This window comes from Nomascus leucogenys, chromosome 4, assembly GCF_006542625.1.
Source record: "Nomascus leucogenys isolate Asia chromosome 4, Asia_NLE_v1, whole genome shotgun sequence".
Taxonomy (NCBI): Eukaryota; Metazoa; Chordata; class Mammalia; order Primates; family Hylobatidae; genus Nomascus; species Nomascus leucogenys.
This window is the reverse complement of record NC_044384.1, coordinates 109,503,099-110,656,531: the sequence shown is the minus strand read 5'-3', so window position 1 is coordinate 110,656,531 and position 1,153,433 is coordinate 109,503,099. Positions and strand designations below refer to the sequence as shown.

The following is a 1,153,433-nucleotide window of genomic DNA, read 5'->3' as shown; positions in this document are numbered from 1 at the left end:
GTTTGTATGTATCCGGGCCTCAGATAGAACAAAGAATGATTTCAATAGGAGAGTAGGTGAAGACTTGACCAAGAACAGAGGCATGTGTTGGCTTCCAGGCCTGTCCTAGTCCTGTCCCAACAGTCATTCTGTTCACAAGTGATGCTCTCAAAAAGTGGACATGTGGATGAAACTAAGATCAGAAGGTTGAATGACCAGGCACTTTCAATCACGAAATGCCCTTATCTATACAACACACTGAGGTGGGAGCATACTCACCACCACTCTAGAACCCATGCAGCTTGGGCAGAGACTAGGAAATGCAGGATCAGCAGGATTGCTATCTCCGTAGATTCCCTGGGTCCAGTAAGCAGTGGTAATAAGCCTCAAGATTTGTAAAGACTAGTGGAGGCAGGATCCAGAGACACTCAAAATGGCGGCCAAGTTGGGATCTTGTCTCTGGCCACTGTTATGTTAGGCTGTTAACAAGAAGTGGATGAGGCTCCTGGCTTCATCAAGAATAGAGGAGACAATGATGAGAAGACGTTGCAATAGTGTTGATGGTTGCACATGAATGGCTGAACTTCTCACTTCCCAGGGACCCAGTGGAGTTTCTGTTTCATTGCTGAAGAGTTAAAGGCAGCAAGAATGAAGAAAGAGTCCCTAGGGAGTTTTGCATGTATTCATTCAACAAATATTATTGAGCTAACCACTTGTCAAGCACTGTTCTACATTATCTTAGATTATGCTCCCTGGAAACAAGCTGTGTGGCAGAAGTTAGCCTGCAGGAGGTTTACTGGGGAGTAATTTCAGAATAACATCAGTAGGGGAGTTAGGGAAGGAGGATATTATAGGCCCCAGCCAATTCCACAGAAAGCTTTAGATTTGGAATGGCCCTTTGGAGTTGTTCCAAGTTATGGTGAGGGGGCTGGGCCTTTAGGTACCCCCAAAGCTGTAGCTCATTGGATGTGGGCTACCTCTGGAGAAGATGTGACTTTGGAAGAGTAGCTCCCTTGGCTGAAGGCTCTTCTGAGAGAAGGATTCATATGCGAGCCAGCACTCGGAGCAGGTTGGGTAATAAGTACCTTGGTCCTGAGCATCTGGAGAGTGAACCGTGCCATCCATTAGCGATACTAGGATGCCACAGTGATAAAAAGAGATAAACTCTTGCTTTATGAAGATTACATTCTAATGGAGACAGATAATAAATAAATGAGATTCTCACGAAAATGCTATCACAGTGATCATTTCTGATTGGGTAAGTTCACAAGGGATTTTAATTTTTCCTATTCTTACTTGTGTGCATTTCCTAAGTAGCCAATAAGAAGTATGTATTACTTGGATAATTAAAACATAAACATTATTTTAAAAATCTTCTAGAAGATGGGCCAGGCACGGTGGCTCACACCTGTAATCCCAGCACTTTGGGAGGCCAAGGCGTGTGGATCACCTGAGGTCGGGAGTTCGAGACCAGCCTGACCAACATGGAGAAACCCCATCTCTACTAAAAATACAAAATTAGCCAGGCATGGTGGCCCATGCCTGTAATCCCAGCTACTCAGAAGGCTGAGGCAGGAGAATCACTTGAACCAGGGAGGCGGAGGTTGCAGTGAGCCAAGATTGAGCCATTTGCACTCCAGCCTGGGCAACAAGAGTGAAACTCCATCAAAAAAAAAAAAAAAAAAAAAAAAAAAAAAAAACAGAAAAAACTCTTCTAGAAGAACGTATGGGTAACAATAGCCAAAATTAATTTTGATCATATAAATCATAAGAGGCATTTGTCCTATCAGCCATTTAAATAATAAGATGCAAGTCTGTACGAACAGATCAATGGAACCAAACAAAAATTTGAGAAAGGAACCATGCTTAACATAACAATTTGGTCTGTGATGCACGTAGTATCATAGTAAGGTGTTTAGGGGAATGGACTGTTGGGAATCAGAGTGTGTGTTGCTGGCTGTGTCCTTGCTCAACCTTTCTGAGGCTCAGTCCCCAGATCTGCACAGTGTTGTGAGGTTTAAAGCAAATGATGTATGCTAATGTGTGTAAAAAGATTTAGCACAATTCCAGGCATGTAGCAAGTACTGAAAAGTGGTAGTGGAGATGATTATTAATAAAGTCATTAATATTCACTCTAGATGTGTTAAGGATTTTACGTAAAAAAAAAGAGGAAGTACATTCCAGGAGAATTAAATAATTAAATGTAAAAAACTATCACTACTTTCCAAATGAGTTTAATAATTTTTTTAAAACTCATGCATTAACATTTAAATGTACCCAAATCAAAAGTCTTAAAATTGTAGCTTTAAATGCAATTCAAGCAAAAACATTTTTTTTTGAGAAACGGAATTTGGGCATTATTAGAAGTCTCCTCACGATGGCTGGACTTTTTCCCTTGCAGAATCAATTTGCTTCCCTCCACTCTGATAGAAGTAGGAACCATGCTTCTTGTTTGGAAATTCCTTCTAAGTATCTATTTAGAATTCTGCTGTTGCAGCCCACCATTTTCTCTCCACCCTCTGCCTTGTATTTTACATCATCCAAAGCTCTACTAGTAGGAGCCATCTCCAGAGACATTATCTGACCTCCTCTACCTGAGATCTAATAACTCTGAGAGTTTTCAGATGTTTAAAGTGTCAGGCACACCATTATCCAAGGAAATATTTTACCTAGCCATTTACCAAGTTTCACAAAATCATTTTCCCAAACACTGACAGTGCTTTGTGAAGGATAAGTAAGTATAGAAAATTGCGAGGATGAACCAAACTTCCAGTGATTTTGTAGATGGATCATTGCCAGAGCCTCAAACTTGTTTATCTTATTAAAGATAAATTAGTTAGAAATGAACAAAATGGTTTTGACAAAATAACTGTATTTGGCATATGTTTACTCTGACCTTCAAAACCACTCCAAGTGTTTCACATTTTAATATTCTGTTTTTTCACTAGCTCTTCATGCTCAAGTAACCTTAAAAATAATTTTGTATATTACTATTATTTATTGATTGTTCGTTGCTTTTTAAATTATGATACTTTTATATTATAGAGAATTAGGAAAATAGAGAAAAGTAAAAGAGATGGAAAGTCAATATTAACCTCATGAAACAGATATAACCATAACATTTTAAGATATTTCTTTCATGTTATTTTTCAGGTATATACAGAGATATAGCAAAATTGGGATTATACAGCATAAAAAGTTTTATCTCCTTTTAAAAATTAAAGAGTATGTAGTAAATGTATTTTCACATCTTTAAATGATATTCAGAAACCTTATTTTTAGAGATTATCAAGTGTATGTTTGTGTTGAATTACTGTAATTTACCTAAGTGATTTCTTCTTTTTGGACATACAGGTTATTTTCAATGTTCACTATAATATGTAACTTCTTTGTATATGTCTGTCAATAAATCTATTTTTGGATTTTTTTATTTTGTCAAGCTAAATTTCTAGAAATGTAATTACTAGTCATATGGCATGAACATTTTAAAGATTTTTCACATGTTAATTTAGCCTCTCTGTATCTCAGTTTCCATATTGTAAAATGGGATAATATTAATGCAAACCTCACATGACTGTTGAGAGGATCTAGTGAGATAATTTATTGTCATTTTTTAGCAAATTATAAAGTAGTATATAGTTTATTATCATTAGTCATTCCATTCCATCCCATTCTAATCCATGCCAGTTGGTTCCCAGGCAGGCTAATTAGCTGCATCCTATTGCAAGCTTGCTGAACACAAAGGCAGACTATTAATAAATTCCTGGGTAGCCAGTGGCTGCTGGAACCTGATACTAGCATTTTATTCCATTGCAAAGTCACCAGTGCTTTTTGTTCCATTTCCCTACCTGTAGTTATATGCTTTGTATGTAACATAACTACATGGGATATGCATGGGCTAAAACAGACCAATATGAGGAGTGGTAAAGAACTTGCCCATTTTTTGCCATTCTATACCCAAAGGTTCAGCCTAGCTCCAAGAAGTTTCATCCCAAAGCTTCACTGTTTTGTGGAATCATGAAGAGTAACTAATAAATATAGTGTTTTATTTTTTAATGGAAAAAGGTAACTTCCTGAATGTGTTCCTAGAATCCATATTTATAGTCATAGATACAAACACACACACACACACACACACACACACACACACACTCCACACAGACGCATCATATGCCTCATTACCAGGTTCAACATCCAGTTTTAGGGAAATCGTCAGGGACAAGGCCAGCATATCCAGGTTCATTCTGGCAGCCTGAGTCTGCACTAGGGAAATGAGAAAACGAACCCAAGAAAGCACTAGCTGAGTCCCTCTGAAGGCCCAGAGCTCTCTGACCATAAACCGTCAAAGGGATAATGAGCTTCAAGTCACAAAGTGAAGCAAAATGGAAGAGAAATTCAGGCCAGTTAAATAAAGTTGAAGTGACTGGTATGCTGAGGGACAGCAATGGCTCACAAGGAGAATCTCATTTCATCATTAATTTGCATATGGTGAAGATTGATTTTCTACAGCTAATCCAAATTTATGACACATCAGGTGATATTTAAAGGACTCAATGGAGCATTTAATAGCCAAACATTTTTACTGATTAGTACCCACTTGACCTGGTGGCCCAGAGATGAATGCTGATTACCCTGTCCCCCTCCTCCTTCCAAGTGGCTCTAAGCAGAATAGCTGCCAATCAGGCAGCAGAAAAACACAGCCAGACTGTAGTCAGAACATCCTGACACTTAGAAGTTAGGAACTCTCGAAGTGTGGAAGGGGGTTGGTGGAGGGGAACTGATGGGTTTGTCTCTTTTCAAAAATTAGACTTGTCAGAGACTTTATAGCTTTCACATCCCAGCCTCATTTATGCAGAATACACTTAATAGGGCAGTCATTAGATGCTATCATTTTTCTGATAAATAATCTCAACAATCTTGATAGATAAGGATTCTTAATCCCAACTGGCAAATCAGAAGACTGAGTCTCAGAAAAGTTAAGTAATCTATTTGTCCAATCACCTAGTTAATGAGTGGTGGGACCAGGATAGAAACTCGGTTCAGGGTGACTCCAAAGCTTAGACGCTTTCCAGTTCTGCACTGCTCCTTGAAGACTCCTGGGTCACTGCCTCAGTTGGTGTTGGATCTGAGCAGAAACTATCAGGAGTCTAGGTCAAGGCATGGGGGTGAGAGTAGGCAGAGCCAGGCCAGAGGTCCTTGCATAAATCTAGACACCAGATATCAGAAAATTTTGATCATGGCTTTTATTTCTTTGCAACAGTCATCCAGAGGTTCTGAAGAGAACTCAGCGGTTGTAGAGTCTGTGTTAATCACCCAGCATTGATATTTCCATTGCTCCATCATCAGGTATAAGCCTGTCAACAGTGTTCTTCTCCAGAAGTAAACTTGCTCAACCTTTAGTTTCACATCAGTGAAGGCAGATTCTTTCACCAAGATGGACTTGTTTGTTCTCAGGAAATCCATACAGCCCTGGTTGAAGAGTTCAGAAACTCTTTTTATGCATAAAAAGCACCTACACAATTTGATGGTTTAATACAACAAGTTTTTCCTCATAATTCTGTGAGTCAGCAGTTTGGGCTGGGATCAGCTGGGCTGTTCCTCTGTTGGTTTTCCTGAGGACACTCATGTGACTGCTATCATCAGGCAGTTCCACTGGGGCTGGGTGATCCAACATGACTCACTTACATGCCTGGCTATGGGTGACAGCTCTTCTCCAGACCTTACTCGCCACAAGCTTTCTCATCCTCCAGCCAGCTGGACTGGACTTTTCCACACAGTGTTCTCAGGGTCTTAAGAGAGCGAGAGCAGAAGCTGCCAGGCCACTTGAGGTCCAGACTTGGAACTAACACCATCACTTCTGTGCAATTTATTGTTCAAAGCAGGACATTAAGCACCCCTATTCAAGGGGGTAGAGAAATAGACTCTACCTCTTGATGGGGGAGGCAAAGGCACATGAAAACAGAAGCGGGAGAAATCTGTGACCATTTTTTGCAGTCTTTCACAAGGAGAAAATAATCTTACCTGGACAAAGAAAAGGCTTCACCCCAGTGTTCTTTCAACTTTAACATGAACATGAATCACCTTAGGAACTTGTTACAATGCAGGTTCTGATTCAGTTAGTCTGGTGTGGTACTGAAGGTATTTCTAACAAGCTCTGAGGTGATGCTGATGCAACTGGTTCACAGAGTATAGTTGGTGAACCAAGGTTCTAATCACTGACATGGGGTAAGTCCATTCCCTTTTCTCTACCAAGTGGGGTGAGTGCTGGCCTGCCCAATAATGTACTGGTTCTTCCAAGGGTAGAGAGCCACCCAGCCTATGCCTATAATTTAAGATATGCAGCCAGTGAACTCATTTAATGCAGTGTGTATATTACAGGTCTGCTTTAAGAACCACAGTGGCCTGACACAGATCACATACCTGCTGGAATTACTTCTCTGTTAGCCCTGTGTCTGTGTTTTCCAGTGTGGTTTTGTGATCACATTGGGAGAGATCCACAAATGTCAATATTAAAATGTTCACTTTGACTTTAAAAAATGCCATCATTGCTTTCTATAGGATTTTAAAATTGGATTTTAAATAGTTTCACATTTCAAGCATTATTATAACAGATTGCTTAGGCCAGATGGATGGTTCTCTGAGGTCTTTACCAGAACTGGTAAAGCTTGTCTAATGGTATTCAATCACAACTCTCTCACATTTTAATTCCTCTTCCATCAGAGGTTGTGCATACTATCATGTCAGGAAGGGGCCCAAGCTTGGGGACAGATACTCAGATAACAGAACCTGGGTTAAAGTTGTTAAAGCCTGGGGCTCTGGTCACTAGGAACCCAGAGTATCTTTCTCTTTCTGATATGAACTGATGATGCAGTTTGTAATACAGCTAAGGTGAATGTCCTGAGTGTGTGTCTGTTTCTGGCTGATGTGGGAGCAATAAGGCATTTATACACAAGAGTGGCCAATAATTATATTTGTTCATTTTTTTTTTGATGTCACCAAGCCATTCTATTTTTGTCCTCCCAAATGCTGATCGCCTGGGGGGAAATTGAGGCAATGCATGTAGTTCTTCTTCCGATAGTATGGTGCTGCAAATTTGAAAAAAATGATAAGAAACACAGACATAGATGATGGGCCACAAACATAGTTATCTTTCTCTCTGAATGAAAACAAATAAAAATCAGGGATCAGGTCAACACCAAGAGACAGTTGTTTGTTTTTAACGGTTGCCCAGTTTCCTTTCAAAATGGAGGATTGAAGTATGATACTGTTAGATAAGGAGAAAAAAAAGGTCTAGTTATAAATTAATAGAATGCTAGCATTCCAAAGAACCACAGAAATCAATGAATACAAGCGTCTTACTTTACAAATAGGAAAACTGGGGCCCAGACAGATGACATGACTTCCATGAAGCCATGAAGCTTGCCCCTGGTTGTCCAAATTCACTCTATTGACTCCAGCAAATCATGAAGGAGATTTTACACCCTTAAGTTGCTGTCATGCTATTGGTCCTGCTTCTACGATTTCTTGCACCTTTACTGGAAACTTCTGGTCTTGTATTTGAGATTTTCCAAATTATTTGTTCAAAATCATGAGTCTGATAAAACCCCTGTTTTCTCCTTATGGCCTGTTCCATTCTTCCCTGGAAGTTTCTCATTTCACACTATCACATTTTTATTAAAGTCATGCTGACAAATGAGGGAAATAAAACCCTTCTGAGGGTTGCTTTCCAGCAAACTTTCTCTCTCTTCTGTGCTTTATTAAAATAGAAAGGACAAGAAAAATCTCATACTACTCTGCAGGCTTTCTGGAATTATACATTAAACTGGCTGCTTCTGTGAGGGTCCATCAGGATTCGTGGGGGAGGAAGGGGAAGAAATTTTGTGTACAATGCTGGACACTTTTTATATACAAGACCATTTAATCCTCATAACAACTTTCCTCTATTTTACTGGGAAAAAGAATTGAAGCTCAGAGTAGTTCAATAGCTTGCCCAAGATTACACTATTAGTAAGGAGAAGAAGTTGGTTTGGAACCCAGATCTCCAAACTCTTTAGTCTTTGTTCTATACCAATGGTTCTCAAATGTTTGTCCAGGTTGTGTTAGAATCATTGTGGAAATTTTCAAACATAAATTCTCAGGATTCACTCTCTGGCATGATCTTATAAATCTGAGTTGGGATCCAAAAATTCTATTATATATCTTTGTTTCTATTTTATTTTCTACTTCTATATCTGCATGTATCTCTATCAGTTAGTACTTGATACATAATCACTTGTCCTCAGAAGTTTAATATACACCTTTATTTAGCTCATGATTCTGTGACTAGGGAGTTGGAGCTGTCCTCAGCTGCGTGGCTCTTCTGCTGGTCTTGCTGGGCTCACACATCCATGGTTGGCTGCCAGGTTACTGGGGACTGGCTGGTCTATGATGGCCTCAGCTGAAACAGTTGATACTTGCTCCATTTGTTTTCTCACCCTCTAGCAGGTTAGCCCAGGCTTTTTTACATGGTAGCAGTAATCAGGGGTCCCAGCAGCAAAAGAGGGCAAGTTCCAATACATAAGCAATTTTCAAGCATCTACTTATATCACAGCTGCTATTGTCCCACTGACCATAGCAAGTCAAGTGACCAAGCCTGGAGACAACGTAAGCATACCACACAAGGGCAGGGATACAGGGAAGACAATTATTATGACCATTTTTGCAACCAATATATGTCTCTAGGTAAATATAGATATTTGCTGAACATGCATGGAGATAAAAGTTGGAACAGTACTTAAGGGTATGGAAATATGTGTGCACTTCATCTAGCCCCCTTCCTCATAATCCTACTCTCCAAAGGATCCTACTTTTAACTATGTTTTTAGCTAGTGGTGTATAACTTTTTTACTGTTATTCAACAATTTGAGAAAATATTATAGTTATATGAGTAAACTTAACTTACAGAGTCAAATTCTTCAATAAATTTTGTTACCAACAACAGAAGCTTCCTTCTCATTTTGTTCCCCTCAGAGGCAAATACTTTCAATTCTTCTGGCTGATTCTTTTGGTAGTTACCTCCGTATTACTAAGAATTCTTTTTTCTGTTTTTGCTTCTCAACTTTTCAGTATCTATTGTTTTTCTTCAGAAGATGAGAGCCCAGACCTCACCTCTGCGCTCATCAAACCACACACCCTTTGCACCCCATCCCTGTCAGTGAAGCTGTCTTAGAACTTTCTCTACTACCAGCCTGGGATTCAGCTGTCCCAGGTCAGCTGAGAGTTAGTCCTAATCCATTTGCTTCCCAGCTTCCAAAATTTTTCTGATGTTACACTTTACTCTTTCCTTTTGTTCCTATGGGTTTTTTTTTTTTTTTGTCTTGTAAAAAGCCCCTTTACTGTTGTTTTGTTGGGATTTCAAGACAGAGTAAAAATATGTCCACGTGCTCCATCTATCATCTTGATCTGGAAGTCCTATAGTATTTTTTCTTGATTTGTCAACATCAAGAAATATCTATTGATGCTCTCCTTTGAAAAGCAAGCATTTTAGGTCATTTATACTATCCCTTTCACCCTCTTTTATTCCTTTTGATTTGGATTAGTTATATTTTTATTTTTATTTTATTTATTTGGGTCAGATCCTATGCAGTAGGGACATAGCAATTAAAAAAAATAGTCAAAGTCCCTGCACTCTCAGAGCTTACATGCTAGTAGGGCAAACAGAGTCTAAATTATATATACATACATATACATGTAGTTATTACAAACATAAAAGTATAATGTATAAAATTATAAACATAAAATATATATATAACTTCTGGGCCTTCTACATCTGAAGTCTTGTGTCTTTCTCTAGCTCTGGAAAATGTCTTCTATTGTTTTCAAGATATTTTCTCCCCTATATTTTCTGTTTTCTCTTTCTAGACTTTTACTTAATGGATGTTCCCCCTCCTGGTTAGACCTTTCTCCTAGTTCCAGCCCTGCCACGAATTGCTTTCTCATCCCCCTTCTCTCTCCTCTGCTCCATCCGTCTCTTGCTTAACATCCCAGGAAATTTTAAATTATAGCCCCTGCATTCAATGTTTAATGTAGTGATCATATTTTTAATTTTCCTAATTGTATTTGTGAACTTTTGTAAACTATTTCTTATTCTCTTATTGCTCCTTTATATAGCCGTGTGCCCTTGTTTAAATGGAGCAGTAGCCACTCAACTTTTTCTGGGAGGCAATTAGATTTCTTTGAGGTTTTCTTCTTCTCCAAAAGTTATTTCTGCTTTCCTGGGGTCACTTGTTCTATTTGATCATATCAGCCCATCTCCTTTGTTTCACTTGTTTGCTTCAACAGCTAGTGAATCTTGGTAATCCTGTCATATTTATGAAGGAATAACTATAGCAATTACCATGAGTAAGTGGCTGGAGTTTTCTCTACTATTTTATTATTTTATTTTGTTTTATTTTATTTTATTTTATGAGGCAGGATCTCACTCTGTAGCCCAGGCTGTGGTGCAGTGGCTTGATCACAGCTCACTGCAGCCCCAACCTCCTGGCCTCGAGCAATCCTCTTGCATCAGCCTCCCGAGCAGCTGGGAACTACAGGTACATGCCACCACACCTATCTAATTTTTGTATTTTTGTGTAGATATGGGGTCTCTCTATGTAGTCCAGGCTGGTCTTGAACTCCTGGGCTCAAGTGATCCACCTGCCTCGGCCTCCCAAAGTGCTGGGATTACAGGCATGAGCCACCATGCCTGGCCTTTCTCTACCTTTTTAAATGTTCATTTTTATCACAGGCTGCCTATGAGTGGACCAGATGGATAAAGCAGAGACCTTCACTTTAAGGGGTCCAGCAGATCAGCTGACCACTTAATGTCCCCTGAAATGTCAAGAAAAAAAGAGTCCAGCCCAAAAGTTCAGCCTCTCCATCAGATGTCCAGGTAGGCATGTTGATTATTGATTTTGAATCCTTCTCCTAGGACCAAACTTTGACATGACATATGCTCAGAGCAAGGGTCATCTGAGGGAGGGATCCCTTGTATCTGGCTTGACTATGGAAGTCATGGAGGAGGTAGTGTTTAAGCCAGGAATCCCTAGGCCAGGATTATCAATTAGGAATCTTAGGTTACATACAACAGAAAACATCACTCAAAAATTTATTGACTCAAGTAACAGAAGCCCTGAGTTAGGACAGCCTTCAGGGTTGATAGATCCAGTGGCTTAGCAATCTCACTGAGGAATTTCCTTTCTTCTATTCTCACTCCCTTGCACAGTGCCGACTTTGTTCTAAGGCTGGTTGGTTGACAGTTGACAGCAGCAGGTGGTGCCTTTGTTTCCCCTTTTGTGTCCAGTGGGTGAGAGGCAGTGCTTTTGCCCCAGTGTTCCAGGCAAGAGACCTTAATTCCCATCGACAGGATGGCTTACATCACATGTCCACTCCTGGATCAATGACTAGATTCAAAGGATATAACGTTCCAACTGTTCTGAGTCAACCGGGGTCTGCCCCTGGTGCTGAATTAGGTGGAGACAGCTTTCTGGAGTGGGAGGGTGGATAACTAAACAAGACTGTGGACACTGATAGGGTGGAGAGTGGGTGCGCGAGAGTCAACAGGCAATATCTACTGCAGCAGAAAATCACAGTTTAGACAAGCCATCAGTAGGAAGAGAGGGCTGAGACTGAGCAGTGTAGTCTGAGTTTGGGGGCTGCTGAATATCCCAATGTGACTACATAAAAAGTAGAGTAGCATCTTTGTGCCTATCTTTACCTGGTGTATGACTTTCCTCTCTAGGTCTTTAATTTGCTTTCCACAACTCTTCAGATTAGAGACCTTCATGTTTGAGTCAGTATCCCAATAACTCCACTGGACAGACTCAGGAGATCTGTTGATCTCATGCAATTACATGCAAAGCTGGATGTATTTGCACATTTTTCTGGGACACAACAGAAGGCTGGCACCCTATCACCTTCTTGCTGATCAGCCTACCCTGATCCCTGTGATTCCTGCCCACCTGTATCCTGGACACAAACACATACCTTTCTTTCTGCTTCTACCAATTTCCATGGGGTTGACCTAGTATATACTTGATCCTTTCACGTTCGTTGACTTTAAACCAATGACGAAAGGACAGATGGTTGATAAATGGAGTTGGGTTATCTAGCTAAATATTTAGAAAAGATAAGCCTTGCAATTTCTACACAAAAATAGATTCCATATGGTGTAAGAGAATAAATGTAAGAAGTTTTACCAAGAACATACTAGAAGACATTACACTTGAATAACAATATAATTTTTAAGGTATGAAAGGAATTCCTTAACATAAGCTCAAGGGCAGTTATCTTAAAAGAAAATTATGTAGGGATTAAAAACCTCTGAACATCAAAAAGAAACATAAAAGATTAAAAAGCAAATAAACTAAAAAAATATGAAACATGTGTGGCCAAGGATTAATATAATTAATCTATAAAAACATCCTTATAAATCAGTAACAAAAGATGAATTCTCCAAAAGAAACATGCGCTACAGACATGAACAGTTAGTTTACAAAAGATGAGTTACAAAGTACTAATAAAAACCTTCCATCTTACAACAGAAGTAAGAAAATAAAAACAATGAGATTTTTCTTTAAAATTATAAGAGTCAATAAAAGAAAGCTATAAGGAAATGAACTGGGGTATAGTCTACTGATGGAGTTTAAACTTAGCACCACATTTTTTAGACTGCCATGGTAGTTTTTAGCTTATAAAACTATAAAGTATCAAAAACCTTAAAAATGTGTGTTTTTTGATTTAGCAATTCCCCATTTGGAAATTTAGTGTAATAAAACAGTCACATAGGCAAAAATGTAGGTTCAAGGATATTTATTATAATGCTCTTTGTTTAGTGAAAAATGGGAACATTCCACTGTTTACCAAAAGCATGTTGATTGAAGAAATTATGGCCCACTTTTACAATGAAATGCTATGGTTAAAGAAATATGTCCAAAGATATGGAAATATGCTGAAATACATTTTTGAGTGAAGAATGGGAGTCATGAAATAGAAGTACCATGATCCTTCTCTTACAGTGTGTATTTATATACAGAGATACACAGAAAATTATCTTCTGAGCAACACTGTCCAACAGAAATATAATGCAAACCACAAATGTATTTTTATGTTTCCTAGTAGCCACATTAAAGGATAAAAATAAACTAATATAACAAATAATATGTTTTATTTAACCTAGTATATTAACAATATTTTAATTTCAACATGTAATCAATCCTAAAATTATTAATGAGATATTTCACATCCTTTTTTCCATATTAAGTCTTTAAAATCTGATGTGTATTTTCCTCTTACAACACATCTCAATTCAGACTAGCCACATTTCAAGTGCTTAATAGCCATGTGGGACTAGTGGTTATTAATTTGGAGAGTACAGATCTAGAGTTATATTTACCAAGCTGTTAATAGCAGTTGGAATAATTAGTGTCCTTTTTTGGTTTTTTTCTGTTATTTGTATTTTCTGGAATAATCATGAACTACATTTTTAATAGGGAAAAATGAGCAAAGAAACTTATATACTTGCTGAAAAGAGGGAGTAAAAATAATAATTTTAGTATCAGACCAAGCAGAAGCAGAAAAGAGAATCCACTGCATTGATTACATACTCCCAAAGAGTGGAACAGAGCTCCTGAGATCGCCACAAGTAAACCCCCAGTATAGTACACCCCATGAGGGTGCTTAGTTATTTCAGGGAAATTGGAATTTTGTTCAAGTAAAATTACTGATTTTAAAAGTGGCAATCACCTAAACTTTGGAAATGAGAGTAATTCTACAGACGTGTGATGAGAAAAACATGTGAAACCTTTCTCCATGCGGATGGTAATCTTAAATGAAGAACTGGAAGAATCCTGCGATACACTTGTCCATTAAGCCAGATTGGTGGGTGGAATTATTCCAGAAGAGATAACATAAAAATAGAATCATTATTTAATTACAATTCAATTATTCAAATCTCTTCACACCATGCATACTTTAAAGGAAGAGCTAGAAACAGCTTATTCTAGTCATTAGGATACACATGTAACACAGGTAGTGATTCCCCTCCAGCTGTAAGCCTGTGAAATCCAGCAAGGGACCCACATGAAGCAAAGTAGGTAAGCTGAGGAACTAACAGCATTCTTGCGAGTAAGCTTGTTTTGCCAATTTTGGGCCTGCCAATTAATTTTCTTCAACTATCCCAAGGGTTAAAGATAAATAAGCTGTAAATTCCATATTTTATTTGCTGGTGCCTCCACAAGGTCTAGCAGAGGACCTAGTATATGATAAAAGCTTGTTACTAATTTACTTAATAGCACTATTTAGTGACTATCTATTCCATGTCAGACCCTGTTATGCTTGGAATACATCAGGGAACAAACAAGACAAAAATCCTTCATGGAGCTTCCATTCTAGTGAGGTGAAATAGATACTAAAAAATATACATGATAAATAAGTAAAGTACATAATATATTATAAAGTGATAAATGCCATGAAAAAAATAGAGGTGACTACACACTCATGTTCGTTGTAACATTATTCACAACAGCTAAGAGATGAAAGCAACGTAAGTGTTAATTGATGGATAAATGGATAAACAATATGTGAGTAGATAGATATGTAGATAGACACATATATGTGTACAATGTGTCAGTCTGTTCCTGCTGCTATAACAAAATTCCTTAGACTGGGTTATTTATAAACAACAAATTTATTGCTCTTAGGTCTGGAGGCTGAGAATTTCAAGATCAAGCTGCCAATACATTCAGTGCCTAGCGAAGGTTTGCTCTCTGCTTCAAAGGGGGTGCCTTTCAGCTATGTCCTCACGTGGCGGAAGGGGCAAACACTGTGTTCTCATATGGTGGGAGGGCAGACAGCTCCCTTCAACCTCTTTTATAAGGGTATTAATCCTATTCATGAAGGCAAGGCCCTCATGAGAATCATTTTCCAAAAGCCTCCACTTCTTAATACTATCATATTGGATATTAGATTTCAATATATACATTTTGGGGGAAATACCAACAAGCAGATGAAAGCATTCTGGCCCCCTGAGTTTAGTCCTTCTCACATGCAAAATACATTTATTCCATTCCAATAACCCCAAAAGTCTTTGTTTCAACATCAATGCAAAAGTCTAAAGTCCACAGTCTCATCCAAATATCATCTAAATCACATAAGACTCAAAGGTGTGATTTATCCTGAGGCAAATTCCACTCCAACTATGAGTCCGTGAAATCTAACGAGTTATGTGCTTCTAAACTACAATGGTGGGATAGACATAGGGCAGGCATTTCCATCCTAAAAAGGAGAAACGGAAAAGAATGGAGGGATAACAGGTCCCAACCAAATTTAAAACTCAACAGGGCAAACATTAAATCTCAATGTTCCATAATAATCTTCTTTGACTCCATGTCCCACTTTCTGGACACATGGGTGGGGTTTGGTCTCCCAAGGCTCTGGGTGGCCCTGCTGCTGTGGGTTCCTGGGTGTGGCAGCTCTCACAGATTGGAGTTTTGTACCTGCAGTTCTTCCAGGCTGGGGTTGCACAATGGGGGCTCTATAGTTCTGGGGTATTGGGAATAGCCCTGACCCCATGGCTTCACCAGGCATTGCCTTAGTGGGGACTTTCTGAGGTGGTCCCACCCTCAGGGTTCCACTGGGTATTGCCCTAGTTGGGGCTCATTATAGTGGTTCCACCCTTGGTGTGGTTCTCTTCCTGGGCCTTGAGGCTCTTTGGGGCATCCTTCCAAATCTAGGTGAAGCTAGCCATCCCTTCACAGCTCATCCACCCCTGCACCCTGGTGTAGATGGAACCTCATAGATGCTGCCAAGGTTTACCACCTGTGCTTTCTGGAAGGGCTGGACAAGCTGCACCTGCTTGAGTCACAAGTGGAGTAGCCAAGGAGTGCTGCACTGCAGTCAGGGGAGTGGAGCCTTGAAATCATTCTGCTCTCAAGGCCCTGATATTCTGGGCCTGTGATGAGTAGGACACCCCTCAAAGATCTCCAAAATGCCTTTGAGGTCATTCTTGCATTGTCATAAAGAATAGCACTAGGCTTCTGCCCACCCACATTAATCTCTTTATCAAATGGTCACTTGGCCATGCCCTTGGTAGTATCTCCCAAACATGCCTTTCCGTTCTTTACAATATGGCCAGGCTGAGAATTTTCGAAATCTTTAAGTTTTGCTTCTCTTTTGATTATAAATTCCATCTTTAATTTTTTTTGTTTCTTCTTCCATTTTACTATAAGTAGTCAAGAGCAGCCATGCCACACCCCCAACACTTTGCTTAGAGATTTCTTCCACCAACTATTCTATTTCTGCACTCACAAGCTCTGCCTTCCACAAAACACTAGGACATGAATACAATTTAGCCAAGTGATCACTGATCCTTTATAACAAGGATCACTTTTCCTCCAGTTTTTAATAATATGTTTCAATTTCTGTCTGAGACTCATGAGAACGGTTTTTATCATCCATATTTCTACCAATATTCTAATCATGATCTCTTAGGTAATCTCTAAGATTGAGGCATTCTCTACGGCTCTCTTCTTTTTTTGAGCCCTCACGCTAATCACCCTTATGCTCTGTTCACAGCAATGTAGGCTTTTTTCGGCATGCACCGCCAAACTCTCAGTCTCTACCCATTACCCAGTTCCAAAGCCATTTCTACATTTTTACATTTTTAGCTGTTTGTTATAATAGCACCCCACTTCTCAGTACCAATTTCTGTCTTAGTTCAGGCTACTATAACAAAATACTTTAGATTGAGTAATTTACAAACAACATAAACTTGTTGCTCACAATTCTAGAGGCTGGAAATTCCACGATCAAGGTGCCAGAAGATTCAGTGTCTGGTAAGGTTTCACTCTGCTTCATAGATCTGGCCTTCTGAATGTGTCCTCACATGGCCTAAGGGCAAGGCAGCTCTTTTCAACCTCTCTTATTTATAGGGACGCAAATCCCATTCATGAGGGTAGAGCCTTCATGATTTAATCACTTCTCCAAAGGACCCATTTCTTAATACTCTCACACTGGATACTAGGTTTCAACATATGCATTTTGGGGGGACACCAACATTCAGACCATAGTACAGTGGGGTATTATTCAGCCTTAAAAAGGAAGGAAATTCTGACACACACTACAACATGGATAAACCTTGAGAAAAATATACTAAGTGGAATAAGCCAGGCACAAAAGAATGAGTACTATATGATTCCACTCATAAAATACCTGGAGTAGTCAAATTCATAGAAACAGAAAGTAGAATGTTGGTTGTCAGGGGCTGGAGGGGGAGGAAAAGGAGAGTTGTTGTTTAATAGGCACAGAGTTTCAGTTTTGCAAAATGAAAAAGTTCTGAATATTAGTTAAAACAATGTGAGTTACTTAACACTACTGAACCGTACACTTAGAAGTGGTTTAAGATGGTACATTTTATATTAAGCACTTTTTGCCACAATTTAAAAATATTTGAAAAATAGAGAGTAGGACCGGGGTGCTGAGGGCAGGGGGCTCAGGGAGGTCTCAATTTTAATGGCGTGGTTAGAATAGGCCTCATTGTGAAAGTAACATTTCAGTGAAGATTTGAAGGAAGGAGGGGATGGCCACATGGCTATCTGGAGGCTACTTACATTCCAGGCAGAGAGAACAGGCAATGCAAGGGAGAGGCCTTGGCCTCATATGTGTGAAGAATGGCAAGGAAGCTGATAGGATTGGAGAGGAGTGAGAGAAGGGGAGAGGGAGATGAGGGTAGTCAGGTGATGGGAGCCAGGTCATGAAGGGCCCTGTACAACATTGTAAGGACTCTGGCTTTTTGTATGAGATGGAAGCCATGGGAGAGTCCTTAGCTGAGGGGTGACAAAATCTAACTTAGGTTTACAGGGGATTGCTCTAAACAAGGGAAAGGGTGGAAGCTGGGAGACCATTTAGGAGACTGTTAGAATGGTAAAAATGTTGCTTTAGTAAAGAAATGAATGAAGAAACAGATAAATAAATGGAAACCATAAAATTAGGGAATTTTGAAGCTGTTATGTATTATTGTGTAGTGAAGAATTAACTTTACCCAAAGCAAGTTCTGTTCTTTGTCCTCAGCTGCTAGAAGCTGATCTCTAGGTCCCTTGAATGTCTTGTTTGGTAGAAGTATTTTTGTTTGCCAAGGGTTTTTAGCCACTGGACAGCCTAATAATGCAACATGATGGGGACTTTGGCACATGCCATATCAGTTCTGATCTTTTCCCAGTTTCAGTTTAAGAACTGGAAACGAAAACTTTTAGCCCCTATCTCCAGGAGAGGCAGAGGGACTAAAGATCAGCTAACATGGGCAGTACGTGATCAAGCCCCAGTAAAAACACTGGACAATGGAACTCAGTTCAGCTTCCCCAGTTGGCAGTACTCTTGAGTAGCATTACTAATTGTAGTTGGGAGGAGGTAACATTATCAAGGACTCCACAGGAGATGACTGACAGTTTTCTGTTTGGGACCCTCCCAGATCTTGGCCTTATGTATATCTTTCTTTGGCTTGTTCTGACTTGTATCCTTTTGTTATAATAAAACCATAATTGGAAACATAGCTCTTTCCTAAGTTCTGTGAGTAGTTCCAGCAAAGGGTCATGCCTGAGAAAGTCTGTGGGTAGGGACCCTTGAATTTGTAGCCAGTTGGTCAGGAGTGAGGGTGGCCTTGAAGCTCTCTAAACTTTCAGCTGGTATCTGAATTTTGAGCAGATGTGGTAGTTGTGTTGGAAGACTGTGCCCTTAACTGTGAGTTTGGCAAACTCATTGCAGCTATATATTTTATTACAGTGGTTACTGAACTATATCATATGCATTCTATCACAAATTGTCACTTCCTGGATCAGAAGTTTGCTAATTACAGCCCATAGGCAAAATATGGCCCACTGTCTATTTTTACAAATAAAGTTTTATTAGAAAACAGCTATGCTCATTCCTTTATGTATTGTCTGTGGCTGCTTTCATGCTACAACAGCAGAGCTGAGCAATTATGGCAGAGATGGTACTGTCTGCAAAGCCTAAAATATTTACTGTCTGGCTCTTTATAAAAAAAAATTTTGCCGATTCCTGCTCCTGACCTGGACCTGACCTTGACCTGGGAATTGGGAGTATGAACTCAGTGGGTCACTAAATATGGGCATTGTCTTTCACAGGACTACATTGTCATGGTGGTTCATACAGGACAAGGAAAGTGAGGCACAGTAACTGATTCAGCAAAAGAAGGGCAAATTGCTAGTTAAATGTGGCACTATTGCTCTATTAATGTAAAATGACAGCTGTCAAAACTGGCTTCCACCTTGACTTCTGTCATCAAAATATATTCTATAGGCCAGGTGCTGTGGCTCATACCTGTAATCCCAGCACTTTGGGAGGCCAAGGCAGGTGGATTACTTGAGGTCAAGAGTTTGAGACCAGCCTGGCCAACATGGTGAAACCTTGTCTCTACCAAAAATTCAAAAACTTGCTGGGCATGATTGTGCATGGCTGTAACCCCAGCTACTCAGGAGGCAGAGTCAGGAGAACTGCTTGAATCCAGGAGGCGAAGGTTGCAGTGAGCTGAGACTATGCCACTGCACTCCAGTCTAGGCGAGAAGAGCGAGACTCCATCTCAAAATACATATATATATATATATATATATATATATATACACACACACATATATATATATATATCTCCTATAGAAGGATTCTTTTTTTGGTACCCATGACACACATCTCTAATTTTAGGCTTAGCAATGATAGTAATTTACATTAAATATTCTACAAACCTTGCCAACAACTAAGATAATAGGTGTTCACTTCTTTTAAACAATGCCAACTAGAGTCATTGCATCTGAAGATTGGCTCAAATTCCATTCTGAATCCTGTAGAAAGTGAAATGCTGCCCTGATATTCTACCAGGACTGTGGAAGTTATGTCCAGAGAGTCACTCACACCGAGCACCTGTCTCTGCTGAACTAGTTATGTTCTGGGCTTCTCTTCCCACCTGTGTATGTTGTTCCCAGCCTGCCTCCTTGAACCATGTCTGACACTCATCCACTTTTAGACTCACAGAAGATTGTTTCAAGTTTATAAGAATATGCTGAAAGTTAGGAAAGACAGAAGAACTTGACGTGGCCGTCAACATCGGCGACTTACAAGTAAATACTACAGCACTATGTTTCCCAAACTGTGTGCGGAGACACCTTGAGATGCCGTAGCCAACTTACGGAAATGCTGTGAGAGGGCCGGGCATGGTGTCTCACACCTTTTTAAATCCCAGCACTTTGGGTTTTTTGCCACGTTGCCCAGGCTGGTCTCGAACTCCTGAGCTCAAGCAATCTGCTGAGGAGCTTGGGATAAGCCTGGGCAACATGGTGAAGTCCCATCTCCAAAAGATACAAAAATTAGCCAGGTGTGGTAGCAGGCACCTGTAGCCCTAGCTACTAGGGAGCATGAGGTAGGAGGATGGCTTGAGCCCAGGAGGTGTAGGTTACAGTAAGCTGAGATTGCACCACTGCACTCTAGCCTGGGCAACAGAGCCAGACTTTGTCTCCAAAAAAACAAAAACAAAAACAAAGACAAAAACCGAAAGAAATTCTATGAGGTATTTTACATTTTCAAGGTAAACAAAGCGATATTCGTATCTATCAGGTACTGCAGCAGAAGTTACTAGCTCAAAGTAGTTCACTGTTTCAACAGTAGATTGCGCCACATCCTCTCAATGATATCTTTGTGAATCTGGATGTTCAGGGTTACTGAGATAAAAAGCAAGCACTGAGTGAAAATCAACATGGAGCAGGAAATGAGGGTGGGGGTGTCCAATCTTAGTCCAAAGTTTGAGAGGTGTGCACATCCAAGGTACACACATCTGATTAATAAATCATTATAGTTATTTAACAATAAAATAACATTATTTTTATTTAAATTTACATTATTATTTCAAACTACAGTTAAGTTGTTAGGACATATTAAGCTGGTTGGGTTTGCTGCTTAATAAAGGAACTGTTCTTTCTTGTGGCCCAGGGGACACTATGAAAAAATGCCAGAAGAACCAAGGGAGCTGTGAACCAAGAAAGTTTGGGAACCCACTGTTACAGTAATTAATACTGTTGAAAAAAATTCACTGGGTGATTTCTACCATCTTAGGTGTCAGCTCCTGGCTAAGGGGCTAGGTGTTTATTTTCTTTCTCTGCTGTGTTTCTATTTCCCAGCTGCTATTTGCTTCCCATGCAGAACCCTTTAGTCATCTTTTCTGTTTCCCTGCCTCCTTTCAGACCGTGCCCTCAGGGCGCTGCTCCCTTCTACCCTCCAGCAACTTTTCAAGGTATTTCCCTAAACAAAGACAATTTCCTCTCTAAAAGAAATTCTTTTACCAGCATAAAAAAAAAAAAAAAAAAAAAACCTTACTCTTCTAGTATAAATTGCTGTTCTTTGGGCCTTGAATCACCAGAGCACTGGCACTCAAGGACAGGGTGAAAGGAAGGCCAAATCAAAGGTAAAATTGGTGAATAAAGGCAGAGAATAGGCCTAAGAAAAAGTTGATTGCTTCACAGTTTTACTGTGACCACGAGCTGTGTGCCCAAAACACATTTAAATCTGTCCAGAGTCCAAATACAGAGCATGTAACAGATAAAATCTTTTTCCTTAACTCTGTAAACTGAATATTTGTAACCTCAAAAGGCAGGATTTTATATCATTGGGATGCTTTATTTCTTCCTGTAATTAAATATACTGGTATAAGCTGTGAGAGCAAAAGCTGGAAATTTAGTCCAGCAGATATGTCTGTTTTCTCAAACATTTTAATGAATTTTTTCTTGATCATCATCCTTGGGCTTTGAGCATACACACCAACCACTCCTTGCCTTGCTTTATCCTTTATTCCATTCTTATTTCAGAAGAACATTATACAACTTTGCCGATCTGGGAGTGTGGGGGAAAAACAACTGATTCTTTTATGAGAGCAGATTGGTACTGGCATTTATGAAGCCCTGACTGCACTGAGGTCCAATGAATGAAAATATCCGTGTTCTCTCCACCTCCGGCTAGCTGCAGCAATATCCTCTTCCACATCCATCACCGTCTCATGCCTGACAGAATGATAGACACACAAAATCATTCCTTATTGTAGTAGAAATCTCTCACCCAAACGGTTTTCTGGTAGTTACTCTGACTCAACTCTGGCCAACAGGCTCCTGTTAAATGGGTTCCACATTCTGCTCTGCATTGCAAGAACCACCTGTTTCTAGGTTTCTTTGCATTTATTTGCATTAACCTCCATGGAAAGCAGGACCTCTGCACTGCTTAAAATACTCCCAGAGGCCATTTACATAAGCCTTTGCGTTTACGTGAGGCATAGATTTAATGGATGAGGATGAATGTGGCATTCTTGGTGCTTCTGTTGGGAATGCTTGCTAGGAATTATTTCTGGTTCATCAGTCTGAAGGACCCAAGATCTCCTGAAATTTTGGGTGGGAAGTCCATGTTTTATTTCCTATCCTAATGTGTCTAGAGATCTCTATCTGATCTCTACCAAGCATTTTTTTTTGTAAATAACTCCTACTTAGTCCTACTTAGTCCTTAGTTAGGCACCAGACTAAGTGCTTATGGTAACCCTTCTCCAAACATGGCCACCATCAATTCCTTCCCCTCCTGGATGCATATGGTTCTTCATTTGAAAAGATGAAGCTTATTTCTCCTTCCCTTGAATCTAGGCTGGCCCTTTGAGTTTCTTTGACCAATAAACATTGGTTGAAATGACACTGTGCTGGTTTTAGGTCTAACCTTTAGGAAAGCTGGCAGTTTCTGCTCCCCCTCTCTTGGGAGCCAGCTGCCAAGTAGGGTGACCAAATACTCTGATACTATCATGCTGTATGAAAGCCCAGTTAAGGCTGGGTGTGGTGACTTTGGGAGGCCAAGACAGGAGGATTGCTTGAGCCCAGAAATTCAAGACCAGCCCAGGCAATACAGTGAGACCCTATCTCCATAAAAAATAAAAATAAAAAATTAGCCAGATGTGGTGTGCACTTGTAGTTCCAGCTACTTGTGGGGCTGAGGTGGGAGGATTGCTTGAGCCCAGAAGGTCGAGGCTGCAGTGAGCCATGATCATACCACTGTACTTTAGCCTAGGTAACAGAGCAAAACTCTGTCTCAGTAAACATGAGCAAGAAAAAAAAGAAAGGCCAATTACCAGATCTCACACACACACACACACACACACACACACACACACACACACACAGAGAGAGAGAAAGAGAGAGTGCACCATCTTAGATGTTTCAGCCCCAGCAGCCACCACACAGAGGAGAGGAAACACCCAGCTGAGCCCAGCCTAGATGGCAGAATTATGAGAAATCATAACTGTTGTTTTAAGTCACTAAGTTTCAGAATGATTTGTTATATACAGTGCTTAATAAGTATTATTTAAATTAATAAATATAACAATCAACTCTGTTAGGTATGAACTACTCCCCACATTTCACAAATGAGGAAACTGAGGTTTTACGAATTACATGACCTGCCAGATGTCACACTGCTAGTAAATGACTGAGCTGACACATGATCCCAGGCTGCCTGATTTCAGTCTTCTAACTTAACCAAAATACGCTCATTCCTCTCCACAGAGAATCAGGACTCCCATATACATGGTATATAATAGTGGTGCCCTTTGTTCAAAGGAGATATGTTAGAATTCTTGGATTAACAGATGCTAATGGCTCCTGACTACCCCTTTCCTTCATGGTTCCCTAAAGAAGCCCCTATGTCCGTCTTTTTACAAAGATAGATGGTGGCCGTGTGAACCATGTCTGGGAATGACAGCTGCTGACAGGAACAAGAGGACAAGAGGACAGCTGGGAAAGGAAGTGGCATTTGTTGAATAGCTGCCATGTGCTGCTATCTGTACGTGACTGACTGATTAATCCTTAGGCAACCTAAATAAGGGCAGCATAATTATCTCTACTTAATAGATGAGAAAACTGAGACACAGAGAAGTTAAGGAACTTGCCCCAAGTAACCTAGAAGTAAATAGCAAAGATGGGATTTGACCTCAATTCTATCCCTCTCCAAAGTCTGCAGTCTTTCTGAGTTAACCAAACCAAAGACCTGGGCTTATGACCCAGTTGTATAAGATTGAGACTTGAGATTTTTACTGTTGGAGGTAAGGAAGTTTTCAGGTTTTAAGCTTTATTTCTCAATGTACTAATTTTGCCAAAACAAAAAGCCAACCTGGGGGTAAAAACAGAGGAAAAGCAACAACAATGGGGACTAATTAAAATGCAAACCTGTGTGGGAAAGCAAAGTCAAACAGAAAGAACTCTTGACTACAGCCTTCTGAGATAACCAAGCATTGGGAGGGTTGCTGCTCCATGGAAGGTCTTGACATCAGATAGATGGTGGGGCTAATCCTCACAACAGGGTCCTCATGCTCACACAGAATGATACCCAGTTCATTCCTCTGCATCAACACCTATAGCAGAGACTGCTAGTTGCTATAGTGAGTCTCTAAGGAATTTTAAAATGTCTTGAGAAGTTAAATCAATCTCTAAAAATTGCCCTGCATGTTTTATGGCTTCAAGGTACATTAGCAAAGATTCTAGAGTCCACAAGAACTTCTGCAGCCTTGTAGTTTCTGTCCACTTAGAGGAACCCTAGCTCAGTAGCTGAATTCTGGGACAGTTTGTCTATCTTTGTGAAAACACACACACACATATACACACACACAAATACAGCTGATAAGCCTTACGGTGTAGACCTTTATCAGCAAGCCACGCACTGTTCTAGCTTCCTTTGGATTTCCTAGTTATTTAGGAGTCAGTCTAGATAGCTCTGTCTCTCTCTCTCTCTCTCTAGCTCACTTGCTGGCTTTGTCTGTCTTCTCTATCAGAATAGAGGCTGCAGGACCAGCTGAGCATTTTCTATGTTCCCTGTAGGCTGCACTAGAGACACGTGCAGTCTGCCCAGTCTGTTCCTGCATTCTGTTTCCTTCTGCCTTCATCCCCAGCACACAAGGGATGCAGGCATCTTTGGAATGCTCCCCCTTACCCAGGCCCACAGCAGGTGCTGAGGCTCTGGAAGTCTGTGGTTACTGACTATCACTGTTCCCTCTGGGATTGCCTTGGGAGAGGAAGCATGACCAGCCACCCACAGGCTGTGGGGGTCCCCTACTCCTCCTTGTAGCTAGATCCAACTAGGAGGCTGCAGCAGGGAGTCTGGAGGGGCCTTCCCACCTCTAATATTGTAAGACCAGACAGTCTTTCCCCATTAGCAGACTGCCATGCTGGGAAGGGCAAGCCTTTCCTTCCCACTCTCAAAGGCTCAGCCCTGCCATGCCCATGTGGGGAGCCCTTCTAGGGTCATTCTTGGAGGGCAATGCATGGATGAATCTACGAGCTTATGTGGGTTTTGCTCTCCACACATAGGACTATCTGCCTATTTACATAATAAGAGGGAAGCAGACACACATGTGGGGTTGCCTTAGTAATTAGACACATGGCTGGTCCCTTCTTTTGTTGCCAAGTAATTGCAGCATCTGGTTTACCCCAAGAATGACTCTCCTATTAAAAAGCAGAGGGGAGGAAATAAAGACCTTGTAAACCCACGCGTATCTGCTGGTAGAGCTGCTAGAGAAGCAGGCAAATTAAGAGCCTCATTTTGTAATTTTGTTTAAAGCAAAGCAGCAATAAGCACCACTCCTGTCACCCCTCTCCCCATCTCATAAATGCTTCCAAAAGCTTTAGACAACTGGAGCTTATGAGAAACTGACTAACAATATTTTTGGAGCTATGAAGTCATCTGTCACACCACCAGGAGGATTGGATCTGGGGCTCCGGGCTCCATGACCATATATAATATTAAATTTTGCTTGCTCGTCTGCACACTGAGCTATAAGATCATGTTTATTGTCCTCTCCACAGCTGCATTAAAATGATCAGTGAATCTGTCTGAAGAGGTTCTTTGCTCGTCACTGCAGAGCAGGGCTCAGGCTCATGTCTGAACAGGGAGGCACACACTCTCAGATAAAAATGGTAAAGTATGGAAGAGAAAAGACTCAGATATGGGATTTCTGAGTTGGAAAATGACTTTGGCAAGTCATGCAATCTTCCTGAGCCTCAGTTTTCTCATCTAAAAAATGGGAATAAGAGTAGCTAGCTCACCAGGTAGACAGCTAGATATTTGCCTTGCCTGTCTCACAGGGTTATTTTGGGGCTCAAATAAGGTAGCAAAAATAATGCGGGTTTTTAATCACTATAGAAATATGAGATGCTATTATTTGATCTAGCCATACTGCAAGGAGAATTCTCAAGGCAAACGTGGAGAGGAGCCTGCCTTGATTGTGTCAGCTCGGAATTACTCTTTTAAGGACCCTTGTCCTTATGATCCTTCCCAAGGTATAGGTTGATTTTATTTTCTTCCTCTGTAAGAAGAGGAAATGCAGCCAGGTGTGGTGGCTTACACCTGTAATCCCAGCACTTTGGGAGGCCAAGGCAGGTGGATTACTTGAGGTCAGGAGTTTGAAACCAGCCCGGCCAACATGGTGAAACCTCATGTCTACTAAAAATCCCAAAACTTAGCCCGGCATGGTGGTGGACGCCTGTAATCCCAGCTACTCAGGAGGCTAAGGCAAGAGAATCGCTTGAACCTGAGAAGTGGAGGTTGTGGTGAACCAAGATCATACCACTGCACTCCAGCCTGGGCGACAGAGAGAGACTCCATCTCAAAAGAAAAAAAAAAAAAGAGGAAGAAGAGGAAATGCACATCTAGGAAAGCTTATAGAATTCCCAGCCCCAGGTCTGTGAAAGGCAGAACATGGTAGGAGCATCTGGGAGCTCTAGCCACTTTGGGATGGTTCCCAGATGACAGTTTTGGTGGTTTCATCTCCAGAAGGAGGGAGGCACTCGTGTTCCAGGTTCTCAACTCATTCTCAAAGTCATTCTACCTTGACATCAATACAAAATAAGTACATGTTGAATTGGTTTAATGAGATGCTAATTAAAGCAATATAAAGTAAAATGTCATTGGGGAAGGATTATCCTAGTTAAGTGACAAAGTTTATAGAAAAAGACCAAGTAGAGAATGATCAGCTCTGCCCACCTAAACTGAGGAGTTTCGCAAGGTCTTCATGCATCTCTGAAAGCAGAACTGCCGCAGATCAAAGTGGATAGGAGTCAAAGCACTTTGGAGTTGGAATCAGGTTTAAGGATTTTCTTCCTTCAACGCTCTTTTCACAGATAAGCAAAATGAGTCCCACCAAGGGAAAGGATTTGGCCAGAGTGACAAAGTAGATAAAAGGTAGGGCTAAGACTAAAACCCAGGTCCTCTATAAACATTATATTTCCAATAAATGCAGGACTATAACTTCAGTAAAAAGTAGCCGAAGTTCTAGGCCCATATTTTCAGTTCTCCATGTAGGGCACCAAGCTATGCACCAAGCTGTGGCTGATTCCTTCATGCTTAATCATAGCCTCTTATATAGCCAGATACCAGGGTCTGGCAGGGCAGACTGTTGAGGCCTCTCAGGCACTGAAAATATATCACAAGGCTGCAAGTGACCCAGAAAGATCTGAAAGGATGTAACATGTCATCTGGACAGTAGATAGAAGGACAGAGTATCCTGGTAGAGGTGAATTAACAGCAAGATGTCTTGGCAGGAGGCAGAATGGGAGAGAGAGGGAAAGACAGGGAGTGTCAGGGAGGTGACACAGAATGGGTAAGAGTGAGAAAGTTCCTGTAGGAACTAAGGCAGGTGGAGAAAGAAAACCAAAACCAACCTGCTGGAAGTAGAGTGTAAAACAGCAGCTTGCTTCCAAAAAACAAAAATAAATCAAGCAAAAATCCCCAACGGGATGATGCCCCTGGTACAAAGCATGCAATACAAGACCAACACAAGTCTTGTGTGGGTAGAACAGAATGCCTGGCCTAGAACCCCATTAACTACCTTAGGATCCAGGAGTCGGAGGGACTAGTGAGAGTGTCTCCAGTCATAGAGACTAGAGGACTACAGCAGATGGGAAAGCAGGTGGATCCTGTTCTTCTCTGCACTGCACCCAGAACCTATTTCATCTAGAGATAAAGCAAAGGAGACAAAAGGCAGCTGAGTTGATACATAAATATTTCTGAAACATTTGCTTCCATAACACAGTCTTTTTTTAAATTGAGAAATAGTGACAGAAAGATCTAAGGGGTGGAGCCCTTTTTTATTGAAGTGACATTGCTCAGATCGTCCTACAGTAGATAACCAGGATGGGAAAGCAGAGCTCTCTAGACGTGGCCCTGGATGGCATCTGGAGGAAAGCCAAAGCCACTGGGTCTCCTCCCACTTCCGGTCTTCAGTATATTTTTGGAAATATATGGTGTAGTTAAATGTCCCATTCTCATAAAGATTTTAGCCTTGAAATCTTTGGCTTTATTCTCAGCTGGACCTAGGCCCGGGGTGACCATCACTTAAGTGATTCCATGCCTTGGGGAGCCTAAGTTAGGGCTTTCATGTTCAAAGGACATGGTCCATTGAAGACTTGGAATATGGACTTGCTCTGATCTTCATAGTCTTCAGTTCTCAGAGCCAAAGCAGGCTGACTTTAAAAAGGTGGCTTGTATTCTCTTCCTCTCTTCCCCACCCCCCATAGTATCAACTGTTCAAGGGCAGAGGAAGATAATGGAATACAGGATTGGAGGAGCTGTGGCCACACCAGCAGAATTTAACTCTTGGGCTTTTCAGAGCTTTTCTCCCCAATAGGCAAACCTTTCCTAAGACGCCCTTTTGTCATGAAAAGCAAACCATGTCAGCCAAACTTTTCAACCAGACTTTGAGGGCTGGATCTGAAATAAAAGGAAAATGGTTTTGAAATCCGTATTCAGCCAGCATAATTTGATATTCCAAATTTGCACAAACTCAGAGGAGGGTGCAAATTCTTTCCTTTCCTTGGGAGAATAATGGGGCGGGCGGGGGCATATGGTATTAATGATTGTTCCAGGTCAAGACATCAATTTGAGCTGGTTTAGTTGAGATGAAGAATAGGTTCTAACATTTGAGACAGTCACACCGGGCAAGGAGGGACCTGCACCATTGATGAATGGCATAACACTACAGGGTGGGGAGAAGGCACACACGTAGTGACAGAACACACGTTAAAGTGGCATTGCTTGCTAGTTTGTTAGAGGCCTTGTGTGTCAGATGGGGGATAAGAAAATAGAATTGGTGCTGGAGCAGTTCAGAAAGTTCTGCAGAGGCATAACTAGCATAGACACTTAAAGTTCACTCCAAGGGGAGAGAGCAGTGCTTCCTGTGGGAGAAAATGTGATGAGAGATATGAGAAGACTAAAGACTAATTGGACATCCCATGTGAAAAATTCTGTGCTAGGCACAGAATTACATGACAAATACAGTTTTTCACTTAGATATCCATCCACAAGCTAAATAATGTTTCTTACTTTACAGAAGTGGAAACTGGCTAAAAGACCTGTTAGAACTGTGTGTCCAGGCCCCAAAGGCCTGGGCTAAGGATGGTGCAAAGACACCAATGGACATGAGCAGGAACCACTGTAGAGAACAGCAATGGAGGAGAGGATGGATGGGGCTGGAAGGTGGTGGGAAACAGTGGTGAAAGCACAGTGGGCCAAACCACAGACAGTGTTAAGTGGCAGACAGATTTTCAGCTGGAGAATTTTAGAAGAGGTGTGATGACACTAGTGTTTTATGATCAGGCTAGGAGGTACAGAGGTTCTAGCCTCTTGAACAGAGGCTATGTGGAAGGAGGAGAGATTGGAAATGGGAAATGATGAAGAAACTGACACGGCAATCCAAGAATGAGATCATGTAGATCCAAACTAAGGTTTCTTAACAGGAGTGGAGAGGAATAGATGCAAATAAAAATCCCAGGAATAACCCATAGAACTTGTTTTTACACTGTATAATAAGGAAAAAAGATTTCTTGTAGTAATAGACCATATTTAACTGTTTCAAATCTTCAAGGAGAGACCATGCAATGTAAAGCTACCTCCACCTTTAGGCAAGGCTGCACACAAGTCATCCCAGCCAGATGTTTTATTCTAAATGTTTTCCCCATCTCTCCGGAGAGAGTTTCAATGTCTCACAGCCACTGATAGTAGATGTTTTGATGACCTTCCTGCACAATGGAAGCATTGTAACTTCCTGCTGGCTACAGTGCTAATGCATGATGATTGCATGTCACTTCTATAGGGTTCCTCTCTTTTGGGAAGTGGGCTTTGGTTGAGGAAGGAATGGAGAATACCCTTAAAAGGAGTTCTTTTGACTTGGTGCAGTGGATACTACAGTGCTCCGCTTAGATCATCTTTACCAGACTAGCACATCCACTCGCCTAGCTGCAACAAGTGTTGGCCCCTAAGAGCCCACGGCTGTCTTGTTCATTGGTCTTGAAACCAATGGAGATTATCAATCCTCCACCCACCCATCCTTGAGCAGCCTTTGGCTGACTGACCTAGACTCACAAAAACCCAGTCCCCTTGCCTCCAGGTGGAATCAGGTCTGTTGTTCAATTCATGCCCCAGAGAGCCTAAATCGGACTCCAGCTGAGACCCACATCTTTGATTAGTTCCACCCCATGCTCCATCCTACTTCCTTGAGAGCTCTGTCCCAATAAATCACTTACTCAAGAATTCATGTCTCAGACTCTGCTTCTAGGGAAACTGCCTTTAAAACACTTGGGACTCAAAAAGATTTAATTCATAACAACTGAATCCACACTGTAGATCGAAACTTGTACAGTGTTGGAAGAGCTTTAAACGAGACAGAGATACAAATTAATGATTAGAAAGACATAACCACCCATACAGCTGGACAGACAAAGGGCAGAGATGGTGCTTTCCCATTGGTTCTTCCCACTGGTTGAAACTAATAGAAATCCAGTGGACAAGGGAGCCTGGGAAATGTAGTTTTCAGGGAACTGACGTCACATGGAGCAGAACAGGAGAAGGACAAGGAATGAATCCAAGGTGAATAGGTAAATTAACAGCATAAAATAGGGAGAAGACCACAAGTAACACATATAATCAACTATGCTGAGAAACATATCAACTTCCCATCCCCCTGTTCATAAAGCACCAGGGAATCCATCTGCAAGAAGAGTTCAGGAAAAGTCTCTGGGCTATTTCTCTTCTCCTCCTTTCTTATACATGTCATCTTTGGATCATTTTCTGGGACCCATGCTGATCATTGGGCTGGTCACTTCCTGTAGCAGGCCTGATCACTGATATACTAACTGCAGAGAATTCTGCAGTCTCCTTTTCCCAAACTTCTCACTCCAGGATTTGCAGTAGAACATTTTTATCAACTCTATTTACATTTCTTGCTGTCTTTGCTCCTATTTGGTACTACGCTATGTAATGCAAATATTAGAATTGAGATTCACCTCTAATTTTGTACGTAAAATTGCAAAAAGTTCAGAAATGCCACCTGCCCTTTGCATTATCGTGATCAAATGAGTTGATAGACTTCTCAGACTTTAGTGGGAATGGGACATCCTCTATTTAATCTTGATACTAGTGAAAAATTGCGCCCTTCCCCACTCATTGCTTTTAGAAATACTATGTGTTTGCCTCCTTGTGTCACTGTCCACCCTCCCACCACCTCCATCAAGCTGCTACATTTGCTATTTTTACCCTTTCATGTGTAAGGTAAAAATAATAGATTTTTGTTACATTAATGGATTAATCACCAAGTGTGAGCCTCAAGTCCCTTTTATGCCAGTTGGCAAAGCAATTCATCCCTCACCTTTCAGCTGAGCTGTCTTCCAATTTATGGGTCAGATGGGCCCCCTTTTTCTGTGTCCTAACCACATAGCAGGGCCCAAGAGGCTCTTTCATTTCTTAGGCCCCAGGGATGGTTTTGCCACTGAATCAGAGCTGCCTCATTGTGTGCTCACTGAGATGGTGCCTTGCATCCAGAGATGTGAATGTCTTTGAATTCAGTTCGTAAACAAAGGTCCTTTAGGGACATCAAATGTTTTACATGTGCCTCATGGGGTTCTTGCTTGGTAGTCTTATTCATTCATTCAACACATATTTATTGAGCACCTACTCTGGGTTTGGCTCTGGGCATGTGACGGCGACTGCAGGCAAATGAAGGGCAGAGAGTATGCTATAACTTGACTGATCTGCCCCCACAACACTAGCAAGACACCTCGATCAGAGCTTTGCTTAAATATTCTCATTCTGTCTTTCAAAAAATTCTAATTGAGAGAGGACTGCATGCTAGGCACTGTGCTAGGCACACATTTGATGATTATTTGGTGAATAGTATTATTTGTCTATGATTCTTCTATGCTTCTGGTGGTTTTCTGTGGGTGAAGCTCACTTCTCCATCCCATTTACTCTGGACCTGGCTGTGATACTTGCCTTGGCCAATGAAATGTGAGCAGAGTGGACAGGGTATAAGTGCGAGGCTGAGGCCTTAAGAATCATCACATACTGTTTCTCCCTCATCTTGGAGCTTCTTACCTCCCCCATGGGAAGGGACTTCTTCAGGAAGTGGTTGGGCTTTCAGGTGGGACGCTGAGAAAACCAAATGGAAAACTAGAAACCTGGAGTCTGGAGATGCACCTAAGTTGCAGCTGACCCACAGACTCATGAGTGACAGATAAACGCTTGTTGTTGAAAGCCACTAGGATTTGGGGTTGTTATACAATAATATTGCAATTTTTAAAACCTGCCTAATAAGGTAACTGCTCCAAACTTTGGTTGTTTTCCATTAACAGTACCCACTTCTTGCAGCTCCTGGTTCTATGAGTTTCAAAGGAAATACCATACGTAAGATACTAAGTATAGCATCCAGCATATACAATAAGTGCTTCAAAAATAGTGGCCTTGTCATCGTCATTAATGTTAATAGCACTACAAGATTCATGTATTGGGTCCTTTTCAATGACTGTGGTATACACACTTTGCAGTAGGTTCCAGATTAATCTATGGCCTGGTTTATAAAGCCAGATCTCCCATGACACCTAAATCAGCTGGGCTCAGATCATAATTGCTCTCTGAGCTGACAACATTTTAACTTGAATTTCCTTTAATATACCAAGTGAATACTGTATGAATTGCAGGTGCTAAAATTTATTACCAGATCACTTGATTTGAGATCTGTGGGCCAAGGGAATACACCATCACAATCTCTACACATCATTAAAGAGCTGGTTTTCTCAAGAATGTCAGGTGAGGTGAGTAATTTAACAAGAGTAATAACAGACTTCCAAATAAAAATTCAGGTTCTGAGAATTAGGTCATCCTAAGTGGAACTCAGAAACCTGGGCCTAAAAATAGACTAATTCCATGCAGGGTAAGAGATGAAGCATTTGGACCTATATGAGACAGAAAGTTAGAACTGGAATCTTTGTATAAATCCAGAATTCTCAAATGTCCCACACTCACTGACATAATGTGATGATTAATCTTGTCCATCAACTTGGCTAGGCTATGGTGTCCAGATATTTGGTCAAACATTATTCTGTATGTTTCTGTGAAGGGTCTTTTAATGAGATTAATATTTAAACCAGTGGACTTTGAGTGAAGCAGATTACCCTCCATAGGGTGAGTGGGCCTCATCTAATCAGTTTGTTAATTAGGAAAAGACTGACCTCCTTGGAAGAAGAGGAAATTTTGCCAGCAGACCACCTATGGACTCCAGCTGCAACTCTTCCTGGACTCTCCCACCTCCTGCCTACGCTGCTGACTTTGGACTTGCCAATCCTTCACTATCATGTAAACCAATTCCTTCAAATAGATCTCTCTCTCTCTTTCTCTCTCCCTGCACACACACATAGACACATAAACACATACCCTATTGGTTGTGTTTCCCTGGAGGACGCTGACTAACATACACAGTGAACTAGAGAAAGTCTACTTGCCCTCAAAACAAAATGGCCAACAAGCTTGAATCTCTATTAACCACCCTTTTTAATGAAAATGAGTCTACTTAGGAAATTTGCAAATGTATCACAGGAGACCCCAAACCTAGAAATTAATAAAAGGTTATTCTCAGTAGGCAACATCTCTGGAGCATCTGGAAGGAAGCAAAACTAAAACTGTTTAGGAATAATGTAGGAAGCTTCCACCCTAAGATACACAGGACATTCTCAAATGAAGCCCATGAAATATGAACTCACAATTTCAAATTATGAAACATATCCTGGAATAAAATGCCGTGAGCTATAGTCAGGAGACTCAATTAACAGCAAATTTAGACTTTTAAGAACTTTAGACAATAAGAGTATCAAATTCAGAATATAAAGATAAATCATTTATCATATCGAATTTACTTCACTGTAAAATTTTAGGCAAGTTACTTAATCTCTACACCTCAGTTTCCATATCTGTCAGTGGATCTCTGAAATCTGCATTTTCACAGGATCGCTAAGGGCATCTGATGCACACTCGGTCTTGGAATCTACTGCCCTGGTCATACTACATCAGGAGCATTGTAGGACATTACATGTTTGCCTGCCTTCTGGATGGAGGTCATTCTTTCCATTGCCTGCTCGCTTTCCTCTCACCCTGCACACAGGTAGGATCACTTCTTCCTGAGTGAAAGGGACATGGAGACTCTGTGTGGTGCGTTTACTATTTAATACATGCCTATTACTACCGAGAAAAATGCCATTAGGTTTCGCTGGGAACCTTGGTTGCCAACCATCTCTGCTGAAGATAAGCAAAGAAATTGAGCCACAGGATCAAGAGCACAGGTGGCCTCAGAACCAAAATATGGTAAGAGTACCAGTTAGCCACCACTATTGTTCACCACAGCAAGGAACTGATTAAATTATATTGCTACCCTAAGGTATCAGGGGCTGCAAGAAGGGGACCAACTGAGGAACAAAACTAAGGATAGCACGGTAGGAACAAAATGATCCATACTAAAGCTTCCCAGTGTAAGATTTGATTCCTCAACAAAATATTTAGGGGAGTGGAGGAGAGCACACTAAGGTTGTTCAGGTTAGAAACAACTGGCTATTTCTCCGAAGGAGGATAATAAGAAAATTGTCCTCATGTGCGCAAATTTCAAGTGTAGGTGGGGTCATTTGACAAGGGACAGGAAAGGGGGCGTTCGGGAAAGGTGAGTCTGATGGTGGATGCCCTTGGGTTGTGGCAAGAAAGTAGGGCCTTAATTGAGGAAAACAGAGGCAGCCACAAGAGAGGGTGGCCCCGGGGGCCCAGGGAGGCAAACATATTCCCATAGCTTCAGTGAACACCTGCATGATGATGTTGGAACCTAACTACACACGCAGGGATGGCCCAGAGGTGGACAAGAGACAGAATCATTAGAAAATCACACCCTGGGAGAAAAAGCACAAAGGAGGTGAGCAATTCACCCAGGGGCCCTGCTAACACACGTGCTCAAGGAAGCCAGGAGAGAGAGTCACTCCCTTAGTGACTTGGGTGTGTCCACCCAATGAAAAGAAGTTGCTCCCTTGAGGACACAGGGATGCACAAAGGATCGCTGGCAGGAGAAAATGCAGCAGGAATGGACTATTCAACCTGGTTGTACATGCTGACAGCTGTTTTTCCTCCTTTTTTATTTGTCTTATTAGCCGGACACTATCCACTTTGGGAGTGGAGGGGACTTCCCACCCACCAGGGTGGTATGTACCTATGTCTCACCATTTGCTGGCAGAGTTTAAAGAGTAAGCTCATCTTGCCCTCAAGGAAAGGGGAGCCAGTTTTTATGATTGCTAAATATCTGGGTTTTAATGAGCCAAAGTTAATTGTGAAAGAATAAAATAGAGCTTTTGTGTGTCAGAACCGGAAGGAAGACTGTGGGAATAGGAGCAAATAGGATCTGGGGTAGAGCCTGGAAGCTCGAGACGTGCCATCTGAACACCTAGAGGGGAGGTTGGTGGGGGGCCCAAGACCCCTAGTATGTGATAAGGTTAGTGATGCCTTCTTTACTTTGGCGACATTACAGAATTAGGGTGGAAATCCCCAGATGCTAGCTTTTACACCAGAATAAGACAACTTATTAGCCCTTCTGGGGATGTGAGTGGCATAACCAGGACACCAGGGGAGACAATCTGTTATTTCATAGCAAGTTGCTGACAACATCTGCTACTGACCTATCATGCACAGGCTTGTCTGGAGGGCGTATCCAGGCAAACAAAAGGCCCTAAACCCACTTGTGGCTTTACCTCTTTAAAGGAGATAGCACAGCAAAAAAACATTCCATCCTGTAGAACAATAATAACCCAAGTAGAGCCAAGGGATACACAGGCCTACCTCAGGCCTCTTGCACTTGCTGTTCCCCCTGCTGCGGACTCTTTCTGTAGATATTTGTGTGATCCCCTCCCTCACTTCACTCCATTGTCTTCTGAAATACCAGTCCCTCAGAGAGGCTTTCTATGGCCATCCCAACTGAAATAGCACCACCCTCAACCCTAACTCTGCCTAAATTTTCTTCAGAACACGTGTTACTCTTCATATCATTCCCCATATTTATTTATTTATTTTCCGTATCTCTCTCTCTCTAAGATATAAGCTTCAAGAGGGCAGATAATTTGTTTATTTTGTTCACTGCTATATCCCAATTATCTAGAGCAATGCCTGGTACATGATAGGCATTCAGTTAATATTAGTGAGTAAATGGACCATCAAAATAGAAAAATAGCCCCTGCATAAATACTTTAGTTAAAACATAGGTATATTCATAGGGGTTTTATTTCAAATCAGTGGGGTATCATCCTAGCCTAATCTTTAGCTGCTACAAGCTAAAGAAAACCAGATTGTCTTACTAAACCACTCTGCTATTAAAAAAGAAAAAGTTGTCTAGAGCCTGACTCTAGACCTGTTGGGCTGCTCCATCAATTGATTTCTCAGCCATTGATTTATCTTTGTGTAGTTGTCAGAGCTTGAGAATATCAATCAGCTAATGGCTGTCACTAATCCACAAGCAAGGAGATAGGGTCTGTCCAGTCACTTCTGTTCTTGGCTTCATCGTTTTCCTTCTTTAATGTAAATGTAATTCAATTTCCTTCCTTAAATGTAAAGCGATACAAGGATGATGTAAAATAAATTCAATGCGAAACAGTATACAATAACAAGTAAATTTCCTCTTAACATCAGTGACCCTTGGCCTCCCTCATCAGGAACATCTATTGGTATCTCATTGTGGTTACAATTTATACTGCTCTCATTACAAAGAAATTAATCAGCTTTTCATGCTTTGTTTTGTGGGGGTTTTTTTGGCCATTTGTATATCCTCTTCTCTAAGTGATTTGTTCTAAGCCCCTTGCCTATTTTTTCATTGGGTTTTATGCCTTTTTCTTATGAATTTGTTGAACTTTACATTCCAGATACAGGTCCTCTGTCAATTTTGTGTTCCAAATATTTTCTCCTACTCTGTGGCTTGCATTTTTATGTTATTTTTGTGAACAGAAGTTACTGATTTTGAGCCCGATTTTGATAACCGTTTCCTTACGATAGTCAGTGTTTTTGTTTCTTATTTAATCCAAGATAATGAAGATATTTTCCTACATTGTCTTCCAGAGAATTTATTGTTTTGCCTTTCACATTTATGTTTAAAATTCACCTGGAATTTAGTTTTGTGTAATGTGAAGTAGGGATTCAGTTAAATGTTTTCATGTTGATACCCCATTGATATCCCATTGTTTCAGCACCATTTATGGGAAAGTCTTTTTTCTAATCTTCTGTAGTATTGCCTTGATTTAAATTAAGTTTCTACACCTGTATAGGTTTGTTTCTTGGCTCTGTATTCTCTATCATTGGTGTATTTGTCTAGATTTTCACCTTAGTCATCTATACTGTTTTTTTTGTGTGTATGAGACAGAGTCTCACTCTATTGCCCAGGCTGGAGTGGAGTGGCACAATCTCGGCTCACTGCAACTTCCACCTCTTGGGTTCAAGTGATTCTTGTGCCTCAGCCTCCCAAGCAGCTGGGACTAGAGGCATGTGCCACCACAGTCTGCTAATTTTTGTGTTTTTAGTAGAGATGGGGGTCTCATCATGTTAGCCAGGCTGGTCTTGAACTCCTGGCCTCAAGCGATCTGCCCACCTTGGCCTCCCAAAGTGCTGGGAGCATGAGCCACTATCCCAGCCTAGACCTTAATTATTAGACCTTTATAATAGTCCTTGTTTGCTAGAGAAAATCATCCTGCTTTATGTTTATTCTTCAACAATGTCTTGGTTATTCTTGGCCCTTTGCACTTCCATATAAATTCTAGAAAGAACTTATTAATTTTCAGAAAACAAAAACCTACTCATATTTCATTTGAGATATCAATTTAATAAGAATCTTTTATGATATTGAGTTTTCTAATCTCTGAACGTGGTGTGCCTTTCACATACACATACACAGATATGTAATTTTGGGGGGAGAGGCTTTCTAGTTTACAAAGTATTTTATACTATTATACAGACAATTTATTTTATTTATAATTTGTTTATCGCTAATACATGTAGAAATGAAATGGATACAAATGTAGATTGATTTTGCATTCTACAACATTGCTATTAAGTCTGATTTATTTTTAATACTCTTGAATGTTCTGTGTATATGATCATAGCATATCTCAATAAAGGCAATTTTGTTTCTTCCGTTCTAATCACTATGTATTTTATTTATTATTCTTGCCTTACTGAACTGTTTAGGACCTCCAGGAAAATGTCGACTAGAAGACGTGATAACTGTACCAGTTATTTCTTGTTGCTAATCCCAAAGAAAAAGCCTTTGCTATTTCATCATTAAATATAATGTTTCTGCAGTTTTTTAAATTAGATACTCTTTAATTGAATAAGGAATTCTCCTTCTCCTCCTAGCTCATTGTTACTTTTAAGATTATGAATGAATATTGAATTTTGCCAAATACGTCTGCATTTTTTGAAAAACATGATTTTTCCATTCTTATTTCTTAATGTGGCAAAACACATTAATGGGTTTGCTAATGTTCTACTAACCTTGCATTTGCATTTCTGGACTAAATCTAAGTTGGTTATGATGTATTTTCTATATACATATATATGGATGTGTGTGTGTGTATGTGTGTGTGTATGACTGGATTGTGTTTGCTAACTTTTTAAAGGAATTTTTAATGTATGATCATGAGTAAAGTTAACTTACTTTTGTCTCTTATTCTGGTCTTGTCAGGCTTGGTATCAAGTTATACTAGCATCATAAAATGAATTGAGGCATTTTTTTAAAATAATTTTCTATTCTCCATAAGAGTTTGTTTAAGATTGGCATTATTTCTTCCTTAAATTTTTATGGAATTTAACAATGATAGCTTTGGGGCCTATAGTTTTATACAGGGGAAGTATTTTTTTAATTATGGATTTAATTTATTCAATAATAATAGGATTATTCAGGTGTTTAAAATTCTCGCTTCCTGTCTTTTTTGTAAATTGTATTTTTCTAGGATTTTGTCCATGCATTTAAATTTTCAAGCTATTTGGCATAATGTTTAAAACATTCTTTCATTGTGATTTTAATGTCTGTATAATATTATTACCCTGGTCATTTGTGTGACTTTTTCTCCTTTTTTGGATCAATCTTACCAGAAGTTTATGTTTCTTTCTTTTCTTTCTTTCTTTCTGTTTTTTTTTTTTTTTAGACGGAGTCTTGCACTGTCACCCAGGCTGGAGTACAGAAGTAGAGTGGCGTGATCTGCAACCTCCGCCTCCTGGGTTCAAGCAATTCCCCTGTCTCTTAGCCTCCCGAGTAGCTGGGACTACAGACCCATGCCATCACGCCCAGCTAATTTTTGTGTTTTTAGTAGATACAAGGTTTCACCATATGGGTCAGGCTGGTCTCGAACTCCTGACCTCAGGTGATCCCCCTGCCTTGGCCTCCCAAAGTGCTGGGATGACAGGCGTAAGCCACCTCGCCTGGCCAGTTTATCAATTTCATTAAGCTTTCCAAATAATCAAATGTGTTGGTCCTGTTGATTTTTCTCTTTCATATGTTTGCTTTCTATTTTATTAATATCTATGTTTTTCTGAATTATTTCTTTCCGTTTATTTACCTTCTTTTTGTAATTATCTGAGATGAATGAATCTTGGCTTGGTAATTATATATAGAATTACTAATCTGAGATTCAGAGAAGAGGGATGAACCTGGAACTTGGAGCCACTTTTGCCCAGGAGATAATTTATATATACATGTATATATATTCAGTATATGTACACATAAATGAGGGGGTTTGGCTGTAAGCAACAAACACTCACCTCTGCATAACTTAAGCACAAAATAGCCACTCACAGAATGGAAGGAAGGGCTGAAGAACCAGGTTTCAAAGAGAATAGGTGCGAGGGCAGGCTGGGGATCTGGGAAGCAGAAACTAATATTTTTTTATTACTCTGTTCAAAAGTCAAATTCCAAGAAGCGAGCATCTGATCTGTGTCAAGTGCCCACCTCTTGGCTAGGAGCAGGTAGGGCAGACTGCATGCAGTGAGAAAGACTGGTTCCTCTGAAGCAAATTCAGAGGCTATTTATCAGAAGATTTGGGAATGAATAATGGGCAGACAAAAATAACAAATGTTCACTGTAGATAGAGAAAAAGAAATATAGCAGGAGAGACACAGGAGCAAGGAAGCCAAAGAGAAAGAAAGAAAAGTGGAGAGAAATTGGTAAAATGAGGCGGGGTGGTTTGGATCATCCGAAATGAGATGGTGGTTTGAGCCATCCGAAATGAGAGAATGTGCCAACCATCAAGAAAAATAATTGAAGCTCTTCCCCTATCCAAGGACACATATGACTTTTGTCAGTCTTCATGGGCCCCTTTCTCCATTAAAAATACTAAAAATTGGCCAGGTGCAGTGGCTCACGCCTGTAATCCCTGCACTTTGGGAGGCCGAGGCAGGCAGATCACGAGGTCAGGAGGTCGAGACCATCCTGGCTAACACGGTGAGGCCCTGTCTCTACTAAAAATACAAAAAATTAGCCAGGTGTGGTGGCGGGCGCCTGTAGTCCCAGCTACTTGGGAGGCTGAGGCAGGAGAATGGCGTGAACCTGGGAGGTGGAGCTTGCAGTGAGCCAGGATCGCACCACTGCACTCCAGCCTGGGTGACAGAGCGAGACTCCATCTCAAAAAAAAAAAAAAAATTAAAAATTATATTTTATGACAGTATTGGTATAAAGACAAATATAATTCAGACTGGATTTATTGTTATGCATCACAATTATTATATTAATGTTTTTCTTCTGATCTTAAAAGGAATCAAAAGACATTTTCATGAACCCCGAAAAGTATTGTGGGCCCTAGATGCTCTGCCTACTCCTTCTTCTCTTCTGTAAGATGCAGCTTGCATTGGCATTTACTACCATCTCCATGCACGTCAGTCCATCTTCCAGCTGCCAGCATCCAAAGCACTTCGCCTGAGAGCTCTCTCTGGCTGCTGGAGGCAGCTGAGATTTGACATCCTTATCCCACAGCTCTTAAACAATAGGTAATGGGAGATGGTATTTAAATACCCCAAATCCTTACCCCTCAGAGGCACATGTTCTTCATTGACTCTAAGAGGACCTAAGCAAGATTAACCTCTAGTCCCCCAATGTGGTAACTTTGTTAGTATGAACTTCTGTTGGCTACTTTCCCTTTCCTGTTTCACTCCTCCACTGCCCTGCCAGTGTTTTCCGGGATCTCCTGCCCCCCAAAAAAACATTCACACTCAAATCCTTGTCTCAGTCTGCTGCTGGGAGAACTCAAACTGAGACACTACAGAGACTGTTCAGATATGAGTCCCTATCCAAATCTCATGCTGAATTGTAATCCCCGGTATTGGAGGTGGGGCCTAGTGCAGGTGATTAAGTCACAGGCGTGGATTTCTCATGAATGGTTTAGCATCATCCCCTTGGTGCCATCACTACTCGTGATGGTGAGTGACTTCTCGAGAGATCTCGCTATTTAAAAGTGTGTGGCACCTCACTCTCTCACTCTTGCTCCTGCTTTCACCATGTGACATGGCTGCTCTCCCTTAGCCTTCCACCATGAAGCTTCCTGAAACATCTCTAGAAGCCTAGCAGACATTAGCACGATGCTTCCTATAAAGCCCACAGAACCAATTAAACCTCTTTCTTTATAAATTACCCAGTCTCAAGTATTTCTTTATAGCAATGCAAGAACAGCCTAACACAACTCCACTTCAGGTTAGCTTGCATTGGGGCATGAGGAAACAAAGCTCTCTGAAATATCAGCCTTATAACCAAATACAAACGGCTAGTGCCTTCACTCTGCAGAGAGGGGAAGGACAAAGAGTCTTCTACTAACTATTTTCTTACAGAGCTGTGACCTTGTTGGGAGGGGTAATCTGGCCTTGAATATTTCTTTGGTTCACTGTTGTGAAAATATTATTCCAGAAGTTTTTCTGGTCATTAGACTTTCTTAGCCTGGCATTTGTTCTTGTTTCAATTTCATATGAAAACTTTAGTGTTGGCCAAAGAATGCTGGACTATTTAATTCTATCAAAGCCTGGTAAAATCTTTCTTCCTGGTGTTTTGGCTGGCGGAGTTACTTAATTTGTACAAACCAACAGCAACAGGGCAAAGCACTTTGACAATATAAAGGGTTATGGAAGGAATAATTCACATTAATCATCTGAGTTATGCTTTCATTTGCTTTAATGTGGTGGATTTGGCCATGGGGGCAGTAGGTCTTATGACTACCCCTCAGAATAAAAGTTTAAAGGAATGTGTATTTCTGGAAAATCACTTTTCTGTAACACACCCAGGGTTCTTTTAAAGATACTTTAGTTTGCAAAACTTCAAATGAAGAGCCATTATTTACTTTATAATCCAAGGCAGAGCCAATGGGAAACCCTGGGAGAGAAGAAGCTGGAGGAATCATACGTGTTTTCATGGTGGAACTTTGCAACAAATGTAATTTACTTTTTCTTTAAAATAGTTCTTATGGTTTTTCCCACATTGTTACATGGGCAATTTTCATCTCTGGTGTTCCCAAGGAGTCAGATCACAAAACAGCATAATGCTTAACAACATTAGCTTCAAACTCAGAAAGATCTGGTTTTGAATCCTACTACTTGTGTGTGACTTTGGACTGGTTACCTAACCTCTCTATACCCCTGTAGATTGAAGATAATTATTTTACCCTCCTCATATACACATGAGGTTAGTGCAAGTATAAAAAATAATGCACAACAGTACTTAGCATGCACTGAATGTATTATGTACTAAATATTACTATTTTTTGTTTCTTGATCTTAGCCAATGATCCCTTAACCTGAATCCCTCTAATAACTTTTCTAGACACTCATAACATCCTCAGCAACTACCAAGCAGCTTCCACTCAAGGCCAGCATGTCCTCTGCATGGCTGATCATCTGGTGTAAGATCTAGAGCTACAAAATCCTGCCCACACCTTCGAGTCTCCTGGGAGCCTGATCCCAAGCTTCTGTCCCCTTGTCCACCATGTCAGACACTCTTTAGGATTAGGTGACTAGGGTAGGACTTGGTCAAGTCTGGTGTTATGATCTCTAAAGGCCACTAAAAAGCTAACTGGCCACCTACAAGGGATTTGAGGGCTTGCCTCAACCTTCTCACCTTAGTTAAGGCAAGGTAATTAGGTGACAGAATGAGCAGAGGCCTGGAGCACTGAGAGGCAAGAAAAGTAAACTTCAGTAGGGGATATTGAGGGTACATCAGAACCCCAAGACGTCCAAGGCAACCAGGTCACACAGGGAAAAGATGAGTGTAGGCTGTGGTCACAGCTGTCCGGATGGAGTCCAGAAGTGAGATGGCCACCAGAGATGAGTATGAACTTTGACATCCTAAACAGTCAACCCAGATAACCCAGGAGCTGAAAGTAACAACCACAAAAATAGTAACACATTCTATTGGTCTTTTGCTTTATCTCTGATATGGTTGGGCTGTGTCCCCACCCAAATCTTATCTTGAACTGTAGCTCCCATAATTCCCACGTGTCATGGGAGGGACCTGGTGGGAGGTAATTGAGTCATGGGACAGGTCTTTTCTGTGCTGTTCTCATGATAATAAGTCTCATGAGATCTGATGGTTTTAAAAGGGCAGTTCCCCTGCACATGCTCTTCCCTGCCACCATGTAAGACATTGACTTTGCTCCTCATTTGCCTTCCACCATGACTGTGAGGCCTCCCTAGCCATGTGGAACTGTGAGTCAATCAAACTTCTTTTTTTTTTTTTTTTTTTTTTGAGACGGAGTTTTGCTCCTGTTGCCCAGGCAGGCTGGAGTGCAATGGCAAGATCGCGGCTCACTGCAACCTCCGCCTCCCAGGTTCAAGCGATTCTCCTGTCTCAGTCTCCCGAGTATCTGGGATTACAAGCATGCGCCACCACGCACAGCTAATTTTGTATTTTTAGTAGAGACAGAGTTTCTCCATGTTGGTCAGGCTGGTCTCGAATTCCCGACCTCAGGTGATCCACCTGCCTCGGCCTCCCAATGTGCTGGGATTACAGGCGTGAGCCACCACGCCTGGCCAAACTTCTTTCCTTTGTAAGTTACCCAGTCTCAGGCATGTCTTTATTGACAGAGTGAGAACAAACTAATATAGTCTCCATATCTGGTAGAGTGCTAACCAGTGGCTGCTTCATGTAATAGTCACCAACATCCATGTGTGTTTCTGGGGCAGAAGTGCCAAGGCAGAGCCTGCAGTCAGCGGTGGGAGATCTGGGAAGAAGTCTCCACTTCAGCCCTTCCATTCACAAGCTGAGTGACAAGGGCAAGCTATACAGCCTCCTGAATCTCAATAGATTCACTCTGCTGGGCAGGGGGGAGAGCCAAATGAGGCAGGGCACATGAGCTGCTTTGTAAACTTTAAAGGGTTGTGTGAATAATATATGACTCAACTTACGGTGCTTAACCCAGGGCCTGGCACCTGTAGTAAGGTGTTAATATTGAAGTTTCCACAGACACAGTGAAACACAATAGTGTGAAATTCCAAAGCCAGATCTCTCATGCAAAAATTATAAGGAAAATTGTGCGGAACTGGTTTCATAACTTCTAAGTCCCCTCTTACCTACTCTGGGAATACAAAAATAGAAGAGAGAGAGAGAATGAGAGAATTTTGAACATGTGTGTGAGTATGTGTGATGTATTCATTTTTCAGAGAAAACTGTGGTCATGTCATGGGGCTTCCCACTCCACCCATGGGAAAGAGGTAGGAAGTGCCATCTTTGCCTCAGATTTAGCAAGGAGGCTTCCACGAGATCACTCAGAAAACTGTGAAACGCATTGCCTGCATTTGAAAGTGTGGAAGGAAAGATCAGTGTCTTACTGTGCAACTGACAGAGATAAAATGGCCCATGCTTTCAAGGTTGAGGGGGTGGGGCTGGGTGGAAGTGGGCCCTGCAGGAGAGAGGAACAGAGTGAGATTTGCTTGGGTTCATCTCAACAGGGGCGCCAGGAGCTGAGGGGAGATGCTGGATCTCTAGGGGCTGTGGAAGAGGCCTCAACTGACTCCTGGAAGAGAGAAGCATCTGTCAGGATGAAGGGAACACTCAGTGAAGGGCCAACAGGAGACCTTCAAGGAGCCCCCAGATGCTCCCTAAGAAAAATGATCAGCTCCAAACATCTGCCATACCAAGAAAAAACAGATCTAGTTTTGTTCACAATCAAGCAGATTTTTCCTGCTCCTACATCTTCATTCTCCCTCTGTAGCTACCCCCTGACAGTCAGCAACTGTCCACCATGTTGGGCTCTGTACAGTCTGATGGTTCTGTATTGTGAATATACTCTGCCCAGAGACACTGTTCAACTGCAGAAATCTGCCCCTGTGCTTTTAGAATTCACCAGCATCCTGGGGTGAAAGAGATCCAAGGGAAGTTTTACCTTTCTCTCTGCCTCTTGGCAGGCAATCTGGAACAACCCTTAATGCATGATCCCAAACCAGGCTAGCTACATAATCTGTGGGGCCTAAGGTAAGATGAAAAGGTAGGGACCCTTGTTTAGAAATTATTAAGAATTTTAAGACAGCAACAACAGAACATTAAACCAAGAGGAGGGCCCTTCTAAGTGTGGATTCCTGTGTAAACTACACAAGTCAGGGGCCCACGAAGCTGGCCCTGACCCCAAATTATCTCTTCCATTAGTAAGCACTTATAGAGGAGTCCAGAATGTGGCTGCCTTTGAGGGAGATCTTCCTTAAACTGCACCCTTCACGGTGAGTTAAACAAGCATCAGCCAGCGGTTCTCTTCTACCTCCTTCAAGCAGGAAACTAAGGCAATGGGAGCTTACTAGTGGCCGTTGTAACGGGAATTCTATGAATGCAAGAAAGTCTCAGCCCAGCAATGTGGCCATGGGTCCCGAGGGAAAAAATTCCTTGGCAGGTAGTCTCCATGTGAGAGCTTGGGAGGGCTGGAACATTTATTTACCTGCAATCATGAGAACTGAAGAGTGACTCTCAGCTCACAATAGCATGGGCTGGTCCCGAGCTGTTCAGGATTTTGTGGGCTGGGTGGTGTAAATCCTGGTCAGATTCTCCTGGGAGGCAGCCATATCCCCTGTGGGCAGGAAAGCCTCCTGAGAGACTAAACAGGGCAAGCTTTTCAAAAAACAAAATAATTAGTAAAAGGAGGAGTGAGCATTTTCAAGGGGTCCCCTTCGGGGTCCTCACGCCTTTAACCACCCCTCCCTTCTTGGCTCACTGGTGAGTGTCAGCCCAGCGGGGACACAAAGAGATCCCAGCTGCATCTCAGCAGCTCCCAAAGCAGAAGAAAGGCTCTGGTGTCCAGGCTTACTCCTGTTGCTTCATCGTCTTAGAAACAGGGACTTGGAGGCAAACAGTCCCATTACAATGACGAAGACTACTCTCGACATGATGCACCCAAATAAGTGCATTTACCAGTTTGATGTCTGCCTTTCCTCCTGGTTTGTAAGCTCTATGAGGGAATGGGCTGTGCCCACCTGATTTCTTGTGTGCCAGAGTGTACAAAACATGTTTCAATGTATTTGTTGAATAAATGAATGAATTTAAAAGGGATAAGTGAATGGAAATTTTGTAGAGATTTGTCAGGGCTCCTTAAAAGGTCTGGCTCTATCTCCACTTGTCTTAGATTGCATTCCATAGAAGCAGATCCTGAGAAGATGATGAAGTGCACATGTCTGTTGAGAAAATGCTCTCAGGAGAAGGGGGGAAGGTAAGCCAGGTGCAGCAGAGGACTGAGCAAGGTTGGGGTCTCAGCTAGACACTTCTTGGACCTGTTCCCACGGGAGCTCTGGAGCATGAACTGTACCACAGAATTGTCTCACCTAGAGGTAAGGGGCCTGCCTTTTGTACCCTATGCCAGTCATGGATTGCATGCTGCCCCTGGTGGGAAGGCAGGGAACCTCCCAAGGGCGGTTCTCTGAGGAGGGCAGCTGTGATTTCCTTAGCAGACAACACTCTCAGCAGTTGGGAGATGGGTGTAGCAACCACTCTCCATGAGACCACCCATTCTCACCCCCTCCAACAGCAAGCATGCCTGAGCAGGTGGGTCCCAAGATCTATATTCTCAGAAAAATTGGGAAACTAAGCTTTAGTCTGCTAGCCTAACCAACATTCACAGCCTGAAGGGTATCTTGTCCTTTCCCAGCGATCACAAAAAGGATGCTTTATTTTCTGTTTGGCTGCTAGTTCTTTTGAACACAGAAAACTCTGTCCGGGACCCTGGAGGGGAGAAGCAAAGGGAGTTGGAGGGTTACCAAAACCTTTCTCTCATTCCACATTAGACACTGCCTGTGTGGAGAGAGGTGTGTGATACAGAGAAGAGTCAAAGTGACTCAAAGTCTCAGCTGAGAGGTGCTACTAATGGACATCAGCTCCCACAAGCCGCTGCTGGAAACCCTCCCTGGCTTTGGACAGCACTTGGCTTAGATTCCAAACTCTGCATCCCATCGCCAAAGCCTCACCTCATCTAATCACTAGCCACCTCTCTAACCTCATCTCCTCCCACTCTCCTGTTATCATGCTCCAGCAGCTCAGCATCTTTTCTGTTTGGGGCCTTGGCTCTCTCAGGGCTTTGGTGCTTGCTGTTCCCTGCACCTGGAATAGTTTCCTCCCTGATTGCCTCCCTGGAGAAGCCAATGTTGGTCACTCAGTCCAAAGAGGTCCATACCCCTAACCCATCACCACCTAAACTATCATTTCCTGCTGTTTCTTTTCTTCATTTATTGCTTGTTTATTGGATTCTCTCACCCCTCTCTAAAATGCAAGCTCCACGAGAACACAGATATTGGCTAAATTACTTGTGGCTGCAACATCAGTGACTACAAGTAGGAAAGTCAGGGAAGGGAGCTATTTGAGAGTGAAGGAGGAGGAAGAATCATATATAATATTTGGTAGAAGTTGTGGTTGATGTTCCAGTGAAATATGTGGATGGAAATGCCCAGGAGACAGCTATAGATGCCTTGCTAGACCCAAGAGAGTTTGAGCCTGGGATACATATTTCGGAGTCCTTCCCATAAATCTAATAGCTAAAGTCTGGATATGGAAGAGAAGACAGTGAAGAGCAGAACCTTAGGCAACACCCACATTCTGGAGATTTATTTTATCATGTTACCTAGAATGTTCCTCCATCTCCTATTAAGCACCCCTCTCTCAAAACTGAAGTTGCGGCTTAAGAATTACTTGCCTCTTTCCCCACATTTATAATCCCTGCCCCGTTACAGATGCAGAACAGCAACCCAAGTCCCTTCTGGAAGCAGCCCTCTCCCTCCTGGCAGCTGACAGAAGTCTCTCTGGCCAGGCCGGCCTTTTGGCTGCTCTGCATATGGAAGTTCAATTACTGTCAATGGGAGGCCCATCTGCAGAGTGAGGGCAGAATACACAATGGAGATCGGTGTACCAGATAGGCGCCTAGATCAAAGAAGAACCCAGAGTTTGTGAAGTCCTTTCATCCTCCCTGATGAAAGGTGATACATGAAGGCAAAATTATTATGATTATTTCATTGGGTTCCAATTGGAGATGGGCTATAGCTCACTAGTGCAGACAATAGCAAGCAGCCTGCATGGATGTCTCTGTAATATATACAGCCAGGCTGGACACAAATTCTAATTGTGTGTGTGTGTGTGTGTGTGTGTGTGTGTGTGTGTGTGTGTATTCATCAATAACATCACCTAAGCACTCCTTATTGTCAAGGAAGCCCTAAAAAGAATCACAGACTTGAACTCCCTGAGTCCTACAGACAGACATACCATGAAATATACATACTTTGTAAATGTGTACAGAAAAAGCCATAAAGTAAGGGACAAAGAAAACAGTAAGGACATTTGAATTTGTCTCTCCAGAGAGAGCCCTGAGGATATACCATTCTTAGAATAAAGCTTTCATTTCACAGTGCATCAGTAGGAAAATTAACAAGCTCCCCTCATCCTGTTCCATAATTCATTCTCTTTGTTTTAGGTATTGAGCTGGGCTGGTGACTTAAAACCATGAGAAATAGCTTTTAAATACAGATCTGGTCCTGGCAGTTTTGCCTTGCCAATGACAGAAGACCAACTTGTCCCATCATTAGGGAGATAGACATAATGTCACTTTGTCATTCAAATTCCTTTTCAATTTAACTCCGTGTCCTTCACTGGTGCTGGCTGCTGTGCTGCAGAGGTTGTGGTTTCCAGGCTGAACATTTTCCTGCCATCCCAGGATTGCTACTGTGGCTGGATTTAGAGGTCCTTAGCTTGGGGCGAGGATACGATGTGTCTGTGGGAAGAGGGAAGGGAGAGCTTTCTCTGGCCCTGTGCTTACCTGACCTTACACACAGCTTTTTCTTTCTCAGGGAGAAGCTTACTGCTATTTTCATGGCTCTGCATGCCTGGGGAAAGAGGAAGGCCACAGGAAGGTGACAGCTGAGGCAGGGTATAACAGCAGGTCCCCAGGGTGGGTCATTCACTGGGCTGACAATCCAGTTGATGCTTGCTGGGGTTGGGGCTCTGTGCTAATTTGGATGCTGACAGCCTGGTGACAGCAGCAGAGGGAAAGTAAGCTGAGAAGCAGAGAGGGGGAACCTTGAAATGATGCCCCTAAATGATGATTGACTTGTTTGTGACATCACACCCCTAAGGCATAGCTCTTTCCCCTGGGAGGGATGCTGAGTGGCAAGTAGGCAGGCTGGGTACATTTCCTTTTGGGGTGTGGTAGTGATAGTGTCCTACAGAGTCAGACTGGTGGCTTTAACATCACAGGGCTTTGTCCAGCTGGATCCGGATATCCATTTGTCTAGATTCCATTTTCTCTGCTTCCTTTTTTATTCCAGTAGATATAGCAGGCTTTCTCCCTGTAGCCATGCAGAAGAGATACAACTCAGAGGTGATTCCTCTCAAAGGACATATCAAATTCTTGAAGAGAGTCTGACAGGTTTAAGTGGGTCAGATGCCATGACTCAACAGCTTCCCCTTGATCCTTTAATCTCACATCTGAAGCATAAGACCTATCCAGGTTACTTGGGGCAGCACCACCATTGTACCATTAAGGCTTCTCTTTCAGAAGGTTGAATAATCCATCTGCAGCACTATTTTACACTCTAGTTCAGTTCAAGACTCTGAATATGATTTGTAAGTGTGAGATATTATTTTAAGATCAACCAGGGTTAAGCCAGGGAAATTCTGTCCTCTGGTAGGGAGCCTCAATGAACAGACCACTGTAAAGCCCTATGAATGCCAAGAACTCTGAAGAAGAAAGGTTTACCTCTAAGTGAGTTGGAGGAGGCAAAGACAAAAAACAAAAAACAAACAGTACAGGCCTTAGACTAAGGAGTGTGGGAATGAGTTTCACCTCCATTTCCAGCAACTGCTACACATAGAGTCTCTTCCAAAAATGCCAGTGGCCTCAAAGAAGAGACAGCTGCCTCCCCAGCCCCTCATTCATCACCTGCTTGCTGGCCTAGGACTGATAAGACAGGTCCAGATCAAATTACCTGGCAGCTGGGAGAGCAAGGAGATAAGGAAAGGCAAGCTCAGGAGAAGTTCAGTAGAGTAGCAAAGATCAAATTGCGTATTAAATTTTCCAGGAGCTAAAACCTTGCTCCCTCTGCAAACCTAGGGGAGGCACCTCCAATCAGTCAGCACCAAACAGGGTTCCCAGGAGAAAAGCAATGCCTTCAGCTTCTACTAGGAATTAAGAAAACAGAGTACTGAGACCAATTTATTATCACACAGTTGGATGATAGGAAAACGAATACAAAGGTTAGAGGTGAACATTATAGAGGAGCCGAGTGGCCAATGACCAGAGGAACTTCAGGCAACAGAAAGAACACTGGGCTGAGCAAAAGACTTGGATTCTTGTTCTAGCTCCATCTGTCTCCCTTTGAAAATGCACTTGAACCCCTCTGGGCTATTTATTTATTTATTTATTTATAAAATGGTGGGGTGAGAATTTCTTCAAGCTAAGATCTCCCTGGCTTGAAGCTCTTAAAATTTCTTGTTACTGCAGTCTTCCTAAGACATTCCATCTGATGGTTTACTCTTTTGACTCTGCCATTTTACTCAACTAAACCTCAAAATTCTTGACTATGGAAGCCTCCAGAGGTGTTGTTAAAGCTTTAACTCTTTCATTAAAAGCCATGTGACTTGCTTTATCCAATGAGAGGTTAGTAGATGTGACACAAACAAATGCTCGAAAGAGTACTTGCATGTTTCCATTTACGCTTCTGTTCTTGCCTTCTGTCATCACCATGACAACATGCCCAGTGTGGCTCCTGGAGGATGGGACACACAACATGGGAACAGGCAAGTCACCAGAGTCATCTCAGCCAAGATCAACCAATAGATAATTACTAGGAACGTGAGAGAATTCTGATACCAGGACTGCTCAGCCACCTCTGCCTAAAATGCCAACACACAGAACAGTAAAGTGAATGGGTGTTTATTATTCTAAGCCACTATATTTTGAGATTGTATCTCATGCAGCACTATTGTGACAATAGGTGACTGATATAAAAAGTAAGGAATTATGAGTCATAAGAAAAAGATGAACCAAGGAAAGAATCAGCTTTGAAGAGGTGGTAAACTATGGGAGTTGGGTATGCTTTTCTGCAATGATCTTGTCTTATTTTCTTTTTTTTAAAGGAAGGCCTATCTGAATAATTCTGTTCGGGAAGATAAAAGCAAGATTAGAGTGAGATCAATTCAGAGAGGTGTCATTTTGTGAGCAGTTCATGACTATACCCAATAATCAGGGTCTCTCTACATATCTGAATTTTAATCCTTACATATATGGCCTTAGATGAATTAAAATAATTATAAGAAGTTGTGTCATTGTAGACTTCTATTAATAAACATATACCTACATGTATACATGTTTATGCATAAGAATCAGCCTGTATAGGCATATTTACCTAGGCATATTCATTGCGTAGTGCTCTCATGGTTGTGACTTGGGTGGGTGTGGCAAAGTGACAGGCCAGGATCTCACCACATAGGAAGAACTTTGTTCTGGCCAAGACAGGGCCAGATAGTGGCCTCCCTGCCATCAGGTGTGCACAAGTGCTAAGTGGTCTGGATTAATTCATGAGCTGGGTGCCAATGCCTGGCTCAGCTTCTTTGGGCTCCTGGAGGATCTTTAAGAGGTGATAAAGTTCAGGTAAAGACAGTGGACTGGGACCAGGCAGAGCCTGGGATCCTGGGGTCATATCCAGCCCATTACCAAATCCTGTCAATTAAACTTCCAAAATGTCTCTGAGATCTGCCTGGGGCTGTCAGCATCTTTCCCACCATTGTCTCTTGTCTTGATTTAGGCAGTGGTCCTTACTTGTCTTCCTGTATGGCTGCCACAGTGGACTTTTAAAGATATAGTTTGGATTGCATCATTCTCCCTGTTTAAAACCCTCCGAGGCTTTCTGGATTCTTTCCCAATGGTTTCAAACACTTTACTCTGAGCGTCTTTGTCCCATGCATGCCATTCTCCCCCTTTCTTGCAGCTGCAGACACAGTGACCAGGCCTTGGTTGTATGATGCCTCCAGCTCGTTTCTAAGTCAGGACCTTCACTTTTGCTCTTCCCTTTACCTGTAGGCTCTTTCTCCCACTCCTCATGGGGCTGCCTCTTTCTCTTCATTCAGACCTCAGCCTCAGTGCTACTTCTTTAGTGACGTCTTCCTGGGTTACCCAATCTGAATGAGTTTTTTTAACTTCGTATTCTACACATTTATATAGAAATAGAAGTGGCTTAGAATCCCAGGCCTTCCTCCCTGCACTGATCCCATGTCCTGGGTCTCCATTACTCTTCAGGTTAGGTTTGAGAAAACTGGGAGGCAACAGGACAATATGTGTGACTAGACTTCATGGAATTAGATAAACATCGAACATTAGCAAAGTCACAATTTGTGGTCAGAGAAAAATTGCTAGAACCAGAGGGACATTCAATAGTGGAAGACCTGAAGTGACCACAGGGGTAAGGGCCTTGAGTGATCAGAATCCTGTTGGCAACTGGCAGCTTGGATGATATTCCTTGTCCTGCTTGTCATCAGGGAGGCTCAAGCCCCTCCGCCCTGCCACCACCTCTGCAGGGCTGAACACAGGCACTTTGTATAGGGAAACTTCAAAGACATTTTTCAAAAAGCAAAACCAGAGTGCACTTATATTTCAGGAAAAATGAGCTCCTCTTGAATTTCCAACATTTCACAGATTTATGCAATCACACTTAGGTACCAAAATAACAGAGCAACAGAAATAGAGTTGCTGAATTGTAATAAAGACAGAAAGTCTCCATATTTTAAATACTGGACATTGAACAACTTCTGTATTTAGCAACCCAGCTCAGACACAAGAAAATGATCAATCCAATGTGAGTTTGTTTATACTGATTTGGGAAAAGCCCCTTCATGGACTGTTGAAGGAAGTAAGATAAAGATGGAACCAGGGCAATGTGAGGAGATTCCAGAGCAGACATTTATCCTCAGCCTCTTCTGTCAAAAAGACGCAACCATTCCTTAAGAAGGAGGGATGGGGAGTAACCACTAGACCGATAGGGGTTAAGCCTACACATATTTTGTAATTTGCTTACATGTATTTATGCATCTTAATATGGGCATAATTATGAATTGAAGACATGCACTTAAATAGAATTTTCTGAAGACACTGCTTTAGTGACTCTTAAATACTGGTTCCAACAGTAGGAAGTTCAAGCGCAATGGAAGGGCAGTAAAGGGAGACACTTTGGAAGTGGACAGTATCTTGCACAGTTATTGATACCATCTCAAGGAAGCAGCCTTCTAGACTGCTGCTGGATAGGGCCAATTCTGCTCAGAATACTGTATAGTATATTGCAAATGGGATTAGTCTGCTGAAAAGCTAACCCCATATTCCAGGAAATTTGACTTTCCATCACAAATGATGCTAAGATCAGGCCCCATGCCAGAGGGAGAATGGCCTGAGTGCCAGGCATTCACCCGAAGGACAAGGTCTCTGGAGGCTGCTGCACATTCCACAGGGCGGAGTCAGAGCCCTTGCTTGGAAAGGGGACTTCTGAGCCCTGGCCTTGGGTGTGCCCCACCCCACCCCCATTCAGCTTGCACCTTCCCTCCCCCATCTCCTAGTCCCAAGGCCAGGCATCTAGAAAAGCTCTCTCCTTGTTTTATCTGGCAGAACTTTGGGACAATAATTGGACTGAGTTCAACTGGCCAGGAAACCAAAGCCCAACAGAAAAATGCCTCATGAGTCCTGCCAACCTCCTGCTCCTTGCCAGGCCCAGTGCCGGACAAACAGCCCTGCTAGCGTTTGGGTTTGCGAGGGGAAGTACATTCCGTATGTGGAAGCTACATAATGGAAGTTATGTACTTTTCGGGAACTGTATAAGCAAGCACAACTGCTGCTCCCATTATGTGGCTCATGAAAGGGTTTTCACCTCCTGGGCTGGAAGGGAGTTGGTCTGTCTGCAACAAAGGCGTTTGCCTCTGTGGCTTTCTGTAAAAGAATGTGTGCGCTTGTCAAAACAGAACTTTCCTGCGTACTTGGAAGAGTGGGCCTGTCTGCCTGCCAGAAAGGAGCAAGGCTCAGTTTGGTTATAAAGGGAAAAAAATTCCACTAAGCAGCCCCATTAGCCACTGCTCAGAGCAGCCTTCTTCTCTCACAAAGACATTTGTTCACTGTTGCAAAGCCGGCTTCCCTAGCAATTTCCCACTACTGCAGTTTGACTCGGCTGGAAGGTGGAGAGCTGGCATTGGGGATGAGTGTTTTCCCATCATGGAAAGGTTAAACAAAACTTTTCTCTGTGGTGGTCCAGAGCCCCAGGGCTCAGAGAAATATGAATACTGTGTTGGTAAATGCTCTCACTATGTTTTTCCAATCTTTTTTTTTTCTCCAAAGTAGGCTGCTGTTATTCCTCTAATGGTAGTGGAAAAACAGATGCAAAGATAACCTGACCTGGAGCGAGGCTTTGAAAACCCACTTGAGTTTTAATCAGCTGACTGTGGCAATGTGGCCCTCCTCCAGAAGTTTGCTCTTGGTTGACCCCTGCCTATGCAGCCATAACAGTGTGTTCAACCAAAGCAAAGCCCAGGGTTCAAATCAAGTATGACTCTATGAGTAAAGTAAATCACACCAATTTTTTCTACAAAGATGTTCTAACTTCAGTGTGACTGGCAAACATTCACTTCCAGGACCTGATGGCTCCATTTCCTTAGTGGCTGCAGGTTCCCAAGGGAATCTTCATGAAATTCAAAATTGGACCTAGAAGAGGCCATCCCATCCTCCTCTGTGAATGGATCGTGTTTTCTCAAGACAGGTCTCCACAATAGAACAATTGAGACTACATATTTATTTTAAGCCCTTGATTGTGAGAATTGCATCCGTTTAATTTGAGTAGTTGGGTTAACTTTCTCTAGCCAATGAAAATTACCTCCCTGGTTCCTGGGTAGAAAGGAAGAAGGCAAGCAGAACCTGGGGCTAACCTCACAATTACCTTGTTCTTTGTAGTTGCTTCGAGATGCCACAGCCCTCAAGCAACTGCCTAAATTTCACCAATGAAAGTCCTGGTAGCATGGAGGACATTTCAGATTGAATTCCCAAAACTATCACTGGGGGCTCCAGGACAATAATTAATATTATTGCAGCTGAGAATTATTGTTTAATCAATTTACACAAACTTGCTTAGATGCACCTGGGAGTTTCTGTTAAATAATACATGCAAACTTACAAATGGTTTATCAGTATCAATAACTCAGACCTGTGAAAGTGATTGCTTTGCTTTGCAAGAACATGCCTGATTCCTCGGAGCTCTGAGGACTAACATGGAACACAGTACCTGGCCAATGCCATGGACTATTTTATCCCAGGCACAACTTCATCTCTACTTGAGAGGTTAAAAATCAACAACTGGGTATAATGATAATTAGGGACAATAAATGGAACTTCAGGAATAACCTGCTGTGTTGTACCTGCTGATCTCCAAGAGGTGTCAGATGCTTGGAGTACCCTGTGGTTCATGACAGTTTTTGGATAAAGCATAAAGTCGATAGTAAGAAGCTACAACTGGGGCCAGATTGTAATTCAAGAAAAGTATGTTAAATTTAAGAAAAACAACAGCATTCATTTAGTAAGTATGCATTTAACGTGAGCTAAGAAGATGCTGTGAGTACTAGGTGTCTCCTCAGATTAGTAAGAACACAACATTCCCTAAGCAGTGTTCTTTCCAGAAATAATTAAGCCTGGATTTAATCATACATCTAGATCTAACTACCAGTTTACAGGAAATTCAAGAGATAGAGGAACAGGCTAAATAACATTATAAGGAAGAAAGAAGCCAAAACCACAATATGAGGAATTCTGTGTGACGGAGAACTTGACTCTTTCAATACAGGCATACCTCAGAGATGCTGTGGGGTCATTTCCACACCCTTGCAATAAAGCAAATATTGCAATAAAGCCAGCCACACAAAATTTTTTGTTTCCAAGGGTATATAAAAGTTATGTTTCCAATATATTACACTCTATTAGGTATGCAAAAGCATTGTCTAAAAAGTACATACTGGGCTGGGCGTGGTGGCTCATGCCTGTAATCCCAACACTTTGGGAGGCCGAGGCAGCTGGATCACCTAAGGTCAGCAGTTTGAGATAAGCCTGGCCAACATGATGAAACCCTGTCTCTACTAAACGTACAAAAAATTAGCAGAACATGGTGGTGCACACCTGTTGTCCCAGCTACTTGGGAGGCTGAGGCAGGAGAATCACTTGAACCCGGGAGGCGGAGGTTGCAGTGAGCCAAGATCGTACCACTGCACTCCAGCCTGGGTGACACAGTAAGACTCCATCTCAAAATACATAAATAAATAAATAAATAAATAAAAATAAAAATTACATACGTTATTTTTAAAATGCTTTATTGCTAAAAAAAAAAAAAAAAAAAGTGCTCACGACTGTCTGAGCCTTCAGTGAGTCCTAATCTTTTCACTGGTGAAGGGTCTTGCCTCAATGTTGATGGCTACTGACTGATCAGGGTGGTGGTTGCTGAAAGCTGGGGTAGCTATAGCTATTTCTTTTTTTGTTTTGTTTTTTATTTATTTTATTTTATTTTATTATTATTATACTTTAGGTTTTAGGGCACATGTGCACAATATGCAGATTTGTTACATATGTATCCATGTGCCATGTTGGTGTGCTGCACCCATTAACTCGTCATTTAGCATTAGGTATATCTCCTAATGCTGTCCCTCCCCCCTCCCCCCACCCCACAACAGTCCCCAGTGTGTGATGTTCCCTTTCCTGTGTCCATGTGTTCTCATTGTTCAGTTCCCACCTATGAGTGAGAACATGCGGTGTTTGGTTTTCTGTCCTTGTGATAGTTTGCTGAGAATGATGGTTTCTAGCTGCATCCATGTCCCAACAAAGGACATGAACTCATCCTTTTTTATGGCTACATAGTATTCTATGGTGTATATGTGCCACGTTTTCTTAATCTAGTCTATTATTGACGGACATTTAGGTTGGTTCCAAGTCTTTGCTATTGTGAATAGTGCCGCAATAAACATACGTGTGCAAGTGTCTTTATAGTAGAATGATTTATAATCGTTTTGGTATATACCCAGTAATGGGATGGCTGGGTCAAATGGTATTTCTAGTTCTAGATCCTGAGGAATCACCACACTGTCTTCCACAATGGTTGAACTAATTTACACTCCCACCAACAGTGTAAAAGCGTTCCTATTTCTCCACATCCTCTCCAGGATCTGTTGTTTCCTGACTTTATAATGAACACCATTCTAACTGGCATGAGATAGTATCTCATTGTGGTTTTGATTTGTATTTCTCTGATGACCAGTGATGAGCATTTTTTCATATGTCTGTTTGCTGCATAAATGTCTTCTTTTGAGAAATGTCTGTTCATATCCTTTGCCCACTTTTTGATGGAGTTGTTTCTTTTTTTCTTGTAAATTTGTTTAAATTCTTTGTAGATTCTGGATATTAGCCCGTTGTCAGATGGGTAGATTGCAAAAATTTTCTCCCATTCTCTAGGTTGCCTGTTCATTCTGATGATAGTTTCTTTTGCTGTGCAGAAGCTCTTTAGTTTCATTAGATCCCATTTTTCTATTTTGATTTTTGTTGCCATTGCTTTTGGTGTTTTAGTCATGAAGTCTTTGACCATGCCTATGTCCTGAATGGTATTCTTCTATGGTTTTTATGGTTTTAGGTCTTACATTTAAGTCTTTAATCCATTTTGAATTAATTGTTGTATAAGGTGAAAGGAAGGGATTCAGTTTCAGCTTTCTACATATGGCTAGACAGTTTTCCCAGCACCATTTATTAAATAGGGAATCCTTTCCCCATTTCTTGTTTTTGTCAGGTTTGTCAAAGATCAGATAGTTGTAGATATGTGGCGTTATTTCTGAGGGCTCTGTTCTGTTCCATTGATCTATATCTCTGTTTTGGTACAGCTGTTTCTTAAAATCAGACAGCAAGGGAGTTTGCTGCATCAGTTGACTCTTCCTTTCACAAAAGATTTATCTGTAGCATATGATGCTGCTTGATAGCATTTTACCTACAGTAGAACTTCTTTCAAAATTGGAATCAATCCTATCAACTCCTGCCAGTTCCTCAACTAAGTTTATGGAATATTCTCAATTCTAAACATTCTGAATCCCTGTTGTCATTGCAACAATGTTCACAGCATCCTCACCATAAGCAGATTCTTTTTTTTTTTTTTTTTGAAATGGAGTCTTGCTCTGTTGCCCAGGCTGGAGTGCAATGGTGCGATCTTGGCTCACTGCAACCTCCACCTCCTGGATTCCAGCAATTCTCCTGCCTCAGCCTCCTGAGTAGCTGGGATTACAGGCGTACGCCACCATGCCCAGCTAATTTTTGTATTTTTAGTAGAGACAGGGTTTCACCATGTTGGCCAGGCCAGGTCTTGAACTCCTGACCTCGTGATCCATCCACCTAGGCCTCCCAAAATGCTGGGACTACTGGCGTGAGTCACCGCACCCGGCCACCATAAGCAGATTTTATCCCAAGAAACCACTTTCTTGGCTCATGCATAAGCAGCAACTCCTCAGTCATTCAACTTTAATCATAAGATTGCAGCAATTCAGTCACATCTTCAGGCTTCACTTCTAATTCTAGTTCTCTTGCTATTTCTTTTTCTTTCTTTTTTTTTTTTTAAATAGAGACAGGTTCTCACTATATTGCCCAGGCTGGTCTTGAACTCCTGGGCTTAAGCAATCCTCCCACCTCAGCCTCCCAAAGTGCTAGGATTACAATCATGAGCCACCATGCCCAGTCTAGTTCTTTTTTGCTATTTTGACCACATCTGTAGTTACTTCCTCCACTGAAGGCTTGAAACCCTCAAAGTCATTCATAAAGGTTGGAATCAACTTCCTCCAAACTCCTGTTAATGTTGATATTTTGACTTCCTCCTATAAATTATGAATGGTCTTAATGACGTCTAGAATGGCAAATGCTTTCCAGAAGACTTTCAATTTACTTTGTCCAGATTCATCAGAGGAATCACTATCTATGGCAGCTATAGCCTTATGAAATATATTTCTTAAGTAATAAGACTCGAAAGTCAAAATTACTCCTTGATCCATGGGCTGCAGAATGGATGTTGTGTTAGCAGGCATGAAAACAACCTTCATGTTCCTGTACATCTCCATCAGAGTTCTTGGATGACCAGATGCATTGACAATGAGTGGTAATGTTTTGGAAGAAATCTCTTTCTGATTCATAGGTCTCAACAGGGAGCTTCAAATATTCAGTAAACCATGCTATAAATAGATGTGCTGTCATGCAGGTTTTGCTGTTCCATTTATAAAGCATAGGCAAGTAGATTTAGCATAATTCTTAAGAGCCCCAGGGTTTTCAGAATGGTAAATGAGTACTGGCTCCAACTTCATGTCACTAGCTTCATTAGCTCTTAACAAGAGTGTCAGTCTGTCCTTTGAAACTTTAAAACCAGGCACTAACTTCTCCTCTCTAGCTATGAAAGCCCTAGATGACATCTTCTTCCAATAGAACATTGTTTTGTTTACTCTGAAAATCTGTTGTTCAGTGGAGCCACCTTCATGATCTTAGCTAGCACTTCTGGATAACTTGCTGCAGCTTTGCATCAACACTTGCGGTTTCACTTTACACTCTTATGATGTGGCGATGATCTATTTTCTTAAACCTCATGAACCAACCTCTGCTAGTGTCAAGTTTTTCTTCTGCAGCTTCCTCACTCCTCTCAGCCTTCATAGAATCGAAGAGAGTTAGGCTTGCTCTGGATTAGGTTTCAGCTTACGGGAGTGTTGTGGCTGTTTTGATCTTTCTTCCAGACCACTAAAACTTTCTTCGTATCGACAAAAAGGCTGCTTCACTTTCTTATCATTCATGTGTTCACTGAAGTAGCACTTTTAATTTCCTTCAATAACTTTTCCTTTGTATTCACAACTTGGCTAACTGGCACAAGAAGCCTAGCTTTTGGCCTGCCTTGGCTTTTGGCCTATCTTGATGTGCCTTCCTCACTAAGTTTAATTATTTCTAGGTTTTGATTTAAAGTGGGAGACATGTGACTCTTTCTTTCACTTGAATGTTTAGTGGCTATTATAGGGTTATTAATTGGTCTAATTTCAATATTGTGTCTCAGGGAGTAGAGAGGCCCAAAGAAGGAGGAGAGATGGAGGAACAGCTGGTCAGCGGAGCTGTCAGAACACACACAACATTTTTTTTTTTTTTTTTTTTTGAGACGGAGTCTCGCTCTGTCGCCCAGGCTGGAGTGCAGTGGCGCGATCTCGGCTCACTGCAAGCTCCGCCTCCTGGGTTCACGCCATTCTCCTGCCTCAGCCTCTCCGAGTAGCTGGGACTACAGGCGCCCGCCACCACGCCCGGCTAATTTTTTGTATTTTTAGTAGAGACGGGGTTTCACCGTGGTCTCGATCTCCTGACCTCGCGATCTGCCCGCCTCGGCCTCCCAGAGTGCTGGGATTACAAGCGTGAGCCACCGCGCCCGGCCCACACACAACATTTATACATTGAGATTACCCTATTCTATGGGTGTGGTTCATGGCATACCAAAATAGTATCAACAGTAACATCAAAGATCACTGATCACAGATCACCATGACAGATATCATAATGAAAAAGTTCAAAATGTTGCAAGAAGTACCAAAATATGGCACAAAATATGCTGTTGAAAAAATGACACAAATAGACTTGTTCGTCTCAGGGTTACTACAAACCTTTAATTTGTAACAAGTGCAATAATCTGCAAAGTACAATAAAGAAAAGAACAATAAAGTGAGGCATGCTTGTACCTAAACGGCATTGAAAACGTGAGAAAAGACACTTACAAGTTAAAAGAAACTTGAGATATATTTTAAAAAACAATGCATGGAATTCATTTGGATCATGATTCAATCAAACCAACTATAAAAACTTTTTTTGCGATAATCTGGGAAATTTGAACAAAGATAGTTTATTAGATAACCTTAGTGATAATATAGTATGGATATGTTAAAAATGAAAGTTTATCTATCTATTTAATATACAGCAATGAAATAACTGAGATTTTCTTTTAAATATTTCAGCAAAGAAAGTGGGATATAGATAAAACAAGATTAGCAAAATATTGATGTTTGCATAATGTGTACATGAGATTTCGTTATACTATTCTGTCTACCTTTGTACACATTGAAAATTTCCAGAATGCGGTTCCAAATTAATGGAAAGAAAGTGCTGTGAGAGTTGCAGCTTTCTGGCAGGGAATCTTGAACACTTGCTGCTGTCTTGCTCTGGTGCGGGTGGGGTTGTGCAAGGCAGCAGGGTGATCACAAAGCCTGAGACTGATGGGCACGGCTGGCCTGTGGGAAACATGCAGCAAGCTGGTTCTCAAGGCAGCCCACGAGGCTGGCCATTGCTTAAGATCTAGAATCACAGAGCTTGACGCCTCCCCCTGCCCTCTTGGCTTACTTGTCATCCTCTCTTCCATTCATCCTTAAACGAACATCAAACACCTAACACAATGTTTCCTGGGGAAACAGAAGGAATAGGCCATGTGTCCCACCCTTAAGGGGAGGACACACAAATACTCAGAATGAGAGAGTTAGTTCAACAGTGCTAACCCTTAAGCATCTTTGACCACTTGGACCAGCAGTGTCCCGGAATATATCAGAGGCCCATCATGGTGGCCACAGGGAGAAACGAGGGTCAGCAGCCCTTAGAGGGCCTGGCAACTTTGGCCACAGTCAGGTGCTTCCGAATGCTGGTCAGGCTTCCCCTCACAGTGGCCTTTATGATCCTTAAACCAGGATCAGAGCAACCAGACTCTTTCTTTGCTGCCTAGCATTCCAGCTTGGGTGGCTGATCCAAGCATAGGTGTGCACAAGCCATAGCTCCTTGGCTGAAGGCATTCTGTAGCCACCCAGTGGGCTCATCTTGCCTGCTGCCTAGGCAGAGCCTATTTATCAAGACGGGAGAATTGCAATGGAGAAAGAGTAATTAACACAGAGCCAGCTGTGCAGGAGACTGAAGTTTTATTATTACTCAAATCAGTCTCTCCAAGGCCAGATCCCATGGCTCACCCCTGTAATCCCAACATTTTGGGAGGCTGAGGCGGGCAGATCACTTGAGGTCAGGAGTTTGAGACCAGCCTGGCCAACTTGGTGAAATCCCATCTCTACTAAAAATATAAAAATTTGCCAGGCTTGGTGGCACACGCCTGCAATCCCAGCCATTCAGGAGGCTGAAGCAGGAGAATTGCTTGAACCTGGGAGGTGGAGGTTGCAGTGAGCTGAGGATCGTGTCACTGTACTCCAGCCTGGGCAACAGAGCAAGACTCCATCTCAAAATAAATAAATAAATAAATAAATAAATAAATAAATAAATAAATCTTCCCAGCATTCAGCGATCAGAGTTTTTAAAGATAATTTGGTGGGTAGGGGCTTGGGAAGTGGGGAGTGCTGATTGGTCAGGTTGGAGATGGAATTATAGGGGGTAGAAGTGAGGTTTTCTTGCTGTCTTCTGTTCCTGGGTGGGCTGGCAGAACTGGTTGAGCCAGATTACTGATCTGGGTGGTGTCAGCTGATCCATCCAGTGCAGGGTCTGCAAAACATCTCAAGCACTGATTTTAGATTTTATGATAGTGATGTTATCCCCAGTAGCAATTTGAGGAGGTTCAGACTCTTGCAGCCAGAGGCTGCATGAGCCCTAAATGATAATTTTCAATCTTGTAGCTAATTTCTTAGTCCTACAAAGGCAGACTTGTCCCCAGTCAAGAAGGGGGTCTTTTAGGGAAAGGGCTATTATCAATTTTGTTTCAGAATCAAACCATAAACTGAATTCCTTCTCAAGGTTAGATCGGCCTATGCCCAGGAATAAACAAGGACAGCTTAAAAGTTAGAAACAAGATGGAGTCGGTTGGGTCTGATTTCTTTCAATGTCATAATTTCCTCAGTTATAATTTTGCAAAGGCAGTTTTACTTCCTTGCTGATTCAATTGCCAGCCCTGAGACCATGTCATCTAGATCAACCTCCAGGAGGCATATGGCACAGGCCTGCTGGCAGCTGCCATTCCTAGTAACATCGCTCCACACCCCTGGCTGACTGAGCACGTTTGAGAGCATATCACATAAGCTCCTAAGAATAACCATTTCACACCTCCTAACTCTGTGTTCCCCTATTCCCTTCCCGCCTCCTTTCCTGACACAGACACAGCCCCAGGTAACCTCTGTCCTTCATTCCACTGCTCTTCTTCAAAAGTGTGTGTGCACCTGCAGCCCAGTTATTATGTTTCGCTCACCTCTCCTCCGTACCTGTTCTATTTGAAGAGCTCCAAACAATTGTTTGGGCTAATTGAAAGAACTATTTTAATGAGAACCAAGTCTGTGGTGAATGAACAGCCATGATTAGAGAATGTTCAGAAGCAGTCTTATTTCTACAAAGCATGCACAGTACCTCTAACTGCTTATCAAACAGCTACAAATAAAGCCCCTACCTGTCACACTGGTGGCTTTTAAACTGGCCTCCCTGATATCACAGGTCTCTGTCAAGGTTCTTAAAGGGCTAACACTGGCAGTGCAAGAAGAATGAGATGGTTAGGGGATATCTAAGCCTGCCAGGTCCCACCCAATCACCTCAAAGAGTTCCTCTTTCTTTGGCTACAGCTATTAGAGTTGTGCATAACATAGATAGAATGATAGAGAGCAAAAGAGAGTGAGAGAGAGAAAAAGAGCAAAAGAAAGATTCCTCGCCTATAAAAACAAAGTTAAACACCAATCACTTTAATAAATATTCTAACTCACTTTTTTTTACATACAGCCTTGCTAAAGGGCTTGAAAAATGGCCCCTTAAGATGTCTGAATATGCCGTTTGCCTTTTTGTTTAATCTATTTGTTTTGTTAGCAAACCTTTCCTTCATAGCTGTCATGAAAGCAAATCAGCCCAGTCCTATGTGATCTTACACAGATTTGCAGAACTCGTGGATTCAAAGGTAATTATTTTCTATAGTCAATCTTTTCTCCAAGTGGAAGTTTGGTGTCACCAATAAGCCCACATTCCATTATGGCATGCCCTTGTGGCTGAGTGCACCTGGTCAGACCCCATATCAGTGCTTAGGGAGCCAATGAGTGCAGCAGGAGTAGTGGGGGTGGAGCCATGTGGTAATTGTGTGGAGGAAATCATCTCTCTTGATCAGGAAACTGACCAGTTTCCTGCTGGCAATCCAGGTTGATAAATCCAAGTGACCTCAGACATGGCCCTCCTAACTCCTCCTACTCCAATAATTCCTGCAGCAAAAGGCCAAGCAACACTTGACAGTGACAGGAAAAGTGGCCACACCATCAGTCACAAAGGAAATCCCACAGCTCCAGAGCAGCATTGAGAGTTCATCACTGCTTTCTTGTCACCATTTCCAATAAAAATGATGGCAAGGTACCATCTTATAACTACGAAAGCTGATAAACAAGTGTGGATGCCACTATCTCTTTCTGTGGATTCTCTAAGACTTGAGGGGACTACATCAAATGGAGAACAGGGAAGAGAGTGATATTCAGGCAATGGTTGTATTCCCATTCAGGAATCAGACAACCACAGTCCCTGGCCAACAGCTGGGAACAGGGCATTCTATTTATGTCAACAAATCTTTATGGAGCACGCATTCCAGGCAAAGTCCTGTGATCTCACTACCGAAGCCACAACGATGGAAGGGACGTGGTCCTTTTCCCGGGAGCTTGCAGTCTAGTCAGAAAGCAAGGTTGTAGCCAGCTAGCTGTCACATTTAATGCAGAAGGTGTTAATGCCATGAGAGAAAGTGAGCAGACACTAAGGAGGTGATGGGAATGGTACAGAGCCCTGAAGGCCTGGACAGGGGGTGTGAACCACTCCCCAGAGCCTGCATTTGACTTGGGCTACGCTGCTGGGATGCTCCCAGTAGTACTGCAGCCCTTTCCATGTAAACAGTGCTGATGCAGAACAGAGGATACCATGTTCCCAGGGACACCATGGGAACCCATAGAGACTCCCTAGATGCTGGTTTTGGTGCCAGGAAGTGCCAGCCAGATGAATGGCACTTATACAAAGGAATAATGGTCAGTAGTCTGCTTGGTTTGATTTTGAGACCAGAGAAATTATTTATTCCAAAATATATCTGTGGCTTGCCTCTTTTGAAATAAGATGTTTGTCTTGTAAAAAAAAAATAGTAATACCTTTGTAAGGGACAAGGGCTAGCACATTGGGTTGATAATAGGTCACTGGCACATTAACATGCACAGACGCACAGAGCTGACAGGTTCGATAAACAAAGAGAACGTGTCACTCAGTGGCTCCTACTCTTCCTGGTTCTTCAGCCTCATCAGGAACTTCAGGCCCTTGATTTCTCCATTTTCTTCTGTAAATTATCCTTTTCCTTCACGTACTCCCCTACCCAGCTGAACAGTAGATGCTCACTCTAGGGAAAGTTACTGCCAGGTTACAGAGAGGTCCTTTGACTTTCTGCCGCTGAAGTTATAAACAGGCGTGCATCATTTCCATCCTCTACTCCTTCCACCTTGGTAAAATACAGGAGCCCAGTGATTATTGGGCTGAGACCAGGCCCATCCCGCTGTGCTCTGGATCTCTTCTCTCTCAGCTTCCAGGGATCTCCTCCACTCTGTTATCCCCTACTCCACCCCATTGGTTCTTTCCCATCAGTATTTATAACATAATCAGATCGCTTCCATCTGAAAAAATAAATCTTTCCACAACCCATGTTAATCCTCTCCAGCTGCTCCTCAGAGCCAAACATTAAGAAAGCCTTGAACTGTAAACGCTTTCCACATCCTCACCTCCCATCTTTCCTCAATGCAATCAAAGTGGCTTCTGTTCCAATCGCTTTGCTGAATGTGCACCACTTTCCTTTGCCACCCCCTACCACATTTCTTAGTTGAAAAACCATGGCTGTCTGTTCAGGCTTCAGCTCAAAGATCACTTCTTTTTTAAAGGATTTTTTTATTTTATGTATGTATGTATTTATTTATTTTGAGATAGGATTTCACTCTGTCACCCAGCCTGGAATACAGTGGCACAATCACGGCTCACTGCAGCCTCAACCTCCAGGGTGCAAGAGATCCTCCCACCTCAGCCTCTCAAGTAGCTGGGGCTACAGGCACGTGTCACTACACCTGCTAATTTTTTTAAAAAATTCTTTGTAGAGACGAGGTCTCCCTATATTGCCCAGACTTGTCTCAAACTCCTGGGCTCAAGCAATTTGCCCACTTCGGCCTTCCAACATGCTGGAATTACAGACATGAGCCACTGCTTTCAGCCTTAAATATCACTTTTGGGAAGCTATCTCTGCCCTTAAGACTGGGTTGCATACCTCTTATCTTTTGACTTCCCATAACATTTGACTTTTGCTCTTATCAGGAAACTTCTGATTTCCAATGACCCATTTGCTTCTCTGATTATAACCTCCTTGAGAGGGAAGGGCTGGTTTTTGCTTGCTAAGGTACCCCACTGCCTGGCACAATGTCTGGGACAAAGAAACGTGTTCAAGATTATAGAGCTAGTGATGGGCAATATTAAGCATCAACCTACCTGAAATAGGCTCTGTTTCTAATGACTCCAATAAACCGATTTCTCAAGACCAGAGTTTCTCAAACTTTAATGTGCCACTCATCACTACAGCATCTTGTTAAAAGGCAGATTCTGATTCAGGAAGTGTGAGGGGAGGTCCGGGATCTGCATTCTAACCAGCTTCCATGTGTTGCTGATGCTGCTTGTCTATGGGTCACACTTAAAAGCAAAGGTCGAGCTGACATAAAAACAAGGGTTTTATAGACTATATTAGAGAAAGAGGATCACCTAGCTACATTCAGATCCCAAAGACAATGTAAGAGGGACTGCAAAGGGGGTTCCTCTGCCCCCTCTCCTCTTTCTCAGAGCTGTCTGCTCCCTAACAGCCAATGAGAAATGAGAAATTCCTGCCAATGTAGCTATATACTTTAACTCACACTGCAATTTTTGACTGTATTTCTCACTCTAGGAAAGATTCCAACTTGACAGTGGCAGGTGAGATAAACCCTGAGTTATCAAATTGTATTTCCTGGATCTGTCTAAACAAATTCCCTTAAAATCTGCTGAGGAAATAGTTCTGCTATTTCCCCAGTAATCTGGATAGAGGTGATGTCATTCCAAACTCAGAGATCAGTCAGGGCCATTCTCTTCTGACTGTTTAAGGTGCCTCACTCAAAGAACTCCATGCTTTAGAGATGTTTCCTCTGTACGAAATTAAAGAGATAGTGCCCATGAGCCAGCCAAGCAAGGGACTGCCGTTCCATGGCTGGATAAGGACACTGGAGGGTACCAAAGGCTGTGATGTACCCACGTTACAGGTACTGACTGGTGAACATTTTTCATGCCAAGTACACATAGCTTACTATTTCTTATGGAATTAAACACACACCCTTCCTTCTAAGTTTGCAGCCACTATTATCTTACTCTACCATAACTACTCATCTTTATTAATACTGCTCTAATGTATTTATCTTATCATGTACATTGCTACAATGGGGCACCAATGAACTGCAAATTAAAAGCACCACATAGATATAACAATGCAACAACAGCAACCAAAAAGTCATTAAAACAAGAGAAAATAAAACCTAAGTCTCTAGGACCTTAGCCAACTTTAATTCTAAATATATCAATTTCTTTCTCTCTACGCCAAAGTTGTCTAGGAAAGTCCACATCATAGCCAGCTGTCTTGCACAATCCAAATTTGGATCAATGCTCAAAAAGGAGACAGAAATAAATGGAAGTCTGAGTCAACTTAAGCCCTCTCTTCCATTAAGAAAATCTTTCACGTATGCTTTTCCGATGAGGGTACGGTCAATGGCAATGTCTTTATTTGCCATATATACTAACTCTTCATCCCACCTCAATTTTATATTTCTGTACAAGGGTATCTCTTCCTCCTCTGACTGTGTGTTTCTGCTTAAAACCTCAAATATTACTCCAGATCACCATATAATCCCATTAGAATGATCATTGAGCTTCGTGTGTAGATTGCCAAAAATGTCCATTATTATTTCTCTTTCTCTCTTTGTATCCACACCCCTTTGCAACATGACTTTGCTGCCTTTCCAATCAAGAGACAGAATTAGGCCGGGCGCAGTGGCTCACGTCTATAATCTCAACACTTTGAGAAGCCAAGATGGGGGATCATTTGAGGTCAGGAATTTGAGACCAGCCTGGCCAACATGCTGAAACCCCATCTCTACTAAAAATACAAAAATTAGCTGAGAGGTAGTGGCATGCGCCTGTAATCCCAGCTACTCTGGAGGCTGAAGCAGGAGAATCACTTGAACCCTGGAGGTGGAGGTTGCGGTGAGCCGAGATCATGCCACTGCACTCCAGTCTGGGCAACAGAGTGAGGCCCTATCTAAAAAAAAAAAAAAAAAAAAAAAAAAAAGAATTAAATTCCCATTCCTAAAATCTGAGCTGGCCACATGACTTTCTTTGACTGATAAAATGTGGCAGAAGTAACACGTTTAAGTTTCAAGCTGAGGCCCCCAAAAGCCTTGCATGCCTCCCTCGCTGTCTGAGGCCCCTGGCATCTGCCATGTGAACAAGCCTAGTATAGTCTGCTGGACCATGAGAAACAAGATAAGGCAAGGTCAGCCTGGTTTTCCCAGCATAGGCCCCAGATATGTAAGAGAGTCTGATGAAGATGGTCAAAGCCAGCTCTCGTCCACCTACTAGTGGACCACAGGTGCATGAGTGAGCCTAGTGAAGTGAGCTGAGTCAGGCCAAGATCAAAGAAATGCCCAGTCACGGTTCACAAATATTTAGTTGTAATTTCAGTGTTTATATTTACCAAATTATGCAAACACAAAAACAAAGTGAAATAAATATGTGCCATTCCCAAGAGCATTCCTGGAATGATAAATAAGATGAATTTATACCACATTTCAAGCATAAGATAAATACACATACATGTATATAAACCCAGTCATGAATGTGTGACCAGGGACAGATGGCTCACCTCCCTACCTCCCCACCCCTTCCGTGACAGGTCCTATGCCTAGCACAGAGCTGAGCACACAGCAGGCCTTCCACAAAGATAGGGTAAATAGATATGGCTTCCCTACATGTCTTAGAGAAAACTGAAATGGGTCTTTAACAAGATACTGGAACAAGATGAATTCTGAATAAGATTAGGCCTCCTTGACCTTTTTTTTTTTTTTTTTTTTTTTTAACTGGCCTGGGCATAATGGCTCACTTCTATGATCCCAGCACTTTGGGAAGCCAAGGCCAGAGGAGCACTGGAGCCTAGGAGTTCAAGACCAGCCTGGGCAACATAGTAAGAACTTGTCTCTAAAAATAAATTTAAAAAAAGAAAATTTCCATTTTTCTGTTCACTCATTCAGGAGTTCTCAACTTCTTTTGCTGTCCCTGGACCCCTGAGAGACAAACACTGTCTTAGATGATGGTGGCTCACTGCAGAATCGGGCAGGACCCCTCCTCCCATGGTAGGAGGAGGTGCTTATCAGAAAAAGAACATGGGTGTTGTTGAAAGGCCTCTCCTCCCGACGATGTAATTCTGATATACCCTCTCCACCTGGAGAATTACCAGGCCTAATATCCCAGGGTGAATGGTCTGTTTCTAAGCCTTCCCCAACCAATGAGCTTCTAGACCTGTGCTGTCTTATATGGCCTCTAGCCACAAATGGCTATTTACATTTAAATTACTTAAAATTAAATAACATTAAAAATTCAGTTTCTTATAGCACATTTTAACTGCTCAATAACCACTTGTGAACAGCACAGAGAGCATTTTCATCCTGGGAAGTTCAACTGGACAACTCTTCTAGTATGAATGCCTTTCCATAGGTCTCCGCAGCCAACCCACCCTACATGAAATCATCTTGTTTTCTAATCCTCAGCTTATGTATTATCTTTTCACTTTCATTTGACTTATCTTTTTCATGGCTGCCCCTTGTGCCCCTTTGCAGCATTAGTTCACGCAAGCCACCCTGCACACCTTCCCCCAGGCCCTGGATGTCGGCTTGGCTATTTTTCTTTCTCTAAGAGCACTCTCAAAACCCACATTTACATTTAAATGAAGGTCCTACTTTAACCAGACAGAGGTATGCCTAGAAATAAATCCATATATTTCAGGCAGGGGAATTATCTTCATTCTTATGCTATAACCTGTCTGGACTCCACTAGAAATGACTACAAATCCACGGTTCCCTGTGCCTTCGGGAGCAAAGTGCTGATGTAGTCTCTCAGCTAGGAATCCAGGTTGCAAACCCTGCTATTCTTTCCTGGGCTGTGCTGTATCTAAAACAGCCAATAGAAGTTAAAAGCTGAGCGATAAGTCTTGTTGCCGTCATTGGACATTGAGCAGAAAACCCAGACCTTGAATTGTAATCGGAGCATGTGAGTCCCATTACAACTCAAGGGTAAGCCATCTTTCTCTCTTTTAGGATTTGGCTGTTGCTGGGGATTTCCAAATCTAAGAGGGGTCATCTTGACCTCCTCCTGCCTTTAGGAGACCTTGTTTGTCTCTAAGCAAACAACACAAATCTGCCAACTCAGAGAGTAGACTTTATAATTTTAGAAACTTGAAGGTGGGGTAGTATAATTAATGTTTCTGGAAATGAGAGAAAAAATAAGACCATTCATAGGTTGGGTTCCTCTGGAAGCAGATGAAACAAGAATTTAAGTGCAAGTAATTTATATGGAAGATGATCCCAGGAAGCCCCAGCACAGGGTGAGAAGGTGAGCGAAGAAAGGAAGCCAGTGCAGAAGGTATTAATGGGCAGGTTACAGCTGTAGTCAACTGCGGCTCAATCTAGCAGGGTCCCCTGGAAGACAACACAGACCATGCTTCAGTGTTGTTGGGATGATGAAGCTGGGGTATGTATCCTCCAATTCCCACCTGTCATTTGTTGGTGACATTAGCTACCCATACTTCTGCCCCATCCCATGAGTAAGACAAACAATCCTGTGGAAAGAGAAAGCCCTGAGGATAGTTTCAAGTGCTGTCAGCATATGTGAGTGGTGACACAAAGGTGCTATAGGTGGGACACCAATAGCTCTGCCATACCCCTTTCCTTACTACAGTGGAATTTCATCCATTTCCTTAAGCAAACAGGAGGTTTGTTTCATATCACTTGGATAATTCCAAAAATCATCTTAAATTATTGTGCATGGTGAGAACCATATTATGTCATTCCCACCCCTTGAGTACTGAAGCCAACCCGGGCTCTGGAAGGTTACAGTGGGTACAGGGGACATCTGCTGCATTGTGCTGCTCAGATTTCCTCTTTCCATCCCGTGTCATTCTGGTGGAAGGGCATGTGGATCACAGAAACTTGCCTGTGTCTGGCTGCAGAGATGTAACCTGCCCATTACTACCTTCTGTATCTGGATAGACAGAGACTGAATCCTGGTGACATGTGAACCCCTGGCCCCTGCTTTGCCTGAGTCAGTCCACTCCTGCCCATCAAAGCACACAAGCCAACAAATGCGCCTACCTGTTAAGGCTGAGTTGAATTGGGCTCCTGTTACTTACTTGAAAGAGTCCTGTCCAAACAATAGGTTTGAGAATATTATGCTGTTTGTTGTTTTGAAGACAAATTCTCCCACCATCAGACTGTGATGACATTAGACAGAAGAGCGGCCACTGCATTCACCATTGGAATGTCAATGTCAGCACAGTGACACTGTGCCTTTGCTCTGAGGACCATGGGGAAGGTTATGTTTGCCTGAGGAACAGTTTGCTTTTGTTTTGTGGACACTAAATTGTACAATTAATCTGTTTCCCTCCTTGCATTGGCTGCTAAGGAGCCCCGAGAGAATTTTTGTTCTATTATTTTCTCCCTTCATTGCCCAATTTCTTCACATATTTTATCTTCTGTACCATAGGCATTTGTGTACACCACTGGAAACCTGGGTGTTTTTTTCTTTTTCTTCTTTCTTTTTCTTTCAAATGAGGAATATTGCAGCAGATGCTTTTCTACCCTTTGACTTCAGCTTGTAACTGCGATGAACTAATCCCGTAATGAACTAAGCACAGCAATGTTGAGCTTCTCTCCATTTTCCTGCCTCAGGGCTTCCTCCAAAGCCACCAGGACAATCCATGCAAGGATAGCCCAGAAGAGTGGGGGAGTTGACATCCCCCAGAGAAACTGTCAGTCAAAGGGGGATGGGAATTGGCATGGAAATGCCCCAGCCTCCTATTCAGGGGGACAATTTTGAGAGCGTTCTACACAGTTCTTTAGAGAGCCCCCAGAGAGATTGAGCTTCAGGGTACCATGGCAATAACCAGCTTTGATTTGCTTCAATAACTTGCCCTTTGTTGACTTTTCTTCCTTCTCTCATCTCAGTCCCCCACTTGCTCACTTCTACTCCCTGGAATCACCTTTCAAAAATTTGCCTGCACCTAAGCCGATGTTTCAGGCTGTATTGGAGAGGACCCAAACCAAGAAAGAAACAAATAAAATAAATAAATAGATAAATGAATGAATAAACATATAAAGTTAACAACCTTTTTTTCTTAACCCATCCTAGAAAATGTGAAATGAAACAGCATTAGATTAAAAATAGTGCAAATTTCATGTTTTGGGTTGTAAAAATGGCACAGAGAGGGTCCAAGAAGGTCCCCATGTGAGGTGCAAGAATCATATCCCTTCATCAGTGAGGGACGTGATGCAATTCTGGAGTGAGGCCAAACAATTACGAGGGACAGTTGGACATATTGCTGCCTCTTGATTGCAGAATAAAAGAGAAACGGCTAAGGGGAGGAGCTCCTTCTAAACTGCAGGCTTTCAGATACATTTATATATACATACCATGCCGTTATACTAAAGAGAGTTGCGTTAGAATAAAAGAAAAACAAACAAACACGAGACTCAAAACTTAAACGAAATTAGCTAATTAGTTCCACATCTAACCGTTTGGTACAAATATCTGGCAGGATATACCATACTCTCTCTGTATTTTCTGAAGAAAACTTCCATAGCATTTGTTCTCAACAGTGTAATTCATTTCCTGTTGTGGTTTGTGAGCTGTTCACACCAACCTAATGGTTTGCATCAATTAAAGCTTCTTACGCTCACAGAAACAATTACACCCTCAGGGATGGGATGGGTCCCTTCCTACCCCCAGACTGGAAGCAATGCCTCCCTGCTCTGAGACTATCACAAGTCCCCTGCCTGGTTCAGGCAAATGATCCCTCTGAGCCTCAGAGAAGTCACCCAGAGGCCTAATCACCAGGGACCTGGGGCAGAAGCACAGAAGTGTCTGCTTACAGGAGCAGGACCAAGCCCAGAATTCTCTGTTTCCGCAGGAAGAGAACAGTTAAATGTAGCCCATGGAGTTTGGCTTCACCTCAATCTGTTTACAAATTTTTTTTTTTTGAGACAGGGTCTCACTTTGTCGCCCAGCCTGGAGTGCAGTGGCACGAACACAACTCATTGCAACCTCAACCTTCCTGGCCCAAGCGATCCTCCCACCTCAGGATCCCACCTCCCACTGCGCCACCAAGCCTGGCTAATTTTTTGTGTGTTTGTAGAGATGGGGTTTTGCCATGTTGCCCAGGCTGGTCTTGAACTCCTGGACTCAAGAAATCTGCCTGCCTCGGCCTCCCAAAGTGCTGGGATTACAGGGGTGAGCCACCATGACCAGCTGAAAATATGTATGATATATGATATAGATAATATATAAACATATATTATATATTCCATAGAATATATATTATATATCATATAATATATGATATTCTATATATTCTATATAATATATCATTTGATATATTATATAATATATATATATTACCAGAGTCACAGGTAACACCTTCTAGGTGGAAGATGGGTTCAGTTATTTGAACTTCTTGGGTTGCAGTCTATATGCATAATGCAAAAGTCAGTGGACTATTCCCTAAATCCTATTTCAGGGATTAGTCAGTTACAGCCATTCAATATATATTATATATATAGAATATATAGAATATGCAATATATGTTTATATATTTATAATGTTCAAAATATATATCATATATGATATATGATATATTATATAACTATATATGATATATCATACATTATATAACTATATATGATATATGATATATGACATATATTATATAATTATCATATATTATTATATATAATATATATGATATATATTATATCTCATATATCATATGTTATATGATACATATTATATATCATATATATCATATGCTATATGATATATATATCATATGTTATATGTTATATATATCATATGTTACATGATATATATATAATTATTATTTTGAAATGAGAAATTAGAGTTGAGAGAAAGAGAATGGAGGAGATGGTTCTCCTGGTGCAGGCCTCCTCAAAGGGGAGCTGTGAGGCAGGGACGGATGCTCTGGCCAAGAAGAGACCTGGGCTCTGCCTTGGCCTCAGTGTCTTCACCTGTCATTGCAGGAGTTTGAACCAGCTCGCCGCAGTCCTGGGCCATAGAACAGAAGGCCCTCCAGAATTAGGGGCTTGTATGTTGGTGAGTGAATGAGGCTCTGCAGGCTCTGACAGATGGATTTAGCCAAATACACGGTCACAGAAAGGTCAGGGCTCTGAGACTGGCCTTGGCAGGTCCCAGAGCTGTCCTCTCTATGTCTTGCCAAAACATGAAGGAGGAGCAGGTGACCACATGGTTCCTGAGGAAGGGCCCCCACTGGTGGGCATGCGGTAGTCCCAGGCCAACTTTCCCCTGGGTTCCCTCGAGGACTGTCTGATTCAGCGAGCTCCTGGGAAAGTCTTGCCTTGAAGAAATCTGAAACAAGAATTGTAAAAATAGAGCCAAGAAACTGTTCACTGCAGTGATGACAGAGGATATTGTTTTAACCGTGGAAGACCCTGGCTTTGAATGCCTGCCTTACACTGAGGGGGGCTTGTGTCAAATGAGAGTGGACCTTGGGCCTTTGTTTCCTCCTGTGGTTGAAGCCAGGCAGGTACCACATGACTCCCTGAACCACCTTTGCCACAGCCATTTCCCTGGCTGGGGTGTGAAAGCAGGGGTGGGGGCTCAACTCCAGGGGTTTGAGGGGCAGCAGACTCAGGGGCTGAGAAAGCCCATTTGCTTCCAATAGAAGATTCCCTGGGCCTTCCTAACCTGAGAGCAGTTTGAAGCAAGGAGGACACCAGAAAGGCTGTCTGTGTGTGAGGATGGGAGCTCTGGTTCTGGGTAACAAGGCGTCATCAAGCTTGAGGCCAGTGGTGTGCCATGGAAGGAAGAGACACAACACTCTTTGTTCATGTGGAAACAAGAGAAGGAGGTGTCAAAATCCCAGGCTGCTACAACCTGCTGTGTGACCTTGGGAAAGCTTGTCACCTCTCTAGTCCCCTGAGATTTCCCACCTTTGGCAGAGTTCAGTGAATGCTCCAGAAGAAAAGGGAGTGGCAATGGGCCACACAACTGCCAGTGTACAAAGGCTCAAGGGCATGCTGGTACTCAAGACAGAAGGGGCAGCTGGCATGAGGGGCAAGTGACAGGGTAGCATGGGGACTACACACACACACACACACACACACACACACACACACGCCTTCACTCTGCAGAAGCTCCCTGACCAGTAGAGGTCAACTCTGACCACATAGCTCAGAAAAGGAGGAGCAGGGCTGAGGTGGTGGGGCAGGATTACGTGGAGGCCCAGAGGCTGCCACCGAGATATAATACGGGGAGCTAACTCCTTTCCGTTTCCCTCCAAACACTCAGCACCACTGCCCCCAAGCACTGCTCAGGGTCTGCTATCTCCTGGAAGAGCCAAGAAGGGAGTCAGAAGAGGGACCACTCTGCCCAAGAAGGAACAGCACAATTCTCTTTTCCCCTGGGGACAGCAAAGCTCAGTGCTTAAGAGTTTGGGTGCTGGGGGTCAGGCATAAGTAGGTTTGAATTCAGGCTCTGGGACACTCTGAGTAATCTTGGGCATCTTAGGGATAAGATGAGCTTCATGCCTGGTTTATGACACAGGGAGATTAAAGGGAGCAACTTCAGAGGGTTAAGTGCCATGATGCAGGTATCCTGGGTGTTCCAGTCTGACAAATAGTAACTGCTCAGTCAATGCTGGTTATTATTATTGTTGACCTCCGAGGCACCCATGGTGCCCTGCACATAGAAAAGGCTCCCTAAGTAAATCCAGCATACAGGGGACAAAGGTGTCAGGCCCCAGGAGGCTGGTTCCATGTGGTCTTGGGAAGGGAGGGGCCTATTCATGAAAATGTTCTAGCTCTGCCCTATGTCCCTCTGGCCCTCACTGTGTCCCCACCCACCCAAATGAATTGAATCAAGAGGACAACAAGGTGGCCCTCCGGGACTCAGGGTCTCAGGCTGAAGGTGGAAGGGGAAGGAAGGGGATTCTAAGCCCTTCCAGTGCCCACCCTTGAGAAAGCGTGAAACTGTAACAACACAGAGAGGCTCCAGAGTTAGAGGCCTGCGTTTGATTCTCAGCTCTCTCAATTTCTACCTTATGTGACCTTGAGACTTAATATCTGTGAAATGGAGATAATTACTCCTAACTTTGGAATTACCATGAGAATTATATGAGATCATAGATGGATAGTTCCTGGGAGATGTTCAATAAACTTTAGTTTCCTTTCATTTCAAGGATAGCTCCATGAAATCTCTATATCTCTTTCTCTGTCGTATCTTTGATCATATTTGGTTTTACCTCTGTACAGAGTCAATTGCCCGGCTTCCAAAGCAAATATCCTGTTTTCATCTGTGTCGAGCCCTATTCTACCCAAATCTCTCTCTCTCTCTTTCTGTCTCTCTTTCTCTCTCTCTCTCTCTCACACCCTTTTAAAAGAAAATGTATTAATACTTCTCACTCCTGGCCAAACACACTCGAGCAGGAATGAAGGTTCCAGCAACTGATGAAAACTGCAAACCAAACCCCAGTGTTCCCTTCCTTGTCCCTTCCTTCTATCGCATACCTAGATGTCTAATTGAATTCAGAGGCTGTCTGCCCAACATTTGGATTGCAAAGGAATGAGTCAGGCTCTAGGAGGCTGCTTCTCTGCAGATCTCCCATGTGCTGTCCTAGACATGTCCCTGTGGAAGACTGCCAGAGTCGCAGGTAACACCTTCTAGGTGGAAGATGGGTTCAGTTATTTGAACCTCTTGGGTTGCAGTCTATATGCATAATGCAAAAGTCAGTGGACTATTCCCTAAATCCTATTTCAGGGATTAGTCAGCTACAGTCATTCAAACTAACACACAGACAGCCCTGCTTGACTCAGCCCACACACACCCATCCATCACTCACTCAACAAACACACAGTGGAGCTGCTGCAATTGCCAGACAACAGACAAACAAGCCCTGTCAGCTCCGTCCTATCTCCTTTCCATCCTTATGGCTGTGCCCAAGCCCAGAACATCATCATCTCTTATTGGTCCAGGACAACAGCCACCAAATAGATTACCACCTTGAACAGCCTGTTAGGCCCCGTACAATCTCATGGTGCCTCATGTTCAAGCCTCATCTCCAGAGCCTCTGGTCATATAGCTGGCATTCCAGTGAAGCCAAGATTCTCGTAGCTCCCACATATTAGTTTTGTGGAATGTATTAGTTATCTAATGCTGCATAAAAAATGACTCCAAAACTTAGGGGCCTAACACAACAATTTATAATCCCTCACTGTTTACATGACAGGGATCAGCTGGGAAGTTCTCACTTGGGCTTTCTCATGCAGTTGCAGTCAGATGGTAGATGGAGCTGAAGTCATCTGAAGGCTCAACTGGACCATGTGTCCAGGATGGCTTATTCACTCACATGTTCAGAGACTCAGCCAAGATAACCAGAACAGATAACCAGATAGGATAGCCAACTAAGATAACCAGAAACAGAGCTAATCATCTCTCCATATGGCTAGCTTGGGTTTCTTCCCAGCATACAGTCTTAGAATACTTGGAGTTCTTATACAGTAGCTGGCTTCCCCCAGTATGTGCATTTCAAGAGCTATATATTACTTTTTAAAGATGTATTCCTTGAACCATTGCATTTCCACTGGATTTCTAAGGCTATTACTTGCTCACTTCACAAGGCATTGGCCGTGAGTGAAGTGAGGAAGTTGCACTCGCCTAAAACAGAAGAGCCAGTCCATCCACTGGTAAGCAGCAGTTAACAAGGTAAACACTAAGGCACCCGAGAGAGTTGGGGTCATTTAAGAATTGTTTGTGTCTTTATTGCTTGATGAATATGTAGTTCTGAAGTTGGGGCCTTGTATTTTCAGGATTTCTGGAACATATTTGACCTGACATTCTCATCTGACATCAGAACATTTGAAGTCTTGCTTCTTCATCTGATATCAGAACCAAATCCACTTGCTTTCCATCTCACTCAAAATGGCATAATATTAAACTCCACCTAAGATAGAGCTAATGGCTAGGGAGCCTCTAGTTTATTTGGGAGGTGACCCCAGGAAGCAGAAGTGATAGCATGAGGAGAGTGAGGTGGGGAGGAGGAGAAGCCAATAAGGGAGATGTTAAGAAGTGAGGTGCCACTGTTTACAAGCGGGGCTCAATTCCATTGGGACCTCCTAAATGTCATCAAAAATAACTTCTACAAGATAGAGAGCAGAAGGATGCTTACCAGAGGCTGGGAAGGTAGTGGGTGGGGTGGGGGGCAAGTAGGATGATTAATGGGTACAAAAAATAGAAAGAATGAATAAAAGCTAGTATTTGATAGCACAATAGGGTGACTATCATAATTTTATAATAATCAACAATAATTTAATTGTACATTTTAAAATAACTAAAAGTATAATTGGAATGTTTGTAACACAAAGGATAAATGCTTGAGGTGATAGATACCCCATTTATCCTGATGTGATTATTACACATTGCATGCCCATATCAAAATATCTCATGTACCCACATAAATATGTTCACCTACTGTGTACTGACAAAAATTAAAAATAAAACATTTTTAAATAAAAAATAAATATTTCCTACAACTGTCCATCCAAAGGATGGGAGTCAGGCATTTATCCACCAGCTTGCCACTATTTGGGGGTTGCCCCTGAGAGTTTATCCATACACTCAAGCTCAGGGAGAGAGGGAGTCTGGCCTTGGAGAGGATTGGGGCAGAAAGCTAAAGAACTTAGCCGTGACTAGATGCTGTCAGGTCAGGTGAACCTGAGTTTGCCCACAATCGTTCTCTGTAGGTGTCGCTGAAGAGGTGGCCTGGAAATGTGATGTAGGTCACTGGAGGCATCCGGTACAGTTTTCTTAACTACTTCTTTCTATCCAGAGGCAAAGTTTTCATCTCAGTCCTTGTTCTTATAGCTTACATAAGGCCATTTAGCCAGCTCATTGCTAAATGACAAACAGCCAGGATTTTTCTTCTAGAGTCCGCTGATTCACACTCCTTTCATTTCTAAGAGGAATAAGTGTAAAGGTTTGCCTTTCCTTTACCTTGAGGCCCTATATGAGAAGGGTTTTTATTTCTGAATGACATTCTTCTCAGAAAAAGGGTCCATGACAAGCAAAGAAGCCAAGGGAACATCCCCACATATTACAGGGAATGAGATTGAAATTTGTTTGCTCAGGGATGTCATTTTCACACATCCCTGTGAATGGGGGGACCTGGGGTTCCCCTTCCTCCTTCATGTTTAGGGGAAATTGCTTTGGAACTGCCTTCCCACCTCCCCCAGTCCAATTCCATGGCCAGGGGAAATCTAAAACCCCCTTTCAGGCTCCTGCCACGTCTTGGGAGTTTCTGTTCTCCTGGGTCCACTGCCTCATAGGCTCCAGCTTCCTTGAATGTTTTATAACACATCAATCCCAATGAGAAACTCAAGCACATGTTTTGTTCCAACAACAAACAATTGTTCACATGTAGCATATGTAAATTTGGTGAATTTTTCTCAAGGTTGAGAGAGGGCAGATAGCAAGAGGCAGGTCTTATCCCACTTAAAACACCTCCCTGGTTCCTTCTCGAACGCCCTGAGAATTCCACAAACTCTTGCTGTTACCATAGCTCTCCCTCTCAGGAAATCCATCTACTGGACACCTTTAGAAAGTTTTTTTGAACAAATTTTTTATTTAAAATTTTTTTAGACAAAGACAGTTCACTCCACTAAAGAGGAGTTTAGTGCCAGCTACTAAGTAATTCTACCTAACCCCTTTCATTATTGATGTTCAGCCAGTGTGTTATCTGAGATTCTGTGCCAGCTACTAAGATAACCCCCACCTACCCACTGCATTACTGATGCTCAGCCACTGTGTTGATTGGCTTATTTACCAGAACTCCTTGCGGCACACCCTTTGCCTGGCCAGGGAGGCCATCCATACAACTTACACCCTGGATGTGACCCAGAGGACACGGCTATGGTACTAGTACAAGCAATGGAAGCCATTAATTAATACATTATGAGAATTTACTAAAAAATGCTAAGGTAGCTCATGGAATCCAAGAAACAGGAAACCCCAGCCCCAGGAAGGCTAGGATCAGAGCTGTGTGGAGTCCACAGCCCTGCGAGTTTGCAGTTTCTTTCTTGTTTTTGTTTGTTTTGTTGTTGTTGTTGTTTTGAGACACTGTCTCACTCTGTCGCCCAGGCTGGAGTGCAGTGGCGCAATCTGCACTCACTGCAACCTCTGCCTCCCAGGTTCCAGCAATTCTTGTGCCTCAGCCTCCCAGGTAGCTGAGATTATAGGCACTCACACCACGCCCGGCTAATTTTTGTGTTTTAACTAGAGACAGGGTTTCACCATGTTGGCCAGGCTGGTTTCAAACTCGTGACCTCGGGTCATCCACCTGCCTCTGCCTCTCAAAGTGCTGGGATTACAGACATGAACCACAACGCCAGCCAAGTCTGCAGTTTCACACTACCTCTTTGTCTACAATTAATGTGACTCTGCTGGAAAGACTGCCAGTTCATATTTGTATATATTCTAAACTTCAGATTCCCCAGAGTCTGATTGGGTCAGCTTGGGTGAGGCATCTGCCTGTGGACCTATGAACGATATTTAAGGGCCAAGGAAAGTGGTAGAGACATGGCCATTTCCACAGGTGGGGTCATGGGAGGTGATCAGGGGAGTGGGCAGGCGTATTGGACTGGGAAGACAGCTTGGGGAGGTGTGCTTCAGCTGTTCATTCATAGTCTGTGTCACACTCACAGGAGGTGGACCCTCCATTCTGAGATCACCATCTTGAGTGGCCCAACCCTTAACCCTACGTGACATTGGTGGTGTTGGTTTTTAAAGAATATAAGCCGTAGGCTCTAGTGAAATTCTAAGCCTTGTTTTGAGGTTTGAAACTTAAGAGGCATTTCAACCTTTCTGCCACTGCCATGGTGGGCCAGGGCACAGTGTCTTGGGTTGTATTTCATGGCACTTGTCCTCTTTGTCCTGTTTGCTGGCTTCCCTCTGGAAATACTCCCTCCTGCTTGTCAAACAGAATCTTTCTACTTGCCCTGAGTCCTCTTTTTCTCTTTTTCTTTTTGAGACGGAGTCTCACTCTGTAGCCCAGGCTGGAGTGCAGTGGCACGATCTCGGCTCACTGCAACCTACACCTCCTGGGTCCAAGTGATTCTCCTGCCTCAGCCTCGCCAGTAGCTGGGACTACAGGTGCATGCCACCTTGCCTGGCTAATTTTTTATTTATTTATTTTTTTGTATTTTTAGTAGAGACAGGGTTTCACCATGTTAGCCAGGATGGTCTTGATCTCCTGACCTCGTGATCCACACGCCTAGGCCTCCCAAAGTGCTGGGATTACAGGCACGAGCCACCACGCCCAGCTCCAGGGTCCTTTTTCTTTTGTAGCCATTTGATGTAGGCAGCCACCCCACTTGTATTCTGCACTGTCTTTTTTCTTCCCCCTCAGGGCTAGCACAATATTTTGTAAGGAAATTTGGGAATTAACGCCACAGTTAGCTTAAGCTATATAGATAATTAGGGTTTATAGTTCGAAAAATTGTCCAAACTGAACCTAGATACCTATTTCTTATGAATTTTTTTATTGCTGTGGATTCTTTTAAAATTTAATGTCAAGTTGTATAGTTAAAGTTAGTTGTTTAAATAAAGTTTGTTTTGTTTTTAGTGGTAGGGTTTGGGATTTGGGTGGAAAAAAATAGAAAAAGGTGCAGATTCTCAATTAATAAAGCCTGTTATTCTAACCTTAGCCTTTCAGACTTTGCAACTGTCATACTTCTGCCACCTACTACAGAATACTCTGATTGATGCTTGAACATTATGAGGTGTAAATAATAATTATTGGAGGCATTTATCAATTATTTTCTATGTGATAAGCACCCTATTGAGCGCTTTGCAGACTGCATTAATTTCTGTGGGCTGCCATAACAAATTACTAGAAACTTGGTCGTTTAAAAGAACATAATTTTTTTTCTTTCACAGTTATGAAGACCAGAAGTCTAAAATAAAGGTGTTGGCAAGACTGTGTCCTCTCTGCAGTCTCTTGGGAAGAATCCTTCCTTGCCTCCTCCTCTTCTGGTGGTTCTCATTATTCCTTGGCTTATGGCAGGTAAGTCCCATCTCTGCCTCCATCTGCATATGGTCTTCTCTGTATCTTTCTGTGTCCTCTCCTTTTCTTGTAAGGACATCAGCCATTGGATTTAGCATCCTCCTTAACCAGCAAGATCTCATCTTTATAGTTAACTAATTACATTTGCAAAGACCTTCTTTCCAAATAAGATCACATTCTGAGGTTCTGGGTGAACATGAGTCTTGTTGGGGGGCAGGTATTCAATCCACTCTCACATCGGGATTAGTAGATACAGTTATTTCCATTTCATCAATGGGAAAGTTGAGACCCAGGAGGAGATGAACTTGCCCTGCCACTGAACTGAACACTGAAAGAAGTTGGTTGAGGACTTAGCTCAGTCTGATGCCAGCTTTGTTCTCTTTCTGCTATGTCATGCTGCTTCTAGAAAACCAAACTGCAAACTCAAGTCTAGAAAGTAATGGCATCAACATTTATCCATCCATTGGCTTCCAGACCATACCACTTGGAGGCAAAAGCTCAGGAATAAGTAGATAAATTCTCTTAGAATATGAGAATTTTGAGCTCCTACTAGGTGCCAAATTTTTATATGTCCCTTAAATAGCCACAATACCTTATGAAGTGACTATGTGAGGTACATTCAGGGATGGGATTGAGACTCAAAGATCGTGACTTGCCCAAGGTCATATAGCTAGTGGGTTACCGAACTCAAATTTTGTTTCAGATGTTGTGTTGCATTTAAGTTCATGATGAGCTCATCAATGGAAGTGATCATGCCATATATTGCAATATTATGTATTCCACCAAGACCTAACTATCCAACCATCACACAATGGTGAGAGGGCCAGGATCATTCTCCTCTAGGGTCCTAGTTCTAACTAGTGAGGTGACCTTAGACAAGTCAATTTTCTGGGCCTTTGTAATAGGAAGAGCTAGCATTGGACAATGCCTTCATTGCTGATGTTTTGTAAGCATATTGTATAGTTATAGGAAAGTGCCCTTGCCCATATATGTTAATATTTGCTGGAGTGTGGCCAGGGTAATACAAAGTATGTTCTCACTACTGACTTTTCACCCCCAAGTTAATAGTTAACTTTGTCTCCTTGTTTGACTATGCTGTCTGTTGGCTTTGGTCAGAAAGAAAAATTCTGAAACACCTAGTGGAACGGTGCTAACATTTGTCTTTCTTCACCTTTACTTGATGTGGTTTATTTCTATTAAGTTAGGTCAGGATAGCTTTTCAAAAACATGATATTTCAAAAACATAGTTTAGTATAACACAATTTACCATATAAATCTCTGAACAGATAAATGCTCAAAATAGAAGTATTTTCTTTGTATGTTCATGGTATTTTTAAAGGTTAGAGTCATCTATTGCAGCAATTTGGAAAATCCTTTACAGGCTGCTCAGTAAAGGAAAGGTCTGTGGCCGCACTGTGAGGTGGGAACAGTAGGAACTTTTTTTTTTTTTTTTTCCCAGACAGGGTCTTACTCTGTCACCCAGGCTGGAATGCGGGGGCCACGTCTCGGCTCACTGCAACCTCTGACTCCCAGGTTCAAGCGATTCTCCTGCCTCAGCACCTCAAAGTGCTGGGATTACAGGCATGAGCCACTGCATCCAGCCAACAGCGTGAACTTTGGGGTCACACAAACCTTTGATCAATTTGAGTTCTGTAACCCACTAGCCATGTGACCTTGGGCAAGTCACAATCTCTGAGTCTCAATCTTATCCCTGAATGCACCTCAAAAAGTCACTTCATAAATTATTGTGGCTATTAAATGGACATATAAAAATTTGGCACCTAGTAGGAACTCAATTAACCCACTCCTCCTCCTCCCTCCTTTAGTCAGTTGTTTTGTTGAGTAAAAATCCACCATTTTGGAAATGTGGTTAGGACCACACGATGTAATTCTCTTCTCTTCCAAGTCTACTGGTGAAGTGGAAAAGGTGAATCTATTTGTCTCATTTTGATTAGGCCTCAGGGAAGGCCTAATTCTGGAAGAAACTCAAGCAGCATGGAATGTTTTCTCCCCATTCAGAAACAGTGCCTACGTTCATACATGTAAATTGGATCTGCCATGCTGTCTCACCACTGGATTTTACCTCTGGTGCCCTGAAATGAAAGGAAGGTTTGAAGGAGCACCGTGAAACTGTCAGTGAGCTCACTTGATAAATCATTGTTGGAACTGGAGGGATTTTTGCTATGGAGGTAACAAGGGACCACAGCCTGCTTTGGTGCCCAGCCCAGAAAAGTATAGCTGAGACTTGGGCCTGCTTCTGGTTGCAAATTGTTTACTGCTCAGCACTGTGGGCACATTTCCTGTTGGCCCTGCACAGAAACGACAGATGCCCATCGTCATGCACCAGGACCTGGCCTGTCAGAGAAGCTTGTTTAGAAGAGATTTAGACTATGGAGGGAAAACCATCATGAGGGTGAAAGGGTTGAGTAAGGTTGCTGTGCGCAGAGCCCTGGACAATGAAGGCAGGGGCAAGAGAATGGGCCGGGTTACCTTGGCAGGCCTTTCCAGTCCCAGCAGCAAACAGGTAATGAGCCTTTGTATGCTGCTTTTGTGTGCTAGCCCCTGTGCTCCCAGCTGGAGGAATGAGGGTAAATGAGAAACAGCTCCTGCCTCGAGGTCAGAATTTAGTGTAGAAGACAGCCTGTTAGCCACCCAAGGCAGAACAGAGGCCTCTGCTCCACACAGAAGGAGGAGGGCACAGTTAAGGACAGGGCCTCTGCAGCCCCACAGCCTGGATTCAAACCCTACCTGAGCTGCTACCTAGCTGTGTGACCTTGGTCAAGGTGCCTGACCTCACTGAACCTCAGAGGCCTCACCTGTGAAATGGGGACTATAATAATACCAAACTCCTGGGGTTGTCAGAAGATGGAAAGAGCATTTTCAGAGTGCCTGGTACATTGGAGGCACTTTGCTGTTAAAATATAACCCTCATGAAATCTGTTTTCAGTATGAGCTGAGACAGAGACCACATTTTGCAAAGTGAAAACCAAGGCATCTAAATATGCCAGCAGAGCTTTCCTGATTTATACACATGTATTTGTGGAGTCTTACAGAGGGTGGAAACATTAAAGCATGTTTGGGTTTAACAGGAGAATCCAAGTGTTTGACATTAGCACCTTGTCTGCCTTTTGCCACTGGTTCTTTCCAGCAGAGGCTTATGGGGCTCTTTCAACACTGGGGAGGGCTGGAAGCATCCCCAGGTCTTCAGCAAACTTCCTTAGGTAAAATCAGAGCAATGTAGGAAAGACTGGCTCTGTGATAAATCCTGGAGACCAAAACGAAAGACCCAGTGATGCAGAGAAAGCCAGTATGGGTAGAAACAGGTGCTTTCCAGGACAGCTCTCCTGTCTTCCCCACAGGTCTGCTTTCTGTTTCTAATAGTCCTGTTTCCATTCTATCCATCCTGACCCCATGCTGCCATGGAACACATCCTAAGCACATATATGTGTACATATGTTTATAAGCATTCACATGTGCCCATGGGTGTGCACACACACACATATGTCAGGGCTATCTCTCTAAGTTCTCCTGGCTCTGAGGAAATAGTCTTGTTTCTAACTGGATCTAGGCAGGCCCCTAATAGTACATCCACTCAGGCCATAAGGCCTGTGAGCCAGGCTGTGTCTCCCACATACCACGGGTCTATTTCCTGCCCTCATTCTGACCTTCTCAGCATGTCCTTGTTTCCAGCCCAGTGCCCTCCTCCCTGACTTGGAGACAGAATTTGGCCCTCAGGGCTCCATGGGACACAGCCTGCAGTCACCCTATGGCTCCACACTGAAACCCAATCAAACTAGTTCCAGCCACTGGAACCCACCCAATGTAGATGGCCAGGCAGGCCTGAGCACCTGTGCAGGTGAGGAGGCGTCACTCTGCCCCTCTGTAGCTGCGGCCTCTCTGTGATCCCCAGAGCCAACAATTTTTCCTTAACTCAGTTATGAACAGCACTTTCCCTCTCCAGGGAAGCATCATGGTGGCATATGATGAGAAAAGAATGGCCCTTGCATCGGAAGACTGTTCTAGTGTGGTGACACCTTGGGGAGATGCTGTAAAGATTCTGGGCCTTGATGTCTCCCTGCCACATTTTAAGTATCCCGTAAAGTTTTATAGATGGAAACACTTTCTAAATTTTTAAGGGAAACTATTCTTTCTTGACCTTTCTGTTCCTACCTGCTCCCTTTCCACACTTGCCCCTCACACCCTTCCCCTTCATATTTCATATCAGGAGCAGTATTTTTATTAATTCTCAATTTCTCCAACCACCTATTTCTGGATAATGATTCTGTTATAATAGATTTGTATAAGCAATTAAAGACTGGGAGTGTGAGGACTGAGTTTTTCAAGAACAGGACTGTGTGCTAACTTCCCAGCCCCTAGCCCAGTGCCTGGTTGAGTGAATGAATGAACAAAGGAATGCATGCCATGACGAGTTTGCTACTTAGCATGAAAGGCTGCTTTATGCTAGCCAGACCAAAGACGCCATCTGGTAATGCGGAGTTCACTGCGGCATCCCATGAAGGTTAGCTGCACAGCAAAGACTGAGAGAGACGAGATGGTGTCCACAGAAATGTCTCCGCTTCTGCACTGCCCTATTCCTACTTGGGACTCTTCCCAGAGTCCTCATCTTGGCATGTGGCACTCCAGTCAGAACATCGGAGTTATCTTCAACATCTTTCTCCCTTACTTAGGGATCCCACATACCAAAACTTCTGTCTCTCTCTCTCTCTCTCTCTCCTGCTACCACCCCATATTTTTAGCCATTATTACCTCTTGCCTTTATTACTGTACAATTCTAGATCCCTAATCCCTCCCCTAATTTGTTTAGCTAGAGTTACCATTTTCTAGCAAAAATCAGACCATGTCATTTCCCTGCTTAAAACCCTTCCATGGCTTCAGTCTACATTTAGAATAAAATATGACTCCAAATAAAATTTTGTATAGTAGTTATACAATGTGTAACTCTAACTTATACACTCCACAGAATAACTTAGCACAATGTATAAGCAGGAGTAATGCCAGCTGCTGTAACAAATGGAACACAAAACATAATGGTTGAAACCCAGTAGAAGGCTATTTCTCAGGACATAACAGTCCAAGGTGAGTGGTCTTAGTTAGCAATGGTTTTAAACTGTGATTTAGGAACCAAAGTTTCTTCTGTCTAGCGACTTTACTATTGTTGAGAGCCTCAAAGACATCTGCTTCTAGCTGAGAGAATGGAAAAGAGAGCTCTGGGGAGGTAAATCTATCTCTTAAAGGTCCCAGCCTAAAAATGACATGTGTCATTTTGATTTGTTGGCAAGAAGTGGCCACATCAAAATGTGAGGATGATGGGAATGTAGTTCCTGATTGGCCAGCCACTTCCCAGGAGCAACTGTGTATTCTGAAAGGGATAGCATAATTTTCAGTGGGAAGGGGTCATCTCTATAACACAGGGCACACAAGGCCATATATGACATGCCCAACATTTTCTACTTCATTTGAGTCTGCCAGCATACCTTTCACTCTCAGTGGGCCACAGTCTTTCTTTTTCACTTGATCCACTCTCCAGCTCCCTTTCAGTGCCATAAATATTTGTTGAATGAATGGATCTATGAATGAATGAATATCTTATTTTTAATATTTATGAAATTAAATTAAGGTTAGGAGACAGAGTAATCTTGTATTTACTGAGCATTTATTATATGCCATCGCTTGGCTAAAATCTTCACACACATTATCTAATTTAATCCTCAGACTAACTTTTCAAGATAAGTATCTTTACTTCCACTGTTCTCTGTGAGGGATCTGAAGCTCATGATTCCTAAGCATTTTGCCACAAATCAAACAGCCAGAACTTGGTGAAGGTGGAATTCATGTTCCCAAAGGTCAAGGCTCACTGGGATTTTTACAGTGTTGTTAAAGGAAATTCCACCAGTAGGAAGGACAGATCAAGCAAACTGCATTAGGACAAGAGTTCTTCACCTACTCTTGCCCTCTCATTTATATTTTCTTTTTTTCTGTGCAGGCAGGTGCTGTGGAATGAGTGTTTTCTGTTTTCTTCTCTTTATTTAAATATGTTTTGGTAACACTCAAGTACTTCCATAAGCCCACCCACTTCACCCACAAAAATTCTCTCATCCATACCTTCTATGTTTCTGGAAAGTTAAATTCTAATAGCACCTTTTCCTATGAAGCGAGTCCATTCAGAAGAGCAAGTGATAAACAAGCACAGACTTAGCCATTGGTACCTGAGGGCTGCAAGGTCAAGCAAATCCATTCTCCATCAGGATTTCCTGGGGCTCAGAGGTCAGAGCACAAAGAGGCTCCAGCTGAGGGGCAGGAAAATAGTACTGAACCCAAAAAGGGAGAAAGAAGGACCTGCCCCATAAAAGCAATGTAAAATGAGGCTCCACTTTGGAAACCTCTGTAAGCCATTCACCATCCTGCCCCCCAGCTTATTCTTGTTTCCCTTTAGCCCCAACACCAACACTTTGGTGTCAATTACAGAATTCATTTTGAGGCTACAAGTGAAGGGAAGGGGAGAGGGGATGAGGAGGTGATTCAACACATACATTCAATCAATGGTTCAGACCAGGTCACAGCCCTGTCCCTGCTAGAGTAGCCAAATGTTCATTTACCTGAGACTGAAGAGCTACCCTGGTTGCAGGACTTTCAGTGCTAAAATCTGCAAAGTCCTGGGAGAATGATGACTTGGTCACCCTAATCCCTGCTGACCTCCTCTCTAGAAAAATATACAGGAATAATTTATAACCCAGAAGTCATTTAAAATTAAATATTAAAGTAAATAACAAGATTCACTGAGTTAAACACTTAGGATTTGTACATTTTCCTGTAGTATTTTACATTTTAACGTAAATTTTACTTTTAAAAGATCTCTAGTTTTAAAGGTTGTTATTACCATGTCACAAATAATAACTGCTATGGCTTCATAGGTTACTAATCAGCAAATAGTTTAAATATTTAATTTGAACTCAGGTGATCTGTTTACAGATAATTATACATGCAAAATGATAGAGGGAAGTTTGTCATTAAAAACTGATGGCATTTGACAATAACAATTGAATATTTTAAATTTTAATGTTATATGTTGCAACATTATCTTGTAAAATAAAAACTATAATAATCTATTCAAATTAGTTATCATATAAATATCTATTATCTGCTTTTCTTAACATTGTTGAGTCAAGTCCTTAATTCTAGTGAAAAGTGAATACAAATCTGTAAAATATTAATATGAATTACATTTTAGAAAATAGGCTTCATTGAAGCATCCAAAAATAGGAAAATAAAATAATGAAAATGAACCTCTGATTTAACATATGTGGATATTATGAGTCGGCCCATAGGTCAGGACTTTGTTTAAAGCCTCACTGCTTTATTTAAAATGTCAGAAATGGTAGTGTTCATTTGTTCAGATCCTAGATGAATACAGCAGGCCATCCTAAATTACTTTGCATATGTTTCTTTTAAGCAGAAAAGCTAAGGATAACCCGGGAAAGAAAACTTGCAACTTATTTAACATCATGACCTATATATGCAGAAAGGTAGGCCCCTGCTCTCTCTCATGGATAGGAGAGAAGAGAGGATGCCTATGCTCTGGACCTTTAACTCACAGTGGCCGCACCTCTTAGATAACGCAGCCCAACTGCTGTCCTGTTTGTCCCTGAGGCGAGAGCGAGGAGATGAGAGGAACACAACGAAGGAGGGGACTCTAATGCTTCAAGGGGTACTGCCAATCATGGCACACGAGAAAACACATGCGATTCATAGTGCCAGTCAGCACTTATTTCGACTGAAAGAAAGTAAAATGAGGCAATAACACCCAGATCTTGCTAAAATGTACAATGTTTCCCTTTCTTACTCTCTTCATATATCTCCATATATCTCTCTTTCGGATGACTATTTTCTCCAAAGGAGACAGTGTCTGTTGGAATGTGTATGTATTTGAGGTGATCTGTATCAGCATCTGTGATGGTTCATGTTCTGTGTCAACTTCACTAGGCTATGGCTCCCAGTTGTTTGGTCAAACACCAGCCTAGATGTTGCTGTGAGGGTACTTTTTAGCTGTGATTAACGTTAACAATCAGTTGACTTTGAGTGAAGATTAACATGAAATCAGTAGACTTTAAGTATGCAGAGTGCCCTCCGAATGACAGTGGGCCTTGTATAATACATTGCAAGCCTTAAGAGCAAGATGGAGATTTCCTGAAGAAGAAGAAATTCCCCTCAAGACTGCAACATCAACTCTTGCCTGAATTTTCACAAATTTCAGATTCGCTAGCCCACACAATTGTATGAGACAATTCCTTAAATTCTCTCTTTTATATGTAATATAAAGTTCATAAAGCTATAGAGAGAGAGCTTTCAGAAGTGCTCTCTCTCTATATATGTATATATACACACATAGAATATGCGTTATGTATACATATATACATATAATCGAGTATGTATATGTATTCATATATATATATACATATATATATACACACACACACATATCCTATTATTTATATTTCTCTGATTTCTCTGGAGAACCTTAAGTAATACATCATCCTTCTGAAAAGAAGATCTAGAACATTACAACCAACCACTGCCACAAAAGAACTCTAGTACCAATCAAGCTTGCTAGAATGAGGCTGTCACACCTGACTAGGAAGGTCCTTCTGCTGATTCTAGCAAGTTGAGGAAAATGGTAGAGGGTAGGTAGAGGGTAGCTTTCCCAAGGCTCTTGGTTGACCACAGTTTGTTCTGCTTAAAATATAGTATATATGTTCTTAAGAAGTCTTGTTACAAAAGTGCCCATAAAGACGAGCTTCAGTTGGAGAAGGAAGGGGAGTCAGGCCTAGAGACTTTCAAATGCTCAATAGTAAAGTCCTGTTTATCCTGCGGGAATTTTGATCATGATAATTTTTAATAGCTGCAGAATTTATCTGTAAAACCCAAACATCACTGAGCAGGGTTGGACTACATCTATTTTTTGCTCATGGGTTCAGGCCTTTCTTCCCATTTCTCTGCCGGCGATTTCATTAGTTTAGGGAGCCAAACCACATGAACAAAGTAGCCTCCTGCATCGATGGTTGGTCTTAAGAACTGCTAGTTCATCATTACCAGGCCAAACTAACCAAAGACTTCACCTGAAAAGCTAACCTTGTCCTTAGGTAGCTCCCTTACATTCAATTAGCATTACGAAAACACATGGTGCAGGGAAAAGGCTCTCATTTCAGTGTGAGTCATCCTGTGGGCAACTTGTGATCAAGGTTTTTCAGCTGTGAGCTAGTTGAGTTAGGTGCAGAGATTTAAAGTCCCCTCATTCTTTTTTCTTTTAGTCAGTTAAGAAGCTAGAATTGGGGGTTTACAATGAAATGGTAACCTCGAGAATGCATGGCATATTCCCTTGAAAAGACTATTTAAAATCAGAAACCCAATTGGATGCTTCTGCTAGTACCTACCAAAGATTGATACTTTGATTCTACAGATGAGTCCTGCACACACAGACGTGGAGACACGGGGCACAGTTTGCACTGAGGAAGCTCGAGGTCTCTGACTCCACCCCACATGCCAACCATAGTGGGTTGTAGATCTATCCCAGAATATATTTATTAATCTACAAATAACTATTGAGTGCCCATGATATGCCCAGTACTTTTCTGGGTTCTGAAATCTGTGTGCTCAGTTTCCCAGAAATGGTCTGGGTACAGCACCTCTCTTAAGAATCTTTCATTACAGGGAGAGCTGTATGGAACTTGTGAGCTTGGCACTGGTACATGAGAATACTTGTGGCTACAGTGAGACAGAATATTCTTGATGGGAATATTACATGTTCCAGAAATCTGTATGCATAGGCCATAAATCAATTGCCTGATCACCTTACTTGGTACAAATTCCTCCAATTTCCTCTCCCACAACCCTACCAATAGGGAGTTTAAAAAGATGAAATGGCAAAGACACAGTGGTGTCCAGGCCACAGCTGGCCAAAGGTCCTGAGAGTTTTCAAACTGTATTTTGGTTTGGGGTTTTTTGTTGTTGCTTTTTTTTTTTTTTTTAACTGTGAAATATACTTACTCAATTATCAGGCAGAAAGGAGAAGCGGAGCACCCTCAAATGTAGAATGTAATAAAGTGAGGACTAAACTCTGATCTTTTTCTTCTCTTGCCCAAATTCCTATCTAAGGGGACTGGAGACTCACACCCTACAAACCATAAAATCTCATCAGAGGAGTTTCATTTAACCCTATATAATGTGGCCTGCTTTCCTACGTTGACTCTGGCACAATACCACACGCCAGACAGAAAAACAAAGGAAATCAAAATATTTTATCCCTAAATATATTTCTTTGTCATATTTTTAAATGGCCTGCATAGCTGTTCAGTGGCGGTAGGTGGGGCAAGGGGATTGCATCTGTAAAGAATATCTATTACTATAACTAGATCTTTTCCCCTTCCAGTCTCTCCCAGTCCTGAAGAGATTAACTGAGAGTCCAATGCCTTTTAGAGATCTGAATAGCAAACACTTGACAACTAGAGTCTCTAAGGGCAGCCACACATGAGGCTTCATGTACATAACAAGAACCGCAGTCTCAACAATCCTTTATCTTGAACCTGACACTCCTTTCTGTTGATTCCAGGACTTTAATAACAATTCTTTCAACCAATTGCCAGCCAGAAACTCTTTGAATCCACCTATGACCTGTAAGCTCACCCGGCCCAACTTAGAGTTGTCCCGCCTTTTGAACCAAACCAATACATACCCCATATGTATTGATCGTGTCTCCCTAAAATGTATAAAACCAAGCTGTGGCCCAACAGCCTGGGCACCTACTCGGGGCCTCTTGGGACTGTGCCTCAGGCCTTGGTCACTAATATTTGATGCACAATAAACCTCTAAAATATATTACAGCATTTGACTCTTTTCACTGACAAAAGGATAATTTTTGAGGATAAGGACAAGGTTAGGAAGACAATAGGAAGCAGGGAAGCACCTAGGGCCAATGGCTGTGGGGAGCACTCAGCTCCCCCAGTCCTGAGGTGGCAAAGGGAGGGTGCGACTACCTGCACAAGAGCTGTGGCCTTTGGGGAAGGACCACAGCATTCATGTGTGGTTTGGCAGAGAGAGAGCAGAGGGGTAACCTCCCAACCTAATGCTCCCCTCATCCTGCAGTTTCCTGCCAGCACCTCCCATAGCCACACCAAAAACAGGGATGGGCCAGGCGTAGTGGCTCATGTCTGTAATCCTAGCACTTTGGGAGGCCAAGGAGGGAAGATTACGTGAGGTCAAGAGTTCAAGACCAGCCTGGCCAACATGGTGAAACCCTGTCTCTACTCAAAAATACAAAAAATTAGCCGGGTGGAGTGGCATGCGCCTGTAATTCCAGCTACTCGGGAGACTGAGGCAGGACAATTGCTTGAACCCAGGAGGCAGAGGTTGCCGTGAGCCCAGATTGTGCCACTGCACTCTAGCCTGGGCTACAGAGCGAGACTTTGTCTCAAAAGCAACAACAACAACAACAATAACAACAAACAAAAACAGGAATGAAGGAGACGCTTGCTACAGTCCATAAAGATCAGCAGGATTGGAAGGGCAAATGGAAACTCACCAGCACAACTGCCATTCAAAAAATGCATCAACAGCAAAAGCGCTAAAGCAGTTTGTATTGCTTGAACTCCTGCTCCAAGGTAAGGTGAGAGGCACCAGGAACTACGTTCTCTCATTTGATCCTCCAAACAGTTGAGTTGTGCGAACTCCCGGATAAGGATCAAATCTGAAACTCTTAGAGCCCCGGAAACAGAAACAGTATTATATCCATGGGAGGCAGGAATGAGCAGTTCCTGTCAAACCATTTGAAAAGAAAAAGGGGACTCTGAGTAGAATATGGGGGGAGGGGGTCACTAACAACACAATAGCTCTCCCCACCTTGCCACATTCACAACCCATAGCCTGGACTCCTGAGTTCTGGTCTCCAGTTTGACTACTAGCAAACCCACCAAAAGGAATGCTTGGTTCCTAGTCAGTTGTGTTGACACAGAGTGAATGGAAATGAATTACTTCTCACTTCCTGGTTTGGAGTCTGTAAAATTATCACACTGTCACAGAAACAAAATTAGTCAAAGCCCCAAGTGAGTCATTAAATTAACACCCCGTGAACTTGACTCTCCTTACTTGATTCATAAGACAGTTTACAATTTTAAACACCATTCTTGGGGAGGAAAATTAAAAAAGGGCTTGTCTGGAACTTTCTAGATTGCCTTCTGGGATCGCCCAACTGATGGACATACTCCGTTTTTAATACATTGCCCTGTTGCTGACCCTGTTGTCAGGTTTGGTCATTTGTGATTGCGTGCAGGTGACTTTCTGTAGCTAGAATTCCACACCCTCATAGTATTAGAATCTGGTTTACCAGTTAGGATTCGATTGACCCTTGCAGTGAGCCTCTGATGCAGGCTGGAACTCAAACTCAGAGAGGGAGTGTTCATAGGCTCCCTAAGGGTTGGCTGTCTTGGCACTTTTACAACCTGTGTTAATGGCCAGAAGCATATTCCTTGACCAGTAGGCTTGTTCTTATGGGCCGTGGATGAGGCCAGCCTAGATCACCAGGTGATGGGTCATTGGTAGCTGGGAGGTGGGAGGCCAGAGGTCACAACCTGCTCTTTGTCTAGTGTGTGAGATGAGGAAAGTGACTCCCGGGTTAAATACCCATCTGTGCTTCCCATGGTTCTTGGTGAGAGTCTAGCGTCCCATAAAACTGAGCCAACCTTGTTTGGCCCCACCCCCCCCACTCCCACCTCAAGTGCTGAGCACCTGCCTATCAGCCCTCAAGCTCTCCCCTGCCCTGCTCTGTGCTGCAGATGCCAGCTATGCAAACTGCAATTCCTAGCCTTCCTTGTCTACCGGCTTCTGCTTAGGTTTGGCTGATGGAAGGAAGACAGACAGGACATTGGAGGGTGGGAGGGAGGAGGGCAGAAGCCAGGGTTTCTCCCCTTATCTCTCTGCTTTGGCTGTCATGTCTCAGGCAGTGGCAGTATCTTCTTCATGGATCCAGCTCACACCTTCAGAGCTCAGGTGACAGCACCTCCACCTTCGTTCCTCCTGCCTTAACTGTTGCCGACCTCTAGGCCACCTCACTGTCTCCTTCTATGTGCCCTATCAGCTTTTCTACTAACTCCAGTCCCCTACACCAAATTCCTAGCATGGGTTCTGTCTTCCTGTCTGGAACCATCTGATCCTCTGCCTCTCTTTTTATTACTTTAACAGGCTCTGCTACTTGCTCTTTCTAGTGTCTTCTGCAAAGATCCAAAATGCCTCTACACTTTCCACTAAGAGATCCCTCCCTTCCTTGGTCCTGGCCAGCCCAGAGCAGTCTGGACTTCAGATTCCCGGAGAGGGGTCTCTTTACAAAACAAGCAAGGCCTAGGACCTTGAGCCCAACGTGGCAAGCAGCCAACTCACTTCTACCTCCCTGAATTCTGAAAAAGCCCAGAGATCCCAGCACTTGCACAAAAGGTCACTGCTCATTTTAATCAAACCACGTTGTTCTGAATGGCTAGGCTGTGGCCTTCAGTCAAGATCTCCTGCATGGCAGATTTTCTCTCCTCTTGGATAACAGTGATACTTGCTGCAAGCATCTAATAGAGCTTGAAATTACCCTGGCAAGTTGTTTACTCTTCTTGAGAGTGGCACTAGGCTCTGAGCAGTGTTTGTCTAGCACCGTCATTATTTTTATTAACTACACCCTTGCACTTCCAAAGTGTGCTGTAAGCTCTGTAAATATTTTATTAGCCTTTGTAATTAGTCGTTGCATTTCACAGCCCTGCTGAGAAGTGGGTCAAGTGTGACAATCCCCATTTTACCACTGATGTGGAAGACAGCCACCCAGAGGTAGGAAAGAGGCCTTGGATTTGAGGGCAGAGGGTACCGTTCTTTCTTTCAAGTGAAGGCAGGGACTTTGCTGGAGTTTATAGGGATCTGATAGTGTGCAAATACTGAATAAGAAGAACAACTATCCGTCCCCTGCAAATGGATGAAATTCCCTTACACAGGAAGGTGTTGAGAACTGGATTTAAAAAATAGGAAAGGTGGCTAATGCATAGAAGCTGCTATCTCATAGTAGCCACCCAAGAACCTCAGTTCCCATTGCTCTCCCTCTCTTGCCTTCTCGTTACTACCTAAGGCTTGACTTATTCACCCTTGGAGGGGGATGGGGAGCAGGAAGAAACAAAGACAGCTGCGGTCTTCAAGGAGTGTGGTCCAAGAATGTGACCTGTAAAATCTCTTATTGGAGATAGTTTGTTTTCTTTTGTGATCAAGTATATGTTGATTTCTAAACATGTTTTCCAGGGTGAACAAAATCATAGAGAGCTATTAAGTTAGTTGTTGGCTGTAATATTTAAATGCTTTCTACATTGCTTATTTTTAATGCCTTAAAATACCAAATAATGAAAGATGTAATAAAACCTTCTACTATCATTGTAATTTTATAAAATTCTCCTTATATTTCTAGGAGTTTTTGTTCTATAGTTTGCTATTATATTTTTGAATGCACAAAGGTCTGTAGCTGTTTTATTGTCCTCAAGGATTATTTCTTTTATCATAAACAATCTAGTTCTTTTCTTCAATTCATGGTGTAAGCCTCAAATTAAGTTTTATAGTAAAAGGTCATCTTTCTTGTTTTTTAATTGTTTGCATTTGCCTGGTATATCTTTGATCATTAAAATCAAGATTAAAATAAACATTTCTTTATTTTTTTGCTTTTAAGTATGTCTCATACACCTTATACAGATGCAAATTTTGTGGGGTTTTATTGTAGCCTGAGAGTCCTTTTTTTTTTTTTCAAAAAAAAAGGAGAAGTCAACTCATTTATGATTATTAGTTTAAATGGTATATTTATTTTCCTTTTGTTCATGTTTTCTATTATACTTGTTGCTACTGATTTATATATTTTTTTTAGTATGTGCTTGACTGAGTTTTTTTCTATACTACCACCCCCTCCCACTACCACCATTAATTTCCAACTGTTATTATGCTTCTCCACTTTGCTAGTGGGTTCTTCCCTATCTTCATTACCATATTTAAGCCTATATTTCCTATTGATATATGAGATGAAACAATGGCCATTCTGTCCCCAACAAGACATTTTGCCAGCCCAATTCCCTTTACCACTCTTTGTGAAGGGAACTTTGGAGCATTTCTTACTTATTATAGCATTTCTTTCCTCTTTCAACTTTCAGTTTTGCTAAGAAATTATCAGTTCTAAACCATTAGTTTCCCTTTTCAAGTATTTACCTACTGCTGCAAAAATTCTGCATTTACACTTTGCATTTCCTTGTTACAGTATCATCTTCCATTTAGATCTTTTTTAGAAAGTAGGTTATTTAATTTCTTTCCATTTTTGCCTTTGTTTAAAAGTTTTTAATCATTTTAGACTTTTCTTGGGTTTGCCAAGAAAGCAAAGGCTGACTGGGACTATAATCCAGAGGATGGCATGAGTGTCCAGACAGTGACAGTGGGAAGGAGGACGATAGGACAAAGATGCACTATTGCTCAGCCATGACTGCAGGTGACTGTTTGCTCTATCCAGGGAGATTGCCATGAATCCTCTCTCAAAACTGTCCATCCAGAGGAAGAAAGAGGATGTGTTTATTCACCAGCTCAGGACTCTCCACTGGTCAAAAGTTTGCCTTCTGGAGCGTTAACTCCCCTGCATTTCCAGGTTGCACAGATATGAGAAGTGAGTGGGTTCCCACAGTGGCTCCTGCCTGGGATTTCACAGAGAAGCCCAAGAGCATGAAGTCAGAAGCACAGGGCATGATCTGAGGCAAGACACTGTCAGGTTACACCTGCAGGAAGCTGGTCAGAACCTGTGTAGAATTGGTTACCACAGCTAAGGTTTGAATAACACAGGTGAAGTAGAAACTACCTGAAGCAGTACACAGAGGGTTTACAATGCAAGTGTAGTGCCTACAAATAGTTACACAGTCAAATCATATCAAAAGATTTAGAATAAAGAATTACAATTCTCCTGCAACCCTTCTAGTCCCCAAGCCCACTTCCTAGAAGCAATTTATTTTTGCCTCCTTGAACTGTTTTCTCCTGATATTAACCTGCATATTTCGAAGTAATTTTATATTGCCAGTGTTTAGAATCTACTGATTCCCTGTTAAAATGATTTAAAATTTCATAATAATATCACCAAAGGCCACTTCTCTGCTCCCATCCTTCTAAATGCTAACTAGTTTTTTTAATACAGTCAATGTTTACATTATTGTGCCTATGTAAATGACATTCACAGTGGAAAGTAGAGTATTATATTTTTTCCTGTACTCTTTTTCATTTTCCTGAAGTTAATGGTCACCTGGTTTTATTCATTGACCTGGGCTTTTTTATGTGCCTATATTTTTTTCCCACATGCTGCATCTGATCTATCACATACTTACCAGCATTTTCTTTTGGAATACTCCATCATATCAGATGACCTTTGAGTAAACAGTTCCCTTTTATTCCCTTTAGATCCCTCTTTTGGAGCCTTGGCTCTTCTGCGATCTGAGAGCGCTGGTTTCCTAGACTTGCTATAAAATCCTTAGCAGGAGACTTCCCTTTGTGGTATTTTCTGTTGGAGACCATTTCTTGGACTCCATGTCTTCCTATTTCTTGGTTTACTCCCTTAATTTACTGCAGTACATCTCCCACGAAAGCAGTTATCTCCCACGAAAGCAGTTATCTCCCAAGAAAGGATGCCTTACGGGTTCTGTTTTTCAATCCATGCCTTTATTTCTGCTTCTCACTTAAATACTTTGACTGCCTCTAGAATTATAGGTGAATTTGGAAGATGTTTTTTCTTTGTCTTCTAACATCCAGTATTGCCCTTAGGAAGACCCATCCCTTCCATTCTGACTTTTAGTTTTCTGTCTTTTTTTTTCTCTCTGGAAGAGTTTTGGAGTTCTGATATACCTGTGATATTCTAAAATCTCATAGTTTCATATTGGAGAGGATACTTTTTCACTCATTGTATTGAGCCCTATCTGGGCCCTTTCAATGAAAAAGAAATGTGTCTCACTTTTTTAGCCATTTTCTTTCAGCCATTTGCTCTTTTTCTGGAACTCATCAATTTGATACTGAATGTCTTAAATTTATTCTTCAGGTATTTTATCATTTTTCCATTTTTTCCATCATCTTTTTTCACAATTTCCTATGCATGTTTTATACATGTGACATTTTATTTCATTTCTTCTCTTATTCAGCTTTTATAATAAGCACTTAAAAGGTGCTCTATAAGTGGTTAAGTAAATGTACTTCTCTGGGGATAATATAATTATTTTTATTATTTCGGAGTTTTCTTCTGTTTTGGGTATTATCTTTTATCTCCAGACTCCTTTTGATTTCTTACTTTTATTTGATATCTTTCTTCATGTATGAAGTTGAGCCAGTTAAAATTGGGCTTGGGGCAGAGCAATTAGGCAAGAAAAAGAAATGAAGGGCATCCAAATAAAAAATTAAAAATAAGTAAGTCAAATTAGCATTGTTCACAGATGACATGATCTTATATCTACAAAAACCTAAAGATTGCACCAAAAAACTATTAGAACTGAGAAACAAATTCAGTAAAGCTGCAGCATACAAAATCAACATACAAAAATTAGTAGCAATTGCATACACCAACAGCAAACAATCTGAAAAAGAAATCAAGAACACAATCCCATTTACAATAGTTACAAAAATATAAAATACCTAGGAATCAATGTAACCAAAGAAGTGAAAGATCTCTACAAGAAAAACTATAGAACTCTCATGAAAGAAATGGAAGAGGGCACAAAAGAATGAAGGGCACCAAGCTGATTTAACCCAAAGAAGTCTACCTCAATACATTTAACAATCAAGATCCCAAAAGTAAAGGATAAAGATCCAATCAAGATCCCAAAAGTAAAGGATAAAGAAAGGATCCTAAAAGCAGCAAGAGAAAATAAACAAATAACATACAATGGGGCTCCAATATGTCTGGCAGCAGACTTTTCAGTGGAAACCTTACAGACCAGGAGAGAGTGACATGACATATATAAAGTGCTGAAGGAAAAAAAACTTTTACCCTATAATAGTATATCCAGTGAAAATATCCTTTAAACTTAAAGGAGAAATAAAGACTTTCCCAGATAAACAAAAGCTGAGGGATTTTATTAACATCAGACCTGTCCTACAAAAAATGCTAAAGGGAGTTCTTCAAGTTGAAAGAAAAGGATGTTAATGAGCAATACAAATCATCTGAAGGTACAAAAGTCACTGGTAATAACATACAGAAAAACACAGAATATTATAACACTGTAATTATGGTGTGTAAAATATTCTTAAGTAGAAAGGCTAAATGATGAACCAATCAAAAATAATAATTATAACAACTTTTCAATACATAGTATAATAAGACATAAAGAGAAACAACAAGAAGTTAAAAAGTGGGGGAACAAAGTTAAAGTGTATAGTTCTTAATAGTTTTCTTGGTGCTTATTTGTTTATACAAACAGTGTTAAGTTGTCATCAGTTTAAAATAATGGTTTACAAGATCATATGTGGAAGCCTCATGGCAACCTCAAGTGAAAAAATACAATGAATACAAGCTGCAAGAATAAAATCATACAGAGAAAAATCACCTTTACTGAAAGGAAGACAGAAAGGAAGGAAGAAGGAAAGAGAAGATGATAAAGCAACCAGAAAACAAATAACAAAATGGCAGGAGTAAGTCCTTATTTATTAATAATAACATTGAATGTAAATGGACTAAACTCTATAATCAAAAGACACAGAGTGGCTGAGTGGATTAAACATGCACACGCACACACACACACACACACACACACACACACCCCAATGGTCTGTTGCCTACAAGAAACATACTTCACCCATAAATATACACATAGACTGAAAATAAAGGGATGGAAAAAGATTTTCCATGCCAGTGGAAAGCAAAAAATAGCAGGACTAGCTAAATTTAGACAAAATAGATTAGATTTCAAGACAAAGACTGTAAGAAGATACAAATGTCATTATATAATGATAAAAGAGTCAATTCAGAATGTAGATATAATAATTGTAAATATATATGCACCCAGCACTGGAGCACCCAGATATATAAAGCAATATTATTAGAGCTAAAGAGAGAGATAAGCCTCAATACAATAATAGTTGGAAACTTCAACACCCCATTTTCAGCATTGGACAGATCTTCCAGACAGAAAATCAACAGACATCTGACTTAATCTGCGCTACACAACAAATGGATCTAATAGATATTTACAGAACATTTCATCCAACAGCTACAGTATACACATTCTTCTCCTCAGCACATGGATAATTCTCAAAGACAGCCCATATGTTAGGCCACATAACAAGTTTTGAAACAGTCAAAAAATGGAAATAATATCAACCATCTTCTCTAACCACAATGGACTAAAACTAGAAAACAATAACAAGAGGAATTTTGGAAACTATACAAACACATGGAAATTAGACAATATGCTCCTGAATGACCAGGAGGTCAATGAAGAAATTAAGAATGAAATTGAAAAATTTCTCAAAACAAATGTTAATGGCAAACATAGCAAAACAGATGGAATACAGTGAAAATAGTACTAGGAAGGAAATTTATAGTTGTAAGTGTTTATATCAAAAAGGAAGAAAAACTTCAAACAAGTAACGTTAACAATGCATCTTAACTAGAAAAGCAAGAGAAAACTAAACCCAAAATCAGCAGAAGAAAAGAAATAATAATGATCAATGAATTTGAAATGAAGAAAACAATATAAATGATCAATGAAATGAAAAACTGGTGTTTTGAAAAGAAAAATAAAATTGACAAACCTTGAGCCAGACTAAGAAAAAAAGAGAGAAGACCCAAATAAAAAAAATCAGAGATGAAAAAACAGACATTACAGCTGATACTGCAGAAATTTAAAGGATCATTAGTGGCTACTATGAGCAACTATAGGCCAACAAATTGGTAAATCTAGATGAAACGATAGATTCCTAGACACATACAACCTACCAAGATTAAACCATGAAGATATCTAAAACCTGAACAAACCAGTAACAAGTAAAAAGATCAAAGCCATAACAAAAAGTCTCCCAGTAAAGAAAAGCCCAGGACCTGATGGCTTCACTGCTGAATTCTGCCCAAACATTTAAAAAAGAACTAATACCAGTTCTCTATTCCAAAAAATAAACGAGGGTGGAATACTTCCAAACTCATTCTATGAGTCCAATATTACCCTCATACCAAAACCAGACAAACACACATCAAAAAACCAAAACTACAGGCCAATATCCAGCCTCTGGTAACCAACCACTAGTCTACTCTCTGCTTCTATGAGTTCGACTTTTTTAGATTCCACATGTAAGTGAGATCATGTGACATCTGTTCTTTCTATGCCTGTTGGTCAAAAGATACAAAATTTCCATTAGATAACAGGAATAAGCTCAAGAAAACTATTGTACAACATACTGACCGCAGTTAATGCCAATATGTTATAAACTTGAAAATTACTGAGAGTAGATTTTGTGTGCTAACCACAAAAATGTGATACATACATGAGGTAATGCATCTGTTAATTAGTTTGATTTTGCCATCCCACAATGTATACACAAATCAAAACATCATGTTGTAAACCATACATTCCTTTTTTATTTATCAACAAAAAAGAAAATAAATTAAAAATGCAAATTTTCAATAAATAAAAGTGAGACACTAAAAGTCTGATTCTTCATGAGTGGGATTGTCAACCGGAGGATTTCTCTGTAAGATGATCAATTGGAGAACTGACAATTCTAACAAAGTCTGCAAAATGTCAGCAAATTATGTCAGTTTTGTAGTGTCCTCAAGGATGGCTTTTACTCACAGAAAGTATCATTTAAAGGTTTGTTGTATTTTGTTTAAGATTTAATGTTCAATTTATTAAAGTTATAATTTTTAAGTCTTCTTTCTTTTGTAAATTTTGACTTGTACTTACAAATGTTATGACTGAATTTATAAGTCTTGCAGATCTTAGAAATCATTCCAGAGAGGTATTTGAGTATTTCATCCTATTTACAAACATAATTTATTAGATACAGTTAAATATTTAAAAATGCATATATAAACTGAAAATATTCAGTTTTCAAGTATTTTATTTTTTTCGGAATTAACAAACTTTCCTGAGCACATAAATAATTTTTGCATTTAAAATATTAAATTTACGTATATGTTAAATCTAAAGTTAATTTAAATATTCTAATTCAACCTACAATTACATATCTAAAACAAATATTGAGTACACACTTTAAATTTGAGTTCAAGGTTTTCATTTATAATTAGCCAAATTCTAGCATTATAAATACCTAAAATGTCAAATATGAAAAGATATTTAACAAAAAATATCAATGCAGTGATTTCTATTCTCTTAAGCCTTTCTATTCTTAATTCTAAATCTTGTTGGGGTTTAAAGATGCCTACCCACTAAAGAAGTAAAATTCTGCTCAGGCAGCCAGGGTTACTTCCTATGAGAGATTTTGTCCGACCTGGACTCAGAACGATCCTTCTCTCTACCCTTACTGTTGTACTGAGCCCCTCTTCAGTAGGTCAAAAAAAACATGAAATCAGCACTTTTATAGTGTTAATAAAGACATTTATATCATAGGCTTCAAAGCACAAAGAGGCAGTATTCTCATATCTCTCATTACCTAATTCTCTAGGCCACACAGTTCTTACACATATCTAAAATGACATTTGAGTGAACTTGATCTATCTTCATGAAAACCATTTTCAGGAGATCTTCTACTTTCTTCCCCCCTTGACCAAGGGTCAAATAATACCTTCTAACATTGGTTTATACTCACTTCTGTATTCTTTATTGGCATAACTAATAAGTTGATAATGCCCAGAGATAGCAAGGTAAGAAATGAGATTGGGCCCAGTGCAGTGGCTGATGCCTGTAATCCCAGCACTTTGGGAGGCTGTTGGCTTGAGCCCAAGAACTCCAGAACTGCCTGGGCAACATGGCAAAATCTCGTTTCTACAAAGAAATACAAAAATTAGCCAAGCATGGTGGTGTACACCTGTCAACCCAGCTACACAGGAGGCTGAGGTGTGAGGTTCATCTGATCCTGGGGAGGTTGAGGCTGCAGTGAGCCAATATTGCATCACTGCACTCCAGCCTGTGTGACAGAATGAGACCCCAAATCAAAAAGGAAAGGAAAAGGAAGAAAGAAATTAGATCCAACAGCAATGCATTGCTATCCCACTTATCTTCATGTTAATTATTCAGCCTGGGGATATTTATCTTCTTCCCAGGTTATTGCTTCAGTCTCTTTTCTGAGGAGTGCATGCCTCACCACACGCCTTCTGGGGAGGGTTGGAAAGGAAAGCTGCAGGGGAGATCCTCTGGTCAGGATGCAGACTTTCACTTAATTCCCCTAGGTTAGTTAAGCTTGAGTCATTGCCTCCTACCCTTGACTGTGTCTGGTGCCTTCTGTCTTCTAACTCTTTCCAAGTCAATCTACCCAGGCCTCTTCCTGTGAAGAGGCAGTAATGAGTCTCTCACTTGCCTTGCTCCCCTTGCTGCACCCCACTTTAGAATTAAAGTTGCTATCTGCCTCCTTGATAGAGAGTCTCTCCCAAGGGCAAGAACCACCCCCCAGTCCAATACACAAACCACCTGGATGGTGCCTGACAAAATAATGTTTGCTTCATAGTTTGGCTTTTATCTCACTTTACTTCCCCTGCAGGTCTCTAGAAAAGTCTTTATCCTGTTCTCCAGAGAGCAATGTATATTTGGTTACTTATCAGTGAAAGCTGCCCAGGAATCACTGCCTGGGCAGCCACAATGGAAGGGCTGCCCCATCTGGTAGGAGGCTCCAGCCCCCGACAGAGCCAGTCGTCTGGATCCCCGGATCTGAGCCACCAGCTCAGGCGTCTGGAGTCCTGCAGAACCATCTCGTGGGTCTATAAAAGCCAGGTTGGCTGGCTGGGTCTCCCATTCCTGCATGGTGGGTCCACAGTGCAGAGTTCACTTCCTGCCTGCCATCTTGCAGAAGTCATGAGAAATACAACTGCTGCAATTACGCAGCGAAAAAAGAAAGGCCATATGCACACCTTTGATGAATAATCAGGTAAGTAGACGATCAACTCCAAAACAATGGTATAAGTGGCCCTGTCTCCCTAGGCATCTCCCAAGAATATTGCTATAAATCTTCACAAAGTGTTTAAAAAGTACTTCTCAGCTTCCGGAAAAATGTCCTAAGTATAATTTATTTTGGCGCTGTGAGAATGGTTTCTGCGAATTTTTCAAAACTTGTTCCCTTGGGGAGGGACTCTCTCACTGGAACTCTGTTGAGTTTGATGACTGGGATTGCTGGAGCTCTCACCCTCATGATTCAGATGCCATAACCAATCGTGGAGGCAGGTTACTGTCATGAGTTTACCAATGGGAAAACTGAGATTCAAAGAGGGAAGTGTCCCCCCCGCCCCAAGTCACACTGTCCTGCAGTGACGGGGTTGGCACTGAGAACATGGGTTTCAACGTCTGGGCTTTTGCTATCATCCAAAGCTGCTTCCATGATTGGTGAAAGGAGAAGCCAGAGACTCTAGTTTGGCCGTTTCCAGCACTTCTCTGTGGCTGTTCTCTGTTCCTGAGACATGTGGATTGTGATCTGTACCTCTTGGATGCTTTACTACTCCACTGGGTTCTCATGCACAGAACGTTGAATTAGAGACATTGTTAGACCTTGGAGTAGCCTACTCAAGGAAAAAAATGTAAAGTGACTGCTCATAGTGTGACATGGCTCCAGAGAATGAGTTTCAATCCATAGCTTCAGAAATTAAAATATTCTAATCTAAGACTTAGTTTTGACCTCTAACAAGGAGAGTAAATAAGGAAACCCAGACAACACAAGCCCTGAGCAAGGGTCACAGAAGCCTAGCCTAGCATTTTAGCAATTAGGGGTACTTGTCCATAAAGCACTTAAAAATCCATTTAGACCATCCAAGTCGGTTCAAGCTCTTTAATCTTGGATAAAGTAAACAAGATTGTTTTTAAGGTTTTTTTTTTTTTTCTATTTTAAAGTAAGAATATTGGAAGAGAAAAAACTAAGACACTCAAGGCCAGACCTTTGGACCCCAGTAATGTGTAACAGCTGCAGATGCTGGTCAGACCTTCTGGTGATATTTTTGGGCTGCTAATGCCAGCCCACCCTTTCACAGATTGAAAACAGCTCATCTCTTTGAAGTACCCTTTTCAATTGCACCTCGAAAATTCCTTAAGGGCAGCACCCAGACATTATTCTGTACCCCACAAAGTGTAGCTCAGCCCATGGGGTCTCAGCAAATGCTTGTTAACAGATGGCTCATTGGAAGCAGCAGGCTTTGCCCTCCTCAACAATGGACAAATCTCACCACAGCCCCCAGGCACTGAACTATGCAGCCAAACCAGCTCCCTTTCCATTCTGAATCTCTGCCTCACTGTTTTGCACATACTGGCTACACACCCGAAGCACAGTTCTATCTTTCTTTCTTCACTCCATCTCCCTCAGCTGAAGGGACACCTCAGAGGAGGAGCTTTCCCTGACCTCTTTGGCAGTTCCCTCGTTTATTTTTCTGCTACCAGTCTCTTGGCAGTGAGTTCTGGAAGGCATGGACTACTACATGTTGCCCTGTGTTTATTTGTTCAGTGTCTGTTTTCCCACCAAACTCCATGAAGGCAGGGACAACAAGTGCTTTATTCACCTCTGTATCCCCAATGCCCAGCACAAGGCCTGCCGGCGTGTGTACTGAGTTGAGCTGAATACCTTAGACATCAAGAAAACCAGGCTAAACAAATCTCAATTTATCCTCCCTTCCAGTTCAAGTCTTAAAGGATAATGTGTCCTTTAACCAACATGGTTCAGACAACTGATTAGTCATCGAAGGCCACAAAACTCCAAGTTTACTGGGTGTGACACTCCAAAGTATGGATTTCAGAAGCCAGAGGAGAAACATCATGGGGTTCTTGTCTGAACAATGTGTACCTACAAGAGAATTTCCAAGAATAGGAGGTGGAATGTGACCAGACTGGGGACAGCAATGTCTATTTCTACTTGGGAAAATTGTTCAATAGAGCTACAGTCGCACCTCCACTTATTTAAGTTCTTTTTCAACTGGAAAATGTTCCCTACATGGGGGATTTCCTGAAGTCCTGGTCACATTCCCTAAGTAGGAGGGTTCTGGAGAGGCCAGCAGCCTGCCTCTGTGTGTGTGCTGACAGGTGTGGCACCGTTAGGCAGCAATGTGCTGAACTTCGGACCACCCCTGGAGACCAAATACTTCAAAGCTGCTTGGAGACCTAGAAACACAAACAAAGCATTTAATCTTGAGGCCCTGACACTTTTGCAAGGTAGAAAAATGTCACCAAAGGACCACACTCCATTCCTCTACTTAGGAGAAAAAACGTTGTAAACACACAGCTTTGAGGCTTGTCATACAGCCCCTTTGGATTTTGTTTTGTTTTGATTTCCTATTCAGTTAGGATAGTGTTTGTTGAAACTTTTTATTTTGAAATAATTACACAGGAAGTTGCAAAGATAGAGAGGTGTTGTGTACCCTTCATCCATTTTCCCCAAGGGTTATATCCAACATAATTATAGTAAAATACCGAAACCAGGAAAGTGACATTGGTACAATGTGTGTATATATTGCTATGTCATATTTTCTCAGAGGTGTAGATTCCTGTAACCATCATCACAATCAAAATGCAGAACTATTCCATCACTGCAAAGATCTCCCACATGCTACCCCTATACTGTCACAGTCACCGCCTCACCCTCCCTCACCTGTAACCCCTGGAAACCATTATTCTGTTTTCCATCTTTATGATTTGTCATTTAAAGAATATTATATAAATGAAATTATACAGTATGTGATGTCTTGAGATTGGCTTTCCTCATTCAGCATAATGCCTTTGAGATTTCTTTAGATTATTGTATGAATTAATGTTTTATTCCTTTTTATTGAGGGAGGATTTATTGTGATGGATTACCACAGTTTGTTCAACTATTCACTTGTTTGAGGAGCATTTTGATTGTTTCCAGTTCTTGGCTATTATGACTAAAGCTGTATGAACAATCATATAGAGGTTTTGTGTGGACATAAGCTTTCATTTCTCTGGGAGTGCAATTTCTGGGTCATATGGTAAGTGTACGTTTAGTTTTTTAAGATACCGCCAAACTATTTTTCAGAATGACAATACCATTTTACATTCCCATGAGCAATGTATGAGATCCACTTTGTCTACATCTTTGTTAGCATTTGATATTGTTAGCATTTTATAATGACTGTTTTATCTGTGTAGTGATAATTCATCATGTTCTTAATATGTATTTCTCTAATGATTAATGATATAAACATTTTTCCATTGCTTATTGCCACCATGTATTCTCTTTGATAAAATATCTCATGTCTTGTTCCCATTTTCTAATCGGATTGTTATTTACTATTGATATGTGAGAGTTCTTCATATATTCTAGATAGGAGTCCTTTGTCAGATACGTGGTTTGCAAATATATTCTCACAGTTGATAGCTTGTCTTTTTATCATCTTAACAGATATTTAAAAGAGAAAGATTTTAAATTTTGAGATAGTCCAATTTATCATCTTTTTATTTTATGGATCATGTTTTTGATGTCACGTCTAAGAACTCTTCACCCACGACTTAGGTCCTAAATATATTTTTCCTATATTATCATCTAAAAGTTTTATAGTTTTACATTTTGCTTTTAAATATATGATTTATTTTGAGTTAATTTTCTCATAGAGTGTGAGGTTTAAGTCAAAGTTCATTTATGTCTATGGACACCCAACTGCCACACTGTTATTTGTTGAAAAAACTATCTTTCCTCTATTGAATTGTTTTTGACCTTTTCCAAAATCAGTTGCCCATACTTGTTCAGGGATACTTCTGGGTTTCTATTTTCTTCCATTGATCAATGTATCTGTCCCTTCACCAATACTGCACACTCTTGAGTGCAGTATCTATATAATAAGTCTTGAAATTGGGTAGAATGATTCATCCCACCTTACTCTTTTTCAAAATTCTAATTGCTTTGTCTTTCCATATAAACTTTAGAATAATCTTGTCCATAGCTAGAAAAAATTTTGTCTAGTTAATTGGTAGTTTTAGTTGTTAAGCCTATCTATCAATTTGGGGACATTTTACACCTTTATGCCTATTCTAGACATTTCATACAAATAGAATTATACAATATCTTGTCCTCTGTGACTGGCTTTTTTCACTTAGCATAATGTTCTCAAGGTTAATCTATGTTGTAGCACATATCCATATGTAATTCCTTTTTATTATCAAATAATATCCTATCAAATGACTATACCATATTTTCTTTATTTATTAATCAGTTGATGAGCATTGGATTCTTTATACCTTTTGGCTATTACGAATAACACTACTGTGAGCATTGATGTACATTTTTATGTGGACATTTTTATGTGGACATATATTTTCATTATTCTTGAGTATATATCTAAGAGTAGAATTATTGGACAAGATGGTAATTCTAAGTTTAACTATTTTGGGAATTACCAGACTGTTTTCCAAAATGATTGCATTATTTTACATTCCCATCAGTACTGTATAATTTTCTCTACATCCCTGCCAACTTTTGTTATTATCTCTTTTATTCTAGACATCCTACTTTTTTATTCTGGACAATCTAGTGGGTGTGAAATAGTATCTAATTGTAGTTTTGATTTGCATTTCCTTGGTGACTAATGATGCCAAACGTCTTTACATCTTTTCATTTGCTTACTGGCTATTTGTATATCTTCTTTGGAAAAATGTCTATTCAGAACTGTTACTTGTTTTCAATTCTATTATTTATCATTTTACTGACTTTCAATAGTTCTTTATATGTTCTAGATACAAAGATATATCTCTAGATATATGATTTATAAAAATGTTCTCTAGGCCAGGAGTGCTGGCTCATGCCTATAATCACAACACTTTAGGAGGCCAAGGCAGGCAGATTGCTTGAGGTCAGGAGTTCGAGACCAGCCTGGTCAACATGGCGAAACCCCATGTCTACTAAAAACACAAAAAATTATCTGGGTGTGGTAGTGCATGCCTATAGTCCCAGCTACTCGGGAGGCTGAGGCACAAGAATTGCTTGAGCCTGGGAGGCAGAGGTTGCAGTAAGCTAAGATCTCATGATTGTACTCCTGCCTGGGCCACAGAGAGAGACTGTCTCAAAAAATAAAAATAAATTTAAAAAAATAAAAAGTTTCTCCCAATATGTGGGTTTTCATTTTATTTTCCTAAGGGTATCTTTCAAAGGATAAATTTGTAATTTTGGTGATAACAAGTTTATCTATTTTTGTTGTTGTTGTTGTTGTTTGTTTTTTTGCTCGTGCTTTTGTTGTCATAGCTAAGAAATCATTAGAATCAGTTTGTCAATTTCTGCAAAGAAGTTAGAAGGGATTTTGATAGGGATTGTGTTAAATCTATAGATTGAGTTGGAGAATATTGCCATCTTAAAATAAAGTCTTTTACTTTATGAGTATGAAATTTTTCAAAATTGATTTAGGTCTTCTTTCATTTCTTTCAACAATGGTTTGTAATTTTCAGAATATATAAGTTTTGTACTTTTTGGTTAAATTTATTTCTATGTACTTTGTTTTCTATGCTATTATAAATGGAATTGTTTATTTTATTTTCAGTTTGCTGATTGCTACTGTATGGAAGCACTATGATTTGTAGAGATTTATCTTGTATCCTACAACCTTGCTGAATTCTTTATTTCTTTTTCTTTTCTTTTTTCTTTATTTTTCTTTTTTTACTGGATTTCATGGGGTTATCTATATACAAGACCATGTCATCTGCAAATAAAATAGTTTCACTCTTTCCTTTCAATATGAATGCCTTTTATTTCATTTTCTTGCCTCATTGGCCTAGCTAGAACTTTTAGTACAGTTGAATAGAAGTGGTAAGAACAAACGTGTTTTGTTTCTGATCTTAAGAGGAAAGCATTCAGTCTTTCACCATTAAGTATAATGTTAGTTGTGTGTTTTTAATAGTTATCCTTTCTCAGGTTGAAGAAGTTTTTATTTCTAGTTTGTCAAGCATTTTTCATGAAGGGTGTTAAATTTTGTCTAGTGATTTTCCTGTGTCTATTGAGATGGTCCTTTGATTTTTGCCCTTTATCTTATCAGCCTATTTTCTCTCTGTTTTTCAAATTGGCCAATTTCTGTTGTTTTATCTTGAAGTTCATTAATACTTTTCTCTGTCTTATCCATTCTGCTGTTGAACCAATTCACTGAGTTTTTTCTTTTTGTTATTGTGTATTTCGGTTCTAAAATTTTCAATTTAAAAAGTATTTTCTATTTCTTTTCTGAGGCTTTCTATTCTTTCATTGGTTCAAGTATGTTCATAATTTCTCATTTAGGCATCATTATGATGGCTGTTTTAAAATTCTTGTCAGACAGTTCTAACATCTGTGTCACCTTGGTTTTAGGGTCTATTGATTTCCTTTGTTACTCAAGTTAAGATCTTCCTGTTCTTGGTAAGACAGTTGATGTTCCAATGAAACCTAGATGTCTGGGGTACCATAAGACACTGGATCTTATTTAAATCTTGTATTTTAAAAGGCCTCTTCTTACACTATTCTCATGGGAGAAGGGAGACACAGTCTCATTATTGCTAGTGGAGGTAAAAGTGAAGCCAGGGGTAGGGAGGAAGCTCTTTTTACCCCTGGGCAGGGTTAGAAGTTCAGTCTCCTCACTAGGTCCTGGCTGAGAGGCAGAATGGCACTTTATCACTCTTCCCCACCTTCTCCCACTGAGAAAGGGTGAACTCATTACTGTTGAGCAGTGACAAAAGTCTTCACTTTCTAGTAGGCTTTTCTAATACCACCTCAGTGAGGACGGAGCGGGGACCTCATTATCTTCCTCAATGGGTGCAGGAGGAATTCCAGGATTACCCCATAGTCTCCAATTGTCATTGGATGTATGTGTGTTCAGGTTGCGGAGACAGTCTTTACTCAGAAATGAAATTCTCTGCTACTTGCCTTCTGTGACATCACCCCACACCGCCGGGGGTTAAAGTGCCTTGTCCCAGGCTGGCAAGAGTAGTAAACTAGACTCTAATTGCTAGATGGGTGGAGGGTGGGGTCGAAGGCGTTTAACTGGAGTACAGCAATTGTTACTTAAAGGTTTTCTGTCTTGCTAGACTGCCGCTTTCCTGGTCCTTTGGCATAAAAGAGCAGAATTTGTGGGGAGCTTATTTTTGCCTGAAACCATTGGTATTTCTGAAACCCTTGACTTCCTTTGGACTCAGTCTAGGATCTATAAGGCAAAAAGAAACCCCAGGTAACTCATACCCCTTGTTATTCCTAGTGTTGCAAAGTCCCTAGTTGGTCTGCTTTCTTTTCTCTATTTTTCAGTGTCTTCTTATGTTTGTTTTATATATACTGTCCAGAGTTTTCAGCTGTACTTAGCTGGAGGAACAACAAAATATATGTCTGCTCTATTTTCCTAGAAGTGGAAATGCCCTTCCCAGTCCTTGGATTTTAAACACTGGCTTCTCCTGGAACTCCCATATTGCTTCATAAGGCACTGTTGCATGCATGGAGAACTCAGTGCCTTGGAATGGGACTTCCAAAGAGGGATTTATTTTTTTTTCTTACTTTTTTTTATTATACTTTAAGTTCTAGGGTACATGTGCACAATGTGCAGGTTTGTTACACAGGTATACATGTGCCATCTTGGTTTGCTGCACCAATCAACTCGACATTTACATCAGACATTTCTCCTAATGCTATCCCTCCCCCAGCTCCCCACCCCCCAACAGGCCCCAGTGTGTGATGTTCCCTGCCCTGTGTCCATGTGTTCTCATTGTTCTACTCCCATCTATAAGTGAGAACATGCGGTGTTTGGTTTTCTGTCCTTCTGATAGTTTGCTGAGAATGATGGTTTCTAGCTTCATCCATGTCCGTACAAAGGACATGAACTCATCCTTTTTTATGGCTACATAGTATTCCATAGTGTATATGTGCCACGTTTTCTTAATCTAGTCTATTATTGATGGACATTTAGGTTGGTTCCAAGTCTTTGCTATTGTGAATAGTGCCGCAATAAACATACGTGTGCAAGTGTCTTTATAGTAGAATGATTTATAATCGTTTTGGTATATACCCAGTAATGGGATCGCTGGGTCAAATGGTATTTCTAGTTCTAGATCCTGAGGAATCACCACACTGTCTTCCACAATGGTTGAACTAATTTACACTCCCACCAACAGTGTAAAAGCGTTCCTATTTCTCCACATCCTCTCCAGGATCTGTGGTTTCCTGACTTTATAATGATCACCATTCTAACTGGCATGAGATAGTATCTCATTGTGGTTTTGATTTGTATTTCTCTGATGACCAGTGATGAGCATTTTTGCATATGTCTGTTTGCTGCATAAATGTCTTCTTTTGAGAAATGTCTGTTCATATCCTTTGCCCACTTTTTGATGGAGTTGTTTCTTTTTTTCTTGTAAATTTGTTTAAATTCTTTGTAGATTCTGGATATTAGTCCATTGTCAGATGGGTAGATTGCAAAAATTTTCTCCCATTCTCTAGGTTGCCTGTTCATTCTGATGATAGTTTCTTTTGCTGCACAGAAGCTCTTCAGTTTAATTAGATCCCATTTTTCTATTTTGATTTTTGTTGCCATTGCTTTTGGTGTTTTAGTCATGAAGTCTTTGACCATGCCTATGTCCTGAATGGTATTCTTCTATGGTTTTTATGGTTTTAGGTCTTACATTTAAGTCTTTAATCCATTTTGAATTAATTGTTGTATAAGGTGAAAGGAAGGGATCCAGTTTCAGCTTTCTACATGTGGCTAGCCAGTTTTCCCAGCACCATTTATTAAATAGGGAATTGTTTCCCCATTTCTTGTTTTTGTCAGGTTTGTCAAAGATCAGATAGTTGTAGAAGTGTGGTGTTATTTCTGAGGCCTCTGTTCTGTTCCATTGGTCTATCTGTTTTGGTAATATCTGTTTTGGTAGTGGTACCATGCTGTTTTGGTTACTGTAGCCTTGTAGTATAGTTTGAAGTCAGGTAGCATGATGCCTCCAGCTTTGTTCTTTTTGCTTAGGATTGTCTTGGCTCTTTGGGCTCTTTTTTGGTTCCATATGAACTTTAAAGTAGTTTTTTCCAATTCTGTGAAGAAGATCATTGGTAGCTTGATGGGGATAGCATTGAATCTATAAATTACCTTGGGCAGTATGGCCATTTTCACGATACTGATTCTTCCTATCCATGAGCATGGAATGTTCCATTTGTTTGTGTCTTCTTTTATTTTGTTGAGCAGTGGTTTGTAGTTCTCCTTGAAGAGGTCCTTCATATCCCTTGTAAGTTGGATTCCTAGGTATTTTATTCTCTTTGAAGCAATTGTAAATGGGAGTTCACTCATGATTTGGCTCTCTGTTTGTCTGTTATTGGTGTATAGGAATGTTTGTGATTTTTGCACATTGATTTTGTATCCTGAGACGTTGCTGAAGTTGCTTATCAGCTTAAGGAGATTTTGGGCTGAGATGATGGGGTTTTGTAAGTATATAATCATGTCATCAGCAAACAGAGACAATTTGACTTCCTCTTTTCACCCTTTATTTCTTTCTGTGGCCTGATTGCCCTGGCCAGAACTTCCAACACTATGTTGAATAGGAGTGGTGAGAGAGGGTATCCTTGTCTTGTGCCGGTTTTCAAAGGGAATGCTTCTGGTTTTTGCTTATTCAGTATGATATTGGCTGTGGGTTTGTCATAAATAGCTCTTATTATTTTGAGATACGTTCCATCAATACCTAGTTTATTGAGAGTTTTTAGCATGAAAGGCTGTTGAATTTTCTCAAAGGCCTTTTCTGCCTCTATTGAGATAATCATGTGGTTTTTGTCATTGGTACTGTTTAAGTGATGGATTACGTTTATTGATTTGCATATGTTGAACCAGCCTTGCATCCCAGGGATGAAGCTGACTTGATTGTGGTAGATAAGCTTTTTGATGTGTTGCTGGATTCAGTTTGCCAGTATTTTATTGAGGATTTTCACATCAATGTTCATAAGGGATATTGGTCTAAAATTCTCTTTTTTTGTTGTGTCTCTGCTGGACTTTGGTATCAGGATGATGCTGGCCTCATAAAATGAGTTAGGGAGGATTCCCTCTTTTTCTATTGATTGGAATAGTTTCAGAAGGAATGGTACCAGCTCCTCTTTTTACCTCTAGTAGAATTCAGCTGTGAATCCGTCTGGTCCTGGACTTTTTTTGTTGGTAGGCTATTAATTATTGCCTTAATTTCAGAACCTGTTATTGGTCTACTCAGAGATTCAACTTCTTCCTGGTTTAGTCTTAGGGGGGTGCATGTGTCCAGGAATTTATTCATTTCTTCTGGATTTTCTAGTTTATTTGTGTAGAGGTGTTTATAGTATTCTTTGATGGTAGTTTGTGTTTCTATGGGATCAGTGGTGATGTCCCCTTTATCATTTTTTATTGTGTCTATTTGATTCTTCTCTCTTTTCTTCCTCATTAATCTTGCTAGTGGTCTATTTTGCTGATCTTTTCAAAAAATCAGCTCCTGGATTCATTCATTGATTTTTTGAAGGGTTTTTTGTGTCTCTATTCCTGCATTTCTGCTCTGATCTTAGTTATTTCTTGCCTTCGGCTACCTTTTGAATTTGTCTGCTCTTCCTTCTCTAGTTCTTTTAATTGTGATGTTACGGTGTCCATTTTAGATCTTTCCTGCTCTCTCTTGTGGGCATTTAGTGCTATAAATTTCCCTCTACACACTGCTTTAAATGTGTTCCAGAGATTCTGGTATGTTGTGTCTTTGTTCCCATTGGTTTCAAAGAACATCTTTATTTCTGCCTTCATTTCAGTATTTATCCAGTAGTCATTTAGGAGCAGGTTGTTCAGTTTCCATGTAGTTGTGCAGTTTTGAGTGAATTTCTTAATCCTGAGTTCTAATTTGATTGCACTGTGGTCTGAGAGACAATTTGTTGTGATTTCTGTCCTTTTACGTTTGCTGAGGAGTGTTTAACTTCCAATTATGAGGTCAATTTTAGAATAAGGGTGATGTAGTGCTGAGAGGAATGTATATTCTGTTGATTTGGGGTGGAAAGTTCTGTAGATATCTATAGGTCCGCTTAGTACAGAGCTGAGTTCAAATCCTGGGTATCCTTGCTAACCTTCTGTCTCGTTGATCTGTGTAATATTGACAGTGGGGTGTTAATGTCTCCCATTATTGTTGTGTGGCAGTCTAAGTCTCTTTGTAGGTCTCTAAGGACTTGCTTTATGAATGTGAGTGCTCCTATATTGGGTGCATAAACATTTAGGATAGTTAGCTCTTCTTGTTGCATTGATCCCTTTACCATTATGCAATGCCCTTCTTTGTCTCTTGATCTTTATTGGTTTAAAGTCTGTTTTATCAGACTAGGATTGCAACCCCTGCTTTTTTTTGCTTTCCATTTTCTTGGTAGATCTTCCTCCATCCCTTTATTTTAAGCCTATGTGTGTCTGCATGTGAGATGGGTCTCCTGAATACAGGATACTGATGGGTCTTGACTCTTTATCCAATTTGCCAGTCTTTGTCTCTAATTGGGGTATTTAGCCCATTTACATTTAAGGTTAATACTGTTATGTGTGAATTTGATCCTGTCATTATGATGTTAGCTGGTTATTTTTCCTGTTAATTCATGTGGTTTCTTCATAGCGTCAATGGTCTTTACAATTTGGCATGTTTTTGCAGTGGCTGGTACTGGTTGTTCCTTTCCATGTTTAGTGCTTCCTTCAGAAGCTCTTGTAAGGCAGACCTGGTGGTGACAACATCTCTCAGCATTTTGCTTGTCTGTAAAGGATTTTATTTCTTCCTCACTTATGAAGCTTAGTTTGGCTGGATATGAAATTCTGGGTTGAAAATTCTTTTCTTTAAGAACGTTGAATATTGGCTCCCACTCTCTTCTGGCTTGTAGGGCTTCTGCCAAGAGATCCACTGTTAGTCTGATGGGCTTCCTTTTGTGGGTAACCAGATCTTTGTTTCTGGCTGCCCTTAACATTTTTTCCTTCATTTCAACCTTGTGAATCTGACAATTATGTGTCATGTGGTTGCTCTTCTCAATGAGTATCTTTATGGTGTTCTCCATATTTCCTGAATTTGAGTGTTGGCCTGTCTTGCTAGGTTGGGGAAGTTCTCCTGGATAATATCCTAAAGAGTGTTTTCCAACTTGGTTCCATCATCCCTATCACTTTCAGGTACACCAATCAAACGTAGATTTGGTCTTTTCACATAATCCCATATTTCTTGGAGGCTTTGTTCATTTCTTTTCACTCTTTTTTCTCTGATTTTGTCTTCTCACTTTATTTCATTAATTTGATCTTCAATCACTGACATCCTTTCTTCCACTTGATCAAATTGGCTATTGAAGCTTGTGCATGCATCACGAAGTTCTCGTGCTGTGGTTTTCAGTTCCATCAGGTCATTTAAGGTCTTCTCTACACTGCTCATTCTAATTAGCCATTTGTCTAACCTTTTTTCAAGTTTTTTAGCTTTCTTGCGATGGATTAGAACATGCTCCTTTAGCTTGCAGAAGTTTGTTACTATCGACCTTCTGAAGCCTACTTCTGTCAACTCATCAAACTCATTCTCAGTCCAGTTTTTTTGTTCTGTTGCTGGCGAGGAGCTATGATCCTTTGGCGGAGAAGAGGTGCTCTGGTTTTTGGAATTTTCAGCTTTTCTGCTCTGGTTTCTCCCCGTCTTTGTGGTTTTAGCTACCTTTGTTCTTTGATGTTGGTGACCTACAGATGGGGTGTAGATGTCCTTTTTGTTGATGTTGATGCGATTCCTTTCTGTTTGTTAGTTTTCCTTTTACAGTCAGACTCCTCAGCTGCAGGTCTGTTGGAGTTTGGTGGTGGTCCACTCCAGACCCTGTTTGCCTGGGTATCACCAGATGAGGCTGCAGAACAGTAAATATTGCTACCTGATCCTTCCTCTGGAAGCTTCGTCCTAGAGGGTCACCCACCTGTATGACATGTCTGTTGGCCCCTACTGGGAGGCGTCTCCCAGTCAGGCTACACGGGGGTCAGGGACCAACTTGAGGAGGCAGTCTATCCATTCTCAGAGCTCAAACACTGACCATGCTGGGAGAATCACTGCTCTCTTCAGAGCTGTCAGACAGGGATGTTTAAGTCTGCAGAAGTTGTCTGCTGCCTTTTGTTCAGCTATGCCCTGCCCACAGAGGTGGAGTCTAGAGAGGCAGTAGGCCTTGCTGAGCTGCAGTGGGCTCCACCCAGTTTGAGCTTCCCAGCCTCTTTGTTTCCCTAGTCAAGCCTCAGCAATGGCGGATGCCCCTCCCCCGCCAGGCTGCAGCATTGCAGGTTGATCTCAAACTGCTGCATTAGCATTGAGCAAGGCTCCATGGACATGGGACCCGCTGAGCCAGGCACAGGAGGGAATCTCCTAGTCTGCTGGTTGCTAAGACCATGGGAAAAGAGCCGTATTTGGACAGAAGTGTACCGTTCCTCCAGGTACAGCCTGTCATGGCTTCCCTTGGCTAGGAAAGGGAAATTCCCCAACACCTTGTGCTTCCTGGGTAAGGCGATGCCCCACCCTGCTTCAGCTTGCCCTCTGTGGGCTGCACTCACTGTCCAACCAGTCCCAATGAAATGAACCAGGTACCTCAGCTGGAAATGCAGAAATCACCCGTCTTCTGCATAGATCTCACTGGGAGCTGCAGACCGGAGCTTTTCCTATTCTGCCATCTTGGAAGCGACCCCAAAGAGGGATTTAAAGTAACACTGAACAAGCAACTTCAAAGACTGTTTACTTCACATTGCACAATTGCAAGTAATTTTAATAAATTGTGTAAACAGGCCTGAAAAATCTAGAATACAATTTACTAATAATTTAGGCTTAATTTATTGTGTATTTATTTACGTATAGCTGTATTGAGGTTTAACAAGTGAAAATTGCATGTATCCATGATATACAGCTTGATGTTTTTATATACATATACATTGTGAAATAATCACCACGATTCAGCTAATTAACATATCCTCACACAGTTGCCATTTGTGTGTATGGTAAGAACACTTAAGATCCACCTTAACAAACTTGAAGTATACGGTACAGTATTGTTAACCACAGTCACCATGCTATGCATTAGTTATTCAGAACATATTTATCTTGCATAATTAGGATTCCATACTCTGACCAACATCTCATTTCTCCCATCCCCCAACCCCTAGAAACCACATTCTCTGTGCTTCTGTGGTTTGACTGTTTTTCATTCCACATATAAGTGAGATCACGCAGTATTTTTATTTCTGTGTCTAGCTTATTTCATTAGCTTAATGTCCTCCAAGTTCATCCATGTTGTTACAAATGGCAGGATTTTCTTCTTTTTTTAAGGCTGAATAATATTTCATTACATATTTATATATATTATATATTCATATATAATAGAGTATTATATATTATTATATTAATTATATTTATATATTTATATAATTATATTAATAATTAATTATATAATTGTAATTATATAATTAAATAATAGATAATTGCATATAATATATATTTCTATAATATGCATTATATATAATGGAATATTTTATATTTATAATAGAATTATGTATTTTTTTTCTTCATTCACTCATTAACAGACATTTAGGGTGTTTCCATATCTTGGCAACTGTGAATAATGCTACATGAACATAGGAATACAGGTATCTCCTTTGACATACTGTTTTTATTTCCTTTTGTTATATATACCCAGAAGTGGAACCTCCATACTCTTCTCCACAATGGCCATACCAATTTACACTCCCAGAACAATGTACAAATGTGTTTCTTTTTCTCCACATCTTCACTAACACTTACCTTTTGTCTTTTTGATAATAGCCATTCTAACAGGTGTGAAGTAATATCTCATTGTGGTTTTGATATGCATTTCTCTGATGATTAGTGAGTTAATGACCTTTTAATATACCTGTTGCCTTTTGCATGTCTTCTTTTAAGAAATGTCTATTCAGATTTTTTACCCATGTTTGGATCAGGTTATTTGGCTTTTTGTTATTGAGTTCTTTTAGTATATTTTGTATATTAACATAGTTTGCAAATATTTTCTCCCATTCTGTAGGTTACCTTTTCACTCTGCTAATTATTACTTTTGCTGTGAGGAAGCTTTTTAGTTTGATGTAATCTCATTTGCCTACTTTGGCTTTTGTAGCCTGTGCTTTCAGTGTCATATCCCAAAAAATCACTGCTCAGACAAATGCTATAAAGATTTTCTGTATGTTTTCTTCTAGTTGTTCTATGGTTTCAGATCTTATGTTTAAGTTTTTAATCCATTTTGAGTTGACTTTTATATATGGTGTGAGGAAAGGTTCTAATTTTATTCTTTTTGCTCTTTTGCACCATTGATTGAGGAGACTATTCTTTCCCCATTGTGTATTCTTGGCACCTTTGCTGAAGATCAGTTGACCATATATGTGTGGTTTTATGTCTGGGCTTTCTAACTGTTCCATTGGTCTGTTTTTATGCCAGTGCCATACTGTTTTGATTAATATAGCTTTGTACTGTATTTTGAAAACAGGAAGCATGATGTCGCCAGCTTTGTTCTCCTTGTCCAAGATTGCTTTGACTATTCAAGCTCTTCTGTGGTTTCATATGAATTTTAGGATGACTTCTTTCTACTTCCATAAAGGACACCATTGGAATTTTGATAACAAGTGCGTTGAATCTTTAGATCACTTGGGTAGTATGGACATCTTAGCAATATTAATTCTTCCAACCATAAATATGAATGTCTTCCCATTTATTGGTGTCTTCCTTATTTTCCTTCATCAATGACTTAAAAATTCACTGTATGTCTTTCACCTCTTTTGTTAATTTTATTCCTAAGTACTTTATTCTTTTTTTGCTATTGTCAGTGGGATTGTTTTCTTAATTTCCTTTCAGATAATTCATTGTTTATATATAGATAGCTCACTGATTTTTGTATGTTGCTTTTGTTTCTGCAACTTTGAATTCATTTATTAGTTCTAACAGTATTTTTGTTGTTGTTGAGATGGGTTCTCAGGCTGGAGTGCAGTAGCATGATCATGTTTGAGTGCAATAGCATGATCACGGCTCACTGCAGCCTCGTCCTCCCTGGGCTCAGGTGATCTTCCCACCTCAGCCTCCCAGGTAGTTAGGACTACAGGGGCACATCACTGTGCCTGGCTAATTTTTGCACTTTTGTGGAGATTGTATTTTACCATGTTGCTCAGGCTGGTCTCAAATGCCTGGGCTCAAGCAGTCCACCTGCTTCAGCCTCCCAAAGTGCTAAGATTATAGGCATAAGCCACTGTTCCAGGCCTGCTCCTAGTTTCTTAAAATATAAAGCTATGTTGTTTATTTGAGATATTTCCTTTTTTTTTTTTTTCTTTTTTGACAGGGTCTCACTCTATTGCTCAGGCTGGAGTGCAAATGCAATCATGGCTCACTGCAGCCTCGAACTTCTGGGTCCAAGCTTCCTGCCTCAGCCTCCCTAGTGGCTGGGATTATGGGCACACACCACTACAACTGGCTAATTTTTTTAAAAAATAGAGATAAGGTCTCACTGTGTTGCCCAGGCTGATTTCAAACTCCTGAGCCCAAGTGATCCTCCCACTTTGGCCTCCCAAAATGCTGAAATTATAGGTGTGAGCCACTGCATCTAGCTCTTTTTAATATAAACATTTATTGCTATAAACTTCTTTCTTAGTACTGTATGTCATAAATTTTGGTATGTTGTGTCTCCATTTTTGTTTGTCTTGAGGTATTTTTTAAATTCCCTTTTGATTTCTTCTTCAACCCAATGGTTGTTCAAAAGTGCAGTGTTTATTTTTCATGTATTTGTGAATTTTTCTATTTTTTTATGGTTGTTATCAGAGTCGCTGTTGGGTATGGCTCCTATCAGGTCCCTTGCAGGATGGGGCTGGTGGCAAAATTGCAGCTAAGTGGGGCGGGAGCCAAGTCCATAAGAGGGCACGAAAGATTCCAGGTCCCCAACCAGGACCATACCACAGCCACTGGGCCACAGGCCTGCCTTCTCAAAGTGGCCCTCCTGGGTTTTGATGTCCACCAGTGTTTTGCAACCTCCTACCTGGATCCTAAGGCTCCTACAAAGGCACATTTGTCCATGGATGATCATCAAATTATTGTTTCTGTAGGGGTATGAGAGCTGGGGACCTCTTATTTCACTACTTCGCTGATGTCATTCTTGGTATAATTTATTGAGTCATCATGTTTCACATTTACCGAACAAGGGTGATGAATAAGGAAAGAAACAAAACCAAATTTCAGCTGTCACTTATCTAATTAGTGGGCTTTCCATTGATGTAAAAGAATATTGAGTTTGGGAAGTTCCTACAAAATCATTATTTATTTTCCTTTTTTAGGACATTATTTCAGTCCAATATCATATGTTAATGCCTCATGTTCCCTTTGTAACCTTTCTGAACTCATTAAGTTTCCGTTTCTTATATCTGGGCAGGGGGGTGGGGAGTAAGCAAGCAAAACTGAAATCTCATTCAGACTAGTTCTGCAAGAAATTAAGCCCCTTTCTAAATATTTCTAAAGGTGAAGAATTAGAGATGCCTCCTCTCTCTCTAAGCTGCTTCTAGCTTTTGCTTAGTGACTTCTATCTCATCTCTGTTCCTACTGGCTGTCGTGTTCTCTTGGCATTTTTTTTGCCCCAGACATCAATGTAGCTGCTTCCCCCTTCCTCCCCCGCAGATACCACTAATACAGGGCTTTATAGATAAGGAGATTCCTTAAATGTTTGCAGATAACAAAGGGGAAATACTGCACAAGACCAAAGAGTAACAAAGCTGACCATCACTACCTTGGGTATGTTTTACCAACTGTCACCCCAATTCTTGACTACTGGGATCACTAGGGAAAATCCAAAAACTCCAATATTAAATTACTGAGGCTGAGTAATTTCTCTCCTTTTGTCTTGACAAGGACCAGGGAGCTCATTTATAACCAAAAGGGCTAGTCAAGCATTTTCTTAAAGAAAAGGATTGTTTTCTTTCTGAAAATAAATTCCCTTTCCCAAAGGCAAAATTGCTTGAAGTGTTTTTAAACAGCATTTACCCCAATACTTTTTAAATGATCATGTTTTTTAACTAAACATCAGTTTATGTGGTCTGACAAGTTTTTTTCAATGTATAAATATATCTATACGAAAAGCCTTTCAAGGTTTTAAAATTAAATTAGATCACAGTGCATGCTTAATGGAGCCTCAGTTTTCTCATCTATAGAACTGTAGGTGCTGTGACCTACCTTACAAAACAATTGTGCTATAAATGAGTCAAAAAATACGCAAATACTGTAGGCACCTAGCCTGGTTTCTGGCACACAGAGCACACTCACTGTGTTAGCTGACCTTATAATGATAAAAGTAAAATTAAAAGAAGTTAAGAGTGTCCTGAAATATTTGGGTGGGAATTACCACACCTTACCAAATACATATCTCTCTCCATATGTGGTGTTTCAAAAGTTACTTAGAGGAGAAAAGAGATCTTGAGACTGCTTCTTTCCAAAACAATCTTTCTTCTTCCTATATCACCCCTTCATTACTTTAGCACATTATCTTGTGATCAAAGACATAAAAAAATTGTCTATTAACTTTTTAATTGATACATATTTATGTGGTGTACATGTGATACTTTGTTATATGCATAGAATGTGTAATGATCCAGTTAGAATATTTGGGGTCTCTGTCACCTCGAGTATTTGTCATTTTTATGTATTGACAACATTTCAAGTCCTCTCTTCTAGTTATTTTGAAATACTTAATACATTGTTGTTAACTACAGTCATCCTACTCTGCTATTGAACATTAAGACATATTTCTTCAATCTTACTGTATGTTTCTATCCATTAATCAAACTCACCTCCCAAACCCCACCCACACATCCTTCCCAGACTCTGATGTCTATCATTCTACTCTACCTCCGTGAAATCAACATTTTTTAGCTCCCACATATTAGTGAGAACATGCAATGTTTATCTTTCTGTGCATGGCTTATTTAACTTAACATAGTGACCTCCAGTTCCATCCATGTTGTTGCAAATGACATAAGATCATTCTTTTTTATGGCCAACTGGTATTTCATTGTGTATGTATACCACCTTTTCTTCATTCATTCATTCATTGATGGACACTTAGATTGATTTCACATCTTTGCCATTGTGAATAGTACTGCTTGTTGCATGGGCTTGTAGATATCGTTTTGATATACTGATTTTTTCCTTTGAAGAAATTTCTAGTAGTAGGGATTACTGAATCATATGGTAGTTCTATTTTTAGTGTTTTGAGATATCTCCATACTGTTTTCCATGGTGGCTGTATTAATTTACATTACCACCAGCAGTGTATGAGTTCCCTATTCTCCACATCTACACCAGCATCTGTTTTTTGTCTTGGGATAATAGCCATTCTGACTGAAGTGAAATGATATTTCATTTTCACTGAGATTTGATTTGCATTTTACCGTTGATAGTGATGCTGAGCACTTTTTCATAGACCTGTTGACCGTTTGTATGTGCTATTTTGAGAAATGTCTATCCATGTCTTTTGCCCACTTCTTAATGGGATTATTTGTTTTTTCTGTTGATAAGTCGTTTGCATTCCTTGTATATTATGGATATTAGTTCCTTGTCAGATGAAGAGTTTGCATGTATGTTCTCCCTTTCAACAGGTTTTCTCTTCACTCTGTTGATTGTTTCTTTTGCTGTGCAGAAGCTTTTAGTTTAATTAAGTTCCATTTGTCTATTTTTGTTTTTGTTGTCTGTGCTTTTGAGGTCTTAGCCATAAAATCTTTGCCTAGACCAACATCCTGAAGTGTTTTTTATGTTTTCTTCTAGTAGTTTCATACTTTTGAGTCTTACATTTATGTCTTTAATCTATCTTGAGTTGACTTTTGTGTATGGTGAGAGATGAGGGCCCAGTTTCATTCTTCCGCATATGACTATCCAATTTTCCCAGTACCCTGTACTAAGCAGACTGCCCTTTCCCCCATGTATGTTCTTTGCATCTTTGTCTCAAATGAGTTGGCTGTAAAAATGAGGGTTTATTTCTAGGTTCTCTATTCTATTCCATTGGTCTATGTGTCTGCTTTTATTACCAATACAATGCCATTTTGACTACTATAGCCTTGTAATGTATTTTGAAGTCAGGTAGTGTGGTGCCTCCAGCTTTTTTCTTTTTGCTCGGAATTACTTCGGCTATTTGGGCTTCTTTTGGTTCCATATGAATTTTAGGATTGTTTTTCTATTTCTGTGAAGAATGCCATTGTTATTTTCCTAGGGATTGCATTAAATCTGTAGATTGCTTTTGGAAGTATGGTTATTTTAATAATATTGATTCTTCCAATCCATGTTCATGGAATATCTTGCCGTTTGGTCATTTGTCTGTGTCCTCTTTAACTTATTTCATCAGTGTTTTGTGGTTTTCCTTGTGGAGTTCTTTCACCTCCTTGGCTAAATTTATTCCCAGGTTTTTTTGTTTGTTTTTGTATTTTTTTTGTTGTTTGTTTTTAGCTGTTGCAAATGGAATTGCCTTCTTAACTTCTTTCTCAGCTAGCTGAAAATATGTGGATTTTGTATTCTGCAGCTTTACTGAATTTACTGATCAGTTCTAAGAGTTTTTTGGTGGAATTGTTAGGGTTTTCTAGAAATGAGATTATGTCATCTGCAGAGAGGGATACTTTGACTCCCTCTCTTCTGACATGGATGCCTGGTACTTCTTTCTCTTGCCCAATTGCTCTGGCTAGGACTTCCAGTACTGTGTTGAATAGTAGTGAAAGAAGGGCATCCTATCTTTTTCTAGTTCTTAGAGGAAAGACTCAGTTTTTCCCCATCCAGTATGATATTAGCTGTGGGTTTGTCATTTACGGTCCTAATTGTGTTGAAGTATGTTCCTTCTATGCCTTGTTTTTTTGAGAGTTTTTTTTTTTTTTTATCATGAAGTGATGTTGAATTTTATTAACTGCTTTTTCTGCATCTATTGAGATGACTATATGGTTTTTGTCCTTTATTCTGTTGATGTAATGTATCATGTTTATTGATTTGTGAATGTCGAATCTTTGCATCCCTGGAATAAATCCCATTTGATCATGGTGAATGTTTTTTGCTTTTTTTTTTGCGATGGAGGTTTGCTCTTGTCCCCCAGGCCAGAGTGTCATGGCACGATCTCAGCTCACTGCAACCTCCGCCTCCTGGGTTCAAGCGCTTCTCCTGCCTCAGCCTCCCAAGTAGCTGGGCTTACAGGCCTGTGCCACCAAGCTTGGCCAATTTTTGTATTTTTAGTAGAGATGGGAGTTTCACCATGTTGGCCAGGCTCGTCTTGAACTCCTGACTTCAGGTGATCCACTTGCCTCAGCCTCCCAAAGTGCTGAGATTACAGGTGTGAGCCACCACGCATGGCTGAATGATATTTTTAATGTGCTATTAAACTTGGTCTGCTAGTATTTTGTTGAGAATTTTTGCATATATGTTCATCAGGGATATAACCTGTAGTTTTGTTTTTTTGTTGAGTCTTTGTCTAGTTTTGGTACCAGGGTAATGCTGGTCTTACAGAATGAATTAGGAAGAATTTCTTCCTCTTTAGTTTTTCTGGAATAGTTTGAGGAGAATTGTTGTTAGTTCTTCTTTGTAAGGCTAATAGAATTCAGCAGTGGAGCCATCCTGTCCTGGACTTTTCTTTGTTGGGAGACTTTTTTTAATGCTTCAATCTCATTACTCATTATTGGTTTGTTCAATTTTTCTATTTCTCCTGATTCAACCTTGGTAGGTTGTATGTATCCAGAAATTTATTCATTTACTCTAGATTTTTCAGTTTGTTAGTGAAAAGAGTTTCTTTTGATCTTTTGTATTTCTGTGATATCACTTCTGATGTTTTCTTTTTTATTTCTGATTTTGTTTACTTGGGTCTTCTCTCTTTTTTTTTCTTGGTTAGTCTAGCTAGTGGTTTATAAAATTTATCTTTTTAAAAAGCCAACTTTTATTTTTTATTATTTATTTATTTATTTATTTATTTTGAGACAGGGTCTCACTCTGCCACCCAGGCTGGAGTGCAGTGGCACAATCTTGGTTCACTGCAACTCTGCCTCCTGGGCTCAAGTGATTCTCTCACCTCAGTCTCCCAAGTAGCTGGGACCACAGACATGCACTAATTTTTTGTATTTTTGGTAGAGATGGGGCTTTGTCATGTTGCTCAAGCTGGTTTTGAACTCCTGGGCTTAAGCAATCCTCCCGCCTCACCCTCCTAAAGTTCTAGGATTACAAGTGTGAGCCACTGCACCCAGGCAAAACCAATTTTTCATTTCATTGATTCTTTGCATTATTTCTTAGTCTCTATTTCTAATTCTGCTATGATCTTTATTATTTCTTCACTTCTACTACTTTGGGGTTTGATTTGTCCTTGCCTTTTAGTTCCCCGAGGTCCATAATTAGATTGTTTATTTGAAATCTTTTTACTTTTTTGATGTAGGTGTTTATTGCTATAAACTTCCCCCTTAGCACTGTTTTTTTTCTGTATCCCATAGGCTTTGGTGTACTATGTTTCAATTTTCATTTATTTCCAGAATTTTAAAAGTTTTCCCCCTTAATTTCTTCCCTGATCAAATGATAGTTTAGGAGTACGTTGTTTAATTTGCATGTATTTGTACAGTTTTCAAAGTTCCTCTTGCTATTGATTTCTAGTTGCGTTCCACTGTGGTCTGAGAAAATACTTATATGATTTTGTTTTTAATTTGTGGAGACCTGTTTTGTGGCCTAACATATGGTCTATCCTAAAGAATGTTCCATGTGCTAACAAGAAGAATGTGCATTTTGTAGCTGTTAGGTGGAATGTTTTATAAATGTCTGTTACATCCATTTAGTCTAATGTGCAGTTTCAATTCAATGTGTATTTGTTAATTTTCTGTCTAGATGATCTATCTGATGCTGAGAGTAGGGTGTTGAAGTCCTTATTATTGTTGTATTGGAATCTGTCTGTCCCCTTAGATCTAATGATATTTGCTTTATATATCTGAGTGCTCCATTTTTGGGTGTGTCTGTGTTTTGAATTGTTATATTCTCTTGCTAAATTGATCCCTTTATTATTATATAATAGATTTCTTTGTTTCTTTTCATTGTTTTTGACCTAAAGTCTGTTGTCTGATGTAAGAATAGCTATTCCTGCTTACTTTTGGTTTCCATTTGCTTGGAATATCTTTGTTCCATTCCTTTACTTTCAGACTTTACGTGTCTTCACAGGTGAGGTGAGTTTCTTATAGGCAGCATATAGTTGGGTCATTTTTTAATCCATTCAGTCAGTGTATACATTTTAAGTGTATCATCTATTTATATTCAAGGCTATTTTTGATATGTGATGGCTTATTCCTATCATTTTATTAATTGATTTCAGATTGCTTTATATATCTTTTATTCTTTTCTTTTTACTTATTGTTTATCCTTGTGATTTTGTGGTTTTCTATACTGGTAACAATTGAATTTTTTCTCTTCTTTATTTGTGAGTTTCTTCTACTAGTGGGTTTTATACTTTCATTATTTTTCTGATGGTAGGTATTATCCTTTGACTTCCAGGTGTAGGACTCCCTTAAGCATTTCTTTTAGGGCTTGTCTAGTGATGATAAGTTCCCTCAGCTTTTGCTTATCGGGAAAGACTTTATTTCTCCCTCATTTATGAAGAATAAGTTTCCTAGGTACAGTATCTTTTACTGGCAGGTTTTTTTTCTTTTGGCACTTTGAATATATCATTTTATTATTTCCTGTCCTATAAGGTTTCTGCTGAGAATCTACTGTTAGTCTGAAGCAAGTTCCCTTATAAGTGACTAGATGCTTTCCTCTTGCTGTTTTAAGAATACTCTCTTTGTCTTTGACCTTTGACAGTTAGACTACAATGTGCCATGAAGAAGATCTTTTTAAATTGTATCTATTTGAGGATCTCTGAATTTCCTGTATCTCAATATCTATCTCTTGCTAGACTTGGGAAGTTTTCAGTTATTATTTTGTCAAATAGGTCTTCCACCCCTTTCATTTCCTCTTTGCCTTCTGTTTATAGCCAAAGAAATCATATGAAGATTACACTACTGCATGCACCCAGAATCAAAGCCAAAGAGCCCTACCCAATCAACATCACAGATACATCTTCAGAAAAAAGTTCTCCTCTACAAAAGCAAATTCAAAGAATTGGAAGAAGTAACTGTTACACCAGACGCACAGACAAAAATGTAGGAACAAAAGAAACATGAAAAAGCAAGGCAATATTAAATTCTAAGAAATTCTAAACCAGAAATTTTTTTGATAACTTTATGGTGTTCCGTATGTTACACAGGCTTTGTTCATTCTTTTTTCTTTATTGTTGTTTGACTGGGTTATTTCAAAAATCCTGTCTTTAAGGTCTGACTTTTTTTTTCCTATTTGATCTGATCTATTCTTAAAATTTTCAAATGTATTTTGCTTTTTATTCAATGAATTTTTCAGTTCTAAAATTTTATTCTTTTTGATGGTAGCTACCTGTTTTGGTATATTTCTCACTCATATTCTGAATCACTTTCCTGATTTCTTATATTATTTATCTGTGTTTTCTTATACCACACTAAGTTTCTTTAATCGTATTATTTTGAATTATTTTTCCAGAATTTCATAAATTTTTTTCATTGAAATCTACTGCTGGAGAATGCTTTTTTCTGTCTCTTGTGTTCTTATATTATCTGTGCATCTGGTGTAATAGTTACTTCTACCAACTTTTTGTATTTCCTTTTGTAAGGGAGGACTTTTTTCTGAAGATGTGTCTATTGTATTAGCTGGGTAGGGCACTTTGGCTTTGATTCTGAGTGCCTGCAATAGTGTGGTCTTCCTTTGATTTGTTTGGCTATAAACAGCATTCAGTGGTATTTGTGGCTTAGGGTGCAGTTGTTAATGGAGGCTGTGGTGAAGTTTTGCTGAGGATGGAAACACCAGGTAAATCAGTCCATGGGCTTCAGCAATGGCAGTGGCAAACTGAGCATTCCTGTCCTTGGGCCCCAGGGCAGCATACACTGGCATCAGTGTTCACAGGTTCAGGTGGGTCAATTCTTGGGCCCCCCTTGAGGACTTGCTCAGGTGCTAGTAGTTGCCATGATGGACCTGGTGGATGGGTGAGTAGACTTCAGACCCTGAACAGCAAGCATGACATGGGCAACGGCAGTATCAGTGGTGGAACAACTGTCTGGCTCCCGAGCAGTCTGCACTGGTGTTGCGGGTGGCTGCAATAGGATGGGTGGGCCAGTCCCCAGGCCCACATGTGGCATGTGTGGGTAGGTGCCAGCTGTAGTGGTAGTGACACATTGGGTGGGCTCAACCTCAAACCCTCTGGAGGAGTGCTTAGTTATCAATGATGGTGGATGGGGTTAGGTAATCCTCAGGCCCCTGGGAAGCATGCTTGGGCATTGGAGAGGGTGAAGCTGGGCCAGGAGGACCTGTCCTCAGGTCCCTGGTGGCACATGCAGGTGCTGGCTGTGGTAGGCAGGGGTTGGGTGATCCTCAGGCCCTGGAGGAATGCTTAAATGAGTGCAGGTGGCAGCAGCTTCACTGCAGCCCTACTAGGGAGGGAAGGGTTGCTTTGAGTGGCAGAAGCAGTAGGCAGGTGGCTGGGGAGCATGTATTTCAGTCCCAAGCGGCAGTGGCAGGTGGGAGTGTCTGTCCTCAGGGCTCATGGAAATGTGTAGCAGCTTGCACTTCAGCCTTGGTGGTCAAGAGGTTCTTCCATGGCTAGGATTGCAGGAGTCTGTGTTGGGAATGTCGACCACTGGGGGTCTCTGACTTACCCTTCTCCTGCGTTGGGGAGCCTCTCCATACTCCCAGCCAATCAGGCTGCCTTGCTTTCCTCTCCTTCCTTGCTTTAGGTGTTTCCTATTGCTTTCCTGTTGCATTCCAGTGTTCCCTCTTAGATGATCTATTCTAAGTGTGATTATCCACTCACTGTTTCAGTTCTTTACAGAGGAAGCAAGTATCAGATGCCTCTAGTCAGCCATCTTGAAGCCTTGTGTCTATTAACTTTTATTTTCATTTTCAAACTATAAAATTCCTGTTATTTTCTTAATTCAACATGCTTTTATGAATGTAACAATATAAGCCTTTTAGTTCACATAGAGCCTCATTGTCCCAATCTTTTCTTAACCATTAACGCTTCTAGCAATGTGGGTTTTGTTTTTTTTTGTTTTTTTTTTTGTTTTTTTAGTGTAACCATTATGACTAGGGAAAAGAATATTATCCAGTAGTTTTCCCCTAAGTTAAACAAGAATTCCTTCTCACCTGCTAAATTGAGTCACCCTGCTAAGGCCCCCATGAGCCCCTTTTCACTTTCTGTATTACTAAGCCCTTTGCCTGACTAGATGGCTGACTAGATGGCAGCCATTTCCTGTGGGTCAGAGGGTTTTAAAGGCCTTCTTTGGAACTCTCCTTTCCTCTGACTCAGGTATAAATGGTAATACCAAAAGGTAGTAGATGGTATTTTAAGGAGACTGCTAGTGGACCTTCAAAGGCTTTTCATTTCAAAACTTTAATTTTAATAATATTGCTCTCTTAGCTTGGGCTCCCTTAAAATCATAGCCTGAGACTAGACATAAGGACTTGGTGCAGGTGGTTTATTTGGGAGGAGGTCCCAAAAAGCAGAGGTGAAAGAAAAGGGAGAGAGTGAGACAGGGAAGAATGAAAAGCCACTGAGTGTGCATCATTAAGCTTGCTGCTTTGGGCAACAGGGGCTCAATCCTTCTGTGACCTTTGGCAAGTGTGCAGAATGCCTTCTAGAATGTTCCCTCCAAAAGAGGAGTGGCTAGACATGCTTACTAGCTCTCATTCTTCACTGGTTAGAGATGGCTCCTAGGGCATTACCTCTCCATACTTGCAGGTTGTACTTGCTTGGGGGCTGACTGGGCTCCCAGCTTCAGAGATGGCTTTGAGGCAAAAAAACAGGGAAGCTTTTTTCATGTTTCAAGAGGGCATTGTCATGGGAACCCACATTGCACTCTCTACCAGATCTGTGACAAAATCATAGGTGTGCTGAGGGGATTTGTTACAGGGTGCCAAAAGCATCAGCTACGAGCATATTGTCCCTTCTGAATTGACTGTTCCCCGTTTTCCCTGTGGGGGCACTTCCCCACCAACGGATCACCTGGTCATTGCAGTCCAGTCCACATGACATTGATGGGGAAGGTCACTGCTATTAGCCTCCCTTGACTGATGTCAGGGCTCTAAGGAGCATTCTCCTCGATATTCCTTCCAATCTAGCCCCTTGTCTATATCCTCCCTCTGTGGAGCTCACCTGTGTCTGGAAGGAGTTGTGCAACCTCAAGTGGCCCCAGTGAAAGCTGCAGTTGAAGAGAGCAATTCAGTTGACCACAAAGGAATGTGGCAGAGAATCATCCAATGCTGCCTAGAATGTCTCTCCTGCTCACGTCACCTGGCGTGCTCACATGCAGCCATGTGGTCAGGGCAATTCTGAGGCTGAGTTTAGTGCCACCCTGTGCTGCCCCTTGCCAGTGAACTTGTCACACTTGTTTACACATGTTTGTAGGCCTCTTTCTTATGGGCATCAGCAGCTTGTTGAGGACCATTCTATGTCTTCATTTTGTGCTCAGAACCTAATGTAGTGCCTGGACACAAAGGGTTCTCAACAAACACTTGTGGATACAAAGGAGGGAGGGAGGGAAGAGGGAAGTTGGTTGCTAGGAGATGAAATGATTTGCTTATAGCACAGTTGCCAAAAATAAGTCACAAGTGGGGACTTCCCAGAACTAACCATTTAATGCAATACTTAGCTGAAATCTATTGCAAAATGCAATACTTACTTAGGCACTTACTTTGGTCTTTATTGTTTTTTAAGAAAGAGATGCTCCAAAGGTCAGTGACTCAGACCACTAGGTGACTTGGCTGTGGTTTCCTATGAGTCAAGCCTACCAGACAGCAGAGGACAGAGGTGAACAGGAAACTGGGCCAGAGAAAAACCAGAGAAACAGAGAGTCAACACAGACGTCAAGGAGGCTTCCACCCAGCTCTCTCAGGCCAAAGGGGCAGACAAACCCGTGAACTCCCAGACATTCATGTCCAAGTGAATGCAGCTATACCAACTTCAGCTTGAAAACTCCTCTCAAATAGCAGGTGGGGAGAACAGGTAGTAAATGCCTGGGGTTATGGCCGCTTCCTTCCCCAGCAGAGCTCTGCCCCAGTGAGAACGCAGGAAGGGTAGATAAGAGAGCAAAGTGGGCAGTTTTTCTTATTTATTTGTTTGGGTAAAGAAAAACAAAGCAAGATGTGAACACGCATATCTTCACAAACTGTAAAATTTATCTCTGTCCTCTATTCCCTGAATCTTTCTCCCTACTCTAACATCTTAACAATCCTAATATTTGCCTATTGTTACACAAAATATGTGCCAGTAGATATCAACATACCAATTAAAAAAAAAAACAAGAAAAAAATACTTTACTGTTTTTCCTTGAAAGCACAATGACATAAGGCATCTTTGGAGAGAAGAAGCTGCCACCATCCTATGCCTCCTCATATCCACTACTAGCTGTGTAGGCTTGTCCGATCTAGCCCTCTGGATGTGAACAAACTAGAGCAACAGGGAGAAGCACAGATGCAAAAGAGTTAATTACACAAATTGCTGAGTATGCACAGGAAAAACATACTACATTTGTAACTGTGTTTACAGTGTACAAAGCACTCTCCCATATTCCTCATAATCTAACAACAATCCTGAAATCATCACTATTTACGATGCAGAAACTGAAGGAACAGTAAATGGCATGTCCTATGCTATACAGCTAATACTAGGCAGATCTTGGCATTGAACTAGAGATGTCTGGGCCTAGATCAAATGTTGTTTCCAGGATTCTGCAACAAACTCTACCAGCTAGGTACCTACAGCCTCCCCTAACCTGCCTTCTGTTTCCTGAGCAGAAGTGTTTATACCTCAGTCCCAGCATGCAATAACCATAACAGGTAATAAGCACCTTGGAGAAACATCAACTGCACCCAAAAGAGAGCCTGGTTCTGATAATTCTGTTTCACTAACTTCTAGAAGACAGAGAATGAACAGCTTAGGTGAACATTTAGATGAAATTAGAAAAAAAAAATGTTAAGGGAGTTGAGTATTTGTTAAAGGTTCTCAAACATGCAATTCTAAAAGAAAAGGAAGCTCAGAGAAAGACACTGGGATCTTCCAGAACTGGGAAGAGCCTAGGACCTGAGATACAAAGATCTAGAACCAGGGAAACCAGAAAACTTCACCTACAAAGTTCCATGTGCTGCACTGGGCCCTCAGCCCACACACATGCCTAATTCTACATCTTGGCTCTCCAGTCTTCTTCACAGACAGTGCTCGGTGCCTGGGGCCTTTCCAAGAAGAAAGGTGTTATAGTGTAAGGCTCTGGTGCCAGTCATGTTGGACTGCCCTTGCTAACACAAGACTGTTGTAGAGAAGAAGAGGAGGTCTGGTGTGCCCCAGGGACCACCCCTTGGCATAGGCCACTGCAGACGCAGCATGAACATGCTGGGGTCAGCAGGGCAGCCAGGGCTCTATTAAAATTCTAGGCCAGTTGGCACAAAAAAGAAAATAAGAATAAGGTGTCAGTTGGAGCCCTGCACACTGAGCTGGCCTGTGGTTTTAAATATCATGCAAATGCTGACAAGTCTCAAAGGTATATTTTCAGCCCAGACATCACTTCCTAGCTCTAGACTCACTAGATGATATCACACATTTGGATATATCATATTATCTCAAACTTAATTTGTTTAAAATGAAACCTATAACCCATTCCTCTCACCAAGCATCCACCAGTTTCTCAGGTGAGAGTCTGGAACTTGTCCCTGAGTTTCTCTGTCCTCATTCCCACGGTTAGTCCATCACCATGTCCTATTATGCTTCCAAATTCATTTACCTCTTTTCACCTCCAAGGCCATCTCCCTAGGCCCAGCCCCCACCTCCTCCTACCTGAATCCTTGAAATCACATCCTTACTGGGCCTTCCAGCTTCTATTGTGCTCTGACAAGAAAGCCAGAATGGCCTTGCCAAAGCTCAAAGCAGACTGTCCTTCCTTGGGTCTAAATCCTCTAATGGCTTCAGAACAGAATCGAAACTCTAATGGGGCCAGCAAATCTCTGCGGGCTCCAGCTCCAGGTGTCACCAGCCTCACTTCAAACTCCTTTTTCCCTACTTACATTCCAGCCCCTTCTTTCACTGTGACACCAAACCCTTTCTGACTTCAAGGTCTCTACACTGTTGTACCCTCTCCCTGGAATTCTTCCTTCTCTCCTACCTTTTGTGGGGCTACTTCCTTCTTATCCATCCAGTCTCAGCATAAGTGCCATCTCCTCAGACCTTCCCAGAGGCCTTTCCTCACCATCAAAAGATGATCCTTCCTGTTATCCTCTCTCATAGAATCCAGCTGTTTTCTTTCTTAGCAAACATCATAATTGGCTATTATATGCTGATTTGGTTTTCTTCTTTAATGTTTGACCCTCCCTCTAGACTGCAAACTTCATGAGGGGTGAGACCATGTCTGTTCTATTTATCCCTATATCCTGAGAGCCCAGCACAGTGCCTGGTATATAATAAGGGGTCCATAATAGTTATTGAGTTAATAAATAAATACATTTAAAATAAATACATAAAATAAAAATAATGAAAACTAATTTATTACTTGTTCTCTCAAGAGAGCTTCTGCCCAGGCTACAACCTACCCCCGCAACCTTTGATCTTTCTCAGTCCACCGTTGGCTCTGAGCAGTCCACGCAGTTTAATGCTACATCAGGATGAGTATGCAAAGAGAAGCAAGAAAATCCCTCCCTTGATCATGAGCCACAGCCCTTCCCATCATTCCCTCCTTCCCTCCTTTCCTGCTTTATTAATTTAATAGATGAGCCCATATGTAATAAACATAATCATAACATAATAATAGCTACATTTATGGAGCTTCTACAATTTGTTGGGCACAGTCCTTTGTCTAGATTTTCTTATTTGGAGCCCTATAATGCAGTTACTTGTATTTGTTCTACTTTACAGAGAAGAAAATCAAGGCTTGGTGAATTAGGTTACCTTCTCTAGGTCAGATATTAGTAACTGACAGAGCCAGGATATCTGTTTGGTGCAGTAAGTCTAAGGTTTCGACCAATAAACCACACCACTTTCCAAATGTTGACTGCTATTCAATGTATTTTAAGATTCAACCAACAACTATTCAGCTCCCACAGATAAACCAGGCATTGTGCAAACTGTTTGTGTGCATCTTCCTGTCTTATTGCCACAAGAACCTTGTAAGATGGGTCTTTATTATTCTCATTTTTGCAGAAAGGGAACTGAGATCAGGATTGTTGAAGCACCTTCATATGGTTCTTTATGGAATATCAGGATTTGATGCAGCTCCCTCCCTCTGAAGCCATACTCTCTGCATTCTTGCATATTTTGCTTCTCTTCTCAGAGAAAGAAGCAGGCAGAACCAGGACTTGTGCATGCACACACTATGATCAGTGGAGTATAGCCTATTGGATTAAACCACTCCCAGAGAAGCCCTATTGATCTTATACCTCAAGAGTGGCTCAGGAAAGCCATGGGACAGGGGAGAGGCTTGAGTTTTGGAGTAGGACAGATGTCCATTTAATTCTTTGTCTCTCACTAACTGGGTGGCCTTGTGCAATCTACTCAATTCTCTGAGCCTCTGGCACCACTGAGAAAAAGGGTCCTGTACCAACATCATGGAGATTCTGTAGGAATTAACCAAGATCACAGAAAGAAAGCCCTTAATGCAGAGGTCAGCACATGGTAGGTTCTTGGTAACCTGCTTGGTATTTTTAACTTCCTGCCCACTGGGTTCTCAGGCCCAGGAGAGGAGACACTATAATTAGGCTATTCTGCTGTGGAATTCCTCAGAGCCTCATGCCTGTCTTTTTTCCTCCAATTGTCTCTCCCTTCCTTTCCCACCCACAATTTGAAACTGACTTTTCTGTCTGCAGGAAATGTGTTAAATGAGACAACGTTTTTGTTAGCGCCTTGTTTCATGAGCTTTGCTGGCATGTTCCTCTCTTCTGGTCCTTGGGGAACGTCTGAAATGTGGTCAGGTGCGCCTGCTGACAGTCTCACAGGCACGATGCACACAGTTAGGAGAAGAGAACTTCATTAGCAGAAAATAATATGAGAGGGATGTATTTATATGAGCACAGATTTTAGAGATACAGGTTTGGGTCCACATCCCAGCATTGTTACTGGCTGTGAGCCTGAGGCTGTGTTATGTACTACCTCCAAATGTCAGTCTCCTCGTCCACAAAACTTCTAGGATTCTTATTTTCATTAGAATAATGAGAGACAATGTTTTGAAACATCTAGGACAGTGTTAGACCGGTTGCAGTGTGTGTACATGGATTATTTTTAGAGTATCTAACAGTGCTTGGTATCTAAAACAGGGATTGATAAATTACAGCTGGCCCACAGGCCAAATCCAGCCTACCACTTGTTTTCATAAATGAAGTTTTATTGAGACACAGCCACACCCACTTGGTTACATATTATGGCTGATCAGTGGAGGCTATGGTTGCTTTCTCACTACAACAGAAGAGTGAAGTAGCTGCAACAGAGACCACATGGCCCACAAAGCCTAAAGTTTTTACTGTCTAGCCCTTTGCAGAAAAGATTTGCTGATCCCTGATCTAAAACATGCTCTATGAATGCCTGGCACACAGCTGATAATCAACAAATATTGGTTGAATATGCCTCTACCTCCTTATACCAGACAGGAAGTCAGTTGGATGTGGAAATTCTCTTCAACAAACTCACCCCAAATCATAAATGCCCTCACTTACATGCTTAGTTGAAATTGTATTTCTTATTATCATCATTTTTGGGCAGATGCTCACTGAGCTCACACTCAGTCACTTCCACATTTCCTGGACTACCTGTATAGAGTTACCTTGCTATCTCCTGGATCTCCAGGTGCCTGGGCCTCCTTGGCTCATGCCCACAGTTCAAATCTCAGAGCCTTAAAGGAAGAGACAAGAGAGAAAACACTGGACTTTCTGTTTTTAGCATGCCACCTTTCCCTTTCCTTACTATCTTTCTTTTCTCTCTGGCGTCTCCTCTCTAGCCTCTTCTCTCATCAGCCAAAAATTCTCTTCAGGCTTCTCTTTGAGTTTCTCTTCATCATCCATCCTGACCACCCTTCCTCCAGCATTGATTCCTGCTGGTGACAAACTGTTGGTTTGGTTTAAAAAAAAAAATCACCTTTGGTAACTGGGGGAAAACTTAAAAAATTTGCTCCCTTCCTTACTATCAACCCCTCCCTATTCTTACTGAAGCAAGAAGGCTGCTGTAGACCCCAGGGTACAATGACCACGACAGGCACAGAGACCTCTCAGCAGCTGCCCAGTTAGTGTATCAATGGAAATAAGTTCATCTACATTAACAGAGTACCAAAATAATCATGGCTTACCCATGATAGAAGCCAATTTTCCTATCATGGTAAAAGCCTGGAGATGGGCAATCTAGGGCTGCTCTGCCCTACAAAGACCTCAGGAATCCAAGTTTTCTCACCTTGCCATGTTTCTTCCCTAGAATGGAGACCTTTGTCTTCACAGTACAAGATGGTGGTTGAAGTTTCAGCCACCACAGTCTCATTCTATATAGCAGAATAAAGAAAGGAATGGAGACAAGGTGCAAATTGCATATATCAATTTCTTTAAGGATGGTTCCCAGCAGCTGCCACCTGACACATCTGCTAATATCTGCTAGGTCACATGGGCACACTCAGTTGTAAGGAAATCTGGGAAGTAGAGCATTTATTCAAGTGGTCATATGCCCAGATGAAAATGGTGGGAGGGAGGTATTTAGTAAGAAAGATGGGGAGAACAAATAAGATAGTGGGGAAAAAACAGTGAGTGTGCATCCCTTAGGATTGTTTTTAGCTACAAATAACCAAAGCCCAGTCTTTAGTGGCTTAATACATTAGGATTTTTGTTCTTTAATTATAAAGAAGTCCAGAGATAGAGAGTCCAAGGGTTTGACTTAGCAGTTCACTGTGTCATGCAGGACCCAGACTTTCACCTTGCCTCTTCCATATGCTGGCTTTATTTCCACAGGCAGTGGTCTTATAGGGCAAGATGGCTGCTGCAACTTCAGGAAACATATCCTCATGCTCTGCTCCAAAGGTAGGAGGGAAAAGGCAGTGGAAAAGGATTTCTGCTTCTGATGCTCTTTTTTTCCCCCCATCCTTCTCCCCCAACCCAGGAAGTCCCTAGAAGTTTCCCCTTCCATCCCCTTTGACAGCCTTTCTCTCATGCCCACCCCAGACCAATCACTAGCAAAAGGGAATGAGATTGCCAAGACTTGCTTGAATGACCTGCTGCCTGAACAAAATAGGACTTGGTTAGCAAGGGAGAAAAAAGGAAACCACTTGTTAGTAGAAACACAATAGAATGATCCACTATTATCTGAGAGGGGGACAAACAGTCATTTTTTCCCTCCTGCCTTTAGGTGCATAATAATTAGATTCTTCCTGGATAAAAGGCAAGGAATTAATTGAATTTGGATCATATTCTCAACCTTCTTATAGCTGCTATTTGTTATCAACGTGTTTTGTATCATTACAAATCCAGAAGAAGTAAAATCTGCACCATAAATCTTTAGGCTTGAGCTTTCAGTTCAGTACTCTGCAATGTGCTGCCTCCACAATGCTCACAGCTATTTTCAGGTGAATGTTCTGTACAGAAAAAGCAACTTCCTAAAAATAATTTTGCAGTGGCGATCATGTATCTCCTAGAAATGATGCACCTTCTTTCGTTGATAGGGTCTGCAATCCTGTGGCAGGGCCATCACCCCCAACCAGACTGCTGGTGATAATGAGACTAAATTCCTCTCCACTGAAAATAGTCCTCACCATTACATCGGAGCCCCAACAGCACTTTGTGACGTTACCCATCTGAGTATGACATTTGAAAAGCAGCAATGGACAAACCACATCTGGATTTGCAATGTAGAGATGGAGACTTAGCATGACACGTAACTCGGCTCACTCAGATTTCATCCAGATTCTTTCCTTAGACTGAAGAAAAGGGAAAATGATATCCCTTGGGTCTCCGCCATGTGGTAGGTGTTTTACAAGTATTGTTTATTAAGGCCCCATAATCATAAATAAAGTTGGTCTTGTTTCTGCCTGCAACTTGCCTGCAACTCCCCTCACAGGCTGGACAAGAATGGAACTGGGTGGCTTAGGGCTTGGGGTCTGGGACTCTGAACTCCAGAATTGGAAAGAGCCAAAGGGTGTACACAAGACAAGTTCCTCAACGAACACAAAGAGTCCTGGCCTAAGAACACAACAGTACTGCAGAGAAAGGGAAGAAATCATAGAAAAACTCAATAGATGAGTTTGCATAAACAAAGCTCAAGGGCACATACAATGTAAGATTAGCCTTAAAGATTCAGTTGGGGAAACAATTATTACCATTTCACAGGGGGCATCTGAGGCTCATGGAGGCCAAATACATTACCCTAGATAACACCACTAGCAGGTGGCAGAGCTGGTATCTGAACTCTGGCTTAGTACTGGTCTCAAATTACTACTCTTTCCACTGCACCACACAGCTTCTCTAAATGTGAGAGGAGCCACCTGGATGGGATACTGAAAGACCTTGCTCCTGATGCTGAACCCTTAAGGCTGCAGGCGTAGCCACTACCTGAGCAGTGGAAATATAACTCCTTGTCCCCTCTTGGTCCTGGCTCATTTCCTTGCCTTCATTGTCCCTGGCGTCCCATAGTTGAGTCCTCTGATTCTTCCACCTACAAGATCAAGGTTAGCTTCAACAGAGACAGGAAGCATAACTGTAAGACTCTAACTCTCTAGAATTGTATTAAAAACTGTATTCTGAGGATTCTGTTAGCGGCAAGTTACCAAAACCAAACTTGATCCAACGTGGATTAAAATAGTGATTCATTGGAAACACACTGGGGTAGTCAAAGCAAGGGAAGGGCAACAGGGCAGCTGGACCTCAGGGACACCTGGACTCAGGGACACAATCACCACAGCATTCTCCTTCCCTCTCCTGTCATACAACTTCTAAAATCACTGGAATCTATAAAGTGCTGTGTTTTTGTATGTTAATGTTAACTAACAGTTTCAGGGAGGGGCTGGTCATCCAAGACAGAAGCAGGTTTAGAGGGTTGGGACTTTTAGCCCCACCTCCAACCTCCTGGCAGAGGAGAGAGGCAGAAGGTTAAGTTAATCACCAATGGCCAATGGTTTCATCAATCTTGCCTACTTAATGAAGTCTCCATAAAACCCCAAGAGGACAGGATTCAGAGGGCTTCCGGATAGGTGAACACTTTGTAGGTTCCTAAAAGGTGCGTGCCCAGGGAGGGCATGGAAGCTCCATGCCCCTCCCCCGATACCTCACCCTATGCAGCTCTTCATCTGTGTCCTTTGTTATGTCCTTTATAATAAACTGGAGTAAACCTAAATAAGTATTTTCCTGAGTTCTATGACTTGCTCCAGCAAATTAATCGAACCCAAAGAAGGGGATCATAGGAACCTCAACTTGAAGTTGGTTGTTCAGAAGTTCCAGAGGCCCAGACTTGCTATGAGTGTCTGAAGAAGGGATGGGTGCATCTGACACTCCAGGTAGATAGTGTCGGAATTGAATTGAACACCCGGTTGGTATCCGCTGCTTCGTGTGTGGGGAAAAACCTCCACACATTTGGTCACAGAAGTTTTCTGTGTTGACGATTGTTGTGGTGTGAGAGCAGAGGAAAAATGTGGTTTGAGGGTTTTTCCTGAATAATTCAGACTCTGAAATGATGTCACCTCCCTGATTCTAAATATTGGTAATTTTAACCAATATCATTTGGTTTAATTGATGTTTTCTATTATTTTTCTCTTTTCTATTTCACAGATTTCCATTCTGATATTTATGATACTCTTTCTTCTGATTACTTTGAGTTTAATTTGCTCTTATTTTTTCTAGTTTCTTATGATGGAAGCTAAGCTCACCTTTTCAAATATAGGCATTTAGTGCTGTGAATTTTTCTCCAATCACTGCTTTAGTGGCCTCCCACAAATTCTGATACGTTAGTTTTTAAATTTTCACTCAACTCAAAATACATTCTAATTTCTCTTTTTGATCTCTTTGAGTTATTTTGGAGTGTGTTAGTTTCCAAATATTTGCGGATTTTCCAGTTGTCTGTCTGTTATTGATTTCTAATTTAATATTTTGTAATCAGAAAACACTTCATATGCTTCAAAACTGTGTAAATTTAACAAAACTTGTCTTATGGCCCAGAATAATATTGTCCATCTTGGTAGTCTCTATAGGCACTTGAAAAAAAATGTGTGTATTCTGGTTGTTGAGTAGAATATTCTATATATGTCAGTTAGGTTAAGTTGGTTGGTTATGTTGTTCAACTCTCCTATATTCGTACTAATTTTCTGTTTGTTTTGTCAATTACTGAGAGAGAATGTTACTGAGATTTCTATTATTGTAAATTGTGTCTTCTATATCCCTGAAATTCTATTTTTGCTTCTTGTGCTTGAAGCTCTATTATAAGGTATATAAACATTTAGGTTTGTGAATGACTTTCATGAATGACTTCTTTATCATTATGATATTCTTTGTTGTAAAATTTACTTTGTCTAACATTTAATACAGCCACTCACTCCAGCCTTTTTTTTCTTTTTTTTGGTAATGTCAGCACAGTATTCACTAGTGTTGTTTGGCTAGTGTTAGCACAACTTTTTTCCATCTTTTTACTTTTAGCCTATTCATATCTTTATATTTAAAATGTATTTATTTTAAATGGCATTTAGCTGTGACTTGCTCTTTTTATCCAATCTGACAACCTTTATTTTATTTTATTTAGTTAGTTATTTTTGAGACAGAGTCTTTCTCTGTTGCCCAGGCTGGAGTGCAGTGACGTAACCTCAGCTCACTGCAACCTCCGCCTCCCAGGTTCAAGAAATTCTCATGCCTCAGCCTCCCAGGTAGCTGGGATTACAGGCACCCGCCACCACGCCTGGCTAATTTTTGTATTTTTAGTAGAGATGGGGTTTCATCATGTTGGGCAGGTTGGTCTTGAACTCTCGACCTCAGGTGACTCACCCGCCTCGGCCTCCCAAAGTGCTGGGATTATAAGCATGGGCCACTGTGCCCAGCCTGACAATGTCTATTTTAATGGGAGTATTTAGATCATTTACATTTAATTGGTTATTGTTATTAATTGTAAGTCTGTCATCTTACTGTTGGTTTTTTTAATTTATTTATCCCATCTGTTCTTTGTTTCCTTTCCTTCATATTCTGACATTTATTAGGGGAAGGATTTTTTTTTTATGCTTTCACTTTACCTTCTTTTTTATTAGGTATAACTCTTTTATTATTTTAGAATTTATATTTTACTTCTTTAAGCGATCATAGTCTACCTTCAAGTAATATGATGCTCACTTCAAGTAAAGTGTAAGAACTGTACAATCATCCACTTCAATTTATTCCTTGCGGGCCTTTATGCTAATGTTGTTGTACATTTTCCAGCGTAGCTGGTAGAAACAGGCACTATTCCCAGCCTGCGCAGGCACAAGGCACTTTTGCCTCAAATCTGTTCAGGTAGTTCTTTCCTTAGTCTTGGGTAGTTTTCTACACTTTTGCACTGATCCACAGTTTGGTGAATATTCAAGAGGGACCCTCCACAGATCTCTGGGGCTTTCCTTTTATGCAGATCTCCCCTGTTTTTAGTCCCCTCTCCTGCAAACCCTAGCTATCTTGGTCTTCCTAAACTCTCAGCTTTATCTCCTCAACTCAAGGAGACCTTCAGGTTTCATCGTTGTTCTTCTTCCTGTTCTGTGGCTGGAAACCCTCTCAAGATGTAGGCTGGGACTCATCTCATTTGCTTTCTGACTCTCAGGGACCGCTGCTTTTCATTGCTTAAGGTCCAGTATCTTGTAAACTATTATTTCTTATACTTCGTCTAAGACTTCCTAAAACTTCGTTTGTTGTTTGTTTGCTTATTTTGGTTTATTCTGTCAGGAGGGTAAATCTCGTCTCTGTTATTTTATTTGACTGAAAGCAGAAGTCTAGTATCCAAATGGAAATTTTTTGAAGTAAAAAATAGCATCATTAAAATTAAAAGCTGAAGGATGTGTTAGAGATCAGATTATTTGTGGTTGAATAGAGAATTTGTTGTCTAGAGGATAAATCTAAGGAGAATACCCGCAAGCAGCACAGAAACATAAAAATGCTGACAATATGAAGGAGAGGTAAAGGATTTTGAGGACAAAATGAGAAAGTGCAACATTTATCTAAAAGGAGTTCTAGACAAAAAAAATAAAGAGGAAATGAAATATTAGAAAAAAAGAAAAAATTAAGATTGACAAAGAACATGAATTCTCAGACTCGAAAAGTTTACAAGCAGAATAAATAAATCTACACCTAACACGTTGTAAAACCACAGAGTACCAAAAACAAAGAAAACCACCCTAGCAACCAGAGAAGGAAGATGGAGTGTTCACAGAAATATTTATTCTGATGATAGCCTTTTCCACAACAGTAGATTGGTGTCATATGATAGAATAACCAAGGGAAAATTCATTCTTAATCTAAAAGTCAGCTATAAAAGTAATCTATACTCAGCTAAGTATCAGTCAAGAGTAAGAGCAAAATAATGACATTTTTAAACAAAACATAGGAGAATCTGTCACTCAGAGATTTTTCCCTGAATTAACCAGACAGACACCTTAGGATGAGGAAAATTAAATCCAGAAGGGAAATGTAAGATACAACAGAGTTGGAATTCATATGACAAAATGTAAACTTCTGTTTGATATCGGTAGTGGTTGTAAGTGTGTCAAATACTTCCTATTCTTTTTGTATGTTTAAAATATTTTAATGTAAAAGGAAAAGAACTCTGGAGAAGATGATATAATGAAAGCCCATCTAGGACAGTGTTACTGCGTAAAATGTTTAAAGTAAAATAAGATGAGGACAGAAAATTACCCATAGTTTTCCAAGATGAAACCCACTGGTAAGCTTGACAAGAGCAGATCCATGACTTTGGCCTATGACTGAAGTCAGTGAGAAGTCAGGTAGAAGTGCTGTAACTGATCTTCCATGCATTGCTACCTGACCAGAGTTACCAGAGCTTCTCTGTGTGATATACAAATGTAAGTTGACCCACCACTCATCACCTCCCAAATTTAGCAACTTATCTACAGCTAGTCTGTGGCTCCTCTTTGCCTGAAAGACAAAGCTTGAACTTCATAGTCTAACACGCAAAGTGTGTTAGCTCCTGCCCACCTTGGGAGAGTTAATGGAGACCCACATGTCTAAGAAAAATTTAATAGAGACCCATATATCTAAGAGTTAATGGAGACCCAGATGTCTACATTGATCTCCTGGGTTGGAAATGCAGTTGCCTGCTCAAACTTTTCTAGCTTTTTTGAATTTCTGGACACTCACTTTAGCTCCCATCTTGTCTTTCCTAGCTCTTCCATCTCTTCAGCCATCCTGGGTCTCCTGGTATCAACCTATGATCCATTATATTCAATCCTATTTTCTTTTCTAGATAGAACCTGCCTTCCTGCTTATGATAGCTTTCCCACACAGACTGTATTCCACATATATTTTGTATTTTCTAGAGCCCCAAACCTGATGTTCTTGGCACATTTACATTCTGGTGCAACCAAAACCCCAACAAAAACAGAATTCTCCCTTCAGTATCTCTTCTGGCTGTTTGTTCTGCCTATTCTTAAATATCTGCAATAAAAGGGAGCTCCATAACTTTAGAGTATCAGGCTTAACTCAGGATAACTCTGATTGATAAAATGAATATTTTACCTCTTACCATTAATAAATCGTGTCTTAAGGAGGAAGAGGAAGTGGGTTTTCACTCCAGGGAGAAGGTGTGGTGGTAGCACCAGCCACAGTCCTGGGAACCAGTACAGATCATTGGTTCTCAACCAGGAGTGATTTCTCTCCCATGGGACATTTAGCAATGTCTGGAGACATGTTTGTTTATCACAACTTGATGGGAGAGGTGGAATACGATTCGCATCTAGCATGGTGCTGCTAAACATAAAATGCATGGGACAGTCCCCCACAATGAAGAATAATGCTTCCTAAAGAGGAGAAGCATGGTATAGCTGAGGAGGGACTCCAGTAGCTGAAAGCCTCAGTGGTGGCTTTACACCCTTCAGGATGCTGGATGGGCATATTATTTTACAGGCCCTCCATGAGCAAGGTGCTAACGTGAGCGTACACCCTCATGCTAGTGTTTGTAGGCCAATTCACTCATTCTCTATGAGTGACAGAGTCTACTTGAGGAACAAATAATAAGCTTACTTTCTGGCAAGAAGCCAAAGCAATGGGAGGCAATTTCATTAGCGTCAGAGCCAGAGCTGCAAGAGGCCAGACACACCAGGTTTTGGTTGGATTCTCTAGAAGCAGATCCTGAGATAAGAACCTGATAAGGGAGAGCAGGGAGGAAGCCAAACAAGGGAGCTGTCTCAGGCAAGATCCCACAGAAGATAGTTTCAGCTTGACCCCGCATGGGAGCTCTGGCGTGCACGTTTTGCTCTGGAGCGCAAGTTACACCTCAGAAAAGGCAATGGGCTCGAATTCTCCCACACTCATTAGCCATTGGTTAAGGGCCATGATGGAAAAGTAAACTCCTAGGAACTTCCAGCCTTTCCTACAGGTGGCCCAAGTGGGCTCCAGTAGCCTGGGGGCAATCCCCTATAAAAACACTGCAGGTTGCAGGTGCTGGCTGTTGGAAGTGAAGATATACCACAGACACGGGGCACGTAAAAATGGTAGAAAGGGATCCTGAGGGGATCTGGGTAGATCACTGACGTTGTCTGCTGCACACTTATTTCAGTTGAGGCTGCAGGCCCAACCTCAATAGCAGTCATTTATGGAGTGCCTCACAGGTCCCAAGCACAGCTGCCAGGGACACACACTTTTTAGCCATGGCTCTGTACTCCATCATCTCTAGGTATGAATGCTGTAATTGCTAGCTTGGAGCCTGCGTTTGTTTCATTCCAGTCCCCAACTTATGTTTGTGTCTGGTTTGTGTGTTTTTTACATCTTCATTATAGTGCATCTACTGGTGTAATCCAGATGTTAGCAAATCAGCATCAAACTCCCAAATCCGTGCCCTGTGGAAAACTATGAAGAATTCCCCCTGCCTCCACCAATACTGCCACAATTGCTGGGGCTTCCTTATGATCCCTTCTGCATCTGGAATTTGCTTTAAATATTCCATCTTGAATCAACTCAGACATCAAATCAAGCTTCTGTACCCACTTCCACAAAGAGCCTACTGACGCCCAGGGTTAAGCAGGGATTTTGGCTAAACTAACTGAAATTTCCACGAGTGCAGAAAGAAGTTAGCATCATATAGAGCAGAGCCTACCAGGATTTTGCTGGCTCCTTCTCTTCTCTCTCTAAGTTGTCTCCTAAGATCCAGATAAGGTCCTCTTCTGGGTTCTGCACAGCAGGTTAGAAAGCATCTTCTGAGGCTTGGGCTCCCAGCAGCACCTCAGTGGTTCATCATTATATTTCTTCCACATAAATACGATGCTCTTGCCAAGAGGAATTATGTGGAATAACAAGACTTCCTTCCACAAGCCTTCGTTTTAAACAGATTACTTTTTAATTTGTGTGCCTTATTCTGGTATATTCCTGCCCATTCCTTCCTTCATTTATTTCCATGTTTACTAGCTTACTTATTTTCATGTCTCGGTTATTGTTTGAGACATGTTTCTTATAAACAACTTGCATTTGGATCTAATCTGGGAGTCTTTGCTTTTATTGTATTCATTATTACATTTATTGTGAAGATTGACATGTTTGCTCTTGCTTCTTTCATCTTAGTTTATGCCTTGTTTTTTATGCCTCTTTGCTTCTTTTCTTCCTATCTTTTGCCAAATGTCTTTTGTTTATTTGCTGTTTTTACCCTAGTGATTTCAAAGTCATGAATTCTATTTTTGCTGGCTTCATGGCTATCCTTACAGTTCAAAAAATATTTGATCTTATATTCTTTTATGCAGGACCTTTTGACACTCTCCATGAAAAATGAGATCTCCGTATAGTTCCATTTCTTTCCCACCTATGTACACCTCCAACTTCCCAAGACTTTTTAGTATAACCTTGGCTTTTAAATCCAAGTTATTAATTCTGTTACATTAGAAATCTTTCTTTTTAAAATTATTTTTAAAATTGTATTGTTTCCTTACACAATTAAATATCTTTATTTATACAATAATTCTAACTTTAAGCTATATCTTTTTTTTTGTTTTTTCAGACAGAGTCTCACTCTGTCGTCCAGGCTGGAGTACAGTGGCACGATCTCGGCTCACTGCACCCTCTACCTCCCAGGGTTCCAGCAATTCTCCTGCCTCAGCCTCCAAGTAGCTGGGATTACAGGCATGCGGCACCACGTCTAGCTAATTTTTGTATTTTTAGCAGAGACGGGGTTTCACCATGTTGGCCAGGCTGGTCTCGATCTCCTGACCTCCGATGATCCACCCATCTCGACCTCCCAAAGTGCACATTTCTTTTACATCCTATTTTCCTCATATTTGAGTTCTTTGTCATGTTTGTCTCTAACATCACTAGACTGCTTTTTGAGAAAACAGAATTAAGAAAGGAAGGTGAGTTGCATCCTTTCAGAGACCTTGTCTGGCTGGGAAGTTCTCTCCATTTGCCTCAGCTCAGAATTATTCGATTGCCATCTGTAGCATTGTCCCATTTACCTCTGATTTTTGTTTGTTTGTTTGTTTGTTTGTTTTTGAGACAGAGTCTCTCTCCCTCGCCAGGCTGGAGTGTAGTAGCGTGATCTCGGTTCACTGCAACCTCCACCTCCTGGATTCAAGTGATTCTCCTGCCTCAGCCTCTCGAGTAGCTGGGACTACAGGCACATTTCACCATGCCCAGCTAATTTTTGTATTTTTAGTAGAGACGGGATTTCACCATGTTGGCCAGGATGGTCTCGATCTCTGGACCTTGTGATCTGCCACCTTGGCCTCCCAAAGTGCTGGGGTTACAGGCATGAGCCACTGCGCCCAGCCTTCCTCTGATCTTTACAGTTGTAGAAAATAAGTGAGTTGTCAGCTTAATCTTTTTGTTTGTTTTATCTGCATGGTTACATGTAAGATTTGTTTCCCTTATTCTTAAAATTTTTTAAACTTTCTAGAATATTTCTAAGTGTGCCTACTTTTACATTAATGTCTCAGATACTTAGTAAACCCTTTTGATCTGAAGATTCTAGTCTTTTTTACCTCAAGAAAATGGCTTTTATTATACCTCCTGAATTCATTTTTTATGACTTTCATCTTTTTGCTCATGATCTCAATCTTTTTACACTTATAAGAAACCTTTTCTACATTTCTGAATAATCAGATAATTTATCAAACCATCCTTCAAAATCAATGAGTCTCTTTTCTACCTTATTCATCACGCTACTCATACTGTCCAGGACGGTTTTCTAAATTAAGGAATTCATGTTTTTCATCAGAAACCAATCTATCCTGATCTCAGATTTCTCCCTTTTCATAAGTGCATTGTCCCTTGAATCTTGCTGAGAATACAAATTAGAGGGTTTTGTTTTCTGTGGATGCAGTTCCCTGGTTGTTCCCAAGGTTGCAACTTGCCTGAGTGCCTGCCAGTCTCCAGCCCCTGCTAGGGGTGCTTGTGTCAATCAGGGCTGCCATTGTCCACAGCAGATGGAAAAACTAGCTGGGGAGAGAACCATACAGTAGGACGATTCGCTGTGAATTGAAAGCTTCTCACAACACTCAGCAGCCTCACATTTTATGGAGTCTTGCAAGGCTTTCTTAGGACCACTGGCAACTTTAGGAAACCCCATTTCATTAACTGTCATGATCAAGCCACATGAGTGCTGGTGATGACCACCATAGCCACTCACTACCTATGGTACACACTCATATGCCTTGTTCATTTGTTTATGCATTCATTCAACAAATTTTTCTTGAGCACCTCTTTGTACCAAGCTCACATTGACGATATGATGGTATATAAAGTTCTACTCTATAGTGTTTTTATTAGAGTCAGGAGATAGACAATGTACAATGAGTAGATGATATAATATAAAAGAGTTGTAAGTGCTATCAAGAAAAAAAATCCAAGCCAAGATGTTAGAGACAGAAAAGGTGTTATTTCTAGTAAGCATGGTCTGGAAAGACCTTTCTTAAGAGGTTTATTAGAGTAGAGACTGGGAGAAAGTGAAGGAGTAAGCTAAGCAGATATTTGTGGGAAGAGGAGTATAGGCAGAGGGGACAGCCAGTGCAAAGGCCCTGAGGCAGAATAGTGATTAGACTTTCTAAGGAAAAACAAAGAGGCCAGTGTGGCTGAGGCTGCAAGGGTGAGGCAGAGCAGGACAGGGGGACGTTCTGAGGGGCAGCATGCTACATTGTGTTTGCTTTATGAAGAAGCCCTAAGGGCACCTGGGCCATACTTGGACTTCTTGTGAGAAGGCCCCACCATTCAAGACGCAGGGCACGTCCTTTGCCAATCAGGGACATGCTTTATCGCAAAAAGCCTTTCAGCAACCCCAGCCCCAGCATGTGGGTTGGCATTATTCCTGCTAAGCCACAGGCCTGATGTCTGCTGTGATGAGTTCTCTGGCCACCAAAGAACTCCCTGCTGCAGCCTTTCACAACCAACGTGTTGGGCCAACCTCCCACACTCTGTTATCCATAAGCCTGTTCCTAAGCTTCCGCTTTGTTGGTCTGAACCCTGAACCTGCTGAGGGTCCACCGGAGCCTTGCTCTGGCAAGTGACCAGATGGCCCTGTCCACTGGGGCCTCTGCAACGCTTAGTCAGCCTGGTTAGGGGACTCATGTCTACGTGTGTTAATCATACTCGTGTTCAGAGTACCACCTCCTGCCTCTGCTGTTTTGGACACTCGTACTATTTGTCCAAAGTCTGGGTTGTCCCGGCAAGTCCCTGCCCTAGAGTCATGTTCCCGACCCCCATTCCCATTCTTTGCATTCTTCCCTAGCTCTATCTCCTCCAAGCCTGTTTTTGAGGTTTGTGTGTGTTTCACCCCAAGCCCATCTGAATTTTTGCAGCTAGGCATCTACCATTCTTATCCTACTCTGCATTCAGGATGGGTTATGTAAAGGGATGAAATCATATCTAAATTTTTAATAAGCAAAGAAACCTGTAATTAAGGAAAAACAAAAGGTTATTTTTCAACGGAGAATTACTAGGATTGAGCAACCATCTGCTTCACTCTGTCCCAACAGACCCAGCCACTGAATGACCTTTCTTAAAGGTCTAAGTCTTTCTGAAAGTTTTAGTTTATGCAATGCAGAGGTCATACATACCTTTAAGTTTTATAACTCTAATATCTGCCTGACACTACTGTTAACAAGAAGTTACAGCCTTTTCCAAACTCTATAGATCGATAAATATATATTGATTTATATCAAGATAGATTTGTATCAAGAAATTCTTTCCTTGCACTCATTTTGCAGAAACCTAGATGGATTTCTCATCAAAATATGTTGACTAGTCATGTTAAATGTGAGAATTCATTCCAAACCACCTGGAATGTTATCAGGTGCAACACCTGGATGAATTATAGGGCCAACATATCACAAAAACTGTCTTCTATAATCATACAGAGTTTTCCTGTGAAAGTCATTCTTCAGTAGAGGGGTTATCCTTTCTACAGTTTATGAATAAACCAAATTGATGAAACAAATTTTATTACCTGCCACCTACCCACACCTATTAAGACACCTGTCAATCAAGACCATCTACAGCATCAAGCCACACAGTTGATAGTATTAATCGATCATCCTGTGGGCTGTATCTCAGAGAAACTAGCCCAGTGAAATGTAGGACCAGTATGGCAGGTGGCTTAGCAACATCTGACCCAGCATGAACTAGTTGACCTCGAATAGGCCTTCCACTCTGATATTGCCAGTGGTAAGAACACAGTATATTTGCAGAGACTCAGAAGTGTCTTCAATGATATCATTGACCTTGTATCATCTTCCAGACAGGATGGTCTTCATAAGGAGTCCAGTTGTCACTGAAGTAATTCAGCAAAGGTTGCTGTTTGTGAAAGAACAAGACCTAAATCAAGCAGTCTTGGATAGGCTTGAAATTCATGGCTTCTCTTTTGAGTCAGCCCACTGTGGATTATGAAAATCTAATCTTTGGTGCTGTGAATAGCAGGTGCTTTGACCAGGTAACCTTAGAAGATGAATTGGCCCAGGATGTTATAAAATTCACAACCTAAGCAGCAATTTTTCAAAACTCTTTTTTGGTAGTAGAAGGAGCACAAATTATTAATATCCAACTTAAACAGCAGTATTTCACAAGCTGCAGATTCCATTTGTGAAATTTAAATCTCTGAGCAGTGACTGATGGTGCTTGGGAAAAATGCACCTTCAGTAATACCACACGTTCAGCTGTCTTGGTCTTATTTAAATCAGGGACTGTGAGAAACTCTGATATGGCATATGTTTAAGTCCTGCTGACCAGCAATGTAAGCAAAATGGGGGCTAGAGGGGTCCTAATGACAGCCGTCATTTCCATTTCAGCAGCACAAGCCCATACCTCATGCAAAACCATCCCCTGTTCCTCCTAACTGCAAGGGTCCCTCATATGCTCATAAGCAGCTGTCTTTTCCTCTTCTCTGGCCCATCACTGATGCTCACCAATGAGGAAGCCACTTAAGGGTAGTGCTCACCACTGTTTCTTCTAGGGGAACCCAATTGTTTTAGTTGGGTTTCCAAAGAAGCAGAACCTAAGACAAGGATTCAACCACAATTACCTTCTGTGAGACATGATCCCAGGAGTAGAGAATCAAGCACGGAGGGGAAAGAAGCAACAGATTTGTTATCGAGCCAGTCACCATCATTGGCACCTGAAGTTTAATCTCAATGAGAGACTCTTGGAAGCAATATAGAAAGCACGCCTCAGAGTTGGCCCTCTGCCCTCAGGAGTATTTACACACCAGCTCCCATCAGTCATTAATTATTCAAGGACTACTGGGGTAGGGGGTCTTAGTTCATGCCAGAGAAAAACCTTAGGCAACTGGAAGACAGGCTGGTATGCACTACAACAGTAAGGCCCAAGAGGATACGAGTGGGGAACCCGTAGTGTCTGTCTCACCAATACCCATGGTAAAGATGCCATTTCCTGGCTGTTCCCAAGCTGAGAAGACCAGGTGGACCACATTCCCTGCAGGTCTGACTGCACCAGTGTGTACATGTGCAAGCATGTCTGTAGGATACATTCCCAGAAGTGGAAGTGCCTATTGTGAAAAGTACATGTTTTTTAAAATTTTAAGATGTACTGCCAAACTGCCTTCCAAGAAATATTCACCAACTGATTTTTGGCCTACAGTGTATTTGAATTTCCTTTAACGCTGCTTTGTAGGATATTGATATTTCCTATTGCTGTAAACTTTGTTATGCTGTAGTCTTACCTTATTGTTTCACTTTTAGGTTAAATTTACATGCAGTAAAATTTAGATATTTTATTGAACAGTTCTGTGAGATTTAACAGATGCATAGAATTATGTAACCACTACCACAATTAAGATTAAAAAAAAAACCAGTACCACAAAAATAAAAATACACATATGTCACCTTGTAGTCAACCTTTCCCACACATATGGCCCCTGGCAACCATTGATATGTTTTCTATTATACAGTTTTGCCTTTTCTAAATGGTCATATAAATTGAATTATAGAATATATGACCTTTCAAGTATGTCTTCTGTAATGTAGCATAAAGCATTTGAAATACATTCATGTTGTTATGTGAATCAATACTTCATTCTTTTTTATTTACTGAGTTGGAAGTATTACAGCGTGTTTATTCATTTACCCATTGAAGAATTTGTGTGTTCTTTCCAGTTTTTGATGATTATAAATACACATTCACGTACAGGTTTTTGTGTCAACATAGTTTTCATTTCACTTGGGTAAATACCTATGAGTAATGTTGCTGGGTCATATGAAAACTTTATTAAACTTTGTAAGAAACCGTCAAAATGCTTTCCAAAATGGCTACATCGTTTTGCATTTGCACAAGAAAAATATGAGCTTCAGTTTCTCCACATTGTTATTAATGTTTCTTTTTCCTTGTTATTAATGATGTTTTTTCTTCCTTCCTCCCCCCTCCCTCCCTCCCTCCCTCCCTTCCTTCCTTTCTTCATTCTTTCCTTCTCTCCTTCCTTCCTTTTTTTAAGTTCTTTCTTTCTCTCTACTTTCTTTTTCTTTTGCCATTCTAATTGTCGTGTAGGGATATCTGATGATTTTAATTTGCATTTTCCTAATGATATATGCTTACTTGCTATCTATATATCTTGTTGGTAAAGTGTCTGTTCACTTCTTTGTTCATTTTTAATTGGGTTCTTTGTTATCTTATTGTTGAATTTTAAGAGTTCTGAATATATACAGTAACTCTATCAGCTATGTGATTTGCAAATATTCTTTACCAGTCTACAGCTTGTCTTCCAATTACCTTAAACAATGTTTCCAAAGAGCAGAAGTTCTTAATTTTAATAAAATCTAACTTATTATTCTTCTTTTATGAATCTTGCTTTTGGTGGTATATTTAAGAAATCTTTGCCTAACCCACATTCACAAAGATTTTATCCTCTATTTTCCTCTACAGCTTTATAGTTTTGGGGTTTACATTTAGATCTATGATCAATTTTGAGTTGGTTTTTGTTTATGGTGTGAGATATAGATCAGGGATTTTTGTTTGTTTGCATGTGGATGTCCAATTGTTCCCACATCATTTGCTGAAAAGGCAATCCCTATTCTATTAAATTTCCTTTGCAATTTTGTTGAAAATCAATCAAGCATATGTCTGCGGGTCCATTTTTGGACTTTATATCCTGTTTTATTGATCTTCATGGTTACTTTTGACAAATATCACACTGTTTATCACCGTAGCTTTATAATAAGCCTTGAAATCCAATAGTGTGGTCCTCTAACCCTGTTCTTTTTCAAAATTGTTTTGGCTCTCCTAGTTTCTCCGCATTTCTATATACATTTTCGAATAGTTTGTCAATGTCTACAAAAAGCCTTCTGGGGTTTTGATTTGAATGGCACTGAATATACAGATCAGCTTGAAGATAACTGATATCTAAACTATGCTGAGTCTTCTAATTCATCAACACAGTACATTTCTATTTAGGAGCCTTCTTTAATTTCTATCATCAGTTTTTTTGTAGTTTTCAGCATACCTGAATATATTTTGTAAAATTTGTACCTAAGTATCCACATTTTGATGCTATTAAAAATGGTACTCTTTAAAATTTCAATTTTTCAGTTTTTCATTGCTAGTGTGTAAAAATATGGTTAATTTTTGTATGTTGACCTTGTCTCTTGCAATGTTGCTAAGCTCCTTCATCCAAAATTTTTTTAAAAGAAACTATCTTGTATTTTATTCTAATACCTTTATACAGTCATGAGTCCCTTAACAATGGGGATACAGTCTAAGAAATGCACCATTAGGCAATTTTATTTTTGTGCAACCATCATGGAGTGTATTTACACAAACCTAGATGGCGCAGCCTACTACATACTTAGGTTTTATGGTCTAGCCTATCGCTCCTAGGCTACAAACCTATACAGCATGTTATTGTACTGAATACTAGGCAATTGTAACACAATGGTAAGGATTTGTGTATCTAAACACATCTAAACATAGAAAAAGTACAGTCAAAATATGATGCGAAAGATTTAAAAACAGTGCACCTATATAGGGCACTTACCATGAATGAAGCTTATAGGGCTAGAAATTACTCTGGGTGAGTCAGTGAGTGAGTGGTGAGTGAGTGAGTGAGTGGTGAGTGAATGGGAAGGCCAAGAAATCATGCCACTGCAAACTTTATAAACACTGCATGTTTAGGCTGCATTAAATTATTTCTTCAATAACAAATTAACCTTAGCTTACTATAACCTTTCATTTTATAAGCTTTTGAATTTTTTTTTAACTTTTTGACCCTTTTTTAACAATATTTAGCTTAAAACACAAATATATTGTACAGCTAGCTATACGGAACTATTTTCTTTCTTTATATCCTTATTCTATAATTTTTTTTTTTTTTTTTTTTACTTTTTAAACTTTTCTTGGTAAAAACTAAGACGCAAACACACACATTAGCCCGTGCCTACACAGGGTCAGGATAATCAACATCACTGTCTTCCACCTCCACATCTTGTTCCACTGGTGGGTCTTCAGGGCAATAACATGCATGGAGCTGTCAGCTCTGATGATAAGAATGTCTTTTTCTGGAATACCTCCTGGAGGACCCGCCTGAGGCTGTCTCACAGTTAACTTTTTTTTCTTTAATAAGGAGAAGGAGTACACGCTAAACTAATGATAAAAAGTATAGTATAGTAAATACAAAAATCAGTAACATAGTTGTTTATTATCAAGTGTTACATAGTGTACGTTGTTGTATGTGCTATGCCTTTATACAGCTGGCAACACAGGTTTGTTTATACCAGCATCACCGCAAACATGTGAGTAATGTTGTGCTACAACTTGATGATGGCCACACGTCACTCAGTGAGAGGAATTTTTCACCTTCATTATAATCTCCATTATAATCACCACTGTTATCTGCAACATCATTTTCAGTGCGTGACTGTACTTTTGTTTTTAGATTTAACTTCTTAATCCACTTAGAATATATTTCTGTGTATGGTGAGGTGTTGGAGTACAATATCATTTCTTTCTTTCTAACAGCTTTTTGCGAATAATCCAATCTTTTTTCCCCCTTTCAGCAAATCCTATTACAGAAAAATTTGAATATGGGTGTGCATCACACATATTGAGTTCCCGAATTCAGAGTACTTGCAAACCATTCTGAAAATACATGCACATGTAAATGCTAAATATACATTCGGCCTTCCCTAACTGTGGAAGATTGGTTCTAGGACCCCTGCAGACACCAAATCCTGTGATGCTCAAGTCCTTTACATAAAATGGCACAGTACAGTCAGACCCCTGCAACCCAGCCTGTGGGTTCCACCAACCATGGTTGGAAAATAGATACAGTCGGTTCTTAGTATCTACAGATTTTGATCCATGGATGTGGAACCGGCAAATACACAGAATGATATGTACTAATATGTAGCTAACATTACGTACTTGTTTTCTTCATTTATGTTGCACCTTATTTCAGAATGGATTATGCCCAGGGTTGTACCATTGTTTCAGCAGTGGAATGTACTAGATAGTTACTTTGCATCTTCATCTCAGCAGAGTTCTTCTGCAACAGGCAGTCTTAAAGGTCCCGCACTAGGGTGACTTTAATTGAGCAGGTTCTCATCAGAGGAGCTTTCTGTTCGATTCTTAGTGAACTCATGTGTACATGGAGCAATCTACCAAAAAAGAGCGAAAAATGTGTCCTTAGCTCTCACTAGGTAAAGCAAATAGGAGAGGAAAGAGGGCTCAGCGATTTCCTTTTTATTTTGTCACATAGAGCTTTAAAGAAAAAAAAAAAGGCTCAAAGCATGTCACCCTGATCCAGGAGGCAGAAAAGAGAGAGTGCAGTATCAGGCAGAGTCCCTGCTGGCTCAGGGTGAAGAACAGCCGAGGAGTGCATTCCAGCCTGGGGCCAGCTGCACCTGCTATATTTGGGGTCAGTCTCCCTGAGGCAATGCCTCTGCAGGATTCACCAAGGGAATTCCTGGGAATTTCCACCCACTTCCTCTCCTCCAAACGATAGCAAGTGGCTTTTCACTCTGACGACGTTTGTGTTTGCATTTAGATTTAGGAATAATTGTTAACTTACCCAGGCTTCTTGGAGAATCCACAGTAATCAGCGTCTTTTTTGGAATGTAAAAGGCATTTTCTCATGTGTGCTATTTTATGTGTGTGCTATTTTCTTTGTTTATTGTATTTTTAAAAATATAGATTATATTGAATGTTTGAGGGTAATGATTTCAGTATTAATTAAAGGCATATAAGAAGGGGAGAAAGCATGTAATGGAAGAGACCGGCAGTTCTTTGGTGAGAGTGTGCTCTGTAGAGCTCAAAGCGAGGGAGGTGTTGTCCTAGGTGAGTGGTGGGAGAGTCAGAAAGGCATCTCTGAGGAGGTGATCTGCTCAGGGCTCTCACTCCCCCTCTCTCTGCAAGGAAGAATGCTCGTTCTCTACGTCCAGCCTCAGCTACACCTTTTCTGACAAACACCCACAAGCAGGCCTTATCCACATTCTAGCCTTTGGGACATCTGAAACAGCCTCTGGGGCACCTCCTGCCCTCTTAAGGTTTTCCCCCAAAAAGAGTGAGGTGGCTCTGCAAGGCCTGTGACCGTGAGGTGACGAGGAACGCCCCTAACCACCCCCCAACATCAGGGGCCCTTTTGATAACAACAAAGGGGCCTCTAGCTGTGCTGTGAGGCAGACACTGACCAGCCTAGCAGGAGGTCAGCAATGTGGGTGGAAGGGAGGGACCAGGAGATTGCTATCCCATAGTCACACTGGATTAGGGGCTCTGCATTAAAGATCACTCAGAGTTAACAGCAAAAAAAAAAAAAAAGTGCAATCAAATATGCCAGAAACTGAATTCCCACAACAACCCCATGCCATTTGCATTAACATTCCCATTTTACAGATAATGACACGGAGGCCCAGAGAAGCTCAGTGGCTAGTCAGCTCTGAATTCAAACATATGTCTTCTCTCCACAAGTTTCTCCCACTCTGCCACACTTGTGGATCCAGGATTATATTTCAAACCAGTAATTCTCAGCCTTCCCTCTGCCTTCACATTGTCTACATTCCAAAGTTCACCCATCAGTAACTTCCCAAATTACACACAGGGATTCTCCACCAGAGAGGCAGAGAGGAGGCCATGTCCCCACCCCCCCACCTCTGCAGTGGGACCCATTAGAGGAAGTGTCTGGTTTGAAAAAGGCTCCCTAGAACCTTCTAAAACACCCTCTAGGCCACTTGAGTACCACTGATTTAATTAAACCGAAAGACACAGGCCAGATCACATAATCATTTTCCTGCCCACATAACTGCTATTTCCACTCCCAGGGACATTCTTGGAGTAACATTTGACACACACCCCAACCCCAAGGCTTTATCCCTGGGTTCTTTGTAATGTGGGAGTTTATCAAAGAGCTGCATTTCCTAACTAGAACACGCACAGCCAGGGCCAATGTGGAGGTACAGACAGTCATGTTAGAGAAGACAGGGGCTCTGGGCTACCTGGGAACAGAGAATGGTGAATTCAAAGATGAAAAGGGGTGGGCACCAGGAGTGAGGAGTGGGGGGATTCTGCCCTCCCCGCCCACCGGGGGGTTCCACCAAGCACAGGAAGGACACAGCAGCAGATGAGGACGGTGTCCCAGCCACATCCCCTCGCTGCACGCTGGAGGATTCCTGCAGCCGGTGGATGCCCACCTGCTGAGGCCCTCCATCCTGGCCTCCGTACCTCTCGACCTGGGGGCATTCTCTGGCCACAGGCACACACCGGACCCACACACAGCTTAGGTCTGAAAGATGGGAGAGTAGATGCCTCAGAAATTTTCTCAGACAATGAGGGATGGGAGATAGTGAAGGAAACTCCAGTTTGCTACACCTTGGTGAGAAATTCTGAGGTATGTTCTACCCCGGTTCCCAGAGGGCCCCAGCGGGAGGGATCCCACTTGCCTGCAGAGCACTGTGCTCATTAACGCCCCTTGAATGGGCTTCTCCTCCTGCCCTGACTCACTTTCCCACTCCCTCATGGCTGCTTTCTGGGATCACCTCCCAAATAAACAACCGGCACCCAAGTCCTCGTCTCAGGGTCTACCTTGCAGAAACCCAAATGAAGACACACACACACACACACACACACACACACACACACACACATAAATGTTTTCAGTCCAAGCTCTTTCTCAGGCTTCAGGCTTCAGTAGCACACACCAGTTGTCTACGGGACACCCCCATGACACCCCAGCCGGACTCCTTGTTTTGCCCCGTGGACTCATTCTCCTCCCTCCTCTGCCGAGTCAGTTAATGGCATGAGGATCCTTTCCTAGGAGTATCACCTCCCGCTGACCTCAGGGAGTCATTTAAGTGACCCAATTTGGATAAAATGAAAGCCAGGATCAGTTTTTTTGTTCAGTTACTGGGAAAGAAAATCTCTTATTTCCATCCCCAAGACATGGGGCTGCCGTGTGTGTGTGTGTGTGTGTGTGTGTGTGTTTGTGTGTGTGCGTGTGTGTAAAGGCAGAGCCTACTAAGAGTGAAGAAGAGGCTGAAGCTGTCAGGCAGCTGTTACTTACGGGTTCTCTCCGCTTCAGGGTGCCAGCCGCTTCCAACTGCATCTCTTTGCCCATGGGCTTTCTCAGAACTCTCCGAAGGCTGCACTGCCTGAGTGCCCAGCAGCTGGAAGCGCGGGGGAATTAATACTCCCTCAGGGAGGCCCTCTACCATCGACTGATGGGAATTGTTGCCCCGGCTGCCTCGCCCCTCAGGTGGGTAACACCAAGGCATGCAATCCACCAGGTTTCCCAGAGCTGCACTGTGGGATTAAGCTCCAGGTACCCACAGGGAGAACTGGCTGGATACTGCACCACTTTTTGGCTATCTCCCCTTCCCTGTCTCATTTCCCCACAATCTCACTGGTACCTCCTGCGTCTTCCAAATCACAGTCAAATTCTTGCCTCAGGGTCTGCTTTGGGGAAACCCACATTAAAAGGTGGCAACACCAAGGACACGGTTAAAATAACAAAAGGAGGCAGGGAAAAGTAGTCTCAGTCATCATTTGAACCCTGGATCAAGTAATGTCTGAGGCAATACAGCATTTTTCTTCCTTAAACAAACCTGGTAGTTTTTTTGTCAGTTGCAACACTGAGTCTTAGTAGATATATCTAAAATTGTGCAAAAACCACTGGACAACACTGCCACTGCCATTCCAGATCCTTCACAACGTGGTTCCAGCCTTAGCTTCTCCAACACTCTACCCCACCCTTCCCCACCTCCAGACACGGACCAGACTGGGCTCCTCACTGATAGTGGAAACCCTCCATGCCCTTTTGTACAGTCAAGCCACTTCTGCCACTAGGCACATCCCACTCATGCACCCAGCCCTTCTCTGTTGGACCAAATGCCATCCATCTTGCAGTGTTCGAGTCTGGAGCCCTCTTTGCTCCCTTTACCCAGGTCAAAGTCTCCTCCATTTTCTGGCAAGATATTGTTCGCCTCTCATGGCACTTTCCATGTACCTCTCATGTGTGTAATAGCAAGAATTTTCTATTAAAATTACCACCTGTCTCAGACAGGAGGCTCTGGATGCTGCTCTTGTCTTGTTTCTAGGTCTGCCTAATGGTTACACAGGTGTGTTCACTTTGTGGAAAATTATCAAATGATGTGCTGCTAATGTGTGCACATTACCTGTTAATAAAATCATTTATTTAAAAATAAAATATCAGCTGCAATCTAAAGTTCTCATGGCAGAGGGAAAGTCCTTTTTTCCTTCTGAGCGCTATGATACATTTGGGTTGTACAACTTGAGGATTAGGAGATGGCTGAATGACTTGCCCCCAAGGAGGAAGAAATGTGGCTTCCCAGAGTCGGGAAGAGTGGGTGAGCAGGATAGACGGAGGAAAGGAAGAACAACCACACACCCACAATGCGATAGCCACTCCGTGACTCTCAACTTTCAACACATTATCTAAATTCACAAAATGCTTGGCACAAGTGGATTTTTTCTGGACTGTGGTAAAGTGGCTTAGTTCCATGTGTCCACTGACGCAGAATGAGATGTTGTTAGCATACTTGATTCAGGAGTTGGCAGTAAAGAGCCCCAAGAGAGGGTAACTCTGAAAATTAGTGTTTGTCACTGGGAGGACGTCAGACTTTATGGGGCCAAAAAATTGGATGTTGAAGCCAAGTTTAGTCCCTACCAGAGGAATAGGAATATGATACAGTGTTCTCAGTATGTCTTTTCTCCTTTATTGGTCTGTAAGGTTCTTGAGGTTGAAAATAGCAATTGGATGGGTGAAGAGAGAGAAATATTTTCCCTTTACTTGTCCTCTTTTCTCAACTCTAAACACGAAAAGGTGCCGACCAAAATATTTTTTGCATGAAGTAATGAAAAATAGAGAAGAGGGACCTGGTCTTCTTGGATAGACAAGAATTCTCCTGATATAAAAGTGCCTAAACAGTATAAAGAACAAAAGCATTATAGTTGAAGACGAGGCTGAAATCTCAGTTTAATCACTTACTAGTTGCGTGACTTTGGGCAAGTCACAGCCTCTCTGAACTTTAGTCTTTTCATCTATAATGTTGGTGCCTAAGGAAATAATTTTATAAATGGTAAAGTGCCTTTTAGATTTCTGTGTTGAGAGCATTGTTTTCAGGACCTGCATTCTAAGCTGACAAGGCTTGCCTGAACAGTGTAACTTTTCTGCCCACAAATTCCTCCCCCATGAGTTTGTAAACTCTGGCACAGCTGGAACAGGTATCAAAAGTATACAAAGGCAAATATTCATTGATAGAATTCACACAGAGGTGTAAGTGATTCTCGGTAGATTCGTTCCAGAAAGAATAGGTTTTCTTTGATGAAAGAACACTGGGAATTTTAGTAGGATGGAGAGAGGCCACAAGAGAAGGGACTGGGGCCACTGGCAACCATCAAGAAAAGGCCCTCATACCTCCCCTGCTGTATCATCACTGCTGTGTGTTATTGTCATTTGTGTTCCTATGTCGTTGAAGTAGGCAGATGTTACATGAACTTTGGAAAGAAATAAACCAGGTGTGAAGTGTGTCTTCTCAAAGTAACACCTGCAGGAAGTTGCACCTGGCCCTTCTTCTCAAAGTGCCTCCCAGTGGGGGAGTGATGTTTGCCAGATGCACCCTTCCAGCATCCCTGTAGGGCCCTACCCAGTTGTGGGTGCAGCAGTTATCCTGTAGATCAGGCCTTCTGACTTTTGGGTGGCTAAGAACTCCCTGGGAGTTTTGTTTAAATGAAGACTGTAGTTCTGCAGGACTGGGGTGGGGTCTGAGATCCTGAATTTCTGACAAGCTCTCCCAGGTGATGCTCATTGCTGCTAGTGCATGGACTGTGCTTTTAGGAGCAAGGCTGCCGATGCTTGTTAAATTAACAAATGAATGAATAAGTAAGAAATGAGTTAATTTGTTAAATTTCCATTACCTGTATTATCAGTAGTAGCTCTTTCATCTTCTGAGAGACTTTTACCTGTCTGCCCCTCCCAGGAAATTGCAGGTTATTATTTGTAGGCAGCTGTCTGACAGGAAGCCAGGATCTGTCTTCAGCCACGTGGCCTGTCTCTGCTTTTGAGCAGCAGCTGCCTACCCCTCGGGCCCCACACCCCCAGCCTGTGCCCTGTAACTCACCAGGTAGCATTTGATGTGAAGATGAAAGGACCAGCACACCTGGGTGTCTGCCCCACTCTCCAAGCTCTACTTCCTCGACATCAATCACTCCAACCCTCTCACTGATTCAAATTAAAAGCTGAGCTCCCCAGCTCCTGCTGCAACAAATTCTGGTTCACAACTGAACCCAACACCAGCTCAGCCCAGCCCAACCCCAAGAATAGGTGGTGGGACCAGCCACTGGTCACTTCCTTGCTCAACCTCTGGGGACCAATTCCATGGTCTGCTGACTGTCATTCTCTTCCTAACTTCCCAGGTGCTGTGTTGGACAGCATCTGGGAATGGGACAGTGAGAACCCTAAGCATCTTCAGGGTGTGCATAACAGCACATAGCCTGCCAGCTGGTTCACCTCAGAGCAGCCCGTGGGCACAAGTTTTTTTCCAAATCCCTAGTATTAGGGTATGCTCTGTTTTGAATAGTATGAGCTAAGAGCTTGGCATCTTGTTTTCCACGGCTTCTCGCTGCACAAGAACCTGTGTCAAAATGAGTTACTGAGGACAAGAATGCCCCTTTATCTCCAAAATCAGCCAGATTTTTAACTTTTGGTTCCTTTTGACGTATACCCCTTATGGATATGGGTAATACCCCCTTTCTGGAGGATTTTGGTGAACAAATTTAATCCATATTTGTTGAGCACTAGGTCTTCAGCCCTGTCTATACTGTTGAGGACACCATGGCCAACAAAACACACAGGTCCCTACTCTCCCAGAGCCCACATTCTAGTGGGCAGGGAGAGAAAACAAACAAGTCAATAAGTAATTAAGATATTTTCAGGTAGCCACAAGCCAATTGCAAAGACAATTAACTGTTGGCAGTTTGTATGTCTTCTTTTGAGAAATGTCTATTCAGGTGCTCTACCCATGCTTTAATTAGGTTATTTATTTTCTTGCTATTGAATTCCGAATTTCTTATACATTTTAGACATTAACCCCTTATTAGATGTATGTTTTGCAAATATTTTCTCTCATTCCGTAAGTTGTATTTTCATTCTGTTGATTGCTTCCTTTGCTGTGCAGAAGCTTTTTAGTTGGTTACAATCCCATTTGTGTATTTTTGCTTTTGTTTCCTGTGCTTTTGGGGTCATATTCAAAAACTCATTGCCTGGACCAATTTCAGGAAGCTTTTCTCCTATGTTTTACTTCAGTAGTTTCATAGTTTCAGATTTCACATTTAAGTCTCTATTTGCTTTTGAGTTGATTTTTGTACATGGTGTACAAAGGGTCCAATTATGTGGATGTCCAGTTTTCCCAGCACCATTCATTGAAGAGACTGTTCTTTCTCCATTGAGTTCTTGGTACATGTATCAAAGATCAGTTAATGTTAAATGTGTGGATTTATTTCTGGGCTCTCTACTCTGTTCCATTGGTCTATATCTCTGTTTTTAGGACAATATCATTTTGTTTTGATTAGCATACCTTTGCAGTAATTTTGAAATCAGGCAGTGTGATGTCTCCAGCTTTGTTCTTTTCACTCAAAATTGTTCTGGCTATTCAGGGTATTTTTTTGTTCCATCTGAATTTTGGGATTGATTTTTCTATTTCTGAAATGTCATTGGAATTTTGATAAGAATTGCATTGAATTTGCAGGTCACTTTTGGTAATATGAACATTTTAACAATATTAATACTTCCAGTACACGAACATGGGATAGTTTTCCATTTATTTGTGTCTTCTTTAGCTTTTTTTTTGTCAACATTTTATAGTTTCAGTGTACATGTCTTTCACCTCCTTGGTTAAATTTATTCTTAAGTGTTTTTATGCTATTGTAAATGAGATTTTTCTTGATTTTTAAAAAATAGTTTATTGTTAATGTACAGAAACACTGTTAATTTTTGTAAGTCACTTTTATATCCTACAACTTTACTCAGTTTATTAGTTCTAATAGTTTTTTGGTGGAGTTTTTAGGGTTTTCTAAATGACTGTGCCACCCACAGAGACTGTCTTATTTCTTCCTTTCCAATTTTATTTCTTTTCTTGCCAATTGCTTTGGCTTGAAATTTCAATACTGTATTAATTAGAAAGAATGAGAATGGGCATCCTTGTGTTCCCAATTGTAAAGAAAAAGCTTTCAACTTTTCACCATTGAGTATGATGTTAACCATGGGATTTTCAAAAAGTTCACGGAAAATGCATACTATGAAAACACTGTGCATGGGTTTCAAATCTTTTTCACACCAAAACAAACTTGTACTAACTTATTATAATATGTCTGAACAGGATCTAGTTTGAGGTACTAAGAAGAATAAGACATTACTTTGAAAGGAGCCCCTATTAGAGGAACATGAATTCTGCTAAAACTGAAACAAGAACAAACATCAAACGTATGATGAAGCTTGGGTGGAAGAATGGTGAAATCATTTATGCTTTATGAAAACTATATGGGGACAATCCCCACCAAAGAAATCAGCAGTTTAAAAATGGATAGTTTATTTTATGAAGGGACAAAGCAATGTTGAAGATGAAGCCCCGAACAGACCACTCACATCAATTTGCAAGGGAAAAATTAGTCTTATTTGTGCCCTAACTGAAGAGGACTCATAATTAACAGCGCAAACAATAGCCAACACCATAGACATCTCAACTGGTTCAGCTTATACAATTCTGACTGAAAAATTAAAGTTGAGCAAACTCTCCACTCGATGGGTGCCAAAATCAATAGAAATTTTAAATAAGTGGGATCAAGATCCTAAAGCATTTCTTCAAAGAATTGTAACAGGAGATGAAATATGGCTTTACCAGTATGATCCTGAAGACAAAGAGCACTCAAGGCAACAGCTACCAAGAGGTGGAAGTGATCCAGTCAAAAGCAAAGCAGACCAGTCAAGAGCAAAGGTCACAGCAACAGTTTTTTAAAATGCTCAAGGCATTTTGCTTGCTGATTTTCTGGAGGGCCAAAGAACAATAACATCTGCTTATTATGAGAGTGTTTTGAGAAAGTTAGCTGAAGCTTTAGCAGAAAAATGCTCACGAAAATTTCACCAGGGAGTCCTTCTTCACCACAACAATGTTTCTGCTCATTTCTCTCATCAAGTAAGAGTAGTTTTCCAAAAGTTTTGTTGAGAAATCATTAGGCATTCCACCTTAAAATCCTGATTTGTTTCCTTCGGACTTCTTTTTGTTTCCTAACAAATATCTTTATTCCCTAAAAGTAAGAAAATATTTTTATTTCCTATTTAGAAAGTCTTTTTATTTCCTAAAAATCTGTAAGGGTCACCCATTTTTCTTCTGTTAATAATGTAAAAAAGGCTGCATTGGCATGGTTAAATTCCCAGGACACTCAGTTTTTTAGGGATGAACTAAATAGCTGGTACTATCACTTATAAAAGTTTCTTGACCTTGATAGAACTTACGTTGAGAAATAAAGTTGAAATTTTTTATTTTTACATTTTATTTCAATTTTTCCACAGACTTTTTGACTCCTCTCATATGGTCTTTATTATGTTGAGATGCATTCTTTCTATGCCCAATTTGTTCAGAGTTTTTGTCATGAAAGAATGTCAAATGCTTTTTCTGCACCTATTGACATGATTATATGATTTTTTTTATCCTTCATTCTGTTAATGTGGTGTATCACATTGATCGATGTGCATGTGTGGAGACATCCTTGCATTACAGGGATAAATCTTATTTGATCATTGCGTATGATCCTTTTCATGTGCTGTTGAATTCGTTTTGCTGGTATTTTGTTGACGATTTTGGCATCTGTGTTCAGCAGGGATATTGGCCTGTAATTTTCTCTTGTTGTAGTATTCTTGTCTGGCTTTGGTATCAGGGTAAAGCTGGCTTCATAAAATGAGTTTAGAAGTATTCCCTCCTCTTCAATTTTTTGGAAGAGTTTCGGAAGAATTTAGCATTAATTTTTCTTTAAATGCTTGACAGAATTTACCAGTGAAGTCATCATGTCCTGAAATTTTCTGTTGAAAGGTTTTTAATAATTGATTCAATCTCTTTATTCATTATTGTTCTGTTCAGATTTTCTGTTTATTTGTGCTTCAGTCTTGGTATGTTGTGTATTTCTTGGAATTTATTCATTTCTCCTAGACAATCCAATTTGTTGGTATATAATTACTTGTAACAGTATTTTATAATCCTTCTCATTTCTGAGCTATCTGGCATAATGTCTCCTCTTTCATTTCTAATTTTACTTATTTGAGTCTTCTCTGCTTTTTTCTTAGTCTAGCTAGAGGTTTATCAATTTTGTTTACCTTTTCAGAAAACTAACTCTTAGGTTTATTGATTTCTTAAAATTGTTTTTATAATTTTCTATTTCATTTATTTCTGCTCTGATCTTTATATTTTCTTCTTTCTGCTGACTTCAGGCTTAGTTTCTTCTTCTTTTTCTAGTTCCTTAAAGTGTAAGGTTAGGTTGTTTGAGATCTTTCTTCTTCCTTAATGTAGGCATTTATTGCTATAAACATCCCTCTTAGAACTGCTTTTCCTATACTTCATACGTTTTGATATGCTGTTTTCACTTCCATTTGTCTTGATATTTCTAATTCCCTTCTGATTTCTTCTTTGACCCATTGGTTATTTAAAAGTGTACTGTTTAAATTTCACACATTTGTGACTTTCCCAATTTCCCCCTGTATTTTTATCTAGTTTTATACCATTGTGGTCAGAAAAGATGCTTGATTTGATTTCAGTCTTTTGAATTTGCTAACACTTGCTTCGTGGCCTAGCATATGATCTATCCTGAACAATATTCCATGTGTGCTTGCAAAGCATGTGTATTCTACTGCTATTGGATGAAATATTCTGTACATGTCTGTTAGATCCATTTAGTCTATAATGTTGTTCAAATCCTCTGTTTTCTTATTGATTTTCTGTCCTGATTATCTACCCATTATTAAAAATTGAGTATTGAGATTCCCCTACTATTACTCTATTGCTTCATTTCTGTTAATATTTGCTTTATCTATTTAGATGTTTTGATTTGGGGCACATATATATTTACAATTGTTATTTCTCTTGATGAATTGACTTCTTTACCATTATGTAATGACCTTGTCTCCTGTGATAATTTTTGAATTAAAGTCTATTTTTTCTGATATACGTATACTCAATCCTTCTCTCTTTTGGTTACCATTTGCATGAAACATCTTTTCCCATCCCTTCACTTTCAGCCTATGTGTGTCACTAAAATTAAAGTGAGTCCTTGGTGGCAGCATACAGTTGAATCTTGTTTTTAAAATTCATTTAGCCATTCTGTCTTTTAATTAGAGAATTTGATCTATTTACATTTAATGTAATTGTTGATAGGTAAGGATTTACTACTGCCATTTTATCAATGGTAGTTTTGTAGGGTTTTGTTGTTGTTGTTCCATTCTTCCTTTTCACTGTCTTCCTTTGTGATTTAGTGTAGATTCATTTCTTGGTTTTTGTTTGTTCATTGTTTTGTTTTTGTAGTGGTATGCTTTCATTCCTTTCTTTGTATCTTGTATATATTTTCTTTTTTCTTTGTACTACCATGGGGCTTGCATAAAACATCTTATAACAGTCTAACTTAAGCTGATAAATAACTTCACTTTCTCCATATACAAAAACTCTACACTTCAGTTTATCTTTTACCACATTGTATGTTATTGATGTCACAATTTACATCTTTTTATTTATTTAATTTTTAAATTTAATTTAATTTAATTTTTTTCTTTTTTGAGATGGAGTCTCACTCTGTCGCCCAGGCTGGAGTTCAGTGGCGCCATCTCAACTCACTGCAAGCTCCACCTCCCCTGTTCACACCATTCTCTTGCCTCAGCCTCCCGAGTAGCTGGGACTATAGGGGCCTGCCACCATGCCTGGCTAATTTTTTTGTATTTTTAGTAGAAACGGGGTTTCACTGTTTTAGCTGGGATGGTCTCGATCTCCTGACCTTGTGACCCGCCCACCTGAGCCTCCCCACAATTTACATCTTGTATGTAATACGTATCCATTAACAAATTGTTGTAGCTATAGCTATTTTTAATACCTTTGTCTTTTAACTTTTATACTAGAGTTAAAGTGATTTATGTACCACCATTACATTATTACAGTATTGTGAATTTTACTGTATTCTTTCATTCATGGTGAGTTTTATGTTTTCATATGTTTCCTTGTTTTTAATTAGTGTCCTTTTATTCTAACTTGAAGAATTCCCTTTAGCATTTCTTGTAATACAGGTCTTGAGGGGTATAGGGTTCTTGATTGGCAGTTTTGTTCTTTCAGCACTTTAAATATATCACCCACATCATCCCACTTTCTCTTGACCTGAAAGGTTTCTGCTGAGGAATATGCTTAAGTATTATGGGGGTTCCCTTGTATGTGCTGAGTTGCTTTTCCCTTGCTGCTTTCAAATTTTTCTCTTTGTCTTTAACTTTTAAGAATTTGATTACAGTGTGTCTCAGTTAATATCTCTTTACATTTAATATATTTGGGGTTCTTTGGGATTCATGGATCTGCAGGTTTATTTCTCTCTCCAGATTTTGGGGATTTTCTGTCATTATTTCTTTAAATAGGCTTTTGTTCTCTTTCTCTTTCTCTGCTCCTTCTGAAATTCACATAACGAATGAGTGAGTATATTGGTTCACTTGGTGTTTCTTAAGTCTCATAGGCCTTCTTCACTCTTTTATTCTTTGTTTTTTTTTGTTCCTCTGATGGGTAATTTCAAATGACATGTTTTTAAGCTCACTGATTCTTTCTTCTGCTTGATTAAGTCTGCTGGTGAAGCTCTCTATGGAATTTTTCAATTAGTCATTGTGATCTTTATCTCCAGAATTTCTGTTTGGTTTTTAATGGTTTATATCTCCTTGTTGAACCTCTAATTTTGTTAGTGTACTGTTTTCTTAATTTTGGTTTAGTTGTATATCTGTGTTCTCTTGTAGCTCAATGAGCTTCTTCAGGATGATTATTTTGAATTTTTGTCACGCAGTTCATACACCTATATTTCTCTAGGGTTTGTTACTTGTACTATATTTTGTTCCTTTGGTAGTATCATGTTTCCCTGATTATTCATGATCCTTGTGGCTATATGTTGGTATGTGCACATATGAAGAAGTGGACATCTATTCTAATCTTTACAGACTGGCTTCAGCAGGCAAAACCTTTCACCAGTCAGCTCATCCAGAAATTCTGAGTGGGCCATCTAGTGAGGCCTGCAAGTGGGCTTGCTGTTGGAGTCATCAGGCAGGCTGGCCTGGTGCCTTGGTCAGCAGGTGGGTGGGTTTGGTGCTTGGGTTTCAGGGACTATGCCTAGAGCCTAAGTCCATGGGGGTGGTCTGAAGCCTAGGTGAATCCACAAAGGATGGCCTAGTACTGGAGCTGGTCTTGACCCTGAGCCTCTGGGGGCTATCCTAGAGGCAGGGTCTGCAAGTGCTAGCCTGGATACTAAGTACACAGTAGCCAGCCTGGTGCTTGGGTCCATGAGGGTGGTTCTGGAGCCTGGGTGTGCAGGGGCCATCCTAGTTCCAGTGTCTACCAGGACAGGACTGGATGCTGAGTCCACTGGAGCATTAGGCCATAGGTGCCAGCCTGGAGCCTGGGGCTGTGGAGCCTAGACTGGGGCTGAGGAAGGCCTGGAGGTTGGGTCTGCAGGAGCTGGACTGGCACTAGGGTGAGTTTGAAGCCTGATGCTATGGGGCCTGGCCTGGAACTGGGGTCTTTGGGTACAAGTCTGGCACTGGAGCTGGCCTGGAGCCTGGGACTGTGGAGGGGAGCATGAAGTCTATAGCTGCAGGGGCAGCCTGGAGCCTGGGCCACTGTATTTAGTCCAGGTTCTCTAGAGGGACAGAACTAGTAGGAGTGATAGATAGATAGATAGATGATGATAGATAGATAGATAGATAGATAGATAGATGATAGATAGATAGATAGATAGATAGATAGATAGATAGATAGATGATAGATCGACAGACATATATATGGGAGTTTATTAAGGAGTATTAACTCACACAATTACAAGGTCCCACAATAGGCCATCTCCAAACTGAGGAGCAAGGAAGCCAGTCCAAGTCCTAAAGCTGAAGAACTTGGAGTCTGATGTTTGAGGGCAAGAAGCATCCAGCACAGGAGAAAGATGTAGGCTGGGAGCTTAAGCCAGTCTATCCTTTTCATATTTTTTCTACCTGCTTTATATACTGGCTGATTAGATTGTGCCCACCCAGATTAAGGGTGGGTCTGCCTTTCCCAGCCCACTTACTCAAATGTTAATCTCCTTTGGCAACACCCTCACAGACACACCCAAGATCAATACTTTGCATCCTTCAATCCAATCAAGTTGACATTCAGTATTAACCATCACAGCCACTGAGGCAGACCTGGAGCCTGAGGATATAAAGGCCAGCCTGGCACTGGGTTAGTCTGGGGTTATGAGTGCTGACCTGACACTGGGTTTCACTGGGGTGGGCCTGAGGCCAAGGTCCACAGCAAAGTTGGATGCTCACTTCACTCTCCTTCCTCCATACAGATGATATCTCTCTCCCTGCTGTGCTTCCCAGGCTTGGGGGAAAGGTAACACAGGTAATGTAAAACTGTCCTTCCTACCCTCTTCAATGTGTCTTTTGTTATTTCTGCACTGCATCCAGGTGCTAGAATCTCTCACCTGGATTCTTTAGCTCTTGTGAAGATATTTTTGTGCATGGATAGTTGTTCAAATTGATGTTTCTGCAAGGGGACATGCAGTGGAAAGTCCTATTCTGCCATCTTACTGACATCACTCTTAGTACTAAATATTTAGTCTCAATCATAAACTGCCTTAAAGTTTGTAACTGAGTGGGAATCTGCTGCTTCCTAAAACGTGTCCAGTCCAATGTTCCTAGTTCTGAACACTTATCTGAAATTTGTGAGTGGAGAATTTCTGGTTTGTCTTCATTCCTTCATTGCTCCATGTGATCAAAACTAGTGTTTGTTGACAGCATATCACCTCTTTCCTGGCCTGTCATGGCTATCAGACTCAGCAATGCTGCCGTCATTTACAGAGACCAAACCCCATTCCAAAGTTTTCCAGTGGAGCAGTAATTGTGAAGGGCAGAAAAGTAGTAAGGGCATAGACCTACAACAATCAGCATTGCTATGGTCCCTGATAGATACCTCTTTTTTTCACTACTTTAGGATAAGGTCTGAAGAGCTGAAGAGATAACAAAAGCTGTAACTCAGAGAACTGTAGCACCCACACAAGGAGAAACAGAAGTGTTTAAAACCCTAAAAACCTTATCTGACTTGTAGTTAAATCACAAGTGTTGATTTTTAAAATTATTGAGGAAGATGGGATTTTCAGGTATTCTTGACAGTTTTCTTTTATCTAATAGACTCTTAAAGCTGGGAGGAATGAACAAGCCTGATTCCTTCATTTAATTGGAGAGGAAACAGAAGCTCGGTGAGCAAAAATAACTTGTCCAGAATATAACTAATTGGTGTATATCTTAGCCTAGTTTACCCCCAAAAGCAGGGTCTGGGGCCAGGGCTTACATGCTAGTTGCACATTTTAGAAAATTATCCCAAAGAATAGGAAAGGGGCCCTGGGAAAAGTGTAGTAGAGAAGGAGAGAATGCTAGTTTCTGTCCCTGTTATCAAGGGTTTCCCCATGGGGTGCTAACTCCCTCATACTTCCTGGCTTCTGAGCATCAGAATGGCTGAGCAGGTGCCCCAGGGTGACCTAGGGCAGACAGGAAAAGATGCACAATATGCCACTGAGGAGAGATGCTCCAGTGTTTCATCCACTCCCCCATCCATCACTAACCAATGAGGAAAGCTGTGAGCAAAGGGTGAAAGGTAGGTCACAATATGGAATTCAAATTCACGAGTATTAACGCTTGTTATAAAATATTGCCTTTCAAATAGGACTGCCAGAATTCCAGACTACTGAAAGATAAGGTATGCATTTAACAATAAATATGAAAATCAGAATGAACTACATCAGCAGTAACTCACCCAGCATCTTAGATGTCTGTGTTTACTCACTTCTGTTTACTTCTTAGGCACACTGCCCTGGTTAACACTTCAGATATCAGAAGAGATACATCTTTTTTTTTTTTCATTGATTCACTTAAGCAGCCCAAGGGAGCACTCAAGAATTCTCAGATTTTCTCAGCTCACAGCCCCTTTTATTACCCCCTCTCGACTGTCACATCAGAAAATCCAAACAGAATAAATGAGGGCAATGAGACAGCACTTGAGAAGTCACATGCCCCTGCCCCAAATATCCACATTGTTATGTCTTCATGGAGTTCTTAAGCACTTTCAGAATTTTCCATCTTCAATAATTAGTGTGTAATAAGAATATCTGTAAACATTTTAGTGATGGGTAATGTCTTTATTTCACAGCTGATGGGGACTTTATTTTTGCCAACTCAAGTACATAGCTGACCTCAATCACCATTCTCATTTTTCATTTGTCTCAAGACATGAAATGGCAACAAATTGTATGTTATAATTTTGCAAGATTTTTGTTTGAATTGTCAATACATGTGTTGTTAAATGCCATTAACCTCTCTACACCTTTAGTTATTAGCACTATTTGATTTGATATTTTTAAAAATTATTTACTTACATGCTTATTTGTATTTTTTTTACCATTTCTCTTATTTTTACTTGTTTATTTAAATTATTTCTGAACATGTATGATCAATCTGACAGAAGATAAATTCGATAATCCTTCCCTCCTGGTGAAGATTTTTTTTTTTTTTCTGTTCTCTTTGCCTCCTTGTCTGTTGAACTTTGATGTCTCCTAGACCCAGCTCAAATGTCACTTTTCCTTGGACCCTTCCTTATTCTGCTAATCAGAATGATTCCTTCCCTTCTCAGTGATACCATCACCCTGTGATCCTTCTTCAGTTATAGCACTGATGACATTCCATTGCAATTTATTGAGTGTGATGCTTGGTGAACTATTTATTTCTGGAGAGGAGAGTCCACTAGTAACCATCTCAGGGTCTTGATGTAAGCATATTATAAATATTTGTTTAATTAATTTTATCAAACTTCCTCTCTCCAAAGATGAACAGTTGACAGCCTTCCTATAACCAGGTACCAATCTCCCCGAAGAGGTAAAAGCAAGCTGTAACTAATAACATGTTCACAAGAGTTTCCCCCAGAAACCGACTCTGAGACAAGAATTCTAGTTCCGCTGGTTTATTTTGGAAGTAGACTCAATATTCAGAGTGATAGAGTGGGGAAATGAGGCAGGGAAGGGAAGGCAGCTACCACAGGGTGGTTGATGAGTGTGTTCCTACTGTGATCTCTAAGGCTCAATAAGACACTCTGGAAGAGTGCAAACAGCATGCCTCAGATCATACCCCACCTGATGCACAAGGAAGACAGAGCATTTATCCACCAACTCCTCAGCATTTTGGTTGTGAACTGCTCCTGGGAGCACTGACTCCCTAGCAGTTCTGGCCACTTCTGTGCATAGGCGGTGCATACCTCTGAAGCCACAGAAAACCCTCAGGCAGAGAGTGCAAGGGCATACAGTGGGCAGTGCATACTGAAGGACAAGTGCTGAATAGAATCAGCAAGGCATCCAATCCAGCACAAGCCTTCCAGCTTTGGCCAGCTTTGACCATGAGAAGTTCCTTTCTGAGACTGAATTAAACCCTCTGGTCTGATTCTGCCCCATGGGGCCACACAGGAAAAAATCTAGATTTGATTTCAGATTCAATTTATGTAATGGTTACTGGTTTACTCCATGTTTTCTATTTCAATTTCAGTAAATTATATTCTAGAAAATTATCTACCTCATCTAAGTTTTCAAATTTAATGACACTGTATTTTAGTATTTTCTTAGGTTTCCTACATCTCTATTGTAACTATAGTTATGTCTTGTTTTACTCTTTTAACAAATTGTGTTTTCCAAAAATGGCCACAGCAGTATTTCCAGTCTCAAATGCTCTTTCGGAACCTTGCCACATTTTATCAAGTGGTAGAGTATATGTCCCTTCCCCTTGAACCCTGGAAAGGACTTGGTGATTACCTTGATAAATAAAATGCAGATGATTCTCCTCTCCCATGATGACTGTTGTCATGTCCAAAGACAATTGCTATATTCCCTGTCATCCCAGACTTACCTTCGGATGCAAAAACCTACCATGCTACCTGCCTGTCCTTGAACATCAACACTGGGACCATTTTTGAAGAAACAGAAGGTTTGAGAGAGGCGATTTTAAATATATTACATTATAAATAGGAATCCTGAGAGCAACTTCCTACATCCTTATTCTACCTTTCTACTCTAATGCAAATGGAGACTTGGAATGTCTTCAATGACATTGTGTGATAAGGTGTTTGAGCAGCTGGTTTATGGTTCATGTTCCTTTACAGCATGGTTTTGAATAATGCAGTTAATCCTGAAGTGTTATTAAAACATCAGATTAGCCTCTGACAGTACAAGGTGACCTGGTCAGTTACAGCACAGAATCCTAAGGCAAAAAAGCGGGCTTACTGCTGTATCCATGCCAGGGATCTGTCTCGAACTCTTCTCTTTCCTCTGGGAGGTGTCAGGTTTACTCATTTATTTATCTATCTCTGCCTTGCCCAATAATAAGAAAAAGTTTGCAGCAACTTACAGAAATACATAATTTCAAATAACATAAGTGAGAAGTGGGAACAAAGGGAAAAGTCAGAAGTAGCCACAGAGTGGGTCCATGCACACAATGAGAGCCAAAAAGCCCTCTGCCAATTGATGAGGAGCACAGATTTGGATCCAGACATCCTGAGGTAAGAGGAGAGAGGGAATTGCAGCCATTCAGCTATGCCACAGACATCTCTAAGAAAAAAAAAGTCAAGCCAAGGGGTGAGGAAAAGAACAGCACAGGAGCTTAAGCTCGGCAATTTGAAGGTCTTCCAAGTCAGGTCACTATTTAAAAAATATGTATTTATTTTAAATCTTTTCTGGACACGTGGTGTCTATATACAGTTTTAAAACATGGGAAACAAAACTACATATTGATTAGGGGTATGTGTGTGTATATATATATAGATATATACACACACATAAATATACATACATATCCCAAATCTCCATTTGCATTGGAGTAGAGAGGTAGAATAAGGATGTAGGAAGTTGCTCTCAGGATTCTTATTTATGATGAAATATATTTAAAATCACCTCTTTAAAACCTTCTGTGTCTTCTAAAATGGTCCAGTGTTGATTGTCAAGGACAGGCAGGGAGCATGGTAGGTTGTTGTATCAGAAGGTAAGTCTGTCAAATGACAGGGAATGGTTATACACATACACATATGTGTGTGTATTTAAAGTAGAAAGATATGTGTCCACCAAATTAAAGGTGAGTAAGAAAGAGAGAATCAGGTTCTCAAGGAGCCTTCAATTGTGTCAATAATATTTTATTCCTTATGTTCAATGATGGCTACATAGAAGTTTGCTATGCTATTCTTTGTACTTTTCTGTGACTCAGAAATATTTCACAGTATGAATTTTATGCTGACTGTTAGAGAGACAAAAATGGAGGTGGTGAGAGCACTAAGGAGTCTATTAATGTTGTGTTGGGCAGAAATGAAAGTAAATTGGACTAAAGTGAAAGTAGTGAAGAAAGTAGACAGATTTAATATATGGATTTGAGGTAAAGCCAAAGAGACCTGCCAATGGATTGAAGTGTGAGGAAAATAGAAGAGTTGGAACTAAGTTTCTGGCACCATAAATACAGGAATGGTGCTGAGATGTGATACTGTGGGGATGACTTAGAGGGGACAGTTGGGGCTAGAATGGGAGAGTATAGTAAACACTAGCTCTCTTTGGACATACAAAGTATGGGATGTCTAATAGACAAGCAAGTGAAGATGTTGAGTTGGTGGTTGAATGTATGAGTCTAAAACCCAGAGTAAAGAACCAATTGGCTGATTAAAACCTAAGAGTCATCAACACTTACATTTCATTATACATGAGATTATAGGAGATCAACAATAGAATCTGGATAGAGAAGAGGGCCAGGGAAAGAGCTTTGGGCATTCTAACATTTAGAGATCTGGAACAGAAGCAGCAGCCAGCAAAGTAGACTAAGAAATGGGGTGAGGTAGAAAAAAAAACCAAAAAACAAAAAACAAGAAGAGTGCGTTATCTCAGAATCAGATGAAGCAGAGTTTCAAAGAAGGAGGAGTGGTCAATTGGATCAAATGCCACTAAGACGTCAAAGGAGGACAGAAAATTGACTCTCTGTCAGTTTTGGGAAGATGTAGGTCTTAGTAAAAGCCTTCTTGGTGTGGATTGATGAGGATGAAAGTGTGGATGGAGTGAATGAGGTGAAAACGGGAGGCAAGGAATTTGGAAAGTTTGTTTGTATTCAAATATTTCCATAAGACTTGTTGTGACTGGGAACAGAGAAATGAGGGGAGGAGGTAGATAGCTGGAAGCCAGTGCCAGGTCAATCCTTCATTGAATCTATAGATTTAATACAATTTCTATCAAAATTTCAGCTGAATTATGCTTTTTTTTGCAGAAATTTTCAAGCTGATCCTAAAATTTTTATGGCAATACAAATGACTCAGCATAACCAAAAGGATCTTTAAAAAGCAGAACAAAATAAGAGGGCTTATAAGCTCCAATTTCAAAACTCACTAAAAATCTACGATAACCAAGACAGTATGGTACAAGCAAAAGGATAGACATACAGAATTGAGCATACAAAAATAAACTTTTATACTTATGATCAAGAAATGTGTCAAGGCAAGTCAATAGGTAATGAATAGGTTTTTAACATATGGCACTCAAACAACTGGATATCCACATGCAGAAAGATGATTTTACGCTGTTATCCTACACCATAAAACAAAAATTAACACAAAATGGATCATAGATCTACATATAAGGACTAAAGTCATAGCACTTTTAAATCATGAGAAAAATCTTTATAATTTAGCATTAGACAGATATTTCTTAAATATGATATCGAAAGAACTATCCATAAAAAAGTGATAAATTTGACTTCTCCAAAATGAAAAATGTTTTGCTTCAAAGACACCATTAAGAAAATGAAAAGACAAGCCACAGATCATGAGAAAATATTTGCAAATCATATACCTGATAAGATACTTATATCAAGAATATATAAAGAACATTTACAATTCAATAATAAAGGGCATATAATTGTAATGTTTTCAACAATGTTTCATAGTTTTCAGAGTATAAGTTTGTACTTCTTTTGTTAAATTTATTGTTTTGTATTCTTTTTGTGAATGAAATTTTTAAATGTTTATTTTTAGATTAACTGCCAGTATATAAAAATACAACTGATTTTTGTATATTGATTTTGTACCCTGCAACCTTGCTCTAAAAAACTGTCACAACTATTAGTTCTACAAAGAAGAGAACAACAGACACTGGGGCCCACTTGAGGGTGGAGGGTGGGAGGAGGGAGAGGAGCAGAAAAAATAACTATTGGGTACCAGGCTTAATACCTGTGTGATGAAATAATCTGTACAACCAACCCCTGTGATATGAGTTTACCTATGTAATAAACCTGCACATGTACCCCCAAACCTAAAAGTTAAAAAAAAAGCATCATGACAGATTTTTTAAAAAAGAACTATTAGTTCTAATAGCTTTTTAGTGGATTTCTTAAAATTTTATATACAAGATCATGTCATCTGCAAATAGAGATAGTTTTGTTTCTTTTTTTTTTCCCAATCTGGATGCTTTTTTTTTTTTTTATAACACAATCTTCCCTAATTGTCCCGGCAAAATGCCTCATATTATATGATTCATTTTTGTAAAATGTCCAGAAAAAGAAAGTTTATAGAGACAGAAAGTAGGTTAGCAGTCATCTAGGCCTGAGAGTGGGAATGGAAAGTAACTGCAAATGGGTACAAGATATATTTTTGTAATGATAAAAATGTTCTAAAATTGGAAGAAACAATTGTACAACTCTGTGCATTTACTGAACATCATTTAATTGTACACTTAAAGCAGGTAAATTTTAAAACCGTTTAAAACATTTAAAAAATATAAATATGTTAAATTCATCACTTAAAAAAAGGAGATTCTCAGATTGGGTTTTAAACATCCAGCTATATGTTGTTTAAGATGACACACATAAAATAATAATTTCTAATATTTACTAAGCATTTACATTGTTCTCTATGTTTAATCCACACAAGTTTATGAACTAGAACTATTATTATTCTCATTTTATAGAGGAGGAACTAAGGCACAAAGGGTTCAAGTAAATTGCTAAAGGCTTCTGAACCAGGTAATGACAAAGATGGGCGTTGAATCCTACTCACTAGTTTATATGGCTTCTCTTAAGTGGGAGTGTTTAAAATAAAATAATAGAAAAGATAATTCAAGAAAATTGTAAACAAAAATAAAACGTGTTAATATCATAAAATTAAAGTCAAGGTAAAAGACATTAAAAGAGAAGTATTTCATATTGATAAAAAGCCCAACTACCAAAAGATACATCAGATATAAACCTTTACACTTACAATATACAAAGCAAAAATGATAGAAATTCTAGGGGGGAATCTACAAGTTTATCATCAGAGAGGAATATTTGTTTATCTCTCTCATAAATTAAGCAAAACCTTAAAGACATGGAGAATTTGGGGGTTTTTGTTTGTTTGTTTTTTGTTTGTTCTTTTTCTGAGATGGAGTCTCACTCTGTTGCCCAGGCTGGAGTGCAGTGGCACAATCTCGGCTCACTGCAACCTCTGCCTCCTGGGTTCAAGCAATTCTCCTGCCTCAGCCTCCTGAGTAGCTAGGACTACAGGCATGTGCCACCATACCCGACTAATTTTTGTATTTTCAGTAGAGATGGGGTTTCGCCATATTGGCCAAGCTGGTCTCAAACTTCTGACCTCAAACTCCTGACCTCAAGTGATCCTCCCACCTCGGCTTCCCAAAGTGCTGGGATTACAGGCGTGAGCCACTGCACCTGGCCAACATGGAGAATGTGAATGCTGTAGTAATAAACTTTATGAGAAATGAAAGAGAACAAGGAAGTTTTATCAAACCCACATAAAATTTCCACAAAAGTTGACCATGCATTAAACCCCTTATACATACACAAACACACAAGTAAAATCTCAACAAAAAAATTCCCCAAAGCAGAAATTATATAGGCCATATTCTCTGACCACAATGCTATAAAATTAGAAATCAACATTTAAAGGATAGCCAAAAAATCTATTTGCTTAGGAATATTTAAACAGTTTTAAATACAATTTTTGGATAAGAGGAAGAATTAACATGCAAATTATTACTATTTAAAAGTGAACAAACATGAGAATACCACACATCAAAAGCAGCTCTCAAAGGAAAAGTTACAGCTTTAAATGCATATGTTAGAAAACTAAAACTCTTAAAAATAAATGAACTGAGCCTAATACCCAGAAAATTATATAAAAGCTCTACAGACTAGTTCCAAAGGAGTAGAGAAATTTAATACTGATAAAAGCAGAAATTAATAGGCTAGAAAACAAAAGAATAATCAATAAACTTGTTCATTTAACAGACCAACAAACAGATAAACCTCTGGCAAATCTAATCAAGGAAACAAATTTAGAAGACATGAACAATATTAATGACAAAAATGGAGGATGAGTCCAAGAGGAGATTTTTATAAATTAAGACACTACATGTATAAAAACATAATAACAGCAAATTTGAAAATCTGTGTGTAATGGATGATTTCCTGGGGAAAAATACATTTTAAAAATTAATTCAACAAGAAGCAAAACCTGAATAGATAGATATTGACTGAAGAAAAAGAAAAGGTAGCTAAATAACTTCCCTAGAGCAGGCACCAAGTTGAGATTATTTAAAAACAAATTCTGCCAAACTTTAGAAATATATATGCCATCTGTTCTATCTATTCTGTTTCTAGGAATCCTAAAGAAATGCTCAAAGAGGGGCCAGGCCTGGTGGCTCATGCCTATAACCCAGCACTTTGGGAGACCGAGGCGGGCAGATCATGAGGTCAAGAGATCGAGACCATCATGGCCAACATGGTGAAACCATGTCTCTACTAAAAATACAAAAATTAGCTGGGCATGATGGTGCACGCCTGTAGAACCAGCTAGTCGGGAGGCTGAGGCAGGAGAATCGCTTGAACCCAGGATGTGGAGGTTGCAGTGAGCTGAGATCACGCCACTGCACTCCAGCCTGGCGACAGAGTGAGACTCCATCTCAAAAAAAAACAGAAAGAAATGCTCAAAGAGTTATGCACAAAAATGTTTCTGGCTTTATTTTAATTTTTTGGATTTTTTAGAGACAGGGTCTTGTTCTGTCATCCAGGCTGGAGTGCAGGCGTGTTTATAGCTCACAGCAGCCTCAAACTCCTGGGCTCAAGCAATCCTCCTGGTCCCGAGTAGCTGGAACTACAGATGAGCACCACCATGACTGGCTAATTTTTATTATTTTTAATTTTTATTTTATTATTTAATCTTATTGTTTTGTAGAAATGGGGTCTTGCTTTGTTGCCCAGTCTGGTCTTGAACTCTTGGCCTCAAGTGATCCTCCTGCCTCAGTGTCCCAAATTGCTGGGATTACAGGCATGAGTCATTAGTCCTTGCCTCTTGCTTTGAGATTTACAATAGCCAAAGAAGTGGAAGCAATCTACATTCCCCATCAAAAATGGAGTATTTAATAGAGTGTGGATAATTAATAATAATATTATTAATAATATGAAAGAATACTGTGCAGCCTTTGTATTCAACCTGTATGTATATATACAGAATTCAACCTCTATGTATATACACAGAAAGATCTTTAAAACATATCAGTTGGTAAAAAAAAATCGAATTTAAAAACAGCAGTTTTATATAATCCTATAATGTTGCAATAGAAAAGTAGATCTGTGAATATATATCCATTTTTGTAGAAATGGGCTGTGAGGATGCTTACTCGCTTCTTCTTCAAGGGTGGGCTTAGATACCATGGCATGAAGGGGAAATGCTGCACATTGAGAATACAGTCATCCCTCAGTATTGTCAGGATGCTCAAGTTCCTGATAGAAAATGGGGAACTATTTGCATATAACCTATGTACATCCTCCTGTGTATTTAAGATGATCTCTACTTATAATACCTAATACAATGTAAGTGCTGTCTAAATAGTTGTTCTAGTGTATTTCCTATTTGTACTATTTTTTATGTTTTTTTATTAGTTTCTTTTTTCAAATATTTTTTATCTGCAGTTGGTTGAATACAGGATGCATAACCCACACAGTTGGAGGGCGGGTTGAATGTATACAAGGTATTGCTTGTGTAAGTAACTATAAAAATAAAATGAAGCATTCAAGTGGAAGACAGAGATTTCCCACAAGACAACCTTTAATACTCGTTCCAGATCTAAAATTCTATGACTCGCCCCTGTCATGGAGCCTTCCAGACCAGACCATTACAAAGCAAACAGCTGTTTACATTTAACATTCTATCCCCTGGCTGGGCCAGAGCAAATTACTACTTTTCATGTTCTGCCCTTCAAGCAAGAAGGCCTTGGCATCTCTGAGTAGGTTCACTCCAAAGACACTTTTCTTCTTTCTGCCATTGTTCCCACTTGGCCCCTTAAACTCCACAAATTAAGAACTCCTGTGGTAAGACTGGTGGCTGTCTTGTAAAATGTTAAGTTCCCTTCTGACTGAAACACAAAACACTGTTTGTTGTTTTGCAGAGACTAGAACTAAAGGAGCCACCCGACCTGCCCCTAAGGGAAAGGAGGTGGGTCTGGGGCTTTGCAGGCATAACAACAATCCTGACTGCTGGACTCAGCTCTGAATTCATTGGCAGCATCAGCCCACTCCTCCATCCCGTCCCTGATTCTCTCTAGTTAAGTGACCTATGAGCCTGAGACTTGGCTCCATTCCCTAATGCTTTGTGCTTTTATTGACCATTTCCAAGGAGCTCCACTCCTTGTCAGTCAGTGGAGCTATGGCATGAAAATGAGCCTCACAGATACCAGTAGCTCATTTGCTTCGAAGCAGCCTATCCCAAAACTTAGCAGCTTAAAACAACTACCATTTATTTAGCTCACTATTCTGAGGGTCACCAGTTAGGCTGAACTCAGTTGAGTGATTATTCTGGTGTCAGTTGAGCTCTCTCATGAGCCTGCAGACAATGCAAGTCATTCAGGTCGCTCTTTTTTCTGGGAAGAGCTTGCTATCAGCTAGGTGACAGGGTGGTCAGGACACATGTCTTTCATTCTCCAGCAGGCTAGCCCGGTCATGTTCACATGGTGGTGGCACCTGTACAAGAAGGTTAAAAGGCCATTTCTAGGCATTAAATATTCAAGTTAAGACAAAGATGAAACCCCACCCTATCATTTACCTTCCTACTAAATGTCTCAGGACAAGCTTGTAGTTGTCAGAGATTATTCCAAGTTCCATGAATTCCAATGTTTTAGCTCATCAAAGATCATTTACTTCAACCCCTCTGTACCCAGACTCCAGTATGGATTATATACCTCTGGGAGGCTAGGAACAGCTTGGAGGAATAAAAAAATACCCTTTATTCAAGCTCAGGTAATAACAGCCCATTCTTAGTTATTCATGAGCGCCGTGATCAGGATTTTATTCCTTGGGAGAATTCAGAATCAGGGGTTCTTTGAAGGAGATGGAAGAAATAGAGTTAAAATCCTGAGATTTGCAAATAGATGCTGCCCACAAAGGCTGGATATTAACATTCAAGGGCACCTTCTGGGTTGCTTGTCTTAACTTCTTGACTAAATTTTAAAACCTGCAGGTTTTAAGATATCTGATGCGGCAAAATACAAATCTGCCCATTGGATATATCATGGCAGCTCTTTTTTCTCCCCAAACACCATCTGCCTGATTTCCCACAGTTCCTGAGCTCCTCCTCAGAAAGTCGGGAGGTAAAGATGGTGCCAAGAATGCCCTTTGCTGGCATCTCCAGTTTTAAACCCAGAGAGTCGCCTATATGGTCTGCCTCTGACCCTAAGAATTCATGTGCTCTGGATGCTCATGGTCTAATTAGGAGCTACAAAGAGATATTCCAGTATTTGTAATGCAAAAAGGTAACATCTATAATGAAGTATGCACAAAATAGGAACAAGGAAGGGTTGGACCGGTCATCGAGTAGGAGAGAGAGAACAGAGGTAAAGATTCAGAGGGGAGGAAGAGCTTGACTGATTCTCAGGAAGGCATGTGTGTCAATGTTACTCATGCATAATGTCAGGTGGGGAGGTGGACACAGACTGGGGGTGGAGGCAGGAAATGGGGCTACAAAAGTCATCACTGCTCAGATCAAGGAGGGTCTTTGTCCAGGCGCAGTGGCTCACACCTGTAATCCCAGCACTTTGGGAGACCATGGCAGGTGGATCATCTGAGGTCAGGAGTTCAAGACCAGCCTGGAAACCCCATGTCTACTAAGAATGCAAAAATTAGCCAGGCATGGTGGTGGGTACCTGTAATCCCAGCTACTCAAGAGGGTGAGGTTGGAGAATAGCTTGAACCTGGGAGGCAGAGGCTGCAGTGAGCTGAGATCACGCCACTGCACTCCAGCCTGGATGACAGAACGAGACCCTGTCTCAAAAAAAAAAAAAAAAGGTCTTCACAGTCATGCTAAGCATCGGGAGCCATTGAAGAAATAAAGCAGAGTAGATGTCATTATCTTTTTATTTAAAAAATACTACTCATTGGGTGAAAAGAAAGGCATTCAAGGCACCACTGTAATTAACCAGTCAAAACACGGTTCAATTCCAATGAAGATAGAGAGGGAAAAGAACAGACATGAGAGAAGCCTAGCAATAATAAATGGGATTTGGTGGCTGGTTAGATATAAGGTGGAAGAAAAAATGTCACCAAAAATTTTGATGACATTTTTACTTGGGCCACTGTGCAGGTGATAGTATCCTTGGCTAAGTTAAGGAATACAAGAGGAGGAGTAGGTGTTGAGACATGTTGGGATGGAGGCAGTAAAGGATAAGATCTGATTGGCACACTGAGCTTGGCCTCTGTGGAAGGGTTATCAAGGTGGAACAGAAGCCTTGGTCCTATGGTTCTAGGGCATGGGGGAGCAGCCTGGGATGCCAGCAGGATTTTTAGTTAAGCTGAAACAAAGAATACTTAGAGACAGGGTATGGAGCAAGAAATAAAAGAGCCAAGAACTGAGCCCCTGGGAACAAAACACTTAATGGGGCCAGAGGAAATGGGAGCTGGGAAGGAAACAGAACCACAGAGGGGAGTGGCCAGTCAGTGTCATCTGCTGCTGCAAAACTGGGAAGATAAGCCTGAAAGCATTCACTGTGTTAGCCACATGGAGGTCACTGGTGACGTCAGTGGGAGCTTTCATAGTCAGACAGGGCTCTGTTCCAGGGAGCTAGGAGTAAGAGAGGGGTCAGAATGGGGAGATAGCTGGTAGAGATGACACTTTAGAAACATGGTGTAAACGTAATGAAGATATATGACATTAGGTGGAGGCGTATACAGAGTCTAGGAAGGACTTTCTTTAAAGGAGATTTAATTCTGCTTAAATGTCATTGGGAAAGTAGGAATAATAATATTACCCTCATAGGATGATTGTAAGGGTTAAACTGCAGCATGCATGTAAGGTGTTTAGCAGGGTTCCTGAACATGGTAAGTGTCCAATAAACAGTGGCTATAATATCATTAATAATAACAATAATAACAGTTGTACATAAAACATCACCAGAAGGCAGGTTGAGGACACAGCCCAGAAAAGGAACAATTGACAGCACAAAGAGGCAGGAAGGGAAGGGATCCTGAATGCAGGTGAATAAACTATGTATAAAGAAAAGGAGATTCATTCATTCAACAACATGTATCAAGCAGTTACTTTACCAGGTACTTTACCAGGTGCTGGGTATATAAAAGAAAACAAGAAAAACACTGCTTCTGCCCTCAAAGAGCTCACACAGCCCAGCAAAAGAGATGTATAGTAAATCAACCATTACAAAGTGGTGGGATGGAGTGAAAATCAGGGTTCAGTAGAAACCCAGCAGGAGACCCTAACCTAGCCTTGGCCAGCAGAGGTGAGGGTGCACAGGAAAGATTTTCTGGAAGAAGTGATATCTAGCCTTAGACCTGATTTCCCTAGACAGGAGACAAGTAGCAACAGCACAGGAGGGAAGAGGAGGAGACAAGGTGCAATAGGGTTTGCAGTAAATAGGGGTAAAAGTGGAAGAATTCATGCCAGAAACTTCTTTTCTTCTGTAATGCAGCACGTTATTCTCTGTGAGACCTGAGAATGGGCTTGGAACAGCTGCGATGACAGGGCAGAAGAAACTGGGCACATTATATACGTGCTGGGCAGTATTGAAGGTACGGATGGGACTGTTGTGATTGCCCCTAGAAGCACTGGGAAGACTAGAGAAGAGTGGAGAGCGGGGATGAGGTCTGCAGAGTGGTGTTGCAGGCTAAGGGGCAGCGAGATGAGGGTGCTGGCCAAACCATGGATGATGTGATGCCTCCCAAGATAAGCACGAAAGTAAAGCCAGGCGGGGACCAGCTGATGAATCCCCCAGATAGAGAGGACACATGCAAATGAAAGCATAGTGAAGTCAAAGAGTAAATGTGGAAGAAATCAGAGACTGAGAAGCCAAAGATGGTCAAGAGGCTGAGCTCAGAGGAGCAGGTAGAGTCAATAGCAGCTCTGGGGATGACAATGTCGAGCAGGTGCCACAGGCATGGAAGAGTGGAGGGGGAAGGCCATGAGAACTGAGCAGATCAAGGAGCTGTAGAGTGTTAGCAGGATCACCCAAGACTGCCTAGGATGCAGGCAGGAATGGGATGGAGAAGAAGGGAGTGATCCAGTCTCCATCACCTTTGATGAATGTGAAGGTAGGACCAGGGTTGCAGTAGGAGAGCTATGGAGCTAGAAACTTAGGCATGGCTGGCTTAATGACAAGGGCAACCCATTCTGCATTTACAACTGTTTTCTCTCATAGTTCCCATAAACATGTGTGAGATCTTGTGCCCTGACTTTTTTCAATTTAAAAAACACAGTGGGCCGGGCACAGTGGCCCACGCCTGTAATCCCAGCACTTTGGAAGGCTGAGACAGGTGGATCACGAGGTCAGGAGATCAAGACCATCCTGGCTAACACGGTGAAATCCCGTCTCTACTAAAAATACAAAAAAAAAAAAAAAAAAAAAAAATTAGCCATGCGTGGTGGCGGGTGCCTGTAGTCCCATCTACTGGGGAGGCTGAGGCAGGAGAATGGTGTGAACTCGGGAGGCGGAGCTTGTAGTGAGCTGAGATCACACGACTGCACTCCAGCCTGGGGGACAGAGCGAGACTCCGTCTCAAAACCAAAACAAAAAAACAAAAAAAAAAACACTGTCTATGAATATGAAGAGTGACCTATTTTCTGCCATGTCCAAATTACATTCTCATGTTCACCCCAGACTGTTCTTTTGTTGCCAAGTGGGCAAAGCCAGCAAGTACAATTTACCACTTGATTAAGGCATCATGATTTGCTTTTAAATATTATTGTTCAGTGACTTTAAATCCTTCAGACCTAGAGGTTTTCCTTCAACCTCACCAACTAGACAAGCAAATCAGCAATTAGAAAATGGTATATGAAACGATGCAGTAGGGGTCTGTGGGGATGCTTAGTAAGAGTCCTAACCCAGCCTTGCAGGGGTCAAGAAAGGCTTTTGGCACCCAAAGGTCATGTCAGTCTCCCTCATTTCCCTCACTGCCTGGCCCAGGAGAAATGCACATGAGACCTTAACCACATAAAAGCCAGACAGATGTAGTGCCTTAAGGAAAGGCTGTGTTTTGCTGTGCTCTTTGGTGTCTTAGAGATGGGGAAAATGCCCTGGCCTTAAATTGGATTAATAAAGGAAACTATTAATCAAAAGCCTGAAAGACACATCTTCAAACTTCTAATGAGCATCAGATTTTGAGTGAGGGTCAGTGGTTATGCGAAAAGAAGAAGCAGGCTATAAAGTGGGTTCTGTCCTGTCAGATGCCCCAAAGAAGCTATCCTCACCTCAAAAGATGCCCCAGGCACCAGCTCTCTGACTTAGGCATGCTTGGCTCCTCAGCCTCCTAGCCCTGTGTTTCCAAGGTAACAAAGTCCCTGATAACTTGAACATTGGCCAGTGAGTTGTGCTTCCCTGCAATAAATCAACACACAGCAGAGAGAAATGGCTGCAGGCCCAACTGAACAGTTGCCCTGAACCTGAAAGGCCACTGGTGGAGAGGCCCCTTTGTACCTGTGAAGGAGCCTACCTGCAAAGGTCCCTTTGTACCTTTCGTTGGCTGAAGACTAGCCAATGGAAGGAAGAATCGCCCTGGGAAAGTACACAGCGTGAGAGAGATAGTCAGAATTGGGGGGAACCTGAGATGAGGATTTGGATGCAGGGTTTTTGTTTTGTTTTGTTTTTGTTTTTGTTTTTGTTTTTGTTTTTGTTTTTGTTTTGAGACAGAGTCTCGCTCTGTCCCCAGGCTGGAGTGCAGTGGTACAACCTCAGCTCACTGCAACCGCCGACTCCCTGGTTCAAGCAATTCTCCTGCCTCAGCCTCCCGAGTAGCTGGGATTACAGGCCCAAGCCACCTAGTCCAGCTAACTTTTTTTTGTATTTTTAATAAGAGATGGGGTTTCACCATGTTGGCCAGGGTGGTCTCGAACTCCTGACCTCGTGATCCACCTGCCTTGGCCTCCCAAAGTGCTGGGATTACAGGCATGAGCCAACGTGCCCGGCTTCTGGATACAGGTAATATATTAAGGATATGCTCACAGGAAAGATTAGTATGGGAAAGAAGGAAGCAGGACAAAGACGGAGAGAAAGGCAAACAAGACTGGTGGTTTCAGGCAAAATCCTTCAGAGGGTAGCTTCAGCCTGATCCCTCGGGGAAGCCCTGGCATGTAAGTTCCATCTCATGTTGTTCCTCCCCACCCAGCTTTAGGGAAGGGAGCTGGCTCTCATAAGCCTTCTCCAGTTGGGCATTGGTCAGCAGTTACCCTTGGGATGTAAACTCCCTGGCACTCCCAGCGCCTCCTAAGCAGACAGACTCCAGGAGTTGGAGGGCAGTGCTCCACTACTGGAAGCAACAATTCACCAAAGCCAGGGAGAGACACACAGATCAGATAAAGGGACCTGAATAAATCTGGGCAGGGCACAATGTTCACTTCAGTTACAAATCCCTCCCTGCAAAGGGGAAGGAATGATCAACAGAAACACTTGGACTTGAACACCAATTTCCTTTGCAGAACCTCAGAGTCTGCCGAGGAGCATCTAAGGAGCCAATTAGGAGGAGGGCGGAGGAGGGGCTGAGATCATTGCCAGGATCTCCAATGAGAGCAGCTTCTCTTTCCGTTCTTTTACTTATTGCCTTTTATGTACAACGTCGTTTAAAGGAAGGCTTCCCCTGCTGAAAAGAAGCTATTGCAGGAAAAACATCCTGCAAAATAGCTCTGTATCTCCTCCACATGTAGGGTGGGCAGAGTAAATCAAGATGGTAAATCAATGTGGTGGCCCTTGGGAGGAGTCATCTACCCTATGCTGGGACAGCAACAATCCCAGCCCTTTAGGAACACCACCTCCCACCCCCAGGTCCTGCACCAGGCTGGAGACCCTGAGTCCTTGCTCTGGCTACACTCACAGAATTCTGTGGGAGGCCCTAAACATAAATATGCAGAGAATATATTTCACTTTTCAGTGTGTCACAACGAGCTGGTGCTCAGACATAGACAAGGGACAGAGCCAGAAAGAAGGGAGCTTTGGCAACTTGTAAATAAAACCCTTGGAAATGAAAAATGCAACCCCCTAGATACAAAGAGGAGGCCCAAAGGGAGATTTGTGGTCCCAGAGAAGCCTTGCTCTCCATCCGGTTAAACAGGTTGCAGGAACATTGCTTTAATTTCACTCCAGGAAAAAAGATACAAACTAAAAGAGTTTCTGGGGGAAAGAAGTTCCTGGATTCCTAACTTTGCAATTATTCAATGAATATTATGAGCCAGGCAGCCCACTTGACCACTTGCCCTTGTGGAAAGTGGGGAAGGAAGGACCTAATTAACAGAAGTGGAACAGGACCCCAGGAGAAATAAAACCAGGAAACCCAAAGAAGGAAGTGTTTAATGCTGGCCACTGAAATTCCAAAGTGTCCCATAATTGCCACTTAATCGTTACCAACCTGTGAAGCTACCATGTGCTTTAGAGAGAAAAACTCCATCAGCTTTCAAGTGACATGGGAAGTTATGGTCACACTGTGAAGAAATGCCCTAAAGCAGAAGCACCAACTGGCTGGCTGGGTTCACTTGAATTAGTTGTCAATGTCATAAAATTGAGAAGTTTCTCATAAAAATCCTAACTTCGGTTGTTTTTTTTTTTTCTCTCTCTCTCTTTTTCTGAAAATTGACCTTCACAATGCTGGGCCCAAGATCTTGAAGATAATGGTGAGTGGTAGCTGGGTAGTCCCTTGTCCTCTTTAGACGGGGACACTTTCACACTTCTCTGCACTGCACTGACCTTGCAGCATGTACTTATATTGACATCACAATGAAGACGTTTTGCTTGAGCAGAGAGGAAAACTAACTCTGCTGTTGACACTCTGATTCCTTTGCTTTTACCATCTTTGTCCTATTCAGAATTTACCTATCTCTTTATACCAGGCCCTGTTATTATACACTTAACTAAATACAAGTCACGTCTGATTATAGTAAGAATGGAAGCACTAAGTCCTCAGTTAACTCAGAGGTGCAAGTGAACAGCATTGAAGAATAGTCTGTTTTGGGGGAGATAATAGTGTTAATACCATTTGATGAGCACAGCATTAATTTATTTGTATGTGTTATTTTCTTTAATCCTCACAATAGCCCTATAAGGTAGGTCATATTACCAACCCCATTTTACAGATGAGGGAACTAAGTTTCACATGTTTTAGAGTCAATATTTGAACAACTGGAGTTTTGCTGTATTTTGGAATCAAAATAGTCAAACTAAGATTTGAAAAAAAGAGCTGAAAATCATGTGTTTATCCAACTATGCCACACTACCAGATAGTGCAGGGGTTGCATCTAGGAGGCTGAAAGGTATGCAGGGTCTGAGCAGGAAAGCTGATACAGAGAGAGTAGCATATCCCAACCCAGATGAAAGAATGGGGTGATCATGTTTCCTAGACCAAAACTGAAGCCAGTCTAGAACTTCGGGAGCCTGTTCTTTTTTTTTTTTTTTTTTTTTGAGACAAAGTCTCATTCTGTCACTCAGACTTGAGTGCAGTGGTGCAATCTTGGCTCACTGCACCTCCACCTCCCAGCCTCAAGCGATTCTCCTGCCTCAGCCTCCTGAGTAGCTGGGATTACAGGCACACACCACCACACCCTGCTAATTTTTGTATTTTTAGTAGAGATGGGGTTTCACCATGTTGGCCAGGCTGGTCTCGAACTCCTAACCTCAAATGATTCACACTCCTTGGCCTCCCAAAGTGCTGGGATTACAGGTGTGAGCTACTGTGCCAAGCCACTTGGGAGACTATTCACAAGGGCAGTACATTGGGAAATAAGAATCAGCACTGGAAAAAACTGGCTTTATAATTGGCAGGGTGCCAAGGTCCAAGCCTGTTGGTCAGATAACAGCAATAGCTAATATTTATTGCATTGACTTTCCTATGTCCTAGGCAGGGTGCTGAGCATGCCACATGTACTAACTCTATCCTGTGAGGTAGGTACTATTATTATCCTCATTGTACATATGGGGAAACTGAGGTACAAAGAGAGGTTAAGTAACTCATCCAGCATCATAGTTAGTAACAGCAGGAGCTGGAATTAAATGTTATTAGTTGTTTCTAGAGTTCACAATTATAAACCCTACATTTGCCACTTCAGCTGGCCAAGGGCCAGCCAGGCAAACACAGGACAAAGGTTTAGGTAAAGGAATCTTTTGAGGAAGCAGCAGCAGGTGTCAGGAGCCAAAGCCTGGACAAACAGGGTCAGAGGCCCAGTACAGGATGGCCAACCTCAAAGGCAGAAATCCCTCATCAAACTCAGGCCTCTTGTGGGGGGTGAGAAATGCAGGCTTCCCATCCCATAGAGCAGCGGCCCCCAACCTTTTTGGCACCAGGGACTGGTTTCGTGGAAGACAATTTTTCCACGGATTGGGGAGGGGGATGGTTTTGGGATGAAACTGTTCTACCACAGATCATCAGGCATTAGATTCTCATAAGGAGTGTGCAAACTAGATCCCTTGCCTACGCAGTTCACAATAGGGTTCACACTCCTATGAGAATCTCATACTGCCACTGATCTGACAGGAGGTAGCGCTCAGGCAGTAATTCTCACTCGCCCGTGCTCACCTCTGACTGTGCAGCCCAGATCCTAACAGGCCACAGATTGGTACTGGTCTGTGACCCAAGGGTTGGGGACCCCTGCCGTAGGGAGAAAGGTCATTGTATACAGCCCCTCAAGAACGCAATTTGCCTGGAGTCTATGATTCATAATGGGCATCCTTAGAGCCAGAAATTCCTTCTCCCTGTATTTACCCCAAAGGAGCCCTTATCTGCTCCTGCTGTGGAAGGAAGGCACAGAGTCCTCTTCAAGGATGGTGATTACCAAATGGTTCATTATAGCAAAGAAGGAAACAAGCTAAGTGTCCATCAGGAGGGGAATGGCTAGGTCAATTGTAATAAACCCACTCAGGGAACGTGCTCCAACAAAGACACACAAACCTCACATGAAGAGTCCAAGATCCAAGAGCCAGCCATGGAGCTGTGCCACTCAGACTTCCCTTCAAGAAAGCAACTGCCACTCAGCTGCAAGGAGTGCAGTGAGCTAATAGTCTCCAGCTGCGGAGCTTTTAGGATTCACTGCAGCATTTGAGTTGAGGCCATGCTTTCCAGGGAGTCTCCCAGCAGGTGACGGAGCATGGCTGGGGAACTAAAGCTTGGCCATTTCTGCCCAATGAGGCAATCCTCCAAAGGGCAATGTCAACTCTGAGCTCCCATTGGGCAGGTGAGACTGTCAGACCCACATCACAGACTGCTCTCCTTGCTCAGCCCCGCTCCCTTGCTCCCTCTACCTTTATCTTTCACAGGCATCATCCCCAATTAACCCCTTATACTCCTAACTCCTCTCAGTGTCCACTTCCCAGAGGTTGCCTGAAATGGCACTTCCATTGATTAATGAAAATAGCAAGTTATGGGACCCTGCATACACTAAGATACCATTATGTAAATAAACAAACACCTATATGAATAAGTATTTTTTAAAGGTAAAGAAAAAGAAAAATACAAGAATGGAGGAAGAAAGGAAGGAAGGAAATAAACCTCACACACAAACATATTTTTTCTATGTATTCACATATATGCGGTCAAATGCTCTACCCCTGAGCTATAACCCCCGCATTCATATATATGGATAGGTATGCATTAAAAAGTTCTGAGAAAAGCCCGACTAAATGATAACCGTAATTATTTCTTGAGGTGGGGGAAAGTTTAGGAATGATGCATTAAGATTCTCTGTACTGCTTTAATGTTCTTTTTACAAGGAGAATGCTTTCAAGCATTACTTAAGTAACTAAAAACATTTAAAACGTACACCAGCCCTTGGGAATCCAGGCCCCTTGGACCAAGACTGAGTTTACTCAAGGAGGATCCCAGCATCTCTGCTTAAGTTAGGGGCCCCCCAGAGTGGAGCCTGAGACCCTCTAGAAGTGTTGCACCTGGCAGGGGTCGGCCAGTCCTCAACCCACTCCCTGCCTCTGTTGGCCAATGACCACAGAGATGCATCAAGAAGGAGAAAGATCTTTCTGTTCAGAAAGATCTATGGAGTGTTTTAAATTGCATGAGACCTTCCTGGCCTCCCTGGCTGCACTGTACAGAGATGCCATAACTCCCCAGAACAGCATCTCTGAGAATTGCACTTGTAAATCTTCCCCTCACGTGGCACGGAGTGCATCAGAGAATGGTTCTAAATCTAATCAGCTGCATGGGCATCTCATGCAGGAGGTAGCCATGTTTGTTACTTATCTGCCAGCACTACCTCTTTCACCTTTAAGCTGTCAGGGTCTTCTTTCTAATTCTGTCTCTCTCTCTCCCTCCCCGCCTCCCTTGCCTCTTGCCTTTTGCCTCCTCCCCTCTTTCCCTTCCTTCTCCCCTCCTTCCCCTCCTTCTCCCCTCCTTCCCCTCCTTCTACCCTCCTTCCCCGCTCCTGTCCATGACCTTAAAGAGGGAGCAAGCTAGATGGGGAAGAGCCCCAGCAATCTGGGCACAGACTGGAAGCTTCCTTCCTGTACTGCTGGCCTGCACTTTCTTCCCAGGCATCACACTCACTCCAACAGGCTGATGGTAGGTCAGAAGTCTGCAATCTGGACGTGGTGTGAATGGCTTCTCACAGCATGCCCAGAGGAAGAACTCCAGCTGGCTAGGTTGAGGCTACTGACATTTTGGAAATTACTATTATTTTTATTTTTAGACACCAATAAAAATGACATCAGGGACCAGCGCAGATAAATGTTCCATTTATAAGGAACCAGAAGTCTGAGTGATGGCTGAGGTTGCACAGCCAAGCATGACAGGGGAACTGGGGGACTTCTGAGAGGAAGTTCACCCCCAGCACTGCAGGGATGGAACAGAGGCCAACTTGGAAAACAAGTAGGAGGCAGAAGTTCTGAGAGGTCCCAGAATTATTATCTTTAGCCAATCTGAAACTCCCAATCCCTGACCAAAAAATATGTTAAGTAAAGTACCGTCTTCCAGCTATTTTCTGCTATGCCCTGTCGGTCTACATTCACCAAATGCAATAGTTTGCAAGAGCGGTACCGTCACCTCCATTCAACTTATGAGAAGGTTAAGTAACACACCTATGGTCACACAGATGATGGATGTCAGGGCTAGGTTTGGCACCCAGTGCTGTTGAAATTACTGCACTGTCTTTCCACCAGCTCTCAAAGTCAAGGTCTTTCTCTCAATGACCCACTTGTGCCATCTAAGCCTTCAGAAAATAAACAAGGGGAGGGAACAAAGCAATAGTTGAGCTAGTGTCAGTCTTTGCAAACACAACTAGTGTCGACTTTGTGAACAGGCTAAGATGTTGACCCTGACTGAGGTCATGACTGAATCTACCTCCCCATGCGCTAAAGGGAAGACAGCATGAGTAGTTTAGATTCCTTCTCTCCCCCTTCTTTTTAAAAAATTAATTAAAAGACTTTTTTTTTAAAGGTTTTTACCTAATGTCCTTTTTCTGTCCCAGGATCCCATCCAGAATATCACATTACATTTAGTTGTTGTGTCTCCTTATGTACCCCTTGGCTGTAACAGTTTCTCAGACTTTGCTTGTCTGGAATGACCTTGAGAATTTTGAGGAGTGCTGGTCAGGTGTTTTGTAGAATGTCCCTCAGTCCCACCATTTTTTACCCAAGATATCCTACCAGAGGACAGACCTCATGCAGTTTTCGTAGGCATCTCTTAACTTCACAACCAGAGAATAACTTTGAGATATTAGGAAAAAGGCCTTCACATTCATTCATTTTACCAAGAAGCACTGAGCCCTTGATATGTACAAAGAAAGCATCAGAGGAGGCACAAAAAAGGATGCAAAAGAAGCAGGAGATGAGGGTTGAGTGCCAATCAGTTCTCTTCCCCACCTCCTTTGGGTCTCTGGGCTCTCCTTTGTGAAGGAAAAGTTGCACCTGAGAACGCACAGGTATATCAGATCAGTGTTTCCCAAAGTGAGGTAGAGGGACACCTGCACTAGAATCCCAAAGGTACTTGTTAAAATGCAAATTCCTTGCAGAGTTTATCCTGTGTTTATAAAAAATAAAAAATAAAATAAAATGCAAATGCTTGAGCCTACTTCAGATTCACTGAATCAGATGTTGGTCAGAAACCTGCTTGGGGGAAAGACTGCACTTTATTCCAAGGCTCAGGCAAGTTTGAGAGCCACCATAAGAGATGATAATGAATGGTCTACACTGACCTGATGGGACATGTACAAGCCCTGGTGGATACAAAATCAGACAGGTGAAAGCAGGTGACACTTCACTAAATTTCAGAAGAAATGGACAGACAAGGATTTCTGGAGACTCAGATAAAGGGGCTGTGATCTAGATGGTTGTGCATGGTGTCAGGAAATAGAAAAAGCATTACCAAGACCTGAAGCATGAATATATAAAAAGGAGATATCAAAATCTAGTGGGGTTGGGTGGCAGCATGTAGGTACAGATTGGGGAATCTAAAAACCAGGGTGACTTGTAGCCATCAACATAGGTGCCAAGAGAACAGTGGGAAACAGAGAATCTATAAGGCAGAACTTGCATGAAGCAGGAAAGTAGAAAGGTGAATTTGCTTTTAGACATGTTGTATTCAAGTTCTTGATGAAATATATAAACAGACATATCCTGTAGGAAGTAGGGAACTTGTAAGAAGTAAGGCTGAGAATTTGAATTTTTAATAAGTACCTTTGGGATTATAATGTACGTGGCCTTCTAGTAATACCTTCTTCTGAGAAACACCGATCTGGTGCAACCCTTTGTTCACAGGTGCAGCCCTTCGTTCACAGATGAGAAAACTAGATCCAGAAGGAGGAAGCAGGGAAATGACCTGGCTGACACTCAACCTTCCTCTCCTGCTTCTCTTGCACCCTTTTTTTGTGCCTCCTCTGATGCTTTTTTTTGTACATATCAAGGGCTCAGTGCTTCTTCGCAGAATGAATGAATTTGAAGGCTTTTGTCCTGAATCTCAAATTCAAAGATATCTCTGAAATGCAGGTGGGGTGGGGGGTGTCCTACATACTCATGGGCTTTGGGGTCATCACAGAGTTGGGTTTGAGGCGTCCTGTCTCTCATCATCCTCCAACTGAATGCCCCTCAGCCAGGTCAATAATCCCCTCTCAGTTTCAATTCTCCTCTGTGAAGTGAGTGCAGCATTGACCCTCAGGGTATGTTGAGGACTTAATGAGAAACCATATGTAAAGTCTTCATAGCACCCTCAGAAAAATCCATATTAATTCACATTCAGGATCAAAGTTAAAGTTAAAACCATAAGTCAGACCTTAAAGGAAAGAGTGTATAGTAAAAAGAGGAGATTAAGGTCTGAGCCTTGGGGGAAACAAGAGTTAGGGGACAGCTGAAGGAACAAAAGCCAAAAACAAAAGAGTATCTTTAAAATTAGAGGAACAGCAACAGGATCATGCAGTGAAAGGTAACAACTGACCTTCTAGGGAGTATTGACAGTCAAATCCCATGGACCCAGGCTTGAATCCCTGCTTTTCCACTTACCAGCTGGGAACTGAGACTTGCTGGAACCATTTCCTCAACTCTAAGTCTGGGTGACAATGCCTACTATGTCTGGTTGTTGTCATAAACAGCTAAGATGCTGTATGTCAATCCTATGTCCCATAGTAGGGACTCAATGAATGTTAACCAGTGTTATAATTAATATATAGTCAAGACGAACAAGTGTTTTGCAGAAGGGATAGCAAACAGTATCCAATACCACAAAGAGATTAAGAAAAAATGAAGACTTGAGAAAAATGTTTTAAAAACCAGGATTTGTTATTTCAGTGAGCAGAAACAAGTAGAAGCCAGTTGGCAGGCTTCTGAAAGTGAAGACCGTGGATGTGGACTGTCTTAGGGTCTCCCAAACTTTTAAAAGTCATGGTACACATAGAAAATTGTGTTTACACAACACACTGGGACAAACCACTGAGGCTGCTCAAAATCAAAGATCATCCCAGGAACTCCGACTGCCCCAAGCTCTGTTCTGCTGCCTTGAGGGCTGCGGGGGTAAGTATCTCTGAATTCTGTAAAACATTCTAGCATCATAGTACCAAGGCATAACAGCTGGGCAGTTGGGCCTTATTTCCTGCCCCATACAGCCACGAAAACAGCAACAAGATGTCTACAATGATTACTGAAACCGCCTTTTTCATGAACTACTTACTTTAAGCAGGGGTCAGCAAACTTTATAAATGGCCAGCTATTTTAAGGACTGTGGGCCATATGGTCTCTGTTGCAATATTCAGCTTGACTGTTTAAGTGCAAAAGCAGTCATAGACAATTTATAAATCAATGAGCATGGTTATGTTCCAATAAAACTGTGTGTACAAAAATAGTGAGCTGGATTTGTCCTGCAGGCCATATTTTTCCAACCTCTGTCTTTGAGCTTCAAAATCTGGTAATATATTTCCACCAGAATTGCCAAACACACAAGAATAACTAAAACTAAAAGGACTGACATAACTAAGTTGGGGTGAGGATTTGGAGAAACTGTAACTTACATATATTGTTTATGGGGTGTAAATCAGTGCAATCACTTTGGGAAACATTGACAGTATCTACTAAAGCTGAACATACACAACCTATAACCCAGTAATTCCACTAATGGATATAAACCCAATTAAAGTACATGCATATGTCTGCCAAACACATGTACAAACATGTATGTAGTGGCTTATTCATAATAACCAAAAACTGGAAACAGCCCAAATGTCCAGAGACAGTGGAATGGATAAATAAAGTTTGGTATATTCAATACGGTAGAGTACAACATGGGAATGGAAAAGAACACACTTTGCTACATGCAACTATCTGGATTCACCTCACAGGCAAAATTTTGAGCAGAGAAACTGCATGATTTAATAATGCAAATTTCTTGAACAGGCAAAACCAATCAATAGGGACAGAAATAAGAAAAGTGATTGCTTTTGAGGGAAGATACGGGCTGGGATTTCTTATTCTGGGAGGGAGTTACAAGGTGCATGTATCATCGTCAAAAAGAGTCGTCAAGATGTACACTTAAGATTTGTGCACTTTATTTTGTTACATCTCAATGAAAATGTTGTTTAAAAGAGTAAATACCCCCCAAATGCAGACAACTCTGAATCCAACATGCCTAGGTACTGGGGAGCCAACAACACCACACATTCCTTCAGAGCCTGTGGCACTGAGTCAGCCTCTGGGCACACCATACTTTCAGTCCTGATAGGATTGGGAGATGTAGTAAATTCTTTCTTTTCCCCAACCATGTTAAACATTGATATTTCACTGGCTGCGTTATGAGGACCCTGATATTTCCCTCTGTCAATGAAACAGCTGCCAAGTGGTACCAAGTTGGACGTAGAGGGGAAGATGGGGTTGGTAGAGGAATAAAGATGAGGACAGGAAGTGAATTAGCAAATGACAATGAACGTGACCTGCAGGAAACAGACATTGGTCCCAGTCACCCAGTGAAGGATCCCAAGTCCTGAATTCCTTCTGAAGGCCATTCTATGAGGTGACATTATCTGCCATGATGGTTGCTAAAATGGTCACAGCACAGAACATAACACCCAAGCCTCAGCTGCTTCATAGATATGAGCCCTCAGAAGGCTGAGGCTCTTAGGAGACCTTTATCATACTCACTGGCTTGTTAAATTGTCTAGAAGTGTTCTGCTAAGTCCTAAGTCAGCACTTACCTGCACACCAGCTTCTTATGCAGCCCAAAGGATAACACTGGCAAAGGATACACAATGGCAAGAAGTGGCTTTTCCTTGGGACTCCAACAACACAGAGTCCTGGCTTCACTGGATAACTAGACTAGGAACAAAGTTCAAACGCTGTTATTGGAAACATATATACAGGTCTGACGCTCAAATCTAGTTCTCTTCCAAATGCTTGGCTCCCCTCACTTCCAAAATTAATGCCTTCTGCTCTTGTTGCTACCTGTTGAGACATTTGTGACCAAGTAAGTTTTCAGAGAGGTGTGCAGGGGTTACAGGGGACACAGAAAGAGAAGCCAACATTCATTGACTCCTACTAGGTTTCAGATACTGTACCAGATGATTCTACAGATCTGTGCTGGACCACACAGTGGCCAGTAACCACATGGAGCTATTTAAATTTCTAATTTTAATTAATGAAAATTAAATAAATTTAAAATTCAGTTCTTCAGTTACTCTAGCCACATTTTAAGTGCTCAACAGTCATGTGTGGCTTGTGGCTGCTGAATTGTACAGTGTAGACACAGAACATTTTTATTATCACAGAGGTGTCAACTGGACAGCCCTATATACAAACCTTTCCCCCTTAATCTTTGCAACAGTCCTTTGAGGTAGTTTATCAGTTAGAATATATTGGACTACTAGTAACAAAAAACCCCAGTTGGAAATGGCTTGATAATTCCTTTCTTGCTCTGAGAAGACGAAAATAAATAAATAAAAATAAAATAGTAAAATAAAATAAATTTATGATTGATTTTAAGATAAATAATATTTATCTATACCTGAGAGTCCAGAAAACAGTTGTTTCCAGGACCAGCACAGTCAGCGAGGTTATTAAGGACTTAGGGCCTTTCCGTCTCAGTGTTTGCTGCTCTCACTTGATGTGTCAGCCTTCACGTCATCTAGTTTCCTGTGTGGATGCAAGACAGTGACTAGTGGCCACTGGGACAATGTGTTTCCTTGCTCATATCCCCCTAGAAGAAAGTAAAAACACCTCTCTTCCAGTCTAATTGGACCAACTGGGAGCACGTGCCCTTCTCTGACCAGATGCCACAGACTTTCATATACTGCTAGAGATGAATCAAGATTTCTCTTTGGAAGTAAAAGTTGGGAAAAGCTGAATGAAATCGTGAATCTGTTGGAAAGGAGGAAGAAGGGAAATGGATGATAGGTAAATAACCAATGTTGTCTACTGGAATGAGTGTTGTTATTCCCATTTCACAAACAAGGAAGCTGAGGCTAAGAGGGGTTAAGTAAATTACCCCAGGCCACAGATGGCACACTGCATAGAGCAGGAATTCAATCCAGGGTCTGTCCCGCTGTGGTATGTGTATTGCCCACATGCCAGCCTGCCACACAGCATTGGGTGCATTTTGTCATTCAGCAGCACACTGCCACAGTGCCACTCAAGAGGTTATCACCTCACTCCTGATTAGCATAACATGATGATTAGCTAATAAGGCAAAGCAGCAATGAACCTGCTCTGATCCTCTTTCTGTGTAAGCAACTTCTGGTTATCTGTTGTATAGGATACATTATGCTGCGTTTCTCCTCCCAACCTTTCCCTTTATGTTAAATATATGATTTTTATCCTCAGAAGGGGGATTATCTCTGAGCAGAATTGGCAAGGTTAAACACTATCTATAAAACACATTCGGCTGTGCCATGAAATGAATTACATAATATATCAGTCATCTACCTGGCTTTCAAAAACCTGCAAATACATTTCTGTTCAGTATGGGTGAGTATTTTATATTTTGCCTCCCTTCCCATGAAGGTAAAAATGACCTTGGTTCTTAGGAAGTGAAGATATATTGAACGGGTTAGGATCAACACAGTTCCATTTCATTTAGCCTCCACTAAAATTGCAAGGAGTGAAAACAGAGATTGAATTTATTTTACTATATATTGCCTCATTTGAACTTTAGTAAGGCATTAGCTTCTAAAGAAAACCCTCCCCCTTCCATAATCTCTTATTGATGGCATGTTAAGGAAATTGCCTTGACTTTATTGATTCTGAGCTATGAGGTACAATGTACCCGTCGGTGTGTTAAACTGAGAAAAGTGTGCTGGGCTGGCTATCGCTGCAGAGATGGAACTTGCTGACAGCACAGCACTTTGGCCCTACCCAACACCCATGGTTATTCTCCCCAAAGAGCAAATTAATAGGAAGCCGAGTGCATCAGAGCCTCCCTGCATGACCTTGCTTGGAAAGAGCAAGCAATGGGAGGAGATGAGCCTCATGTCCTGAGGGGGAGAACAGTAGGGCAAGACCCCGCCACACCACAGCCAGCCCCTCCATATCTCCAGCCTCCTGGTGGGCAGGGATCCCCTTCAGAATTCTCCCCCAAGTAGCCCAGGAACTGTGTCCAGCCAGGTTGCTTAATTTGTTAGAGCCTCAGGGTCCTTACCTGTAAAATGGTTGTAGCATTTTGGCTGGCAACAGCATCTCTCACATTTATTCAGGAAACTACAAAGTGATGGGCCACTTTGGGTAAGGAGGGTGAGACTCCCAGAGAATGGTCTGTAAGAAGACCATGAAATGAGGTGGTCACTAACATGCTCTGCATGAAAAAAGTATCAGCAATGTTGGGCCTGGGAGAGAATCAGGTGGGCAGGTAGAGACGAGAAACTGAGATGGGAAGAGGAGGTATGGGCGCTGGTCTGGTAAATAGAAAACTTTTAACATCAAGAATAGCTAGTATTGTTTTGCATTGTTTGTAATAAAAACTATCTGCAGCTCCCAAACATGTGAAAAAGTCCATTACTCACACACACACAAAAGTGGTTTAGGGCAAAATAGGAGGGAGGTTGGGCATGGGACAAGGAGGAGAGTCAGCACAGAGCAGCGGGAGGAAAGTGGCCCTAGGAGGTGAGTGGAAGTGAAAATGGGAGTTGAGAAATGGCCACAAGCACCCCAGCGCCGGGGCATCACAGACAGAATGGTGAGAGGAGTAGGCTGGCAACAGAGGTAGAGCCATCTCTGCTTGGTTGCAAAGGATAAACTGACCTCAACCGATACCTGAACCACATGGGAATATAATCTCAAGCTTTGCAGGGTTGAGGTGAAACTTACATTTAATGACTACTTTTCCTGATTCCTATGCCTCCTGCCTGCTCTCCACCTCCCATCCCTTTTGAAGAATGTGGCTGCTGATGGCAGGTGCCATTCAATGGCTGCCCATAGCCACGAGAGGCCAGTCAAGCTGGAGGGAGCACCATCGTGGAGCTCATCATTCAGTGGCTCTGTCTTGTCCCTGGTCCCTCGTCCAGACCCCTTCTCCATCTTTCCCCTCCCTGACCTCACTCTTATGTCAGCCTTCTGTCACAATCCCCATCCCCACAGCTCCACCTGGCCCCAGGCCCTACCTCACCTCTTTCACCTCTGCTTCCTTGAGTGAACAGGCCCCAGTAAGTAGTCAGAGGCCACAGACACCCATCAGAAAAATCCTGCACTGTTTCTGCTCTGCCCCATTCCTACTCAGTCACCACTGGATCCCCGTGGAGAGTCAGGCCCAGTGAGTGCATGGCTCACAAGCTGCCTTAGAGATGTACATTCATAAATGAGAAAGTTTGTCTTCAGTTGAGGGTACCTTGGTCACTCAGGTCAGGGCCAACCCTCCCTCCCACACATGTACTCTACTCACACCCCTCACACTCCAGTTTTTGTTTTTATTCTTTCCCCAGAACCTACACCTTGCTGGAGCACCAATTGACCTAATGGATCCCATGTAGAAATATTTACCTTTGTGAAAACAGACACAGCAAGGAGCCAAAGGAATTACTTTATAAAGGGTAGAGTGTCTGCCACCAGCAAGGGAGCATTTAGGACTACATGTTTGGGGTTGATAGTGCAAGGCTGGCCTTCACCTGCTGACCTGCCAACCCTCTCCAAAAGAAAAAGACAAAGGATCCCATCTCCTGTACATTTCCTGGGAGCCCAGCCCAGTGTCTGGCACAGAGAAGATAGTCAATGAGTATCAAATGTCCCAGGCAATCCCAGTCTGAGGGGCCACCTGCTGCTGAAAGATGAGCTTGTCCACCTCTGTGAGCCCCAAACCATAGATAAAAGCCTTCTAAGCCTAACAGAAGGGCACCGTCCCTTCCTTTCTGAATGCAATAATGAGAACACTTTCTCAACAGTAAGACCAAAGGGGAGTGAAGGTTAAACAAATAAACCTCTTTTTCGCTGATATTAACTGACTCCCATGGCTGTGCTCTGGATATTGTGCTAAGTCTGGGAACACTAAGTCTATTCCTTTTTCTCTATCTTAGCAAAAAGCAGAAGGAGTTGAGGATGGAGTGGGAAGAGAATTATAAGAGTCAGGGAGAGAAGGTTATGAGGGCAGCAGAAAGTCTCAGCGTTCAGCTAATGTGTGTTGAATGAACTTCAGCTTGAGATGACACCAGACATTACATAGGTCACAGGCCAATGGCTCAAATGCCTCCAGGTGGAAAGAAGCAAAGCTGGCCAGTGAGATAGGTAATGAGGGGCCACTGCTCCCAGGAGAGCTTGTGACCCTTCTCAGAATGGCAGCCTCTTCTCAGCTCCAGACAATTATTTCCAAATAGGTGTGTGAGTCCCCTGTGTCTAGATTTTTCTATTTTTTTTCCCCAAGAAAAGCCAGAAATGTGGATTTTCATGAAAAAAAAAAAAAAAAAAAAAAAAGCACCCATTTTGAAACGCCGGACACTAGTTATGTTCAAAACACCACACTGGTCAATAAAAGTGCATCTGAAGGCTGGATCCAGTTTCCCTTGTTTGTTGTAGAACAGTGGTTCTCAAATGTAAGTAGGTATCACAGTCTCCTTCAGAACTTAGTAATAGCACGTGTTGCTGGGCTCCACCCCTAGAGTCTCTTATTCAGCAGCTCTGGGTTGGAGGCCAGAAATTTGCATTTCTAATGACTTCCCAGGAAATGCCAATGCAGCTGATCCTGGGGCCACACTTTGAGATCCACTGCTGTTGTAGACCCCCCAGAGGGTCTCCAGCCTTTCTTTCTGCCCCCATGATATACTACTGGCTTGAGTGGAAAAGGTCTGCTCTCTCCTTCAGGACATTCTGTGAATGAAGTTGTGTGTGTGATCTCTGTCTCTCCAAAGCCTCCCTTCAGCACAGGTGTTAAATACAGGAGCGTGAGGCTCTAATTCTTGGGCTCTTTCATGTCCTGATTATATTTTTCTGGCAAAGTCTGGACCCCAAGCATCATATTGTCTTCTTTAAGTCCCAAACCAGAAGATACTTTCCTGGAGAACCAGGTGCCCCTTAGACCTGTGCTCAACTGTACTCGATCATGTTAATATTAGAGAAAATCCAATATACATCCCCTTGGTGTCAGGGGTTCTGCAAGGTTGCTATAATTGCCTGAAGCTTAAGACACATTTTCAACCTCTTCTGTCTTCAGAGTCAGTTCCAGCTAGGCCAGGGGAAAATTATAAACCCTTGGGGTTCTCATTAGGGCATAAGAGCACATTTCTGGTAACTAAGGAGGAGTGCTGGAAGAAGTAACACATACATACTGCTCCAACAGGACTATGCCTGTCCAGAATTTCCACTGTGATTTGTATCTTTTCAAACTCAGTTACAGAGCTGACTCGATTTTTTTCTCTCCAATACAGGCCCTGACTAGAAAGCAGTGAGCCCCCTTCCTCCAATTTCCCCAGAGAGTGACACAGAGATTGCTGAAGACCAGGTTTATAGGCTGGTTCAGAAAGCTAGAGATATGGGAACCTGGCTTTCCTAAAAGATCCACTGCCAGGGCCCCAGAATGACAGCTCACACATACCTCTCATGACAATGAAGATAAGAACTTAATCCCAAAAGTTCTGACACACTCTCACTGATATCTCATTGTAGTTTGGATTTGCATTTCTTTGATGATCAATGATGTTGAGCACATTTTTATATGCCTGTTTAGCATTTGTATGTCTTACTTTAAGAAATGTCTATTCAGATCCTTTGCCCATTTTAAAAATTGGATTAAAAATCCAATTAAATCTAAAAAGTTAGATTTTTTACTAGAGTTGTTTAAGCTCCTTATATATTCTGGTTATTATCCCCTTGTCAGATGGATAGTTTGCAAATATTTTCTCCCATTCTGTGGGTCATCTCTTTGCTTTGTTGATTGTTCCCTTTGCTCGGCAGGTTTCTAACTTGAGGTGATTCCATTTGTCCATTTTTGCTTTGGTTGCTTGTGCTTGTGGGGTATCACTCAAGAAATTTTTTGCCCATATCAATGTCCTGGAGAGTCTCCCCAATGTTTTCTTGCAGAAGTGTGATAGTTTGAGGTCTTAGATTTAAGTCTTTATTCCATTTTTATTTGATTTTTGTATATGGCAAGAGACAGGGGTCTAGATTCATTCTTCTGCATGTGGATATCTGGTTTTCCCAGCACAATTTATTAAAGAGACTGTCTTTGGCCCACTGTAAATTCTTGGCATCTTTGTTGGAAATGAGCTCACTGTAGGTGTGTGGATTAGATTCTGGGTTCTCTATCCTGTTCCATTGGTCTATGTATCTGTACCATGCTGTTTTGGTTACTATACCTCTGTCATACACTTTGAAGTCAGGTAATGTGATTCCTCCAGTTTTGTTTTTTTGCTTAGAACAGCTTTGGCTATTTTGGGTCATTTGTAATTCCATAGAAATGTTTGGATTGTTTTTTCTATTTCTGTGAAGAATGTCATTGGTTTTGGTTTTTGTTTTTTATAGGGATTGCACTGAATCTGTCAATTGCTTTGGGTAGCATGGACATTTTAACAATATTGATTCTTCCAATCTATGAACATGGAATATCTTTTCATTTTTTTGGTATCCTCTTCAATTTATTTCATCAGTGTTTTATAGTAATATTTACTTCTTTGGTTAATTGCTAGGTATTTAATTTTATTTGTAGCTATTGTATATGGGATTATTTTCTTGATTTCTTTTTCAGATTATTCACTGTTGGCATATAGAAATGCTACTAATTTTTGGTTTTTGATTTTGTATTCTGCAACCTTACTTGATTTGTTTATCTGTTCTAATAATTTTTTGGTGGAGTCTTTGGGTTTTTCCAAATATAAAATTACATCATCTGCAAACAAGGATAATTTAACTTCTTCCTTTCCCTTTATTTCTTTCTCTTGTCTGATTGCTCTAGCTAGAAATTTTAGTACTATGTTGAATAATAGTGGTGAGAGTGGGTATCCTTGTCATGTTCCAGATCTTAGAGGAAGGGCTTTCAGTTTTTCCCCGTTCAATATGATACTAGCTGCGGGTCTTTCATATATGGCTTTTACTATGTTGAGGTATGCTTCTTCTATACCCAGTTTCATGAGGGTTTTTATCATGAAGGGATGTTGAACTTTATCAAATGCTTTTACAGTATCCATTGAAATGATCATACGGTTTTTGTCCTTCATTCTGTTGATATGATGTATCACATTGATTGATTTGCATATGTTGAACTATCCTTGCATCCCAGGGATAAATCTCACTTGATCATAGTGAATAATATTTTTAATGTATTGTCGAATTTGGTTTGCTAGTCTTTTGTCGAGGATTTCTGCAACAATATTTATCAGAGATATTGGCCTGTAGTTGTTGTTGTTGTTTTTATGTGTCTTTCTCTGGTTTTCGCATCAAGGTCATACTGGCCTTGTAGAATGAGTTTGGAAGTATTTCCTCCTCCTATATTTTCCAGAATAGTTTGAGTAGGATTGGTATTAGTTCTTCTTTAAATGTTTGGTAGAATTCAGCAGTGAAGACATCAGTTCAGGGCTTTTCTTTGCTTGGAGACTTTTTATTATGACTTCTATCTCATTACTTGTTATTGGTCTGTTTAGCTTTTGAATTTCTTCATGGTTCAATATTGGTAGGTCGTGTGTATCTAGTAATTTGTCCATTTCTTCTAGATTTTCCAATTTATTGGCATATAATTGCTCATGGTAGCCATTAATGATCCTTTGACTTTCTGCAGTGTCAGTTGTAATGTCTTTTTCTCACCTCTGATTTTGCTTATTTGGGTCTTCTCTCTTTTTTTCTTAGCCTGGTTAAAGGTTTGTCAATTTTGTTTAACTTTAAAAAAAAACAAAACAACTTTTTGTTTCATTGATGTTTTGTATTGTTTTCTTCTTTTCAATTTCATTTATTTGTGTTCTGATCTTTATTATTTCTTTTCCTCTACTATTTTTGTGTTTGTTTGCTCTTGCTATTCTAGTTCTTTAACATGCATTGTTAGGTGGTTTATTTGATATTTTTCCTCTTTTTTTTTTTTATATAGGCACTTGTAGCTATAAAGTTGCCTCTTAGTACTGCTTTTGCTGTATCCCATAGGTTTTGATATATTGTGTTTCCATTATGATTTGTTTCAAGAAATTTTTTAATTTCCTTCTTAATTTCTTCACTGACCCACTGGTCATTCAGGAGCATATTGTTTAATTTCCATGTGTTTGTATAGTTTCCAAAATTCCTCATTATTGAGTTCTAGTTTTATTCCATTATGGTCAGAGAAGATGCTTGATATTATTTAATTTTTTTTTTTTGAGATGGAGTCTCACTCTGTCACCCAGGCTGGATTGCAATGGTGTGCCACCATACCCAGCTATTTTTTGTATTTTTAGTAGAGATGGGGTTTTGCCATGTTGACCAGGCTGGTCTCAAACTCCTGACCTCAGGTGATCCACCCGCCTTGGCCTCCCAAAGTGCTGGGATTACAGGCATGAGCTACCACATTTTGAATGTTTTAAGACTTGTTTTGTAACCGAATGTATGGTCTATACTTGAGAATGATCAATGTACTGAGGAAAAGAATGTGTATTCTGCAGCTGTTGGATGAAATGTTCTGTAAATATCTATTAAGTCCATTTGATCTACAGTGCAGATTAAGTCTGACGTTTCTTTGTTGAGTTTCTGTCTGGAAGATCTGTCCAATGCTGAAAGTGGGGTGTGCTTAATTTCTGCTTAATTATTTGTAATTATTTCAATCTCTTTGTTATTTGCCTGATAGAATTCTGAATTCCTTTTCTGTGTTATCTTGAATTTGAGTTTTCTCAAAATAGCTATTTTGAATTCTCTGAGAGGTCACTTATCTCTATTTCTCCAGGATTGGTCCCTGATGCCTTATTTAGTTCTTTAGGTGAGGTCTTGCTTTCCTGGATTGTCTTGATACTTGTAGATGTTTATCTGTGTCTGGGCATTGAGGAGTTAGGTATTTATTATAGTCTTCACAATCTGAACTTGTTTGTACTCATCCTTCTTGGAAAGGAAGGCATTCCATATATTCGAAAGGACTTGGGTGTTGTGAGGGGTCTATCTAAAGCCCACTAATGTTGTGGTCCTTGCAGACTCATGGATTTACTGCCTTGGTAGTCTTGGAGAAGATCCAGAATTCTCTGGATCACCAGGCAGAGACTCTTGTTCTCTTCCCTTACTTTCTCCCAAACAAACGGAGTGTCTTTCTCTGTTCTGACCCACCTGAAGCTGGGTGTAGAGTGACACAAGAATTCCTGTTCCCACCACCACTAGTACTGTGTTTGGACAGATCTGAAGCCAGCATAGTGCTGGATCTCACCCAAGGCTTGCTGTAACTACTCCCTGAGTACCGCCTATGTTCATTCAAGGCCTTAGGGCTCTACAATCAGCAGGTGGCAAAGCCAGTCAAGCCTGTGTCTTTTCCTTTAGGGTGGTGAGTTCTTCCAGGCCCTGGGCAGGTATGGAGGTACCATGCTCAAGCCAGGAACTAGAGTCAAAAACCATAGAAGTCTATGTGGTGTTTTATTGTACTGTGGCTGAGCTGTCACTCAAACTACAAGATACAGTCCTTCCCACTCTTCCCTCCCCTTTCCACAGTCAAAGGAGCCTCACCCTGTGGCCACCACCACCACAGGCCCACAGAGAGTATTGCCAAGCTACCACCAATGTTCCCTCAGGGTCCAAGGGTTCTTCAGTCAGTTAGTGGTGAATGCTGCCTGGCCTGGGACTTACCCTTCAGAGACAGGAAAAAGACTGTTTTTAGTGTTCACCTGATTTTTGGCTTTTATCAAGGTTTTTTTTGTGTGTATATAAATAGTTTTTAAAATTGTGTTCTTGCTTGGAGGACAATGGGTGGAGCCTTCTATTCTGCCATCTTGCTCTGCCCCCTGGAAGTTAGTTACTCTTACTCTTCCAAAGTTAGATCCTGTTAAGTCTTGGTCTGCTCCAAATATGTACCCGATATATGGGGACCTCTTTTCTTTTCCAAGAGTGTGGAAATGGTATATGCCATTCTGGTTTAAATTTTGTTTGCAGTGCAAATCATAAAACTTCTAAGTTGTTCTCAGCTGACAGTCTGGAGTGGTAACAATAGAGCACCACTGGAGCCAGATAGCACTGAGTTAGAATCTCGGCTTTGCCCCTAACCAGGCCTGTGACTGTGAGGACATTGATTAACCCCTCTGGGCCACCCCCTTCCTTATCTGTCATTTGAGAATTAAAAGGGGTAATGAAGTTGCCTGGCTCAAAGACAGTACTCAATAAATGTTATTCACATACATAACAACAAATTAAATGTTATTAATATTGTTATATGCCTGTTCCGTACAGATATTCCTAAAAGGAAACATTTAGCTCTTCCATTCCAGCAATTTATTCTCTTAGTTCCCTTTTAGTCTCCCAGGAAGTAGGTGAAACTGAGAATACTCTTTCCTATTTTACACATGAGGAAACAGAAACTTGGGAACATAAAATATCTATCTCAAGATCATATAGTGACTGAGTGCAAAGCTGGTACTCTCTTCTTGTCCCATCCTTATCTTTCCCCATTTTAGCGTTTTCAAGAGACAGAGGGAGTTTCAAAGGGACACTAAGGGCTCAGTTTCTGTTTCATACATGATTCCAGGTCTCTTTGCAGAGAGTCTGAGCATTAAGTAGTGAGAGGTAAATCTGGTTCCTGATCAGCCCCTACCAACCCCCAATACACACACATACACACTAATATACATGCACACTAGGAGCTGTGAGATGGCTGACAATGGCCAACACTGGGAGAGAAGCTACTTTTGGTGGTGTTTAGGGTTCTCTCAGAAGTGGTTGGTAGAAGCTCTGTGTGTGTGTGTGTGTGTGTGTGTGTGTATACATGTGCGCATGTGTGTGTGTTGGGGAATTGGGAGGTGTCTGTTTCAGAGGGAATACCACTCCAGCCAACTAAGCAGAATTTGAAATAATTTCTGCTCAACTCCTAAATGGTGTTCCTCCCATCACTCCTCCATACCTACTTTATAAAGCAGGCTTTTAAATCTGAATTTAACTGTGTTGCTCTCTGACTGAATAATCTTCATTGGCCATTCATCACCTTTAGGATGAAGCCCAGGCCCAAAGCCCAGCACAAAGACCTGCATGGTGTCTCGCTTCCAACCAGAAGGTGGGAGGCAGTTCTTAGCCGCAGACACCGAGCTCTCCCCATCCTCCAGCCATGTGGAGCCACACACGCCCTTGTCTATACCCTAAGCCTTTGCACAATTGGATCATTCTGCCTGTCCCATCCTCTCCCTCACCCTTTCCCCTCAAAGATGATCTAGTGGTGTTTCTCTTCAGGGTTTTTCCTGGACCTTCTTTTGTGCTTAGGCTGAGCTTCTCATTCTCTATTGCAGTGATACGCTCTCATTGCTCCTGAACTAGACCGTTTACTGAAGGGTGAGAGCTGTATCTGAGTCCCATCTTGATTTCCCAGTTTATAGCACAGGGCCTGGCCCCAGGAGCCTTCTGTACAAGCTTATTTAATAAACAAAAGAGTGAATGGATGGTTTGGAGCTCTGAAGGCATCTTTCCACAGAAACAGTGTTGAAAATGACTCTGTGTTCCCTGTAGGCTACTGACTGTGGAGGACCCCTGACCTTTGTGAGACTCTAAAAGCTTGGCTCCTCCATCCCCATGGAGAAGTAGCAGTGAGGATTGGAGCCTTGATCTCAGCTCCAGGCATGGACATGATGGGCTGGAAGTCATTCCTATGGCCTGGCCTGTGATCAGTTTAAGACCAGTGAGTGACCCATTTTAAGTCAATGAGACTCAAGTAGAGGGTGGTTGAAGGGTCTGTAGTAGTTCTTGAAGGAGGCAGAAAGACAGGTGGCTCCTGACAGCCATCTCAAGCACTGGAGGAGATCCAGGTGCAAGACGAAGCTGGCTCTGCAGAAGGCAGAGAAGAAATGCAGAGAGAGCCTGGGTCTCTGGTGAACATGAGAAACTACGGGATGAATTCCTCAGACTGCTCATTTCCGATTTCAGTTATGTGTGTCAGTAAAATTTCTTGTTTTGGGAGCCCCTTTGAGCTGGATATTCTGTCACCTGCTGCTGGAAGCAGGACTGATCTTTGCGAAGCTAACTAAATGTAGGTTTGAGGTCCCTTCCCTTACACAGGCTTCTTCCAAGGCCCTGGAACCCAGGGTGTCATGTGTTTGTAAATTTGCAAAAGCAAGATATTTTAATAACAACCCATGAAAACCACCATGTCTCTCCACTCTGATGCCTGCTCTGTCACACTGCCCTTAGGGTGGGGTGCAGTTGCAGTAGTCACAGGCAGTTCAGGGATCTGGCCAAGGTGGCGATGAACTGGTCACTCATGCTATTGGATGTGGAGGGATGTGGTCCACCATCACTTGGGGGCTTAGCTAAGTTATGCTGGATGTCCCAGTGTAAGAATGACTTTCAAGAATTTGATTGCCACCCACACAGCTGACTCACCTGGCACTGTGTCTGGGAGGTGCAGGGCCACAGGTTGTCACACGATGTGAAACACAAGCCGCAGCACTCACAATGGAACTGCATGATGGAAGGAGGAAAAACAAGATTTGAAATACATTCTGAGGAAATTTCCTCCAGTTACTAGACACATGAAATTGTAAGTGAAGGATTCTGTTTAACTCAATGCCTCAACATAATGAACGTTTTCTCTTGTCAGATGTCACAGCGTTGGCCTCCTAGTGTGCCACCATGATGATTATGTGAATGGCAAACTGGTTAATAAGCATCTTCAACCCGAAGCATAGTTAAAGATGGGTCACTGCATAAGGAAACACAAAACCCTGAAACCTGTCGGCTTCAGAAAAGATTCCTAAATTTGACCATAGTCCTAAAAATGTACATGACCTTACCAGCGATGAGTTGTGAAGCTACAAGAAACTTTAAAAAACTATTGATAATGAAAAATAATTGATGAACCATGGTAGAGGAAAGTCCGAATTATCCAACTGTTGGCTTTAGAGAAAAATAACATTATAAACTTGGTGCCATGTCAGGAAGTAATCAAAGAGAAGCAGCCAAAAAAATTCAGGGGAAAAGATATTTTTAGAGGGGACAGTTATTTAATAAAAATGACATGCTTTTTTTGATTCCATAATTTCTTGGATGTGTATTAGTCCATTCTCATGCTGCTAATAAAGACACACCTGAGACTGTGTAATTTATAAAGGAAAAAAGGTTAATTGACTCACAGTTCATTATGGCTGGGGAGGCCTCAGGAAAATTACAATCATGGCAGAAGGGAAAGCAAATATGTCCGTCTTCATGGGACAGCAGGACAGAGAAGTGCAAAGCAAAAGGGGGAAAAGCCCCTTACAAAACCGTCAGATCTTGTGAGAAATCACGAGAATATCATGGGGGTAACTGCTCCATGATTCAATTACCTCCTACTGGGTCCCTCCCATTACAGGTGCGGATTATGGGAACTACAATTCAAGATGAGATTTGGGTGGGGACAGCCAAACCATATGAGTCAGCTTTTAAAAATTTATAATTCGTTGCCATTTCTTATCCTAAGTATTCATTTTCTTACCTAATTTTGTATTGGTAATTTTATGGGTTTTATCAGTTAAAGAGAGGTCCTGAGTTGTGTAAGCCTCAGGCCTCACAACACCTGGATCTCCTCTGACTGGAGTTAACTATACACATACATTATCTCACTGAATCTAATCCCATGCTCGCTTCAGGAGGTAGGCACTATTATTAAGGCTCAGAGAGGTTAAGTCACTTGCCCAATGTCACATAGCTGTTAAGTGGGAGAATAGGAATTTGGTGTTTGTGATTCTCTATTGGAGAGAGATTGAGTGCTCCCTGAAAAAGGGAGCACAGGGGCATTGTCATCTAACCCAGCCTGTGGAGAGACAAGAAGGATACCTGGAGGAGGTGATACTGGAACTGAATTTTAATATTTGAGTAAGTGTTGGCTGATGCCTAGAAGGAGACTACAGGGGTGAGACAGCTGCCCACACAGACGACATGGCACATTGAGGGTGTTGGAAGCAGACAGTGATGTGCTGTGGAAACAGGCAGATTGAGGGCTCAGGAGCATCTTGGATTTCTTCCCTTGGTTAACCCTCCAAACCTCAGAGCTCTGGGATTTGTTCTATCCTCATCATTGAGTAGGGACAGATTTCTGATTTGGGGCCCAGGGTTCTCTCTGGGCCACTTAGGGTAACTAAACGCCCAGGTTTGTCTGGGACTAAAGGGTTGCCCAGGACGCAGGACTCTCAGTGAAAATGGGAAAAGTCCCAGGCAAGTCAGCATGAGTTGGTCACCCAGAAAGCTGGAAAGACCACTTTTCTGACAAATTGAAGCATCACTCTCCCCTTTTTTCAAGCCCAGGCAAGGGAGGTGATATCCACCGGCAGCTCCTGGGTTTGTTGAGCGGAAGGAAGTCTGAGGTGATGGGCAGTTCAGCTACCTACCTTCTCCCACTTAGCTGTGCTCTTGGATTTTAAAAGAGCAAAGCTCCGCTGCCATGGCCACAGCCTATGTTTCCCTCAGCACACTCTGCAGAGCCTACAGCCCCAAAGTAAGTTTTTTCTTTTCTTTTTTTTTTTTTTTTTGAGACAGGGTCTTGCTCTGTCACTCAGGCTGGAGTGCAGTGACCTGAACACGGCTTACTGCAGCCTCAACCTCCCGGGCTCAAGTGATCCTACCACCTTAGCACCCCAATTAGTTGGGACTACAGGCGTGCATCACCACACTTGGATAATTTTTTTTTTTTTTTTAGAGATGAGGAGATGAGGGTCTCACTTTGTTGCCCAGGCTGGTCTTCAATTCCTGGGCTCAAGCAATCCTCTCACCTCAGCCTCTCAAAGTGCTGGGATTATAGGTGTGAGCCACAGTGCCTGGCCCAAACTAACTATTGATTGATTAACTGGGCTCCTCATCCTTCAGACCACAGATTCCCCACCTACAAAAGTCCAGTTGGCACATGGGGTGTCAATGCAGGCCTTGCGGAGGGCATGGGCCAACCATGGCATCTGCAATCCTTTTTAGTTTATCAAAGACCAAAGTGATATTTCTCAAACAATACTGCCTATGACAATCTTTGCCCCTGCTTGTGACAATGCAGATTCCTAGGCCTATACTCCTAGATATCTGAGTTCAGCACATCCAGGGTGTGAGCTAAGCAACTGCACCTTAGATAATAAGCTTTTTAGGTAGTAATGGTGCAGGTATTCCCAGACACTAGAAAAGAGATTGTACCCAGAAATTCTACCTTTTGAAATTTATCCTAAAGGCAGTGCACAAAGGAAATTTAAGAGAATTATCATTCCAGTTTGTCAAAATAGAAACATTGAGGGGGAACATTAGATATTGATTAAGTAAAATTTTGTATCTCTATATAATAAAATGCTAGGCAGACATCAAAAATGTTATTGTGGATCTCGATCGAACTGGAAAGATGTTTAGCACACATATATTTATTAATAACAATGGTTTTATTTTGAAATCCGTTTAGATTTATAGTACAGTTGCAAAGATGGCACGGAGAGTTCTGGTATACCTCTCATGCAAGCATCCCTGAATATTAACATCTTGCATAACTGTGATTTATCAAAGCTAAGATATTAGTAACCATATAATTTTATTTATTAAACTATCAACTTCATTCAAATTTTACCAGTCTTCCATAAGGCTCTTTTTCTGTTCCAGGATCCAGTCTGGGATATCACATTGCATTTAGTTGTCATGTCTCCTTAGTATTCTCCAATCTGTGGCCATTTCTGTCTTTTCTTGTTTACATGATCTTGTCACTTTTGAAGAAGACTTACCAGATGTTTTGGAGGCTGTCCCTCAACTGGGGTTTGTCTGATGTTTTTTCAAGATTAGATACAGTTACAGGTATTGGAGAAGAATATTGCCACTGAGGCGAAGTGCGCTTCTCACTGCATCGCAACAGGGAGCACGTGATATCACCATGACTTATCAGTGGTGATTTTAACCTGATCACTTGGTTAAGGTGGTGTTTGCCAGATTTTTCCACTATAAAACTATTATTTTTTTCTTTTTTATATGTGAGAACTAAGTCACTAAGCCCAGTCCATATTTGAGGGAAAGAGAATTAAATTTCGCCTTCTGAAGGGAGGAGTGTAAAATTATTTGTGAACACACAATATACATTTTCAAGGATTAAAAAGCAAGTTACAAAACAGTAATATATCATATGATCCCATTTTTGTAGAAAAAAATATTTTCATGCATTCATAAAATTTTATAAGAAAACAAACTACAACAGCAGCTACCGCTGGGTGATGGGAGAGTAGGCAATTTTTTCCCCTTCATCTTACTGATCTAATTTTTCTAATGAATTTTCACTATGAATAAGTATAACTTGTATCACAAAAAGTTGAAGAAAACAAAAAGACAAAAGGCAACATTTAAGACTTGGTCATGATTGAAGCAGGGAGACAGAGTTAGTGCAATGGATAATCCAGTCAAGAGATCAGGTGATTTCAAAAGGCTGGAGTCTTGGGCTGAAACCATAACAGTGAAAATTTCCAGGGAGAAATGCATGACACAACATTTAATTCAAAACCCGAGGGCACAGGTACAGGATGGAGTGGTGGGAAGTGCTGGTGGGCACCAAACACTCTGTGGGACCCGGTCCTGGGTTGTTTATTTTCTGAAACCACAGATTCAGTCTTAGCTTATAAGATGTCTGGGTGCTAACATTGTTCATGTAGAAGTGGAGTGAGTGTTCAGCTTGAGGGGAGTAGTAGTCCCTGCCACAAGTGCTGTTAATGACTTTCCATGTTCCCTCTCTGGTCCCCTTAAGGCCAACTACTTCTTAATGAAGAAGGGCTCAAGTGATCCTCTCGCCTCAGGCTTTCAAAGTGCTGGGATTATAGGTCTGAGCCACTGTGCCTGGCACAAACTATCGATTGATTGACTGGGGTGTTTGTCCTTCAGACCACAGCATCCCCACCTGTCTAACTGTGGCTTCACTGGCCTCAGGGCTGTGTTTGGCCTGTGCTTGGGGCAGGCCAGGGTGCCAGGAAGTTAACAACCGCTTAGTCCATTTGTGTTGCTATAAAGGAATACCTATGCCTGGGTAATTTATAAAGAAAAAAAGTTCATTCATCTCACGGTTCCGCAGGCTGTACAAGAAGCATGGTGCCGGCATCTACTTCTGGTGAGGGCTTCAGGCTGTTTCCACTCACAGTGGAAGGCGAAGGGGAGCCATCATGTGTGGAGGTCACACGCTGAGAGAGGAAGAGAGAGAGAGAGGAAGAAGAAGAAAAGAAGAAGAAAAAGGAGGAGGAGGAGGAGGAGAGAGGAGGAGGAGGAGGTGGAGGAAGGAGGGAGGAAGAGAGAGGAGGGAGGAGGCTCTTTAACAACCAGCTCTCACTCCTGAGAGAATGAGAGAATGGCCCAAGTCATTCATGAGGGATCTACTTCCACGACCCAAACACTTCCCACCAGTCCCCACCTCCTACGTTGGGGATCAAATTTTAACATGAGACTTGGCAGAACCAGACAAACCATACTCAAATCACAACACCACCCTTGGAGCAGCTTCAACCAATAGACAGATGGCAGTTGGGAACTAACTACCCAGCCTCATTCTCCTTGACTGGGGCTTCTCTGTGGCATGCTCTTCATGGTCTCCCAGAATTCCCTGGGAGGGGTGAGCCCCAGTTGCCCACGGTGATAACCTGCTCATTGACCACTCTGAATCAGTTTTTCTACCCTACCTACCGTACCGGTATCTCCTGAGATCACCTCCCAGATAAATCCTTTATTTTTTCTGAGTGAAACAAGAATTTATTTTAACACACAAAATCAATAAACCTAAATATATCATTGTGTTTTTTTGGTTTGTTTTTTACAATATTTATTTATTTATTTATTTTTATAATTTTAACTTTTATTTTAGATTCGGGGGTACATGTGCAGGCAGGTTTGTTACCTGGGTATATTGCATGATGCTGAAGTTTGGGGTACAACTGATCTCATCACCCAGGTATTAAGTATAGTACCCAATAGTTTTTCAACTGTTGCCTCCTTCCCTCCTCCCTCTACCCAGTAGTTTTTCAACCCTTGCTTCCTTCCCTCCTCCCTCTAGTAGTCCTCAGTGTTTATTTTTCCTATCTGTATGTCCACGAGTACCCATTGTTTAGCTCCTACTTAAAAGTGGGAACATGTGGTATTTGGTTTTCTCTTCCTGCATTAATTCACTTAGAATAATGGCCTCCAGCTGCATCCATGCTGCTGCAAAAGACATGATTTTGTTCCTTTATATGGCTGCATAGTATACCATGGTATGTATGTACCACATTTTCTTTATCCAATCCACCATTGATGGGCACCTGGGTTAATTCCATGTCTTTGCTATTGTGAACAGTCCTGTGATGAACATGCAAATGCATGTGCCTTCTTAATAGAAAAACTCATCTTCTTTTGGATAAATACCCACTAATGGGATTGCTGAAGTGAATGGTAGCTCTGATTTGTGTTCTTTGAGAAATCCTCAAACTGCTTTCCACAGTGGCTGAACTAATTTATATTCCCACCAGCAGTGTTTAAGCATACCCTTTTCTCCACACCCTCGCCAGTATTCATTGTTTTTGACTTTTTAATAATAGCCATTCTGACTGGTGTGAGATGATATTTCATTGTGGTTATGATTTGCATCTTTCTGATGATTAGTAACGTTGAGCATTTTTTCATATGTTTGTTAGCCATTTATATGTCTTCTTTTGAGAAGTGTCTGTTTATGTCTTTTGCTCTTTTTTAATGGAGTTATTTGTTTTTGCTGTCAATTGTTTAAGTTCCTTATAGATTCTGGATATTAGCCCTTTGTTGGATGCGTAGTTTGTGAATATTTTCTCCCATTTTGTGGTTTCCGTTTACTCTGTGGATAGTTTCTTTTGCTATGCAGAAGCTCTTTATTTACGTCTCATTCGCCAATTTTGTTTTTGTTTCAATTGTTTTGAGGACTTAGTCATAAATACTTTCCCAAGGCTGGTGTCAAAAATGGTGTTTCCTAGGTTTTCCTCTAGGATTATTATAGTTTGAGGTCTTACATTTAAATATTTAGTTCATCTTGAGTTAATTTTGGTATATGGTGAAAGGTAGGTGCCCAGTTTTATTCTTTTGCATGTGGCTAGAGAGCTATCACAGCACTATTTATTGAGTAGGGAGTTCTTTCCCCATTGCTTATTTTTGTTGGCTTTGTTGAAGATCAGTTGACTGTAGGTGTGTGGCTTTATTTTTGAGTTCTCTATTCTGTTCCACTGGTCTATGTGTCTGTTTTTGTACCAGTACAATGCTGTGTTGGTTACTGTGGCCTTACAGTATAGTTTGAAGTCAGGTAATGTGATGCCTCTGGCTTTGTTCTTTTTGCTTAGGTTTGCTTTGGCTCTTTGGTCTCTTTTTTTTTTTTTATTCCATATGAATTTTAGGATTTTTTGTTCCTAGTTCTGTGATGAATGATGTGGGTATCTTGATAGGAATAGCACTGAATCTGTAGATTGCTTTGGGCAGTATGGCCATTTTAGCAATAATGATTCTTCTAATCCAGGAACATGGAATGTTTTTCCATTTGTTTGTGTCATCTATGACTTCTTTCAGCAGTGTTTCATAGTTTTCTTTGTAGAGATCTTTCACTTTCTTAATTAGATGTATTCCTAGGTAACTTTTTTTGTGGCTATTGTAAACGGGATTGTGTTCTGCCTTTGGCTCTCACTTTGCATGTTATTGGTATATAGAAATGTTACTAGTTTTTGTACATTGATTTTGTATCCTGAAACTTTACTAAATTCATTTATCAGTTCCAGGAGCCTTTTGGCAGAGTCTTTAGGGTTTTCTAGGTAAAGAATCATATCACCAGTGAAGAGAAATAGTTTGACTTCTTCTTTTCCTACTTGGAAGCCTTTTCTTCCTTTCTCTTTCCTGATTGCTCTGGCAGGGATTTCCAGTATTATGTTGAATAGGAGTAGTGAGAGTGACCATCCTTATCTTATTCCAGTTTTTGAGGGGAATGCTTTTAGTTTTCGCCCTTTCAGTATCAATCCTCCTCACGGATTCTATTGCTGGGGATCCCAGCCTAAGGCAGTCCCATTGTTTCTGGAGATCAGGTTCAATTCTGTGCATTGTGTTCATATTATTCCCAGGAAGGGGCTGTCATAGTCTGAGTCTTGCAGCCAAGTCAGAGGGCTTAAAACTGGATACACCAGGGATGTTTAACTTAGGGGAGATTTTGAAGAGGTGGGCAAGTTGTCTTCAGATGCTTGGAAGGTCCCTCAATAAAAAGAGGATGTATTTTCTCTACTCCAGAATGTGGTAGCACTGATATGAACCTTGTACAGTAATAATGAGTGCTCCCACCAAGCTATTGGCTTCTTTTTTTAAAACTTTTATTTTAGGTTCAAGGGTACATGTGCATGTTTGTTATATAGGTAAATTGTGTGTCACAGAGGTTTGGTGTACACAATTATTTTACCATCCAGGTAATAAGCATAGAACCTGATAGGTAGTTTTCCCATCCTCTCCCTCCTCCCACCCCCTACCCTCAAGTTGGTTCCGCTGTCTCTTGTTCCCTTCTCTGCCTCCATAGCCCATCTCTCTGGTTGCAGTGATTGGTTCAGAGATGGGCACATGACCCAATGTGAGCCAATAAGAGAGAGTCTTAGGAGTTGTGAGAGGTGCTGGCAACAGAGTTGCTCTTAGTTCTCCTAGAGGTTGAGGTAAGAGGGCTGGTCTGCAGCAGCCATTTTGCTCACAACCTCATTGACCCAGGAGGCCCATGAGAGCTTAAAGATGAGTGGAAAAACAACATGGAGGCCAGGCGCAGTGGCTTACGCCTGTAATCCCAGCACTTTAGGAAGCCGAGGTGGGTGGATCACCTGAGGTCAGGAGTTCCCTGGCCAACATGGCGAAACCCCATCTCTACTAAAAATACAAAAATCAGCCGGGCGTGGTGGCGTGTGCCTGTAGTCCCAGCTACTCGGGAGGCTGAGGCAGGAGAGTTGCTTCAACCCAGGAGGTGGAGGTTGCAGTGAGCCGAGATGACGCCACTGCACTCCAGCCTGGGTGGCAGAGTGAGACTCCATCTCAAAAACTAAAACTAAAAATAAATAAAAATTTAAAAAAAAACATGGAAGGCAGCATGGAAGGAGAGCACCACCTGGCCTTTTGTGGCATTTTTGAACTCTGGGACAAGCCTCACTTGGAGCCATTTTTTTTCTAGTAATACCTTTTATAGTGTAAGTCAATTTGAGTGGGTTTTCTGTCACTTGTAATATTATGTCATAACTAAATCTATGCTCAACACAGGTTTGCTGGTGCATACATTGCATAAAAATGGAGCAGATTTCAGGCAGGTGTAAAGAAGGATTTGTTAAAACTCAGAGCTCTGAAATATAGTACAGAATGTCCTCTGAGGTAATACATTTTATATTTCCAAAGGAAGAAGCATAGGCTGCATCACCATCCTGTCAGGGGTGCTGAAGAAGGAATCCCTGTGGGTGGGAGATGGGTCTATATGAATGAGGAAATTGAACCTTTCTCACTTTTAACATTCTGTCAGTGTATAAATCTAGCAAGACTCTACAGAAGACAAAGCCAGAAAGGCTATCTTTAAGAGGAACCACAGTTTGAGGGTGCTAATATAATATAAAATTATGACTGGAAGTGATTTGGGGCCTAGCTGTCCCCTGTTACTCCACATTCTTGGAATATTCCTGGCAGGAGATGGTAGGGTAATTCTGAGTGTGAGCTGAGGGAATGACAAGGCAGCGTCAGAGCTGGGTGACAAGGGGGCCCCATAGTTCCTACGGATGAGCAGGACTCTGCAGAACTGCTGGTTACCAGGGACAAGCCCCATTTGAAGGTTTAGCTGTAGCTTAAGGACCCAGTCAACCCTTAGCTTGCTGGTGGGGGTGTGCAGTAGGCTTTAGAGGGGTCCTGTTCTTACTCTGGCACTTGTGTGAAGAGGAGGGTTTGCCCTAGGGAGTTTGATCACACATTCAAGGGCATATGAAAGAGTAGGCATCCTAAAAAATTTGTCATTTTTTTCCCTTTCTTTTCAACTAGTTTCTGAATTTATAAATAACTGATAGTGGAATTAGTTGGTTCTTTTTTATTTTGTGGGGGCTTATCAGCTTGCAGCTCTTTATGTACACACCTATATGATGCTAAGCTTACAGTCAAGGGCTTAGGAACTCTGGAATCTGCCAGATCCAGGTTTACGTCCCGACTCTGCCACTAGCCTCCTGTGTCGTTCTGCCACTAGCCTCCTGTGTGGTTTTAGGAATCATATTTATCTCTCAGAGCATCACTTTTCTTATCCATTAAATGAGACTCATTGCATCCACCTCACAGAGCCACTGTAAAGATAAAACACAAAAATTATGCAAAAATCTTGGCATACCCCAAGTGCTCAAATAGTGAGAGGCATAAAATGCTTATGTAGGATCTTTGAGTAATTTAAAAAATGTATAACCTGTATAGGGCAAACAAAATGGGAGCCAGGGCTCAATTTGGCATGTTCCGCTGGATTGCTATATTTGCTTTGAAGTCTAGAGGGTGGCCTGTGCTCTCCAAATGCCAAGGCCACATAGCCTCTGTCCCTACTCTTTGTCCCTTTAGTCTCCATCCATCCTTTCAGATATCGCAAGGCAAAGACATTGCATAGGCAGGGACATATCCATCCATGTGTCAACAGCTGATGACATGCTGTGAAAATCATCAAGGGCAAAAGGAATGAGAACAGGCAGTAAGATCAAAGTTTCTGAAACTCCCTCCTCCTCCATGTGCAGACATTCTGGCTCTTGAGGCTGAAAGTCAGCCTGCTTAAACGCAGTTCATTTCAATTAAATTTTCTAAATGTGAGTTCATGTCAAGCACTAAGCTAGCTCTTTGGGATTTTTTTTTTTTGTATGCCTACTATGGGCTTTGCACAGTTTGGTGTTTTCAATACATTGTCTCATGACAACCTTATGATTTAGAAATTATCCTCTTTACCTGTAGAGAAAAAAAGTGCTCAAGAGTGGTGTAGCCACTTGCCCATGGTTACCAAGCTAGTTGGTGACAAAGCTGGGTTTCAAACCCAAGTCCTTGTTGGCTTCATGCTGCCACTCTTCTGGGACACAAACAAGGTAAGTGTAAACATTGAAGCATTGCAATGGTGCTGTGGAGGAAAGAAAGGGGAAGTGTCTTTTCCAGCAATTCTCGCGCTTCATTGTACACGTGGATCACCTGGGGGTCCTGTTAGACAATGGTTCTGAGCCTCTAGACTCTGCCTTCCTAAGAAGTGCCTAGGTGATGCCCAGGCTGCTGCTCTGTCTGCCACAGTTGGAAAAGCAAGGTTCTAATTATTGATCTCAGACAGGGCCGTCTCAGCCTTTTGAGAAGAGATGCTTGATAAAAATGGTGACAAGAAAAGGGCGTGGCCGGTCAGTGTGAATTCATCACTGCTGTTGGCAAAACGACTCCCCTGCTTGGCTACTTCCTGTGAGATCAGAAGAGTGGTACCCAGACCCACCCAGTGATGGTGTGATGCTGCAGGCATGGGGCATCCAGTAGCATCTTGCTATGATGCAACTCAGGATAGCACCAGATTCAAGACAAGGCAGGTATGCCTCTGTGCCAACTGAACAAGGTAGTTTACTGCTGGAAGTTCTAAAAAGCCAAGGATGTGTGGTGGATGCTGATGGTGCCCTACCCAGATCTCCTTCACCAAGGGGTGCCCATCCCCAGCTGCGATGAATGTTGACTACAGAGTGCTCACAGCTGCCCTGTGCTGGATGAGGCAGTTCAAAATGTTGGCCTCAGCAAAAGGAAAGCTGCCTCTTTCAGAGAGCTACCTCTACCTCTAAAAGGTAGAGTTTCCTTGCTACCCTCCCTACCTGCTTAGAGGCAGCCTGTGGACAATGATTGCCCTTGGCTTCTAGAAGGGGCCAGTCTAGAAGGCTGCAATTCATGCTCCAGGGCTCCCCATGGGATAAGCTCAAGCAGACTCAGCAGGACCACTTCCTTGCTTAGTGTATTCCCCTGCCCCATCTTGTTTTCCTTGTTCTCTTTCTCCTGAGAGCACGCCCTCAATAAACTGCATGCACTTGAATCCCTGTCTCAGGCTCTGCCTCTAGGTTACCTCACCTAAGAGAGACTTTCACACAAGTGGATGCTGCTAGGCACCAGGTGCTCTTTGAGCCCTCACAACGGTAGCTTGAGATGGGTGCTGTTATCTCAATTTCCCAGATGAACAAACTGAGGCTTAGGCAGACTTCTCTGGCTGAGTACTCACAGCTGAGAGGTTGCTGGGTCAGGAATGGCATGTGCCCATGCACCCTTCTGCCCAGCCCCTCTGCCAGAGCCTCTTCACACTCACCCTCACCTCACATGATGCTGAGGCACCTGCCTGAGATTTGCCTTGCAGTGAGACTTGGGTATGAGTAAGAGGTGGAGGTGGGCTTCTCTGCAATCCTGCTCTTGGGCAACCCACACAGGTAAAGTTCTGTGGGCTCAAAGAAGGCCCAACGCAGAAGGTCATGACTGTACTCAAACTGATTCTTGCACTCAGAGCTGATTCCTTCGAAAGTGTGTGTTTCTAACTTTTACCCAGGTTCCTTTACCCACATTAAATGTTCTCCCCTCCAGTTTTTCCCTGGGCACGTCCTTGCCAGAGTGAATCACGTCAGGGTTTTTGCTCCATGCTCTAAAGAAAAGTGGAACACTTGGTTGGAACAAGAGACAGGATCCACAGACACATCTTTGGATGTGTAGCTGCTCATGGTGGCCAAGAACTTTGAGACCACTGTCCAATTTGTTCCTCTGTGATCACTGTACACATTTTACAGAGTGCTCAGGTCCCTTCATGGTTCGCACCAGGCCAAGGTTCCTTGATTTCAGACCGGGGGAGTGGGCTTAGGCTGTGGCAGGAGTGATTCAGTATAGTAAACATGGCAGGAACACAGGCCCCAGACCCCATTTGAAAGGGAACAGAGACCTTAGCCTAGGAGAGCGTCCTATGTCTGAGCTGGAGGGGTTTAAGGAGAGGGGTGGAGAGACTAGAGGTGAGTGATTTGAGAGGCCTAGTGCCTAGCATCAAGATTCCAAAAACAGGATCTTGGCAGGGCTGATGCCAGTTTCCCAGTCTAGATTCCCCCTATCAGGGCCCATCCCAGGGACCTAGCTCCTCAGCTAGAAGAGCTGCCCATGTTGGGGTTTCTTTAGTGAAACCCACAGACTCCAAGCTCTGGCCTTGTGGCCGCTTCATTTTCAGTTGTTTATGCTCCCCTGTCCTGTGGCATCCTGCCCTGGGTGGTGGCTTTTCCCAGATGCCAGTGATGCAGATGGTTCCCACAGGCTTGCCTGCTAGTCTTCCATTTTCACATCTTAGTGGAGAAATGGTGGAAGACTTCAAGAACAAGACATGCAGGCCTCACCCCAGTTAATATGGTTTATATCCAAAAGGCAGGCAATAACAAATGCTGGTGAGGATGTGGAGAAAAGGGAACCCTGGTACATTTTTGGTGGGAATGTAAATTAGTACAACCACTGTGGAGAACAGTTTGGAGGTTCCTCAACAAACTAAAAATAGAGCTACCATATGATCCTGCAATCCCACTGCTGCGTATATACCCAAAAGAAAGGAAATCAGTATAGTGAAGAGATACCTGTACTCCCATGTTTGTTGCAGCACTGTTCACAATAACCAAGATTTGGAAGCAACCTAAGTGTCCATCAACAGATGAATGAATAAAGAAAATATCGTACCTACACACAATGGAGTTCTATTCAGCCATAAAAAAGAATGAGATCTTGTCATTTGCAACAACATGGATGGAACTGTAGGTCATTGTGTTAAGTGAAATAAGCCAGGCACAGGAAGACAAACATTGCATATTCTCACTTATTTGTGGGATTTATTAATAAAAATCAAAACAATCAAACTCATGGACATAAAGAGTAGAAGGATGGTGACCACAGGCTGGGAAGGGTAATGGGGGACTGTGAAGCGGAGGGGGAATGGTAAATGAGTACAAAAACATTAGTTAGAAATAATGCATAAGACCTACTATTTTGTAGTACAATAGGGTGATTATAGTCAATAGTAATTTAATTGTGCTATTGAGTACATTTGGAGTACTCAGCATATACTCCAGAGTGTAATTGGATTATAACACGAAAGATAAATATTTGAGGGGATGGATACCCCATTTTCCATGATGTAATTATTATGCGTTGCACACCTATTTCAAACCATTTTATGTAACCCATAGATATATACATCTACTATGTGTGTACCCACAAAAATTAAAAAAGAGTGACTTCCAAAGACAAAATATATTTCTATCTTCATGTGACTGCTGGAGTTAAGAAGAGGGAGAAGAAGAAAGAGGCATTGTCCAATTAATTTAAGGATAAGGATACAGGACGATGAGGCAACTACCAAGTTTACTGGGGGAAAATATGTAAACAGACCTTAGATAAATAATCAGCAAGCATATATCAAAACTTACATGCATAGACATGTATCACCAATTCCTTTCTTTAAACTGTGATTAAATATACATAACATAAAATCTACTATTTTAACCATTTTTAAGTGTACAGTTCTGTGACATTAAGTATAATCACATAGTTGTGCAACCATCACCAACATCCATCTCCCAGAACGTTTTGATCTTCCCAGCTGAAACTCTGTGCCCATTAAACATGCATTCCACTTGGATAAATTACCTAGAGAAGTAAAATTCACCAATTCCTTTTAAGCAGATGCCACTTTCTACATTTCAGTTCTTACACACTAGGGGAATGAGAACAGGATTGATATTTGATTCATTCATTCATTCATTCACTCAAGCTAGCGCGCCTAAGTGAATAATAGAATTGCTTTCTGTTGCTTGATATGAACTAAAGTGAGACAGGAAAAACAGAAAAACACCTCAGTAACTTCTGAGCTACATTTTTCATAGGGCTGTGGGAGAGCTGGCAACAAGGAGAAAGGATGTATTTTTGGAAGGATAAAGCCCCCTTATTATAGTATTGCACAAAATTCCTGCTGCTACAGTTTCCTTCAGGAAAACTCCAGGCGCGGCCAGTACCGTATAAAACAATGAAGACATTCTGAAACTGTGTTTTCAAAGCCACGAACAAACTTGAGGAGTGCAAGAAATGTCACCATAGAAGTCTGGGGAGATGGGGGCCTCCTGGAGACCACCCTGATTCAGCTTTTATCTGCTCTATTGTTTGATGACACACAGTGCCTCACCCTTCCAAGTGTGGAAGGGGGAGTCCGGCAAGGGGAAGTGTCCCATTTTGCTAGACACTTCTTAAGCTCCCAATGGCTGTTTGACGCCATCGGACTGAAAGTGTTAAAGGTCAGGAGTGTATGTGACATTTTTCCATCTGTGTGCATGAAACAGGGAAGCCCACGTCGATCCTTTAGTGTTTTCTCAAGGAAGATGGAGCTCCGTGGCACCGGCTTGATTAGGTCTAGGGCAGGGTTTCCCAACCTCTGCACCACTGACGTTTCAGGCCAGATAATTCTTTGTTTTACGCAGCTGTTGTCTGCATTGGTGCCTTATAGGAAGTTTAGCAGCATGCCTGGCCTCTACCCACTAGATGCTAGTAGCATCCCTGATGAAGTTGTGGTTGTGACAACCAAAGAGGCTTCCAATCATTACCAACTGTCTCCTGGGGGTAAGACTGTCAGATTTACAAAAAATTTTTTAAAAAAATGTTAAAAGCCTAGTTAAATTCAAATTTTAGACAAGCAAAGAATAACTCTTTTTAACTCTAAGTGTGTTCCATTGTAGTAGTTGGGACATACTTATACTGAAAAATTATTCATTGCCTATCTGAAAATCAAACTTAACAGAGTATCTTCTATTTTATCTGGCAACCCTACCTGAGGGTCAAAATCATCTGCAGTTGAGAACCACTGATCTAGGGCGACCAACTGTCCCAGTTTGCCAAGGACTTTCCTAGTTTTAGCATTGAAAGTCCAGCATCCTGGGAAACTCCTCAGTCTCAGTATGCTGGGATGACTGGCCACCCTGGAAGATTTATCCTCAATCCTTTGTGCTGGTGTCAGCTTTCAGGGTCTCCATAGGCTCACAGCAGCCTTTGGGAGATGCTGGTTCATTCAATGGATGGAGAGGCTTCATTGCAAAATTGACAAGTAGTGCTCTTTAGTGCGAGCTACTAAATGGCCTTATTTTTGCTTGATTGTTGATTCACAAACACAACCAAAACATTACCAATAATGGCTGAAGTCAGTCTTCAAAGTGGCCTATTGATTTTCGTGGCCTCAGAGTAGATTATTCTTCACAGAAAAAAAAAAATCTATATCCCAGATATATTATTCTAAATAATCCAATACCCAAAGCTAATGGGACTTCTCCACCAGCTTGTAACACTATAACTACACTTTGGTTTTCATATAAATCCTCAAGATGGATTTTTTTGTGGATGTTGCCATAATTCAGAATTGTATTGACTGGTCTCCCCTGGCTCAGGGCTGTTACTAGGCAACACAATTTCTCTTTTCTGTCATGTAATGTTGGGTAAGACAGCAAAGTGAGGCAGGGGGTGAATGGCGGTGGTGCTGTAGAAGATTCTTCTGTGCCAATTTATCTATAGCTACCCATGGTATTACTCAGCACAGCACAGACCCCAAGCCTCACTCTTGACAGTAATTTTTAACAGAACTCTGGACTTTAGGCAATACAGAAAGGAAATCCATCTTTGGTTTCTTTAGCCACCTTACAGCTCTATTAGTTGATGGTACATGGAGGTAAAAACAGTGTTCTCCAATAATTTGGAAGTGAGGCCATTTTCCAATAATTAAACTGAAAAAGTTCACACACATGGCTGTGACTAATTTGGTAAATGTTCTACAAAAGTCTGGGAACATTCCATAATTCCCATTAAGGCATCTGGGAAGGCTCTGAGAGGCAGGATGCAATGTGAGCACAGTGGTGTGCTGGAGCCTGGCAGTACCAGCTCTCAAGAGCCATTGATTGTGTGCATCTCTTCCTGCTGGTAGCTTGAAATAGTCTTGGAGGGAGTATTTACACCATGGAACTTGACTTGGTGAATGTTACAAATTAGGGCTTCCCCCAGCACCCCAGAGAGCCATTTGTTAAACATTTGCTAGTACACCACTGAATTAAATGTGAACATAATGAACAGATAGAGGCCTGACCAGTTGACTTACACCATGACTGAAGAAGGACTTTAGGAACAGCCTGGAGCATTTAAATGGGAGCCCCAAGACTCCAAAACTGGCCATTCTCTTACCAGTACCTAGCCAGGAAGAGAAGGACTAGCCCTTCAAGACACATGCCTCCATCCTGGTGCCAAGGATATCCTGTCTGTTAATCAGCTTCAGGCTCCCTTGGGAACCTTCTGAATCTAACTTGGCTTCACAGATTTTGAATTCATAATGTTTTCCAGTTCTATTTCTCATTATAAATTAATAGATCGGCATTCCAGCCTTACAAATATACATTGGGAGCATAAGTATGCTCCAGTGTAGTAGTTACATGCCCAGGGTTGGAAGGAGTCAGACATACTGGGTTTGAACCCCAGCTCTGCTACTTTCTGGCTGTGTTGGAGCATGTGACTTAACGTGTCTATGTCCTCACCTTTATTCTTTCTGCTGATTAAGGCCCAGCTTAGCTTTCTCCATCTCCCACGAAGCTTTTACCTACTCTAGCACACACTCATCACGCCCTTCTCTAAACCACTTATTTTGTTTTATTTCTAGTCTTGTCTCCACCAACTAAATTTTATGATGCTTGACAACTAGAATGATGTTTTATATGACTCTTTTATTCTCAGAAAGACCTGTCCCTATGCTGACCATGTAGTAGGTGCCTTATACAGGCTCATTAATAAGTTAGTTAATTAATATAGGATGCTCCAGATAGAGTACAAGGTATGTTTCACACTAACCTATTAAAAGTGCCCAGCCACTCCCCTCTTCTAAATGCCTAGTGCACACCCTTCCCTTATTTCTCACCTTGGTGATATTCCAATGTCAAAAATGTGGCCCCAGATAGGATCCTCCTGGCTACAAGGAACAGAGAGTTCCAACTCAAACTGACTTCAACAATGAGCAAGCACAGAGATATTATAATTTGAAGGCAAGTAGAGATCAGCTGCCAGGCAATGCTGTCCTTAGGGATCCAGGAACTATCCCTCTTGCCATTCAGACATACTTGATGCTGGTCTCTCGGAGGGATGACAGCAGGATGACACCTTAGCACCAGGCGCTCATGGCAAAGTCCACAGGGAGAAAAGGCACTCTCTCTCTGAGTTCCTTCTTCACAGAATATACACTTTCTCCAGACTGCCCCCCAACCAGCACACACACACATACTGCAGGCTTTTCCTCATCTCATTGGCCGGGAGTGGATAAATGCCCTTTACTTAACCAATTCCTGTCAAGGAAAATAGGAATTACATGATCTGCTTAGACTGACCACATGGAGTGGGATGAATATTAAAGGGTACATCTCAAGGGCCCCCACAGGGTCTCCACTCAGCCTGTTCATTTGGCCTTTATACAAGCACAACCTCATTCCTTTGGCTCCAGTCACCTGCTCCATCTACACTGCCTAAGGAGTTAATGTTTATATGACAGAAAATCAACTTTCTATTCCCTCTAAGTGCCCATAGTTGCCTCATATTCCATTTCCTTCTGAAGGAGTAGGCAAAGATTTGGGCAGAAATCTAGCCAATTCATGACCTCAGACTATGTTGTATGTAGAAGGTAACTTCAATCTTGGGATGTCATTGGCCAGGAGTGGATAACATTCCATTCCCCAGTGGAAATTTCCATCTGATATGCAATGCAAGACTCCTATGTTGATGTCCCATCTTTCAGATAATAGTTAATAAGAACGTGTTATCAATGTCAGAGCTTGCTTACATATGCTCCAGGAGCACATAAGAAGGGAGAAAAAGATTAAAGAATTCATAGTTGTGTGATGCCAAATGACAGGATTTTTCCACACAGCTGGTAAAAGATAACTGCAGTCTCATAATCTCTTGTTTGTCAGTTGGGCTTCAAAACGTGGCATCCAGACCCAATTGCTGTCAAAAACATTTGCTATTCAGGAACTTCAGAAAGGGAAAGAATACAAATATCTTGCAATCAAAATTATGCAGGTGCCATTTTCCTCCTCTTCCCACCTCTTGAGAGCCATCATCCCAAAGAGAAGATGGAGAAATACCTAACCTTTTTTTCTCCATCATATTTTTAATAGTAGCAATCATTTTCTTAACACATACTGTGTCCCTGAGCCCTTTACACATTTATCTCATTTAATTTCTATCACAACTTTGTGAAGTTGGCATTAAAAATAATTTTAAAACCATTCATTAAGTAAAGATGAGATGCCAAGCTGAGCTTGATCTAAGGTCATTTCACATATTGTCTTACTTTATCCTCATAGTAAGCCTAAAAGGTGGGTTATTATTGCTCCTCATTTTACGGATGAGGAAACTGAGACCCAGAGTAATTAAGTGTCTTGATTCAGATTACTAGGCTGTAAATGGCAGAGCTGGAAGCTGAATGCAAGGCGATTTGGCTTAAAAGTCTACCTTTTCACTCTACCAGTGTCACCCAAATGTTTGATCTTTATTTACCCAAAGTCTCCTCTTTACTCTCTGAACCCTGTAAAATCACCAAAGTAACAGGCTGTGGACTGGTCATGCAGGCTGGCACTTTCTGGAGCAGCAACTGAGCAGAAGCTTAGCAAATAGGGCCTCAAGCCTTCACCAGGCTCTGCTGGCTCTTGTGGGCACAACCGTCAAAATGGGAAGACTGGCATTCTTTTCCTTTTTCTGATAAAGAAATGCAAACATTCCTTTGCATTTTAGTGAAAAAAAAAAAAAAAAAAAAAAACTGTAGTAGATGCTGTCAGTGTCCTGCTAGTATTGCTTGGATGTTACTATTACAGTATGTAACAATCAACTTCAAACCCTAGTGTATGTATGTCTGTGCCTGAGGCTTTTGCTCCCAGGAAGCAGGCCCACGTGTCAGGGCATTGTCATCACAGCCTCCAGCAGCCCTCAACCCATGAGTCTCAGGAGAGGGTGTATAAATACCTCAACTCCCTCATCTGGCACCTTAGGAAGATAACTCTGAGGTGTGTACTGTGCTGTTTCCCAGAGTTTCCCCAAAGGATTAAGCTCTAGTCATCCCCTGGCTCTGTTCTTCTCTTCCCAACTGCTGTTCTCCTCATTTCCCAGAACCCTCATCTCAGGGTCTGCTTCTGGGAAGAATACAAATGAAGACTTCCAGTTAAATCTAAAACCCTGCCTCCCTATTCTGTATCAGGCATGGGTCATCTATGAGGAGACTGGAAAAATCTGGAGGGCAAGCACTAAATGTGCTCCAAGCAGCCCCACTGCCTACTCCACATGGAAGAGCCAGGCGCACAATTGGCCATCCATGCGCTTTGGCACCATTTCTTCCTTCTTGTCCCCAGAATCACACTCCCAGTAAAGGTAGGAATATAAGCTGAAAAAGATGACCTCTCATTTGTAGTTCAAGCTGCAGACTTCCCTTTAATTACCTAAGGAGCCTCATTGTCACATGAATGACAGAAGTTGCTCTTTTATGGACAAAAAAACACAAGAAGAGGGGGAAGTTCAGGGATGGGGCAAAGGGAAGAGCGGAAGAAAGAAAAGGGAAAGACAAAGACCCAGATTTATTATCTAGAAAATGTTCCAGTCTTTCTGAAGGGGTTTCAGCTATCTAGAGGAGATGCTGAATTAATGGGTATGGATTACAGGGAGCAATTTTTTCTTTTCTTTTTGATGAAAGGGATGTCAATGACTCTCCTTAAGTCCTGACTCTGTAATTATACTAAAGGATCCAGTGATATTTAACTCAGGCTGCTGCTGCCCCTGGCTCTCTGCATTAGCTTTAGATAACAATGGCCACTCATGGTCACTTCTCCCAGGCCCTAACCCTCCCTGGGTTAATTTTAATACAGGCCTAAATTCCTCATCCAAAATCTTGGGGCCAGGTGTGTTTCAGAATTCAGAATGTATTTTAGAAAGGCAGTTTGGTGCACACATCACTTCATACATCAACACCCCAGTGAGCTCTGGGACACCTCATAATCAATGACATTAATATTTCTCCAGCAGCATGTATACATATTCACACCAAATGAGATCAATAAAGGCAATAGATAGCCTCCCCTTAGTGCAGGTCAGATACTTCTGGAAAGTGAAATTAACCCAGTTAGATTTTGCTACCATGCAGATTATAACCAACTTCTGGCTTTCAGAGCTTTTAGATATTGAGATTATAGACACAGGATTCTGGACTGATAAAGGCATATTTTCACAGCAACATAGTAACATTTGAAAGGAAAGTGAATTCTGGGTTTCACCTGGGTGAGACCTCACCAGTTCCAATTTGTGAAAGCCAAGATGGGGCCAGGGCAGGTCCCAGTCCCTCGGTGCCTGGGCTGGGCAAAAGGCCTGTGACCAGTTATGTTATCATAGAACCAAGAGGGAGGGGTTGCCTTGTGAAGCCCTGAACTGCTGAAACCCAAGCAGTCAGTGGGAGCGGCAACAAGGAGATGGCCAAGGCAGTCCTCAAGGAGCCATATCAAGTGTTGCAACTTAGGGACCAGGTATGAGGCTAGAATAGTCAAGACTCATTCTGGGAACAAGGCAGGGGTGGGAGGACTTGGGACTGGACTGTGCACTGGGAGCAGGTCAGCCAGCTTGGACAGATAAGCACTAACTAGACTGGACTTGCCTCTGGAAGCCTCTGGTGTAAAGATGCATTCATTGCCTGTATGCAAATGCTCTGGTCCTCCCCCATGTGAAAGGATTAGGTCACCAGATTAGCTGAGGGCAGGCCCAGCCTCTGGGGCAATGGAAAGAGCAGTTGCTTCCGCCTGAACCGTTCTTAGTGGCAGGTCCGGAAAGTGTGTTTTTGCACATGCTGCAATCTTTTATCCATCAATTATTAAAAAGCAAGTGACTTTGCTCTGAAGCTATTTTCTTTTCCCAGCAGATGGACAACTTGAGTTTGACTGTTTCATATGCAGAATTCAAACCTTAGTTCTCAAATCCTTGTTCAGGATCCTGGGAAGCAGAGCATGGCAGGGCAGGCCTCCAAAATGGATCAGAGATATTGGTAAGGCTGGCAGTCAAGTGGGGCCATGTCCCCTGGCCATCCCCAAACATGGGGGCTGAGAATCTCCTGGCAAAAGAACTTGGACAGTATCAAGAATCAGAGCTTTGACACATAAACAAAGCATGTTTTGTGAGCTGAAGGTAAAGTCTCATGAGAGTGTTACCCACAGAGCCTGGAGAAGCACCAGGCCCATGTAATAGTCACACAAATATTAGCAGCAAACACACACATATAGCCTTATTGGGGGCAGGCATTGTTCTAGGTGTTTTACATAAATTAACTCAGTTAATGGTAACTACTTCATGAGAAAGTGTAGTGTATGTTTTCCATGCTGTATCATGGCCCCTCATCCCACTCTTGACTTCAGTCCAGCTGTAAGGAGGAGCTTCTTCCTTGGACAGTGTCACTTAGGCATGTGCCCATGGCTTGCTCCTCTCTGCCTTAAAGACTCGCTTAAGCTGCAGAAATCAGCTCAGCCCTCTAAAGGTCAGGGCAGGTCACCCCCAACATCCCACTGCCCATCCCAAGGCAACTATCTACCAAGGAGGCTAGGAGCTGTGGATAAATGCTCTTGCCTCCCTTCCTTCAGGAGGACAATCCTGGGATGCTTCTGTGTGCTTCTCGGATGTGCCAGTGCACTTGGGCTCCCACTGCCAGCAGCAGTAACCAATAGCACACCCTTAGGTTACTGTTTTCCTCCTTCCCTGCTCAATCTTCCTGCTCCCTCACTCCTGCTTCCTGGGATCACCTCCCTAATAAAAAGCCTGCAACCAAGCCCTCGTCTCAAATCTGCTTGCACGAAGACCCAAACCAAGACAATGAAATATCATTATTCCTATCCCCGTTTTACAGAAAATTGGTGCATAATGAATATTTGATGTTGACCAAATGAATTAATGAATGTGAGATCAGAGTGGGAGGAGAATGATTTGAGCCAATTATGAAAAAGGAAGGCAGGGTCCTTAAAGGGGAGGAGAAGAGGAAGGATGTCACAACCAGCAGTTTTCTGCCCCTGGGCCTGAAGGGTGCTGCTGACATCACTATGCTGATGATCTATGTGGGCCCTAGGGCAAAAATGGGTTTCACTGGTAGAAACAACCAAATTTGGTGTCCCTTTGAAATCTGTAGCCTTAGTATAGGTGTCTCACAGAGGGGAGCTGAGGGAAGCGAATCCTCCTGTCCCCTGACAGGGCTCAGTAAAGCTCCTTGATGGCCAAGAGCATCTGTGGCTGGGCTGCAGCGATTGGCTCCTCGAGGCCTCTCCTGGGCATGGCCAGTGACCCAGGAGGATCTCAGGTTTGGATGGCAGTTGTGTCAAACAGGGCAAACTGTGTAGTACAAGTGACAGTCTGGGAGAGGGCCAGGGGAGATCTCCATTGTGGCCAAGGGCAGCTACGGGAGAGTGCCCACCCACCAGTGTTCACACTGGAGTTTCTAAGCGTGGACAGCAGTCCCCACAGTGGGCCTGGACTTGGCAGAGGAAGGTGACAGCACGGTGGCCTCCAATAACCTGGTCTGACACGTGTTCACACAAGCCATCTTGGAGACTCCTAGAAATACCTTGAGACAGGATTTTTCAAAGACTGGAGTTCATGTGGCATAATTGGAATGATGAGCACTAGGGACGGCTGGTTATAGTGCTTTAACTCAAAGAAATACCCCTAGAGTTCCTCACCAGCCCTCAATCATGAAAATGTGACCAGTCTCAGAAGACAGACCGCCTATGCCAGAACCTCAGCTCAGACACCTACTAGGTATGTGCCACAGTCATGTCTACAATCCGGTTGTCTCCTTTGGAAAATAGGTATAATATTAGTAATTGCCTGGGAGATTTGTTGGAAGGATTAAATGAGATACTACATTTAGAATAGTTAGCCCAGAGAGTAATCACTCAATACGTGTTAGAGAACATTGCCATCAGTACCCTGACACTGCCCCCAGCTTCTCGATTCTCAACTAAGGCAATGATAGTGAATATTTATCATTTTATTTGGCCACCCAGTATTTGAACTTCTTTTTCAGTTTAGAAGTTCCCACTTCATGAGTCTTCATTGTCTTCAGTGGCTGCTTCCCACTGTAGATGCCAAAAATGCAGCAACTGGCTTTCCCAGCAGCCTTTGTAGCTAGGCACAGGCTATACACAGGATCCATCCACCATGTGCCACCCTGGGTTTTGACTCTGGAGCTAGACACAGGGAGGGTGGTGTTCTCTCTCTCTCCCTACTGCAGGTTCAAGTTTGTGCACAGAGGTGACTGTCATGCCAATGGTAGTGCCCAACATTCAATGGCTGAAACAGTAGAAGTTTCTCCAGACTCCTTCCACCATGTGATTCTCGGTGCTGCTCCAGGCTGCGTATTCTCCAGCCCCACTGTCAGCATTCCTACTGATTCTCCAGCCACCCAGTGTTCTTTCCGTTCTTTCCAACAAACTCTCTTTGGCTTTAGTCAGCCAGAGTTGGCTGATGCCTGTGGCTAAAAATCATGACTGATACAGCTACATTGCAATGTAACTGAGCCACAGCCTGCAGCTTACAATGCCTCTACCTATGAGGGTCTCTCTTCAGTATGAGAGAATGGTACCAAACTCTGCCAGAGTACCCAGAAGGGGCCAAGTGTCTGACAGAGCTAGAAGGAGGCAGGTATTGATGGCCCCAGATGAGAAACCCTGAGCTCTGGGCCCTCTTCCTGACTTAGTGACATACAGCTCTTTTTCTGAGGTTTCCTGAACATGTCCAGATCTGCCATCCTCAAGGAAATCAGGTTAAATTAGAAAAGAAGGCACTGAAAAATTCCACACAGCAACCTGCGAAGGTATGTGTAGAAGAGGCAGAGATAGACATGTAGACTCACTTATGTTCACACTCAGCGATGTTGTTGTAAAGCAGCTTTGGAGAAAACTGCCTACTCCTCTCTTCACCACTCCTTCCTGCCCATTGCATACTGAGTCATCTGCAATACAGCCTAGTAGGCTCCCAATGCACATGTCCAGCACTCCAATTTGTTTCTACCCCAGAGACAGTTCTACTTCCTGTCCCCCTCTCCCTCCCTCTCCTTCTGAGCTCTTCTGTAGGCAATGAAGTGAGAGTGTGCAAAAGTGTAGAATTAAGCAGACTTGGGTCCCTCACGTAGCAAGTTATCCATCAGCCTCAACTTATTCATCTATAAAATGGGACCAATGATACCTATTTTGCAAAGTTGGTAATGAAATGACCATGCTAGTACTCTAAAAGATACTCTATAAATGTTGATCCTTTTCCTTTCTTGATTCTGATCCTGGTAGCCCAGCAGCCTGAGACTCACAGTATCCAGGGTCATGTTTGGCAGCAGCCCAGGAAGGGTCAGCACTTGTAGGTAAGAGAGGAGGAAGGGAGGAGCCAATGGACCAGTGAGGATGCCAGGGATGAGAAATGATTGAGCTGTTTAACAGCAGAGCATGATTCTCCCAGGCTTGGGGGAGAGGTCCCTGGGCTGCACCTGTCATAAAGCATCAGGAAACCATCAATCCACATCAAAGTGGTCAATTCCTTAGTCTCTCAGTGTTTAAATCATAAACACGATCAATACTGAACTCTGAATGTTGCACCAGCCCTTCATCCAGAGACTCCTGGGGGAAACACAAATAAAACAGGTTACCAGCCAACTCCTGCAGAGCCATTCAATTCCTGCTGACCCACTTCTGGAGGAGTCCAGCTGCATTCTGGACATCAGGGGCCAAAATTACGCACCCATTAGTGACATCTCCATTTCTATGGTAATTTTGCCTAACAAGGTAACAGAATCCAACCAGAGCCATGTGACTCCAGGCAAAAGTGGAACTAGATTTTCACATTTCTTAGGTCAGATTCCTTAGAGGCAGAGCCTGCCAGCTCCCTACATGTGCTGATACCCTCGATAAACTTTTATATTTCTAAAATGCATCATAGTTTCTGAAGGTTTGGGCACACTATCTCATCTAAATCTTGCAAATTCATTCTGTGAATTCGGCAAAGCAAGGGTGCTTTTCCTTATTTGGAAAAGTAGAGAATGAGGCCCAGAGAGAGTAAGTAGCACCCAGCTGGAACTATCCAGGCTGGGACTCCAGCCTCAGTCTCAATCAAGACTCCAGGATCAGGTCTCTCCATTTACCTTGCAAATAGTCAATATTTAAAATTTCCACTTATGGAACTATTAAATACTCCTGTTTTTCTGACACCCTGTATATGGAATTATCAAAGCTTTCAGCCCATTTGCTTATCAGTCCCACCACCTAGACTGACATTTTATCTTGCTCGTCTTCATAGCTCCATTGTCTGGCTTAATCCCACTTTCCAAATGTATTACATCACCTAGAAACAATGGTGTGTGCAGTTGAAGAGCAAGCGAAGACAGATCCTGCATGCCCTTGAACTCCAGGCAAAGGGAATAACAATCCTATAGACTGGAGATGCACTATCATGGGCAGGGCCGTAGCTTAATCCTACTTGCATTACAGTACCTGTGTTGGTCTGTATGGAAGACGGCAGAAAGGAGGTTCCTGCCACTGTTTCAAAATATCACATCTTGAACGTGAGAGTTTTCGCTGAGAAAATTATATTATTGCAGAAGAACTTTGAGGGGCAGAGGTTAGATCCAGAACTCCTTAGCCTGAATTCAAGACCTTCCATAAATGGTAACCACCCCCATCCCCTCTAGCTTTGTTTACCCTCCTTCTTCTTGTGTATCTCAGTCATTTCAAGTTACTTACAATTCCTGAAAAGGTAATGGTAATTCCAGACACCACACTTCTGCCCATGCTAATTTCTCTGCCTGCAATGCCTTCCATTCTCATCTCCTTGGGAAACTCCTATTCAGTGTTAGTATCTGGGGCAAATTCTAGGTCTCTTCCTACCACTTCCTTCACTCTTTGAGGGGCTATGATGAGGCTGGGTCCAGTTTGAGGACCTTGATTGAGACATGGGGTCTAGAAGTAGAGCTTTTGGTGTAATCAAGGAAGGTCAAAGCTCTAAGCCTTCTAGAGACCCAGTGGCCAAAAGGGACCAGCAGAGGTTAAACCTGAGATTGTTTAGCACAGAAAGAAAATGAAACAGAGGCTTAAGCAAAGTGTCTCTGGAAGTTAGACAGAAGATAAATATTCAGGTAACTCATGTCCCCTCAGTCCTTTTTCTCTCGAATGGGAGTTGGATTTCTGCTAGGAGTTCGTGGTATTTCCATCCCTGCCTGTCTCTGCTTTTCCTTCATAAACCTCTGGGTCTGCTTCAATATGATGCTCTTCAGGAAATAACTGGAGCGTCTGAGTTAGGACAATAGTCACCACTGAAGCTAGGAGCCTCCCAAAATTTAAACAGGAAAGTTTGAGGATTGAAAAGAATGGATAAGGCCTCTGGATCCTTCTCTTTATAAAAAGCTCTCCTTTCCTTATCACCTTAGAAACAATGGGATGAACTATAGTGGGATCAAAGAGACAGAATAAAATCTCAGAAGGACAAAGTCTGAACTTGGGGTTTTTCCTCTCTCTGCTAATGCACTGACTTTCATTAAATCCAGAATAAAGACTGCCATTTAAATAGCATAAGAAGAGGGTAAATGCTGTCAGTAGACATGGCCCATGAGAAATACGCCTCCTTATCTACCAAGTTGTTTTGACAACCAATGATGCTGTTGAGTCCTCTATTCTAGTTTCCACCCTCAGGCCACACTGACAGACTTATGCACAGGTGGTCATATGGGGAATCCATTTGGCCTTCTGTCATAAACTCCATATCCACTAGAAATCGATCACTTCTGGCCTTGCTGAATCACTTTTCCTGATGCTACATAAATGGCTTTAGGTGTTGGTAATCAATCACGGAAAACCAAAAACATCACTGCAAAGTTTCAGACAATCTAGATTGAAAAACAATAGTCTGTTACTCATCTGTGCCCCAACCAGTATTAGAAACTTCTCCACAAAACTTGGTAGAATGCAGGGAGGTAGATATGTATTAAGCACGTATTGTATGACAGACATCATCTATTTTATTTTAGTTAGTCCTCCAGTAATGTGCTGAGATAAATGTCATTATTTTCCCTTTGTTGAGATGAGAAAACTGAAGTCAAGGAAGGCTAAACGATTTCTGCAGATTCTTTGGTAAGAGATCGTCACATTTTAGGTGTTTTTTTGTTTTGTTTTGTTTTGAGATGGAGTCTCACTCTGTCGCCCACGCTGGAATGCAGTGATGTGATCTTGGCTCACTGCAAGCTCTGTCTCCCAGGTTCAAGTGATTCTCCTGCCTCAGCCTCCTGAGTAGCTGGGATTACAGCCACATACCACCACGCATCACACCTGGCTAATTTTTGTATTTTTAGTAGAGACAGGGTTTCACCATTGCCCAGCCAAGACTGTCACATTTTAAAGTCGGATTTGCCTGATTCTTGAATGAGCCATTGAATCTACTGAGTATCTCAGTGTCCCCAGAATTCTCCAGGACATCCCTGCGAGACTGAAGGCATAGTCAGGCAGAGAAGAAAAAGTGGTACAAGGAGGAATGAGGCAAAGGAGAAGTCAGGGAAAGGAGAGGAGAAAACAGAGGACCTCATGGTATGGTGTGGAACTGTGACCAAAATGATTATTACAAGCATTTCTCTTGTAATGTTCTGGAGTATCACCTAGCTACTAAGGGAGAATCAAACTCCTTTCATGTGAAGGGGCTGAATGCTCTTGGGAAGAAAAATGTCAAGGGTAAGACCCCGCTGTGTTCAGCTCTTCGTGCTGTAATAGGGATGGAATTGTATCTCAGATAGCAGTTCCCCATCCAGTCCCTTTCCCCCACAACACACAGGATGGCCAATGGGTGGGACAATAGCCAGAGGGAAACATGCAGGGATTCAGGACAGGCTAACACTTTGTCACACCTTTAAACCAATATTCTTTCAATATTAGTTCAATATTTATGTAGAGGAGATGAATACTAAGTGGAGGAAGAACAGAGCTTCCCTCTTTTCTTTTAACCTGTTGCTGAAATGTAACTTACACATGGAAAATTACACATATCATGAGTACTCAGTGAGTTTCCACAAACTGAACACACATTGTTACCAGTACCCAGATTTTTAAAAATAATGATAACATTACCAACATTCCAGAATCCTCCCTTATGTTCCCTTCCTGCCTCCTTCCAAGGATAACCACTATCTTGACATCAAACGGCAGAGATTAGCTTTGCCAGTTTTTGTTCTTTTTGTGGATGAAATGATATAGCTTGTTGTCTTTTGTGTCTGACTTCTTTTGCTTGTCATCGAGTGAGATTCGTGCACATTGTTATGTGTAGCTGAAGATTGTTCATTCTCTTTGCTGATTGTATTCCAGGGTGTAAATATACCACAATCTATTTATCCATCCTACTGGTGTTGGGCACTTGGAAAGTTTCCAGTTCATGCTACTATGAATAGGGCCGCTATGAGCAATCTAGAAATATCTTTTGGTGAACATATGTAGACATTTCCGTCAGAGAGATAGATATAGACATAGACATAGATAGAAATAGAGAGAGACAAATTGTTTGATCATAGGGAAGGCACATGTTTATCATTAGTAGATGCTGCCAAACAGCTGCCCAAAGTGACTGTACTCGGTTACACTCCATCAGCATATCGAAGAGTATTAGTTGCTCTATATCCTCACCAACAACTGGTGTTTTCTGGGTTTTTTATTTGTTTTTTCACATGCCTTTTAGCAGGGTCACCACTCCTACCCCTCCATCCCTGAACTACTTACGTATGGTTTGCCTTCTAGGAATTCTGGGAACTGCAGTTTTCTTCATTGTGTTAATTTTAATGATGCTTTAGTACTTAGCACTCTTTGTATACTGGCATTCTGGGCCAATGCTCCCAATGGGCCATCCCTGCCTTACCCAGCTCTAGAAAACAAACTCATAGGTGTAGCCATATTATCTTCCCATTGGGCTAGTTTCAATTCCTTCCCTCTGCCTCTCAAGAAAGCACATTAGTGTAAGTGAGTAGGAGTACGGTTATCATGGGAATGACCATAAATCTGTCCTATTTTTTTTTAGTAAAGCATTTGCAAGCTTCAGCCCCATAATAATTACTAGTAATAAACTTCTTGGTCATACCTCACTGACAATACAGGTTTGCCAACACCCGGCCATGTGATCCTGAATAATTTCATTCCCTTAGCACCACACTCAGCTCTGGACAAGTAAGTGGGGTCCTTGCTTCAATCCCTGTTCCTCAGCACCACCTCCACCACCCCACCACTCCCAGTCCCCTAAATGTTTCCAACCCCCAACCCCTATATTGGAATGCCTTCCTCAAGGCATTCCTAAGCACACTTCAGTATTTGGAACCAGCCAGGGCCAGCATTACTATTTGGGTGGTATATCCTGAGCATGGACCAGAACCATGTGAGCCCCAATCTCCATTTCTCCTTTTTGGACTGCTCTCTCACCCTCTATTCCATGGATAGGGTTGCCCTGCTGTGCTGAGGGGCTCTAGGACTTGTGTTTACAGAGTGGTCATAGGGCCACCTGATGCACAGACTGTTCCACTGACTGGTGTGGTATTTCTTTCAAGAAATTTTGGCCAGGCATGGTGGCTCCTTCCCGTAAGCCCAGAACTTTGGGAGCCCAAGATGGGAGGATTGCTTGAGGCCAAGCGTTCAAGTACAGCCTGGGCAACATAGAGGGACACCATCTCTACAAAATAAATGCAAAAATTAGCTGGGCATGATGGTGTACACCTGTAGTTACAGCTACTTGGGAAGCTGAGGTGGGAGGATCACTAGAACCCAGGATTTCAAGGTTTCAGTGAGCCGTGATTTGTGCCACTGCACTCCAGCCTGGGTGACAGAGCCAGACCCTGTCTCTAAAAAATAAAAATAATAAATAAAATTATAATTTTTTTAAAAAAGAAGATATCTCACAAGATTGGGCTGCCAGATGGTGCTGATATTGCTGATCTGAGTGATGCTCACTCACATCAGACACAGGACAATGTCAGGGCTCTGGGCTACCAACAATTCAACACCAGCTCTTGACTTTGGACCTGTGCATGAGTTGGCCCATCCACATGCCCATGCCCCTGTGTTGGTTCTCACCCAGTCGTGTTCTGACCATGTTGCTGCCTTCCATCTGTGACATCTGAGGGCAGCAGGAAATTTTACTCTGTACCCCCTAGTTTGGACACCCAGAGCACTCACCATGCCTCCTCTTCAGGCTCTGCTCCCTTTCAGGCAGTCCTCCAGAGTTGGCTCACCTATCTTCTCTAAGGGCTTTCAAGACTGTTGTTCCACAAAGCCAGTGGCCTATTGGATCAACATCCTTCCTTCCCATCAACGGATGTGCTGATATTGTGTTCTCTCAGGTCAGTCTTAAGCCACCATACTTGGGCCTGAACCTATCTACCGCTGTGAAAGGAAAGGGTGCAGTAAACATTCAAAGCAATCACAGTTTAGGAATATATTGATTACAGCCTAGGGAGTTCAAGAGAAGACAGGGTTGGAAGACATGTTGCATGTTGTACTACAAAATTTTAAACAGTAAATTTAACGTGACCAGAACACGCAGTCTCATTCATAGTTTCCAGCATACTCTGGATAAGACTTGCACTTGTAGTTGTGATGGTTAGTTTTATGTGCCAACTCAATTAGGCTATAGACCTATCTCAGTTATTCCATCAAACACAAATCTAGGCATTGCGGACGTGCTTAGCATCTACAGGCAGTTGACTTTATGTAAAGATTAGCCTTGATACTCTGGGTGGGCCTCATCCAATCAATTAAAAGGCCAAAGAACAGAGCTGAGGCTTTACTGAAGAAGAGGAAATTCTGCCTGTGGACAGGAGCTTTAGCTCATGTCCAGAAGTTCCAGGCTGCCCTTCCTGGCAGGCTCCCCTGTGGATTTAAGACTTGCCTAGCCATAGCCAGCCTCCACAATCATGTAAGCCAATTATTTGCAACCAATCTCGTAATATATATACATATCCTACTGGTTCTGTGTCTCTGGTTGGCCCTGACTGATACAGCAGTCATCATCAGTGATGCACAGTAGCAATCTTTGAGAGAGTCACTGGAAACCATCATTCACAAGCAGCATAGCACATGATGCAGTGTCACAAGTAATGATAAAGCCAGCGTTAAATACATGGCATTAGGGAAGCGCAGAGGCAAGAAAATCTATTTTGTTTCAGTACAAAGAGATTCCGAAAACCCATGGTATTATGAGTGTTGTTACCTTTTTCTCACAGTGGGAGATATGAAATTAACCAGGAATGGTGAATTTCACAATAAAAAACATGAAGGGATGCTTCCTAGACCTACAAAGGGGGAGTCAGTGCATGGATACCACAAAGAAACTTCACGTGCACTGATAGGACAATAAACAAATGCATAAGTACCTCTTCTCTACATATTATTCTAAATCTTTACTGATAAATCATTATGCCTCAGATGGACCCTTGAATTTTCTAATAAATTTATTATCTAATGGTCTATATAGACAGGGGCCCTGCAAAAAATATTTGCCCAGGGCTCACACACCCTAAGAGTGATCATGCTGTATCTGTTTCCCCATTGGTAATGAAAAATTTGACTGGTTCTTCTTCAGAGTTCCTTCCACCTCTAATATTCTGCTTCTTTCCCTAAGGAATGCAAAGCCCCTTTCATCTAGACCTAGAACAAATTACGGCCCAAAGAAGTTGAGTGTTTTTATTTGTTTTAAAGTAAATTCTCCCTTCACTTATTCACTCAGAGCCTCTTGCTCCATTCAGAGAGGACTTCACTGCTCCATGCTCACACCAAGAGCATCCTTCTTGGGACATCTCCCACCTAGACTCTTATGACAGGTATATAGCCCAGGTTGAGTGTAGGTTGGGTTAGAATACTAGGCTCACATCTTCATGTCTTCATACAAAGACACTCAGCCAGGAGGCCTTGCAGGTAAATTCTGACCAATCCTCTTATGATTGCAGAAAAGAGTCACATTGCCTAAACCGGACCTTAAGGCAGTGTAACTGCTGCTGCAAGTATTTCTATGCATAGTACTTTGACCCGTCTCTGGCCCACACACTTGTGCATGGGTGGATATATAGTGAAAGGATTGTTGGCCTGGGAGTCAGGTCCTCCAATACCAGCTCTCCTCCTAATTAGCTCTGTGAAACTGGGAAAACTCCTTTTCTCTCTGGACTCAGTTTCTTCATCTATAACATGTGTGAGGTAGACTAAGACACTAAAGTTGCTTTCAGCCCTTACATGCTGCATTTTCTTTTAATACATAAAAGAAATTTGAAAGTAAAGTGCAAAGAATAATGTAGAACCACTTATATCCCTACTGCTCAGCGTGAATGTATATGTGTGTATGTGTGTACACTTTTAACTTGTATAGGTAATATATTTATTCTCCTTTTTAGGAAATGAAGAAATCAAATCAAGTATCAATACCTAGGAGACTCTAAGCAGGATACACTGGCACCTGGCAAGATACAGTCAGGTATCAACACCTAGAAGGACACGTGGGTCAGGATACACTGGCACCTGGCAAGATACAGTCAGGTATCAACACCTAGAAGGACACGTGGGTCAGGAGTTCCTAAATGACAGCCCTTGATCCTGATTGGTTCACAGGAATGATTGGTTTGACCAACAATGATTTCTAAAGGATGAATGTTGATGCCTTTCAATGGAGCATGTCTATGGGGCCTGGTTCCACTAGAGCACCCCTCTCCCCAACTTCCTATTCACTGCATCACTCATATTTACATATCCCACGAGACCATCAAAGGCATTTGATTTTGTGAATATAAATGTATTATGCCTGCCCAAGAACAGAAGTAATAAGAATGTTTTCTACCTTTTCATTTTACCTCCACTATAGCTCCCAAGAGATATTACATGGACAAGAAGGGCACAAAGTTTATACTTCCTGCTCTAGATTAATTATATCCCGATATAACACAGGAAGGACATGGGCTTGAAATGAACAGACTTGGGCCCAGCTCTGTTCCAGCTCCATCATTTGCTTCTTTATCCAGAGCCTCCAATTCATTTGCCTTCCAGAGTTTCTGCAGTGATCAGCAAAACCATCTGGCACAGGGGAGCACACAGCGGGAACTCAATAAATGCTAATTCCTTCTCTCATCCTGTTGCAGAGTCAGCCCGAACCTCTCTCCAATATCTTCTCCAGGGAAAAGGTCTCTTGGGCTCACCCAGGCTGGGCTGTGGTGTGCAATTCTTCATTAAGAGATATGAAGAGCCCAGAAATGGAAAAGCTGGAATAAAGGAATGCAGAGTGGGGCTGCCCATTTTGTTCCTTTTGCAATCACACACAAACATGTTGGTGGGGAGCAGCACCAGGGACATGTCAAAGACGACAGCAGCTCTGGTCAGATGCAAATTGCCCTTTGAAAAATGCCCAAGGCAGCACAGCTTTTGGCAGTCTTTTTTTTTTCTTCTTTTCTAATCAAGGCAAAGATTTCTCTAAAAAAGCACATAGTAAGGGAAGCCAAAGGAATGTTAGTGCCTGTCTCTAGAAGCCACATTTATCTATTTTTAGTCCCCAGCAAAGCCCAGTACACTGTAATCAGCATAATAACATGCTGTCTTTCATAAAGACAGATGACACAGTTGACCTCCATTCCCCATCTGGACACAGGACGTGTGCTGTGGGTTGTTTTGTCAGCTGTGGGCTTGGATTATTTGTCTGTACCCTCTCATCTAGTTTGGATCAGAACCAGGCATTTGCAGGAAGACTAGAAAAGATGAGTGTGGGGTCAACGACCTCTGAAGAAAGAATTGGTAGATGTGGAGTCTGATGGCATCATGGGTGGAATTAGTATGGAATTTTGCTCAAGTTACTTACTTCTGTAAAGACCTACTGGCCCCTTACACTTTGTGGAATAAAATCTTCACCTTGATCTTTTTCACCAAAGTTGATAACTCAGTGCAGTCTTCCTGCTGGACCACTTCCTAGTCTTGGGACATCAAATATATACTCTCAACCTCCTTGAACACAATAAAACTTAGCTTTCTCCAGGTAGGAAGCCATGAACACTGCATATTGCACATGGGACCTAAAGACATGGGAGGAAGAAACAGCATCAGGTTGTCCCACGTGGTGAAGCTTTCAGAATACCCTCCCTTACAGGCGGCACTGTCCATCCACCTGGAACCTTCTCTTCCTACTCTCCACAGCAATCTTAACCATCTCTCTGGCTTCAGTCTGCCCTTCTCCCAATCTAGACTGGGTTCATCCCACTAGATGACCCAAGCTTTTCAATATTACATGTAAATGTTATGGCTCTTTTGGTCCCTGCCTACTCCTGAGTCATTGGTCTGCAAACCTCAATGTCATTCTGCTAGTCCTGGGAAAAGTACAAAGAAATCTCTTACCAAGCCTCATTTTCCTCACTTGTAATTTACAGATGAGTTCTTAGTTCCCTTCCAGTTTGAAATCCTAGTCCCAAGAATGGCTTTTCCAACTGTGAGCAACCTGATATAAGCCTATCATCATTGGATATAATTGGGCTATATACATACAGGTAGAAACAGGTATAACTATACACAGAAGACTCATCTTTTATACATGCCATCACAACCTACAATTGTATGTAAAGACCTTAGTCATTTACATTGTAGCATTCAACCTTCCCAATAAACTTAATAAAGGCAAGGGCAGGTGTTGCCACTCAAATCTAGATCTTCTGACTTTAGGGCCAGGGCGCTGTATGTGACCCTACACTGTATCCCTGGTAAGCAGAGGCACTGGGAGCTTATACACCTCAGAGAGAGTGGGCAATGGAGTATTCTCCCCTCTGAGTCCTCTGAGTTGGTATAATGCTATAGTTAAGATCAGGCTCTGCATCAGACTGAGCTAAATTTGAATCTTATAATTTAGTAGCTGTGTACTGTTGAGCAAGCTATTCAACTTCTCTGAACCTCAAGTTAGCATTCTGTAAAATGAGGGAATTAATAATATCACAGTGGAATTGTGAGGACTTAATGAGGTAGTCCACGGAAGTGCTTAACACAGATCTAGCACATAGTGCCCCCAAAATAATAGTATTATTTAGATTAATATTGTATATTAACTTGCATTGATTCCCAAAGTATTTCCTGCCCTTTCTGCTCAGAATAATTTTAATTTTTAAAATCCAGGAGCAATACACTACTCCTAGTGGAGAACTTGAATCCAAGGTGAGATTAGATGAGCAGGTTCAGAAAGGATGTTCGAGAAACTTGATGGAAGAAAAGGTACCACTTGTAGAACTCTGTGGTCTTTCAGATTGTTGTAATGCCAGTGATTCATTATAGCCAACACAGAGCAAATCATTTGTTACTAAACAGAGCGTCTCACAAGGAATGCTAACAGGTCTCTTTAAAGGAGCACCAATCCCACAAAAAGCCAAAAGAAAGAATAAATAATAGCAAGAAACTTGACAGTCAATGCAGGACATATTTCCTGCATGGGGCTTGCTCGGAACACTTAAAGGTCCATCTGGAAACAGCATCATGCAGAAGCGAGGTCTGCAGCCAGGTCAAGCCAAGCCACCTTTCATGCTGAGACCCCGACTCTTCTGAAGTTACAAAGTTCAAGGTGAATCCTCTTCCACATCCCAGATAACCAGCTGCCACTCAGGCATTCCTGATAAAAACTCATCCAGGCTTAGATTGAATGAAGTATTAGGGAGATAACTAAAAAGTACCCAGGGTCAAATACAATGGAATCCACTTCTCAAACCAGATCACAACTGTTGAGTGTGCAGCTCCTATATTCTCTAGGAATCCTCTCTCAGATACATCTGGTACTTCTAAATCAGTTTCATCTTTTAGATGTATATGGAAGAGTGGAGGTTTAAGTATCTTAGGAGGAAATCTAAGGAGATACAGAATAGAACAAAGTGAAGTGCTCTGGTCCAAAACTAGGGATCCCTGGGTTCTGCCTCTGGCTTGTGCACTATCTATGGCCCATGGCTCGCACTTCTGATGGAGGCTGACTCTCCGCCTGTGAATATGCTCAGTGCAAATGAAAAGCTTCCAAGTTGGGGAGGGCAAGAAGACTCTTAAGCCTTTCATACCCTGAGGTTCTATTTCCCTTCCTTTCTCTGCACCTCAATTTCTTAATCTGTAAAGCATGGAGCCTAAGCAGGCCTCTCTAGACCATACATGATATGCTACAGGTCTTCTTGAATCCAAGGGGTCATCAGACATCCTCTTTCTCCAGCCGAGCTCTGGCCTTAAGCCAATTCTTGCCCACCTTTTTAAAAATGTGCCTGTGTCACTGACTACCCTGATGTTCAGCTCTGGAGTTGGAAGTAGGATCTGATCATAGCATCCTCAGTGGAAGGCATTTACCATATGACATATAGATTAACTCTGGGAATACATGCTTAGCACCAATGGCACATTTAGTCTTTCCTGGGCAGGACCTGACAAATCTAACAATTTCTGAAGCAGGGTCTTATACTCAGGGAGACCCACTGGTTTATCATCCAAATAGGGATACTTCTGAGAGTGACAGGGGTCACTAGGCTATTTAATTAATATTAATTAAATGCCTAAGGGTTATTAATAAATACACCTGAACCACAGGACTGTCCCAGGTATCCTAGGACATAAGGTCATCATACTTAAATATATTTATGGAGGAGAGCCTGTGATAATTTCATCATTAGCCCAAGACAAGAACAGATGCCCCAGTGTGGACATGCATGGGGTCAGATTTGGTTATCACATAGACCTGAGGACACTGCTGGCATTGAGCTGGTGGGCATCAGGGATGCTAAATGTCCTGCAATGTACAAAATAATCCCACACAACAGAGAATTATCTGGCTCAAAATGGCCAAAATTTCTCTACTGAAAAATACTCATATGGTGGGATAAGAATAATTGTAAACAATGATATAAAACACAGGATGACAACTTCAAATACCTTCAGGGCTAGTCAGGAATTGAAAGATCTATGCCCCTTCTTAAGGAGTTTAAATTTAAGTCTTTAAAACAATGCCAAACAATTTCCATCCATACGCGCTAAATTTGGCTTTTGGCCTCCAGATTGTGGCCTTCTAATAGACATTTACTGATCAGAAATTATGTTTATGTTATATTAAGTAAAAACGAAAAGCTACAGCGTAATCCCATTATGTGTGTGTGTGTGTGTATATATAATATATATATATATGCATTCTCTCTTCATACATATATATGGAGGGAGAAAATTCCTATATGTATGTATGTCAGTCCATACATGTATGTACATATGTGTATGTACACCAAAATTCTGGAAGAATATAGAATGAAATTTAGAGTGACAAAAACAGTAGATGACCCGAAGTATAGGTATTTTCCCCTTTAAAGTTTTCTATAGCCATGGAGAAATATGAACATTTTTAGCAGCTATTGGCAACTACTTATGATGAAGGCCCCCGGGAATAGTCTATGAAAAGAAACAGCAGCCACAACTCTAGGGTCTGTGCCTGTGATTGTCATCACATCCCAAATGATTTTTCCTAACCCTCAATCAGACTTCTGATGGGCATAAATCCACACCCCTGGGCTCAGCCTGTTGACCCACAGGAATTAGAGCAATGTTGAAGGGTGGGGTGCATGCTGGTGGGGAATGGGAGGGAACTGGTTGCAAAGGAGCAAACCATTCTCCACTCGCATGTTACTCTGTGAGGAAAACACGTGCCCAGGCCACCAAGGCAATCATTTCTGGGCTTGAAAACAGGAAGAAATTCACTAAACACTACTTCGCCAACACAAAGAGTAGAGAAGATTTGCCAAGAGTGCAGTCCTGTCTTGACCGGGACATCAGCATTAAAGGCAGGACCCACTGCAAGCTCATGATTTCTGAAGCAAAGGGGCAGCCACTTGCCTTTGGCCTCCTCTGATGGCTCTCAGATAATCTTAACTTGGGCCTGTAGGTGACAAGGGGTCACTGGGACTGTTTTCCCATTTATGTGGGAGGAGATGACTTTTCTAAGCCCCTCAACCTCCATGATTTCCCCCACTCTCATAACAATCCTATAATGAGCTGGGCCCCTTCCATGTACTAACTCATTTAATCCTAACAATAACGCTATGAGGCAAGCATTACTGTCCCCATTTTACTGATGAAGAAACGGAGACTCAGGGAGGTTAAGTCTCACAGCTAGTCAGTGTCAGGTTTCAAGTCTAGACTTGTCAGTGCCACAGCCTGTAACTTCCTGTGTCCACCCACCATTGCACACCTTCAAGGAGCGGCAGACAGAGCTGAGGTAGGTCCTTCATGGGCAATGTAACCATTGCAGCTAGCGCTACTTGAGGATAATGTCCAAAGACACGAAGGGCTCTGGAACTGGGCCTTTGGAGACAGGACGTGGACTGACCACCCAATTGATCTGCTGTGCCACTGACCCAGAAATCAGCCAGAAATTTCCTCAATAATGCCGGATAAAATTAAAGAGCAATGGTAGTGAGAATTGGATGTGGAGAAAGTGATCACTTTCTTTTTTCTTTTTTTTTAAAACGGAGTTTTGCTCTTGTTGCCCAGGCTGGAGTGCAGTGGCATGATCTCGGCTCACTGCAACCTCTGCCTCGTGAGTTCAAGCAATTCTCCCGCCTCAGCCTCCAGAGTAGCTGGGATTACAGGTGTGCACCACCACACCTGGTTAATTTTGTATTTTTAGTAGAGACGGGGTTTCACCATGTTGGCCAGGTTGGTCTCAAACTCCTGACCTCAAGTGATCCTCACCCACCTTGGCCTCCCAAAGTGCTGGGATTGCCAGCGTGAGCCACTGCGCCCGGCTGGAAGTCATTACTATCTCTGAGTCTCAGATCCCACCCACCTTTGTGAAATCACGTATTACTATCTACTGCTGTGTAACAAACAACCTTAAAACTAAGCAATCAAAACCCACCATCATTCACTCAGTTCATGATTCTGCGTATTGGCAATCTGGGCTGGGCTCAGCTGGATAGTCCCTCTGCTCTTGGCTAGGCTCCCTCGTGTGCCTGCAGGTCAGTTGTCGGTTGGCTTTGCTGATAGTCACTCTGCTCTCTCACATTTCTCAGGCCTGCCCTGGACAGCTGGGCTGACTTGGCTCTGGTTTACTTCATCTCTCATCATCTAGCAGGTCAGCCTGGGTTTGCTCACATGACTGGACAGGTTTTGAAGAAAAGTTCACAAAGGCTCCTTGAGGCTTAGACTCAAGAATTGACATTGACACTTCTGCCACTGCCTATTGGCTAAAGCGAGTCATAAGGCCAACCTGGATTCAAGGAGTAGGGGAATAGACTTCACCTCCTGCTGGGAGGAACTGCAAAGTCATATTGCAAAGAGGCATACTTACAGAGGGGAATAATGGTGGTCCTTTTTATGAATAACTGTTATTTATTGGCTTGACATAAGTGTAACTGGTAACCACTTCATGCTTTTCCAAGATGGTCCTCACTACTGCCCCTTCCTATTCAATTCAGATTGTCCTGGAGAAACTTAACCAGGTGGATGCTGATACCCAATCCCCACCCCATCTCCACCCCATTTCCTGCATATTGTACCTAATAGTCTTCTTCAATTCTTCTAGAAACTGTAGCCCAAAAAGATACCCCCCCTATACACACACTCAATTAGGGTGAGAGAGCCCATTGCCTTACCTTTGGGGGACCTCGTCTCAGCTGGATCCCAATCTATTTCTCTACGCACTCATTATTTTTTAAAAAGCATTTACGAATACCTTTCACCTATCACATATAGAATATGCCTATCACTATGCTAGCATTTAAGAATATAAGGAAAAAACTAGATCTGTTTCTGCCCTCATGGAAGTCACAGACTACTTCTCTAGGGAGAATAGACACAAACAAATATTATCTTCATTTCACAAATGACATGAGGCCCACCATCACAGAGATGATATGGGACATGACCTGGATTTGAACTCAAGCAGGTCCCCTTCATAGCCCATGTGCCTATTAACCACCATACTTCACAGCAATAGCAGGACCAACCTTTGTAGTGTAGTTGGGTAAAGGCCAAATCATGAGAGACTAAGGAATACTTGGGAGATAAGGAGCAGAACTATAGGAATGTCCCTGCAGAGTGACAAAGTGTGGGAGATGCAGAGAGAAGGGAAACAGGCAGAGCACTTCCTGCTGCAGACTTGCTCAGAGGGCTACAGAGAAGGTGGAAGTCCACTCCCTCCAGCTGAAACTTGGGCTCACACGGAGGCCTCAACAGGGTCCTAAGAATTGGGCATGGTTCCTTTCCTCCTACCAAAGTCATTCTCCTAGCTTTCAAAGTAGTCTTCAAGGGAAATCTTACTGCTTTCCCCAAGTGCCAGGCAGTATCAGCTTCTTCAAGACAATAAGGAGGTATGTGTTGGCTCTCTGGAAGCGTTCAGCCAGTGAGTCAATTTATATTCATTGTGATTCAGTAATTATTTACTGCATTTCCACGGGTGTAGTGCCAGCTGGAGTCAAACTTGGTAATTGTTTCCCACCTTATCCTCAGCAATTACATTCCAGCTGATGGTATGTACGCCGATCTAAATTGTTCACCAATAAACACGTCTCTTAAGAACCTTATTTATCTTATGGAACCTTCATGAAATAATCATACAGATTCATCATGCCATATTCTGCCCATAGACTTCATAGGGGATCCCCCATTAACTGTAATGGGGAAGTTTGTTAGGTGTCTTTTTCCCCCTCCCTTGGCATAGATCAAAGTTAGTGCATGGACAATAAAACACACATTTTTCAAAAGATCTCCTGGGTCGTTCCTGCCCACCTCCTCGGTGACTGCAAGAGTGTCTTCTCTTCTTACGTTTTGCCTTCTCCACAGTAGATCAATTTCTGCTATAGGCCCACACTTTGTCCTCAGCCCCTACTTCCCAGTACGTACTGACCTCATGCTGGGAAAATATTCCTGCCTTAAAACTCCAGTATTCTTTCTCTCCTTCACCCAATGTCTTCCTACTCACTGTTGCCAGTATAAATCTGTCTCCACTGTTCCCACCTAAAATCATGGCCTTCTGTGGGTGCTTCCAGCTACCGGATGCCCCCTTTCCCTTGGTTTCCTGCCATTTCGTACTCACCAAAAGTTTCTGATCCTGCAGGCGTTTGTCATCAGTTGGAATATGTCACTTTCCACATTCTGATTTTCTGCTGATTGGTTGGTTGGTTTTGGAATTGGCTTTTGAATTAGAGGAAAGTTTAAGCCGCTGTAATAAAGACTCCCAAGAAGCTTTGGCTTTAAAAAGCTTATATTTTCTCTCTGATGTAACAGTCCTGAGTGGGTGAGCAGCTTTGCTTCACATGGTCATCCCAGAACCTCAGTTCCCTCCACCTTACTGCTCCACAGTTCTCGGCTGTATGGTCAAAGCCAAGTCATAGGCACATCTAGCACCTGTGTTTGAGCTTATGGGGTAAGGAAAGAGGAATTCCAGAAAAATGGCTTTCCTTTCATGTGACAATCACCTGGAAAGGACACTTCCACTCACCTCCCCTTGGCTCCAGCTTGGTCCCAAAGATGCATCTAGCTGCCTCATGCCTGGTGCAGACTCTCTACTATGCATGGGAAAGGCTGAGACTGGAGTTTTGCAGACAGCTAGCACTTTCCCGGCAGCTGCATTTGGTTAGCTTCTTCAAACCAAACTGCTCAGAGTCAAACAGGGTGAAAAGAGAGTCTTTGCTCACAATAAGATTTCTGTAGAAGAACGAAGTATAAGCCAAACACTGCCACCATGCCACAAATTTTCCTGAACTAAAAACACTTTCTTCAAAGTTAATATCAGGGCTGCCCATGGTGGCTCATGCCTGTAATCCCAGCACGTTGGGAGGGGGAGGTTGGAGAATCACTTGAGCCCAGGAGTTTGACGCTGCAGTGAGTTCTGATTGTGCCACTGCACTCCAGCCTGGGTGACAGAGCAAGACCTATCTCTAAACGTGTGTGTGTGTGTGTGTGTGTGTGTATATGTATGTGTATATATATATATATATGTATATACATATGTATATATATGTGTATACATGTATATACACATGTATATATATGTGTATATATGTATATACACATGTATATACATGTGTATATATGTGTATACATACATATATACGTATATACGTATATATGTATATACATACGTATATATATGTATATATGTATATATGTATATACATACGTATATATATGTATATATGTATATACATACGTATATATATGTATATATGTATATATGCATATATAAATACATAGAAAGGCCTTCACAAAAAGGCATATCCTTGCCTTCTTTGTGACACACAGCCTATCTGATCCATCAGTAAATACTGAGGGTTCTTCCTTGACTATGTATTCAGAATACATTTCTCACCACATCCACCACCAATCCAAGCCACCATCGATTCTGTTCTGGATTATTTTAATAGCTTTCTCATGATTGAAATTCTGCCTTCCTACAGTTCTATTCTCAACACAGCAGCCGGAGTGATCCCTTTAAAACATAAATCAGAACCTTTTACTTCTCAACTCAAAATTCTTCAATGGCTTCCATTCTCAAATCAGGAGGAAAAGCCAGAATACTTACAAGGACCTACAAGGCCTAATCTGATCTTATCATCTACCAGTCACCTCCCTCCTTGCCTCCCATCTCACCTCTTACCCATTTTTTCCTGCATCCTACTCTCTCCAAATCTGCTTCAGTGGCCCCCTTGCTGGTTCTAAAACATGTCAACCCCATCCTGCCTCAGGACCTCCCACTGGCTTTTCCCTCTGCCCTCGCCCAGACTCCCAGATGGTTCCCTCCCTCACTTCCTCCAGGTCTCTCCCCAGTGTCACCTTCTTGCTCAGATTTTCCCTGACTGACCCATACAAAATAGCAATCTCATATCCAATTGTATGCTGGCAAATATTTAAGAACCAGCTGTCCCTGAATTGTAGCATTTTTGTGTGGAATCTAAATACTCCCACTGTGGCCAATTTCAAGCTACCAAGGTCATTGAACATGAAGCCGGGGAGAGAGGCATACAATTTTCAAGAGCTGACACAAGCCAACTGCAGCACATCATTTCCCACACCTCCCCAGCATTCTCGGTCCCTTTATCCCATCTTAGTGTTTGTCTCCTTAGCACCTATTACTGCCTGGCTTATACATTCACTTACTTGCTTGTTGATAGTGTGTGCCTTCCTGTACAATGAGAGCTGGACAAGGCAGAGCCTGTATCTTCACTGTCATATCTCTACCATTCAGAATATCTTAGGCATTCAGTAACATTTGCTGAAATGAATGAATGAAATGGTAAAGAACATAGACAACTCCCATAAGAGAAAACACATTATAATCAAATGTATGGGAGAAGTTTCTGCACCACTTATACTAATCGTCTAAATCGGTGCCTACCAGTGGGAGAGAAAGCAATGCTATCCAGAGAGCATGGAACAATAATTCCTTAATTGAAACAACTGGACAAGTTGACTAGATTTTAAATGTGCTACACTGAAAGAAGCTGGAAGAAAATAAAATCTGGCAGGGTCCAGGGGAAGACAGGGAGATTCTAGTTGGGTTTAAGAATCAATGAAAATAAGCAGGACGCAGTGGCTCATGCCTGTAATCTCAACACTTTTGGAGGCCAAGGCAGGCAGATTGTTTGAGGCCAGGAGTTTGAGACCAATGTGGGTAACATGGTGAAACCTGGCCTCTAAAAAAAAAAAATTAGCTGGGCATGGTGGTGACTGCCTGTAGTCCCAGCTATTGGGGAGGGGGGCTGCAGAGGGGGCAGGCGGAGCTGAGGCAAGAAAATTGCTTGAGCCCAGGAGGTCAAGGCTCCAGTGAGCCATGATCGTACCACTGCACTCCAGCCTGGGTGACAGAGCAAGATCCTGTCTCAAAAAAAAAAAAAAAAGAAAATATATCCAGGATTAAGTTGGTGTTTATGAGGATGTCCTAGAAAGTTAAGACCAGCAGATGACAGTGAATTGGTAGGTCTTTCTGCCCTAAGGAGCCAGACAGAGGGGAGATACTAATAATTCAAGAAACACAATGGAAGCTGAGGTAGAGTACTATGTTTCTAAAAAGTTAATAATACACATTTTGATGGCAATGGCCAATGTGAGAAAATTTGAGAAGGAAATGGTACCATCATACATAGCTGGTAACATTGTACATTTGGTTTGATCCCTTTGGAAGGTAATGTGTTAAAAAGAATAAAAATGTTCATACTTTCAACCAGTACGCAAAAGGAAGAATTTAACAGAAGAAATTGACTATAAACACAAACATTCATACAGCGGTCACCATCACAGCCCAAAATAGAAAATAATCTAAACGTGCATTAGTAGGGAATGATTAAATAAATGATGGCATAGTAACTCAATGGAATACACGTCATGAAACCCTAAAAAAAATTATAAAAAAACACAGCAATGCCAATGATGCTGTCGAGTGAAAATCCAGACTACGAACTGTAGACTATAGGTTGCAAATCTTTAGAACTATATTCACAACATGGCCAAGCTAAAGGAGAATGTGCAAAAAGAATTGTGTTAGTGAGAAGGGGATTTTTTTCTAAAATTGATTTTATTTAATTACTAAAGTTTTAATGTTAAGCCTTTCATAACAGAAAATTATTTTTACACAAAAATGGAGGAGAAGGCTGAGGAATGAAGGGAAGACATCCTTCTCTTGGTGGCTGGTCAACTACTAATGTCCCAGAAAGTCCTCCATCACTGAGATTGCTGAAGAACATGGAGACACAGGCCTTCTACTCACAGAGCATCAGGCAGCTTGGCCACAGTGAACACTTGATCCATCCTACATACCCAGACTGGGACAGAAAATCACAAGGACATTGGGCTTGGGGTGCTCTTAAGCTTCCAGTGGTCACACTACATGAATAACTTGAGACAATGAAATTCATGAGGACACTTCCTGCCTTCCAGGCTAAATGCTGAGCAGCAGCACCAGGCTCCAAGGACAGGGCAGGAAAGACCCAACTTTCCTTGTTTAGCAGCTAAGGAATCTTCTGCCCCTGGAGCTTCTGCTGCCAGAAGCTTGGGGCTTTTAGCAACTACTGAATTGGTTTCTGAGCCTGCCAGTACTTTACTCTCAGAACAACCAGAGTGCAAGAGCAAGAGGGGAATGCTTTCTTCCTTCCACAACATGTCTTTTTTAATAGCTCACTTTTCCAAACTCCTCCACACCCTATGATGAGAGCCATATCACCTCAATGAGACAATACTTGTCCAGGTCAGATCTGACTCTAGACAAAACTACATTTAAAGTCCCCCATAAAAATAGTTGTCAGTCCTAGCCTGAATCTTATCCACAGAAAAATATTCTCCAACCTTTTGCAGCTCTGCTCATTTGGGAGGCAAAGCTGTGTCCCACAGCTCAACCCATCTGAAAGTTCTACTAATTTAATCCCTTTCTACATGGCTGCAATTTTACCACTCTCTTCCTTTTCTTTCTGTCAGCTGACACAGAAAGCAGCGGCACCTCGGAATTATCACCATCACAATTACTGAGGCTTCATTTATACTCACAGCCTGATAAACTGTTTTCATCCCTTAATTTTACAGCAATTCTATGTGGTAGATACTGTTATTATCCCCATTTTATAGATGAGGAAACTGAGACAGAACAAAGCTAAGAAGCTGCCTAAGGCCACACGGTAAGTGGCAGAATCCAGATTTGAACTATTGCAGTTTGATTGCAGAACCCATCCCTCTCCATTATGTCCCCGCTCTCCTCCACAGAATTCTTGACACTAAAGAAGAGAGGCACGACATTCACAACAGAAATGTTTCCAAAATTCAGTTTGCTTTCTAAAATATTTCTGACTTGCTGGGGATTTACTTTAATATAATCATCAATTCACACTGATGACCTAACTCAGGGGAGGTAAAAAGCTTTCAACAACAGCCCAAACCAACAAATGTTTCCTTAAAAATGAGCCTCAAATCTAGATCTGTGCACTGGGAAGAAAGGCATGGTTCTCAAACTAAAAAGCAAGTTTGATTAAATCTTGTGTTATTTCTAGGCCTAAGTAACTCTGCCATGGGCTTGCAGATATTTTAGACTTTTCTTGTTGATTTAGACACAGCATTATCTAACCTATTGACTTAGGAATCCTTTCCATATGTTAATAGGATTTGACTCAAGAGCTGAAAGGAAAGCAAATAGAAATGGGTGTGAGAGATAAAGATGAGAGATGAGGACAGAACACAAAGGAGCACCTTCCCTACCTGCAAAAAAACAGATGATGAGCACAGGTGGTCTGAATGAGGTCAGAGAACCTATAGGGGGCAGGGAAGCAACCTTCCAAAGTCTGGGCAGCTGCTGAGTGACCAGGCAGCAAGAGGCCCAGAATTACTGGCAGCAACCACCCCCACTTTAGGGCCTCCCTAAGATACCATAGTTGAATGGAGGCTGGTGTCCTGCAGTTTAGCAGATGGAAGGGGCATAAAAAATTACAAGAGCAAAACACCAACTTCACTATCAACATAACTTCATTTATACCTACAGCCTGATAAGGAAGGAAGAAGACCCTGTCCTAGTCCTAAAACAAAAAGCTAATCACAAAACTTCCTGTTCAAAAACTTCCACAATACCCCAATACTCCTGTAGGTTACTACAGGATAAAGCCCTGACCCCTCCACCTAGCACACAAGGCTACTTTCCTCTCCAGCCTCAGCCCTCAAGATTGAAAGCTTCCAGAACACAGTCATCCCTGTTCTTTCCTAAATATGAGGAAGAAACACTAATACGCCACGCCATTGCTGACCTCCGCACCTGTGCCCACACTGCACAGGGAAGGTGTGTGCCTTGCCTTTCCCTACCCCGAATACTTATTTTGCAAGGCTTGCTATAATTCTCTTGACTTCCACCCTCTTTAGTTATCCTTTCCTTTAGGAAAGGATACATTACTCGTCCTTTCCTCTGGACTCCAAAGTGCAGTGTTTCCTCTGGGCTCCTTCCCTCTGGGTTCCAAAGTGCAGTGTTCAGCCTTGTTTAAACACCCACTGTATGAAGTAATGGTTGGTTACCATACCTGTCTCCCTTACTCTGCTGTAAGCAGCCAGCAGACAGCCAACCTCACTCATCTTTATCTCTCACGCCCATTCCTATCAGCTTTTCCTGAGGCTCTTGAGTCATATCCTATTAACATATGGAGAAGATTCTGAAGTCGGTAGGCTACGTAATAGTGTGTCTAAGTCAACAAATGAAATCTTTAGAAATCCACATGGTGGTAGATATTTTTGGAAGTGAAGGCCCGGAATGTGGTGTGCTAGATGACACAAGTACAGATGATCTGAGAAATTAACCTGCATGATGTGTCTGGAGTGAAGTGGACATTCAATGAATGTTGGTTGAAACCATGTTTTCCATTGGCCTTGACTTCCCATGTGCCTATAGATAAGATTGGGTTTGCACTTGGCATCTCTTCCCAGAAAGACTATACCTGTAAGAATTTCCCTAAATCATTCAGAGGAAACCCCCTTTTAGCATTAAAAACTAGTTTTTTTATCCAAGAAACTGGGAGAATTGAAAAATATTACCTGGCCAGCATGTCCCCCATCACCATGTCCCCATCCCTGCCTGGGCTATTGCCTCCCTTCTGCATTCCCTCATTCCCTGGTTCCCTCTCTTTCCCCTCTCTCCAATCCCACCAGCTTCAGTGTTCAGAAGGGCCAGCCTCAGGCCCACTCCTCCTCACTCCGCTCTGTCACAGTAATTTACTAGCCTGGTTGGTTCAACTTCTCTGTCCACATGATAAAGGATAGTGTCCACAGCACCAGCAGTTTCCACGATGCAGGTCACATTACTGAGTCACCTGTCAGTATGTCATCAAGCACACCGAATTCTGAACACTCACTTCCAAAAGTGTCTCTGGCTGTTCTGATTTCTAAAAGGCTCCTCTTGTAGATTTATTGTGGGGTAGATACAGGACTTTCTGGCCTTCTGGCTTAAGAATCTTCTCCATATTTTAACAGGATTTGACACAGAAGCCTCAAGAAAAGAGATAGTAATTTGCCTTTTCAGTCTACCCCAAAAGATTTTTGTCTCTTAATTTATCCCTCGAAATCAGCCAGGAACTCCTAGGCCAGCATGCTTCAGAAGACCTGTCCCCTTGGCTTCTAAGGAATGCAATAGGATTGCTAGAGAACCAGGGCTAGGGGCCCAGGACTAGATTTCCTCCTGCAGGAAAACAGCTTGGGTCCCCTCTGTCAGGCCCTGGAAGCCCTCCAGTACAACTCAGACTCAGGTACAACTCCACAAGCTCTGCTTCCTTCCTGGAACAAGTTCCATGCATGGCAGGGGCAAGGTTGCAGCAGAAACAGGGCTTTCATCCTTACCTGGTCTGGCTGCAGGACATAATTCCTCTACAGAAACAGCAGCATGCCAACAGCCTGTCCCCAGACCCTGAGTCTGGCCCAGGGCCTCAGAGCATTCTGCCTACAACCCCCAAAGCCACTGTTACTGACCCCAGAATTATACTGCCTCCTAGGGCTCCTGGAATCAGCTGGGTTTCCTGTGGGCATCTGCAATTCGAGTAGACCCTCCAAGATCTGGTCTGGTCCTCGGAGTGAGAGGCAGAGCCTAGGGAGACTTCCTTGTCAGTTCTCCAGTGTCCAGTTCTCTAGCACTGTCCAGTTCTATACCTGGATCTATTCTAATTTCTAAGAAGCCAATTGCTCCTCCTTGGAATTCCCCTAGGATAAAACCTGGCTGCAGTCTAGTACTTTGATGTGGGAAGCGAGTTAGCTGTCTGCTGCATCCCAGGACCCACCAAGGCACGGAGTTATGTGCCAAACCCAGCTTCCCCTGGAGGACCCCAGAGCCACCTGACTGACAGAGTGGTGGCTGAGGAAAATGGGGTGACTGGTAGTATGTGTCAGTCACAGGGTAAGGCAATCACAGACAGCCAGGACATTTCAGAAGCAAAAGACAGCCCAGCAGTGGACTAGCAAGCCTGGAGTCAGGAGCTAAGCCCCACCTCTCAATCAGCTTTGGCAGCCAGACAACAGTATCTGGGGACACAGAAAGGGGCAGGCAAGATCAAGGGCAAGGCAGAGCCACACTGGAAGACCTGGGGCACAGGCAGGGGTCCCTCAGCAGCAGGAATGAAAGAGTGGCCAGAGTAGAGCCTGGGGCTCAGCAGAAGCTTCTTAATTCCCTTTAGACTGAAAACAGAATTGTCATGGAAAACTCCTGGGTCTATGAGAATGTGACAGAGTCCCCATCCATGAAGAGAAAAGGGCTTCATGTTATTCCAGCTGACAGGGGAGAATCAGACCTGCAGAGAAAGAATGACACTCTTTCTTGTGCCCATCTAAGGCCCCTAACCTAAATTAGCCATGAAGGGCTTGAGTTCTCCAGGAAGCCTGCATAGAAAGAGGTCTTTTCATCCTCAGGGAGAACAGAACCACAGAAACCCTTCTTGCCACCTGGTCTTTTAAGGGGTGAAAGTACTGGAGACTCTCAGAATTGTGGGGCAAATACCACTCCAAATGTGAAATTATACAAACTGGGATGATAAAGGAAAAAGGCTCTCTTGTTTTTAAGATCATAGAACTTCTACACCCAAATGAACTCTGTCCCCCAAAAGCTTATCACCAGGGTGTAAGACGTGTATGGCTTTCCAGAGTAATGCTTTTTGGCAAAAAGCCTTTTTGGGCATCCTGGGAATTTAATCGGAAATATATTAATCCCATATATCAGTTTAAGGAGAGTTGACTTTTTTATTGTGTTGAGCAAAAGTAAGTAATTGCTTTTGGGCAAAAGCATTACTCTCCACATCTTACACCCTGGTGATGCCATTGCTGGAGATGTTTTGAGACGCCTCCAATGGAGGCCTTCAGAGACCATTTACGAGGCGCCAGAGAACCAACAGCAGCATCATAAAACCACACCTGTTTTTGACCAAGAATGGTATTATGATCCACTATATTAGTCAGGATCAGGACCGGAAAGCCAAATCAAACCAGCTTTCCTGTCTTTTTCTAAAAGTTTTATAGCTTTACAGTTTACAATTGAGTTTATGATCCATTTTAAGTTAATTTTTATATAAGGTGTGAGACTTAAAATTATGATTAATTAGATTAATTATTATTATTTTGCCCATGAATGTCCAGTTGCTGCAGTATTATTTTTTTAAAAGCCTATATATACTCCATTAAATCGTTTTTACATCTTGTCAAAAATCAGTTTGGCATATTTGTTTGTGTGGGTCCATTTCTGGGTCCTTTGTTCTGTTCCATTTGATATGATTTGTGTTACCTCCACTATTACTATGTTGTCTTGATTAGTGTAGCTATATAGTAAGTCTTATAATTGGATTCTACACAAAATTTATTTCAGGAAATAGAAGTCTTGAATTGGATTCCTCCCACTTTATTCTTCTTTTGCAAAATTATTTTAACTATTTTAGTTCCTTTGCCTTTTCATACACATTTTAGAACGATCTACATCTACAAAAAAAAAAAGTCCTGGGATTTTAATAGGAAATATATTAAACCCATATATCAGTTTAAGGAAAATTGACATTTTTATTGTGTTGAGTCTTCCAATTCCTGACCATGGTATGTCTCTCTGTTTAGTTAGATTTTATTTGATTTATTTCATTAGCGTTTTGTGGTCTTCAGCATATAAGTGTTGCACATTTCATTAGCTTTTCCTAGTCTGGTATGTTTTTGTTAAATTTACATTTAAGTATTTCATTTTTTCTGAGCAATTACAAATGGTATTGTATTTTTAATTTCAGTGGCCACATGTTCATTGCTAATGTATAAAAACACAATCAATTTTTGTATATTTATTCTGTATCCTGTGGCCTCAATAACCTTACTTTTTAGTTGTAGGAGGTTTTCTCTTTTTATTTTTTATTTCTTGGAATTTTCTATGTGGACAGTCATGTCATTTGCAAGTAGGAACAATTTCATTTTTTCCTTTTCTACTTGAATGCCTTTTATTGCCTCTTCCTGTTTTATTTTACTGGCTAGAAATTCCAACACAATGTGGAATTAGGGTGGTGAAAGCAGACATGCCTGCCTTCTTCCTAAATTTAGGGGTAAAATATTCATTCCATTAGTAAGTATTAGGTTAATTGTGGAGATGTTGTAGGTTCTCTTAAATTGAGGAGGTTTCCTCTATTGCTAGTTTTCTCAGTTGTTTTTAATTATGAATGGATATTAAATTTTGTCAAATTTTTTTCTGCATTAATTGATATGATTGTGTAATTTTCTTCTTTAGCTTACTAATGTGATGATGGAATGATTTTTGAATATTGAATCATCCTTGCATCCTTGGAATAAACTTTATTTTATTCCGGTATAAAATTTTTCTTATATATCACTAAATTCTGTTTGCTAATAACTTGCTAAGAATTTCGCATTCATACTCATGAGATATATTGATCAGTAGTTTTCTGTTTTTAGTAAAGTCTTTGATTTTGGTATCAGGATAATACTAGCCTCATAAAATGAATCAGGAACTATTCTCTCCTCTCCTATTTTCTGAAAGAAATTTGCGTAAAATTGCTTTAAATATTTGGTAGCTTTCTCCGGTGAAAATTTCTGGACCTAGAGGTTTCTTTTTTGAGAGTTTTAAAATTATGAATCTAATTTTCTTAATACTTAAAAGGCTGTTCACATTGGCCTTTTCTCCTAATGTTAAGTGAGTTGTGATAGTTTGTGTTTGTAAAGAGAGGTTCATTTCCTCTAAGTTGTCAAATGTATGTGTGTAAAGTCACTTGTAGTGTTCCCTTATTATTTTTTATATCCTCAAGGTCTGTAGTGATATTCCCTGTTCCATTCCTGATATTGGTCATTTGTGCCTCCTCTCTTTCTTTTTTTATCAATTTTGCTAGAGGTTTATCCATTTTATTGATTTTTTTCAAAGGATCATCTCTTTTCTTAATTGATTTTTTCTATTGTTGTTTTAAATTTTATTGATTTCTGCTCTATCATTATTATTTCCTTCCTGCAGCTTGCTCTGGGTTTGTTTTGCTCTTCTTTTTCTAGGTTCTTGAGATGGGAGATAGATTATTGATTTGAGACTTTCCCTCTTTTCGAGTGTATTCATTTAGTGCTGTAAATTTCCTTTTCAGCACTGTTTCAGCTATGTCCCACCGTGTTGGTATGTTGTATTTTCATTTTCATTAAGTTCAATGCATTTTTTTATTTCCCCCAAGACTTCCTCTTTAACCCATAGGCTATTTAGAAGTGCATTATTTAGTTTCCTAGTATTTGGAGATTTCTTGGTTATCCTTCTGTTTGTTGATTGCCAGTTTGATTTCAGTGTGGTCAGTGAATACACTCTTTCTTTCAATCTTTTACATTTGTGGAGGTTTGCTCCAGTGGCCCAGGATGGGGTCCATCTTGGTCTGTGTTCCAAATTCACTTGAAAAGAATGTGTATTCTGCTGTCCAGGTGAAGTGTTCTATAAATGTCTATTACACCCTACTGGTTGATTATGTTGGCATCTATTGATTGTCTTTTTTATTCAGTTGATATTGTCCTGGTTCTTGGTATTACAGGTGATTTTCTATTGAAACCTGGACACTTTCGTACTGTAAGTCTCTACCTCTTATCTAAATCTGTTTTCGCTGGGGAGGAAGTTCTCATCATTGTCTGGTGGGGGTGAAAGTCCCAGCTCCCTCTTTGGCCTTCTCTGACACCACCCTGATAGGGCATTGAAATGCCTCATTACAGTCTCAAGAAGGTGGAAATCTATGCTCCCCATTCAGCTTTTGCTTGCATGAGTGGGGATGGGGAGACACATTTTCTGTGGTGACTGGCGTAAAGGAGTTATTACCTAAAAACTTGTTGTGTTGATAGTCTGCCTTCTTCCTGGTTTTTTAGCTGAAGAGATCGGGCTTTTGTTGGGGCTTTTTAAAATTTGGACCCATTGGTGTTTTTGGGTTGCCAGCTTCTTCAGCTTAGAGTCTGGTATATATGAGACAAAAAGAAAATCCAGAGAACTCACCAACAAATCATTCGTTGGGTCAAGAGGTCTCTACCTGATCTGCCTGCTTTTCTCCATCTTTCAGAGTCTTCTTATGTTTGTTTCATATATGGTGTCAAGAGTTTTTACTGTGCTTAGTGGGAGAAAAAGTAAAAGTATTTGTACTGCATCTTCCCAGAGGCAGAAGTCTACTGGAACACTTACATTCATTTTGTCTTTTTTCTATGCATTTTAAAACACTTGAGAACTTTCTGTATATACAATCCTGCTTTTTAAAAATTTACCCTTATAAATATGATTTTAAGGGTTACAGAATATTCTATTAAGTTGATATCATGTAATTTCCTAGCCATTTTCTTCTTAATCATTTGATTTGTTTCCAATATTTAATTGTGTAGTTCTTTAGCTCTTCTCCTAATAAACATGTGGCTTGTTTCCAAGGGTCTACCAATGTAAGTATCACTGAAATTAACATCTTTATGCATAAAATTGGATTTCCTTACTTGGGAGTTATTTTTTCAGTATAAATTCCTATATATTGAGTTACTAAGTTAAAAGGTAAGGGCATTTATTGCACATTGTATATTTTTAAGGGATGGTTTGGAATGTGTCTAAGAGAAACATTAATGGAAACGTGTCTATAGTATTTGGATTCAAAGGGGCCCATATTCCCTCACTCCCATTTCACTTTGAGATTGAGAACATCACCAGCCTGACTTAAAACAGATGTGACTGTCATGGTCCTTCTGCAGGGGTCCTTTACCAGCATTCAAGTCAGGAATTAGTTATTAGTGTTTGTCTTAGCATGTTACCTCCAAGGAATGATCAGCAAATCTTGTGTTACCCCACTACCATGTTTCTTATCTTCACTGGGGTGTATATTCTAGCAATAAATCATTTTCGATTATTTATATGTGCTATGGTTATATGTACTTTATGTATAACGTTCTTATAGCTTCCATCAGTCACTAAAAAATGAGGGCTACATCTGTGCCGTTCAAATCAGTAGCCACTAGCCACATGCGGCTAAATTTAAACGAATTAAAATTAAAATTTTGAGTTCTCATTTGCACTCACCAGGCTTCAAGTGCTCAATAGCCACATGTGCCTAGTGGCTAGTGTGTTGGACAGTGTGTGGTTCTATTGGATAGTGCTGCTGAAACAATTCCTCTTTGGCCTCAGCTGTCACAGAGAACCTGTGTTTCATAATTACCTTTCCACAACTCAGTTCAGATTTGAAATGAAGTACATCCTCCTGCTCATCGAAGACACAAAGGAGCACCCCACCTGAGGAGGCTGACAGTGACTAGAATCATATACAGTCACTGAGGACTCACTAGGCACCAGGCACTCCACTAAACACATCTACCTCCCAACAACCCCCAAGCATGGGTGCTACTTTACACACAATGAGAAATTCTGGGAAGAAAATTCTTCCATTCAATCTAAGTAATTTCTTGGGAAGGAATGCTTTAATATGCTGCTCAGGAGATGGGGTGAGCCTCTGCAATGCTGCCCAAGGAATAAAACATACTCATCAGATTGCTCTATAATCATTTAATTTTCTGAGGCAGGGGCAGAGGATAGAAAAAGGTATCTATCAGGGGAATGGAAGCATGAAGCACCTGTGGAGCTCCTCAGTCTCTTTGAAAAGCCTCATGTGATGTAGGAAGGACCCTTCGGTGCTTTTCTCCACACAGACCTGCGGGCAGCAGAGCAAGGAAAAAGAGACATGCAGACTGGTGTGTCCCACTCGAGAGTCAGAAAAACATCAGTTCAATATTGGATTCTATCTCTCACTGGCTGTGAGAGTTCATTCAAGCCTCAGTATTCCAACCTGCAGTATGGGGAGAATACCACATAACATGGACGTTTGCCTGAGGCCTGAATTGAACGAGAGAGACAAAGGCTTCATCAATGCTGCCTCCCAGGTCAACTCTGGGCTGCATGCCCCCGTGACCAGACTGACACAGTGGCACTTTCACCCCACAGCCAACTGATACAGAGCTACACAGCATTAAGGAGGGGCTTATCTGTGCTCCCTGAGAAGGAAAGGGTGGGCTCCCCTAGCCTAGGGCTGGTGGCTCACCCTGGGCTCTTGGGAGAGGAGACAGGTTAAGGTCAGATGACACTTTGGGTCCTCCCAGGATCTTGCTGCCAGAACCTCAGAGTGGAGGAGATGACAAAAACTCGTAGCCCCGTGAACTGCTCAGTGCTGCCGAGAAGCAGCAAGGTGTAGCATCTTTGCGATTCAGTATGCAGCGGAGTGGAAGCTCCAGCACTCCCTGAGATATTGAGCTTTAAACCTGTCACAGTAAATAGTCAGGAATTAATACACCAACTCCTCAGCTCTGGCAGTGCAATTTGCCATCTAAATTGTTGCCTTCACCAGAACGGTACATAAACAAAGTCAGCAGGTTGCAGGAACTTTTCTGCAGACATGGTGAAAATTGTTCTTCCCTAAGAAGAGAGAGGAAGGAGTAGGGAAAGGGAGTTGGCATGTCACACATCCCTGTGGTGTGCCAAGCAGTGAGCCGGTGCTTAGCAGGCACTGCCTCTTTTACCTTTACAACTCCCTGTGAGGGAGGGATTATCATTCTCATCCTGCCAGTGAAAAAAGTGAAGGTCAGAGTCATCTGCCCAAGGTCACTAAGCTGGTAAGTCAAAGAGCCACCCTCAGCCTCAATGGTTCTGACCCAAGATTCATGCTGCACTACTGAATCAGGTCTTCAAACAGTTCCCGGAGAAAGGAGTCAATATACAGCATATGCCAGCTGTTCAGCAGTGAAGTGGAACTGTGGACAGAGCTCTGCCCAGACCCCAGGGACCTTCCTTTTACCCTTTCTGTGCACCCTGTCACCAACTGCTGTGTTGCGTCACTTCTAACAGCCACATGTGCCTCTCCCTTAAGAGAACTGACTGTCTAAGGGCTACAGCAGTGCTCTGCCCACATGAGCAAAAACCTGGAAGTGCCTGGAGGCCCTTGGACAAAGAATGACTGTTTGGGGATTATGAAAGTGCAGCTCCATTGCCTGCAGTCAGGACACACTCTGAGGTGTGACACTTCCCAGAGCACCCTGTGGGACCAGGTAGAGGCTGGGACTCTGCCTAGGATCACCTTGTGAGATTTCCCACTCTGCCTTGCTTCCCCATCCCTTCCATCGCTTCTGGATGCACCTCCTTAATGAATCAGTTTTCCATGGATGCCTGTCTCAGGGTCTGCTTCTGATAAACCTACCCTAAGACAGAGTATTTCCTTACTGAAGGGAACCAATTTGTATGTGGGACAGGGTTGACTTAATAACCCAGGCTTCTTATTCTACATTAATAAGTTTCTTGAGTCCAGTACTTCTCTTTCAGCATCAATCAAAGTGCTAGCAAATGAATCTCTAACCTATTGATAAAACAGAAATAGTTTTGGAGGTATAATGGGTCAAATTTTGAACCAAAATTTCAAAAGTACATATTTAAATCCTCTTCCAAAAAAGTGTTTGTTCTCTACAAAGAGATCTTAATATGACTGGCATGATGCCTTCGATCAGCTTAGGGCACAAACCAGTCATATTCCTTCTATTTTTCAATCACTCAAGTCCCACCTTATCTGGAAATAAAATTCCTCCTTTGGCCTTTTTCTAACCCCATGTCCCAATATTCCTGGGCCTTACTCAGACTTAGGAAGTCAATCCTGCTTCCAAATGTCTGGTAGAGTGAAAACACGAATCTGCTTGGCTCCCACTCCTATTATGGTTTCTGTGGCTGCCACATGGTGTCACCATTAAAAATGGGTTCTGCGGCCGGGTGCAGTGACTCACACCTGTAATCCCAGCACTTTAGTAGGCTGAGGCAGGAGATTTGCTTGAGGCCAAGAGTTCAAGACCAGCCTGGGCAAGATAGTGAGACCCTATCTCTACAAAAAAAAAGGAAAAAAAAATAGCCAGACATGGTAGCACACACCTGTATTCCTAGCTACTCAAGAAGCTGAGGCAGGAGGATCCATTGAGCCCAGGAATGTGAGGCTGCAGTGAGATATGATCACACTATTATACTGCAGCCTGGGTGACTAAGACCCTGCCTCTAATAAAAAAAAGAAAGAAAAAGAAGAAAGGAAGGAAAGGCAGGAAGAAGGAAGGAAGGAAGGAAGGCGAAAGAAAGAAAGAAAGAGAGAGAGAGAGAGAAAGAAAGAAGAAAGAAAGAAAGAAGAAAGAAAGGAAGAAAGAAAGAAAGAAAGAAAGAAAGAAAGAAAGAAAGAAAGAAAGAAAGAAGAAAGAAAGAAAGAAAGAAAGAAGAAAGAAAAAGAAAGAAAGAAAGAAAGAAAGAAAGAAAGAAAGAAAGAAAGAAGAAAGAAAGAAGGAGGGAGGGAGGAAGGCAAGGAAGGAAGGAAAGAGAAAGAAAGAGAACAGTTCCTTCAGACTTGCATGGATGCTCCTCCTCTAGGGTCAGAGCCACAGTGCCCAGCTGCAGCCCAACTCTAAGAGCGCTGTTCTCATACAGTCACATGACTGAAGGATACAACCACTGTCATATGCAGCTGGTCCAGCTCTGCACAGAGGCCTCACCTGTACAGGTCTCTGCACAGTCTGTGTTGCCCCAGCTTGGATTCCAGGGTTGCAGTTCTTTTGATTGACATCCACATGCTCAGCCAGTTCCATACGCACAGCTGGAAGACCATCCAATCACAGCTGTCCCCCCTATCTCAGCCCTAGCCCTTGCCCCACTCCCTGTACCCCCACACGCCAGCCTCTAGTCCCTGCTGGTGAGCCTGGGTCACCAGCGCAGGCGTCCTTCCTCCCTGGTCTGTTCGCCTTTGGGCTTCTTGACGTCCTCCTGCCAGGGAGCCTCAGTCAGGATAATCCAGTGCACCAGAGAGGTCGTAATGCCTCAGAACATTAACAGCTTGGGGTACCCCACCAGTCACATCCCCTTTATTCTCCTCTATTCTTCACTCACTCAACTTCCATCTTCCTCCCTCCCCTCCCAGGAAGCCTAATGATACAGGCTGAATAGTGTCCCTGTAAAATTCACATGCTGAAGTCCTAACCCAAGTACCTCAGAATGTGACCCTGCTTGGAGATATGGCCTTTAAGAAAGTAACTCAGGTAAAATTAGGTCATATGGGCGGGCCCTAATCCAATAGGACTGACTCCCTTATAAGAAGAGGAGATTAGGACACAGACACACAGAGAGGGAAGACCGTGTGAAGACACAGGGAGATGAGGATGGCCTCTGCAAGCCAAGGAGAAAGACCTCAGAGGAAACCAACACTGCCGGTACCTTGATGTTGGCCTTGTAGCCTCCACAACTGTGAAAAAATTAATTTCTATGGTTTTAGCCACACAGTCTGTGGTACTTTGTTATGGCATCCTGGCAAACTAATACAAAGCCCCTTGCAAACTTCCCCAACATCCCTCCTTCCAGCTCTGCCTCCCGAGGGATATTACAAAGAGCCAGCTTTGTTCAGGCACAACAGGTGTCCTCCCTTCCCTGAGAGAAGTGGTGGCCTCCTCATCTTACATTTTAATGACAAAAAGGAGGCATTCTCATTTCCAAGGTAACTTCCTGCATCCCCCGGCCAGAGAAGACACTGTTGGCTTCTTCTACTACAACGTTTCATTACCGTAACTGAACCCATCCAGCTATCCGCACTGACTCCCAAACTCAGGTCTGTGAGCTTTTGTTCTTGCCTTGCACTGTAAGCAAACGTTGGTCCTCCCAGTGCTATGGCATGGTAATGACACCACTTAATTCTCTATTTCACTTTCTAGAATTGGTGAGGGAATATACAAAATGTTATTTTTCAAAAAATTTTTAGCTGCCTGGAAGGAAGTCTCTGCTCTCATACATAGAAAAGTAACAGGAATATTAACTCCCTCACGTGCAGAGCTACCTTGAGTGCCTAACGGACTTCCCCAGAGAGATCCAAAGCAACACTGGGTCCCTGAGATGGGAGTCACTGCTAATTTGGTTCCCTGGGTCACGCAGAACTGGAAGGAGGTGGCATAGGGAGAGGGAGGCTGGTATTTTCTCTCTGCTCACAGGGCTGCTCTACACTTTACATTTCCCAAAGGCCATAATTATTTCCCGGAGAAGAAATTCAAATGACCCAGATAGTTAATTCAGTGAGATTGGCCCAGAAAGTATTTACCTAAAAGGCAGTTTTGTCGAAAAGAACGTCACAACATAGTCAGGGCTTGCTCTCATTGCCTGAAAAATGCACGGGCCAGATCCAAGGCTGTAAGCCTAGTAATTAGAGAGGGCAGGAGGTTCTGGAGTTTGGAAGGCAGAGACAGGAAGGGAGAGTCAGAGAGAGGGAGGCAGAGTGTGAAGGCAGGAGGGAAGGAGAATGAACGAGAGAAACAGAGAGAGATTGTCTTGCCAGCCACTCAACACAATGACGAGCTCAGGGGCTATCCATGATGTGCCTGGACCCTAGAAGTTCCCTCTGCAAGGAAAAAAGTAGAAAAGCAGAGAAGCTTATCTTTGGCTGCCTCCATCTCCCTTTTCATGCTCATCACTGACCAGCTAGAACCATGTTTCTCTTCCTCCAAGGCCCCAGGTTCTCCTCCCACCATGACTGAGCAGCAACTTCACATTATCCCCTGCTGTTATCCCTAGTCCAAACACTAATTCCCTTAGTATAATACAAAGAGCTCAGCTTTGAGTCAGGAGGGCACTTGCTGGTGGAATTAATTCACACAGATACTGTGTGTCCAGCACCATGCTCAGGGTTAGACATGAGCTGACTACGTTGCCATTGTACAAATAAGAAAATGGAGTGGCAGGTGCTCTATGGAAGTGTGATGATCTCAGCACAAGGCATTCCACTGGACATAATAAAAGCAAATACTCATTAAGCAGTTACTGCATGCCAGGAACTGTGCTAAGGCCTTTGTTGGAAATTATTTCGTTAAATTCATGTTTAAAAAAACACAGTAAGTATAATGATTATCTCCATGCTATAGATAAGGAAATTAGGAAAAAAGCCAGGACTTAAACCCAGGTTTAATCACCATGCCATTAATGACCACATTACTAGGCCTCTTTGTGCAGGAAAATGTTGCAACAGATTGTCAAGGTCCTTTTCTCCACCCTCTCATCCCTGTCCAATGAACAACCCCAGGCAGCTACCAACAAATTGACCTTCAACCCCTGAACTCAATGATAGGTCTTCAAGACAGCCAGAGTTGAGTTACACGGGGTTAGAAAGGCTGTGCTTATGGAGAGTGACTTTGTCGTTCGTGTAGCTATGGCATGGTTTGCACTCTTGAGGAGGGGCTTTACCTGCTTAATAACCCTGACCTCTTCCCTGATTGGATGAGGTCGAAAAAAGCTACTGAGAAGTTCTTGTGTCTTTGGGCTCTGGCAGCCTGCAGGAGACTTGCATTCTTCCCTGCTCCCCAAATGCAGGGTCGGCCGCCCCCACCTGGGGAGGACTGCAATGGTTCAGCAAAGCCTGTTTGGGAGGTAAGTCTATCTAGTCAGAAGTTTGGTATTTTGATATCCACAGATGCCACATAGCTAAGCTTCATTCTCCACCATCAGCTTTGCTGGTGAGGATGCTGATTTTCCATTGTCAATCCAGAGGCTTTCTAGATCTGCCTCAGTGATTCAGAATCCAGGTGGAGAAGAGACATGCTATACACTGGACTCTCTCAAATTCCAACAACAGAAGTTGTTTTGTACAGAGCAAGAATGGCAAATGGGCTGAGTAGAACTAAGGGAGCCCTAAAAGAGTTAGACTAGTTCTAGGTGCAAATGTCAGTACATAGTCCAGCCAATGAGAGTTCAATGACCCAAGATTTAAAAAAAAAAACAGGCAAGGCAGTGGCTCACACCTATAATCCCAGTGTTGGGAGGCCGAGGCAGGAGGATTGCTTGAGCCCAAGAATTAGAGACCTCCCTGAGCAATATAGCAAGACTCCATCTCAACAACAACAACAAAATTAGCCAGATGTGGTGGCACACACCTGTAGTCCCAGCCATTCAGAAGGCTGAGGCAGAAGGATAGCGTGAGCTCAGAAGTTCAAGGCTATAGTGAGCTATGATCACACCACTGCACTCCAGCCTGGGGACAGAGTGAGATCATGTCTCCAAATAAAAAATAAAAATAAATTAAAAAGCACGTTCTACTGTCCCATTACTTGAGTCATAATATTTCAATGCATGCAAAAGTATATATAGGTATTTATCCAAATAGGTACCTATCTCAGGTGGGCATATAGGAATTGTGAATTTAGTTTCATTTCTTTTCATTTCTTAGGATTTAGAGTCTATTTATGTGATATTTGGAGGATCCTGCTTCCATGGACTGACATTCTTGCAAGCCCAAGCACAGAGCTGACTCCGCCAGCATCTTTTCCAGTTCTACCTCGCCTGTGAGAACCCTAAGAGTCAGGGTCCACACAGGACAGATCAACCCTCTTTGTGATCCTGGCTATGCCACTCATCACATTCAGCCTGTTTCCTCCTCTGGAAAAGAAAAATAGCAGGACGTCCCTTGCAAGGTATTTTTGAGGACTAATTGGTAAGTGCAAACAATTTCTGAATGTTTATAGTCTTAGTTTGAAGGAATAAAACTTAAGTGGAGCTAAAGATATAGGGCAAAAAGACCAATGAGAGAAAAGGGGCTAGAGACCATGTGGGGATTTAGTGCTTGGAGGAAAGCCCCTGGGCAAAAGCAGATTAACTTCTACAATCTTCTCCAGATTCAGAGAATGCACCAGATCACGGAGCCTAAGACCAATGTCTTGGTATTTGGCCTACACCTTGCCACACAATCATGCATTAAAAGCATAGCTCAGGGTCAACAGGACCCCCTGGTTTCCTGTGTGTCAGTCTGGCCTTCTCAGTCAGAACATAAGCTCCTTGTCTCACACAGGGTGTCTCTGTGTGCCCCGCAGCCCTGGGTACAGAGCAGACCCTCAATAAATATTTGCAGATTGTCTGCTGGGAACGAGGCCTGACTTACTCCAGCTGCATCACAGACCTTCTGCCACCTCTGGGGCCCGTGGCTGCCTTTCAGACCTCAATGATACAGACGAAATGTGATTTCTTCCAACTGTGGATAAAATAACCATTTCCTTATACTCCAAGGGGAGAAAAAGCCAAGGTAGAGGCCGGGAAGGCTGTGGCGGCCACTGCAACAGGGCCCATGTGAATATCACAGACCTTCCATTTCTGTGACATAGGGAAAGGTCAGGTGAACGCTGACTTTTCTGGCTGGCTGGGGCATTACCAGGGCAGTGCAGCAGGGCCCATAGGAGAAAAAAATGGATGGGAGGACAGGAAGTCACCAAAGAGCCCTGCATTCTGCAGTGATGTGGCGCTCTGACCACGCCCAGCCGCCCAGCAGCTCCAGCAAGGAAACAACTTCCTTTTGTGGTCTGACCCTGGCTGGCCGCCAGGGCTTCAACAAGAGCCTTGTGATGTGCACTTTTGAAATGTGTTGGTGGTGCGGAATGGCATGTCTAACTTGTGTTTAGTGCCCTTCGGCGTTTACGTCTCTTTCCCACGCCCACTGACGCAGACTGGCTGCATGTGGGGAGCTGGGGTGGCCAGCCAACCCAATGCCTGACCTTGTGGCCGGGGCACTTGGGACACGCTTCCTTTTCCCCTAAACCTGGCCTCTGTTAGGCCAAGGGTACGGCTCCCTGAAAGGACAAAGAGAGGAGAAAAGGAAGCCTAACTGATACTCGCTGCCAGACAGGCATTATATTGTTTTTAATCTTCATGACAATTCTGTGGGATTTTATGGCCTCCCTTTTACAGATGGGGAAACTGAGGTTCAGAGAGATTAAATCTTTTTCTCAGGGTAAACACAACTAGAGCATGGGGAGCAGGGACTCCACCCTAGCCTGTCTCCTACAATGATCAGACTCTTTCCAGATACCACAACTCTTCTCTTAAGACCCCAGGGTCACTCTCCTTGGGGTCAAAGGCAGCCACACTCCATGTTTCTATTGCCTGCATCCACATCACAGATCAGAGTTTGAGAAGGGCCAGAATCAGCCAGGTCAGTGCTCTCCATGCCCATGCTTTGCTTTAAAAGCGTTTCACTTGATTTGGGTTGCTAATTCTCAAAGTATGTCCGTCAAAGTGCAAAAGTTGCTGTGCTTATTCTTTTTCCCACTGTTTTCTTGTTTTTCTGTTGTTTGTTACCTAAGGTAGCTCCTGCCAGTGTCTGTGTGTACTAGGCAATTCGTGCATTGCTATAAAGAAATACCTGAGACTGGGTAATTTACAAAGAAAAGCGGTTTAATTGACTCACAGTTCTGCAGGCTGTCCAGGAAGCATGGCAGCATCTGCTTCTGAGGAGGCTGAGGAGGCTTTTACTCATGGCGGAAGGCAAAGCAAGAGCAGGCACGTCACATGGTGAGAGCAGGAGCAAGAGAGAGAGAGTGCCGGGGGAGAGGTCCCACATGCTTTTAAACAACCGGGTCTCACAAGAGCTCACCACTATCGTAAAGACTACACCAAGCCATGAGAGATCCACCCCCATGACCCAAACACCTCCCACTAGCCCCACCTCCAGCACTGGGGATTACAACTCAACATGAGATTTGGGTGGGGACAAATATCCAAACTACATCACTGTGGAAACACCAGCAAGTTGTCTGAGTGGTCTCTAGGAAACCCAAACCCCAACCAGTGGATGATAAATAGCCCCTCATTTGTGAAGTGCTAACACCGTGGTGACACAGCCCTTCACGTCCCCTCCACTCACATGATCTGGGAGGAGCTGCTCCAACCACGCAGCCCCTGCCTTGGACTAGTGCCCTCAGGAGATTAGAGCTTGAGGGCACATTGTTTATTCGGGAGGTAATCCCAGGAAATTCCAATAGGATAGTAAGGAAAGTGAGACGGGGAAGAAAAGGACAGTACAGGGGGTGTTCCTGATCAGGACACCTTTGTGCGCAGTTGGGCTCAGTCCCATGATGGCTCTCTGGGAGACTGGACAGGACGTGCCTCGGAGTTGTGCCATCCAAGGGACAAGGAAGCTGGTGCATTTGTACACCAGTCATTGGTTTAGGCCTGCTCCCAGGTCAAAGTCCCTAAGCAGAGAGAGACATGTGGCTGCACACTTGTGGTGGCTCATACCTATAATCCCAACAATTTTGGATGCCAAAGCAGGAGGATCACTTGAGGTCAAGAGATTGAGACCAGCCTGGGCAACATAATGAGACCCCATCACTACAAAAAAATTAAAAATGAAAAAATTAGCAAGTCATGGTGGCCTGCACCTGTAGTCCTAGTTACTTGGAAGGCTGAGGTGGGAGGATGGATTGAGCCCAGGAGTACGAGGTTACAATGAGTTATGATCACACCACTGCTCTCCAGCCTGAGTGAGACCCTGTCTCTTAAAAAAGAAAAAATTGCATGCTTGAGGTCAGCAGGTATATGAAAATAAAAGGTGCCATGGGAGATGGGCAGCTTCCAAGAGCACAGCAGGAGCCTCCATGGAGGTGCCATACAGGCTACCAGGAATGCAGGACAAAGCTCTTGCTCTCTTCCCCTCCTCCTCCTTGTTGGTTTAAATTTGGAAGATGCTACAGCAAGGGCTGTAGACTGCCTTGTCTGCCTGCCTGCACACTTTCTCAGAGATCTCAAACCAGGGAAGAAGCCATTAGGGGACCCTGTCCAGATTGGGGGAGTCTGGGGAGATAAAGATGGGGCACTTGGACTGGTAATCACTCAAAGGCAAACCTTCCAGAGGGCAGAAGAGGACTGACCCAGAGATCCCCCGATGCACCTAGCACATCTGCTAAGTGACCACTTGTCAAGCTGAAAGACTGCAGTGAAAGCCTGCAACAATTGTAAGATTTCCAAACTTTTCCCAGGAGTTGTCCGCTAGAAGCAAAGATGACTGCAAAACAAAATCAAGCATGGCTCCTCTTATAAACACAGGGTGGGGTTGGGGCACAGGAAGAAGGAATTATCTGTAGCCTGTGGGAGGGGTGAAGGGTGTTGTGCCCCATTCCTTTACTATCCAGCAAGGAAATGACTGCCTCCTTTTCCTCCCATCGACGATCCTCCTCCTTCCTTCTGTTTCTGTTTGTCTAGATTCCCTCTGCTTATCCCTGTGGGCTTCTTATCCCCATCTGGTCTCTCTCTCCTCCTTCTCCCCACTCCCCAGCCTCCTCTTTTTGTGTCTCCCGGGGCCACTGGGTCCCGAAGGTGCCACATCATTATCTCCTGTCTCACTGCTCTCTCTTCATTCTCTCTCACTCTCCCCCGCCTTTCCCTGGGCTCCCAAAGGCTCCTTCCTCATCCCTTTTTAGAGACTTGTGTGTGCCTCTGTGAAGGGTTTGGAGTTCCAGCAATAGGAGATGCATACATAATTAGTGGGAGGGAACGAGGCATATGTGTCCCAGTGGCATGTTGCCTGTGTAGGTTGCAAATGGAGGCCTGGCAGCCTCATCCAGTGCCAAGAACTGCTCTGAGCATCAGTCACCAGCAGCCTTCCATTCAACCGCCTCCTTTTAGCCACGATCAACATTTCAAAAGGGAACGCACAAGGCCTACAGTAGGTTCCTATAATTCACCCAAGGGTTGAGCCTGCCGCTGGGAGACAAGCTGCATTCTTCTCTCTGAGTGAGCTATTTTTAAGAATGCTCCCCCCTCGTTTCCAGTTCCCATTTCAGCCCAAGCACTGAATTAGATTCTTTCTTCATTTTGTAGGCTCCCCCTCTCTGTTATTATATAAAACCATTTCAGCCCTTAAGGAGTTGGCATCTGACATCCACAGCTTCTGAATCCCCAGAACAGAGAAGAGAAGGAATAAACAGAAGGGAGGGAAAGAAATGTTCTGTTTCCACTTCAGCAACATGAATTGTCACAGAGTTAAATAGCAACAAAGTATTTGGTGTTAATCTTTAATATTCCCAGGAACTTGTCACCTCCTCCTTCAATCCCAGAGCTGCCATTCTCCAAGTGATTCTGGCGCCTCTCACAAGATATCACACCTTCTATTATGCTCTTAAAAAAGTACCCACCAGAGGGGAGTTCTTAGTGATTAGACCGAAAAAAAAAAAAAAATGTGAAGCTGCTCCTTGCTATTTACAAGGAAATGACTGAAAAGGGGTGAGCCATGGATTCCTTCTCCATCAGTCTTGCCTGTGTTAAGCAGACCCTGCCTGAGCTCAACTTCTGATGTGATCTTTCCCTTCCTCAGGCTCCAGAGTCACGGATGGTATTTGACAAATACCAAGGCAAGAAGGCAGCCTGAGAAAGTGGAAATGGAGAGGGGTCGGGGGGCAGTCACCATAGCTGACTGGGCCTCCATTGACAGCAGCTCATTCCCACCCTAGAGGAGGTAAGCCAGGTGGTTTATCTTGTCACACAAATGACAAGATGCTTCCTTAAAGTACACCGTGCATATGTCATCTTAATGTGGGTTCCCCCGTAGGCAGATCCTGAAGCCAGGATTTCGGTGGGGGTAGTTTATTTGAGGAGTTCCTAGGACCACCCGTAGAAGAGTCAGAAGTGAGACAGGAGGGAAGGAGCCAATAAGGGTTTCTTGTCAAGCAACGCTGTGGGCAACTGGAACCTAATCCCCCGGCCAACTCTGGGAGTCAGTACAGAACACACCTCAGAGTTATTACACAAGAAGGGTGAAGGAGCTGGAATATTTGTCTACCAACTCCTGCTAACCCTTGGTGGAGGACTACTGGGAGGCGGGCATGAACTCTCTGGCTCTTTGGGCTTGTGCACACTGTCTGCAGAGAATGCTTCCAGCAAACAGATGCAAGCACTGGCTGTTGAAAGCAATGCTAAGCTAGAGGAGATATGAACATGGCACATACAGCAAACATCAACGACCTATATCATCTGTGTTTGCAGGTTACAGCTACAAAATAAAGAGCAGGAATCTAAATTTAGCATATAAACACTGCCCTCACTACACCAAACCTCTTATCCTTGAGTATCTCCTGAGTTTCCAGGTACCAAGCCACATAAGGTCTAGAAGTCTTCGCCCTAATGCCATAGTGGTCAGGGACTTTATAGAGGAAGGGTTTCTCCTGTTTGTAGAAAGAGGTGCCTGGATCAAAGTTCCTGTCCACACCACAGGTTGTAGGACTTTATGAGGCTGACCATTCCTTTCTCCCTTCTTCTGGAAGCTGTGGGCTTAGAGTGTGCCCAAGCAAAGCAAGGCAGGAAAGAGGAAGAAGATGAGTTGCTCCCTCCCTGCCTGTTCACCTCTGCCATCAGTCTCTTCCCAAAACATGTATCTTTTGTAGAAACTCTGATTGTTATATAATGTGTCTACTGACACTCTCTCCCTCCTGGCTCCATGAGGACCAGGACTGGGTCTTTTCCAGAATTGGACCATCAGGTGGTAGATACTCAGTAAGCTCTTCTTAAATGAATGAGTGTCATCATTGCCCAACTTAGAACCTCCTTTGGCTCCCCATTACCTGTAGGATCAAGTCCAAATCCCTTGATATGACATTCAAGGCTTCTTCCAATTTTCTACCCATTATTTCCCACCCAAGTCTCATGCCCTGTCATTCCTCTACATGGGGCTAGTGACCATTTGTCCAAAATGTCACCTTTTTCCATTCCTTCAAGCATTGCATGTGCTATTAGGTTGATGCAAAAGTAATTGCAGTTTTTGCCATTACTTTCAAATAGCAAAAACGGCAATTACTTTCGCACTAACCTAATATTTTCTCTGCCGGGAATACTCTTCTCCCTTTCTCTTGTCTGAAATGGCTATGTACTCTTGAAGATCCACCTCAACTGTACCCTCCTCTGTGAAGTCACTACCCCCGCACCAACTCCTCCAAGAGGCTTAAGATGATCAACAGGCAGACCTAGCATGTGTTTGGGGCACTAGCAAACATAGACAACTAGCAACACTTTTTTAAAACTTTTGATATTAAGGCAATTAAGCAGCCAATATGGCGAATACTGAGAACCAGTTTGGCCTTCCTTATATATTTTACAGTTTAGAGTATTTTTGTTTTGTTTTTACTTATCAAGCTTAGAGAAAAAGGCATCGTAAACATTTTGGAGCTTAGAGCCTCTAGATTTTATTATTGCTCTACTTCTGGGCACTAGAATCATTTATTAACTAATTCATTCACTCATTCAGCACATTACACCAGGCATCATGCAAGGCCCAGGGCCTGGGAGATGCAGACATGCATATGCCCCAGGCCCTGCCCTTGAGGCCACACATTCTGGAGGAAGTGACCAGCACATTATAGATCATTAAGACACTGTGTGGTTTCTGACCGTTTAAGAAGCCTGCTCTAGCAAAATAAATAATAATAGTAAAGGATTATAGCCAAGTGTCCACACTGATATAAATAAATAATTTAATAAATCAATAAATAATAGAGAAGGAACAGCTCTTCCTTACAGAATTCTAATTAATAGGTGTACGAGGAATAATAGAAATAGAAAATCACCATTTGAGCTGGGCGCAGTGGCTCACTCCCCTAATCCCAGCACTTTGGGAGGCTGAAGTGGGAGGATCACTTGAGCCCAGGAGTTTGAGACCAGCCAGTCAACATGGTGAGACACTCATCTCTACAAAAAAACACTTTTTTAATTAATCAGGCATGGTGGCACACACCTGCGGTCCCAGCTACTGAGGAGGCTGAGGTGGGAAGATCACCTGAGCCCAGGTGGTCGAGGCTGCAGTGAGCTATGACTGTACCACTGCACTCCAGCCTGGGCAACAGAACAAAACCCTGTCTCCAAAACAAAAAAGAGAGAAAGAAAATCACCATTTGGCAATTACCACGCTAAGGGTTGTAGGCAATAATGTGAAGCTAATGCTAAAATTAGTGGACAAATGCATGCTGAGAACAGGATATTTACATAATCTTAAACTATCTCACCACAAGACACCTATTAATTACAAAGGGAATAATAGTAACTTTATAGTGGGGAGACCTGACAGACACCATCAAGCCATCAAAGTTAAGATCACTGACGATAAAACATGCTGACATTACATCTTTCAAATCCACATTAAGAGACATCCTACAAAATGACTGGCTAACATTTTTTATTTATTTATTTATCTTTATTTTTTTGAGATGAGGTCTCACTGTGTCGCCCAGGCTGGAGTGCAGTGGTGCGATCTTGGCTCACTGCCGCCTCTGCCTCCCAGGTTCAAGCGATTCCTGTGTCTCAGCCTTGTGAGTAGCTGGGACTACAGGCCCGCACCACCACATCCGGCTAATTTTTGTATTTTTAGTAGAGATGAGGTGTCACCATGTTGGCCAGGCTGGTCTCGAACTCTGGTCTCCCGAAATACTGGGATTACAGGCATGAGCCACTGCGCCCAGCCTGGCTAACATTTTTCAAAAGCACCATGGTGACAAAAGGCAAAGAAAGACTGAGGAGCTTTCCCAGATTAAAGGAGACTCAGGAGACACAGCAACTAAATGTAATGTGGGATCCTGAATTGAATCCTGGACCAGAAAAAAGAACATTAGTGGGACAATTGGCAAAATATGAATAAAGTCTGCAGATTGGCTAATAGGGTGACATCAATGTTAATTTATTGGTTTTTATCATTGTACCATGATTATACAAGATGTTAACATTAAGGGAAGTTGAGTGAACAGCACACAAGAACTCCGTATGGTTTCAGCAACTTTTTTGGAAATCTGAAATTATTTCAAAATAATAAGTAAAAAAATATGGGGGGAAAATGCCTGCACTGTTTCCTCACCTTAATTATCAAAGCACCTGGGGGACTGTTTTGGAATGTTTGTTTCATTTCTTTCTGCCCCTTCCAGGCTGTAAGCCTTTCCATGGACAGCCTAGCTCACTTTGGGATCCCTGTGGTGCTGATGCACAGGAATTTTCATATAATTTGCTCCCCCAACACCCACCCCTTGCATTCTGAGGACCATTGCTTAGAAGTGGAAAGGGAGCCTATGGAGAAAATTCTGGACTTAGAGAATAGTGCTGCTTGAATATCACCATACCTTTTATAAAAAGAAAGGGCAGTACAGAGATAGCATGATAGGTAGATTATTTGCAAAACTGGGCACAATTCCCCCACCCTTTCCTAATCCATGTCCCTTTGCAATGTACCTTTCCAGATCCCTCTATCCCTTCCCCTGGAATCTGTGTTGGACTTGTACACACTTTGACCAACAGGCAGAAGAAGTGATACTGAACCAGTTTTGAGCCTGTTCATTCTCTTTGAACCCTATCCACCCACCTAGTGCAAAAATCTGGGCTAGCTGCTAGAAGATAAGAGGTCACATGATGCAAAGACAAGCCAACAGCCAGCCAACCATTTGAAAGAAATGGTATTTGATGCATGAGCTTGCTAACTGACCACAGGCTCACGAGTGAGTCCAAACAAGACCAGAAGAACCACTTGGCTGAGCCCAGCCCAAATTGCTGACTCACAACATCACACGCTAAATAATTGGTTGTTGTTTTAAACCACAAAGTCTTGGCATTGTCTGTTACACAGCAATGGATGACTGACATAGGTAGCAAGACTCTTTTAGCTCTATATCCTGTATCTCCTGTAGTTCTAAGCTCAGAAACTAATGACAATTACCCTCTTTTTGCCTCAAATAGACAAATGCAAAGACATAGATCCTTGTTTTTAAAAAAGGAAAGCTACAACCAAAATAGTCCCAGAGCAGGCTCTCCTCCTAAAAGAGAGAATTTGGACCACTCCTCCCCAAAAGAAAGGAAACTCATGCAAAGGGGTCACATTTGATAAGGAAGCAAAACATGGGCAAGGCCAGCTGGGCAACTCCTCAGTAAAAAGATATTTAATATCGGGGGTCTCTGGGGGTAACGGAGGCAGAATGGAAGGGTAGTGGGAGGAAATGACTGAATAATCTCCCTGCACAAATCTTGCCCACACCTTCTCCCTGAGGGATGGCCAGCAGTCTCCTGAGGCTCAAGTTGCAGGGCAGAAGCCAGCCTAGGCTGCAGGAAGCCCAGAGGAGTTAAGCAGGCTGGGCTGAGGTCAGCACACAAAAGTACTTCCCAAAGGACTGCCCGAGACAGAAAGACAGGAGGGGGACATGAGTGACCAGAGGACTAGAAGGGTGAGACAGGAGGGTATGTGAGGGCTACAGGGAACACCAGCCATAGGATCCCTTGAGCTTGAGCTGGAGGCCTCCCAGAGGCTAGGAACAAGATGGGCAAAACTCCCAGCAGACGAGATTACTAGCTAAAATTCCAGGTAAGCCCCCAGCAAGAGTTGCCTTATTTGATACTTGAGGTCTTCACAGTCCATTCCCATGTGCTTAGGGCCCTCATGGCAGAGCTCAAAGACAAAGCTGAAGGAACTAGGTGAGCGCAGTACAGAGAGGGATTTAGATCTCTGAATGGTATTGGGTGTCTGTCGTCATAGAATTGGTGGCTATTGCATGCTTTATCTGTTTCCACAAAAGACAGGCTCAGTCATTGCTTCAAGGTGCATGCCCAACACCCACTTGGATGCTATGAGAGACAAGCTCAATATTTATCCTGTTCTGTCTCCTTGGTCAGGATTCAGCACAGGTCACTGACTGGAATATCCTGTCTTTACTTGCCTCGTGACATAGGTACACTCCATAAGGTAATAGCTTGTCGTATTCTCACAAAGTACCTTCTTGCCCTGGTCACAAAGGAAATGGCCTCTTGTGCCCCTTCCCCAACTCTGACCCCGCAGCATGAGGACCCTGCTTTTTCCAGGAATTGGCTATCATCTGGCCACTGAGCTGAGAAACACACAACACAGCTACACAGATCGCAAGAAAACAATACTCATCAAATATCAGACTGTTCCAATATTTGAACTAAGGAGTCACTTATGGTATGTTCTGCACTGGGAGGAAGAAGCAGGAATAAAGGGAATGCATTAGGAACAAAATAGTCCAAAGAAATATCATAGTCAAGATTTCCTATTACGTGGGCAGTCAACAGACCACACAGGGAGAGGCATTCATTGACACAGGTCATCTCAGTAGACAGGAATCACCCAATCACATCCCTCACCTGGGACTCCCTCCTGCCCCATCTCAGCCCTCCTTGGTGCCACCAGCCAAGCTCCCCAGAATGCTGCATGCTACACTTGGCTGGAAGCTAAACTTGGGTTTATTCCAGTTCTGCTCAGCTCTTTCTCTGTTTTTCCCCCTCAAGATGTAAGACAGCTATTAAAATAAATAGCAGGGCTCTCAGCAATACATGCTGTTTGTTAATTCTTATGATTAACACTGAAGGGGCCAATAAAGAATAACCTCATACTTAATTATTTAATGACGGTCTCCCCTCCCAAGCTTGAGCTGTCCTGCTCCTTGAGGCCACTGTGAAGGGTTCAATGTGAGCGGGAAAGTCAAGAGCCACAGTCCCTGGGAGATCCATCTGCCTTCAGGGGCTTGCCAATGGACAGGTGGGGCTTAGGGGTGCCAAGGTTGATACCTGACAAAAGGTGAGGATTTTCTGGGGTGAGTCAAATTTGTGCCAAGCATCATCATCACTTGGAATAAGGCCCTTCTTTATATGGTCCAGGCTTCATGTGTCCACAGAACAAGCTGTCACCTGCACCTCCCCACATGAGGTCATGTCCTGGCTTTGATCAGAAATACCCATGCAGTATGCCCAAACCTGAAACTTGCTTGCTTGCTTCTACAGGGATGGAGCAGACTTTTCCCAAGGAGCTAGAGCTTCTTCAAAGCCACTATTTATAATGCAAATCCCCCCAGAGACGCTTAGAAGCATCACCTAGTAATTTGGTCAGACAAGGGTCCCCAAAAAGGAGACACTGAGACAAGGATTCAAATGCAAGTCATTTTTATTGGAATAAAGAAGAGTGAGGAAGTTAGACAAGAAAGGGGAAGCAGTCAATAAAGGGTACATTGTTGACCGTTTACTACTATGGGTCACCAGAGTTTAACGCCTCAAGAAAATGAGAAACCATGTAAAATATAGGCTTCATATTATTCTCAAATTAGCTAAGGTATTTTTATACCAACTCCCACAGTCTTTGGTTGAGGGTGAGCAGGGGGACAGGGGAAGAAAGGAGACGTGTTAATTCCCTGGCATATCCAACCTCTCACTTGGATGGCTCAAATGGGCTTCAGTGGCCAGAGCAAGCCTTTGGGAAAAGCAATGCAGGCTGTGGCAGCTGGAAGTCAGGCTAGCACGCTCTGGAGTCGTGAGGGCCAGGGGTACTACTGAAAAAGAATAAATAGCAAATAGCCCTCCTAGGAATTAAAAACCTGATAGCCAAAATTTTAAATTCAGTAAAAGGGTTGGAAGAAATTAAAACAAAAAGGCCAAGAAATAGATAATAGAAGAGCAAGGATTTAAAAAAAATTAAGCAGTTTGTGGTGCTATGTAAACTTTTTTTTACCATGACTCATAACAATAAATGCATCTCCTATTGCATTGCAACCCACTACACATAAATACTCACACACAATTCTGACACTTGTTATATGATATGCTGTATTAGTTTTCACTAGAAAAACAGAACCAGTAAGATATATGTAGATATATGAGAGGATTTATTGTCAAAAATGGCTCACCCAACTATGGAGGCTGAGAAGTTCCATTATATCCCATGTACAAGTTGGAGAACCTAGAAAGCTGGTGGTGTAATTCAGTCCAAGTCCGAAGACCTGAGAACAGAGGGAGCTAATGGTGTAAATTCCAGTCCAAAGCCAAAGATCTGACAACTGGAGGGGTAGCTGGGAGTGAGAGAAGAACACTGGTGTAAGTCCTGGAGTCCAGGGCCTGAGAACCAAGAGCTCTGATGTCTGAGGGAAGGGAAGGATGGATGTGCCAGCTTAAGAAGAGCAAGGATTTTCCCTTCGTTCACCTTTTTGTTCTATCAGGGCCCTCAGTAGATTGGATGATGCTTGCCCATATTGGTGAGACAGACTGAGTCAAAGGTTAATCTCTTCCAGAAACACCCTCACAGACATACCCAGAAATAGCATTTTACTATCTGGACATCCTTTAGCTCACTCAAGTCGACACACAAAATGAACCATCACAAATGCAGAAAATAAAATTTTCTATTTTATTCTATTTCATTTTTTTAAAAGTGCTCATTACAAGCAACTAAACTGATGTTTTGACTTTCAAATGAGGCACAACATGTGAAAAACTCTGCTCTAAAAGATGCAACATCTAACTATTTGGAGCTTCAGGAGAAAAAAAGAGAGGGAAAGAAATTAGCAAAAAAACAATACAACAAAATTTCTAAAAATTAGAGGACTCATGTCTCCTAATGAAAGATTCCACTGTGGACCTCAGAGAATGAATTGGAAAAGATTCACATTAAGGCACTTTATCATCAAATATCAGGATATCAGTGATAAGGAGAGCCTTTAAAAATTTCAGAAAGAGGCCAGGCATGGTAGCTCACACCTGTAATCCTAGCACTTTGGGAGGCCAAGGCAGGCAGATCACCTGATGTCAAGAGTTTGAGACCAGCCTGGCCAACATGGAGAAACCCTGGTTCTACTAAAAGTACAAAAATTAGCTAGGCATGGTGGCAGGCGCCTGTAATTCCAGCTACTCAGGAGGCTGAGGCAGGAGAATCGCTTGAACCCAGGAGGCAGAGGTTGCAGTGAGCCAAGATCACGCCACTGTACTCTGACCTGGGCAACAAAAGTGAGACTCCATCTCAAAAAAAAAAAAAAAAAAAAAAATTTCAGGAAGAACAACAAAAAAGTCACATGCAAAGAATACAAATACAAAGATGCAAAGAATTACATCAGACATCTCAATAGCAATTATGAATGCTAGAAAACAGAATGGAGCTATACCTCAATTCTGAGGCAAAATCAATTTCAAACAGACATTCTAAATCTAGACAAACTCTCAACTGAATATGAGGACAGACTAAAGAGAGTTCACATACAATGACTCAAAAAATTTACCCCTTATGCATCCTTTTTTAGGAAGCTACTGGTGGCTATGTTTTAGCAAAATAAAAACATAAACTTAGAAACAGAGGAGCCAGTGATAGAAAATGTCAGGAAAATACATCTGTACCAGTCCAAGAAAGAAACCAGAGCAGATGAGGACAGGAAGAAGCCAACATCAATCTGAAGGTCTCTGGGCAGGGAGCTGATCGATTATTTGATATAGTTGAGGGAAATATTAATTTAAAATGGACAGATATATAGAAGTACTGGGCATGGGTTGGGGACAGAGAAAATGCCTTGGAAACATAGAAAACTTAGCAAACGAAAAAAATGAAACACTTTTTCAAGAATAGGACATAATTATACTATACTACTTGATTCAGCAATAAGCAATATTATCACAGTCTTGGAAATATAAATACAGATTTGATTAACCAAAAGTTGTGATGTAACTATATTGAGATTGATGGGGAAGCACAGCATTAGCGGTGTTAGGATGCTGTTTTAAGAGAGGTTAATAAATTGCATACAAATTGACACATTAAGAAATAGCATAAAATAACAATAAATATGCATACGAAAAAGAAAAGCCACAGAAAAGCAGAAAATATGTTTGCTGAATGTACATCTTTCATTGTGTAAAACTCTTGTTATTAGGAAATCAATCTGTTTCTACCCTCCTCCCCCACACCCAGGTAAACATTGAACAGATTCTTAAGACTACTCATCTAAACGACTGATAAGACTCACTGATTATCACGTTCTGCTTTGGCCTATAAAGGCTAGTTCTGCCCAAAAAGAGATGGCTGGATTGTAAATAATGATTATAAAGAATTGCGGTTTATTTTTGCAGGGAAACTAGACTTTTGTCTGTTCCTCAAATTGCTGTCCCTAACCATCTCAACCCTGGTGCTCCTTGGACCGCCCTCACCTCCTTAGGTGTTCCGTGGTAGTCCTGGACCCAGAGGGGTTTTGGGGAGCACCTCCACCATTGGGAGCATATCTCCAAAACCAGAGAGGCACTGATGCTTTTGTCAAAACTGACTAAAGGAAAAAATCTCCCTTCAAGTTATTTAAAAGACAAATATGATATTCTTATCCCTGGGAAAATACAAATAATTTTTACAGACAGACAGCAGTCTCTGTCTGAGATTTTATTATGTGATAAGACAAGAGGCTTTCCTCAATGAAATGAGACAAACTCTGTGTAAGCAAAGAGGTCCTTAAATTTGCGTCTTTCTTTCCCTAGGTATTCAGGTTTCCAACAGGACACCAGGGTAACAAAGGAATGCTGAGTCAAGCAAGCCCCCAGGGGCGTGATTCAGCCTCCCCCAGCTCTGACCTGATGAGCAGAGAAGCCCTGGGGTCCATTCCACAGGCTTCCACAAGTTTCTGGACAGAGTTAAGAGTATATGTATTGCTATGAAACGTCATTCCTCAGGGTGAGAGCTGGACAAGTTGTACCACAGGGTGGGCGCTCATAGCAGGAAAGGCTGATCAAAAGTAGCTTCGTAGCAACCTGAGTCAACAACGGGCAATGTGCATTCTGAAAGGCACAAAGCTGAAATGAAATTCCCTCCCTCTCCCCAGTTTGGAAATATTACCTCTACCACCTGGTTTTTCCTTTCCTTTTGCTTGGCAGAATTTCAGAACTAAAGTAAAATATGCCTGTGCCTTATCCAATTATTACTCTTAATCATGCTACTGCTACAACTTGTAATAATACTTTGTATGATTATATTGCTGTACAAATCCCTCTCATGCACATGAATTCATTTGACCCTTAAAACTACCGAGTGAAGTCAGCAGGGCATTTTATAGAAAAATGAGGCGCAGAAAAATGAATGCCTCTCCTGAGAACACCCAGCCAATAACGATTAAAGGAAAGGCCATGTTATTTCTGCCCAGGCTTTTCCCATAAGAAGTTGATAATAGTAACAAAATAGTGCAATACACGACAAAAATAGGACAAAGTAGAAATTACAATAGTATATATGGGCTGGGGAAAAAAAATTCCCGAGAAAGTCCTGCATAATTGCTACAGTTCAAGACGTCCTGGCAGTCTAAGCAAAAAAGGAACCAAGGGCTGGGCGCAGCAACTCACGCCTGTGATCCCAGCAGTTTGGGAGGTCGAGGCGGGTGGATCAGTTGAGGCCAGGAGTTTGAGACCAGCCTGGCCAATATGGAGAAACCCTGTCTCTACTAAAAATACAAAAATTAGCCGGGCGTGATGGTGCACACCTGTTGTCCCAGCTACTCAGGAGGCTGAGGCACGAGAATCACTTGAACCCGGGAGGCAGGGGTTACAGTGAGCCAAGATCACGCCATTACATTCCAGCCTGAGCAACAGAGCGAGATTCTGTCTCAAAAAAAAAAAAAAAAAAGGAAACACGATTAGTAACATAGTTCTAGTTGTAAATGGTGAGCCCAAGCCAAAATCCAGCATTATAGAAAAAAACTACCATTGAAAAGACGGGTCCATTTTCTCATCCCACGACGTATTCTATTTAAATCGGCCTCATTAGGAAACACCTGGGTCCACCAGCTAATAGTTCACACTGGAAATGCACAATTCTGTCACTGGTTTGACGCAGGGTCTGGGAAACATTTCAAGCCTCAAAATCAAGATTTCCCTGAGTCTCAAGAAAATAAGATGCATCTTCCAAATGGAGTAAGTGCTGCCTATTACCTCAGCCTGCTAGACTCTAAGTTCCAAAGTCTTAGAGAAGAGTCTAAATCTTACATTTTCTGGATTACAGTGCCGATTGGGAATTCATCCTGAAACTCTGATTGTGTCGCTTTGATATCTCAAAGACTCAGGCTCCCCAACTGTGGATACGAAATTATCTCTCCAACCAGTATTCCTAAAACAAGCCAAAAAGGAAACAGTTGTGTAGTTTTAGATGTATCTGGGAAGATCCTCACCAGATATAGTTGGCATCTGCTGTTTATGTCTTTTCAGCATCCTTTCTTTTTCTTTGTTAATAGAACTGTTTTCATTTTGGTGTCCTGATCGCTCAAAATACCCCACCATCCCATCTGCCCAAAACAACTAAGACCATTGAGATTCTTCTGGAAATTATAATTTTGAATGCAGAGACACAGAGCTGAGACATCTGATGGAAGGACCCCAAACAAGATAGCTCACAAGGTTTTGACTAAGGTTTTATGGCTTCCCTGATTTCCAAAGCCTGGGTGGTCAACTTTTTTTTTTATAATACTATCAATTATTCAGCATCTTTTCAATAAATTCCTTTTTTAACTAAATTAACAAATGTCAGTTTCTGTTGCTTACTGTCAAAGAATGCTAACAGATACCTACAGAAAGGGGGTAGATGAGGAGGCAAACGTTTTTTGACGTCTCTTATGGGCCAGTGTAGTATAACCACCCACAGGTGCTTATCAGAGGCACTGGGAGAGCTTCTAAACAATTCCTATAAGCATTTAGCAAAAGCTGCCCTGGCAATGCCAATGCCCATATATGATTAAGAATCCTTCCTCCAGTGAATGAGACACTAACAAACCTGAGCTGTAACCCTTGACATACCCCATGTGACACACCCATAAAGTGAGTGTGGTGGCAGAAGATGGTTTCTAATTTCCCTCAAAGAGACAAAATGAAAGCGGGGTAATTCTAGAGAACTCCCCACTTAAAGTGAGAAACCACTCTTCATCCCAGTAAATTATGGCCATGAGGAAAAGAAAGCCTGAACTTGCCAGCCCTTCCAGGTTTCCAAGAGAAGTTCAATTTGCCATAAACAGAAGGTGATCACAAAAAAAGTACTTACAAGTAAAACAAAATAGGATTATTAAATTCCATCTGGAAATGTTGCCTGCTACAGACCTCAAGCCTGAGGCCTGTCACCTCTTTACTGCAAGAAGAGATTAGAAAGAGGGAGTAAAGCACATCATTGTCAGACCAAGACTCTTCTTTGTTACAAGCAGTGAGAGCATTGAAAAAGAAATAACTTTATCATGATGTGATTCTGTGTTGTTCAATGCTGGATCTATGGACCTTGTGTGCAACTGTCTACCACCTTGGGCACTCTGGGGCCTTTAAACCACCCTTCATGCCCAAGCTGGATTCCCCATTCACTGGTGAGATTTATCAGCCTGCTTATCACACAGTCAACCAGGAGGACCTTTGTATGCCATCCAGCCTGGAAAATCACCCTGAGCCAGCGTTTTCTGCATCGTCTTTCACTCTCCACATCCTTATTTTTTCTGTTTTCTTCCTTCCCTTCTGGATCCTTCCACACATCCCACACGAGGTCCAGTATCTTCCTATCATCCTTTGCCTAAAAGGAGATAGGAGAGAAACAAAATTCCCAGCCAGGACTGCAGGGCCCAGGGTGCCATCACTTCCTCATGGAATAGATGTGCTACTCAAGGGACTGAGGTCACACAGCACATGATCAACCGAGCCCATGTGCATGAACTCATTCATTCATTCACTTAATATACATTGAGTACCTCAGTTATATCCTCAAGATTGGAGATAGAGCAGTGGAAAAAACCCTGCCCTCCATAAACAGGAAAAAAAAGAATGTGAGATATTGTCTAGCAGTGAGAAGTGCTATGATATTACACCAAGCAGGTCTGGAAACAGAGAGTTGCAGGGGTAGTATTTTGGACAGGGTGGTGAGAAAGGTCTCTCTGAGGAGGTATATTTGAGAACAGACTGGAATAAAGTGTGCCATGTAGATATCTAGTGGAAAGAATATTCCACATAAAAGGTAAAGAACTCCAAGGAAGGAGGACACTTGGTGTATTTGAAAAGCAGCAGCAAGAAGGCTGGTGCTGCTGGAGCAGAATGAGTGAGGGCAAGAGGCTTTGGAGATGAAGACAGGGAGGTAGTAAGGAATGAGGTCATAAAAGCCAGATCACAGGCAATCCAAAGCTAAGAAGCTGTTGAGCAGCAAAGTGGCATGATCAGGACTTTGAGGAAAATTAGAAACCATTTTCTGTGCCCCTGCTCAGTGCTACTTATAGAAGTCCCTAGTGACTCCTTTTCCACCGCGGCCACTGACAATAGCAGCTCAGGTTGTGCACTGCTCAACACCAGCTCATGAAGACTGTGGTATGAATGGTGCCCCTCAAGTTGTAAAATGTGGTGGATACATTACATCTCATCCCTGGAGGTTCATTTAGGCCCTAATCTCATCATGGTGCATATGGAGAAAACCAAGGACTTCTGATTCAAGTCCTCTAAAGGACATAGCCTCATACACATCACCGGGTTGATGACAAAGTTAATCCAGGGACTGAGCCGCACTTTAGTGGAGAAGCCAAGGGGGTGAAGAGGCTCATTCTGATCTAGAAATACCCTTATCCAGCATATGTTTCCAAAGACCTGGATTTCAGAAGCCAGAGGAGAAGGACATGAGCCAGTGCCACCCTTACCAATGACAAATCTGTGACAAGCTTGGCAGTGACTTTGGACCAGGCAGAGCAGCAACGAGACCCCATCCCTCCTCCCATCATATCCAGGCCTCCTGTATGTGTCTTGTCATTAACAGGTAGGGAAGAGCAAAGAGGGACTCCTTATGGTCCAAACCATTTCCTTTCCTTATGTGTTACTGTCTTGGTTAAACATATGCACACACACACAAACTGGGGATTAGTTAGGGTCAACTGAGGCACATATCAGCCCAGGATTACTTTCATCTTCCCTGTGTCCCAAAAACCTCATGGTGAACTCCTCTCATACCCATTTCTTCCATCCCATGTGCCTGCCTTTTCTAATCACATCTTTTTAATATAGATTTAGGGAGTACAAGTGCAGTTTTGTTACATGGATATATTGTGTCGTGGTGAAGTCTAGGCTTTTAGTATAACCTTCACCTGAATAGTGTCCATCTTTCAAACAGCAGCTCAAAATTTATGTCTTTTTGCATCATCCTAGTACACAGCGATGGCAGCTTGAGCAGGTGGCTTGTCTGGATTGATTGCCTGACACAGCAAGCAACACCTGGTTTTGTGGGGAGGGGAATATTTGTCTCCACATCATTGGGATTTGGGTCTAGATTGTTATAAAGTAGCTAGCATCTCAGACAGAAAGCTAATAAATCTCTTGAATGGGGAAGTGTCATTTTCACAAACCCATTTTTAGAAGGCAAGCAGCCAATCAGACATACTAGCTAATTAGCTGAGCTGTGGAAGGAGCAACATGAAAACATCTTACTGAGAGAGCAAGCAGAGAAAAATCATGTGAGGAGAACAACCCTCACTCCCCAGTTCTTTCTGCAGGGGGAACACAGCAGACCAAGAGCCGTCCTATCTGCAAGTCCCCATAGCTGGAAACTTTTCCACTGCCCTTCACTTATGCAGAGTTGTTCTCAGAATATTCGTAGTATAGCCGGGCAGGTGTGCACATCCTGGCTCAATCTTATGCCTTCTGGGAGAGAAGTCTTCAGTCCAGATCCTGTTTTAGGTATTTATTACTATGAAACAAACTGCTATGGTCTGAGTGTTTGTATTGCCTCAAAATTCATATGTTGAAATCCTAAGCCTTGAGGCGATGGTGTTAGGAAGTGGGGCCTTTGGGGAGGTGATTAGGTCATAAGGATGGGGCCCTCATGAATGGGATTAGTTCCCTTATAAAATAGGCCCAGAGGAGCTCATTCTATCCTTCCACCATGTAAGAACAGTGAGAAGACACTTTCTATGAACAGAAGAAAACTCTCAACAGAATCAAATCTCCTGACATCTTGATCTTGAACTTCCTAGAACTGTGAGAGATAAATTTCTGTTGTCAGAAGCCTATGGTGTTTTTTTTACAGTACCTCAAACAGACTAAGACACAAACCACCCCAAAACTTAGTGGCTTAAAGCAATTTATTATGGTCTCTTATGATTCTGTGGGTTACTAGGCTCTTATGGATAGATCTCAGTGGCATCTATCATGTGGTTATAGTCAGATGGAAACTGGGGCTGAAGTCATTTGAAGGCTCCACTGGGCTGGACGTCTCTCTCAGTTCAGGCTGTTGAATGAAGACTGTGTGCTTAAATAATAGAAATGTATTTCTCACAGTTCTGGAGGCTGGGAAGTGCAAGATCAAGGTGCCAGTTGTTTCAGTTTATGATGAGGTTTGCAGACAGCCGTCTTCTCATTGTATCCTCACATGGTGGGGAGAGAGAGGAAGCAAGCTTTCTCTTATATCTCCTGAGGTCACTAATCTTATCATAAGGGCTCTGTTCTCAAGACCTAAATCCCTCCAAAAGGCCTCATCTCTAAATACTTTCATATTGAGGATTAGGATTTCAAAATATTGATATTGAAAGGACAAAAATATTCAGTTCATAACAACATCCAAGATGTTTCACTCACATGGCTGGCAGTAAATGGTGGCTGCAGGCTGGGAGCTCAGCTGGGGCTCTTGATGGGGGAGCTACAAGTATCCTCTCCATGTGCCTTGGGATTTTCACCACCTGGAGGCGGAGTTTCCAAAAACAGCATCCCATGAACCCCAGGTAGAAGCTCCTGGGTGTTTATAATCTAGCCTTAGAAGATCTCAGAACATCACTTTGCTATATTCTACTAGTTAAGCAAGACACTAAGCCCAGCCCAGGTTCAAGGGAGGGAAATTAGACTCTTCCTCTTAATGTAAGGAACAACATGCATGTACAGGGAAGGAAGGAATCAATGGAGGCCGCTTTGAGATACCCACACACTTCCCCAGAACCAGGCCTGGAGATGATGATTCGCATGCAGGTGATTTATGTAGAAAGCACTCCCAGGAGAAACTGGGTAAGAAAATAGGGGAAGCAGGTCAAGAAACAGGAAGAAGCCAAGCAAGGGAGCGAGTCCAGGCAAAGTTCCAGTCTCAACCTGAATCCAGAGATGAGCTCTGGCATGTAAACTATGCCTTAATGTTTGGCCCAACCTGAGGCAAGGGACCTGAGACTTCATTCCAACACCTGTCTGTGATTGACATGTGGCCATGAGGAGAGATTTGGAATGTGTAAACACCCACACACTTCCCAATCTCCACATGTGGGCAAAGTGGCTCCAGTAGCCAAGGGCAGTCCTCTGAAATGAGTCACCTGTGCTGCTCTGAAAAGTAAAGGACACACAGTTGGGGAATGGGTGCATGGAAATGTAGAAAGGACCCAGAGGAATCTGCACAGAAAAGCAACTCTGTCTGCTACAGCCGGCTTGGGTGGTTTTGGGAACAGACAGGGAAGTGAGGATTTGTCAATAGCATATTCTCCGGCATTATTTCATTTCCGCCTCTCAGGCACTCCACAAGGTGGGTCCTGGAATCCCCATTTCACACAGAGAAAACCCACGCTAGGAAACACTATGTAGCTTACCCACAGAGAAGGATCTGAGCTCAGAACCATATGTTTCTGAAGTCCACGCTCCTTCCTTAAACTACAGTACAGTCACAGAAGACTAGGAAACTCCAGCTAAATACTGCCTCTCACCACAAATAGTGCTTGGGAGGGCCTTTGGGCATAAAAGACTGGGTTTTCCTCTAATATCTCACAAAACCACATCATTTACAGAGTGATCTGCGCTGCTGTGGAAGACGTGGCAAAGTTCTCTACCATTTAAGTCATGTTAGTCTCAGGAGAGATGCTGAGAGCTTTGTCCTCCATTTAAAGTAGTGGTTCTTAATGTGGGTGTTGGGCGAGGTTGCCTTCCCAGGGGATATTTAGAAAAGTATGGAGACATTTTTGGTTGTCACAAGGGGCAGGGGAGTGTTGCTACTGGCATCTAGTGAATGAAGCCCAGGAATGCTGCTAAACATTCTATGAGGTACAGGACGGATCTCACAACAGAGAATTCTACCACCCAAAATGTCAGTAGTGCTGAACTTGAGAAACCTAGACTTAAAGGAATGAGTCTCTGGCCAAGCTACACATATCCAAGGGAGTGGAGGGGAGAGGAGCAGCAGCTCTACGTACTTTCATGTGACCCAAAGTCTAATTAATTTTGGAAAGTTGGTTTTTATCCCCAGGAAGTACAATTAGTTTTCTCTTTCTATTTTTGTAGCATGTAGTGGTTGGAGTAGCTGAGTCGTTGTGCATTCTAGAATTCCTACAACCCACTGACTTACGACATTCGTATGCCAGAGAAGATATCTAGCCACCTTCTCAAAAGGAGAGTACAGCAATACTAGGTGACACTTAGCAGCTTTAAAATGAGAAAATGGGTAGCAAGCTGTGCTCCTGTGATGCTCTGTGTTCTCCACATTGTAGTCTATGACTCCCTAAATATCAAAGCTGCTTAACACAGGAGGATGACGGTAATGAGTCTCAGCACTCAGAAATGTGTATGTTCACCTGTTGGTGAATTATGGCCATAATTGCACATGACTGATCATATTAAACCTACTTAAATATCCAAACAAGGGTGTTCTTTCAAAGTAGTCACCTTGGAAGGCTATACACTTGTTTGTAACAAATTTTCCATGGCCCAAAATATATTCATACTTCATCCTTTGGAATTTCCTTCCAGTTCAGCTTAGAACAACAAAAGAAAAAAAAAAAAACCCTCAGCATCGTATACTTATTTATGATCCAAAACAGTATTTCTCACTTTGAAAAACTACTTGAATTTGCCAGACTTATCTCTGAACAAATCTAGGTCATTTCTAGACATCAAATACACTCTCAAAGAACCAAAGTTTACAGATACTTATCTTCAGAACCCAGCTTTATAATGGCTTTGGGTTACAGTTTAGAATAAGATTATGGCCAAGGTTAAAGTAAGAATTGAAATATTCAGTGATCAATTCCATCTTAAGCTATGTTCACACGAGTCAGTATCTGACATTAACCATGCTTTGGTTAACCTTGGTGTTACATGGATGTTTTCACTTTGATACCACTTCTGTTTCTGGCATTGAGTTCTAAGTGTAGCATGCCCTGCACTGGGCAATGGAGATATAAAAATAAATAAAACAGGCTGGGCATAGTGGCTCACGCCTGTAATCCCAGCACTTTGGGAGGCTGAGGCAGGCAGATTGCCTGAGGGAAGGAGTTCAAGACCAGCCTGGCCAGCATGGTGAAACCCCATCTCTACTAAAAATACAAAAAATGAGCCAGGCATGGTGGTGGGCACCTGTAATCCCAGCTACTTGGGAGGCTGAGGCAGAAGAATTGCTTGCACTGGGTAGGCGGAGGTTGCAGTGAGCAGAGATCACGCCACTACACTCCAACCTGGGCAACAAGAGTGAAACTCTGTCTCAACAAAATAAAAAATAAATAAATAAACAAACAAATAAATAAAACGGTCCTTGCCTGAAGGCACACTGGTCTGGTGAAAGAGGCATATATATGGGCAGATGATTACAATCAGAGGTGATATGCAAAATATTTCACCATCGATAGAGCACAGGCCCAGCTGGCCAGCCAGTCAGACAGACTTGGAGCTAAAGACCTGCTTGGCCAGAAATTAACCCTTTAGTTGCCGGATTATGGGACTATCCAGAGGTCCCCGGGAGAGGCTGAGGGCTGGCATGGGAGTCGAGGGTGGGATTCTCAGTTCTGTGTTTGAACAACTGGGGCACGTGAGCTGAATGCCAACACCGGTACAAGGCAGGGCGGGAAGTGTCTGGTAGAAGTTGGCCCAATGGAAGGGGTTAGTAATTGTGCAGAGGCTTGGGCATCATTATATCCCACCTGCAATTTCAGCCGCAGCCAGGGTGGACATTTCCACAAGCTTGGACACCCTGCCGCTCAGTGTCCTCCCTCAAGCTCTATAATCTCTCCACTTTCTGCCCTAGAGCTGCCAACCCATCCCAGCCCAGCCCAAAAGTGAGGGTGCTAATACTTCTGGGCAACCCTCTGCCAAGGGGAGCAGAGGCAGGGGCAAGGAGGAGAGATGCTAGAAAGACACTCTGGCCTCCTCTCTCTGTGGCCAATCCAGGGAGGCCTTCTGGCCTTCTCCACAGTACCAGGAGACCCAAGTTCCTGTCACCACAGCCACGATCTCTACAAAGCCCTCGCATATCAGCTTTTCCCCTTCTCTACCCTACTCTCTCTGCCCCTCACTCCTCTTTCCAGAAATCCTGTTTCCTGAATCTTTATCTAAAGCTTGGGTCTTGGAGGAAACCAAATCAAGACAGGAGGAATCAGTGAAGGCACCACTGGGAGACAAGGTGCAAGCTGCATCATTACCAAAAACAAAAAGAATCCTGGTTTCTTTTGAATTGGCCTGGTCAGTCATTAAGGCTTTCGAAAACATAAGGCTCAGCTCCTCTCCAACACCTCCCCCATTTGGACTAACTAGTGTTATTTCCCTAAATTTGTATCAGCCTCCAGGGAGCCATGCAGCATGCCCAAGGGAAAGAAAGGCAAGCAAGCGGAGTTTGCAAATCTGATCTACAAAAGTGTTTTTTTAATCTGTTTTTACGTTTTCTTAAATTCCTATGTTCTTCTAACCATATTCTTTTATTATATCTTCTTTTTCTTTGTTACCATTATCATTCATTTGTTCAGTTATCCCTTTGCCCCATTTCTGACTTTTTTACTTGCTCATACTTCTGAGGATGGCTTTGTTAGTGCCCGTCCAATGTCCTGCCAGTTTTCACCCTCTACTGTCTCTCACATTCATATGTCTCTTCCTCCCCAACTGCCATGTCCTCAGCTCAGACCCTTAGCAACACATGCCTCGGTGATCAGTCCCAGTCTTCTGCTTCTTGCTGCCACAACGTGCCCCCAGCTCAGTACCAGGAGTATTTTCTGCCAAAAGCAATGGTGGGATTTGAATGACATCTGGATAGGGTGCCTTAAAATGCGATTCTACCTTCCTCCCAAATAGTTTGCTGAAATCCATTTGCCATTGTACACAAGGAGCAAGTGGGAAACAAAGTATTGTTTGTTATTTGCAGAACTTTCTGGCAAAGGAACTGGGGAGTATGGCTGAGTGCCAAAAATTAGGAAGATGTCTCTTTCCCTCTGAGCTCAAGATAAAACCCTCCACAGCCCAGCCCCCTGGGCTAAAGAGGCCAGAGGACCTAGGTGCACGTGACTGAAGAATGGAGGAACGCATGCACTCACTCTTCCAGCTGCCTGGAAACCAGAGGAAGAAGTAAGCAGAGCCTTGGGGAGAAAAAATGCAAGTGGGTCTCCTCCTAAACAGGAGGTTGGAGAGTATAATGATGAGGAGGAAAATAACCATAAAATGCATCTGTATGCTTAGGTTAAAAAGGAATTTGTAAAGCAAATAGAGAACAGTCAGGCAAAATAGACCGGCACCAAAAAAAAATACAAGGATAGTAGGGAAGAGAGGAAAAAAAATAGGTAGTGCAGTTTAATATTAGTGGCATCTATAACAAAAAATGAAAGGTCTAAGTCTAGACTATACATCTCTGATCATAGAATTTTGATGTTGTTTGTACACGCTTTGAAAAAATATCAGCAATCATCAGGTTGTCACCAAGAAAAGACTTCACACACACCAAACAAGGTACCTGGGAAGTCAAATTCCTCCCTGTATTATAATGACGTGATAATTCCAAGAATGTAATGCATAGGTTGTATTTGAACATGGAAGTGGGACCATCCAAGGGTGGCACAGATGGCCTCAAAGATGACACTTGGTGGAGTCAAGAGAGGGAGCAAGGAAATCTGTGTCCATTGATTCATACTGCTTTGTCCTCAACCAATCAACGGAGCTCTGTGGAGCTGCCTTAGAGCCTGCATGACTGTGGTTAGCTTCCTTAGCCCTGCTTCAAGTTGATTTGGGATGGAAGTGATTGTAACAGCCTGCTGATGCAACCAAGTTGCCGCACTGTTCCTTCTGGCCTCTCAAAATCAAGAAAAGAAAAGGAATTGTCAATATACAAAAGGGGTCTGCCTCCGTTTCCCAGTTCTGCACCAAAGAAGGGAATGGGTATGACCTGTCCTCAAGTAAACATGGCCTGATCAGCATTCTGAAGCGTGACCAGATTAGTGAAATGCTGGGAAAGCTCCACCAGGAAGGAATGTAAGTAGGTGAGAAACTATACCATGAGCACCTTTCTCCCCTTCCCATGCTTTTTTGCTTTCATTAATCATCAGGCTCCATAGCCAGGTCTATTGTCAGTCAAACCTAGACTGGCTGTCTCTGGGTAGAAAATCCACAGATTATCAGGGACACCTCTTTCTCCATTCTTGTGGTTCCCATTCAGATACTTTTACCCCAAAAGCAATGCCTCTTTTTTTGTAACTCCCAGAAATTTCTGAAACAGGTCAAGAAAGGCTGCTCATTTAACTTCAAAGTTCACTACCTGACAATTTGTCCCCATTCTGTATCCCAACTGCATCATCCAGCCTCACTCATCAGAGGAGGTTATACAAGGAACTCAGCTCAAATCCAGAAAAACAAAAATAAAATTAAGACTCTCCCACCATTATAAAGTTTCCACACAAAAATTACAGTTCTTAGAGAATATAAAAGTTCCAGCCATGCAATCAGTCTTCCATTGTTGCCACAGAGAAAGTAAAATCCTGAAATCAAATCTCTCCTAGTTTGCTACTTAAAGAAATCGATGTTGCAAAATGTCCTTTCCACATTTTTTTCATTCTGCACAACCGAAAAAGATTTCAATCTGAAGATGTCTCTTAGGAATCTGGGGGGGATCTTTGTTTCTTCTTCAATAGTTACAACATGGACTGGCTTGTTGAGACTGGTATGGCTCTTCTGATGTCTTCCAGGAGAGATTTATCCAATGCTAAATCTCCCATGGGTGCCACTGCCTGAAGTTTTAAATTAACAGGCCACGTAAGAGTATCTCAGTTTCAGTCACACACCACGAAACAACCTCCATCACTCCAGTCACTCCAAAGGCTTATCATGTAAACACTGGTTTCTTTATTCCCAGAAGTGAGGGAGGAAAAAAAAGCACAGCTTTAATCATATTACTTCTACTCAAAACCTGCAATGGCTCTCCATTGCTTAAAGAATAAAATATTATTAAATCTTTCTCCTAGCATTCAAAGATTTCCAGGATCTGGCCAACACTTAATTCTCCACCTCCGCATGCTGTTCATGCCATTCTGCTTATCTCCCATGCCCTTTCTTTCCTTCCCATTACCTCTGTAGACTCAATTCACTGAAGATCTGTTCAGGTGCCACCTTTTCCAGGAGGCTTCCCTGGCCATCTACACACAGTGATTTCTCCCCCTATGCCACCCCACCCATCCCTGAACTCAGGGACCACAGCCTGTGCTGTTCACATGCCACTGACCACATAAACGGTCTTGTCTCTGGGCTCCCTACTAGCAAAAAGCAAAATTGTATCCTACGTGGCCTTAGCAAGAGCCCTGCACAAAAAATATGCTCCTACCCTGGGAGGGAATTGATTTTGGCAGTCGAAAAGTCTCACTCTGCAAGGATTTGACCTTATGTTAGCCAACGTTTGGTTGTGAAGAACAAAATCTATTCTAGCCAAGCTAGGCAAGAACAAATTATTACAGGGTACTTAGAACTTATAGGATCACGGGAAGCACTCAACAAACAGGCTGAGCTTTTTAAAATGACTCCCAAAGACACAGGAATAACTGAGCCACCAAAAGAGCTGCTGCCTCTCCCACAGTCAGGGGGCCACTGTGGAAACAGAACCACAACCAGGAGACCATCATATCCACACCATTGAAAGCATGCCTCAGCTACACTCGGCCTCTAATATCCTCAGAGATAGTGGCTGGACCCTGGGACGAATACAACTGGCTCCACAAGTGTGCCTGGCAACAGAAAGAGCAGATGGTAGGCACCTGCTCATTTCAGCTTCCCCACACTCACATGTGTGCCCCTGAAAGGCCAAATCTAAATTCTGTCCAGAACTCAACCTGCAAGGGAGTCTGGAAAATGTATTTCTTCGCTTTCCAGTCTCTGCAAGAAGGGAAGACACTAGAAGAATGGAATGGCTGTTGAGAGTCAGCCCATCATATCTACCACAAATCTGCAGGTGTGTTAACCTTGCCTGTGACCTTCACCTCAAACTAACATATATTTGAATTATTTGTGGTGCCTGATATTTTAGAATTTATCCCGGTGACCACCATTCACCCCAACTCTGTGAATGCTTCAATATACTAAGGCAGTATTTCTTAAATGCTAATGGCAAAATTCTTACAGACTCCCAGTATTTGTCAAAATTGTTTTTATTATAATGTTATTTAAAAATGTAGAAACATAAAAATAGCTATAAAAATCTCATGGTTACAAAATCTTTTTAAAAATACTATAAAAATTAATTTGCAAATTAAACACAAGCAAAACTCTAAAAAGGATGAAAGTCAAACTAACAACTTACTTTAGGATGATTAATGATGTTGTTTTGCTCACAGTAAATCACCAATGTTGGACGTAAAAGTAGGAAAATTTATTTGCACGTTTTACATTTCACATGTTAATGGCCTGATTTTTTAAATTTTGAGTAAGCTGGCCCAGTGTTTTAGTCACTGTCAGTATCATTATCATTATTTTTTCTTTTTAACAATGAACTCATTTTTTAGCCACTGATTTTAATGGGCTAATCAATTTAATGGTGCACTCCAAAATAGAGTGCTGAAAATTTTAAATTTAATTAAAATTTCTTCAGTGCACAATTACTAATACCTTTATTGTTAATGAAGTGTGGAAGTTTGGTTTGCACAAAGTAGTGGTTCATGCAGCATAGCACTGCTGTGAGGATGGCTCTAACTGCCACAATGCAGGCTTGGTAGAGTTCCATATGACCATACTACCATGTGCAGAGTGATGACTCAGTCCTCTCACCTCTTTTCTCCATACGAACTACTGGAAATCATTTGTTCCTATGAGTTGATTCGAGCTTTACCTGGCACCAACATGCTCATAAACATAAACACAAACAGCAATAATACATGATTAGAACAGTTCCTATGATAAAAAGAAACCCCCCCACCCCAAAATCAACAAGGACATGTCAGTAAATGCAATAGGGGGAAAAATGTGCAAAGAATATGAACAGGCAATTCAAAGAAGTGGAGGTAGAATGTCAAACAAGTATGAGAATTGATGCTCACACTGGCACAATTAATTCAATCACTAATTAAAATAATTATGAGATACCATTTTATGGCCATAAAATTGGCAAATTAAAAAGTCAGATAGAACCATATCTTATTATAACAGGCAAGCATTTGGGGAAAAGTAACCTTTGTGCACTAATGGTGAGACAGAAGGCTGGGTGCAGCACTACCAGTAGAAACCTACCACCACTTAGTGAAATTAAGTATGCCTATACCCTACAGCCCAGAAATCCCACTCTGGACATATATCCAAGAAGAGCTCACACTCACATCCACGAAGAAACGTATGTGAGGATGTTTTGGCAACTCATTTTGTTTGTTTATTTTTAGAAGCAGGGATTTTGTGGTAACTGAGGCATCTAGCATTAGGAGAATGGATAAGCAAAATGTGGTGCTGACCCACTAAGGAACAGACAAAGCAAATGGAAGTAATGAATTAGAGGTTCATAGAGCAACATAGATATATATTTTAAAGTACTGGCCGGGCGCGGTGGCTCACGCTTGTAATCCCAGCACTTTGGGAGGGCAAGGCGGGTGGATCACGAGGTCAGGAGATCGACACCACAGTGAAACCACGTCTCTACTAAAAGTACAAAAAAGTTAGCTGGGCGTGGTGGTGGGCGCCTGTAGTCCCAGCTACTGGAGAGGCTGGGGCAGGAGAATGGTGTGAACCCGGGAGGAGGAGCTTGCAGCAAGCCGAGATCGCGCCACTGCACTCCAGCCCGGGTGAGAGAGTGACACTCCATCTCAAAAAAAAAATAAAAATAAAAAAAATAATAAAGTACTAAGTAGATTACAAAAGTTAGAATGGGATCTCTATTACAATACCATGTTAAAAATGAAAATACTTGCATATGCAAATACCATGCATCTTTCAAAGATACATACCTATTACAAGACACACACCAAACGCATCAGAATGTACTTGTAGAGAAAAGGGATATGGGAATGCACATAAAGAATAAGACAAGAAAATGTAAAACATAAAAAAGGAAATGAAACAAAATAAAACAAAAAGTGTCCCTGCCTGAACTTACAACAACAGAGGTATATGATGAACTCTGGTTTCTCTAGAGATCCAAAAAAGAAAAAACAGGAAAATTCAGTGTATGGACATGTGATGTTATCTTGAAAGTAGAATCAACGGGATTTCGTAATAGGATTGGATGTGGAGATAAGATAAAGAGAGGCATTAAAAAAATAAATTACAGCATTCTAGTAATAAAATGATTTGCTAAGATTAACTTTATGGAAAAAGAGAATGTTGGAGAAGAATTATATTAGAAGAGGGAGGAAATGAAAATTAAGAGTTCAGTTTTATTGAAGGCCTAAGAGTCATCCTAGTAGAACTGTGGAGTTGAATTTGGGTAGGCTCTCAGAAAAGAGGTCCGGGCTAGTTTCTCACTTAATTAACAGGCTAAGTTGCAATAATGTAACAAAGAAGCTCCAAATACAGATGCTTAATAAAGTAGAATTTTACTGTGGTGTGACTCTGCTCCATGAGATAATTCAGGGGCCCAGGCTCATTCCATCATTCTCCTCCACCATCCTCAGAGTGTGTCCTCATCAGAAATAGTAAAGTTAAGTTACTGCCTTGTCTGTGTCCCAGCCTGTGGGGAAGAAAGAGAGAAAAGTCCAAGGCAAGTGGTTTGTTTTTAAGCTAGAGATCAGCCAAAAGTTGCACCCACCGCTTTTGCTAACGTCCTATTGGCTCAAACTTGGCGAACTCTCAAAGCTGGTCACACCTAGTCACAAGGGAGGTGGGAAATGTAGTTCTAGCTGGAAAGCCCAGATTCTGGACACAACTCTATTCATAAGGAAGAAGAGGAGAATAGATCTGAGATAACTAGCAGTCTGCCCAAACTGGCAATTAGAGTCATGAACATGCAAGTGGAGCTAAAAACCAAGGATGCAGATAAAATAGTGTAAGATGATGGCATAGATAATTAAGAAAACAGGGATGACACCAAGCCCTAAGGCACTCCTGTATTTAATGATGAGTGAGTAGAGCCCAAAAAATAGACTGAAAACTAATTAAGATGTATAAGGAAAACCAGCAAAGTGTTGTGTTGCCATCAAAAAATGCCCCCAAGAAGCAACCCTTCCCCAGTGAGAAACAGGAGAGCATAAATAAATACCCCAACTTTCTCCCCACACGCAGGGACAATCTCTCAAGAATCCCCAGTGGGCCTAGCATGGTGGCTCACGCTTGTAATCCCAACACTTTCAGAGGCTGAGGCAGGAGGGTTGCTTGAGGCCAGGAGTTTGAGAAGAGCCTGAGCAACATAGCAAGACCCCATCCCTAAAAAAGAAAAAAAAAAAGGATTTAAATTACCTGGGCCTGGGCATAGCGGTGCACATCTGTACTCCTAGCTACTCAGGAGGCAGAGGAGGGAGGATTGCTTGAACCTAGGAGTTCATGAGGCTTCAGTGAGCTATGATTGCGGCTGCACTCCAGCCTGGACAACAGATTGAGACCCTGTCTCAAAAAAAAAAAAAAAAAATCTCCAGTGAATTGAGCCCCAGTTGCCCACAGAGGTGACCTGCTTGTTTATTCACCCTGGACTGGCTTCCTTCCTTCCCGTCTTACTTTCCTAAATCCCCATGTGCTTTCTGGGATCTGCTTTAGGGGAACCCCAAACTAAAAGAAGGCCTCAAAATGCACTCTGCAAGTGTTATTATGACGCTGTTACTGTGACTCCACACTTCGGTTCAGAGCAGGCTAAGGCTGGAACCTTCCCTCAGGGCCCCAGCCACAGACCAAGGGATTTATTACAAAACTCAGAAGACTATATCTTCAGGTCACATCATCCCACAATCCTGCCAGCTCTGGCTATGACAGATCAGACTGCACTCTAAATGTAATGCTCCATTGAGCTAAAACAACAACAACCAAAAGAAAAAAAAAGACCTCACCAGACACTCTACTCTCGAGAAAATAAATAAAACCTGTGTCTCTGATGGTGAAGTTGGGAGATGTTTTATTTCCACACATTTGCACTGCACCTTCACAGGCCAAGCCCATGAATCCTCCGTCTTTATCTAGACACTATATTAAATGGGAATTAAACTGAGTGATAGTAATAGCTTCTTGCAAGAAGCTCAGAGGGAGAAAGCAGTTGGCAGTGCTTGGCAGAGCAGCCCACCATGGAGGAAGGCAGCTCTCCTAGGAACCCTGGGGACAGCACTTCTGGTTCTTGATGCAAATCCCGCTCAGCACCTACTTGCCTTTATTGATCCTTAGGAAAAGCCAGCCGCACAAGGAACGTGACCTTTAACTCATCTCTCCCTCCAGCGTGTGAAGGAAGCACTGAAACAACATGATTTCGAGAAAAAAATGTTGCTTTGCAGTTGAACTTTAGTGCTTTAATATTGCTGCATTTCTGAAAGTTTAAAAGTGTGGCTTAACATTTGAAGTCTGTATCCATGTTGTAGGACATGTTTTCCCCCACATATTGTGAAACTGTAGGTGGTTCACACAACTAGGGCATAGAATAGCAAGGGAGGAGGTGTGGAAAACAAAGACAGGGAGACATTAGTGGCCAGATAAGAAAGTCCTTGTGAGTTACGTTAATAAGTTTAAGAGGATGAAGAAGCCATTGAAGGGATTTAAAATAACGAGTGACATGTCAGCTTTACATTGTAGAAAGATCATTTGGTTGCAACGTGGAAAATGTTGGAAAGGGTGGAGAGCAAAAATAGGGGTAGGAAGAACAGGCAGAAAAGTATTCCAAGCAAGAGATAACTAAGGGTGTAGCAGTGGGAATGAAAAGATAGGGGTGGGTTTGAGAGAGATTTAGGCAACATCAATGATCAATGACTGACTGGGTAGGGCATGGTGAGGGGGAAAAAGAAGCATCAAGGTCGAGACCCAGGTCTTGCTTGATCAGCTGAGTGGAAGATGGATAAGTCACTAAGATACACAAAAGAGATGGAGAAAAGCAAGTTTGGCTGGAGACAAGGGTGCTGCTTTGTGCCTACTGGCAGTCAGAAACTTGTAAAATTAATTAGTAAAATGTTTATAAAGGAGTAAGCCTTTCCAACCATAAAACCACGACCCTCAGGCCTGGGAGAGACTTCAGGGAGAATCCAGACCAATATCTTCATGTCATCTGTGCAAGGCCTTGGGAGGGGAGCACATTTCCACCCACAGGTGATGAGGCTGCAAAGGTAGAGAGGAGCCAGGTTGTGGAGGGAATCGTCTGAACCAGGGTTCTAGAAAGTTTATCCTAACAATGGTGTGCTGGATGGTCTCAGGAAAAAGGCTGAAGAAAGGGACCTGAGGAACAAGGGAATTTGAGGTTGCAATAAGAATGATGTTTTCTTTTAAGCTTTGAGAGTTAGACAAACCAGAGACCCAATCCCTAACTGTGTGGCCTTCAGCTGGTCAAATTACCACCACTTGTAAATAGAGAGACCTGAACACCTACCCTGGGGGTTAACTGAGACTGCATCTCAGTGCCTGGTGCCCAGTGGGTACTTCATAAACATTCATTTCTTTGTGTCTTCCTCAAACTCTGCCTTCCAATGATCCTCTTACTGCAACTGCAACGCTTCGTTTCCCCAACTCTTTATTTTTTATTTATTTATTTATTTATTTATTTATTTATTTATTTATTTTTGAGATGGAGTCTTGCTCTGTAGCCAGGCTGGAGTGCTGTGGTGCTATCTTGGCTCACTGCAACCTCCAACTCCCTGGTTCAAGTGATTCTCCTGCCTCGGCCTCCCAAGTAGCTGGGATTACAGCACACGCCACCACGCCCAACTAATTTTTGTATTTTTAGTAGAGACGGGGTTTCACCATGTTGGCCGGAGTGGTCTCGAACTCCTGACTTCATGATCCACCTGCCTTAGCCTCCCAAAGTGCTGGGATTACAGGCGTGAGCCACTGTGCTTGGCCTTTTTTTTTTTTTTTTTTTTTTTTGAGACAGAGTCTCACTCTGTCGCCCAGGCCGGAGTGCAGTGGCGCAATCTCAGCTCACTGCAACCTCCACCTCCTGGGTTCAAGTGATTCTCCTGCCTAGCCTCCTGAGTAGCTGGGACTACAAGCATGCACCACCATGCCCAGCTAATTTTTGTATTTTTTTTTAGTAGAGACGGGGTTTCACCATATTGGCCAGGCTGGTCTCGAACTCCTGACCTTGTGATCCACCTGCCTCGGCCTCCCAAAGTGCTGGGATTACAGGTGTGAGCCATCGCGCCCGGCCCAATTTCCCCAACTCTTAAACCCACCCAGTTCAATTCCCAGTTCAGCTACTCAGAACTCTTCCTAACTCCTTTTCTTTCCTCCATGGGGCTGGGTCCATCCACAAAGCATGTGAATATATGTGGCTGAGGATGGGAGCTTGATTGTCTCACTGGACATTTTGGCCCGACATGTACAGGCCTGTAAAGTTCTGCTTCCCATCCCATTTTTAAGAGAATACACTTGCTCAGATCTGTTAGAAAGACTCCTCTCACATATTAATTATGCCCCCACTAATTACACAGAAGGGTTCTAGCAGCATTATTGAAAGGCATGGGCACAGAGCAACTAAGGAAAGGAGTGATGAGCCCCACTGTTGCCTCATGCTTGAGTCCAGTCTGCATTTCAGAAAAGACCTCAACAGCTTTTTCCTTCATGCTGTACACACAAAGGGTGGAATTTTACAGCCCCTGATCTGATGGTGGGCTAGCTGGAGCTGCATGTGTGATGGGGATAGAGGTGAAGAGGAATAAAAGAGGACCCTTTGTACTCCCTAATCCTAGAACTCTCTCAATGACATGATGCACCATCTATTTAATAACAGGCTTCAAAAAGAGCAAGGGGAATGAACACTCCCATACTCAATGCCCACTTCCCATTTCGGACACATTAAAATGCAGAAGAGAAAGGTATATGTGAAAATTGAGGAAATGTGGTATCTGTTTTGCAAGCATAAAAGGAACAGGAAAGCTAAAGGGTATGGAGGCCCAGAGATTGGGCCCAAACCAAGCTCCCACTCTGCCTACCTCCCTCTCTTAGGAGTCCCCTCTGTCTGGACTCAGCATCCCTTGCACCTCAGAGACTCATCAGGTCTAAGCTTCCAAGAAACCAACCAGCCCCCGGGGAGGCATGGGCCCCTAAGTAGTGATTGAGGCCCTCCTCAGTCTCTCAGCGACCACCAACTGCCAAGTAAAGGCCTTCAGGTCACTGCATAGGCTGTGAAAGGTGGACCCAGAGCCATCCAAGGACAATCCACCCACCCCTCCTCATGGTTTTGGCAACTGCTGCTCCTTCCCTCAGGCAGAGGCAATGGTTCCCATCTGCAGCCCTGGATGAGATACTCCTTGGGAAGAGTAAATCTGTAAAAAATATATGTGGCCCGAAAATATGTGCTATTCATTTACATGATGGTGCTGCTGAATAGCTCGTTTATCCTGAGAAAAGAACGGGCCAACTAAGTGGCTTCAGGGTTTTAGAAAGAGCCTAGTGAAATCTTTTAACGTGCTTAATAATATTTTTAATAATCTAAATAGCTCATGTTGATTATAGAAAAGTCAGAAAAATCAAAATTAAAAACTCTTCTACGTAAATGTGTGCTTGTCACAAAGGCACCTGTACAAGGATGTTCATTGCAATATTCTTTGAGATAGCAAAGAAACAGAAATTACTTAAAAGCCCAACAATGTGGAAAGAGTTAAGTAAATTAAAGTATACTCTCGCAGCATAGAAAGAGTTAACGATAAAGTATCATGAAAAATACAGACGTAGAGGAACAGACATGGTATGATTCCATGAATAAAAAATTACTTTTTTTTTTTTTTTTTGAGATGGAGTCTCCCTCTGTCGCCTAGGCTGGAGTGCAGTGGCACAATCGCGGCTCACTTCAACCTCCGCCTCCCAGGTTCAAGCAATTCCCCTGCCTCAGCCTCCCAAGTAGCTGGGATTACAGGCACCCACCACCACGCCTGGCTAATTTTTGTATAGTAGAGACGAGGTTTCACCATGTTGGCCAGGCTGGTCTCGAACTCCTAACCTCAGGTGATCCACCTGCCTTGGCCTCCCAAAGTGCTAGGATTACAAGCGTGAGCCACCTCGCCCAGCCGAAAAATTACCTTTAAAGTTTGTATTTACAAACATAGAAAAGGGTCTGCAAAGAAATACACTAAATTGATATGTGTTGCATCCAAGGAGGGAGTTGAGAGAGTGCAGTGGGGTAGAACCCTTTGTTTTAACTTACATAGGTCTGAATTCTTTGAAATTTTTGATGAGTATTACATTTCAAACTTAGAATAAGGAAAATGCAGAAATCCACATTAGCATTAAATAAATAAAAACCACTTATAAGAATAACTCCTGAAAATAAGCCTAGTTGATGTGTACCCTTCCAGGTTTCATTATGCAAATACGATTTTATATATATAGCTTACATTTGTTTCTAAATAACATATCATGCACATCTTTCCAAGTCAATAAGCAAACATTATGTTTTCAAGGACTACTTCCAATTTTTTTCTTTTTTTTTTTTTTTGACAGAGTCTGTCTCAGTCGCCCAGGCTGGAGTGCAGTGGCTCGATCTCCGCTCACCGCAAGCTCCGCCTCCTGGGTTCACACCATTCTCCTGCCTCAGGCTCCCGAGTAACTGGGAATACAGGTGCCCACCACCACACCCAGCTAATTTTTTGTATTTTTTTAGTAGAGATGGGGTTTCACCGTGTTAGCCAGGATGGTCTCAATCTCCTGACTTCATGATCTGCCCGCCTCAGCCTCCCAAAGTGCCGGGATTGCAGGCGTGAGCCACCGTGCCCGGCTGACTCCTTCCAATTTTATTGTGTGGATGCACTATATTTATTTAAAGAATCCCCTACTGGTAGACATTTAGATTGTTTTTGTCTTTGTTTTCAAACAAAAAAAACGATGCTGTGGTGAACATTCTTATTTCTAGATTTTTGCATGTAATCATAATTATCTCCTTTTAACTAATTTCTACAAGATTTTGGGTGAAAGGGTATATACATTATAAGATTCTTAATATATATTGTCAAATTGCTCTCTAGAAAGGTTGACTATCCCTTATCGACAAAACTCTGAAATCTAAAAATGCTTTCCTAAGTTTAGTACCTAAACTCATGTGATAGCAAACCCTGACCTGAATAAACACGAGTCTATTTACAGTCTTTGTTTATCCCACTTAATTTGAATATTTGTACATTTCACTGCAGACATATAAATGTATTTGATCATGAGGTATTGCCCTCGTTCCTGCAGGGAGTGTTATATAATATACAACTTACACATCATATTGCTTTTCTAAAATCTGAAAAATTCTAAATTCCAAGGGCAAAACCTGTCAATAGGAGCATGACACTGATGCCTAGACCCATGGCCCGTAAGCCACCCCAGGTATCTGGAGGTTGATGGCTATGTCTGCCTCATAGGGGCAACCTTTGAAACAGAGGCTAGCCTCTGGCTGCTATGTGCAGATCTCCCTCTTCAGCCCAGCCCCTGAGCATGTCACTGAATCTCCCACAGGCTGGGCCAAGGCATTAAGAACACAATTGTGGGGGCTGCAATCAGAGATGCTTCTCATGAGTGTGGTTGTGTGGTTTGGCCTATGGGAGAGATATCTGAATCCTGATAAAGCCTGCCTCTGAGACCCTAGAAAAACAACTGCAGCCACTTGTAGACAACAGCAGCCAAAAAAAGAGTCTTGATGCAGAGTCTTCAAGAGCGCATCTGAGATCACCCATGTCCTCAAACAAACAGTGCTTCAGTTGAGGTATCTGAATACCCAAGACCAATTAAGCAGGGAAGTGGGTCAAAGAGATTCATAGCTAGGCCAGGCGAGGTGGCTCAAGCCTGTAATCCCAGCACTTTGGGAGGCCGAGGCGGGCGGATCATGAGGTCAGGAGATCGCGACCTTCCTGGCTAACGCGGTGAAACCCCGTCTCTACTAAAAATACAAAAAATTAGCTGGGCGTGGTGGCGGGCGCCTGTAGTCCCAGCTACTCAGGAGGCTGAGGCAGGAGAATGGCGTGAACCCTGGAGGCGGAGCTTGCAGTGAGCCGAGATCGCGCCACTGCACTGCAGCCTGGGCAACAGAACGAGACTCCGTCTTGGAAAAAAAAAAAAAAAAAAGAGATTCATAGCTAATATTTCTACATACAGTACATCTCAGTGGCTCCTAATGTGGGTTACTGATTAGTTTTAAATATCAATAAATTATTTAAATTATTATTATATTATTATTTTGAGACAGAGTTTTGCTTTGTCACCCAGGCTGGAGTGCAGTGGCGCCATCTCGGCTCACTGCAACCTCCACCTCCCAGGTTCAAGCTACTCTCCTGCCTCAGCCTCCCAAGTAGCTGGGACTATAGGCGTGTGCCACCATGCCTGGCTAATTTTTGTATTTTTAGTAGAGACGGGGTTTCGCCACGTTAGCCAGACTGGTCTGAACTCCTAACATCAGGTGATCCGGCCGCCTCAGCCTCCTAAAGTGCTGGGATTACAGGGGTGAGCCACGGCGCCCGGCCTGAATTTTCTGTACCTAACTTTTCTCATCTGTAGAGCAGGGATTATTATTAAGGTCAAAAGCGATCATATATATAAAATAAATCGCATAAAATAGTGCTTGGTATGTGGTAAGTAATAAATGTATGCTATTATTGTTGTTTTTGTTTTATTATTATTTGGGGTGGTTACTTACATCAGATGAAAAATAGGTCTTTAATCACAAGCCTGGACGGTTTATTATAGAAAATAGTAGAGAAAAGAACAATAAAGAATTGTCATTGTCAAGGCTCAAGCTCTAATTGCTAGACCAAAGGGAATCTGCAATTTTTTCTCATTAAAAAATGTAAGAAGATATAACATAAGAATGTAAGAAGATATAAAAGAAGAGGTGAAGTCTCAAGACAACAAAAAAAAGGGAACACACAACAACTAGGGGGACTGCAGGGAAACTCTCTAGAATATGGGTAGCTGGGCAGGTGAGCCCTCGACCTGCAGAGGCAGCCCTGCCTGCAGCTCTCGGGGTGTGCAGGGAAAAGGAGAACTGGCAGTACAAAACAAGCTACTAGAGGGCAAGCTGCTGAGAAAAGGGGGTCCAGGACAGGCAAGGCAGATCCATCCTTTTGTTTGTCACAGCCATTGGTGAGATGAGCAGATTAAAAAAAAAAAAAAAGTTTGATAAAAGAATTCCTCTCTAGAATTGTAAACGTTAAAGGCATTTTTTTTAAAACTCCAAAAACTGAAAAGGATTAAAGAAGGCAGGGATTTAAGACATCTCTATCTTGCACTAGAATAGTGTCCAGCATGTGAAGTCTGTTTCTAAGTGAATATGTAGGTGGTGTGTGTGTGTGTGTAGGGTCGGGGGGGCGGGGGGTGCGGGCAGCGAGGAGTTAGAATAGATTCAGTGCTCAGGGCATTGATGAAGTGTCACAAGTCACCATAATTTTTGCCTCTCCATGGCCAACACTGAGCTCCACCCGGAATTTGCCTATGTTGGGAAAGCCAGGCAGAAAGGCAGAGGTGTCCCCCACTTCAGAGAGAAGCAGTCAGACTGGAATAGCAAGGTGAGGAAGGGAAGAGGAGGCAGTAATGGGTATGGACCAGGAGGGATGCGAGGGCTGTCCAATCAACAAGCACACACTTGATCAGTTTCAGCTGTTCACGCTCCACTCCAGGCAGCTGGTCTGGGCACTGTGCAGACATCCTTGCCATCCATCCACGTTCCACAAAGCAGGCAGAGAAGACCTGTCGGAGGCCCACTTACCATTTTTAAGAGCTGCAGACTTGACTTCTTGCTTGACAAATGCCACTTATGCCTACTCTGGGTAAAATAGGTTAAAACACATAATACTACAAGGAGGGGGCACAAATTCTAAAGAGTACCAAAAGTGACTTCAATTCACCAATTTTAGGGAATAAAAGGCCTTCTTGGAGTTCATAGCATATCATCAGAGTTGTGAAGAACTATTTCAGGATAAAGAATCCCTTCGGGAACTTTCTTAGGAATAAGTCCAAGCTGGAATTCAAAAATAAAATGGTAAAAGGAAAGGAGACATAAAACATGACTATTTTCTGTGAGTACACGTGTATGTATGTGTACATGCATACATAAATATCAAAGAGGTAGGAGGAGCAGAGTGAATATTTGCTGAACATTAATCCAGTCTGATTTACATAATGCAGAGAGAAAAAGGACTAGGACCAACTATACCAAAAGTATCAATAACGGAATTGTTTGCATGGTGCAACTGTAAGTAATCATTTTCTTTTTTGAACGATTCTCTATTTTTGAAATTTTCAAGGCTTATGTTTTTGGTTTTGGTTTTTAGAGAAGATGTTAGGTCTCAATGCCCTGCCTCTTAGGAGGCTTCTTGACCCTCCCTGTGCCCACTTCATCCCTAGCCACCTCACATGAGGGTACATATGAGGAGACACAACAGTTAATCCCTAAAAAAGTCCTGCTTCACCTTTCTCCCTCTCTGCTCACAAGACAAAACTGAATTTTTCCATGGTAACCTGCAGCCTCCTCTGTTACACACAGCAGCTTAACAGAAACAACTTCCAAACAGCAGCTTCTAAGCAGCAGCTTCACGGCTTTCTCCTCTTCATGTATAAGACTTGAAGAAAAAAGTCTGAGAAGAGCACACCAAATTGTTAGCTATGGTCATCTGGGTGGTGACAGCAAAAGTGGTTGTTCTCATTTTTCTTTATACTGTTGTTATAATCTGAATTTTAAAAATAATAACATTTACCAGTTATGTAGCTATACAAAAATAAACTAGTTTTTTTGTTTGTTTGTTTTTGGTTTTGTTTTTGTTGTTGTTTTTTTTTTTAGGGAGAAAAAAGTTAAACTTCATTGCCTCTCCATGCCCTCAGGTTAGCATTCAATTTCTGAATGGCTCACAAGGCTTCCCAAGATCTTGTGTCTATTTAGGGACATTTAAAATATTTGGTTGAAATATATGCACCTGCCGTTTTTTTTAGTTAAAATGGTCAGTTATTGGCAACTTTATATGGCTGAGCCTACCAAGGCCTTCATCCTCACCTATGTGCTACTCCTTCGACCTGGAAAACATTTTCTCACCACCGCAGCTTTTCTCTACCTCCCACCCATTCCTTCCTTCTTCACTTCTTCCCTTTCTTTAAGTCATCCAGTCTCTCTGCCATGTCTTCCAAGCGGCCTTAACTGATCCCTCAGTACTAGATTAGAGACCCCTCCTATGGGCTTTCCGAACATTCTACCCATTCACTCATTCATTCACTCAACCAATATTATTAAACACCAAGCGCATGCCAGCATACATCCAGGCAATAGAGACACAGTAATGAAAAGGGCAAAGTCATCTAACCTCTAGGTATAACCTAATTTGTTTGGGTTTTTATTTCTATTTATTTATGTATGTATTTTTTGTTTTAGAGCCAGGGTCTTGCCATGTTGCCTAGGCTAGTCTTGAACTCTTAGTCTCAAGTCATCGTCCCACCTCACTTTCCCAAAGTGCTGGGATTATAGGTGTGAGCCACCATGCCTGGCCTGGGTTCTTATTTCTAATTTCCTCTACTAAACTGTGAACTCTTAGGTCAAGCTTCATGTCTCACACACCATTAAACAGTCACAGCTCAACGTACCCAGCACACAGTATTCACATGCTCATTGAATAAAAAGTAAATGGGCCGGGCACAGTGGCTCACACCTGTAATCCCAGCACTTTGGGAGGCCGAGGCAGGCGGATCACCTGAGGTCGGGAGTTCAAGACCATCCTGACCAACATGGAAAAATCCCATCTCTACTAAAAATACAAAATTAGCCAGGCGTGGTGGTGCATGGCTGTAATCCCAGCTACTCAGGAGGCTGAGGCAGGAGAATCACTTGAACCCGGGAGGCGGAGTTTGCAGTGAGCCAAGATCGTTCCATTGCAGTCCAGCCTGGGCAACAAGAGGGAAACTCCATCTCAGATAAATAAATAAATAAATAAATAAATAAATAAATAAATAAATATTAAATGAATGCCTCCATTTCATCAAAGTATTATCTAACTTATTTTTATTCTGTTACAGTGTTGTTTTTTTTTTAAGGTTATTGCTCACAATTTATCTTCTAACAGAAGGGAACAGCTGATAAAAGAAGCCCTCCTTTGTTCTACATTTCCTGCCCAGGTCGCTCAAGTTCTGTTTGCTTTGACTGCCTCTGGAGTGCTTGCTGGGTGAGGTCAGGGAAGGGAAGGAGAAAACCCGCCTGCCTGTAGTTGGAGTCACAGGAAACCACCTGCAAGGCTCCCGCTGTGTAAGGGGATTGGGGGGATGGGCAGAGCAGGAGGATGAGTGATCAGCCTGGACAAACCTCAATCTGAGAAGAAATGTGTATTTAAAGCCTATACTCAGCCTCAGGACCTGCCCAGAAAAAGCATGAGCCTCAAACCCTAGCTTGCTACCCCAGAGTCCTTGCTTTTTCCTGGAGAGGCAGAGATGGGAGAGTCTACAACCCATGACTGTTGGCTTCCACTCAACTTTGGGTGATTAATCCACCCACATTATTTACTGAGCACCTATTATATTCTAGCACCTGTCTAGGTAGGCGGTAGTGGGGGAGGCAAATTCCCACACTTGAAAAATCCCCAGAATGAGAGTGATATGATTTGTGGCATCCATAAAGTTGTGCAACTCACCTGAGTGAATCAGAGTCTAAAGCGCTGGAAGCCTTTGTGGGAGGAAGTGGCCGCTTCAGCCTGCCCTCCCAGAGGCACAGGCTCTGCTCCTGAAGTCCTGCCTCTTGAGATGGAAGCTTTTACTTGTCCTAAGCAGGCAGGAGTCCTGAGAACAAGGTCTTTACAAGAAGGAAAGGAAGTACTCCTTGATTGAACACCTATGATGAGCTAGGCCCTGTACTAAAACCTATACACTATGTGCTTTGATCCTCAAAACCATTTTCTACAGATTAAGAGACTGAGGCTTCTAAGAGAGGATTGTGAGAACTGATTTCTAGGGCATCTGCTGCAAAGTGCCCCTAGCCCTGCACTGCTTACTTATATTCAGGGATCCCAAACCACACTTTACACAGCAACTGGTCAATGGCCACTTATAGTTTGTCCATATTGGACGGCACAGAGTTTATAAAACATTTCCATCATCACAGACAGTTCTGTTAAACAACACTGAACTAAACCATGAGAGTTGGCAGCTCGTAAAAGCACTTTCCACCACCCTGTATTTTTAATCCACCTTCCACTCTCACTTTCTCCAAAAGTGGCCATGCAGTAGGGGATGTTGTAGGTGCTCAATAAATATTTCCTGAATGGATAAGGAAGATGTGGCCTGAAGATAAGAAGGAAGTGGAAGGAGGCAGAGGTGGAAGTGGGCCTGATTTATTCAAGAAATGTTCGGTAGCTGATTGAGAGCTTGGGCAGACCAAGAAGTCCTTTCTCTGATGTCACCCAACCCCACCCATGAAAACACAGAAATGAATGGTGACATAATTTATGGGAGCAATAAAAGTCATACCTACCCATTACCTCTTCAAATGACTCATGTCTGTATGTGCTCACAGTGAATGTTTTAAACAGACCAGAACAGTGGTTAGTGCCCATGAGGACAAGTGTCTTTTTAAAATAAAAATTTTTAGTCCTACTCAAGTCAGAACTTGAGAACTTGGATCCTGGAGTTCCTGTAACCCAGTTCCTTTATGGTTCAAGTGGGAAAACTGAGGCCCCATCCTAGTGACTGGCCCATGGCCACACAGCCAGTTGGAAGCAGTATTGTTCTCCAGCCCACTTGCCACCTAGAATACAGGCTAGAATGAGAGCAGATGATCTTTGTCAGAGCAGATGGACCAAGGAACGGGAAGACTGGGTGCCCAGAGAGCCAAGGGTGAGATCAAGATAATGAGGAAACCAGGAACAAAATAAAGCAATAGGTTGGGAACAACCCCAGAGCAATAGAGTCAACCAGGGGTACACTGAGAAGGGGGAAGATACTGTGGTCTGAATGTTTGTGTCCTTCCAATATTTATATGTTGAAACCTAATCACCAAGGTAATGGTATTAGGAAGTGGGGCATTTGGGAGGTGATTAGTTCACAAGGACAGAGCCTTCAGGAATGAGATCAGTGCCTTTATAAAAGAGGCCTCAGAAAGCTAGCTAGCCCCTTCCACCATGTGAGAACACAATAAAAAGGCACCATCTATGAACCAGGAAGCAGGCCCTCATCAGACACCAAATTTGCCAGCACCTTGATCTTAGGCTTCCCAGTCTCCAGAACTGTGAAGAATAGATTTTTGTTGTTTGTAAGTCACCTGGTTTATGGTATTTTGTTCAGCAGCCCAAATACACTAAGACAGAAGACAATTAGAAAAAAAAGTCTAGTCTGGCAGCAAGTGGTGGCAAGAATGATGGAAATGAGCATTGTTGTATACTACTGGTGGAACTGCACATTGGTAGGACCCTCAGAGGGCAATTTAGCTGGTAGAATTTAATATGTGCATCCCTATGACCCAGCAATCCCACCACTTCTTAGGAGAAATGCTTGCACATGTGTACACAGAGACATGTACAGGGCTATTCATTGCAGCTTTGCTTGTGATCATGAGCAATTAAAAACAACTCAAGTGTCCAGTCATGGGAATGGATACATAAAATACGCTACACCCACAAAATGGAATACTATGATGCAATGCGACAGAGTATAGAGGATCCATCCAGGGCCACCACAGTACATATCTTTCTATGAATTAAAATAAGATGATCCCCTCTGGGTGAACCAATTCCAGAAAGGCATCCCTTCCTCTGGGCTAATCTAGTGGAGCTGGGCAGAGTTCCAGCCTTCCTCATATGCTCCTGGCTGTGAGACCAGACCAGTGGCTCTGAGTCCAGTCCCACCAACCTGAATGACCAAGTCAAATGGAAAAACAAGTTGTGGGACAGTATGTAAAACAGGATGCCTTTAATACATTTAAGCACGTATTCTTCATGTTTTCTCTAATGATAGCAATTCATAACATGCATGTTAATGAGTAGGAAAAGAACTGGAGGAATACACATCTTCCCTGTAATAGGTGTTACCTCCGGGGCTGCCAGTGGGTAAGAACTGTTGGCCAAAGAGGTCTTTAACTTTATCAGATGTGTTTTGATTTAACTTCTCACAAGAAGAATGTACTTTTCTATAATTTTTATGATTAAAGTTAAATTTTAAACTAAAAACTAAAGAATGGAAAGGTGAGCTTTGGGGACAGAAGGAGAAATTTATGCCATCCTAGGTGACAGCCAACATCACCGCTACCACTGCCAGCACCAGATTTAAAGGCACACTGCTACATGGGCCAAAATCCCACACAAGTCCATTCTGACCTCAACTCTGGGATCAGGTGGAGTAGAAAGTGACCGGGACCTCAGATTAGATGAAAAAACCTTTTAGAAATCAGAGAGAAGAAGGCTTGCTGAGACCATATCTCTTCTAGGCATATCTGCAGGCAACCTTGATGACTTCGGCCCTAAGAATCCCAGCTTTTTCCCCAAGGCTGGAAAACAACAGAGAAAATAGGAAGAAGGTGATGGAGCCTCCCCATGCCTATTTACTCCTAAAGAGCATTTGTAAGGAGCACCTCTATGCCCAGTAGATAGTGCTGACAAAGTCAACGCACCAACTGAAGCAAGATCAAAGAGACACCCAGTGACTTTTGGGGGCTTTATCACAGTGAATAGAAGGTGAGGGAAGTTGACTAGTCTTGAAATTGTCTTTTAATGGTTTGATTTCACGGTCCTCTTGTTACTTAAGTACCATTCATCTTCCTCCAAATCTCCACCAGGAGTTTCATATGTCTTGGCAGCTCAATTTCCTCTCAACCTACTGGATGAGACAAAAGGTCCACTGGTCACTTATCTAGGGAAAGCACATTGTGAGCCATTAGGGTCTCAGCATCCCTCTCTTTGCAAGATTTACAGCCCCCACGAGAATGGATTTATATCTCAAAACACTTGCTACTCTTGTCATCTTCATTCAGAAGCAACCCTTGTATTGATTGTTCCTGCTTTGGATACTGTTTAATTATCTCTCAGAAAAATTGGCCACTCAGTCAAGGAGATTTCACTGAATGACAATGATGTGTGACTTGAATGTGTAACTCCAAAGGAACAATAGTCCTATATCTATTCCCCCATTTTCTGCACATATCTTCCTTCCTTTTGTTTAGACCACCCACTGTCATGCCCACCCACCATGGCCATAATGTGCTGCCAGGGGGCATCTATCTGTTGTACACTCTCTCCCAGGGTTCCCAGTAGCACGTCCCAAGGCCTACTCCACATGGAGAGAGGTTGGCTCCCATGGCAGGGGTGCTATTACTCTTCCAACGACTCAAAGAGAATTAAAACTGGAATAAAAGGGCAGCATACAGAATGATTAAAAAAAAAAAACTAAAAGACTAAATCAGCATCTAGAAACTATACGTATGGAAGGAAGAAACTCTGGCTGCAGGCTGATCCTCCATGTGCCCATCAGCATAATCTTGCTATTATTAAACACCATGTATAGACATACCTCACAATGGACTGCAGGCTGGCCAATAGTTTTAGCTCTTGCTTCAATCTCTCCTTCTCCCCTCATTTGCCTGGTACAGTTGAGCCCTATGTCTTTGTTCATGTTGCTGCTGTTTTTCGGACCATGACTGTCTTAGGTGCTTCTCCCAGAAGTAGACATGAGTCAAGGATTCCAGATGCAATTGTTTGGGAGGTGATCTCAGGAAACACTGCTAGGGAAGTGGGGAGGTAAGATGGGGAAAGGAAGGGAAAAGGAGGAAGTCAGTAAAGAATGTGTTATCAGGCATGTAATCACTATGGGAGAGCGAGGCCCAATCTCCTTGGAGACCTCGGAACTCACCTCTAAGTTGTTCCACTTGAGGGGCAAAGAAATTGGGGCATTTATCCTCCAACTCCTACCCACCATTGGCTGAAGGCTCCTCCCAGGGCTTTACCTCTTCGGCCCTTGCTGCTTGCCCAGCTCACTTTAGAAAGCAAACCTCAGGCTGACAGTCATACGGGCACACAGTAGGCAGCTGTAAAATGTCCTGGATGGTGAGTCCAACAGATATGGGTAGTAACTCCACAGTAACTGCTGCAACTCTTCATTTCCTTTTTTCTTTGACAAACTCTTGTTTATCTTTTAAGATCCTTGTGAAATTCAACCTCCTCTGAGATGTCACCTCCTTCCACACTCCCTCCCCACTAGGAAGAATTAATAGCTTCCTCCCCCAAGCTCTATTAACACTGTGCTCGCACTTCAGTTAAACCAGCAGCTATGTTTTGTTCTACTTTGTTTGACTGTTCTTCCCAAATAAACGCACAATTTGAGTATGGAGATTAAATCTAAGCCATCTAGGTATTTTACCACATTCACCCAGTCATTTAATTTGTATTAACGGAGCATCTACTCTTTGACAAACACTGTTCCAGGTACTGAGGATACAGAAGTGAAAAATATATATACACACTAAGTCCCTGCTTTCTTGATTTTAACAGTTGTGTGTATATGTCTTTGTGTGTGTAGATAACATATAAAAACAAATTAGTGTAAGTTGTGAGTGGTAAAAAATACAATGAAGAAAAATAGAGCCCGGTATGGAATAGTAACTAAGTGTGAGTGGTTTAATCTTTTACATGGGATGCCAGGGGAAGCCCTCTCTGATGAAACTGCATGAGAATGTAGATGTTGGATAAAATGAAGGGGTGATCCATAAGAATATTTAAGGGAAGAGAAATCTGGGCAAAAAGAATCATATGTGCAAAGGGCCTGTGTTGAAAGCATGAGGGTGTATCCTGAAAACAGCAGAAAGTACACAGCCCATGCCCAGCTCATGGCTGATTTAATCATGCGTTCACTGTAAGATTCACACACAAATCCCTTATTTGGCTAAGCTGTCTCTCATCCTATGCACTTCTCTATCACTGCACTTATATATGATACTATAATTAAATGTGCAAGGTCATCAGGTGTAGGGACTGTGTCTTCTTATCCTTTTTGTGTCCCTGGTGCCAAACTCAGTACCCGTTCTGTTGTAGGTGCTCAAAAAATGTTCCTTAAACTTAAGCCCTCATTATTCCCCATACAAAACTTGGCAAAATAGAGATCAAGTCACAGAAAGGGTCCATTTGAAGTGCACACACACGCTACAGAACACCTCTGCTTGCAAATTAAGATGAACACAGATGCTGGGAAATAGCTTCAGAATTCTTGAAGGCAGTGGCCATTCTTAGCTGAAACTAGGACTCTTTTGAGAGTTACAACCCTAAAAAGTGTAGCCCTTTCTTTCAGGCGCATTGAATTGTCTCTGGTGGTTGAACGTATTTTACTGTCTAACCAGAGTGGATTTTGTGTGCTAAAAACAATGATGTATTACAACTTTCATGGATGAACACAGCCTGCAGTCTTCCAAAAACCCCCAATGTTCAGTCTCTTCCTAGAGTAGAGGGAGCAGCTGCTCAGAGCTGACTCAGAGATGGGCCTGAGTGATTGTGTTTTAAGGTGGTAACAGACAACAGCCTGTTCCAGAAAAAATGTCATGAGCCTTCACATTAGTAAGGACGTTTAGGGTTGCAAGGACAACAGTGTTTTGTCTATCCAGCATGCTCTGCCCTTCCTTTAGGAAATTATCTTTCCTACTCTAAACATATGATCAGAGGGAGGGAAGAGCTGGCAATCACAGTTCCCTTGGTTACAGGATCAGTGGTCCCGTGAGGTAGGTAGTCTTACTATCCCCATTTTATGAGGGAATAACCCAAGGTTCAGCAAGATGAAGTTGCTGCCCAAATTCGCTAAGCTAGAGAGTAATAGGGCCAGTGGTCAAACCCAGTTCTTTGTGATTCCAGGGTTCTTGCACTTCATTGGAAATGACAGGGAACAGGGCAGCAATAGGGAAGAGGGGATATGGACAGGAACTGGAAGCCGACATCAAGGCAACATGGTACTGGTAAGCTCAGGCCCAAGAGCTCAGGCCAGAGCCAAGGTAAAGGATCAGAGCATTTCCATAGTGGAACTAGATTTAATAACCAGCTAAAGAACAGGATTCTGGAATCCAAGTGGACTTTCAGTGGTTAAAATTTCTCATAAAGACACTACCCTGGAGTCGGAGGTTAAGGTGTTGTCTATAAAGGCAAAGGCGGGAACATTTGGAGAGAGATGGGAATGTATTCTCCTTTCCCAGGAAACCAGGAGTCAGAGCAAGACCATGCCCCAAGCCTGCAGAGACTTGCTTTGCATCTGGGAGGCCACTGGGGGCAATCCAGGGGGCCCCATTTAAAGAGAATCTTCACATGCCAATTCTAATAGGCTCACCCTGGAAGTACTAACAATTTAAAGTCACCCTTGACCTGTGATTTTAATATCATCAGAGAGCAACCAAACCAGGGGGTATTGCCAAGCCTATCAGTGATGACCCTGGTATCAATATAGGATCTCAAGGGGCAGAAGGCAGAAAGGGGCCTTTCAGAGGCAGGGCCCTGTATTGCTCAGGGCTCATCCAGTTTTAAGTGACAGACCCAATTCAAGCTAGCTTAGGCAAAAGAGGCAAAGCTTACCATACAAGAACCACATCACAGGCAGGCAAGGTCACCTGGAACCAGGGACTCAACAGCAGTTCATTATCCCTTCTCTTCTCATGTCTTTGCTTTCTGCTAGGAGGCCGCATTTCCTTTCTTGAAGCTGAAATCATGTTCCCCAGAAGTTCTGGACACGTATTCTCTCAACTTCATCATCCAAGAAAGAAAGCTCCAATTAGATATATCTCAGCAAAGGCCCTGATTTGCCCATTTCAAGACCAGTCACTGTTGCCAGGGAGGGAGGAACCATGACTGGCCCCATCAGGTCAAGGATGTGGGGCATCAGGAATGGTAGCTTTTACTGGAATTTCATAGAGCTGTAGGTGTCAGGTGGAGGGTGGGCAGTTCCCCAAAGAGAATGGGAGGATAGCAAGGACATGACCCCACAGGAACTGCTGAGGCCTGGTCAGCTACACCAATAGTATCTACTTCAGCTCCAGGACCTTTTACGTTCATCAGTCCAACTCCCCTTCCTCCTTGGTGAGAACAAAGGAAGGGAAGGGAATCCTAAGCCTATTCATTTCAAGAAATAAAGCAGTTAGAGAGTCTGGGCTCTTTCCTAGGTGAATGGGGAAAGGGAGATTGTCTTTGCTATGGAGAAAAGGAACAGAAACAAGACTAATACTTAGTGTTTCTTGGGCTCTCATTCTGAAACTCTACATGGTGCAGCTCTAATCCACACAGCAATGTCAATAGTAGTGTCCCATCTTGCAGATGAGGAAAAAGAGGTTGAGTTACAAAAGTGATTGCCATGGATCACACAGGCAATAAATGGGGAAAGATGGTGAATTGAGCCTGTGTTTTCACATTGGTGGCACTTCACAGGTGAAGATATTTCTTCCAACCTATAGTCTCTCCCTCAGTAACATTTGCACACTGGCCTGAAGTAAGGCACGTGCCCTGAGGGTGAACATCTTATTCGGCATTTTTCAGACTTCTCTTCCTGCCCACCTGTGGATATCTGTGTAGACTACCATAGCCTATTTGACACCCAAACCCATCAGGAAAAATGACCTGAGCCATTGACTAATGAACTCTTCCTTTTGGTATAGAGGTGACAAAACACTTTACAAATAATCGTAACAGGATGTTTACCAGGCCTTACATGAAGATGAGGTAGTGCTAATAATCCCCACATTCTAAAAAGATGACAGGGCTTATTAAGAGGCAGCAGAAGTGACCACTCTATAATTGATCACCAGCCCCACCCCTGGACAATACTTAAAGGAAAGCACTGGGAGAAAAAATGAAGTGGAAATCAGTGGAGAGAGCTACGTGGCATTATGAGGAGTACAGGGTTCCTGGAGAAAATAAATCTCTTGCCTTCCCACAAAGGCTGGGGAGACAGGGGTGCTTTCTTCTCTTCACTCCAATAGGGAACAAGGTCAGGAAAGTAACATGTGAAGATTGGGGATGTCGACAAGAAGACTTCATTGCTCTCCTAGGCTCTCTAATGCTGGCAACAGGTGGAGAGAAACATATTTAGAGAATGCTTAGGAGAATGTGTAAATGTCTCCTGAAGGTGAGGAGCACATGTGAACAGCCTCATTTTGCCTGGGGTAGGAGGCTTAGAAGAGAGTCAGATGAAGAGTGCCTAGTGAAAAGAAGAGGGAGCACCTCGCTCACGCCTGTAATCCCAGCACTTTGGGAGGCCGAGGCGGGCGGATCACGAGGTCAGGATCGAGACCATCCTGGCTAACACAGTGAAACCCCGTCTCTACTAAAAATACAAAAAATTAGCCAGGCGAGGTGGCGGGTGCCTGTAGTCCCAGCTACTCGGGAGGCTGAGGCAGGAGAATGGTGTGAACCCCAGCGGGTGGAGCCTGCAGTGAGCCGAGATCGCGCCATTGCACTCCAGCCTGGGCGACAGCAAGACTCCGTCTCAAAAAAAAAAAAAAAAAAAAGAGGGGGCACCTCCACTCCAGCAGAAGGAGTGTGAAAGTTAGGAGAGGGAGCAGGAACCACCGTTCCCCAAACCAACAGAGGAGACACTCCTTCATAAAGGGCAGCAGGGACCTGAACTTCTGGTCTGGTTGATAAGAGACAGGGCCACCCCTGAAGAGTCTTCAGCAATAGAAATAGAATGAAACTGAGCACTACCCCCAAGGAAACCACATCCACTGTCTACACAGAGACAGCCACATCAGAAAAGACCTCAAGCTTCGGATAGCACCAGGTTAAACCAGAGAGAAATCAAGGCCACAGTACCACATGAGAGTCATGTAAGTTGACCCCTGCTTCTCATCTCTCTCTACTTCCCCAGTGTAGACAAACTAGAGACAGAAGAGGGAGGAAGAAGAAGGGAAAGGGAAGCACATGCTCTCCCTCCACCCAGGTCCTTTGAGCCACAAGTATAGACAGCAATGGCAGAGAACAAGCCATGGTGTTACTTAGAGGATTGGGGTTTTTAACGGGACCTGGCTGTGTTTAATCATCAGAAGTGGCCAGAAAGTTATAGAATCTGTCAAGATAATGTAAAGGTTGAGAAAGGCAGACACCACAGTGCACAGCAATGAGTGGGAAAAAGTGTCTCATGTTGGTATCTCTATTGCACTGAGTATTTTCAATGAGTCACTTACCATTTGTATTCTCTCAATTGTCCTATTTTCCCTAATCCTCTTGAGCCATTCAGAGTTCATTTTTCTGTGTCCTTTTAGGGATGAGAAACAAGACCAGAGCCCTCCTTCTCTTTGCTTTGCCTGTATCTTCTTGACTCACTATCTTGAAGAGCAGACAGGCTTTCTCTGGGTGTCTGAAAACAAGGCCACCGCCCTCTCCAACTTCAAATTCTTCCTGATCCATCCCCCAGGTGCAGAGCCCTCCTCCAACTCCAGCTGAAAAAAAATCTCTCAGGGAAGGATTTGATTGGCCTTGCTTGAGTCACATGTTTCCCCCACCAAGGGATCAGTCTTGTGATTGGCACACAGCCCCTTATCATGTGTTTGGAGTTAGGACAAAAGAGGTGCCATGCCCCCAGAATTAGGGTGGGCAGTGCTCAAACAGATAAAATACTACAGATGGCCCACATGATACTAATATGCATTTTAAGCAGTTTTCATTCTGCTGACATCTTGGAATTCTTGTTTATCTACATGGTTTTAAAAGATAGTTTAAATCATGTGGGTCTTTTAAAAGCTTCTTTTAACAGAATCAAGTGATGATGAAAGAGAATAAAAGTGAGTGATTACAGTTTCGATATTTTAGGTTTCTCTTCCCTAAAAGTTTTAAAGGCCCATTTATAAACAAGAACCTCTCTTTGGCCATCCCTTTTTTTTCCCCTTGGACAATAAAAAGATTAAAAAGTCACATGGCTAGTGTCTACTGTTTGGACAGCACAGATTATAGAGCATTTCTCTCATTCCAGAAATTTCTGTTGGACGGCACTGATGTGGACACTTAACAGAAGCCAAAAGCACAAGCAGAATGAGCCAAGAACACGTCGGTGATCAGAGCAATGCACGAACAGAACAAGGAAGCAGCAAACGCCAGAGGGCAATGTGAGTCAGCAGAGACCACGGTTCCTACAGGAACGGCTGGGGGACAAATGTGGTTCCAGGATTGGGGGTGACACCTTAGTTCTCACTGGGCTGGCTCCTTCTCTTCAGGCAGGAACCAAAGCCCTTACTGCTAGTTACTGGAAGAGCCCAAGCCAGTGTCAGAACCAGCACTTGTGGGCTGGGCACAGTAGCTCATCCCTATAATTCCAGCGCTTTGGGTGGCCAAGGCGGGAGGATTGCTTGAGGACAGGCGTTCAAGACCAGCTTGGGCAACATAGGGAGGCATTGTCTCCCCGTGTCTCCTGCTTACTGGAAGGAAGGTCGGTGGAAGGAGGTAAGCAGGTACAGCTGGCTGGAGTGTGGCACATAGCATAAGGGCAAGAATAGATTTGTTCTGCACAAGAATAGATTCCTTGCCCAGGGAGAGACCTGACATTTTGGGGTCCAAACTTGTCAGGAAAGAAGCAGAGATGAAGAAAACGATGTCACTTAAGCTACCCTTTCTGGAGAGTCTTAATCTCTTTTTCTCTCTTCTAAACTTTCTGATCAAAATGAAGCCAAGAAAATAAAGGTCTGGAAGGAGTTGGGTGGAACATCCAGCCCAGAATATTCCTTTTTATAGATGTACCAGAATTCAAACATTCCCCCATGTGAGGCACTTTTAGGTTGTCCTAGTTATCTTTGCTTACCCAGTCCCTGATAGTGTCTGGCACAGAGTTGGTATTCAGAAAATGTTGTTGAATAAATTAATTAATCCTCTTTCAGTTACTTAAGGAAACAGTAGTTGCCCAGGAAAACATTCATCTATTAAATGTGGGCATGAAGGGAATAATGGATATTAAGGTATATCATTTAAGGCAGTGGCTGCTACAGCCCCAAGTGCTGGTTTGGTTTTACTTTTAGAGACAATCTCTCTCTGTCAGCCAGGCTGGAAAGCAGTGACATGATCATAGTTCACTGTACCTTGTACTCATGGGCTCAAGCAATACTCCCTCAACCTCCTGAGTAGGTAAAACTAGAGGGGCATGCCACCATGCTTGGCTAATTTTTTTTTTTTTTTTTTTTTTAGAGAGACAATGTCTCCCTATGTTTCCCAGGCTGGTCTTGAACTCCTGGCCTTGAACAATCTCCCCGTCTTAGCCTCCCAAAGCACTGGAATTACAGGGATGAGCCACTGTGCCCAGCCCACAAGTACTGGTTCTGACACTGGCTTGGGCTCTTCCAGTAACTAGCTGTATTCCTTGTGCCTCAGTCTCCTTATCTGTGAAATGGGGATATTGCATTTGATGTGCTCCATGGGCCTGTCCAGCTCTCAAATTCTCTGCATAGTGACACCTGACCATTCCTGCTTTGACCTAGAACACAGGCTTTTCCCGTACTCCCTCCAAAAGTGCATTAAAGAGATTTCTGCTGTCTTTTTTGTGGGGATAAAGGAGTTTATTAAGGGGGGCAGGTATTAACCCTTCCCCCATCAAATGTGAGTTTGGGAGTGTCCCCAGTCCATCTGGTGCCATCTTACCTGCGCTTTAAGTTGTAAAACTATTCATTATTATGTACATGTCTGTCTGAGACCACAGGGCTGGGGAGAAGTCCTCCCTAAACTCAGCAGAAAGCTGGAAGCCAGCTTGTGTGATTGATTTCTGGAAGCAGAGAGAAGAATGTGCAGCTCTGAGAAGGGGTTAATGCAGGAGGTCATAAAATTGCAGGCAAGAAATTTAAATTAAAAAAAAAAAAAGAAAAGGCCAAGGAAACAGGCACCTTCAGGTAGGTAAGCAAAAAAAAAAAAACAAAAACAAAACAAACAAAAAAAACCCGAAAAAACAAAAACAACAACAACAACAAAAAACCCAGAAATAACATGTAAAACTACCTACAGACTCCGTACTTTATGCATTTCTAACTACTTATGTGCCTCTGGTTTGGGAAAAACAAAGCTAGTGAGTTCAATATCATTATCTTTACAGAGAGACAACTGGCCAGGAGAAGTTCTCTGATTAATTTGCATTACTGAGAGCCTATTAAGTACCAGGTGTAAGTTATACAGCAGTGTATGTGATGGGCATGAAACTTACAGCTCACTGAGAGCTGTCAGATATTGAAAAAATGATTAGCCAAATAACTACTTAATCATAACGATGTGATATATAAAAGGAAAAGTCTAGTACTCACTGGGATGCAGACAAGTAACAGGTGCAACTATCTAACTTGTTGGAGGTGTCAGAGAAGGGCTCTGAGGAGGTAAGCAGGAATCTGAAGGATGGGTGGGAGGTTGCCAGGTGAGGAACGTGGAGGCAGAGTGTGAACACTGCGTCAAGCAATCTGCTAAAAATCCCCGTGCCACCTGGAGGTCAAGTTGTTGCCATTATCTATTTCTCCCTTTTCTCCTGTGCTTCAAGGCCCAAAAAGCACGGCTAATTACTGGCAGAGCTCAAACCAGTATCAGAACCAGCACTCATGATGTGGTGCTGCAGCAGCCACTGCCTTAAATGATATATCTTAATATCCATTATCCCCTTCGTGCCCACGTTTAATAGATGAATGTTTTCCTGGGCAACTACTGTTTCCTTAAGTAACTGAAAGAGGATTAATTAATTTATTCAACAACATTTTCTGAACACCAACTCTGTGCCAGACACTGTCAGGGACTAGGTAAGCAAAGATAACTAGGACAACCTAAAAGTGCCTCACATGGGGGAATGTTTGAATTCTGGTACATCTATAAAAAGGAATATTCTGGGCTGGATGTTCCACCCAACTCCTTCCAGACCTTTATTTTCTTGGCTTCATCCTGATCGAAAAATTTATAAAGAGAGAGAGAAAGGAAAAAAAAAAGAAAGAAGAAAAAACCAGTATTGATCCCAGTCAAATGGAGCTCCACAGTCAATGGCCTCAGGAAGATCCCCCACCTGCACCCCCGACTGTGCTGGGGCCCCTGTTACTGCCCTTGTAGAATCCGGGTTTTCTTCCTAGCCCTTATCTAATTTGCAATTATACATTTGTTTTTGTGATCGTTAGATTAACGCCTGTCTTCTGCATTAAGCACAGGGTACAGGAGAGAAGGGACCAGTCCTGCTTTTGGTCTCCACTGTATCCTCAGCACCTAATCCAGGACTAGGATAGAGAATATGCCCAATAACCATTTGTTGAGTGAGTATATGAATACAGCTGACAAGTGAGAGAAATCTCATAACTAAAGAAAAACAGAGAAATAGTTAATAACAAGAACAACTTGACCTCCAGTTAGTACAGGGATTTTTAGTATATTGCCTGGCACATAGTGTTTGCACTCTTAAGTGGCAGTTATTATTTAAGATAACTTTAAATAACCTGAAACTAAAAAAACAGCTGAAGCTTTCCTTCTAACCCTGTGATGATTATCCCTGTTTTGGGGTGAGAGAAGTGACGCAACTTGCCTATAGCCACAGCACTGGAACTCTCAGCCTGATGCACACCCTGATAACCCTTATACCTTGACAAAAGTCGCACAAAGAAGAACCTGCCTTCTTCCTCCCTTTCTCCACAGCTTCCTACCTATCGTGAGCTCTTGTCACCAAACTTTAAAAATCTCTGTAACACCTTCTCAGTTTTTTGTCTGTACCACCTAGACAATTATTTGCTTAATACCTTTCTTTAAATCAACCCAATGGGTTACTTTGAAAAGTTCAATAGAAAGTATGCTATCGCTTTTTCTTTAATATTGGAGAACTGCAATAAACATGATGAAAACAAAAACGCCTTGACTAAATTCAGATATTAATGTGTGAGAAAGGATCTTGGCCTGAGGGCTACTCTCTGAAGCAGCTAAAGGAGACTTACTAAAGGAACTTCTTTACGCAGAAGGAAAGGCTCCCAGATGGAAGGAAGGAAGTGCAGAAGGAAAAGCAGCGCATCTAAAAGGGTAAATACAAAAATTGTTCCCTGTTGAAAGCAAAGAATAACAATAGTGTGTGTGTGTGTGTGTGTGTGTGTATGTGTGTGTGTGTATAAAATAGACGACCACAAGACCAAAAAGGCAGGAGCAGAATAAATACATTTAAATTGTAAGGGTCTTGCATAGTTCAGGTTGTAATAAAAGTAGTAATTGGAAGTAGGCTGCAATAAGTTAAGGATGTATTTTATAATTTCTAGGGCACCCAGCCACTGGAATGATAGCACCATGCACAACAGAAACGCTAACACGGGAGATAAAGTGGGCAGGGAAAAAAGAAATTAGCAAAGATGTGTTAACAAGGTAAAAAAAAGAAATGCCAGTACAAACCAAAGACTTCAGTAGGTCTGAATGAAGCTTGGAAAGAAAATAAACTTCGTGCTTTTGATTCAATATTTTCTAATGCTGCATCCGTGACCCACCTGAAATTCACCTCCTCTTACCCTCAAGAAGTGGATATAGGCTTTGAAGCCTGGTTCACCCAATGGGTATGACGAGGAGGTCATTCATTATTAGGACTGGTGCTTGGAATCAAATGTTCATATCCTCCTCACTTTTCTCATGGGACAAATGTCAGAGCAGAATTGGACTCTGCATAAGGAACCAGATGCCACTTCTAACCAGAGGCCTTCCTTCAAACCAGTGGTCATCACTGGGGACGATTTTTGTCCACCAAGGGGCATTTGACAATGTCTAGAGACATTTTTGGTTGTCATAACTTGGGGGAAGGGGTCTGCTACTGGCATCTAGATGCCAGGGATACTGCTGAACATCCTACAATATGCAGGACAGCCCCAAACAACAAAGTAGTATGTGGCCCCAAATGCCAATAGTGCCAAGGATGAGAAACTCTGCTTTAGGGCATAACTAATCACAACACCAAACCAAATTCTTGATTGGAAGCTAAGAGGAAGAGTGCTGGCAACATGAATGCACCTGTCCTGAATTCCCTACTGGTAGAAAAATGTTCAGCCCCACTTCCCTGCGCTGGAATCAGATGCTTCATTAACACTGAGACTCTTCTTAGAGAGTTTGTTGACATTCTAGAACACAGAAAAAGCCCAGTTTCACAAAGCTAAGATCCTGGAAATTAGGTAAAGGCCTCTTCTGACATCAAAATCCAGAGATACAGCATTCTGGGAGGAGAGTAATACAATGGAGAGATGTTGTTTTGACATGACATGTCTACAAGGCCTATGTTGAGTAAATGAGCAGCCTCCTTAAATATAGAAGAGGCCATGGTCAATCTTGTGCCTCAAGCCGTTTCTCAGGGAGGCCTGAGTTGCTTCGCCCATCTTTGTTTTAGTTGGTTGTACAAAACACAGCCTGGTGTATTTCTCTCTTTTCTTAGCATCTGTGTATCTCACCAGGCACAGCTGTCACCCTTGCCTCCTCCTTTGCCAAAGTGGAGGCTCCTGGAGCCAATGTGCTTTCTCCACAGTAGCGCCAAGCCTCAGGGAATGTTGCCCTCTTGTCTCCTGCTGACAGCTGGGGCTCTGCAGAGACTCAGAGGCAAGAAAGCAACACTCCCTGGAGGCCCCCTGCTCCCTAGAAGGCATCCCCAGGGATTCAGGACAGGCAAAGATTTCTCTCAGGGGCAAAGACTTTACTGCACCCCAGGCTTTCCTCTCACATGATGGTGCCATGTGCAGGGGAAGGGAAGAAGGAGGGAGTGGGGCAGCCATATGCAATGCCTGGGAAGCAGGAAGGGAGGGCTAACACTCCTCTGAGAACATTAATCTCCCCAGCTTCTGGCACTGCGCAGAATCTCCCTATGGATTCTCCTTGAAGTTCTCTAAAAGCATCAGCTCTTGGAGGTGCAGACTAGACCCCTAAGGATCTCCAGGGTGGGTAGTGCACATCCATGCTGGGATCTGATTTGTCACTCAGATGAGTTAATGTCAAAGCCATTGCTGTGTTCATGGTAAGTTTTCTTTCTCTAGGTGACCCATCTACAGCTGGTGCTAACCACCATGGTGCAGACCTCATCTACATCCAACTGTTTACCAAACTCAGCCAATTCTATTCAAATCTCACTTATATCCCTTCTCCTCATTTCTCTGTCTTCATCTCTGTTGCCCTGTCTTGGTCTAGGTGGGTCTTCTCTTACACAAATGACTAATGAGTCTCTCTCACCTTCTCCCTTCTGTCTCTGTGGCCCTCTACAGATACCAGTAGAGAAGCATACACCCTCCTCCCTTGTGATTTTTCAGAAATATAATTCTGATCATCCTCCTGCTTAAAACCTTTGGAATACTTACCCTGGCTTTCAGAAACTTCAAATTCCTTAGGGCTGGGCAGAAGTTCCTATTGGTATCCAGCCCTTCCTTTTCACTTGAGCTCATCTCTGGCCAGTCAAACCCCCAGGGAGAGTGGTAATTATATGAGTCAATCATAGAGAGAAAGCAAAACCTTCTGACCCTATGGCTTTGCTCATTTTAAGGGTTATCCAGGCTGAGGCAGCCATTCACACCAGGGAGGCCAGTCAGAGTTGAAAGCATGGCTCCTGACTCTGAGGGACAATAGCATCTGCTGCTGGCCCAAAACCCTAGTTTATACCCTCTGCACTCCTCAAGAGTCCATCTTTCAGGATTCTAGCCCCTTATCAGGCTTATTACTCTCTCCTCCAGCCACATCTGAGTAATGGATTAATGTTTGACATTCCCTGAGCTCCTACTACACATTCCAGACACTGTGCTAAGCCCTTCACCTGTCCTGTCTTGTTTAACCTTCACAGCAACCATACGAGGTGGTGTAATTATTGTGCCTATTTTGCAGATCACCAAACTGAGACCCAGAGGTCAAGTAACTTGAAGATCACAGAGCCAGAAAATGGTGGAGCTGGGGTTTCTAATCACAGGCATGTCCTAATGTATTGGTCAAACATTTCCCAGGTTAAGATGGGGGTACTGAAGCTGCTTCAAAGTTCAGAATGGGGAGGGCACTTTACAGCATGTCACTTATTCTTCTGTGTATATTTTCAGCATGCGTTAGCAGCTACAAATTTGCCATCTCTTTTGAAAAGATCCTTTTGCCTTCTTTGAGGACTTACTCATCCTGTTTAATAGAAAGGATTCAGAAGTGTCTTAGTGGTAAGTTGCAACTTGCCCTACCATTCCTGCAAGAATCCTGGAAAGCTTGGCCAGATTTGGGGAAAAAGAAGGAAACTCTACTTGGTCACCCTAATCTCAGAAGATGCAGGCAGGGACTCTCAGTTCAGAAAGTGACCTCCCAAAGACCCAGAAAGGACTGAGTTGCATTGTGAGTTTAAAACCATTGCTAAGGCTCCTGGAGACTGGAGGGGGGGTTCTGGCATCTCAGAGACAGCAGCTGAGTTATGTGTGCTCTGTTTCCCCTCCAATGTGAAGAAAGCTTCAACACCTCCTACAGAAGAGGGGCCGTGAGACCACAGCCCAAAGGAGGCTGGACAGGGAGGGTCTCAGCCAGGGTTGCATAAGAGAAGTAGCATTACACTTAAAGACCTGCACTTGAGAACACAGAGGAGCTTTCCCAGAGGCAGCTGAATGCTTAAAAAGCGAATCTCTCAAGCTGCCCTGCTTGTCTCTGCAGCTGTTCTTCATCTGTTTTGTTTGGGTTTAAAGGTCAGTGAAAATGCACAGCACAGGGTTGTTTAGCACCTCCCTCAGAGGACGCAGATGCCTTTTTCAGTGGCCACACAGAATTCAATATGTGTTACTCTCCCCTCCTTTTGCAATATGGGGGAGCTGTGTCTGAGGACTGGTGCTGTCAGGAGGTGAACCTGGCTGGTGGGGGACTGAACTGCATTCCTGGCATTCAGGAGAATACCTCTCCCTCAAGATTTATGGGCTTCATTTTATGTTTAAATGGTTTCTGTCAAAATTCCAAGAGGCTTTAGTGACTAATGGGAAGCAAGGAAAGGGGAAGCATACTCCAGGTAGTAGAAACAGCACCGACAAAGGCTGTTGAGAAGTGAACACGCATTTGTGCAGCGAATGTTTACTGAGCATCTACCACACATCTTTGACTGATTGCCAGATAAAAGGGTTTGGGGCCACAGAACTCTGACAGACTCTCTTAAGGCTATTGCAATCCCCAGCCTCTCTGGGAGAGTAAAGACCTGTTGTCATTTCTTCCAACTGGCGTTAGAGAGCAGCATCTTAGGGGAGCCCAGTTCATACCAACCGCTTCCCAACCAGCAGAGGAGCTTCAGAAAATGGAGCTCAGAAGCTGATCAAAGATGGAGATACAGAGACAAGGAACAGCTGTTTGCTCTTTTTTAATTCTAAATCTGGCATGCCCTCGAGTCCCTGGCACAGTCACACCCCATCTAGACATGATTTGGGCCCTGCTGGTGTCTGCACAAACTCACCCCTCTGAGACCAAGACATACTCCCCACAGGCTGGCCACCTAGAGCCTCTTGCCAAACACCAGGAAGCCCATCTTGTCCACAGCAGCCTCTCAGCCCATTTTCACCATCTACACTCCGGCCTCTCCTTTGAAATAAATGTATTCAATGCAAAGGTACAAAATGGATGAAACTGTTGTTTTTAAATGCTGATTTCATGCCCCTCCCGAAGGCACTCTTTTGTTCTGTTTAATTTTTACATCAGATTGGTGATAAACTCTAGGGTGGATTCATCAAAGGAAACTGATAATTACCAACTCTGTACATTTTATTTTGTTCATTATTTTGTTAACATCTGATTCTGAAAAATATTCTTTATAAATGGTCTGGAAGCTGGCATAAAAATTGTTAGCAATAACAAGATGTTTTTGCATAGAAATGGGTTTCTTAACTGCCAGCTGCAGTTAAGTGTGTAGGACTTGCTTTGTGGCAGCCAACAATATCCAGAAAGCTCCTTTCCACCTACCTCCAGGTAAAAAAAAAAAAAAAAAAAAAAAAAAAAATTGCCTTAGAACCCAAGAGTGGGGTTGTATTTTCCTCTGCAGAAAGGTACCCATCCTTTTCCAGCTGGGATTCCTGGTGGGTGGAAAATAGATTACCAGGGAAGTGGAGTCAGAGAGTGAGCTTAGAACAGCACTAAAAAAGGGCATCAAGGGGTCGGTGTCCTAAGGATTGGTTGGGGTGGAACACTGGGAGATCCCATAATTGCTAAGAATAGCAGAAAGTGTGTGCATCGGTTGACTCATTCCATATTCGTGAACGTGCACAGTCCTCAGCAGAATTCAATGTATATAAGCAGTGGGTATGGGTTATTTCTGGATGCCGCCCAACATCTTCCCATCTTTGGGGGAGTTCCATGGTTTATGATGCATCCCCAGGGTAGAAGCTGGAATCGCTCCTGCCCATCCACTCTTGGTGCTAAGATATAGGCAGGGGACTTAGGATCTACTGATCTGATAGACTCACTTAAGGCTTTGCCTGGGAAACTAGTACCATGAAGTTGGTGCCATAGGGAATTCATTCTGCTGAACATAGCAGCAGATTATTCTAAGAAGCATTCAAGCCCTAGACTCAGGGCAATGAATACAATATTTGTGCCCAGGGGTATATTCCTGGAAGCAGATCCGTGATGAAATCTGGCCACTGTTCTTGGTCACTAGGCTTTCATGTGTGTACCTCCAGCCTTCTCAGAGATTCTGTGAATTATCTAATATTCTTGAACAAATTCCTTTTCCGCTTAAACTGCCTAGAATGAGTTCCTGAGGTTTGCAACTGGGAACCCAGACTGTGATCATAGCTTTATGTAAGCTGCAAGTGACAGAAGCCCAAAGGAAATTTGGTGAGTTTTGTAAGAAAAAAATCCAGTAGGAGTATTCGTGGTTTCAGGTATGGTCAAATCCAGGGGCCAGGATTGGTTACATAATTTGCAGGGCCCCGTACAAAATGTAAGTGTTGAGTCCCTTTTCAAAAATCATTAAGAATTTCAAGATAACAATATAAAAGCGTTAAACCAAGCAGAGGTCCCTTCTAAGCTCAGGCCCCTGTGTGACTGCACAGGTTGCATATCCATAAATCTAGCCCTGCTGGGACTCAAGCAATGTCACCAAGACTTCAATGTCTTTCTCTCTCTACCTCTTGGCTCTGCTTTTTTCTGTGTTGACTTCATTCCCAATCAAGTTTTCTCTATATGGTGTCCCCAAGCAGCTCCAAGCTTTAAGTGCAACAGAAAGAGAGGGGACCCCTTTCCTATAATTTGCAAAAAATAATCCCAGAAGTTGGTCCTATTGGTCAAGCCTGGACCACATACCTCTTACAGAAGGTAGAGTCATCCCCACTGGAGCCATGTGACTTTAGAGTAGAGGAGGGGTAACGCGGTGAACTATACTAGCAAAAAGGAGAATAGATGATGGGCAGGCAAAAGCAATAGAGGTGACCACTGTACAAGGTACACCTGCTCTTAAGAAGCTTATAAATTAATAGGAAATATGATCTCATAAAAAATGTAACAGAGAGAGTTAATGTTTATCAACATGTGCTCCACTCATTTCCAGTCTCCCTTCAATTAGGTTAGGACCTGTGCAAGTTCTGGATTGCAAATCAACATAGTTAAGAATTAGTGCCTCTCCTCCATCTTTCTCCTTGGAGGCTACATATTCCAGAAGCATAAAGACAGGGGAAAGTGCTCAATAGGCATTGCATTATATGTAAACAAGAAATAAATCCTTTTTGTAATAAGCCATTGATATTTCTGACTTTGCTTATTACTGCAGCAAAGCATAATTTATTTTAATATAGTACATTTGAGAAGACAGAAAATAAGGCTTTCTTGACTCTTCGTGCCCTCTAACTCTATGTGCTTGGAGCTTAAAGGAGAACTATGGGTTGTTATGTTCAGAAAATGTCTTATGGTAGAGGAGACTGAACCAAGGTCTTGAAATATAGGTAGCATTTGAATAAACAGGGAATAGGGTCATCCTAAGTAGAGATTTGCATGAATAAGTGGTATCCCATGAGCCCATGACCCTTATGATGTTACCCTAAGTTTGATTCTTTCGTTGATCTAACATGTAAACTGCAGGTTTATCCATGTCTCCACTGGGATGTCCAGGGGCAGGAAAATATATACAGATAACCTCTCTATGCTATTAACCCTCTAGTACATTACTCCAGAGAGCATAGCCCTCAGCTGGACTGGGAAAAAGTAAGATATAGCCGAAAGTGCACTTCCATCTCAGGTCTATGAGGTAGCATTCCCCAAAGGCCAGTCCCAGAAGTTGACGTCATAAAGGGTTTGGAAATCAATTCAGCTCTTTCTTCTGTATATTGGCGTATAAAGGGCTTTGAGAATCCCACAGTTAAGTAACCTAGTTAACTTGGTCCATGTGTTTTCCATTTGACCGTCGTACCTCTTTTTCCCATAACGTCATCAAGCGATGGTCATGGACACTGCTGCACTGTTGCTATATCATTTTATACACCTGACCTATCTGTTATACAAAGTGTGTGTTGTACATTTTATAATGAGCATTATAAAATGACTATAAGTGATAAGTTACTGGAGTTCAGACCTATTAGTCACTACAAAGCCAGAAAGACAGTTATAGTCAATACTCAGCTAATCTCCTGTTCATAGTGAGCTCAGTCTCAAAGAAGAGAGATATGGTTTTGTTATAGCCAAAACTCAGCTAATTTCCTGGTCAGAGTGAACTCAATCTCAAAGAAAGAGAAGGAAAGAGGAGAGGAGGAGATCTGTGCGTCCATTTGGAATGCTCTTTGCTACAAGTAGCAGGAACAACAAGAAAAAGACTAACTTATCTTAAATAAATAAAAAACATTTCTTCTCCCATAACAAATCTCAGAGGCAGTGCTTCTGACTTTCCCTTGATCTCCCCCTTGTTGCCATAATACAGCTGCCCAGGTTCCAGACCTCATGTTTGTGTTCAAGGCAGGAGAAAGGGGCAAAGGCATGATACCGGTTTTCTCTGTTCCTTTAATCAAGAAACTAAAAGCTTTTTCGGCTGTCCCCAGCAAATAGTTTCTTCCATCTCACTGGTGCCTGTCACAGCTGAAGGGCAGCTGGAAAAGTGAGTTTGGCCTATCTCAGAGTAGGCGAGGGAGGGAGGAAGGAATCCATCTGAGGTTAGTCAGCAGTGTCTGCCTCATTCTGCTTCCAAATATAACAAGAAAGACTCAAAATCTGCACCTAGATATTTTCTTATTTCCGTATGCTAAGATGTAGCTGATACTGCCTTTGTTTTGTCTTCTTACTGAAGTAAAACAAACATGGAGAAAAGTACATATATTATAATGCACAGCTTGCTGAATTTTCACAAGGTAAACACATCCATGAAATAGCACCCAGTTTAAGAAACAGGATATTCCAAGCTCCAAACTTCCCCAGAAGGCCCCTTACATCCTCCTCTAGGAGGTAGCCGCAATTATTACTTCCATAGCATAGATCAGTTTCATCTTTTGTTCACTCTGCAGTTTTGAGTAACAGAGGCTTGGCAACTTCTATTGTGTTTTAGGTGTGTTTTGTATCGGTATGGCAATTTTAGATGGTAGATGTTATAAGGACATATATGAAATGTGAGAAATATTGTGGGCTAGATCCTAAAACATCGAATGATCTGCCTGGTCAGTACCATTGTAAGTGAGAAATAATTCATCTGCACATTCACGTTTGTACTAACCATGTGCCCCCAGGTGCTGGTGAAAACCCTTAACTATTGTTAAACAAATAAATCCCTGATGCCACTCATCCTGGAGAGCATTACACAGTTGCCCATGCAAGAAGCAGCTCAACTGCAAATCACCTTCTACCTGTACCTCTATGAGGGGCTTGCAGTAGGAACCGTCATTTGTTTTCCCCATCCTGAAATCTTTCTCCATCAGTAGTGTCTCAGGCCTTTCATTGTTTCAGTTTTTCCTGCTCTAGAAAGTAATTGTCCCTCCGTATAAAGTGTCCTCGGAGTCTCCAGAGTGAATTTTATTCAAGCCATGTATACTATATTTTATATACTATATTTTATTTCAGAGAGAACATATGTTCTAAATTTGGTACATCAATGAAACTTTAACAAGTTGAAAACTGATGATCATATAAATCACTGACAATCATGTAAATTTTTCTAAGTAGAAAACTATAGTAACTAGGTACTTATTGGGTGCTTTTCATGTGTTAGATGCTGGATTAAGTGTATTACATTTATTATTTCATTTAATTCTCACAGCTACTCAATGAGGTAGAGGCTTCCACATCTTACAGATGAGGAAAGAGAGGTTCAGAGAGGTTTGTGAATTGCCCAAGTTCTCACAGCCAATGAGTGTGGAAGGGCAAACCAGAACCTAAGCTGTCTGACTTAGGAAGGGCACACTGACACGCTCAGCTGGTAGGAAACCTTGCACTGGCCCTCACCATGCAAAGGCCATGAAGTAGAGGAGGATATCTTCTGAAGCCAAAATGGTTAGGGTCTCCCAGGGCAGTGGCAGACTCGGGCGAAAAGAGTGAGAAGCCAGGAGGATGCTCAGGGGCCTCACCTGGGGCCCAGGTTAGAGTCCAAGTAAGAATAAATCTTCCCTGAAACCCACACTTTCACACCCGTGCATAGAGCGGCCTGAGTGGGGAAGGGGCAGGGGTGGAGTCACTGTCCTTGGGCCGGTAGGACTCAGCCGGAGTCTCCTACCCCTACTCTGGTCAAAGCTGCCCTGGAGCCACAAGCCCAGCCTGAGGAGCTGGGCTTCATCAAGGCCTTTGAGGAAATACAGGAAAAATGGCAAATCCTAGCTGATCCCTCACCTGCCCAAGCATTCCAGTGCTCCAGAGAGAAAGGCCTGTCCGGATCCCCACAGCCAGTTGAGATGCACAGACCAGTTCTACATATAGCATGTCCAGGCAGGAATCCTGATCACACTGAACACGCTGATCGGCCAGATATATTGAGTGTGGTCTTAGGTCGAGTTATCTAAAAGCAGACTCTGAGATAAAGACTGGTGTTCAGATGATTTATAAAGGAAGTGCTGCCAGGAAGATCTGTAAGGAAACAGGGGAGGCAAGACAGGAAAGGAGAAGAAGCCAAGCAAGGCTGTGGTCAGAGTCCCTTGCAGGGTGGCTTCAGCCTGATCCCACAGGGAGCTCTGGAGTGTGAGTTATGCCTGGACCTGAGACAAGGGAGATGGCATTTCATCTCTCCCCATGTGCACCCCTCGGTCATTGACTAAGGACCACTCTCCATGTGGGTGGGCACATAATTCCCAGGCACTGATAGCTCTTTGTGCATGTGGGCAAAATGGGTTCCAGTAGACCAAGGGTAATCTTCTAAAACAGAACTGAGGGCCAGGCATGATGGTGCACATCTCTAGCTCCTGTAGTCTTGTCCCAGGCTGAGGCGGGAACATCACTCGAGTCCAGGAGTCTGAGGTTATGTAATGTATTCATTTCAAAATAGGGAATCTAATTTTTAGATATGCAACAGATAGGCTAGCACTAATTTTTAAAAGTTAGGTAGATAGAACCTCAGAAATACCTATTATTGAGTTGCCACTGTATTCCAGCCTGGACAACAGAGTGAGATCTCATTTCTAATAATTAATTAATTAAAAGAGAGTGAAATAAAAGAATGCACATGCTGGCTTATGGAGGTGAACACCAAAGTGGGGAAGGGGTCACAGCATGGTACAGGTGATCTAAGATGTAGGCAGGACACACCCTGCATTCAGCTCCCACCTGCAACATCCCTCAGAAAATGCTGAAGTATGACGTTCCACTGGGAATGTTCACGCGTGATCCCTCTAGCCAGTAAATCAGGAAGCACCTGATGATGGGGAGGTAGTGATGATAAGATAATATGTATTTCTGAGGTTCTATTTACCTAACTTTAAAAATTAGTGTTAGCCTATCTGTTGCACATCCCAAAATTAGATTCCCTGTTTTGAAATGAATGCACTATATAATAGCATTTATAAGAACCGTATGAGCTTCTGAGTCTATCACAGGAACAAACTTTGCACAAACTCTGCTCATATCTTTTGACATCTGCACTTAGTCACAGGTGGCCATGTACTGCTCTTGAGAGATGCATATCCTGAGATTCATTAAGGATTGGATCCCAGAAAAATAGGATTAATGGTTAACAATAAAATATATGAATAAATCTTATAACAGCTTTATTGAGGTATAATTCACATACTATATAATTTCCCCATCTAAAGTGTACAATTCAGTAGTTTTTAATATATTCACGAAGTTTTGCAATGATTCCCACAATCAATTTTACAATATTTCCATCACTCCCAAAAGAAACCTCATACCCACTGACAGTCATTCCTCATCTTCCTCTATATCCCCAGCCCAAACTAAAAATTAGACATGGCTGGGAGACAATCCCTCTTGCTCCTCATTTCAGGAACCATCCAGAAAGCCTTATGGAAAAGAATAGCTCTGGAAAGTCCCCCGTTCTCCACATTTGCTTGACAGAGTCACAACTTTGGAGTGCCTTTGTGATTGCCAGGCTCAGTGACTGGCAAATCAAGAGAAAGAAAGAAAGGGAAAGCCTGTGTCAATTCAATACAGCCGAGCTAATGAATCTGGTCCCTTGTCCCAGACTAAGAGAAATGTGAGCATTTGCATGCCCTGCTGTGTAGAGAGCAGGAGCGGCCTCTGGCACATGAGGCAGGGGTGTGGCCTGGTTTCTTCCTGAACACCAAGGGGATGATGTCAGGCCACTCCCTCCAGAGGGCTCGATCCCCAAATTCAGACTCGGGGGAAACAGGGCACTCCTTACACAGGAAGCTGGCAGTGCTGGGCAGTACTGGTTGAACCAAGCTATAAATTTCCATAAAGGCCTCCTTACCTTTTGGGAGAAGAAAAAGGAAAGGAACACCCAAGCCTATTAGAAAGTCCTTTGGAAATATAAATTGACAATACTACTAAGGGGTTTATTCCTGACCAAACATTTTTTTATCTTTCCAACTGAGGGAAGAAGTCCAGAAAAAGTTACCCATGAGACTCAAGGTTATTAAGTCAATTAAACATAATATCCTCTGTATAATTTTGCTGTATAAATATCTTGGCTAGAGTGTAGCATCACTGGGTTGGATGCATTAAGTAAATACTTATTTGAAGACCTTTTCCACTGAAATATAAGAATAAGGCAGTGAAAAGAATACATATTCTGAACATCACATCGGCCCCATTAGGAAGGCTCTGTGATCACATTATTATGTGCTTTGTCTTCAAACAGAGACTTCCCTGTCTTTTTCACCCATAAGCAGAAAAAGTCCTCTCCATGCTCATTATCAGGCTTGCGGAGCCCATTCTCTCTGATGTGCCTCCCTCCCTCACTTTGGAGCTCCACTTCCTTGAGATCTGTCATTGTCACCTTTATTATAATGGTCCTTACAATCCCACAGCTAGTGACACCCAGGGGAGGAGTATTCTGATGAGGAGGGTGGGGGTCCCCGGGAGATGTCTGCGATGGAAGTTTCCGCAAAGGCTACACTGAAAACTTGCAGAGAGAATGGAGAACTGACAGGGAGATGGGCATTAGGCCACCCAGTTTTACTCCTCTAGTCTCATGCAAGAAAAAGTAAGGTTTTTGAAAGTATTTGGAAAAGTTGATCTCACAGTTTATTCCATTTGCAACAGGCAGGAATATTTTTTCCCAGGTAATATAAGCAGAGGCTGGTACACACAAAGGCAGTTGAGTAAACAGGTAAAGGTAGCAGGCTTTCTTTCTTTTTTCTTTTTCTTTTTTTTTTTTTTTTTTTTTTTTTTTGAGATGGGGTTTTGCTCTTGTTGTCCAGCCTGGAGTGCAATGGTGCGATCTAGGCTCACTGTAACCTCCGCCTCCTGGGTTCAAGCAATTCTCCTGCCTCAGCCCCCTGAGTAGCTGGGATTACAGGCATGCACCACCATGCCAGGCTAATTTTGTATTTTTAGCAGAGACAGGGTTTCGTCATGTTGGTCAGGCTGTTCTCAAACTCCTGATCTCAGGTGATCAACCCATCTCGGCCTTCCAAAGCGCTGGGATTACAGGTGTAAGCATGCTTTCTTTCTATCACATGTGGGCAAAAGGAGCTTAAAACACCCATGGAGGAAGGAATTATGGCGGGTTTCTTTGTCTCATGCTCAGTAGGGCCTCTGAGTCAATGATAAGACAGTATCAAGCAGGACAATAGAATATGATGGGCTTCTTTCCTTCTTTCTAAGAAGAAGCTATGTGTCTGTGAATGCTACTCAACTAGAAAAAGGTCAAAGATCAGTGAGTATAGTTCACCCACATTTGGGGGTAGAATTGGCCCAAGATATCATTAAAAGGTATCAGAAGCACAAAAACAATATTTTTAAAAGCCACAGCTAAGGGATGGCCAAATAGGCAGCAATAAATCAGAAAAGGTTTAATCCTTTCAGTTTGTCTGCTTTGGCCAAAACAACTGAATTTAATCAAGTTCATGCACACATGTGATTTGTGCAACAGTTTATGATACTCTAGAGATAAATAAAAGTCATGGTTGTCTATCTATCATCTATTTATATTTTCTATCATCTATCTAAATATCTATTGATATTTTTTCTCACTAAGAGTAAACAACTATCAATTTAAACTGTACATAGCAGTGTGATAAGTTGCAAAAGTCAGATTTTAAAAATCATTAGGGCCCTCTCAATCTTCTTCATTGGTTTTTAGGCTTCAATTAAAAATATGCTGGCTGGACACGGTGGCTCATGCCTGAAATTCCAGCACTTTGGAAGGCCAAGGCAAAATAATTGCTTAAGCCTAGGAGTTCGAGACCAGCCTGGGCAATGTGGCGAGATCCTGCCTCTACAAAATATAAAATAAATAAATAGCCAGGCGTGGTGGCATGCTCCTGTGATCCCAGCTGCTTGGGTGATTGAGGCAGGAGGATTGCTTGAGCCCAGGAGGTCAAGCTATGTTTGTGCCACTGCACTCCAGCCTGGGCAACAGAGCAACACTCTTTCTCAGAAAAAAAAACAAAACTGCAACTGCAATTTTAGGAGAGATTGGATCCATTACCATATGAAAATGGCACACAAATTGCCCTGCCCTTTTGTGCAGAATGAAAGAAAAAATGAAGAGCTAAGAGAAAGGAAGAAAATGTACACTTTCAGGAAAGATAAGATATAGGCTCATAAAAATAAAAAGATACAGAAGAAGCTATTCCAGATAGAGAGATGCTATAACAGGAAACTCTTCTGCTAACAAGGGTAGTAAAGGCCAGGTCAAGAGGAAAGCCAAGAGACTCATAATCATTTGCAAGAGGAAATAGGTTAGGGCAGTGAACTACAACATCTTGCTCAAAGTAACCCAAGGGCAGTCTTCACAGCAGTGGGTGATTCTGGGAGAGATTATAGAGAAAACAAAATCACAATGAAGATAAAAGTTGGTAAACGTCTTTTAAGATAAGTTCCAAATAGATTAAAGATATACATGTAAAAATAAAAATTAACAATGTTATTAGAAAATATGGAATTATTCTTCTGTAACTTGGAATAAGAAAAGCATTTCTAACTATAACTCAAAATACAGAAGACACAAAAGAAAAGACTGATTAATTCGCCTAGGTAAAAATAAAATATCCTGAATGACAAAAAGAAAAAAGGAAAAAAAAAGGATGACGAAGAGGAAGAGAAGAAAGAAGAAGAGGAGGAGGAGACCAAAAAAAACCCCATAAAAACACCATAAACAAAGACAAACAACAAACTGAAAAAATATTTGTATCACAAAGACTGAATCTTCCTACTATAGAGATTTTGTAGAAATTGAAGAGGTCAATAGGCAAAATATATACCCATCAGTTTACAGAAATAGAAAGAAAAATATTCAGATGCATGAAAATATGCTCAACCTCATCCAAAAGAGAAATGCACAAATTACACTGAGATGTCATTTATAAAATTCCAAAAGTTTGATGACAAACCAATTAGACTGGGTTCTCCCAAGTATTTTAGTCTAAATAGTTAATTTGGGAGATGATTTTAGGAAACACCAGCAGGGAAGTGAGGAGGAGAGAGAGAGAAGTCCAGAAGTATGTGTTATCAGGATGGGTTCCATTTAACACTATGGAGACCTGGAGCTCAGATAGGGAACTGTGGGAGACAGTGTAGAACACACTTTAGTGTTATCCCCTCTAGGAATGACAAAGCAGGGGTATTTATCCACCTACTCCCCTATCTATCATTGCTTGATGGCTGCTTGTGGAAAATTAACTCTCAGGCACTTCTGCCCTATCCCCACACTCACATATAGGTCAAACCTGCTTCCTAAAGCCAAAAAAAAAAAAAAAAAAAATGCCCTGGGGCAGAGGGTTGCAGCTGTAGTATAGAGATGACTTGTCTACAGGGTGTGGGTGGGGCATAGCCATATCTTCCACACACCCTCCATTGATGAAACTGCCAGAGAATAAGCATTCTCACAAGTTGCTGGGGAGAATGGAAATTGTTACAAAACTTATGATCATTGGGAGTGCCTACTAGATATTGGCAATTTGACAATGTCATACTGATTCTTCTCTCCTGGTGCATATATTTTTTGACTCAGCAGTACCACTTCTGGGAATTGATCCTACAGCTAAGATTTGCACATGTAGCAAATGACACATGTGCAAAATTATTATGCAGCACTGTTTGTAATGACAAATGCTTAGAAACAATCTAATGTCCATCAATGGGGAGAGGTTAGTTAAATAAACTAAGGTACCAAGGAATGCTATGCAGTTATAGAAACAAACGAGGCAGAACGCTGAGTACTGATGTGGTAAGATTTCCAAGATATGGTAAGTGACAAAAATAAGGTGCAAGAAAATTATACTATCTTTCGTATTTTAAAAAGAGAGGGAAAGTAATACAAATTCATATTTTCATAGATAAGTGGACAGGATACAGAATAAATTAATAATAGCATTAATGTAAGAGTGGTGGTGGTGGTGGGAACTGGTGGACAGGGTGAAATTATATATAGAAATATATATTTCTGAATAAATACCTGGAGGATTTTCCAAAGCAAGGACCAGGTTGCCACTTCATGGAGCTGGTGACTTATGGCCTTTCCACAAACCCATATGTGATTGTAAAAACAGAAGGTTGAGCACATAGAGTGGTTTAGAAATTATTTTAATAATAAAATGGACATTCTATAAGAACGTGATACTCGGTTCTACTGAAGACCATGGAAATTTTTATTTCTAGTGGCTGGAGATGGATATTATAGCTAAGCAAAATAATTTTACTACAAAACATATATGTTACAAAAAGAAAGAAAGGGGAAGGCTATATAACCCAATCAAGCTGAGCTAATGAATCTGGCCTGGTATACCAGTCCAAGAGAGATACACACACAGACACACACACACACACACACACACACACATGAATGCATTAATTTGAAAATTAAATTTAGAAATACTGATGGATATCTGTTGGCATGGAATTATGGGGCACTTTTTCACTCTATCTCATACATTTTTATTTATTTGAATGCTTTACATGATGCATGTATTATTTTGAAATCTGGAAAAATAGTAGAGATATAATGACTAAATACAAACTAGGGAGACAGACTATAGTAGAAAATAATCCAAATAGAAGATTTATCAAACCAGGTGTTGAGTTGCAAAGAAGAGAAATGACTCTGACTGACTAAAGCAGAAAAGAAATTTATTGGAAGGATATTGGGTTGTTTACAGAATCACCAGAAAGGGTGGAGGCAATGGGCTTGAAATGCAAGCAGCAACCCAACGGGGCTAGGTAGCAATAACTACAGATCCATCTGATGAGTCACCATTGTACCCACTGGCCCTGGTTCCCTCTGAGTCCTTTAGAGGAACAGGATGTCAGACTGGAAGTGTCAACGGAGGCACCAGAATATCACGGTTTTAGATGTCGGAACGAAATGCAAGGTAGATTACCAGGTAGAAAGGTCAAAGCAGATGACCCAGAACTGGGAACAGTGAGCACATTAAAGGGATGAGAGACTAGGATTGGGGAACAATCCTTGAAGAGAAACTTAGAAAGGCTTAGTGGAGTCCCACCATGCTCAAGGGAGAGGGAGTCAGAAGGGTTTGTAGGGGAGCTGCTGATGAACCCATAAAAAGGCCCACCTTTAGACACTGGCTGGACCCAAAGAGCAAAAGCCAGTTTATGACCGTAACCAGTTTGTTTAGAAATGTTGCATTCCTCTTACCGTTCCACATGGCCCCAACCCCAAAGGGAACCAAAACTGCAGCTAGTCCGTGGGGAGGATGTGATGGTGAGAGGAAGAAGACAGCTCACCCTCTTCACAGCCCTAGCTGGGAGAGGGAGAATTTTTACCTTTGACTAAAAGATAAAAGTGTGGATTAATATACTGGGACTATGTTTTGCAACTCAGTAACCATAGAACTTATTTGTGACAAAATAAGAGAAAGTCACTCAGAAACACTCTCATGAAGGAGGCTTAAAAGAGTGGACAAAAAATAAAGTTGCTTTCAAGACCACCCATCACAATTCCAGTAAAGTGACAGCCACATAGAAACAGAACATTACTGATGCAGTCACTGAAATAATTAAAAAGTTGCCTCAGCTTCTTCGTGTCATCTGTACCAAAGTCCCAAACAGAACCACCTGATTGGCAGAGGAGGGTTCATGTTCCAGCTGCCATGGCTCATGTGGCCACAATACTCTACCTGGGGAACTCCCCAAGCTTAGCAAAAGGGTTCACAGGCAAAAACTGACCCATGTGCACTATAATGCAAGGCTTTGCATTCACTTCTGATGGGTACTGTACTCTGCTAAATGCAGGGCGCAGGGGTATACGGGAGACAGAAGACAGGAGTTCAAGAAGGGTAACACAGCCCCTGCTCTCAATGAAGCAGCATTTCCCTACACTCCAACATAAAAGTATTTCACTTTTATCTAGAACCTTAGAGCTCAAACAACTCTTTCATGTCTATTTCATTTGCTCTTGAACACAATGCAGTGAGATAACTCTCCAGTGTCCCATGGGGTGACGAGCACATAGTTGGTATTCAGTAAATATTTGCTGAATGAATGAACAAGTAAAGGAATGAATGGGTGAGGAAGAATTAAATCCAGTGAAGTACATGCTTTACAGTTGGTCAGCAGAGTTCAGTACTGTCCAGTGGAACTTACAGTGATAAGATATTCTTTGTTTGTGCTGTGCAACATACTAGCTGCATATGGCTACTGAGTGCTTAAAATGTGGAGTATAATTTAATTTAAATTTTAATAGCTACATGTGGCTAATGGCTATTGAACTGAACAGCACAGGTCCAGAGTTCAAATCCCAGCTCTGTGTTTATTTAGCTTATAACTTGAGCAAACTTCATAATTTATCTAAGTCTCAATTTCCAAAATGTAAAATGGAGAAAACAATGTTTCCCTACTCCACTAGTTGTAATCTTTAAAAGAGGCCTTATATATGAGGAGTGAAGTTCACTGGGTCATGAAGGGCAAAGCTCTTACCTGGTGGTAGGTCACTAAATGGAAGCCACCAATGGGATTATTGTGACTCACTAGCACTGCTGTTACTACTACTACAGCCGTGATGCCAAGATGCAGAGAGAAGCTAAAAAGCCTGTTCAGGTCACACGGCTAATGCACATCAGAATGGGATTTGCATCTTCTGTATTCATTATAGCAGTGGCTTTCTAACTATCCAGTTAAACAAGGCTCCAAGACCCCATTACAAGCCCTAAGCGGTGTTCATGCACTGAAAAATGAGTCTTCCACATTTGTTTGCAAATAGTATTCAAATTCAGATGCCACTGAAATTAATAAAACATATATTTGTTTAAAATCAATACTGAATTTGTAGCTTTTTGTCATTATATAGATTCTCAACAAACAGCTGTTAAAAGTACAAACATTATTGAGGTCCTCAGAATCATTTGACATTGAAAAGGCATACTTTTCTCTTTGTTAATTACTCCTTGTTAAAATAGTGTGTGTGTATGTGTATATCAAGAGAAAATGGTGATGCAAGAAACTCCACAAACGTGTATATATTTTAGGAATATTTGCTAGAAAAATGAATGGCAGTTTTTACCAAACGGAGTTTATTGAAAGTCAGTTAACAGGAAAGATCAAGGTGTAATTCCCTAAAGGATTCTTCAATAATCAGTAACTATAATAAATCAAGCTCTGGGTTTAGTTTTTAAAAAATGAATTGCACAAATTTGGAATAAGTAAAAATAATGCTTTAAAGCTAATTATGGGAAAGATTTGAGAGTTTTAGAATAGTGGTCCTGAATGGAGTGACTATGACCCAGAAGGCACATGAGGATCCACTGGAATGAGGAAATAATGACTACAACCACTATATTTATTTTTTATTTTAAAAAAAGAAGTCAAGCTTCACTGATATTTAATGTATATAATTGGCATCTGTACATATATATAATTTTAGTAAATATGTGTCTGGGGGTGCGCATACAAAATTATTTTACTAAGAATATTGTACAATTAAAAATCTTTAGAAATGTTTGTGTCAGAAGATAAGCAGCTCATAACCTGCAGTACGATGTGATTATTTAAAATAAGACAAAATTTGAATTATCTTTGTTCTATTAGTTAGCTTTCCCCTTATGTAACAAACCACCCCAAAACACATTGGCTTACAATAACTACCCTTTTTTAAATTGTTCAGAATTGGCACAATGTCACTTGTACTGACAATCTACGAATAAGGGTTCTGAAGGGTAAGTCATATGAAGAAGGGTTGAAAGAACTGGGATAGGTTTGCTATGAAAAAAGAACATTAATAAGAAAAAGGAATATGTGTGTTAGACATTTCCTATCTTTATTTCTTACAGCTTAGTTTCTAATACACTTTATAGTGGCCAGAAAAATATTTTGAATGGACAATCCCTTGAAGCAACAGAAATTAAAGTACTTTTTTCTTTTCCCAAATTGATTTTATAATTAAAGAACTACACGATTTCAGCGAGTTCCATTTGGTAGAATGACACAGTCAGCTGACATGAAAATTACTAGAAATTCCCAGTGGAGATGTATATATTTCATACTTGTCCACTTTCCTCATTTTTATCAAGGAATAGGCTATTTCTTTCTCTTCTTTTTAAAAGGAAATCAATATGACCTTTGCTTCTTTTTCTTTTTCCCCCTAACTCAAATTCTACAATTGTAAATTCAAAACATGAACAGATTTGAAAACAGATTGTGACGAAAAAGCTTTAGTACAAACAAAAGAAAGATGGAGTAAAATGCATGTCCATCGCTGCATGAGAAATGGTGTGACAAACGTGCGGTACCTCTCCACGGAGAATGGTAATGACTGAGAGCCTTGCTTGTCCACCTAAAAAGAGGATGTGAAATAAAATATATTTTAAAGAAAATCTACGCAAATGCAGTGTCCCTTCTGGGTATAGCTGGAACAGTGTTCTGTTTGAATAATTTTATACCTTCGCTTAGAACTAAAATTTCTGCAAAGTTATACCAAAATGCTATTAAAATATATACATGGTATAAGCAACGATTATAAGATTTAGCATTAAATTTTAAGATCATCCAATATAATAAAATTTAATAATCAATAACCTTTACAATTTGGCTATGAGAAAATTTATTTCTTTTGCTTTTTAACAAACAAAAAATTAAGACTGCAATACAAACAAAAATGTCATTTCTTTGGGCAGCATTATTAGGAGAAAAATCAGAAATGACTATGTCCTTACCCTAAGAATTTTTTAGACAAGTAGTTAAAAAAAAAAAATTCAATCTGTATGTTCTTCCACTTTTCTAGGCCCAAAGTTATTTTTTGCTGAGTGGTACAAAATAGAAAACGGACATTTGCTTCTGGCACTGTGACCTTCTCTAGGCCCTGTCCATGTTCCTCTGATACAACATATTTCTGGCACACACTTGTGATATAACCAGCAACCACTCTCCTTAAACACTGAACTTGACAGCAGGTGAAAGGGAAAAGAAAATTTTCTTTTGCATCAATAAAGAGTACTACACTATAAACACACTTCGTTCTTTGCTAAGATAGATGATTTTTTAAAATTATTAATTCAGTTAGGTAATTGCTCAACACTTATTTTTTTCCAGCTATACACATGGAAACATGTAATTTTTGTTCTGAAACCAATGCTCATAAATATTATAAACTACTTATAATTTTTAAAACGAAATCTATAGCTGATCCATATGTTTTCCAACTAAGACGCAGTATAAAACTTCTATGTTTTAAAATGCCATAACCTCCATACATACCCACACATACATATACACATCGATGCAACTCCGCACTTACCCATTGATGACTTAACCTTTTAGCATGGATTGGTGAGGGGCAGGGGGAAAAGAACTGGGGAGAATTTTTTTTCAATAGGCATATTTACTAAACAGGACATTTTACTCAGTATTTTGTTTTAGTGTGTGGGGGGAATCGTAATTGTATTTAGACTTTATATGGCATGGGTTACTCAGTTCACAGCAGAAGCACCTGCAGCAAATTAATTTGTTGTAGCACATTAATTATCTCATAGCTTCTATTTAGGCTGCAGCTGTTGCTATTATGTTAATAATATTTTTTATTACCACTGTATACAACAGGTTATGGCAATAATAGAAATATCTCTTTCTCTCTCTCTTTTTGGCTTCCTCCCCCCCCCCGTTGTTTCCATTTTTCTATGTCAGAAGGGGAGAATGAAAGAAATTTAGGCAAATTAAGCCCTAAAGCGCACTATAATTTTCTATTTCTGAACTGATTTGTAAGAGAATGGGTAACTGAAATTAGCAAAGAATCACCCCACACAAAGATGGCGCGTGCAGAATTTGTGAAAGCGAAAAAGAAGACGAAGGAGAAGCAAAGAGGGACGGAATACTGCAGTGCTAGGGTGGTGAGTGTTTGGATGGGGGCGGGGAAAATGCAGCAGTTTTCATGAAATAATAAGATGGGGGAAAAAAGGCATACAAAGAGTAGGTTTTTCATTGTTTGTAAAATATAAACACAGATGAATTCTGTCTTTGGTTTGTTCATGCTTTTCACTCTGCACAGCAGGGATGTTCTTAAGAAGTTGCCCTCTGCGAAATTTCACTAAATGGGAACCGTGGACCCTGCATGATGGGATTATAATCACACCAGCCACTCCTTTTACATAATTTTTTGTTTAAGATCCAGTAAGACTCCCTGTTTTTAATACATATAAAGCAATAGACATGTATATGTCGATAAACTGAGGGTTTGCGTCCCTATTGCCTAGTGCAAGCTAAAACAAAAAACCGGTGATATCACATCTACAAATCTCAATGGATTCAAAAACAATATGAAAATTTTTAGCTGACAAGAACATGTCTGCTGCCTGCAGTCCCTGCAATAGCTCACCATGTTGCCTACTAACCAAAAGATCAAAAATTATCGATTTCATGGCGCTGTGAGGTCTGGAAAGAAAAGCTACTTTAAAATTTGCATTGTTTAAGAAATGACTTAAAAGAAAAGAATCATTTTTTTCTGAACACTTTGGAAGGTGAAAATGGCTTGTTTTAATCTTATCCATGATTTACTATAATTCTATTATTTTTAGCAGCTGGAGTCCAGAAATGATTTTTTCGATGAATTTAGGATTTTGCCGCAGTATACATCTGCAGTCCCAGAATCCTCCGGTAAGTTAATCCTTCTTGCGATGGGAAACGCCTTTAACCTTCTTGTGAATGAAATATCTGCAACCATTTTGAAATTTTTAATGGAGGGGTGTGTGTGTGTGCACGTGCGTGTGTTGCGGGTGTGTGTCTCCGAAACATTTCTTAGAAATGCAGCGGTACTTGTCTGAGTTATTAGAAACATTGAGAAACATATATACCTTTATGCTCTTTGAATATCATAGATGATGACTCCATTGCTTCTCCTTCATACTTTGTATGGTAGCCATTAAAATGTACTTCCTTAGTCTGGCAAACCAATGAAGGCCTCGAGCACACATAACTTCAAGCACGTAGGGTGTTCCTGACATAACTGAAGTGACCAGGCCATAGCAACCACCATGGCCATTGCCTCCCGCCACCTTCACCGCCCCTCCCTCCCTCTGCAGTATACATCAGCTGCAAGCTTTCCACAGTGGCTTTCCGCCGAACTTGCCCAGTGGGTTCCTAGATTACTTCTGTGTGCGAGAATAGCCAACCATGTAGTCTGACAAGAGGTATTTACAACTACTTAGCCTGTTCAGCTGGAAAGAAATCAAAAGATAACACTGAACCCTGAGATGATGTATTACAAATCAAAAGTCCCAATCCATAAATAGCCCACCTGATGAACTGCTAAATGAAAAGCTGATCCTGACTGTTGTCCAGTGTTTTCACATCGTCCTAAGAAATATTTTTAACAAGCCTTCTTGGAGAGTTGGGATTATTTTTAAATGCATGGAATATTATTCTTACCTTTCTGCTGGGAAGGGAGCCTTCCGAGGGGATTCGGATGTAGATTCCAAGTGAGACCACGCCCTACTTTCACAGCTTGTTTTCTACCGTTTCTGCTTCTTTTTAAATAGGGTTGATTAACAGTTACAATTTTACATTAATTTAAGAGACTAATCAAATGGAGCCAGTCATCCATTTCCCTCTCTCTAAGGGAAGCTCATTGTCTTAGGTGCTCAATAAATGTTTAATTAATGGATTTGATAGAGTTAAGTATCCTAAAAGTGAACGAACCTTCTTTACAATGCTGGCATATTTCTGTGATTCATATACCTGTCTAAAGTGTGAAATAATCTGGGCTTTTTTTTTTCTCTTAAAGGTAATCAAAAGCCTCTGTTTTAGCGAAGGGATGCCTTACATTCAGGTTCGATCTACCACTGCTTTATATGCCAGTGGCCTGATAGCGTGAAAAGAAATATCTTCTCTTTTAAACTAGCTGGAGACACTTTTGTTTCTAAGAACACAGCCTAAAAATTAGAACCACTTGTCTGTCGCCATTTTATAAAACTAATTTATGTCAAACCCAGGGTGACTGGCTCTAGAAGGAAAAGGCATAAAACAGATAACCAACTGTTTTTATCAAATGTATCGTCCAAGGTCAATTCAAAAAAATTATTTAACAAAATTACTTATTTTACCAAACTCAGGTATTTTGATAATGTATCTTTCTTTGATCGAATGATAGTGTTTGTCTTCATTTCATAGAAGTTATTCATCTCATATTTTTGGTGAGACAACTAGAACAATTTCTGCTTTATGAAACATGCAGATAAAAATTGGGAGCAATGTTAAATTTAACTAACTTGCTTTAATGCTAGTGAACCAGTAATTCTTCAGTACACTTAATATGATGGGAAAAACAGCATGCTGCATTGATGCAAATTTTACATTTTCTTTAATAAAATGTATTTGTTTACAGTGTCAGTAGGGATTAAAAATCATAATTCTAAATTTAAAGTATTTAAATTATAGAAAAATGATTCCATTATTTTGGTAATGGAACAGAGAAATACAAATATAGAAATGTTTTTATCCTTTAGATCTTCTAATGGTGCAGATATTTCTTAACCAATTTCAAGAGTGCCTTATTCAACAACAAAAAACCTGCACATAGAAAAAGCAAGCATGTTTTTTTAAAAAAGCCCTGTAAAAGTGGTTAATCTGTCGTCTGATTTTTAATGTATGACTTTAATCAACTGTATATTCCTTAATTCTGCAAATGACAATTAAAATTAGGAATCAGTACCTGAAAATGCCATTTATACTTTTGAGTTTATATTAGAAACACGGTTTTGATGAAATACCTTTTTCGGTTCAATCTTTTTGAATTGTGACCACAACCAATAGCTATACTTAATTCTACAGAATTAGTAGGAAAGATACAAATGAGAAGGTCTTTCTAGACAATGGATCTCACTGAACATCATCATCCTAGTGTGTAGACTTTTTCCACTGCAGTGGCCCACATGTGCTATGGTGACAGACGGCAGTTGGCATTACCACTTACATAGTAAAATATCTTTAAGACAAAAATAAAAGTTATTTAAAGAATATGCTGGCCCTGAAACATGAGCTATGCCTTAAACTACATATCCTACCTCCATGAGTGAATGAATAAGTGGGTTTTCTGCCTGCATCTATGTGTTAAGACCTATTGTTTGCTTGTATTAATTGTAGTCCTGGGCTAAAAGCACAGAGGTAACTTTCACTGTTGTTTTTTGTACTCTCTCCAATGTTTTCGAAGAAAAACAAGCACAAACAATAGCCTAGAGAAAGTGAATCGATCATAATTGTTGCAGCTTTCACAAACGTCAATTTTGCTGGATTACAATGGGAAACATTTTTCAGTCTATTGAAATGAATTACAAAACGTTTTTAAATAGAAAATTAGTTAAAAAAATTAGAGGCTGCCTAATCGATAGCTTTCTCCATAAACATACTTGGATTTCACAAATAAGTAATACCGTAAAAATCCTCTTCTCCAAAGAAAAATCCCCACAAATAAATCTATTGATACCTAGTGACAAGTGGAACCAGATAAAAATGGAATCTATAAGAATTAACCTAATTGACAGCGCTCTGGAGCTAATCCATTTCCATTAGTTATTTGTTCACAGTAGGTACTCAAAAGGACTTGTTGAATTGCGGGCTTGGCGCCCATTCTACGGAGAGTTCACAGCCTTCGTGAGTGGGGACAGAAGGCGGCTCGGCCCGGTGATTCAGGTCGAAATTCAAGCTGAACAGCCTGCTGAGAGGTGGGATCCACCATCCGGACAGTGGGGGGCTTTGGGGGTGCTGTGAGACTGGGCTGCGACCCAGGTCCAGCAGGGAGTGTGCGACACATACCGCAAGGTCGGCGAGGCCCCCTAACCCGCGCCCGGCTGGGAACCCGCAGACCGGCGACGGGGCAGCGGCGGCGCCCAGGAGCGCCCCAAGACGGGCGGGCGCTGACCCCGAGCCCCTGCCGCCGCCCTGGCCCCGAACTTCCGCCCTCCCAGGACCTGTCCTGTCCGCCCCGAGCGGTCCCCGAAGGCCGGGGCCGAGATGCCACCTTCCGCAGGCCGCGAGAAAGGCGCGCCGAGTCCTGCAGCTGCTCTCCGGGTTCGGGAAACGCGCGGGGCGGGGGCGTCGGGCTTGGGACATGATAGGATACCGGGGCCACCTTCCCCAACCCAGGCCGCGGGGGCCCGGCCTTCTCGATGCAGACCACAGCGCCCTCACGGGCTGCCCTCAGGTCCCGCGCAGCGGGCAGCCGGCAGCCGTCACCCCGGGGAGCGTCCGTGGGGTGCCCAGGCACCCCACCCCGGCCCGGGGCGCTCAGACGGCAGCAAACTGCTGGGCGGCGCGGGGACTACTTTCACCGCCCTCTCACGCCCCGCCCCTTGTCCTCGCGCTGCGGAACGCTCCGCGCTGCGCCGGCGGCGGCAGGATACAGCGGCTTCAGCGCGACTTATAAGAGCTCCTTGTGCGGCGCCATTTTAAGCTTCTCGGTCTGTGGCAGCCGCGTTGGCCCGGCCCCGGGAGCGGAGAGCGAGGGGAGGCGGAGACGGAGGAAGGTCCGAGGAGCAGCTTCAGTCCCCGCCGAGCCGCCACCGCAGGTCGAGGACGGTCGGACTCCCGCGGCGGGAGGAGCCTGTTCCCCTGAGGTGCTTGGGCGCTCCTTTCCTTATTCTTCCGGGGCTGCTCCCGCTTCCTCTCGGAGCCAAACTTCGTAGCAGGCGCGCGGTCCGGGCGGCGGGCTGGGAGCCGGGCTGGGCGCAGCCGGGAGTCCTGGGGTTGGGAGCGGGGAGCTCAGGTGGGGGACGGCGGGGGCCGGCCGCGCCAGGGGCGCGGAGGGCGGCGGCCGGGCCCGGGTTCCGGTCGCGCTGCCTCTCTGGGGCCCCGGGGGCATCGCTTGCGGGGAGGGGGCGCCGCGGGGGCGCGTCCAGGAGCCCGGATGGCGGGCGGGGGTGGGGGTGGGGGTCTGTGGTTTCCGTCCGGGGCTCTGGCCTTGGCTGAGTTTGGGGGAGGGACCCTGTGCCTCGGGATGCGCCGGGCCCGTGGTGGGGGGCGGGGTGGGGACGGGGGGCTCCGCCTTCTCAGCTCCTGCGGCGAGTTGGGGTTCGGGCGCTGAGGCAGAGAAGCCACCCTAAGTCCCATCAGTCCTGGGGATCGGACCAGTGGACTTTCTCTTAAGATTTCCTCTTTCGTTCTTAAGAATAGAAGTGTTATTATTATTTTTTAATGCTCTATGTGAGTTTGAATCGAAGCAACTTTAAACCTTAGAGCAACTAAACTCTTAGTGCAGCCGGTGCGATGCGTCAGTAGGGTGTGCATATAAAAAAATCCATGTCTTGCACCTGTATTTTAGCGTACTGTGCAGGTGAGTGAAAGCAGTGGGTAATGTACTGGGAGTCACGGATTTATGGTAGTGGGTATGAGACCCTGGTGAAATAAGGGGGTGGAGGAAGGCGAAGGTGATGGCTTACTGTTTCTTACCAAGTGAACTGCAGGATTCAGCCTCTGACTCAGACCGCTTCGAGAATTTTATTAGTAGAAATAATTTAAATTTATTCAAATGATTTGATGGTAGCTAAAATTGAATTTTAGAGCACGTTTTCTTTTCAGCGGAGTGAATATTTCCTTCGCTCCATAACTGGCCAAATGGAATTCAAGCATTGCAACTTCTTTCAGTGTTTTGTCTGGAGAGAGGACTTTGAACCGAGACTTTTCGAAGTTAAATTCCTATAGCCTGCTTCTGAATCTGCCAAGCTTGAAAGCTTTGGCAGTTGGGTGTAGTTGTTGCCTTCGTTCTCTTCCCTTTTGGAGGGAGCATTGTCTCATACTTTGTATCTTCCAGACATCTGTGGTCTTCCCCCCTTCCCGGCCCCCCACCCCTCGAGTTTGTGAGTGGTGAATGAAGAAAGACTAGGCTGCTGGTATGCAGAGGTCGGCAAAAGGAAATCGAGGAGTGGTTTTAGTGAAATGAGAGCTTTGTATGATGAATAATGGTGGCTTAGGCTAGACATCAACTTGAAGAGACGGCAGCATTTCCTTTCATAAAGTCTAGGCTAATGTTTTTCAGATCGCTAAGTTGTAGTTTGTCTGGAATTTAGGAAGCCATTTCAGTATTTGTCACTTGGTGAACGAACATTCAATACCTTCAGATGTCTTCGTGTTGACTTGTATTCATCCTAAGAAATATTAAATATAGTCTCAAGTGTTATTTATGTTATACTGCTGGTTTATTCTCTGCTTAAATTATTGACATAATAATAAATTTCTACTTTGGAGGCTTTTCGTTTGAACTAAGGCTGTGCGGCATTTATTTTACTTTTATATTTAAATCTTTGAAAAATCTGTGATTTAAAAAAAAAAGTACCCTTAAGGGTTTGAGAATGTCCTTTCACACCAGACAAAATTTGGTTAATTTGCGCCCAATATTCATTACTTTGACCTAACCTTTGTTCTGAAGGCCGTGTACAAGGACAAGGCCCTGAGATTATTGCAACAGTAACTTGAAAAACTTTCAGAAGTCTATTCTGTAGGATTAAAGGAATGCTGAGACTATTCAAGTTTGAAGTCCTGGGGGTGGGGAAAAATTAAAAACCTGTGCTAGAAAGCTTAGTATAGCATGTAACTTTAGAGTCCTGTGGAGTCCTGAGTCTCCCACAGACCAGAACAGTCATTTAAAAGTTTTCAGGAAAAACCAACTTAAAAAAAAATAAGGTGGCTAATTAAAAAAAATGAAGCATTTAACAGTGTTCATGTTTCAGAGTATCGAAGAGGGGTTTTTTAAACTGTTATCTGATTATTTCCTTTACCAACATGATATAGAAAAGTGTATTTCCAACATTAAAATTTGTCAGACTGAGCTTACTGTTCCTGTTAATGACTGGAATAAAAATTGGCATAAATGAGTGTCTGTATGCTTGTTTTAATAACACCACCACCAAGATGGAAAACGAGGAGGCAAGTTTCTCCAAGGGTATTTTGAAATGTGTTAGCAAAACTATTGCAGATACTCTTTTTTGTTATAGGGTGAGGTGGGGAGAGGCGCATGCTAAGTATTGTTGAAACTAAGGATGTAGAGAATTAAAAGTTTGAATATAATTATTTTGTAGTTACAAGTAGCAGTGAAATTAAATCTGTTGCAATAGACTATAGAAGTATATTTAGCCAAATGAAACTTCAGTGTTATTGAAATGAAATAACACATCTGTCCTGTTACAAGATTATTTTTATTTCTCTTGTGGTTTCCTAGCTGCTGATAATCAATAATTGTAGATGAGTAGGTGGTTAAGTTTTAAGTTTGTGCTTTGAGCTTAGTCGGAAGCATGCTTGACTGCCAACCCGGGGCACAAAGGATGAAGGCTTTTAGAACTGGACAAACTTCTAACAAAAGGTATTTGCAACTCTTTTGTAGTGTGTCATGTTGATTTGTGACATTGTTTTTGAAAATATGTGTTAACTTAGTTTTCTTGTAGCCCTCTTTTTATTGGAACTGTGGTATCTATTGTTGAAACTGCTTGACTGAGAACATTTTTATACCATAAAAGTAAATAGTAAACATAGCCCAGGAGCTGCTTCTGGTTTGTCAATCGTATGTAGCCGTTGCCTCCTTGTACCCTCATTGAGAAGATACTGATTTGCAGATTCAGTTGCCCTTCTTTAACAGACTATTTATGTAATATTGCAGTTGTGATTGTGATAGGTAAGTGGGCCAATCGGTTAAAATAAATGCATACTTCTCAGGTTTCACAAAAGGAAAATAATATGATTTGTGTTGATCTAAATGAGTAGGAGTTAATGCCTATGGTTTTTCATCACTTAAATTCAGGGGAAAGTTCTTTATTTCCTCCGTTTACTTAAGAATGCTGCTTTTGTGTTTCATGCAAGACTGAGCTTGACTCAGTTTGAAACCTAGGCTCATCTGTTGAGGCCTGAACCCTGCTGTCCTTGAAATATGCATATAATTTGCTTCCTCCCTAAGGAAAAAAGCTCTTGAAAGATAAAGTCAATCACATTAGGAACCCATTTTTAGGGTTTAGCCACTTTTTTTTTTTAACTTATGGGCATCTCTTCTGTTAAGAGACATTCCCCACTCTCAAAGTTTCCCTCAAGCCTGAAGCAGCAGAGTGAGTAGTGTTGGAGCATGTTTTCATTGCATGCTTGTGTCATGTTGAGTGCCCTCCAGTGGATATAGTATAATGCTTGTGATTTTTTTTTTTTAATTCCAAACAAGTTTATGTGGGATATATTTATGAATAGTTCTGATGAGGGAGAATCAGCTAAGAAACCTTTGATTTCTAAAATAATTCATATCATTACTGCTAATTAAAATACAGGCTTGAGAAAATGTCTTCTCAGCCAATATTTGCAGTGGAAAAGTTGGGAGGTTTTTTAAGGTCACTTTGAATAGGCAATTCTGCTTAAATATATCATAATGATAAACCAGAATCTCAGTATAGTACTTTAGGAGGTAAAAGATCATAATGTTCATTTATATTGATGAATTACAGCAACTGAAATTCTCAGAAAAAATTAATGAAAATGTGAATTGTCAATTTGTCTAAAATCAGTCACAGAGTAAAATGTAAGTGCTCAACTTGATTATATTAGGAAATAGATAGAAATAAGGGTAATTGAGCCAGTGTATGTGACCTAAAATATAATGCCCTTAGTGACCATAGGGTTGGTCTCATTTGTACATAGTGGTGGGCCATGATGAATTTTAAGTGTTTTGCCCTTTGAATTTTTCCTTAAAGGGCTTTCTCTAGGCTCCTATGTTAAAGTTCATGGTTTTTCTGTTAGTAATATTATTTTCTGAAAATCCATGTTTCAAATCAGAATCTAATTAGCAACAGGAGTGAAGCTTATTCTAAATTAGCTTTTAGAAGTTAAACGATCAGCATATGGAAATTTTTCAGGGTTTAGATTTTTAAAAATTTGTTTTTCAGAATATGTTGCTGGAATGAAAACGTTAGCGTAGGGAGGGAAAATGACAGTTATCAGTGATTGCTTTACTTTGCCTATGGAATTCAGTGTAATTTTGTGGAAACATTGGTATATGATTTTTTACTACTTAAGAAATGTATTATTGCTATATTTAGGGGTTTTTGGTTTTTTGTTTTTTTTTTTAAAGGCAAGAATGCCTCAAGTGCTTTATGTGAATGATTATTTCAGGATGGATTAAATATTCCTCTATCAAGGACCGTACTTGTAAATCAGTGATTTCCAAGTTGGTGCTTAGTATTTCCAGCATTTACTGTCTATAAGCTTCTGTTCTGATTTTTCAAGTTTTCTGAGAAATGAGAGTAGGCTTAAAAGTTCTTTGAAAAATTATGTACATACAACTTACTGAAAAAAATTGCTACAGGGGACTTAATTTGTCTCTTGAAATGGGCTACTTGCCTTCATTAATGTAGCATACTACAATTTGATGTTCAAGATACGTTACTAAGAATAAGATCGCTTTCAGAAGCCTTACATAGGATTGGTCTTACTACATTGTAGTGGGAATGGCTACTCAAATGTCTCCAGGGCCAGTTAGGTATTGGGTAAATGGGACCATGCAGACTATTAAAAACTGAAGTGCACATGAAGCAGCCAGTCATAAGCAGCTCCAGCCACTGTGTGGGAATACAGTTTATGTTGCCAGATCATCTGATTTCTTCCCCTAAGTGGGAAGTCCAGATCAATGTACATCTCTTGATTTGCAAGTGTCGGTGAACAAAATTTATATTTTAAGATGCTGTATTCAGCACAAATTAAATACGCTTATTTGCTGAATGCTGCCAGTTTGTCCCTCTGCGGTAGTACCATTTGAAGTACAGTGTTTTCATAATGATGATTCTGTGAAATGACTGGTTCTGTGAATGTACATAATTTAGCAGATAACATTGTTAAATTATTAGGTTTGTATTTATTTAGGCACTTGGGAAATGCCTTGTGTCAATTGATTATAGATTAGGAACTTAAAAGCAAGATTTATATTATCAACTTATTTGTGAAGACTGGGAAACCCACATTTTTAAAGTTAGGAATTAAGATGGCCAAGTTCAAGGAAAAAGGGGAGAAGTAACTTTCTTATTACTCGACCATCTTAAATAGAGTTCTTTAAGTGTATTTTTAAGAGGTCTCAAAACTTAATCTGAAGGGACTTAAAATGCTGGACAAATTCTGTGTATACAACTCATGTCAGCCCCCAATTTTGCTGGTCTTTAAATCATGTCCTTTTTACCAGAAGTTTGCATTTCTAAGCTAAACTATTACTGTTAGACTAGATCCAAAACTTAAAAAGTTTAGGTAATTAAAAATTAATTGAATATGTTTTACTTAAATTAATGGCAAATGGCTTTTTGGGCAGTTTAAGTTTATGTAGGCAGTTAAATCGATTTTGGTTAAATCTTTTGCTGCTAACAAGGTATTTCCAGAATTTGAACAGTGGGGTGGCCGGATGTGGTGACTCACGCCTGTAATCCCAGCACTTTGGGAGGCTGGGGAGGGCGGATCACCTGAGGTCAGGAGTTCGAGATTAGCCTGGCTGATGTGGTGAATACAAAAATTAGCCAGGCATGGTGGCAGGTGCCTGTGATCCCAGTTGCTTGGAAGGCTGAAGCATGAGAATTGCTTGAACCCGGGAAGCGGAAGTTGCAGTGAGCTGAGATCATGCCACTGCACTCCAGCCGGGGCAACAGAGTGAGACTCCATCTCAAGAAAGAAAAGTGGGGTGTTTAGTCTTCAAACTCCGTGTTTAAGTGACTGGACTGAAAATGTAAATCATAGGCCGGTGTTGGTTTAAAAAGCATCATCTGAAAATAATGCTATAGTCTGCAATTATTTTTATTACGATATGATGGTGTAAAATACAAGCAGATCAGTGAACCTTTCATGAAACATTAATCCTAAAGGCATCTCACCCCTGGTCTATCCCACAATCCATGAGACTTCGTGGAACCACTGTAAAGCTTCTTTTGTAATATCCCAGAAGTTTCCTACCTCTGGTATCTTTTGAACTTGTTGAAAAGGCTTTCCCCCCACTCTTTATGATGGTTTGAAGAATGTGAACATCTGAATGATGCTGGGCTGAAACTGCTTCATAACACTTCCATTTTCTCCCCTATTTATTTCCATCTTTTAATTTTTTCACTAATAGCCCCACGGTTTTACTTCTGTTTTAGTAATTCACATGTTGCTGGACTAATACTTTCTTTTTATCTGACTTGTAACAGATATGTTAAACCGTTTAAAACTTGGGGGGTATTTTTAACCTACTTTAAGTTATTTCAAGTTAATCAGTCTACATGGCATATAAACCTTATGATTAATAAATCTTAAATGCTGGTAGCTGAGTTGGAAGCCAGAGATGTACAAAAAAGCTGAAGGGTTAGGTTTAGTGTGATAAGCTTCTCTTACAGGGTTTTGTAATAGCAGAAATAGATATATGCATATGTATGTGCATATATATAGCATACCTTATTGGACGTCCATATAAAAATGTGTAAGAAGTTAAATTTACTGCACAATTTCTTGGGAGTGCAATTTGAAGATGATCTTAAGTGGTGATAGTAGTTTGCTACACTGAGGGATAGTTGTTGCAAACTGCTCCCAATTTTCCTTTACTGTGAAGTAAACTGAACAGCTGTAATAGGGATTAGGAACTGTACTCCCTCTCTTTCTTTTTTAAGTATAATTAAGTGGTTTGGGGGTAAGGGTGTAGGAAGTGAGTGTCTTTGAAGTTTTGCATATACTACATGAATGCCACATGTATAAGGGAGGAACAAGGGATTCTTGGAAATATTTTTCAATCCAAGTAACTTTGGAGGCTTCCAAGTGGAGTTCCATTCCCCTGTGTAGAAAAGTGCTGAGGTAGACCCTTAAATTCCTTTCTGAGCCATTGAAAGAATGTCCTCAAACTTCGCTTATGCTTTATAGGTCATTTAGATACAAAAGTTACAAACTGAATGCTATTTAGGAAACATAATACACTGACATAGCGCTCTTTAAATAGATTATAAATTTAGTATATGAATTTTCTGGCATTTTGCTGAATTTTATTGTTTAGTTTAAAAGCCCAACTATCTTGTTACTTTGTATATCATAGTTGTCCTCCGTTGATCACTGTTTCCTGCTTAATTGTGCTGTCATTTTTCCTGGGTCCTGATTCAGAGTGTCAGCATTCTGTTCCCCATAGAATAAGAAATAAGAGGCTAGAAAGTTTAGAGATGAGATATCTAGGAATGCCAGAAGATCAGGGGTCACCGTTGAGGCAGAGTAATTAATTATGGTTAAAATGGTGTTGCTGATAAGTGGGTGCTGGGAAATATTAAAATTTGGTTTTTTAGAAGAATACTTACTTCTCATGCTTGAAGAGCACCCTCATTATATGCTAAAGGGCCTCAGGTTTTTCCTTATTGCCATTATGCCGCAGATTCTATTACATTTGTCTGAAAAGATCTAAGACAGAAGCGCTGTTTAATACCTTCCCTTTTCTCCTGAACTTCCCCTCTCCTCTCCCCCATCAGGAGCTAAGTAGGAACCCCTTCACCTTGTTACCATCAAATTTCATCAATGGTCTGTCTTTACAATGAAGGAAGTAGTACTGCATTCTGGGCAGAGGCCAATCCTGAGGCACGCTTTTTCAAGGACATTGTTACTTTAGTTACACTGGCTCTTCTGTGTTAACTCTCATCCTCCAGACTCTAATCCTGTTGCTTTTTTTGGTCCCCATCTCCCACCTTTCATCATCGAAATCCATTCATTGTAACTTCTGGAACTCAGTCGTTAGAAAATCCTTTATATTCTCAATCTGTTGTGAATGTTCGTTTCTTTCTTATTCCAGCTGTAACCTAGCCTTCTCCCTAAGAATGCTACTTCCCTTGCAGCTCTCTCAAGTGGTGAATTTTTCCCTTCTTGCACACCTTATAACACTGAACTAGGAAGTGTGTGGACTAAATGTCTGCTTTTGTTCCTTATTGTCACTTCTTGACCTTTATTTTCCAAAACTTCAAGCTTTGACTTTCATGTGATCAAATTATACCACCCACTGCTCGTCTTTATTTCAAGCACTTGCAAACCTTCCTGGGTCATTCACATCCTTCCTTGTTCACTTTATTAGCTCTTGGCTCATTGTCACTGTCTCTTATTTCTGTCATAATTCTTGGTGACATCAGTATCCACGTAGAGCAATACTAGTGAAGATGTGGTCTGGTAACTGTTACCTGTATGAATTAAGATAAGGAGTTATGCCAGAATATAAGTCACCTGTGTCACTAAGTTTACTGTTTAGCTTACTTTTTTTGTAGCAAGATTTTGATGAAGGACGCAGTATGTTGATTTACAATCTGGTACAAACTTTGATGTAGAAGATGCTTCCAGTATCCTGGTCTCTTAGTTCCTTGATTTCTTCTCCAGCGATCTTATTTTCTACCCTAACTCAACTACACATTCCCATTGTCATATCCTAGAATATTTTATCTTTTATCAGTAACTCTGCCCCCTTCCCCCAATCTCATTTCAAGCATCCCACTTTCTAATTCCTCTAGTAAATACGTCAGCTCCAACAGCCTATCAATCCCATTGGGACCTACAGTTTATCTATACAAGCTTTTCCCTGTTCCTCACCCTCACTTCTATACAGCTGAAGTTTCATACTGAATTATAATCACTTTCTCATATACACGTTTAACAATCTTGTCCCTCCCTAGCTTCATGCCCAGTGATCTCTAGTATCTATGACCATGTCCTTTATCTTCTCCTTTGTCACTGGATGAACTGTAGCCTTCCAAGATAAGGCCACCCAGTTCATTTGTACAGCAGATTCCATCCCTTCTTGCTCTCAAGAATATTACTGTGGTATCTCTCTCTTCTTGTATCAGTGGTTTTTCCTACTCTACTGGCTCTTTCCATGAGCAAACATGGTATTATCCTATCACTCACCACCTCAGTCTCTGCTTCTCTTTCCAGCAAAATAACCTTGAAAAATTGCTTTATGTACTCTCGTTTTCTTTTGAACCCCTACCAGTGACCACCACGTTATAAATTTGTAGTTGTCATCTCACTTAATCTGTTAGTAGTATTTGGCACCATTGCTACAGTTGCTTGAAAGGCCTTTTCATTGGTTTCCAGGCCACCATGTCTGTTAGCAGGTTTTCCTCTTACTTCACTAGCATTTCTTTGTTTTTTCTGTTACCTTTCTGACCTCTGTTGGAGTGGCTGAAGGTTTAGTCCTTGAGTCTCTCCTTTTTTGTTGTGCATATTTACTCCAGTATCATAGCTTTATACAGATGGTATTTACATCTATTTGCTAATGATTTCCAAGTTGATATCCTTAAACTGATATCCAGCTATTTTTTGTTCAGCATTTTGGATGTCTAAGAAGCTTCTCAAACTTAATATATATCTAAAACTGATCTCCCGGTTTTCCCCAGAGCTGCATCTTAGTCTTTTCCGAAATGCAATTCTGTCTTTCCGGTTACCTAGCTTAAAACCTTGCAGTTCTTGACTCATCTTTCTCTCATACCCCGTATCTAAATTCTCTCTGCAAACCTTGTCTGTTCTCCCTTCAAAATAAAGTCATGTGTCATTTTATGATGGGGATACATTCTGAGAAGTGCATCATTAGGAGATAATCATGGTTGTGTGAACATCAGAGTGTACATAGACAAACCTAGATGGTATAGCCCACTACACATCTAGGCTATATGGTGTGGCCAATTACTATAATGAATACTGTAGGTAATTGTAACATAAAGGTAGGTATTTTTATCTAAACATATTGAAACATAGAAAAAGTACAGTAAAAATATGGTATCAAAAATAAAAAATGGTACAATTGTATAAGGCATTTGTGATGAATGGAGCTTGCAGGACACGTTGCTCTGGGTGAGTCAGCGAGTGACGAGGGAATGTGAAAGACCTAGGACATTACTGTACACTACTGTAGACTTTATAAACACTGTACACTTGGGCTACACTACTTTTTTTTAAGGTTTTAAAAGACTTTTTTCAATAATAAACCTTAAATTACTGTCACTTTTTTACTTTATGAATTCTTAATTTTTTAAACGTTTTGACTCTTGTAATAACACATAGCTTAAAACACACATTGTACAGCTGTACAAAAAATTTTCTTTATATCTTTATAAGCTTTTTTATATTTTTAAAATTACTTTTTACCTTTTAGCTTTTTTGTTAAAAAGCTAAGACATGGGCCGGGCACGGTGGCTTACGCCTGTAATCCCAGCACTTTGGGAGGCTGAGGCGGGCGGATCACGAGGTCAGGAGATAGAGACCATCCTGGCTAACATGGTGAAACCCCGTCTCTACTAAAAATACAAAAAAATTAGCCGGGCGTGGTGGTGGGCGACTGTAGTCCGAGCTACTCGGGAGGCTGAGGCAGGAGAATGGCGTGAACCCAGGAGGTGGAGTTTGCAGTGAGCGGAGATAGCGCCACTGCACTCCAGTCTGGGCGACAGAGCAAAACTCCGTCTCAAAAACAAACAAACAAAAAACTAAGACATGAACACGTTAGCCTAGGCCTACAGAGGTCAGGATCATCAGTATCACTATTTCACCTCCACATCTTGTCCTTCTGGAATGTCTTCAGAGGCAGTAAACATAAATGGAGCTGCCACCTCCTGTGATAACAGTGCCTTCTGGAATACCTCTTGAAGGACCTACCTGTGGCTGTTTTATAGTTAACTTTTTTTTTCTTAAAGAAGTAACAGAAGGAGTGCACTCTAATGATAAAAAGTATAGTAAGTACATAAACCTGTAACAATCATTATCATTATCAAGTATCGTGTACCAGACATAACTGTATATGCTATACTTTTTTTTTTTTTTGAGATGGCATCTCACTCTGTCACCCAGGCTGGAGTGCAGTGGTGCGATCATAGCTCACTATAACCTCAGACTCCTGGGCTCAAGTGATCCTCCTACCTCAGCCTCCTGAGTAGCTGGGACTACACCAGGCACCCCACCATGCCTGGCTAATTAAAAAAAAATTTTTGTAGAGACAGGGTCTCACTCTGTTGCCAGGGCTAGTCTTGAATTCCTGGCATCAAGTAATCCTCCCACTTTGGCCTCGCAAAGTGCTAGGATTACAGGCAAGAGCCACCATGTCTGGCCCACTGTACTTCTATACAGCTGAAGCACAGTAAACCTATTGTGGATTCGTTTACACCAGCGTCACCACAAACACCATGAGTAGAACATTGTGCTGCAATGTTACGATGGCTACAACATCACTAGGTGATAGGAATTTTTCAGCTCCATTATAATGTTATGAGACCACTGTTGCATGTGCAGTTCATCATCAACTGAAATGTCCTTATGTGATGCATGTCTGCATATCCAAAAATATTAATCATTTCTCACTGAAGCCATGCCATGCCATCTTTTGCCTGTATTATTATTATTCAGCTTTTATTTTAGATTCAGGGTGTACATGTGCCGGTTTGTTAGAAGAGTATATTGTATGATGCTGAAGTTTGGGATACAATTGAACCAGTCACCCAGGTAATGAGCATAGTACTCAATATAACTTTCTACTATTACTCCTCCTTCCCTCCCTGTTCTTGTCTCTGTCTGTTGTATCTTTATGTCCATGTGTACCAAATGTTTAGCTCATTCTTGTAAGTGAGAACATGTGGCATTTGATTTTCTGTTTCTGTGTTAATTTGCTTACAATAAATAGTCTCCAGCTGCATCCACATTGCTACAAAGGACATGATTTTGTTCTTTTTTATAGGCTGCATCATATTCCATGGTGTATAGATACCACATTTTCTTTATCCAGTCTACCGTTCATGGGCATTTGGGTTGATTCTATCTTTGCTATTATGGATGGCTTTTGCCTATATTATTGGAAAGGCCTTCTAACTGGTGTCCCTGCTTATACCTTTTTCCCCCTTAAATATGTTTTCAACATGGTAGCCAGAGTAACCCTTTTTATAACGATAAATCATGTAACTTTTTTGTTCAGAAACTTCCAGGGCTTACCATTTCATTCAGTAAAAGCTCAAGCTCCTGTATAGTCAGACCATATCCTTCATCACCTGTTACTTTTCTCCTCTCACTCTTCATTTCAGCCTTTTTGTTTTTCCTTAAACTGATGAAGCCTTCATGGCTGATGTCAGATATTTTGCCCATTGAGATCTTCCTCGTTGACTCAGTTGCACTTGGTCATATTATTTTCATTTGTTTGGGGTATCTAATCATAATCTGAAAGTTGGCTACTTATTTTTCCCCCTTTGAGGGTCCTTGTCCTGTTTTTGTATCCCTTATAGCCAGACAGTATCTGGAACTTACAGGTGTTCAATAAAGTTTTGTTGAATGAATATTCTGGAATCACCCAACCTTTTTTTTCCCCTCCACTTATTTTTCTTCTCCCTTTCATGTCCTGAAAGATGTCCTGTGTATATGGTTCCACTTATCACTCTCATCCCAGTTTGTGATATACTATTCCATTATATTACTATTATTAATACAATTCAATGAACTTGCTTTTGCTGACTTCACCACTGGACCTACATGTTGGCCAAATGGATACTTTATAATTTTAGTCTTGATGGACCCCTGCATTTGGCACATTTCTTACCTCTAGCACAGCACTGTCCAGTAATCTACACTTTCTGAGACAGTGGAAATGTTCAGTATCTGTGCTGTTCAGTTGGTAGCAACCAGCTACATGTGCCTATTAAACACTTGAAATGTGGCTGTGTGACTAGTGGCAGTTGTGTTGGAGAGTAGTTTTAGAAACTGCTGTTTGTCTTACATGGCACTAGATTTAGTATCACAATCTAATTGTGCCAGCCAGATAGGTAGGAGTCATCTTTATTCCTGTTATTTAATTTTTCTCATCTACTATATCCACTTCATCACATCAACAGAGCCTGTTGTTTCTACCTCCTAAATATTTCTTCAGTCTAACTACTTCTTGTTCCTAGTGCCACCACCATCTATCAGCTGGAATATTGCTATAGCTGCCTTACAGGTTTCCCTTCTTTCCTGTTCCCTTCTAGTTTTTTGAATTATAGTCAGCACGAGCTTTTAAAAACTCAAAAAAGATTGCATTATTCACCTGCTTAAAACCTTTCATGACTTTCAGTGTCATGTAGAATAGAAAACACTTTTCTTACCAAAGGCTAGAGAGCTCTACGTGATCTGGCTATTTTTAACGTTTCATTGCACTCACCCTTTTCCTCTATAATCAAATTACTTTGATCTCAAGGGTTAGTTCTTTAAAGATGATCATGTTCTTTAATGACTTTAGGTTTTTGTGTGTGATTTTCTATTTCTGGGATGTTTCTTCTCTGTTCCTTACATGCTGGCCCTTTTGCATTCTTCTTCAGGTCTCAGCTTACATGTTACCTTCAAGAAGCCTTTGACCACTCTAAGTGGGACCTTCCTTCCACTTCTGCTGTGTAATCCCACTCCCTTCTCCCACTTGTTAATTAGTTACATACTTTTTTGTAATTGTTTATTTGGTTGCTGTCTCCCTCTCAAGGCAGGGACCATGTCTGCATTCTGCAGTAATCACTACTGCACACCTAGAATCTATTACAGATCCTGGCATGTAGCTGATGCATAAATATTTGTTGAATGAAAGGCTGTACATTGTATTTATGCTATTGGTATTGCTATGACCTGAAACTAAAAGGAGCTGTGGGAAAGATTTCTTATGGAACAAAAATATCCCTTTTGATTAATATCACAATCTTGTAAATTGAGAAAACAAAAAAATATATACCAGTGGAGCATTCATGTATAGTTTGAGATTATGACTCATTTATTGGTGTTTTTGGACTCACAATAGAACAAAGATGAGGGAATATTCCTTAAAGCTCAATATTGAAATAACAAAAAGCAGTCACATTTTGATAATAGAAGCTTCCTAGCTTACTCTTTCTGTAATCATCTTTTCCTAAATGTAAGAGAGCCTCATAATTATGAGGCTTATTACTAGAGTAAGGCTGTCAAAGGCAGCAAAATGTCTTTCTCTTTGGAAGAATAACATAAACTTGACATGTATGGTGGGGGACAGTAGGTTTCAAAAGTTTAAGAATCTGTGTTGTCTTAACGAATAGATGCTTCTCAAGGAGCTTATGCTATTGGTTACTCTGTCCAGTCAGGGTTTTTTCTTCTTTAACTTGGGTTTATTTCCTGATGGCACACATGAAGTTTGGATCATATGGTTTGACTTTAGCTATAGTCCTTAGCTATGGGGAGCAGCATCAGCGACCTGTGACACATAAATTAAAAATACAATGCCAGGGCCCTTCCCCAGCCCCTCTGATAGAGAACCTCTTGGTCATCTGTATTTTTAGATGTTCCAGGTTAGTCTGATTAACACCCTTGGTTAAGAACCATTGGGAGGATCTGGTTGCCAGTTTAAGGGGACCTTCAAGCCTGTAGGTCTTTATAGTTTAAAAAAATAAGATTTTAAAAATCATGCTTATGTCGTGGCTGAATTCTGGTTTAGCACATACTGCTTTTAATGGCCTGAAATGTTTTTCCCAAATAAATTGTCTTGTTATAGCTTTCATGTGTGATTTGGTTCAGCTTCTTGTTTTGAAGATATGGGGGAAAAAAAAACTTCGTAATTTCTCTTAGTAACATATTAACCCACTTAAAAACCCTTCCTATTACAGGTCTTCACATTTAGGCTTAATGTGCTTAATTAAAATGTAAAAATACACCTGCCTTTGTTCTCAGTGAAAGTATGTAATAAATAAATGAGGGGTTGGCAAACTACTGCCCACCATCTGTTTTTTTATGGCCTATGAACTAAGAATCGTTTTTAGATAGCTAAAAAAAAAAAAAAAAATCAAAAGGATAATATTTTGTGACGTGAAAATTGTATGATATTCAAATTTCAGTTTCTGTGAATGAAGTTTTAATGGAACACGGCCATCCATGCTCATAAGTGTGCATATTCTCTGGCTGCTTTCACTGCAATAGCAGAGTTGAGTAGTTGTGACAAAGAGTTTATGGCCCACAAAACCTAAAATATTTACTTTCTGATGCTTTACAGAAAAAGTTTCCTGAACGTTGTTCTAGCTATACGTTGTTTATAAATGAATCTTTCGTGGTTCTGAAGGAATTTAAGAATCTCTTAGGTTATAAATTGGCTGGGCGCGGTGGCTCACACCTGTAATCCCAGCACTTTGGGAGGCCGAGGCTGGTGGATCATGAGGGCAGGAGTTCAAGATCAGCCTAGCCAAGATGGTGAAACCCTGTCTCCATTAAAACAATAAAAAAAATTAGCTGGGCTTGGTGGTGGACAGTAATCCCAGCTACTCGGGAGGCTGAGGCAGAGAATTGCTTAAACCTGGGAGGCGGAGGATGCAGTGAGCCAAGATCGCGCCACTGCACTCCAGCCTAGGCGACAGAGTGAAACTCCATCTCAAAAAAAAAAAAAAAAAAATCTCTTGGTTATAAACAATTGTTGTTAGCTCTCCAAGCCTCCATATTACATTTTGTGTGTTCTCCTGTTCACTTTTTGAGCATTTTATTTTTTATTAGCACATTCAGTTCATCAGGTATTTAAGAGCTTAATATATGCCGAAGCACTTTAGAAACAGTGAGAAACTGTTTCTAAATGTACTGTCTCAGCCCTCACAGAGTTCACTTCATTGGGCTCTTTAAAATTTCTTTTTTTAAAAGGTCAACATGCTGGTAGGGTGGGGAAGGAAAACTCTTACAACACGTCGAGTAGAGGAAGGTTATCATTATGGGTTATAATTTGGAAGTCATTGAGTACCTGCCATTAATTCTGCCTGTAGTCTGAATGTGGAGATTAACATCTAGAAACTTTTTTGAAATAAAATCTTCAATTTCTTTGGCATATCTAGTGCTGTCTAGCTAGGCATATAGTCAAAGTATGGTGTATATTTCAAGTATTGAAAGTTTTTTTGGGCTATAGTCACTGTTGAAAGGATATAGTTCTTTACTATTACATGTGATACCTTTATATAAAATTGGCTAACCCCTGTCTTTCATTTATCTGCAACACTGACTGTTACCAGTTGTCTCTAACTTTGGTATGGGGGTGGCAAATATGATTGGATTGAAAGGGTACATGACTGAGCCACAAGCAGACCTGGATTTGAATTTTAACTGAACGGTTTATTAGCTATTCTTACATTAATACTGCTAATCAGTTTTCTTGTGATATGAGGAATGATGTCTTCTTTATGAGGTTGCTAGGAAGATTCAATGAGATAACATACTAGGCTCAGAACTGAAGTTGCTAGGAATTTAATTATGCTACCTTAAGTATGTCAAAGGCAGAATTCAGTGTTTAGCTGATACCACAAGGCAGTATCCTAAAATTATGCTGTAAAAGATAATAAAGATGCTGTGACTCAGAAACCTGTTGACTTTGTGATGCAGTTGATTCTTAGAATACTGTCACTTTAACAGAATAGGAGCTAGGAATGAGCAAGTATTTATTAAATTACTAAAATAGAAAATTTATTGATACATGTAAAGTGACATTTGCTTAAATACTGAAAAATTTGCAGTACTATTTCCTTTCTTTAGAAAACACTGGTTACCACTTTTTTTATTTGTAGCAGTTTGTTTTTGCCTTGAGGCAAGATGGTTGACTGAGTAGTTGCCACATTTCTTTTGTACAAAGTCCATTTCATAGGCCACCTAGCTTTTATGCTTAGAAACATTTCCTTAACGTTATATTTCAGTATTTGGCTAACCTATATAGGGTTAAATTATATACGCTAACTTCTCGGACAAATATTACTAATAATTTATGTATTTGGTTCTGCAAATGTATGCAAAAATATATGTAAAAAGGTATACAGATGCCCTGCATACTTGATATATGTTAATTTTTTTTTAATGTAGACCTTTTTCATTCTCTTTAATGACTGTATGGTATTCCACCACCCCCTGCTCACCTGGACAACTACAGTAACCTCCTAAATGGTGTTTCTACTTTGCTATTGCCCCTTACTGTCTTTTTTCCCCTTTATAGCTGCTGGAGTGAATTTTAGAAAGCCTAAATCATACATCACATTGCTTCATTGGCATCCCAGTACACTTTGGATTTTATTTTACATCCTTACTGATCTGATTCTCATCTCTGTCTCTTCATGGTTCTCTGCCTTCTAGTTACACTGGTGACCTTTCAGTACCTTTACCACATTAAGCTCCTTCCTTTTCACTCTTTCTCTGCCTGGAGTGTTCTGCCCCATCTTTACGTGGCCACCTACTCCTCCTCTGATGAAATGTCTCTTCCTCACAGGCCTTCCCTGACCACCCACTAGAGTAGCACACCTTCTACCTCATAAACTTGTTTATTAGTATTTCTTACTCTAAATTTTATTTTTTTTAATTGCTTAATTCCCTAACAGTAGAATATAAGCTTCACTGTATGTATGATCTTGACTCTCTTACTCATTGTTATTGTAATACCAGTAACATAAAGGGTGTTTAAAATTTGTTCAGTGGGTGAATATATATTCCATTTAATGGATAAATTATTTTTTATTCAGTCTCCTGTTGATGGACATTTGAATAATTTCCATCTTTTTCTCTATGAATGCCTCACTTGGCATGCTTCTGACAGTATTGCCACAGAATACGTTTCTGTTATAAAAATTGAATTTTTAAGTCAAAGCGTAGTTACACTTAAATTTAATGGATAGTGGCAGCTTATTTTTTTTATTATTATTATTTATTTTTTTTTTTTATTATACTTTAGGGTTTTAGGGTACATGTGCACAATGTGCAGGTTTGTTACATATGTATACATGTGCCAGGTTGATTTCCTGCACCCATTAACTCGTCATTTAGCATTAGGTGTATCTCCTAGTGCTGTCCCTCCCCCCTCCCCCCACCCCACAACAGTCCCCGGAGTGTGATGATCCCCTTCCTGTGTCCATGAGTTCTCATTGTTCAATTCCCACCTATGAGTGAGAACATGCGGTGTTTGGTTTTTTGTCCTTGCGATAGTTTACTGAGAATGATGTTTTCCAGTTTCATCCATGTCCCTACAAAGGACACGAACTCATCATTTTTTATGGCTGCATAGTATTCCATGGTGTATATGTGCCACATTTTCTTAATCCAGTCTGTCGTTGTTGGACATTTGGGTTGGTTCCAACTCTTTGCTATTGTGAATAGTGCCACAATAAACATACGTGTGCATGTGTCTTTATAGCAGCATGATTTATAGTCCTTTGGGTATATACCCAGTAATGGGATGGCTGGGTCAAATGGTATTTCTAGTTCTAGATCCCTGAGGAATCGCCACACTGACTTCCACAATGGTTGAACTAGTTTACAGTCCCACCAACAGTGTAAAAGTGTTCCTATTTCTCCACATCCTCTCCAGCACCTGTTGTTTCCTGATTTTTTAATGATGGCCATTCTAACTGGTGTGAGATGGTATCTCACTGTGGTTTTGATTTGCATTTCTCTGATGGCCAGTGATGATGAGCATTTCTTCATGTGTTTTTTGGCTAGTGGCAGCTTATTATCTAAAGTTTCTGCTAGTTTCACCATATCCTTATTAGCAGTAGATATTATCAATCTTTTCAATCTTTGCCAATCTGATAAGCAAAAAGTAAATGGGTTTAAACATCCTTTGTATATATTAATTGCTCACTTTATGTTTTTCCTTTGAAATGTTATTTCTTGCTCTTTCCCTGCAGTATAATTCTTTCTCTTTTTTTGACTTGTTCCCAGTTTTTTGTGTACTATGGATATTAGCCTTTAATTATGTTATGCATGTTCTAGTATGTTATTTTTTGAATTACTTCAAATGTGATTTGTTGCTCAGATTTTAAAAACTACATACACAAATTATCTCATGTTTCCATTTTTGGTTTCAATTTCAACTCATGCTTAATCAGTTCATCGATTGGGCATGGTTTTATTTTTAATATATACCCGTATTTTATCTCATTGTTTTATTTTTTACATGTAAATATTTGGTGAATATAGGTTTAATTTTAATGTAAAATAAGGATGAAAAAATGATAGTTGGAATTACAAGCCCATTTCTCCTAATACTTTTAATCAAGTAATCCACTAATTGAAATATTACCTTCTTCATTTATGAAATTGCCACATTATATCTGGGTGTTTTTCTACCTACTACAGTCTCTTACCCATTTCTTTCCTAATAATACAATACTTGAATTGCTGTGGTTTTTGATTTATAATGTTATCTTAATGATAACATTATAAATGTGATGGAACTGGTTCCTTCTTATAGTTCTTCTTAAATCAAGAATAAGACATATCTTCCTATTTAATCTCGTATGTATCTCATTTTACTGTTACAAATGAAATCTGTCCTATTTGTGTATAGGAAAATAGTTTTTGTATGTAATTGTGATACGGCCAGTTTTATTAAAAATTTGGTTAAACTAAGAGTTGTTTTCTATTCAGCCTTATCATACTATAAAATCCACATAAAATGGGTATAAAAGTGTCTAAGGACACTGGGCTCAGACGATTCTCCCACCTTAGCCTCCCAAGTAGCTGGGACTACAGGGGCATATGCCACCACACCCAGCCAATTTTTAAATAAGTTTTACAAATAGTATTTTTAGTAGAGACAGGGTTTCACCATGTTGCCCAGCCTGGTCTTGAACTCCTGGACTCAAGCAATCCACCTGCCTTGGGCTCCCAAAGTGTTGGGATTACAGGTGTGAGCCACCACACCTGGCCGAATTGCAGCCATCCTATTCCCTTTGCTACTCCCAGGCCTGCTGTATTGATAGCCCGCTATTAAGAAGCTAGTGTGTATTCTTTGCATACTTTTACTTCATAAACTATATGAAGCATTGTTTTGTTTTTTAACTTAATTGGTATAAAATTATATTTTGGAAATTCAGTATATTCTGTGAAAATTATTTAGAAAATGTGCCTGTGAGATAAAGCCTATTCAGGATGTATCTTAAAGGAGATAGCTGGGCTTTAACATATCAGTCTTTTTGGCTGCTTATGTTAATATAAGTTAGAGAAAAACAATCTGCTTTTTGTGATAATTTGTTCTTGGAGATGGAGTGAAAGATTGTTTAAAAACATCGTCTTTTTTTCCCCCTGAAGTACCAGTACTGTTTATTTTAGGATTATGTTACTGATCAAAGATGCTGTGTGGAGTTACTCATTGGTGAGACTAACAATAAATCACACATGCAAAGGATGTTACCATAATCTAATTATTTTAAACAGTAAAATTATATTCTAAGACATCCAGTTGACCTAAATGTGCTATATCAATGACTATCAAGGGGCTTTTTATGTATACCCTATACATGTACTTCACAAAAATATAAAAGGATGACATCAAAAATCTGGCAAGCCAAAAGGCTACATTACATGTAGCAAATAAATAAGCATATGAACTTACTGGAATTTAAAATCTTGTAGGATGGGTGGGTGATGCTATATATGTTAGATGTGTGGATGTATCTATTAAAAGTTGTGTCAGATAACAGCTGATGCTGACAAGCCCTTGGTAAGATGGCAGCATGTTCAATATGTTCTGTGAAAATTATCTCAGTTTATGATCTGTCAGTATTTTGGAGCTATGCATGAAAGGACTTAAAATTCTTACCCTTAAACTCAGTAACACTGTTTCTAGAACTTCTGGTGATATGGGAAATTAAGATAATTATTTATATGCAAAGGTGTTTATTGCAGCATTGTTGGAATAATAGACAAAATGGGGAAGAACAAGCTCAGAATGGAGGAGGTAGCTTGTAGTATAGACACACGATACAATCCAGATGACAATATTTTATAATAGTCTTCACAAGGAATTTTATATTTTTATAAATATATAATACATAGCAGTGAGTTTAATATCATACCACATATACCAAAATGTCATCATTTACTGTGTGGTGGACTCATATGATGGAGATGATAAATAAAAATATTAATTTATATGAGGCATATATTACTTTATGGCTGAGGAAGGAAGACAGTTATGAAGAACAGCTCATTCTGGAAACATACTAATTTTTCCCAGCCATAAAGAGATTTCCTATTTCTTTTTTTTTTTTTTTTCCCATTTACCTTCTGTTTCCTACCTGAGAAGATTTCATACTTCTAATAGCCATTTGTGTACCTATTTAAAGACAGTACCAAAGGCATACATTTTAGTGTTTGAAGGACCAAGGGTTGTTTGATGTTTGATGTTTATTGACTATTCTAGGATGACAAGACACCTCGAGAACACACACACACACACAGACACACACACACACACACGCACACCCCCCAAAGAAAGCTGTGAAGAAGGAAAGCAGAAAAGAACCTGGAATTGTAACTTAAAATGTTAGTGTTGCATGAAATGTGTTAAAACAGGAGGATTTGAGGAAACTGCATACATTTTCTAGATGGCAAAGTATTACTGGTGACAGTTAATGAAAATGCATATGCATATGTTTTTAGATTTATAAATTTTACTAAGAAGTTTTTAACAATCCCTGAAGGTATATCAAAAGTTTATCATGCTTATGAAATAGAGTAGCACTTTCTAACTTTAAAACGGGAAATAATTCTTTGGATCTTGATTATTGGAAAAGTGAATTATGAATTGCTAGTATAAAACTGTGGTTTTAAAATATGTCTGCTTTATATTTTTATGTAGCAGATTTACCCCTAGTTAATAATATTCAAACTTCTTGAAAACTAAGGTAATTAAGATAATTCTGTCCTGATGGGAAGAGGAAAAATAACTTTAGTGTGAAATCTATTATATATTAGTTGTGGCAAGATTTCTCCCATTGACTTTGACCAGAGACATTTATAGGGTTAAAATCGGAAATAGCACTGTGAATTTTGAAGTATCCTTTATAAATTATGTAGTTGGAAAGAGTATTATGTTCATATTGCCAAAAAAAGATGCATGGATGCATTAGACTGGATGGAAAATACATGAGAAGTTGGCTAGCCCCCCCACTTTGTCAAAACATCACTTGGTGGTGATAAAGCTGTCAGAGAACACAGCATTCTAATGTAGTCTGTAGTTTAATGATGATCTGTGTCTTGAAACATTTAGTGTAGTACTTACACAAACCTAGATGGCATAGTGTACTGCATGCCTAGCCTATATGGTATAGCCTGCTGCTCCTAGGGTGTAAAGCTGTACAGCGTGTTACTATAGGCAGTTGAAACAGTGGTATTTATGTATCCTTTTTTTTTTTATTTTATTTTAAGAGACAGGGTCTTGCTCTGTTGCCCAGGCTGGATGCAGTGGTGTGATCATAGCTCACTATAACCTTGAACTCCTAGGATCAAGTGATCCTCCTTGCCTCAGCCTCCCCAGTGGCTAGGACTACAGGCACATACTACCATACCTGGCTAATTTTTTAAATTTTTTTTGTAGAGATGGAATTTCACTGTGTTGTCCAGGCTGGTCTTGGAACTCTTGTGCTGCAGCAATCCACCCGCCTCCCAAAGTGTTAGAATTACAAGCCACTTCGCCTGGCTTGTTTACCTAAACATAGAAAAGATCCAGTAAAAATACAGAATTAAAATCTTGTGGGGCCACTGTAGCATATGTAGTCCATCTTGACTGAAATGTCATTATGCAATGCATGATTGTACTTCATAATTTTTAAGCACTCCTCCCTCTTGATTGGTACTTAGTGGATTTTATCGTTTTTGTTTCTTCATAATTCTTTCTGAAATGTCTACTAGTTGGACATTTGATCTCCTGAATTGGTCGTGATTTCTTCTGTTGTATTTTTTGTCTTTGTCATTTTTTTGTACTCTAGGAAGTTTTCTCAATTTTAGTTTCTATTCAACTTTTTGGTTTTATTTATTCTCTCCAGTCTTTATGGAGATACTAAATTGAAGTGTTCTGTTTCTCTCTCCACCCTACCCCTAGTTTTAAGTTTTATCTCAGTTTCTATGGAGTCAGTTTTTTCGTTGCTTTAAAAAAAATTTTTCCTGAAGTGATTGGTAAGTTTTGGCTAATTGGGAGCACTAGAATTGGGGCCCTTAATGGTTGGCAGGGTGTGGTGGAGGAGAACCAGCCCTTAGTCTGAAGGCTCAGTCCAGAAAAAGAAAGAGGAAGGCTTTCCTTTTCCTTTCTGGAGCAGGGTTTTGCCCTAGTTCTTGCTTGGCAGTCTATTTGATTTCTTTAGCAGTTAATGCTCAGAGCAGATACAAGGTGAGTGAGTCTATGCTGTTACCTAATTAGGTCCCCATTTCTACCCTTTGTTTTTACTTCTTTATCTGCCGATAGGTTTTTACCCTCCTTCACCTCATAGGGTTGCGGTGAAGAGCAAGATGAATTTTTATTTATGTTGCATAAATTTTAAAAGCTAAAAAATATATATTTAATGTTGGGAAGTCCCAATGTACAAATGGCTATTGTAAATTTGGAACATGAACTTGCTTTTTTCCATTATAAAAATGAAATCATTATAAATTGCGGTCAAGTTACTAGGTCAGCCCACACAGAGTTTACCCAGTAATATGCATAAATGTTTTGCCTTTGCATCAACAACAAGGAAAAACAGTACTATAAAAAAATGTTCCTGGAAGCCGGATGTATCAAAGCACTTCTGAAATAGCTATATAGCCTATAGACATGACCAGTTGGTTTCTGAGTCTGTTGACGTTGGCCAAAGGAGAAGCTCGGTGTAGAACATGTTTTGAGTCTCCTTTTGCAGAAATACATTGGAGGCTGGAGTGGGGAACCAATTTTTCAGAAAGGTGGTGAAGTAGTTAAATAGCCACTCTTTTAAAGACAGTCAAAAGATAGAAACTAAGGCCAGGTGTTGGCTCACATCTGAGATAGGAAAATCACTTGAACCTGGGAGGTGGAGGTTGCAGTGAGCCCAGTGTGCACCTCTGCACTCCAGCCTGGTTTGGCAAGAGACCAAAACTCTGTCTCAAAAAGAAAACATAGTTCACACTTAAATACTTTATTCCATATCTTTACATACCCGATATATTAATTTATAGTTCAAGATGAACTTGTTTGGGACAGATTTTGTAATAAGGAAATTGTGTTATTAGAAATACCTAGAGGCCATGAGCCCTTAAACTGTTCTAATTTGCAAGTAGTTCCCTGTGTGATGCAGTGTTTTTTTCAATATTGCACAATAAAGGCAAAATACAGACATAAATTAGATGCTAAGATTTATATATATTAATTTTTAAAATATTGATCAAAATACATATCCATATTGGTAATATTTGTATTTATAATAAATCATTGCTGTAAATTTGAACTTAGAAAAATTTTACTAATAAAGGTGCTTTTGTGTTGCAAAGTTTCATTTGAAAAGTAATTTTTCTTTGTACTAAAAAATCTAAAATTCGCTAGTCACCAAAATTTGCTTTATGAAAAATAATTTTTGATGGGACTATATTATATCAGAAAACAACTTGTTAATGAAAATGTGGAGTTTGTAAAATCCCACTGTACCTCTGTTATCCAAAGGGGATCTGTGAATTTTTCTGTGAAAGGTTAAAAAAGGAGAGACCGTTAGGAATTCAGAGAGCAGCTGATTTTTGAATAGTGTTTTCCCCTCCCTGGCTTTTATTATTACAACTCTGTGCTTTCTCATCATCATCCGGAATATCTGTAATTAATATTTATACTATTAATAAAAACACATTTTTGGTAAGGAGGAGTTCAGCAGTGATGGAGCTGTGGTTGAGGTGTCTGGAGGAGACCATGAGGTCTGCGTTTCACTAAATAACCTGGTAAAAGGGGATGTGGGGTTTTTTTGTGGGTGTAATAGTGATGTTTAACAGGTATCCCAGTGACTTAGGAGTATTAATCAAGCTAAATTAAATCCTAATGACTTTTGATTAACTTTTTTTAGGGTATTTGAAGTATACCATACAACTGTTTTGAAAATCCAGCGTGGACAATGGCTACTCAAGGTTTGTGTCATAAATCTTTAGTTACTGAATTGGGGCTCTGCTTTGTTGCCATTAAGCCAGTCTGGCTGAGATCCCCCTGCTTTCCTCTCTCCCTGCTTACTTGTCAGGCTACCTTTTGCTCCATTTTCTGCTCACTCCTCCTAATGGCTTGGTGAAATAGCAAACAAGCCACCAGCAGGAATCTAGTCTGGATGACTGCTTCTGGAGCCTGGATGCAGTACCATTCTTCCACTGATTCAGTGAGTAACTGTTAGGTGGTCCCCTAAGGGATTAGGTATTTCATCACTGAGCTAACCCTGGCTATCATTCTGCTTTTCTTGGCTTTCAGATTTGACTTTATTTCTAAAAATATTTCAATGGGTCATATCACAGATTCTTTTTTTTTTTTTTTAATTAAAGTAACATTTCCAATCTACTAATGCTAATACTGTTTCTCATTTATAGCTGATTTGATGGAGTTGGACATGGCCATGGAACCAGACAGAAAAGCGGCTGTCAGTCACTGGCAGCAACAGTCTTACCTGGACTCTGGAATCCATTCTGGTGCCACTACCACAGCTCCTTCTCTGAGTGGTAAAGGCAATCCTGAGGAAGAGGATGTGGATACCTCCCAAGTCCTGTATGAGTGGGAACAGGGATTTTCTCAGTCCTTCACTCAAGAGCAAGTAGCTGGTAAGAGTATTATTTTTCATTGCCTTACTGAAAGTCAGAATGCAGTTTTGAGAAGTAAAAAGTTAGTGTATAATAGTTTAAATAAAATGTTGTGGTGAAGAAAAGAGAGTAATAGCAATGTCACTTTTACCATTTAGGATAGCAAATACTTAGGTAAATGCTGAACTGTGGATAGTGAGTGTTGAATTAACCTTTTCCAGATATTGATGGACAGTATGCAATGACTCGAGCTCAGAGGGTACGAGCTGCTATGTTCCCCGAGACGTTAGATGAGGGCATGCAGATCCCATCTACACAGTTTGATGCTGCTCATCCCACTAATGTCCAGCGTTTGGCTGAACCATCACAGATGCTGAAACATGCAGTTGTAAACTTGATTAACTATCAAGATGATGCAGAACTTGCCACACGTGCAATCCCTGAACTGACAAAACTGCTAAATGACGAGGACCAGGTAAGCAATGACATGGCTAGCTTTTTAGTCTGCTTTGAAGTAAATGCTCAAGGGTAGTAGTTTCAGAATGTCTACTCAATACCAGTACTTGAAAACTAACGATGTTTCTGAATTCCTGTATTACAGGTGGTGGTGAATAAGGCTGCAGTTATGGTCCATCAGCTTTCTAAAAAGGAAGCTTCCAGACACGCTATCATGCGTTCTCCTCAGATGGTGTCTGCTATTGTACGTACCATGCAGAATACAAATGATGTAGAAACAGCTCGTTGTACCGCTGGGACCTTGCATAACCTTTCCCATCATCGTGAGGGCTTACTGGCCATCTTTAAGTCTGGAGGGATTCCTGCCCTGGTGAAAATGCTTGGGTAAGAAAACATGTCAGAATGCTTGAAGCTAAAAAGTAGAAGAGTATAGTCACAATATTTCTGATGAGGCTTTTTTCTTCTTCCTAGTTCACCAGTGGATTCTGTATTGTTTTATGCCATTACAACTCTCCACAACCTTTTATTACATCAAGAAGGAGCTAAAATGGCAGTGCGTTTAGCTGGTGGGCTGCAGAAAATGGTTGCCTTGCTCAACAAAACAAATGTTAAATTCTTGGCTATTACGACAGACTGCCTTCAAATTTTAGCTTACGGCAACCAAGAAAGCAAGGTAAGAGAATTGTTCTTTATGTGGTTTTCATGGAGCAATGGACACCTCCAGTGTCATGTCATTCCATGCAGTGTTCCTAACCTTTTTGGCACCAGGGACCAGTTTTCGTGGAAAACAATTTTTCCATGAATGGGTTGTGGGAATGGTTTCTGGATGACAATGTTCCACCTCAGATAATCAGGCATTAGATTCTCATAGGGAGCATGCAGCCTAGATCCCTCGCATGTGCAGTCCACACTAGGGTTTCCACTCCTATGAGACTCTCATGGTGCAGTTGATCTGACAGGAGGTAGAGCTCAAGCCAGGTAATGCTCGCTCACCTGCCACTTACCTCCTGCTGTGCAGCCCAGTTCATTTCTGTTCTTTTAAATTTTTGAGTTTCCATATGTAAAGCACTATGCGAAGTAGTAGGGATATGGTAGGCAAGCTTCTCTTCACACTTTTGTTCTTAGGTGGGATGTAGATGTTGGGAATAATAACCTAATATTTAATTTGTGTAGTGGGAAGAAGTGGGGCTATGAGAGCACATAACACAAGTGAAACAGACTCTTTTTGAGGGTTTAAGGAGACCTCTTGGAGGAAGTGATAGTTGAGTTCAGTGTTCAAGGATGAGAAGGGACTCACTAGGTGAAGGTTAGGTGAGAAAACAACATCTTTGAAACGAAGGAAGGAGATGGAAAGTTTTGGGAATTTAAGAAATACTAATAGGAGGAAGAAAGGTTTGAGGTGAGGCTATTGAGATAGACTTAGCAGATCTCATAGGGCTTTGTAGAGCATGATTAAAAGCACAATGGGAAATTTCAGCAGAAGCATGAAATGATGAAATTTGTTTTTAGAAAATTGGGGCAGTGTCGAAAGGGAAGATATACAGGGAATGAAAGGACAAGCATGAATGATCATTTTATGGTATCTGTTTTTAAGGTGGATATAATTAGGAAAATTAAAGGGCCAAATGATGAGGAGTTAAGTGCCAGTTCTGGTTCAAATTTTCAGTGAATCAGTTTTGATACAACTTTCATCTTAGGGCGCTATTCTTGCCTACCAACATGGTTTCTAAATTTTTTTCTTTTGCTGTGATCAGTGTGGGAAGAAGGAAATTGGGCCCAAACTGATACACTGTTTGGAGGACTGGGATGTCTGAATTTGAGTGGAATGCTTTAAAAGGACAAGTTGGATAGGGCCCCAGTATGGGAGTCTGAGTGATGGGGTCCAGGAATACATGTAGGTCCAATGGCAAGCTGGCTGAAATTCTTGTATAATAAAATAGGTTGGTAATATGGCTCTTCTCAGACATGTGATCAAGATTCCATGACTAACAAGATATATATGTATCTTTCTAGCTCATCATACTGGCTAGTGGTGGACCCCAAGCTTTAGTAAATATAATGAGGACCTATACTTATGAAAAACTACTGTGGACCACAAGCAGAGTGCTGAAGGTGCTATCAGTCTGCTCTAGTAATAAGCCGGCTATTGTAGAAGCTGGTAAGTATATGTATCTATTCTGAGTCTTGTGTATAGCATCTGCAGGTCTAATTAGATTACTTTTCTTAGGAAAAGGTGGTAGAACTTTAACGACTGAAAATAGATGGTCCTATTCAGTTTGCAGCCAAGGTTTACATTCAAAGTGCCTGTCATCTGGATTGTAGCTAAATATTTAAGGCTAGTTTAGGTAGAGTTCTTATTATCCATCAAAAATGATGGCATATATTTTGCTTAATAAAATTTGTAATTTCAGTTTTGAGTAAACCTAAGATTTGCTAACAGACCTGTGAATTTATAGGAGAAATGACAAATTCTAATATAGTACAGTTTTATGTAAAGTGATTGCTTTATTAGTAGATGCTCATGAGCAGTTTTTTTTTTTTGTTTTGCTTTGCTTTAACTTTTAGGTTCGCGGTAATGTGCAGGCTTGTTATATAGGTAAATTGCATGTCACAGGGGTTTAGTGTGCAGATTAGTCACCCAGGCAGTAAGTATTGTACCCAATAGGTAGTTTTTCAGTTCTTTACCTCCCACCCTTAAGTAGGCCCCAGTGTCTGTTGTTCCCTTGTGCCCATGTGTACTCAGTGTTTACCTTCCACTTATAAGTGAGAACATGTGGTGTTTGGTTTTCTATTCCTGTGTTAGTTTGCTTAGGATAATGGCCTCCAGCTCCATCCATGTTGCTGTGGAAGACATCTTCGTCTTTTTTTATGGCTGCATAGTATTCCGTAGTATATATGTACCACATTTTCTTTAGTCTACCGTTGATGGGCATTTAGGTTAATTCCATATCTTTGCTATTGTGAATAATGCTGCAGTGAACATATGCATGCATGTGTCTTTATGGTAAAAAGATTTTTTTCTTTGGGCATATACCTAATAATAGTATTGCTGGATTGAATGGTAATTCTGTCAAGTTTTTTGAGAAATCACCAAATTGCCAAATCACCAAATTAGTTCACCACAGTGGCTGAACTAATTTACTTTCCCACCAGCAGTGTATAAGCATTCTCTTTTCTCAGCAACCTCACCAGCATCTGTCATTTTTTGACTTTTTATTAGTAGCCATTCTGACTGCTGTGAGACGGTATCTCACTGTGGTTTTCATTTGCATTTCTCTAATGATCAGTGATGTTGAGCTTTTCTTCATATGCTTCTTGGCCACTTGTATGTCTTCTTTTGAAGTGTCTGTTCATGTCCTTTGCACACTTTTTAATGGCGTTGTTCTTTTTTGCTTGTTAATTTAAGTTTATTGTAAACTCTGGATATTAGACCTTTGTCAGATGCATAGTTTGCCAGAACTTTCTCCCATTCTATAGGTTGTCTGTTTACTCTGTTGATTTCTTTTGCTGTGCAGAAGCTCTTTATACTGTCCCATTTGTCAATTTTTGTTTTTGTTGCAACTTCTCTTGGCATCTTCATCATGAACTCTTTGCCAGGTCTTATGTCCAGAATGGTATTTCCTAGGTTATCTTGCAGAGTTTCAGTTTTAAGTTTTATATTTAAATCTTTAATCCATTTTGAGTTGATTTTGGTACGTCGTATAAGGATGGGGTGCAGTTTCAATCTTGGATGTGGCTAGCCAGTTATCCCAGCACCATTTATTGAATAGGAAGTCCTTTCCCCATTGCTTGTTTTTGTTGACTTGTTAGGTGTGCGGCCTTATTTCTGGGCTCTCTTTTCTGTTCCATTGGTCTCTGTGTCTGTTTTTATACCAGTACCATGCTGTGATTGTAACCTTGTATTAACAGTATAGCTTGAAGTTGGGTAAAGTGATTCCTCCAGTTTTGTTCTTTTTGCTTAGGATCGCCTTGGCTATTCAGGCTCTTTTTTGGGTTCTTATGAATTTTTAAATAGTTTTTTTTTAATTCTGTGAAGAATGCCATTGGCAGTTTGGTAGGAATAGCATTGAATCTGTGAATTGCTTTGGGCAGTATGGCCATTTTAACAATATTGATTCTTCCTATCCATGAAATAGAATGTTTTTTCATTTGTTGGTGTCATCTCTGATTTCTTTGAGCAGTGTTTTGTAATTCTCATTGTAGAGATCTTTCACCTCCCTGGTTAGCTGTATTCTTAGGTATTTTATTCTTTTTGTGGCTTTGGTAAATGGGATTGCATTCTTGATTTGGCTTGCAGCTTGGATGTTGTTGGTGTCTAGAAATGCTTCTGACTTTTGTACATTGATTTTTATATCCTGACACTTTGCTGAAGTTTATTGGATCAAGGAGCTTTTGGGCAGAGATTATGGGGTTTTCTAGGTATAGAATCATATTGTTTGCAAACAGACTTCCTATTTGGATGCATTTTCTTTCTCTTGCCTAATTATGAGCAGTGTTTTGCCCTGATATTCTGTATTCTCAGTGAATAGATGTCGTCTAAGAAACAATTTTTTTCTATTCTGAGTATTTTTAAGAAGGCAACTTGTATGTGGTACTTTGGATATTGTGTATGTTGGCAATTGGGGAAAAGAATAGATGGTTTGTACTAGGACCTCTTGGGGTGTGTGTGTGTCATGAAAATAGTTACTCTTTAGCTACCTAGCATTTTTTTCTCCTTTCAGTAACCCACCTAACAACATTTACTCAGAATTTCAAAGCAAGCTTCAAATCAGTATTGAAAGAAGGAAAAATATAAAGGCATTTAATGGAAGAAAATGTTGGGAATAAAGTATAGGGCTGGCAACACTTAATTTTTCCCACTTACTGAGAGTAATTTTACTTGGGAATTTATGAGAGAGAAAGACATTATGATTGCTCCAGGTAACTGCTGGCAGTGGAACCATAGGCTTGGGGATAGACAAATGTGGCTGAGTTCATATAGAATGAGAGGATGGGATGTAAATTCTGTCAGCTGTTCCAGCAGTAACCTGTAATGTAGGCTAAAAATACAGATTTTGAGATTTATTTAATCAGAATCCCTGGAGTGTTAATTTTTATATCAAGATCTCATAGTGTTTATTTGAAGTGACAAGGAGGTCTGTAGATAGCTAGACATGTATGGGACTAGAAGCCTAGGAATCTTTAAGTTCTTCCAGGTTATTCTTACATTCATTTGTTTATTCTGAACATAGCATCTAATGTATTTTAAGAAATGGAATAGGCACATGGTATACATTGGGTAACACAACAGATAGGGTCCCCATGCTTATTCTTATAGTCTTGTGAAGGTGACAAAAATATTTAAAAATATGTGATCATAAATTAGAATGAGTGTTATGGGAGAAATGAACAGCAAATAGTGATGAGAATTAATGGGGAGGAGAATTGTCTAGATGAGAGGGAAAAGGTCTCCTTGAAAGGAGGATGTTAAGTGGGACTGCAGGATGAGAAGGAACCTGTCTCTTGTCTATATGAGAAGTGAGGGTTAAATGTTTTCCAGGTAGAGAAAAGGAACACCATGTGCTATGTCTTAGAACCAGGGGTGTCCACTCTTTTGGCTTCCCTGGGCCACATTGGAAGAATAATAATTGTCTTGGGCTACACACCAAATACACTAATGATAGCTGATGAGCTAAAACAAAAAAAAAATTGCAAAAGAATCTCATAATGTTTTAAGAAAGTTTACGAATTTGTGTTGGGATACATTCAGAGCTGTCCTAGGCCATGTGGCCCATGGGCTGCAGGTTGGACAAGCTTGCCTTAGAAGGAAAGAGATTGGCCGGGCGTGGTGGCTCACGCCTGTAATCCCAGCACTTTGGGAGGCCAAGGTGGGCAGATAACGAGGTCAGGAGATGGAGACCAGCCTGGCTAACACAGTGAAACCCCATCTCTACTAAAAATACAAAAAATTAGCTGGGAATGGTGGCAGGCCCCTGTAGTCCCAGCTACTCGGGAGGCTGAGGCAGGAGAACGGCGTGAACCCAGGAGGCGGAGCTTGCAGTGAGCCGAGATCGTGCCACTGCACTCCAGCCTGGGTGACAGAGTGAGACTCCATCTCAAAAAAAAAAGGACAGAGATTGTGGAGATCCAGGTGCTGAAGAGAAGGTCTACATAAACAACTTAGTAATGAGGTGGATGGCCTGGTATGAGGTTGAGGTTAGGTAAGCAGAGCCATAACATGCAGGACTTTCTAGGTTCCTGTAAGATATTTACTACTCATGGAGTTTATTCATGCTTTATTCCAGCTTTGGAGCCATAGATACAGACTACTTTGGTCAGTTCGGAAGGCTAGGTGGGATCCAAATTCTAAACAGTTCCTCAGGGTTATACTAAAGTATTTCTACTATCTTAAAAGGATGCTGAGACACTTTCGATGGTTGTTTATCAATAGTAAAGCATCACAGTGGTGTGTTTAAAATATTAATAATAGCATTGTATAGATTAACAGTTTGAATGACCAAAAGCTAGAAGACCAGACTACTGAGATGTTACAGGATTTTAGGAATGAAATAGTTTGGTTTTAGAACTCAATAGCAAAGGGCAAATGTCTGAGATGCCTGAAAGAATCATAGAATGTAATAATATAGGAGCTAAGGGAGCAACCAAAAATGGTTTGTGGAGGGGACAACATTGGTACCATGAAGATAAATGGAACCCTCAGAAGGCATCCTTAATTTTTGAACATAATAATTTAAGAAGCTGACTTAAAGTGACTTAAAAGGTCAGTAGGTAGCTGGAAATGTATGATACTAGAATGCAAGAGAGGCAGGCTAGAGATTTGGAAGTTTCCCTCTTAGTATATAGGGGTAAGGGCAGCAGGGAAGGGGAGGTAGAGGTGCCACAGAGTCATCTATATGGGACTTTTTTTTACCCTAGAACTGCTGAATCAGAATGTGTGTGCTTTAAAGTCCCTGTAGGCCATTCTGATGGACATCTGGGGTTAAAATCCATTCTCTTAGAGTTAATAGTTACATAAAGGGAGGGAATGAAGTCTTAATGAGGGGAAAGAAGGTAGTCATTTCACAAATACTGAGCATCCTGAGCATCAGTCTTACGCAGATCATTCTATTAGTAGCTGGAGCTACTATGAAAAAGGAACCCAATAGAGGTGATCTTTGTCTTGTAGGGAAAGTGGACTAACTTACACCATGAAGAAGTGCAGGGTACCGTAAGAATTACAGCAGATAGACCTCATCTGAGGAAATAAAACAGACCTAAAAGATGGAGACAAGGAAAAGTAACTCTTACTGCATTCAGAAGTGATTTAAGTTGAAGATGGATGAGCGAAGTTAATCTAGTATGTGGGCATTGGGCTTCCATTTATACTCCTTTACCAGAGTAAATGTCCGCCATTTAAGGGTCTTAGAGGATGGAAGATGGTAAACCTTGGAACACATGTTTTGTAGTCAGTGAACTGTATAAAGTCCCTGACAGTAAGTGTTTTCATGCCGTCTTTCTGGATTGTTCTTACCCCAGGAATTTACCTAGCTTCTTTAGGTCTTTAGTCAGATGTCACCTTCACAGTGAGGTGACCTAATTATCTATTTAAAATTGCAGCCCCACTCCATTATTTTTCTCCATAGCCCTTTAATATCATCTGACATACTGTATGGTTTTAGTTTATTGTATATTTGTCTGCCTCTTCCAACTAGATCATAAATTCTGAGGGTAGGAACTTCTGAATATTTTTGCTCACTGGTCTATCTGCAGCTCAGAACAGGACCTGGTACTGAATATTTTTGAAATGATTGAATGGATGAAAAATAAGTAATAAGAATATTACCTAAGGAGGACAGTGGAGATAACAAAGGCTTTTTCAGCTTAGGAAAGGAACAGTGGCTGTTTGACAGTTTGTCACTAGTGAGGTGAACTGGAAAAGTGAGGGAAACTGAGCAACGTTCTAGAAAATGAGAGGAAATCAAATACTTAGGTGAAAGGAAGTAAACTCTGGAAATAAAGAAGGACACCCCCTAAGACTAGAAAAGATATTTAGGATTGATAGGAACTTCTAGCTAATGACTAGGGCCTTATATCCTTTTTAATTTTCTAGGTGGAATGCAAGCTTTAGGACTTCACCTGACAGATCCAAGTCAACGTCTTGTTCAGAACTGTCTTTGGACTCTCAGGAATCTTTCAGATGCTGCAACTAAACAGGTAAATTCTGAATAAACTAGTGCCATGGGAATAGAGTCAAGATGAATATGTGCTTGTACTGACCATTTGTTTTTATCTCCATAGGAAGGGATGGAAGGTCTCCTTGGGACTCTTGTTCAGCTTCTGGGTTCAGATGATATAAATGTGGTCACCTGTGCAGCTGGAATTCTTTCTAACCTCACTTGCAATAATTATAAGAACAAGATGATGGTCTGCCAAGTGGGTGGTATAGAGGCTCTTGTGCGTACTGTCCTTCGGGCTGGTGACAGGGAAGACATCACTGAGCCTGCCATCTGTGCTCTTCGTCATCTGACCAGCCGACACCAAGAAGCAGAGATGGCCCAGAATGCAGTTCGCCTTCACTATGGACTACCAGTTGTGGTTAAGCTCTTACACCCACCATCCCACTGGCCTCTGATAAAGGTAAATTGTCAAAGTAGAATTTACCTTTGTTGCAGAATTGAAAATGAAGCATCTCTAGCTGTTGGATGGCTATCTATGCATAGTGATCAATAAATAGGAATTGTATTCCTTAGTAAGTAGGAAGTATGGCTGCGATAGGGGTAGGATTCTGAAATGTTTGTGTAGTCAGAACTACTTTTAGTTGATACCAATAGATTTAGTGTGGTGGGAATTTTAGGGTAAGAAAATGATTTTGTTGAGTTGTATGCCAGTTCTTTCTTCTGTTTTTCAGGCTACCGTTGGATTGATTCGAAATCTTGCCCTTTGTCCAGCAAATCATGCACCTTTGCGTGAGCAGGGTGCCATTCCACGACTAGTTCAGTTGCTTGTTCGTGCACATCAGGATACCCAGCGCCGTACGTCCATGGGTGGGACACAGCAGCAATTTGTGGTAGGTAAATTCTTATAGTGATACCTGGCTATCTAAAAGGAATGCATAAATCCAAAGGATCCTGAACTTCTTTGGTCATTGGTTCCTCCCATCCGTCTTCATGAAGAGCTAATGACTAAATAAATAAATAAATAAATAATAATTACACATTTCTATGGCTGCAGAGAAGATAAGGCATAGTGTGGCCCCAGTGATATTTCCTTGGACACGTCCTTCACATGGTCAGTCTTACAAAGGTTGGGTTAGGTGTTTCATAAAGTATTCTCATTTAATTTACACAAAGGCCCACTTCCTTAGGAAGAGGTAGAGTCATAATTTGAGACCAAATCTGTGTAATTTCAGAGTTTCTTACCCTTGCCTCATCATGCATTTTGACTATAAATATTTAGCAGTCCGTTTTATTATCTTTTCTGTGAGTTAAACTTTTTTCATGGACCTAAGAATATAGTATGGACATATTTCAAAAATAAGTAGTAGCATTTCTGTACTCTTAACCACAATAATCTCAACCTGAAGCTTTGATACAAAGTTTGAGTCTTAAAAGTAGCTTCATTAAAAGTATAGTCTAAAGACATTTCTCATTCCTCAGACTTTAAGACCTTATTTAATTAGGTTAGTTTAGAAAACAAAGATGGAGCCTACCAGAACAGATGTTAGGAATCTAATTTTGCTGGTTGCTTTGTGTATGTACTCATATTGGGACTTTGGCTTTCTTCATTTATCACTGTTGGTATTGGCCCATCTCCATGAGGTGACTTAATAGAATGTTGAGGGCACCTTTTATTTTAAATCTCTTTTCTAGGAAGAAAGGAGTTTTTGTGTCCTTGTAAGAATCAAGTTATTTATAAAAGCTGCTAAATGTAGCAGAATCATAACCCCTTTTAAAACTCAAATCCAGAAACAGGAGAAACAGATGGTACTTACATATTGCAAAAGCTATCTTCCTTCTCCTATACATGAGGCTGTCAGCTGAATAGTCTTGGAAGAGTGAGGAGTGGATTTTTCTGCTGGCAACTCAGTTAGTTTTAGCAGTTGGTGCTAAAACTTGGCAAAGTTTTCACCAAATACATGGAAGATGTACAAATATAGAGGGGGCATGTAAAAGAAAAACGTTGACATAGTCTGAGCATTACTTTCTCATCTTCTTTATATACCTTTTACCCAGAATGATTGGTACCCTTACTGTAGGGAAGTTGTCTTTGGGATTCAGCGCTGTATGGAAGCTCTGTTGCACTGTGTATGGGGGAGGGGTGCTGCTTCGAATTAGTGCTGCCAGGAGGCCTCTTTTCAGTGACATTCGAGTTAATGGAATCCTTCTTCCTTCCTGAACTAATTGCAAGTTATGGGGAACTTTGGGTATATAGTGTAAATAATTATAGTCTAATAATTGTTCCTCAGAATGCAAAGCCTTTCAAGTTCAGGAACTTTACAGAAGAGAATGCCCTGTTTGTTAACCGTGTTTCTTTTGGCAGGAGGGGGTCCGCATGGAAGAAATAGTTGAAGGTTGTACCGGAGCCCTTCACATCCTAGCTCGGGATGTTCACAACCGAATTGTTATCAGGGGACTAAATACCATTCCATTGTTTGTGCAGGTATGTTGGTTTTAAGTGAAGTGTTCTAGGTTTTATGTCCATAAAATTTCCAGATTGTAATGACTAGTAACATTTCAGAAAATTAGGGACCATAATAGGGTTACCAACATTTAATTTTATGAAAATTCCCTTCATTTTTTTGGTAAGAGAAACAAACATTGAGACTCGAGAAGAGGGAGGAGATTTCACATTTCACTTTTATGGGTGCCTAGTTTTAGAGGGGAGAGCTGACCTGGGCTGCCAGAGGCAGGGCATAGACCCCCAACCAATTCTGGGTTTTCCAAATCTTAGATCAGTTAGAGTTGCCTCTGAAGAAAGGGTTTATAGCTAAAAAATATTATGGAAATCCAGTGCTCCAGACCATTAAACACCCTAGGACATAAAATTCAGAGAATATTATTTACTACAGTGTGAATGCCTCTTGCACTCTGAATTGGGAATGTTTGCACCACAGTGGGGGGCTTGTCATGTTTTAGCTTTAGATTTAATTAGGTTTTGTTTGTGTTTTCTCCTTAGCTGCTTTATTCTCCCATTGAAAACATCCAAAGAGTAGCTGCAGGGGTCCTTTGTGAACTTGCTCAGGATAAGGAAGCTGCAGAAGCTATTGAAGCTGAGGGAGCCACAGCTCCTCTGACAGAGTTACTTCACTCTAGGAATGAAGGTGTGGGTAAGTAAAAAGGAACCAAAGCCTTTAGCGGATGTGTACATTGAAGTCTCAGTTTTTCCTCAAGGGCCTTTTTTTTCCTTGTCTCTTAGCGACGTATGCAGCTGCTGTTTTGTTCCGAATGTCTGAGGACAAGCCACAAGATTACAAGAAACGGCTTTCAGTTGAGCTGACCAGCTCTCTCTTCAGAACAGAGCCAATGGCTTGGAATGAGGTAGGGAAATGTGAGCAGTTATTTATCTGGTAGTTTCCTAGAGCGGGTAAGGCAGCTTGTTCTTTCTTCTCAAAACACTTAGTAAACATTCATTTGCATTGATGTTTCTCTGGCTTGGGTATTTCTTCTTTATGCTATCCAGCAACTGCTCCGAGGAAGAACTATAATATAAGCTTTAAAGAGCCTGTTCAGAATCATTAAAAATAAGTTGTGCTATTTAAAATTATAATTCATAAGGGAGAAAGATGAAAAGTTACCAGATTAAAGAAGATTTTTCAAAGGATGTAAGGAAAGAGGCAGTGTTAAACACTATTAGAGGACAGTTTATCAGTATTTTTTACTAAACTTTAATAAAACTTTTCTATTTGAATTTCTGCTATGAATTTTTCTTCAGTATTTGTCCTCAGTACAGGTGTTCCTTGAAACATTGTTTCTAATAAAACTAGAACCATCCTGATATTTTATCCACTCTATAGAGATCATTGATGGTACACAGTCATACAGCGGATTATATTTGTTGAGTGAATAGAAAGAGAGATTGTTAGGTTTAAAACAATGCAGCTCTTGAGGCCAGGAGTTTAAGACCAGCCTGGGCAACATAGTGAAACCCCATCTTTAGCTGGGCATGGAGATGGATGCCTGTAGTCCTAGCTACTGGGGAGACTGGGGCAGGAGGATTGCTTGAACCCAGGAGTTAACAGACTGCACTCAGTGACAGAGCCAGACTCCAACTCAAAAAAAAAAAAAAAAAAAAAAAAAAGGCAGAGCAAATTACCAGTGAGTAGTGTGTTACTTGGGTTTTTAATAGGCATCTTATTAACATATTCCAACTTGAGCCCTTAACTTTCCCCACCTACCCCCTTCCACAAACCTGTTTTCACTGTCTTCTCTGTCTTAGTTAACATCAGCTTTGTCTGTCCAGCTGCTCAGGCTAAAACTTTTCTTTCATATAACACATCCTGTCAGCAGCTCCTGTTTGGGGGTAGGCATTTTGCCTTTTTTTTTTTTTTTAAACCGCTCTATCTGTAGCATGTAGAACAGTGCCTGGCAGCACATAGTAGGTGCTTAATATATATTTGTTGAAAGATCAAGTCAGTGAGTATTTTTAATGTGAGGTGCAAAGAGAAAAAAAAAAATGTATCTTTGAGGTGTAGAGTTTTGAAGAACTTCCATTTTCTAAGCATTTGTGTAATGTTGGAGTTACTTGTTCCTTTTGTAATCTGAAAGTACGCTTTAAAAAAAATTAGTGTACTTTTAAGTCGAGAATTTTCATTTTGCTTTCTATTCTTTCTTGCTTTGTGCCTGTTTATCTAGACTGCTGATCTTGGACTTGATATTGGTGCCCAGGGAGAACCCCTTGGATATCGCCAGGATGGTATGTGTCTCATATTTCTCGATTAACTCCAGATCAAGCTAAAGTTCTAAAACTTTATCAGAAGAGCCGGTTTGCCCATCTGGGAAACGAGTGTTGGCAGAAAAGTAGTGGCTTCAATTAAAAAGCAGTTCTTAAATTCCAGTCAGCAACAGTATCTTTAATGGAACACAGGGAATTCAGAGCCACACAATGAGTAGCAGTAGGATTACACCACCAACAAATACATGCTACTACTAGGCCTCTGCAGTGCAGGATGTTACAATTTACCTGGCTTTTTATTCTCTTTTTGGCCAGAGGACTCATAATACCTTTGTGTACAAGCTACCCAAGAAAGATAGGAAAACTCCTATCTCTAGGCTCAGATCTGGGGTGGGTTTTTGCATAGTTGCATTATCAGGGTTTTCTTGAAAAGCTAATTTAAATCTGGGTAATGAACATGGAGGATGGCATAGACCACTAACAATTATAACTGTCTTACATTTGTAACCTCATCTGCTTCTACCTAATTATGAAACCACTAAAGCGCGGATTCTTACTGTGACAAATAACATGTCAACCCTAAGATAAAATATGTTGAAGTTTCATTGAAATAGTACCTAACTTTCCTTAGTACTTTTGTGGGTGTGACTTGGACTTTTTGTCAAGATAGATTACACCTGCCAGACCTCATTATTGTCTTAATCCTCCTTCCCATGACTTCTCACTGCCTAGGTGGTCACATGGTAGATTGCTGCTTCTCCTCCTCGGGAACCCCAAGTCTCTGACAGGGGTAAATGCAGAGTGTTCAGGGTTAGACTAATGATGTGACTAGGCCCTGCTGATGTGCCTGTCTGATGGAAATAGACGTTATTTGTGTAGTCTCATGGGTGGCCTGGCACTGAGTAATTACTTGGCTAATGAAAGCTAGAAGTTGAAGAGGCTGGAAAGCATTGTTTCCTGACAAGTTTGTTGCTGAACTTTGGATGCCCTAACCTCAGTGTTAACGTCTATGTCTGCTTCTCTCCTCTTTCTTTTGCCTTCCTTCTTGCCTATTTTATTGACGCCCTGACTCTTCTAGATCCTAGCTATCGTTCTTTTCACTCTGGTGGATATGGCCAGGATGCCTTGGGTATGGACCCCATGATGGAACACGAGATGGGTGGCCACCACCCTGGTGCTGACTATCCAGTTGATGGGCTGCCAGATCTGGGGCATGCCCAGGACCTCATGGATGGGCTGCCTCCAGGTGACAGCAATCAGCTGGCCTGGTTTGATACTGACCTGTAAATCATCCTTTAGGTAAGAAGTTTTAAAAAGCCAGTTTGGGTAAAATACTTTTACTCTGCCTAAAGAACTTCAGAAAGACTTGGTTGGTAGGGTGGGAGTGGTTTAGGCTATTTGTAAATCTGCCACAAAAACAGGTATATACTTTGAAAGGAGATGTCTTGGAACATTGGAATGTTCTCAGATTTCTGGTTGTTAATGTGATCATGTGTGGAAGTTATTAACTTTAATGTTTTTTTTGCCACAGCTTTTGCAACTTAATACTCAAATGAGTAACATTTGCTGTTTTAAACATTAATAGCAGCCTTTCTCTCTTTATACAGCTGTATTGTCTGAACTTGCATTGTGATTGGCCTGTAGAGTTGCTGAGAGGGCTCGAGGGGTGGGCTGGTATCTCAGAAAGTGCCTGACACACTAACCAAGCTGAGTTTCCTATGGGAACAATTGAAGTAAACTTTTTGTTCTGGTCCTTTTTGGTCGAGGAGTAACAATACAAATGGATTTTGGGAGTGACTCAAGAAGTGAAGAATGCACAAGAATGGATCACAAGATGGAATTTATCAAACCCTAGCCTTGCTTGTTAAAAATTTTTTTTTTTTTTTTAAAGAATATCTGTAATGGTACTGACTTTGCTTGCTTTGAAGTAGCTCTTTAATTTTTTTTTTTTTTTGCAGTAACTGTTAGTTTTTTAAGTCTCTCGTAGTGTTAAGTTATAGTGAATACTGCTACAGCAATTTCTAATTTTTAAGAATTGAGTAATGATGTAGAACACTAATTCATAATCACTCTAATTGTAATCTGAATAAAGTGTAACATTGTGTAGCCTTTTTGTATAAAATAGACAAATAGAAAATGGTCCAATTAGTTTCCTTTTTAATATGCTTAAAATAAGCAGGTGGATCTATTTCATGTTTTTGATCAAAAACTATTTGGGATATGTATGGGTAGGGTAAATCAGTAAGAGGTGTTATTTGGAACCTTGTTTTGGACAGTTTACCAGTTGCCTTTTATCCCAAAGTTGTTGTAACCTGCTGTGATACGATGCTTCAAGAGAAAATGCGGTTATAAAAAATGGTTCAGAATTAAACTTTTAATTCCTTCGATTGTGTCACTCTTTTTTTCTTGTCATTAAATGGTTTGTGAAGGTGGTAAGTAAGTAAGTTTATCCAACTCAACTTTATCCTGAGGAAGATAGATAGTGAAGTAATTTGTTGTAGCGATAGAGAGGGCCTTAACTTCTCTAGATGCAATTTGCCAAGTTTCTTTAGCATTTGGCCCTGGGTTACGCTGGACCCCCAAAAAAGTGTTTCAGCCTTGCACATTGTGATTAGTTCTGGGCTTTGGTGGGAGAAAGCCAAGCAGACTATCCATCTCTAGCCCAATCCCCCTCAGATGGTTTGATTCCATTAAGGTAATGAAATAGTAACTTAACTACCTGGATTTGGGTTTGAATCACCTTCACACAAGTGTGACTCATTGGGAGAGGGGAATTCCTTCAACTCTACTTTGGAACTAATAATTAAATAGGTTTAAGTGTTGATGTTTATCTGAACATAATCAGAACCAGAATGAGCCTTCCACACTATCTGCCAGATGATCCTGTCATCCCGGTGGTAGGTCTGACAAGCTTAGTTCATCTCTTAGGTAGACCTGTTAAGACCTGTGTTTTGGTCTTTTAAAAAGTGAAAGTGTTTTGTCTTTAGGGAGAGCTCTTTCTGATTTACTGTTTTTATTTTGATGATATTGACTATTAATTATGAGAAAAACATACATTCAGTTCTTTTTCGTTAAAAATCAGCTTCATCTGGGGAGGCCTTTTTGTGAATGCCCTTGCTTTGCAAAAATGAAGTCTTCATTATGGTCTAAAATGTAATTACGGTTTGAAAAGAAACATTCACATAGCTGATGAGGTGGTAGGTCTCAGGTTCTGTCTCATGTGTGATAAACCAAACCAGCCAGTATTTCAAGAAGCCTAGGGCTATTGGTAGGTTAACACTGTGAAGATCTTCAGTGAATTCAGCTTTTAACATAAAGAGCCACCGCAGGGTGTTTCATTTAAAGAACTTTTTAAAGCCAGAAAACGTTTTCAGAGCTTTGCTAATTCATTGTATTTTTGAAGTTTAAAAACTTACTTAATGTGAGAGTTAATCCAGTTCAGCAAGGTGGTTCTGGAAGTACCAACGGTGAGTAATTAGCCAAGGTGAGTAATTAGCCAAGACGCTTAGGAAAAAATAGCACTTGCTCTAGCAGCTGTCAAGGCCTAACTACTTAATATAAAGCCAAAGTTAGTTAACACTGTTACAGGAATAGGGATAGAAATACAGATTAATACAGAATAACACATAGGCATTTAAAGAAAAGAAAGACTCTTTCAGAGACGGCGTTGGAGATCAGAGTGGGAGGAGAGCGACTTTTTCATAAAGGTGTGAAACAGCCATTGGAATAAAACAGTAAAGAAAAACATCCATGACCCAACAAAATATCAAGATTTTAAATGCAGTAGTACTGACTTTTCTTTCTTTTGTCTCAAGCGCCAGTAAAGCTTGGTAGGGCACAACATTGACAGTCTACACTGGACGCCCATGTGTCCAGCAATCTCTGTTCACAAAGAGACAGTGCAGTGAAAAACTACAGCTTCAGTGATGTGGGTGTCAGTATAGTATGCATATATGTCACATAATACTGAACAAAAGCAAGTTACAGATGCATGCTTTAGAACTCCATTGATCATCGATTCAAAAAAAGAGACAAGCTATTTTAAGGAAAATATCCACAGATGGAGCAAAGAGATGATTAGATGACTACAGAAATCAGAATAATGGTTAACCTGGAGAGGGAGGTGCATGGGATGCTGGCAAGGTACCTAACCTTTCCTGTAAATAGTGGTGAAGAAAGTGAGGTCAAGTTTTCAATACCAGAAGTAGTGGTGGGGAGGAAAAGGCCTAAAAGGAATGCTGCCCACTTGCATTTCTGGGTACAGGAGGTGAAAATGACAAAATGAACATGGCCGTTGAGAATAGGAGGGCTTTCCAGCGTGAGTTTTCTTTTTTCAGTTGTGCTGTAGTTTAGTTATGAGACAGCCTTGAGAGTTAAGACATTTGATCCCATTGCAGCAATCACCATTGAACCAAAGAAGGAAGCTTTTCTATGTTGGAGCAGATCTTACAGACATGAGGCTTTGAAATCTGATGATCTGAATCCTTAATAATGAAAGATCTTAAGATAAATACACTCTTTGGTTGCTATAATAAAAAGATGTGAATTGTGCTGTTTTGTTTATAAAGCAAAGAATGCTAAGTTGATCTGTAGTTCTATTAAGTGAGAACCTGCCTTTCCTTGCCTTCAGCAGATCACCCACCGAAGTGAAATGATGGGGCTGCAGGGGCTGTCAGGGCAGTTCTTCCTTTTTCTTTTATCGCAGCCTCCTATGTGGAATTCTGTATAGTATCCATTCCACCACTTGAGACTCCAGTAAACGTAGAAGGAAGTGACAAGTTTCAGAGTTGAGGTTGTGGGGGAAGGTCAGAACAGGTATAGGGGTATGCAGGAAGGCAAAGGAGAAACCCCACCCCTGTGTATTTCCAAAGTAGGTTTTGGCATGAATAGGGAAAGGTCCATGTGTCCATAAATGTAATTTCCATGTTAGGTACGACTGAGAGCCACTCTGACAAAGCAGTTCTACTCGGAATTATTTGAGGTATACTCACAAGTATGTACAAGGAATTCATTGCAGCACTGTCAGAGATAGCAACCCAAATAGCTATCAAAAGGGAGCCTAACTAGTTAAGCAAATTTTGATGCATCTATTTGATGGACCACTCTGCAGTCAAAGGGGAAAAAAAAACCGCACATAAAGCTGTGTTTTGGAATAAAATGGTCTTCAAAATACATATTAAGAGAAAAAGCAAGGAGCAGAGTTGACAGCTGCTCACATATGGGTAAAAAGGGGTGGGTGCAGAATCTTTGTGAAGATATGCATAGACCATCCCTGGATGCACACAAAGACCCTAGTGGCAATGGGCACCTTGCAGGAGGAGACAGGGAGAGGACTAACAGCGTGTGCGGAAGGGACTCTGCTATCTATCTTTTGGGTGTTTTCACCAGGCTTCATTTGTACCAGGCTTCTGGATTGGATATCACCATTCAAATGTAATTATTTATTAAAACACCTAATGAATGCATTTGTCCGCCACCTCAACATCAAGCCTCTGACAGGAGAGGCCAGAGGCTGGATTTTAAGGGCCAGATTTAAAACTCCTCGTTCTAGACCCAGCTTCTTGCTCCCACACACCACTTCTCAACCCCACTGAAGCTTGAGGGCAAGGCTGCCTAGCTTTGCCTAGTCTCCCCCAACTCCACTCCAGACAGCTCTCCCAAGAGGCCAAGCCTCTTGTAGCTTTCTTGCAGCCTCTTCCCCCTTTCCCTGCCACTTGCTACCGTAGCCCCTATATGTATAAGATTGTATTCTACATTGCATTTTTCTGTTGCCAGGGGAAAGAGAAAGGGCATCTTGCTTCAGGTGGAGACAGGAGAGACCTAGTGAGGGAGATTCCTCTCCCATCACCTTATACAAGAGCCTGAGCCACCAGTCCCCATTTTCTCAACTATAACAGGGATGCAGAACCGACCTGAGAACCTCATTAGCTAATAGGAGAAACTTGAAAAGATAAACTGCAAAGAACCACAAGACAGTAAATTCTGTTACTGCATTCCACTGACTCGCCTACTTAGGCACCACGAGTGATTGTCAGCACCTTTCAGGGCACCTATGACCAGAGTTACCCCAAATGGTGCTTCATGGACGGACAGCTTAATGGGGATGCAGACTCGGCTATAAGTTAAGGCAAGGTCTTGGAACTTTGGGCTTGCTGTTAGTGGAGGGAGAGGAATAGACCTGTGTGCAGCCATTCACCTGAGCCGCCTCTGTGCCCTATTGCTTGTCACCTCCTTTGCCTCTCACCTCTGTGACTTCAGTGACACCATTCATCCCTGAAGAGAGCCAGTGGATTGTAGCTAATAAGCAGATAGCTGAAGCTTGGGGATGGAGGGAAGGAGAGGGCTAGTAGGTGTGGGCCCCTTGCCACTGCCAGAATCCTAAGAGCTGAGGGGCCGGGGGGCCAGCTCTGCTCTCAGAATGGAGCCACTTAGGCATGCCAAATACTAAGGTACAGGCCTGGGGAGGGCAGGGAAGGGTTACTGCTGTAAGCGGCCCTCTGCCCAACCAGGCTGCTCATATCCCCTACCGCTGAACTCAAAGGGACATAGGCTGCTGCTTTCCATAGGCACCTTTCCTCCAGGACACAGCCTCACCAGGGACAAGGCTTGGCATGGACTAGCTTTAGTGACCCAACATGTTTGGCAGGGCAGTGGCTCTGCTTGGGACCATCATCTCCTTGTCCTTGCTTACCTAGATAAGCTTTTTCGCAGACAGGCAACACTGCGGCTTAGGGCCAGGAGTGGTCCACTGAACAAAATGGCTCTGGAATAGTAAGAGTTTCCTGTTCTCTGTTAAACAGCAAAGACAACTCCTTGCTCAAGTGAGAAGGGGAAATAAGAAGAATCTTCCATTGCTCTGAAATACCTTGAGAGGACTCCAGACCCAGAACCCCATGGGCATTACCCCCACCCAAGAACTAAAGGGAGACAGCAAAGAAAACAGACCTGAGCCTGTTCCTGTATCCAGCAGGCAAAGCCACTGGAGCTGAGAACCAAGCCTCTGGCTGCTCCATCAAGTACTCCCCACTCACTCCCAGAAGTGCAGGCAAAACCAGCCAGGCCAGGGCCACATGAGCACACACAGCTGGAGATGAGCACACCACCCAGGAGGACTTAAATAGTGAAGCCTCCTCACCATGGGCACTAAGTAGGCTACGTGAGGTCAAATGAAGCTGCCTGTTCCTGGGTCATACTCTTAGAGGGCATACTCTCATATCCAATTAGTCACAGCCCAATCTTTGTGCACCCCATTAGGGGATGAACACAGGGTATGGGGTCAGAGTCCTGGGTTCAGCCAAGCTGTAGGGCCTTGAGCAAGTGGAAATGGCTCCTCTGAGTCTGTTTTCTCACCAATGAAATGAAACTAAGGCGGCTTGCTTTGCAGGTTGTGGTGGGGATTACATAAGGTAATTGACATTCCTTTTGATGCAGTTGTGCACAGACCTGTTTTCATTGTAAGGCAATGAAACTATATCTGAACTATAACACAGGGACGATGTCTGCCCTGTGTTTACAGAACTGACCCGAGAACCTCATTAAGTAATGAGGTACTGATGAGGATGCTTCTGGCTGGGCTGCAATGAAATGCTTTACAATGAAAACAACAGTTCTGTGCACAACTGCGTCAAAGGTAATGTCAAATAGAAACTGTCAAACTACCCAGGTTACTGTGTCAGAGGGGCTGTTGGTGAGAACATGACCAGCTTCCTGAGATGCCGTAGATGGGGCCATCTATGGGCCAACATGGCCACTGCCTGGGACAGAATCCATCTGGGCAGTGTTAGAAGGCAAATCCCCTAAGAAGAAGCACCAGAGCATTGGAGCTGGGAAGAGGGTTGGCAGCCACTGATTTAGTGTAGCCTTTTCATTTTGCAGATGGGGAAATGAGGCCCCACAAAGGCCAAGGCATGACCTCAACTTACCCATGTGGTTGGAGCTGCCCAGAGCCCACCCCTACCTACCCAGTCCAGATTCAAGAGTAAGCCTGCCCCGTACAGCAGTCCCAGCATACTTCCACAGTATCCACCAAATATTGCCATGGGCTCGACTGACTCTTACATAGGAGGTTCTAAACATATGTGTGAGGGAACATGAGGCAGATACGGGATTAGGTGGCAGAAGTTGGGGGAAATGATTCTACCCTGATGCCATCATCCCACCTAGATGGGCAAACCTTCAAGGAAGCCAGTGTTCTTGAGCATTTTGCATTCCTTTAGGCAAACTTTTCACTATCTGTGCTGGTCAGTGAGTCTTACCCAGTCCTCCCCAGGATTCTTGGAATCAGTTTGCTCCTGAAATGAACAAAAGCCAGGCAGGTAAAAGGGGAGAAGACAAGAGGCTCAGAGATTAGCTTCCAAAGGCTTGCTCTGGAGCTGTGGCTGGGAGAGCATTCCTGCCTCATCCCGCCCTTCTGCTCTTCCCTGAGGAGAGGAGAGATGCTCACAGATGCCAGCAGGCTGAGGACTGTGCTTCGCATCCACTGCTTTATTACCACAGGCAGTGCTAACCTTAGCCCACCTGGCCCACACAGAGAGGGAAAGAACATTTCTGAGAACAGCTAACAAACCTGGGCTTCCCAGATGCATTCCACAGGAACCAAGGAAGTCCATTCTGAGTCAGTTTTCTAGGCCCTGGGGTTAGTGAGCACTTGGGCCACCAGGTTCTGGGTTCAGCTGACTTTATTAGGTCCAAATACAGCTGTGAGGGGATGTGGCAGAGGTGTCTGGGAGCTGACCTTGCTTGTGCATCCAAGGGCTGGGGCCACAGGGTGGGCTTGTACTAAGCACTTTCTTGCCTAGTGTCCAACAGCTTGGAGGATTTCCAGGGCCAAGGGAGCCACCACACTGTCGGCAAATGAACTGTAAGAAAAACCAAAGTAGGTACACTTAATAGGCATCTCTAAGGTAAAATGCCCCCCCACCCATTTCAAAGGGGCCAGCCTCTTTTGCACCCGAGTATCTGGTGGACCAGCTGCAGCATCCTCTTGGGAAGCAGAAGCAGGAAAGCCTGGCCCACAGTCCTGGTGGGGTTCAGAATTGGCCATGCCAGCACCCCGAGCTATTTCTGAACTCCCAGCCCCAGCCACCACTCACTCTCTGAGCCACCTCTGCCAGAAACACTGCCAGTGAGTGGTAGGCAGCCAGACTCTACCAGGCCTGGGGCCTTCAGTGGGCCTGCCCGGCTCCTGCCTGGAGCTGACTTATGTGTCCCAGACCCACTCCACACACTGACTCTCCCTGCTCCATTGCCCTTTCCAGCCAATCAGCCAGGAGCTTTCTTACTCTTATAGGTGTGAATGTGCAATTAAGAGCTTAAAATGTTAACTTTTTTACTGGAGCAAATTGTTTGAGACACATTTAAACCTATGTTTAACAACTGTTAGCAAAGAAAAGACTGAAACCAGTGACCCTTGAGGTGTAAAATTGGCTCGTGGCACACTCTTGACTGCACAGAAATAGAGCTGGTACCAAATAAATGGGTGGGGCTGGGGGTGGGGCGCTGCATAAAAGATGTGGGTGGCAGTGGGATGGGGCCGTGACCAGGAGACTGTGCCATGCGTTCCTGCTCTGCGCATCAAAGCCCCTGTATGACAGAAGGAATGCGTCTGAACTTGGCCCGCCCCTGGCTGAGTCTAGGCTAGACTAGTGGGGCCATGCTGTGCACCCACACACAGCAGGCCCAGTGAGGCTGGAAAGGACAAACTACTGGCAGAGCAGCATCGGAACTGAGAACAATGCCATCCGCTCATTCTTGGTTGACAAGAAAACCCTTTCTGGTAAGGCAATCTGAACGAAGTCCAAACGAGAACTCTGCAGGAGCAACTTCCCCGCCCAACACAAGATCTGTCTAGTGTAGACGTTTTAGATGCTGGAGTACTGAGTGTGGGTGCAGGACAGACCACCAGCCTCATGGACCACTGAACCTTGTTTTGACACATTTGGTCCAAATTTGGGTCCAGCATGAGGATGTGCTATTTTTGGCTAAAAGGCAGTAGTAGGTCCCTACTATGAGGAGTCCCATAGCGCCGGTGCCTAGAGCGAAGGGGCTCTCTAGAGCTATCTGTCAAACTCCACTCCTCTGTGGCTCTCTCTGTGCCCTCGGCATAAATCTGTGTAGCTGGCTCCATAATGGCAGGATCCGATGGCATGTGCTCCTCAAAATGGTCTTACAGGAGGCCTATAGGCCAGCCCAGGGAGTCACTGTTCACACCTTACATGGCAGGGGCTCAGCAAGGTGTGAAGGGGCTTCTTGCAGCAAAGTCAGTCTCTCCTGCCCCTCACCTCACAGAAAACCATGAGTACGAACTTACTTCTATGGTTTATGCTGAAGACGAAAGGGGTAGGGTTAGGCTAAAAAGGATGGTATCCTCCCCTCTCACCTATCCAGGATTAATACAAAAGGCTGGTTGGAATTGAGCCTTCTCTGCAAACTCACCTTCTTAGCAATGCTTCAGCCACTTATTTTTCTTCAAATTAATAACAAACCCAAAGCACACGAGGAAGCAGATTTCATAGAAACATGTAGTTCTAAAAACAGAATCTACCAGGAAATGGCAGACAGCATTCCAGGTCCAGTGAAGGTCAGGCACCCCATAGGAGGCAGGTCCTTCTCCCCAGGGTGGGGAAATGCTCCACTGAGCATCAGCGTCTGCGGGGCTGGCTGGGATGCCAGCTCCTTCTGCTTTTACAGCATGTAACATGCTCCTGGGTGATAGGCCTATCCCCGGTCTGTGGAACTCACTTCTAGAATGTTCTACACACTGACTGTACAGCCAAGGACTGGGAGGCTAGCCTAACCCCATGCTGTCAGCTTCTGGGTGTCAAATACGCAGTTTTGTGTGGTCCCTCTGAACTTCTGGCTGAGGAAGGTAACCTGGTGCAGCAGACCAGGCTAAGCTGTCACATTTGCCCCAGCCCTGCCTGGGCCTTGAGTCCTCCACAAGATGGTGATGAGGATGCCTCTGACTGGGCTGCTGATGGGGGCACGTGTGCACAGGCCAGGGGCTGCCTTTCTCATGAGGTTCCTTGCATCTCCCACTTGCTCATCCACTCAACCTCTTTGGGGGCCTCAAGGTGGGAATATTGTTTCCCCTGGCAGGACTAAGACTTTCTCTCCCCCTGTTGATTCCTGTCCCCTCACCTTCCCCACCATAACTGGCGATTCCTGGTGTGTGAAGTGGCAGAGCTTCCCTTCCCACACTGGGAAGGATCTCAGTGGACAGTGATGGGCTGCAAGGTGGTGGTCCCTGGTGTGGGGGAGATGAGTGGGAGGAGTGGAGAAAGGAATGGCTGAGAGTGTGTGCTGATCTGGAGCAGACTCTGCTGATCCTCCTGGGCCCCACTTACCCACTCCTGGGGGCCAGCCGCTCCAGAGCCCGCAGGAGGCTGCCCGCATTCTTGAGGCTCTCCAAGTGCTTCTCATTGGAGGTGATCTGCAAGGGCAGGAGGGGGAAGACAGTGGTCAGCTGACCCGTCCCTGACTCATGCCCTGTTGGATGGGCACCCTGAGCATCAGGCCTGCATGGTGCTGTGGCTGCCTAAGGCACTGGGGGGTGTCCCCTGGGCTTGTCTGTAACCCCCATGCCTAACCTCCCCACAGAGTATTGCTGACCAAGGGGAAAGAGGCAGGACACTGGTGGTCCTCAGGGGAGGTGACAAGGCAGTCTGCTGGGGCAGGAGATGGCCAGTTCAGGGCAGGGTGCCTCCTGCGGATCTCTCAGGAGGGTTTGTGTCTGGGAACCTGAACTTTCCAATTAAAGCAAAACTACGTTTTCTGTGCTGGGACTCAGGAGGCCTGGCTAACAACTGGAAATCTGTCTTTGGGGCTCTCAGCCCAACATGATCTCTTTCACATGGACAGAAGGATGCCAAGAAGGTGCCTGGGGACCTGGGAGAGAGGCATTAATAACTAAACCCCAGGAAGTGTGCCCATGCTAATCGCCACAGTCCTGTGAGAAAAACACTTGGGCATGCCTGATTCTGTAGCACCTATTTGCAGAATCATAAACTCTCAGGGCTAGAATAGGCTCAGGTGGGGATTTATCTAGCTCTGGCACCCAGAGACCTCACAATTCAGCCCCTCCATAAAATGAGTCCATGTCCTGAAAGGCAGAGAAGAGAAGCCTTTGATTCTACTATTAGACTTGCTTCTCTTAATTCACCATTGCCTCCTATTGTTATCTTTGTTTAAAATTTCTTGTAATAAACACTTGTATGGCACTTTACATTTCAGAAGGCTGTTTCCTATATGTTTTCTCATTTAATCTTCTCAACAGCCTACTTTACAAGGTAAGTATATATCATGTTTTATTTATGAGGTAACCAAAGCTGAAATTAAGGGGCTGCTACAGGAGTCCACATGGAGCCAGATTCTGTCCCCACCATGAAGTTGGAACCAGGATGGCTTCAGCTGACTTTCATCATAGCAACCAAGGCTGGGTTATTGTCTCCTTAGTTAAGAGGCTCAACATTTTTTAATCAATCACTCATGATAGAGAGGTCACAGGGGTAACTAAACATTAACATGAACTCTGAATTATATATGAATGCATTCGCACCTCCACTGAGATCCTCTCCCACTTCCTGAGTATGCCAGAGAACAGCTGCCAGTTCAACTGCATCAGGTGTGATTTCTGCAAAGACTTGCATCTCGGAAGAGCTGCATGTAAATTTGTTCTGAAATTGCACCCAACTTGATGTGTTCAAAAGACTACTGCTTAAAAATGCCAGCTGTAGTTCAATTATGTCTAAAGTATGCATAAACTTACACTGAAGGTACACTCCCCATCAGGGGTCTTCAGTGAGGATTCCCACTTCATTTTTCTCAGAACTGCCTCAAACAGGTCAGCTGACCACATCCAGGCTCACTGCCCCTGACCAGCCCTGCCATGAGTTTGTGTGCAGAGGCTGTGCTCCCAGGAAATCACCCACAAGTTGCAAATAAATCAGAGGACCGCTTTCATCCACAAGGCTGGTTAGAAGGTGCAAACAGAAATCTACAGTGACAGTTATGTGATCAAAGGAAGATACCAAAATAGTATCATGTGTAGCTGACATAAATGTATACATAAACAAAGCCCATTGAAAACTACGTGGTTTGGCCATTTACCTGACTCTTATTAATAACATCAGCCGTTGTTCTGTATATAAGGATGAGTTAATTCAAAAATAAAAATTTTAAATTATATCAATCAGAGGTTCCAGTTCTGGGTAAGACAGAGAAAACACATGACACTCTTAATCTCCCTCTGGATGCAAATCCACAGTGCAGCTATTTGAGAACACTGAAAAGCAAACAGCAACAGGTAAATAGGAGAGGACACTGAATTCAAAGCACCACTGAACTGGCAGTGAGTTTACCACTTCTTTCTCAGCCTGGATGCAACAAACCCAAAACCCAAAAGCTCTAGGAGAAACCCAGCTTGAGGAATAGAGAAGGGAAATCCCCAAAAGCCTAGAGAATAGATGAAACCCCCTCAAGATTGTTTTGCTCTTTTTTTCTCCATCCTCTTGTGTCCCAGGCCATTCTGTGATGGCAGCAGTGGTAGTGGGGACAGAAGTGGCAGCAACAGTAGCCAGCAAGAGGAGCCTGCAACCAGAACTCTATTCTTTGTTCTCCTAGTGTTTGGCCTGGATGTTGCATAATCATGCAACTAGGCAGTTTTAGGCCAGATAGAAAATGGGAAACCCAGAGAACCAGAAAGTACTGGGGAGAGAATGAATCAAGAAGAGCTTAGTAAAGTTACTCCATAAAACTGTTTATGAACTCCTGGCCTCACCCCCAACATGTGTATGCATGGAACCGATCCCAATAGCATGCCCCAGAATTGAAGAACTGAGGTAACAAATATATCTCTGCTCACATCCCAGACTGACCCCTGGGGAGGGACACACCAGACAGATGCACATAGCACTGCAAAACCTGTGAAACCAACATGACACTGAAATTACAATTCCAACCTGCAGCCTGAACCTAATCAGCATGATTGCTTGCTAAAACAAAAATATCAATATTCTCTGTAGTATTTAACAAGACAGTGTCTTATAATGTAATATTTTAAATGACCAGGATACAATTCAAAATTACTTGGCAAAAGCAACCATAAAATCTCAGCTGACATGAAAAAAGACAATCAACAGAGGACAATAAACAAAATGACATATGTTGGAATTATCTGAAAAAGACTTCAAAGTGCTATTATAAAAATGCTAAAAACAAACAATCACTAACACTCTTGAAACAAGTATTACAATAGAATGTATCAGTAAAAAAGGAGAATATATCAAAGAGGAACCAAATGAGAATTTTCTAACTAAAAACATAATAACCACAAATTTAAAGTCATCACTGGATGGACTCAATAGCAGAATGGAGACAATAAAAGGAATGAGTCAGTGAACTTGAAGATAGATCAATAGAAATTATCCAATCTCAGCAGCAGAGATTGAAAAAAGAAAAAAAGATTGAGAACACAAATGAACAGCACCCCAGGGACCTATAAGACAATAACAAAAGGTTTTTGTCATTGGAGTTCCAGTATGAGAGGACAGAGAATAAATGAATGAAAAAGTATTTGAAGAAATCATGACTAAAACTATTCCAAAATGTGCTGAAAGAAATAAATCTACAGATTCAAGAAACAGTAAATCCCAAACAAGATTAAACCCAAAGAAATCCATAACCAAACCCATCAAAATCAAACTTGCTGACGACAAAGGATGTTGAAAGTGGGCAGAAAAAAAAATGACATATCACTTATAGGGTAACAATAATTTGAATTATTGTGAATTTCTCATCTGAAACTACTGAGGCCAGAAGATTTTAAGATGCTAAATGAAATGAACTACCAAACTAGATTTATATACCTAGAAGATATCATTCAGAAATGATATCATGGTTTCAAAATATTATTTAGGAATGCAGATGAAATAAAGATATTTTCAGATGAATGAAAAGTAATAGAAGCAGAGCTGCTATAAAAAATTTACTAGAGGAAGTTCTTCAGAGAGAAAGCAAATAATACCAGAAGGAAATCTGGAACATCAGGAATGAAGGAAGAGCAACAAAAATGGTAAATATAACATGATATTATCTTTCTTTAAAAGCTGTTTAATAGTAGAAAAGAAAAAATACATATAATATTGTATTGATGGGGTTTTCAACGTATGTAGATGTAACATATAAGACAGCTGGAACATAAGATGGGGGAGAGCAAAGGAACCTATATGGTAGTAAGGCTTTTATGTTCCATTTGAAGTGGTAAAATATTGTCATAAGTAGACTCTAAAAGGTTAAGTATTTTATAACTCCAAGAGCAACCACTTAAAAAAATTATACAAAGAGATGTAGTTAAAAAAAACCCACAATAGGTAAATTAAAATTTAATATTAAAAATATTCAAATAGCTTAAAAGAAAGCAGGAAAAAGAAAAGTGAGGAAATAAAAACACTGGACCTAATCAGAAATCAAATAAAAAGGCAAACTATACTGTAACATATCAAGAATTACATTAAATGTAAATGATCTAAATGCAGCAAGTAAAAATCTCCTGAATGATTTTTAGAAATGATCCAATCATATATTGTCTGTAAGAATCTTAATTCAAATATAATGAGATAGTGGTTTAAAGTAAGAGGATGAAAAAAGATATACCATGCACACATAAATCAAAAGAAAGCTAGAGTGGCTATAGTAATGTCAGGCAAAGTAGACTTTAGAGCAAAGAAAATTACCAGGGACATATTTTGATCAAACGGTTTCGTAACCAAGAAGACATAACAATAAATGTGTATACATCTAACGGTAGAAATTACACATACAGAAAGCAAAAACTGATACAACTGAAAAGGAAAACAGATAAATCCACAATCGTAGTTGGAGATTTCAAAACTCCTCTCATGGTAAGAAACAGGATGAGTAGACAAAAATCAGCACGGATATAGAAGAACTGAGGAACCCCATCAACCACATGAATCCTATTGACATTTGTAGATCACTGATCCCATCAACAACAGTATTCACATATATTGCAAGAATCCAGGAATATTTACAAATGTATACAGTATTCTGTGTCATAAAACATATCTTAACACATTTAAAAAAGCTGAAACCATATAAAATACATTCTCTGACCATATGGAATTAAACTAGCAATTAATAACCAAGATAACAGGAATATTTTCAATCACTTGGAATTAAACAGCACACTCCTAAATAATCCAAGGGTTAAAGAGGACATTCCAAGAAAAATTAGAAAATAATCTTAGCTGAATGAAAATGACCTTGATACAACATGTCAACATCTGGAAGGGGGCTTAAGCAATGCTTAGAGGGAAATCTATAGTACTAAATACTTATTTTAGGAAAGACGAAATGTCCCAAATCAATCAATAATTTCAGCTTCTACATCAAGAAACTAGGAAAAAAGGGCCAGGTGCGGTGGCTCACGCCTGTAATCCCAGCACTTTGGGAGGCTGAGGAGGGCGGAAAACGTGAGGTCACGAGATTGGGACCAGCCTGGCCAACATGGTGAAACCCTGTCTCTACTAAAAATAGAAAAATTAGCCAGGCGTGGTGGAGGGTGCTCGTAATCCCAGCTACTCAGGAGGCTGAGGCAGGAGAATTGCTTGAACCCAGGAGGTGGAAGTTAAACTGCGCAGAGATCGCGCCACTGCACTCCAGTGTGGGCGACAGAGCGAGACTCCATCGCAAAAAAAAAAAAAAAAAAAAAAAAAGAAGAAGAAACTAGGGAAAAAAGGAGCAAAACGAACCCAAACTGGGAAAAAAACAAGAGCAAAAATTAAGAGGAATGTGGTAAATGTAGGCTCTAAAATATCAATACTTACATTAAATGTAGATTTACCGAATGCTCCAAGTAAAAGATTTCAAGCTGTATATAAACAAAATATATCTCTTATATATAATTATATACATCTATAATATATAAATTACGGCTACACACACACACACACACACACACATATATATAGTACTTATAAGAAACATATTTTAAATATAAGGGCACCAAGGCCAGGCATGGTGGGTCATGCCTGTAATCCCAGCATTTTGGGAGGCCCAGGCGGGTGGATCACCTAAGGTCAGGAGTTCGAGACCAGCCTGGCTGACATGGTGAAACCCCGTTTCTACTAAAAATCAAAAAAATTAGCTGGGCATGGTGGCACAAGCCTGTAATCCCAGCTACTTGGGAGGCTGAGGCAGGAGAATCACTTGAACCCCGGAGGCAGAGGTTGCAGTGAGCTGAGATGGTGCCATTGCACTCCAGCTTGGGCAACAAGAGCGAAACTCCATCTCAAAAAATAAATAAATAAATAAGGGCACCAAACAGTTGATGGTTAGAGGATGGAAAAAGATATGACATGCTAACAGTAACCCAAGAAAGTTGGCATAGCTAATACCAGATAAAGTAGACGTTAAGGCTATAATCGTAACTAGAGGTAAGGAGGGGCATTTCATATTTATAAGAAAATAAATTGGCCAGGAAGATACAGCAATTCTAAATTTGTATGCTCCTAATCACAGCCTAAAAATACATAAAACAAATAAAAATGACAGAATCAAAGTGAGAATTAGATAAATCCACAATCATGGTGACATATTTTTCAATCTCTTCCAGCAATCTGCATACAGAAACCAGAGGTGACACAGAGGTTCTATACAACAAGAGTAACAGAATTGACTTAATTGACTTATATAAAAAATCATCTAAAAACTGCAGAATATATATTATTTTCAAGTGCATATGGAAAATTTCCAAAATATACCATCTGCTGGGTCTTAAGGCAAGTCCTGACAAATTCCAAAGGTATAAATCTGATACAATATATCAGGATCTGTATGATTAAAAACTGTAAAATGCTGATGAAAGAAAATAAATAAATGGATACACAATATTCAAGGATTGGAAGGCTCAATATAATAAAAATGTCTTCCAAAATATAGGTCTAATGAAATTCCTATCAGAATTTCAGCAGAAATCTTTGTAATATATAATAGCTGAGTCTATTGCTTCTTGGCCTTTTGGCTAAGATCAAGTGAATAATAACTGACTCTAAAATTTGCAATGGAAAGGCAAAGGAGCCAGAACAGGTAAAATGATTTTGAAAAGGCAGAATAAAGTTTAGGCATCATACTACTCAACTTTAAGAGGCACTACATGATTCCAGCAACCATGACAGTGTGGTATTGGCAGAAGGTCAGACACACAGATAATGGAATAGACAAGAGAGCCCAGAAATAGAACTACACAAATTATTGTTAAAATTTTGACAGAGGTGCAAAGTTAATTCAAGGAGGGAAGAACAGTGTTTTGAACAAGCAGTGCTAGAACAAATAGATGCACATACGCATAAACATCAATCTAGACACATATTTTACATCTTATATAAAACGTCATTTTAAATGGATGATGGGCCTAAATATAAAATGTAAAAACTATATAACTTCTAGAAGAAAATATAGAAGAAATTCTGTGAACTTAGATTTGGTGATGAGTTTTTAACATAACAACATAATCCCTTAAAAAAATTATAAATTGGACTTTGTCAATATTAAAAACTTTACTTTTTGAAAACGTAAGAGCCTTCCTTCCTTCCTTCCCTCCCTCCCTCCTTCCTTCCTTCCTTTTTTTCTTTTTTCTTCCCTCCGTGGCCCAGGCTGGAGTATACTCGACTTGCTACAGACTCCCTGCGTCCGGCTCCCTTGATTCTCCTGCCTCGGCCTGCGGGCTGCCTGGGATTGCGGGCGCGCGCCACCACCCCTCCCTGCTTTTTGTCCATTGGCTGGAGGCGCGGTTTCGCCATGTTGGCCACGCTGCTCTCCAGCTCCTGACCACGAGTGGTCTGCCCGCCTCGGCCTCCCAAGGTGCTGGGACTACAGACGGAGTCTCGCTCACTCGGTGCTCCGTGTTGCCCGGGCTGGAGTGCGGTGGCGCGGTCTTGGCTCGCTGCAGCCTCCGCCTCCCAGCCGCCTGCCTTGGCCTCCCACGGTGCTGGGATTGCAGCCTCTGCCCGGCCGCCGCCCCGTCTGGGAGGTGAGGCGCGCCTCTGCCCGGCCGCCCCGTCTGGGAAGTGAGGAGCACCTCCGCCCGGCCACCAATCGTCTGGGAGGTGAGGCGCGCCTCTGCCCGGGCGCCCATCGTCTGGGATGTGAGGAGCGCCTCTGCCCGGGCGCCCATCGTCTGGGAAGTGAGGAGCGCCTCTGCCCGGCCGCCCCGTCTGGGAGGTCTATCACGGAGGCCAGACGCAATGTGGGGGCTGGACGTGGTGGCTCACGCCTGTAGTCCCAGCACTCTAGGAGGCTGAGGTGGGTTGATCACTTGAGGCTAGGAGTTCGAGACCAGCCTGGCCAACATGGCGAAACATATGAAAAATACAACAGACAAACCAACCAACCAACCCGGTGACAACAAAACAGGTCTACCCTGGAGTCATACTCTAATTTTTTCTGTTTTCCTCCCTTTCTGATCCTTTATCCCACTTTCTTTTTCTTCCTCTTCCTTCTCCTTCTTCTTTGTCAAATAGAGGATTGAGTTATTATCATTGATCCATACAAAGTCCCCCTCTCATTTATTTTCTTTAATTCCCAACTCCCATTTCTATTCCCCGTCTTCCCATGTGCAACCTTCCTAATATGTTTGATATGCATCTTTCTGTTTGTATGTATTTTTAGAAAATGTTTATTTTTTGTGTGGAAAAAAAATAATAAAACAGGTCAATAGTTGCATAAAAAAAAAAGAAAACGTAAGAGAATGAAAAGATAAGCCACAGACTTGGAGAAAATATTTGCAACTTACATATCTGATAAAGGACTTATATCAAGAACATAAAAGTAACTCTTTAAAAAAATTTTTTTTAGAAGGAGGGTCTCTGCTGCCCAGGCTGGAGTGCAGTGCTGTGATCATGGTTTACTGTAACCTCAAACTCCTGGGCTCAAGCAATCTTCTTGCCTTGGCCTCTCGGTTCTCACCTTGGCTGGGATTACAGACGTAGGCCACCATGCCCAGCCAAAAAGAACTCTTCAAATTCAATAATAAGAGAACGACCAGCCTAGTTTTTAAGATGGGTAGAAAATCTGAATAGACACATCACCAAAGAAGATATATGGGTGGCAAATAAGAAAAGATAACTCAACATTGTTTGTCATTAGGGAAATGCATATTAAAACTGCAGTGCAATACCATTGCATACCTATTAGAATGGCTAAAATTCATAACACTGACAATAACAATTTTGGTAGGGATGAAGAATAACAGCAGTTCTCATTTATTGCTGATGTGAATGCAAAATGGAACAGTGCTTTGGAAGACAATTTGGCAGTTCTTTATAAAACTAAACATACAAGCCAGTGGCTAATACCTGTAATCCCAACACTTAGGGAGGCTAAGGCAGGTGAATCACTTGAGCCCAGGAGTTCAAGACCAGCCCCAGCAACATAGTGAGACCTCGTCTCTGCAAATAAATAAATAATAATGAGCTGGGCGTGGTGGTGCACACCTGTGGTCCCAGCTACTTGGGAGGCTGAAGTGGGAGTATCGCTTGAGCCTGGGAGGTCAAGGCTTCAGTGAGCCATGATCAAGCAACTGCACTCCAGCCTGGGTGACAGGGTGAGATTATGTCTCAAAAAAAAAAAAATTTAAACATAGTCCTACCATATAGCCAAACACTCTTGGATATTTACCCACGTGAATTGAAAACTTATGTCCACACAAAAACCTGTATTCCAAATCCTTCACACTTTTATTCATAATCACTAAAATGTAGGTGCAACCAAGCTGTCCTTCAACAGTGAAATGGAAAAACAAGGAAGCCGTGCATGCATCACTTGGAATGCAATCAGACTTATAGAGTCTGATTTGATTTTTAGAATGAGGTACTAGTAAAAAATAAATCTGAGTAATTTTTGAAAAAATAAGAGTTTGAATTTACCTTGCTAAATTATTGTATACTATGATACCAAACCATTTTCTATAGCTGGTAATGCCCGTGATAAGAGGATTTCAAGGGGCTCTGAAATGAATGATCCTTGGGAATGGACTGCTTCTGTCTCCCAGAGTTGAGTGTCCTCTTAGGCCGCTGAAGGTTATAAATTAAGATGGGAACCAGCCCTCTTTTAGAAACATTAGATTCCACTGTATCTGCCAGACTATGTGGCCTTTAACCTTCTATTTTCTCAGTACTTTAATTTTCTTCGAAAACGAAATTATGGGTCCACTCAAAAGTCATCCCACCTACTCCTCTTTTGAGCTACTTAGGCAGAGAATGTCTTGTGCAAACTGAAACCCACAAAGAAATCTCTCCATTTTGAAGGAAGTAGGAGTCAAAGTGACCCTTGTCTACTGTGATGCTTAATTCATGACTAAGAGACTATTGGTGAACTTATCCTGGCTGTGATTACAGACGTCAAGAGAAAGTACTGCAGCGACACCAAGAAAATAATGCAACAGAACGCCAGCGAAGAGTGTAAGCACAATACCTTCTTCCCAAAGTTAACATTTTCATTACTGGCAGTCAGTTAGCCAGGACAGGCTAACTCAATTTTATTTTGCAATAATGTACTATAGCAGAGGTTCCCGGACCTGTGAGTCCATGAGTGGATTTCAGTATTTCAAAACATCAAATGGCAGGCATCCATTTCCTGCAAACAAAGTCATGCCTGCCTCACATTTCTCTGCTTTATGATGAAAATATATCAGCCAAGCCTGGAGTGCCAGCCATTATCTCATGCTGCTAAGACATCTGCCTGGTAGCTAAATGGCTAAAATCAATCAAAATGGAAACATGAATTATACTAAATACATAAATTTCACCTGGTAGACAGGTAATTTTCAAAACATGGGGTCTTTAAAGCAAAAATCATAAAATAATTGGGAATTTGAGCTTAGAATTAAGATAAACGTGGAAAGACAATTCCTCTACATCTGTTGAATATATATATACAGATACATGTGTATATATACAGATATACATATCTATGTGTATATATACACATATACGTATACCTATGTGTATATATATACATATATATGTGTATATATGTATATGTGTATATACATCTGATTATATATACACATATATACATATATACATATACATATATTTATATATATGTGTGTGTATATATAATCAGATAACACACTTGGGATAAATACATAATTTTATGCAAACTCTGCTATGATCACTTTAACATGGCACTGTGTCAATCCAGCATTCACCCAAACATTGAAAGGAGATGGTAGTGTCCTACAGAATCATCTTCAAATTCCCCACTAGGCTCATGAATTGTAAAGTAGTGGTTTTATACACAACACCCTGCAGTACAGAGTTTGGGTTGGCTCTTCTCTGGATTTCAGCTTCCCCAAATGCAAACTAGCAAGTGGAGCCATCCTATGCCCCCTGATAATGGCAGAACCCTGAAGTTGGCAGCCTCTTCAGTTTGCAGGAGAGGATGTGAGAACAGAGAATACAATGGCTTGCCCAAGGCAAAGTGGCCATTGAGAGACAAATCCAATCCTGGTGCCTATACTCCTCATCTAAGGCCTTAAAAAACATGCAAACCAGAACTTACTTCTATTTTCTATCACTGTGGCACATCAGGAATTTACGCTCACAAATATGACTCACAGCATCCTCCTCCTCCGAAAGCTCATAAAATGCTGCAGTGCAGCCTTCTGTATTTGTAAATGTTTTTTGGTGTGGAGAGATGTGTGGCTGTAACTGAGTAAGGTATGGGCAGGCTGTGGTACTTTGTTTATGAGTGTGCAATAATATATGTCCATATCTGTAGTGATCTTGAATGTGTGTGGCAAAAGGAAGTCCAGTTAACTTTTGCTTTCTAATGATGAGTTCCTCTCAACAGGCCCAGGCAACACTGACAGACTAGAAAAGAAGTATCAGGAGATGAAGCTGACACAGTGAGAGCAGCCCAGGTGCTTCTTGGTGCTTGTTATTACAGACACACACTTCACACAGGGGAGGATTATTTTAATTCTGTGGCCTTCAGATCTCATAAATACAAGTAAAAACAAGCAGGTAACTATGACAACTTTACTTCAGAGAGTTTAAATTTCAAAAATAAACCTATCCATCCAGCCCCTTCATTTTGTTCTCTTAATGTATACTTTGTCTTCTCTTCAGCTGGGGTTTTCATGCTACTTCAAAGCCATTTCTCCCAACTGCTCATAGAGACAGGCCACCCTCTTGCCACCTGATGCCAGGATGGAATCTGGAGGAGAACCTCTTGTCGGCATGATGCAATCTGGCAGGCCCGCCTTCACTTTCTACCTGGTGTTGCAGTGTGCATTCTGGGTCCTTCCAGAAGCATCCAGAGCTGCTGCCAGGGTCTCACCTTTCATATTCAGATTAAAGCAAGTCTATATTAACACATCCTGCTCTGCATCCAGGCCCATATGCTCATCACACCTTTCATGGGATGCTGAGTAAATCTGAGACTGAATGGAATAATTTTCATGCATGGCCTCCAGCTGCCTCACAGCATCTGTGCCTTCCCTGGAGTCCATTTAGAAACTTTATGTACCTCAGCAAAAGCAAGTGAGGCCCATTCTGTCCATGATTAGTAAGCAGGGGATGATCTGAAAGAGATCTAGAGGTGTCCCTAAGGATTCCCGTCAGTGGATCTGCTGATCACCAAGGGTAACGGGGTAGCAGTTGGAGCTCAAGGGAAGAGGCAGGGTCTTACAGAAGAGGTAGGCCCAGTCACAAAGGCTTGCTCACCTAGATTTGACCCAGGTCCCCATGAATGCAGATTCTCTGGAGGGTGACAGAGACATTGCACTAAACACCTGGAATAGTACTGGAGCATAAGCAGCACCATGTTTCTGTCCGGGAGGACCTCTATGTGAGGTGGTCTGTCACCCTCTGCATGAAGCACAGCTTTGCTTTAGCTCACTGGGAGGCCCCAAGCATACTGAGGCCTGCGGAAGTGGTGGCATCTGGAATACAGTGATTCCTCAAGGTGAAGGAAGCTGGGAGAGGAAAGGAAGAAAACGGCAGATGACCTCTTGTTCAAGGGCAGCGATGAGTCTCCATGTGGTGTACTCCAGACAAACCGGGTAGGAGAGGGGAGTACACAGGGCATTAGTAGATGTGTGGGGGCAAAGTTGACAAAATCCAGATTTCAGGTAGAAACTGTTGGATTCACTTTTACCTATAGGATTAAGTAAGTAAAAGCCTTGGAGTAAAAACGGCTTGAGATTTGCGTCAAGAAAGGAAATTAACATTTCTGAGCACCTACTATACTCAGGAATAGAGTTAACTGCTTTCAAACATATAATTTTCTTTTTGACAACTTGAAAAACAAGTATTAACTGTGCTCGCTTTACAGATGAGGAAATGAAGGCTAGGAGGGCTCATGTGACTTGTCCAAGGTCAGCTAGCCAGCAAGCAGTGGCACTGAGATTTAACCCAGTCCCCCCAACTTCGAGATCCACATTCTTCCCATGAGACCACGGCATCTTCACATCTGCCACTAAGTACCTGGCAAAGTTGTTGGCTGATTGGCTGATTTAAAAAAGTAAGCAACTGACTAAGCCGTGTTTCTAGCCCCACTGCCTACATGCTGTGTTATCTTGTATAAATGGCTTGTACTGCTCTGCCAGCCATCTCTTGTAAATTGCATAGCACCCTTTGCTCCCCCAGTCATTGTTGTTCATCCTTATCATTTCCAGGCAAAAGCAGGAACCGCAGAATCTCTCTCCCAGATGGAACTGGAAGTTGCTGCTCTTGACCAAAGGAGTCTGTGGATCCCTTGTACTGTCCAGTAAGCTGTCCCTGATATAGAGAGCACCATACTTTTGGCAACTTCTTTCAGGCTTGGCTACCAGAGGCTTTGCACATCTCTCCTGGTGCTCTTAGATGGAGGTCCGTCTTTGCTGGTGATGAGAAGTGAATCAACAGTTTGCTGGGTAGCCACTGTGGGCCATTATCTTATGTTGTCTTCACAGCAGCCCTATGAGGAAGGTCTTCCATGATCACACGTTAGAGACAGGGTGAGGCGGTGATTAGTAGTGGAGTTGGGATGGAGGCCCAGATTGGGCCAGCTCTCTCCTGCATCCCACCCCATTGCTGCTCTGCCTTCCCTCCATTGCTTCCTGCCCCAGTCACCATGTTACCCTTTGCCTCTCCCCATGAAAGGTCTGGCTGCAGGAGCACCTGGCGAGAGACAGGGCCAGTGTCCAACTGGGGAAGCCGGGAGTTGACGTTTCCATGAGTAGTGACGAGGCTGACATTCTGCCACTGGGGGAGCTAGTCCCAGCTTCCAGGAGCCCAGGTTCCCAAGGAAATAGCTTGGCCTGTATTTAAGACAGAAGCCTCTCAAGCTGGGGTCAAAGTAAGGAACACTGCTCCTTTCCACTGACATTTCCAGATTTGGAGATGCAGCATGCAAAGGAGGATGATGGTAAGCTAGCATTTGAATGATCAACGGGCACACTTTGGTGAAAGCAAAGCAGTGTTGAAGGACTTTCTTCTTTCTTTTGACCTTTATTTCCTCGTCCTGGGGTCTATATGTTCCCTTAACCTAGCCTGACACCTCCACTCACCTCTCTCACCCAAACTCCTCACTGTACCTGTGGGCACCTGCTAAATCTAGAGGCTACCGAAATAACATGCAGAGGATTTGAATGTTTTTCTTTTTCACCCCATAAGACATGATTATTTTCTAAAAGAAAATTATCCATAGCTACCTCCTTCTTCATTTTAGGCCAGCCAGTTCTCTCAGCTCTCTCCAGGGCAGTAAAAATGCCCTTATTGCTTAGAAACTCTTCATAATTACATCAGTTTCTGGCCATTAAGTCCCGTAAGTCTAAAATGTTGAATATAATATAGCTGCTCTGGGAAGTCTTTTAGGCCTGATCCAACTAACTACAACAGCCAGTTCCAAAAGAAGTGAGGAAACCGTTTTAATTGGCAAAAAATTATGATGTGGACTTTTTGTAGACATAAAAATAAACGGGAGGTTGGCCCAAAGTAAGTTCTGGTGAAATACAAGATCAGGACATACCATTTTGCCCAGGAGGACCCAAACCAAGCACTTAGAAAAGCATGAGAGCATAGATTTCCAAGGCACCGGCATGAGGATGTCAGCTATGGATGTGGCTGGAATTATTTCCTCACAAGAAAAAATACTTGGGGTGGTAACCAAAGTGGGAGAGCTTGGGTCATAAGTGAGGAACAGTGTGAGTATCTATCATGCAAACCTGATCCAAGCAAATACTAACCAGTCCTTAGGAATACTATACGGGGTCATAGTGAGCTGTGTATTTGAAAACAGAGTCACTGATTTTGTGTTGTGAGGGTGTTTGTGTGATAGGGAGGGCTCTGATGTGGGAAGGGGGATGGAGATAAGAGAAGGAGCTTAACAGGGCCTGTTTCCAGCCCCTTCTCTCTGAACCTCCCCCTGGATGGAGGGAAGCAAAGTAGAGCAATGTCAAGTCAACTTGGCTAAAAAGGCCCACAGCTTCCTTCTTTCTCCAGTTCCTCACTCTACAAGGTAAGGACACTATCAGCCACTAAACCACTCTGCAGTGATTCAGCCACTATACATAGGGACAATCAGGAAAATGCTTGTAATATAAAGTAAAAAAACACACAATATAAAAACATGCATGGACCATGACTGTAAGGATATGCAATAAATATCGTACATCCTGAATTTGAGACCTCCAGTGTCATAAGTGCTACCAAATCCTCACACCCAAGGCCCTCAGTCTAGTCAAAGGTGGGCAGAAAAGCAATCACAATCACACATGAGATGCGTACACATGAAACGCTCTTTTGGCAACTGTAAAGGATCCTAAAAATATTAGCATGATTCTGTGGTCAATAAGACAGTGTGTATTGAGCACCTACTATGTGCTGGACTCCGTTTACATTCTGGAGAAATAGCAGGGGGTGCCAGGTGTCAAGTCAGAGCTTCCACCTTGAGAAACACAATTAAAAAGTAAACAAATACAATAATTTGAGATGCTGATAGGTGTCATGAAGAAAGTAAAGCAGGGGAGAGAAGAACAATGGTATGAGGTCAGCCAGGACAGTCTCCCTGAGGAGGTGACACGTAAGCCAAGGGTAGAATGATGAGAAAGAACCAGCCATGGGAATATTTGAGGGACTTATATTGTAAAAAGGGGTGATAGCAGCAACCATGAAGGCCTGAGGTGGGAACAGGTGGGGTAGAGATTTTTTAAAGGCTGCAGAAGCAGGGACCAGCTGGAAGCCAGTAAGGAGGGACTTCGGGAATGGTCCAGGTGAGAGGCAACGGGATGAGGCACAACATCCAGGAACTCACACACCAGCACCAGATCCCTAACCATGCTGATGCAGTGCCTCCTCCCCTGCCTTCCAATGACCCTTCAATTGAGCAGAGGTAAGATGCCGCATGGCCCTTTGTCCTCAGTGGCAGAGGCAGTGCCTTGGTGGAGGCGTGAGCCAGCAGGTGGTTGTTGGGGTGGGCATGCCAAATAAGCCACGCATTGAAGACCCTCTCTTGTAGGGCTAAATGCTGAAATAGTGCCATTCTGAGCGAACAGGAGAAGAGTCTGCCTCATCCACCATATGGAAACAGAACCCGTGAGATTCCCATCAGAAATAAAGTAACTCAAGTACTCTTCAAAGAAGGGGAAAAAAAGAGTTTCCATTTGAAAATGGGCAACATGATTACATATTCTCAGATTTGGAAGGAGATGGATTAATTGACAATTATAAGCAATCTCTTCAACAGATTATATTAGATGAGCATTTTATTTTTTGGTAAGTTTTAACACATGGTGGAATTTTTACCTCTGTGGGTGAAGTCTTCAGCCTCTCCTTGAAACTCATGTTACAACTGGAGGAAAAAGTCAGTTTTGGCCAGCTGTAATTTCTACCCTTAATAACATGCTCTACTGAGCAAAAACACCTCTGCTGCAGTGAATCCACAGTGTGGAAGGGAGACTTGTGACAGGGTACAGGGCTGGGACCTAAGACCTAATTCCCACAGGCCCTCAGAGAAACCACCATAAAGAACTCCAGTTGGGATTTCTAAGGCAGGACAGAAGGACTCCGCGACTTTGGGACACAAGGTGGCCAGGCCTGGAGAGTGGAGGCTGGGCCAGCACTGCAGAATCCTCAGTCAGGAGGGCAGGTAAGGGACCATCTCGGATCCATGGCCACAGGGGGCCACGGCCAGCCAAAGTGTGAACCCGAGGTGGCCAGCTCTGAGAATGATCTGCATGCTTCCTAGGACTGAGGGCAGCCACGTTCGTGAGACACACCGTCACCTCGGGCCCCTGCTGAGCCTGAGTCACAGCCAGGCGGAGCACGGCTGGACACCCACTGGAAACAGCTGGTAGGGCCACGCGAGCTCAGTCATTTTCTCTGTCCTCCAGACTTCACCTCATACTTCTGTGGCTCTCTAACGAAACATTAGGGATGGCCAAAATTCCTTCAAATTGATAAAATTGGGAGGAAAATAAAATGGAAAGGAAAATGAAAGCACACTTGGTTTACATTATTAAAGCCGTCAGGCACCAATTAATCAAAATTTAGGCCTGATATTGACTGCTGGGCAGCTGAAAATTCCCATGGTGGCTGTTATTTTTGTTGAGGGACTTGATCAAATACCGACTCCATTTGGAAACATTTTATAATGACCGTTTTGAGAAAATGAGCAGCCCCTTTGAGAGATCTCACCCTTCCCTCCCTAAGGCAGGCCCACAGCTTTGAGGACATTTTTTGCGAAGCCTTTGAGAGTCTGGCTCCAGGAGAAGGGAAGGGAATCATGAAGTCTGTGGGTTTTTACCTCCAAGAGACAAGTCCGCTGTCAGCTGACCCAAAAGCATCCATTCTGCACAGCTTGGTGGTGACAAGTAGCTATGTGTGTGTGGTAGGGGCTTGGAAAACTCCGAGGAGGCATCTGCTGGCCCACACACCCCCTGCTCTTGGTGAATCAGAGGACCACACAGGACCCAGCAGAACGTGTATGCACAGGAAATAACTTTCTGGCTAAGTGTCAAATCGGCCTTGAGATAAAATTAACTGAAGCAAGGTCTCCCAGGCCTCCAAGGGCAACATCAAAGAGCCCAGATATTCCTCTCTAAAAGGCTTTGACAGGCTGAGTGGACCAACCTCCTCAGGCCTCTGCTCTTTATACTTGTGGACAGGCCCAGCCGGACCAGCGGCTGGTGCAGGTGGCAGCACAGGGTTGGGATCCTGGACTCAGAGAAGTTGTGACCACCATGTAGCAATCACTCCTTCTGGGCAACCCTGGGCACTTGAACAGGACAGCAGAGCTATGGTCCAACTGAATCTCTAATGGGTGAAGCTGGTTCTAGAAAAGCCTCAGGCTGGCTGCAGACTCTGCTTACACATTTTTTGCAGAGTAGAGAAGGACGCATAAAGAGAGGCCTCATAGAGTCAAGGTCCCAGAGCACTGAGGCCACCGAGACCAAGAGAGACTCCCTCCCAGTCTAGATGAGCTACCACGGGGGAATTCTCATGCACAGGCTGTTTGGCTGCAAATAGGCTGGACTTTGTCATTGTTTCTTTGCATTTTTCTTGATGGCTTATAATACAAGGTTAGGTCTCTTGGAAGCCTAAGAAGATTATCCAAAAAGACTATTTTCAGTTGGGTTAGAGTATAAATAGCATACAAGTACTTCATGAAGCCCAGTTCAAATTCAAAGGTATTCTTAGAAGGTTTTCATTGAATAAAGGCAGGAAAATAAATTAAGACCAAGAAAATGATTTCAACAGAGGGGTGAAGGGGGAGCTCCTATTCTTCCTTCTTACTGAAGTGCTTCTTCCAAACAGCCTTCTTTACGAACACGGTCCCTTAAAACCACTTTGCTAGGAGTCGACTTACATGGAGCAAAGGCAATGCTACTGGAGGGTGCGGCTGCCTCTGTGGCTACAAAGTGGAAAATATAACCCTCTTGCCAGCTACCTCATGTGCCAGGTGTGTGTGTGTGTGTGAGTAAATCTGTGTCTCTATGAGGGTGTGGGGCGGGGGGAGTGTTAAGGCTTTTAATTTTACTTTAAGTTCCAGGATACATGTGCAGTACGTGCAGGTTTGTTACATAGGTATACGTGTGCCATGGTGGTCTGATGCAGCTATTGACCCATCTTCTAAGTTCCTTCCCCTTGCCCCGCACCCCCCAACAGGCCCTGGTGTGTGTTGTTCCCCTCTCTGTGTCCATGTGTTCTCATTGTTCAACTCCCACTTATGAGTAAGAACACGCGGTATTTGGTTTTCTGTTCCTGTGTTAGTTTGCTGAGGATGTTGGCTTCCAGCTTCATCCATGTCCCTGCAAAGGACATGATCTTATTCCTTTTTATGGCTGCATAGTACTCCATGGTGTATATGTACCACATTTTCTTTATCCGGTCTATCATTGGTGGGCATTTGGGTTGGCTCCATGACTTTGCTATTGTAAATAGTACTGCAATAAACATACGTGTGCATGTGTCTCTACAGTAGAATGATTTATATTCCTTTGGGTATATACCCAGTAATGGTATTGCTGGGTCAAATGGTGTTTCTGATTCTAGATCCTTTAAAACTTATCTTAGACAGACTCATTTACCCTGAAATAGAGGATATGATGGACGCTAAAAAGGTGACAGTTCTAAATGCCTTACCACTATAAATTCTGCATGACTCTTAGAGCCTAATTTGACATCAGCCACAGTGAAAAGTCCTTAACATGCACTCCCCCTGTCCACACCAGATCAATGAGAGTCCTGCTGCTACTCTCGTTTACAGATGAGGAAACTGCCACCTCAGGAGGCAAAGTGACTAGCCATGGTCTTCCTGACTTTGAATCCTTGATCTCAACCATCAAAGGACACTGAGAAAGAATGAAGGAGTCAGCAGTTGTAGCTGAGATGTCTACCAGATTGAGAGAGCCCGTGAAATAGGAGTCCAACTGTAGCTGTGTTTGATTCAGTGGCTTCGTGTCACAGCTGACTACTTCACATTCGTTTTCCTCAACTGGGGGTGATTTTGACCCCCAGAAGACATTTGGCAATGTCTGGAAACACTTTTGGTGGTCACAATTGGGGATAAGAGGAGGTGGACTGGCATCTAATGGGTAGAGCCAGAAATGCTGCTATACACTCCATATTGCGCAGGACAGTCCCCATGATAAAGAATTATCTGACTCACAATGTCAATAGTGCCGAGGTTGAGAAACCCTAGGCTAGACCATCTGATCCATGCTGAGTCACACTGTGTGGCCTTCTCATGTTATACCAGGATGTCTTTCTTTGAAAGGTTACTAACCACCCTCCCCACTGGACTACAAACCCTTCTTTTCCTCTCTCCTGAGGTTGAAGTCTTGGACCAGCCTTTCTTCCAACACATAATACTCTTACTTCTGCGGTACTTGGGTCAGTGGCTATCACTTGGTTATATCCTGTCCCAGAGAGAACTTGTGCTTCAAGGTCCTTCTGGGCTGCCCAAGGCAGAGAGGTTCTGGCAGACTACCCTTAAGTGCCTCACACTCGGCCGGGCATGGTGGCTTATGCCTGTAATCCCAGCACTTTGGGAGGCCGAGGTGGGCAGATCATTTGTGGTCAGGAGTTCAAGACCAGTCTGGCCAACATGGCGAAACCCCATCTCTACTAAAAATACAAAAATTAGCTGGGAATGGTGGTGTGCACCTGTAGTTCCAGCTACTCGGGAGGCTGAGGCAGGAGAATCGCTTGAACCCAGGAGGTGGAGGTTGCAGTGAGCCGAGATCGCACCACTGTACTCCAGCCTGGGTGACAGAGCAAGACTCCGTCTCCTAAAAAAAAAATAAAAATAAAAATAAAAAAAAAAAGCCCCACACTCCACCATCTTCCCAGAAAGTAAAGATGCAGCTCTTCAGATGACGGCTTTCCACACAGCTGCTACAGGGCCAGCAAGGAGCAGCCTTCAGATGCAGCTCGTGATGGCCAGCCCTCAGCTGCTCCCTGGACCAAGGGCTGACTGGCCACGCTGACCCAACCAACCCAGAAGACAGACTGTATAGCCTGACTAACTGGCATACACTTGTCACCAGGTAGTTCTTTTCCCCATACGACCCACTTGAGTGAGAATTTGAAACAAGCTTTATTACACACCTCTGAAATTATCTGTGTATGAGTTTTAGAACATATCAGGATTCTGGCAAAAAGATGTGTGATGAGCAAGACTATTTTGTATTTAGGGTATAATCACTCACAAGTATCCCTTGTACATGGATAATTCCATCCACCCCCATTAACTTCACCACTAATTTCAATGCAAAGCCACAAAAGGAATAAAGTTCCCAGCCGGCAGGAATGTCACATATCGCTCAACATGTCCTTTTACGGGAAATCCTACAAGCAGAGACCTGGCCTATGGTAGAAAAATGAGCTCCAGGAATTGATGGTCCTATACAGTAGCACAATCTTCTAACATCTTGATGAGGTGGCAGAATGCAGCATGATCCAAAGGCTCCCTTAATTGAGGATATTAGGAGGCTACAGTCCATTTCACCCCATTACAAAATGGTGCCATGAGTCAGATGCTACTGTTATGAGATACTTTGGTTCATGATAACGAAACATGAGTTAAGGTCATAAGGATTCTAAAGTTAATGAAATACAATGTATAAAGATACAAATTTATGAAAAACAAATTATTATATAGATTATCTGCATAAGAGAAGGACCTTCATAGCATCCTTAACAACAGTACAATCTCAATAGTACAAAATTAAAGTTATCCAAATTATAAACATTTGGTTTTATCATTTCTTATAAAGTTAAATTACCTAATAAAGGGAAGTGTACAATAAAGTACTTGCACATGACTAATTAAAGAGGTGCTGGGGAAAATCCTTAACTCTTTGGGGACTCATCTTTTTGCTACCCTTAGTACTTTGTGATGACTCTACCTCTAGTTGAAGGCGCAATGAAAATACTATTATCAGTATGAACTGATATGTGTGAAAATTATAAAGTAGACTGTTTTCTATATAAGTTGGAATATATATGTATCATATTAGGATACATACCCACACACAGCATAAATAGACATATACAGCCTAAGATAAGGATGAGCAAAGTTGTTAGCTAAAGTTGGAGGTCATGATATTACTCAGAGAAAAAAAGCGATCTGTCATACGAAATAAAAACTACCCGCTCAAACACAAGGCCCAGAGTCCAGAGAAAAGAGGTGGCGATGCGGCACAGTCAGGCTGGGGAGGATGCAAACCCCTAACCAGCAGAGAGTCTGAGAGCTGGGGCTGGATAGTCATGCTAAGTACTCAATCCATCATTTCCAACCCAGCTGGGGAGCTGTGACTTTGAAGCAAGCCCCTGACTGGCTCCATGTATGTCCACAACTGTCCGCTCTTCTCCCCATGGGCCCTAAAGAGTTGTCCTGCACATTTGTGGGGTCTTGGTCCTTAGAGTCAGGAAGCAGAAACAAAGATCTTAAGCCCTTTTTCTTTTCTCTCTATCCCTTTTTTAGTTTTTGTTGTTTTTCTCTGGGTATACAAGCAATAGGGAAGGAATTACTATTTTGAAGTTCAACCTTCGGATCCAAGGTGGCCTTAGAAGCACATCCTGTTAGTACCTGGTAATGGTAAGAGCTAACAAGTATTAAGTGCTTACTGTATGCCAGGTACTGTTCTGAAAACTTAGAAATGAATTAGCTCATTGAAGCTTCTGTTAAATACTACTAATATCCTCATTTTATATTAGGAGATCATGGCAGAAAGGTTAAGTTTCTAAAGAAATAATTAAAAACCTTACATGGAGTAATTAAAATTTAAATCCCATAAAATGACAAAGTCTGAGAGTAGAGTACATTTTTTACTTCTATTTATTCATTCGTTCACCAGCAAAAATTATTACAATAACTTTTTTTCTAAATATAACCATCTTTCTAAACTATTTCTTTAAAGATATACTATTTATATTGTACACTGTTTTTACCTAGTTGTTGCAGGGCTTATAAAACTGTGTTTTCTGTATTTTTCTATGTCCTTTCTCTGTCTTTCTCACATTCTACTCTGTCTTAATATACTAATTTTTAACAGCTTTACTGAAGTTTAAATGACATACAGTAAACTATACAATTTGCTAAGTTTGGATATACATATACAATTGTGAAACCAACACCACATCAAGACAGTGAATATATCCATAATTCCTCATGCCCATTTGTAATCTCTACCTTCTTCTCCCCACACCCAACTCCGCCTTGCAGGTACCCACTGATTTCCTTTCTGTCGTCATATGCTACTTTTCATATCCTAAAACTTTATATAAATGGAATCATACCATATATATTCTTCTTTGGCTTCTTTCATAAACCATAATTATTTTGAGATTTATCCATATTATAGCATCTATCAATAATTCTTTTTTTTTTTTTTTGAGACAAGTTTCACTCTGTTGCCCAGGCTGGAGTACAGTGGCGTGATCTTGGCTCACTGCAACCTCTGCCTCCTGGGTTCAAGCGATTCTGGTGCCTCAGCCTTCCTCTGAGTAGCTAGGATTACAGGCGCCTGCCACCACACTCGGCTAAGTTTTGTATTTTACTAGAGACAGGGTTTCACCATGTTGGCCAGGCTGGTCTCAAACTCCTGACCTTAGGTGATCCACCTGCCTCGGCCTCCCAAAGTGTTGGGATTACAGGCGTGAGCCACTGCGGCTGGCCTACTTCATTCATTTTTATTGCTGAGTAGGACTCTATTGTTTGGATATATCACAGTTTGTTTGTCTGATCACCTATTGATTGACATTTGGATTGTTTCCAGATTTGAGCTATTACAAATAAGGCTACTATGAACCCTCATGGTTTATATTGAGAACATCATGGTAGTGTAGTTACCATTTCTGATGCTTTTCATTCCTTTGTGCAGATCCAGATTTCTTATTTTTTACTTTTTTATTTTACTTTTTGAGATGGAGTCTCCCTTTGTCACCCAGGCTGGAGTGCAGTGGCATGATCTCGGCTCACTGCAACCTCTGCCTCCCAGGTTCAAGTGATTCTTGTGCCTCAGCCTCCTGAGTAGCTGGAATTGCAGGCATGTGCCACAACACCCAGCTAACTTTTGTATTTTTAGTAGAGATGGGGTTTCGCCATGTTGGCCAGGCTGGTCTCGAACAACGGACCTCAAGTGATCCACCTGCCTCAGCCTCCCAAAGTGCTGGGATTACAGGTGTGAGCCACTGTGCCTGGCCCCAAATTTTAATTTGGTATCATTTTCCTTCTGCCTGAAGGGCTTCCTGTAGTACCAGTTTGCTGGTAATAAATTATTTTACCTTTTGTATACCTAAAAATGTCTTTTGTTGCTTTCAATTTTGAAAGTTTTTTTTTTTTTTTTTTTTTTTTTGCTGGAAATGGAATTCTAGATTGACAGTTTCTTTTTTTTCCCCCCACTTTCAATAAAGACGTTGCTTCCTTGTATTCCCACTTGCATTGTTTACAAGAATGTGCCATTATCCTTTGTTCCTCTGCATGTAATGCTTCCTTTTCCTCTGGCTGCTTTAAAGATTTTCTCTTTACTACTGGTTTTGTGCAATTTGGTTGTGATATGCCTTGGTGTATTTTTTTTTTTTTTATGTTTCTAGTGCTTGAGGTTCATTGAGTATATTGGATCTATGGGTTTATAGTTTTCATGAAATTTAGAAAAATTTCAAGCATTATTCCTTCAAATATTTTTGCTACTCTCTTCCATTCTCCCTTTTTCATTGACTCCAATCACACGTTAGGACACTTAAAGTTATCCAACAGTTATCTTTATTTATTTCTGTGTTTCATTTTGGATAGCTTCTACACGTTCACACTCAGTAATTTTTCTTCTGCAATATCTAATCTACTGTTAATGCCATCCCATGTATTTTTTCCTCAGATATTATAGTTTTCATTTCTAAAAGTTTTCCTTAGGTCTTTTTTCATATCCTTCATGTCTCTGGCTAAAATTTTTGAACATATGGAATAGAGTTGTAACTTTTAACATCCTTGCCTGCCCATTCTAATGTCTGTGTCACTTCTGGATTGGCTTTGATAGACTGTATTTTTCTGCCTCTTTGCATGCCTTATAATCTTTTATTATAAAATTATAAAATTGTATAACATTATAAAATTTACCTTATTGGGTACTTGATATTTTTGTATTCCTAAAAATATTCTTGATCTTTGCTTTGAAATACAATTGAATTACTAGAAACATTTTGTTTTTTTGAGGTCTTGCTTTTTTGATTTGCTAGGCAAGGCTGAAGCAGTGCTCAATCTAGGACAAATTATTTCCCCTGTTGAGGCAAGACCCTTCTGTGTATTCTATCCTATGCCCCAGGAACTATAAGGTTTTCTAGTTTGCCTGGTGGAAATGGGCACTATTCCTGGACCTGTACCAGCACGGGGCATTGTTCCCTTTAATCCCTTTGGATGGCTCTTTTCCTGACCTCACATACAGGTGCTGATCAGTACTGCTGAAATACTCAAGGGAAACCATCCATCCATTTCCAGGGTTCCTCTCCAGTACTGTGTACTATTGAACACTAGCTGTCTTGGTCTCTCTGGACTCAGCTCTGTCTCCTGAACATGGAATCTGTTGGGCCCCACCTCAGTTCGTCTCTCCTATAGTTTAGATACGATTTGTTTAGTCCCATCAAACCTCATGTTGAAATTTGATTGCTAGAGTGGGGGTGTGGGGAGGTGGGGCCTAGTGGGAGGTGTTTGGGTAATGAATGGAGTGGATAGCTCATGAATGGCTTGGGGCTATTCTAGCAGTAGTGAGTTCTTGCTTTTGCAAGACTAAATTAGTTCTCACCAGAATGGACTGGTTCTTGTGAGAGTGGGTTGTTATAAAGCCCCTCAGATTTCCCTCTCTTCACATATGTCTACTTCCTCCTTGACCTTCTATACCATGTTGTGATACAGCACAAAAGCCCACACCAGAAGCCAGGCCATGCCCTTGAACTACCTTAGCCTGCAAAACCATGGGCTAAATAAACCTCTTTTCTTTATAAATTACCCAGTCTCAGGTATTTTTTTTTTATACTAACACAAAACAAACTAAGACACCCTCCATATGCTGTGGCCTGTAAACTCTCAAGGCCATAAGCTGAGGCAATCATAGGACTCACCTGTTTTGTGTGCCATCTCTCAGAGGTCACTATCTTTCACTGCCTGGTGTCCAGTGTCTTGAAAGCCATTGTTTTATGTATTTTTTTTTCCTCTTCTTTTGGCTGTTTCAAGGCAGGAGGGTAAATTTGGGCCCTATTACTCCATCTTGACCAGATATGGAAATTCTCATGGTTGGATACCTGTCATATTTCCAGGTTTCACTTCTGTACGTGTGCATTGGTTTGCCATATATTTTAAGGCTACACAGCAACACAGCCAGCCACTAGTAATTGTTCCCTAATAATTCTGTGTGGGAATGTCTGAGATGTTTGTGCTCTGCGCTGCCCACTTATCTGACTCTGATACACATCAGTTCAGTCACAGTGGTAATGTTTTCTCTCAAAAAACACAAATTAATCAACTTTTGAAAATGGTCTAGGGACAGACTCGTGGATTTAAAGATGAGTGGCAGCCACAGAACCTTAAATTAAATTATTCATAAGACTATTCTGGCACAGATACAGCCCAATTATTGTGGGCCTTAGCCTAGAATACACGGTTATAACTTTACTGAACCAGAATAAAATTTTGGTGGGCTTGATTTACTAGTTCCCTTAGATTTCTGATATGCCACACAACCAAAACAGTCAATTATACTCTATGGAGCTGTGTTGCAATTTGATATTGCTCCAATTTGCTGGCCTTTCTCTGAGTCTCATGTATCTCATGGACTCATGTGCCAAGGACTTCTATTTATGTGGTGGCAGGGAAGATAAAAGATTATGAGAAAAGATGCCTCCATGACAGCTACCCAACTATGCTAAGCCTTTGGATGCAGTGCACTGTCTACTAATGATTCTATGTGAGAATGCCTGAAACATCTGTGCTCTACACTGCCCACTAAACTGGCTCAGAGGCTAACATTCCAATGGGGCCAAAGTACAGTGAACTGCGTTGTCCCACAATCCTCATGAGAAAGACACAGGCAATCTTGTGTCATTGCTACTTGGGCTTTGGGGATCCTCTGGATCAGTGATCCATTGCTATAGAGGAGACCTAGAAGTTCTCTTTACCTTCTGCCAAGTTAGAAACAATTTGCTGGTTGCAAAGAACAGTTCTATAGCACTTTGTTAAGGGTTACAGTAAAGCACTGGTATGGGTTTTTCTTTTGAAAGTATTTGTCTTATTTGACCTGATATTTAGGTGATTTTGAGGCAAACCATTAAGTACATAGAAACAAAACATTAGATCAAAAGATCAAACTTAAAAAGAATGCCTACAAGATCAAAGCCTCTGTTCATCCTCTTCCTGCAGGAGTGTCTAGCAGAGGGAGAAAACATTTCTTTTGAGAAATACCCTTTTCAAAGAAAGATTAGAATCTGGCTTTAAGAGAATGGCCAAAGGGTGGGGAGATAGGGGGTGGGAAAAATCAGTAATGGCATTCAGAGCAAACTTTTTCAGCTACCAGTCCTGACAAGTTGGCATATCCATCAGATGTCTGAATGCTCATGACAGAACAGCCCAGCTGCTGGTGAACTTACTTAGAATCTTTCTAACATTTCCAGAGTCCAAGGTGACACCCTCTGCCCAAGAAATGTGCAGCTCTGCCATTCCCTCCAACTAAAATCGATCAAGCTGCTGCTGCCATCAGCCCCCAGGCAGAACAGGTGGTTAATGATCTGTCCTCATTGGGCACGGGCTTTGTGGCTGTATTAAAGATGGAATATCAACACAGAATGGGACATCCATGATGCAGAAAGGATGAAGAATTAGCTCCTTTGCCAGCTTCTGATTCCAGGATTCCACAATGACAGAATAGGTAACAAACAGGACTACTGCTGATCCCCAGGGGTATGGCTTAGCATCTCAGAAGAGAAAATGAGCTAGAGAATATGTGTCTATGAACATCAGACATCTGCCATGCAATGGCTCACCGCAAACTGTGAGGGTTTCAATGCATTGACTAGTTAGTTTCTTCATTCTCCTATAGTTATCTGATGATAGTAAGTAAGGAACAAATTTGGCACCCTTACCCCAACTCCAATTTAAAAAAAGACTCCTTTCTTCAGAGCTCTGAGGAATCTCTGTCTTCTGGTTACCTTTCTGGACCTTCGAGCCACCCTCCAGGGCAAACCTTTCACTTCAGATCTCGAGAATCTGTGTTCTCAATTTGTCCCATGACTCAAAGTTTTGGACTCTTCCTTATTCCTTGGACCATTCAGGTGAAAGCTCCAGCCCTTGTACCCTTCACAAGGCCAAGAGGGGAGGTCAGAGGATAAAAACAGGTGACAGAAAAAGAATAAAAGCTCAAGACAGATTGACTGAAAGGAAAACCTCAGAGCTGAAACAGCTCTTTGTCTTCAGTCTTTTTTACCAAAGTATATGACAGGAATGTAACTACATAAAAATTACATTCTGCAAGGAAACAACTAATTATGAACAGAATAAAAAAGGAAACAAGAAATTGGGAAAATAGTTGTAACATTTATCACAAAGGGCTTGGGTGTTATCCTAGTAAAGAACTCCTGCAAATCAATAAGTATAAGCTCAACTCAAGGAAACTGGGCAAAACATTAAAAGACATTCACATGACTTTTAGATAGGAATTTGTGCTTAATCTCGCAGTAGCATACAAATTAAAACAATGCAAGATTAACCAAGAAAAGAACAGATAAAATCCAAATAACCTCACTAAGAAACAAAACAGGAGATATTACAACTGACACAACTGAAATACAAAAGGCTACTATGAACACCTTTACACACATAAACTAGAAAACCTAGAAGAGATGGATAAATTCCTGGAAAAATACAACCCTCCTAAATCAGGAAGAACTAGATACCCTGAAAAGACCAATAAAAAGCAGTGAAACTGAAATGGTAATTAAAAAATTACCATCAAAAAATGTCCAGGACCAGATGAATTCACAGCAGACTTCTATCAGACATTCAAAGAAGAATTGGTACCAATCCTTTTGACACTATTCCATAAGATAGCAAAAGAAGGAATCCTCCCTAATTCATTCTATGAAGCCAGCATCACCCTACTACCAAAACCAGGCAAGGACATAACCAAAAAAGAAAAAAGAAAACTACAGACCGATATCCCTGATGAACATAAATGCTAAAATCCTTAACAAAATACTAGCTAACTAAATCCAATAACATATCAAAAAGATAATCCACCATGATCAAGTGGGTTTCATATTAGGGATGGAGGGATGGTTTAACATATGCAAGTCAATAGATGTCATACACCACATAACAGAATTAAAAACAAAAATCACATGATCATTTCAATAGATGCAGAAAAAGCATTTGATAAAATGCAGCATCCCTTTATGATTAAAACTCAGCAAAATCGGCATAAAAGGGACATCCTCAATGTAATAAAAGCCATCTATGACAAGCCCACAACTAACATAATACTGAATGGGGAAAAGTTGAAAGCATTTCCTCTGAGAACTGGAACAAGACAAGGATGCCCACTCTCACCACTCCTCTTCAACACAGTACTGGAAATAAAGGGCATCCAAATTGGTAAACAGGAAGTCAAACTGTCACTGTTTGCTGATGATATGATCATTTACCTCAAAAACCCTAGGGGTTTTTGCTTCCAAGATGGCCAAATAGGAACAGCCCCACTCTGCAGCTCCCAGTGAGATCGATGCAGAAGACGAGTGATTTCTGCACTCCCCACTGAGGTACCTAGTTCATCTCACTGGGATGGGTGGACAGTGGGTGCAGCCCATGGAGAGTGAGCCGAAGCAGGGCGGGGCATCGCCTCACTTGGGAAGCGCAAAAATCACAAGCATTCTTATACACCAATAACAGACAAACAGAGAGCCAAATCATAAGTGAACTCCCACTCACAACTGCTACAAAGAGAATACAATACCTAGGAATCCAACTTACAAGGGACGTGAAGGACATCTTCAAGGAGAACTACAAACCACTCCTCACTGAAATAAAAGAGGATACAAACAAATGGAAGAACATTCCATGCTCATGGGTAGGAAGAATCAATATCATGAAAATGGCCATACTGCCCAAGGTAATTTATAGATTCAATGCCATCCCCATCAAGCTACCAATGACTTTCTTCACAGAATTGGAAAAAACTACTTTCAAGTTCATATGGAACCAAAAAAGAGCCTGCATTGCCAAGACAATCCTAAGCCAAAAGAACAAAGCTGGATGCATCATGCTACCTGACTTCAAACTATACTACAAGGCTGCAGTAACCAAAACAGCATGGTACTGGTATCAAAACAGAGACATAGATCAATGGAACAGAACAGAGGCCTCAGAAATAACACCACACATCTACAACCATCTGATCTTTAACAAACCTGACAAACATAAGAAATGGGGAAAGGATTCCCTATTTAATAAATGGTGCTGGGAAAACTGGCTAGCCATATGTAGAAAGCTGAAACTGGATCCCTTCCTTACACCTTATACAAAAATTAACTCAAGATGGATTAAAGACTTAATGTAAGAACTAAAACCATAAAAATCCTTGAAGAAAACCTAAGCAATACCATTCAGGACATAGGCATGGGCAAAGACTTCATGACTAAAACACCAAAAGCAATGGCAACAAAAGCCAAAATTGACAAATGGGATCTAATTAAATTAAAGAGCTTCTGCACAGCAAAAGAAACTATCATCAGAGTGAACAGGCAACCTACAGAATGGGAGAAAATTTTTGCAATCTGCCTATCTGACAAAGGGCTAATATCTAGAATCTACAAAGAACTTAAACAAATTTACAAGAAAAAACAAACAACCCCATCAAAAAGTGGGCAAATGATATGAACAGACATTTCTCAAAAGAAGACATTTATGCAGCCAACAGACACATGAAAAAATGCTCAGCATCACTGGTCATCAGATAAATGCAAATCAAAACCACAATGAAATACCATCTCATGCCAGTTAGAACAGTGATCATTAAAAAGTCAAGAAACAACAGATGCTGGAGAGGATGTGGAGAAATAGGAACACTTTTACACTGTTAGTGGGAGTGTAAATTAGTCAACCATTGTGGAAGACAGCGTGGCGATTCCTCAAGGATCTAGAACTAGAAATACCATTTGACCCAGCCATCCCATTACTGGGTATATACCCAAAGGATTATAAATCATGCTACTATAAAGACACATGCACACATATGTTTATTGCCACATTATTCACAAGAGAAAAGACTTAGAACCAACCCAAATGTCCATCAATGATAGACTGGATTAAGAAAATGTGGCACATATACACCATGGAATACTATGCAGCCATAAAAAAGGATAGGTTCATGTCCTTTGCAGGGAATGGATGACGCTGGAAACCATCATTCTCAGCAAACTATCACAAGGACAGAAAACCAAACACCGCATGTTCTCACTCATAGGTGGGAATTGAACAATGAGAACACATGGACACAGGGCGGGGAACATCAAAACCAGGGCCTCTCGAGGGGTAGGGGGCTGGGGGAGGGATAGCATTAGGAGAAATACCTAATTTAAATGACAAATTGATGGGTGCAGCAAACCAACATGGTACATGTATACCTATGTAACAAACCTGCATGTTTTGCACATGTACTGTAGAACAAACAAACAGACAAAAAAAAAAAAAAAAAAAAAAAAAACCCTAAAGACTCCTCCAGAAAGCTCCTAGAACTGATAAAAAATAATTCAGCAAAGTTTCTGGATATAAGAAATACAAAAATCAGTAGCTCTTCTATACACCAACAGTGACCAAGTGGAAAATCAAATCAAGAACTCAACCCCTTTTACACTAGCTGCAAAAAATAAATAAATAAATAAAATACTTAGAAATATACCTAACCAAGGAGCCAAAAAGACCTCTACAAAGAAAATTACAAAACACTGCTGAAAGCAATCATAGACGACACAAACAAATGGAAACACATCCCATGCTTACGGACGGTGAGAATCCATCCACGTGTCAGTTTCACAATATTGTGAACATGACCACACTGCCAAAAGCAATCTACAAATTCAATGCAATCCTCATCAAAATTCTACGATAATTCTTCACAGAATTAGAAAAAACAATTCTAAAATTCATATGGAAACAAAAAAGAGCCCACATAGCCAAAGCAAGATTAAGCAAAAAGAACAAATCTGGAGGCATCACACTACCTGATTTCACACTATCCTATAAGGCCGTAGTCACCAAAACAGCATGGTACTGGCATAAAAATAGACACATAGACCAACGGAACAGAATAGAGAACCCAGAAATAAACCCAATTACTTACAGTCAACTGATCTTCAACAAAGCAAACAAAAACATAAAGAGGGGAAAGGACACCCCTTTCAATAAATGGTGCTGGGATAACTGGCTAGCTACAGGCAAGAGAATGAAACTGGATCCTCGTCTCTCACCTTATATAAAAATCAGCTCAAGATGGATTAAGAACTTAAACCTAAGACCTGAAACTACAAAAATTCTAGAAGATAACATTAGAAAAAACCCTTCTAGATATTGGCTTAGGCATGGATTTCATGACCAAGAACCCAAAAGCAAATCCAATAAACGCAAAGATAAGTAGCTGGGACTTAATTAAACTAAAGAGATTTTGAATGACAAAAGGAACAGTGTGCAGAGTAAACAGAAAATTCAGAGTGGGAGAAAATCTTCAAAATCTACACATCTGACAAAGGACTAATATCCAGAATCTACAACACACTCAAACAAATCAGTATGAAAAAAAGAAACAATCCCATCAAAAAGTAGGCTAAGGACATGAACAGACAATTCTCAAACGAAGATATACAAATGGCCAACAAACATGAAAAAAATGTTTGACATCACTAATGATCAGGGAAACGCAATATCAAAACCACAATGCGGTACCACCTTACTCTTGCAAGAATGGCCATAATCAAAAAAATCACAAAACAGTAGATGTGGGCATGGATGCAGTGTTGTGGCACTTCTACCCTGCTAGTGGGAATGTAAACTAGCACAGCCACCATGGAAAACAGTGTGGAGATTCCTTAAAGAACTAAAAGTAGAACTACCATTTGATCCAGCAATCTCACTACTGAGTATCTACCTAGAGGGAAAGAAGTCATTATATGAAAAAGATACTTGCACACGCATGTTTATAGCAGCATAATTTGCAACTGCAAAATTGTGGAACCAACCCAAATGCCCATCAATCAACGAGTGGATAAAGAAACTGTGGTATATATATATATATATATATATATATATATATATATATATATGATGGAATACTACTCAGCCATAAAAAGGAATGAATTAACGGCATTTGCAGCGACCTGGATGAGATTGGAGACTATTATTCTGAGTGAAGTAACTCAGGAATGGAAAACCAAACATTGTATATTCTCATCGTTACACGGGAGCTAAGCTATGAGGACAAAAAGGCGTAAGAATGATACAATGGACTTTGGGGACTTGGCGGGAAGGGTGAGAGGGAAGCGAGTGATAAAAGACAACAAATAGGGTGCAGTATATACTGCGAGTGGTGGGTGCACCAAACTGTCACAAGTCACCACAAAATAACTTACTAATGTAACTAAATATCACCTGTACCCCAATAACCTATGGAAAAATTAAAAACAAAATAAAACAATGGTAAAATATCATTTCTACCTAGCTGATGAGCGAAGATAAAACAATTGAAGAGGATGTGGGAAAGAAAACAAGTTGCAATATGCATAGTATAGCTGCCATTTGTGTGAAGGGGGGAGGAGAATGAATATCTAACACTTTCTCGCATATGCACTAAGCATCTCTGGGGTAGCATACAAAAAAAGATAATAGGCCGGGCGCGGTGGCTCACGCTTGTAATCCCAGCACTTTGGGAGGCCGAGGTGGGCGGATCACGAGGTCAGGAGATCGAGACCACGGTAAAACCCCGTCTCCACTAAAAATACAAAAAATTAGCCGGGCGTGGTGGCGGGCGCCTGTAGTCCCAGCTACTCGGAGAGGCTGAGGCAGGAGAATGGCGTGAACTCGGGAGGCGGAGCTTGCAGTGAGCCGAGATTGCGCCACTGCACTCCTGCCTGGGCGACAGAGTGAGACTCCGTCTCAAAAAAAAAAGAAAAAAAAAAAAGATAATAAAGGCTATCTCCAGGGAGGAGAATTTAGTGGCTAGAGACAGGATTGGATGAGAGAGTGTTCATTTTATATTCTTTTTATTGATTGAAATTTGAACCAGAGATTGCCTTAAAGCTTTCCTCAATATCTAGAGAAAGAATATCTTTTGGGGACCTCATTTTGATGCACATGCTAATAGGCCAGGCTGAATGAGGGGCTCTTTGCATCTTCAGAAATTGATATTTAACGATTTCCTTTAATATTATTATGGTGCATTATGGTTAGTTTATGAAGGTCTTTCATACATTACCTTCTTGAATCTTTTTAATCACCCTCTGAGACGGGCGTTATTTTAATCTCTATTTTTCAGAGGGAGTGAGTGGGGCTGAGAGAGACAGCTTTTTTTGGCCAGAGAGCAAAGTTCCAGAGTCAGAATTTGGCATTAAGTTAACCTGGTAGCTACATGAGGTTGCATTATTAGATATGTCCAGCCTAGGACGGATATGACAAGCCCACCACATGCTATGGGGGAAAGCAGATGAGGGAGTGGAAGCAGCTAGAAGGCTGAGGCTAAGACAAGCAGCAGACGGTGCCCGAGAACTGTCCAGGAGGCCTTCAGGAAGAGGAGCTAAGGCACATGATAAACGTAGAAAGAAAAGCTTCTCCAGGGCCCCGCCAACACCCTCAACTGCAGGCACAGACATGACTAGGGAAAAAGGGAGGCTGGTGCTGGGTGAAGACCCCAGGCTTATACTCAGGAGTAGCCCTGGAACACAGATTTTGGGCATGGCTTCCTGCCGAAACCACAGGGTACCTTCCTTCTAGTCCATGCTCAGATCTTCCCACACTTGGGGCCTCCTCTCTCCATGCCCCATTCCTCGCTGCCTCTTGCTGTCAAAGTTGCTCAGTAAAACCTTCAGCCTAGGAGAGACAGTTGTCCAGGAAGCAGAGGTTAAACCACTGTCAAGGGGTGTCTGTCATCTTAACTCAACTGCACTTATAGGGACCAGAAGACTACAAGACCTAGAAGTTTTTGACCATGTCCTTTTCGGTGGCAGGATGCCATAGTTATATATTGCAATGTACTGTTCAAACCACCCACCGATTTGACAGAGAGGTGACATAGAAGGCTGTGAAAGATGCTTGTCAGCAATCCTGGCACATCAAAGAGCCTGGCAATAACCCTAGGAGCTTATGGCAGAAACTGGTGAAAATCTCAATGGAAAATGGCAAGATCAGGGTAGGAACTTAATTTTGGGGACAATAAAAAGGTGAGCTAAGAGCAGAGATGAAGAGAGTTACTGAGCAGGCAAGGGGTTCATAAAGGCTAAGTGAGTAAAGGAGTTAGGGACTTTTTTCTTCTAAGGAAGAAGAAAGAAACTTTCTGTTTAACTTAGTGGAAGGAAGGAAAATAGGGCTGAGTGTGATATAATTTCCTTCTGGCTCAAGAACTGAAATGATATGAAGAGAAAAAACAATGCAGCTTCCTCTGTTTTCTGCCCCTGGGGTATGGATTCGGCTGTGAATGGCATATGATGCTTATCTTTATATTGATTTTTCTTGGTCCAAAATTCAGAAACAAAATAAGGCCAAATAGGGCCCCCATGGGGTGAAATTTGGTCGTGTAACTTTGCTTTGCAAAGAACAGGACACAGAGTTATGACTGATGGAGGATACATTCTAGTCTCCTTTCACCCCTGGGGCATAAAAACCCTCTGGGAGTTTGAGCACTCTTCAAATAGACACCTGATTTCCCAGCTAGAGATTTGGGTCTCATGGAAGCTGAGATTTCCTCTCAACCAAATACTCATAGTGAGAACTTCACACCCTCCTAGCATGATATTAACATTTGCTAGAGCCCGAACACAGGAACGAGAGTCACCCTGGAAAGGGCTGCACTGAGACTGAAGTCGGGTTTGTTCACAAATGTTTAGCCCAATTAGTCTTACAGTTCATCAAGGTTACACATGGGGACATTTGAGGATAGGGCGGGCATGGCCTGTTTTCATAAACTAGGTCGAAACTTCTTTTGGATCTTGTTCCCATGAGCCTGGGTAAATATAATCTGATTGGGTTAAATGTCTTTAGAGTTTCTTTCAGGCTGCTTGAGTCTGAGGCAAGTATGAAAAGAAATAAAGAGAACACGATGATTTCTTTGGTGAGGATGAGAATTACACTAAAATTCAGTTTGAGTCTAGTTATTCTCGTATACAGTTTTGTGGAAAACCAAAACTAATTTCACAAACAAAAAAATTTGAAATACAACAAGTAGTAGACATCTCTGTGACCATAAAAAAAAAAATCATCTCCCCACTTCCCCTTCCTCACAGAAGTCCAATTTTAAGTATCCACTCCTCCTCCACATGGCTTGCTCCCAGGAAGATGAGCCCCACTGAGCACCAGGGCAGTTTCTGACCAGTATGAGCTAATCCCAGTGAAGTGATTCTCAGGAAGGCACTAACCCTAATCTGCTCAAAGATACTTTGGGAAGTCTGCTGGTGCCTTCTGGGAAAGATCTCCTGCTGTAAGTCTTAGGCAGGTTGTCCTAGAGAGCCTTTGGAGGTTACAACTTGGTCTGACTCTTGGTATGATGTGTGGAATTGCTGAAAACATCCTGCTATAGTCCAAAAGAGCAGGACACATGAAGAGGATGAAAATCCAAGAAAGAGAAGCCAGGCAGGCTTTGAAACCCCCTATACCGCTGGATTTTTCTAGGAAATACAATTTATATTTACTCACTGCTCAAACCAATCTGACTTAGTGTTTTTGTTATTTGCTGACAATATAACTAGTAACGAATACATAACCCGAAGAATACTCTGAGGGACCTTATACCCCCAGTGTATCAGCACTTAGTGTTCAAGAGAAAGGCCCACTCAAAGACCTGCCCAGCAGCTGTGTATACTGAGAGGAAAAACCCTCCTTGAAGTAATTCTTTGAATAGCCGAGGTTTCCAACCTAGTCTAGAAATGTGATGGTCAAAGATGGTACACCTTTGGGCCTCACTCTGTTCAGGTTCACAATGGAGCAGGCACACGGCACGCCCCACCTCTGCCTGTCGGGGCTCCACAGCTCAGAGCACACAGCCGGTGTGGAGGAGCTGTCAGAGCACCACAGGGAGTGGCGGAGCAGCCGGCGACTCCCACGGCTTTCTGCCTTTTTCCCTGTTCTTTTTCTATTAAAGCTGTGCCTCTCATACATTTTTAAATTTTTAGTTAACCTATTTGAATTGGTTTATTTGTTTTTTATGCTACTGTTATGGCAATTATAAACCACATGCTAAAAATGCTCTTAATTTTGGAATAACATACCATCATGTGAGTGTACTGTACATTTTTAAATTATAGCTATCACTTACTGAGTTTACCGGCTCAGGTGTTGGCAGGAGAGGACACAGTGCACTGAAAGGACTGGAACACATGATTAAATCCCCAAGAGTGACTCTGTCTACTCTAAATTCTCCATCAGATTTTACAATCAACTGCACCCACTGACAATGATGATGAATACTGTCACGTAGCTCTCTCAGAAATAGAGCATTATTGAAAATATCCACAAAATACAAGGTGGATTTAATATGATTTCGGTGCCTGATAAACAATATTTGATGTTGACAACTGGCCAAGGTTGAGGTGACCTTTCACACAATAAAAGCCTGGGCAGTACCCTAGGACATCCCACAGAACCCCGGGTTGAAGGTGGCCACAGAGCCCATGGTAGACAGGGTGGGAGGAATCTCGGGGCCTATTCATCCAACCTGTCCTCATTGCACAGAGGACACTTAGTGCTCAGCACTAGAGGGGAGAAGCCCAAGGAAGGGAGCAAGTCCGTCTAACACCAGAAACTGAACCTAACCCTGCATCTTCTTATTAGGTCAACTTAGTATGTATGTATGTATGTATGACAGAGTTTTGATCTTGTTGCCCAGGCTGGAGCACAATGGCACGATCTCGGCTCACTGTAACCGCCACCTCCTGGGTTCAAGAGATTCTCCTCTCTCAGCCTCCCAAGTAGGTGGGATTATAGGCACGTGCCACCACGCCTGGCTAATTTTGTGTTTTTAGGAGAGATGGGGTTCCTCCATGTTGGTCAGGCTGGTCTCGAACTCCTGATGTCAGGTGATCTGCCCGCCTTGGCCTCCCAAAGTGCTAGGATTACAGGCATGAGCCACCATGCCCAGCCCAACTTTATTTTGCTATAAGACTGAGTAAGCTTTCTGTCATAAGATATTACAGGGATGATAATGATGGTGATGACAATGATGCCAACAGCTAAGTTTACGGAAAGTTTGCTATAAACCAGGCACTTTATGTGTATTAACTCATTTATAATCATGCAACAAGTAGATGCAGAAAGTATTATTATTACCTCCCTTTAACAGATGGGGAAATTGAGACACAGGTTAAAAGTCACTTCCACCAACTGGAAAGTAGGAGGAGCTGGAATCTGAACCCTCAGTCTGGCTTCAAAGCCCCTGCTCTTACTCTTTAGGTTATACTGCTTCTCTACTAGGCTTCCATCATCTTCTACTGGCTTCCACCCCTCAATTATCCCTTTTTGGCTCTGTGGTGGTCTGAGTAACTAGTGGGTTTCCATTGGGAGGGGGTTCTGGGAGTCCCCAGTAACTGGACTAAACTGTACTGCGGGGGCACTCAGCGGCTAGGAGGCAACATTATAAAGTGTGTGCCAGGTGTTGACCAGAATTATTTGAACTCCTCTAGGTCATGTGCTCCCTGTGGGAAAGGACTGTGGTACACGTATGCTCATAAGCTGAAGATCATCTCTTGATACTCAGGACTGTTCTCACCCTTCTACATTCCTGCCTGTATGCAGGAATCCTGAAAACTATAATTCCGTGACTCCCATGCCAGGAGGTTCCATTACATTCTGCTGGTGAAATTAATCACATGCCATTTGGAAGGCAGACAAAGAGAAGCTGTTATTCACTGGAGACAACACAGGCAGTTGCCTGGGAATTAGTAAATGGCTGGTGTGAGGTTTGCTAATGGCTTCTAGGCCTCCTCCTGAGAATTCAGTGGTACAGGTAGATGGGATTTTTTTTTTTTTTTTTGGTTCGTGGTGATCCTTGCAAGTCCTGACTCCTTGAAAAGTTGCAGAAGCTTCTGATTTTCACTCTCCTCAACCTTTCAATCTCCTGTCTTCAATTCCCTCCTGACTGGAATACCTAGAATGACTTCTGTTTTATTCACTAGACATTGCCTGATATAAAATGTATACAGGGTTATAATGCTTTTAGTAATAGGAGAGTGAGAGAGGGAAAGAGAGAGATAAGTAAAAGAGGAAAGGAAGGAAGGAAGGAAGGCAGGAAGGAAGGAAGGAGGGAGGGAGGGAGGGAGGGAGGGAGGGAAGGAAGGAGAAAAGAAAGAGAAAGAAGGAAGGAAGGAGAAAGAAAAAGAAAAGAAGAAAGGAAGGAAGGAGAAAGAAAAAGAATAAGGAAAGACGGAAGGAAGGAAGGAGAGAGAGAAGGAGAGAGAAGGAGGAGAGGGGAGGGAAGAGGAGGGGAGGGGAGGGGAGGGGGGAGGGGAAGGAGAGGAGGAAAGAAGAAAGAAAGGCAAGAGGGAGGGAAAGAGGAAGAAAGGAAAAAAGAAAGGCAGGGAGAGATGGAGGGAGGGAGGGATGGAAGGAGAAAAGAAAAATAGCCTAATGTTTCCCAAGGGAAGAATAGATAAGCAAACTATGTTATACTCATTTAATAGAACACTACTCAGCAGTTAAAATAAAGAAACTAATCTACATAAGTAAACATTGTTAAGCCTCAAAAATATGAAGGGACATGATGGGGCTTCTGGGGTGCTGCAATGCTGTTTGTCAACCTGGGTGCTGGTGGTTGCACAGCTGTATTTTGCTTATGAACATTCATCATGTGGTCACTTGTGATTTTCTCTAGGTATATTATTTATCAAAAAGTTTACAAATAAATAATAATAACAATGGCAACAACAATAACTACTTCTAAGTGGAAGGTGGAGATTGTAAATAATTTGTAAAGACAAGTCTTTCAACTCAAAGCAATGCTTTGAGAAAGGTATTATTTTTCCCACTTAATAAACAGAGGCTCAGAAGGATCAAATGACTTGCCAACAATCCCCTGGACTTTTGTTCAAGCCTCTGGGTCCAGTACCTCAGCTTATAACCAGTGCCCTCTACTGAGGGTGGATCAACTGAGGTCAGGAGTTCGAGACTAACCAGGCCAACATGGCGAAACCCCGTCTCTACTAAAAATACAAAAAAATAGCTGGGTGTGGTGGTAGGCACCCATAATTCCAGCTACTCGGGAGGCTGAGGCAGGGAGAACTGCTTGAACCCGGGAGGCACAGGTTTCAGTAAGCTGAGATCATGCCACTGCATTCCAGCCTGAGTGACGGAGACTCCGTCTCAAAAAAAAGAAAAAGAAAAAAAGACCGGATGTGGTGGCTCACACCTGTAATCCCAGCACTTGAGGAGGCCAAGGCAGATGGATCACAAGGTCAGGAGTTTAAGACCAGCCTGGCCAAGATGGCGAAACCCTGTCTCTATTAAAAATACAAAAATTAGCTGGTTGTGGTGGTGCACGTCTGTAATCCCAGCTACTTGGGAGGCTGAGGCAAAAGAATTGCTTGAACCTGGGCGGCAGAGGTTGCAGTGAGCCAAGATTGCACCACTGTACTCCAGCCTGGGTGACAGAGCAAGACTCCATCTCAAAAAAATAAAAAAATAAAAATAAAAAATTAGTCAGGTGTGGTGGTGCATGTCTGTAGTCCCAGTCGCTTGGGAGGCTGAGGCAGGAGAATTGCTTGAACCCAGGAGGCGGAGGTTTTGGTGAGTTAGGATGTCACTGCACTCCAGACAGAGAGAGGCTCCATCTAAAAAAGAATAGGACTGGTAACCTAAACAATACAAATAAGGTAGAAATGAATAAAAATAAGGCAAGGAAGGTTATCATTTAGATAACCAAGCCAGGAAACAACTTAAGATTCACAGAAAAACAATGATGGGATTATCAGAAGAAAATAAAAATATGTACACAAACATACATACAAATAAAACGTGAAAAACAAAGCTGGCAGGATTCCATGGAAGGTCAAGGTCTCAAGAGAATGAGATTAAAATCAGGAAGTGGCAGAGAGAGAAGAATGTCATGGTAGCGAAGGTCAGTCCTCCACTCACTCCGTAACCCAGTGTTGGGCCAGTCACAGACCTTGAGATATATATGATACAACCTCACTCTCAAAGACTCACCATCAAATGGAGAACTAAATTCCCATACAACATGTTACAGGCTAAAACATCATAGAGGAATCTCTGAAGGTCATCTAGTGTTAGGAGCCTGAGCTTTGTAGTCTGATACCCTGGGTTCAAATCCTATCTCCACTGTTTCCTGGCAATACTATTCTCAGCAACATGCAAACTGAACTATTTTTGCCTTGTTTCCTCAATGGTAAAATAATAGTAGCTCACAGAGCTGCTGTGAGGAGTAAATGAGTTACCAATTACACTTGAAACAATGTCTGGCATATAGTAACGTGTTATCTATTCTTAGCTATTATTATATAAAGTGCCATGGAGCCCCTATGGAAATACTAATTTCATCTGCAGTAGGCATTGAAGGCTTCATGGCAAAGGTGACATTTCATCTTGTGTCCTGAAGGATTAGAGGCAGTTTGAAAGGTGGAGAGAAAGCAAAATGACTCTCAGTACAGAGAACAGTGTGAACCAACATATGAAGGTGTGGAAGACTGTGTGAATTCAGGGCCCAGGCCGGAGGGCTGATGTCACTGGTAAAGTCTGCAATGCAGGATGCTAAGAGATGACTGGAGAGATGCTACAGTCTGAGTGTGTCCTCCAAAATACGTGTTGGACACAATTCTCAGTGCAACAGTGTTAGGAGATGGGGCCTAATGGGAGGTGATGTTTAGGTCGTGAGGGCTTTGCCTTCATGAATGGTTTAGTGCTGCTATAAAAAGAGCCTGCAGGAGTGGGTTTGCTCTCTTCTGCCATGTGAAGACAAAACATTCCTCCCCTCTGGAGGATGCACCATTCAAGGTGCCATCTTGGAAGCAGGGACTGGACCCTCACCAGACAATGAACCTGCTCATGCCTTGATCTTGGACTTCCCACTCTACAGAACTATGATAAATTAATTTCTGTTCCTTATAAATTACCTAGTCTGTGGTATTGTTATAGAAACAAATGGATTAAGACAACAGATCATTTGAGACCAGCTGTGACAGGCTTTGTGTACCATGTTAAAGAGTTTGCACTTTTGTTGGTAGGAGAGAATCATGAGTTTTTCTGAAAAAGAAAGTAATCATATATGTTTTATAAAGATAATGTGACTTCTGGTCAAAATGGCTGGCAGTAGTAATGTGAAAAGTCCCCCTTTTATCCAAACACACTGAACCAAAATGTAAAGAAACAAGCCAAAAATGGCCTCTCTCACCACTCCTTTTCAACATTGTACTAAAAAGTATTAGCTAATGCAATAACAAGAAAAGAAAATCAAAGATCTGTATGAGAAAAACTACAAAAATCTGATGAACGAAATTTAAAAAATCCTAAATAAATAGAGAGACATTCCACGTTCTCATTGGATAGGGACACTCAATACTGTCGAGAGGTCAGCTCTTGTCAACTTGATCTATAGATTCAATGCAATTGCCATCAAAATCCCAGGAGGTTATTTTGTGAATGTTGACAAACTGACTCTAAAAGTTATACGGAGAGATAAAAGACCCAGAACAGCCGATGCAGTATTGAAGAAGAACAAAGTTGGAGGACCGACACTTTCCAACTTCAAGATGTACTAAAAAGCGAGTAATCAAGACAGTGTGGTACTGGTGAAAGAACAGACAAATAGATCAACGGAATAGAATAGACAGCCCAGAAACAGACCCACATAAATATAGTCAACTGATCTTTGATGAAGAGCAAAGGCAAAACAATGGAGCAAACGTAGTTTTTTCAACAAATAGCGTTGGAACAACTGGATATCCACATGCAAAACATGAATGCAGACACAGATCTTTTACTCTCACGAAAATCAACTCAAAATGGATCACAGACTTAAATGTAAAATGCAAGACTTACGGACCTAAACGTAAAACGCAAAACTATAAAACTCCTAAAAGATAACATAGGAAAACAAATCTAGATGACCTTGGGTATGACAATGACTTTTTAGCTACAACACCAAAGGCATGATCCAAGAAAGAAATAACTGATAAGCTGGATTTTGTTAAAACTTAAAACTTCTGCCACAGACTGGGAGAAAATATTTGCAAAAGACACATCTGATAGACTGTTATAAAAAATATACAAAGAATTCTTAAGACTGAACAGTAAGAAAACAGTCGATTAAAAAAAAAAGCCAAAGACTGTAACAGACACCTCACCAAAGAAGATATATAGATGGGAAATAAGCATATGAAAAGATGCTCCACATCATTTGACATCAGGAAATGTAAATTAAAACAATGAGATACTACTACGCACCTTTTAGAATGGCCCAAATCTGGAATACTGACACACCAAATGCCAGCAAGGATGCAGAGCAACAGGAACTCTCACTCATTGCTGGTGAGAATGCAAAATGGTACATCCACTTTGAAAGACTAAGAACACTCTTACGTTACTATCTAGCACTTGTGCTCTATGGTATTTACTCAAAGTGAAAACTTATGTCCACACAAAAGCTTACCCCACGGAGGTTTATAGCCGCTTTACTCATAATTGCCAAAATTTTGAAGCAAGCAAGGTAGGTGCCATTCAGTAGATGAATGAATAAATAAACTGCGGTATACCCAGACAATGAATTATTACTCAGCGCTAAAAAGAAAGGAGCTATCAAGCCATGAAAAGTGTATACAATGAACTTTGTAATTTGTCAGTGGAGGTTCATCGACTGTGACAAATATACTGTCTGGTGGGGGATGTCGACAGTGCGGGATGCTGTGCATGTGTGGGGGCAGAAAGTATATGGGAAATCTCTGTACTTTTCATTTTTCTGTGAACATAAAACTCCTCTAAAAAATTTTCTAATTTAAAAAAGGAAATACGTACCTCAGTTTGAAAGAAAGGAAAAGGACTCCTGGAAGGTACTGAAGAGAAGGGTTGGAAGTAGAAACCCTCTGGGGACCTTGTTCATCCAGGGGCAGGCTTTAGCATCAGCCTGGTGGGTGCTCGAGGCCACAGGCCGACCAGAACTGAGTTTCCTGGCCGATGCTGGGGTCAGGAAGATCTGTCCTGTCTGTAGAACAGGCAAGAAAACTCTGCCCACCAGGTGGGAACTCTGTAGAGAGGCTGCCATGGGTGGAAAAAGAATTATTCCTGAGACATCAGAGGCCTTTGGTGGGAGGTGACATTTAAGATAAGGCCTAAAGGAGAAAGGGAGGCAGCCACACCAGGGGAAGAGCAAATGAGCAGAAAGAACTCCAGGCAGAAGCGCTCTAAGATAACAAAGATCCTCATGGCTGGGAGCTTATGAGTGTGGTGAGGTGGTCAGTGGCAGACTGCAGAGGGCCTTGAGTCCAGAGGACATCCAGTGGAGTAAGAACAAACAGAACGAGGCCACTGAAGGGAGGCTGAGAGGGAGGGAAGAAGAAACAAACGAACCTGGAGAGGAAGGGGAGAGGGATGAAAGAGGCAGAAGTGACAGATGGCAGGAAGAAGAGAGGGATGGAGGAGGAAGAATCATGTTGAGGAAATGGAAATCAAACACAGGGGTGAGATCTCATCCCACGTTTTCCTGTGCAGGAGCTCATCATCACACTTTTGCGTTCCATAAATTGAGACTGAAATAGTAAGAGGGGCTGTGTTCTGCTGCTATGGTACCTGTCCACTGCTGGGAATGTGCTCGCTTCGGTGAGGCCCATCCGTCTTTGAGGGGCCCAGTTTCTCTCCCTCCTGCTACCTCCATGAGCGCCTGCTGTGCATCAGCATCATGGAGGTCCCCATCTATTTACTGTGCATGGGCTTTGTGATCCTGGACTCCTGAAACCCTAGCCCCTGCTTCTCTGCAATCATTGGGCGGGGGTTGAAGGGACATGGCTTCTTCCTGCCACAAATGCTTGTAAAGTGGAACAGAGGGCATGCCTCAGCCTTCTGAGTTTGAGACTAATGTTCCATGTGAGGGTCCCATGAAGCATTCCAACATACTGCACTGGCAAAACAGGGGCCAAACTGATGCTGATGCTGAGCCCACTTAAAAGTTGAGTGGCAGAACCTTTTTTCCTTACCACATGTCTGTCGCAAGAGGTCTCAGCCCTGTTATCCTGGAGAAACACCTGTACCACCATGAAACACACAGATTTCCAGGTGCCTCCAGATCCAGCAAATCAGTGTCCTTTGGGAGTTAGGAGCCAATCCTGTTTTTAAAGTCCCATAGATTAAGAGCCACTGAATTCAACTGAAGCCAAAGAAAAATGAATACAATTAGCTGATTTGTTTCCTCCAACACCTGAGATGCTTTCTGCCCACTGCGGATTTCAAAAGTGAACTGTCTTGCCAGACACAAACACTGTGTCTCCATAAGAGGCTGAGGATGGTAACACTGTCAGAAGTTTTTGGGTGGATTAATGCACTATCACATTTCAGAAGAACATAAACATCAGCCCACTGTATCCAAGGTCACAAAGGATGATGCTTTCCTGGCAATGTTACACACTTTTAGCACCTATAGTTCAAAGGCCTAACACAAGTCAGTATGCCCTTAGTCAACAACTGACAGGCAGCACTTTGCCTCATCGGTTTACAGTAGATAAAAATTGCCCATCACCACTCAGGGTATTCCCTCTATCATCTGACTCTGCTAAGAAATGGAAAAATCAGACACCCAAATAATATCATACACCATATACAGAAAATAATATCCAGCTTAAAATGCAGTAGATGGAAAACAATATTTGGCTTATAAGTCTAACATATAAACTCAAACCAGAAGCCTACTGAAATACTTAAAAAAACTGGCTTTTGGTTTTTCTGATGGATGAACTATTTCGGTTTTTCTGTCAATATGAAGAGATAACATTAGGATTCGAAGGACAAACACATTAGCTTTTTCTAAGAGTTTAAAGATAAAGAGTTTACGGATCGCTGTTCAATTTCAAATTGGTCAGTCTCCAAAAGTCAGTCCCCCAAAACTTCAACACTGTTCCATTATTGCCTCTGTCTAATGTTTTCCTGTTGTTAAACTAGTAAGTTAACCAGAATTAGTGCTATTTGGAAACATTTAAATCTTCCTATTATTGTTTTTTTTTTTTTTCCTTAAATCAAAAAGAAAATAAGATTCTGACCTAGCTGCAAGAAGTCCAGGTCTCAGCTACCATAATCATGCCCTCTGTTGTTGAAGTTAACAACTACACTCTCCAAACTGTGTATGAGGAAAGTGGTAACCCTGGGAAGGTTGTGAACTTTCATGCACATTTAGGGGATCCTCAAGTCATAGAGAGTCAAACAGAAGAGGTATTCAAAATCTTTAAGAAGCTGGTATGGCATTGGGCTGAGCAGTCAGGATGGGGACCATGACCAACCCAAAGGGATGCACACTGGTGTGTACTAGTTGAATCTCAGCCCTGGGGTAAAGCATCAGATTTGGAATGCCTGAATTCTTTAAAGGGTCATTGAAGGTGATAAGGAAACTTGACAATTCAGTGAGTCAGAACAACAAATCAGTGAGTCAGGGTTAGTGGGTGAATGCTTGCAAAAATGGCGGCAATTATTCTCCCAGCATCCACACCTCTGACAATGCGACACTGCAGCTCCTCCCATCAAGACCTAGAGTCTATTTCCCATCCTTGAATCTGGGCTGGCCTTGTGACTTGTGTTGGCCAACAGGATGTGATGGAAGTGATGTTGTGCAGATCCAAGCCTAGAACTCAAGAGGCTTTGCACACTTCAGTTCTCTCCTTTGGGTCTATGTCTATGAGAACAAGCCTGGGCTATCCTGCTGGTGAATGAGAGGCCACGTGGGGCAGAACTGGCCCAGTCGTCCCAGTTAAGATCCCAGATATGTGAGACAGGCCAGCTGAGATCAGCAGTGCCACCTACCCCACCAGCAGCTGACCAAGGATGCATGAGGAAGCGCAGCGTTCAACCCCTAACCCTAACTCACTGGATTGCCAACTTTCCTTATAACCTGCAATGATTCTTTAAAGAGTTCAGGTATTCCAAATCTCACACTTTACCCCAGAGCTAGAATTCAACCAATAAAATCCCATCAAGACAAGCAAAAGGCTTCCTGGCAGTGCCCAGCCTATTAAATGGCTGGCCTGCAGAATCATGAGCTATATACGTGGCTCTTGTTTTAAGTCAGTAAATTTGAGGGTGATTTGTTAATGCTGCAATATTTAACGGAAAGAGTTGGGGGTCTCCTAAAAATTTAGATCAAGAGATTCTTATGTTCTGTGATCCTTTTGCTAAGGAGGAATAACTTATAATCCCAGTGAGCACACAATTTTTGTTGCTTTACTTCTAACCATCATAGCTTACATAGTTTTCCACATTGCCAATCTGTATTTATTATAAAAATCACTAATAGCTGTAAAATATTCCACTGAAGGAATACAGTATAGTTTACCTAATCATGCTCATGTTGGTAGACTTTTAGATTGCTTCCAATTTCTGAGAAGTATAAATAAGCTTATACATCTAACATATTCTATATTTTGGATGATTTCTTTATGAGAGATTCTTAGGAGCAGAATTACCAAGTCAAGGTTATCAACAGCAATATGGCTCTTGAAATAGGCCATCAGGTATTTTCTACAGGGACTGAACCAATTTTCACCAACACCAGCAGAACAAGAGCACCAGTTTCATCACACACTTGCCAGCACTGGATTTATTTTTAGGAGGTACAAATTTAGTAGATGAAAAGTGGAAAAATGAGAGCATTGCTTACATTTCTTTGAATGGATAAAATCCTGGAGCAACCATTGAGCTGTCTGATTTATATATCACTGAATAAATGAGGCTGGCATACGATTGGAAACTGCAAAGAACTAAGGAAGAGGTCAATGCTACTCAGATACTTAATACTGGAACATTTACAGCAGCTCTAAATTGTGGAAACTGGTGGGTATTTGCTTTTCTAAAACAAGTATTAGAGGAAGAACTCTCAGGTGAATATGCGTTAAGTTTCCTCTAAATGTATGCTTATAAGGGGCATTATTTAACATAATCATATTGAAGGGATAACAATAACTTGAAAGCAAATAAACTCTACAGGATTTTGTCGTAAGTTTTCACTGGTTTCTGTATTAAAAGTATTCTATAGCTGCTAAACACTCCCCAAACAATATGACCACACCTGTGTGAACCTTTATCTTTAGGCCTACGATGCATGCACAAAGTCACTACACAGCCTGGTGAGGCTCCTGTACCCTTCCACAGCACCCCCAGATGGTTGGACAAAAGCACCACACAGATCCCAGTTAGGAGAACACTATGGGGGCACCCGCCTAGCCATGATACAGGTGATTTGTGGCTCACAGCAGTTAAAGCACTGAAGTTTACAAGAGTTAATTTTCTCTTCTCTCTTATGATTAAATTTTGATCATTTTACAGATTATATATATATATATATTTGGTATCTTGCTGGTCTAGAATGGCCAAGACCTGAAGTCACAACAGGGAAGTGGTTGAATACAGATTGAGAAGGAGGGTCATAAAAGACTGTTAGGTGTGTTAGGTGTGACTGAATTCCTCAGGCTCAGGGACTTGTCCAAGGCCTTGCAGCCCATGTGGATGGAGCAAGACTAGGCTCAGAAAGGGTCAAAGGGGGCTGCTGTATTTCACTACAAAATGAAAAGGCGTGATTTCTGAATCATTTATTGCCTGGGGATCATCCACACTGCCTGCTGCCTTCATTAGTCAAGACTGAGAGCCCAGCGAGATGGGGAAAAATCAATACCCTGCAGGGATGGTGCTGTTGATACAGAGAATATTATACTAACTAGGTTTTTTCCTCTTAAGCAGCTGGCATTTTATTTCATTTTTAAAAGAAATGCTATTCAATCTTTTAAGATTAGGGGAAATGTGCATTTCACTATAACGACAGAATAGAATGGACAGAATCTTCCCAGGACCCAAGATACCTTCTAATTAGCTCTAAGTTATACACCAGGAACTGATATAACACGTGAGCACTGACTTATTTAATGGTATATAGCCAGCTGAAAAGATTTCACACCAATCCTAATTTATTTAACTTTCAACCAGACAGTAGCTTAAGCACTGGGTAGAAGAGTTGATCATTATTTTCTACAGAGACAGGCTTTCTGGTGTGCTATGTTTAGAGTATTACAAAGGCATACATCTGAGGAAATGCATTTACTTTAATGCATTTTAAGTATCTTTATTTTAAATATCTATTAATACAAATGAAGAAACATGAAAAAACCATAAAATCCAAAGGCTGAATCACCATTTAATGCACATTGTCAGATATGTCATCACTAAAGTATCTCACAATCAAGGTATTTAAGAAAAATAAGTGAGTCATTACTCCTGGGAAGGGACATTCTAAGAGTTATTTGATGCTGACTATCTGAAGTAAAACTAACGTTTAAGGTTCCAAAACAATCTTGGCTTTTTGATTAATAAATATATTTATATCGATAAATTTAACATTTTCTACTTAGTAACAGAGGCCCAGGCCTAACTGATACTGAATGGTAAGAGACAGAACAAGAATATGGGGAAATTATGATTATGCGAAGCACCTGAATGAGGGAGGTGATCATTTCCTATGCTCTCATGAAAAACTACTTACATACAAGCACTGTGAAGAATGTCTGGCAAACAAATAATTGAACAGATGCATTGAAAGGTGTTGGCTATTAAAATATCACATTCAAAAGTCATGAAATGTCAAGCATTCAAATATAAGTGAGCAAATGTTATAACCTTTTTAAAGTCAATTTTTAAAATTATAGCATTGCCTCTGATAATTGCCTTTGAAATGTGCTTAACTTTTCTATCAAAGATAAATGGAATTTGCTTAACTTATTATTGAGTAGAAACAAAAACCATTTGAATCAAGACTTAATGGAATGGTTTAAGCAAGTTAGCAAGTAGGGCTTTTCGTATGTCTGGAAACCAGGAATCAGAGAGGAAAGGGATGCCAGCAGTCCTGCTTTTAAGTGCCGGGGGGAGAAAGAATACAGAAGAATGGATGGTTGACGGGAATGAGGAGTGACAGATTATTCTCTGAATAATCAAATCTGTGCTCTAAAGAGGCAGTTTCATGAAAACTCCGAATGTTGTAATGAGCCATTTATTTAACTATCTGCAAAGTTCTTCAAATATTTACAATATTGCTCAGATGTGGCGCAGCTTTATTTACTTCCCAACTACTCCAAAAAGTTCAGATTCTAACTTGCAAAACACTGCTTATTTTAAGTGAACAGACAAATTTAAAATAGAGTACTAATAAAAAGCTCTGATTCCAAATTAAAAATCCACAATGAATGTCTGTTGGGGGACTATGGATAATTGAAAGCACGTCAGTGATCTATGTTAGCAAACTGTCTATCGCTGGCTCTATATATGTCAAATTTTAGATAGACAAGTTTATTTAAATGTTCAGAAATCTAAATGATCTACTCTAATTCAATGTGGGGGAATTTTATAATATTAAAGAATAAGGGAAATCTGTCTAAAATATAGAATATACTAAGACTATAGACAAAGACTGGAAGACAGAATTGTGCATTTATGTCAGAAGGAACAAAATACCACATTCAAAAGTCATGAAATGTCAAGCATTCGAATATAAATGAGCAAATGTTATAACTTTTTTAAAGTCATTTTTAAAAATTATAGCATTGCCTCTGATAATTATTTGCCTTTTAACTGATTTTGACTCACGCTTTTCTCAGAGTTTGGACAAAAAGGTTTTCCTATTTTTGAATAACACTTAAAGAACTTCAAACTCAGGAGCCTATACTGGGATATTTTACTCTGCCTAACGTAAGATTAAATTGTTGAAGGTATCATAGCAAGAAGTAAAACTCTAGGGAGGCTATTAACAATTTAGCATTTCTAGTTCACGCCAGAGTATTAATTCCACTTCTCAAAGAAAGAGGAGTGGTATTCATTAAAATTAAGATCTTGTGACTGCAGAAATGTACCACCACATTTATATTAGAGCACATTAAGAATAACATGCAGCTGTCTCTGTGAATTCAGTGAGGTTAGTGAGGTCTCAGCTTGAGTTTTCCCTATTTCTTTGCATGGGTAAAATACAGACAACCAACTTTTGATTATTCACAAATGGAAGTGAGTTTCTGCAGACATGTCCAGCAATGTCCTCTGAAATAAGGGGTTTCCTGTGCCAGGGAGTAGTGATGATCTTCAAGATCACAGCTGTAAATGCATTTTTTCTGCACTGTGGTTTCCTTCTGACATGCTCAAGTCTATAATTCAGGGTCACCTCGGGTAGCATGCCCTGGGAGTTCACCTGTGCTGGGAGGTAAGCTGTGCCAGGGGGAAGAGCAGCCTGCAGTAGTATCTGGGATTGAATTTGGGGGCTGTATGGGCACAAGAGGTCGGGGCAGGGTGGGGGCAACCAAAAGGTGTTCAGAGCTCCCCAAGGATTCTTAGAAATATTTGGAAGGGGGCCGGATACATGCCAAGTAGGTGCTATGACTATTGTATTTGGATGCTAAAGAAACAGACAACGGGGCGGGTGCGATGGCTCACGCCTGTAATCCCAGCACTTTGGGAGGCCGAGGCGAGTGGAACGCCTGAGGTCAGGAGTTCAAGACCAGCCACGACTACATGGTGAAACCCCGTCTCTAGTAAAAATACAGAAAATTAGCCAGACATGGTGGTGGGCACCTGTAATCCCAGCTACTCGAGACACTGAGGCAGGAGAATCGCTTGAGCCCAGGAGACGGAGGTTGCAGTGAGCTGAGATCGCGCCACTGTACTCCAGCCTGGACAATAAGAGCAAAGCTCCCTCTCAAAAAAAAAAAAAAAAAAAAAGAAACAGACAACATTCGAAGACTGGAAAATGTGGGGCAACTCAGTATGATATGTAAAACAGTGAACAATCTGCCTAGTGTATAAGCCACTGAGTATCTCCAAGACAAACATTTAAGAGAAGACAGTGTAGAAAGAGTCTACGCATGGACAGCCCCCAAACAGGGACATGTTGACTTAGGAGAAACATAGAAACTGTTAAAACATTGATAAGTGTAACACTTAGGTTCTTAGTTTTTAGTAGCAAGCTGCAGAGGTCAACCCTAGTTGATTTAGCAGAGAAAGTCCAGGTGCTCATAATTCTGAGGGGGGCTGGAAAACTTGAAGCTAAGCTGCCGGGAGCAAAGCCCATAACCAATCACCACTACTGCTACAAGACACTCCAGCTGGCACTGGGCCATGAGTAGGAAGGCAGTGATACTGCAACTATGACTGGCAACAGCCCTGTTTCTGCTCCATAATGCCAGGAAGTCAATCCGACAAACCAGGATCCTGTCGCTTCTCCAGAGACTGAACTCATCAACTCTTGCTTCTACTGTCACTAGCTGTGTCAAAGTGTGGAATGAGGCAGTCTGACAGGGAGAGCTGAGATCTCCTGCATTTGGCCCAGCTGCAGGGTAGGGAGGAATAGTGAGAACGCAGTATTATCACCAGAGGCTGTCTTTGTTTCCTGTCAAGCAGTATGAGGTGGGGAACATTCTCCTAATATAGAGAAGGGTGCACACGCTGGGCCACCAAAATGATACATGCTCTGCAGAAAAAAGTTACTATCTGGTTATGTTGCTTACATGGTGGAGAGAAAAGAGATGTGAATACGAATGAGGACAGAAGCCAGAGCGTGATGGAGATAAAAATAAATGGGTCGCTAACTTGGAAGGTGATTCAAAACTGGAATAGGAGAGTGAGTGAAGGTGCAGCAGCAGAAAAATACTCGGAAAAGGCCGCATCCATGCGGCCACTCGGCCTGATTCCATGTGCCACCCTTGGGAATCCTCCTCTGTGCTTTGACAGCAGAAAAAGGGCTGCGCCTGGAGGAGAAAGATTTAGATACCGGGGAGGGAAGCTCCAGCCCTTAGTGAAGGTAGGTGCTTTTTTCTTTTAAACTAAGTATGTTAATATTTTTCCTGATGATAAAGATGCATTGTGAGAGACTTCCATTCCAATAATATAACATTAGAGACTGGATAGACTAAAATTTCTCACACTATAAATGTGCTGATAAAATAGAGCCCACATCCCCCTACAAATAAAGCTAAATTAGGCTGGGTGTAATAGCTCACACCTGTAATCCAAGCACTTTAGGAGCCAAGGCAGGAGGATTCCTTGAGCTCAGGAGTTTGAGACCAGCATGAGCAATACAGTGAGACCCCATCTCTACAAATATACTTAAAAAATTCAACTGGGTGTGGTTGCAAGAGCCTGTAGTCCTAGCCACTTGGGAAGCTGATTCAGGAGGATTGCTTGAGCCTAGGAGTTTGAGATTACAGTGAGCTATGATTGTACCACTGCACTCTAGCCTGGGTGACACAGCAAAACCCCGTTTCATTCATTCACTCCTAACATACATATATACACACACAGTATATAGCTAAAGTGGTAAGGAAATAGGAAAATCCTCAATGGGAAAACACACAGAAAAAATTAAAACCTGGAGCTGTTGTGGCTGCCTCAGAACATGCCCATTTCGCTACCCAAAAGCTTGAGTTTCCACAGTATTTAAGGGCAGATACAGGAAGAAATGTGAAAACAACACATCCATGCCCTCAGGCACAGAGTAGAGATTATCCCTGCACTGACACAGGGACAGCCGAGGAAGCTTGACTTGCAGGGCCTGAGCACTGAGTCCAAGCTAAATGTCCCTGACATCAGTAGCTATGGTCTGGCTTGTATATGGTTTGGTTTACAACTACGGTAGGTCCAGAAAACTTAGTGAAAACACACATGTGCATGTACATGTACACACAGGAGTGTGTCTCTGAGGGTAATACCCTTAGGGTACCTGGAAGAATAAAAAATAAAACAGCGCATGAGGGACACATCCTCAACACAGCCTGTGCAGCATCCCTATAGACAAAAAGATAACTCTGAAGATAAGCATCTCACAGACTCAAATTACAAACACAAGGGACATCATGTAACCAAATTACTGCATAAAAACTACAAAAAAAAAGATTAAGTTGATTATAGGTATAGAAAAAGGAATCAGAAAAGGAAAGATCAGGACATAGACACTGGAAACAGATACCGGAAATAATTGAAAGAAAACTCCATTTAAATACAAAAAGTGAAAAAATGTGGTTGCTGAAATTAAAAATTCAAAGACTGGGTTAAGCAGTAGATAAGCAACAGAGGAAGAGAGAACAAGTAAGTCAGAAAATAGATACAGGTTGAGTATTCCTAATCCAAAATCCAAAACCCAAAATGCTCCAAAATCTGAAACTTTTTGAATGCTGACATGATGTTCAAAGGAAATGCTCATTGGAGCATTTCAGATTTCAGCTTTTTAGATTAGACATGCTCAAGCCATACATATATGAAAATATTCCAAATCCAAAACACTTCTGGTCATTTTGGATAAGGGATACGCAACCTGTATGAAGAAGCCATTCAGAACACAAAACAGCTAAAGTGAAGGAAAATATGTATAAGAAGTTAAGAGGGTAGAATCACAGAATCCAACATTCATTGAATAAAAGCTTAAGAAACAGCAGCTTTATTGCTTTCATAACTTTCAAACTTTCTAGAAGACTATCGGCTTTACTGTATGAAAGTTATTTTATAAATAAAATGTATGAAAGTTATTTTTAAAGTATGAAAGTTGAAAGCTTATAACTAAAACATGAAAGTTATTAATCAATAACTTTCATACTTTCTAGAAAATTATCAGCTAATACCTCTTAAATATTGCTGCAGGAAGCAGTATTTTGCTACAGGAATATTGCTGCAGGAAGCAACATTTTCTAGATGTTTCATGAAACATCTAGAAACACTGTTATGAAACTGTAGAACAACAAAGATAAAGGATTAAAGACTTACATGTTAGACCTAAAACCATAAAAACCCTAGAAGAAAAGCTAGGCAATACCATTCAGGACATAGGCATGGGCAAGGACTTCATGTCTAAAACATCAAAAGCAATGGCAACAAAAGCCAAAATTGACAAATGGGATCTAATTAAACTAAAGAGCTTCTGCACAGCAAAAGAAACTACCATCAGAGTGAACAGGCAACCTACAAAATGGGAGAAAATTTTCACAACCTACTCATCTGACAAAGGGCTAATAATATCCAGAATCTACAATGAACTCAAACAAATTTACAAGAAAAAAACAAACAACCCCATCAAAAAGTGGGCAAAGGATATGAACAGACACTTCTCAAAAGAAGACATTTATGCAGCCAAAAAACACATGCAAAAATGCTCATCATCACTGGCCATCAGACAAATGCAAATCAAAACCACAATGAGATACCATCTCACACCAGTTAGAATGGCCATCATTAAAAAGTCAGGAAACAACAGGTGCTGGAGAGGATGTGGAGAAATAGGAACACTTTTACACTGTTGGTGGGACTGTAAACTAGTTCAACCATTGTGGAAGTCAGTGTGGCGATTCCTCAGGGATCTAGAACTAGAAATACCATTTGACCCAGCCATCCCATTACTGGGTATATACCCAAAGGACTATAAATCATGCTGCTATAAAGACACATGCACACGTATGTTTATTGCGGCACTATTCACAATAGCAAAGACTTGGAACCAACCCAAATGTCCAACAACGATAGACTGGATTAAGAAAATGTGGCACATATACACCATGGAATACTATGCAGCCATAAAAAATGATGAGTTCATGTCCTTTGTAGGGACATGGATGAAACTGGAAAACATCATTCTCAGTAAACTATTGCAAGGACAAAAAATCAAATACCGCATGTTCTCACTCAAAGGTGGGAATTGAACAATGAGAACACATGGACACAGGAAGGGGAACATCACACTCCAGGGACTGTTGTGGGGTGGGGGGAGGGGGGAGGGACAGCATTAGGAGATATACCTAATGCTAAATGACAAGTTAATGGGTGCAGCACACCAACATGGCACATGGATACATATGTAACAAACCTGCACATTATGCACATGTACCCTAAAACTTAAAGTATAATAAAAAAAGATTATAGGCAAAAAAAATGGAAAAAGCCCATGTATTCACATTTAGACATATGTCTGTGTGAATGTTACATTTTATTTTACATAATGATGTTTATTTTTTATTAAATATCTTTGGAATTGTTGGTGGGCTGGAGCCAAGAATGTGATAAATTTATCATTACTTAGAAAATTATTTTTTATACCTTGTATACATTTAGTTCACCTTGTCACATCTAAACTTGTCCTTGGCTTTTAAAATTTGTAATACCATCTTTATTAGGCATAAATGCAAGTATGCATGATTCTTAAGTCCAAAAAGAGGTTATGTGCAATAAAGTTTGTTTGATAACATGAAAATAAATAAAAATAAAAATAAAAAGCACAAGGAATAAGAAAAAAAAAAGGGAATATATATATTTTAAGGGATGGGGTCTCCCTATGCTGCCCAGGCTGGAGTGCAGCAGTTATTCATAGGTATGATCATTGCATACTACAATCCCAAATTCCTGGGGTCAAGCAATCCTCCTGCCTCAGCCCTCCCAGTAACTGAGACTGCAGGCTCATGACATTGTGCCCAGCTATGAGATTTTAAAATTAGAGAAAAAAGACTGATTACCTATAAAAAATGGCAATTAGATTCAAAGTAGCCTTTTTGACATTTACAACAGAATGGCAGAAGACAGTGGGGCAATGTTCTAAAAGTACTGAAAGACCATTATAGGAAGACTAAATGTTTTAGAACGATTACTTTAGAATATCATAATTTTAGTTATACAATTATGCCAAAAGTCGGTTAAAATACTTTTCTAAAACACAGGTTTTATCAGTAAAAACTCTTAATGAAAAAATTACCAAAGGAGGTATTTTAGAAAGAACAGATTTGAATCCAGAAGGAAAGAATAAGCTGTACTAAAAAATAATAAGCAAATGAATTTTGGTAAATATATGGGTAAATCTAACCAACGCCTTTTAGGGAAAAAAAAATGACACATTTTAGAGGTATATTTACAAATGGGTCTAAAACACTAGATGACAATAACATATAGGCTGGAAAGGGGCAAAGAGGACTGAAGGATTTAAAGTCATTGCATTGTTTGGGAGAAGGCTAGAAACCTTGATGAACTTTAGTGTTTCTCCAACCATCTGTTGTGAAGGCCCGTCAACTTTTTTTTCCAGTCCATCATGAACTGATCTTTTCTAAAACATAATAAAAATAAATCACTAGGAAAATAATCATATCCTTAGATATACTGGCAACATCAAATGGACCAAATGTTTCTAAATGCTTCTTCGCAATCTCTATACTTTCACATTGTGAATACACAACAGTCCTTAGACTGGTGCCAATCAGTGGGCCACTCTGTGTGCCACATTGTTTTTAAACTTCATTAAATCAATTATATCTGATAAGTTTTTAAGATAATTACCAAATAAAAGAAACGGACTACCTTTGAAATAAAAGAGGAAAAAAGGTATATATTTGTTTACCTTACAATTTATTAGAAGCTGGGAGGGTGGGGGAAGGCAGGGTGTGGGGAAAATCAGAAAAACATAGTAAATAACAACACAACATAAAATGGAAGAAAAAACTCACTCTAAACAGGATCACAATAAATGCAAATAGGATAAACTGACCAATTAAAAAAACAGAGATTGTCAGAGCAAATAAAAACAACAACAAAATCTAACTTTATGCAATTTACCTGAAATTTATCAAAAGCATAAAAACAGAGAAAGGCTGAAAGTAAGAGGATGGAAAATGAAATACATGTAGGGCCAGGTGTGGGTGGTGGCTCACACGTGTAATTCCAGCACTTTGGGAGGCCGAGGTGGGCAGATGGCTGGAGCCCAGGAGTCTGAGACCAACATGGGCAACGTGGCAAAACTCTGTCTCTAGAAAAAATTTAAAAATTAGCTATGTGTGGTGATATGTGCCTGTAGTCCCAGCTACTTGGGAAGCTGAGGTGGGAGGATCACTTGAACCTGGGAAGCTGAGGTTGCAGTGAGCCATGATCACGCCTCTGCACTCCAGCCTGGGCAACACAGGGAGACCTTGACTCAAAAAAAAAAAAAAAAAAAAAAAAGATAAAAGAAGGAAGGAAGGAAGGGAGGGAGGGAAGAAGGGAGGGAAGAACAAATATTAACATTGTGATGGTTAATTTTATGTGACCACTTGGCTGACCCATAGTACTCAGGTATTTTGCCAAACATTATTCTAGATGTTCAACAAAATAATTAAAAAGCTCAATTTAATGGACATTATCATGGTTAATACTGAGTGTCAACTTGATTGGATTGAAGGATGCAAAATATTGATCCAGGGTGTGTCTGTGAGGGCGTTGCCAAAGGAGCTTAACATTTGAGTCAGTGGGCTGGGAAAGGCAGACCCATCCTTAATCTGAGTGGGCACAATCTAATCAGCTACAAGCACAGCTAGAGTATAAAGTAGGCAGAAAAGCGTGAAAACACTAGACTGGCCTAGTCCCCCAGCCTACATCTTTCTCCTATGCTGGATGCTTCCTGCCCTCCAACATCGGACTCCAAGTTCTTCAGTTTTGGGACTCAGACGGGCTCTCCTTGCTCCTCAGTTTGCAGACGGCCTATTGTGGGACCTTGTAATTTGTGAATTAATACTTAACAAACTCCTTTTTATTTTTATTTTTTTGAGACCGAGTCTTACTGTGTTGCCAGGCGGGAGTGCAGTGGCGCAATCTCGACTCACTGCAATCTCCGCCTCCCGAGTTCAAGCGATTCTCCTGCCTCAGCCTCCCAAATAGCTGGGACTACAGGCACGTGCCACCAGGCTCGGCTAATTTTTTGAATTTTTAGTAGAGACAGGGTTTCTCCATGTTAGTTAGGATGGTCTTGATCTCCTGACCTTGTGATCTGCCTGCCTCAGCCTCCCAAAGTCCTGGGATTACAGGCATGAGCCACTGCACCTGGCCAAACTCTCCTTTATATATATATATATAAAGGATATACATATATATATATATCCTATTAGCTGTCCCTCTAGAGAACCATAATATAAATGGAGGACATATTTCTTCTAACACACTATTTTATTTTTATTTTATCTTATTTTATTTTATTTTTATTTTATTTTATTTTTTAGCAATGGGTTCTTACTCTGTTGCCCAGGCTGAAGTGTAGTGGCATAATTACAGTTCACCACAGACTCAAACTCCTGGGCTCCAGCTATCCTCCTGCCTCAGCGTCCTCAGTAGCTGGGGCTTACAGATATGTACTACCAAACATGGCTAATTTTTAGAAAATTGTTTAGAGATGGGATCTCACTGTATTGCTCAGGCTGGTCTCAAATCCTGGCTTCAAGTGATCCTCCTGCCTCAGTTTCTTGAGTAGCTGAGATTACAGATGTGAGCCCCCACACCAGGCTGAATATTTACAAAAAATGATCACATACTAGGCCATAAAGCAAATTTCAAAATTTTTTAATAATCAGAATCCATTACAGCTAATGTTCTCTGATAACAATGCAGTTCAATTAGAAGTCAATAATAACAACAAGCAACCTACAGGTTTTGATATCTAAAATTACATTTTAAAATAGCTCATAATTCAAAGAAAAAAATGAGAACTAAGTGATAATAAAAACACTATACATCAAAACTTGTGGGCCAGGCCTGGTGTCTTAGGCCTATAAACCTAGCACTTTAGGAGTCCAAGGCCGGGGGATGCCTGATGCCAGGAGTTTGAGACCAGCCTGGGCAACACAGGGAGACCTCATCTCTACAGAAAAAAAAACCCAAAAAACAAAAACAAACAAACAAACAAAAAAACACATTAGCACACCTGTAGTCCCAGCTACTTAAGAGGCTGAGATGGAAGGATTACTTGAGCTCAGGGATTTGAGGTTACAGTGAGCTATGATCATACCACTGCACTCCAGCCTGGGCAACAGAGTGAGACCCTGTCTCAAAAACAAAAACAAAAACTAATCAACCAAACAAAAAAACTTGTGGAATGCAGTGTAAGTGGCCCCAGGAGGGGTTTTTGGAGCCCTAAGTGCTTATATTAGCAAAGAAGAAAGGCTGAAAAGTAATGAGCTCATTATACAAACAAATAAATTAGAAATAGAAAAGCAGAATAAATTCAAAGAAAATAGAAGGAAATAATAACTACTGAGCAAAGAGTAATGAAACAGAAACGAACACATGCCAAAAAGTTAACAAAGGCAAGGGATGGTTTGAGAAGACAAACCCTTGGAAAGGTTTCTCCGGTGAAAAAGAGAAAAGACAGAAAACACCATGAGAAATGTAAAGAGGGGAATAAATAGAGACACAGCAGAGATGAAAAGTAGGAAGGCACTTAGTGGCGATGTGTTTTTCCATGAGCAAGTTATTTAACCTCTATAATGCTTTGGTTTCATCGTTTGTAATGTAGGGTTATCTAAAGTACCAATTTCATATGGTTGTTGTGAGAATTAAACTAATTAATGTATGTAATGTGCTTAAATCAGTCCGTGGCAATAAAAAGTAATAAATTTAGTGCTTACTAAATGTTAGCTGTTATTCCTATTGCTGGTGCTTATTTGTTCTTCTGTTTTTTCTTAGATAGTGGGACTATTAACATTCTTAAAGAATAGCTTTTGGTGTTGATCTTCTCATTTTTGCATTGTTTTCTATTTCATTAATTTCTGCTCTTACATTTAGCATTTTATTCCTCTGCCCTCTTTGGGTTTATTCTATTATTCTTTTACAAGCTTCTTTAGTTGAACATTCAACACATTTATTTTCAATGTTCCTTGTTTTTAAAATTCATCTTTAATGATAAAAATTTATCTCTAGCTAAAGTACTAAAGTGCTGCTTTAGTTAAACCATATAATTTTATTTCTTCAGTTCTATAGTAGTTTTAAAACATACCTGGAAGTTCCTTTACACTCCTGCCATCAAAAATAGAATTTAATTTCCCTCATTTTGAATACAGACCAGGCTTAGGGACTGACCTTGAACAGATACAAGGTATGACATCTGAAGTTAAGTGACTTCTGAAGCTAGGACATAAAAGGTGACACAGCTTCTGCAGGGCTCTAGAGCTCGTGAGATGGCCTTCCTTACAACCTAGCCACTGCATCCTGGGGAAGCCCAGCCTACATGAGCAGATCATGTACAAGGGTTCCAGCTTGTGCCAGCAAGTGTCGACTGCCAGCTAAGAGTGAGCCTTCAGATGATTCCAACCCCCCCACTCTTTGAGATGTGTCAGCTGACGTCCTGTGGAGCAGGGGAGCAGAGACAAGTTAACTTCACTGAGCCCAACCCAAACTACAGATCTGTCAGCAAGATAAATGTTATCTTTTTAGACCACTGGGTTGTTTTAAACATTTTTAAAATTTTTTATATATTTATGGGGTATAAGTGCAGATTTCTTACATGCATATATTGTGTAGTGGTAAAGTCTGGGCTTTTAGTATTCCCATCACCTGAATAGTGAACACTACATCCAACTGGTAATTTTTCAACCTTCAACCCCTCCTTCCCACCCACCCACCTTTTGGAGTCTCCAATGTCTATTATTCCCCTCTGTATGTCCATTGTTTAGCTCCCACTTATGAGTTTGAACATGTGATATTTGACTTTCTGTTTCTGAGTTATTTCACTTAAGATAGTGTAGGCCACTAAGTTTTAGCATGGTTTGTTTCGTGGCAATCTAAAACCAGAACAATTCTAAATATTTTCTATTTTAAGATTATCCAATTACCTTAGTGGCCTAAGAATATGTATATTCTGTAGTTTCCAAACAAATAATGGCAGTGGTAATAATGGTGATGGGGGTGGTATATTTCATTATTCGTTTTTAATTTAACTGTGGTTAGAAATATGCTCTGAGTATATAATTTATTTGAAATTTGTTAAAATATTTGATGATGGTCTATAAGTGTAATTGTTCTATGTGTCCTTCTAAAGAATATATCTTCATGTGGTGCAGTGTGTGTGTGTGTGTGCGTAACCACTGATCTAAGGGAGATTATATATGGGTCTTTATTAGATAAGTGGCTTTTAAACTTTTTGGTCTTAGACCCTTTATATTCTTAAAAATTGAGGACCTCAAGGGATTTTGTTTATGCAGGGTGTATTTGTCAGGATTTAGTATACTGAAAATTAAAACCAAGACATTTAAAATTACTTATAAATTCATTTAAAATAACAATAAAACCATGCAAATTAGCATACGTCTTTTTTAACGTATTTTCTAAAACAAGAAAAATTGGGAACAAGAGTGACATTGTTTTACATTTTTGCAAATTCTTTAATGTCTGTCTTATTAGAAGACAGAGTCTCATATCTGCTTCTACATTGAGTCTGCTGGGATATATTGTTTTGGATGAAGTTTTCTAAAATTCTAAAATTTAGAATTCTCATTTTGGCTTGGAAACTCAAATTTATGGCAACAAGAGCTGTCAGCTGTTTTCCTTGAAGTCACAGACTTTGTTCATTTCTGAGAAAATGCCTGCCAGATACTCAAGCCTAATCATAGTTTGCCTGTCAGTAGTTACTCTTTTGAGTAAAAATGGTGTTCCAGGCTTCTGGAATGGTGGCGTGAGGAGCTACAAAGGCCCATTCCCAGAGAAACAAGCATAACTTGTAGAAATTATCTAAAAAACAACCGTTTAATGCATCTGAAATTGTCTTAAGCGCATACAGCAAATGCAGAAATATTTACTCAAATACTAAAACTCAGAACAGTGTTAGTCTGTGGCATTTCAACCACAGGCCTCTCCATCCCTCTAACCTTCCCCGCTCAGCGCTACAGAAACCCTACTCTAGGCTGGTGTAGCCAAGAACACAGGGCTCAGTCTCATCAGTTCCCAGTGGTGGGGAAAGGATCCAAATAAACATTTCCCCAAAGACGATGTACGAGTGGCCAATAAGCACATGGAAAGACAGCTGCTCAATATCATTAGCCATCAGGACAACACACATCAAAACCACAATGAGATGCCACTTCTCACTCACTGGATGGCCACAACCAAAAAGACAAACGGTAACAAATGTTGGGGATGATAAGGAGGTCAAGAAATCAGAACTCTCATACACTGCTGGTGGGACTATAAATGGTCAGCTACTTTAGAAAAGAGTCTGGGAGTTCCCCAAATGATTAAACATAGTTACCAAATGACCCAGGAATTCCACTCACAGGTATGAACACACAAAAAATGAAAACACATGTGCACACAAAACACGTATACAAACGTTTATAGAAGCATTACTAATAATAGCAAAAGGGGGAAAAGCCCAAATGACCATCAACTGATAAATGAATAAACAAAATGTGAGCTATGTCCATACAGTGGAATATTATTTGGCAAAAAAAAAGAGGCACCGACACATCCTACAAAACATAAAATCTGAAAGCATTATACTAAGTGAAAGAGGTCAGACAAAAGGGGCTGACTTTTGGGGTGATAAAAATGTTGAAAACTGTGGTGATGGCTGCACAACTGCTAATACACTAAAAACCACTGAGTTGTACATTTTAAATGGGTGACTTGTATGATATGTGAATTATATCTCAATAAAGCTATTATTGTTTAAAAATAGAGCATGAAATCATATCTTTTACAGCAAAATGGATGAAGCTGGAGGCCATAATCCTAAGCAAATTAATGCAGGAAGAGAAAATCAAATACTGCATGTTCGCACTTATAAGTGAGAGTTAAACACTGAGCACACGTGGGCATAAAGATGGGAACAACAGACACTGTGGATTACTAGAAGGGGGAGACAGGGAGTGGGTGTGGGCTGAAAAACTACCTGCTGGGTATGATGCTCACTACCTGGGGGCAATACACTCACCATGTGACAAACCTGCACATGTACCCTCTGTATCTAAAATCAAACTTGAAATTTTAAAAATGGATATATTATGTTCCCTTCTCTCAACTACTGTGCAAACTCCATGACGGCAGCGCCTTTTTTAGTTGGCTCACCACCATATATGTTGGCATCTAGAAGAGTGTCTGACATATAATGGGCACTCAAATCTTTATTAAGTAAATGAGTTAACATCTTCAAATATTTCCCTCTAGACTTTTGCTCTCTGTTCATATATTTTTCTACGCAATTTTAATGTAATATTATGTATTTTCTAAAAACATTAAGACTCTCTTTATACGTGCTATTTAATGATTGGAAATTTTGATGTAAAATAGGCAATTACATCTATTTTTTCAGCAATTCAAACTCATTTCTTCTGATTTTGAAACATTGTCATTTTACTTTTTTCTTTGTGCACAGAACAGATTATTGATAATGATATTATTGATAATGATTGATAATGATTATTGATAATGATAAATGATCTAACACAAGGATAGGTTAAACTTCTATGAAAGAAGAGGAGACGACCCAGGCCAGTTCCAGATGCATGTTCCTCTACCCTCCCACCCATTTACCAAAATGCAACAATCATTTTTCTCTTGGTCAAATAATATATCCCTCTGAATAACAACAAATCACTGATTTTCTTAGAATAGTAACTCAAGATAAATCGCTGATGCTGAACAGAATTACAATTTGGAAGGAAAAAATTACCAAAATATTCCAGAAGGTGATTTATCCTGTAGCCCAGTGCTATCCAAATCACAGACTGAGGCTCTGCCACCACCAGAATACCTTCCAGGGATTACAGACAAGAAAGATTTACTTTCTAGGCCTGAGGTTGGGAAAGTTGCGCCAATTCGTCTCCTTTTATATCTTCTTCCTGTTAACTCACAAATGCTGCAGGGAATTAGTCACTTGACCTCCCTCCTCTTGGCAGTGCCATTTCATTGACCCTTTAAACTAATCGCTATATCTACCACTGTTGTCCCAGGGGTTAAGGTAAATTATTAATGAGTTTAAAGGCAAAAGTTGCGCTCAACTCTTTATCTTACCGCTTGAGAAAATCCTAATGGGGGAAATTATAGCTAAAAAAAAATAAGATAGAAAAAAATGACTTTCTTCAGTTCTTCCATCCATGAATGTTGTGAGAAATAAATAGTAATAGATGGGATTTTCTCTAGCATAGAGAGTAAAGGAGGTATTTTTAAAAATTAGAGTCTCAAAAAAATTCAATTTGTAGGACAAGTTTGGTATTTTAACTTTAAGAAGTCCACATTGGTTTGAACTGGGTTGTTAGGTTTGTTTTTTAAAAAAACTGTCTGCATATTTTAGTAAAAATATATAATTAGATTTGGTTTTAAATTCAGTAAGTAGGCATAGTTGTATCTAGTTTTTGGTTCAAAACTTCAGTTTTCTTAAGTATACTTAAAACTTAATTAGTACCGAGAGTCAAAATAAAGATTTGGAAGAAATGCCACAAAAAAAAAAGGCTGTGTTTTGCATTGCATCTGCCATTATCCTAAAATATTTTAATGAGAATCTTCTCCAGAGTTAGAGTACTATGCAGAGTGCTGGTACAAAGAAAGGTCCAGTGCTTGTGGTATGTCCTGAGGGAAATCCTGATGAGCAGGGTCAGCCAGCCACCTGAGTCATCCCGGAGTGACAGCAGCAGGCAATCAGCAGTGTGTGGTCTGTGAGGTCAGAGCAATTCTAGAAAAACAACTTGGATGTGGTTGATCAATATTCTGTATCCAAGCATGGCCTGCAAAGAAAATAGCTGTATTTGGAATAAAGAGGACTTAATCAGTGATGCCCCTTTACAACCTGTAAAAGATGACAGATCCATCCAGAAACTCAAATCTACTTCCAGTGCATGTTAATTTGGTTTTAAAAAGAACTATGGTATGGAAGAATCAGTAACACTGATTATATTATGGTGGATTTGGGAAAATAAAAGATTGGGTCTGAAAAGATATGATTAACTGTAAAACAGCTCTATGAAAATGAGTTTAGCTATTTCTTGCATGACTTCTAGAAATAGGGTCTTTACTTTACTTACATGTAATATTAAAGGTAGTGCAAGACATTTAAGTGGCAGTGTAGAGGCTATGGCAACCTTTGGAATGGACTTGCAAGCTGCATTATTCTGCCAGGTGCACCTGGGCATCTTCGTGTGGGGGCACTACAAACTAGTACAATGAAGTGCTTGTGATTTCATCTCTTCTACTTATATACCCTTCAATTTACACACAAGATGGTCTCCATCCCAAGAGCTGTTAGGATGCCTTGTTTCTACTGAGTTCTCAATGGCTCAAAAAGGCTAAAAGCACTCTTCATATGTCCATGATTATCTGATTATCATAATTCATCAAGAATTCGCCAAGTGTTTAAGTACTGTCAATTTCAAGAGTCCAGATCAAAAGGGAGAACCTACAGGCCTCTGACTCTGAAAATCTAGGTTTTATTAAATAACAGGAAGCCTTCACATTAATTGTTTTACTATACTAGACACATCTTGGTACATGGTCAAAGTAGGATGCCATCATGTCCAATCTGCCAAAGCAAAGGCTATCATATCACCATATTCATTTTTTAAACATCTAACATTTATTTGGTGTTTACCATGTGCCTGATACTTTTCTAAATACTTTATATGTAATACATATAAAGTGTATTACATTTACGAGATTAATCTCATGTAATCCTCATAAGAACTACATGAGAGAAGTATTACTATTGTGTCCAATTTATAGATCTGGAAATGGAGATTCAAAGAGGTTAAATAACTCTCCCAGAAACATTAAATGAATAAATGGTGGAGCCAGAGCCAGTGAATTAATAAATGGAGAGCCCAACCCTTCTATTGGGTTATTGACAACAGCCCAATCACTATAATACCAGTAGTAAAATCAACGCCATTGATTCCATAGTTTCTTCACGTACAAAACTTTCTCATAACTTAAAACTCAGTAGTGATATAAATATGTTATATTTTAAATATGTTTAAGGATTTAAACGATAATAAACTTGTGTTTTCTTCAAATTATGGAATATGCTACACATAATTGGAGAATCTGCTGCCTGAATTCTGATTCTAGCTCTGCTGTTTACTGGTTATGTGACTTAAAGAAAACTCTTCTAGTGGCTTTGAGCTTCTGTTTCCCCAACTACAGATTTCTCAGGAGGATGAAGGGTAGGGTATATATGAAGCACTCACCTCTTCCTGGGCACTCAACAAAGGGTAGCCATTGTAATTATGAGATAATCTAGGGGAAAGTCCTGTGTAAACCATGCTCTGTAATGCAGGGATGTCACTATTATTACCTTGATAGTGATGACAAATGTGATAATACAAGTCAACTGTTGCAATATCATAACCCATTTTTCAATAACAAGGAGAGTGGTTGCATCCCGGAGAGCCTAATAAGTCTACCATGAATTCCTCCAGTTTCCATGGGGCTGAGGAAGCCACTGAACTTGCCCGGCCCCAGAACCCAGGCTGGCCACGGGGAACAACTTCTTCCTGCCACTGTCCTGGACAAGAATCCTTCTCAATTTTGAATGTTCTTCTCAAGTGATCCCAAGACGCTTATCCTTTAAATAAGCCATCTAGGGCTGGGTGCAGTGGCTCACGCCTGTAATCCCAGCACTTTGGGAGACTGAGGCGGGCGGATTACTTGAGGTCAGGAGTTTCAGACCAGCCTGGCCAACACGGTGAAATCCTGTCTCTGCTATAAATACAAAAATTAGCTGGGCATGGTGGTGCACACCTGTAATCCCAGCTACTCAGGAGGCTGAGGCAGGAGGATCGCTTGAACCCGTGAGGCAGAGGTTGCAATGAGCCGAGATCACGCCACTGCACTCCAGCCTGGGTGACAGAGTGACAGTCTCAAAATAATAAAATAAAATAAAAATAAATAAGCCATGTAGGCTGCTCTGGAACAAGTTTTAAGATGCAGCAATTTAATGCAATGATATCTCACTGCCTTTTTTTTTTTGTTAAGCCTGGAGACTGTCCATGGATCTTAATTGCCAGGCCTCTCTGGTTCTTACTTTTTCCCTTCATAATGCAACAAACTTGCACCCCCGGAAGGTGCTTCCTCCCAAGATCTCACATTTCTATTAACGACCTCAGAGGGATCCTTTAAAAGAAGAGGAGAGGTGTTAATTAGGGTGGTAATAGCCTCAAAAAACCCTTTTCTAGTCCTCAGAAGAATCAGTGCCTGTTGGAAACTCAGCATTAGTGTGAAAAGAGATAGGGATATAAAATATTCTACAACTTTTCCATGTAGAAACCTTGCTTCGCACAACCCTACTGCAATGACTATAGTACCCAGTGGCTGGGTTGGTGTTGCAGGTACATTTTCCACTGCATTCCCTTTGCTCAAAGTCCTTTACTTGTGTTGTTGTGGATGGTGTCCTTTAAAGTGATATATCTGCTATGATTGTGTTACAGTCGGTAGTCAGACATGAGTAGGGCAGGAGACTCCCCCCACCACCCAAGAATGTGAGGCGACCATCAGGTGATGGTCAGGCAGTTGCTAACTGTCTCTCTAAAACAATAACTGTTCTCAGCCAGAGCGAGGGAAAGACAGTCAGTCTCCCAATAGATAAAACCTGAAACTGGTGATCAGAAGCTTCCTGATAGGAGTCGGGCGAGTGGGCTCAAGCATGTGCACTAAGAGGCAAAATGGTGGAGTTTAACGAGTGTATGACCTTTCTCGAGGGACACTTGACTGGTAAGGGAAAAACGCCTCAAGTGAGCATGCGTACCACTTTAGTAAACACTCTGTGCCTGCGGCCCCTCCCAAGTGTTGGCAGGCCACTGTGCATGCGGACAGCCCACCCCAACAGAAGAATCAGGGGAGAAGAGATGCAGACCTCCGAAGTATGCCAACCTACAAGACCTCAAGTCAAACCACACACTTGAATCTCTCAAGTCATCCTCTTGGCCCTCTTCCAGTGTACTTTACTTCCTTTCATTCCTGCTCTAAAGCTTTTATTTTATTTTATTTATTTGTTTTGAGAGAGTCTCACTCTGTCACCCAGGCTGGAGTGCAGCGGCGCGATCTCAGCTCACTGCAACCTCCACCTCCTGGGTTCAAGGAGTTCTTGTGCCTCAGCCTCCTGAGTAGGTGGGACAACAAGTGTGCACCACCACACCCTGCTCCTTTTTGTAATTTTAGTAGATATGGGGTTTTGCCATGTTGGCCAGGCTGCTCTGGAACTCCTGGCCTCAAGCAATCCACCTGCCTCAGCCTCCCAAACTGCTGGGATTACAGGCATGTGCCACAGCGCCTGGCCTCTAAAGCTTTTTTGATAAACTTTCACTCCTGCTCTAAAACTTGCCTCAGTCTCTCCCTCTGCCTTATGCCCCTCAGACAAATTTTTCTGAGGAGGCAATAATTGAGGTTGCTGCCGACCCGTATGGATTTGCTGCTAACAATTTGACCCACATAAGACAGTATCTCTCAAAGTACTAACTGCAGACCACCTGCACTGGATAAAAAGCAGAGTACTGAGTCCCACCCTAACCTAATGAACCAGAATCTCACCAGGGATCAAGAATCTACATTTCTTCAAAGCTTCCTGGTAATTCCCACAAACACTGATGTTTGAGAGCCGATGGAGTAAGAAATAATGAATTCTTACTTCTTTCCAAGCTATTTAATGCTCAGCAGATATTGGTTGCTAGACTACATCTCAAACATATTAAACTATATCCAAGATTTTTACTTCGCTCAAACAAAACCAGAAATAAATGTGTGCCAAAGATTTACAGGATGACGTTTCAAAAATTATGGTGAGAACAAGGCATATTGTAGAAGGTTATCTTTATGACTAGGGATTAGGGAAAGACTTCTTAAGCAAGGCTCCACAAGTATATATAATAGCCGTGCGTGTGTGTGTACTTTTTTTTTTTTTTTTTTTTTTTTTTTTTTTTTTGAGACGGAGTTTTGCTCTCGTTGCCCAGGCTGGAGTGCAATGGCCCAATCTCGGCTCACCACAACCTCCACCTCCTGGGTTCAAGCGATTTTCCTGCCTCAGCCTCTTGAGTAACTGGGATTACAGGCATGCGCCGCCACACCCGGCTAATTTTATATTGTTAGTAGAGATGGGGTTTCTCCATGTTGGTCAGGCTGGTCTTGAACTCCCAACCTCAGGTGATCTGCCCGCCTCAGCCTTCCAAAGTGCTGGGATTACAGGTGTGAGCCACAGTGCCCGGCCATTCTTTTAAACTCCTTCCATGTTGCCGTACACACACATGTCAAAGGCATATTCAAGGACATATATTAAATTCATTAGAGCGGGGGTGGGGGAATGGGAGTGAATATGGAAGAGGAAGGAAAAAAAATTAAATCCCGACCCCTTCCTGAACAACAACAACAACACACACACACACACCACACACACACACACACACACACCAAAAACCAAAAAAACAGAGGCATGGTACTTCTGTCTAGTGAGAAAAACTTTAAATTTAGCTATGCAACAGAGAAATGAACATTTTTGCTAATTAGGGTTTATACTATTGACTAAAGATCTTCATTGGTCCCAGCACTACTACACCATAGAAAGCAAATTCTTTACCAGCTGGCCAGGAGCTGATCCAGGAAACCCACACCCATGCACATAGCTTTGCCTTCTGCCCCCCAGCCCCCTCCCAGCGTCCTGTCCAAATCTCACTCCCACGAGCGCTTGCAGATGGAGTAAAAAGCAGACACAGTGTAAGGGGGTTGAATTAAGGGTGTTTTTATTGAGTCAACAAAAAGTAACAAGCAAAAACTGCAATTCAAAAGCACCAAGGCATAGAGAAACTTTAGGATTTAAAAAAATAGAAAAATAAATAGATTTGAAATGTTTCCCCTTTTTTGTGAATGGCACAGGTCAGTTACTTCCCTGGGTTCATAAACTAAGAAGGCAGCAAAGCTTGCACCTGGTTATCTTGAGCTTTTTCATGATCTAGCAGCACTTCTGTTATTTCACCTTAAGGGATTATGACTGTCACTGCAGGCCCAGCCCAGCAGGAAGCCAGGTCAGCCCAAGCTCAGGGTTCTGAGGTCATGGTTACTTCAGCTGGGGCCTTAGCATCAAGAAGGCAGCCCATTCTCTTCCTTTCAATTCACTGAGCAGGTTCTGAGACTCTGGTGTGCCCAGCTTGTGCTCAGGACCCAAAGGGACATAAGGAAGATGTAGGCCTTGCTCCTAGGAAGGAGACATCTAGTTGTGTCACTATACACCTACTGTGCAAAGGCCATTAATCAGTTGTCTGCAAATAAAAAAGCTACACTGACTGAGGGGGACCACTGAGCACCTGCTTCCTTTATGAGATCTTTTATCCAATTCGCTGCATTTACTGAGTGTCTACTCTGTGCACAGAGCTATACAAATGTCTGTGTACTCTGTGTACACAAAGGCCTATATACTTTATGCACAGAGCTATACAAAGGATCCACGCCTCATTTTGCCAGGAAAAGAAAATATGAAGTTAGTAAAAGCTCAAGAATCAGATAAAACTACCATCAGGTAGAGAGGATTCACTGCCAATTAGAGAAGCAGGCACTTAAGAGTGCAAAGAAGGGGAGGGGGCTGGCTCAGCTATTCAGAAGGCAGGTGGAAGTGGCCATGGGCTGTGAAGGATGGAGGGGGTTTGAACAAGTGGAAAGCATGATGGGGGAACAACATAAACAAAAGCAAAGGTTTGAGTGGAAGGTCACCTTCTCTCTCTGGGCCTCCACCTGCCAGCATTTTTCTCTACTTTCATCAAAGGCAATACAACAGCATCTTCCTTCTTTATCTTGTACATTGTGATCTTAGGAGAGTCTCCTTTGGTTTTTTTGTTTTCCAACCAGTGCCTCATGATAAACTATGCACATTTCACTCTTGAGTGGAGGAAGTATACTAAAACATTAAGTTGGAAAAACATAGGCACCACGAGAGTAAAAACAAATGACCATGACCGTCTTTCCAAAGAAGGTAACTACCCAGCCAAATGAGATCATCTACACCAGCAGGAAGATGGAGGAGGACCAGTAGGGCTTGTTACGGTGGTGAGAATGTCCCTGATTTCTTCACAGTGTAACCTACTATTTTCTGATGCTTTAAATGATATGTTTTTCATTAAAGTACAGCTTGACATCATACACTCAGTCCTTAGTGACTAAAAGATGGGTATAATGGCAATATTCTCCCAGAAATTACAAAGATAACCACCCCTTTTCAAAAAAAATGACAGTATCAGAGCTTGCTCACTCAGAAAAGAAACCCAGGAGGTGGGGGTATCTGGGGAGTTTGAAGAATGAAAATGAGCTACAGGTAAACTGGAGACAGAAAAAACTTTTCAAAACCTAAATATAAATACTTCATTGGTTTCCTAAAAGAAAGATCAGAGTTGAACTCCAGTTATCAAAAGGAAATCAGATTTCACGCTGTTATGTGATAAACACATACTTTTGATGCACATACTTATCCACTCAGTAAATTCTAGAATATACGTTATTGTTTTAGTGAAAATGGTTTCAAAGAGACTAAAACTGCATGTGAGGAGAAAAGTTTGTGACACTGAAGAGGGTGTTTTTAATGAAAGGATGGATTTTATTTTATATATAAAATACATAATAGGCAGGGCACAGTGGCTCATGCCTGTAATCCCAGCACTTTGGGAAGCTGAGGTAGGCAGATTGCCTGAGGTCAGGAGTTCATGACCAGTCTGGCCAACATGGTGAAACCCTGTCTCTACTAAAAATACAAAAAACATTAGCCAGGCGTGGTGGTGGGCGCCTGTAATGCCAGCTACTCAGGAGGCTGAGGCAGGGGAATTGCTTGAACCAGGGAGGTGGAGGTTGCAGTGAGCCAAGACTGCGCCACTGCACTCCAGCCTGGGTGACAGAGCGAGACTCCATCTCAAAACAAATAAATAAATAAATAATAGAGATATAAATAAATTATATGTATATGAATGCATGTATAAACAAATAGATAAGTAATGAATTTTATGTATGGTAAAATAAAATCAGATCTTTATCATATCCCAGGAAAAATCACTCTACACAATGTCTGGGCTCCTGGACCTCCACTGGCTGGGACCATTGGCTTTAGCACACATGAGCATGGGCAGGGAGGGGCTCCCCAAGAACAGACTGCTCTGATCTTTCTCATTCTCTCTGAGGGCAGCAAATTTACAGCATTCCAATCACGAGTAGTACCATTATACCTCATAAATCAATACAGACAACTCTTCAAATTCGATTCTTAAATACAAGTTTGCAGCTAATTCCTGCAAGAATTTCATTATTAACTGAAGTGCAATTTAGAATCTTTGATTGAAATGCCTGCCCGCTACAATCCCCAGTTCTCTTTAACTAGATTACCCTACATATGTTGAAAAAATGTATTAACCTTAAAGACACTTATATTTACATGCATATATATGTATATTTCTTGTATATATATATGTATATTTCTTGTGTGTGTGTGTATATATATATATATATATATACATACACACACAAGAAAACATACATAGAATAATAATATATGTTACCTCCTCTGTTAACAAAGAGTAAAAAGAAAAGTAACAGCTGAAAGGCAGACTTCAGGGAAAAGAAGCTGACAGTCAACAGGGTAGAAGTCTGGGGATTTCTGAATAAAGAAAAAGGTTACCTGAAATGTGTTTTTTGGCAGTCATGTGTAAAATGTAAAGTACATTTTACAAAGTTTTAAGCTGTTTCTGATGGTTTCTTCGTCTCTCTGTCTCACTTTACCTGGATTAGTGGGGACAGATGGTTTGACTATTTCAAGGCCATTGAGAAATGGTCTTGACAGTGCATGACACTTTCAGAGGGACACAGTAAAAGACACAGAAGACAGGGACACCCATTAGCCCGACTAGCAATCAGAGGGACCCCCGACTCAGCAGCCAGATTCCCTTTTCATCCCAGTAAGAGCAGGACCTTTAAGGACACTGTGGCAAAGTTTCATGTAAGGGCTCTTGACTAAATGCAATCTCCTGGTCAACTGGTTTAGGAATAACTATATAAAACAGGTCAGTACCTGGTAACACTGCATTTACATGCTAGGCTTTCTGCCCTACTGTTTCCAAGCTTTTCATAAGGTAGATCAGCGTAGAATTTTTGCTTTGGGGCTATTTATTTTATTTCTTTTGGTGAAATTACTTTTTTAAAAGAGGGTTGGAAATAAATCCCTGGCTTCTGGGAGGGGGAAAAAAGGATGATCTAGAACCTTCTCCATTTACCCTCACATCCTGAGCAATCTATTGGAAGAACATGTCTTGTTACAGAAAGTCCATAGGGCACTTTCAGGAGCAAATTACACCAAATCCCTGGCCTTTAAATTTACCTTATTATATCAAATGCACTTTTAAATAATACCAAGAAATTGCCTCCATGGTCACTTATGACTAGTCTCCCTCATTTTTTTCCTATAGAGTCTCTACTACCTCTTATGTCCTCTTGCCCATATTCTGGCACCTGGTCACTGGCTACCCACCTTCTCCGTAGTTTCCAGAGCCCACACACCTCCAGGACCCACTAAGGGAAGCTGCTTCCAAATTCCTGATTATTAACATAATTAACACCTTTTCATTCTAGAATAGGCCAGTAGTCACCTTTCAACTGCAGCAATTATGGAAATAAGACAGCCAGATGTATAGTAATTTCATAATAACTATACACCTATGAAGCACCAGAGGAGACTGCAGGTTTCAGACCTGCTTAAGAATGCAGTGATGCTAATTAGGATGATAAGTTGTATTTATGCGGCGCCATCCTGCCCCAGCAACCCAAACTATAATAGCATCAAGGCATACAATTAACAGTCACATATAAAGAGGTACAACATTCAGAACATAAGAGGAACCTTTTCAGAAAGGAGCACAGGCAGAGGGAAAGCTTAAGACATGTCAGCATTTATTTTCTTGTGGAACATGCTGTTCCAGTGAGTCAGAGGTGACGGCACAAAAATGAAAGTCAAACATCTCTCTTCTTCAAGTTGTTTGGAAAGAGGGACTATACTACTGACAAAGATGAAGACTTGGCATGTCAGAGCCTGAGCCTGGGAAAAATGGTGGATATGCCAGATGTCAGACCCCTGCAGGATGCAAAATGATCTGAAGAGTGGAACGGCCAGCCCTAAAAAGATGCAACTGAATGGGATAAACGCAGAGTTCTACAGTGAAAGACAAAAAACTTACTCCTGTTGAACATTATGGGGAGTTCTCAGCAGCATGTGCAAAAAGACAATCTCTGGGCACTTTGAGTCCACAGAGTGATATGGCTTCTAGAGGTGGCCCTGTGACCCTAGCATCATCAATAGAAAAACCAGGTTAGGATTAGCAAGAGGGCCAACTAGCTCTGTTTCCTATTATCAGACCACAGATGCAGAATCATGTTCACTTCTGACCAACGCATTTTCAGAGGGAGGCAAAAACCGAGACAGTAGACAAAAGAGACTAGAGGAGTGGAGAGTGCAGAAACCAGGATGAGAAAAGAAGCAGTTCAGAGGAGAAGTGAGAGAGGCAAGAGCAGAGAGAGATGACTGCAACATACTGATAGTTTGTAGAGTTATATTAATTCTACGTGATGCCAGTGAGCAAAATTAGATTCCATTGGTAGAGGTTACAGTGAGAAATTGCAGGCTTCGCAGAAGGCAATATATGTAAATCCAATATAAAGTCTTGAAAGGTGCTGAGCTTCCTGATATGAGATTTGTTTAAGTAGAAAGTGGACAATCTCTTACAGTTCTTGGGATTGAACTGATCCCCCAGGCAGAAGTAAGGGTGAGGCTGGCTCCGGGATTTAGCCAAGGAAAGAAAGCCTCACAGAGTAGGGTGGGCACGTGGTGCTGAATAACCAGAAATCCACAGCCATGTTCTTATGTGGGTTCAGACATATAATATTCTTTGGTTCCTTATTCCTTTATTTGATTTTTTGCTTTTACATTTTTTACTAAATTAACAAATAAAATTGATTTTGTTTACAGTTCTATGAATTTTAACATGTTCATCTCATGTTCACCACTACAGTCAAGATAAAAAAATTTCCATCACTGAAAAAATTCCTTTGTGCTGCCCCTTCTCCCAGACCCTAGTAATCACTGATATCTTCTCTGTCTCCATAGTTATGTCATGTTGAGAATGTCCTATAAATTCCATTTGAATTACTTAGTATGTAAGCTTTTGATACTGGCTTGTTTCAGTCAGTAAAATGCTCTTGAGATTCATCCAAGTTGCTGCAACGTATCAATACTACAAATTCTTAAGCAGAGTATGATGGGGAACATCAACTGGCTACTCTGAAATCTCTGGTTTTTCAGGTTTTCCAAATTTGGCTCAATCTGGGGAGCAGTGACTTCAGTTTAAAGATTATTATAGTATCCACTGCCTCTAGCGATCTCTTTCTTTGTATTGATGTTTAATTTTACAGGAACTTTAATTCTAGACAAAACATGCATGCTCATTGAAAATGGCCAAATGCTTCAGTTCAATACATATATACATGGATAAGAGAATAGAAATTTCCCTTTACAACTTTCACCATGAATAGTTTGACAACAATTCCTCATAGACTCTTTTCTGAACTTATTTTGTCACGTTTGAAATAAATTTAGAAAAAATTGAATCTCACCATAAATAGTTGTACAACCCAATGTCATAAACATATTTTCCTATGAATACATCTAGCTCTACCTCATTATTTTTAAGAACTGCACAGTATTCCATTATAAAAATGGACCAAAATTTGCATAATAGATATCCCATTGACAAACATTCAGATCGTTCCCAAGTTTTCACTAATACAATGTAGCAATAAACACCTTTCTTTATATATCTTAGAGGTTTTTAATCATTTGAATGAAAAAATAAAGCTCTTCATAAGAAAGGGTATTTATTAGAAGAGCATATTAGATTTGACAAATGGTATTTAGGGAATAAAAATACAAAAACATCTGAGATTACTGACCTGAATTAAAATTCCCTAACTTGTACTAACAGGAAGATGTTTCAGATTAATATCACATTAATTGACCTTATTCCACAGGCCTAGTGATTCCCCTCTACATAGTTAAACTTGTTTCTCCCCTGAAGTAAAGAGCTGTTTCCTGCCACAGATCTCACAATCCTGCTGTTGCTGAGCTTTCTGCACTCAGTGGACTGGAGTCAATGCCAGAGAGATTAGAATTTGCCAGCACAAGGATGCGCCCTATCTCTCCAAACCCCTCACTCCTATTTCCTCCTTATTTCATTCAACCAGCTTCTACCCGCTTATCTCCTCTCCCAAGCTTCTGTGGTCTCACAATGCTTTCCCGAGGAAATTAACCCTACACTGACTGCCTTTTCCAAGTTTTACAAATTATCTGACAATCTGAGCACTTCTGGACATTTTCCAAGGCTGGCCACTACTCACATCCTATCCCAATTCCTCAGGCAATGCTTACCTAGACATTTCTTATAGGCAAAACCAAAATTAGCTTATGGCTAACTACTCTCCCACTTTTCTACGAACCTATTCAGGAATGAGGATTCAGGGACACCAAGGGAGCGCGGAAATGCAGTTACGAAAGCCATCAATGACACTGTAAGAAGCTGTACATCACCCTGGTGAGGGGTGACTGGTTAGTCAGAGGGTCAGAGCCAAGTCATAGGCTGAGAAGCCATGTTTACCCCTAAGTCATCTAAAAATATCCAAAGAACCCTTTGTCCCCAGCACTTTGTGGTTTAAAAGACCTTTTATTATGGTAACACTTAGGCCTCATAGTAGTTCCAGGCAGCAGAGCTAAGGCCCTGGGAACAGTCTAGCCAAGGCCATGGCAGTAGTCTGAGGTTCTGGGTTTTTACAATGTCATGCTGTCATGCTTACATTGGCTACAGAGGTCAGAGAGAAGCAGGGTGAGGAGGTCAAAGGAAGGTGGAAGAGGCCATGAGAAGTGGCCAATTTCTGCCAGTCTCTACTGGGTGTCATGTGAGATCTGCAGCTTAGCATTTGGCATTGCAGTTTCCCAAGACTAAAGGGTCTGCTTATTTAACACATACACACCTCCTGAAAACATCAAAGCAGCTTCAAGGCCACTGCTCTTGGGCTGTTACTAAACTCCCTAGTGAACTCTTTTAGGCACAGTAGCCACTTGGGTGAAAGAAGGGAACTACTGGCAAGCCGACTTGGATATCTGTTAGCACTGTAGGTCTGGCGGGCAAGTATTCATTAGGGTTGAAGATCTAGTTAGTCTGACTTGTACCAAGCAGATGTCCAGCTGGGGGCAGGGAGCACTTATGGCCACAACTGAAGAAATGGCACAGCAGTGACGCATGTAAGAGACATTAGGAGAGCAGAAACACTTGGCCAAGTCAATTCACACTGGGTGTGTACTCTAAGGTTCTCGACAGCTAATCTACTCCAATTATCTAAAGCAAATGGAGTGTTCTTGGGATAATAATGTGTGCAATTATAGAATAAAACCTGACCGTTTAATATTAATTCCTTGCCTTTAGATCCTTGGTAAAAAGTGAAAACAAGAAGAAAAACATCTGTCTAAGGTTTTTCCAGTGCTCTTTATTTCCTGTCCAATCCCCAATCCCAGGATACCAAAAGTGTCACAATGTCATTTAGGATTCCTCGGTTTTTCATTTTATTCTATATTTATTTACACATTTTCTTAATTATTTTACAGATTCAAGGTAGAAATAAACTTTTTTTGTGTGATCCTCTTCCCTCATCACTCACCATCATCTTTGCCAAATTCACAGAATCTCTAAAGTTGTTTTGAGACAAATTTCTTAGCACTTAGTTTCATCCATCTGGATTGTTTAATGAGTGTTCCCTGAAAATTCAATTAGTCTCTGTGTGACTGGCTGTCAATTACTTCTGATTCTTCCTTGGTGCCTTATGAACAGCAGGTGATCAATGGATGTTAATATGGATTAAGTAGATATAAGATTAGAAGGAAATATACCAAAATTATAACTAATAATTTATCTGGGACTATGCTATGATTTTTCTTTTCACCTATCTTGCAAAGCTTTCTATATGCTAAAATAAATAGTTGTTAAAATAAAATGTGCAATTGTATAGGCTGTAGAAATACAAGCCATAATTAAATTTAGATCTTGGGACGTCCAATCTTAAAAGTTCATGACTCTTTCTTTAGTACCCATTGGAAATCTGAGTGTGGCCACTGTGTAGAGTGCAGGATAGGACTGATTGCTCTAATAAGCGGAGATTCTTCAGCCAAGAGGAAAAAAAAAACAAAATACAAACCAACAAACCTATGTTTCCATTTCAAAGCTTATCTATTCCAAAAGCACCGATTATAAAGCAGATCTGGGGCTACAATAACATTTGTGAATTCCAATCAAACATTCAAATGATTTTAGGAAAGTTCTGGAAAATAGTTAACTCCAAGCATGAATCAACTTGATTTAATCATGGTTATGACACTTTCTGCTACAAAAGGATGATATTTTCAGCTTCGCACCTTCCCAACGGCAGTCTTGATGAGAAGCCAGAAATCTTAACTGCCCAATGGGTTAAGTCTGTACTACTTTGCTTGGATGAGCAGATGGCGTGGCAGGCAACATAAAAGTCACTTAAGATCTTTTCTTTAAGAAGGTTAGTACTTATCTTTGAAATCTTTAGACAACTTTAACCAACATTTAAAGAATCTTATTTTTTGTGTAATAATTTCCACTTTTATTTTAGATTCGGGGGTCTATGTGCAGGTTTCTTATGTGAACATATTGTGTGATGCTGAGGTTTGGGGTATGATTGATCCTGTCACCCAGATAGTGAGCACAGTACCCAATGGTTAGTTTTCAACCCTCTCCTCTGACTCCCTTCCTTCCCCCTCTAGTAGTCCTCTGTGTCTATTGTTGCCATCTTTATGTTCAAGAGTACCCAGTGTTTTGTTCCCACTTACAAGTGAGAACATGCGGTATTTGGTGTTCTGTTTCTGCGTTTAACCAACTTTTAAAAATATTTTCTAGTCATCTCATCTGAAACAAAGAACAAATATTTTTCCAACAAAGCATTGCACACTGAGATCCAGAGGATGGGATAATAACACACTTCTAGGTAATTTATGCAAAGCCATGATAAACCCCAACAACATGAGAAAGAATCTTTCTTGAAGGTTCCATCTGTATCAGAAGCAGAATAAACTGAGGATATCATCTGTAGATATTCCAGAGTAAGCACTGAATTGGATCCTGTGGACAAATGTGGCCTAGACAGTTTCAAAATGAAAACTAATGGCCAGTGGGACCACGGAAGTTAATGTTATGGCAGCAAAGCCCAACCTGCCACACGCAGCCTCAACATGCCTGTGCTCGCAAAGAGGACTGGGGGATCTCTACTGGGCATTGGCTTGGGGAAAGAGAACCAAAATCAGCGGATGTTTCTCACTCACCCTGGCTGGCATTACTCTTTGTCTTGGTGTCTGGTACCTTTTTAGTCCTGAAATCTTGCACATCTTACCTAAGGGGAAGCAAGGGTAGTGCCACCTTGTGACAAGTTTCATTTTTCTTAGTCTAAAACATTTCTTTTATTCTTTTGTGATCTAGGCAAGATTTGAACAGAGCTGTTTTACTCTTCACCTGTTTGCTATAAAGGATATATAAACAGGGTTGGGATGCTGGCTGTTTGGGATAGAAACAGTAGAAAATAAACCAATTTGGCAGCACATCAGAATCAGGGGGAACATTAAGAATGAGATACACCTAATGCTAAATAAGGAGTTAATGGGTACAGCACACCAACATGGCACATGGATACATATGTAACAAACCTGCACATTGTGCACATGTACCCTAAAACCTAAAGTACAATAATTAAAAAAAAAAAAAAAGAATTCAGAATCCTAAACACCAGGACTCAGTGATTCAGTTGGTCTAGACTGTGAATGTGGCCCAACTGACTCCAAAGAAGCTTGGGCCGTGGATTGGTATTGGGGATCTACTGAGCTAGGTGAAATAGTGCCAAGTTAATAAAGCTTCCAGACTTGGTTTTCTTATTTTAATGCAGCATCTTATTTATTATAAGATGTCAAGATCTTGAGAGGAGAATAAAAGTTCACAGGACAGGATAACTAAGAAACACACGCAGACTCACACACGGCACACATACACACACACCGGCAAAACTGAAGGCAGGACAAGGTCACATTTGCAGAATTGCTTCTTCCCCAATTGTTTATTATGAGAGATGGTTGCTGTGGTGATGGGAAGAGGGCTAAACACGGAGGGCTTGTCACAGGGGCTGTAAACTGGCAAGGGCTTAACCTATAGAAATCTTGTTGAAATTATCTCTGCGAATTGGATTGAGAGGCTGCCTCATCTAGTCTCCATCAGAGGCCCGTTGCATCTCTTCAGGTTCTATTAGTCACTCGTGTTGGTTGTTTCTATCATCCTGAGGGGATCCCAAGCCTCTGCTACAAACAGAGAATGTCCCACCTGACATCCTAGGATTCTTCCAGCTCTAAATTTATGAACCTATATGATGACTCTGGAGGATTTTTTATGGGCTATTTTTCTGCACAGGCCATGTGGGAAAAAAATAGGTACGCATACTTTAAAGCATGCCCATAAATATATATAAAAAGTGAGCCACAGGAAGCGACACGCTGGTGTGGGCTGTGCAGGTGCTCCTCTCTGCTGGAGCCTGCTGCGTCTCCTCCTCCACTTCCAGGGCTCTCCAAATGGGGCAGCGGGAAGTCTGCTTGTGAGGCTACATACCATTAAAACAAAGAGTTCTAGGTCTTTGAAGTGTACTGCCTAAAGAAATATGTCTGAGATGCGTATTTTAATACATGAAAACGTATTTGAACATTTGTGGAAAAGAATTAACCACAAGTAGCAAAGTAAGTTTCATGTTTAATTAACTTCTGTTTTAATTCATCCTTTGAAGGAGTAGAGATAAAGAAAACTCAAAGAGGGAAGGAAGAAGTGAACAGGGCAGAAGCTGCCCCAAATGTCATAGCTAGAGGGGAAGGGGCTGTCAAAATGATGGTCCATTTACCAGGGATGAGAATGTAAGGCAGGATAAAAAGATACAGAGTTGAGGATCAAAGAGAGAAAGGTCAACAAAAGTAAACTGCTATTTACACAAATAAGAAAAACAAAACTTTGACCATTCTACACTATTTTTTTAAAGGTGTTTTTAGTAATGGCACACAATTTCTTCTTTATAATAGTGGTCTTTGCAAGACAAGTAGAATGGATAATTAAGTCATGAACCAATAGCATTAAGTATCCTCATTAACAGTGAAGTTTTAAATTAGCTCAATTTAAATTAGGCACTGAGCACAGGTCATTTAATGCTGGTTAACTTCACAGTAAAGATGATCTGCTCCTTGTAAAGAATCACATTTCATGGCCTGGAATTTAAAGACTGATGACAGAAATCATCAGCAGCTTAGAATCTCTATTTTCATTTATTTAATAAGTTCCTAACTATTTAGGTAAGAATAACTCCATCTTCATATTATCATCAAGTTTAATGGGGTTGGAAATTGGTAAAATATATCTTGGTGGCAGCTTATGTTTCTTGGGATCACACTAAGAAATGGAGAAATAGTGAGATAAAGACTTTTTCCCCTTGCAAAAACATCACAACCACTGATGACACAAGATATCAGAAAATTATGGCCTGTGATGTGTGTAAACAGCTATTTTGTTGAAGAACACTGCCTGATGCTAACTTATCCTATGGAAATTGGTAACTACAAAACAGCTGTGTGCTAGACGCATAAAAAATTTATAGGAGTTAGATGTCAGCAGCATGAGGGCAAAAAAAAAATGTTCTTGGTTTTTAAATATCACCAAAATTCTCACCTCAAATTATTTATTATTTTAGGTATTTAAAAGTGTCAACCCCAAGCCTCTAAGGGAATATGTAAAGGTGGAAAGGAACATGTCAACATCAGGTAACCCAAATAAAAATACTCTACATTCTTTTAAAGAAATAGTTAACCTGTGAAAAACAGGTTAAACACAGGAAAAACTGTGGCACAGCCACAGGCCTGTCCTAGAACAAGGCTTTCTGAAAAATACAGGGATATACAGAGGAAGGGAGGAACAAGCTATGACAGCTGAATGCCTATGTGATCTTTGCCATGAAGAACTGTGGTAAGCCTGTCCTTGACCTAAACTTACTCAGCTCTGGAGACCAGGCTAGGCCAAGAGGGTAACTGAGAGAGTGAGGGCTCAGCTCACATCCCTGGCAACATGTCTGGACTCCCCAATAGGACCCCAGTTCTGCTACCAGGAAAACCATCACAACAATGAAACTATCTCTGGAGAAAAACACTTCCTGTACACATCAATTAGCAGGAGCTCTGGGAAAATAACATGCAGCAACGTGTCCTCTACAATCAGTTTAAAGCTTGTAAGGAAACATATCTGAAAATGATGGAGAGAGAACTTCAAGCTCCCTCTGAAACACTCTTCAATGTTACTGGGGTCCAGATTAGGGAAGAAAAAGTGTGTCAGAGGAAGGTCCTATGGACTTCTATTCTGTGTCACTTCTTCTGGACAAGCACAGAAGTCTACTTCTCCTCACCAACTCTCAGGGAAGAGTCAACACATGCCTTATGGCATAAGGCGAGAACGTGCTGGTACAGGCAGGCATGGGCTGATTCAAAGGCGCAGAAAGAGAAACAACATCTGAAGCTCTTATTTTACTCCAAAGCTCATGCCTGCCTCCTTTACAAATGCCCGTGGTGTGTGTCTTTGGCCATACCACTAACTCCCTTGGATAGGTCTCCAGCATTTCCATCCACAAAGCCTGGGATTGGATGGTACCTGGAAGGACTGGGTCTCCTGGGCAGTCTGGAAGACTGGAGGTTCAAATGAATGCTCGCTGTGTATCTGGAGCATATGGGATGCACTGCTCAGGAAGCTGTGTGATTACAGCTCATTGTCAGTAACATGGAGGAGCCTAACCAATCTGGAATTCAGCTTCTTCATCTGTAAAACCAGGGGGCTATACTGCAGCTGTGAACCATTCTAAGGATGCTAATGACACTAACTTGGTATGAGAAATGCTGTGCAGGTCACATTTTCTCAAATGTCATCTTATTGGATTGTCACAAAAATACCTCTACTTGGGCCTTAGCTCCATTTTCTAGATGGGGAAACTGAGGCTCAGAGAGAATACATGCCGCATCATGAATCAACAGCAAATTCAGGTCTCAGATCCAGGTCTTATGATTTAAGGTCCTATATTCTTCAAATTATGATGATTGCATTTTATATTTCTGGCTGCAAAGTATTACTTTATAATATACATTATATTTATATAAAAATAAGAAGTTTGATAATTTTGGTAAATTAAAATTGACATTGATTTGAAAGACTCCCTGTATGAGGCTGGGATGAGAGAGGAATGCAGGAATAAGAACTGTCATCTCACTGTCATTGTTGCTGTCTGGAAGGACCTGTGTAAGGGCGAGGCCTCCTCATCTCCTCTGTTCTGAGGGGTGAGGATGAAGGGAGGGGGATGACTGATAGCTGAGGGGCACACCAACACCAACTACATGTGCTAGGATAGGGAAGACAGGAAAAACACACATGTATGTGCAGACGTGCATGCACACACATACATGTGCACACAAATGCAAGCACATGCATGCACATATATAGAATTCTGAGGTCCTGGGGCCCACCAACTAAAATTTCACAGAACTTTAGAATTTGTTATGTACCCTTCACACAATATGCTGAGGTACTGCTGTCCTCATTTCACAAGATGGAATTTTCATAGCCATTTAGCAGCAGAACTAGCCTCAACCACAGACAGAAAATCCAAATTTGATTCCTCTCCCACTGCATGGGCCCTAAATTCAGGCTTCTGGGTTTCCTATCCTAATAGGAATCCCAGAATCTCAGGCTGCTCTAGGTATGGCAGCCCTTGAAGTTCTGCATCAGGGGATAGGCTGGTAAAGATGGACACTGAAAGCCTTTCTGTCTATCCTCATCTCTGAAAACCAGAGGGAAAGATGATGAGAGCTAATCAAGTTCCCATGGCCTCATATCCTCTCTTCTCTCAAAAGCAGAGAGTTTTCTCAAATGGAACAAAGCAATTTCTTTGCCAAGAAAGCTTTTATGTTCACCTTCAAAATAGCATTTCTGCTTTGCAAAGAGAGCCTTTCAGAGGGACTTCTTTGAAAGGAAGTAAATAAGAATAGCGAAAGTGCCCGCAGCTCCAATTTTTCTCCAGTAGGATTGTAGTGCTTTGACATAAGAGTACCTGGCAGCTGGAATTCCAGCTTCCCGTTCCCCTCCTTGAAACAGGCATGAGGAGGCTGCTGCAGATGGGGCAGAATGGCCCCTGGAGACTATCTCTTCTGTGTAATTGAGCCCTCAACATTCTAACTGTGAAAAGGGAGAAAGCACTGCAGCAGTCCCAGGCTTTATACAGGAATTCTCAGATGCTGGAGCAAACAAACAAACATTAATTTCTGGATTATGTGGGTTCCTTAGCCAGCCTTACCCAAGAGCAGTCTCTTAATCTGAACACTTTCCCCACAAGCCTTTCCACATATTTCCTCTATTGCTCACCCCTCTGCTTTAAAATTCCTAATGTGAGGTGATGGAATAAAAGCCATTATTCAAAAAATCCCATTTGCCTGGACATAGTTTACCAGGAAGCTCTCCAGTCCCTAGTTGGAGTGAGGGAAAAGATCCAGTGTACTTTGGAGGGTACAGCAGTGTGTTAGCTAGGGTTCTCCAGAGAAAACTAGTAGGATAATGTGCACATATATATGTGTGTGTGTGTGTGTATAATATATATATATATATGATATACATATCAGATGTTATAGATTCCAGTAAGATCCTGAAGGCCTGAGAACCAGGAATGCAAAGGGCAGAAGATCAAGGGCAGACTGATATCCCAGCACAAGCAGTCAGGTAAAGAGAGTGAATCCTCCCTTCTTCCACCTTTTTGTTCTATTCAGGCCCTCAGTGGATTGGTGATGCCCACCTACTCTGGGGAAGGCCACTTGCTTTACTCAGTCTACCAATTCAATGCTCATCTCTTCCAGAAACAGCCTTATACATACACCCAGAAATCATGTTTAACCCGCTATCTGGGCATCTCCCAACCCAGTCAGGTTGAGACATAATTTAGCTACCACAAGCAGAAAGATGGGGCATGCAGCTGTGGGCAGGTGCCAGGGTGAGGCTCTAGTGGACATTCAGGGGCTTTCCCCAATCCCCTGGGTCTTTTTTCTGGTCTTCACCCCTGTCCAGGAGCCTGCACCAGCAGCTCACGGCAGGACTGAGCTCAGCCTACCAGTTGCTCTGTCTGCACTCCCAGAGAGCTGCCACTACCTGGGGATTTACATTCCACACAACGGCCCTTGCCAATGACTGACTTGAGTGCCATGTGAAAAGCCCAGGACCCTGGCCTCAAGTGGTACAAATTCTAAGGATGAATCCAGCACTCCCTGTGGAATCAGGATGAAGTCACCCTCCACATGTCCCTGCTAGACTCCTACTGTGCTCGGTTTCCTCCCCTCTCCTGCTTCTCCCACTCCATTACAGGTTTCTCCTGGGAGCACTTCCTCAATATACAACTTACTCCCAAATCCTCATCTCAAAGTCTGCTTGTGAAGACAGAGTTCCTCGCTGGTGAGGGCCAGGTGGAATGGGGCTTTTCTGATGAGGTAAGAACAAAGCAATCTCACCTGCTTTTCAATTTTTTGCTTTGGGCCACTCTTATACAGTAAAGGTGGGAATTATATTTTAGAATTTCGAATTCTCCATGCAGCTAGAGGAAAAACATCCCTCTCTAAAGACAGCAGCTTTGCTTACCAATGTATTTAATCATATTCATAGCCCAAGACCCATCTATTACTGTTGCCTAACGTTGTGAGCAGTAGGGATGGTAATGTCTGCTGTTTTTCTCAACAGTGATTAATATTATTTGCATAAATTTGTAGAGGCGCTTGTCACAAAGAAATAAAGTATCCACCTAAGCACTGCATGAAAATCAGCATAATATTAACCAAAAGAAGAAATTAAAAAGGAAAATGTCACCAGAAATTTTAGCTTATCAATCTTCATTCTTCCCCTTTAACACTGTTTCCACTGCTGCTTATATCACATTTGCATAATTAAATTGCTGGAAGCATGTGTGTTAATTTGGATGGAAAGTATATATTATTTCTACTGTGTAAAAAATTATTTGATGTTTGATTGGGTTTTTAACGCTCACTCTTCAAATTACTGAAAAGAGAAAAATAGTTTCATTTTTGTCCTTTTTTTCCCCAACCTATTTGACCAAGAGGTGTTTGGATATTGTTAGAAGGTTACAAGTACAAAATTAAGGCCAAACTAATGCAAATACAGGCCTCTAGGAGAGAAGGGGGGAAGGGGGAGGGAGGCGCCCAGGCAAGGTTATCCATGGTTCTGGGGCCTTGCTTTGGCTTTGCCACACACTGGCTATGTGACCTTGGGTGGGGGTCATTTCTCCTTTGCATTCATTCATTTGTTCATTTGAGAAACATCTACTCATGTCTACTCTGGGCCAAAAAGGAATTAACTATATCAGCGCTGTCTAATATAGTAGTTACTAGTCACATGTAGCTATTTAAATTTAAGTAAAAATTGATAAAAATTAAAATCCAGTTCCTCAACAGTATGAGACACATCTGGAGTGTTCAATAGCCATTTATGGCCAGGAGCTACTATAATGGACAGGACAGATACGAACATTTTCATCACTGTAGAAAGTTCTGGAGAGTACTGAACTAGACGATCTCCAAAGGTTCTTTCGTCTCTGATGTGCTATGATTTAAAATGATGTGAAAATAAGCCCAGGTTCATAATGGTAACCACTCTCAGTGTTAAGCTGAAGTTTCTGTCACTTTATAAACATTCTCTGACATTCTGTGGCAATCTTATATGGAAATGGATGGGGTTGGGGTGGACACACAGGGGACAAATGAGTAAGTTTCTCCTCTTGAAGTGTCCAGCTGAGGAGACAAACATATGTACAAATAGGACATCTGAGGATGGGGGTAAGAGAATGATTCCCAAGCTGGATATAGAGCCATCTTCCTCAAATATCCAAATGGAAGTCCAGCTGTGTGCCATCTCACAGCTGGGAGCATCTCAGGACAGTGACGTAACTGGTATTCCATCTTGATTAAGAGGCTACAATGTTCTCTAGTGTGTGAACTCATAATTGTCCACTAAACAGTGCAGCTATACCATCAAGACGTTAAGACTTTTCCTGTTCATGTTTCAGAATAAACAGCAAGGGAGGAATACACAGATTGATACAGGATTTACCTTATATAGCCAGGCCCTGTGACGGTATGATAGTTTATATTATTTTCCAACAAATATTCACTTCGGCTTGACCATGTGACTTTTTACTTCAGGGTGGATAAAGATACTTCCTACCTCCTTGATTTTACACTTGACCATGAGACTTGATTTAGCTAATGGGATGTTAGTGGACACAATGGCAGCAGAGGCTTGGAATGCACTTTGAATGGTTGGGTTTGGACTTTTGTGCTTCTGCTGCGGCTTTGAAAAGATCTTGCCCGACCCACTGGCCTTGAATAATGGAGCAGTGCTAAATCCAACCTGTGGGCTGGTAGGATGCAGCCAACCTGTAAAGGTAAAGACCAAGGGAAAGGAACAAGAAGGGTAGAGAACAAGGGAAACGAAGAGCTCGGGGCTGCAGCCTGCAATCAAGAAACCAGGGCAAGTGGCTTGATGGCAGCCACATTTGGTCCTACAGGCTCCAAAGCAGAAAGCCCTGCTAAGCATCCCCACGGAGACCCCATTCCTACAGCTTACTTTCCTATGAAGGGTGATATTCATCCCTCAGAGGAGCAACACAAATAGTCAAATGAATGGCAATAATATACTTAGAATTTCTAATATTAAGAAATGAAATGGAACATGAAGCATCTATAAAATGGTCTCATGAAGTCAAAAAGGAGCTTCCTGAACTAATTATAAACAAATTTTACTATATTAAAAGCCAACGCAGCACATTTCAGCAGATGAGTCAACTGAGGTGATTTTGGGGTGAAAAAATTTTAAATATAGTTTATGATAAGATGCATACAGTTTATGATTTTGGGATGAAAAAATCTGAAATATAGTTTATGATAAGAACTGGAATAAACTGCCATAATGGTTTAATAAGTTTCCCTCACTCCTTTTAAGTTCTTGGCTGGTGTTGAGTACAGAAGCATATGGGGAGAGTAAATTAATGAGTTGAGGGTTTGGAATCAAGTTTCTCTATGAGTTTTCATGCACAGCAACAGGCAAACACACCCAATCACATCAGAAATGCACAGCCATGAGCCACTTCACATTTTCTGGAGAGAGATCAGAATGGAGAGGAAAACGGCTGCCTGGAAGGCTAACAGACTTGCAGTACAATCTAATGCTTCCATCTCGAATTTCCATTGAGCCCAAAGTTTCTAATCTATTTTTCTTGTCTATGTTACAATAAAAGCCGATTTAGAGGCCTTTAATAATTAGGGTGTTGCTACTGTTATTAGAACTAAAGTCATATAGGAAATACACAAGCATCTGCTGCCTAAATAGACCAATAACGAGTTCTGAAATTGAGGCTGTAATAAATAGCCTACCAACAAAAAAGGCCCAGGACCAGAGAGATTCACAGCTGAATTCTACCAGATGTATAAGGAAGAGGTGGTACTATTTCTACTGAAACTATTCCAAACAATTGAAAAGGACAGACTCCTCCCTAACTCATTCTATGAGGCCAGCATCATCCTGATACCAAAACCTGGCAGAGATACAACACAAAAAGAAAACTTTAGGCCAATATGCCCTATGAACATCGATGTAAAAATCCTCAATAAAATACTGGCAAACCGAATCGAGCAGCACATCAAAAAGCTTATCCACCATGATCAAGTTGGCTTCATCCCCAGGAAGCAAGGATGGTTCAACATAAACAAATCAATAAATGTGATTCATCACATAAACAAAACTAAAGACAAAAACCACATGGTTATCTCAACAGATGCAGAAAAGACCTTTGATAAAATTAAACATCCCTTCAGGTTAAAAACTCCCAATAAACTAAGTATTGAAGGAACATACCTCAAAATAATAAAAGCCATATATGACAAACCCACAGCCAATATCATACTGAATAGGCAAAAGCTGAAAGCATTCCCCTTGAAAACCAGCACAAGATAAGGATGCCCTCTCTCACCACTCCTATTCAAGACAGTATTAGAAGTTTTGGCTAGGGCAATCAGGCAAGAGAAGAAAATAAAGGGTATTCAAATAGGAAGAGAGAAAGTCAAACTATCTTTGTTCACAGAAGACATGATCCTATATCTAGCAAACGCCATTGTCTCAGCCCAAAAACTTTTTTTTTTTTTTTTTTGAGATGGAGTCTTGCTTTGTCACCCAGGCTGGAGTGCAGTGGCACAATCTCGGCTCACTGCAGCCTCTGCCTCCCGGGTTCCAGTGATTCTCCTGCCTCAGCCTCCTGGATAGCTGCAATTACAGGCACATGCCACCACGCCTGGCTAATTTTTGTATTTTTAGTAGAGAGGGGTATCACCATGTTGGCCAGGCTGGTCTCAAACTCCTGACCTCAGGCAATCCATCTGCCTCGGCCTCCCAAAGTGCTGTGATTACAGGCATGAGCCACCACACCTGGCCAATGATACTCTCAAAAACTTCTTAAGTTGATAAGCAACTTCAGCAAAGTCTCAGAATATAAAACCAATGTGCAAAAATCGCTAGTATTCCCATACACCAACAACAGGCAAGACAAGAGCCAAATCATGAATGAACTCCCATTCACAATTGCTACAAAAAGAATAAAATACCCAGGAATACAGCTAACAAGAGAAGTGAAGAACCTTTTCAAGGAGAACTAAAAACCACTGCTCAAATAAATCAAAGAGGACATGAACAAATGAAGAATCATTCCATACTCATAGATAGGAAGAATCAATATTGTGAAAATGGCCATACTCAATACAGTTTCCATTACATTAGCAATGACATTCTTCACAGAATTAGAAGTAACTATTTTAAAATTCAAATGGAACCAAAAAGAACCCAAATAGCCAAGACAATTCTAAACCAAAAGAACAAAGCTGGAGGCATCATGCTCCCTGACTTCAAACTACACTATAAGGCTGCAGTAACAAAAACAGCATGGTACTGGTGCAAGAACAGACAAAGACCAATAACAGAATAGAGAACTCAGAAATAAGACCAGAACCTACAACCATTTGATCTTCGACAAACTTGACAAAAAACAAGCAATGGGGAAAGGATTCCCTATTTAATAAATGGGGCTGGAAGAACTGGCTAGCTATATATGCAGAAAGTTAAAACTGGACCTGTTCCATACACCATATACAAAAATTAACTCAAGATGGATTAAAGACTTAAATATAAAACTCAAAACTATAAAAACATTAGAAGAAAATCTAGGCAATACTATCTGGACATAGGCATGGGCAAAGATGTCATCATGAAAAGACCAAAAGCAATGGCAAACAAAAGCCAAAATTGACAAATGGGATCTAACTAAACTAAAGAGCTTCTGCACAGCAGAAGAAACTACTGTCAGAGTGAACAGGCAACCTACAAAATGAAAGAAAATTTTCACAACCTACTCATCTGACAAAGAGCTAATATCCAGAATCTACAATGAACTCAAACAAATTTACAAGAAAAAAACAAACAACCCCATCAAAAAGTGGGCAAAGGATATGAACAGACACTTCTCAAAAGAAGACATTTATGCAGCCAAAAAACACATGCAAAAATGCTCATCATCACTGGCCATCAGAGAAATGCAAATCGAAACCACAATGAGATAACATCTCACACCAGTTAGAATGGCCATCATTAAAAAGTCAGGAAACAACAGGTGCTGGAGAGGATGTGGAGAAATAGGAACACTTTTACACTGTTGGTGGGACTGTAAACTAGTTCAACCACTGTGGAAGTCAGTGTGGCGATTCCTCAGGGATCTAGAACTAGAAATACCATTTGACCCAGCCATCCCATTACTGGGTATATACCCAAAGGATTATAAATCATGCTGCTATAAAGACACATGCACACATATGTTTATTGCGGCACTATTCACAATAGCAAAGACTTGGAACCAACCCAAATAGACTGGATTAAGAAAATGTGGCACATATACACCATGGAATACTATGCAGCCATAAAAAATGATGAGTTCATGTCCTTTGTAGGGACATGGATGAAACTGGAAACCATCATTCTCAGTAAACTATCGCAAGGACAAAAAACCAAACACCGCATGTTCTCACTCATAGGTGGGAATTGAACAATGAGAACACACGGACACAGGAAGGGGAACATCACACTCCGGGGACTGTTGGGGGTAGGGGGAGGGGAGAGGGATAGCATTAGGAGATATACCTAATGCTAAATGACGAGTTAATGGGTGCAGCACACCAACATGGCACATGTATACATAAGTAACAAACCTGCACATTGTGCACATGTACCCTAAAACTTAAAGTATAATAATAATAAAATAAAATAAAATAAAAAAAGAAAACACCAAAAGCAATTGCAACAAAAGCAAAAATTGCCCGGGTGTGGTGGCTTACACCTGTAATCCCAGCACTTTGGAAGCTGAGGTGGGCAGATCACTTGAGGTCAGGAGTTCGAGACCGGCCTGGCCAAAATGGCGAAACTGTGTCTCTACTAAAAGTACAAAAAATTAGCCAGGTATGGTGGCACACACCTGTAGTCCCAGCTACTCAGGAGGCTGAGGCATGAGAAATGCTTAAACTCGGGGGGCGAAGGTTGCAGTGAGCCACAATCATGATACTGCACTCCATCCTGGGTGACAGAGCAAGACTCTTGTCTCAAAAAAAAAAAAAAAAAAAAAAAAGCAAAAATTGACAAATGGGATCTAATTAAAGAGCTTCTGCACAAAAAAAGAAACTATAATCAGAGTGAACTGACAACCTACAGAATGGGAAAAAAATTTTTCAATCTATCCATCTGACAAAGGTCTAATATCCAGAGTCTACAAGAACTTAAGTTTACAAGAAAAAAACAACTGCATTAAAATGTGGGCAAAGGACATGAACAGACACTTTTCAAAAGAACACATACATGCAGCCAACAAATATGAAAAAAAGCCCAACATCATTGTTCATTAGAGAAATGCAAATCAAAACCACGAGATACCATCTTATGCCAGTCAGCATGGCTATTATTAAAAAGTCAAAAAACAATAGATGCTGATGAGATTGCAGAGAGAAAGGAATGCTTTTACACTGTTGGTGGGAGTGTAATTTAGTTCAACCATTGTGGGTGACAGCGTGGCAATTCCTCAAAGACCTAGAGGCAGAAATACCATTTGACCCAGCAATCCCATTACTGGATATATACCCAAAGGAATATAAATCATTCTGTTATAAAGATACATGCATGTGTATGTTCACTGCAGCACTATTCACAATAGCAAAGACATGGAATCAACCTTAATACTCATGAATGATAGACTGGATAAAGAAAATGTGGTACATATACACAATGGAATACTATCAGCCATAAAAAGGAATGAGATCATGTCCTTTGCAAGGACATGGATGGAGTTGGAAGCCATTATCCTCAGAAAACTAATGCAGGAAGAGAAAACTAAACACCGCATGTTCTCACTTATAAGTGGGTGCTGAATGATGAGAACATATGGACACATAGTGGAGAACCACACACAGTAGGGCCTGTTGGAGGTTGGGGGTGGTGGGAAGGAGAGCATCAGGAAGAACAGCTAATGGATGCCGGGCTTAATACCTAGGTGACAAGATGATCTATGCAGCAAACCACCATGGCACATGTTTACCTATGTAAAAAACCTGCACATCCTGCACATGTATACATGAAAATACAGGTTGAAGAAAAGTAAAATTTTAAAATATACATAACAAAGTCATGAATGCTACAATGGGAGTAGCACAGACATTATCTGCCCCCAGCAGGTAAAGGCTATAAACCAAGACTTGTATACAGAGCAGGAATTTGCAGGGGGGAGGTGAGGACAGGGGGTGGTGTTGGGAGATAACGCTGTTCTAGGTAGAGGGAAGATCCCAAAGGTACAGCCAAGCAGGAAGACTGATAGGGCCAGAACAGGCGGGTGCAGAGTATAAGGACAGGATGCGTGAGAGGTAACAACAAAGAAATACGCAGAAGTCAAGAAGGACGTCATGAGCCACACTCAAGACTCCCGGCTTCATCTGAGGGCAGGCGGAACCCGCTGGCTGGGCTTTAAGCAGGGCAGTACGGAGCTTTCATGAGGTGCTCAGTAAACATTGACCGAGCGGTTCACCAGGTGCACTGCGAACCTGGCACACGCTCTGTGGGGCTGTCTTTTCTTCTCACTTCTTCCACGACCTACCACTCATGCTGGGCCACATTGCAACATCCAAGACTTAATTTTACCTGCTTTTTGGAAGTTCTTATTGTCTCCTCATATTTGTCTCACAAGGAACCCTAGGTTTCCTCTTCAATAATATCAATGCTATCCTTTTTGGCATACTGCAGTTCTTGCTCTCCCTTCTCTGCAGAAAGTGAGCTTGGCGCTGGCTCAGTGCTCCCAACAGTGCCCAGACTGGAATGCCCGGAGAGCAAGAGGTAAGTCAGACCAAGGCAGGTATGAGGAGGAAGGGACAGAAGGAGGGAGGCTGAAAGGGGTATGGAGAAAGAATTCTGCCATTTAATTCTTTTAGACTTAGTTTAATATTTTCAAGTTTTTGGTTTATGTTAATTTTCATTGGGAACTACTTTTCATAATAACTGCACAATTAAGAAGACATACATTTGTGTGCTGTGGAAAATAAGTCTGAAGTAAAAGTAATTGAAAAAGAAGACAGCAAGCAGAGATATTCTATCTTTGAGCTCTCTGTTTCTGAAATAATTCCTTTAAAAATCATTTTCCAAGTATTCTTAAGTATAAAGCATTTAACATGACAAGGGTATGAGTCAGTCATTTGGATTTGAGGGCTTGGTCACATATAGACTCAGTGCTTTTGCTGATGAGCTTCAAACTTTTCTAATGGCTTAAAAATAATCTACAATACATGGAGTCATTACTCAGGATTTATCTTCAAAGAACTCCAATTACAGAATTTAGTCACTGGAATCCCCCCCTTTTAGACATAGGAACAAATATTCAGGAAAAAAAAACCCACATAGGATTCACAAGTAAAGATTTATACCTTTTTCTGAATAAAGCAGGCACTAAATTAAAGTGCCGTCACTGCGGCTCTAGCTGAGTTCAAAGGCGCATTGCAGTAGCTTTAAAGTTTATTCCAATAATCAACTCAGTCCAAAGTTAGACATGTGCTAACTAGACTTGTCATGTGTATATTGCTTTTAAGTCTTCAGCATGTGAAATGTCTTTTCATTTTTGGAAAAAAATCATAAAATAAAGAATTCTTTTGTTGGAAATTAAGTTCATAGGCTAAAAAGCAAAACCAGACAGGCTACAACATTCCAGCAAGTAAACAAGACAGATGTTTTGTGCTCCAGCTCTCAAAAATCATGAGATAGTCAAGATTCTCCCAGATCAGGTTCAGATTTGTCTTGCCAACTTCATTTCTTCCTCCTCTTCCCTTTCATGCATGCAACACCCTATCTAACACTTCCTTTCCTCCCTTATATATATATGGTTCTCCCTTTCCTGCCACCATACTCATCCTCACGTGGTTCCTCATATCTGGAATGCTCTTCCCGCCACATCTGCATGATCAAATCACGCACACGTTTGCAAACTCATCTCGGATACCACCTTCTCTAAGAAACTCGCCATAGTGTCTTCAGACAAAAGGAGTCTCTCCTTCTGTGCATGGGCCACTTCTTATCCCACATCGTGTCATTTACTCTGGGCCCACTGAGGGCGGGGTAACCCTTAGTATATTGCTTTATTTACAAGAAGCATCAGTACCTGTTACTTGCATGAGCAATAAGGTATTAGGAAGATATAAGCAGGCAGATTTCCTGATTTAATAAGCTTAAAAAGTACATGGACCACTGGGCACAGTGGCTCATGCCTGTAATCCCAGCACTTTGGGAGCCAGAAGCAGGTGGATCACCGGAGGTCAGGAGTTCAAGACCATCCTGGCCAATATGGTGAAACTCTGTCTCTACTAAAAATACAAAAATTAGCCAGGTGTGGTGGCATGCATCTGTAGTCCCAGCTGCTTGGGAGGCTGAGGCAGGAGAATCGGCTTGAACCTAGGAGGTGGAGGTTGCAGTGAGCTTAGATCATGCCATTGCACTCCAGCCTAGGCAAAAAAAGTAACTCTGTCTCAAAAAAAAAAAAAAAAGTACATGGACCAAGAGGTGGCAAAAAGAATAAGATTTCAAATGTGAAAGGATGAAGTTTTGACACAGGCGTAGCATTCACCTCCAGCAAACACAATTCAGCATTTCTGGGTGTCTAGGACAAGGTGTACTGGAAAACAAGGTAAAGGCTGTCATTTAGTGTGTGCCCACCAAGTGCAGGGTTTGTGCAAGGGCTTTATTGACACTGATTTCTTTCTCAAAACAACTCTAAAATGCCCCTATTATTATCCTGGCTTTACAGAGGAGGGATGGGGGCCAGAGAGGATGAGTGAGCTCAGAGAGGCCCAAACAGCTAAAAATCCTTCTACCTCCAAAGTCCCACACCCTTTATGCTGCCTAAGAACTTTTCAAAAGAGATAAACATAACTGAGCACATACACTAAGCCCCAGTAAAACACGAGTAAATGTAAGACTTCTTTGAGTACGACTAGTTTTATAGCAGGAAAAATCAAAAGAAGTTAACAGAAGTCCTTTATATCTGCATAACGCATCATACTTCCAAGGAACTTCCATATTTATGAATTTACAGACGTATCAGATTTGACATAATCTGATTTAGTAAAAAATGAACAGGGTTTGGCTGCACCTCGCCAGAGTGGGCCAGAGTCCTTAGTTCTTAGCTTCTGGGAGACTCCGAAAGCCCAGAGACTCCAGAGAAGTAAATGTCTTCTGTAATGTCACTTAGAACCGGGTCTCCAAGGGACCCATGAAACCAAAGCATCCTTATAAAGCCGTGGGCTAAGTGGTTTATTCTTCCCCAAGTCAGCCTCTGAGACACTGGTCCAAACAGAAATGGGGTTGGTGAAGCCCTCCAGTCTGAAGTGATGCATTCTGAGCACATCTGGAAGACCAGAGGATCTCTAGGCTCGGACCATACTAAAGGTCACATAAGGTTGAAGGCTGAACTCCTACTGAATTCACCATATGCCCCCATTCCCAATTTATCATTCATAGAGCTGACTTTTCTCACACCACAAATATCCATCTATCCTTCCATTCATATCTCGTATAACTCCTGGAAGGCAGTCATAGACTCTTGCGATTTGACCAGTAATAGACTTGTGATTCAGCATTTCCTGAATAACATATGCTCAGAAACAGCAGGTTTCTAGGGATATCCTTAAGGAAACGTGACAACCTAGGTTGGTTCAGGAGAGCTGGACGCTAGGTCCATTTGACTTGGAATGACATAAGCCAAACTTCTCTACCCTCTAGTCTTATGCCTGAGTCTTCCTCAGGGACCAGCATAAAACTGTTCCATGCACCAATACTCAACATTTTACGGGCAGACGCATGAGAGGGACGTTTAGGAGTAGCAGTGCTAGCAGAACTACTACGAGTAGTCGTGATAGAAAACAGTTTCTAAATCCCTGTCCCTCTTGTAGAAGTGAACTCTAGAAAAGGCAAAGTAGGACAAAAATAGTGTCTTTTCCACCCTCAGTCCATTTGTCAAATATAAACATAAAACTCTGATTTCCCCTTGGGGTTCTGGCCACACATATAAGGCATGTAAGTTCCTCTTTGGAGGGGTCTTGCTATATGAAATGCAGAATCCAAGGTATTTTATTCCTACTTTCAATGAAATAGCTTAATTTTTCTATAAATAATTTTTCCCCTACAAAGTAAATATCACCATAGCACCACTATGAAGGCCACACATATCTTTCTGAAAAATAAGATGAAGATTATTTTGTCCATCTTGCCATTATTAATATGAATATAAATTCTCTGTGCTATTTCATTGGCGTATTTTCCAGGAACACAGTATATATTCTATAATTTAATACTATGATAAATGTGATTTGTGAAAGTCATTTATTCACAGACCTTGCCATATTTTATGTAAACTTGCTATTCGTTATATTTAACATTCTCATATTTAACCCCAGAAGATAATAAAAGTGTAAGTTGAAAAAACAGTCTTGACAGAAGACGGATGATTTCTGCATTTCTGCTTGAGGTACCGGTTTCATCTCACTAGGGAGTGCCTAACAGTGGGTACAGGACAGTCGGTGAAGTGCACTGTGCGCGAGCCGAAGCAGGGCGAGGCATTGCCTCACTCGGGAAGCGCAAGGGGTCAGGGAGTTCCCTTTCCTAGTCAAAGAAAGGGGAAACAGATGGCACCTGGAATATCGGGTCAGTCCCATCCTAATACTGCGCTTTTCCAACAGGCCTGGAAAACGGCACACTAGGAGATTGTGTCCCACACCTGGCTCGGAGGGTCCTATGCCCACGGAGTCTCGCTGATTGCTAGCACAGCAGTCTGACATCAAGCTGCAAGGCGGCAGCGAGGCTGGGGGAGGGGCGCCTGCCATTGCCCAGGCTTGCTTAGGTAAACAAAGCAGCCAGGAAGCTCGAACTGGGTGGAGCCCACCACAGCTCAAGGAGGCCTGCCTGCCTCTGTAGGCTCCACCTCTGGGGGCAGGGCACAGACAAACAGAAACTCAGCAAGAAACTCCACAGACTTAAATGTCCCTGTCTGACTGACAGCTTTGAAGAGAGTAGTGGTTCTCCCAGCACGCAGCTGGAGATCTGAGAACGGACAGACTGCCTCCTAAAGTGGGTCCCTCACCCCTGAGCAGCCTAACTGGGAGGCACCCCCCAGTAGGGACAGACTGACACCTCATTCAGCGGGTACTCCTCTGAGACAAAACTTTCAGAGGAACTATCAGACAGCTGAATTTGTGGTCTCACGAAAATCGCTGTTCTGCAGCCACCGCTGCTGACACCCAGCCAAACAGGGTCTGGAGTGGACCTCTAGTAAACTCCAACAGACCTGCAGCTGAGGGGCCTGTCTGGTAGAAGGAAAACTAACAAACAGAAAGGACATCCACACCAAAAACCCATCTGTACATCACCATCATCAAAGACAAAAAGTAGATAAAACCACAAAGATGGGGAAAAAACAGACCAAAAAACTGGAAACTCTAAAAAACAGAGCACCTCTCCTCCTCCAAAGGAACGCAGTTCCTCACCAGCAATGGAACAAAGCTGGATGGAGATGACTTTGACGAGTTGAGAGAAGAAGGCTTCAGACGATCAAACTACTCTGAGCTACGGGAGGAAATTCAAAACAATAGCAAAGAAGTTAAAAACTTTGAAAAAAAATTAGAAGAATGGATAACTAGAATAACCAATGGAGAGAAGGGCTTAAAGGAGCTGATGGAGCTGAAAGCCAAGTTTCGAGAACTACACGAAGATTGCAGAAGCCTCAGTAGCAGATGCGATCAACTGGAAGAAAGGGTATCGCTGATGGAAGATGAAATGAATGAAGAGAGAAGGGAAGTTTAGAGAAAAAAGAATAAAAAGAAATGAACAAAGCCTCCAAGAAATTTGGGACTATGTGAAAAGACCAAACCTACGTCTGATTGGTGTACCTGAAAATGATGGGGAGAATGGAACCAAGTTGGAAAACACTCTGCAAGATATTATCCAGGAGAACTTCCCCAATCTAGCAAAGCAGGCCAGCATTCAGATTCAGGAAATACAGAGAATGCCACAAAGATACTCCTCGAGAAGAGCAACTCCAAGACACATAATTGTCAGATTCACCAAAGTTGAAATGAAGGAAAAAATGTTAAGGGCAGCCAGAGAGAAAGGTCGGGTTACCCACAAAGGGAAGCCCATCAGACTAACAGCTGATCTCTCAGCAGAAACTCTACAAGCCAGAAGAGAGTGGGGGCCGATATTCAACATTCTTAAAGAAAAGAATTTTCAACCCAGAATTTCCTATCCCGCCAAACTAAGCTTCATAAGTGAAGGAGAAATAAAATACTTTACAGACAAGCAAATGCTGAGTGATTTTGTCACCACCAGGCCTGCCCTAAAAGAGCTCCTGAAGGAAGCACTAAACATGGAAAGGAATAACCGGTACCAGCCACTGCAAAAACACGCCAAATTGTAAAGACCATCGAGGCTAGGAAGAAACTATAGCAACTAATGAGCAAAATAACCAACTAACATCATAATGACAGGATCAGATTCACACATAACAATATTAACGTTAAATGTAAATGGGCTAAATGCTCCAATCAAAAGACACAGACTGGCAAACTGGATAAGGAGTCAGGACCCATCAGTGTGCTGTATTCAGGAAACCCATCTCACGTGCAGAGACACACATAGACTCAAAATAAAGGGATGGAGGAAGATCTATCAAGCAACTGGAAAACAAAAAAAGGCAGGGGTTGCAATCCTAGTCTCTGATAAAATAGACTTTAAACCAACAAAGATCAAAAGAGACAAAGAAGGCCATTACATAATAGTTAAGGGATCAATTCAACAAGAAGAGCTAACTATCCTAAATATATATGCACCCAACACAGGAGCACCCAGATTCATAAAGCAACTCCTCAGTGACCTACAAACGGACTTAAACTCCCACACAATAATAATGGGAGATTTTAACACCCCACTGTCAACATTAGACAGATCAACGAGACAGAAAGTTAACAAGGATATCCAGGAATTGAACTCAGCTCTACATAAAGTGGACCTAATAGACATCTACAGAACTCTCCACCCCAAATCAACAGAATATACATTGTTTTCAGCACCACACCACACCTATTCCAAAACTGACCACATAGTTGGAAGTAAAGCTCTCCTCAGCAAATGTAAAAGAACAGAAATTATAACAAACTGTCTTTCAGACCACAGTGCAATCAAACTAGAACTCAGGATTAAGAAACTCACTCAAAACTGCTCAACTACATGGAAACTGAACAACCTGCTCCTGAATGACTATTGGGTACATAATGAAATGAAGGCAGAAATAAAGATGTTCTTTGAAACCAACGAGAACAAAGACACAACATACCAGAATCTCTGGGACACGTTCAAGGCAGTGTGTAGAGGGAAATTTATAGCACTAAATGCCCACAAGAGAAAGCAGGAAAGATCCAAAATTGACACCCTAACATCACAATTAAAAGAACTAGAAAAGCAAGAGCAAACACATTCAAAAGCTAGCAGAAGGCTAGAAATAACTAAAATCAGAGCAGAACTGAAGGAAATAGAGACACAAAAAACCCTTCAAAAAATTAATGAATCCAGGAGCTGGTTTTTTGAAAAGATCAACAAAATTGATGGACCGCTAGCAAGACTAATAAAGAAGAAAAGAGAGAAGAATCAAATAGATGCAATAAAAAACGAAAAAGGGGATATCACCACCGATCCCACAGAAATACAATCTACCATCAGAGAATACTACAAACACCTCTATGCAAATAAACTAGAAAATCTAGAAGAAATGGATAAATTCCTCGACAAATACACCCTCCCAAGACTAAACCAGGAAGAAGTTGAATCTCTGAATAGACCAATAACAGGTTCTGAAATTGTGGCAACAATCAATAGCTTACCAACCAAAAAGAGTCCAGGACCTGATGGATTCACAGCTGAATTCTACCAGAGGTACAAGGAGGAACTGGTACCATTCCTTCTGAAACTATTCCAATCGATAGAAAAAGAGGGAATCCTCCCTAACACATTTTACGAAGCCAGCATCATCCTGATACCAAAGCCTGGCAGAGACATAACCAAAAAAGAGAATTTCAGACCAATATCCTTGATGAACATTGATGCAAAAATCCTCAATAAAATACTGGCAAACCGAATCCAGCAGCACACCAAAAAGCTTATCCACCATAATCAAGTGGGCTTCATCCCTGGGATGCAAGGCTGGTTCAACATACGCAAATCAAACAACACAATCCAGCATATAAACAGAACCAAAGGCAAAAACCACATGATTATCTCAATAGATGCAGAAAAGGCCTTTGACAAAATTCAACAACCCTTCATGCTAAAAACTCTCAATAAATTAGGTATTGATGGGACGTATCTCAAAATAATAAGAGCTATCTACGACAAACCCACAGCCAATATCATACTGACTGGGCAAAAACTGGAAGCATTCCCTCTGAAAACTGGCACAAGACAGGGATGCCCTCTCTCACCACTCCTATTCAACATAGTGCTGGAAGTTCTGGCCAGAGCAATCAGGCAGGAGAAGGAAATAAAGGGTATTCAATTAGGAAAAGAGGAAGTCAAATTGTCCCTGTTTGCAGATGACATGATTGTATATCTAGAAAACCCCATTGTCTCAGCCCAAAACCTCCTTAAGCTGATTAGCAACTTCAGCAAAGTCTCAGGATACAAAATTAATGTACAAAAATCACAAGCATTCTTGTACACCAATAACAGACAAACAGAGAGCCAAATCATGAGTGAACTCCCATTCACAATTGCTTCAAAGAGAATAAAATACCTAGGAATCCAACTTACAAGGGATGTGAAGGACCTCTTCAAGGAGAACTACAAACCACTGCTCAATGAAATAAAAGAGGATACAAACAAATGGAAGAACATTCCATGCTCATGGGTTGGAAGAATCAATATCGTGAAAATGGCCATACTGCCCAAGGTAATTTATAGATTCAATGCCATCCCCATCAAGCTACCAATGACTTTCTTCACAGAATTGGAAAAAACTACTTTAAAGTTCATATGGAACCAAAAAAGAGCCCGCATCGCCAAGTCAATCCTAAGCCAAAAGAACAAAGCTGGAGGCATCACGCTACCTGACTTCAAACTATACTACAAGGCTACAGTAACCAAAACAGCATGATACTGGTACCACAACAGAGACATAGATCAATGGAACAGAACAGAGTCCTCAGAAATGATGCCGCATATCTACAACTATCTGATCTTTGACAAACCTGACAAAAACAAGAAATGGGGAAAGGATTCCCTATTTAATAAATGGTGCTGGGAAAACTGGCTAGCCATATGTAGAAAGCTGCAACTGGATCCCTTCCCTACACCTTATACAAAAATTAATTCAAGATGGATTAAAGACTTATATGTTAGACCTAAAACCATTAAAATCCTACAAGAAAACCTAGGCAATACCATTCAGGACATAGGCGTGGGCAAGGACTTCATGTCTAAAACACCAAAAGCAATGGCAACAAAAGGCAAAATTGACAAATGGGATCTCATTAAACTAAAGAGCTTCTGCACAGCAAAAGAAATTAACATCAGAGTGAACAGGCAACCTACAGAATGGGAGAAAATTTTTGCAACCTACTCATCTGACAAAGGGCTAATATCCAGAATCTACAAGGAACTCAAACAAATTTACAAGAAAAAAACAAACAACCCCATCAAAAAGTGGGCAAAGGACATGAACAGGCACTTCTCAAAAGAAGACATTTATGCAGCCAAAAAACACATGAAGAAATGCTCATCATCACTGGCCATCAGAGAAATGCAAATCAAAACCACAGTGAGATACCATCTCACACCAGTTAGAATGGCCATCATTAAAAAATCAGGAAACAACAGGTGCTGGAGAAGATGTGGAGAAATAGGAACACTTTTACACTGTTGGTGGGACTGTAAACTAGTTCAACCATTGTGGAAGTCAGTGTGGCGATTCCTCAGGGATCTAGAACTAGAAATACCATTTGACCCAGCCATCCCATTACTGGGTATATACCCAAAGGACTATAAATCATGCTGCTATAAAGGCACATGCACACGTATGTTTATTGCGGCACTATTCACAATAGCAAAGAGTTGGAACCAACCCAAATGTCCAACAACGATAGACTGGATTAAGAAAATGTGGCACATATACACCATGGAATACTATGCAGCCATAAAAAATGATGAGTTCGTGTCCTTTGTAGGGACATGGATGAAACTGGAAAACATCATTCTCAGTAAACTATCGCAAGGACAAAAAACCAAACACCGCATGTTCTCACTCATAGGTGGGAATTGAACAATGAGAACTCATGGACACAGGAAGGGGAACATCACACTCCGGGGACTGTTGTGGGGTGGGGGGAGGGGGGAGGTACAGCATTAGGAGATACACCTAATGCTAAATGACGAGTTAATGGGTGCAGGAAATCAACATGGCACATGGATACATATGTAACAAACCTGCACATTGTGCACATGTACCCTAAAACCCTAAAGTATAATAAAAAAAAATAATAAAAATAAAAATAAAAAATAAAAAAGAAAAAAAAAAAGAAAAAAACAGTCTTATAAAATCCTAACTTAACTGTCTCTGTCTTCTCAGCAGAGGGGCACCATGTTCTTGATCTTTTGCTTTTGATTTTGTTGTTCGTGTATTTTGAGTCATGAGACTTTTTAAGTGTAGGACAAAAGTTATGGATCCCTTCTCCAGAAAAACATACACAAACAGAAACACAAGGTTTTCATATAACTAATTTTATTTCATTGGAAGTTTATTACCTTAACATAAACAGAAATAATCTTTATGAAGAATTATATATCTTTTGCTATCTTTTTAATGTTTATTATGCATGTAAACCAAAAAGTAATGCTGCTTAAAAAAAAAAAACTACAATTTGAGGGCTTGCCTAAGAAGATGAAATTGTGGTTTACTGTTTGACAGCCAAGAGTGTGTGGATGTGTTTTAATAATAACCAAAGTTACTTGTATCCAGCAACTCCAGAATCATCTAGACTTTGCAGTAAACTCATGGTTTACTCTTAACTGTCTTTCATAAGTGTCATTGTGTTTGGCAAGGTCTGACTCAATGGGGCTGCCTCTGTCATCAGAGAAGAGATACAGAAATCCAAGTATCCGTCCTAACACAGGAGCAGGAGTAGCCTTCACAAGAGTCAGCGGGTGTTGCCAGAAATGAGCAGATTTCTTTTTGGAGAGAAATTAACAAGGCTTTGTCCTTCTGGAGACCAACCTTCAGGTTCTCTTCTTCCAGCACAGGGAAGTTCACAAGACAACTGCTTCCACCAACCTCTTCTAGAATGAAAGTACAGGATGTCTCAGAAGCATCAATAAAAGGGACTATAGGATCTTGTAATAAAAGATTTCTCGCATTCATGTGGCAGAAATTGAAACAAAACCTCTAAGCATGTCAGGTGATAAACTTCTCCCTGGCAGACTGCTCTGAGAATGGCTTTCCTTTCAACTCCACACTGGAGCACGTAGGACGGAAGATAAGTCAAGTCTTGTAAGAGTCGTTCTCTGGGCAAACTTCTGGGTAGCACAGAACTTTACATCCAGCAGTATGACTTGATATACACCCTGAAAAAGCTGGTGATTCAAGGCCTTGGTTCTCCTCAAAGCTAACTCACCACAGAGGGAAATATGACTTCTGTGGGACTGGTAGTGGATGGCCTAGTGCCAGAGCATGTGAGACAGAAATTAATGGGGTTTCCTTCTTCAAAAAAAGTTAAACCAGGAGCTCTTTGATTGCAACAACATGCACCTGATGGACAAAACCCATAGGCTGGTTTCTGAGGAATACACCAGGAATTTTACAAAAATGCTGCAGAAGGAAAGTGGCATAATTGCCAATCTCTCCAGAGTACATTTTGAAATACTGAAAATTAGAACCTCCAGGGATTCCACAGTGGCTGGTATTTGAGAGGGCACTGCTTCATCCTTTCTCTTCTTATTCAAGCTACAAACTGTAGCACTCCACCCCCGGCCTATCCAAAATGCTGTAAGAGCCTCACTGGCTGCTTAAAGATGAGGCTTTCTCCTTAGGACAAATCCAAGTTTCTGTCTTTCCAAATGGAGCCATCTTCTCACAGAGAAGATCCATATGCCTGGTGAGTCTCCAAGCAAGATGGGAAGAAGATGCTCCCTTTCCCATCTTGTCTTCTGTGTCCAGCATCAGGCACCCAAGGGACTTCTATGGTCATCCCATCCACAGGGTGGAAGATCTGACCTTCCCCCTGTCTAGGTCATCTGCTTCTAGGACTGCATTCTCAACAGGGTGATACTGCTTCCACATGGGTGAAAACTGGTTCAGCAAGTGGGACTAAAGCTTACGTATTACAGTGGTTTGTGCCAAAGGACAATATATAAACAGCCACAGTCTATATTAAAATTGCATAGATAGAGGTAGTCAGGGAAAATAAGTCAAAAAAGGTTCCTTAAGGTGCATGTGAAAAAAAGGTTGAGCAACACTGCTATAATGTATTTGAAGGAAGGAGCTTGGAGTGTCTCCGCTCTGTTCCTATGCTATCTGGCCATGGCCTCGTACTCTTCACTCAACCGCAGGCTTCCTCTGACTTGGCTCCTGGTTACCAGCTGGACTAGAGGATGACTGGTGCCCCTTCCTGCTCCTCCATAAATGCTACAACCATCATTGTAGCTACAGAGGAGTGGTGAGGGCCACATACACCTACGCTGTCCTTGACAAGAGTGCACACGGCTTCCCCTTCCTTTATCTTTAAGGCACCACTGACAAATACTTACTACAGAATTTACTGATAGCATCAGAAGGGATTTGCAATTCATAAAAGAAAACTTAAATCTCTGCATCAAGTTCTGATGTTCTCATAGAGGAATTAGCCATATCCCACTGCTGGGGGCCCCCTGTCAACCCACTGCTTCCTTGTTCCCTTCATATTGCTGGGACCCCTCTCTTTCAGTTATGAGCTGCTTCTCCTCATGCTCTCAGTCCTATCCCATGATCAGAACTCTGGTCACCAAGAAGCAGCCAAAAATAGTAAACACCATACTAACTTCCCCTCCCAGGACAGTCACCTTTTGATTTGCCCAGCACAGCAGCTTAGACCCTCTTTGCTTAACTTCCTCCCTTGGACTACGTTCCCAGCCTCATCTCTGCAGAGCTCCAAGCCCAAACAGGAGAGTGCTTGGCTTACAGGAAGGCAGATGATTCAGAGGGCCTAACTAGGTTCTGGTTAACAGGGAAGCGTGAACCTTCAAGGTCAAACAAGGCCAATTCACAAAAAAAGCAGGGCACATGCATTTTTAAATCTTAAGCAAAAGAGAGCAGTACCATCTTCTACCCAATTGGGTGTCAGAACAGTACCCATGGACCTCAGAATCTGCCTCTTGCCTTCCCCTCCCCAGCTTTTACTCTACTGGACTTGCTTTCAAAGCCAGCTGTATGTGGTAGCCTTCCTTTCTAGACTTGGGGAAAACCAAGAAACAATTTGACTTTGGCCTGTTCCAGGATACTGTCTCCTGCCTACTATGTAGAAATGTTAAGCTTGGTACCCATTGCTCCTGGGTCTCCCCATCTTAGAACCCTTTCTGGAATTCAGATTCCCATTGACTCTTGGAACAAGCAGGAACTGGTTCCACTAAGCATTGACCTACCTCACCAACTACAGACCAGATTAATCTCTATTCAGAGGGCCAGTGATATAGACGCAAATTTGTATTAACATATTTTAACAATCTGGAGCAGTAGAACGTTAACATAAAGCCAATAATGACAAAAGTAGGTTGGGTGTGGTGGCTCATGCCTGTAATTTCAGCATTTTGGGAAGGGGAGAGGATTTCTGGAGCCCCAGAGTTCAAGACCAACCTGGGCAACATAGCAAGAACCCATTTCTACAAAATTTTTTTAAAAAATTAGCTGAGTGTGGTAGCTCATGACTGTAGTCCCAGGTCCTCAGTAGGATGAGGCCAGGAGGATCACTTGAGCCGAGGAGTTCAAGGTTACAGTCAGCTATGATTATGCCACTGCACTCCAGACTGGGTAATGGAGCAAGACCCTTTCTCTAATAATAATAAATAATAATAATAATAATAATAATTACAATTACTATTACTACTACTACTACTACTACTACTACTAAAGCAAAACAAAGACAGGCTGCTTTATAACTTTCCTGGTCTTACTTCTATAGGGTACACCTACTATACTAGTTAAAATAATGCTAGATGAAGTAACAGATGCCTCCCCATCCCTTCCTTCACCCAAATCTCAGTGACTAAACACCTTAGAAGTTTATTTCTTGTTTCTTCTCATAGACAATTCAATGCAAATCACAAAGGTGGCCTGCTATCTGGTGTCTCAGAGACCCATGCTCCTTCCATTGTGGGGCTCCACTGTCCCATGAGGACCCCAGAGCCCTCTGCATGCAGCTGGCAAATACGCAGAGAGAGGGCTGAGAAGGCACCACTGCCTGCCAAGGAAACTCAACCCAGAAGTCACACATATGCCCTCACACATCGTTAGTGGAACCTGAATGCAAGGGAGGCTGGGATGTGCAGTCCAGTGCAAGCCACGTAAGAGGATGACCATCCTTTGTTCATTGCTGACCACTCTGTCACTCCCTGCCTTCTCCCCTCAGTCCACAGTGGCTGAGCAGGGGCTGTACTGATATCATGAACTCATGTGGAGGGGCCTTACGAGACCATGGAATCCAACCTGCTTTTACTGAAGTCTTGAATAACGTGGCAGGGGCTTCTTTCCCAAGTGTCACTGCCCATAATTTCCATAGATTGTATCCACTATAAATCAAGCCTCTCTGGCTGTTTCAGATATTTCAGTGGAACCTGGTTTTCAAACGGGCTAACTCATTTATGGACACATTTGCAGATAGTTCTTATTTAATTACAAACATTGTATGACAACAATGTATGGTAACATGTCTCTTACCTGTTAAACTGGGGATTCTTTGAGGTAAGGACACAGTAGAGAACTCTTTATTATAGTTTCTGCTCTTAAGCTGGGGACAAGCAGAAGCTTGACAGAAGCCAGGTTACAAAAGGGTCCTGGAAGATCAGGAAATGAGGTCCCACTCTGAGATGGGGCAACCAAACTCTGCTAGGTTCAAGCAAGCCCACTAAAGCTGTGTTTACAAGATTATAACTTGTTTTTTACAAATCTGTATTCATTACAGACACATGTAATTGCAGATGAGCACCTCTGTGCAGTTTTCTCCAGGTTGAACACTTCACCTCTGTTTTATTACAGAAATCCAGAATGGCTTGCTGACCTCACCTCTATCTGTGGATGCTCCTCCCTCTAGTGATGGCTATCTTTCCCTTCTCTGAATATATGCCTCAAAGCGCTGCGAGGTTCCTGTTCATCAATTCTAAAGGAGTTGCTCTCAGCTCTCTACCACACTGGAAAGCAGCTAGAAAACTCCTGTTTGCCAGGAAAATAACGAAAATAACTGTGCTAAGGGTAAAGACAATTACCTTTTCAAGAGTGTCTGTCTATTAAGGAGTGCTTGTACCCAAAGAAAGATCTCTAGTGGTAAAATTTTAGAAACTAATGATGACTTTCAGGGAAGACCCAAAAGACAGAGCTGCTTTGAGGTGGAATGGCATGCCCATACTCTCAATTACCTTAGAATGGTAGCTTTCCGTCCACGTACATCTAACACTGGACCTGAGAAAGTGATATAATCCTGGCTTGAATCTCAGCCTCCAAACCCAAAAATGCTCTTGGGCTTGTCAAAAGCCCTACAAAACCTAACTTCTACTTACAGATCAATTATTGTACCCACCTTGAAGACTCAGTGATCTTTTCAAAGAGTAATTCCCTCTATGGATACATTCTTAATAGAGATTTTGGGATAGAAAGTCTTCAGGGCAGTATTCATAATCAACTTTCTTATTGTAAGAGAGCCGACTGTCAAGATTGTTGTTTGAAAAAATATTTTAGAAGGTCTCAAATCAAACTGTATAATCAGCACTCATGTTTTATGCAAATTAGAAGATATATTCTTATACTGCATCACGGAACTAATCATCCTAGCACATCACTCAGAGAAAGCATATGCCAACTGAAATTTAGAACAATAATTCACAGTCCATGGAATAGTGCATCACCACAGATTAGACTTGTTATAAATTTATAATGATTTCATATAAAAACATTACATTTTAATAGTTTGAAGGAATGACAGGGTAGGGCTGGTATAAATGTTTAACTAGCACTGTCTCATATTTTACACTTTGTTTATTTCATTACTGGATATGCTAAAGTGAAAGAGCTAGTTTAAAAATGCCATCAAATTCAAAACAGAAAACTTGAGAACAAATACTCTATGCAAACCATTTTTCTAGCCTGAAGGATATCCCACAGCCTCTTTCAGATAAGCACCTAGATATCTAACTATCATGAAATTATAACTTATTTAAATTGTTTATCATTCTGACCTTGGTGAGATGAAAATAGGTCATAGCCCCTGTAATTAAATTTGTTTCCATATTTGAGGCTGCCACAGAGAAGCCCTGTCCCCTGTGTTCTCCCTGCCAAACTGCTCTTTGGCTCTTCTGTGACTTTACATGCTTCTATAAAGGAAAGAGCGTCACTCAAAACACATCGAGTCCTATTAATATGAGATTGAGATGTGGCAGTCCTTGGGATACGCCAGATGCATAGACGAGACCTGAAGCTGCCTGGCAGGAACGCATTTGATTTGTCATTGTCAGGTGTGTATCATCTCTTGCCCTTTATCTTGATAGTCTCTCCTGTCTCCAAATTCTCAGTGACTGTTCTTCTCTAATACAATCACTCACAGAGGTCTGAGGATATGGTGGCATCCCAAATCACAGCATCAGGAACTATATCCTTACTACTTATTAAGTGCAGCTTAACCAGACTAAACATTCCACGCCTCACAAGCCAGTGCAAAAAGGCAGTTGTGGGACATGTACAGCACGATTCCTTTTTCTAAGATATATATATATATATATTTTTAACATTTTCACTCATTGCTGTAATGCTTTGTTTTCTCTAAAGGTTATATGTTACCTGTACAATCAGAAAATTAAAGATTTAATTTTGCTAAGAAAATGGATGTTCTTCTGGTTAGGATGTTTCACAAGGAAGACAGAATCAGAGTGGAAGCTGAAACCAGGCAAAGCCCATCAGGGCCAGGTGTCTGGAGAGCAGCTTCAAGGGAGGGAAAGGAGTGAAGGGAAGAGGGAAGCCTGAGAAGCGGGGTGCAAGGCAGAATGAGGCCTAGCAGTTCAGGCAGCAAGTTGAAAACACCTGCTCCCCACATCTGCGCATGAAATAGGTGAAATAGAGAGGCTCAGGTCCATGCTCTGAGGAAGGCAAAAGGTGGGATAGTGAGTCACAAGCAAGAATTTGGGGTGTGGAATCTAGACTCTGAGCCCTTTCCACTTTTCAGGCACCTTCTGCAACCACTGGAGGGTGTTGGACCCCAGAGAAAAGCAGTTGTTTTATTTGGAGATTAAAGGAAATAATCACCCTAAAAACTTGGAACATGTGAGGACATTTGGATAAACATTTGATCTTCACACTAATCTATGAAGATGTTACAATCTCCAGCTTTTGATAAAGAAAATAAATACTTAAGGCAGTTAACTAACTTGTCCCAGGTTTCCCAGTGTAGAGTGGAGACTTCAACCTAGACTCAACATGAAAACCTTGCCTCCTCATGAAAGATATCGTAGGGAGAATCAGTGACAGCCCAAGTCAGCAGCCTCGATCCACCTGTGAGGATGTGTCCATGGTGTGTGGGGGAGAATGCTCCCCGGAGCGCTGGACTGGCAGGAACACCCCACAGCCTCAGAGTGGGTGGGAGCCAGAAGATGTAATTATAGATTGCATGTGGTCTGCTTCCCGTGGTGTCAGTTTCTGAGAGTGGGACACCAGGATCTCACAGCTAAACAGGGTGGAGCTGAGAGATCCCTGGCACTGGAGACTGTCACCTGTGTTTGCTCACTGCCATGTGTCGCACGCCCAGTGCAGAGCCTAGCACAGAGTAGGGCTCAGAACATGTTTGTCGAACACATTCACGAAATGGTAACAGCTCAGGCATAGGTATAGGTCTGCTGCCTGCCAATCTGATGCCGTCCCCTCCCGCTTACACTGTACCTCCAAAAGAAGACATGTAGATTTGATGTAAGCTCACTTAATTCAACCTACTGTGGCAGGAGTCACGGAGGATCCAAAGATGAATAAAAATATTACAACTAACACTTAGCATCTATCGTGTGCTGGGCACTGTTCTAACTGCTTTTACAGAAATAACTCACCTGGTCCTCCCAATAGCCTCATGTATAAAAAGAGAAAACTATTAGAAGCCCATTCTACAGATGAAGAAATTGGAGGCACAGACAGGTTAAGTAATCTATCTAAGGTCAGAGTGCTCGTAAGTGCTGGAGGCAGGTTCAAACTTGGCAACTTTGGCTCCAGAACTTGTGCTGTTCACCATTACACCACACTGCCCCTCACATGATCTCTAGCTACAGGACACTGGAGGGCAAACACACCACAATGGAGTGGGCTCCGCAGAACAGATTGTGGCACAAGCCCATTCCATAGAGGAGCAGGTGCATACTTTACAAAAACTACTCATTTATTTAAATAAACCATATCCCTAGTACAATTATAGGTGCTAGGTATATGGCAATGAGGATAAGAATGTACAAATTCATTATCTATGTAGTGCCTGTATATCAGAGGGGCAGATAAACAACAGAAAATAAACAAGCAAATAGGCAAAAGACAATAAGTGTAAAGGGGATAAAGCAAGCTAAATCAGCAGGCAGAGGATGCAGAGGCAGAGAAAGGGGTGCCTGTTCCTGCAGGTTGGTCAGGGAAGGCCTCTCTGACAGGGTGACATGTGAGTAAAGACCTGAAGGAAGGAAAGGAGGAAGCTATGTAGTTATGTGGAACAATCTTCCAGAAAGAGGGCAGAGCACATAAAAAGGCCTGGGAGTACAAGTATACTTGGTGTGCCTCAGAAACAGCAAGTGTATCACGACTGGAGTGAGCAGGAAGAAAAGTGGCCAGAGAGGAGGTGAGACGTGTAGGTAGTGGAGGCTGACTGCAAGGGCCTCAAAGATGAGGTAGAACTGGATTTTACTCCGAGATGGACAGCCAGTCCACGGCTTGCATGCCATAAACTTACTTAGGTTTTAAGAGGATGGCTCTGGCTGCTGTGTTGAGAATGAACTGGGGTGGGGGTGAGGGGCAATGGTGGAAGCAGGAAGACAAGGCAGTTACAATAAGCCACGTGTGGAGTGACGGATCGGGTGGAGCAGTGGAGGTGGTAAAAATGATCAGATTCTTCACATACGTTGAAAGTAGGGCCAACAAAATGGGTTGGTAAATGGGGTGGAGTGTGAGAGAGGGAAGAGTTAGAGATGACTTGTTCCCTCACTCCCTTCAGGCCTCTGCTCAGAGTTCACTCTACTGAAGAAGCAGGACTTGCTGACGCAAGGTCTGACTTAGGAAACTTGAAGCTGCCATGACTAAGGCGAACAGGAGTGAGGGAGGAGCAGGCCTGGGGAGGCCATGAGAAGCCTGAGGTGCCAATGAGCCAAGTGGGTGAAGATGTGGAGCATGCAGCTGACTCCGTCAGACTTGAGTTCAGGCTCTGGGTGGGCTGAAGATACAAATACAGAGGCCCGACTGTAAAGATGATAGAAAAAGCTAGAAATTGGATGAGCTCCCCTAGGGAGCAAACCCAGAGGGAGAGCAGTAGCAGTCTTAGGACCCAATCTTCAGGCAAGCACTGCAACGTTTAGAGACACCAGCCATGGAGATTGAGCTGAATGGTTGGTGTGTCGGGAGAAGCAAGAGAGTAGGGTGTCCCAGAAACCAAGGGAGAGAGTGTTCCTGAAGCAGGAGTCACTGGCTGTGCCAAAGGCCAAGTCAGCCAAGGACTAAGAACTGATCATTCACTAGTCACCAGCAAGAGTTGCGGGTACAGATGCTCAGCTAGCTGGAGATAGTGAGTCTAGACAACTCTCCCAAGGAGTTTTGTTAGGGAGGCAGGTAAGGAAATGGGGCAGAGTTAGACAGGAATGTGGATCTGGAGAGGCTTTTATTTTCTTTTTTAAAATAAAGGCGGGTGATATCCATATACAAAAATCGATTCAAGATGGAGTAGAGACTTAAATGTAAAACTCAAAACTATAAAAACCCTAGAAGAAAATCTAGGCAATACCATTCAGGACACAGGCATGGGCAAAGATTTCATGATGAAAATGCCAAAAGCAATTGCAACAAAAGCAAAAATTGACAAATAAGATATAATTAAACTAAAGAGCTTCTGCAGAGCAAAAGAAACTCTCATTAGAGTGAACAGACAACCTACAGAATGGGAGAAAATTTTTTCAATCTATCCATCTGACAAAGGTCTAATACCCAACACCTACAAGGAACTTAAACATTTACAGGCAAAAAACCCCATGAAAAAGTGGGCAAAGGATATGAACACACACTTCTCAAAAGAAGGCATATATACAGCCAACAAGCATGAAAAAAAGCTCAACATCACTGATCATTAGAGAAATGCAAATCGAAACCACAATGAGATACCATCTCATGCCAGTCAGAATGGCTATTATTAAAAAGTCAAAAAACAACAATGCTGGTGAGGTTGTGGAGAAAAAGGAATGCTTTTATACTGTTGGTGGGAGTAGAAATTAGTTCAACCCATCGTGGAAGACAGCGTAGCAATTCCTCAAAGACCTAGAGGCAGAAATACCATTTAACCCAGCAATCCTATTAGTGGGTATATACCTAAAGGAATAGAAATCATTCTGTTATAAAGATACATGCACGTGTATGTTCACTGCAGCGCCATGCACAATAGCAAAGACATGAACTCAACTTAAATGGCCTATCAATGATAGACTGGATAAAGAGAATGTGGTACATATACACCATGTAATACTATGCAGCCATCAAAAGGAATGAGATCATATCCTTTGCAGGGACATGGATGGAGCTGGAAGCCATTACCCTCAGCAAACTAACACAGGAACAGAAAACCAAATACCACGTTTTCACTTATAAGTGGGAGCCTGAACGATGAGAACACATGTACACATGAAGGGGAACAACACACATTGGGGCCTGTCAGAGGGTGGGGGCTGGAAGGAGGGAGTGCATCAGACAGAACAGCCAGTGGATGCTGGGCTTAATACCTAGGTGATGGGATGATTCGTGCTGCAAACCACCATGGCGCACGTTTACCTATGTAACACACCTGCACATCCGGCACATGTACCCCTGAACTTAAAATAAGAGTTAGAAATCAAAAAAAAAAGAAAGGAAAAAAACAGATGGGTGATATATCAGCATATCATATTCTGATGGGAAAGACCCAGGAAGGGGCGCTTTGATGATGCAGGAGAGAGAAAGGGGAGATCTGCTATGGGATGTCCTTGAGCAAGCAGGAAAAGCCAGATCTGGTGCAGAAGCTGAGGGCTAAGACTCAGGGAGGAGTTGGCTCCTCTGGGAAGAGGGAACAGCAGCCTTGTGGCACAGGTGCAGGCAGCTGGCAGACACTGGGGAGAGAATCTGAGGTGTTCTCTCCTTATCTGTTTCCTCAGTGACATATGAAGGTCATCAGCTGAGAGAGAAGATGATGGGCTTAAAAATCTTTTATAAGATTTTAAATAGGAAATGGTAAAGTTAGATCTGATTGAGAAAACTCCAATTTGATAAGATAAAACCCAGGAAAAAATACATAAAATTAACAAAAACTATGAATTCCTTATCCTATTGTTTGAAAAGTGCTCTTGGACACAAACTTATATTTTCCTAGGATCAGGCCTGACAGCGGGCCATTCTTTGTGGAAGCAGCTGACTAAATCCAGAACTTGTTGGACATACAAATAAAACTGTTTAGAACTTTGAAAGCTATACAGTTAAAAGTACATCATTATTTGGAGATTATTTTATATCACAACACTACTATGAGATAAGTTTTCATATCCTGATGTGACTGACTAGAACCTTTTTTTAAAGCAGCATTTTATTGGGTGGTGGTTACACAAGTCTTTATTATTTTGTTTTCTGCACATTTTTGCATGAGTGTGAAATATTCATAATAATAAAGTGTAGCATCTGACTCTAATTTTGATATGATGAATTTTCATTCAATGCAAGTAAAATCTTTAAAGATAGACTAGAATTTTGGTATTGTTTCTAGGGAAGTCAGCTATTTTTGTATCTATGTCATTATGAAGTAACAGCTTCAGCAGGCTTGTAAAACAAGATAATTGAGGCTTTACTTGATGTTCTGCTGTTTATAATATCATGCGGGTCACTGTATTTTCGGAGAGGCATTCTAAACAGTTGAACAAAGATTAATTTGTGCAGGGAAGAGTTTTGCTGATAAAGCTTATTTTACTGTACTCTGCTTCCTGAGAATATCATTGGTCGAATACCTCAATTAACCAGAAGAGCCCACTTTTCAGTTGTGTCAGACAGCACAGGGTTAACTATCATAAGACAGTTGAGTCTGGCAAGTTTATTTCAGGTGTGAAAACCTACAGGCATAGACTTGTGGCTTAAAGAAACAAAAATTGCATCTCCTCCAGTGTAGTGTTGACTAGAGTATTCAGAAAGTTACTAGGTATGATGATGCTATATTATTCTGGAATTTTTTTGAGAAAAGACATTTTTAACAGAAAAGGTAGAATTCATATTTGTGACTGAAATAGAGACTGACATATTGAAGCTGTTGATAAAGCAGAGATTGGTTAAGAACATTCGAATCAGCAACACATTCCTAGAAACAGATCCCTAGAGGATTTTGCCAACTTTTCCTTATCTAGGGTATGATACCCTAGTATTATATACTAGGGTATCATATACAGTATATACAATGATGATGATGATGGTTAAACTGTTAAGCTAAAATATCTAGCTTCAAATCCTGGCTCCACCACTTACTCATCCAGCCTCTTATGCCTCAGATTTTTTCAACTCTAAAATGGGGTTAATAATATCTCCTCTCATTAGGCTGTTCTAATATTATCCACATCAATGACTCAGTGGCCAGCCCAGAGACAGCAAACACTCAATACATGGGTGGATTTTACATCATTATTAAGACAAAGGTCAAACAGTAACTTTGAAGAAAACTGTCTCCCAGTCTATAGAGTCATCTGATTAACAGTTGGTGACAATAACCAGAACATCCCTGGGAGAAGCACTTAGCAACAGAGAACACTCCAGCTTCACGACAGCTCAGAAGCTCAGGAGATCCAGGCACCAAGAGAGCAGATCCCTGATCTGGCTGCACTGTTCCTGGAAAGTTTCTGTGCAGTGATGCAGTCTCCAGTGTCATTTGTTGCAGCTGAGGCCTCGCCAGCAGGCTGGCTATTCTCCAGCCTTTGTAATGGTAATGGAGGGAGGAGACCTGCAACTTTGCAGTGGACTCTCTGAGCCACACTGCCTATCCCTACAATGCCCCAGGGCCACTGAAGAGACAATACCAGAGGCTCCAGCTCTCAGGGGCCATGCAATTAAGCCTAACAAGGCATAAGGAGCTCCCCGGGGGGGGGGCACATAGAGATGCCCACAGTAATTGGCAATGGTCCTCTGGTTCCCCAGGGGCTGAGGATTATCTGTTGGCAGGAGGGAAGGGCCAGGGAAGGGTCAAGACTTTGAGGGAGGCCAGATGGGATCACCTATCTTCATGCATAAGTCATGAGCAGCTCTGTTGACTGCTCTGTGCTCTCCTGAGTCAGACACAGCAAGGCGGATGCCTGGTTTGGCGAATCAGGAAACAGAGGCTTACTCTGTGCTGGGAGGTTCTGGCCCGGGATAGCTCCCTACATCTCTGTGTGGCTCCAATAAAGCTGACTTCACAGCTCTGGTTCTTGCTGAGGCAAGCAATAAAAATGTGTGCATTATGCGGTGTACATTCTAGTTCACCCAACACTGAACCCCTCAGCAGAAGGTGTGTACCACTGACAGGAAGGGTGTGCATGATCAAACAGAAATGGGCCTTTACTAAATAAATAGGATGAAAGTTTGTAATATAGTAGGGATATTCCACACATTTAAGACGACAACTGCCATTTCCAAAGTATATATCTGTGGGCATGGGCAAGCATATATGCATTTGTCTTTTCTTGATGGCTCTCTCTGTGACAAGCACTATGACAAACACTTTGAATATCCATCTGCTTTAATCTTCATAAAAGGGCCCTATCAGGTAAATTACCATTCAGTTTTGAGATGTTAAGTGATGTGTCCAAGGAAGGGGCAGAGTGAAGATTTGAACCCTCCTTCCAAATTTTCTCTCTTTTTTTCTGTAGATACAGGGTTTCACTCTGTTGCCCAGGCTGGAGTGCAGTGGTGTTATCTCAGCTCACTGCAGCCTTGACCTCCCCAGCTCAAGCTATCCTCCCACTTTCAGCCTCCTGAGTAGCTAGGACTACAGGCACGCGCCACCACCCTCAGCTAACTTAAAAATATATATTTTTTGTAGAGACAAGGTCTCAAAATGTTGCCCAGGCTAGTCTTGAGCTCTTGGGCTCAAGTGATCTTCCTACCTTGGCCTCCCAAAGTGCTGGGATTATAGGTGTGAACTGCTGCACCCGGCCCAAGCCTCTTCTCTTAATCTAGTCACTGGTGATTAACTATCTGGAAGGGCCCACTCAATACTCCCCACTCTACCTCCTGCCCATTTCCTGACTTTTGCCCCTGAACTGATTGATCAGCAACAACATTGGCCCACCTGCCCTCCACCAGGCCCTGTGCTGGGGCCCTTGCATGTCACTACATTATTAAGGCATCGGTATGCAAATATTGTCATTTTAACAGAGAAGAAAACTCTCGTACTGCTTTGGCTAGCCTGTTTCACAGGTTTATTAAATCAATATTTTTTTTCCTGGTATTTCTCTTCTACTGCTGCTCAAAGTCTCTCCATTTGTGAATTCTTTACCAGATAAATGAGACTTTAGAGGCAAGAGACCATAAACATATGCCAATGCTGAATGTTATCATTATCATTTAATAAAGAAAAATTAAAGAAATAGAAAGATTTTCCCAAGTGGATGTTAGCAGGCCTTCTAGAAATAAACAAACACAAGTTGGAGTTCCAGTCCTCCTTCCAGCAAACATAACTGAAAATATATGGAACTCGCTAGAGATAGACTAGATTCAGAAAAGTGAAACTCTCAGATGCAAATCTTTTTTACAGCTTCAATAATCACCCTTCTGGATTGTTCAGGAGCCGTCTCTAGAGCAGCATTTCTCAAAAGATATGCATATGAATCATCTGGGGGATCTCATTAAAATGCCGATACTGATTCTGCAGGCAAGGGGTGGGGCCTGAGATTCTGAATTTCAAATAGGATCCCAAGCAATGATCTGGCTGCAAGTCTGAGACCAAATTTTGAATAGCAAGGGGCTAGAGGTCCTGTCATCTCCATCACAAAAACTATCCCAGAGATGGCAGTATTTCAGCATTTTTACTACACTCAGGATTCTGAATCTAGAAGTTCTTTTTGCCAGATAATCTCAATATCTGGTGTGGAAAATCTGGCTGTCCTACCAGGGCATGCCATGAATGACTGTTTCTTCACATCACAGTAAACAGTAAACTTGCCTCATTTAAGAAAAAGAAGAAGGGGGATAAACAAAATTTGACAATATTTGGTAGCCTTCACAATCTTGAAGTTTGATGAAATTTTAATGAAGCAAATTCGAAATAGTCTCAAATAACCAGCAGATATTTTTCACGTCCTAATGTTTTGCAATTCTGTGGGCAAAAAGTATTATGTATCTGGAAAATAAGACAACTAATTTTTTTGCTGCAGCCAGAAAATTAATATAACATAGGAATAAAAATGATGATAATGACAACAGCAATTAATAGTTTCAAGCACTTATGTCCCAGGCACATGCTAAGCACTTTGCTTACACTGTATCTCATTTAATCCTCATAACAATCTTATGGTAGAAATATCATTATGTCTAGTTTTTATGATAAAAAACTGAGACTCAGTGAAGATAGGTTACTTGCCCAATTATTTACCAAATAAAAGTGAGACTTGAACCCAAGGCTGCCTAACTCCCAAGCCCCTGCTCTTCACCATTACGTTAAATGAGTGTTTCATTGCAAATGCAGAAGCAGCACCTTGTAAGAATTAAATTTCACCTACCCCAATGGAAAGACAACTACATCATAAGGCCATATCAAATAAACTACAGACTTAAAAAAAAATTAAGATTATTGGTTTTCTTGATTAAAGACATAAATCAAGTTGGTTAAAATCAAATACTCCAGATTGCAAAGTTAATTTTTCAAAAACCATTTGGATAGATTCACTACTTTCCTCAACAAAGGGTGATCTGTTAATTACATGTACTGAAAGGCTGCACAGGTTAAATCCCCCAATCCAGAAAGACAGGACAGTTTCACAAACCAGGCTAATAATGGCACCATTTCAAAAGCTGGGGATGTCCTCAAAGCAAACAGCAAGTAGCACTCCAGGTGTTCGTTCATCTCCCCATAGCAGACAGCCCTGAGCAACACAGAAGGAATCCCAGCCACAGGGCTTCCTGGCTTCACTATAGGTGCAATTCACTTCTTGAATTCCTCTAAAAACTTACTTCAGTGGAAAACCAAGGCACACACATTTGCAGTGGTTCTCACCAAAGAGGGACAACCACTTAGGTGAAATATGAGGGAAAGTAGGTAAGATAGTCTTTAATTTATATATTATGATATTGGAAATATAATTCCCTAGAAAATATGTGCTTCTGAGGGTAACAGCATACCTTTTATGTTTTAACAGTACAATACAATTATATTTATTTGATTTAAGTAAATATGTAATAATATCCAGTTCAATTGATTCTACAAATGAAATGCCCCAAACACCTGTATTCGGAAAATATGGCTACACACACACACACACACACACACTTTATCTATATACCTATTATGTATATATATACACACACATATACACTTACTGTGTGCAGATATATCTGTATATGTCTACAATTTTCTATACCATTGTATATTATACCATTGTAGATAGACACATGAATATATACAATATGCAAATGGCTCTCATGTGGACAATGTGGGGGAAATGTCCATATGCCACAGTTGAGTCTTCTGTCCCTTCTCTCTATGCCGGGAGGGTATTCAATTTCAGTAGATCATCAGACCTGTGGTGCTAATATACAGTTCCCATAAAGGGCTTTTGAATCTGTTTGATGTACCTGCCACAGTTCTTAACATTTCTCTCACTCTGTGCTCAGAGAGAACTCTTCAAGGTGGTCTTGTAAGTAAGTCACCTGACTTCTGTCAGTGTATTGTTATTCAATCCCTCTACTGGGATTTAAAATCTGAAAGTCATATTTTACGGAAATCTTTCAAGTTGTCATCAGGGTACTAATTAGATATTTTTAAAGACCTGTTTCTTATATTATCTTTGTTTTTTCCAAGGCCATTGGCCTTTGGGATCCCCTGTGGCCACTTTTTGGCTACGGACTTCCTCAAATGCCCAGCAATTCTTGTCTGTTCATGATCATAAATGAAGGTCTACAGGTACTGGCAGCCTGATGAGCTATCTCAGCAGTTTTTAAGATCTCGCTTTGATTTTCTTGGGGATCTCCTCCTAAGCAGATGCTGCTGAAAGCTGTAGGCAGCCTCACCCTGGAGTTAGTAAGAAATGGATGAGAGAAGAATAAAGATGTCAATTCAGGGGAGGAACCGGGACGGAAGGTTAAGAGTCTTCTTTGGTAGAGGGCGATGGCTCTGGGGGACCAGGACAGCCCAGTCCAGAAATCAGTTACTCTTGTCCCCACCCACAGGACACCTTGGGGAATATCCTGTGGTGAGCAGCTCCATGGCTGGAGCTGGGGCCCACGCTTCACTCTTCCTCAAAACCCTTGTCCCTGAGCCTGGGATTCCTCCAGAACTTTTCCATAAGCCTGCTTCCTGCTTATGGTGGTATGTGGTCTTCTCAATCCTGAACACTCTATCAAAACAGCTCCGTCTTCTAGAAATTTCTCAAATTAGGCATCTATTATTGATAACTGGCCCTGTTTACAGTGATATTGTGCATTTTTACTTATTTTCCTACTTATTTTGATTGCTTCAATGGAATTTTGTGGGAGCCAGCAAAACAAACACATGAACTTTTCACCATTATGATTTACAATCCTAACTCATTTAGAAATATGTTAATATATGTATATGTATATATGTATGCAGGTATACACATATGCATACATATATGTCATGTGTGTGCCAAGAAAACAACCAAAATATTGTAACAACGTTAATCTATGCATTATACGTTTAAGGAAGACCATTATTTTCTTCTTTTTGCTCGTGTATTTTCCAAGTTATCAACCATCACTATATACTCCATTTTGTGTCGCGATTTTTTTTTTTCGAGATAGAGGCTCGCTCTGTTGCCCAGACAGGAGTGCAGTGGTGCAATCTCGGTTCACTGCAACCTCTGCCTCTGGGGTTAACGCCATTCTCCTGCCTCAGCCTCCTGAGTAGCTGGCACTACAGGCGCCCGCCACCATGCCCGGCTAATTTTCTTGTAATTTTTTTAGTAGAGATGGGGTTTCACTGTGTTAGCCAGGATGGTCTCGATCTCCTGACCTCGTGATCCACCCACCTCGGCCTCCCAAAGTGCTGTGATTACAGGTGTGAGCCACCACGCCTGGCCTGTGTTGTGATTTTTTAAAATAACAAATTCACATACCATAAAATTCACCATTTTAGTGTACAAACTCAGTGTTTTTTAGTATATTCACAGAATGTGCAACCATCACCACAATCAATTTTAGAATACCTTCATCATTCCCAAAATAAATTCATACTCATTAGCAGTCACACCCATTCCCCTCTCTCTCTAGCCTCCAGCAACCACGGTCTTTCTGCAGATTCCACATATCACTAATCTATGTGTCTATTTTGGGTATTTTACATAAATGTAATCACACATCATGTGGTGCTTTGTGTCTGTCTTATTTAACTTAGCGTAATGTTTCCAAGGTCCATCCATGTTATAGCATGTATCAGTACTTCATTCCTTTTTATGACTGAATAATATTCTATTTTATGGTATACCACATTTTATTTATTCCTTCATCAATTGAATTACATTTGAGTTGTCTCTACTTTTTGGCTATTATGAACAATATTGTTATGAAATTCATGTATAAACTGTATTGCTTTTGTAATTAAAAAATACTGCTTAAATATCCAGAAATATTTTTTCAAAAATAGTACATTAAACTTTTCATTTATTTATACCTGCTTTGCTCCTACCTAGAGCATATGGTTTTCTTATACTCTTAAAATCTGCCTAATACCTGCAAATAACTAGGTAGAATAAATTAAATAAGAATAAACAGACATTCTTGCATTAACTGGTGGTCAATGAAAACAACTAATAATAACATTTGAAAATTTTCTTTTCAAAATGATGAGAGTACTCTAATTTATGTTAACAACTGCTATGGCGTTTACAACTATTATTTCAGAAGTAGGCCTTCCTTTTAAGAATATCATCTTAGAGGCCCTACACAGTGGCCCCCGCCTGTACCAGCACTTTGGGAGGCCAAGGCAGGCAGCTTGCTTGAATCCAGGAGTTCAAGACCTGGACTCAGCATGGCAAAACCTTGACTCCACTAAAAATACAAGAAATTAGCCAGGTGTGGTGGCACACGCCTGTGGTACCAGCTACTCAGGAGGCTGACGTGGAAGGATCACCTGAGCTTGGGAGGTCAAGGCTGCAGTGAGCTGAGATTACGCCACTGCACTCTAGTCTGGGCAAATGGAGTGAGACCCTGTCTTTAAAAAAAAAAAAAAAAGGCCGGGCGCAGTGGCTCACGCCTGTAATCCCAGCACTTTGGGAGGCCAAGGCGGGTGGATCACCTGAGGTCAGGAGATCGAGACCATCCTGGCCAACATGGTGAAAATCCGTCTCTACTAAAAAAATACAAAAATTAGCCAGGCATGGTGGCGGCCACCTACAATCCTAGCTACTCAGGAGGCTGAGGAATGAGAACCCCTTGAACTCGGGAGGCAGAGCTTGCAGTGAGCTGAGATCACGCCACTGCACTCCAGCCTGGGCGACAGAGTGAGACCATGTCTCAAAAAAAAAAAAAAAAGAGAATATCATTTTGGAATATATTTTACTCTGTCACATACAACAGTCAGAAAACAATACTTTGTGTACTGAATTAAAACCTGCCCAGGCCACGAAAAAAGAAAAAAAAAAATCTATTGTGCCACCCACTCATAGAGTGCAACCTTTAGAAAGGGATTATTTCCATTACATTTTCATCAGAGACTGGCAAAGAAAAGTATATCATGTTATTACAGAGCCTGGAAATGTAATGACTTCCAGGTTGCTAAGCAACGCCACAACGTTAAAGGCCCCGGTATCTGTGATCTCTAGAGACACTCTCAAATTTCATTAAAACCTGCCCATAACCATTACACAAAAGATCCATACAGAGTTTATAAACAGTCTTAGTTTCTTGACATGACAATGAAGGAATAAAAAAAAAAAGCAAGTAGCATCAAAACTTTTGTGGAACTTAAAACCAAATATTTTGGAGATGCAATTAATGAAATCCATAATGTTTCTAGAAGTGTTTCATAGAAAGAAACCAAGGACTATCACTTTATGATAAATAAGTGTTTAGTGGGGATTACCAGGCAAGATGGCCAGATAGGAGTAGCTCTGGTCTGCAGCTCCCAGCAAGACCAACGCAGAAGGTGGGTGATTTCTACATTTCCAACTGAGGTACTCAGCTCATCTCACTGGGACTGGTTAACTGGTTAGACAGTGCGTACAGCCCACAGAGTGCAAGCCAAAGCAGGGTAGGGCACTGCCTCACCCAGGAAGTGCAAGGGGTTGGGGAACTTCCTACCCTAGCCAAGAGAAGCCATGAGGGACTGTGCCATGAGGGACGGAGCTATTCGGCCCAGGTACTATGCTTTCCCCATGGTCTTTGCAACTTGCAGACCAGGAAATTCCCTCAGGTGCCTACACCACAAAAGCCCTGGGTTTCATGCACAAAACTGGGTGGCCAAGCTAGCTGCAGGAGTTTTTTTCCAAACCCCAGTGGCGCCTGGAACGCCAGCATGACAGAACTGTTCACTACCCTGAAAAGGCGGCTGAAGCCAGGGAGCCAAGTGGTCTTGCTCAGCGGATTCTACCCCCATGGAGCCCAGCAAGCCAAGATCCACTGGCTTGAAATTCTTACTGACAGCACAGCAGTCTGAAGTTGATCCTGGATGCTCAAGCTTGGTGGGGGGAGGGGCATCCACCATTACTGAGGCTTGAGTAGGTGGTTTTCCCCTCACAGTGTAAACAAAGCCCCCTGGAAGTTTGAACTGGGCGGAGCCCACCGCAGCTCAGCAAGGCCGCTGTGGTCAGACTGCCTCTCCAGATTCCTCCACTCTGGGCAGGGCATCTCTGAAAGAAAGGCAGCAGCTCCAGTCAGGGTATTGTAGATCAAACTCCCATCTCCCTAGGACAGAGCAACTGGAGGAAGGGGCGGCTGTGGGCACAGCTTCAGCAGACTTAAATGTTCCTGCTTGCTGGCTCTGAAGAGAGCAGCGGTTCTCTCAACACAGTGCTCAAGCTCTGCTAATGGATGGTCTGCCTCCTCAAGTGGGTCCCTGACCCCCATGCCTCCTGATAGGGAGATACCTCATGGCAGGAGTCGACAGACACCTCACATAGGAGAGCTCCAGCTGACATCTGGCAGCTGCCCCTCTGGGAAAAAGCTTCTGAGGAAGGAGCAGGCAGCAATCTTTGCTGTTCTGCAGCCTCTGCTGGTGATACCCAGGCAAACAGGGTCTGAAGTGGACCCCCAGCAAACTCCTGCAGACGAGCAGAAGAGGAGCCTGTTAAAAGAAAAACTAACAAACAGAAAGCAATAGCATCAACATCAACAAAAAGGATGACCATGCAAACACCCCATCCGAAGGTCACCAACAGCAAAGACCACATGTAAATAAATGCACAAAGATGAGGAAAAATCAGCGCAAAAAGGATGAAAATTCCAAAAACCAGAATGCCTCTTCTCCAAATGATCACAACTCCTCGCCAGTGAGGAAACAAAACTGGATGGAGAATGAGTTTGATGAATTGACAGAAGTAGGCTTCAGAAGGTGGGTAATAATAAACTCCTCCAAGCTAAAGAGCATCTTCTAGCCCAATGCAAGGAAGCTGAGAACCTTGATAAAAGGTTAGAGGAATTGCTAACTAAAATAACCAGTTTAGAGAAGAACATAAATGACCTGATGGAGCTGAATAACACAGTACAAGAACTTCGTGAAGCATACACAAGTATCAATAGCCGAATCAATCAAGCAGAAGAAAGGATATCAGAGATTGAAGATCAACTTAATGAAATAAAGCGTGAAGACAAGATTAGAGAAAAAAGAATGAAAAGGAAAAAACAAAGCCTCCAAGAAATATGGGATTATGTGAAAAGACCAAACCTACATTTGATTGGTGAACCTGAAAGCGATGGAAAGAATGGAACCAAGTTGGAAAACACACTTTTGAATATTATCCAGGAGAACTTCCCCAACCTAGCAAGACAGGGCAACATTCAAATTCAGGAAATACAGAGAACACCACAAAGATACTCCTCAAGAAGAGCAACCCCAAGAAACACAATTGTCAAATTCACAAATTCACCAAGGTTAAAATGAAGGAAAAAATGTTAAGGGGAGCCAGAGAGAAAGGCCAGGTTACCCACAAAGGGAAGCCCATCAGACTAATAGCAGATATCTCTGCAGAAACCCTACAAGCCAGAAAGCAGTGGGGGCCAATATTCAACATTCTTAAAGAAAGGAATTTTCAACCCAGAATTTCATATCCAGCCAAACTAAGCTTCATAAGTGAAGGAGAAATAAAATCCTTTACAGACAAGCAAATGTTGAGTGATTTTGTCACCACCAGGCCTGCCTTACAAGAGCTCCTGAAGGAAGCACTAAATATGTAAAGGAAAAACCAGTACCAGCCACTGCAGAAACAAACCAAAATGTAAAGACTATTGACACTATGAGTTAACTGCATCAACTAATGGGCAAAATAACCAGCTAACACCATAATGACAGGATCAAATTCACACATAAAAATATTAACCTTAAATGTAAATGGGCTAAATGCCCCAATTAAAAGGCACAGACTGGCAAATTGGATAAACAGTCAAGACCCATCGGTGCGCTGTATTCTGGAGACCCATCTCATATGCAAAGACACTCATAGGCTCAAAATAAAGGGATGAAGGAAGATTAACCAAGCAAATAGAGAGCAAACAAAAGCAGGGGTTGCAATCCTAGACTCTGATAAAACAGACTTTAAACGAACAACAACAAAAAAGACAACGAAGGGCATTATATAATAGTAAAGGGATCAATGCAACAGGAAGAGCTAACTATCCTAAATATATATGCAGCCAATACAGGAGCACGCAGATTCATAAAGCGAGTTCTTAGTGACCTACAAAGAGACTTAGACTCCCACACAGTAATAGTGTGGGAGTGACACCCCACTGTCAATATTAGACAGATCAGTGAAACAGAAAATTAATAAGAATATTCAGTACTTGAATTCAGCTAGGGACCAAGCAGACCTAATAGACATCTACAGAACTTGCCACCCCAAATCAACAGATTATACATTCTTCTGAGCACCACATAGCACTTATTCTAAAATCGACCACACAATTGGAAGTAAATACTCCTCAGCAAATGCAAAAGAATGGAAATCGTGACAAACAGTCTTTCAGAACACAGTGCAATCAAATTAGAACTCAGAGTTAAGAAACTCACTCAAAACTGCACAACTACATGGAAACTGAACAACACGCTCCTGAATGACTACTGGGTAAATAGCAAAATTAAGGCAAAAATAAAGAAGTTCTTTGAAACCAATGAGAACAAAGACACAATGTACCAGAATCTATGGGACACTGCTAAAGCAGTGTTTAGAGGGAAATTAATAGCAATAAATGCCCACAGGAGAAAGCGGGAAAGATCTAAAATTGACACCCTAACATCACAATTAAAAGAACTAGAGAAGCAAGGGCAAACAAATTCAAAAGCTAGCAGAAGGCAAGAAATAACTAAGATCACAGCAAAACTGAGAAAGACAGAGACACGAAAAACCCTTCAAAAAATCAATGAATCCAGGAGCTGGTTTTCTGAAAAGATTAACAAAATAGATGGACCACTAGCCAGACTAATAAAGAAGAAAAGAGAAAAGAATCAAATAGATGCAATAAAAAATGATAAAGGGGATATCACCACTGATCCCACAGAAATACAAACCACCATCAGAGAATACTATAAACACCTCTACACAAATAAACTAGACAATCTAGAAGAAATGGATAAATTCCTGGGCACATACACCCTCCCAAGACTAAACCAGGAAGAAGCTGAATCCCTGAATAGACCAATAACAAGTTCTGAAATTGAGGCAGTAATTAATAGCCTTCCAAGCAAAAAAAGCCCAAGACCAGATAGATTCATGGCTGAATTCTACCAGAGGTGCAAAGAAGAGCCGGTACCTTTCCTTCTTAAACTATTCCAAACAATAGAAAAAGAGGGAATCCTCCCTAACTCATTTTATAAGGCCAGCATCATCCTGATACCAAAACCCGGCAGAGACACAACAAAAAGAGAAAATTTCAGGCCAATATCCCTGATGAACATTGATGTGAAAATCCTCAACAAAATGCTGGCAAATGGAATCCAGCAGCACATCAAAAAGCTTATCCACCACGATCAAGTTGGCTTAATCTCTGGGATGCAAGGCTGGTTCAACATATTCAAATCAATAAATGTAATCCATCACAGAAAAAGAACCCATGAAAAAAAAACACATGATTATCTCAATAGATGCAGAAAAGGCCTTCAATAAAATTCAACACCTCTTCATGCTAAAAACATTCAATAAACTAGGTATTGACGGAACATATCTCAAAACAATAAGAGCTATTTACGACAAACCCACAGCCAATATTATACTGAATGGACAAAAGCTGGAAGCATTCCTTTGAAAACTGGCACAAGACAAGGATGCCTTCTCTCACCACTCCTATTCAACATAATATTGGAAGTTCTGGCCAGGGCAATCAGGCAAGAGAAAGAAATAAAGCATATTCAAATAGGAAGAGAGGAAGTCAAATTATCTCTGTTTGCACATGACATGACTGTACATTTAGAAAACCCCATCGTCTCAGCCCAAAAACTCCTTAAGCTGATAAGCAACTTCAGCAAAGTCTCAGGACACAAAATCAATGTGCAAAAATCAGAAGCATTCCTATATACCAGTAATAGAGAGCCAAATCATGAGGAAACTCCCATTCACAACTGCTACAAAGAGAATAAAATACCTAGGAATACAACTTACAAGGGATGTGAAGGACCTCTTCAAGGAGAACTACAAACCACTGCTCAACGAAATAAAAGAGGACACAAACAAATGGAAAAACATTCCATGGTCATGGATAACAAAAATCAATATTGTGAAAACGGCCATACTGCCCAAAGTAATTTACAGATTCAATGCGATTCCCATCAAGCTACCATTGACTTTCTTCACAGAATAGAAAAAACTACTTTAAAATTAATATGGAAACAAAAAAGAGTCTGTAAAGCCAAGACAATTCTAAGCAAAAAGAACAAAGCTGGAGGCATCACACTACCTGACTTCAAACTATACAAGGCTACAGTAACCAAAACAGCATGGTACTGGTACCAAAACAGAGATATAGACCAATGGAACAGAACAGAGGCTGCAGAAATAACACCATATGTCTACAACCATCTGATCTTTGACAAACCTGACAAAAACAAGCAATGGGCAAAGGATTCCCTATTTAATAAATGGTGCTGGGAAACCTGGCTAGCCATATGCAGAAAACTGAAACTGTACCCCTTCCCTACACCTTATACAAAAATTAACTCACGATGGATTAAATATTTAAACGTAAGACCTAAACCCATAAAAACCCTAGAAGAAAACCTAGCCAATACCATTCAGGACACAGGCATGGGCAAAGACTTCATGACTAAAACATGAAAAGCAATGGCAACAAAAGCCAAAATTGACAAATGGCATCTAATTAAACTAAAGAGCTTCTGCACAGCAAAAGAAACTAGCATATCAGAATGAACAGGAAGCCTAGAGAATGGGAGAAAATTTTTGTAATCTATCCATTTGACAAAGGGCTAATATCCAGAATCTACAAGGAACTTAAGCAAATTTACAAGAAAAAAACAAACAACCCCATCAAAAAATGGGCAAAGGATAAGAACAGACACTTTTCAAACGAAGACATTTATGCGGCCAATAAACATATAAAAAAAGCTCATCATCCCTGGTCATTAGAGAAATGCAAATCAAAACCACAATGAGATACCATCTCGAGCCAGTTAGAATGGCCATCATTAAAAAGTCAGAAAACAGCAGATGCTGGAGAGGATGTGGAGAAATAGGAACACTTTTACACTGTTGGTGGGAGTGTAAATTAGTTCAACCATTGTGGAAGACAGTGTGGTAATTCCTCAAGGATCTGGAACTAGAAATACCATTTGACCCAGCAATCCCTTTTCTGGGTATATACCCAAAGGATCATAAATCATTCTACTATAAAGACACATACACACATATGTTTATCGCAGCACTATTCACAATAGCAAAGACTTGGAACCAACCCAAATGCCCATCAGTGATAGACTGGATAAAGAAAATGTGGCACATTTACACCATGGAATACTATGCAGCCATAAAAAGAATAAGTTCAAGTCCTTTGTGGGGACATGGGATGAAGCTGGAAACCATCATTCTCAGCAAACTAACACAGGAACAGAACACCAAACACCGCATGTTCTCACTCATAAGTGGAAGCTGAACAATGAGAGCATATGGGCACAGGGAGGGGAACATCACACACCAGGGCCTGTCGGGGGATGGGAGGCAAGGGGAGGGCTGGCATTAGGAGGAATACCTAATGTAGATGACCAGTTGATGGGTGCAGCAAACCACCATGGCACATGTATACCTATGTAATAAACCTGCAGATTCTGTACATGTATCCCAGAACTTAAAGTATTTTTAAAAAAAAAAGTAAATAAAGAAAAAAAAAGTGTTCAGTATCCTAAAAAATATATGTACCGTATGGAACTCTGAGACTTTCTTTGAAGAATGGATAAAAATGTTATATGTATAAATTGGAAATGGAGGCAGAATCATTTGAAATGAGAGCCCTAATCATTACTTGCTTCAGGGAGGGTCATGATAGCAGCATGCTTTCAACTGAAAAGGGAAATCAAGATGCCATGAGAAATAATTCTCAGGAACACTTTCAAAACATTTCCTTTAACAATAGTGTTGGAAAAGACTAATCCCTGAAACAGAAAACGTTAAACAAGCCTCAATAACAATTTCATGGCCATCACTGGGATACCGGCCTAGGAAGTTTGGCACAACTGCCTAAAATGCCAATGAGACCTGATCTATGACATACGTTTGGGGCATTAACCCTTGCCCAGCCATCTCCTAAATGTTCTAAGCAGAAAGACTGGAAGGAGACCATGTGGTTTAGCTCAATCTTACTCATCACCCCCACAAGCGAAAATATTTTTAAAAAATCAAAGTAAATGTGCACTGACACAGATCAAAAAGGTCACTTACTATGATGCTTGATTTTAAAGGCAAATTCTTAAAAAAGAAACTATGCATGCATGTGGCATCATAGGTTTGCTATACTAAATGGGTAGTGAGAGTGGCAGAGGATACGTATTACATAAATATTTATTTTCAATTCCCTAGTTCCCAGGAAGTCTGATTGATTAGGGAAGCCCAAGTCTTTAGGGACATGAACGAGTACACTGAGAAACTGATGGGTAGTTGGCTCTCACGTGGTCACATACCAAAGTGAAGAAAAAATTAAAATCTTGCACAAGATGTGAGATTTCATAAAATCAGCACCAGTGATGATAGAAGAATTACACCAAAGTCTTTGATGAGTGAGGGTCTGACAGATAAACACAAAACTAGATGATTAACAGTTGGAGAAGAGAAAAATCTCTTTAAGGGTGAAGACAAGACAATTCAAAAGACAGGCAATTCAAAAGGGAATGCTAGTTTGAATAGCAATGGAAAACTGAGGAAGATCTTACATAGTTTTACAAAAAGAGACTCATTTTTATGATGGGGCTGGAAAGGTTAAATATGAAGAATGTTATAACGTGCCATTGTGCAATTCTGATAATGTGAAAGATGACATACAAGAAAGTTTAGAATCACTGATAAAGCCCCAAGTGACGGAGCAAAAAGGTCCATCTACAGGCCGCCTTACCACACCCTCAGAGTAAGACTGCATCTCTACTGGTTCCCAGAGGCAGGGAGATAGGGAACACAGGCCCTCTGGGTGGGGGTCACCTCAGTCCTGGCTGGAGTCAGGAGTCATCCCAGAACTCTTCAGGCTCTAGCAAGGTCCCTACAGGTCACTCACAGCCTCACCCATCCAGTTGGCCTGGGACAGTCAAGGCCAATCTCATTCCTCATTGTGTCCAAGTTTATGTAGGTCGCCATGTAAAGCCCGGGTCCCCCAGGTCAGCCTTCTTCCCCTGGGCTCTCATCTCTATGAGGCTCTGTACATCCTATATTCTGATTCTCATCTTTACCCCTCCTCTTGAATCCCTTCTATTCACTGTGCCCTTTGGACAGAGTCACCAGCAAGACTTCCTTTATCCTCAGTCTTTTTCCAGGATGTGCCCTTCACTTTTTTTGCTGTAACTGAAACTGGGCTTTTCCCTCGAGATATGCTCCTCTTGCATGTGTCTTTCATACCCCTGAGCTGCTGGGCCTGGAGAAGGCTCCTTGGTTCTCACTGCTGCTTCCTGGCCATTCTCCACCCCTCCTCCATGCATCCCCTGCCCCTCTGCCCCCAGCTTTAAATCTTATGTCACCAGAGAACACCTTCTACTCTTACCTGTGGCAGTTATCTGTGGGTTATCAGGTCGCTCACACTCCCATTCCCCAGCTCACTGTCAGTGTCTTCAACACCACCTTTATCAAGTGCTTGGTCATTTCAAAGTCCATAGAGAGGGTCCTTCCAAAACTACTCAATTCTTTGGCTTTCCCTCCAGTGATCTTGTCGTCCTCCACACTTGATTCACTCCCCTCGTTTTAACCTATACCTGGTCACTACCATTAACTGGCAACCCTCTGGAATCCACATTCAAGCATTCCACATTCTGAGATCATTCTGCTCTAGTCCAGACCTCTTTCTGTTGGAATTCCAGGCCTATAGAGCCAACTGCCAGCTTGCCATTTCCAGATAGATGTCCAACAGGCATCTTAAATGTAAAATGTTCAAAACTGAGCTCCTGGTTTTCTCTCTGCCCTCAAATCAGCTCCTCCTACAGTTTTAGCCATCTCAGTATTGTCTTAGGCCAAAACTGGAATCATCTTTGACTATTTCTTTCATAGTCTCCAACTAATCTGACAGGAAATTCTATTGGTTCTGCTTTCCAGATATCCAAAACATAACCATTTTTTACCCCCTCCAAGACATGATCAGGACTCTCCTGATATAGCAACCCCCTGACATATATCTCTTATCCTTCACCCTCTTCAATGACTACTCTCAATGCAGCAGCCAGATTGTCTCTCCCTTCAGCTCAAAACCCTCCAAAGGCTTCCACTTCACTGGGGATAAAGGCCAGTGTTTACAAGGGTTTATAGGGCCTTTGTAACCTCTTTCCTCCGTGACACCCTTCCCTGTTGTCTCCCTCACATCCTATGTGTCTCCTTCTTGCTCAATTTGCTCTGGACACAGGGGCTTCCTTATAGTCCCTAGAACATACCATGGATATACCTGCCTTGTGGCCTTAGCACTTGCTATTCCCCTGCTCCAAACACTCCCTGGCTGCTTTCTCTACTTCTTTCAGTCTTCACTCAGATGTCATCTCAGAGAGGCCTTCCCTAGTCACATTATCTAAAAGCTGCAAATAGCCTGTTGTCTTTCCTCTCTTCCTCTCTCTCTATTTTTCTTCTTAGTGCTTTCCCTATGTAAAATACAACATAGTTTACTTAATAAATGTGGCTATCATGTCACTCTCTTAGTAAGCTCCATTACAGCAGGGTTTTCTGTCTGTCTTGTTCCCTGCTGTATCCCCAACATTGAGAACCATGTGTGCCATAGAGCAGGCACTCAATATTTACTTGTTGAGTGAGTGGTCACTCGGTCTTACTGAGGACTTTTTCTGTGTGGTACTGAAAAATGCTGAGTAACTCATTCGAATGACTTCATAACATTGTTAAAAGACAAAATAAATTCACTTTGATAAATGTTAGTTTCATATTTTTAGATTAAATCCCAATGAAACCTTTTGTCATTATTTACCATAATTGTCAGATTGCCAGTTTAAATGAATCTACATTAAGTGGTTAGTTTTCCAATATCACTTATTCTTGAACAAAAAGGAACTCCTGTGTTATAAAATAATATACCTAAATCTTGTTGAATAGTTCTGTTGACTGAATTCAAGATACTAGTTTACAAAAAAAAAAAGAGGTCACACTTTACATGATAATGTTTCAATTCAACTTATCTAACAGCTTGAACTTAAAATACTCTCTTGGATAAATATTGTAAATATCAACTGAACTATTCTCTTTATCTTTATATTTTTCTGTGATTACTTAAAATCTGACACCAAACTCTGTTTATTTGCTTTATATATAGCCTATCTATTTGGAAACAATCTTGCTAAGGAAAGAGATATATTCCTATGAACATAATGTGGATATTATTGTTTATTTCAATTAATGGAATTCATTTCTTAAAATTAATACAGATTAAAGAAAAATTGTAGTTAAATTATTTAAAAAACAAAATTTAAAAACATTTAGTATTTTTAATATTATTAATACCTAATATTAGGTATTCATAAGAGAAGGCCCCTCAAAAAGTTGCCATGGCTGTTTACAACCACAAGGAGGTATTTTTCTTTTTTTTTCTTTTTTTTTTTTTTTCCCGAGACAGAGTTTCACTGTTGTCACCCAGGCTGGAGTACAATGGCGCGATCTCGGGTCACTGCAACCCCCGCCTCCTTGGTTCAAGCGATTCTCCTGCCTCAGCCTCCTGAGTAGCCAGGATTTCAGGCACCTGCCACCACACCTGGCTAATTTTTATATTTTAAGTGGAGACAGGTTTTCACCATGCTGGCCAGGTTGGTCTCGAACTCCTGACCTCAGGTGATCCACCCTCCTTGGCCTCCCAAAGTGCTAGGATTATAGGCATGAGCCACCACGCCTGGCCTGGAAGTATTTTTCAAACATATTAATCCTAATCCTCAACATGCTTTAAATGCTCATTGTTCTGAGACTGGTTTTGTTAAGAGCATGACATTAAAGACATCCCAAATTACCAAAGGAACCTGTAGCATTCCGCACAGCAAAAGCTGCACAGTGAAGTTGGTGATGGTCAAAATGATTACCAAGCATCAGGAAAACGCCATAGGAACTTACAATTACTATTATTAGAACCAGATAATAATTCCCTTTAAATGGAAATATTCAGGGGTTGAATAAATAAATGATCCCTCACAGTAAGCTTTCTTTTGTGTTTCTCCCACCACTCCCCTTGGTTCTCAAGAGGCTGCAGAATGCAAAGCACCAGGGACTCTTAGCTTTTTACTTACAACTTACACTGGGCAGATTCTCAATGAATTAATATCATAGAAGGAAGCAGTATTCTCTGCAACTCTTCTCCCTTTTTGAGAGTTGTTATATCTGTTACCAAGAATAGTAGATGGGTCCTTTCCACATTTTAAATATTTCCCCTCAGGCATTAAAATTAACCATTTTGCTCCATAAATATCATCAAAATTTTATAGTTTTTACCCTTTACTTTAAAAAGTCAATGTGGGAAATAGAAATATTCATAGAGTTCCAATGTATGTCTCCAAGCATGCCTTAGTGATTGCAAGGGAAACACACACCTGCATAGTGGAGACATGTGTCAGATGCCCTCTTAACCAAGCAATTAAACTTAGCATCACTAAAAATGGAGATGACTGACATCACATGCTTCTTAATATGATACAGTATAAGGGGCTACTATCAATGGGATATTCTGACCCAAAATATCATGAGGAAATAATCATTCTACTCCAGAGTATGGGATATTCCATAAGACAAGTGACTCAGGCTTTTCAAAAAGTCAATTTCATAAGAAAAAAAAAAAAAGAAAGATTGATTCTTCTAGATTAAAAGAGACAAGGAAACAATAATTAAATTCAGTATGTGAGCCTTGGTTGGAATGTGACTTCAAAAAAAAAAAGACTATAATAGTCATTTTTTGACAACTAATCATACCAGCATTTTGGGAGGCTGAGGCAGGGGATCACTTGAGCCCAGTTGAAAACCAGCCTGGGCAACACAGCGAAACCCTGTTTCTATTTTTCTGAGATCAGATGAGATCGGGTGCGTTCAGGGTGGTATGGCTGCAGAGCCTGTCTATATATATATATATATATATATTTTGTCGAGACAGAGTCTCGTTCTGTTACCCAAGCTGGAGTGCAGTGGCGTGATCTCGGCTCACTGCAACCTCTGCTTCCCAGGTTCAAGCGATTCTCCTGCCTCAGCCTCCCGAGTAGCTGGGAGTACAGGCACCCGCCATCATGCCTGGCTAATTTTTGTATTTTCAGTAGAGATGGGGTTTCACCATGTTAGCCAGGTTGGTCTCTAACCCCTGACCTCAGGTGATCGCCCACCTCGGCCTCCCAAAGTGCTGGGATTACAGGCGTGAGCCACTGCACCCAGCTTTTATTTTTTAAAAAAGAAAATTAGCTGGGCATGCTGGTGCATGCCTGCAGTCCCAGCTACTCAAAAGGCTCAGGTGAGATAATCAGTTGAGCCCCTGAGGTCAAGGCTGCAGTCCCCATGAGGGCACCACTGCATTCTTGCCTGAACAACAGAGAGACCTTGTCTCAGAAAAAAAAAAAAAAAGAAGAAGTAGATATTAATGATACGAAATTGTTAATTTTCTTAGTTGTGATAATGGTATTATGGTTAGAGACCAAGTGTCATGATGTCTTCACTTTCACATGATTTAGAAAACACATACACACAACAGAAATATGGTAAAATGATAATTCTTGATTACACAGGTGCTTGTCCTATGATTCTTTCAACTTTTCTTGGATTTTGAGACTTTTTATAATAAAAAGAAGAGTAAAAGTATCATCAATGGCAACAGAAACTTGAAAGAGTAGAAGACGCTATAGAGAGAGTAGGGAACAAATTTTATGTGCTAGGACTACAGGAAGGGAGTAGGGGAGCTGAATCTCTTGAGAAAAGAAATCAAAACACAATGAAAATTATGCTGCACAGGGGCTACAAATGACAGATTGGAGAAAAAAAACAGGAAGGGAAGGCAAGTAGCCTGGGCAACAGAGTGAAATTATGCCTCTAAAATTAAAAAGAAAAATCATATCACAACTTGGTACGCACAGCCACATGTGCAAACAGATGCAGAAAACGGGAAGAAAAGTTTCACAAAGCAATATCCTATGAACAATACACTAAGATTTGTTATTCTGTTCTATTTCATTTTTATCTAAATAACAAATGCTACACTGTGAAACTTTAAATTGCTTTCAGTGGATCATGATGTGTACTTGGAAAAACACAAATCTCAATCAACTTGCTTGCTTTGTCAGCAGTGAAACTTAGAAAGGCTGTGTCTTGTCTATGGCAGTACAAGCAGTTGAAGAGCTGAGATTGGAACCCAGGGCTTTGGGCTCCTAGGCCACATTCTTTCTATTCCACTAAGAATAGAAAGATGTTGTTTTGTCTTTAAAACACACATGAAACTTTTCAACCTCCTTAACTGACAATATTTTCCAAATCGCAAGCCTGGATGCCTATTATTATCCTTTAAACTATTTCTGGGAAGAAATATACTGTATTCAGCCATTCAGATCATAAACTTCATGAGAGCAGAGGGCTTGCCTGTCTTGCTCTTCAAGTATTATACCTTCAGCACTTCCATGTTTGGCTCATAACAGATGCTCAATATACTACTGCTGAACAAATTAATGACTCCACTCTTGTGGATTTAGCTATTATCTCAATATTGATAACCCTTATATATACATATTCCTTTTTTTTACAACTAGAGTCTAATTTTGCATTTCATTTTGTGGCCCACTTTCACATTCATCCACCCTAATTTTCAAACACCAGATCACTTTTTCAAGGTGTTATTTGCCATTTTTAACTGAACATGTGTAAAATTAAACTTATCATATTAAATGAGTTTTTCTCTACCTCTACTGAAGGTACTAATAATATTCCAGGTATTTGGATTAGGAATTCTCATGAAGTGGGGTCCACAAACTCCAGTTTTCTCAAAAGTCAGGCAAGAAACAAATGTTTGAGTCACTTGAGTATAAGAACAGAGGGAGAATTGGAGCCACAGCCAAACCAGAGAACCCAGAACCACCTAAAACTTTTGTTGACCCTTTCTGTTCCATTTGTGGTCCATGAATCTAGAGCCAAACTTAGTTCACATTCCCCTGCCTCAGAGACCTATACTCAATTAGTCACCAGACCTGGTTGATTTTTCCTAATAAATGCCTCTTGCAATGGTTCTGGATCATACATCCTTATATGGAATCAAACTGCAGATACTAGGAGGAGACCCCAAGTGAGGATGAAAGTAGAGAGCTGATGTGTGGGGAAATGAGACATGTTCAGATGGATCTTAAGGAAGCTTTCTCTGTCACATCCTGTGACATGGGATCTTGTCAATACCTATGGTAAAGATCTATACATTTCCTCAAGGCTCTTGAAGTAGACTATCATTTTATCAATAGTAACACTGAGGTCTGAATCCTGAGAAGGACTGGCTATAAATGACTCTCTTCCACTAGCCATTTTCTGAATCTGTCTTGCTCAAAATCTCAGGAATATCTCTTCAGGGAATTATGTAAAAATTTTAGGCAGTATATTTCTTTTTTTTTGATAGACTTAAAAAAATTGGCAAATAATTATTATACACATTCATGGGGTACACAGTAAGGTTTCGATACATATAATGTATAGTGGTCAGATCAGGGTAATTAGGATATCTATCATTTAAAACATGCATCATTTCTTTGTGTTGAAAATGTTTGAAACTATTTTATTATTAACTATAGTCATCCTACAATGGTATAAAATGCTAGGACTTATTCTTCTTATTTAGCTGTAATTTTGTATCTTTTTTCTTTTTTTATTATTATACTTTAAGTTTTAGGGTACATGTGCACAAGGTGCAGGTTAGTTACATATGTATACATGTGCCATGTTGGTGTGCTGCACCCATCAACTCGTCCTTTAACATTAGGTATATCTCCTAATGCTGTCCCTCCCCGCTCCTCACACCCCACAACAGGCCCCGGTGTGTGATGTTCCCCTTCCTGTGTCCATGTGTCCTCATTGTTCAATTCCCACCTATGAGTGAGAACATGCGGTGTTTGGTTTTTTGTCCTTGTGATAGTTTGCTGAGAATGATGGTTTTAAGCTTCATCCATGTCCCTACAAAGGACATGAACTCATCATTTTTTATGGCTGCATAGTATTCCATGGTGTATATGTGCCACATTTTCTTAATCCAGTCTATCGTTGTTGGACATTTGGGTTGCTTCCAAGTCTTTGCTATTGTGAATAGTGCTGCAGTAAACGTACACGTGCATGTGTCTTTACAGCAGCATGATTTATAATCCTTTGCATATATACCCAGTAATGGGATTGCTGGGTCAAATGGTATTTCTAGTTCAAGATCCCTGAGGAATCGCCACACTGACTTCCACAATGGTTGAACTAGTTTACAGTCCCACCAACAGTGTAAAAGTGTTCCTATTTCTCCACATCCTCTCCAGCACCTGTTGTTTCCTGACTTTTTAAAGATCGCCATTCTAACTGGTGTGAGATGGTATCTCATTGTTGTTTGATTTGCATTTCTCTGATGATGAGCATTTTTTCATGTGTCTGTTGGCTGCATAAATCTCTTCTTTTGAGAAGTGTCTGTTCATATCCTTTGCCCACTTGTTGATGGGGTTGTTTATTTTTTTCTTGTAAATTTGTTTGAGTTCATTGTACATTCTGGATATTAGTCCTTTGTCAGATGAGTAGATTGCAAAAATTTTCTCCCATTCTGTAGGTTGCCTGTTCACTCTGATGGTAGTTTCTTTTGCTGTGCAGAAGCTCTTTAGTTTAATTAGATCCCATTTGTCAATTTTGGCTTTTGTTGCCCTTGCTTTTGGTGTTTTAGACATGCAGTCCTTGCCCATGTGTATGTTCTGAACGGTATTGCCTAGGTTTTCTTCTATGGTTTTTATGGTTTTAGGTCTAACATGTAAGTCTTTAATCCATCTTGAATTAATTTTTGTATAAGGTGTAAGGAAGGGATCCAGTTTCAGCTTTCTACATATGGCTAGCCAGTTTTCCCAGCACCATTTGTTAAATAGGGAATCCTTTCCCCATTTCTTGTTTTTGTCAGGTTTGTCAAAGATCAGATGGTTGTAGATATGCGGCATTATTTCTGAGGGCTCTGTTCTGTTCCATTGGTCTATATCTCTGTTTTGGTACCAGTACCATGCTGTTTTGGTTACTGTAGCCTTGTAGTATAGTTTGAAGTCAGGTAGCGTGACGCCTCCAGCTTTGTTCTTTTGGCTTAGGATTGACTTGGCGATGCAGGCTCTTTTTTGGTTCCATATGAACTTTAAAGTAGTTTTTTCCAATTCTGTGAAGAAAGTTGTTGGTAGCTTGATGGGGATGGCATTGAATCTATAAATTACCTTGGGCAGTATGGCCATTTTCATGATATTGATTCTTCCCATGAGCATGGAATGTTCTTCCATTTGTTTGTATCCTCTTTTATTTCATTGAGCAGTGGTTTGTAGTTCTCCTTGAAGAGGTCCTTCACATCCCTTGTAAGTTGGATTCCTAGGTATTTTATTCTCTTTGAAGCAATTGTGAATGGGAGTTCACTCACAATTTGGCTCTCTGTCTGTGATTGGTGTATAAGAATGCTTGTGATTTTTGTACATTGATTTTGTATCCTGAGACTTTGCTGAAGTTGCCTATCAGCTTAAGGAGATTTTGGGCTGAGACAGTGGAGTTCTCTAGATGTACAATCATGTCATCTGCAAACAAGGACAATCTGACTTCCTCTTTTCATAACTGAATACCCTTTATTTCCTTCTCCTGCCTGATTGCCCTGGCCAGAACTTCCAACACTATGTTGAATAGGAGTGGTGAGAGAGGGCATCCCTGTCTTGTGCCAGTTTTCAGAGGGAATGCTTCCAATTTTTGCCCATTCAGTATGATACTGGCTGTGGGTTTGTCATAAGTAGCTCTTATTATTTTGAGATACGTCCCATCAATACCTAATTTATTGAGAGTTTTTAGCATGAAGAGTTGTTGAATTTTGTCAAAGGCCTTTTCTGCATCTATTGAGATAATCATGTGGTTTTTGTCTTTGGTTCTGTTTATATGCTGGATTGTGTTGTTTGATTTGCGTATGTTGAACCAGCCTTGCATCCCAGGGATGAAGCCCACTTGATCATGGTGGATAAGCTTCTTGATGTGCTGCTGGATTCGGTTTGCCAGTATTTTATTGAGGATTTTTGCATCAATGTTCATCAGGGATATTGGTCTAAAATTCTCTTTTTTGGTTGTGTCTCTGCCAGTCTTTGGTGTCAGGATGATGCTGGCCTCATAAAATGAGTTAGGGAGGATTCCATCTTTTTCTACTGATTGGAATCACTTCAGAAGGAATGGTACCAGCTCCTCCTTGTACCTCTGGTAGAATTCGGCTGTGAATCCATCTGGTCCTGGACTTTTTTTGGTTGGTAAGCTATTAATTGTTGCCTCAATTTCAGAGCCTGTTATTGGTCTATTCAGAGATTCAACTTCTTCCTGGTTTAGTCTTGGGAGGGTGTATGTGTTGAGGAATTTATCCATTTCTTCTAGATTTTCTAATTTATTTGCGTAGAGGTGTTTATAGTATTCTCTGATGGTGGTTTGTATTTCTGTGGGATTGGTGGTGATATCCCCTTTATCATTTTTTATTGCGTCTATTTGATTCTTCTCTCTTTTCTTATTAGTCTTGCTAGTGGTCTATCAATTTTATTGATGTTTTCAAAAAACCAGCTCCTGGATTCATTGATTTTTTGAAGGGTTTTTTGTGTCTCTGTTTCCTTCAGTTCTGCTCTGATCTTAGTTATTTCTTGCCTTCTGCTAGCTTTTGAATGGGTTTGCTCTTCCTTCTCTAGTTCTTTTAATTGTGATGCTAGGGTGTCAATTTTAGATCTTTCCTGCTTTCTCTTGTGGGCATTTAGTGCTATAAATTTCCCTCTACACACTGCTTTGAATGTGTCCCAGAGATTCTGGCATGTTGTGTCTTTGTTCTCGTTGGTTTCAAAGAACATCTTTATTTCTGCCTTCATTTTGTTATGTGCCCAGTAGTCATTCAGGAAAAGCTTGTTCAGTTTCCATGTAGTTGAGTGGTTTTAAGTGAGTTTCTTGATCCTGAGTTCTAGTTTGATTGCACTGTGGTCTGACAGACAGTTTGTTACAATTTCTGTTCTTTTACATTTGCTGAGGAGTGCTTTACTTCCAACTAAGTGGTCAATTTTGGAATAAGTGTGGTGTGTTGCTGAGAAGAATGTATATTCTCTTGATCTGGGGTGGAGAGTTCTGTAGATGTCTATTAGGTCCGCTTGGTACAGAGCTGAGTTCATTTTGTATCTTTTAACAAATCTCTCCCTATCTTTCCTCCCATCCCCCTTCCCTTCCCAGCCTCTAGAATCCTCTGTTTTACTTTTTACTTCTATGAGAGCAACTTTTTTTTAGCTTCCACATATGAGTGAGAACATGCAGTGTTTATCTTTCTATGCCTGGCTTATTTCATTTAACATAATATTGTCCAGTTCCATCCATGTTTCTTTTCTTTGTTGGACAGATACAACAAAATCATTCAAAGAGTTCCCAAATTAACTTGCAAACCCTATGGCAATCAGTGGCAGAGAATGCTTATCCAGTGGAACTACAAATGAGTGTGTATGGATTCAAGAAAAGATCTCTTTCAGAAACGCTTAAGAGCATCCTCTCATGGTTTTAGGAAATCTTCTAAAAAACCAGATTGCATAAAATTGATTAAATTTAGTTTTAACTCATTTGGGTGCATAGTGTTTCTCTTAGAAATTTTACTGGCTTTACATCAATCCCCATTCGTTTTTCCTTTAAGAATACAAGTCAAGAATAGAAGGTCTTAACCCCAAGAAAAATAAGACAGGAGGGAGACAGGTATAATTTTACCTTTTTATTATACCTCAAGGAATATTTCTTTACTTTTCTATCTAGTAGAAACAGTGCCTCTTCCGATTCTAAGTTCTACAACCCAACCTGGTGCTAAAATATTAAAAGAATGGCTGCAGAATTCCTAGTTTCCTCATCTGGTCTCTTTAAAAATGTAATGACTCTGTACATAAAGAAATGCTATATTACCGTCATTTTCAGCAACAGAACATACTGTTCTCATGTGGAATGAGAAGGGCCGATACCTATATGAGAATTCAGAAGGAAAATGATGGTGAGCACAGCAAGACTTTCTGAAGACCACAGGGTAAAGATTCTTCATGGAATAGATATTTGTAACAAATCCTTAATACTATTCATCTTCAGAGAGTTACTGCAAATCACACTCCTTCCACCTCTGCTGCACCAGGTAGACGGGTGAGAAGGTGACAGGGAGTTAGTAACATCAGCATATTATAGTCACCCTTCCATGGACTATTTTTCTGCTTTCAGAGAGTAGTCGATAGCATATATTTACGCCAATTTTAGGCACAGAACAAATTTGTGGTGGTTCATGTGTAGTCAATATTTTGAGTGTTGGAGTAAGCCAGCTTTAATTAAGAGACAAGTAGCTAATCTACAATCATTGCCCTGGGAAAACTCCCATTGATATCCAGTTTAAGGGAAAGGTAAACTTGGGAGACACTTGAAGGATTTCCATCACATTTTTAAAGCTAAAGCAGAAAGTATAATTATAAAACCTCACAACTTCCTGTTAAATTACAGCAGATAATTAAATCGTTAGGTTTCCTTAACATTCTCTGGATGTTCCAAATACAGACTAAATAAGAAAGAGCACCCTAGAGGCAAAACACATCCCATCTCCATTAGCAGAAATTAAACATCCTATTTCTTTAATTTGTTAGTGAAAATTATAGTTTTAGAAAGTAATTGTCACAAGATTGGGACTTTAAACAGAAATGTCAAGAATCCAGGGCCCTTTCTGTGATTCATAGGGAGGGATCTGCTACATTATTCCCCAAGATGATTCTCTAACAACCATGGTTTACCAGTCACTGACATGCTCATTACCTGTAAATTATGGGGTCAAACATATCCTTGGGCTTGCCCTCTCTGAATCCACCCAGGCTCGCTCAGCTTTGGGCACAGGAAGCTACTCTTCCATCAGGGCTTTAAAAGAGATGACCCCACCAGCTTAGAATATTCTTCTTTTTAGATGTGCTCCTGGTGGAGTGTGTACTTAATGAATAGCCTCTGACTAGGTCCTCAGGGAGCTTGTCTTTTCCTCCTTAACTTCTTATGGTCAAGAAAATGCATTTGTCAGGCCTCCTTAATCCAATTACTGGTACCAGGTAATAAATCTAGATTGCCTCTGTTTCTCTATGGAATCTGATTCTTCTGCTCCAGTGAGCCGAGCCTGAGAGTTGGGTCTCCCCAAAGTCACAGGAAATTTTTGTTCGTGTTCCTTGTATCACTCAAGCTCCTGTCCTCTATCCATATGCATATCCAATCTCATGCAGTCTTCAGAAACTTGGCAGGGCTGCCGTGGAGAAGACTGAAGCTTCAGACTATGGGATAACTAGATGTCTTTTATGGTCCTTCTCAGTCTGACCTATATGTGTCTGCAAAGTACTAACACGAGCTCCCAATATGGTCTGAAGACCACAAATGAACTGCCAAAAACAAAACCGCTGTATTTTATGAACATTCCTTATTCAGCTCAGTAAATACTAAATACCTATTCTGTGATAGCTACTATGGTAAAGTTTTATTCCACAGTAAGGAAAACTAATTCAATTAAGATGCTGCCAGCAGCCTTTTGTTTCAGAGACCAGAATTCCTTAATTCCATCAACAATGTCTAAACTCTAAATGTTCCTAAAGCTCATGTTTAGTAAAGCTCTGGCTTTTCTTGGCCTATGTCTTATGTCTTCCCATTCTGGTTCCACGGATTCTGGGTCTTTGCTCAGGATGTGCTTCTTCCTGCTCAGTGTGTAGAATACCAACACATTCTTCCATACTCGGTTTAAATATCACGTCTTGCCACCTTCCTCCCCAAAATGACTGTTCCTGCGCAACTTTCTTGGCTCCTCCACCATAGCACTGATTGGATTCTGCTTTGTAATGAAGCTGGTTGCTTCTATGTCTCTCTAGCTAGAGATCCCTGAGGGCAGGGAACAGCAAGATCACGTCTTACTGTTTCAATATCCCTAGTGCAGTGCTTTGCACATAGTCATAACTCTATCTATCACTTGTTTTTCTATGAAGAAAAGAATGAATCTCTCAGGTCCTGTCTGGATCAAAGTTCATTCAAATTCTGCCTGACAAATGCCTGCAGAACTCAGATCAGTCCTTGGCAAAGCAGCAGCCTGGGGCCAGCTACTTCGAAGGAGGATGGGCTGGGGGCAATCGGACCTGGGCTTGATACCAGCTCTACCATTTCCTAGTTGGTGGCCTTGGGAACATTACTTAAGCTCCTTGAGCCTTAGTTTATAACCTATAAAATGGTAATAATCTGGGAACAATCACTGGAGCTGATCTCCAGGGATGCTGGAGTAGTAACCAACAACTGTAGTAACCAACAACTGATGAACACCTTTTACACATCAGACACCATAACATTCTGAAGATACAACAAATAACAAGACCGACCACATTATTACCCTGGCACAAGGGTAATGTAAAGATAAGAACAGAAAGTAGGCCAACAATTACAAAACAATGGCTGCCAGAGAATTAAAAACAGAGAGCAGAAGAACAAAGAGGAGAAGGACTAAATCAGTCCAGAAGCATGAGACAGGTGGTATCACACTCCTCTTTGGGTAACCTGCTGCTGTTTCTCTCCAAGTGTACTAACCTCAGTACAGATGGGGTTACTTCCCAATAAACCCATCATAATGTAAATTGAAAATACATTTAGTACACCTAACCTGCCAAACATCATGGCCCAGCATACCTTAAATGTGCTCAGAACACTTACATTAGCCTACAATTGAGCAAAATCATCTAATACAAAGCCTATTTTGTAATACGGTATTTAATATCTCACATAATTTACTGAAGACCATCTTGAAAGTGAAAAATAGAATGGTTGTATGGGTACCTGAAATACAGTTTCTGCTAAATGAGCATGAGTTTTGCACCATCAGGAAGTTGAGAAATCCTAATTTGAACCATGGTAAATTGGAGACCATCTGTATTCCACTCAATTAGAATTGAGCTTCAGGATGGGCAAGTTCAAGGCCACAACTGAGCTGACTGGGGCCCCTAGAATCTCTGACTGTATGTTTTATATGACTTGGCCCAACACTGACTGACCCAGGGTAAATTGGAAAGCTTTCAGTAGATTTTGAGGCATTTATCACAGATGGCAGGCCTGCAAACATTATGGGCATTCTTGAACAACGAAAGTAGAGACACCAAAGAGTTAGAGTGACCTTCACAGGTACCCTCCAGAAGAGGGTAGAAAACAGTATATTTTAACTCTTGGGACTGTCCAGGCTATTTCTGTTATCGTTGCTAAGCAAACAAACAGGTGTTGTGATCCCAATCCAGAATATTTTTGCATCTTCCTAATTACCACACAGAAAGGCTCCACAGTTTCTTGGAGAAATGCCTGATTCCAAGGCTGGAGCAGTAATACAACATGAGCCTGGAATATCACTTTATGATCAAAAGCACTCCAAAAAAAAAAAAAAAAAAAAAAGATGGAGAATGTCAAAAGACATAGCAGACATCCAAAAGCCATTCCCATTAGCCAAATCTGGGGCAGCCGTGGACTGTAACCCACTGAAAAATTCATGAGCCAATCCTGATAATAACAGAGATAAGTTCTAAAAAAATCAATAAATGAGACAGAAAAGGTGGAACAACACAGATGTCCATCAATGGATAATACATTTTTAAAATGTGGTATACACATACAATGGATTATTAGTCAGCCCTAAAAAGGGAGGAAATTATAACACATCATGAATTAACCTTGAAGCCACATACTAAGTGAAACAAGCCAGACATAAAAGGACAAATATTGTATAATTCCACTCGTACGAGGTACCTAGAGTAGTCAAATTCATAGAAACAGAAAGTAGAATGGTGGTTATCAGGCACTGGGAGAAGGAGGAGTGGGAAGTTATTGTTTAATAGGCACAGAGTTTCAGTTTGGGAAGATGAAAAAGTTGTGGAGATGGATAATAGTGATGGTTGCACAACAATGTGAATATGCTTAATGCTGCTGAACCATACACTTAAAAATAATTCTAGTGATACATTTTATGCTATATACATTTTACCACAATAAAAAGAAAATAGATGAGCAGCACCAGGATCAACTTCTGTTTTTGCATACAAAGGTAAAAATCACTTGGATTCAACTTGTCTTCCACAAACAAAATCTACCTGGCCCTATAAGGCAGGTCAGATATTATAAAGAAGCGATTTTAAATAGTAAAGCAAACTAAAAGATGGTAGAATCTGTTTATTTTGACTAAGTTGGGGTTTATTAATTAATCTGTATGATTAATTTGATCAGTGTTTTAGTAAGTAACACAACTTATTTCCATAATACCTGCAATTCTAAAACCTAGAAAGCTCTGAAAATCCAAACTTTTTTTCGTAAGTTTTGTTCAAAAACACATACGGTAGCAAAACCTGACCTGAACTCACAGGAGCCCATGTTTGGTCTTTATTTACCCCTGCCTGGTGTAAATATTCATACATTTTGCCACAGAAATACTACTGTCCTTATGATGTCATTGCCTGAGTGTCTCCTATGGGCATCATATAATACACGGTATAAGTATCATGCCAAAAACATCTGAAATTTCTTAGTTTCAAAAAAAAAAAAAAAAATCTGGTCCTGAGTTTCAAAGAGACTGTAGATCCCTACAAAATTTAACCATATCAGATATCAGACCAATATTTTCCAAGCTTCTGACATTCTCTACCATATTCACAGTTTTGCCATATCCACAGATCACTTGTCTTATTATATTCTCTAGTACTTGTCTTCAGATTGACTCACCTTTTTATTTACATAAAGTAATTTTTTAAAGAAACATCTCCACTGTAAAAGATGAGAGCCTGAGAGGTCTGTTCTGTTAAAAAGGGAAATTCTGAAGGATTAGAGAGGTGTTAAAGACACAACAACAAACTGAGGCTTTTGTCTTGAATCACCAGAAAGACCAAAAGAAAATGGAAATGAAATAACTGCCTTACTATGTGATTCCACATCATCTAGTGCTAGGCTGGTGCACCATCTCCAAGACCTACTCTCCTCAGAAGTACTCATCCCACACTTGGGGAACTGAACTAGGCCATCATAATCCTGCAATTCAGGTAATGACTCCGCTGAGATTAGTAAGTCTTGTTTTGGGGTTGGGGGGAGTCACACCCATACAAAAGCACAATATAGCAGTGAAGGAGTCAATCTCTTTATCTCCCTTCTAGTTCTGTCACCGATCACCTGTCATACAGGTTCAGCTGGGTCACTCGCTGCAACTGTCTACCTATCAAATTCGTGCAAGTCATTTTGAGTACAACTCTGGAACATCCACAGCCTCCACCTGCCAAAGGACACCTCAAGGTATTAGGATCTAGAAGTGAACACAGACTGACAAACCAGAAGATGACAGGTGAACAGAACCCCCATCCTTTATTAACTTCAACACTAGCTACTGTAAATAGTGGCCTTCAAAATCATCAGAGAAATATTTACTGTAGAAAGAGAATAGGTTTTCAAAAGTACTTTCAAATAGACGTCAGCTATATATGCATTTTTAAATAAGTGAAGCAGAAGGGAAAAGTTTTTCCTTACAGTGGAATGCTGGGAGTTATAAATGTTGGAGATGAGAAAATATCCATTTTGCAACTACTACAAAATAATAATAACTACACATTGATTAAACCAAGTGATCAGAATTAATACCACCAGTAAGGGGCAAACAGCCATGAAGAGCCTCTGGATGTGATGGATTGAGAAGGACCAATTTACTTCTAGAGTACTCACAAATCTAATCGTGAAGAAACATCAAACAGACCCAAACTCAGGGAGATGCTACAAAATACCTGGCCTATAATCTTCAAAAGTATCATGAAAGACAAAGAGTGAAAGACTATTCCATATTAAAGACAAATGTCTACCAAAATACATAATCCTAGACTGTACCCTATACCAGAAAAAAAGCTGTGAAAGTTACTGGGACAGCTGACCCAACTAGAATATGGACAGAAGACTGGTAAAGGAATTTTATCAGTGTTAAATTTCCTGATTTTGATTACTTAAGTAACAGAATATCAATTTTATTTTAGGAAATACATACTTAGATGTTAAGGGGTGTGAGGCACAATGTCTCTAACTTACTCCCAAATGGTTCAGAAAATATATGTATATATGCAGATAAACAGTATATGACAAATGTCAACAACAGGTGATTAAGGAGAAAGGTGACTGGGAGTTCTTGACAACTCTTGCAAATTCTCTGGAAATTTGAAATTAGGTCCAAGCAATGGCTACTCACTGTCCATGTGGCTGCCAGCAAAGCCACCCACAGTGTCCCTGGTTTCTGTGTGAACTCACCATTCTTCTGAGAATCCTTAACAGAAGCTTCTGCTCCTTTGGGTCCTCCTTGGATGTCAGCAAATGAGCAAAAATTTCCACATCTTCAGGGGAGAGGCTCTCTGGGTTTTCTCCTCCATACAGCTGAACCAGTATAGACAGGCACTTGGATGAAACATCAAAAATCTCAGGATCTTCATTAGGAAGCTGAAAATTAACAAATAAGACTATTTAAATTTCGTTGAAGATGGTATTAGTACTCAAAATAACAGTAAAATTTGGCTTGATGGGGGCGTCAGCCTGAGTAGTCTGCTGAATACCTTTTTACTTTTTTTTTTTTTTTTTTTTTTGAGACAGGGTCTCACTCTGTTGCCCAGGCTGGAGTGCAGTGGTATGATCACAGCTCACTGCAGCCTCAACCTCCTGGGCTCAAGTGATCCTCTTGCCTCAGCCTCCTGAGTAGCTTGAAACAAAGACACACACCATCATCATGCCCAGCTAACTTTTTTTTTTTTTTTTTTTGGTAGAGACATGGTCTCCCTGTGTTTCCCAGGCTAGTTTTGAACTCCTAGGTTCAAGGAATCCTCCTTCCTCAGCCTCCCAAAGTGCTGGGATTACAAGCATGAGCCTGGCCTAAATACTTTTTTAAATGCATCTTTTTCAAAGTGTATATAGTTGCTCAAACAAAGCTAACAGCACAAAATCAGAAGGTCCTATATTCTTCTTTTTAAAAAAGTTTTTATTATTTTATTTTTATTGCCACATAATTATACATTTTTATGGGGTACAGTGTGAGGTTTCAATACACATATACAATGTGTAATAATCAAATTAGGGTAATTAACATATCCTTTACCTCATACATATATCCTTTGTGGTGAGAACATTCCAAATCCTCTCTTCTAGCTATTTTGAAATATATATTATTATTAACTATAGTGCAGTGAAAGGACAGACCCATATTCCTCCTATTTAATTGTAACTTTACCTACTGACCCGCTTCATAGTAACTCTATATTTAACCTTTTGAAGAACTGCCAGACTGTTTTCCAAAGCTGCCACTTGTACCAGCAATGTATGAAATTTCCATTCTCACTAACACTTGTTATTATCTGTCTCTTTAGTTATAGTTATCTTAGTAGGTCTGGAGGGGTAACTCATTGTGGTTTTCAGACGTACTTCCCTGATGGCTAATGATGTGGGGTATCTTTTCATGTGCTGATTGGCCATTTGCATATCTTTGGAGAAATGTCTGTGCAGACCCTTTGCCCATTTTAAAAATAGGTCATTTGTCTTTATATAGTTGAGTTCTAAGAGTTCTTTATATATTTTAAATACAAGTCCCTTAACAAATATATAATTTAAGTTTTTTTTCCTTTCTGCAAGTTGTCTTTTCACTTTCTTGATATTGTCCTTTGAAGTAAAAAATATTTTTAACTTTTAAATTTTTTAATTTTTAATTTTGGAAACTTTTTTTTTTATACTTGGGTATATGTATGATTTCAGTGACATATATCTAAGAATGTTTTCTTTTCTTTATTTTTGTTTTCGTTTTTTGGGAGACAGCATCTCTCTCTGTCACCCAGGCTGGAGTACAGTGGTACAAACATAGCTTACTGCAGCCTCAACCTTCTGGCTTCAAGCAATTCTCCCACCTCAGCCTCCTGGCTTCAAGCAATCCTCCCACCTCAGCCTCCTGAGTAGCTGGGACACAGGGTTGCACTGTCACACCTGGCTAATTTTTAAATTTTGTGTAGAGACGGGTCTCACCATGTTGCCAAGGCTAGTCTTGAACTCCTGGGCTCAAGCAATCCTCCTGCCTTGTCTTCTCCCAAAGTGCTGAGAGTACAGGCAAGAACCACCACACCCAATCATGCCCATGTTTTCTTCTAAGAGCTTTATAGCTTTAGCTTTTTACATTGAGATCTTTGATGCAATGCATTTTGAGCTAACTTTTATATATGGTGTTAAGTAGAGGTCCAATTTTATTCTTTTGCATGTGAATTAAGCTTTTATTTTGAGATATTTGGAGGTTCACATACAGTTGTAAGAACCAATACAGAGAGATTCCATATATACTTCACCCAGTTTCCCCAATGGAAACATCTTGTATAGTAACTATGGTATAATATCACAGCTAGGACCTTAGCCATCAACCTTATTCTGATTTTACTAATTTTACATCTGTTTGTGTATGTGTGTTTGTACACATTGTATTTAGCTCTATGCAACTTAATCACATGTGTAGATTTGGTGACAACCACCACGACCAAGATAAAGAAGAGTGCCATCACAAGGATCCCATTATAGTAGGAGCCAACACTCACTCTCCTCCATCCCTAACCCCTGGTGACCACACACTGGTTTGCCATTTTGTCATTTCAAGTATGTTACATAAATGGAATCACACTGTATATATGGTTTTCTTCACTCAGCATAATTTCTTTAAAATCCATCCAAGTTTTTGTGTATCAATACTTCATTTTTTTTTTTTTTTTTTTTTTGAGACGGAGTTTCCCTCTTGTTGCCCAGGCTGGAGTGCAATGGCACGATCTTGGCTCACCGCAACCTCCGCCTCCCAGGTTCAAGCGATTCTCCTGCCTCAGCCTCCCTAGTAGCTGGGATTACAGGCATGTGCCACCATGCCCGGCTAATTTTGTATTTTTAGTAGAGACAGGGTTTCTCCATGTTGGTCAGGCTGGACCTCAGGTGATCCACCTGCCTCAGCCTCCCAAAGTGCTGGGATTACAGGCGTGAGCCACCGTGCCCAGCTTAGTTCATTTCTTTTTATTACTGAGTACTATTCCATGACATAGATGTACCACAGTTTAACTAACTCATCCATAAAGAAAATGTGAGTTGTTCCCAATTTGGAGCTATTCCAAATAAAACTACTGTGAACATTGTGCAAGTTTTTGTGTGAACATTAGCTTTCATTCCTCTGGGATAAATGCCCAAGAGTACAATGGCTGGGTTGTATGGGAGACTCATATTTAGTTTTTTAAGAAACTGTCAAACTGTTTTCTAAGGCAGCTGTAGCGTTTTACCATTTCACATTCCTAGCATCAATGTACAAAATATCCAATTTCTCAGCATCTCCACTAGCACCTAGTGTTATCATTATTTTTTTATTTTAGCCACTCTGATAGGTGGTGGTATCTCATTGTAGTTTAAATTCACATTTCCCTAATGGCAACTGACAGTGAACATCTTATCGCCTATTCATGACTTTTGCCCTTTGTTAATTGGATGTTTTTTATTCTTAATATTTGAAAGTTCTTTAAATATTCTAGATACAACGCCTTTCTTAGATATATAGTTTTGCAAATATTTTCTCCCCATCTGTAGCTTGCCTTTTCATCCATTTTACTGAGTATTTTGAAGAGAAAAAAAGTTAATTCTGATGAAGTCCAATTACTGGTTTTAGCTCTTAGCAATTGTGCTTGTGGTGGCAAGTATAAAAAACTCTTTGCTGAAACACATGTCCTGAAGACTTTCTCCTGTATTTTTTTCTAAAGGTTTTATAGTTTTATATTTTACATTTAATTCACTTAATTTTGGGTTAATTTTTATATAAAATATGAGGTTTAGGTAAAGGATTTTATTGTTGTTTTGTTTTGCCACTGCGTATCCAATTGCTCCAGCACCATTCTTGAAAAGGCTATTGTTGTCTTATGGTATTGCATGTTTAATGAACTGGCAACAACAGAAAGTTGGTCTAAGAAAAGCAGAGGAACTTTGTCTTGTAAGAATTAGAACCAAGGGCTCCATAATCATCTGACATCAGTTCCATGTTGTATCTATGGTGGTTAGAAATGTACATGATAGGAACTCTAGGAATCTTATGGATTCCTCTTTTAGGGTCTCTGGTCAGCCATGGTAACGATGTGACACTTAATGTTGAGTTATTCTCTGTTTTAGGCAGTCTTCTGCGTAGGTTCCTGTGTGTGTGCATGGTAACTGTTCAAATCTTGGATCCTTGATGATCCTTGGAGCCACTCAATACTTCCACTCCAATTTTTCAATTTCAGCCATTATACAATCAGTTATACAAGGGATACACTTGGCATACAGACTGTCCATCATTGACTGCACTAAGTCCAATTTGGCTTTAATGGAAAAGTTGATAAAGCTGGTATCGACAAGGATGTGGTAAGGTGGGCCCAGCTGTGTGATATATTGGAAAAATAAGTAGGGACGGTGTTGAGGAACTTCTCCTTTAGCACACTAGGATCTTTTTCTTTCTTTTTAGGTTTTAATCTACCCTTTTCTGTAAGCCTTTGATCTGAGACACAGCACTCACTTCATGATTGCATATTTCCTTGTTTTCTTTTGCTTCCCCATGGTCATGTCATACTCTTGTTTCTTCCAGAATCTATTAATTGTTAGTATACAGAAATGCAATTGATTTTTTACTGAGGTATAACTGATATACAAAAACTTGCACATATTTAATGTATACATTTTGATGAATTTTGTTTATTGATCTTGTATCCTGAAACCTAATTGAACTCACTTATTAATTCTAGGAGTCTTTTTGAAGATTCTTCGGCATTTTCTACATAGATAATTGTGTCACCTATAAATACAAATAGGTTTATTTCTTCCTTTCCAACTGGTATTCCTTTTATTTCTTTCTGTACCCTACTACACTGGCTAGAACCTCCACTAAGATGTTAAATGAGATTAGTGTGAGTAGACACTCTTGCCTTGTACCCAATCTTAGGGAGAAAGAATTTAGTAATTCACTATTAAGTATGATGCTAGCTGTAAATTTTTCATAGATGCCCTTTATCAGGTTGAGAAGATTCCCCCTCTAATCCTAGTTTGATAACTTTTTACCATGAATAAGTGCTAGTGGTTTTGTCAATTACTTTTTCTGTATTAATCCATATGATCATGTAATATTTAATATCTAACCTGTTTATACGGTAAAATACATTAATTTATGTTTCAATGTTGAACAAGCCTTGCACATCTGGAATAAATTCTTCTCTGCTCATTCTCTTTATACACTGATGTATTCAACTTGCTAATATTTTGCTGAGGAGTTTTATGTCTAAGTTTACAAGAGATACTGATTGTATCCTTTTTTGGAGAGGACTTTCTTTGTCTTAGTTTAGTATCAGGGTAATATCACCCTCATAAAATGAGTTGGGAAATGTCCCCTCTTCTATTCATGTCTGTAATCCCAGCACTTTGAGGGGCCAAGGTGGGCAGATCATCCGAGGTTGGGAGTTCGAGACCAGCCTGACCAACATGGAGAAATCCCGTCTCTACTGAAAATACAAAATTAGCCAGGCGTGGTGGCACATGCCTGTAATCCCAGCTACTTGGGAGGCTGAGGTGGGAGAATCACTTGAACCTGGGAGGCAGAAGTTGTGGTGAGCCGAGATCATGCCATTGCACTCCAGCCTGGGGAACAAGAGTGAAAACTCCGTCTCAAAAAAAAAAAAATTATATAAAATTGATATTTAATTCTTCTGTAATTGTTTGGTAAAATTTTCCAGTGAAATTATCTGGGCCCAGAGATTGCTTTTTTAGGAGTATTAAATTATAAATTCAATTTCTTTAATGATTATAGGACTATTCAAGTGTTCATGTTGGTTGAGTTCTGGTAGTTTTAGAAGAATTGGCTCATTTCTTCCAAGTTACAGAATTTATGAACATAAAATTGTTCACAGCATTCCCTTATTATTCTTTAAATGGCTACAGATATACACTGACATCTCTTGTTTCATCTCTTATATTGATAATTTCTGTCTCCTCTCTGTCAGTTGGATAGAGGTTTTTCAATTTTACTGTTTTTTTTTCAGGGTCAGCTTTTTGTTTCATTGATTTCTCTGTATTGTTTTCCTGTTTTCAAATTCATTGATTTCTGGTTTGATCTTTATAATTCCTTCCCTTTTGCTTGTTTTGGATTAGCTTTGCTATTTTTCTAGTTTATGGAGGTGAGAACTTAGATTACTGATTTAAAGTCTTTCCCGCTTTCACCTTTTGTCTATAAGCTTTTGGTGTTACAATTTTTTCTCTCAGGACAGCTTTTAGCTGTAGCCTAAATATTTTGATATGTTTTCATTTTCATTTAGTTCTATGCATTTAAAAAGCTTCCTGTGTGACTTCCTCTTGGACCCATGAGTTATCAGTGTGTTTACTTTTTAAATGTTGGAAATTTTCCTATTGTCCTTCTCTTATTGATTTGTAGTTTGATTCCATTGTTATTAGAGAACAATGCTCTATACTATTTCAATTCTTTTAATATTTATTGAAGTTTCTTTTGTGGCCTAGGATTCAGTCTATTAGTGGTGAGTGTTCCATGGGCACTGGAAAAAAATGTGTATTCTGTTGTTGTGTGAAGTGCTATCAATCATATCCTGTTAGTTGAGTGTATTGTTCAATTTTTCTATATTCTTGATTTTTTTCTCTAGTTGTTCTATTAATTCCTAAGTGGGAAAGCCCCAACTATCATTGTTGATTTGTCTATTTATCTTTATCATTTTTTTTTTGCTTCATGTATTTTGAGGTCTTGTTGTTTAGAATGCATACACTATATCATTATGTCATTTCAGTGGATAGATCTTTTAATCATTAGGTAATGTCCCTCTCTGCCTCTGGTAATTTTCCCTGATCTGAAGTGTACTTTATCTGATATTAATATAACCACTCCTGCTTTTAAAAATATTTTCATGATACACATTTTTCTTCCTTTTACTTTCACCTGCCTATATCATTATATTTGAGGTTCCTTGTAGACAGCATGCTGTTGGATCATGTTTTGTTACTCTGCTACGGTTTGAATGTGTTCCCCAAAAAGCATATGTTGGAAAATTAATCCCCAGTGCAACAGTGTTGGGAAGTGGAACCTTTAAGAGGTGAGTAAACCATGAGGCTCATAAATGGCTTAATTCTGCCACATAGGGAGTAGAGTCATTATCATAGGATTAGATTCCTTATAAAAGGACGAGTTTGGGCTCCCTGCTGCATATGTGCATGTGCTCAGGCTCTCTCTCTCACCCTCTTGCACTTTGTTCATGTGATGCCTTCTGGCATATTATGACACAGCAAGAAGGCCCTTGACAGATGCCAGCCAGCTGATTCAGACTTCCAAACCTTCAGAACTGTGAGTCAATACATTTCTGTTCATTATAAATTGCTTAGCCTCTGATATTATGTTATAGCAGCACAAAATGGACTAAGAACTCTAATCATCTATATTTTTAAAAAATGATTTCAACTTTTATTTTAGATTCAGGGGGTATATTTGCAGGTCTGTTACCTGGGTATATTGCATGATGCCAAGGTTTGGGATATCACTGATCCCGTCACCCAGGTACTGAATATAGTACTCAATAGTTAGTTTTCCAACCCTTGCCACCCTCTCTTTCTCCCCGATCTAGTAGTCCCCAGTGTCTATTTTTGCCATTTTTATGTCCATGAATACCCAGTGTTTAGCTCCCACTTATAAGTGAGAACCTGAGGCATTTGGTTTTTGTCCCTGTGTTAATTCACTTAGGATAATGGCCTCCAACTCCATCCATGTTGCTGAAAGGACATAATTTCATTCTTTTTTATGTGTATTATTTTACGCTGTATATGTATCACATTTTCTTTATCCAATCCACCGTTGATGGGCATCTAGGATGATTCCATGTCTCTGCTATTGTGAATAGTGCTGCAATGAACATACAAGTGCATGTGTCTTTTTGGAAGAACAATTTGTTTTCTTTTGGATATATATATCCAGTAATGGGATTGCTGAGTCAAACGGTAATTCTGCTTTGAGAATTCTCCAAATGGCTTTCCACAATGGCTAAACTAATTTACATTACCACCAACAGTGTATAAGCATCCTCTTTTCTCCACAGTCTCACCAGTGTCTGTTTTTTGACTTTTTAATAACAGCTATTCTGAATGGTGTGAGATGGTATCTCATTGTGGTTTTGATTTGCATTTCTCTGATGACTCATTATGTGGAGCACTTTTTCATATGCTTGTTGTTCGCTTGTATGTCTTCTTTTAAGAAATGTCTGTTCAAGTCTTCTGCCCATTTTTTAATGAGGTTTTTTGTTTGTTTTTGTTTTTTGCTTTTTCAATTGCTTAAGTTCTTTATAGATTCTGGATATTAGACCTTCATCAGATACATAGCATGCAAATATTTTCTCCCATTCTCTAGGGTGTCTGTTTCTTTTGCTGTACAGAAGCTCTTTAGTTTAATCAGGTCCTGTCCATCAATTTTTGTTTGTGTTGCAAGTTGCAATTGCCTTTGAGGATTTAGTCCTAAATTATTTTCCAAGGCCTATGCCCAGAGGGGTGTTTCCTAGGTTTTCTTCTAGGATTCTTACAGTTTGAGGTCCTACATTTAAATCTTTAATCCATTTTCAGTTAATTTTTGTATATGGCGAAAGATAGGGGTCAAGTTTCATTCTTTTGCATATGGCTAGCCAGCTATTCCAGCACCATTTATTAAACAGGCAGTCCTTTCCCTGTTGCTTACTTTTGTTGACTTTGTCAAAGATCAGGTGACTGTAGGTGTGCAGCTTTATTTCTGGGTTCTCTATTCTGTTTCACTGGTCTATGTGTCTGTTTCTCTAACAGTACCATGCTGTTTTGGTTACTATAATGTTATAGTATAGTTTGAAGTTGGTTAATATGATACTTTCAGCTTTGTTCATTTTGCTTAGAATTGCTTTAGCTATTTGAGATCTTTTTGGTTCCATACAAATTTTAGAATGGCTTTTTGTAGTTCTGTGAAAAATGTCGGTAGCTTCATAAGAATAGTGTTGAATCTGTAAATTGGGCAGTTATCTCTGTCCTACAATTGGTGCATTTAGACCATTTACATTTAAGGTAAATATTAGGGGACTAGGGCTTAAGTCTAATGTGCAATTTTATTATGTCTTCTGTTTCCTGTTTCTCATTCTGCTCATTCTCTTTTTTCTACTTTCCTGTGGGTTACTTGAACCTTCTATTTTTCCAGTGATGATGATTAAATTTATTTTACTCCCTGATTTATTAATAGTTTCCCTGGCATAACAGGGAAGGGTATACCCAACTGCCTGAAACAACAAACTAGCATACAAATGCATGAAGCAATGGTTCTTAAGACACTAGACATAAGATAATGAAGAACAGTGGTCCCTAAGAGATGGGACACAAATAGGGTGAGAGGTCTCCTACTTTCCCAGATTAGAGACTTGAGTGAGTTTCCAGGCCTGTGTGCAGGGAGGACAATAAAGGGGGATCCCAGTGGATTTCTTAAGTTGAGGAGACAGAGCAAAGAGTCCTGAAAGACCAAGGCAGCTAGAGTTGATAGGACAAAGCAACACAGAGAAGAAAGCAGACCGAGGCTCAATCAGGAAGAAACAGATAACCTGGGTAGCACATTATCCATTAGAGAAAATACATTTACAGCTAAAAACCATCCTACAAAGGAACAACAACAACAACAACAACAACAACAACAAACACACTCCAGAGCCAGATGACTGTACTGGTGAATTCTACCAAACATTTAAGGAAGAAGTAATACCAATTCTACACAGTCTTCCACAAAACTAAGAAAAAGGAACACTTCTGAACTCATTCTCTGAGGTCAGTACTACCCTGATACCCAAACCAGACAAAGATATTACAAAAAACAACAATAACAACAAAAACCCACTATAGGCCAATAGCCCTTAAGAATATACATGCCAAAACCCTCAACAAAATAGTAGCAAACCAAATCGGCGATATGTGAAAAGTATTATAGACCATTACCAAGTGGGATTTATCCTAGGAATTCAAAATTAGTTTAACATGTGAAAATCAATCAATGTTATATGCAATAGCAATAGAATAAACAACAAAAATGACATGATCCTCTCAATAGTCACAAAAGCAGCATTTCACAAAACTAACTATTAAAAACATTCAACAAATTAGGAACAGAAGGGAACTTTCTCAACTGATAAAGGACATCTATGAAAAACCTATTGCTAACATACTTACTGGCAAAAGAGTGAACTCCCTTCCCCTAAGATCATGAACAAAGAAAGATGTCCACTCTTCCCATATTCATCATTATAATGGAGGTTCTAGCTAGAAAAATAAGAAAAATAAAAAGCACCAAAAAAGAAGTAAAACTCTATTTGCAGAAGATATAATCTTATACATAGAAAATCCTAAGGAACCCTTTAAAGAACTTTTAGGACAAATAAACAAGTTCATCAAGGTTGCAGGGTATGAGATCGATATACAAAAATCAATTATATTTCTATACACTAACAATGAACAATCTGAAGTTGAAATTAAGAAAATAATTTCATTTATAATAGCGTTAAAACGAATGGCATATTTAGGAATAAAAGTGGCAAAAAATATTTAAAAATTAGGCCAGGCGCAGTGGCTCATGCCTGTAATCCCAGCACTTTGGGAGGCTGAGGCGGGCGGATCACGAGGTCAGGAGATTGAGACCATCCCAGCTAACATGGTGAAACCCTGTCTCTACTAAAAATACAAAAAATTAGCTGGGCATGGTGGCGGGCACCTGTAGTCCCAGCTACTGGGGAGGCTGCAGCAGGAGAATGGCATGAACCCAAGAGGCAGAGCTTGTAATTAGCCAAGATGACACCACTGCACTCCAGCCTGGGTGACAGAGTGAGACTCCATCTCAAAAAAAAAAAAAAAAAAAAAAATTAGAGAGTCTACATAAATGAAAAAACTTCCCATGTTCATACATCAGAAGATTGAACACTGTTAAGATGGCAACACACTCAAAATTGATCTACAGATTCAAAGCATTCTCTATCAAAATTATAGTTGTCTTGTTTGGCAGAAATTGATAAGTTGATCCTAAAATTCATATGGAAATGCCAGGAACAAAGAATAGCCAAAACAACATTACAAAGGAAGAGCATGGTTGGAGGACTCCTACTTCCTAATTTTAAAATTTACTACAAAGCAGCAGTAATCCAACAAATGTGGTACTGGCATAAGATAGATCTAGAGACCAATGGAATAGAATTAGGAACCCAGACAAACCTTTACATATATATCAATTGGTTTTAACAATAGTGCCAAGACAATTCAACAGAGGGAAAATAGTATTCTCTACAAATGGTGCTGAGACAACTGGACATATAAAAAAATGAAACTGGACCCCACATCACACCATATATAAAAATTAACTTAAGATGGATCAAAACTTAAATATAAGAGCTAAATGTGGCTGGGTGCTCTAGTCCCAGCACTTTGGGAGGCAAGGGCAGGTGGATTGCTTGAGCCCAGGAGTTTGACAACAGCCTGGGGAACGTGGCGAAACCCCATCTCTACAAAAAATACAAAAATTAGCCAGACATGGTGGCACACACTTATAGTCCCAACTACTCAGGAGGCTGAGGTGAGAGGATGGATTAAGCCGAGGAGGCGGAGGTTGCAGTGAGTGGAGATCACGCCACTGCACTCTAGACTGGGTAACAGAGCAAGACTCCATCTCAAAAAAATAAATAAATAATGTATAAAACTTATAGAAAACACAGGAGCAAGTCTTGTGACCTTAGGTTAGACAATGGTTTCTTATGTATGATGCCAATAGCACAAGCAACAAAACAAAAAATAGATAAACTGACTTCATCAAAATCTAAAACTGATTTGCTATAAAGGATATAACCAAGAAAGTAAAAAGACAACCCACAAGAGAAATATTTTATAAATCTGACACCTAATAAGGGACTTGTATATACATGATATATAATATTTCTTACAACTCACTAATTTTAGAAATGATCCCATTTTTTAAAGAGCAAAGATTTTAACAGATATTTCTCCGAAGAAGGTATGAAAATAGTCAATAAGAACAGGAAAAGATGCTAAATAGCATTAGTCATCAAGAAAATGCAAATTAACAGCTGGGCACAGTGGCTTGCACCTGTAATCCCAGCACTCTGGGAGGCCGAGGCAGGCGGATCACCTGAGGTCAGGAGTTTGAGACCAGCCTGGCCAACATGGTGAAACCTCATCTCTACTAAAAATACAAAAATTAGCCAGGCATGGTGGTGCACACCTGTAGTCCCAGCTACTTGGGAGGCTGAGTCAGAAGAATTGTTTGAACCCGGGAGGCAGAGGTTGCAGTGAGCAGAGATCATGCCACTGTACTCCAGCCTGGGTGACAGAGCAAGACCCGGTCTCAAAAAAAAAAAAAAAAAAAAAAAAAAAAAAAAAAAAGAAAATGAAAATTAAAACCACGATGAGATATCAGTTCATACTCCATAGAAGGACTACAATAAAAAACACAGACAGTAACAAGCAGTTGGTGAGTATGTGGAGAAACTGAAACCCTCATATACTGCTAGTGGAAATGTTAATGGTAGAGGCACTCTGGAAACCAGTTCCTTTAAAGGTTAGACATAGATTTACTATATGACCCAGCTCCCAGGTATATACTGAAAAAAAGAAAGTCTGTGTTTACATAACAATTTGTACACAAATGTTCACAGCAATGTTATTCATAATAGCCAAAAAGTGAAAACAACTGAAATGTCCATCAATTGATGAATGGATACACAAATGCGATACACTCATATAATGGAATATTATTTAGAAATAACAAGGAATGAAACACTGATCCATGCTATAAACATGAAAGAATCCTGAAAACATAAAGCTAAGAGAACAAAAAAATCAAATTATATATTTCCATATATATGAAATACCCAAAACAGGCCAGTTCATAGAAACAGAAAGTAAATTAGTGATTGACTAGAGTTGCAGAGGGGAGGGAATGGGGAATGACTTTTAATGAGTATGAGGTTGCTGTTGGGGATGATGAAAATATTCTGGAATTAGATAATGGTTGCACAATAAACAAAAATATTGAATTATGTACTTTTGAGAGGTTAATTTTATGGTATGTGAATTATCACTCAATAAAACTGTTATTTAAAAAATGCTAATTGTACACAAAGTCTTCAAGAAAACTGAAAAGGAAGAAATACTTTCTAATTCATTCTCTGAGTTCAACATTGTCCTGATACCCAAACTAGACAGTCACCTACCACCAGGGACAGGGAAAAATGAAACAAAACTAGACGAAGACAGCATAAGTAAATGCCATTCGCCCAAGTGTCTTTGTCTCTACATGGCTGTCTTCTCAAAAGGACACCAGTCATATTGGATTGGGGACCCACCATACTCCAGCATAACCTCATCTTAACTAACTATATCTGCAAAAACACTATTTACAAATAAGGATATTCTAGAGGAGTGGAGGTTAGGACTTTAACATATCTTTTCCAGAGGACAAAAGTTAACCCATAACAATGTACCCCAAACCACAAGATCATCTCAATAGAAAAAGTATTTGATAATATCCAACGATCATCTCAATAGAAAAAGTATTTGATAATATCCAACATCTATTTACAATGTGAACTAGGGGTAGAAGGGAACTTCTTGTAAACCAAAAACAAAATCCTAAGGTCCTCCAAACATCTGAATGGTCTTCCTCCTCAGCCAGGGCACTCTATAATTGAACCTGAAAGACTGGTTCAGGAAGTGGTGGGTCTAGACATGCCTCATTATACCTCCAGCATTAATATCAACACATATCTTTGGTCTGATAGGAAACATTGACAATCTATTCTCTGTGAAGCCTGCTACTTAGAGGCTTTATCTGCATGATAAAACTTTGTTCTCCACAACCTCTTATCATAATCCAGACATTCCTTTCTTTTTTTTTTTTTTTTTATTTTGAGACAGAGTCTCACTCTGTCGCCCAGGTTGGAGTGCAGTGGCACTGTCTCGGCTCACTGCAACCTCTGCCTCTGGGGTTCAAGCGATTCTCCTGCCTCAGCCTCCCAAGTAGCTGGGACTACAGGGATTACAGGTGCCACCATGCCTATCTATTTTTTTTTTATTTTTAGTAGAGACAGGGTTTCACCACGTTGGCCAGGCTGGTCTCGAACTCCTGACCTCAGGTGATCCACCTGCCTTGGCCTCCCCAAGTGCTGTGATTAAAGGCATGAGCCACCGTGCCCGGCAACATTTCTATTGATAATAACTCTTTCAACCAATTGCCAATCAGAAAAATTTTAAATCTACCTATAACCTGGAAGCCTCCCCCACCCCCCTTTTCATGGACATTCCTCAACCTGATAAAGGTTGTGTAGGAGACTGAATGCTTTCCCTTGAAATTACGAAGACAGACAGGATGTCTCCTCTCACCGCTGTTTGGAAAATTCTGGCCAATGCAATCGGCACACCCCCTACCTGAAGCTCCACCCAGTGGCATCCAGATTGTAAAAGTAGTAATACAGTAATTTTATTTGCATAAGTCTGATCCTGTATGTAGAAAATCAGATGTAATTAACAAACAAGGTACTAGAGTCCATGAGTGAGTTTACAAAGTTGCAGGATTCAAGAAAAAAACACAAAATCTATTGCAATTTTCACATAAGTACCAATCAGAAATTGAAATTAAAACAATACCAGTATAATAGCATCAAAAAATTAGAAATGCTTAGGGACAAATCTGACACAGGATGAAGGACATGTACATGAAAAATACAAAATATTGCTGAAAGTAAAAACGACTTAAATAAATGGAAAGCTATACCTTGTTCATTAGTTAATTTGATGTTGCTCCCAATATTTTCCCCAAATTACTTTGTAGATTCAACACAATCTCAATACAAAATCTCACAAGTTTTTTTTTTTTTTTTGGTAGAAATTGACAAGCCGTCTCAAAGTTTCATATGGAAATGTAAAGAACGTGGAATAGCCAAAGCAAATCTGAGGAGGAGCCCATAGGCTCATGTAAGTCAACTGATTTCTGATAAAGGTCAATGGCAACGCAGTTGAGATTACTTTTTTTTTTTTTTTTTTTTGAGACAGAGTCTCGCTCTGTTGCCCAGGCTGGAGTGCAGTGTTGCAATCTCCGCTTAATGCAACCTCTGCCTCCCAGGTTCAAGTGATTCTCATGCTTCAGGCTCCGAAGTAACTGGATTACAGGCATGCACCACCAAGCCCAGCTAATTTGTTGTCTATTTAGTAGAGATGGGGTTTTGCCATGTTGCCCAGGTTGGTCTCGAACTCCTGGCCTCAAGTAATCCACCTGCCTCATCCTCTCAAAGCGCTGGGATTACAGGCATGAACCACTGTGCCTGGCCAAGAAAATACATTTTCAAACAATGCTTAAATATGCAAAGCCATACACTTTTACCTTGCCCTTGCATCATGTAACAAAATGAACTGGAAAAGGATTACCACCACTACCCTCCTCATCACAAAGTGTATCTTTAATGGAGATCCATGAAAAAGTATTCTTTCAAACCCTTAACCAGAAAATCTTTCTTGCCCCATGGAACCGTCTTTTTTGTTTTCTTTTCCGCCTCCTTTCTGGGCAATGTACATCTTATAAATAATTATATTTTCTTTTTTGTCTGGGAACCAGGACTCCCCAAATCAAAACTATGGCCCAACTTTAGTAATTATATTAGACTCCTTTCTCTAGAAACTTCACCCTATATTATTTCCATTGCTTTCTTCATGCTTCCCACTTTATTTGGGGTTGCCAAACTTAGAAAAAGGAGCACCCAGATACATTTGAACTTCAGATAAAAAAAATCATTTTTAGTATAAGTATGTCAATTTGGGGCCAGGCGCAGTGGCTCATGCCTGTAATCCCAGCACTTTGGGAGGCCGAGGTGGGTAGATCACCTGAGGTCAGGAGTTCAAAACCAGCCTGACCAACATGGAGAAACCCCGTCTCTACTAAAAATACAAAATTAGCCGGGCGTGGCGCATGCCTGTAGTCCTACCTACTCAAGAGGCAGGAGAATCGCTTGAACCCCGGAGGCAGAGGTTGTGGTGAGCCGAGATCGCACCATTGCACTCCAGCCTGGGCAACAAGAGCGAAACTCCATCTTTAAAAAAACAAAAAAAAGTATGTCCATTTGGCATCTTGTATTTTCTGTCAAACCTAACTTTATTGCAAGCATTCTTATTAGCCACCTCAAATGCTTTATGGGAGAGATGAAATATAAATGAATACACACATACAACTTGGAAATACTTTATAGTAAACTTACATTTGAATTTTAAAAACTGTTTTACAACAATTTAAAATCACGGTTGTGTTGTGATTACTTCCCGTTATCCAATCTACACAATATAATGTATTTCAAAATCTTTCGCATTTTATATTCTATTTTTAAAATAATGCCTGGTGCAGTGCTTTGTCAAAAAGTATATGAAAATATTTATTTTCAGAGAAGATACTAACTGCCAAGAAATAAAAAAAAATCACTTAATTCTACCTTTTTTTATACTACCAAAAAGCACTTGAAGAAGAGACTCGTCTATTTTGTTAGGACATCTTTAACAAAAGATTTCCCATTAGGCCATCAATACTGTTCCGCTTCCCTTTCATGTATCACTCCTGCCCAAACTCAGCTGAAGAGGCAGCAGAAAATATCATTAGGCTGATGAATGGTGGTAATTCCAGATGACACAGCTCAAGGAAACACTATTGCCCAGGGCCTTGACACTGTCCCCTTTCTCTTGAGAAGGATACTTGATCTCCTTTGATCCCAGGTACGCTATATTTTTAAATGTGGGAATTTAGAAGGCAGAAAACCTGCCACCATTTTTACTAATTTAGTTTTAAGTCTGCATATCACAGAATAGAGTACCAGGGTGTTAAAAAAGAAATGTAAAAACAAGTTGAAAATCACAGATAGGTAAGCTCAATCTTGCCTTCTGGGCCTCCTGTGCTGCCCTAATTAACTTTCCTAAGGCTCTTTCCACATACATTATGAACGGACAGTTTCATGTCAATAACGAAAGAAGTGGAAAGCATCACACATTTAAAAAGCCATAACAGGAGATTTAAACAATTCTACTGAAGCAGCGAGGTTTCAGAAACCACAGAGGATAAATGTGTTAACAGTGAATGCTAGGATGCTGAGTTCCGTGGAAAAGCTCTGGCCTGATCATGTCTTCTCTGCTCTCCCTACTTTAGACATTCAGGTGGATTCTGTCACCACTGGATGAGAGACATGGGTTTGAGACAGCCACCCAAGAAGTAACCAATGCTCCACTATGCTCCTACAATCTTGTGTCCCTACAATCAATTTTCCCCATCTCACCAGCACCCACCTCTGCCCCTTGCTCATTATGCCTAAACACTGGCCTTCCCTCACTCCTCTACACTTATCAGGCATGATGCCGCTCAGGGTATTTGCATCTGCAATCTCCTCTGCCTGGGGTATTCACTGCCTATTTTCAAAACGGTGCCTCCACATAAATCATGGCTCAGTTCAAAGGTCACCTCCTAAGAGAGTTCTTCCCTGGCCTCCTAATATAAAGATCCTCATCTTATTCCCACTCTGCCTCTACCACCACCAAAGCCACTCTGCAATGCAGTAGCACCTCTTCCTTTTCACTATTCAGACCACTCGTCACTCCTAGAAATGACCATGTCCATTCATTTGTCTCAGCCCATGGAAGCCGACTCTCCGCCTGTCTTGTGTACCTGTTAGACGGCACCCAGCAAATAATGTGCCAAATAAGTGTGTCGACAAAAACACTCCAATGGCAAGTGAACCGGAGCCAAAGAAGAATGAGAAAAGAGAGATACCCTCAAGTAATGCAAATAATGTGAATTTTTATATGTCAAACATTATTGTTCCAATGACTTTCATAAAGTAACTCCCCTCTAGGAAAAAAATGTGGCTATGTGATCTTTATAAAATCACACTGAAAAGTCACACATTTCTATGAAAATGACCACGCTGATACAGCAGTTAACAATAGGAACACTGCGCTAAACACATAAATAAAAGGATTTGGGTCTAGGACAAGAGCTTCAAGACCTGACAGAGAAGACGTAAACTGGTAGGCCCTGGGACAAATTTGTCCCCACAGACTTGTTTTACTTGGTCTGGTATATTTTAAAGATTTAATATCAGTTTCCAACATTTAAAAATTGGAATATTTCCCATAAAAACTCATATTTCCTATATTTTTCTGTAAAATCACAAGTGACCACCACAGGTCCTCATTACTTTGCGGCAAGCGCTGAGCAGAGCTTAGCCTGGCAGGGACTCTCCTGGGTCCCCACCCTCCCAATTTCTTCATGCCTAGAATAACACCCTCATGTAACAAAAGGCTTCTTTGAAGCATCTGATTTTTCAACTGCTATACCCTTCAAAACAAAACTATTTGCTTCTAGTGGCTCTTCTCTTTGAATACTTTACAACAGAAAAATGATCAAATTTCCATAGCGACATAGGCAATACATAGTAGGTGACACTACAGAGGTTTACTATAGTGCTGGAAGAAAAAAGAAAAGGAGAAAAGAGATCCACAATAAAATTATTAGGCAACACAGCCTGAGTAAGGAATTAGGGATGCCTGTGGGAAACACAGGGCTGCAACACAGGGCCTGAAATGCCCCATGTGAAACAGGGAAACACGTGACCAATGTACCTACTTTAATTACCCAGGAGGAAAAGGAGGGAGAAAGGGGGACCCAAATTTGTCCAAATGAGACAGCATTTGGGCATGAAAGAGACTAGAGTTAGAATAAGGAATTAAAGCATTTCATGAAGGAGAGTCGGGGGTAGGACACCCTGATGGGCATCCTCTGCTCGGCTGAAAGTGCACTGAAATGTACATGTGATAGGAACATTACCAAAGGGACGCCATGGCTACAGCCCTTGAGGAGCACCATGTGAAGATGCAGAACGCATTAGAGCTAACGGGAAGCTACTGGGGGCCAAGGAGTGACCACCTGGAAGCCCACTCTCTTCTGCCTCTATGCATGTGAGAGACAGTGAAGAGTGAAGGGTACGTTGATGCAGTGAAGCATTCTGTTCTGCATAGCACTTGTTCCAGGAGAAACTCCAGAGGCATCAGACTTAGATATGATTCTGGAAGGGAGAAAAAGCTTTCTACTAGTAACTGAGCTAAGATAAGGATGTTGGGGGTCTAGTAAGGAGAGATCATCAGTGAAACTCTCAGGGAAGAGAGCCTGGTAAAGGAATGGGAATATGTCTAGAAGCTCAGGAAAGACAAGGTGACAAAACATAGCTGAAACACCTGAAAGAGGGAGGAAAATGTGACTCAGGTAGCTTTCTGAGGAGAGAGATGGGGTTGGAGGAGGCTGTGACTAGGTATGAAGAGCTCACAGAAGGCTGAGGTTAGCCTAGTATAGGGGAAAACACATCTCTGAGCAGTAAGGCTCTCCCTGGGAGAGCTCCAAGAAGGCAGATAACTGATTGTACTTACTGCAGAGAGGCTGACTCTGCAAACCCTGGGTGCCTGTTACTTTTTGAGGTACACAGGGGCTCCTCCCATCTAGGCAGCAGGAAGGAGAGAAAAGGCAGGTGAGCACACATGCAGTCCTTTTAAGAGGTGATACCAGAAGTGACACACATCACTTCTGTTCGCTTCTTACTGGCTTGACTTTGGTCAGTCATATGGTCACATCAAGGCAAAAGGGAGGCTGGGAAATGTTGATTTTATTCTGGCTGTTGAAAGAGTTAAAAACATACTAACTACTCCGGTATATTGTCTATTTAAGTTAAAGCCACTTGAAAAACAGCAGGTGCAAAAAGATCACTCTGACCTTCGTGCTGTTTTTCAAAAGCAGGAGATGAAATTCCCATGCAAAAGATAATACATTCTTATCATCAAGGATGAAAAAGTTGAGGCTAAGGGAATTCTGTTCTAACAAGCCTTGTTAAATTAACCCTTACCTTCCTAGCTACTTCCATACCCAATAATCTACCTTAGTCCAAGCTCCTTTGCCTTATCACATTTTCACAACCACAAGTTGACCCTTGAAAAACACAGTCCAAAATCTGCATATAACTTTTGACTTCCCCAAACTTAACTACTAATAGCCTACTGTTGACTGAAGGCCTTACTGATAACATAAACAGTCAATTTACACATAGACTAGTACTACATGTATCTTAAACATTCATGACATACTTTTTTTTTTTTAATTTGGGGGGGTATTTCTAAGCTACACAGTTTGTCTGCAAGTTTTTTCAAACTGTCACAAATCTGCAAAAAATTTTCCAAAAAATTTTTAAAAGTCCACATATAAGTGGACCTGCACAGTTCAAACCCGTGTTGTTCAAGGGTCAACTGTACTATTCTTTGTCCAGTTCAGTATATAAGTGACTGCTTTAACTACTTCTTCTGGTCTTCATTTCCTAATCTAGTCTTCATTTCCTTATGAGAACTCTCATGCCATGTAAAAACCTATTCTAAAGAAATGTGTATGCTTTTAATCTATCTCATGTCAATTTAATTATTGGGACCACTCAGGACCCTAAGAGGATGGAGGCAGAGTTTTGCAGTCCCTACAGTATTCACAGGAGAATGGATATTGGTGGAGAACTTGAAGTCTCTGCCAAATGCGCCTACCATGAGTCAGGCATTGTCCTGAAGCTAAAGGAACGGGTGGACCACACAGGTGAAGCCCCTCCCTCCTGGAGCTCTCACTCCAGAGGGGCTGGCAGACAGTGCACGAATAGACACATTATAAAATGTCAGGCCATTTTTCATACAGTTGTTAGAAAAGGGTTCTTTGAGAAGTGTTCTTTGGACAGACAGCCTATGCAAGTGAAGGAAGGAGCCACGTGAATGTTGGAGGAAAGAGCCTTATGAGGTTAGAACACCAAGTTCATAAGTCCTGTGGCATTACTTTGTAATGCATCAAAAAGTAAGATGGATTTATAGATTAATGGATAAATGATAAAATAAATGTAGAAAACTGTTAAACAATGCAGGCGGCAATTATATATGTGCTTATTGTGCAATTCTTTCAGCTTTTCTGTTTGAAAACTTTCATAATAACAATGTTGGGGGGAAAAAAAGCCCCATGACAGCAGTGTGCTTGGTGTTTCTGAGGACCAGCAGGGAGGCAGCATGACTCACTGAATGTGCAAGGAGAGGCTAGAAAATGAGGTCAGAGAGGAGAGTAGGATAACATGGAGCCTGCAAAAAGGTCAATCAGGTCACCATCCTATGGCTCACATCACCACTGACTCAGACACTCTCGTGGAGGTATTATTTAGGCAACAGATTTACAAGAATGGAGTTCACGGGACAGGTCATGGCTAAAGATACAAATTTGGAAATCCTCAAAGCACAGACACCATGGAAAGCAAGCAGCTGAATGACATCACTTGTGTTGAGAGGTGGTAACACCGCCCTGCAGTGGTGGCGGTGGAGCTTGGAAAGTTTCTCTTTAGGGAAACCTCACCACTTCTACCACCAGCACTCTGCAGAAACTCAGAAACTCAGGACTGCTTTACTCTGGGGTACTGTGTGATTTCTGCTCAGCTTCAACTTCGCTGGAGAAAAGTGCTGGCATCACTGTGAAGGCATGGGGGTACATGCCGGGCTGCTTGGTCTCTGGCATGCAGTAAACTGAAGAAGGGCGTAAGAGGGATGAAATGGCAGAGCTGTTCCTTATAGACTTCTGAAAATGCCTCTTTCCATCTACTCCTGAGGCCAGGGGTGCTGCGGGGTTTCTGTGGGGAAGCCACTGCCCACCGCCACGGTGACCCCTCACAGGGTGTTTTGGCACTGGGCTTCCTTTGCCCTGTGCCAAAGGCTTCCATATGCCTCCTGTCTCCCAGAAGTAAGTTGAAATCTTAATCTGCCACTGACTTCCTTTTCCCCTTTCTCTTCATTAACGTAAGTTTATTCCTTTTTGAGTTCCTCTATTTTTCTCTAAAGAGGTCCTGTGAGAGACAGGAGATAAATGTAAGGAAAAAAAAGAGTAACAAAAAGAGGCCTTTCTGTTAAAAATTTTCTTGGTTAGTCTCTCACATTTATTTTGTAGGATCATTTTTAATACACTTAAAAAAAAAAGGTTGGTGAGACTATAATTACTTTAAATTTATATTTTAATTTTGGAAGAATTAATATTTTTAATGATAGTCTTCCCACCAGGTACCTGGCACATCTGTGATTTCATTTACATCATATTTTATGTCTTCAAATTTTTCCTATAGTTATCATGTACAAGTACTCATGACTTCTATTTTCTTGTTACCTTCATTTTTGGCCATTTTATAGGATAATTTCAAACTTCTGTGTAAGGGATTTTCCCCCATTTCCAGTTTTCCAGTTCTTTCTTTCTTTTTTTTTCTTTTTGAGATGGAGTCTCTCTGTCGCCCAGGCTGGAGTGCAGTGGTGCAATCTTGGTTCACTGCAACCTCCACTTCCTGGGTTCATGTGATTCTCCTGCCTTGGCCTCCCGAGCAGCTGGGATTACACGGGCACCTGCTACCATGCCTGGCTAATTTTTGTATTTTTAGTAGAGATTTCGCTTCACCATGTTGGCCAGGCTAGTCTCAAACTCCCAACCTCAGGTGATCCGCCTGCCTCGGCCTCCAAAAATGCTGGGATTACAGGTGTGAGCCACCGTGCCCAGCCCGGTTCTTTCAATTTAATGTCAGTATAATGAAAAAAAAAAAAAAAAGCCGGCCAGACGCGGTGGCTCGCACCTGTAATCCCAACACTTTGGGAAGCTGAGGCAGGCAAATCACTCGAGGTAAGGAGTTTGAGACCAGCCTGGCCAACAAGGCAAGAGCCTGTCTGTACTAAAAATACAAAAATGAGTTGGCGTGGTGGTGCATGGCTGTAGTCCCAGCTACTGGAGAGGCCGAGGCAGAAGAATTGCTTGAGCCTGGGAGGCAGAGGTTACAGTGAGCTGAGATCACGCCACTGCACTCCAGCTTGGGAAACAAATAAGTGAGACTCCGTCTCAAAAAAAAGAAAGAAAAGAAAAACTATTAATTTCTGTGTATTATATAATACCTGCTTACTAAAATATGCTCTTTAGTACCAACAAATTTTTTGTTGTAATTTTTTTCTAGGTATAAAAATCTTATTAACTGCAAATAATGATTTTAGACTGCAGATTTATTTCTCTCATCTTACAGCATTACCTGTATCATACCACCCACACCCTCCCCATCACTGTTGACTAGTAGTAGCATTCTTCTTTTGCAATTTTAATGAAAATGTGTTTAGAGTTTCTTTATTTAAAATGTTTACTATTGACTTTAAGAAAATAACCTTCAATATGTTTGGGAGACTCACTCTATCTTAAATGGAGTTCTAAAAAAGGAAGAATTGCTAGCTGAACTTTTTAGCATCAATAATTACAATCATGTTTTTGTTTGCCTTCAATTTCTTAAAATATTAGATGATGTTTACCTAGTGCTTGAACTATTCCTGAATTCCAGAATCAAATCCTATTTGGTTATATTAAGTAATGTACTGATAGATTTAATTTGCTTTTATGAGGGGAGGGGATTTTCTTGCCTATATTCCTAAATGAAAGTTTTCTTCAATTGTTCTGTGCTGTTTTAAAGTAGGTTATGAGACTTACTATAGCTTCATGAAAATGAACCAAGAAGCTTTAACTCTCTCTACACTCCAAATCATTTAGACAGCCTAGGAGTTGTCTACTTCTTGAAAATTTTGAATGCACATGTAAAACCATCTAAGCTTGACAACATTCTAATTAAAGATCTTGTAGATGCAGAATATCAGATCACATCGATCCACTTGTTGTTGTTTGTTTTTCATATTAGAAGATTTTTTTTTCTTTTGATAAGAACTAATGGAATTCTGGTATTTACCCTTTAAACTGGCAGCCCCCCTAACTGCTTGTGAAAGAAATCTTAGCAGAATAATAAAGAGAAAAATGTTTCCTCTTTCCCTGCAGCTACAGAAAAGTAGATTCTATTCTGTGTCATAAATAGTCCTTGAAAGTGTTGTTTCTAATAAAGAAGTCTTGTAAGATACCTAGAAGGCAGAAAGGGTGATCATGTCCTGTGAAATCAACATTTATCTTTTAAAACAAAAAATTCTGATTGGTTTTCTTACCTAACAATGTTTGCTTTGGTGATATTTATATTCACATCTTTGAATTGCTACAGGCTATAAATACTTGTAAGATTTCTTTGTTGGATCTTTTCTTTTCTACCTGCTTGTGGTAAAACTACACCTTGCAGATTCCTATTCCTATTTAAATAGAGGTTGAGATGCTTAAATCATTAGATGATCACATTTTAAGAACGCTGAAGTTTGATATTTTTATCTATTCTGATGTCAATTTCGATAATTTATACTTTTCTGTAAAATCATCTACTTCTCTATATTTCCACATTTAATGCCTTAACGTTACACATATTCATATGGCTATATTTCCTTTTTTTTCTTACTGCTATAGCCACAGTCCAAATTGAAAGTTTGTGATATGTCGTTTTTCCCTATCAAATGGACAAAAAGTTTTAAAGACTCAGAAAATGTAGTGCTGGTAAAGATGTAGAAAAGCAAGTACATTTATACACTGTTTAATTAGAATATAAACTGTTAGAATCTTTTGAGAAGTTATATGGTAATTAGTAGTTATAAAATAAAAACATGTTTATATCTAACCATCTCACTTCTGGAGTTTATCTAATCAAAGGAAATTCAGAAGTACCACACAAACATGTGTTTTGTACTACATTTATAATGTAGTACATTTAGGGGTAGGAAAGACAGATTTATATCACACATTTGAATTAGAAAACGTACCGTAAGCACATTACAATCATGTGTTTCACATCACACAAACGTGTTTTGTACTACATTTATAATGGAAAATAACTGGAAACAATCTGAATGGCCATCCATCAGAAGATGTTTGAATCAAATAAACCATTGTACATTCATACTATAAAATACCATGCTATTAAAAAGAATGAGATTGACATATAAGTACAGACTTGGAAAAGATGTCCATAATATTGAAATAAATAAAAATAAAAGCAAGTTACAAAATACGTATACTATTTTGTGTATGGTCCTATTTTTAGAAATGAAAGCAAAAACCAAAGAAACAAAATCACTGAGATAAGTGCTTGTGACAGTAAGCAGGGAAAAGGATGCAAGGACACACGCCAAATGTAAACAGGGGTTACATTGGGGATGGAGTCACGACAGAGGAAGACTTCAGTTTTACTTTAATCATGTCTATATTGCTTGAATTGTTATAATGTGCTTATGGTACGTTTTCTAATTCAAATGTGTGATATAAATCTGTCTTTCCTACCCCTAAAATTTAAAAAAGGGAAAATTTGCTAGGCACCCTGTGTAATGACCCTCATTTAGTGGTCAAATCCAAGACTTGCTACAATCAATGGAAAAGATGGGAAGGGCTCAGGCTGCCTTTAACAACTCTAATAATAGAGCATCATGGTTTCTTATGACCATCAAATGAGGAATAAAGAAACTTGAAAATTTGGCTTTTTGGTTATAAGATTCAAAAGCGTCTTACAGAGGAGGGGCCAAGATGGCCGAATAGAAACAGCTGCAGTTGGAGGCTCCCACCAAGAAGAATGTAAACAGCAAGTGAATCCTGTACCAGCAACTGCGGTATACAGGTTCTCTCACTGGGACTGACTAGGCGGTTGTCTTGACCCATGGGGAGTGAGGAAAAGTGGGTTGGTACAACAGCCCACCTGAGAGCCACACAGGGCAAGGGAGCTCCCACCTCCAGCCAGAGAGGCAGTGAGTGATCATGCTACCCTGCCCGGGAAACCATGCTTTTTCCATGGATCTATGCAATCCACAGTTCAAGAGATCCCCCTCATGAGCCCATGCCACCAGGGCCTTGGGCTCCAAGCACAGTTTATAGATTCTCAGTGGCTGCTCGGCTGGAGACAACCTAAGATTACGGAGTTCTTGGGGGGAGGGGTGGTCATCATCACTGTGGCTGCCTGTTGCCTAAGACGACTGAGCTCCAGGGGCAGGGGTGGCCACCATCACCACAGCTCCAGTCTGCTGTCTTTCCCCTGCCAGTGCTGGAGATACTAGACGGTTTGGATCCAGGAGGAATTCTTCACAGTGCAGCACAGCAGCTGTGGCAGATAGTGGCCAGAATGACCTATCCCTCCTCACTGGGCAGGGCCTCCCTGCAGCAATTTCAGCAACTCCAGTCAGGAGTTTGGGGACAAAACCCTGATCTCCCTGGGACTGAGCCCTTGTGGGGAGGGGCAGCCATGGTGTTTTAGGATGAGCAGACTTAGTCTTTCCTCCCGCTGGCTCTGAGGAATCCGGGCAGCCTGGACAAGTGGGATTCCCCCCAGTGCAGCACACCTCCTCTGCCAGAAGCACCAAAAGTGCTTCCTTAAGTGGGTCCCAGATCCCATGCCTCCTGACTGTGCAGGAGCCCCCAACAGGGGTCGCCAGACACCTTATACAGGAGCATTCCAGCTGGCATTAGGTTGGTGCACCTCTGGGACAGAGATCCCAGAGAAAGGAGCAGGCAGCCATCTTTGCTTTTCTGGAGCCTCCACTGGTGACACCTCCAGATGTGGGAGGGACCTAGGCAAATAGGGTCTGGAGTGGACACCCAGTAAACTGAAGCAGCCCTATGGAAGAGGGGCCTGACTATTAAAAGAAAAACAAACAAATAGCAATAACAACAACAGCATTAACAGGAAACTCCCCACAAAAACCGCATCCAAAGGTCAGCAGCCTCAAAGATCAAAGCTAGATAATCTCACGAAGATAAGAAAGAATCATTAAAAAAAAAAAAAAAAAAAAACCTGAAAACTGAAAAAGCCAGAGTGTCTCTTCTCCTCCAAATGATCGTAATACCTCTCCAGCAAGGGCAGAGAACTGGCCAGAGCCTGAGATGGCCGAATTGACAGAAGTAGGCTTCAAAGGTGAGTAATAATAAACTTCACTGAGCTAAAGGAGCTTGTTGTAACCCAATGCAAAGAAGCTAAGAATCATGATAAAATATTACAGAAGCTGTTAACCAGAATATCCAGCTTACAGAGGAACATAAATGAACTGATGGAGCTGAAAAAACTCAACACAAGAACTTCACAATGCAACCACAAGTATCAATAACCAAATAGACCAAGCAGAGGAAAGAATTTCAGAGCTTGAAGACTATCTTGCTGAAGTAAGACAGGCAGACAAGATTAGAGAAAAAATAATAAAAAGGAATGAAAAAAACCTCTGAGAACTATGAAATTATGTAAAAAGACCAAACCTATGACTGATTGGGGTACCTGAAAAGATATGGGGAGAATGGAAGCAAGCTGGAAAACATACTTCCAGATATCATCCAAGAGAACTTCCCCAACCTAGCCAGATAGGCCAACGTTCAAATTCGGAAAATATAGAGAACCCCAGTAAGATATTCCACCAGATCAACCCCAAGACACATAATCATCAGATTCTCCAAGGTCAAAATGAAGAAAAAAATGTTAAGGGCAGCCAGAAAGTCCAGGTCACCTACAAAGGGAAGCCCACCAGACTAATGGCATAACCTCTCAGCAGAAACCCTACAAGCCAGAAGAGAATGGGGACAATATTCAACATAATTCCCAAAGAAATGAATTTCCAACCCAGAATTTCATATCCAGCCAGACTAACCTCATAAGTTAAGGAGAAGTAAAATCCTTTTCAGACAAGCAAATGCTGAGGGAATTCATCACCACCAGGCCTGCTTTGCAAGAGCTCCTGAAGAAAGCACTAAATAGGGAAAGGAAAAACCATTCCCAGCCACTGCAAAAACATACTGAAATACAAAGACCAATGACACTATGAAGCAACTACATTAACAAGTCTGCAAAATAACCAGCTAGCATCATAATGACAGGATCAAATTCACACATAACAATATCAACCTTAAATGTAAAACAGGATAAATGCCCCAATTAAAAGGCACAGAATGGCAAGCTGGATAAAGAGTAAAGATCCATCAGTGTGCTGTATTCAAGAGACCCATCTCACATACAAAGACACATGTAGGCTCAAAATAAAGGGATGGAAGAAAATTTACCCAAGCGAATGGTAAGCAGAAAAAATCAGGGGTTGCAATCCTAATTTCTGACAAAACAGACTTTATACGAACAAAGATCAAGAAAGAAAAAGGGCGGCATTACGTAATTCTAAATGAGTCAATTCAACAAGAAGAGCTAACTATCCTAAATATATATGCACCCAATACAAGAGAACCCAGATTCATAAAACAAGTTCTTAGAGACCTACAATGAGACTTAGACTCTCACACAATAATAGTAGGAGACTTTACCCCACTGTCAGTACTACACAGATTGAGAAAGAAAACTAACAAGGATATTCGGGACTTGAGTTCAGCTCTGAATCAAATGGATTTGATAGATATCTACAGAACTCTCCTGGACAAACAACAGAATATATAATCTTCTTGGTGCCAAATGGCACTTACTCTAAAATTGATCACATAATTTGAAATAAAACACTCCTCAGAAAATGCAAAAGAAATGAAAGTACACCAGTCTCTCAGACCACAGTGCAATCAAATTAGAACTCAAGATTCAGAAACTCACTCAAAACCCACAACTACATAGAAATCGAACAACCTGCTCCTGAATGACTCTTGGGTAAATAATAAAGTTAAGACAGAAATCAGTAAGTTCTTTCAAACCAACAAGAACAAAGAGACGATGCATCAGAATCTCTGGGATGCAATTAAAGCAGTGTTAAGAAGAAAATTCACAGCACTAAATGCCCACGTCAAAAAACTAGAAAAATCTCAAATCAATACCCTAACATCACAACTAAAAAAACTAGAGAATCTAGAGCAAACAAACCCCAAAACTCACAGAAGACAAGAAATAACCAAGATCAGAGTGGAACTGAAGGAGATAGAGACACAAAAAACCCTTCAAAGAAATCAATGAATCCAGGAGCTGGTTTTTTGAAAAAATTAACAGATATACCAATAGTTAGACTAATAAAGAAGAAAAGAGAGAAGAATCAAATAGACACAATAAAAAATGATAAAGGGGATATCACCACTGACCCCAAAGAAATATAAACAATCACCAAACAATACTATAAGCATGTCTATTCAAATAAACTAGAGAATCTAGAAAAAATGGATAAATTCCTGGATGCATACACCTTCCCAAGACTGAACCAGAAAGAAATTGAATCCCTGAGTAGACCAATAACAAGTTCTGAAATTGAGGCAGTAATAAATAGCTTACCAAACAAAAAAAGCCCAGGACCAGATGGATTTACAACTGAATTCTACCAGAGGTACAAAGAGAAGCTAGTACCATTTCTTCTGAAACTATTCCAAACAATTGAAAAGAAGGGACTTCTCCCTAACTCATTTTATGTGGCCAGCATCATCTTGATACCAAAACCTGGCAGAGATACAACAACAAAGAAAAGCTTCAGGCCAATATCCCTGATGAACATCAATGCAAAAATCCTCAACAAAATACTGGCAAGCCAAATCCAGCAGCACATTAAAAAGCTTATCCACTATGATCAAGCTGGCTTCATCCCTTTGATGCAAGGCTGGTTCCACATATGTAAGTCAATAAACATAATTCATCGCAGAAACAAAACTAAAGACAAAAACCACATGATTATCTCAACAGATGCAGAAAAGTCCTTCAATAAAATTCAACATCCCTACATGCTAAAAACTCTCAATAAACCAGATATTGCTGGAACATACCTCAAAATAATAAGAGCCATTTATGACAAACCCACAGTCAACATCATACTAAGTGGGCAAAAGCTGGAAGCATTCGCCTTAAAAACTGGCACAAGGATGCCTTCTCTCACCACTCTTATTCAACATAGTACTAGAAGTTCTAGCCAGGGCAATCAAGCAAGACAAAGAAATAAAGGGTATTAAAATAGGAAGATAGGAAGTCAAACTGTCTCTGTTTACAGATGACATAATCCTGTATCTAGAAAACTCCATCGTCTCAGCCCAAAAGTTTAAAGTGGATAAGCAACTTCAGCAAAGCTTCAGGACACAAAAATCAATATGCAAAAATCACAAGCTTCCTATACACCAACAACAGGCAAGTAGAGAGCCAAATCATGAATGAACTCTCATTCACAGTTGTTACAAAGAGAATACAATACCTAGGAAATCAGTTAACAAAGGAAGTGAAAGATCTCTTCAAGGAGAACTACAAACCACTGCTCAAGGAAATCAGAGAGGACATAAACAGATGTAAAAACATTCCATGCTCATGGATACGAAGAATAAATATTGTGAAAATGGCTATACTGTGCAAAGTAATTTACAGATTCAGTGCTATTCCCATTAAACTACCATTGACATTCTTCACAGAATTAGAAAAAACTACTTTAAAAATCATATGAAACCAAAAAAAGAGCCTATACAGCTGAGATAACCCTAAGTAAAAGGAGTAAAGCTGGAGGCATCACGCTACCTGACTTCAAACTATACTACAAGGCTACAGTCACCAAAACAGCATGGTACTGGTACAAAAACAGAGACATTGACCAATGGTATAGAATAGAGATCTCAGAAGTAAGACCACACATCTACAACCATCTGATCTTTGACAAACCTGAGAAAAACAAGCAATGGGGAAAGAATCCTGTACGTAATAAATGATGCTGGGAAAACTGGCTAGTCATATGGAAAAAATTAAAACTTGACCCCTTCCTTACAATATATACAAAAATTAACTGAAGATAGGTTAAAGACTTACACGTAAAATCTAAAATGATACAAAACCTAGGCAATACCATACAGGACACAGGCATGGGCAAAGATTTTATGACAAAAATGTCAAAAGCTATTGCAACAAAGGAAAACCAACAAATGGGATCTAATTAAACTAAAGAGCTTCTGTACTGCAAAAGAAACTATCATCAGAGTGAACAGACAACCTACAGAATGGGAGAAAATTTTTCAATCTATCCATCAGACAAAGGTCTAATATCCAGAATCTACAAGGAACTTAAATTTACAAGAAAAAAAGAAAACCTCATTAAAAAGTAGGCAAAAGACATAAACAGACACTTCTCAAAAGAAGACATATATGCAGCCAACGAACATGCGAAAAAAAGGTCAACATCACTGATCATTAGAGAAATGGAAATCAAAACCATAGTGAGTTACCATCTCATGCCAGTCGGAATGGCAATTATTAAAAAGTCAAAAAACAACAGATGCTAGAGAGGCTGTGGAGAAAGAGGAACGCTTTACACTGTTGGTGGGAGTGTAAATTAGTTCAACCATTGTGGAAGATAGCGTGATGATTCCTTAAAAACCTAGAATGAGAAATAACATTTGACCCAGCAATCCTATCACTGAGTATATACTCAAAGGAATATAAATCATTCTGTTACAAAGATACATGCACATGTGTATTCATTGCAGCATTATTCACAATAGCAAAGACATGGAATCAACACAAATGCCCCTCAGTTAGACTGGATAAAGAAAACATGGCACATATACATACTATGCAGCCATAAAAAGGAATGAGATCATGTCCTTTGCAGGGACATGGATGGAGCTGGAAGCCATTATCCTCAGCAAACTAATGCAGGAAGGAAAAACCAAACACTGCATATTCTCACTTATAAGTGGGATCTGAACAATGAGAACACATGGACAATGGGAGAGGAACAACATACACTGGGGCCTGTCAGAGGCAGGGCAGCGCGTGGAGAGGGAGAGCACCAGGATAAACAGCTAATGCATGCTGGCTGGGCTTAATACCTAGGTGATGGGTTGATAGGTACAGCAAACCACCATGGCACACGTTTACCTATGTTAACAAACCTGCTCATCCTGCACATGTATCCCAGATGGAAAATTAAATTAAATTAAAATTCTTTTTAAAAAGTTTATTACAGAATTATATGGCCTAGAAGTCTGTTAAAATTGCTGTTTACTGAATCCAGGATATTGAAAAATACATGAAATCCTCTTCATACTAAATTCCTTTCTGAAGAGCTCATACTTAAATAATACAAGATTAAGGCAAAGAATACATACTAAATGAAAACAAATAGGAGATAACACATTTATTCTTTAAAAGGGTTATTTCCATTAAAAGAATATATACTTCCTAATAAAACTGCAAGGGTAATAAAATAAAAACTACCACTTCCTAACAGTAGAAACTTAACAAACTAGGCAATTTTTACAACTGAAAGAAGAAAATTATCTATATAAAATGGCTTAGACATAGTTAAGCCTTTATTATCTAGGCATTTAGCATAAGTTCCATAAGGTAAAGTTTCAGCTTTATAAACTAATGGTTCATTTATTCAGAGACTGATCCAAAATTAAATTAGAATGAGTTTGTCTACAGTTTTACACTATAGGACTTGGTTGCCCCAAAGTGCCTTTACTGTGAGCTCTGCTTCGTGTGCCTTCATGATCTGCAAGGCGCCACAGGAGACTCAAATCACTGGAGCTGAAGTGGCAGTTTTTGCACCAATAGAGCTGTTAGGGCAGCTAATTTTAGAGCTACAATGAAATTGTTGGAAATACCCCCGGGTACATTATTTCAGCACATTAATGAGGCTGTTCACAAAGAGAGTTTATTACAATAAGAGATAGATGTTTATTAGATCAGTAACATGATTATAGAACATGCTGCATGGGAAAGGCCTCTGGGAGCCATAGGCAGGATAATTTTGCAGGCATTAAACAAAACAAAAAAGCCAAACATCATTATCAAAACTGCTACATTTACTTTATCACAGTTATGGGTAAATATCCACACTATTAAATATCCACATTATTTTCCTTTCAAAAATGATGCGCAGGCATGCTTTCTAAGCTTACATGCAATGAGGTTTGGGGGTGGGGGTGGCAAAAATGAAACAAATCAAACTCAGAATTTACTGTTCATCTTAAATAAGCCCCACTTCTAAAGACATCTAGGAATTGTATATTGTTGACTGTAGCCATAATAATCTTTCACTACACGTAATCTTTCACTACACGTACTACTGAGTAATAAAGATAACAGGCCAGGCGTGGTGGCACACACTGGTAATCCTAGCACTTTGGGAGGCCGAGGCAGATGGATCACGAAGCCAAGGGATGGAGACTATCCTAGCCAACACGCTGAAACTTCGTTATTACTAAAAATACAAAAATTAGCTGGGCGTTGTGAGGCACGCCTGTAGTCCCAGCTACTCAGGAAGCTGAGGCAGGAGAATTGCTTGAACCGGGGGGTGGAGGGTGCAGTGAACCGAGATCGCGCCGCTGCACTACATCCAGGCAACAGAGTGAGACTCCGTCTCAAAAAATAAAAAATAAAAAATAATAATAATAATAATACCCCTACCAATAACAATATAGCAAAGAGATAAAAGCAAACATCCTAGGTAGGGGGTGTTTATCATATGCCAAGGGCTGTGCTAAGAGTTCTTCATGCATTAATCTTTTAGCCTTCTCAACAATCCTGTGAGGTGTTATAATTCCCTCCCCCCCCTTTTTTTTTTTTTTGATGTGGAAAGAGAGGCTTACTAACTTGCTCATGGTCATTCATCTGTTAATCAGTAAAGCCTACTCAACCACAGTTAAACAAACGGGTGTTCAGAGGTGACCCAACTGAATCAGAAATGCCCTATATTTCCTGCCAAACAGCCTCATATCGAATGTCAAATTAATTAGATAACGTCAATTCATTTTCAGTTTTTAAAGATGCGACTATTTCTTCTTTTTTTTCTTTTTCTTTTTCTTTTTTTTTTTTTGAGATGGAGTCCTGCTCTGTCGCCCAGGCTGGAGTGCAGTGGTGCAATCTTGATTCACTGCAAGCTCCGCCTCCCGGGTTCACGCCATTCTTCTGCCTCAGCCTCCCAAGTAGCTGGGACTACAGGCGCCCACCACCACGCCTGGCTAATTTTTATGTATTTTTTAGTAGAGACGCAGTTTCACTGTGTTAGCCAGGCTGATCTCCATCTCCTGACCTCATGATCCACCCACCTCAGCCTCCCAAAGGACTATTTCTTTTTTATTGTTGTTACTTGTAAATGCACAGCTCCATGCTATTAGGTGATTATCCCCGTTGACAACAAGGCAACGGTGGCTTCTACAGTTTACAAAGGTAGTATACGTACATTGGAAGAGGCTGAGATACTGAAGACCAGTACTGACAAAGTAAAATGCAATCAGTATGACCTTGAAATAGAGACTTTAAAGAAATACAAGCATAAATGATTATGTTACCCATTAGCTCCTCAACTTTAAATGGCTTTTTCTTCATCACCTCCCCAAAAACAACAAAGTATATCTTTAGTCTGATTCTCTCGGATGAACCAATGAAGAAAACACGTATTTCCAGAGGGAAAGCCAGTCCTGAAAATGCTTTCTCTGGAGGATCACATAATGTAAAAACAAGGCTCTTCTGTGTAATCCTTGGGGAACTATACCAGAGCAGCTTTCCCACCGGGAAGCCACTACTCACCCCCACTTCTGTGGTACAAAAGAATCACTATCAATCACCTCCTTTTGTTTAGTTGTATTAGGAAGCAGCAAATTAGGTCAAGGAGATGATATTTTCATAGAAGATACTTTGCTATTATTTCCCAGGACATACACTACTCCCAATTATTTAACGATTATGATGCATAGAATAAATATAACCAATCACATTCATCCAAAGAAATGATAATTTCATAAGATACACAGGTGCCACTCCACTTATTTAATAACTATGTGGCAAAGGATAACTAGAACCAATGGAACAAAATGCCTGAAATCTTTTACCAACATACCATTACATAGATGTCTATCTATTCCTTACAATAAAATAATCCTGAACAAATCAAATAAACGTAAAAAAAAAAAAACCATGAAAGTAGTAGAAGAAAATGTGGGTGACTGTATTTATAACCCTGGAGTGGAAAGACATTTTAAAACATAAAACTCAAAAATCTTAAAGACACTGATAAATTTGATTGAACAGAACTATCTTTATAGTGAAAATATAAAAATTAAAAATGCAAGGAGAAACTAAAAAAGTATATTTGTTGTGAAAAAAGGATAAGCCTATTAATATACAAAGAGTTCTTACAAATCAATGAAAGAGGTAAACTAAGTAGAAAAACATGAGCAAGGGTTACACTAAAGCTTTAGTAATTGTGTAAAAAGACACATAAATGACTAATTAACCTACAAAAGATGCTAAACTTCATAAGTGATGAAGGAAATGCAAAACATCAAAGACCTATCAGGTTTCATGTATCAGAATGGCAAAATGTTACAATTTCAGAAAACTCAGTATCAGCAAGGAGAAACAGGCAATCTTTTGGTGAGAATGAAAACTGGTCCTCTAGGTTTTAGGGAGGGCGGTTTGGCAATCTATATCAAAACTAAAAATTCACAACCTTTTACCTAGCAATTCTATTTCTAGAAATTTGTCCTATAATTATATAAGTACAAGTAAACATAGTATGTTGAACAAAAATTTTCAGTGCCGCTCTGTCAGAAAAATGTACCCCCTCCACATACACACACCTAGAAGCTTAAACATCCATTAATGGGAAATCTTACTAATTTGATTATGATATGTTCATACAGTACCACCATCATCCAAAGTAGTTATACAGATTGAGCATCTCTAATCCTAAAATCCAAAACCCAAAATGCTCAAAAATCCCAAACTTTTTTTTTTTTTTTTTTTTGAGACGGAGTCTCACTCTGTCGCCCAGGCTGGAGTGCGATGCTACGATCTAGGCTCACTGCAACCTCCGCCTCCCGGGTTCACACCATTCTCCTGCCACAGCCTCCGGAGTAGCTGGGACTACAGGCACCCGACACCACACTGGGCTAATTTTTTATATTTTGTTTAGTACAGACAGGGTTTCACCGTGTTAGCCAGGATGCTCTCAATCTCCTGACCTCGTGATCCGCCCGCCTTGGCCTCCCAAAGTGCTGGGATTACAGGCATGAGTCACCACGCCTGGCCTATCCCAAACTTTTTGAGTGTCAATATGATACCACAAATGGAAAATTCTACACCTGAATGTGACAGGTCACATTCAAAATGCAGACACACAATACAAAGATTATCAGTATCCCTGAAGGAAAAATAAAATTATCTTTATGCTATACGTACAAGGTGTATATGAAACATAAATGAATTTTATGTTTTGACTTGGTTCCTTTCCCTAAGATATTTCATTATTTATGGGCAAATATTCCAAAATTCAAAACACTTCTTGTCCCAAGCATTTTGGATAAGGAATACTCAACGTGTATTTATATGTACTGATACGGAAATTTTGTTAAAATATATTGAGAAATGGGAGAGAAAGCAAGTTGCAGATACACATATATACTATGATTTCACTGTATAAAAGGGGCATATATACATTTATTTATACCCACACATATACATATAATTGTAAAAGCAAACACTATTTTTTGTGAGTCTGGATAACAGAGGAAGATATTTACTTTTCATTTATTAACCCTTCCAAAGAGTTTGAATTATTTTTACTGGGCATATATAATTATTACTTTTAAAAGGACACTAGCACATAGAATCTATTTGTCAAACACCCAAAATATTTGGAGAAAAAAAATGTAAGACACTGTAAATCATGCAGGTACATTCAAAACTCAGAAGGGGGCAAATCTGCCCATAATCAGGATGACCAATTCATTTTTCATTTACTTTTGGTACCTTGTATGTGAAAAGTCCCAGTATAGTAATATATTTTTTATTATTGTTTTACGTTATAGTATGTTTGCCTAGTGTTAATGGTAAGTGTTTTAGTTTGAATTGACTTTTTAAAATAACCTACAGAAAAAAGTTTAGTACTTAGTCAATTTATTTTTCCCTCAGTGATAAATTAAGGGAAACTGATCACTAGGTTAAACACTGAATTTTCTGTATTTGCAGTGTTTCTGCATGACGAATTTTGTAATTATCTTGGCCTCCACATTCCAAACAGCTTTGTGGTTTCATTTACACGAAATGTGAGTTTCCTTTTCTTGCCTCAACTGAATCTTTAATTATGAGCGAAACCATAATTATAAAAAAGTTATGAGTTGAAAAATTTATCCTTCAAAATTCACACTGACAAACTCAAAGACAGAAATAGCTTAAGCAAGCAATTTATACTTAAGTTTACTTCTCTGTAAAGTGGGTGGTTATCTGCTGCATATGAAAGCATTCAGTCCAACCAGGCATGCTCCTGATGGTAGAAGCATCTCAAGAAACGAATCTCACATCTCAAGTCTTTTGTAATGTTGTTCCTGAAGATGCTTTAAGGACAGGGACAAACAGAACTGTGTGAACCTAACTACTAATGATCACAGGGTATCTAATCAAAATGAAAATAAAAATACCTAATAGAAGACACATATGTTAATGATCCAAAATAACTATATATCTGTTTCTAGGAAGGATGGCTAATGGTATCAAATCAATCAAGGCTGACTGGTTTTACCAGATAATTTATGTGTGGCCCAAAATAACTCAAATTGTTAAATAAGGTTCTATCTGAGAATAAATAGTAACTTTGAACTGAGTATGCATACAATTACTTTTGGACGCAAGTGAAACTTTAATAGTAGGAAAATGGAAAACGCATGTAACCAACTACCTTAAGAACACAGGCTGGGTGCAGTGGCTCATGCCTGTAATCCCAGCACTTTGGGAGGCTGAGGCGAGTGGATCACCAGAGGTCAGGAGTTCAAGACCAGTCTGACCAACATGGTGAAACCCTGTCTCTACCAAAAATATAAAAATTAGCTGGGCATGGTGGTGGGTGCCTGTAATCCCAGCTACTCAGGAGGTTGAGGCAGGAGAATCGCTTGAACTCTGGGAGGTGGAGGTTGGAGTGAGCAAAGATTGCACCACTGTACTTTAGCCTGGGCAACAGAGCAAGACTCCGTCTCATTCATAAAGAAAGAAAGAAAGAATACAGACAGTCCCCAACTTATGATGGTTTTACTTAAGGTTTTTTGACTTTATGATGGTGGAAAAGTGATATGCATTCAGTAGAAACAGTACTTTGGGTACCCATACAACCATTGTCCTTTTCACTTTCAATATAGTAGTCAATAAATTGTATGAGATACTCAATACTTTATTATAAAATAGTTTTGTATTAAGATAATTTTGACCAACTAGTGGCTAATGTAAGTGTTCTGAGTGCATATAAGGTAGGCGAGGCTAAGCTATGATGTTTGATAGGTTAGGGGTATTAAATGCATTTTCAACTTACAATACCTTCAACTTATGACAGGTTTAACCAAGGCATAACCCCACTGCAAGTTGAGGGTGTCTATATTTTTGGTTGATGCTTTTTAAAAATGCTATACTATATTGTAGTACATAGTTTAATTTGAAACTGATACCAGGTATTTTTCATTATCTGTTACTATATATTCAATTTTTCATTATCTCTTGGGTGAATTTTTAAATGATTGAGTTTGAAGGGGCCAGCAGAGCTCTTCTAGTCCAACCACTGTCTTGTAGGCAGAAAATTGTCATTTTAACTCCCTACATCTTTCAAATGAACAGGATGAAAAAGGAGCCTTTATGCACTGTGTCAATCAGCTGTACTGGGTTATTGGACAGAAATATGTTAGGGGCCAACTGCCCAAAATGTCCTGACTGCTTGGCAAGTGGGACCAAGCAACCATGTTCTTTCATACTAATTAGGAAGCCGACTCAAGGGCTGCTGCTGGTGTCAAAAATCAAGGCCCCCATGTCCTCTGCAGCAGAGGGGCACAATCCAGCTCCCTCAGGAAGGGCATCATGAATTAATTAAGATTAGCAAATGTCACAAGTAATATTTATGAAAAAAAACTCATCTGCTTTCTTGTAAAAGAAAGTGCTATTCTTACCATTTCATGGATATAGCACAAAGTGTCAAGACATGAACTTACTGAGTCTGGAAGTGGAAAAGCAACATACCTACATTCCAGATAAAGTTTTATGCTCTGCTAAGTCATATCTAGCTGCTTATTTTGGACTCAAGAAAATAGCGTTACAGATAGTCAATTTATTGCCACAGGAAAGCCAACCAAGCTATACTTAGTCTCCACTCAACAGAACAGTATTCTGATCTTTTCTGGCAGGATTAAAGACTGAATTCTGATGATAACAGCTACTCTGAGAAACTCGGAGTTGCAGAGCTGGTGAATATTCATGAAGTTTTCTTACTATAATGGCCCCGGCAGGGAGGATGGAAGGGATGTGTACTTTTGAATGATCTAAGAAGCTTGGAGTTTATCTGTCAGACTTGACTGTAGGATTTCAAATCCTAAATTAAGAGAAAAATTCACTTGTCACTGAAATTGATAAAGTATATTAGGAAAAATGCTCAAGATTCTGAAGCTAAAATCACTATGTAGATATTTCTCTCCACCTCATAGGGAAAATGTTGGGTATCTCTGGTGTGGAAACAGCTGGCAGTGAGCTTCCACCCTGCTCTGCTTTTGTGTCTATACTCTGAGGGCAGAGCAAGAGGATATCTTCGTCCCCAGAGATGCAGCGTGAGAGATGCCTCTGAGATCAGGTCCCTTGAGTAAAAGTTTCCAAGACCCTCCTCCACCTCATGAACACTAAACACCTTTCTATTTTATCACTCACACCCCAAATTAAAATAAGAATGATCTGAATGTCATCACTGACTTGCCAGAAATGCAGGCACATGAGCAGGTTAATTCTCGTAAGAAGCAACCCAAGGCTAAGACTTTCATTTTCTAATTCTAATTAAAAAAATTTCAAATAGCACCACAGAAAGACTTCTTGAAGGGATATAAGGGAGAGATTCTATTTACAAGTCCTTTTAGTCCTTTTAGAGCACCTGAAAATTAGAACCTGGAGGAAGAGAAGGCCAGTGAGAAGGGTAACAGAAAATCACGTGCAAAAATGACTTGGTGCTCTGGGGATGGGGAATTGGTGGGAGGATCTGTGCCTCAACTCAGGAGAGATGAAAGTCAGGACCCTAGTTCATTTGTTTACTATTTTCCAAATGAAAATAACTATCATATTCTGGTTTTTAAAAATACATGTTTATTGTAAAAAAACAAAAACAACAACAAAAAAAGCAGGGTCAGGGCAAGGACAGCAAAGAAAGGCATTTTTTAAAAGAAAAAACTTATCGAGAAATACCCTAGAGTAAGCCCTTGCTGTTTCTCCAGCCTCACTTCTTTTTGTACATTTTATATACACATATATAAAGTGTGACATAAATCAGACCATATAATTTTTTTTGTAACCAGATTTTGGCACTTAGTACATCTTATTCGTGGACCCAACAATTATTTATTGAGAGCTTACTATGGTGAGCACTTTAAAATGTGCCAGGGGTAAAGCTGGCAACTATACAAGCATGTGACCTTCCAGTCAAGATGGTGCGTGAGTACAAAATTTGCACCCCCCCCCCTCCATAATAACTATAATAATGGAAGCTTTAAAAAATACAGATAGTTATCCCCGTGGGTCAGGAATGGAACAAACATACACAGCAGCTTGAAGTTCAAAAACAGTCAGAAGTAGCTACCAAGAAACAGGATCTTCAGGATCACTGAGACCAGCAGTTTGAGACCAGCCTGGGCAAGACCTCATCTCTACAAAAATCAAAACAACAACAAAAAAACAAACTTGGCCACGCATTGTGGTGCGTGCATGTAGTCCCAGCCACTTGGGAGACTGAGGTGGGAGGGTAACTTGAGCCCAGGAGTTCGAGGCTGCCATGAGCTGTGATCATGCCACCACTGCTCTCTAGCCTGGGCAACAGAATGAGACCCCGACTCAAGAAAAGAAAAAGAAAAACCTTCCAGGGCACATTTATTTGTAAAACATTCCAGAGGACAGAAAAGAGATGTAAAGCTCCCTAATTCATTCCATATGGTTAGCATAATCCTTATAGCAAACTGCACAAATAAAACACAAGGAAAATTTAAAAAAAGGAAAAAGAAACAGGATCTTCAATGTAATCAGACTATCAACCCAGGTGTGGCAAGACAAAAGCCAGCCAGAGAGTGTGAAATGGGGGTTGGGGTTCCCTGTGAACAAAAGGAGGCAGAAGAAGCTTTTCCAGCTGTGGGCCTCCTGCTAATAAATGAAGCTATTCTATTGTTGAAACAGCAGCCACAGAACCTGGGCCAAATTCACTGAAAGCTCAGTATCTGGATTTGTGATATACCAAAGAATAGCTTGAGATAGAAATTTGGGCCTTGCATTTGTTTCCAGATTTGGGGACCCAGGGCAAGGTAACCATAGTACCACTAGATAAAAAGCAGTTGGTTTGGAGAAAAGAAACAAGAACATCACAAAACACAAATACCTTCCACTCTTGATGAACTTGGATAGGAAGTTAGACTGAAATGGAGAAAGAGAACCACCAAACAAAATGACCACTAGGCGAATTCACCCAGAAAGAAATGAAAATAATAAAGCAAGCTAAAAATGACTTATTTTTAACAGCTTGAGTCATAACTGACATGCAATAAAGTATAAAGTGTACAACAATCAAGACAGTGAACATAACCATCACCATTATAATTTTATTTTCACTAATACCTCACTGTTCTGATTACAGTAGCTTCACAGTAAGTCTTGAAATCAGAGTATTAGCCCTCCAACTTTATTCATTTTCAAAGTTGTTCTGGCTCTTCTAAGGTCCTTTAGATTTCATGTAAATTTTAAAACTAGTTGATCAATTTCTATACAAAATGTCTGCTGGGTTTACATTGAGTTTACACATCAATTTTGGGAGAACTAGCATCTTAACAATATTGAGCCTTCCCGCTCCTAAACCAGGTATCTCTCTCCACATATGCAGAAGTCCTTTAATTTCTCTAAGCAATGTTTTGTGGTTTCCATACCTTTTGTTAGATTTTTCCCTAATATTTCATATTTTTATGCTATTGCAAAAAGCATTACTTTTTATTTCAATTTCAAATTGTCCATTGCCAGAAATAAAATAGATTTTTTTGCATATTGATTTTGTTTACTGCAATGTGGACAGACTTCTTTATTATTTCTAGTAGCTTTTTGTTGATTCAATTGGATTTTCAACATAGACATCATGTCATCTATGGATAAAGACAGTTGTACTATTTCTTTTCCAATCTGGATGATTTTTAATTATTTTTCTTGCTTGACTGCACTGGCCAGGACCTCTAATACAATGGCAAATGGAAGCAGTGAAAGCAAACATCTCTGTTTGTGTTTCAGATCTTAGGTAGAAAGCATTAAGGTTTCCACCATTAAGTATAATGCTAACTGCAGATTATTCAGAGATGTGCTTTATCAGGTTTCAACAGAAATAAATGTTAGATTTTTACCAAGTACATTTCTGTCTCTATTGAAACAATGAAATAGTTTTCCTTTCTTAGCTTGCTAATGTGTATATTACTTGATTGATTTTTAAATGTTAAACCAATCCTGCATTACTGGGATAAATCCCACTTGGCCGTGGTGTATTTATTCTTTCAATATATGGTTAGATTCAATTTGCTAAAATTTTGTTTAAATTTTTGCATCTATGGTCATACAGGATATTGGTAGTTTTCTTTTCTCGTAACATCTTTGGTTTCTGGTATCAGGGTAATGCTAGCCTCTAGAATGAGTTGGGAAACAGAGCTTCTTCAATTTTCTGGGAAAGATTTTGTAAATTTGGTTATTTCACTGAATTTACCACTGAAGCTATCTGGGACTGGAGGCTTCCTTATGGAAACATTTTGAACTAAAAATTCAATTTCTTTAATAGACACAGAGTTATTCAGGTTATGTTTTCTTCTTGAGTGAGTTTGATAGTTTGTACCTTTCAAGAAAGTTTTCCATTTCATCTAAGTTCTTTCATTGATTGGCATAAAGCTATTTATAATATTCCCTTATTCCTTTTAATATCTGTAGAATTTGTAGAGCTGTCTCTCCATATTCTTCTCTCATTCCTGATACAGGCAAGTAGTGTCTTTTTTCCCTGATTAGTATGGCAATGGGTTTATCAATTTTGTCGACCATCTCAAGGAATTGGGTTTTGATTTTACTTATGTTCTCCACTGTTTTCCTAGTTCCTTATCTTTGATTTGATTTCTGTAATCTTTATTAGTCCCTTTCTTCTACTTACATTGGGTTTAATTTGCTCTTCTTTTTCTAGTCTTTTAAGGTAGAAACTAAGGTAACTGATTTGAGACCATTCCCAAACTTTTCTAAAAGAGGAGTCATGTGCTGTAAATCTCCCTCCCCCTAAGTACTGTTTTAGGAGCATCCCACAAATTCTCATATGTAGTGCTTTCACTTTCATTCAGTTCGAAATATTCTTTTTGATTTTTAATTTGACCCATGACTCTTTAGGACTGTGTTAGTTTCAAATATTTGGGGATCTTCCAAGTATCTTTTTTAAATTGGCTTTTAATTCCATTATGGTGAGTTCTATATATCAATTTATAATTTCTCCATATTACAAAATATATAATATTTGCATATGTATAAATTTATATATACTTTATATGACTTGAATATTCTTAAGTTTGAGGCTTGTTTTATCGTGCAAAATATGGTATATCTTGGTAAAACGTTCAGTGTGCACTTCCAATAATGTATTTCCTTCTTTTGTTGGGTGCTCTGTGAATGTCAATCAGGTAAAGTTAGGTGGTAGTGTTGCTCAAGTCTACCATTTCCTTGATGATTTTCTTTCATCTCTTCTATCAATTATTAACAAACGGGCACTGAAATCTTTTATTTAAGCTGCATATTTGTCTTTTTACCCTTGTGCTTCTAACAGTTGTTTTGCTATATGTGGTTCGTTTGGCACTGTTAGGTCTATTTGATTGACTATCGTGTCATTAGGACATGACCTTCTTTATCTCTGGCAATAGTTTTGCTCTGAAATCTACTTTGTCTAATATTTTAAAATAGCCACTCCAGCTTTCTTTTGATCAGTGTAACCATGCTGCATCTTCTTCCATTCTTTTACCTTTAACCTACGTGTGTCTTTATAGCTAAGATATGCTTCTTGTAAGCAGTATATAGTTGGGTCTTGCTTTCTTATCCCCAAAATGCAGAAAAATGGAAAAAAAGCTCCAAAGTGGACTGTTAGCTGACGGGAAAGGGTTATCACTGATTTATTAGAAAGAGGGTATTAGGGAGCTAGGACAGGACAGAGGAGGTAGAAATTTAATATCATTGTTTATGCTAAGGAAAAATGAGTAACATAAGATAGAAATGAGGACTTAAAATGTTTTGTGATTATAAAAGTGGTAAATTTGTAAAGGTAGCTTAAAGAAAATCTGAAATATATAGATGATTTAATGAAGAAAACAGAAATCACATGTAGTTTTACCACCCAGAGTAAACCACTGCAAGCATTTCAGTGTATGTGTGTCCTATATTATACAGAAGTAGTCCTCACTTTGCATGGTATTAAAGGACCACAAAAATGACCATGCAAAGTTAAAACATGCAAAATAATCTTAATAATGAATGGAGAAATTAGGATTCCTCCATGATCTTTAAAGTTTCTTTTCAAAATATGTAAAACATTATTATTATTATTAATTATTATTATTATTATTATTATTATTATTAGAGACAGAGTCTCTGTCACCCAGGCTGGAGTGTAGTGGTGTCACCATAGCTTACTGTTACCTTGAACTCCTGGGCTCAAGTGATCCTCCCACCTCAGTCTCCCAAAGCACTGGGACTACAGACATGAGCCACTGCACCTGGTCCTTATTGTTGATTATAAATGTGTACTTATGTGTTGAGGAATAAAAAACAGTAAATTTAATATTTATTTAGTACTCTGTAATGTGAAACATTAAAAACATGGAGAATTAAAGCATCTTATTTCTTTGTAAAACACTTATCAAGAGTAGTTTGAATAGTGCTTCTTTTCTTCTCATCATATAATTTATGATATAGAAACAGCACACTTTCTATGACTTGGTGAACTGTCATCCTGCTTTCTAATGTGGGTCAACTCTCAACATTTTATCCTTTGCACGTTCAGTGTCATGGATATTTCCCAGAGTTCCTTTAATGTGAAGTTTTTTACTTGCATCACTTCATCTGGGACATCTTTATCCTTTTCATCAAAACCACCTTTGTCATTTATGCAGGTAAGTTCATTCTCACCAGGTTTCTCTGGCTACACACCCAGAGCTTCTCAAATGGTAGTAGTTTCAATAATCCCACAGTCAGCTCTTTCTTCTGTAACTCCACTTACATTCCTTTCAAATTTCACTTCCCACATTATCATTTTTAATTTCTTTGCTGCACCTTCATCTTTGCTGGACAATTCCTTCTTTCATTATCAACTTTTGTAAAATGCTACATAGACTTATCACTAGAGGACAAACAGGCAACCCAACTACATGCTTTGCTGTCTGTGCATAAAATAAATAATGGATGCATAGTAAGCAAATGCTGACAGATGTTGAATAAATGACATGACTAGTCACTAATGGTGATGTGCACCTGTTATTTACATAGTGATTTCTTGACTGAAGAGCTAATGGCAAAGTTTACACTTTCTCGTAATTACTTCCAGTTAACATACCATGGTAACTAAACTTTGGACCATGTTGTTAAGGGGACTGATATTATTAATATTAAACTGAAATTTGTGCATATCAGAACCATGCAAAGACTGTCTCTCTGCTCTTTGTACATATATCGTGATATATATTATAAAATGAACCTAATTTTAAATATATATTTTAAGTAAATATATATTTTTCAATTATATACACATTTTAAAATACACTTTTAACTAGCATGTTAAGCGACATATTCTCATATTTTATTTAACTTATGTTACAAATATTTTCGATTAAATATGCTCGGGAAACATGATATTGTGAGTAGCACAGAATCTACCGTAAGAATTGAATTTAATTAATTTCCAACTGAGCAACATATAGATTAACAAAGTTTTCAGTACTAAAAATAATGCTGTAAAGTATATCTGTTTATACAAATAATTTTGGACTTCTGATTATTTCCTATGCATAAATTTCTATAAGTGGAATGACTAAATTAAAATGTATAAATAATCTTAAGGCTTTCGATACAGACAAATTAATATTTTAATTTACCAATATATATTCCCACAGCCAGCTTCCAACTTTGGAGATTGGAAAAGTAAAAACCTGCATTTCATTTTTTTCTCATTTAATTTTCCCTTATTACTAATGAACTTACGTGTTTGGTGAAATTAACATTGGGCATTTGTATTTTTGCTGTTGTGAATTACCTGCTTAATTCCTTTGACCACTTTTCTCTTGGGGGTATCTCTTTCTAAATGATTTAAGTGACATATATATATATATATACATCTCATCTCCTTACAGATACTATGTCTCATAATGAATTTGTTATAAGTTGTGGAACTCCAAAAACCATCAGTTATTTCCATTCTGCCCAATTCTCACATAAGTGAGATGTATAAATATAATGTTACACTAAAGTGTTTTTACCTGGTTCTAATATCTAACCTTCAGATTTGGTTATTAGAGTCTAATTATTAAGACTCACTTTCCTCATTGATGCACATAAAAACTTAACCATTAATTATGTAAAAGTATTCTTATCCTACATTTAAAAATCAAGGCAAGAAAATAAAATGGCCAGGCGCGGTGGCTCACATCTGTAATCCCAGCACTTTGAAAGGCTGAGGTGGACGGATCACAAGGTCAGGAGTTTGAGACCAGCCTGGCCAGTATGGTGAAACCCCATCTCTACTTTAAAAAGATACAATCTCACCACACCTATTCAACATAGTGTTGGAAGTTCTGGCCAGGGCAATCAGGCAAGAGAAAGAAATAAAGGGTATGCAATTAGGGAAAGAGGAAGTCAAACTGTCTCTGTTTGCAGATGACATGATTGTATATCTAGAAAACCCCATTGTCTCAGCCCAAAATCTCCTTAAGCTGATTAGCAACTTCAGCAAAGTCTCAGGATACAAAATCAATGTGCAAAAATCACAAGCATTCCTACACACCAACAGCAGACAAACAGAGAGCCAAATCATGAGTGAACTCCCATTCACAATTGCTTCAAAAAGGATAAAATACCTAGGAATCCAACTTACAAGGGATGTGAAGGACCTCTTCAAGGAGAACTACAAACCACTCCTCAATGAAATAAAAGAGGATACCAACAAATGGAAGAACATTCCATGCTCACGGGTAGGAAGAATCAATATCGTGAAAATGGCCATACTGCCCAAGGTAATTTATAGATTCAATGCCATCCCCATCAAGCTACCAATGACTTTCTTCACAGAATTGGAAAAAACGACTTTAAAGTTCATATGGAACCACAAAAGAGCCTGCATTGCCAAGTCAATCCTAAGCCAAAAGCACAAAGCCGGAGGCACCACGTTACCTGACTTCAAACTATACTACAAGGCTACATTAACCAAAACAGCATGGTACTGGTACCAAAACAGAGATATAGACCAGTGGAACAGAACAGAGCCTCAGAAATAATACCACACATCTACAACTATCTGATCTTTGACAAACCTGACAAAAACAAGCAATGGGGAAAGGATTCCCTATTTAATAAATGGTGCTGGGAAAACTGGCTAGCCATAGGTAGAAAGCCGAAACTGGATCCCTTCCTTACACCTTAATTAACAAAAATTAATTCAAGATGGATTAAAGACTTAAAGAAATTAATTAATTTCTTTAATTAATTAATTAAGAAATTAATTAATTCTTAATTAAAGAAAACCTAGGCAATACCATTCAGGACATAGGCATGGGCAAGGACTTCATGTCTAAAACACCAAAAGCAATGGCAACAAAAGCCAAAATTGACAAATGGGATCTAATTAAACTAAAGAGCTTCTGCATAGCAAAAGAAACTACCATCAGAGTGAACAGGCAACCTACAGAATGGGAGAAAATTTTTGCAATCCACTCATCTGACAAAGGGCTAATATCCAGAATCTACAATGAACTCAAACAAATTTACAAGAAAAAAACAAACAACCCCATCAAAAACTGGGCAAAGGACATGAACAGACACTTCTCAAAAGAAGACATTTATGCAGCCAAAAGACACATGAAAAAATGCTCATCATCACTGGCCATCAGAGAAATGCAAATCAAAACCACAATGAGATACCATCTCACACCAGTTAGAATGGCCATCATTAAAAAGTCAGGAAACAACAGGTGCTGGAGAGGATGTGGAGACACAGGAACACTTTTACACTGTTGGTGGGACTGTAAACTAGTTCAACCATTGTGGAAGTCAGTGTGGCTACCATTTGACCCAGCCATCCCATTACTGGGTATATACCCAAAGGATTATAAATCATGCTGCTATAAAGACATATGCACACATATGTTTACTGCAGCACTATTCACAATAGCAAAGACTTGGAACCAACCTAAATGCCCAACAATGATAGACTGGATTAAGGAAATGTGGCACATATACACCATGGAATACTATGCAGCCATAAATAATGAGTTCATGTCCTTTGTAGGGACATGGATGAAGCTGGAAACCATCATTCTCAGCAAACTATTGCAAGGACAAAAAACCAAACACCACAAGTTCTCACTGATAGGTGGGAATTGAACAATGAGAACACATGGACACAGGAAGGGGAACATCACACACCGGGGCCTGTTGTGGGGTGGGGGGCGGGGGGAGGGATAGCATTAGGAGATATACCTAATGTTAAATGACAAGTTAATGGGTGCAGCACACCAACATGGCACATGTATATATATGTAACAAACCTGCACATTGTGCACATGTAACCTAAAACTTAAAGTATAATAAAAAAAATAAAAATAAAAAGGTACCAAAAAAAAATTAGCTGGGCATGGTGGTGTGTGCCTGTAATCCCAGCTACTTGGGAGGCTGAGGCAGGAGAACTGCTTGAACCTGGGAGGTGGAGGTTGCAGTGAGCCGAGATGGCACCACTGCACTCTAGCCCAGGTGACAGAGCGAGACTCTGTCTCAAAAAAAAAAAAAAAAAAAAAAAAAAAGACAAGACACCTTTAAAAACCTTTTAATTAGCTAGACTTTGCTTTTGGAATGACCCACATTTGACAGTTCCACGTTCAATTCTTTCTTTAACCCCTCTAACTCCCATCTCTCGCCTATTGGTCTGTCCCATTGCCCTAGTCTTGTTCTTTCAGTGAAATGTATTTATATTAAAGCATTACTTCTTATAGAGGGCTTGAAAAGAAGACAGGAGAATGCTGGAGTGTGGATCATTATGGGTGAGAATGACTTTCTGGAGGAGCTCTTTTCTGGCACACCTCATATCCCACCACATAAATGCACGTTTTTCTACTCAACCTAGAGCAGCCAGCCTTGGCCAATAATAAAATGCCATTAAAAAAACATATTGCTACATGACAGCCACTCAAGACAAAGGCATAAAAAGTAATGGGAGAAAGCAGATGTGCAGTTCCAGGGCCTTTCTTCCCTTAAGCTAGACAAATGTAAACACTGAATGTCAGGGCCCTGGGGACTTTCCTGTTAGAAAAGGGTAATGATGCTGTAGCATCTATTTTGACTGCTCAGAGGCTTCTGTGCTCACCAATGCTGCCGGGATCCTAGGGCTGGGTTTTTATGTATTGCAGTGGCTATAAGCATAGCAATTTTCCAGAAATACATGGGTCCCTGGTTAATGTCATCTGCCCTTTTGTATCCTTTCTTGTCAATCAAAGATAGGGTTTGGGTTGTTTCAGAAACACAGGCTGCCCAATGAATGTCAGGGCAAACCCTGCTAAGAAGAGGGCAACTTCTAGAGAGAAGTCTAAATGATGCAATTTTAAAGCAAGTGAGCCAAGCCGGTGAGCCATCACCACCACCACCTCCTACTAGAGGCCAGGCAGGACAGCAGGAGTGCTGCGGACAAATTCTCTGAATAAATTTGTACTTGAATCTATGTCTTACCAGACTTTGTCTATCCTCAGTTCCACTGAGAAGATATACTACATTTGCTAGCTCTTTACTTCCTTTCCTACACAAATATAATTAAATCCCTTCTCTGTAACAGGCCCCAAAGTGAAACAAACAGATATGGCTCCTGCCTTCCTAGGGTTTACAGTTTAGCGGGAGGGACAGAGACATAAACAAGTGTTTTTGGTACCAGGTAACAGGAAGTGTTAGGACTAGGAGGCTGGGGATGCTATGGGAGCCAGGGTCTGAGGCACGCTAAACCAGTTTTCGGGGGTGTAAGCAGCTTCCTAAAATAAGTGACACTGAAGCCAAGACCTGAAAGCCAAGGAAAAGTCAGCAAAATGAAAGGAGAATGAGCTAAGGGAAATCAAGGCACGTTTAAAGAACTGAAAAGAGTTGGTACACAGAACATAGAATATGACAAGAAAAACCAAGAGAAAGCGCTAGAAACATAAGAGTCCAATTATCTATGATTTTGTAAGCCTGTTCAGAAGTTGGAGTTTATTAAGTCGATGGATGACAGGATGAGTTTCGTATTTTGGAAAGAACACTCCGCCTGTACCATGGAGAAGACAGCAGAGGGAGCAAGAACAGGCAGAGAATCCAGGTGGAAGGCTCCTGTGGTCCTATAAGGGCAGGAGGATGGTAGTGGCCTTCATGATAGTGCTCACGGCAATAAGGAGAAAATGGCAGTCTGTAACGTGTGATGTGTGATGTGTCTGGGTGGCAGAACTGCCAGGGCTTGATGAGACGGGGCAGGATGGTGAAGGAAAAGACAAGAATGATGTCCACATTCTTGGCTTGGGCAATTGTGTGGAAGTTAGTTTCATTCACTGACAGACAAAGCACAAAAGGAGGAACAGTTTTATTTTTATTATTTTATGTTTTCAAGACGGAGTCTCACTCTGTCACCCAGGCTGGAGTGCAATGGCACCATTTCAGCTCACTGCAACCTCCACCTCCTGGTTTCTCTGCTCACTGCAACCTCCGCCTCCTGGTTTCAAGCAATTCTCCTGCCTCAGTCTCCCAAGTAGTTGGGACTACAGGCATGCGCCACCATGCCCGGTTAATTTTTGTATTTTTAGTAGAGACGGGGTTTCACCATATTGGCCGGGCTGGTCTCAAACTCCTGACCTCAAGCGATCTGCCCACCTCAGTCTCCCAAAGTGCTGGGATTACAGCTGTGAGCCACCGTGCCCGGCCCCAAGTTTTATTTAAAAATTTTTTTTTAGAGACCAGTTCTCACTATGTTGCCCAGGCTGGTCTTGAACTCATGGGCTCAAGTGATCCTCCTGCCTTGGGCTTCTAAAGTAGGAATAGTTTTCAGGAGGTACTTATTATGAGTTTGTTTTAACCCTGTTGAATCTGAGGTACTTATGGCATATCCAGTGGAAATGTCCAGAAGGCAGATGGGCGGTGGCTACTCAGAAAGAGGGGTATCACCTTTAAATGGAGTACTGATTCCTTAGAGGAGCTGCTTAGTAAAGAACTAATAAAATCCCCAATCTCTTGGGTTTGACTTGCAAAAAGACTACTACTACCCCTGGGCTCCATCACCATAAACCATAATCACCATAAAGCATTACCTGTATTTCATGCCACTGACTGTGAAGTCAGCAGGAAACAGAAGAACAGGCAAGTACAAGTCCACCACCATTTGAAAAGAAAAATCTGCTCATGTACTTTGTGAAAGGAAGAAATTTAGTGATAAATATGGAAAACAGAAATGGACTTTTCCCACATTGTGTTTTATTTTTAATTTATTTTTATATTTACCTATTTTTAAAACTGGCACAGTGATCTCAGAAACATGAATTGATAAGAATCATTAGATGTTCAGGCGACAGCTTGGTCTCCCAGTTATCTAGCATAGCCACACTGATACAAGTTGAGGACTGGGTCCTAAATGGACTGTCGAGGAACATCTTTTCAGTGGCCAAAAAAGGCACACATGATTCATGTGAAATAAACAGAATAATATAAATTAGTCCAAATACTGGCACCTTTGATATATAATAAAGAATATTTTTAAAATAGTACCATAGGAAATATCTATTTTAATTGCAGGACAAGCAGGCTGTAGCATCCTTTCTTATCATAGTTAACTATCTAGTTTAAAAACTTATCTAGAATATATACTTTGGCTTCTCATTTTCTTTCTTTCAGGAATAAAACACTTTGGTCAAACAATCACCTTGCTTTATCTTTCCTTCAGAAGACAGTCAACTTATTATATCCTATAGTATAAGATAGCCATATCTTATACTATGGTTACCAATTGAGGGTTTGAAGTTCCCCCTGAAATTGTGAACTGCGTGCAGAACTCTGCATATAAGCGAGTCTAGGCATTTTTATGGTAAGAGAATCAAGAATAATCAGATTGTCAAAACAGACTTAGAATCACTGTCTTATATACACATTTCACTATGGCTCTCCTACAGTGTATATTATAAATATAGGTCATAAATTACAGGTTGACAGGTTTCATATTCTCTTAAGGATAAGTAGGTTTACTTTCATAGGACCATATCTGGAAAAAACCTCAAAAGCTAACAAGTTCATTCTGTTGCCTTTAGGCCAAAATGCTTCCAAAATTATCCAAGTCAGATGAAAACTGAAAGTATGTTTATTTTTCCCTACGGGAAAGCAATTCCAGCACCTCATTCTGTAACCTATTACATTTTTTAACAACCACTGTAAAATTTATCTTTGGTCTGTATGTGCTCTAGTTTAGGTCCTCAATAGCCTTATTACTATTTTTCTTCACTTTATACACAGCTATAAATGTGTGTTAATCTTTCCCAGAGAAGACATATGGCAGTGTTCTTGTCACAGGCCATTTTTAAACCTAATGGTTCCAATGATAAATGTGTATATATTGTACACAACGCAGCCCACACACATTAGGCATACATCTAGCCAATACACTAGAACCTAACTGTGATCAAGTTACAAGTAACAGGAATTCAGTGTCACAAAGAGCTGAGAAAAACCTCTCAGAGGACAATTTTATTCCTTGGGTAATCACCTGCCCTGAACACTGGGTGGCATCACCATTGGGCTGCAGGGCTCTAAGCTGCAGCTCCAGTAGAATTCCAGGAGAAAGGCGGGAAGACCTCTAAGCAGTGGGTAGTATTCAAGGAAACTGGACCCTGTGCTTTTACATATGTAAATATTCAAGGTAAGAAACCAGAAGGCATCTGGAAAAAAGCAGGGAACAAGAGGGGGCCTTTGGGAGGGACTTACAAACACAAGGCAGGATGTCTATAAAGAAAGTTCCAAGAATCATCTTGTAAAGAATCCTAAACTGAGCAGAGGGGTAGCATTGGAGGTTGGCTGGGTGAGAGAGACAAAAGGAGCACTTTATGAGGGCAGGAGGGACTATTCCAACAAATCATAGCAAGCAGAGGATAAGGCTAAAAATCAGACATAATATGTGATCAAAGGGGAAATTTTCAAGAAATGACACTTGATCATTTCTCCCAGGTATCATCTCATTTAATCCTCACGCTCAGAGACAAAGAGTGCCCCATCCAAGATCACACAGCTGGGCAGCAGCAGAGCCAGACATTCAGTCTTGGATTTCTGACTCAAAATCCACAGCTCCTGGCAACCTCTGGCCAGAATCGTATGATATTCCAATTCAAGTAATTGGGAGATAGCAGCATGTACAAAAAAACGTGCTATATGAATTTCAGGATCTATTGGTAGTACAGACTAATAAATTGTCATATTCCTAATATAAGGTTGAACCAAATGAAACTGCTACTTTTGTAGACCCCAAATGGTCGGATATTGGCAATTTTATGTGATTCAATGTAATATCAAGGAATCAAAAATGGAAGGTGTCAGCCTAAATTTAGAGCCCAAGGTGGTACCCTCTTGTGTTTAAATTTTATAAAAAACAGAAAAAAGAATAGTGAGAAAAGAATACACAAAGCATGCTAATAAATATTTAAATGCAAAATCCTCAAATACCAACAAAAACCACCATTTCGCATTTTATGTTCTATACTCACCTTCCTCCCTGATTACTGGAATTCCTAAAGTCAGCCTTCTGGGGAATCTTCTGATTTTGAACTTGGTAGATGCATACTGCCATATTTAACAGACCTCTGTGGCCTACAGAGAGCCATCTATCTGCTCCAAGTTCCTGGTTCTCTGCTCTTCATCTACATCAGAACCTCCAGAAAGCTCCCTAGGCAGCACCTCGGCCACTCCAGGGTAGAGAATTAAGTCTGCATTTCAAGTTTATCTACTGCTCCATCCAGGGATTTTTCATTATGGCCTACAGTATTTGGGTTGTTAGATTAGATTATCTGGAATAGACGCCTGTTCAACAAACAATTCTGAAAGAAGCACATTCCTCCAGGAAAGGAGATGGGAGTATCTACTCTCTTTCCACTGAGAGTTAAATCCAATCACTCAAACCCAGCAATTAAACAGTGTAATCAGGGCAGCTCTTACTAGGAGTGTAAGCAAACCCAGGTTCATCAGAGCCACTCTGTGTTGGCGTTCCTCGCATTTTGAAGACATAATCATTTCTATTTCCTAATAAACTCTACTAAGTAATTAGATATAACTACATAAAATAGAAGTGTAAGATATTTTGTGCTTCCTAAACAAAAATGCTCTGTGAAGTCTACAAGCATTTTTGTCCATTTATGTGTTTGTCATAAATGGACAAAAAGGCTATCATCCTTAGGAAGAAAAGGCAAAAAGTAGCCTCCGTTTAGAACATCTTAAACTATGAAAAATGCATCTGGAAATGACTCCATGTTTGAGCTAAGACTATCTTCCATTCATGAAGACCTCCAAAACTTAAAAACAGCCAAAACAGAATGGCTTTCGAATCAAAACATTGTATTTCAGTGAGACTATTCCCAAACATGGAATAAAGCTAAGAGTTTATGTTTGCAGTTAATCCAGAGGCCAAGGAGAATGGTGGTAGGGAAATGTAGACTCAGTTCAGACACTGAGCTGTCTTGTATTTTTATCCTTGTACGCTTTGGGGTACTTATGTGGAAGGTAAGGATGGGCCAAAGTCATAAGGAAAGAAGGGCTAAATAAGATCAAAGGTAAAGCACTAACAGAATCTAGCTCATTGTCAGCACTGGTTAACAGTGGTGAAATTATGCATTTTTTTTTTTTTTTTTTTGAGACAGGGTCTCTCTCTTTCACTCTTTTGCCCATGCTAGAGTGCAGTGGTGTCATCATTGCTGGCTGCCACCTCACACTCCTGGGCTCAAGCAATCCTCAAGCCTCAGCCTCCCAAGTAGCTAGAACTACAGGTGTGCACCACCACACCTGGCCAAATTTTAAACATTTTTGTAGAGATGGAGTCCTGCTATGTTGCCTAGGCTAGTCTCAAATGCCAGGACCCAATCAATTCTCCCATCTCGACCTCCCAAAGTGCCAAGATTATAGGCATGAGCCACCACACCTGGCCTGTATCAATTTTTATATAGCTATATTTGTTGAGCACATACTATATGCCAGGTACTGTTTATTTAATCCTCAAAATAACTTCATGATCTCATTGGCATTACTAACTTCATTTTACAGATGAAGAAACTGTGGCATCAATAAATTAAGTAACAAATATTGTTAGTTAATATTTGTCCAAAGTCACACAGCTGGTAAGTGGCAGAGCTAAGTTGAGCCCATGCCTATGAACTCTGCATGCAATACTGTCTTGCATTACTACTGTTATTGTTCACTTTATTTCTTATATTTCATCTTCCATGTAATTTCTAACTTACAATTCCATGGAACATAGATATCATAGAAAAATTCCATTTACGGAATACTACGCAGCCATAAAAAAGGATGAGTTCATATCCTTTGTAGGGACATGGATGAAGCTGGAAACCATCATTCCTAGCAAACTATCGCAGGGACAAAAAACCAAACACCGCATGTTCTCACTCATAGGTGGGAATTGAACAATGAGAACACTTGGACACAGGAAGGGGAACATCACACACCGGGGCCTGTCATGGGGTGGGGGGAGGGGGGAAGGATAGCATTAGGAGACATACCTAATGTAAATGATGAGTTAATGGGTGCAGCACACCAACATGGCACATGCATACATATGTAACAAACCTGCACATTGTGCACATGTACCCTAGAACTTAAAGTATAATAAAAAAAAAATAAAAAAGAAAAATTCCATTTAGGAAAGGGCAACTAGATGTTCTTAACTAGAAAGATGATAAAATTAGGCCGGGCGTGGTGGCTCACACCTGTAATCCCAGCAATTTGGGAGGCTGAGGTGGGCGGATCACTTGAAGTCAGGAATTTGAGACCGGCCTGGACAACATGGTGAAACCCCATCTCTACTAAAAATGCAAAAATTAGCTGGACGTGGTGGTGGGCACCTGTAATCCCAGCTACTTGGGAGGCTGAGGCAGGAGAATTGCTTGAACCTGGTAGGCGGAGGCTGCAGTGAGCTGAGATCATGCCACCTCACTCCAGCCTGGGCAAGAGAGTGAGACTTCATCTCAAAAAAAAAAAAAAAAAAAAAAAGAAAAAAAAAGATGATAGAATTGGCAAAAATATAAAGTTAAAATTAATTAGGAACAATAATTTGATTTTAAAAGACTGGGAAGTTTTATAGACAGTGAAATTATATGTTTAAAATAGTTTTTTTAATTTTTTAATTTTTGAGATAGAGTCTTGCTTTTTCACCCAGGCTGGAGTGAAGTGGCACGATCTTGGCTCACTGCAACCTCTGCCTCCTGGGTTCAAGTGATTCTCCTTACTCAGCCTCCCGAGTAGCTGGAATTACAGGTGCACACCACCACACCTGGCTAATTTTTTTTGTATTTTTAGTAGAGACGGGGTTTCACCATACTGGTCAGGCTGGTCTCGAACACCCGACTCAAATGATCCACTCACCTTGGTTTCCCAAAGTGCTAGGCTAAAACTGTTTAATACATCCAAACTCTGAATTTCTGTTGAGCTCTTTCTGTATATTCAATGGTCTTGTATAGTCTTACCTGTTTTTATTTAATTTTGCTTAATTCATTCCATTTCTATTGAGATTGAGGGGGTGTGCCCTAGGTCTGTGTCTGTGCTTTTGCATTTCTGGGGGAGTCCTGCATGCCAAGTCAAACTCTAAAATATCTTTTTGAAAAGAAATTGATTCCCATAGCAATTTCTTCTTTCCTCTTAGAATTCATTTGTTGAATTTTTTACCTCACATTTGTTAAGAAAGTAATTAGATTTGAGATTTTGCCTTACCTAAATATATATTTAAATGAATAAGCCACCTGGTTTTAAAATAAAGTAGAGATTTAGTTTTCCAGGCCAAATAATCTTCTGAAAGTTCTTTTGGCTCTAGTTTTTGAAGGGAATAAAAATAACATAGAAACTCAAGAGATCATGAAATTCAAATAAAATTACTTCAACTTCAGTAATGCTCCAAAAGACATATAGGTGAGCTCTTACCAGTGGAATGAGCAGGCTAATCAGGTCTGTCAGAGGTCTGTTGAGCAGCAGCAGGTCTTCTGCAGCCTGAGTGTCCTCTCCTGAGCCAGACTTCTGGGCCTGGAACAGGGAGAAGAGAAATGAAAGATGGTCTTGGTGATTAGTCAGCTTGGCCAAAGGAAACAGGACCACTCCATCTGGCAGACACAAGATGCTGAGGAAGCATTCTACCTCGCTTCCCAAGGATGGAATAGATGGAGGCCCCAGAAGAGATACTATGCTTTCTTATGACACAAAAAGGAGGGCAGATATTGCCACTGCCGCCAGCTCAGGCTACAGAGGCTGACCTGGACAGCACATACATAAAGCAATTACAGAGGTTGCTGCTGGAGGAATAATGGTGATGTCCCATATATTGCAGTGGGGAAATGCTTAATCTTTTTTTTTCTTTTTGAGTTGGAGTCTCGCTGTGTCACCCAGGCTGCCGTGCAGTGGCACAATCTCGGCTCACTGCAACCTCTGCCTCCTGGATTCAAGCGATTCTCCTGACTCAGCCTCCCGAGTAGCTAAGATTACAGGCTCTTGCCACCACGCCTCGCTAGTTTTTGTATTTTTAGTAGAGACGGGGTTTTGCCATGTTGGCCAGGCAGGTCTCTAACTGCTGACCTCACATGATCCACCCATCACAGCCTCCCAAAATGCTGGCATTACAGATGTGAGCCACCGCACCCAGCCAAAAGCGATTTATCTTAACTACCCTGAGACTAGGTGCTAAAGAAAACTGAACTTTAGAGAAGCTGGGTAGTTTGTCTAACATCTCACAGATAATGAGTGACAAAGCCAGAGGACCAAACCCAGGCTGACTCCGTCACAAATGCTGATCTCCTCTGAGCATATTTATGCACATGATACATACCAAGTGCATTCTGCTATGCTTTCCTTCTCTATATGCATACATATGCTCAAACAACATCTAGAATATTTGTCCAACATATCACTACATGAATAGGCTTCAAATACAGGTCTATATTCCTACGAATGTTTAGACTTAAATGGCAATGAAAATAAATGAGTGGTTTTTACGTTGTGTGTCTTCTCGCAGGGGTTTTATAGAATTGTCTAATTCCAAAGGAGACTTCTATCATAGAGATGAGTAATTTTATACTGAAAAATGGCAAGGATTATTTTTTGCATTTGCTATAATATGTAGACGCTCTTCCTCTCTGTTTTTACTTTTACTCAGAAGAAACAAAACCACTTTTCATTAATGACCTTTGCCAGAGCCAACAGAGCAGGCCACAGGCTGCCCTGCCTTGAGTCATTAACCTGGACTCCAGGACCCTTCTCATAAATGCCTAGTTTCCTTCTGCACTTCTGGCCTATGGACAGAATTTCAGTTGCCTGTTTTCTTTGGTTCAGAAGAACTTGACCGAAAATCGGACACCTGTCTTTTAACAACTTGCACATCTCAACAGGTAAGGAGAACAAGGGTCATCATTAGCTTGGAGCTTCCCTCTTACTTCCCTGATTGACTTTATCGGAAACGGAGAATTTCCTTTCAGGAAACAAATGTGCAGCACTATCCAAGAGGTCTGAACCTTTTTGAATCTTGGCCGTTGATCCCTTGCCCTCTGAAACATTATCTGACATGGAATATTAGCCTTTCCACATTACCACATTATCCCTTAGAGCAGATTGATTTCCTCCTGGGAGAGATAAGGCAGTCTTGCAAATCAGCAATGAGGCAGCAGTGAGGGGTATGGTGCCTCCTTTCCAAACACACACAAGCAAGCGAATGGGGACACAGCACAAGAAACACTGTAGGACTTTTTCCACCAGGATGTCCCATGGTCCTCCAGATCCTCCAAGATCTACAAAGTCATACGTCATAGTCGCCAAGAAACATCGACCCAGCCTACCAGTATTCATGTGGCCACCTCCTTGCAAAGTTGCCAAGAGTTCCAGAAGAAAGAGAAGGCCACAGCTTTGTGCAACAGAGAGGTGGCACAAAAGAAAGACATTAGAAATTCCACTCTCCCCACAAAAGTACTGGCCCGCAAAGGAAGCTCTGTGCAACAAAAGGACACCTGCCTGGATGCAGCAATAAACACTGAAGCCCCCAGAATCAAATGCAAAGGCCCAGGCCTGCCTTGCCTCTCAGCCTCTCTCCAATTCCCCAACATCAGACTCCCTCATGTCAGCCTCCTAACTCCTGGATTTGCCACCCTTTGTGTGCATCTTGTACAGGGCCCGTGTCCCTGTCACAACATCATGACTGTCTGCTCCATCCAGGTCCTCTGACTTTGCTTCTGGTCCCACTGACCCCCTTAACAGAACCACTCCCTTTTGTCATTGCTGTGTGTGAACTCACCCCACTCCTAGCAATCCCCTAGCTGTTACAGCCCAGGCGAGAGAGCACACTAGCTTGGGCTACGGTGATAGCAGCAGGGTTTGAGAGAGGAAATTGGATGTGTTAGATGTTTATGGTAAAATCTACATGATTTGGTGACAGATTAGATGTGGGATATAAAAAAAGAGGAAACTTTTAAGAATGCCTCCCAGGTTTCTGGTTTGCATGGCAGGGTGAGTGGGGCAGGGCTTGCTGGCAGGGAAATGGATTTGGGAGGTAGATCTTGAGTTCAGCTTTGGTCTATGGGGCATTCTAGAGGTCATACTGAGCGAGCTGCTAGGTATATGAATATTGATTTCAAAGAAGAACTTTAGGTAGAGATATACATTTAGTAGCCTTAAACATATCAAACTAAAGAAGTTGACATTCCTTTGGAACTTGTCATCCTTTTAGTTAAACCATGAGATCCTGGAGGGTGGGGACTGAATCATATTCATCTTTACATTGCGAACGTGCAACATGATAGTGTTTGGGGAGCACAGTAAGTGTTGAATTGATCCGAGCCACACCATTGACAGTTACGCTCCAGTGCGTGCTAAAACCTGCTGGAGATATAAGACAGGAACGGGGCTGGGCATGGTGACTCATGCTTCCAATTCCAGCACTTTGGGAGGCCGAGGCAGGCGGCCTGTCAATTTCTGGGCCATATTTAACATTAAATAGCAATACAGCATTACCTAAAGTGAGATAACAGAATACAGCTTCTCAGTATTAAAAAAAAAAAAAGGCCAGGTATAATACAATTGTCTTACATCTAGCATTGCTACACAAATCTAGCACACAGAAGTAGGTAATCAACAGATGTCTGCTAAATATACACAGAAGTAAGGCATCTATAAAGAACAAGAGACAGTTACTTCCTCAAGTAGTTCCTGTCTTATTTATTTTTTTGAGATGGAGTCTCGCTCTTTCATCCAGGCTGGAGTGCAGTGGCATGATCTCAGCTTACTGCAACCTCTGCCTCCTGGGTTCAAGCAATTCTCCTGCCTCAGCCTCCCAAGTGGCTGGGATTATGGGTCCCCGCCAGCATGACCAGCTAATTTTTGTATTTTTAGTAGAGACGGGGTTTCACCATGTTGGCCAGGCTGCTCTCAAACTCCAGACCTCATGATCTGCCTGCCTCAGCCTCCCAAAGTGCTGGGATTACAGGTATCAGCTACCGCACCCAGCCTTTATTTTTATTTTTTGAGATGGAGTCTCGCTCTGTCACCTAGGCTGGAGTGCAGTGGCGTGATCTCGGTTCACTGAAACCTCCGCCTCCCAGGTTCGAGTGATTCTCCTGCTTCAGCCTCCCGAGTAGCTAGGACTACAGGTGTGTGCCACCACACCCAGCTAATTTATTTTTTTATTTTTAGTAGAGACAAGGTTTCACCATGTTGGCCAGGCTGGTCTTGAACTCCTGACCACATGTGATCTGCCCACCTGGGCCTCTTCCAAAGGGCTGGAATTATAAGCATGAGTCACCATGCCCAGCCCAGTTCCTGTCGTTATATCTCCAGCAGGTTTTAGCACACAATGGAGCATAACTGTCAATGGTGTGGTTCAGATCAATTCAATTCAGCACTTACTGTGCTCCCCAAACACCATCATGTTGCACATTCGCAATGCAAAGATGCATATGATTCAGTCCCCATTCTCTAGGATCTCATGGTTTAAGTAAAAGGATGACAAGTTCCAAATAACCGTGCTAAGGCAGAATATGAAAACTGCTATAATACAGGTAGAAATAAAGTTTAGGTTAAGGAGGGAAGTAGGATAATGTCACAATTGACTTCATCACTTGGATGGTGGGGACAGGGTCTACTAGGAGTCATATGGAGTACAGATATTTCAGATATTTCACATGTGGAAATTTCATGAGGAAAGGCACAGGAGTGACAAAGCACAGCATCCACTTACAAGATGGCAGTGCAACTGTCTGATTGGGGTATGGACAGCATGGAGGTCAGGCAGATGAGCTGGAAAGGTACCCTGGGGCTCGATTGTATAAGCCCTTGAATGTCTCGGCAAGGAGTCAGAAAGTTATAGATAATGAGATGTCACTGAAGTTTTCAAAGGAAGGGAGAAACTATCAGGACTATGGGCTATGACAGAAAAATCTCATCCGCATTCAACAACCAGGCAGAGGGTAGTTTACGGTGAAGGCCAACAAGGGGAAGGCCGTGAAGGAATCAAGTTGGATAATTATAAGAGATTCTAAAAATAGACAGCCCCCTAAAATAGCCCCCAACCACGGATAGCCTTTATGTGTATGTGGGACTAAGAAAGACTCAGTAGCCACATTACAGTCTTTCAACAATACTGACACATCTGTAAATCAACAGCAGTTTAATGGTCCTACTATCAGCAGGATGATGTAACAAGCTTCCCCATACCACCTCAGAAAGGATAAACACAGCCCAGATTGGAAAGTCAGGTGATCTGAATTAGAATAACAAATATTTGTCTTCCCTAGAAAAGCCCTCCCAAATCTCAAAATTGGGTTTGGTCCCCTGCCTCATTATTCATTCTGCAGCATGTAATACCTTTCAATTGCTGCATTTTCACACATGCAATAAGATGAAGATTTGCTTCATTATTTGTATGTTGACAGTCTTCCCTATTAAACTGTAAGCTTCCTGAGAGCTAACACCTTTTCTCCCTTGATTCCTGCTGAAATTACAGGTGCTTAGCCCTATGCTAGGCTCATAAGTACAAAATAACTCATAAGCCTGCTAGGAGTTAGTCAGTAAATATGAACTGAGTGCTCTTCCATGTACCAGGACGTAGAAATGAGAAAGTCATGGCCCACAGGAGGCCCCCTGTAAACAAAAAAGGAAGCACCTTTCTTCTTGTTGCTGTTCATGATACAATAACCACTTATTGGTCACCTTCACTGGGCCAGGTATATGTATGCCACTTTACATCTATATATAATTATATATATTTTATTCTCCCATTGAAGTCTCACAACCACCCAGCAGAGTGGTGATCACATCTACTTTCCAGATGAGGAAACTGATACTCAGGTGCAGTAACTTGCCTGAGGTTATAGAGGTGGGGAGTGGTATAGTGGTGTGTCTGGGATTTGAATCTAAGGCATTCCAGCCTGCACAACCCACATGTCCTCACCACACCAGTGAGTCTCAGGCACTTTGTCTCTGCCTCCATTATCTTTCACACATAACATTCAGAGATGAACAGGGACCAGTTTTAAATCATGGGGAAGGTAGTGGGTAGGGACTGAACTTCTGATGGAGATTCTGACACGTGCCTGCCTTTGCTCCCCCATACACATACTTGCATCATACCACTCTCCTCCCTGGAAAAGTGCTTTGTGAATCTAAGCATTATTATAATTTTAAGCACTGGCCTCTCTCAATTCTTCTACTTTAAAGAAGCTCCTATTAGAAATAGATATAGGTTTCAAGTGCAGAAGAATCCCCAGTGTGAGAAGTATATCTATAAATGGAAGGGGTGACTTAGGGTTTTGGAAAGTACTTATGGCTCAGTGTTTCAAGGCAGATATGTCTTTGATTCACATTCCATTTCTTTTCCCAACTCTTTCACCTAATTCAGCCTCAAGGACTCCTCCTCCTTCATATTGACACCAGGTGTCATGAAGACCAAAGTCAGTGGTCAAGGCCAAAAGCAATACATGGCAGATATTATGAGGGATGATTTAGAAAGATGGTAGCAGTAAAATGTACAGTGGTGTTGAAGACTATGAAAACAATAAAAAACAGTGATCTACTGGGAAACTAGCAAGTTGGAAACAGAAAATTCAAAAATATTTTGTATTAAGGAGTTTCCTTTTAAAACATCCCTGAATATCTACCTAATCACTTGTAGTAAAAAAAAAAGAATTTCTATTATTCTGAAGATTTTTTAACTTCTGATCTTTTTGTCTACAATTTACAAGAAAATCTTTTATAGATTGCCATCAAGGTATCCTGTAAGAGTAACTATCAACTACATCTCAAAGAATTACAAAAATCTACCACTATGGAAACTGAAATAAGATACTGCGTTCTCTGAAGAGAAACTTACTAGAACAGAGAGGAAAAGATAGGAGAAATACATAATTAGGGATTATTTAAGTACGTAACCATTATTTACTGTTAATTTGGATGATAAGTGAGCTAATAAAAGCAGCTAGGTAATTCAAAGGCCATGGCTTTTTAATTAATCTACTGGCTTTACAGTTTGGGTTAAATACTTAGTAACTAACAATATTTGTTGAGGGGATCTTAGATTTATTAAATCATATTAGACAAGCTAAATACTTGACAAGCTTAACTGTGGATAAAAAATATCATTTATCATAATGATGAATAACAGAAGCTATCCTTGGTTCTGGGGATTCACTCTTGGCTCTGCTACTGTGACTTTGGCAAGGTATCAAAACAGTTTGGTTTCAACTTTAGCTTCTGCGTCTATCCAAGCTTGGATGCTACCATTTGATATACATCTCTTGCAATTGTATCAGGATTTTAAATATAACAATAAATTCACCTTGGCCCTGTCACTTTCACTTGATCTAAATATCAGCTGACTCCGTTGGTTAGACAGAGCATTAAATAAAACAGGCATAGGAAAGTACTCTATAAAACCACACCTCCTTCCTGCCTTACAGCATGATGCTAAGTAAATACAGGTTACAGTTTATGGCTAATTGGCTTTTTCCATAGCCACTGAATACACCTCTATTCCTCAAAACCATCTCACAAGTCCATGGTATCAGTCATAAGGGAAAGCAAGTGAGCTTATGAGTTACATATGTATGTATATGTGTCTACAAACACACACATGCATGTGTATGTACACAAACCCTCAATCCATTATTCCTAGAAAGCTGACCTATCCTGCTGAGGGGGAACTGGAGAGCCACCTCAGGACATGAAAAACTGCAAACTACTTGGCCAACCTAGGATGTGCCTAAGGCAAATGCTCTCCTTGGTCAGGAGTGGGTTCCCAACTAATGCTTGCTAAGTCTCTGCTTAGTAGTAGGCTCTCCTTCCTTCCCTGAAGATTTTGATCAGATTCTCTGTTCTTGACATTGGTCACCCAAAGATGACTCTTCAGAAGACACTCTCTATGGAATTATACCTTCTTTTAAATAAGTAAAGACACAACAGAGGAAGATAAGAAAGAAGAGAATGAAAGGGAAGCATGAAATGGAGTAGGGCTGCTCAAGACACAGGAAAACAGATCCTCTACCTGCAAAGCCAGCCGCACAATACCGGAGGTATAGGTCAGCACGCCGTGCAAAATATCAAGCAGGGAAAAGAGCAGTGCAGCTGCCATCTCATTGTTGTTTTTATTGTCCACATCCAAGCACAGTGTGGCAGTTTCAGTGAACAGGTAACAGATGTGACTGACGAGTCCTGAGGGTAAAAGAGGAAAAGAAAAAAACCTCATCATTAAGTACACAAATGTGTCATACGAACCAAAAAGAGAGGCATTCTGGCTCTATGTTGCATAACCCCTAAGCAATACTTAAACTATACTCTTGTCAGATTCACTGAGGAAAGTTGTTTAAAATGCAGGTTTCCAGGCCTCACTCCCAGAGAGTCTGCTAAGGAGTCAGGGATGGGGCTTAGGAAAATACTTGTTAAAGAAGTTCTCCAAGTGATTTTGATGCAAAGGTTCCAAACCACAGCTTGAGAAACACCATCCTACATGGGCAGGCTTCACAGGGTCTGAGGACTCCCTGGCAATGAAGGAAAACAACTGTCCCCAGATTATTGTTTGAAGGCAGTTTTCTTTAGTGCATGATCAAGGGCCACAGTGAACCCAGTGGTCTGCTCTATCTAGCAACTGGGTGGTTTCAATAATGCAGTCCAAAAATGTAAGATAAATTATAAGAAATTTGAAATTTAGAAATTACCAGGTGCCATCCCTTTGTCTCTGCAAACCTCATATTAACAGTGTGGTTGGTCTTTACTGATGTTTAGTTTGATATAGTCTGTTACAATAAATACATTTTCACATTTTGGGGGTGTTATTGTTTACATTTAAATTGACATTTTTATCCTATTATATAGTGTTACCCTTTGAATTCACAAAAATGAAATACAACAGAAGTGAAATTACACCATGAAATAATGTTGTAAACCTAAATGATGAATGAGAACTTTGGAATCAGTAGAGCATAAATTCAGATGTTCTAAAAAAAAAAAAAAAAAGTGAATTTTCAAAGATAAATATTTTACACACGCAGATGGAGGAAAAGCATGGCAAGGAAGTCTGATGTGTATTAAAAGCTATATTTTACTGGACCTGCAATCTATTTGTCCCTACTCCAGATCATCAACTGAATGGAAACTCAGCTAAGCACAGCCATGTAAGTTTTGGCATCTCTTCCATACAGTGCACCTTGTCACTTCCAGCAAAACAATCCAGTCTTCCTGACAAATGCAAAATTATCACAAAATTATCAGATTACAAAAGTGAACTAGTTTTGTCACTAAAGGCAGTGACATAGAATGACAGACACATCAAAGTTATACCTCTTGTGGCAAAAAAAGGCATAAGTCTCACATAACTGCTAAGATGCTTATAAAAACAAAAACAAAACTGAGTTTCAAGGCTGAAAATAAACACACTTGAAAGTAGAATGAATTACTGTCAAAATTTCCTTATCAAATGACAAGGTCTGATAACCCGTATCATCAATGATACATAGTGCAGAAAAGCAATTATTACAGCATGTGCACTACACCACCAGGCATTCTCCTTAGAGTTACAATGCATCACCCATGTACAGGCTATGAATCAGCACTTGGCATCTGTGAGCTGTAGATAGAAGGGCTTGAAAACATAGTATTTGGTGCACATACGCTGCAAGAGAACAGGTTTTTCATTTGGGGGTTCCTGATGACTTTGTGACATGTCACACAGATGGTCAAAGGTAAAAGGGGTAAGTACTGGTGGAGTCCAGCTCTGTGAGCAGCAAAGAAGGATATGGTTCTTTAGGAGGCAGAGGTGGGCCCCAGAGCACCCATCTACATATTGCTTACTTCAGAGTAAACAGCTAGTGGGCATCAATGTTCTTGCTGATCTTCATTCAGTCTTCAAGGAAGGAGTGCAAAGAATGAATGCAATCAAATCCCTGCTGGGACAGAAAGTATTTCCAGTCTATGGTGTAAAAAACAGACAACAAATGCCAAGCTCTGATTTTACACACTGAAGTCACCAGCTCCCAAGGGAAGGTTCTCAGATAAGATAAGAAATGAAGTGTGAGATAAAAATATTTCTTCACAACAGTGATAATGCCAGCAAAACCCATTAATATGATTTTAAGAAGCTGATCTCAGTCATATTTTCAGTGTTCTTCATAGCCAGAACTTTCACTTCAGGGTCAAAATGCATGTTTTTCATGTTTAAATTTTTTATTATGAAAACAAAGTCATGAGACAGTTCAGCACAATGTACCTTCATTATCCTTTTCAACAATATCAATATTGTGTCTATTTTACCTGTCTTTTCAAAGGCATTTTGAAGCAAATACCAGAAAACATCTTATTTCTCCTGTAAATACTTCTGTATAACAGGTAAAGACTCGTTTTTAACTACAATACCATTGCCACTTTTAAAAATTAATGTATTTTTAATATACTCCTCAACTGTCTCAAAACTATCTTTTTACAATTAGTTTGTATGAATCAAGATGCAAAGCAGCTCCACAAATTCCCTTTGGTCATGGACCTTAAGTCTCCTTTAATTTCTAACAGTCCTTCCTCTACTTACAATTTTTTATGCCACTTATTTGTGGATAAATTAGAACAGTTTTCTTGTAGATTTTCTCATGGAACTGCTCCTATATCCCTACATGTCCTGTAAAATTGGTAATTGCACCTAGAGACTTGAGTTAATTCAGGTTCAATTCCTTTGGCAATAATACCTGGGGCTGGGTTCTTTGGATTTCCTGTTGCATCTTATCTGGAAAGATATGCCATTTGTCTTAGTTATGTTAAAATTGATCCATGGATTCAAGGGTTGTTATTTTCAAAAGGAAAAGCAAGATAAATGTTTATTCTTTCCTCCAAGGTATTTATCCAAGTAAAATGAACACATATGTCCACATAAAGATTAATTAGAGCTTTATTCAAAATAGCACCAAACTACAGCCAGGCACCGTGGCTCACACCTGTAATTCCAGCACTTTGGGAGACCGAGGTGGGCAGATCACTTGAGGCAGGAATTTGAGACCAGCCTGACCAACATGGTGAAACCGCATCTCTACTAAAGGTACAAAAAATTAGCTGGGCATGGTGGCACACGCCTATAATCCCAGCGATTCGGGAGGCTGAGGCAGGAGAATCATTTGAACCCAGGAGGCAGAAGTTGTAGTGAGCTGAGATTGTGCCACTGCACTCCAGCCTGGGTGACAGAGCACGATTCTGTCACAAACAAACAAAAAAAGCCCCAAACTAGAAATAGCCCAGGTGTCCATCAACAGGAGACTAAACAAATTAAGATATAATCATACAATGGAATATCACTTATCAACTAAAAATATCAAACACTGAACTTTACAAGAACATACATGAATCTCAAAAAAAAAATGCTGAGAGACAGATTGCAAAAATTAAAGAATTCTATGAAATAAGTTGTATGCACACATTTATTTAAGGTTCTAAAGAAAACTTTCTATTGATTGGGGTCAGAAGTTATTTCTAGGAGAGGGGAAGACGGAACTTTCTAGGGTGATAGAAATGTTCTATACTTTGATGGGGTGTTGGTTATAGAAGTGCATGCATTTTTCAAAACTAAATATATGATTTGTACCTTTTACTGCATATAAAATATACTTAAATTTAAAAATGCAGGGCTAAGAAAAAACAGGTTGGGACAAACTAGAGAAATGCTTAAGGAAGATAAATGAAGCAGTATGTGCTGTCTTCACTGGGTTAATAGCAGAATTTACTGAGCACTTGCTCTTTTCCTGACACTATACCCTCACTGGAAGAAATGGGGAAGTGAGTTTCTAGGTAATTTTAAGTTAACTTTTAAGATATGCTGAGTTTGATATAACAAAGGGGCATTCAAAGTGCCAATGTTCAAAGGAGATTAAGCCCTAAAAACTAGGTAACAGTTAAAACTAAAAGACAACAACAAAAAAAGAAGCAAAAGATGATCAGAGAGAACAGAAAATTTCCCAAAAGACAGTCAAATTTAGAGACAGACAGAGTCAAAGACTGACGGTTGAGTAAGTCCCAAACAGGGGCAAGGATTTACAGAGGAAATGAAGGCAAAGGCACTAATATAATAGAGTAGGAATCAGGACAATGTAAAGTAATGGATATCAAGGAATAACTAGAATTAAAAAGAAAATGGGTGTCAAGAATGTCTAGTTGGATGTCAGCAAAATAGAGGAATAGGAGGTCTTAGGTTTCCCCATGTTCCACAGAAAGTTCTATCAGCAACTATCCACAGATATGAACACTATGGTGAAATCCTCCAAAATTGGGAATAAGCCTGAGTCCCCTGTGTGGTTTATGGAACTTTTCCACATGAAAAGGGTAAGACAAAGGGTCTTATTTTGACTATACTACCTTTCCTCCTCCCAGAGGTTAGCATAGTGCCACAAAGAGAGGATTCTCCAGGAACTGGGGTTTCTACAGAGGGAAGAGAAAACCAGAGGTGGACAACCATCTTCTCTAGCATCCTGTGGCACTTTCCAGAAAGCCCACTCCTATCTTACACCATGGGGAACACAGGGGAAAATGGTACCACTAGACCAACTGGGATTAGGCAGAAACAAAGAAAGGACGTGTAATACAAAGCAACCAGGACATAGATATGGTGTTAGCTTGCAGTGCCCAATCAGTGGTACCAGCTAATGGCCCATCCAATTTGAAAAGCTGAGCTAGTCACTCCAGAAGTGATCGAAAGTTCTACCTAGCTTAGATTCCTACACAGTCAGCCTCCAGGACCAGCCTCATACCTTGCCCCAAAGCCTCACATCCAGGGAGAGAGGCAATCATCACAGCAAATTTCCACAGAGAGCAGAGGCTCTATCTATCATACCCAGGAGTTTAAACAGCACTCAGTCAAGCTTCAAAGCTCACCTCAAGAGCCTGCCTAGACAGAGAGACAAACCTCAACGGTGCATTTCTAATGAGCATAGCAGCTGCTCCCAGCCATTCCAATTAGCATCCTGATCACAGCCTGTCCTGCAACCCTGTTCAACTACTGAACTCAAATAGTAAAACTATCTGTCCAAACAATATACTCCTGCAGCCCAGCCCAATGATGGGCCAACTGTATTTCCAGAGATCAACCAGTGGTCTCACTGGATAGAAGAGCCCAGCCAGCTGCCTCATCAAAATTTGAGAGCAAAGGCAGCAGCCCAGCCATCTAGAGAGCCCAAAGCAACCTCTGACTGCCCATGACCATTAAAGCTGGCCCATCTACAATAAAAGCTAAATGAAAGAGTGAAGGTCTATCCCTGCCAAAAAAAAAAAAAAAAAAAAAAAAAAAAAAAACACCTTAAAAGCCTAAAAAGATGGCTATCTCCTCAACTGCACAAACACCAATGCAAGAAAACAAGAATTACAAAGAATCAGGAAATCATGTTATCTCCAGAAGAAACGAAGAAAGCTCCAACGATAGACCCGAAAGAAAGGGTCAAATTTTATAAACAGAAATACTAGACACAATACTGAACTGAAACATGCATACAGGAAGCTTCAACATCAGGCTCCCTCACACTGAAGAATCAGTGAATTCAAAGATAGAACATCTGAAATTATCTAATCAGAGCTGCAAATAAATAAATAAGGTGACAAAAGCCTATAAGGACTATGGAATACCATTAAGAGACCTAACCTATGCATAAGAAGAATTCAAGAAGAAATAAAAAAGAAAAAAAAAGTATTTTTAAATGAACTAATGGCTGAAAACTTCTTTTAATTTAGGGATAGATGCCAATATTCAGGTAGAGGAAGCACAGAGGTCTCCAATCAAAGTAAACCAAAAGAAGAGTTCACCAGGACACATAATCAAATTATGAAAAATCAAAGATGAAGAAAATATGCTAATATGCTGAGAGCAATAAGAAACACATTACATCCAAGGGAGTCCCGATACAATGTCAGTAGATTTCTTAACAGAATTCCTGCACGGCAAGACAGAGTGGGATGATTTATTCAAAGGGATGAAGGAAAAAATGCTGCCAAACAAGAATACTTTACCCAACAAAATTATCTTTCCAAAATGAAAAAGAAAAACTTTCCCAGACAAACAAATGCTAATGGAATTCATCACCACTAGGCCTGCCTTACATGATTGGCTAAAGAGAGGTCTTTAAGTTAAACAAAAAAAACACTAATAACATAAAACACAAAAAATCAGAAAACTCAATGGTATAAGTAATACAAAGCCATATGCATGATACTTTAGAACTCTAATTGTGGCATGTAAAGCAGTTTTACTCCTAGTATGAGGGTTCCAAGGAAAAAACTAATAATAATGACTATAGCTAAAATAAACTGTTAATAAATGCATATTACACAATGATGTAAATTCTGATATCAAAAACATAAAATGAAGGGCAATAAAATTGTAAAGCTGTATGAAAAGTTAAGAAGTTAGCAGCTTGAAACAGACTGTTATAAGATGTTCTATGTAAGTCTCATAGTGATCACAAAATAAAAATGTATAGTAGACACACAAAACAAAAATAGAAAAGATTCAAAGCATATCACTATAGAAAACCATCAAATTGCAAAGGAAGACAAGACAGGAAGAAAGAAACAAAACAACCAGAAAATAATAAAATGACAGAAGTCCTTACCTATTGATAATTACCTTGAATGTAAACAGATTAAATTCTCCAACAAAAAGACATAGAGTAATTGAATGAATTAAACAAACAACAAAACAAAAAAACACAAAACTAGACCCAACTACAAGCCGCCTACAAGATACTCACCTCACTTTTAAGGACACACACAAACTGAAAGTGAAAGAACGGAAAAAGATATTCCATGCAAAGGGAAACCAAAAGAGGGCAGGGATACTTCTATTTATATAAAACAAAACAGACTTTAAGCCAAAACTACAGAAAGAAACAAAGAAAGATGTTATATAATGATAAAAGGGTCAATTCAACAAGAGGATATAACAACTGTAAATATATATGCACCCAACATCAGAGCACCAAAATTATATAAAGCAAATACTAAAGGATCTAAATGGAGAGATAGACGGCAATACAAGAATAGTATGGGACTTATCCCACTTATAGCAATGGACAAATCATCCAGACAGAAATTAATAAGAAAACACTGGTCTTGAACAACACTTTAGACCAATTAACTAACAGACATATGCAGAACATTCCATCTGAGAGCAACAAAATATACAATCTTCTCAAGCACACATGGAACATGCTTCAGGATAGATTGTATGTGAGGACAAGTATTGACATGTCTTTAAGAGTATTCACAAATTTAAGAAGACTGAAATAATAACAAGTGCCTTTACCAACTAGGATGGTATGAAACTAAAAAATCAACAACAGGAGTAATTTTGGAAAATTGACAAATACATGAAAAACAACACATTACTGAACAACCAATGAGTTAATAAAGAAATGAAAAGGGAAATTAAAAAAAATTGAGACAAATGAAAATGGAGATACAAAATTCTAAAACTTACAGGATACAGCAAAAACAGTTGAGAAAAAAGTTTATTGCAGTAAGTGCCTACATCAAAAAGAAAGGTCTCAAATAAACAACTTAATGTTATGCCTCAAAAAAAAAAAAAACAAAATGAAGAACAAGCTAAGCTCAATTTTAGCAGAAAAATTAAAAATATCAGAGCAGAAAACAATGAAATAGAACTAGAAAAGCAATACTAAAATAAACTAAAACTTGTATTTTTGAAAAAATAAAAATTGAGAAACCTTTAGACTAAGAAAAAAGAGATGACTCAAGTAAATAAAATCAGAAATGAAAGAGAAGACATTAAACAGAAATACAAAGAATCATAAGAGCTACTGTAAACAATTAAATGTCCAAAAAATTGAATAACTGAGAAGAAAGGATGTATTCCTAAACACATATAACCTATTAAGACTAAATCATAAAGAAAAAGAAAATCTGGGCCGGGCATGGTGGCTCATGTCTGTAATCCCACGACTTTGGGAGGCCAGGGCAGGCAGATCACCTGAGGTCAGGAGTTCAAGACCAGCCTGGCCAATATGGTGAAACTCCATCTCTAATAAAAATACAAAAATTAGCCAGGTGTGGTGGTGCATGCCTGTAATTCCAGCTACTCAGAAGGCTGAGGCAAGAGAATCACTTGAACCCAGGCAGCAGAGGTTGCAGTGAGTGGAGATCACACGACTGCACTCCAGCCTGGGTGACAGAGTGAGAATGTCAAAAAAAAAAAAAAAAAATAGAAAATCTGAAGAGATCAACAAGAAGATTGAATAAACAGTAAAAAGTCTTCCATCAAAGAAAAGCCCAGGACCTAATGGCTTCACTGTTGAATTCTATCAGACTTTTAAAGAAAAACTAATACCAATCCTTCACAAACTCTTCCAAAAAATTGAAGGGGAAATAATATTTCCAAATTCTTTTTATGAGCCCAGCATTACCCTCATACCAAAGCCAGACAAGGATATCACAAGAATAGAAAACTAAAGGCCAATGTCTTTGATAAATACAGATGTAAAAATACTCAATAAAATGCTAATAAACTGAATTCCACAATATATTAAGAGGTTCATTCACTATGATCAAATGAGATTTATCTCTGGCATGCAAGGATGGTTCAACATATGCAAATCAGTATCACATAAGAATGAAGGAAAAAAATTATATAATCAATAGATGCATAGAAATAATTTGACAAAATTCAACATCTTTTCATGATTAAAAACTCTCAACAAATCAATGTACCTCAACATAATAAAGGACATAGATGATAAGCACAGCTAACATTACATTCAATGATAAAAAAATAGAACATTTTCCTCTAAGATCCAGAAGAACACAAGGATGCCCACTCTTGCCACTTATATTGAACACAGTATTAGAAGACTTTACCAGAGTAATTAGGCAAGAGAAAAAAAGAAAAGGCATCCATAAAGGAAAAAGTGGAATTGTTGCTGTTTGTCAAAAATATGATCTTGTATATGGAAAACTCTAAAGATTCCACCATATAAAACTGCCAAAATTAGTAAATACAGGCTGGGCACAGTGGCTCACGCCTGTAATCCCAGCACTTTGGGAGGCCAAGGCGGGAGGATCACTTATAGTCAGGAGTTCAAGACCAGCCTGGCCAACATGGTGAAACCCCGTTTCTACTAAAAATACAAAAATTAGCCAGGCATGGTAGCATATGCCTGTAATCCTAGCTACACAGGAGGCTGAGGTGGGAGAATCGCTTGAACCCAGTAGGTGGAGGTTGCAGTGAGCCAAGATCGCACCACTGCACTCCAGGCTAGGCAACAGAGTGAGATTCTGTCTCAACAACAACAAAAAAAAGAACTAATAAATATAGTTAAATTGCAGAATACAAAATCAACACACAAAAATCAGCAGTGTTTCTATACACTAATAACAAACTTTCTGAAAAAAAGTCAATTACAATAGCTGTAAAAAATACTTATGAATAAATTTAAGATGGTGAAAGAACTGTACCCTGAAAACTATAGAAAAGTAAAAAGAAAAAGAAAAGAAATTAACAAAGACATGGATAAATGGAAAGATATCCCATGTTCACGGATTGGAGAAATTAATATTGTTAAAATGTCCGTTCTGCCTAAAGCAATCTGCAGATTCAATGCAGCAATCCCTAATAAAATTTCAATAGCATTTTTAACAAAAATAGGCAAAACAATTGTAAAATTCAAATGGAACCATAAAATAAATTCATATGGAGCCCCCAAATGGCCAAGGCAATATTGAACAAAAAGAACAATGCCAGAGACGGCACACTTCCTGATTTCAAATTACACTACAAAGCAATAGTAACTTAAAAAGCATGGTACTGTCATAAAAATAGACACATCGACCAGTAGAAAAGAATAGAGAGCCCAAAAATCAAACACATTTGTAGCCAACTGACTCTTGACAAAGGTATCAAGAACATATAATAGGGAAAGGACTGTCTCTTCAGTAAACAGTGCTGGGTAAACCAAACATCCATATGTAGAAGACTAAAACTGGACCCTTATCCTCACCCTATATACAACAATCAGTTCAAAATGGATTAAAGATTCAGACATAAGATCTTACACTGAAAAACCACTAGAAGAAAACACAGAGGGGAAAAAACTACACGACACTATTCTGGGCAATAACTTTTTAGATTTGACCTCAAAAGTGCAGGCAACAAAAGCAAAAATAGATACATCAAAATATAAAGTTTCTGCACAACACACTCTGCAAAATAACAGAGTGAAGAGAGAAAATATGTGCAAGCCATACATCTGATAAAGGGTTAATATACAAAATATATATGGAACTCAACAACACTACAGAAAAACAGTCTGATTTAAAAATGAACAAGGAACTTGAATAGACATTTCTCAAAAGAAGACATGCAAAGGGCCAACAGATACATGAAAAGATGCTCATCGCCAGGGAAATAAAAATTAAAACCACAATGAGATATCAACTTACATCTGTCAGAATGATTATTATAAAAAAAAAGAAAACAAACATTGGCAAGAATGTGGAGGAAAGGGAACTCCTGTACACTGTTGGTGAAATGTAAATTAGCATAACTATTATGGAAAAGTATATGGAGGCTCCTTAAAAAAATTAAAAACAGAAATAGCACATGATCCAGAAATCCCACTTCTGGGTATTTACCCATAAGATTTGAAATCAACACATTGAAGAGACATCTGCACTCTCACGTTCATTGAAGCACTATTCACAGTAGCCAAGTTATAGATCAATCTAGGTGTCCATCAGCAGATAAAAGGATAAAGAAAATGTGGTACATATACACAACGGAATTTTATTCAGCCTTAAGAAAGAAAAAAAGTCTGTCATTTGTGACAACATGGATGGACTTGGAAAGCATTATGCTATGTAAAATAAGCCAGACACAGGAAGACAAATCCCACATGTTCTCATATACACAGCATCTAAAACAATAAAATACAAATAAGCAGAGAGTAGAATGGTGGATAACAGAGACTGAGAAGGTGGGTAGAACGTGGAGATGATGGTCAAAAGGTACAAAATATCAGTTAGAGGAAATAAGATATTTTTCTTTGACATATAATGCACAGCATGGTGAATATAGTAAATAATAATGTATACTTCAAAATCACTAAGAGTATACATTTCAAATATTCTCACCACAAAAAATAAGTATTTGAGATGATAAACATTTTAACTAGCTTGATTTAATTATTCCACATTATATTCATAAATTACAATATCACTTTGTACCCCATAAATATACAACTATAATCTGTCAGTTCACAATTTAAAAAATAAAAATTAAAAACAGAACGTTAAACTGAGATAATTCAAAACCTGAGAAAAGTTCACTCATTTGGCAATTTCCAGGCCACTGATAACTATCATTAGTAAAATTTACTAGGTACTGTGGACCGAAGTCAGACTTCAAGTTACCAGATCTTCCATGTTGCATTTTCCCACATACCATGTAAGTGTTGACATATTTGCTTCCCTACTGTTTCAGAATTTGCCCAAAGAAGAAGTTAGGAAATAGGAACGGAGGAGATGAGGAGGGAAGAAAAGAGGAAGGGAAGGAGCGAAGGAAGGAGGGAGAAGGGAGGAAAGGAAAGAGGGAAAGAGGGAGGGAGGGAGGCATGGGAGGGCAGGAGAGAAGGAGGGAAAAAGGAAGGAAGGGAGGGAGGGAGCAAAAGGAGGAGGGAGGGAGGGCAGGCAGGAAGGCTTAAACCTGGGTTTGCATAGGGCTGACACCAACAGTGGTCCATAACCCCTAAGGGTACAAAGGGAGAGGGGGCAACTGCTGTTAGTCTCCCACCTTACTTATAGTGGGAATTGAAAATTAGACAACTAATGCTGGTGAAGCTCTGTAAACAGGCTAATACATGATGCATTTTACTAAGTGAGGAAATAAATCTAAAAAGAAGCAAAGCAAGTCAAGGTAGAAACTTTTGGTATGGAGGGGAGAAAAATTAACACTCCCCTATCTCCCTACTTTATTCTTCTCCACAGTCTTGATCAAGACAAGACATTCCACCTTCAAAGAGATGGAGGGAAGTTCAAGGATATTGCCAAGGCTGTGTTCTCCAGAGTTAAGACTTTCCAAGATATCAAAATGTCAGTGGAGATGGGTGTGTGGCTCTTTCTGTCTTCATCTTCCACTAAGAAGGCTGGTGACAATATGGCATAGCCAGAGGCCTGACCCCTGGGAAATGCTAAGCCATTCCTTTTTTTATTTTTTTCTCTTTCTTTTCTCTCTCCTCTCTCTCATCTAGACTCAGTCTAAGGTGTAGTAGTTACCTGTGGCTTAGATTGGCTCTGCTTTAGACTACTGGGCAAATGCATAGCCCTTTTTTTATTATTATTTTTATGACTCTTGCCTCTTCTACTGGTTCTAGCTGATACACATCTACTTGAAAGAGTGAGGGAAGCTTTCTTACATGAAAGTATTAACATCCAAGACTGAAGTTTAAACACTGAGGTAAATATACAGGGAAAGTCAAAGCCACCTTTGTCTCCAGACTAGTAGGTAGGTATAGGAAATAGAGAAATGTGTACCTCAGCATAATGAAAAGGGCTTCTGTGCTTTGCATGCCTGTTATCTCTCTCAGAGATGCTGTTGGGATGCATCTGGGATAGTGTGCTAGTACTTCCCAGTCCTCTGGTCAAATGCTACCACAACAACTTCTTAATATTCCATCCCAACATCTCTAAAAGAAGCCAACATTCATTAATTCAAAGAACCCAAGAATTATTCTGCATTAATTATAACCAACTCCTAAAAAATCCAAGACATTATTTTGTATGAATTATAAGTAAACCCCTAAAGGAGTCTCTCCGTAAGTTATTTTCAAGTGTTTAATGTTCTGAGAATATTAATATACATGAACTGTTCCCAACTCCAATCAGTGTGTTCTTATTATTAGTTTTTCACAGTCTGTTAGAGAGCTAATATAAGAATATACTTTGAATTTCCAAGCTTTAGAAAGTGCTTTATATCTCATTTTTAGTGATTTGAAAATACAACACTCTAAATCAAAGGTAACCTTCCTACATAGAGGCTTTCTTCTGGCTAACTTTACATTTACATCATGCAAACATGTGGTCACTTACACTAGGGTTTGTTAAAATCAACCTAAACACACAATCTGGAAAAGAAGTATAAAAGCATTTGTGAAATTCAATGTCGGGACACAATTCTTCCCCAAACTGATCAGTGCTTAACCACTAAAACCAGAAGTCACATTAAATCCGTTAAGTTAAAAAGTCTGTTTTTAAACTGAAGAACTTGGAGGGTGAAAGTGGCAATGCCTGTCTTGGACATACTGACAGGTTATAAATGTAATTATCTGTGAACTGTGGGGTCACCACGGAGCCATGGAGCACCAAGGGCATGCAGCCTCTTCTGGCCAAAGGTTAACAAACAACCACTCACATACAGCATGGCCCCCACATGACAATGTGACCAAACATCTACGAGGTTAAACATTTCTGAATCATCTCAGTGTAAGATTTGCCTCTGCTATTTTAGCCCCGTTAAGCATGGGTCTAACACGGTCACCTAGGTTGGCATAAGTGCTACATACAAGACCACATAGGTGTCTACATTGTGCTTGTCACCAGGCCAATACCTTTCAAACCCAGCTCTACTCCTCCTCCTGCATTTGTACTCCCAACTCTGCAGTCCCTTTGGCCTAGACTTTTCAGTTTGGCTTCTTTACCTGAAATCCTCACCCTCATCCATGGGTCTAAGCTCCAGGGCCCATGGGAGTTTAACCTTCTCTAGTCAGGGGAAGGACATCAAACACGCTTAGCTCAATGAGTATGACGAGCTAATTCACAATTCTGGGCTTTGCTGAAGTAAAGTACCCCATCAAATTCTATAATCTGAAAGAACCTGATGAATCACATGCTGAGACTTCTCAAATAAGGCAGAAGCTAGTGTTTCAACAAAACGTTTTCTTTCAAAAATCTGGAGAGTCTCTGTATTCAGTACATTCATTTTGAATTACTTTCCTAAGAAAATTTTGTATATTAGAGTATCTTAAACCGGCCCAGCTCCCTTCTGAGCCCACAATGGTCTCTGGATCCTCCTATGATTAGCAAAGTTCACTGTGTTGAATTAGTCCAAGCATATAATTTATTCTGGTAGCCTGTCCCAAGTGGGTGCCATGCCCTTTTCTGGTTTAGGCAGAAATCCTGAATTTTTGCGGCATGACCAAAAAGAAGTCCAAGTTACATACTTGAGAGTGAAAAGTTTCGGATAGGATAAACTCAATTATAAAATCCCTGAAAGGAGAAGTTCAACACTTACGGGATTTCTGCACTGAAGATACACTCATTTTGACTACTCATAGCTGAAGTGGCTTAGGATTAATTTAAGCAAATATGCCTGGAAGGATTTTTGTGAGAATACAGAAAGTAGGAGTGGCTGGTAATTTCATACTCAAAACTTAAGATACAATGTTACTTATGACTAACTCAAAAACTAAATTCTATTATTAGCTCAAAGTTACATAAACTTACTTTCCAATTATGTCCAGGTAATAAGATGGTTAAGGAATCATATATTCCAATGCCCAGGAAAGTGCTGGGAAGAGAATAGAGCAGAGATGCAGAGAAGAAAATCCTCTTGGGGTGGGGGTGATCCCTCATCAGCAACACAGCCTGGGGTCCATCCCCAAAAGCCTGAAAGTTTTATCAATTCAATTCCAACTTTAATTCAGCACTTGCTGAATTATAAGAGATTTTTGCAAGCTGGGCAATGAACTGGAGCACATCCTTTAGAGCCCTACACCTCGGAAAATCTTCAGCCCTTCTCCTTTTTCCTCCCCTGTCATCTACTTCTGAGATGGTAAGTAAACATTCGGGAGAAAATCAGCATCACTCTTTCACTCACTGGTTCATTTGCAATACGCTAAGCATTTATAATGTAAATTTTACAATGCCGGACTGAAGGAATTACAAAAAACTAAGGAATAATCCCTTCCCTTCACAGCCCGTATCCATATATTGGAATATGAACTGGATCACAGGATAAAGCACCAGTTGGTGCTGTTGGTCGGAGATGATGATCAAGGGGAAGGCAGGGAAAGTTCTTGTGGGGAAGGAGGGACTTGAAGTGGACTTTGCAGGTCATCTGGATTTGGACAGGTAGAATGGAGGAAGAAAGGCAAGATAGGCTTGGTCAGTAAACAACGAGAAAGACTCGCAGTTGGGATTTGAACATGCTATATTCAGGCAATTGCGGGAAGGCTAGAAGCTAGGGCCTGTGAAAAACAGCAGTGACAGGCAGGGCAGAAGAGTAGAGAGACGTGGCATGCAGATTCCTAAGACTCCTAAAGGACAGGAGACACTAGATTTTATCCTGTAGGCAATACAATATGGCAACAATTTCTCCCATTGGTTTCTTATTATAAAAGCAATATAAATTCATTATAGACAAATTCCTATTTTTCATTTTTCCGTATCATACTCTGTAAAAATTCAAATAATACCAATGTGTATATTTGTATATAAAAGTATCATACAGGCCGGGCGTGGTGGCTCACGCCTGTAATCCCAGCACTTTGGGAGGCCAAGGCGGGCGGATTGCGAGGTCAGGAGATCAAGACCATCTCGGCTAACATGGTGAAACCCCATCTCTACTAAAAATACAAAAAATTAGCTGGGCATGGTGGCGGGCACCTGTAGTCCCAGCTACTCGAGAAGCTGAGGCAGGAGAATGACGTGAACCTGGGAGGCAGAGCTTGCAGTGAGCCGAGATTGCACCACTGCACTCCAGCCTGGGTGACAGAACGAGACTCCGTCTCAAAAAAAAAAAAAGTATCATACAGACAATGGAAAGTTCATAGACATCCCATTTCCTCAAAATGTGCTATATGTAACAGTTTGCTATAGATTCTAAGTATATGAGATATTTGTAAATACACAGATATATTACACATGGGATATATTCTATAGCTTACCTTTTTTCTCACTGAAGAATACAGTTGACCCCTGAACAACATGGGTTTGAACTATATCCACTTGAATGCAGATTTTCTTCTGCCTCTGCCACTCCTGAGACAGCAAAACCAACCACTCCTCTTCCCTGTCCTCAGTCTACTCAATGTGAAAATAAAAATGAAGACCTTTATGGTGATCCACTTCTACTTAACGAATATATCTTCCTTATGATTTTCTTAATAACATTTTTTCTCTAGTTTTATTGTATTGTATTCTCTAGTTTTATTGTAAGAATATAGTGTATGTATTAGTCCGTTCTCACACTGCTAATAAAGACATACCCAAGACTGGGTAATTTATAAAGGAAAGAGGTTTAGTTCACTCATAGTTCCACAGCGCTGGGGAGGCCTCAGGAAATGTACAATCATGGTGGAAGGGGAAGCAAACACGTCCTTCTTCATATGGCAGCGGCAAGGAGAAGTGCAGAGTGAAGTGGGTAAGGCCTCTTATAAAACCATCAGCTCTCATGAGAACTCACTATCGTGAGAACAGCCTGGAGATAATGCCCCCATGATTCAATTACCTTCCACCAGGTCCCTCCCATGACATGTGGGGATCATGGGAGCTACAGTTCAAGATGAGATGTGGGTAGGGGCACAGCCAAACTGTATCAGTGTATAATACATAAAACATACAAAATGTATGTTAATAAACAGTTTTATGTTATCAGTAAGGCTTCCAGTCAACAGTAGGCTATTAGTAGTTAGGATTTGCATGGTCAAAAATTACATGGAGGCTTTTTACCATGTTGGGGCTGACACACCTAACCCCCACGTTGTTCAGGGGTCAGCTATGTATAAGAGACATATTACCACATTTTTAACATATAACCCATTGTTTTAATTTAAACTGCAGTGTCTTGTTCTAAAAATACAAACCCTTAATATCATTAACAATGCCTAGGCAGAGAAACAGTGCTAAGTTCAGGTGTCAGAGGTGTTTCAACCAGACTGACTCCATCTTGAATAGGGTAAGGCTGAAATCTACTGGGCTTCATTCCCAGGAGGTTAGGCATCCTTACTTAGCCTTTAGATCTTTACGGTTAAAGGAATAGATTAATAACATTTACTAAACAGACCTAGACTTAGGAATTTCCTGATATCCCACTGTCTTAAGAACAAAAGCATTCCTAATTTTGCTTTAAAGATAATATTGGTTTTTGCAAAATAATTAAGAAAATTAATCCTTTATCACAAACCCTTGTAGTAGAGCACATGACCCTATGATTTTTTTGTTGTTGTACCTAGCAGGGGGTGCGTTCCTCCTCTTACTTTTGGGAATGTCCTACTTCGTCTATGGAGTAGCTATTCTTTCACCACTTTACTTAATAAATTTGCTTTCACTTTGCACTGCAGAATCATCCCGAATTCTTTTTTGTGTGAGATTCAAGAGCCCTCTTTTGGGGGCTGGATCAGGACCCCTTTCTGGTAACACAGGTACCACCTAGTTACTGCGCAGCGGCCAGTCTGCATGAGGGCACTGGCTCCCAGGCCACAGCCAGCTGTTTCCTTCCCTTGGCACTTCAGAAAAGGGTCAAGGAAGGAGAAAATGGCATCCTTCTGAGAAACACATTTTAACATTTGAAAGCTGGGAGCAGCAGTGATGGTGTCTTATTTCAAGGACAGGGGAGCCAGAAGCTGGGTTACAGCAAGTATATAAAAAAGCAAGCTATGGCCAGAGAGGAGAAACTTGGGGCAAGGGGCTTCAGGTGTCAAGTTTGGGCCCTCAGTTCCAGATGTACCTGGGACATAAAAATAGTTCTTGCCTAGATGAAGACATTCTTCTTTTCACTTGGCTATGGTGAGTTAAGTTTCTAATATGAGCAGGTAAGAGTCCTAAGCAACAAAATGACTGGAAGTTGTTTTGTTTTTTTAAATCTTCTAGATCAGCAGTCTCCAGTTGTCAAAATTCAAATTACTTTCTTGACTCCATACATTTTCCCTCCCTTTTCCCTTTCTTTCAACCTGTTTGTTCAGAGTCAGAAGTCTTACAGCAGTCCCAAGTTACCTTCCTCTCTCTGCAGACAAGTACTTTCAATTCCTTTTATAAAAAAATTTAGTTCACAGAGAGCTTTAAATAGTTTATTCTGTTGTTCAGATTTTTTAAATTTTTTAATTTTTGTGGGTACATAATAGGTGTAAGGTGTATATATCTATAAGGTATATGAGATATTTTGGTGCAGGCATCTGATGTGTAATAATCACATCAGGGTAAATGGTGTAGCCATCACCTCAAGCATTTATCCTTTGTGCTACAACTAATCTAATTATACTCTCAGTTATTTTTAAATGTACAATTTAATTAGTATTAACTATAGTCACCCTGTTGTGCTAGCAAATACCAGATCTTATGCATTCCTTCTCTTTTTTTGTACCTGTTAACCATCCCCACTTTCGTCCGACCTCCCACTACCCTTCCCAGTCTCTGGGAATAAGATCATTCCATCCTATCTCTATGATTTCAATTGTTTTAACTTTTAGCTCCCAAAAATAAGTGAGAACATGTGAAGTTTCACTTATTTTACTTATTTTATTTACCTCCATCTCTTTAAATAACACATTTGCTCTGCTGCTTCAAGATTTTTTGAGTTTTAGGCGTTATCTACTGACTTCCTACCATACAATACGAAGACGAAGCTCTCTTTCCCCATCCCCACCTCATATGCATACTCTTTCCACCCCCACACCCGCATATGGTTATCTCTTAATTCTGCTCAGATTGATATTCAGAGACTACATTGCTGTGACTGTATAAACACTATTCCCAAGTAAATAATGTAGAAAATAATTATTTATCCTTTCCTGGGCAACTTTCTGTTTTCCCTGGAATTAATAGTTTAGAAGACTCAATCCTCATTTAAATGATGTTTTGAGAATGTGGAAAGCTGAATAATGCTCCCCCGCCCCACCCAAAGACATCCACATCCTAATCCCTGGACCCTGTGAATATGATCTTACATGGGAAAAGGGATTTTGCAAATGTGATTAAGCTAAGAATCTTGAGATGGGAGATTTTCCTGTAATATCCAAGTGGGCCCATTATAATCACAAGGATCCTCATCAGAGGGAGGCAGGAGACCAGGCTGAATACTAGGAGACGTATGATAGAAGCAAAAAGTTGAAGTGTTGCAAGGAAGGGACCAGAAGCCAAAGAATGCAGGGGGCATCTAAGGCTATTCAGCTTGGTTTTCCTAGGCAAGGAAACAGAAGCCCCCAGAAGGAATGATGCCCTGACAATACCTTGACTTTGGACTTCTGACCTCCAGAAGCTTGTGTCTTTTCTACTATGTCAAAAGGAAATGAATATAAGGAGGGAGCAAACGTAATTTCTTTAACCTAGTCTGTTGTCTTTACCAAGAAGTCTTCAGCCACTGTTCCTAGTAATGAGATGCACTTCTGAGTCAGCATCAGGTGATGGAGTGGGAACTTACAGAACCCAAGTTGATACTGATAATATCAATAAATATAGGATGTCTCTAATATTTATCAGATACATTTATCAAATATATATTGGAGACATCCTATATTTAGTATATTGTTTTGTGGGAAAAATTTTATAAATCGGCTCATTTTTGGTCTGTCAAAATGGGATGAAAACTATATTGTTAAATTGTAACAGAGAAAATCCCCTGGACTGGGCGCCTGGAGACGTACATCCTGGTTTCAGCATTACCACACCTGAGTGACTTTTTTTTCTTTTTTGAGACGGCGTCTCGCTCTGTCACCCAGGATGGAGCGCAGTGGTGCGATCTCGGCTCACTGCAAGCTCCGCCTCCCGGGTTCACGCCATTCTACTGCCTCAGCCTCCGGAGTAGCTGGGACTACAGGCGCCCGCCACCACGCCCGGCTAATTTTTTGTATTTTTAGTAGAGACGGGGTTTCACTGTGTTAGCCAGGATGGTCTTGATCTCCTGACCATGTGATCCGCCCACCTCAGCCTCCCAAAGTGTTGGGATTACAGGCGTGAGCCACCGCGCCCGGCCTGACTGATCTTTCTACACAGACTTAATTTCCTCATTTGAAAATAGAGAACAACTACCATGTGATATCTGAGGTTTCTTTCCACTCTGATACTTTATGAGTGAGATTGTGGTAAATGAATATTATTTATCTCTAAACCTGTTAAAACTCTACACAAAATTATTTCCTTAAATTTTCAATAAAGATGTATGATAACAAACTGTAACTATCATTTATAAGTCAATATTCTAAAGCTAAAAATCAGACATTGGAAAAACCTAGTGTAAAGAAAAAGTAATAACAGCAAATACCTATATGGTTCTTTCCATGTGCCAGTTACCATTCTAAGTGCTTTACCACATCTAAGGCATATCCCTTCAACAACTCCATTTCACGGACGATGAAACTGAGACTCAGGAGGTTAAGTAACTTTCCCAAGACCATGCGGCTCCATGGTCTGTGCTATTACCCATTTTGCAAGACTGCCTTCCTGTAACTAAAATGACAGAAAAGGGGAAAAGGAAGAAAATAAGATCATCTAGCAAGTTTAAAGTGCGAATGCAACAAACAAACAAAAAACCAACAACACCCACATGTGTTTAAAAAGGTGTAATTGGGAATAGAAAAGAATAAGAAAGGAAAGGGGGAATGCTTCCCATGGGAAGTTGAATCTCTCCCCCAACTACAGAAATATAAAGGGCTAAAAAATAAGTAAATAAGAAGGGATAGAAAATTGTTACGGCAGCAAGAAATTCTACCTTGAAAATAAATCTGCTTTGTTAAAATCTTATTTTGCAGAAGTTATTTGAGCATTTGTATACAGCAGGGCATCTATTATCCCATGACAATCTTTTACTTCAGTGGCATCTTTCTGCAATAGTTAATTATAACAGCTGCCACTCAGAGTGAGTCCATTCTAGTTGATGTTGCAGGAAGTGTAGAGCAGTATTCGATATTCAACACCAGTGCTGTCAAGTAAATGACAACAATCAGCAGGGAGCACATTTCATTTTCAGTTTTCTGGTGGAGAAAATAAATATTAAGAAGAATTGATATGCAGCTTTTATATATCAAATCTCTAAAAAATTTGAAGTCACACTGAAATCAATTCAAGTTATAAGGGGACTTCTAAATGCTCACTTAAATATGAATGTAAAAAATGAAGCTGGCAGAAATAGCCATAAAGGAAAATAAATAAGGAAACGTGGTTAAATGCAAAATAACATAATATTCATTCTTTTACCTCCTTGCACTTGACCTCTGGATGGCTCTAAACATATCTGACCTTTTGGAAACTGCTGTTCCTTGGTTTGCTGGACACCTTACTCTTCTGGGTTTCCTCCCTGAACATTCCTTTCCAGTTTCCTGGAGCTTTTTTCCCTTTACCCCACAATCAAGCATGTGCACTTATCTCATGAATATCTGTCTTCCTATTATACCATAAATTCCACAGGTGCAGGAATATAAAGGGCTAAAAAATAATTGCAGTAATTGGGCTATTACTGCATCATCTAGCCTTGCACAGCCCCTGGCTCATAGTAGGTATTCAAGAAACATGTGTGGAATAACTGACATTACAACACGACCAAAGAAGGCTTCATTCTAGAAATTTATTGCCAGTGAATCATTAGAAAACCCATTAATGAACATTAAAGTGTACAGAAATAAACAAAGGTCACCCACATGAGAACAAGTAGAGGCTACTCAGAGCTTGCGATAGCAAGAGAGTTGGCCATCTTTTACATTTGACAGAGACTCAAAGGCAGGCAAGGGAGTGGGAGAGTTTTATCACGAAAAGACTGAAAGGTGTCAGGTATGCACTGACTGGATGTTGTTGGCATGGGGAGGAAGCATGGAGGTAGATGGCCTAACTAGAAATAGAGCAATTTGTGCTATTGGTTTGGGGAGCATTTTTTTATTTCTATAGTTGGTCCTGAGTTGGAAATATGGGCAAAAATCAGAGAAGCTAATAGTTATTGACAAAGTCCTGACCAATTTGGGCCAATTTCTGCAGAGGCTGTGGTTTGGCCTTCTGGACTAATTGCAGAGGTTATTTATCAGTGTTCTATTTTCATATACTATCTGGCCACTGACCATTTGTATACACAATCTCAAGGGAAACACTAGAAGCATATCCATTAAAGTCAGGAAATAAGGATGCCTACTCTCCCAGTTTTGTACTCAGATTTGGTTAGGTAATCTAGCCAAAGCAATAAAGAAAGGAAATAAGCTGACAATACCCAAAACAAATCATTAAAATTATCATCAATTATAGATAATGTGATTGAGAACCCAGGAGAAATGAAAAGAAACTCTTACTAATCAGTATGTAAAGTTTCCTTTAATATCAACAATATCCAGAAAAAATATCATTTAAAAATCTCTTTCGTAACTAAACTACAACTTAAGCTATTTCTTAGGAATCAATTTGATCAGAAATGTGAGACCTATGCAAATAATAATATAACACATTATGTAAAGATATAAAAGGAAAACTGAATAAATGGAAAGGTACAAGACCTTCAATTAAAAGTATCTGTGAAGATACAATCCAAATTGGCATATAATTAATATTGGTGATCAAAATCTTATTGAGATTTTTGAGGAACATAACCAAGTTATGTTTTAAAGTTGATTTTATAGTTCATTTGAAAATATAAATGCATAAGAACAGTGGGATATTTTTGTAAAAAGAGAATTAAGTACTTGCCCTATCGAATATCAAAATATATTCCAATACTACAATAATTAAAATGTTCTGATTCCAATACAGGAATTAAGAGCTATACCAATGGGACAAAACAGAGTCTAGTTGTAGATAATAGGAATGTGGTATATGGATATATGAATTCTTGTATAAACAGGGGTTTCAAATTCTATGAGGAATAAGTAATTATAGTATAACTACCTAACCATTAACAAAATTCAGGCTAAATCTCTACACTTCGTTATCATTCGTAAAAACAAATCCAAGCCAGAATAAGGCTCTAAATATAAAAACAATCTCTCAAGTGGGACAGGTTACCAGACGGCATAACAGAAAACATTGACACATCTGACAATAAAAAAGTTTCTAATTGCTACATGACAAAAGACTAAAGTTAACATATATTTTTAACAAAAGTTATATAACATGTGTAAATATCCCTAATATAAAAATCATTTTGCTAGTGATTCTTACAAATCACTAAGAAAAAGACAAATACCCCAGTTACCCATGAGCAAAGAATAAGGGACAGCTATTTACCAAAGAAATACAAATGATCAATGATTCTATGAAGAGTGCTCAACTTAACAAAGACAACTAGTTGGAAGGGGGAGGAAACAATGAGATTGGAAACCATTATAAAAAATGAAGTAGAAATATATAGAGGTATAGAATATATATAGCAAGGCATAGAATTACATCTATGACATAAAATATGGACAACCAAGTTAGACAACAATACATAGAGAATAATATAAGTTTAGTTTCTAGCATATATATTATAGATATTTGAGAGTAACTTTTTAATTGAATATTTCCTATTTTTCAAGCATCAGGCTATTTTACATACAGTATGTTTACACACATTATCTCATCCTCTACGACCACTCAGTTATTATTCCCATCCCTCTGCATAGGAAAAAGTGGAGACGGTCCAGAGAGTTGGAAATTAGGCATGAACCCAAGCAAGCTAACTCCAGACCTGGATTCTTCCTCATTACCTAGTTGTGCTTGGTAAGCGCTACACACACACATAACCCAGATCATCCCTGGGAATGAGTTTACTTTTAACTTCATACGCTTCTGCATTAGTTGAACTTTTATCATGAATATGCATTACTTTTGTGACTGGAAAAGATACAGATAGTTAACATCTTGCAAAGAATTAAAAAGAAGAAGGATTGACGGTACTTCAAGCATTTTAAATTGTGGCCTGAAACTTACCAATTTGCTAACAGTGAGTAAGGCTCCTATACAGGGTTCAGTTTGTACCTCTGTAACACCAAGTGAAACTCTTGCTATGTTCTGACACTTTTGTAAGGTTTATTCCACTTTGAAGAAAGTTTCAAGTGTCTTAGCGATAAGAAAGCTTGATACCGAGAAAAGTAACACTTGGCCACTTGTGGGACATTAAAGTGCTGGCTTTGCTTGCCTAAATGGGATGACTTTGGCACAGGGGCATGATGTGGAAATCAAGGATATAAAAAATAGAGCTGAGAAAATGACACACTCCAGCCATCCTTCCTGCAGGTCTCGGAGTAAGTGGAACTCCTTCCTTCTCAGGAGCCCCTCTTGGTGAGCACCCCTCCCACTGAGGCTCTATCTCAGCCCCCTTCTGCCTCCTCCAAACCCCCATCCCCTGACTCAGTTTATCCACTTTCATGTAAGTTTCCTTCAACTCTCCCTTTCATCTGTCTTTTCTCAAATATGCCAATTTCTCAATTCCTAAGGAAACCTTCAACTGGTGCTCCCTGAAAATGCCATCCTATCCTTCTTTTACTGACAACATAGGCATGTTTTCTTTCTATTTTTCCTATTAAAGTCATGATTAGAACTTTCAAAAGATACTTTACTGACAAACACCTCAGCATTAGATCATCTATTCTCTGCACTGGCTTATTTCTCACTGCCCTGCAGGGTTTCCAGTCGCTCATCACTAGCTGACTTGTAATATAACCCTTTATCAGGTACAGTGGGATGTAATGAGGTCCTCAGAAGACTGAAAGTATTCAATAGAGGACAGGGTGTGATGTAACTCATGCTTTCATTCTCTTGCTTGGCCCCATGCCTCACAATCCTCACGTAAGGATGCCAAATCCTACTAACAGTGCAATGAGCCAAGGTGCAACACCATCCCCCTGCCTGGCACAATCTTTTCTCCCCATGACCCCCACCTCGGTAGGATTAGATGCTTTCTCCCTAAGCTTCATCTGTCCAGGCACTATCTGTAAAGTCCGTTCCTGTATAGGAAATGTAGCTACTTTGCAATTTTTTCAAGGAAGTCAGCACTAACACACTCTAAGATCTAGTAAATATGAGTTCTCCTGTGGATTCAAATCATCCCGCTCCAGGAAAACTGCCCCTCAGATGTCACCTCCTACCAGTCTTGGCTAGTAAAACTCTAGTTACTAGATTTTAAACATCATAAGGCCTAAAACATTAATATTAATACACACAGGGTATGACTAGGATTATTCTCACATAGGAATTTTTTTCTTTCCCAACTTTATTTATTCACCTGATTCAGAGGACAGGACTCCCAAACTGACATCTTCAGGAACAGTCAAAAGGCATAATGACTTTTTCTGTCCCTATGATTTGAAACCTTGGTGGCAATGCTATCTTCACCCACTGAACCCATAGCTGTTACTCAGTCCTGACTGTGCCCCTTTTGCTGTGTCTCTGAAATGATTCTGTATGTCACAGTTCCTTTCCTGATCCAGTTCTGATGTTCATCACTACATATGTAACTGGTTTAGCTTTCTAACAGTTCTCTCTGCCTCTGATCTCCATCACATGATTGGGGCAGCCTAATCATGCTTAACATCATTGACATAATGCTCCTCCACTGATAAGGGAGCCTGAGCATCATGCCCTCACTTACCTGACCCAGTCTGAGTCCAGCCCAGCATTCAAGTCCCTCCACACTCCAGCTCCAGCACAGACCTACACTTCCAGCCAGAATGTATGTTCATAGTTGACTGTGGTCTCATCATTCGCTCCTGCCTCTGTGTTCTGTTCCCACTGTTCTTTTCAGCTGAAGTGCTCTTGCCTTCTTACATTAATTACAGCCTCTGCTTCCCTCAAGGTACACATTCCTCCACTCACTATTTTCTTCTTTGAGTGCTTCTGTTCATACCATTCATTTTTGCAATATCATCACATATTCCTTTTTATCCTTTCACATAAAATGTTTTTCCCCAACTAGACTGCAAGCTCCTCAAAGAATGAACTCTAATAGAAGGCAAAACACATTTTTAAAACACAGAATATATATTTGAACTGAGCAAGGTGCTTCTTGAGAGTTTTCTACAATGTCTACCACGGTTGGGAATATTAAAGGTATTCATTGAATACTTTTTGAATGAATCAATCAACAAGTAAATTAACTGGGATAAGACAGACTATAAGATAAGACTACTGGTGCTTAAGGACATGGACTACATCTTCTGAATCATTATACCCAGAAACCCTCTAAGTAGCTGACACCAATCAGTGCTCAATAAATGTCTGTGTAAGGAAAACAGACAAAGATGGAACAGTATTTAGGTAAAAGTCACAAAAATCACATAATTTGTTGCAAAAAGAAAAACATTAAAAACCGTAAAAGATGGAATAGAAGATCCCATTTACAACAGAAAGGAAAAGATGAGATCGCTGAGAATACATTTAACGAGAACTGACCAAGGTCTACGTGAAGAAATACTTAAAACACTATTGAGGGACACAGAGGCAGACAGACTTAAACAAATAAAGAGCCATACCATATTTTTTTAATAGGAAAGCTCAATTTCTAAAACATGTCAATTCTTCCTAAATTAAACTATTAATCCAAAGTAATTGCCATAAAATAAGTAGTCAACATGTTTTTCAATCTATAGAAGCTAATGACAAAGTTGTTTTGGAAAAAATAAAATAGTAAGAAAACTGCCAAAGAAGGTAAAGTAACTGGAAGCAAAAACAACCATGACCATATATCTAAATATTTAACAATACTACAAAAATTAAAAGAGTTTGGCACTGGAATATAAGTAGAAAAATGAAAGGGAAAAAGAGGCCTAAAGTCTACACAAAAATGTATAGAAATTAAGTACAAAAATATGGCATTTCAGATCAGTGGAGAAAAGATGAAATATTCAGTTAACAGCATCAGTACTACTGAGTAGCCACAAAATAAATCCTACTCCCACAACTTACAACATGATACATTCCAGGTGGCCCAATGATTTAATAACCAAACTGAATCCATAAAATTAATAGGAAAAAAAGAATTTTTAAAACTTCGAGTTGAGAAAGCATCCATAATATAACACAAAAGCTAGAAGCCATAAAAGATTTATAAGTAATACTTAATAAAATATCGTATTTCTGTAGTAAAATACAACATTAACAAAATCAAAAGTCAAATAATAAAGTAGTAAATATTTGTAAAACATATCAAATTTGTAAACATATTAAATAAGAGAAAAAGAGGTCAATTTTTACCTATTTGTAAAAAATACTGACAAACCAGTAAGAAAACACTAAAAAGAGTAGAATGAACAAAGAGAAGGAAATATAAATCACTCTTAAATAAATGAATAAATGCTCATCATAAGTAAACTTCAAATTAGAAACACAGTAAGGAAGACTGTGATATACAACAATTATGGTACAACTAGTACCAAACTAGTCCTTCTATCATAAACATTAAGCCTAGACAAAATATACGAGGCAACTGTTTTTCAAATGTTAGACAAAAAGCAATATAAGACTCTGACTCCTGAGAGAGGAAAAACACATACAACGAATGAGCCCCATAACCACCCCAGCATTTTGTCTGGAGGAATTTTCTAGACTAAAGTACATGGTGACAGGGTCCAAGTAGAGGGTGGTAGTCTTACTTTGCTGAAGAGAGGTAAGAGCTTCGAGTTAGAGTTTGCTGAGGGAGCTACAGTTTTCCTGGTAGAGTAATGAAGAAAATGGAGCTGCTCAGAAAGGACATCAGAAATCTGCATAGTGCCGCCCTAGTCTTTGGCTTTAGGATGAGACTCCAGGAAGCATGATAGAGAACAGCCACCTGCAAGCTGTGAGTTGAACAGAGATACTTAAGATTGCACAGATCTGGCAGTCAAGGAGTTCTGACAATCCAGAGAGAAAAGATCTCACTAACCACTCTAGGTATTCAACTGACATCTAAGAAAAGCAACACCTTAGTAATAGACCCATGATTAGAAAAACTAAAAATAAGCCTTGAATAAATCTAGCTGAACCACCAGTAAATTAAATAACACCCAGAAAAAAACTCAACCTTCTCTAAAGGAAGACAACAAAATTCAGATTCACAATACAGCCACCAGAACTGCCACCATGCAATCAAAAATTATTATGTATGCAAAGAAGCAGGGAAATGTAACCCATAACCAAAAAAAAGATTAACTAAATAGAGACACTAAGATGATACAGGTTTTAAAGCAGCTAATGATAATATGTTGAAAGACATAAAAAGAAAATATGGTTATAATGAATTAACAGATCAGAACTCTTTAGGAAATAGAAAACATAAACCAAATGGAAATTTTGAAATGAAAACATATATTATCTGAAATGAAGCATTCACTTGTTGGGATGAAGAGCAGACTAGAAATGGCAGGAAAAAAACGTCAGTAAACCTGAAGATAGATCTATAGAAATTGCTCAACTTGAAGAAAAGAGAAGAAAGATTTGATTTTTTAAAAACAGAGATTCAATCTGCTGAACTACACCAAATAGACTAATATATATAATATACATATATCTATATACATAATAATCGGAGTTCAAGAGGAAAAAGAAAGAATGGGAGAAAAAATATTTTTAAGAAATAAAAGCTCATAGTTTGCCAAATTTGGCAAAACAAAATGTATACTTGCAAATTCAAGCTCAGCAAACCCCAAACAGGAAAATTATAAATATGACCACACCTAGGCAAGTTAAAAGTCAATTTTCTGAAAACCAAATATACTGTACCAGAAATAAATAAGGACATTCCATATTGATGATATAAGATTGTTATACCTAACAATCTTAAATATAAGGGAACTGAATAACAGAGCTTCAAAATACATAAAGCAGCTGAGTGCAGTAGTACATGCCCGCAGTCTCAGCTACTCAAGAGGTTGAGGTGGGAGGACTGCTTGAGGTCAGGAGTTCAAGACTGTAGTGTGCTATAATCATGCCTATAAATAGCCACCGCACTTCAGCCTGGGCAACATAGACTCCATCTCTAAAAAAGTAATAATATGTAAAGTAACAACTGATATAACTAATTAGATAGAAAAACCCATCATAACTGGAGATTTTAATACTTCTCTCAGAGACAGAAACATTGAAAAAAGAGCATATAGAAAATCTGAATAGCGTTATCAAATATCTTGATGTCAATGATTTTTATAGACTCCTATAGCCACAACTCCACAATACACACTCTTCCCAAGTATACATGAAACCTTCTCTAAGAGAAACTACATGCCAGGCCAAAATAATAAGTTTAGGAATTTTCAAAAAACTGAAATGTTTGAGTGTGTTCATTCAACATAACTGGAAATAAATTAGAAATCAGTAACAATAAAGTATCTGGAAAATCCCCAAATGTTTGGAAATGAAGGAACATGCTTCTAAAACACTCATGGGTCAAAGAAAAAAATCACAAGGGAAATCAGAAAACATTTCAAAATGAATGATAATGAAAACACAATAGAGCTTAAAAAGAGTTGTGTAGCTTAAATACTGGAAATGAAGAAAGCTTTAAAACCAATTCTATAAATTTTCACCTTAGGAATCCAGGGAAAAAGAACCAATTAAACCCAAAGAAATGAATTAATAAAGCTAAGAACAGAAATCAATGAAATAGAAAACAGACAAACATTAGAGAGTTTCTTCTGTTTTTTGTTTTGTTTTGTTTTTGAGACGGAGTCTTACTCTGTTGCCCAGGCTGGAGTACAGTGGCGCAATCTCAGCCCACTGCAAGCTCTGCCTCCTGGGTTCACGCCATTCCACCTCAGCCTCCTGAGTAGCTGGGACTACAGGCGCCGGCCACCACGCCCAGCTAATTTTTTATATTTTTAGTAGAGACAGGGTTTCACCGTGTTAGCCAGGATGGTCTCGATCTCCTGACCTCGTGATTCACCTGCCTTGGCTTCCCAAAGTGCTGGGATTACAGGCGTGAGCCACCGTGTCTGGCTGAGAGTTTCTTCTTTTAAAGACTAATATAACTGATAAAATCTCTAGCAAAATTGAAGGAAAAGAAAAAACACAAAATACAATATAATCCTATTCTTCAATAAAAAGGAGCAAAATACTGATATGCTACAAATGGATAAACCTCAAAAATGCTGTGGTAAGTGAAAAAAGGCCAGATGCAAACAACTAAACATTATATTATTCCACTTACATGAAATGTTTAGAAAAGACAAATCTATAGAGAAGAAACATGAACCACAGGTCCACTTCATTCATTCATTCCCTTGCCAATATTTTTATTGAGCTAGGAACTCTAGAACATAGGCTTTCAAAAGTTTTTTAATTGATGGAAACTCTTTTGCTAGAAAAAGCTCATGAAGAACCCCAACAGACAACAGAGCTTCTTTAGCTCTGTTGAAACGAAGAGAAGTGTCTTGCTTTTGAACTCCCCTGGGCAATCAAGAGTTGACTATATTGAACAGAAAAGTATGGATTAAATATTTGCAAAACCTCCAAAACACAATATGATCCCAATATTTCCTGGCAAAGTGGCAGCTTCTTTCCTATGTGTAGACTGTTGAGGGCAGAACACCTTGGGCAAATTTTTAGTGATCGGCACAAAATATGTGGTGGGCTCATAGCCTGGGTATAACCCACTGCAAAATGAAAAGGATGGGAGATTAAACCTTCACTTCTACGTAAAGATTTTTTTTGTCCAATTTTGACCTTAACTGGCAAATAAATTAATGTAGTAAAACTTGAATTAATGTATCAATTACACAAAGGTCTGCCAACTTTACACTGAACAAAATGGAACATCCCACGGGCAAAAAGATAACATGTGTATGGCACATTGGGGTTAAAAATGAGGTTGCCTATGGCTAGAAACTTCCTGCATAAAAGTCCTTCTTTGATATGAGAGTTTTGATTAGTGACATTTAATAGTGTCTAGGTTTGAATGATGAATTATATTTGCCTTAGTTATAAAACAATTCACACTTTCTACTTCTTGAATAAAGTTTGGTTAAGCTATATTTTTCTAAGTTTCTTTTTCTATGTTTTCAAATTTACTGGCATAATATTTCCAGAGTATTTCTTTATTCTTTCTCCAGTCACTCTAGCAATATTATTTTCTCTTTTTCATTATTTATTTATTTATTTATTTATTTATTTTTTGAGACGGAGTCTCGCTCTGTCACCCAGGCTGGAGTGCAGTGGCGCAGTCTCACTGCAAGCTCCGCCTCCCGGGTTCACGCCATTCTCCTGCCTCAGCCTCTCCGAGTAGCTGGGACTACAGGCGCCCACCACCATGCCCGGCTAATTTTTTGTATTTTTAGTACAGACGGGGTTTCACCGTGGTCTCGATCTCCTGACCTCGTGATCCGCCCGCCTCGGCCTCCCAAAGTGCTGGGATTACAAGTGTGAGCCACCGCGCCCGGCCTCTTTTTCATTCTTAATATTGTTTATTTGTACCTTCTCTCCTTTTTCTCTTAAGGCTTTCTTGAGTTTTTTCCATTTTATCAGTCATTTCAAAGATCTATCACTTTGCTTTGTGGATCTTCCCAACTGTATTAATGAACTTTCTGCTTCATTAATTTCTGCTTTTTTATTATTTTCTTCCTTCTACTTCCTTCAGGGTTTTTTTTTTTCTTTTTCTAGCTTCCTAATTGCAAGCCTAGCTCATTAATTTTCATCTTATCTTTTTTTTTTTTCCTACTGAAATCATTTAAGGCACTGGTTCTCAACAGTTGAAAATCCTGACTTTTAAAAACTATCAATGTCAGGATCCCACTATACAAAAATCTTTATTTCATTGCTCTAAAGTGGAGCCAGGATAGGAGTTCTTAAGTTAGTTTTTACTTTCTGTGATGATTAAAGGGAGGAGGGGTATTGAGGGTAAGGAGAGACCCCCCTGATTAGTGGTAGGCAACCTTTCTTCAGTAATCAGAGCAGTGGAGTGAGAGTCCTCAAATCCCTAGTAGACTTCTGGCCCAATCCCCTGGATTGAAGCCAAGTTGGAAATTCCCAGAAATGCTGGTGGCTATCCCAGAGACACAGCAACTTCATCTATACATTCACTAGATCCCACAGAGGCCAACAGATGGTACCAAACACAGCCAGTTCTGGAATGATTTGGAGATTACAGCTGAACCCTGCAATCTCCAAACCCTGGAACTCGGGGCCAGCAGAGAGCATAGGCTCATACTGGTCATCTGTACTTTTTGCTCCTCTTACTATGTGTGATGGCAAATTTTTGTTATAAATGTGATCTTGTGTGCCTTCTGGGTTTTCGTGGATTTTTTACATGTCTTTGTTTTTGTTTCTCCAGTAGGCCTTCATTATTTTTGTGTTCTCCAGTAATTTGAAAGGTTTATACATTGTTTTAAGGTCTACGGTTACTAACTGGCTAATTAGTGCAGCTCAACATCAATAGACCTCAGGGTGATACAAATTAAGACCATAATGAGATACCACTACACAGCCACTAGGATGGTTAAAATTAAATAGATTGACAATTCATAAGTGTTGGTGAGAATGCGAAACAACTGGACTTCACACACTGCTGGTAAGAATGCCAATGGCACAGCCAGTTTGGAGAACAGTCCGTTTTTAAAAAATTAATGTTTAGGCCAGGTGCGGTGGCTCATGCCTGTAATCCCAGCACTTTGGGAGGCCGAAATGGGTGGATCACAAGGTCAGGAGATCAAGACCATCTTGGCTAACACGGTGAAACCCCATCTCTACTACAAATACAAACAAATTAGCCAGGCATGGTGGCAGACACCTGCAGTCCCAGCTACTCAGGAGGCTGAGGCAGGAGAATGGCGTGAACCCAGGAGGCGGAGCTTGCAGTGAGCCAAGATTGCGCCACTGCACTCTAGCCTGGGTGACAGAGCAAGACCCCGTCTCAAAACAAAACAAAACAAAACAAAAAAACACACACAAAAAATTAATATTTAAAATTGACAAATAAAAATTGTATCTATTTATAAGGTACAATATTTTATGCTTTGATATATGTATATATTATGGAATGATTAAATCAAGCTAATTCACATAACTATCACCTCACATACATTTTTGTGGCCAGAATAATTAAAATCTACTCTCTTGGCAACTTTCAAGTATATACAATGCATTATTGTTAACTATAGTCACCATGCTATACAACAGATCTCTTGAACTTACTCCTTCTATCTAACTGAAACTTTGTGTCTTTTGACTAATATGTCCCCAATCATCCCAATCCCTGCACCTCACCCCTCCCCACTCCAAACCCTGCCACCACCATAATACCTGGTAACCACCATTCTCCTCTTTGCTTCTATGAGTTTGACTTTTCTGGATTACACATATAAGTGAGATCATGTGGTATTTCTCTTTCTGTGCCTGTCTTACTTCACTTGGCATAGTGTCCTCCAGCTTCATCCACATTGGTGCAAATGATAGGATTTCCTTCTTTCTAAAGGCTGAATAGTATTCCATTGTGTACATATTCCATATTTATTTATTCATCCATTGATGGACATTTAAATTGATTCTATATCCTAGCTACTGTGAATAATGCTGCAATAAATACGGGAATGCAGATGTATCTTTTGGCATATGAATTTCATTTCCATTGGATATATTCCCAGAAGTAGAATTGCTGGAGGATATGGTAACTCAATTTTTAAATTGTTAAGGAACCACTATACTGTTTTCCACAATGGCTGTATTAATTTACATTTCCACTAACAGCATACAAACATTCTCTTTTTTCCACATCTTTGCCAGCACTTACCTTTTATCTTTTAAATAACAGAGATGGGCAGTTTCTTGTAAAGGTAAAAACACATTTACCATATAACCCAGCAATCTCACCTCTAGGTATCTGCTCAAGAAAAATGAAAACAGATATAAACACAAAGACTTAAATGTGAGTGTTCATATAATCTTTATTCAAAACAAGAATATATAGAAACAACTCAAAAATGTCCACCAGCTGGGAAATTAATAAACAAAATGAAATATAGTCATACAGTGGAATACTATTCAAAAGAACAATACTATTGATACATGTGACAACATGAATGAATCTCAAAAGCATTTTGCATTGTGAAAGAAGGCAGACACAAATGTTTACATATTGTATGATTCCATTTATATAGCATTTTTTCAAAAGGCAAAACTATGTAGGCATAAAAAAATTAGTGGTCCCCAGGAAGTGGGAGGGGGTGAGGGAATTCACTTCAAGGGACACAAGGAAACTGAGGTGATAAAAATGTTTCATATCTTGATTATGGCGGTGGCTTCACAAGTATATACTCAGCAAATTGCACATGTAATTAGTGCATTTTATTGTTTAAATTATCTCAATAGACCTGGTTAAATGTACAAATGTCCACTAATTGCTATAAAAAAAGATGCAATATCCTTTGACACAGCAATACAACTATTGATAAATTAGCCTAAGGAAAAAAATGTACTTTAGATAGGCTTATCAATAGTTACAGAAATTCAAAAAGGTACTGGAATGGTAACCAATCCTCTGGTTGACAAGGAGGTCAGAGAACATATAGCCCCACACAAATGCGAAAAAGAATCCTACATATCTAAAGGACTAAGTTAGAATTGCGAGTAGATGTCAATTAACTTCAACTTCAGTCTTCTAGAAGAAAGTAAGGCTTTTCTCGGCAAACCAACATTTAATTTCAAAACTCTCACAAGAAACTTAGTCAGTGCACCAAAACTATCTCAGCAAGCTGCACATCACTCAGGGTCTAACTGATGACCCAAAGGGCTGTCAGTGGAAGTGTCATGGCTACAAGGAGTGTAAAGGCAAACAACAAACTCAACAAGAGACCAAGACTTAGTTGTTGACAAACTCAGGATGTGTAAAACACTTCACATATCATTTATACAAATAAGCATGACACCAACTCTTCCTTTATGCTATGGGCACACCACGACCTAAAGCTGACCTAGGAAACAGAAGAAGACACAGATTTCAGTCTGCAGATGCCAGCTGTCAGCTCTAGCTCTGCAGGGTACCCAACCTTCTTCCAGAACTCTGAAAAACTAAATAATGATGTCTTTTATATCTTTTCAGATTATATTTAACTTAAAAGTAGAACACCTACGTAATTAGCATTTAGTATGTTTTTGTCTTTTAAAAAAAAAAGAAATCTGATGATTAACACCTGAAATTTCAACGTCCTAAAATGATATAAAACAATACTCTTTCTGAAAAAATCTGGATCTTACTCATGTATGTAAATATATTTTAATAGTAAGCAGTTACCTTGAAAAGAGCTAGAACTAGAAATGTTTAACTCTAGAACTTCAACATTTGGAACTAGTCATTTCAATCAATGCTTTGATTTTAGAAATAGAAAAGGCCATCTTGGTTGAATCAAAATATACAAAAACAAAGCAAACAAAACAAAAACAACAAAATCTCCCCATAGAAAGAGAGAAATATTAGAAATTTTTCTTTTGGGTCATTTGATTTCGAATTAAGACTGGAGCATTTAGTTGGTCAGGTAGAGAATGCTCATCCCTACACATTGGCATGACTCTCCCTCCCTTCCTTCACTTCTCTGCTAAGATATCATCATAAAAAGAGAGGACTTCTCCAATCACCTTGCTTGCAATAACCCTCATCTCGCATGTCCTACCTGCTAACTGTTCGTGTCAACATCTGACATACTTTTACCACACAGGTTATTTACTGTATCCCTCCCTTAAAACATAAGATAGGGGCCTTTGTTTGTTTTATACATTGTTGTGACCAGACCCTAGAATAGCAGCTGGAATTAGTTCTCAACAAATATTTAAATAAATAAATATGTGAATGATTAAGCAAATGGAATTAAAAGCCATTTCTGTTATTTTGTACTATAATATGACTCAGGCTTGCAGATTGACGTATGCAAATATGGAAGTGTAGGGCATAATTTTGAATTTCATTTTCCATCAATGTCTGATTACCTACTGATTAAATGTGACAAGCTACAAAGGGAGAAAAATCATTATTAGATCCTAATCTATCATCTATAACAACCTAAATGCAACTAATCATACGTTTAATTTTATATAATAGCTTTCAGACAGAAAAAAAATCTATAGGCACAATGTTGTAAAGTCTCCAGTAAATTTTGTACTATATCTGAACATATCCACAGCAATATATAGTTACACTTAGATCTATATATATAAACTGTAAACATATATTTAGAAACAACATTTCATTTGCAGATAGATCATTTTCAATCTAATCAAGAGTCATAATTTAAAATTCACTAGAGTTGTTGCTTTTTATGCATAAACACACACATTGTCCCCTAAAGGGAAAGAAACAAGCATAATCTCAATGACATCTATATACCAATATCAACTCAGTGTAGCTAAACAAGCATAATATTGTCCCCATCTTACAGATGACGAAGCAGTTCAGACATGTGCCTTGGCTGGGTGTGCACGGTCACACTGCTATTATACAGTAGTGTCAAATAACAATCCAATCTGACTGAATCTAAGGTACACATATACCAGTAAGCTACTATCTGCATATATAAACAGACATTTTCAGAAAACTTTTTATTCATGTGTAGTATAGAAAAAGTGTACCTAAGTGTGCAGCTAGACGAATTTTCACAAACTGGACAGGCCCACATAAACACCCTGTAGCTCAAAAGCAGGAACATTGCCAACACCCAGAATCCTCGTGCTCCTTCCAGACGTTATCCCCCTCCCCGAAAATCATTACTGCCCTAACTACCAACATCAAAGATTAATTTGCTGCCTCGTTTTGTACTATATATATATAACCAGAATCATATATGAAATCCATCCATACTGTATTAACAGTGGTCGCAATTCATTCATTCTATTATAAATACTGTCCTATGAACATCCTAATGTTCAATATGTTTTGTTTATTAGAATTATTCCTAAGTATTTTTATGAATGCTACTATAAATTAAATCATCTTTAAACTTTTTACTAATTTATAATTGGCAGAAACCAGGTCAATTTTTTTTATATCAATCTTATAGCAATTGATTTTTTTATATTGACCTTGTGCTTGGGGACCTAGTTAAACTGCTTATTAATTTTAACAGTTCATTGATTCTTTTTAATTTTCTAGGTTCACCATCATGTCATCTGAAAATAAGGGTAGTTTTATTTCTTCCTTTCTACTTTTAATGCATCTATTTCTTTTTCTTAACTTATTGTCCTGGCTAGGACCTCCAATACAACATTTAATAAAAGTGGTCATGGTGGACATCTTTGTCTTGCTCCCAATTTCAGGGTGAAATTTTCAATCTTCTATTAAATATGATATTTGCTTTAGTTTTTTGGTAATCTGATTTATCAAACTAAGGTAATTCCCTTTTAATCTTAGTAAACCAAAAGTTTTAAATTACAAATATGTGCTTGTCAAATGCATTTACTGTAGTGTTCTTTTAACTGTGTATATAGCAAAAAAAACGAAACTAGAAATGTCTGTTTCACATAAATAGTGCTTATATTAATGTAATCATCTTAAATAGATCACAAAGTACATTAACACTTTTTATTACTCTACATTACAGCTTCTTTATTCTACTCTGCTAGCACTCGCATAAATTAGTATGAATGGATAAAGCCAGATGAGAAAACCCTAAGGCCCCAGTACACACAGGGATAAACCAAAGAGAAGGTGCACCAGGCTATTGTATCTATCTTTCAATCCATTTTTTGGTCCTGGAGACAGTTATTCAAGTGGTCTAATCAAGCTGAAAGGATGGTTAGACAGATTTCCTAAGTGTGGAAATATAGGAATCTACACTGGAGGAAGAATAGCAGAAGCTGACAATAATTCATCTAACATTCTTTTCCAAGTTTTGAGCCACACTGTAGAAGCTGTGTAGAAATCCTGGATTGTAGTCATTTTCTTTCTTACTGTTACTGCTGCTGCTGCTGCTTCACTTCCTTTCTGGAATCTTCTAAGATTTTTCCTTACTTTTCTATAAATTTAGCATCAACTTCTCTATTTGCCTTCTCTGCTCTCTATTCCTGACTTTCGACCATCAGTCTTTCACTAATGAATCACTTTCTTGTCCTCTATTTCTTAAGCAAGTATTTTGCTATTTTAGACCACAGTTGTCCAAAGCAATACACTGGAGTGTGATAATATATATATATTAGAACATGTTTTATAATTATTTTTACCAAAAAGATAATAACTGAAACTGGCCTTTTCACTGGACACATGCACCCTCCTGCCTAGCAGAATGCACATTGGCAGGTATCCAGGAGAAAGAGTAGGGGCAGCATGACTCAAGACAGCCAGAGTGAACGTCCCATGAGTTTCCATAAAATTTCAGTATATTGCACATATATATATACACATACATATGTATATATTTGCTATAAAGCAGTTCATGTACACCTGGTTAAATGGATGGGCCAATTATATTATCTAGTTTTAACTAAATTAACAATAAAAAGGTAAACAAGTACCCTATAGATTCCAGCCAAAAAAAAAAAAAAATAGAATTATACATAATACAAATAACCAGGAGCAAAAAAAAAAAAAAAGTGATTCTGCTCCCCAGCTTCCTCAGTCACATTATAATGTTAAAAACAATGCCAAGTTAAATACATTTGAAAACCAGCTAAAAATATTGAAATTATGAAAACTACTACTGTTAAATGAATCTTACTATGTATTTTGCTTGATATTTTAGCAAGAAATACTAGGAAGCCATCACAATTAGCATGAAAATTTAAAACTAAGTACCCACAAGAGAAAATTAAAATTCTTTATTTCATGTGACTCTCAGTCCAGTACTTCTCAACATTTAAGAAACTAAATGACAAATATTCAGAAGCCCCTGTGAGATTTCATATTTTACAGTAAAAGTCAGAAAACCACAAACCATTGGGGAAAACACTTTTCTTCCCATGGTAAAAACAGCTGAAATAAAATATTAAAACCACCACCCCAAAAAAAAAAAAACTGAAATTTTATTTTTATCAACAAAAGTTACACTGTCCATTTTAGAAATATTGCAGAAAAGTTGAAGCAGTAAATATTAGAAAAAATACATTGTGGAGGTTGAATCCCAGTATAGTTATTTCAAAATGGACTCCACTCATGATCCAGATTCTGTTCCTATGAAGAAATAGTCAAATAAGGTGGCGGGACCAGCTTGCAGCTCCCGCTAGAACAGACAGAAGAGTGTGTGGAGATACGTCGTGAACATTTGCTCCAAGAACTACCACAGCAACATACCAGGAAGGCTGAGAGTATCCAGAGACCCTCTGAAGGAACTGAATTGCCACTGCAAGCTCCCTGAGATGCCAAAAAACTGTGAGTTGGCTTGCTTTCTCAGCGGGGAGGCTGGTGGTCCAGGGCAAGTTCTCAGCACTGGTCACTGGCTCCTCTACTAGAGTCAGTGCCGCTGGGGGAGCACAGTGGGAGTGAGACTGGCCTTTAGGACTGCAGGCTGCATGAGAGTAGGGTGAGGCCTATGACTGCCAGCTTTCTCCCACTTCCCTGGTGACCTGTGTGACTCAGCAGATGCAGCCGTAATCCTCTGGGAACATAACTCCACTGGACTGGGAACCACACACCCCCATCCCTCACAGCAGCCACAGCAAGCCCTGCCCAAGGAGAGTCTGCCCAAGCAGAGTCTGAGCTCAGACATGCCTATACCTGCCTCCACCTGGTAGTCTTTCTCTGCCCACCCTGGTTACTGAAAACAAAGGACATAATCTCTTGGGAGCTCTACGGCCCTGCCCACCACCTGAGAAACCTGAATACTTAACCCAGCGACCCTAAGGCAAATTTGCATCCTCCCTATAGTACCACAGGTAATGCACTTTTGAAAGCACCACCTCCTGGCTGGAAGTCAACCAACACAAAACCAGTACACTAAACAAAAATACAACCAAGGACCCAAAGACAAAGGCCCACTTCACTCTCCTGCTACCTCCACCAGAGCAGATGCTGGTATTCACAGCTGAAAGACCTAAAGATGGATCACATCACAGGACTCTTTGCAGAGACTCCTCAGTAGCAGCCCTGAGCCCAGTAGCTCAGCTGGGTGGCTAGACCCAGAATAGCAAAAACAATCACCACAGGTTGGCTCTCAGGAGGCCCCATCCCTAGGGAAAGGGAGAGAACAGCATATCAAGAGAGCACCCTGTGGGACAAAAGAATCTGAACAGCAGCCCTTGAGTCCCATATCTTGCCTCTGACATAGTCTATCCAAATGAGAAGGAATCAGAAAAACAATTCTGGTAATATGACAAAACAAGGTAGATTAGCATCCCCAAAAGATCACCAGCTCACCAGCAATGGATCCAAACCAAGATGAAATCTCTGAATTGCCAGAAAAAGAATTCAGAAGGTTAATTATTAAGCTAATCAAGGAGACACCAGAGAAAGGTGAACTCCAAATTAAAGAAATAAAAAACATGATACAGGATATGAAAGGAGAAATCTTCAATGACATAGACAGCATAAATACAAAACAATCACAACTTCTGGAAATCAAGGACACACTCAGAGAAATGCAAAATGCACTGGAAAGTCTCAGCAATAGAATCAAACAAGCAGAAGAAGGAATTTCAGAGCTCGAAAACAAGGCTTTCAAATTAATCTAATGCATCAAAGACAAAGAAAAAAGAATTTTTAAAAAATGAACAAAGCCTCCAAGAAGTTTGGGACTATGTTAAGCATCTAAACCTAAGAATAATTGGTGTTCCTGAGGAAGAAGAGACACGTAAAAGTTTGGAAAACATATTTAAGAGAATAGTCGTGGAAAATTTCCCCAGCCTTGCTACAGAACTAGACATAAAAATACAAGAAGCTCAAAGAACACCTGGGAAACTCATCACAGGAAGTTCATCACCTTGGCACACAGTCTTCAGGTTATCTAAACTCAGGACAAAGAAAAGGATCTTAAGAGCTTTGAGGTAAAAGCATCAGGTAACACATGAAGGAAAAACTATTACAGTAACAACAGATTTCTCAGTAGAAACTCTACAAGCTAGACAGGATTGGGGTCCTATCTTTAGCCTCCTTTAACAAAATAATTATCAGCCAAGAATTTTGTATCTGGCGAAATTAAGCTTCATAAATGAAGGAAAGACACAGTCTTTTCCAGACAAACAAATTCTGAGAAAACTCGGCACTACCAAGCCGGCACTATGAGAACTGCTAAAAGGAGCTCTAAATCAAAACAAATCCTTGAAATACACCAAAATAGAACCTTTTTAATGCATAAATTTCACAGGATCTATATAACAGTAACACAATGAAAAAAAAAAGAAGGCATTCAGGCAACAAATAGCAAGATGAATAGAATAGTACCTCACATCTCAATACTAACGTTGAATGTGAAATGGCCTAAAGGCACCACTTAAAAGACACAGAATGGCAGAAGGAATAAAAATTCACCAAACAAATTTCTGCTGTCTTCAGGAGACTCACCTAACACATAAGAACTCACATAAACTTAAAATAAATAGGTAGAAAAACATATTCCATGCAAATGGACACCAAAAGTGAGCAGGAGTAGCTATTCTTGTATCAGACAAAACAAACATTAAAGCAAGAGAAGTTTAAAAAGACAAAGAAGGGGCCGGGCGCGGTGGCTCACGCTTGTAATCCCAGCACTTTGGGAGGCCGAGGCGGGCGGATCACGAGGTCAGGAGATCGAGACCACGGTGAAACCCCGTCTCTACTAAAAATATAAAAAATTAGCCGGGCGTGGTGGCGGGCGCCTGTAGTCCCAGCTACTCAGAGAGGCTGAGGCAGGAGAATGGCGTGAACCCGGGAGGCGGAGCTTGCAGTGAGCCGAGATTTCGCCACTGCACTCCAGCCTGGGCGACAGAGCGAGACTCCGTCTCAAAAAAAAAAAAAAAAAAAGACAAAGAAGGACATTACATAATGATAAGAGGACTAGTACAACAGAAAAATATCACAATCCTAAATATGTACACACCTAATACTGAAACTCCCAAATTTATAAAACAATTACTGCTAGTCCTAAGAAATGAGACAGATGTCAACACAATAATAGTGGGGGATTTTAATACTCCACTAACAGCACTAGACAGGTCATCAAGACAGAAAGTCAACAAAGAAACAATGGACTTAAACTAGAAAAAATGGACGTACAAGACATTTACAGAACATTTGACTCAACTACCATAGAATATACATTCTATTAATCAGTACATGGAACATTCTCCAAGATGTGCCATATGATAAAGCACAAAATAAGTCTCGGTAAATTTTTAAAAATCGAAATTATATCTAGCACTCTCTCAGACCACAGTGGAATAAAACTGGAAATCAACACCAAAAGGAACCCTCAAAACCATGCAAATACATGGTTATTAAATAACCTGCTTCTGAATGATCATTGGGTTAACAAAGAAATCAAGATGGAAATTTAAAAATTATTTGAACTGAATAATAGTGACACAAGCTATCAAAACCTTTGGGATACAGCAAAAGTGGTGCTAAGAGGAAAGTTCATAGCATTAAATGCCTACATCAAAAAGTCTGGGCTGGGCGTGGTCGCTCACGCCTGTAATCCCTGCACTTTGGGAGGCTGAGGCAGGTGGATCACAAGGTCAGGAGATCGAGACCATCCTGGCTAACATGGTGAAACCCCATCTCTACTAAAAAATACAAAAAATTAGCTGGGTGTGGTGGTGTGTGCCTGCAGTCCCAGCTACTTGGGAGGCTGAGGCAGGAGAATGGCATGAACCTGGGAGGCGGAGCTTGCAGTGAGCTGAGATCATGCCACTGCACTCCAGCCTGGGTGACAGAGCGAGACTCTGTCTCAAAAAAAAAAAAAAAAAAAAAAAAGTCTGAAAGAGCACAAACAGACGCTCTAAGGTCACACCTCATGAAACTGGAGAAATAAGAACAATTCAAACCAAAACCCAGCAGAAGAAAAGAAATAACAAAGATCAGAGCAAAACTAAATGAAATCAAAACAAACAAAAAATACAAAAGAGAAATGAAACAAAAAGCTGGTTCTTTGAAAAGATAAATAAAATTGATAGACCATTAGTGAGATTAACCAAGAAAAGAAGAGAGAAAATCCAAATAAGCTCAATGAGAAACAAAACGGGATATATTACTACTGATACCACAGAAACACAAAAGATTATTCAAGGCTACTATGAGCACCTTTTGGCATATAAACTAGAAAACCTAGAAGAGATGGATAAATTCCTGGAAATATAAAACCCTCCTACATTAAACCAGTAAGATATAGAAACTCTGAACAGAGAAAAGCAAACAGTGAGATTGAAATGGTAATTTAAAAATTGCCAACAACAAAAAAAAGTCCAGTACCAGACGGATTCACAGCTGAATTATATCAGACATTCAGAGAAGAACTGGTACCAACCCTAGTGACACTATTCCATAGAATAAAGAGGAAATCTCCCCTAAATCATTCTATGAAGCCAGTATCACCCTAATACCAAAACTAGGAAAGGACATAACAAAAAAAGAAAACTACAGGCCAATATCCCTGATGAACATAGATACGAAAATCCTCAACAAAATACCCAATCCAACAGCGTATCAAAAAGATAATCCACCACGATCAAGTGGGTTTCATACCAGGGACACAGGGATGGTTTAACATACATGAGTCAATAAATGTGATACACCATGTAAACAGAATTAAAAAGAAAAATCAGACTATCATCTCGACAGATGCAGAAAAAGCATATGACAAAATCCAGCACACTTTACGATTAAAACTCTCAGCAAAACTGGAATAGAAGGGACACACCTTAAGGTAATAAAAACCATCTATGAAAAACCCACAGCCAACATTATACTGAACAGGGAAAAGTTGAAAGCATTCCCCCTGAGAACTGGAACAAGACAAGGATCCCCACTTTCATCACTTCTATTCAACATAGTAGAAGTTCTAGCCAGAGCAATCAGACAAGAGAAAGAAATAAAGGACATCCACATTGGCAAAGATAAAGTCAAACTGTCACTGTTTGCTGATGATATGATCATGTACCTACCACAAAGACTCATCTAAAAAGCTCCTAGAACTGGTAAATGAATTCAGCAAAGCTGCAGGATATAAAATTAATGTACACTAATCAGTAATTCTGCTATATACCTACAGCGACCAAGCTGAGAATCAAATCAAGAGCTCAACCCTTTTTATAATAGCTGTAAAAATTAAATAAAATACTTAGGAATATACCTAACCAAGGAGGTGAAAGACCTCTACAAGGAAAACTACAAAAACACTGCTGAAAGAAATAACAGACAACACAAACAAATGGAAACATATCCCATGCTCATGAATGGGTAGAATAAATATTAAGAAAATGACCATACTGCCAAAAGCAATCTATAAATTCAATGTAATTCCCATCGAAATACCACAATCACTCTTCACAGAACTAGAAAAAAACACTCCTAAAATTCATATGGAACCAAAAAAAGAACTGCATAGCCAAAGCAAGACTAAGCAAAAAGAACAAATCTGGAGGTATCACATTACCCAACTTCAAACTATACTATAATAGTCACCAAAACAGCATGGTACTGATATAAAAATAGGCACATACACCAATAAAATATAATAGAGAACCCAGAAAAAAAGCCAAATACTTACTGTTAGTAACTTACTAATCAGCTAACTGATTTTTGACAAAGCAAACAAAAAAACATAAAGTGGGGAAAGGACACCCTATTCAACAAATAGTGCTGGGATCATTGGCAAGCCACATGTAGAAGAATGAAAGCGAAATCTCATCTCTCACCTTATATAAAAATGAACTGAAGATGGATCAAAGACTTAAATCTAAGACCTGAAACCATAAAGATTCTAGAAGATAACACCAGAAAAAAACCTTCTAGACATTGGCTTAGGCAAAGACTTCATAACCAACAACCTAAAAGCAAATGCAACAAAAACAAAGATAAACAGGTGGGACTTAATTAAACTAAAAAGCTTCTGCACAGCAATAGAAATAATCAGCAGAGTTGGCCAGGTGCAGTGGCTCATGCCTATAATCCCAGCACTTTGGGAGGCCAAGGAAGGCGGATCATGAGGTCAAGAGATCAAGACCATCCTGGCAACAATGGTGAAGTCCCATCTCTACTAGAAATACCAAAGTTAGCTGGGCGTGGTGGCACATGCCTGTAGTCCCAGCTACTTGGGAGGCTGAGGCAGGAGAATCGTTTGAACCCAGGAGGTGGAGGTTGCAGTGAGCCAAGATCCCGCCACTGCACTCCAGCCTGGCAACAGAGCAAGAGTCCATCAACAACAACAACAACAAAGGAACAAAATAATGACATTCACAGCAACCTGGATAGAATTGGAGAGTATTATTCTAAGTAAAGTAACTCAGGAATGGAAAATCAAACATTGTATGTTCTCACTCATAATTGGGAGCTAAGCTATGAGGATGCAAAGGCATAAAAATGATACAATGTACTTTGGAGACTTGAGAGAAAAGGTGGGAGGGAGCTGAGGGATAAGACTACACACTGGGTACAGTGCACACTGCTTGGGTGATGGATGCATCACAATCTCAAAAATCACCACTAAAGAACGCATTCATGTTACCAAGCACCATTTGTTCCCTAAAAATCTATTGAAATAAAATTTTAAAAAATAAATACTAAGATAAAAAAAGAATGCTCTTTTCACAAAACTGGGTTCCAACTGTTTGCTTCAAGAAGTGAAAATTTTTCTTGCATTTTAACTGTAAATTTATCCTGAACTACATACCTAATAAAATTATTTTTAATGGATTGTTTAAAACAATTGAAAAGGAAACCATTTTAGAGGAAGATGTAGATTTTGCCTTGAAACAGGCAACCTACCAATTTTAATGATCAAGAACCACATAGAGAACTGAGCCCAGTTAAAGAGTTAATAAAATAAACAGCCTTTTTGGGGGGACAACTTAAAGATTTTAAGATAAAAAGTAATAATCTTACTTTTACATAAAATGCAGAGACAGATTTTCTTTTTTCAGGACCAGGTCAGACAAAAGACCTGGAGGGGGTTGTGTGAAGCAAAGGACCACAGAGCTCTGAATGCCCACCCTGCTGGGAATAGGATCATGCTTGATCCAAATGACTTCAGGCCCAGCAAAGGACTCAGTTCTGATGAGACCAATTTCCTGGGTGAATTCCAAGCCACTTCATTAACAAATTAAAGCCTCACAATAGCAAAGATACGAAATCGACCTGGGTGTCCATTAGTGAATAAATGGATAAAGAAAATGTGGCATATACACATAACGAAATAATACTCAGCCATAAAAACAATGAAATCATGTCTTTTGCAGCAACATGAATTAAAGTGGAGGCCATTATCCTGAGTGAAACAAGCCAGGCACAGAAAGGCAAACGTTGCATGTTCTTACTCATAAATGGGAGCCAGAAAATGTGTTCATGTGGACGTAGAGTGGGATGAGAGATAATGGAGACTCAGAAGGGTGAGGGGGTGGGAGGAAGGATGAGAAATTGGTTAATGGGTGCAATGTATGCTTTTCTGTTGATGGATAACTTAAAAGCCCTTACTTGACCACTATACTATCTATGCATGTTTACCCCCAAAATTTGTACAAATAAAAAAAAAGAAGTATTCAAATAATTACCTTTTCTATGAGTCACTAAAGAACAGATATGCTGGTTGGGCATGGTGGCTCACGCTTGTAATTCCAGCATGTTGGGAGGCTGGGGCAGGTGGATCACTTGAGGTCAGGAGTTTTTGTGACCAGCCTGGCCAACCTGATGAAACCCTGTCTCTACTAAAAATACAGAAATCAGCTGTGTGTGGTGGTACACCCTTGTAATCCCACCTACTTGGGAGGCTAAGGCAGGAGAATGGCTTGAACTCGGGAGGTGGAGGTTGCAGTGAGCTGAGATCGCACCACTGCACTCCAGTCTGGGCGACAGAGTGAGACTCCATCTCAAAAAAAAGAAGAAAAAGAAAAGATATGCTGAAGAAATAAACTGATATAAACAGATATAGACAGATATGCTAAAGAGACAAACTGTCATATATTCATATAATAGAATACTATATAGTAATTAAAAAAAAAACTGATAAAAACAACAATGTGGATGACACAGAAAATGCACTGTGAAAACAGCCAGACATATAAGTAGAGGTATTAGTCTGTTCTCACACTGCTATAAAAAATTGCCCAAGACTGAGTAATTTATAAAGGAAAGAGGTTTAACTGACTCACAGTTCTGCATGTGAGTCATGGCTGGGGAGGCCTCAAAAAACTTCCAATCATGACAGAAGGGGAAACAAACACGTCCTTCTTCACATGGTGGCAGGAGAGAGATGGAGTGCCAGCAGGGGAAATGCCAGATGCTTATAAAACTATCAGATCTCATGAGACGCATTCATTATGAAGAGAACAGAAGGAGGGAAAGTGCCCCCATGATCCAATTGCTTCCACCTAGTCCCACCCTTGATATGTGGGGATTATTACAATTCAAGGTGAGATTTGGGTGAAGACAGAGCCAAATCATATCAGTAGACATACTTTCTAATTCCTTTTATATGACATTCAAGAACAGGCAAAACTAATCAAGGGTGATAGAACTCAGAAGATTGATGAACACTGTCTGGGAAGGGACTTGAAGTAACTTTCTAGTGTACTAGAAATTTTCTTTAAATTTATGTGTTGATTTTACATGTGTATACATCTGTATAAATTAAGTTGTATGCTTAAAATTAATGCACTGTATTGCATGCACGTTAAACCTCAATAAAAAGTCAATAAAATATAACAAAAGATTGAAAACCATTTTCACACCTATTTAAACATTTTCTAAGTGAAACTCAATAGGTCTTGAATCTATTAGAAATACAACATGTTCTGATTCATTAGTATAGACAACAATTCTGAGAAAGTGAAATTTTACTAGACAAATTATTTTTTAAACCCTTTGTGTAACTGGTGTACAGATTTGAAAATAAGTATTAATTTGGGAAGCAGAGTCAATACTGTACTTTCTGCACTCACTTCTATATATTGTTTATGAAGTTTACTTTTTAGCTATTAAAACCAAGTATCAAAATAAACTAAACCTGAAGAAAATAAAAACACAAGTCACAGGCTAGGATAAAATATCTGCAAAACATCTGATACACGACCTGTATCCACTACAGTACTCCACAATGGAGTACTATTCAGCCATAAAAAAGAATGAGATCCAGTCATTTGCAACAACATGGATGGAACTGAAGGTCACTGGGTTAAGTGAAATAAGCCAGGCACAGAAAGACAAACATCATATTTTCTCACTTATTTGTGTGATCTAAAAATCAGAACAATTGAACTCATGAACATATAGAGTAGAAGGATGATTACCAGAGGCTAGGAAGGGCAGTGAGGGGTGGGGGTGGGGGAAGGTGGAGGTGGTTAATGAGTACTAAAAAACAGAATAAAAAAGACCTACTATTTGATAGCACAACAGGGTGACTATAGTCAATAATAATTGTTTATTTTTAAATAACTTAAATTGTGTAATTGGATTGTTTGTAACTGAAAGGATAAACGCTTGATGGGATGAATACCCCTTCTCCATGTTGTGCTTATTTCACACCACATGCCTGTATCAAATCATCTCATGTACCCCATAAATATATACACCTACTGTGTACCCATAAACAATTTTTTTAAAGGACCTGTATCCAAAGTATACAAAGAACCCTTAAAGCTCAAAAATAAGAAAACAAACCACTCAATTAAAAATGGGCAAAAGATCTGAACAGATACCTCATCAAAGAAGATATACAGATGGCAAATGAGCACAGGAAAGGATACTTAATATCATATGTCATTAGGGAATTACAAATTAAAAGAATGAGATACCACCATACACCCATCAGAATGACTAAAATCCAACACACTGATAATATCAAATGCTGGCAAAAAATGTGCAGCAATAGTGCTATGATTTGAATCTATCCATCCCTCCCCCAGCACAATTCATATATTGGAACCTAAGACCCAATGTAATAGTATTAAAAGGAGGGGACTTTAAGAGGTGACTAAGTCAGAGTTCTGCCCTAATGAACAGGATTAGGACCCTTATTAAAGGGCTTGAGGGAACTAAGGTAGGCCCTTCTGTTCCCTTCTGCCACTGGGAGGACACAGTAAGAGGCACCATCTTGGAAGCAGAGAGCAGCCCTTACCAGATACCAAATCTGCCAGTGCCTTGACCTTGAACTTCTCAGCCTCCAAAACTGAGAAAATAAATTTCTGTTCTTCATAAATTACTGTCTTTCAGCTATTTTGTTGTAGCAGCAGGAACAGTCTCTAGAAAAATAATTTTTTTTTAAAGAAAGAACACCTAATGGTGCCATGGCTAAGCACTCGCTGTTCTGAAGAGAAAGGGAGGTAATTCAGCCCTTGGTGAGGGCACAGGCAGCAAGGGCGCCTCTGCCTCTCAGGGCCATCTCAGCCACTTTCTAGCCAGGGATCGGGGGCAAGTTTCTGCACCTCACTGGCCTAGTTTTTGTCATGTGTACAGAGAGGGTTTTGAACAAATTATTTAGGTTGGTGCAAAGGTAAGTGTGTAATTAAAAGCAATGGCAAAAACCACAATTACATTTACACCAACTTAATATTAAGAATACTCCCACTCTAAATATTCTATGACTCAAAAAAGATTTGTTGAATGAAATTTAAGGAACAACCCAAATCAGAACAACTGTGTCTAACAGGAAAGGAAATCTTCTGGGCATGGTACAGAGTAAGAGCTGTTAGGAGGCAGGAGAAGACAAACTATCACGTCCAGAAATAATTATGGTGGAAGCTGTTAACAGAAGGGGAGGTAAATGGCCTATAATTTATTCAGCTATTTATAGCTAGTGACTGGGAGACACCTAGAGAAGAAGACTGGATTAAATCCAACATTTGGGGCTTATATTGACTAAAGATCATTTTATTGTTTGCCAATCACTCATCTATATATCTGTAAGTAGAAAGAGCTGATACCTTACATTTTATTTAAAATGTTAATGCTGGATCACTGCTCTTTAGGGACTCATTTTTAAGTGTGCAAAATTCTGCAGGCTTTAACAATAAGATGCACATAAAGACATTTGAAATCTAAGTGATCTCCTGACATTTGACTAAAAGTCAAAGCAGTGGACCACAAGAAAAATAGAATACTTCACCCATGAAGGTTGACTATTAGCTTTGTTTCCTGATCTGTAAATGAGTTATTAAATGCATCCATAAAGTTTTATTACTGTTTTAATCCCACTAATAACTGTCCTCACTTTAAATGTCCTACTGTTTGCTGAATATGGCAGCAATGTGCTTCAACAATGCTGCCCGACATGAGATTTTTTCTCTCTAAACCTAAGGATATAAAAGAGAAGGCGTTAGAGATACTGTGCAGCACTGGTTCTATCAGTTAAGGGAAAAAAGAGCGAGCCAGATGTTAGCTGTCTGTCTTTGTACGGGTATGACCTGCTTGATTCCACATTTCCATCTTTAGTTCCTGAGTGTCAGCAGCCTAGACATAAGGGAATAAAAGTGAATGTATGTTTCAGCACATTATGAAAGCACTTACAGAGAAAACAATTTACATCTTAATAGCTTTCTTTCATTACATTAACTTCTCTGCTTTTCATCTTGGAGACTGCAGGAATGTTCACAAACACTGGCAAATGTAAGAAAGAATCACAGAATCTTGCAGCTAGAAGGGGCTCTAGAGGCCATAAGCCCACCTCCCACCCCTGCTGGAATCGCTCCTATGTTCAGTCTCCCTTTGAGGCTGCTGGGGCATTCACAGTACAGACCATTCACTCACTATGTCCACAAGTCGGCCTCTACAAAATTCAATCTTCAACCTGTTGGAATGGTCTTTCTTATGTTGAACACAAAGTGGCTGCCCCAGAACTTTCACTAGGACTCAAGGTCCTGCCTTTTGGAGCTTGTCACAGCAAGCACCTCCTCTGTGCCTCACAGGAGAGGCAGACACATATCTGAAGACATCCCTTGAAGTTCTGACTAGTCACCCCACCTACAAGCCAAACATCCTAGCATCTTCCACCACTCCTCGGAAGGAGTGGTTCCTACTTGCCTCACTACCATGGGTGCCGAATGATAAGCAGTCACTAATTTCATTTGCAATATTTATTTTAAAATGTTCCACTAATAATTAAACTCAACCTTCTTCCTCATACAGAAGAGACATTTGATGTTCCTCAGTTGGGACACCATACAGTTGTCCCCTCCTGAAACACAGTGTGGTAGGGAATTTGAATTTGAAGCATACATGAACATGTAGAAAAACAGGGGCAGGAGAATCAAGGTCAATTAATGAAAGCCTTAAACATAAGACACAGCGCACACACGAATAAAAGAAACACTGTGTACATTTTATTCATTTTGCATTGGTAAAATGGGAACTTTAGTATATCTTTTACCTGACTCAAGTTTGAGAGGAACTTTTCAGGATCTTCTGACCCTACAGTTTCAAGGAGTTGCCTCTAAATTGAGTTACTATTTTGTAAGTTGCATATATATCAACTTAAATTTGGTCTTTGTAGCCAAAATAGCTGGCTGTCCACAAAATATTCATGCACTTCTTTCCAAACTGTGGAATAATTACTGCGAAATGTTGCTCAATCAAGTACTACATTACCCAAAGTCTCTGCAAGGCTACCTCTCACCAGCGGAATGTGAACAAAAGACACGTGTGTCATTTTCAGCTGGGGTTCATTTTTAACTGTGGTAAAATATACATACCATAAAAATGTACCATTTTAACTATTTTTTAAGTATATAATTCAGTGGCATGAAGTATATTCACAGTGTTGTGTAACCATCACCACTATCTCGAGAACATTTTCATCATCTCACACAGAAATCTCTGTACCCATTAAACTGTACCTCCCCATTCTCCCTCCCCCCAGCCCCTGGTAACCCCTGTTCTACTTTCAGTCTCTATGAATTTGATTTTTCTAGGTACCTCACACAAGTAGAATCATGACAAGATTTGTTCTTCTCTGTCTGGCTTCTTTCAGTAAATATAATGTTTTCAAGGCTCATTGATAATGTATTTTCTATCTCACTTTAATTCCTTTTTATGGCAAAATATTATTTCACTGTATGCATATAGTACATTTGGCTTATCTTTTCATCTGGTGATGGAGACATGAGTTGTTTCCATCTTTTGGCTATTATGAATAATGCTGCAATGCATATTTGTGCATATTTGTGTATGTGTTTGAGTCCCTGTTTTTAATTCTTTGGGGAATATTATAAGAGAATTGCTGAATCATATGTAATTCCTTATTTAATGTTCTGAGGAACCACCACACAATTTTCCACAGTGGCTGAACCATTTTACATTTCTACCAGCAATGCGCAAGGATTCCAATTTCTCCACATCCTCACTAACATGCGATTTTCCATTGTTTCAATAATAGTTATACTACACTAGGTGAAGTGGTATCTCATTGTGGTTTTGATTTGTATTTCTCTAGTCACTAAAGATACTGATTATCTTTTCAATGCTTAGCAGCCATTTGTATACTGCCTTTGGAGAAATGTCTATTCAAGATCTTCGTCCACTTCTGAACTGGGTTATTTGTTTTTCTCTTGTTGAGTTGTAGGAGTTCTTTATTTTTCAGGATATTAATTCCTTATCAGATATGTGATTTGCAAATATTTCTTCTAGCTAGGATTATTAAGTAGCTGTGCCTTTTCCACTATTTTATTCTTCTGCCTGATGCAGATGATTCTAAGATCCTAGGGAACAAGGGAGCCATGAAATGGAAGAAGACAGGTACCACATGAAAGAAAAACACCCACTGACCAGGAGTGCCACACATTCTACTGTTACACTACTGATAAACCAACTTTTGTGCTGACACGCTGAAATTTTAGTTTCCTTTTTCTACCAGCTAGCATTACTCAACCTAAGAGTCCTCTGTCAATCGGTTCCCAGTCCTTCTGATAGTATGATCTGGGAGGTCATGATTTCCATCTCCCAGGTCTCATCTTCATTAATACATCATATATGGTCTTAGGCCTTCACTGATTAGATCTTCTTTTTTTTTTTTTTTTTCAATTTTCAAAAACACAACATCATCATTTTGTCTAGACAGATATGTATAGTTCTCAAATTCTTCAATTCCTCTTTTTGAAAATGAGATATTTCCCACCCTAAACTCTTAGGCACTGTTTCTTTGTAACAATGACTCTAAGATCCTATTTGTGGATTTTTCAGCACTCTGCATAAGAATCTATTTGGGTTGGTAAAGTTGAACTCATTTAAAACAGGTGATACAGTCTTGAAATCTAATCACTTATCTTAGATTTCTCTTCAATCATTCTCAAGATCTGCTTACACGGTCCCATGTGAAGATCACTCAGCTATTTTTTAGTATTTACTTTTAAATACACTAATTCAGTTATTATACGTGACAGAGTTACACGTAATTATCATTTAATCTTCAACACAAACACATAAAATAGGAATCAATATCCCTGGGGAGATTAAGACCCAAAAGATCTCACCAAGTAAGTTATAGATTCTAGATTCAAATGCAGCTATTTCAATTGCCATGCCATGTTACTTTCTTCCATTCACATGCTAACTTGCCAAATTTTGCTAAATAGACTAATACCGTTTTTGTAAGATAGCTTCAAAAAAGGATCTTTCCGTAGCTCTTTGTGGTTTTTATAGGAAGCACAATTCATTGTATGCTATTCTGTGATACTATCATAAATTTACATGTAGTGTTATACGTCCCTCCTTGCTATTTTAAACATGTTTTAAATCTAATATACTAGTTAAATGGTTTTGTTTTTTTGTGTTTGTTTTTTTTTTTTTTTTTGAGACAGAGTCTTACTCTGTCGCCCAGGCAGGAGTGCAGTGGCACAGTCTCAGCTCACTGCAGCCCCTGCCTTCTGGGTTCAAGTAATTCTCCTGCCTCAGCCTCCCAAGTAGCTGGGATTACAGGCGCATGACATCACACTCAGCTAATTTTTGTATTTTTAGTAGAGACAGGGTTTCACCATGTTGGCCAGGCTGGTCTCAAACTCCTGGCCTCAGGTTATCCACCGGCCTCAGCCTCCCAAAGTGCTGGGATTTCAGGCGTGAGCCACCACATGCCCGGCCAAATGTCTTCTTCTTTTACATTAAAAAAACACCTTTTCTGGTAATTGAAAATATGGCTTTGATACTTGAGAATATTTTAGACATTAAGAAATATAGCCGAACACTAGGGAGAAAGCTTTTGGGATGAGGAGTAATAACATACAGGCCATTCTATCTCAACGAAATATTAAAGAAAGAAAAATGGAAAGTTCTCTTTATTAACATCCTATTCTCCATATTTCAAAACTAAAGTCAGATGATATGACAGAACTGAAAATGAAACAACTGCTTAAAAGTTTTTAGGCCACAAAATTGGTCTGTTAAATCCAAATTATGGTCTCAGTCTCTGCCAGTGATTTTCATTGTGTTCCAAAGCAAAAGGATCTGCCCCAGGGAGCTTGGCCAGCTGTGTGCCAAGAGTATGCCATTATCACAAGAGGAACTGGGTAAGAACTGGTGAAAAAACAGTCAACAGATCAAAGTTTTTTTGTTTGGTTGGTTTGTTTTTGTTTTTTTTTTGTTGTTTTTTTTTTTTGAGACACAGTCTTGCTCTATAGCCCAGGCTGGAGTGCAGTGGCACGATCTCTGCTCACTGCAACCTCCACCTCCCAGGTTCAAGCGATTCTGCCTCAGCCTCTTGAGTAGCTGAGACTACAGGCATTCACCAGCACGCCCGACTAATTTTTTTATTTTTAGTAGAGATGGAGTTTCACCATGTTGGCCAGGCTGGTCATGAACTCCTGACCTCAGGTGATCTGCCTGCCTCGGCCTCCCAAAGTGCTGGAATTACGGGCGTGAGCCACTGTGCCCAGCCCCAGATCAAGTTTTATTCATTTTGGTGGCCGTAAAAGAATCCAGCACATAATGTCTTACACATATTAGGTTCTCAATAAAGATACATGGAGAGAAGGAAGACATGAAGCACATCACTACTAATAAGGTCATAAGCGGGACAACACATATGTTACAGGGCATTCTGGGACTGAGATTGTGAGCAGAGTGCATTTCTTCTAGAATCTAGACATAAATGGTCGTAATGGTTACACAACAATGTGAATGCCCTTAATGTCACAGAATTGTAGCATTAAAAATGGCTAAAATGGTCAATTTTATTTTATATTTTGTCACAATAAAAAATAAATATTTGTATAATACATTTTTATGGATTTTTTTAAAAACCACATGAGACATTACTTCACACCACTAGAATGGCCACAATTTAAAAGACAGATAACAAGTTTAGGAGAAGATACAGAGAAACTGGAGTCCGTACACATTGCTGGTGGGAATGTAAAATGATACATCTACTTCAGAAAACAGTCTGGCAGTTCTTCAAAAAAATTAATCATAAAATTACCATATGATCTAGCAATTCCACTCCTAGGTATATTCCTAAGACAAATGAAAACATACCAACATAAAAACTTGTACATGAATGTTTATAACAGCATTATTCACAACAGCCAAAAAGTGGAAACAACCTATATTCTATCAACTAATGAATGGATAAATAAAATGTAGTATATCCATATAATAAAAAAAAAATTCTGCAATCAAATGAAATGAAGTACCAACACATGCTACCGTTTGGATGGACCTTGAAAATGTTATGCAAACAGAAAGAAGCTAGCCAAAAAAGCCCATGCTGCATGATTCTTTTTCTATGACATGTCCAGAATATGCAAATCTATAATGACAAAGTAGCTTAGTGGTTGTCTAGGCAGAGGTGATTTAGGGGGATGTGGTGAGTGACTGCTATGAGCAGAGCTTCTTTTTGAGGTGACAAAAATGTTCTAAAATTTATTGTGTCATGAATACACTAAAAACCACTGAATTATACACTCTAAATGGGCGAACTGTGTGGTATGTGACGTATATCTCACTATAGCTATTTTTTAAAATTAAAGCAGTGGCTGTACGGTAGTCAAAGTGCAGAAATGAGTGACGTCATTTACTAAACTAGTCTCCCCTTTCGTACTCCTCCATCTTCTTTCTCCCACCTCTTACTCCTTTGAATGAACTTTCAAAGAGATGCCCAGCAGTGACCCTGGAAACAAGTAAATGGCCAACTAGGAGTTCAAAAGAAAGTACAGAGGAAACCAGTCAGTACCACAATCCCTAAAACTGGCTGTCCTTGTTCTCCCCCAGTCTTTCCTCAATTCCACAGTACTCAGGATTAGAGGTGTATTTAAAACTGTCACCAAGTACAGAGTCCTCTGGCCTGAAGTCAGCCAGAGGCAGGAACACACTTAAGAAAGGAAAAGGGGCAGCCAGGTGGAGTGGCTCACGCCTGTAATCCCAGCACTTTGGGAGGCTGAGGTGGGCAGATCACAAGATCAGGAGATCGAGACCATCCTGGCCAACATGGTGAAACCCCATCTCTACTAAAATATAAAAAAATTAGCCGGGTGTGGTGACGCGTGCCTGTAGTCCAAGCTACTCGGGAAGCTGAGGCAGGGGAATCGCTTGAACCCAGGAGGTGGAGGTTGCAGTGAGCCAAGATCGCGTCACTGCACTCCAGTCTGGCGACAGAGCAAGACTCTGTCTCCAAAAAAAAAACAAACAAAAAACAAATAAACAAAACAAAGGAAGAGGGGCTAAGTCTGAGATAAAGATGGTTAACCAAACTAGGTGAAAGATGAGACTTGAGAGCATTGCTGGAAGCTATAACAGGGTCCAAATAAATATTTCAGTTCCTAAAATATCTTTTTCTATTCTCTGCTGTGATCCAGTCCATACGACTACCCAACTGGGGGAATCTTTGTAACTCAGTAGATGAAAGATATGTGAGAGGCATTAACTCTCTCATATTTCTCACATAGCACCTCAGTAAGGCTAAAATCCTCATGCATGGTGAGAAAGGGAAGCAGGACAGCAAGGAACACTATGACTATTAATTTCTAGCATTACCTGTTCCTAAAGAGTCTAAAACAAGTTTTAATTTCTTAATTGAATAGCAAGAAAAAAAAATATTTTGATGCACATGCTGAATGTCTTCTGTTTCTCTTCCTGATCCGCTCCCCATCCAACAGCTGACCTGTATGGATGGCATCAATGGACGCTCGTCTCCTGGTCCAGCCACAGGGAGCCACAGGTAGGAAATCAAAGGTCAGGACAAGAGTGAGGCCCGGTCTCCCTCCCAAAGGGCATAGTTCCTGTAAAACAGCCCTTTCCAGGCAGCTTTCACACCAGATCCCATCATCGCTCCCTTACTGTGCCTTGCACATGACTAACGTTTTCTGCATGAGCATCAAATACTCCTTTCCCTGTCCTTCACGGTTAATACTCTCACTGGAATATGTCATTTTGTATCTGTATTTCCTAGGATACAATGTGCCCTTTTTATCTGCACATTTATGGAACATTTGCTTTTCTATTTTTTTTTTTTTTTATGAGACGGAGTCTTGCTCTGTCACCCAGGCTGGAGTGCAGTGGCGCGATCTCTGCTCACTGCAAGCTCCGCCTCCCGGGTTCAGGCCATTCTCCTGCCTCAGCCTCGCCGAGTAGCTGGGACTACAGGCGCCCGCCACCACGCCCGGCTAATTTTTTGTATTTTTTTTTAGTAGAGACGGGGTTTCACCGTGGTTTCGATCTGACCTCGTGATCCACCCGCCTCGGCCTCCCAAAGTGCTGGGATTACAAGCGTGAGCCACCGCGCCCGGCCTTGCTTTTCTATTTTTAACTCTTTCATCTGTCTGGCTCCCTTTCACTTCTTCTGTAAAAAACACTAATCATGCTTATGATGTAGCTCCTTTGTCAATGACATCTCCATCATTGTCTCTACGCACAGTTTAAATCACTGTTTCATTTCCTGTCATTTTGTGTGACTACCTAAAGCCTATCTGCCACCTCCCTGAGGATGCTTTCAGTTGTGCTTATTTGGACTTTTGCAGCTTCTAGTGTGGCTCTTATCTTGGTGATCTATAATGTCCAATGAAATTAACATTCCCTACTTCCATGTCTTTCTAAGCTCCCCAGTTTGCTCCTCATCTCCTTCTCTGTCTCACACTTCCTTTGTGCTCCTGAACCTCTCATTGAACTCTTTTTTTCTGGAGTGATTGTGTTTGCATCTCTTACAGACTATGTATGATTCTTCTTCTTTTTCTCTTGTATTATTTGTCCTTTCTCTGCCTTTTGTATAAGTTTCCTCCCTCCAGTTTTTATGTGCAGGTTCCTTCCTGATTGTTACTCATCTTTGAAAAAGAACAGGTACCTGCTGAAGAAGTGTGGAGAGGGACAGAGCCAAAGGTATGCATAGAATGAGATGGGGCCTCCATTTGTGCCTGTTACTTCAACACTCAGGAGACCCAGGTGGCCACAGCTAAGCCAATTCAGCCGTAAGGTCCTGTCTAGTTATGCCTAATGTGCTTCCTGAGATCGCTTTCTTCAGCTTAAAGGCAAGATCAGAGATGACAGAAATGGTCTATCAGCATGGTCTCTCCTGCAGCACTCAACTTCCCCTGGCTTCCCTAATGCCCTTGCAATTCTAAAGAGTTATCACCATAGGGACATCACTGCCTGGCTGCCCTGTATCTCATTACTGTCACCAAAGACTTTTTAGATATGTCTTTCAGGACTGCGGCACTTGTTTGGGGGATGGAGTGTAGATATATACCTTGCTCGAAATCTACAGAAGCATATACTGCCCATATTTCTAGAGAATTCACAATATTTGGCCAGTATCCTTCGAAGGCGTTGGCTTGGAGTGTTGCAGGGTTTTTAAAAAATTTCCTTGAAGATGGAATTGTGTTTCCGTTGTTTTACGCAGGCTTGAGTATATGAGAGTAAAATAAAAGTGACACTTTTTTTCTATTACTTTAACCAGAAACATCTGAGAAAGTCTAAAACTCAAATCTTCATTTCATCTACCAAGGAGTTATTGTTTACCAAGGAAGCTACCAAAATAATAGTAAAAATAATAGCTATCATTTGTTAGAGTCCATTACTGAAGTGCTTTACATACATTATCTCATTTAAATCTTATGAACTTTGTCAAGAAGACTTAAGCTCTATTTTTATCAACAAGGAAACCAACTTCACAGCCCTCCTGTGAGGACAGAAGAGGGTAACATGTGCACAGCTTTGCACGTAGTGCCACACACACACAACATACGCTACAGCTCGTTTCTCCTTCACACCTCAAGAGGGTTCAGCAGCTTGAGATTAAGAAGCAAATGCACAGAGCTGCCCAAGTACAAAGCATTACTGGGGGAAACAAGGGTAGAAATTCTGAGAATGTGAAAAATGTCACTAATATAGTAACTAATATTTCTGTGATGCTTACTACGTGTGGGACACTGGTCCAAATGCTTTACCCATATCAACTTGTTCAGATTTTATCACAACTGTAAGACAATGGTGAGTGGGTATACTATTATTACCCTCGTCATATGGGAGAAAACTGAGGGACGGACACGTTAAGTCACCAGTATAGGGCTAACGCCACTGGCATATGCCAGAGCTAGCATTTTCGAAGTGTGGAAGTCTGGCTCCAGACTCTTGGTATCACCACAATGTAATGCTGTCCACCTAATTCTTTAATACTAAACGCAGGTACGAACAGCTTTGGCTATTTAATACAACCTTCCTATCTACTATTTCATTGTATCCTCACAATAATACCTTTGCATGAGTCTAAAAAAATTTTCAAAAGCTAAATTTATTTATTGCAGATTTGTTATACTCTTCCAACCTGGATAATCACACTTTTCTTTCAGCACACCTATTAGGATTTCTAATAGCTTTTAAAGAACACATTTTATAATACTATAGTTGTCTGATATAGTTAGAACAGAATAGTTTTATATTTCCTTAAAGAAGATGAAAAGATAAAATTTGACCCCGGAGGGCCATCAGAAAAGATAAAAAGTTTGACCCTCAAGAATTATAAATGTATGACACAGCTATGTGGTTAACCACATATAGGACAATTATCCACTACAGAACTGGGACTAAGAAAACAGATTATTTGAGTATGTATGAGATTCCATGTAGCTGATGGAATTTCAAATCTCTACATTTTTTGTTTTATGGAAGAAAAATTCAAATAGTATACTCCCTTATCGAGCAGGACACAGAAATAACCAGATAAGGCAGGAGACTGGCCATCACCTCTAGGCAGACTCACCCTGAAGAAGCACAAACTGACAGACAATTCAAGCTGGAAATCACTTTTTACTCCTACACTGAAATATTCTCCCAATTCCTGCCTTCTCAAGTCAATATATTTTATGGTTTTCTGTTAGAACCTAAATCTAATTATATACTTGAATTTATCAATAGAAATGTATAGAAACAGACATTTATATATAAGGAATTCATTTTATAGCCTACTTGTCAGAGAATGTTTTGGGAACTATAGCATCTTTTCGGAAGAGGATCTCAAAAGCCTCAAAAAATTTATTTACCTGCCAAGTACCTAGATGAGTCAAGTATTATTGTGGCCACTTTACAATCAGGAAACCAAGTAAATGAAAAGTACTGGCTTTTCCACTGATTCATTAAGCACGGTAAATTGTTGGTTAGCATTAATATGAACATCAAGACCAGAGATGAAAGATATGCTTTGTAGCAATATAAGCCAAAAGAAAACCTTGCCTCCTATTACATGATTCCACTAAGGATCTCATGATTCCATTCAGAGATAACACTGTCATGTATATATCGAGTTCAATAAAGGATTTTCCAGTTACCCAGTTTTGTCTTGTTTTTACCGGCAGCATTGAAAAATAAAACTGCAGCGTGTTGTTGTCCAAGAAAGAAGGCATATCCTTATGTAACTATTAGGTACTGGGCTTAATACCTGGGTGATGAAATAACATGTACAACAAACCCCCATGACACATGTCTGCCTACGTAGTGAACCTTCACATGTACCTCCAAACCTAAAATAAAAGTTAAAAAAACCAGATTCCTTGTTGTTGCCAAGCTTTAACTCAAGTATTAGCTTAGCAGAGAAGAGTTCCCAAGGCGCATCTTGAGAGAACGAAGAGCCAACTTGGCATACACTTTATACTATTCTTAAAGTTAGGTAACATTACCTTAATGAGTAACTTCATGTCAAATTCAAGCAATGCCCATTTTGTGTAATTAAAGTTCAATTTTTTGGGGGGAGCATTCTTCCTTATATTCACACATTTCCATGATTCATTAAAATGAGAAAAATTTCTAAAAGCTGGAGCAAAACTCCTAAACTGACTCTTCAATATCATTAGAATTTGCTTCAGTCAAACTTTCAAGTAGACATGTTTAAATATTCTTTGAAGCAAATAGGGGCAATTTATTAATGCAAAGTTTTAGCAATATCAAGGTAGTAAGAAATAAGGCAAGTTCAAACACCTGATGAAAATAAGCCTGTTATCTCAACATATAAGAGCTTTTTGAGTATTGATTTGTTGTTGTTGTTGTTGAGACAGGGTCTCATTCTGTCACCCAGGCTGGAGTGCAGTGGCACAATCTCGGCTCACTGCAACCTCTGCCTCCCAGGTCCAAGCAATTCTTGTGCCTCGGTCTCCCATGTAGCTGGGACTACAGGTGTGCACCACCTCGCCCAGCTTTTTTTTCCCCCCATATTTTTAGTAGAGGCAAGGTTTTGCCATGTTGGTCAGGCTGGTCTCGAACTCCTGGCCTCAAGCAGTCCACCTGCCTCAGCCTCCCAAAGTGCTGGGACTATAGGCATGAGCCACCACGCCCAGCCAGGTACTGATATTTTAAATTAGATTATTTTTGCCTTTTCTATTAACATTAAAATTTATACATTAATGTGAAGTGAAAGAAGGCAGACGCAAAGGCCAGGTATTGTATGATTCCATTTATATAAAATATCCTGAATAGGCAAATCCATAGAAATTAGTGGTTGCCAGCAACTGGGAAAGGAGTGAATGAGGAGTGCCTGCTAAAGGGGTACCTGGGTTTTTATGCAGAGATGAAAATACTCTGGAATTACATAGTGAAAATAGTTGCACAGCCTTGTGAATATACTAAGACACTGAATTATGTACTTTCAAACTGATGGATTTTATGATATGTGAAGTATATCTCAATAAGAAACTGTATATTAAACAAATGAAATTTCACTAAACACAGAAGTGTAAAATATTTTCTAATGAAATATGTTTTTTTCTAGAATTACCTTAAAAAACTTAAAACTATGAACCCTTAAAATCACCACAACTCTAAGGAAGGAGGACACAGAAACTGCTATTAGAACACATTCAAAAAGATAGGATTCAGAAAACTAAGGTGAAATGTCTGGGACCATCAAGGAAATTAAGTCAAGGCAGTCAGGGAGTTGCACTGGGCCCTTATGTCATGGAAGACTAAAATGATTATTTTGGTGGTATTGACTATGGACATTGAGTGCATTTAAGAATTAGTAGGACTTCATCTAGAACCAAACAGAACTGTACTAGAACCCAACTTCATTGGTCCATTGGAGCTACCCCACCTAAACTGCCCCAATGCTGGCAATTTGTTAATGCAATGTCACAGCCCAGCCTACAGCTGAGTTCTCTGCCAACCTACAGACAAGAGTCAATATGACAGATAATTTTTGCATCATTTCACTGAGTTATGGTGGTTTGTAATTCAACAACAGCTGACACAACTTGAAAAACAACTAGAATAACTGAATACATTCTCCTCAATAATGAAGTAAAATAAATTTTTATTTATATTTTTGGAGACAGAGTCTTGCTCTGTTGCCAGGCTGGAGTGCAGTGGCATGATCTCAGCTCACTGCAACCTCCACCTCCTGGGTTCAAGTGATTCTCCTGCCTCAGCCTCCCCAGGAGCTGGGACTACAGGTGCACACCACCAAGCCCAGCTAATTTTTGTATTTTTAGTAGAGACGGGGTTTCACCATGTTGGCCAGGATGGTCTGATCTCTTGACCTCGTGATCCACCCGCCTCGGCCTCCCAAAGTGCTGGGATTACAGGCATGAGCCACTGCACCCGGCCCAGAATGAATGTTAATATCAAGGAATGCCCAGTGTTTTGGCAGATACTGTAACAGGGGATAGTTATGATATAGAGTAGTAAACAAATAAACATGTTTTGGGCCGGGCATGGTTTGGGAGTTCCCAAGTGATTTTAATGCTTTCAAATAGGTTTTGACAAAAATGAACCTGTGTACCTTACCACATCAACAAGTTCTGCTGATTTTTCTTACTGCTCTTCCCAGCATTTAATCTACTGCAACCACACATTCTACAGGCTGTTCCACTGATATGCCAGGTGTGCTCCCACTCTGAGCTTTTGCACTTGCTGTTCTCTTCCCCTGGGTATCTGCATGGCTTGCTGCTTCACTGTCTCAAGCTTTTTATTTAACAATCACCTTCACCATGAGGCTACTCAGTGAAGGACTTCAACCCCCACTCCCATCCAGATACGTCATATCCCCTTTCTTCATTTTATTTATTCTCAGTATTTATTAACTAACATCTAGCATCATCTAACAAACTTATCTTAATTTTGTTCGTTGTTTATTTTTTCCACCAAAATGTAAGCTCCATGAAGGCAGGGATTTTGGTCAGTTTTATTCATTGCTGTATTCTTTGCACATAGAACAATGCCTAACATACAAATATCTGTTCAATGACTTAATGAACTAGATCTGGGATGGCAAACTCTAGATCCGGGATAAAATTTTACTGTAACACAGTCACATATTCATTTATATATTGTCTACAGCTGTTTTTGTGCTACAAGAGTGGATTTAAATAGTTGTACCAGAGACTGTATGGCCCATAAAGCTTAAAATATTTCTTGTCAAGACTTCTACAGAATAAAATTTGCCAATCCCTGAACTAGATGCACCAATCAGAATGTCATGTAGAGTTCTGATTCCAAACTTCTAGGTAACTGTGGTAGATTAAAGATGGCCACATATTCCTATCATTAAGAGCTGGAGTCTCTTTCTCCACCCCTTGAACCAAGGTGGCTTAGTGATTCTCTCAACCAATAAAATGTGATGAAAGTAACATGAGATTTCCAAGCCTAGGCAGCAAGAGGCCTTGCAGCTTCCACTCAGGCCGTCTTCAAATACTGCCACCATGTTTAAAAACCTGAGCTAACCTCCTTGAGTATAAGAGATCACGTAGAGAGAGAGGTCCACCCCGCATACTGAGGCTCCGAGTACGTGAGCAAGCCCAGCTGACACCGTGGAGCCCAGACCATGCTGCCAAAGCACACAAAAGTGAGCAAATACGTGTTATTTTAAGTTGCTTAGCTTTGGGTGGTTTATTATGTAGAAGTTATTTGACATAGTAAGATTTATTTATTATGATTTTTAGACTAAATCCTTAGATTTTCCCTTTTTCCTTCATGTATCTCCATACTACTGTGGGAGCAGCAGCCTCAATCTCAAATTATTTATTTACATGTAATGTCCCTGTTACTTCAGTTAAATCACAATTTAATGACTAAATTTTATAAATATGTTGACGTGTGAAGATTTGAGAGTAGTTTGGGAAGTGTTTGAATTAGTTATTGGACAGAGGTTGGCAAGCCATGGCCTGTGGGCTAGCCACCTAATTCTGTAAATAAAATTTTATCAACACCAGTTATGGCCATTCTTTCACAGATTCTCTATGGCTCATCATCACGCTATGTTGGCAGAATTAAGTAGCAGCAACAAAGGCAATATGGCCCACAGGCCTTAAATATTTACTATCTGGTGTTCTGCAGGAAAAGTTTGTCAGCCCCTGCTGTACAAAATTATTTTGAATGTTATTCTTAAAAGTAAAGAAATATAAGAGAGCTAGAAAGTACACTTTCCTTTTTTTTTTTTTTTTTTTTTTGAGATGGAGTCTCGCTCTTTCGCCCAGGCCAGACTGCAGTGGCGCGATCTCCGCTCACTGCAAGCTCCGCCTCCCGCGTTCGTGCCATTCTCCTGCCTCAGCCTGAGTAGCTGGGATTACAGGCGCCCGCCACCGCGCCCGGCTAATTTTTTTTGTTGTTGTTGTTGTTGTTGTTTTTGAGACGGAGTCTTGCTCTGTCCCCCAGGCTGGAGTGCAGTGGCGCGATCTCGGCTCACTGCAAGCTCCGCCTCCCGGGTTCACGCCATTCTCCTGCCTCAGCCTCCTGAGTAGCTGGGACTACAGGCGCCCGCCATCACGCCCGGCTAATTTTTTTGTATTTTTAGTAGAGACGGGGTTTCACCGTGTTAGCCAAGATGGTCTCGATCTCCTGACTCACGATCCGCCCGCCTCGGCCTCCCAAAGTGCTGGGATTACAGGCGTGAGCCACCGCGCTCGGCCGAAAGTACACTTTCTTTATTCTTAAAGCCCAAACAATCCTTATAGTGATTTTCTGGTCCTTGAGTAAATACCAACTCAAACAGTTTAATAAAAAACCTAACAAGAAATGAGTAGTTTGATTTCTGACACTCCATAAACCAATGAAGACAAATATAACTTCTTTAAATGCTTCTTTGGCGGTGCCACAGTTTTTTAGTGTTGCAGTGTGTCATTCTGACAGTGCTGCTGGTAAAACCAAAGCTGGAATTAATATCCATTATTGAAAGGTCATTACACAGGGATGAGCCAGCAGCCAGTCTTAAAATTTTAATAATGGATATTTTTCAAATATAAACAAAAGGTCTTACTTTGTTTTATAATTCTCTAAATGTTTCATTTAAAAGAGAAAATGTTTAAGAAAAAAAAAACTAAACTACATAATGCATTTACATGCTGATAACATCAGTAAATACACTTAACAGTATTTCTGTAGTTTGTGGCATGTCAACAGCTATGAACTGAGGCAACAGACACTGAACTGAGGTCCTCACTGATATTATCTACCATACTTCATTGACTCTAAGATGCCATTGATCAGAAGGACCATAATTATTTTATACACCACTAAGAAAGAAAACGTGCTTATTACAGTATGTTGCATACTTTATCACTTAGAACTACACCTTACACTCAATGCAAGTGCTCTTTGAGACTCTGATATGGTTTTTATCATATATAGCCTATATATGAGAAAAGTTAATTGACACAGTAAGGTTTATTATAATTTTTAGATTAAATCCTTGGAGCTATATATATATATAATATATATATACAGCAATATATGAGAAAAGCCATATCAAACTATATGTATGTGTATGTGTGTATATACATATACATATATACACACACACATAAGGGGAAAACATAAGTAAAGTTAATTGGTTAAGTCATTCTAAAAAGCTCTTCCCATTTGGAGCCTGAATCTTATTTTTCAACTAAGATTTATCAATGCTTGCCTTTTCCTACATCCTTTGTTTCATGAGGAGTACTGGTGCATAAGAGCACTGCTAAAGCACAGTCTCCTGAGGTCTCTGGGTTTTCTTCCAGGGTGTTCACACCCATTCTGCATGATTCAACATGTATGTTCTAGCAGCAATAATTATGTCGCAGCCACTACACGGAGAGCAGTGGCTGATACACTGATTTCAGAAATTCCACAATATGAAGAAAAATAATGTGTACCTCAGAATTCAGCCTTATGACAACCCACCACTAACTCTTGGTGTGGGCTGAGGATGAGAGTCAGTTTGACAGTGGCTAACACAATGCAGTGATAAAGCACTTACAGCAGAGAACAATCATTTCTACTTCTTTATGTACATTATTATAGTATCCATATTAGAAATAGTACTGTATGTTTGAAATAGGGAATTTAATACTGTATGAAATGCAATAAATATACAAACCAATGATTGAGGCAGAATTGATCAAAAGCAAAGATTTACAGTAGACTTCATTCAGACCACATACACTCAATGCCCACAAAGTGGCAGGTGATCTGAGACTCCTCATGTGGTCGTGCTTCATGAATCTACATACACTATGGGTTTACAAACACACATAACATCTTTAACCAATTTTGGAAAAATAAGCTCACACACTTAAAGGAGCCAGACCTGGGTGCTCATTTCTATAGAGTGGACTCAGACAGTTCAAGCCACATGGACATTCCTCTTCTCTAACATCCACCAGCTGGGGCCAGGATAGAGTTTCTGACCTCAGTGTACTCCTGCCTAGGAAGCCCCATACCCTTCCTTGCCCCACCAGATTCACAGTCTGAACATCCTCCTCAGCCTTAAGACCATCTGGACTCATCATATGTCTCTACTCATGCTGCAGCAAGAAGCTCAGGATTCTCAGATCATCCCCCTCTTCCCCTGCAGTCTAAACAGCAAGAGGATTTGCACGTCTCTTTCAGATGCCACATCCCACCCACTCCAGCTCCTGAAGAACCCTTCTACTGTGACTTTTGGAGCTCACAGTCAGTTATCAGCAAAATCCCTCAGATTGTCAACCTCTTTTCTATATATGTTCCTTTTACCTTCCCAGTCTGTCTGAAACTGCGTCTCTTAGGGCTTTGTATCCTCTGCAGGATACAAAGTGATGAGTGATGAGTATTTCTCAATGAGAAATGATGAGTATTTCTTCTCACATTCTGCTTTCATTGCTGGGCCTTGGTGATGTTGCCTTGTTTCATATTTCTGTTACTACACTAGGAACTGACAAACATTTTCTTAAAAGGCAATATAGTAAATACAGTTGACCCTTGAAAAATGCAGGCGTTAAAGATGCCAACCGCCCTCCACACCCCCAGTTAAAAATCCACTTACAACTTTTGACTCCCTCAAAACTTAACTACTAATATCCTATTGTTGACTGGGAACCTTACTGATAACATAAATAGTTAACACATTGTGGGTTGATTTTGTACGTATTATGTATTATTAACTGTATTCTTATAACAAAGTAAGCTAGAGAAAAGAAAATGTTATCAAGAATATCACAAGGAAAAGAAAATACATTTACTATTAAGTGTTAAGTGGATCATCATAAAGGTCTTCATCTTCCATGCCTTCTCACTGAGTAGACTGAGGAGGAAGAGGAGGGGTTGGTCTTTCTGTCTCAGGGTGGCAGAGGCTGACAAAGTGGAAGAAGTGGAAGGGCAAACAGAAGAGGCAGGCACACTCAGTGTAACTTTACAGAAATACATCATAATTTGTCTTTTTGTTTTTTCATTTCTCTAAAAATATTTCTAAACAGTACCAATCCTTCTTCCACCATTTGCTTTAGTTTCAGTGCCCATATAAAAACAAATCCATGTTGTAAAAGCAGTCAAAAGCAGTCTTGAGTAACTGGAACCCTTCTGTCAGATTGTTTAATGTCAGTTTGTTTTCTGACACTGCTTCTTCTACATCTTCTTTCTCATCATCTGCCAATGGTTCAGAAGCACTCATCTCCATCAAGATGTCTTCTTTAAATTCCTCTGGTGTGATGTCTATTAGCTCTTGAATTTCTCCACGATTTGTTTGTATCTGGAAACGCTTCACCCCCAACTTTTTTTTTTTTTTTTTTTTGGCCATATCCACAATCTCATGATTTCCTTGATTGCTCTGCTGTAAATCCCATGAAGTTATGCACATCTGGACACAGTTTTCTCCAGCAGGAATTTATTGTTTCAGGTTTGATAGTTTTTATGGCTTTTTTTTTTTTTTTTTTTACAACAGTGGCATCTTCAATGGTGTAATCCTCTCAGACTTTCATGATATCCTCTCTATTAGGGGTTCTTCCATAGAAAAACCATTTTCTTTCCACTTTCTTCGAAAATGTTGACATTTTCAAAGCCTTTTATTGAGTAAAAAGCCTGTAATGAGCCCTAAAAAGTCCTATGATCCATGATCTAGAGGCTGAATTACAGGCACTGTGTTTGGTGGCAAGTAGACCATGCTGATACCTTCAGTGTTTAACTCATGGGGTTCTGGATAGCCAGGACCATTGTCCAATATCAAAAGAATTTAAAAAGGCAGTCCCTTAAATGCAAGGTACTTACTAATTCCAGAAATAAAACATCAATGGGATCAATCCAGAAAAAGTGTTCTCATTGTCCAGGCTTTCTTATTGTATAACCAAAAGACTGGCAGCTAGTGTTTTTTCCTTTTCAAGGCTTAGGGGTTAGCAGTTTTATAAATAAGGCAAGTCCTGATCATAAAAGTAACAATATTTGCACAAAACAGAGTTAGCCTATCCCTTCCTGCCTTAAATGCTAGCACTCACTTCTCTTCCTTACTAATAAGGAATGTCCTTTGTGGCATTTTTTTTTTTCCCAAAATAGGGCATTTTCACCTGCATTAAAAACCTGTTCAGGCAGATATGCTTTCTCATCAGTGATTTTCTTAATGGTGCCTGGGAACTCATCTGCTGCTTCTTGGTCAGCAGCTCCTTCTCCTGTTTGTTAACATTGACATTTTCAAAGCCAAACCTCTTTCTAAAAATGTCAAACTATCCTTTGCTGGCATTAAATTCTCCAGCTTTAGATCCTTCATCTTTCTTTTGTTTTAATCTGTCATATAATGACTTTGCTTTTTCTATAATCATATTAGAGTCTACAGATATATCTTTCTTATAGTAATCTTGCACCAACGTAAAAGCTGCATCTTCAATGTGAGATTAAGGACTGTGTATCACAAAAAGTTTTCATGCCTGCTGGTGTAGCCACAGCAGCAGTGTCATGAGTTTCCCTTTTGTTTTTTTTCTACAATGGTCCTTACATTGGATTCATTTATCTTGAAATGGCAGGCAACAGCTGCAAACTTCAATCTACAATACTTATCAAACAATTCAACTTTTTGTTATTATGTCATGACTTTTCTCTACTTCTTGGAAGCACTCTTAGCATCACTAGTGGCATTTCATATGGGTGCCATGGTGCTATTTAAGGTTTACAGTATTACACTGAACACAATGAAAAATACACAAGAACCTTGAGAAATCACTTTTTACGATGATATGCAACTTAAGAGAGAACTGCTCATGGGGAGATGATTAACATCACAAGGTATTTTAAATAGATCTCACAACACTTCAGCCCACCACAAATGGAGCAGGAGGTAGCTACAAAATTATTATAGTAGTAAAGTAAGTATCACAGTTAATTTTATGCAGTTATGATTTAATACTGCATTTTTACATTTGTTTATATTTCTCCCCATAAATGTCCTTTGTGGCATTTATGGAGAAAATGATGCCGTGTATGGTCTATAAGCATGTGTATGCATGAGTTTTGAAAAATTTCAACTTTTTATTTTATCTATTTTTTATACATTTTATTTTAGAGACAAATTTTAGATTTGTACATATTTTATGGTAGTCAATGAAAAAATAGACTAGTATGGACATAGATTTTATGCTTTCATGACATGTCTTTTTCTTAGTTTTCTTTTTTTTTTTTTTTTAGTATTTCTAGGCTATGTGGTTTGTCTGTGAGTTTTTACAAATTCTCATAAATCTCCTAAAATTCACCTGACATATTTATAGAAACAAATCCACATATAAGTGGAATCATGCAGTTCAAACCATGTTGTTCAAGGGTCAAATGTATTTTAAGCTTTATGTGCCATGCAGTCTTCATTTCAAATATTTAATACTGCCATTATAGCATAAAACCAGCCACAATCAATACACAAATGAGTGGACATGTCTATGTTCCAAGAAGACTGTATTTGTAAAAAGAAGCAGCCGACAGCAGCCTACATTTACTGAATCTCCGATCACTACTCTGTACCACCTACTTGCTCTCCCCAAGTTGCCATCATCCTCACACTATGAAATCCCTCCACCTTATTTTCTGAAGCTCACTGTTACCCTACTACTCTAACACTACTACCATAATCATTTGTGTGGTTTCGACTTCACTCTATAAAATCTAGAATATGTCCAGGTTTTGTGAAAACTGAAGCATATACAGTTGGGGAACAGGGATAGACTATAGGAAAAAAATAAAATTATGAATGTTAAATTGCCCCTGTGTAAATAAAGACCCTGACACTTAAAGCTTCATTGGCTTCATGGTAAATCCACCTGTAGTATTTCAGAACTCTGACTCTAACCACTGAACACAAAATTTCAGTAGCTACTTACATCACATTACAGACAAATCCTTCCATGCCTCACCTCTCAGCTGCTTAAGCTCCTGTCCTCTGGGACTTTTGTCCACCATCCCACCTCAGTCACACAATCCCATGCTTTCATGAGCCAGGAGATGGAAACCTCTGTCATCTCAGTTTTAGGCATCTGACTCCTCATCCACTATCTCAGCCAGTCAATAGGGCTACTAAGAACCTTAAAGGCATTGTTCCACAGTATCCCAACTGTCAGCCAAAGTTAGAGGAGAATATTTTGAAGAAATTTAAGGGAAGGATTTTTGTTTAATGGAATGAAAATCAGTAATTTACAGAAAACAATGTTTTTTATTATTATTATACTTTAAGTTCTGGGGTACAAGTGCAGAATGTGCAGGTTTGTTACATTTGCCATGGTGGTTCACTGCACCCATCAACCCGTCATCTACATTAGGTATTTCTCCTAATGCTATCCCTCCCCTATTCCCCATCCCCCGACAGGCCCCAGTGTGTGATGCTCTCCTCCCTGTGTCCATGCATTCTCATTGTTCAACTCCCACTTATGAGTGAGAACATGTGGTGTTTGGTTTTCCGTTCTTGTGATAGTTTGCAGAGAATGATGGCATCCAGCTTAGTCCATGTCCCTCCAAAGGACATGAACTCATTCTTTTTTATGGCTGCACAGTATTCTATGGTGTATATGTGCCACATTTTCTTTATCCAGTCTATCACTGATGGGCATTTGGGTTTATTCAAAGTCTTTGCTATTGTGGATAGTGCCACAATAAACATACGTGTGCATGTGTCTTTATAGAAGAATGATTTATAATCCTTTAGATATATATCTAGTAATGGGATCGCTGGGTCAAATGGTATTTCTAGTTCTAGATCCTTGAGGAATCACCACACTGTCCTCCACAATGGTTGAACTAATTTACATTCCCATCAACAGTGTAAAAGAGTTGCTATTTCTCCACATCCTCTCTAGCATCTGTTGTTTCCTGACTTTTTAATGATCACCATTCTAACTGGCGTAAGATGGTAACTCACTGTGGTTTTGATTTGCAGTTCTCTATGACCAGTAACAATGAGCTTTTTTCATATGTTTGTTGGTGCGTAAATGTCTTCTTTTGAGAAATGTCTTTCCTATCATTTGCCCATTTTTTGATGGGGTTGTTTTTTTCTTGTAAATTTGCTAAGTTCTTTGTAGATTCTGGATATTATCCCTTTGTCAGACGGATAGAGTGCAAAAATTTTCTCCCATTCTGTAAGTTGCCTGTTCACTCTGATGATGGTTTCTTTTGGTGTGTGCAGAAGCTCTTTAGTCTAATTAGATCCCATTTGTCAATTTTGGCTTTTGTTGCCATTGCTTTTGGTGTTTTAGTCACGAAGTCTTTGCCCATGCCTATGTCCTGAATGGTATTGCACAGGTTTTCTTCTAGGGTTTTTATGGTTTTAGGTCTTACATTAAAGTCTTTAATCCATCTTGAATCAATTTTTGTATAAGGTGTAAGGAAGGGGTCCAGTGTCAGTTTTCTGCATATGGCCAGCCAGTTTTCCCAACACCATTTATTAAGTAGGGAATCCTTTCCCCGTTGCTTGTTTTTGTCAGGTTTGTCAAAGATCAGATGGTTGTAGATGTGTGGTGTTATTTCTGAGGCGTCTGTTCTGTTCCATTGGTCTATATATCTGTTTTGGTACCAATACCATGCTACTTTTGTTATTGTAGCCTTGTAGCATAGTTTGAAGTCAGGTAGTGTAATGCCTCCAGCTTTGTTCTTTTTGCTTAGGATTGTCTTGGTTATGTGGGCTCTTTTCTGGTCCCATATGAAATTTAAAGTAATTTTTTCCAATTTTGTGAAAAAAGTCAATGGTAGCTTGATGGGGATAGCATTGAATTTATAAATTACTTTGGGCAATATGGCCATCTTCATGATATTGATTCTTCCTATCCATGAGCATGGAATGTTTTTCCATTTGTTTGTGTCCTCTCTCACCACCTTGAGCAGTGGTTTGTAGTTCTCCTTGAAGAGGTCCTTCACATCCCTTGCAAGCTGGATTCCTAGGTATTTTATTCTCTTTGTAGCAATTGTGAATGGGAGTTCACTCATGATTTTGGCTGTTATTGGTGTACAGGAACGCTTGTAATTTTTGCACATTGATTTTGTATCCTGAGACTTTGCTGAAGTTGCTTATCAGCTTAACGAGACTTTGGGCTGAGATGATGGGGTTTTCTAAATATACTATCACGTCATCTGCAAACAGAGACAGTTTGACTTTCTCTTTTCTTATTTGAATACCCTTTATTTCTTTCTCTTGCCCAATTGTCCGGCCAGAACTTCCAATATTACGTTGAATAGGAGTGGTGAGAGAGGGCATCCTTGTCTTGTGCCGGTTTTCAAAGGGAATGCTTCCAGTTTTTGCCCATTCAGTATGATATTGGCTGTGGGTTTGTCATAAATAGCTCTTATTATTTTGAGATACGTTCCTTCGATACCTCGTTTATTGACAGTTTTTAGCATGAAGGGCTGTTGAATCTTCTTGAAGGCCTTTTCTGCATCTACTGAGATAATCATGTGGTTTTTGTCACTGGTTCTGTTTATGTGATGGATTACGTTTATTAAGTTTATTGCTTTGTGTATGTTGAACCAGCCTTGCATCCCAGGGATGAAGCCAACTTGATCATGTTTGATAAGCTTTTTGATGGGCTGCTGGATTTGGTTTGCCAGTATTTTATTGAGGATTTTTGCATCGATGTTCATCTTTGGCCTGAAATTTTCTTTTTTTGTTGTGTCTTTGCCAGATTTTGGTATCAGGATGATGCTGGCCTCATAAAATGAGTTAGGGAGGATTCTCTCTTTTTCTATTGTTTGGAATAATTTCAGAAGGAATGGTACAAGCTCCTCTTTGTACCTCTGGTAGAATTCGGCTGTGAATCCGTCTGGTTCTGGACTTTTTTTGGTTTGGAGGCTATTAATTATTGCCTCAATTTCGCAACTTGTTACTGGTCTATTCAGGGATTTGACTTCTTCCTGGTTTAGACTTGGGAGGTTGTATCTTTCCTGGAATTTATCCATTACTTCTAGATTTTCTGGTTTATTTGCATAGAGGTATTTATAGTATTCTCTGATGGTAGGAAAACAAAGTTTTTAACTGAATTGTATCATCAGACGCAACTCCAGCTTGATAGGGACAGTTCTTTTCAGAATGCAAAGAGGTCTCAAGGTTCCCCAATCTTCTATGGATAGGAATCAGGCTGAGAAATCTACTTAACTACAATTATGAGCCATTCTTATGTAAAAGAAGGTTCCCAGAGCATAAAGAACAGCCACAGGCCGGGAGCCAAGATGGCCGAATAGGAACAGCTCCAGTCTCCAGCTCCCAGCCCGAGCAACACAGAAGACGGGTGATTTCCACATTTCTGCTTGAGGTACCGGTTTCATCTCACTAGGGAGTGCCAAACAGTGGGTGCAGGACGGTCGGTGAAGCGCACTGTGCGCGAGCCGAAGCAGGGCGAGGCATTGCCTCACTCGGGAAGCGCAAGGGGTCAGGGAGTTCCCTTTCCTAGTCAAAGAAAGGGGTAACAGACGGCACCTGGAATATTGGGTCAGTCCCACCCTAATACTGCGCTTTTCCAACAGGCCTGGAAAACGGCACAGTAGGAGATTGTGCCCCACACCTGGCTCGGAGGGTCCTATGCCCACGGAGTCTCGCTAATTGCTAGCACAGCAGTCTGAGATCAAACTGCAAGGCAGCAGCAAGGCTGGGGGACGGACGCCAACCATTGCCCAGGCTTGCTTAGGTAAACAAAGCAGCCAGGAAGCTCGAACTGGGTGGAGCCCACCACAGCTCAAGGAGGCCTGCCTGCTTCTGTAGGCTCCACCTCTGGGGGCAGGGCACAGACAAACAAAAAGTCAGCAGGAACCTCCAGAGACTTAAATGTCCCTGTCTGACTGACAGCTTTGAAGAGAGTAGTGGTTCTCCCAGCACGCAGCTGGAGATCTGAGAACGGACAGACTGCCTCCTAAAGTGGGTCCCTCACCCCTGAGCAGCCTAACTGGGAGGCACCCCCCCAGTAGGGACAGACTGACACCTCACTCGGCCGGGTACTCCTCTGAGACAAAACTTCCAGAGGAACTATCAGACAGCTGAATTTGTGGTCTCACGAAAATCTGCTGTTCTGCAGCCACCGCGGCTGACACCCAGCCAAACAGGGTCTGGAGTGGACCTCTAGTAAACTCCAACAGACCTGCAGCTGAGGGGCCTGTCTGGTAGAAGGAAAACTAACAAACAGAAAGGACATCCACACCAAAAACCCATCTGAACATCACCATCATCAAAGACCAAAAGTAGATAAAACCACAAAGATGGGGAAAAAACAGAGCAGAAAAACTGGAAATTCTAAAATGCAGAGCACCTCTCCTCCTCCAAAGGAATGCAGTTCCTCACCAGCAACGGAACAAAGCTGGATGGAGGATGACTTTGACGAGTTGAGAGAAGAAGGCTTCAGACGATCAAACTACTCTGAGCTACGGGAGGAAATTCAAAACAATAGCAAAGAAGTTAAAAACTTTGAAAAAAAACTAGAAGAATGGATAATTAGAATAACCAATGGAGAGAAGGGCTTAAAGGAGCTGATCGAGATGAAAGCCAAGGCTCAAGAACTACGTGAAGATTGCAGAAGCCTCAGTAGCAGATGTGATCAACTGGAAGAAAGGGTATCGCTGATGGAAGATGAAATGAATGAAATGAAGTGAGAAGGGAAGTTTAGAGAAAAAAGAATAAAAAGAAATGAACAAAGCCTCCAAGAAATTTGGGACTATGTGAAACGACCAAACCTACGTCTGACTGGTGTACCTGAAAATGACGGGGAGAATGGAACCAAGTTGGAAAACACTCTGCAAGATATTATCCAGGAGAACTTCCCCAATCTAGCAAGGCAGGCCAACATTCAGATTCAGGAAATACAGAGAACGCCACAAAGATACTCCTCGAGAAGAGCAACTCCAAGACACACAATTGTCAGATTCACCAAAGTTGAAATGAAGGAAAAAATGTTAAGGGCAGCCAGAGAGAAAGGTCGGGTTACCCACAAAGGGAAGCCCATCAGACTAACAGCTGATCTCTCAGCAGAAACTCTACAAGCCAGAAGAGAGTGGGGGCCGATATTCAACATTCTTAAAGAAAAGAATTTTCAACCCAGAATTTCCTATCCAGCCAAACTAAGCTTCATAAGTGAAGGAGAAATAAAATACTTTACAGACAAGCAAATGCTGAGTGATTTTGTCACCACCAGGCCTGCCCTAAAAGAGCTCCTGAAGGAAGCACTAAACATGGAAAGGAACAACCGGTACCAGCCACTGCAAAAACATGCCAAATTGTAAAGACCATCGAGGCTAGGAAGAAACTGCATCAACTAATGAGCAAAATAACCAACTAACATCATAATGACAGGATCAGATTCACACATAACAATATTAACGTTAAATGTAAATGGGCTAAATGCTCCAATTAAAAGACACAGACTGGCAAACTGGATAAGGAGTCAGGACCCATCAGTGTGCTGTATTCAGGAAACCCATCTCACGTGCAGAGACACACATAGACTCAAAATAAAGGGATGGAGGAAGATCTATCAAGCAAATGGAAAACAAAAAAAGGCAGGGGTTGCAATCCTAGTCTCTGATAAAATAGACTTTAAACCAAGAAAGATCAAAAGAGACAAAGAAGGCCATTACATAATGGTAAAGGGATCTATTCAACAAGAAGAGCTAATTATCCTAAATATATATGCACCCAACACAGGAGCACCCAGATTCATAAAGCAAGTCCTGAGTGACCTACAAAGGGACTTAAACTCCCACACAATAATAATGGGAGATTTTAACACCCCACTGTCAACATTAGACAGATCAACAAGACAGAAAGTTAACAAGGATATCCAGGAATTGAACTCAGCTCTACACAAAGTGGACCTAATAGACATCTACAGAACTCTCCACCCCAAATCAACAGAATATACATTGTTTTCAGCACCACACCACACCTATTCCAAAATTGACCACATAGTTGGAAGTAAAGCTCTCCTCAGCAAATGTAAAAGAACAGAAATTATAACAAACTGTCTCTCAGACCACAGTGCAATCAAACTAGAACTCAGGATTAAGAAACTCACTCAAAACCTCTCAACTACATGGAAACTGAACAACCTGCTCCTGAATGACTATTGGGTACATAATGAAATGAAGGCAGAAATAAAGATGTTCTTTGAAACCAACAAGAACAAAGACACAACATACCAGAATCTCTGGGACACATTCAAAGCAGTGTGTAGAGGGAAATTTGTAGCACTAAATGCCCACAAGAGAAAGCAGGAAAGATCCAAAATTGACACTCTAACATCACAATTAAAATAACTAGAAAAGCAAGAGCAAACACATTCAAAAGCTAGCAGAAGGCTAGAAATAACTAAAATCAGAGCAGAACTGAAGGAAATAGAGACACAAAAAACCCTTCAAAAAATTAATGAATCCAGGAGCTGGTTTTTTGAGAAGATCAACAAAACTGATAGAACGCTAACAAGACTAATAAAGAAGAAAAGAGAGAAGAATCAAACAGATGTAATAAAAAATGAAAAAGGGGATATCACCACCGATCCCACAGAAATACAATCTACCATCAGAGAATACTACAAACACCTCTATGCAAATAAACTAGAAAATCTAGAAGAAATGGATAAATTCCTCGACAAATACACCCTCCCAAGACTAAATCAGGAAGAAGTTGAATCTCTGAATAGACCAATAACAGGTTCTGAAATTGTGGCAATAATCAATAGCTTACCAACCAAAAAGAGTCCAGGACCTGATGGATTCACAGCCGAATTCTACCAGAGGTACAAGGAGGAACTGGTACCATTCCTTCTGAAACTATTCCAATCGATAGAAAAAGAGGGAATCCTCCCTAACACATTTTATGAAGCCAGCATCATCCTGATACCAAAGCCTGGCAGAGACATAACCAAAAAAGAGAATTTCAGACCAATATCCTTCATGAACATTGATGCAAAAATCCTCAATAAAATACTGGCAAACCGAATCCAGCAGCACATCAAAAAGCTTATCCACCATGATCAAGTGGGCTTCATCCCTGGGATGCAAGGCTGGTTCAACATACGCAAATCAATAAATGCAATCCAGCATATAAACAGAACCAAAGACAAAAACCACATGATTATCTCAATAGATGCAGAAAAGGCCTTTGACAAAATTCAACAACCCTTCATGCTAAAAACTCTCAATAAATTAAGTACTGATGGGACGTATCTCAAAATAATAAGAGCTATCTATGACAAACCCACAACCAATATCATACTGAATGGGCAAAAACTGGAAGCATTCCCTCTGAAAACTGGCACAAGACAGGGATGCCCTCTCTCACCACTCCTATTCAACATAGTGCTGGAAGTTCAGGCCAGAGCAATCAGGCAAGAGAAGGAAATAAAGGGTATTCTATTAGGAAAAGAGGAAGTCAAATTGTCCCTGTTTGCAGATGACATGATTGTATATCTAGAAAACCCCATCGTCTCAGCCCAAAATCTCCTTAAGCTGATTAGCAACTTCAGCAAAGTCTCAGGATACAAAATCAATGTACAAAAATCACAAGCATTCTTGTACACCAATCACAGACAAACAGAGAGCCAAATCATGAGTGAACTCCCATTCACAATTGCTTCAAAGAGAATAAAATACCTAGGAATCCAACTTACAAGGGATGTGAAGGACCTCTTCAAGGAGAACTACAAACCACTGCTCAATGAAATGAAAGAGGATACAAACAAATGGAAGAACATTCCATGCTCATGGGTAGGAAGAATCAATATCATGAAAATGGCCATACTGCCCAAGGTAATTTATAGATTCAGTGCCATCCCCATCAAGCTACCAATGACTTTCTTCACAGAATTGGAAAAAAACTACTTTAAAGTTCATATGGAACCAAAAAAGAGCCCGCATCGCCAAGTCAATCCTAAGCCAAAAGAACAAAGCTGGAGGCATCACGCTACCTGACTTCAAACTATACTACAAGGCTACAGTAACCAAAACAGCATGGTACTGGTACCACAACAGAGACATAGATCAATGGAACAGAACAGAGCCCTCAGAAATGATGCTGCATATCTACAACTATCTGATCTTTGACAAACCTGACAAAAACAAGAAATGGGGAAAGGATTCCCTATTTAGTAAATGGTGCTGGGAAAACTGGCTAGCCATATGTAGAAAGCTGAAACTGGATCCCTTCCTTACACCTTATACAAAAATTAATTCAAGATGGATTAAATACTTACATGTTAGACCTAAAACCATTAAAATCCTACAAGAAAACCTAGGCAATACCATTCAGGACATAGGCGTGGGCAAGGACTTCATGTCTAAAACACAAAAAGCAACGAAAGCCAAAATTGACAAATGGGATCTAATTAAACTAAAGAGCTTCTGCACAGCAAAAGAAACTACCATCAGAGTGAACAGGCAACCTACAGAATGGGAGAAAATTTTTGCAACCTACTCATCTGACAAAGGGCTAATATCCAGAATCTACAATGAACTCAAACAAATTTACAAGAAAAAAACAAACAACCCCATCAAAAAGTGGGCAAAGGACATGAACAGACACTTCTCAAAAGAAGACATTTATGCAGCCAAAAAACACATGAAGAAATGCTCATCATCACTGGCCATCAGACAAATGCAAATCAAAACCACAGTGAGATACCATCTCACACCAGTTAGAATGGCCATCATTAAAAAGTCAGGAAACAACAGGTGCTGGACAGGATGTGGAGAAATAGGAACACTTTTACACTGTTGGTGGGACTGTAAACTAGTTCAACCATTGTGGAAGTCAGTGTGGCCGTTCCTCAGGGATCTAGAACTAGAAATACCATTTGACCCAGCCATCCCATTACTGGGTATATACCCAAAGGACTATAAATCATGCTGCTCTAAAGACACATGCACACATATGTTTATTGCGGCACTATTCACAATAGCAAAGACTTGGAACCAACCCAAATGTCCAACAACGATAGACTGGATTAAGAAAATGTGGCACACCGTGGAATACTATGCAGCCATAAAAAATGATGAGTTCATGTCCTTTGTAGGGACATGGATGAAATTGGAAAACATCATTCTCAGTAAACTATCGCAAGGACAAAAAACCAAACACCGCATGCTCTCACTCATAGGTGGGAATTGAACAATGAGAACTCATGAACACAGGAAGGGGAACATCACACTTTGGGGACTGTTGTGGGGTTGGGGGAGGGGGGAGGGACAGCACTAGGAGCTATACCTAATGCTAAATGATGAGTTAATGGGTGCAGGAAATCAACATGGCACATGGATACATATGTAACAAACCTGCACATTGTGCACATGTACCCTAAAACTTAAAGTATAATAATAAAAAAATAAATAAATAAATAAATAAATAAATAACTAAAATACGTCCTTTCCTATTAATAATAACCTTGAATATAAATGGATTAAACTCCCCACTTAAAAGGTATAGACTAGCTGAATGAATTTTAAAAACCAGGAAGCATCTTGCTGCCTACAAGAAATGTATTTCACCTCTAAATATACATATAAACTTAAAGTAAAGGTATGGAAAAAGATACCCCACGTGAACAAAAACCAAAAGCAAGCAAAAGTAACTACATTTATATAAGATAAAATACACTCAAAAACACTACAGTCAGAACACTAAAAAGAAACAAGATCATTACATAATGATAAAGGGATCAATTCAGCAAGAGGATATAACAATTCTAAATGTATATGTACCCAATGTCACAGAACCCAGATATATAAAGTATTAGATCTAAGGGGAGAGATTTTAATAGATGTTAATAAAATAGTTGGTGATTTTGACATAACACTCTCATCAGACAGATAATCCAGACAGAAAAATCAACAACAAAACACTGGATTTAAACTGTATTTTATATCAAATGGACCTAACATACATTTGCGGAACATTTAATCCAACAACTGAAGAATATATATTCTTCTCATCAGCACATTAACATTCTCCAGGATAGACAATGTTAGGCCACAAAACAATTCTCAACAAATTTTTAAAAATCAAAATCATATCAACTATTTTCTCAGAACATAATGGAGTAAAACTAGAAATCAATACCATAAAGAATGTTGGAAACTATACAAATACATGGAAACAAATTTGCTGCTGAATGACCACTGGTTCAGAGAAGAAATCAGGAAACAAAAAAACAAAACAAAGTTACTGAAACAAATGATAATTGAAATACAACATACCAAAACGTATGGGATACAACAAAAGCAGTGCTAAGAGGGAAGTTTATAGCAATAACACATGTACATTAAAAAGTAGGAAGATTTCACATAAACAATCTAACAACATACCTAAAGAAACCAGAAAAGCAAGAACAAACCAAAACCAAAATTAGTAGCAGGAAATCATAAAGATTAGATTAGAACTAAAAAGAAAAAGACAGAGGCAAAAAAGTATAAAGGATCAAGAAAAGGAAGTTTGTTTTTTTGAAAAAATAAAATAAAAAACTACTAGCAACACTAAACAAGAAAAAAAGGAAGAAGATCCAAATAAACAAAATCAGAAATGAAAATGGAAACATTACAACTGTTGCTATAGAAATACAAAAGATCATCAGAGATGATTATGAGCAGCTATACACTAACAACCTGGAAAACCTAGAGAAAATAGACAAATTCCTAGGCATATACAACTACCAAGATTGAATCAAGAAAAATAGAAAACCTAAATAGACCAATAATGAGTAATGAGACTGAATCAATAATAATAATAAATCTTCCAGCAAAGAAAAGTCCAGGACCAGATCACTTCACTGCCCAATTCTACCTAACTTTCAAAGAAGAATTAATACCAATTCTCCACCAAATATTGCAAAGAAATAAAAGGAAGATAATTATCCCCAACTCATTCTACAAGGCCAGCATTACCAAATCCAGGTAAGAACACAACTACAAAAAAACCCTACAGGCCAATAGCCCTGATGAACATAGACACAAAAATCTTCAACAAAACACTAGCAAAAAGAATCCAACAGAACATCAAAAAGATAATGCACTGTGACCAAGTGGGATTTATTCCAGGGACGCAAGGATGGTTCAACACATGCAAATCAATAAATGTGATACATCATCTCAAAGAATGCAGAAAAGGTATTAACACAGTTCAATATCTCTTCATGATAAAAACTCTCAACAAACTAGGCACTGAAGGAATATACCTCAATATATAGTAATAAAGGCCAAATATGACAAACAAACAGCTAACATCATGCTGTATGGTGGAAAGCTGAAAGCCTTTCCTCTAAGAACTGGAACAAGATAAGGATGCCCACTTTCACCACTCCTATACAACATAAAATTGGAAATCCTAGCCAGAGCAATCAAGCAAGAGAAAGAAATAAAAAGCATCCAAACAGGAAAAGAGGATGTCGAGTTGTCCCTCTTTGCTAATGATATAATCTTATATCAAAAAATACCTAAACACTCCAACCAAAAAACTCTTGGATCTGATAAATTTAGTAAAGTAGAATACAAAAATCACCACATAAAAATCAGTAGTCTTTTTATACACTAATAATAAATTAGCTGAGGAAAAAAATCAAGAAGGCAAACCCATTTACAACAGCTTAAAAAAATACCTAGGAATAAATTTAACCAAGGAGGTAAAATACCTGTAAAAGGAAACCTTCAAAACACTAAGAAATTGAGGAGGACAAAAATAAATAGAAAAACATCCTATGCTCATGGGTTAGAAGAATTAATATTGTTAAAATGATCATACTGCCAAAAGCTATATTCAGAGTCATAGCAATTCCTATCAAAGAACTGATGCTGTTTTTTACAGAAATAGAAAAAAATCCTTAAATTCATATGGAACCAAAAAAGAGCCCAAATAGCCAAAGCAATCTGGAGAAAAATAAAAACAACAACAGAAAAGGTTGGAGGCATCATACTACCTGACTTCAAAACACATTACAAGGCTATGTAACCAAAACAACATGGTATTGGTATAAAATCAGACATATAGACCAATGGAGCAGAATTGAGATCCCAGATATAAATTCATGTATTCACAGCCAACTGATTTTCAACAATGATGCCAAAAACACACATTGGAGATAGGGCTCCTTCTTCAATAAATGGTGCTGGGAAAACTGGATATTTATATGCAGAAGAATAAAACTCAACTGTTACCTCTCACCTTGTACAAAAATCAACTCAGGATAGATCAAAGACTTAACCATAAGACCAGAAACCATAATATTACTAGAAAAAAATATAGAGATAATTCTTCAGGACATTGGTCTAGGCAAAGATTTTATGGCTAAGACATCAGAAGCACAGGCAACAAAAACAAAAATAGACAAATGGGACTATATTAAATTTAAAAGCTTCTGCATAGCAAAGAAAACAATCTACAGACTAAAGAGACAATTTTTTGAATGGGAGAAAATATTTTCAAGCTATTCATCTGACAAGGAACTAATATCCAAAATATAAAAGGAATTCAACAGAATAATAATAATTCCATTAAAAAGTAGGCAAAGAATTAAAATGGGCACTTCTCAAAATAAGACATAAAAACTGCCAACAGGTATATGACAAAATGCTTAACATCACTAATGATTAGGAAAATGCAAATCAAACCCACAATGAGATGCTATCTTTTTACTCGTTAGAGTGGCTATTACCAAAAGGACAAAAAATAACAGATGCTGGAGAGGATGCAAAGAGGGAACTCTTACACACTGTTGTTAGGAATGTCAATTAGTACAGCCATTATGAAAAATAAGGAGATTTCTTTTTTGTGTGTGAATACATAGTAGGTATATATATTTATGGGGTACATAAGATATTTTGATATAGGTACGCAATGCATAATAACCATGTCAGAGTAAATGGGGCATCCATCCCATCAAGCATTTATCCTTTGTGTTATAAAAAATCCAATTATACTCCTTTAGTTATTTTTAAATATACAATTAAATTATTTTTTATTATAGCCACCCTGTTGTGCTAGCAAATACTAGGTCTTATTCATTCTTTCTAACTATTTTATTGGTAACCATTAGCCATCTCCACTTCCCCCACCACCAAAACCCACTACCATTCCCAGCCTCTTGTAATCTTCATTCTATCTCCATAAGTTCAATTGTTTTAATTTTTTGCTCCCTCAAATAACTGAGAACATGTGAAGTTTGTCTTCCCATTCCTAGCTTATTTCATGTAACATAATAACCTGCAGTTCCACGGAAGTACCATCTGATCCAGCAATCCCACTACTGGGTATTTATCCAAAGGAAAAGAAATCAGTATATCAAAAGGATACCTGCACCTCTTCATTTACTGCAGCACTATTCACAATAGCCAAGACGTGGAATCAACTGAATAGTATTCCATCCATGTATAGATATCATATTCAGTCTCCATATTAATGGATAAAGATAACGTAATATCTATACATGATGGAATATTATTCAGCCATGAAAGAGAAGGAAATCATATCATTTGCAGCAACATGGATGGAGGTGGAGGTCACCATGTTAAGTGAAATCAGCCAGGCACAGAAAGACAAGTATCACATGTTCTCATTCATATGTGCAATCTAAAAAAGTTGATCTCATGTAGGTAGAAAGTGGGATGATAGTTACCAGAGGCTGGGAAGGGTAAGTGTTGGTGGGTGGGAGTATACAGAGAGGTAGACTGATGGGTACAAACATATACCGAGATGGAAGGAATAAGTTCTGGTAACTGATATCACCATATGGTGCCTACAGTTAACAACAATATATTGTGTATTTCAAAGTAGGTAAAAGAGAAGATTTGAAATATTCCCAATACAAAGAAATGGGGTGATAAATATCCTAAATACCCTGATTTGATCATTACACATTCTAAGTATGTATCAAAATATCACAGGTACCCTATAAATGTGTACAAATATTTGAAGTAGAAATAAAATTAATACAACAAAAAACCCTTTTCACCATAAAAATACCCTCATTTCAAAGCAACTCTAGACTCAGTGAGAGAACATACACCAAAACTGAAATATACATGGAAAAGAAAAATGATCAAAGCATGACAGATTAGAATTTCCGAGTAAGGCATAAATAAGGTAATACTTGAAAATTCATGCATCAGAGTTAAGCATCATACTCAAGAACCAAGAAAAAGGACAAAACAAACTCATGAAGCACAAAGAATTAATAAGTAAAAACAGAAATTGACTTTTGAAAAAAGTAACACTAAGAAGTAAATCCCAAAACTGATTTGAAAAAATACAAACACACACATTCTAGTAAAACTATGATCATAACTACTCAATAAAAATGCAAAAGTACAAATTTTTGCAAACTATGCATCTGACAAAGGCCTAATTAATGTCCAGCATCTATAAGGAACTTAAACAAATGTACACACACACACACACACACACACACACACACACACACACACAAAGCAATCCCATTACAAAGTAGGCAGAGTAGGCAAAGGACCTGAACAGACACTTTTAAAGGAAGACATACATGAAACCAACAAACATCACTTAACATCACTGATCACCAGAGAAATGCAAATCAGACCACAATGAAATACCATCTAACACCAGTCAGAATGGCTATTATTAAAAAGTCAAAAAATAAGAGATGCTAGCAAGGTTGTGGAGAAAAAGGAGCACTTACACACTGTTGGTGTGAGTGTAAATGAATTCAGCCATTGTGGAATACTGTGGTGATTCCTCAAAGACTCAAATATACACATGCCATTTGACCCAGCAATCCCATTACTGGGTAGACAACCAAAGGAATATAAATCATTCTATTATAAAGACACATGCACACATATGTTTACTGCAGCACTATTCACAATAGCTAAGACACGGAATCAATCTAAATGCCCATCAATGATAGACTGGATAAAGAAAATGTGGTACATCATGGAATGCTATGCAGTCATCAAAACAAAACAAAACCAAAACAAGATCATATCCTTTGCAGGGGGACATGGATGGAGCTGGAGGCTATTATCCTTAGCAAACTAACACAGGAACAGAAAACCAAACACGGTGTGTTCTCACTTATAAGTAGGAGCTAAATGATGAGAATACTTGGACACAGAGGAAAACAACACACACTGGGCCTTTCAGGGAGTGGAGTGTGGGAAGAGAAAGAGGATCAGGAAAAATAACTAATGAATACTAGGCTTAATACCTGGCTGATGACATAATCTGTACAATAAACCCCCATGACACAAGTTTATTATCTACGTAACAAACCTGCACTTGTATCCCTGAACTTGAAAGTTTTTAAAAAGTACAAATACATTATATAAGAAATGGTAATGGGGCAGTAACTTCTGAAATGTAGGAAAATAAAAGATTTATAAGAATTAGTTTTGTTCAACTCTGTGAAAATAGAAAGTGTGTAGGAAATAAAAGTGTTCCAGGAAAATATAATTTACAACTGACTCTAAAAGAGATGGAAAATTTTTTTAAAGTTTATTACTACAGAAATAGAGAAAATCATCACAGAGCTATCACTACTATCACACCACAAAAAGAGCACCAGCCAGATGACTTCGCAAAAAAACTCTACCAAACTTTTTATGTTATTTTATTTTTTTTTGACAGAGCCTCGCTCTGTCGCCCAGGCTGAAGTGCAGTGGCACAATATTGGCTCACTGCAACCTCCACCTCCTGGGTTCAAGCGATTCTCTTGCCTCAGACTCCCAAGGAGCTGGGACTACAGGCACGTGCCACTAAGCCCGGCTAACTTTTTGTATTTTTAGTAGAGACAGGGTTTCACTGTGTTAGCCAGGATGGTCTCCATCTGCTGACCTCGTGATCCGCCCACCTCAGCCTCCAAAAGTGCTGGGATTACAGGCATGACCCACTACGCCCAGCCCAAACTTTTAAGGAGTAGACAATTCCAATAATACATGAACTTTTGAGAAATACAGAAAGAGGAAAAAAATTTTAATGAAGCAATATAGCATTAATATTAAAATCTGGGCAAAGAATGTGTTTCTCCCATCAAAAATGAACAAACAAAATCACAGACCGATTACACTAATGAATGGCAATGAAAAATACTAAATAAAATATTAGCAAAGAACTAAAGTAGCACAATTAAAGAACTATATATCATAAGTGTGGTTACTGACTCAAACACTAGGATGGGTTCAATATTAGGTAACCAATTAAATATAATCCATTATATAAATAGATTCAAGGAAACATCATTTGATCATTTCCATAGAGGCCAAAAAAGCATTTGACAAAAGTCATTATTCCTGATTACAAAATAAACAAAAATAAAATTAAAATAGAAGAGTACCTCCTTAACCAGAAAAAAAGATCCTCAGACAAATCCAAGACATCTACCCCATTCTATTTGAATCTTGTAAATAGACCAGAGGGGAAAAGTAACATCATAAAAATTGGAAAGAAAACCATCATTATTTACAATTATTATATGACTGGAAAACTAAGAAAACCACCTAAAAACTATTAATATAAAAATAATAAAAGAATTAATGTATGCACAAAATTGCATATACAGAAATCAAAAACTTTCAAACATATTTAAAACAACAGATTGCAGCCAGGCATGGTGGCTCACACCTGTAATACCAACCAGTGCTTTGGAAGTCTGAGGTGGAAAGATCACTTGAGGCCAGGAGTTTGAGACCACCCTGGTTAACACAGTAAGACCCTGTCTCCACCAAAAAAAAAAAAAAAAAAAAAAAAAATTAGCCAGGCATGGTGGCACGTGCCTGTTGTCCTAGTTACTTGGGAGGCTGAAGCAGGACATCACTTGAGGCCAGGAATTCAAAGCTGCAATAAGCTCTGGTTGTGCTACTGCACTCCAGCCTGGGTAACACAGTGAGACTCTGTCTCTAAAATAAAGTAAAATAAAATAAAATAATTTAAAAAATAAATTGGAATATATAATGGTGGAAAAGTCCTCATTTCTATTGAATGCAAAAAAAGATACAACACTTAGGAAGACATAAACTTAACAAGAAATGCACAAGACCTATACAAAGAAAACTACAAAACATCTCTGAAGAACACAAAAATTTCTTGAACAAATGGGGAAGCAAAACTTGCTCTTAGATCCAAAGACAAGCAATCTCATATGCTCTTGTGGAAATATAAATTGGCACATCACTTAGAGCAGCTTGTCAGTATCTACAAAAATTACTTATGCATATATCCTTTGATCTAACAATTCCAATTCCAGGAACTTCTCCTATAAATATTCCTGCTCCTGTGTGAAAGGATACATGTATAAAACTATTCATTGTAGAATCGTCTGTAACAGCAAAATATTGTAAACAACACATATCTACCATTGAGGCCATGGTTAAATAAATTATGCTATATCCATAAAACAGAATAGGATGTTGCTGTGTAAAAGAATAAAGATCTCTATGTACCAAAGCCCCAAAACTGTTGGCAATATTTATCACAGGGGTAAGTGCACATTTTTTTTTAGGGGAGGAAAAAAATATTACCAGCACTGAAATATAATGACCACAAAGAAACACAACTCTAGGCCAGGAGCAGGGGCTCATGCCTGTAGTCCCAGCACTTTCAGAGGCCGAGGTGACAGATCACCTGAGGTCAGGAGTTCAAGACCAGCCTGGCCAACATAATGAAACACTGTCTCTACTAAACATACAAAAATTAGCCGGGCATGGTGGTGGGCGCCTGTAATACTAGCTACTCGGGAGGCTGAGGCAGCAGAATTGCTGGACCCTGGGAGGTAGAAGTTGCAGTGGGCCAAGATCACGCCACGACACTCCAGCCTGAGCAACAGAGCGAGACTCTGTCTCAAAAAAAAAAAAAAGAAAGAAAAAGAAACAGAACTCTAAATCCTTGGGAGGGCAGGGGGAAATTAGAACAGTGACTTGGTAATTTTATTCAGTGACAGATTTTGTCCCAAGTCATATTTCTGTGAAGAACTCCAGTTGATAGCTTCTATTTTATTTTTTTTTTATTGTACTTTAAGTTTTAGGGTACATGTGCACAACGTGCAGATTTGTTACATATGTATACATGTGTCATGTTGGTGTGCTGCACCCCTTAACTCGTCATTTAACATTAGGTATATCTCCTAATGCTATCCCTCCCCACTCCCCCCACCCCACAATAGGCCCCAGTGTGTGACATTCCCCTTCCTGTGTCCACGTGTTCTCATTGTTCAATTCCCACCTATGAGTCAGAACATGCGGTGTTTGCTTTTTGTCCTTGCGATAGTTTACTGAGAATGATGGTTTCCAGCTACATCCATGTCCCTACGAAGGACATGAACTCATCATTTTCTATGGCTGCATAGTATTCCATGGTGTATATGTGCCACATTTTCTTAATCCAGTCTATCGTTGTTGGACATGTGGGTTGGTTCCAAGTCTTTGCTATTGTGAATAGTGCCACAATAAACATACATGTGCATGTGTCTTTATAGCAGCATGATTTATAGTCCTTTGGGTATATACCCAGTAATGGGATGGCTGGGTCAAATGGTATTTCTAGTTCTAGATCCCTGAGGAATCGCCACACTGACTTCCACAATGGTTGAACTACTTTACAGTCCCACCAACAGTGTAAAAGCGTTCCTATTTCTCCACATCTTCTCCAGCACCTGTTGTTTCCTGACTTTTTAATGATGGCCATTCTAACTGGTGTGAGATGGTATCTCATTGTGGTTTTGATTTGCATTTCTCTGATGGCCAGTGATGATCAGCATTTTTTCATGTGTGTTTTGGCTGCATAAATGTCTTCTTTTGAGAAGTGTCTGTTCATATCCTTTGCCCACTTTTTGATGGGGCTGTTTTTTTCTTGTAAATTTGTTTGAGTTCATTGTAGATTATGGATATTAGCCCCTATCTACAACCATCTCATCTTTGACAAACCTGGCAGAAACAAGAAATGGGGAAACGATTCCCTATTTAATAAATGGTGCTGGGAAAACTGGCTAGCCATATGTAGAAAGCTGAAACTGGATCCCTTCCTTACACCTTAGACAAAAATTAATTCAAGATGGATTAAAGACTTACATGTTAGACCTGAAACCATAAAAACCCTAGAAGAAAACCTAGGCAATACCATTCAGGACATAGGCATGGGCAAGGACTTCATGTCTAAAACACCAAAAGCAATGGCAACAAAAGCCAAAATTGACAAATGGGATCTAATTAAACTAAAGAGCTTCTGCACAGCAAAAGAAACTACCATCAGAGTGAACAGGCAACCCACAGAATGGGAGAAAATTTTTGCAATCTACTCATCTGATAGCTTCTATTTTATTAACATAAGAGAGAACTATATACAGTCATGCACTGCATAATGATGCTTCAGTCAACAGTAGACTGCATAAATGATGGTGGCCCCATAAAATTACAATAAAGCTGACAATTTCCTATTACCTAGTGACATCTTGATAATCCTGATCCTATTTAGGTGAAGGTTAATGTGTGTGATTTGGTCGCAGTTTTTAACACAAAACTTTAAAAAATAAAAAAATTAATTAAATTTATATATGGAAAAAAGTAGCCAGGTACAGTGGCTCACACTTATAATCTCAGCATTTTGGGAGGCCGAGGTTGGCAGATCACTTAAGCCCAAGAGTTCAAGACCAGCCTAAGCAAGATGCTTAACGCCGTCTCTACAAAATAATAATAACAATAATAATAATAACAAAATAAAAGTAAATAAGTAAATTAGCTGGGCATAGTGGCATGCACCTGAAGTCTCAGCTGCTAGAGAGGCTGAGGTAGCCTCCTACCTGAGCCCAGGGAGTTCAAGGCTGTGATGAGCCGTGAACACCTAACTGCACTCCAGCCAGGGTGACAGAGTGGGACCCTGTCTCAAAAACAACAACAACAAAAAGCTTATAGAATAAGGACATAAAGCTATACCATGTGCTTGTGTTCCAAGCTAAGTGTTATTACAAAAGAATCAACAAGTAGAAAAGGTTTTTTAAGTTATGAAGTTTAAAAGTTACAGTAAGCTAATTTCCTGTGGAACAAAGAAAAGCATTTTTTTTAATATACTTTAGGTTTTGGGTACATGTGCAAAACACGCAGGTTTGTTACATAGGTATACATGTGACATGTTGGTTTGCTGCACCCATCAATTCATCATTTACATTAGGTATTTCTCCTAATGCTATCCCTCCCCAAGCCCCTGACCGCCTGACAGGCCCCAGTGCATGATGTTCCCCACCCTGTGTCCAAGTGTTCTCATTGTTCAATTCCTACCTATGAGTGAGAACATTCGGTGTTTGGGTTTCTGTTCTTGTGATAGTTTGCTAAGAATGATGGTTTTCAGCTTCATACTTGTCCCTGCAAAACACATGAACTCATCCTTTTTTATGGCTGCATAGTATTCCATGGTGTGTATGTGTCACATTTTCTTAATCCAGTCTACCATTGATGGACATTTAGGTTGGTTCCAAGTCTTTGCTATTGTGAATAGTGCCACAATAAACATACGTGTGCATATGTCTTTATAGCAGCATGATTTACAATCCTTTGGGTATATACTCAGTAATGGGATTGGTCGGTCAAATGGTATTTCTAGTTCTAGATCCTTGAGGAATCGCCACACTGTCTTCCACAATGGTTGAACTAATTTACACTCCCACCAACAGTGTAAAAGTGTTCCTATTTCTCCACATCCTCTTCAGCACCTGTTGTTTCCTGACTTTTTAATGATCACCATTCTAACTGGCATGAGATGGTACCTCATTGTGGTTTTGATTTGCATTTCTCTGATGACCAGTGATGATAAGCATTTTTTCATGTGTCTGTTGGCTGCATAAATGTCTTCTATTGAGAAGTGTCTGTTCATATCCTTTGCCCACTTTTTGATGGAGTTGTTTTTTTCTTGTAAATTTGTTGAAGTTCTTTGTAGATTCTGGATATTAGCCCTTTGTCAGATGGGTAGATTGCAAAGATTTTCTCCCATTCTGTAGTTGCCTATTCACACTGATGGTAGTTTCTTTTGCAGAAGCTCTTTAGTTTAATTAGATCACATCTGTCTATTCTGGCTTTTGTTGCCATTGCTTTTGGTGTTTTAGTCATGAAGTCCTTGCCCATGCCTATGTCCTGAATGGTATTGCCTAGGTTTTCTTCTAGGGTTTTTATGGTTTTAAGTCTAACATTTAAGTCTTTAATCCACCTTGAATTAATTTTTGTATAAGGTGTAAGGAAAGGATCCTGTTTCAGTTTTCTACACATGGCTAGCCAGTTTTCCCAGCACCATTTATTAAATAGGAAATCCTTTCCCCATTGCTTGTTTTTGTCAAATTTGTCAAAGATTAGATGGTTGTAGATGTGTGGTGTTATTTCTGAGGCCTCTGTTCTGTTCTATATATCTGATCTGGTACCAATATCATGCTGTGTTGGTTACTGTAGCCTTGTAGTACAGTTTGAACTCAGGTAGTGTGACGCCTCCAGCTTTGTTCTTTTGGCTTAGGATTATCTTGGCAATGTGGGCTCTTTTTTGGTTCCATATGAACTTTAAAGTATTTTTCTCCAATTCTGTGAAGAAAGTCATTGGTAGTTTGATGGGGATGGCATTGAATCTATAAATTACCTTGGATAGTATGGCCATTTTCAAAATATTGATTCTTCCTATCCATGAACATGGAATGTTTTTCCATTTGTTTGTGTTCTCTTTTATTTCATTGAGCAGTGGTTTGTAATTCTCCTTGAAGAGGTTCTTCACATCCCTTGTAAGTTCGATTCCTAGGTATTTTATTCTCTTTGTAGCAACTGTGAATGGGAGTTCACTCATGATTTGGTTCTCTGTTATTGGTGTATAGGAATGCTCGTGATTTTTGCACATTGATTTTGTATCCTGAGACTTTGCTGAAGTTGCTTATCAGCTTAAGGAGATTTTGGGCTGAGACGATGGGGTTTTCTAAATATACAATCATGTCATCTGCAAACAGGGACATTGACTTCCTCTTTTCCTGATTGAATACCCTTTTCTTTTTCCTGCCTGACTGCCCTGGCCGGAACTTCAAACACTATGTTGAACAAGAATGGTAAGAGAAGGCATCCTTGTCTTACGCCAGTTTTCAAAGGGAATACTTCCAGTTTTTGCCCACTCAGTATGATATTGGCTGTGGGTTTGTCATAAATAGCTCTTATTATTTTGAGATACGTTCCTTCCCTCAATACCTAGTTTATTGAGTTTTTAGCATGAAGGGCTGTTGAATCTTCTTGAAGGCCTTTTCTGCATCTATTGAGATAATCATGTGGTTTTTGTCTTTGGTTCTGTTTATGTGATGGATTATGTTTATTGATTTGCATATGTTGAACCAGCCTTGCATCCCAGAGACGAAGCCGACTTGATCATGTTGGATAAGCTTTCTGACGTGCTGCTGGATTCAGTGTGCCAGTATTTTATTGAGGATTTTCACATCAATGTTCATCAGGGATATTGGTCTAAAATTCTCTTTTTTTGTTGTGTCTCTGCCAGGCTTTGGTATCAAGATGATGCTAGCCTCATACAACAAGTTAGGGAGGATTCCTTCTTTTTCTATTGATTGGAATAGTTTCAGAAGGAATGGTAACAGCTCCTCTTTGTACCTCTGGTAGAATTCAGCTGTGAATTCATCTTGTCCTGGACTTCTTTTGGTTGGTAGGCTATTAACTATTGCCTCAATTTCAGAGCCTGGTGTTGTTCTATTCAGAGACTCAATTTCTTCCTGGTTTAGTCTTGGAGGGTGTAGATGTCCAGGAATTTATCCATTTCTTCTAGATTTTCTAGTTTATTTGTATAGAGGTATTTATAGTATTCTCTGATGGTAGATTGTATTTCTCTGGGATCGGTGGTGATATCACCTTTATCATTTTTTATTGTGTCTATTCAATTCTTCTCTCTTTTCTTCTGTATTACTCTTGCTAGTGGTCTATTAAGTTGTTGATCTTTTCAAAAAAACAGCTCCTGGATTCATTGATTTTTTGAAGGGTTTTTTGTGTCTCTATCTCCTTCAGTTCAGCTCTGATTTTAGTTATTTCTTGCCTTCTGCTAGCTTTTGAATGTGTTTGCTCTTGCTTCTCTAGTTCTTTTAATTGTGATGTTAGGGTGTCAATTTTAGATCTTTCCTGCTTTCTCTTGTGGGCATTTAGTGCTATAAATTTCCCTCTACACACTGCTTTGAATGTGTTCCAGAGATTCTGGTACGTTGTGTCTTTGTTCTCATTGGTTTCAAAGAACATCTTTATTTCTGCCTTCATTTCCTTATTTACCCAGTAGTCATTCAGGAGCAGCTTGTTCAGTTTCCATGTAGTCGTGCAGTTTTGAGTGAGTTTCTTAATCCTGAGTTCTAATTTGATTGCACTGTGGTCTGAGAGACAGTTTACTGTGATTTCTGTGTTTTACATTTGCTGAGGAGTGCTTTACTTCCAGTTATGTGGTCAATTTTAGAGTAAGTGTGATGTGGGGCTGAGGAGAATGTATTTTGTTGATTTGGGGTGGAGAGTTCTGTAGATGTCTATTAGGTCCACTTGGTGCAGAGCTGAGTTCAAGTCCTGGATATCCTTGTTAACCTTCTGCTTTGTTGATCTGTCTAATATTGACGGTAGGGTGTTAAAGTCTCCCATTATTATTGTGTGGCAGTCTAAGTCTTTTTGTAGGTCTCTAAGGACTTGCTTTATGAATCTGGGTGATCCTGTACTGGGTGCATGTGTATTTAGGATAGTTAGCTCTTGTTGTTGAATTGATCCCTTTGCCATTATGTAATGGCCTTATTTGTCTCTTGATCTTTGTTGGTTTAAAGTCTGTTTTATCAGAGACTGGGATTGCAACCCCTGTCTTTTTTTGCTTTCCATTTGCTTGGTAGACCTTCCTCCATCCCTTTATTGTGAGCCTATGTGTGTCTCTGCATGTGAGATGAGTCTCCTGAATACAGCACACTGATGGCTCTTGACTCTTTATCCAATTTGCCAGTCTGTGTCTTTTAATTGGGGCATTTAGCCCATTTACATTTAAGGTTAATACTGTTATGTGTGAATCTGATCCTGTCATTATGATGTTAGCTGGTTATTCTGCACATTAATTGATGCAGTTTCTTCATTGCATCAATGGTGTTTCCAATCTGGCATGTTTTTGCATTGGCTGCTACAGGTTGTTCCTTTCCATGTTTAGTGCTTCCTTTAGGAGCTCTTGTAAGGCAAGCCTGGTGGTGACAGTCTCTCAAGCACTTGCTTGTCTGTAAAGGATTTTATTTCTCCTTCACTTATGAAGCTTAGTTTGGCGGGATATGAAATTCTGGATTGAAAATTCTTTTCTTTAAGAATGTTGAATATTGGCCCCCACTGTCTTCTGGCTTGTAGGGTTTCTGCCGAGAGATCTGCTGTTAGTCTTTGGGCTTCCCTTTGTGGGTAACCCGACCTTTCTCTCTGGCTGCCCTTAACATTTTTTCTTTCGTTTCAACCTTGGTAAATCTGACAATTATGTGTCTTGGGGTTGCTCTTCTCAAGGAGTGTCTTCGTGGTGTTCTCTGTATTTCCTGAATTTGAATGCTGGCCTGCCTTGCTAGGTTGGGGAAGTTCTCCTGGATAATATCCTGAAGAGTGTTTTCCAACTTGGTTCCATTCTCCCCGTCACGTTCGGGTACACCAATCAAAAGTAGATTTGGTCTTTTCAGATAGTCCCATATTTCGTGGAGGCCTTGTTCGTTTCTTTTTACTCTTTTTTCTCTAAACTTGTCTTCTCGCTTTATTTCATTAATTTGACCTTCAATCACTGATACCCTTTCTTTCACTTGATCGAATTGGCTATTGAAGCTTGTGCATGTGTGACGAAGTTCTCGTGCCATGGTTTTCACCTCCTTCAGGTCATTTAAGGTCTTCTCTATACTGTTTATTCTAGTTAACCATTCATCTAAACTTTTTTCAAGGTTTTTAGCTTCCTTGAGATGGGTTAGAACATGCTCCTGTGGCTTAGAGAAGTTTGTTATTACCGACCTTTTGAAGTCTACTTCTGTCAACTTATCAAAGTCATTCTCCGTCCAGCTTTGTTCCGTTGCTGGAGAGGAGTTGCGATCCTTTGGAGGAGAAAAGGCGCTATGGTTTTTAGAATTTTCAGCTTTTCTGCTCTGGTTTCTCCCCATCTTTGTGGTTTTATCTACCTTTGTTCTTTGATATTGTCGACCTACAGATAGGGTTTTGGTGTAGATGTCCTTTTTGTTGATGTTGATGCTATCCTTTTCTGTTTGTTAATTTTCCTTCTTACAGTCAGGTCCCTCAGCTGCAGGTCTGTGGGAGTTTGCTGGAGGTCCACTCCAGACCCTGTTTGCCTGGGTATCACCAGTGGAGGCTGCAGAACAGCAAATATTGCAAAACAGCAAATATTTTTGCCAGATCCTTCATCTGGAAGCTTCATCCCAGAGGGGTATCTGCTTGTATGAGGTGTCTGTCGGCCCCTTCTGGGAGGTGTCTCCCAGTTAGGCTACAAGGGGGGTAGGGACCCACTTGAGGAGGTAGTCCGTCCGCTCTGAGAGTTCAAACGTCATGCTGGGAGAACCACTGTTCTCTTCAGAGCTGTCAGACAGGGACGTTTCTTCTTCTTTTTTTTTTTTTCTTTTTTGAGACAGTGTCTCACTCTTGTCCCCTAGGCTGGAGTGCAATGGTGTAATTTCAGCTCACTGCAACCTCCACCTCCCCGCTTCAAGCGATTCTCCTGCCTCAGCCTCCCGAGTAGCTGGGACTACAGTCGCCCGCCACCACACCTGGCTAATTTTTGTATTTTTAGTAGAGATGGGGTTTCACCATGTTGGCCAGGCTGGTCTCGAACACCTGACCTCAAGTGATCCGCCAGCCTCAGCCTCCCAAAGTGCTGGGATTACAAGCGTGAGCCACTGCACCCAGCCAGAAAAGTATTTATTTTTTATAAATCGAGTGTAGCCTAAGTGTACAGGGTTTATAAAGTCTACAGTAGTGTACAGGAACATCCTAGGCCTTCACATTCACTCACCACCCAGTCACTGACTCCCTCAGGGCAACTTTCAGTCCTTCAAGCTCCATCCATATTAAGTGCCCTATACAGGTGTATCATGTTTTATCTTTTATATCATATGTTTGCCACACCTCTTATTTGTTTAAATACACAATACTTCTATGTTTAAATATACAAATACTTACACCTGTGTTAAAAGTGACTACAGTATTCAGCACAGGTTTGCAGCCTAGGGGCAAAAGGCAATAAATACCATACAGCCTAGGTGTAGAGTAGGCTACGCCATCTAGATTTGTGTAAGTACATGCTATAGTATTCAAACAATGATAAAACTGCCTAATGATGTGTATCTCAGAACATATTGCTGTAGTTATGTAATGCATGACTGTACATGATTTTTAGAATTGTAACAGTACAGAAATGCATAAGATATAAAGTAAACCACTGTCAACTCATCCAGTCTCATTTTCCAAGGTGCTTTTGGTCATATCTGTTTTTATTTTGATTGGCAGTGTTATGGTTCAAATGTTTGTCCCCTCCAAAACTCATGCTGACCCTTAATCCCCATTATAATGGCATTAAGAGGATGGGAAATCCAAGTATGGTATTTGAGAGGTGAGAACTCTGAGAAGTAGTTAAGATTAGATGAGGTCATTAGGATGGGATATTAGTCACTTCAGAAGAGGAGGAAAAGAAACCTGAGCTAGCAAGCTCAGCTCCCTCACCATGTGATGCCCTACATTGCCTTTGGACTTTGCAAAGAGTCTCCAACAGCAAGATGGCCCTCACCACATGCAGCCCCTCAGTCTTAGACTTCTCAGCATCTAGAACTGTACAAAATAGATTTCTTTCTGTTTTAAATTACTCAGTCTCAGGTACTCCATTATAGCAATAGAAAACAGATGAAGACAGATAGCAATCAGTCTAAACACTATGATTACACTTCTGTTTCTTGGTTTGTTATCTTTAAGCAATGCCTATTGACTTTATGCCATTAAGAGAATGAATTAACTTAGAGAAACCATCCCACACTTCCAAATTTTGCTAGTAATATTACTTAAAATTTCTTATCTATTTTGACTCATCAACTTTAAATGGTACTTCTAGACTCCATGCTATATAAGATGAAGAAACTTACGAACAGGCAAAACTCGATCAGAGAGTAATTCTATGAAGCATTTACCTTGTTCATAAAGTAGTTTCATATTCGAATCTTTGCAGGCAACTAGATTGTTGAGTAATGCAATCACACTTTGCATGGTATTACCCAGAATGCTCTCCTGATGTTCCTGCAATAGATCATAACTTCCATCATAACCATACAGAAATATAATTACATCATCATAAAGACAAATGAGCAAATGATCTTCACTGCTTCATTCTTTGCACAAGGTTAAATGATTACCTTTTTGCACTTTAATGAAGCACATCCTTCTGTGTTAAGACAAATCCCATCAGTGAGTTAAGTGAGCTGGGAGGGAGGGTAAATCACTCAGACACCAGTGCTGCAGCACAGACTCCACTGCCCATGAGCTGAGAGACAACACATGGTCCTCCATGCTTTAGGTGGGTGACAAAGGAATTCAAGTATGTAGAACTCAGAAGACCATGCTTGAATATGAGTTTGATATCACAAAAGAAAACTACTTCAAGCAAATATTTCTGCAGTTTCAATATTATGCTGGTACTGATATTTTTCCCACTTTAGCATATTTGATCTATTATATTACTGCTTTAGTGCAATAAACTACATTTGGATCTAAAAGAGTGAATTGTGAATTTTGCTTTCCTCAACACTTAGCATCATATAGTAGGCAGTAAATTAGGTCCTAAAGAGAATAGAAAATGAGTTATTCTTTAGTTGCAATTTCTCATTTTAAAGGCGGAATAATTTCTTTGTAATTTTTAAAGGGTCTTACAAACAACTTGCTTTTCTTTTGTTCTCTTTTTCATTGCTGTGAATATTTTTTTAAATTAAGCAATTAACAGATTATAATTGAAATTATTAAATTTCATAAAATTCAAAAATAAAGCGACAGTCTTTGCAGTCTGGAACTAGGATGAGGCAAGAGAGACACACAAGGTGCAAAATGTAAGGTAGTACTCCTCACTCTCAGGTTCCTGTAAGTACCCACTGAGAGTGAGGACTCCTAGGAGTCTAGCTTGCCCCGCTCTAAGTCCTGCTATTCTGCTAATAATAGCATGGACTTCTAAGTCCATGACTATTCTGCTAATAACTAGTCCAACCCCGAAAAGCAACAAGCATATTAATTAGTAGGCTTGATCTTGACCTTTTCATATTCATTTTCTCCACCCCTCACCCACAGAGAAACATATGGTTTGCTGTTGGGTTGTTTTTTAACGTACAGCTATTTTGTGCCAGGCACTGTAGTAGGCACTTGAGGTATGCTAGTGAACAAAGTCCCCTATCCTCACATAAATAGACAACAAAAGGCATAATAAATAAGTGAACCATATAATGTATTAGAAGATAGCAAGTACTCTGGCAAAAAAAGAAAAAAGCAGAGCAGGGAAGCAAGGTTGAGAGGGCAGCAGTGGGGCTGCACATGATTTGAAATTGGGTGGTCAGGATAAGACTCATTGAGAAGGTGTCATTTAACAGAAATTTTTTTTTTTTTTTTGAGATGGAGTCTTGCTCTGTCGCCAGGCTGGAGTGCAGTGGTGCGATCTCGGCTCACTGAACCTCCACCTCCCAGGTTCAAGCGAGTCTCCTGCCTCAGCCTCCTGAGTAGCTGGGACTACAAGCATGCACCATCATACCTGGCTAATTTTTTGTTTTGTTTTGTTTTTTGTATTTTTAGTAGAGACAGGGTTTGACTTTGTTGGCCAGGATGGTCTCGATCTCTTGACCTCGTGATCCGTCTGCCTCGGCCTCCCAAAGTGCTGGGATTACAGGCGTGAGCCACCACGCCTGGCATTTAACATAAATTTTATTTTACTTTTTAAATGCTGAAGCCTCTTGGTATCTCTTAATTCATTTTAATAAGCTTTTCTAAATAACTTTAGCTTTATAGAAGAGTTTCAAAGATAGTACAGAGAGTTTCCACATGCCCATCAAAACCCAGTTTTCCCTCATGTTAACATCTTACCCTAACAGTGTTGTATTTATCAAAACTAAGAAATTTACACTGATATTAACAACTCAGCTACAGACTATTCAAGTGATACTGACTTATGAGTGACACCCTCTTCTGATTTTACTATCAATCTCATGCTAACCTTGTCCATCCATTTTATTCCAAAAATATTTATTGTGCATCTAATATGTGTTTCTAGGAGATCTGGTAGAATTCACTCATACAAGCAACTAGCTAGCCTCCATACATTTCTACCAGCTGTGTGGAAAAACACACATAAACTCAAAGGGCTTTTTCTCTTCTCTCACTCAGGAATAATCAACACAGGAGACTTCTGTGACCAAATGTGTGGGGATTTTCCCCACACACGAAGCAAGCAATCAAGTCTGCCGCTGACACAAGCTGAGTGTTCTCTACTTCAACTCCACACAATCTACCAGGAAATAGTATCAGACCCCATAGGGCGAGGGCTCAGTCCCACAAGGCTACACCCTCCTTCCCACTTCAGACACTCATTGCAGTCTGGGCCTCTGGAACTTCTGACCCACCAGCGTCAAGTTGGGGTTCCCAAGACTGCCTCTTTGGCTTCAATTAATTTACTAGAGTGGCTTACAGAACTCAGGAAAACACGTTTACCATTTTACTATAAAGGATATTACAAAAGAGGTGGATGGAGAGATGCATAGTGCAAGGGATGGGGGAAGAGCTGTGGAGCTTCTGTGTCTTCCCAGGGCACACCAGCCTCCAGCAACCTGTACATATTCAGCTATTTGGAAGTTCTCTGAACTTTGGGGTTCTGTTATAGGTCCTTTGGGGTTTTTATGGAAGCTTTGTTATGTAGGCAAGACTGATTATATCACCGGCCATGAGTGATCGACTTAACCTCAGCCCCTCTCCCCTCCCCAGAGGTTGGAGATTGAGACTGAAAGTTTTCAGCCCTCTAATGTCGCCTTGGTCTTTCAGGTGACAAGCCACCATCCTGAAGCTACCCTGGGGGATGCCAGCCATCAACTCATTAGCACACAAAAAGACAGCACCTGAAGACAGAGTTTCTAAGGATTTTAGGAGTTGTATGCTAGGAAATAGGGGTGAAGATCAAATATATATTTCACAGTATCATACCAGTGGACCTTAAAAAAAACTGAAAAACAAAACACTTCTACTCAGGCATCTACGACATCTTGACCCAATTTGGTTATTTCTATTTTCCTAGAAAACCATCTACAATGTCCAAATTTTCAAACATATTGTAATAAAATCCTACAAAGCATTCTATTACACCTTCACAAAATTTCCCTGGACCCTATATTGCCTTTTACACTGTGTCCTCTCTCTTGTTGATCAGACTCACCAAAGCTTTATCTATGCTATCAGACTTTTCAAGGAACCAGCTTTCCATTTTAATGACTACCCTACATTTTTTTTTAGTTAGTTATTATGAATGACTAACAAATTTCCCACTTCTCTCTCCTAGGTATACAGTAGAATGGCATTTCTCCGCCTGCTTGGAAAATGACACTAGTGATGAAAATGACACTTGCTTTGGCCAATTAAACTCACGTGGGCAGAAGCATTAAGAGCCAGTGACAGCTTCATCATTCTATCTTTTCCTCTGCCCCATGACCTTCTAGATGGTGAGGCTTCTAATGGCCTGCGTATCAGAGTGAGAACATGAAGCAGAGAATCCAGGAACCTCTTGATTGGACAGGTGGTTTCCAAGGCTTACAAAAATACCCACACTGCATCTGGCTCTGAAACTGCTTTCTCAGCAGATTTGTACCTCCCACTCATGAGAGCCACTTGATTTCATATGGGTTTTGCCATGTATGCCGTTGTTTAACACAAGACAAAGTGTTTGCTTTCCAAATGCCAATGACTAAAACTTTTGAACTTCAGAAACACACACTTAAGAGCACTTTTGCAGTGAACGTTAATGTTTGAATGTTTCACTGACACCAGCTTAAGAAGATTAATGTGGAAGCGATAGTCTGCCACCAATTTCATCTAATTATTCTTACAGTTGGTTGGAAGGAAAGTGTGATTAATAAGCACCAAGATGACACTACATGTTACTCATGATAAAGTAACTAATGATACATAGAAAACCTGCTCTTGTGAAGAAAGTGAAGCTGATAAATCTTTTATTTTTGGTCCCATTTGGTAAAATGACACATACTGCTCCTTGTTCAAAGACCCATCTGTCAGCAAATATAGGTCAGTCTTACTAGAAATAAATCTATTGTTTCTTTGAGATACACATTTTTGTAACTAAATGCACATTTTCTATAATACCCTTGGCAATTACTTTGCTCATTCTGAAACCAATACTCCAGCTTTTCCTGTACTCATGAGTGAGTGCCACTTGTTGATATAGGTACTTCCTTCAATACAAAAGCTAACTCACCCTGGACACTAAGAACACAGAATCAGATCCCAGCCAATGTGGTCCCGGGACCCCCTGCCTGGAGATCCCAGAGTCACTGCAGAATAAAGGCCTCTGCCTGCCCCACTACTCAATCTGCAGAGGGGTATAAAACTAAGGTACACTCTGATTATCAAACTTCCCCACTAACGTTATTACTAGGAGTACTTAGGAAAAAAATATTTGACGCACAGAATAAAAAAAGAGATGAATAATCCCATAACCAGTCTGGAGGAAACTGTTCCACTTCTATTCTAGATGTTATTAAAAACACTGTTTTCTTTATTATCTTTGTTGGTTTACAAACTATCCATAGATCATGAACTTTGCTCCGAATAAAGTGAGGGCTTTATAAAAATTATGTTACAGAATTATCTTTACTTACTCTTCCCTCTTATAGGTATATACGGCTTCTTGCATAGTGCAACGGAGGGAGTCTTTGGAGCACAGTAATTGCTTCTGCTCAAGATGATGACATGGTTCTCTAGGTGAAATAAGATAGCTATTGCTCTGGCCTAGAGTATCATTTCCCCAGAAAGAATGCTAAATCCATGCAAAGGGCAGTTGAGCAGGTGTAAATGTGAATTAAGCATACTTCTATTAACTTGTATCAAACTGTGCTATTCATTTATCTTAGCAACTTTAATAAGGTTTTTTTCTTGTTCACAATCATATTAGCTTACGGGGGTAAACTGTGCATTGAAAAACATTACATTTGCCTCTTTAAGTCAGAGGAGAGGAATATATGAAAAGACAGAACATGAGAGTAAACATGTGGGGCTCAATTTCTTCTTGGGCATAACTGGAAGACCAGTGGCAAGAGACAAGGGCACACATGTTTCGTTCAAAGACCACAGGTCAGAGTTGGAGGGGAGGGATGATTCTGACCAAAGACTATTTCATCATTAGATGCTCCTCTGGGAGAGCCCCTCCAGCTTCTCCAAATTTAAGACCGAATCCCAGGGTAAAAGGGCAATACAGGAGATTAGGTAAAATCTTGATACATATATTTTTTCAATCCTCAAAGCTCATTAATAAAGCAAGGAGTCTACACTTTTGGTGCCCTGATACACGCAAGGAGAGATGAAAGCAGGTGAAGACCTGCAACAAGGCCTTTGGAACAGGGTCAGGGGCCCAGTTATAAGCAGAGCTGCCACATGGGCCCGAGCTGGGGCAAGACAGCACTGATAATGTATTGAGAACTTACTATGTGCCATGTTCTGTACTCCACTTCACCCACATCATCTCATTCAACCCTTACAAAAACATGGAAGGGGCTATCATTCTACTATTTTTATCAGTAAGAATCGAGGTTAGTGAAGTCAAGTGTAACTTGCCAAACTCTTCATTGGTGAAGCTGGGATTTGGTCTATGGGATGGCAGAAACCTTGCCCCTAATCACCATGAAGCATTGCCTAGTGATCAGAGGAGGGCAGAGTGCCAGGGTCACCCAGGCCAGTGAGCACACTCCAGGTTAACCAACACCACCTGTGGACCCACAGTGTTACCTGGGAGGAACTGAAAGAAGCCCAGAGTAGGCGGGGGTGAAAATCTGAGAAACACTAATCTGGGGCTATAATGGTGATGCTTATCCTCCCTTTCATTCCACAGTGTTCCCTGTCCCCTCCCCCTACCACTGGGATCTTCTGGCTTCAAAAGAGCCCTCAATGTTTTTCACTACACTATAAGATGTATAACCCACAGGCCTGTAATCCCAGCACTTTGGGAGGCTGAGGTGGGCGGATCACAAGGTCAGGAGATTGAGACCATACTGGCTAACACGGTGAAACCCTGTCTCTACTAAAAATACAAAAAAAAGAAAATTGGCCCGTCGTGGTGGCGTGTGTCTGTAGTCCCAGCTACTCAGGAGGCTGAGGCAGAAGAATGGCACGAACCCAGGAGGCAGAGCTTGCAATGGGCCGAGATCGCGCCACTGCACCCCAACCTGGGCGACAGAGCAAGATTCTATCTCAAAAAAAAAAAAAAAAAAAAAAAAATGATGTATAACCCAAGAAGCATGATATGGGTATTAGGCAATTACAGGAAAGGAAAGAATGAACGTATTGCCCAAAATAAAAATAAAAATACGTACTAAGGCCACTATTAATAGCCACATTGTTCAGACACTTGTGTTCGCACTGGCTGATGGGGGAAAGAGGAAACGACTCACAGAAGATGGCATCATTGAGAGCCCACAAAAGGCAATCCCACTACACTTTAAGATTATGATGAAAATATTTAACTCCTTCATCCATAACCCATAAGCCCAGCTGACCTAATTTATGTGCCTAACACCACAGTGTTTAGGACATTTAATAAACACTTGAGGGCTCTAATAAAACACAGCACTTGCCAGTAGAGATAATTAGAATTGAAGCAGCAAAATTCTAGTGTTTGGCAACATAGATGAAACAACTTCATTGAAATGTACAGTTTCAGTAAATGAAAGGCAGGAGAGCACTGGACCCTGAAGAATCAGCCTTCTCAACACTAATTGCTTCAGTGCTTAAAGAGGACAGCTCTGAAATACCAAGGGCACAGCAAGGAAACACTAGTAAAAAATGACCAGCCTTTCCAAAGCAGTTTCACTGTAGACAGGGCATTCTATTTTACTGTGATATTTGACAACGTAAATGCCACTGAAAGACTTCAGATGTCTGGATTAAAAGTTTGGTAAGGATCTAAATAGCCAAGGTAGAAAATACCTTCAACAACTAAAAGTAACAGTGAACCATGGTCACTCTCTTTTGCCTTTGGTTCAGGCCAGAATTTAACAATGAATTAACAGCTAACTAAAAGACCACAACTAATCGTAGGGGTGAGAAACCACAGAGAGAATGAAGAGCAAAGCACACACACGTGTTGGGCACGCAGCATCTACAATTTCTCAAAAATATATAGCACATCCTATTCAACACACGCTTAAACTACATTTCAGAAAACAAATTTACTGTTGCTCCAGAGAATGGTAGTCTACCATGCACTCCATATATAATGGCACCAAAGTGCTCCTCCAGGATGTAGTGGTGCATCCAGTCACTTTCTGTCACAAACATTCTCCCACCTGGCTAGATTCCTAGAGCTCTGAGACCCAAGCTCAGAAAAGTCTTCAGAGTATTCAAGTGAAATAAATATGTTTGAGGGGAAGAGGACACATTTCCATACTACTGATGATTTTTCACAAGGCTGTGTCACAGGCAGCTTAACCCAGCCTGATCGACATGGTAAAATCCCATCTCTACTAATAACACAAAACTAGCCAGGCGTGGTGGCGCATGCCTATAATCCCAGCTACTTGGGAGGCTGAGGCAGGAGAATTGCTTGACCTCAAAAGGCAGAGGTTGCCATGAGCCGAGATTGAGCCATTGCACTGCAGCCTGGGCAACAAGAGCGAAACTCTGTCTTAAACAAACAAACAAAAACTCAATGGAATCTAAATTGAGTTCATCTCCCTTTGCCTTCACACTTTCCTTTCTGTTTCCTCTTTCAATTGGAGGTCCCACAGCTTGCCCAGCCACCAGCCACAAACCTTAGAATCATCGGGACTACTGCCTCCCTATTGTTTCCCTCATCTAGTCAGCCACAAAGTCCCCTCGAATCTCCCTTGAGTCCCTCTTGCATCTATCCTCTGCTCTCCACTCCCACTTACCTAACATCAGGCAACTGGCATCCTTAGCAGGGACCACAGTCTCCTAATGGGTGTCTCTACTTCCAGCTTCACCTCCACTACTGCTACCAGAGTCCTCTTTTTCTTTTTTTTTGAGACAAGAGTCGTGCTCTGCCACCCAGGCTGGAGTGCAGTGGCACGATCTCAGCTCACTACAAGCTCCGCCTCCCGGGTTCACACCATTCTCCTGCCTCAGCCTCCCAAGTAGCTGGGACTACAAGTGCCCGCCACCACGCCCGGCTAATTTTTTATATTTTTTTTAGTAGAGGCAGGGTTTCACCGTGTTAGCCAGGATGGTCTCGATCTCGTGATCCGCCTGCCTCGGCCTCCCAAAGTGCTGGGATTACAGGCGTGAGCCACTGTGCCAGGCCCCAGACTCCTATTTCTAAAGTGGCAGAGACTCTCTCTCCAGCTGTGGGGCTTAAATCTGGAAGGCTGTAGGCCAACACAGGGAACACTGGTTTACAGTAGGCCCAAGGTCATTGCTACCACAGTCCAGTTTCTGTCCACAGCCCTGGTTGGATTTAAACCCCTGAAAGAGGGGAAGCCACAAAAATTGTCAGACAGCAGATGCAGGGATGTTGTTACTCCAGTGCTTTCAATCCGGCATTATGATGTGGGAAACATTCTCATGACTTTTTGAACCGAATACCGACCCCTAAGGGTGAGAAACAGGGAAGGGAACAAGTTGAATTAAACTGAAAGGGCACAGGCTAATTTAAAATTAATTCAGTCATTTACCTCATAAGTATGTATATGGATTTCCTAGGAAGAAAGACCAGGATTTAGGGGTCCACAGGGGGAATGTTTGGGGTAGGATGAAGGTGCTGGGGTAATTGCCCCTGGGCATTTGCTCTGCTAGTTGTGCAGCAGGTAAACAGCCCCTCTGCCAATGTGGTTGGGGCTTCTAAGGGTTGAGCAGGCTCTGACAGGGGCTGAGGAGGCAAAGGGAGAACATTGAAGCATGTTTTTCTCCCCTCGGTAGCCAAAAATGTATGGTGCTCTCACCCCAGGAGTCTGGAGGTATAGATTTAAGCCCCTTCTTTTACATGGGGTATCATCATTTGAAGGCTTCCTCCACCTTTCTGATCAAAGACGTGAGAGAAGGCAACTTAAAATTCTTTTTAAATTTGACTGACAGATACAGTAGAGGCCCTCCAGCAGTAGCAAATACAAGTTATGATTAGTGATACATTCCAGCTGGCACAGAAGGGAGTATTTGGATCATCTGGTACCATTTGCCAATTAGTATGCTCAGCTTGTCTTTAGAATTCCAGTCCTCATTCAACACCAATGGCAGTACGCTGCGAATGCCCTTCTGGCAGGTTAATTGTGTCACTTGGCTTTCCTAGCCCTACTCTTTCATGTTATTTAGGCTTTAGCAGGAAGCTTCCATCCTCTTGGCTCTCAACGTGGCCCTATGCCTCGAGGCAGGAGCGGTGGGCCAGAGCCAGTGCTGCTCAGGCAGGAGAACCCCGGCAGCGGAGCCAAAGGGAAGCTGCCAGGACCAGCTCCCTGGGGATGGACTGTGCCTCTTTTATGTATCTGCCTGTAGTGTTGAAAGAGAGGCCAATCTGCCACACGACACACTATCTGAGCTAATGACCAGCCCGAAGTAGGGAGGACAAATGAAAAAACAGAACACACCCAGACACACAACTCCTTCAGCCTTCTCCTCACATCCCTGCCACTGCGGAAAAGTAAAAATAGCAATAAAAATAACAGTAACAAAGTCCTAGCAAACTAATGTCACTCTTACAAATTCAGGCCAGATGTCGTTTCCTGAAGCTGGTGTCTGTGGGGAAGGCTGCCTTGGGTTGAATAGTGTTTTTCTCACTTTCCTGTGCCTGCCTGCATCACTGTGGCCATCAAGTGTACAGTAACTATTGGTTAATCCCATCCCTCACCCAATGCTAAGTGCCTTTAGGGCAGGACTGGGACTTTTAATCGTGTCCCCTGTGCCTACGTGCAGTCCCTGGTACACAGTGGTCTCTGAAAAATTAATGAAAAAACAATCCTACTCAAAGTTGCTTGGGTAAATACAGCTGCAGAAGGCATAGACAGTGTGAGAGCCTCCTTCAAGAAATTAACTAGTCAGTGACTAGAAACTGCCTTCAGTTAAGCAATTGATAAACATTTATTGAGCACCTAAAATTTGCTATGTAATGGTGTGAAGCAGAACTACAAAAGGATAAAAAAAGGCCTTTCCCAAAATGCTTTCAGTTTATATTCACTTTTGAATAATGTTTGCAAAAAGTGATAAATTCAGATTTTTTAAGTAAAATACACAAAATCTCTCACATGCTAAACACTGGTCAAGCACTCATGAAGCATTTGCACTGGCATGGAAAATATATACTCCTAAAATTCTGAAACAAACACAATTTTAATGGGATTTTCTGTAAAAGATAACTGCTCACAAACATAAAGTGTCCCATCTGAAAGAAAGAAAATGTCACAGTGAAAATGAATGGAAAGATTAATTACACACAATTATCACAAGGCAGTTTTCAATTAGAGTTGTCTTTTACTGTGGGAGTGTGCAAATTTTTACTAATGGGAGTTTACCAAGTGTTGGTACTCACAGTTCCAGTTTCTAAGAGGTACTAGTAAATCCTGCAGGAAAAATATTTCAGTGGGAATTGACTGGAAGTTTATTTAAAGCTAAAGTTTTAAAGAATGTAAAAGTACAGTGTGGTAGAGCAGAAAAAAAACTGGGCCAAGCCCAGTTCTAAGCCTTGGCCTGCCCCAAACCAGCTGGAAAGCCTAAAGCAGAGCAAGAGAATAAGCTACTAGACCTTGGAAGAATCTTAGAGACTTTTCTAGTTCGATCCTTTAATTTTTTAATTTTTAATTTTTGTGAATACATAAGAGGTGTATATATTTATGGAACATATGAGATGTTTTGATACAGGCATGTAATGCATAATAATCACATCAGGGGAAATGGGGGTATCCATCACCTCAAGCATGTATCCTTTGTGTCACAAATAATCCAATTATACTCTTATTTTAAAATGTACAATTATTATTGACTATATTCGCCCTGTTGTGTTATCAAATACTAGGTCTTATCCATTCACCCCCGCCCCCATTAACCATCCCCATCTCCCCTCCACCCTCCCACTCTGGTTCCCAGCCTCTGGTAACCACCCTTCTATTCTCTAGCTCCATGAGTTCAATTGTTTTTCAATCCTTTAATTTTAAAGACAAAGAAATTGAATCTCTGAGAAAGGAATATAAAGAGGAGGGTCAGGGCTTAAAATTGCATCTTTCTTTCCCATTATCTCACAATTATTTACCTAAAAATCACATCAGGGCTTATAGAGTCAAAGGTGTAATTTTATATTTGATCTCAGCCAAAAGGCCAAGAAGAGATTCAAGGATGTAACTTTAAAACAGATAAATTTTTTGCCCACACTGGAGTAACACTGTAAACACTGCTCCCTGGAGCTGCACATTTGGTTGCCCTTAACACCTTCTTTGGTAGGTCAGCTCTTACTCCTGAACAGCAAGTGATGAATAGGCCATTCTGGAGCAAATGGGAATACCCCAACATAATGCATGCTGACCCTCAGGCCAGAAATACTTTTTGGATCTAATAGAATTTTTCAGTTTTTGCAGCAGAAGGCTATCTCTAAAGAGGTGATAGTCATCTTACAGTCAGCGTTGAAATTTTAACCCAAGAGCACCTTTCTCCAATAGAATATTCTAAGCAAGTAACTTAGAACTGCAAGCATGTACTTTTATGATATGTTTAAAAATCAGCAGCAAAAGGCAACCTGGATCTTTGTCACTCACCCTGGAATTTGCTGCACTTGGTATTTTACGCATGATCACACGTCTGTTCCCAATTTCCATAACCGAAGGCAATCAGCTTTCCTTTTCTTAGACTCTACTTAGATAATAACCATTACATTTGTTTAATCACTTTGGAACATTCAATAAGCTCATTTTTGGCCACATAATGACACATGCTATACCATCTTGAAGAATTAATGGTTGCAACAGGATAAAATGATTCCAGGAATTTTTCACCTCTCAGATAATCTTTTGTGTCTTTACTGGCATATTTTTATTAACTGGAATTAGAAGAAACTCTAGATATAAACATAAAGTGAGCAGTATTAATGTAGGTGAATAAATTAACAAATGTAGGTCCAAAACGTTGTGCTAAACAATCACAGGAAGTGTCGATCAAGGAGTCTTGTGGTGGGAAAAGGTTTGGAAGAAGGGATTAAGAAACCCACAGACCCTACACATAAGTATGGTATGCGCCGGACAAGCGGGAATAATAAGGAAATTCTAGAAGTCAAGAGACTGGCCAACTTGATCAAGGGAGAAAGTGACCATATATTGGCCAGTCTCAATTTCCAAAGTCCAGAAGGGAACTCTTGAGAGCTTAATTTCTTCAGTCAAGCTAGGTTGAGAGTTTCCCTAAGGGCCTTGAGACCTCAGGCGCAACCCAACCCTCTTCTTCAGTTTCTATTCTGGGACAAATAGTTACGGGGTTCTTGGCTATACGCTGAGTGTTTAAGATTCATCTGAGAAGTACTATTCGTCATGTCCACTGTTTCTGCATCAAAGCACCAGCCGTACAAGTCCACAAGAAGCCCTTTGAACAATGGAATGAGGAAATGGGAAAGAGGGAAAGAGAAGGCTTGGCGTTTTTGTATTTTTAACCACTGTATTCCAATAAATGAGCTTCGGCTTTAAGGGTTTATATGTCAAAATGGCTTGATTAAATTTTCCTCATGAAAATCAAAGAGAAAACTAGAAATCAAAATGAGTGCTAAGAATGAAGGGACAGAGGAAAGGTGAAAGTGAGAAAGGATAGGGAGAAAGGGAGGATGGGAAGGAAGGAAGGAGGAACAGATGGCTTTACCCATGAAGAAAACTGAGTCCAATGAGGCTAAGCTCAGAATACAAGGCCAGTTCCACAGATGCTAGCTCCAAAGGCCTCCCCATCACAAGGCAGCTATTCACTTCAATCTGGAACTGATATTTTTTGCTAAGAGTGAGTCAAAAGACCTGCTGACCCACATGTTGGAGAGACGTGCACAAACAGAGCAGCGTCACTGCACTTGTGTTTTCCTGGCATGACCCATGCCATCACCCAAAGACAGGGAGCAGAAAAGCAAGTGCAATCTTTCCCTTTCACTCTAACTCCAGGCATTTCAAGGCGTTTCTGGACTCATGGAGCACACGTGTGAGGACTGCTTTCTTGTTGCCATACTCCCACCTGGCCACCCACTAAGAGTACATAGAGTAATGGTGTCACAGCCTCTTTTGCATGTGAATTTTGATTAGCTGCTAATGACTAGATGTGCCATCCCCTCAGGCTGACTGGCTGATACAGAATCCTTCTGCTGGCGTGCATGACAATGGACAAGCAGCTGTCATGAGCTTGTATTTATAGGGGTTGAGCACAGAGGGGGTGCTGGTCTTTAGGAGACGTCCCTGAGCTTCAGGAACATCCATACATCATTCTGCACCATTCTGATTTCATTATTAGCCAATCTTATTAGATAATCTTAGAATCTTATCTCTCAGGGCATAAAGAACAAGTTAAACCAATTTTCTTTTCTTTTTTTTTTTTTAAAAAAAAACCTGTTTGGGAGGCACAAGAAATCATCTATATATTGAAATTTGGATAGTTTCATTTCCCCATCTCTGTAGTTCAACACAATGTAGGCTCTACTACACCAGGGCTAGGGACACCCCCAGAGAGAAAAATGCCAACAGCAATGACTCTGAACCACGGCATCCAAATCGTTGTCACCACATCCATTAAGGATAGAAAAAGGGGTAAAACTTTAGGTAGGTGGAAACACGTTGTTTAAAACCATACAGGTGACAAGCCCTGTCCTTATAGCAACTAGAGCAGCCAGTTGCATCACTGTGCATCAGCTGCCTCATCCGGTTGCACGGCTGGGAGCCCAACCCAGAAGCAAGCAGCAGGGAAGGGCACTGCAGCCTCCAGATGCGCACATGGATGCCAGGAGAGAAGTGATCTTCTGAAGACTCAAGCTAACCTCCAAGGCCCTTTTCTGCCCTAACATTCTTTGATGCTAAACCCAATGCTGTATTTTTTCCAAATTACCCCCAGGAAAGACCACATAGGGAAAATATTTAAATCAGAGGTTAAATAATGTCAAATTTTAACAATTTCTAAGCTTTATGACTACATTAAAAAAACAGTTCTGCACAATGTCAGTTTTATTTGTGGATTAAGGCAAAGATCATTCAAATACAAGTTTTGGCACAAGACTGACATCCCCCATTCACCCTTTCTCAGAATATATACTAATCAACCCAAGAACAATATAAAATTGTAACATATAGCAAGAAAAAAAAATCCTCAGAACCCTACCTTTCTTCAGTCTCAAAAGAATCCTATATACCAGAATCTAGCTAAGTTACCATAAAGTCCAACTTCATCACACAAATATTGGCCAGGGTAGGTGGGTGGGGTGGCAGGCAGAGAGTACATTTACCTTCTCAATCATAGGGTTTTGCCATACAGAATGGAAAAAAACAGAGGACCCATTTGGACACAATGAATGGATTATAGCTAAGCTCCAACATAAAAATAACAAGAGGTTTTAATGAGAACTTGTATACATTTAAAATACAAACATATATAAACATAGATCTACAATAAACCCTTTACAAAATAATATGTGAACAATTTGTTGGTTTTTCATCATTTTGAGTAGTCTTCCCTCCTAACATCTTTGTATCACAGAAAATAGACTATTTTGAAAAAAGTTTAAAAAAAAAAAATCTCCACTGCACACAACTGAATGTCATTTCTTTGATAATCTATATGAAGAGCAGGCTAGGCCAGGTCCTTACACTGGTCCCAAACCTATACCCAGACATGAGCCATTTGGGAGTTTCCCATCCAGGGCATGGTAGGTCAGACAAACACAACAGGCTAAGGAGTGGTGCCATGTGCTAATCAAGGCATACCAGGAGAGAGGCCAGAGTGAGCTGAGAGGTTTTAGGAAGAAGATGCAAATGATCTGGGCCACAAGAACCAGCAGACTCGGAGAGGTCATGAACTTGGAGAGGAGCACAGACTGTGGCTGCACAGATGAGATGAGACAAGGTCTTGCGGTTGAGTGAAATGGGAAGTGACAAAGGCACACTGAGGCTTATTCCTCTGAGCACCTGGCTAGAACTTTTGCAATGAACACTTAATCTTGGTGATAGGGTTTAGCTGTGTCCCCACCCAAATCTCATCTTGAATTGTAGTGCCCATAATTCCCATGTGTTGTGGGAGGGACCTGGTGGGAGATAATTGAATCATGGGGGTAATTTCCCCATATTATTCTCATAGTAGTGAATACGTCTCATTAGATCTGAAGGTTTTATAAGGGGAAACCTCTTTCGTTTGGTCCTCTGATTTTCTCCTGTCTGCTGTCATGTAAGACGTGCCTTTCGCCTTCTGCCATGATTGCGAGACTTCCCCAGCCACGTGGAACTGTGAGTCCATTAAACCTCTTTTTCTTTATAAATTACCCAGTCTTGGGTATGTGTTTATCAGCAATGTGAAAACAGACTAATACACTTGGTTAATAAGTACCTAGGATATTAGTTTCTTTTGAATTCAGGGGGATTAAAAACAAACTAGAAATATACTGTCATTATAAATCAGAGATATCACCTATATTATGTCTGCATAGAGCAGGCAGAAGCAGAGGTACGTCAGCCTCATGGTCAGCCCCATAGAGCCTATGCTGCCAGCTTCCTGGAGCTCTTCAACTCGTCTCTGAGGAGGCCTTCATCACCTTGCTTTCTGCTTTCACATAGGCCCTGTTGGCCTCTGGGCATTGACTTCAGACTGAACCAAAATAACTAGGCTCTACCTCTCTGGTTGGAAAGGCCAGCACCCTCTCCCTAGTTACAATAAACCAGGGGGAAGTATTTTCTGGAAGTTTTTAAAGTGTGTAGATTCTTAACTACTCCTATTTCTCAAGTGCTACAAAACATAAAAGGTTAGTACTATCACTGATTCTGTTATTGTCTACAAATATGATTTAGCTGTAGATATGCTTGAAGGCGAAGGGATAACTAGATGCATTCTTAAGAACCCTCTGAGCCTCTGCACTTTAGAAACATTCATCAATAAGTCTTACTTTTGTTTTCAACTTTAGAATCAAACTTCTTTTTTGTGAAAGCTCTTAGGTAATGATATTTATGGCTTTCAGGAGATGGGGTGGGAGAGGGAAAATATGAAATTCTGAATGTGAGACACTGATATCAAACAGCAGAAATGAAAGAACAGAGTATTATTAGCTTTCTTTGTTTTTTAATGTAACTCACAGGCTTCTGTATGCTCCCCAGAAATGCCTCAGAGCTGCGGTGTGGCAGGAAGCCTAAATGAGGTCTCAGAAAAGATAATGGAGCTTTAATGATGGAAATAGTAAGAAAATTAAATCTAATCATGTTCCATTAAACATACTCTTAACTCCCATTTTTACTAAATTATTTTATTATGAGTTTGCCTCTGTCTATTGAAATAACCTTTTACGGCAATTTGATTTGCAAGCATAAATAAGTCTCATTTATTTTCCACTATGAATCTCTGTGGGATTAATAAGAGACGGATCATCTAAAATTTTACCCATTCTGCTATCAGGAAGTAACCATTCAGAGAGATGAATACTTTGTTTTATATTTATATTCGTAAGGAAAGCATTATACTATAATTATAGTCTCATTCAACAGTAACATATTACCTGCCAGGTAGATGATGTTAGGCCAGGAAGCTGCTTCTATACCAGCCTCTCAAAAGGGCAGCCAGAATCATGGACACCTCATGTGTGGATCTGTCCTATGGTCCCAGTCACCTCACCTCCTCAGGCCATGGCCTCCTCATGCTCATCCTCCACTCCCACTCTTCGATGGACTTTTACCATGTTTGAAGTGCTTTGTTATAATTGACCAGAACTGCTTGACTGTTTGCTTCTAACAGGGTGCTCTTGCAAAGCCATCTAGATGGGGATCCTAGGGTATGGCATGGTGAATTGTAAACAATCACGCAATCTGTCAAAAGGTACACAAATGTGGGATGCAGCAGAGGAAGACAGAAATGGCTGCAGCTCTGGTCTCTGCAGAGAACAGAAGCACCTGTCATATATGCAGATGGTGTTTTAAAGATTCTTTCCAAAACCTATTTGCCTCCAAAAAGTGTCATGATGAGAAAGCTAGAAGTCTAACTGAAATCACAATTCACTAATTAAGTGGTTCCCTGGGCCAAATCTTGATTGAGTCTATTAGAAACTAGAGGACTTAATGAGGAAAACCTCTGATTTAAAAAGAATGGTATCAATGGGACAAGAGATTAGGAGAAGACTATACAAAGACCAGACATGAATCAATCCCTGTCTTCTAACTTTGTAATAAGATCCAAAGAGAGAAAAATAACATAAAGGATAAATTAATGAAGCAATTCTGAACTATGGATCATAACATTTAGTGAAGATATAATAACTTTTTTCTTTTGAGAAAGAGTCTCACTCTGTCACCCAGGCTGGAGTGCGGTGGTGTGAGCTCAGCTCTCTGCAACCTCCACCTCCCAGGCTCAAGTGACCTTCCCGCCTCAGCCTCCGAGTAGCTGGTACCATAGGTGCGTGCCACTATGCTCAGCTAATTAATTAATTAGTAGAGATGAGGTCTCACTATATTGCCTAGGCTGGTCTTCAACCCCTGGGCTGAAGTGATCCTCCTTCCTTGATCTCCCAAAGTGCTGGGATTACAGACATGAGCCACCATGGCTGGCCAAGAAATAACTATTAATATGTACATACCAAATAACACAGCAACAACTTTCATAAACCAGAGATGTGGGAAAAAATTTGCAAAAACATACTAATAATAGGGTACTTTATTCACTTCCCTCAATCTAAGACAGAGGAAGGGGAAAAATTAGTAAAGATAAGATTTGAACAACATACTCAAGATATACATAATGTCAAATTCTAACTCATATAAACAGAATAACCAAGAACAATCTTCAAGTACACACAGGGAACTTATTAAAATTAACAATAGCTAATAATAACCAATCTGAAGAAGAAATTTCCATTTACAATAGTATCAAAAAGAATAAAATATTTAGAAATAACCCTAACCAAGGAGGCAAAAGACTTGTACACAAAAAACTATAAAACACTGCCAAAATCAAAGATACAAGAAATCAAAGATACAAAGAAATGGGAAGATATCCTGTATTCATAGATCAAAAGATGTAATATTGTTCAAATGTCCATACTACCAGATTCAATGCAATCTCTATAAAAATTCCAATGGCATGTTTTTATAGAAATAGAAAAAAAATCCTAAAATTCATATGGATTCTCAAAAGACCTAAAAAAGCCAAAAAATCTTGAAAAAGATGTACAGACTTCTCCAAGTTTTCTCACACTCACTGATTTCAAAACGTATTACAAAACAACAGTAATCAAGACAGTACTGTACTGGCATAAATACAGACAGAGAGCCCAGAAATAAACCTGTGTATATATGGCCAATCTTTGACAAGTTGCCAGGCTTACACAATGGGAAAATGAGATACTCTTTTCAACAAATGGCACTGGGGAAAACTGGATGTCCACATGCAGACAAATGAAGTTGAACTTTTACCTTATACCATATACAAAAATAAACTCAAAATGGATTAAAGACATAAATGTAAGCTCTAAAACTATAAAACTTCTAGAAGAAAACATAGAGGAAAGCTTCGAGACATTGAATTTGGCAATGATTTCTGTTATATGACACCAAAAGCACAAGCAACAAAATAAAAAGCAGATAAATGAGACCACATCAAATTTTAAAACTTTCATTCATCAAACGAAACAATCAACAGAGAGAAAAAGACAACCTATGAAATGAGAGAAAAATTTGTGCAAATCGTACGTCTGATGAGGGGTTACTATCTACATTGCATAAAAACCTCCTATATTTCAGTAACAACAACAACAAAATTAAAAATAGGTGAAGGACTTGAATAGACAATACTCTAAAGATGTATTTAGAGTATTGTCTACAATTGCCAACAAGCAGATGGAAAGATGCTCAGCATGACTAATTATAAGGGAAATGCAAATCAAAACCACAATGAGATATCAGCTCACACCTATTAGGATGGCCACTATAAAAAAAAAACACAAATGGTGAGGACACGCAGAAACTGGAACCCCTGTACACTGTTAGTGGGAAAGTAAAATGGTGTAACCATTATGGAAAACAGTATGGAGGTTACTTGAAACATTTAAAGTAAAGTTATCATTTGATCTAGCAATCACACTTCTGGGTATACATCCAAAAGATTCAAAACAGGATCTCAATGAGATAATTGCCCATTCATGTTCACTGCTGCATTACTCACAGTAGCTAAGATATGGAATCAACTTGAGTGTCCATCAACGAATGGATAGGGAAAATATGTTCTATATGCACACTGGAATACTATTCTCTTTAAAAAGGAAGTGGTGTTATTTGCAACAACATGGATGAATCTCAAGGAAATTATGCTAAGTGAAATAAGCCAGTCACAAAAGGAAAAATGCTGTATGATTCCATTTCATAAAGTGTAAAGTAGTCAGAATCCTAGAAACAGAAAGTAGACAGGTGACTGCAAAGAGATTAAGGGAGGGAAGAGGGTTGAAAACAATGTTTAATAGAAACATAGTTTCAGTTTTACAAGATGAAACAAGTTCTAGAGATTTATTGTATGACAATGTGAATATACTTAATGTTAATAAACTTTACATTTAAAAATGGTTAAAACGGTAAATATAATGTTATGTGGTTTTTGCCACAATAGAAAGATACTAAGAAAAAAAAGGGGTCACAGAATATGTGAAATGACATATGAGAATGCAGTCTGTGGGAAGAACTGCAGGAAAAACTATTTTTGTTTCTTCAATATCAGAAAGAAAGAAAGAAAAAGAAGGACAAGATGAAAAGAACTTAAAAGATGTACTATCAATGTGAATTTATTCAAATAAATTGTAAAAAATCATTTAAAAGACAACTGAAAATTTGAACATTGACTGGATATTTGATAGTATTAATAAATTATTAACTCCTAGGGGCAAAAAACACAGCACCACCAGCCATTTATTATCTTAGTTTCTATAGGTCAGAATTCGAGGCAGGCTCAACTAGGTTCTCCACATAGGGTCTCACGATACTAAAATCAAAGTGTCGGCTAGGCGACACTCTTATTTAGAGGCTCCGTGGAAGAATCCTCTTCTAAGCTCATCCAGATTGCTAACAGAATTGAGTTTATTGTGGTTGTAAGACTGAAGTGCCTGTTCTCTTACTGGCTGCTGGATGAAAACCACTATCAACTCCTAAAAGCCACTCTCAGGTCCTTGCTCCCTGGATCCTTCCATTCCAAACAGAATTCTCTGGCATTCATTCCTTCTCATATTTTGAGTATCTCTGATTTCCTATTCTGCAACCAACTGAATAAACTACTTTTCTTTTAAAAGCTCATGTCATGAGGTTAGGCCCACCTACATAATCTCCCCATCTTAAGGTCAACTGATTAGTAATTTCAAACTCCCTTTTGGCATGTAGTGGGGATAGAGCTCCTGGGGGACATATTTGAATTCTGACTGCCACACTGATAAAATGCATTGAGGTTGAATTTGACTCCATGTAGATATACAGCTTTGAAACACTGAGAAAGAACTATTACCTTACAGGTAATCAGAAAAAAGCTGTGAAATATTCATTTGGTACCTTAGCTCCCTCAATTCCCAGTAGCCTTTATCTACTTGGTTGTAAGTAGATAAAGTCACATGAAGGCAAAGGCTAAATACTATTTATCTTGGTAGTCCTAGCACCTATGACCTAGCACAACACCAGTGGTTAGTAATATTACTTTATGAATTGAAAACTGAAAACACTACGATGCTCTTGTGTTGTTCAGGTCACAGATAAAAACTTTAAAATTAAATCTTTTTTTAATATTGGTTAATTAGCACTTATAATTTTTTAGCATTTAATATAATTTCCTCCGGTTTTTAAGTTGAAGACAACTGAAAAGTGATCTTCTGTTATTTTCTTTATAACAGATGACAATATATGATGAACAAAAGATTAAAATAATGATTAGTTCAAATACAGCTTAAGTCAGGAGCACTAATTAGAACTGCCAAACTATACAAAGGAACTAGAAGTTCTTTTATCCAAAAGATGGCTGTTGAAATCAGGCTTTGGCCAGATTTAAGGACATCTGAGCAGACAGGCTTCAGGATGCCAGTGAAAGGTACCACAATAGAACTGCAAACAAAAGAAGCAGGTGGTGAGGGGAAAAAAAAAAAAAAACAAAAAAACACCACAATGGTCTACACTAAAGGAGCAAAAATCAGGAGAAATATATATACATAGATCATCTGACTGACAGTACATTTAATACATGAGCCTTTGTAGAATGCACTTAAAATATACTTTTGGAACCTAAAAATATGTACTTGCATACAAACTTGCCTATATAACTTGATTTTTCAAAATTACATTCAATTCAAAGATAAAACAATTATGCTCTGAATTTTCAAATTTTCACAGAAAAATTATGACAAAATCATGGTGTTTGAAGCTAAAAGAAACTGTGGGATTGAGTTCACCACTCTGAACTTTTATCTGTGGGCAAACTGAGGATCTGAGAAGAACAGGCAACCAAAGAGTGGCAAGAGAGGCCCAGGTCTCCTGTCTGCTAGCCATTCTAGCCTGGCTGTACATCACACAACCTCCACATCTACCAACTAGCAGGACAAGTGCACAGACCCATTTTAATAACAAGACCTTATTCCCTAATGCATAAAGCTTATTTTATAATGTGATTTATACCAATAGACACAAATTATAATAATTTATGTTGATATATGAAATTTAAAAACACAAAAATTTAAGGTTACAGTTGACAAATAGGGCATCCAGTCATTTAAATAAATTTAGGTATGACAGTCATAAGCCATGGTAATAAAGAAAACAAAATCAATGAAGTACTGAGTTCAATATTTTTTAAGATGGTCCTAAGATCTCAATCACTATTTCCATTTAGCAAGTTCTCATTGAGCAGTGTGTGTCCAGTGCCAGCTAGTGTTGTTGATGTTTAGCCACACGGTCCCTGCCTTTTGTTATTAACATTCTGGAAGGAGAATGAGATACATCATAAACTGGATATTCTTGGACTCCACCTTCCAGCCATGAGGGATTAGGAGGATAAGCAATTACCCTACCTCTGTCAAACACTAGAAAAAATTAGACAAATATTAAAAAAAAAAAAGCAAAACAAAACTTAGCACAAAACTATGATCTCTAAAAGAGAAAAAAATAAGTGCGGTGAACCTACCACTGACCAGGTGTCCTACTATGAGGCAGTTTTCAGACAGAGACACAGTGAGCAGGACCCTATAGAGTCCAGCAATCTAGATAAGTTAAGGAGAAGGCGAATAGAGTTTGGAGGCGGTAGAATTCCAGAGAGAAGAGAGTTACACAGAGAAAACAAACATGGGAAATCTGTACAAAGGTTCCAGTGGATTTTTGCAATCAATCTGCATATGTGCAGGAAAAAACACCACAAAGGCCAGGCCAAAAAAAAAAAAATCCTAAGAAATGAGTTACTAGGTAGGTGTAAGAGAAACAATTCCCAGAGCTCACACAAGGCCAGGGAATCACTGGAGTTCTCACCAGCCAGACCATAGAGGCCATGTTGAATATACAGTGCCTTTCGTAAAAATAATTCAGAATGGCAATGCCTTAGAAACAGAACAGCCTTACTCCTAAAATAAAGGCACTTCTAAATATGCCTTAAAAGAGCTTTAAAGCAAACCCCTAAAAAGTTAAAATAATCTAAAAGTAACTTTATTGCCTATCAGAAAAAAATCCAACACTCTTTAGAAAAATCGACATGACAGACTTAATGCAAAATTTACAATGTCAGAAATGAAATATTGCTAGACAAAAGAAGAAATGCAAGAATGGGACTCAGAAAAATCAGTTAAAAAAATCAAGACCAGAAATGACAAACAGTCCAAGTTCAAACAAAAAAGCGAAAATTTCTATTATAAAGACACACAAGCTCAAGAGTGCAGAGAAAAATGAATATAATGAGATAAAGAGATGTTTCAAACAACCAAATGCAAGTTTTTGTTTTTTATTTTTTTTTTTTTTTTTGAGACAGAGTTTCTCTCTGCCACCCAGGCTGGAGTGCAGTGGCGTGATCTCGGCTCACTGTAACCTCCGCCTCCCGGGTTCACGCCATTCTCCTGCCTCAGCCTCCCGAGTAGCTGGGACTACAGGCACCTGCCACCACGCCCGGCTAATTTTTTGTATTTTCAGTAGAGACGGGGTTTCACCCTGTTAGCCAGGATGGTCTCGATCTCCTGACCTCATGATCCACCTGCCTCGGCCTCCCAAAGTGCTGGGATTACAGGCATGAGCCACTGCGCCCAGCCCACAAATGCAAGTTTTAAAAATAAAAAAGAAGGGCCTGGCGCAGTGGCTCACGCCTGTAATCCCAGCACTTAGGGAGGCTGAGGAGGGTGGATCACCTGAGGCCAGGAGTTCAAGAGCAGCCTGACCAATACGGTAAAACCCTGTATCTACTAAAAATACAAAAAAAAAAAAAAAATTAGCTGGGCATGGTGGTGTACGCCTGTAGTCCCAGCAACTCGGGTGGCTGAGACAGGAGAATTTGTTTGTACCCAGAAGGCGGAGGCTGCAGTGAGCCAAGATCACGCCACTGCACTCTAGCCTGGGCAACAGAGAGGGACTCTGTCCCAAACAACAAACAAACAAAAAAAAAACCAAATACATCTGAAATAATGATTTCACTAGATTGGGTTACCAACAAATTAGACACAACAGACAAAAAGGCCAGTGAACTTGAAGACCTTGCAATAGAATATATCCAAAACTGAGTGCAGAAAGGAAAAAAAAAAAACAAAAAACAACTCTGAAAAACGAAATAAACAGAGGCTCAGTGTCTTATGGGATCATATCAAGCAGCCTAACATACATGTAATTGGAGGATAAAATAGGCTAAGAGGAAAGGGGACAAAAAGCTTTTTGAAGAAATAACGGTTCAAGAATGTTTTATTTGAAGAAAATCATAATTCCAGATTCAAGAGCTTAATAAACCATGGATGGATAAACATTCACAAACACACATATGTACACACACACCCTCCACACACCAAGACTAATCATAATCAGATTGCTGACAACCAGAAAAGAAAGGAAAATCTTAAAAGCAAAGGGGAAAAAAAGATATTACATAGAAAAGAACAAATATAAAAACGACAGCCAACTTATTAGTAACTGTGCGAGCCAGAAGACACTGAAAAGCAACTTTGAAGTATTAAAAGAAAAATTAAAAAACTAAAAATTGTACTCAGTGAATATATCTTTCAAAGATGAAGGTGAAATAAAAACTTTTTCAGCAAACAAAAGCAGAAAGAATTCTTTACCAGTATCCCTGCATGGGAAAAAAAAGAAGTTGAGGGTAGGGAAAGTTTCTCAAATTTTTTTTAAAAGATAAAGATGAAAGTTGAATAGCGTCTAAATGGGATGTCCAATCTTTTGGCTTCCCTGGGCCACACTGGAAGAAGAATTGTCTTGGGCCACAAATAAAATACACTACTGATAATTGATGAGCTTAAAAAAAAAAAAAAAAAAAAAAAAAAAAAACCGCCCGTGCATAAATCTCATAATGTTTTAAGAAAGTTAACGAATTTGTGTTGGACCACATTCAAAGCTGTCCTGGGCCGCAGATTGGACAAGCTGGATTTAGACAAAGGAATGAAGGTCTCCTAAGGCAGTTGATATGAGTAAATATTTTTTAAACTTATTTTTATATTTAAATTTCTTTAAAATAACTGGATAAGGTTAAAAATAACGTATGATCAGATTCATAACATATGTATAAATAAAATGTGTTATGTGGCAAATATTTGGCCATAAGAATAAAGATAATTGTTATATTTAGGCAGCCCCCACGTTGCACAGTTCATGTGAGACTATTAAAATGGCCATACCAGCTGAACTGTACAAAGCCATCTCACTAATAATTAATAGATAAAAATTACAATTGCTCCATAATCTTTAAAATTTGTTGCCAAGGGACGCTGGAGGATCATGATGGATGGCAAGCAGGATAGATTGCAGCTCCCAGTTGGATGGACAGAGCAGCATGTGGAGTCTTGCATCAGGAACTTTTGCTCCAGAACTACTGCAGGAATAAATCAGGAAAGCCGAGAGAACCCACAGACTCACTGAAGGAAGCGGATTGCTCCTGCAGGACCCAGGAGACACCCCAAATACTGTGAGTGCCCCAACTGTGGAAGTGGGAAGCGGGGATCATCCGCCCCTGAACACACACCCTCACTGGGGAACCTGAAGGTCTAAATCACAGAAGATTCTGACTTTTACCTGGAGCTGAGTCAATTTAGAGAGACGAGTGAAATACAGGTGTAGAGGAAGCAGCGGGAAAAGCCCTGTGGGCTCTCTGGGTCCCCTGGGAAACCATTTCTGCCTTGCCTCACAGGGGTCCTTGGGGCAGGCTGCCTAAGGTACTGGGAAAAGGCCACAGGGAGAAAGGGTGGGAAAGGGGTGAGGGATACAAGACTACAAATTGGGTGCAGCGAATACTGCTCAGGTGATGGGTACACCAAAATCTCACAAATCACCTGAGAACTTAACTCATGTAACCAAACACCACCTGTTCCTCAATAACCTACGGAAATAAAAAAAATTTTTTAAATAACAATAAAAATAAAATCTGTTGCCAAAACATTAAAAACTCTTATCAGTTATAAATGTATAGAGAAGTAAAAAATAGCAAACCTAACACTTTAGTACACTGTAATTTAAAACAGAAACATTGAGAATTAACGTGTTTTATTTCTCTGTAAAACACTTATGAAGAGTAATTAAAAGGTGTTAACCTTCTCTTTATCATATCACTTATGATACAAAGTGAGTATCTTATCTATGCCTCGGGAAACTGTCATACTCCTAACATTTTATCCTTTGGGCTTTCAATGTTGTGAAATATCTGTGTGAGTTCTCTTAATGCTGATTTTTTTTTTTAACTGATGTCACTTCCTCTGGGACATCCTCATGCTTTCTGTCACAACCACTTTCCTCATTAATGTCAACAAGTTCACCTTCACCAAGTTCCTCTGGCTGCATACCTAGGAATTCTAGAAAGCAGCAGGTCACCATTACCACAATCAGCTATTTCTTCCCTAACTACCCTTATATTTAATTCAAATTTCATTTCCAGTATTATCATATTTTCTTTGCTGAATTTTTATTTTTGTTGGCCAGTCTCTCAACTATCCAATTTTGTAAAAGGTCATGTGAGTTTATCACTGAGAGACAAGGAGAAAACACAACTACCCACTTTGCTGTCTAAACAAGAGCTGAGGCAAAGTGACAAATCACTGAAAGACTTTGAAAGAAGTGATGTGATAGGTCACTAATCATGATGCGCATCTCTTATTTAGTGATTTGTTGATTGAAAATCTACCAAGCAAGTTTGTACATTATGCAGTTACTCACCATATACCCTACACACACACACACACACACACACACACACACACAAACACATGAAATCTGTAACTGAAATCTGAACCATGTTGCAGGGGAACTGGAGTTATTTAACCAAACCATGGTAACTGAAATTCATGGATGCTGGAACCACACACAGAGATGACTGGCTATAGTTGACAGTTGTATCTACATCAATAACTAGAGAGAGAGAGATACACAAAAATATATACACTAAAATAAATGCTAACTATGAATATCTCTGGGCACAGAGTCATAGCTAATTTCTATTTTCTTCTTCAGGCTTTTCTTTATATTTGAGTTTTTATACAATGATGATCTAAATGTACCACTTGTGTAAAAAGAAAAATAGCCTGGCTGGGCACAGTGGCTCACTTCTGTAATCCCAGCACTTTGAGGGGGCTGAGGCGGACAGATCACTTGAACTCAGGAGCTCAGACCAGCCTGGGTAACACAGTGAAACCCTATCTCTACAAAAAATATAAAAAACTTAGCCAGCTGTCACAGCAAGTATCTGCAGTCCCAGCTACAGGGGTTGGGGGAAGCGGGGCTGAGGTGGGAAGATGGCTTGAGCCTGGGAGGCGGAGGTTGCAGTGAGCTGAGGCAGCACCACTGCACTCCAGCCTGGGTGACGGAGCTAGACTGTGTCAAAAGAGAGAAGAAAGAGAGAAGGGAGGGAAAGGGAAGGAGAAGGAAGGCAGGTGGGCAAGCAGAGTTATTTTAAAAAGACAGTAAATTTTATAAGTTATTTCTTAGATGTTATTTCCTGGCATAGAACATATAATTTTAAATTCATGCAAACCATCAGAAAATCAAAATATGCATAGTTGCTTACTTATACACACAAGAAACAGGAAGGGCACTATGGGCTGAGCACGGCAGCCCATGTCTATAATCTCAGCACTTTCGGAGGCCAAGATAGGACGATGACTTGAGGCCAGGAGTTTCAGGCCAGCCTGAGCAACAGTGAGACTTCCATCTCTATAAAAACATTTTTTAAATTAGCTGGACATGGTGGCATGTGCCTACAGTTCCAGCTACTTAGGAGGCTGAGGTGGGAGGATCTCAAGCCCAGGTGTTCAAGGCAGCAGTGAGCTATGATCACACCATTGAAGTCCAGCCTGGATGACAGAATGAGACTCTATCTCTAAAAATAAAATAAAATTAAATAAATAAAATAAAAGAAGGCCACTATGGCTGAAGAATACAGGTGAAGGGGTAAATGGTATGAGATGGGGTGGAAGAGAGATGTGAGGGACAGAAGTGGTGCTTTATAGCCCCAGTTATAGAGATTTGGATTTTCAACTGGATGTTAAGCCATTGTAGGTTTTAAGCTGAAGAGGAATATATAATTTCCATTTGTAAGAAAATCAAATCTAGCAAATCTAGCTAAGTGGAACACAAACAGCAGGGGAGATGAAAGGAAAAGCGGGGAGATGAGTCAGGCACCAGAGCAGTGCAGCTGAGACAGGATGGTGGCTTGGACTACGGCAAGAGTAATGGAGATGGAGAAAAGGAGACAAACCAAGCTATGTTTAGGAGAAGAAAGGCTGATCCCAGCCTGTATTATATGGCTAGGGAGAGATACATGTCACTGAGACAGGAAAAACCTGTGGAAGAAGCAGTTTTGGTGTGTGAGAGGAAGGGCAATGAGTGCAGGATCAAAAGATCGATTTGGCTCTATAAAGTCTAAGATATTTTCAAGATACTCAGGATAGTTTTTTCAGATTAGAGATGGCACACTGATCATAACAGATGACACACTCAAGAGGGTTTAACTGAAAATAATTTAAAGAAGGGGATCTACAGATGTGTAGGCCAGCTTCAGAGGACCTGCAAGGGGTGGTAAAGCACCCAGAGACCAGTCAGTAACCCCCTTGGGCCTGAAGTGACTTGACCTCTTCCTCCTCCTGTCCACTGATCCTGCCAGGGTCAACTTCTGGCAGAACCCAACTAGAAGCCAGCAAGCTACAGAGACCAGGTAAGATAGCTGGCTGGCCAGCCTCTCGGGGCACTGAGCAGGGTAAAAGGCACCTAGTAATCCTAGAAAAGGAGGCTAATGAAGAATTACTAATAAAAGAATATTTGAAGCTACCAGCATAGATGGATTTACTTATGGGAAAGTGTGTAGGTAAAAAAGAAAAGGTGTTCCAAGACAGAGCTTTGGGGTCCTCTGAACCTTCGTGGTCAGATACAGCTTGAGGAGTCAGCAAAGGAGACTAAGAAGTTGTACTGAGGAGGTGGGAGGGAAACTGGAGGTTGTGGTGCCACAGAAGCCAACACAGAAGAATGTCTCAACAAGTGAGGGTGGTCATTTTATTAAGAACTATTTTCAGGCCAAGGAAGTAATAACAGAGAGGTGATTAAGGGATTTGCCAATGTGATAGTCATTGGTGACATTAAAAAGTGCGATCTCAGTAAAGAAGAGAAACCAAAAAACCTACTAAGTAGCTGAGGGAATAACAAGTCAAAGAAACGACAGTGCCAAAGACAATTCTTTCAAGAAATGTAGCTGTGAGGGTGATCAGAGAAATGACAGAATAACTGCAGAGGGATGTGGAGTTAAGAGTATCCCTAGTATTTCCTAACAAGATCTAAAAAGAGAGTCAGAGAAGTTAATTGACAGCAGAAGACCTTACAAAGGCAAGAAGGAATGGGCCCAGAGCACAAGTAGATGACTTGGTTTGGCTTTGATAGAAGCAGGGATATTCTAGTCATTACATCGGGGGGATGACAAGAAAGAAAGACAGGAGTATGAGTATACTTGCTTGCAGGTTGACAGGTTTGGTGTTGGAATGGAACACTTCATGTCTCAATAAAGCTTAAGGCAGCTGCACATTGGGGGCATTTGTTTTAGAGGGCAGGAATCATACACATAAAGCAGCATGAATTTCCAGCTGAGATATAGTCAAGTCATTTAAAGAGAAACCAGCTGGTATAATTGTGTATTTTTCTCCAGCAGATTTTAATTTTTCAGGTGCTGGCGAAGGAGAGTTAGGAGTTGGGCTTAATAAAAGCTGTTGCTCTGACAGATGAGTAAGATACAGGGAAGAGGTCAAGGAAATTTGGGTGTTTTCAAGGGCTTGATATGGGCAAAATCATGGAATCCAAGCTAAGAAAGGGAAGAGAAGACATAGAGTTGGGAAGATAATGATAATGGCTAGGTCAATGGTCTGGACATTTCTGTGAGGGTAAAGAATTCCTGAGAGAACTGTCATGGGTGAGCTGGAAGGACAGGAGGTGGCATTCGGAGTGAGATGTGTGAAATCAAGGTCATAAAGGTAGTTCAATTATGATAGATCACAAGGTCAGAGATGTGTCCATGGAATGTGTGCATGAGGGGTATGTAGGGGGATGGAATAGAACATTAGAACTAAGACAGTTGAGGTACTGAGTGGCCAAAGTGCAGGATGGACCATTCACATGAAAATGAAAGTCACCAAGAAAGATGGCAGACGTCATTACAGAAAGGAAGAAATTGGGCCTGATTCTAGTGTAAGGTTTCTTAATGTCAGCACTATTGACATCATGGGCCAGATAATTGTTTTGGGGGTTGCTCTGTGCACTGTACACTATTTAGTAGCATCCCTGACTTCTACAATCTAGATATAGGTGCCATCCCACCCCAGTCTCTCTGTTGCAGCTCCCTTGGGTTGGGGTTGGTGGTCAGGATGGAGAACAGGCCACCCCTCCTGCACACTCTCCTCTCAGGAGTCATAAGTAAAGTCCTGTGAGGACCCCTGTTTTCACACAGCATGGAGGTGACTGGGAGGGGTAGTCTCCCCACTCTCTGGTGGAGCATAATGGAAAAGTCTCAAAGTAAGTCCTTATGTGTCAACCATAGACCATCCAAAGCTAACTCACACTTGCTCTCTTGAAGCTGGACCCTGCCAAACGATTCTCCAGGAAACAACATGGCTCAAGGAGCTTCCTTTCTCTGTGTGGACCAAGGGAAATACATTGGTGGCTTTTTTCCCTTTAGGCTCAAAACCTGCAGGGCCTTGCACAGATCAAGACATGGCAAATTTTACAGCTATCTTTTATCTCTTAAGTGAAAGTTAGCTCTGTAACATAATCTCTCTCCACCTCCGCATAGCCCATCCCAGGTTGAATTTTTTAGGCAGATAGTCCAGGCACCTACAGAATCAAGTCTCTGGTGAAACAAACAGTGAGTTCCACAGAGGACCACCTTGTGCTGTCCTCTGGGTTCACTGCCTAGGCCACGAAGAGTGAGTACTGACTGACCACATAAGAAAACCCATCAGGGAAGAAGAGGTTTCTGGGCACAATGAGACAGCGCTGCCCACAGGTAATCACTTTTCTTTGATTACTGCCCCAAGAAGGCTGATTTACCACTGGATAATTCTTAAGGAAGACAAAAAAGAGATATGCTTCTCAAAACACAAACCTAGAGATTTTTTGGGAGGGGAGCAGCCCTTCATAGTACAGGTGAAGTCTACTTCAATTTGCAATTTGCAATGCAACACGTGGAGAAACGCGAAAAAAACAAACTCCTAAGCATAGCAGGTGCACTGAATCCTCTTAACACATTTCCCTAAAGTAAAACCAAAAATAGCTTTCTGAAAAAACTCCTTTCTAAGCACATCTTTCAGTACTGGCAGATCCCGAGTTCCCAAAGGGCTCAAGCTAATAAGCCTCAAGAGTTCTAAGGCCCCTTGGGGATGAGTGGACCTAGTGAACATTACAAGAATCCCCAACATGCAAAACTGATCAAAGCAGAGATGTCCTGGTCCCACATGACCAGTTCCTCACTCCCTCCCAATCAGCCACCAGAGGAGAGTTGGAAACACCTACCCTTGCTTCAGCCTGCCATGCCCAGTCATCTACCTAAACACCTTTACAGCACTGCTTACTTGCAAACTAAACCCTCTAAAATATTGTTTAAAAGTAGCTCAACTGGAGCTATAAGAAAAGCTATCAAACATTGTTTGGTGAAATAAAATAAAAATCCAGTGTTTCAACAGATACAGAGCATCTCAAGAGACCAGACAGATAGAAAAACATATGTAAGCCATCTCCCAGAGCATGCAAGTAATATATTTCAAAGGGAACTGTCATGGAGAGCAAAATCAATCATTTTTACAACGAAACCTAGAAATTGCCACAGTTATATGGCACAGCAGGAATTCTTCACACGTGAATCATGTGGGAACAGCATTAGAAAAAATATCATAAATTCTAATCTAAGAAACATCATCAAATATATGTGGCTATTTTTATGGCCCAGAGAATACACACCCACCCCCTACATATACACCCCTCCACACACACAAGAGTTCACATTTAATCTCAGTTGCTGCTTCTACAGACTGCTGTAAATTGTTTTTCATGATTACTTACATGGTAGGCTTACTATAAAAAGAACAGTAAGTGGTATTATGTAAGTGTATTATTGCTGTAACAAATTATCACAGACGTTGTGGCTTAAAACAACATAAATTGACTATCTTACAGTTCTAGACGTCAGAGGTCTGAGACAGTTCACTGGAACAGAAATCAAGGTGTCCACTGGGCTGTACTCCTTTCTGGAGGCTCCAGGGGAAAATCTGTTTTCTTGCCTTTTCTAGTTTCTAGAGGCAGCCTGCATTCCTTTGCCTGTGGCACCCTTCCAACATCAAAGCTAGCAATGGCCACTTGAGTCTTTCTCACAGTGCATCATGTCACTCTGACACTTCCTTTTTCTATCTCCTTCTTCCACAACTGAAGAAGCCTTGTGACTGCATTGAGCCCTGGGATGAGGATGATCTAATGTTTAGGTCAGCTGATTAGGATGAGGCTAATCTTATGTTTAGGTCAGCTGATTAGGATGAGGCTAATCTTATGTTTAGGTCAGCTGATTAGGATGAGGCTAATCTTATGTTTAGGTCAGCTGATTAGGATGAGGCTAATCTTATGTTTAGGTCAGCTGATTAGGAGGTTTTTTTAGGTCAGCTGATTAGGATGAGGCTAATCTAATGTTTAGGTCAGCTGATTAGGATGAGGCTAATCTAATGTTTAGGTCAGCTGATTAGGATGAGGCTAATCTAATGTTTAGGTCAGCTGATTAGGATGAGGCTAATCTAATGTTTAGGTCAGCTGATTAGGATGAGGCTAATCTAATGTTTAGGTCAGCTGATTAGGATGAGGCTAATCTTACGTTTAGGTCAGCTGACTAGGATGAGGATAATTAATATTTAGGTCAGCTGTTTAGGATGAGGACGATCAATGTTTAGGTCAGCTGACTAGGATGAGGCTAATCTTAGGTTTAGGTCAGCTGATTAGGATGAGGATAATCTAATGTTTAGGTCACCTGATCAATCTTAATTCTATCTGGAACATTAATTCCCCCTTGCCACGTAACCTAAGATACTCACAGGTTTCAGGGATTAGGGCACGGACATCTTGGAGGGTGGGAGCAGTATTCTGCCTGCCAAAGGTACAAACTTTGAAAACCACATCACAGGAGAGAATGTACGTAAACACAGAAAACTGCTCAGAAAAGGCGGTTTTTTTTGTTTTGTTTTGTTTTTTTGAGACGGAGTCTCACCCCGTCGCCCAGGCTAGAGTTCAGTGGCGCGATCTCGGCTCACTGCAACCTTCACCTCCTGGGTTCAAACAATTCTCCCACCTCAGCCTCCTGAATAGCTGGGGTTACAGGTGCATGCCACCATGCCCAGCTAATTTTTGTATTTTTAGTAGAGACAGGGTTTTGCCATGCTGGCCAGGCTGGTCTCCAACTCCCGGCCTCAAGTTATCTGCCTGCCTTGGCCTCCCAAAGTGCTGGGATTACAGGCGCGAGCCACTGTGCCTGGCAGAAAAGGCATTTTCAAAATGAGAAAGTTACTGAATAATAGCTATTGCTTAATATCTACAAAAACAAGCATTATCCACTAACATTGCTTTACTCTTATGTTCCAAAATGTGTTCCTCACACATATGACTCTTAGGTGGATCTTTCTAAATGCAAATCTAATGACCAAATCCTTATGTAATAGCTTTCCAAGGCTCATCAGTGGACATGAGATAAAGTCCTAACTCCTTAGCACAGACTAAAAGCTTGTCACAGTCTGGACCCAGTCTACATTCCATCTACCCATCCACCACCACCCCCCCTTACCTAGTCACTCCCTCATGCAGGTACTTACTGAGTGTCTAATATCGCCAGTCAGTGATCTATGTGCAGGTGATGACTAAACATAACATAGTTCCTGCCGTATGAAGTCAGTAATATACTGGTGGGGTTTAATCAACTAATGACGCAAAACAAATGTACAACTGCAAACTGTGACAACTGCTCTAAAGAAGTATGGGTTGCACCTGTGACAAAGAACTCTGACCTGGTCAGGAGAGTCTTGGAGAAGAGGAACCAATGGGAGATCACTCTGATAGGAGAGCAGAAAAAAGAGTCTTCCAAGCAAAGAAAGGACAGATGCATATATACTTGGGGGAAAGCAACATGGCAAGTATACACTGCAGCTTGTGAACAACATTGTCCATTCTGCAAATTGCAACACTTCATGCTCAACAGAGTGTCCCCTCTCTCCAGGATGGGGGGTTCTAATCACCCCACATCAGAGAGGTGGCACCACCATGTCTCTGCAATAACTTACACTATACTGGATTATAACTGTGGATTTACATCTGCCTCCACAGTAAACCGTGAGCTCACCAAAGCCAAGTCCCGTGCTCATTCTTTTCTCTAACCCCAGAACTGGCAATGAACCAGCTGACTGAATTTAGCAATGATTGCCACAAGTCACACAGAAAACTTCCATATAACACTTCCCACTTGCTTCTCTCCCTAGCACACTCCCAAGGAAATAGAGGTAGCTCTAGCTGAGAAGACAAAAACAGATGCCTATTTTACACAAGAAAAATTGATAAAGGGATAAGCATTTGAATCAAGAGATCAGGAAAAGAACAAAACCCTTATTTAAAAAAAGGAATAAGATGTTTTATAAAACAATATAATAGAGTAAAATCAGTAGAACTGATATTCAAGAGCTAGTTCTTTAGGAGAAAAAACCCATTAAGTTAAATAAAACACTAAGCTATCTTAACATAAACAAAGTGGGTGAAGTCACAAATTATCAAATTAGGAAGATGACAGGGTAAATCATGACATTAAAAATATTTTTATATAATGCTACTCTAATAACAAAGTGATAGTATTCTAGAAAAAAACTCAAATTTCCAAAATAAGAAAAATCACTTTAAGACACAACCATACGGAAGAAATTTTAAAAATTGTCAGAGAATAAATGCGGGAGGAAGACACGTCTCCTGTATGGAAAAATTCCAAATAATTTATGTAGCTACTTTGCCCCCAAGGAGATAGAGCTTCATTTCCTATTCTTTAGTGTCAGAAGTACTTAGAAACTTGCTTTCAAAGAGTAAACTAGAAAAATTGTAGGTTGGAGGGCGAGAGGGAAACAGGGGACTGATTTTGCGGTAGACAAACCTGAAAAACCTCAGCCACAAAATCAAGGTTAACATCAATAACAGGCCATGCTAACTGTATGCATCCTTGATATGATGTGATAAGAATGATACCTCGCCTCTGTGGTTTTCCTCTCCCAGACCCATAATGCTTATCTGAACATGACAAAAATATAATAAAAAAGAACACACTTGAATTAAGAGACATTCTTCAAAACACCGGTGCAACTCAAACACACTAAGGTCATCCAAAAGAAGGAAAGTCTGAGGAACTACCACATATCAGAGGAGATTAAGGTGATATGATGACTAAGTATAATGTGGTGTTCTGGATGGGTCTTGGAAAACAAAACAAAATACTATAGAAAATTAGTGAAATCTGGGCTGGACATGGTGGCTTATATCTATAATCCTAGCACTTTGGGAGGCCAAGGCAGGAGGATCTCTTGAGGCCAGGAGTTCAATACCAGCCTGGGCAACATAGTGAGACCCTGTCTCTACAAAAAGTAAAATAAAATTAGCCAGGCATGGTGGTGTGTGCCTATAATCCCAGCCACTAAAGAGGCTGAGGTAGTAGGATCACCTGAGCTCAGGAATTTGGGATTACAGTGAGTTATGATCATGCTGCACCTAAAGCCCAGATAAAAGAGCAAGACTCTGTCTCTAAGAAAGAAAGGGAAGGGAAGGAAGAGAAGAAAGGAAAGGAAAGGAACAGGGAAGGGAAAAGGGAAGGGAAGGAGGATTGGAGGGGGGAAGGGAAGGGGAAAGGCAGGAAAAAGAAAAGAGAAGAAAAGAAGAGAAAAGAGAGAGAGGAAGAAAGAAAACTAGTGAAAACTGAATAAAGTATTGAATCTTTAATCATGACAAATATACCACAGTAATGTAAGAACTTAACAGTGGAGAAACTAAGTAAGAGCATACAGGAACTCACTATACTACCTTTGCAACCTTTCTGTAAATCCAGAACTATACCAAAATAAAAAGTTACATAAAAATTTTTAATAGCAGTCCAAGGACTACAATCTCCTAAAAATGAACCATAATCATATAGTTTCAGAGCTGAATTTTTAAAAGAAATTTCTGTGAAGGCAGATAAAATTTCTATACTTTATCTAAACTGGTAAAATGATGAAACTAGTAGACTGTAACTTACTTATTTCTAATATGATACAGAGAGGACAGTAACCACTAACAAATCTATACAAAGAGAAACCCTCAAAAATGCTACAAATAAAAATGAAATTCTAAAAAATGTTCATGTAATCTACAGGAAAACAGGAAACAAAATGCAAAAGAGAAAAACAAAATAAAATAAAATGGTAGGCTTAATATGCAAAACATTAAAAATCAGATTAAACATAAAAGGTCTAAATATACACTGAAAAGACAGGTTTGTGGAATAGATTAAGAAAATAAATGACCAACTACATGTTGTATACAACAAACTCACTTAAAATATAATAAAGGTAGAGTAAACATGCAAAAGGAGATACCATGCAAACATTAATTAAAAGAAAGCAGGTCTGGCTATAATGATATCAGAAAAAATAAACTTCAGAGGAAAGAAATTAACAGGAACATACAGAAACACTACATAATTATAAAATAATAAAATTATCATTTTGATTCCATTCACCAAGAAGACATAACAATTCTAAATATGTATGAAACAAGCAACAAAGGTGTAAAACACTGAAGTACAAACTGGGAGAGAGACAAGACAGGAGAAACAAATAACTCCACAATTATAGTCGAAGACTCCAACACTGCTCTCTCCTCAGTTGACAGAATAACCTGAAAGAAAACTGGCAAAGATACAGAAGAACTCAACAGCATCATCAAGCAACAGGATCTAAACAACTTTTATACTATACCCCAGTGAATAATAGAATACACATTTTTTTTCAGGCTTCCATAGAACATAAAGATAAAACAAACCTCAATAAGTCATACAAATTGAGATATGTATACACATTGTACCAATGCAGATTTTCTGGTATAGATATTGTACTATAGTTTATAAGATATAACCACTGGAAGAGGCTGGGTGAAGTACAGGGGACTCCTCTGTCCTAACTCTGCAACTTCTTGTGAAAGTATAAGTATTTCAAAATAAAAAATTTAAGAAAGTATTAACAGATAATACAACTACAGACCAATTTCATTTACAAATATATTTTTTAAATCCTTTAAAATGTGCCTATTAAATCCAGCACTACATTAAAAATAATACTTCCCTATACCATAACTATTCAGTAGATACATATTGAGTGGCCACCTAAGACTAGTGTGTGCCAGATGATAGATGAGGCTAAAGAGACAGCCACAGCCATTTATTCCCATGGGACTACTTTAGATGAAGTAAAGAAGAAAGGCCCCTATGAAAATGGAAGGTTGAGAAACAGCTATGTAAAGAAACAGGAGAAAAACATGCTGAGGAGAGGTAATAGTAAAAGCAAAGGTCCTCAGGTAAGAAAAAAGTAGGCCTCTGCATAGCCTATTTAGTAAACTAAGAGGTCAATGTGGTAAAAGCATAATCAGGAAGGGAAAGAGAGAGATGACATGAGGCGAGAGAGGCAACCATGGCCAGATCATGGAGGGTGTTGCAAGAGTGGGACTTTATGATACATGTAATTGGAAGTCACTAAAAATAAAAGTATACTGGTATGAGTTTCTTATGTAAGACGTGAAGTGGTATAAAGTACATTCCTGTATTACTTGAGAATATGTAGTTCTGACATAGATGAAAACACAATGTAGGAAGCTTATGTGTCACATATGGAGTATATGTGTGTTAAACAGAATTAGAAATGAATGAAAGGACCAAAAGATACATAACATTCATGAGTCATTAAACATACATGAAATATCTGGGCCCTACATATTCATAATACACCAAACATACAGGAAGCACCAAACAGGCAGCATATATGAAGTTTTAATGAAGATGCTTATTGATGACATCTATTCAGGCCCTGTGTGTTCTTTGCCTAAGAAACACCAATAAAATTCATGGATGTTCAGCAAGTTCACTGTCAAGCTACAGCCAGGGCCAACTCTACATGTCTCTGTGCCTGTCTTATACAGTAAATACGTGTTTTGGACCCAGGATACCTTCTATCCATGGACTTTCTTTCTCAAGTTTCAACTCTGAAGAAGGCTGATGCAGCAGAGAGGGGATAAATATAAACACATTATTCCCCAGGATGTATGCAGCATGTACGTCACCCTGTTTGCACCATACCTAAAATGTGCTCACTTGCCCTACCCCTTGCTTCTCACTGTGCATACTTAATTGATTTAATAAATCATGTGATGTGAGCTGTTAAAATTTGATCTGTGATCCTTTATGTTCAATGAGCTCTCAGCTACTTTGTCCAGTAGTCTACTTGGAGGTGACTATTACATCAACATAATTACTTATATGACACTAAGTAGACTTGAATACATTAAAGGTGCATATATATTATAAACTATACCAACCATTAAAAAAAAATACTTAACTGAGCCAAAAGAAAGCAGAAAAAGACAAAAAACAACAGAAGGTACAATAGAAAACTAGTAGTAAGATTTAAACATAATATCAAAAATTGTATTAAATAAAAATGTTCTAAACCCCTTTAAAAGATTAATATTATTAGATTGAAAAAAAGGCAAGGCCCAACTACCTCTACCTTCAAGAAAACAATTTTGAATATAAAGGCATAGATAGGTTAAGAGTTAAGGAATGGAAAAGAATATGTCTCACTAACATTAACCAAAAAGAGCTGCAGTAGTGATATTAATATCACATAAAATAAATTTCAGGACAAAGAGTACTACCCAGGGATAAAGAGGGTCATCTCATAATGATAAAGAGGTCGATTCATCAAGATGACATAAAATCCTAAATTTAATTTTTACATGGAATAACAGAGCTTCAAAACAGAAAAAAAATTGATCCAAAAGGGGAAACAGTCAAAGCCACACTTATAATACGAGACTCTATATACCGTGTCACCCCTCTCTCAATGAGTGACAGAAAATTAGACAGAAAACCAGGTAAAGATAAAGATGACTTGAACAACAATGACAACCTATTTAACTAATTGACATTCATAGAACATTCCAACAGCAGCAAAATACACATTCTTTACATATACGAAAGGAATATTTACCAAAATAGACCATATACTCAACCATAAAACAAATCTGAAGAAATTGTATAGGATGCAAATAATGCAAACCATGTTCTCTAACTACAATGTAATTAAATTTAAATCAATAAAATATATATCTGACAGTCCCCCAAATACTGGGAAACTAACACTTCTAAATAATCCATGAACCAAAGAAAAAATCACAAGGAAAATTTTAAATTATGTTGAACTAAGTGAAACTGAAGAGATAACACATCAAAATTTGTAAGACGAAACTAAGGCAGTGTTTAGGGGGAAATTTTAGCACTAAATGTTTATATTTGAAAAAACAGAGAAGTCTCAAGCCAATCACCTAAGCTTCTACATTAAAAAGAAAAGTCAGAATAAGAGCAAAAAATGAAACCCAAAGGAAACAAAAGGACAAAACAAAGAGTTAAAATGAATGAAATCGAAAATTAAAAAAATCAATAAAACCAAAGGCAAATGACAAGATTTCATTCTTTTTATAGCTGAATAGCAGTCCATTGAATATACATGCCACATTTGCTTTATCCATTTATCTATTTAGGTTCACTGCATATCTTGGCTATTGTGAACAGGGTTGCAATAAACATAGGAATGCAGGTATCCCTTCAATATAGTGATTTCTTTTCCTTTGGATAAATCCCAGCAGTGGGATTCCTGCATCATAGAGTAGTTCTATTTTTAGTTCTTAAAGAAATCTTCATACCATTTTCCATAATGGCTGTACTAATTTGTATCCCCGTCAATAGTGTATAAGAGTTCCCTTTTCTCCGTATCCTTGTCGGCACTTGTTATTTTTTGTAGTTTTTGATAATAGCCATTCTAATAGGAGTAAGATTCTCATCACGGTTTTGATTTGCATTTCCCCAGTAATTAGTGATGTAGAGCATTTTTCATAAACTTGGCCATTTGTATATCTTCTTTTGAGAAATGTCTATTCAGAGATTTTTTTAACCGGATTATTTGTTTTCTTGCTGTTAAACTGAGTTCCTTGTATATTGTGGACATTGTTGGATGAATACTTTGCAAATATTTTCTCCCATTTTACAGGTTGTCTCTTCGTCCTGTTTATTGTTTCTTTTGCTGTGCAGAAGCTTTTTTAATTTGATATATATAGTCCCGTTTGTCTCCTTCTGCTTTTGTAGTTGTACTCATAAAATCTTTGCCTAGATCAATGTCCTGAAGCATTTCTCTTAGGTTTTTTTCTGGTAGTTTTACATTTTGAGGTCTTACATTTAAGTCTTTAATCCATTTTGAGTTAATTTTTGTATATGGTGAGACAGAGGGGTCTCCAGTCACCATAATGATGGATTAAATCAATAAACACTGTTGCAACATTAGCTTGATGATAGTGAAAAGGAGATGTAGGGGAAGGGATAAGTTGTAGCTGTACTCATTCCTTACAACAAAATTATTTTGGAGCAAAGATTTGCAACTTGATTATGAAGCCAGAAATGTATAAAATAGAAGAAGAATATTTTAAAACCTTTTGAAGGAGCAGAAGTCCTTTCTAAGCATGCTAGGAAACACATAAGCTTTGAGCAAAAACACTGATAAATTTGACTCTCATAATGAAAAGTAAACAGGTCAAAATACAAACAACTGACAATTTAAAAGACTGAAAATATTCAATTGTGCTAAGGGTGTGGCAAAGCAGGCGTTACTGTACACCACTGCTATAAAGGTATCACCCTTTGAAGTGTAACATTAAAATATAAAGGACGTATATACTTCAGTGTAACAATTCAACTTTCAAGAATTTATCCTATAGAAACCCACATAGGTAGACAAAGGTATGACAAAGATACCCTGTTCGTTTTTTCCACGTTATAAAGTTGGAGAGAAATTTGAACATCCATCAATGGAGACTGGCTAAACAAATTATACTAAATACAATAAATATTACGTGGTCATTAAATAGAATAAAAAATACCCATGGGCATACCCATGGGCATAGGCGTGCCTGCATGCACACTTACGCACATGCACACTCTACCACTGCTGCTATGGACATTATAAAGACAGATACAAACTAATATTCAGTACGGTCCCATTTTTGACAAAAGACATACAATACATGCATGAAAAATAATGAGGAGAACATCCGCTAGCTATGAGTCATGAAATTATGAGAGACCACCACATGCTATGTTAGACATTTCTGTGTCGTTTAAACCCTTTACAAGCGTGTATTGTTTTTGTTACAAAAAAAAGATAAACCTAAAATTTCTATGTAATAACTTGCCCTTACTGCCTTTGTATCAGTCTTTTTTCCAGTTTGGTATCTCTAATAAATCCAAAATGCAATTTCACCTGCTAGAACTATTTTAAAAGCTATTTTTCCCATAAATCTGTAAACTGATTTAGTACATCAGATTTCCTGGCTCAGTCTGAAAATCCTTTGCAGCTCTGGGTAAGCACATAAATTCTTCTTTTTCTTGCTCATCCAAAAAAACAAATGCAAAGAGCATCAAAAGGAAATGCTAATAGATGTTTGCTGCTTTATTTAATCAAAACTAGTAACTCTTTGCTGACATTTCTACTTTCTTAAAAAGTGGGTAATCTCAGTGGTTTCTGTTCATGAATAAACTTTATAGGGTCATGTGTTACTGAGTAATTTCGAGAAAAAGTAATATTCATTGGTTTCATATTGAGAATGAGTAATCACTGATTTCACAGTAGGCTTTTCCAGTAATTCTTTGCATTTACAATCAGTCATTTTACTTTGTTCCATCTATCAAAGAACTCCAAATATAAATGTTTTGGGAGTAGTGTGATGGAGCAATGCCTGACCACAGTAAGCCTTTTATTTTTCAACACAAGCCTGAAACCAAAGTTGGCCAATGTAACTGAGAGTTAGGTTATCCAGAGTTAGGGAAGAAGTTCAGTGGTATCACTCGCCATGGCCAGAATTCAGGGGAGCCACATCCACTGCCTTTTGTGAGTTCATCACACTGAAGAACACTGGCCCTTCCTACTATTTCATTTTCCAGTTCCTGAATCAATTAGAAGTAAAAACAAAAACTATAAAATCTTCTAATCTTGGGAAGTACACTGTTCAACATCTTATCACTTATCTACTTCTCTCCTGTGTTTTTTAACTAGACTGTCCTTTAGAGAGAAGGAAGAATGTATATGTACTATTTCCTCAAAGTGAACAGAACGTAGAGCAGAACTAGAAACAAGAATGATGATAAAACTCAAGATTCTACTGGCTTGGGAGAAGTTACATGTAACACATTCTTAATATGTAACCTGTACCTGGCCACAGATATACTAAGCTCTATTTTAGCTTTTTTTTCATTGGGTACAACATATGGTTTTTAACGCAATAAAATCTATTTGGCTAATTATGCAGAAACTAGTTATGCTTTATTTAACCCACATTTACTAATATGTTTATTGTACTTAGTTCAGCCCATTTATTCAGGTAATGTGGAGCTGATCAGACTAAAGTTATTGTTCAGTTGTCATATGAGCAGCTTCACTTCATTCAATCCAGTATCAATAGATTGTACTCCAGCCCAAGAAAGTTATTTTGCAAACATGTATTTATGACATAAGCCACCAAGAAGGGATTTATACAAATCCATTTTCATTCCCAAAAGAAACACTTCACATGTACTTTAATGGCAGTATATGTTAGCAGTGTATAAAGTCGTCTTTGCATACAACAAAAATGTGTTATATGGATCCATTCTTCAATCGGTAAAAGCCCTGAATGGGTATAGATGTAGATTTATTGCCTGCATTCAACAGGTGTTAACTGTATAAATTTAAAAGTATCTTCCTAAGTCAAGCATTTTGAAATTTTAATCAAATCATGTTCTCTGTCCAGGCGCAGTGGCTTATGTCTGTAATCCCAACGCTTTGGGAGGCCAAGGTGGAAAGTCTGCTTGAGGTCAGGAATTTAAGACCAGCCTGGTGAACATAGCAAGACCTCATCACTACAAACACTAAGAAAAAATTAGCCAGGCACAGTGGCACACCCCTGCAGACCCAGCTACTTGGGAAGCTGAGGCGGGATGATCACTTGAGCCCATGAGTTTGAGGCTGCAATAAGCTACCATCGTGCCACTGCATTCCAGCCTGGGTGACAGAGTGAGACCTCATCTCAAAAAGAAAAAAAAAAAAAAGTAAAGACAATAAAATTCAAATATATATATATATATATTTTTGGAAACAGAGTCTTGCTCTGTCACCTAGGCTGGAATGCAGTGGTGTGATCCCGGCTCACTGTAACCTCTGCCCCCTGGGTTCAAGCAATTCTCTGCTTCAGCCTCCCCAATAGCTGGGATTACAGGCACACACCACCACGCCTGGCTAACTTCTTTTTATTTTTTGTAGAGATGGGGTTTTGCCTGTCGGCCAGACTGGTCTTGAACTCCTGACCTCAAGTGACCCACCTGCCTCAGCCTCCCAAAGTGCTGGAGTTACACTGTGCCTGGCCAATATATATATATATGTTTAAATCTTATTTTCTATTTTATTATAGAAATTTTTACCCATGTGCATAGCAAAATTTTGTTAATGGTGTATTTAACATAAGCACGTAGATTCTTAAAATAAGGAACTTCTCTTTTTAACATTCTCTAAGAACCACTACATATTTGTTGAGTTACAAGTAGAGTGGAGCAAATTTTATAAGCCTGATGGATGCACAGGATTGAAAATATCCCTTAAATGTAATGTGACTGTCTGTCTATACGACATTGGTGTCTCAGTGATTAAATACTTTAGGCCTCAAGGGTCCATAAAGAGACTCTTTTCTAAAAATACAGTTGACTTGAAAGATTTACTGAAGCTTGCTTCAATTGCTATCCTTGAGAATTGTTAAAACAATATAACTGTCAAACTAGTGTATTGCTAATCCAATTTTTATTGTTAACATTTGCCACTGAAATTGCTCTTTAATTGTTTATTTTGGAATAGACACATAAAATATCATGACAGCAATATTTTGGCACATATTGGAAAATCTGCCATGAATATTTTTTTCCAATAAAACAGAGGTTACCTATATTACTTGGCATTAAAATGATTTACTGAAGTAGGCTAAAACATCAACCACGGAAATAAAATGAAGAAAGATTAGAGTTATAGCAAACTCCAAAGGCTGATACATCCAAATTCACACTTAAGGCACATTTAAAAGCAACTTATACTCTTTTGAAAAAGAAGAGAGAAAAAATAAGTCCTCCATCCTGTGCATCCAGCAATTCTGCACTCAAAAGCCAAGACAATGGACTCTTCTGATGGCTCATTTTTCAGGAACCCACATTTATTAAACAAGTGCAGGCTGCCTTAGTGCAGTAGACCGTGAAGACTGTATGCACTATAATACAAATGCACTCAGCTTAATCCAGTGTATGCTGCCTGAGCTCCACTCCCTGTCCAGCACAGCTGCCTTGTGCTGCCAATGAAAATGCAGAGGTCTCACCCAGGGGGCTCTGCTTGGGGAACAGCACCCAGCTCCCACAACAGCAATTTTTTGTAAGCCATCAGCTACCTGGCTTTCTCCACTCTTTGGCCTGCCAAATACCAGGAAACTTGAAGCTAGAGCTCAGGATTAAAAACATTCTGCCCACTCTCTGCCCTGAATGTGATGTTAAGAACTCCTGGGACATCGGATCGAACATCTGAGACCTGTTCTGTATCTTATGTTCCCAGCCCCACAGTCCCTTTGAGTGATCTCAAAAACCTCATTGGTGAAAACTTGCAGAAACTCCCAGAATAGAGTCTCCACCCTTTCAATCTTCTAGTGACTGAAGGAGCATGGACACTCAAGTTTCCAGTACATGCCCATGACCCAAGCCTGATTCTTGCTGAGTCCCAAACCTGTAGCCAATCAGCCTGCCTCCTCATTGCACATGCCTCCTAAAGCACAGCGTTTCTAGACATTTTTTTTTTCAAGTAGAGGATACTGTCTGATTTCAAAGAGCATAAATCATTTGCAAAGCCAAACAAATAAGAAATAACCACAGTATAAAGCCCTATAGGATTTCATCCCAAACTACCCTTTACCCTCATTTCCTACCATTTCTCCATGGTCCATGCTCCCTGTACTTGCACACATCTAAGGACAGTCAGCCCTGCCTATCCATGGGTTCCACATCCGTGCATCTGACCAACCACAGATCAAAAATATTCAGAAAAAAAATTAACAATACAAGAAAAAGTAACACACATTTTAAAATACAGTGTAACAACTTATTTCCACAGCACTTACATTCCATTAGGTATTATAGGTAATCCAAAGATGATTTAAAGTATACAGAAGGATGTGCAAAGGACTTGAGGATCTGTAGATTTTAGTATGAGGGTGGTTTCTAGAATCAATCCCATGAGGATACTAGAGCCAAGTATACTCAGCATTGAATACACTGACCTAGCCTTCCCATTCCCCAAGCTGAACTCCTTCCTCTTTCCCTCAAAACACCTCCTCCTCTTCCCCCAAAGCCCTGTTCAAAGGTTACTCCTTCTGTGAGATTCCCCCACTTCTCCCAGAGTTGGTCACTTCCTTCCCCGGAGTCCACAGCTTTCCATACCTAGCTTCGTAACAGCTCCTATAATGCTCCTACCTGATCATGCGTGTACACATCACTCTCTCCCTGCAACGTGAACTTAGAGGGCCTACCCATTAGTCCTCCAGATAGGAAGTAGCACTGTGCCTCCTCAGTAGGGAGTGACAACTGCAGATAATTTTTATTTTTTCTCCAAAATAATAAAAATTAATTTCAATTGGTTATTTAACCAGTTTGAATCCATACTTGGAGCTTGTGGTTTGCCACACAACTCCAGAAATGTCTGTTCTTCCTCAGATTTCCACTTCACTATTTTGTATAGATAAGATGTCAAATTCAGAATTGTAGTCCCTCCACTTCATCTGCCTGCATAACTACAGGAAAAAAACAGAGAAGCTGCCTGCAATTCCTGCCCATCAGAAAAGACAGGCTCACTTTCTTAATGGAAGACATCTAGGAGAGGAGCACATCATAGAAGAAACTCTAGAAAGGAAGAAGGAAGTTACAAAGCTCATAAGCAGGTTTTCAGTACATCAGACAGAAGCTGGAAAACAGGGATGGGCTAAGAGTAAAGAAAAAAGTCATCAGGAGGTCACAGTAGACTACCAGCTAAATGAATCAAATGCTGTTTCGCTGTTTTCTTAATGGGTAGCCAGAAGGCATAAGTAGCAGCCGAGCATGCAGGGCCCCACACAATCTTCTCATCATGCCTTGTTCTGATCAAATCACTGCAAAGAAGCTGCCATATATATGCTAGACACCACCAAGGCCCTCAAACTTAGAAACCAAACCAAATTGAAATATATACTGCTTCCTTGAAACTTGAAATCCATCAGTTCTAAGATGCATCATTATTTTATCAAGCACTAAGAAAGAAAAATGCTGCCAATTAAACTATGACATGGTTTCTTATTACTTAGAATTTTTATATTCTTTTTATTGAAAGAGCTCTTTTAGACTTATTCAGACATAGATTTTTATAATATATTACTTTTAGGCATTTATAAAGAGGAAAATAAAACTGAAATAAATTGGTTAAGGCAATGACAACCAGGTCACCTGGCTGAAAGCAACTGTAAAACAGCATTGATTTGCAAAGTATATCTCAGTTTCAGAAATGTTAAAACCTGAAAAAAAAATGTGCATCACAGAATCAAGAAAATACTGTATTATATCTAGCTTGGTGACAATTTTAAAAGGACAAGTAATAGTTCACAGGATAACTGCTACAAAGACATTTCATCAATTGAAAAATGTATTTCTACACAGAAAAAAAGTTAAGATTATTCAACTCAAAAAAGACAAAAGTAGAATAGGAATTTAATAATGTTCTTCAAGGACATCAAACTCCTGCCTCATAAAGTAGTGTTTTCCAACACTTTTCTTCTTTACTTTTTAGCAGCAAGATCTCTTTTTCAGATAATGTCCTACAAGAAATCTGAGCATAGAACTGTTCTGGTTAGAGAAAGAGCACCATCCCTGACATGCCTGCAAGGCCACAGGGCTCAGGACTGGCTAAAATGGTGACCCGGAGGGTAGATGTCACCTTCTATCCATTCCCTATGACAGCTACACCACAATGACAAGGGTTCAAATTGTGGCATTAATCAATTATTTAAACATTTATTATGGTTTGTAAAATACAAAACACTCATTGGGTGCTCAGTATACAGAGATTAATCACGTATGAAGGTGTTCCGGTAACCTACCAAAAGGCATTTTTTATGTTGAGATTTTATACCTTGAGATGATTGCCGAAGGATAAGGTAAGAACTTTCTGTCAGCCACAAAAAGAGTTATATTCATCTAACGGGTTAGAAGCCCTCCTGCTACAGCAAAAGGATGAATCATGTAGACCCATTAAGGCCCATTCTAGCTCTAGGATGTCTATAAAATGAGTCTCTTTCCAAATGCATTCAAATGTGGCTGAGTTTGGACAGCTTTGGCTCTTGCCCCATACCCAACCATGTGGCCAAACTCAGCAGTTTGCTAGACCACTGTCCTCCAAAACAAATCCAACTCCATAACAAATTGGCAAATAATGTGTATCTGACTGAAGGTGGAAAGATACACATATCCATATCACTGGTGAAACTTATCTCCATTAGAGAGCTCTTGATCATTTCTTCATCTGCCTCTTCTCTATCCTTTCTCTAAAATCCCTTTTCACAATTCTAAGCAACATAGTCCAGGCTCTAACTTTACATGTTCCACTCATCAAGGTCTCTGTGATCTTGTCACCTGAACATGCTTTGGGAATAGTACCCATTCCCCTCTCTACTCCCCATCCAATGCAAATAGCTCAACAAATCCACTCAGCTCTCCTGAAAATCTGCAGCTAAGAAAAATAAAGTTTTCACCATATGGACATGACATCGCACAAACAATTTATAGAATAATATTTTAAGATGATTAAGGAAAGTTGATTTCCCATGTGTAGGGTTATCAGACTATCACAACTAATGCTCCCCCACTGACAACCAAGGTAAGTCAGGCGGATCTGGCTGGGGAAGTGCCCCCTCTGTTGTGTCTTGTGCTGTTACTGAGCTAGGGAGGTAAAGTACTTAGGAAAAGAGGATAACCCAGGCACAAGAGAACCTTTCTTTGGCAATGGGCACTTGCTCGCAAGCACCAACTCAATTTTCAGCCTAATTCATAGATCTGTATTTGGTATAATTAGAGATTTATCAGAGACAAAGAAGGTTGACCCTGCATCCCATTTTATTCTCTACACATAGGAAACACAGAGGAAAGATTTTGTTTAACAGATGGTTTTAAATTAAATTGTATTCTGTGAACAGAAAAACAGTGTATGGAAGCTAAGCTATTGTAGGTTCTCAAGAAGACAACTTTCTGACCACAGGCATAAAACTGCTGATCTGGTAACCAGTAACTGCAGAGTCAGAGGGCTTCATACTGAGCACCAGAATATTCATATTGAAGTGTAGCAATAATCATTCTTCCTTCTCTATACAAACCAACCTCAGATAAAGTAATCCATGTTAGAAAATATATATTGTGTAATACAACAGAGCTAAAATGTAAAAGATTTGTGGAAAGAAGGCAGTCATTAGCCAGTAGCCCTACATTAATTTCAGAGCTTGACATTCCTTTACAGATAAGAAAGCTGAAGTCCAATGAGGTTAAGTGTGACAATGATGGACATACAATCCTTCAGGGCAGAGTCAGGGTTAGCAATACAGTCATACAACATGGTTAAAACCTTTACGATTTCAAAATTTCATTTGAATTTCAAATGCATATTTCCGTTCTTACCAGAGTTACTTCAAAAATGAGTGGGATCAGTTTGCTTTCTTCCACAAGTCTGTTAAAAACAAGAAAAAAAGATAGGTGCACATTAGACAATTCATATTTAAACTGATGGCCTGATATAAAGCACCGCAGCCCCCATGTTTTATTGCTAAAATTCCATGACTAAGAAGTAGTATGATTAAACATTCATTTTTAAGACACTGAACTATAGCTATTAAATAAGAAATATGAGGCTTTTTTGCAAGTGACTACTAGCTTACCCTTATTGATGTGTAGCAAGTGAAATCTCAAATAGATTGATATTTTTAATGTAGGAATTAAAATTCACAATTATTATGAAGACTATCAAAATAGGTAATATCAGCTGAAATAATGTAACCAACCCTCTGCCCTGTTAAATCATAAAATGACACACTGTAATTTTTTATATATGCCTCATTAGCTGTCTTCTCAGCATTAAGGAATTAACGTATGATGAATTTTAATGATCTTTAATTTTTAAAAAATTAGACACCAATCACCTGGTAGACACTAGGCACTTTCCCTCATCAAATCTAGTTATCAATTGTCATCAATTGTAATAGAATAATTTTTTCATAAAAGAGAAAACAGCCTTGGTAAAACCTAAACCATTCAAAAGTCACAGTTTTGATTAAGAACAATATTTATGACATCCAGGGAGGGGCCAAGATGGCCGAATAGAAACAGCTCTGGTCTGCAGCTCCCAGCAAGACCAACACAGAAGGCGGGTGATTTCTGCATTTCCAACTGAGGTACCCAGTTCATCTCACTGGGACTGATTAGGCAGTGGGTCCAACCCACAGAGGGGCAGCAGAAGCAGGGTGGGGCGTCGCCTCACCAGGGAAGTGCAAGGGGCTGGGGACCTCCCTCCCTCCAGCCAAGGAAAGCCGTGAGGAACTGTGCTACCCGGCCTGGTTACTATACTTTTCCCATGGTTTTTGCAATCTGCAGATCAGAAGATTCCCTCGTGTGCCTACGCCACCAGGGTCCTGGATTTCAAGCACAAAACTGGGAGGCTGTTTGGGCATTCACCAAGCTAGCGGTAGCAGCAGGAGTTTTTTTTCATACCCAGAAGCACCTGGAACCCCATCTAGACAGAACCGTTCACTCCCCAGGGAAGGGGGCTGAAGCCAGGGAGTCAAGTGGTCTCGCTCTGTGGGTCCCACTCCTACGGAGCCCAGCAAGCTAAGAACCACTGGTTTGAAATTCTCACTGCCAGCACAGCAGTCTGAAATTGACCTGGGATGATCTAGCTTGGTGGGGGGAGAGGAATCTGCCATTACTGAAACTTTAGTAAGTGGTTTTTCCCTGACAGTGCTAAGGAGGCTGGGCAAGGCAAAGTGGCTGTGGCCAGACTGCTTCTCTAGATTCCTCCTCACTGGGCAGGACATCTCTGAGGAAAGGTAACAGCCCAAGTCAGGGGCTTACAGACAAAATCCCAAACTCCCTGGGACAGACCACCTGGGGGAAGGGGCAGCTGTGGATACAGATTCAGCAGATTTAATTGTTCCTGCCTGCCAGCTCTGAAGAGAACAGCTGATGATCTTGACAAGAGGGATTCTCCCAGCACAGAGCACCAGCTCTGCTAAGGGACAGGCTGCCTCCTCAAGTGGGTCCCTGACCCCCGAGCCTCCTGACTGGGAGAAACCTCCCAGCAGGGGTCAACAGACACCTCATACAGGAGAGCTCTGGCTGGCATCAGGCTGGTGCCCCTCTGGGACAAAGCTTCCTGAGGAATAAGCAGGCAGCAATCTTTGCTGTTCTGGAGCCTCCACTGGTGATACCCAGGCAAACAGGGTCTGGAGTAGACCTCCAGCAAACTGCAGTAGACCTGCAGAAGAGGGGCCTGACTGTTTGAAGAAAAACTAACAAACAGAAAACAACAACATCAACATCAACATAAAAAAACCCCACACAAAAACCCCATCCAAATGTTATCAGCCTCAAAGATCAAAGGTAGATAAATCCAAGAAGATGAGGAAAAGCCAGCACAAAAATGCTGAAAATTCCAAAATCCAGAATGCCTCTTCTCCTCCAAATGATTGCAACTCCTCTCCAGCAAGGGCACAAAACTGGATGGAGAATAAGTTTTACGAATTAACCGAAGTAGGCTTCAGAAGGCAGGTAATAAACTCCTCTGAACTAAAGCAGCACATTCTAACCCAATGCAAGGAAGTTAAGAACCTTAATAAAAGGTTACAGGAACTGCTTACTAGAATAACCAGTTTAAAGAGAAACGTAAATGACCTGATGGAGCTGAAAAACACAGCACGAGAACTCTGAGAAGCATACACAACTATCAATAGCTGAATTGATCAAGTGGAAGAAAGGATATCAGAGATGGAAGACCAACTTACTGAAATAAGGCATGAAGAAAAGATTAGAGAAAAAAGAAGGAAAAGGAACGAACAAAGCCTCCAAGAAATATGGGACTATATGAAAAGACCAAACCTATGATTGACTGGTATACCTGAAAGTGATACGGAGAATGGAACAAAGTTAAAAAACATATTTGAGGATGTCATCCAGGAGAACTTCCCCAACATAGCAAGATAGGCCAACATTCAAATTCAGGAACTACAGAGAACACAACTAAGATACTCCTCAAGAAGAACAACTCTAGGAAACATAATCGTCAGATTCTCCAAGGTTGAAATGAAGGAAAAAATGTTAAGGGCAGCCAGAGAGAAAGGTCAGGTTACCCACAAAGGGAAGCCCTTCAGACTAACAGCCGATCTCTCTGCAGAAACACTATAAGCCACAAGAGCGTGGTGGCCAATATTCAACATTCTTAAAGAAAAGAATTTTCAACCCAGAATTTCATATCCAGCCAAGCTAAGCTCTGTAAGTGAAGTAGAAATAAAATCCTTTGCACACAAGCAAATGCTGAGGGATTTTGTCACCACCAGGCCTGCCTTACAAGAGCTCCTGAAGGAAGCACTAAATATGGAAAGGAAAAACTTGTACTAGCCATGCAAAAACACACCAAAATATAAAGACCAATGACACTATGAAGAAACTGCATCAACTAATGTGCAAAATAACCAGCTACCATCATGATGACAGGATCAAATTCACACAGAATATTAACCTTAAATGTAAAAGGGCTCAATGCCCCAGTTAAAAAACACTGACTGGCAAATTAGATAGAGTCAAGACCCACTGGGGTGCTGTATTCAGGAGACCCATCTCACATGCAAAGACACACACAGGCTCAAAATAAAGGGATGGAGGAATATTTACCAAGCAAATGAAAAGAAGAAAAAAAGCAGGGGTTGCAATCCTAGTCTCTGATAAAACGGACTTTAAACCAACAAAGATCAAAAGAGACAAAGAAGGCCATTACATAATGGTAAAGGGATCAATGAAACAAGAAGAGCTACCTATGCTAAATATATATGCACCCAATACAGGAGCACCCAGATTCATAAAACAAGTTCTTAGAGACCTACAAAGAGACGTAGACTCCCAATAATAATAGTGGGAGACTTTAACACCCCACTGTCAATATTAGACCAACGAGACAAAAAATTAACAAGGATATTCAGGACTTGAACTCAGCTCTGGACCAAGTGGACCTAATAGACATCTACAGAACTCTCCACCACAAATCAACAGGCTATACATTCTTCTCAGTGCCACATAGCATGTATTCTAAAATTGACCACATAATTAGAAGTAAGCACTCCTCAGCAAATGCAAAAGAATGGAAATCATAACAAACAGTATCTCAGGCCACAGTGCAATCAAATTACAACTCAGGATTAAGAAATTCACTCAAAACCACACAACTACATGGAAACTCAACAACCTGCTCCTGAATGACTACTGGGTACATAACGAAATGAAGGCAGAAATAAAGTTATTTGAGACCAATGAAAACAAAGACACAATGTACCAGAATCTCTGGGACACAGCTAAAGCAGTGCTTAGAGGGAAATTTATAGCACTAAAATGCCCACAGGAGAAAACGGGAAAGATCTAAAATCGACACCCTAACATCATAATTAAAAGAACTAGAGAAGCATGAGCAAACAAATTCAAAAGCTAGAAGACAAGAAATAACTAAGATCAGAGCAGAACTGAAGGAGATGGAGACACGAAAAACCCTTCAAAATAACTGACGAATCCAGGAGCTGGTTTTTAGAAAAGATTAACAAAACAGATGGAACACTAGCTAGACTAATAAAAAGAGAGAAGAATCAAATAGACACAATAAAAAATGATAAAAGGGATATCACCACTGATCCCACAGAAATACAAACTACCATCAGAGAATACTACAAAAACCTCTATGCAAATAAACCAGAAAATCTAGAAGAAATGGATAAATTCCCACACACATACACCCTCCCAAGATTAAACCATGAAGAACTCGAATCCCTGAATAGACCAATAAGAAGATCTGAAATTGAGGGAGTAATTAATAACCTACCAACCAAAAAAAGCGCAGGACCAGACAAATTCACAGCTGAATTCTACCAGAGATACAAAGAGGAGCTGGTACCATTCCTTCTGGAACCATTTCAAACAATAGAAAAAGAAGGACTCCTCCCTAACTCATTTGATGAGGCCAGTATCATCCTGATACCAAAACCTGGCAGAGACACAACAAAAACAAAAACAAAAAATTTCAGGTCAATATCCCTGATGAACATCAATGTGAAAATCCTCAATAAAATACTGGCAAACTGAACTAAGCAGCACATCAAAAAGCTTATCCACCACAATCAAGTTGGCTTCATCTCTGGGATGCAAGGCTGGTTCAACATACACAAATCAATAAATGTAATCCATCACATAAACATAACAAATGACAAAACCACATGATTATCTCCATAGATGCAGAAAAAGCCTTCAGTAAGATTCAACATCCCTTCAGGCTAAAAACTCTCAATAAACTAGGTATTGATGGAACATATCTCAAAATAATAAGAGCTATTTATGACAAACCTATAGCCAATATCATATTGAATGGGCAAAAGCTGGAAGCATTCCCTTTGAAAACTGGCACAAGACAAGGATGCCCTCTCTCACCACTCCTATTCAACATAGCATTGCAAGTTCTGGCCAGGGCAATCAGGCAAGAGAAAGAAATAAAAGGCATTCAAATAGGAAGAGAGGAAGTCAAATTGTCTCTGTTTGCAGATGACATTTTTATATATTTAGAAAACCCCATCATTTCAGCCCAAAAATTCCTTAAGCTGATAGCAACTTCAGCAAAGTCTCAGGATACAAAATTAATGTGCAAAAATCACAGCATTCCTATACACTAACAATAGACAAGCACAGAGCCAAATCACGAGTGAACTCCCATTCACAATTGCTACAAAGAGAATAAAATACTTAGAAATACAACTTACAAGGGATGTGGAGGACCTCTTCAAGGAGAACTACAAACCACTGCTCAAGGAAAAATGAGAGGACACAAACAAATGGAAAATCATTCCATGCTCATGGATAGGCAGAATCAATATCATGAAAATGGCCATACTACCCAAAGTAACTTATAGATTCAATACTATTCCTATCAAGCTACCATTGACTTTCTTCGTGGAATTAGAAAAAACTACTTTAAATTTCATATAGAACCAAAAAAGAGCCTGTATAGCCAAGACAATCCTAAGCAAAAAGAACAAAGCTGGAGGCATCATGCTATCTGACTTCAAACTATACTAAAAGGCTACAGTAACCAAAACAGCATGGTGCTGGTACCAAAACAGATATATAAACCAATGGAATGGAACAGAGACTTCAGAAATAACATCACACATCTACAACCATCTGATCGTCGACAAACCTGACAAAAACAAAAATGGGAAAAGGATTCCCTATTTAATAAACAGTGCTGGGAAAACTGATTAGCCACATGCAGAAAACTGAAACTGAACCCCTTCCTTACACTTTATACAAAAATTAGCTCGAGATGGATGAAATAGTTAAATGTAAAACCCAAAACCATAAAAACCCTAGAAGAAAATCTAGGCAATACCATTCAGGACATAGGCATAGGCAAAGACTTAATGACTAAAACACCAAAAGCAATGGCAACAAAAGCCAAAATTGACAAATGGGATGTAATCAAACTAAAGAGCTCTGCACAGCAAAAGAAACCACCATCAGAGTGAAAAGGCAACCAACAGAATGGGAGAAAATTTTTGCAATTTTTCTATGTGACATAGGTCTAACAGCCAGAATCTACAAGGAACTTAGACAAATTTACAAGAAAAAAACAACCCCATCAGAAAGTAGGCAAAGGGTATGAACAGACACTTCTCAAAAGAAGACATTTATGTGGCCAACAAACATGAAAAAGAGCCATCATCACTGGTCATTAGAGAAATGCAAATCGAAATCACAATGAGATACCATCTCAAGCCAGTTGGAATGGCAATTATTAAAGACTCAGGAAATAACAGATACTGGCAAGGCTGTGGAGAAATAGGAACACTTTTACACTGTTGGTGGGAGTGTAAATTAGTTCAACCATTGAGAAAGACAGTGTGGCAATTCCTCAAGGATCTAGAACCAGAAATACCATTTGACCCATTTGCATATATACCCAAAGGATTATATATCATTCTGCTATAAAGACACATGCACACATATGTTTACTGCAGCACTATTTACAACAGTAAAGACTTGGAACCAACCCAAATGCCCATCAATGATAGACTGAATAAAGAAAATGTGGCACATATACACCATGGAATGCTATGCAGCCATGAAAAGTAGGAGTTCATGTCCTTTGCAGGGACATGAAGCTGGAAACCATCATTCTCAGCAAACTAACACAGGAACAGAAAACCAAACACTGCATGTTCTCACTCATAAATGGGAGTTAAACAATGAGAACACATGGACACAGGGAGGGGAACATCACACACCAGGGCCTGTCAGGGAGTGGAGGGAAAGGGGAGGGAGAACATTAGGACAAATACCTAAAGCATGCAGAGCTTAAAACCGAGATGATGGGTTGATAGGTGCAGCAAACCACCATGGTACATGTATACCTATGTAACAAACCTGCATGTTCTGCACATGTACCCCCAAACTTAAATTAAAATTTAAAGAAGAACAATATTTGAATCTCTAAACACTCTTTTAGTCCAGGGTTCAGCAAACATTTTTTCTGTAACAGTCCAAATAGTTAATAGTCCAAATATTTCAGGCTTTGCAGGCAACACTGTCTCTATAGCAACTACTCAACTCTGTCATCTTAAATGCAGCCATAAAGAATATAGAAAGAAATAAACATGGGTGTGTTCCAATAAAACTTTATTTATAAACAACAGGCAGTGGGCCATGTTTAGGGGAAAGCTATAGTTTGCAGGTTCCTGCTTCAGTCCAAAAAATAAAATAAAATCATATTCCTTTCTACTATTTTATTAGAATTTTGTATGATAAATTACAGAGCTTAAGAAAAACATGTTACATATGTTGTAGGTATGTGCAGTTTGTCTATTTCACAGAAAGCACCAGCTATTTAATAGTATGATTAAATGCTCATGGATAGAAAGGGAATTTTAACATCTGGCCTCCCAGGAGCTTATTTGTCTATGATAATACATTGATAAAAGAAAAGCCTATGAGACTAACCAAAAAACATCACAGTGTTTACATATATTTGTGAAGGGAAAATGAGATACAGAGATTTACCGAAGACTGAAGCACTTAGAAAGTCTACCTTGATGTCTAGCAAAAATAAATGTGATTACTATTCATTGCAGCATTATCCATAATAGCCAAGATATGGAAACAACTTAAATGACCATCAGTGGATGAATGAATAGAAAAAAATGCAGCATATGTACACAATGGAACACTCGTCGGCCTTAAAGAAACAAGAAACTCTCATTTGTGACAATAAGGATGAATTATCCTAAGTGAAATAAGCCAAGCACAGAAAAACAAATACTACATGATCTCACTTATATGTGGACTCAAAAAAGTCAAACTCAGAGAAGTAGAGGGTAAAATGGTGGTTACCAGAGTGGGAAGGTGTGGACAAGAAAAGGAAAGATACAAATCAAAGGGTACAAAGTTAAGTTAGACAGGCGGAATAAGTTAGTTAATAATAATGTATTTCAAAATGATTACAAGAGTAGATTTTAAGTGTTCCCACCACAAAGAAATGATAAGTACGTGAAGTGATGGACATGTTAATTAGCCTGACTTACTCATTCCACAATGTATATACATATCATAACATTACACTCTATGCCATAAATACACAAGTATAATTGTCAGTTAAAAATACAATATAATTTTAAATAATGTTGATAAACTTTAAAAATAAATAAATGTGATCACTTCTGTAGTTTCAATGAAAAAAGTTTTGGTGACAAATGTTAAGTTCATTTATATTTTCTCTCTTTCCTGGGCAATTGAATGAAGGCTCAGATGTGAGGCTGAGGCTCCTTACATCATGCCTAGGTAGGACAGGAAACACGGAGACTCAAAACCACAAACAACTTCAGGCCCAGCACATTCACAGTCTTCTTCCTCAGTTTCCTTAAATTTGTTTTCTTAAATTTTTATGATATATACTATTATTAGGCCTGGGCTAAAATAGCCAAGCACATACATCTCAGAGTTGCCCTGGCAACTGAGGCCAATGAAGTCAGAAGAACATAAATGCCACGACTTCTCCAGTGGTACCTGTAAGATCCAGAGCATCACTTGCAACACTGGCCCTTTAACGGTAGTATTTTAAACTATATTCTACTAAGGCATAACCACACAAAACTATCTTAATTCCTTCTTCAGAATTGCAGCTAGTTCTTCTCCAGGTCTCTGCATGATGCGCATGCTGGCCTGGATTACCTCTTAAGTCTCTGACTATAAATGCTAACATTCCATTCTCACATTCTTCTGAATACAATATACCATAACAATTTTTGTTCTTTGATTTGACTAATTATGTAGCTCTAAACATAATTTCGAGCTACATAAATTATTCCTGAGTAAATAAAAAGAGAATTCAAGCTAAGTAATTTTTTTAGTTAAAAAAAATTCTGTATTGTTTTCTATGACTTATGAACTCACCTCAAATGTAATTTCAACAGACGGATGTTAAAGCAACTAAGGAAGAAGGGTGGCTGCAAACATTTACAATTCTCTAAGGCAGAATTTTTCTAAATTGTGAGAAGTGATCAATAAGTGGACAATGAGATGAGTTTACTGGGTATTGACTAGCATGTTTTTAATTTGAAATAATAAAACAAAGAATATCCAAGGGTATCGCACAGAGTATTGTTCTGTAACGTATTGAGTGGTAGCATAAAATGCTTTTCTTTTTTTTCACCATGAATTGAATAACTTTTGATAAAACATCTGATATCCACGGACTTAAGGAGATTGCTTTAGAGACAATATTCATTTGTCTTTCAGTAATTTCTTAAAATGTGGTTTTAAAAAATCGGTCTCCTTACTTTAAGCATCTCCTCTCACACAAGCATAGATCCAATTGGTGGAGACAGTGATCAAACCCTAACGCACTCTGAGTAGTGGCGCCATCTACTCAGCACACCCTTCATTTGATGCAGTACTTTGGTGAGCAGCTCCGGTGCTCAGGCCTCGCAGAGGCCAAGGAGGATGAGGCTTACCACTAAAACAAAGTTGATGTTGCTGATTTCTAGAGAATTATCAGACAGCAAGTATTCAATAATCATAGCAGATCTTAGAAAATGATGATGCGAAAGACTCTTTTACTATTGGGCTCTGCTGTGGTTGGCCACCATGAGTTAAATCATCTGTCATTTTACTACATGAGCTTGTTATATCCTAAATCTGAAAAGAATGAAATGTCTGTAATTTACGGACAGCCTGAAGGACAAGAAGTGAAGAGATTTACCTAAATTTTTTTAAACCAAAACCAAACAAAATGAAGACCTTTTTGAAATGATCCCTGATCTTCAAAGGATTGTGAACATATTAACTATGTTACAGTATACTTTTCTTCCTTTATTTTAGCCAGCTACGCACACTGAGTTTAAGTAACTCCAGATGAGTAAACTAAAATATACTGCACTTCCCAAATGCAGTTTCCAGGACCACTTTACCCTGGGGTTGGTTGGTTTGTTTCCCCTTTAATGGTGCCATTTAATGACAGATTTCATGTGGTTAAAGAGTCTCCCTTACAAAGTCTGGGTTCAGAAATGATTTTGTATATCTGTGGTTTATATTATTAACAAAGGAGGTAGTGTTTCAATTACCAAGTTTGGAATAAACTTATAAAAACTTTTAGAATACATTATTTCACATTCTAACTCCCTCCTGTGCCTAAATGGTACCCTTAATGTTGGAAAAATTTTTTAATTTATTAATGTTTGATAGTCCAAGTGTCAATATACAGTATTTTAAATGTCATGTATTTAAGTACTATTTAAATAAACTATGTATTTAAATTAGGATAATTAGTTAGTTGAGATTCATCTATAGAAGCTACAAGCACAAACTGATCTTAAGATGATTTTGTCACAAAATGTGCTGTGATTAAATAATTAAAATGCATATTTTAAAGAATGAGTCAATACTTTTCATGTAAGAAAATAACATTTGCTTTTTTTTTTTTTTTTTTTTTTTTGAGATGGAGTCTCGCTCTGTCACCCAGGCTGGAGTGCAGTGGCACAATCTCGGCTCACTGCAAGCTCTGCCTCCCAGGTTCACGCCATTCTCCTGCCTCAGCCTCCCAAGTAGCTGGGACTACAGGCACCTGCCACCAGGCCCAGCTAAATTTTTGTGTACTTTTAGTAGAGACGGGGTTTCATCATGTTAGCCAGGATGGTCTCGATCTCCTAACCTCATGATCCACCCACCTCGGCCTCCCAAAGTGTTGGGATTACAGGCATGAGCCACTGCGCCCAGCCAAAAGTACACTTGCTTTTGAGACAAAGTCACAGCAGTGGCCTATGGAATATGGTGGCCTTGGTCTTTCTCTATTTTCTGGCACAGCTCTATTTCATGTGCATTGAAAACAAAGGCTAAATAGAAAGTAAATCTGATAATATTTAGAGATAAATTACTAGCTGCAATTCAGGAAATGTAGGAATAAGGAGATTAACTTCATTTATATTCAGAGAGATAAAGAAGTGAGTTGAGCTAAATTTCACACCGTTATTAACATTTTCTAACTTTCCTTTAAAATTTAAGGCCATGTAGGGATGAACCAAGAATAAAATTAAGAGGAATGAAGTCTCTCCTGTCCTACCCCCACCTTAGTCCTATTTATTCAGAGAGCAGAGGAATCAGGAGAAGGGAGAAGTAAAGAAGGGAAAGAATCTCTGCCTGTTCTGAGCTCAGTTTTGCAGGACAAAGAAATCAGCTCCCCCAAGAGTGACAGAACAGGTCCAAGGAGACCACTGGGTTGATCCATGGAGCTGCCCCGTCTTAGGTTCCCTTGCTTGCTTGCAGTTTTTATCTACTCATAAAAAGAGTAGACAAGACACATGAAGCAAGACACATGACGCAAGAGGCGTAAGTCCAGATCCACTGTCTTTGAGCCCCCATCCAGCAAGGACACACTGTCATCTCCAAAGGGCTTCTCCATCTCCGTCCACCCTCTCTGCCTTTCGGGCATCCACCTTGTCATACAGTTCCTACTTAGCATAGAGACTTGATTTTCTGGAAACTACTTCAGTATTTAATTTATGATTAACATTACTGAGCTCTTGCCATGGGCTAATCTTATAAACTCAAAGTCCATGCCCTCAAACTCAGAGTCAAGCAGGTTAACAGATATACAAACAAATATAAAAGTGGAATTAACTTCTATCACAGATATGCATGTATGCACAGGATGTAAGGGAACTGACATGAAGAAAACCTAGCTAGCAGAAACTGGTGAGAGGAGGCGTTCGTGAGCCTTGAAAGACAGTAGGAATTGGCCAGTTATGATGCGGGGAGGGGCGGGCGTGATAGAGGAGGGTAAGGAGGACTACCAGGAGAGCATTGTAAAAGGTCAGTGTGACAGATGGAACAGAATGATGCAGCCTTGAATGCCATGCTAAGAAATGCTAAGAACTTTGGGTTTTACCCTAAAGGTTATGGGTAACCTCTGAGGATTTTAAGCAAAATGACACAGCAAGATTTGCTGTTCAAACTCCAATCTGATTGTAACAGGAAAAATGAACTGGAAGAAGTGTAGTCTAGAACACTGCTATTCAAAGTGTGGCCTGCAGACCAAAGATAGCCTACAAACTATCACAGGTCTATGACAAGATAACTATAGAAATCTGAAAGATAGTTTATTTCTGTTGGCTCTAATGATAAAAAAATTGAAGTTTGTGACAGTTTTAAAATATGGCCCCACCAAAATATAAAAAACAGGATATTTATACAGTACCTCCCCATAAGATATTTATAGTATCTGAGAAACCTGGCAGACACCACGAAGGGGGCAAGCTTCACATCACAGTCATAAGACATATCCCCATGGTATGCACTCCAATATGATGCACTGAGGAGGGGACAGCATCGCTTCCATGTTATTCTTGCCAAAAATGCATGACCTCAATTTAATCACGGAAAAACATCAGACAAACTTACATGGAGGAGCATCTTACAAAGTAACTACCCAGTACACAAAAACGTGTTATGGTTATGAAAGACAAGAAAAGGCTGAGGAACTGTTCCAGACTAAGGAGACGTGAAAAACAAATGTAATGTGGGATCCTAGATTAAATCCTGAACCAGAAAAAGTATATTAGTTGGAAAATGGGTGAAATTGGAATGTGATCTACAGCTCGGTTAACAGTATATCAATGTTAATTTCCTGATTTTGATAACTGATAACCGTTCTATGGCTATGTAACATGTAACATTAGTGAAAGCTGGCTGAAGGACACATGGAAATTCTTTGTACTACTTTGACTCTGTAAGGTTAAAATTATTTCAAAATTTAAAAGTTTTTTAAAATGACTTCTGATTTGACTCTTCTCTGAGAAGAAGGATTTGTGTCTTCTTCCTGTGAGTCTGGGCAAGTTTGGGACGGCTTTGACCAAGTGAGTAGCATAGAAGTGACACTGTGATTTCTGCCTATATTTTTTTTTGAATTTCATCTTTATAGTATTTTATAAAAATATTCTAGTTACCTTTTGCTACATAACTAGCTACTCCAAACTTAGTGGCATAAAGCAATAACCATTTTATGAAGTTCATGGATTCTGTGGGTCATGAATTTCGGCAGGACACAGTGGGGATGACTTCTCTTTGTTCCGTGACATTTGCGGCCTCAGCTGGGAAGACACAAAGGCTGTGGGGGATGGGAACCTGAAGGTTTCCTCACTCACACTTCTGGCACCTGGGCTGGGATGATTCAAGAAAGGCTCAGTTGATTCTGCTGACTGGAGCATCTATCTACAGCTGCACTCTCCACAGAGCTTGGCCTCTCTCTGCATGATAGCTGGGTGCCAAGAAGAAGCATCCAAGGAGCAGCATTCCAAGAGAACCAGATGGCTTTTCTAACCTAGCTTTGGAGGTCACAACATTACTTCTATTGTGTTCTAAGTGGGCATGTGCAAGTTATGGAGGCAGTCCAGATTCAAATGGAGTGCAACTAGACTCCTCCTCTTGATAGAGCATGGCACAGCTACAATACAGAAGGGTATGTGGGATGGGAAATATTATTACAGACATCTTTGTAAAATATGATCTACCACAGTATGAGTCTGCAACAAATAGAAAACTTTAAAACTGCTTCTTTGGCCAGGCGTGGTGGCACATGCCTATAATCCCAGCTCTGTGGGAGGCCAAGGTGGGCAGACCACTTGAGCACCAAGAGTTTGAGACCAGCCTGGGCAACATGGAGAAAGCCGGTCTCTACACAAAATATATAAAAATTAGCCAGACACAGTGGTGTGTGCCTGTAATTCCAGCTACTCGGGAGGCTGAGGTAGAAGGATCACCTGAGCCCAGGGAGGTCGAAGTTGCAGTAAGTCAGTAAGTTGTGATAATGCCACTGCTCAATGTCTCAAATAAATAAATAACTGCTTCCTCACCAGTCTGAGCAGCACTAGCCTACATAACCAGAGAGACCAGTTAATAGGCCACTACAGCAATCCAAGGGGGACACCACTGGGGCCTTGTGTTAGTTTTCTATCGCTGCCTAACAAATTTCCACAAACATAGCAGCTTAAAGCAATACCCATTTATTAGTCCAGTGTCCTACAGGTCAGAAGTCCAGCTCAGCATGGCTGGTTAACCATCTCAGGATATCACAAAGCTGGAATCAATGTGTCAGCTGGGCTAAGTTCCAGTCTGGAGGCTGGAGGTGGAGAGGATATATTTTCAAACTCATTCTTATTGCTGGCAGAATTCAGTTCCTTGCAGTTGTAGGGCTGAAGTCCTCATTTCCTTGCTGCTGCCAGCTAGGGATCTCTCTCAGCGGCTAGAGCCACACATATCCCTTACTATGCGGCCCTCTCCTTCTCTAAAACAGCAAGTGAGGATTTCCTCCACATCAGCTCCTTCTCAAGCCTCAAATCTCTTGGACTTCTCTGTCTCTGACCTCTAGACCACATTTAAAGGGCTCTTATGATTGGTCAGGCCCACCCAGATAATCTCCACATTTTAAGGTCAATTAATTTGCGACCTTAATTATATCTGCAATATTCCTCATAACAGCACTAAATTAGTGTTTAATTGACTGGAAGGTGCCATAGATACACCAGTGGCTAGAAATCTCCAAGGCCATCTTGCAGTTCTGCCTACCAGAGCCTGAACTTGCCCCTGATCCCAGTTCCCTTACCCCTGCGCCTCCTTTCTTAGAAGTAATTCATATTTGGTTCTCTGAAGAAGCTGCTTCTGGCCTACTTGTGTACCAACCAAAATAGAAGCTGGGCTTTGTTTAGCTTTCCAACAATGCCGGTTAGGAGGTTTAGATTTCATATTTGCTCAGCAACTGACTGAACACTAGACTACAAGCAAAGCTTTTCTGTTTACATAATTTACCAGTCTAGTGGACCAAGGACAGTCATTTTAAATTAAAAATCTCTAACATCAAGCTGAATTTCAAATTTTTGGATCAGTGAATCAGCTTCAAAAAGAAACGGTTTCATAATGTTTAGCTATGGTATGATATTATGTCTACCCTGAAAGCAATAACATTTGTGACATTTCTCCTTGAAATGTTTGCCCTTGCCTGCAATCCTTGCTAACTCTGCAGAGAATTGGCAGAAGTCTTACCATTAAGGTACATATATAGGGAGTTATTTTTCACACAAAAAAGGGGAGGGCAGGGTTGAGATTTCAGCAGCATTAGTATAAATAAATTTTAGAACTGGTCATTTTACAAAGATCTACAGCGTCATCCTTATGGACAGGCATTACACTTTTTCCCTAAGGAAGTTTATACTCCAGTAGGCACAAAACGTATATAAAAATAACTTAATCCAAGTTATAAGACTGACTGCTTAATTTACTGAGAAAGTCTTAGAATTAAGTTAGAATATGAAGCTACACTAGACTATACCTCTGATTTAGGGAAATCGTCCACTGCCTACCAGCATTAAAAATATGGATTTTAGTAAGACAATTTTGGTTAGGTTAAAAGCAAATATTTTCCAATACAATGGAGAGTTTAAATGTAAATAGAATAATTTCACGTTGCATTAATAACTTTGTAAAATGCTTTTACGCCTATTACCTCAATAGATGTCCAATGCAGCCCTGTAATATTCCACACCTGTTGAACAAAATAAGGCCATAGAGTGTTTCGATCACAGAAAGTACAAAAGGAGAAATGGGAAAGCTGCAGTCAAGAGGATCTCCATACAGTGTGCAGGACTCTTTTATGAAGCACCTCTGACTCCTTCCAACCCTGGTTGCTATGATGTGGTTGCAAGTCCTGTTTCATCCAGGGCTTTACAGAAATTGTCCCTACATCATGGTCTGTAATGCTCCTGCTACCCAGCTGAGGGCTTTGGCCTCTCACTTCCACATTCTGTCCAGTGCTTTCCATTCTTTCTGGGTCCTGAGCCTTCACTCTCTCTCTGAACCTCGTCACTCTGCAGCTGGCCACCTTTCTCTAATGATTCTTTGAATCCTTGGCATTCTCCCCAAGACATGATTCTGTATTCATCCCACAGCTTCACAGGTTGAAACCACATGTAAGAGGCACGCTCATCCTTGCCACCAGAGCCGGAAGGGGAGTGAACAGGAAGAGGCAGTATCAGTAAGAGAAAGAATTGACAGTGGCAGAGACCAAAGGCAAGTCCCTAAGAGAACCACTAGGGACCAGCATTTCTTTTCTCCTACAGATACGAACCCAATAATAAAAAATAGAAATTCCATATATTTTTTAAATTATTTTCCATTTAATGAACATGCTTGCTTCCTAAAGTCATTTTTTTTTGTCCGGATAACTTAATGAAATACAAGAGACTTTTTGTTTTGGAATCTACCTGAAATCAAGCTAAAATTCCTCTCTCTTCATTCACTCGATAAACATTTGCTTGGTGTCTTTTATGTGCCATGCACTAGGCTAAATGAGAGCTGCAGCAAGTATTATAAATGCTAGGATAGATACATAAAGATAAAGATCTATAAAGGTACAGAAGACACAACAGAATAACCTTTTCTATCTGAAGGGCATTGCAAAGAGAAGAGAAGAGAAAGTAGCTGCCTTTACTATTTTTACTGTTGTTGTTTTAAATAATGATTTAATGAGCATTCTTTTTATGGGCATTCTTGTATATAAACATTTGTGAATATCTTTTACATTTTCTTAGGATATACTTCTAACAGTGGAATTAAAGGTGTTTAATATATGCTGACAGTATGCTCATCACAAAGGACATATTAATCTGAAACTTTATTAATCTTAATTTTAAAATGTATATATTGTGTACAACATGTCAAAATGTTTGGAAATATGTACACATCATGGAATAGCCAAATCAAGCTCATTAATATATACATTATCTTCTTGTGGTGAGAATACTTAAAATCTACTCTCACCAATTTTCAAAAATATAACACATTGCTATTAACTATAGTCACCAGGTTGCACATTACATCCTAACTGAAATTTTTTAGCTTTTGACCAACATCTCCCCAACCTTCTACCTCCTTCCCTCACCCCTTAGTAACCACCAGTCTCCTCTCTACTTCGGAGTCAAAATTTTTACATTCCACATATAAGTGAGATGATGCAGTATTTGTCTTTTTGTGCCTCATTTGACTTAACATAACATCCTCCAGGTCCATCCATATTGCCACAAATGACAGGATTTCTTTGTTTTTTAAAGGCTGAATAGTATTCTATTGTGTATATCTACCACATTTTCTTTATTCGTTCATCTATTGATGGACACAGGTTGATTCCATATTTTGGCTATTGTGAATAATGCTGCAATGAACATGGGAGTGCAATATCTCTTTGAGATAGTGATTTCAATCTCTTTGGATAAATATTCAGTAGTGGGATTGCTGGAACACATGGCAGCTGTAGTTTTATTTTTTGAGGAACCTCTATACTGTTTTCCATAATAGCTGTAACAATTTCCATTCCCGTCAACAATGTATAAGAGTTCCCTTTTCTCCACACCTTCTCCAATCCTTGTTATCTTTCATTTTTCGGAGCATAGCCATTCTAACAGGTGTGAAGTGATTGCTTATTGTGGTTTTAATCTGCATTTCCCTGATGATTAGTGATAGTGAGCATTTCTTCATATATCTGTTGGTTATCTGCATATCTTCTTTTGAGAAACGTCCATTCGGATCCTTTGCCCATTTTATCATTGGGTTGTTTTCTTACTACTGAGTTGTTTGAGTTCCTTATATATGTTGGATATTAACTCCTTATCCGATGTATGGTTTACAAATATTTTCTCCCATTCTGTAAGTTGTCTCTTCACTCTATTGTTTCCTTGGCTGTGCAGAAGTTTTCTAGGTTGATGGAATCCCATTTGTCCATTTTTGCTTTTTGTTGCCTTTGCTTTGAGTTCAAAGATATACTAATTTAAAAGGCAAATAGTGGTGTATGAAAGTACATATTTCACTAGACTCTCAATAAATGCTATTAAAAAACAAACTCTACCAATTTGTTTTTTAAAAGTATGTTGTTATCTTAATGAAATTTTCTTTTATGATTAATGAGAGTGATTCTTTTTCATGTTTATTGTTAGGAACAGCCTTTTCATGTCCTTTGTCCATTTTCCCTTTGGGCCTACTCTCTGTCGGAATTTCAAGATATCTAATAAAACCTGTCCCTAAAAACTGACCATTTGTTTACCTTGTAAACAACTGGGTTGAGCAGACTTTGTGACTCCAAGCAGAGAGAAGAAATGCACCCCCAAAAATGGTGTATTCCAAAGACACAAAGTGTCACCGAGGCATTCACATCACTGAAGAACCATGACTTCACCGCCTGGGTTTTTTTTCCTGTGTAATATGCTATGGCAAAGAATGCTAAGTGATACCACATGTTTGAGATGGTAACAAAAATGTACCAAGCAAGTCACAGAACATTATTTGAAACTCAGACCACTGTTTAGTCTGGCAGCTCTTGTGCTCTTTAATTACATGGCTAAAGCCACATCTGTATAGCAAACACTGTAATGTATTCTGGCCAATAACTGTCATCACATAAAATCAGAAGACTCTTGATATGGAAGAAGATTTGCTGTTGAGACATGACAGATGAATTGAGAGTCCATGTTTTATGCCTCATGTTACATTCCATTCAGTCAGGCTTCACTTTGTTCTACTTAGTAGACTGCCAGTGGCAGGTGTATGCAATATATTTACAATACTATCTGACTTTATTAAGAGAGGATAACAACAAAAAAGAATCCACAGCACAAGTACTTTGTTAATTCTTAAATGGTAAATGACCTTGGCAAATTACCAAATGAAAGTGTAAATATTAAAACAGAACCATGATGCCAAAACAGGTCAAATATGAATAGTATCAAGGAATTGACTCTCTCATATTTCAGAAAGTACACTGATCACATCAGGAGATTTTGTGTAGCTATTATTTCTACAATTAGGATACCATCAGCTGATGGTTTTACTGGCTGCAAAAACCAAATAAATAACAGTTCCTGAATTAGCTATATGATACACAGAGAGACCCACTAACCACATAAACACAACATATAAGGACACCATAGAAATTCTTTGTTGCAAGACAATGTTTCTTGTTGCCACTCTCTTCAGTGCTGCATATTTAACATCATCAGAAGCAAAATAAATTTGTTTTACAAGTTCAAAATAACTGAAGACATTAATTGATGAACCAAAAATCAAGGAAGCCAAAAAGAAAAGTTGTAAACTCTCATCAAACAAAAAATAAATGGCTGGGTGCGGTGGCTCACGCCTGCAAGTAATCCCAGCACTTTGGGAGGCTGAGTCAGGCAAATCACCTGAGGTCAGGCGTTCGAGGCCAGCCTGGATAACATGGTGAAACCCCACCTCTACTAAAGATACAAAAATTAGCCGGGCATGGTGGTGCATGCCTGTAATCCCAGCTACTCGGGAGGCTGAGACAGGAGAATCACTTAAACCTGGGAGGTAGAGGTTGCAGTGAGCCAAGATTGCACCACTGCACTCCAGCCCGGGTGACAAAGCTAGACTTCATCTCAATAAATAAATACATGTATCTGTCAAAGTATATATTGCCCACCATTAATATTCTGGTCTAAGGCAATTGTCACTTTTATACATTATTTAATAAACCAGTAAAATTAAGATGTTAATCTGATATTTTTCAAAAAATAAGTAATTTGAAGAATATTTCCTTTAAATCCTGAAGATAATGATACCTGTGATGGCTGAGTAAAGAAACAGAAAACTGTTTATTATGGTAAAGGACAAAGTAGAATGCTTTGAGGCCAGACCTATGTGTGTATGAGAAACCAAACATCCACTGAAGGATATCAATGACTGGATGGCTGATGGCCCATAAAAGCTTGTGATGGTTTGTGTTTTATCAGTGTTAACATAATCATCATCTTCTCATGGGCAATGACATCCTTATCCTAGCAAATACAAAAGGGAGGTCCCATTTCTACTGGCATACAAGCCACTTACAGCTCTCACCTCCCACACTGGACCAGCCGGGAAAGCTCACTATGCATTCATACATACAAAACTGTAGAAACTCCTTAGAAAGGCAGCTCTATACAACTGAGTCATTTCTTTAAAAATGACTGGTGAATTGAGAAGCCTGCCACTGCCTGCTTGCAGCCTAGCTCTGGATTTCACATCACACTTTGAGAGCCCAGGCAAGACCTCCTGCAATAAAATAATTATGGTATTTGAGTGCTACTGTTTTCACAATGCTTTCATGCCATCTCCAAAATGTAGAATGGTCTCTGGTTTTGCCTAGTGTCCCAGGAAGCCTAAGGCTCTTCCTAGCGAAGAACTTAGGAGATGACCAGAGACCGGTGGGCTGCATCCACTGCCCACCCCTCCTGAGCTCTGTCAAGCTTCAATAGGAAACATATGGAGAATCACTGCCCCAAATTGTGTCTCAAAATGCTTAAGTCTGAGCAAATAATGAGCAGGTAATAAAATACGGCCAAAGGCATAGTGTATCTGAGACTTAACCAACATTCTGGATATATATGTAGCAAGGAACCTGGGAGAGACATACTTTAAGGAGAAGTTCAAGAAGAAAATGGAACAATGATCTAAAAATATATACAACTCTTAAATCATAAAAACCATTGGACCTTTAGTTTAATGAGATCCCATTTGTCAATTTTGGCTTTTGTTGCCATTGCTTTTGGTGTTTTAGACATGAAGTCCTTGCCCACGCCTATGTCCTGAATGGTATTGCCTAGGTTTTCTTGTAGGATTTTAATGGTTTTAGGTCTAACATTTAAGTCTTTAATCCATCTTGAATTAATTTTTGTATAAGGTGTAAGGAAGGGATCCAGTTGCAGCTTTCTACATATGGCTAGCCAGTTTTCCCAGCACCATTTACTAAACAGGGAATCCTTTCCCCACTTCTTGTTTTTGTCAGGTTTGTCAAAGATCAGATAGTTGTAGATACGCGGCATCATTTCTGAGGGCTCTGTTCTGTTCCATTGATCTATGTCTCTGTTGTGGTACCAGTACCATGCTGTTTTGGTTACTGTAGCCTTGTAGTATAGTTTGAAGTCAGGTAGCGTGATGCCTCCAGCTTTGTTCTTTTGGCTTAGGATTGACTTGGTGATGCGGGCTCTTTTTTGGTTCCATATGAACTTTAAAGTAGTTTTATCCAATTCTGTGAAGAAAGTCATTGGTAGCTTGATGGGGATGGCATTGAATCTATAAATTACCTTGGGCAGTATGGCCATTTTCATGATATTGATTCTTCCAACCCATGAGCATGGAGTGTTCTTCCATTTGTTTGTATCCTCTTTTATTTCATTGAGCAGTGGTTTGTAGTTCTCCTTGAAGGGGTCCTTCACATCCCTTGTAAGTTGGATTCCTAGGTATTTTATTCTCTTTGAAGCAATTGTGAATGGGAGTTCACTCATGATTTGGCTCTCTGTTTGTCTGTGATTGGTGTACAAGAATGCTTGTGATTTTTGTACATTGATTTTGTATCCTGAGACTTTGCTGAAGTTGCTAATCAGCTTAAGGAGATTTTGGGCTGAGATGATGGGGTTTGACAAATGGGATCTCATTAAACTAAAGAGCTTCTGTACAGCAAAAGAAACTACCATCAGAGTGAACAGGCAACCTACAGAATGGGAGAAAATTTTTGCAACCTACTCATCTGACAAAGGGCTAATATCCAGAACCTACAATGAACTCAAACAAATTTACAAGAGAAAAACAAACAACACCATCAAAAAGTGGGCAAAGGACATGAACAGACACTTCTCAAAAGAAGACATTTATGCAGCCAAAAAACACACAAAAAAATGCTCATCATCACTGGCCATCAGAGAAATGCAAATCAAAACCACAGTGAGATACCATCTCACACCAGTTAGAATGGCCATCATTAAAAAGTCAGGAAACAACAGGTGCTGGAGAGGATGTGGAGAAATAGGAACACTTTTACACTGTTGGTGGGACTGTAAACTAGTTCAACCATTGTGGAAGTCAGTGTGGCCATTCCTCAGGGATCTAGAACTAGAAATACCATTTGACCCAGCCATCCCATTACTGGGTATATACCTAAAGGACTATAAATCATGCTGCTATAAAGACACATGCACACGTATGTTTATTGCGGCACTATTCACAATAGCAAAGACTTGGAACCAACCCAAATGTCCAACAACGATAGACTGGATTAAGAAAATGTGGCACATATACACCATGGAATACTACGCAGCCATAAACAATGATGAGTTCATGTCCTTTGTAGGGACATGGATGAAACTGGAAAACATCATTCTCAGTAAACTATCGCAAGGACAAAAAACCAAACACCGCATGTTCTCACTCATAGGTGGGAATTGAACAATGAGAACTCATGGACACAGGAAGGGGAGCATCACACTCCGGGGACTGTTGTGGGGTGGGGGGAGGGGGGAGGGACAGCATTAGGAGATATACCTAATGCTAAATGACGAGTTAATGGGTGCAGCAAAACAACATGGCACATGGATACATATGTAACAAACCTGCACATTGTGCACATGTACCCTAAAACCTAAAGTATAATAATAATTAAAAAAAAAAAAAAAAAAAAAACCACTGGCCCTAAAGCCTGGAAGACCCAGGCTAAAATTCACTTCTAGGAAGAGTTCCAGGGCAGTCTGAGAGACTCAAACAGGTGAGTCCTTCTGTCCAATGTGAAAGAAGTAAATTAAGTAGTAAATTCTGAACATGTTTAAATGATTTATGAGAGGAAATGTAACATATTTTTCCCCAAGAATATTTCCTAATAATTGTTTAAAAGGCAACTATAAAAAAAGGAGCTCATAAAAACGACAATTAATACCTAACCTTTTTTTTTTTTTTTTTTTTGAGACGGAGTTTCACTCCTGTTGCCCAGGCTGGAGTGCAATGGCGTGATCTCGGCTCACTGCAACCTCTGCCTCCTGGGTTCAAGTGGCTCTTGTGCCTCAGCCTCCCGAGTACCTGAGATTACAGGCACATGCCACCATGTCCAGCTAATTTTGTATTTTAGTAGAGACAGGGTTTCTTCATGTTGGTCAGGCTGGTCTCGAACTCCTGACCTCAGGTGATCCGCCTGCCTGGGTCTCCCAAAGTGCCGGGATTACAGGCGTGAGCCACTGCGCTCAGCCAATACCTAACAGTTTTTACTCTTTATCTTAAAGTAAGAAACAAAGGATGGTACCAAATGACTACAGCTCCAAATAGAATTATGTAAACAGTAACAAGGCATTAGGGGAGTGTTAGTCATTGTTTTTACAAATATTCTAAAAATAGCAGTATGTAATATAGTTTCCAATTACCCAAATAAGAATTCAATACCTTGTCTGCCCAACTGATAGACCTCATCAATTGCAAACTGTTTTCTTAGCCTACCCTCAATCACCCAGTCAGCACCATTTCAAAAATCTCACTTTTAAGCATCTCAAAGCTAAAACACAACTTCTAAACTTTCCAGCTCAATTACCTCTCTCCACTTGTGACACTTCTCTTCTCCTTTAGGGAGTGTTGGGGGAGGAGGGTAGGAATCCCCAAGTGGGTAAGAACATCAATCTAGCAGGTCACCACTTGCCCTCCGACATCACCAGTTTTACCCTTTCCGGGAAAGAAAGCATCAGAAAACTTGCAGTAAAAAGCCACAAGTAGGCTAGGCATGGTGGCTGACACCTGTAATCCCAGCATTTTAGGAGGCCAAGGTGGGCAGATCGTTTGAGCCCAGGAGACCAGCCTGGACAACATGGTGAAACCCTGCGTCTACTGAAAATACAAAAATTAGCCGGTCATGGTGGCACATGCCTATAATCCCACCTACTTGGGAGGCTGAGGCAGGCGGGTTGTTTGAGCCCAGGATGTAGAGTTTTCAGTGAGCCGAGATTACGCCACTGCACTCCAGCCTGGGTGACAGAGTGAGACCCTTTATCCAAAAAAAAAAAAAAGCCAGAAGGAAATCTCCTTCACAACTACTCAACTTTGCCACTGTAATGCAAATACAGGCGCAGACAATACATAAAAGAATAGGTATGGCTGTGATGGCAGCAGCGGCCCATCTGGAGTGGCCTCTCCAAAGATGCCACCTGCAGTAGGGGAGGCGCGGCCAAGGATGCACACTCTGTGGGGCCAGCAAGAGGCAGGAACACGCAGAGCCCCGCCCTCTATTGAGTCAGCAGGGCAGGGTACCTGTGCACCCGGCTGCAGCTGCAGCCACCCAGCCACAGCTCCAGACCCTGGCATCCCTGTGCTCTCCAGGCCTGGAAAGCCCCTGCACCCCCTGCCACCCCTAGGCTCAGAAGTGCCTGCTCCTGCTCCCTGGCCTCCCCCTGGTCCTGGCACCTGCTCCGGTTGCGGCCGAGCCTGGGCACTAGCGCAACCCAGCTGGGGATGTGTGTGCTTAGGGTGGTGCAGACACACCAGCCCCCTGCTGCCTCGGCCCCCTCCAGACTTTGGGTGCCAATGAGCATGGGAGGAAGGCTGGGTGGGGGTGCTGAGGGTGGCTTCGCACAGACCTACAGGTGCCCCACAGCACAAACAGCCTGGCCCACCATGGATGGCATGTTGATGGCAGAAGGCAGACAGGTTAGTTCCTGGGCAGAAGAGGGAGGATTCCCAGTGAAACTCCACCTTCAAGCCAGGGATAGCCTAAAGCCTGGGGACCAGGCAGCCAGTTCCAGGTAGAGTACATGGCCCAGAGTGAGAACTTATGGTGCTTTTTCCACCCATGAACCAATCAGCATGCACTTCCTTCTCAGCCCATGAAAACCCCAGACTCAGACAGACATTGGGACTACCAGTTGAGAGAAGGAGCTACCCACTTCGGGTATCCTCGACTTGTCAGGACAACCAGCCTGTGGAAGGGAGTTACCCATCACAGGTCTCCTCTCCGCTGAGAGCTGGAAACTCATCGGGACAACCTGCCTGTGGAGAGGAGCTACCCACTTTGTGTCTCCCGGGAGCTGCTCTGTCACTCAGTGAAGCTCCTCTCCATCTTGCTCACTATACAGTTGTCCACATTCCTCATTCTTCCTGGATGCAGCACAAGAACTCAGGACCCAAGGGCCTGAAAGAGCTATAACACAAACAGGGCTGAAACACACCCCCTGCTTGCCATGTTGCAGGAGACAAGAAGGAGAGAAGAGCTACAGCCCATCAAGGATCCCAGACCCAGACCTAGGGGCTTCCCAAGCCAGGGCTGTGTGATACCCTCTTTGGGGTTCTGTGGTTCCCAGCACCTCCAAGCTTCTGGATGCTACCACGTTCCCTGGTGCCCACAGTGGAGGCTGCTTGTGGCATGCCTCATCCAGCCAAAGCCTCACACAGCGCTGGCACCTGCAGCTGCCCGCCCTGCCTCAGCCAGCACTCCTGACAGTGCACGGTGGCCAGACCCCATGCTCCCTCACACACCCCATGCCACTATGTGCCTAGCTGGCCCTTGGCAGGCATGGGATAACACAGGCTTGATAACACAAGCCAAGTGCAGCCTGCTAGGCCGAGTGGGCAGAACGAGCCCAGCAGGCCAGAGCAAAACTCGGGCAAAGGCGCCAGCAGCCACAGAGGTTTCCGGCTGCAAAAGCAACACCCGAAGGATCCTGTGACAGCTATGTTCCAGTAATATTTTATTTATAAAAGCAGGTGGTGGTCTGGATCTGGCCTGGAAAGCCAAAATTTATCAGCTCCCTGCACTAGATTGCTCTCATTAACATAGAGACAACACTAAAATATTTATCATCTTAAAAACAAATAAAAAACCTCCTTTGACCCCCATATCTCCTTCTAGCTCTCTCTTTTTCAGCTCTCCCCTATGCAGCAGAACTCCTTTAGAGTTATCGATGTTCCCTGTCTCCACTTCTTTATCTCCTCCTCAATCCACACCACCAGGCTTTTGTCCCACACAGCACCGAAAATTATCCTTAAAGAAGTTACACCTTCTGATGCCAAAATAATGGTAATCCTCTGTCCTCATCATACTGACCCTCTCAGCAGCCCTGGATATTGTTATTCTCTCCTTCTGAAAGTCCCTGAAAATTGTGGGCTTGCTTTTAAATACTGCAGCTAGCACTAGCACAGCCAATTAGCTCCCTCACCTCAATCCTACATTTCATCTTCCCAAAGAGACGCTGTCTCTGTCCACCCTCTCAAAAACAGCCCACCCCACCTCATAAAACTCTCCATTCTCTTAATATGCTTCACTGTTCTCCACGGCACTTCTAACTAGTGGAAGGTATGTTTGTTTAAGTTGATTTCCTTGTTTATTGTCTAGTATATACCTCCATTCGATCATAAGCTCCATCTAATGCCAGGACGTTGTTTGTTCTGCCCACCTCAGTGAATATAACTAGTTGTGAAGTGACTCAATGAATGAATGAATGAATGAATGAATGACAACTCTTTTGCAGGCAGAAAAATGCTAACCTGATTCTGTTCTGAAGTTCCATGATTCTATGATATAAATAAACTATAAGACCGCAAGAGACAGAAAAGTAAAAAGGAATTTTCTTGTGGGCAACTAAGGAAATACTTTGGGAGAAAATGTTAGGTAGCATTCCATTAACAATGATGATCTCTAGATTTCTATTTAAATACAGAAGGAAAGAACTGTGAATTAGTGTGGATTGTAGCCCCCAAAATACCCAGGCAGTTCTGACCAAAGACCAACTAACTGCTAGCTTCCAACACAAGCATGCATTGAGTGACTCAAGCCTGGGCACCATGTGACCAAAGAGACATCACCATGGAGAGCTCTCTGCTAGGCTCTGGTTACCCTCCTTGAGAAAAGCTATCACTAAACCCATGAAAGCCAGAGAAGAATAACGATAATAAGCAAGCCCCCAGCCTATAGGGCTGCTATGAAAATATGGATGCAAAAGATTAAGTTGTCCCTGACAGCAGAGATGAACAGTCTCAATGGACCCAACTGAGCCTCATAAGACATGGATAGGCAATGAAATGTTTACCGAATTATAATGAAACAAGGGGAAACCTCTATGATGGGAAGCAAGATAATGGAAGAAAATAAGCAGAAATATTTACCACCTAGAGTTTTTTATATCCTGAAAATACAAATAACATCAAAACAAGCCTAGATCAATTACCATTGATCTTCCTTATGAATAAGTAAGAAAAATAGAATACCTGGGACAAAACTCCTACGAATTTAGGTTGGTGTTTTTCTACAGTCCTATCAGAAAAAGAATACTGGAGTAGATGGAGATAATTAACACTTATTTCATCAGTGCTTATGTAAAGACCTGGGTTTGTTCTGCAAGAGATACAGTGACAAGTTATATCATAATTAATATAAAAAGGAAGGATATCAGCCTTATCAGTGTTGTTTAAGTCATAAGCCAGAACAGGGCTCAAAACCTACAACAGTGGGAGAAAGAAGAGGCTGAACTGAACAAGGATATAGACTCAAACTACGAATCAAATAGTTCCAAGAGCAACGCAGTAGTGAAAAGCAGAAAAGGGTGGGGGTCAGAATCTCATGATGATGGCAGGCGGAAACAGGAGAATCATGCTTTTGTTTTTATCCACACGACACTGAGAACGACTGTGTTGAGAAATTGGACTGTTCTTATAAATGTGACACAATGAAACTTTAAACACTGACTTTAAGTTCTTTGTGATATTCATTTGGATTTTTAAAAGAAAGGGACTCTGCTGAGTAGTACAAAGCACCATGAATAAACCAGGAGATGTGAACCCAAAATTTGATCTTGCTTCAAATTGATTGTGGGGCTTAGGACACACAAATTACTGCTGGGGCCTCATTTTCCTAATGTATAAAATGAAGACATTGGCACAGTATACTAACAATATCTTTGTACTCTGTATTTTTGATGCTTTGATATCCTAGGGTCTTACTAATCTAGAGGGAATGCCTGTCCCGGGCCTAGCTAATTCCTAGAGACAGCAAAGAACTAGCCTTCGGGCATATCTTTCCAATGCAAACTAACCAATCCTTAGCTCATACCCAAAACCACCTCCGTTATTGAGCTCTTAACACTGCAGGCCAATATTCCCCTGCCCTGATCACTCCAGACCCAGGTACCAGACACCCAGGGACAGGCCCTACACTCCAGAGCCCATTGAAATTATTCAAACTAGCCAATCCTAAGCCTGCTTACCCTGTCTTGCCTGTTCCTTCCCATGAAAACCACAGTAAAAGTTCTTGTCCACATTTTCCTCTGCCCCCTGACTGGCCCTGGTTCTTCCTCACATGGCACCCAGTGGCATGGTATGCCCTTCCTCTTGGATCTTTTAGTAACAAGCTATTTTTTCAATGGCAATTGTCTCCTGATCTACTGGCCTCACCATACCTGAATAATAAAATTCACATTTTAAAAGACCCAGATGATCTCCAAAGTTCTATCTAGCTCTAAAATTCCAATATTTCCGTGTTCACATGAATAAAGACCAAAAAGTTCTATTCCTTTACAGCAAGAATCAGCAAACATTTTCTGAAAAGTGTCCAGAGGTAAATATTTTAGGCTTTGCCAGACACAGAATCTCTGTCTCACATTCATCTCTGTAAGTTTTACAACCCTTTAAAAATGTAAACACCACTCCTACCTCACAGGCCTCACACAAAAACAGGCTGAAAGCCAGCTGGCCATATGGGTCACAGTTTGCCAGTCTCTGCTTTAGATGACAAGGGAAAGTTTACAGACCTTAGGAAGCCTTGCAAAACATAAAAAGCTTTACTGAATCCATAGTAAGATTTAAAAGCACTCTGCAAAGCACAATGGGGAATCACTATTTATAAATGTATACAATAAACCTAAGTTGTTTCCTTGTAAATCTCACGCCAAAAAAGCCATCCACTTCTGACCCAGAAATAACTGTTAAGAACTCATGTGACCGTAAACTCACATCTATGTTAAAAGAAAACAATGAGAAAATATCACTGTGTTGAAATAACTATCCTGGCTGGAGTCCAACAGACACAAACTCAACAAGTTCACAAATCAAGAAATCCATTGCAAAGATAACATGTATCTATTGCAAGGACAGCATGTATCTATCCTAAATATACTTATAAATTGTGGATTTCTCTAGAACCAGACAAGACAACATAAAATAAACACATCCAACTATCAACATTTCCTTTAGAATGAGAGGTGCTATTTTACTAACAGCTTTCAAAGATAGTTAACAACCATTAGCAGTTGAATCAAGAAAACGGATTTTCACAGGAAAAACAAAATGCTAAATTTTTCAACAGTAAAATAAAATGTTATGATCAAAACTGTTAAATCATAATCTCAGTGAAAGAATACAAAATACTTTAGCAAAGCCAACAATTACGACAATTTTAATTTAACTTCAAAATCCTTAAGTAATTTTTAAACACCAATAATACATGCTAGGTAAGTATATAGCATTATAATCCTAAAATCAAGGCAGAGAGAAAGGGAGTCTTTAAAAAGCTTTTAATTCAAGCAACTGATAAAAGGAGCAAAAACTCAAAATTTGCTCAGTGTTTTAAATATTTTATGCTTGCGTTATCCCCTGAAATTCTACTTTGACGAAAACTATGAATGCACACCCAATTTGAACAAGTGGCTGACAGCACTGGAACACGAGCTATAGTCACAAAAAGAAGAAAGGGCAAGTTAAAAACAGATGCTCAAGAGCTCAGTCCCCACTAGAGAAACCTCGTATTTTATTCTGCAGAGTAAGTGAAGATTAACGAGAAACCATGTTTGAGTGATCCTAAAACAAAAACAGGAGACTTACAGACTCAGAGACTGACTTGCGTCTCACTGTGAGGCTTTTCAATATACACAGGCAGCTTGAGAAGCATCAAATTATTTCTGAAGAAATCAGTTATTCTAATAAAGTTGGTGGGATGCAGTGGCTCACACCTGTAATCCCAGCACTTTGGGAGGCTGAGGTGGGAGGATTGCTTGAGCCCAGGAGTTTGAGACCAACCTGGGCAACACCTCAAGATGCCATCTCTACAAAAAAAAAAAAAATTGTTTAAATTATCTAGGTGTACATGGAATGCTATGCAGCCATAAAAAGGATGAGTTCATGTTCTTTGCAGGGACATGGATGAAGCTGGAAACCATCATTCTCAGCAAACTATCGCAAGGACAAAAAAACCAAACACCGCATGTTCTCACTCATAGGTGAGAATTGAACAATGAGAACACTTGGACACAGGAAGGGGAACATCACACACTGGGGCCTGTCGTGGGGTGGAGGGAGCAGGGAGGGATAGCATTAGGAGATACATCTAATGTAAATGACGAGTTAATGGGTGCAGCACACCAACATGGCACATGTATACATATGTAACAACCCTGCAGGTTGTGCACATGTACCCTAGAACTTAAAGTATAATAAAAATAAATTAATTAATTTAAAAAATTATCTAGGTGTAGCGGCATGCACCTGTGGTCCCAGCTACTCAGAAGGCTAAGGTAGAAGGATTGCTTGGGGCTTGGAGTTCAAGGCTGCAGTAAGTGGTGATCACAACAGTGCTCTATAGCCTGGGCAACATTAGAATGAATTTATTACATAGCTACATAGTTATTTCACTTATTGAGATGTCATCAAAGGAAATATTTTAGCTGTATAAATTCAGCTAATTGAGGGTAAAAAACTTAAATGGCTTATTTTAACAACAGTTTAACAAATATCTCAAACATCTCTGATGATTTGGGCTTTTACTTTTACCAGACTACAAAATTTGAATTAAAATATAAAAGAATATGGCAAAGCCTAACTTTATTAAGGCATATAATAAATTGAAAGGCAAACTGAAGTGGAAGTTATCTTGTGACTGGGGTATCCCTCAGTGGCTTGCACAACCACTTTCCAAAGTCAATTCAAAAAGACTGTCCCGCCCATGCAGTTTTTTTCTGCTATTGAAAAACTTTTCCCCTCAGTTCTTTGTAGGGTGCTGGAGCTGTGGTTCAAATCAATATCACTAGACATTTCCACCTTCTATCAAAGGGATTATCTCCTCTAGGAATACTCATATTAATATTTCTTCCTCTAAGAATAATGAAAGGATGAAGAAAGGGAAGGGCAGGGGAAAGAAGGAACACTTATACAGCATTTTCTATGGACTGGGGGTCCACAGAAATATTAATATTTCTTTTATTATTCTTATTTTCCAGGGGGAGGGAATTTAGGTACAGATAAATGAAGTAACTTGGCCAAAATCATACAGCTACTTGGGTTAAATTCCTTTAGATGCTACCATCATCAAAAGACATGGCATTAAAAAATCATTACATATATTAAAATCATTACATTGGTCAATAAAAGTCTATTTATAAATCTATCTCCTCCATTAAATACTAAGCACCCTTAGAGTAAGAACTTTCTTATCATTTATTTTTGTCATCATTCAGTAGTTGCTGATTGAGATGTTTGATAAATTAATGAAAGAATGAACAAATGAACCAAAAACTAATGAGAGAAGTCAGCTGAAGACAGGTGACTATATGGCCAGAAGTACTTTTCACTCAACACTATACCATTAATTCACCGTGAACTTCATTTAAGAGATCCCTAAAATTTCATTCTGATGAACAGCACTTTTATGAATCTTGTCACAAAACAAATAGCTCTAACAAGCAAACTAAAATAACAACAATTCTTATAGAACATAAACAATTTTTTTTTTTTTTTGCAATTCAGGAAAACAGCTAAATTTTACTCCAAAAGAACTCAAAGAAGTTAAAATGTAATTTGTTTGCTGAGGAAGATTTGCTGAAAGCTAATTATCTCTTAATGGAAACAAGATACTGGAGTGTTGCTTTCTCTGAGAGGAATGGTTTTAGTGCAACCCACGTAAAATTAAGGAGAGAAAAAGGCAGTTCTCAGGGGAGTTAAAACTTCCCTCCCAATGAAACTGCACCAACATGGCAATCAATTTGCTATACACTCAATAATAAACTAGATCCGCCAGAGTAGTACTGTTTAAAAAAAAAAAATCCTGGTCATGTACAATGCAGATTTGATTATGCTCGTCCCTCACTTGAAGGGGAACAATAAATTCCCAATGGTAATATGACTAAGCTTTGAGGGCTTCCAGCAACTAAGAATTCTATAGAATAAGAATAAACACATAAAAATCATAATGCTCCACTTGATATAGGATGGTTTAATGTTCTAACAGTTATTACATGGTTCTCTAAACTCATATACAAACAAAATTAAAATTAAAACGCATATCCTTCAAAGAACATGATGCTATTGGATACAATTAATAAGCAAGTTATATTTGTAACAAGTGGTTCATGGTTATTTTTATATATTTGGAAATCTATCTGCACAAACAATTAAGGCACTCTACTCTTGATGTACATCTGTAGTTGACCATTTTGCCTCAAAACCACTGATACCCTGTAATCCCAGCACTTTAGGAGGCCGAGGTGGGTGGATCATGAGGTTAGGAGTTCAAGACCAGCCTGGCCAAGATGGTGAAACCCCGTCTCTACTAAAAATACAAAAATTAGCTGGGTGTGGTGGCAGACGCCTGTAATCCCAGTTACACAGGAGGCAGAGGCAGAGAATTACTTGAACCCAGGAAGTGGAGGTTGCAGTGAGCTGAGATGGCACCAATGCACTACAGCCTGGGTGACAAAGCGAGACTCCATCTCATTAAAAAAAAAAAAACAAAAAACACCACCGATACCAAATAACTGGGGATGATCTCTAAAGTTAATGAGTTGCCATTTTAGGCACTTACCAAAATCAGGGGTGACATTCCCCAGCACTAGGTCTACTTTTCTTTTTGTTACAGTAAGCAAATAAACAGAGCATTCACAAAAATTGACCATATATTAGGCCAAAGCAAATAATAAGACAGAAATAGAACAAAAAATATTACCTGATCACAATGCGATAAAACTAGAAATATCAAAAACTTAATCGTCACATAAGGGAATGGTGAAGATCACATATGTACTAATTTGATAAAGGTTTTGAATTAATAGCCACTTGTACACAGATGGTGGAGAGAAAACTGGCACAACTTAGACTGGGGAAAATTTGGCAACATCTCTCAAAATTACAAATACTTAGACCAGTGGTTCTTAAACTTGTTTGCACGTTTAACAGCTGGGGAGCGTCTAATTACTGATGTCAGTGTCTAGCCCTAGAGATTGTGATTTAATTGGCCTAGGGTATGGCCTGGACTTCAAATTTTTTAAAAGCTCCCCAAGTGATACTAATGTACAGCCAAGTTTGGAAATCACTTGCTTAAATATCTTTTGATAAGCAATTCCACATCTAATTTATGGTACACATATATTCACACATACGATCAATGTCCTATTTCATTAACTGTAGCTTTGTTTCATAATACCAAAAGATTAGGAAAGAACAAATGTTCACCTAAAGGAGACTTGTTAAATCAATATGTAATATTGATAAAATGCAACGCTATGTGTTTAAAAGAGTGGCACAGATAGTATATGAATTACATTTCAATAAAACTGTTAATTTTTAAAAGAGGTCCAGAACTGGTATAGACAGCATGCTACTGTGTATGTGAAAAACAGTACACACACACACACACACACACACACACACACACACAGGCAGCAGTGGTTCTCTGTGGAGGAAGAATTGCTTTTCTCTGTATACCCTTTCAAATACTGAAGTTCCAAACATGTTATGTATTAACTCTGAAAAATAAATTTTTAGAGGGTGGAGCCAAGATGGCCGAATAGGAACAGCTCCGGTCTCCAGCTCCCAGCCCCAGCGACACAGAAGACGGGTGATTTCTGCATTTCTTCTTGAGGTATTGGTTTCATCTCACTAGGGAGTGCCTAACAGTGGGTGCAGGACAGTCGGTGAAGCGCACTGTGCGCGAGCCGAAGCAGGGCGAGGCATTGCCTCACTCGGGAAGCGCAAGGGGTCAGGGAGCTCCCTTTCCTAGTCAAAGAAAGGGGAAACAGATGGCACCTGGAATATCGGGTCAGTCCCACCCTAACTGCGCTTTTCCAACGGGCCTGGAAAACGGCACACTAGGAGATTGTGTCCCGCACCTGGCTCAGAGGGTCCTATGCCCACGGAGTCTCGCTAATTGCTAGCACAGCAGTCTGAGATCAAGCTGCGAGGCGGCAGCGAGGCTGGGGGAGGGGCGCCCGCCATTGCCCAGGCTTGCTTAGGTAAACAAAGCAGCCAGGAAGCTCGAACTGGGTGGAGCCCACCACAGCTCAAGGAGGCCTGCCTGCCTCTGTAGGCTCCACCTCTGGGGGCAGGGCACAGACAAACAAAAACTCTGCAAGAACTTCCACAGACTTAAATGTCCCTGTCTGACTGACAGCTTTGAAGAGAGTAGTGGTTCTCCCAGCACGCAGCTGGAGATCTGAGAACAGTCAGACTGCCTCCTAAAGTGGGTCCCTCACCCCTGAGCAGCCTAACTGGGAGGCACCCCCCCAGTAGGGACAGACTGACACCTCATTCAACCCGGTACTTCTCTGAGACAAAACTTTCAGAGGAACTATCAGACAGCTGAATTTGTGGTCTCACGAAAATCTGCTGTTCTGCAGCCACCGCTGCTGACACCCAGCCAAACAGGGTCTGGAGTGCACCTCTAGTAAACTCCAACAGACCTGCAGCTGAGGGTCCTGTCTGGTAGAAGGAAAACTAACAAACAGAAAGGACATCCACACCAAAAACCCATCTGTACATCACCATCATCAAAGACAAAAAGTAGATAAAACCACAAAGATGGGGAAAAAACAGACCAAAAAAACTGGAAACTCTAAAAAACAGAGCACCTCTCCTCCTCCAAAGGAACGCAGTTCCTCACCAGCAACGGAACAAAGCTGGATGGAGGATGACTTTGATGAGTTGAGAGAAGAAGGCTTCAGACGATCAAACTACTCTGAGCTACGAGAGGAAATTCAAAACAACAGCAAAGAAGTTAAAAACTTTGAAAAAAAATTAGAAGAATGGATAACTAGAATAACCAATGGAGAGAAGGGCTTCAAGGAGCCGATGGAGCTGAAAGCCAAGTTTCGAGAACTACGCGAAGATTGCAGAAGCCTCAGTAGCAGATGCGATCAACTGGAAGAAAGGGTATCGCTGATGGAAGATGAAATGAATGAAATGAAAAGAGAAGGGAAGTTTAGAGAAAAAAGGATAAAAAGAAATGAACAAAGCCTCCAAGAAATTTGAGACTATGTGAAAAGACCAAACCTACGTCTGATTGGTGTACCTGAAAATGATGGGGAGAATGGAACCAAGTTGGAAAACACTCTGCAAGATATTATCCAGGAGAACTTCCCCAATCTAGCAAGGCAGGCCAGCATTCAGATTCAGGAAATACAGAGAATGCCACAAAGATACTCCTCGAGAAGGGCAACTCCAAGACACATTATTGTCAGATTCACCAAAGTTGAAATGAAAGAAAAAATGTTAAGGGCAGCCAGAGAGAAAGGTCGGGTTACCCACAAAGGGAAGCCCATCAGACTAACAGCTGATCTCTCAGCAGAAACTCTACAAGCCAGAAGAGAGTGGGGGCCGATATTCAACATTCTTAAAGAAAAGAATTTTCAACCCAGAATCTCCTATCCCGCCAAACTAAGCTTCATAAGTGAAGGAGAAATAAAACACTTTACAGACAAGCAAACGCTGAGTGATTTTGTCACCACCAGGCCTGCCCTGAAAGAGCTCCTGAAGGAAGCACTAAACATGGAAAGGAACAACCGGTACCAGCCACTGCAAAAACATGCCAAATTGTAAAGACCATCGAGACTAGGAAGAAACTATAGCAACTAACGAGCAAAATAACCAACTAACATCATAATGACAGGATCAGATTCACACATAACAATATTAACGTTAAATGTAAATGGGCTAAATGCTCCAATCAAAAGACACAGACTGGCAAACTGGATAAGGAGTCAGGACCCATCAGTGTGCTGTATTCAGGAAACCCATCTCACGTGCAGAGACACACATAGACTCAAAATAAAGGGATGGAGGAAGATCTATCAAGCAAATGGAAAACAAAAAAAGGCAGGGGTTGCAATCCTAGTCTCTGATAAAATAGACTTTAAACCAACAAAGATCAAAAGAGACAAAGAAGGCCATTACATAATGGTAAAGGGATCAATTCATCAAGAAGAGCTAACTATCCTAAATATATATGCACCCAACACAGGAGCACCCAGATTCATAAAGCAAGTCCTGAGTGACCTACTAAGGGACTTAAACTCCCACACAATAATAATGGGAGATTTTAACACCCCACTGTCAGCATTAGACAGATCAACGAGACAGAAAGTTAACAAGGATATCCAGGAATTGAACTCAGCTCTACATAAAGTGGACCTAATAGACATCTACAGAACTCTCCACCCCAAGTCAACAGAATATACATTTTTTTCAGCACCACACCACACCTATTCCAAAATTGACCACATAGTTGGAAGTAAAGCTCTCCTCAGCAAATGTAAAAGAACAGAAATTATAACAAACTGTCTCTCAGACCACAGTGCAATCAAACTAGAACTCAGGATTAAGAAACTCACTCAAAACCGCTCAACTACATGGAAACTGAACAACCTGCTCCTGAATGACTATTGGGTACATAATGAAATGAAGGCAGAAATAAAGATGTTCTTTGAAACCAACGAGAACAAAGACACAACATACCAGAATCTCTGGGACACATTCAAAGCAGTGTGTAGAGGGAAATTTATAGCACTAAATGCCCACAAGAGAAAGCAGGAAAGATCCAAAATTGACTCCCTAACATCACAATTAAAAGAACTAGAAAAGCAAGAGCAAACACATTCAAAAGCTAGCAGAAGGCTAGAAATAACTAAAATCAGAGCAGAACTGAAGGAAATAGAGACACAAAAAACCCTTCAAAAAATTAATGAATCCAGGAGCTGGTTTTTTGAAAAGATCAACAAAATTGATGGACCACTAGCAAGACTAATAAAGAAGAAAAGAGAGAAGAATCAAATAGATGCAATAAAAAACGAAAAAGGGGATATCACCACCGATCCCACAGAAATACAATCTACCATCAGAGAATACTACAAACACCTCTATGCAAATAAACTAGAAAATCTAGAAGAAATGGATAAATTCCTCGACAAATACACCCTCCCAAGACTAAACCAGGAAGAAGTTGAATCTCTGAATAGACCAATAACAGGTTCTGAAATTGTGGCAATAATCAATAGCTTACCAACCAAAAAGAGTCCAGGACCTGATGGATTCACAGCCGAATTCTACCAGAGGTACAAGGAGGAACTGGTACCATTCCTTCTGAAACTATTCCAATCGATAGAAAAAGAGGGAATCCTCCCTAACACATTTTATGAAGCCAGCATCGTCCTGATACCAAAACCTGGCAGAGACATAACCAAAAAAGAGAATTTCAGACCAATATCCTTGATGAACATTGATGCAAAAATCCTCAATAAAATACTGGCAAACCGAATCCAGCAGCACATCAAAAAGCTTATCCACCATGATCAAGTGGGCTTCATCCCTGGGATGCAAGGCTGGTTCAACATACGCAAATCAATAAATGTAATCCAACATATAAACAGAACGAAAGACAAAAACCACATGATTATCTCAATAGATGCAGAAAAGGCCTTTGACAAAATTCAACAACCCTTCATGCTAAAAACTCTCAATAAATTAGGTATTGATGGGACGTATCTCAAAATAATAAGAGCTATCTACGACAAACCCACAGCCAATATCATACTGAATGGGCAAAAACTGGAAGCATTCCCTCTGAAAACTGGCACAAGACAGGGATGCCCTCTCTCACCGCTCCTGTTCAACATAGTGCTGGAAGTTCTGGCCAGAGCAATCAGGCAGGAGAAGGAAATAAAAGGTATTCAATTAGGAAAAGAGGAAGTCAAATTGTCCCTGTTTGCAGATGACATGATTGTATATCTAGAAAACCCCATTGTCTCAGCCCAAAATCTCCTTAAGCTGATTAGCAACTTCAGCGAAGTCTCAGGATACAAAATTAATGTACAAAAATCACAAGCATTCTTGTACACCAATAACAGACAAACAGAGAGCCAAATCATGAGTGAACTCCCATTCACAATTGCTTCAAAGAGAATAAAATACCTAGGAATCCAACTTACAAGGGATGTGAAGGACCTCTTCAAGGAGAACTACAAACCACTGCTCAATGAAATAAAAGAGGATACAAACAAATGGAAGAACATTCCATGCTCATGGGTTGGAAGAATCAATATCGTGAAAATGGCCATACTGCCCAAGGTAATTTATAGATTCAATGCCATCCCCATCAAGCTACCAATGACTTTCTTCACAGAATTGGAAAAAACTACTTTAAAGTTCATATGGAACCAAAAAAGAGCCCGCATCGCCAAGTCAATCCTAAGCCAAAAGAACAAAGCTGGAGGCATCACGCTACCTGACTTTAAACTATACTACAAGGCTACAGTAACCAAAACAGCATGGTACTGGTACCACAACAGAGACATAGATCAATGGAACAGAACAGAGCCCTCAGAAATGATGCCACATAGCTACAACTATCTGATCTTTGACAAACCTGACAAAAACAAGAAATGGGGAAAGGATTCCCTATTTAATAAATGGTGCTGGGAAAACTGGCTAGCCATATGTAGAAAGCTGCAACTGGATCCCTTCCTTACACCTTATACAAAAATTAATTCAAGATGGATTAAAGACTTATATGTTAGACCTAAAACCATTAAAATCCTACAAGAAAACCTAGGCAATACCATTCAGGACATAGGCGTGGGCAAGGACTTCCTGTCTAAAACACCAAAAGCAATGGCAACAAAAGCCAAAATCGACAAATGGGATCTCATTAAACTAAAGAGCTTCTGCACAGCAAAAGAAACTATCATCAGAATTAACAGGCAACCTACAGAATGGGAGAAAATTTTTGCAACCTACTCATCTGACAAAGGGCTAATATCCAGAATCTATAATGAACTCAAACAAATTTACAAGAAAAAAACAAACAACCCCATCAAAAAGTGGGCAGAGGACATGAACAGACACTTCTCAAAAGAAGACATTTATGCAGCCAGAAAACACATGAAGAAATGCTCATCATCACTGGCCATCAGAGAAATGCAAATCAAAACCACAGTGAGATACCATCTCACACCAGTTAGAATGGCCATCATTAAAAAATCAGGAAACAATAGGTGCTGGAGAGGATGTGGAGAAATAGGAATACTTTTACACTGTTGGTGGGACTGTAAACTAGTTCAACCATTGTGGAAGTCAGTGTGGCGATTCCTCAGGGATCTCGAACTAGAAATACCATTTGACCCAGCCATCCCATTACTGGGTATATACCCAAAGGACTATAAATCATGCTGCTATAAAGACACATGCACACGTATGTTTATTGCGGCACTATTCACAATAGCAAAGACTTGGAACCAACCCAAATGTCCAACAACGATAGACTGGATTAAGAAAATGTGGCACATATACACCATGGAATACTATGCAGCCATAAAAAATGATGAGTTCGTGTCCTTTGTAGGGACATGGATGAAACTGGAAAACATCATTCTCAGTAAACTATCGCAAGGACAAAAAACCAAACACCGCATGTTCTCACTCATAGGTGGGAATTGAACAATGAGAACTCATGGACACAGGAAGGGGAACATCACACTCCGGGGACTGTTGTGGGGAGGGGGGAGGGGGGAGGGACAGCATTAGGAGATACACCTAATGCTAAATGACGAGTTAATGGGTGCAGGAAATCAACATGGCACATGGATACATATGTAACAAACCTGCACATTGTGCACATGTACCCTAAAACCCTAAAGTATAATAAAAAAAAAAAAGAAAAATAAATTTTTAAAATTAAAACGAAATATAAAATCAATGTGGTCATATTGCCCAATCAAACAGAATTTTTATGAGGTAACATTCAAAGGGGAACAAGGGAACGTTTTGGAATGATAGAAACCCTATTTGATTGTGATAGTGGTTTACATAATTGTGTACCTTTTTCAAAACTCATAGAACTGTATACCTCAAATGAGTGATTTTAATCCATGTAAATTATATCTCAATAAACCTGTTTATTTATTTATTTAAAGCTTACATGACACCCGAGGCCTCCTGAACAATGCTGATAGAAATGTAAATTGGTACAACCCACCTGGAAAACTCCTTTGTGGTACAGTGTATCTGTTGGATCTGGTTTACCAAAAGCCCTCGGACCCAGCATTTTCACCTCTGCATAGGAATATTCATGGCTGCACTATTCATGATAGCAAAAATAAGGAACCCAGACTTTGTTAAAAGTAAAATGGATTGGCAACTGTGGTGTATTTGTGCAATGGAAAGCCAAGAGAAGATGATTTGGTTTGAAAAGTAGCATTGCTTAGACCAAGGAACTATTGGCAAAGGGCATAAGCAGAAAAAGATACACACACATTCCTTGACCATATGAAGTGGTACTCATTCTTACTCATAAGAGAAACGCATGTTAAAATTACTCTGAAATAACTCATTTCACCTGTCACAATGGCAACATTGCAAAGTTTAATGAGTTTTGATGGCAAGACTTGTAGAGAAGTAAGCATCCTCAGATATGTCCTTTGGAGGTGTAAAATGGTAAACCCAAGGGAAAGAAATTTGGCCATATAAAAAAAAGTTCAGTGTATTTCTCCTTTGATACATCAATACATTTATAGGAATTATCCTATAAGATATACATTCATATGTACAAAATAACACATTTATGAGAACATTCATTATTTGCAATTATACAAGATTAGAAACAAGCCTATCAATTAGACACTAGAAAAGTTATAATACATCCATGCAATGGAAGATCTTACCACTGTAAAACCCAATGTAGAAGCTCTCTATGTATCGATACAGAAGCAAATCTAGAGGACAGTTAAGTGAAAAAAATCAAAGGGCAGAAAAACATACGTAACATGCTAGTTAAGAAAGAAAAAAAAGAGAAAAGAAAGAAAAGAGGCCGGGCGTGGTGGCTCAAGCCTGTAATCCCACCACTTTGGGAAGCCAAGGCGGGCATATCACCTGAGGTCAGGAGTTCGAGACCAGCCTGACCAACATGGAGAAACCCTGTCTCTACTAAAAAATACAAAAACAAATTAGTGGGGTATGGTGACTCATGCCTGTAATCCCAGCTACTCGGGAGGCTGAGGCAGGAGAATAGCTTGAACCCAGGAAGCGGAGGTTGTGGTGAGCCAAGATCGTGCCATTGCACATCAGCCTGGGGCAATAAGAGTGAAACTCTGCCTCAAAAAAAAAAAAAGAAGAGAGAAAAGAAAAAATATTTATTCACATTAGCTTGCATTTGGATACATAATGTATAAAAATACTGAACCATAGGGAAAGATAAAAAGATGAGGAAAGAACAGAATAAACAGAGGAAGAAATGGGACTTCTCAGTACCTACCTTCTTTAAAATACTGTTCTTTTTTCTCCCACTAAAAAGCAATTACTCATTCCAAAATGTTGCACTTAAAATGCATTCTTAAAAATCCAGTTAGGGAAATAAAACAAATTCAAAAGTCTAATTACTTTTTCCTTCTTCATCCCTTCCTTAAGGTATGTGAAAATGGACTTCGCAAGTTGCACACATGTTGCTAGGACCTCCCTTTGAAGTAAGGGGGACAATAACTGGTCTTTAATGCATTGCTCTTGATCCCCTTGACCTTAACTGACATGAGGCAAGACTTATTTTAATGCTCTGTTTTTTAAGAAAAGACAAACAGAATCCAGAAAGAGACCGCAAATAAGACACAGGTATCCAGAAAGAGCCCACAAATAAGACAAAGGTAGCATTTAATGGGGAGAGGGGTGGTAAATAAGTAATTTCAGTTAACAAAATGATTTAGATATCTTTGTATATCAATATTCAAACTGTATATTGCCCTTTTAAACTGTCAGTGTTCTATATTATGGCTATATCATAATTTATGTTTTACTTATATAAAATTGTATGAATTTTATAAAATTTTATTTTTAAAATTATTTGCCTTAGTAGAATTTTATTTGTGTATATGTGAGTTTTTCTCTAGAACAAATCCTTCAAAGTAGAATTGAAGGTTGAAGGCCATGTACCTTTACACTTTAATTAAATACAGTGAATAAATATTCAAAGAGATTCACCGTTAACAGTAGTTAGGTGAATGCAGATAAAATGAGATCCCCATTTTCATTCATTAGTTTGGCAAAGATATTGGCAAGAATATGAATAAATATGATATGAAAAGATCTCTAAATCATTTTGATAAGTGAAAAAGCAAATTCCATAGATACAGAATGATACTATCTAGGGTTTTAGTCAATCACCACGAAGTAAATCTATTTATTTCAGTATTTATGTGTGTGTGTGTGTGCGCGCATGTACACAGGTATATACACATATGTGTGTGTATACTCGTATACATACACACATATATATACATAGATAGGTAGATAGATAGATAGATAGATAGATAGATAGATAGATAGACAGACAGACAATAGACAGATAGATAGATAGATAATAGACAGACAGACAGAATTTAAGTAGCCAGAAAAAATTCAGGAGGACATACACCAAAATAACAACAATTACTACCCCTAGGGGAGAAACCAGTGAGGCAGAGGGTATGGGGGATGGAGAAGCCAAGGAGATCTCTTGATTTCATTGTTAGAATTTAAGGCAAAAACAGTATATTCAAATATTACTTGTTCAATCAAAACATAAAATGCAAAAACTATTCCACTAAATTCTGCTTGTAAACTTTTTTAAAAACTAGAGTAAATGGACTTCTAAACCTAGTCTCTAATCACTTTTAAGATAAAAAGGTTCTATAGAGGCCAAATAACTGTTTCTACTTCTCTAGGGTTTTTCTCTTCAATATGAGGAAATTAAGCTGAATAGAGTTGGCAAGAAGGAAAAGGAGTCTAGAAAACATGACACGTGAATGAGCCAAAGTTACATTTAAAAAAGTAATTGCAATCTGTTCAATCTAATGAAAGGATAAAATTAGGATACAGTATTAGCACATGATGTCAAAAGTCCAGGAAATAAATAACTATCTGAATTTTTATGCAACTTCTACTACAGATTCACTCTTTAGAATTAAATTTCTTCTTCAGGAATGGAGAACAATCCCTTCTGAGTGATGAATTTGGAAGGCTCATTGCTCAGGCTCTCAAAAAGGCTATAGAAACACTGAAGCAAACACTTTGCTTCCAATTGGCAAAGATAAAAAGGGTATTAATTTAGTGCTCCCTGGATTCTTTTGCAACATGGCTCAGAGAATAGAGGGTAGTATTTGCATGGCATCCTTTGGAAATGGGTGAGGGAAGGTAATAGGCTCGAGAACTACTACAGCCCCAGCACTGTATAACCCAAAGGCCTAGAGCAACTTGTCACCTGTGACTCAGTCACGGCAAATCTATGTGCCCTGACACACCCACTGGGATGAGTGTTTTGGATATGAGTACTTTTCAAAAACAGCCTTTCTTGTTTGCTAGTAACAACAGTCACAGTGGCTCATAATAATGCCATACTTTCTGTGATTGGACAGCAGACCAGAGGAAATCAAGATGGTTGGGGCTATGAGATTTAGTTATTTGTTAAAGACCAACTGGCAGGTCTGGAGATGCACTGCACCTACGGATGTTATTCAAACCCCAAAAGGTCCTCAGATACCACCTGTACAAGAAAAGTAGTTTTCTTATTTGAAAGCAAAAAGAACCTCTTCCTTTCTCCTTTCTTCCCCTTCTGTGGACCTCTCAGACAAACTATTCTTTACAAAACAAAAACATCCCAGCAACTAGTTCTAAAGAGATTTGGCATCATCATATTCAGTACCTTCAATAAAGATAAAAGCTCTCTACCACTTAAAAAAAAAAGTATGTCGGCCAGGTGGGGTGGCTCATGCCTGTAATCCCAGCACTTTGGGAGGCCGAGGTGGGCGGATAACCTGAGGTCAGGAGTTCGAGACCAGCCTGGCCAACATGGTGAAACCCCATCTCTACTAAAAATACAAAAATTAGCTGGGCATGGCGGCGGGTGCCTGTAATCCCAGCTACTCGGGAGGCTGAGGCAGAAGAATCTCTTGAATCCAGGAGGCGGAGCTTGCAGTGAGCCAAGATCACGCCATTGCACTCCAGCCTGGGTGACAGAGTAAGACTCCGTCTCAAAAAAAAAAAAAAGAAAAGTATGTCAACTAAATAAAATGGTAGCAAATAATAGTCGATAAATACTACTGAGATTTAATAAACTGCTCAGTACAAAATGAGGCACCAATTTTTAAAGTACATATATTGTTTCATCTCTTAAAAGTTATCATTTTGAAGCAGCAAGCATTCCACAGTATGCTGACTCTAATAAGAATTAAAAATATGAGAACGAGAGTCAAAACAGCATAAATGACAGATATTACAATCCATGAAACTTAAAAAAATGACGATTTTGACAACTCAAACATTAGTCTTTCGGAAACTCATCTTTAATAACATTTTCAGAACACATAAAATTCATTTTATAGGTGAGACACAAGAAAAAGAAATTTGAACTTCCAGTACCTTGTGAAAGTTGGGTTGTGTTCAGTCATCGCGACTAGCAGTTTCAGAGCATATGCTGGCACTGGGTCAGGTTCTACAAGAATGTGCTCATACCTGAAATGGTAAAGACATTTAAAACATACTCAGTAGGAAAAATTATGTCCAACTTTGAATTCTATATCCAGCCAAACTATCAATTTAGCTTAAGACAGAAAGATATTTTACACACTAATAAAGATTTAAGTAATTTACCTCTCATGTGCCCCTTCTCAGAAAGTTACTGGCAAATATGCTCTATTGAAATAAGAGAATAAGCCAAATATAGAAAGACAAAAGGAAAAACAACTCGGTAGTTGTCCTCACTTAAATGCTACTCTGAACAATAGAAATAACATACAATAAGGTAAAAACATCTGAAAAATATACACTCTGAAATAAATGTATGAATTATAGGACCTACGCAGGTTACTTTAACCTCATGAAGTTTGAAATAACTTCACTTTACAATGCTGATAATGCTACTCACTTACTTCCTAAAATATTGCTGTTGGGAAGATTCAGTGAGATAATCCATGTAAAACAACTAGTATTGAGCTGGGCATATAGTAAGAGATCAATAAACATTAGGCATTTGCGTTGAAGGTCTCCAAGAACACCCTCACATTCAGAGACTTGCTAGAGAATTCACAGGACTCAGCATGGCTAAGATGTAGCATAGCAACATAGTAAAGCCACTATGGCTTTACTATAGGAAAGGATGCACGCGGGGGACTCCAGGATGTCATGTGCTGGTTTCCTTATGTCCTCTGTCTTCCATGAGGGGTCACACACAGCACACTCTTCCCCCAGCAATGAAAATGCAGCACGTGTGTGTGATGTTTCTGCCCAAGGAAGTCTACTGAGTACTCAATGGCCAAAGTTTTTATGAGGGAATGGTCATGTAGGCAACCTCTATCTAAAATGTATCAAAATTACAGATTCCCAGAAGGAAGGCAGCTGTGTTCAGCATAAACCAGACTGTCTGCTCAAACAGTTGAGGCACAGTGAACTACCCTTATCAGCTAAGTGTTAACTGGGTGCACTCTGACAGCCAAGTTCCTAGATGTCTAGCCAATTACAATATTTTGTTTACAAAATTTTTGTAAACAAAAAATTTTATGGATGGCAGTACCAGGCCTGCTATGTTAACTCTTCTCTGCACAGCATTCTTATTATTAATACTTGAAAAACCTAAATTGAATTTATTACCAAAGAGAAAAAAACTCAAAATGTTTTCATCAAAACTTCCACAATAAAATTCTCCCAAGATTGTTTTCCCATGTGATTTGCTAGGCAGAGGCTGGTTTATGTACTATGTCTTACCTATTTGAGGTTTACTTTCCAGTATGCAGCACTGTGTAGATGCTCAATAAACAAGCATCAAATGAATAAATGAACAAACTAACCAATTTTATTATTTAATTCTCTGGAATAGCCAACAACTAAAAAGGGAGAAAAATATCTCTAAAATTCCGAACTGGATATTTAAAAAACTCTATGATATAAAACAGATGCTTTTCATCTAGAGAATAGGGCCCCATGCTTCCTCAGAGCTTATTTACTCTCATTTTGAAATCATTGTATAACAAGCCTAATTATATGGCCTGTAAGCCCACAACAATTAAAAAGGAGCTAAGTAAAGGGAAGAGAAGGACTATTACAGGAAGGCAACCAATGAATGATAAGAAGTAGGACTTGAAAGCATAAGAAAAACAAAAAAAAGCAATCCCAAGAACCCCAAGCAAAGAATAGTCTGTGGAGCATTTAATACAGAGTAAGAACTTGCTCATACTCAAATAGGACCTGAGAGCCCACTACACACCATAATGTTCAAAACTGGGATAATGAGTCAAGACAATGTTAAGTGGAATACAGTGTTCTGTTTAAGAAGTCAGGAAATATAATATTTTAGAAAATTTGCTTAAATTTTAAAATTATAGTAGTTAAAAGATTTGCCCATGCATAAAACATATAGTATAATCAAGCATAACTTCAAGAGTGAAAAAGATCAACATTAGGAAATGAGTTAATATATTTTATCATATAAATAAAACAAATACCAAGCAAACATCTTTAGGGATAATAAAAATGTCTGATAAAATTTAATGTCTACTTAAAATTTTGTTTAAAAAAAGACACAACTTAGCATACTAGAGAGAGATCATTAGCTCCTTTCTCTATGAATTCTTATGAAATAAAGGGTTCTTGCCATCTTAAGTAAAGAGTATGTAAGAATATTCTCAAAGTGTAATGATTTGCTAGAAGGACTCAGAAAACTTGTTACACTCCCAACTATGGTTTATTACAGTGAAAGGATGCAGATTAAAATCAGCAAAGAGAAGAGGCACACAGGGCAGAGACAAGGACAGACCAGGACAAGCCTCCAGCTGTCATCTCCCAGTGGAGTTGTACAGTGTTTACTCCTCCCAGTAGCAAAGTGTGGCAACATTGGTGAAGTACTTATTACCAACCAGAGAAGCTCACCTGAGCCTTGGTGTCCAGGGTTTTTATTGGAGGTTGGTCATGTAGGCATGGACCACTTGTGGAATTGACCTTAATTTCCCAGTCTCTAGCTCCTCCAGAGGTCAAGCTGATGTGTTGTAGCCCAAGGCCCCCATCATAACTCACAATGTTACTACTATAAATTATCAGGCATGGCTCAAGGTCTCATGTATTCAAAGGCACTCTTACCAGGGAGGATATTCCAACTGCTAGGAAGTTATCTCCCAGGTGGCAGTCAAGGACCAGTTTCTTTAGAATGTGCAAAGTCTGAACACCCTACACATGATGAGTTAACCCTTTATAGCATACATCCCTAAGAAGGAAACTGAGAGGAACTGTCATTAAAGTCAGAAATAAAATAAGAATCCTCTTCCACTGCTTACCAGCATTTGGAAATTGGCCAGACAGAATCAAATTGAAGTGATGGTGAGAAACCTCTGATGAGTCCTTCATGTACCCTGGATAACCAGCTCTCCTTGTTCCCACTCCAAGACGTACTTGAATCACAGAAGGAAGAACCCACAAGCCTGTGAATTTTTATAAAGCTTCCCAAGTGATTGTCTTATTCACGTGCTTGTGTGGAAATCACAAGAGGAAATATGGACAACTACTACTTAGAAATATAACAGAAAAAAACATTCTCAATAGGGCTGGAAATTATATCTTAAAATAGACTTGAAATATATAAAATCTAAATTTAAAAAGAAAACATTGGCCAGGGATGGTGGCTCACACCTATAATCCCAGCACTTTGGGAGGCCAAAGTGGGAGAATTACATGAGGCCAGGAGGTGGAGACCAGCCTGGACAACGTCATGAGACACTGTGTATAAAAAAAGAAAAAAATTTCTTTTTAAATAATTGGGTGCAAGGGCACAAACCTATAGTACTAGCTACTCAGGGCTAAGGTGGGAGGATTGCTTGAGCCCAGGCATTTAAGGCTGCAGTGAGCTACGATGGCACCAGTACACTTCAGCCTAGGTGACAGAGCAAGACCCTGTCTCTAAAAAACAAAAGAAACACACACACACATACACACACAAAAACACTGCTGAAACATTACTGACTGAAATCAAAGTGTTTTGAGGTTGTTTGAAGTTATCTAACCTCGAAACAGGAGGGAAGAATAAAGCTTGTACTAGCTTGTGCATAAGAATTTTCCCAAAGAAAATTGTTCTGCTTTCCTCCTGTTGGAAAAAAATGAAGGGCAAAATTCATAATGGGCATGTTTAGAATACAGATATTGAATATATTTTAGTTTAATCAATTGATAGGCTTATAATAGTCAGCAAGATCTAGCCAAAAGTAGGCTGTGATTTATTAAGCTCGTCTTTGAAAGAGCAGCTAGTAATTGAGTCCTGCACTCCTTTGAATGCAACTTAGCAGAAAAAAATACACAGTGATGAGCCCTGACTCTTGAAATGGCCCCAGAGAAGACTGACCAGTGAAGACCTGGCCCATTTTGATGGACTAGGGGCTGGAGAGGAGCACTCCTAGTGCCCTGAGGCTGGACAGAGACTAAGATCACTGTTGACGTAACAGTGCCCTGTCCAGACAGTGTCCCTGAACCTCACACTTCTTCCTCTAGAATCTTCTCTAACCAAGATGTCTTTGCTAGCGGCCAAAGCAGCAGATATCCAGGCAGGAAAGACCATTCATACTAAATTCAGATCCATTCCAAAGAAGAGAAAATCCCTTTAAAAAACCACATATTCGGGACCTAAGGCAAGCAGTTGAAGAGATAGTCCCCAACTCTTAATTCTTCATTACCAATCCTATAATTAATAAATCCCTATCTTGTCAAGTGCCTGGTATAGATAGTGCCCAGTTAGGTCAGCTGGGAGAAAACTGAAACTGGCTATCTAAATAACTCTGGATAATCATGAGAAAATATCCTGAGGGATGTGACCAAACAATTGGTCAAGTGGAGGAAACTGTCTCCAATTTTGTTGAGGGGAGGGAGAAGGAACTGTAAAATAAAGAAGTCCATTCTGCAGGGATTAAGTCAGAGACTCAAATTTTCATCTCAATAGAGTGTGCTCTGAGAATTTGAAGGAGTGATTCCAGAATATTCAACAGACTTTAGGGTTTGAGGAATCTTCCTACAATGAGGAAGATTCTGCTAAATGAAAGGCTAGACTACATTATAAAACCACAATAATTATTACATATAAAGAATACACGTATACAGTCATGTGCCACATAATGACATTTTTGGTCAACAGCAGATGGCATATACAATAGTGGTCATATAAAAATTTTTTTCTGTACCTTTTCTGTGTTTGGATACATAAATTCTTACCATTGTGCTACAGTTGCCTGCAGTATTCAGTGCAGTAACATGCTGCATAGGTTTGCAGCCTGGGAGCAACAGGCTATACCATACAGCCTAGGTGTGTAGTAAGCTGTGCCACCTAGGTTTGTATAAGGTAAACTCTATGATGTTTGCACAATGATAAAACTGCCTAATGATGCATTTCTCAGAAGGTACTCCCACGTGGCACCTGACTATAAATCAAAAGAAAGGTAACACCTAGCACTGCACAGGAAAGAGTAAATTTAGAAAGGGAGTTAGACTGGTTAGACCATATCTCAAGAAAATGTATCTCTAATAAACTAAAATTTTAAGGAAAAAATTTTTACTTTATTAGAATACTAAAAATGAGTAAACTGTTGGGTAAGAAGGCCTCTGTAGCATAACAAATGTAAAATGAATGAGAAAAACACTTATAACCTTAAAGTTTTTAAGTTAAATATTTCTCAATGGCAAAACCACCATAAACAAACCAAATGAGGAAAAGATAACTTGCAGAATGTGGGTAAAACAAAAAAGTTAATATTCTTACTATATAAAGAGCTACTGCAAATCAATAAACAAACCACAGAAAAATGGACAAAATTCACAAAGAAGGAAATAAATGGCCAAGAAGCACGGGGAAGAAATGGTCTACTTCATCAACATCTGGAGGAATGCAAATTAGAGCTAACAAGTGTACAATAAAATGGGCAGTTTCATAAAGGGAAGCTGGTAATATAAACTGTTCATCCTGTTTAAAAAAAATTGGCAGAATGTATTAAATACCTTTAAAATGCATATAATTTTGAGGGTCGGGGTGAGAGACAGGGTCTCCCTTTGTTGCTCAGGCTGGAGTGCAATGGCAAGATCATGGCTCACCGCAGCCTCAACCTCCCAGGCTCAAAGGATCCCCCAACCTCAGCCCAGGTCCCTCCCCACTTCCACCCCAAAGTAGCTGAGACCACAGGCTCATGCAACCTAATTGTTTTATTTCTTGCAGAGACAAGGTCTCACTATGTTGCCCAGGCTGGTCTCAAACTCCTAGGCTCTAGGGATCCTCCCGCCTTGGCCTCCCAACGTGCTGGGACTACAGGAGTGAGCCACTGTGCCTGGCCAAAATGTATATGAATTTTAACACAGAAATTCTATCCCTAGAGATTCTACAAAAGGAAATAAGGATGTGTCCAAGGATGTAGCCATAAAAATTGGTCTTTGTAGCATTATATATAATGTAAAATACTGGGGAACTCCTAGATATTCAGTGACTGGAAATTGTTTAAATGATTTTTAGTACATCTGTAAATGTAGGTATAGATAATATAATAAGACAGCCAGTAATACAGTTTTATATAAATGTAGATATAGTCACAGACATAGATAATGACATAGATAATAACAATACAATGTCGAGGAACCGTGGGGACAGACAGGTTCCAAACAGAGAATTTCATAAAGTACTAAGTAAATCTCACCGGGAATGAAGAAACCATAGAATGGAGCAGGAAGATATTAACTTAAAATGGCAGGCAAGAAGCAAAATGCTGAGAGTTTTGAATAGTTGGGTAAATACTGTTAATGTGTTCTACAATCTTAAGGTTAAAATGTTTCTAAGCAAGGGAAGGATTTGAGGAAGGTAATGTGTTAAAATGCAAATCTAATAGAATGCAACATGGATCTGAGGCTTGAAGAGTTTACAGAGATGTGTGAAAAGAGATATTCTGGGTTTAGGTAAAGAGCAGGCTGCCAAACAGCAAGGACACTGAGGTAAAATCTAACTTTTGAGAAGGTTAAAGACATTCCTCTAGACTGCTATAAGAAAGGGGTAGATGGCTGATTCTTTCTGGTATTTTCTGCACAGTCTCTTTCAAAATGTGAACTAGGTGACATCTTTATTCAACTCCAAAACTTTATAAAATGAAATTGGGTATAAATCAAACAATGGTTAACTTCAAGACTTCTCAGTCTTGTGATTTTTATGTGATTGAGCTCTGTGTGATTCTCTGGTGTTTTGCACGGATACATAGATAAAAGTACATCAATAGTCAAATGGCTACGTAAATGAATAGTGAAACGGACAGTTGGGTGGGAAAACCTACATATATACTCATATATAGGTATGTATATACATACACATATACGTATACGTACATACACACACTTTTTTAAGTAAAAGAAATGTTTATACTTCAAGGCCGGGCACGGTGGCTCACGCTTGTAATCCCAGCACTTTGGGAGGCTGAGGCGGGCGGATCACGAGGTCAGGAGATCGAGACCACAGTGAAACCCCGTCTCTACTAAAAATACAAAAAATTAGCCTGGTGTGGTGGTGGGTGCCTGTAGTCCCAGCTACTCGGAGAGGCTGAGGCAGGAGAATGGCGTGAACCTGGGAGGCGGAGCTTGCAGTGAGCCGAGACTGCGCCACTGCACTCCAGCCTGGGTGACAGAGCAAGACTCCGTCTCAGAAAAAAAAAAAAAAAAAGAAATGTAGGTACTTCAAAATAAGTGTTAAATATAATTGCACATAGTAAGCTCTACTCTCTTCTGGGTTGTCTCTTCAATTAGATCAACAGCAAATTTTCATTATGAAAGCCTAAAATAGATAAAAGAAATGACTTCAATAACACTCAAGGTTTACAAAACATATGCAAAGAACTGAAGTGGTAGAATTATCCTGATTGAGAGGGAGCAAACAATATTTATCTTTACGCTCCATTACCTACCGTTAACTCCCAAACTATCCCAGTTTACATTTCGGTAGTTTGTAACCCAAAGAGGGAGATCACTGTACCTAAATGTGCCAATTTAGGCACAGACTCAAAACATTATACAATGATTAAGTAAAAGAAAAAGGGTAGAATATGATGATACTTTTGATGCAAAAATATCTGATGTTAAATTTTATCTACAAAAGATTTATCAAAGGTGAAAAATATCCCATGCTCACAGATCAGAAGAATTAATATCATTAAAATAACCATACTGTCCAAAGCAATCTACAGATACAATGAAATCTCTATGAAAATACCAAGGTCATTTTTTACAGAAATAGAAAAATAATCTAAAAATTCATATGCAATGACAACAACAAAAAAGGCCAGAATAGCCAAAGCAATCCTGAGCAAAAAGAACAAATCTAGAAGCATCACACTACCTGACTTCAAAATATATTACAAGGTTATAGTAACCAAAACAGCATGGTATTTGGTATAAAAATAGACACACAGATCAATGGAACAGAAGAGAGAACTAAGAAATAAATCAACACATCTGTAGCCAATTAATCTTCAATGAAGCCATCAACAACACACACAGAAGAAAGGACACTCTCTTCAATAAATGGTGCTGAGAAAACTGGAAAACCATATCCAGAAGAATGAAACTGGACCTGTCTCTCATCATATATAATCACAATAAAGACATAAGACCTGAAACTAAAACCACTAAAAGAAAACACAGAGAAAACTCTTCAGGACACTGGTCTAGGGAGAGATTTTATAGCTAAGACATCAAAAGCACAGGCAACAAAAACAAAAATAGACAAATGGGACTATATTAAACTTAAAAGCTTCTACGCAGCACAATAAAGTCAGCAGGGTGAAGAGACATTCTGTTTACTGAGAGAAAATATTTGCAAACTACACAACCAAGAGGGGAACTAATATCCAGAATATATAAGGAATTCAACTCAGCAATAAAAAACCAACGATAATAATAATAATAATAATCCCATTTAAAAGTGGGCAGAGGACATAAACATTTCTCAAAAGAAGACATATAAATGGCCAACGGGTACATGAAAAAATGCTCAACATCACTTCATCAGGGAAACACAACTCAAAACCACAATGAGATATCATCTTATACTGATTAAAATGGCTATTATGAAAAAGATGAAAAATAAGAGATGTTGGCAAGGATGCTGAGAAAAGGGAATCCTTATGCATTGTTGTGAGAATGTAATATAGCCATTATGAAAAACAGTATGGAGACTTCTCAAAAAACTTAAAATAGAACTACCACACAATCCAGCAATCCCACTGCTAGGTATATATCCAAAGGAAAAGAAATCAATATATCAAAGAAACACATGCACTCCTATGTTTCTTGCAGCACTATTCACAATAGCAAAGATCAGGAATCAACCTAGTGTCCATCAATGAATGTGGTATACGTACCCAATGGAATGCTATTCAACCACAAAAAAACAATGAAATCATGTCATTTGCAGCAATATGGATGGAAATGGAGGTCATTATATTAAGTGAAATAAGCCTGGCAGAGACAGACAAATACCACATTCTCTTATATGTGGGAGCCAAAAAAGTTTCTCTCACAGAGTTAGAGGGTGGAATGATACATTCCAGACACTAGGGAGGATGAATAGGTAGAGTGGAGAATGAAGAAAAGTTGGTTAATGGGTACAAACATACAGTTAACTAGAAGGAATAGTTCTACTCTTTGATAGAGAAGCAGAGTGACTGTAGTTAATAACAATGTATTCTACTTTTAAAATAGCTAAAAGAGAGGACTTGAAATATACCAACACATAGAAATGCTAAATGCTTGGGTAATAAGATACTCCAAATACTCTGACTTAATGATTACACATTACGTGCATGTAACAAAATTTCACATATGCCCATAAGTATGTACAAATATCATATATCCAAAATTTTTATTTTTTGAGACAGGGTCTCATTCCGTCACCGAGGCTGGAGTACAGTGGCACAATCACAGTTCACTGCAGTCTTGACTTTCCTGGGCTTAAGCAATCCTCCTACCTCAGCCTCCCAAGTAGCTAGGACTATAGGCACACACCACCATGCCCAGCTAATTTTTTCTAATTTTTTGTAGAGACAGAGTCTCACTGTGTTCCCCAGGCTGGTCTCGAACTCCTGGCCTCAAGCAATCTGCCTGCCTCAGCCTATCAAAGTGCTGGGATTACATGTGTGAGCCACGATACCCAGCCAAAACTTTTTTTTAATTAAAAAAATTATCTAAGAACAAAAATGAAATACTCCTTTCTATTATGATTCTTACCAAAGATGGTCAAGTTCATACCTATTTTAACATAGAATGCTTATAGCTAAGAGAGACAAACAAGCAATACAGAACTATCCCGGTGTCCTTTGAGCCACAGATAGAGAAATCAGGTAGTCAAACTCACGACTTTTGCTGGACATTATTCCTAAGGCAACTACACAACCCTACAGTGTGTTGCCACTAATAGAATCCACCTATAAATTTCAATTCCTAAAAGGAAATGCCATTCTAATTTGTAATGAAATATTCCTTTCTCAGATTCTAAAAAACAAAGCCTTAATAATTTATGAAGTTATTATGGCCCTGATGATTTTACAGGTCACAAGAGAATTACAAAAAAGAAGGGGTGTACTCATTTTCCCCGGGAGAGAAATGTTTAATGCCATACTGTCATAAAAATACTGTAAGCACATTTATATCAGCAAGATCTCTTTTCAATACAAACATTCAAAGCTAAAAAATATACATATAAAACTAAAATATATGTTGGCAAAATGGTTCCAGTCTACCGAAGGCAAATAGCACAGCATATTTTTCCCACAGCTTGCAAAATCACTTAAGCCTTCTCTGACTATGCTATCTAAAACAGCCAGCCCTTCCCTCATTCCCCTTACCAAAACACACTCTCCCCTTACAATGTTTCATATTTTTCCTTATAGTACTCACAATTAGCTGAAGTCATCCCACATATTTATTTCTTTATTGCTTTGTCTTGCCCACAGGAATGTAAGCTCACTGAGGGGTGGGAATTTAATCGTGTTAACCATTGCATCCCCAGTGCCTAGCACATGGAAGTCACTTAATATATATTTATGGAATGAATTAATTTAAAAAAGAAAAACAAGAGGCAGTGAGGAAGACTGGGTCTTGAACTGCATATGCACAATCACGTGATGTAGTACTAATACAAATTAGATCTACATTCATAAGAGTATTAAAATTTCCACCTCCCTAATAATAAACAACGGTGTTTCCTGAGTGAAAAATCTAGTCCTATTTACAGATAAATACTAAAAGAGAAATGTCCTCACCTTACGTAACAAGTCTCAGAAAAAAAATGTCCAAATAGCATAAGACTACTTTTAGTACTAAGATTTCATTGATAATGACTTTGATATTAAACTTCTGAGAGGTGCTGATTTTAATTAATAAGGTCAATTTGGGCTTAAGTTCTATTAAACACTGCCTCTTCTCTTCTGCATAAACCTTTAAAATTAAATCTTGTCTCTCAGCTGAATAAAAATCACGGTAATTTTCTGAGTATATGTGGTATCTTTCCTCCCAGAAGAGAAGAAAATCTCTGCTCATTAATCACACAGATAACTCAGTTATGACACTGGCATTCCAACTACCTTGAAGAACGGAGGAAAACTGAAAGGAGGAAGTGAGTGCATACACACCGAGTTAAAGGCAAGGTCAAGATTTGAATCCAAACAAGAACCACAAGATAAAGATTACCATGGCCAGTATCACCAACTTAGTAAGTACAGAGTTTCCTCAAGCTGGTGGCAAAATATGAAGTCAGAGAGAGTCAAAGCATAACAAGAATTTGACATATCATTTCCAGCTTGAAGATGGAGGGATTCTGTAAGAAGAAATGCAGGTACCTTAAGGCACATAAGACAGCACAGATTTGGGTACTGTAATCCTACAAATGCACCATGGGTTGAGTAATTGCCCCCCAAAAAGGTATGTCCAAGTCATAACACCCAAAACACATCAATGTGACCTTATTTAGAAAAAGGGTTTCTGGCGGCCGGGCACGGTGGCTCACGCCTGTAATCTCAGCACTTTGGGAGGCTGAGGCGGGCCGATCATGAGGTCAAGAGATCAAGACCATCCTGGCCAACATGGTGAAACCCCATATCTACTAAAAACACAAAAATTAGCTGGGCATGATGGCACACGCCTGTAGTCCCAGCCACTCAGGAGGCTGAGGCAGGAGAATCGCCTGAACCTGGGAAATGGAGGTTGCAATGAGCCGAGATCGCTCTACTGCACTCCAGCCCGGCGACAAAGCAAGACTCCGTCTCAAAAAAAGAAAAGAAAGAGAAAGTGTTTCTGAAAATGTAGTTAAGAAACCCAAGATGAGATCATCCTGGGTTAGGCTGGGTGTGGTGGTTCACACCTATAATCCCAGCACTTTGGAAGGCAGAGGCGGGCAGATCACCTGAGGTCAGGAGTTGGAGAACAGCCTGGCCAACATAGTGAAACTCCGTCTCTACTAAAAATACAAAAATTAGCTGGGTGTGGTGGTACATGCCTGTAGTCCCAGCTACTCAGGAGGCTGAGGCAGGAGAATCTCTTGAACCGGGGACATGGAGGTTGCAGTGAGCCAGGATTGCACCACTGCACTCCAGCCTAGGTGACAGAGGGAGACTCCATCTCAAAACAAAACAAACAACAAAAAAAAAAAGATCATCCTGGATTTAGGATGGGCCCTAAATCTAAACCCAGTGATGGTATACCCATAAGAGAAAGGCAGAGGAAAAACTGAGACAGAGATACAAGGGAGAAAGCCATATGCAAGCAGAAGCACAAACTGGAGTGATACCACCACAAACCAAATATCACTTTTAGACATCAGAGGCACAGAATGGATTCTCCCTCAGGGCCACCTGAAGGAACCAACACCACCAATGCCTTGATTTCAGACTTCTGGCTTCCTGAATTGTTAAAGAATGAATTCCTACTGTTTTAAGATAGTTGGTTTATATAATTCATTATAGGAGCACTAAGAAACTAATACAAACACAAGAAACTGAATTCTGTCAACAACCTAAATGAGCCTGGAAGCAGATTTCTCTCCAGAGCCTCTAGACAAGGACTCAGCCCAGGGGATGCCTTGATTTCAGCTATGCGAGAACCTGAGCAGAGAAACCAGAGACACTGTGGCAGACTTCTGACCTATGGAGCTATGACCTAACAAATGGGCATTGATTTAAGCCACCAAGTTCGTGGTAATTTATGTATCAACAGAAAACTAACCAGACAGTTTACAGTTTAATTGTCTTGTATTATATTAATACTTAGAATCTAAAGTTATATAAAAGTTTTGATGGTAAGTATCCTTTTCTTTTCTTGACCTTAGTGAAAATGTCCTTAATTAAACAGTATTTCTAAAATTGTGATGGAAGGAGCACTAGAGCCCAGAAAGATGTAAATGGGTAGGTCATGGGAAAACTGTCCTAAGAGCACAGGGTGTTGAGAAACCCTGAGCTTTAGAAAGTATGAATTGTAAAACTCAAAAGCAAAGCGCAGTTTCAGAAAGAACACATGCTCCCTCCAGATTTACTAACATTATATAGACCCAGTGTTTAATAAAGGTGGCTTCAGTATAAACTTAGTATTTCAGTAAACATTTTTACATACATGACTTACAAACTTCTTCAGTTAAAAAAAAAAAACTTCTGAAATTCTTGGAACTGTCACAGAGTAAGCTCTGTAAAAAGTCAGAGGCTATCCCTATCTTGGTCATTAGTATTTCCAACAACTAGAAACATGCCTGTGAAATAAGATACATTTAGTATCAGGTAAGTAAATGAGCTGATGAAGAGAGAAAATATTGTCTCTCCAGCTTATTTCACCTGACTCTCAACATGCAGGTTTCTGCTGGAAACAAGCTAGCCTGCTTCCTGCCCAGTATGCTGCCTCTTCCATAGCTTTGCTTATCCCCTTCTTGCCTGGGGTGCCTGCCCCCACCCCCCACCATTTTTTTTTTTTTTTTTTTTGAGACAGGGTCTCAATCTATTGCCCAGGCTGGAGTGGTAGAATCACAGTCACCATATCCTCGACACCCCTGGGCTCAGGTGATTCTCCCACCTCACCCTACTGAGTAGCTGGGACTACAGGTATGCACCACCACACCTGGATAATTTTTGTGTTTTTTTTTTTCTAGAGATGGGGTTTCGCCATGTTGCCCAGGCTAGTCTCAAACTCCTGGTCTCATGTGATCCACCCACCTTGGCCTCCCAAACTGCTGGGATTACAGGTGCAAGCTGGTGTGCCCAGCAGCCCCATTTGTTTCTATCCAGTCATACCCAGGTTTCAAAATCTAACTCAAATACTATCTCTTTATAAATGGTATTATAATCCACCACCTGTGATAGGCACTAAACAAATACTTTAAAGTTCATTCTTTTTTTGAGATGGAGTCTTGCTCTGTCACCCAGGCTGGAATGCAGTGGCGCAATCTTGGCTCACTGCAAGCTCTGCCTCCCGGGTTCATGCCATTCTGCTGCCTCAGCCACCCGAGTAGCTGGGACTACAGGCACCTGCCACCACGCCCAGCTAATTTTTTGTATCTTTAGTAGAGACTGGGTTTCACCGTGTTAGCCAGGATGGTCTCAATCTCCTGACCTCGTGATCCGCACAGCTCGGCCTCCCAAAATGCTGGGATTACAGGTGAGAGCCACCATGCCCGGCCCCTAAAGTTCATTGTTTAGAAAGTAAAGCTTGCACATGAGAAAGAATAATGATTCTTTGATATTAATTCATCAATTTAAGTAGTACGCAGTTCATTCATGGTATTATGATAGATGTTGTGATCGTTAACTTTATTTGTCAAGTTACTCAATAAGTAGGGTACCCAGGCATTTGGTCAAACATTTTTCTCGGTATGGCTGTGATGGTGTTCCTGGATGAGATTAACATCTGAATCGGTACACAGAGGGAAGCAAATGGCCCTCCCTAACATGGGTGAATCTCATCCAATCAAAGACCTGAATACAGTGAAAAGGCTGATTAAGAGGAAACTCCTCCTGCCTGACTGCCTTGAACTGGGGCACAGGTCTTTGCCTTTGAACTGGAACAGAAACACTGTCTCTTCTTCAGTCTCAAGCCCGCCAGCTTTTAGACAGCAACTAAACCATCACAGGCTCTCCTGGATCTCCAGCTTGTCAAGTGCAGATCTTGGGACTTCTCAACCTCTATAATCACGTGAGCCGATTTCTTAAATCTTTATTTCATACACACACACACACACACACACACACACACACACAGAGCTCCTACTGGCTCTGTTTCTCTGGAGAGCCATCATATAGATATTTATTCTTACAACTGAGCCTTTGTTCATATTACACAGCAGTTCTGATAAGCACCTGGAATGTGGGTATTACATGGTACTTAACAAGATTAAATTATTGTTCTTTCTGAGAATTTTTCCAGAAGTATTAGAAAAGACATCCACCCTTTTTCTAGGATTACCCTCTCTGCCAGGAACCATTTAATTACCAAGTGGATGAGAATAGGAGCCTATCTGAGAACAAAGCAGAGTAGATGTAGGCAGAGTAAAGAGATGGCAAGAAAGACATACACGGAGTATCACAGACAGAAATCAAGCCCCTAAATCCAGCTGTATCCACAAGTCTTTGACTTCTCAGTCATGTGAGCAAATAAATTATTTTATAAGTTAATTTGAATTGGGTATTATTGTTTGCAAATAAAGTCTTGACTAATACAATACTTCCCTGTGCGAACTGGGGAGCCTACCACACATGTGCATGAAAAGGCTGTCACCTTGGCTGTATCAAAAGTATTGTTTAAGGTCAAAGGAAGGCTAAAACTTTAACAAAATAAAAAGTACCAACACCAATGTGTCTACTTGCCAAATTGAAGTGGGTGCTACATAGTTCCCATGGACTCTAGTAACTTCTTAATTCATAAGCTATTATATTTATATACTCAATGGAGAGGACGAATTTTCCATTATTAGTATTTCTAAACTTAAAACTACCAGAGTTATCTTCAAAGATCAAACTCCTTGCCAAGGTTCTAGTTTTCCAGAGTTAAGGAGGTTAAATGAATGTGTTACTTACATTTCATTTAAAATTTTTTTTACATTACATCTATTGAGCCTTTACTATATATGCCAGGAAGGCACAATAAGCGTTATATATTTTAATGGCCAATTCATTTCTATGAAGTATGTACCATTACTATTATTGCCCTATTACAATCTTCACTTTAAAGATTAATATGAGATAAAATAATGAGCCTAATAATAACAGTCATGGTGCTAAACACTTGTCAAGAGGGTACTATTTGCCACACACTGTACTGTTTCAAAAGAAGCATCCTATTTAATCTTTAGGATTATCTTCTAAGGTAGGTACTATTATCCCCGTTCTACAGATGAGAAAACTAAGGCTTGGAGACTGAAATGCAGACTCAAGGCTTATATGCTACAACAGAATCAGTCTGAAAGGTTTGAAAACATTCCACATCACATCCAAATAAATTGCATACCATTATCTGAAGTGCATTTCAAGTTGTGTAATCAAAGCTTGAACTCATCTACATTATTTGTTATTGAACTGCCATGTGGTTTACATTTACATTTTCCTCTTTAATTCCTCATCTCTGGAAAAAGTAAAGACTCATACTAAAGGAAATATTTATTCCAGCTCAAATGAGTAACACAGGATCACTGAGTTAACACTTTTTATTTCACAAACTGTTCCAAAACTGGGCAGACTTCGGATATACAGAAATGTGGTTTCAGATTAACAGAGCTTTAAAAAAGCTATTACGAAACTGTGAAGTCCTGTTGGAGTAAATCTGATCCCTACTGTGTGAAGGAGACATCTCAGGTCCTGAAAAATGCTTCTCTACAAGTTTTTACATAGCAGATATCCAAAGCACATATTTTCTTTTTGTTTTTGTTTTTTCTTAAGAGACAGAGCCTTGCTATGCTGCCCAAGCTGGCCTCAAACCCCTGAGCTCAGGCAATCTTCCAGTCTCAGCTTCCCAAATACCTGGGACTACAGGCACGAGCCACTGAATCCAGCTCTCAAAGCATATCCTTTAAATATATTTTGTGCAAAAACTACATATAAGGCATTTTCTTGTCAGAAAGATGCATATAACTATATATGAATGCTTTTAGAAACATAAAATGCACTAAAAACATTAATCCCATTAAAGAAGGGTATAATCTTTTATTGAATTCACATAAGTATAGATCACAGACATACACTCATATATAACAAATGTAACTGAAAAGGTACCTATTGACAGTTTATCACTGAGCAAACTCCACATGACAAAGTTTCAAACAATTGTCTTACTTTGGACATTAAAAGTATTCTTACAGTACATATGAATTATCAGAGCTGTCCCTGAAACCAACTGCAGAAGTGTAAATAGGAAAAAAGAAACAAGAGACTAGCCTAGAAATCAAGCTCCAGTCAGTCAAGACAGGCTCCCCCAGACAGCCAAAGGGTCGACACAGCACCCACACACTTAGTAAAAGGTACCTTCCTCAACCAACTGGAGTGGTTGAGTGCTTCATCTACAGCAACTGGCAATTTCAGTTATTTGGGTTTTCTTTAATGTGAACCGAATATTACATGAGAGAGTTCAAACTCTTAACATTGGCCAAAATCAGAATGTAATTACATCTGATTTCTTTACTATGATCATTAATTTTTTTTAAATGAGAACAGCGGGTCTTAAGAAGTTAAAACAATAGAGGGAAGCATTAAGTCAGGCTGTCATTCTTATAAACCTGCCAAACTGACCCAGACTGCGGCCCAGGCCCTGAAGAAAGCCATGATCAGGTGGGCATATTAATGCATGATACACAATCTAGCACTTGTTTAATCTCACAAAATCTTCTTTAATATTGACATATGGCATACAGTTTTTGGAACTAGCTTTGGTAAAATTGACAGCGTCCCCTCAACTATAAGGTGAGATTTTGGGGTTTTGCATGTTTGCATTAGGTGCTCTCAGCAGTCATCCTGCTGTGTGTTTGCTCTATGAGCACTGGAGTAAAAGAATACAAAACCCCTTCTCCATACTCATTACCTGTTCCGCCACCTCCACCCAACCCCTGAGAAAGTCCTGCTCAGAACTAAACCTAAGTTCTATTCCAAGAGTTTGGAGAAGGGGATTACCTCTATCTCTATTATTTCTGAGTAGAGCCAGGAGAAGTCTCAATTTCATGTGCCAGTAGTCTTGTAATATTGATCTTGAATCATAACCCTCACCCCTTGAGCCATGAACACCTTTAAATCTGCATAACTTCAAAATCATGCTTCTGGCAGAAAACAGATTAAGCTTTAAACGGATGTCCTCGAAGATGAACTGAGATCTTCTGAGTCTTCTGCAGTCTAACAGTTACTGTACCTGTCTCTAAACATTTTTTACAATGAGTACACAAGCATATGTGTATAAACATAAGGACATCAAGACCCTAACCCCATCACCGAACCTAGTTTGACAGAAGCTTCCTGGATAGCCTACACTTCTCTGCATGAATACAACTACATGATACTTACTGGGGAAGTAAGACATCTCGAATGAGAGCCAGAAGATTGCCGTCAGAATCAACACTGGCCTTCTCCTTGCCATCCCCAAACTCCTGGTTCACAAGTAAAGATGTGGTTTCTGAGAGCAACCGCAAGCTAAAGAGTCTCCACTCCACTTGAAAGAAAAAAAAATGTCAAGAATGTGACTCCATGGAGATAGAATGAAAACAGAATGTGTAGCTGATGGAATTCTTGCTGGTGTCATCACACTTACCATTTTGGCTTTGAACCAAGGACACCAAGGGTGGCAGGATATAATCAACAACCTAAAAGAAAGCAAGTCAAAGACTCAGTTAGAATCTCTATGAACACAAAACTGATATCAACCACTATCTATATTTTTTCCACAGACAGAATCCCTAATCAAAGGAGTGAAAAAAAGCAACGGCTAAGTTTATCCTGGATTTAAACTCTCCATGACATTTAATAAACCACCAAGCTCATTTAACCCTAAAAAGGTCCTCAGGTCAAAATGACATTATGAAAATCAAAACAGTAATTTCTCAAAACCTTCACGGTCTATGAAAGGAACTTTAGAATATAATGCAAAATCTAGTCAGCACAGGTTGGCATTAAACTATCAAATTAGTATGTATAAGCTGGTGATCATTACATCAAGTTTAACCTAAACAACAATCAAAATGTCGGGAAAAAAAAAAAAGACACATAGTCCCCATGTTTTATCAAATACATCAAATAACTATGACAAGTTCATCTTGGTTATTTTTAGAAATAGACCCCAAAGATGTAAATCCACTATACGAACCACCCCTGTGAGTTTCTAGTTGTATCAGACAGAGAACAATCAAATATGGTTTAAAACTTCACCCCAAAAAACAACTATTTTCCTCCAAAATACCAAAAAAGAAAGAATTCCTACTCTAGTCTAATGATGGAAACTACTGTTTCATTTGATGAACTATTTTAGTGACAATAAACAAAATTCCCATTGTTTGTGTACTTGTTCTCTCTATACTGATAAAAGAGCAGGAGAATTTGTGCACAGCCAAACGACATCTTGCCGTCCATACCAACAAAACAACGCCCTGCACAGGCAAGAATCTCCATAAATGGTTGGTGGCCCATCAGTATTAACATGTTCTATCTCCACTTGACATAGGAAATTTATATGTGACAGTATATCTCAATATTTTTACAAGGACCCAAAGAACCAGGGGTGTTTTATTCACCCTCTTCCACTAAGTGATGTCACATCATATCACTGAAAGCACAGATATCATGCTTCACCAAGGTACTTTGAGAACTCCAAACTTCTAGTTTTGTCTAAAGAAAAAGCTATGCAAAGGAAAGAAATATATACTGCTATCAATACTACCACATGATCAACAGCTATCTTAAAGGTTGAATAGTGTATATCAGGAGAGGAGTAAGACTGAAACAAATGATCTAAGTGCCCATCTCAAGAAATTTAAAAACAATTAAACATGGCCAAAAAAGCAAGCTTGTCAGAAGACGAATACAGAAAAATCAACAGTATTTATGAGACAGAGTAGGAATGAGGCTTGGCTCCAGCTCATCCCTACTAGAGCATTCTTTCATACATTCCCAGTGATCACAAAACCCACACCAGTACCTCACTGATGCCATAACCACTAACTCCAAGGCTTTAGTCACGCTATATTGTTCCACTGAGCTCTCAAAATGTTTAACCATGCCTTTTACTTAAAGAATTCCAGGAAATGGCCTTAGGAGATCCAAACTATCAAACCAAAGTTGTGGAGTGTCCCACCTCAGGAAGAAATGGCAGCCTTGATGCTGCTGGCCAGACCGCCAGGTGGCCCATTACTCAAGATGACCATTGTAACCAGATATGCTGCCCTGCACACCCTACCCATCATGTGCTTTGCCCAGCCCAGCCTGCATACCCCACCCCTCATATCAATTCCCATGTTTTGCCTAATGAAAAATCCCAACCAGCTCTTTTCAGAGTGTCAGTCAGGGAATTATCCCTCTCTCTCTCTCTCTCTCTCTCTCTCATATGCTGCTTCCCTCATGGCCGGACATAAGCTCCAATGAAGCCTTGTATGGGAGAACTCTGTTGGCCTCATGTCCCATTGCATTGAGAGCCCAAGAACTCACGGTCAGTAACATATTCATTCAGGGCTTGTCTGGGATGACCAGACATGGGGAGCTTTTTTCTTGTCTGTGGAGGGAAGCATGTGAGCCAGCAGGACAGCTGGACGTAACCCCTTCGTGGCTGATGGGAGGCCACCTGAAGTATTGATTCAGTGCTGCTATGACTGGTGAGTTTTTCCTCCAGCCTCCCTGAGACTCCTCACAACCCACCCCAGACAATGCTTTCCCTTCCCTCCTGGTCTTCTATTTGTTGTGTCTTTTTCTTTCTTCTTCCTTTTTCCTTCCCTTCCTTCGCTTTTCATTAACTTAATTGGCTCAGCCTGAAGACACCCGTATGGCACTGATTCAGCCTCAGTAGACATCCATGTGGCACTGGTTCAACCTCAATAGACACCCACGCAGCACAGGCCAAAACGGTCATTCAGTTCAGCTGGTAGGAAACTCTGTCTGGCACTCGAATCTGTAATTTTCTTTAAGTACATTCCCTCCCTTTGCCACACCTTGTGGGAAAGGGAAGGCTGTGGACTTTGTCATCTGTCTATTCAAGCATGCAAGCCTACAGACCCTGGGTGCTATCTTTGTGAAGAGAGGACTGATAGCATGTGGGTCCAGAGTTTGCGTCACTCATGTACTGATCCATTTTTCCTTCTGGTGTGTTTAATTTGATATCTGATTCCCCCATGCAGATTGTCGGGTGGCTTCTTGCGAAGAGAAGAGGATTTACCTATGCTTCCACCATAAAATGGAAAAAAGATGACTTTCTCTTGTAATGCAGCTTGGCCCCCACAGCTATGCTGCAGTGAGCAGAGTCATCAAAAGCTGCTTTGCTCTTACAGAAGCTACACAGAAAGGGAACCCAGAAATCTGGCATGCCAGCAAAAGGTTAAGGATTTCTTACCAGCCAGGCTTCTGACCTGCTTTTCTGTGCACACCAGTTGAGTGAAATGGTAAAGATAATTGTTTGTCTCAAGGTCTATGACCCCTATAAGCCTGCTGTTTGGCAGACTTGTCAGTTACAAATGTTGCTGCAGGTCCTTGAAACAAAAACTGGATGAGGTTTCCCTTTCATCTTATTTTACGTCTTTGGGAGCTTGACCTTATGACCATGGTGGGGTACCCTCTCTTGCTATCTAGCATCCAGAAGGTGGGAATTCCGAGGCTCATGTCAGGTAGCTGGTCTGAAATGACCTGGAGTCTGAGACACATAAGCACACATTCTTTGTCCCAAATGTGCCAAGCCCTTGGGGATGAGTTCTGTCTTAAAAGGTCCCACCCCAAGCGGCTTTTGTCATCTTTTGCTATCTTAAATCTATTTCTGAGAGTAAATTCTTGGTGATCATGGAGATGCCTCCTCTACCCCCTCTCTAGAAATACCACTTGCTTATATTATAAAAACCTGAAAAATTACCATCTGAGCTTTAAAGGGCTTTTGGATTGAGTAGCTATTGAAACTAAGTACATCATTTAAAAAAAGCACTTTTCTTATTCTCAACAATTTTTTAAAAGGTTTAAATTAAAAGAAGCATGCATAAGAATGTCATGGCTAACCTTACAAATTATCTTGAGCAGCTGAAATTCCTAGCAAGCTTGAAAATGGCTACTCTAGTTTCCTTCTGGGAAGACCAATGACAACTGCCTCATGCTGCAGCTCAGTAGCTAAGGCTTTGCCTTTTCACAATGGCTGCCTGGGTTCAATACCTGGCACAGGGAATGAGTACTTTCTGGTTTTATATTTGTGTGACCTTTGCCATTTATTATTTTCCCCTCCATTAACAACTTCTGACTTCCTGTCTTGAATTTTCCTTTCTCTGAGCTACCTTTGAGGCGATTGTAAATCTTATAAAGACTACTTGCCCTAAAAGGTTAGGCAAGGACAATAATTTGTTCAGCAGGAAGTAGCTTCTGAAGATGAGATCTTCGGCCCTTTCTCCTTAAGCATAAAGAAGGTGAAGTTTCTCAGCAGGGAATGAGACAGAGTAGGAATGGGGCTTGGCTTCAGCTCACCCTCACCAGAGCATTCTTTAATACATTCCCACTGATCACAAAACCCACACCACTACCTCACTGATGTCTTACCCACTAATCCCAAGGCTTTAATCATACTCTGTTGTTCTTCTATGCGCCCATAATGTTTAACCATGCCTTTTACTTAAGGATTTCCAAGAACTGGCCTTAGGAGATCCAAAATAAACCAAGGTTGTAGAGTGTTCCACCACAGGAAGGAATGGCAGCCTTGTTGCCACTGGCCAGACCACCAGGTCGCCCATTTCTCAAGATAACATGGCAACCAGTTGTGCTGACCTGCATACCTACCCTTCACATTCTTTGCCCAGCCCAGACTGCATACCCTATCCTATTTATCAATTCCTATGTTTTACCTAATAAAAATTTCCAACCAGCTATTCAGAGAGTCTGTCTGGGAATTCTCTCTCTCTCTCTCTCATGGTGCTTCCTTTATGCCCGGGCATAAGCTCCAATGAAGCCTTGTATGAGAAAACTCTTTTGGCCTCATGTCGATTTCTATTGCACTGAGAGCCCAAGGACCATGGTCAGTAACATTTATATGTACCTACAACAACCAACTGAATAACATAATTCAAAAAATATTCCATTTACAACAGGAATATCGTGATCTTAGCAAGAATATATATATGGATATAAATGTATATGTGCATATATGTGTATGTGTATATGCATATGAATATATTTACAGGTATTACAGTCACTGATGGGCTTCTGGGTTCTAGACCAACATGTAAAGAGCTTTGAAATCATCAAAACCAACCATACAACAAAGAAAAAGCTAAACAAACTAAGAATCAACAACTTTTCTTAGATATGTCAAAGAATTGGAAGTCATAGGGAAACTACCATCCCCAAAACTGGAGGGACAAGCAAATTCAGAAAATCACAGCTTACCAGGAGCAGGAACTGCCACTGGAGCCAGCAACCAGAGCAACATTAAAGGGTGATTGACTGAAACTGTTGGAGATTGAGCATGGACTAGCCTGAGAAATTAAAATCTCCTAGAAGCCCAGCCTTAGGAGAGCCCCCACGCTTCTGCAAATGTTACCATCAGGAGCTCCCCACCAACATCACTTCTCAGGGTGAACTTGGAGAAGAAATCTCCTGGTACTTCAGTAGGGGAAGGGGAAATGTAACCATTTTGAAATATGCCCAGAGCATTGTTTAACAAAGGTCTGGATTCAAGGGAAGCTATTTTACAACAGCCTAACTTAATGGGGTTTTAGCATAACTTAACTTCCCAGGGCAATGGAAATGCCCAACTCCAGGCCCCTCTAGCCTTCTTGTCTCACCTACAGTGGGAGGTTGAGGGCACTGAAAAGCACTTGTGAAGGTCACAGCCTAGTTACTCAGGCTCACTAAAAGAGTAAGACCTAATCACAGGACTACACAACACATTCCTTCCCCCAACACCTTACCACAACATCAACACGGCTTCAGTATAATAACACAGACTAACAAATGACACAGGTGGTATTTAAGACAGAGTTCTTAGGGAAACCCAAAGACAAAAGGAGAGAAAACAACTCAGTTACTAGAGGATATTTTAGTCTCTGAAACCTACAACTACCACAAACAACAAACACTGCCTACCTCCTGGCCTTTGATAAACATAAAACTTCACACTAAAGGCCCATTTACCTAAATTCAGTTCACCTGACACATCATGCTGGAATGAAATTTTCAAAGTGCTAAGAGAAAAAAGCCACCAACCTAGAATTCTGTATACAATGAAATTATCCCTCAAAATTAAAGGAGAAATGAAGACTTTCTCACAGACAAAAATTGAAGAAATTTTTCACCAGCAAACTTGCCTTGTAAGAAATATTTAAAGAAATTCTTCAGAGTGAAGGAAAATTATAGGTCAGGAACGCACAACTACATAAAGAAAGCAAGAACGTTAGAGAAGTGAATAAATGAAGGTAAAACACAGTCTTTAATAAGAAGACTCAGAGAGGCCAATTCTCTGAAAAATAATCTATAATTCCAACACACAAAAAAAATCTAGCCGGGCGCGGTGGCTCACGCCTGTAATCCCAGCACTTTGGGAGGCTGAGGCTGGCGGATCACCTGAGGTCAGGAGTTCGAGACCAGCCTCAACACGGAGAAACCCCGTCTCTACTAAAAATACAAAATTAGCCAGGCATGGTGGTGCATGCCTGTAATCCCAGCTACTCGGAAGGCTGAGGCAGGAGAATTGCTTGAACCTGGGAGGCAGAGGTTGCGGTGAGCCGAGATCACGCCACTGCACTCCAGCCTGGGCAACAAGACTGAAACTCCGTCTAAGAAAAAAAAAAAAAATCTAACAAGGTTTTCAGGAACCCCTCATATCGACTCTGTAGTATACATGGAAAGCAGATCAAGAAGAACAGAAAACTGGCCAGGTGCAGTAGCTCACGCCTGGAAGCCACTTTGGGAGGCTGAGCTGGGCAAATCACTTGAGGTCAGGAGTTGGAGACCAGCCTGGACAACATGATGAAACATCATCTCTACTGAAAATGCAAACTTTAGCCAGGCTTGGTGGCACATGCCTGTAATCCCAGCTACTCAGGAGGCTGAGGTGCGAGAATCACTTGAACCTGGGAGGCAGAGGTTGCAATGAGCTGAGATCGTGCCACTGCACTCCAGCCTAGGCGACAGAGCAAGATACCGTCTCAACAACAACAAAAAAAGAATAACAGAAAACTTCCAAGAAAGCTTGGGAAAAGGATGGCTAACTCTTAACAAGTTTCCACATTTACTATGATGGAAATAAAATGGTATAAGCACAGGGCTTGACAAGATCAATGGAATAGAATAGAGAGTCTAGAAACAGACATATATGGGAACTTGGAAGTGCCAGAGAGAGTACTACCTACAAGGGTGTATTAGTCCATTCTCATGCTGCTATAAGGAAATATCCAAGACTGCGTAATTTATAAACGAAAAGAGGTTTAACTGACTCACAGTTCCGCATTGCTTGGGAGGCCTCAGGAAAATTACAATCATGGCAGAAGGCAAAGAAGAAGCAAGCACCTTCTTCACAGGGTGGCAGGATGGAGTGAGTGCCGAGCAAAGGAGGAAAAGCCCCTTATACAACCATCAGATCTCATGAGAACTCACTCACTATCACAACAACAGCATGAGGGTAGCTGCCCCCGTGATTCAATTACCTCCCACCGGGGACGCAGAGGCACATAGGGATTATGGGAACCACAATTCAGGATGAGATTTGGGCAGGAACACAGCCAAACCATATCAAAGGGAAATTTAAGAAAATAATATGATATAAATCATATAATACATCATATAAATAGCATATAAATCCCACAGGTTATTTTCTCTCTCTAAATGATTTAGGGAAATTTGTGTGACTGATACATCCAAACATTTACACAAACATTGTATGTAGACCCACATTAGATATATATAGAGAAAGACACACACAAACATGAAAGTAACTATTTAGATGAGCTGACACAGTATGTAGGTAAAGGGATTTTGTCACTGCCACTATCAAAACTTAATAGCTACTAAGGGCTAGGAAAAAAAAGACTCAATTTATAAATATGTATATACACAAATATAAAATAACCAACAGTACATAAATAGGGATATGTAGAAAAGCCAGGGTTTCTTAGAAGAGGAAGGAAGTACATGTTATTGTCATTGCTGTTGCCTTTGTGTTTAATCACTAGAAACAAATAGTTACTAAGAGTTCAATTTAGATGCCTAAATTAGAGCCATGTGATGACTTGGGTCTTTTGTGTGTGTGTGTGTGTGAGATATTTAGAGTAACTTACTTTTACTTTAATTTGAAAATGTACAGATGAAAATTAAAACAGTCATCTGGATAATAATCTAGAGGATACCAGACAAAGATAAGAAAGTAACTTGAAATTAAAGAAAAGATTTGCTCAAGATGACATAGCAAAAGTTCTAGCCTCAGCCTCTGGCCCCAAATCCCTGGAGGTCACACTCAGAGGAGGACTACCGTAAAATAAGAGAGAACGGCTCCAAGGGTACTCAAAGTGAGGTGGCAGAGCTGGGCAAGAACAGAAAGGAGCTCTAGGAAACACAGTTAAGTATGACTACCTGGGCCCAGCATCAGGAAAAATGTCTTCTTTTTAAAAAAATATTTTTATATTTCAATACATGTAGTTTTCTAAAGAACTGTATGCATTTTACTTATTTTCTGCATTTAAAAACATCATTCTGGGGCTGGGCACAGTGGCTCATGCCTATAATCCCAGCACTTTGGGAGTGTGAGGTGGGAGGACAGCTTGAGCCCAGGAATTTGAGGTTACAGTGAGCTATGAGTGCACCACTGCACTCCAGCCTGGGCGACAAAAGCAAGACTCTGCCTAAAAATATTATTTAGGCTGGGTGCAGTGGTTCATGCCTGTAATCCCAGCACTTTGGGAGGCCAAGGTGGGCAGATCATGAGGTCAAGAGATCGAGACCATCCTGGCCAACATGGTGAAACCCTTTCTCTATTAAAAATACAAAAATTAGCTGGGTATGGTGGCACATGCCTGTAGTCCCAGCTACTCAGGAGGCTGAGGCAGGAGAATCACTTGAACCCGGGAGGCGGAGGTTGCCATGTGCCAAGATCATACCACTGCACTCCAGCCTGGCGACAGAGAGAGACTCCATCTCAAAAAAAAAAAAAAATAATAATTAAACAAATTTAAATAATAAATAATAAAATCATCATTCTGAGAATGCATCAATAGGCCTCATCAGACTACCAAAGGCTTCCAAGATACAAAGATCTTTAAGGCACAAGGTTAAATTTCCTTAAGTGTACTCAGAATGGGGCAGCAGAAACTCAATGAAATAAAGTCATGAACAAATCAGTGTCCAATGTCAAGAAAACCACTCTGCTGGGTTGACTAGATTCCTGTGCCTTCCCATATAAGGACATAAGGGTGAGGCACCTGTGCAATATTTCTAGCCAATCCCCATGTCTTGAAAAAAGACTAATTTCACCAAAGGAAAAACATCTTTCTAACAAAAGGGTCATCAAGATAAAGACACTTCCAAATAAGAACTCCTGATCAGGGTGTTTCAAATGCTAACCAAACACCCCTGAAGGGTATATTCCTGATAATGTACTTGACAGGTAAACCATCCTTCCCACCAGCTCCCAAGCACATGTTGAGGCTGGGACAGCCCAAGCAAGGCTCCTTTCTTATCTCTCCCACAGGGGCTGGGGGAATGGGTGGACTCTCAACCCGAAGCTAAGTTGAAGGGAAGTGGACATAAATGTGCTTCTTTCTGCCTACAACACCCACTCCCCACCCAGAAGTTAACATCTACTTGCCTTCAAGACTTAGGTCAAGAACTTCCTCCTCTTAAAATCATCTCCTGATTCTGTCAGACTAAATAGGGCTCCCAGCATGCACAGTGTACACCTCCAATAAAGCACTCTTCAAACTGTGCTCCAATATTGGTCATCCCCTCCATCCTCATCCCACCCCCTCCCCTAACACCACAGAGGAGCCATTCAGAGTAGGACCTGAATCTGGCTCACTACTTTCTCAAAGATGGTATAGCCAAGCATGGTGGCTCACACCTGTAGTCTCAGCTACTTAGGAGGCCGAGGTGGGAGAATCGCTTGAGCCCAGGAGTTTGAGACCAGCCTGATCCACATAGTGGAACCCCCATCCCTAAAAAATGAATAAACAAACAAATAGATGGTTTATCAAAGGCACTTACTAAGAATATATGAGTAAACCAAATAGCTAAAAAGTTTTATTGGGGCCACTTTTTACATTACTGCTATAACTCTATTCATACTATTTTTGTATAAATAAGGTATTTTTTAAAAGATTTGAACTTATAAAAGTATTTGTTTGTGGTACAGAATGTCAGTTTCTTTAGAACAAAACAAAACAAAACTAATTTGCTTTTGTATCCTAGTTATCAGCTGAGGTCACCCTAAACATCGAGTTTCAAATAAAACCGTCAGCCCTGCATGCTATTAAGCAATTTAGTGTCCTTTCTAAGATTTCTGGGAATTTGCAGAGGTTTATTTACTTTCCCATGATTCACTGTCAACTCTGAGTTTCTACCTCACTTATCTGCTTTTTAGCTTCTCCTAACTGCTATTTGCTTCCGGAAGACTGAATATACTGGTGGTAGCCAGACTATATATGACAATAGAACTCTAACCCACAACCTCTACAGGAACCAATAGGGAAGCCAAAACCACAACCTCTGTAGCAATTAGCCTGGGATGGTTAGGATTTAGTCAATAACTGTCAGCTTCAGTATTTTTTGTACTCTTCCAACTTAGGGCCGACTAGAGAAAGCCAAAAATGTTCCCCGAACCAGTCACATAGGATGTCCTGCTTCTAATGATCCCACTTCCAGTTTCCCCTGCCAAATAGCCTCCAATCAGGGCACACCTGAAGTCTTCCCTCTCCCACTCCCCTCCTTGCCTTTAAGTCTCTGCCAAATGGTAGTGATGTTGGCCAACTTCTTTGCTATAGCAACTCTGAAAAAACAACCTGTTTGTTTTCATTTGGTTGGTCTTTGTTGATTTCTACCCACCAGTGTAAGTCATAGAACATAGCCCCTTTTTATTAAATTCAGAAGACTCACAAATTCTTGGTATGTATACCAGACTTTATTGAGAGTCTGGAGTAATGGAGGTTTATAGCAGCAACACCAACAATTTAAAATTGAAGTATATCTGTTTTTAATCATCTTCAATCACTTGCAACTTTAACTTTTCTCACAGACCTTCTTCCTTCACAAGCTCTGGGTTCCTGTCCTGCTGCCTAACTTTTTGGCTTCTAGGCAGTCCTCCTCTTTGTTTCTGCCTCCTTTCCTCTTTTCTTAGCTCTCCCACCAACCAATACATTTTTATTTCTTATGCAGACAAATTGTAGCTACTCTGCTACCCCTATCCCATTTCTTCATCCAGGGTTCTAGGCCACTCCCCAATCCTACCTACGAAAGAAACAGAAGCTCAATACAGACCATCCACGGCCTCATAGTTATAGAAAGGCCAGGCATATGTTTCCAGGTAACAGCTTTTCTGTCTTCAACCAAACCACCTTTCCAGGACAGAGCACCTACATGCAAAAGGGAGGTTCTTCCCTCATAATCCAAGCTCATAATGTTACAGCAGGTAGTCAGGCAGACATGAGCAGGGCAGGAGAGGGCACCCCACCCCAACCAGGAACATCAGGCAACATCAGGTGATAGGCGGTTAACTGTCTCTCTAAAATTATTGGTCACAGTCAGTGCTAGGGAAAGGCAGTCTCCCTAGATAGAAACACCTGAAACTAGTGATCAGAAGCTTCCTCGTAAGATCTAAAGAGTTAGGTGACTGGGCTCATCAGCAAGTGCACTAAGAGGCAAAATGGCAGAGTTTGGTATATGACCTTCTAGGAACATTCTAGTGGTAAAGAAAGAACTGCCTCAAGTGAGCATGTGTACAACTCCAGTAAACACAGTGCGCATGCGGCCCCTCCCAAGTTCTGGAGGCCCCTGCACATGTGGACAACCCGCCCCAAGGGAAGCATCAGGGGAAAAGAGATGCAGACCCCAGAAGCGTGCCAACATATAAAGCCCCAAGTCCAAGGTCAAACCACAAACTTGAATCTCTCAAGTTGCCCACTTGGCCCTCCTCCAACTGTACTTTACTTCCTTTTGTTCCTGCTATAAAACTTTTAAATAAACTTTCACTCCTGCTCTAAAACTTGCCTTGAGTCTGCCTATGCCCCTGAGTCAAATTCTTTCTTCTGAGGAGGCAAGAACTGAAACTGTTGCAGACCCATACAGATTTGCCACCACTAACAATACCTCCCCCAAAGATAGGAAATTCTCTCTTCCAAATATCATTTTAAACAGTATTATCTATTTATTTATTTCATTTAACATCCATTGATTTTTATCTAAAGTAGTGGCTAAATTGTCTTAGGACCTGAGAAATTTCAAACCCGATAACACACCAACACAAAGAATGAGTTAATACTACACTTACTGATTAATCATGTTACAGGATGTTTGGAGAGTGCAGTCTGATACATGATGAACCTCAATCTGCATTTTGAGAAGTCAAATTAAAACTGTACACTTTAATGACAACCCAACACCAAACAGCAACAATGCAGCAAGACAATAAAGAACAACAACAAAAAAGGACAAAGCCCTAAAAATTATCTTCATCAAATCACTTCTAATTCATAGTGAGAAAACCATAACGACACAATCTGACACAGTATATGACAGCAAACATGTTCTAAACCTTTGAATGGGCATGGCTTTGCTCACTGGTACGGGGTCACCTTATTAAAAAGAGACTGAATCATTGAGACAATAGACAATGAGTACCTTTTTGCTGCTGTGGAGTTGGATAATTTGTTCGCCAATGTTCTGCCCTTCCAGAATCTTCCACAGAATTTATACATATACATTACATATTTATATATACTACTATATGCTACATATTTTATGACATATATAATATATATTTAATGGTATTAAAATAAATACCATTGCACCCTAATTAATCTCCTCTGTACCAGTGATCTCTATTATAAAATTCCATCAGTCATTATTTATTTTAGTGTAGGGATAATATATGGAATAATCCAAGGAATTTTAATAATTAATACTAGTAATATTGATTTCTTAAAGACAGTCACTTGTGCTAAAGTTAATTTGACAATGTGTTCTGAAAGCAGAGACCTACTGAACTTTTTGAAAATGGAAATCCCCAAGTCTGGTGACTTTTATTTCTTTGCTCAAAAACTAGGACCCCCAACCATTTTTTTAAAAATGTGTGAACATATATGCACATTAGCTTCTGTGTATGTCAGTTTCTCTGCATGTTAATGATTCTCAATGGTATGTCCCAAATGAAATGAATGTCTGTGACTTAGGAATGCTAAGACAGATCTGGGACATTTAAGCTAAATAATAGTAAATGCATTTGAAATTCATAAATAACACTTGGCATCACTAAACCTTATTTTACTTGTTCTTAAAGTTATTGTTGCCCAAGATAATGCTTTGTTTAAATCTTCTTTACAATATTAAACAGCTATAAAAATGTTAAGGAATTCCCATGGCCACATTAGGTTGGTAACAACACTATTGGGAAGACTGTGTTGAAACAGGCATTCTCATGCATTGCTAGTGAGAAAGAAAAATGGTAAAAGCCTATATAAGGGATTCTGGCAGTATCTAACAGAAGTACAAGTGCATTTACTCTTTGATCCCAAAATCACCCTTCTAGCGATTAAACCGGTAAATTGCAATTTACCCTGAAGATACACCTACAACAATAGGAAACTAAATATGAACAAGGTTATTTATTGCTCATTATTACAAATATTAGCAACTGCCAAACATTGGTAGAATACTAAACTTGTCTTAATAAAGAGTGAGAAAAATCTCTAAGAACTGATATGGAGTAATTTCTAACACTCATTATTAAATGAAAAGGCAAAATGCAAAAGAACATATATAGTATGTTACATTCAGTATAAGAAGGAAAAATAAGAAAACATATGCCCGCTTTACAGAAAGAAATATTAAAAGGACAAACCAGAAAACAATGAAGCTGTTTATCTACAAGAGTAAGGAGAGTATGATGGAATGGCAATGGAGTAGAAGGGATATATATTTCAGGGAAGGGAGTAACACTGCTCTGAATATATCTTTTTCTATAGTTTTGACTTTTTTGGAAGCACAATCATGCTATACATATTTTAAAAATTAGAAACAACAAAAGAGGAAGGAGAAAAAGAAAACCTAAAATTGAAAGCAAATGGAGACAAATCAACTGTACTTCAAACGAATATTATAACCACACTAGAGTGGGGAAGGGAGCTGATCCAAGTACCTTATGAACACAGTATTGACTATATACTCCCAGTGTTGCTTGGAGATGAGAAGAGGTTGGGAATGCAAGGAATTCTGCAAACAAATCGTGACCTCATTTGGTTTGTTTTGGTATTGGTTTCAGTGAAGCAATTCCATAACAATTTATTACAGGATTAAGCAAATGAGAAAATGTGCTGATGATGCTGGAAGCCAAAACTTCCACAAAGGGACACACAAATATAGAATGGGTAATGGCAAGAAAGAACTGTGTAGGGGACTGGATACGAAGATAGCAGTGTGAACTCATGATTTCAAATATGTATGTGTGTGCAGATAGGCACGTGTATGTAAGTATGTATAGCTGTCCCTCAGTATCCACAGGGGACTGGGTCCAGGGAGAGAACAATGTGTCAACACATAATTGAGTAGGAGCATCATAGGGACTGTTACGGAGGGAGGTATAGAAAGCTATGGACCCCAGAGCAGGGAGGGACATACTCTGTTGGGTGGGTAGAGGGGAGTCTCACAGAAATTACTTTTGAACAGGGCCTAGAGAGAAAAGGAGGACGGGATAGGACAGACAATCTGACTTGGGGGATGGGAAGTCTAGGTTCACATAAGGAATGCTGAGTATAGTTGGGCCTCAGTATTTGAGAGAGATTGGTTCCAGAATCCCCTTCCCTATACCAAAATCCCCTTAAGTCCCTTATATAAAATGGCATTAGTATTTGCATATAAACTACACACAACCTCCCATATACCTTAAATCATCTCTAGGTGACTTATAATATCTAATGCAATGTAAGTGCCAGCTAAATAGTTGTTATACTCTATTTTTTAAATCTGTATTATTTTTATTGTTGTATTATCATTTTTCATCTTTTTTCAAACATGTTTTATCTGCTGTTGGTTGAATCCAAGGATGTGGAACCTGTGGATGTGGAGGACCAAACCGTCTGTGACTATATGGTACGTATGTGTGTTCATATGCATATGTGTTAGTCTACTCAGGCTGCTATATATAATAAATGCCTTAGACTGCAAAATTTAATAATAGAAATGTGTTTCTCACAGTTTAGGAGGCTGAGAAGTCCAAGATCATGGTGCCAGCAGGTTCAATGTCTGGTGAGGGCTGCTTCCAAGATGGCATTCTTTAGCTGTCTCCTCACATGGCAGAAGTACAAAGGCCAAACCAACTCCCTCAAGTTCTTTTAAAGGACACTAATTCCATTCATGAGAGGGGAACCCTCATGATCTAATCATCTCCTGAAGGCCCCACCTCTTAATACTATGACATTGGGGATTAAGTTTCAATATATGAAGTTTGAGGATACATTCGGACCATCACAATGCATATACGTGCTTATATTTCCTAACTGTTTCTTGGAAGGGCTAGAAGCTAAGGTGTCCCAAAAGAGAAGAGCACACTTCATGCCCCATCTTCGCCTCTAATGCCATTTCCCAATAAAGAAAACCAGGGCTCCTCAGAGAAATGACTAATTTCATAGCTAGCGCAGAGTAGTAACAAACTGAGGAAAAAATATTTTGTTGTAACATAAAATGAGGTAGCATTCAAAAAAGAATAGCGTATGTCACAAAGACACTTGAAAGAAGCCAACTTGAAAAGGCTTGCACTAGCCAAATCTGGAAAATATCAGCACCAAAATAATATAGTAATGAAGTCATTGATAAAAACAGGAATCTGTGGTAGACTGAATGATGCCTGCCCAAAGATGGCCATGTCCTGTGTGGGCGGCAAGCCATCCAGGTGCCAAGGCAACAGACCGAGGGCACGAGCTGTTCCAGTATAATAAAATATATAAAACAAGAGTTATACTAGATCGAGATCATAGCATGATTATATATGAATATCATTAATCATTAGTTTGTAGCAATTACTCTTTATTCCAATATTATAATAATCCTCGCTCTATAATCATAACCTAGGAAAAACCAGGCCATACAGAGATAGGAGCTGAGGGGACATAGTGAGAAGTGACCAGAAGACAAGAGTGCGAGCCTTCTGTTATGCCCGGACAGGGCCACCAGAGGGCTCCTTGGTCTAGCGGTAACACCAGTGTCTGGGAAGATGCCCGTTGCCAAGACGACTGTGGTCTAGCGGTAGCCTCAGTGTCAAGGAAAAACACCCGCTACTTAGCAGACCTGAAAGGGAGTCTCCCTTTCCCCGGGGGAGTTTAGAGAAGACTCTACTCCTCCACCTCTTGTAGAGGGCCTGACATCAGTCAGGCCCGCCGGCAGTTATCCGGAGGCCTAACCGTCTCCCTGTGATGCTGTGCTTCAGTGGTCACACTCCTAGTCCACCTTCATGTTCTATCCTGTACACCTGGCTCTGCCTTTTAGATAATAGTAGCAAAATTAGTGAAAGTACTAAAAGTCTCTTGATATGCAGAAATAATGGTGTAAGCTGTCTCTCTCTCTCCCTCTCTCTCTCTCTCTGCCTTGGCTGCCAGGCAGAGAAGGGCCCCCCGTCCAGTGGACACGTGACCCACGTGACCTTACCTATCATTGGAAATGACTCACACTCTTTACCCTGCCTCTTTTGCTTTGTATCCAATAAATAACAGCGCAGCCAGACATTCGGGGCCACTACCTATCTCCGCATCTTGGTGGTAGTGGTCCCCCGGGCCCAGCTGTCTTTTCTCTCTTTGTCTTGTGTCTTTAGTTCTACAATCTCTCGCCTCTGCACACAGGGAGAAAAACCCACCGGCCCTGTGGGGCTGGTCCCTATAGTCCAGATCTCCAGAACCTTCAAATTTGTTATTTACATAGCAAAAGGGAATTTGCAGATGAGGTTAAGTTAAGGATCTTGAGAGGAGAGAGTTATCTTGGATTATTCAGGTGGGTCCAATATAATAATAAGGATCCTTGAAGGGTGACAGGATGGTCAGATTCAGAGAAGATGTAAGAAGATGCTGCTCTGCTGGCTCTGAAGATGGAATAAGAGGCCACAAGCCTAAGAATCCAGGTGGCCTCAAGAAGCTGGAAAAGGCAAGGAAGCAGATCCTTCCCTTAGAGCCTCTGGAAGGAACACAGCCATACTGACACCTTCATTTTAACCCCAAAACTCATTTCAAGCTTCTGACTCTCCGGAACTGTAAGATAGTAAATTTGTGTTGTGTTAAACCAATAAGTTTGTGGTGATTTGTTACAGCAGCAATAGAAAACTAATAGAGTATGAATCCACACCAATAAAAGATAGATAGAGATGCTTATTCATATCATTTAACTTTAAATATACATATACAGTCATGGATGGCATAATGACGCTTTGGTCAGCAACAGAGCACATGTATGATGACGGTCCCATAAGATTATGATGGAGCTGAAAAATTCCTATTGCTTACTGACAATGTCTTGATGATCCTGATCTTGTGTAAGCCCAGGCTAATTGTGTGTGTGTTTGTCTTCATTTTTAACAAAAAAGTTTAGAAAGGACAAAAAAAATAATTAAAAATTTCAAAAATAGAAAAAAGCTTAGGAAATAAGGATATAAAGAAAATATTTTTGTACAACTGTACAACGTGTTTTAAAATGTTATTACAAAAGAGTCAAAAAGTTTTTAGAAATTTATAAAGTAAAAATGTTACAGTAAGATACAGAGAATTTAATATTGAAGAAAGAAAAATACACTTTTTTTCTACAGGCATCCATCACCATGCCCAGTTAATTGTTTTTTTAATTTTTTGTAGGCATAGAGTCTCGCTATGTTGCCCAGGTTGGTCTTTGAACTCCTGGTCTCAAGTGGTTCTCCTGCCTTGGTCTCACAAAGTGCTAAGATTACAGGTGAAGGTGTGAGCCTCTGTGCCCGACCAAAAAATATTTTTTAATAAATTTAATGTAACTTAAGTGAACACTGTTGATCATGTCTGCAGTAGTGTATAGTAACGTCCTAGGCCTTCAGATTCACTCACCACTCACTACTGACTCACCCAAAGCAACTCCAGTCCTGCAAGCTCCACTCATAGTAAGTATCTTATAAAGGTATAACATTTATCTTTATACGGTATTTTCACCACATCTTTTATTGGTATACTCACCATTTGTTACAATTACCTACAATATTCAGTGCAGTAACATGCTGTACAGGTTTGTAGCCTAGAAGCAACAGGCTATACCATGTAGCCTAGGTGTGTAATGGGCTACACCATCTAGGTTGGTGTAAGTACATTCTATGGTGTTTGCACAACAAAAAATCACTACCAACAAGGCATTTTTCAGAATGTATCTCCATCTTTAAGCAAGGCATGACTGATACATACAAGTTGAACATTCCTAATCCAAAAATCTAAAATCTGAAATGCTCTAAAATTTGAAACTTTTTTTTCTCTTTTTTAGAAATGGGGTTATGACTACGTTGCCCAAGCGGGCCTTGAACTCCTAGGCTCCAGTTATTCTCCCACCTCAGCCTCCCAAGTAGCTGCGACTACAGAAGCTCGCCACCATGCCCAGCTTGAAACTTTCTGAGCACCAGCATGACACTCGGAGGCAATGCTCATTAAAGTATTTCAGATTTTCAGATTAGGGATGCTCAACCAATAAGGATAATGCAAATATTCCAAAAATTCAAATATTTCAAAATTCCCAAAACATCCAAAATCTGAAGCACTTCTGGTCCCAAGTGTTTCAGATAAGGGATAATCAACCTGTATATAGGCTTACCTTTACCAAGTTCTAAACCTTTTTTCATATTTATGTAAATTTTTAATTCACAAATAAGATAAAGATGTACTTATCCTAAGTATACAACTCAGATAATTTTCACAATATGAACATACTCATGTAAGTAGCACCTAGATGAAGGAACAGGACATTATGAAGCGCCCTCTGACACAACCTACCAGTCACCACCCAAGGGTAACCACTATCATGACTTGCAATGGTTTTGTCTATTCTTAATTTGTTTGCAAGTGGAATCATGGTATTTCGTATTTGTTAACTTTGGCTCAACATTAAATTTTTAAGAGTTATCCATGTCGTTAAGTGTAACTGTAGATCATTTGTTTTCTCTGTGGAAGTGCATTCCATCATTTGACTATACCATAATGTACTCATCCATAGACTGTTGATGGGAATTTGGATGGTTTCCAGTTTGGAGCTATGAGCATTCTTAGCTCATTTCTGTTGAATATATATTTAGAAGTAAAATTGCTGAGTCACAGTATATGCATATGTTCAGCTTTAGTAGCTACTGCCCAACAGTTTTTCAGAGTAGGTGTACCAACATACACTCTCATTGAGTGTAGTGTTTCTGGGTTCCATTTCCTCTGTGTCCCCACCAACACTAAGTATTAACTCCAATAACTGGTTTAAAGCTAGATTATTCATTATTTATTAGCCTCTAGCCTTTCCCTGAAAAATTTATAAAAGGATAGGTTTTTTGTTAAAAAGTATTAAGGCTTAGCTTACTTTCTAAAGTTAAATAGAAATATATTTTAATCAAATTATGTATATTGCAGCCAGAATTTTCTAATAAAGAAGTCATCTTTATTTCCCCTTTGCTATTAATAATATTTTCCGAAACCACCATAAGTGGGGAACAAATTCACTGTACGAAGCAAATCGTGGCTTTCTCACTGTCCTATAGGCCAGATTGATGATTTCAACTCTGAGGAGCTAAATGGTCTAAAACTCTGGGAAAAATCTGAATTAAGTGCTTGTGCTCAGCAAGAATCAAATGCATTCAGCCACTTTCATACAATATAGTATTGATCAGCAGCCCTGAACATCATGTGTGCTAACATTTCAAACAACAGTATGTTCCTTGGGGTGTTGGATCTTCATCTTCATGTATTCCAGTCATGCTCAAAAAGAGGTAATTAGAAAATTTCTCATGAGTTATAGCATTAAAAAATATTTTTATGAAGCCAGTAAGTTGCAATAATACCTCTTCTATCATAACAGATGCTGTAGTTACAGTAATTAGTGTGCTTGCATTTCATATGATTACAAAATTAATTTCTATTTGAACGCAAAATATTTATAAATACTGGATCTTAACAAATTAGCCATAGGTTATTGCTCATTAGGCAAAAGAATCAACAAGTAACGTCCCAGCAAGTCATATCTTATTTGATGACTTGGAATTCATTGCTATGACAATGACCATGACAAACAGGTTCCTAGTTATGGTGGGTACTGTTGCTTGGATTAACATTCTTACTGAAAACAATGAAAAATGCCAGATAAAATATAAAGACTCTAAACCCTAAGCTCTGAAAACAGGGAGCTTTCAGACTAGTTTCTGAATGAAAACCGGTGGCAGAGAGTTGAGACCATGAGAGCATGGAGCTGACTGCCCAGGAGGCACTTAGCAACAACACAAACAAAGGTATCAGTGGGACCCCTGCACTCAGATCCTCCTAGCATACAGAGTTTTATGAGTCACCTTACACAGAAATGGGCATCTGCAGAGAGGAGATTATACTCGCAAAGTAAGGAAAAACTAGATTCATTCACCAATCCCTCCACACACATTCACACTCCTGACAACTGAGGAGGCTGCCCTGGGAAGTTATGATCTCAGACCTACATTATCAGGGATTTGCACACTGGGTACAAATGATGCTGATCTGAGGTACTGTCCCAACTGGCAGAGCCCTTAGGTGCCTGGCAGGAGGAAACATGTTATGGAGGAAGGAACATCCATAGTTGATTTCAGGGAATGCCCTCTAATGGATTTCAGGGACAATGACCAGCAAGGATAAACAATACTCAGGCCTCCAAGGAAACAGGAAGATTTGGGCATGAACAAGATATAATAGACACCACAGACAAAAGATGACTTCCATAGTCTTCTGATATTAGAATTATCACATATACTGTAGAACAACATTTAACAAACATGAATAAGTCACGCACTAGAAAATATCTACAGGGAATAGGAAATTATAAAAAGCAATACAGATTTGAAAATAAAAAAAGACAAGCAGAATTTCTAGCAATGACAGACTTCTACAAATGAAAAATAACCAAAATTAGAAACTCAACTGCTATATGTGGCAGCAGAAGGGGAATAGTAGAAGACAGGAAAAAAATAAAATCATTCAGAATATAACACTAAAAAAGAAAAAGCTGGAATACACAAAAAGACAGTAAGAATTAGAAAAAAATGAGAAAGTTTAATGTATATGTGATCTGAATTGCTGAAGGAGCTAGAACAAGAGAAAGAATAAGCAGAGATAATGGCAGAAAGTTTTCCAGACTGATGAAAAAGAACAATCCACAGATTCGAGCAGCACAGAGAATCCTCAACAGAATAAGTAAAAAAAGAAATTTATATTTACTTACATCATAGTGAATCTACAGAAAACCAAATCTACACCACCTCCCCCAAAAAACATTTTAGAAGGACCCAAGGGACAAAAACAGAGATTTCCTTCCGAGGAAAAACTTGAGATTAATCACCAACCTATCAATGGCAACAATTCAGAACATAACATAATGCACATCTGTGCAGCGCTGAAAAATAATACCAAAAACAACTACCAAACTGAAATTTAATACTCAGCAAAATATCCCTCAAGGAAGAATGACTTTATCAGACAGATAGTTTGCCACCAGCACACGTAAGCTAAAAGAAACTATAAAGGATGTACTTCAGTCAGAAATAAGTGAAGACAGGAGTGAAAACTAAGAAAAGAAGCATACAAAAGTAGTAAATACATGAATAAATGTAAATAAACATTAACTATATTAAAGTAGTGATAATAAAGTCTGGTGGATATTTAAAAGAGAGAAACAAAACAAGACAGACTTGAAAATCCCAGACAACAATAACATATATATCATGAGGGGACTAAGCGGAGTTAAGTAGGCTAAAGTCTGTATATTACTAAAAGAAAAGAAAGTTTCTTTTTAAGTTTGCCTTTTAATACATTAATAGGCATGATGTAAATTTTAGAGTAACCAGTAAAAGAATAGAAAGAAAATATATAAATACCAACCTTATACAGGGAAAAAACAAAATGAAAAATAAAATGTCAATAAAACAAGAGAGTGGAAGTAGGTAAGAAGAAAATAATGTGTGACAATGTTTGAAAGAATATAGTAGAATGAAATCCAAACAGATCAACAATTACAGTGTGTAAATGGAGTACATGCTATAGCTAGAAGTAAAAAAACTGGCCAAATTAATTTTTTAATTTTTTAAATATTTATTTATTTATTTATTTTGAGATAGAGTCTTGCTCTGTCGCCCAAGCTGGAGTGCAGTGGCATGATCTCAGCTCACTGCAACCTCCGCCTCCCAGATTAAACCGATTCTCCTGTCTCAGCCTCCAGCGTAGCTGAGATTACAGGCATGTGCCACCACATCCAGCTAATTTTTGCATTTTTAGTAGAGACAGGATTTCACTATGTTGGCCAGGCTGGTCTTGAACTCCCAACCTCATGTGATCTGTCTGCCTTGGCCTCCCAAAAGTGCTGGGATTACAGGTGTGAGTCATCCCACCTGGCCCGGACAAATTAATTTAAAAATACTATATGATGTTTCTATTACACAGATCTAAAACATAAAAGTAGATGTTTGAAGGAAAAGAATAAAAAAATATATAGCAGGCAAATATTAATCAAAACAAAGTTTGCGCGATTATGTTAAATGGGACAAAGTAGAGAAAGGCAAAAAACATTACTAGATATAAAGAGGGCCACTTCACAATGATATAAGGCTGATTTCATAAGATGACATAATTTGAAATTTGCATACACCTAATAACATGGCCTCAAAATACATAAAACAAAAATTGTCAGAACTACAAGAAGAAATAAATTCATAAAGTAATAGGAGATTTATACACATCTCTTTCAGTAATTTATAGAAAAAGCAGGCCAAAATTAGTAAGTTTTTTGTTGTTGTTGTTGTTGTTGTTGTTTTGAGACGGAGTTTCGCTTTGTCACCAGCCTGGAGTGCAGTGGCACGATCTCGGCTCACTGCAACCTCCGCCTCCCAGGTTCAAGCGATTCTCCGGCCCCAGCCTCCTGAGTAGCTGGGACTACAGGCACACACCACCATGCCCAGCTAATTTTTGTATTTTCAGTAGAGACAGGGTTTCACCATGTTGGCCAGGATGTTCTTGAACTCCTGACCTCAAGTGATCTGCCCGCCTCAGCCTCCCAAAGTGCTAGGATTACAGGAGTGAGCCACCATGCCCGGCCAACGACAAGATTTGAACAAGATAACTAATAAATTACTTGATGAACATATATTGAACACTGCATGGAACAGCTGCAAAATATGTACCTTTTTTCAAACATACAGAATATCTACAAAAACTAACCTCATAATGGGCTATAAACCAAGACTTGATGAATTTCAACATATTAAAATCATCCAGATTACATTCTCTAACTTCAAAGCAGTTAAACTAGAAATCAATATACACAGATAAATATAATGTATCCATATGACATTTAAATACATATATTAATAACCCATGAGTCAATAAAGAAAAATATAAAATATTTTAACCAAAAGATCAAAAGTATATATACCAAAACTTGTGGGATGATGCTAAAGCAATATTTAAACATAATCTGAAATGCATAAATTAGAAAAGAAGAAATATGAAAAATTAACAAGCTAAATATTTACCCCAAAAAGTTAGAAAAAGAATACAAAATAGACCCAAAGAAAAAGAAAGGAAATAAGAATAATTACAACAATCAAAGAACAAAGAAACAGAAGCTATTAGCAAAATGAAACAATGGCATTCTAAGCCATGTTTTATAAATTCAAATTTCTAAATCTGTCTATTAAAAAAAACCCAAAGTAGAACTGAGCTAATTCCAAGATGTTAGAAGCCACAGGATATAGTATTTAAATGAAGGATTTAATGCACACACACACACACACACACACACGAACAAGTTAACTGTGTTTGAAGGGTGGGGGCAGAGGGTGGAGAAATATGTGAGGAAACAAACCGAAGAATTCAATTCTACAATTATATCTATGTGACCATGAAGGTGTCAAAATTAACTTCTTCTTTACTTCATAATATCTTTTTTAAGTACAGTTTTTATTTCCAAATTCATTACTTTTATTCATCATTACAGGCAATTCACAACTCATGATGGACTGCTATCTAAAATTTTGCCTTTAGGGTTAGTTGTTGGAAATTTGAAAAACATTTTCACATCAAACTCTCTGCTGGGTTATGCTTTGGATGCCCACATAATTTGTTATCTAAAAGCAATCACTATTGCTTGGGTCAAATGCTAAATGGGACAGAACACTGGAAACAGGCATGAGCTGGGGTACAAGAAACACATCCTCCCTATACCAAATCGCCAGTGCTTCAGTGACAGGGGCAGGGGTGGGAGATGGGAAAGTTAAGGAGGGGAGGATGGAACCATGTGTCTGCTCCACAGCAGCTTCTAGGGAAAGCCACTGCCTGGCAAAACCTGATACTGCTCCTTGCACTATAAGCTAGTTGTCTTCCTAACTGGCTCCTCTTCTGGGGGCCTTTCTGCAGAAAGAAAGGGAGGGAGGATTTCCTTCTCCTAAAGTCAACAAGCAGCTCACCTAAGGATCCTTCTAAGGCACAGTTTCTCAAATGGGAGCAATTTGGCCACCCAGAGGACATATGTCAATGTGTAGAGACAATTTTGGTTGTCATAACTGAAGGGAGATGGAGTGGGGCTACCAGCATCTAGTGAGTAGAGGTCAGGGTTTCTGCTAAACATCCCAGAATGCATGGGACAGCCCCATAACAAAGAATTGTCCATCCCAAAATGCCTTTAGTGCCAAGGTTGAGAAACCTTGCTCTGAAGGTTTGTACTACCAGTTACAACAAATAATCAGGCAAGAGGAAAGTAGGCTGAGGGATAGGTGTGGACCAGGAAGGAAAGAGAATAATAAAGAAAAACACCAAGAAAGTCAACAAAGGGAAGGGATTTCCTATGTTCATCCTGCCAGGGTAGGGGGGCTTCTGAATGGTTATTTCATGTGAGGAACACACATGAGCCAAGCACTGTAAACCAGGTCTCTTTATATACAGAATTACCAAGTAAGTTTAAAAGGAGCTTTTTTCAAAAGCTGCCAGAACTGACCGTGGAGCGATAGTCTTTCAATAAAATAGGATACTGTATTATTGCTTCAAAAGCTGACAATGTGATCTTGATAAATTCTTCTGATGCTGTCAGTCCTAGAAATACAGTTAATTATTATAGGTGTTTATTTACATGTTCTAAATCACAATATCAAAGTACTTCAAACAAAGACATAAAATGTTGCATGGTCTACTCACCTATGGCTCCATTTATGTTCGTTTCTCCTGAGTCTACAGATTTAATATGACTCTGAAAAAAATAAATTTTTAATAAACAGTTTCAAAGTAACTCTGAAATAAAATATAGGTAGTTTACATTTTGCCCAAAACTGTGCCTATTGTTTTTAATAACTCATGCAGTATTAAATACGCTACACATATATTATTATAGTTATAAAAGTATATTAATAATATACATAAAGTATAAACTATAATCTTTTTTTTTTTTTTGAGATAGTGTTTTGCTCTTGTTTCCCAGGCTGGAGTGCAGTGGCGCAATCTCGGCTCACCAAAACCTCTGCCTTCTGGGTTCAAGCGATTCTCTCACCTCAGCCTCCCGAGCATCTGGGATTACAGGCATGTGCCACCACGCCTGGCTAATTTTGTATTTTTAGTAGAGATGGGGTTTCTCATGTTGGTCACGCTGGTCTCAAACTCCCGACCTCAGGTGATCCACCTGCCTCAGCCTCCCAAAGAATCATTTTTAAATATACAAATCACTATCAATGAGATTTAATGTTGGAATAAAGCCAATGTTAATATAAGCACTTGCAAAAGTGAGAATAATACAACTGATACATAACCATGTCCAATAATACACCACAATTACTTGCTCGTCATATCAGAAGTGAGTTAGAATGGCACCTAACCAGGGAAAACAGTCATCTCAAAGGAAGGTCAATCAAGCCTTAGCTACCCTGAGTACAAACTGTGTCAAGACAGTAGTTTCGCTCTCAAGGCCTGTCTTCAAATTTTGCTACTGTTCTGAGTTCCTCCTAGATACCTCTTATTCCAACCCCCTTATCTGCGCTCCCATGCACCAGGCTAGTGTCTCCTTTGCGGGATGACTCCCATTGCTGTTTGAGAGGAAGGGCTTAGTAGCTTGGCTGTGAGCTCTGAGGCCTCAGCTCCCTGGATGAATGAGCTTCCCAGTCTCTGGCCAAATGCTCTGGACAGAAAAGGTACTCCATGACAATGAAACAATCACTGCCATGCTAGGCAGAGCACACATGTTACTGACTGCAAGAACACTGCAACGGAGTTCTTGCCCCTAGTAAACAAAATTACATATGTATAATTTTGGCTTGTCTCCAAAAAAAGAAAAAAAAAGTCAAAGGATTGAATAGACATTACTCGAAAGAAGGTATACAAATGGTCAATAGGTATATGAAAAAATGCTCAACATCATTAACCAGGGAAAGGAAAATTAAAACTATAATGAGATATCACTTCGCATCTATAAGAATGGCTATTATCAAAAAGATAAAAGATAACAAGGACTGGTGAGGATGTATAGAAAAGGGAACTCTTGCACACTGTTGGTGGGAATGTAAACTAGTACAGCCATTATGAAAAATAGTACGAAAATTCTTCAAAAAATTAAAAATATAAGTACCACATGATTAAGCAATCCAACTACTGAAATAAATACATATACATATATATATACATATACATATACATATATATTTCCAAAGGAAATAAAATCAGTGTGTTGCAGAAGTATCTGCACTCCCAGGTTCACTGCAGCTTTCTTCACAATAGTCAAGACAAAGAATCAACTCAACTGTCCATCAACAGATGAACGGATTTTTTAAATGTGGCAAATATATATGATGGGATTGTTTTAAAAAGGAAAGCCTGTCATTTGTGGCAACATGGATAAACCTAGAGAACATTATGTAAGTGAAATGAGCCAGGCACAGAAAGACAAATATCATGTGGTCTCACTTACAGGTGGGAACTAAAAAAGTTGAACTCAGAAGTAGAGAAGAGATGGTAGTTACCAGGGACTGGGGGTAGGGGAAAGAGATTGGTCAAAGGACACAAAATTTTGATTATATAGAGGGAATAAGGTATCAAGAGATCTAAAGTATATGGTGAGTATGTTTAATAAAAATGTAGTCTTGCAAATTGGTAATAGTAGATTTCAAGTTTTCTCACCACAAAAACAAATATGTGAGGTAATAGATATGTTTATGAGCTCAATTTAGCCATTCCACAATGTACACATATTTCAAAACAATCTGTTGTACACAATAAATGTATACAATTCTTATCTGTCAATTTAAAATTAAATTTTAAAATGTTTTTAAAAAGAATGTTTTAAAGTTATAGGAAAATACTTAAATGCAACCTAAGTTTTTTAAAGGTAGAATACAAATCTATGGATACAGAAGGTCTCAACCATATTTATTTGTGTATGTCACATACATGTTATACATACATAAATAATTGTTTCTACAATACAAATGCATCTATATGAATGGAAAACATAAGAAAACAACAATATGTTAACAATGGTTGTCTCCTAGTGTAGACTTACAGATAATCTTATTTTCTTCAAATTTCACTACACTTTTCCACATTTTCTTTAATAAGCATGAATTATAATTTAAATAAATAAGCATAAATTACCTATAAAATACAAAAAAAAAAAACCTTACAGACATTTATTGTCTAGGTTATAAAGAAAATCAGAAAGCCTATAAAATGCAAGCCCTTTAAAAAGTGAAAACAGAGGACATCTTCAATTCTTTTTTGGTCTACAAATAAACAAAATGGACTTTAAAATGGAGTTTGGTTTGTTTTGTTTTGTTTTTTTGAGACAGAGTCTCACTCTGTCATCAGACTGGAGTGCAGTGGCGTGATCTTGGTTCACTGCAATCTCCACCTCCCGGGTTCAAGCGATTTGCCTGCCTTGGCCTTCCAAGCAGCTGGGACTACAGGCGCGCACCACCACGCCCAGTTAATTTTTGTATTTTTAGTAGAGATGGGGTTTCACCATGTTGGTCAGGATGGTCTCAATCTCCTGACCTTGTAATCCGCCTGCCTCGGACTCCCAAAGCGCTGGGGTTACAGGCGTGAGCCACCATGCCTGGCCGAGTTAATTTTTAAAAGCAGCAATGTATGCTTTTCATAATAATTTTATTAAAATCATTTCATGTAATTCCAAAATGGGCATATAACTTTTATCGAATAAAATATAAATTTGATGTTGAATAAAAAACTCAGAGAGATCTTTTGACTTAAACATATCTACGTAAATGTCTATGGATTACTAAGTAAAGAAGACACAGAGTAGTGTATGTAACAACAATCCCTTCTGTGTAATTCTCTTAAAAACATACACATAATACACAAATGTTGGTGATGTGAACAATAATTTTTGAGGAAGAGATCACAGGAAAGGACAAGCATTGCTTCCTTTGGGAATCTGAGGAGGTATGCTTCACGGCCTTTTCTGCCTTTCTCTTCCCTCGCGACTTTCTAACCACTCACATGCACTGTCTTTTTCACATATATAGAGATATATATATATAAAGCTTGTCTAAATGCTGAAATTATTTATTAATTATTTATTATGAGGAATTATGGGCTTCTTTTATTTCCTACCTTATACTTCCCCTATTTAATTTTTTAAAAATTCCTACAAATTTTTCATTCATTTACTAGTTTCAATATTTTTTGATATATTTCTTCCTTCTCATTCTCAATGTAATAGGGAGTAACGAGGTGAGAGTGAGGACGGGGTAGGAGGCATTGGAGATTCAAGGAGAAAGGAACATATAGTCATTGGCTGATGTGAATTTTAAGAGAGACCTGTCATTTGCACTGTTTCCCCCTCCCCCACCCCCAGCCATATTTAGCCACTCCAAGCAGGGCTAAGGTAGGTTGAGGCTTAAATTTAACTAGCATTAAGATTTTCCAGAGAACCGGACGTGGTGGCTCATGCCTATAATCCAGCACTTTGGGAGGCTGAGGCAGGCGGATCACTTGAGGTCAGGAGTTTGAGACCAGCATGGCCAACATGGTGAAACCCCATCTCTACAACAAATACAAAAATTAGCCGCGAGTGGTGGCACACGCCTGTAATCCCAGCTACTTGGGAGGCTGAGGAATGAGAATTGCTGGAACCCACGAAACAGAGGTTGCAGTGAGCCAAGATAGCTCCACTGCACAAGCCTGGGAGACACAGGGAGACTCTTGTCTCCAAAACAAGAAAGATTGTGACTAATGCTGGACCAGGCACTCTAGGTGGAGTAAAGAGAAGGTGAAAAAGCGGAGCCCTGGCAGGGCAGGATGGTGAGCAGAAAGCAGGTAGGAACAATTAAGTCTCACAGGAGCTGAAGGGTTGTGAGAGTTGGGGAGGAGAGGAAATGAGCTGAAAATCAGGGGTGGTGGGCCGACAAGCAGATGCTGACAGTAAGGTCAAGTGTTTGACCATGGGAGCAGGCAGGTGATGGGAAGACAGACAAGCTCTTGGGGAGAGAAGCAGCCAGGGAGCTGCAAGGCTGAGGCACTGGAAGCATCCTTCAGAGGGATATCAAATTCCCCACCAATGATGCAAGAGCGGCAAGGAGAGGCTCATGGTGAGCCAAGTGCTAAAGGAATGCTGAGGAACAAAGGCCAATGACCCAGAAATCTGCAGATACCACAACACAGGGGGTGACACAATATCTTCTCATGGTGCAAACTTCAAAGATGGAAGTTTCAGCAAGGGAGCAAAAAAGACCACCCATCCTGAGCTAGGTCTGCTGGCTAGGGGGTATGGAGCAGTGTGTGCCAGCGCTCTCAGTATCATTCAGTGATTCCCCAATAGGGGCTGAAAAAAAGCTCCTACAGCAAACTGGGATACAAATTCATGATATGTTAAAGGAAAAAAGACAAGAATATCTAGGTGGCAACAAATAAGTAAATATATACTATCATATTTTCAAAAATACAAGAGTGCACTAGCTCTGGCTTTTCTGCAGCTGAAGCCAATATCTATCAATAAACCAGCATTCCTCTACATAAAAATCTACAGAGGGCAGGAAGTATAACCTTTCAGAGTCATTTTTTGTAGAAAACTATAAGCACCACAAGCCATCATCATACTTTTATAAACTAATGAGGCCAGAACTTAAACACAACAAAGTCTGCTTCCTCTGCTGATTAATCAAATGCATTTTCAAAAGGACGTAAGAAATATAGTGAATGTTAGGTTAATACACATCATGAGCTCTTGAAAATATTTCCTTAATTTACTACTTCCTGTTTCTCAGCCCAATTCAATGGAGGCCCAAAAGAAGCGTGGTATTCACCACAGAACTTCCCCAGAGACTAGACTGCTGAAACCTGGAGAGGGAGCTGAGTAAGACAACAGGCTGCTTCTGCCAATAAGAAGTGAAAATAGCAATTATCAGCTAGGTAGTCCTCTTTTTCCAGGAGTCTTTCAAGGCTTGATAATGGTTTAAAATTACTCTGCTGAATTGTTTCCAAATGCTAGTCTCTTTAAAATATAAGACGACCAAAACTTAATTTTCCTTGGGGGAAAAAATTTATAAAAAATTAATTATTGTATTTATGCCTCCATATATAAGAAGTATCCTGAATTTTTATACCAAAAAAAAAAAAGTCTGTAGGTCAAATAAGCAAACCATGCCCTAGTGCCATTATAAAACTGAAGTCAATGGGAAGCACAGTTCCAATCCCCCCTTCTCCAGTCTGCTCCTTAAGAACCCTTCTAATGCATAGAGATCACACCAACCCTGGCTGCTATCTCCACACCCACCCCAAGGCAGGCCAGCAGCTCGTGAAGAGCTGCCTCAGGGGAAGCCAAGAAGTTCTTGGCTTGCTGCTACTGGATACAGCTTCTAAAAGTGGACTAAGCTTGAATACCCCAATTAAGTCATATCTTTAAAATATGAAAGGACAATATGCCTGCCATAAGACAATAGCTACTCCATGAGATACATTTTGAGAAATACTGAAAATAATATTTATCTCCAGATGTACCAGTAAGTCTTTCAAAACACAGTGCTGGGAGAGGTGGCTCATGCCTATAATCCCAGCACTTTGGGAGGCCAAGGTGGGTGGATCACTTGAGTCCAGGAGTTCAAGACCAGCTCAGGCAAGATGGTGAAACCTCATCTCTTCAAAAAATTTTTAAAAATTAGCCAGGCATGGTGGTACACACCTATAGTTCCAGCTACATCTGAGGCTGAGGAGGGAGGATTGCTTGCGCCTGGGAGGCAAGGTTGCAGTGAGCCTGATTGTGCCACTGCACTCCAGCCTGGGTGACAGGGCAAGACCCTATCTCAAAAAAAGAAAAAAAGCAAAAAAACAAGCAAAAAAAAATTCCACAATGCTAAGTATGTAAATATGAATGGACTACTTCCCTATGTCACCAGAACCAAATAAGCACTATGCTCTGAAACAATTTCACATAATCATTCTGTGGATTGGGCTACAGAACGTTCATAACTGTGCATCCCCACCACTACCACTAAAAAAAGAAAAAAAAAAAAAAGCCCTCTCAAATAGTTTAGGAAGCCTTTGCCTAAAAAAAATTTAAAAATTATTTTAAAGCAGAAAACTCAAAGGGCTTTAATATGCTAATTTGCAATGTAAATTTCTAAGGGTCTGTAGAATGTTGGATGAGTAGACTAGACCTCATAGCATCAGTAAGGCACTGTAACTTGAGTGACACTTTTGCTATCTTCTGGAAAAATTATGAATTAATTCATAGAAGCAACATTCGATTCTCAACAATTCACAATAACGTGCGCAAGAACTGTATGGATAACTAAATCCAGGTCCTGAATTTTAGTCAATAATTCTCTCCCTTTACTAGTATTTCATCAGTGCCATTAACACTGAGTATACAAAAGGTGAACACACAATTAAGGCCAACAAACACAATAAGAAAAATAATTCAAGAATTCTGGGACTGGCCATGATTCAAACTATGAAAATAGACTGAAGAGAGGCAAAAGGCTTTCATTTTATTTCCCTAAACTTCCTCTAATTGGGTAATACTATCAAGAAAAGAACTGCTAAAATTTTTTCAATATCTTAATGATCTCTACACCAGCCAAGTTAATTTCCATTTCCTAAAGGTGCCTATATTGAAAAGACCCAACAGAATACCCATAGAAAAGTCTTTATGGACACACTCAGTGTGGCCTCCTCCCTTGTCTCTGAACACAGAATTACAAGGAGCAGACGAGTTCTCCCCAATATACATAGAATTTCTGAAAGTCCATAAATAGACTTTTCTGTTGGGAAATCTTGGTAGTTCCTTAAAAACCTAAAGCATACTCAGTTAATGTAGGCAGAAGAAAATACTACACATGAAAAAAAAAAAGACAGGGAGAAAGAACACAAGACAATTATACCTATCCCAAACAAACACTGTGCCAAAATAATCCAAGGTGGGTTACCACGACAAAATTACTAATTTCAGGCATCAATATGCCAGCACAATGGAACTGTAAATAGAAAAATCATAGTCATGTTAAAATGATGCCTATGCTGTAATTAAAAACAGGTAAAAAGATGGTGGTAAATAAAAATTCTCATAATTTGCAAATTCAAACGTGGTACCAAAATTATAGACTTTCTGGAATTCAAGATTCAAAGTACTCAAATGATAAAAATCTGAAATTGAGCACAAAGGGACCTTTACTACATTGCTTCCTAAAAATCAGCAACCGTCACTCAACATTTATACTTACAAACATCATACTTCACCCTATGATGAACTTTCTAGAAAACCATATCCTCACTTGTTGTGGCAATCTTTTTAAAAAAAAAATTCCAAACTAACAATAAAATTGAGATGCTGACCTCATTTTAACTAGTTACCTCTATGGCATTTTGAAAATCTCTGTTCACTTTATTATTAATATCAAAGTAAGAGTGGAGAAGCTCTGTGACAAATGTTTGAGCTTTCCCTCTGTATTTCCCTCATCATTTTATCAACCATATATACTGTAACTACTACTGGCAAGGGAAAAAGATAACGTAATTCATGAGCTAAACAAAAAGACAATTTTTGTAAGCAAAAACAGAAGTGAAAGACAATGCAATAATTTTTCATTTCTACTTATATCCTAAAAATTAAAGAAAAAGCTAAACTGAGTTTAACATAGAGAGATGCCATCATAAGAATTGACACTGTGGGGGCTGGGTCAGGAGAATCGCTTGAACCCAGGAGGCGGAGGTTGCAGTGAGCCGAGATCGCACCACTGCACTCCAGCCTGGGCAACAGAGTGAGACTCTGTCTCCAAAAAAAAAAAAAAAAAAAAGAAACTGCACATGATTGGACAATATAAGCTGAAGTAAATAATAATGATACTATATTCCCAGCATTCCATCTTCACCAGTTTTATTATATTTTTTCACAATGTTTAACACCAAAATCTATGAAAGTGTTTCTGTGGACATATTTACCCTATTTCGGCTGTCTCTGAACAAAATACATTATCAGGAGAGAATGTGCTTTCTCCAAATGTCAAATTTTATTACAGTCAACAGATAAAAATATTAAAAGGTCACTTCCCTAGAGACAAATGAATACCAGTAGGATTTTTAAATTACCTCATTCTGACATTAAATTCCACAAACAGTAGAGGCAGCCACAATTTTATTAGAAACAAGGAAAATTTAGTGTTACTCACAAGAATAGTTCCGTAGCTGAAAAGAAACTCTTCTGTCACAACTTGAGGTCGAAATACCTGTGTGATGAGAGTTTCTACAGATTAAATTCTGGAAGCTATGTACAATTTTAGCTCAATAAAAAAAAAGAAAATGTTTTGAGTTGAGGATTCTCAGCTCCAGTTTACAAAGAGAAGAGGCACATTTATGTCCTTTTCCTCCTCAATACAATAGTACCTGTGAAGTTACGAGGTGAAGCACTATGGGCATCAGGGGGAGACACATCTTCAGCTGTTTCACTTGAACTGTTGATGGGTGTTTACGTCCAGAAACATTAGCCAAGGAGTTAAGAATGTCACCTGTGAAGCACAGCCCGGAGCATATGTGGAGGTTAAAAACCACAAATACTTAGGAGCCAGTGGTCATTGCTTGAGTACCCATGGGACTTCTAAGGTAATTAATCTCCAAATAAAACAAGCAGATATACTTATTCACAAGTACTGAAATTACAACAGACACTTATAGCCTCCAGGGACAGAATGTGATATTCTGCAAAACACTATAAATAAACTTAACATCTCATTTGGAAATGAAAAATAAAATTTAATAAATTATTATAATAGAGTAATAGTTTTAGAAATTTTTTTTCTATTTTCCAAATTTCAATCATGAGCACTTGTTGCTTTTGCAAACAAGAAAAAATATTTAAAATAATAAGTGGGCCAGGCACAGTGGCTCATGCCTGTAATCCTAGCACTTTGGGAGGCCGAGGTGGGCGGATCACAAGGTCAGGAGATCGAGACCATGCTGGCCAACATGGTGAAACCCCATCTCTACTAAAAATACAAAAATTAGCTGGGCATGGTGGTATGCATCTGTAGTCCCAGCTACTTGGGAGGCTGAGGCAGGAGAATCACTTGAATCTGGGAGGCGGAGGTTGCAGTGAGCTGAGACAGTGTCACTGCACTCCAGCCTGGGTGACAGAGCAAGACTCTGTTTCAAAAAAATAATAATAAAATAATAATAATAATAAGTGAACGAATTACAGAACACGACTTACAACTTTTAAAAAAAGAGAATAGGTTGGAGGTAAAAAAAAAGATCAACTCCCAAAACTTCTCATTGGATGATAAATCTAACAATAAATAAAACTTGCTTTGTGGACATCAGAATCTTATCGCCATATCCTAAAACAGGATGAGTCCGGTAATAAAGAATTTAGCTACCAACTGACCAAATTATAGCCTTCAGGTTTGAGGTAAAAAAGCTTACAATCTGAAATAAATTTTGAGAGGCTCTATTTTTAGTCATCAATAGGCAAAAATAATCTCCTAAAGTATCAGTAAGGGGCAAAAAGTTGCTGTCAGTTAGCCTTGAAGATATTTTCATTACTTTGATTTAATGTTCTGAATTCCTGAATCTAAGTACCCTCTACTATAATAGCTTGGATCAAATTTAACATTCTAAACATTTCTGGTTTATAGCTACATCTGCTGGAAAAGCATGGAATGGGATATAAGCTACACGTACATGCTCCCAAGGTTATTTTAATTTCTGCAAATAACAATGAAATAAGGTATTTCTTTAGCTGTAATAAACATCCTTTGCAAATCATTATTAGATGTTTTATCTTAAGATAAATTTTTAAAACCAAAGAAAGTTTCAAACTTTAAACTTTAAATGAAATCAAAATTCCTTAACATTACATTTTAATATTCAAAATTAAAATCCATGCATTTTTATTCTCATTTATTGTGGGAGTTAACAAATGATTATATGGCAGTAGAAAATGGAAAGACAGATAACAAAGCCTGAGAAGGGTGAATGGTTGTGGAGGGATGAGGAAAAAAAGTGGGTCAAAGGGTATGAACATATAGTAAAATAGAAGAAATAAATTCAGTGTTTGATAGCAGAGCAGGGTGATTATAGTTAACAAAAATGTATTGTAGGTGGGTGACCTAAAACCCTGGCTTGATCACTATGCATTTTATACATATAACAAAATTTCTCATATACCCAGTACATTTGTACAAATAAAAGAAAATCTTGTTTCAGCAAGGGAAAAAAAAATAAAATCTATTCAAAGTTTTTTTAACAATAAATAAATTTGTGCTCTAATTTCAAGAGAAAATTCTTCTCTTCTGATTTAAGCAAAAGACGGTCTTAAGAAAAGTTATCCCCAAATACTAGCATAAGTCCAATTTTAAGCAATTAAACCGCTTTTCTTTTGCATATTTTCTAAAACGGCCAGTTTACCTCAGATCACACCTTAATGTGGCATTGTCTCATCATGCCTCATCACGTCATTGATGCAAAATAATTACAAAAACAGATAAAGCAAATTTAAATCTTGAAACTACATATTCGTGAAAAAGTGTCTTTGCATTTGCCTTCAAGAACAGACAAGTAAGAATAAAAAAGAACTGATGCCTAAAAGCCAAGTCTTAGAAACGTAAAAGCAGAAACGGGGCCTGAGGAAGAGACTCCAATTTACCCAGGATTCGTGGCAGCTCCTGCACAATGTGACAGATGAGAAGATCCAGACATTTGGACAGGTATTCATTGCCACTTTGCTGCTCCTTGCCTGGAGTGGTCTTTCTGCTGTCTCTCTCGATGTACATCACCAGTCTACATACAGGAAAGTGCAAAGATTACCTCTCATGATAAAACACTTGATAGCATCTATCCGAAAATGCCGCCAAGGCAAGTGTTTCCAGAGGGCACCCTCCCAATCATATTGACATTTAGATTTGTAGCAACTTGTCGGGCACAATTTTTGCCTCAGAAAACTCAAAACATTTATGGAGAAAGAAAATAAGGCAACTTCAGATCTCTCTGCCAATGTCCTGATTTCATATGCCTTGGCCAATGGAAACAAATAATATTCTCCAGGTGATAAATGAAAGACAAAGAGATGTCTGGACAGAAGAGGGCTCTTTACGTTTCAAAGGTTCAAAGTAAAGCCACAAGTTAACTGCATATTTGTTTATCATTAGTATTCAATTTGCTTGGGACCCTAGATAATTCACATGAATTTGAATTCTCTCATCCAAAGAAAATGTTTCATTTTAACACTGGGTTATACAGATGGCAGACAATATCTAAATATCTGGCTTTTACATGTCTCTTTATCTACTAGTTTTATGATACCTGCCTTTTAAAGCTAACATTTCTTCTTTCAAACTACTGGCATTCTTTAAACATTCATTTCTGAACCAACCACTTCCAACCCAGAACTAGGGAGTCTACTGGACCATCACCTTAGACATTTAAGGTTTTACCACAAACTTTTAGGTCCTCTCCACATTTTCTCCCATTTGCTGGACCTACTAGTCATTTTCTCAAGTTCCCATTCCCCGCAACTCCCTACAGGGCAACAAGTCCACTGATTTCACCATGCAAAAGGCCCTGTAAGGCAATCTCCCTGGTTACCATCATCCATCTATCCATTTCTGTTATTCTCACCCATCCACCCAACTTTTACTTCTCAGGAAGAACTTCCAACCAATTTCCATTGTAAATTGGAGTTTTATACATAATACACACATATACATAAAATGTATTGAAATCTTGATACTTAGCATTTATGTGGCTCTCTCAATAGACTTATTCATGCATTTGCGTTTCCATGTATTACTATTTGCACCTCATCACGTGAGGATGAACCCAAATCAGGAAGTTAGCCTTGATTCTGTATCAGTCAGTTAGCATCTTCTGTTCTAGTCACCAATTATGTGGCTAGAGCCATAATCACTGTTCAACCTACTTGTTCCTCAATCGCCTTCAATCTGGCTTTCTCTCTCATCACAATCTCTAAGGTCACATGACATCAAATCCAATGGGCCTTCATCTGCCTTCACCTACACAAGTCAACAGCATTCAATACTGTTGCCACTCCTGCTGTCCCTCTATCATAACATCATCCTTTATTAGCTTTCTTCTCCAGTTTCTCTGGTTGTTCCTTCTCTGTGTCTTTTGCTGGTTCATGCTCTTAAATGCTGAAGTCTATCAAGACTGAGTTCTAGGCCCACAACTATCCTCTTTCTAACTGTTTAACACAGGCTATCTCATTCCTACCAATGATTTAAATTACCACTTATCTATACAGATATCTTCCAATTACATATCTGCAGCTCAAACACGGTCTCTAAGTTATATGCCAATATATTCAACTGCTCACTTGACATCTGATTTTTATCTGTCTTAAAGAGGTTCAAACTCTATATATCCAAAATAAAAATCATCATCTCACCAAACCTGGTTGTCTTCCAGAGCACAATATCCTACTGTATAGTATCACTCTCTACCTTATTAAACAAACCAGAAAACTAGGAGAGTCATCCTTAATACCTCCTTTTCTCTCACTTCCCATATTAAGTCAATCACTGAATATTCTTCCAACTCTTTCACTTCTCCACTCCAAACCAATAGCAAGCTACCATATTTCCTTCTCCTGGACTATTACAATAGGCTTCTAGCTAACTAGTCCATCTGCTTCTACTCTGCCACTCTAATCCTTGCACACTCTACATCTAAACTAATCTTGTCCATCAGGTCACTCCCCTATTTAAAACCCTTCCATGGCATCTCATTATTCTTCATATAGGAGTTCTTAAAACTCCCTATCATGACCTTCACGGCCTGACCCCCAATTACTTCTCCAGTGCCGTCTTGCTTTCTCTTCCTCCTGTCACACTGGGTTCTCTGTCTCTTAAATACAGTACCTCTCCACGCAACAAGCTACTGCGTCTGCCTAGATGGCTCTTCTCTTCCCTCTTTGCCAATAAATTCATATGCATATTTCATAACTCACTGTAATCTCCAATGACTTCCTTAAATTAAAGCCCTCTATGGTACTGTCTTATAGCGTGGAAGGATTACCCAACTGCAATTTTATAAGATATTTTTAATTATCTGATAATGTTTGTCATCCCAGTAAACTTAAAAATACCTAAGGGCAAGGACTACATCTGATTCTTCTCACCACACCCTTCCACTTCTGTGCACAGTTCTTAACTCTAATTAAGTGTTCAATACATATTAGCTGAATAGGTAAATATTGCTGTTGAAACTGCCATAAAGTTCTATCTAGTTCTCTACAGCAATTCCTTCTCATAATTCCCAAGGCCCATTTCTTAATTCTGCTATTTAGTGTGTGCTTGCTTAAAATTTATACCACATATAAAAAGTTAAAAAAATAAAAAACTTCCACCTAGAAAAAAATACCAGAAGCAAAAAGACCAATTGGAGAAAAATATTTCCATTCCATATCACAAGATGTTAATATTATATATGTACACACACACATATGCATGTGCCCCCAGATAATAATTAGGAAAAGACTAACAAAAGAAGAGGAAAAAATGAGCAAGGACTAAAAGAAGGCAGTGCACATAGAAGAAAATATAAATGGTTCAAGAAAAAGACATTCCATTTCGCTCCTAATAAAAGAAATATACATACAATGATATCTATTTTTACCTCATGGGGCCAACACTCAGAAAATTTGACAAGACTACCTTCAAGACTCTGAGGATACTGATACTCTAGTACATTGCTGTTGGAAATGTAATCGAGTATAAATCCCAGGCAGAGTGAGCTGGCAATAATTTGAAAATTAATAATCTAGTAATTTCATCTCTACAAACAAAGTATTCAATAGATATACTTGTACACATATGACATGACACATACACATAGTTTGCTATTTATAACATCAAAAAATTGGGGTAGGAAGTATTTAGCAAAAGGGGACTGGTTAAATAAAATATGGTACATAATTAGAATGCAGCTGTCAAAAAGAAGCAGCTCTTTATACACTACATGAAAAAGCTACAAGATATGTTTTTAAGAAAATAAGCAAAGTTCAAAATAGGGAACTTTTGCTTATAAAGGGAGGGAAATAATCCATATTCATATTTGCTTAGATTTTTAAAAAATCCAGAGGGATAAATAAGCTAATAAGGATGCTTAATTTTGCATGGTGGTAATCCAGGGTAATGGAAGCATAGATGAGAAATTTTTCGCTTTGATTTTTTGTTTTTTGGTTTTTTGTTTTGTTTTGTTTTTGAACCATGAGTATGTGTTACCTACTCAAAGCTTTTAATGTAAATATGTGTGTGTGTGTGTGTGTGTGTGTGTGTGTGTGGTGTGTGTATATATACATTTTTTTTTTTTTTTTTTGAGACGGAATCTCACTCTGTCACCCATGCTGGAGTGCATGCAGTGGCACACTCTGGGTTCACTGCAACCTCTGCCACACGGGTTCAAGTGGTTATCCTGCCTCAGCCTCCAGGGAAGCTGAGATTACAGGCACCTGCCACCGCGCACAGCTAATTTTTGTATTTTTAGTAGAGACGGGGTTTCACCATTTTGGCCAGTCTGGTCTTCAACTCCTGACCTCGTGATCCACCCGCCTCAGCCTCCCAAAGTGCTGGGATTACAGGCGTGAGCCACCATGCCTGGCCAATGTTTTTAAACATTAAGTAATATTGTTGTCCTACAGAGCCTTTTTAAAAACATTTTTTAGGAGATATAATGCTCAATTTCCCAGGATACCCTACCAAATAATAAATGCTGAGTGCAAGGCAAACAGACAGCCCGATCTCTAAGATTTATGCTTTCTCACAGTGTCAAGTGTCAGGCTGACTTTACAAAAGTAAACCAACAGTACTCCAGCAATACCCCAAAACTTAATTGTGGTTTGTGTCCATTACAGGCACGGTGGCTCATGCCTGTAATCCCAGCACTTTGGGAGGCCATGGCGGGTGGATCACCTGAGGTCGGGAGTTTGAGACCAGCCTGACCAACATGGAGAAACCCCATCTCTACTAAAAAAATACAAAAATTAGCCAGGCGTGGTGGCACATGCCTGTAATCCCAGCTACTCGGAAGGCTGAGGCAGGAGAATCTCTTGAACCTGGGAGGCGGAGGTTGCAGTAAGCCGAGATGGCACCATTGCACTCCAGCCTGGGCAATAAGAGTGAAACTCCATCTCAAAAAATAATAATAATAATTAATTAATTAAAATCAAATTAAAATAAAATGAAAGAGAGCGTGACATCTCTTCAGAGATTAGAATTTGATGCCATTAAAATTGTTCTACTCCTTTTGATATAGGAAGAATAGAAACATTTTCTTTAAGGAAATAGTTTTGTCTTCATTAAACATGCAGAATATATAACCATTTATTTACCCATCATCCTACTAAAAGACATGAGGGGTGCTTTCAGCTTTTCTTCTCAAAAAGCAATGTTTGAGAGACACTGTTACATCTGTCTCCTGGTATACATGTCCAAGAGTTGCTAGGGTACATGTATAGGAATGGAAACTCAAATATTCAACTTCATGACACTGCCAAACTGGTTCCCAAAGTGGTTGTCCCAATTTATTCCCACCAGTAGTGTATGCGTTCCCTCTGAGTTACAACCTCACCAATACCTACTGGTATCAGATTTAACTTCTACCCATCTATTTATGGGGTTTAAAGTGGTACCTTTAGTCTTAATTTGAATTTTCATAATTATTAATGACAGTGAGAATATTTTGGTATTTATTTGCTGTTCATATTTCCTCTTTTCTCAGGAAAATGAAGGGAAAAGAGGAAATATGAACAGTAAGTGCCTGAAAATGTCTGTTTCTGAAATGCCTGTTCAGGTCTTTTGCTTATTCTCCCATTGGCTTGTTGATCTTTTGTTATTGATTTGGAGGCATTAATTATACGGTCTGGATCTTTTACTTCTTCCTCTTTGTCCCCTTCTTTATCCTCTTTCTTCCTTCTTGTTTCTCCTCCTCCTCCTGTCTTTCACATTGAAGTCCTCAATCCACTAGAAATTGACTGATCATGTGGGTTGAGGTGGGAATCTAATTCCATTGTTTCTCCAAGTGGACGAGCACTTGTCTGGTACTATTTATTGAAAAGGTACTTCTAAAACCAACAGTGAGGAAACAGGGGTAAAAGATCAAATATTTGGCAAAATCTGATTAAAAAGCAGTTTGAACCTTAAATTATCTCCTCTGGCCAATATATGTAGGTAACTGCCACTAGGCTTGCACTCAGGCAAAAGTCTGAACATTTATTCTCTAGAGAAAATAAAAACCATCTGGACTGAGAAAGAGCAGACCAAGTTTAAGAGAGGACTACCAAACTGCAAATAGGGGCCTAAGTAAAGTTATGCACAGTAAATACTGAAACTTCATCTCCCTTAGCCCAGTCAGCTCCTGGGACTCTGGTAGCCCAGTCGTTTCCTTCTGAGCATGTGACTGGAACACTCTGCATGTGCTCTTCTTTGGCAAAACTAAATAGCCCAAGAGAAATAGCCAGAGACATTCATGCTAAAGTTCACATTAAAAATGCCTGTACAGATGATCTTAATGTAAAGCTCAAAGTCAAAATTCACCGACGCACTGAGAACTTCTAAAATAGGCTGTCATTCCCTCAACTCTTAATCATAAGGAGATCAAACATTACCAAATAGCTGAAAGCCTGACTTATCTGTTCTACATTTATGTCTGCTGGTATTCATCCACATTGTTTTTCATTGCTGTGTAGTGTTCCAGTATGTGAATATACCATAATTTACTTACTCATTTTGTTATGGATGAACATTTGGGCTATTTCAATTAATGAACAGGGCTAAGCATAACTTATGCTGGATGCACGTACACATTTCTATTGGTTATAGCTACATCCTTGGAAGTAAATTTGCTGGGTCACAAAGCATGCCTCGATTCAGTTTCATAGACACTGATGATCAGTTTTCTAAAGTGATCATTATGTCAATTTATACTCCAACAGGTAGATGTAAGAATTCCAGTTTTTCGGCAGGGAGCGGTGGCTCATGTCTGTAATCCCAGCACTTTGGGAGGCCAAGGTGGGTGGATCACGAGGTCAGGAGATCGAGACCATCCTGTCTAACACAGGGAAACACCGTCTCTACTGAAAATACAAAAAATTAGCCAGGTGTGGTGGCGGGTGCCTGTAGTCCCAGCTACTCGGGAGGCTGAGGCAGGAGAATGGCATGAACCCAGGAGGCGGAGCTTGCAGTGAGCCGAGATTGCGCCACTGCACTCCAGCCTGGGCGACAGAGCAAGACTCTGTCTCAAAACAAAAACAACAACAAAAAAAAATTCCAGTTTTTCTACATCTTTGCCAAAACCCTACACTATCAGGCTTTTTAATCACAGCCATTCTAGTGGGTATATGTTGGTAACTCATTGTGATTAAACTAAATTTTCCTGATGACTAATCAGGTTAAGCATCTTTTCAGGTGTTAATTGACCATCTGGAGATAATCAGTTTTGTAAAGTATCTGTGCAAGTCTCGTGCTCATTTTTCTATTGGGTTATCTGTCCTCTTTTCCTTGATGAAGTAAGTCTGTACATATTTCTGTTCAGAGACCACTATTGATTATATATGTCGATTATGTATGTCTCTTACTCTATGGCTTACCTTTTTACTCTTTTAATGTCTTTGAATGAACCATAATTTTAAGGTAGCCTAATTTATCAATATTTTCCTGACAATGCTATTGTGTTCTGTTAAAAAAATTTCAGTCTACACAAAAGTCATGAAGATATTTTTATATGCTATCTACCAGAAGCTTTACTGCTTTACCTTTACAAATTTAAACAGAAAATCATAAAACCTACCTGTATTGATCTTTGGTACAGTACAGCTTAGGAGTAAAAGTTTTTATTTCTTTCCTATATTGATATCTAAATTATCTATTACCATTTATTATAAAACCCACAATTTTCTCACTGTTTTCCTCTATATCTCTCCCACTATTCTTCATGTCTTCTATGCTTTTGTCTCTCTATACTGATCTCAGACTTCTCTCAGATAGTATTTCTCTGCTTCGGAGAGTCTAATCTATTCACCAAATCCACTGACTTCTTACTTTCAATTATTGTATTTTTCAGTTCTAGAATATCCATTTGGGTTTTTTTTAATAGTTCTAGTTCTCCACTGACACCCTTAATCTTTCAAATTCCTTGACTATATTAATCACAGTTATTTTAAAGTCTGTATCTGATAACTCCATTGCCTATATTCCCTATGGATACTGTCTCTCTTGTTGATTTTATCGCTTTTATTCATATCATCTTGTCTCCTCATAGGCCTGATTACTTTCTATTGAGTATTAGACTCTATACCTGAAAACTAGGGAGATATTCTGAGGCCTAGGGCTACGGTTAGACTTCTTCAGACAGGATTTGCATTTGCTTCTGTAAGGCAGCTAAAACACCAAACAATCTAGATCATCTTAATCCAAACAGAGACTGAGATGATTCAAAAATGAGCTTCTCTCCGTTCTGGGAAATCCTCTGTATCAGTAACAGCTACCCCAGAAACAGAAAACAGAGAAAATAGAAATGGTTATCTTTTGGCAGTCAGGGAATCCAAATGAAATCCTCTCCAAATTTACAGAGTATTTAAAAAAGCAAATTCACACTTGTCTATAAGGAATCAATTTTTCTCTAAAGTTTAAATTATCCATTATAAAATTTGATAATGTGTTGCTTAACTACCATGGTTTGAAATATCTTTCACTTAAGGCAAAAACTATTCAAATCATTTTCAAACACTAGTACAGACTGTTAATACATAAGAAAATATCCATTACATCGGCTGGGAGAAATAAACTAATGGGATCATAACAGTTTAAAACTAACTCTAGAATGATGCTCCATTTCTTCATGCTCTCCCCAATGCCTCCCCATTACAAGACGTGTTTTCACAGTTACAGTAGAATAAACTGACTTTACTGACAAGAGAACATTATCTTCTAAAAGAATTCACATCTATAAAGGAGATGCAATGTGGAAACATTTGAGCATAGTGTCCCACAAATACTTCACAAGCGTTCTATGAAAAGCAGCAAATGATATTTCTCAGTGCTCTACAAGGGTATATCAAGTTAAAAAGATAACACACTGAAAAGAAATCCAAATAAAATGCAAATAAACAAGATCAGATCAATTCTTCTTCGTGTCCCTTACTATCTTTTTTTTTTTTTTGAGACAGAGTCTCACTCCATCGCCCAGGCTGGAATGCAGTGGCATGATCTCAGCTCACTGCAATCTCCGCCTCCCGGGTTCAAGTGATTCTCCTGGATCACCTTGTAGCTGTGATTACAAGTATGCGCCACCACGCCAGGCTAAATTTTGTATTTTTATTTATTTGTTTCATTTAATTTTTATATTTTTAATAGAAATGGGGTTTCACCATGTTGGCCTGGCTGATCTCAAACTCCTGACCTAAAATGATCTGCCCACTTCTGCCTCCCAAAGTGCTGGGATTACAGGCATGAGCCACTGTGCCCAGCCAACTATCTTTAACAGTATTATTTCTCCCCAGGACATACCCATTTCCCAAACTACTGTCACTCCAACCCCTGCATTTCTCTCCATTTATCTCTCTGATTCATTCCCTCTAATCTGACCACAATTTTCTTACTCTCATCACCACAGGAATCCTATGCTCATTGCACATACATGCACCTTTACGTAACTCTGATCGGCCTTCTATTAAGACCTCTCGCTATACCTCCGTGATTCTAAGGCCAAACTCAGCAAGTCCTATGCCTAATATCTATACCAGTACAATGTCTACAGCAAAATGAGTTCAATGAGTACAAGGATGATGACATCAGTTTATACATTCAATAACTATTTACCATGTCTACTATGTGCTAAGTATTTTTCTAGTTGATGTAGCTACAACCCATGGAGTGTATATTCAAGTGCAATGAAACAGACAGCAAATAAGCAACCAGAAAATAGCTTAGGTGGTGACAAGTACTATGGAGAAAATTAAAGAAGAGTAAGAAAACTAGTCACTTGCCAGAGAAAACCTCTCGACAGGACATCACTGAAGCAGAGACCAGAAGGGGTAAAGCAAGCATGCAATGTGGACAAAACATTCCAGAAAACTGTTAAGCCACATGCAACATCCCAAAGGCAAACACATGCTTGCTGTGTACTTGTGTAGCTACAGCACAGTGTAAGAAAAGATCAGAGAGGTAACCAGGCTCCAAACCATGTAAGGGTTTGTATGCCATGGTAAGAAGCTTGAATTTTACTCTCAAGGAGAAAGAGTGGCATGATCTGATATGTGGTTAAAAAAAAAAAATAGCATTCTGGATACGGTGAGGAAGACAGACTATGGAAATGTAAGAAAGAAGACCAGCTGAGAAGCAATTGTAACAATTTGGATGAGAAGTCATGGTGGCTTTGGTTAGTATGGTAATGAAGAAATGGTGTTAACTGATGAGATTATGGATATTTTTTCATGGTACAAATAATTAGGTTTGCTGTTGATTGGATAGGAGAGGTGAAAAAGAGAAGTCAAGAATAATTCCATGCAACTAAGCAGCTGGAATAACAGAGCCACCATTTACTAATATAGGTAAAGACTGTCAGAATAGCAAGTCTGGAGCAGAAAAATCATTATCAGACATTAACGTTTCGGTAGCACATGGAGAGTTGGTATGTGAGTGTGAGTTCAGAGAAAAGGTTTAGGCTGATGACATTAATCTGAGAGTAGGCCATGGATGGATGGTATTTAAGGCAATTGTCTTGGTCCATCTGTGTCGCTATAAAGCAATGCCTGGGGATGGGTAATCTATAAAGAAAACAATGTGTATTTGGCTTATGATTCCAATTTCTGTAGAAGTTCAAGATTGGGCAGCTGCATCTGGCAAGGATCACAGGTTGCTTCCACTCATGGTGGAAGACAAAGGGGTGCCAGGGTGTGCAGAGATCACATGGAAAGAGAAGAAGCAAGAGAGGGGGTAGGTACAAGGCTCTTTTTAATAACCAGCTCTGGTGAGAACTAATGGAGCAAGGGCAGCCCCAAGCCATTCATGAGGGATCCATCCTCAAGAGCCAAGCACCTGCTATAAGCACCACCTCCAACACCGCAGATCAAATTTGAAGGTCTAAGGGACACACATCCAAACTCTAGAAGCCATTAGATTAAATGAGATCACTCCAAGGACTGAGTCATGGAACTACTACAAAGGCTGAGATCATGAGAGAGGAAACTGAGGAAGAGTGACTAGTGAAGGGTGAAGAAAACCCAAAAAAACTGCCCTGGGTGTCAAGTAAGAAAGTACTTCAAGAAGGAAACAGTAGACTTCTAGTTTCTGGTAAATGTGAATTAGGTTATTCAGACAAACATTTCTATTACAAATAAAACAAAAATGAAAAGATAGTTTTACACTGATGTCACCAAGATGGCTGACTGAAGGTGCCTGATACTCGGGACCCCAACTCCTACAAAAAAAGACCAAAACAATGAATAAATAACTCCATTTTGACTAGAGTATCTGAAGGAGAACACTGAAGTACAGCAAGGGAGTGGCAGAGACACCATGGAACATGATGGCTATATTGAGAAGGAATCCAAATACTCTGCTCTCTGCCACCCTGTCTCCCCAATTGGGATCAACTTGGAATCATGAGGAAATTCCCCCTACAAGAAAAAGGTAAAGCAAGGAGCCCCCAGTAGCTCCTACGAATGTCATGAAAACCTGCAGTTTTGTTGCTGAAGAATCTTGCACTCCTCACGGGCCAATCGCAGTTCAGGAAGCTACCAGGAGTTCACATGGCTGCACTGTGGCAGAGAAGAAGCCGACATTGTGTCCCATTTTCCCCCTGACCCAAGCTGCTACTGCCATCTTGACACTGGAGCCACTGCTAGAGTGTGTCCTTCCCCGGGACCCAATAGCCACTGTATCTCCCCACCCCAAAGGCTCCACCATACTCAACAGTCCTGCAGCCCCTTGGAGCAAACAGGCCTGCCAACCTGCTCCGAAAGGAATAATGCCTGATTCATCAAGTTCCATTCCCTCTTGGCATGGCAGGAGAGGCATGCACTCCCTTGGTGTAGTGCATGAGACAGCCTGCCACCCTGCCCTCAGGGAAGCAGCCCAAGCTGGCAGAACAGTTGCACAAACTCCTGCAGCCCAAGCCACTGAAGTACTCACAGGCATTGTTAATACTGACTACAGCTGAAACAACTGCACAAAGACTACACTACTGCACCTACCCAACACCAAAGCCAACAAACCCAACACAACCAATGTCATAGGACAGATTTTCAAAATTATATTAAGTATCTTTTCTGACTATAATGAAATAAAACTAAAAATCAGTAACAGGAGAAACTCTGGAAGCTATAAAAATACATGGATATTAAACAATATACTTTTGAACAACAAAAGGGTCAAGGAAAATTTTTTTTAACTTAAAAATTCTCTGATACAAATAAAAATGGAAACACAATATACTAAAAGCTATGGGATACAACAAAAGCACTTCTAAGAGGGAAGTTTACAGCAATAAATGCCTACATCAAAAAATCAGAAAGATCTCAAAGAACCAAACATTGTATTTCAAGGAACTAGAAAAACAACAAGCAACTAAACCCAACATTAGTAGAAGGAAAGAAGTAACATAAGTCAGAGCAGAAATAAATGAAATGGAGACTTTTTAAAAGTACAAAAGGTCAGCAAAATAGAGTTCATTCTTTGAAAATATAACAAACCTTTAGGTAGACTAAGAAAAAAAGAGAGAAGATTCAAATAAATAAACTCAGAAATAAAAAGTAGATATTACAATGGATGTCACAGACTAAAAAGAATCATAAGACTATTATCAACAACTATACACCAAAAAGTTGAAAAATCTATCAAAAATGGACAAATGCCTGGACACACGCAGTCTACCAAAATTGAATCATGAAGAAATAAAAAGTCTAAAGAGACCAATAATGAGTAATAAGACTGAATCAATAATAATTAAAGTCTCCCATCAAAGAAAAGCCCAGAGCCTGATGGCTTCACTGCTGAATACTATCAAACATTTAAAGAACTAACAGTAATCCTTTTCAAAGTACTCCAAAAAATTGTAGAGGAAGAAGTCTTTCAAACTCTTTCTACAAGACCAGTATCACCATCATCTGAAAACCAGAGAAGGAAATTAGAGGCCAATATCCTTGATGAAAAATCATTCACCATAATCAAGTGTAATTCATCCGAGGGATGCAAGGATGGTTCAACATATGCAAATCAATAAATGTGATCCATCACATTAACAAAATCAAGAACAAAAACCATATGATTTCAATACATGCAGGGAAAAAACTTGATAAAAGTCAACATCCTTCAAAATAAAAACTCTCAACAAATTAGGCATAGAAGGAATCTTTGTACCTCAACCCAATAATGGCCATATATGACAAACCCACAGCTAATGTAATACCTGAATAGGAAAAAAAAAAATGGAAAGCTTTTTCTCTAAATTTAGAAAAGACGGGGTGAAGCCAAGATGGCCAAATAGGAACAGCTCTGGTCTACAGCTCGCAGCGTGAGTGACACAAAAGACAGGTGATTTCTGCATTTCCATCTGAGGTACCGGGTTCATCTCACTAGGGAGTGCCAAACAGTGGGTGCAGGACAGTCGGAGCAGTGCACCGTGCGCGAGCCGAAGCAGGGCGAGGCATTGCCTCACTCGGGAAGCGCAAGGGGTCAGGGAGGTCCCTTTCCTAGTCAAAGAAAGGGGTAACAGATGGCACCTGGAAAATCGGGTTACTCCCACCCTAGTACTGTGCTTTTCCAACGGGCTTGGAAAACGGCGCACCAGGAGATTGTGTCCCACACCTGGCTCGGAGGGTCCTAAGCCCACGGAGTCTCGCTGACTGCTAGCACAGCAGTCTGAGATCAAACTGCAAGGTGGCAGCGAGGCTGGGGGAGAGGCGCCCGCCATTGCCCAGACTTGCTTAGGTAAACAAAGCAGCCAGGAAGCTCGAACTGGGTGGGGCCCACCACAGCTCAAGGAGGCCTGCCTGCCTCTGTAGGCTCCACCTCTGGGGGCAGGGCACAGACAAACAAAAAGACAGCAGAAACCTCTGCAGTCTTAAATGTCCCTGTCTGACAGCTTTGAAGAGAGTAGTGGTTCTCCCAGCACGCAGCTGGAGATCTGAGAACGGCAGACTGCCTACTAAAGTGGGTCCCTGACCCCCCAAGCAGCCGAACTGGGAGGCACCCCCCAGTAGGGACAGACTGACACCTCACTCGGCCGGGTACTCCTCTGAGACAAAACTTCCAGAGGAACTATCAGACAGCTGAATTTGCGGTCCACGAAAATCCGCTGTTCTGCAGCCACCGCTGCTGACACCCAGCAAAATAGGGTCTGGAGTGGACCTCTAGCAAACTTCAACAGACCTGCAGCTGAGGGTCCTGTCTGGTAGAAGGAAAAGTAACAAACAGAAAGGACACCCACACCAAAAACCCATCTGTACATCAACATCATCAAAGACCAAAAGTAGATAAAACCACAAAGATGGGGAAAAAACAGAGAAGAAAAAATGGAAATTCTAAAAAGCAGAGCACCTCTCCTCCTCCAAAGGAACGCAGTTCCTCACCAGCAACAGAACAAAGCTGGACGAAGAATGACTTTGACGAGTTGAGAGAAGAACGCTTCAGACGATCAAGCTACTCCGAGCTGCGGGAGGAAATTCAAACCAACGGCAAAGAAGTTAAAAACTTTGAAAAAAAAATAGATGAATGTATAACTAAGATAACCAATGGAGACAAGGGCTTAAAGGAGCTGATGGAGCTGAAAGCCAAGTTTCGAGAACTATGCAAAGATTGCAGAAGCCAAGATAGCCAATGCGATCAACTGGAAGAAAGGGTATCGCTGATGGAAGATGAAATGAATGAAATGAAGCGAGAAGAGAAGTCTAGAGAAAAAAGAATAAAAAGAAATGAACAAAGCCTCCAAGAAATATGGGACTATGTGAAAAGACCAAACCTACGTCTGATTGGTGTACCTGAAAGTGACGGAGAGAATGGAACCAAGTTGGAAAACACTCTGCAAGATATTATCCAGGAGAACTTCCCCAATCTAGCAAGGCAGGCCAACATTCAGATTCAGGAAATACAAAGAACGCCACAAAGATACTCCTCGAGAAGAGCAACTCCAAGACACATAATTGTCAGATTCACCAAAGTTGAAATGAAGGAAAAAATGTTAAGGGCGGCCAGACAGAAAGGTCGGGTTACCCACAAAGGGAAGCCCATCAGACTAACAGCTGATCTCTCCGCAGAAACTCTACAAGCCAGAAGAGAGTGGGGGCCAATATTCAACATTCTTAAAGAAAAGAATTTTCAACCCAGAATTTCATATCCAGCCAAACTAAGCTTCATAAGTGAAGGAGAAATAAAATACTTAACAGACAAGCAAATGCTGAGTCATTTTGTCACCACCAGGCCTGCCCTACAAGAGCTCCTGAAGGAAGCACTAAACATGGAAAGGAACAACCGGTACCAGCCACTGCAAAAACATGCCAAATTGTAAAGACCATCGAGGCTAGGAAGAAACTGCATCAGCTAACGAGCAAAATAACCAACTAACATCATAATGACAGGATCAAATTCACACATAACAATATTAACTTTAAATGTGCTAAATGCTCCAATTAAAAGACACAGACTGGAAAATTGGATAAGCAGTCAAGACCTATCAGTGTGCTGTATTCAGGAAACCCATCTCACGTGCAGAGACACACATAGACTCAAAATAAAGGGATGGAGGAAGATCCACCAAGCAAATGGAAAACAAAAAAAGGCAGGGGTTGCAATCCCAGTCTCTGATAAAATAGACTTTAAACCAACAAAGATCAAAAGAGACAAAGAAGGCCATTACATAATGGTAAAGGGATCAATTCAACAAGAAGAGCTAACTATCCTAAATATGCATGCACCCAACACAGGAGCACCCAGATTCATAAAGCAAGTCATGAGCGACCTACAAAGAGACTTAGACTCCCACACAATAATAATGGGAGACTTTAACACCCCACTGTCAACATTAGACAGATCCATGAGACAGAAAATTAACAAGGATATCCAGGAACTGAACTCAGCTCTGTACCAAACAGACCTAATAGACATCTACAGAACTCTCCACCCCAAATCAACAGCATATACACTTTTTTCAGCACCACACCACACCTATTCCAAAATTGGCCACATAGTTGGAAGTAAAGCTCTCCTCAGCAAATGTAAAAGAACAGAAATTAAAACAAACTGTCGCTCAGACCACAGTGCAATCAAACTAGAACTCAGGATCAAGAAACTCACTCAAAACCGCTCAACTACATGGAAACTGAACAACTTGCTCCTGAATGACTACTGGGTACATAACGAAATGAAGGCAGACATAAAGATGTTCTTTGAAACCAACGAGAACAAAGACACAACATACCAGAATCTCTGGGACACATTCAAAGCAGTGTGTAGAGGGAAATTTATAGCACTAAATGCCCACAAGAGAAAGCAGGAAAGATCCAAAACTGACACCCTAACATCACAATTAAAAGAACTAGAAAAGCAAGAGCAAACACATTCAAAAGCTAGCAGAAGGCTAGAAATAACTAAAATCAGAGCAGAACTGAAGGAAATAGAGGCACAAAAAACCCTTCAAAAAATTAATGAATCCAGGAGCTGATTTTTTCAAAACATCAACAAAACTGATAGACCGCTAGCAAGACTAATAAAGAAGAAAAGAGAGAAGAATCAAATAGATGCAATAAAAAATGATAAAGGGGATATCACCACCGATCCCACAGAAATACAATCTACCATCAGAGAATACTACAAACACCTCTATGCAAATAAACTAGAAAATCTAGAAGAGATGGATAAATTCCTCGACATATACACCCTCCCAAGACTAAACCAGGAAGAAGTTGAATCTCTGAATAGACCAATAACAGGCTCTGAAATTGTGGCAATAATCAATAGCTTACCAACCAAAAAGAGTCCAAGACCTGATGGATTCACAGACGAATTCTACCAGAGGTACAAGGAGGAACTGGTACCATTCCTTCTGAAACTATTCCAATCAATAGAAAAAGAGGGAATCCTCCTTAACACATTTTATGAGGCCAGCTTCATCCTGATACCAAAGCCAGGCAGAGACACAACCAAAAAAGAGAATTTCAGACCAATATCCTTGATGAACATTGATGCAAAAATCCTCAATAAAATACTGGCAAACCGAATCCAGCAGCACATCAAAAAGCTTATCCACCATGATCAAGTGGGCCTCATCCCTGGGATGCAAGGCTGGTTCAACATACGCAAATCAATAAATATAATCCAGCATATAAACAGAACCAAAGGCAAAAGCCACATCATTATCTCAATAGATGCAGAAAAGGCCTTTGACAAAATTCAACAAACCTTCATGCTAAAAACTCTCAATAAATTAGGTATTGATGGGACGTATCTCAAAATCATAAGCGCTATCTATGACAAACCCACAGCCAATATCATACTGACTGGGCAAAAACTGGAAGCATTCCCTTTGAAAACTGGCACAAAACAGGGATGCCCTCTCTCACCACTCCTATTCTACATAGTGCTAGAAGTTCTGGCCAGGGCAATCAGGCAGGAGAAGGAAATAAAGGGTATTCAATTAGGAAAAGAGGAAGTCAAATTGTCCCTGTTTGCAGATGATATGATTGTATATCTAGAAAACCCCATTGTCTCAGTGCAAAATCTCCTTAAGCTGATAAAGCAACTTCAGCAAAGTCTCAGGATACAAAATCAATGTACAAAAATCACAAGCATTCTTGTACACCAATCACAGACAAACAGAGGGCCAAATCATGAGTGAATTCCTATTCACAATTGCTTCAAAGAGAATAAAATACCTAGGAATCCAACTTACAAGGGATGTGAAGGACCTCTTCAAGGAGAACTACAAACCACTGCTCAATGAAATAAAAGAGGATACAAACAAATGGAAGAACATTCCATGCTCATGGGTTGGAAGAATCAATATCGTGAAAATGGCCATACTGCCCAAGGTAATTTATAGATTCAATGCTATCCCCATCAAGCTACCAATGACTTTCTTCACAGAATCGGAGAAAACTACTTTAAAGTTCATATGGAACCAAAAAAGAGCCCACATCGCCAAGTCAATCCTAAGCCAAAAGAATGAAGCTGGAGGCATCAAGCTACCTGACTTCAAACTATACTACAAAGCTACAGTAACCAAAACAGCATGGTACTGGTACCAAAACAGAGACATAGATCAATGGATCAGAACAGAGCCCTCAGAAATAATGCCGCATATCTACAACTATCTGATCTTTGACAAACCTGACAAAAACAAGCAATGGGGAAAGGATTTCCTATTTAATAAGCAGTGCTGGGAAAACTGGCTAGCCATACGTAAAAAGCTGAAACTGGATCCCTTCCTTACACCTTATACAAAAATTAATTCAAGATGGATTAAAGACTTACATGTTAGACCTAAAACCATAAAAACCCTAGAAGAAAACCTAGGCAGTACCATTCAGGACATAGGCGTGGGCAAGGACTTCATGTCTAAAACACCAAAAGCAATGGCAACAAAAGCCAAAACTGACAAATGGGATCTAATTAAACTCAAGAGCTTCTGCACAGCAAAAGAAACTACCATCAGAGTGAACAGGCAACCTATAGAATGGGAGAAAATTTTTGCAACCTACTCATCTGACAAAGGACTAATATCCAGAATCTACAATGAACTCAAACAAATTTACAAGAAAAAAACAAACAATCCCATCAAAAAGTGGGCGAAGGACATGAACAGACACTTCTCAAAAGAAGACATTTATGCAGCCAAAAGACACGTGAAAAAATGCTCATCATCACTGGCCATCAGAGAAATGCAAATCAAAACCACAATGAGATAACATCTCACACCAGTTAGAATGGCCATCATTCAAAAGTCAGGAAACAACAGGTGCTGGAGAGGATGTGGAGAAACAGGAACACTTTTACACTGTTGGTGGGACTGTAAACTAGTTCAACCATTGTGGAAGTCAGTGTGGCCATTCCTCAGGGATCTAGAACTAGAAATACCATTTGGGTATATACCCAGCCATCCCATTACTGGGTATATACCCAAAGGATTATAAATCATGCTGCTATAAAGACACATGCACACGTATGTTTATTGTGGTACTATTCACAATAGCAAAGACTTGGAACCAACTTAAATGTCCAACAACGACAGACTGGATTAAGAAAATGTGGCACATATACACCATGGAATACTATGCAGCCATAAAAAATGATGAGTTCATGTCCTTTGTAGGGACATGGATGAAGCTGGAAACCATCATTCTCAGCAAACTATCGCAAGGACAAAAAACCAAACACCGCGTGTTCTCACTCATAGGTGGGAATTGAACAATGATAACACATGGACACAGGAAGGGGATCATCACACTCTGGGGACTGTTGTGGGGTGGGGGGAGGTGGGAGGGACAGCATTAGGAGATATACCTAATGCTAAATGACGAGTTAATGGGTGAAGCACACCAACGTCGCACATGGATACATATGTAACAAGCCTGCACATTGTGCACATGTACCCTAAAACTTAAAGTATAATAATAATAAGAAAAAAAAATTTAGATTTCAAATCTAAAAAAAAAAAATAAAAATAAATTTAGAACAAGACAAGGATACTCACTTTCATCACTTTTATTCAACGTAGGCAAGAGAAAGAAAGGACATCCAAACTGGAAAATAAATAAGAAAAAAAAGGGAGTCCAATTGTCCCTGCTTGCGAATGGCATAATCTTGAAGCTATAGAAAATCCTAAAGACTCCACCAAAAAACTCTTACAAATATTAAGTGATTTCAGGAAAGCACTTCTATATAGCAATAGCAAACTATCTGAAAATAATCAAGAAAGCAATACCATTTTTAAAAGCTATAAAAAAATTCTCTTAATATGTTTAGTCAAGGAGGTGAAAGCCCTCTACAAGAAAAACTATGTAACAGTGATGAAAGAAATTAAAGAGGACACAAGTAAATGGAAAGATACTCCATGTTCACGGATTAGAAAAATTGATATTGTTAAAACATCTATACTACCTAAAGTGATCTACAGATTAAATGCAATCCTTATTAAATTACCAATGACATTCTTCACAGAAACAGAAAAAAAATTCTAATTTTTTTTTTTAAAAACCCCAAATAGCCAAATCAATTTTGGGGAAAAAAAAAAAAAAAAAAGAACAAAAGCTGGTGACATCAGACTACCAGACTTAAAAACGCACTACGAAGTTTTAATAACCAAAACAGCATGGAACTAGCATAAAAACAGACACACAGACCAATGACGCACAATGAGAACACAAAAGTAAATCCACGCAATTACAGCCAGCTGATTTTCAACAAAGATACCAAGAACACACTTTGGGAGACGGCAATCTCTTCAATAAACGAAGTTGGGAAAACTGGATATCCACATGCAGAAGAGGGTAGCTAGACCCCCTCACTCTCACCATATACAAAAACCAAGTCAAAATGGATTGAAGACTTAAATTTAAGATCTGAACGTAGGAAACTGCTAGAAGAATACATAGGGAAAGTGCTTCATTGGTCTGGTCCATGATTTTTTGGATAAGAACTCAAAAGCGCAGGCAACAAAAGTGAAAACAGACAAATGAGACTGCATCAAACTAAAAAGCTTCTGCACAACAAAGGAAACAAGAGTGAACAGACAGCCTACAGAATGGGAGAAAATATTCGCAATCCATGCATCTGACAAGAGGTTAATATCCAGAATATATAAAGAATTCGACTCAATAGCAAAAAAAAAAAAAATCTGCGAAGAAATGAGCAAATGAATAGACATTTCTTAAAAGACATACAAATGGCCAGCAGGTATATTTTAAAATGCTCAACAACATCACCAATCATCAAGGAAATGCAAACTAAAACCACAATGAGGCATCACCTCACCCCAGTTAGAGTGGCTATTAACAAAAATAATAATAATAATAATGACAAATATTGGCATAGATGTGAAGAAAGGGGAATTCCTATATACTGTTAGAGGGAATGTAAATTAGTATGGCCATTACGAAAAACAGTATGGGGGTCCTCAAAAATTAAAAACAGAACTACCATATAATCAAGCAATCCCACTATTGGGTATTTATCCAAAGAAAAATAATTCAATATAGCAAAGGGATACATGCACTCCCACGTTTACTGCAGCATTGTTCACAATAAGTAAAGATATGGAATCAACCTACGTGTCCATCAATGAATGGATAAATAAAATAAAGAAAATGTGGTAAGTATACACAATAATAATATTCAACCATAAAAAGAATGAAATCTTGTCATTTGCAATAACATGAATAGAACTGGAGGACATTACGTTAAGTGAAATAATCCAGGCATGATCTCGCTCATACGTGGAACCTCAAAAAGCTGATCTCATAGAAATAGAGAAGAGAATATTGGTAACCACATTCTGGGGAGGCTAAGGGCAGGGAGAGGGGGAGGACAGGGAAAGTTTGTACAAAATTACAGTTCGATAGGGAAAATAAGTCATCGTGTTCTATTGCACAGTAGGGTGACTATTACAATATTGTATTATATATTTCAGCATCTCAAAATAACCAGAAGAGAGGATTTTTTAATGTTCTCACCACAAGAAAATAATAAACGTTTGCAGTGATATGCTATATACCCTAATTTGATCATTACACAGTGTATACGCATACCTAAACATCACAGTGTACCCCATAGACATGTACAATTATTATGTGTCAAGTAAAAATAAAACAAAAAGAAGAACTCTTGGTTTAAATAAAATTTGCAGTGACTGCATCACACACAAGCAGAAAAGGTGTTGTCTCTGAAACCATTTAAATGGAAGAGGAGATGATCTAGTTTGGAATACTGTGTCAGATGATGCAGGAGAAACTCAAGGAACTGATGTTCAACATGCTGTGGTGACACTTCAATAAAGCAGTTTAAAAAGAGATGTTGAATACATTTATTTTACAAAATGCAAGAATGCAATCTTCCAAACCACTCTTATCTTATATACATACTTATAAATAAATATGTGTAACTATAATAATAAATTAAATATTTACAAAAAGAGGTAAACAGTCATCTACTTCATCAAATTCATTTAAGTTTATATAATTACCATGTTTTCCCCCTAAAAAGACTTTTTTAGACATTCCATTGAAAGATTAGACTTTCATATAATCAAGACTGCCTTGAATTCAACTAAACACATGTTTTTTGTTTTTTGTTTTTTTTTTGAGACAAGAGTCTCATCCTGTCTCCCAGGCTGGAGTGCAATGGTGCAATCTCAGCTCACTGTAACCTCCACCTCCCGGGTTCAAGCAATTCCCCTGCCTCAGCCTCCCAAGTAGCTGTGATTACAGGCATCTGCCACCACACCCAGCTAAGTTTTTTGTATTTTTAGTAGAGACAGGGTTTCACCATGTTGGTCAGGCTGGTCTCAAACTCCTGACCTTAGGTGATCCACCTGCCTTGGCCTCCCAAAGTGCTTAGGATTACAGGCATGAGCCACTGTGCCCAGCTAGATGTTTTCATCAAATTGTTCCAGCTTTTGTGTGGAAAACATATTATTGGGGGTGGGTGGAGCTGAACAACTAGAAGCAGGAAGATCAGTTAGGAGACCAGTGTCAGAGCAAAGAAGAGATGCTATTGGCTTGGTTGGGGCAGTCTAGATGGAAAGTAGGTAAGCAGGGGACCATCTTTTTGGAGGAAGAGTCAATATGACTTGTTTATTAATTGAATGAATAAGAAAAAAATATGGGTTACTCAGAAGTCTGGGTTTGAGTAACTGGATAGAGTGTTACTGAATGTATTTGACTATTACTGAGTAACTGGATCAAGTGCTACTGAATGTTTTTGACTCCCAGTCTGGGAGATGGGATGGAGTTAGAAAGCATATTTGATTTGTATATGTTAAATTTAAAACTCCTCTTGTGTATGCAATTGAATATGTTAAGGTAATATAAGCCTGGAGTGGAGAAAAGTTCATCTAAGTGCATATCAGCACATAGGTAGTGTTTGAAGCCACGGGATTAGATGAAATCACCTAAGGACAGAGATGAAAGAGAAAAAAAAGAAGGCTCAGCACATGAAAGAGAAAAGCGGAAAACCAACAAAGAAGAGACTGAGGTGGGAAGAAAGCAAGGAATGTACATTAAACCCCTATTATGAGCCCTAAAACTACAAAGATAAACTCCAGTTTAAATTCCCAAGTTGCACTGAAGCATTTTACTTCCCTTTTTCACACAGTCCCACTGGAAAGTCACATTAGCCCTAAAAACAGGAAATTGTACCATTCACAGTCAGAAGCTTCAAAAACCTCTTAACAGTGATGGTACAGATTAAATGGATTGAGAGAGGGCCCAAGAACACGAAAAGGAAAACGCTGACCAGTGAGTAGGCAGAACCTCAGCAGAACCTCAAGCCTTAAATGGCAAGGGAACAAGACAAGTTTTGGCTTTAGTGCTGATGGGACGACATGAGGTTTTCTCAACCCTGTGAACAAAGGAATTGGGTGCCAGAAAACCTGGCACAAAGGTCATGCTAACTACAAAGAGAGGGATCGCAGGGAGACTGAAGGAAGGAAATTGTTTAAAGGAACGAAATGATTTGATGAAAGTGGCATTTGGGGGATATTAATCAGATTGTGGATAAGCTAATGAATGCGAAAAGGAAGACAAGCAGGCAATTAGGAGTTGCAAGTGTACAGGTGAAGAGGAGAAACAGAAACACAAGAGAAAAGAACTGACTGCCTGGAAATGGTATGAGTAGAAGACAAGATTCCAGTAGTATATTATGGATAGAATGGCCCATTTATATTGTGTAAAATCAGTTATATAGGTTTTAAAAATAAAGAATTCACACTCCTTGCTTTAACTTAATTCAGGCTTCTCCTTAAAGATGCCATCATCCCAATTCCCCTGGGTCACCCTTATTCCCTTCGAGTTCTACCGAGCTCTATGTGCCCATCAGTGAGCTACTCCACTGCCTATTTCTACTTCAGATATTCTTATGTGCAGTATACTACTGGAATAACATGTAAATTGTAGATATCCATCCCATTTGAATTCATTCTGGACAATATCACAACTGGTTCCTTGCTGAGGCTATATGCTATTTACAGAGACTCAAAACACTACAGTTTTTTCCTTGCTTCACTCCACTCTAAGTCCATTTTTTTATTATTATTATTATACTTTAGGTTTTAGAGTACATGTGCACAACATGCAGGCTTGTTACATACGTATACATGAGCCATGTTGGTGGGCTGCACCCATTAACTCATCATTTAGCATTAGGTATATCTCCTAAGGCTATCCCTCCCCCATCCCCGCACCCCACAACAGTCCCCGGTGTGTGATGTTCCCCTTCCTGTGTCCATGTGTTCTCATTGTTCAATTCCCACCTATGAGTGAGAACATGCGGTGTTTGGTTTTTTTGTCCGTGCGATAGTTTGCTGAGAATGATGGTTTCCAGCTTCATCCATGTCCCAACAAAGGACATCAACTTATTTTTTATGGCTGCATAGTATTCCATGGTGTATATGTGCCACATTTTCTTAATCCAGTCTATCATTGTTGGACATTTGGGTTGGTTCCAAGTCTTTGCTATTGTGAATAGTGCTGCAATAAACATACGTGTGCATGTGTCTTTATAGCAGCATGATTTATAATCCTTTGGGTATATACCCAGTAATGGGATGGCTGGGTCAAATGGTATTTCTAGTTCTAGATCCCTGAGGAATCGCCACACTGACTTCCACAATGGTTGAACTAGTTTACAGTCCCACCAACAGTGTAAAAGTGCTCCTGTTTCTCCACATCCTCTCCAGCACCTGTTGTTTCCTGACTTTTGAATGATAGCCATTCTAACTGGTGTGAGATGTTATCTCATTGTGGTTTTGATTTGCATTTCTCTGATGGCCAGTGATGATGAGCATTTTTTCATGTGTTTTTTGACTGCATAAATGTCTTCTTTTGAGAAGTGTCTGTTCATATCCTTCGCCTACTTTTTGATGGGGTTGTTTTTTTCTTGTAAATTTGTTTGAGTTCATTGTAGATTCTGGATATTAGTCCTTTGTCAGATGAGTAGGTTGCAAAAATTTTCTCCCATTCTGTAGGTTGCCTGTTCACTCTGATGGTGGTTTCTTTTACTGTGCAGAAGCTCTTTAGTTTAATTAGATCCCATTTGTCAATTTTGGCTTTTGTTGCCATTGCTTTTGGTGTTTTAGACATGAAGTCCTTGCCCATGCCTATGTCTTGAATGGTATTGCCTAGCTTTTCTTCTAGGGTTTTTATAGCTTTAGGTCTAACATGTAAGTCTTTAATCCATCTTGAATTAATTTTTGTATAAGGTATAAGGAAGGGATTCAGTTTCAGCTTTCTACATATGGCTAGCCAGTTTTCCCAGAACCATTTATTAAATAGGGAATCCTTTCCCCATTGCTTGTTTTTGTCACGTTTGTCAAAGATCAGATAGTTGTAGATGTGCAGCATTATTTCTGAGGGCTCTGTTCTGTTCCATTGATCTATATCTCTGTTTTGGTACCAGTACCATGCTGTTTTGGTTACTGCAGCCTTGTAGTATAGTTTGAAGTCAGGTAGCGTGATGCCTCCAGCTTAAGCTGATAAGCAACTTCAGCAAAGTCTCAGGATACAAAATCAATGTGCAAAAATCACAAGCATTCTTATACACCAATAACAAACAAATAGAGAGCCAAATCATGAGTAAACTCCCATTCACAACTGCTTCAAAGAGAATCAAATACCTAGGAATCCAACTTACAAGGGACATGAAGGACCTCTTCAAGGAGAAGTACAAACCACTGCTCAATGAAATAAAAGAGGATACAAATGGAAGAACATTCCATGTTCATGGGTAGGAAGAATCAATATCGTGAAAATGGCCATACTGCCCAAGGTAATTTATAGATTCAATGCCATCCCCCCTGCCCCCCATCAAGCTACCAATGACCTTCTTCACAGAATTGGAAAAAACTACTTTCAAGTTCATATGGAACCAAAAAAGAGCCTGCATTGCCAAGTCAATCCTAAGCCAAAAGAACAAAGCTGGAGGCATCATGCTATCTAAGTCCATTTTTATCTATTTAATGCACATCCTTTAATTTATAACTGTGTTTTCCCCCATGCAGAAACAATTTGTACTTTAAATATGGAATGAATTTTTCCTCTTCTTCATCTCCCTACCAGAATCCTCAGCAAACTCATCGTCCAATTCAATGCCTCTGTTTGTAATTAAAGCTATTATCTCTCAGCTTATGATGGCCAGATGATAAATAAGTTTGGGCCCAAATTCAAATTACAGTGACCCCAGCACATCTATAGACCTATTCTGTAATTATTCTTCATTTCCTAAATATACAACTGGAATAAACCACTTAGCAACTAGCAGAATCCATACATTGGCTATCTGATCTGTGGAGGTAGGCTAGTATGGTAAGAAGAGACAAATGAAAGTCTGGTACATCCCCTCTCTAGTAAGCCATATCAACATAAAACCAAATCATAAAAATTAGTAACAAGAGCAAAAACTTAAAATATGTAGGGGTGATAATATCTATCATTCCCATTTAAACTATTTGTTCAACAGAACAGATTATACTGGAAAAAATAAAAAATAATCTATTTGGCCTACGCAACATCTTAGAATATGACTGCAGTGGATCTTGAAGAATGATAGCAGATCATCCAAAATGTAAATATGTGACTCCCATTGCAGCTGCAATTTAACATGTAATATTTCTACTGGAGCGAATCATCATAGCCCTGGCATCTTGGGTGCTATTGACTTGGCAAAGGTTTTTTTCTCTGTGTCAATTTAGAAGAACCACCAGCACGTGTTTGCTGTCGCTCATCAGGGCAAACAGTTCATGTTCACTGCCTTGCCTCAAAGCCATGCTAACTCTGCTACCCTTGGCCCTAAAACACTCTGCAAAGATCTGGGACATCTTGATATCCCACCAAACATCCCATTTGCACACTATTTTGATGACATTAAGCTGGCTGGACCTGAGGAAACATCAGCAGCGAGTACTTTTTAGTTGGCTTAGTAAGATACATGAGAGAGCAATAAACTCCAGAAAAATTCAGGGGGCTGCCACTTCAGTCAGGTTTCTGCAGCTCAGTGGTCTACAGCAGGTTGGGACATCCCTCCAGGTCAAAAACAAGTTATTGCACCTTCTGTTGACTGTAACCAAAAAAAGAGGCACAATGCTTGGTGGATTTCTGTGAATTAAGAGGTAAAACATACCACCTTTGAATGTGTGCCTCTCATTTTGTGAAGAATTCGCAAACTTACTAGTTTTGAATGGAGTTGAAGTAAGTAAAGGCTCTGCAGCAATTCTACAAGCTGCTCGGCCACTCAGGCCTCATGACCTAGCATATCTAGTACTACCTGAGCCCCTCCAGCAAATGGAGCCCCAGGAAAGCATCAATAAGTGAATCACAATACACATCTGTGCAGCTTAAGAGCAAAGTCACATTCTCACATGTGGATTACTATTCTCCTTTTGATAAATAGCTCCTGATAGAGAATAAACATTACGATTGAAACCAAATAATCACATGATCTGAGTTACTTATCATTAACCTGGCTCACTAAGCCACTACGTTAAGTATGCAAAGCAGTAAACCATCATCAAATGAGTCAATCAATATAACAGACTGAGCTTCAACATGTCAAAAAATATAGTAGCAAATTGCATGAACAGTGGCTTAGATTCCTTCAACACATACTCCTCTGTGTTGCCTTCTCTCACTTAATCCTGATTAAGAATTGTTTATGACCAGCTAACCGGCAAAGAAAAGCACTGAATCTGGTTAGTGAATGGTTCGGTACAATATGCTGGCACCAAATGAAAGTGGACTGCTGCCTTACAAGCCTAATCAGAAAGGACATCCTCCCAGTGAGCAGAGCTTCAAACAATACATTGTGTTGCACCCTATGTTTAAACTGAAATGCAACTCAGATATATGCTGATTCATGGGCACTGGGGCTTACAGCTTAGTTTTCTTAGTAGGAACTCAGAAAACTGAGGAATTTGAAAACTGGTGACAAGTTCTGAGAAAGAAGTATATGGGTAGACTTCTCAGAATGAGCACGTGCATGTTCACTAACAGGCATCCACTTCAGAGAAGGCTTTCAATAATCAAGTGGACAAGATGACATGTTCTCCAAATGTCAACAAAGACTCCTTCTCCAGCCACCCAGGGCTTGCTCAATGGGCCTGTGTACAAGGGAACAAAGTGCCAAAGATGAAGGCTCTGCAAGGGCTCAGGAAAAGGAATGTTCCTCATAACATATTAACCTGCATTTCACTGATTACTAATGATGCTGAATATCTATTCCTATCATTATGAATCTCTTTATAATACACAGATTAACTATTATATATGATGCAAAATTTTACAGCTTTTGTCAGCATACAAATTTTATTTATGATTTTTGGAAGATGTAAAATTTTCTAATTTATATGTAGCCAAACTATCAGTATTTCCTTTTATGGTTTATTTCATTGCTCTTCTTCTCAGAAAAGCTTTCCTCACCCATATTTAAACATATTTTCTTCCAGCTGTTTATGGTTTCTTTTTGGTATATAATTCTTCAATCCATCTGGAATTGGCTTTTGTACGGTGTAAGCAGAGAAAATAATTTTTCCCCACACAGTTAACCAATTATCCAGAGTAAATATTTCTTTTAAAAAATATTTCTTTTAAAATCAAAGCAGATTTTTTTCTTATTTCACTGATTACCACATTATTAACAATATTACAGGGAAGGAAAAAAAACTCTAGGAAAATCTGATCCATCAGGAGCCACTGACATTTCAGGCTCACGGCAAACCTATACAATCAGCTTACAAGACTATTCATCCTCTAAAATGATTATCATGTTGAGAGATGCATAGGCCTTATTTTATCGCCTGTCATAGTAATATGAGTATGAAGCCATTTGGAGAAATAGGTGGACATTTGTGAGCCATCACATCATTTTTATCTGATCTTGACAGCTCAATTTCACCACCTGTCTCATGCTAGATAGATTTCAGAGCTGACATCACAGAAAATGTGCTGAAATGTAAAATGTAATCCATAAAAGGCCAATGGTGATGATGGTATGCAGAAAAACATATTTACATAATGGAGCAAAGGTCATCCTGGGCTACCAATATGAGGCTTCCATTCTCAGGCAGATGGACAGCCCTGTGATTTGTTCAGGACTCCAGCTGCTAGTGCAGTTTCAAGGGACAAGTAAGGAAGGAAGAACAATTTTCTGTATAAACTCATCACAGAGAATTTTAACGTCTGTCTAGCCTGAAGGCTGGCTCTCTTTTGCATACCTTTGTATTCAACCTTGCATTTTATATGCACATGAATACAATACCTGGGCTGCAAAGCACAAAGGAACAGCTACTAACTATTTTCCATAGTCTGCACTGGCTGCCTATTTGTTTCTGACAATAATTTATATTACTAAATTTAATCTAAAAGTCTAAAAAGATGTGAACTTTCACTGCCTCAAGAATCCCCTTAATCCCTTCTTAACCAACTAGTACCCATTGCTAACATTTCCTTTAGTTTGTTTTTCTTCATTTTATATATACATATATATTATAGGAGTGAAACATGCTTATTACAACAGCCTAAAAATACAAATGAGTAAAGATAAATAATCTCACCATCACATCCTCCTCAGATAACCAATTTGGTATTATTCTTCCATATCCATTTTTTTAACAAAATTGTATACAAATACATGCAAATAGAAGTTTTGCCATTTTTGCTTTACAAACATAACTTCATAATTAATATATAACTCTGCCCTTGCCTTTTTTCACTTATCTATATACAATGAATATCCTTCCAGGTTAATCAAATGAATCACTTATATCACAGCTATATCATTATTTATTGAAGCATTTCAATACCAATGGATATTAACTATATTTCCATTTATTCACCACTTAGAAATAATACTGCATTAAATAACCTCAAGCATATATCCTGAACAACTCACACTTTTATTTCTAGTGGCTAAATCAGATGCATGCCTGTTAAAATCAAAGCAATGTGTACTGTTAATGGTCATAGATGTTGCCAATCACTTAAATCACTTTTTTTTTTTTTTTTTTGAGATGGAGTCTCGCTCTGTCACCCAGGCTGGAGTGCAGTGGCGCGATCTCGGCTCACTGCAAGCTCCGCCTCCTGGGTTCACGCCATTCTCCTGCCTCAGCCTCCCAAGTAGCTGGGACTACAGGCGGTCGCCATTGCGCCCAGCTAATTTTTTGTATTTTTAGTAGAGACGGGGTTTCACCGTGTTAGCCAGGATGGTCTCGATCTCCTGACCTCGTGATCCGTCCGCCTCGGCCTCCAAAAGTACTGGGATTACAGACGTGAGCCACTGCGCCCAGCCTTAAATCACTTTTTAAAAGGCTTCAGCAACTCACATTTCCTCAAGCAGTATTTAAAAGTCACTGTGAAAAGTAGCTGTGCTAACTACTATACCACCAACTCTAAAAGTGACTTTGGATTTCTAGTTCTGCCAAGATGGAGTAGGATCAAAACAAGCACAGGAAGACTCTGAAAGGTGGAAAAAAGGTGGACTGGCCACAGAATGAAGGACTTGAGGAACAACATAGCAGTAAGTCTCCTTACCTTCTTCACTGCCTCTCATGTATTCCAAGAGGGTGCTAGACAAGCCTCCAACCCAGAACTGTCCCCCCAAAAAAGGGCTAAGAAAAGTCTGTTTTCCCTGGCCAAAGGATCAGTGGAAAAAGATGGCCTAACAACAGAAATTCTTTCTAGCAAAACCTGCCCAGCTCTGACAACACACCAACAGAAAATCACATACAACCCTTCCCTTCCCAGTCCTCCACAGTTTTAGTGGGACCATGGGAATTTGATCTTCTACCTTAACCCACCCCCAGGGAAACAGGTGGCCCACTTCAATTCCCCAACTGAGAAGTATAGGCAAAGCAGAATAGGGAGCTAATATTCCATCCCCTGCTAAGTGGAAGCAGTCAACAGTTAACCCAATTCCCCTGCAGGGGTAGGGTCTATAAGACTCAGCAGACAGCTGATCCTCCATTCCCTGCCCAGTAGAAACAGGCCATTCTTTAATTTCCCTGCTGTGACAGTATTGAGGTGTCTGAGTGGAGAGCTATCTTCCATTCCCAACCAGCAGAAGCAGGCAGTGATCTGATTCCCCTACAAAATTAGTGTCAGTGAGGTCCAGCAACCAGCAATAAAACCTCCACTCAGCAACAATAAGACTTAATGACACAGAGCAAGATGAGGACTCAAGACCTAGGCAAAATGTCCAGGAGGTAATCTAAAATCACTCATCAAAACAAGAACCAAGAAAATCGCATGAATCAAAAAAGACCATCAACACATACTACACTAGTATGAATCAGATGCAAGAATGATCTAACAAAGATTTCAAAGCAGCTATCATAAAAATGTTTCAAAAAGCATTACAAATTCTCTTAAAACTAATGAAATTATTTAAAATCTCAGATAAGAAAAAAGTTTATAAAAAAGAACCAATGTACAATATAGAACTGAAAAAATACACTAACCGAAATAAAAACCTCACTGGATAAGCTCAATAGTAGAGTGTAGATGACAGCGAGCAGAATCAGTGGACATGAGTACAAATAAATTAAACTTATGAAATCTGAAAAACAGAGAAAAAATAGACAAAAGAAAAAATAGAGTCCCAGGGATCAGTAGGAGAATAATAAAATCACTTACATTCATATCATCAAAGTCCCAAAAAGGGGAAGAGAGAGAAAATGAGACTGAACAAGTATTCAAAGAAATCATGCCTGAAAAATATCCAAATTCAGCAGAAGACATAAATCTATATATTCAAGAAGCTGATCAAACTCCAAATAGGATTAAACCAAATAACCCACACCAAAGATATATCACAATTAAACTTCTAACTCCTAAAAGCAAAGAAAATATCTTCAAAATAGAGAAATAACACATTACTTATAAAGGAATACTAACAGAAATAACAGATTTGAAACCATAATATGAAACCATATGGGACAGAAGAAGGACAAAAAAACCAAACACCACATGTTCTGAACTCATAGGTGGGAATTGAACAATGAGAACTCATAGACACAGGAAGCGGAACATCACACTCCGGGGACTGTTGTGGGGTGGGGGGAGGGGGGAGGGACAGCATTAGGAGATATACCTAATGCTAAATGACGAGTTAATGGGTGCAGCAAACCAACACAGCACATGGATACATATGTAACAAACCTGCACATTGTGCACATGTACCCTAAAACCTAAAGCATAATAATAAAAAAAAAGAAAAATTTTAAAGACTAAAAAGAAAAAAAAAACTGTCAACTACAAGTTCTAAATGCAGTAATCTTCATGAATAAAGGGGGAATAAGATTTCTCAAAAAGTACCCTTTTATTTTCAACAGCAAACATACCCTTAAAAAAAAGTCTAAAGAAAGTTCTCTAATCCTAAAGAAGTGATAATAGAAGGCTAAGAATACAAAAAAAGAAGAACATCAGAATGGGTAAGTTAAAGGTAGATCTAACAGTCTACTTCTAATAAATTTCTTAAATCATATTTGATGATTAAAAGCAAAAAATATAACACCATCTGAGAAACTGCTCAATGCATGCAGAGAGAACATCCTTAAGACAATTTTTTTTCTTTTTTGAGAGGGAGCCTTGCTCTGTTGCCCAGGCTGGAGTGCAGTGGCACAATCTTGGCTCACTGCAACCTCCACCTCCCAGGTTCAAGCAATTCTCCTGCGTCAGCCTCCCAAGTAGCTGGGACTACAGGCGCACACAACCACGCACGGCTAATCTTTGTATTTTTAGTAGAGAAGGGGTTTCACCATGTTGGCCAGACACCATGCCTGGCCAAGGCAATTATATTTTAAAAGTAGGGATAGTAAAGGGAAAGTAGGGAAAATAAAAGGAAATTAGGTGTTTACTCTTCATTCGCAGTGATAACATATTATGACTAAGAGGCTATTATAAGTTATGTATGTATATTGCAACAACTAGAGCAACCACTAAGGAAACTATGCAAGGTGATACACTCAACAGTGCTATAAATAAATCAAAGAATCCCAAATGTTCAGATAACCCAAAGGAAGGTAAGTAAAGAGAAACAAAATAAAGAATAAAATGTCAGACTTAAACCTTGACATATCAGCAATCATCTTAAATGTAAATGGTCCAAACATACCAATTAAAAGGCAGAAACGGCAGAGGTGATACAAAATTATGACCCAACAATGTGCTGCCTATAAGAAACTTGCCTCATATGCAATGATATAGATAAGTTTAAAGTAAAAAAATGAAAGCAGGTATAAAATGCAGACATTAATTTAAAATAAGGGCAGGAGTGGCTGTATCAATATCAAATGAAGTTAACTTCAGAGAAAATTATTAGAGACAAAGATGGACTTACATAATGATAAAAGCATCTGTACACAAGAAAACATAATACCCTAAGTAAGTATGCAGCAAACAATGAGGCCTCCAAATACAGAGCAAAATTTGTTAGAAAGTAAGAATTGTTAGAGGTGAAAAGAGAAACAGATAAAGCCACAATTATAACTGCAGACTCCAACATCCTACTTTCAGAAATTGATAGAAATATTAGAAAGAAAAACAGTAAGAATAGAGAATATCTAAACAACGCAATGAAACAACAAAATCTAATTGACTCATAAAGAACATCCCCACCAACAAGCAGCAGAATGTACATGCTTTTCAAGCGCCCTGTACCATTCACCAAAATAGACCATACACTAAACTCATACACTAAACAGACCATAAACTAAACTAAACAGACCACTAAACTAAATAGACCATAGACAAATCTCAACAAATTTAAAAGAACTGAAATCACAGCAAGTGTGTTCTCTGACCATAATAAAATCAAACTATGTATCAATAACATAATGACAACAGAAAAATCTCTAAATATGTGGAAATTAAATAAGACATCCCTAAATAATACATGGATCAATGAGGAAGTTTCAAAGGAAATTAAAAAGATACATTAAACTACATGATGTTTTTTAAAAAAATCCAAATCTATGCAAATGCTACAAAAGCATTTGAGAGAGAGAGAGTTATAGAAACAATGCTACATGAGACCTTTTACAAAGAGAAAAGGTTTCAAATCAATAATCTGTTTCTGCTTTCAGAAAGTAGAAAAAGAGCAAAACAAAGCAAGTAGAAGAAAAATATAAAAATCAGGGAATGAACTGAAAACAGAAAAATGATAGAGAAAACAAAAAGCTGGTCACTCAAAAAAACCATGATAATTAATAAATCTCTAGCAAAACTGATAAAAACAGAAGAGGTACACATCATCTATATCAGGAATGAAAAGGGATATCACTACAAATACTTCAGTAGTAAAAAGATAAAATGGAATACTAGAAAAATATATTTAATAACATAATAATTTTTTTGAAAATTGACTAATTCCTCAAAAACCATAAACTACCAAAACTCGACCTAGTAAAATTTTAAAATATGCATGGCCTTGCAATTTAAAGAAATTGAATTTGTAATTTAAAAGTTCCTGAAGATAAATCTGCAGGCCCCAATGGATTCACTAGAGAATTCTACAAAAATTTTAAAGAAAAATTAACACATTTCATACAGTCTCTTCCAGAAAACAGAAACACAGGGCATATATCACAATTCATTTTATGAGGCTAGTATTATATTAATACTAAGAGGAAAGAAGGGAAGGAGGGAGAAAGCAAGCAAGCAAACTATAACCCAGCATCTCTCATGAACTTAAAGGTAAAAATCCTCAACAAAATATTAGCAAATCAAATTCAGCAAAATATAAAAGAATTAACACACTGTGACCACGTGAGATTACTCTAGGTATGCAATTGCTGTAGAATTTGAAAAACAATGTAATATAGCAACAGCTAAAAAAATCATATTGTTATATTAATCGATAGAGAAAAAGCATTTGACAAAATCCAACACTCATTCATGATGAGAGAAAAAAAAAAACTCTAAGAAAATGGGAGATAAAGAATAAGAATGAGAGTGACCTTCCTCCACTGATAAAGAATATCTACAAAAAATCTAGAGTTAACATCATACTTAACAGTGGAGGCCTAAAAATGCTTTCCCTACAAGGCCAGAAACAAAGCAAGAACATCTGTTCTCACCACTCTTATTCAACATAGTACTGGAAATTCTAAATACTAAAATAAGGCAATAAAAATAAAGGGCACACAAACAAGAGAGAAAAAAAATAAAACTGTCCACATTTACAGATGACATGATTGGCTATATAGAAAATTTCCTGGAACATACAAAAAAAAAAAAAAAAAAAAAAAAACCACCTACAACTGCTAAATGAGTTTAGTAAGGTTGTAAAAGATAAAATCAAAAAACACAAAAATCACATCAATTAAATGTGGAAACTGAAATTAATGATGCGATACCATTTACAATTGCTCCCCTCCAAAAAGAAATAGTAGGTATATACTTAACAAAACATGCTGAAATTATAGAATGCTAATGAAAGAAGGTTAAAAAAAAAAAAACTAAATAGAGAGAGACACCACGTTCAAGGATCAGCAGACCATACAGTAAATATATCAACTATCCCTGTACTGATGCATTAGTTTAATGCAAGCCCAGCAAGGTTTTGGCAAATATAAACAAACTCATTCCAAAGCTTATATGGAAAAGCATATAGGTCCCAGAACAGCTAAAACAATCTTGACAAAAAAGAATAAAAAGAGAGGAATCACTCTGCCCAATATTAAGCCTTATCATGGTCAAATAATCTTAATTACAGTAATCAATACAATGTTGTATTGATAAAGGGACAGACACACAGATCAAATGAAAAGTTTAGAGAACCCAGAAGCAACCCCAACACAAATATGCCCAAATAATTTTTGACAAGGTACAAAAGCAACTTAATGCAGGAAAGATAGCCTTTTCAACAAATAACACCAGAGCAATTAAATATCCACAGGCAAAAACCAAAACCAAAAGAAAACCTCTAACTAAACTTTATACTTAATGCGGAAAATTCACTCAAAATGGATCACAAACTGAAACGTAAAGCATATAACCATAAAAAATATTTCTTAAAACATGGGAGAAAATCTTTGGGATCTGGACAGAGTTCTTAGTCTTGACATCAAAAATACAAACCATTAAAGGAAAAAATGATAAAGTGAATCCATTAAAATTCAACACTTTGGTTCTGTAAAATATCCTGTTAAGATAAGATGACAAGCTACGCATGGAGAGAAAAAATTTGCAAACCGTATATCTGACAGTGGACTCGTGTCTAAAATATATAAAGAACTCTCGAAATTCCATCTTTGGCCAGTGGAAGCTCCTTCACATTGGCTCCTGCATTCTTTTTAACACGACCTTAGAAGTCTCTGATAACTTCCTCGCTTTCAGGAATGACATGTCCCAGCCTCAATTTGTTCATTTCTGGCCTAAATGCAAAGCTGTGCCAGAGACTTGGAACCTATTTATACAAGAGACCACGATTTGAGTAGAAAATGGTAGTTAGGAATTAAAACTTGAATACTAGCTTCTTAGTGTTATAAACTGAATTCTGTTCCCCCCAAAATTCATATGTTGAAGCCCTAACCCTCAATGTGACTATATTTGAAGATAGGTGTGTATTTGGAGATAGGGCTGTATTTGGAGATTTAAGGGGGTAATTAAGGCTAAATGACATCATGTGGGGGGGGGCACCTAATCCAGTAGCAATGGTGTCCTTAAAGAGGAAAAGACACCATGAGTGCACACACACAAAGGAAAGGCCATGCGAGGACACAGGAAGAAGGCAGCCCTCTATGGAAGCCAAGAAGACCTCACCAGAAACCAAACCTGCCGACACCTTGATCTTGGATCTGTATATACATACACACACACACACATACACACACACACCATATATAGAGACCATATATATACACACACAAAGGATATATATTATATATATACACACACACAGACACGCACATACCATATATATATATATAGTTTCAAATGGCAATACATATATAAACACTGACAAGAAGAACACTGAATGCAGTTTAAGGTTTCTTAATGGGATTTTGGTCACTAAAATATATTATGATAGAAATATTCTGCCATAATACTGTGATTTAAAAGCACTCGCTTTAAATATCTCTTCCCTGGGGAATCATACCACAAACTTGACACATAGATTGTTTTCAACTTTTAAAGACCACTTTATTTTTATTTCTATTTTTAACATTACATAAAACATTTACATGGTTCTTAAGTCTAGACCATAAAGCAGGTACATTCAGAGAAGCATAGCTCACTCCTGCCCCTGCACCTTCCTTATTCTCTTCCTAATCCTGTAAATTATCACTCTTGTAATTTATTTAACTTTCCATTCTGTCTTTTGTAAAATATTAGTAAAGGCACATATCTTCTCTGTTTTCACCCCCTTCCTTAGACAAAAAGGTATTAATAGCATGCTATGAATACTGTTCTACATGTGACTTTTATCAGGATAATAATATCTTGTAGATGATTCCATGGCTGTGTACAGACATCTTCCTTGTGCCTTTCCACAACTGTGTAGCTCTCCATTCTGGGGATGGTGGTGGTTGGCAGAATGCTAAAGATCCCCCTGCCCCCAAAGCCCCACCATCCCGGCTATTCAAACACTAACCTAGATACTTCAGCTGGTCCCCAACTTACAATGATTCAACTTGCAATTTTATGATATGTTAGTTTGCAATGGTGCAAAAACAATATTCAGTAGAAACCATACATGGAATACTCATATAACCATTCTGCTTTTCACTTTCAGGGTGGTATTCAATAAATTACATGAGATATTCCACACTTTATTATAAAACAGGCTTTGTGGGCAGGGTGTGGTGGCTCACACCTGTAATCCCAGCACTTTGGGAGGCCAAGGCAGGTAGATCACTTGAGGTAAGGAGTTCGAGACCAGCCTGGTCAACATGGTGAAACCCTGTCCCTACTGAAAATACAAAAATTAGTCAGGCATGGCAGTACACACCTGTAATCCCAGCTACTCAGGAGGCTGAGGCAGGAGAATCACTTGAACCTGGGAGGCAGAGGCTGCAGTGAGCCAAGATCACACCACTGCACTACAGCCTGCACGACTAAGCGAGACTCCATTTCAAAAAAATAAAAAATAAAAAATAAATAGGCTTTACGTTAGATGATTTTGCCCAACTATAGGCTAATGTAAGTGTTCTGAGCACATTTAAGGTAGGCCGGGCTAAGCTATGATGTTCAGTAGGTTAGATGTATTAAATGCATTTTTGACATGATATTTTCAACTTATGATGGGTTTACTGAAATGTAACCCCATTGTAAATCAAGGAGCATCTGTACTGGGAAGTGAGTTTGAAGACATAATTAAAGTCCCAATTCCATTAATCTTAAGATACATAGATAATCTGAGTGAGCCTAAGCTAATTAAGTGAGATATTTAAAACTCATTTTCTCTGACTGATGGCAGAGGAAGGAAGTTAAAGATGTTTGAAGCATGAGGGGAATGAGTCCCTGCTTCTCAAGGCATGAGAAGCAATCTTGCTGGCCACCAAGAGAAAGTAAACAGGTATGCAGTAAACTGTCAATGAAGAAGGACAGATTCCTGAAGCTGAGCATGAACCCCAGCCAAATACCAGCAAGAAAGTGAGGATGTCAGTCCACAGACTGCAAGAACATGAATTCTGCCAAGAATCAGTGAGCTTGGAAGAGGACTCCAAGCCTCAACTGAGAATCTCAGCACCAGCCAACACCTTGACATCAAGTATGTGAGATGTGAGCAGAGGATCCAGTTATACCAAGCCCAGACTCCTGACCCATGGAAACTGTCAGTTTAATAAACGAGCACTGCCTTTAATCATGGAGTCTGGTAATTTTCAACTTCCAAAATACAAAGGCAAGGTAACATTCATCTGCTTTAGCCATCTTTCCCTTTGCTTCTGCCCTTGTGATTTTGTGCCTTTTAATTCTTTTATTCTCATTTGAGTACAGTATCAGAAGAGAACATGTTCAACCAGAAGATTACTGCTATGATTTCCTCAACTGGAAATCCTCCTCCATCTGTTCTTTACTCCTTCTAATGTTCTTGGCACTTGGCATGTGAGATCTGGACCTCCACCCCATATTTCTTACTGTTTCCTCTCAAGTTTCCATGTCTTCGTCATCTGCTCTGAATGGTTCAATGTACCCTTTAATACTGCCTTTCAAAGCACCAATGCTATCCCTAGCAGAGGCCATTCTCTTCCAGTTCTAGACTTTCAAAAAAAAAAAAAAAAAACACTGCCTTCTCCATAGAGTTTTCAATATTTGTTAAAATTCTTTTTTGTCTCTTCCATTAGTTCTGCCTCCATAAGAAATGCCTGGTCTGGCCAGGTGTGGTGGCTCACGCCTGTAATCCCAGCACTTTGGGAGGTCAAGGCAGGTGGATTATTTGAGGTCAGGAGTTCAGCCTGACCAACATGGTGAAACCCTGTCTCTATTAAAAATACAAAAATTAGCTGGACGTGGTGGCGGGCGCCTGTAGTCCCAGCTACTCAGGAGGCTGAAGCAGGAGAATTGCTTGAACCTGGGAGGCAGAGATTGCAGTGAGTTGAGATTAATTGAGACTCCATCTCAAAAAAAAAAAAAAGAGAGAGAGAGAGAAAGAAAGAGAGAGAGGAAGTGAGGGAAGGAGGGATGGCGGGCGAGCAGGCCGGCCTGGTCTTCCCGTTCTTTCTCTTTCAAGTACTATGTTTCCCTAAATGGGCTGGGACAAATCTCTGCCTACTGACTTCTTAACCTACTCAGTGCCCAATCAGGACAGGTGTGGCAAAGAAGCAGGTATTAAGAGGGAGCTGTTCTCTTCAAGGGCAGGAAGGTGGCATAGTCTTTCTAGAACCTTACAGACAGGGACAGATTGGCCCACCATTTCCATTCTGCTCAAGATCTTGTGGGAATAAGACTGCAAGCCCAAACCACCATGTGTAGAAAGCATCTGCATTTTAGACCCTACAGAAGCTCCAAGTTCTACTATTCATGCTGAGCTTAGGAGCCCAAAGACAGGAGCACCATCTCTGCCACACAGTGCAGGAAAAATGGAGCCTACCTTACCTCCTCTGCAAGGCTAAGGTCACCTTCCAGACCCTTTCTCTACACTCAACCTGTTTGTTTTGTTGCTCCAGAGAGCGAGAAGAGTGGAGGTCAATGTCAGGGGCATGCCTTCAGACCACTATGTTCCCACCACTGCTTCAGCTTCTAAACATTTTTATTCAGAGATAAGTCACAGCAATTCCCAGGGAGGAAGGACCACATGTGTCATACCCAATCTCTGAAGGTGTACGTGGTTTAGTTCCTTCCAGTTAAAGAGTTTCTGAAGTTGAGGTTACAGGAAGTATTTTAGATAGCATCATCAGAGTGGCTCTCAGAAGAAGTAAACCTTGGACAGAGACTTGAATGATCTGAGGAAGCCACTCATGCAAGCATCTGAAGGAAGAGATCATAGGCACAGGAAACAGCAACCAAAAAGAGCCCTGAGGTGAGTGCATAGGCTTAGTGCATTCAAAATGCAACAGGCAAGCCATGGGGCTGGAATGGAATGTGCCCAAAGAAGACAAGGGCAAGAACTAGACAAGGCAGGACAGGTAGAACACGGTGAGGAACAGGGGTATTATTTCAGAGTGACTGGGTGTTACTGGAGGAGTCTGAGCAGGGAAGAAACAGAAGCTGATTTGCAGTGTGTAGGTACTCTAGCTCCTATATAGAAACCAGACTGTGAGTAGAAGAAATGATATTAACAGCATCCATTGAGAAAGTTTTTTACTTGTTCTTTCTCTTTTATTGTTTTATTTTCTCCTTTTTTTGTTTTTCTCTTTTCTTGCCCTAACTCTATATGGTAGAACTGTTGAGAAGCTATATTAGTTGTTCCAGTGAAAAACGATGGTAAACGCAAAGACAAATCAGAGGTAGCAAAGCCAGCGGTGAGGCCATTAAAAATAAATAGACAAGAGCAACTTCCACTTCTGGCCATAATGGACTAACAGAAACAGGATTCACCCTCCCATCTAAAACAACCAAAAATAGCCAAAATACATGAAACATCACACTTCAAGACACTGGACAAGGAAAACCAGTGATCCCTAAAAGATGAGAAACAAGGAGGTTTGTTAGGAAATTCCACACCCCTCAATTGGAAGTGATTGATCTACAATGTAATGACATCCTGAAACACAAAAATCAAGAGAAGAATCTAACAGAATTCTACAAATGCCTTCCCAGTGACAAATCTGCTCAATTAAAATCATATGTTCATGAGTTGATAGTTATTTGGCAGTATCTATCTGTGTGAAGACATTTTCAAAGACAAAACACATTAAATCACATTAAAAATCAGCACTAAGAGAAGAACATTTGCAACTGATTGAATAATAAGGACACTAACTTTGATCCCCAATTAAGCAAAATGTTATCTCCCCCTTCCTCAAAAAAAGAATTCTCTTCTTTTCCTGAACAGACCTGTATTACAAAAGAAAAATTTCATTCAATTAATATTGGCATATTTTTATGTCAATAAAAAACATGTGGGCTGGGTATGGTGGCTCATGCCTGTAATCCTAGCACTTTGGGAAGCTGAAGCAAGAGAATCACTCAAGCCCAGGAGTTCAAGACCAGCCTGGACAACACAGTGAGACCCTGTCTCTATCAAAACATTTTAAAAAGTATCTGGGCATGATGGCATGCACCTGTAGTCCCAGCTACTCCGGAAGCTGAAATGAGAGGATCACTTGGGCCTGGTGTGGGGATCAAGGCTCCAGTGAGCCATGATGACACCACTGCACTCCAGCCTGGGCAACAGAGTAAGATCCTATCTCCAAAAATACACATGGAAATTTGTTGTCTTGTTTGTTACACAGGTAGGTATATAATAGCCCCAATTTTGCCTCTTGACCTATAAAGCCTACTCTCTCACTGTTACCAGGAAAAAAAAAATTGTCAACCCCTAATCTAGATCAATCTCAGCAATACCAACCAGGCTCTGCTCAGTACTCTAGAACAAGTAAAACCCTGGATCTAGAAACAGACATTAAACCAAACTGTCAGGGCTCCTCTGGGCTTCAATATAGCACGGATCAGATGGTTCAGAAGGTGTTAATCAGAAAGCATCAGAACATGAAGCAAACTTGAGGAGCATCTAAAACAGCTCCTCCTTTTAGAGGAAAGAGTTACAAGCCAGGAGAAAGACCTATCCTTCCTAGCACCAGTCCATAAACTCTCACCCCCTGCCCTGCTCCTCCTTCTCAGCCTTCAGCTACTTATTCCAGAATCTTACAATAAGGAAAATTACAACCAAGCCACTGGTCTAATACTGACTCCCAAAAGTACAAACCAGAACCATCTCAACACCCTGCTCTGGATTGTTCTCAGATCTAGGGCTGTGTTAGCCCATTCTCACACTGCTGTGAAGAAGTATCTGAGACTGGGTAATTTATAAAGGAAAAAGGTTTAATTAATCCACACTGCTGGGGAGGCCTCAGGAAACTTACAAAGATGGCAGAGGGTAAAGGAAAAACAGACTCCTTCTTCACAGCCAGCAGGATGGAGTGAGTGCCAGCATGGGAAATGCCAGACACTTAAAAAACCATCAGATGTGGTGAGACTCACTCATTTTCACAAGAACAGAATGGGGGAAACCACTCCCATGATCCAATTACTCCCACTTGGTCCCACCCTTGACACGTGGGGATTATAGGGATTATAACTCAAGGTGAGATTTGGGTGGGGACAGAGAGACAAACCATATCAAGGACACACCAGGCATTTCTCACCCTGCTATAGTTTCAGAGGTCTTCTCTGGGTCCTCAGTACTTCCAAGCTGAGATTACAAGTGAAATATTAAACCCCTGGAAAAACTCTTAAAAAAAAAATACCAGATACACAGAGGCCAAGAAATACCCTACAACTACTAATACAACAGGCACTAAATTGAAGTCACTGATGAAACCATCAGAGAAAATCTTACCTTGCTTGGCAACTGAGCAGCAACATCTCACGGTTATAAATCAAAATATACAGAAGAACCAGGAAGGCTTTTGCTCTAATGTATGTTGAGGGGCTGTCAAGTAAACGGATAATTGTGGAGACAAAATCCTGTAGAAGACATTAAAAAATTTTTTGAGAGAATATAAAAAAATAGGGCAGTCTCAATTCTCAGAGTGAACAGACTATAATAATCAAGCAGATGGCAGGAAGTAAAATAATAACTACTGTTTTCGCATTCTCAATTTGTGCCAGATCCCATAACTAAATTTTAATATTATCTCATTTAAATTCGAAAGTCACAAAAAGTTGACAATATTGTCCCCGCTTTAAAGAGAAAAATGAATATTGAAAAATTAAGCAATTTACCCAAATTCAGAGTTGGATAAAATCCAGGCCAGTTGAATGACAAAGCCTGCCTGTGAACTACTCAATCACACAACTGGAAATGTGGCAGCATATAATACAACTGTCAGTCACAACTACATGTAGATATAAATCTCTGAGAAGAGCTGCATATAGAGAGATCATACTTCTAGTCTACACATCTGAGGGCTTAACAGACATAAAATAAAGACAATACTCAATACATGACACAAAGAAACGTATACTCCTGTAACACTCTTTAATTAAAGGTATAATTCAACACAGAGGACTAAGTATTGACAGGGAATAGCGCTACTTTCCCTTTTAAAAGGCAGACTATAAACAATTTCTATAAATATGCAAACAAAACAGACATACATGCACACCCATGGTTAACGAATGTAAGTAGTCAGAAATATGGAATAATAATATCAGCAAGATGGCTACAGAGAACAGGAATATGTAAGTTCCCAAGAGAGCTTAAGAGAGGCCAGCACCTAACAATAACACTGTGTGTCCAAGACAGATTTAAGAAGCTCATTTTTTTTTTTTACCACACTCCAGTCCTTTTCTATTCCGTGCTATGTTTCCAGGTAGGAAGAATTTACATAGTCATGTATATGCCATGTAAATTCTATGCTAATTAAGGATAAAAACATATCTAAGCATCAGTCTCACCTACTTCCTGAACCAAATTATCAAAGCCAAATTATTCATCTCAGGTAAAAAAACAAATCAATGCAGTCATCCTTGAGTAGAAGATCTATTTTCTACCTTTCCAGCAACTAGACAGTAGAAAATCCATCTCCCCAGAGTCCATTCCTATTTCTAATTTATACTCTGTGGTCTAAGGACCACCATCACAAGTCTGTTTCCCATATCAACACCACCCCCAACATATACACACATAATTCCAAAGCCATTCAAATTTCCAGCAATCATAGACTGAAAAACTCTTCTGGATTATAAGAGATTAAAAAGACATGATAACTGACTGCAATTCAAGATCTGGAAGTTTTGTTACCATAAAGAACACTATCGGGACAACTGGCAAAATCTGAATAAGGTCTGTAGATTAGCTAACAATACTGAATCAATGTTAGTTTCTTGATTTTGAAATTCACAGCTTGTTTCAAGGAAACATTCAATGAAGTAATTAGAATTAAAAGAGCATCATGTCCACAAACTTCTCAAATGGGTCAGAAAACACAGACACACGCACACACACGTGCACACAAAGTGAAAGAGATAAAGACAGAGAGAGAGATAAATTATAAAGTAAACACAGCAAACTGTTAACATTTGGTGAATGTGGGCAAAGGATCTATTGCAATCATTCACACTGTATGTCCAAAATTAAACTCAGTGCCTACTTAGTCTAAACATGAGTACTCTGAGGATCAATCTACTAGCCAAACTCAGAAGTCTGAGTACCATCCTTGACCCTTCTTTCCTTTCTCCCATGCCCAATTAACCCCAAGCTCTGTGAAAATGACACCCCCACTACGGCTGTCTTATTTCTATGCACCATTATATCTTTCCTGAATTACTACAATAGGCTTTATCTAATTTTCCTTTATTCCATCTATTCTACAAACTTTAGCCACAGTGGATCCTCTGTAAGAACAAATAAAACTCATCTATAAAATATTCTCAATAGTTACACAACCATTAAAAAGAGGCTAAAACTCATTATGGCATATGAGGTTCTTCATGGTCTGGCTTTTCATTATCTTCCCAAAATCATGTATCACACCATCAGCTCCACTGAATACCCTCAACACTCACCACGAGGAAGTAAAAAAAGGAAGATGAGAATATTGAACAAAGGAAAGCGGCAAAGGGAATCTCAGGATGATTCCAAGGTGACAGCCTTCACCAGACAGAGGGCAGCCTATCTGTACCGAAGGTGGTCAGAGGCCCCCAGAGAAAACTCAGGAGAAAAAACTGACAGATTCTATGAAGCATCTGAATGTAATCTGAAACACAAAGTGATGTAAACGAAGAGAGGTCCAATAGATATCGATCTACACAAAATTAACAGACCGATTACATATGCATGTTGGAGCCTGTCTCATGTCCTACTTCAAAATAAACACCAAACAACTCTAAGATTTAAAAAATAAACATAAAATGATTCAAAGATCTAGAAGAGGCCATGGGAGGCAGGAATACAAACATATATACATACATATATACATATTTCAATCTCAGACTGGGGAAAATGTTCGTAAATAATTTATTAGAAAGAACAAAATAAGCGTGAGAAATGTAAATACAAAAAAATGTTAAATGCCACATAGCAATAGAACACTATAAAGAAGAAACCACATAAACTAGAGACTATATTTGCAGCACATTTTTTAAGAAAGGATGATTTTCTTGATATATAAATATCAATAATTAAGAAAAGAACTAAAGAACTAAGAAAGTAAGAGTCCTAGAAACAACTGAAACCTCTGATCTCTTGCATGTGGAATATCACATTAACCAAGGATAATTTAAGGTATTTCAAAAAATACAGAAGATAGGAGGCAAGTTTCATATAAAGCTATCCATATAAACTTATTTCATATAAAGAAAACAAAAAATGAAAATCAAAAACATTTCAGCTGATAAAAACTCTTTTGGGCCAGGCACAGTGGCTCATGCCTGTAATTCCAGCACTTTGGGAGGCCGAGGCGGGCAGATCACATGGTCAGGAGATCAAGACCATCCTGGCTAACATGGTGAAACCCCATCTCTACTAAAAATACAAAAAATTAGCCAGGCGTGGTGGCAGGTGCCTGTAGTCCCAGCTACTCGGGAGGCTGCGGCAGGAGAATGGCGTGAACACAGGAGGCGGAGCTTTCAGTGAGCCGATATCGTGCCACTGCACTCCAGCCTGGGCAACAGAGCGAGACTGTGTCTCAAAAAAAAAAAAAAAAGTTAAGAGTCTTGCTCTGTCGCCCAGGCTGGAGTGCACTGGCATGTGATCTCAGCTCACTGCAACCTCCCCTTCCTGGGTTCAAGTGATTCTCCTGCCTCAGCCTCCTGAGTAGATGGGACAACAAGTGCATGCAACCATGCCTGGCTAATCTTTTGTATTTTTAGTAGAGACAGATTTTCACCATGTTAGCCAAGATGGTCTTGATCTACTGATCACGTGATCCGCCTGCCTTGGCCTCCCAAAGTGCGGGGATCACAGGTGTGAGCCACCATGCCCAGCCAAAACGCTCTGATTTTACCTGCTATGGTCTGAATGTTTTTGCCTGCCCCCATTCATATGTTAAACTCAATCCCCAATGTAATAGTGTTAAGAGCTGGAGCCTTTCAGAGGTAATTAGGTCATAAGGACTATCCCTCATGAATGAGGTTAGTACCCTTATAAAAGAGGCCTGAGTGAGTTTATTTACCCCTTCCAACCTGTAAGGACACAAAGAAGACACTATGTATGACAAATGGGCCCACAATAGACACCAAAGCTGCTACTGCCTTGATTTTAGACTTCCCAGCCTCCAGAACGGTGAGCAATAAATTTCCATTATTTACAAATTACCCGGTCTAAGGTAACTTGCTATAGCAGCCCAAACGTATTAAGATACCACTCAACCAAAACAAAAAACAAAACAAAGCAAAATTGAGGGAGAGGTAAACTGTACTGTAACAGCTCAATTTGAAGGAACTATCATTAAATAAGCATTTATAGACATCAAAAAGGTCCAAGTCACTTAGTTATACAAGACAAGGAGGTATAGACAGTATACCTTAGGAACACAGATGCAAAAACTCCTCAACAGCCGGGTGCGGTGGCTCACGCCTGTAATCCCAGCACTTTGGGAGGCCGAGGCGGGCACATCACGAGGTCAGGAGATAGAGACCACAGTGAAACCCCGTCTCTACTAAAAATACAAAAAATTAGTTGGGCGCAGTGGCGGGTGCCTGTAGTCCCAGCTACTCGGGAGGCTGAGGCAGGAGAACGGCGTGAACCCGGGAGGCGGAGCTTGCAGTGAGCCGAGATCGCGCCACTGCACTCCAGCCTGGGCAACAGGGCGACACTCCATCTCAATAAAAAAAAAAAAAGAATAAAGTGTAATTCATCATAATTAATTGATGAAACAAGACAAACCACATAGCCATATCAATTACTAATAAAAAAACCATTTTACAAAATTCAACATCCATTCATGATAAAAACTCTCAGTAACCAGGAATAAAAGAGACCTCCTTAATCTGAAACAAAGCAAGTAGAAAACAAAAAACCTACAGCTAACATCATCCTTATTCCCTTTGAAATCTGGCACAAGACAGGGATGCCCTCTCTCACCACTCCTATTCAACATAGTGCTGGAAGTTCTGGCCAGAGCAATCAGGCAGGAGAAGGAAATAAAGGGTATTCAATCAGGAAAAGAGGAAGTCAAATTGTCCCTGTTTGCAGATGACATGATTGTATATCTAGAAAACTCCACTGTCTCAGGCCAAAATCTCCTTAAGCTGATTAGCAATTTCAGCAAAGTCTCAGGATACAAAATCAATGTACAAAAATCACAAGCATTCTTGTACACCAATCACAGACAGAGAGCCAAATCATGAGTGAACTCCCATTCACAATTGCTTCAAAGAGAATAAAATACCTAGGAATCCAACTTACAAGGGATGTGAGGGACCTCTTCAAGGAGAACTACAAACCACTGCTCAATGAAATAAAAGAGGATACAAACAAATGGAAGAACATTCCATGCTCATGGGTTGGAAGAATCAATATCGTGAAAATGGCCATGCTGCCCAAGGTAATTTATAGCTTCAATGCCATCCCCATCAAGCTACCAATGACTTTCTTCACAGAATTGGAAAAAACTACTTTAAAGTTCATATGGAACCAAAGAAGAGCCCGCATCACCAAGTCAATCGTAAGCCAAAAGAACAAAGCTGGAGGCATGATGCTACCTGACTTCAAACTATACTGCAAGGCTACAGTAACCAAAACAGCATGGTACTGGTACCACAATAGAGACATAGATCAATGGAACAGAACAGAGTCCTCAGAAATGATGCCACATATCTACAACTATCTGATCTTTGACAAACCTGACAAAAACAAGCAATGGAGAAAGGATTCCCTATTTAATAAATGGTGCTGGGAAAACTGGCTAGCCATATGTAGAACGCTGAAACTGGATCCCTTCCTTACACCTTATACAAAAATTAATTCAAGATGGATCAAAGACTTAAATGTTAGACCTAAAACCATTAAAATCCTACAAGAAAACCTAGGCAATACCATTCAGGACATAGGTGTGGGCAAGGACTTCATGTCTAAAACACCAAAAGCAGTGGCAACAAAAGCCAAAATTGACAAATGGGATCTAATTAAACTCAAGAGCTTCTGCATAGCAAAAGAAACTACCATCAGAGTGAACAGGCAACCTACAGAATGGGAGAAAATTTTTGCAACCTACTCATCTGACAAAGGGCTAATATCCAGAATCTACAATAAACTCAAACAAATTTACAAGAAAAAAACAAACAACCCCATCAAAAAGTGGGCAAAGGACATGAACAGACACTTCTCAAAAGAAGACATGTATGCAGCCAAAAAACACATGAAAAAATGCTCATCATCACTGGCCATCAGAGAAATGCAAATCAAAACCACAGTGAGATACCATCTCACACCAGTTAGAATGGCCATCATTCAAAAGTCAGGAAACAACAGGTGCTGGAGAGGATGTGGAGAAATAGGAACACTTTTACACTGTTGGTGGGACTGTAAACTAGTTCAACCATTGTGGAAGTCAGTGTGGCCATTCCTCAGGGATCTAGAACTAGAAATACCATTTGACCCAGCCATCCCACTACTGGGTATATACCCAAAGGACTATAAATCATGCTGCTATAAAGACACATGCACACGTATGTTTATTGCGGCACTAGTCACAATAGCAAAGAGTTGGAACCAACCCAAATGTCCAACAATGATAGACTGGATTAAGAAAATGTGGCACATATACACCATGGAATACTATGCAGCCATAAAAAATGATGAGTTCATGTCCTTTGTAGGGACATGGATGAAACTGGAAAACATCATTCTCAGTATACTATCGCAAGGACAAAAAACCAAACACCGCATGTTCTCTCTCATAGGTGGGAATTGAACAATGAGAACTCATGGACACAGGAAGGGGAGCATCACACTCCGGGGACTGTTGTGGGGTGGGGGGAGGGGGAGGGACAGCATTAGGAGATATACCTAATGCTAAATGACGAGTTAATGGGTGCAGCAAAACAACATGGCACATGGATACATATGTAACAAACCTGCACATTGTGCACATGTACCCTAAAACCTAAAGTATAATAATAAAAAAAAATAAAAAAATAAATGATGAAAAACTAGGTGTTTCCCCAGAAACTGGGAAGAAAGCAAGGATGTTCATTCTCTTCACCCATGATTCCGTATTTTACTGAAAGCTATAGCCAGTAGAAGAAGAAAAATAAATAAAAGACATTTAGATTTGAACGAAAGAAATATTTGCAGATGACATGATTATCTATTTAGAAAATCCCAAAGAGTTTACAAAAAAAGCTCCTATAAGTGAGTTTAGCAAAACCTGGTATATTTCAGTATACCAATAATGAACAATTGGAAAATAAATCCTTTTTAAAGTACCACTTTTCAATAGCTCCAACAGTAACAATAACAAAGTATCGCTTTCACCCTAACAAAACTTCTACAGAATCTGTACATTAAAAATTCTAAAACAGTGATGAAAGAAAACTTTTTAAATATATAAATAATGAAGAGACATTCCATGTTCATGTAGTAAGACTCAAGTTAGTCACCAATTCTCCCCAAATTGACCCATAGACTTAATGCAACTTCAATCAAAATCCCAACAGGGTATTTTGTGGATGTAAACTAAGTTTAAAATTTCTATGGAAAGGTAAATAAAAACTAGAATATGCAAAACAATTGGGGGGGGATATGCAAGAATTGCACAATAATTTTAAGATACACAAAAAACTACGGTAATCAAAACAATGTAGTGTGGACAAAATGATGCACACATAGAACAAGGAAACAAACTAGAGTTTAGAAATATGGTCCATTAGTTTATGATAAAGGTGCAAAGGCAACATTGGAAAAAGGATAATCATATGACCAAATGATGCTGGAACACCTGAACAACCACATGCAAAAATGTTAACTTACAGTCATTCCTCACTCCATATGCAAAAATTAACCCAAAATGTATTATACAACTGAATATAAGTAAACTTCATCAAAATTAAAATTTCTCCCCTGTGAAGGACACTGTAAGAAAAGACAAGCCACATACTGACAGGAAATACTTGTACGCAGAATACATAAAGAACTCTCAAAACTCAAAATTAAGAAAAAAATTTTAATGAACAAAATATTTAAACAGACATTTCACCAAAGAAAATACTATCTGTCGAATAGATTCAAGGATGTTCAATATCATAATCATTACAGTAGTGCAAATTAAAATCATAGTGAGATATAACTATGAACTTATTAGATGACTAGCATGAAAAACGGTTGAGTATGTAGAGCAACTGAAGTTTTTCATACATTGCTAGTGGGAATGCAGAAATGGTACAGGAATCCTGGAAAACAGTTTGGCAGTTTCATTAAAATGTTCAATATATACCTATCATATATGCCTCAACCATCCTAAGTATTCTAATGAAATAAAAACTTAAGTTCACAGAAAACCTTGTACACAAAAATTGTACACAAAAATAGCAATATTTAGTTATAATACACATTAAGTATCCCAAATCCAAAAATCTGAAATCTGTAATGCTCCCAAATCCAAAACTTTTTGAGCACTGACATGATGCAAGTGGAAAATTCCACACATAATTACTTAATACAAACTTTGTTTCATGCACTGAAAATATTTAAAATATTGTATGAAATTACCTTCGCCTTATTTTATACAAGGTGTATATGAAACATAAATATTGTGCTTAGACTTGGGTCCCATCCCCAAGATATCTCATTATGTATATACAAATATTACAAGATCCAAAAACACTGAAATCTGAAACACTTCTGGTCTCAAGCATTTTGGATAAGGGATATTTAATCTGCAGTCAAAAACCGAAAACAGTGCACATGTCCTTCAATGTGTACATGAAAAAATAAACTGTGGTACATCCACATAATGAAACAGTACTCAGCAGTAATGAACTACTGATACATGCAGTGACATGGATGAGTCTCAACTGCACTGTATTAACTGAAAGAAACCAGCTACAAAGATTATATGCAGTATGATTCCATTTATATGACATTCCAGAAAAGATAAAGCTATAGGGGCAGGGAAAACATCCATGATTGCCAGGGACTGGGATGGAGGGTGGTTTGCCTAAGAAAAAAGCAGCACAAGGTCATTCTTTGGGAAACTGGAATTGTTCTGTATCTTTCTAGTGGTGGTAACAAGAGTCTATGCATATATTAAACCTCATAGAACTGAGTCCCCACAGAAGTAAATTTCATTAAAAGTAAATTTCATTATACATAAATTTTAAAATTAAAATATAATATAGTATATATAATATATACATAAAATATATACTGTTATTTATTATGTTATATATTATCGTACATATATGTATATGTATTATATGTATATACATAGATTTATTATACATACAATATATGTATATATTATGTATTATATACCATTCACAACAATGTATAACAGCAATGATTATAGTAATGAGGGTTATGCCTTAAACAGTATAGCAACCACCTTTCTAATGTGAAAACTACATAGGATACAAGAAGCAATAAAGCAATAAAATATTTTATCACACTACTGTCAGTCTGAGATTTCAAAAGAACAAAAATAAGTGAGGATATAGAAGAGCTAAATAACAAACAACAGATTAGATATTATGGGTAGATATCAAATTTTATATTCAAATAACGGAACATATATCTTTTACTTAACATAGAATGTTCCTTTAAATTGATCATATAACAGATCATGAAAAAATATTAATATACTCCACAAAGTAAAAATAATTTTTATGATTACAATGCAATAAAACTAGAAATTAGGCTGGCATGGTGGCTCAAACCTGTAATCCCAGCACTATGGGAGACTGAGGCAGGAGAATTGCTTGAGCTCAGGAGTTCCAGACCAGCCTGGGCAACATAGCAAGACCTCTTCTCTACTTAAAAATAATAATAATAATAATAATTAGCCAGGCATGATGGCACATGCCTGTAGTCCTAGCTACTTAGATGGCTGAGGTGGGTGGATCACTTGAGCCCAGGAGGTCGAGGCTACAGTGAGCTATGATCACATTACTGCACTCCAGCCTGGAAAACAGAATGAGACCCTGTCTCAGGGAAACAAACAAAACTAGAAATTAAAACATAAATAATCCAAAAAGCCCTTCTACCTGCAAATTTTTTTAACTCTGCATTAAACAAATCTTAAGAGAAAATACAAACCAAAACTGCAAAACTTAGAAATACGAGGTCTTATTCATTCTAGCTAACTATATTTTTGTGCCCATTAACCACCCCCACTCTCCCTTCCAATACCCTTCCCATCTCCTGGTAACCATCATTCTATTCTTCATTTCCATGAGTTCAGCTGTTTTAATTTTTAGCTCTATCTACCCAAAAGAATTTAAAATGGTTTTTTAAGTTTAAAAAATAAGAAAATAAATAAAATAAAAAGCTAACAGGAAAAACACTATTGTATTAGCCTATTCTCACACTGCTATTAAGATACCACCTGAGACTAGGTAATATATAAAGGAAAGAGGTTTGATTAACTCACAGTTCCACATGGCTAGGGAGGCCTCAGGAAACTTACAGTCATGGTAGAAGGTGAAGGAGAAGCAAAGCATGTCTTACATGGTGACAGGAGAGAGAACAAGAGAGCCAGGAAGTGTCGCACTTTTTTTTTTTTTTTTTTTGAGACACAGTCTCGCTCTGTCGCCCAGGCTGGAGTGCAGTGGCGCGATATCGGCTCACTGTAAGCTCCGCCTCCCGGGTTCACACCATTCTCTTGCCTCAGCCTCCCCAGTAGCTGGGACTACAGGTGCCCGCCACCATACCTCGCTAATTTTTCTTTTGTATTTTTAGTAGAGACGGGGTTTCACTGTTAGCCAGGATTGTCTCGATCTCCTGACCTTGTGATCCACCCGCCTCAGCCTCCCAAAGTGCTGGGATTACAGGCGTGAGCCACTGTGCCTGGCCAGAAGTGCCACACTTTAAAACCATCAGCTCTTGTGAGAACTCACTCACTATCACAATAACAGCATGGGGGAAACCGCCCCCATGATCCAATCGCCTCCCTCCACCAGGTCCTTCCCTCCACACGGGGGGATTACAATTCAAGATGAGATTTAGGTGGGGACACAGAGCCAAATCCTATCAACTACATATGGGATAGGATAAAAGTAGAAATGAAAAAATATGTAACCCATAATTATATAAAAGAATATAAATACCCATAATAAAAGAATAAAAATACATGAATTAAATCTCCAACACAAAAAGCTGAAACATGAACAACAAAGTACACCAAAATAAAGCAAGAAAGGTATGAGCAGAAATCAATGAGGCGGGAAAAAACATTTTTAAGGAAAGTGATAAATCAAAATCCTGGCTCTTTGAAAAATATGAACAAAATAGATAACTTACTAGCTAAAATAATCAAGAAAAAAGGGGAGATAGCAAAGATATACAAGAAAAGAAATGAAAAGAGGGCAATTACCATTGCTGGCTTCCATATAATGGAGTGAAAGCTGTGTATGTTAGCTATAGTAGTAGTTGGTATTTTATTGTCATATAATATTCCATTGTGTGACTATAGAAATATTTACATATCCATTCTACTCCTGGACATTTGGGTTGTTTGGAGTTTGGGTCTATTACGAGCAAAGCTGCTATGGACATTCTTGTAATGTCTTTTTGTGAACATGTGCATTCACTTCTCTTGGGTATACACCTGCCAGGAGGATTGCTCCAATAAGAGGTAAGCATCTACCTAGCTTTATTAGAGACTGTCAAATGGCTTTCCAAAGTGGTTGTACCAATTTACTGTCCATCAATATATGAAAGTTGCAGTTGTTTCACAGCCTCACCAACATTTATTATTGTCTGTCTTTTTCATTTTATTTAAATGTTTAATTCCAAGCATAGAGCAAATATTAACAAATACACATGGCAGTCAATTCAGAAGAAACTTTCTAAAAGTCTACTGTTACTCACTTGAAAGCTACCCAAAGTTTTGTGCTACCCAAAGGATAATACATTTCTTATTGTAATCCATGAGGAGTTTTCAAAGTATTCATGGCAAAGAAGGACACCTATTTACATCTCCCTGACAAGAAGCAAAACATAAGACTTTGGTATAAACAATAAACCGAGAAAATGAGAAAGTGTATAAATTTAAAGAAAATATAATCTTACAAGTGATTTAGCTATGCTTTAAAAATGTTTATGTATATTTAAATGCATTTTATTAAACTTTATATTAAAACAAACATTTTCTTAAAAACAGATTTAGCACTTACGAATTCAAGTCCAGAAACACGGCAAAAATACAATTGGTGCTTTTTCTTTTTGGGATGCCTAGTAAAGTAACTAGATAACCATAAAGATTGAAGACTCCATAGTTTCTACTATAATTACAGTATAACTTTTGAAATCTCATTAATAAACAGCAACAAAAATACAAACCATACAAAAAAAAGTGGGTCAGGTATGGTGGCTCACACCTGTAATCCGAGCACTTTGGCAGGCCAAAGCAGGAGGATTGTTCGAGACTATCCTGGGCAACACAGCAAGACCCTGTCCCTACAAAGAAAACAAAAAACTTAAAAGAGAAAGGTAGGACTTAGACAAGGAAAACTACAGATTTTTACTGAGTGATAATAGTGCACTTGAATAAATGGAGTGGCAGTATAATATGCTGGCAAAGAATTTGAGCTTTGGAGTCAGGAAGACCTGACTTCAAATGCCATATTTCTTAACAGAATAACTACTATGATTCAGTTTCTCCAACTTTAAAATACAGTGGAGATAATTACAATAACACTCCTCATAGCCCTGAGGTAAGGACTGAAGGCTTTTGTCCAAATAAATAAAAATATAGTATAAATCTGTATACTATACATAAAAATTAAGTATAAATCTGCGAGTATTCACTTATGAAAACTATTGTGCAGGTGCTGGACAGGATGAGGAGAAATAGGAACACTTTTACACTGTTGGTGGGATCGTAAACTAGTTCAACCATTGTGGAAGTCAGTGTGGTGATTCCTCAGGGATCTAGAACTAGAAATACCATTTGACCCAGCCATCCCATTACTGGGTATATACCCAAAGGATTATAAATCATGCTGCTATAAAGACACATGCACACGTATGTTTATTGCGGCACTATTCACAATAGCAAAGACTTGGAACCAACCCAAATGTCCAACAATGATAGACTGGATTAAGAAAATGTGGCACATATACACCATAGAATACTATGCAGCCATAAAAAATGATGAGTTCATGTCCTTTGTAGGGACATGGATGAAGCTGGAAACCATCATTCTCAGCAAACTATCTCAAGGACAAAAAACCAAACACCGCATGTTCTCACTCATAGGTGGGAATTGAACAATGAGAACACATGGACACAGGAAGGGGAACATCACACTCCGGGGACTGTTGTGGGGTGGGGGGAGGGGGAGGGATAGCATTAGGAGATATACCTAATGCTAAATGATGAGTTAATGGGTGCAGCACACCAACATGGCACATGTATACATATGTAACAAACCTGCACGTTGTGCACATGTACCCTAGAACTTAAAGTATAATAATAAAAAAAAAGAAAACTGTTGTGGAAAGGACAACACAGAGAGGAAAACAAAGAAAAGTATATTTAAGACTCTAGAAAAGATAAAAGACAGACTATTCATTAAATGATATCCTTACTTTATTTCTTACACTAGAAAGACTCCAAATTAAAAATTTAAGTAAGGAGTGGAGGAAGCAATCTTATAATACTATTTATCTTTCAAAATGAATATATTATGTTGGAGAATGTATTACAAAGAATCACTGTCTTTATTATAAACAACATTTATCAATTAAAAAGTACGTATGAACACTCCAGTAAAACAACAAAATGATATGAACAAGAAACAACTGATAAAAGGACTCTACCACCAATAAGCAAATTAAAACATGGTTGTTTTAAGTGAGTAGTCAAAGATACACAAAGTCTGTAAGAATAAGAATCCGTTTAGGCCAGGCGTGGTGGCTCATGCCTGTAATCCCAGCACTTTGGGAGGCCAAAGCGGGTGGATCACAAGGTCAGGAGTTCAAGACCAGCCTGGCCAAGATGGTGAAACTCCATCTCTACTAAAAATACAAAAATTAGCCGGGTGTGGTGGCAGGAACCTGTAATCCCAGCTATTCGACAGGCTGAGGCATAGAATTGCTTGAACCTGGGAGGCAGAGGTTGCAGTAAGCCAAAACCACGCCACTGCACTCCAGCCTGGGTGTCAGAGCGAGACTCCGTTCAAAAAAAAAAAAAAAAAAAAAAAAAATCCATTTAAAAATATGAAAGTGTGATGAGGGAAAGAAAAATATCTACTATATGCTTACTCTAAGTCAGGCACTGTGGTAGGTGATTTAAATATATTATTTTAATTACTCTTTTAAGGAAGATATTATTGGATTTATTTTATAGATGAGGAAACAGAAGCCTCAAGAAACCAAAACATTTTTGATACCTTCCCCTCCTGGGGAGCCTTCCACCTCATACCAATCCCACAACTAGCAAGGCTTCTTCTAGGAAAAAGCACAACCAGATTACACAGGTATCCACAGAATATGACTAAGTAAAAATGTGAGTTTATGCATTGATAAAAGACAGGGGAGGTAAATATGGATGATGTCAAAGCTGGTTAGACTTTTATTGTTTTCTCTTTAAATTTTCTTAATCTTAATGGTGTTTTAAGAGCTTGTTTGGAGGTTCTAGCAAGGGAGCACAGCTACCTGTATACCCTTGACCGAAGTATGGACCTCCTCAATCAAGGAAGGATCTGATCAATCACAGGGCTTTGGTTGGGACACACATGGAGCCATGAGGGAGGAAGGGGACATCTGCCTAGCCAGTCAGATCAGCTGAATGAACCCTGGTGATCAATGAGGCGACAGATGTCATAGCCAGATTGCCCTCACATCCCTTAATGGTGTTTTGAAAATTGAAAGAGCTACTGGAAGTTTTTGTATAGGTCCAAGCTAAGACGTAAATGCAGTGTGCTTGGCTAACTGTGAAATATGTTCATTTCCATATTAATGTTGTTTCAATGGTTTAAAAAAAGGATTTGTCATCATACATACATTATTTTCTTATACTCATTAGCATGTGGATAAGGATATTATTAATATTGTATATTATTTTGTTTAGTGAATGATTTAAAGATATACTTTTTGTCCGCATAAGTAAAACACAGTTGTTTAAAAAGTTGAAGCATGTTAATTTTCTTCACAAAAATGTATTCATAGCTATGACGGCGCGCGGGATTCTGAGCCGCTTCTCGGCCAGCGTCTCCACAACGGACTGGGTCGCTACGTGCAGCAGCTGCAGCGTCTGAGCTTCAGCGTCAGCCCCGACGGCGCCTCGTCTCGCGGTGCCAGGGAGTTTGTGGAGCGGGAGGTGATCGACTTTGCCCGACGGAACCCAGGGGTCGTAATATATGTAAACTCGCGTCCATGCTGCGTGCCCAGAGTAGTGGCCGAATACCTTAACGGGGCTGTGCGCGAGGAGAGCATCCACCGCAAGTCGGTAGAGGAGATCTCGACGCTGGTGCAGAAGCTGGCCGACCAGTCGGCCTTGGACGTGATCCGCATCTGCAAGCCCTTCCACATCGACAACCCTAGCATCCAGGGCCAGTGGCACCCCTTCACCAACAAGCCGACCACGTTCCGCGGGCTACGGCCCCCGAGAGGTTCAGGATCCTGCCCCAGCCCAGGTGCAAGCACAGTGAAGAGTTGCCCCACCAACTCCAGCCCCAGGCTTTGGACTGTTTCTCCAGTAAAGGTGGTTCTTCCCCTCTGGGATTCCAAGCCCAGGCAAATGGAACCCATCAACGGGCAAGTTGACAGAGGTTCTGCTTGGGGTAATGAAGAGCTGCCTGTTTCTTTCCAGTGCCTGCTTCTAGGGGCAGTGACCTTGTGAACCACTCATTTTTATGCAAGTGGCATCCCTAAAACCTGAGATGAGGAAGACTTCAAGGGTTTTACGGGGCCCTTGTTTTTTAAATCCAAATTGATAATAATGATCTCAAAACACAGTGAGAGGTCTGAAAGCTGGCTTCTGAAGAATCCCTGATGTCTTACTGGTACAACCACTGAACTATGGAGAGCTCTGCTGTGATGGCCTAGGCGCTTTATATTTGTGTGAATACAGATTTATAAAACTGAGGTTAATAAACTTATCCAAGGTCACATTTCAGGTCTGTCTTCAAAATGTGTGCATGTTAAGCACAAGCCTCAGTTTTCATTTTAAAACTAGACACAGAACATATAACAACCGTCAGGTGGTTAGTATCAAAGGCCAAGTGATTAATCTAGGCCTGACCCCTGAAAGGGAGAGGGGAGTGATTCTCAGACCAAGCCCTGGCTAACAAGCTTTCTCTGGTCTTAGCTATACATCTCCTTCCCCCCACGTCCCTCTTTGTGCAGAAATAAAATCCATGTCCCTTGAGCCAGCTGGTGGGGGGTGCTGAGAACCTTGGGGAAGGGCAGGAAAGCTGATATTAATGAGTATTTTCTAATCTTAGTTTAAAAAAGGGGGATGGTGGGGAAATGAGAGCCAGGAAATAAGTCTAGAAACCCCTGTTTAAAAAAAAAAAAAAAAAAGTATTCACGTAAGTTACAAAAACTGCAAAATACCGAAAATTAGAGACAAAAGAAAAATCATCCATTTCTTACATGATCCAGACACAGACACTGAATTTATCTGAATTTGATTTTTATTATGTATTAAAATACTTTTTGCTTTTTTAATAAAAAAAAACTACAATGTTTATAAAAACAGCCATCTGCTCCCCACACTTCTACTTCCCAATTTTTGTTCACAAAGTTCAATTAATCTGAATTTAGCTATGGGTCTTATCTATTTACATCTGTTTATTTCCTTCTCCTTGCCTCCCAAATACACACTTCTCCTCCCTCAATTATCCAACAGTTATATTACAAGTTAATATGTATATTCCATATGTATGACTGTGCAAATAATATTCACAATTGAGCCATGCAAAAAAAAAGAATTCACTTTATTGCAAAGTAGACTAGCAAAGATGAAAATGGATGGCAGCCAGTGTTGGAATGGTCATAGGTAAACATAAATCTTACATACAGCTGGTAGGAAACTATGTATTCAGCCTTTCCTACAGCTGATAGGAAAGTGAGATGTTTTTTCTCAAAAGCCTTAAAAAGGTTATTTTCTTCTGACACAGCTGTTACGTCTCAAGAAACTTATCTCAAAGGGATGAACAAATCAGCTTATGTACAAGAATACTCACAGTAACACTGTTTATTGCAGGAGTCCCCAACCCCCAGGCCACAGACCAGTACTGGTCTGTTAGGAACCCGGCTGCACAGCAGGAGGTGAGCAGTGGGCGAGCTAGCATTACCACCTGAGCTCCAAATCAGTGGAACCATCAGATTCTCATAGGAGCGTGAACCCTATTGTGAACTGCACATGCGAGGGATCTAGGTTGCACACTCCTTATGAGAATGTAATGCCTGATGATCTTCTGAGTTGGAACAGTTTCATCCCAAAACCACCTCCCCAGCTCTGGTCTGCTGGAAAAAATTGCCTTTCATGAAATTGGTCCCTGGTGCCAAAAAGGGTGGAGACCACTGGTTTATAAGACAAACATGAAACTACTTTAACATCTAAAAACAAGAGATTTGTTAAGTAAATCATAATTGTAGTAAATATTCCATCTATACAGTATCTGGACTAACCTGCTTCTTTCATGACAAACACTAACAAAGTATATGGGGAAAAGAAAAGTGGTAGAAGTGATGCTACATTACCTCCAAGGCTAGGTTTGAAATGGTCACGTAGATTCTACCCTGTACTCCTGAAACAGTCACTCTTGGAACTCAACCACCATGCTGTGAGGAAGCCCAAGCAGCCTGTAAAGGTCCACACACAGTGCAACTGAGGCTCCCAACCTACAGCCTCAGCTGAGTTCTCAGTAAACAGCTTGTACCAACTTGCCAGTCATATAAATGAGCTATCTGGAAAGGATATTCCCACCCCAGCTAACACAACCTTGCTCAAATTACAGATTTCTGAGCAAAATAACCTATTGTCCTTGTCTAAATCATAACATTTTGGGTGGTTTGTTACACAGCAATAGAAAAATAAAATATAATTTAAGTATATAAAGAAAGAAAAAAACTTTCCAGGCACAAAAAAGTTTTAAACAGCAATGGACATAATTGGAAAACACAGAAATGACCAATAATAAGTGATAGTGAGGTCTGTTATTGTATTTCTTCTTGATATACAGATGCTTTTCAATTTACAATAAGGTTACATCCCAATAAACTCAACTGTAAATCAAAAAAAATCCTAAGTCAAGCCATTATAGGTTAGGGACCATCTGCAGTGTTATTCAGCTATACTAATAATCTTGCAAAATTAAAATAATATGCTTATGATTTAGAGTGAAACAAACTAGACGAACTATAACAAACATCAAAAATAAAAGAAATTACATAGCTTTATTTCTAACACAATAACTCTAGGTCCTTTAAGAAGCTGCAGCACAATTTTAGATCTAAGCCTAAAAACATCTTCTGCCCTAAATAAATTCTCATTTAGTCATTTCAGAAAAACTGAATGAACAGTAATGACTGACTCCCTACAACTAGTTGCCTAGGATTCTATATTTAATCTTAAGCAATGTGTACCACAGCTCTAGAACAGTTTCAATCTTACAACACTTGAGGAGGGAAGATTACAGGCTACAGGCAAAGACTTAGTGCCACAGATGAATAATCAAAACTGCCTTTAGAGAAACAAAAATGACCTCGGGTCACTTCAGCTAGCAATCCACTATGTATTCAGCTTTGAAATTCATCTTGTCATACCGCTCAACATACCCAAATATTACTGTGCAGAAAAAGGGCAGAAGCCATTTGGTTCTATAACCCAAATCACAGCACAACAAGGTTATGTCCAGCATTCACCGCCAGAAGCAAATGGTATCCAGCAGTGATTTCAGAGTGGGCATTTCTATTCTAACTTAAAGATGGCATAATGAAATATTCAAAATGATAGAAATCTCTCTGAAATATACAAAGCTTCCACCACAACCAAAAATATTTCACAATCAAAATTAAGCATAACGGTAAAATATTCCTCTAGTACACATCATAAAGGCAAATATTAGATGGTAACGAGGTAGAGAACTTCAAAATTATCTCTTACAAATCTCAAGGGGTAAAATTGATCTGTTTCAACGGTCACAGCTAAAAATCAATAGGTATAGCCTGGCCATCAACTGATAACAGCCTCAAAGAAAAACAATGAGAAATCATGTAGATAACTATACTGACACTATTTTCCTATTTAATATTGAGGGAAACAAACAAGGTACTGATTAAATCTAAAATTGTTTTTGGATTGCAATTTTCTTTTAAAAAGTTTAGCCAAGTACCTAAGTAAAATGTCTTTCAGAGAACACATATTTATTAATATAGACTAAAAATATCACAATATACACCCATAATCTGATTAATATGTATAAATTAATTTCATATTTTAAATGCTTGATTAAAAAGTGAGCAGACTTATCCAAATTTTTCAAAATTTTACATGCATTAAATTTCATAGTGATCTTCCATGGTGCTTCCAAATTATACAGAGATCTGCAGCTTCAGGCTTATTATTAATCACTGTTGTGTTACAGGTTTGTGTCAAAACACAAAACATGAACCACTCAGCTCTCAGTCCTTCAGGCTTTCCACATTGACTGGGGAATTTTTCTGTAGGGCGGTAACCACTTGTTACTCTTTCATATCCATAAAATAAACTTCCTAATGCTACAGAGTATAGGATTACTACCAAAAATTGTGTAACGTATACATTGATTTTATAGAAAGGTACTTTTTTTTTTTTTTTTTTTTGAGACAGAGTCTCACTCTGTCGCCCAGGCTGGAGTGCGGTGGAGCAATCCTGGCTCACTGCAACCTCCAGTCTCCCAGGTTCAAGTGATCCTCCTGCCTCACCCTCCCAAGTAGCTGGGACCACAAGCATGCACTACCACAACAGGCTAATTTTTTTGTATTTTTAGTAGAGACAGGGTCTCGCCATGTTAGCCAGGCTGGTCTTGAACTCCTGGCCTCAAGTGATCCACCCGCCTCAGCCTCCCAAAGTGCTGGGATTACAGGCATGAGCCACCATGCCCAGCCAGAATGACAGTTTCTGAATCCTAAGTGAATAGGATAAAGGAGAGAGCCTGGTAGACTTTTTCATGAAGAATATTGTTACTTTTGAAAGCTGAATTTCTAAAGAAGCTTTTTTATTTTTAGTTAACTTCAGATACTCTCCAAACAAAACAACTATGGCTACAGTCATCCACGAAGACCTGTAGATTGAAACATGACAACAAGTTTGTAAATATTCAGAGAGAATTAAAACGGACACATTTTTTCTTATATTTGAAACACTGAATACTCCAGCTAATAATACGGCTTACCATACGAATAGCTCACTCCATCCAGTAGTAAGTTTCCCTACTCCCTTGCATGCCTAAATCATATTCTATCTTTGTCAATTATAAAATACCACATAATCTGTCAGAATATTTCCATTAAAATATGTGGTAATGTTCAAAGTTAATTAGTTTAATAATCCATAACATTTTCAATGAGAGATGGAGTTCCTAAAATTCAGTGTATTCTGGAACTTTCTGTAAACTTTCAGAAGAAATAGGATGAAATAAGAAAGAATACATTGCCACGGTGTTTTTGTAATCAAATACATTTCTAAAGAACAAAAGGAACCGTAGAATTACAAAAGATGGCAAAACTCAGTAAATGTAAATTTATGATTTGTACATTCTATCATTACTAATATTATTAGTAAACACCAAAAAGGCACATAAGAATTTTTGAAATAAGAACTCTCCCTCACTTCCAACAACAACAAAAAATCATGAATATCTGTGAGATGTTACAATGCTTTTCCTTTCAAATCATACTGCGTGTGAGTAAAAGCTACCCATGTGGTAGGAAGACCATAATACCTAATACCATCACTACCACCACTACACACACAAATCTCTCAAAGAGAAAATGACTGAAACTTCCCCAGAGATCATTGAAAAATTCAAAAGTGAAGCAAAGAAAAAACGTAAAACATTATAGCAACTCAAGCACATACATAATACCAATCCTTTTATTTAAATTATGGAACGTTTCAAACATACAGTAGAGTGATTTTTTAAAATCCATTTGACTTTATCAAATCTTAGTATTTGAAACTTGTAAGCCCAAATCCTTTGTCAGAAACAATGAATTAGAGAGACACAACTGAAGCTTCTGTCCTACCTCTCTCCAATCCCACTGACCTCCGTCTATCCTCAGAAGCAAGCATGCTGACTCTGGTGGGTTACCACCACAGCTATTCTTTATACCAGAATCTCCGGGATACATTCAAAGCAGTGTGTAGAGGGAAATTTATAGCTCTAAATATCCACAAGAGAAAGGAGGAAAGATCTAAAATGGACACCCTAACATCACAATTAAAAGAACTAGAGAAGCAAGAGCAAACACATTCAAAAGCTAGCAGAAAGCAAGAAATAACTAAGATCAGAGCAGAAATGAAGGAAACAGAGACACAAAAAACCCTTCAAAAAATCAATAAATCCAGGAGCTGGTTTTTTGAAAGGATCAACAAAATTGATAGACCGCTAGCAAGACTAATAAAGAAGAAAAGAGAGAAGAATCAAATAGACGCAATAAAAAATGACAAAGGGGATTATCACCACTGATCCCACAGAAATACAAACTACCATCAGAGAATACTATAAACACCTCTACGCAAATAAACTAGAAAATCTAGAAGAAATGGATAAATTCCTCGACATATACACCCTCCCAAGACTAAACCAGGAAGAAGTTGAATCTCTGAATAGACCAATAACAGGCTCTGAAATTGAGGCAATAATTAATAGCTTACCAACCAAAAAAAGTCCAGGACCAGATGGATTCACAGCCGAATTCTACCAGTTACAAGGAGGAGCCGGTACCATTCCTTCTGAAACTATTCCAATCAATAGAAAAAGAGGGAATCCTCCCTAACTCATTTTATGAGGCCAGCATCATCCTGATACCAAAGCCTGGCAAAGATACAACCAAAAAAGGGAATTTTAGACCAAAAATATCTTTGATGAACACTGATGCAAAAATCCTCAATAAAATACTGGCAAACCGAATCCAGCAGCACATCAAAAAGCTTATCCACCAGGATCAAGTGGGCTTCATCCCTGGGATGCAAAGCTAGTTCAACATACGCAAATCAATCAACGTAATCCAGCATATAAACAGAACCAATGACAAAAACCACATCATTATCTCAATAGATGCAGAAAAGGCCTTTGAAAAAATTCAACAAACCTTCATGCTAAAAGCTCCCAACAAATTAGTTATTGATGGGACGTATCTCAAAATAATAAGAGCTATCTATGACAAACCCACAGCCAACATCATACTGAATGGACAAAAACTGGAAGCATTCCCTTTGAAAACTGGCACAAGTCAGGGATGCCCTCTCTCACCACTCCTATTCAACACAGTGTTGGAAGTTCTGGCCAGGGCAATCAGGCAGGAGAAGGAAATAAAGGGCATTCAATTAGGAAAAGAGGAAGTCAAATTGTCCGTTTGCAGATGACATGATTGTGTATCTAGAAAACCCCATAGTCTCAGCCCAAAATCTCCTTAAGCTGATAAGCAACTTCAGCAGTCTCAGGATACAAAATCAGTGTGCAAAAATCACAAGCATTCTTATACACCAACAGCAGACAGACAGCTAAATCATGAGTGAACTCCTATTCACAATTGCTTCAAAGAGAATAAAATACCTAGGAATCCAACTTACAAGGGATGTGAAGGACCTCTTCAAGGAGAACTACAAACCACTGCTCAATGAAATAAAAGAGGATACCAACAAATGGAAGAATATTCTATGCTCATGGGTAGGAAGAATCAATATCGTGAAAATGGCCATACTGCCCAAGGTAATTTATAGATTCAATGCCATCCCCATCAAGCTACCAATGACTTTCTTCACAGAATTGGAAAAAACTACTTTAAAGTTCACATGGAACCAGAAAGAGCCCGCATTGCCAAGTCAATCCTAAGCCAAAAGAACAAAGCTAGAGGCATCACACTACCTGACTTCAAACTATACTACAAGGCTACAGTAACCAAAACAGCATGGTACTGGTACCAAAACAGAGATATAGACAAATGGAACAGAACAGAGCCCTCAGAAATAATGCTGCATATCTACAACCACCTGATCTTTGACAAACCTAACAAACAAAAGCAATGAGGAAAGGATTCCCTATTTAATAAATGGTGCTGGGAAAACTGGCTAGCCATATGTAGAAAACTGAAACTGGATCCCTTCCTTACACCTTATACAAAAATTAATTCAAGATGGATTAAAGACTTACATGTTAGACCTAAAACCATAAAAACCCTAGAAGAAAACCTAGGCAATACCATTCAGGACATAAGCATGGGCAGGGACTTCGTGTCTAAAACACCAAAAGCAATGGCAACAAAAGCCAAAATTGACAAATGGGATCTAATTAAACTCAAGAGCTTCTGCACAGCAAAAGAAGCTACCATCAGAGTGAACAGGCAACCTACAGAATGGGAGAAAATTTTTGCAACCTACTCATCTGACAAAGGACTAATATCCAGAATCTACAATGAACTCAAACAAATTTACAAGAAAAAAACAAACAACACCATCAAAAAGTGGGCGAAGGATATGAACAGACATTTCTCAAAAGAAGACATTTATGCAGCCAAAAGACACATGAAAAAATGCTCATCATCACTGGCCATCAGAGAAATGCAAATAAAAACCACAATGAGATACCATCTCACACCAGTTAGAATGGCCATCATTAAAAAGTCAGGAAACAACAGGTGCTGGAGAGGATGTGGAGAAATAGGAACACTTTTACACTGTTGGTGGGACTGTAAACTAGTTCAACCATTGTGGAAGTCAGTGTGGCGATTCCTCAGGGATCTAGAACTAGAAATACCATTTGACCCAGCCATCCCATTACTGGGTATATACTCAAAGGATTACAAATCATGCTGCTATAAAGACACATGCACACACATGCTTATTGTGGCACTATTCACAATAGCAAAGACTTGGAACCAACCCAAATGTCCAACAACGATAGACTGGATTAAGAAAATGTGGCACATATACACCATGGAATACTATGCAGCCATAAAAAATGATGAGTTCATGTCCTTTGTAGGGGCATGGATGAAGCTGGAAACCATCATTCTCAGCAAACTATTGCAAGGATGAAAAACCAAGCACCACATGTTCTCACTCATAGGTGGCAGTTGAACAATGAGAACATATGGACACAGGAAGAGGAACATCACACACCGGGGCCGTTGTGGGGTGGGGAGAGGGGGGAGGGATAGCATTAGGAGATACACCTAATGCTAAATGACGAGTTAATGGGTGCAGCACACCAACAAGGCACATGTATACATATGGAACAAACCTGCACGTTGTGCACATGTACCCTAAAACTTAAAGTATAATAATAATAAAAATCTAAGAAAATAAAAGAAATATAAAGATTTATATTTTTAAACAATTGTATTTTACTTATCTGGACAAAAAGTGTATCTTTAAACCATTCAGTAAACAAAATAATTTACAGTATTAATAATATCCATATCCACATGCTAATGAATATAAGAAAATAATATATATATGGTGACAACTCCTTTTTTTTTTTTTTTATGGTGATGGAGTCTTGCTCTGTCGCCCAGGCTGGAGTGCAGTGGTGCAATCTGGGCTCACTGCAACCTCCACCTCCCAGATTCAAGCGATTCCCCTGCCTCAGCCTACTGAGTAGCTGGAATTACAGGCGCACACCACCACACCCAGCTAATTTTTGTATTTTTAGTAGAGATGGGGTTTCACCATGTTGGCCAGGCTGGTCTTGAACTCCTAACCTCAGGTGATCCACCCACTTCAGCCTCCCAAAGTGCTGGGATTACAGGCATGAGCCACCGTGCCCAGCCGACAACTTCTCTTTTTTTAAACATTGAAACAACATAAATATGGAAATGAACTACTCACATATATTATTATATTGCCCATATCCTTCTGCAGCTTGCCTTTTTTCACTCAAAGTTTTCTTTATGAGATTATCCATGTTAATTCTTTTCAATCTAGTTTCTTCATTTTTAATTGCGGTATAGTATTCTACCACATGGATATGAGTTTAATTATCCAATCTCTTGTTGGTTAACTTTTACATTCTGCATCATCTTATGTTACTGCAAACACTACTGTGATAAACAATTTTTCCAAATTTCTTTGTACACATGTATTTTTTGGCTCAGGTGTGTGCATCTTCAGCTTCATTAAAGATTATAAAATTGCACTCCACTTTACCTAGCTGAGTTTCCACTGGCCCATATCTCTGCCAGCAATTCTGTCAGACTTACATGTTCGCCAATCTGAAGATTATAGAACAGCCATTTTAACTTTCATTTTACCCATTAGTTTCCAGTTCAAGCATCTTTTCCCAAGTTTACTGACCATTCCAATTTCCTCTTCTATAAAGTAACTCTTCACATCCTACGCCCATTTTGTCTTAACTTTTCCTTTTCATTATTAGGCTATTTTTCATATCCTGGATACTAATCATTAAGAAAAGTTTCCCTACAACAAGATCACAAAGACAGTTAAATTTTCTTTTAAATTTTTTTCAAGTTTTCCTTTTCATATTTTAGTCTTATGTCAGAAAAAAAATCTAACACTCAAATGTCAATAAAAAACTAATTGAATAAAAATGTGGTACAGTCACACTATGAAGTACTAATTTAAAAAAAGATGAATATTTCTATAAACAGATACGAAATGATCTCTGAGATAAGTTTAAAAAGGTACAAAATGGGCTGGATGCAGTGACTCACACCTGTAATTCTCGACACTTTGGAAACACTTTGGGAGGCTGAGGCAGGTGGATCACCTGAGCCCAATAGCTCGATATCAGCCTGGGCAGCATGGCAAAACCCAGTCTCTACCGAAAATACAAAAAAATAGCCGAGTGTGGTGGCACACACCTGTGGTCCCACCTACCCTGGAAGGTGGAAAGATAGCTTGAGCCCAGCAGGCAGAGGTTTCAGTGAGCCAAGATCACACCATTGTACTCCAGCCTTGGAAACAGAGTGAGACCCCACCCTGGGTCAAAAAATAGAGTGCATGATGGTGTATGCTTTTATCTTTTATATTAAAATATAAAAATTATATTAATATAATTTTAAATGAAAATATAAAAATTATATTAAAAATATAAAAGATATGCTATCTTTTATATTTTAGGGAGAAAATATCACGGCACCCACCAAAGGTCTTTTTAGAGTCACCAAAGCACACAGATTCAAAAGACTACCCAAGATCACATTTTCTGTCAGTTTGTTCAGGAACCTGAGCTTGCCAGCAAGGCTACAATTGATGCTCTTCTCCTGCGGGAGTCCTTGCAGCAGCCTGGGCAGCACAGCTCAGGTGCATTAAGAAGAGAGCCTCATTGGGTAGGTATGGGAGCCACCTAGGCTTAGGAACTTCCAACCACACAAGCACCAACCTTGTAACAACTCCATAGCCATAGCTTTCAGAGTTTCCATAGAGACCAGTCACTGTACTTGGGGAACCCCAAAGCTATGGCTTTCTACCAAGTATTTATCATTCTCCCAGCTTAGATGCAATTTACCAATCACGGACCATTTTTACCACAAGCAGTCCTGCTTCATAATACAAATAATAGGTTGGTCTTATCGGGTTCCCAGAGACACAGAGTTCAAAAGTTAACTGAAATTCAAATTCCCACACAGAAGGGGGAAGGGTTTTGTTAACCCTTTACCTATAGATAAGCAGAGATACAAAGAAAGACAGGTAAACACAGAGAAAGAGTAGAGGCAGAAAGAGAGATTTATAGATAGAAATATATATTTATACAAATACATATATAGAAATATATTTTTCTCTATACATATACAGAGAAAGAAAGCGAGAGAGAGGAGAGACAGACAGAAGATGAGACATATTTACCTATATTTGCAAACAGATATCTGATTGAAACAGATAACCTAGAAAAAATCATTTATGAGAAAGTCAAGAAAATGTGAACTCTGCAGTGAAACCCTGTCTCTACTAAAAATACAAAAAATTAGCCAGGCGTGGTGGCGGGTGCCTGTAGTCCCAGCTACTCGGGAGGCTGAGGCAGGAGAATGGCGTGAACTCAGGAGGCGGAGCTTGCAGTAAGCCAAGATCACACCACCACACTCCAGCCTGGGCGACAGTGTGCAAGGCTCCGTCTTAAAAAAAAAAAAAAAGTGAACTCTGACTGGATTTGTGGCTATTTTGAGAATGTGTTAATTTTTTGGTCTTTAGTGACATTGTGAATATATTTACTTTTTAAAATTCCTTGTCTTCTACAGATACATATAAGGTAATTACAAAATGATATGATGTATAGATTTTGCTTCAAAATAATTCAGAGGAAGAGGGAATGTATATAAATGAAGTGGGAATATAAATGAAACAAAACTGGCCATGGTCAGGTGCAGTGGCTCACGCCTGTAATCCCAGCACTCTGGGAGGCTGAGGCGGGTGGATCACCTGAGGTCAGGAGTTCAAAACCAGCCTGGCCAACGTGGTGAAACCCCATCTCTACTAAAAATACAAAATTTAGCCAGGCATGGTGCCGGGCACCTGTAATCCCAGCTACTCGGGAGGCTGAGGCAGGAGAATCGCTTGAACCCGGGAGCCGGAGGTTGCAGTGAGCCAAGATCACACCACTGCACTCCGGCCTGGGCAACCACAGCAAAATTCCACCTAAAAAAACAAACAAACATACAAACAAAAGTGGCCATGAATGAAAAATTGTTGATGATGTGTTTATGTAAGGCAATTATATTATTTTTCTCAACTTTTTTTAGGTTTGAAACTTTTTATTGAACACATGCACATGTCCCTTGATAACTGGGGCTGCCTCTCCATTATTCTCACAGTAGCCCTTCTGATTTCACTTCATCTTCACAGAGTTTCTGAATGTTTTGGTTGTTTTTTGGGAAGTTCAAGTATGTCTTTGCAAGGACTATCTGGCATGCCTATTTTATGAGAGAGGGTTTGCAGAGTACCTACTCAGCCATATTAACAGAAACGGAAATATTTTCCAGATTCCGTTCTTGTCCTGTTTAGATTTTTTAAGTTCCAAGAGCAGTCACCTTCTACCAGACACTCTGATGTCAGAAGACAAAGCATATTTTGTAAGTGGCATGATTTCTGGGCTCAAATTTAGAACAGAGACACAGCTTTCAACAACCCAAAAATAACTTACTGTGACTCACCAAATTTAAAAAGGCAGAGATGATTAAAAAAAGAAAACCTTAATTTACTATGTGACCTCTAAGTATCTCGGCTGAAAATTTTAAAGATAGAAAGGTAAATCAAAAGATATAGAGACTGTAATCATGCACTTAATGAAGCGTTAAATCAAAATATTTTTGGCATATGTGAAAGAGTTTAATTTTATCACATTTTTTACTGGCACTATAGCTATTTGCAAGTACATATAAACTACAGTGCTACATATAAACTACCAAAAAAGAACTTTTTAAGAAATGAGACTAATTTAGCAACTTTATTTAAAAGCTTTATCTTAAGGAATAACTAAGGATGTCCATACAAAAGGATTTAGCCATGAGAATGTTCTCCCCGGCAAATCAATGGAAATTATTAAATGTGCAAAAGGGAACTGTAGGAATGAATTGTAATACCTTTAAATGATCATATATCATAACCTTTTAAAATGATATTGAAGAGTTGCATAAATTGACTTAAACACACATTCGTAACACATCACTGAATAGGAGAAATATGAGCCGGCAAAGAACATAGAGTTGGGTTGGTCCAATTTCTACAAAAAAAAAAAAAAAAAAAAAAAAAAAAGACTAATAGCATGACAGCAGGGAAGGGGGAATATGTCAGTGCATACACATGTATATGTATATATATGCATAGCAAGTATGAACTTGATTTTTTTACAGAGATTACCTCAGAGAGGTAAATGTTTAACTTTGGCCTTTGGTGTTCTGTATTCCACATGTTCTGAATTTTCTTTTTTTATTTAAATATAGACGGAGTCTTAGCCAGAGCAGTGGCTCACACCTGTAATCCCAGCACTTTGGGAGGCTGGGGAGGGCAGATTGCTTGAGTCCAGGAGTTCAAGACCAGTCTGGCCAACATGGCAAAACTGTCTCTATTAAAAATACAAAAATTAGCTAGGTGCAGTGGCTCATGCCTATAACCCCAGCTACTTGGGAGGCTGAGACATGAGAATTGCTTGAACCAGGAGGTGAAGGTTGCAGTGAGCCGAGATCACGCCACTGCACTCCAGCCTAGGCAACAGACCAAGACTCTGTCTCAAAAAAAAAAAAAAAAGAGAGAGAGAGATGGGGTCTCACCACGTGGTCCAGGCAGGCCTTGAACTCCTAGGTTCATGCAATCCTCTAGCCACAGCCTCCCAAGTAACAGGGGCTACAGGTGCATACCACTGTGCCCAGCTTGAATTCTCTATACTACTCATATGAATCCTAAAATTTGTCACTATACAGTCTGATAACAATTAAAGTAAATTAGCATTGACTACTTTAAGTTTTTAGATATTATAATTATAGAAAATTGTAATGAGCTCATCCAATATATTTCTCCCCAATAAATAGCAGGAAACATCCATGAACTCTCAGACTTTTCCAGCCTTGAAAATGAAATATTTGCAGGAAACATTAACAGCTTGGAAGTACCAGAAAAATGACTACAAAGTAAACTAATCCTGGAGTACAAGGATTAGTAAATAAACTCATACCTAACCTACAAGGTTTTTTCTTCTGCTTGATCAAGTCTTCCAGAAGCTTCTTGGTCAGTCATTCAAGCATCTGAATTATAAAAAGGTAATCAATTCCCTACATCTAGCAGTGATTCAAGAATCACATATAAAGTACTATCTGCCAATAGTTCAAAAAGTTTCCTATTGGCCAGACGTGGTGGCTCATGCCTACAATCCCAGCACTTTGGGAGGCCGAGGCAGGTAGATCACCTGAGGTTGGGAGTTCGAGGCCAGCCTGACCAACATGGAGAAACCCCATCTCTATTAAAAACACAAAATTAGCCAGGCATGGTGACACATGCCTGTAATCACAGCTACTCGGGAGCCTGAGGCAGGAGAATCACTTGAACCCGGGAGGCAGAGGTTGCGGTGGGCCAAGATCGCTCCATTGCACTTCAGCTTGGAAATCAAGCGAAACTCCGTCTCAAAAAAAAGTTTCCTATTAAGTGTTTAGGGGAAAAAATGGAAAAAGGTGGTTTGTCACTTTGATTTTTAATCAAAAGTCCCCTCTCATTGTGGTTGTGATTGTTCACTTTTAACATCACAGTGTATGGAACTAACAGTTGTTTTGGATAAAGGAATCTTCTATTAAGGACATCTATGGGCAAGCAAATCATTTTAAAGATGATGACACAAAATAAATCAAGCACTCATGATGCAAATGGTTACTCATCCAAATAGCTGCTGAATAACCATCTAAGGACACTGACACCCAAGTAGCTAATGCAGATGATAGTGTGAACTGAGCAAGTTCCTTCAATACATAAACATCCACTCAAGAAAATGTACATGATTCAGAAGAGAATAGACTCTACCACCTTGTTAGTTTAAGATGAAAACCTGGCTACAGTTACAAATTTCAAATGAAGAATCAGAGATTAATTACAAACTACAAATAACTATGAAAACATGAAGTATACTGATAATTAAATAATGTTAAACTCTAGGTTTTATTATGAGAAAAATACAGCATGTGGCTTAAACGACTGCTGGATAAATTACAAATAAATGGTACCCACATAATCTACCTTTCCAGAGAACAATCTAGCAACATTAAGGCAGCACCTTACAAATGTGTATAACACTTGAGGTAATCTATTAGAGGTGAACACAAAGATGTATGTAACAGGGTGTTCATCATATCATAATGAGTAGCAACCAAAAAACAGGAGCCAAACAGTTTAATAGTGGAGGAAGAGTTAAATTATTGGTGCATCACAAAATAAATCATGTAACAAGTTTCTTTTAATATCCCTGAGGAATATTTAATGACATAGTAAAATATTCATGAAAACAGCAAGAAAAATCAACACAATTTTATTTAATTTGGTAAACGTGTGCATAAAATGCATAGACGCAGACAGAAAACTAAAAAGAGATAAAGCAACATGTTAACAATAATTATGTCTGGGTAGTGAGATTCCAGCTAATTTTGTTTCCTTCTTTAGAGTCTTCTAAGTTTTCTGTAGCAAACAGTAATTTCTTTTATTTAAAAGGAAGGGAATGGAACTCTTTTGGAGGCTGAGTTTCCATTGTAAAAGACCATAATATATGAGCATCAATCTCGCCAAAAAACAACACGTGGAATTCCTTCTCCCTGTTCAACAGGACGCAACTTTGTATTTGCTCCTGGGTCTCTCCCTCTTCCACTCATTCTAACCTATCAACAATAAGGCTGGTAAATCTGCATCTCAAACACACATGTATAGACAAGTATAGATGACACTCACTTTTCTTTAAGTAACAATAAGACAATGATCATTGCGCTAAAACCCCTTAGGAAGGCCAATATCATGACCCTACCTGAGCTGGGTCTTCTTCCAACTGCCCAGGTTCTTCCATGTCCCTTCCTCCCTGCTGGCTGTGCTCCAACCCTGCTGACCTTCTTTCTCTTCTCACATCTCCCTAAGATCTCTCACACTTCAGGAAGGCTGAACCACAAAGTTTTTCCCCTAGATCTTCACATTCCAAGCTCTTTCTTATCATCCAAGGCCAGAATGCACCTTCTCAGAGAGGTCTTCCCTGACTGTTCTCCAACCTAACCTAGGCTAATAATGTCTGGCTCCATTCCACCTGCACACTGCCCCTAACAGTCACTCTATCACATATCCTGTTCTATGTTCTTCAGGACACTAAAACTATTCCAAATTACTATGTTTTCTTGTTTATTATCAGCCCCTCCTGTTAGGGCATAAGCACTTATATCTAGCACTTATACACTCCAAGAACTCGACAAAATTACTCAACACACTGTCTCATCTGTGAAAGACCAAGAGTTGAAAATCATTTGGCCCAAAGTAAACGTTCAGGGCCAGGAATGGTGGCTCACACCTGTAATCCCAGCACCTTGGGAGGCTGAGATGGGGGATCACCTGAATCCAGGAGTTCAAGACCAGCCTGGGCAACACAGCAAGACCCCATCTCTACAAAAAAAATACAAAAATCAGCCAGACATGGCAGTGCACACCAGTAGTCCCAGCTACTCAGGAGGCTGAGGTGGTCACCTGAGCCCAGAAGGCCAAGGGTACAATGAGCCAAGATCACACCACTGCGCTCCAGTCTGGGCAACCAGAGTGAGACCCTGTCTCAAAAAAAAAAAAAAAAAAAAAGCAAACGTTCAATAAATTCTAAATTTTTTAATTGTTAATCTTTTTATTAAAATAGAATCTTACATTCTAAATATTCATTGTACATTATTGAGGTGTCACAGATACATTTAAAAAACTAGAAGACAAGAGAGAGAAGATGCACTTCTCCCTATTCCTACTACTAAGTACAGCCAAAAACCCTGGACAATATATGTAAAACAAATATAAGATGACAGATACATGGAAAGAAGGCAGAAGACCAGCTAGGGGCCTTGAAACCTGAGGATCAACACAGCAATGCATTCATTGAGTTGTCTTTTTGCCTCTTACATCCCAGATTGGGTGTTGAAAAATCCAAGAGCCTAGAAACACCAACAGGTATACATACACAAATACACAAGAAAAAACAGCTCTCTCAAACCAAAGGACCAAGAGAGGGGCAGCCTGGCAAGACAGAAAATTTTTAGAAAACAGCTACTCTACTTCAGCCAAGCACCATGGAAAAACCACACCCCAGCCCTGCCAGCAAAGAGCAAGTAGGGAGCCTAGACTTCCAACCTCATGTGACCATGGCAAGGTGCCCCAGCATTATCCCCTGCCAGAGTGGAGTCACAAAAGACCAAGCAGAGAGCTGGCGCTTTCATCCCAACCCAACGATAGAAAGTCCTCCATCATGCTGTACGATGTTTCCCCAGTGATGAGGCATCCATTTCACTCCACCAGCATCAGTGGAGGCAATAATGAGGATCCCTTTCCCTCAGCAGCCGGGGTAGCATCAGAGGAGTCCTGGTGGAAAGCCTGACCTCGCACTCTCACCCAGCAGTAATGAGGAGCTCTTCTACCTCCTGAGGTGGCAAAAGCAGTCCTCCGGGGATCTGTGCTTCCATCCCAACCCAGCAACATCAATGCAGCACCCTTCTTCCCCCTGCCAATTCAGTGTCAGAAGGGACTCTAAAATAGAAGATTCAAATAACATCCACCACCACCCAAAATGTTTTATGTGTACAGACTTTCAGTTTTGCAGGATAAAAAGGTTCTGGAGATCTGTTTCACAACAATGTGAATATATTTAACACTACTGAACTGTACACTTAAAAATGGTTAAAATGATAAATTCTATGTTATGTGTTATCTACCACAATAAAAACTTTTTTTAATGTACCAATAGTAATCAAAAGTAAAAGACTGTTTATCATGCCATACAACTGCTCATTTCCTTAAGACATGTGGAAAAGTTATATATGATAAATAATCAAAATTATATTAACATACAACCTATTTTACTGCTTTTGTGAAATACTATATTTGAAACTTAATCCATGACTCTGCTGAAGGTAAAACACACACACACACACACACACACACACAAATTCTTCTAAAACTCTCAGCCTCTCTAACCACGGATTACATGGTAAAATTATCCAAGTATTAGTTTTTCTAATATAACAATAAGAACATTTAATGAGTGAAAATTTAATAGCAAAAACTAGACATATAGATTTGTTAGAAAAAAATACTGTCTCTGAGGCACAAATTTCTTAGCAGAATCTAAATCAGAATAATTAAAGACAAGAAGTGGTTTACCTCTATTTGGACTTCCACAGATTAAGTTTACTAAGTAAATCTGAGGATTATTCATAATAGTTACTGAAATTTTAAGTTTCATTATAAAAACCAAAATTTAATGTGTTTCACTTAAAGCAGAAGAACCATGGTAAATAGTGTATTTTTTTTTATTGTACTTTAAGTTTTAGGGTACATGTGCACAATGTGCAGGTTTGTTACATATGTATCCATGTGCCATGTTGGTGTGCTGCACCCATTAACTCGTCATTTAGCATTAGGTGTATCTCCTATTGATATCCCTCCCCCGTCCCCCCACCTGACAACAGTCCCCGGTGTGTGATGTTCCCCTTCCTGTTAAACAGTGTATTTAAGTGGTTCCATTCTATACTTCTAAGTAGTGTTACCTTCACCAGGTTTTGCAAAACTCTGAGTTGAAAGGTACACCTCTCTACCTCTTATAAAAAAAAAGACCTGTAATCCCAGCACTTTGGGAGGCCAAGGAGGGCGGATCACAAGTTCAGGAGATCGAGACCATCCTGGCTAACACGGTGAAACCCCGTCTCTACTAAAAATACAAAAACAAAAAATTAGCCAGGCGTGGTGGTGGGCACCTATAGTTCCAGCTACTCAGGAGGCTGAGGCAAGAGAATAGCATGAACCCGGGAGGCGGAGCTTGCAGTGAGCTGACATCACACCACTGCACTGGAGCCTGGGCGACAGAGCGAGCCTCTGTCTCAAAAAAAAAAAAAAAGAGAAAACAAAATGACTGGTTGAAATAATGCTGCATACTACATTCCCCTCATGAGAATTCACAATCACAATACACATTAGCATATTAAAAACTGGGAAAAATTGTACAACTGAAAATATTTCTAAGTTTGACTCATTGCTTTCCAAATTTATATATAGCCAGGCCTACTTTATTTTTTACCTGTTAACACATCATCAAACACTAATATTCTCAGGCAGAGCTTCTCAAACCATAGAGTTCAAACAAATCACCCAGAGATCTCACTAAAATGTAGATTCTGATTCAGCAGGTCTGCATGGGCCCTAAGAGTCTGCATTTCCAACGAGCTTCTAGATGATGTCAGTGCTGCTGGTCCAGGGATCACTCTTCAGCAAGGGGCTAGAGAAGACACTTTGAGAAAGGCTACTAGAAAGACCTGTTTATCACTACACAGTTCTGTGATACGAATTTAGTACTTACAAACTCTACTGTATATACAATAAAGGCATATAAAGGACTAGAAGAGGATAGGTTAAAAACAGAATGGGGGCTCTATAATTTCAACTGGCAGAGTATTACAAGGAAAGGAATAAAAATAGGTCAAAGCAAGCAGAAAAATATAAAGGGGCTCCTCCCCCTAAAAAAGGCAAAGGCTATTGGAGAAAGAGATGGAAGCTGGAGTTGGTGAGGCATAAGAAATGCCAGCATATAGGAAGGACTGAGACATTTTGAGTTTAACATTACTGAAATGGGACAAGTAGGCAGAAACCATTTAAAGAATTTCTATTTTAATCACTAAAAGGCTCTTATAACATGTTCAGTTGAACATTCTGTGGTACAAAGGTTTGGCAAAGTTCAAAAAGGCCTCTTGGGATGAAAAATGAATTCTACAAACATGACATTACTTGCGGAACCACTAAAATTGCAGAAGAAAACAACAATTTTTAATGTAGAGTAACAGGTAAAATCTAAGTCAAACCTTTTCTTGGATTAGTCTTTGAAGATGAATCCCACAGGACAACATGGCAGTGAATAAGGTCAACATGTACTGCTGAACTTTGCAGATGGCAGAGGCCAGGGAGTTTATTGCTGATTTCAGTCCCACCTTTTCAATAACATTCTGGAAGGCAGTAGGAGAATGGCGAGTGATTCTACACAAGGCCTACAAAGACAAGAGAACAGATCTGTCAGGCAACTCCAAGTGCATCAATCATTCCCCTGAAAGGTAACACAGGCTTCTGTGTCAAGGAGTAGAAGGTGCTTACTTGGCTCTTTTATTACTTATTTTGGCGCAAGAAAGTTGGAAATTTTCAACAAACTTAAAAATAAAACAATCTGGCTGCCAATAAAAGCTAAAGTTGTTTTAAAACACTAGAGACTATTGTAGTAATAACCATTAAATTGATAAATCCATAAGCTTATATAAAAAATTCCTTTAATTAATAAAACACATTATCAAACACTTTCAATGAACTAAGTGCTGAAAAACAGTTGTAAAAGCGAATATCTAACATTTATCGTTTATAATGTGACGAACACTATCTGTAAATATCTGAAGATTACCTCATTTAATTCTTCTAACAAATATGAGAAAGGTAGTATTATTATCCTCATTTTATAGATGATAAAACTAAAGCATACAGTAGTTAAGTAACTTGCCCAAAGGCATATAGCTAGTAAGTAGCAAAGCAGGAAATTAAACCGATATAATCAGACCCCAGACTGTTCCTAAACTGCTCTCAGAACTATTAGACATGAAACTTAAAATCAGCTAATAGAATGTATTAAGGGTTGGAATAGAAGTGGGCTCAATTAATCGTACTTGGAAAGGAAGAAAAAGTCAACAAAAGGTACATAAAGAAGATGAAGCTGAGCCAGTTTTTGAAGGGTAGATGGGAAATAGATGAAAAGGTGAGTTAAAAAAAGATTCAAGCTTGAGAGAATAGAACAAGTATTCACATGGACACATAAAGACGTAAGCTGTCTGATGCAATTAGAACATTTATCAGGTGTAGAAAAAGAAGTACACAGTAGGAAAGAAGAAAACCTTATGATCTATCTAGAAAAGCAGGCTGGAGCCAGAGTTGGTCAACAAAGCTAGGAACTTAAAATTTCATGCCATAAGGAAAGGGAAGGCCTTGAAAGTTTTTAAGGAAAACAAAGACATGATGATATTGTGTGTACATGAGAGACTCCAAAGAGAGAAATAAGCTTAAGCTACGAATAGTTTTATAAAAATACTCTTTATAATATCATATAAGCTCCTTCTCCCTGATTTATATTTTAAACAGATTTATAACCTTGATTAATAACAAAAAGATCAAATATAAAACAAATTGTTAGAAATAATGATGTCAAGAGGAGGGACAGGAGGGAGGGATATATAAAAAAGATAAAAAGACTTTGAAAAATATTTCCATTTTCTTAAACATCTTAGAAAAAAATTAAAAACCTTTTTATCTCCAAGAATAATCTTCCTTTAAATGTTATTCAGTAGAGACAGGGTTTCACCGTGTTAGCCAGGATGGTCTCGATCTCCTGACCTCGTGATCTGCCCGCCTTGGCCTCCCAAAGTGCTGGGATTACAGGCATGAGCCACCACGTCTGGCCTAATTGTGTTATTTTTAGTAGAGACAGAGTTTCACCATGTTGGCCAGGCTGGTCTTGAACTCCTAACCTCAGATGATCTGCCCACCTCGGCCTCCCAAAGTGCTGGGATTATAGGTGTGAGCCACTGCACCCAGCCTCAATCTTTGTGAAAATGCTAAGATGACTTTATTATAGCCAGAAAGGTAAAGGTAGATATAACTCATGTCAAGGAAAATCAAGAAGGACTTTTTCCAGATGCTTCCTCTTGAAGGCAGGACTGAGAGGTGGGAGGTAGGAATGGGGCCACGAAGAACTTCGATCTTTCACGTTTATATCATTCCAGTGATATAAATTTTTCCAGTAAATGCATATTATTTTATAGTAATATTTAAAGTTACACTCCAATGCCAATCACTATATTAGATACTTTTTTACTTGTATTGAAAAAAACATTTATGGGAGATTTTTAAATTAATACTGTATACATTTACTGCCATTTCTGAAATAAACAAGTAAATATATGCACTGAAAAAATGAGCATTTGTAGAGCACCAACTATATACTTTTCTCTAAAAATGAGTCCCTTTCCTTGTGGAACTATCATATGAAACACCTATAAAATTCTACAAACACCTATAGAATTAATAATCACTGACTCCATTTCAAACATATACCAGGGATTTTTATTCATTTAGAGACATCCATATCAGAATGAAATCCCATCAAATAATTAAACTCTGCTTTGGGCATTTTTCAAATAACTTTTCAGTGTGTCCTCTTTCAAAAAAGCTACAGATGGGTAAATCAGATACTATGGTTTAGGAAATATGAAACTAGGGTTCTTCAAATCTAAATTCCAAATTGCATGAGTTTTGATAGAAAAATATCAATAGTAATATCTGAAAGGAGGAATATTAAAAATGAATTCACTTTATTTTTTTCTCTATGTCCATGTAACACAACAGAAAAATGAATTCACTTCTAAAAATCTGGTTATGATTTTAAAATTTTGAGAAGTAGGGGTGTGTGTATGTGTGTGTGTGTATAGAAAGTATTCTTTAATTAAAAAAATAAAAATTGTGAAAGTTTTAAAAATGAATCTAAAATTGATGTTTACGAAATCAAAACAGTATTGTTTAATTATTTTCCTAATCCAAGTATTTTTTTTTTAAAAAAAGATCATTTGAAGTGATGTCCCTAAAGATCAGAATTTTTCTAGCAAATTAGGATTCAATGACTTCAACACCGCAAACCAGTAAGTCTCATTAGCACTATAACAATTCTTGGAGGAGCTGGCACTGCAAAACCGACTTTCCATTGTTATAAAATCCCTACCCAGTTATGATGCGGAAATTTCTTAATAAAAGATTTTCCCAGACTACTTCTGGGCAACTGGAATGGATCTTCTTCAGAATGCTGTGCAAAAGCCTAACAGACTTTCCATTTTGAAAAGCTCATGCAGAAAATACTCTTTAATTCACTTCTAAATATCTAACTCGGTTGAAAGCTTCTGAGCAACTGAGAAGATGCACAGAGCCTTAACAGCACACTAGTACTTGTATTTTCTGAATCAAAAAAAAAGAAATCAAATCAAATCTGATCTTCAGTGATGTGGTTTTTAAACATTTACTTATTAAAATAGAGTCTGGTCGGGTGCAGTGGCTCACGCCTGCAATCCCAGCACTCAGGGAGGCTGACACAGGCAGATCACAAGGTGAGGAGTTTGAGGCCAGCCTGGCCGACAAGGTGAAACCCCATCTCTACTAAAAATACAAAAATTAGCTGCACCTGCTGGCAGGTGCCTGTAATCCCAGCTACATGGGAGGCTGAGGCAGGAGAATTACTTGAAACCAGAAGGCGGAGGTTGCAATGAGCCAAGATCATGCCACCGCATTCCAGCCCGGGCAACAAGAATGAAACTACATCTCAAAAAAAAACAAACAAAAAAAATAGAGTCTGAGATTATATTTTAAAACTGGAAGAAACTGTTCCAGTTCAAAATTCACTTCAAAATTTACTTTGAAAAGAACATTTAGTGTTACCTCCAGAATTTGAATTGTCTTACAGTCTGTTCAATAAAAGCAGTTTCCAAGAAACAGACTCACTCAAAATTGAAGGCTGCATGTCTGTTAGAAACATATGAGCAGAATCGCCAAGGAAGAAAAGGTTTAAGAACCATTTCTTTTTGGTATTTCAAATGATTTTTTGATGTCATATGAAATTACCCTGGGAGGTTTTTCAAACTACACACACTCTTATCTGACCCCTGAGAGATCTTAAGATATATCAGAATAGGGGCAGGGGGTGGACAGAGAAGAGGAAGTAGTCAATGTTGCTTGAAAAGCTCCCCTCCAACCCCAGTGAGAACCACTATCCTGCATACTTCTTCACTTTTTGACACCTTTTCATCTCAGCACTTCAGTAATTATGATTACTTTAGTAATCCTCTCTCATAGGAGCCACTTTACTCAATGTAACTCTACAGGTTTCTCTGGTTCTCACTATGGTCCCTATAGAGATTTTCCCAATAAGTCTAAGAATCACTTTTATCTATTCAACACATTCCCCAAGTCAGGTCCACTCCTTCCAACTACCAATACCTACCAATGCTGCCACTCCTGAGTAGAAAGGACAAGTTAGTTATATTTTACTCTAAGCCACACTGGTGTATTTTAAGAGCTGCAAGGACTAGGGCAGTGGTTCTTAAATATCAGCAGGCAAAATCACCTGGAAGCATGTTAAAATAGAGATTACTGGACTCTCCCCAGGGGGACTCTCGTTTAGTAAGTCTGGGTTTGGGCCCAAAAAACTACACTTGTATCAAGTTCCCAGGAAATGTTAATGTTGCTGGTGTGGAGAACACACTGGTGTAGAACAATCTATGGAGCCAAGAGATCATTAGGAGAAACACGTCAGAAAATCACTGACAGGCAAGAAATACAGACGGTTACAAGTGTAACAACGTGTAAAGGTTGCTCCCTCAGCACTAAGCCTTGCTATCCTCCACCTGCTCATTCATTCATCTGATTAGCAGTTATCTACTGAGCACCTACCATGTGCCCAGAAAAGGAACAACAGGACTTTTGTCTTCCTGGAACTTACACTAATGAAAAAAAAAACCTGTGCATAAGGCCGGACGCTGTGGCTCACGCCTGTAATCCCAGCACTTTGGGAGGCAGAGGTGGGTGGATCACATGGTCAGGAGTTCAAGATCAGCCTGACCAACATGGTGAAACCCCGTCTCTACTAAAAATAGAAAAATTAGCCAGGCGTGGTGCACACCTGTAATCTCAACTACTCAGGCGGCTGAGGCAGGAGAATCGCTTGAACCCAGGAGGCAGAGGTTGCAGTGAGCTGAGATCACAACACTGCACTCCAGCCTGGGCGACAAGAGCGAGACTCTGTCTCAAAAAAAAAAAAAAAAAAAAAAAAAAGAAAAAGAAAAAAAAACACAAACCTGTGTATAAATACGTTAAATAAATAAAAATAAATAAAGCTGCATTCATTAGAGGAGAGAGCAGAGTCAGGGAGGTCCTAATTAAGGAGGTAACACTTAAGGTGAGACCTGAAATAAGGAATTGGCCATGTAAAAACCAGCAGAGAACATCCAGGCACAGGAAACAGCAAGGAGGAAAGGTCCTGAGGCAGAAAAATACTTGGAAATTCTAGGAAATGTCTGAAGGTAAATTTGGAGACAGAGTGAGGGAGGGAAGGAGTGTTACAAGATGGAACCGAAGAGGTAGGCAAGGGCCAAATCATGCAAGATATTGAAGGTCATGTTAAGAATTCTGACCTGTATCATCAAATGTATCCATTAACCTCCAGGACGTGCTCCTGAGAGGTAAACAGCGAAAAAGACCTTAAGAAGGAGATTCAGCTCTGTAAGCCATCCCAGAGAGGAGGCAATTGTCATTCCTTGCCAGGAATGTGTGTGAATTATTTTCTAAATGCATATTCTCAGTTCCTATAACCTCAGTCTTTAATAAATCCTCATGTAAATCTGTTAACCGTGCAGGTGCAATTTTTTTTCTTAAGATTATGATGTTAGAGTAACTGTATAATGATCTCATGCTGTTCCCCCACCTGCCTTTTATTATTAGCAGGAATTTTATGGCCTATTCCTCTTTGTCTCCCAGTAAAGAGGGGAGTTTAATCTTACTAACCTCTGCCCTCTACTCACACGTAGGGCAGGATGCTCCATCTTAATCTTTGCAAGAAAAATATTAACTTGCAATCAACAGGCCTGGTATCAAACAGAGAGAGATAAACAAAACATAGTCCTAGATTTCAAGGAGTTTAAAATGTATGACATTATAATAAAATAAACATAACTAATTTACTAAGCAAAATGTGCTGCTTTAAACATTAATATTACCTTAAAGCAGCCATCAATTTTCAACTTCTACCTACTACTATGAATAAAGTATTATTAACCCTTCCAAAAAAATTGAAAGCTTTGAAAAGTTTAAGCAGGTAAGAAAAGGAGACATGATTTTATGAAGTTCATTTTGTGTGGAGAATCAAGTTGGTGGAGCCTCAAACTGGACTTTGGAAGACCATTTAGCAAGCTACTCCAGTGGTCCAGGTGAGAGATGGCAGTGGCCTGGATTATGGAAGTAGCCATACAGCTGCAGAGAGATGTGAGCAGATCTGAGAGATGCTGATGAGTTAGAATCACAGGACAAGTTGACCAGCTGGTTGTAAATAATAAAGTGAAAGAACTTAAGGGAAAGGAAAGTATCAAAGAGGACGTCTAGCCCTTTGCTTTCCTTAATGCTCCTTCCTAACCTTCCCGCCCAGTATCCATATGTCAGTCTGAGAAAGGAGGTCAATGAGGGAAAAGAGCGTGCTGAGCTGAGGGGTGGCCAAGGAAGCAAAGTGGTAGCAGCAAGGGAGGTTGGGGTAATATGGAGGAGGCCTCCAGCAGGGAGTGAATGGGAGCTGGTTACACTAAGGGAAACGAATGAACTGAACGAACAAATCAGTAAGTATATTGAGAATAATGAGAACCCAGTTTCTCTCTGTCTGAGAAGAGATTTACAAACACGGAAAGAGGGAAATAGACCAGGCGTGGTGGCTCACGCCTGTAATCCCAGCACGCTGGGACGCCAAGGCAGGCAGATCATGAGGTCAGGAGTTTGAGACCCGCCTGGCCAACATGGTGAAACACCCTCTCTACTAAAAACTACAAAAAAATTAACCAGATGTGGTGGCGTGCACCTGTAATCCCAGCTATTCGGGAAGCTGAGTCAGGAGAATCACTTGAACCCAGGAGGCGGAGGTTGCAGTGGCCTGAGATCGCACGATTGTACTCCAGCCTGAGCAACAGAGCAAGACTCCGTCTTGAGGAAGACAAAAAGAAAGAAAGAAGGAAGACTAGAAAGAATTCTGAGGTATTATATAAATTCATGAGGTTTTTTCCAAATGTGTACATGGACAGACATTTTTAAAATATAAATGTGTATGAATCGGTACATATATTTTATCTAGCTTTGCATAGTGAGAAGCAACAATGACACCCCCCGGGGAATGAACACAAAGAGCACCCAGATCTTCATTTCTAAAAACTTAGGATTTCTTGGAGAAATGACTGATTCCAAGGCTGGCACAGGAAAAGCACAAAAGAAGCCCAGAACGGTACGTGGTATCAGGAGTTAAGGAAGTGCTCAGTGATAGAAATAAGTCCAAGGACACAGAAGTCATCTTGAAGGGATCCCACTGGCCAAATCTGGGATGATTAGAGCACCCCAACAATAAGCAGTAGCAGTAATAGTATCACATTACAACCCACTGAATAAAATCTATATCCACGAGTCCATGCTGATATGAATACATACATGCATGTTGAAGAAAGGAAAGTGCTTCCTCAAAATAGAATTCCAACTTATATACAAGGCCATCGAAATCATCTGCATAGCTCATGATCAATGCAAAAAAAAATGGTGTTTACATTTTTAAAGGGTTACTGAAAGCAAAACAAACCAAAAGAATATGCAACAGAGACTGTATATGACCTACAAAACCCAAAATATTTATTATCTGATCCTTTATAGAAAATATTTGCCAACCTCTGATGTAAAAAGAATGATGCAAATGGATAATCATCACATGGCAACCACCACAGAGGTATCCGGTACAGTTAAGAGTCATCAATGGATGCTATGGAGGTTTAATGAGGAAACACACACAGACCCAGGTTAAGCTTCACCCCACAAAACAAAAGCTCTGCACTCTAAAAATTGTAAATGACGTGAAAAACATAAAGACTGAAGAACTGTGTCAGACTGGAGGAGACTAAAGAGCTATGAAAACAAAATACAGGCGGGGCGCAGTGGCTCACGCCTGTAATCCCAGCACTTTGGGAGGCTGAGGCAGGTGGATCGCCTGAGGTCAGGAGTTCAAGACCGGCCTGGCCAACATGGTGAAACCACGTCTCTACTAAAAAATACAAAAATTAGCTGGGTGTGGCGGCAGGTGCCTGTAATCCCAGCTACTCGGGAGGCTGAGGCACAAGAATCTCTTGAACCCGGAAGGAAGAGGTTGCAATGAGCCAAGATCACACCAATGCACTCCAGCCTGGGTGACAAGAGAGAAACCTTACCTCAAAAAAGGAAGGAAGGAAGGAGGGAGGGAGGGAGGGAAGGAAGGAAGGAAGGAAGGGAGAAAAGAAAAATGAAAAGAAAAGAAAAGAAAATACAACCCATGCTCCTGAACAGGATCTTTGTACAGAAAAGAAAAAGGAGACACTTTTGGGAAAACGGGCAAAATTTCAATGAAAAATTAGTGATTTAGATAAATGCTAAGGGCAAGTGATAAGAAGCCCAAGATAAAAGAGTCAAACTTGATGCATCAGATGAAAAAGAGGAAGGACTAGAAGTTATGAGGCTTTGGCGGGAACTATCGAAAAAAACTTTGCCAAAAAAAGAAACCATGCTGAGTATAAAGATGAAAATCTGTATAACGTTATCCTTATAACGTAAGCCCATTAAAACAAGACAGATTTTTCTAAAGGCTCAGGATTAAAATGAATGTCTTAAAATATTATTCAAAGGTGCCTCAAGAAAGTTCACTGGTATACTTTGTAACTCTGATTGTTTTCCTGTAATTATTAATACCATAATTAGTGTGGGTTTTTGTAATTTTGAAAACATGTGGCTCCTGAAACAGACTGTGTATAATCAATGCTATATATCCTTTCTTAATGATAATCAGGGGCAGGATTTATATCCATTGATCTTCAAGATTATATAGGTAACATAACTGAAAAATTTCCATAAATACCCACAGGATTTAGCAACATGAAAGTTATTAGTAACCTTAGCAAGATTAGCTTCAATGGCATTTTTTGGACAGCACCAGATTGGGCTAAAAGGGAAAAGTGGGCCAGAAAGGAGCAACAGTTATGTGGCAATAACTCTTTAAAGAGGTATGGCTAGGAATGGGCAGATATGCAGCCAAGATTGTGCGTGTTGTTGGTGGGGGGCAGGGGTGGTAAATTAAAAAACACCTAAATGCTGACTAGAAGGATCTAGTAGAGAAGGAAAAATTTGAGAGTCAGGAAAGGGCAAAAATAACTATTTGAATTAAGTTCCCAAGAAGGGACCAGGAAGAAGATTTGGAGAAACATGAAGAGGTTTGTCTCTGAAAAGAGAAGGAACAGCTTGTCAATGGTACCAGGAAGGAAAGAATTGAGAGAGGACAGATGTGCAGGTAAATAGGTCTATTTATATGACAGAAGGCAGTTGGGATAGTTCTCATCAGATGTCTTCACTTTTCTCTGGGCAGCAAAGGGAAAGTCATGAGTGAGGATGCATGATGAAAATGAGGGGTTGAGGGTATAAGGAAAGAAGACAAAGTAAGAAATTGCCACAGAGAGAAGTGCAAGAGTGAGCTGAACTAGAGAAATACAACAAAGATGCCACATAGTGTTTAAGAGCCCAGATGAGATTGCTAACTCAAAGGGGTATTTAAATAAATCATAGGAGAGGGGGTTATATTTGTTCAGTAGAGTATTAAATTGATACAAGTGTGTTAACACATCTTTATACATAATTATCCTTTACACCAAGTTATTATAGCCATGTGAGTAAAGTAGTAGGCAACCAATCAAAGCACAAAAACACCAAAATCACAGATGCTTGAACATTAAAATGAATTCATCCGAACCACATGATAAACTCATTTGACACAAAATCTGAATGGGGATGCTAACAGGGAAAAGTCAGGAAACACTAAAAATGTAACAAACTAAACGCTGTACCCTATATACTGCCACAGTTTTCTACTATCGCCTCTAAATCATTTTTAAGGCTGGGCGCGGTGGCTCATCCCCATAATTCCAGCACTTTGGGAGGCCGGGGCAGGCAGATTGCTTGAGGCCAGGAGTTCAAGACCAGCCTGGGCAACATGACAAGACCCCATCTCTACAAAAATACAAAAAATAAGCCAGGCCTGGTGGTGCATGCCTGTAGTCCCAGCTACTTGGGAGGCTGAGGCAGTAGAATTGCTTGAACCTGGGAGGTGAAGATTGCAGTGAGCCGAGATCACACCACTGCACCCCAGCCTGGACGACAGAGGGACACTCTGTCTCAAAATAAATAAAGTTATTAATTAGTTTTTGAAACCATAATACCATAGTCCTAACAAGGTTTATTGAAATTCTCTCATAGTCTCAAGGTTTTCCAGTTCCAAGTTTTCAAATTCTCTTTTAGAAGAAAATCAAATTATTTCTCTCAATATTACTCTGAGATTTCAGTTTCCTACTAAATTAAATTTATTCTTATTCTAATATTTTCTTCAAACTTGCTGTTTAAAGATACCCAGATATATCCCCCAAAAGATGCTTCATCTTACTGATACTGCTGTTATCCTAAGAGAATCAGCAGTGGAGTGTCTGAATAGGTACCATAAAATGGGTCCGATTTCTCCTGTAATAAAGCCTTGGGCCTGAGCAGAAAAGGTGGTACAGACATTTTCAATAATTTTTGCTGCCATGTGATTCACAACACGCTCTTCCTAGAAAGAAAGGAGATTAAAATAATATTAGTGTGAGAAATAAATACATGTTATTTCTTTACAACCACTGTAAATAATGTTATGATACCAAGACAGTATCATCTGCCTCTGGATGTGTTAGGCACCTTGGGAAGAATGATAACTCTTTCAGGTCATTATGAAACTATTACAAATAATCATTTGGTTATTCACTAGCAAGCTATCATAACATAACTCTCCATATATTTCAATAAAACAAAGAATTAGGAATCATATTTCACATGAAGGTTGCAGTGAGCTGTGATCACAGCACTACACACCACTGCTGAAACAATCTGGAAAATAAAATAACTATAACATAAAAATTGGAAGATAATTTTAAAATCATACAAAGCAGGCAGAATAATCCTCAGAAGTCATCCAGTCCTAGGAATAACCTGAGCACCAATCAATCAGAGTGGAAAGATTGCCTAAATAACGGACATCAAAGAGAGTCCTAAGAAAGGTATTGCTTCAGTGGTGTGATGAAACTAATCCTAGAGTAAAAGCCATTCTGGATGGTCCTAGCGGTGCTAAAAAGTTAGCCTCAAAAAGATTCAACTGTTTTCAGGTAATATAAATGAGTCCAGGGAAAAGCCCAGAAGTACTTACGGAAATTTTAAAAAGTTCCGCATCCAATGATATAAAATTCATAGTGACTAACATCTAATTAAACATTGCCAAGCAAGCAAAGAAGCCAAAAAATACAATTCATAATTCAGTCACTAGAAATGACTGATAGACTTGGTAGAAAGATATTAAATGGCTATAATAAACGTAGTCCACATACTCAAGAGGAGGAAAGCAAAAACATAAGGAGAGAAACAAAAGATATAAAAATGACCCAAATCAAAATTCTAGAGATAAATAATGCAATGTCTTATATTAAAAACACACTGAATGGGATTAACAGATTAGACACTACAGACTATGTAGCGTCTACACTACATAGCTAAGTAGCAATAGCTACTAGCAATAAAAGCTACTAGCAATAAAGACATAGACTACTAGCAATGTCTAGTAGCTACTAGCAATAAAGACATAGCTACTAGCAATAAAAATCTATCCAAAATAAACACAGAAAGAAACAAGACTTGAAAAAAGAAAATAGTGCATCAGTGAACTGTAGGACGCCTTCAAAAGACCTAATAAATATGTAGTTGGAAAAATGCTTGAAATATTGTCTGAGAATTTTTCAAATTCATGAAAACTGGTAATTCCAGGTCTCAGAAGCTCAATGAGCCCTACACAGAAGAAACAAAGAAAAATGACACCAAGGTACATCATAATCAGACTGCTTAAAAAAAACAAAGGAATAAAGAGAAAACCTTACGGACAAGGAGCAATGTCTCATTCCCGTAATCCCAGTGCTTTGGGAGGCCAAGATGGGAGAATTGCTTCAGGCCAGGAGTTCAAGACCAGCATGGGCAACACAGCAAGACCTTTTCTCTACAAAAAGTTTTAAAAATTGGCCAGGCATGGTAGTACATGCCTATACTCCCAGCCACCTGGGAGGCTGAGGTGGGAGGATCACTTGAGCATGGGAGTTGGAGGTTGCAGTGAGCTGTGATCACACCACTGCAGTCCAGCCTGTCTCAAAAATAAAAAAAAAATAAACAGAAAAGAAAACTTTACAAGCAGCTAGAGTAAAAAGGCATATTCCACTGAGAGGAACAATGATAAGGCTGACAGGGAATTCTCATCAGAAACAATACAAATCAAAAGACAATAAAGCAATATATTTTAAGTACCAAAAGAAAAAAAAAGTAACTGTCAACCTACAAATTTACGCACAAAAATAACATCTTTCAAAAACAAAGATAGAATAAATACTCTTCTGACATACAAAAGTTGAGAAAATTCATCGCCAGCAGAACTGCACTACAAAAATATTAAAGGAAACTATTCAGGCAGAAAAAAATGATAATGAGAAGAAAATTAAATCTATACAAAAGAACAAAGAATAAAAAAGTAAATATGTGAACAAATATAATAAATTGTTTTCCTTAATTTTTGAGCCTATTTTAAACATAAGCTGCTGCTGCTGTTTTTTTTTTTTTTCTTTGAGACACAGTCTCACTCTGTCACCCAGACTGAAGTACAATGGCAGGATCACAGCTCACTGCAGTCTCAATCTCCCGGCTCAAGCGATCTTCTCACTTCAGCCTCCCAAGCAGCTGGGACAAGAGGCATGTGCCACCATGCCCAGCTAATTTTTTTTAATTTTTAACAGAGATGAGGTCTCACTCTGTTGCCCAGGCTGATCTTGAACTCCTTGTCTCGAGGAATCCTCCTGCCTTGGCCTCCCAGAGTGCTGCGATTACAAGCATGAGCTACTATGCCCAGCCAAACATAGCTGTTTAAAGCAGAAACAACAAAAATGTATTGCGAGCTTTATAACATATGTAGACATAAAATGTATGACAATAGTAGGAAGGCTAGAAGGAGAATACTAGATTATTCTGGTGTAAGCTTCTTAGGAATTTGCATATCACTATATACATCATAAAAATAAGGTTCTGATACAAAGTTCTAATATACATGAGGTTCATATGTAAGAATTTGTATATCATTACTTGAAGGTCAACTGTGATAAATTCGAGTTACATACTGTTAAAAAAAAAAAAAAAAAAGATGTATAGGCCGGGCGCAGTGGCTCACGCCTGTAATCCCAGCACTTCGAGAGGCTGAAGCGGGCAGATCACAAGGTCAGGAGTTCGACACCAGCCTGTCCAATATGGTGAAACCCTATCTCTACTAAAAATACAAAAATCAGCTGGGCATAGTGGCACGTGCCTATAATCCCAGCTACTCAGGAGACTGAGGCAGGAGAATTGCTTGAACCAGGACCCAAGAGGCAGAGGTTGCACTGAGCCAAGATCACACCACTGCACTCCAGCCTGGGCTACAGAGTGAGACTCCATCTCAAAAAAAAAAAAGATTTATAATAATAAGCCAGTAAAAGTGATAAAAAGGCAGGAAGGACATTGGATAACACTATCAACTGACTTTGACATTTATACAACACTCCACTCAACAAAGGTAAAAGACACATTCTTTTCAAGATCACATGAAACATTACCAAGTTAGACCATGTTCAGGGCCGTAAAAAATATCTTAGCAACTCCATACTCATAGATTAATTTGAGATGAATCACAAACCTAAATGTAAAAGTTAGATCCATAAAGCTTCTAGAAGTGGTCATAAAGAATATGTTGCAGTAGGCAAAGCTTTCTTAACCAGGACAAAAAGGAACTAAACATAAGAAAAATAGTATTAAATCAAGCTTCAGAAAAATTTTAAATTTCTGCTCATAATGACACCATTAACCCTCACAGTATCTCAGGCCAGGAAAAAATATTTACATCCAGGCACAGTGGCTCATGCCTGCAATTCCAGCACCTTGGGAGGCCATGGCAGGAGGATTGCTTGAGCTCATGAGTTCGAGACCAGCCTGGGATACGTGGCAAAACCTCTTGTCTCTACCAAGCATGGTAGTACAGGCCTGTAGTCCCCGCTACTTGGGAGGATGAGGTAGGAGGATGGCTTGAGCCCAGGAGGCAGAGGTTGCAGTGAGCCGGGACTGCGCCACTACGCTCCGGCCTGGGCAATACAGCCAGATCTTGTCTCAAAAAAAAAAAAAATTTACAACACACATACATTAAATATCTGAGCATTTTATATAAATGATACCTTAATTAAAATAAAAAATACATTAAAGATTATATAATCCTATATTTATTTAACAAGAAAAATATATAAGTATAGGAAGGGCAAAGAAAGGTATATAATACTCTGTTAATGATGATTATAATAGGTATGGATTGTAGGGAGGAGGAGCCCACTAATTCAACTTTAGAAATTTTTACATTGCTTGGTTTGTTAAAATATGCATGTATTGTTTTTTCAATTCAAATTTATGTATTTTTCATATAAAAACATTTAAAAATGAGCAGAAGATATTGAGTAATGTCTAAGTTCAAGCCGTAGTTTTTGCATTTTGCTACTTACATATCCTTGAGTATTTTTATCTCTTTGCCCCAGCTTCATCATCTACAAAATGAAGATAACAAAACACAAGCAGTGGCCAGGCACGGTGGCTCACGCTTGTAATCCCAGCACTTTGGGAGGCCGAGGCGGGCGGATCACGAGGTCAGGAGATCGAGACCACGGTGAAACCCCGTCTCTACTAAAAATACAAAAAAATTAGCCGGGCGTGGTGGCGGGCGCCTGTAGTCCCAGCTACTCGGAGAGGCTGAGGCAGGAGAATGGCATGAACCCGAGAGGCGGAGCTTGCAGTGAGCCGAGATCACGCCACTGCACTCCAGCCTGGGTGACAGAGCGAGACTCCGTCTCAAAAAAAAAAAACACACAAGCAGTTTGAGAATTAAATGAGATAGCATACAGGAAGACTCAATCTAGAGCATGAAAAGTAGTAAATTCTCAATAAATGTTAGCTTTTATTCCCATTATTATTAATACCATATAGTACAAACTACAAGACTGCTAGGAAAGAAATCTTAAATATCCTTCAATTTCTCAAACTTCAACACATTTTTCATTTCTCAGAATGAGTATCTGAGAGAACTCTTCCTTCCCATTCCTGTTTCCTTCAATGCAGTCAGAATAAATTAACCTAACACTTCTAGCCTCTCTCTGTTCCTTTATTCACTCCACTTGGGGAAATAAAATGTGACATCCATTTGACAAATTTGAAAAGAAAAAACTGGATATTCCTAAGTACTCAGCTCAACTCTTCCCCCTCCTCCCTTGGGGACAGGCCCACCCACACAGAGTTGTTGTCGCATATCTCCTAATTGTAAGCCTTAACTGGACAGGCACCCTACTTGGAGACCGCTGCTGTGTCTGGGGAATGCTAAGCTTCCTTAATGTGGGGTCCAATATGAGGAAACCTATTTGCCCACAGAGATAAGCTGTATCCTCTGTCCTAGTTCTCACTACAAAAAATATTGATATTTTGCCCCATATGTCTTGCTCTTTGTCTTATTTCTCATGAAGTTCTAAAATCTTTTTCCTGACTGTAGGGGGGAAATGAGCTATTTATAGAAGCCCTCTCCCTCTCAAATACATGTGCTTTACAACACAATTGTCAGTCAATTCCTAGGACTCATTCCTAGTACTAGAAAACCACAACTATTTTAGCAGCTGGGTTGGAAATGGGCCATGTGTCATCCCAGTGCTCTGTAAACTCAGTGAGGTTGTCAGGCCAATTCAACCTGCTCCTACCTGAAATAAGTGACCCTAGTCCATCTTCAGTCCCCTGTGGGATACCATACAAGCAAATAAGAGTAGTGGTATTTTATGCTTAACTCACTCTTTGGGAAAGATAACGGAGCTAATGCCTATTGCTTAAATCAAAGACCTATTTCTTCATAGTATTAAAATAAAAGCTAAGATTTTTTAAATAGCTAGGCTTATTAATTAAGAGCTGTACTATGTTTTAATGGTGTTAAATAGATTTAATATATTGTAGGCAGTCTTAAGAAAGTTTTCTGCCAATATAATTTTGGTCTACTTAGGCAGGCCGTTAGCCTTGCCTCTCATTTTTCTTGTTTACCTTGTTGGACAAATGCCGTCAGGGCAAACACCAGTTAAAGTCTTCTGGGCACCTCTCAGGGTTCTTGTCTACACAGTTGCTGACTTAAGAACTTGGTGCTACCAGCCGGGTGAAGTGGCTCACGCCTGTAAGCCCAGCATTTTGGGAGGCTGAGGCGGGCAGATCATGAGGTCAGAAGTTTGAGACCAGCCTGACCAACATGGTGAAACCCCATCTCTACAAAAAATACAAAAATTAGCCAGGCATGGTGGTACGCGCCTGTAATCTCAGCTACTCAGGATGTTGAGGCAGGAGCATCGCTTGAACCCAGGAGGCGGAGGTTGCAGTGAGCCGAGATCACTGCAAAAAAAAGAATTTGACACTCCGTCCCGAAAAAAAAAAAAAACAATTTGGTGCTACTTTATAGATGTTTGTAAGGTTTATTTTTTTATTTTGTATCCAGTATTTACAGTTGCTTTCAGAGGGATAGGACTGTCCAGGTATCTTGTCCACTATACTGCAAGAAATGAAAACCCTATGTTCTTGGTTCAATTAATTACTAAAATATGTTTAAAAAAAAAAAAAATCAGGTACCTTGAAGCCCTTAGAGGAAAGATCAATCCACAAATGTGAAACAACGAATGTCAGTATTTCACATATTAATTTTGGTGCTCTTTATTGGAAAAGTAGGCATGTAGACTAAGATTATATTTGTGTGTGGTGCTATGTTTAGTTCTATTTTTGATTTTAAAAGTAAATACAGATAATCAGTTTCCGCATATCACTGAGTCAAAGTGTGTCTCCTCTCCCCTGCTCTGCAGTGTCACCTCTGTCATATGAATTGACATGTCTCTTTCTGGGTTCTATTTGGTTCTGTTGGCCTACTTATCTCTGTGCCACACTATCTAAATTAACAGTCTTTATTTTTAATATATATTTTCAATATATGCAATGTTTTGCCCTACCAAGATAATCTTTTTTCAATAATTTATTTTTGCCCTTTTTCATTTGCATGTAATTTCTAAAATCAACTTATTTATTGGGATGTTGACTGAGAGTACATCTATAAATTTGAGGAAGATTAATCGATATTAGTATACAATAGAAAACATACTCAATGAAAACATTAACAGTAAGAGACAGACATATTTAATTTTAAAAACACTGGAATAAGATGACAGCTGATTGAAGTTCCTTTGAATTCTTGATCACATTCAGCTAATGTGTTTATTACTTAAGTTAGCTCTCCACTATAGGTCCAATTCTTTATAGTTAACATTTATGAAACTATATTTATATATCATATGCTGGCCGGGTATAGGAAAGACACTACTCTGTCTTCATTTATTGGGAAAGAGAAATGGCTTTTTATCCCTAGTTGGGTACTCCAGCTTTTTATTGTTTTGTAAATTCATTTGCTTTATTTCTTTCTTGGGTCATTATTAAATCATTTAACGCTATGAACTTTCCTTTCAATCTAGTGTTAGTGAAAGCCCATTAGTTTTGACACGCAGTGTTTCCATTATTGTTACTATATAGACAGTCCCAAGTTTCATTTTAAAATTTTCCTTCATCTAGGGTTGTTTATGAGATGGTTTAAAACTTTCCAGGTGGGTGGGATTTTATTGCCTTTACTCCTCTTTGTTGAAATAAAGTTGCATTACCTAATAGTCAAGAATGAGGTCTGTTCTATTTCTCTGTCTCTTTCTTTAATGTTGTGGCAATGGCCAGAAGTGGTGGCTCACACCTGTAATCCCAGCACTTTGGGAGGCCAAAGCAGGAGGATTGCTTGAGCTTAGGAGTTCAAGACAAGCCTGGGCAACTTAATGAGACCCTATCTCTATTTTAAAAAATTTAAGACAAAAATAAAGTTGTGGTTATATGTAAGATAAATAGATATAAAATTGACCATTTTAACTCAATAGTGCATAGTTTTGTGGCATCAGTCCATTCAAACTGTTGGGCTAGTTCTCATTTTTACATCTATTGAAATGTTAATTGGCTTATTTCCTTTTTTTCCCTCTCACATTCAAAAGTTAGTAACGTACCTTACCGAGCATGGGCCATTATTTTATTTCATTTTATTTTATTTATTTGAGACAGGGTCTTGCTCTATTGCCCAGGCTGAAGGGCAATAGTGTGCATAGCTCACTGCAGCCTCAAACTCCTGGGCTCAACCAATCCTTCTGCCTCAACCTCCAGAGTAGCTGGGACTACAGGCATGCACCACTACACTGGGCTATGCAATGTCAGTATAGCCCAGTCTCTTTTTTTTGTAGTGATGGAGTCTTGCTATGTTGCCCAGGCTGGTCTCGAACTCTTGGCCTCAAGTGATCCTCCCACCTAGCCCTCCCATAGTGCTGGGATTACAGGTATAAGCCACTGCACCTGGCCTTTATTTATTTTTAAGTTTTATTTTTAGAGATGGAGTCTCACCCTGTTACCCAAGCTAGAATGCAGTAGCACACTCATAGCTCACTACAGCCTCAAACTCCTGGACTCAAATGATTCTACTAAGTAGGGAAGACTATAGGTGTACACCCAGCTAATATTTTTAATTTTTTAGAGATGGGGTTTCATTCAAGGATCACTTGAACCCAGTGATCCTCCTGCCTTAGCTTCTGAAATTGCTGGGATTACAGGTGTGATTGAGTCATGGCGCCTGGCCAAACATGGGCTATTGGTTCTGGTTGTTACTCTTTTCCTTTTCCTTCTAATCCTTGTATTGGAAAGAAAATGGTATGGAAATTTTATTTCTTCATTTTATTGACATGTAGATCTCTGCTTAGAAGGCAATTTTAGTTTTAAATCATAAATTTTTTGTTCATTATTCATGGAAAACTAGAATTGCCATGGGGTATTTATAAATGTTGCATGAATGAAGGGTTTTCTAGTCAAATAGGTTGGAACACATTGGGTTAAACAAACTTGGACAGTTTTGTTTCTGGTAATTTCTAGAGTTCTAAATTATGATTCTACTCAAGAGGATATTGTATGCAGCATTTTCAAAGCTACCTCATCCTGTGTCATGTTGTGGTTACGCTTTGGGAGAGGAAGCTATAATCTTATACTGAGACTGTAATGAATGTATTAAAGTAATTTTCAGTAGCTTTCTATTTTAGAGTTACCTGAGAAATTATGACACCCTTTTCCAAACAGGCCAACCTGCTTTGTGAACATGATTTCCATAATTTTAACAACGGGGAGGCCAGGCACGGTGGCTGATACCTGTAATTCCTTCCAGCACTTTGGGAAGCCAGGGCAGGAGGATCACTTAAGCCAGTAGTTCAATACAAGCCTGGGAAACATGGCAAAACCCCATCTCTACAAAAAAAATACAAATATTAGCCAGGCGTGGTGGCACACACCTGTAGTCTCAGCTACTCAGAGGCTGAGGTGGGAAAATTACTTCAGCCCAGGAGGTCGAGGCTGCAGTGAACGGTGATCACACCACTGCACCCCAGCCCAGGTGACAGAGCAAGACCCTGTCTCAAAAACAAACAAACCAAACAAAACACAAACCAAGGGTGAGAGACATGTTAGATCTTTTTATCCTCGTTACAGATGTAAATGATCAGATGGAAAGAGGGAAGTATTTAGAGTGAAAAACTTTTGGTGGAACACACACAAAAATAGGAAGATCAGGTATAACTGTTCAAAAAAAAGAGCACGGCAGTATAGAAGAAAAGGTATCCATGATAATATGGAATAACAATTTCAGAGCTGGTGCTGGGATTTCAGAGATCTTGAGCTGGGAATCAAAAGATGGGAATTTCAGTCTCAGATGTGCCACTCCTTAGAGGTTTAATATTGACTAAACCCCGGGGGCTCCACTTGGTGGTGTTCGCTATTTAAAAAAACAAAAACATGTGCCAATGATCTTCCATGTGTTTCTGACTTGAGCCCCACCCCTGAGTCTGAAGACTTACCCTTCCATTGCTTTGCCCTTCAAGTTTGTGCCCATTAGCAAAGATAAATTTTCTCCTTGGGATCACTGCTGTGTTGATCTCAGGAATATTTGGCATTGAATTTAAATAATATATCTTTCATATGTGTGTACAATAGGGAGGCTGAGAAAGTTGTCTTTCTGTTTAAGGTGTCCATTTTTGGGGGACAGGTAGCAGCCTACTCTACAATCCACACAGAAGCTGGAAATAGCCCCTAGAGAATTTCCACATGTCTAGAGAAGATTAATTTATACACTTGTATCTAATCAACATTTTTTAGCTTACATAATAGTCTGTACAATTATAGGTACTGAACTGACATCTGGCATATGCTGTATTTAAAAATGTGAGGTTTGATGAGAACACATGGACCCAGGAAGGGGAACAATGCATACTGGGGCCTGTCAGGGCGGGTAGGGGAGGAGCATCAGGAAAAACAGCTAATGCATGCTGGGTTTAATACTTAGGTGATGGGTTGATAGGTGCAACAAACCACCATGGCACACGTTTACCTATGTAACAATCCTGCACACATACCCTAGAACTTAAAATTTAAAAAATAATAAAAAATAAAAACTTGAAATTCAGAACATAAACTATTGGTTTTATTATTCATATTTTCTTAATTCAGAAATTATGTTCTGAACTATAGTTTATTAGATAATTATGATGCAACAATTTTTTAAGAGGAAATTTAATTTTTATTTTTTAATTAGGGCTCTTTGTTCTTCTTTTTGAGAAAGCCAGTGACAAATAATTTATATATTTAATTAGAAGAGACTGGGCTTGAATTTTTAAAAAGTACTAGAAATGTTAGCCATTATATATGTTATCTTTGAAATGTTTTAGACACTAATTACCTAAACAAGCAGCAAATAAGTTAAACCTCTTGGATTTTAATAAGAACTAAAATGTACAGTTATATTTTCTGGTTTTTTAAATTGTTACAGTCTAAATTTATTCTACAGTCTAAATTTCTAGTGAAGAAATGTATGTGCCATCAATATCAGGTTCCTTGTGGGTACTCACAACTCCCCTTGCCTTTTATGCAGTGAAGGTGGGCAACATGGGTGTGGAACAGAAACGATATTGTTTTCTTGCTTTTGAATATCACTATGAATCTAATACTTCAAAGATTCCTAACTTTCTGAATGCCATTATTAGTTGGATTCACAATGGCTTACCAGGTACAGAGTTGCCCAGTGTGTCTTGGAGTGAACTATTGAGAGTGGTATGAGGGAAGTGATTCTCAGCCAGCGCTGAGTGGGGTAGACCGCTAACAAAGAGGTGATGGGGTAAGCAGCACACACAATATGGCATTTTCACTGCAAAGGGGAGGTTTGTGCTGGCTGCCCTCCTGTGGCAGGTCTGCTCGCAAGGGAGGCTCCAAAGTTTGGCTTTGCTGGGTTTGACATGTGAGAACTGATGAAATACCTGTATGTAGTATCTTTCAAGGATTTATATTAGTTGGATTTCTGTGTAAATTTTCATATCCCTTTGACTGCTTTACCCCATACAAGCTTTGTATGCTTAACGAAATCTATAACTTTTCTGTCGCTTTCTCACTTAGTATCTGCCTTTCCGGCCTTTTACTTTTTCTTTTTATTATTGTTTTTAGTTTAATGAGATTATGGTTACAGAGAAAGATGTATGCATGATTCCACTTCTTTGGAATTTGTTGAGATTTTCCTTATGGTTCAGTACGTATATACTTGGGGGGGTGGTGAATTCTGTCACTTTGGAGAGATGTTTTTTCTATATGTTAGGTCAAGCTTGTTAATTTTCTAGACAGATGTAGATCTTCTATGTCTATGCTGATTGTTTTCTGTCTGTTTTATCAGATACTGAGATATGTGTTTAAATTGCCCTCTTAGGGTTGCAATTTTGTCATATTTTGCTTTCATGTATTTTGACTGCTAGTTATTAGATATATTAAAATTTTAGATTGCCTTTTCCCTTGGTTTATTATAATTTTCATCATCATATTGTGACCTTAAAAATCTCCCATATTACGGCCAGGCGCGGTGGCTCACGCTTGTAATCCCAGCACTTTGGGAGGCCGAAGCGGGTGGATCACAAGGTCAGGAGATCGAGACCACGGTGAAACTCCGTCTCTACTAAAAATACAAAAAAATTAGCCGGGCGTAGTGGCGGGCACCTGTAGTCCCAGCTACTCAGGAGGCTGAGGCAGGAGAATGGCGTGAACCCAGGAGGCAGAGCTTGCAGTGAGCCGAGATTGCGCCACTGCACTCCAGCCTGGGCGACAGAGCGAGAGTCCATCTCAAAAAACAAACAAACAAACAAAAAAAATCTCCCATATTGCTTTTTGCCCAAAGCCTATTTTATCTGATAATAATATAGCTAACCACACTTCTTTGGGTTAGGTACATATGACATGTGTATCTTTTTTCATTCTCTTTCAGTCTTTCTGTAACTTTATGTTTTAGATGTCTTTTCATACTGTTTATTTTCTAATTCTGTCTTTTTTTTTTTTTTTTGAGATGGAGTCTTGTTCTGTTGCCCAGGCTGGAGTGTAGTGGTGTGATCTCAACTCACTGCAACCTCTGCCTCCCAGGTTCAAGCAATTCTCTTGCCTCAGCCTCCCAAGTAGCTGGAATTACAGGCATGCGCCACCACGCCCGACTAATTTTTGTATGTTTAGCAGAGACATGGTTTCACCATGTTCATCAGGCTGGTCTTGAACTCCTGACCTCATGATCCGCCTGCCTCGGCCTCCCAAAGTGCTGGGATTACAGGCGTGAGCCACGTGCCTGCCCTAATTCTGTTTTATAGTCATTTTCTCTTAACTATTCAGTCCATTTACATTTATTGTGATTGTTGGCATAGTTTCATTTATAACTTTCATCATATTTTGTGCTATTTGTTCCATCTGTTTTGTATTTCCTCGTGTCTTCTTTTTTGTTTCTTTTTTTCCTAATTCCTTTCATATTCATGGTTATTCTATTGCTCTTGAAATATATATTTTATGTGAATACATTTGTGAATTGACAATACTTTATTAACAATGAAATATACCATTTCACTTTTTTTACTACAGTTGTTGCTGCTAAGAAATTAGCTGTCAGAGCAACTGTGCTTCTTGAAGGAAATACTCTGTAAATCAAGTGAGGACCTGCTTATGCTTTTAGCTTCTTGTGGGCTTTCCCTCCTGCAACCTGCACTCCCAGCTGCAAATACATCCCCAATGCCCTCCTCAGATCAGTGGGGTAGCAGGGAGATGGGGGAGTTATTGTTCACATCTTTTATACTTAGTTGTAGCCACTGGGGGCTCCTACCTTAAATTGGGTCTGGATAGGGGATTCTTCACTTGACTATTTTTATTTTTAAAAACCAACTGGACCTACACATAGCACCACACACCAAAGATAATTACAAATAGATTAAAGCTCTAAATGGGAAAAGAAAAAATAAGACTTTCAGAACAAAATGTAATAGACTCTCTTAGTGATGTTGGAGGAGAGAACCATTTCATAAGATACAAAAAGCACAAATCATAAAGGAATAGATAAACTGAGCTACACAGAGCATGGTGGCATGCATAACTACAATCTCAGCTACTTGGGAAGCTGAGACAGAAGGATTGCTTGAGCCCAGGAGTTCAAGACCAGCCTGGGCAACATAGCAAGATTGTATGTGTATACACACATACACACACACACACACACACACACACACACACACAGTCTTATATATACATACTATATATTATATATAAATATATAAAAGTTGCTACATTAAAATTAAGAACTTCTGCCTATCAATAGACACTGTAAAGAAAATGAATAAATGCACATGCACGTGGATACACACATACACACACATATTACAGCAAAGCAAATAGGACAAAATGTTTACTGTTTAATCTAGGTGATGGAAACAAAGGTGATTATTGCAGCTTTCTTTTCTTTTCTAATCTTTGAAACATTTTATTATAATTGGTTGTAGAGGGTTCAGAGTTCCTACAAAGCAACAGGAAAAAAACAAGTTTAAGACTTGACAAGCACTTTTCAAAACAGGAAGCCCAAAAAACGAGCTAAATAGAAAAAGATGGTCATCCTCATTAGTAATCAGGGAAATACATGTTAAAACTACTATAAGAAACCATGGCTGGGCGCAGTGGCTGGCACCTGTAATCCCAACTCTTTGGGAGGCCGAGGGAGGTGGATTCCTAGAGCCTATGAGTTCGAGACCAGCCTGGGTGACATGGTGAAACTCTGTCTCTACAAATACAAAAATTAGCCGGGCATAGTAGTATGCATGTATAGTCCCAGCCACTTGGGAGGCTGAGGCAGGAGGATCACTTGATCCCAGAGGCGGAGGTTGCAGGGAGCCAGGGTGACAGAGTGAAATCCTCTCTCAAAAAATAAAAAATAAACCACTTTAATGTCCACCAGATTGACAAAAATTTTGTTTGCCTATGTCAAATGTTTGAGATGATATGGGTTAATGAGTACTTCCATACCCTGCTGGTGGGAGTATAAATTGATACACACAGAGCCCAGAAATAAGTAGACCAACAGAACCAAATCGAGCCCAAAAAGAGACATGTCAATTGATGTGACAGGTGACACTGCAGAGCAGGGGAGAGAAGACACACTTTCACTCAGTGATGTGGGGAAACTGTGTGTGTGTGTGTGTGTGTGTGTGTGTGTGTACTCACGCATGTGCACTGAGGCATATTTCAACAACACCCTACACAGTGGTCCAAATGAACTATAGTTTACACAATCAGCATGTAAACTAACCTAGCTTTAAAAGCAAAAGAATTAAGTCTCAAAAGAATGTGGCGTCATTCCATTTATATAGAGTTCAGCATTAAGAACCAATCAATTTACTGTTTAGCTAAATAATATTTCATGGTGTATATATGCCACATTTTCTGTATCCATTCATCCACTGATGGACACCTAGGTTGATTCCATATCTTAGCTAAGAGATTAACAACCAGAATATGTGGACAAAGAAAATGTAGTACATATACATCATAAAAAACTATGCAGCCATAAAAAATTATAAAATCATGTTCTTTGCAACAACATGGATGCAGCTGGAAGCCATTATCCTAAACAAATTAAAGCAGGTACAGAAAACCAAATACCATGTGTTCTCACTTATAAGTGAGAACTAACATTGGGTACACATGGACAGAAAGAAGGAAACAACAGACACTGGAGACTTCTAGAGGGGAGAAGGTGGACAGGGAATAAGGGCTGAAAAACTACCTACTGGATACTATGCTCACTACCTGGGTGACAGGATCAGTCATAACCCCAAACTACAGCATCACGCAATATACCCATATAACAAACCTGCACATGTACCCCCTAAATCTAAAATAAAAGTTGAAATTTTAAAAAATAACCAGAATATATAAGGACTTCAACTCGATAGCAAAAAAAACAAATAACCCAATTTGAAAATGGACAAAAGATCTGAATAGACATTTCTCAAAAGAAGATATAAAAATTGCTAGCAGGTACATGACCAAAGGCCCAACAACACTAATCATCAGGGAAATGCAAATGAAAACCACAATAAGATACCATCTCACCCCAATTAAAATGGCGATTATCAAAAAGACAACAGATGACAGCAAGGATTTGAAGAAAGGACAACTCTTCTATACCGTTGGTGGGAATGTAAATTAGTACAGCCATTATAGAAAACAGTAAGGAGTTTCCTCAAAAAAAAAAAAAAAAAAAAAAAAAAAAAAAAAAAAAAAAAAAAAAAAAAACTAAAAATAGAGCTACCATATGATCCAGCAGTCCCACTGCTGGGTACATATGCTAAAGAAAGAAAACCAGTATATCAAAGAGACAACTGCACTCCTGTACTCCCATGCTTATCACAGCACTATTCACAATAATGACTTTTACACTGTCAACAGGATCCCTAGAAGCCTTCTCTCTCCCTTGAGTTCCTATATTTTGTTCTTTTGCATTTATGTGTTTGACATATTCCACTTTATATTTTTATTTTCGCTCCCACAAGAGGTGAGGTCTGTGTGTGAATAGGAATTTTTTCATCTGTGTGCCTCTAAGTGCACCTAGCTTGAAGCTTTGAATGTTAAACCCAAACATGTCTTTTGATGATAGCTGAGAATGACTTAATTCTCATATTACTGACAAAGTACCATTGATAATATACATTATATCCCATAATGACAAATGACTAGGTATTCAAACCTACAGACTGGGAAGAGTTCAAACTTTTCTTCTGGATCATAGGGGAAAACCTCGGGGAGTTTTTCTACACTTGGAACATGATTCTGTTACCATATAAAGTAGGAAGCAATGAACTCAAAAGAAAGATGTTTATCGTGATATATCTTTTTCATTCCTGAAGGAATGTTTTCACCCTATGGCTTTGCCTTGGGTGAAACAATGTCAAATGATTTAACGCAAACAGAAAATGCCAACCTTTTAGGTTGGTTTCTAACTGCTTTACACAGTTACACGTGGGAGCTACATATAGATGAGCTGGTTGGTTGACCAGCTGGCTGGCTTTCAGCTATTAACAATTGCTTAAGAAATGATGGGAATAAACTAAAAAATCACATCACATAATAAATACTACTTAATGTTAAAATCAATGGATACTAGAAGCTTCCCTGTTTCTAAATCTCAAAATGGCGATCTGACAAGATAATCATGGGTTGTCTCAGGCTCACAGAAAATTCGCTGCATACACCTTGCTTACTAAACTGGTGTATCAATAACTTTAAAGGAGGGTAATTAAGAATATGCTATTGAATGCTAGTTACATTGTTTATATGAGCTATCATTCCTTTAAAAAGCAAGACATTTAAACAAGTGAAAGAGAAAGCTAGATCATTTTTACACTTGCTCCACTGTAGGTCACTTGCTCATGGTGGGTTGTCGGGATTATTTAAATTCAGGAGCAATACTCGGTTGACAAGCTCCTGCACTGCTGCAGGCTACAATCCTCATACAGTGCCTGAAGGGTTATTACAATTGACAGCATCTACAGAGGACAACAAAGGAGACTTACCCCTTCCCGAAGGCACCTCGTTAGCACTGTGTATGCAGCCAAGGGAACAGCCCAGCACTCTCTAGGGTTCTTTTTTTTTTCTTCCTAAAATGAAGTGGGAAAAAAAAAGGCAATGAAGCTAACAGCACAAAAGATATTAACCCATTCAAGCAAATGGCACAGCTCCAAGTATACAAACTATCTAAAACTTAATAGTCTATTTAAAGTATTACTTACTACCTGATGATAACGACTAGATCAAGGATCTTTTACTGCATTGTACATACAAGATATTTATTCTACTTCTCATTGCATTATATATGATGTGGGTAAGATCCCATCATTAGAAGTTAGATTTTAAAAATTGAGAAATGACAATATGATCCAATATGATCTGACAGATAAATCAATCTAATGATAATTGTAGATGATAATACAGATACAACTATCTTAAAAGTATTACATTATCTGGAATGATTTCAAAGCATAGAAAACACAAGTTTGAGTAATATCTCAGGATAATTCACAAGCACAAGTAAAAGGTATTATGTTACCTAGTAAGACAAGGAGCTAAATAAAATGAGCAAATGAGTGGGTACACTGATTTTAATGACATGAGCAATAATTCTCTCCCAGAAGATTAACCAAATTAGTGTAATAACCACAAGCACACTCCTGCAACCTATCAAATACAATCAGAAAATAAATCAGGTACCACACAGAAAGATGAAAAAAATTAATTTTTTAAAGCACAAAAAATTAAGTTCTACTTACAGAACATACTCAAGATTGTCCAAATGACAGAATTAGTACATTATTAATTTACTTCAGCTACTATGAAAAACAGTTTGGAGACATCTCAAAGAACTAAAAGTAGAACTACCATTTGAACCAACAATCCCATTACTGGTTATATACCCAAAGGAAAATACATCATTCTACCAAAAACACACACACACTCATATGTTCATCATAGCACTATTCACAAGAGCAAAAACATGGAATCAACTTAGGTGCCCATCAACAGTGAACTGGATAAAGAAAATGTTGTATATATCCACCATGAAATACTACTACAGCAACATGGATGCAGCTGGAGGCCATTATCCTAAGCAAATTGAAGCAAGAACAGAAAATCAAATACCATGTGTTCTCACTTGTGAGAACTAAACATGGATACACATAGACAGAAGATAGGAACAAAAGACACTAGGGACTACTACAAGTGGGGAGGGTGGGACAGGAGTATGAGCTGAAAAACTGCATACTGACTACTATGTTCACTACCTGGGAGGTAGGATCAGTCATACTCCAAACCTCAGCATCATCCAATCTACTCATGTAACAAACCTACACATGTACCCCCTAAATCTAAAATAAAGTTGAAATTTTTAAAAAAGAATTAGTACGTTACTAATCCAAAAGTATTTTATACCCATGAGAAGAATCACAACCCATTAAAACCATACCCTTACTTGATTATAGAATTCCACATATGGTTATACCCTGGACATTATGATCAGGAGCTGCTCCAACTCAAAAATCACTAATTCACACTAAATTTAACTTGCAAACACAACTTTCTTTACTTCCCTTATTCTTCCCTTATTTAAAATGCCCACCACAACCCTTAACACCAGTGGATTCTGTGCCCTCTCCCTTGGCCCCTCTTCTTTGCTTCAACAGATCACCTACTTCACTTCCAGCCACTTAGAATCCCTGGCCCATCATTTAATCACTCCTGCCCAAAACCTGAACTATCAGTCTCTTTAGTTGTCCCTTTCCTCTTGTTTGGGAAACCTCAACCTCTGAGAAAGCCAGCTGCTTGTTTTCTCTAAGTCTGCTCTCAGACAACTGGGCCCTTAGAGAAGGTGGCACCAGAAAGCACAGAGTCCATTACTTATTTGGGATCAGCATCCTCAAGGGACCTTCAACATCCATCTCCATTTCTCTTATCACCACTCTCCCTGAAAAGGCTATTTTAAACCTATGACACTCCCACCACTTCACCTACTTTCCTCCTTCACAGATAAAGAGAATGGAAGTTCTGAGAAAGGAAAGACAAACTTTCCTCCACATAAAGCCATCTGCTACTTCTGCCCAATGGTTATAACAAGACAGGCTCCTCCATTCCTCTCCCTCCACTTGGGCTCAGGATCCCATTCCCATCCTGCCTTCTTCAGGGTCATTAGCTAATAGAGTATCCCTTATTGCTCCTAAATTTTCAACATCTTATCCCCTCTGGTCTTTCCTGTTTCCACCTGAATAGGGTCACGGTCTCTCATTTTGAAAACAAGACCTTCCTCATCCCTTGGCCCCTTTTCACAACTATCCTCACTTTACACTGACTTTCTCAGTTTCCTCACCTTCCACTAACTACTCACCCACTCCAATATGACTTCTTCTACCTCCCTGATTCCAGGGAAAATAAATAAATATATAAAAAGCTCTTAGAGTTACCAGTGACTTTCATGTCATTAACTCCAACAGATCCCTCTTAGTCCTTTAAATTGGGCCTTAAACTACATTCAGCCCTACTGACTTTCCCTTTCCTGAAATACCCACTTCTCTCTCCTAATTTTGCTCCTGCGTTGCTTACTCTCATCCAGGCTCCCAGAATCCTGTTTTCAGTCTCCACTCTACTCTCCACATTTAAACCAGAATTATCTTTTTGGCATGCAAATCAACTGACATAATTACCCTTCTTAAAAGTCTTTAATGAGTTCCCCTTGCTCTTCGGATCAAGACCAAGACATCGGACTGGCAAGGCGCCCTTCGTGATCATGTCCCTGCCAATCTCTCCAACCCTGCCTCCTCCCTCACTTCTCTCCTGTCCCACTGGCCTTGGTGCAGTTCATGGATGAAAAAAGCACCTACTGTGCACCAGAAATTCTTCTTAATAATGGCCGTAAACCATAATGAGGCAGATACATTTTCTTCCTTAATAGTGCTTAGTGGAAGACTGAGATTTTTTTTGTGTCATTTTGTTTTTGTTGTTTTTTGTTTTTTTGTTGTTTGTTTCATTTTGTTTTTGATACCAAGTTTCGCTCTTGTTGCCCAGGCTGGAGTGCAGTGGCATGATCTCAGCTCACTGCAACCTCCGCCTCCTAAGTTCAAGCAATTTTCCTGCCTCAACCTCCCAAGTAGCTGGGATTACAGGCCTGAGCCACCACACCCAGTTAATTTTTTGTAGTTTTAGTAGAGACAGCGTTTCGCCATGTTGGCCAGGCTGGTCTCGAACTCCTGAGCTCAGGTGATGCACACGCTTCGGCCTCCCAAAGTGCTGGGATTATAGGCATGAGCCATCATGCCCGGCTGAAATTTTTTTTTTTTTTTTTTTTTTTTTGAGACAGAGTCTCACTCTGTCGCCCAGGCTGGAGTGCAGTGGCAACATCTCGGCTCACTGCAAGCTCCACCTCTCAGGTTCACACCATTCTCCTGCCTCAGCCTCCAAAGTAGCTGGGACTACAGGCACCCACCACCATGCCCGGCTAATTTTTTTGTATTTTTAGAAGAGACAGGTTTTCACCGTGTTAGCCAGGATGGTCTCGATCTCCCGACTTCATGATCTGCCCGCCTCAGCCTCCAAAAGTGCTGGGATTAGAGGCGTGAGCCACCACGCCCAGCTGAGATTTTTTTTTTTAAAGAAGTAAACAAAATAAGTAACTCAAGATAATGACGAGTGCTATAAAGAAAAACAGCAGAGTAAGAGGTTGCAGAAAGACTGTAGACAGACTGGCTCCATCTCAGATCACTCATAGACAGGGAAAGGCTTTCTGAAGGGACTTCTGAGCAGAGAGAAAATATAAACATCTCAGAAGAAAATACTAGAAGCAGGAGAAACAGCAAATGTCAATATAGTGAAGCAGTAGCATGGCATAGTCGGTTTAAGGAACTGTGGGGAGGTCAGTATAGCTGGAAGGAATAAGTAGGAAGGTAGTGAGGAATTAGGTCAGATAGGTTCTGAAGAGCCAGCCCATGAGGCCCTAGAAGGTAATTAGAGAGACTTTGGCTGTGACAATGAGCAAGGCAAGAAGAAAGAAATTATGGGACAAAACAAAAAAGAAAAAATAAGAATACCTGAACTCGGGGTGATAGGTATCCTTGACAAAAGCAAGAAAAACACATAAACTGAAAATGTGTTGCCTTATAATATCCTCTGCAGAATCACAGTCTGGTCTTCTGTCTGTAAGCCTGAAACCTTAGGGTGTTACTAGACAGCCAACAAGACTTAGGTTGTTGTATTATATGTACTATATATAATCACTTCAGCTCAGTCCCAACAGGTTAGCACTGACCTGAGATTTTAACACTTATTATAGTCAAACTGACAATTCCACAAAGCCCTCATGTCCTGAAAAGTTATTTATTTTTGTAGACTCAGGGACTTAACTTCCTTTTCCAATTTGCTGTCAGGAGATGTAGTTAAATGTCATGGCCACATTATCATTCCTTTATTCAAATAGCCTAGCCTGTATTCAATTAAAGTATATACCAAGGGCTGGGCATGGTGGCTCACGCCTCTAATCTCAATACTTTGGAAGACTGAGGCGGGCAGATCACTTGAGGTCAGGAGTTCAAGACCAGTCTGGCCAATGTGGCAAAATGCCATTTCTACTAAAAATACAAAAATTAGCCAGGTGTGGTGGTGCACACTTGAAGTCCAAGCTACTCAGGAGGCTGAAACAGGAGAATCACTTGAACCCAGGAGGTGGGGGTTGCAGTGAGCCGAGATTATGTCATTGCACTCCAGCCTGGGTGAGAGAATGAGACTCTACCTTTAAAAAAAAAAAAAAGGAGGAGCCAAGATGACCAAACAGGAACAGCTCCAGTCTACAACTCTCAGCATGAGCGACGCAGAAGACGGGTGATTTCTGCATTTCTAACTGAGGTACCGGGTTCATCTCACTGGGGAGTGTTGGATAGTAGGTGCAGCACAGTGGGTGCAGTGCACCGAGCATGAGCCAAAGCAGGGTAAGGCATTGCCTCACCCGGGAAGCGCAAGGGGTCAGTGAATTCCCTTTCCTAGTCAAAGAAAGGGGTAACAGATGGCACCTGGAAAATCAGGTCACTCCCACCCTAATACTGTGCTTTTCTAACGTTCTTCGCAAACAGCACACCAGGAGATTATAGCCCACGCCTGACTCAGAGGGTCCAACGCCCGTGGAGCCTCGCTCACTGCTAGCACAGCAGTCTGAGATCAAACTGCAAGGTGTCAGCGACGCTGGGGGTGGGGAGCCCACCATTGCCGAGGCTTGAGTAGGTAAAAAAAGCACACCGGAAGCTCAAACTAGGCGGAGCCCACCGCAGCTCAAGGAGGCCTGCCTGCCTCTGTAGATTCCACCTCTGGGGGCAGGGCATAGCCAAACAAAAGGCAGCAGAAACCTCTGCAGACTTAAATGTCCATGTCTGACAGCTTCGAAGAGACTAGTGGTTCTCCCAGCATGCAGCTGGAGATCTGACAACGGACAGACTACCTCCTCAAGTGGGTCCCTGACCCCCAAGTAGCCTAACTGGGAGGCACCCCCTAGTAGGGGCAGACTGACACCTCACACGGCCAGGTACTCCTCTGAGACAAAACTTCCAGAGGAACGACCAAGCAGCAATATTTGCTGTTCACCAATATCCGCTGTTCTGCAGCCTCCGCTGCTGATACCCAGGCAAACAGGGTCTGAAGTGGACCTCCAGCAAACTCCAACAGACCTGCAGCTGAGGGTCCTGACTGTTAGAAGGAAAACTAACAAACAGAAAGGACATCCACACCAAAACCGCATCTGTACGTCACCATCATCAAAGACCAAAGGTAGATAAAACCACAAAGATGGGAAAAAACAGAGCAGAAAAACTGGAAACTCTAAAGATCAGAGTGACTCTCCTCCTCCAAAGGAACGCAGCTTCTCACTAGCCACGGAACAAAGCTGGATGGAGAATGACTTTGACGAGTTGAGAGAAGAAGGCTTCAGATGATCGAACTACTCTGAGCTAAAGGAGGAAGTTCGAACCCATGGCAAAGAGGTTAAAAACCTTGAAAAAAAATTAGATGAATGGCTAACTAGAATAACCAATGCAAAGAAGTCCTTAAAGGACCTGATGGAGCTGAAAACCATGGCATGATAACTATGTGACATATGCACAAGCCTCAGTAGCCAATTCGATCAACTGGAAGGAAGGGTATCAGTGATGGAAGATCAAATGAACGAAATGAAATGAGAAGTTCAGAGAAAAAAGAACAAAAAGAAACGAACAAAGCCTCCAAGAAATACGGGACTATGTGAAAAGACCAAATCTACGTCTGACTGGTGTACCTGAAAGTGACGGGGAGAATGGAACCAAGTTGGAAAACACTCTGCAGGATATTATCTGAGAGAACTTCCCCAATCTAGCAAGGCAGGCCAACACTGAGATTCAGGAAATACAGAGAATGCCACAAAGATACTCCTCGAGAAGAGCAACTCCAAGACACATAATTGTCAGATTCACCAAAGTTGAAATGAAGGAAAAAATGTTAAGGGCAGCGAGAGAGACAGGTCGGGTTACCCACAAAGGGAAGCCCATCAGACTACCAGCTGATCTCTTGGCAGAAACTCTACATGCCAGAAGAGAGTGGGGGCCAATATTGAACATTCTTAAAGAAAAAAATTTTCAACCCAGAATTTCATATCCAGCCAAACTAAGCTTCATAAGTGAAGGAGAAATAAAATACTTTACAGACAAACAAATGCTGAGAGATTTTGTCACCACCAGGCCTGCCCTACAAGAGCTCCTGAAGGAAGCACTAAACATGGAAAGGAACAACCAGTACCAGCCACTGCAAAAACATGCCAAATTGTAAAGACCATCGAGGCTAGGAAGAAATTGCATCAACTAACGAGCAAAATAACCAGCTAACATCATAATGACAGGATCAAATTCACACATAACAATATTAACCTTAAATGTAAACAAGCTAAATGCTCCAATTAAAAGACACAGACTGGCAAATTGGATCAAGAGTCAAGACCCATCAGTGTGCTGTATTCGGGAAAGTCATCTCACGTGCAGAGACATACATAGGCTCAAAATAAAGGGATGAAGGAAGATCTACCAAGCAAATGGAAAACAAAAAAAGCAGGGGTTGCAATCCCAGTCTCTGATAAAACAGACTTTAAACCAACCAAGATCAAAAGAGACAAAGAAGGCCATTATATAATGGTAAAGGGATCAATTCAACAAGAAGAGCTAACTATTCTAAATATATATGCACCCAATACAGAAGCACCCAGATTCATAAAGCAAGTCCTTAGAGACCTACAAAGAGACTTAGACTCCCACACAATAAATAATGGGAGACTTTAACACCCCACTGTCAACATTAGACAGATCCATGAGACAGAAAGTTAACAAGGATATCCAGCAACTGAACTCAGCTATGCACCAAGCTGACCTCATAGACATCTACAGAACTCTCCACCCCAAATCAACAGAATATACATTCTTTTCAGCACCACACCACACCTATTCCAAAATTGACCACATAGTTGGAAGTAAAGCACTCCTCAGCAAATGTAAAAGAACAGAAATTATAACAAACTGTCTGTCAGACCACAGTGCACTCAAACTAGAACTCAGGATTAAGAAACTCACTCAAAACCGCTCAACTACATGGAAACTGAACAACCTGCTCCTGAATGACTACTAGGTACATAACGAAATGAAGGCAGAAATAAAGATGTTCTTTGAAACCAACGAGAACAAAGACACAACATACCAGAATCTCTGGGACACATTCAAAGCAGTGTGTAGAGGGAAATTTACAGCACTAAATACCCACAAGAGAAAGCAGGAAAGATCTAAAATTGACACACTAACATCACAATTAAAAGAACTAGAGAAGCAAGAGCAAACACATTCAAAAGCTAGCAGAAGGCAAGAAATAACTAAGATCAGAGCAGAACTGAAGGAGATAGAGACACAAAAAACCCTTCAAAAAATCAGTGAATCCAGGAGCTGGTTTTTAGAAAAGATCAACAAAATTGATAGACCGCTAGCAAGACTAATAGAGAAGAATCAAATAGACACAATAAAAAATGATAAAGGAGATATCACCACCGATCCCACAGAAATACAAACTACCATCAGAGAATACTATAAACACCTCTACGCAAATAAACTAGAAAATCTAGAAGAAATGGATAAATTCCTCGACACATACACCCTCCCAAGACTAAACCAGAAAGAAGTTGAATCTCTGAACAGACCAATAACAGGCTCTGAAATTAAGGCAATAATTAATAGTTTACCAACCAAAAAAAGTCCAGGACTAGATGGATTCACAGCCGAAATCTACCAGAGGTACAAGGAGGAGCTGGTACCATTCCTTCTGAAACTATTCCAATCAATAGAAAAAGAGGGAATCCTCCCTAACTCATTTTATGAGGCCAGCATCATCCAGATACCAAAGCCTGGCAGAGATACAACAAGAAAAGAGAATTTTAGACCAATATCCCTGATGAACATCAATGCAAAAATCCTCAATAAAATACTGGCAAACCGAATCCAGCAGCACACATCAAAAAGCTTATCCACCATGATCAAGTGGGCTTCATCCCTGGCATGCAAGGCTGGTTCAACATACACAAATCAATCAACATAATCCAGCATATAAACAGAACCAAAGACAAAAGCCACATGATTATCTCAATAGATGCAGAAAAGGCTTTTGACAAAATTCAACAGCCCTTCATGCTAAAAACTTTCAACAAATTAGGTATTGATGGGACATATCTCAAAATAATAAGAGCTATCTATGACAAACCCACAGCCAATATCATACTGAATGGGCAAAACTGGAAGCATTCCCTTTAAAAACTGGCACAAGACAGGGATGCCCTCTCTCACCACTCCTATTCAACATAATGTTGGAAATTCCAGCTAGGGCAATCAGGCAGGAGAAATAAATAAATAAAGGGTATTCAATTAGGAAAAGAGGAAGTCAGATTGTCCCTGTTTGCAGATGACATGATTGTATATCTAGAAAACCCCATTGTCTCAGCCCAAAATCTGCTTAAGCTGATAGGCAACTTCAGCAAAGTCTCAGGATACAAAATCAATGTGCAAAAATCAGAAGCATTCTTATACACCAATAAGAGACAAATAGAGAGCCAAATCATGAGTGAACTCCCATTCATAATTGCTTCAAAGAGAATAAAATACCTAGGAATACAACTTACAAGGAACATGAAGGACCTCTTCAAGGAGAACTACAAACCACTGCTCAATGAAATAAAAGAGGATACAAGCAAATGGAAGAACATTCCATGCTCATGGGTAGGAAGAATCAATATCGTGAAAATGGCCATACTGCCCAAGGTAATTTATAGATTCAATGCCATCCCCATCAAGCTACCAATGACTTTCTTCACAGAATTGGAAAAAACTACTTTAAAGTTCACATGGAACCAAAAAAGAGCCTTAATAGCCAAGTCAATCCTAAGCCAAAAGCACAAAGCTGGAGGCGTCACGCTACCGAACTTCAAACTATACTACAAGGCTACAGTAACCAAAACAGCATGGTACTGGTACCAAAACAGAGATATAGACAAATGGAACAGAATACAGCCCTCAGAAATAATGCTGCATATCTACAACTATCTGACCTTTGACAAACCTGACAAAAACAAGCAATGGGGAAAGGATTCCCTATTTAATAAATGGTGCTGGGAAAACTGGCGAGCCATATGTAGAAAACTGAAACTGGATCCCTTCCTTACACCTTATACAAAAATTAATTCAAGACGGATTAAAGACTTACATGTTAGACCTAAAGCCATAAAAACCCTAGAAGAAAATCTAGGCAATACCATTCAGGACATAAGCACGGGCAAGGACTTCATGTCTAAAACACCAAAAGCAATGGCAACAAAAGCCAAAATTGACAGATGGGATCTAATTAAACTCAAGAGCTTCTGCACAGCAAAAGAAACTACCATCAGAGTGAACAGGCAACCTACAGAATGGGAGAAAGTTTTTGCAACCTACTCATCTGACAAAGGGCTAATATCCAGAATCTACAATGAACTCAAACAAATTTACAAGAAAAAAACAACCCCATCAAAAAGTGGGCAAATGATGTGAACAGACTCTTCTCAAAAGAAGATATTTATGCAGCCAAAAGACACATGAAAAAATGCTCATCATCACTGGCCATCAGAGAAATGCAAATCAAAACCACAATGAGATAACATCTCACACCAGTTAGAATGGCCATCATTAAAAAGTCAGGAAACAACAGGTGCTGGAGAGGATGTGGAGAAATAAGAATACTTTTACACTGTTGGTGGGAGTGTAAACTAGTTCAACCACTGTGGAAGTCAGTGTGGCGATTCCTCAGGGATCTAGAACTAGAAATACCATTTGACCCAGCCATCCCATTACTGGGTATATACCCAAAGGACTATAAATCATGCTGCTATAAAGACACATGCACACGTATGTTTACTGCGGCACTATTCACAATAGCAAAGACTTGGAACCAACCCAAATGTCCAACAATGATAGACTGGATTAAGAAAATGTGGCACATATACACCATGGAATACTATGCAGCCATGAAAAATGATGAGTTCATGTCCTTTGTAGGGACATAGATGAAGCTGGAAACCATCATTCTCGGCAAACTATCGCAAGGACAAAAAACCAAACACCGCATGTTCTCACTCATAGGTGGGAACTGAACAATGAGAACTCATGGACACAGGAAGGGGAACATCAGACCCCGGGGCCTGTTGTGGGGTGTGGAGAGTGGGGAGGGATAGCATTAGGAAATACACCTAATGTTAAAATGACGAGTTAATGGGTGCAGCACACCGACATGACACATGTATACATGTGACAAACCTGCACGTTGTGCACATGTATCCTAAAACTTAAAGTATAATAATAAAACAAAAGTATATACCAAGGAAAATTATTCTCTAGATCTACTTTTAGATCTAGTAGGTACATGATTCTGTATGATTCTATCTGCATAAGCTTCTAGAAAATGCAAACAAGTCTATATAAAGAAAACAAATCAGTGGTAGTATGGAGACAGGAGGGGATTAAAAAGGGTGCTAAAGAAACTTTTAGAGGTGATAGGTTCATTTTCTGTGTGTAGTGATGGTTTCATAGGTGTATACATAAATATTTATCAAATCGTGATGTTTAAATATGTGTTTATTATATACCAATTATATCTCAAGCAGGGGGCAGGGATGAAAAACTATAGGACCAAAAAAAGAAGAATTAGACTAGACTGTCATTATTGGTAAGACAGCAGACCAGGTACCTGACTACTCTTCTAATGAAAGCAACTGGTTTCATTTTGACATCCTTAAAATGCATCAAAGATCTGACAAAATAATAAAGAATAATTAAGCCAAAAATCAGACAATTGAAAGCATGGGATAAACTGAGCATTGAAGTTTTAGTTTCTCTGTGGGCATACAAAACTTGGTAAGTCTGAGCTTTGATGTCAAGGCCTTGAGGGTCCAAAATAGTGGTAAAGTAGAAATAAATTCTCCAGCCCTATCCCCAAAGAACTGCAAGGAAAAGTACCTTTCACAAAACTTGGCACATAACGTACATCGCACAGGGAATGTTCTGTTTATTATTTTATTTATTTATTTATTTGACAGGGTCTTGCTATGACACCCAGACTACAGTGCAGTGGCATGATCACGGCTCACTGCAGCCTCAACCTCCCAGGCTCGAGCAATCCTCCCACCTCAGCCTCCCAAGTAGCTGGGACTACAGGTGCACACCACTACACACAGCTAATTTTTGCAAGTTTTTTAGACGAGGTTTTACCATGTTGACCAGGGTGGTCTCAAACTCTGGGGCTCAAGAGATCCTCCTGCCTTGGCCTCCAAAAGTACTGGGATGGAAATGTTCTATTACATAAAAAGAAGAGGGAGCAGGGAGCTACAAGTACTGATTGAGAAATATATCTATGTTAATTATTAAGAAATAGCTCCAGTGTACCTATCTCCATATACTAGTCTTTTTTTTTTTTTTTAATGGCTGGTATCATCACTTACCAAAGTATCTTTACCTTGATGGAGCTTACGTTGAAAAATAAAGTTTACATTTTTATTGTTTTATATATATATATATTTTTTTAAACTTTAGGTTCCAGGATACATGTGCAGGACATGCAGGTTACATAGGTGTATGCGTGCCAGAGTGGTTTGCTGTACCTATCAACCCATCATCTAGGTTTTAAGCCCCACACCCATTTGGTAATTATCCTAATGCTCTCCCTCCCCTTGCTCCCCACCCCCTGACAGGCCCCCATGTGTGTTGTTCCCCTCCCTGTGTCCGCATGTTCTCATTGTTCAACTCCCATTTGTGAGTGAGAATATGCAGTGTTAGGTTTTCTGTTCCTGTGTTAGTTTGCTGAGGATGATGGCTTCCAGCTTCATCCATGGCCCTGCAAAGATATGATCTCATTCTTTTTTATTGCTGCATAGTATTCCATGGTGTATATGTGCCAACATTTTCTTTATCCAGTCTATCATTGATGGGCATTTGGGTTGGTTCCATGTCTTTGCTATTGTAAACAGTGCTGCAATTAACATACATGTGCATATGTCTTTATAACAGAATGATCTATATTCCTTTGGGTTTATAACCAGTAATGGGATTGCTGGGTCAGATGGTATTTCTGGTTCTAGATCCCTGAAGAATCGTCCTCCACAACAGTTGAACCAATCTACATTCCCACCGACAGTCCAAAAGCATTCTTATTTCTCCACAGCCTCACCAGCATTTTTGTTTCATTTTTTGATAATCGCCATTCTGACTGGTGTGAGACAGTATCTTATTGTGGTTTTGATTTGCATTTCTCTAATGATCAGTGATGACGAGCTTTTTTTCATGTTTGTTGGCCACATAAATGTCTTATTTTGAGAAATGTCTGTTCATATCCTTTGCCCATGTTTTTATGGATTGTTTGCTGTTTCTTGTAAATTTGTTTAAGTTCCTTGTAGATTCTGGATATTTGACCTTTGTCAGATGGGTAGATTGCAAAAATTTTCTCCCATTCTGTAGGTTGTCTGTTCACTCTGATGCTAGTTTATTTTGCTGTGCAGAAGCTCTTTAGTTTAATTAGATCCCATTTGTCAATTTTGGCTTTTGTTGCCATTGCTTTTGGTGTTTTTGTCACGAAGTCTTTGCCCATGCCTATGTCCTAAATGGTACTGCCTAGGTTTTCTTCTAGGGTTTTTATGGTTTTGGGCCTTACATTTAAGTCTTTAATCCATCTTGAGTTAATTTTTGTATAAGGTGTAAGGAATGGGTCCAGTTTCAGTTTTCCGCATATGGCTGGCCAGTTTCCCCAGCAACATCTATTAAATAGGGAACCTTTCCCCATTGCTTTTGTGAGGTTTGTTGAAAATCAGATGGTTGTAGATGTGTGGGTTATTTCTGAGGTCTCTGTTGTGTTCCATTGGTCTATATGTCTGTTTTGCACCAGTACCATGCTGTTTGGTTACTGTACCCTTGTAGTATAGTTTAAAGTCAGGCAGTGTGATCCCTCCAGCTTTGTTCTTTTTGCTTAGGATTGTCTTGGTTATATGGGCTCTCTTTGGTTCCATATGAAATTTAAAGTAGTTTTCTCTAATTCTGTGAAGAATGTCAATGCTAGTTTGATGGAAATAGCATTGAATCTATAAACTACTTTGGGCACTATGGCCAATTTCATGATATTGATTCTTCCTATCCATGAGGATGCAATGTTTTTCATTTGTTTGTGTCCTCTCTTACTTCCTTGAGCAATGGTTTGTAGTTCTCCTTGAAGAGGTCCTTCCTGTCCCTTGTTAACTGTATTCTTCAGCTTTTTTTTTTTTTTTTTTTTTTGAGATGGCATCTCACTCTGTCGCCCAGGCTGGAGGGCAGTGGCACAATCTTGGCTCACTGCAAATTCCGCCTCCTGGGTTCAAGCTCTTCTCCTGCCTCAGCCTCCCGAGTAACTGTGACTACAGGTGTCCGCCACCATGCCTGGCTAATGTTTTTGTATTTTTAGTAGAGATGGGGTTTCACCATATTAGCCAGGATGGTTTTGATCTCCTGACCTCGTGATCCACCTGCCTCAGCCTTCCAAAGTGCTGGGATTGCAGGCGTGAGCCACTGTGCCCAGCCAAGTATTTTATTCTCTTTGTAGCCATTGTCAATGGCAGTTCATTCATGATTTGGCTCTCTGCTTGTCTACTGTTGATGTATAGGAATGCTTGTGATTTTTGCACACTGATTTTGTATTCTGAGACTTTGCTGAAGTTGCTTATCAGCTTAAGGAGTTTTTGGGCTGAGACAAGGGGGGTTTCTAAATCTAGAATCATGTCATCTGCAAACAGAGACAATTTCACTTCCTCTCTTCTATTTAAATACCCTTTATTTCTTTCTCTTGCCTGATCGCCCTGGCCAGAACTTCCAATACTTTTGCTCCCCATAATATTCCTAACAGCGTATAACTATTGAGTGAAAAAAGTGAGTTTCTACTTGTTGCATAAAATGATACAAAATCTACATTTGTTTTTGCTCATATATACAAAATTAACTTCTTAAATATAAGAAATTATATTTGTATTTTATAATATTTATATTAAATTACACATAATATTTATTGGGGAGCTAGACAGACGGGGTACAAAACTAGGAAAAAGACTTCTCTCCATATACCTTTCTTCACTTTCCAGTGTTCTAGGTTTGTGAATATGTTGTCCCTTTGAAATACAAAATTACCTGAGAATATATTCAACCAAAGAAAGATGTACAAAGGCATTCTGTATAGAATAAGAGAATTGTAACAAAATTTTTTTTATATATTAATATATGTAAATACTACTTTTTGTGCATTGGAGGACTATATAAATATCATAAAGATATCAAAACTTTCCCAATCAATACACAGATTCAGTACAATTCCAAATGTGATTTGGAAGACTCAAAATCATAAGGGTATCAGTTCTACTCAAATTTATCTACATAATCAGTGTAGTTTTTAAAAACAGATGATTTGCAGAATTGGACAAGCTGATTCTAAAATTTATTCTGATATGCTAAGGAATAGTCAAGACACTCACAAAAACAAAGAACAAAGAGGACAGATTTGCTGTACCAGCTATCAGTACTAATTATGGAGTTAAACAAGTTAAAATACTGATGTTTTATAACAATCATGGTAACTGCCTTAAAATGATGATTGTTCAGAAAGTCAGTTTAATTTAGATACTAAGGATATTGAGGTTATGTGACATTTGAGCAAGTGCTAGAACCAAAACTCAAGAAATACAATGACAGTCATGTACAGTGGCTGACACCTGTAATCCCAGCACTTTGGGAGGCCAAGGTGGGCGAATCACTTGAGCCCAGGAATTCGAGACCAGCCTGGGCAACATGGTGAAACCCCATCTTCACAAAATATACAAAAAAATTAGCAAGGCACGGAGGTGCACACCTGTAGTTTTTATATATTAATATATGTAAATACTACTTTTTGTGCATTGGAGGACTATATAAATATCATAAAGATATCAATACTTTCTCAATTAATACACAGATTCAGTACAATTCCAAATGTGATTTGGAAGACTCAAAATCATAACGATATCAGTTCTCCTCAAATTAGTCCCAGCTACCCAGGAGGCTGAGGTGGGAGGATGATCTGGGCCCAGGAGGTCGAGGCTGCCGTGAGCCATGATCATGCTATCGCACTCCAGCCTGGGCAACAGAGTGAGACCCTGTCTCAAAACAAACAAAGAAATACAATGACATAACTTTCTTAATTACTTATAACTTACCAGTATTTATTTAGAACTCTCAGAGTATGACACTAAATGACTAATCCATAACTTATCACTATCTATTCCATAATATTCTTTTAAAAAAAGCCACATTAATGGAATATTAAATTTTGACCTGTTGAATTCAGTAGCACTTCCATATTGTAACTTTAGATATAAGAAGTCAAATTCTGCCTTCACAAATGCCCATAGTCATGTTAAAAGCTGTATTTGCACAAAGTTGTGCTTTATTTAAACTGAAATAGAGCTTTCTATGGAAAGAACCAATGGTCTCCTCTTGCCTAAAGGAGTCAAGGATGGCAGCAACCTTGGGAGTACCTTAGGGACTTTCAGTCCATTGGCTTTAAAATATGGCCTTCAAACCGCCTACATTCTAAAGGAAAAGAGGCACTGGGAGGAAGGGAGGAGGGAGGCAGGGTAAGATTGAAAGAGGCTGAGAAACACTGACAAATTCTCTCCCCAAGAGGTAAAATTTATCCTAAGTTCCTCAGGCATGCTCTAAGGGGCAAAGTCAAAAAACTTTTATGGGATATCAATACTTGCCAGCCAGAGTATGTCAGAACATGTCAAACAGCAATAGAGTTAATCAGACAGTCTCACCTGGGTGGCTACAAGATAGATCAGCTCCCCAAGGGTTGGTAAAAGGCACTGTTTTAATTTGCTGTTCCTGAAGTTTTCCCTAATTAATTCAGTTAAGAGAACAATTGCCTGCAAAGACAAAAAAAAAAAGTAAATCATTTCAAGTGTATCTCTCAGTTCTTAAACGTATATGTAAAAAGCAGGATACTCTGTAAAAGTCACCATTTTTAAGAATTATTTTCCAAATTATTTTCAAAATATGGGCCTTATATTCCTGAAAATACAGTAACTCTCCCAGATGAAGTCTAGAAATATATCTGGTAAAATAAACATATATAGCCCTTTTCAGTTTATAATTTTTTTTTTTTTTTTTTTTTTTTTTTTTATCCAGGCTGGAGTGCAGTGGCATAATCTTGGTTAACTACAACCTCTGCCTCCCGGGTTCAAGAGATTCTTGTGCCTCAACCTCCCGAATAGCTGGGATTACAAGCGCACGCCACCAAGTCCGGCTAATTTTTGTTTTCTTAGTAGAGACGGGGTTTTGCCATGTTGGTCAGGCTGATCTCAAACTCCTGGCCTCAAGATCCACCCACTTCGACCTCCCAAAGTGCTGGGATTACAGGAGTGAGTCAGTGCACCTGACTCACTTTTCAGTTTATAAAGCACTTCCACGGTATCACTAATCCTGAGAGGCAATTAATTGCTGCCCTATCTTTAAAGAGTAAACAGAGGCTGAGAGAGGTTCCAGCAACTGGCCCCAAGCCATCCAGTTCACTTGGACAGCCAGGATCTGAAAACGAATTTTACCATGCCAGGTCCCTGGTATGCTCCGGCACAACACAGTTTAAAAAGTTCTTATATTGCATTAAACTTTTACATGATTCCTTAAAAAATCAGAGCCTGAGAATGTTACACTAAAGTTGTAATATAATATACGCTGAAACTCGACAGAATGTTTTATCAGATCTAGTTAATGTCCTAGGAGTCATGCTAAGAAAATCACATACACTCATTGCCAGAGTTCATACACCAGAACACAGGTTAATCAAATCATAGTGCGACCATGATTAGGACAGAACAGTTTCGGAATGACATACAGAATGGCTCCAGTCTGAGAAGGAAAAAAAATGTATGTAAAATAGTGTGGAAGCACTACTCTCAATGTAACTCAAAGTGTGGTGCACAGACAAGACTATTTCTTACCACTGACAAAGACATTAGTTTAAAATCTGAAAGTGCTTAAAAACTTCAAAGAAATTTGACAATTCCACAACATCCAAGCATGCAATCACTGGTCTCATTTTGCAAATAAAGTTGGAGATGCAGGTGGGAGAGCTGCACAGTAGTCATGCACTGTAGGAGTACTTGTTAATGTGCGATTTAACAGCTTTACTGAGGTATAACTTATATAAAATCAATGCATATATTTAAAGTGTACAATTAGACACACTTGGCATATGTATACACCTGTGAAATCATCACTGCAATCAAGATAACAAAAGCCCTCCAGTGTTTCCTCCGTGTCCTTTTGTAATCCCTCTTTCCTACTTACTTCTTTCCTCTCCTCCCCAGAAAGCCATCAATTTACTTTCTGTCATTAGCATGTATTTTCTAAATTTTATGTAGATCATATATTATATTAGATCATACACTATATATTCTTTTTTGTCTGGCTTCTTTCAGCATAACGCATTTGAGATTCATCCATGTTGCTGCATATATCAGTAATTCTTTTTGTTTGTTTGTTTTTTCCAGACAGAGTCTCACTCTGTCACCCAGGCTGGAGTGCAGTGGCACGATCTCAGCTCACTGCAACCTCTGCCTCCTGGGTTCAAGTGATTCTCCTGCCTCAGCCTGAGTAGCTGGGATTACAGGTGCGCACTACCATGGCCAGCTGATTTTTGCATTTTTAGTAGAGACTGGGTTTCGTCATGTTGGCCCGGGTAGTTTCGAACTCCTGACTTCAAGTGATCCACCCACCTCAGCCTCCCAAAGTGCTGGGATTACAGGTACGAGCCACTGTGCCCAGCCAGTTCATTCCTTCTTATTGCTGAATGGTATTCCATTGTACGGATGTACCAAACGTGTAACTCTCACCACTCACTGCCTTACACATAATAAATCATCTAGATGAAGTGGGTGAGGAAGAAAAAGGAACCATGTAGCTTCACATCAGTCCTTGCAGCAGGTCACTTCTACACAGTCTTCCTTTTCCTTTGACCTTTGCTGATCATCTACTACACTGAATCATCTGAAATTGCCAGTGTTTAGCAATTTTTTACCTACAAAAACAGCAAACTGTCACCAGCACACTACTCTAAAAGGGAAAGAAAATGATGAAAGAAGAAACCTTGAAATAATCAGAAAGGAAGCAAGAACACAGTAGGCCAAAATATAGGTAAATACAATAGGATTTCTTACTGCTATCAAGTTTTCTAAATTATCTTTGGTAGTTGAGCAAAAATTGTAAAAATGTCTGATTGGGTTCTAAAGACATTTAGAGAATATATTTAAGATAATTATATAAAAATGAGAGAGGATAAAGGGATGAAAAGGAGGGTATGTTTTCTATACTTCACTTGAACTAGTAAAACGGTGACACCAGTAGACTGTTATGTATGTATGTATATAATACATACAGCAATCACTAAAAAGAATCCATACAAAGAGATATACTTAAAAGCACTATAGAAAAAGTCCAAATGGAGTGGTAAAAAAAAATGTTCAGCAAACCACAGGAAAGTAATAAAAAGAAAATGGAAATGAAAAACACTGAGAACAAACAGACAACAAAAATAAAATTACAGACTTAGGATCAAACACATCAATAATTACACTAAAAGTCAATAAATCAATAAATTCATACCAATCCTAAATGTGTATCACCAAACAAAAGAGTTGCCAAATATGTGAAGCAAAAACTGATATAACTTGGATGATAAACAGACATCCACAATTACAGTTGTGAACTTCAACACCCCCCTCTCATGCACAGAAAGACAAATACTGCATCATCTTACTCATATGTGAAATCCAAAAAAGTGAAATTTATAGACATGGAGAGTAGAACAGTGCTTACCTGAAGCTGGGGGTGGGGTGGGGAATAGGGAGATGTTGATCAAAGGGTACAAACAAAGCTTCAGTTAGACAGGAGGAACAAGTTTTCAAGATCTATTGCACAGCACGGTGACCACAGTTCATAACAACACGTATTTCACAATTGCTAAAAGAGTAGATTTTACGGCCAGGCACGGTGGCTCATGCCTGTAATCCTAGCACTTTGGGAGGCCAAGGCAGGCAGATCACAAGGTCAGGAGTTCGAGACCAGCCTGACCAACATGGTGAAACCGCGTCTCTACTAAAAATTAGCTGGGCGTGGCGGTGCATGCCTGTAATCCCAGCTACTCAGGAGGCTGACGCAGGAGAATCACTTGAAACTGGGAGGTGGAGGTTGCAGTGAGCTGAGATCACGCCACTGCACCCCAGCCTGGGCAACAGAGCAAGACTCTGTCTCAAAATAAAAAGAGTATATTTTACATGTTCTCACTACAAAAAATATTAAATATGTGAAGTAACAGATATATTAACATATATAATATATACATTGTACATAATAATATACAATTTGCTAATTAAATTTTTTATTTCTAAATTTTAAAAAATGATAAAACTACATAGAAAATGAGCAGACATCAAAAGAATAATAAAGGAATACTATGAACTGCACATATATAAATTTCACCACATAGAAAAAATGGACCAACTCCTCAAAAAATACAAACTATCACAACTCACCCAATATGAAACAGATAATTATTTGCAAATGACATGATCCTGAACACAGAAAGTCCCAAGGAGTCTAAAGAAAAAAACTCCCTAGAACTAGTGAGATCAGCAAGGTCACAGGATACAATGTTAACATTCAAAATACAGCTGTACTCCTATATATTAGCAATAAACACATGGAAACTAAAATTTAAAACACCATTTACAATCCCCCCCAAAAAAACAATACTCAGGTATAAATCTAACAAAACAGGTACAGGATTTGTATGCTGAAACTACACAATGCTATTTAAAGAAATCGAAGAACATCTAAATAAATGGAGTAACAGACTATGTTCATAGATAGGAAGACTCAACATAGTGGAAAATGTCAAATTCTCCCCATATTAATGGACAGATCTAATCAAATTCCTACCAAAATCCTGAAACAATTCTTTATAGATATCAAAATTATTATAAAATTTATATGGAAAGGCAAAAGAATTAGAACAGCCAAAATAATTTTGAAAAAGGAAGAAAATATGGGCCAGGCATAGTGACTCAGTCCTGTAATACCAACACTTTGGGAGGCCAATACGGGAGGATGACTTGAGCTCAGGTGTTTGAGACCAACCTGGGCAACAAAGCAAGACCCTGTCGCTACAAAAATAATTTTAGAAAAAGAGTTAGCCAGGCATGGTGGTGCACGCTTAGAGTCCTAGCTACTCAAGAGACTAAGGTGGGAGGACTGCTTGAGCCCCAAAGTTCAAGGTTGCAGTGAGCTATGATCAAGCCACTGCACTGCAGCCTGGGCAACAGAGTGAAACCCCAATCTAAAAAGGGAAAAAAGAAAAAAAAATGGTTGCAATTATTCTACCTGGTTTCAAGACTTATATAGCTACAGTAATGAAAAGTGTTTGGAAATTGATATAGTTTGGATATTCATCCCCTCCAAACCTCATGTTGAAATCTGATCCCCAACGTCGGACGTGGGGCCTTGTGGGAGGTATTTGTATGATGGGGCAGATCCCTCATGAACGGCTTAATGCCATTCTTGTGGGATTGAGTGAGTTCTCACTCTTAGTTCTCAGGAGATCTGGCTGTTAAGAAGAATCTGGCACCTCCCTCCTCTGTCTTTCCTTCTCTCCCACCACGTGATGTCTACTCCCCTTCACCTTCTGCCATGAGTGGAAGCAGCCTGAAGCCCTTACCAGAAGCAGATGCTGGCACCACACTTCTTCTATAGCCTGCAGAACCATCAGCCAAATAAACCTCTTTTCTGTATAAATTATCCTGCCTCAGGTATTCCTTTACAACAAAGCAAAACAGGCTAATACAGGCATTACTGGTGGGATAGGCACATAGATCAATGGAACCAAACAGAATTCAGAAATAGCTCCACACAAGAATAGCCAAGAGATTTTTGACAAAGGTGCAAAGGCAGTCCAATGGAGAAAAGTCAACTTTTTCAATAAATAGTGCTGAAGCAATCAGGCATCCATAGGAAAGCAAAAAGTGAACCTTGACCTAAGTCTGGCACTTGACACAAAAAATTAACTCAAAACGGATCATAGACTTAAATGTAAAACATAAAACTATAAAGCTTCTAGAAGAAAATATAGGATGTCTTGAAAAAAGTACACTTGACACCAAAAGCACAGAGACATTGTACCAAAGAGGATATGCAGCCACCAAATAAGCTCATAAAAAGATGTTCAACATCATTGGCAACTAGGGAAATATAAATTAAAACCAAAATAAGATATCACTACACACTCATCAGAATGGTAAAAATAAAAAATAGTGACAACACCAAAAGCTGCCAAGGATGATGAGAAACAGAATCACTCATACGTTGCTGATGAGAATGTAAAACAGTACAGTCACTCGGAAAACTTTGGCCGTTTTTCTAAAAAAAAAAAAAAACAGCAACTAAATATGCAATTACCACAGGACCCAGCAATTGCACTCCTGAGCGTTTATCCAAGAGAAAGGAAGGCTTTTGTCCACACAAACATCTGTAAATGGATGTTTATAGCAGTTTTATTTGTAATTGTCAAAACAGGAAATGACCCAGATATCTTTTTTTTTTTTTTTTTTTTTTGAGACGGAGTCTCGCTCTGTTGCCCAGGCTGGAGTGGAAGTGCAGTCGCGCGATCTCGGCTCACTGCAAGCTCCACCTCCCGGGTTCACGCCATTCTCCTGCCTCACCCTCCCGAGTAGCTGGGACTACAGGTGCCCACCACCACGTCCAGCTAATTTTTTGTATTTTTAGTATAGACGGTATTTCACCATGTTAGCCAGGATGGTCTCAATCTCCTGACCTCGTGATCCACCCGTCTCGGCCTCCCAAAGTGCTGGGATTACAGGCGTGAGCCACCGCACCTGGCCGACCCAGACATCTTTCAATGGGTAAGTGATTAAATAAACTGTGATTTAACCATACCACAGAATACTTCACAGCAATAAAAATGAACAAACAACTGATACATCCAACAACCTAGATGAATCTCCAGAAAATTATGCCAAATGAAAAAAGCCAACCACCAACCACAAAAGGTTACAAACCATATGACTATATATACAACATTGTCAAAATGACAAAAATATATAAATGGAAAAGATTGGCTTCGGGCGTGGAGGGCAGCACACGCAGTAGGGTAAGAGGATAGGGTCATAAAAAGGAAATATGAGGGATCCTTGCAGTGATGAAACTCTTCTTTTCCTTAACTGTTTCAATGTCAATATTCTGGTTGTAAAATTGTATTATACTTTTTTAAGACATTACCATTGGGGAAAACTGGATGAAGTATACTCAGGATCTCTCTATTATTTCTTACAGAGAGAAACTATTATTATTCTATATTATTTCTAATATAGTTTTGATATTTCTCCCCTCCAAATCTCAGGTTAAAATTTGATTTTAATTGGATCCCAATGTTGGATCACAACTGGGTGTGAATCCACAATTATCTGAAAATAAAAAGTTTAATTTAAAAAACTGTCAACCTCATATTAAATTCAAAACCCAGATCTAGCCTTCTGCTTCACAAAGTTAGTGGCAGGGATTTACAGCATTTCTCCATTTTATAATCCACTGGCATTTTGTGTCAGCAAGCGTCACTGGAAATTTAAAACATTTTAATGCTACAGATCCTTAAAGTGATAAAACTGTCTGGACTGCCTCCAGCATAATAGAAATTGCTTTGGAACTCAGTGTCTTGTAAATAGACACACATCATATAATTTATTCTAGTAATGCCACAGCAACCTCACATCTCACTTGCAAAAGTTAACTTTGGATAGCATTAACAAGTACTCAACAGATAATTCTTCTCCTCAAGGTTATTTGTATAGATTTTCCATTTGTTGTATCATAAATTTAAAGAAATCATAATAAAAAGAAAAATATAAGAATAAGGAACAAATATAACACATAAAAGACAAATACGAAGGGTAAAAAATGTATCTGTTGACCTAGGTACGATGGCAGTTGAAAATGCCAATACTAAATGAATAAGGTAAAATAGATTTAGTTCTTCAAACTCAGAAATCCAAGGAATATGTGGATACTGTTATTATGCATGTTTTCCTCTAGTCTTTAAAAATCCTCCTGGCCTTCTAACATTGAAATTACTGTTAAAAATCCTAACATTGAGGCCAGGCGCAGTGGCTCACACCTGTAATCCCAACACTTTGGGAGGCCGAGGCGAGCAAATCGCCTGAGGTCAGGAGTTCAAAACGAGCCTGGCCAACATGGTAAGATCCTGTCCCTATTAAAAATACAAAAATTCCCCAGGCATGGTGACACACACCTGTAGTCCCAGCTACTGGGGAGGCTGAGACAGGAGGATCACTCGAGCCTGGGAGGGAGAGGTTGCAGCAAGCCAAGATCACACCACTGCACTCCAGCCTGGGTGACAGAGCGAGACTCTCTCTCTCAAAAAAAAAAAAAAAAAAAATCTTACCATTGAAACTAAAAGATAAAAATAGGATATTCAAGTATCATGCTATTACTGTGTGCATTTTTTGAAACCATACACGAAGGAAAATGAGTTTTTTTGGTCTTATTTCTAATACCATTATGCTTTGAAGCATATCTATACCATCACTGGTTCTATTAAACTAACAGAAACTATTCTTGGGCAACCACAGGCATGACTGGTTGGCTGAATACTGCAAATAGTAATTTAAGACTGTACTGCCATTTTCCAAACTACTTCTTTGAAATCAAAACCTATTTTATAACAAATATGACTGGGTGGAGCCAGGTCTTTTTGGCTTTGTCTGAAGTCATCTGATAGATATGAAAAGGTCAAATGTGTTTCAATCTCACACGCCCTGGACTGTGTCTCTTAAGTAAAAGACAGGAAGACAATGAATTAGGAAGCTAATTCTAATAAATGTGGAAGTTCTGCAGTTATACAACTAATATTCTAATACTTGCAAAGACATAATTTGCTTGCTCTTGACTCTCAAAATATGGTTGTTAAACTTCCATGTTAGTGGATATACAATTAACAGCTACAAAAAGAAACCGAATTAAGCTCCAGACTCAGAAAATATCAGGCATTTCCTATTATGGTCAGTGTTTTACTAGGCCAAAGGGACGTTTTAAAACCCTACTTAACTACTCCCAATGGGAGATATAGTAGTAATTACACCAACAACACAACTTTTAAAATAATTCGGTATTCTTCCCTAACCCCTGAAATAAGGGGCATTCCACAATCCCAAATGAAGAGGGAATTCTGTTTGATACTACTTTGCCCTTTGTTCTAAGTGGTTTCTTAGAACACTACTTTCAATGACCCAAACAGAGCTAGGGCACATAAAATAAGAACACTGTAAACTTCATAATCCCCACTCCTTTTTTAATCCATGTTCTATTTTATTTGTATTAAATCTTAGATTCCTTTGGACGCTGTATATTTGATTAAGCCCTGGCAAGTAAAATCACATCTGTCTACTTGAAACTTCAAACTCTCGGTTTCACAAGTGTTGGTTAAAAAAGAAAATGGACACACTGAAAAGATAAGGGAAGGCTGATAATGCCAGGGGAGACAGATAATGAAACTGAAGAGAATAAAATTATGTTCTGTAATTAATAACTCTGAAAATGTCCTTGCAAGGTTGTCTATAAGAAGATCTCTTTGGTGACATCTGGACCAAAATCGAAGTTTTAACATTATCTCTAATTCTCTGCGTGTTAATTGGCTAAATGCATTCAAACTGGCATCTCTAATTGGCATCTAACTCCTAAAGCTAAATCAAGGAGAAGCAAGGACTGCTATCTTGTCACTTCCCTGTTGAGGCCTAAATGTAAACAAACAACCTATAACTGGTAGATTCCTTCTCTTAAAGATAATGAACTGTCAGGAAAAGCAAGTAAAATGCATAAGTAGATTTCTCATACAGTCTTTCACAGTCATTTAAAAAGTTTGGAGATACTAGGCACACAAACTTTACAAACTTCCTGGATTTTTTTAATTAGATGTCAACAAATGTCAACTACAAAAGAAATCTGCCATTTTTTGGTCACCAGTCATTCAGCCCCTCTTCTTAACACCACTCAACTTCCTTTTGAGGAAATACCTTTCCTGCACTGTGCCTGGTCTGTAGAATGGCAAATCAGACATTCTGCCCTTCAAATACAAAACCTGAAAGGGTCCCTGGCTCTCTTCAGAAACATCTTTCCTCCTACAGTCTGGTACAGTCAAGGGCAGAGCCACAACCTAAGTTTCAGCCAGCAAGGCTCTTGCTCAGGAATCTGAACCTGCACATAGAGTGAAGGAATAGCTGAAGTTCACATTTTCCTTCTAGCAGTATCCCCAAACAGGACTCCAAGAGAGTCCAGGTCCAGAAACCCTCAGGAGCTGCCAGGTCCAGCTGCGAGGAATAGCAGACTATTCCAGTCTTCTCTTGGAGCCTTTGACCTTGCTCATTTTCTTCTAATAAATACCCTTTACGCCTAAGTTAGGCAGAATCAACCTTAAAAAGTAATAGATAGTGCTGTCCAGTTTCCTGCCCTTCCTTGACACAAAAACATTTCCCAGCGCCCTCAGAGTCAGGTGACTAGTTCTGACTAGCTCTGGCCAATTAACTGAAAGTGGAAATGATATATGGCTCCTATGTGCAATTTTCCATACTCTCTTCATCTGCCTCAGGAAACTAAGGCACTATGCTGGATAGAAACGCCACATAAGATGAAAGCAGCCTGGAGTGCTGAGGTCAGCTGCCCACAACAGCCACCTAGGCCTGCAGCAACCCTCTAAGATTTTGATGGTTTTTGTTACCATAACATAAGCTAGCCTATCCTGACTGAGAGATAACCCTAATCATTCGATTCAAAAACATCACTCTAGCTAGAGGTAGTCATGAAGGAGTTGTACTACTTTAAAAGAATTGCTAATAAAACGGTAAACTATTGCATCCATATCTTGGGGTAGAGGAGCATTTGTATAGCAGCTAAGATCTGTACCAACATTTATGTCATGAATCTGACACCAGGGTTGCAAAGCACCAACCACCAGAGAAGCAGCACATGAACCACAGACTGTATACAACATTCTGGAAAAGGCAACACCATGAAGATGGTAAAAAGGTCAGTGGCTGCCAGGGGTTAGGGGAAAGGAAAAATAAAAAATAGGCAGAGCACAGGGGCTTTGAAGGGTAGTGAAAATACTCTGTATTATACTATAGTGGAAGACACATGTTTTCATACATTCTTCTCAACCCAAAGAAATGTATAACACCAAGAGCAAAGCACAATGTAAACTACAGACTTTGGGTGACAATAATCTGTCAATGTAGGTTTATCGACTAGAACAAATGAACCACTTTGGTGCAGGATATTAATAGGGAAAGCTGTACATGTGTGAGGGCAGGGGTATATGAGATGTCTTTGTGCCTTTCTCTCAATTTTGATGTAAACCTAAAACTACTCTTTATTTTTTTTGATGAATTTTTATTATTATGCTTTAAGTTCTAGGGTACATGTGCACAACGTGCATGTTTGTTACATATGTATACATGTGCCATGTTGGTGTGCTGCACCCATTAACTCGTCATTTACATTAGGTATATCTCCTAATGCTATCCCTTCCCCTCCCTGCACCGCACAACAGGCCCCAGTGTGTGACATTCCGCTTCCTGTGCCCAAGTGTTCTCATTGTTCAATTCCCACCTATGAGTGATAACATGCGGTGTTTGGTTTTTTGTCCTTGTCATAGTTTGCTGAGAATGATGGTTTCCAGCTTCATCCATGTCCCTGCAAAGGACATGAACTCATCATTTTTTATGGCTGCATAGTATTCCATGGTGTGTATGTACCACATTTTCTTAATCCAGTCTGTCATTGTTGGACATTTAGGTTGGTTCCAAGTCATTGCTATTGTGACTAGTGCCGCTATAAACATATGTGTGCATGTGCCTTTATAGCAGCATGATTTATAGTCCTTTGGGTATATACCCAGTAATGACATGGCTGGGTCAAATGGCATTTCTAGTTCTAGATTCCTGAGGAATCGCCACTGTCTTCCACAATGGTGGAACTACTTTACACTCCCACCAACAGTGTAAAAGTGTTCCTATTTCTCCACATCCTCTCCAACACCTGTTGTTTCCTGACTTTTTAATGATGGCCATTCTAACTGGTGTGAGATGATATCTCACTGTGGTTTTGATTTGCATTTCTCTGATGGCCAGTGATGATGAGCATTTTTTCTTGTGTCTGTTGGCTGCATAAATGTCTTTTGAGAAGTGTCCATATCCTTCGCCCACTTTTTGATGGGGTTGTTGTTTTTTTCTTGCAAATTTGTTTGAGTTCACTGTAGATTCTGGATATTAGCCCTTTGTCAGATAAGTAGATTGCGAAAATTTTCTCCCATTCTGTAGGTTGCCTGTTCACTCTGATGGTAGTTTATTTTGCTGTGCAGAAGCTCTTTAGTTTAATTAGATCCCATTTGTCAATTTTGGCTTTTGTTGCCATTGCTTTTGGTGTTTTAGACACGAAGTCCTTGCCCATGCCTATGTCCTGAATGGTATTGTGTAGGTTTTCTTCTAGGGTTTTTATGGCTTTAGGTCTAACATGTAAGTCTTTAATCCATCTTGAATTAATTTTTGTATAAGGTGTAAGAAAGGGATCCAGTTTCAGCTTTCTACATATGGCTAGCCAGTTTTCCCAGCACCATTTGTTAAACAGGGAATCCTTTCCCAATTTCTTGTTTTTGTCAAGTTTGTCAAAGATCAGATAGTTGTAGATGTGTGGTATTATTTCTGAGGGCTCTGTTCTGTTCCATTGGTCTATATGTCTGTTTTGGTACCAGTACCATGCTGTTTTGGTTACTGTAGCCTTGTAGTATAGTTTGAAGTCAGGTGGCATGATGTCTCCAGCTTTGTGCTTTTGGCTTAGGATTGACTTGGCTATTCAGGCTCTTTTTTGGTTCCATATGAACTTTAAAGTCGTTTTTTCCAATTCTGTGAAGAAAGTCATTGGTAGCTTGATGGGGATGGCACTGAATCTATAAATTACCTTGGGCAGTATGGCCATTTTCATGATATGGATTCTTCCTATCCATGAGTATGGAATGTTCTTCCATTTCTTTGTGTCCTCTTTTATTTCGTTGAGCGGTGGTTTGTAGTTCTCCTTGAAGAGGTCCTTGACATCCCTTCTAAGTTGGATTCCTAGGTATTTTATTCTCTTTGAAGCAATTGTGAATGGGAGTTCACTCATGATTTGGCTCTCTATTTGTCTGTTCTTGGTGTATAAGAACGCTTGTGATTTTTGCACATTGATTTTACATCCTGAGACTTTGCTTATCAGGTTAAGGAGATTTTGGGCTGATACAATGGGGTTTTCTTTATTTTTTTTTTAAAGTAACATTTAACTTTAATAATCCACACTTTTATGTTACAAAGGATGTACCTGTTCTATGTTATAAAACTAATTTAACTTCCATCTTGACAAATTGGAAGCTATTTAGGAGTCAAGCCTATTATTTTCCCATTGGAATTTGATTTTTTATCCTTGGAGAGAATGAAGTTTTTTGACCTATTTCAATATAGGTTATTTCTCTTCCATATGTCAGCTTTCTTTTTTAATTTTATTATTATTATACTTTAAGTTTTAGGGTACATGTGCACGATGTGCAGGTTTGTCACATACATGAACCATGTTGGTGGGCTGCACCCATTAACTCATCATTTAGCATTAGGTATATCTCCTAATGCTATCCCTCCCCCCTCCCCACACCCCACAACAGGCCCTGGTGTGTGATGTTCCCCTTCCTGTGTCCATGTGTTCTCATTGTTCAATTCCCACCTATGAGTGAGAACATGTGGTGTTTGGTTTTTTGTCCTTGAGATAGTTTGCTGAGAATGATGGTTTCCAGCTTCATCCATGTCCCTACAAAGGACATGAACTCATCATTTTTTATGGCTGCATAGTATTCCGTGGTGTATATGTGCCACATTTTCTTAATCCAGTCTATCGTTGTTGGACATTTGGGTTGGTTCCAAGTCTTTGCTATTGTGAATAGTGCTGCAACAAACATTTGTGTGCATGTGTCTTTATAGCAGCATGATTTATAATCCTTTGGGTATATACCCAGTAATGGGATGGCTGGGTCAAATGGTATTTCTACTTCTAGATCCCTGAGGAATCGCCACACTGACTTCCACAATGGTTGAACTAGTTTACAGTCCCACCAACAGTGTACAAGTGTTCCTATTTCTCCACATCCTCTCCAGCACCTGTTGTTTCCTGACTTTTTAATGATGGCCATTCTAACTGGTGTGAGATGGTATCTCATTGTGGTTTTGATTTGCATTTCTCTGATGGCCAGTGATGATGAGCATTTTTTCATGTGTTTTTTGGCTGCATAAATGTCTTCTTTTGAGAAGAGTCTGTTCACATCCTTCGCCCACTTTTTGATGGGGTTTTTTTCTTGTAAATTTGTTTGAGTTCATTGTAGATTCTGGATATTAGCCCTTTGTCAGATGAGAAGGTTGCAAAAATTTTCTCCCATTCTGTAGGTTGCCTGTTCACTCTGATGGTAGTTTCTTTTGCTGTGCAGAAGTTCTTTAGTTTAATTAGATCCCATTTGTCAATTTTGGCTTTTGTTGCCATTGCTTTTGGTGTTTTAGACATGAAGTCCTTGCTCATGCCTATGTCCTGAATGGTATTGCCTAGGTTTTCTTCTAGGGTTTTTATGGTCTTAGGTCTAAAATGTAAGTCTTTAATCCATCTTGAATTAATTTTTGTATAAGGTTTTCTAGATATACAATCATGTCATCTGCAAACAGGGACAATTTGACTTCCTCTTTTCCTAATTGAATACCCTTTATTCATTTCTCCTCCCTGATTGCCCTAGCCAGAATTTCCAACATTATGTTGAATAGGAGTGGTGAGAGAGGGCATCCCTGTCTTGTGCCAGTTTTCAAAGAGAATGCTTCCAGTTTTTGCCCATTCAGTATGATATTGGCTGTGGGTTTGTCATAGATAGCTCTTATTATTTTGAGATACGTCCCATCAATACCTAATTTGTTGAGAGTTTTTAGCATGAAGGGTTGTTGAATTTTGTCAAAGGCCTTTTCTGCATCTATTGAGATAATCATGTGGTTTTTGTCTTTGGTTCTGTCATATGCTGGATTATGTTGATTGATTTGCATATGTTGAACCAGCCTTGCATCCCAGGGATGAAGCCCACTTGATCATGGTGGATAAGCTTTTTGATGTGCTGCTGGATTCGGTTTGCCAGTACTTTATTGAGGATTTTTGCATTGACGTTCATCAGGGATATTGGTCTAAAATTCTCTTTTTTTGTTGTGTCTCTGCCAGGCTTTGGTATCAGGATGATGCTGGCCTCACAAAATGAGTTAGGGAGGATTCCCTCTTTTTCTATTGATTGGAATAGTTTCAGAAGGAATGGTACCAGCTCCTCCTTGTACCTCTGGTAGAATTCGGCTGAAACCAACGAGAACAAAGACACAACATACCAGAATCTGTGGGACACATTCAAAGCAGTGTGTAGAGGGAAATTTATAGCACTAAATGCCCACAAGAGAAAGCAGGAACGATCTTAAATTGACACCCTAACATCACAATTAAAAGAACTAGAGAAGCAAGAGCAAACACATTCAAAAGCTAGCAGAAGGCAAGAAATAACTAAGATCAGAGCAGAACTGAAGGAGATAGAGACACAAAAAACCCTTCAAAAAGTAATGAATCCAGGAGCTGGTTTTTTGAAAAGATCAACAAAATTGATAGACCGCTAGCAAGACTAATAAAGAAGAAAAGAGAGAAGAATCAAATAGACACAATAAAAAATGATAAAGGGGATATCACCACCTATCCCACAGAAATACAAACTACCATCAGAGAATACTATAAACACCTCTACGCAAATAAACTAGAAAATCTAGAAGAAATGGATAAATTCCTTGACACATACACCCTCCCAAGACTAAACCAGGAAGAAGTTGAATCTCTGAATAGACCAATAACAGGCTCTGAAATTGAGGCAATAATTAATAGCTTACCAACCAAAAAAAGTCCAGGACCAGATGGATTCACAGCCGAAAACTACTCTTTAAAAACCTTTGTTTTCATTTTAAAAAGTATACTGATCAATATTGCCATGCAGACTAAGTCAAGAAATTAGGTATCAAATTGCAATAAACCTGTAATAAATCTATAGTTCAAAACCAAATTACTCAATTAAAATTACTTTTTCCATTTCTGGTGAATAGCAGACAAAGTCTTCTGAATCTTACTCCCACTGAAAGGAACAAAAAATGCTGGATAAAATATCTTTATAAAATGCATACCTAAATTTGCAAGAAATTAAGAAAACCTCAAAGACCAAAAATAGAAACGAAGAAAACTGAAGAAAAGGGAAACAGAGAAAACAGGACAACAGAGAGATAGAGAAAGAACAACAGAGAACAAATAGAGACAACAGACAGAATCAGGATACTTTAACCCCAGGTGGGTGGGGGAAGATGTGCTAAATTCTTGGTGACCTTGAAATGACCTTTTGCAATGGAACAAGAGACAACCCTCAGCTCCTGCCCATAGTGTAGTATCAAATAGGAGACCATTAATATTAAGTTGGTAACTCAAGGATATATGAATAAGAAATGAAGCAGCCTGCAACAGAGGCTGGCAAGAAATGTTGAGACCTTGATACTAAACGAAGCAGTGGTGAAAAAATCTCCCCTGAGAATCAAACCAAGTCTCAAAAGCAGGTCTGCAGCTCACATTCACAATGCCTCACCTGGGAGACCAGAGATTCAAACACTTGGGAGTCTGCTAGGCTGGACAACTGAAACACGGCCTCTAATTAATGAAGTCAAAATGCTACAATTTCCCCAGCATACTCTGGAGCAGTGGTTCTCAAATTTTAGTGTGCATCAGAATCACTGAAGAGTCTGTAAAAACATAGATCACAAAACCCCTTCCTCAGAGTGTCTCATTTAGTAGATCTGGGGTAAGGCCTGAGAATTTGCATTTCTAACAGGTTGCCAATTAATGCTCATGCTGCTGGTCTAGGAGCACACTTTGGGAACCACTACTGTGGTACTCAATATTGCCTGCACATTAGAATCACCCAAGTAGCTTTAAAGACTAGAGACACTTCCATCCACCCCCAGAGATATGGATTAAATGATATGGGGTACAGCCTGGCCACAAGAACTTATTTAAATGTTAAAATAGAGAGCATAAGACTGACAGAACAGACTCCTCATGGCAATAAGATGCTAAATCATAAACAAGACCTAAGGCCATGCTAGGCAAGGGTTAGATCACGCACCCTACACTTAAAGAATAAACTATGTTCTAACTGCCACAGGATTTTTTGTTTTTCTCTAGCAGCTAAATAAGCACTGGCCTCAAGACAGGCACTACTGAAACAACTGCAGCCCACTGACAGCCAGATGCTGACTAACTGAAAACCTCTCCTATTCACAAGCCAAAACAACAGTTTTGATTGGACGAGAGACTGATTTCAGTAACTGTCTCCTGATAAGAGATCATGGACCATAGACTGGTTCTGGCCGGTTTACAGAGGCTGTGTACTGAGTGCCTTCCCATCTTCTGCTTCACCTAGGGCCTAATTGTAATGCACTTAAATGTTAAGTCTCCACTCCAAAGTGAACACGGGCTGCATGTAACATGCATGTTTACTTTCTACACATGCATGTGACCCCTTTCATGAATATTCACAGCTTATCCTATAATCATTAAACATGTATACTTAGCCAACTCATTTGGCATAAATTCCTGTTCCATTCTTCCCTCCCTCGAAGTGCCTGCTTTCAGTTTCTGCCAAAGGCCACACTTCCCAGCCTGTCAAGATAGCCAACCTGCAGGCTGCATAAGAAATCAACCTTTCCTCTTCAAATTTAGGAGCCTCGGGATTCTTCAGTTAACATCAACATGCCGTCAATGTTGAGAACCACTGCCAGAGAGGACAAAATCTAAAAGCTCTGGAAATTGAAAACATTGGAATGACTCAACAAAGTACAGCCTGCTCAGCCACCCCTTAAACCATCCCTCTTACGTGACCCTGGGAGATCATCTTAATGAAGGGGGCACCAGCATCTTTGAAGAGCTCTAAGGTGGCTATCCTTATAGGCCAGAGATGACAGTGAGAAATACTAACAATGGAATTTGGTTCTCTGATCACAGTGGAAATCATGAGATTTGGGATTAGTAAAAGCCAGTGGCAGCCCTTATCTGCACAGACAAGGTGGGCACAACTGCCACAGTGAGTCAAAGGGCAATGTGGTGATCAGAATATTCTGACCCACAAGAATCAATGGTAAATTGACCATCAGGTGTCTGTCTCCTAAGTTGATGCTTGACATTTAATAAGAAAATTTCTAGATTTACTGAGCAGAAACCTAACTCAAGTCCCATAAAGAATTCACAGATTCTTACCCAGATCCCAGATCTAACCTGCTTCATAGACCTAGAGCTCCTCAACTAACCTAGAGAGAGGTTCCTTGAGACCCCTGCAAAGTGGCCATAGTTCCAAAACACTTTCCTTCCCCAGGGAGTCTTCAGCATTTATCATGTGACTGAGCACTGGAGAAATGGAATTACCCAGACCCTTTCAAGTGCCACCATAGTCCAATACTCAAGTTAAGAACTTATCTAGATCAGGTGCTACATGGAGTCTTAGCCCAAATCCATCTCACATCTGTTCAGTGGGCCTATAGACCCATCCTTGGTTTAAAAAAAAAAAAAAAAAAAAAAAAAAAAAACTATCAGGATCACAAGAGGTAACAATCCATACGTCATCTCAGAGATATATCACAGAATCGGCCTCTGAATTCCCCCTTTTAATCTACCCATCAAGCAACTGCATGGCAGTGGCTAAAAGAGGAAGGTGCAAAAAAAGACTGGCAGTCAGCAGAGGCCTCCCCATTTTGAAACCTACCTATGATAACAGTAACAGTGCTCTGTGTCTTCTTACCAATATAGGGTACCTTGACCATGACTCTTAGCAACTATACTGGAAAGAGAAGCATACCCGTTTTCTAATCTCACAGCTGCCCTCTGGAAACCACAAACAAAACCTGATGAATATGGAGGGAGAAACCATTCCAGGCAGAGAAAACCAAGCCGGAGGCATATAATCCAGGTACTGCCACACTGTTGTGGCAGGTCCCCACTTCTGTATCTAATGTAAGCATCTACTGCACTGTGGATGATACATACATTTATCAAGGGTTATATGACACACATTTTGAAACAGAACCACAACTATGCCTCCTATATGAATGTTTTCTTAGAAGCCAAGTTACTATTGCCCTGTGATTAAAATTGGGTCTTTTAGATGCTGTAATAATTTAAAAGTTATGGCATAGAGAACTCCAATATTACAATTTTGAGCTTGCTAAATATAACTAGTATTATTTACTTGTTACTATACTATTAAAAGTCATATCTTCAACACTCCTCAAATAGTAGAAATACAAAGGAAGCTCACTTTAAATTGCATTTTTCTGCTTCAGGGATCAGCTCTGATTAGTTGTGTTTTGTGCAATTCTTTCCATCTCTAATTCTGTTTCCATGTTTCTTTCATCTAATAGAAAATTCAATGTGATGCTTTGCTAGGTTCCCAAGGATTACTAACTTACACTACATTCAAATATGTTAGTCTCATACCTGCTGCCCTAAAAAATACAGCAAAGGTACATTCATAGCCTAGGTAAAACGAGCACCAAAATTAGTCATAGCAGCAAACATAGAAGCTAAAGATTGTTCTATGAGATGTCAGATAAGAAATTAAATGAATTCCATCATTTTAAGAAATTAGAAAGCATGTCTTTAAAGAATTCTTTGAGGTGAGATGTTTAATTTGTATGCAAAAGTGATTCAAATATGGCAATTCCCCAAATGATATGTACTTCAGCATCACAGCTTAATATAAGAAACAAATCCAGAATGTTTCACTTCATTCTACACAAAAATGTGATTATTCAACTCTTGCTTTATCATTTTCAACAAATTTGCCTCTCCTCCTGTCCAAAAAGTAACAAAAAAAGAAGTCTGTGAGATACAAGCGTACATTCACTGAAATTAACAATGTGGAGGATTTAAATGATATGTCTAAGCTTGGGGCTACAAAGAAGCAAGAAACAATCACACATTGTGTCTGATGTAAAATATGGCATCCTATGGCCCCTCAAGATATACAGTGTATAAAACAACTGAGAAAACTACACTAAAGCAGGAATGGGATACAAAGTACTCCATGAGGACACATTAATAAAACAAAATAAACAAATACGTAAGCTCAACTTCAGCTTCAAATCCAACAGGATAGTTTTTCCAGAAAAGCATCTAAGAGTTCAAGACCAGACTCAGCAACACGATGAAACCTCATTTCTACAAAAAATACAAAAATTAGCCAGGCGTGGTGGCGCACCCCTGTGGTCCCAGCTACTTGGGAGGCTATGGTGAGTACACTGCTTGAGCCAGAAGGGAGGCAGAGGTTGCAGTGAGCCCAGACTGCCCAACTGCACCCCAGCCTGGGTGACAGAGTAAGACCTTGTATAAAACAAAACAAAACAAAACAAAAGACTAAGCCAATTAGTCTTCTAATTGCTTCTCTTCACTTCTCACAGCTTTTCTTCCTTTGCTTTCCTATTAGACTGGATAAACTAGGTCCTGAGTAAAAGACTCAGAAACACAGGGCTTTGTGCAAGAGTTTGTAAGTGGCCACTCTCTCCCTCCAAAGAGATCCAATCCCTCTCCTGACTGAAACTCAGCTATCTTCCGGAGAACAGCTAAACTAGGCTGACTAACCTCTTTCACCACGAATTCTCCAGCACAAACCTGGTTTCTGTAGAGCACTATTCTCTTTCCCTAGAGGGCCAGCTCTCCCCGTCTCTGAGATGACACTTCATATCTCCTCCTCTACTCAAATCCCTTGGGTACTCTTTATTCTCTTTCTGATGAATGATATTTCCAATGTATTGCTGAATTCAGTTTGCTAGTATTTTGTTGAGGATTTCTGCATCAATATTCCTCAGAGATACTAGCCCATACTTTTCTTTTTTTGATATGTCTTTGTCAGATTTTGGTATCTGGGTAATACTGGCCTTGTAGAGTAATACTGGAAGTACTCTCTCCTCATCTTATTTTATGTATGTATGTATTTATTTATTTTTTTGAGTAGCTTGAGTAGGATTGGTATTAGTTGGTTCTGCTTTAAATGTTTGGTAGAATTCAGCAGTGAAGCCATCAGGTCCCTGGCTTTTCTTTACTGGGAGACTTTTATTATGACTTTGATCTCATTATTTGTTATTAGTCTATTCAGGTTTTGGATTTCTTCATGGTTCAATCTTGGTAGATTGTATTTATCTAGGAATTTGTCCACTTCTTTTAGATTTTCCAATTTATTGGCATATAGTTGATACAGTAGTCACTAACGACCCTTTAAATTTCTGCAGTATTAGTTGTAATGTGTCCTTTTTCATTTCTGATTTTATTTATCTGGATCTTCTGGTTTTCGTAGTCTGGCTAAAGGTTTGTCATTTTGTTTTAACTCTTCGGAAAAACTACTTTTTGTTTCACTGACCTTTCATATTGTTTCTCCATTTCAATTTCATTTATTTCTGCTCTGATGTTTATTATTTCTTTTCTTCTAATTTTAGATTTGGGTTTCTCTTGCTTTTCTAATTCTTTAAGATGCATTGTTAGATTGTTCATTTGAAGTTTTTCCTCTTTTTGATGTAGGCGCTTATAGCTATAAAATTACCTCTGAGTACTGCTTTTACTGTATCCCATAGGGTTTTTTTTTTTTTTTTTTTTTTTTGGCAGAATCTCACTTTGTCGCCCAGGCCGGAGTGCAGTGGTGTGATCTTGGCTTACTGCAAGCCTCCACCACCCAGGTTCAAGAAATTCTTGTGCCTCAGCCTCCCAGGTAGCTGGAATTACAGGCGCCTGCCACCATGCCTGGCTAATTTTTGTATTTTTAGTAGGGACGGGGTTTCACCATGTTGGCCAGGCTGGTCTCGAACTCCTGTCCTCAAGTGATCTGCCTGCCTCGGCCTCCCAGAGTGCTGGAATTACAAGCATGAGCCACCATGCCCAGCCTCCCAAAGGTTTTGGTATGCTGTATTTACATTATCATTTGTTTCCAGAAATTTTTCAATTTTTTTTTTTTTTTTTAAACCAGGCTGGAGTGCAGTGGCGTGATCTCAGCTCACTGCAACCTCCACTTCCTGGACTCAAGTAATCCTCCCACCTCAGCCTCCCAAGTAATGCGAACCACAGGCACGTGCCACCATGCTTGGCTAATTTTTGTGTGTTTTTTTGTTTGTTTGTTTTGTTTTTTTGTAGAGACAAGGTTTCACCATGCTGCCCAGGATGGTCTGGAACTCCTGGCCTCAGGTGATCTGCCTACCTCAGTCTCCCAAAGTGTCAGGATTATAGGCATGAGCCACAGTTCCTGACCCAAATTCTTTCCCCCCCACCATAGAAAGCAGAAAAATTATTCCAAAAGATGGCAGAAATAATAAATTCATCCTGAAAATACAGTAAAGTGTAATTCTGTTGAGACAGTTCTTCCCTCTGAAAATGCTCTCCTAGTGACTGCCCCACTGGAGTATTACTTGTCTTGCAGCAGTTTCTCAACACTTCATTGGTTCCCATGTGAGAAGGCAGAAGCCATCTTCAAATGCACAGATTCCAAGGAGAGAGTAATGTATCTCTCAGAAGAAGACCATCTTCTATCTCAGAAGGGTACATAATCATTTTGTGGAGTCAGCACAGTTCAGTTTCAGTAGGGACATAATTCGTTAAAGTGTAAAAAAGTGAAGGAAAAAAACACTACATTATAGAATAAGACATTTAAATGTGGTGCTGATGTTTAAGGCAACTGATGACCAAAATGGGCAAGTCAAGCAAGGTAGTCGTTTGGAGGTGATTTTGCATCTAGAAGGCATTCTCTCCTTGTGACCTTGAAGACTGAGCACTGTAGAGCCCATCTTCTTCTCAAGGCCAATGATGCTTCAGATACCAAATGGCTTCATTTTTCAACTGTGGTCCAAAGAGAGGGTTGAGTTTGGCCAGAATTGAAATCAACCAAAAGAGATAGCAGAAAACCGGACAGGTCACCAATATGGTAATGATAATTCCCCAGTAAGGACCCTTAGGGATAAACCAAGGCACCAAGAAGCCAACGAAGCCCCAGAACATGCTTATCACAGTGAGAGGCACCATGAGGCCATGATATGCCACGGTCACTGCCTGAGCTGCCAGCCTCTGCCCCACCGCCTCACTTCCCAAATTCCTTCTTTTTTGTTTTGTTTGTTTTTTAGACGGAGTCTCACTCTTTCGCCCAGGCTGAAGTGCAGTGGCACAATCTCAGCTCACTGCAACCTCCACCTCCCAGGTTCAAGCAATTCTCCTGCCTCGGCCTCCCCAGTAGCTAGGATTACAGGTGCACGCCACCATGCCTGGCTAATTTTTGTATTTTTCTTTCTTTTTTTTTTTAGTAGAGACAGGTTTTCACCATGTTGGTCAGGCTGCTCTCGAACTCCTGACCTTGTGATCCACCCACCTCAGCATCCCAAAGTCCTGGGATTAACAGGCATGAGCTACCACATCTGGCCCCCAAATTCCTTCTTAATTTCTGCACTGACCCACTATTCAGGAGCATATTGTTTACTTTCCATGTATTTGTAAAGTTTCCAAAATTCTTATTAATTTCTAGTTTTACTCCATAGTGGTCAGAAAAGAGGCTTGATATTATTTCAATTTTTTTGAATGTTTTAAGACTTATTTTGTGATCTAAAATGTGGTCTAACCTTGAGAATGATTCATGTCTGAGAAAAAGAATGTGCATTCTGCAGCTCTTGGATGAAATGTTCTGTAAATATTAGATCCTTTTTGTCTATAATGCAGATTAAGTCTGATGCTTCTTTGTTGATTTTCTGTCTGGGAGATCTGTCCAATGCTGAAAATGGGGTTTGAAGTCTCCAGCCATTATTGTATCAAGGCCTCTCTCTTTAGGTCTAATAATATCCCCTTTATATATCTAGGTGCTTCAGTGTTGGGTACATATATATTTTACATTATTATATCACCTTGCTGAACTGACCCCTTTATCATTATGTAGTGACCTTCTTTGGCTCTTACAGATTTTGTCTTGAAATCTATTTTATCTAATGTAAATATAACTATTCCTGCTTTTTGGTTTCCACTGGCATGAAATATTTTTTCCATCCCTTTATTTTCAGCCTGTGTGTATCTACATAGGTGAAGTGTGTTTCTTGTAGGCAACAATCAATGGGTCTTGTTTTCTCATCCAGCCAGTCTCTATCTTTTGACAGGAGAGTTTAGTCTATTTACATTCAATGTTATTATTGATAAGTAAGGACTTACTCCTGCCATTTTGTTATTTGTTTTCTGGTTGTTTTGTGATCTTCTCTTCCTTCTTTCTTTCCTGTCCTCCACTAGTGAAGGTGATTTTCTCTGGGGATATGATTTAGTTTCTTGCTTTTTATTTTGTGTGTATCCACTATGTGTTTTTTTGTTGTTGTTGGTTTTTGGCTTGAGGTTACCATGAGGCTTGCGAATACTACCTTATAACCCATTATTTTAACCTGATAACAACTTAATTCTATTTACATAAACCAACAAACAAGGAAAAAGAAAACTAATAAAAACTCTATGCCTTAATTTCATGCCCCTGCTTTTAAACTTTTTGCTGTTTCTATTTAGATCTCATTGCACTGACCATCTTGAAAAATTGATGTAGTTATTACTTTTGATTGGCTCATGTTTTAGTCTTTCTACTTACAGTAGTAGTAGTTTACACACCACAATTACACTGTTACAATATTCTCTATTTTGCTGTGTACTTAAAATTACCAGTGAGTTTTCTACCTTCAGATGATTATTTCCCATTACTGTCCTTTTCTTTCTGACTGAAGTATTCCCTTTAGCATATCTTGTAGGACAGGTCTGGTGTTAATTAAATCCCTCAGGTTTTGTTTGTCTGGGAAAGTCTTTATTTCTCCTTCACATTTGAAGGATACTTTCACCAGAAATATTCTTCTAGGATAAAAGTTATTTTCCTCCAGTACTTTAAATATGACATGCCACTCTCCTGGCCTTTAAGGTTTACACTGAAAAGTGTGCTGCCAGATGTACTGGAGCTCCATTTTATGTTATTTCTTTCTTTTCTCTTGCTGCTTGTAGGATCCTTTCTTTATCTTTGACTTTTAGGAGTTTGATTATTAAATGCTTTGAGGTTGTCTTCTTTGGGTTAAATCTGCTTGGTGTTCTATAACCTTCTTGTACTTGGACACTGACATCTTTCTCTAGGTTCAGGAAATTCTCTATTATCCTTTTGAATAAACTTTTTACCTCTATCTTTCTCTACCTCCTCTTTAAGGAGACTTCAGACTTTCTCTTTTGAGGCTATTTTCTAGATCTTGTAGGCATGCTTCTTGTTTTTTTCGAGACAGGGTCTCACTCTGTCACCCAGGCTGGAGTGTAGTGGCATGATCTCAGCTCACTGCAACCTCCACCTCCAGGGCTCAAGCGATCCTCCCACCTCAGCTTCCAGAGTACAGGCTCACACTATCACACCCAGCTAATTTTTGTATTTTTTGTAGAGACAGGGTTTCACCATGTTGCCTAGGCTGGTCTCAAACTCTTGAGCTCAAGCAATCCAGCCTCAGCCTCCCTAAGTGTTGGGATTACAAGCATGATACTGTGCCCAGCCTGTGTATTTTCAATTAGCCAGTCTTCAAGCTCACTAATTCTCTCTTCTGCTTAATAAATTCTGCTAGTAAAGGACTCTGATATATTTTTCAGTGTGCCAACCGTATTTTTCAGCTTCAGAATTTCTGCTTGATTCTTTTTAATTATTTCAATCTCTTTGTTAAACTTATCTGATAGAATTCTAAATTCCTTCTCTGTGTTATCTTGAATTTCTTTGAGTTTCCTCAACATAGCTATTTTGAATTCTCTCTCTGAAAGGTCATCTATCTCTGTTTCTCCAGGATTGGTCCCTCGTGCCTTATTTATAAAGTTCATTGGTGAGGTCATGTTTTCCTGGATGGTGTTGATGTTAGCAGATATTCTTCAGTGTCTGGGCATTGAAGAGTTAGTTATATATTATAGTCTTCACTGCCTGGGCTTATTTGTAGCCATCCTTCTTGGGAAGGCTTTTAGATATTTGAGAGGACTTGGGTGTTGTGATCTAGGCTGTGTGATCTAGGCTGTATCTGCTTTAGGGGGCACCCTGTGCCCAGTAACACTGTGGTTCTTGCAGACTCAGACATGTACAGCCTTGATGGTCTTAGATGAGATCTGGAAGAATTCTCTAGATCACCATGCAGACGCTCTTATTCCCTTCCCTTACTTTCTCCCAAACATACAGAGTCAGTCAGTCTTTCTCTCTCTCTCTCTCCCTTTCTCTCTCTGTTCTGAGCCACCTACAGACCTAAAGCTTGGGGTGGAGTGACACAAGCACCCCTGTGGCCACCACCACTATGACAGCACTGGGTCAGACGTGAGAAGTGCTAGGTCTTACCCAAGGCCTGCTATAACCACTCCCTAGCTACTGCTTATGTTTGCTCAAGGCCCTGGGGCTGTACGATCAGCAGGTGGCAAAACTAGCCAGGCCTGTCCTTCCCTTCAGGGCGGCAAGATCCCCCAAGTCCCAGGTGGGTCCAGAAGTGCCATCCAGGAGTCAGGGACTAGAGTCAAAAACCTTAGAAGTCTACCTGGTGTTCTAATGTAGTGCAGCTGAACTGGTACTGAAACTACACAATGCAGTCCCTCCCTTCCTCCTTTCCCTTTCCAAAGGGAGAGGATCCTCACCTGTAGCCACCACCAGGCCATGAGGAATACTGCCAGACTACCACTGATGCTCCCTTAAGGACCAAGGTCTCTTAAGTCAGCTTGTCATAAATGCTGTCTGACCTGGGCCTCACCCTTCAGGACAGTGGGCTCCCCCTCTGGCCCAGGAGGTCCAGAAATGCCATCCAAGAGTCAAGTCCTGAAATCGGGGATCCCAAGAGCCCTTTTGGTGTTCTACCCTCTTTGGCCATGCTGGTAGCAAGACTTTTCTCAAGCAGGAGGAGTTCTGCCCCATACACCACAACTAGTTATGTGGTAAGTCTCACCTGAAGCCAGCAAGTCTTAGAGACTCACCAATGCCCTCGAAATGTAATATGGGGGTATCACTGCTGGTTATTCAGGGCCCAAAGGCTCTTCGGTTCACAGGTAATGAATGCTGACAGGACTGGGTCCTTTCCCTCAAGGCAACAGGTTCCCTTCTGGCCCAGGGTGTTCTAGAAATACCGTCTGGGAGCCAGGGCCTGAAACAGGGGCCTCACGACTTTAACTGGTGTCCTATCTTGCTGTGGCGGGGCTGGTATCCCAGGTGCAGGACAAAATCCTCCCCACTCTTCCCTCTTCTCTCCTCAAGCAGAAGGATGGGGTCTTTTTTTGGAGCCACAAGCTAGGCAGCCTGGGGTTGGGGGAGGAATGAAGCCAGCACTCCCCAGCTGCCACCTCAGTATGTCACGTGCCCCCTCAGTCCACTGTCTCTGGGCCTAATTCAGCACTAGGACTCACAAGTTGCAGTCCTTATGGCCTAGACTGCCTTTCAACATTACTTGTACACAACGAGTGCTGCAGCGCTCAGTGGTACGATTTGCAGGAACTCAAGCTCCCACCACTAGGATGAGTGACTCCCCTTTGGCTAGGGCTGGATTACATGCTCTCTCCATCGGCAGGCATCAGCTGAGTTTGGTCTTGGTTTCCTTTCTGCTCTAACAGGACACCACTGAGTTCAGTGCCTCACAATTGCTATGTTCTCCCTTCCCCAGTGTCCAGAGATGTTCTCCACACCAGGCTGCTGCTAGGGCGGGGATGATCAGGGAGTGGTGTTGGCAATTCAGAACTATTTCGTTTTTTGTTTTTTGTTTTTTTTTTCTCTGGTGCCTCTTTCAGCGATATGAGGTTAAAAGCCGGTACTATGAGTGTTCACCCGACTTTTGGTTTTTACAAAGGTGCTTTTACTGTGTAGATACTTGTTAACTTGGTATCCTTGCAGGAGGGATGATAGGTGGAATCCTCTATTCCACCATCTTGCTCTGCCTCATTATTCTCTTTCTCACGGTGACCTTGCTGTACCCCAGAGTCAGAAGCCACTATATATTAGATAGCTCACTCAAGGCTGGGTGTGGTGTTTCATGCCTATAATCCCAGCACTTTGGGAGGCCAAGGCAAGCAGATTGCTTGAGTCCAGGAGCTCAAGAAGATAACTCATCATCCAACACCAAATCTTACCCACTTCATTTACATTTATTCATTTTTTCTTCCTGTTATAGTGGATAAAGTGTCCCTTCCTTCTCTGATCTAAGACCAATTACCCTGGGTCATTCCCTTCCACCCATTCTAAGAATTATCTACCTTCAGTTGGCCTTTCTCCAACCTCTATCTTCAATGCCCAGATTCCCCCCAGGATGAATATTTTCCATTAGCCCTTACATATGCCTCACACTCAGAGCCAAACTTTTTCTAAGACTTATCTAGAAGGCCAGGCACGGTGGCTCATGCCTATAATCCCAGCACTTTGGGAGGCCAAGGTGGGTGGATCACTTGAGGTCAGGAGTTCAAGACCAGCCTGGCCAACATGATGAAACCTCATCTCTACAAAAAATACGAAAATTAGCCAGATGTGGTGGCACATGCCTGTAATCCCCAGCTACTTGGAAGGCTGAGGCAGGAAAATCACTTGAACCCAAGAGGCAGAGGTTGCAGTGAACCGATCACGCCACTGCAATCCAGCCTGGGCAACACAGCAAGACTCTGTCCTAAAAAAAAAAAAAAAAAAAAAAAAAAGCCTTATCTAGATGTAGATTCACCACTTGTTCACCTCTAGTTTTCTATACAATCACCCCAATCTGGCTCCTATCTCAAATTTTTCTTTATGAGTCACTAATAACCCCATCTTACCAGATCCAACAGAAATGTCTATTTTCAACTTATGTAACTCAAAAGTAAAAAAGATGACCATTTTCTCCTTCACAGAACACACACCTCTCTTTCCCTCCATTAGCAACTTTCTGGAGTTTCTACTTAACCGTTGCTCCTTCTCAGTCTCCTTTATTACTTCAACGTCCTCTGTTTAATATCCTTCACCCATCGAAAAGTTCCACAAAGACAGGGACAACGCCTGCTTTATTTGCCTCCAAGGCCTACCCAATTACTTAGCTCAAAGAAGGTGCTCATTAAATATTTGTTGACTGGATACCAAAAAAAAATTTTTAAAATTAAAAAAAACCCTCAATTCATAGCTAACTCCCTATACAAAATTAACTAAAATTTTATTGTAGGTTAAAATACAAAATCCAAAACTACAAAAATTTTAGAAACACACATGAGAAAAACTGTGACCTTGCATTAGAAAGACTTAAGATAACAAAAAAACCATTTGTAAAAGAAAAAATTGGCAAATTGGACTTCATCAAAATTAAGAATGCTTTAAAGATACTATAAAATAAAAAGACAAGCCACAGAGAAAATATTGCCAACCATATGTTGGATAAAGAACTTGTATCCAGAATATTTTAAAAACTCAGATACAGATGTTTACAGACAAGAACAGACAGATGACAGAAAGGCAGATAACAGTCAAAACTCAGTAACAAAACAACTTCAAACAATTTTAGACATGATTTCCCTCAACTGAGTTGGTCCACACCCATTCAGCCTCATCTACCACCACATGCAAGCTATATGTACATCATAAGACCTCCGCTATGCTGTTATCGTTCATGCTGTGTTGCTTATCTTGTACCTTCTCATAAAGCTAAGTAGACCTGATGTTGACTGAATATAATTAAGTATCAACATATATTAATGCAGCAGTCCCCAACCTTTTTGGAACCAGAGATCAGTTTTGTGGAAGACAATTTTTCCATGGACCAGGGTTGGGGGATGGTTTTGGGATGAAACTGTACTGCCTCAGATTATCAGGCATTAGATTTTCATAAAATGTGCACAACCTATATCCCTTGCATGTGCAGTTCACAATAGGGTTCATGCTCCTATGAGCATCTAATGCCACTGCTGATCCGATAGGAGGCGGAGCTCAGGCAGTAATGCTCACTGGCCCACCGCTCACCTCCTGCTGTGCAGCCTGATTCCTAACAGGCCATAAACCAGTCCTCGTCTACAGCCTGGTTTGGGGACTCCTGTATTAATATATCTACTATAATATGCGCTTGTGTATGTGTGTGTGTGCATTCACAGCGTATGTGTGTTGAATTCATCAGTGAAGTCATCTAGGCCTGGAACTGTTATTATGGGAAGGTTTTTAATAATGTACTAACAGATATAGGGCTCCCCAAATTTTTCTATCAGTTCCAGAAAGTTCTGTTATTCAAGCACTTTTTCCATTTAAGTTGTATCTTTTAACATACATTGGACCATACTGCTATCTCCTAGTCTTGATGTTGGTAATTTATATTTTCTCTTTATTTTCTTTTGATCAATCTAGCTAGAGATTTAAAAATCTTATGCAATTTAGCAATATGAACTATTGGTTTGGTTTCATCTCTTTTATTCTTTTCTACCTCTGGGAACACAGGACATAATTTTTTATCTATTGTTACTTATCGAGTTCATTGAGTTCAGCTCTTATTTTTATTATTTCCTTTATTTGAATTGCATTGGGTTTGCTCTCCTTTTTCTAGCTTCTTAAACTAGAACTTAAAACATTCTTGATTTCTAATATAGTGGCTCCCAAAGAATAGTCCCTAAACCAGCAGCATCAAAAGCCACAAGGGCACTTACTGGAAATGCAAATTATTGTGCCCCACTCAAAATCTACAGAATGAGAAACTTTGGAGGTGGGGTCTGACAATCTGTGTGTTTTGTTGTTTTGGGGCGGCAAGGTGTCACCCAGGCTGGAGTGCAGTGACAAGATTCTGGCTCACTGCTAACTCCACCTCACAGATTTAAGCAATTCTCATGCCTCAGCCTCCCAAGTAGCTGAGATTACCGGTGTGTACCACCACGCCCAGACAATTTTTGTACTTTTAGTAGACGGGGTTTCTACTAAACCACCCTTGAAGGCCAGGCTAGTCTCAAGCTCCTGGCCTCAAGTGATCTGCCCGCCTCAACCTCCCAAAGTGCTGGGATTACAGGCATGAGTCACCACGCCCAGCCTGACAATCTGTGTTTTAGTAAACCTTCCAGGCAATTGTGATGCACAGAGTTTTCGGAACTACTGCTCTAATCTGAGCATCTCCGTTATGAATTTTTTCACTCTTACGCCCACTTCAGCAGCATCACAAATGTGGTGATGTGTTGGGTTCCCCTTATTACTCAGCTTTAAATATTTTCTAAAAATTTCTGAGATTTTATTGACCCATGAGTTACAAGTATTTTTCTTAATTTTCCAACATTTGGGGGATTTTCTAGATTTCCTCTTGTTAGACATTTCTAATTTAATTCCATCATGGTCAGAGAACATACTCTAAATAATTTCAATACTTTGTTATAAAGATATGTTTTATGGCCAAGAATATGGTCTGTTTTAGTGACTATTCAGTATGCTTTCAAAATAAAGGTATTGTATAATCATGGGAATTAGCATTCTATAAATGTTATTTCAATTTCATTAATATCATTCAAATCTTCCATGTTCTCACATAATTTTTATCTACTTATTTTAAAAATATCCAACAATAATGAATTTGTCATTATCAAGTTCTTTTAGTTCTGTGAATTTTTCTTTCATATATTTTAAAGTAGTCTCATTTTACACAGACAAATTAAGGATTGTTAATGCTTCCTAATGAACTGAAATTTTCATTATTATGAACTGTTTTTATCTCTAGTAACACTCCCTTAATTTCTACTTTGTTATTAATATAGCTACTTAAGCTTTCTTGTTACTAGTGTTTCCATGGTATATCTTCTATTTTTTAAGTCTAACTTCCTATTTAAAGTCTGTCTCATATAAACTGTATATAGCTAGGTTTTTGTTTTTGTTTTTGTTTTGAGACGGAGTCTCACTCTGTCGCCCAGCCTGGAGTGCAGTAGTGGGATCTCAGCTCACTGTAACCTACGCTTCCAGATTTCAAGCCATTCTCCTGCCTCAGCCTCCCAAGTAGCTGTGATTACAGAGGCATGCACCATCACATCCACCTAATTTTTGTTGTACTTTTTTTTTTAGTAGAGACAGGTTTCATCATGTTGGTCAGGGTGATCTTGAACTCCTGACCTCAAGTGATCCACTCGCCTTGGCCTCCCAAAGTGCTGGGATTACAGGTGTGAGCCACTGGACCAGCCTAGGTCTTTTTTTTCCCCCCCAATATGACAATCTTTGCCTTTTGATGGGAATATTTAGGCTACTCATATTTAATACAGTTATTAATATGGTGAGGTTTAAGTCTATCATCTTGTCATTTGCTTTCTATTTGCACCATTTTATCTTTCTTCCTTTATTCCTCCTTTCCTGATTATTCCTGATTAGATGTTAATTTAGTTTTTCTTTTAAGGCTAGTCAAGTGAAGCAGTGGGAATGGAGAAGAAACAAATCTGTAACTAGCTGCAATCAATTAGTTGTAAACACCACGGCACTATGACTAGCCAAGTATTCCTTTTTATCTCTTCTGTTCACTATTTAGTAATTACTCTCCTTTTTCAGGGTTTTTTTTTTAACTGGATAGTCTTCCAATTATAATAGCATGCATAAATTATCAGAAGTAACCTTGAATCATTATTTCACATACATGTAAGAACATATACAGTATTAGCTCATAATATTATATTATGGGCTATACACGGCACCGTGGCTCATGCCTATAATCCCGGCACTTTGGGAGGCTAAGGCGGATGAATCGCCTGAGGCCAGGAGTTCAAGACCAGCCTGGCCAACATGATGAAACCCCATCTCTACTAAAAAATAAAATAAAAAATTAGCCAGGCATGGTGGCACACACCTGTAATCCCAGTTACTCGGGAGGTTGAGGCACGAGAATCACTTGAACCCAGGAGGTAGAGGTGCAGTGCACCAAGATTATGCCACTGCACTCCAGCCTGGGTGACCGAGTGAGACTCCGTCCAAAAAAAAATACTCACATATTCAATATATACATAAAACATAATACACACATAAAATATAGGGATACAATAAAATTCACATTAAACACTTCTGCATGTGTTCCTCCAACCCTTTATACAACTGCTGTCACATATTTTACTTCTACTTACATTATAAAACACACAATACATTTTTCTGGCCTTAATAAATAGATTTAACAAGTTAGGAAAAATTGTTTATTTTCCAACATATTTACCACTATAGTACTCTTCAATTATTCTTGTAAACCCAGGTTTATATTTGCTCATTTAACAAGAAAAACTCACTTTAACATTTCTAGTCAAATTCTCTCAGTTTGGAGACTAATTTACTCATTTTTTTCCTTATTTCCCTTTTATTTTTGACAGTACTTTCACAAAATATAGAATTCTGGGATAGCAGTTTTTTTCTTTGAACACTTTAAAAATATTGTTCCACTGTCTAATGGCATCTATGGTTTCCAATGAGAAGTCAGCACGCATTCATGTAACTGTTTCCCAGCATGGAACATATAGGATTTCTCTAATTGCTTTTAGGACTTTTCTCTTTAGTTTTGATTTTCAGCAGTTTGACCATGATGAGCCTAGATGTAGTCCTCTTTGGATTATCTTGGTCAGGGTTCGGTGTGATTCTTGGGAATGTGAGCTGACATTATCATCAATCTGGAAACATTTTCAACAATTATCCCTTCAAATATTCCTTCTATTGCATTCTTTCATCTCCTTCTAAGAGTCGAATCATGTGACTATTAGATAATTTTATGTAATATTATTCCACAAAGTCTCAGACACGGTGTTCTGTTTTCTTCATTCTTTTTGCTCTGTGTGTCAGTTTGAGTCACTTCTATTAAACAGACCTATAATTCACTGATTCTGTCTTCTATTATGTTCTGACTGTGATGTCCATCCAATAAGTGTTTTTGAACTTTTATTGTGAAATAATTATAAACTCAAAGGGAAAGAAAAAGCAGTACGGAGAAGTCCCATATGCCCTTCCTCTAGTTTCCCATAATGGTAACATCTTACATAATTACAGAAAAATATTAAAGCCAAAAGTCTGCTATTGGTACAATGTGTATATATAATTCTACATCACTTTACCACATGTGTAGATTCACACAACTACCACGGCAATCAAAAAAACAGAACCAATCAATCATGAGGAAGATCTCCCTCATACAATCCTTATGCACTCAAACTCTCCCTCTTCCTCTAACATCCCTAACCCCTGGCAACCACTGTGATATAGTTTGGCTCTGTGTCCCCACCCAGATCTCACCCTGAATCGTAATAATCCCCACATGTCAAGGGTGGGACCAGGTGGAGATAACTGAATCATGGGGGTGGTTTCCCTCATGCTGTTCTCATAATAGTGAGTTCTCACAAGATCTGATGGTTTTATAAGGGGCTTCCCCCTTCATTCGGCATTCTCTCCTCCCGCCATGTAAAGAGGTGCCTTCTGCCATGATTGTAAGTTTCCTGAGGCCTCCCCAGCCATGTGGAACTGTAAGTCAATTAAATCTCTTTTCCCTATAAATTACCCAGTCTTGGGTATTTCTTCATAGCAGCATAAGAATGAACTAATACACACTGATCTGTTTTCTCACACTGTAAGTTCAAGAATGGTATATTAATATGACACTTCACTCATAATGCCCTTGAAAGCCATCCAAGTTGTTGGGTATCAATAGTTCATCTCTCTTACTAAGCAGTATTCCATCCTAAGGATGTAACACAGTTTGTTTAATCATTCACAAATTGAGTGATATTCTGGTATTTCCAGTTTTAGTCTATTACAAATAAAGCTAGTATGAACAGTCATATATAGATATTTGCATGTACGTAAGATTTCATACTTCTGGAAAAAAGCTCAAAGTAAATATGTAATATGTATATTCATATAGATATGTAATATGGAGTTAAAATATGGTAAGTAAATGTTTAGTTTACCAAATGGCCAAAATGTTTCCATAGTCGTCGTATGATCTTACACTCCCATCAGCAGTATACAGAGCCAGTTTTTCAGCATCCTTGACAGCACTTGGTACTGCCACTATTATATTGCTTTAATAAGTGTATAGTTGCAGAATTAGTTTGCTTTTCTCTAACGGATAATAATGACAAATATATTCTCATGTACTCATCTGCTATTCATACAGCCTCTTTGGTAAAATGTTTCTCATGTCTTTTGCCCATTTTCTAATTGAATATTTTTTTGCTGTTGAGGTTTGAGACATACTCCAGATATGAGTCCTTCATCAGATATGTAGCTTGTAAATATTTTCTCCATGTGTCTAGCTTGTCTTTTTCATCATCTTAACAGAGACTTTAGTGGAGCCAATGTTTTTAATTTTGATGAAGTCCAATTTATTAACTTTTTTTCTTTTATAGATGATGCTCTTGGTGTTATGTCTAAAATCTCTTTATCTAAGTCAGGGTCACCAACAGTTTCTCCTCTGAGCTTTCAGGATAATATATAATAAAGACTCTGTATAACCTTATTCTCCTCTACAGAGTACTGAGTTGTGTTCTGGCAAGTAGCATCTGTCCAATCACCTCAATCCTGTGAAGGCTTCTTTTTGCTTTTGTTAGTACCAGTCTTTTCTTGTTTTTCCTTTAGCCCTAGGATGTAGCCCTTAGTCCCAGTACATGATGCTTAGTCCTAAGGTGTGGCATGGCCCTTCTCAAATTTCAATGGAAAGTTAAAAGGTGTTTACCAAGCCCCTCTTTACTTGGTGAGACTTCACCTCCAAACTCTATCTCCCTAGCACTGAGCAACTGCTGGAATTTCTGCTCAGTGCTTTAACCTCCCAGCTGCTGCTTTCTGCTGGGTTCCACAGGGTGTCATTCAGCACATGCACAGCTTCAAAGTTAGCCAATGACTGTAGAGGAACTTGTACACATATTTTGTGACTCTGCTCTTACTATGATTTTTCCCTACTCATTTTGCACCACCCTTTCCCAGCAGGGCCAAATTCCAACCTCAGTTCTTTGCCCCAGGAAGAAGTCACTTCCTGCCTGAACTCTATTCGTTTGGTGTGAACTTAGTGCATCTGCAGAAGGATAAGCCAGTTAAACGTATAGCTCAGCCGGGTCACTTCCCTTCTTTCAGGCAGTGTGTTGCCTCCAGCTTTTACCTACTTTTGTTTTTATATTCCATCCAGATGCATTATTATTATTATTATTATTATTATTATTATTATTATTATTGGCAAGAGGGTAAGCCCAATACAGATCCTCGACCATTATCAGAACCATGAGCCCAGCGTGGTTTTTATGTTAATTTCCCAGTTTGGGAGAAGTATAAATTCATACCCCCATACATGAATAAAATTGAAAAAAAAAAAACTGCAGTTGAAAAATTATATGGAAGACTTTTTTTCCCTATTTCTAGAGCTGAAGATAAAAATCAACAAACTTCAGCTGGGCGCAGTGGCTCATGCCTGTAATCCCAGCAATTTGGGAGGCCAAGGCAGGTGGATCACGAGGTCAGGAGTTCAAGACCAGCCTGGCCAAGATGGTGAAACCCCATCTCTACTAAAAATACAAAAATAAGCTGAGTGTGGTGGTAGATGCCTGTAATCCCAGCTACTCAGGAGGCTGAGGTAGAGAATTGCTTGAACCTGGAAGGCAAAGGCTGCAGTGAGCCAAGATCACGCCACTGCACTCCAGCCTGGCCGACAGGGTGAGACTCCATCTCAAATAAATAAATAAGCAAACAAACTTGTTACCTATGTAGGTAAATTAGTTGCCTTTGTTTTTTTTTTTTGAAAATGCCCCATTTTTCCAAAAGGATAGCCTTCCAAGGCTCTTCACTCCATCTAACTGCTTCAGGCAGACCTCAGACCTCATCTTCTATTCTTAAATTGTATCAAACCTCAAAACTATTATACAAGAGCAATAACCACCATATCATCTTGTCCCAGACAGCCTTAAAGTGTTACCATTTCAGGATTTTAGTTGCCACCATTTCTGACTTTTGAAAATTTCCCTCACTTTCTTGTTCATTCACATGTGTATTCCGAAGTCTTTTTGTTACATTTTACCCTGCATTTTTAGGTTGGTTTGTTTTGTGTTTGTTTTGTTTTTTGTTTTTGAGATGGAGTCTCACTCTGTCGCCCAGGCTGGAGTGCAGTGGTACGATCTCAGCTCACTGCAACCTCTGCCTCCCAGGTTCAAGCGATTCTCCTGCCTTAGCCTCTCAAGTAACTGAGATTACAGGCATGCACCATCATGCCCGACTAATTTTGTATTTTTAGTAGAGATAGAGTTTCACCATATTGGTCAGGATGGTCTCAAACTCCTGACCTCAGGTGATCCACCTGCCTCGGCCTCCCAAAATGCTGGGATTACAGGCATGAGCCACCGCACCCACCCTCTAGGTTTGTTTTTGTGTGTGTGTTTTTTTTTTTTTTTGATGTGGGAGGATCACACATAATTTGCAAGATTATCTCAACAGCTAAATTGCCATAATTAGAAGACCACATATTATTTTTATAATTAGAATATTTACAAAATCATAATAAATGCTACATGGAAAAACTATAGGGAAAAATAAGTCCATATATATATGTATATATAATTCATATATCTCAGAAAGTGCAACAAGTGCTGTTTGTTCTTGAAAAAAGGTTATAAATCGAAAATGAGGACTATGGAAAATAAGGACAATGACAAGACTGACTATGTGTAGTTGTTCTAGTAATGAAAAGCAATACTACTCAAGCTAGGAGAGAGAGAAGAGGAAGTGGTGCAATCATGCATCTTAATACGGAGCAAGAGCCCAAAGTGGAGCCCACAATCTCACAGCCTTTGCAACAGATTCATCATACACTATGTTTAGAGTTTCCATAAGCACACAATTTTCAGAAAGAACTAAGTTAAATCATGCTTCAAATCACCATATATCCACTTTTAACATAAAATTCAATTCTATAACCAATTCAGTAGAAAGCTAAAGGACATAGTGCCAATATTCTTTTTGTTTGTCTGGTTTTTTTTAATTTTATTATTATTATACTTTAAGTTTTAGGGTACATGTGCACAATGTGCAGGTTTGTTACATATGTCATAGTGCCAATATTCTTAAGTCAATAATTCTTACAATATTTCACTCTTTTAAAGAACTAAATCATAAAATATGATTATCTCACCAAAAAATAAGAGGACATAGAATGTAAAATAAATTTTTCAAATTAAATTAGAGGCCAGCATTATTCTAAGTGAAGTCACTCAGGAATAGAAATCCAAATGTCGTATGTTCCCAATTATAAGTGGGAGCTAAGCTATGGGTATGCAAAGGCATACAGAGTGGTATAACGGACACTGGAGACTCACAAGTGAGGGAGGGGAGAGGGATTAAAAGGACTACGTATGGAGTACAATGTACACCACTCAGGTGACCAGTGCACTAAAATCTCAGACTTCACCATTATACAACTCATCCATGTAATCAAAAACCACTTGTACTCCAAAAGCCACTGAAATAAAAAATACATATTAAAAACATATGAATTAATTAGTGGTCAGGTGCAGTGGCTCATGCCTGTAATCCCAGCACTTTGGAAGGCTGAGGCAGGTGGATTGCTTGTCACCAGAAGTCAGAGACCAGCCTGGGAAATAATATGAGACACCATCTCTACTAAAAGTAAAAATTAAAAGATTAGTCAGGCATGGTGACGTGTACCTGTAGTCCCAGCTACTGGGGAGGCTGAGGCGGAAGGATCAGTTGAGCCCAAGAGTGTGAACTTTCAGTGTGCCATGATCGTGCTACTGCACTCCAACCTGGGCAATAGAGCGAGACCCTGCCTAAACAAAAATTAAATTAGATAAATTTCAAAAACAATAATGGTGAAAATAATGTTACACAGCATGATGAACTTAGTGAATTAATAATCTGTTGAGGCCAGGTGTGATAGCTCATGCTGGTAATCCCAACACTTTGGGAGGCTGAGGTTAATGGATCACTTGAGCCTAGGAGTTTAAGACCAGCCTGGCACCTGGTACACAGTAAGCAATCAATAAAGCTTGGCTAAAATGGTTTTTAAAAAATTAAAAAGGCCAGCCTGGGCAACATAGGGAGACTACGTCTCTACAAAAAATAAAAAATAAAAACACAGCTGGCCATGGTGGCATGCACCTCTAGAACTAGCTAGTCAGGAGGCTAAGGTGGGAAGATGGCTTAAACCCAAGGTAGTGAGCTATGATTGTGCCACTGTAGTCCAGCTTGAACAACACAATGAGACTCCATCTCAAAAATAAAAATAGTAATAATCTGTTGAAAATAAAGAGAAAATGCAATGGCAATTAATGACAATCAATACAATGATTAACATTTCCTGAACTACAATTGCATATTTTAGAAAAATGTTAAAACGGCAGTTATAATCTATATAAGTTTTAATATTATGCTCTTACTGCATACATCACATGAGAGCTAAAGTGGCACTGCAAAGGAAAAGATGTACAATGGAGCTCTCTGGCAGCACTACTTTAATCAAATGATCAAAGTAGGTGCAACTAGTAAAACCTGACACTGCATGTTTCCTGATGAGTTCAAATATGAAGTACCCAGTATCACCTATGATATGTTCTTACCAAAAAAAAAAAAAAAAAGGTTTAACCTGAATCTAATGAAGCGTCCAGACCTAACCTACAGTTTATAGGAAATGTGTGGACTGGAGGAATAAGTTAGCAATACCAAAGAAAAGCAAGCAGACAAATCTGGAATGTGGAACATTCAACAGGACAAACAGCCTGGACTCTCCAAGAATCAATGTAATGTGGCAAGAAAAAATAGAGGAACAATTCTAGAAAAAACATTAGGAAAGAGACTCCAACAGTGAATTATAGAGAGCACCAAGTTGTTTCTTCTAATGATGCAAAGGTGATTTATTTTTAGGAATTCCATTAATATAATCCACCTATTAATAGAGATAGGAAGAAAAATTAAATACTCCTATCTTCTGATGCCATACCAAACTCAATAACCATTAATGTTAAAAACAAAGAGGAAACTGGCAAATACTTATTTAACATTATTTTATGCCAACACCAAGTATTAATGAGAATACAGAGCACTGAACATTCTTTCATTAGTCAAAGCATTTTAACTTATACAACCTTATCAGAAAACAGTTTAGATTACCCTTAAAGTTGAACACGCACATATCCTGTAACCTACCAATTCTATTCCTACACATATCCAGCAGCTTGCACAAGTGCATCAAAATGTGTGTGCAAGGCTTATAATAGCCAAATACAGAAAACAATCCAAATGCCCATCGCCAGTGATGTAGTATACTCACGTAATAAAAATGAACTACAGGTACATGCAACAAGGACGAATTCCATAAACATAATATGAAATAAAAGAAGCCAGATATCAAAGTATACATATGACTCAATTTAAACAAAATTCAAAAGCCAGCAAAATCATCACAGAATTGGAAGTTACGGTAACTTCCTTTGGTGCAAAGGGAGAGAACAGTGATCGGGAGAAAGCACAAGAGGATCCCCGGGTATGCTGGCAATGTTCTACTTAATGTTGTTTCTTGACCCAGTGACAGTTTATTGGGTTTTCACACTTAGCAATAATTCATTAAGCAGTACATTTATGTTTTATACGTATTTCCAACACTTCAATAAAAAAGAATTATAATTTTCAAGCCAGAAAGTACAAAGTAATCTCTAAATATCTAAAAAAAATTGAAAACATATGTAACTATATATCATATTGGTGACAAAAGTACAAAGTGAAGAATTATTTAAATTGATTTTAAAACTCAGCATTTTGACTGCACATATCATCCAGTGGGTTATATCCCAAAGGAAAAAAAGTACTTAAAATGCACTTTGTAGTTTTGTTGTTAGTAACAATACGTGTACTATTTTTAAACTATTCTAAACTCTAAGCTAAAAAAAGATAATTATGTTAATGTTATTAATGGCCAAGAGTTTTCCTTTTTTTTGAGACAGAGTCTTGCTCTGTTGCCTAGGCTGGAGTGCAGTGGTCCAATCCCAGCAGCCTCCGCCTCCTGGGTTCAAGCAATTCTCATGCCCCAGCCTCCCGAGGAGCCAGGATTACAGGCGTGCATCACCATGCTCGGCTAATTTTTGTATTTTTAGTAGAGATGGGGTTTTGCCACGTTGGCCAGGCTGGTCTCGAACGCCTGAACTCAAGTGATCCACCCACCTCGGCTCCCAAAGTGCTGGTATTACAGGCATGAGCCACCGCGCCCAGCCAGGAATTTTAGCTTATGAGAAGAAAAATAAAAATTGTCAATCAAGAGGTAAAAACAAATTTTAAATCTGAATTGGGGCAAGGGGCAGTGGCTCACCACTATAATCCCAGAACTTTGGGAGGCCAAGGTGGGTGGATCACCTGAGGTCAGGAGTTTGAGACCAGCCTGGGCAACATGGTGAAACCCCATCTCTACTAAAAATACAAAATTAGTCGGGCATGATGGTGCATGCCTGTAATCTCAGCTACTCGAGAGGCTAAGGCAGGAGACTCGCTTGAACCCAGGAGGCAGAGGTTGCGGTGAGCCGAGATTGCGCCGTCACACTCCAGCCTGGGCAATAAGAGCGAAACTCTGTCTCCATAAAAAAAAACTCAATTGGAAAAGTAGAATAAACTGAGAATTTTTCTCTTTTTAAGAAACAATAGTACCTAGATCTAACCTCTGAAAAGCTCTACGAGGAAAAAAAAAATCCTAGAGAACCCAGATTGTGTTGTCTAACTACATCTTCTAACAAAAGTAAACAAGATTCCTTATAGAAGTGGTTTCAAAACTAGGGGTTGACTATTCCCAAAACAAGCCTGTGAAAGCTCACTGCCGAGAAGCCAGCAAGCTATCAGAGACAGGAGTAGGCTCATGTCAAAGGGAGAAAGGAGCAAACTTGAAAGAGCTCCCACTGGATGGAGATGAAACAATGTAAGCATCAAAAAGACTAATGACTGCAAAGGACTAGACGATATACATATACATATATACATATATCTGTAAGTTCTTAAGAATATAAAATCAATCTCACTAGATAGTTACGGAGATTTCTAAGGTACCAACTCTTTATTCTGAAAACTGACCTATGAAGAGGAACAATCAAGCATTTATCCTGCCTTGCAAAACAAACTCTATTTTAGTAACCGAATAGTTGTTCAGGGAAAGATCTTCTGTAAGAAAACTTCCAACTACAAATGGAAAGGAAATTACAGAATAAGAAAATTATCATTTTGCAACTCTAAAGGATTACTACATGTAGACAATAATCAATTGATGTTAAAACTATTAAATAAAAGAGTGATGAGTTCCTGACTCACAGATGAGGGTATGAAGAAAAAAAAGAGTGATGGGAATATTTATAATAAGGCTGACAACATCTGACTCTAGTGATCAACTTTAACCCCTCTAATAAAGGCATATAATGTTTGGTTGTCTCACTTTCTATGCAGCAATAGGAGAAATATAGCACCAACTATGACAAATTCCTATTTCCCCAAGCCATCCCCCCCAAAAAAAGTACTGAATCAAGGGTCCACATCTAATCAGCCATGTGCAAGAAAGGAAAAGCAGTTGATAAAGGACTATGTTAAATAACACCAAAAGGGTGCAATAAAGCTTCTGGTATTCCAATTTGGGCCAAGACAATTTGTCTGTAACAAATAAATGACACCAAAAAATAAGAGACCAGGAATTAAGAGACTTAAGGGTCACAATATCTAAACACAATCCTGGCTCAAAGAAAAATTACAAAATGACATGTATGAAACCACCAAGAAAATCTCAACACTAACTGGGTATTAGATGATATTCAGAGACTACTGTTGAATGTATGGGTGTGATAATGAAATCATGGTTATACATTTTTCTAATCCTTTTCTGCTAGAAAAAGATATTTACTAGTAAAATATTATTTTATTTAAAATACTCCAGCAAGAGAGAGAGAGGGAGAGAAAAAGGGAGAGGGGGAATGAAAGCAGGACACAAGATGAAACAAGATTAGCCAGTGTTGATTGCTGGAAGCAAATGATGCTACCTCATTATTCTAGCCTCTCTACTTCTATATATGTTGAAATTTTCCATAATTAAAAAAAAAATTTTGAGCCAGGGTCTTGCTCTGTTGCCCAGGCTGGAGTGCAATAGCATGATAATAACCCACTGCAGCCTCACCCTCCCAGGGTCACGTCTCAGCCTCCTGAGTAGCTGGGACCACAGATGCGCACCACCACACCAAACTCTTCCTATTTTTTCTAGAGACAGGGTCTCCTTATGTTGCCCAGGCTGGTCTCAAACTCCTAGGCTCAAGTTATCCTCCCACCTCAGCCTCCCAAAGTACTGGGATTACAGCCATGAGTCACCATGCCCAGCTGATAATAAAGAAATTTAATAAATGGGTTAACCTAAAATGTCTGTTAATATTTCTTTTGGCCAGGAGTGGTGGCTCATGACTGTAATCCCAGCACTTTAGGAGGCTGAGGCAGGTGGATTATTTGAGGTCAAGAGTTCGAGATCAGCCTGGCCAATATGGTGAAATCTCGTCTCTACTAAAAATACAAAATAAATTAGCTGGGTGTGGTAGTGCATGCCTGTAATCCCAGCTACTCGGGAGGCTGAGGCAGGAGAATCACTTGAACCTGGGTGACAGAGGTTGCAGTGAGCCAAGATCGCACCACTGCACTCCAGCCTGGGCAACAGAGTGAGACTCGGTCACGAAAAAAATTCCTTTCAGTTCTAGAATTTGATGGGTCTATATTAAATTTTGTAAAATATATCCACTGCATGCTTCAGACTAAATATATTGGCTTAATATCAGAAATATTTTTTAAAATTATTACACATAGAAACCACAATGATTACAGAGTGGTAAATGTGTTATCTAGGAAAATAAGCTTCAGATGGCTATATTTTTCTGTGAAAAAGATACAGATGTCAATAAATGCTTCTAAATGCATAAAGGAGATCATGACCAGTTATTTTCTGTAGCTGTTGATGACAGAATAAGATGAAAGAGATTGAAATTATATTACAAGGATAGTAAAATAGATTTTTGCTCCATTTTTTCTGTCTCTTTGTAACAAATTATACCATCATATTCTTCTGACATTCTTTTAATCATTCATTAAATTCTTCAGCATTGACTGAGTGCCTGAAATACACATTACTTTGCTGGCTTGACACTGTGGGGTACAAAGGTGAGTAACAAAATGAGGTTCTATGCCGTTAAAATGCTTATAGGGGCCAGGTGCAGCGGCTCACGCCTATAATCCCAATACTTTGGGAAGCCAAGGCAAATGGATCACTTGAGGCCAGGAGTTCAAGACCAGCCTGACCAACATGATGAAACCGTGTCTCTACTAAAAATACAAAACTTAGCGGAGCATGGTGGCATGAACCTGTGGTCCCAGCTACTCGTGAGGCTGAGGCTTAAACCCGGGAGGCAGAGGTTGCAGTGAGCCGAGATCATACCACTGCACTACAGCCTGGGCAACAGAGCGAGACTCTGTCTCAAAAAATAAATAAATAAGTAAAATAAAAAATAAAATAAAATGCTTATAGGATCTGCAACCACAATTTTTCTTGTTCACTGAGAGTAAACCTAATAGAGAATTCAAAATTCATCTTACACTTGAAATTTTGTTACTGATTACTGAAAAATTATCTACAAGCGCCCAATTGTGAGTTTGACAGAAACCTGGTCTCAATAGTTATGAGCCAAAGATTCACTCCACAGGGTTCCCAGATCCCCTAAAATCATGTGCTAGGTGTTGACTATATTTTTCTGGAGAGGCTATAATGGTTTTCATTCATCTTATTCATCTCAAATGGTAAAAATCACCAGTGGAATGGAGCCATACATCCTGTAGCAGAAACTTCTAAAAAAAAATAAAAAAAATAAAAAAAATAAAAAAATAAAAAAAAAAAACAGGAAAAAGATGAAACATGGTACCATCCACCTGTTCAGCCTCCACAGATCCTGCTTTTGGAAACTGAAACATAAATTCTTAAAATTTGCACAACTTTTTTTCTGGTGCTTGAATGACCTCTAGTGGCTACTTAAATTATCACAGCCAATTGCTCACAGCAGGAATTAGGTTGGTGCAAAAGTAATTACAGATTTTGCCATTAAAAGTAATGAAATAAAGAACTAAAAAGTGTTGAGAAATAACAAAATTAAGATGGCATCACAAAGGAGCACCTGGCTCAATTTCAAGTTATTATACAAGCTCTCTATTATCCAACCAAATGTAGTTCACAATACAGTGTGTGTAATTCAAAACAGTTCACCAGATATTTCATTAAAAAAAAAAAGGCGCGTACGAACTAAGTATGATTTTCCCTAAATTCTTGCATTTCAAACTAACAAAGCATCAGCAAATACCTATGAAGAGAACAGTACTGGAATAAAAGATACAAGAACCTCGGGAATTAACACCCACCCTTTCCTCTCAGTTGAGGCAGTACCAGGAATACAGTGTCAACAAAGTACAACAACTGGAGTAGGAGAAATACTTTGCGAATACAAACTGGCCACAGAACTCAACCTGAGTGAGAACAGATAACAAATATGGTTCAGGAACTGCTGGGCCAAACTCTCCAAGTGGGAGTACAGCAGCAGCAACAGCAAGTGCCAGTAGAATGAGGCCGTCACATCACCCAGGGTGACCAGCAGGTCCCAGGTTACTTCACATGCCCTCTGCCCAGCCCCTTGAGAATTCCTGCAGCAGCAAAACACACCATCTTCCAGGTACTGCTGCAGGGAGTCCCAAGAATGCTGATACAGTTTTATTCATTTATTTTGAAATATTTGTCAGTATCTATATATACACAAGGCACTGTCTAGGCACTGGGGTGGAGTGTTGAACAAGACAGTTCAAAATCCCGGTTCCAATGGAGCTTGTAGTCTAATGTGGAAAGAGAAATAAAAACATAAAATGCCAGGTGGTGATATATGCTGTGAAAAAGATACAGTAGAACAATGGGGTTTGGAAATTACAGGGTGGCCATGGTATTCTTTTCCATAAGTTTATCATCTCAATTCAGACTAGCTCTTCTTCAAGCACTCAAAAGCCATAGTGGCTGGTGGCTATTATACTGGACAGTTCAACAAATCTGAAACTATCATCTATGCCTTTTTAGTTCATAATCTTTATCCTCTTTCTGAATCCTAAGAGAATTCATCCAACTGATCTCCAAATTCACTAACTCAGCTTCCTAAAGTATCCATCCTACTTATTACTGCAACCACTGAATAATTTAATTCAACAGTCATATTTTACATATTCAGAGGCTCTTTCTTCACAGCTCCTGAGCAACGAATGCCTGCTCTGACGATGCAGGAACATCCTCTAAAATATTGGGACTTTGTCTTGGACTTTAAGTTCTCTCCCATCTCCTACAGCTACTCCATCTCATTGGAGACCTTTTGCTCTGAGCCATCAGAAAGAACCCCCATTTTTGAGATCCTAAGCCTTCTCATCTTCCTGGTGATACTGCCCTATATGCTCAATCTTTTAGATAAAAATCTACTTGACACATCTCTGAGAACCAAGCTGGGTACCATCAGTAATCATATAGGTCACAATTCATTTATTTTAGGCCCCCCAAAAAAGGAAAAATTTAGAGTTCGTGGCATTTTACTAGTAGCTCAGAGATCCAACAGTTTGCAGGAAATAGAGATGGAATTGTAAGCAAGGGAAATACAGTGAAATTAAATTAATCTCCACCCAGACACTATAAGGCCAGCTGGGATACTATCCCAGCAATTGGCTACTGCAGTGAACAGCACAGACAGAAAATTTTCCAATTCCTCTTAAGGCTCCAAATACCAGTTGGCTACTACAGTGAACAAGACAGACACAGAAATTTTTCCAATTTCTCTTAAAGCCCCAAATACCACACAACCAACTTCAACCCTACAAAATCCCCTCTCCTTACCCCTTTTTTACTCCCTTCAGGAGCTCTTGCTGTTTTCTCCTAAAAGCCTTGGTTCTTTTCACCTATGCCGACTCTTGAGCTTCTCCCAGTTCAAGGGATAAAACTCCATTACCAATTAACTGTAACACACATTAACAGAATAGATAGAAAGTAATCTTTCATACGGAAACACTAAATTCAAGGTGAAAGGCCAAAAGAATTTGAATTTTGAATTATAAGCTATGCTTTAACTAGGAAATACATTAGTCTGTTGGACAGACTACAAGAAAACTAGAAATGAAAAAAGCCTTATTCAAAAACAAATGAAATAATGATGAGTAGATTTCACAAGCCTTGTTAACTCTGCTGTGCCATTTTAATGATGGACTGCATTGTAAATGTGCTGCTATGTTTAAGCCTAAAGGTCTGTTGAGCTGACAGTTTTAGAACGACTGCTACAATCCCACAGAGAAAAATCAAGTGAAGGTCAGTGAAAGCTGCATGTTCTAAATTACAGAATCAAGGACTGTATTTCTTGTCATTCATCACATTTAAGTAATAAAAGACATTACCTCAACAACAGGTGTATTTTCCTGGAGCTCAGTTGTGTGCGAAGCCAGTAAACCAATCACCCGAGCAACCTTGGCCCGTCTGTAAATGGAGAGAAAACAGGCTCTGAAGAGAAGAGTTGGGGACCAAGGAAACTAATCCCAACTAGTTACATTATGCAGTGATGAGCATTAGATATAAGACTGTGAAATAAAAATGGAATGTGACAGGTCAGGCCCACACTCCCACATGTACACAGCCCAGAGAAACTCTCCCTCATATACACAGGGAGACACGAACTGTAATGTCCGCTGCAATACTGCAACAGTGACAAAATTTAAACAAGTTGTGGTTTAATAGTAAAAGGAAAAATAAAAATTTTAAAAATCTTTAACCAGAGAAAAGAGCAAAACGGTAATTAATCCTTTTATTGCTGAGTATAGAGGCATTTGGCTAAAGGTCTCTTTTCTACTTGTTAGTAGATCAATGAGTTCCTATGTAAGTAAATAATATCTGAACAGTAACATATCTGTATGTATTCAGTGTAACAGAAATTTTTACAATCAAAAGTTTTTTAAATATTGTACTATTTCCATAAACACTAGTTTTAATGAGGTGTTCCTTTAGTATCCAGCAGAAAATTGAAGTTGATAAATTACTATTAATAAATCACATTCAGTGTGATTTGAAAAGGTATTTCATGCAGAAAAATTAGTTTTGATGAGTTTTTTTCTAATTAAAACAAATGGTGAGTTGATGAGAACAGCATTCTTGTTTAGTGATGTCTGCATGTTGTCTGGGATAATCAGTATGTACCTTAGTCAGCTTTTATTTTTTACCATCTTAAAATAAACCTATGTGGTACCCATGGAGGAAAATAAATCAGACTCAGAGAAGTACTACAGGGAAAATGTCTGCGTTATCACAACTCATACAGAAATGATTCTTATAAATTTCAACACTTCTTAAATTGCCCATTAAAATCTCTTAACCTACACAAATTAAAGAAGTCCTAGGCAATTGTAGAATTAGCATCCCACCAGTGAATAAAAAGATTATCCTTTAAAAGTAGTCATTTTGAAAAATATCTGTAGGACAATTGGAAAAGCCATCCTCCCACCTCAACCCCCCCACCCCCAAGTAGCTGGGACTGTAGGCATGCACCACCACAGCCAGCTAATTTTTTTACTTTTTATAGAGATGGGGTCTCACTATGATGCCCAGGCTGGCCTTGAACTCCTGAAAAACAATACTCCCATCTCAGCCTCCCAAAGTTCTGGGATTACAGGCTTGAGACACTGCATCTGTCTATCTCTTTTCAAAGACAAGCTCAAAATACTTATGAAACACTTAACCATTTTTCAATTTATAAAAGTAAATATTGGCTACCAGATTTATTCAACTAAAATAAAAATGTATCAACATGCCAATTATTTTCCCTAATATGACCAAAAACAATTCCTATTAGAACAAGAGAAAACATACTACCTAAAAACCTTATACTTTTAAAATGGAAACTTTAAATCACTTATGAATATTCACTTTTTACCAAAATCCTAAATACAAATACCACATGCCCTATATACAACACCCTCACAGTACAGGTTCCTTCTCAAAATTCAGGTTTTCTCAGGTCACCACTTCAGATGCCCCCAGTGACTCGACACTATATGTACCTCAGAACCAACCCATCTCCACGACAGCATCTAAGGCAGCACTATCTAACAAACCTTTGTGCCCTGACAGAAATGTCCCACATCTGAACTGCTCAATATAGTATCCACTAGACATGTGACTATCAAGCACATAAAATATGACAGATGCAAGTAAGGAACAAAACATTAAAAAAAAATTTTTTTTTTTTGAGACAAGTTCTCACTCTGTCACCCAAGATAGAGTGCAGTGGCGCAATCTCCGCTCACTGCAATGCCTCCCAGGCTCAAGCAATCCTCCCAACTGAGCCTCCCAAGTAGCTGGGACTATAGGTATGTGCCATCACCCCTGCTAATTTTTGTATTTTTAGTATAAACGGGGTTTTGCCATGTTGTCCAGGCTGGTGTTGAACTCCTGAGCTCCAGTGACCTGCCCACCTCGGCCTCCCAAAGTGCTAGGATTACAGGCGTGAGCTACTGCATCTGGCCTTAATTTTTAATTTAAAAATTACCCCCACAGTTGAGGGTGAGGGAGACAGTACCCTTGGGTAATTACTCATCTTTCATGTGCCTGGTCCTGGTTACCTCATAAGTACGACCAATAACAATACGTACCTCATGTTCTAAGGATCAAAAGAGATAATCCATGTGCAGAAAGTACCATTGTGTCTGACAATATGTGCTGAATGCGTAAGCTACTATTAATTTTTAATTTAAATAACCCCCATGAAGTTAATGGCTACCACATTAGAGCAAAACTAAAATTTTATAGTTACTTATATTCTTTCATTTACTTGTTTATTATCTGTCTCCCCGACCAGCCCAGAAGATCCATGAAGGCAGTGCTGTATCCCGATCGCCACTGTAACACCTAGACAGTTTGTTGAATAAATATATCAACATCAAAAGCAAAATAACTAAACACATTAGTAGAAAAAAAGTGCATAAAAGTATGGCTGTACAAGGCAAACAAAAGGCAAACAGGATTTCCAATGTAAATCTCAGTAGAATTAGGCTAAACTAATGAGAAAAAAGATTCCCTTTAAACTAAAAACCGTATGACCTACACAAGATATAAAATGTGAATTCTTTTTTTTTTTTTTTTGAGATGGAATCTTGCTCTGTCACCCAGGCTGAGTGTACTGAGTGGCACAATCTCGGCTCACTGCACCCTCCGCCTCCTGGGTTCAAGCCATTCTCCTGCCTCAGCCTCCCCAGTAGCTGGGATTACAGGTGCGCACCACCATGCCCAGCTAATTTTTGTATTTTTAGTAGAGATGGGCTTTCACCATGTTAACCAGGCTGGTCTCGAACTCCTGACCTTGTGATCCGCCCACCTCGGCCTCCCAAAGTGCTGAGATACAGGTGTGAGCCACCGTGCCCGGCCTGGTGTGAATCTTTATACACCAAATAACAAAGCATGAAAACCCATAGTAGTGGTAAACTTCAATTTTCTTCTCTTCCAAGCACTGAGAGAAGGCAACAATGAATACATTCATCAATACATTCACACATTCAAGCATCCTAAATAAAATTACAAAGTCAAAATAACAGATGTATCTATCAAACTCTACACCCTACAAACAGTGACCACTCTTACTCAGTGGGAGTCTGTATAGGATGGTGTCTAAGACTCTGAATTCAAAGTCTTGGACCTGGCCCTGGCCCCACCACTGGGGGCGAGACAGACAGTTCCCTGGGATGATTACTCATCTTTCATATGTCTGGTAGGCACAACAAGTAGGACCAATAATAATATGTACCTCATGTTGTTCTAAGAATCAGGAGATAATCCACATGCAGAAATTACCACTGTGTCATGACAATTTGTGCTGAATGAGCAAGCCACTGTTACTATATTATTATTAAAGTTAACTGCATTCATGGCATACATTAAAAATGATTTTATATTAGATCACAAAGATAAATTATTAGAATTCCCTAAGGCAGAAATTATAAAGGACTCATTTTGATGTAGTGAAAGGAGAAAAGTGAAAATAACAAATATAAACCAAAAAACCTAAACACTTGTGAAATTAGAAGCACTTCTGCTGGGCATGGTGGCTCACACCTGTAATCCCAGCACTTTGGGAGGCTGAGGCAGGTGGATCACTTGAGGTCAGAAGTTCAAGGCCAGCCTGGCCAACATGGTGAAACTCCATCTCTACTAAAAAATACAAAAATTAGCTGGGCGTGGTGGTGGGTGCCTGCAATCCCACCTACTCAGGAGGCTGAGGCAGGAGAATCACTTGAACCTGGGAGGTGGAGGCTGCAGTGAGCCGAGATCGTGCCACTGCACTCCATCCTGGGTGACAGAATGAGACTCCGTCTCAAAAAAAAAAAAAAGCACGTCTATATACCTTATACATCATATTAAAAAATGAAAACTTTGGCCAGGTAAAGTGGCTCACATCTGTAATCCCCAGCACTTTAGGAGGATGAGATGGAAGGATCACTAAGGCCAGGAGTTCAAGACCAGCCTGGCTAACAAAGTGAGACCCTGTCTCTATAAAAAAATAAAAATAAATAAAAATAAAAATAAAAAATGTTTTTAATTTAGCCAGGCATGGTGACATGCACCTGTAGTCCCAATTCCAGCCTTGGGAACACAGTGAGACCCTATTTTTTTTAGAGTGAGTCTCTAAAAATAATAATAAAATAAATAAAGAAAAGAAACAAAAGAAAAAATAAAAGGGAAAGGTAAAGAAAGCATCCATAAATCATAATCATTTAAGTAACACAGATCTAAATTATAAGACATTCTCTGCCTTTAATGATTGCAGACTAAACACTTCACACTCACTTTTCTGATCCCTCTAGAGTCTCTAAAATACAACTTCTTTCTATTAAATGATAACTGGAAACAAAAAGGAGGGCTAAAAGTGGACTAGAAAGTTTGAGAAAATCTCAGATGACATGCATAGATAGAATTAAGACTGACAGAGAAGCAACAAAGGAATCCTCTGTCTAAGAACCACAGGTAGACAGACGTTCCCAAGGAAGCCTCAGGGACTTGGAACAAACTAAGACAGAAAGCAAGAATGAGCCACAGGACAATCATCAGATTACAACTGCACAAGGAACAATTGTGTCCTTGTACAAGGAACAGTTGAGTCAATCAGGTCCTGCCTCTTTTCCATCACCCTTCCCTGGTACACAGAATAAACCCTGTAGCCCTGGCCTCCAGGGTAAACGTGGAAAATTATTCCTACAGTGAGCAATACACCTTGGGGTGGGACATAGGTATGGACGTGGGAAGCAGAGACTGTGGTCCACCGGATACTGAAACAGGGAAGGGGTTAAATGAGGAAAGCCAACTCCACTCCAAAGAAAAACTCACCCTGGCAATTGCAGAGGCCTCCAGCCTGCCTACCTGATCTTCAGCCAGCTGGAATTCCAAATTAAAGTCAACCAGTCGACAGGCCTAACCTACCCACACACCAACCCTTTATTTAAAGGAGAGGCTACTGGAGAAAGAGACTTAGGCAAGCATAAAGGAAACTCATATTGCCAACTTCTATACCAATCAATTTAATCATTTATTCATAATATAAACTAAGAACCAGAGATCACCAGGCATTTGAGAAATAAACAGCATTAAAAAGCAGGACCATGATGAAAAAGTGACCTACAAGTTCAAGAGATAAGAATACGATGTTTATAATCCTAATTTTGTTCCCTTTTTTTCAAAGTCCAGGTTCCAGGCTTATATTATATAATCCTAAAATTTAACCTTTAATATTAATAACAATATTTAATTCTAAATTCTGCCCCAAGAAGAGAATTTTTATAATCCTAATATTTATCCTCAAATTCAGAAGTATATGATACACCAAATATATGCAGCTGGGAAAAAGGACCAATCAGAGAAAAAGAAAATGAACAAAACCTTTCAAATATGATTGTTGAAATTAAAAAATTAACTGGAAATCCTAAATAATTAAATGAGTGGGGATAAATACCAAGCTTGAGAGCTCAAAGATAAAGTCAACGAAGAGCAATGAAAGAATAGAGTTTGCGTGGACACAAAGAGGGAACAACAGACACTGGGGTCTATCTCAGGGTGGAGGGTGAGAGGAGGGAGAGGATCAGAAACAACAACAATTGGTACTTACTAAGCTTAGTACCTGGGTGACCAAATAATCTGTACAAGAAACCCCCATGAGTTTACCTATATAACAAATCTGTATTACGTACCCCTGAACCTAAAACAAAAGTATAAAAAAGAGAGTCTGGCAGTTCTTCAAAAGGTTGAACACAGAGTTACCATTTTATCCGGCAATCTCACTACTGTAAGAGAAATAAAAACGTATGTTCACACAAAACCTTGTAGACAAATGTTCAGAGCACCATTATTCATAATAGCCAAATATGGAAACAACCCCAAATGTCCATCAAGACCACATAAGCAAAATGTGGTATAGCCATACAGGGATTATTCAGCTATAAAAAGAATGAAGTACTCACACATTCCACAATACGGATGAACCTTTAAAACATTATGCTAAATGACAGAAGCTAGACACAAAAGGCCACATACTGTATGATTCCATTTATATGAAATATCAAGAATAGGCAAATCAGCTGACAGGAAGCAGATTAGTGGTTGCCAGGGGTTGGAGAAGAATGGGTACTGGGTTTCACTGGGTGAGAAAAATGTTCTGAAATTAGATAATGGCAATGGTTGAACAACTTTCAATATACTAACACCTACTGAACTATACACATTAAAATGGTGAATTTTATGGTATGTGAATTATATCTCAATAAACAAGAGAAAGTGAGAAAGCAAAAGAAAATTTGAAAGAAGAGTCAAGAGACACAAACTCCCACACCCATCCTGTAGGGGTTTCAGGAACAGAAAAAAGATGAAATAGGAAGAAATCTAAGAAATAATATAAAAGCTAAAGGAGGGATGAAGAGGCTAGGCATTGTGGCTCACACCTGTAATCTTGGCACTTTGGGAGGCCAAGGCAGGTGGATCACTTGAGGTCAGGAGTTTGAGACCAGCCTGGCCAACATGGTGAAAACCCATCTCTACTAAAAATACAAAAATTAGCTGGGCATTGTGGCACACACCTGTAATCCCAGCTACTCGGGAGGCTGAGGCAGGAGAATCCTTGAACCTGGGAGGCGGAGGTTGCAGTGAGCCAAGATCGCACCACTGCACTACAGCCTGGGTGACAGAGCAAGACTCTGTCTCAAAATCAATGGAAAGAAAAGAAGGGAAGGAAGGGACGGGAGGGACGGGAGCGGAGAAGGAAGGGATGGGAGGGGGAAGGAAGGGATGGGAAGGGAAAGGAAGGGACGGGAGGCAGGGAAGGAAGGGACAGGAGGGGTAAAGAAGGGACAGGAGGGGTAAAGAAGGGACAGGAGGGGGAAAGAAGGGACAGGAGGGGGAAAGAAGGGACGGGAGCAGGGAAGGAAGGGACGGGAGCAGGGAAGGAAGGGACGGGAGCAGGGAAGGAAGGGACGGGAGCAGGGAAGGAAGGGACGGGAGCGGGGAAGGAAGGGACGGGAGCGGGGAAGGAAGGGACGGGAGCAGGGAAGGAAGGGACCGGAGGAGACAGGACTGGAGGGAGGGAGGCAGGAGCAAATTAGTAAAAAGAGATTCCTAGAGACAATCTAGTAAAATTTACAGGCCTGGAATGAAAAGAAAAGCTAACTCAAGTCACACAGAAGAGGGAAAAAAAAAAAAAAAAAAAAGGTAAGGTTTACCCCCAAGTCCTACAGAACTACAGTTAGTACCAGAAGAGAGCTCAAACTCCAAAGCATGGCACAGAGGTAAGCCACTGAGAGGCCTTCTTGAAAACAAACAAAAAATACTACCAGCCAGGCGCGGTAATCCCGGCACTTTGGGAGGCTGAAGCAGGTGGATCACCTGAGGTCAGGAGTTCAAGACCAGCTGGCCAACACGGTAAAACCTTATCTCTACAAAAACACAAAAATTAGCCGGGCATGATGGCAGGTCCCTATAATCCCAGCTACTCGGGAGGCTGAAGCAGAAGAATCACTTGAACCCAGGAGGCAGAGGTTGCAGTGAGCTGAGATCATGCCACTGCACTCCAGCCTGAGCGACTGAGCAAGACTCCAACTCAAACAAAAAAAAAAACAAACTACCAAATGATAAAATCTAATCAACCAAGAGGAGAACTACAGCAAAGAAACAGGAAAACTATGTTTTTAATTAAAAAATTAATGACAGATGAGCATTTACTTTACCTTATTCAAGTATAAAACTCTTATTTGAAAAATAGAAAAATTCTTCCTAAATTCATATCTCAAAAAGGCACCTGCCACAGTAAAAAGCAACCTATGTAATGAGAGAAGATATTTGTAATCATTTATCTGACAAGGGGTTAATATCTAGAATATATAAAAAATACCTACAACTCAACAACATAAAACTCAATTCAAAAATTGGCAAATGACTTGACTAGGTCTTTCTCCAAAGAAGATATACAAATAGCCAACAATCAAATGAAAAGATGTTCAACATCACTAGTCACAAAATACAAATCAAAACCATAAGATACTACTTCACATCCATCAGGATAGCTGTTAGCAAAAACCAAAAACAGAAAACACTAATGTTCATAGCAGCATTGTTCACAATAGCCAAAAGATAGAAACAAGCCAGTGCCCAACAACAGATGAAAAGATAAACAAAATGTGGTATATACATACAACGGGATATTATTCAGCCTTAAAAAGGAATGAAATGCTGACAAATGTTAGTTATAACATGGATGAACCTTGCAAATGAAACCAGCCCAATTGTCCTATAGAACTGATGTTTACAGTCTTTTAAAATAAACGTAGAAATTGACCCTCCCAGTCTTAAAACTTGAGAAAGTTACATTTGTCTTATCTGAGTTCCTTTCTTGGGAAACCAACCATCAGGCCTCCCAGATAGTTATCAAGGAACTGAAACTTACCAAATCACCATATCTGGACCATAAGACACCAGAACCCCTCACCCATCACAATTGCCTAACCAACTACCTGCTTCCTGTCAACCAATTCCTCTTCCTCACCCTTCCTTAATTCCTGTTTTCCCATACATGGTTATATTTCTTCCCTGCTAAACACATCCCTGGTTTTAGTCAGTTGAAGAGACAAATTTGAGACTGACCTCCCATCTCCTTAGCTGCAGCACCCAATTGAAGCCTTCTTCCCTAGCAACACTCATTGTCTCCGTGATTGGCTTTCTGTGCTGTGAGCAACAGGACCTAGATCAAACGCCTTGATGTTTCAGTAGCAATATGACGTACTCACCATAAGCAAATTCACAAAGATAAAATAAGTAGAGTATAGGTTACCAGGACTGGGGAAGGGAAAGGGGAAGTTACTGTTTAATAGGTAAAGAGCGTCTGTTTAAGATGATGAAAAAGTTTTGGAAATGAATAGTGGTGATGGTTATACAACGAGAATGAACTAAATGCCACTGTACACATAAAAATGGCTAAAATGGAACATTTTAAATTACGCGTAATTTACAATTAACAAATTTTTTAAATTACAGTATTACACTACTACTATATGTGAATTATACCTCAAAGTTGACTGGCAAGGATAAAAGGATATACAATTTGACAAGTACTCAATGTTGGAAGTTTTAACAAAAGGCATTTTAAACACATTGACTGAGATTATATATTGATACAATTTTTTTAAAAGTATTTCAGCAATTTTTCAGAAGTCACAAAAATATTTACTGCCTTCTATCCATTTGTTCTAATTCTACAAATCTTCCCTACAGAGAAAAAGAAAAAGCAGGCACAAAGATTTATTCTCAAAAATGTTCATCAAAATGTTGTTTACAACATTATAATACTATCAAAATGATCAGATATTCACAACATATAAAAAGTTTATCTTAAGTATTATGTATTTTATTTTTAAATGTTAATAACATTTAAAATACATAATATATATGTTACAGGGGAAAACAAACTTATAAAATTATACCATGTGATTCTAATTTTTTATATGCAAAACAAAACTAAAGAACAAATATATCTACGTAAATAATAATTATCTCCCAAACTAAGTTAAGGACCCTTTATCATATGCTGTCAAGGTAATATAACCTGAGGTCAGAGAAAACCTCGCTGGAAGTGGCTTTGAATGGAGAAAGAATAAAAGAGGATTCCTACCAGAGAACTTGTCTACCTCAGTATCATTTTATTCAAATTAAAACTGTTTTACAATCAAACTTCAATTTTTAAAAGTGGGGGAAAAAAATTTTGGTCCAAGGGGATACTAAAACCAGTCTCCGGGCTGATACAGAGGGATGACTGTACTTGGTAATGATCTGGAATGTCTGTTTTAAAATGTCAGCAGGGGGCACCCCATTCAAGGATATAATACGTTTTAAATGAAAGTGCTTAAATAAGTATTTCATTGATTCATTTTTAATGAGCATACCATAAGCCTTCTCAAAGTATTAAACACTCAACCATTACCTAAAAATCCTACTTTTTATTACCAGATTTTACTTTGGGAGAGTAACATTAGAAGACGTATAGTAAGAATTACCCTTATAATTAAGCATTTTCTAAACTCCTATTGGTTCACCCATATTTCACCAACATAGAAGAATAATTATTACCATACCACTGCCACAATCCGCAAAATCCTTTCACCTCCATTTTTTCATGTGCCTGTCCTAACAATCATGAGATAAGCAAGCTTGATGATAATAACTACAACTTCTACAACCCCAACCCCATTGTAAATGAAATACCCACTAAGAATCAGGCACTATACAAGGTATCTCATATATTTACCTCAAAGTTGAATAATTACCAAAAATCTATGAAGTAGTTATCCCATCCCAATTTTACAGATGAGGAAACTGAGGCTCAGCAATTAAAGTACTTGGCCCAGAAAGCTGATCTTTCATCCACACCCAGGTCTGTCTGAATCCTAAACCTGTGCCATTTCCTTGTCCCACCCATACTCCCCAGGAAGCAGAGATTGAGAAAAAGATAATCATTTGGCCAAGTCTTATTGGCAACCAGAACCCAGAGCCTTCTAACACTTGATCTACGGTGCTCTCCACCCGGTATGTTGCTTCTATAAAAAGCAAGGATACTTCCTCCCATCGGGAGTTTATAAATCATAATCCCATTAGATTGTAAATAACATCTAGGGAAGCTATGTGCTACATGAGGGAAAGATAAGGGTGGCCAAGGGCAACTTCGAGGAAGTATAACTAAATTAATACACAGGGATCAGGGTTTAAGTATTTTATAACCAATACTCAAAACAGTAACAGTTAGCCAGGCACAGTGGCTCCCACCTGTGATCCTAACACTTTGGGAGTCAGAGACGGGAGAATCACTTGAGCCCAGGAGTTCAAAACCAGCCTGGGCAACCAGTGAGAGACCTTGTCTCTATGAAAATAAAAAAACAATAACAGTTAATAAAGTTTCCAGGAGTACCTTAGATAATCCCAGAATTGTATTTACAATATTAGGAGAAGGGCTATTTTTAATATCCTAAAATTTATAATTGGAATGCCCATAAAAATTGCCTATGAGTGGAGTAATCATTACCTCAGAATAATTTATGATAATTATTTAGGACTCTGCCTTTGATAAATATGTACTCTGTAACCACTTAATAAAGTCATGAAAAATAATTTTTAAAATATAAATGTTACTTACATATCCCAGTTTGGAGCTATCCGCAAATGCTGGATTAGCAATTGGAACTAGAATAAAAAATTTAAATGTAAAAAAAAAGAAAAAATTAAAATGTTTAAGTCACAAAACACAGAAAATGACAGCAAAGTTAACAGCTCAGGACTTTATAAAAAGGAAATTTACACTGTACACCAAAAATGATATTTACTAAATTACAAAGGCACTAGTATACGAATAAGATTAAAATAAAAACTAAGAACAGTACTTTTAGTTTCTCCTACCACTTTATATTCGCTAAATGACTGTCCTTACCTGATAGACACACACCAACTATCAAAAAAAGTAAGCTTAATACTATCCTGGAAGCAAATGAACTTAAATTTTTTCAAGCCAATTCCCAAATGAGGGACCACTGTAGAAAACACCTCCGAACCACTGTAATTCCTTTCTGAGGATGACTTCAAAAACTCTGCCAATCGACGCTCAAACATGAGCCAAAAGAAACAAAAACCAAAAAAACTCTGACAAATTCCCTTGAGCTTACCAATAGACCAAGATAGTCCAAAAAGTAATATTCCCAGGGGAAGAGGGCAAAAAAATGTCTTAGAGGATTGATGTCTTCCTTCAATGTCACATCAGAAACCCTGCAGTTTACCAGATGACCCAGTAAAGGAACCGACACCCCCAACCCATTCCACATGGGGAGTGCATTCCAGTCACTAATGAGAAGGTAAAAGGTCTGGCTTATGATACCACTTTTTTTTTTTTTGAGATGGAGTTTCACTTTTTTTGCCCAGGCTGGAGTGCAGTGGTGCGATCTCAGCTCACTGCAACCTCTGCCTGCGGGTTCAAGTGATTCTCCCGCCTCAGCCTCCCAAGTAGCTGGGATTACAGGAGTGCACTGCCACACCCAGCTAATTTTGTACTTTTAGTAGAGACGGGGTTTCACCATGTTGGCCAGGGTGGTTTCGAACTCCTGACCTCAGGTGATCCACCCACCTCGTCCTCCCAAAGTGCTGGGATTACAGGCGTGAGCCACCGCGCCCAGCCTGATTTCAGACTTTTTTTTAAATCTTACAAGTTAACCTAAAATGGAAACCTGAGTATTACCAACAAACAAACAAAATAAGTTCAAAATCACCATCTACTGTCATCTACTTTAGGACCTAAGGATTAAGCAGAGGCTAATTTTCATAAACCTAAAATCATGATATAAATCAGTTTTTTCGTGGTAGTTAAATCAAACTGATATTTTAGCACTTGTTTGAGCCTCTATAAAAGCACAAATTAAAATGCCTAAGGCATGTCACAGAGGCCTACCAGGGGGGAATGGAGGAGCCTGGTGGCCACCTCCTGGTGACCAGCCACCACGCACAAATAGCAAAGGAGATTCAGCTTGGCTCGGGAGGCCCCCATGCTCTTCTCAGTGGAGTCGATCTGCGAGCACACTTGTTGCAAAAAGTCATTCCAATCTTGGTCTTTCAGAAACAATAACTTATCCACTGCCATGGAAAGAAAATAATAAAAGTATGTATGATGAGAAAAAAAACTGCTGGAAACATCACATGAGAAATAAACACAGAATTATGACAGCTAAGATGAGGACAAACATTACACTGTCAAAACCAAAAATACTCCAAAGATGACACTATTTTTATTTGTCCTTCTATATTCCTAATCTCTTTATCTATCCATGGAAACTTTTTAACTACTTCAATGGAAAACCATACTTTCAAATAAAGCAGATGTCTAAAGCAGAATTTTCCCACAACCTACACTATAACAAAATGCAAAGTTCAATACAACTGGAGTAAAAGACAAAAGAGCCTTTGTATAAATAAATCAACTCTCAAATGTTGAGAAAAGCACAAATCCTACAGTCCTTAAAAAGTTCCAAAAAAATTATTGTAAAAAAATAACGAGAATAACATGATAGCTAAAAATCACCTGAAATTCCTACCTCCAAATCCCTATACAAAAAAAAGGCAAAATCTAGGAAATCTGATACCCCCTAAAATTAACATATTTTTGGCTGATCTCTATCTTTAGACAAAATAAATTGTAAATATAATCTCCTAAATAACTCAAACAAAAAAAGGGAAATAGTATTTCCAGGTAATAATTCTCTGGGTTTGCGTAAATAGTCCTACTTGGCACTGAAAGCACTATTAAAATACTTTGCTTCACTTGGCCTTTCAAAAACGTCCTTCTACACAGTTTCTTTTTTGTTTTTATCAGTAATTAAGTTGACCAATATAAACCCTTAGCTGGTTTATTTAAACCTAAATATATTTTAAATTTACTTCAAATCATAGATTCTACTCTAGCCACGATGAGTAATTTTCCCCAAATCGAGTTTAACAGCTTAAAATATAATTTGTTAAACAAAAACACCAGTTTAAGGTATGTAAAAATGTCTCATGGTCACCCTAAATAAGACTTTCGTTAGCTCAACAGAAATGTAATAATTATCCCTTAGGTATCTCCACTCCCACACTACCTCCACAGTCATGAACCACCTAGTCCCATTCTCAAATGTCCTGGTCCCTCTAATAGAATCCCAATCCTTCATGGTTGTCCCCAACCCTGTGCACCTATACCAGCCATAAATGGTGGAAATTCAACCAGCTCTAAGAAGAGAAGTGAGGAGAAGACCTCCCACCCACTCTACAGGAAAACTTGCCCAGATCTACAGGAACCTCCCCACCCACAAGAGGACAGGGCAGCCCAGACTCGGCTAAGAAATGTCAACAGCTGGCACAAATGAATTACAGATTGTTTACAATTCATATAACACTGCCCCAAGAATATAGCCAATTGTCAAGACAAAATAAATTTAGTTATTCACGTCATATTTGTATCTGTATACAAAGTCTACATGTTCAATAAGTCCTTTATGATCCTACCTGAATATGCTGGTAGATGCAATATTTTTGGATCAAATTTAACTGGTGGCTGTTTCATTATCTGTAGTTAAAAAGAAAGCTTTTGAGACAATTTTTAAGATGGATATCTGTCTCCTTATATGTCCCGTATGTCAGATAATAAATCGATGAGGACAAAAAAAGAATGTGTAAAATGTGTTACCAAAAAGAATAAGAACAATGACTTTTTGGATTAAAACATACAAATATAGATAATAATTTATTTTTTAGAATCATTTCAACTGATATCTGTAATAAAATAAAGCTTCATAGAAAACATTCACTCCTATCTTGGCTTACTTTTTAGCTAATTTACCTCTAATTAGAAATTCAGTCATTCAACAAATATCTATTGGGTACCTGCCAAGGTAAGGCTCTATGCCAAGTGCTAATGGGGATACAAAGATATAAAAGACACAATCCTATTTTCAGAGAGCTGACATCCTAGTTGGGAAGATGAGACAAACATTCAATAAACAACAAAATATTTCACAATTCAAAATATACAGGACATAACTACAGAGAAAACACTGGACAGAAAGAATTTTTTTGTAAATAGTAGTTTAGAGAATACAGCAAGCACTTTAGTTGATATAGTTAGGACCGGGTTTACAGAACATGTAGAAGGTGAGTTGAGGTCTTGAAGGATGGTTAGAACTTTATGGTTATATCAGAGAAGACACCACTCCAGGAAGCCATAATAGCATGAATTGGAAAGTGCACAATTACTAATCAAGTATTATGCAACTCCAATTACCACATTCTACTGCCCTCCAAAAGGAGGAACAGATAGGGATTATCCTGCCTGACTAACACTATACCAATTCTAATTCCCAGGTTTTGCTAACTATACTATAGACCTATAAGATGTGAACATTAAGAGCAGCTGGGCAAAAGGTATACAGGAACTCTCAATTATTTTTGAAACTTTTCTCTAAGACTAAAAGTAGTTTAAAATTAAAAGCTAAACACAAAAATTTCTACTGATTAAGACTTCCCAGAAACTATCAAATATGGTTATAAGAAGGAAAAAAGAAACACAGAATATTGTCTAAAGCAAGCTTGTCCAACCTGCAGCCCATGGGCTGTATGCGGCCCAAGACGGCTTTGAATGTGGCCCAACACAAATTCGTAAACTTTCTTAAAACATCATAGATTTTTTTAAAATTTTTTTTGTTTTTTAGTTCATCAGCTATTGTTAGTGTATTTTACGTGTGGCCCAAGACAATTCTTCTTCCAATGTGGCCCAGGGAAGCCAAAAGATTGGACACCCCTGGTAAAGATATCACAAATTGTTCTAGAAAGCCCACGTTGAAAATGCCCCAATGCTCATCAAACTTAGCATAATAAAGTTACTCTGCCAGACATATGAACTCACAAAAAGAAGTAGCTCCATTATGAAAAACAGCTAAATAATCTATATGAAATGCTGTCTATCTAGAAAATAAACATGAATCCAAGAACCTTTATGGTCTAAACCACAGTAATGTTCCCAATGAGATAAGAAAGAACAGTCATGAATTAATACAGAAAAAGACATTTAAAAATAAGAAAAAGAAGCAGGAAAATTAAAATAGAGAATAAGTAGTGGAATGTGAGTATGTTGGGGAGCTGGAAGTCAGGACAAAACAGAGGGACTTAGAAATGGATTTGTTTTTTAAAGTAGATACTCATTATCCCCTAGCAATAAAGTATTATATTCCAAAAGACAAGAAGCAAAAAAACTCACACTGGTTTAGAAGTACATTGTGAACTATGACTCCACAAGCTCCCAGAGTGTCTCCTCATCGTCTCCCCTGCAGTTTTAACAACCTGTGAGAGGGTAGGGCTTCTGTATGATCTGCCTGCCCAGCCCAGCCTGGTGAGCAGTGCCCTCTGACTGCTTCTGCCTTCAAAATATATCAGAGACTAGAATATTTAGAGTGATTCACATTAGTGCATACGGAGAAACATAAGGACTGAGAGCTAAGGTCTGAGGTCAAGAGGCTGGCAACCCCTCCATGGCATGTGGAAGAAAGCAGTAGTGACAGGCAGAGCTGACTCATTCAAAACAGAGGGGAGAAAAGTTAGAACTCCACTGAAGTGGAAGTGAAGGCAGAGGAAAGGGTTGCAGACAGAGGGGGAGCTGGAAATGCAGACATGCAGCACAAATGAAACAGAAGCAGACAAGAGAAACAGGAAAGATTATACAGTAAATAATATTCTGAATGAAAATCTCATGCAGATTTCAGATCTCAGTAAAGTCTACAACTCAGTTGTTAGAGTATCTTTCCGCACCTTTGGATTGTCGATAATGGGGGTGACAACAAGATCTGAGTCCGTGTAGATAAGCTCTCTCATCTGGGATTCCAGGTCCTGCTGACTCAGGTGTCCACTTGTAATCTGAAATGAGAACAAAAATTAGACTTTGTTTCTGCGACTAATGTAGATCTTTAAAACACTGAACTAATAGGATGCTGAGGAAGACACCACTGTAAAATATCACCTATATCAATGTACTTCAACTGCTATTCAAGATGCTTGCAGTCTCATTTGATTTTCACAAAAATCCTAAACTGTAGGCACCATCATTCCCATTTTACAGATAAAAATATAAAACTCTGAGAAAGTAACTGAATTGCCCATGTTACCACTAAGGCTGGCTAGGACTAGAAAAAAGATCTTCACAATTCAATGTTCTAAACTGTGATGAGGCAAATTGGTTTTTCCATAACAGCATGGCTTCTTTTTGGTTTTTTTTTGAGGCAGAGTCTCGCTCTGTCCCCCAGGCTGGAGTGCAGTGGCGCGATCTCGGCTCACTACAAGCTCCACCTCCCGGGTTCACGCCATTCTCCTGCCTCGGCCTCCCAAGTAGCTGGGACTACAGGCGCCTGCCACCGCGCCTGGCTAATTTTTTTGTATTTTTAGTAGAGACAGGGTTTCACCGTGTTAGCCAGGATGGTCTCAATCTCCTGACCTCAGGATCCACCCGCCTCAGCCTCCCAAAGTGCTGGGATTACAGGCATGAGCCACATGCTGCCTTTTTTTTTTTTTTTTTTTTCTTCAGATAGCGTCTCACTCCATCACACAGGCTGGAGTGCAGTGGCACAATCTCGGCTCACCACAACCTCTGCCTCCTGGGTTCAAGCAATTCTCCTGCTTCAGCCTCCCAAGTAGTGGAATTACTGGCGTATGCCACCATGCACTGCTAATTTTTGCATTTTTAGTAGAATCGGGGTTTCACCATGTTGGCCAGGCTGGTCTCGAACTCCTGGTCTCAGGTGATCCACCCACCTTGGCCTCCCAAAGTGCTGGGATTATAGGCGTGAGCTACACGCCTGACCAACGGCTTTTTCATTCACAGAATGCTAATCAATTTATTTCTGCTTTACAGAATATTCAATGTGAAATTGAAGCTGTAACGTAAAAAAAATTTCAGACTTAAATATAGACATGCTACCTAAGTGTTAAACCTCAATTATTTATTAAGCCTAGTTAGAGTTGATACATAATGAAATGAATCAGCAGACATTCACCATCAGTTATTCCTTTGAGATGGTTCTTTGTGCTCTATTTAAACATAATTTGTATTCCTAGTGCTATGCCTCAGTATTTCCCATCAGGAAAAAAAAAAGAGAGAGAGAGAGAATTTATGCTTAAGAACCTTAAAAGAAACAATGACTAGCAAACTAAATAAAATAGAAAAGTAAATCAGTGAAGTAAGGAATAAGGAAAATAAATTACCCAAAACTGAGTGAGGAAGGGGCATGGATAAAGGAACAGAGGAGTTAGCTAAGAAAGTTTCTGGAAACCCAAGCTGCCCCATGCAACTCAGACAAAAGACATAAGAAAACACACAAAGAGGTCGGGTGTGGTGGCTCATGCCTGTAATCCCAGCTCTTTGGGAGGCCGAGGTGGGCACATCACGAGGTCAGGAGTTCAAGACGAGCCTGACCAATGTGGTGAAATACCATCTCTACTAAAAATACAAAAATTAGCCAGGCATGGTGGCATGCGCCTGTAATCCCAGCTACTCAGGGGGCTGAGGCAGAAGAATCGCTTGAACCTGGGAGGCGGAGGTTGCAGTGAGCCGAGATTGTGCCACCGCACTCCAGCCTAGGTGACAGAGCGAGGCTCCACCAAAAAACAAAACAAAACACAACAAAAAAACAAAAACAAACAAAAAAAAAACAAAGAATGAAGAGGAAGTTTGTTTAAAACAAGAAAATCTAAGTTTAAGAACATGGACTTTCATGGTGAAAAGACAGGGGTAAACTCACATTGCCAAAAAAAAGATGGACTTTAAAGACAAAAAGACAGGGGTAAACTTACACTGCCGCTTGTTAATTATGTGCTCTTAGGGAAGTTAAAAAAAGCTTTGTTTTCTTCATCTATAACAAAGATTAAAATGAACAAGCTTTCAGGTTTGTGAAGAATAAACATAAAGCATTTAAAACAATGCCTAGCACTGCTTGAGAGAAGACAGTGATAGCTAATCAAGACATTTAAATATATACATCATACTTGCTTCAGTGGAAAATGGATGGAGGGGAGCAATAGAGAACTGAGGGGACCAGTTAGCAGGTTACTGCAAAGCCTGGATGGAAAGGATGGTGTCTTGAGCGAGGAAGGGGGCAGAAGGAAAGGAGTCAATGATAGAGCAAAGGGCTGGATATCCCTGCTGATTTAACACTGAGAAGGAACTGCTAGTAAATTATATTAGTCCGTAAAGTAAGACATCAATATTTGAAAGAGGTGGCCAAATTATCTTTACATATAGATGATATAAGTGAACATCCAAAAAGCCAAAATTAATCAATGGGAAAACTCTTAGAAATAATGTAAGAATTAGGGCAAGCATGGTGGCTCACGCCTGTAATCCCAGCACTTTGGGAGGTCGAGGTCGGTGGATCACCTGTGGCCAGGAATTCGAGACCAGTCTGGCCAAAATGGTGAAACCCTGTCTCTCCTAAAAATACAAAAATTAGCTGGGTGTGGTGGCAGGTGCCTGTGGTCCCAGCTACTCAGGAGGCTGAGGCAGGAGAATCACTTGAACCTGGGAGGCAGAGGCTGCAATGAGCCAAGATCACACCGCTGCACTCCAGACTGGGCAATAGAGTGAAACTCTGTCTCAAAGAAAAAAAAAAAAACGTAAGATTAGTAAGGTGGACCAATTAAAAAATTGTATGCAAAAATTAATTTCCTATAGGTAAACTGAATGTATGCACAAATGCCAAGTTATAACAAATATCCCACTCACAACAGCAAAAATATATAAAATAAAATGTTCAGGAATAAACTAAATAATCAATAATTGCAATCAGATCATAATAATTAAATGAAAATAATTGTTATAAAATTATACTCCCTTGTTTCAAAATGAACACATATATATAAAACCAGAAGTAATAATATCAAAATGTATGAAACGTATGAGGTTACAGTGAACAGCGGTTGTGCCACTGCACTCCAGTCTGGGTGACAGGCTCTTAAAAAAAAAAAAAAAGGTAATCAGTGTTTACTCGTGAATTATATCGTAAATAATTTTTCTATTTTCTTTGTCCTCTTTTACATTTTACAAGTTTTTTACAATTATATATGTTTCGTAATAGAATAAAAAGTATCATTTAAAAATTATAAAACATAAGGCCAAGCACAGTGGCTCACACCTATAATCCCAGTTTTTTGGGAGGCTGAGGTCAGCAGATCACTTGAGTCCAGGAGTTTGAGACCAGCCTGGGCAACATGGGGAAACCTCTACTAAAAACACAAAAAATTAGCCGGGCATGGTGGAGCACACTTGTAGTCGCAGTTACTCAGGAGGCTGAGATGAGAGAATCACCTAAGCCCAAGAAGTTGAGGCTGCAATGAGCCATGATCATGCCCCTCCACTCCAGCCTAGGTGACAGGAGTGAGGCCCTGTCTCAAAAATAAATAAATAAATAAATAAATAAATAGATATGTAAAATAAACTGCCTTAGGTATTCACATTATTGATTATATTTTCTCAATAGAATGATTATATACTCTTCTTTATAACCATCTGCCAGAAGAGCTTCAACATCTATCACGGCCGGGCCCGGTGGCTCACGCTTGTAATCCCAGCACTTTGGGAGGCTGAGGCAGGCGGATCACGAGGTCAGGAGATCGAGACCACGGTGAAACCCCGTCTCTACTAAAAATACAAAAAATTAGCCAGGCATGGTGGTGGGCGCCTGTAGTCCCAGCTACTCGGAGAGGCTGAGGCAGGAGAATGGCGTGAACCCGGGAGGCGGAGCTTGCAGTGAGCCGAGATCGCGCCACTGCACTCCAGCCTGGGTGACAGGGCAAGACTCCGTCTCCAAAAAAAAAAAATCTATCGCATTTCAGAATGAATTTTTTAATTTACACTGATTTTCTATTTCACATAACAAAAAAATTAGCACAGTGAGATTTTATTATAACCCATTTATACTAAATTTGAAAGCACAAATAAGCTTCACATGGTCCAAATACACTTCACATTACGTCAAAACTACAGTAAAAACTAAAAGCAATTATATTTGTCAAGCAATAAGTAGCATAAAAATAACTTAGAATTAATTCAAAGTAGTACTGCATTCAACACAACTATGATTGAAAGGAATTAAAGAAAACCTAAGTAAGTATAAATACATCCTGTGTTCGTGGAGGAAAACTTAACATTGTTAAAATGCCAGTACTTCCTAAATTGATCTACACATTCAGTGCAACTATGATTAAAATCCCAGCTGGCTCCTTTGAAGAAACTGACAAGCTGATCTTAAAATTCATATGGAAATGCAAGTGACCCAGAACAGCCAAAACCACCTTAAAAAATTTTTTGGAGGCCGGGCGCAGTGGCTCACGCCTGTAATCCCAGCACTTTGGGGGGCCGAGGCGGGCGGATCACGAGGTCAGGAGATCGAGACCATCCTGGCTAACACGGTGAAACCCCGTCTCTACTAAAAATGCAAAAGAAAAATTAGCCGGGCACGGTGGCGGGTGTGCCTGTAGACCCAGCTACTGGGGAGGCTGAGGCAGGAGAATGGTGTGAACCCGGGAGGCGGAGCTTGCAGTGAGCCAAGATAGCACCACTGCAGTCCGGCCTGGGCGAAAGAGCGAGACTCCGTCTCAAAAAAAAAAAAAAAAAAAAAAATTTTTTGGAGGATTCATACTTTGATTTCAAAGCTTACTAAACAGCTACAGTAATCAAGAGTGTGCCACTAGCATAACGACAGATGAATAGATAACAGAACAGAATTCAGAAATAAACCTTCACATATACAGTCAATCGATCTTCAATAAGGGTTCCAAGACAATTCAATAGGGAAAGAATAAGCTTTTCAACAGATAGCGCTGAGACAACTGGATGTTTCGATGCAAAACAATGAAGCTATACGCCCCTACTTCATGCCACATGCAAAAATTAACTCAAATGGATAAAACAGCTAAATCTAAGAGATACTAATAAAACTATAAAACTCTTCGAAGAAAACATAGGCAGAAACCTTTGTGACCTTGGAGTAGCAATGGTTTTTTTAGATATTACACCAAAAGCACAAGCAGCAAAAAACACAAACGAAAAAAGATAAATTGGACTATATCAAAATTTAAAACTTTTGTGCTTCAAAGGATACCATCAAGAAAGAAAAAGACAATCCAGAAAAAGGGAGAAAATTGTTATAACTCCTATCTAGAATATGTAAAAAATTCTTACAACTAAATAATAGAGAGATAAATAACCCAATTAAAAAGAGGTTAAATTTTTGAATAAATATTTCTCCAAAGAAAATAGACAAATGGCCAAAAAACACATAAAAAAATACTCAACATCATTAGCCATCAGGTAAATGCAAATCAACACCACTAAGACATAGAAATTCACACCTACTAGCTGGGCACGGTGGCTTACGTCTGTAATCCAAACACTTTGGGAGGCGGAGACAGGTGGATCATTTGAGGTCAGGAGTTCCAGGCTAGCCTGGCCAACATGGTGAAACCCTGTCTCTACTAAAAATACAAAAATTAGCCAGGTGGGCCAGGCGCGGTAGCTCACGCCTATAATCTTAGCACTTTGGGAGTCCGAGGCGGGCAGATCATGAGATCAGGAGATCGAGACCATCCTGGCTAACACGGTGAAACCCCGTCTGTACTAAAAACACAAAAAATTAGCTGGGCATGGTGGCAGGCGCCTGTAGTCCCAGCTACTCGGGAGGCTGAGGCAGAAGAATAGTATGAAACTGGGAGGCAGTGCTTGCAGTGAGCCGAGATTGTGCCACTGCACTCCAGCCTGGGTGACAGAGCAAGACTCTATCTCAAAAAAAAAAAAAAAAAAAAAAAAAAAAAAATTAGCCAGGTGGTAGTGGCATGCGCCTGTAATCCAAGCTACTTGGGAGGCTGAGGCAGAAGAATCGCTTGAGCCTGGGAGACAGGTTGCAGTGAGTCAAGATCATGCCACTGCACTTCAGACTGGGCGACAGAGTGAGACCCTGTCTCAACCAATCAATCAATGGAATTTCACACCTGCTAGATGTGAAATAGGATGACTATCATAAGAAAGACAGGCAATGCAGCACCATTCGCAATAGCCAATAGGTGGATGCAACCCAAGTATTCATCAACAGATGAAAAGATAACCAAGCGTATTAAATACACAAAAGGGAATATTATTCAGCCTTTAAAAAAAGGAAATTCTGGCACATGCTACAACATGGATGAACGTTAAAGACATTATGCTAAGTGAAATAAGCCAGGCACAAAAGGATAAATACTATATAAGACCACTTTTTTTTTTTTTTTTTTCAGACCAAGTCTTGCTATGTCACCAGGCTGGAGTGCAGTGGTACAATCTCGGCTCACTGCAACCTCCATCTTCTGGGTTCAAGCGATTCTCCTGCCTCAGGCTCCCAAGTAGCTGGGACTACAGGCACATACCACCAGGCCCAGCTAATTTTTGTATTTTTAGCAGAGACAGGGTTTCACCATGTTGGCCAGGATGGTCTCAATCTCTTGACCTCATGATCCACCTGCCTCAGCCTCCCAAAGTACTGGGATTACAGCTGTAAGCCACCACGCCTGGCTAGCCCATATGAGACCACTTATGCCAGTGGTCCCCAAACTTTTTGGCATCAGGAACCAGTTTTGTGGAAGACAATTTTTCCACAGACAAGGTTGGGGGAGATGATTTTTGGATGATTCAAGTACATTACATTTATTGTGCACTTTATTTCTATTATTATTACATTGTAATATATAATGAAATAATTATACAACTCACTATAATATAGAATCAGTGGGAGTCCTGAACTTGTTTTCCTACAAGTAGACAGTCCCATCTAGGGGCGATGGGAGACAGTGACAGATCATCAGGCATTAGATTCTCACAAAGAGCACGCAACCTAGATCCCTCACATGCACAGTTCACAACAGGGTTCATGCTCCTATGAGAATGTAATGCCACTGCTCATCTGACAGGGGGCAGAGCTCAGACAATAATGCAGGTATAGATTGAGAGCAGCTGTAAATACAGGTGACGCATCACTCACTTGCCCGCCACTCACTTCCTGCTGTGTGGCCTGGTTCCTAAGAGGTCACAGACCAGCAGCAGTCCATGGCCGGGGGGTTGAAGACCCCTAATTTATGCAATGGACCTAGAATAGGCACATTCATAGAGGAAGAAGGTATAATAGTGGTTACCAGGGGCTAAGGGTAAAGGAAAATGGGCAGTTGTTATTTAATGGGTACAGAGTTTCAATTTGGGATGATGAAAAATTTCTGGAGATAGATGATGGATATAGTTGCATAACAACGTGAATGTACTTAATGCCACTTGAACTATATACTTAGAAATGATTTAAAATAGCACATTTTATGTAATGCATTTTTTACCACATTTTTAAAGACAATACCAAATGTTAGTGAGAATGTATAAAAACTGACATCCTCATACACTGCTGATTAGAATGCAAAACGGTGCAGATGCTTTGAAAAACAGTTTGACAATTCTTCAAAAAGTTAAGGCCAGGTGCAGTGGCTCACACCTATAATCCCAGCACTTTGGGAGGCTGAGACAGGAGCATCGCTTGAGCTCAGGAGTTTGAGACCAGCTTACGCAAAATAGTGGGACCCTGTCTTTACAAACAATTTTTTGTAAACTTAGCCAGGTGTGGTGGCCTATGCCTGCAGTTCCAGGTACTTGGCAGACTAACGCAGGACGACCACTGGAGCCAAGGAGTTTCCTGGCTGCAGTGAGCTATGATTGTACCACTGTACTCCAGCCTGGATGACAGAGTGAGACATTATCTCAAAAACAAAAAGTTAAACAAGGAGTTAACACATGACACAGCAATTCCACTCCCAAATATTCACCAACTGATGACTGGAAAAAAAAAAGATGTTGTATATACAACAAATTATTTGACAATAAAAAGGAATCTAGTACTGATACATGCTACAACCTGGATAAATCTTGAAAATATATGTTAAAAAGGCCAGGCGCGGTGGCTCACGCCTGTAATCCCAGCACTATGGGAGGCCAAGGCGGGCAGATCATGAATTCAAGAGATGGAGACCATCCTGGTCAACATGGTGAAACCCCATCTCTACTAAAAATACAAAAATTAGCTGGACATGGTGACGCACGCCTGTAGTCCCAACAACTCGGTAGGCTGAGGCAGGAGAATTGCTTGAATCTGGTAGGCGGAGGTTACAGTGAGCCAAGATCACGCCACCGCACTCCAGCCTGGCGACAGAGCAAGACTCTGTCTCAAAAAAAAAAAAAAAAAGAAAACATATGCTAAGTGGAAAAAGCTAGTAACAAAAGACCACATATTGTATGATTCTACTTATATAAAATGCACAGAATAAGTAAAATAATAAAAACAAACATATACTAGTGGTTGCCTAGTACAAGCATGGAAAAGAACTGGAGAAACATGGGGTGGCAGGGGACAGTGACTGCTAATGGGTAGTTTCTTTGCTGGATGATGAAAGAATTCTAAAACTGTGGTGATAGTTGCACACCACCGAATATGCTAAAGGTCCCTGAATTGTACCCTTTTATTTTTTTTAAAGAGGTGGGTCTCACTCTGTCACCCAGGCTGGAGTGCGGTGGCACTGTCATTGCTCACTGCAGCCTCAAATTCCAAGGCTCAAGCAACCCTCCCACTTCAGCTTCCCATGTGGCTAGGGCTACAGGTGTGCACCACCAAACCCAGCTCATTTTTTTTTTTTATTTTTTGTGAGGACAGGATCTCGCTATGTTGGCCAGGCTGGTCTCGAACTCCTGGTCTCAAATGATCCTCCTGCCTCAGCCTCCCAAAGTGCAAGAATTACAATTCACACCCAGCCTGAATTGTTCACCTTAAGTAGGTGAATTGTATGGTATGTCAACTGTATCTCAAGGGAAGTCCTACCAAAAAGAACTATGAAGCAAATAAATGGGACATCTCTCTCAGAATACTTACAAGAAAAACCCATAATGATCAGGAAAGATGACCTTATTGTAAATTTTGTAATTATAAACATGATTCATTTACCAACTTACAATTATTCTTTTGAGCTTCTACATCTTATGTAGGAAGAAAATTTCCCAAGTCTGCTCACCTTGGTCAGAGGAGAAGTCTTCTGTGGTGAACAGTGAGTCATATCCTCACCAGGACTTACTTCCACTGCAGTGCTAGTTCTGGGAGTAGGACGAGAACTGAAAAATACATACCAGCTAACATTATTCAGATTCCAGAAAGTTTATTCTCTGTTTACTGTTCTCTGGAAGAAAACATGTCTCATGAAAAATGGCAGAGTATGATGATTCCATATGCTCTCACTAAAAAAGTCTAGATCTAATTTATGTTTATATAACTTTTATAACTGCTATTAATTTCCTGGCTAATGTATTATTTCTTTTATTTATACTTTCCATGCCATATACAGTATTTTCCTTTTTAACTAGAAACCTTCAAGCATTAATTTTTATAAATGTCTCCTGGTATAGGCAGGATTAACAAATAAAATAGATCAGATATTCTACAAAGAATGAAAAATATTTGTAGCTATATATCAGAAAATATTTGAAAAGGAAATTACCCTGGCGCCTATTTAAAATAAGTAACAAGGAAGTTACAATCCATACCTATTTGTAATGATTCTTCCTACACGTATAAATGCCTGCCATACCATATGGGCCACTGTACTCTTCCTGGATCCATGGTTTTGAGCTTTTCACTTTTTTTTTTTCTTTTTGAGATGGAGTCTTGCTCTGTCGCCCAGGCTAGAGTGCAGTGGCACGATCTCGGCTCACTGCAACCTCCACCTCCTGGGTTCAAGCGATTCTCGAGCATTAGCCTTCCGAGTAGCTGGGATTACAGGTGCCCGCCACTGCACCAGGCTAATTTTTGTATTTTTAGTAGAGACAGGGTTTCACCATCTTGGCCAAGCTGGTCTCGAACTCCTGACCTCATGATCCACCTGCCTCAGCCTCCCAAAGTGCAGGGATTACAGGCATGAGCCACTGTGCTCGGCCTGAGCTTTTCACATTTTAAGAAATCCTTCCCATCAGATCATTAATATTTTTTAATTATTTCCTTCAGGGCTGAGTGTGGTGGCTCACTCCTGTAATCCCAGCACTTTGGGAGGCTGAGGCAGTCATATCACTTGAAGTCAGGAGTTTGAGACCAGTCTGGCCAATATGGCAAAACCCTGTCTCTATTAAAAATACAAAAATTAGCCAGGCATGGTAGCAGGCACCTATAATCCCAGCTACTTGGGAGGCTGAGGCAGGAGGATCACTTGAACTCAGGAGGCGGAGATTGCAGTGAGCCAAGTTCAAGCCACTGCACTACAGCCTGGGTGACAAAGCGACACTCCATCTCAAAAAAAATAAATAAATAAATTAGCCCAGCATGGTGGTGCATGCCTGTAGTCCCACCTACTTGGGAGGCTGAGGCAGGAGAATAGCTTAAACAGGGGAGGTGAAGGTTGCAGTGAACCAAGACCACACCACCGCATTCCAGCCTGGGCAACAGAACAAGAGTCTGTCTCAAGAAAAAAAAAAATTATCACCTTCAAATTCCCAAGTATCAGGATCCTCAACTCTCATTCATTTATCTGTTGATCCCCTCATTAAACATATACTTACATAGCACATAAAATACAATATACCAGAAAATGTACGAGGTTCTAAAAAGTTAAATTTAAAATGTATAAAATGGGGCAGGCACTGTGGCTCATGACTATAATTCTCAGCACTTTGAGAGGCCAAGGTGGGCAGATCACCTGAGCTCAGGAGTTCGAGGCCAGCTGGGCAACTTGGAGAAACCCCATCTCTACTAAAAATGCAAAAAAAAATTAGCCAAGCCTGGTGGCACATGCCTGTAATCCCAGCCACTTGGGAGGCTGAGGCATGAGAATCACTTGAACCAGGGAGGCGGAGGCCGCAGTGAGCCAAGATCATGCCACTGCACTCCAGCCTGGGCAACAGAGCAAGAGTCTGTCTCAAAAAAATATAAATAAATAAATAATAAATAAAATGTGTAAAATGTATATAGATAAACATACATTACATTTAAATATGGGTAAAACATATCAGGAATTTTATCATTATAACCCCTATTTCATGAAATAAAACTATTTCTCTATGTTAAAAAATATTTTAAATACTTTTAATATTTACATACTACTAAATTTTTTTTTTTGAGATGGCGTTTCGCTCTTGTCCCCCAGGCTGGAGTGCAATGGCGCGATCTCAGCTCATTGCAACCTCCACCACCCGGGTTCAAGTGATCCTCCTGCCTCAGCCTCCTAAGTAGCTGGGATTACAGACACCCACCAGCACGTCCAGCTAATTTTTTTTTTTTTTTTTTTTTTTTTTTTTTTTTTTTTTTTTTAGTAGAGACGGGTTTTTGCCATGTTGTCCAGGCTTGTCTCAATCTCCTGACCTCAGGTGATCCGCCTGCCTTGGCCTCCCAAAGTGCTGGGATTACAGGCATGAGCTACCGAGCCTGGCCCATACTACTAAATTTTTTAATGCACTGGTCCTGATCACTTTAAGATACCACTCTGACTTTAATTCTTTCAGTGATTACAAACATTATTCAAGCTTCACATATAGAAAAGTATTAAAAGAAAAGCTGGGCACTGTGGCTCATGCCTGTAATCGCAGCACTCTGGGAGGCCTGGCGGATCACCTAAGGTCAGGAGTTCAAGACCAGCCTGGCCAACATGGCAAAATCCTGTCTCTACTAAAAATACAAAAATTTGCCAGGCGAGGTGGTGGACACCTGTAGTCCCAGCTACTTGGGAGGCTGAGGCAGGAGAATTGCCTGAACCTGGGAGGTGGAGGCTGCAGTGAGCCAAGATCGTGCCACTGCACTCTCGCCTGGACAACAGAACAAGACTCCATCTCAAAAAAATAAAATAAAAATAAATGAAAGAATAAAAAAAGTATTTAAAGAAAAACAGAACCTATTCTTTTCTGTAAGTATTTATCCAAATAAAGAAGCTTTTGCCTTCAAAGCATTAACAACAACAACAACAACAACAAAAACTGGGTGCATTGGCAGGCAGATGGCTCAAGCCCAGAGTTCAAGACCAGCCTGAGCAACATGGCAAAACACCACTCTACAAAAAAATTAGCCAGGCATGGTGGCACACACCTGTAGTCACAGCTACTTGAGAGGCTAAAGTGGCAAGATCACTTCAATCCAGGAGGCAGAGGTTACAATGAACCAAATCACGCCACTGCACTCCAGCCTGGGCAATAGAGGGAGATCTTGTCTCAAAAACAAACAAACCAAACAAGCTGGACTTCTGAAATTTTAAGTTCAATTCTATTTTAAGTTAAAGAACAAAATGAAGAGGTATTAATTCTTACAAATGGAAATAATGAGTTGCTTTGGTAAAAAAATAAGTTGGTTTGGTTAAAAATTTTCAAAAATCCTGTACATAGCAAAATCTACATTTCACCGGCCACCACCTAACTGTAACTTTGAAATTGGAGAGTGAAACTGGAATTTGGCACTAAAATCCCTGTTGTTTATCTCTGTGTTACAAGGTTTGCACCAAGAGAGCAGATGCTTTAAGAAAATTAAACTTTTGTCTCGCATTGATCCCTCTGTTTTCATTTTACCTACCTGAGAAGAAACATGGATTCATTCAATTGACCCTCAAGAGTACTCTTAGGCCGAAACTCAGTTGGATTTTCTGTAGCAGGAAAGTAATATGTTATCCAGAAAAGAACAAAAATATCATATGCAAGGCATAACATACACAAAGATTTAAAGAGACATAACATTGAAATTAGGAACTCTCTCAAACAACATTCTAAGTAGCATGAATGTGCTCAAATAAAAGCTTACCTAGTCTGAAAGAGTGACCTAGTGGTTGACCACTCTTGTGCCCTTTTGCTTGTCTACTCTGAGAGTTCTGCAAAAGCTCCTCGGAATCCTGTGACCCAGAACACACCATCGTGTTTCTGCTATTATTGGAGAAAACCAACACAATCAAACTTACTTTGGAGTTCTCTATAGTTTTATGTTAGAAAAAGAGGTTGGAGAAGATAATTAAATTACACATGACATTTAGCAAAGTTACAGAATCTCTTAACTTTATGCCTCCCTCATCCACATAGCCATCAAAGACTGGCAGGAAAGCTATGTCACTGTAGTCCCTCAAGATCTAGGCTAAGGCCAGGCGCGGTGGTACATACCTGTAATCCCAACACCTTAGGAGGCCGAGGCAGATGGATCACTTGAACTCAGGAGTTTGAGACCAGCCTGGGCAACACAGTGAGACCTTGTCTCTTCTTTTTTAACAAATTTTTTTAATTTAAAAAAAAAAAAGATCCAGGCTGACAGACCAGGCATGGTGGCTCACACCTATAATCCTAGCACTTTGGGAGGCCACAGCGGGCAAATCGCCTGAGGCCAGGAGTTTGAAACCAGCCTGGGCAACATAGCGAAACCCTGTCTCTACTAAAAATACAATAATTAGCTGAGTGTGGTGGCACACACCTATAGTCTCAGCTACTCAGGATGCTGAGGTGGGAGGATCACCTGAGCCCTGGGAGGTCAAGGCTGCAATGCACCATGATTGTACCACTACACTCCTGCCTAGGTGACAGAGTGAGACGTTGTCTCAAAAAAAAAAAAAAAAAAAATCCAGGTTAGAACTCCATTCTGACATTTTTCTTCCCAATTACCTCATCATGTGGTAAATTACCACTGCTCTTCAACTTTGCATCTGGGAATAACACACATTGCTTTTACTAACATTTTGTTACCAGAAACAAGTCACATGACCACACCTAACTTAAAGGGGAGAAAAAAGATCCTACCATTTACTTGGGAGGTGGGAAACCAGATGTATTTGGTAACAGAACTAATGACTATCATATCATATCAATGACTGAAGAATAACAACAGAAAATATGCAAAATCAAGAACATAAAAATATCATGAGTAAACTCTTTAAGCAACCCTTAATTAAACAAATGCTGGATTTTCTCCTACTATGAAAGCAGAGAAATTCCAGTCATTGATGTTGTATATTTAGAACAGTAATGGGCTTAAGTGTCCAGTAACTATGTCCCATACACAAAGGTAAGTGTATACTACCTGAGACTGAGATCTTCGACGCTTGATTCCTGATCTGCTCCAGCGAAAGCTTTCTTCCAAAATGAATGCTGCAGTAGCCTTGTCCAAGTTAATCTTTAAAAAACATAAATGTTAAAACTCTAACATGATTTACCATGAAAAATTCCCAAGACATGTCCCAATTACACATATCAGATTTTACAATTTGTATCTCCTAAAGGTACATATGTACCTTTGAAATCATTTTATATTTTATTATTTCATTTTTGTATGCAATTAGCCTCTTTTAGATAGCAAGATAAAAAGAAACAATTCAGAAGCATTAAATGGTACAGAATGAAACAGTCTGATAACTAAGCATTAGAAGTTTCAGGGTTCGAATTCCACAGAGTCTGGTTTCTCCAACCAGCCTAGGAAAAAGGGAGTCGATAAATAATTTGAAATTCTTTTTTTTTTTTTTAAGATGGAGTCTGGCTCTGTTGCCCAGGCTGGAGTGCAGTGGTGCGATCTTGGCTCACTGCAAACTCTGCCTCCCGGGTTCATGCCCTTCTCCTGCCTCAGCCTCCCGAGTAGCTTTTGTATTTTTAGTAGAGACGGGATTTCATCATGTTATCCAGGATGGTCTCGATCTCCTGACCTCATGATCCACCCACCTCAGCCTCCCAAAGTGCTGGGATTACAGGCATGAGCCACCACACCCGGCATAATTTGAAATTCTAAAGTAAATATATCAGATATCTATAACGCTGTCGTCCTTTATTTCACAACAGAGGCAAGATTATTTTACTTATCCTAACTGACACATTTAAGTTTTGGAACTATTCTGTTGGAAATTCATTCAGGAATAAATAAGAACATCAGCTCAGGCGCGGTGGCTCACACCTGTAATCCCAGCGCTTTGGGAGGCCAAGGTAGGCAGATTGCTCGAGTCCAAGATTTCAAGGCCAGCCTGGACAGTGTGGGAAAACCCCATCTCTACAAAAAATACAAAAATCAGTTGGGTGTGGGGGCCCACACCTATAATCCCAGCTACCTGGAAGGCTGAGGTGGAAGAATCTCTTGAGCCTGGGAGGCAGAGGTTGCAGTGAGCCAAGATCACACCACTGCACTCCAGCCTGCGTGACAGAGTAAGACCCCATCTCCGGGACGGGATGCAGCAGTGGGGGGAAAGAATATTAGCTTCATAACCATATACATTCACACCTTGTTTAGGAATCAAAATAATATTACCTAGCTAGTTCACTTGCATTAAAATGACTTTAGGTTGTATTTAAAACTCAGGCTCACTTTCAAAAGATTAAGTTTCACTACTAATAGAGTATACCGCTAGGCATACTCACCAGAGCGGGAAAATAAAGCCTGACTGACATTTTAAAACAAGAAAGAAAAGAATTTATAGTCGACTAGTCATTCAAAATTTCTGTATTAAATAAAATTACTTCAATCAAAAGTAAAACACAAACAATAGAATTTGCAACCACACATAATATTCCTTTACACAAAAAGCTCTTATGGTTCACTAAAAGAGAAAAATAGCCAAAGTAAAATTTATTTTCATCCATCAAACTGACAAAAATGTAGATCAACAAGGCACACTGTAGATGAGTGGGAGGGAAGCAGCTTTCTAACATATTGCTGCTGGGAGTGTAAATCAGCACATGTTCCTAGAATGCAGGAAATGTATCAAACTTTTTAAATGCTCTTAGCCTTTGGCCAGCCATTTCACTTTGAGAAATTCACATGAAAGAGATAACTACCCAAGTAAACCCAAAAAAATTTTAAAAATTCACAAAAGGATATTTACTGTAACAACGTATATAATATTCCAAATCAAGAGGCATTCCAAATGTTTACTTTTTTATAGGTAATTGTATATACTCTACAGCCATTTAAAATGACCAAGCAGCCAGGCACAGTGGCTCACACCTGAAATCCCAGCACTTCGGGAGGCCGAGGCAGGCGGAACTGCTTGAAGCCAGGAGCTCGAGACCAGCATGGCCAAAATGGTGAAACCCCATCTCTACTAAAAACAAAAAAATTAGCTGGGGATAGTGGCATGCGCCTGAAATCCCAGCTACTTAGGAGGCTGAGGCATGAGAAACACTTGAAACCAGGAGAAACACTTGAACTCAGGTTGCAGTGAGCCAAGATTGCGCCACTGCACTCCAGCCTGGGTGACAGAGCAAGACTCAGAAATGGAAATGGAAAAATATGCATAGTGTACCATGAGAGAAAAAAGTAGGTTATAGAGTGGTCCCATGTAAGCAAAAAATCATATAGCATACAGTTATAAATGTAGGGATATGTGGATACACCGTCTTAAGTAAATTAGGTATAGTTACATCCTATCAAAAGATGTGTGAAAAATTATCCACCAAAATAACACTAATGTTGAAAGCATTCTAATATAAGTAAAGGATGTTTGTCCTACAGCTTATACAAAAATCAGCATTTCCTTCTGCAGTTTTTAAAATATATTTAATAAAAGCATGGATTCTTGTATATGCTACACTAAATTTATTCTCCATTTTATAAACTGAACCCTCCTCCCATCCCCCCATCCCAGTTATCTAGTGACAGAACCAGAACTAGAAACTACTTTCCTTGGCCCTCTTTCCCACTCTGGTCCACCTCCTAGCCTCCCCTACCCTGTGCCTCAACAATGATTTCTAACATTGCCATCAATGACAGAAAATTCACAAGGTGCCTATTATCCTATCACTTAATATCCCCATTATGATAGGATTGTCATAAAAACAGGTCATATTAAATATCACTCAGTTAACAGCATCTTAACTTGACAATATCATCCCTAGGTCAATAGTCAAACAGTTTTAGCCTGAAATACAAAATACAAGAAATGGTACTTCTTGGATTTGGGAGTTATAAGAAAATTTGTCAACTACTTAATACATGAAAAGAGAAATTGACTTCAAAAATTCCTCATGATTAAAAACACCTGCAAACTGAGAGAAAAACTTTTAACCCAAAGTCAGACTTCTTTAAAAAATAATAATTTGAATAGCTATTTGTATATTAAGAACAGCACCATTTTAGAAGTACATAAAAGGGGGAAAAGATTCCACCACTTATTCCCATTAAAATACTGTCCCTTACTCCATTTGCAGAACTCAAAAGAAAAAGAAAAAAAGATCGAAATACTGTCCCTACCTTTTTTGAGGATCTCTTTGAAGTAATCCATCAAGCAAATTAATAAAATCTGAAGAAGCTTTAGGAAGAGAAGAATCTATAAACAAATTAATTTCCAAGAAAAAATGATAAGCAGTAAATACATATCAATTTTATTTTTATCTCTTACATCAACATTTAAAGCAATAGTATTTTAAACACATACATTATTATTAAGAGAACACTAAATCCATTAACAACAATTATATCCTCTATTTAATGGGGGCAGGATGGGGAGGTACAGAACACAAAGATTAAAAACATTTTTTCCTAGATCAAAAAAAAGAAATGTAAATCTCAAAAACTAAGTCTTAACAAACCTCTAAGACTTCTCTTCACTGAACAATCCCAATAAGGATCACCAGCTTAACAAACTCAAACACTTGTCTTCAACTATTTTGGGGGGGTTTTTTGAGAAAGAGTCTCGCTCTGTCACCCAGGCTGGAGAGCAGTGGCACAATCAAGGTTCACTCCAGCCTCTACCTCCCAGGCTCAAGTGATCCTCTCACCCCAGCCTCCAGAGTAGCTGGGACTACAGGCATGCACTACCGTGCCTGACTAATTTTTGTTTATTTTTTGTAGAGATGGGGTCTCACTATACTGCCTAAGTTAGTCTCAAACTCCTGAGCTCCAGTGATCCACCTGCCTTGGATCTCCTAAAGTGCTGCGATTACAAGTGTGAGCCACTATGCTCAGCTCCAACTTTTTTTTTTTTTTTTTTTTTTTTTGGAGGAGTTTCACTCTTCTTGCCCAGGCTGGAGTGCAATGGCGCGATCTCAGTTCACTGCAACCTCTGCCTCCCAGGTATATGCAATTCTCCTGTCTCAGCCTCCCAAGTAGCTCGGATTACAGGCATGTGCCACCATGCCTGGCTAATTTTTTTGTATTTAGTAGAGACGGGGTTTCACCATGATAGTCAGGCTGGTGGCAAACTCCTGACCTCAGGTGATCCACCCACCTCAGCCTCCCAAAGTGCTAGGATTACAGGTGTGTGCCACCATGCCCAGCCCCAGCTTAACTACTAATTATACCTTATTCTTTGAAGTATTCCTAACTTGAACAACTTCGCATTACAATGTACTATGATTAGAATATTTGCAGTCCCTCTTTTAAGATTTTTAACAGAAATAAGAAGCATTATAGTATGACACTGTCCAATACCACTTATCTCATAATGTTTTGTCTTTTTAAATTAGTTATATACCATATCCAGGTCATCAGTCTACGGTTAAAAGTAGTAGTAACGGCCACACATTGTGGCTCATACTTGAAATCCCAGCACTTTGGGAGGCCAAGGCAGGCGGATCACTCAAGGCCAGGAGTTCAAGACAAGCTAGGCAACATAGCAAGACCCTGTCTCCACAAAAAAATTCAAAAATTAGCCATTCCCAGTGGTGTGCACCCATAGTCCCTGCTACTCGGGAGGTTGACTGCACCACTGCACTCCAGCCTGAGTGACACAACAGAACCCTGTCTCTCAAAAAAAAAAAAAAAAAAATATATATATATATATATATATATATACACACACACATATATATACACATATATATAGCAATAATTTTTGTAGAATCCTGTTTTCATTTATGTCTTAAGATAAACTTTAACAATGTATAGCAAAATGTTTTACTACACTTGTGCCTTTTGTTTTTCTTTCCTTAAAAATTATTGCTGATAGATCATTATATTAACCACAATTTATATGATTAAAGTTCCAACACTTTAAAAATACTACAACTGTATCTAATTTTAAAGATTTTTGGGCCAGGCGCAGTGGCTCACGCCTGTAATCCCAGCACTTTGGGAGGCTGAGGTGGGTGGATCATGACATCAGGAGTTTGAGACCAGCCTGGCCAAGATGGTGAAACCCCGTCTCTACTAAAAAACAAAAACAAAAAATTAGCCGGGCGCCATGGCAGGCACCTGTAGTCCCAGCTACTTGGGAGGCTGAGGCAGGAGAATCGCTTGAACATGGGAGGCGGAGGTTGCAGTGAGCCGAGATCACGCCACTGCACTCCAGCCTGGGCAACAGAGCAAGACTCTATCTCAAAAATAAATAAATAAATAAATAAATATTTTTAAAACTTATAAGGGTAGCATTCTGATTCATCAAGATAAGGAAACGGTGAATTTGTTCCAACAGGAGATAGAAATAACCACATGGGATATGACTACAAAGTAAGTAAATGGTACATACAAAAAGCAATGTCACATAAGGGTTTAAGTTTTTTAAGTCTTTAAGCCATACTTTTTATGATATAGATGCACAAAATAATTTGTTTTTAAATGAGGGAAATCTATTAGTCCTTTGTTCTCTGTTTCAGCACCTTTAAAAAATGGCAAAGGAAATACTAAGATTTCTAAAAATATCAACTTGGGATCATTTATAAAAGATAACTTTGGGGAGTTATGAATCAATAAAAGCAAACGTTGGATAAAGGCACACCATTAATCAGTGTAAAATGTAAATTAATTCCATTTATCATAAGAAATCTTACCTTTCGGAATAGGTGGCAAAGGATCTTCACATAAGATCTTTTCAGTTAATTCTGTAATACTTTCTGAGAAGAATGGAGGTTTTCCTGAAATCACATGAAAACTTGCAAAATTAAAGAAGTCTGCTATCACCAATAATTCTTTTTTTTTTTTTTTTTTTTTTTTTGAGACAGAGTCTTGCTCTGTCACCCAGGCTGGAGTGCAGTGGTGCAATCTCAGCTCACTGCACACTCTGCCTCCTGGGTTCACACCACTCTCCTGCCTCAGCACCCCCAGCAGCTGGGACTACAGGCGCCCGCCGCCATGCCCAGCTAATTTTTTTGTATTTTTAGTAGAGATGGGGTTTCACCGTGTTAGCCAGAATGGTCTCAATCTCCTGACCTCGTGATCCGCCCGCCTCGATCTCCCAAAGTTCTGGGATTACAGGCATGAGCCACCGCGCCCGGCCTTGCTATCACCAATAATTCTAATCTCAACTACAGATATTTCAAGATTATACAACTTATAGAAAAAATGTATAGCAATAGCTATTTAATGCCTAGTATGTACGAGGCACTGCCTATATAATTTATATTTCTCTTAATTCAAAATGTATTATCATCCTAACAAATACACAAACACACATATGGACCACTACTATCAACCAATGGGTGCACTGGCCATTCAACGCATCTGAATAATACACAGTTGCAAGGCATCTTTACAAAAATTTCTAATAATCACAATTTTTGAGTTAGGCACATTTCAGCATTCCAGATTATCATGGAAAATTACCTATTTGTCAAGAACTTTCTAGGAATCTGCATATGCCTAGATACCAAGCAACTCAGCCAAAATCAGTATACATAAAAATTTAATAAGGTCACAGTTTTTTTGGCCAGGCACAGTGGCTCATGCCTATAATCCCAGAGCTTTGGGAGGCCTAAGCAGGCAGATCACTTGAGGTCAGGCATTCAAGACCAGCCTGGCCAACATGATGAGACCCGCTCTCTACCAAAAATACAAAAAACTGCCAGGCATGGTGGTGGGCACCTGTAAGCCCAGCTACTTGGGAAGCTGAGACACGAGAATGGCTTGAATCCAGGAAGCAGAGGTTGCAGTGAGCCGAGATCGTGCCACTGCACTCCAGACTGGGTGACAGTGCGAGACTCTGTCTCAAAATAAAAAAAAAATCAAGTTTTTTCACATCTTATAGGTAAAACATCTGCAAACTACAGACTTAACCTGGTTTTATTTTAGTCCAGCTCTGATTTTTATATCTATTCAGGAAACAATTACCTGAAAACATTTCATAAAGCAGACAGCCCAAAGACCAGAGGTCACTGGAGATGGAAAAGTCAGCACCCCTCACAACTTCTGGTGCTGTATATACAGGAGATCCTAAAAGCAAAGTATGAAGAACAGCTCGGTTAGGCATTTGTATTGCTGCCAACACGAAGCCACCTAGGAAAGATCTGATGAGATGAAAAAGGGAAGGAGAAAAACATGCGCATGAATAAAACTTCATGTGCATTTCACATTTTTAAATGTTTTCTAATTTTAAGGTTACATTTTGCAAAGGATGTGGGTGAATATAAAAAGGTGTTTAAAATCTGCCTGAGAGGTATGGCACATTCAGCTACATTCTTCTTTTAAATTTCAATTAGAATAGTTTAAGTTAAACCTTCAATATAACAACCCCAACATCCCACTGGCTTAACAGCAAAGGTTTCTCTATCACTAAACATGTCCATAACAAATCTACCAAGAAGCTCTGATCCCCATAGTCACTCAAAGACCCAGGCTGATAGAGGCTCCAACTCCACTCATGCTTCCTCACTTGGAGGCAGGGAGAAAGAACGTAGCTAACTGAACACTGGCTCCTAAAATTCCCATCTCAAAGTTATTTACATCACTTCTGCTCACACTTAGTTGGCTTTGACCAGGGAGAGGATGCAATCCTACCATCTATCCAGGAGAACAGGAAATATTTAGTGAAAAGCACCATTGTGTGCCACATATACTTTATACAAAGTTTAATATTACATAGAAATCCCATATTTTAGAGCCAGAAAGTTCCCTTATTCACTGACAAGAGAAATGGAAGCTTTAGAGGGATACTTAACCTCCAGTAAATCACACAGCTAGGCAGTTGCAGAGCACCCGCCAAGACCCAGGGTCCTTGTCTCTCCCTGGTGCACACTCTTTACATTCCATCTAACAAACTCCCACCTCCCAATGAGAATCTTTTCTCCAGGAAGTAAGTAATCTCCAATGATTTGGAAATAAAATTCCACTGAGGTAAGCCTCCCAGCAAATCCTATCTCCAGAGCCCATTACAGCAAGATCAGCAGCTTTGTGTGCCCTGATGCATGACTGTAAAGTTCTCCCATGGAGCATTTTTGCTATGCTATCACATTTTGTACACATCGATGGAAGGTATGTTTGCCTGCACTAGCTGCTGAGTAAACAAAGACGAATAACGCCCATGGAACGCCCTTGCACTCTGTCCAGCACTTAATAGATGTTTCATTAATATTTGTTGAATATGAATGTTTGTCTTCCCATCCTTACTTCCAGTACCTGGAACTTCCTTAACTAGTCAAATTAAGAAATAAATGTGGACCAGGCTCACACTTGTAATCCCAGCACTTTGGGAGGCTGAGGCAGGCAGATCACTGGAGGCCAGGAATTCAAGACCAGCCTGGCCAACCTGGTGAAACCCCATCTCTACTAAAAATACAAAAATTAGCTGGGCGTGGTGGAGGGCACCTGTAATCCCAGCTACATTGGAGGCTGAGGCACGAGAATCACTTGAACCTAGTAGGTGAAGGTTGCAGTGAATCAAGATCACGTCACTGCTTTCCAGCCTGTGTAACAAAGCAAGACTCTGTCTCAAAAAATAAATAAATGAGGGCCGGGCATGGTGGCTCACGTCTGTAATCCCAGCATTTTGGGAGGCCGAGGCAAGCGGATCACAAGGTCAGGAGATCCAGACCAGCCTGGCTAACATGGTGAAACCCCGTCTCTACTAAAAAAAATACAAAAAAATTAGCCAGGCGTGGTGGCAGGCGCCTGTAGTCCCAGCTACTTGGGAGGCTGAGGCAGGAGAACAGCATGAACCCAGGAGGCAGAGCTTGCAGTGAGCCGAGATGGCACCACTGCACTCCAGCCTGGACAACAGAGTGAGACCCCGTCTCTAAATAAATAAATAAATAAATGTAGAATTAACAAATAAATGCACTAATAATGGAATTAAAGTCTCTGGGTTCACACTCAAATGGGTAGGAAACAAATACACAAAACAGTATATTATTACATGGTAAGTTAAATGGTTTATGCAAAAAATATTATGAAACTTTTAAAAGAAAACAACACTTAAGTTTTCAGTCTGACAAAGACTGCCATCCAGACAAAGAAGTAAGGAAGTATTTCTCAAGAAAGCTGGAGCCGGCCAGGTGCAGTGGCTCACACCTGTAATCCCAGACGGATCACCTGAGGTCGGGAGTTCGAGACCAGCCTGACCAACATGGAGAAACCCCGTCTCTACTAAAAATACAAAATTAGCTGGGCATGGTGGTGCATGCCTGTAATCCCAGCTACTCGGGAGGCTGAGGCAGGAGAATGGCATGAACCCAGGAGGCGGAGCTCGCAGTGAGCCAAGATCACACCACTGCACTCCAGCCTACGCAACAGAGCAAGACTCCATCTCAAATAAAATAAAATAAAATATTTAAAAATAAAATAAGAAAGCTGAAAAAATAAAATAAGAAAGGGCTGGGTGTGGTGGCACAAGCCTGTACTCCTAGCTACTTGGAGGGCCAAGGCAGGAAGATCACTTGAGGCCTGGAGTTCGACACCAGCCTGGACAGCACAGCAAAACCCAGTTTACAAAAAATTTAAAACTTTGCCAGGCATGGTGGTACACATCTGCAGTCCTAGCTACTCAGGATACTGAGGTGGGGGAATTGCTTCAGTCCAGGAACTCAAGGTTACAGTGAGCTATGATCATGCCACTGCAAGATGAAGGAAAGGGAAGGGAGGGGAGAGTATGGAAGGAAAGAGAAAGAAACGAGAACCAAAAGAGTAAGGGCACGGGTGTGAGCAGCTACACAACACGTGCAGGAAATCGTGAAGACAGGGTGTTGCTGGAACATAAGGCCAAAGGTGGGGCTAAGGGGTGAGGGAGGTGGCAAGGTGGGGGGTGAGGGGAGAGATGGGGTGAGAACTGTTAGTCTGGGTCCCCCAAGAAGCAGACACCAAGACAGGATTATCCACACAAGGATTTTATTACAGGAAGCATCTATGAGAAAAAAATGGGGAAATCTGCTCAGATTGCGATGTACGATGGACTCCATGCAAAGAGAAAGGGAAGGAAGATTAGATGAAAGCATCCTTAGATAGATGCCATGCAGTCTTAAGAAACGTTCTTCAGGGTCATCAAGAATCCCTGAACCAGGCCGGGTGCGGTGGCTCACACTTGTAATGCCAGCACTTTGGGAGGCCGAAGTGGGCAAATCACCCAAGGTCAGGAGTTCGAGACCAGCCTGGCCAACATAGTGAAACCCTGTCTCTAATAAAAATACAAAAAAATTAGTCAGGCATGGTGGCAGGCACCTGTAAGCCCAGCTACTCGGGAGGCAGGAGAATCGTTTGAACCTGGGAGGCAGAGGTTGCACTGAGCCGAGATCACACCATTGCACTCCAGCCTGGGCAACAAGAGCGAGACTCTGTCTCAAAAAAATCAATAAATAAATAATAAAAAAATAAGAATCCCTGAACCAGGCTGGGCACAGTAGCTCATGTCGTAATCCCAACACTTTGGGAGACTGAGGTGGGCAGATCATGTGAGGTCAGGAGTTCAAGACCAGCCTGACCAACATGGTGAAACCCCATCTCTACTAAAAATACAAAAATTAGCTGGGCGTGGTGGTGTGTGCCTGTAATCCCAGCTACTTGGGAGACTGAGACCAGAGAATTGCCTGAACCCAGAGGCAGAGGTTGCAGTGAGCTGAGATCATGCCACTGCACTCCAGCCTGGGCAACAGAGCAAGAGTCCATCTCAAAACAAGAATCCCTGAACCAGCCGGGCGCGGTGGCTCACGCTTGTAATCCCAGCACTTTGGGAGGCCGAGGCGGGCGGATCACGAGGTCAGGAGATCGAGACCACGGTGAAACCCCGTCTCTACTAAAAAATACAAAAAATTAGCCAGGTGTGGTGGCGGGTGCCTGTAGTCCCAGCTACTCGGAGAAGCTGAGGCAGGAGAATGGCGTGAACCCGGGAGGCGGAGCTTGCAGTGAGCCGAGATTGCGCCACTGCACTCCAGCCTGGGCGACACAGCGAGACTCTGTCTCAAAAAAAAAAAAAAAAAAAAAAAAAGAATCCCTGAACCAATGTCAGCCACCAGAGTGTCTCCCAGGAACAGGACTGCCTTAGCATCCCCTCCAAACTCAGTCATTAGCTGGGTGCAGGCATGAGAAGCGTGGCCTGAGAGCAAAAGCACTGATGGATTTCTTCAAGTAGTTGGAGGCCTTGGTCAGTTGTACCTGCAATTGAAGGACAGTGAAGCACAATCTTCTGGCCACAAGAACAGAGAGGCAATCAGGGACCAGATCGTGGAACCTGAACCCTAACCTGTAGGTAGGGGATTCTAAATTTGAAACTCTTTTCATAAATCAGCCCAGATTTCTAATTTCTCTCAATCAATCAAAAACACTGGGCCAAAATTGAGTGTAGTTTGACATAGCCCCCATTAATCCCTCTTACACTGGGCCACATTATTGATTTATATAACTTTTCTGTCCCTGAATTTGGGAACTATGATCCAGCCAACCCCTATCTTTACACAGGAAATTAAAACTCCTAGCAGCTATGTGACACTACTCTGAAGGTTACAAAGAAGCAAAGGCAGAACCAGAATCCAGATGTCCTTATTAGAAGCTCTTTTCAATATTATTTTTATGCAGCCTAACCAAAATTTTTGCCCTAAAATCAGCATCAATGTTAACAGATTCTTTATGGCTGTACACCACCACTGACCAATCATCAACCCCACCCCAGTACCCAACTAGTCAAATATATCAAAAGGTAGGGTGATTTTTTTCATGTGCCTTGCTCATCGCCACACTTAGACAGTGAATTCTCAAAGTCTCCAGGAAAACAGAAGTGGTTTTACACTCTATTTTTATCTTAATGCCACAGGGATGTAAAACTTAACCACCTATGAAGTACATGATCCCCAAAGGTCAGGGCTGATTCTGCCCTGCTGGTTACGAAAGCATCCTCTACCCTTGGCCAAACAGACTAACCTACCCTGTCATAAAGACTGTTCTTAGATTAAGTTCAGAAGTAAGCATCACTGCTAGAACGTCTGACCTATTTTTCCACAACACAGCTCTCTTCCCCTTACTAAATATGCATTTATACTGAAATATACCATTGACCTTGTTTTCTATAAAATTATACACAATAATTCAGAACTTCATATCCTACTAACATAGACCACAATAGTCATTTTCAAAGAATACTGATAATTCTATGGAATGCAATTTGAGGACATTAAAAGCCTTATTCTTGGGCATGAAATCCTACCATATACAAGCCTGGCCCTGAAAGTTTAATTTCCTTTAGTCCTATTTATGGGGCCTATGATTAACCTGCTCTCCATCCTCTTCCCTCATCCCTGGGCCACATAACTACCTAGTCCAAGGATGCCTGCCACCCTCTCGCATAGTGCCCTTTCCTACAACTGCCACCAAACTCAGCTGACAGCATGATGAGTATCACAGAGCTTCAATGGCCCAAAGTCTCAAGTACCTGAACATGGAACTTGAGGAGGAAAGATCTTTACCACTTCCCCCAAAAGGTATAAGAAACATCACTTCAGCCTCTCCCCTCAAGTATAGCAATTTTAACACCCCCCACCCCATCTCACATACCAAGAATACACCCTAGAAATTTGCTTTGAGGATGCTGGCAAGATGGCCAAATAGGAACAGCTCCAGTCTGCAGCTCTCAGTGCAATCAATGCAGAAGGCAGGTGACTTATGCATTACCAACTGAGGTACCCGGTTCATCTCACTGGGACTGGTTGGACAGTGGGTGCAGCCCACAGAGGGCAGGCAGAAGCAAAGTAGGGCGTTGCCTCACCCAGGAAGCGTTAGGGGTCAGGGAACTCCCTCTTCTAGCCAAGGGAAGCCATAAGGGACTGTGCCGTGAGGAAAGGTGAACTCCGGCCCACATACTGCACTTTTCCCACGGTCTTCACAACCCTCAGACCAGGAGATTCCCTCTCGTGCCACCAGGGCACTGGGTTTCAAGCACAAAACTGGGTGGCCGTTTGGGCAGACACCAAGCTAGGTGCAGGAGTTTTTTTTCATATCCCAGTGGCACCTGGAAGCCCAGAGAGACAGGACCATTCACTGCCCTGGAAAGGGGGCTGAAGCCAGGGAGCCACATGGTCTGGCTCAGCGGGTCCCACCCTCACAGAGCCCAGCAAGCTAAGATCCACTGGCTTGAAATTCTCGCTGTCAGCACAGCAGTCTGAAGTTGACCTGGGATGTTCGAGCTTGGTGCGGGGAGGGGCATCCCCCATTGCTGAGGCTTGGGTAGGCGGTTTTACCGCAGCTCGGAAAGGCCACTGTGGCAGACTGCCTCTCTAGATTCCTCCTCTCTGGGCAGCGCATCTCTGAAAAAAAAGGCAGCAGCCCCAGTCAGGGGCTTATATATAAAACCCCAATCTCCCTCGGACAGAGCGCCTGGGAGAAGGGGCGGCTGTGGGAGCAGATTCAGCAGACTTAAATGTCCCTGCCTAATGGCTCTGAAGAGAGCAACAGATCTCCCAGCACAGCATTCAAGCTCTGCTAAAGGTCAGACTGCCTCCTCAAGTGGGTCCCTGACCCCTGTGTCTCCTGATTGGGAGACACCTCCCAGTAGGGGCCAGCAGACACCTCATACACGAAAGCTCCGGCTGGCATCTGGCAGGTGCCCCTCCAGGACGAAGCTTCCAGAGGAAGGAACAGGCAGCAATATTTGCTGTTCTGTAGCCTCTGCTGGTGATATCCAGGCAAACAGGGTCTGGAGTGCACCTCCAGCAAACTCCAGCAGACCTGAAGCAGAGGGGCCTGTTAGAAGGAAAACTAACAAACAGAAAGGAATAGCATCAATATCAACAAAAAGGACATCCACTCAGAGACCCCATCCGAAGGTCACCAACATCAAACACCAAAGGTAGATAAATCCACAAAGATGGAGAGAAACCAGCACAAAAAGGCTGAAAATTCCAAAAACCAGAACGCCTCTTCTCCTCCAAAGGATCACAACTCCTCGCCAGCAAGGGAACAAAACTGGATGGAGAATGAGTTTGCCAAATTGACAGAAGTAGGCTACAGAAGGTGGGTAATAACAACCTCCTCCGAGCTAAAGGAGCATGTTTTAACCCAATGCAAGGAAGCCAAGAACCTTGAAAAAAGGTTAGAGGAATTGCTAATGAGAATAACCAGTTTAGAGAAGAACATAAATGACCTGATGGAGCTGAAAAACACAGCACAAGAACTTGGTGAAGCATACACAAGTATCAATAGCCAAATAGATCAAGTGGAAGAAAGGATATCAGAAACTGAGGATCAACTTAATGAAATACAGCAAAAAGACAAGGTCAGAGAAAAAAGAATGAAAAGGAACAAACAAAGCCTCCAAGAAATATGGGACTATATGAAAGACCAAATCTACGTTTGATTGATGAACCTGAAAGTGACGGAGAGAATGGAACCAAGTTGGAAAACACAATTTAGGATATTATCCAGGAGAACTTCCCCAACCTAGCAAGACAGGCCAACATTCAAATTCAGGAAATACAGAGAACACCACAAATACACTCCTCGAGAAGAGCAACCCCAAGACACATAATTGTCAGATTCACCAAGGTTAAAATGAAGGAAAAAATGTTAAGGGCAGCCAGAGAGAAAGGTTGGGTTACCCAAAAAGGGAAGCCCATCAGACTAACAGTGGATCTCTCTGCAAAAACTCTACAAGCCAGAAGAGAGTGGGGGCCAATATTCAACATTCTTAAAGAAAAGAATTTTCAACCCAGATTCCCTTCATATCCAGCCAAACTAAGCTTCATAAGTGAAGGAGAAATAAAATCCTTTACAGAAAAACAAATGCTGAGAGATCTCACAACCAGGCCTGCCTTACAAGAGCTCCTGAAGGAAGCACTAAACATGGAAAGGAAAAACCGGTACCAGCCACTGCAAAAACATACCAAATTGTAAAGACCATTAACACTATGAAGAAACTGCACCAACTAATGGGCAAAATAACCAGCTAACATCATAATGACAGGATCAAATTCACACATAACAATATTAACCTTAAAGGTAAACAAGCTAAATGCCCCAATTAAAAAGACACAGACTGACAAATTGAATAAATAGTCAAGACCCATCAGTGTGCTGTATTCAGGAGACCCATCTCACGTGCAGAGACACACATAAGCTCAAAAAAAAGGGATGGAGGAATATTTACCACGCAAATGGAAAGCAAAAAAAAAAAAAAAAAAAAAAAAGCAGGGGTTGCAATCCTGATCTCTGATAAAACAGACTTTAAACACAAAAAATCAAAAGAAACAAAGAAGGCCATTACATAATGGTAAAGGGATCAATGCAACAAGAAGAGCTGACTATCCTAAATATATATGCACCCAATACAGGAGTATCCAAATTCACAAAGCAAGTTCTTAGAGACCTGCAAAGAGACATAGACTCCCCACACAATAATAGTGGGAGACTTTAACACCCCACTGTCAATATTAGACCAACGAGACAGAAAATTACAAGGATATTCAGACTTGAACTCAGCTCTGGACCAAGCAGACCTAATAGACACCTACAGAACTCTCCACCCCAAATCAACAGAATATACATTCTTCTCAGCACCACATCACACTTATTCTAAAATCGACCACATAATTCGAAGTAAAACACTCCTCAGCAAATGCAAAAGAATGGAAATCATAACAGTCTCTCAGACCACAGTGCAATAAATTAGAACTCAGGATTAAGAGACTTACTCAAAAACCACACAACTACATGGAAACTGAACAACCTGCTCCTGAATGACTACTGGGTAAATAACGAAATGAAGGCAGAAATAAAGAAGTTCTTTGAAACCAATGAGAACAAAGGCACAATGTACCAGAATCTCTGGGACACATTTAAAGCAGTGTGTAGAGGGAAATTTACAGCACTAAATGCCCACAAGAGAAAGTAGGAAAGATCTAAAATTGACACCCTAACATCGCAATTAAAAGAACTAGAGAAGAGCAAACAAATTCAAAAACTAGCAGAAGACAAGAAATAACTAATTTCAGAGCAGAAATGAAGGAGACAGAGACACAAAACACCCTTCAAAAAAAAAAAAATCAATTAATCTAGGAGCTGCTTTTTTTAAAAAAAAAGATCAACAAAATAGACTGCTAGCAAGACTAATAAAGAAAAGAAATAGACACAATAAAAAATGATAAAGGAGATATTACCACTGATCCCACAGAAATACAAACTACCATCAGAGAATACTATAAACACCTCTACACAAATAAACTAGAAAATCTAGAAGAAATGGATAAATTCCTCGACACATACACCCTCCCAAGACTAAACCAGGAAGAAGTCGAATCCCTGAATAGACCAGTAACAAGTTCTGAAATTGAGGCAGTAATTAATAGCCTACCAATCAAAAAAAGTCCAGGACCAGAAAGATTCACAGCCGAATTCTATCGGAGGTACAAAGAGGGGCTGATAACATTCCTTCTGAAACTATTCCAAACAATAGAAAAAGAGGGACTCCTGCTTACTAACTCATCTTATGAGGCCAGCATCATCCTGATACCAAAGCCTGGCAGAGAATCAAAAAAAAAAAAAAAAAAAAAAAAAAAAAAAAAAAAAAAAAAAAAAAAAAAAAAAAATTTCAGGCCAATATCCCCGATAAACACCGATGCGAAAATCCTGAATAAAATACTGGCAAGCCGAATCCAGCAGCACATCCAAAAGCTTATCCACCATGATCAAGTCAGCTTCATCCCTGGGATGCAAGGCTGGTTCAACATACACAAATCAATAAACGTAATCCATCACATAAACAAAACCAATGACAAAACCACATGATTATCTCAATAGATGCAGAAAAGGCCTTCGACAAAATTCAACACCCCTTCATGCTAAAAACTCTCAATAAACTTGGTATCGATGGGACGTATCTCAAAATAATAAGAGCTATTTATGACAAACCCACAGCCAATATCATGTGGAATGGACAAAAACGCAAAGCATTCTCTTTGAAATCCAGCACAAGACAAGGATAACCTCTCTCACCATTCCTATTCAACATAGTATTGGAAGTTCTGGCCAGGGCAATCAGGCAAGAGAAAGAAATAAAGCATATTCAAATAGGAAGAGAGGAAGTCAGATTGTCTCTGTTTGCAGATGACATGATTGTATATTTAGAAAACCCCATTGTTTCAGCCCAAAATCTCCTAAAGCTGATAAGCAACTTCAGCAAAGTCTCAGGCCACAACATCAATGTGCAAAAATCACAAGCATTCCTATACACCAATAACAAACAGAGAGCCAAATCATGAGTGAACTCCCATTCACAATTGCTACAAAGAGAATAAAATACCTAGGAATCCAGCTTTCAAGGGATGTGAAGGACCTCTTCAAGGAGACTACAAACCTCTGCTCAAAGAAATAAGAGAGGACACAAACAAATGGAAAAACATTCTATCCTCATGGATAGGAAGAATCAAAATCATGAAAATGGCCATATTGCCCAAAGTAATTTATAGATTCAGAGCTATCCCCATCAAGCTACCATTGACTTTCTTCACAGAGTTGGAAAAAACTACTTTAAATTTCATATGGAACCAAAAAAGAGCCCGTAGAGCCAAGACAATCCTAAGCAAAAAGAACAAAGCTGGATGCACCACACTACCTAACCTCAAACTATACTACAAGGCCACAGTAACCAAAACAGTACTGGTACAAAAACAGATATATAGATCAATGGAACAGCACAGAGACTTCAGAATAGAGATCTACAACCATCTGATCTTTGACAAACCTGAGAAAAACAAGCAATGTGGAAAGGATTTCCTATTTAATAAACGGTGTTGGGAAAACTGGCTAGCCATATGCAGAAAAATGAAACTGGACCCCTTCCTTATACCTTATACAAAAATTAACTCAAGATGGATTAAAGACTTAAATGTAAGACTTAAAACCATAAAAACTCTAGAAGAAAACCTAGGCAATACCATTTAGGATATAGGCATGGGCAAAGACTTCATGACTAAAACACCAAAAGTAATGGCAGCAAAAGCCAAAATTGACAAATGGGATCTAATTAAAGAGCTTCTGCACAGCAAAACAAACTAGCATCAGAATGAACAGACAACTTAGAGAATGGGAGAAAATTTTTGCAATCTACCCATCTGACAAAGGTCTAATATCCAGAATCTACAAGAAATTTAAACAAATTTACAAGAAAAAAGCAAACAACCCCATCAAAAAGTGGGCAAAGGATATGAACCGACACTTCTCAAAATAAAACATTTATGCGGCCAACAAACATAGGAAAAAAAGCTCACCATCACTGATCATTAGAGAAATGCAAATCAAAACCACAATGAGATACCGTCTCACACCAGTCAGAATGGCAATTATTAAAAAGTCAAGAAACAAAAATGCTGGTGAGGCTGTGGAGAAATAAGAAAGCTTTTGGACTGTTGGTGGGAATGTAGATTGGTTCAACCATTGCGGAGGACAATTCCTCAGGGATCTAGAACCAGAAATACCATTTGACCCAGCAATCCCATTACTGGGTATACACCCAAAGGATTATAAATCATTCTACTATAAAGACACATGCACACATATGTTTATTGCGGCACCATTCACAATAGCAAAGATGTGGAACCAACCCAAATGCCCATCAATGATAGACCAGATAAAGAAAATGTGGCACATACACACCATAGAATACTATGCAGCCAGAAAAAAGGATGAGTTCATGTCCTTTGCAGGAACATGGATGAAGCTGGAAACCATCATTCTCAGCAAACTATCACAAGAACAGAAAACCAAACACCACATATTCTCACTCATAAGTGGGAGTTGAACAATGAGAACACATGGACACAGGGAGGGGAACATCACACCCCGGGGCCTGTCAGGGGGTAGGGGTCTAAAGGAGGGATAGCATTCGGAGAAATACCTAATGTAGATGACGGGTTGATGGGTGCAGCAAACCATCATGGCACGTGTATAACTATGTAACAAACCTGCATGTTCAGCACATGTACCCCAGAACTTAAATAATAAAAAAAAATATATGTTTCAACTGCAGAATATCATTTCACTCAACTAATTTCTATTGAGCCGCTAATGTGCCAGGCACCATTCCCCTCCTATGTGCTAATGAGTGCTCAGTAAAACATAAAGCTGAGGACGAAATACAGGTTTTGTTAAGGTTTCCCAGGCCTTACAGAGCAGATCCACATTGAATACTTTAGGCCATGGACAAAGCCATTCCTATGTCCAGACTATGTCTGCTGGTCATTACCATTTTCAATATCTTATTTGAGTGGCAAAATGAAAGACTGACATTGTCTCCTAAACACAGGACTTGGATGGCCCACAACTAGAGTTATGATCTTTAAGCTTTCCAGGTCTACATACCTTTGACTCTACTTTTCATGCTTTTCTTCAGGACATTTTCCCCGCTATCACCTCCTCCTTCCTCTGCTGCCACCAAAGCAAAGAACTCTTCCAAATTTTCACCTTCCACTTTTGCCAAGCAAAAGTTGCTAAACTTCAGTGTGCCAGGCCCTTCCAAGAGTATCTATGAAGATCAAATAAATGTTTTCAGGAAAAAAATCAACTTAATTTGTACATATATCAGTACCTCTTATAATTGTACTAAAGAACTTTTCAGCATTGCTATTCTTTCTCCATCAGAACTCAGAAAAATAAATGCTTATAATTTTTTTAAAAGCTAAAGAAAAATAAATCCAACTTTTTAATAATCAAATAAAAAATCAAATTGTTCATTCTCAGATGTATATAATGAACACATCATATAACCATAGTGGAAAACTTCAGGTTTGGGGAAAGATTAACAATGATGAAAATAAAACAATCTGCACTTGCCAACTCTCAGTGTCAGCTGTAACAGGATTTGAAAACCCAACTGCCTGAGGTGTTGTTTATTCAAGTGAGGAAGCATAATGTAGCATTAAGATTAAAGTTGGAGATCTGGATTTTAGACCCAAGTCCACCATTTACTTGCTGTCTGACCTTGAAGAATTTATTGAACCTTTCTAATCCCCAGTCTCTTCACCTGTAAAATGGAAAAATAATACCTAACTCTTCAGACTGTTGTAAGGATTAATCAAAGTTATGCAGGTAAAGGGTCTGTAACAGTCACTGGCATGTGACAAGTGCTCAAGTCTGCCAATATAATTTGTGATTAGAATCTATGGATTGTTGAAAACATGCCAGTAACTAATGTTCTGTTACTTTTATTATTTCCTCTATTAAAAGTATTTCTACATAGGTACAACGGGTCAGGTGGCTTTGTGGTTTTTCAAGGCTATGTAGGGTCAAGTGCAGTGCCTCACACCTGTAAACCCAGCATTTTGGAAGACTGAGGCGGGCAAATCACTTAGGGCCAGGAGTTCAAGACCAGCCTGGCCAACATGGTGAAACCTTATCTCTACTCAAAATACAAAAATTAGCTGGGCATGGTGGCGGGCGCCTATAATCCCAGCTACTCAGGAGGCTGAGGCACGAGAATCACTTGAACCTGTGAGGCAGAGGTTGCAGTGAGCCAAGGTTGTGCCACCGCACTCCAGTCTGCATGAGAGCGAGACCCTGTCTCAAAAATATAAAATTAAAATAAAATAAATAAAATAAAGGCAATGTGAACTTAACTCAACTTCTAGTCACAAATACATACTAAGGATGTCTGTTGGTCTACAACAGTGGCTTTTAAACTTGTGTGAGCATCAGAATTCCCTGGAAGACTTGTTAAAGCACAGACTACCAGTCACTACCCCCAGAGTTTCTGATTCAACAGGTCTGGGATGGGGCCCATTTCTACCAAGTGCCAGGTTAACCTAATGCTGCTGGTCCAGAGGACCGCTGGCAGGGATCAGCAAACTTTTTTGTTGTTGGTAAAGAGCCAGCTATTTTAGACTTCACAAGCCATACAGTCTTTTGTACTTCAATGTCATTTCATTTCAATGGAATCTCATACTTCAATTATGTTGTTGCACAATGGTAGACACTGACATTACATAAACCAAAGGTTGTGGCTGTGTTCCAGTGAAAGTTTATTTACAAAAATAGGAATCCTGCCCAACCATCACTAACCCCTGTTCTAGAACACAGGTTTAGGTTACAAAGCAGCCTGAATTTTTCAGATCATAACAGCTGATAATAAACCTCATTAAACAACTCCTAGATAGACATCAGCAAACTACAGCCTCTGGGACAAACCCTGGCCACTGCCTTGTACAGCTATGAACTAAGAGTGTCGGATTTCTTTTTTAAAGCCCTATCTGAAAACTGCCACACAAAAAAAATTAATAAAAAAAAAAAAAATGTGGTTTTTGGCCAGGCATGGCGGCTCACGCCTGTAATCCCAGCACTTTGGGAAGCCAAGGCAGTAGGATCACCTGAGGTCAGGAGTTTGAGACCAGCCTGGCCAACACGGTGAAATCCCATCTCTACTAAAAATACAAAAATTTGCCACACATCTGTAGTCCCAGCTACTCGGGAGGCTAAGGCAGGAGAATCGCTTGAACCTGGCATGCAGAGTTTGCAAGGAGTTGAGATCACACCACTGCACTCCAGCCTGGGCAACAGAGTGAAACTGTGTCTCAAAAAAAAAATAATAATAAATTTTTTAAATGTGGTTTTTATATTTCTCAATGGCTGAGAAAAAAATCAAAATAATATTTCTAGACATGTAACAATGAATTACATGAAATCCACATTTCCATATCCATAAATGAAGTTATTGAAATACAGCCACATCCAGGTATTTACAAATTGTCTACAGCTGCTTTCAGCACTACAATGACAGCTGAGTAGCTGCAGACTTGAGGCACATACATGATAATTTCAAACAAGAACTACTATTCATTATACAGGATTTTATGGAGTTTTCTTTTTCAGGTTTAATTATCTTCTCATGCAGATGGTCTGCAAAACTAAAATTCTTAAATGAAATATCTAGTTTTTTCTTTCCTTGGCACATATTAAAGAAAAAGTAAAAACTCAGACCAGTAATATGTACAATTCCTCAGAGTATGTACTTATAAACACAATAACTGACGTCACTGTGAGCACACTACTTACCAAAAACTATCCTAGAAACTTAACCTAAATAGAATAGGTAATCCTCACAGATATCTTGAAAAATCTATCTCCACGTGACAAAGAAACTAAGGCAAAGAGAAGCAGGGTAATTTGTCCGGGTTCACACAGCTTCTAAGTGTTAGTGTTGATTGCAACTCAGAAACCAAGTAGGTTTCATGACTCTACTATACTGAAGCACATTTAGTTGTGGATAATTAATTTTACCAAAAAAGAAAATATTTGATCCATAATATCAGGAATCATACATATATAGCCAAGAGTCTACTATCAAACTAAAATAATGGTTCATAAATTAGTAAGATGACTTAAGAGCTAAGAGGGCCTTATAGACATATTGGGTACATCATTTACAATATAGGTTAGTAGCATTAAGTAATTACTCAAAGAGTTCTGAAAGGGAGACTTCACATTCAAAAAGCAACTTAGGTAGCTAAAATGCAGTACCATATATTTCCTTTTATTTATTTATTTACGTTTTTTGTTTTTTTTTTTTGTTTTTTTTTTTTTGAGACGGAGTCTCGCTCTGTCGCCCAGGCTGGAGTGCAGTGGCGCGATCTCGGCTCACTGCAAGCTCCGCCTCCCTGGTTCACGCCATTCTCCTGCCTCAGCCTCTCTGAGTAGCTGGGACTACAGGCGCCCGCCACCATGCCCGGCTAATTTTTTGTATTTTTAGTAGAGATGGGGTTTCACCGTGGTCTCGATCTCCTGACCTCGTGATCCGCCCGCCTCGGCCTCCCAAAGTGCTGGGATTACAAGCGTGAGCCACCGCGCCCGGCCCATTGTTTTTTTTTTTTTTTTTTTTTTTTTTTTTTTTTTTGAAACGGAGTCTCGCTCTGTCACCCAGTGCAGTGGTATGACCTCAGCTCACTGCAACCTCTGCCTCCCGGATTCAAGCAATTCTCCCTGCCTCGGCCTTTCAAGTAGATGGAATTACAGGCACCCACCACCATACCCAGCTATTTTGTGTGTGTGTGGTTTTTTGTTTTTTTTTTTTTTTTTTTTTGAGACAGAGTCTTGCTGTGTCGCTAGGCTGGAGTGCAGTGGCGCGAACTCAGCTCACCACAACCTCTGCCTCCCGGGTTCAAGCCATTCTCCTGCCTCAGCCTCTCAAATAGTTGGGACTACAGGAGCACATCACCACGCCCAGCTAATTTTTGTATTTTTTTTTTAGTTGAGATGGGGTTTCATCGTGTTGGCCAGGATGGTCTCCATCTCTTGACCTCGTGATCCACCCGCCTCAGCCTCCCAATATGATGGGATTATAGGCATGAGCCACCACGCCTGGCCTTTTACGTTTTTAGTAAAGATGGGGTTTCACCATGTTGGCCAGGCTGGTCTCGAACTCCTGACCTCAAGTGATCCGCCCACCTCGGCCTCCCGAAGTGCTGGGATTACAGGCATGAGCCACCGTGCCCTGCCTCCTTTTATTTTAAAAAAAGATTAACTAAAATTTCAAGATGTTCTATACCAAAATTTTATCTAAAAATAACATCTTTGAGAAAGCACTCTAATTTGAGACAGAAGCAGTTAGAAAATCGAAAATTTTCATGAATTACCTTCCTAGGAGAAATGTCACAAAAGAGAATGCCAAGTTTATGAAGATGATGTAATCCACTAATCAGGTCAATCCCAAATTCTCTCACAACATCTTCTGGGAGGTTTTCATCTTGAGCAATAACTGTTTTTAAGGAACCACCTGCAAGAAGTTGATTAAAATCACCCATTTCAACCCCCTACCATCAGAGTGCCCCTGAGAGGTTCCATGCTGACAGATACAAACATTAAAAAATCATCAAGGCAGTAAACGCTGACAGTCTGGTCAAGGAACACACACGTGAGTGAATACAGTGGCCCGAGCACTGCAACAGAAGTCTATGCCCAAGCACCAGAGACAGATTCAGGAAAGTGCCTTCTCCCTATGGATGAATGGTGAGAAGCAAGCAGGTAAGATGAAAGGATAATAACCCTAACAGCTATAAATACTAATGGTAAATACCCCAAAAGTGTGCACTTAAATCACATTATGCAAAGTATAGTATCGTTTACTGTTGTGCAGTCAGGTCACATTCTGCAAAGTACTGCATGGCAAAAAAGACTATGCCTTTCCTTAACAGATAATCACAACCCTTAGCGTGTGCCATTGATGAAATAAAAGGCCAAAGTCAGGCACACTGAGAATCCCATTGCTATATTCTTCCAAGGTCCCAGTTACTTCTCTACCATCTAAATGCCAGAAATAAACTTTTTTTTTTAAAGGGTCAAGATTACAACAGCCAATCAATCCATCAACAGACAAATGGATAAAGAAAATATGATACATATACACAATGGAGTACTATTCAGCCATAAAAAAGAGATTTTATCATTTGCAACAAGACGGTTGGAACTGGAGGTCATTATGTTAAGTGAAATAAGCCAGGCACAGAAAGACAAACATCGCATGTCCTCGCTCATTTGTGGGAGCTGAAAATTAAAACAATTGAAATCATGGAGATAGAGAACAGAAGAATGGCCACCAGAGGTTGGGAAGGGTAGTGGGGAGGTGGTGGGGGAGTGGGGATGGTTAATGGGTACAAATACATAGTAAGAATGAATAAAACTAGTATTTGATAATACAACAAGTAGCTAAAGTCAATAATAACTTAAATTTTAAAATAACTTACATTTTAAAATAACTGAAAGAATATAATTGGATTGTAACACAAAGGATAAATGCTTGAGGAAATGGATACCCCATTTACCCTGATGTGCTTATTACACACTGCATGCCTGTACCAACTACCTCATGTACCCCATAAATATTAATATACACACCTACTATATACCTACGAAAATTAAAAATACAACAGCCAAATTCAGTAAAAGTCAAGTTTCTACTGGCATTGGAAAGTTGAATATGAATTACTATGATGAAGGGAAGAGGTATTTGGGGTTTTATTTTGTTTTGGTGGGTGAGGTGCCGTTACAAACGTAGGCATGTTTTACAGTTAGGATATTACACCTGGTCAGAGGTCAGAAACAACAGCTGAAGCAAAAAACTAATTCTAGGACTATCTCTTGATAACCTTGTCAATGTGTACATCCATGGAAGTAATCAACCATAATCCTGTCCTATTGATTCAGAAAAATACAATCAAATAAGTTATTAATCCAAATTACTTCTTTAAGTTTTATAAATTCTAAGTGTCAATATAAGTTAGATGCACAAAGCTAGTAATAATTATAACAATATTCAATTATCCTTTATTGTTACTCAATGTGTAAACAGAAGTACACTAACAGTAATACCTGGTAGTAGTTAATAGTAGTACTTAGTAGTGGTTATTACATTTTTTCCCTGTTAAACTCTTAAAATTTTGAAACTAAAAGCCCAGATAATATGTATTTAGTCACCTTTCTCCCTGTATATAGTCCTAGAAAGCTATATGAAGCAATAGCTATAACTTGTTATCTCTAATTATTTGTCAGTTCATCTTTGTACTTTTTCACATTGCTTAAAATTTTATGAGGTACAGTATGATTTTCATAAAAACAAAGATACTTTATAAATTTATTAGCTAATTAATAGCTAGTCAACTTAAAATGTTTGTTTTTATTTATTGGGAAAACGTTTTTGATAAATTAATCATCACTTTAAAACATTTCTAAATTTTTATGTATGTAACGTAATAATATACCAAAGTAAACCCAACCTGGAATTAAATTTACATAAGTCTTCTTTTTCCCAAACATCTTTGCTCTTCACCCTTCCCTAATATTCACAGAGCAATATTTTCAAGTTAACATAGTAAATAACATCAAAAGAAACAAAACAGCATGTTTTTTTCAATACTATATTCATAGCACTTTTTACATACTCTTTCTTACCTGTGCAGAGTTCCACCACTAGCCAGAGGTGATTGCTTGTTTCATACCATTCATGAAAAGTTACAATATTCTTGTGTTTTATTTCATGGGTGAGACGGACCTATAAAAACACAGAGCAATCACTCTAAAAAGAAATTCCTAAAACCCTTACATCTACTGAGAAAAACCTAAATATACAATTGGTAAGTGGATAAGAAAATGGTGACATTTATTTGGTGGAATTCTATACAGACATTAGAAATCATGGTTATGTGGGCTAGTTACACAGAAAAACACTAACTTAAAAATAAACTTTTTTTGGCTGTGCAAGATGGCTCACACCTGTAACAATCCCAGCACTTTTGGAGGCCGAGGTGGGTTGGATCACTTGAGGTCAGGAGTACAAGAGCAGCCTGACCAACATGGTGAAACCCCGTCTCTATTAAAAATATAAAAATTAGCTGGGTGTGGTGGCACGCGCCTGAAATTCGAGCTATTCAGGAGACTAAGGCAGGAGAATTGCTTGAACTCAGGAGGCAGAAGTTGCAGTGTGCTGAGACTGCACCACTGCACTACAGCCTGGGTGACAGAGCAAGACTCCATCTCTCAATAAATAAATAAATAATTTTTTAAACTTGTGTAATACTCTTATGTGTGTCTGTGTAATTACAAATTTGCAAAAGAATTATTTATAGAAAAACGACCAGAGGATATTCACCAACATAGCTACTGTTATTGGTGAAACTGCTGGTGTTTTTTAATTCTACTTTTCTCTCATTTTCTATTGGCTATACTAATACTACTTTTATAGCCAAGAAAGAAAAAATAATTTTAAACGGAAAAAATTTTCTGCTAAGTAAACATAACCTAACTACTCAATAACACAATAGTTAACTAAGTTTTATTATCAACTGACAAAATATTGTCAACATTAAAATGTATACTTAATTTTACAACAGAGGAATGAGTGTTATGTTAATTGAAAAGCGCAAGAAACAAACTTACACCACGACTAAACCATTAAAGAACAAACTCAAAAACTAGAAGGAAACAAACCAAGACATGAGCAATGATTACCCTTTTTTTTTTTTTTTTTTCTTTTTTTGAGGAGGAGTCTCGCTCTGTCACCTAGGCTGGAGTACAGTGGTGCGATCTCGGCTTACTGCACCCTCTGCCTCCCAGGTTCAAGCAATTCTCTGCCTCAGCCTCCTGAGTAGCTGGGATTACAGGTACACACCACTATACCCAGCTAATTTTTGTATTTTTAGTAGAGATGGGGTTTCATCATGTTGGCCAGGCTGGTCTTGAACTCCTGACCTCAAGTGATCCACCCACCTCGGCCTCCCAAAGTGCTGGGAATACAGGCATGAGCAACCGTGCCTGGTCAAGCAATGATTATCTTTAGGTGATAGGACAATTATCCTTTTTTTCTTCTATTCATTTTTCCCTATTGTCCAAGTTTCTACAGTGAACTTGTATTATTTTTATAATATTTAAAAGAATTCTCAGAAGGATTCTACAATCTACTTTTAAAAATACTCCTGGTCACTGGCAGTGGCTCATGCCTGTAATCCCAACACTTTAGGAGGCCAAGGCAGGAGGATCACTTGAGCCAGGGGGTCCCCAACTCCTGGGCCATGGACCACTCCAGGTCCATGGCCTGTTAGGAACCAGGCCAGACAGCAGCAGGTGAGCAGTCAACAAGCAAGCATTACCGTTTGAGCTCACATCCTGTCAGATCAGCAGCGACCTTAGATTCTCACAGAAGCATGAACCCTATTGTGAACTGCACATAGGAGGGATCTAGGCTGCACACTCCTTATGAGAATCTATTGCCTGATGATCTGAGGTGGAACATTTCATCCCGAAACCATCCCCACTCCATGGAAAAACTGTCTTCCACAAAACCCTGGTGTCAAAAAAAAGTTGGGGACCGGTGCCACAGTTTTTTTTTTTTTTTTAATAAACATAGAAATTGACACTTCTAGTCTTAAAGCTTGAAACTTACATCTGTTTTATTTGAGCTCCTTCCTCAGGAAAGGACCTCCAAGCCTCTCAAAAAGTATCAAAGAACTGAAGCTCACCAGATCACCACATTCAGACATGACGCGCCAGGCCCCTCATTCATCATGACTGCTTCCTTTCACCTCCAGAGGTCTGTTTTCCCACACATTGCTACGTTTCTTTCCGGTTATGTGAACCCCTAATTTTAATCAGTCAGGGAGATTGGATTTGAGACTGAGCTCCCATCTCCTTGGCTGCAGCACCTGATGAAAGCCTTCTTCCCTGGCAATACGTGTCATCTCAGTGATTGGTTTTCTGAGTGGAAAACAGCAGGACCTAGACCAAACCTCTGGTGTTTCAGTAACAGTTTTAACAGGAGCCTGGGCAATATAGTAAGACCTCATCTCCACTAAAAAAAAAAATTTTTAATTAGCCAGGCATGGTGATGCATACCTGTGATGCTACTCAGGACACTGAGGCAGGAGGATAGCTGGAGCCCAGGAGTTCAAGGCTGCAGTGAACTGTGTTGCACCACTGCACTCCCGCCTGGGCAAGATGGCAAGACTCCACCTCCAAAAAAAAATAAAAATAGAAACATTCTTACTTATTTTCTATTCAATAAATACAAAAATAAAATAAAAGATACCCTCGGTGAATCCTAATGTCATCAATTCACCCTATCGCAAAAGGAATCTTTACGATAAACACACTGATCTTAAAAATGTACATTTCTGTTATGGATCATAAGAATACTTGTGCATAGGCTGGGCGCGGCGGCTCAAGCCTGTAATCCTAGCACTTTGGGAGGCCGAGGTGGGCGGATCACGAGGTCAGGAGTTCAAGACCATCCTCGCCAACATAGTGAAACCCTGTCTCTACTAAAAATACAAAAAAATTAGCCAGGCGTGGTGGCGGGCGCCTGTAGTCCCAGCTACTCAGGAGGCTGAGCCAGGAGAATGGCGTGAACCCGGGAGGCGGAGCTTGCAGTGAGCCGAGATGGTGCCACTGCACTCCAGCCTGGGCGACAGAGCAAGACTCTGTCTCAAAAAAAAAAAAAAAAAAAAGAATACTTGTGCATAAAAAATAAATGATAAAGATGCAAAAGCCTATCTGTTAAAAAATACTAAGTTGTTTTGGAGGTTTTGCTTTTGCCTTTTAAAACTCCACTAAATATGAAAAATAAGACCACAAAAATGTGTGCATTACTAGCAAACCATCAAGATCCAAAATTGCTGACAACTACCAAAATGCTTTCAATCCTGTTCTTAACCTTTTTTTTTTTTTGAAACAAGGTCTCACTCTATACCCAGGCTGGAGCACAGTGGCACAATCATGGCTCACTGCAGCCTTCATCTACTGGGCACAAGGGATCCTCCTCCTCTCTCAGCCTCCAGAGTAGTGGGGACCACAGGCTTGCACCACTACATTCGGCTGACTTTTTTGATTTTTTGTAGAAACAAGGTCTCACTTTGTTGCCCAAGCTGGTCTTTAACTCCTGGATTCAAACGATCCTCCCACCTCAGCCTCCCAAAGTGCTGGGATTACAGGCATGAGTCACTGTGCCCAGCTTGAAAAAAAAAAAAAACCTTTTTTTTAAAGTCACATCCAGACCGGGCACAGTGGCTCACACTTGTAATCCCAGCACTTTGGGAGGCTGAGGCAGGTGGATCACGAGGTCAGGAGATCGAGACCACGGTGAAACCCCGTCTCTACTAAAAAATACAAAAAATTCCCTCCCTCCCTCCCTCCCTCCCTCTCTCTCTCTCTCTCTCTCTCTCTCTTTCTTTCTTTCCTTTCCCTCTGTGGCCCAGGCTGCAATCTCCTCAGCTCGCTGCTGCCCACGCCCTGGACTGCTTGGGACTGCCGCCGCACGCCACCGCCGCCTGCTTTTTCTCGTTTGGCTGCAGGCGCGCGGTCGCCATGTTGGCCACGCTGCTCGCCAGCTCCTGACGCCGAGTGCTCTGCCCGCCTCAGCCTCCCGAGCCCCTGCCCGGCCACCGCCCCGTCTGGGACGTGGGGAGCGCCTCTGCCCGGCCGCCCCGTCTGGGAAGAAGTGAGGAGCGCCTCTGCCCAGCCACCCCATCCGGGAAGAAGTGAGGAGCGCCTCTGCCCGGCCGCCCCGTCCGGGAAGAAGTGAGGAGCGCCTCTGCCCGGCCGCCCCGTCTGGGAAGAGGTGAGGGGTACCTCTGCCCGGCCGCCCCGTCTGGGAAGTGAGGAGCACCTCTGCCCGGCCGCCCCGTCTGGGAAGTGAGGAGCGCCTCTGCCCGGCTGCCCCGTCTGGGAGGTGAGGAGAACCTCTGCCCGGCCACCCATCGTCTGGGAGGTGAGGAGCGCCTCTGCCCGGCCGCCGCGTCTGGGAAGTGAGGAGCGCCTCTGCCCGGCCGCCCCGTCTGGGAAGTGAGGAGCGCCTCTGCCCGGCCGCCCCGTCCGGGAAGAAGTGAGGAGCGCCTCTGCCCGGCCGCCCCGTCCGGGAAGAAGTGAGGAGCGCCTCTGCCCGGCCGCCCCGTCCGGGAAGAAGTGAGGAGCGCCTCTGCCCGGCCGCCCCGTCTGGGAAGTGAGGAGCGCCTCTGCCCGGCCGCCCCGTCCGGGAAGAAGTGAGGAGCGCCTCTGCCCGGCCGCCCCATCCGGGAAGAAGTGAGGAGCGCCTCTGCCCGGCCGCCCCATCCGGGAAGAAGTGAGGAGCGCCTCTGCCCGGCCGCCCCATCCGGGAAGAAGTGAGAGCGCCTCTGCCCGGCCGCCCCGTCCGGGAAGAAGTGAGGAGCGCCTCTGCCCGGCCGCCCCATCCGGGAAGAAGTGAGGAGCGCCTCTGCCCGGCCGCCCCATCCGGGAAGAAGTGAGGAGCGCCTCTGCCCGGCCGCCCTCTGCCCGGCCACCCACCGTCTGGGAAGTGAGGAGCGCCTCTGCCCGGCCGCCCTGTCTGGGAAGTGAGGAGCGCCTCTGCCCGGCCGCCCCGTCTGGGAAGCAAGGAGCGCCTCTGCCCGGCCGCCCCGTGTCTGGGAAGAAGTGAGGAGCGCCTCTGCCCGGCCGCTCCGTCTGGGAGGTCTACAATGGAGGCCAGAAGCAATGTGGGGGCTGGACGTGGTGGCTCACGCCTGTGGTCCCGGCACTCTGGGGGGCGAGGCGGGTTGATCACTTCGGGCTAGGAGTTCGAGACCAGTCTGGCCAACTTGGCGAAACATGAAAAATACAACAGACAAACCAACCAACCAACTCAGTGACAACAAAACAGGTCTACCCTGGAGTCATACTCTAATTTTTTTTATTTTCCTCCCTTTCTGATCCTTTATCCCACTTTCTTTTTCTTCCTCTTCCTTCTCCCTCTTCTTTGTCAAATAGAGGATTGAGTTATTATCACTGATCCACATAAAGTCCCTCTCTACCTTATTTTAACTCCCACCCCCCATTTCTATTCCCCGACTTCCCATGTGTAACCTTCCTAATATGTTTGATACGCATCTTTTTGTTTGTATGTATTTTTAGAAAATGTTTATTGTTTTTGTGTGCAAAAAAAAAAAATTTAAAAAAAAAAAAAAAAATACAAAAAATTAGCCGGGCGTGGTGGCGGGCGCCTGTAGTCCCAGCTACTCGGAGAGGCTGAGGCAGGAGAATGGCGTGAACCCGGGAGGCGGAGCTTGCAGTGAGCCGAGATTGCACCACTGCACTCCAGCCTGGGTGACAGAGCGAGACTCCGTCTCAAAAAAAAAAAAAAAAAGTCACATCCAAATTCTACTACCACTTAACACAAACAAATGAGCCCATATATACAGAGCTGCTCATTTTAAAAATGAAACACTCTGTGAACAACTAGGTGGGCTCATACCGTAGCACAATTAGAGGAAAATAGATCCACATAACTTAGAAGACAAAGGAGTTAAAAAGCAAAAAGCAGAGCGACCAAGAGAAAATTTAAGGAGCAACTTGTAAGAAACTACAAAACAAAAATTAAAAAATTAGCCAGGCATGGTGGCACATGCCTGTGGTCCCAGCTACTAGGGAGGCTGCGGCAGGAGGATCCATTGAACCCAGGAAGTCAAGGCGCAGTGAGCCGTGATCACATCATTGCACTCTAGCCTGAGTGAGTGAGAGAGACTCTCTCTCAAAAAAAAAAAAAAAAAAAAAAAGAGAAACTGCAAAACTAGTAAGCCACCAAAGAATAAGGAAGACCACCTGGTGACCATGTTTAAGGACTCCCACTGATTCAGGCACAGGAAGGGGGAGGTCCTGATGAAAAATAAAGGGGGCAGGGCAATTCCAACAGAATCACCAACAGAATCTGGGCCCCAGCAATTCCTTCCAGCACTCCTCATCATTCAACATACGCCCCATGCCTACTCTTCCAAATGCTGGGCCAAACTGCCTCTCAAAGTCTTGCCCTCCACCTTCACCTCAATCACCTATCCATAGTTACTCCACAGACCTGCAGTGTTCAGTGTGGGAGCGACGTGCCACACGGGGCTACTCAGAACTTGAAAAGTGGGTTTGTCTGAACTGGGATGTGCTACAGATGTGAAATACACACAGTATTCTGAAGACTTCATACCAAAAAATAATAAACAATATCTCAATAATAGTTTTTACCGGCTGGGTAAACCCAACACTTTGGGAGGCCAAGGCGGGCGGATGACTTGACGTCAGGAGTTTGAGACCAGCCTGGCCAACGTGATGAAACCCTATCTCTACAAAAAAATACAAAAATTAGGCAGGCATGGTGGTGCATGCCTGAAATTCCAGGAACTCAGGGGGCTGAGGCAGCAGAATCACTTGAACCCAGAAGGCAGAGGTTGCAGTGAGCCTAGATCGCACCACTCCACTCCAGCCTGGGTGGCAGAGTAAGACTTCATCTCAAAAAAATAAATAAATAGGCCGGTACAGTGGCTCACACCTGTAATGCCAGCACTTTGGGAGGCCAAGGCGGGCAGATCACCTGAGGTCGGGAGCTCAAGACCAGCCTGACCAACATGGAGAAACCCCGTCTCTACTAAAACTACAAAATTAGCTGGGCGTGGTGGCGCATGCCTGTAATCCCAGCTACTCAGGAGGCAGGAGAATCGCTTGAACCCGGGAAGTGAGGTTGCAGTGAGCCGAGATGGCGCCATTGCACTCCAGTCTGGGCAACAAGAGTGAAACTCCATCTCAAAAAATTAATTAATTAAATTAAATAAATAGTTTTAACCAATTATATGTTGAAATGATCATACATTGTGTATACCAGCTTTAGAAATATATTACCAAAGTTAGGTTGGGCGCAGTGGCTCAGGCCTGTAATCCCCAGCACTTTGGGAGGCCGAGGCGGGTGGATCACAAGGTCAGGAGATCGAGACCATCCTGGCTAACACGGTGAAACCCCGTCTCTACTAAAAATACAAAAAGTTAGCCGGGCATGGTGGCGGGCACCTGTAGTCCCAGCTACTCAGGAGGCTGAGGCAGGAGAATGGCCTGAACCCGGGAGGCGGAGCTTGCAGTGAGCCAAGATCGCGCCACTGCACTCCAGCCTGGGCGACAGAGCGAGACTCTGTCTCAAAAAAAAAAAAAAAAAGAAAGAAAGAAAGAAAGAAATATATTACCAAAGTTAATTTCACCCATTTGTTTTTCATTTTTCAATGTGGCTACTAAAAAATTCAAACTTAGATTTGTGGCCCCCATTATATTTTTATTAGATGGTGTTGCTAGACTTTTACTAAAACTGCATTACCGCCAAAATCTCTTTTACACATCCTAGCCTGTGACCATATACACACCCTTTCCAGCTCGCTCCCACAACCATTCCAATTCTGGTTAAACTCAACCAACCCTCCACATACTCTGCAGCTACTCAAGCAGGTAAAGCAGAACAAACCATGCTGCCTGATTTACTTTAAATTTATGATCACAAATCTCAAATGGCCCAAGACAACCTGCTCTTCAAGTGACCATTCACACCTCATCTTTCCTCTCCTTCCTACCTCCTAACTGATGACTTTGCTTATTTCAGGGAAGATAGAACCAAACAGAAGAGAACTTTCTCAGGCACCTGGCATGGAATCTACCAACTTGCATCTTGTACCATACCCTGCCTTACCTCAAATATCCATGCTCCTTCTAAAAGCCAAAGCCTCCTCTTGTATACATGATCCCAACCCCCCTCAAACTTCACTTATACAACTGTCTCCTCACCACATTATGCTGAGTATTTTCCCTTGCTAATAGACCATTTCCATCAGCATACAAACATGCTGCAATTATTATCCTTATGGAAAAGCTGCTAGTTGCTTACCTAAATCTTTAATAACAGAATTCCTCTATGACAGAACAGCCTTGTGCCTGTCCAGAAAAAGATTTCCGCCCCTCCTGCCCAGAAAAGGGACACCAACAAGATGTTAACAGGGTCAGTAGCTCAGGTTTCCTGGAAAACACTTAATGGGGTTTATTCAAGGTAACCCCATGGCACCCCCTTTCTTCCCCTTCCTCCCTGGAAAGCTGACATGATAACTAAAGTGACAGTGGCCATCTAGCAACTGTGAAATGGCCTTGCACATAAGCCAAGTTCAATAAGGATAGCAGAGAAGAATGACAGGGAATTGATGACATGGTAGAATCAGTTTGCAAGTGCAGTTTCCTTTACATGAGAGAAAATAATCCACCTGCTTTAAGAGATGTAATTTCGGCCGGGCACAGTGGCTCATGCTTGTAATCCCAGCACTTTGGGAGGCCGAGGCAGGAGGATCACAAGGTCTCTACTAAAAATACAAAAAAAAAAATTAGCCGGGCGTGGTGGCGGGCGCCTGTAATCCCAGCCACTCGGAGAGGCTGAGGCAGGAGAATGGCGTGAACCCGGAAGGCAGAGCTTGCAGTGAGCCGAGATTGCACCACTGCACTCCAGCCTGGGCGACAGAGCGAGACTCCATCTCAAAAAAAAAAGACATGTAATTTCATGGGAAGATGAGGCAGGAGAATTGCCTGAATCCAAGAGGTGGAGGTTGCAGTGAGCTGAAATCATGCCACTGTACTCCAGTCTGGGCTACAGAGTGAGATCCTGTCTAAAAAAACACGTAATTTCAGATCTCAGGAGTCAGAGGTAACTCCTGATAATTCTTTCTATCTCAACCTCCTGTCTCCATCCAGTTATCATCCCATTTCTCTGCTCCTTGATACAGCAAAACTCCTTAAGGATGGCCTCTACCTTCTCCTCCCACTCCCTCTTTTTATAAGAAGTGTACTTATTTATTTTTATAGAGATAGGGTCTTGCTATGTTGCCCAGGCTGGTCTCAAACTCCTGGCTTCAAGCAATCCTCCCACCTCAGCCTCCCAAAACACCAGGATTACAGGAATGAGCCACTAAGCCTGGCTCACTCCTCCTTAAACATATTCCAGTTCCAGCTTTCATCCCCACCACTTTCTGAAACCACTCTCTTCAAGGTTATCAGTGGCCTCTCCATTGCCAAATCCTCAGTCCTCAGCTTATTAGCAGCATCTCACTCAAGTGGTTTCTCTCATCACCATATACCACTGACTTTATTTGACCTCTATGACATCCCATGATTTGGCCAATATTTTTAGTTACAGAGAACAGAATCTATTCTGGCTAACAAAAGGACTTCTAAAGGGCCTAGATAATTCCAGAATTGATGATGGGAAGTTCCTGAAACAGAATCTAGGCTCAATTTCTGGAAAGAATTCCCAAAACCACACCATAAAACTGAGCCACCAGAGGAGCACTGGCCCCTATCTCCATCAGAACATTAAGGAATCAAGACTCTGCCATCACAGCTATCACAGCTGTCAGCACCAAAGTGCTGCCTCCGCCACCAGAAGGAAGCCACCACATCCAAACCATACTGCCTCTGCCTCAAGATGTGCCGGCAAATGGATGCCTTGGGGCCTTTACCACTTATATCGGTTTGGAACCCAAATGTCCTTCTAGTGCATCTAATTAATTTAATCACAATCCCACCTAGAACTCTGGCTGCAAAGAGTCTGGGAATTGCAGTTTGTAGCTCCCCAGAGCCTGTGGAACAGGAGAACATGCCAGAATGGGTGATAAGCAAGCCAATTCACAGTTACCCACACTCTCCAGCTCCCCTCTCTCACTGGATGCTCCCTTTCACTCTCCTTTGCTGGGTCCTCCTTCTCCTTACACTTGCTAAATGTTGCAATGAAGGTCCTCAGTCCTATTCTATCTTCCCTCATGTTGACCTAATGTCTATATGCTGATGACATATAAATTTGACATATAAAGATACACAGCATTTCCATCCCTCCAGAAAGCACTTTGTGCCCATTTCCAGATGTCTTCCTTAAATTCACATCTCCACCCTGATTAACCCCCTAAACTGCAGACTCAAAGACCCAGCGTCTTCCAGTGGGCATCCAAAATTAAAATGCCCGAATCCATTCTTTTCCTAGTCTTTTTTCCCTCAGTGTTATCACCATCCTTCCAGTCACGTAGGCCAAAACCCTAGGATAATCATTGACTTCTCTTTCACACCTCATACCCAATCCATGACCAAAAATGATCATCTGTACTTTACATATGTATTCAGACTCTTCATTCATAGAAAGTCAAAACTAGCAAAATTAATCTGTGGAGTTAGAAGTCAAGATCATGATTACCCTTGAGTGGGAAGAAAGAGACTGGCAGGGGGCGGGAAGAGCATCTAAACTACTGCTCATGTTATTTCTTGATTGTGTGCTGGTTACATGGGTGTATTTATTTTATGAAAATTTAAGCATACAATTTGGCACAAGACAGGGATGCCCTCTCTCACCGCTCCTATTCAACATAGTGCTGGAAGTTCTGGCCAGAGCAATCAGGCAGGAGAAGGAAATAAAAGGTATTCAATTAGGAAAAGAGGAAGTCAAATTGTCCCTGTTTGCAGATGACATGATTGTATATCTAGAAAACCCCATTGTCTCAGCCCAAAATCTCCTTAAGCTGATTAGCAACTTCAGCAAAGTCTCAGGATACAAAATTAATGTACAAAAATCACAAGCATTCTTGTACACCAATAACAGACAAACAGAGAGCCAAATCATGAGTGAACTCCCATTCACAATTGCTTCAAAGAGAATAAAATACCTAGGAATCCAACTTACAAGGGATGTGAAGGACCTCTTCAAGGAGAACTACAAACCACTGCTCAATGAAATAAAAGAGGATACAAACAAATGGAAGAACATTCCATGCTCATGGGTTGGAAGAATCAATATCGTGAAAATGGCCATACTGCCCAAGGTAATTTATAGATTCAATGCCATCCCCATCAAGCTACCAATGACTTTCTTCACAGAATTGGAAAAAACTACTTTAAAGTTCATATGGAACCAAAAAAGAGCCCGCATCGCCAAGTCAATCCTAAGCCAAAAGAACAAAGCTGGAGGCATCACGCTACCTGACTTTAAACTATACTACAAATCTACAGTAACCAAAACAGCATGGTACTGGTACCACAACAGAGACATAGATCAATGGAACAGAACAGAGCCCTCAGAAATGATGCCGCATAGCTACAACTATCTGATCTTTGACAAACCTGACAAAAACAAGAAATGGGGAAAGGATTCCCTATTTAATAAATGGTGCTGGGAAAACTGGCTAGCCATATGTAGAAAGCTGCAACTGGATCCCTTCCTTACACCTTATACAAAAATTAATTCAAGATGGATTAAAGACTTATATGTTAGACCTAAAACCATTAAAATCCTACAAGAAAACCTAGGCAATACCATTCAGGACATAGGCGTGGGCAAGGACTTCATGTCTAAAACACCAAAAGCAATGGCAACAAAAGCCAAAATCGACAAATGGGATCTCATTAAACTAAAGAGCTTCTGCACAGCAAAAGAAACTATCATCAGAATTAACAGGCAACCTACAGAATGGGAGAAAATTTTTGCAACCTACTCATCTGACAAAGGGCTAATATCCAGAATCTACAATGAACTCAAACAAATTTACAAGAAAAAAACAAACAACCCCATCAAAAAGTGGGCAGAGGACATGAACAGACACTTCTCAAAAGAAGACATTTATGCAGCCAGAAAACACATGAAGAAATGCTCATCATCACTGGCCATCAGAGAAATGCAAATCAAAACCACAGTGAGATACCATCTCACACCAGTTAGAATGGCCATCATTAAAAAATCAGGAAACAACAGGTGCTGGAGAGGATGTGGAGAAATAGGAACACTTTTACACTGTTGGTGGGACTGTAAACTAGTTCAACCATTGTGGAAGTCAGTGTGGCGATTCCTCAGGGATCTCGAACTAGAAATACCGTTTGACCCAGCCATCCCATTACTGGGTATATACCCAAAGGACTATAAATCATGCTGCTATAAAGACACATGCACACGTATGTTTATTGCGGCACTATTCACAATAGCAAAGACTTGGAACCAACCCAAATGTCCAACAACAATAGACTGGATTAAGAAAATGTGGCACATATACACCATGGAATACTATGCAGCCATAAAAAATGATGAGTTCGTGTCCTTTGTAGGGACATGGATGAAACTGGAAAACATCATTCTCAGTAAACTATCGCAAGGACAAAAAACCAAACACCGCATGTTCTCTCTCATAGGTGGGAATTGAACAATGAGAACTCATGGACACAGGAAGGGGAACATCACACTCCGGGGACTGTTGTGGGGTTGGGGGAGGGGGTAGGGACAGCATTAGGAGATACACCTAATGCTAAATGACGAGTTAATGGGTGCAGGAAATCAACATGGCACATGGATACATATGTAACAAACCTGCACATTGTGCACATGTACCCTAAAACCCTAAAGTATAAAAAAAAAAAAAAAAAGAAAATTTAAGCATACAATTATGGTTTGTATACTCTCCTGTATGTATATTTTACTTCAATAAAAAGATTCACTCAAAACTGAATGCATTTTAGTAATAAAGGAATAACTACAATACTTGCAATAACACAGGTGAATATCAAAAACATCTTAAGGAAAAGAAGTGTGACACAAAAAAGTACATACCATAGGAACCCATTTACTTGAGGTTCAAGAACAGGCAAAATAATCTACAATGATAGAAGTAAGAACAGTGCTGGGGGCAGTGTTGAAGATGACATCTGGAGAGGGCAGGAGGCACTTTCCGGAGGAATAGACAGACTATTTCTTGATTTGGATATTACATGATTGCATACATTTGTGAAAAGTCATTGAACTACACACTACACTACTCGGGTGTGCCTTAAGACCCCAAAGATCCCCTAATCACACTAATGCCTGCACTAGATATTCCTTGTTGTCTTGGAATCCAGTACATTTCCCAATAGTACTTGTTCTACTTGGAAAGGCATCAGTTTACCAACGTAGTGAAATTTTCCCTGGGGTTGTGCTATCCATCCTTATATCCAGCATTTGTAGTGTGTGTCACAAGTTGTATTCTCATGGTGAGATAGTTTCTCTGTTGTGATCAGGTTTCCATGTTGTGGTCAAAGGGCCAAGAGATTTCATCGGGTTAAGTTTTACAGGAGAGGATGGCATTTGTTCTGGATCCTGATAAGCCTAAAAAGTATCACAAAGCTTCTTGTCTGAAAATTTCTCCCACAGTGGCCCTACTGCAGTCTTTGAAAAATCTCTATTATTCACTCCCCTGAATTAAGCCTTTGATGGACTCCAAAATGCTATCAAAATATGATCACAGAAGGGGATGATACTTCAAGAAAAATGAATTTGTTACATTATCCAGCAGTGTCCTAAAATGAAGGAACAAGAGGGCCGAGCACGGTGGCTCACGCCTGTAATCCCAGCACTTTGGGAGGCCGAGGCGGGAGGATCACAAGGTCAGGAGATCAAGACCATCCTGGCTAACACAGTGAAACCCCATCTCTACTAAAAATACAAAAAATTAGCCAGGCATAGTCCCAGCTACTCGGGAGGCTCAGGCAGGAGAATGGCGTGAACCCGGGAGGCGGAGCTTGCAGTGAGCCGAGATTGCGCCACTGCACTCCAGCCTCGGCGACAGAGCAAGACTCCATCTCAAAAAAAAAAAAAAAAAAAAAAAAAAAAGGAAGGAACAAGAGACGGGTAAATTATGACACCTGAAAGTGTGGTTATGAAAAGGTCGAAAGCAAGGAAAGTACTGAGGACTGTCAACACGACAGCTGAGAACAGCCAGTGGGGAGCATGATGGTAAATGCTATATGGAGAAGAGGAGAAAAAAGGCCATGAAGTCAAACTCTTCCTTATATGTAATTATTTTCTTGGCTTACCCTGCTGGCCTCAACTGGAGAGGGGGCATTGGTACCATGATCCGACAGATCTGAACCAACAGTAGATCAGGATAATACTGACATCATAGGCAATTGTGAGAAGTGAATGCACCCAGCACACTGGCTGGAACATATTAGATATACTGAATAAATGGTAGCATATGATGAATTTCTGCAAAGGAAAAGAGTAGAAATGCTTCTGCAAGGTATGGGACACAGGAGTTTCCAAGAGCTAAGACCCCTAAAAAGCAGGGACTTGGACAACCATTTGAATGGAGTGTTTATACATGCCTTGATTCCTCTATCTCACCTTTCTTACCAGATCATAAGCTCAAAAGTACAGGCTCATTTCGCCCTCTAACACAGCAGACACTCAACAATACGCTTTTGTTGTTGAAGTGAGTGAATGAATCTTGGAAAAGACAGAGGCTTCCCCAGGCTCTATATATCAAGAATAAGGCAAACAGAAAACAGTGGCCTTTCTATATCCATTAAAACTCTTGCACATGCTGAACCTGCCCTCATCCTTCTTTCCCACACATGACCCCACATCCCTCTTCTCAACTCTCTTCCAGTTCTGGGTATTTCCCTCTCCATCTATGTGTTCTCTATGTATTTCTTGTTCCATTAGTGACTATGACATAAGAGACATCATGAAAGAATATTTAAGCCAGGTGCAGTGGCTCACACCTGTAATCCCAGCATTTCGGGAGGTCAAGGTGGGCGGATCACTTGAGGTCAGGAGTTTGAGGGCAGCCTGGCCAACATGGTGAAACCCCGTCTCTACTAAAAATACAAAGATTCACTGGGCATGGTAGTGTGCACCTGTAATCCCACCAATTCAGGAGGCTGGGGCAGGAGAATCACTTGAACAGGGGAGGCAGAGGCTGCAGTGAGCCAAGATCACACCACTGCACTCCAGCCTGGACGACAGAGTCTGGACTCTGTCTCAAAAAAAAGAAAGAGTGTTTATTAAGTGTCAAGCACTATGCTAAATATCTTATTATCTTAGTAAAAGCTAGATATGTCAACAGAATGCAAGCAAATTGAATTCAGCAGTATATTAAAAGGATTATGCACTGTAACCAAGTGGGTTTATTCCTGGAAAACAAAAGATGGTTGAACATATGAAAATGTAATATACCACATTATGAAGGGGAAAAAAAACACATGATCATCTCAATTAATACAGAAAATGCACTTGGCAAAATTCAACAACCTTTAAAAAAAAAAAAAACTCCAAAAGGTAGGAATAGAAGGAAACTATCTCAACATAATAAAAGTCATATATGAAAAACCCAAAGCAAACAACATACTCAATGGTGAAAGAGTAAAGCTTTTCCTCCAACATAAAGAAGTAGGCAAGAATGTCTGCTTTCTCCACTTCTAGTCAAGACGGTATAAAAAGTCCTAGCCAGAGCAATTACACAAGAAAAAAAAAAGGCATCCAAATTAGAAAGGAAAAAGTAAAATTAACTCTGTTTGCAACTGATGTGATTGATGTTATATGTAGAAAACCCTAAGGCCAGGCATGGTGGCTCATGCCTGTAATCCCAGCACTTTTGGAGGCCAAGGTGGGCGAATCACCTGAGGTCAGGAGTTCGAGACCAGCCTGGCCAACATGGTGAAACCCCGTCTCTACTAAAAATACAAAAAAATTAGCCAGGCGTAGTGGCAGGCACCTGAAATAGCAGCTACTCAGGAGGCTGAGGCAGGAGAATCGTTTGAACCTGGGAGGCAAAGGTTGCAGTGTGCCAAGATCATGCCACTGAACTCCTGCCTGACTGGATAGACTGAGACTCTGTCACAAAAAAAAAAAAAAAAAAAAAAAAAAAAAAAAAAAAAAAAGTAAAGTTTCCATAAAATAAACTGTCAAAACAAAAACAAATTTTGCAAAGTAAAATGCAAAGTCCAGGTCCAACACTCAAAGATTAGCAGAATTTCTTTTTCCTTTTTTTTTTTTCTTTTTTTGAGACGGCATTTCACTCTTGTTGCCCAGGCTGGGCAATGGCGTGATCTCAGCTCACTGCAACCTCTGCCTTCCAGGTTCATGTGATTCTCCTGCCTCAGCCTCCCAAGTAGCTGGGATTACAGATGCCCAGATGTGTAATTACAGATTACACCACCACACCTGGCTAATTTTTGTATTTTTAGTAGAGACAGGGTTTCACCATGTTGGCCAGCCTGGTCTCACACTCCTGACCTCAAGTGATCTGCCCCCTCCTCAGCCTCTCAAAGTGCTGGGATTACAAGTGTGAGCCACCACACCTTTTTTTTTTTTTTTTTTTTTTTTTTTTGAGACAGTGTCTCCATCACCCAGGCGGGAGTGCAGTGGCATGATCGCGGCTCACTGCAACCTCCACCTCCAGGGCTGAAGCAATCCTCCTGTCTCAGCCTCCCAAGTAGCTGAGACTAAAGCACGCACCACGATGCCTGGCTAATTTTTCTATTTCTTCTAGAGACAAGGTTTCACCACGTTGCCCAGGCTGGTCCTGAACTTCTGGGCTCAAGTGATCTACCCGCCTTGGTCTCTCAAAGTGCTGGGATTACAGACATGAGCCACTGCACCTGGCACAGTCTGATGAGTTTTGATTGATGCAGGTACTGGCAAAACTCTTTTTTTTTTTTTTTTTTTTTGAGATAAGGTCTCAGTCCATCACTCAGGTTGGAGCACAGTGGCAGAATCATGGCTCACTGCGACCCCTGCCATCCAGGCTCAAGCAATCCTCCCACCTCAGCTTCCCAAGCAGCTGGGACCTCAGGTGCATGCCACCACTCCCGGCTAATTTTTGAGACGGAGTCTCGCCTTGTTGCCCAGGCTGGAGTGCAGTGGTGCAACCCTGGCTCACTGCAACCTCCATCTCCTGAGTTCAAGTGATTCTCCCGCCTCAGCCTCCCAAGTAGCTGCGACTACAGGCATGTGCCACCACGCCTGGCTTATTTTTTTGTATTTTTAGTAGAGACAGGGTTTCACCATGTTGGACAGGCTGGTCTTGAACTCCTGGCCTCAAGTGATCTGCCCACCTCAGCCTCCAAAAGTGCTGGGATTACAGATGTGAGCCACCGCGCCTGGCCCACTCCCGGCTAATTTTTGTATCTTTTGCAGGGACACATTTTCACCATGTTGCCCAAGCTGGTCTCAAACTCCTGAGCTCAAGCAATTCGCCTGCCTCAGTCTCTCAAAGTGCTGGGATTACAGGTGTGAGCCACGATGCCCAGGGGGAATTTCTATACATTAACAAATGTACAATCGAAAAAGGAAATTAAGAAAACTCCATTTATAATAGCAGCAAAAGAATAAAACACATAGGAATTAACCACAGGTGGAAAGACTTACACAACAAAAACTACAAAAAACTTCTGAAAGAAATTTTTAAAAGACATAAATAGGCCAGGCGCGGTGGCTCACACCTGTAATCCCAGCACTCCGGGAGACCGAGGTGGGCGGATCACGAGGTCAGGAGATGGAGACCGTACTGGCTAACACAGTGAAACCCCATCTCTACTAAAAATACAAAAAATTAGCCGGGCGTGGTGGCGGGCGCCTGTAGTCCCAGATACTCAGGAGGCTGAGGCAGGAGAATGGCATGAACCCCGGGAGGTGGAGCTTACAGTAAGCCAAGATTGTACCACTGCACTCCAGCCTGGGGGACAGAGCAAGACTCCGTCTCAAAAAAAAAAAAAAAAAAAAAAAAGACATAAATAAGTGGGAAAATACCACGTGTTTATGAATTAGAAGGCAATATTCAGATATTAATAATTAACATTCAAATACTACCCAAAATCAATCTACCCGAAGCAATCTATGCATTCAATGCAATTCTTATCAAAATCCTAACAACTTTTTTTATGGGACTATAAAAATCTATCCGAAAATTCATATAGAATCTCAAGGTATGTCAAATGGCCAAAACAATCTTAAAAGAAAAAAAAAAACAAAGCTGGAGAACACACACTTCCTGATTCCAAAGCTTACTACAAAGCTACAATAATAAAAACAGTATAGTACTGGCATAAAGTCGGACATATAGACCAACAGTATAGAATAAGGAGCGCAGAAATAAACCCTCACACATATGGTCAAATGACTTTCAACAAGTATTCCAAAACTATTCAATGAGGAAAGGGCAGTCTTTTCAACAAATGGTGCTGAGAAAACTGGATATCCACATGTAAAAGAGAGAAGTTGGACCTTTACTGTTGTGGTCTGAATGTGTCCCTCTAAAATTCACATTGAAACCTAATGCCCATTTTGGTGGTATTAGAAGGTGGAATCTTCAGGAGGCGATTAGGTCATGAGGGCTCTGCCCTCATAAATAAAATTAGTGCTCTTAGAATACAGTCTTAAGGGGGCCTGTTTTCCTCTTCTGCCATGTGGGAACACATAAAAGGCACCATCTTTGAGAAACAGAGCAAGCCCTTACAAGACACCAAAACTGCTGGCACCTTAATCCTGGACTTCCCAGCCCTGAGAACTGTGACCAATAAACATGTTATTTATAAGCTATCCAGTCTAAGGTATTTTGTCTTAGCAGCCCAAACAGAGACATTTACCGAACACCACATACAAAATTTAACTCAAAATGAGTCAAATATCATTGAGGTAAAAATACATAACTCTCAGAAGAACAAATAGGACAAAAGCTTCATGACACTGGGCTTGGCAATGATTTCTGGATATCTGGATAAGACACCAAAGACATAGATAACAAAAAAAAAGACAAATGTGACTCTGCAAAAATTTTAAACTTTAGTACATCAAAAGGCACTATCAACAAAGTGAAAATGCAACCTATAGAATAGGAAAATATATTTGCATATCATATATTTGATAACAGATTAATACCTAGAATATATAGAGAAGTCGTAAAACTCAGCAGGAAAACAAACAACCAGATTAGAGAATGGGCAGAGGACTTACAGAAATGGACAAAAAGAATAGACATTTCTCCAAAGGAGATATACAAATTGTCTATAAGCACATGAAAAGATGCTGCTCAGCATCACTAGTGATTAGGGAAATGCAAATCGAAACAATAATGAGATACCACCTCACATCCATTAGGATGGTTACTGTCAAAAAAAAAAAAGAAAAAAAGTACTGAGAAGGATGCAGAGAAACTGAACCCTTGTGCACTGATAGTCTGGAAGATGAAGATGGCAGAGCTGCTGAGGAAAACAGTACGGCAAGTCTTCAAATAATTAAAAATAGAATTACTATAGGACCAGCAATTCCACTTCTGAGTATATACACAAAAGAAAGCATGATCTCAAAGAGATATTTGTATCCACATATTCATAGCACCATTGTTCACAATAGTTAAAACATGGAAGCAACCTGTGTCCACTGTTACATAGATAAGCAAAATGCGCTTTATATATATATACAATGAAATATGATTCAGTCTTAAAAAGGAGGAAATTCTGACACATGCTACAACGTGGATAAACCCTGAGGACATTACACTGAGTGAAATAAGCCAGACACAAAAAAGAAAAATGCTGTATGATACCATGTATATGGAGTAGTCAAAACCACAGAGACAAAAAGTAGAATGATAGTTGCCAAAAGCTGGAGAAGGAGAAATGAAGAATTACAGTTTAATGGGTACAGAGCTTCAGTTTTACAAGATGAAAACAGTTATGGGGATAGATGGAGGTGATAGTTGCACAGTAATATGAATGTACTTACTATCCCTAAACTGTACAATTAAAAATCACTAAAGGTACAAATTTGTTATATTTTACCACTATATATATACACACACACACACACACATATATACACACACATATATACATACGTATATACATACATATATACACATATATACACACATATATATACACATATAAATACACATACATATATATATATATATTTTTTTTTTTTTTGAGATGGAGTCCCACTCTGTCATCCAGGCTGGGGTGCAATGGCTGATCTCAGCTCACTGCAACCTCTGCCTCCCGGGTTCAAGTGGTTCTCCTGCCTCAGCCTCCTGAGTAGCTGGAATTACAGGTGTGCACTATCACGCCCAGCTAATTTTAGTATTTTTAGTAGAGACGGGGTTTCACCATGTTGGTCAGGCTGGTCTTGAACCCAAAGTGCTGGGATTACAGGCCTGAGCCACCACGACCAGCTTAAAAAAAAAATTTTTTTTTAAGCTAGGCATGGTCCAAGAAGCCTAGGCTATAAAGTGCCACAGCTATTTCAAACCCAAGTCATTCTCACCCAGTGTCCTTCCTTGATAGTAAATTGCAGAGGTGGGGGGGAACCTGCTTGTTTCCTAAATACACCAAATTCAAAAAGTAAATTATCTAATTTAGAATATGGTTTCCAGGCTGGGCTCAGTGGCTCCTGCCTGTAATCCCAACACTTTGGGAGGCTGAGGCAGGCAGATTGCTTGAGCTCAGGAGTTCAAGACCAGCCTGGGCAACATAGCCAAACCCCGACTCTATGAAAAATACAAAAAATTGGCCAGGCACAGTGGCTCACACCTGTAATCCCAGCACTTTGGGAGGCCGAGGTGGGCGGATCACAAGGTCAGGAGATGGAGACCATCCTGGCTAACACAGTGAAACCCCGTCTCTACTAAAAATACAAAAATTAGCCGGGTGTGGTGGCGGGCACCTCTACAGCTACTCGAGAGGCTGAAGCAGGAGAATGGCGTGAACCCAGGAGACAGAGTGCAGTGAAGCTGAGACCGTGCCACTGCACTCCAGCCTGGGCGACAGAGCAAGACTCTGTCTCAAAAAAAAAAAAAAAAAAAAGAAAAGAAAAAAAGAAAAATACAAAAAATTAGCCAGGCATGGTGGTGTGTGCCTGTATTCCCAGCTACTCTGGAGACTGAGGTGTGAGGATTATTTGAGCCCAGGAAGTTGAGGCTGTAGTGAGCCCAGTGCACTCCAGTCTGGGCAACTGAGAGAGACCCTGTTTCTAAGGGAAGGAAAAAAAAAAAAAGAGTATAGTTTCCCCGATTTATACCACTCCCCCAAAAAAAGAAACAAAAAAGAAAATTTAGTCATTACTTGGATATGTTTATTACTCATTATTCAGGACTGGGGGCACTGAACAGATAGAAGGTCATCCATTCCAGACTGAAAATGTGGCATTTTATATATCAAATCAATGTCTACTGTGAAAATGCTACCCCCTTCTACCTATTGTAGCTCTCTCTTTCCCCATGCCAATGGAAATACACTGACTTACCCAGTTGGTTATTTCAGGCCTTTTGCACTTCTCAGTACAAAGAATGGCTACAAAATTGATTGTTCCCTTCCGTCGCCCTTTATAGACAACAGTCTTGCTTCCTCTTCCGATCTCCTCATACAGAATAAAGTTTTCCATCTCTGGGCCAACTTCTCACATACGATAGAATAATAGCATCTCTAGCTCCTAAAAAGTAAACGAAAATGACATTGATAAATGCAAGCTAGTTGCATAATTAATTAGGCTAGGATAATTAGCCTAGGATATTTTATGTGTAAAAAAATCTAGCAAATCGACAAATTCAGAAAATTCACTTACAAATGTTAAATACTAATGCTGATATTTTTGCAGGATGAACGAAACTACGGAGCAAATAAATAAAACTTCACAGCCGGCGCAGTGGCTTACGCCTGTAATCCCAGCACTTTGGGAGGCCGAGGCAGGGGGATCACCTGAGGTCAGGAGTTTGAGACCAGCCTGGCCAACATGGTGAAACCCTGTCTCTACTAAAAATACAAAAATTGGCCAGGTGTGGTGATGCGCGCCTGTAATCCCAGCTACGTGGGAGGCTGAGGCAGGGGAATCGCTTTAACCCGGGAGGCAGAGGCTGCAGTGAGCCGAGATCGCGCCACTGCACTCCAACCAGGGCGACAGGGAGAGATTCCATCTCAAAAATCAATAAATATTCACAAACCAATATTCAAGTTCCCATCAACAAGATCTTTTAAAAATACAGTGGCTGCCCATGCCTCTAGGGTGGGTAGATATCCCGGCATTCCGTGCGGCTGGCCCTTCTGCCGCTGCCGCCATTGGAGAGCAGGAGCCATGGCTCTGGGCGACCCTGTGACCGTGGGCCTCGATGAGGGCCACAGAGTGATCAAAAATGGGAGCAAGCCTGCCCCAGCCACCGCCAAAGTGGGCAACTGACCAAGCACACCAAGTTCGTGCGGGACGTTATCCCAAAGATGTATGGCTTTACTCCCTATGAGCCGGCGCGCCATGGAGTTGCTCAAGGTCTCCAAGGACAAACGGCCCTCAAGTTCATCAAGAAGAGAGTGGGGGACACGTCCGCACCAAGATGAAGAGAGAAGAGCTAAGCAACGCCCTGCCCGCCATGAAGAAAGTGGCCACAGAAGGACTGAGGCCCCATACCCTACCCATAAAACCTTCACAGAAAAAAAAAAAAAAAGTGAAAATAACAGCTATTTCGAACAACGGTAACAAAATCAGGGTATGAATTAGATTTTACCCAATGTGTCTCCGTATCTTACTTTCTCCGTTATAATGGAAACCTGGTACAAGGGAAAACAACATCTGCACAGTGGGATAATATATGTGAGGCAGGAGAACAGGGTCTGGAGGCGGGGAACCTAAGGCTGTTTCACAGACTTCCTGTAACTAAATTGAAAGGGAAACCCTAACTTTCCACGCCTAAGTAACAAAAGGACCAGAGGCTATCCCTTTGCAAATCCCCCACCTTTTCTATGCAGCAGATGGGAAATTAACTGACCAAAACCAATCAGACTAATTGGGGCATAGTCTTGGTTTGCAACTTTGTAACTTCACCTTAGCATCTGACTGGTTGCAGAGAATGGAATGAATGAATGAAATGGAATCAATGAAATTGGCTGACTGCAACCAATAGACCGATTGCAGGCTACCACTTGATTTACCGGAGATGAGCATGAAGAGGCCAATGGGAAACCTCTAGTGGGTATTTCGACCGGGTATCTGCATCCCGGCCCTCAAGTGCTGCTCAGGTGGCTCCCACACTGTGGAGTGTACTTTCGTTTTCAATAAATCCCTGCTTTCATGCTTTTGTTGCTTCATTCTTTCCTTGCTTTGCTGGGCATTTTGCCCAATTCTTTGCTCAAAATGCCAAGAACCTGGACAACTTGCGGTCAAGACCCTCTACCGGTTTTGACTGGTATTCCCTAACTAAACCTTATAAATTTTGAGAAGCAAAAGAGAAACATATGCCCCACCTAAACCTTATTAATTATGAGAAAGAAAAGAGAAAACAAGTGAAAATACAGTATAAACAAATATGGAATATTTCCATGTAATCCCTAGAGACAGTAGAAGTCAATCCAGGGGGGGGTCACGCTGTAATCCAGCACTTTGGAGGCGGGCGGGGACAGAGGTCAGGAGATCGAGACACGGGAAACCCGTTCTAAAAATACAAAAAATTAGCGGGGGGGGGGCTGTAGTCCAGCTACCGAGAGGCTGAGGCAGGAGAATGGCGTGAAGGAGGGGAGCTGCAGTGAGCGAGATTGCACACTGCACTCCAGCCTGGTGACAGGCAAATCCTCAAAAAAAAAAAAAAAAAGAAGTCAATCCAAATATCATTAATACTACTGGCTCATAGGCCAAATTGGGTGTGCTGCCTGCTTTTGTAAATAAAGTTTAATTAGAACATAGCCACACCCATTCATTTATATATTGCTTATGTCTGCTTTCAAACTGCTATATATTGCCTATGACAGAGTTGACTCTACAACCTACACAAACCCTAAAATATTTACTATTTGTCTCTTTATTAAAAAAAGTTTGCCAACCCCTGCTCTAAATCAAGTGTTGTTGTTGTTGTTTTAACCAAGGACTTCATCCTTCACCTAAGGTATAAGAAGTTAAATGAGTTCGTTTTCTTGGCCAACATAACCCTTTAGTTTTCATAAGTAAATAAGGACTTGATGTAATCTCTTATCAGACTACATCTTACTTAGAATTTCAGTTAAAGTGGAATTAGAGTCATAAACAATATATGACAACTTAGTCTAAGTAATTCATTAAAATCATTCTTTCAGGCTGGGTGCAGTGGTTCACACCTGTAATCCCAGCACTTTGGGAGGCCGAGGTGGGCTGATCGCCTGAGGTCAGGAGTTTGAGACCAGCCTGACCAACATGGCAAAATCCTATCTCTACTAAAAATACAAAAATTAGCCAGGTGTGGTGGCACACGCTTGTAATCCCAGCTACTCGGGAGGCTGAAGGTAGGAGAATCACTTGAACCCAGGAGGCAGAGGTTGCAGTGAGCTAAGATGGTGCCACTGTACTCCAGCCTGGGAGACAGAGCACCACTCAAAAAAAAGAAAAATCAATCTTTCATAACCTGGCATCTCTTTGGAAAGATATGTTAGACTATATTAAACTTTCCAGAAATTCACAACAGATCTACATATCAAAACAGCACATTGGCCTGGCACGGTGGCTCACACCTATAATCTCACCCCTTTGGGTGGCCAAGACAAAAGAACTGCTTGAGCCCAGGAGATTGAGGCTGCAGTGAGCTACAATTGCACCACGGTACTCCAGCCTGGACAACAGGGTGAGACCATGTCTCAGAAAAAAAAAAAAATTAAAAAATTAAAAAAGCACATTGGGCTGAACTCAGTGGCTCATGCCTGTAATTCCACCACTTTGGGAGGCCAAGGAGGGAGGTTCAATTGAGGCCAGGAGTTTGAGACCAACCTGGGAAACATGGCAACACAACATCTCTACAAAATACTTAAAAATTTAAAAAAATTAGCCAGCAGTGGTAGCCTGTGGATGTAGTCCCAGCTACTTGGGAGACTGAGGCAGGAGGATAGCTTGAACCCGGGAGGCAGAGGTTGCAGTGAGCCAAGATCTCACCACTGCACTCTAGCCTGGGCAACAAAGTAAGACCCTGTCTCAAAAAAAAAAAAAAAAAAAAAAAAAAACCTTGTACACCTCAAATACATACAATTACTGGTAGATCATACCTCAACATGAGTATATTAAAGAATTAAAAGCAGGGTCTCAGAGATATTTGTACCCCACATATTCACAGCAGCATTATTCACAATAATTAAAACATGGAAGCAACTTGTGTCCACTGATACATGGATAAGCAAAATGTAATATATTTTGCTTTTGCAAAAATGAAATTTTAGAGACTGGTGCACAACAATGTGACTGTTCTTAAGCTCTACTAAACTTGTACCCTTAAAAAGGGTTAAGATGGGAAATTTTATGTGTATTTTACCACAATTAAAAATTTTTTAAGACTTCAAAAATTAATAACAAAATTGGTGAATATATTGGCCAGACGCAATGGCTCACGCCTGTAATCCCAGCACTTTGGGAGGTCGAGTCGGGCAGATCGCCTGAGGTCACAAGTTCGGGACCAGGCTGGCCAACATGGTGAAACCCCATCTCTACTAAAAATACAAAAAAAAAAAAAAAAAATTATCCAGGAATGGTGGCGCACACCTGTAATCCCAGCTACTCAAGAGGGTGAGGCAGGCAAATGGCTTGAACCCGCAAGGCAGAGGGAGGTTGCAGTGAACTGAGATTGCACCATTGCACTCCAGCCTGGGTGACAAGAGCGAAACTGTCTCAAAAAAAAAAAAAAAAAAAAATTAAGAAAACTCATTTTACAGATCAAAAAAAAATCCAAGATTGTTCTAGGAGAGGAAAATTTTTTTCTATAAAATGTTAGGGGGTAAACATTTTAGGTTTTACAGACCTTATGGTTTCTGTCACAGCTACTCACCTTTGCTCTTGAACTAGAAAAGCAACCAGAGACAATAAGCAAATGGATAGATATGGCTGAGTTCCATTAAAACTTTTATTTATGGGCAGGGTACAATGGCTCACACCTATAATCCCAGCAATTTGGGAAGCCAAGGCAGGCAAATCACCTGAAGTCGGGAGTTCAAGACCAGCCTGGCCAACATGGTGAAACCCTGTCTCTACTAAAAATACAAAAATTAGGCCAAGCACAGTGGCTCACGCCTGTAATCCCAGCACTTTGGGAGGCCGAGGAGGGTGGATCACCTGAGGTCAGGAGATCAAGACCATCCTGGCTAACACAATGAAATCCCATCTCTACTAAAAATACAAAAAATTAGCCAGGCATGGTGGCACATGCCTGTAGTCCCAGCTACTCGGGAGGCTGAGGCAGAGAATTGCTTGGACCCAGGAAGCAGAGGCTGCAGTGAGCCAAGATCGCACCACTGCACTCCAGCCTGAGGGACAGAACGAGACTCCGTCTCAAAAAAAAAGAAAAAAAAAAAAATTAGCCAGGCATGGTGGCGGGCACCTGTAATCCCAGCTACTCCGGAGGCTGAAGCAAGAGAATGGCTTGAACCCGGGTGGCAGAGGTTGCAGTGAGCCGATTGCACCACTGCACTCCAGCCTGGGCGACAAGAGACTCCATATAAAAAAAAAATTAATTAATTAAAAATAAAAAGGCACTGATTAGTATCTTTCTTTTAATGACGGTTTCCCTAAGTCCTTTTTACATCCCTCTTCGTTCTAAAACACATTCATTAAAAAGAACCAATCCTGGCCTAGCACAGTGCCTCATGTCTGTAATCCCAACACTTTTGGAGGTGGAGGCAGGATTGTCTGGAGCCAAGAGTTCAAGACCAGCCTGGGCAACATGGTGAGATCTTGACTCTACGCAAATAAAATAGGCTGGCATGGTGGTGCATGCCTGTAGTCCCAGCTATATGGTATGTTTTTTTGTTTTTGTTTGTTTGTTTGTTTGTTTGTTTTTTGAGATGGAGTCTTTCTCTGTCCTTCAGGCTGGAGTGCAGTGGCGCGATCTCGGCTCACTGCAAGCTCCGCCTCCCGGGTTCACGCCATTCTCCTGCCTCAGCCTCCCGAGTAGCTGGGACTACAGGCGCCCGCCAACACGCCCGGCTAATTTTTTGTATTTTTAGTAGAGACGGGGTTTCACTGTGTTACCCAGGATGGTCTCGATCTCCTGACCTCGTGATCCGCCCGCCTCGGCCTCCCAAAGTGCTGGGATTACAGGCTTGAGCCACCGCACCCGGCCTATGGTATGTATTATAACCAAAATAAGATTAAACTGACAGTATGTTAAGATAGGAAGTTACTAAGCCAGAAAAAATATAATCAGAAACCTTAAATGTTCACAAATTGTCTACATTAGGATACATCAGGATAAGATGATAAGTTTTCATACAATAGGTATAACTGATTTCTTGAAAATAAGGTTTTAGGCTACGAGGGAAAAAATTAAGTAAAATCTTGATTTTTTTAAGGGAGGCTAGGTCTTGAACCCCTGGGCTCAAGCAATCCTCCTGCCTCGGCCTCCCAAAATTCTGGAATTACAAGTGCAAGCCACCGCCCAGCCCATCTTGAAATTTTGAATTTGATTTAGGCCAAATTCATTTCCTTAATCTTTAATCACATCTGACTATTGAGTCACATGTGGACAATTTCAGTCTGAAATTAACAAAACACATTAGTTATAAATCTGCTTAGATACGGTGGTTTGTTACTTTCAAGCATTTCTCCTCTCTAGGGCTCAGTTTCCTTAGAATAAAATAAGAATTGGATCAAATGATTTTCTATCTTTTTTTTTTTTTGGACAAGGTCTCACTCCGTGGCCCAGGCTGGTGTGCAGGGGCAAGATCTAGGCTCACTGCAACCTCCACCTCCAGGGTTCAAACGATTCTCGTGCCTCAGCCTCCAGAGTAGCTACCTCAGCCTCCGGCACACCACCACACCCAGTTAAATTTTTTGTGTTTTTGGTAGATATGGAGTTTCTCTATGTTGCCCAGGCTGGTCTAGAACTCCCGGCCTCAAGTGATCCGCCTGCCTCGGCCTTCCAAAGTGCTAGGATTACAGGTGTGAGCCACCGCACCTGGCACTAAGTTATCTCTCAGTAACTTATTAATAGGTGAAATTCCATGACTTTAAGATTCTTTGACTCAGTCCAAAGACGTTCCCCATTACAGACTTCCTAATATTCATTTTTAAATCTGTAACCTCTTAATTGTAAAATAAAACACAAGTACAGAAAACTCCACAAAATACATAGTTTAATGAATTACTAAAGAGGGACACCCTTCTAATCACCACCAAGGTCAGGAAATAGGACTTTGCCAGCCACACAAGAAGCCCCTCCGTGAGCCTATCTCAATCACCACCCCTCCTGATCCCCAAAAGTAACCACCCCCTGACTTTCGCAGTCATCACTTCCTTAGGTTTCTTCATGGTTTTCTCACTCGAGTGTGCTTTCCCAGAAACCACAGTTTAGTCTCTTAACCTATAGTGCTCCTAGGGAAGTCACTCTTAATTCACAAGTTCACCTAAGAAGCATCTAAGAAGCCAGAAGGCACAGCAAATCACACACAGGTGCAAATGAGGCATTTAAGAGTCGGGGGCAGGTGCTACATTCAAGGAACACTGAGAGCGACCAGGTGGTAAGAGCGCACAGGTGCGCACCTTCAGCACAATCATGACTCCCGCACCAGAAGCATGAGCACCACCTGGGACTTAATACAAAAGAAAAAGTTATCGGCCCTGCCCCAAATTTACAGAATCATACACTACGGCGGTACGGCCTGGCCTTCTGTGTTACTACACGCCCTAGGGTGACTGGGATGCGCTCAAGTCTGCGAACTGCCAGTCAAATCAACCTTTCCCTGAGATGTGACCGATGGCGCGCGCCACACTAAGCACCCCATAGGTGCTCCTCCTCGCCGCACTTCACAGACTCAATTATCACAGACTCAGGGGCGCTACGTACTCACTCGCCCCCCGCTCCCCAGGCAACTCGCGGCGGGCGAATCGGCGGCTTTCGCGGCCTCGCTACGTCCGTAGGCATCAATCCGCGAGGCCAGCTGGGGGCCCAGGAAGCGCTGCAGGGCGGTGAAGACGCGGTCCGCTCTGGGGAGTTAAGAGGTGGGGTCCATAAAGCACATCTCCCAAACCGAAACACACGAGCACTCTCTCTCCCTGCTGCACCCAGGTCCTAGAAGAGGCGTCCCGTGTGCCCTTAACTAAAGCCCGGATAAAAACACGCGGTTTTTTAACACGAGCGCAAAGCAGGGCCCGCAGAAAGAAGCCAACGCAGGGGAGCGCAAGGGGTACGGGGTCCACTGGCAGAAGGAGAGAGGGCGGCCAGGCGCCCCTACCCACCCGCCCCGGCAGGCCTGCGCTCTCTTCCGCGACCGCTTAGGCAGACACGAACCCTGACTCGTGGCTACTAAAACCGCCACTGCCACGCACCTGGTAGCTAAGTCAAGAAAAGAGTCAAGTCCACTTGGCTGCTCCCGCGGTTGCGCGCATCTCGGCCTCTGCCTCAGGACAGGTCCACAGGCCCGAGAATGGGGGAGAAAGCAGTGAAGCAAAGCGGAACGCGCGGAACAAGCCGACCAGCCTTGCGCAGGCGACGCCCCTCCAGGTTTGGATTCGTCCATACGGTTTCCACGGCAGCACACAGAACGCCGGAAGAAGCTCAGGAAGCCGTCTGGCTGTGCAGTTTCCGTTCCTGTTGGCGTGGGCCCGGAAGTGAGAGACCACGAGGGCCCCTCCCTCCACCCAAAGCGCATCACGCCCGGCCTTTGGACGATCCCACAGGCCAGAGACTGGAGCGGGAAGTGCTGGAGTAACAGTCACAGTGGTCGGCCCACCATCCCTCTATGTTTGGATTTGCTCATTCCATCTCCACGGCAGCACGCAGAACGCCGGAAAAATGCAAAGCGCTGATTGGTTAAGAGTCTCAGTTCCTATTGGCTAGGGCCCGAAGTGGGGGCCAGTGAGGAACTATTCTTTAATCTTAAGTGGGTTCTGAGGCTGGAGTGTGGGGAACTGAGACCTCGTCATTTCTTCTCTTCCCGTTCCCACTGTCCTTCTGTTTCCTTCCATTCTTTTCTTTCTGGCTTCTTCTGGGAGCTCAGGTGGACGTGGTGGCATAGTCTGGATAACCAACGGCTCAGAAGCAGGGGCCCCGGGGTCCTCACCATTTAGAAAAGAGAAAGCTGTGAATTACTTTCCTTTTTGGAGATGGAGGAAACAGATGAGACATTCCGATCTCAAGTTGATTGTGTAAACTAAAAATAAAAGTTCCAAGCCCCCCTACCAACTGAGTGGACCCCTCCTCTGGGCCAAAGGCATGCCAAAGTTAACCTGAAGAACTAGCTCAGGCCCTGATGGGAAGATGGGGTGGGACAGGCCTCATTATACCCTCCTCCCTTTGGGATACAGACGCAGCTGACCAGCATTAACATTAAACAGAGACCTTAAGACTGACAAAACAGACTTTTTTGCAGCAATAAGATACCAACATGGCAGCAGGCCCCGAAAGACATTGAAGTATTTTATCCTGATATACACACACACACACTCTTATATATACATATATACTCATATATATATATACATATATACTCATATATATATACACATATATACTCATATATATATATATATATATATATTTTTTTTTTTTTAGACAGTCTCGCTCCATCACACAGGCTAGAGGGCAGTGGTGCAATCTCGGCTCACTGCAAGCTCCACCTCCTGGGTTCAAGTGATTCTCCTGCCTCAGCCTCCCAAGTAGCTGGGATTACAGGCGTGTGCCACCACACCAGCTAATTTTTGTATTTTTAGTAGAGACAGGGTTTCACCATGTTGGCCAAGCTGGTCTTGAACTCCTGACCTCAGGTGATCCACCCGCCTTGGCCTCCCAAAGTGCTGGGATTACAGGTGTGAGCCACTGCGCCTGGCCAAATATATTTCTTTGACATATTTTGAAATGGCCTTGCAGAGCTATCTCTTCTGGGTGGAATCTACATTCTGTAAAGAATCCCCTTGTCTTTCCAGGTCTTTTCCCTGATGCTGGAGAGAATTAACTGAGAACCTGACACCTGTTTTAAGTCTGATAGGAAACAGTTGCAACCTATTCTCTCTGAAACCTGCTACATAGAGGCTTCATCTGCAGAACAAGAACCTTGGTCTCTGCAACCTCTTATCTCAACCCAGACACTGCCTTCTATTGGCTCCAGGTCTTTATATAATAACTCTTTTAACCAATTGCCAATTGTAGGGTATATGGATGTGCTTTGGTCAAGGAATAGGCCAAAGTGGACATCCGGGCCAGAGTGGCTCAGCGAGTGTAGGACACAGGCACATATTCCACTTGTTACATAACCTGTTTATGTAAGTTCATACTTGGATCTGAGCCACTATTGTCTGTAGAACGTATAACTGCCCTGCCGACACTGTGCCCAGGTCTGAGTTCGGCACGGCACGACCCGGTTTGTGCACTGGTGCCCAGAGTAACGCTACTAACCCCTCTAAGGGAGAGCGTTTGCCCTTAAGGTGGGCAGAGGGGAGCCAAGCCAGGAACCAGCTTGTGCCCAGAGGGAGAGTTAAGCTGCTGACCCTGACAGAGCTGGCTTTGCAGGCCAGGGAGTGCAGCTGCAGGCATGGGGGCAACAGGAGCCAGAGCCAGAACAGACAGCCCACATAAAGATGGACAGTGTGAGAGAGCTAGTGCGATTAAGCTGCTGATGAGACAGCTGCTGAATAAAACTACATTTCACTTGCCTACATGCCCCCAACCCTCACTAGTGTTCTTTCAGCTATTCGCCCATCCACTCACTCCCCTTGGACCTCAGCTGGGGGCTGGAACCTGACAATTGGCGTAGTCGTGGCATAACACCAATCACCTATTAAATCCACCCTATGATGTAGAAGCTCTTTCCAGCTTCGAGTTGTCCCACCTTTCCTGACCCAACCAATACCTTGTGTCATGTATTGATTGATGTCTTATTTCTCTGTAAAACATGTAAAACCAAGCTGCAGCTCAGTCACCTTAGCTGTCAGGCCTCTGAGCCTAAGCTAAGCCATCATATTCCCTGTGACCTGCACGTATACATCCAGATGGCATGAAGCAACTGAAGATCCACAAAAGATGTAAAAATAGCCTTAACTGATGACATTCCACCATTGTGATTTGTTTCTGCCCCACCCTACCTGATCAATGTACTTTGTAATCTCCCTCACCCTTAAGAAGGTTCTTTGTAATTCTCCCCACCCTTGAAAATGTACTTTGTGAGATCCACCCCCTGCCCGCAAAACATTGTTCCTAACTCCACCGCCTATCCCAAAACCTGTAAGAATTAATGATAATCCCACCACCCTTTGCTGACTCTCTTTTCGGACTCAGCCAGGCTGCACCCAGGTGAAATAAACAGCCTTGTTCCTCACACAAAGCCTGTTTGGTGGTCTCTTCACACGGACACGTGAGACATTAGCCATATGTTCCTAGGGCCTCTTGAGACTGTGCCTCAAGCCATGGTCACTCAGATTTGGCTCGGAATAAATTTCTTTAAATATTTTACAGAGTTTAACTCTTTTTGTCAACCATCACTTACGGCTTTCAAAGCTCCGCACTTGGAAATTTCAACCACCAGACACACTGGAGCCTGTACTCCAGCCTGAGCAACAGCGCAAAATCCTGTCTCTAAAAAGGAAATTTAAAAAGAAATTTTATTTTTTGCTAACTTTACATGCATTGTTATTATTTAATGCCTCTTTGTATGAAGTAAAAAATAAATTTCTTTTCTGCAGCATTTAATGCAATGCTTTGCCTAAAGAAGGAAATTTCTACGTGCTTGTGTGCTTGAATGAGAGATTCTTTTTTTTTTTTTTTTTTTTGGAGACAGAGTTTCGCTCTTGTTGCCCAGGCTAGAGTGCAATGGCGAGATCTCGCCTCACCACAACCTCTGCACCTCTGCCTCCCAGGTTCAAGCTATTCTCCTGCCTCAGCCTCCAGAGTAGCTGGGATTACAGGCATGTGCCACCATGCCCGGCTAAGTTTTTGTACTTTTAGTAGAGACGGGGTTTCTCCATGTTAGGGTGGTCTTGAACTCCCGACCTCAGGTGATCCGCCCGCCTCGGCCTCCCAAAGTGCTGGGATTACAGGCGTGAGCCACCGTGCCGGGCTGAGAGATTCTTTATGATCATCCAGAGGTGAGAAAATGAACCAGCTCCCCTCTTCAGCATCCTTCAATGCAAAAGTGGTTTGCAAACTTTACCATCAGAATCACCTGGAGCTCTTGTTAAACCATAGATTTCTGGCCCCACCTACAAAACTTCTGATTCTGTATCTCAATGGGGCCTAAAATTTTGCATTTCCTATCAAGTTACCAGGTGATGTCAATGTTGCAAGTTGAGCACCACACTTTTCAAACAACCATCTAGAAAAACTGTTCTGATCTCAGGTAAATCACATCTCCATTTACTTCTAACCGTTCCTGCCTTCTCAAGAATCTCAGCATCCATTATTGTCAGTTCTGTGTATTTAACAGGTTTGGTAAGGAAAACATTTCCTCATGGACTACCGCCAAATTAATGAAGATTAAAACTTTGAAATATTTTGTTTATTCTGAGTTTTGATAAATAACCTAAAAGTTCATGTCAGAAGCAATATGAGATCCTGGGTCTTAGCCTAAGTTCCTTGGATGCTTCTGTCAGAGAAATGCGAACCAGAGTGACTCCATCTTGAATAGGGGCTGGGTAAAATAAGGCTGAGACCCTCTGGGCTGCATTCCCAGGTGGTTAGGCATTCTTAATCACGGGATGAGAGAGAGAGATCGGCACAAGCTACAGGTCAAAAGACCTTGCTGATAAAACAGGTTGCAGTAAAGAAGCCAGCCAAAACCCACCAAAACCAAGACGGTGACAAAAGTGGCCTCTGGTCATCCTCACTGTCCATTATATGCTAATTAAATGCATTAGCATGATAAAAGACACTCCCACCAGTGCCATGACAATTTACAAATGCCATGGCAACATCAGGAAGTTACCCAATATGGTCTAGAAGCGGGAGGTACCCTCAGTTCTGGGAATTGCCCACCCCTTTTGCGGAAAACTTAGGAATAATCCACCCCTTGTATAGCATATATCAAGAAATAGGCTAGGCATGGTGGCTGATGCCTGTAATCCCAGCACTTCGAGAGGCCAAGGCGGGCCGATCACTTGAGATTAGGAGTTTAAGACCAGCCTGGCCAAAATGGTCTCGACTAAAAATACAAAAATTAGCTGGGCATGGTGGCATGCACCTGTAATCCTAGCTACTTGGGAGGCTGAGGTGGGAGAATTGCTTGAACCCAGACAGGGTTGGGGGCTGAGGTTGCAGTGAGCCAAGATGGCACCACAACACTCCAGCCTGGGTGACAGAGTGATACTCTGCCTCAAAAAAAAAGGAAGGAAGAAAGGAAGGGAGAGAGGGCAATTATCAGTCCAGCAGTCCAAGCTGCTGCTCTGCCTATGGAGTAGCCATTCTTTTATTCCTTTACTTTCTTAATGAACTTACTTTCGCTTTACTGTATGGATTCACCTAGAATTCTTTCTTGCTTGAGATCCAAGAACCCTCTTTTGGGATCTGAATCGGGACCCCTTTCTGGTAACACTTCCAGGCAATACGTGAACATACAAAGACAATTAAATTTTTGTATGCATGTGCATTTTTTTCTGGCTAGAGGGTTTGTGAGTTTGGTCAGATTCTCAAACGTGCCAATGACTCAGAAAAGTTTAAGAACTCCTGCTATAGATAATTTTAAGACAATATCACAAAAGACAAACTAGAGAACGCATGGACCATTTTAAGACAGTACCACAAAAGACAAACCAGAGAGGCTGGGTGCGGTGGCTCATGCCTGTAATCCCAGCACTTTGGGAGGCCAAGGCGGGCGTATCATGAGGTCAGGAGATCGAGACCATCCTTGCTAACATGGTGAAACCCCATCTCTAATAAAAATACAAAAAATTAGCTGGGCATGGTGGCGGGCGCCTGTAGTCCCAGCTCCTTGGGAGGCTGAGGCAGGAGAATGGTGTGACCCTAGGAGGCGGAGCTTGCAGTTAGCTGAGATCACGCCACTGCACTCCAGCCTGGGCGACAGAGTGAGACTCTGTCTCAAAAAAAAAAAAAACAGACAAACCAGAGAAAGCATGGACCCTACTCAGTGACCGCTACTGGTCCGAAGATTAGACCTTGACAAACATTAGTTAAATTTCAAAAAGTATAAAAAGGTTGAGTGCTATTTAGATTCTTAAGTAGGACTGAGAGCTGAAATGCCACGTTTTGAATTGCTTAAATTCCTAAGTGCTTTCATTGACCTTTGCTTTCATCTCAATTTTAGATTTTCATTCTCATTATAATTGGTAAGAGTGAATCTGACATGGAAAATATCAATGCAGAGTTTATTCAGGCAAATTCTTCCTCCCAGAAACAACTAATGTCTCATCTTCCTCACTTCTAGATGATCATAAAGAACCTCTTGCCAGACCCAGTGGCTCACACCTGTAATCCCAGTACTTTGGGAGGCTGAGGTGAGAGGATCACCTGAGCCTAGAAGATCAATGCTGCAGTGAGCTGCGATCGCACCACTGCCCTCCAGCCTGGGCGACAGAGTGGGACCTTGTCTCAAAAAAATTAAAAACAAAGCGCCGGGCGTGGTGGCTCACGCTTGTAATCCCAGCACTTTGGGAGGCCGAGGCGGGTGGATCACGAGGTCAGGAGATCGAGACCACGGTGAAACCCCGTCTCTACTAAAAATACAAAAAATTAGCTGGGCGTGGTGGCGGGCGCCTGTAGTCCCAGCTACTCAGAGAGGCTGAGGCAGGAGAATGGCGTGAACCCGGGAGGCGGAGCTTGCAGTGAGCCGAGATCGCGCCACTGCACTCCAGCCTGGGTGAAAGAGCAAGACTCCGTCTCAAAAAAAAAAAAAAAAAAAAATTAAAAACAAAAAACTCTTCATTCAAGCACATAGAAACTTCCTTTTTTAAGGCTGGACATGGTGGCTCATGCCTGTAATCCCAGCACTTTGGGAAGCCAAGGCAGGTGAATCAACTGAGGTCAGGAGTTGAAGATCAGCCTGGCCAATATGGTGAAACCCTGTTTCTACTTAAAATACAAAAATTAACCAGGCGTGGTGGTGGATGCCTATAATCCTAGCTACTCAGGAGGCTGAGGCAGGAGGATCTCTTGAACCTGGGAGGCAGATGTTGCAGTGAGCATAGATCGTGCCACTGCACTCCAGCCTGGGCAACAAAACAAGACTCTCAAAAAAATAAATAAATAAAAGAAAAAGAAAGAAACTTTCTTTTTTAGGCAAAGCATTGCATTAGATATTGCAGGAGAGAAAAAATATTTTATTCGTACAAAGAAGTATAAGAATAATAATAATGCATTTAAGTTAGCAAAATATAAAATTCCTTTTTAAATTTCTTTTCTTTTTGAGACGGAGTCTCCCTCTGTCTCCCAGGCTGGAGTACAGTGGCATGATCTTGGCTCACCGCAACCCCCACCTCCCAGGTTCAAGCGATTCTCCTGCTTCAGGCTCCCAAGTAGCTGGGATTACAGCCATCTGCCACAACACCCAGCTAATATTTGTATTTTTTAGTAGAGACGGTGTTTCACCATGTTGACCAGGCTGGACTCCTGACCTCAGGTGAACCATTTGCCTCGGCCTCCCAAAATGCTGGCATTACAGGCATGAGCCACTGTGCCTGGCCTAAATTTCTTTTTTAGAGACAGGGCCTCCCTCTGTTGCCTAGGCTACAGTGCAGTGGCATGATAATAGCTTACTGTAGCCTCAGACTCCTGGGCTCAAGAGATTCTCCCATGTCAGCCTCCCTAGTAGCTAGGACTCCAGATGCACACCACCATGCCCAGCTAACTGTGTGTGTGTGTGTAGATGGGGCCTGGGGTCTCACTGTGCTGCGCAACCTGGTCTCAAGCAATCCTACCGTCTCAGACTCCCAAAGTGCTAGGATTACAGGCATGAGCCACCACACCCAAAAATGTTTATTATCTGAAGTATGCTTTACCCTCAAGTTCTAAAGGCACCTAAAAAGGAGAAAAAAAAGTTTTGTCATGTTTATTTTTAAATTATTTTATTTCTACAAATTCATGGGGTAAGTGTGAAATTTTGTTACAAGTATATAATTCATAGTGATCAAGTCAGGGTATTTAGGGTGTCCACGACTCAAGTCCCATATCTTTTTGTTAAGTATTGTCACCCTACTCTGCTATTAAACATCGAATTTCTTCCTTCTATCTTATTATATTTTTGTACACTTTAACACACTTTACTTCATTATCCCCTCTCCTCCCACTCACCTTTCCCAGTCTCTGTAATTTATCTTTTCACTTCGTCCCTCAATGTGATCAATGTTTTTAGCTTCCACATATAAGTGAGAGCATGAAATATTTGTCTTTTTGTGCCTGGCTTATTTCACACAAAATAATGGCCTCCAGTTCCATCCATGTGGCTGCAAATGACATTATTTCATTATAGAAAAAATAAATGAGGGAAAAGGAAAACAAATTAAGAAAATCCACTTGAATAATGGAGAGCAGTTAGAACAAAGAATACTTATTTTGAAGGCTCTAAAGGACTTCACAGGTGCTCAGGGTGGCCCCTAAGACAGACTCTCCACCTCTACTTAGAAGGGAACAAAAATAAGACACTTGGGAAAGGCTACAATTGTCCTCACGAAATAATGTAGACTTAAGATTCAAGGTGAAGAACTGCACACATGAATTTACCACAAAGACTCCTAAAAGCTCACTAAAATGACTGAATAGGGATTGAAACCATAAGGGCACTTAAGAACAAGCAAGGGAACCATCATTAGGTGGAGGTTCTGAAGCATTTTTTGGAATACAGAAAAAGCACTTGATTTTAGACAGAGGATTCATAGCAACTGCAACTCAGCCACTAACATGTTAGTCCTGGAGCATTTATCCTCATCTTGTTAATGGATGAAAAGAATTCCACCTTTAATACCAGCAGACCTCATCACCCAAGGCAAGTTTCTCCATGTAGTAACATTTGCCTTCAAGGTAAAACATGGAAATACTTTCTAAACAATATGAACAAAAGGTTTGGGACAGTGGAGAATGAGTGAAAATCTGCCTTTTGAACCACAGAGCCTTTCCTTAGCCCCCTTTCCTGCAAACATAATGGCAATTAGTCTTCTAATCTTCAATTAAAAATTGTAATATTATTTATTGAGAAAGAGATTTGTACAAGAAATACTGACATCTGGCAAAAAGAGAATATTTCCTATTTTTTGTCTTGTTTTGTTTTGTTTTTCTGAGACAAGGTCTGGCTCTATCAACCAGGCTGGAGTGCATGGTGTGATCTTGGCTGGCTGCAACCTCTGCCTCCTGAGCTCAAGCGATCCTTCCATCTCAGCGTCCCAAATAGCTGGGACTACCGGTGTATGCCACGATGCCCAGCTAATTTTTGTATTTTTTGGAGAGACAGGTTTTTGCCATGTTGCCCAGTCTGTTCTTGAATTCATGAGCTCAAGCGATTCACCCGCCTAGGCCTCCCAAAGTGCTGGGTTTACAGGCTTCAGCCTCCACACCATCCGGCCACGTTTCCTAATTTAAAAATAAAACAAAAACAAAAAAAACAGGGCCGGGCACAGTGGCTCATGTCTGTAATCCCAGCACTTTGGGAGGCCAAGGCAGGCTGATCACCTGAGGTCAGGAGTTCAAGACCAGCCTGACCAACGTGGAGAAACCCCGTCTCTACAAAAAATACAAAATTAGCCAGGCGTGGTGGCGCATGCCCATAATCCCAGCTACTTGGGAGGCTGAGGCAGGAGAATCGCTTGAACCGGAGAGGCAGAGTTTGTGGTGAGCCGAGATCGCACCATTGCACTCTGGCCTGGGCAACAAGAGTGAAACTCCATCTCAAAAAAACAAACAAACAAACAAAAAACTATGCTTCTAGATGTCATTAAAAAAAAAAATCACTACCTCATCATCATAAAATGAAGTTTACCAATCAATAAACCCCCCAAATGTGCAGCAAACACTGAATGAGCCTTTTAGTGCCTTACTTTACATATGTGAACACATAGTCAGAAATATCAAGATATGTGGCCAGGCATGGTAGCTCATGTCTGTAATCCCAGCACTTTGGGAGGCCAAGGCAGGCAGATCACCTGAGGTCGAGAGTTCAAGACCAGCTTGGCCAGCATGGTGAAACCCTGTCTCTACTAAAAATGCAAAATTAGCTGGGAGTGATGGCGTATGCCTGTAATCCCAGCTACTCATGAGGCTGAGGTAGGAGAATCGCTTGAACCCAGAAGGCAGAGGTTGCAGTGAGCTGAGATCGCCCCATTGCACTCCAGCCTGGGCAACAAGAGTGAAACTCCGTCTCAAGAAAAAATTAAAAAAGAGAGAAATATCAAGATATGTGAGGAAAGACTCTAACATGAAAGCCATTAAAATAAGCAAACCAGTAACTCAGATAACTAAAAAATCAATGAAGAAAGCAAGTGAAAAACTTTAACAATTATAATTAATATCACCAAAAGCAAGTGAAAAGGTATAGTACCCATAGTTTGCATATTTTTATTTTACTTTTTACCAAATTCTTGTTTACCAGAGCTTGCATTTTATTTTATTTTATTTTATTTTAGATGGAGTTTCACTCTTGTTGCCCAGGTGGGAGTGCAATAGCGTGATCTCGGCTCACCGCAACCTCCGCCTCCCAGGTTCAAGTGATTCTCCTGCCTCAGCCTCCCAAGTAGCTGGGATTACAAGCGCCCGCCACCACACCCAGCTAATTTTTGTATTTTTAGTAGAGACGGGGTTTCACCACCTTGGCCAGGCTGGTCTCAAACTCCTGACCTCGCTATCTGCCCCACCTCGGCCTCCCAAAGTGCTGGGATTACAGGTGTGAGCCACCACACCCGGCCATGTTTTATTTTTGATCAAGACATTTAAAAGTCTTTTTTTTTTTAATTAGCAGTCAAATAGATTTTGTTATTAGCCTATATGTTATTTGGGTTTTGGAATTTACTGAAATTCTCTTTGTGGTCTAGCGAATGGCTACTATTTTTTAATGTACCACAAGAGTTTGGAAAGAAGATGTATTTCTTATTTGTTGAATTCCAAATATCATGCATATTTTCAAGCTTATTAATTGACATGTACAAATCTTCTAAACCCTCTTTTTATGTGGCATTGTCCTACTTACTCTGTCAGTTCCTGAGAAAGATGTTTTGAAGTTGCTCATTATGGTTATGAATTTGCCAATTACATATTGGATTTAGTTTCAAAACAGTGAGCTTAGAAAAATAACAATAAGGCTGGATGCAGTCGCTCACGCCTGTAATCCCAACACTTTGGAAGGCTGAGACGGCAGATCACTTGAGGTCAGGAGTTGGAGACCAGCCTGGCCAACATGCTGAAACAATCTCTCTATTAAAAATATAAAAATTAGCTAGGTGTGGTTGCAGGTGCCTGTGATCCCAGCTACTCTGGAGGCTGAGGCAAGAGAATCACTTGAACCTAGGAGGCGGAGGTTGCAGTGAGCCGAGATAATGCCACTGCACTCCAGCCTAGGCAACAGAGTGAGACTCCATCTCAAAAACAAACAAACAAACAAAAACAAAAAAAAAAGAAAAGGAAAAGAGGAAAAGAAAAATAACAACAAAAATGATCACAGTGGAAACAGAAGAAAAGCATTACCAAAGATAAAAGCAGAAATCAATGAAATAGAGGAGAAAAGTCCACTAGCCAGGGGCATAAATTTAGAAGGCAGGAGATGGTTTCCATGGTGCTCTTCCAGGTTGTAAAGCTGGCTATGATGTCATGGGGTCTCCAGTCCTCTTTAGGACATAGTGTGCTCCACTCTCAGATTACCAATTCAGGGAATGGATTCTCCTAGAGACAGAAACTGGAGCCTGGGAGCTTCAAGACTGATGCTCCCCTTTAGTCTGGAAGACCTGGGAGGTAGCATGATAATTCTTCCAGCACTAGTGTGTTAGTGAATACACTGGAAGAGCCAGACACTGTCTCCCTCTTGGATGGGAGATTTTCACCCTTATAATAACAACCTAAGAGTCCTTAAAATCTGTGGCCTTCTGGGATGTCTTTTTCCTTTAATAACCATATTAATGACTCCAGCATCCATTGCACATACTTGGCAACTCCAGAGTAGACTGGATTTTCAGGGAAATAATATTTTTTTGGTCTTTTCTCACAACAAATTCCTTAAGTCTTGCTTCCTTCTCATCATCTTATCTCCAGCACATGCTAGTCTCATCTGACCCTGCTTCCTCTCACACATTTGACAGTGTAGAAGGGGATCTTTTTTTCCTCTATTCTTACAAGTTCTGTGACTGACACCTGTGACTTTCACTGACAAAAGACAGATTAACAGGAGAAAAGCATACAAATTTTGTTTGATAATATTCTAAATTTTATGTGTACATGGAGGCCTTCGTAGAACAGAAAGGAAGACTCAAATAAATGACTAGACCCAGGGGCTTATATATCATTTTAACAAAGAGCAATAAAATGTAGAAACATGAAGAGGCAATGGAAAAAGAGATTTGAGCTAGGGGGCAGTCTCACTCTGTCACACAGGGTGGAGTGCAGTGGCATAATCTGAGCTCCCTGCAACCTCCACCTCCCGGGTTCAAGCAATTCTCCTGCCTCAGCTTCTCGAGTAGCTGGGCCTACACATGTGTGCCACCACGCCTGAATAATTTCTGTATTTTTGGTAGAGATAGGGTTTCACCACGTTGACCAGGGTGGTCCTGAACTCCTGGCCTCAAGTGATCAACCCATCTCAGCCTCCTAAAGTGTTGGGATTACAGGTATAAGCCACTGCACCCAGCCAGATGTATTATTTTAGTAAGGATTGTTTCTGCAGATTCAAGTTGGTGTCAATTCCCTACCACCATTGATAAGAATGTTCTCCTTTTCGTGGTGCAGGGAGGGTACCTTTCTGGCAGGAAATTTATGCCCTCCTTTTAGGTAGAAAGAGGAGGTTAGGGAATCCTTCCTGCATCTGCTGTTTCTCTCATCCAAGTATTAACAAGCCTGACCCTGAAATCAGCTGTCTCTCAGTTGCCTTCAGTTCAAAATAGTTAATATGTCTAAGTGGCATGTTTTGGGATGGCATGTTCTGATCTTCTTCAACAGTACCTTTAAAAGTACTTTCCTTCTCCTTCTTCATTCTCCAAAGCCCATGTTACTCTGCAACACATACTTTTACTGATCGTGTGGCAATAACAGAGAGAAGTTGCAGCATAGAAAGAAAACAACTTAAAATTGAGTTTGTTTTTTTTTTTGAGACGGAGTCTCGCTCTGTCGCCCAGGCTGGAGTGCAGTGGCTCAATCTCGGCTCACTGCAAGCTCCGCCTCCCGGGTTCACGCCATTCTCCTGCCTCAGCCTCTCCCAGTAGCTGGGACTACAGGCGCCCGCCACCACGCCCAGCTAATTTTTTGTATTTTTAGTAGGGACGGGGTTTCACCGTGGTCTCGATCTCCTGACCTCGTGATCCGCCCGCCTCGGCCTCCCAAAGTGCTGGGATTACAAGCGTGAGCCACCGCGCCCGGCCTAAAATTGAGTATTAAACATGGTGATGGTAATGGGTGTTAGAAAGCAGGCACTTGCACAGTGCTGATGGGAGAGCAATTTGGCAGTATTCATGAAAATGGCAAATGCACATCCCCATTCAATCCAGCAATTCCACTTCTAGGAAGTGGTATGATCTCGGGTCACTGCAACCTCCACCTCCTGGGTTCAAGTGATTCTCCTGCTGCAGCCTCCCAAGTAGTTGGGACTACACGCACGCACCACCCACACCTGGCTAATTTTTGTATTTTTTAGTAGATATGGAGTTTTACCATGTTAGTCAGGCTTGTCTCCAACTCCTGACCTCAAGTGATCTGCCTGGCTCGGTCTCCCAAAATGCTGGGATTACAGGTGTGAACCACCGCACCCAGCCTGTACATCATATGATTTAAATGAATATTTTAAAATTATATATGTGTGTATACAATTATATGTGTGTATATACACACGTAATATATAAAATATATATAATGTATACATGTGTATATATGCGTATATACTATACATTACAGATATGTAAATGTGTATATATATATACACATATATGCATTATACACATATGAATACATATATTCTGATTTTCTTTAACAGTTCTTTTAAAAGAACTGTTTGCATATACATTTGTATATGTATATAGGCATATACATATATAAACATGTAAGCATGATGCCTCACACAGGTAACCTAGGGTTCTGCCTGAAGCTCTTTCTATTTTCCCTTCTCACCTCTTCTACCCAGTCTTGGGTTTCCCCCTCTTTCTTCCTTGTCTTCAGGGAAAAATTACTTATAAGTCCTATTACGTAGTCTAGGGCAGCATTTGAAATCTCTATTAATCATTTCCCTCTAGATGAAACTGACCTAATCTGTTATCTGCAAACATCATTAGACAGTTTTCCTAAACAAATGTCTCCCATCCCTGATTTTTACCTTTAGCAATTCAAAGAATTTGCAGATTATTATAATTTAAAGTTTTCTCTTACAAATTCAGGCCAAACTATTAGGTCAGCCTCCCTGAACAATCTCCGATAGGACAAGGGAGAGGTGCTCTCTCCCTGTCCAGAATAAAAGTTAGTTTCCTTTCCTCTTTCCTGGTACAGAGTTAACACTGAAAAGAACATTCTTATACATCAGTCTTGGCAAGCATGTCAGGTTTTTTGTCTGAGGATAAATTCCTATGTGATAGGGTGGTGTCAACAGTTTAACATTTCCTCTGTGGCTTTAAAAACATTATTATTGGTCAGGCACAGTGGCTTGTGCCTCTAATCCCAGCACTTTGAGAGGCTGAGGTGGGCAGATCGCTTGAGCTCAGGAGTGGGGGGGGGTGGCAGGAAGCTGAGGTGGGCAGATCGCTTGAGCTCAGGAGTTCAAGACCAGCCTGGGCAATATAGTAAAAGCCCATCTCTACCAAAAATACAAAGAAAAACCCGGGTGTGTTGGTGCGAGCCTATAGTCCAGTTACTCAACAGGCTGAGGCAGGGGGATTGCTTGAGCCCGGGAGATGGAGGTTGCAGTGAGCTGAGATTGTGCCACTGCACTCCAGCCTGGGCAACAGAGCAAGACACTGTCTAAAAAAAAAAAAAAAAAAATTATTAAGCTTAGAATGGCATTTTTCATTTGGAGAGTAGATATTTGCATATTTTTCTACTTTTATTCTCTCAATTTTTACATAAGATTATTTAATCCATCTGGAATTTATTTTGGTGAACATTGGGAAATTAGGACATAACTTTATTACCCCTCAGAATACTTAGCCAATTATCCCAGCACTGAAATTCTCCCTTTCCTCAGAAACTTGCAATGCCTTCCTCATTATAGACCGAGTTTTGATATATGCATTAATGTCAGTTTCTAGCTTATTAATTTTGCTCCATGGAGCTCTATTTTTGCACTAGTTGGAGATGGTTCTTAATAATTTTGTTTTAAATTTTTATAACGAAGAAGGAAGAAAAATTATCTGCAGAGAATGAGGGGACAGAGATGATAATGAAGACATAAAAGGGGGAAATGGTTAAGACAAGACAGTGTAGTGTGTGTAATGAGGAGTCATTTAGAGTTGAATAACTGAGGCACTGAGCTGCTCTAATGGCCTGGCTATGGATGGAGAAAATCAGGTTATGATTAGAAAAAAAGTCTTCCATCAGTACTCTCTGGAATCCACATCAATTTAAAAGCAGAATCTGGCCGGGCACAGTGGCTCACACCTGTAATCCCAGCACTTTGGACAGATCACCTGAGGTCAGCAATTCAAGACCAGCGTTGTCAGCTTGGTGAAACCCAGGCTCTACTAAAAATACAAAACTTAGCTGGGCATGGTGGCGCATGCCTGTAATCCCAGCTACTTGGTAGGCTGAGGCAAGAGAATCACTTGAACCCAGGAGGTGGAGGTCGCAATGAACTGAGATCACGCCACTGCACTCTGGCCTGAGCAACAGAGCCAGACTCTGTCTCAAAAAAAAAAAAAGAAAAAAAAATTAAAGGTAGAATGTAAGGATTCCTGTGTATTCTCCATCCCTTTATTCAACAAACATATATTGAGGATCTACTATGTGTTGGACACTATATTAGCCTGAATCTAAATCAGTGATCAAAAAGATAGGATCGGGTGGTTTGAAAACCATGGTTTGGGTACCAGCGGAGTCTGCAATGGAAGAGTTGATGCCTCGGCTATTGCCGGTAGAGCTCTGCAACTTGATGCAAGGTTTTGATCCCTCCCAAAATGCTGGGATTACAAGCACACTCTGTGTCTCTTAATTGGAAAGTTTATTTTATTTTATTTTTTTATTTATTTGTTTTGAGACAGTTTTACTCTTGTTGCCCAGGCTGGAGTGCAATGGCTCAATCTTGGCTTACTGCAACCTCCGCCTCCTGGGTTCAAGTGATTTTCCTGCCTCAGCCTCCCAAGTAGCTGGGATTACAGGTATGCACCACAACGCCTGGTTAATTTTGTATTTTTAGTAGAGTTGGGGTTTCTCCATATTGGTCAGGCCTGTCTGGAATTCCCGACCTCAGGTGATCCACCCACCTCAGCTTCCCAGGTGCTGTGGCTTCCCAAAGTGCTGGGATTACAGGCATGAGCCACCCCACCCAGCCTGGAAAGTTTAGTTTATTTACATTTGATGTTACTATTGATAAGTAAGGACTTATTCCTGCCATTTTGTTACTTGTTTTCTGATTGTTTTATGGTCTTCTCCTTTTTCCCATCCTTCCTGTCTTCCTTTTAGTGAAGGTGATTTTCTCTGGTGGCATGTTTTAATTTCTTGCTTTTTTATGAGTATCCATTGTATATTTTTTAGATCTCAGTTACCACGAGGCTTGCAAATAATGTCTTATAACCCATTATTTCAAACTGATGCCAATTTCACACTTATTTCACAATCTAACAAACAAGCAAAAAGAAAACTAATAAAAAGTCTATAGTTTAACTTTGTTCTCCTGCTTTTAAACTTTTTGTTGTTTCTATTTATACCTTATTGTACTGTCTGTGTCTTAAAAAGGTGTCACCGTTGTTGTTTTTGATCAGTTCATCTTTTTATCTTTCTACTCAAGATGAGTAGTTTACACATCACAGTCGCAGTATTATAATATTCTGTGTTTTTCTGTGTACTTACTGTTACCAGTGAGTCTTGTCTTCAGGTGATTTCTTATTGCTCATTAACGTTGTTTTCTTTCAGATTGAAGAACACCCTTTAGCATTTTTTGTAGGACAGGTCTGGTGTTGATGTAATCCCTCAGTTTTTGTTTGTCTTGGAAAATCTGTTTCTCTTTCTTTCTTTCTTTCTTTCTTTCTTTCTCTCTCCTTCCTTCCTTCCTTCCTTCCTTCCTTCCTTCCTTCTTTTCTTGTTGTTGTTGTTGAGATGGAGTCTGACTCCACTGCCCAGGCTGAAGTGCACTGGTGCAATCTTGGCTCACTGCAACCTCCGCTTCCTGGGTTCAGGTGATTCTCCTGCCTCAGCCTCCAGAGTAGCTGGGACTACAGGTGCCCGCCACCATGCCCGGCTAATCTTTGTGTTTGTAGTAGAGATGGGGTTTCACCATGTTGGCCAGGCTGGTCTCGAACTCCTGACCTCAGGTGATCTGCCCGCTTCAGCCTCCCAAAGTGCTGGGATTACAGGCATGAGCCACTGCTCCTGGCCAGAAAGTCTTTATTTCTCCATCATATTTGAAGGATAGTTTCAGCAGATATGTTATTCTGGGGTAAAAGTTTTTTTCCTTCAGCACTTTAAATATGTTATGCCATCTCCAGGTTTGTAAGGTTTCCACTGAAAAGTCCACTGCCAGACATATTGGAACTCTATTGTATTATTTGTTTTTTTCCTCTTGCCTTTAGAATCCTTTCTTTAACCTTGACCTTTGGGAGTGTGATTATTAAATGCCTTGAGGGAGTCTTCTTCGGGTTAAATCTGCTTGGTGTTCTATAACCTTCTTGTACTTGGACATAGATATCTTTCTTTAGCTTTAGGGAAGTTCTCTGTTATTATACCTTTGAATAAACTTTCTACCCCTATCTTTTTCTCTACCTTCTCTTTAAGGCCAATAGCCCTTAGAATTGCTTTTTTGAATTTATTTTCTGGATTATGTAGGCATGCTTCATCCTTTTTTATTCTTTTTTCTTTTGCCTCCTCTGTGTGTGTTTTCTTTCTTAATTTTTAAAAAATTAAAAAAAATTTTTAGACAGATTCTCACTCTGTTGCCCAGGCTGGACTGCAGTGGTACAGACATGGCTCACTGCAGCCTTGACCTCCCAGGATCAAGCAATCTTCCCACTTCAGCCTTCTGTGTGGCTGGGACCACAGGTGCACACTGCCACACTCAGCTAATTTTTGAATTTTTTGTAGAGACAGAGTCTCACAACTACTTGTCTCAAACTACTGGGCTGGTTTTGAACTACTGGGCTCAAGTGATCTTCCCACCTTGGCCTCCAAAAATACTGGGATTACAGGCATGAACCAGCACACCTGACTCACTGTGTATTTTCAATTAGCCTGTCTTCAAGCTCACTAGTTCTTTATTCTGCTTGATTAATTCTGGTATTAACAGACTCTGATGCATTCTTCAACGTGTCAGTTGCATTTTTTCCATTGCAGAATTTCTGTCTGGCATGAAATTGAAATGATTTTTAAAAATTATTTCAGTGGCCGGGCACGGTGGCTCACGCCTGTAATCCCAGCACATTGGGAGGCCAAGGCGGGCAAATCACGAGGTCAGGAGATGGAGACCATCCTGGCTAACACAGTGAAACCCGTCTCTACTAAAGATATAAAAAATTAGCTGGGCGTGGTGGTGGGCGCCTGTGGTCCCAGCTACTTGGGAGGCTGAGGCAGGAGAATGGCGTGTACCCAGGAGGCGGAGGTTGCAGTGAGCTGAGATTGCACCAGTGCACTCCAGCCTGGGCCGCAGAGCAAGACTCCGTCTCAAAAAAAAAAAAAAAATTATTTCAGTGTCTCTGTTAAGTTTATCTGATGGTATTCTGAATTACTTACCTGTGTTATCTTGAATTTCTTTGAGTTTCCTCAAAACAGCTATTTTGAACTCTCTGTTGAGGTCTCATATCTCTGTCTCTCTGGGATTTGTCCCTGGTGCCTTAGTTCATTTGGTGAGATCATGTTTTCCTGGATAGTCTTGATGCTTGTGGATGGTCATCAGTGTGTGGGCATTGAAGAGCTAGGTATTTATTGTAATCTTCATAGTCTGGGCTTGTTTGTACCCATCCTTCTTGGGAAGGCTTTCTGGGTATTTGAAGGGAGTTGGGTGTTGTGATCTAAGTTTTTGGTCGCTGTCATGGTACCTGCATTAGGATACATCCCAAACTCCATAACACTGTGGCTGTTAAAGACTCACAGAGGTACTACCTTGGTGGACTTGGGTAAGATCCAGAAGAATTATCTGGATTACCAGGTAGAAGCTCTTATTTTCCTCCCTTTGTCCTAAGCAAACGGACTCTCTCTTTCTGTGCTGAGCTGCCTGGAGCTGAACGAAGGGTGACACAAGTAACCCTGTAGCCACCACCACTTGGACTGTACTGGGTCAGACCTGAAGCCATCACAGCACTGGGTCTTGGCCAAGGCCTGGTGTAATCACTTCCTGGCTACTGCCTTTGTTTACCCTAGGGCACTACAAACAGTATGTGGTGAAGCCAGCCAGTCTTGTGTCCTTCTCATCAGGGTGGGAACTTTCCCCAGAGCCCAGGTGGGTCCAGAGATGTCATCCAGGAACCAGAGCCTAGAGTCAGGAACCTTGGAAATCTACCTGGTGCTGTACTCTACTGTGTCTGAGCTGGCACTCAAACCACAAGACAAAGTCCTTCCCACTCTTCCCTCCCCTTTCCCTAGGCAGAGGAGTTTCTCTCTGTATCCACCACTACTACAGGCCCGTGGGGAGTATTACCTGGCGATTGCTAATGTTCACTCAGGACCCTTGCAAGGGCACTTCAGTCAGCCTATGATGAATGCTGCCAGGTCTGGGACTCAACTTCTAGTGAAGTTGTCTCTTCCTTGGCCCAGAGTAGGTCCAGAAATGCTGTCCAAGAGCCCAGGCCTGGAATCAAGATCTCCAAGTGCCCTCTTGTTGCTCTACCTGACTGTGGCTGAGCTGGTACCTAAGCTGCAAGTCAAAGTCAAAGTCCGCTTTAGTCTTCCCTCTGCTTTTTCTCAAGCAGAAGGAGTCTCTCTTTGTAGCCACCACAGCTGGGAATGTGCTGGTTCATACCTAATGCCAGCACATCTTAGAGTCTCACCCAAGGTCTGCAGTGAGTACTTTCTAGTTACTGCTGCTGATTATTCAGAGCCTAAGGGCTCTATGGTCAGAAGGTGATGAATCCTGCCAGGACTGGGCCCTTCTCTTCAAGGCAGCAGGTTCCCTTCTGGCCCAGAATGGGTTTAGAAATGTTGTCTGGGAGCGAGGGCCTGGAATGAGGGCCTCATGATGCTGCCTGGTGCCCTCTGCTACTCTGGCTCTGATGGTATCCATGTTACAAGACAAAGTGGTCTTTACTCTTCCCTTCCCTTTCCTCAAGTGGAAGGAAAGGGTCTCTTTTGGAGCCATGACTGTGCTGTCTGGGGTTAGGGGAGGAGTGGCACAAGCACTCTCTTAGCCACAATGGCTGGTGTTTCACTGGGTCATGTGCCCCCACAAGTCCTCTGGCTCTGAGCCCAGCACAGCACTAGGACTTGCCTAGAAGTTGTAGTCCTAGTGGCCTAGACTGCCTTTCAAGTTTCTTTAGAATACCAGAGCACTTTAGCCCACAGTGGCAAGGCTTACTGAAACTCAAGTTCTGACTGCAGGAGTGGGCAATTTTCCTTTGGCTGGGGCTCATCTAAATACTCCCTCCATAATCATCGACTGAGTTCTGCTCAGTGTTGGCAGCACTGAGTTCCAATGCAAAGTCGTGCAATCACTGTGCTCTCCCTCCCCAACGTGCACAGATTCTCTCTCCATGCCACCTGACGGCTTCTAGGGGATGGGGAGGAATGGCACTGGCAATTCAAGACTGTCTTTCCTATCCTCTTCAGTGCCTCTTTCAATGGTATGAAGTTAAAACCAAGTACTGTGATTGGTCACCTGATTTTTGGTTCTTATAAAGGGGTGTGTGTGTATGTGTGTGTGTGTGTGTGTGTGTGTAGATGGTTGTGGAATTGGTGTTCCTGCAAGCAGAACAATTGGTGGAGGCTTCTATTTGGCCATCTTGGTCTGACTCCAGCTTCAATTACATATTGTAATAAAAAAAACTATATTTTCCAAAAGAATTTAAAATCAATGAGCAGAGTAGCATTATTTTAGGAGAGAACTGGATTCTCCTATCTGCTTCTATATTCACTCTCTTGAGACGACATGTCATGTAGTCTCTGGAAAACCTCACTGTATATTCATGAGAGAATAAGAGTTAAAAGCAAACAACAGGGGTCTGGGCACAGTGGCTCATGCCTGTAATCCCAGCACTTTGGGAGGCTGAAGTGGGAGGATCATTTGAGCCTGGGATTTTGAGACCTGCCTGGACAACATAGAAAGACCCCATCTCTATAAGACATTGTAAATTTTTTAATGAAAAAAAAGAAAGAAAAAGAAAAGCAAATACATCATAGTACTATAAAAATAGTTTTGAGATCATACAGCCCCTGAAAGGATCTCAAACATGGCCAGGGTTCCCTGGGCCACACTTTGAGAGCCATAAATGTAGAGAAAGGGCTCCAGAGACTTCGAGAGGACCTAACTACCTTTTAGAGATATACTAGAAGACTCTTCCTTTATCAGGGTCTTGAAAAATACATTGGGAGAGAGGTGTAGGCATCTCTTAAAAGTACATGAGTGGCTTTGTCTGTATACTGTGGATACCAGTGGGAAATGTTAAGTTGGAATGGGCCTTCTCATTTCAATGGGAATGGCGTGATCCCAGTGAGATCTGATCATACAACAATTCTTCACTGTGAAAAACAAGATGCGCCGGGTGCGGTGGCTCACGCTTGTAATCCCAGCACTTTGGGAGGCCGAGGCGGGTGGATCACGAGGTCAGGAGATCGAGACCACGGTGAAACCCCGTCTCTACTAAAAATACAAAAAATTAGCCGGGCGTGGTGTCGGGCGCCTGTAGTCCCAGCTACTCGGAGAGGCTGAGGCAGGAGAATGGCGTGAACCCAGGAGGCGGAGCTTGCAGTGAGCCGAGATTGCGCCACTGCACTCCAGCCTGGGCGACAGAGCAAGACTCCGTCTCAAAAAAAAAAAAAAAAAAAAAAAAAAAAACAAGATGCACATTGTTATCATAATAGCAGGGATGGAGAGATAAACAGAATGTTATCTCCCACAGCGATGTTTAAGAGGGGCTATTTGATCATGTAATTGCTATTACTAAATAGATTTGCAAAAAAAAAAAAAAAAATCAAGGCCGGGTGCGGTGGCTCACACCTGTAATCCCAGCACTTTGGGAGGCCGGGGCGGGCGGATCACCTGATGTCGGGAGTCCGAGACCAGCCTGACCAACATGGAGGAACCTCGTCTCTACTAAAAATACAAAATTAGCTGGGCGTGGTGGTGCATGCCTGTAATCCCAGCTACTTGGGAGGCTGAGGCAGGAGAACTGCTTGAACTTGGGAGGTGGATGTTGCAGTGAGCCAAGATGGTGCCATTGCACTCCAGCCTGGGCAACAAGAGCAAAACTCCATCTCAAAAATAAATAAATAAAATAAAATAACTAAAATAGATAGTAGTACAATTTGATTTGTATGACCCATCAAAAAAATCAGTTCTGAAAAACAAAGGTGCAATTTGAGACATTATGATAGAGAATCATGGCTCCTCACCCACATGCCAGACCTAAGACACATCAGAATATAGAGTCCTTGAATGAAAGGAAGGTCCAAACGCTCATCAGAAGACATATGGTAATGGCATATACAGAAACTTACTGTGTATCTTCTTCCTAGCATTTCCATAGATCATAGTAACAGCACACCAGGAAAAGGGAAATATTTGGATTGCTAGGGCATTATTGAGCACTATGGGACCCCTGATTAACAGTACTTTCAGGAGTCACATAATCCATGTGATCCATTGATCAGAGTGGAATCTTGGGTGTTAAGTGATTAATGGGGTTTCCTCAGTGGCCATCTCACAGTAGGCCAGAAGAACTCCAAACATATTCTAGGAGTTTTTTTCCCCAGCTCTCAGTGTGATTTGGAATATATATATTCAACAATTTCATAATATGTATTCCTTGACTTGTGAAATGAAGACTATTATGGTTTAAAGGACTGAGTAAACACTTTCGTAGCTACATCTACATACTGAAATGGCAAACACTATATCCACATGAGATTTCCCACCATCAAAAGTTGAAAGAGGCATGGTAATAAGAGTGACCTTATGGATTAGCATAGGGTTCTTCAATTGGTGACTTAAATGACAGTCACTCTTCTAGATGTGATCTTCTTACTGGAGTAAATCAACTTTCCTAGCATCCTATTTCTTTATTTTTTAGTTTTTTGAGACAGGGTCTTGCTCTGTCACCCAGGCTGGAGTGCAGTGGCACAATCATGGCTCACTCCAGCCTCAACCTCCTGGGTACAAGCGATCCTTCTACCTCAGCATCCTAGTAGCTGGGACTATAAGCATGTGCCACCACACCCAGCTAATTTTTGTATTTTTTTGTAGAAATGGGGCTCCCTCATGTTTCCCAGGCTGATCTTAAACTCCTGCACTCATGCGATCCACCTACCTTGACCTCCCAAAGTGCTGGGATTATAGGCATGAGCCACCAGACCAGACCACACATTCCTATTTAACTAGCAAAATTGACCAGGACAAAAGTTCTTGAAAAATGACAATGGATTACCATAAGGCTCATCAGTTGGTGACTTAAATGGCACTCACTCTACCAGACATGGCTTTCTTACTGGAGTAAATCAACCTTCCTAGCATCTGATATGTAATTTGTTATTTGGCAAATGTATTTTTCTGTATCTTTTTATGTAGAGAACATAGGAGGGCATTTGCTTTTGCCTGACAGGGTAAGTAGTATACTTTTACATTTTGCCCAGAGTTATGTCCACTCTGGTTCTGTGCCACAGTTTAGGCCACGGAGACGATGACCATCTTATCATCCTGCAAAACATCACATGGCTTCACTATATTAAGGCCAGTATGCTGATAGAATCAGGAAAGATGGAAGCAGCAGGTCTCCTAGAGTTCCTGATAATATGCATATTTATTCTCTGAGGGTAGGAAATAAATCCTAATAAAATTCAGAAGGCTTTTTATCTGGTTGAATTTTCTGACTACCCAGTGGTTCATATACATAGGGATATTCCCTTCAAATCAAAGAAGAAATTGACACATCTTATATTTCTACCACTAAGAAAAATGGACAATGTTTGGTGGACCTCTTTGGATTTGTGATACAACATATACCATATTGAGATATGCTACTCTGAATTTACTAAGTGATGTGAAAAGAATGCCAAATTTGCCTGGGCATGGTGGTTCGTGTTTGTAATCCCAGCACTTTGGGAGGCCGAGGCAGGTGGCTCACTTGAGGTCACGAGTTTGAGACCAGCCTGACCAACATGATGAACCCCCATCTCTACTAAAAATACAAAACAAAATTAGCTGGGCGTGGTGGTGCGCACCTGTAATCCCAGATAGTCCAGAGGCTGAGGCAGGAGAATTGCTTGAATCCGGGAGGTGGAGGTTGCAGTGGCCGAGATTGTGCCACTGCACTCCAGTCTGGGCAACAGAGCAAGACTCTGTCTCAACAAAAAAAAGAAAGAAAGAAAGAAAGAAAGAAAGAAAGAAAGAAAGCCAGCCAGCCAGCCAAATGTTCATAGGTCCCTGAACCAGAGAGATTCTTCAGTTTTCCCTAACTAATGAGCAAATAGCTCTGTGATTTCGTCCACATACTCCAGTGGAGGCTCTGGTAATCAGGTGTCCATATCAGATCCACGTAGATACCGTGGCCTACCCTGATGGCACTATCACAGGAGTGGCCTCTGTGATTTTGAATGGAGAAGGCTGTCTTCATCAAGTAACTCCCTTTGAGAAACAGTTTTTGTTGTGGTTACAATTGTTCTAGTTTATTACTCATTGTTGTTGTTAATCTCTTACTGTGCCTAATTTATAAAATTAAATTTTTCATAGGTATGTATGTTTAGGGAAAAACATAGTATATATAGAGTTCAGTACTACCTGTGGTTTCAAGTATCCACTGGAGGTCTTGGAACATATTCCTGATGGATAAGAGGGGGACTATAATACATTGTTATTAACTCTTCTTACGATGTTGTACAAAGATCTTTTAACTTATTCCCCTTGCCTAACTGAAATTTTATATCTTTTGGCTGTGTCACCAACCTCCCATTCCAGCACCCCAGCTCCTAGTAAATACCATTCTACCTACTCTCTGCTTCTATATTCAACTTGAGAAACAGTGCTTGCCTTGTTAGAGGGGCCTGGTAGATACCATAGTCATCAAGTGCCCTTAGGATATGAGCTGCTTATCATGAACTGAGTTAAAAGAGCCACCAAGCCATAAAGATGGGTGAGCCCAATGTTACCACATCATTAATTGCAGGCCCTAAAGGTACTGGTAAGTTGCCAGAGCAGGTTGTTTACATTTCCAGCATGCCTACTCTTGATGCACATCCACCCCTTCCTAACCCACAGCTTTTCCCTCATGGGGAGTTCCCTTTGACCACTTGACTAAAGGAAGAAAAATTTAAGCCTGGCTTGTAACTCACTCTGCAATGTTTCTTGGAACCAACCAGAAGTGTACTGCATTACCACTGAAAGGACAGAAGACAAAGAGACAGCCTGGGCAACATGACGAAACCCCGTCTCCACAAAAAATACGAAAAATTAGCCGGGCACGGTAGCGTGCCCCTGTAGTCCCAGCTATTTGGGAGGCTGAGGTGGGAGGATCACTCGAGCCCAGGAGGTGGAGGTTGCAGTGAGCTGAGATCACACCAGTGCACTTCAGCCTGGGTGACCCAGTGAGATCTTGTCTAAAAAATAAAAAGAGAGAGAGAGAGAGAGATGGCCATTGAATACTAAAGGAAAGAAAATCCTTTCAGTGAGGGGATTTTGAACAGCAAATCCACTTTCCTGGATGAGAGAAGGTCTGAGGTAAAGAGCAGCATGATTTATAGGCAGGGACTAACATCCAGAAGAAATGGAAGCCTCTAGGCCATTATTCCTCTCTTGTATTTCTATCCTGAAACAGTCTGTACAGCACTCTCCCACACACCCTTCCACTGTGTCTCCCTTCCGCCATGCCCTCTGGACTCAGTCCGTCATGAGACAAATCTACTGGACATTCACTGAAGACACTGCTTCTCCTACAACTCTCTCATGCCATGGCTATTTTTTCACCTACACCACAAATGATTTTTTTCACTGTCCATCACTCCCTTGTTTTTTCTTCCCCATAGCAATAAAATCACTCTCCTCTGTATACTAACTTCCCCTTCTCATTCTTCATTAAACTCGTCTGATCAAACACAATGTTGGTTAAACTCAACTCCTCTCCTCCCTTCTCTGCCAACATAGGAGCAGAAGATGGTGGCTGGAGGAAAACCCACAGCCCTGCTGACCTAGGCCTTCCTTAGATTTGTAACCCACAGCTCGCAAATGGCTTCTCAGGCCTCCACGTTTTCTTAGAAAATTTACTTTCTTCCGGTCTGAGCTGACTATTTCACAACTTCTCTCTCCTTTAACCTCTGATAGTCTCATCCCTTCCCCCACTCTCCCCAGGATTACTAAGTCAATCCATTTACATTCATCTGAACCCACAAACTGTCTTCCCTCGGATACGATGGATGGTCTGCTTCTTTTTAAGGGCAGCCCCCCACTTGTTCCCTGGATCCATCCCCTTTCATCTGCACATGACCTTTGTTCCTCCAGTGCCCCTCTTGAGTCATCAATGGTTCATTTGGCATTAACTTGATGTATCTTAAATTGTCTTTTGCTAGATGTAATTTCATAAAAATAAATTAGAAAATTTCATGAAATGGATCTATTTTTAGCAAAATTCAAATTAACAAAATGGACACAAAAAGAGATAGGAAATCAAAATAAAACAATACCTATAGAAGAAATTAAAAAATTTGTGAAAGATCTCCAGCCCCACAAAAAAGCCATGTCAAGATAAAAAGCCATGTCAGGGGGAGTTTTGTCAACACAGTTTCACTAATAATATGTACATTTTAGGTAACTTGTCATAAAAGTCTTATCTTTTAGAGATACACATTGAAATATTTATGTTATTATTATTATTTTTTTTTTTGGAGACAAAGTCTCACTCTATTGCCCAGGCTGGAGCATGATGGCACGATCTTGGCTCACTGCAATCTCTGCCTCCCAGGTTCAAGTGATTCTCTTGCCTCAGCCTCCCAAGTAGCTGGAATTACAGGCATGCGCCACCATATCCGGCTAATTTTTGTATTTTTAGTAGAGATGGGGTTTCACCATGTTGATCAGGCTGGTCTTGAACTACTGACCTCAAGTGATTCACTTGCCTTGGCCTCCCAAAGTGCTGGGATTACAGGCATGGGACACTGCTCCCGGCTGCATTGATATATTTATGAATACAATGATATGATGTCTGGGATTGGGATTTACTTCCAAACAATCCAAGGGATGAGGGACTTGAGTGAGGATTGAGACAGACTGACTTTGCGTTGATAATTCTTGAAGCTAGTGATGAATACATGAGGGCTCCTTACATCATTTGTTTTTGGTTTTTGAGACAGTCTCACTCTGCCACCTAGGCTAAGAGTGCAGTGGTGTGACCTCCCAGGGTCAGGTGATCTTCTCACCTCAGCCTCTGGGTATCTGGGTAGCTGGGACTACAGGCTATGCTACCAAACCTGGCTAATTTTTTTTTTTTTTTTAATTCTTTGTAGGGATGGAGTTTCTGCACATTGCCCAGGCTGGTCTAGAACTCCTAGGTTCAAGTGATTCTCCCACCTTGCCTCCAAAGTGCTGAGATTTCAGGTGTGAGCCACTGCACCCAGCCCTTTTTTTTTTTTTTTCGAGAGGGAGTTTCGCTCTTGTTACCCAGTGCAATGGGGCGATCTCGGCTCACTGCAACCTCTGCCTCCCAGGTTCAAGTGATTCTCCTGCCTCAGCCTCCCGAGTAGCTGGGATTACAGGCACGCACCATCATGCCTGGCTAATTTTGTATTTTTAGTAGAGATAGGGTTTCTCCATATTGGTCAGGCTGGTCTCGAACTCCCGACCTCAGGTGATTCTCCTGCCTTGGCCTCCCAAAGTGCTGGGATTACAGGTATGAGCTACCACACCCGGCCCTTTTTTAAAGAAATTCAGA

At 40.4% G+C, this 1,153,433-nt stretch overlaps 2 protein-coding genes and 4 pseudogenes across 9 annotated transcripts; 2 read left to right on the top strand and 4 right to left on the bottom strand.

Annotated features, from left to right (window-relative positions):
* The first annotated feature begins 359,450 nt into the window (after positions 1-359,450).
* CTNNB1 (catenin beta 1) lies at positions 359,451-401,292 on the top strand. Of its 8 annotated transcripts, XM_012498033.2 has the most exons (17): positions 359,472-359,697; positions 384,868-384,928; positions 385,036-385,167; positions 385,373-385,600; positions 385,801-386,054; positions 386,181-386,419; positions 386,507-386,708; positions 388,049-388,193; positions 394,125-394,228; positions 394,313-394,651; positions 394,923-395,081; positions 396,554-396,673; positions 397,190-397,340; positions 397,430-397,551; positions 398,866-398,926; positions 399,984-400,204; positions 400,513-401,283. In XM_012498033.2, exons 4-16 carry the CDS (start codon positions 385,381-385,383, stop codon positions 400,190-400,192), a joined length of 2,325 nt encoding a protein of 774 aa, XP_012353487.1. In that variant the 5' UTR covers positions 359,472-359,697; positions 384,868-384,928; positions 385,036-385,167; positions 385,373-385,380; the 3' UTR covers positions 400,193-400,204; positions 400,513-401,283. The 8 variants fall into 8 exon arrangements, with proteins under 8 accessions (XP_012353479.1, XP_012353480.1, XP_003256950.1 ...); XM_012498025.2 differs by lacking the exon at positions 385,036-385,167 and having other exon boundaries at positions 359,451-359,697; positions 400,672-401,283; XM_012498026.2 differs by lacking the exon at positions 385,036-385,167 and having other exon boundaries at positions 359,451-359,697.
* Positions 401,293-407,565: 6,273 nt separating this feature from the next.
* On the bottom strand, positions 407,566-1,125,602 carry ULK4 (unc-51 like kinase 4). The gene is made up of 37 exons (XM_030812066.1): positions 1,125,450-1,125,602; positions 1,117,440-1,117,625; positions 1,096,022-1,096,121; positions 1,093,711-1,093,850; positions 1,089,449-1,089,611; positions 1,077,014-1,077,115; positions 1,075,738-1,075,821; positions 1,073,222-1,073,297; positions 1,070,072-1,070,164; positions 1,068,815-1,068,933; positions 1,068,590-1,068,659; positions 1,065,066-1,065,162; positions 1,055,760-1,055,864; positions 1,053,465-1,053,525; positions 1,051,879-1,052,060; positions 1,050,580-1,050,626; positions 1,039,277-1,039,355; positions 992,406-992,513; positions 976,009-976,092; positions 959,292-959,453; positions 948,829-949,011; positions 913,339-913,466; positions 870,834-870,967; positions 868,577-868,698; positions 868,363-868,419; positions 859,895-859,946; positions 859,698-859,792; positions 834,895-834,946; positions 834,651-834,795; positions 816,508-816,600; positions 771,874-771,922; positions 722,862-722,967; positions 624,712-624,878; positions 617,124-617,222; positions 559,963-560,148; positions 410,251-410,336; positions 407,566-407,763 (listed from the first exon to the last, which is right to left on the bottom strand). Exons 2-37 carry the CDS (start codon positions 1,117,575-1,117,577, stop codon positions 407,700-407,702), a joined length of 3,828 nt encoding a protein of 1,275 aa, XP_030667926.1. The 5' UTR covers positions 1,117,578-1,117,625; positions 1,125,450-1,125,602; the 3' UTR covers positions 407,566-407,699.
* Positions 563,660-564,285, bottom strand: LOC105740280 (annotated as a pseudogene).
* Positions 928,278-928,948, top strand: LOC100583987 (annotated as a pseudogene).
* Positions 1,014,664-1,038,180, bottom strand: LOC115834844 (annotated as a pseudogene).
* LOC115834945 lies at positions 1,054,152-1,054,294 on the bottom strand (annotated as a pseudogene).
* Positions 1,125,603-1,153,433: the final 27,831 nt, after the last annotated feature.

Coding starts and splice junctions, on each gene's coding strand:
- CTNNB1 (XM_003256902.4), top strand. Junction 388,194..394,124: donor GCCGGCTATTGTAGAAGCTG/GTAAGTATATGT, acceptor TTAATTTTCTAG/GTGGAATGCAAGCTTTAGGA. Junction 397,552..398,865: donor AGCCAATGGCTTGGAATGAG/GTAGGGAAATGT, acceptor CTGTTTATCTAG/ACTGCTGATCTTGGACTTGA.
- ULK4 (XM_030812066.1), bottom strand. CDS start 1,117,577: ATGGAAAACTTTATTCTGTATGAGGAGATCGGAAGAGGAAGCAAGACT. Junction 834,796..834,894: donor CTTGGTTCAAAGCCAAAATG/GTAAGTGTGATG, acceptor TTTTCTTTCAAG/TGGAGTGGAGACTCTTTAGC. Junction 771,923..816,507: donor CACAACCCAACTTTCACAAG/GTACTGGAAGTT, acceptor TGTTTTTAACAG/ACTTGTGGAAGAAAGCAAAC.